At 40.0% G+C, this 993779-nt stretch overlaps 8 protein-coding genes, 1 long non-coding RNA gene, 5 other non-coding genes and 1 pseudogene across 19 annotated transcripts; 8 read left to right on the top strand and 7 right to left on the bottom strand.

The window, feature by feature from the left end:
- Positions 1-33794: 33794 nt before the first annotated feature.
- On the bottom strand, positions 33795-44761 carry LOC110478220 (uncharacterized). Its single transcript, XR_013340086.1, has 2 exons — positions 41140-44761; positions 33795-36349 (listed from the first exon to the last, which is right to left on the bottom strand). It is a non-coding gene; the product is annotated as an uncharacterized LOC110478220 (long non-coding RNA).
- A 74365-nt stretch (positions 44762-119126) lies between these two features.
- On the top strand, positions 119127-297648 carry DTNA (dystrobrevin alpha). 3 transcript variants are annotated; one of them, XM_077783758.1, is made up of 22 exons: positions 119127-119402; positions 201124-201191; positions 206952-207032; positions 229386-229599; positions 236768-236853; positions 238336-238490; positions 242726-242831; positions 244798-244964; positions 247421-247545; positions 252190-252270; positions 254142-254231; positions 259820-259897; positions 260520-260612; positions 267284-267371; positions 269834-269931; positions 271316-271429; positions 274685-274781; positions 280019-280178; positions 282936-283025; positions 283501-283669; positions 284384-284516; positions 294131-297648. In XM_077783758.1, exons 1-22 carry the CDS (start codon positions 119386-119388, stop codon positions 294284-294286), a joined length of 2466 nt encoding a protein of 821 aa, XP_077639884.1. In that variant the 5' UTR covers positions 119127-119385; the 3' UTR covers positions 294287-297648. The 3 variants fall into 3 exon arrangements, with proteins under 3 accessions (XP_077639884.1, XP_031359887.2, XP_021400428.2); XM_031504027.2 differs by lacking the exons at positions 259820-259897; positions 260520-260612 and adding an exon at positions 287756-287800 and having other exon boundaries at positions 119131-119402; positions 294131-294227; XM_021544753.2 differs by lacking the exons at positions 254142-254231; positions 259820-259897; positions 260520-260612 and adding an exon at positions 287756-287800 and having other exon boundaries at positions 119133-119402; positions 294131-294227.
- A 29294-nt stretch (positions 297649-326942) lies between these two features.
- On the top strand, positions 326943-425604 carry MAPRE2 (microtubule associated protein RP/EB family member 2). 4 transcript variants are annotated; one of them, XM_021536580.3, is made up of 8 exons: positions 326943-326984; positions 353168-353229; positions 387566-387693; positions 399833-399978; positions 401905-402118; positions 413092-413231; positions 417628-417786; positions 422667-425604. In XM_021536580.3, exons 3-8 carry the CDS (start codon positions 387573-387575, stop codon positions 422736-422738), a joined length of 852 nt encoding a protein of 283 aa, XP_021392255.1. In that variant the 5' UTR covers positions 326943-326984; positions 353168-353229; positions 387566-387572; the 3' UTR covers positions 422739-425604. The 4 variants fall into 4 exon arrangements, with proteins under 4 accessions (XP_021392255.1, XP_021392254.1, XP_021392253.1 ...); XM_021536579.3 differs by lacking the exon at positions 326943-326984 and adding an exon at positions 331330-331403; XM_021536578.3 differs by lacking the exons at positions 326943-326984; positions 353168-353229 and adding an exon at positions 367620-367854.
- Positions 425605-429038: 3434 nt separating this feature from the next.
- Positions 429039-480848, bottom strand: LOC110473756 (ethanolaminephosphotransferase 1). Its single transcript, XM_031504028.2, has 10 exons — positions 480717-480848; positions 467987-468055; positions 462617-462725; positions 460452-460526; positions 454340-454608; positions 445634-445742; positions 435475-435523; positions 433337-433517; positions 430174-430356; positions 429039-429124 (listed from the first exon to the last, which is right to left on the bottom strand). The coding sequence occupies exons 1-10, from the start codon at positions 480771-480773 to the stop codon at positions 429059-429061; spliced, it is 1167 nt and encodes a 388-aa protein (XP_031359888.1). The 5' UTR covers positions 480774-480848; the 3' UTR covers positions 429039-429058.
- A 6420-nt stretch (positions 480849-487268) lies between these two features.
- SPIDR (scaffold protein involved in DNA repair) lies at positions 487269-680969 on the top strand. The gene is made up of 20 exons (XM_031504029.2): positions 487269-487363; positions 493396-493551; positions 494454-494526; positions 496028-496210; positions 498799-498956; positions 538009-538265; positions 547256-547356; positions 560314-560533; positions 612993-613203; positions 615037-615287; positions 654146-654304; positions 663152-663239; positions 665592-665735; positions 665830-665889; positions 669109-669307; positions 670315-670467; positions 675885-675978; positions 677438-677552; positions 678046-678099; positions 680466-680969. The coding sequence occupies exons 1-20, from the start codon at positions 487349-487351 to the stop codon at positions 680598-680600; spliced, it is 2826 nt and encodes a 941-aa protein (XP_031359889.2). The 5' UTR covers positions 487269-487348; the 3' UTR covers positions 680601-680969.
- A 1527-nt stretch (positions 680970-682496) lies between these two features.
- CEBPD (CCAAT enhancer binding protein delta) lies at positions 682497-684264 on the bottom strand. Its single transcript, XM_021536574.2, has one exon. It carries the CDS (start codon positions 684000-684002, stop codon positions 682971-682973), a length of 1032 nt encoding a protein of 343 aa, XP_021392249.2. The 5' UTR covers positions 684003-684264; the 3' UTR covers positions 682497-682970.
- An 8155-nt stretch (positions 684265-692419) lies between these two features.
- On the bottom strand, positions 692420-772960 carry PRKDC (protein kinase, DNA-activated, catalytic subunit). Its single transcript, XM_021536576.3, has 86 exons — positions 772804-772960; positions 772386-772462; positions 772206-772298; positions 771293-771367; positions 769900-770008; positions 768648-768760; positions 767858-767957; positions 767275-767330; positions 767154-767184; positions 766029-766186; positions 765672-765818; positions 763431-763595; positions 762440-762608; positions 761376-761425; positions 760461-760598; positions 760006-760155; positions 759452-759567; positions 758672-758831; positions 757463-757549; positions 756986-757105; positions 756447-756606; positions 755910-756016; positions 754004-754094; positions 752577-752740; positions 751785-751937; positions 750479-750586; positions 749479-749705; positions 748976-749070; positions 747925-748024; positions 746847-746980; positions 746125-746370; positions 744902-745128; positions 744036-744244; positions 743793-743925; positions 742580-742738; positions 742220-742423; positions 740887-741072; positions 739804-739908; positions 738670-738837; positions 738255-738382; positions 737085-737292; positions 735797-735975; positions 734578-734746; positions 734005-734070; positions 733547-733619; positions 733175-733323; positions 731898-732035; positions 731577-731696; positions 730552-730695; positions 730204-730355; positions 729529-729660; positions 728940-729051; positions 727925-728049; positions 727682-727831; positions 727098-727271; positions 726166-726264; positions 725271-725481; positions 724504-724693; positions 723930-724145; positions 722559-722671; positions 721397-721528; positions 720198-720377; positions 716732-716940; positions 716149-716287; positions 715550-715738; positions 714810-715034; positions 714115-714223; positions 713319-713430; positions 711579-711768; positions 710318-710492; positions 710044-710234; positions 707389-707569; positions 706728-706888; positions 705184-705395; positions 704009-704096; positions 703185-703328; positions 700245-700449; positions 699600-699667; positions 699107-699327; positions 698693-698785; positions 696737-696826; positions 695440-695511; positions 695156-695357; positions 694532-694720; positions 693808-693947; positions 692420-692786 (listed from the first exon to the last, which is right to left on the bottom strand). The coding sequence occupies exons 1-86, from the start codon at positions 772943-772945 to the stop codon at positions 692582-692584; spliced, it is 12402 nt and encodes a 4133-aa protein (XP_021392251.2). The 5' UTR covers positions 772946-772960; the 3' UTR covers positions 692420-692581.
- Positions 772961-773990: 1030 nt separating this feature from the next.
- On the top strand, positions 773991-784328 carry MCM4 (minichromosome maintenance complex component 4). Its single transcript, XM_021536573.3, has 16 exons — positions 773991-774267; positions 774351-774509; positions 775213-775376; positions 775458-775556; positions 775698-775793; positions 775881-775976; positions 776392-776530; positions 777002-777222; positions 777717-777837; positions 779210-779469; positions 780318-780683; positions 780860-780987; positions 782243-782450; positions 782975-783203; positions 783309-783442; positions 783782-784328. The coding sequence occupies exons 1-16, from the start codon at positions 774198-774200 to the stop codon at positions 783872-783874; spliced, it is 2583 nt and encodes an 860-aa protein (XP_021392248.2). The 5' UTR covers positions 773991-774197; the 3' UTR covers positions 783875-784328.
- A 2487-nt stretch (positions 784329-786815) lies between these two features.
- TRNAA-AGC (transfer RNA alanine (anticodon AGC)) lies at positions 786816-786888 on the bottom strand. The gene has a single exon. It is a non-coding gene; the product is annotated as a tRNA-Ala (tRNA).
- Positions 786889-787271: 383 nt separating this feature from the next.
- TRNAA-AGC (transfer RNA alanine (anticodon AGC)) lies at positions 787272-787344 on the bottom strand. The gene has a single exon. It is a non-coding gene; the product is annotated as a tRNA-Ala (tRNA).
- Positions 787345-789853: 2509 nt separating this feature from the next.
- On the top strand, positions 789854-789926 carry TRNAA-AGC (transfer RNA alanine (anticodon AGC)). The gene has a single exon. It is a non-coding gene; the product is annotated as a tRNA-Ala (tRNA).
- A 9881-nt stretch (positions 789927-799807) lies between these two features.
- Positions 799808-799880, top strand: TRNAA-AGC (transfer RNA alanine (anticodon AGC)). The gene has a single exon. It is a non-coding gene; the product is annotated as a tRNA-Ala (tRNA).
- Positions 799881-804966: 5086 nt separating this feature from the next.
- Positions 804967-831680, top strand: UBE2V2 (ubiquitin conjugating enzyme E2 V2). Its single transcript, XM_021536575.3, has 4 exons — positions 804967-805035; positions 821589-821734; positions 825109-825234; positions 830817-831680. The coding sequence occupies exons 1-4, from the start codon at positions 805020-805022 to the stop codon at positions 830961-830963; spliced, it is 435 nt and encodes a 144-aa protein (XP_021392250.1). The 5' UTR covers positions 804967-805019; the 3' UTR covers positions 830964-831680.
- A 28206-nt stretch (positions 831681-859886) lies between these two features.
- LOC144246500 (uncharacterized) lies at positions 859887-919511 on the top strand (annotated as a pseudogene).
- Positions 863108-863180, bottom strand: TRNAA-AGC (transfer RNA alanine (anticodon AGC)). The gene has a single exon. It is a non-coding gene; the product is annotated as a tRNA-Ala (tRNA).
- Positions 919512-993779: the final 74268 nt, after the last annotated feature.

Below are 993779 nucleotides of genomic sequence, written 5' to 3'. Positions count from 1 at the left end.
ACACAGGACACAAACATTATGCTTATCATAAAGAATTGGTGATCTAAAGAAGGTCAATTACATGGTACATGGCTTCACTTTCATATAAATATACATTGTAGAGTGTATTTACATAACCTATACTCATTACATATATATAATGTGTGTGTGTATAGTAACTTCAGCATAATTTATATCATGAATTTAGAATGCAGATTTTTAATCTCCCATTTTGAGATCATCTGATACTCTGAAAGTAGTACTATGACATTATATTTAAATAAGAAAAACTACATGAGGTTAAGTTCACTGTCTGGTTTGTGGTGGGTTTTTGTTTCAGAATTACCAGAGTTTATTAACACAGTCTGGAATCTCCTTGCAATAAAAAGGGCTTGCACAGACCCTCCTCCTGTCAAGAGTTCCAATGACAACCTGTTACTCAGCTGAAATTGAAACTCTTGTAGTATCCTTGACTAGAGGGACTGTGTTGGTCCTTCAATGCAATGGACTGAGGCTGTTCTGTGCTCTGCATTTGCAGAACTCACTTGCCTCTGCCAGAAAATGAAAGTTTCTCTCCTCTGGTGTGGAGACACCACGTCCGTGCCTTGCTGGCTTGATTGCTCTGCAGCCAGCCTGAAACAATACACCACCAACAGATGTGTGAACGTTTCCATTCAGTGGAATGAACTGTTAGTTGCGAAACAGAGTTTTGGCTATTTGAACTGCCTCATGTGCATCAAGCTGTGAAAGAGGTTTAAAGTAAATAATGAATATCATAAATACTGTATTTTTTTGAATTATCAGCTCTAACAAGTCCACTGGCAATAGAAAGTGAAGACAGGCAGAATGGGGCCTGATGTCATTGGAGTTACCAGGGCTTCTCAATGAAATTACAATCTTGCAGTGACATGGAACTGAGTCCATGGAAAAAGCTGAAATACATTTTCAAGTTTTTTAAACTTGCTGAAAAATAGAGAGTAGGTTTTTGGCTTAAATCTGTCTCTGACTTCTGCCAAAGAGGAGTGTTTGGAAAACATGCACCATATTTCAGCACAGTTCTTGATATGGCATTACTGGATGGCTAAGGGTAGCCTTTGAGGATGTGAATTTCCTGTCTCTTGGGTTTTTATTCATTGACATAGTGAGAAAAAATTATTTTGACACTTCTGACTTGCTATGTCCATGAGTTACAATGGAAAGCCCGTTTCTGTGCAGACTGAAAATCATCCATGCTGAACTGACAGAAGATGTGCTGAGAAAAAACAAAACTGCAGCTCCAAATGGTTTGCTTTAAACTACATATCTGGTAGCGCTTTTCCTCTCTTCTGGAGAGAATTTCAGTGGAAGTGTCCTGTTGCGTCCTTTACAGCCCAGTGGTGGCAGCAACAATGAGCACTGCAAGCCCTAATGCTTGTGGAGGTAGAAGTCAGTGTTCACACACTGCATGGGCTTGACTGTGGTCTCGTCCTTTGGTCTCACAACATGACAGAATCTCCTGAGTGGTTCGATAATCAGTTTATCCCAAATTTTCAAAGTTGCATTTGGGGAGATAGGACTCTGCTGTGGCACAGTTTCCCTGAAGAGAAAATAGTCACCATTTCACCTACTGATATTACTGGCAAAGGACCACTCTAGAAAGGTATCCTTGATGGTAATTCCAAGGTATTTTCTGCTTAGGAGGTCAGCAACTAAAGGTAATTAATTGGTAGTACTAATGTATGAAAACTTCAAATGGATTAAGGTTGTTTAGGTTTTGATTTGTCTACTGAATGAGCTATCATGGAGCAAAGCCTAAACTATTAATTACTGGTCAATATAATTTTTTCTACAAATTGTTTCCAGTTCCAGTATTCTTCTTTATTTTTCTTAAGTTACTGCTGATTTTGGAAAATTAAGATGAGGTAGACCAAAGCAATGACTCAGAGATGGCTTATAAGAACCTACTTGCTAAATATTTGGGGGAAAGAGGCTGTATGTTTCTAGGTTTATAATGAAATGTGAGAATGAATTCATGAAATGTGGGAATAGTGTCAACCAGTGTTCTGGTTAGGATCTTTTCACACAGAGTGATGTTGATGATGCCAATGAGAATTATACTGGGATATATTCTGTCTTTATTTTTTTAACAATCTTCTTTGGCGACATTTTGAATCCCTTGAGAAAATGCTCAAACTCACTTCCCCTTCATGCAGTTAGAAAACTCCAGACTTGGCTTCGTTCTACAAAGCTGCTTTGCTTTAAGTAGCAGTTCTGCAAAACATAACTTCACATATTTCTTTTACTCTATGCTTTATTACTGAGAATATTTGCATGAAAACAGGGTCTTTGTTTAAAAGTTCCTGCTTCTTATTCATCACAGCTCGTTGAGTTGGAAGCAATTACGGTACCCTGTACAGAAGGCTCCAATCCCTTCAGAACAGAAAAATATAAGCAGGAATTGACAAACTTGTAAGAATATAAGCTCTTGTTTTCATGAAAATTTCCTCATTTCCTTAGTAATAAAAAAGGAAAAGGGAGTAAATATGTGGCACACAATGAAAAAAAATAAGAGAATGTTGCAAATGTCTTAAGGTTTGTATATGGGCACTGACATTTTTTTATTGTTAAAGTGACACATTCAACCTTGCTCGTTTTCATCCTAAAGAAGGTGTTCACAAAGGATTTTGTGTGTGTGTTTGTGTGTGTGTGTGTGTGTGTGTGTGTGTGTGTAATATTTTTTATTCTTTCTACAGGTAATGTATCCTTCTCAGCTAAGGCAACACTAATATAAACCAACTACTAGAATACCACCCAGAGTGTTGTCTAAACCAAGCCAGGACTAATAAGTCAGTGCTGTAAATTGTAGCAGTCTATTTCTGTTAGTGTTCTTGACTTCATTGCCATGGAAGGAGATGTGATAATTGGAAAATGTTCCAGAAAGTTTCAGGTATGGCTCTACAGCCATTGTGTCAAGCACTAGCAGATAAAGTCAGCAGTTGGAACAGTGTGGTTAACCAGCTGCCATAGTCCCGCTTACAACAGGATGGAAACTAGGGAGGAAGCAAAATGAAGAAGATAATTTCTCAATCTGAAATATTTGGCAAAATATAACGTTAATCTCTCACTGGTATAAAATACCATCCTAATTTTACTTTTGCATTTGATCCATATATTTGCATCAGCAGCATGGGGTCCTCCTGACTTCACATTATAGACAATGATAACTAAAGACTAAAACAAAAGAAATTACTGTTGCATCTCATTGTAGATATTACTTCCTTTACTGTTTTTACAGAATCACAGAACCATACAATGAGCTGAGTTAAAAGGGACCCACAAGGGTAATTGAGTCCAACTCCCTGCACAGCACCATATCCACGAGTCATACCATGTGCCTGAGAGCATTGTCCAAACACTTTTTGAACTCAGCCAGCCTTGCTGCTTTGACAACTTCCCTGGGGAGCCTGTTCCTGTGCCCAACCACCCTCTGGGTGAAGAACCTTTTTCTAATATCCAATCAAAACTTTCTCTGACACAACTTCAGGTCATTCCCTTGATTCCTGTCATCAGTCACTACAGAGAAGAGATCAGTGTCTACCCCTCATTTTCCTCTCACAAGGAAGTTGTAGACTGTGATGAGGTCTTCCCTCAGTCTTCTCCAGGCTGAACAGACCAAGTGACCTCAGCCACTCCTCATACAGCTTGACCTCTAGGTCCTTCATCATCTTTGTTGCCTCCTTTGGATTCTGTCTAATAATTTAATATCTTTCTTATATTGCAGTGACCAAAACTACACCCACTACTCAAGATGAGGCTGCTCCTAAGCAGAGCAGAGTGGGACAATCCCCTCCCTAGCCTGGCTGGTAATGCTGTGCCTGATGCCTCCCAGGACACAGTTGTCCCTCCTGGCTGCCAGGACACTTATAACTCATGTTCAGGACCCCAGGACCCCCAGTCCATGGCACTGATTTCCAGCTTCTCATGTTCATATCTCCAGAGTTGTCCCCTCCCAGGTGCCAAAAACAGCACTCACCCTTTTTGAACTTCATATGATTGGTGATTGCCTATTCCTCTGATTTGTTGAGGTCTCTCTGCAGGGCCTCCTTCCTTTGAGGCAGCAACTCCTCCCAGTTTTGTATCATCTGTGGAGCTGTTCAGTGTTCCTTCCAGTCCTGTGTCCAAGTCATTGATGAACGTGTTGAAGAGCACAGGGCTGAGATTGGAGCCTTGTGGAACCTCACTAGGACAGGCCACCAGTCTGATGTCACCTCTCACTATAACCCTTTGTGCCTGGCCTGTGAGCCAATTGCTCACCCATCACGTGGTGTGCTTATCCAGCTTTGTGCTGGATGTTTTGTCCAGAAGGATACAGTAAGAGACAGGGAAAGCTCTACTAAATAAAAAAATGTTCTATCAACTGGCTTCCCTTGATCAACCATGTGGGTTACCTTGAGGAAAAAGGGAAATCAAGTTTAATAAGCTGGACTTTCTCATGACTGTGACCAATGACTGTGTTGCCTTTCAGGTGTTTTTTAATACCTCCCAGAATAATCTTCTCCATAGCTTTGCCAGATACTGAAGTGAGACTGACAGGCTTGTAGTTTCTGGGGTCCTCCTTCTTGCCCTTCTTGAAAACTGGGACATTTTCCATCTTCCAGTCAGCTGGGGACCTTTCCAGATTTCTGAGACTACTTAGAATTCATTGAGAGAGGTTTTGAGATAGCAGTTATCCAGCTCTTTGAGAATTCTTGGATGAGCCCCATTAAGCCCCATAGATTTGTAGGGATCCAGCTGGAGAAGCATATCCCACACAATTGCAGGGTCAGCTGGGAGTTGATCATTCACACAGTCATGGTCCTCCAGCTCAGGGCACTGAGACCCCTTGGTCTCTCATCTGTGTTGAAGACAGAGGCAAAGAATTTGTTAAACACCTCTGCCTTGTGTATGTCCCTGTTTGCGAGGTGACCATTCTCATCCTCTAATGGGACAATGTTATTTCTACTGCCTCCTGCCATTTATATATTTGAAAAAACTCTTTTTATTTTTTCCCACATTTCTGGAAGCTTCAATGCAAGTAGAACGTTGACCACACAAATTTTCTCCCTACAGGGGCAAACAGAATCTCTGTATTCTTTCCATGTCAATTAACCTTTTTTCCACTGGGCATACACCTTTCTTTCCTTTCTTTTTAACTTATTTCCAAGAGAAGAATCCAGTTCAGCCAAGCTGGCCTTTTGCCTCACCTGCTTGACTTCTGACATTTGGGAATTGCCTTCTCCTGTGCCCTAAGGAGGTGATGTTTAAAAAGTGACCAGCACTGATGGACGCCAGCACCTGCAAAACTGTTTTCCCAGGGAACTACACTTGCTGATACCCTGGGCAGGCTGAAGTGTTCTCTGCTCATGTCGAGAGCTGAGGTTTTGCTGGCACTCTTCCTCCTGTCAACAGAAATTTTAAACTTGATCCCTTTGTGGTTGCTATGGCCAAGACAGCCACCAATCTCCTCTTCACTCATGAGATCCACGCTGTTGACAAGCAGCAGATCAAGGAGGGCATCTTTCTGAGTTGGCTCCCTGAGGATCTGTTTCACAAAGTTGTCATCCATGTTATTTAGGAATCTTCTGGCCTGTGTTGTACCTGCTCTATGATGCTTCCACTTGATTTCTGCCAAGTTGATGTCCCTCATAAGGACAAGGGCAGTTTACTTGGAAGTGTCCCTTAGTTCCTCATAGAATAATTTGTTAGCATCATTGTCCTGGCTAGGAAATCTATAGTAGGCTCCCACAATGACATCCACATTACATTTTGTCCCTTGATCCTTATCCAGAGGCTCTCAACCGCAGCATTGCCAACTGCAAGATCCACACATTCTAACCCTTCTATTACATACAGTGCCACCAGGTCCTTAACCCAATTGATCTTGTTTTGCTCAAAGCACCTATCATTTTATTGACACTATAGTTTTACTATAAGGTAGCCATGCTCTTTAAGTGAGAAAACTGTGCACCTTTGGAGGTTATTTGGTAGGGTGCCAGAATGGTCATTATAAAAGTGTCCTTTCATTAATGGTGTTAGCTTTTGACTTGGTAACATTTAGGCACTGATTCAATGTCCTCCATAAACTTATCCTCAAAACACCAAATTAGTGTTGTTAGTATCAACTTTAAGCAGAAAAACAGTATAAATTGTATCTGCCCTCACATGACTATTCCCGGCTACCCAAATGCAGCTTATTACTGGAGCACACACTCCTTACTCTAGTCTCTCTGTTCCTGCTAAACTGCTGAATATTTTTTTCTCAGTATAACCCCATCATAATAATAAAAAGAAAAGAAAGATCATTAATGTTAAAAAGTGAACACAAACAACCAAATTGTTTACATAATTCCCATGACAACTAGGAACTTATAAATAGAAGTAGACTGCAGATCTCCATGACCTTAAAGTACACCTAGTTCCAACCCCTCTGCCATGGTCAATGACATCTTCCACTAGACCAGGTTGCTCAAAGCCCCATGCAATCTGGCCTTGAACATTTCCATGGATGGGATAACCACAAGTTCTCAAATATTTTCCAGAGAAAAGGTTTCACCACCCGTACACTGAAGAATTTCTTCCTAAAATCTGATCTAAACTTGCCCTCTTTCAGTTTAATGCCATTCCCATTTGTCTGTTGCTACATGCCCTGGTAGAAGGTCCCTCTCCTGTGCTATTGTACTTTAGGTACTGAAAGGTTGCTCTAAGGTCACCCCAGAGGCTTCCTCTCTCCAGGCTGAGCAACCGTAAATGTCTCAGACTGTCCTCGTAGGAGAGCTGCTCAGCCCTCTGATCATCTTTGTGTGGGACAGATGCTTTGCACAAGTCCAGGTAGATGACATCAATAATTTACATGAAGTAAAATTGGTTCAGACCTAAGAAGAACTTTGGCTTGTAGGGTTTTTCTGGATGGTTGGGTTGGTTTGTTTATAGGTCTCCTACTCTCCATGTGCTCTGCTTGGCTGGGTTATTCCCCAGGAGTGAGGAGAGGATCCCTGAACAAGGATGGTCCCTGCCAAATGTAGAGCAGTGGGACACTGCCACAAGTTAGGTAGAGAATTTTGGGGCATTATATGTAGAAATGCCCAGCACAGAGAACCAGAGATAGTCATCACTGTGTCCTGCAAAACTCCCAGCTTGGGAGTGCAGGTCTGGAGAGGACCTCCTCACAGGTCCCACCTCCTGTAAGTACTTTGTACATTTTAGTAAAGGATGGTCTACAGCTGTTCCATATTTCCCACCCACTCTAGGGCTCTCCCAACATTTGTCAATGTGGAAGCATGCAGAAAGAAATAAAAGTCTGCAATAGTTTTAAACAACAGGGATTTAGCTGTAGTTCTGATTTCTAACTGGCTGTGCCCTTCCACAAGCAGTGCAACAAGGAGACATGAAGATGAAAGCATTCAGGAATGATACAAAGTATGACCAAGCATTGCCCCTCCGTGTCCCTCTGGAGATTTGCTGGAATCCCGGCATTTATCAATACCCGGACCTTGTGAGTCATTTGCTGTTAGAAGCAGGTTTAGTTAGAGCTCAGAGTGCCAGTGAGTTTCCTTAATTCCAGAACAAAAGTCACAATCAGTCTTAGGACAGTGAGGTTTTAGGTGCAGCCAGGTATCACCACTACCATTCTGCTCCGGCACCCCTCTGATACAGCCCCTCACTCTGAGCTGGGATATGGAAAGAAAGGTAGAGATGGAGCACAAGTCAGTGCAAATGCTTATTTTATTTCACTCCTTTTAAGTAGTGGTATTTCTTCACCTGTTGTCCCCAGCCATCTAATGACCACTCTCTAGTATATAAAGCAATGTAGACATGGTTTTAACAATATTATCCTCATGCTTTATCTTTTGCATGCTTAAAACTCTCCAAGGTACTTCTGAGACTCATCCACTGCTTCCAAAACCTGAGGGATTCACCTGAACCAGCATGTTGTCTTGTGTAAGTATGATTTCTCTCTTTCCAAGAGGGAAAGACCATTAAAAAAAGAAAAAAAAGGGAAAAAAAAAAAAAAAAAAGCCAACCAGGCCATTGTAAAAAGCTTCAAGGCTCTGGAACAGAAAAAATGCTTAATGTGAAGGCTGGCATGAATATTTCTATTTATGACCACTAGCCCATAGAGAACAATGCTGCCTTAGCAAAGTCCTCACTCTGTTTAGCATATACCGAACTTTGCAGTGTTAAGCTATATATATTTTCAGACATTTCTGATTGAACTTTGGATAATGGTTCTTATAAAAGAATGTAAAACTGGAGGTCTTTGTACTTCCCACAGCTATTTTTCAGAGTTGTGCTTTGTTTTCTGAAATTGATATCCTCATTCAAACATATATGTGATAAAAAATGTGTTCATGTGTGAAAAAGCCATATGCAGTGTTGAAATTCTGGCCAACTCGTTATACAGATACTACATGCTCGAGAAATGATGACTCAGTAGGGGAATTTTACTCATCTTGTGACATGCTCAACTTCATGAGCAACACCTTGCCTTCACTTCTCTTACTGCTGCCAGGGACTGGGGAGGTAGAGATGTGCATGGGCATTGGTAGGGTACCTTAGAAAGATATTCTGTTTCTACTGTGGGTTTTATTTGGTTTGGTTATAAAAGGGGTATATAAAGAGATATATATTCTCTCTGAATGATCAAGTACAGCCATGGTGCTTCTCAGGCTCTGATGGGAAGGAAGAGGCCATTTCAGCTTTGGCCTCCAAATTTGCATGACTCTCTGCTCTATAATCACCTACTGTGTTGTGTTTAGCACAGGCAGAAACTTACCTGTTGGTGTATTACCGACATTCTATTTCATGCATTCATTTTGTCAGAGGAAACAGAAAAAGGACATAGGCCATAACTTGTTCATCATACAAAGCTAATGCTGGATGGCCCAGTTTTTCACCCTGCTTTTCTCTATCATTTGTATTTGCACATCTGGATTTGCGAAAGACGTGGTCCTTAGCCCATCCCTTGCTACAGGCCTCAGAGAATTAACTGCAATACAGTCAATCTGTCTGTAGATGCAGTATCCCAAGAAAACAGATAAGAGGTTTGAAGGAAAAGGGGAGGGAAGGGAAAAAAAATTAAAAATAAAATAAAAATAAAAATTTAAAAATAAAAATAAAAATAAAAATAAAAAAAGGAGAAAGGGGAGGGGGGGAGGGGAGGGGAGGGGAGGGGAGGGGAGGGGAGGGGAGGGGAGGGGAGGGGAGGGGAGGGGAGGGGAGGGGAGGGGAGGGGAGGGGAGGAAGGAAGGAAGGAAGGAAGGAAGGAAGGAAGGAAGGAAGGAAGGAAGGAAGGAAGGAAGGAAGGAAGGAAGGAAGGAAGGAAGGAAGGAAGGAAGGAAGGGAGGGAGGGAGGGAGGGAGGGAGGGAGGGAGGGAGGGAGGGAGGGAGGAAGGAAGGAAGGAAGGAAGGAAGGAAGGAAGGAAGGAAGAAAGAAAGAAAGAAAGAAAGAAAGAAAGAAAGAAAGAAAGAAAGAAAGAAAGAAAGAAAGAAAGAAAGAAAGAAAGAAAGAAAGAAAGAAAGAAAGAAAGAAAGAAAGAAAGAAAGAAAGAAAGAAAGAAAGAAAGAAAGAAAGAAAGAAAGAAAGAAAGAAAGAAAAGAAAGGAAGGAAAAGTAGTGGTAAATAGTTTGGCAAGTGTAAATTTTCAGTCCAAGGTTGTAAGTCAAAGGGTCAGTTCTCTGTGGAGCTGTGTTGTCTCTGTATGGGCAGAGGTGCAGTAGTCACTGAAGTAGTGTTCACCTCTGCAGTCAAGGGACAGGTGGCCAACAGAGAGCGATTCAGAGAAGGGTGACAAGAGGGGAAGCTTTGTCTTTGAATGAGATGCTTAAGTACATCAATCTATTAGCTTAACAGAGACAAGGTTAAGGAGAGGGTTGAATATAATTTATAAATTTCCTGTCTTCCTGTAGAAATAGAATAGAAGAGTAGAAATTTGATAATACATGACATTTTGGTCAAGTGAAAAAATGTCTGACAGGAACTAGTGAAATTTGAAACTAGACACATTTTAGCATGGAAGGAAATTAATTATTAGAACAATTTACCAAGGATTGTAATGGATTCTCCATCACTAGGCATTTTGAAGTTGGAAATTATTGATTTGTTTGTCTTGTTATAGGAGTTAACTCAAAAAAAAACCTGTACCTTGTACAATACAGGGGAAACGTATGATCCCAAATAATCTTTTAAACTTTGGGATCTATAAGCTTGCACTGAATAGCTAATGCACAGCTGCCTATGTCTGTCCTGTGTTCTCCTACCATAACTTGTAAGTATGATTCAAACATTTTGCCCTTTGTTTTCATTTGCTTGGGAAATTGTGAATGACTATAACATAAACTTTTGCTTTTTGGAGGGCGTTTTGTCTGGCATATGGATTCAAAGTTCTAAGGCTGGGGAACCACTAATCATTTGGCTTGAGTGCCTCCAACACAGAGCATCGTATTTCACTCCAGCATTCTTCCAGTCCTTGGGGAGCCAATGTCTAATCAATGACACGGAACTGGAGTGAGTGGCCAATACACCTGAAGGCTGTGCTGCCATCCAGCAGGACCTTGACTGGCTGGAATTTTTGGCAGATAGAAACCTTATGAAGTTCAGCAAGGGCAAGTGCAGGGTCTTGCCCATGGGGAGGAATAACCCCCAGTACCAGCACAGGTTAGGAGCCAACTTCCTAGAGAGCAGCTCTGTGGAGAAGGACCTGGGAGTCTTGGGGTTGGCCATGAGTCAGCAGTGCCTTGCAGCCAGAAGGGCCAATGGAATCCTGGAGTGCACCAGAAGAATGTGGCCAGCAGGTTGAGGGAGGTGATCTTCCCCCTCTGGTCAGCCCAAGTGAGGCCACATCTGGAGTGTTGTGCTCAGTTCTGAGCTCCTCAGCACAAGAGAGACAAGGAGCTACTGGACAGGGTCCAGTGAGGGTAACAAAGATGATTTGGGTCTGGAGCATCTCTTTTACAAGGAGAGATGTGGGAGCTGGACCTGTTCAGTCTAGAGGAGACTGAGAGAGGATCTTATTAATATATATTAATATCTCAAAGGTGGCTGTCAAGAAGATGGTGCTAGATTATTTTCAGTGTTCCCAGAGAGGACATGGGAGTTTCCCTCTCTAGAGTCATTCACCCACCTGGACATGTTCCACTGTTACCTGCCCTAGGTGACCCTGCCTTGGCAGGGGACTTGGACCAGGTCATCTCCAAAGGTCCCTTCCAATCCTAATTATCCTGTGATTCTGAGGTTCTGTAATTGACAGCAGGTGTTTCAAAAAGACATGTGGGTTATAGTTTACCATGACAGTACAGGGCAAAGTGGAATGTCCCACTCCTTGTCCATCTCAGTGCAATATGAGCTCCTGATTCTTCCAGGCTCTTTTGTAAATTAGCCCCAGATCAAATTTAAAGAATGATATTCTGCTGCTGCTGAAGCTAGAAGAAACCTTGTCTTGGATTTGAGTGAATTGCAGTGGACAAGCCAAAATGCTGCTGCATTTGCCAGGCTGACAAGGCCCAAAAATATCAATTAATAGTTCTTTGTGGATCTTTTAATGCAGAACTAAATAGAAAGCAAAAAAACATTGGATCTCTATGAAAAGGATCTCTCCATTCCCAATCACCTTTCACTGAGGGGTATGAAATCAAAAGGAAAAAAATCTACTTCAAAACAAGAAGGGATTTTTTTTATTTCAATACATGTCCAAGATCTTTCTAGCCATTGCATCAAACCATACTGTCTAAATACAGCTGAGTGTCTGTCTCTGAGCACTGCTCAATGCAAATGTTACTTGACCTAGAAAATTACTGCTCACGAGGAAAGAAGAACCCTTTCGACATTTTGATGGTAAGTCATGGAGACCAACTATACAGAGAACTGTAAATAAACATTACTTCAAAGTGTAGCTCTGGGCAGTTCTGTACAGTTCATCTGAAGCCATTACAGCATTTGTAGCTATATAAAAGAGCCAAGATAGATGAGGGAGTGTAATTTATTACAGCTGGAAAAAATTAATATAACAGTTTTTCTAATCAAAGAGATTAATTACTTCTTCCTGAAAACTTTGTGTCTTTGAACTGTTACAGATACAATGCTGCCACTCTTTCTTCACAGACAGCATTGTTAGTAGAACTGATTTACATACAGCACTAATTGCTTGAGAAATAAAACAAAAGCAATGATATACACATGTGCAACTTAAGGCATAGGTGAAAAATCCAATTATTTTATATTCTCACTACTATTTTTTTAACAAAATTTGATGAAAAATTTGTTTATAAAACTAAAGTTCTTTCCCTCTGTAGCAGGTCTAGGTAGAAATAGCAGTTAAAGGATCCACAGGTTGAACTTTTCATGTCAGTTACTTACATCACAGAATAAAGTCACTTACCTCACAGAATATATCCTATTAATTCTATCCATTATTAGGTTGAATATATTTGCTATTATCATGCAAGACCTCTTTGTGAAGAAAGATCAACTCAAAACCATTCTTTTTAACTTCATATGAAGTTATAATGAAGACAATTAAAAAAAAAAAAAAAAGGAAAAAAAAACAACCTTGCATTTTAATTTAAAAAAAGCAAGGGAAGAAGAGCTGAATAATGAGTGTCACATTAGTTTTCTACAAAAGTTAGGTGGCATCAACACCATAAGGAAAAGCAAAACTATTATACCCTCTCCCTCTTTCCTTCTGAAGCCCAAAACAATCACTCATTTAATAAATGACTGTAATGTAGAGCTACACTTGGACTAGCATGTTAAACACCTGAATGAGGCTCAGCTTGCACAGGGTAGGAGTGATTCAGATCTGAGTGATCTGACTACTGCTGATGTGCATTAACAGCAGTGATTAGTCAGTCAGCTCCCTGCAAGTGTTCAGGCGACAAAATGAGCAATAAGTGGCGATGCATCGTAAGGCATTAGAGATTATTGGACAATGAGGGAGAAGGAGGGAAAATTGCTGCTCTCTGCAGTGCAATTTAACAGGTAATAGCAACTTGGAAAAATTTAAAAATTGCTCAGAACCTCACCTATTTGCAATATTGTGTACATCACGTGATTAGAAAGTGAGCCCAGATCAGGGTAGTAACAGAGCAGATCTTCGTTTGACCTGACACCGTGTTTAATTTTGGTCAGGACATCCACAATGACCTGACTTTTTTTTTAATTTCTCTTGATAATTTTTTTTTTATAGTAGTCATTAAACATTTAGTCAGAAGCTTTACTAATAGCAAAGAACAGCCATCCCTTTGAGAAGGGTACTTAATGCAATGAGCATGGTCTGGACATTCCAGATAAACTCACTCAGAACTCTGCAGTTAGTGGAAAAAAACATCACTGCAGGCCAATATTGACAGATCTGTACTAGGCTGGTCTCCGGCAACATTTAAGTATTTCACACTTAACTTTTTAAAACAGCTCTTCATATGGGAATTTTGCAATCTTTAGGTGACCTTAAAACACTCATTTATGACAAGCTTCTAATGTGTAGTTTCACTGTTGCTAGATAAACCTACACTTCAGGTTTATTATACTTCAGGTGTGGGTGAGAAGCGTACTGGTCATAAGGGATTTGCCTATTCTGAGACCTTTGCCTTCACTATCATACCTGTTTTGGGAACTGGATTGCTGCTAGCAAATATGGGTAAAAATCATTTATTGTACAGTGAGATTTCTCAAGGGAATGATATTCCTGGCTGCCTTACACAGGTTCTGAAAAAGCATTTTGAAATGGCACAGCAATAAGATATAAAATCACCACATTTAGCTTTCACCCTGAGTCTTCACATGGGGCCAGAGCTAAGGGCATGTCCCCCAGGAGGTCCCAGAGGCATTGGGATGGCCAAAGCTACCTGCCTTTAGCAGTAGCTTCTAAGAGGCCTCAGTGGGATAATTGAGTCCATCTCCTCCTCATGAGGTTTTTGACATGCTGGAGTGATATCGACATCTTGCCTAAAATATCAGCATGCACTCTTCGGAGGTCTTCCTGTGAAGGAGGGAGATTTTAATGAGCAGGCAGCATCAAGTCAGGCCACTTTCTCCTGGGGTTTTGTGTAGCTGTTGCCAGCTTCAGCCAGAGAAGTGTGTCATGAACCTGGAGGTGAAAAGCTGCATGGCCTGGTCCTCTCCTGCAGCTTCCCAGCTGAGCAGGGCAGAGAGGCACACAGGCACCTCCTTGGAGGGGACAGGGAAGAAGGTCACTCTCTGCCATCCACTGCAGAGTGCCCAAACTGCAGCCACTCCTGCTCCCAAGCCCAGTGATGCTGTCATTCCCCATTCCAAGGCCAGTGGACTTTTAACACAGCTTCTTCCAGTCTTGAGATCACTGCAAAGATACTGGACAGAAGCACAGAAGATGCAGGGAGCAAGAAGAAACCTCTCGTGCAGTTCTCTGCTTTGCAGAAGCAGAGGCAGGGCTGGGGGCAAAGCAGTGGGTGGGAAGTGCTCGGTCGTTGTGTGCTTCACCCTTCTTGTCCCTTTGTCCCATGCTCCTGCTGTTTTCTACTTTTCTGTATGCTCCCAAATATTTGTTTTGTGAATAACAGCAGATGCACAGTTATATTTATCTTCAGAGGTGATTACTTTAAAAACCCAAACTGAGCACTGAAAACTTAAAAAGCTTTAATCTAGCCATTTATACAGACAATGTTCTTCAATGAAATTATCTCCTTGAAAGAGACAGTTTCTTTGTGACAATAATGCTGTCATATTGGAGGGCACGTTTACAACTCAGACACGAGTAGAAGCATTTCTTGTACTGCTCAACCCAAAACACAATCATAATTTCTAAAAAGGAAGAAGCCACTTTCTCCTCCAATACATTAATCTGTGTAACACCAGCCATGTAATTTCATCTGGTTTCTTAGTATCCCAAAACACTCAAAGTATCTGCTTAAGAAGACACGTATTTAAAAAAAACAAGTCATCAGGTCACATGGGAGATGGGGCTTTCAGATGACAGGTTTAGCCTTTACCTGTAACTAATCAGCTGTCTCCCAGCTGATGAGATAAGGCTAACAAGCAGCTTACTTAATGGAGGGAGCCTGCTCTGGCTGAAGAGACTGGGTCATGTTGAGGATAAGGGTCTGTTATGCAAAACTGGGTGATTTGCCTGTTATCTAGGTGATGGTAGAGAGCTGGAAGGAGTCAGGTGGTAAAATCTGGCTTACCTATTTTACTTGGCTTTATGTTATGCTTGTGATTGATTAGTTCCTTTGGGAAGAGTCTGAGAAAGCATTGCCTGTACTCAGTTCAGCTAGCTGGTCTGCCAGCCTGCCCAAGGGAAACAGAGGGCTGAGGAGATACTTGCTAAGTGGAAAATGCTCATCTGATACAAAGATTATTACAGTAATCTTTGTTGACCTATGTGAAAGATTTGATTGTTGTATGTGCCCATTGGCTTTTAACAGCAATTACGTGATTTCATAGGGTATTTTATCTATATTTCTGTCCTCAAACTATGTTGCAACTGCAAATGCTAATGGAGAATGTAGAGAGTTTACCATCATGCAGTGCAGAGCTCTGTATAGGATGGGCAATGCCTAAAACTAGGCAGTGTGTTAACCTCTTCTGTGGGAGTTCTAATTCACTAGTGAAAGCATCTGCACCATCAGGAACTTCAAATCTTGCTAGAGCTTCCCTTAAAGCCTTGCAGTACCAGGTGCTGCACACAAATTGGTTTGGTACTCCCTCCAACCAAGTTCTTGCCATCTGTCATTGCACTGCTCAAACGGGTCTCTTAATCTGGCACTATGAATGCTCAAATCTATAGAGAGGCTGATGCAGACACACTCCCCTCTTTGTAGTCCAGGCAAAGATCCAAAGAAATAGAGATCTGGGTTCCAGGGTGTAAATAAGGCAAAACTTCAAAGGCACAAAACCACTTTGGCATATTTTATTTGCCATCAAAACTCTTCTGCAGTATAAGGGTTTAGTACTGTGTTTCTCTTTCAGTTAAAGGCTGAAAAATGCCTGGAGGCCAGCTCTGTTCCCTGTCAATGAGTGCCTGCACTACACTAGATGGCACTGCTTAATACTCACGTTTTTCTCTTGTCTCTGCTACGCTGGTTCCCTGGATCTGGAGCATCCTGTAGCTGCAACTTCATCAGACTTTAATCAGTGCTCTGTGGTCTCTGGCAACAGGCTCAGTTGCACAGAGGCACTGGGAGCAGACACATAACAAGGCAGTAGTAATAGTCATCAGAAACACATTCAAAGTTCATCTCTTTAGCCTAATAAATGGGTAAAGCAGAATTTTTTCGAGATTACACACAAATTAAGACTAAGTTTGGATGTAATCTTTGATTCTTGCTAACATGCCTCATCTCCTTTTCTCTTGTGACCGGAATAAAATGCAGTGGTAGAATTGCTGCAGACATCAGGCATCTTACAAAGTCAGAAATCTGAGTGATAATGCAACTGTTAGATGGTGAACACTAAATATGGGAAGAGGACAAGCTATAGAGAACCAAATCTCTGCTCTCATCAATAGTCCATAGATTTAGAAATAAACAGCTCTGTTTCTGCTTTCAGAATAGTGTTCAGCTCATTCAGGAGCTCGGTTCTTGCAAGGAGAGGTTGATCACAATTTAGAAGTGCTGTTGAACAGCCTGATGTTGTGCCCTTCACTCACTAATTTCTGAATACATCTAAAATGTGAAAGCATAAAGTCCCACCAGTATTTTGTGTACTTTTTGAAAAAGTCAAACAAGTGCTTGCTTACAAAAGTCAAACATCAAATGTCATGTATAGTGTATGGCTTTTGCAAAATTTCAAAATGTGTTGTAACAGCAATGACTAGTGGAAGGCCTTCTCCTCCTCCAACAATAAGCAGAGAGCTAAGTGCCTTAAACCTCTGCTAGATACTTTGAAACAGCTGGGCCTAGAATATTAAAAATTGACTAAAGTTGTGTTAGAATACAAGTTACTTTTGAAGCTGGGTAAAGTTCTATAAAAGGGCAAATGGGATAGGATGGCGAAAACAGAGGATTGGTCACTGTAGATTGGCCACTCTGATGCCAGTTCCTAGAAAGAATGTACATAAAAGGGCTGGCTAAGCAGCGGTGGGAATTGCAAAGAAATAAATAACAGCCTGTGGATGTGCAGGCAACTTTCCTTTCTCTGACACTGAAATGAGCTTTTTAGCTGGGGTGAAACATTAGAAACATCCTGCTGTTTTAATGGTGTTTCATTTAGTTTTTGACTTAGACAGTAGAAGTGGAAATTAAACTTGAAGGTGACTCCAGGTGGGAGGGCTTGCAAGTGCTCAGGAGGGTTATTTAGAATTTAAATATCTGGGAAAATGGATTAAAAATACTGGGTGAGATTCAATAAAGATAAATAAGATGCAATGCACTTGTTAGTTGATTGTTCCTCCCCAACAGAGGCTGAAAAATAATTGGTTAGGTAGCATTTTCTCAGTAAAGGGTCTTGGAAGTAAACTAGTCATAAATCATAGCTGTACTGTTTCCAGGAGTCCCCCTGAATCTCATAAGAGTGGGAAATACAGGCAGAAATTTAGATTGCAAAACACATGGAAAGATCCTTTTTTTTCAACCATATTGATCAAGACTCAGCTGGAGCACTGTGACTGATTTTGGATATTATACTTTAAGAGCAATGTGGCATACTTGGAGAACATCCAGAGGAGAATAACATGTTCTCCTTAGTAAAGAACATAACCTACAAATAAAAGATTTCTAAAAAACTTGCTCAGATCAGGGATGAAAATTCCTTTTTTCCCTTTCCCAGATTTATCACAGTTTTCAAGAATATAGAGACTGTTTCAGAGAGGAAGAGGCTCTCTCCAAATATGGTGGATAAGAGCAATGGCTTAAATGGATGCAAGAAATATTAGGGTTTGACATGAGAAAAATCTCACAGGTATACTTACTCCTGCCTTGAAACAAGGAGGGAGACTAAAGTAGTCCCTTTCTACCCTGCTTTTCTGTTACAATAATTCACAGTAATTAATACTAACAATTTTGTTTGAAGGATACAACTGTGCTACTCCAGATCCTGGTTCTGGTAATCTGATAAGGCTGATGCTGTATTTTTACACCCTAACCTTGAATTTTATTGGTGTCCAAAGAGTGTTCTCTTTTATTTTCTTCTCTAAAGCCATGCTGAATAGCTCATTTGAAATAAAAAAACATGGATGTGACTGTGCTTTCAAGGCTTCCTCACAGAAATGTTACATGTACTTCTTTTTTTACAGTCATAACCCAGTTTACAAAATAAAGTAAGAAAACAATACTTCAAATAAGGTGATTTACATGTTGGATTTTTTTCCCAGTGATTCAGTAAGTAGTAGGTGTAAAGGTAAGCCTTTTAGCATGGCTACAAACTGAGCCCTACACCAGGTTTATGATCAAAACCTATGTTAAGCTTTCTGGAATTCTTCATCCAGGCTTAAAAATTGGAGTCCCTTCTTGGGCAATCACCTTAGGTGCAGGGGAGATTGCTGAAGAGGGAAAGGGAGGTTGGAAGGCATGTGGCTTATCTCAAGAAGAATAAAAAGCAGACAAAAAAATGTCATGTTTCTTAATCATAATATGGCAAAGGGTTAAGTCAGGAAACATTTTCATCTTTTTAATTTCAGCAAACAAAAAGATTTTGCTGTAATACAGTCTTCTTCTCTGATTAAGGTGTTGTTTTTTTGAAACATTAGGTCTCAGTGATACAACTAAACTAAAGAAAAATTGGACATTAATATGTCCATATGTCTGAGGGGTTTGGAAACTAAAGCTTTAGTTAGTAAGAGGTATGAGTGAATACATTAGGAGTCTTGTGTTAGGAAATAGACTCATTCTGTTTGCAAATGTTACTTCGGTCACAGTTTAAGTGATATGGAATTTATGCACAGTGTCAAATACAGCATTGGAAAGAATGTTTTTCTTGTTTTTCTGTAGGGTACAGGACAAAAGCCTGCTAAACCTTAACTTGAAGTACAGGTACAAATAAATTTTAACTCCACATACGAGATGTTTTATAGGTAGATTTAAAAATGTATGCTTCAACTAGAATTAAGTACCATTTTATACAATAAATTGAGACTTATAACTGAGTTCTATTTGAAGATGGTAGGAATATACACATGAAATAAAAAAATGTCAAAGGAAACCACGATTCCCTAAAAAGGTAATGATAATAAGGAAATATTTTCCCTTCGTGTCACTGTCCTTCATTTCTGTACAAAGAGATGATTGCAGTATGCGTAGCAAGGAGGATGGAGTGGGTACCTTTTGGGTGGTTTAGATGGATCTTTTCTTCCCTCTGCTTACCTTGTCCCTTGCTCTTTGGTCTCTTGGTCACCTTTACAACAGTGTCCTGTCTTGGTGTTCGTCACATGAGGGAAGGGTTGGGCTGGAAAACAGGGCAGCTGGTGCTGGCCACAGCAACTGCCAAAGAGCCCTTCAGCCTATAACATCCCTGTTCCTCTCAATCCTGTTAGCTGTTTACCTACTTAAATACATCTTCAAAATGTCTCTCTAAATGACTTGCAGGTGTAAATCCCATTGGAAATCAATAGCAATTTTTTTTTTCACTCTTCGATCAACATACTTTTAAAATCCCACTCATAGCTTTAGTATATGTACAGAAATATAATGTTCACCTGAGTTTCTTATGGCCTATATTTGCTGTCACAAGACATCTATTTTTGCAGAATTACTGCCATCTCAACTCGCCAAGGTAACTGTGATGAAGAATGAGTGCTGTTTTGATTGAAACTCTGCGAAACAAACTTTGAGAGTTTTTGCTTTTTTTTTTTCCTTGATATTAATATGCTTCTAAGAAAGGAACCAGTTCAAGGACTCACCTCCTGCTTATCCAGCAGAATGCTCATTCCTGGTTGCATGGAAGCTGTTATGCCTCAAAAAAGCACAGTCAGAATTAAAGTCCTAAATGCTGAGGTTCTGCAATTAGGCAATGCTTATTCTTCCTTGCACCTCAAATTGGTTTTGTTACAGAATCATAAAATTATGCAGGTTGGAAATGATCTTTGAGGTCATAGAGTCCAACTGCCACAGACATGCACAACAATCATACACATGTATGCATGTAACTCAAACTGGATGTTGAAAATTTGTGATTGAAGAATCTAGGTTCTCCTCTGAATTGGCATAAATTCTGTGAAACGTTTTTCCTAAAACCAACTTTAATGATGAAAATATTGCTTTTTTTTTTTTTTTTTTTGTGCAAAGGTACATGTGTTTTACTTAAAACAATGCCCAAAGGTAACTAATTATTTCACTTTGCAGCTAGTAAATGATCTTGTCTCGGTAATGAGGTCTTAATCCTGCATGTTTCACACAGGCAGCAAGGACAAGGTCATACAGAAAAAAAATGCTTTAAAGATTTTCTATCTCCTAAAAATGAAGATTTTGAAAAAGCTGCTCATACCAGGCAAAATTTTGTGGACTGTTTCCTACTAGTTCCTTCCTTTAATGCTTTTAGCTTTCTGTGGATTCTGTGATTTGCTTGGATTTTTTTCATACTGAAAAGTCGTATTTTCTGACTTTTTTGGTCACAGGACTGTCAGTAAATACCTATGTGAAATCAGTAGGGTTTTGATTTTACCCCCAAGGTCAATGAACAAAACAGGTTTGCTTTAAATGATAAAATCATAAGGTACAAAGCTAGCAACCTTTGTAGATGAGGATGCAGGGAGACAACACTGGCCTTGTCCTGCAGACTCTACTTACATATTTTCTGAAAATTAAAAAGGAAAGAAAAGTTAAAGCAGGATCTCACAGCCAAATGAGATCACTTTCAATGTGCAAAGGGTCTTGTATCTTTTTTTTTTTTTTAAGTGAAACCTCATTCATCTGAAGCTTGTTTCAGTGTTGGCTGTTAGGAGAGTGTGGTAAGAGAGTAGTGTTTTTGCCTAGGTACATTCACAAACCCAAAGGCATGCACTAAATAAAAATTAGGTATCACAAATGCTTCTCAGGCCCTCACTGCCCAGGGCTGCACATTCCCTAAATCCTTTCTCCAAATGTATATACAAAAAGTTGGCATGCACATGCATAACATGTCTGAGTGCAGATGGTTCTTGTGGTCTAAATGGTGCTTCCCCCCCAGTTTTCTCCCTTTGTTTCTACATGCATGTGGATGTGGAGTAGAGAGGCAGGCAGAACACATAATGAGAATCTCATGTTTGTTAACTGTGGAAATAGAATTCCCCTTAGTATTTTCTTCCATTCAGAACCCCTTAATCGGTATTTTAAGTGTCCCAGCAGCTTGCACAGGATAGAAAAAATGCCATATAGAAGAGCCAGGCTAGGCCACACTAGATCAGCTTGAGAAGCAGATACTGCCATGTGGGAGCCACCACCAAGCCCAGCAGTGAGTGGCCTGAGTTGCTCATCCCCCAGCCCTCTTTTCACAGCTGGCAATGCACTCCAAGCTGGCTCCTGTGCTAGGTATTTTCTTCATAAAGAACAGCCTCTGTTTGAAAGAGAAAGCTTCAAACCTCAGTAACATCCCTCTCAGTGCTGATTGTGCAGCAAAACCTCCATAATTCCAGTGAACAAGTGAGAAATAAATTAATTGTTCTGTGAATCACTGAGACCACGTCCCAGCGAGTTTGTGACTGCTCTTTGGTGGGTGGTGGCCTGGTTTTTGTTGCAATGTCTCTGGCTGCACACACTGCAAGCAGTCTCCTCCGAAGTGAGGAAAGCATGCATTTGTCATGGGCAAGCCACAAATTAATATAATAAAAAGCCTAATAATACGGTTTCAATTTCTAAAACACTCACATGTTGCATATACCTACAGTATCTCCAGGAAACCAGTGGAAGAGAGCAATTTGCTGAAAACTATATTGGTGAGCAGAAGCTAATAGGTACCACTGGCCACAAAGGTTCACCTCATGCTGCCTGGCTGCTTTCACTCTCATCATGAAATGCAGCAAGTTTATCCAAATGTGGCAATTTTGTAAGGGGAAGAGGAGGAACAGTCAAAGCTGCTTATGGATCAGACCTTCCACAGTCACAGTCTGTGTTCACATAGCAAATGGCACTGAATTATTCAAACCTTTCTGGAGCTGAACTCACTGGGTTCCTACTGGGTATTAGCAGTACTGAAGTGGTTCCTGTTTTGTGAAATGGAAGGGGGGAAGGATGCTGCCTGTAAACTATAACACATTTTGCAAATATTCCTGTTAGCTTCCAAAATTCTGGACCTTAATTCGAATAGCAGCCTGAGAGGTCATTTTACAGGCACAGAAATTAGTGTTATTGAAGTACCAAAGCATTAATATAAGTAACCTCTCCAGTCCTTCTCCTAATCCATCAGAGCTACAACAAGACCCAGAGCCTTCCAATTCTCAACTTGCCTTTCACCTTTCAGCAATATTCATATCTATTTTGAAAATTTTTACATGTCTGGGGTCTTCTTGGGAACCTTGAACCAAGAATTCTCAATAGCTAGAAAAATAAAGATGGAGCAAAATAGGGCAAATGTGAGTCATGGAGGTTTAAAATGTGATTAATTTAGATTTTTATGAATGTCATGAATTAGGTCAAAAAATTCATAACAACCTTTTAGTCTTTCCTAATTTCCTAAAACAAAATTGGGGACCTGACCATAAAATCCAACTTCCATACCTAATGGCTAATGAGTATTTAAGGCCTTGCCAGAAACCTCTTGCCTATTGAACGCAGCCACATGTTTCTCAGCAACTATCCTTTGTCTCATGCTCAGTGCAAGACTGTGCTGCACAGAAGCCTCATGAACACACAAACATGAGCAGTTTGCTCACCAAGTTGCAAACACCTCCAGCTCTCTGCTGAGATAAATCTGGGCCATTGAGAAACACTTCCCCAAGGCACATAAATGGATGCAATAGTTATCTGCACCAAAATTATGATTACATTTTATGAAGCAAATGAAATTTAACTAACTGAAAAACAAAGAGGGCTCAACCTGAGATTTTCCTCTGCACCGGGTTTTCAAGCAACTGTTAAGTACCATGCAATGCCTATCTGCTTGACCTAGCTTTATTCTGATGTCCACAGGTAAAAGTGTCACAGGAAACTCCTCCTGACAAAGCTACTACCAGCCAAATTCAACACTGATATCCAGAGGCTCAAGCTTTGAGGTGGTAATCAAAGAACCTTTTAAACACACGTGACTATTAACATGTCCACAATTTTAAACCATACATATAAATTCAATGAGAAATTTCATGCACCTTTTCCACTTCATGAGTTAGTTTAAAAACAATATGCACAAGAAGAAGCAAGGGAGGAAAAAAAAGAAAAAAAAAATGTTCCACAGAGTATCTGATCACTTTGTGCATATGCAGCCCAGGAAAAACCCCTGGCTCACTAGCAAAGTCACTGACTGCATGCATGTAATTCTGGTTAAAAAAAAAAATATATAGACAATATCACAATCTGCAGTCTGTTCAAGGATTGAACAAAATAAGCTTCTTTTCATACAATAGACCAATAACACCCTTTTTAGCATATCTCTTATCATAGAAGCCTTTTTACAAGAACTCAAAAGCAACAGCATTTTCTACAAGAATATCCTACTCTGCCACAGTTTCTGAGTGTGATATTGGAGCGTGGGCGGGAACTCCTACCTGCAATAAACCAAAAGCAATAAATGTCCACCCATGAACTGTAGTCATGATTCCACCTCTCCCTGAGGAATATTCCCTCTCAATACCACGTCATCAGAGTGAAGAGGAAAGTACCTTCATAGCTCTTAGCTCTTGAGTTAGCTAGGACTCAAATGAGACCAGCACTCAAGACCACAGTAAGCAGCCAAGAATACTTCAGTGGCAAGTCTGGCACATCACGTCTCTCTTGTGGAAATTCCCTGATGACAGATCTCATAGTCACTGTTCTCTGAGAAACAGTGGTGTCAGACAGCAATTGTAATGGGTAACTAATGCTACATAAACTTTTTTTAGAAGGACTTTGTAAAACAACTGTGTTCCCTAGGAATGGAGTGGTGAAAGAATAAGTTTCAGTACTGGTTTACCCCATTCCTGTGATTATTCTTATGGATAAAAATCATTGCCTAACATACAGAAAAATTGGGGTACCTCTTCTCCCCATGAGTGGTAACCTCCTGATTTTCAGCTTAAGACTTCAGGCAGCAAATATTTCAGTCTTTTAGAAATGGAAAAACTGAAAAAGCATAGAAGAAGAAAAAATATTCCCTGTCATTGCTGTTTGAGACAGTAGGACATTACAAAAGAGACCTAAAACTATGAGACTCAATTCCAATTTAAGCAGCACGTCATTTGTAGCATAAAGTTTAGCACCAGAAACCTGGTTTGCATAGACTGACCCCTGGTAGGACAGAGGATTCTTGTCTATGAGGCTGTACTGCACAAAATTACTTCTGCTTAACTGAACCTTATCTTCTAGACAAGGCTGAAGACTCACAGACATGAAAAATCAACTCAGCTCTTTCTTCCAACAATTTTCTGCAACATTAAAATCATGCCTGATTTTAGCTTTAACTGTCTTTGGGTTCCCATGTTCTGCCAGCCTCATTCCTTCTCTTGCCTCCTTAGCTAGGTTAAACCCTTTCAGGTTTGCATTCCTGCTCTGTGGTGGTACTTTTCAGTGATAACCAATTACTTCTCAGTCTTTTCTTTGGTAAGCTAAGTAGATGGAGTTCTCAAAATCTGTCACTGCCAGGCATTGCCTCCAGCTTTCAAAGCATTTTTCCAGGTTCCATCTTGGTCCTTTTCACTTCTGGACTTCTGTTTGTTTCCTTCATTTTCATTTTTAAAGTACCAGCAGGATAATAGCCTGTACTATTTCAGTAACAGCTGTCCCAATGCCCCATTTAATGGTAAAATCCCTTTTCCTTAAAATCTGGCAGTTCATACACAGTGCCCACAACCAAAGCAGGGCACTGGGAGCTTCTGTTACCTTGTCTGTTTCTTAGAAACCTCACATCTTCTTGCACACTGTTGTTTCATTAAGATGTGACTGTCCATCCTGTAAGTATGAGCCCTATTCCTTTACTCTGGATATGAAAGTTATATTTTTATGTTCATTTTGATGCACATGGTGTGCATTACAAACATGCATCAAAAATCATTGAAATTTCTGTAATACTTCAAACTCAATGAAGAAAATTTAAAGCCTAATTTTAAGAGCTATAATTATTCTCCAATCTGTTGACTTTATTAGCTCTAAATATCAAATAAACTTCAAAATATAATATTTTTTTACTTTCAGGACATTGAATTTCTATTTTTCAACTCAAAGATTGAAACTGTAGTTTGGTAACTTTGCAAGCAAATTGCAGAATGAAGTGTTCAGGCACCAAACAAAAAGAGAAAAATATGTTTGAAGAGAATTAACGGCATTAATAAGTGAATAACAGATGATAGAATAATCTACGGTTTCAGTACAAGAGGGCCTCTATTAGAACTAATTAGAACTTCCCTTCGAGGAGGGAAGAGAAAAAAGGCTACATGCTGTAATCAAGAAAGTAACCAGTAGCATAATAATTGGAAGAATCTGATCTTAATAACCTACCCTTACTTGGAAATCTTGTCCATGTTCAGAAAAGATGTGACTGCAAATTAGTAAAACAACTATAGTCAAAGGCTGTTTATACTTTGTGATAAAACTCAGTGAAAATCTTTGCCTTCAGAGACCATATGTATATAGAGTTCCAGGTAAAATTCCCAATGCAATTGATCAAAAGACCCTTGTCTTCAGTGAATGTGGTTCTGATCAGTATCTGTAAAATCTGAGCTTCCAGTTAGGTCAACAGTTTGCCTTGTAAAAGCCAGGAATTAAAGGAGAGCACTGCTTCCTAAGAAGGTGAACAGCAATGCTGGGGAACAGCACAAGAGATCCCAGTACTTCCTGGAAAGCTAAACTGTTGGGAAGGATGACTAAATATAATTGCCTGGCAAAAGATTCACAATAGTACAGCCAGGATGAAAACAATCCCCCCTATTGATTGGACAATGCCCTTACCTACAGATAGGTCCAAAAGTCAAATGGACTGTTCTATCTCAACTCCCAAAATGTATGGTTCATCCCACACCTGTAACCCTCCCCTGAAACATCAGGTGTCTGTGACACTATTGGCCCAAGTCTTGTTCCAGCCCACCTTGAATCCCCCTGATAAGGGGTCTCCGAGGGGCCAGATGCCCTCTTGGAATCCCCACTCTCTTGGATCTTCCACCCTCTCCTAGAGCATCCCCTCTACCCCTTGTCTCTCCCCCATCCCCTCAGGCCTTGCCACGTGCTGCGTCTGGCAGCTCCAAGCAAGACCCTTCACCATCCCTAGTAAACCTTATATCCTAAGAGCAGCCTTCAGAGATCTCTTGTCTCCATTCATCTAAGATGTCCTGGAGCTCAGTGCTCCCTACACTAAACTCTCCCTGTGTTTGGAGATGTGACTTGAAGTCACTGCATTCCCATACTCAGGCCTATCTCAGGGGTCTCACCTAAACAGGGTAAGGAGAAGCAGCCTGCCACACGCATAAACACCTCCAGTGAAACAGCAATTGGGAAGGAAGAGGGAAAAAAGAAGAGCCATATCCTGCAAACCTGTGCAGTCATCCATAGTTGTGATTACATAAGCTGGCCCATAAGCTGGAGCCTTGGGGTAAACACCCTGAGGTGAAGGGATCCATTTGGGTTCTGCCCACAAAATGTCTCAGCACCTGGCTGGAGAGACTTGTGGGACACTAAAAGAAATCAATCAATAATCATTCTGTTCTGTACAATAAACCTACAAGTTAAATACTGTCCCTGCAGTATTTATACAAGCTGCACTGTATTCTCCTTGGTCTACATTGAGTGCAGAGGAGAGGAAATGCTACTCCATACAGGCTTCTTGGACAAGGGCTTGGCACTCACTTGATCAGTCATTTGTGTCCCAGGTTAGAAAGGAACTCCTGACTGACTTCTTCCTGTGTGAGGAGAAGGGATAGAGCAGGACACAGAGCAGTCTTTGGTGTGTCCCTGCCACCCTGCACAGCCTCTGCCTGCTATATTGGATGTCAAGATTGAAGTAGCTGCACTAACCTTGGACCATCTAAATGCAAATTTCTCATTCCAAAAAAATATCCTCCAAGCCAATTGATAAAACAGAAGCACCAAAAGCAGCTTTAACCTATAGGGAATTCAATCCCAGTTAAAAACAGGCTCAAGTAAAGTGGCTGCTGAGTCCATCACATTGCATATTGGTAAAAGTAACTTGAGTTTTTTATCCTAGCAAAGAGTCTTCATTTTATGTCTCTGCTAATTCCTTAGCCTGCAAATTCCCAGAACCAGAAATGTCCTAACAAGCTTTTCTGCCCATCATGAAATGCACTTATTACCTCTACATGGAGAAGTAATTTGGTCTTCTGATTTTCAGCAAAGATTTCTGTGTGAAGTATGGTGACTCTTATCAGAAACTGGCAGGGGTTTATATATGCTAAAATTAATCAGTGATTCCTTTCTTCAAGGCAGGACATATCATTCTTCTAGTCAGATTAATGTTTTTTCTCTAAACTAATGCAAAAAAATTAGTTTAGTGTATCCTTTGAAGCATAATTGTACTAACCAGAAATATTGTCAGCCTGATTTTATGTTTCAGACATAGTCCTACATAGTGGACTGTGAATAGAAATATTGTGAGCTGGGGCTCTGTACAGTGTAAGAAGCAGATCCTCCAGTCTGGTCATGGTGCTCTGTGTTACAATAATGCAGAGGAACAGTGAAGTGTGTGCAGCTTATCCTAGGAGGAGTTTTCAGTCCTGGAGAATCTCCAGGAGACCATGAGGCCATTGCTGGATTCATGCTAATCTGCACCCACTCCCTGACGTGATGCACTGCTGTGGACATACAAGCATTCCCAGTTTGAACCGTGGTTGGTATGACTGAAATCATTTTAGTGCCATGGGTAGGTGGCAGCAGCTGGACAAGAGTCTACTAAAAGGCAGAAGCTGAAGAACTGAGGAACGCTCTGAGGGTTCAGAAAGCCCTGGCTGCTGCCCCACACATGTCATTTTCTTGACAATCCTAGAATATCTGTGAGGGAAGTTAAACCATTTCAACTAATTTTATTATTTGAAGCTGAGATCTATTTTCAGGTTAAGTTCACCTTTCACAGCTGACGTTCCATTGGAACCTTCCTTGGGTTGCAACTGGTGAACTATGGCTCCAGAGATGAGGAACATGTCCATGAAATCAGTTGCCCAAAGGCTTTGATCTAAAGCCTATTTTTCAGGTGGAACCAAGGGAAACCAGTGGAAGCATTTCAACTGGAGCAGAGAGCAGAAGCCTCTTCCGCTAGGAGAAGTTGAAAAGGAGCAGAATTGCTGGCATCCTTACAATTCCCACATCACATAGACAGGAAAAGCGCTATCAATGCAGGCCTTCTCCTGGATCGGCTTCAGGCTCTTTCCCACCCTTCCACCTGCACCGCTGACAGCGGCAGCGACTGATGCAGCCAAGGCAGCGCCGAGGCTTGCGACCCGCGCGGAGCGGCCACATCGGTGGCACTCCTTGAACGAGGTGTTCCCAGCAGTGAGCGGGGTGTGCTCTAATTGCAGGGGGGCAGCGGAGTGTGCGGCTGGGCTGCCCCTGGCAGCTCTGCTCCCCTGGAACAGCGGAGCTGGCAGCGCAGGAATGAGAGCAGCAGAGCTGGAGGCAGCTTTCTGGCAGCTGGCCCGCCTTCACAGCGCTCTCACCCAGACCCTGCTGGTGCACAGGAGCCTTCTGAACAACATGAGAAAGCCCAAGGCAAGAGGCAAACAAATTTCTCTTCTCTTTGGGAGAAAACAGGACACTCCGGTAATTTAATTCGCCAGGCTCTGCCGTAGTATGATGGTGCAGATGAGAGGATGCAGTCACATATTCTAGGGCAGCCTACTTTCACATTGAAGCACTGGGAGGTTTCTTACACAAACAATGGCTTTATCTTAGTCCTGCCTAATCCAAAAGGTAGTAATTATTAAATATAGCTTACAAGGTTTGGGGTTTTTTATTCTTAATACTAGAAAAACAGATTCAGTTTTTGAAACAAATAGAAATATCACTTCTCTCCAGAGATCTTGTTTTCTTAACTCAGAAATAATGGAGAAAAAAAGCATAGCTGAAGCAAACAGGAGTACTGAGAACTCTTGCTTGTTTGAAAGGTTTTCAATTCAGACCACTTATGAGTGGGTCCTACTGATCTCAGTGGAGATTGAGGAAGTTATTTGTCCATAAAAAGGAGAGCACTATTTTCAGAAGATTATACTCTTTAAATGCATTCCCTCAGCTCCCCAAGGAACAGAGGCAGACAGGGTCCAGGGTATGCCTTTGAACTCCTGGGTATTTGACTTGGTATACACAGTCACAGAGCTGCAGGTAGTTCATTTTGGATCAGGCCTACAATCAACTGGGAAATCTCTTTTTATTGTTGTATGCTCAGATATCACCATGATCCAAGTCCCTGGGCTGATCAGTGTGAATAGCTAGGGAATACATGTATAACCTCTCCTGATTTTCATGCAGCTGTACTGTGCAGTAGCTTTCCTCCATTTACTTTCTCATTACCTGTTTAATGTTCCTCTGTCTCTCTCCTTTTGAAAGGAAAATCTTCTTGACCTCAATCAGTGTTTCTTCAAACTCCTTCCTCCCCCTCCTCTACCAAGTCCATGCTTCTTCGTCAGCCTTTAATGCTCATTCACTAGGGCGGATTGCCCTTGATCACCTGCTGTCACTCTCCCACCCTGTCAGAACATTTCCTGTGCCAACATACCAAGCTAATCTTCAATACTGACATCTTACATTCAGGCTAGCAGTGTTAAGCAAGGGCAAGTATTTGCTTTCAGAAGGCAGCCAGAGGTGCCAGGATGGTTACTGCCTTTCCTGATTTAATGCCACGAAGTTTTACTCTCACTCTTGCTCTTTGACTTTTGATTTTCTGTTGTAAAAATGAATGTGTGACAAGGGGCATGGGGGATCTTTACCAGGATTTGTCTGATTTGGTTTTTTCCCCTCTGAGGTAGCTCCCACAGAGTCATATGAACCAAAATGCAGTCGTAGCAGGCAACAGCAGATTCTGTCAGTGGACCTGCACTTTCACAGACAATCAAAGGCAAAAGGAACCTCTCCATTAACACAGATAAAAGATGTCTGCATGTGTCTTGCACCACCACCACAGCAGCAAACACCAAACTTTTGAAAACCAGCTCTGCCCTGCAACATGGAGGCTCTGCTGTTGGTAGAGAGAACAGCTTCCCCTCTGCCACAGAGGCTTTTGGCAGCTCAAGGGAGTTGTGTAGGTTTTGGATAAGCAATCTTTATAACCCTGAAGGGCATTTTTTGTGTAAAAAAAACAATATATTTGGTGCTTGTTCTGTGGCACATGCCTGGAGGGCACTTCTGTAAGTCCAGGTATTGCCTTGGACACCTCCAAAAGCAGCTAAGAAGACATTAAAGAAGTATTAGAATATCAATCAAAAAGGGCATAGGAACACCTGGGCTCACCTTTTAACAATTTCACAGTTTCAGATCCCCACAGGCTGGAGAGGTACAAAACTCCCCACCATAAACACACTTCAACTTTGGTGCTAATGAAGATTTTGCCAGCCTAAGAGGGGAAAGGAATGGCTCTTCTGGAGGCTGGAAGTGCACATATCTGTAGAGAGCACACAGATTTGCAGAGTGTATCTCGTCCTCTGTGCTACTCTACAACAGATCCTTTCCTCTTCCAGTAAAGAATCTGTCCAAGTAGTTTCTGACAAGGAAGATGAAAAAATTCAAGCCTCTATATGCCTGAGGCTACCAATAGCTAAAGTGCATTTTGGCCACAGTAATTTTAAACCTAAAAATGTGAATGAAGAACTTTTCCTCCTTGATCTCAACATATATGCTCATTTTGCAATTTGCATTTCCCCCACATTTTGAAAATTCATTTACTAGGCACAGGGGCAGAAGACCCAGATTCAAACAAAAAGACTCTTAAGCTGCCAGCTTACTGGCAGCTCCTGCTTCAGATTTATAACTTTATTTTTCAGTACAGGTCAAACTAAGTTTCACCCTTTGCAATACCCCAAACTTCTCAGCATTTCACAATAGCCATATGTTATTAGAAAAGCAAACACCAGCTTGTGTTACCCACTGATTACCCCAGCCCAAAGTTCCTAGCTACCCAGAGCTTCCAGTGAACTTGTCATTAACCTCTTAAGTCCCCTTTTAAAGCCCACCAGGTCCCCAGCTGCTGGGCTGATTTACTCAGCCCACAGCCAAGGACAGCCAGGAAGGTTAATGGTATTTCTCACTTCCTTCAGCTCCCTTGCTGGCACAGTGGGATCCCCACAGCCTCTCACACCACTTGTTCTTGTGCCAAAACTGCTCTTTAGCTTAACATAAATGGCCCATTTCCCTTCCTGCTACTAACTCTTCTGAATTACTTATGAAGAGCAATAATATAAACTCTACAGGCTTCTGCTGAGCTAATTACTCTTGAGCATATTCCCTCACAGGAGAGTGACTGCCCCCAGCCATCACCTTTGACTCTGCTCCAGGCTGGCCATGTCTCTCCTGGCTGAGAGGGGCTGGTATAAGGCAGCAGGGATGAGATCTCTCCAGAGATTTCTGCAATAGCATTAATAAGCCTTGCTCTCTGTAGAAGTACCCTGCTTAATAGATTTTGTGGTCACCCTTTTTATCTTCACAGCCAACACATCTCCGTGGCTCATTGTCACATTGTGACTAATAAAACCAAGACTTTACTCCACCTCTGTCATTCACAGCTGATGAACTCAAAGACATTTCCATGATTAATCACGAAACACAGGCTGTCCCTTTGCTGTTAGATGAATTTCCATTTCTGGCCCTTGTGCTCATGCATTATGCCTTCACACTATATCCCAGCCCTCACCCTGCTGGCATCCCCCCCAGTCTGATGTCAGTACTGGGCTGCACTATCTCCTGCCTTGCACTTCTTCCAGGGCACAGCAGTGTTAAATCTGATCCCAGAACAATTCCATCATTAATTTCCTTCCTTGCTGATAGCTTTTTCTCCCAGAGCACACACAGCCACTCCCTCTCTGGAGCCAGGAGTGGCCCAACAACTGTGAACCCCAGCATGAACACAGCATCTTCTGTAGGGGAAAGAATCTGGCAAAGGCCAGACCAGGTGCCCAGATCTCCCCAGCTGGACTCCAAGCCAGACTCTCCACATGTCCTGTGGTGCTGTCCAATGGATCTGGTTCTGCCCACCATGGCCAGACCCTGTGGGCCTGCACCCACTGTTGAGGGCACAGCTCATGTTCTCATCCTCCAGCTTGTCCACCCCTCTGATGGAGCCACCAGCCCTTGTTGTGCCCTGGCTGCTCTGTCATGAGCTGGGTGTGTGTCTCTTCAGCTTTGGAATACACCTGGCACCAGGAGAGCCTGAGGCCAGCTCCGTGCCAGCTTCTGCTTCACTTGCCTTCCTTCTTATTGACAGAAGAGAAAGGTAGCTCAGCCCCACTAAATGATTCCCTTGGTATAAAAGAGTGATTTTCAGCAAATGAAGAATATTTTTTAAGCAGCCAAGTGAGACATCTGAAGGGACAGTCACCTTTCTAAAGTATCAATTAAATTACATTTTGGGAGAGAGGATAGGTTACTTGTCAGGTAGGCTTTACACTAATTATACAACTTAAAAATTTGTGGGTTTAGAGTATTGCCCCTAATTTTTCTGCAGCTGTCTTGCTTTGGTCCACACTTAGTGGAAGCACAATACATTGTTAAGTACCACAGTAATTTGTGATAACTGAGTGCAAGTCTTTCTCCCTCATTATTCACAAAGCTGAAAAAAAAATATTTCTATGCATTTTTGCATTTTGCTTTTTCTAAACACTGGTGTCTTTCCTTGCTGCATTTAAACTGTCTGGAAGTTCATCTGGCCATTGGGGGGTGTGTGGGTGTGGGTGTGGGTGTGTGTGTCCCTGCCCAGTGTGTGTTATTTCAAAGTTGACATGATGACAATAGCCACTCAAGGATGGCAGCAAATAAGACATCTGCTTTCCCCTTGCTTGCAAGACAGCAGTCAGATGTGGGCTGGTAACAGGGTGCATTACCTTTAGACTCCGGGTCACTGCTTTGCCTCTGATCCTTATCAAAAGTGACCACAACTTGTTATCTGCCTGTACATCACTAACCTAGGAAAAGGCATCGATGCTCTTTCTTTAAGTCCTGTTGACAAATATCTGCACCACAATCAGCCAAAGCAGCAAAGACAGACTGGAGTGAGTGGCTTTCTCAGCCTGTGGTGGAGGTTCAGCAGGTCAGTGCCAAGGGAGCTCCAGGCAGGCTCTCTTGCTGCAGACCCCCAGCACCATATTTTGGTGCTCAGGCATGAATCATATTTTGATATAGATAAAAATAGCAGTAAAACAAAGCAAATTTGCACAGGGTGCAGCTTTTCTGTTGTTTTCTGGAGCACTGCTCATAGAAATCAGTGCCCATTTACTATTTTAAGAAAAGGTGGGCTAAAGAAAGGAAACTGTAGGATAAAATACAGTAATTTTCAGGGGCCTTGGAGTCACAGAGTAAAGTGATGGTTCATTGTTTGTCTGCAATGTATGCAACCCTGGGCTTTGTGCTGATTTTGGCTGGTTTGTGCTGCATCTACACATATATCATGCCAAAAATGCCAGCCAGCTGTGCTACATTTGCAATGTAAAACACTATACATTTCATTTTTACTTTCTCTGTGTATCTTAAGATAAGGCATAGGCAAGATTTAAGCTGGGAGGAATTTTGTTATTAGCATTGCACAATTTCACTGATTAACAGCAATAAAACTAATAAAACAACTATTAATAAATATCAGATCATCAGCATTAGCCATTTTAACCACATATAATTATCAGTATCTTTTTCAATTTCAGTTTATCACAATTACCATATTATGCATATAGATCACTGGATTTGTTTGAAGTCTGTATGGCTGTCAAAATGTAACCAGAATTTAATCCCAGTAAAAGGGCATATTGAAGACCTCCATTTGTGCTGATTGAATCATACATTAACCCAAGAGAACAGAAGGTCTGAAATCACTAGCAGGTAGTTAATGATTATGCTTTCTATTGTCTCCTGATATTATCTTGAAAATGGCCATGTCAAGAGGCCTAGAAATCCCTCAGAGCACCTTATGCTTTTTTATTTTCAAGCATTCTATGGTAGTGTATGATCAGAGACAGAGAGAGAAATATGAATGAAATTATCTATTACATGTAAAAACATTAGGGCCAAAATCTGCATTTTTTAAAGTCGGTTCTCAGTCTGGCAAATCTCCAAATGCTTTCAGGCTGAGCTGTTGCTGAAGAAATTATTTCAGAGCAAAGCAGGAGCAAGCAGACTGAAATATCCCACCAGTAGTAGACAGATATTTATTTCAGGAAGGTATCCCATGGGCTTTGGTGGGAAGAGCACAGGAAGAGCTACTAAGGCTTCCCTCTGGACCCCTGCCCTGGCAGGGTCACAGCAGATGTTTGGGCAGAGCTGCTTGCAAAGGGCAAGCAGGAGTCTTTCTGCTCCTTTAGTGGTGGGCAAACACAGGCCTCAAGAAAAAAGGTATCTGAACTCCACCAATCTACATGTGAATTGCATTCAGTTTTACTGGTGCGGAAAGATTTTATGGCCTTGAAATTCAAAGAATTTCAGAATCAATCCATCTTAAAGCAGGGTAGATTTTTAGCTGATAGCACCAATATATATTTGGGTTTACAAGACTCTTTAGAAGGTTCAGATGCTGGCTGCCCTTGCTGCAGCAGCAAGTCTCTGCTGGGATGTGGGAGCATGGCAGGATACCCAGGGTAGAGAGGCTGTAGGGGCACAGGGCCTGGAGCAGCATGGGTATGGGTGAGCAAGAAGGCAGGGCCTTTCAGGGAAGAGAGGATGCCAGCACATCTTTGGCTCAGACACTTCTACAGAACCTAGGCTGTTATTTTATTGAGGTGCTTTAAAAAATGCATGTTGTTTGATAAAGTGATGATTAATCTTCATTATACTGTGAACATACATCTCTGTGATCATCCCAGCAAAAAGCTGCACTTGTATGTCTGCTTATCATTTCTTATGAAAATCTTAATGGTAAAGAAAGACTTGATTGATTATTAGATTTTTGTCATCAAATCCCATTTTTGTTTGCATGCAGAAAAAAGAAAAGCCTCACTTTTGAGGGAAGAGGGAAACAAAGGAAGCACAATAGCTGGGCAGTATTTCTGACATTCATGTAATGCAGTGTATGTCCTTATGTGACATTTATGTGAGAGAAAAAGAAAAGCATCGATTGAAAAAGGTTACAAGAGTTCTTCAGGCATGAAGTCATCTCCAGGCAGCACAGTCACTGCAGTTTATAAACAGGTTCTGCTCTCACCCACTGCATTCACAGACTTAGGGCACCATTTAACACATTTGCTTGCTTACACTTCTTTAATACGCAGCTTTGATTTTCCTTTCCAACAGTAGCATTGAAGCAGGAAATTAAGCCAATTGCTGATTTTAGGAAAGGTGTTTGCATCCTCTGCCCTTGCCATCCTGTCTTCCATAGAGGAAAAGGGCACTGCACTGAGGAGCTGAGCATTGGCATGGGGAACTTTGTCTCCAGTTTGCAGGGGAAGTGCAGCCGGCACTCAGGTGGGGTCTTCTTCTCTCATCCCCAGGCACGGCTTTCTGTGAAACTGGGAAGTCAGACAGATGGACACAGGATGCAGATGCAGACAGAAATGGCAGTGAGGATCACCATTTAAACTCTGTACCAGTTTTAGCTTTGTAAAGAAAAAAATCCAAAGCCTTCCTTTAAACAATCATTACATTAACATCTATTTCAGTAGCAGTCATTTTGCTTATTGTTTACCTCCGGTTTTTAAACATTGGGATTGACTCATGGCATTTCTTGAGGTTCCTTTTATTTCTACAGGCATGGCACCTACAATATTAGCTTAATTCAGCTCAGACCTTGTTGTCCTGCGAAAAGGTATGCAGACATCCTCACAGTCACTAGGTTTGGCAGATCTTGCACAGACAAGGTTTCTGAAGATACAAGTCCATGTACAGTGGCATAACCAAAGATCTGTGAAAAAATTGGCAATATATTGATAGACAATCACAGCAGAGAGGTGGACGCCTCTCCATTTGCAACCCTTGCCATGCTGTCTAACTTGTCTGAGGTGATCTGGGACATCAGGTGGTCCCACTTCATGGCTTGGTGTGGAAAACAGCTGGTTTTTAGAGAACACAACACTTCTGAGTGAAGGTGGCTGTGTAACAGTGCTGGAGCTGCTCCTGCAGTTTCTTGGCATTGGCATGAGTTTCCCAAGAGCACAAAAGGTAGGAGTGCAGCTGCCTCCTCTTGACTCCTAGGCATAATCTGTGCTTGCAGATGAAATTGTCTCTGTCAAAAGATAAAAAAGATGCATGATAACACTAGCATCTTCCCGCTTATTTAACTGCTTATAAGTCTAAAAGAAAGGGTAACCATGAAAACACAGGCTTTTACATGGCACATAGACAACACAGAAGCAACTCAATCCCCCAGGCAGGTAACAATGAATGCATGAAACATTGTGTCATGAAGTTGTCTAAGTTCAACTGGTCCTTAGTGTCTCCCCCAGTATTATTTTGCAGAGTGTGATGAAGCATTACTTGACCAGAGTGACCACAGGCCTGCCTGCACATGTGGCAGCACTGCCAGCCATAACTGCTTCCACTTCAGACATGTCTTCTGTGCAATTTTATTTGCGTGAGAATCTGGAAAAGAAAACCTTTTAACCCTCACATCCAAAAGTAAAATAATACACTGTGCAATGTGTGAAGCTGTGTTCAGTCAGCATCGTACAACATAGCATTTGCTACTGCAGAAGGCAACACAGGTATTTATTGATGTATTATTTGAACCTAGATGTATTTATAATTTTATTATAAATCTTATTTGTTTCCTCTTACAGGCTGCTGTTTTTTCCACAGTCTTGCAAATGCATTCCTGTTTCTCTTTTTTTCCCTTTCATTCCTGAATTGAGCATATCATCTTCCACTTGCTGAAACTAAAGATGTGTAACACTTCTCCTTCGCATGCCCTGGACAGCCTACTCCTGTCTTCTTTAATTCCAAGAATTCTCCTTAAGGAAACACCCAGGTTCCAGGGAAATTCTTTATGAAACTCGTGATTATGAGTGAGGGTGGCAGGACTGTGTCTAATGACTCACAGGTGCAAAGCTGTACAGCCATGGAAAACTGCTTAAAAGCCGCTTGTGTGCCTGTGTGAGAAAGTCTGAAGTGAAACACTCCTCCGAGCCTGCAATTGAAAATCTCACGATGGAGCTTTGCAAGTCTGTGAAGAGGTGGAACAAAAGCCCGGGGGGTGTGCAGGGACCTGCTCCCTCTTTCAGTAACAAGGGCACAGCTTCGGCGCGGTGAACCCCTTCCCTTCCCTTCCCTTCCCTTCCCTTCCCTTCCCTTCCCTTCCCTTCCCTTCCCTTCCCTTCCCTTCCCTTCCCTTCCCTTCCCTTCCCTTCCCTTCCCTTCCCTTCCCACCCCTGCCCTGCCCGCCCATCCCCACTCCTTGGGACCCTCTTAGGGGCTGCCTGGGAAGAGATGGAGGTGGCAAAAGCAGAGGCAGAAGAACTGAGGTGCTGGAGCGAGCCCAGGGAAGGGCAACAAGGCTGGTGATGGGTCTGGAGCTCAAGTCCTGTGCCGAGGAGCTGAAGGAGCTGGGACTGTCTAGCCTGGAGACCTTATGACTGTCCACAAACACCTGAAAGGAAGCTGTAGCCAGGTGGGAGTTGGTCTCATCTGGCAAATAACAAGCAGTAGGACAAGTAAGGATAGGACAAGGGGAAATGGCTTTAAACTGACAGAGGTTAGGTTTAGATTGGACATTATGAAGAAATTATTTACTGTGGGGGTAGTGAAATACTGGAACAGGTTTCTGAGAAGTTGTGGATGTCTCATCCCTGGAAGTGTTCAAGGCTAGGTTGGATGGAGCTTTGAGCAACCTGGACTAGTGGAAGGTGGCCCTATCCATGGCAGAGGAGTTGGAACTAGAGGATCATTAAGGCTCTTTCCAACACAAACCATCCTGTGGTTCTATGAATTCTATAAGTACATGACAAACACAACACTACATTCAGAGATTTCTAGAACAGCTGCTGCTTTATTATCTGAATTTGAGGGGAGTAACTATCAACTAGACAAAGATTTATTACCACAAACACTCTAAGGAACCATTCAGATAAATTCCAAAATTTGGAAAGACAAGAGTAAGTGCAGGAACAGCAAGGAAATAGTCCTGTAGCTATAACAATGCAATGCACAACTAGATCCAAGTTATGTAAAAGTGAAACTGTATACTAAAAATAGTAAAAAGAAAGCATCAAAAATAGTAAAAAGCAAACACCAAAAGGATCTATTTGGGGGAAGATAGATGTGGCTTTACAAACCTTCTGGACAAAGCCACAGCAGTCTGCAGGAGATCTTGTGGTGCCGCAGTGAACTCCTCTACTCCTCAGGCATGCTCACACACTAGGGCACCTAATGGGCCTCTCACATGTAATTCTGTCTGCTCCACACATGGGCGAAACATCTGTCTGAAGTCTGTGCACCTGGCCTCTTCACTGGCTGCCTAACTCCTGGCCTGAGCTTCCTTGGAGACATACAAGTAAAAGACTTCTTGGGACATAGAGGTGTTGTACTTTTCATCTAAAAATGGGTGTCACTGATTTTCAGAAATACCACTCAAAGATGATCCTTATTCCTGAATTTTAGGGCAGCAGGCTGACTTCTCTCTTGGCTGTAATGTATTAAAGATGATATGGCTGACTTGGTACCATAACGGTGTGTCAAAATATGTTATCACGGTAAGAAATAGAAAACAGTTTCTTTTTGAGACCAATGTTCAGCATTCTAACTGCATTTGGCAAAGCACTCAAATGTTTGTTTAAAATTCTATTTATTTCCCACTGATTTCAGTGGGACTGAAATAAATCCCAAATGCTTCACTTAGCTGAGAATTCAGACTTAGTTTCATAAGCATCCCCCATCACTACTGAGTTCAGTGGAAGCTCAGGGTACTTGTTGTCCAGTAGGAAAAATAATATTTTACAAGGTATTATCTTTACAAAAAAATTATGTCTCCTTTCTGTCATGAGTGAAAGAGAGAAGCACAAAGCCATAATATGTTTAGCTGAATAAAAGAGCAGCACACTGGAATGTTAGGAAAGCCTCCAGATTTTCTACATCACTAATACCTGATGTTACCATAGGATGCAATTTCTGGAGGCTGTGAGCTGATCTGTCAAAAGAGAAAAATTAATAAATAGAGCAAAGAAAGCATAAGTGTTGGTTTGGTATGATGTATTTAGTACTAGTAGTTGCATATCACGAAGTACATAAATTCAGAAATCGTTCAGAAAATGAATTAATAAGATACATTTCTGAGAGCAATGGGACTGGAAGTCCAATGCTCCTAATTTGTTCCCTGGCCTAGTAGGCTGCAGGCAGCTGTATTGTGCGTGTTTGCCTTACAGGCAATGTTTGTTTTTTTAAAGGAGATAACTACTGTTCTTATTCAGCCTTGGTCATTTCCTCCACAGATCCTGGTTCTACTGGGTGATTTTTGCTCTCTGAACTAATGTCTGGAAGGAGCTCAGCTGAAGCCACAGTTTTTGTTATACTGATGGCATCAGGCTGGACAGGAACCACAACACCAGTGTTCACCCTACAGCCATCCTGAGGCACTTTCTTTCTATTTTGGACTGACCTGTAATGACTATGCCTGTGTACATCCCAGTTTGGAAAGGAGAGTTCAATGTGACAAGACAGCAGGAAGATATTCTGAGTGCAGTCTCACCTCTAAGGATCTCTATTGCCTTGATTTGTGTAATTTTTTACTGTGGAGCTATGAGAAAGTGTGAACAAGAGCCTTTAACTCACATGTGAAAGACACATTGCGAAACTGAGTAAATGTTTGTTTTGAGGAATAGTAACTGCTCATCTCTACGGATCACTAGGTAAAGGTAACAAATAGAAAAGAAAACAGCAAGACTCTGTTCTGTATTTCCCTATTATTTTACCATTCTCATGCATGGCAGCTGTATGCCATTTTATAGACAGGATACCTTTTTTGTGTTCCTGACTCTCTATAATATTAAAAACTTTGCCTGGATTGAACATATCAGGTGATCCTCAGACCACAAAATGAGTCAGTGACATTAAAAAGAGCAGCAAAGTTCAAGTGGCTGTGAGTTTAGGGGAAATGAGCTGGCATATATTCAGGTCCCCAGGACTGCAGACCTACATAGCGTAGAGCTGCCATGAAGACTGGTCTTTAATGGCCAGCCTGGTTTTAGGGGCCAGATGAACTGATGGTGGAGATAAAAAAAAGGGAGTGTTATGAGTTACATTTCACAAGGTGCTTTCCCCTGAAACAATGGCAGAAGGCCTTGGTACTGGCTCTCCTTTCGTGCTTTGGGCACAATGACCATCCCTGCAGCCACCCAGCAGTCAACCAGCCTAAATCCTGCCATGGGCCTGCTGAGCCGGAGAAGGAGGGTGACCAAAGGGGCCTTTAGCCCCTGCATTAGCACCACCTGATACAGTATATCTCCTCTGGGGCAGGATGAGGAAGATGCCTCAGACCGTGACCATCACAGCTGTATGCAGCTGTATCCATCCAACAAACCCCAGTGAAGAGCAGGGCCAGAATGAAACACAAATCCTTCAACAACCTGAGCCATGCATTCTCTGTGCAGAGCCACTGATTTCTTCATTCCCCCATGCTATTGGTCACAAAAATAGCCATCCTAATTCAGAAAGCTGCTACCTCTGGCTATATATAGACTGTTCTGTGTGTGGTTCAACACCGAGCTCTTCATACACGTGTCATCCCATTGTGTCATGCAAGGCAGTGTCAGTACTGCCTGCTGGCTGGAGAATACAGCACACAAGGGAGGCCACAGCCCTGCAAACAGTGATTCACCTGCTCTGCTGTCTTAGAATAACAGGCTTCTGGAATCAGTGGACTTGTCATGGTTATGTCCCCTGTGCCACCATGCCTGTGGGATGCAGCCCATGCAGGAGAGGAGCTGCCGTGCTACCCGCAGCTGAAAACTGCAGTCACCACCAGAGAGGAACTGGATGAAGCTTGGATGTCTTTTTGTGAATGAAGCTTATGTCCTGGTGACCCACCTCAAGCAGAGGGGGAAGAGAGGGGATGTTACTGAACATGCATTCCCAGAAGCAAAGAGAGTGCAAGCTCGTTCTCTACACGATGCACATGCATGGAGTGGCCCGGAAAGCACCAGACGCTGCTTGTTAAAAGTTGGCATGTCTTCAACACAGCTACCAGTGATTTTTCTGTAAAACACATTAAGAGTCAGTATAAATGCCTTTATGGATTTCACACCACATTAAAAGGAGTGAGTGATTGACTACATTCCCAGTAGCTTATTTTTCATCCTTTGACAGCTGTTAACCAGACAGAAGCATTATTAGTTCAATTTCTCATGCTGTAAAAATATTTGGATATAGGAATTTGGCCAAATTTTTCCTTCTTGTTTCTGGTTTCCTATGAGAGTTGGCTGGATTGTTTTGACAAATCCAAGAGTGTAGCTAGCACAGCATCTTAGCATAAATGCTGGGTTTAGAGCCAAGCCTCCAGGTTTGCTAAGCAGATTTGAAGCTCAAGGTAAAGAGATACAAGCTCTAATTACAGCACTCCTAAGCAAAGTTCCAGGGTCATAAGGCTTGAATATGGTTTTGCTCTTCACAAAAATAAATGCTGCTTATGGGGTGTGGGGTGTCTAGTTCAAAAGAAGGATCTCCCTGATACAGTCAGTAGAGGGCATATGAAAAATTGATATTGAATGCTAATGCTGATGTGAATATTTTTTTATCTTGTATAGACTACAGACAGGAGAATGTCCTTTCTGTCCATCAATCTCTTCAGTCTTTATTAGAACTTCTTTATGAAAACTTATAAAACTTCTATGTGTCTTCTGAAATTTTCTATCCCTCAAGGCAAACTCCTTTGCAATCAAGTATTGAAGTTCTTCTTATAGCATAAAGTATGGAAAGAAAAGAATTTTCCAAATGCCTCAACACCACTGGTAGAGTTTCTAGCATCTGCTATGGCCCCCAGGGAATTTACACTACCCAGGCATTATTCATCATTTCAAGCAAAATGACTGTGCAAAGCAAGGAGATAGTTACACAGCACTGAAGTGAATGAATTGCTCTGCATTCAATTCAGCAGAGCCAACAGCAGAGTCTGAGTGTTTTTGAGATATTCAGGTGTCACAGACAATCCCACTTCTCTCCCTCAAGCCCAGGGCTCCACCAATTCTGTGACAGGAAACCAAGGGACTTGGTAAATCACAACCATGTCTGAAAGAATTTCTCGTGTTCTGGGAAGCAATCATTTGAACCTTTCTCAGTATGGGCATCTGAATATGAATTACACAAGTTCACAGAGCACATAGAGTTTTGGACACACTGTGGAAGCAATTTTAACACATACTTTCCTGGAATATGGGTTATTTTTAAATCAAGTCTGAGTTTTGAAATGCACATGTTACAGGTAAAAGGCAAATTAAAAAGTAAGTTCTGTTTTTCAAATGTTTAATTTTTTTTTTATTATTTTTTAATAGGCACACCGGAGACAGGCATATTACAGTAGTATAAAGCACTTACTGGTGAGTAGCATAAAGTAGCTACTGCAACTTTTAAGTCTGAAATTTTAGCATTCTTAAACAACACTAAGTACTTGTTCCTTGTTCCAGCTAAGTATTTTTTATTTTATATGCAGATATATAACATTCTAAGTAAGCTAGTGGCAGAGAAAATGTACATTCAACTTCCCCTCAGCTTTGAGGCAAGGTGAGTTACATGATTCAGGGTTTTGCTTTCCTCACCATGGGAAGAATAAAAGTGTCAGTAAGGAAACTCTTCCTTGGAGCTAAAATTCCTGGAGAAGCTTCATAAAATGAGCAAACAACAACCAAGCAAGGAGAAAACAAAGCTGTCATGTCCACTTCCATCATAAAGAATATGTTTGTCCTGCAGAGCATTCATGTTTCCATTTGCTAGATAAGAAAAGGGGTTCTGTTTGTTCAGGAATTTTTTAAAAAGCAACATCTCATACCCTTAGGTTCCCTGGTTGTCCAAAGGCTTTCTGCCAGACTCTGACATGCTTGGGATAGAGCTATGTCAGGCACAGCAGGGAAGCTATCCCTGATTAATCACCCAGCTCTTACAAGTAACTAGCAATGGAACAGAAGAAAGAGGCCTCAAGTTGTGCCAGAGGAGGCTTGGATTTAGATTGGATACTAGGAAAAATTTCTTCACCAAAAGGGTTTTCAAGCCCTGGAACAGGCTGCTCAGGAAAGCCCTGGAGACACCAGTGCCTGGAAGTGTTCAAAAGAAGCATTGCTGTGTCACTCAGGAACATGGTTTAGTGGTGAACATGGTGGTGCTGGGTTAATGGCTGGACTTGATGACCTTGGAGGTCTTTTCCAACCTACATGATTCTGTGACTCTGTGATTCTGATGAGTGAGCCCTGAGCACAGAGCGAGGACGCAGCATTAGTGCACCAAACCCAGCCTGACTGACTCATGCAAAACTGAGCTGAATAAATCCCAGAACAGTGGGATTGCTGCATGACAAAAGTTTTTAGCTACATGATAACCCTGTGGCTGGCACCTGAGAGGGTAGCTGTGTCCATCAGAGCACTATTCCTGTACAGCACTCGCTAGGAGCCAGCTGTGCTGCCCAGCACTGCCCACAAGTCTCCTCCCCCTGCAACTCCCTTCTTTGCACCTGCCCCACCCAGCTGGGGCACTGTGGAGTAGTGAACAAGGTCATACAGCAAAGTGGCTACTGCCAAACACCATGTATGAGGCATTAGGCCCAGTACTCACATGAATTAAGAGAAAAACCTACTTTTATTTTCCTAGGCTTATTCATATAATTAATTAATATCTCAATCAGTCAAGAACAGGCAAAGACATAACAGTATTTCAGTTCATTCCTTGGGGAAACACTGCACAGAGACAGCACAATTAATTTAGACAAGATCCATTTAGATAGCAAGTTAATTTTAATGGCTAGAAATAGACAGGAGAACAATTTTTCAGAAAACACAAGAAAGTCAAATTTCCTTTCCCCTTACCTGTTGTCTGTCTCCAGTGAACATGCTTTTGCTTGAAGGCAAAGACAAGGAGAAAGCATTGCAAAACCTCTGTTGGGTTTCTGCAGATTTCTGGGGCATTCAGGCCAGGTAATAGAGAAACTCACTGCTCCTTTACTGGGTAGGCAAATTTGTCCCCCAGCTCATCTACACATTGAAACCCTATCAAAGCCTGAAATTCCACAACGTCTGGCTTAACTATATTAAAATCAGTTCTCTTATGTCCTCCCAGCATTAGAAATACAGCTTGGCAGAGCTAAGTCAATTAATTAATTAGATTTTTTTTGCCTGTCTTGCAGTGATCTGACCAAACATAGGGGTGGGGGTGGGGTAAATAGCAAATAATCCTCATTCGATTTATAAGCAAAGTAGGTTACTGTAAAGTTGTCCTTGTCATGGAGTGCCAAAGTGCAGTATGCAGTTCTCGCCTCCTTGTGGGTTGCCATCTGCCATTGCACCTCCCTCTCCTTCCTCTGGCTCCCTGTTGGGGTAAGGTTGATGTCAGAGGCTTTGGCAAGCAGTGGAAAAAAAAAAATCCAACACTGTGAGTTTTCTACAGGCCAGTGCAGTCTGCTTCTAATATTGCTTCAGTCTGTGCCTTCAGGAAATAAAATTAAACACAGCTTGTGCTGCTCTCGGGCTCAGTCCCTAAATCACTGTAAAATAAGTGCACTGGAGAGCCTCTGTTTGGTGCAGGAGATGGGATTGCTGCAGGGAAATGTTCTGCATTCTCACACCACACTGCAACATTAGTGACTATGCCACACTGTAGTGAAGCTGGTCTTTCAAAGTTTGAATAACCCATCTTTGGGCATTTAAAAATTGCTTCCAGTCTTTGATTTCAATAACTGCATCCCTTAACAGCTCATGGGAAGCTCTTTCTTGCAGTGTGAAGTTTTCTGCCTGTGTCTGCACAGGTCATTCATTACACTCAAGCACAGATTAGGCTCCACTCAAGGAAAATTTCACTTTGAAATCATAAGGCAAAATGGGATCTGCTGATTGCCATTCAATAACCAACAAATAGGAACTGGAGAAAATATCTGCTTTCTACCTCCCCAGTCACCTTCCATCCAGGCTGCTTTTGCATGAAATAAAAGTCTTAAGTGTTACTGAACAAGATCACACATTCTCTGAAAAACAAAGCAGATTTCAATAAATGTTTTCTGCTATAGCTGACCCCAACTATGGTCTTTCTATGAAAAGAAAATTAACTGACAACAAATGAAGAAGATGCCCCTGTTTTCCCAGGAAATCTCTCCTGTAGCTATCTCAAACCCAATTGTACATCCAAAGAGTATTTGCCTTCCTGGCTATTTTTAGGAAAAAGAAGCAGGACACAGTGTAAGCTTACTAGTTTGTGAAATGTTAGTTATAATTTAATTTTATGCTTGTGCAAGACCAAGTCTGAACTTTCTGGGCAAGATTTGATCAGTAAAGACCATGACATTCATGTCAAATACAAGGTCTGAATATTGGGCAAAAGAAACGTGCAGGTGAAGCTCTTTTGTGTATGTGGTTCCATCATTCTATTCTCACATCACAGTGCAACAGAGGGAAATGAAGTCCAATAAGTTTTTAGGTAACTCTTGTTATAACCTATATTTTATTCTATTTTAAGTTTGTAAAAATGTAATTTTAAATTAAAAAGACACGTCTGGCTCTTTGGAGTTAAGCAGGCAATTAATAGAAACCAGTGCAATCTAAGCATCCTGACTCACGTTCCCAGAGGCAAAGAGCTGCTGAGGCTTAGGATGCTCTATTTTGCAGATTAGTTCTCTCACAGCAGTGTCAGCAATAAAATGTTTGCACCTCAGCCACAGCAATGCCAGAGTAGACATATCAGTGAAAATTAATCTTCATCAGAAATTTAAACAAGTATGCCTGCACCAGATCAGGAACAAAGGTTTTCTTCTTCCAGCTCCTCTACAAAAATGTTATTTCTAGGCAGTGGGGCAAGGATGACATCTGGGGACAGCAGGACTGCTTTCTTCAGGGCTTCTCTCTAGGAGCTGTGCAGCTGGTGTGTGCAGGACTGGGTGTCAGCATCCGTAGCAAGATGTTTCCTCAGGACCCTGCTCAATACTTCTGGCAGAGCAGGGATTAACAAAGAAAGGAAATGTTTTCTTCCAAAGTTCACTGAATGACTGCCCATTTTTCCAGACAAAAGACAGAATTTAACCCCATCATTGCATTGAAAAGGAATATTCTTGAACAAACCCTCCCACAAAAGTGGCTTATTTTATGTGAGGTGTAAAAAGATTTCATGCTAAGATAAATGGACAATTATTTGCCATGATGCAGCAACCTTCTCCTTTCAGAGTCATTCATGCAGCTTTACCCTGGGCAATATATATAGATCTATCTGTCCCATAGCTATAAGTCTTCACACAAATCTGCCAGGCATTCAGCTCTAATACCCTTCACATGAGGCTACTGGTTCAGCTTGTATCTATTGCTTAATCAATGAGCAATAAAACTCCAGCCACAGCTGAACTGCTGCTTCAGCTAATAAAGGCTTGGTCTGCTTTGTCAGAGTATCCTAATTGCTAACAATGAAATAATGCAAGTAGAACTGATATATTTGGAAGTTTTACTTTTTTTCTTTTACCAAAATGGAAGCTAAGTAAGTCTTGGAGTTTTATTCCTCACTGAATTACTCTTTAATTGGACCTGTTTGCCTCAGCTGCTATTTGTAGCTGCAGCTCTCCCCCTGCTCAGTGTAGGGGGAAATCTTTAACATCACCACCTACAGGGGCACAACATTTTCTGCGGCAGACTGTAAAATACCACTATCCATCCCTGAGTAGAGACAGATTTACTACCCATCATTTGCCCCAATGGCTTAGAACAACTAACTGGTGGTGCTGGACCTTCTCTGGACTGACAAAGACAATAGCAGCAGGTTTGGTTTGCACCCGTAGCAGACTGTAAAGGGACTGGCAGCAGCCTCATAAACACAATACCAGTAACAAATATCAATAATTTGTCATGTATTTCTGTTCCCTGTGCCTTTGTGTTATAGAGGGCACTGAGCTGAGCCTGTACATACTACAGAAATCTCTGTCCAGGCTGTAAAAGATCCTTGGACCTTAACACACAATAATAAGATTAACAAAGACAATTTGGGGACTCTGCTCTGAAACAGCTCAATTCCTGTCTCCTGAGGTCCTGAAGATTAAATAGCTACTGGAGAGCCAGAAGCACTGGAGGCCTGTTGAGATAGGTAAGCAAACCTGTCCTGCAAAGAGTGGTTTCTAAATGGACTTGCAGAAAGGGCTCTGTGGAAAGAACTGCAGTGACACAGAGGAAAGGGCTCTTACAGAAACACTTCTCAGTGGCTGAGGGGAACAGATTGATCTCCTGGTGAGCCAGCAGTGAAAGATCTTGTGTCACTTTGTGCTTCCATGGTTTGAAAATATGCACGTAGTTAGACTGCCTTACAACAAAAAACCAGTCACCCAGAGTAGCACCCTTAGTGGTGATAGCGTAAAAAAGATTTCTGTGAGAATTTTCCTATATCAGTGCCCATACTGCAGTCTTTTTGGGGAAATCTCTCTGAGGTATGTAAAACATGGTTTTCTTTTTAAAAGCCTGGTAAAATACCTTTAATTGATTAATGAATTATATTCTTTCTAATGTGGTGTGCATATATTAGGACACTTTGTAACGTAATTTCCAGTCATGGTCATTGGAAATACTTTATTCAGAAATGCCTGGTTTGTTCTCTGCAGAGTTTGTAGATGTAGATGGGGTAAGTGGAGAGTAGCCACTGCTCCTCTCCAGTTTTGGCAAGGCCTGGATCTCAGTGCAAGGTTTGCAGGAAGTACCAGAGTAGTCAGAAAAATGCATACATTGCATATATGCAGGCCAAGGTTGATCTTCTTCCATATTGTGATACTTTTCATAGAATCATAAAATGGTTTGGGTTGGAAGGGACCTGTCTTCCATATGCCTTAGAATAGCTTCTGGGAGGATCTGTTCTGTGATCTTCCCAGGTCCAGCGGTGAGGATGACAAGTTGCTAATTCCCAGGGTTCTCAAGGTACAATGTTCCTCTTTTTCCAGTCACTTGGGACTCTACTTGACTGCCGTGACTTTTCAAACATCATGGAGAGTGGCTTGGCAAGTACATCAGCCAATTCCCTCAAAACTCTGGGATACATCTTATCAAGTTTCATAGACCCATTTATCTTCAAGTTCCTCAGGTGCTTCCAAACTTGATTGTCCCTTGCAGTACCCTCCAGGGAGGGTGAGAGGGAAGAGAGATTACCAGTGAAGACAGAAGCAAAAAAGTTGTCTTCTCTTAATTTGCTGTTACCAGTTTACCAGCATTGTTTATCCATGTGTGTGTGTGTACACCTTCTCTGATCCTCCTTTTGTGGCTGACATACCTGTAGAAGCTCTTCTACTCTGTGCCTCTCTTCCCAAGTTCAGCTTCAGCTATACCTGGGCTTTCCCAACCCTACTCCTACACAACTGACCAACATCCCTTTACTCTTTCCAGGATATTTGTGCCTGCCTCCCCTATCTGTGCATTTACTTCTTGCCCTTTAGCCTGACCAGCAAATCCCAACTCAGCCATGCTGATTCCTTACACCTGGGGATCGCTGGCTCTTGTGCTCTATGGGAAAGCATTTTTAAGGAGCTGCCAGCTCTGATCTGCTCCCTTTTCTCTGAGGGCAGTTTCACAGGGCAACCTATTGAAGAACTCCTTGAAGAGCTGGAATTTTGATTTCCTGAAGTTCAGGGTCCTGACTCTTTGCCTGACCCATATCCCTCAGGACTGTAATCTCCATCAGCTTGTGATCTCTGCAGCACAGACTGACTCTTGCTTGTGATGGTGATCATAAGATCCAGTAGCATATCCCCTCCAGAAGGGCTGTCTATTACCTAGCTTAGGAAGTCGTGTTCCCTGCATTCCAGGAGTCTGCTGGATTTCCTACAGTTCACTGTGCTTCTTTCCCAGATGTTGCAGTTGTTGAAGTCCCCCAGCAGGAGAAGAGCCTGTGAGCATGGTTCCTTGTGCAGCTGGAGCAGGCTGTGCAGCCTATTCCTTTGCCAATAGGCTCCCCTTGAACAGTAAGAAACCAAATAAAATTTGCAGTGCAGCTCCACTACCATAAAGTTTGAAAGTATTAATGGTTGCATATCAAAAAGGAGGATTATATGCAAATCATGAGTTTAGATGATTATGCATGGCTCAGGTAGCAGCCACACCTGGAATTATGGGCACTTCCAATCCACGCAATGTAAAAGTCAGTGCACCGATAAAAAGAACCAAAAAATATGGTCCAGGATAACAAACAGTATTTTAGGCCTCAGTTCTTGCTTTGACTGGGATAAAGTTAATTTTCTTCACAGTAACTAGTATGGGCTATACTTTCCATTTGTGCTGGAAATGGTGTTGATAACACAGGAGTATTTTAGCTGTTGCTAAGCAGGGCTTGCACAGTGTCAAGGCTTTTTCTGTTCCTCACACCACTCCACCAGTGAGCAGGCTGGGTTTGGACAAGCAGCTTGGAGGGGACACAGCCAGGTCAGCAGACCCCAGCTGACCAAAGGGGTATCCCACACCATGTGGCATCATGCTCAGCATATAGAGCTAGGGGAAGAAGGAAGGTGGGGACATTTGTGGTTATGTTTTTTGTCTTTCTAAGTCACTCTTACATGTGATGGAGCCCAGCTTCCCTGGGGATGTTTGAACACCTGCCTGCCCATGGGAAGTGGTGAATTAATTCCTTATTCTGTTTCGCTTGTGCACGTGGCTTTGGCTTTGCCTATTAAATTGTCTTTATCGCAACCAATTACTTTTCTCACTTTTATCTTCCTGATTCTCCACCCCATGGTGCTGGTAGGGGGCTGAGTTGTCAGCTAAAGTTAAAGCACAACCACCTGTAAAATAAACTTGTATTACACAGAGGATGTATAAGACAAATTTTGTACGAACTAGCATAGTGAATACTCAAGAGAAAAACAAGTAGGCTTTATAAATACTATCAAACTGACAGCACAAATGAAAGAAGGGAATTATTTAGTCTCAGAAAATAGCAGGTCAAGAAGAAAGGCCCTCAGACTGGGGGAAGTTTAGATTACAAAAAGCTCTTCATGGAGCAATTAGATGGTCATATATATATATATATATATATATATATATACCTAAAAAGAACTGAAACCTATGTGTTTTGATTATTTAAAAATTGCCATTAGAGTGTGTCAGAGCAAACCCCTATTGAAACTGGACTGCAGTAGCACAGAATGAGACATGCATTTGGCTCATGGAATTAATAAAGGCAGCTAACTGGGAAATAGCTCTTGTGCCTGACTCACCCTTTACCTGCTATTTTACATCTTTTTCAAAGTAGGCATAAAAATGCTAATATGTAGTCAGAATAAAATGTCATTATTCTGGCTGGAGTGAGCTTCACACTTATTTTACTGTGTTGTCAATTTCTGCATATGGCAGTATCAAATCCATTTCTCTTGCTGTATGTATTTAAGTAAAGTTTAAAGAAACAGAAAACATCTTTGTCACAAGTCCATCCTGTCCTTTAAATGCATGGAAAAGGACTGACTGATCTCAGTTCTGACACTGGTAGCTATCCTTTTACATACAGTATTCCCCTCCTTAGTGAAGTCAATAGGAATAATAGTTTCCCCCTTCTACACTTTTTATAGATCCCGTGCCAAAAGTACATGATGTGGTTTACTTTGGAGTTTTATTATTTAATATCTGCAATGTAATCAGTGAAGTCAACAGTACTCTAGAAATAGGGATATAGTCTTATCTAAATAGCTTTTTTGACAATAGAATAAAGAATTGGAATGGATTCACATTTGATAATTTGTTTTCTCCACATGGACAGCTTTTCATGTTGTAACAGCACTTCAAATATAATGCATTTAAGTGGTTACTGTGTTACAGCTTTTTCTGCTTTTCTGAGAAAAAGTGGTTGATGTTCTTTTCTAAAATTGAATAAAGGTTAAATGTGATTTCAAGATGAAAAACACATTTCTTTTCATAGCAAAATAATTTTAAGGCAGGACAACCTTGAGTTCAAACTAATTGGTAAGATTCCTTCAAATTAGTTATGGATTGTCACTGTCAAAATCTGTTTCTTTACAGTAGCATGACATTTTCCAGCCCTTAAGTTCTCACAGGAACATACATAAATTTTGATGACAGAGCTTTCAGAAAGCCTGTAAGACACATGTCTAAATTGTGGCTATAGTCCTAAACTATTTTGCAGAACTAGAAAGGATAATACTGTAAAATCAGGCCATTTCAAGTTAGCAGTGACAAGTGCTCAAACCAGGTCCTTAAAAGGCTCAGAACTGGGAGTGATGAGCATTGATTAAATTAATTGTCTCTGGAAAACTCCCAAAGACTTTCACACATTTCTTATGCAAAAGAGATGAAACACACAACTATTCCAACTTTCCTACATTCATGAAAGATAAGTATACCTAGAGTGACCTCTGCTTTAGAAATGTTTTTGGAGAGCATGGTCTACAGACACATAAACTACCTAGCACTGTGCTTACTCCACATTTATGCTGATGTGACTAAAATCTGGAGGGTCTCCTCAGAATAAAGCCTGTCTAAATGAAACCCAGAATAAAGCCTTAAGAAAGTCGCTCCTCCTGTTTAACTGATGAAGTCAATTTTGTAAAAATGTTTCATTCATATTAGTGAGTGTATTGTTCTAATGAATAATTCCTTAATTGACTTTACAACATTATATGAAAGACTGACAGTTAATAAATACTGCAGTCATATTCAAAAATAATAGCATCCTAAGGACACTGTGGGCATCTGTCAGATGAGTGAAGAAAGATAAATGAGGGCATGTATCATTAGCCACTTAAATGCCACAGCCCCATCTGTAAACTAATGAGAATTCATTACAAAGATACTAGAGAAAAGCAGATTACCTTGGATTTATGGAAAGGTAAATCTGATTTTGCTTATTGTCTGTTTGCTTGTTTTCAAAGTCCTTACAAATGAACAGCCACCACCTTCTTTATTGTGCTTTTCTAGTTTTCTCCTCTCTGTGAAGTTGAAAAGATTAATATTAGAAACCTGATTCAGATACAGATCCAATTGAATCTATTGATCTGCTTTGTAAAACACCTGAGCTTAAGGCAGGGATGCTTCTTCATTTGCATTCTCACACAACCTTAGCAAGCATCAGCTGGTCACATAAGAGATGATTTTTGAGAGACCACTGATGATCTATTCCCTTTAACATGTATGATTTTTCTTGAAATGTTTTGCACTAACCTTAAAATTATGAAGAAAGGCTGGAAGAGATTGATAGCGAACATGCAAAACTGGGACAATTGGTCACAAAAACGTGGAATCATATAATCCTGAAGGTTGGAAAATACCTTTAGGATCATTGAATCCAAGCCATCAACACAGCATGGTCAAGTCCACCACTAAACTCTATCACTAAGTGCCACATCTCCATATTTTTTAACACTGCCAGGGATAGTGACTGTGCCACTTCTCTGGACAGCCTGTTGCAATGCTCGATTACTCTTTCAGTGCACAATTTTTTCCTAATATCCAATCTAATATGATATCTAGGAAAAGGATGCAAACAGAAATGAGTTTGGAGTCCAGTCTGAGGATGGCATGCAGCACCAGAACTTCTCAGAGCATCCAAGCCCTGCACCATCATTTCTCATTTTTTCTGATTTAAACAAAGAGTAATTTTCACTGGGTTTGCAGTGAAAATTCTAGCTTCCCATTTGATCAGTTATTGGGAAATACAAATAAATATGTGCTCTAAGGGTACAGATGAACATGTGAGTGAAGATGGGAAATGCACAGAATGGCATTTCCATCTTCTTTCTGCCCCATCAGGGATTTCATATTTTTTCTTGCATTATGAAATATTAATTCCTTTTGAGAGGGACTTGTTGAACTCTACGAATTGTTTTGGTGTCTGAGGCCAGGAAGAGGAGTGCAATGCCCTCTGAGGCAAGTGAAAGTGCCTTTGAGGCAGATGGATGTGTTTGTATGGGAAACTGGAGGCCTACAGACAACTTTTGAAGTCAGAAAGCCTGAGCCTGACCTCTGTGCTGGTAAGGCATACACAGGTTCAGTGTTCATACAGGAGCTCCCTGTTGGACTGGAGCTCCTTACCACCTAGATGCTGTGAGCTGTCCATCAAGGTCTGTCAGAGGAAACGTCATTCCAGCAATCCCTGCTGACGCACAGTTAAGACATTTAAAGCACTGATGTAAATTGCAGCAGTCTGGCAGCTGCTATAAATTTTATCCAAGTGGGGTACAAAGTCTCCTCAGATTCTGCTCTTTCTCATACCAGGAAGAGGCTCTAATATTTGTTTTTATTCTTCTGTCCTAAATACGGGTACCATGGCACAACTAAAAAGGACAACATACATTCAATGTAAAGCATGGAAACCATTGGCTACAGCACATTTCCTCAGGCTTAAATCTGTAATTGTTCCCTGCTTGGTTATGACTGTAGCTGGTCCTTTCATCTCCATCCCATACTGAGGTTCCCATGAACTGTTAAGAAAGAGGGAAGTTCAAAGGGGGCAGTTCAGCAGTTCAAGTGCTCACTGGTAAGTAGAAATTTTGCTGCTCCCCGTTAAGTTTTGTTGTACATGAAGAACACATTTTCTTGCCTGCAGTACTCTGGCAATGAGTTCTTTTTGCAGATTGATTAAATGCTTCAGCTTTGCTCAGTCTATTAATCTCAGCAGCCATTTATTGCTTCATATACTACAGTGCATTGGGGATTATCTCTTAAGCACTGTGTGTAGAAGGCATGTAGCAGCAAGACACATCTTGTGTCTTGGAAATGCTTCTCTGGAAATAATGAAAAGCAGCTGTCAGTAAAAAACAGGATGGTTTGTATTGGCACTGGATGCCTCAAACTTTTGTCATCAATGCTACAAACTACAGTGTCCTACCTCACTTAAGTAATACTGACTCAGAATCCATAGGTTAGATGTACTGCTGCTGCTACTCCCTTTCTTGTCTGACAATTCCCAATGATACCTGACCCAGTGGAAAAGGAACTTGCAATGGTGCAAATTTCCTAGAACAACATGAGCAATTGCTGTTTTGTGTTGGCTGGAGCATTCATCCTCTTAATCCTGCAGACCAGTGAACTCTTATCGCTTCTTTCCAATGTTGCAGGTATTGTTATTCTGCATATTAAGTATACGCTTAAAGGTAATAAGTGCATCCTAGTGGACTAAGCAAACATATATCAACTATGTTAGCAGGGAAGCTAGCAGCATGAATAAACCAAACCTCTTACTTTATCCTGAGTCTCTAAATACCATTTTTCTTCTGTTGTGCAAAAACTGATGCTTAGCTAACATTAGTAGCAGTGGAGCTATGCCAGTCCACAGCAGCAAAGGGACGGCCTCTTGGCTCTTCAGCCACTGTTACTGACTTTGAGACATCATCTGTCACTCCCTAAATCCCTTCCTTGGTTTTTTGCTTAATATTGGATTTTCTTTCATTTCAGTAATATAAAAACAAATAGGCACATGCATCAGGATGAATTAACTCTGAGTTTACAATATAGTTAACCAGGTTGTATTTTAGAGAGCTTGATACCCACTGTGTTTGATGCATACACTCACAGAGAAAAGACTGTGACCAGAGTGTTTTGATGCTCCTTGCTTTCTGTCTGCTCTGTTTACCCCATTCTAACACATTGGCACTTAGATGGTCTGTCTATTTGTGCTTATCTCTTCTCCCTTTGTGCATTCCTAAGTCCTTGACTCTTCGCCTTGCTAGCACATAAGGGTGTTTTACCTATCTTGTCTCTTCTGATGACATATCTTCCAGACTTGAACCCCTTGACTTACTGGAAATTATGGAGTAGAAAGCAGAAAGTAGTTTTGAAGCTGAACATTTAATGAGATTTACGGGGTAATTCAAAGACCTTTGGAAACAACATAGACAAGATCAGCAATTCTTAGCACCTGGCCAGGCTACAGAGTTTCCTAGCAGTGACATGGAGAGAGTTTAGGATGTGAAGCAGACTGTGATGTCTTCCATGACCCAAACAGGAATTCTCTGTCTCCCAGAAAGGTGACATTCTTTGTGCTCACACCAACCTGAGCACTCAGCCCTGCATCTCTGCTGCCTGAGCATTGAGGTCACCAACAACCCAGCTGAGAGTTTGTTTCTCCCCAGCTCCTTGCCATCCTCATGTTACTGCTTCCCTCCATGTCTTCAAAATGCTTCTTGACCACAGTCAAGCAAGCTCCCGACTTGGTCCTATTTCCCTGTCCAAAAAAGCACCAAATGCCTATCCCATCACATGTGCATTTGCCACTCAGCTGGCTTCTCCTTTTCAACATTGACCTCAGCTCCCCATACCACTTATTCTGGTCCTCATAATATTAAATTGTTTGGGGTTTCTTAATTAAAATTTAAGGTTATCAAGAACAACCCATGTATGATTATCTAATGTATGATTTGATGAGGAAGGTATTAACGCCAAAAATCAGTGCTGGCTTTTTGCATCATCCTGTTACTTTTGATTTAGAATTTAACATCATTCATTTTCTTTCTTTTTCATTCATTATTTCAGTGATAACAATGGAGGGGAAACGAAATTTTTTGTAGCTTTCTTCCTTGTCCCAAATTTATAACTTTATTTATTTAAATTTTTTCTTTTATTTGACAACAGCAAAAAATTAATTTTGCTTCCCTTTCCCTTCCTGTATGAGCAGAAGCCCTAAGTGTTTCTGCCTTCACCAGCACATTTTGAAGTTTTATGTAGTGGTCACATCGAAAAGAGAAGCAAGCAATGCCCTTGTGCAAGTGCAAAGCACAGACCTCCCATGATTACACCTGAGTGCAGAATAGCCAGAGCGGCATACCAAAGAGCAAGTGCTGCTGTGAAGTTTCTCACAGCAGGGTAGGATAGCCCTTTCTCCATTCCAATGCAGTGACCCAGCATGAACCTCATCATTTTCAGGGGTCAGAGAAGACTATCTGTGCCGAGATACCTTTAGAGAGAATCCAGACAAAGTCGTATCTCCAAAATTGCCCAAGATTTTAAATAACACCATAGATCATTGATGGGGATGAACAACAAAAACAAAACAAAAAAAAAACCAAAACAAAACCACCCCAAAACAACAACAACAACAAAGAAAACAAACCTGAAACCCATGATCCACCCTTTGTAGTTTTGTCAATTCAGCGCCTGTAACATCCCTTTGAAGCATCAGGCTTAACCATTTCACAGTTTTATGTGAACTGAAAATTAAAAGGTGAAATAAAGTTCAGGGATCTCCTGAGAGTCTACAACCCTCTGATACATGGAATGTTTCTCAGACTAGAGAAAGTGAAGGACAAGTGGAAGTCAAAGGCATAACAGCAAAGAGAGAAACATATAGAAGTGCTTAAAGAAAGAAAGAGGGTTTCATCACCTGGCAGCTGGCAGAAAACACCTACAGGATAACAGCACAGTCTGGCCAGAGCAAGGAGGGTAATTAGTGGCTATGGAGAGTGTGACAGCACAAGGGCATGATCAATAGGTTTTTATTATTACTGTTAAAACAGCCACTCAGAGCTTTGCCATCTCTTTGCCTCAGTCTGACAGAGACCAAACTGATCCCAAAGGTGCCATGAATTGGATACAGACCTTCAATACATGGAGATCCCAAATAAGAAAGAGTGCTTACCAAGAACTTAAGCCAAACCACCTTAACTTCCCTCTTTTCAAAGTACAAAATAGTCTCAAAAATGAGTGTATGTACCTTTGGTGATTTTTTTGGATGCACATCAGGGACAATAGAATCTTATTTTATCTACTTAGGGAAGCTACATCTTGTTTACTGATTAAGCATCTTCTCATCAGCTGTTCCTAAAATTCACAACATAAAAAATGAAAATAAATAATTCTGAAAGGTGAAGCATTCATACTGAGTGTATAGCTTGAATTAGAAGAGTAAAATCTAACTGAGGAAAAAATTCTGGACAATACACAGAAAACCTTTCTGGGCCTGTTGGTGGAAGCTCCTACATAGATCATCCACTCTGTGCTACAGGTAAACAATGATCAACATTCCTGAAAGCACACACAGGCTGCAAAATGATGCCTCTGAGCCATCACACAGAGCTCCTCGCACCTGGTGGACTGGTGTGCACTATCCCATTTTAACACTCACATGAATACGCAGAGCAAGCAAAACAAAAGCTTTGCAATGTAAAATTTTCAAATAGTATTTTAAAAAACTGTTCCCTCTTCATGGCAGCTGTGCCAGGCAGCTCAGATTGTGTGCTGCTGACAATTGCTGTTCGGGAGAGCATCCTCTGGGCTGTTTAGCCTGTCCTGAAAGTCTCCAAATCTCTGTTGAGCAACCCTGAGTGGCAGGGCACTAGATTAAAGTTCTTAAGGAGAAAACCTACAGTCCTGCTGTAGATTCTTCAATAATGGTGACATAGGGTTGGGGTTTTTGTGTCCAAAGTATTTCCTTCATGTTGCCAAACTTTTGAACACTCTTGAGTTTCCCATGTCCTTACTTCTAGAAAAATAGCCTTTGACAGTGTGAAGCCATTCAGCCATCACTGGTCATCCCAATTCTGCTGCAATTCCCTGTATTTTGCCTGTACAAGGTAAATCAGTAGGAAGTAAGATGATGAATACATTTAACAGAAATAAAGGCAAAGTATGACCCACTGGGGAAAGATTGTGGTGCTTATTATAAATGGAATTTTTGAGATACTGGTTTATTAGGTCCTTTTTAGAAATCAGTGAGCATGTAAAAAAGAGTGATTTATTTGATATAATATACTTTGATTGCCAAAGTTTTCAGCAAGATTCTCAAAGAAGCTAAGCCTCCTGAGAAGAAAGGAGGTGTCCTAATGAACTTTCTTACACACACATCAGTTAAAAGGTGGGAATATAAACAGGAAGACATGGCCAGGTTTTGCAACAGAGGCTGGTTACAAGATACTACTGTGGAAATCTAGGCTAGAGCTTGTGCTGTACCAGATTTTTAAAAGTTATGTAGCAAAAGGGTAGAGAGTGAGGTTGCAATGTCTGCAGAGCAATGTGTTCAGAATAAGGCCGACTGTGAAGACATGCAACAAGAATTCTTCTTGTATTTTAATTGGTGACAAAACAGTACATGAAACAGTGTGAATACATACAATGTGAATCTGGTACACTGCTTCAATGTAACACTGATATATGAACTATATATACACAGTGATGGGACATAAAGTAGCTATTTCCACACAGGAAAGGGAATTTGGAGCAATTTTTCATGTTCAAAAAGACTGAATTGCACATTAAGCATTGTCAGAAAGGAAGCAGAGGAAAACAACAGTAAAAAAGGTCATACAGTTGTAAAAATCTATCACGCATTCCCATCTTGACTATAGCATGTAATTCTGATCACTCACTTTCATAAAGAGCACAGGAAGGAAGGAGAAAGCTGTCAGAACAATAAATGCATAGAGTGGGTCCCATATGATGGCAGACTAAATTCTATGGGAACTTTCAGCTTCCAAATGGTTTGTGAAAGGTGAGCAAGTAACAGTCTTTATTTTTCCCAATTCAATAGTTAAAGGTCTTCTGAGCTCTAAGTTCTAATAAAGAAAATGAAAGGGTTTTTTTCCCCATTCATATTTGAATGGTGAACCTTAATTGCAAAGGATATTCTGCAGGTGAAAAAAGTTAAACAGTTTTAAAAAGGAATAACAAAGTTAACAAAAAAATAGACCTATTGATGTAATTAAAAAAGGTAGTTTGAATACCATCTCCATTGGAGGAGAAATTCCTTATAAGGCCTTTTTCAACATATGTGCCAAATTTCAACATCTTATATACACAGTGTTAAGCTAGCCAGACCTTTGACTTAATCCATGACAGAAGTACTTCTATTCTTGCATTCCCTGATCTTGGAAAGAGCCATACCCAGTATGAAGATTTTCAGAGATAAGTGCCAGTTCTTACTTTTTGTTTTCTTATGCTGCTGCTGGGGAATTCTTCCTCATGCAGGTCTCCAGAAGACAAATGAACTTTGAGGTCCCTTACAGACCTGTGATTGGCAAGCTCCAGTGCAGATAAACTGGAAGATGCTGCTGCTCAGGAACACAGTACCTGGGAGAATTATGTCCTGTATCTATCCACATCCACACATTTGTGTCCTGAGACACAAATTGACAGTCAGAGAGCAATGAGCTCTTGTGGCAAAAGACAACTCATGGTACTTTTACATTTATGTCAAAGGGTACAGAAAATTTTCATTTACAGTGACCAATAACAAAATATGCTTCTAATTCCAGTAACATAATCCCAAAATTCCCAGTCCCCATCAGTCCCAAGGAACATTAAATTCTAGCTCACAGCACTGAAGGAGTACTTGGAAAGAAATCACCACTACAACAAAACAATTACTTACAGCAAGATAAAAGTCCAATGCTTCTTTATCTCTACTTATTCCAGAAAGATAATGTGAAGCAGTTAAAGAGAAGCATCTCATTTCAATGAAAGCCTCTCAAGCGTAGAAATCCTGAGTGTGAAACTAACCTGTGGAGTTTTTTTAATTCCAGAATTTTCCCTTGTCAGATGGTCACCCATGAAGCTTGAGGCCATCTAATTGTTTTTATTATCATCATACAGAATAATATTGTAGACACAATTGCATTAAAAAAAAACAAACCATCCATTAGGAAAGGTATCATCTATATAGGTGTCCTGACACACTGCTACAAAGACAAGGTTTGTACTGTACTAAACTTGTACAGGAAGACATGGGTCAGAGGTTTTTATCCAGAACAGCAAATCTATTCCAGTCTTAAAAGACAGATGGATCGTCCTCAGGAAAAAAGGGTACAAAGAAGCCATCAAATTACTTTGAGGGAGCTTCTAAATATTCTTCTGTGTGAATAAAGCTTTTGTTATTTCTCCCTATATCTGAGTAGATGGTTAATAACTACATTTTGTTCTCTATTAAAATGGCCACCATTTGCTAAAAAATTTGCTGGGTTTAAGTGCCAGAGAGTCAACATTTGGTGGGATTAATCACTGCAGAGTATTTAAAAGCTTGTCCAGTATTGGCCAAAAGAGGCTGTTTTGGGGTAGAAAAGCAGGCCACATGGAGGAAGAATTTGTGGAATCCATCTCTCTGCTGGCATTATCTGAGCTGTTCTGCTAAAAATCCAAAGTATATGTCTAAAGTTACTTACCCCCATATTGTTTTGTCCAAGGCACTCAGGTGACATGATCATATATATATTCATGCAATAAGGCCAACTGAGCAAACCACCGGTATTGCTGCCTGTTACTAAAAGTACTCAAACTCCTGTATTTACCCAATGGCTCGATTTTGCTGCCTTAAATCAAGGCAATATAATAGCTGCTGCTTTACTTTAAAGGAAACAGTTTAAAGGTGGTTAATCTGGTGAATGTGGTACAAACATTTTGCCAGCTGTTTACTGCACTTACAGGTGTTTAAAGGAATAGCTGATAGGAAGGCTCAGAACGCTGAAGACGAGCAAACCAAAATTGATTTAAGCATGTACTTTTACATGGTAGGTGAGTGCATAGACAAAATGTCACTACCCCTAGGCTGAGAGCAGTGGCAGTGGCACTCTTCTGGCCCCAGCTTTGCCACCTGAAGATGCTACTGTGGCTCCCTACGTGTAACTACCCACTGGCACAAGGGTCCCATCCAGCTCATCACCAGGTGCAGTCAAATAAGTGAGTACTGCTCAGTCTGTTTTGGTGTAAAATTTCCAAGTTTAGCACAGTCCAGCTGCACACAGATGCCTTTGCCCAGGTGAGTCTGAGGAGCCCCTTTGCTAGCTCTGCAACCAGGTGAGAACTTCCAGCATAGAAGTTGTGGTGTCCAGGTGACAAGAGTCATCTGCAAAGAGTGTGGCTCAGCTCTGCCTGCAGATCCTGCAGTCTCTGAAAGTTGCAGCAATAGAAGTACACTGTCTTCATTTAGGGGAGGAGCTGTGTAGGAGCAAGCAAGCATGACCAAAATGATACAGTGCATTAATGCACTGCAATGGACACTGCAATGGACACTGCAATGGATAAATCCCCAAAAATCTGTGCATGCACAAGAAGATGCTCATAGCTTTCCATGAGGTCCACGTTTCCTGCCAAGTCTGTCACCCTTGGATATTCATGATTTAAGTCAGCAGTGTTTATTTAATTATAAAAGCTCTGGAGGTGGGAAGGAAGGGTATGCTTTGCATGAATGCTAAATGCAATCTACCTGTACTCAAGAATTAACTATCATATTTAAGCAGGTCAGTCTTTAAATCAGTTTTGTTAGTCTATTTGAGGTCTGATCCTTTAAAAGGTACCTTACCTTTGTCAGCCTGTTGAAGACTCTGAGAGTTATAATTTTTTAGAGAGAGATCACAGAACAATGTGACTTAAACAATGTTCTGAAATCTATGTTCTCACATAGCTCAACTTACTCAAGTAACCCGTGCTAAGGTTTTGTGATTCCAGTAAGAAGTGGACTAATACTAACTTAAGCCTAACATTATTAAAGCCTGTTATTTCTTTGCTTTTCATATTACCTAATTTTAACTCTCACTCAGCAGTAACCAAAGTTCCTGCTGGGAAATTTTTTGAGTGGGTTTTCTTTGCAGCCCATTTGCTTTCTTATATTTTAATGAGTTGGGGCTAGATCTGCCAGACAAAGGCAGATTTAAAAGGCTTTTTGTAAGCATCTTATCAGCTACCACCTCGTGTTTAGAGCCACCACCTCATGTTTGATTGATTAGAAAAGGACTCTTATTTCAACAGACATCTCAGTTTGTCAAACATGGAGAAGTTTACTTGTTTTCTTAAGACACAATTATCCCAATGGCTCTAGAAGTGGTAATACTGCAAAGCCTAAATGAAGCTGAAATATTTATGTTGAATACATAATAATATTACATATTATATAACATATATTAAATCACATAATCTATATAATTTATGTCAATTGATCAGCTGACACGAAGTCTTAGCCTTATTTTATCACATTGGAGCATTGAAACTACTGTTATGATTTCTGGTGTGTTGTGTACTCATTTGTTAAGGTTACTCAATCTTTTTCCTGTCTTATAAGGCTCTGATGCTGTGTTATTAATATTGGGCCACTACAGCACATGAGAAAAGAAACCTGATCTGTATCAGGGAGGAAATTACATTTCTGCCCAGTTAGGTGGAGCACCCAACACATGATTCACACTGATGACACTTTATACTGCTTCTCTAAGTTATTCCTTATCCAGTACCAGTGCTTAAGCGAACAGTAAATACCTGATCTGGCATGCAGTCTGTGCAAACAAAGTTATCCCTTCCAAACTTCTAGAACAAATCTGAAGCCATCCGTGAGCTGTCTTACTTCATCCTCCAGCTGTGGCACTTCAATTCCCAGTTGCTAAGCACCTAGGGCCTTGAATGATTTCTCTTGGAATCAAAACTCAAGACAATTAGTCCTCAAGCCTTTAAAATCCATCTGCTTTACTATTAAACTGATGAACAGTGAAATCTCACCCTGTTGTGTATAATCTCCCTCCTTCAGAGCAGTTCAGCTGATGCACCACAGAAGTTGCCCAGCTCCAAGTTGTCCACGCTTTCACTATGAAACACAAAATGTGTGTCCTCCATGACTCACTGCCACTGAACTACAGCTGCCATGGATCTGTGAATAATGCAGGAGTTCACAAATAAGCAGGGCTTTGTAAATAACATCCTGCCACTGCTGGTGCTAACAACATTCTTCCAGGAGAGGCAAAACTATGTACCACAGTTCTGGTATCTCAAGCACTATGTCTCCATAGATGTGAAAATATTAGGGGTGTTCTATAACTTTTAGCAAACAGGCTTTAATAGCAGCTAAAAACCCTAGGACTTACTTTCATATCATTACTGGGACTGGTAACAGCAGAATTCTCATTGGTAACCATGTCTCCTAGCTGGCACACCACAGATCATGGCATCGCTACAAAGCTTGTAAGCAGTCATAATTGAACTCATGGCTTAGGGAATCAACATATTTGGAGGTAGAAAACATGATTATATAAATATAACATATTTATATAACATGATATAATTAATATCTGAAGATATCTTTTTTCCTGTTGTGTGGTGTTAATTGTCCATGGTGTCTTCTCCACACAAGCGACAACAGTCCCTGTAGTACACAGCCTCACCAATTTAATCTGTCCCAAAACTGTTCAGGAACATGAATTCTGATCTAGCTAGAAGAAAGCATAGTTTACTCACAGTTACACACTCCCTTTCCACTAAATGGGGTTTTCCCCTCTATTTGTCTCCACTTTTCCTCACTGTAAACAATGCACTGAAAAATTATGGTTTAGTGTCATGTGAATACTTGAGGGCTAAATTAAATTTATTTTTCGTTGTTTCTGAAATGTGCGTGTTGGTGGACATTTTTTTGTCTTATATGTGTCATTTTTTTCTTTTTTTTTTTCTTCTATTAATGCTATTTCCCAAGTATTTTTGCTGACATTATTTTCTGATTGTAATTTGGGACCTGCTTCTAACACTATTACATGGCCAGAACAAGTGCTAGGACAAACCCAAGGAAGATTTTCCCGTAAATGATCTTGCTGATGCATTAACACCCAAATGAGATCTGGGTACACAGATACCACAGGGTAAGACTTTTAACTACCGAGAAACTATTGATACTGTACATAAACCTTTCACATCTATACATGTGCTGCCAACTCCTCATCACTGTGGTGTTAGGAAACTTCAGAAAACAGAAGAATCCCACCCCATCTTTGGCTGATAACAATGGAGATAATACTGCTGCTTCCAGGCTAACCTTCACAATAGCAAGTTCAGCTCAGATGTTTAGGAAACACCTCCCTCATTTCTCCTTTTTTCCATAATCATGTGCTGGCTTCCACAGCAAATGAAAGAAGCAGCTCAGCTCTAGAACAAGGATAACCATCGTTGCACAGTGTTCCAGCAGAGCCAATGAACCTGGCAGCCACTCCAAGTAGTTTGGGGCACGAACACTGGAGTGTTCCTGTGCTGCAGAAGATGCAGCAAGATTCTAGCAAAGTTTGCTTCGCCCCAGCACTCCATAAACATGGCTACAGTCATTCCAGAGAGAAGCTGGCTTTGGATCCAACCTAGTCATGTGCATATTTCTCCCTGCTTTTCCACTAATGAACTCTACAAGAACTGCAAAGAAAGAACAACAGGATCTTGGAATCTCTAGAGGGGTCTAGGACTTGGAGAACAAGGGAGAGTTGAGAGCTGGCCATGGATGAAGAGCTTCAAGGCGACACAAGGAGAGTGCATTGGGTGAAAGTCCAAATTTTCAGGTGTGGTTACACTGAAAAGAAAAATGTCATTTGAAAAGAAAAGGGAAAAAAAAAAAAAAAGAACTGAAGTAAATATGTTAATCTGTAAAAAATAAAAAGGGGAGAGTGGGGGAAAAGAGCACAGGAACCTCTCTTGTATCAGTCACAGATCTTCTCTCTGCTTGCCAGAAGATACAAAAAGGTTAAAGTGCTGTTATAAAGGAAGAAACATTTTGTGTATTTTCTTCTTCTGCTCTCCTACTATCAAATATTCAATTTAAGTAGTTTTCACTAATTCAATAAAGTGTAATAATTATGTGACTTGATTTTGTACTTTGTCATTTCTGTTCAATTATCAGAAAAGTGGTCAATTACTAGCAGTTGAATGTTACACAAATTACAATCTGAGTAAAATCTATGTTTGGGGGGTAATTCTTCCCCATAGAACAAAAGGAAAAGAATTATATTCACCATAATTTGTTACTGGACTGGTACAGAGTTCAACAAAACAAATGCAATTTACATTAAATATTTGATCTGGTTGCTGGGTAATTCAAAAAGTAGGGATTTTATAAGAATTTTTTAAACAAAAGCCTAACATTTCTCAATTTAGCCAGCTTTTCAAATGTATCTGTTCTGTGAAGTGAATAGCTGAAGAGGAGAGTCTTGCAGATGGAAGACACAGATATAGCTACAGAAGAGATATAAAAAATAATTTATTTGATTTATAGTCTCTTCCTACTTTTTTGTGTTCTTGTAGCTTGAGAAATGCTTAGCTGAGTGAAGCTCTATAGTTCTTTATTTTGGAGAAATACTAATTCTATTTTAATAAATCAGAGTTTTCCCATTTCCTCCATAAATCAGGGAAGTGAAGGAATCCTATTACTTTTCTTCCATGAACAGCAAGATGATGGGAGTCTCTATTTTCTGTGTTATGACTAAAGTCAACAGTATTATCCATTAAAAAGTTGCTTTTTGAGATGCACCTAGAGACCAGTTTTCTTCTGTAGCCAAGAGGTGTGGACTCAGTGCCCCTCAGCATGAAGGAGGAGATTGCTGCTCTCAGCCAAAGCTGTAGAGGCTGGGGGGGATATTCTGTCCCTGGGGTAATAAGACTAACCAGCCCCTGTGTGATTAGGTGTCAACCTCCTTGTTAACCAGCTTGTACCTTCTGCTGACAGACATTAATGCTACTCAACCCCTGGACCTTCACTTTTCTGTTCCTGTCTCTGTTCTCACAAGAGAAAATATAAAATGCTGTGCACTTCACCTGACCTTAGCTTTGTGAGATACTGAATGTTCACCCCATTCTGTTGTAATCTTAATGCAATTTGTTAGAGAAAATAGAGCCTTCTTTCCACTACCTACCAATAATGCACACCTAGCACTAGCATTGGATGGGGAATACTCTAACCACTTCTCAGAGCAGATGTAACTATCCAGTCTTGCCCCCAGTGAGCAGTTCTGTGTCTCCATCAAAAGCAATCTCTTCATAAAATTAAATCCACTTTGTTCAGTGACTGAGCCAACTACTCTCCAAAGCCACACAGCTGTTGCTGCTAGATCCCACACCTTGCTGCTGTGCTCATTCTTTTACAGAGATGAAGATCAGATGACTTCTTTCTTTACAATCATGACTATATGATTGTAGTGGACATAAGGGTTGGCAGGGTTATCAGAAGACTGGATAAGCACATCTAGATGACCAGCACTCACCACCTGCACTTAGCCAGACTTGACTTTTGAGACTACTTTTGAGTAAGAAAGAAGGTCAAGGTGAAGGAAACAGAGAGGGAGACTGAAGAGGCAGAGGCAGGGCTGAAGGCAGCTCCAGAGTACTACCCTCAGGCTACAGAATGGATTAGGGTGGTTGGCTGTGGGGATAGGAGGAATGGAAGCCATGAGGAGGTCTGGGCTCCAAAAGGACTTGTCTTTTTTGCTCATGTCCTCACAGCTTGCTCTGCCAGCTTCCGCAGTCAGGGTTACAGAAAGGGTACAGAGCAGAGCCCAGGTTTCTGCAGATGACCCTGTGGAGCTAACAACAGAATTCTGCTCAGAAAGGACTGGTTGTTCCTCCTTCACAAAGCCCTAATGGCCACCTTCCAATCTCAACCTTGCTCCACAAGGCCAGGAGAAACTCAAGCCTGAGCTCTGGGCTCTTTCCAGGCACCCTCAGATTACTATTTTTCCCAGTCCACTTTGTCCAAAGAAGCTGGGTTCTGCTACATCTCCTGTCCCACAGGCCAGCCACAGCCCTCTCAGAGCACCTTAAGGTCAAGATTAGCTGTGCCCAGACAATAAATTCCTCTGGGGAATTCCTTTTGCAGCCTCAGCCTCCTTTGGTAGCTGCCTGCCAGCCCCATAACTCACTATCACTCTGCTCCTCCTCTTCTCATCTTGCTCTAACCTGAATTGCAACTAAAACTGGCCCAGCCTCTGACCAGCTTCCCCTATAGCAAGAGGTAGCTCTGTGTTTTTCCCTGACTGAACCTGGAAGCTAAACCCCTAGAGTTTACCTCTCAGTCATGACCCGGACTGCCTCAAAGGAGAATTGACCTTGCAGCAGTTCTGCCCTAAATTAAAGCCTTACTCTCATTTCTTTTATTTACCCTCAAGGATAAAGTGTAAAATTTAAACTTAGGGTAAGAAGAAGGCTTCTTGCTGAAGACCTGACAGACTTGTTCCTAGCCCAATATTCTGCATAACCGACTGGGAATTTCAAATGTCTGCAGCAGTCTCCAGAGACCCTGAATGGCCTCCAAAGCCCAAAGAGCTGGTAAGAGGAGAAAAGAGAAACCAAGCAGTGAACAAATAAGCAGCATTTCATGACATCTTGCTCGGTTTTACAGCATTTCCTGTACTCTCAAATCAAGGATTCTGGGAATAGAAGAGGAGGCAAAATGCTAGAACAGAGCGTACACAGCAAAAATAAATTGGGTCCTTTCATGATGCTATTATCAGAGCTGCACAACAGTACTCCAGAGAGGCTGCAGGTCAGATCCTCAGCTGCTGCAGCCCGGGCAGAGCAGGGCACGCCAGGGCAGCTGCCCACGCACGCCATGGGCTCCTCCGTGTGCGGGACCAGCACGGCAGCGCTGGCACAGTGCACGTGTGCAGCAGCAGCCGCGCACAGCGCTTCCTCTCACGCGTGGAATTGGATCGAGGCTTGCTTTTGATGGACTCAGTACACACACAGAAGGGAAAAAAAGCCAATGACACACGTCACCAGGTTGAGGAAGGTTTCTGTGCTGAGCACATCTGTAATATACAAAGAAGTGAAATCCTTCAATTCTATACCAATGTGAGGAGCTTTTTTTTTTTCTCCAGAGTAAAGGTAAGACAAGTGTACAAAGACTTTTATGAAGATTCTTAGGACTGAGCCCTTTAGTGGGAGGAGCTGTGCCATAATAACATATTATGGTATATCAGCTTTATGGTTCTGTAGAACATCATGCAAGAATTCAGAATTTAATTGATTCCCACTTCTCTGTATTGACTTTAATGCTGAATTGCAGCATTAGACAATTAAGAATTACATTGTCTCTAGCAACATAAAGGTGTTTAGAAGCAATTCACAGATACATAAGGTTGGAAGAAACATAAATGTCCTATCTCCATTGAGGAAGAATCAATTTTGTAGCACATTCATGAATTAAGTTTGCCTGTCTTGTTCTTCTTAAACTCTGACAATGGGAATTCTTTAAGAAATGTCTTCAAATCCTGAGATATACTGAGAAAATGATGATTTAACATAACATCTCTCTTGCTGCAAATCAATTCTCATCTTTTTGTTGGCATGGAGACGACTTCATTTTTCTCTGCAAATCTTTTACACAGGTGAAGAATGCTACCAGGTCATCTCTTATTTTTCTTTTTTTCTAGATTAAATAAATATAATCACTCCTCTTCCTCCTCACTAGCTAATTTTGCTTTATATTTTTTTCTTATAGCATTCCAAACCAGGCACACAACCTGAATAATTAGTGCTGAGTAGCACAGGGTAATTATCCTTATATTCACCAGAATTACATTTGTTCAGCTCATGGGACAGTGAAGTCATTATGGGGGCGAATGTTTTTGCAGCAGCACTATACCGTTGACTCATCCTCAGTTCATGACTGACTGCAGGACCCAGAGCCTTGGCTGCAGTATTGCTGCCTGGCCAGCTATTCTCCATTTCACACCTCTGCATTTGACTTCTCCCCTCTAAGGGGAGTCCTTTGCATTCTTTATTGAATTTGATCTTATTGATTTCAGAGCATTTCACCAGTGTAGCAAGATTGTTTTAAATTCCAATCCTGTTCACCAAGGTGCTCACAAAGCCTTCCATCTCAATGCCATCCACAAATTTTACCCTCCATACAAATCATTACTCCCATCCAAGTCATTAATGAAGGCACTGAGTAAAACTGACCCCAGACAGACCCTTGTGGGACTTCACTTATAGTGCTCCCCTGGTTTGACAGTGAATCATTGATAATTACTCTGAATAAGTGGTATTTCAACCACTCATGCCCCCACCAGAGTGCAGAGCAATTTCAGCCTGGCCTCTTTTCTTTTTTTTTCTTTTTCTTTTTTTTTTTTTTTTCTTTACTTTGGCATGTAACAACATCATGCAGAACTACATCAAGAGCTTTTAAAAAGCCTTACTCACATCTGATGCTTGCCATATGCCAGCAGCTAGGTCAGAGATGCCCAGAGCACACATTGCAGTTAGATTGTGCAACTACCCTTGCAGTTAGATTGTAGTAGATTGAATCCAATTTACTTATGCAGGCAGCAGATTATCTTCTTCTAACACACAGCAGGGTTTTAACTGACCACCTTCCCCCAGACACAGTCAAAAGGTAGGGAGGGATTCAACAGTATGCAGGATCTTTGTAGCACTTGTCCAGCGAATCCAGCACCCACAGAAAGGGATGAACTTGTGCAGACATAAAGTGTTTTGTGGGGTAAAAACTTCTCAAAACACAAGGGGAAAGCATGGCACCCTCCTGCATGCCTCTCAGAGACATCATATCACCATCAGCAATAGGGGTAGATGCCTATGGCACCAGGCTCTTGATCCTAAAGTAGGGTTTAGATCTATTTAATGGGATTTATTTGTCAAAAGTCTTTGTTGCCTAACTGTATTCTGCATGTTTAGGAACAAACTGTACTTGCTTCAAAATGTTTCTTAGTGACAGTCCTAGCTTGACTCCCCTGAAGGTCGCCTTTTAATGACAGGTACTACATTTATCCACTGAGATTTTTCTTCTAGCAGCTGTCAAAGATCATTGTTAGTGCTTTTAAGACTGCTACAGTGCTTTAATTTGCCAGCATAAAGCTCAGTGGGCCTGGCTGACTTCTACATTCCTTAAATGTCTAAAAGGTTTTCTGTTGTTGATTTTGGACTTTTCTACACACCTGTTAAAATGAAGCATGCTAAGTTTCTGGCTACCACCTTGACTGTGACTGGAAACCACTGAATGTGACAATCTTCATGTCACCTCCTTTTTTTTCTTGTTCCCCACTAAGCAGCAGACCTTCCTTTGGCCTTCCCCCATTTCTAACATCCTTTCAGACTTGTCATTACAATTTGTTCCCTCTGACTCATTTTGTGCCTTTCTGCCTCCTTCCTATTCAGGCAGCCTTTGTCCCTGTGTTCCTTTCTGTGCAGTTGCTTTTGTGTGATCCCAGTATTGTTTACTCTGCAAGGTGAACCTACAGTGCCAGGGCTCAGTGCAGTCAAAAGGACAGAAGGGAGGCTCTTCACTCACACAGCATCTCCCTGATACATAACATAGTGTGCACACAACTGACAAAACCAGTTCTAGCTTCTTTAGAGCCAGATGTAGATGAATTCATGGACTTGTTATCCTCTCAAGATCGTACAGCTTCACATTCACGTTCTGCATGTGCTTGTGTTTGAAGTGTGGACTACCATTGTTTCAAGTGTCTGCTCCCATAAATAACTGTCTTGTAACTATTTTAGGTGGGTATGGATACACCTGCTTACCACAAAGATAGCTCCCATTTTTTCCCTTTGTAGGCCTTAAGGGACAACCACCTTTTCCTGTTGAAAGTGGGGAAACAGAAAGGAAAGGGCTGTGCCAGGGCAACACAGCTCAGACTGGGTAAGAAAGTCAAACCAGTTGCCAAATCCCCATCCCACATTCTTGCATGCAGCAGCATCACAGGTGAACCACTGACTTCCCTCAGTATGTGTACAGGTTTAGGTGATATACATGTAACTTCACTTCCATTTCAAAATGCTGCATATCATTTGGCTGTTTGGCACAGACTGCAGCAAGGTGCTAATGAAGTCTCTGTAAAAAGCCTGTATATTGCTCCATAGTGTCATTACAATAGCCAGCTTCTTTAAAGTTACACTTTAGCATTTTCAGGACATAGAACACAACAGCACTACTGCGTTGCACCATGAAACTACATTAATGCAAATAACACTCATAAACTTGCTTGTAACAGCAGACAATAATTGTCTAGCACAATTTCTTCGCTCTCTTGAAAGATGACTTCCAGCTCTAGAATGTATAATTTATTTAATATTAATTCCTAAAAGGGAATTAAATATTTTACTATTGTAACTGGTGATCTTTGTAGTTTTATCCTCTCAGACTACCTCAAATCCAATTGTTTGAAAGAATACTGTTTGGTGAAAAATCACTCAGCTTCCTCACAGCCTCCCATCGTATGCATTTATCAGTCTTTCTCTCTTACACAGTTGTACTCCTCTCAAATTTCTTTCAGATCCATTATATTCTGTGGCAGACAGGCTGGACTCTTAGGGTGAGGGTAGGAGCTGGTTGGAGCTCAGCTGAGAAGCTGTCACACCGCAGCAGCATTAAAACAACACAAGGCAGGTGTCTCCTGGTGTCCCCAGCCATGAGTAACAGCCAGTCACACTCGCCACTGAAAACATTTTAAACTCCTCTTGGCGTAGAGTAAGTCATACTCTGAGAAGGTGCTTTAGAGGTGGAAGATGTGAATAGTCTCCTCATTTTGCCAGCAAATAAAGGTCTGGGGCAACGTACTTCTAATACAGTGTGACACGTCTGGAACCGCCATCACATTCTGAATAAAACTCATGCAACTACAACAAAGCTACTAATTTAGTAACACAGACTTAATCACAATTCTAACTTCCAGGTCATTAAGAAAGCCCAGTTAGATCCATAATCTGGTGCTAAATAGTCAATATAGTTTCCTTCTTCCAAGGAGCACATAAATAAAATTATTAATGAAAAAAATTACAGGAAGACAGTGCATAAAGTGTTTTGTAGTTCTCTGCCTGCTAAAATCTTTCATTTCTATGTAGCAGAAATCCTACTTCTTCCTTGAGACATTTCAGTGTTACACACTGCATTTTTCCAGAGTGAAAGATGGACTTTATTCTCTGGCTGTAATGAGTCAAGGAAACCACTAATGCACAGTGTCAGTATTTTTACTGTTATGATCTGTATTCTGGCATTTCCGACAAGTCAAAGATCATACTAATGATGATGTATCCAAAGGTCCAGTTCAGATAATGTACCCAATGGAACAAATTCAGTTTACTATTTGATTTCACAGGTACTTAATCACATAAAGTGATGGCTAGTTGGCACAGTGATAGATGAACTGGGGACAGATTAGATTTGTTAACGCTGACATTAAGATCAGCACTGTCTAGTGTGAGTCCTGCTCTCATCACACTCTTGGATGTAGGAGGTGTGATATCTCATTCTTCAGCACTGGAGAGATGTGAAATTAGGAACCCCAGCATCTGACACTGAATGGTGGGAGTGCTGCTTGGTCAAAATATGTCATTATCATGTCTATCATCTTTGTTGTTAGAGAGCCATTTATGTTATCCAAGAGAAGATCAGCTGAGCATGGAAAACCTTAGAGGACTGTTACAGATCTCATGTTTTTTTAATGTTACTAAATGCAAATTGTAGGAAAGACAGTAAAAGCCTTGGAAACTTCTTCATGAATTGGTGGCTGGAAAGAAGGGCTGGTCAATGTGTGATAGGACAGCTTGTTTAGAAGTTGTGACAGAAAAAAGGTTTAGGAACTTCAAACAGTGCTACAGCTAGCCATACCTGAGACACTTGCCTTGTGCTGGAAGGGAACAAGACAAGCCACACGGTAGAGTGGACTTCTGTTTTTTTATGGATGAGACACCTTAAAAACTCAAGGTGAAAGATAATAGAAACTAGAAAAGAACCTGTTGTTAAATTTGGTCTAGAATTACATTTTAAGCTTAAATTACTCCCAGTCATTCCCATTTTCCAACCTTGTAATTAGAAGCTTGACCTTATGCCTGGCTGGATTGAATCTCTAATTTGATTAATGTTTGTACTTGACTAGTGTTTATGACAAGCCCAGGTGAAGCTAATAAACATGAGAGTGGTTTGTGAGATAGTCCAAATGCATCCATATAAAGGGGTATAAAGGGTTTTCTGGAGAAATGGCTCCCCAAGGTATTTATTATGGCTCAGTACATGGAGCGTGCTGCTTTGCAGGTACAAAAATGAATGGGGGGTAGGGGAATATAGGGTGGGGACCAGAGTTTTCAGGTGTTTGATCGCAGAAAGTAGCCTGCTCTGGTAGACACAGGCCAACATCTCTCTGCAGGGGACAGAGGGCTGAAACATATCTCACAGTTGCAGGAAGCACTCAGACTGCTCTTTAACAACCCTGCATCTCAGTTTGTATCATCAACATGTCCATGAAACTGTCCAAAAAGCAGGATTTTCACTTTGCAGAAGCTTCCTCCTTTGTTTGTCTTTCATTTAGTTTTCATCAATTTCAAGAAAACCTAGAAACATTTTTACTCCTACAAACTGGACATTCAAGGAAAGCTTCACTGAGAATATGCTGATTTACCACGTACCCTAAACAAAATAACCTTCTTCACATGATAGTAGCTCTGTCAAGCAGGTAGACTTGTCTGTCTCAAGACTGCTAACCACACTTATAGCATCATCAACTCCTTATGTCTTGTTCCTGTGGTGCTTTGACAGGAATCAAAGCATTTTTCTATGGGAATTCTGCCTTCCATGTGATGACAGTTTGCTGAAAAGCAGCTTGCTAACTATAGTCTCAATCCCCCTTGAAAACATTTCTTCTCCTGCCATGCACAGTCCATCCCAGTCAGGTCTGTGACCCGTGGCATGGGGACTCCATTGCTCACTCAGCCTTGGAAGGGCATGTTCCAGAGAATGAAAGATCAAGATTTATTGTGGCGAAACTGTCTATAAGTGCAAATAATTTAGCACTATGTTAAAACAGTGATTAATTTAGCCCATAATTTCAAGAAATGAAGCAACACTCCCTGACAAAAGCCCCAGAAGCTATAATTTATGACAGCTCTCCCAGTTAGCAGCCTAGAGAGCTCTCCTCAGTCCTGTTAATATCTTCACTGGATTCCCTACTGAGCATCAAGGTCTCCTGGTATATTCTCCTATGGGCTGTAAACAGAGATTTTAAGGATAGGTTCTCATGTGGTCTGATCTGTTTAACATGTCACTCTTCCTTTTCAGTAAGGTTACTGACACTTAAGCATCCCTGCTGAAAGACAAGTCTTCCCTTACCTCATTATTACAGGGACAAAATCTCTGGTTGCAGGCTCATTCATTTCACCCTCTGTGGTGCTGCCTTTTCCCTTGTGTTTTTCTGTTATATTGTGATAATAATAATCAGCTTCCATAACTGATACAATCCACAGACACAAAGACTTCCCTGCTGGCTTTCCATCACCCATCACATCTCATTTTGAGCTCCCATTTCAACCTCTGTGTCCTCCACGACCTCATACCTTACTTCACCTGTTGTGTCACCTCTTACGCACTCCATCTCTCCCACATTACCAGTGTGTCTCACCAAGCCACAGGGTACCAGCAGGCTGCTCTCTATGGTATCAACTATGCCTGAACCACATTTCCATCCTTTTCTCACCTCTCCTTCCCACTGCTCCAGCAGTGTGATGAGACCAGTACCCAGTGCTGAAAGTGCTATCAGAGTGAGAATCCAGCATTGCCTGTGCCTTTCTCTTAAGACTTTTAAAATGAGGATTACTATGCTTAATGTTTCTGTGAAGGAGGGTAGTGTAGTGCCCTAACTATCTAACCATGCATGCTTGAGCCTCCAGGATGATCAAACCTTTACCTTTCATTTTCTTGTTTGTTTAGGTTCTTTTCCAGTAAGAAATGCAGTCTCTTCATGTTGCTTTCAGATTGGACAAAGCATCAGTCCCAATACAGGATTGATGTAGAAGTAGCCCAAAAGCCTTCAGCCTTCCTGGCACCATGTGATTAGGAGCATTTAGATCCTTAAACATCAAAAACTCAAAAAGCTCAAGTTTTTAAGTATGCAGCTGAAGAGCTATACATACTGTTTTTTTTTTTTTTTTGTTAAGTGGATAGGAAAATCTGTAAAAACTGAAGATGAAAATCCCCACCCAACTTCTAAATGTTGTTGTTTGAAAGACTATGCATTAAATTTCTAATGCAGAGAGCTGTGTCTTATTTAAAGGTAATACATGATGGTTGAAGATGAAAGGAAACCTGAGGCTGCTACTCTGAAAGGCACTGAATTTTCCTCTCAGGTACCTGTGTGTTAAGTCTACATAGTCAATCCCTATGGTTTATCTGACCAGTATGGGAAAAATAAGTGGGTCACAGAAAACGAGCGCTGGAGACCATTCGGTTTCTCCAGCAAACCTAAATGCGCACTTGTATTTTGAGAACCGCAGGATGAGCAGAAGCTTTTGCTGCTCGTCACTCCCCGCAGCCGGGCTACCCGATGCGCTCGGAAGACTCCCGCACACCCACCCACACGCCAGCCTCTGCTCTCAGCATGAGCCGCGCTGGAGCCCAGCGTGCGCCCGCCACCTGCGCCGGCAGGCCCCGGCTCCCGGGGAAGGGCTGCGGCCGCGGCTCGATGAAGGGCTCGTTCCCCGACGCGTCCCTGCGCCGGCCGTGCCGGTGCCAAAGTTGCGCTCCGCTCTGCGCCCTGCAGCGGGAGCGCCGCCCGGGCTGCCGGGGGATACAGGGCACCCACGCCGGGGACTCCCGGGGACACCCGCCCGGGGTGGGGTGCCATCCCCGGTGCCTGCCCCACGACCCGCTGCTGCGGCACGGAGGGCTCGCCCCCCGCCGCGGGCACGGAGCCCATGCGGGCAGCGCCGGTGCAGACGCGCGGGTTCGGCACCGCGAGAGGCCGGCACCGTGCGCATCCCCCTCCTCGCCCGCTCCTGGGGGAGCCGCGGCGTCGCGCCCACTCCTCCCGCGGCCAGGCCCCGCCCTCCCCTGGAAAAGGGATGACATCATCCCTCTCCCCCGGCTCGCCCCGCCGCTCCCCCGGCCCGCCCGCCGCTCCGACAGGGATGGGGGGGTCCCGTCCGCACCCCCTCGGCGGAGCCGCTCCCTCGGGGGGCCCGGAGGGGGCTCCCGGCGCCGCCGCCCGGCCTCGCCCCTGCCCCACGCCCCACTACGTCATCCCTCCCACCGCCCCCTCTCCGCCGGTGCTGGCGGGGGAGCGTCTCCCGAGGGGAGCGCCGGGGCCGGGCAGCGGCTTCGCGGCGGCTTCAGCGTGCGAAGGGCGCCGGCGCACCATGGCGGCGCCGGCGCGGTGCGGCGGGCGCGGCTGCGCACCGCGGCGGGGCGGGCGCGGCGGGCGGGCGGCGGGGCAGCTCCTGCGCTGACACCTGCAGCATGTGCCAGGAGCTGCAGCGGCAGCGGCCGCCTCTGCCTCTGCGCGGCGCGGCCGCCCCGCTCCGGCGCCGTGCGCGGCGGCGGCGGAGCAGGAGCAACTCCCGCTCCTCCCGGCGCGTCCCTCCTCCTGCCTGGCACCGTGTGCCGGCGGCGGGTGCACGGTGACCTTACGGAGCGTGCATTACCTCACAGGTAAATATCAGCTGACCCGCCCGGCGGCGGCGGGAGCAGGCGGCGGCGGGAGCGCACGGAGCCTTCCCGAGGTAGCGATGCCGGCCGGGGCAGCGGGTGCGAGGTGCTGGGCGGGGGGCGCAGCCGCCTGTTGCCGTGCGCCTGTGCCGGGCGGGGGGCGCAGGGGGTTCCCCGTCGGCACCGTGGTCAGGGGGTGGGGGCGGCCTCCGGAGGGTGTGCCAGGCGGGGGGCAGCCCCCTGTCCCCCACCCTCCCGAGGCCGCCCCCGGGGGGTCGCACGGCGCTCCCGCCTGTCCCCAGGCGCCGCTGAGACGCTCCCGGCGTGCGAGTGTGCACAGGCATGCGGCACGGCACTGGCTCCTGTCGCCCACCCAGCCGCTCCGTGCAGCAGGTCCCGGGGTCCCTGGAGGCCATCTGGGGACCCGGGGGCTGTCCCTGCTCGCCCGCTGTCGCCTCTTGCAGCCGGCTGAGGTAAAAGTGACGAAAGGACGGCGCCCCGCAGCGCAGCAGCGGCAGCCTTTACCTGTGCGTTCACCGGCTCCTTGGCAAACTTTGGTGTTGGGCGGTGAAAATCTCGATCCTTGCAGCCAAACGGGCTTGTTCTACACTCCCGTGCTAGAAACCAGCAACCACCCAAAGTGAAATACTGCTGGCTACGGCTGAATCGGGTACTCAATCACTGGGTTCACTTCCCAGCATGGGTGATGTTTCAGGCAGTACTTTAGTAGTACTTCAGACGTGGGCGGGGAGCAGTGTGGTCTGGTAATACTTGATAGTTTCTGGTGACCCAGATGTTAAAAGGACAGGTTCACCTTAGCTTCAAGTAATAAGCAGCATCACAAATTTGGTGCTAGTAGGCTTTCAATATATTGTGTTGTCTTTGAAGTTTTGTAACTTGCCGTTCAGTTCTGAACTTTGTACCTCTGCTTCTCCCCTTGTTTTTTAGATGTAGAAATATTTTAATAATGGGGGTAAAGGCACAGATTCTGTGATTTAATAGTGTCATAAGCTATGGAGCTGTTTTCATAACTTTTATCTGGGTAGCAGGTTGTGTCGCACACCTGTGACTGCCACATGACCAGACTAATAAAATTATGGTGACCAAAGAGTAGTAAGTGCTATGTTTTTAAGTCACCCTGGTTTCTGGTTGTCAGATGGTAAGTGAGCGTGAGATAAGAGCCAATGCCATGTCTATTTTAAGTTCATGTCTTTATAGTGCTCAAAAGAGAATGAACCTACTGACACATTTTTGGGTTTCACCTTCCTGTTGCAGTCAAGGTCCTGCCTTTATTCAAAGTCTGTATTCATTGCAGTGGAGGATTTTGTGGATTTTATTTTTTCTTTTTCAAAAGACAGAGGTAAAACTCAAAGAACTGACAGTTTCAGACTAAATCTTGCCTTCCTGTAGAAAAGCACACGTAAAATACCATCTCCTGCCTTGACCTCTCAGTGGGATGTAAGTGTAGTCAGAATAAGATGCTATCGTCTTGCAGTGGTGGTAATAAATACAAAATTACATACATGTGCCCTCTGTCACCACAAGCAAGTGGATAGTTTAAGCATGTAATGCTCAGTATGTCATTTCCACAAGCAGTTTTCAGTGTGTTACTGGTTGTGTGCACCAGTGCCCAGCATGGCTGAACTGTGCAGGATCAACTATCATAGATTCAACTCCCTCTGCAAAGTAGCTCAGGACCCAGTCCTGAACAGAAACCTGTGGCAGTGCTCTCTGGATTGTAGAGTAACCCACTGATTCTGTGACTGAAAAACAGAAAAAAGCACATGTTATGGTAAACTGCTGGATACCAGTCCCTCAAGGTTTAGAGGAAGGTAGAGGATGAATTGTTGTGTTTGGCTTTTGAAGGTTTATACCTTTATTAATTATTTGCTTGATTTCTACGGTTGTATGCTGTCAGACTGTAGAGTAGATTGTCTCCTCTTACACATTTTGCCCAGTATAAATCCATTCAGAATTGCCTGTAAGGTTCAGTGGTGATCTTACTTCCATTCCAGGCAAATAATCAGATATAATTGGACTGAAATCAATGAATATATACAGACATGAAGCTGTGAGAAGAAAATGGGCCTCATGGTGTTTTACATTTGTACAGTTGAAAGCCAAAAATAGCTGTCATAAACACAGCATGTCCTTTTGGAAGGAACAGTCAATGCCTACCTTAGAGTTGTTCAAAGTTTCTTGTGTTTCAGCAGCCTTGGGTTAGAAAAGTGAAAGCAGCAGTCTTGCAATGAGAACTGTTTCAGAGAAACTTTGTTCCAGTGGCTAATCTCCTTCTCCTTAATTTCATGTTGTTAATCTTAGCGTGCCCATATCAACACTATTAACATTTGGAAAGGACTGCTTTTTCAAACAGGGTTCCTTGAGTGTTTTGCCAGGTGTTCTAGGGTTAATTCCAATGACTATATTTTAAACTGCTGCTCTTTACATTAATTATATATATTCCTATCTCTAGACTTAACAGCAAGATGCAAGTGGTATGGAATGTTACGTTCCAATTAGTTTTGCAGTTGCAAATGGGGATTATAGTTGATGGGTAAGTCTGACATGTACTGCATGACTTGTCATGTTTTTCCTGGAGAGAGGGGAGTCTTGGGTCTGAGTCACCATGGAAGAACATGGAGCCCCGTAGGCATAAAACTGGTGCAGTGGAGTGATGAGTCAGATCTCTTATCTTGAAATTCGGTATTATGTGGTATTCATGCATGGCCTGCCTCACATTCATTGTGCACCTAGGCAAGTAACTAACAGGCAGAAAACTCACCTAATCAGACCTCTGACTCGCCTTTTCTTTGCAGAGTTAGTCCTACTTCTTTGGGAATAAAAGGCTGCTGGTTAGGATCACTTAGGAAATCCTGGTGTATTAACCTGTGGAGCAGATCAGTTCTGCCAGGCTATATCCAGTAATTTCTTACATTGCTTCAAGTCCATATAATACAACCTAATATTAAATTTTTACTTTTTGTGCTTTAGGGTTGAACCAGCTTTTCCAGACTTCTGGAACTGGATAAAGAATAGCAGAGTAAGAGCAGAGTTACATCTTCATAGACCCCAGTATTTGTTAAGCTAAATGACTTTTCATGAGCATTGCTGTGGAACGTCAGTATTGTTTCTTTTTCCAGAGGAAACTGATGCAACTGCTAAGCTAATGAAAATAATTGATATTTCTTAGAAGTGGTAGCCTCAGAAATATGTTAAACAGCAAGAGTGAAGATTTGCCCACGCAGCTGTTTTTGGAAACAAAACAAAGCCTTACATCAGAGGTGTCTTCACTTAGACACTTACTGTGAACTTCCTTGAATAGCAATCGTTAATAACGCTATCTTCTCAAGCTAATGGAGCATGAAGGTTCCTTGATTTATAATGATTTGGGAACAGATGCTTGAAATTCTGTCCACTTACACAAACAGCACAAGAATGACGCTTTTGCTGAAAATCGGGGGGAGGCAGGGGGGAAATTATGTGTGGGACTATCAGAATGGCTTGAAGAGTGTAATGCAATGTCTCCCTCTCCAATGTCATTACAAAATCTACTAGAGGGACTGTGTTTGGAAAACATTACATGAGGTTTCTGTTTGAAAATCATAGCAGAACATTATTGATCTGTATATTTTTAATCTCCTGTGTGTAGCCAGTTGCCATATTTTGATGGCTGCAGATGTTAGTGCTGGTTTTTGGGTAGGGTGCGTGTGTGTTCGTGGTCTTGCAAAAAAAGCTTCTGTCTTCTCACATTGCCTTAAATTGGAAAAATGTTACAATTAAGACATTTGGAAAACCATATAGGAAAGATATGCAAATTTAGATCTAAATTGTACAAATTCCAATTAAAGTGTAAATGCTTCATTTGTTTTGAAGTTAGATGCATCTATTGTATTCTGTAGAAGTAGAGATATCTAGTGTCACCTGTGGAGAAATCAGTACAGGGAAGGTTTAGCAGTTTCAGCAGCTGAGATAAAATGCAAGATAAAATTCCAAGTTCTTGTAAGAACTTGGAAATTTCAGTGGTCTTCGTGTGCTGGTGTGGAGATGACCAAATCTGAGGCAAACTGCCGCGGTGCTGTTCACTTCAGTAGAGCTTGGTATTTGGCCTGATGTTTAAGGCAGGTCTGAAATGTATGGGGCAAAATCCTTCCCTCAATTACACTGACATAAATCCAGTCTTTGTGTATTTTCTCCATCCCACTGAAGAGAGAAGGAGATCACTGTTCAACTTACCTATGGCATATCCACAGCTGTTCCTAGGGACTATAATTGTTTCATGCAGTGTCTTTACTATAAAATGTGTGACATCATCTCCTCTTGGAACCACTGTATTTGTAGGGATTATGTGAGAAGCACCACTGACAGTTCACATGCCTGTGCATATGCCACAAGGACCCAGAGGGAAATCCTGAGCTGTACCTTTCATTGTACAGAGGCTGCATTTTTATAGGTATGCTTTCTCTGTATAGGCATAACAGCCTGTAAAGGGAAATACAGCGATTTGTATAATTGTTCAAAAGAGATTACAACCTAACAGAATTCCATCCTATAACATACAAACTACAAAAATAAAGGCTCTTTTCAGTTAAATCTTTCACCAGATTGATGTCAAGAAGCAATGCAATATCTCAAATGATTTGGTCTTTTTTAATCTTAGCTGGAAGAGATGTCAGAAGAGCCATTCAAAACTGAAGTAGAAGATACATGCAGAATTTCCTCATGTAGTGGTCTGGATGTCTGCTTGTTTTGCTTAAGGAGAAATTCAGACTTCAGAAGCACACTTGATTTTCTTTTCTCTTGGTGCTGATAAGCTCTGTCTTGGCTTAGTTGTCTAAAGAGGTAATACCAATTAAAATATAATGTGACAGAAATGTCTATAAACTGTTTTGTGATGTAATTATCATAATGTAAGATTCTTCTGACCTGATTAAAATCAACAGGGGAAAGAAACTTGCAGCATTGTCTCCAGCTTTTCCAAAGTTCTGCTGGGACTTCTTCCTGACCACCGGATCCTCCCACAGCGGGTGTGAGTGGGAGTTCATTTAACTGGTAAAGCTCCTCCATAGTGAGGTTTGACCATGTTGGTTTAAATAAAAGCATGATATAATTTTGCCCTTGGGCATTCCCGGGGAGCAGAGGAGCTGCTGGGTCAGTGCCAGAATTTGCTTGTCATACTTACGGGTGAATAGACCCATTGAACGGTGAGACCACATTGAACTGTTCCTCTTGGCTCGTGCAGGGAGGTGGAGCTGTGTTTGCATCCCACTTAACACCAGTGAGGATGTGTAAGCTGATTCCAGCCATGAGGAATAGCCACATTGAGAAGTTCTAAAGCAGGCTCCTAGTGGCTAAGTTCACAGGTGTCTGGAGGAAAGGAAAAGTACAAGGTAAAGCAACATTTCCTGGCATGTTATTGTCATTGAGAAATTAAAACCCCAATGCAAACCATGACCCACCTCTTCACACAGTGCAAGTGTAAAAGTAAAGGTCAGCTCTTTAAACAGAAATGTGACAGGGAGCAGCATGTGCAAGATGATTCTCTTGGAAAGATCTGGGCTGAATTGAAGATCTGATGCATGTAGTTCTGATCTTGACTACTGGTTCCCAGGCAGCTGGAGTTGCTCACCAAGACTGCACTTGTGTGGAAGGAGCTGCCTTTTGTAGGCCATTTGTCTATGCCCTTATGCCTCACCAAATCACCCTGTATGGTGGCTATTTACATCTATTGAGTCGTTTCACAATTACCCTGTTGTACTTGATTGGTGCCAAAGTCAAAGTTAAATGATGGCTGGCCTGTGCTCAGCCACAGCAGCATTGTCCATCATAATCACCTCCACAAACTAGGGCTGGATCACAGTCTGAAGTACCAGTCAGCTCTCCTCTTTTCTTTCCTCTTTGAAATCATCTTTGCTTTGGCATGCGTGCCAATGGTCGTGCTCCCATGGTGTGCCACACAAACTTGAGTGGCGCTGGGAGGCTTTCATCCCTGGAGAAAGGAGGGCTCTTGGCTGCCCACCAAAGTCCATCACCGCTTGACAGTTCTGCTTTAGTGAAATGAACCAACCAACGTCTCGGTGGGCCCAGTGCCAGCCTGGCAGATGGGCCTCAATGTGCCCAGCCAGCAGAGCACATACATGTGTGTAGATGTAGATAATTGTATGTATGGGCATGATAAATAGGGATCTCTGCAGTTTGGAAAAAGCTGCCGAAGTGAACGGCTGAGTACCAAAGCAACAAGCTTGAAGAGAGACTTCTTTTGGACGGGGGGCATGTTAGAGTGCTCAGAGGAAGAATCTGTGCTGTCCTTGTTGCTCTCTGCTTGCAGTTCTACAGATTATGTAATAAACAAAGGAGGCTATTTAGTCTTTTGAATCTAAGCACTCTTGTAACAACTGGGAATGTGGAAAATGACACTTCACTGCAGTGGATTTCCTTACAAACCATTTGGAGCTTGCTACCAGCTCAGATTCTACCAACACAGTTACTGGTACAGCATTAGATCAGTGGGAATTTGTGCATGCCATACCTTTTGTTTTGAATTGCATTTTAAAACGTGAAATACTATAGTGAACAAGAGTTGTGTGGAAATCACTTATCTGTACAAAATATACCAAACTTTCTTCATAGGTCACAGTTTCCAAAATCTTTGTGCAGTTAGCTAGACTCCCTAGCTAAGCCCCTTCCATGGATGGCAGTCAGCTAACACAGGCAGGCCATATATTATTTGATAGCTAAATACGTGGAATTCTTTTGAAGACATAAATATTAGCTGCATCTCTGCAGAGAGGACTTTGGAAGGCTAGGTGCTTGTACTTGTACATGTCTGCACATGGATTTGGTTGCAGAAGCCCATTTCCCTAGAGCCCATTTCCCTAATTTTATAGTTGTGACGCTGGAGAATCACCCGCCCTTGCTGGCTCAGGGTACATAGGTTTCTTGCTTGAAAGTCCAGCTCTATCTAGGAGAGGGGACTTGTGGATTGCAAGATGAATAGCATCACAAAACTGGCTGGAAATTGCTGTGGTCTTCTCTTAAAATCCTGGAAGGTCTGTGGATGCAGTTTTTTTGAGATAGTAAGGCAAACCAGGTATCTGTCATTTTTGGCAAAATCCATAATGAGCTCTGGATACTCTCAGTATAAAAGCAGAGATTCAGCTTTATCTTTCTAGGATCCTTAAGTTAGATTATCTGGAATTACTGGGATAAGAAAAATCTTTTCTCAAATCCTGGAAATAAATGGCATTTGCCAGATCTAATATAATCCCTTTATGCTTAACGTGAAGACATGGCAACTGCCTGCGTGACTCCCAAATCAGGTACTGCTGATTTCTAAGTGCACACGGTCCACAGAGAAATTTTGCAAGCCAGCACATTAAATGCACTGGGGCAGACGTAGGGAGTGTGTTTTGGCTTAAGGAACTAGACCAGGCTTTTGTTGGTGGCTGACCTACCTGGTGAGGTGTCCAAAATGAGTGTGAGGAAAGCACTATTCTGAAGACGGGAAATAATGAGGTAATTTCTTACAGCATGGATTTTAAAAAGTGATTAAAACTCCTGCAGGTTTCAGAGGCAGGTATTTGCTCCTATAATGGAAATTATAACACCGTTCCTGGTCTGAGTATGATATCTGACCTGTATACACACTTTTATTAACTTCTTAATCTTTTTTTTAGGCTTCCAGACATGTTTATCATGTGACTCTGCTCATTTTTTCTCCTTCTTAAATATTAACCAGAACAAGCAGTTTAATGGTGCTGTGCACTGCTTAATGGGAACTACAGAAATTTAAATCCTCTGTGTTGGAATTCTGCAAGTTTTGACTCATTTAATCCCTCTCTTCTTAGCCCACATCTACCATTTCCCTTTGTCCAGGCTAGTGGGAATACAGCCTTTAAGTCTCAAGGGGTTTTTATCAGTTCTCTTATCACTTGCCTTCAGCTGCTTCTGGTGGGACTGTTAAAAAAACACAGGTGTAGTCCTTCAAAGGACTGGGAGAGGACAAAGGGATAGGAAAACAGGATGCAGGAGGAGGAGGAGGTGGGTTGTTAAAAGGGGAAAGTGCGATGGAGAAAAATAGTGTGTGAAAGGAAAAAAAAATACAAAAGGAAAGGGTAGAAGAAAAAAAGCCTGAAAACAACAAAAAGAAAAGAAGGACGGAGAGGAAAGGAGGAAAAAACCCCAACCAGATCATCTGGTGAGAAGGATGTACTGTGTTAATTAAAATTAGTACATGCTCCAGCTAGGTTAACATGACAGAGCACAACTGATTTTGCAAAAGCTTGTTTGGCAAAGAGTCTCATTTGACCTTACAGGACTACCTGCAGGAGGAATTCTCTTGAGAGGACCAGTGTTAGCAGTAGCAGGGGCAGTTTTCTGTGTTTTTCAAGCCCACAGACAGGACATTGGAAGCTGAACTGCATCATGCCGTGCTCTGTATAACCTTCTGCAGAGAAAGGTGATACATACTGTAAATACTGCAATATTAGAGTGACTCAAAAAGTAGTTCCCATTTTTCTAGACAGATTTAGAAGATTTTAAAGCAGTCAGTGTTTGTGAACACTACATTTCTGAAAAGGCACTTTGCTAATTTTTCCTTCATGACTGCTGTTTAGTCATATCAAGATTCAAATTGTTACGGACAACTGCAAGGAACTTTTTTGCACAGAAGAAGTACACAATAGCTATTGTACAAGGTAGTAACTTAAAATTCAACTACTTAGTACATTTCTCTGCACTAATCATTAGCCAGTCATCCTTAAGCAGAAGAATAGGTTTCACCTTCATGTTTTGGTGAGAGGTATGTTTCATTTGTGCCATTGTAGTGGTCTGCTGTATTTCCACAGGGAAATGCTACCCTGGGAACCCCATATTATCCCTGCTATTTGAATTTATACATAAGTGTTACCTATCTTCATTCTAAAAACAAGCTGGCAGAAAGATAATTATTCCTGCACAATTTGTAGCTTTTTTTTTTTTTTTCCTTTCAACATATGAAAGCACATAGCAGGGCTTACAAAACTCTCTTGATTTGTTGTAGGCAATCAGACGTTTGATGGTGCACTTGACTATCAGAACAAATTACTTCTTTACCATAAGCTCCGTGTCAAATAATGAATGTAATGTTAGTGGGCTTAGTGAAGCAGTGGGTTATATTACAGTGGCTGCAAAGCATGAAGACCTACTGTGTCTTTCTGTCATAAAAAGGCCCTGCCTGTGCTGTAGATCCTGTGAAGAATTTGTAGAGATACTTGAAAGGATAAAACACTGTATAAATTCCTAAAGTTCAAAGAGAAAATACCACTCAGGATAAAAAAGGGAGCTTAGCCCAGCAGCAGCTTAACCATATATGACAGATCTAGTGCTAAGTCCTGCGCCATCAATGCAAATGCTTCTGGAGTTCACCAAGTAGCCAAATGGAAAGACTAGAAGAAAGGCTTTGAGGATACTGACCTGGGGAGAGGAGCAGAAATAAAAGGCACATGCTTCCCAATAAATGACTCTTATTCTCTGGGCAGGGTGCAAACAGGGAAGGTTTAAGACATGCACAGCTAGATTTGTATTGCATTTCCTGTGAAAATTACTTTTGAAGGCATTAATGTGTTTGTCTGTATTTCTGTGCAAGTATTATGCTATAAATAAAATTAGGAACCATGAAAGTTGGGCATCCTGTTAGAATAAGATAAGGAAAGGTCACACCAGTCCTAAACAATGCTTTACAGTGTTGACAGTAAAAAAAAAAAAATCATTAGCTATGCTCTCCTTTGGTTGCCATATAATGATGTGAGCATTTGATCAAAAATGATCACACTTAGGAGTCAGAAGGCTGCTTTAGAGGTCACACTACATCTAGATACTTCTCTTTGACCTTCAGTTGCCTCTACGTATGTCCTGGATCCAGCTGTTTCCCTGTCTGCCAGCTCCACACGGAAACATCCCATAGTACAGTCATGCCTCACGCTGGCCTCCCTCCTTCCCTGGGACCTGGATTTAGCTGCTCTGTCTTAACCACTGCTGCACATTGACTGGATGGCCTGTGAACATGCAAATCATCTCAGTAATTCTTCGCACGGGTTGTCACACACACAGAGTGACACAAACCCTGGTGTCTTTGGCAGGTTGTTTTTGCTGTAGATGCTCAGGGACAGCTTGTATGAGTGTCCGAGGAGAGGAATGACACAACAGCATTTTAGCAGCTCTGCTGGTACCAGGTTTCAGACTTTTTACCCAGTGCTCACAGTCTTATTTCAAGTAGTGAAGGTAGGAAGTGATGTTGTATCTGGAAGACTTTAATGTTAAATAAAATGAAATGGACACATTTCATGCTAAGTCCCAGGAAAGTAGGTGTGAGGTTGTAGTCCCTGCTGTGAGATGAGCATGCCTGTTACAGGCCATATTGTGCCTTTCTGGCCCTTGCTAGTGACTACAGGGGTAGAAATGGTTCCTACTGCTTTTGTTTATTCATAGGAAAAGGAAGAAAGATGGAGTTACATCTCTGTTCTGAAGCTAAGGTATATGCTAAAGGTATTCTTTTTTTCCCATGGATTTAAGGTTTTTTTAGGAGACTGAAGCAGTGTATTCTAAGCAGTCACAGGAGCTTTAATGACAGCTGTTTTGCTTGAAAGCCTGTATCTGTCAGTGTCTGTAACATGGTTTGATGTAATCCTTCGGATTTCCTCATGTTTAAAAAAGCTGCAGAGTCTTCTTTGCCTACCAAAACACATTTAACAGTTGGAATTTTAACAGTGAATATTTCTAAAACCTGCTGTTTTGCACATACTGTGTTTGATGACCCTCTGTTTTGTGTGTTTTTAATACATCCCTCACCTTAATCTGAACATCCAATTAGGGACGTGGATGAAGAAAATAGGGTAGTTTGGAAGAAAAAGAAGCAGAAATGAAGTAATACCAGCAGATACCTGAGTAGTCCCATATGTCTATGCCATTTGCTGCTCAAAACCAAGGAAAAAGATTTAAAAACAAAGTTGTCTTTCAGAGCAGACTTTATGCCAGTGAGTCAATGACATCTTACTACTCAGGTGTCAAGAAGGTTTGTCCTTGAAACCCAGATTTCCCTTACATACACTGACATGTGTTTTGCAAGACCTTGAAGTTACACAACGGAAGGAAAGCTGAAAGCTGCTGCCAGAGCTACAAATGGTCACGGTTATCCCATGAACCTTTAATTCCCTGAGCTCTGGTGCTGCAGATGGGAACCCTGGGGCTGCAGGTGGGGCTGGGTGGCTGCCCCTTTGGCCAGGTGGAGAAATGTAGGTGTACCACTGAGAGAAGGATGCAAATTATATCCTTCTTTTGACATCAGCAGCTGGGCTGATGTGAAGGTGACCTCCCCTCCCCCCCCCTTTTTTTTTCCCCCAAAATGTTGCATATTTTCTCAAGCAGGAATGCTTAAAAGGGGACAGTGTTGATTAATGTGGTAGATCCTGTGGCTGCCTCCTCACTCAGAATGTAGAAGAGGGTGGAGATGTAAGACCTGACCTTAACACTCCTGAGCTGGCTATTAGGAAACCCACCAGGGCACTTGAATTAACTGCTGTTTATTTCCAGGGGATTCTCTATGGCCTCTGCTTAACAGAGAGAAGTTATGTTGTCCCATTGATATTACAGTTTGCATCCTAATTTGTTGAAACCAATATGCCAAGCTACAAAGAAACTTGTTTCAACAGATCAAGTTACCCAGTATTATCAGAATCTAGCTGGATGGCTCGCAAGGGGCTTTGAGAGGGGGGAAAAGGTGTTTGGTTTTTCATGGTGGTATTCTTCCTTTCCTTGCTTTTCTTTGTTTTAACTTTCTTTCTGCTGAAATGATAGCAAAGCTTGCACGTTGTTGTAGTTAGCTCTTTACTCATCTATTTCCATTTAAGGAGTGCGAGATACTGAGCCAGTCTACATTTTTCAAGTGGTCTTCAAACACAGTAATCAAGAACAATGTGTTGCTTTGTTTGCAAAACCCCAAATCAAAAGTTTATCACTTCCTTGTCTCTGACAGCCTCACAGCAGTGGAACTTCCTGGACTTCTTGCTATCTGCTTGGAACATAATTTAGGAAGAGTTTTTAATGGTGTTAGAGCGTTTTAATTGAAGGTCCAGCATACACTCATACAAAGTCCTTGAATTATCAAAACATTTGTTAGTGCTTGTTATGTGAGCAGTGTGGCTGAAAGCTCAGACCTTGAAAGGGCCTTTACTATTTTTTTCACAGCTTATTTTTCAGAGTTTATTCCTTTTGTTTCCTTTTATTTTTGTTTTTAAAGAAGACAATCCTCCCCTACCTTGCAAGAGCTGAGTGTCTGATGCGACTTTGTTTTGGAAAGTGGCAACACCCACTTGCATGCTATTTGTGAATTGTCAATGACACTAGATATTAAGGTGTTTAGGTGGATTTTGAAATACAAGGTTCTGCTCTGTGTTGTCTCTGCATCTGTATTAACAGTCTTGTAACTGTTGTGTTTTTCTACGTGGCAAGTATTCCTAGCAGCAACTCCCACAGCAGTTCCTTCTAAAACTTAAGCATTTCTAACTGTACTGTTGCCATTGGGGTTTTTAATATTCTATTTTAAAATCTCCCTTTTAAAAACAAAATACATGGAACAGTTATCAAGAAATGTAGCAAAAAAACCTACCCTAGCTCCTAAGCCTTTTTAAGCAAAATACAAAGCAGTACAGCTAATCTGTGCCTTCTCATAGAAAAGGAGAATGTAGCACACAATCTAGGCAGTAGATCCTTAGCTCCAGAAATTCATACAGCTCCAGTAAAGTCACTCTTAAAGGAATCTGCTATGACTGTTCCCTGTGTTTTTCTTTTGAAACATCCAGTGCATACACTGGGGTAGGATCAAACCGCAGACGCACCAGAGAAGGGAAATAGGTGCCTGAATATATACAAACATGCACATCTGCAAAGATGAGGTGACAGGATTTCTTAGGATACGGGGGAGAGTTGGTGTGAGAGGAGCCAGTGATAGTAGAAAAAAAAAAAAAGTAAGGAATGAACAACAGGCTTTCTGTAATTACTTGTAGAGTGTATCACAAAAACACAGCCGCAAGGACTAAGTCCATATCCTAAGAACATGGATTGCAATGGTCAGAGTCCCTTTCAAATGGTGTGGAGTCCTTGCCTGCCTTAATCCCAGAGAGACTTGTTGCAGTAGGGGGGGATATTTTGAAATCCAAGAATTGTTCTCTTCTTCTTAGTGACCTGACTGAGGATGAACACATTTCCCATTTGTAACTGGAGTATATTAAGTCAGCCAATGTCTCACTGTGGGGCTTTTTAAGTTCCAAAGAGGTAGGAGTTCATCCATTATTTTATTTACCAGCCATATTTATTTGTCTTTAGTTTTTAACTATTGCATACCCAGATAACACTGGTCTCTGCTAAACACAGTGATTTGGTTTTCTCAGATTTAATTGCATTTAATAACACTGTCAAATAACAAATATTTCTATTTCTGTCAGTACACCTCCTTTTTAGCTCTTGCAGCACAAGTAGGAAAAAATGCTATCATTAAAACTTTAGGAGCTGATATTAGAGCTGACTTTCTGTGAGAATTTTTGTGTGCAATCCCATGTGGTTTAGCATGGCTGAGATGCCAAGTTGGCCTCTGGGTGCAGAGGGAAGGCTTCAAGGCTGAATGATAAGAAGTTATGTCCTTCCATGTTTTGTACCCTTACATCCTCCTTTCTTCCTATTTGAGCATTTCAGATGATCAAAATAACTGGCAAACATTTTTTCTTGTTTGCTTTTAAGTGATCTTGAACTGACAAGAAATCCTTATACCAAAGGACAGTATTTTTGAGAAGGTTGCAGATGTCTGAAAGTAGAGATGTAGCATGTATTTACCTCAGACGCGATTTTACTGCCATAATAAGATTTTTTTTTTTTTTTTTTTTTGCTTTGCTACATACACCAGGACTTTATGATAGCTTATGCTGAGCTAAATCTAGATATGGGATTTGGTTGTAAAATGTACAAGGAGAGGTTTGTGTCTGCAAAAAATCCCTACAATCTCCTTTCCATGAGAGGATATTAGCAGTTTGAAAGTAATCCATTGCACAGTTACTTCCTTGCAATCCCGGCTGAATTAATTGTGACCTCTCTTTTCACACCTCTGCAAGGCTCCTGAGGAGCCAGGGGTAACTTCAGTGGGCTTCTTCCAGATGGCAGTGTTCTTTTGCTGCAGGTATTTTGGTGTTGCTGAAGCTCGTGTTGACCCCAAGTATGTGAACATGTCAGTGAGCAATGCTCTCCTCCTCTTTGTGCTTCCCTGCGATGCTGTCCATGTGCAGGAGCTGCAGGAGAGGCATCTCCTGAGCCTGGCCAGCCCACACCAAAGGTCACCCACCCCATACTCTGCATGCTTCTGAGCAAACCAACCTGCTCCCCCTCAATAGGAGCATCCACAATGGCTGGAGCTTAACTACTATCATTTGGTGATTCATTTGCAGTGCGTATTTTCTAAAAATTGCATAGCCTGTTCTCAAAAGCAAGGCGAAGAAAAAAGCAGCTGTTATGAAAAGAGAGGAAGAAAATCTCACACATTGAAAACACAGAGCTTTAAAGAACCAAACCCACATTGGTAGGGGAAGGGAAAAGACCCAAAATTTGCTATGTCTTATCTTTGAAAAAGATCAGAAAGATTTTTGAGGTGCTATTCATATTTTAGACAATTAACAGCTATACTGGTGAGTCTAATAACATACTCATTTGAAATCAGTTCTGACTTGCATTTTTTACTTTTGTGGGTTTTCACAGAGAATAAACTGGGAAGTTTTCCCCTCTTGTAAAAAGATGTGATTTAATATTCAGTACTAGTGAATTTTAGACATGTGATAAGAAGCATCAGAACAAACCAGTCCAACTTCTATTCTATTCTATAAGTGAATACAAAGAGCAGTTTAATTGTGCCACTCTTTATTCTAGCACAGCTTATATAGAATTTGATTTAAAAAGCAGAAAATTGACATGACTGAAAAAAAGAAAATGTTAATCTTCAGTGCTATGGAATGTTTTGCTAAAAACTATTGTGTTCTGTGTAAATTGATCAACAAAAAACTATAGCCAAACCCAAAACTTACAATTCAGAGATTTAAAAATTCTTGATCAAAAGATTTTAATGTTGCCAAATTCATTGTCTTCTTTACCTCAGTTTGAACTTTTTTTTTTTACTTCCTGAGCCACTGCAGCACTTCATCCTTTCTGTCTCCTACTGTGTCAGGTTTCCCAGCCTGAAGATACTTTTTTCTTGGCATGTCATCAGTATGCAGCTTCTGTGCCCAGTGGGGAGGTTGTATTTTGCTGTCCAAAAGCAGCTCCATAGTCCAGTCTACAAGACAACAAAATTAGAAATCCGCTGAGATCCTCCAGCAGCCCAGAGAGACACAGCTTATCCCAAGACAAAAACACTCAGTCTCTTTTGAAAGTGATGCATTTTCTCTGCATGAATTAAACTTGGCTTTTAATGAAGTACTTCATTTGATTTTGCTGATGGAAGATTTCAGTCTTCAGCTCAAGTTAAGGCACTTCCGTGCTAAAATTTCTGCTGTTTGGTTTTGTTCTCCTGACCAAGTCTCTTCCAAGACTCTCTTAGTATTTGTTTGCATGGTTTATAACTGGGAAATATCCTTGTTGTAAAGGCTTTTCTTCTTCTGGGATGCATTCCCTGTTCTTACAAACAGGGAACTATGGAACCAGTACTCTTTCTCAAAGTGGAAAACATGTCAAGGTCAGATGATAAATTTCCTTGCAGACTAATACAAGGATTTATGTTGAAGGTCCTGACCAGCTTGAAGCCCAGTGAAACAAAAATTCCTGCCTGTGTGTGTATTTAAGGAATAAGCCACAGATGAGTCATGAATGCAGCATTACTAATGACCCTACCCACACCACAGCTGCTGAACCTTTCTGCAAGGCAGACCTCCCCCAGATGCCAAAACTACCTCATCAGTACTCTCTGTGTCTGATGGTCTTTGACAGGTTTTCAAAACTGGCCCCACCTTCTAGCTGAAGATACTGTATAGAATCCCAGAAAAAAAAAAATCTGTTCCTTGCCCTATGGAAGATGTGACCCACCTACATCCTTCCCTTGGCCTCACCTCCTGGGTGATGAAATCTCTCAACTCTCCAGTAATCTTTGTATCTCTGAATTTACCTCTAAGTCAGGAAGCTGCAACAGAGAATCGCTGAATGAGTGAGTGAATGCATGCAAATACATGTAAACAGAAATACATGAAAATACATGTGGTAATTTGTGCAAACTTAATATGTGCCTATATGTCTATTAGCATTTTCTTTTATGGACTAGCTTTCCTTTGACATACTTTTTAAAATGACCTCTGTAAAGGCATTTCATGAAATTAAGGTAGGAATAGTTCAATGTTGTTTTAGAATAGGCTAAAATCCTTTTGTGGCTCTTCTCATTAAACAAGCAATTTTTCTCCCAGGGCAGTACAAAATGTGAGTTGAAAGTAGGATGAGAGCAATTAAGATCGAAGAAGGGGTGTGTATAAAAGGATTAAAGAAAGCTGAAAAGCAAAATTTCAGCTGAAAAAGAAAAGACTGATAAATATATTGAAAGCTTTTGATGGCTGCAAAGTAGGTAGAAGGACAGTTCATTTAATTTCAGCTTTTGTTATAGCTACCAGTTTACTACAAATGAAGATTTTGGTTTCATTCTGAAGAACATCTTGGGGAATGGTATTTCTTCTGCCCCTGAATGTGATTGGTAAAATAAATTTGAAAGATTTGCCACATGAATGTGATTTATCTCTGTTTTTCATTAATTCTAGATTTAATAGATTTTTGGGTTTTTTTAAATGAGATCTGTCATTCTTTTTTCTCCTTTCTATTTTGCTTTTCTGACTGGTTACTGTTTTGTCTCCTTTTGGGCCATTGCAAGCCCTTTTATTAAAAACAAGCCATTTTCATAAGAATCTTACTGCTTCTCAATTGGGAAGATACATGAGATCTGCTGCCTTTTTAAGCCTTTGCTGTCTCACAGTGGTGCCAGGAGGAGAGCTTGCTGTTGGATTGCTCCCACTCTCCCACTGCTAGAAGCTGCTCATCTCTGAATGGAAGGTATCTGAAGGTTTGGGAGAGTTGCTTCTCAGTGTTTCTTTAGATGTTCGACCTGATAGATGCTTCTTAGAGCTGCTCAATCTGCTGCTGCATACTTGGAAAAGTGAGGGTTGGTTTTTTTTTTAATGCAACTTGATTGTTTGGATAAAATGGTGCTTTGTTGCCTTGCTGCCATGTAAATGAACAGTTTCCAGGAGAGTTTTAGTGGTGAATTGGAAGTATGAACTCAGAAATTTTGGGCTTCAGGCTCTTGCTGGCTTCTCCACAAGGAAGATGGAGTTCTGAAACCCTGTTATAACACTACCAACACTCAGAATGCTGGTGCTTTTTTGAACAGTACTATGATTTTGGGGTGATTTGTGTTGATATTCTCCATTTTCTTTTGAAAACAAAGTTAGTATTAAAACATTTTTTAATTTGGAATTAGATCAGGCACCAAACAAGCTCATCTGAAACAGTTCAGGAGTTCTATATCCTAGACCTGTTTGATGTCTAGGGCTTAATAAAGTAATTTTTACCAGCTAGGAATAGGAGTTTGGATTAGAGTTGCCTATGCAGTAGTATCTCTTAGTCTGAATTAATTGATTCTAAAAAGTTCAAGTCAAGTGCACAGATCTACTTTATGAACAAAGATAATGGATTTTCAGTTGAGGTGCTGGAGATACAAGCCAATTTACATCAGCATATGCTTATTAGTGTTTTTCTTACTTCTGTTCAAAATTATTGTGTGATTTTATTCCTTTCTCTTCTAGCTTGTGTATCTGAAAATGGAAATCATATTGGTTTTCAAGCAGCGTTGGTTGTTCACTGAGCATCCAAAATCAAAAAGTAATAATCTTATTTTAGAAAATAAGTGAAAAATCACTGCTAACTCCTCCTTGTGAGTTATGTTGTGAATGGGATAGTTTGCATTGCAGAGAGTTACGATGTGTATTTGAAAATTTTATCCAAGAAAGAAAAGGTGAAAACAGGTTCAGCCAGCTGATGTGCTGGGTTTCATTCTGCCTTCATCCTTTGCTCCCACAACAGGAGAAGTATTTGTAATTAATCATGTCCTTCAATATTTGACAAAATATAAGTCTGATGTGACTTCCAGACTTTGCTGAGGATGGATTAGGAGTTAAGGAACAAGAAGAGCTGCCACATATGGTGGGAGTAGTGTGGAAAAGTTTAGTGTAAACTTGACCCATGTCATTACCAATCTATCAGTATTCACAAACATAAATTAAAAATATAACAGATACATTGACAGGTATCCTGGTAGAGGCTTTCAATTGTCAAAAAAGTTTTTTTAATTCCTTTTGGAAATAATTTTAAGAATTTATAGTTCTCATTGTCCTTTCAACTTTAATTAATTATGATAAATACAGCTGTGGACACAGATATTCAAGAACAGATGTGAACAGGACAAGCAATCTATAGCAGCAATAACTTTATGCAAAGAGATATGCTATCCTACATAGTGGAGTTTCTTGCTCTAGGCAGTTCAGTGCATGTGTCTATCCTCACTGGCTCAAATCCTGGAATAAACACCTTGATCTTCGTTTTGGGCAGAAAAAATGGAGCTTAAAAATGTTTTCTGAGACCTTTCAGATGAAATTCTAACACTAAATTGTTTCTGCTGCGCTTCATTAGAGGTGATTGCGACTGGATTGCTATTGATTGCTTTTTGAATGTGATTCTGCATTTTGAAAAGTTGCAAGAGAAAAATGACAGTGATGGATGTGTACCTTAATATCCCTCTGTCAGATGTGAAGGAAGCTGCAGTTCATCAATGGCCTGTTAACGGCAGAAAAGCCAATGACTGTTCACAACCCGAAGGCTCTGATCCTACAACCACTTGAGACTTCTGTGTCTTTATTAATGAAAGCAAGTGCAGTGAACATCTGGGATTACTCACATCAATAAAACAACCTGAGTTGGAGTGATCAGTACCTTAGAAGCTGTTCATGTAAGAAAAAGCTATGATCAGATAATCAAAGTCAGAAATTGAGGTAGACGGGCATTAGTGCTTCTGACACTTGAAAGTTTCCCTGTGCTTTCCAGCTCACAGTAGCAAAATATGCAAGATTAATAATGTAGAAGTAATACACTAGAACTTGCTTTGTTACTTTTATGACAGCTCATGTCTGAAGGCTGGCTGAGGTCAGCGGGTTATGCCACTGAGGTGAGATGGAGACTTCACTGGTTTTCACCCATTCTGTGCTGCTTCTTTGCTTTGTGCAGGCTTCAGTTTTTTCGAGAAACACTGTTGATACATGTGACATTTCCTTATCTTCTTTAGCATGATAATGACATCAGACTTTACTAGGAAATGCTGAGGCATCTTCAGGTCCTGCACAGGAATTAAAGGAGTATTTAGATCTCACAGGGATATTGTGGTCATAAATCCCCTCCCTTCCCAGGTTCTTTAAGCAACCCTGAACTACTCATTTGCAACAGGTACTCCCTATCTTGAACACGTGAAGTTGTCCTGGTGTGCTTGTGTGTCCAGCAGAACTCCGCCTGAGGGGGGATCTCCTGCAGCAGCAGGAGTGAGTGAGGTGGCCTGGGGTCCCAGGGCTCCGTCTGACCCCCGGGCAGCTGCTGCCGTGGGTGTTCGGATAGCGCTGGGCTGGTGGTCTCAGCCTGTCTGGGTCCCTCGGCTCAGCTCCCAGCTGCAGGCAAACTTAGCGAGCACCTCTGGAGTGATTTCAGCTCTGTGAGTTCAGCTCTCAGTGATTTCGCTCTGTGCTCACGAGTGCCTCAGCAGACGCATAAGGACAGAGAGAGAGAGAAGGCTGTGTGCAGTTCCACAGCCATGTCCTTTTATTGCCAACTCCTGTGAAGGGATGCAGTGACAGCTCCTCTCCACCAAACAGGGCAGAAATGGGGGTTTTATATAGGGTACAGGGGCACTGGAAATTGTCCAATGGCCAGGGTTGACAGGAATACGACCCTGTAGCCTTACAGAGACATAACAAGGGTCTGAATGTGGAAGAGGGGCTTCTTTGGTCCGGTCATTATGACTAGGCATTTCTTATCTTAGGCAAGTGACCACCAGGGAGGCCTTGCAGGGTCTCTGCCTGCTACAAATGAGAGCTCTGATGATCACACTTCCTCATCCTCACCCTCCTTTTCACCCATCCTGACCCCACCCTGCTAATCCCATCATTGACCTCAGGACCACTCTATGGATTTGGTCACCAGCCCAGCATTCCAAGGTCCTGGTTCCCTATGCTGTAGGAAGACAACAAAGCGCTCTCTTCAACAGTTAGTGCCAGTCAGCCATAACTTTCCTTCTAAGATAAAAAGTTATTCCTAGAGTTTAGCGGCATTCGGGGTGATAGGACATCAAGAAATGTGCTTTGGTTTTTTGTGCCTTTCCAGATTTTTCCATGTTGTTTTGCCTCCTTTTTATTAGCTTTACCCCTTCTTCAGTCATAGTAATTAAAAAGAGAAGAAACACAAAATATGTTCTGAAGGCAAATATTTTGAAAAATGGAAAAAAATAGGAACAATTAATACATCCTTCACTGAAAATAAAAGTATTATCAGACAGTAATGTTTATAGTTTCACTGACTGTGCTATGCACATGTTAGAAAAGGTCCTGTAAATGACTGTCTCCCAAGATATGTAGTTGTGTCAAACATCAATTCTCTAGTCCATGACTTGCTATTCTAATTAGATGAAGGACCCCAATTTACTCTGGCCAGTGCCCTAAATGAGAAGTGAATGTCTTCTGGGACTTGAAGTGCTTGCTTCATAAATCTAGGTTGCTGTTTGCATTGCAGTGGATTTCCACCAAAGTCTTATGTGGGTAAATTCTTTGGTGTGCTACTGATTTTCATGTTATTTCAGTTTTCCTGTGCTGCTATGAGAATGCAAGAAGGAAAAGACTATTATTTAGTTACTATATGCTGGTATGTGTTTTCCTGTGATAAAGAAAACCAGAATTTTATACTTTATGCCATATTGCATGCACAGTATTATCACTGCATCTAAGCTGATTTCAATACCAAACCTGAATGTCTCATTCTCTGGTCATGAAGTTGTTTTAACAGTGACACAGAGGCATAGCCACTCAAGGTGACTGGAAAATAATATTCCAGACAGCTTAGACTCTTTGGGAAGAGACTGCAAAGGCAAAGTAACCTGCCAGCAAAGGAAACAGATTGTTTCCAAACTGCAGTAAGTAGCACGTGTTGCTCCTCTTGTCCTAATTGTTCAGCTACTTTTCATCCAGACAATGTGTGATAGATCATCCTCAGCCTGCTCCAGTGACAGGATCGTTGAAGAAACATGGAGGTTGGTTGGTTTGTTTTTTAATGAGCTTTTTTTTTTTTCCAAAAATGGTGAAATACAAGATTTAATATTATTTGAATATTGCCCTACTCTTCCTAATTCCTAAATGGTTTGTGGAAAATTACTGCCTTTGTTCTTTGATACGTTGTTTGCAAATTTGTAGCTGGAGGTGATTATTTAAAAAGCAGAATAAGTTTCACTTTCTGTGATCCTTGACAAAAAGTGCTTTACAGTACCCTTTTTTATGGACAATCTCGCTTTTAAAAAAAATTAAGGCACATGTTCAGATTCATCTAAGATACCATCCTATATATAGTTTAAACTGTTGCTTGCCCTCTCTTTGATTTGCTGACCACTGCTGCAGTGGTGAATGTTTAACCCCTGGTCTGTTCTCCGAGCAGTGTGTCACTGTCATGGCACAACTCTTGGAAGGGCTCGATGTCACATAGTGGCAACAAGGCACAGAGGTCAAACAGCGTGGCCTGGAAAGATTAGTTCAAATAACCCTTGTCTGTCTACAGTACTTCAGACAATATTGGAAAACAGAAGAATCAAATAAAAAGCCTGTGTTTCGTTCTTTCTCTCAACTTCGATTAGGAAATATTGAACTCGTACTCAACAGAGCAAGTGTTTGTCTTAAATATGCCTTCAAATAGAAATTAATTGAACTCAAGTAAAACATGGTGTGACCTGAGACCAAAAATTCTTAACCTCTGGTTACATGTAAAGCACTGAGTTCATAAAGTAGCTCCCTTAGCTTTTAGCTAAGGAAGTTCTGTCCCAGCAAAATAAGTGTGCATGCAATAATGAAACTGGCATTGTTTTTCTTGTTTGGGGGACAGGGGGTGGTACATAAAGCATGCTGTATGAATTCTCTGTAGAATTTAGGCAGATAGTCTAATTATGTGTATTTGTGGTTTATGCTATATGAAGAATTGGCTCCTCCAACCATTACCACCAACAAGCACTGTGTGAGAGCTACCAGTTTACATTACCATCTGTGTGTAGAAACTCCAGTTTCTATACAAGCCAGCACTTGTATGATTCATAGCTGTTAGAAAGAAAGACTTATTAGTCACCTACTTAATTTCCCCTCCTGTATGGAATTATTCTTTATTGTGCTGTACATTTGCTACTTTTTTGTCAGTCTAATTTTAAATTATCGAAGTAATGGAGCTCCCACTGCTTCCCTTAGGAAAATGTTCCAGAGCATTAACAGATCTGCTGTTAAGAAAGATACTAATTTCCTGATATTATTTTTTCTTTTATTAACTTTATTTCGTTGCTCTAATTGCTGTCTTCTGTGCATTTTCCTATATTCTCACTTTGAAACTTAAGCTTTGCACCCTGCAAACATGTCTTGTTTATTTTCAGCTACTATATACGTAGGTAAAAACCTATACAGGCCTTTGTTTGGTAGGAGTAAGGCAATAAAACTGCTAAAATTGGTTCATTTTAGAGCAACACATCTTTGCAAGAGCTCCAGAAGTAATTACAAACAACAGCTAAAAGCTTTATGTGAGCTGAAAGTTGATTTCCTGTGCCACTTTGTAAAAATAATAGTTGCACTTACCTGAATTAAGTAGGCAGAGTTAAAGTAAAACCTCCTGTAGACATCAATTTTGATTTAAGTTTTCTAGTTTATCTAGAGGATTGGTAGGATACTTCAGGCGGTTGAAGAATTTTCAATTTTCCAATGGAACTTACAGTCCCATGTGACCTTTCCCAAGCTGTTTCAGCACGAACTTTAAACCAACGACAGTGTTGGCTCATGCTGCCTTGCAATTCTGCCCTGAAATGGATGAAGAGCAGTTTCTACTCATCACAAGTGTGTGGTACAAGGTGGTGGTTTATGGTATTCTTCTCTGCTTTGCATTCCCATGGTCATTGTTACCTCAGATAAGAGACAATAGCTTAGCTCAAGTTGTATCAGAACTCATCAACACTCATTCACCTGAGTACACTTTAAACCTATTTTCAGTGGGTATCAGTTTAATGAAAAAAGTAATTCTTTAGTGGAAATAAAACAAGTTTGTGTTGCCGGACTCTGAATTCTGGAATAAAATCTGGCTTAAACATGCAGCTTGTAGTACCTGCTCCAAGTACATGTATTAAGTGACTCTACTCAACACAATGCTGAGCAAGTCTCCACACTTCTGCTGTGAAATTTGCCATCATTAATTTCTTTGCAAACTTTAGATCACATGAACAGCTTTCAGATAGCTTGCATGCTTACAGCATCCATCTCTTTTCACTCTCTCTTGCATTTGGGCTATATTGCACTGACCTTGTCCTAACTGCCATCCCTCTTTCTGCTGAATTTCTTACATAATTCCAGCTCACAAAACTCCATCTTCTGCTTGGGATAAAGTTTCAGCCATGATATCTTACCTTGGACGCCAGCAGGTATAGCAGGTTCTAAAATTTTTAGTTTGTCCGTTTTATTAAAGAGCTGTCATTCTTTTCCAGGAAGTGTCAATGTTTTATATGATAATATTTCCCTAGGAAATGCTCAGAGTAGAATTCAAGGATTTTGAAAAGGAAATGTTTTCTGAGGCTAAATGAGGGCAAGAGCATAAATAGCACTTGATTTTACAGAACACGTTCCATAGTCGTGACTGTGGAGAATGAAATAAAAACATACAATGCAGAGTAGGAGGGCAAGCACAGCTCTGCTCATTGCTCAACAGTGTGTCTCACTTTTTGAAATAACTTGCATCTGAAATGGCCAGCCTGTCTGGCCTTTGAAGCCAGTGAGAAGACTGCAAGTGACATCTCCTGTTGTTTTGGTGTATTCAGTGTTCCTGTCTAAACATCCAAGGAAGACATGAGGGCAACAAGACAAAAGATGATCGTACAGATCATACAATAATACAAACTGGCCATCCTAACTTCTGGCTTTGCCAGATTACTCATGGGTAATGGAAGGGAGACACTACATTCTGAGACAGCAAATCCTAGTGTACTTTCTTAGCTCCTTTTCAAGAGACAGTGTACGATTTTGTTCTGTAAAATGAAAACAAAAATCAAAACCAAATCAGTCTTCTGGGGTTTACCCCAATACTTGCTCAAATTGGCATTGCTAAGGTTTCTGTGAATATACTATGAGAACTGCAGTCAAATGGTGAGTGTTTGAACTGGTTTTTCCATAGCTTAGTTACTCAGGCTGTCTTTACCTAGAGTATGATCTTGCTGCCACTGAGTGATGAATCTGTTCCTTTTGTTAACTCAAGCTGTTATTTAAAAGGTAATTGTTCTTTTTAAACTATAATTGAATCTTCAAACTTTATCTGATAAAGCTGACTGCAAAATGCATGAGCCAGCATTAGGAGTTAGGATTATTTTATGTAAAATAACTGACCATGCATAAAATTCATGTAGTAAATTAAGCACTGACAAATAAGTCTTTTGTCCCCTTTATTCTCACTGGAGTCTAGGTGAGCAGAACACATGGACATTCCTTATATTTAGCAGTCTTAACAGGATCTGGTGCTGTAAAGGTAAAAATACTGACTGGGTGTTTTGGGAGTATTTAGTTCCAGCTTATTGTTGTCTCACTCAGATCTGTAGATTTCTTCCCAAGAGGTAGGTCCAGGTTGAAAATACCTGGTAGGAAGTTGCTGTTTTGCATAAAAAGCAAATATTAGTTCAGAGTAAGGAAATTTTCTGATGCAGTCTAATAGATAGGTTTGTTGAGATGAACGTCACTTTTGGGATTCTATCAACTGAGGCAAGAAGCAGGAACTGGCTTTGCAAATCAGAATGGAAGCCTTCCCTAAAAAGTAGCATAGCAGAGAGTAGGCTGGAATACTGCCCTACTCAGAGTTTACATTCAACTTCAGTCCTACTATATACTACTACATTTGTGGTATATTGTGTCTTTTACTATGCAGGTTTAATGATCTATAAAAAGTCTTTATATGAATTTGTCTTCGGATGTCTGCTCTAAAATGGTGACTTTACATATTTATATGATGAACTCTACATTTATGTTGACAGATGAATAATTCAGTAGCTCTGAGAAAACAGTAAAAAGTCAACAAAAGCAGAAGAAATGTCTGCAAGACTGTAGAGAGCTGAGGTTTCTAACCAGGAGACATAGCTTTTGTATTCTGATGTTATGTCTTGATCCTCAGATCCCATGGTGAATTTGGGTAATAAAAATTTGTGACCTCAGAACAGTGAGAAATTAAGATACAGGAAAATGACATCATTGGAGGTATAAGGAAAAGGATCAAATTGAGAAAAGCAGTTGTGAATACATGTTTATCTACAATCTAAAATACAAAATGATTCAGGAAAAAATTGCTTATAAAGTAATTTGCTCTCTTAGTTTGCCTCTGGAAGATTTCTTCTTAAGATATTGTAAAACAGCCCAGTGGAACAATAAAAGCAATTGCCAAGCTGGTGTGGAGAGAAAAACAAACTCTTTTTACAAAGGAAGAAATTAATTCTGTCACTTACTAATAAAGTGTCCTATTTTTGGATAAAAACAATTTCTTCACCTACTCACTTCCTTTCTCTAAACTTCTATGAATTTGAAAACTGTTCTGTACTCTTACTAGGAAGTTGGCATGCCAGTTCTTTAGAGTTGTGTGGCAATATATAGACTATAGATGCAGAGTTTGGGAAGCTATTTTAGCTTGACCAGTTGGTTATTTTATGTGCAAACAGCCTTTACAATTTAGTGTATGCTGGTACTTCTGTCATGTCATAAATGCAATGACTCTCAACAAAAGAGGTTAATGGCTCTCATGTCCTAATGCTGATTGTCCAACAGAGATGTAAAATAGAGCACTAAAGGGTTGAATTTGTAGTGTTCTTTAGCTTCTTCATAATATTTTCTTGATAAATGGTAGCTGAGAAGAAGGTTTTAGGATTTAGGATACAAAAAAATCTCTTAATTGATGTAATTATCTTTTAAGAGAAAAACATTTGTGTTCTAGTGAAAAGGATCTTTTTTAATAATATGAAAAGTATTTTGAGAATAATTTAAGTGTAAGTGAATACTTACTACAGATGCTATATTGTAGTAAGCCATAGCAGAATTTTATTAAGAAATAACTTTATATTTAATGATTATGTTATGAACTTAAACAGCAATAATGGACTTTCAAAATATGGGTCCGTGACTCCCATCACAGTATGGTAAAGGCTGTTATATAAGAATATGTGGAGTGGGCTAAAGGGAATGCTCCTGGGACCTGGCAATTAACACATTCTGAGCACACAGCTTTCACAATAGTGCTTACACTGCATGTGGCAGAAGCATTAGGAAAACTTGATTGTTTCACAGGGTTTTTTTCTGGTAATAAAACTCACAGTTACAGAAGTTTAATTTATGTATGTGTTAGATGGAAAAACATTTGTGCATAAAACTGTAGGAAGCATGTTAAATGGTTTTCCTATCCATAGCATGAGATTTTCGGAGAGGGTCACCACTCCTGCATGACAAAATGTGTGCAGAGTAGTACTTGAGCAGATCACTGGCCAAGGGCTAGAGTAGATTTAACACGTTGGGTTGGCTCTTCCACTGCTGTTTTCATGGTTGGAGCATAAGTCTGCTGCTGTGAGTGCTGTGCTCAGGACTGAGGTGGGCTGCTGGGTCCTGTGCTCCAGCCCTGAGCACACTCCCAAATCTTCCTCTGGCAGTCTCTCCAAGAGCTCTTTGAAAGGCTGCAGAGAAATACCTCTGGGTAACTCCTCTGTCCTTGATACTCCTTCACACGTTTGTTGTCTTCTGTGAAGCCAAGGACTTTTGTTCTGGACTTGTGAACCCAGGGGTGAATCTCAATTCACCTGTAAATCCAGTAGTATTGATGGAAATGGCACATGTACATTCCTTGTAGAACTTAATGAGTGTTCTGTGGAGAAAATCCTTAAATAACAGGAGCCAAATATATCCTTAAGTATAAAGTGTTAAATTTAAACAAGCCAAAACACCAAATTTCTCTACAGGTTGTTTCTATCCCTTATTTTAGCCCCAGTAACCTTCATCTTAGATCTTACAGATAAGTATTTCTGTGCATTTTCAAAATGCAGCAGTAAGCAGAGTGTCATGTATCTCAGGGAGCAACTGAAGAGCTTTGTTAGCTGAGTATCACTTGCATAACACAGACATCTTTAGTCTCTTGGGTTTTTAAAGCTCAGATTATTGTTTGCAGTTTTCCATGGACCTGATTCATGGCTGGTAGTTTTGAAAAAATGTATCAAATGGATGTCAGCAGTACAAAACATGTCCTGATATTTTGTTAGCCCCTCAAGTGTCCTGAGGTGGGGACTTGCAATGTCTTGTTGGATAGGAAAGGAATGGGCAAACTGTGGATATTGGTACCACTGTCTGCCCCTGAGAAAGTAAAATTTTAAAAGTATCAATCTGTATTAGGTTTACTATAAAGCTCCTGTAAATTGAGAAGCTTTCTCACATAATGGACCCCACACTGCTTGGCTGGCAGGTCTCTCTAGAAGAGCATCACCATGGAATGGGCTGCCAGCGAGATCAAACAGCAAAACAGATCATCAACTCCTCCAACCAAATGGCATGAGGACCAAGAGCACAGGCATGGGTTTTGGCACTTACCCCACAGAGACCTCCCTCTCAACAAACCTTTTCTCAGGGCAAAATCTAGCAGAAGGATCCTAAGCAGAGCTGCAACCTTCCTCCCATTACAGAATTTGCTATAAAGAGAAGGAGCAAGCCTGCAGCCATGATAGTCCTATTTTACTGTTCTTTTCAAAGTGATGCAATGCTGCTATTTTTAATTTAATTATTTTGTGAGAGTGGAGGCAATAAAATACATTGTTTCTATGCTTCAATCACACACCTAATGGGAGAACAGTGCAAGGGAGCTGTAAACGTGTGGGAATCCTTAAAATCAGGGTTTTGGGCAAGTTGCAAAAGGCAGTCCTGAGAGACAGCAGAACTGCAATTAGAGCTAAGCAGTAGACATAAGATTTATCAGCAGAAAAATTATACAAGAAGTAGAAAGTAAGGAAAAATAGAACAATGGTCAGTGTAGTAATCCTTGGCTAGAATAACTCCCTAACTTACAGAAAAGTATATCTAGTCAAGATATTAGGAAATTCTAAGCTTCATAATGGAGCTCTGTACATTGTGTCTTAAGGCTTACAGACAGTTATTGTATTCAAAATAAGCGAGTATTGTTTTAACCAAAGGTACATGTGGTTATAGTGGTTGGGTAGAACTACTGTTGATATGCTTTTGCTTTGTGTGATTGGTCAAAAAGCTTTTAAAGTAAGTTGTAACACTAAGTTCTTTGTCTGCTGCCTGGGATGTGAGCTGCTGGCATCTTCCCATTGTCATAACCATGTAATGAGACTGATGCTGGAACACAAACAGCTTGAGACATGTTCCTCAGCAGTCCCGTCCTGTTCGTGATTTGTACATAGTCCCTCAGCCTGCGATACCAACTGTAATCTGCATGAGGAACAGCAGCAAGAATTTCCAAATGCACATGCTTGGAGTATGCTGAAAAGCTACCATATGCTAAGGAATCCACTTTTCATCTCTGTTTCTGGTTGTATCCAAGTACAATTTTTACAAGGGTACCTTGCATCCTGAATCCTTTCAGGTTCATTTGTGCTGTCCTGTGGCTTTCATTGTAAACCAAAGAGCACCTGACTATAAGGTGTGTGTATACGTGACCTTGTAAAAGGCTCTTTGCTGTTTCAGCAGAGGCAGGAGAGACCACAAGTGAGAGCAAAGATCCTTATCAGGGACTAGAAAAAGAGATCAGGGGTTGGGCAAATTGTGCCCACAGCTATCTAGATAGAAAACTAAAGGATTAAAGAGCCCCACAAGCAGCGAGCCAAAGAGCTCGAGTTGCAGGGCCACAGGCAATGCTGAACAGTTTGAGAGAGATTTACTAAACAAGGCAGAGGATAGATGGGTTTTATTTCCCTCCAGATTCTTGCGTTGAGAGCAGAAAGCTTCCTGGGTAATGTGAGACTCTGTTCCAAGGAAATGAGAATGCACACTACCAAAAGGCATACAGGGTCGACTGTTGATGAGCCTTCTGCTAGGTAGGTAGTGAAAGGAATTACATATGCTTGCTGTGGATGTCTGATACTCAAGATTGTGTGCAAGTGATATCAGTGAGCCATGTGGGTGCTTCCCCTTTGGTGTTTCCTTTGTCACACCACTGCTGTTCAAGAGGAGAAACTAAGGCAAGAGATCTCTTAATATAAATACACCTAAGTCAAGAGATGGGTGATTTGTTAATGTAAACACACTTTTCTGCATATTGTATTGATGTTTTTTCAGGTAGCTGCTTCATGGTTAGTTCTGCCAGGTCTTGGTTTCTATATGTCTAAGGAAATGACAGTATATTCTCAGATTTACTTCTATTTTTACTAATTAAATACTAGTAAACCTGTCTACCTGAAGAACAAATGATAAATCATTTTTTCCTCAGTTCTATGTTGAACTTCTCTATATTCCTAACTATTAAAGCTTCTTTATTTTTTATGTTCTTCTATCTTGCAAACAGTTATGTAAGTTTAAAGTCCTGCATAATTTAGCTGTGCACTTCTTGCATTGAACTCAAAGAGAGGAAATAATGACAAATTCTGTAGGAGGAGGATTTCCAGTTATTCAAGGCCTGAAGTGATGAAATTACATGGAGATTTATATTTTTATTGAACAAAATCATGGTGTCTCCATTGCATACGAGCTGAAGAAAAATCAGTATCAGGATCATGTGCCTGAAGTTCTTTTAAAAATAATTATACACAGCTGGAAAATAACATTTAGCACCATAGCACTTAACAAAGGAAAAACCTTTTACAGTTTCCTACCATTCCAACTGAGCAGGCAGTGGACTCCTTCCAAGGGCTGCAGGTAAAGATCCTGTGTTGTGGACAATGGTCTATTATCTATCTAGCACAACTGCAAATAGAGTTGCTTTTTCTCCAAATATATGGATTAATTCAGGGAGGGCTCCTATGTGGTCTGCTATGCCACAGAAAGTCAGGGATAAAGCTAGCAAAGAAAGGAGCCATCAGGCACTGAGAAAACAGAGGGTTATGTGCCCGCCTACCTTGTGCCTCTGAGGCTGCCAGCTGGCTCTGACAAAGAGAGGGTAGTTTTGTGCTTAGCAACATGCCTGAAGATGGAACACAGAGCACGTTTTGTAGAGCTGGCTCTGAGGTAGAGCTTAAACAGTTCTATCTGCTCAGTTACTTCTCTGAAGCAGTGATGTGGTCACGGAAGTTTGGCAGAGGGGATTGTCATGCCAAGTACCATTTGTGTTCGTTGGTCTTCATGCTAAGGAGTTGCCAGGGTCTCGGCAGAGAGTTGTATTTTATCCTGCAAAGTTGTGTGGATGGTGCTGTAGAAATTAAGTATTTGTTACTGTAGCCAGGAAGGGCTTGGCACTGTCACCTGTTAGGGTCATTTACCCCACAATGCAAAGCAAGTTGTCCCTATATGGCTTTGAGAAAGAAACGAGGTGTTGGTTTTACCTTGAACAGGTGAAAGCCCTGGCAAGTACAAGCCCTGAAAAGTACAAGTCAGTATTGTAGGTAAATGTCTTTAAACACAGGGTGCATTCTAACACCCCATTACATTCACATTTGCCTCCTTCATACCTTTGTAGTCTTATTTCAGGCTCTCCCAGTAGCTCAGTTCCCGCCCCAGAGGCCTGAAGTGAATAAATCCAAACATGCTCTATTTAGACTTCTGCCCCATGGCCAGCACACATGATATGGCATTTCAGAGACTGAGGGAAGTGAGCCACATTTGCTCATGGAAAAAAGAACTGCAGCAATATAGTGACGTAAGGTTTACCCTGCAGGTTCACCTCGGGTTACAACCGGATCTAATTCAGCATGCTCTTGTCAGTACAGCTTAGTTCAGCTAAACCAAGAAAATACAGTTCAATTCTGCATACAGCTAACTCCCACATAAAGCATCAAAACATTTCCAGTCTAATTTTTTTTATTACAGGCTTTTTTTTCTTCCCCTTCATTTTCAGAGCTATTGGGCCTGAATAACCTTGGTTTGTTTATCTGTTTGGTACCAAATAAAAGTAATTTTATGAGTTTGATTAAAGGGCCATTTCAAGGTAGATCTGAAAATCACACATTTAAAGATATTCCTACACATCAGATGCTAATGAGGTCACCAAAGAGAACATTATTTTTGGGGGCCTCTACTTGTCCCCAGAGTGCCTGTTCTCACTGGGAAAAGGTCCTGCCATGCAGTCTTAATCTAGAGCATGTTTTGAAATAGCTCTTTCAGCTACTGAAGTGCTAAACTGCTTTTTTGTTTTCATCTTAGTAGACTGAGAAAAGAAATGCATACATTTCACAGCAGTGAGATTTTTTTTTTTTATATCTGAAATAACTTTACAGTTTGACTCTTATATCTGTGTAGTTGCAGGTTTAATCAGCCAGAGTACTCTGCAACTCCTAGAACTGCACATGTGCCTGGTACAGTGGCAGACCTGAAGTCAAGTTTGTGTTGAACACATCAAGCAGCTCAAAGTGAAATACTGTATCTTGACCCAGATCTAGACCAAAGTGGTTTTATACACCAAACCAAGTAGAGTTGATGTATGCTTGCCGCCTTAATCTTCAAGTGCTTCTAGCTACTGGCAGTCAAAGTAAAAAATGGTTTAGAAAATAAAGCTTTATGGTGTACTCACAATGCTGTCATCTTTTTCCTTAAACAAGCATTTTAGACAGAAATCTTTTGACTGAACTTTAGTGTTAACCAAACATTGGTGTGTTGGATCTGGGCCAGTACATTGTTCCTGACAGTGCTCAGGAACTGGCCAGCTGACAGTTCCGGAATAATGTGACAAGAGGGGGATTTTCTTAATCATTGGGGATTCCCCTTAAGGCTGATGTCTTAATCCCTGACACTTAATCATTGTTGTATCAGGAAGTATAAATATTTGTGTTCTATTACTTAAAAAAAAGCAGGGTTCATTAAGGATTGTATTCTTTCTTTTTAAATTAGCTGAGTTTCTAATGGGAACATGCAGGTATTCATTAACAGTCCAATTAATATTTTATTTTATAGTCCTTTCTGGTCCCAATTATATTTTGCTGCAGACAGCTCCACAGGGTAAACTTACATTTTAAGTTCCAAAAGGTAGAACAGAATTTTCCTTAATCTCTTTTAAATTTCCTTGTCAGTTTTAAAACTCCCGGTTTAACTTGCCTTTCGTATATCTTAATTATTTTGTCTTCTGGCTTCAATGTATTCTTTTTCTTTCATTTTGAGAAAATAAATAAGGATGTTTATTTTACCTTGTTTTTATTATTTATAGTTTTTTATACAGCTGTCTTGCATTGCTCTCTCATTGATTCTTTTCCAAACAGAAATCAGTCTTTCTTCATACAACTGATTTTCTGAGGCCCAGAGTGATTTATGTTCATGGGATCTGAAACCTTTCTGTGGCTGCTCTTTTTGCAGCACTGACTGCCTGTAAGCATTCCTCATGTCAGATTTACAGCCTTTTGCCTTTTTTTATTTTGTTTTGTTTGCTTGGGTGGAGAGTGTCCCCCTTCCCTTGAATTTCAAGCAATTTGCTTGACATTGCCAGTGTCATCAGAAGTGGTATGAGCCGAGTTCAAACAGGTGGCACCGTCGGGCTGCTGTCACAGGGGATGAGATCATACATTCATTCTGTCTCCGTGATGGATTTGTCTAACTCTCTCCAACTCAAGCTGACTTTGATCCCATATAATGAAAAGCCTTAAAATAGAAAGTGGAAGGGAACAGAGAGGAGCTTTAATTATTTACTGGCTGGGTTGAATCCATACCTTTTGTTAAAAGACTTCTTTTGTTGTTTTTTGGTCTGTTCAGTTTTCATTAAGCCAAATTTGAATCTTTATGTTCAGCATTGGTTCAGATTCTGGGGCTGATTAAAGAGGCTTTTGAAGCAAGGTGCATTTTTCTTTCAACTCAGTTATTTTTTCCACTCACTAAATGGAATAAAAATGTTACTTGAATGGTGTTCAATATTTAGTCCCAGTAGTGCCAGGAAGCCAAGATACTCCAAGTTTTTTAGTTTCTCTGAGCACCTAGAAACATGACACCCACCTTAAAACCACTGAAGGCTATGCAGACAAAGCAGATGAGAAGTGCGAGGGAGGAAGTAAATGTGTCAATTCCTAAATTGACCAAACAAACCTGTGGCATAGCTGAGACCTGGTCAGGTCTCTACCACTGCTAGCATGGCTTTTAACAAGCCCTGCCCCACTGACCTCTCAGGTAATGCCTGAGCAGCATGGGCATGATGTGGTGGTCTCCTGCCTGCATTTCAGTGGTATTCCCAGGTACAAATGTGGACCCTGGCACTCTGAGCATTTTGCTAGTGTATGTGTCCTTGCCTTTCTCTGGAAACAGCAGAGATGTCATCTTCCTCACTGAGCAGGAGGAGTTAATGCAGGGGGGGCATGAATACATCTTGCCCTGGCGGGTTGTGCAGGAAGGGGCTGGGTGCCATCCCAAACCCATGTCTTCTCTGGAGGCTGGATGGTGCCTCCTGAAGGCATGAGGGCAGAGGAGGGACTTTAGGTGCGCCACTTCTTTGCATCACTACAGTCAGAACTAGCAACAACCTTGCAGTTACCTCTGTAGTCTTAAGCAAAAAGCTTGCTTGATTTATTTTGGAAGCTACTGTCTTCATGGTGTTCATGTCTGTAAAATCTGCATGCTTGAGTTGAGGCTCAAGGAACCCCAGTGCCTATCAATATCACTGCATCCACAGCTCCCTCACAAGAATAGACAGTAATGTGAAAGATAGCGATGGTTCAGAGAAATGTCCTTGCTTTATCCTCACTCTCTCAGTGCCTGTGGATACATTAGCAGACTACTGTACATAGGGGAAAACATGCCTTTAATAGTTCTGTCTCAGCTGCTGTTAATTTGATTTCCCTCAGGTAGTCAGTGTTGTCACAAAGTCCTGGAGCAAGACTTTTCATAGCAAGAAGTACAAATAATTTACACTGGAATGTCTGAGGCTCTTGGATAAAGCATGTGCTTTTCTGAACAAAGGAAAAAAAAAAAAACAACCCTGTAATTTATTTGGGGATAAATATTACAAATTCAGTGAGATGGAAGGAAGTGCTATAAAAAGGAACAGCTTTGTGGCATCTGACAGTGAGGTTATGACCAGACCTGTGCTTGGTCTCTGTGCCTCACTCTTGGTATATTTGTGGCTGTTCATCATGAAACTCAAGAGGACAATGTCAAAATAATCTGTAAGTATTACTGGTTTACTACAGATAAAATGTTTTACAGTATCTCAGTTTTACCTTGGAAGTTGTTATATTTCAGCTCCAGTCCAGCTTCATCTAGCCATATAACTTAGGCAGTTGGAATTAGGTACATTGTGTCAGTCCTGAGGTCAAACTGCATTTGTTTGCATTTATGAAGATCTGGAGTGCTGCCTTTGAAAAGAATGAGCGTCATTCTGACCCAAATTGCCATGTCCCATTCTTTTATTGGAGTCATTCATTTAAGGGTAGAATTTTTCAACAGGACTCACTGCTGCTGCAGCATTCTAATACTATTGTAGTATTGCATGGCTCATATAGCTTCACAAAAAACTAAAATTAAAGAATTTAGAGCAGAATTAGGTCATGAATTTGATCAAGTGCATTTGAAAATGCCATGCTAATTATTCACAACTTTAAAATTACTGAATGGATTTCTTCCAAATTTGCTCTATTTCATAGATGCAATTGACATTTAAATATAATTCACTTTATCACTGTGCTATATCATAAAGTCTGGTTTCCCGTATTTTCATTAGCTTGTAGATGTTCTGTAATATAGGAGGAATACTTGGGGCATGGAGGAAAAAAGTGAATGCAGTCTCTCTGTTAACACTGCCTTTCTAGAAATCACTAATTAATTTTTTTAGTCTCAGATTGCTATTAGCAAGGATTGGGTTTTTTTTCTGGTACAAGTTGTTTAGAGTTCCTGAGATTCTCTAGAAGGCTTAAGATGAGTGTATGGCTGAATTTTCAAAGCCCTAGCCTTGCACTCCAGTCTTTGATCCCCTCTTTTATTATGGAAAGTGTCCACTTTTCCTGAAGGTGCTGATTGTTCTCATCATTCCTCCCTATTCTGATGAGTGTGCACCTTCTCAGAGAAAAAGTGCTTGAGAGACATTTCTTCCTTTGAAACTATTTCTTCTCTACCTTGGATTTCCATACATTAGTGCTAAGAGGAAAATGTGTAATAACTGAAATATTGCTATGAAGATTGCAAAAAGCACATTGTAATGTTTGAATGTCTGAGAATGTGTACCTTCCTTGGGGTACAAATTTTCCCTGTAGTCAAACAAATGCTTTCATGGCAGCTGCTAATGTCTTCCATAGGTGGTATCCAGTTCTGCTAAATTCTTAGCCCTCAGAAATAAGGTTACAGGGTGGGATTATTGACTGCAGTTGTGTTCAGGTCGTTTTTGGTTAGGAAAAAACCCACTCTCTAGAACAATCAGATTGTTAATTACCACATGATTAATTGACTTAATTACCATAAGCTACTTTTCCCCTCTCCTTTCTGCTTTTTTTTTTTACCCTGTGCTCCCTGTTGTTTATGTGTAGCATGGCACTGATGTGACTCGGGGTGAGCTGTTCCCCCTTTGCTGGGGAGTGTTGCTGCCGGCATTCCCTAATGTGGGACTCGGCTGCTGCCCTGCCAAGGGAGCTTCCCGCGCCTTCCTCTGGGGCTGATCCGGACACCCATCCAAATCCTAACGTGAGATCGTGATCTAAATAGGTGTCCCAGAGCGAGGTGATGGTGCCAAGGAGAGCCTGTGTTGCCCAGTTCTGGAAGCGCAGGTGGAGCGCTGGCAGGTGCAGAGCCAAAGCGGTTTGCTGGGTGGGACGCGCAGAGGTGCGTGCCGTGCATCTCCCGAGCGTGGCGATGCTTTCCGCCTCATCGACAGCGGCTTCGTCCCTTCCCCAGGCCGCGCTCCGAGCCGCCGTGCCTTATCCAGCTTCCGGCGCTGACATTTGGGATTTCTGCACAGGATGGGTACAGCAGAGGGAGCAGTAGGACAAGCTTCTCCCAGGCTGTCTGGCCCTGCGTGCTCCCGGCCCAGCGCAGCCCCTCGGGCTGATCAGCGCTCCCTTGCTGTGCCTGTGTCCCCAGCCCGAGGGATCCCGGCGCCGGGACAGCGGGAAGGAGCGGCCGGGACAGCGGGAAGGAGCGGCCGGGACAGCGGGAAGGAGCGGCCGGGACAGCGGGAAGGAGCGGCCGGGATGCCTCCCGCAGCCCTGCAGGGCCCCGGTGCGTTCAGAGAGCGAGGCAGGCTCTTGCGTAACCCATCTGATGGGACTCCTGGTGCTGGCCTATATATTAATGCTCCAGCTCTCATTAGCAGTTTCTGAGACTTCCAGGCCTCCTTCTATGCTCTTGCTGTGCATTTTTTTCTTTATGGAGAAAAAAAAAAAAAGTAATTTCCGTTCTTTTCCAAGTTTTTTGTCTGGAGGGTGAAATAAAATTAGTTGTATTGAGAGCAGGAGGGTTTTTTGGTGGGATGTGGGATGAATGAAAAGGGGTTGTTCCTACTTTTAGCTCAACTGAAGAAAGAATCTGTTTTATATATTATCCGCTTGCAGTTCTGAAAAGTCTGCCTGCATGCACACTTTATGCAGAGGCTGAATTTCCACAAAAAACTTGGGGTTGTCTGTCCAGGCAGAGAGAGGACATTTAAAGAGAGAACATTTGTGGCATTTTTGTAAATAACTTCCTGGAAACCATTTTCAGTGCAGAATTTAGTACTCCAATGAAACCAAGGTGCCAGAGTGAGACAGGATAACAGAGCCATTTCCATAACAAAGATCTCGATATATAATAATTTCAGGAATAAGGACTTTGTTTTCAAGTGAATGTTGCAACAAGACAAGTTTTGGTATTGTGATCTTTACTTTCACAAATACTTCACTTTTCCTCTTCAAGAACAGGCTGCAGTGAGCTCTGTTAATTAGCGCTGTGTGCTACTTTTTGTATACTTGGTTACACCAGACATAAAGTCTTTAAAGCAGTAGAGGGTTCTTATCATTGAGAAGACAAAGAGCATATTCTGCTGGAGCAAAGACTGTGTTATGAATCTTTGTAGCTGGCATGTGGGTTGTTTGTTTATTTTATTCTCAGAGTTTGGCTTTTTAAGGGAACACAATCACACTAGGTTTGTTTGTCTCACAGTCCTGGCCAAGCCAGTAGTTTTGAACTCACTAGACACCAAAATTAAACACCTAAGAAGAAATCTCAGCTATATGGATTCTCCTTGATTCTCCTGAAGTGGAATTCAAGATATTGACCCAAAAAAGAACAGAACATACAACATTCCCCTCCTAAAGCAGCTCCTACCTGTGGCTGGCTGCTCAATCTGAGCACACACAGCTCTGAATGAAGCTGCACAACCTGCTTGCTGCTTTTTCCACAGGTAGGGAGAAAATACCGAAGGGGAAGTGGAAGGGAGTTGGAAATACTGATAACTGAGGGCAGCATCTAGAAAAAGAACAATCATGGAAGCCTGGGGAAATTAAAAGGATAATTGTGAAGGTGGCAGTGCAGGTTGTCTGCATGAACCTGGATATGGAGGTGGGCAGATCTCCTGTTGTGAGAGGCAGTAATGGTCAAGAGAGTGTAAAGGTAACAGGGATTACTGTTGTTGGAAGCAATAAATAGCAGAGGATCATAAATCCTGAGGAAGACAATCTTCATTAGGTGCACTGCTCACCAAGGGACTTAAATGAACTATAGCTGTCACTTCAAAACTTGAAAGTTCAGCGTTTTCAGGTAGAGGACAAATAATAGATGATATTAGAAAGTCTGAAAGCAGCCTTTTTATTTATCCAGGAGCACTACCAGCTCCTGAAAGACTTTTCCAGACCTCAGCACTTCGTGGGCTTAGGTTTACGTGTTTATTTTCCTTTTTAGAGAAATATTTTTCAGCCTGGTAAAATTATCCATTTACCTACAAAATTTCATTTTTTAAAAGTTGTGTTTAATTTTATCTCAGATCCTAATTTTGTTGATCATTTTGGGTACCTCACAAAAAATAGTCTTTTTCCTGTATTTTGTGTAAAGATAAATGGAACCAGAATTGTTCTAGTTCTCCCCTTAGGTATTTTTCAAGTGAGCTTGAAAATGCTTCTGCTAAAGGTAAGGGCACAGGGTTTTTCAATTGTTGCTTAACTCTTCATGATTAATGTTAAAACTTTGTTCTTGTGTACAAGAATAAAGCCAAAGTCTTTATATCCTGGCTCCTGTACATGTGACATGCTTATATATGATGATAAATACTGGTTTAAGCCATGAGTTCATACCAAAAACTCTTACCAAAAGTATAAATACAAGATATAGCAAAAAGAAAGACATGTTCTAAAGTAAATAATAGATTTTTATTTTATTCAGTAAAATGGAATAACTGAAAATATGATTTGTTTCTGAAGCTTCAGTTTGTGACCATGGATGATCACCCTTCTTTCCTTATGGCTTGAATCACAGAAATATCGAAATTAAGAACAGAAAAGCCAGCACGGAAAATCCTCTGTTGCTGCAAAATTGGTTACAGAGTATGTACTAAGTGCATTCACCATTTACTTTATTAATGTTTATCAAAAATTCGAGCAATATGCATGTGTCTTGCAAATAGCAGAGCTAACCCATCTGAACATGTTCAGTGGCTGAGCTGCCTGCCATTACCCAGTGAGCCCCAAGGAAATGGTAGAAGTGTTGTGCCCAGAGCAGTCAGACTCCACACTGGGAGACCAGGGCAGTGTTTTGCCCTGACTGAGCCCATGTCCATCCTCTGGGTTTCCTTCCAGGGTAGGTGTATCCTGCTGTGTTGGAGGCTGTGTGGTGGGAAGGCAGCAAGGGAGTGGGTGCTTGGGGGCTGCCACCGAGAGCCCCCTGTCCCCATTGCTGCAATAGCTGTTCCCCACCTCTTTAAGGAAGAAAAAAGTGGTAGGCAGGAGAGAAGGAGCACATGGGTCAACACTTGGCCAAGCCCCACCTGCTGGACCATTTTGGAGAGCCCTGTTGGCATAAGTATGTAGCTGAGTAGGCTTGGCTGGGGCAGTGAGGGGTGAGCAGGTTGAGTAATACTGAATAAACACTGCTGAACCCATTGTAATGTGCAGGAACTATGTGCCTGCCAGTGCAACTACAGCCCCTGCTCCAGAGCTCTTATTCTTGGACAAACCTGTGCTGAAATATCTGCAGAGGTTAACAAGATCATTCCAAAGAGGAAGAAATACTCTTGAGTAAGACCTAGAAAGATCGAGCCCGTAGGATAGAAGATGTTGCTTGTCCCAGTAAGCCCAAATCTTAAGACTGCCAAGACTAATGAATTGAAGACACTGACAGACAAGGAGAGACAAAGAGCAAATTCTGTTTCCTGTTGCATTAAAAATAGCAAAACATGAAGGGACAGATCATGGCTCTTAGGCACTTGGCTAAATTTGGAATGGGTAGGAAGTCACATGGTTCCAAACATGTTACCTCTTTACACTTGTCACTGGTACCAAATTACTCTCCCCTCGCTGCCACTCCCTTGTCTGCTCCCATGCCAGCTCCAACTCGAGCTCCCACTCCTCCGCAAGAACTTACTATTAATATGTTTTCATAGATCTCAAATCTAATGCCACAGAAGTCTGTGATGTGTTTCACTTGATGCTGGTTTTAGCAACAGACCCTGCTGGGAGAGTAGTATTCCCTGTCACAGCAGTGGTAAATCTTGCAGCTGTACACTTTGTGTTGCACATTAGACCCTGGTATTGCTGCACAGTTCTTCATCTGAGGAAACTAGACACCTGTCTTCTCGTTTGGCTTGTGTGATACAGATAGTGGACATATGACCTCTGGCTGTCTCATTCATGGGATTGGGATCATGCTGTCCATGTTGACATCCAAGGTTTCCCAGTAACTTCTAGCATCATTTTCCAAAGCTCTTCCCCCTCCCATACTCTTAGGTTTTTAAATACCCTCTTAGGAGGCATGGGAAGCAAACAGAGGCCTTTTAGAGGATTCAAAGCCAAATCTCTTTTCCCTCTGTATCTGCTAAGGGAAACACACAAGCTTAGATAAAAGCGTGGATGTACTTCCTTGTACTTCCCTGCCATTGTTTTCCCTAACACTTAAGCACTCTCCAGAGGTAGTTAGAAGTCCTATAAACAGCTCAGTCCTAATCCTTCCTGTTCATGACTTCATTTCTAAATCACCACATTTGTCCATCGCACCTTCTTCCACGGGGAGCTTCTTTCTTCCTTCCTTGTTGCCCTAATTAGAAAGGAGCCCTCAGCCACAAAAGCACAAAGACTTTACTTTGTTCCTTTGTCTCTCTGAGCATCTTAAGCACTGCTTTTTAAAACGTAATGTTAACAGTTGGTCTCTGCTTCTAGTGATTGTCTGCCCTTCAAGGCTGACATTGTTACAAACAATTGGGAAAAAGAATTACTTGATGTACATATTGCATTATATGAAGTTGCACCATTTGAACGGGAATTCTCTGGCTCTGTTTTGTGCTCTGAGGGATTTATAAGCCAGCAGTGTTAGAGGTGGCTCTTTCAGAGAGCAGTGCCAGACAAGGCAGCTTTCCTGCAGTTCACTGCAGCTCCTCAACCTGAATAATGGACACATACCCTGAACTGTTCTATCAGGAATCCTGAGAAAAAACAGTGAAGTGACTTATTCCTCATCTAGCGGGAAGTCCATGGCATGTTTAGCTGGAGTTTTTAACACGCTCTGGGAAGGCAGGTATTGAACACTATGGGGTCTGGCTTTGCTAATAGTAACAAATGTTAATGAATCAAAAGAAATCTTTCAACTTTTCAGGAGCTGTCAGCTGATTTGTTATTTAATGTTTCTGTGTTGCTGGCAACACTTCCAGGCCCACAAACCTGAGCTCAGTCCAAGTTAAGAAGAGCTCTTCCCTTTCAGGGTATGCAGACTGACCATGAAAACTACTGTGGAGTTACTATTTTTTTATCAGACTGTATATGCTATATGTGTTCTCAAACACACTTATTTTTTGCATGTTGTCAAACAGGCAGGAGGTACTGAGACTTTCTTAATATGTCCTGTGATACAGCCCTTTGGCTGATATTTTACCCCTTCCTTGAGGCCTTTCCAAGTTTGACCGGTTTCCTTCATTAGCTTGAAGTAAATGCTTCATCACTTTTACTACTGTATCAGTCCAGCATCTCAACACTGGCGTTCTGGAAAGTGTAATGCCCCATGAAATTGGGCATTGGCAAGGTGTTTTCAAAACGTGTTTTCAGCCAAGGGTTTGGCCTTGCCCCCTCTGCCCCAGCCTGTGCTTGCCGCTTGCTTGGCTGCATCCCTACAACACCCTCTTGGCGGCAGCTCAGACAAAGGCTGAAGACTTCAAGAAAGGAGAGACATTTACTGGGTTATTCTGTTTGAATTGGTGTGACTGGCAATTGGTATTTTCCTGTTGCAGCTGAAAGTGTTCAATAATTCATACATTTTGCATAAAGTCTTGTGGCTTTTTCTCTCCCACCCATGCCTGAGAGAAAGCAGACTTGATGGCAGGCAGTATCACATTTGAGCATTAAAATCTGCTGCTTCCAAACTCTGATCTTAAGTGTCAGGGGCTTGTGTCAACACTGGCAACCTCTGGTAGGGATACTGACTTACGGAGTTACCTGGAAGGAGTTTTTCCCCACTTTAGTCACCTAGGATGCTATCATTAATCTGTAGTCTAGTTACTTCAGTCTAAACATTGCAATGCATTGTTACTGTAAGGAGCCATGGACTAAGAGTGAAGTTTAGAAGCCTTGTAGTCAAGATCTGGTACAACTTCTGTTTATGATATATTTTATTTCAGGTTAGGTTTTTGGTGGGGTTTTTTTGTTTGTTTGTTTTTAATCAAACGGTCTTCCTCCATAGAGCTGCCTGTGCAGTCGGGAGTGCTGCAAGCTTGCAGACACGGGTCTCTGCCGAGCCCCCGTGCAGCAGCAGGTGAATCGCTGCCCTGCCCCAGCCCCCTAGCTCGTGTTGCCCGGGATGCCCTGCGGAAGATGTGCCCCGGGGGTCCCGCTAAGGACCGCAGCTTGGTCGTGGCGCCGGGGCTCAGGGGCCCTGCCTGAGTGGGCACAAGCTGTGATTTGAGGTACCTGCCCCGATTTCCGAAGGCTCTGAGGCGCTGCTCGCCCGGCCGCTGGCCCCGGTGCCCGGCGGCGCGGAGGGGCGGCTCCCTCAGACGTGGGCAGGCTGGAAGCCGAGGCTGGAAGCCCGTGAAATCAATCCTGCCAGCCAGCCCCCTCTGTGTGTGTGTGAGTGTGTCTGAGTGAGTGTAGGGATGGGGCAGATGGGGGTGGAGTGGCAGCTTGGGAGGATGGGAGGAGGGAGGGAGGTGGAGGGATAGAGGAGGAGAGGGGGCAGGGTGCCTGCGATTGGTAAAGCCGCACGAAGGCATCTGCCAGCAGGACTTCAGAGGAATGTGAAACCAAATCATTTAGAAGTTAAAGATAGACGCAGAATACACAGCATCTTGAGCCAAGGTTTAAATTCATCCCTCTCTGCCTGGCTTCCCGCACAGTTCGGCTTGTCAGCTTGCCTCTGTCTCCTCTAGCAGCTGTAATATTCCCTAAAAAAATAACATCATTCTGGATTATTGGGAATTACTAAAGTGGCGAAAGAGATGGTGCATACAGTGGGGTAAGTAGGAAGCTTGCCTCTGCATTTGCTAGGGTGGCTCCTCTGGGTTTCCTGCTGCCTTCAGAGCACTCTGGCAGCTCCTTTAGGATGAAGTGGATACTTCAGTAATGCTTATCCCGGGCGATTTATTCTCCCGTTTTCTCCATATAGAGCACTGGAACTTTATTTCTCTCTGAAGTGTTTAACTCACAGGGTTACTTTTCTTGGCATACCTAGGGAATCTTGGCCTTTATTTTGTCATTATAGTTTGGAGTGCTGTTTTCCTAACAGATTATTTTTGTTACATACCTTTGCTCTTTGTTAGTGGGACATGCTGTCTGAAATGTTGCTTGTTATTACAAAGTTAAAAAGTGAGTTGTTTTCCATGTTAGAGGGGATGTAATCAATATGTGCTTGCTTGTTTGGCCATGGTTTAATTTACAAACTATTTCCTCATAGGTGAATTTTATCACAGCACAGGGTTATTTAAATTTAACCTTTTGGTTTGTTTGTTCCCAAATAATGCTTTTACTGGAAGTTTGATTTATTTGGAAAAAAAAAAAACCCAAACATTTTGGCTATCGTTTTCTTTGAGCAAAGTCCTTCTAGAAGTAATTTAAAAATGTGCAGTCCCCTGGTAGTCCTCATTTAAGTAGTGAATTTGTGAGTAAAAAAAAAAAAAAGGAAATTCAGGCTATCATGTTTTTCTAGAACTTATTAGAAGTAATTTCAGTATCTGGCAGATACATTTCCTCATTGATCAGTATCTTTTTCAGGCGGATTCTCAAACATTTCTGCTGAAGATGTGCTCCTATACCCAAAAGGATCTTAAAATACAGCAACTCGTTTGAAACTTAGGTGTAATATTTGTTATATAGCAAGAACTTGTAGTCTGAGAGTTTCATCTGAATTCGGGCTTTGAGTGTGTGTTGTCTAAATGCCAACATTGTTTTTACCATTTTTTTGGGGCATGTGTGTTTTACACTCATAGTAGAGGAGCTCCTAACTTTGGATCTGGTGTCAGTTCACCCAAACATACTCTGAATTCCTGACGTGTTAGTACTGCCCATAATAACCATAGGAAATAGGTGCTGTCTGCGGATAACTGAGACGCCTGACATTTTTGGTTATAGATATCAGTGCTGAAGAGACGCATATAATGGCAGTCTGTGTCGTGCAAAATATATGAAAGTGGGGGAACTAAAATAGAAACAGTTCCTCTGTTTCAGAGAAATATGATGTATCTGGTGTCTTTTGGTATCTTTCTGGCATTTGATGGAGTTCATCCCTGTTGGTCAGCTTGCCTGAATTTTTTGCAAAACATGTTTGGGTGAGCAAATCTGCTGTGAAGTGTTTTTTGTGTGATTAAATGTGGGGGATGGAGAAGAAAGAGATAGATAACCTTTAAGGTAAATCTGGCATAAAAACAGATATAGAGATGAGAAATGAAATCCAAGCCAGTTCTTTTACAGTGTGTAGTAGCTAGTTGTTCTTTTAAGTAACTGACTAGCTCAACACTTCAGTCCTGAGCTAAATTTCCAGCCAAATGATTGCTTACATGAAGGATTTTTTTTTACATTGCATCAAGGAATTACTGTAATATTTGTTTAGGTATTGAAGTCGAAGGCCTTTGAGACAAAAAATGTCAAGATGAATAAAACTTGCAGTGAGTCTGGGTGAAGTTGTGGTTAGTTTCTGGCTCTTGCAGAGTTCTGTGCAGCTTCAGGCAAGTCATGTGAGCTCAAAACCCCTGCAGACCAGAAGGAGTTGGAAGGGGGTGAAACACCTTTATTATTTCTCTGTATTGGGTGTCCAGATAGCAGTTTCTTGGGCTAGGTATCACCTCTGATAAGGTTTAACACAATAGGCTTCTGTTTGCTGATGCACTCTTCCCATGGCTATGGCCTCCCCAGGGAGGGAGGGAGAATCCACAGATTTAGAAGTAGGGGTTCACTGCATCTTTTATAAGCTTCCTAAACTGAAAGAGAAAAATAGACTGACATTCAGAGGTGAGCAGAAAATAGAATTAATGTTCCATGGGAAATTCCTGAGTCAGTTCAAAATTTAATTGCATTTCCCTACCACAGTGTATTGCTTTTTAGAAGTTATAGTTCAGGAGCATGATGTTCCCATTTCATTATCTGAGACCCTTCTCCCATAATTAAATGTCCAAGAGGCACTGGAGAGCTTTGTCACAAAGAAACATGCTTTGAATTCTGGGATGTGAAGGTGCCTGAAAAGCCTTGCCTCCTGGAAGGGAATGAGCATCTGACCCCAGAACAGGATGTTCCCAGGGTAAAGAAGTACATTGTGGTATTACATTGACTTTAAAAAGTGTTCTGCTACACCTAAATCACCTGAAATAATATTTTCCAATTGTGCTAGCAATAAATGGGAAACGTTCAATAAAAGTGATATTTTCCCATAGAAAATGTAGGTGCATTTGATACAAATTCCAAATTCTTATAAGGTTGTCATATTTACTGAAGTGGAAAATCCTTGGCTAGCTGTTAGGGTGAATTTTTCCTGATTAGGGTGAGTGTGATACTGCATGTGCTTAGTGATAATGGTACTACACAGTAGTGTGATACTGAGTGAGGTTTATGGGTAAGGGTGTGATAGCTTTATCTGGACGTGACACAGGGACTAGAACCTCTTTCCTCTGCTTGCCCTCCTCTCCCTGCCCCATTCTCCCTCACCAGCCTTGTGCTCCTTAGGTGACTAGGATTTGTTGGGAAGTGGGCAGGGAGGAAGGAGAGAGAAGCAGACATCACCTTCTTAAAGGCTTTTGTAACAAGGTGTTGCTAGGGGTGGTGACACGCTCTTCTTGATCTTCTGGTCTTCTTTCCTCTCTGTGGCTTTCCCTTCCCTTCCTCATTTCCCAGAACCCCCAAAAATCCCACACAGGGAAATGGAGAAGTGCAGTTGAGACAGAGGAGATGGGACGATGAGAGGGAGCCTGTCCCCTGCCCTTGCCTCTTGCTGCTGCATAGAGAAGAGAGATCATGAAGGTGCTGATCTTCAGGGGGATCCAACAGGGGTCAGAACATTGATGAAGCTGGTGCCTCCTGGTTTTGAGTACTGAGTGTGTGGTTGAGATGCTGCTCTGATGCTGGTACGGTAGCATCACTAGCATATGCCATGCTTTCCTGCTTCGAGGAGCTGATGGGTGTCTCCTAGGGAGAAGCACTGCTTTGTCATGGCTGGTAGCATCTCCCCTTCTCAAGGATGCTGGTCCTGTCCCTCCCTTTTTGTACCATTAACTTGTAACTTGGTCATGAGAGTTTGAGAACATCGTTCTTTCTTGAGGTAAAAATAGGTTTGCAGCATTTTTCCCCTTTAATAGATCCTGCAATTTTTTTATTTGCAAACCATGCTAAAACCAGCAGCAAGGATATGTTAAAAATCCCTCCTTGCTAGATTTTACAGTTACAGGACATGGTTCCCATTTTCTTTCTGTCATGATCTTTTTTGTCTTTGTAAAACGTGGCTTCTAGCCTCATCTTCAAGCTTTTTGCAGTAGTCATTTTGCCATAAATAAGAAAATGGAAGTGTCGTTAGGAATTGGTTGGTAAAGAGTTTAAGGACTGTTTCCCCACAGTTCCCTGACAATGTGCTGGTGTTTTTCTGAGCTCCGAAGAAGCATCTTATAGTGATACAATTTCCTTTATTTTCCTTTCCTGATTCTTCTTCCAGTGATTTGTTTTGGCAGAGTATGACAGTCTGTATGGTGCACCACACTGTAGAAAGCCTCAACTCTGTAATTTTGTAATTCTGTAAAAAAAAGGACAAACCCACCCAGCCCCCAAACAAATGCAATTATGTCATATGCAGCCATATTATCACCTCTGAGTCCATGAGTAGAAGCCCAAGCAAATTGTCTGTCCAAGTGATATCAGATCTCCTGCACTTAGATTCCAGCTCCTGGTGTATCAGGGAATAAAGAACTTCCCGGCTAATGATTATGTTATGCAGTGACTTTACCTGGAAACACAGCGATACTTCCCACTAATAGGATGCTTAAAAATGCATCTAATTGCAGTTAGTGGTAGTTGAGAGAATGCCTAACACCTAACAGTCCTGAAAAACCATCATTCTTGGCAGGGGGTGTTACAGGAAACTGAGTTTTACTGTCTCCTTCCTGTGTCTGAACCAATTATGTGGCCTCTTGCTCTATAAGTTGATTTGAGGATTATACTCTGAGTAATAAAGAGATAGGAAAGCAGTGGAAATAATGAACCTTTATTAATTAATTAGCTGGCATAGTGATAGCTGTTTGCTGAACATAACCTTCACTGGGGCAGTGGAAGGAACAAGTCAGCTTCTGTGCCTGTGATCTTTGTCAAGCCACGGAGGGAGAAAGTTCAGTGTATTCCATTCTGAGAGCAGTGGTGGTGATACTTGCCTGGTTCTGTGAAGTGCTTCAGGATCAAGGGATGAATAGTATCTACATGTTACATTCTTATTTTTATTTTTATGGCAAGGATAACACTAGTCTGGCATGAAATTCCTCTTTGTAAATTTGTAAGAAAATTTGCACTAAGTGGAACCTAAAAAAAAAAAAAAAGGGGGAGAGAAAAATGAAACAGAGACAAAAGTCTGTCAGCAAGTAGACTTTCAAAGCAGTTTGATGATAACTTGTGACTAGTATTTTTTTAGAACACAATAAAAGTAAGCAAATGCAAAGCACAGAGAACCATGCTTGAAGTTGTCCTTGAGTACTCTTTACCAAGTAACAACTGCAAATAGAATTAGTAATCTTGGGCTTTCCTGCTACACTTTAAGAATTCCTTTTGTAACGGAAGTATGTGCTTTCTAGTAATTACTACCTTTTCAGTGGGTGTTCATTCTTAACGCAACATTGTCCTTGGAAGAAGATCAGGGAACACTTTGATTCTTTCCAGATTTATAAAGCAATGATTATTTGGCTATCATAAGTTTCTGTCCCTCTTTTTCTTTCTAATTCACAACTCATTTATATTGGATTAAGAGACCTCTGTATCATTTGCGTGATACAGAAATACAGACTATTCTCTGCTTTTAGATCATTCTTTTATATCCTATAACTTGACTTGAGAATGACTACCTTTGCTTCTAAAAAAAAAGCATTAAATTGCAAAGGCAACACATTGATTTAATAATTTGTCAACTTCTAAGTAGATAATTCTGAAAAATTGTCACTTTTTTAAAAGGGAATTCTAACTATCTTGTATGACTGAAAGCTTTCTCAGCTACTTGAAAAATAAAAGGTAGTCTAGGAGAGATAGCCAGTCCTTTATCTTGGTATTTGATGTATATTTTTAATCACTCTTATTATAGCAAATACTTAACTTTTCTTTGAATAAACACCAACAATCTTGTTTCCAAACAGATCGAACAAATTTCCAAACAGATCTAACAAAATGCAAAGTGCTTTATGATTTTATTTTTGTTCTTAAAATTTCGATCAGTTTCCACATCTCATTAGGGAAAATAAATCACATCAGCTTAATGCAGCTATAAATTGTATTATGCTGGTTGGTACAGGAGTACAGGAAGAGCCTAAAAAAGCTGATAGCTATGTTCTCTTCCAGGCTATTCTGTAAACAAGCCATGTGTTTTTCTTAAACCCCCCCACTTCTGATAATCCTATCTATCATGTTACTTCCCCCACAACTTTTTCTGTGCCCTGGCTTCCCATCTTTCTTTCTCTGCCCCCTTCCAGGCCTTTTCATCCAAAGCTCTGAGTTGTCTTCCCCCTGATTCCAACCATAGAGTGGGATGACCCATCAAGCACAGTTACAGCAAGCGGGGCAGGCTGGCAGCACATTCAGAAGTGGAAATTCAACAGCAGTCCTTGCTCCATCTCCTTGGCTTGCCCAGGGAGTCCTAGGGAGGAGATTTTTGGAGGAGACACATTTTCAAATACAAGAGGTTGTGCTTGCTCAGGTGGCTTGCATTGGGCCCCCTGAGCATGTCTCCCATAGACCCACATCAGTTCACAACAGAAGGCATCAGCAAAGGTGCAGATCTTCAGCTGCCAGAGCAATCACTTGCCCTTGTATGCTCTAAAGCTCCCTGTGAGCCATCCCTGGGGATGAAGTGTGACTTCTGTTAATAAACCCAGCGGCTGTTCACTGATAGGGACAGGAAAGTAACAGCTGTATCTGCCTGCAGAATTTTTATGTGTGAAGCGATGGAGGAATGAAGGCTTCTCAGCAAAAGAATAATTAAAGATTTCTTTTAGCACAGATGAAACTCTTTCTTTTCCACAACTTTAGCTGAAAATGTGTAAATAATACATTCAGCCTCACTCTGATATTTGATACATAAAGTTTCAGGTCAGCCATAAAATCTAGCAGAGCTACTGAAAAAATGGTTTTATAGTAGGAAGTGGGGGTAGACAGAGGAAACTTGCTAAAATGATAATGGAAAATAGCAATTATGTGACCCTAGGTGATAGCAAATAATATTTCAGAAATCATACAGTTAAATGAATAAAGAAGGTAGTGGATGGTTGAAGAGAATCCACAATGTAAGTTTTTCATCTACATTAAATCTGGTAATGTATTCCTAAATAGAATTAAAAGCATTAAAGATTAAAGACTTTTGGAAAAATAATAGTTCCGGGCTCATATGAACTCTTTGTAGGACAGTACATTTTCATGGAAGGGGGAGTAGGTGGTGGCTGATTGTCATGTGCAGTTACTCTCAACTTGGTGGTAATTTGGACTGAACAGGCATAATCTTTGCTTTTACACTTTTTAATATCCACTTTTGTTGGAACAGTGTTTTCTCTGTGAAAAAGGCATCAACTAAGAAGACAGATCATTTTTCAGGCCACTCTCAGTTACAGGAAGCAAAAATAAATTCCTTGTGCACAAAGTCTAAGCTTTTGCTAAGTACTAAAATACAAAAGTAGATATCCATTATGTTATGTCCAAGAGAAACCAAGCTTTGCCAGAAAGGAAACCCAGCCTAGCCAGGTCTGTCCATACTTATTTCACAGGTCATTGGTCCTATCCTTTTTCTGTTGTGCACCACTGTAGTTGAGTGCTTGGGCTTGTACTTGGCTTGACTGCCTATATTGACAGGCCCTATACAGAACAAGGACATAAAATTGGGTGTTTCAACCTTAGAAAAACAGTCCTGCTTGGTTTTCCACCCTGCTCCTGGTAGATAGAACAAATAAAAAGTGGGGAAGTGTATGCAGATACTGGCCCAGTCCTTGATGGTGTTCCAGAGTTCTGCAATGTGTGCTGATGAAAAACTACACATAACTTGGTGCCTTTTGTGAATCAGCATTGCTAGGGCACTTTTGTCATCTTAGGTGCACAGAGGCTGCAGTGGTGGTGTGTAGTTCCAGAAGGTTGAGGATACTGAGCTGTATCCTTGTAGCTGTTGACATCAAATACTGGCTGGGGAACAGCCAGTGGGACAGCAGCTTTTCAGGAAGGGATAGAGATTGCTGGTTGAACATGGACTGGCAATGTTGAGCTGTTGCACAATAGAAAGGGGAAAAAGGAAAACACAATAGAGGGCTGCACATGGGCCCACAGCCTGCAGGGAACAATCCCCACACTGGTGAGCGCTCAGCTAGAGTCCTGTATTCAGTTTGGAGCACTGCTCTGGAAGAAAATGCTGACCACTTTGGATGTGGAGAAGAGGGCAGGAAAAGAGATCCATAGGACATATACCCCAGAGGGAAACCCTAAAAGGGTTTTCCGTGCCTAAGGAAGAGCAGCCTGCTGAGGAGTGAGTAGGAGAAAGGCAGGTTTTCAGCACAGACATCATAGTACAGGGTCTTGCCAAGACTGGGCCGTAATCTTTTTTCTGTGCCATGGACAGAAAGAAGTGGATCTAAAATTAAACAAGGAACAGGAGATAAACCCTATAAAAGTTTTATCCACAAAATACCCTGCCAGTGGTTCTTGTGGAGTCTCCATCACTGGAAGTATTAGGAATGACTTTAATAAACATGACAAAATTTATCTGACAGTATCTCACAGTGGGAAGTGGATTTAATATCTTTCCTACCATCCCTATGATTTGATGATACTGGTGATAATACTGCTCATGGAATTATTTTAATGACAGACATTCTTTCTAAATTCTGGTTGCAAAGACCTCTGCAGAGTGGAATTTGTTTTGCTGAGGTGGAGGAGGCACTTAATCATCATATAATTTCCTCATTTTGAAATGTTCCTTAGATAAGGTATAAACAGCTGGCTTTGCATTTCATCTGAAATATCATTGTCCTGAAATACTTGGGGACATCACTTTGTCAGCTGGCACTTGACAGTCCATCTTAAATCTGTAATTGGATTCTTCAGATGAAGTCCGAGTTTTCTTTGAAGTCGTGGGGTTTCATAGGGCAAAAATTTCACACTGAGGACAGAGTCATTTCCACTTGTATGTGCTTAGCTTTACTGTCCTAGGCAGGCCTTTGTTTTCAGGACAAGGATACAAGGAGTGGGTTGTAAGACCGTGTAACCTTTGTTATGACAAACATTTGGCTGCAGAAGGGGGCCTTTGGAGTTCTTGTGTGGGTGAGTGAGAGCTTGCAACAGGCATTACATGAGGTGAATTAATTTTTTTTTTCAGATAATGTGAATAAAACTAATTTACACCATCTGTTCTGAAATAGACTATATAAAAGCAACATCCTCTTTTTTTTTGTTTAACATTTCTTTTGATAATACTTTAGGCAGTCTGTATTCTCTTTAGTGTAATGTAATTTCTTCACTTTTTCTCATTGAGGAGAGGGGTGTTCTCCCCCAAATTATTTTTATTGCCATTTAGTATTTATTAGTTGCTTACTTAGTTAGTTAGTTTGCATTTAATGTTTAGACAACTATAGCTGCAAGTTGAATGTTTCTCCAGCTACTGGATAGTCCCTCCTGATGAAGTGCACACAGAAAAGTCTCCAGGTGCTATGAGCTGGAGTAGTTCCATTGGAAAGGTTCTGGCTTTGTTTGTGCCAGTGCTAATTCAGAGCAAGTTCACTGCTAATTCAAAGCAAGTCACAGCTTTAAAGGAGGTGATAGAGTGTCATCCTAAAGAGGAGATCACACTGATGTAGAAGCTCAGTGTCAGTCTCAGAGCTGAGAGTTAAATTCTTATGCCTCATAATGCATTGCATTTCGCATCCAGATTTCTTTGCAGGCTTTTCTTAACTGTGCCACAATGGGCCATGTTTAGGAATTGCATGTGTATACCTAAGGCTAAAATAAGCCCACAAGAAAGCACAGACTCCAGACTTTAGGGCCACCAATACATCAGTTATTAATAACTTTACAGTGTTACTATGCTTGCACTAGAAACATAATTAAATTGGAATGATTTGAAACTGCCATTAGGGGGAAAAAAATGGAGGAAAACAGTTTCATCCTGACAGCATCATGTTTTCATTGACCTACTTAGAGTAAGGAAGAAAATGTGTCCCTTCCCTTTACAGCAGAATAGGTTTGTTCAGCAATTTTATAATGCAAATGCACAAGAGAAGACTGGATTTCCCAACCACTCCAGAGGGATTTGGAAGGGAGAGTAATGTTACTTCACACACTTATGACTAAGATGTGTATGTTCCTGTTCAAGCTGTAATGTTATTAGTTTAATCAATTTGGCAGAAAGTGCTTAGAGTGAAAAAAAAATGGGGTGAAGGAAGAAAAAAGACTTGTATTCAAAGGTGAGAGGAAAAGGGCAGTGCTTGGGCTGCAGCTGTGCAGAGGGACCTTCTGTGGGCAATGAGATTTCCTTTGTCTTCATTTTCCCTCATCTTCCCTGTTTCAAAGCCTTTGGGACTGCTGGGCTGGAAGTGGAGGAGTCCTGAGCATGTGTGCAAGGTGCATCTCTGCACATCCAGCACCCCTGGCCAAGCCACTGAGCGAAGAGCCACAGCTGCAACTAAAGCACCTCCAGAGAGAAACCCCGTGTGCTCTTCCTCCTCCACACCTGTGCCATGAGCAGGAGCAGGATACAGGTGTCTGGGTTACTCCAGCCACAGGGCATGGCAGTGCTCATGGGGTAGGCAGCATGTGGGGTTTGGGGTGCAGTCCTCCTCCTCTAGACTTGGGCATTATTGTGGTACTGCCTGAGTTAATGAACCATCTTTATCAAAACAAACACCTGCAGGTAGTCCTTTCTAGGCTGCTCGAGTCACATTCCTCCACAAGGTGTTGTTGGTAATTTAGTATTGTCAGAGGCATTAGTCACTGCCATAGTAGCTTAATAATGCATGGTAGGAGCCAGCTGGTAATTAACAAATTAGAGATATCATCTACATTTTCCTCAAATACTTCAGATGTAGCAAAAATAATTAAACAGAGAGCGCTTCAAGTGTTTAAAGCTGTTACGTATATTTAAAACATCTCACCATGTTAGGAAATTAGTCATTGTTTTAAAGGTCAGCTAGGCTGTCTTGCTGCTGTCCTAGGATTCTGTAATTCACACTGAAGATTTGTGAAGCAGGGGAAGGGCCAGACTCCTGTCTTTTTCTTTAACACTTTAATACTGCATCATTTAGTAAATTCATGCCAGTGCCTGACTTCTGTTCCTGTTTTTAGGAGTGGCATGACTTTGTAGGTCTCAGCTTCTCTTGCCCTTAATTTCCTTTCATATGAGAAATGTCTTGAATTAGAAGGTTATGTTTATGTATATGTCATGGAAAGATGAAATTGGCTTGTAATTGAAGCTAAGGAGGGAAAAAGTTAACACAAATTGTATGAAACTGCAACACTGGGACAGACACCACAGTATGAATGAAGGTGATGATGGGTTTCATTATATAGTGTAACTAAAATATGCTGGTATGCACAAGCTCGCTTTAACTCACTTGGCATCTCCATATTTTATCACCAGATGGTGACCAGCAGTTTAAAATCAAGATGCTGTCAGTTACCTATGCATGATGATTGAGCAATAGTGTACTTCGATACATCTCCCATCCGTGCTGCTTCAGCCCAGTACTCCTTGGTGCTCCTGCAGCCTGGCTCCAGGACTCGGCTCTGAGTATGGCAAGCCTTTGACTCTGCTTTTTCTCTGGGGCAGGATCTGATCTGGGCACTCTGAGGCAGACGAAGCAGGGAACAGATCGAACAATCGGAGGAGCATCATTTCAACGGGTAGGGTGTGGTGTTACCGGTCTTCGTGGGGAGTGCTTGGGTACTGGCAGTGGCTTAGAGAAATACAATTTATGTCTGAAAACATTCTGCTTGGAGTTAAAAAAAAACTGCTTTTGAAAATGTGGCTGAGTGCTCTTTGATACATAGTGCAGAGTTTTTGTCAGATAGTAGCAGTTTATGTTCAAGCTTTGAACTCGTGTGAGCAGCTGTACAATGTTATGAAAAGCAGATAAGAATCTGTCCTGTAATACCTTTGCTCTTTGCTACATTTAGTCACCTCCACATTGATGGAAGAGCACTGGGGATTTTAAAGTATGCGTTTCTGAAGCTTAAAAAAGAAAAGGAATTATGTATGGAATTCTATTGAGATTTTTAGCCTCTTAGAGTTAAGCTGAGGTGTTTTGTATGCTTCCTAATACCTTTTGGTACTAAAGCTCAAAGGGTAGAGATAGAAAAAGGCTGGTAAGTTATTCACACAACACTATTAACAGTGTAGGCTTGTTTTGGGCACCCTGAATTCTCTTTTGGTGTTGTGGGTGGCTTTTGCTTGGGGTCTTTCTGGTAGCTTTGTACTGACTGCTGCCTCAGCAGAAAACATTCCCTGTTTGTATTGCATAACAGTAGAGCATGAAAGTGCAGGAGACACTGAGTCCCACTGCATGCGGACACGGGGAGAGAGGGATGCTGCTGGCTGCACCTGGGCTGGGTGAGAGCTGACACCCGAGAGGGCAGGCAGAAACACAGGAACATGCCAGCCTTTTCCTGTGATCCCACAGCATCCTGAGAACTGGCCTCACGTGTCCCCACCTGGTGCCAGCAGCACAGCAGGCACATTTTGCACATTTCTGCTCCTTCTACTGTCCACACCAAGGAGCCTGTTGAATGCACCACTTTTCTGGTTTTGTTGGTATTCCTGGATTTCCCTCAGTGCAGGGCAAGGGCAGGGTGTAGGGGTGGTCTTACCTGGTCTGTCCCAGGCTGTGGGGTGGCAGCTTGGAACACACACAGGCATGGCAGGGCTCCTGGCATCCATAGCACAGACATGGCTGGGCAGTCTCACCTGCATATCTCTCCCAGTGGCAGAACAGCATGTCCTAGTGCAGGAGCTGTTCCTGCAGGCAGGGCCTGGCAGTTCATCCAGGGATTACAGGGCACATCAAATTTTACTACAGTTTTCATCCCCCTGAAGCCCTTCATATACACAAACAATTACACAGACTTCATAATTATTATGGCCTGTTAAACTGCTGTATAAATATTGTTACTACATTTTTTGAATTATTTTTTGCCTTTTGTGTTAATTCACACTTCACACTTCAGGTTTTAAAATGCCACTGCATCCATAGAAGACTAGATTGCTGTTGAGAGGAATGAAAATAACTACCATAACAAAGGGGAAAAAAAGTTTTATTTCTTCAATCTGATACAGTTAATGTAATCGTGGAAGGTAGGTGATGTCTTTGATGCCTGTCACTCCTTTGTGCTGATGGTTTCAAAATATTTGGACACAAGTCGTGGAGCTTTCTGCTCACCTGGGAATGAAAAAAGACATTCTGTCTGAATGTCCTTAGTTGCTGCTTTTTTTACATTACATTTTGGGTTAGTATTTCTGTAAAGAGGCTATACAGAAATCCCAGAGCAATTTAGGCCTCTAAGATTTCTCCATTCTGTAGTTCATTTTGACAAAATAATAGCCATATAGGTCTACATTAATGGATTATTGTGATACTTGAATATTGCATTCAAAACACTACATTTCAGTACAATTGCTCAAACCCAAACTGTATAGGTAGAATATGTTATTTTCTGCATTCCTTTTATTTTGAACAAATCTACAGCATTTAACTCTATCATTTTCTGGAAGAAAGGCCCCTTACTTTTGACACATTTTGTTCTGTGCTCTTTTTCTCCAGTGTTTAAGTCAGAATTAGGCTCTCCTCTTCATATTTTATTTGTGTTTGATATTTGGGAAGCAATAAGCTAACCTATGTGTTTTGTGTTGAGTCTGGATGACTAATTCCACAAAGACTTCTGCTCACTGGCTGATCACTGCACTTGAAATTTACTTTTATTGTCAAAAATACTGATGCCCTGAAGCTGAGCATTTTGGTTCCAAATGCAGATGACTAAGCTGAAAACGCTTTTTTTTCCTAGGTTTTGGGACTGATAAGTGAGATTCGGGAGTCCCCACCAGGGTTGTATTGGAAGTAGTAGAAGTTCTGGAGAAGCTGTGAGGAATTTTGGTTGAATTTGAGTGTGATCTGCTGTTAAGAGTTGTTCAGTGCTCTACTTACTCAATGCTTACAGAAAGTAATTCCTTTTATTTCTGACAGCAAAGAAAAATTTCATTCCCAGCAACTGCCTCAATCTCTTCCCTCACTAAAACAATACCAACATCTAGGTGACTAGGTCTTGAAGTGTCATATCTGACTTATTTGGCAGTTGTTTTCTGCTTCTTGATAGTTCTGGAATATGAACTTGAGGTTATCCCAGCTACTCTGGCCACCTCTCTGCTCACTAAAATAAAGACTGCCTGGTTTAGTCATTAATATTTGCTGAGGCTGCTTTTACACATGCATTTACTCTGTTCAGAAGATCCCAAACTCTGCATGTAAAGGTCTGTGTTGGCATTTTGCAGTGAGAGTTTCCCTGCCCATGGGAATCCAGCCTTGTGTATGTATGTTTTTGAAGCAAATGGTTGTGGTGATACGTGCTGGCTTATCTGCTCAGCCTTTTCATCTGAATGGAGCCTTCCACAATGAATTGACAGCATGAAAAATCCAGTCCATCCTGTTCAGAGTTACATTCAGTCCTTTGTTAAAGCTGGTGCTGTTATTCATGCATGACTTTTGCTTCCATGTAAGTTTTATTGTACTTTGATCTCATGTAGCACCCAACAAACTTTTTAAAACCACTTACAGAAACTAGAAACCATTGTTTCACTGCAATTATAAAAGAACATGCAATGAATCACAAATGAGAATATTACTCAACAAGATATTCCTAGAAACAGGAGAGCATTTACATGCCATACAATGCATTAATCATTTATAAGGAGTCAGTTATTAAAATATTTTTTTAATACTCTGGATGTGAGGATGTGAAAAGCCTGTTATTGAAGATGTTTGTGGGCTTTTGAAACTTTCTTAAGCCTCCATGCTCACATTCTTGTCACAGATTTGAAAAGCAAAAGCTTGAATATAGTAGTTTGGATGACTCCAGGATAAGGTAGCTCTAGACTATGAGTATATATGTCTACATGTGTATATACACATATATAGATGTATGTGTACAGACCAATTCAACAAACTTTTTTCTTTAGGAGAAATCCACAGTGTGCTTGGTGCTTCTTTACTTCTACAGAACTGCTCATGATCAAAGACTTTGTCTGCTGAGGCACTTTCACAGTCAGGATCTGTTTGTAAGCAGATCTCTCAAATGAATGGAAGTCTGATCAGTCTAGCTGAGCTATCTCTTCTTCCCTGGGGTTGGCTTTAGACATACATTCTTATAAAGGACAGGCTGGGATGGCTAGGAGGAAAGGAAAGGAAAGGAAAGGAAAGGAAAGGAAAGGAAAGGAAAGGAAAGGAAAGGAAAGGAAAGGAAAGGAAAGGAAAGGAAAGGAAAGGAAAGGAAAGGAAAGGAAAGGAAAGGAAAGGAAAGGAAAGGAAAGGAAAGGAAAGGAAAGGAAAGGAAAGGAAAGGAAAGGAAAGGAAAGGAAAGGAAAGGAAAGGAAAGGAAAGGAAAGGAAAGGAAAGGAAAGGAAAAAGGAAAAGGGCTCAGGAAATCTTGTTTTGAATTGCCTGTATGAAGGTATAGTGTCTCCACTCCCTGTTCAGATGCAGGACATGTGTCAGCAGACAGCAACATGAGCTCCGTCTGTCCCTTCCCCAGGCTGGTGGGTTGTACTCCAATGCCAGTCACAAGCTGCAAAGTTCACTTAGCACCACACTGTGCCCAGTGACGATGCACAGCATTTTAGTAACTGCTGAAGCTGAAACCAACTGAGAGCTGCCTTGTACCTGCACAGCTCAGGGAGGAAGTGGAGAAATTGGGGTTTGTCAGTCATGGCCCCTGGAGACATTCCTGGGATGGTGCACATTTGTGATGAAACCAGTAGAGTGAGGGACTTTTCCAGCACAGCATCTGGTCTGACTCCTACTTCTGGAGCAGAATTATTATCATTAAGAAAGAATGCTGTCACCCCTGTCTGAGATGCAGACAAGCACTCTTCCCTGGGCATCTCTGCCTCTGCTCCCCTTCTTTGGAGGGGAAACAGAGCAAGGGAAAGGATCAGCTGCAGACTGTAATTGTTCTGAAGCAGTTTTCCACTCCATTAATAGAATGAAGGTACAGTCTGGGTCATTTAATTTCCCATGTTGATGTAGGCAACAAATCAGATAGATGTGTTGGGGAATTATTCACCACGTCTGATAACTCAACTTTTAAATAAAGAGCAGGACTTTCAAATATTGCAGGAAGTGGCAAAAGCAGCAGGATATAACAGATTAAACACTTCTAAACTATCTTCTTTTTTAAGTGCTAAAATTTGGGCAAAAGAAACTGCCATTTTTCTAGAAAGAAAACTGTGCAAGTATGTTGGTTCCAACCTAAATCCATTCCACTTGTCATGCTGGAAAATGCAGCAGTTGTGATTCCTGGAGCAGAATTTAAAATGGCAAGTATATTTAAATGAGTTTGTCTAGTGAAACTTGGCTAAAACTATCACATCAGTGGGACGATACTGTGAGAGCTTTACAATTTAAACCAAATTTCTTTTGGCTGTGCTGCCATCCTCAGCCTCATTGTAGTGAATACCCGACATGGATCATGCTCCATGCTTTCAGATCATTCTGCAGTGACTTTTCCATTTGTCCAATTTTCATGACCCCTCTGTAGGCCAAAGTGGTATGGGTATGTGCCATTCACAGAGCCTCTGCTTGAGGAGTGGTGAGAGAAAGGCATTCCCTCTTGTTCTCACCTGGCCAGCTGCATTATTGAATAAACTGGATGGTGTGGTTGTGGGGCAGGGAGGGGAGATGGTGTTTGACAAAGATCAAAATGAAGGTATTTCAAGGTGGCTTTGTGGTTTAGCTTTCCTCATGGGATCAAATCCCGAAAGAGATCAGACTGCCCACATGTTAGGAAAGGAACCACACCCGTAACCCCTGCCTTCTTCTGACAGCTACTGCCCTCTGCCCTAATGCCTTTTTGGAAAGCACATCTGTTCATTCATAAATGCATTACTTTTTCTCTCTTAGATAACCCTGTTTGTGCTCTAGAAGTATTGGTGGTAGGACACAGTGTATTACATACATAAACTTTTCATGGTTTTAAATGCAATATTACTCTTCGTGTCTTTTTTCAGAGATGTTGTGCATCTCTAACTCTGAAGGCCATGGAAAGTCTACATGGTAGTCACACATTACTCTCTTTACCAGGTATCTCCTGTTCTATTTTCAGTGCCAGACCTCAGTATTCACAGTTCAACTATTTATTGAAGGTGAATTCCTTATCCTCTGTCTCCTATTTATCAACTCTTGTGCTTGTAATTTATCCTTGTTTTATGCTGTCATATGCATGATCCAGAAGAACAGTTCTTTTGACCCTGTAAAAAAACTGATGGGTAAAATGGCTCAAAAAATAATCTACACTGGAAATCTTATTAAAAGTAAAATTCAAGTCGTTATTCTGAAATTGACAGTCCGTTTCATTCACCTGTCCAGGGCAGAATGGAAGGTCAACTAAAATTTGAACCCTTGGTAAGGAAGTGTCACTTCATATTAGTGTAATAGGCAGTCCAAAGATAGGATCACACATTACTGAAGGTAAGAGGTGCAAAAACCCACTTACAGATATAAAAGCAACATCCTGTACAAGTATAGTTATTGAGTAGAACATTGGTATTATAATCTCTCCAATGACAGCTTTATCTGACTGTAATTCATAATGAAGTAGAGTTTCTGGTGTGTCAGGCATTCTCTTGACCTGATGCAAGAACTTTACAGCTTAACTTTATAACCTCAGAAAATTAAATAGGTTATCGCAATCCTAAATCTAGCCTTTCCCAGCCTGAATATACTCAAATTCCTGTCATACCCACTATTTATTACAATGCAAACTTAAAAATTCTAAAGTTTTGTCTTTTTGTTGTAGCTGACATGTTAAGTGTCTTAACATGTTACAAGGTACTTGTTTGTTGGTTTTTATTTTGGAGTTAGCAGAAAAAAAGTCAAGCTCTTAAATCTTCACCAGTTTTCACTTCATTGGAGTTGTTCTGGGAATTGTAAACAATGCATTCAGAAATTAGCTCCTAGGTGGGATCTTTTGTGTCCTATGTGTGTCACTGTAGAAACATTTTAGGTCTGTCCAGTGAATTAAGAAAGGAGACTTCAATGCCAAGTGCTCTTTGTAGTCACACAGATAGATCTGAGGCACGGTCCTGACCATGCTGTCATCACATGGCTCTGGAAACACTCATTTACTGCCTCAGAGGAAGGAACTATTTTGCTTCTCTTTCTCCAGAGGTTGGTTTGTGTGAAACCTGCTTGAGTTTTCCTTACAGCATGCTGATAGGATTGCCTGTTGCTTGTCCAGGGATCCTGTTTCTTGCAGCTAATCTGAACATGCATCTCAGGTTTCTTTTCAATCTGCTGAAATACGACTGTGATAATTTTATCTCGACAGCCTGTACGGCTCCACTCATGTTCAAGCGTCAGTCTGACTGGCTGTGGGTTTCAGGCACATGACCTTGGGAGAGGTAGAGACTACTCATGTTGTGAAATCCTTCTCTGTCAGGGCAATATGTGTGTGCATGTTTGTGGTATAGCTTTGTAATGCCATGGCAGGCACAAAAACTGTCCTTCAGTGTCTCTCGCTGGCCAGGGTAGTCACAGAACAGTTTTACTGGGCTTGTCCAGGTTCAGCTGGCAGCTCTGCCTGCTCTCTGCTTCCCTCCTGGTTTTATTTTACTGCTTGTTTTCAGCTCAGTGGAGGGTAGGTGATAGTGTAGTCCCTGATAAATAAAATGTATAAATTCCTGACTATGTAATAGATTGGTAGTACCACCAATTAGGAAAGTTGCCCAGCAGTTCCCATTATAGCACCTTAAAGTTTTTCAAGTATTTGTAAAACTTTTAATGTCTGAACTGAAATTTTTCTAGCCAGCTGTTTTCCTCAGCCTGAGTATTTTTGGAATATTTCAGCAAAAGTGATTCAGTATGACTGAGAACAAGATTGGCACAAAAATAAGTTGGGTTTCTTCACATTTAAAGAAAACCTTAGGTTATTTTCTTTGGTGTGCTTTAGTGTTCAAGTTGGGTTTCTTCACATTTAAAGAAAACCTTAGGTTATTTTCTTTGGTGTGCTTTAGTGTTCTTGTACACTGGAATAAGGATGTAAACTTCAGTAGAACACATGACCTTTGCATGAGTACTTCTCTTATTTGTCCCTTGATTTGTGGAAATTTTCCCGTTTGGCCTATACAGTAGCCCTCAGGGGAAAATAAATCCAGAGCAGCTTATCCAAGTTAAAAAACCAGCTGCAGATGAAAATCCTTGATGGAGCCAATCTCTCTACAGGTGCTGGGGAGTCTCCCAGTATGCTCGTGGCACCCAAGTTGTTCCTTGGTCCTTGAGCAGTTGTCAAGGTTTCTGCTGTATTTGTCTTCACATGGATTCAGGTGCACAGGTGTGTGCTGAGGAGTCAAGTGCTGTACCCCCAAGTCTTGTACACACTGAGGGCAAAGCTGCAGTTTCACAGGCAGCCTGAACTTCGACACCTCCAGTCCCTTAAACTGAGGCTGCTAAAGCAAACAAACACATAGCATTCTTCTTCCTGAAATCCTCAGGAATAATTCTACAATATTGTCCTTGTTTTGTGGAGTGAAGGTGACAGAACCTCCAGTTTTTTAGTAGTAATTACACTGCCTAGCATTCAAAACAACTTTGATAGAGTATCCTGAAGCACACTGGGCTTTCCCATCTTTCTCACATGATGTATGCATGACATCTATGCTTCTGGCAGCATTCTGGTAGGGCAGGCAGGGAATGGGAGAGGAACTCTACTTGTTCTTGGACAGCACTGTCTCAGGGGAAAGAAAGTGGCTTACATTCTAAGTTAATTTCCATTTTTGTTTATGAAGCCCAGCTTTTCAAAACTCCTGGGTTTTACTATACTTCCAGCCATTAGCTGAACAGATGTCAGAAAAAGACAAACAGAAGGAAGATAAATATGTGAACATTTCAAAACTTTGGTTATGGTGCATTGGCCAGTACTGAGTATAAAATAATCCTGCTGTCATTAGTGTGTTTGATGTTAGGATTATACCTCTGTTCAGCTCTGCATTTTTTGTTGTTGCTGTTCTCTTTTAGCAATCTCACTTTTCTTCAGAAATAGCCTTTTGATTCAATATCTGTTTTGTTCATTGTGGTCAGATGAATGTTATTTCCTACTTAGTAAATTCCTGTAATGTCATGCTTACTGTATTTTATTCCCATTAGTAGATTTGCTTGAGATCAATGTGAACGTTGCATGGTCAGGTTAGCAAAGAGTTAATATTTTTTACTGAGCTGCATAATACTTCTGGATACATTTCTCTGTTGATCCCCCAATCCTCTTAGGTCTGCCTAAATAAGTTCTTTATGATAGAAAATAACTTTGCAGTTTATAATACTGTGAGATCACTTCACCCTCAAAAGATCATCTGTATATAGTCCTTCTTACTTTCAGACTCACTGTTCCTGCTCCAGTTTCCTCTCTGGTAGTAATGGTTTAAGGATAAATAATAGGTGAAGTTTGCAGGAAATAATGTTTTTTACAAACTCAACTTGTACCTGAAAACACGGACAAAATTCTGGCAAGTGGGAGTCATAACATCTTAAAGAGATGCATAAATCAACAGGTCCTTCCCCCAGTTGTCTGTAATTTCACTGGACCCCATGTTTTTGACTTCTTGATGGAAAATGTCCTGGCCAAGGCATAAAGAGCATGGAGAGGGTATATCCCAGTGACTCCAGTCTACAAACATTTTCCAAAGTTACAATATTCGTCAACTGAACAACTAAAAATACCATAGTTGAGTGGTTCATTAAATTTTATTAATGTGAGGCAGATTTTCCCACTACATAGGAATACATATTTGGAAACAAGTAAAAAGAAGACATCCTGCATCCCAGAAAATTATTCCAGACAAAGGTTGTCTTCCTGATGTCTTCAGGGAAACCATCAGTTTTACATACTCTAACTTGTGTTGTGACCTACAGGCCGTGGTATAGCAATGTATTAAGAGATTCAGAAAGCTGTGCTGAACTCAGTCATTATTTCCATGCAAATCCTATCTGAATAAATGGATTACCAGCTGCTTAGACAAAAATATTTCAATGAAGACAGGAGAGTAACTCGTAAATTCCATGCATAAACATATTTCCCACGTAATAATGCAGGGAAATTGTTAACTTCACATTACAAAAAGGAAGGGTGCTGAACAGCATGAGCTGATGTGCAGATACGAGCAACTGTGAGTTTATATTGCTGTTGCGAGTGGTTTAGTGTGTACAGAAATAACTGCTGTACAGGCCAGGCTGGGTGCCAGAGTCGTCATCTCTGCTTGAGGTTGCCAGCACTTACCCTAAAGCTGGCGTCGCTGTTGGCATAACAGAGACTCGCAATGTTTGCTTTGATGTCCGAAATACAGTGCAGTATATAGGCAACTCCTTTCCAAAAGGAGTGGCAGAGATACAAATCTTCATGTCTGTGATGAGAAGTAGCAGCTGGGTGTTTGCTGGAGGCCAGAGAGGGCAGTGGGAGAGCAGAGCATGAGAAGAATCTTTCTGTTGGTGTCTTGCTGATTCCCAGGTGCTCTGACCAGAGCCTGACCACAGCATTTTGTTGGGGCGAGTCCAGAGGAGGGCCACAAAGTTGGTGAGGGGACTGCAGCACCTCCTCTATGAAGACAGGCTGAGAAATTTGGAACTGTTCAGCACAGGAAAGAGAAGGTTGCATGGAGACCTCACAGGAGCCTTCCAGTACTTGAAGGAAAGAGAAGGTTGCATGGAGACCTCACAGGAGCCTTCCAGTACTTGAAGTGGGCCTACAGGGAGGCTGGAGGGGGACTCTGCATCAGATCAGGAAGTGTAGTGACAGGGCAAGGACTAATAGGTACAAACTGAAAGAGGGGCTGTAATCCCATCCCTGGAAGTGTTCAAGGCCCAGGTTGGATGGGGCTCTGAGCAACCTGGCATAGCGGAAGGTATCCCTGCCTTTGGCAGGGGAGTTGGAACTAGATGGTCTTTAATGTCCCTTTCAACCCAAACCATTCTATGATTCTGGGATTTTGTTAGCAAACAGAATTGAGGCTTCCATCTACAAATGGGTTCACAGAAAAAGGCTTAAAAGAAAGAAAAAAAAATGTCTTAGGTCCAAAAAGATTTAAAATCTTGGCTGTGTAACTGAAAGTAAAACTCTGTGACAGTTACTCTCCAATCATATTAATCAAGTGGCCTTTAAACAACAAAACCATTCAGATTATCAGCTGGGAAGTGGAGTTGGGATGTCAGCTGAATAGATTCACTCTACTGACAGTAAACATAACTTTGGAGATGAAACTTTGCCTCTGGCTGTATGATAAAAGAAGTAAAATTCCCACTCTCTGATAAGGTATATAGTTCTCAGGATATGTGATACCATGAGATGTGCTCCTCATCTCCAGAATTTGCACCTTACACAGCAGAGCAGAAAAAACAATATAGGCACTGCATGAAGAAATGAGATACATCTCATTCATAAGAAGTGCCATGGCATATGTCATCAGTTAATAGGCAGCACAGCATGTACCAAAACTACTTTGAAAAATACAGTGTTGTTTGAAGTTTTTCTTTCTAGCTAAAAGGTACTTTCACTCCTTCTACACTCAGGAGCAGAAGCTAGTATTTTTTAGAGCATCTTTGTTTTCATACTCTCCTAGGATGTATCCTACCTTAGTACTACATCTTTTCATCTGATAACTTCTGTTTGGAATTAACAGTACTTGAATGTAAAATACTGATTCCTAGAGAAGCTATTAAAACTGAAGCTTACTTTTTATGAGGCAAAGCAGCCTGCATGAGTTCTGTTTATGCATTGCTTTGTCTTGTCAAACAGTTTTGTTTGTATACATCCCAGAGCATGGTAATTTCTTGAAGGGGAGTGATTTCTGTCTTTGTTTCTTGCTACAAGTGAATGGTCAGTGCTAGAGAACAAGGTCAGACTTTACCTTAATTGGGTCAGATTCTGGTTTCTGAGAGCACCTGAGCGTTCAGCTCATTTAAAAAATAGCACAGATGCAGTGAGTATAAAGGATATAATCTCTGTAAAAGTAGCTTTAGGTCTGAGCAACCTGTCAGGATTCTCACTTATGGCTATGGATGACATGTATTAAAGACTACAAGGAAAGCTGCAATTCTTTCAGGTAAATCAGCTGGTCTGATTACCATTATTATTAATACTTTAGAGGGAAAAAGCTGATTTGGAAATGAGCTTTTTTAAGCAACATGTCATTTTTACATAATTTTGGTAAGAGCTCTGGCATCCATATTCCTATATCTAACTAAAGAGTTGGAGACCTCAACATCCTAAATAAGTCACTGACTGACACTCTTTTCTAGTAAACACACCAGAGGTTTGCCTCTGGCACCAGGACAAGCTGGGATGGCACAGCACATGTTCATACTGCTGAACACAGTCTCTGGAATGAGTGGCTACAAGCAAATAGCCTGCTGGAAATGTCTCTGGATTCTGCAAATTCCCAAACTCTGCCAGGAACTCACCAGAGGGAGGAGGCCCAAAACCGTGCCAGGGACGCTGTGGTGTTGTAGCAGTGCAGGCAATAGCTCCAGCTCTCAGGAATATGTCCTTGCCCATGGTCACTAATATAGACATATTCTTATCAGGGAGATGGGACCAAATAAAGAAGAAGCCATGGTGTGGTTGCTGTCACTCTCCATTGTGTTGCAAGACGTGATTATGCACCCTGTTGAACGCTGTAATAGGTTATTGAATAACTCTGGGCAACCTGCCCCCCTGACAGCTCTGGAGTTAAGTTGAAACAAATCTGCCCTGGGAAAAGCCAGAGCCCAGCATGACTGCTTTTCTTCTGCTGGGCAGATCTTGTTGTCAGCAGCGCTTTTCAAGACACATTATACATTTGCTTTCAAGAGCCATGAAAATATTTGTGGGGAAATCTTGACATTGGCTACAAAAAAGTTTGTCTCCTGGGCCCAGCACTCTACACGGTGTGCTGCAGTAAATCACTGAAGCCCTAAAGTCTGGCATTAACATTTTTTTTTCCAAATTCCTCTATATCTGGCCTTCTGTTTTCTCTGTTTACAGAGAAGTATTTTTATTGGTACCTTTTATTGGTACCTCAATGTACATAACATGGTTATATTACTGTGGATTGGGTAGCAACACGTAGCTCTGTTGTCCCAGAGTTGCCATATATTGATGGTGTACAAATCAGCTGAATAATCCAAACGGGAAAAATTGGGTTTTGGAAGGAGACTGAGCTTCCAGAGCTTGTCAGCATCAGTTCCAGTGGATCCAAATTGTGTCAGGATGTGCTTGTATGTAGATGTGAGAGAAATCGCAGTCAGGCGGTGAACTGAAGGACCAGCAGTGCACAGCTTTCATTCCTTTTCAGAGGAGTTTTCCTGAGTCATGGCTGTGAAGGAAACATTTGTTCATATGGTTGATATGAAGCATACAATTCATTCCACACAGACTGTTAAAATTAAACTGCCTAAAGTTTGTATCCATTTCTGACTGTAGTGTAAAGATCTGTTTTCTGGTTGCTCAAATTGTTGTTTTCAAATACCGTAATAATGGGCATTGTGGGAAAGCTTAAATGTAGAGGAGCTGCCCATCCTGTTTCCACCTGATGACCACAGAGATGGAGCACCTCTCATATGAACCCAGGCTGAGAGAGTTGGTGTTGTGCAGCCTGGAGAAGACTCCAGAGAGACCTTGGAGCAGCCTTCTGGTACCTAAAGGGGACCTGCAAGTGAGCTGGAGTGAGTGAAATTTTTTACAAAGGCATGTAGCCATAGGACAAGGGGGAATGGCTTTAAATTGAAAGAGTGTAGGTTTAGATTAGATATTAGGAAGAAATTCTTTACTGTGGGGGCAGTGAGACACTGGAACAGGTTTCCCAGAGAAGTTGTGGATGACCCATCCCTGGCAGTGTTCATGGCCAGGTTGGAAGGGGCTGTGAGCAACCTGGGCTAGTGGAAGCTGTTTCTACTGTCCCATGGCCTGGGGGGTTTGAGCTACATGATCTTTAAGGCCCTTTTCAACGCAAACCGTTTTACAGTTCTATGTTGCCCACAATATCCAAAGGCTTAACAAAGGAAAAATTCACTGCTGGCCTATTACTGCTGCATAGGTCAGCTAAAACTGCTGAGCACTCTGCAGTTTAATCATAACAATAAACATTGTGACATTTTTAGGGAGGTAGATTTATTTCTTTTCTTAGAAATAAATTCTGTGCTGAGTAAGCAGGCTACTTCTGTAGTTTCCTTGGCATAAATCAGGAATTTGATATGACATATAGATGAGATTCATGCTTTGGAGTAAAGTTTCTAGTTTAATTTGCAAATATTTTCATTTTCCTTGGGCACAAGAATCCTTCTGCTCATCCTTCTTCAGTCTGGTGATGTTTCCAGTTTGATGTTCAGTGTTCATAGATTCATGTTTCTATAGTTAACATGCCCATAGTGTGATCAAATTTTAGATAATGGTAATTCTGTGGGTAATTTGCCATCATTGGGCTTTTAAAGTCTCAGGCAGAGGAGAACTGTTATATCCAGCTCAGGACTTGATCCACAGCCTAATATGGATGTAGAATGTCTCTGGCCTCAGCCTCTCTGAGCATGTTCAGAGCCTGCCAGGATCTCACTTTGGACTGTTTGCATGATGAATTCATCCTAAGCAGTAAACAAAATATCGTTAATGCTCTAAATAGACTGCCCTGTTTCCTGGGTTCTCTCTGGTTCAGCTGTTATTTAACTTCAACAACATAATTTTTTTCAAATCAGAAAATCAGCATTTCAGCTTTTTGTTGCATCTGTGCAGGGACATATAGCTGAACTGTTGCACTGTCTGTTTTGCTTAAAAACTAAACTTTGAGGAGTATTTTAGTTCTTCTTTAACATTGCTATTGTTCCACCATTTACAAATTCCCTGCTTTTAAAATTTACCCCAAGAATGATGTTGTAAATGTAGTACTATCTTGCTAGAAAGAATTGAGGAGTTCCTGGGTAGGACATCAGTAGTCCTGGGCAAGCAGCTCTGAGTGGCCCTGTTTGAGCAGGAGGTGGGAGCAGATGACCTCCAGAGGTCCCTCTCAACCCCAGCCACTTTGCAGGTCTGTGACACAGTTCAGTTGCTGCCTCCACAAGATAGCTGCTTTTCCTGTGAGAACAGCCACCTGAACATGGATGTTAACCACATACTTAATTTTTCTGTTGTTTATAGTTGTCAGAAAGAAGATTAAAACTCAAAATCTCTCTCTCTCTGGTGTCATTGTCTCTGAAGGAAATCTTGGATCTGCATTCTCTGACCATGGTGTGTGGCCATATGGGTCAGTTGGTAGTGGGGGATCTGGACTCTGCACAATAGCCCACCTCAGTGGTTTTAAAAAGTAATAGTATCTCTAGGAAAAGTCCTGTGGGGTCCTAGGATGTAAACCAGTGTGTTCCAATTTCTGTAAAAATATAGTCCAAAAAGAAGAAAAAAGGCATTCCCTCTGGGATGTTATTTCTGGCCCTTGTTTGTTTGTGTTAAATGGAAGGTCTAGAGGGAAGAGACTTGTTTCTCCATTTTACCCAATGCCCTTGAATGGGAGGGATTCTCTTGCTAAGTTTTGTCTCTGCCAACTACAGCTGGTAATCAGTTCACCAGGTCTCCCACTTGCGCTCCAGTGTACTGAACCTGAGATTCATCAAAGAATTGCACAAGCTGCTTTTCTGAAGGTCTGAATTACCTTTGGGGAATTGCTGGACCTTCCCAAATAGTAAGAAACTCTTTCGTAATTTCATGTGGCTGATCACTGACCACTGTTAATCATGTGCTTTAAGTGTTGTAGTTGCTTTCCTTGTTATGGAATTAGTGATCACCAAGCCCCATTGGTGTCCTGACCATTTCATTTGTAATGGCTTTGGAGACATTACCCAGTCCACTTTATTGCTATTAAAGCCAAATGCAAGGAGGGGATACAATCAACCACCACCACTACTCAGAGGGTGAGAGTTCAGACTGGAAAAATCTTTGTATATTGCTACAATTAAGATGGAAATAGTGTTGTTTCTGCTGCTATCCCCACCAGATTTATCCAAGGTACTGTTTAGAAGATGGGTAATGTTGGGGAGAGGGCTTGTATGAAACTCCCATCTTCTTTAGAAAAGAGTTAATAACTCTTGAAGACTAAATTACTTGGCACTGCATTTGGTTTTCAGGGTTTTTTTGAAATGTAATGAATCTTAGATAGATCTAACTAAATCTTAGACTATTTATCCCATCATTTCATTCTTTCCTCTAGCCTCAGACTAGACACCACTGAACATACAGCATTGCTAGCACATAAATACTTTGGAGAGAAACCTAGTTTACTGTGAAGACTGTGAGACACTCCTGAAAAGTAGTAGAAAAAAAAAGTATTTTAAAAAAAGTTTTTTAAAAAGTATTAAAATGTGTTTGTCTGTGTAGTCCTTAAAAATGGCAAAGCAGTTATTGATTTTATCCAACCATTACTGAATTCTTCTGTAGCACTAGGGGTACCCCTGGTGTTATAGGTATTTTTCTTTTGTTCTCACCAATAATCTTGTAAACACACGGGTATGTGCTTTACTCTGTTTGGGTAATTAACTCTGTAGGAAAGAAGTGCTCAAATGCCCTTCCTAAATGTCATGTTTTGTCCTCAGTTTCCTTGAATTAGAAGATATTTATTTAGTATCCTCACTCACTAACCATTTGGAAATGAAAATAAATTATTTTCTCATTTTTAACTTCAACTTTAAGGGCTCGGATTTGGGGCTCTAGCACAGCCTTGTATATGCTTGAATGGTCTTAAAGATTAAATGGACTAGGTCAGTTGAATATTCAGTGTGCAAAGCTAAATTTACCAGTCCCTTAAGTAATATGACATCTTTGAAAAACACAGATAAGGTGTTTTTGTAATTCAGCCTTTTCTCCTGACAGCATACTTTTAAAGGACAAAATAAATAGGCGATTAAGGAAAATCATTTCTGACCGATGTTCAGCCTTGGAAAGCTTCTTACTACTCTGCCTGTGAATCAGGAGGGTACCAGGGTTTATCTGCTGGGAGCACACACATGGACCTCCGCCTCCTCATAAATCTGCTGCTCAGGTTGGCTGCCCGGGAGCTGGATCTGTCCTTGTGGCTGGCAGGGCTGCCTGGTGGCCTGGCTGTTCCTGTGTCGTGCTCTGGGGTTGGTGTTCTGCAGCTCTTACCTTGCCTTGAACCCCTCCTCCCTCCCGCCATGCACGGAGGAGATCTAGCTGTGATTTCAGAGCACTTTGGTCTTGGCTGGATCCTGCTGGCTTGGCAGCAGTCAGCCAGGGCAGACCCACGGCTGGCTCCAGCTTTCCTCACCGCCCCGGGCTCTGCAGGCAGATGCTCCTGGAATCAATGCAGGCAATCAGGAGACTCCCCTGCAGTATTTCAGCACAAAGAATCCACACTCGGCTGCACTGGCATGCTGGAAAAGGCTTCATACTACCATTTTGTACACAAATAAGATTTTACTGGTGGGGAGAGGCATACCTGGTGTTGGCTAAGGGGCTGTGCACAGGGCAGTTTCCAGGTCTGGACACTAAAATGCGCCCTGCCTTTTTGGATGAGGGATGTGTCAGATCACCTACCAGCTCCTGTGCCAGGTTGTGTGGAGAGCAGTGGGCATGGTATGGAGGGAGGGGAGCCTGTGTGAGATGCTGGGGCACTGGCAAAGTGTGATGGGGAACTGGATGTACTTTCTGCATCCACTAGGACAAGCATAGCAAGAGTTATCTGTTGAGTTGAGAGGGGCAGTATTTTCCATAGGTGGCCGATACCCACGCCGGTCATATTTTGAACTTTCTGTACAAATTGCCAAGGACTGACAGAAAATAAATTGAAGTGAAGGATGACTTGTAGCACAAACCAGTGAGACACTGTTTCAAGTAACTGTTTGAAGGCTTGTTTTCACGTCTTGAAAGGAAGCAGGAATTCACGTGTTTTATTTTTAGCTTGCAAGGGAAGAGTTATTTAATGTTCCTTTATATCTCATCTCTGAAAATGTTCTCACTGAGGCAGGATCTGAAGTCCTGGAGCTAGTTAACCCAAGACTTGCCTGTGTATTTTACAAAGGGGAATTACTGAAATTGTTTTTCCCCTATAAAATTTTAAGTAGAGCTGAGTCCAAACTCCAAAACCAGTAGAGTGTTGAAATCCTTTCTGCTGCTGGCTGTGATTTGTGATTCACAGTATATAGTCAGGTGTGTTTTGCTTTCAGGATCTATAAGCATTTTCAGAGTTTTAGTGTGGAGTTGCTTTTGTTGCCATTTCCTTTGATTTTGGCTCCCACTAGATTATGGAAGTTCTATTTTTTCTAAAGGAATATTTTTATCTGAGATTTTAATGGCATTGCTGTGACTGGGCCTTAAATCTCTAAGCAGAGATGGGATGAGCTACTCACAGCTAGTGCTGAAAAAAATCTCACTTGTGTTTCCTTCTCCCCTCCTCCCAGGTCTCTGAATGTCAGTACCATGGCTCATGCTGTAGATTCCTGAAAATCAATGAAATATTTATGATACTTGGTTTTCCAGCAGCTGGGTAATGAATGAGCTTGCAAGATGTTGCTGGTCAATACCTGCCCCTCTCGTCCAGTACTCCTGGGTAAACAAACATGCATCTTAACCTCCTTGTGAGACTGCTCTTATTTTCCTTGATTTTCTTTCCTGTGAGGCAGCAGAGCAGTGTCAGCAGCAATGAAATGAGAGCTATCATTTCCTCAAATGGGTAAGACAATCTGCAAAGCATGTATTAAAAATAAAACAGGAAGTCAGTGATTATCAATTTTTAGCAAACACGTTTCTGCTGATCTTCAGACTGATGTCTAACAGCAACAAAAGGAGAAGCTCTGCATCTGGGCAATGTAATTTGTAGTTATTTGTAGTATCTTTCCTCCTCATTAGATGGATAGTTTTTATTTTACGTCCCAAGACCTATAAGAATAATAACAGAGGCCTAGTGTTGTTGCTCGTAAACAGTGAGTGTTGAACAGCATGTCTGGGATAAATAGGTTTTGATTTTAAAAAAAAAATGGGAGAGTCCTTTTTTTTTGTGCATTTACAGTTTTCTGAAGTAAAAGGCATCATAGGCCACCCCTAGAAAGGAAGAAATCCCTCCTTTCAAAGACTCTCCTCCAGCTCATAGAGTTAGTGATAAATGAGTATTGCCTGCATCTGTGTGCGTGTGGGTGACAGGAAGTGAGGCTTCCTCCAAACCTGGCACCTGCTTGTGGAGCAGCGATGGTGGTGGGAAGGGAATCCACCTGCCAGCAGGTCCTGAGTCTTGACTGATGTCTGTTCTCACTGCTGGAGAGGAAGCAGTGCTCTGATGCAAGGCAGCTTCTCCTTATTGCATCTCTTTTCCCCTTGAGAAGGGTCAAGAGTGTTCATTTGGACCCTGCTGCAGAGGAGAGGGAACAACCTGCACACCTGCCAGGAAGGGGAATCCTACACAACTGCTCCTGCTCAGAAAAGATTGGGAGCTGGGCCAAACATTTCATACATGGGTGATTAAAATTAGGCTCCTGCACCCATATGTACGTTTTCATTTTAAAAGCACTGCTTGGCTTACTTTTCTCTCCTGCCTTTTATATACTCCCCTAATGGGAGAATGCTTCCACCTTCCCTGTGGCTTTGACAGTGGCCCTTGCACTTAACTGAAAGTACATTTATCTTTTCTGTCTGTAATCGTACCTGATCACAGGCACAGGAACACAGCTCTGTCTTTCTATTTTCCACTAATACTCCCTTGACAAGTATCTTCTTGAAAGGGGAAAAAAATGTGATAATCTCTCCTTTGGAAAAACAGCCAAGTTCTGCAGCAGACTTGGCTTTCTGCCTGACTTCCTGTGCTGCTGCAGCCTGAGCAAACTGAGACCTTCCTGCAGCCCACACTGGCTGATCCAGAGAAGTCCAGGTCTTGCTGGAAAGGCATCCTGAGGACGAAGGGGAGAAGGTAGGCAGAATGGCACAGCATTCAGCTGTGATGTGATTGTCTGCAGCCTGTTCTGTTCAGAAGCACCAAAACCACCAAAGGATAAAGAAGTAATAGGTCAGTGAGTGCATGGCTGCATGACCTCCAATTATGAAGGATGGAGACATGCACATACTAAAGCTGTTGGTGCAGGAGAACTTTGTGCAAAATTCCAGATTTCAGTGTCAGATGCATAATATCACAGAGATGCTTATCATCATTAGACAGTGATTTGTTCCTGAGAGTTCTGAACCATTCCAAGACCCCAGTACTTCCAGAAAGTAATCCTTATGTTTCTAAACACTTCTGAGTATTTTTTGATGTTCTCCTCATAATGGCTCTTCATAGAAAAATGAGGAAACTTCCTGGAATTAGCAATTGCTAGGAAAACCCTATTAATGCTGCTGTTTTATAAGCAGCCAGATGTCTGCATTCTCCTGCTTCACACTGTGTACCCACAGCAGTCTAAGAGCTGCCAGTGTGGAGACCACAGTGGGGATCCACATTGCCCTGGAGGCTGATTAGTTGGGTCAGGTCATGCTTCAAAGACAGAATTCTTCCTTGGGTAAACTCCTCTGAGCAAGGAAGTAGCAGAGCCTCCACTGTGCCATGTGTGCTTGGGAGTTGTGGACTTGCCCATCACCCCAGTAATTGCAGCGCTGTCCTGGTTCTGGCCCTTGCACATGGACAGGTGCTCCCATACAGTTCAGCAGCTACCCTGTACCTTTCCTGGGGGAAAAACCTGCTCACACAGAAATGCTGAAATATTTTCCCTGTTGGAGCACATCTTGGATGGTAAATCAAAGCTTGAATCCTCCACACATGGTCCCAGCTGGGGCTTGGTAAGGGTGCGTGGGATCTCCCTGTGTTTCCTTTCCTTTCCTCTGGAACAGCTATAAGCTGCTGGGTGCAGGCCAAGGGAGAGGCAGAGGAGGCAGCTGATGCACACCCCGTTCTTGCCCTAACATGGAGCGAGGACAAGGCTGCAGGGCACACGTAGATACAAAAGCTTTTTTTTAATATGAAGACTAAGAACAAAGCACCTTGTATAGCAAAGTGAATTTTATAACTTTTTCCAGCCTGGAAAAAAAGCTTTTCAGAGCAGACAGTGCTGGCAATGTCTCCTAACAAGCCAGCAGGCTTTACTCGAGGTAGTTTATCTCAAGCTGTTTTTTCATTCCTGCAGATTTTAAATTGTCCTCCCACACCCACAAAATTAAACAAAAGTAGTAACTTTAAAACAAAATATCCCAATAAAAAAGCCCAAGTGAAATTTGTACATTTTTTCAGAGGAGCTTCCAAAAGCCTGTCCATAATTGTAGTTTTAAGAAGACTTGCAATTTATGCATAGCCTCTAAACATCTCCCTCCATCAGTAAGTTCTCTGGTGCCATGTAGAGTACAGGAGTATGGCACTGCTAACACTAGAGATGCAAGTATTCATCGTGTACAAGCAAGAGGACAAGGTATGTATAAAATACTTAATTGCACAGCAGCTATTGCTGTCATAAAAATGTTGGCAACTGAGCACAGGGGAGAAGCCAAAATATGTTCCCTCAGAGAGCAAAAGAGATGCAGGATGAGCAGTTAGATGTTGGCTCTGGGAACTGGATCATCCCCATGTATGTAGCCACTATGCATACTGTCTCTTGCCTGGGAAGGCTGTTGCAGCCTGTGCCCCCAACAAACAAAGGTGAAAAAAGCCCTTACATTAATGAGAGGGGAAAACTGAAATTACCTACAGAGGAAGGAAGTCTTTTGAGAATCACATTTCACTATTTCAACTGCTTAAGGAAAAGCTTGTTTATAATAGTATCCTGTCAATAGAAGGTGTCTGTGTTGGTGGGTGTATATATGCACAGAATATATGTGTATGAAGAAAAAGAACTTTTTCTGTGGTCTGTGAGCCTTAAGCACATGGCTTCTATTTTTCCTTAAACCCTGCAACTTCATTAAAAAAGGAAAAAATAAGACATTAAGAAACTCCCAAGGTAGAGTGCATGTGAGTGTGTGTTTGCGAGGGAGTATGAGTAATTTATCTTCACATTTAGCTGGAGCCTTGGTATTGTCAAAGCAGCTGAATCACTGCCTGAGAGCTGCCATCTTTGCCATGGTGATAATTTGTCAGAGTGCCAACACTGCTGCCTACTGTCTCTGAAGAGCTGACCTTGTAACAACATCAACACTCTTTCTTTGGCTTTTGCTGACATACTCTAAGCTCTGGAAACTGTTTTCAAAACAAATATATAATCAAGTGTTGTGCTTGTAAAAGCAATTGTGTTTCTGTCCATCAGATTATTTTAGGGTGTCTCGCCTGCCAAAGGGCAAAGCAAAGGAACAAACAAGGAGGACAACTCCACATAAAAAGTGAGTGGCTTTCCATATACAGGAATGATGGGAATCAAAATTAACCATCACAAAATCAGGAGTTAATGGTAAAGGGGAAGTTTATGTTCCATTGTAAACTTTTGTATCATAAAGCAAGTACAAGTGAGCAGAGTTCTACAGACAACAGGAAGAACACACAAGGGCCAAAAGCAAGGAGAGCTCTGGATTTAATATTTGCTCTTCTGGCTTTCTTCATGTAGGCTGGAAAAAATTGCCATCTAAAATACTGACAGATACTCTGCATCTGGACATTTGATGTGGAGACACAAGAGAGGCTTAGCTTAGCAAGTAGGGTAAAAGCATTGTCAGTACCTGAAAATATTGATCTTCTTGGCTCTAGGTTTACACTACTCTGTACCAGGTAACCTGACAAGTTCAGGCACTCCCCAGTTGGGGGACTATCTGAGCACTTTTCATGTAGGTGTACCAAACTCCAATGCTCTCTGTGTATCCAGTATGTTTTTCAAGGCACAGCTGCAAAGGAAGCAGAACAAGCCAGACACACATCTCAACTTACCCCATACTTGGTATGGTTTTGATTGTGGGGGCCAGTAGTAGTGAAATGCTGTTACTGATCTCTTTTTTTCTTGCTGTCTTTACTAAACTAAATTAATACAGCACTTACTGATGTCCTGAAAGACATTTCATGGAAAGATTTTTTAATATTGGAGACCAGGTAGTAGATGCATGACAGGCTCTCCTTAAAAGCTGCCATGCAATGTACAAAACCCACACATATGGTTAGGTAACAGCAGTTGTAATTTTAGATAAGGGATTGGAAAATGCCATAGATTAAACCTGGTAGTCTGTAGGTTAAGACCAGAATGAAAGCTATAGCTAGCCAAAGTTTGGGGGCCACATCTTCATGAGACACCCCAGTCTTCACTCCCCCTCAGAGATCTATTTTCAGGCGTTGCCAGAAAAGAAAACACTATAATTTACACCAGCATGTTTCCCCTGGAACCTTCTGAAAGTGCAATCCTTTGGATTTATTGAAGTAAGGTGAATATTTTATATAGCCAAAGTTTCACTTCTGCATGTAGAAGTAAAAGTTACTCTTGATTTTGTGTAACAGAGGATAAAAATTATGTTGTTTGTCCACTTTCTGACTTACTTACTTGAAAAACCTTCAATGTAAAGCACTCTGAATTCAGCTTTTTCTGACACTTAGAGATTTGTGGGATTTGGCTCACATGTGTCAATGTATTGCTCTGTCTTTATGTGTATGTGTGTGTATATATATACACATATATGGCCAGCAAAACTGCAGAAAATTGTATTTGAGAGAAAACAGCAGGCAAATTATATTTGACTTTGCTTTGTTTTCCAGCTAGCTTATTTTTACAGTTTAGTGCTGGATTTTAAACTGTAAGTTTTCTATTTTTTCCTGTTTAGCACTTGAATCAGTAGGCCAAAGAAACAAACTAACAATCAGGAAAAGACTGAAAGCAGGATTCTCAATGATGTGGAAATAACTTGGCCATGAGAGTTATTTTCAAACCTGTTGGCCTTTTTAGAGGCAGAGGACTAGGCTGTTATCTTGGACATTGGAATGATACATCACTGGAATGATACAGCATCTCATCTTGTAAGGAGTGAGTGCTGTAAGTTGCTGAGCCTGTTGTATGTTGTCCAAATGGGATATGCAAGTTTAGCTTTGAAAGGATCATTTGTGTCTGAAAAAAAAGAAGTTTTGTTGCCTTAACCAAAGGCATAACTAGGAATGAAAATCTGAATGGTCTCCAAGCTGTGGTGGACAGGCAGTAACTAAATCTTTTTAAACATGGCCACCCATATGTGTTCAGATTTGGGAAGGCTTAGGAGCTTGTTGGGTGGGCTGTGTCTAAAATGTTTGCCTGAACCAAGCTTATAACAGAAATTTGGTGCAAATTAGTCTCCTGAGATTATCTTGAAAGCTTAGTTATCTTTGCAATGGAAATATGATTTTTTCCTGATAGTGAAAAAATTTAGTCATTTAGTGCCTGAAATCTGCTCACAAGACACATGGGTTATAATTCATTCAACTTTATATTAAAAGCAGGCACTAGGTTTTAGTGCACTTTCATGCATTTTAGTGCATTTTCATGCTAAGTGTCAATCCCTGTACCACAGAAACCTGCTTCTTACAGGGTTAGCTTCTTCAGGATGGATGGCAAGAAAGACTTTCAGAATGACTTTCCAGGGGACTACACACTCTTACTGGCAGTGCATGATTTTAGCTAATGGATTTACTAGCTTATGCTATTTTTTTCCTTCCTGTGTGAGTGGGATCACACAGAAGTGACCCTCCCAGCATGCATCCCTTAATAATGGGTAAAGAAGATTTTTCCGTCAAAAGACAAATGAGAAATTGCTCCTTGTGCGAAAGCTAATTTGAGACTATCTGAGACAGACTTGCTAGGATTTCTACCAAGTAGTGCCTAAAAAAATGCAAATTGCTTTTAAAAAATGAATATATATTGTTTACTTCTGAAAACAAGGGGGCCATGCAATAGCTGCTCAGTGAGCAGAGTATCAAACTCTACCATAGAAGGAGAAGAGGAAAATACCATGGAAAATAGGCCCGTAGGCTGAGCCAGATTTTTTCCTGGTTTTGTGCATAAAAAGGTCTTGTTACAGCCATATCCTTTAAGCCCTGTGGAGTCAAGATGAATTGCCAAGAAAGGCTTTTGCATTGCTGATTGCATGCTGCCTCCTCCACTAGCCTGTATTTTTCTAAAAATAACCCTGATTTCATACCTTAGCTGATGGACTTCTAGCAGCCATAATAGATGTAGCCTCCCTGGAAAACAGTCAGTAAGTAATATGTAAAAGCATTGTATCCACTCTTTGAGTGAGGTTGTACAGAGCTTTTGAAGAGGCATCCTTTGTATTTTGAGCTGTGCTAAAACGCAGTGAGTTTATCCCAAGCCCTTTCTGCTTCCTTGGAACAAACAAGTCACTGCTGAATACCAGGTATTTCATTCAACAGAAGAACAAGAATTCCTTTTTTTCTCTAAAACAAACAAAGTCACTTGGCAGGGGACAAAGAAAGGATTTGTTTTCCTATCCATGGGGGGATTTGTCAGGCAGCACAGCCTGAAACTTCTGCTCGGGGTGTGTGACAGTCACTAACAGTCAAGGGAGCGTCCCAAGACAGGTGTCATATTCTCCATTTGATAAGCAGGGAGAAGAGCTGCCCTGCAAGTGGCAGCACAGCTTTCGTGGGCTCTGGATCCGTGTTGCTGCACTGTCAGTGGCAGATCCCTTCTCCCACACACTCTGCTCAGCCCTCTTCATGCCACCATCCTCACAGCTGTGTCAGCTCCTTTATCCATTTGGCTCCTGGGAAGCTGCTACGCCAGACTGCTGCTGGAGCAGCAGTAATGTACAGCTGTGCATATTGTGGGTTGTAAGAGCTTGTAGGCAGCCCTGAGGTGTCATACATGTATTCATCAGGCTGCCAGAGGTAGGGAGAATATGCTGATGGTCATTCAAAATATTTTCCCAGTATAGAGATGACTGTGACTTGGTGGTTTCCTGAGCCAGAGGTGAGATCTCCACATTTAACAGCATTAGAACATGATGACATGGTGGTGTGAATGTCCCCAGCCTTTATTCTCTGGGCTGGGTTTGACTGTCTCTGTTCTAGGTGGTGCTTTTCCTCTCTATTTATTCTCCAGAGTAAAAAACTTTTTTTTTTTTTTTTTTCTCCAAACCATACCAACACTGATACAGGAGGGAGCACTTTCATGTGGTGGATTGACCCTGGATTTGCTCCATGTGCCCACTAAAACTTTTTTGTCACTTTCCTCCTCAGGTGGGAAGGGAAAAGAAAACACTGTGAAAGGCTCATGGGTCAAGATAATGACAGAGGGAGATTGCTCAGCAGTTAGTGTCACAGAACACTTGGGGAAGTTAGCTACATTCATTATCCAGCCAAATCAAAGGAGGATAATGAGAAATAAAACCAAACTTTAAAACACTTTCCCTTTTTCCTAGTCTTAACTTCATTTCCAATTTTTCTGTACTTTGTCCCTCCCAGCAGCACAAGGAAGACGGGGAATGGTAGCTGCAGTCAATTCATCACATACTGTCTCTGCTGATGCTTCCTCCTCAAGGAGAGGACTTCTCATACTCTTCCTCTGCTCCAGTGTGGAGTCCCTCCCATGGGAGACAGTTCTCCATGAACTTCTCCAACATTTGTCCTTCCTCCTGACTGCAGTTCCTCATTAACTGCTCCAGCATGGGTCTCCCAATGGGTTCACAAGTCCTGCCAGCAATCTGGCTCCTGTGTGGGCTCCTTCTCTCATGGGGCCTCAAGTCCTCCTTCAGCATGTGCTTCCCATAGTATCACATGCTACTTTGAGCATCCCCCTGCCTCTGGTGTGGGGTTTTCCACAGGCTGTAGATGGATATCTGCTCCACCATGGACTTCAATGGAGTCTCCTCTCATGCTGGAGCACCTACTCCTGCTCCTTTTTCACTGATTTGGGTGTCTGCAGAGCTGTTTTTCTCACATATTCTCATTCCTTTCTCCATCTGCAGTCATTTTTTTGTGCTACCACTCTTGCTGGTGGGCTCAGACTTGGCCAGCATCTTGGAGCTGGATAGCACAAACTCCATTGGACATGGGGGAAAAGCTTCTAGCAGCTTCTCCCAGAAGCCAACCCTATAGCCTACCCTCTACCAGAACCTGCCCACACAAACACAACACACAGCATCATGCAGAGTTGTCCTCTGCCATTTTAAGGGATCAAGAAACAATTAACAAAAAAGCCTCAAATAGTCACCTAGGAACATGTACAGGCTCAAGAGTAAAAATCAAAAAGCTGTAGTGCATCAAAGAAGGCAAGCAGCATCAATGGCATCCTTGTGCAGGTGTGGCCATCTTATCCCTGACTGTTGTTTGACAGTACAGCACATCAGGCTTTTGGCTCCTAGAAACAGCTTCAGGGTATCTAACACCTGCCACTGGGAGAGGAGGTGGCAAAACACTGATCCCTGGTTTGCAGGCTCAGAGTCACTGAAAAAGCAGAGTGATCTCCTGTGCACAGTGTCAAGCCAACATAAGCTGTGCCTTGTATGCTAAAGCAGGTTTGACACCAATGTGCTTGTGTGACAGTCTCAGATGCAGATCAGGTTTGTGCTGCTAAAGTGACCTGTCAGTCACAGGCTGCTTCAGTGGCCATGACATCCCAGCATCAGCTCAAGTGTGGAATGAGCAGGTTCAGCACTTAGTGTATGCACACAGCAGGAGTGTGGACTTTGTGGAAAAAAAAACCCACACAAAATGAAAGATTTTCACTTCATCTTGACCTTATCACCAGCACAGAAATGTGTGAACTTCATTTAAACATTTTTTTTCTCTGATGTAAGAATCCTACTCTTCAGTATTATGCCTAATTCAGTGTGTCTCAGTATCATCCTGATGCTACACAATTTTACAGTATATCAATAGCACATTTCTCACTCATCATCTCACATTATTAAGGGATTTCCCCTAAAATGTTAATTGCCCAGTCTAATAAGCGTAGAAATGTTTTCCCTGACTTACTTCACCTTTAGAAAACACTCTGGAAGTTAGCAGGCTTTCGGCTTACTTGTGCTGGACCAGAAACATCCACAGCAAAATCAGGACCATCATCATGTTTATACTACTGTGAATAAGGAGCCAGGTCCAGTTGCCTTTGAATGTGCATTGGCACCAGCAGGTCCTGCAGCCAAGTGCCCTTTGAGACTTGGAGAAGAATCATAGTTTTGCTTTCACTCTTTGGCCGGGGTTCTGTGTAGGGCCTTAGTGGAAATAGCAAGAATGTAATAATATGTATGTGAACAGTATTTAAAGCTCTGGGAGTTGGGGCAAGGGACAACCTGGTCTGTAAAAACATTGGCAAGTACTATTTTGCCCTACATTTGAAGTACTGATGTGTTCAGTAGTTAATGAAACATACAGCATTCACAAAGAAAACTATTGAGAGTAAACAAAGATTTTCCCAAGGGCATTTGCGGCTGCTCAGTTTAGAAATTTAATCTGAAGGTCTCTGCTCAGTGAAATGGGCTTTCGATTTGTGTCTTACCATTTCATTGTTGAGGTGATTGGCTTGGAAATTGTGGTAAGATACTGGAAATTACTACAAAATCCTGTACCATTTAGAGGTCCTCTACAAGAGGTCTGCAAAAGCCTGTATAGTTTAGAAGGGCTATACAATGCCAGAGCTGTTTTTATTGTTTTAGCAAATAAAATTGTCAAGCTATCACAATAAAAAAAAAGAGATTTCTCAAAGACACATGCATTGTATACCTGGGTGAATTCCTTGGGGAATCCATTCCTTCCTCAGAAGATGGTGCCTTTCATGTCACTTGGGTGAGGATTAACCACTATTGGGTAGAAGGATGAAAACTGGTGCAGTTGCTTTAGTGAGACAGTGTGCTATTTAGACTTCTGGCTCACTTGATTTATTGCTCAATTATTAGACTGTGCCCTGACACAGATGTGTGAGAGACAGGGAAAGCTACACATTTCTGCCTGATTTCTATTAACAGCCTTCCGAATAACAGCTTGTGTTAACAGCTGCTTTATCCTTTTCATGTTGAGGGAAGAAATGTCTGAAAGCTTTTTTACTGTCCAGGTGAGTTAGGGAGAGAAAGAAGGAGCCCTCAGCTCAACCTTTATGTGCAGTCCATTTATTTTTTCATGAAGAGCAATGAAATCCAAGGCATGTTAATGCTCATTGCTATTCTTTTATCTCCTTATTGATACAACAGTTTAGAGAGAGGCTAATAGGTGTGTAGCTGATGAACTGCTAATGGCTGAATGTTCAGGACATATGGTTATCATGTGAATGATGAGTGCAAATCAACCAATGAATCCATTTCCCTCATGCTCTTCACGGCTAGTCTTTTTCCTGGTCCTGGTGGAGGGAGTGATGTCTTTGGTTAAGAAGGAATGGTATTTTACTCTGTGCAGCTACACTGCAAGAGGACTCTGTGTGTGTTATGTGAGATAATTTAACTGTGCTTCTGTATGTTTGTGTGGAGTGAGAAATGGGAAGTACTCAGGCTGTTCGGAGGTGACACTGCCAGTGCTGTTGCACACAGGAACTTAAAATTCTGAGAAAATCTCCATTGAGACCTGAACTGACTTCCGTCTGGGTTTGCTGAACAGCTCCAGAAACTACTGATAGGTTCCTATGAGCATGAATTAATGATCATTAATAATAGTTACAATTCATAGGTGAGGGATATGTGCCTTGCAAGAAAGTTTCCTTTATAGCTGTGTCTTGGATATTTCTAAACTTCTTGTTGATGTGATCTTATTATCACACCAGGCTCATAAATGTCTGTGTCTCTAGAAAAATGCTATGAGATAAGATGTGCTATTAATCCTGTTTTATGGACATGGGACTGGAATCAGAACAAACAGGGAATTAAGCCAGAATCCTCCTGAATGAAAAATAAGGAGCATAATGCTATCTTTGTGAATATGGTCTTTGTTTCAATTTGTCTGGATAGTTTTTTAGGTATGATTGCAAAAGAATGTGGTTATGCAAGACATAGAGAAGGCTGAGATACTTGGCTACTTTCTCTGGTTCAGTTCTTACCAGCAAGTGCTCCTACTGCACCACCCAAGTCACAAAAAGTAAAGGCAGGGACTGGGAGAATGAAGACCCATCCACTGTAGGAGAAAATCGTGTTTTAGACCATCAGAGAAGCCTGAGGTGCAGAAGTCCATGTGACCTGATGAGATGCATCTGTGAGTCCTGAGGAAACTGGCAAATGATGTGGCTAATCCACTATCCATCGTACTTGAGGCTGACACAGTCTGATGAAGTTCCCACTGACTGGAAAAGGGGAAGCCCATTTTTAAACAGGGGAGACAGAATGGATTTTATGGATTGACCACTCAGTGGATAAGGAATTGGCTGGATGGTCACACTCAAAGAGTTGCGGTCAGTGGCTCGATGTCCAAGTGGAGAGCAGTGACTTGTGGCATTCGGGGTTGGTAGTGGGACCAGCACTGCTGAATGTTTTTGATGGACAAAAAGTGCACCCTCACCAAGTTTGCAGATGACAGACTTGTGTGGTGTGGTCACTGCACTGGAGGGACACGGACAGGCTTGAGGGTTGGGCCTGTGCAAACTTTATGAAGTGCAACAAGACCATGTGCAACGTCCTACACCTGGGTCAGGGCAGTCCCAGGTACAAATATGGGCTAGGTGGAGAATGGATGGAGAGCAGCCCAGAGGAGAAGGACTTGGGGGTGCTGGTGCATGAGAGGCTGGACATGTCCTGGCACTGTGCTCTTCTGTGAGTTTTGTCCTGCCCAGCATCTAAAGCTGCATGAGCAAGGTGAGAGAGTGGATTCTGCCCCTGAGTCCAGCTCAGGGGTTCCCAACACAGGAGCAGCTTAGACCTGCTGGAGCAAGTTCAGAGGAGGTCACAAAGATTATTAGAAAGCACCTCTGATCTGAAGTGCCTCTCCAGTGAGCACAAGCCATGAGTATTGAGGCTGTTGAGTTTTGAGAAAGGAAGACTCTAGGGAGTCCTTATTGCAGCCTGTCCCTTCCTGAAGGCAGTCTACAAGGAAGCTGAAGAGAGACTTTTTAGAAGGGTTGATGGGGAAAGGACAAGGGGCAATGGCTTTAAAATGACATTAGGTTGCATGTAAGGAAGAAATTTTTTATTAAAAGGATGTTGAGGCACTGGAACAGGTTGCCCAGAGATGTGAATACTCCATCCTTGAAAGTGTTCAGTGCCAGGTTGCATGAGATTTTAAACATCCTGGTCTAGTAAAAGGTGTCTCTGCCCATGGCAGGAGGGTGGAACTACATGATCTTTAAAGTCCTTTCCAACCCATGAATCTGTATTGGGAAAAGTCCCAGCCAGCTTGGCTTTTCACAGTATGCTGTAAGTGTACTTACACAGTACATTTTTTCTTACAGTGCACTGTAAGCAAAGACCTCATATTTCAGGTGCAAGTTTTGAACTCTCGGAGCAATGCTTGCTGCAGTTTCTGAGCAGATAAGCTGATTTCAATTATCTTTTGTTTGATTGCTTTCTATTTTTTTTCAGCACTGTCATTAAAAAAAATAGAAAATAAAAGAAAAAAAGAACCCCAACATTTATTTAAAGGCACCACTACTGTATTTAGCTGTAGCAAAAGTTAAGTGAAGTTAATCACTGCTGGGGAGAATGGAGATTTAAACTGACCTCACAGGAGAATAAATCAGGAACTGAACAAAGATTTTGAATTGCCCTCAAGGGAAACAGAAGTTGCAGTACTGAGCTGCAGATAGTGCCAGGTGTAGGCTGACTACACAAAGGAGAGAGTCCTGATTGCCCTTCTCTCAGTTGGTTCATTCTCCTTCCTGCCAACTGTACTAAGCAAGAAAAATGGACCAAACAGAAGAACTCCTAGGCAAGCTTCCCATTTGAAAAATCAGAGCTACATGGGCATTCTCATTCACTGTCTGTGAGCCATTTGCTTTCTGCAGACGAGGTGAGGTACCCAGGTACCTGGCATATTCTCAAAACCTGGTCCTTTGCATCTGTGTGGTGAGGAACAGGTCCTGCAGACAAGTCCTACATACTTCTCTCTGCTCATTCCTCCAGGCTCAAGAGAGTCTGAGCCCAGGATCCCCTGCTAGGCCAGCTCAAATAAAGAATGGCAGCAGGACTGGAAAACTCCCTCCACATTCAGCTACTAGTTTCAAGTATTTATTGCAAATACTTGAATACAAGTGATTTCTAACATTTGTCCTTTTGTATTTTTTTTCTAAGACAAATTTTCTCTTGTAAACAAAAAATAATACACCCATTTATGAATGATGTTGCTTTTACTGTATTCCTTAAGACTTTACAACTTGCTTCTCATCCCTTGATGGAACAATTCTTAAAATACAATGTTGTCAGTGATACCAAAATATAAATTATAATTTGCTATCATTTCAAAACTACATTTCACTTTGAAATACTTTTGCAAAGTGTCTGGTATGTTTTACTATTAAAATAATTTCCATATGGAGAGCAACCTTGTTGCTACTGGAGAGAAACAACTGGAGAGAAACAAAAGTTTTGGTGTCAGGTGGGGAAAGTTCAGAAGCAGAATTTCAAAGGAAAAAGTAAAAACATAAATCCACAGTTTTCCCTGAATACCAGTAGCTTTGATTTTTAAGTAACTGTTTGAATATGGTATTTTCAAGGTATATGTAGACAAGTCTGTTAAAAACCAATTTTTAACTACAGGTTCTCTGAAAAGTTGGTAATAGGCATAATGAGACCCCATTGAAGGCAAAGCAAACAGGTTTGATGGACTAATGCTACCAGAGGACAGTCAAAATGGATGTGGAGTCATGTTGCTTAAGCTCTGGGGTATATTTGTACCTTCTCTTACAGTATAAAGAGATAAAAATACTGCTCTTTGTGGTTTGTATTTTGGGTCTTGCTTCCCTCACCCCAGAAAGCTTTCATTTTCCAGTGCAGGAATCCATATCCATTTCATTATGCATTTTTTTACCACAGTTGAGTGACCTGTCATGCTCATGTTGACTGTGGTTGCTCTATGATCTACAGACATTTCAGCAGTTTCTGTAGTGGCTGCTGCCCTGGCTGCCCAGGCCAGATGCCCAGGACATGCAAACACTTGATTTGCATTCCTGCTCCCAAGTGCTGACTGGCTTGGTACTAGTTAATTAAAACTGGTTTCATCATCTGCAGCTCTATTCGACTTGATTTCACATACAAATTCCTAGCTATCTTCCCCTGGCATTTATCTGCAGATATGTTAATAACATCTGTAAAGATAGATAAGGATAATGTCAAGATTATCTCTTTTTATGTATGTGCTTCCTTTGGAGGTTCACAGTGCTTGAATTCCAGGAGGGTAGTCACTTCTATTTCCTGGACCAGACTGCACCTAACTCTTCAGGTCATAGAGGGTTTCTCCTGCAGTGCTTGGTATGAAGAATCATCCCTGAGAATGGACAGCTGTTAGTCACCTGACAGGCATCAGATGAAAATATAACAGGATTCTTGTGTATCATGAACATCCTCTCCCCCTTAAACAAACATCCAGTGACTCAGGTTTTCTTTTGTCCAAAATTGCTGAAGAGGTGCTTTAGAAAGAAGAACAAGTGGCATTGGGATGCAAACAGACATTGTTTTCAATATGTTCAAAGCTGCCTAAGGGGAAATGGATCCCACAAAACTTAGGATAAGTACAGGACTTAAGAGTGTCTTTTAGAGGTATTTTACAGCTTCCATCACAGGTAGCTGAGAGAAACCCTTTCTGTCATATAAATGTGTTGTGTTGGTTTACATCTGGAATAAAGGCAAGATCAGGGGTTCTTGCATGAGCCTGGGAAGAAATGTCACTATACCTTGTACATCCCTGTATCAGGAAAACAAGAGTAAAGGTGCAAACACAGCACTCGCCTGGGGACTAGAAACTTCTGTCTTCAGAAAGGGCTGGATCTGGAAGGGAATAGGTCTGTGTGTCCTCCAGCTCCCATACACAGTCGGGGACTTCCAGTGTCTCTAAGGTGTGAGGAAGTGAGTACTAGAGTCCTGGGCTCTTTTCCCACCTGCCAGGTACACATGAAATAAAAGATGGTTTTGCAGAGCAGGGGCAGAAGAGGAGAAGTTTAATCAAGTTTGGTGGTGCATTCACACTGGCATGCATCTTTTTAGTAGAACTGGAGTGGGAAATTTGAGGCTGCAGGCAAAGTGAGACGTGATTAGATATAGCTCATTGATCAGGGAACTGATAGTGAAAGAGGATAGTAGCACACAGTGCTAAGTTTTAGGACAGCTATAAGTGAAACGTGTCATGGCACTGGGAGATCTGTTTTTCCAAATGTCTCTGCTGATATTTCATATGCAATCAAATCAAAAATCCCCCTATTTTATATAATTTTTGTCCTCTTTGATCTTTTGTGGTATGGATGGCAGTCCTATATATTCTTCTCAGTGGAAAATTTAAAGGCTTAGGGATCGTGCTTCCATTTAAATGCTGAAGTTTAGTATGGTCAGGGGACCAGACAAAAAGGCAAGGGGGATTTGTCATTTATCTTTTTAACTTCAGCCAGAAATTAATTTCAATTTTAATTTTAATTTCAATTTTAATCTTAATTTATTTTGTTTTCGGGGAAAAGTATGAGCCAAAGGATTGCCATAATATGTGGCATTTTCTAAATTGTCAAACATTGTTTCTAAAACTATTTTGATAAGAATCAGTTCTGTTGGTTTCACTGTTACAGATACCTTCTTGCTATGATGATTGTCTGATACAAATACCAAATCTTGCTATTGAAAGAAAAACAGCTGTAGTTAAATTTAGGTAAAAATTAAGGAAATAAAATGTTGCCAAAACAAAGACAATAAACTGAGAATACTTCACTTTTCAACTGATACTAAAACTAGACCTTAAAATAGCAACAGTGAAATTGCTAGAATAAATTTGACCACATTGTTCAACATAAAATTAAGACATTTCCTTCTTCAGTGAAATTTAATTAAAACTACTGTTTTGCTTAATATGAATGCAGTTTGGGTTGGTGCTCTATTTTTAAATGATCAGGAACCCAATCCTGAGAGTCACTTTTCCAATAAGAACCTCCAGGCCATTTTAGTTTTAAGAATTGTGTAGGTCTCCTCAGGAAGGCAGGGACTGTTTTGCCTCTCTTTTAATCAACATCATTCATTCACTTTCCCACATTGGCCTCTCTAGAGCAAAAGGCTGCTTATCTACTCAAATAGAATGGGAACTTCTCTTCTTTGGAAAAGCACAGGGAGAAGATTTTCATTTGAGTGTAAGTAGGAAATTAATCCAGCCTGTCAGAGCCAGAAGCCAAATGTATTAACTCTTTACAGACTTTTCTGCCAGAATGCTTTATGCCAAAACTCTGCATGGAATGTTTTCAAGGGAAATCAGTTGGATAAATGTAAGAAGGCAAACCAGAACAGCTGGCTTCAGCAGTACTTGTGCTACCCACAGCCTTGACTCTGTCCAACAATCCCAGATGGATTCCCCAGCAACCCAGTTCAGAGGTGATACCTGTCCTGGCTACTTTAATTCCTGCTCTCTCTCACCATTTTGTCCCTATATTTTCCAGCTGCTCTTGGCTGTGGTTGAGTCATTTCACACACTGTTAAGGGGGCAACTGCCCACAGCTTCTCTCAGCCTTTCTGGAGACCCCCTCCCCTGCAGAGCCATGCACAGGGTAAAAGGGTGGACACAGGAAAGGGTCTTCCAGATGAGCCCACCAGAGGTGGAAGCCACTTGCCCGGTCCAGATTTGAGAATAGCTTCTTACAGTAATCGTGAGGTTTGTTTCAGGTTTCATGGCTGAAGATTGCAACAAACTGGTTGCAGCTGAAGCCGGAACCCTATTCTGAGTTGATGGCAGGCATCCAACCTGACTAATTTTAGCCAGGACACTGTTCTGTTTCCTGCATATTTCATGCTTAAATGAGTCAAAGTGAAAGTAGGTGCGGATATTATGAACAAGGTCCCAACTTGGCTTAGAGCTCTTTAGACACTGGCATGTGTACTGTATAGCCAGATGAAAGCAGAAAGATGTCCCATTGCAGTGCCCTCAATGCCTCAGTGCCTGGGCACTGGAGAATGTTTCATGTACTGCACGATGACAAAGTTCAATGAAACATTATGGTCAAGTTTATTTCATTCTGTCTTCTTGCACATTTCCTCTTGTTCCCCATATGACTGTACTTCAGCATACTCCCAGCAGGAAAGTCAGACTTGCCTTAGTAAAACAACTGTGGTTTATCTACTGTTTATAACCACATTTTCCTCGAAAATTTCTCTATGAAGGCTTTTACATTCATCATGGTTCTGTTCCTTGTACTTAACTTTCATGCTAATAGCAGATAGACACAGTTATACCTACATAGTATTGTACTTGTTGATGGTGCCCTATTTAGTTCACACGATATCTTTCTGTGTAGTAATAGATTTGCTGAATCTGTCCATTTTTGTTGTTGCTAAATTAAAAAGACACATTAACATGCTTTCAAAGAGATTTAGGGAGAGGGAAACCACTACATCCCAGTGCATGAATTTAAAAAAAATGCTAATAGGCCCATAAATGAAAATCAAGAGTTGTTTTTATTTCAAACAGCTGCATCTCTGTCAATGCAAGATTTATTGGTTTCCAGTCCTCCCAAGACTTAGGAACGTGCTTAGTTGGACTCCTTGAATTCAAAAGCAGAGTTCTTTCCACACAGCAGAGCAGGGGAGCAGGAGCCAGCTAAGTTTCAGCAGATCCTGTGAGCCTCACTTGTGCTTTGGCTGCATGGGAGCACAGTGACCTCCAGCAGTGAGTCTGTTCAGAAGTACTGGCTCTCTTAGAGGTAACACAGGGCCTTCAAAGAGCCAGTTTACATCTGATTTGCCTTCTTGAAGTCAACCAGGTAATGGAGATGTGTTCTGCAAAATATGATGGATAAAATGGCAGAGGATTTAGGCTTGTACACACAGCCTTACCTTGTGCTTGGTTTGTCTGTGATGTGGGTGGCGACTGCCTTGGACCAGCACAAACAGCAAGGTGGTGGACCGGGTAAGGTAGTGTTGAATGTGTGTTTCTCTAAAGTCCATGCATGAATGTGGTTTTAGATCCTCTCCAGAGTTCTGGAGCTCTTGTCGCTTACAGGGAAACGTTCGCTCAGTTAGAGTGATGAGGAGGTGGAAGTATCTCAGGCACATTGCTGCTTCCTGCTGATCTCCCAGGCTTACTTAGGCAAGTTGCTAGAAAGGACAAAAGATGGCTATTGGCAAAGAATTATAAGTAAAAACATTGGGGGTAAGATAACAAAGCAATATAGAAAATTGCAGCAAAATCCTACTTTTTGCCTTCCTTCAAAAATATAGATGAGTGCCATGAAATGTAATCAAATATTAAAGTAAGAGTTAAAAATACTTTTAGCTTAATGCATTTCTCTTAATCTCTTGTCTATGTTACTTTTATTCTGTTACTGCTCTCCTCTGGTTTTATATTAAAAAGCTGTACAAATAGAAGTACAAAGTGCTGCTCAAACTATAAAGCAAACAAACAGGAATAAAAATATACTTATTTATAGAATTTTTTTATTTGAAGTTATTTTACATACTGTGCAATAATAGCATATTTGAAAGTTGAAGATGTGATTATTTGAAAAAAAAAGTTGATTGTATATTTTAAGGACTGTTCATGTTAAATACTATGGTTCTTTTTATAGTGAGAAGCCTTGTCAAACAAAATTGTGCTGGGTTTCTGTTGCTTGAGGGCAAAATAACTTTCATAGCAGTGAGGGAGGCATGCTGTTGCAGCCCCACAACAAGAATGCTCATGCTGCCTGGCAGCACAGGAACATAGCAGCAAGCTTGAGAAGACATGTGTGAAAGCAAATAGATAGGAATTTGTTCTCGTTGCCATGGTGTTGGACACTGTTTACTTCACCTATCAGCTGAGTCTGGTTCTTCCCCTGTCTTCTAGAAACCTGCAGACCTGACCTGTAGCCAGGTTCACCTTCAGAGAGGCAGACAGCTCCCAGTAGCATATGGGCATACATAGAAATGTATGGATTTTTTCTTTTCTTTGAAATGAGGTTTCTGGCATTTGTGGCTGAGGAGGAAAGCTCCAGATGGTGACATGTGCATCATCTGTGCAGTGGTGTTCAGGTAGCCTAAGCACACAGTCAACTGGCCCTGGGTTAGCAGCAGGAGGCCCACAGAGATGGGTGCTGTTGCTTCTGTCCCCACAGCCTGGGACTGGAGGGTGAGATCAGGAGTGGTCCTGAGGTCTCATTTAGCTGGTGGCCTCTTTGCTCCAGTCCCACCCTACCTGCCAGACCATAGGATTGCTCTCAAATAGAGACAGCTGTTCTGAAATTTGTGGCAGCTTAATGTTTATCACAAATGAGGAACTGGATGAGTGCTGAACATCACTTTCCCTCATAGTATGTGCCAAGCTGTAAATATAAAATGCCAGGTTGTGGTTATAAAAGCAGGCTATCAGATAGATATGGCACACTTCCCTTGATACCCTTAAACTAGGTAAAACAAAACAGGCCAGACATACATATCCAGTTTATCTTTTCAACTACTAATGTCATGGTGCTATCTTCAGTGACTTTGGTTTCATTATGGTGCTATAACTGCCAGTGAACTACTGTACTTAAAAGGTTATTGGCATATCCTTTGTAATTTTCAAAATAAAATATCCTTGTCTCCCTCTGGCTGAGTGGTTAAATCACACTACAGTGGCCCTACTTGATAATTTTCTCATGAAAGATTCAAATCCTAGTGTTAATTAAAGCATGGAATAAGTATCTAGGGAGGCATATGTAAATGCTAACAGGATTCCTACCACATATCTACAGAGGCAAACATCACCATGTATAGTTTATGCTGAGCTGAAAAAAAGGAAATCCTTAGATCTCTTACAAGGCAGAATTTTTATATTTTGTGACAGATGTAGGGAAAAAAAAAGCAACCTCAAATTTAACAAAACAAAAATTGATAATGACAGTTTGTAAATATATCCCTAATAATCATAGGGATTAAATGTTCTGGGAGACCGTATAAAGCTTTGTATTTGCAGGAATCTTAATACCTGTTCCTGTCAGAGGAACTGGGATCTGAGATCAGAAAACAGGAAGATTGCTGTGTCTGACTGAAACTGCTGGGGAAACTTTAGCAATCAAAATTATCTACTGATAACATCATCTGGCCAGTACTTCAGGGCAGAATATTATGGAGAAGACCTGCATGACTCATAATGATAGGTGATCAAAAATATTGCTCAGCACCTTGTCTAAAAGCCCTGGTTCTGAGAACATCCACTGTCACTCACCATCCACCCCTGGCACAAGCACCGACTCCGAGGGAAGGGTAGGACTTCCTGACTTCCACCCACCTCCTTGGCTGGCCTCCATTTTGCCCACAAGGTTTGTTTTTCTGTACTGGTTGACTTAAGTTTGTGCTGGTTAGGTGAGGTAAAGGCAAATGCATGGATGAAGTGACCTGAAGTCTCTAGAGCCCCTGGATTACCTGGATTTTAGTCTGCACTCCAGTAATTTATTTTGTTCATTTTAAAAGAGGTTAAGGTTTGCCTACTTAGAGCAGAACCTTAGGAGATGTACTGATACCATCTGCTTTAAGCGTCCAACTTGGATGCATTTCAGACAACAGCGTTAGGAGCAGGAATTCCCAGTAACTTCATTGTAGAGAGGCAGGTGTCTCCACATGGCCAATTCAGGTCATTCATGCTAGATGCTTAAAATAGAATCTATGCAAATTCAGTCTGTCTGCTGCCTTCACCTCGTCCACTGCTTACGTCTGTTTATGTCTTAAAGGTGATTTATCATCAAACTGCTGAAAGAGACCTTGCACTCTTTTAAAATTGTCTGCCCAATGTAAAAAAAAGGGCGTCTGTGTTGGGCCATGACTGCATGCCAGTTACAGCATGTGTGCCCCCAGCACACGCTTCACACTTCAGATGCCTGGGGGTGGGCCTGAGGTGCTGATGGGTGGGCAGTGGTGGGGGACAAGAGAGCCGGAGCTCTGGGCAGGACCAGCAGCAGCTCCATTCCTTTGGGGTGAGTGGCCAGAGGCCAGTGGCTGGGCTGATTTAGCCCCGATGGTTTTTTGAGGCAGTTTGAGCTCTTGCCTTTGCAGAAATATGTTAAAATATAAACGAAGAAATGTGTTTCATATAAAACCATCTCTGCAGGAGTGTAAGCGACCGTGGTGATAGGGAAGCTAATTGCCAGTTTATTTGTGGATGTTTTTTTAAATGTATCCTTTTGAGAACCATTAGAAAAAGGTTGTTTCATCAAACTGCTCTCTGGCCCCTTGTGTTTGCATGTTTGCTCTGTTGCTTTGGAAGTGCTCGAGCTGTCACTCTGCTGTAGAGTTGTAGTCCAGTCGTCAAACATTTGTTCCCCCCAGTGTTACAGTGCTGCTTCATACGGCATCCCTGGCCTTGTAGTCACTGCCATAGTAACGTTATCTGGAAGGGCAGCAGGACAAGACAAGGAACATGTCAAGCACCTAGAAGAGAGAGAAAAAATGCAAAGCCTGACTTGACAAAGTCTTGACATGGATGGCAAATACTTGACAATGTTTTGTGGTGGCCAATGAATTCTCCCCAGGAAGGAGACATATAGAAACAATTCAGAATAATGAGCAAAAGTTCCAAGTGGTCCACCAGTTAACAAGGGGATTGCACAGACCAGTCCTGTGTTGGAAAGAATGTGCTGCTTGTAGCAGCACAGATCAAACCCTCCAGTTCCTAGGCTGTTCATTCTTGGGGAAGAGCTAGAAATGATGAAGGATAGAGTGGAAATTATGTATATCCTCCTGGCTTGCTTGCTTGCTTCCTCTCTTTTTCTCTTCCCTTGCCCATGTATCTGGATTTTCTCAGTTGTTCAGCAATCCTGTAGGAGCCAGCTGAGAAGCTGGCAGGTGTCTTGCAGGCATCTATGTAGGTGTGTGCAAGCAGGGTTGCTGCACTTGCTCTCTGCCAAGGTTGGGTCCCTCATTTGGCTTGGTGTGGCAGTGTATTGGTTGGCATACCTGTCTTCCCAGCCACCCCAGGAGTCCATTGCTGGTAGGCAAAAAGTGAGACTGAGCCCAGGCTTCAAAGAGTTTTTATTCATTCTGACCTATTTTGCTTAAAGTGCTTTATTTCACATTCAGAGTTTAATCTCAACCAGAGGCACACACTCTGTGAGAAATCCCACTCATCAAATAATTGAAATAATTTTTGGGACACTGTGGGTTCTTGCATCATAGGGCTTGAGTGTTTATTTGGCTGCCAGTGGCATGCACTGCCAGTTACCAGATAGTTGGGTCCTCAGGGAGGAGGGAATAGGGGGAAGGAGGAGCTGTGAAGACTTCAGTTGTCACAACCTTTTTTCAGCTACTATGAGATAAGGGTACAGTTTCGTAACACAAAATCTGCCTGCCTTCAGTGCAAGGTCTCTCTCGTGCCAATCCAGGGATGCTCTCTCCTGTCTCTCCGCCTTCCCAGCAGAGCTGGAACTGTGACAAAATAGTTGCAGTGTTGTGAAATGGCTCAGCCACAGAGAGGATTCTGCATTGTATTTCCACCACTGTGGCCTGAGGCATTTTAATTTGAGAAGGGCATCCGGGTCAGCTAGAGCCCAGACAGGCTTGTTAGCACTGGTGCAGCCACAACCATGGTGCAGCCACAACCATGCCTCTGGCTGGCCCTGCCCTCCTGTGCAGTGGCTTGCATGGGGCTTGGAGGCTCTGAAAAGCCAGCTGGATCTATGCTGTTGGGGCTTGCAGAACCCTGAGGCGGAGTCCAAATGATTGCAAGATTTGCCTGGGTCCAGCATGGCAGGCTGTGAGCCAGAGCTGGCACAGCATCTTATTGACACCCCTCAGGAGCCAACTGGGTGCCCTTGCACTGTGCCCAGCAGCTCTGCTGAGACACAGAGGCTGGCTCAGCCAAGGACACAACTTGGATCAATGGGACTTAATGGTCCTGGCTCCTTGTGAAAGCAATTAAATGAAGAAAGAAGACTGGGTACTGGTCTCTCTATAAAGGAAGCCTAAAACTCTGATCATCTCTGGCTCAGAAATCTGGCAGCAAGAAGACCCGACCATAGGCTGTTTGCTTTTAGTATTTCGCCATCTCCTGGCTTTGCAGCTCAACCTTCAGCCCTTTGGGCAGCACTATGGAGGCCTTTTCTGCTTGTTGGCCCAAGCAGCTGCCTGGTGCCTGAGCAGGGGTGCTGTGAAGGAAGTCATGCTGTCTGTCAGGCAAGTGGAGCAGCAAGATGTGATTCCCTGTGCCATTTCCTGCTTGGCTTTGGAAGTCTGGAGCAGTGCTGTTACTCCATCCCTTGTCCTCACACTGCTTTTTAAAGGGAAAGTCAAGTCTCAGCAGCTGCTGCAGGCTGAGTTCATCCAGAGAGAGTCAGTACCCATAGGAGCCAGGCTTTACCTTTATCTTGTATGGCTCAGATTTGTGGGAAAGGATCAGTTATCCTATGGCAGTAGGAACAGAGCTCTCTAGAAGGTTCGGTAGCATTTCTTATGAGAAAAGATTTTGGTGGGAAATAGCCATTCATCTTACAAGCACACATGTTCTTGATGCCATCTGTGGCAGGCAGCCCCTGGCCAACAGGTGTTTAAAGAAAGGCAGAGTAACCTTCCTCTAAGTACATTTGACATTGGCTCCTTCTCCTGTTGCATTTCCCAGGTAGTTATTAACTGACTCTGTTCCAGAACAGTGAGCACGCGATGATGCTTCAAGCCGTGCCCAGCCCTTTCTGTACATCTGCCATCTGGAAGCTGGTTTCCACCTTTCTTAGCACATTCCAAGGGCCTACCTGTGTTTAAAAAATCCATGAAGAATTCAGGGCTGTCTTCCATTACTGACACGCACAATTTCTAAAACTGTCTGGATTTTCCTGCAGGTCCCCTGAAGTTTTTTACAAATCCATGGGATGAAGGAGAAGTGGATTTGGGGGGAGCACAGTAGGAAAGATAAAGATTGTGAAAGCGTGAAATCATGAGTGACGGGAGAGGCTGCTTTTGGCCTTGGGACATCAGAGGAGAAATGAATTATTGAAATTATGGCTCTGTTAATCTGTGTGTTGTCAGCCCTTCTATAAACAGTGAGCAGGTGCTGTACGACTGCAAGTCCTGTTGAGTGGGAAAGCCCTCTGGTCATGGAGTGTGGGGGACTTCTGCTGGGGCTCCAGCCTGCAGCTTCAGCTGCCTGACCTGGATCATTTGTTGGTTCCAAGTGAGGGATATTGCTCTTCAAAAGCCTGTGTTCATTTCTTTTCTAACAGGTGATGTTTAATAGTCCGTTAGACTCCCTCAGTAGGTTTTCAGTAGGTTTTCAGTAGGTTTTCTTTTTTACTTTCTTGACTCTGTGCAGAATCTGAGTGAAGCCACTAACAGTACTCGAGACAGACTGTGGTATTAACAGATGTGCATGGAAAGTTTGCTTGCCTTTCAGCTTTTGGGGCTTTTTTGCAGTTGGTTGTATGTAAAGTACTTTACACATTGTTGCAAACAACTGTGTAGCAACTGAAACTCAGACACATTATACAACTTCATGAGGTGTTTTATTTGTTCTGATCGTCAGCATCGGGAGATGAAAATTCACTGTGTATTAAAAAGAGGATGATATTGAGTAACTGTAGAATTTATTGTGAGGAGAATCCTCTTGCGTTATGTGTTTTGACCCCATATCCAGAGTGCCAGACAGAATTTTAAATGTGAATCAATAGGTAAATACCTATTTCAAGGCAAAGTAAGGTGACTCTTTCAGGAGTCTGTGTTGCTATTTTCCATCTTCAGAGGTCTCTTAGAACAGCTACTACTTTGAGCATCTTCAAAACTGGAGATCTGTGGACTCCAAAGCCAGCTTTTGCTGACAGATACAAGATAGAGATTCCACAAACAGCTTTGGCAAGTCTTGTATGAAAATAGGGTAAAAATATTATGAATTAACTTGGATAGGGTTTGACTACTTATAAAGCAGTAAAAGAGAATGAATTAGTAATTAGGGTTTTATTTTTATTTTGGACTTTCTAATGGAGTGGGTTGAGGTCCATGATAGCTGTTTTTTCTACATCTTCCATTGCATTCAGACTAATTGAGAACTAAATAGAAAAGCTGTCTTTTTTATGTAGTTGCTGGACTACATTCTGGAGCAATAGTATCTTTCACACCAGAAACAGGATTTTAATCCTGAAAATAAGAAGCAGTTAGTCTTGGTCAAAATGCCTAGTATGTTTTGAGAAGGCAGGTTCCTGGGAAAACCTCATAAGGACCATTTCAGAAAAGCAAGACCCAGTTCATGTGGCAGGTATCAGGTTGCTGCCACTTCAGTCCCTTCTCTTGCAGAAGCTTTCTGCAGGTGAAAGGCTTGGATACATTACATGTTCTATCCTTTTCTCTGCTGAAACTGCTGGAGGAAGACTATGACCCTGCTTTGCATGAAGAATTTGTTCTCCAAGACTCAGTTACAAGACTGGGACCTTAGTGTGATAATTCATGTACTCCAGTACACTTCCCAAGGCAAACTTCGAATGGTATTCCTAAGATGTCTCAGTAGTGCAAGAATACACTTGAAGCTATAAAGCATCGATGTTTAACTCAAAAGGCCTTTGCTATGGTTAGTCCTCATGGTTAATCTGGTAGGGCAATATTAATTATGATTATTTAGCATTTTCTAGATAAATTAATTTCTGTTCCACAAGCAAAAAAATTTGTAAAAGTCCTTTTCCAGACCACAGTGGTGAAAGTGCATTGTTGTTTTGTTTTTGAAGGTGTAAATCTGGTGCGCACCACCTGTACTGGCTCTGCATCTGTACCTGTATTACCAGTGAATTTCTGACTGCTGAGCATGATTTTGTGATTGCAATTCCTATGGAGATAAGAACCTAAATTTTGAAACCAGTGAATGGAAGGAGCAGAAAAATAATGATTATCTGCTTAAGGGGTGTTGATTTCATACTTCTGAGTAATTTTTTTAAAATTAAAAATAAACCCCAAGTTGTCCCCCAAAGCAAAACCTATAGTTTATTTGTGTCTCTCTTTTTAGACTTTGCCATTATTTAGCTCTCACAGGTGACAGGAGCCTATCTGGGTTAGATTTGCTGCATGAGAAAACAACCCTGACTTTTACCGGGTGGGTGGACAGGAAAAAAACCCAACTTTTTGTCAGTCTTTTGTGTTGCAGCAGCTGGATTCACTGCTGCTATAGCAACACACCACATGATGAGGTGTATTAGATTGCTCTGCGCAGAGCACGAGGGGGGGAAAGGAACACAGCTCCTTGCTGAAGGTAAAGGTTGTGCTGGAGTTTCTGCTGGAGAGCTGGGGAAGGTCAAATGCTCCAGATCCCAGTACTGTGTTGTGCACAGAGGAAGGTAGAGGCGTGTGGAGGTGTTAAACTGCAGACCCAGGTAAGGTACAGCTGCATCGATTAACCTGAGATCTTAACCCTCCTCCGTGTGGCAGCTCAACTTCCCAGAGAGTTTTCTCTTAGCTTTTCCAAGTGTTTTTTTTTTCAAGTTGCTTTGCTAATGTGACAATGTGAAAACACTGACAGCAGTTGGAACTGTTGGAGAGGGACTTCTACTGCAGAGAGACCAGTCTTAGAGACTGGGAGGTGGTTGTCCTCAAATCAATGCAAAAAGTATATATAGGGAGTTTTTGTTGTTTTAGCTTCATTTGAAGATATTGAACAAGTTTTGGTTTTGTTACTATCTGCACAGTGGTTCACAAAATCTCTATTTTTAGTCAGAATTCAGGGCATTATCTACTTAGTGATTTTTTTTAACAGTACTTTTTAATGATCTGCTCTCTTTAGCATTTATTAACACTTCCTCTCTCCCTCCTAATCTGCTTCATCAGGTTGCCCGAGTCTTCTTGGAAATGAATTTTCATGTCATTTGCTCCTTCAGGTTTTATGCTGCCTCCTTAAATATAGCAGTGTTGTTAATGCGGTTAAACAAACTTGAGTGCACCTGTAAAGACATGAAAGTGGAAACAGTGCCACAGGTTATTGTGGTTTTTACCCTGTTAAGCATTCATCCACAGAGGTAAAAGAGAAATAATTAATGTCAGCCTTGAACTTAAATGTTTATTCAGACCCATGTCAAACTCAAAAAACTGTTAATTCCCCCATGTTCCTTATGCATCTTTTTTTTTCCCCTTTTGCTTTACCCATCACTAGGTTAAATGTGACAGACTTTCAAGTGGCATCCATTAGGTGGAGGAAGACAACAGTTCTTTAGAAGTGGAAAAGCTGAGGGACCAGAACAATAGTGGAGAAGATGGACAGCCTTCCTGAAATTCAAGTTAGATGGTTTAGTACTTTTCCTGCTTCCCATCAAGGGTTTCCAACCTTTTGAATGCTTTCTATTATCTTCAACTTACAACAGATTTCTTTCTTAGAACTTACCACTGGTTTAATATCAGGCAACATATCAAGGGTGTTGAAATGTGCAGTCCTTCTCCACTGCCCTAAGTAAAAGATTTCAAGCAACCTTTCTGTTTCTCCCCATACATTTATACCCCTGGTGGTCCAGTGTTCAAAGGGCTCATTGCCCTTGTTGGTAGACTGGAAGCATTCCTGTGGAAACTGAGGGATGCTGCAAAGGCCAAGCCTTCCCCTCACTCACCCCTTTTAGTAGCAAGAAGGGGAAGTCTGAGTTAGGGTATAACTGGACCAAGTCTGAGTGGTGGGCAGCTTTTTCACAGCCCTGAGCAAGTGTGCTTTGTGTGGCACTGTGGGAACAGCATGGCCATGGCTCAGGTTTGAGTGAGGCTCCCCTGGCCATAATGAGGTGACTTCAACACTGCTGAAGAAGGAAGCAGCCACTCTGCCTGTTCAGCTCACAGGAGAGAATTTGTGAAATAAAAAAACATATAAACATGCAGCCCATTAATGATCCCTGATCCCAGAATAGACAGGTTTGCAAGAAATTGAGTAGGGATTCTTGAAAATGAGGATTCAGAAAGGGTAGAAGTCTTTGAAGGGGAAGACTAGCTGTACAAGAGAAAACTCAAGTGAAGTAGGACAGTGATTTAGTTCTGATTCCACCACTTTGAGCAGAGCAAGGGAGTTCAGATCAAATTATTTAAGCAATCAGGGGAGCTTAAATCTGTCTAGATTTAGGGATCTTGTTTTGAAAGAGGAACCTAATTCAAACACCCAAGAGCTCTTTCACTAATACAGCCCATCCATTGTGGCCCAAAGTATAAGTCACCAGGGATGCAAGTGATTCATAGCATTACCTAACTGACTGTAACAGAGATGTACTAGAAGTGCGTTTGTCCAGGGAATTAAAAAATTAAGGAATCTATATAAAAGGAAACAGGGCACCTTCTTACTGAGTACTACCCCTCTCTTTTTGTGTTTGGAATCACAGTTGTAATAGTTTATCACATGGAAGGGAGAAAAGGAAGTGAGAGTCTTATTTAAAACCTTCATTGTTAAGCAAAACCAGCAAAACAATGAAAAGTGTCCAGCTAATCGTCTTTGCAAGACTAGCAAAAAGATAAGAGATTATGGAAATATTGGTATGGAAAATCACATTCTCAATGAAGCTACGTGAACAGAAGGAATATGAGAACTGTCAGTAAAAGGTAGTTTCCTTCATCAAATAGCATGCTTTTTTCTTTTACCATGGCATGTTTTTTTTTCTAGGAGCATATTAGACTATACAAATTTTCTTAAAGATTATAAATTTGGTCATGATTTGGTGAAGAATTTGGTGTGTTTGCAAATACCACATTTTATTCATTTGTAGGATCTGTGAGTACATATGAACCTTCCCCCTTGGACTTTTGTTCCTTTAACTTTCTACTGAATCTTTTCTAAAACCTTCAAAACAAATAATACTCACTGCTAGCTGAGACCTCTGAATGGTGCAATAAAACAAACAATAATTCTTTCATTTATGGGTGCCTCTTGTACATGAACCAGCTGAGAAAGTCATGGAAGACTGCTAAAATGCACTACTGTGCCATGAGAGCAAATTTACTGCACAGTTTTGCAATTCAGATTTTATTCAGCATTAGAACTGTAACTCATTAATAGTGTCAACAGATTTGCAAGGGAGATCTCATCTGCCCACTCCTACAGATTAAATCACACAATTTATTGATATGATAATCTTTTTACTAGATCTGGATTTGTGGAAAACAGCAGAAATACCTAACTGACTTGACTGCTAAGGAAAAAAAAAAATCCATTGAACTGACATGACTGTGTGTCAGCCTCTGAGAAGAAAGAAAGAAATCTGGATTCTTGATCAGTAGGTATCAAAACAGACACAAAATCATAAGGCTACATGATACAATGTGTATATGCCTTGTATGCAAATAGTAACGTAGGCAAAATTCCAATATGGAACAACTTGCAGAGACTAATTGATATAGGAATATGTGCACCAGTAGGAGCAGGCCAGTACCTCACTCAGCTATCAGATGGCTGAGATATTTTTCTAGAGATAAATATGTACATGGGTGATTACAGTAGCAGATGCTAACTCTAGGAGCTTGAGCTCCATATCCAAATGTTCATCTGGCTCAATCAAAATGAACAAAAGCATTTCCAAAGGACGGGCTAACATCTCCAGGGCTGAGTGGGCATTGGTAGCAGTCCAGAATGTCTTCTTCACGTGCAGAAACTGTGCTGTTAGGAACAGTTATTTCCAAAAGGTTTAGCCACTTAAAGTATTCAGCATGGAATATTAAAGAAAACAGTTCTCTTTGGAAAAAAGCTTGCTATGAAATCATCCTGGGAGAAGTTGATTCAGTTCTTCATAGAGCACAAGAGCTTGTGGCATCAGGATGTTCATCTCGGATGTCTGTAGGGCTGGCTTCAACACCCCTTTCAGCTTTAAGTGTGTACTGAAACAGGTCAAACACATTCAGCAACTTGTGGAAAATGAGGCTCTGGTCCAGGACTACTGTAGCCACTGAATAAGGAAAGGAGGCTTGTATATTAATGCCTGAAGGACAGATGTAAAGCTGCCATTTGGCCACATTTGTCTCTGGTCAGACTTCCTGTAATTTTTCTTCTGAGGAGCCTGTTTTTAATATTGCCAAGTCCCAAGTGCTCACAGGTCACGAGTCTATGGTACAGAGCAGTCATGAGGTGCCAGAGTTCCCCTGCTTTCAGGCTTGCTGCATGTTGTTTTCTGCAGCTGTGAACCATGGAGAACTTCTTTGTTCTTTTGCAGAGCAAAAGAGTCTTTTCAACCTCCTGTTTCCAGTAGTAGGGGCTCCTAAGGAAAAAATGCCAAGTGCTGTGACACCCTGAGAAGAAAATTCTCTTATCCTGATGGAGTGGTAGAGGTACAGCCGAAAGAAAAACTTTTTAAGGTGGGCATATAGTGCAGAGACCCTAAAACTTAGAGGTGCTTTTCGGAATATGTACAAATGATTATTTTCAGTAGCAAATTAACTTCCTATAAAAGATGAAAATTGGCTTGTTTAGCCAGAAGCTTAGGGCCTCTGGTGACTCTTAGGGAAGTTAGGTCTTTGAGCTGAAAAGGAGCACAGCTTCTTCCAACAGATTCGTTGCTTGATAAACCTGTGCTGGGATAATCTCTACCTCTGAACATTACATGACTAAAGCTCCTATCCAGATGCTGAGCTAAGGAAAAGGTCTTCTCTGTGGTTCTACCACCTCCTCCATCAACTTCAGGCTATACTAATTAATGAATTTATGACAAGACACCTCCCTCCCTGCCTACCTGTCCCTTGAGCCCAAGTGTCGTGTACTTGCTTTTGTGTGTGCCAACATGCGCAAATACACACAGAGGCACACCTAAAATAATTCATGTCTCTCATTAGACATAAATTATTGGGTTGTATTACTTGTTTTTTCATGATTTCCAGAAAGAAAAATTACTAATGAAAAGATGAGATGTCACAAGCTCTTTTATTAAAGATAAGTGACTTAAGAAGTGCTGTTAGACTGGGTGAAGGACAAGTGCTAAGTGGAAGTCTCCCCTTCCTTTTGCTGGGCAGGTAGTCTGTTAGTGGTGTCAAATTGTGTGCTGTCTTCTGAGGTGCTGAAGAAGCTCTGGTTGCTTCTGAGGTGTCCCACCCCAGTCTTACTGAGAGCTGCACATGAGCACTGGACTGAAAGCAGCTGGATTTGCAGGGCTGAGAGGCACTGTGCCACCCACCTACTAACTGTAATTAGGAGTGTTCCTTCTCACACATGTATGTCACAAGGTGTGGACTAAAAGCCTGTTAGCCTGTCTGTAGTTAGGGGTATTTTTGTGTGGAGTGCTCCTTAGAACGGAAAGAGGCAGATTAGACTTTCAAGCACCCTTTGACAACATCACTGAAGCTGAGGGTGCACTGAGGAATGCTGATATGGGAAAACTAGGAACATCTTGACTGTTAATTCTGCTGAAATTAGCAGAGCAAAGCAAAAAAGAAAAAGAGTTTGTTTTTTTTTTTTTAATTTTTGTTACCCTTAGGCTTCATAAGTACATCACCCTTCTTTATTGTCAATTTGCTCAGAAAATCATTGCTGACATCTCACCTAAGGACTTATTATCATTCTAGTCAGGTTATCTTTCACTTATATTGAAGATTTCTTGGATTTTTACCAGCCTTAAATTACATTGAAAGTAGGCAGATGAACATTTAAATTAAAAGGTTAATTGAAACAGAAATATTGCACTGGCACAGTTAATTTGTTTCAGTTTAAATGTTTATTAGCTTAATTGAATATTTACAGAACCAAGACAAAAAAATGTTGTGCATCTATTTCCAAGACTCAAAAGTAAATGTACTTGTATTCAAAAGGTAAATACCCACTAATAACTCTTAAAAACAGTAGTCTGTAAGAGCATATTTCCATCTGTAGTTACCAATTATTTTATGATTTCTTATCAGTCAGCTGTTTCTTTTACAGTTCTTTAGGATTTATGAGCACAATGAAGTCCTCAAAGGTATCAAGAAAAAGAACTTACATTGTACAAATGCTTGGGGCAGAAAGCACTGATAAGATCTGCCTGATAAGAGATAACCATATGACTCTCTTGTCTTTGTGGACTGTTTGAGAATGATCATCAAGATCCTCATGAAGAAGAGTTGTTAGAGAAATCTGTCTGCTTTTTCTTTTCTCTAATTGGAGAGGGGTCAGGAACTGCAGAAAAGGGAAAATGTGATCCTTTCTGGATTTCCTGGAAGAAATCATATTTCAGTTAGTTGGCTTTCCTAGGGTGCCTAATTTAGTAGCACGGTCAAACCGTATTCCTAATCAAGGGGGAAAATTCAACAGCAATAGTAACACCAGAATTTAACTGATCAGACTTCATCTGTATGAATACAAATGTGGTTTTTAGACAGAACAAATGGTGCAATAATTTCCAAAATAAGGAGTAATACATGTTATTTGGAATATGTTTAAACATGGAAAAGTACTTTTGGACTATTGGACTATTTTAAAGAAGTTGTTGTTTGAAAACATCTAAGTTTAGTAGAAATGGTAGTGTGGATTGTGATTCCCTACTCAAAGAATCATTATGGCCCTAAATAGCAACACAAATGGATTCCGCCCTCCCCCCTCCCAGTATCTAATAGACAGACTACTTTAAATTCTACTTCAGCCCCTGTATTAGTTTCCTGAGAGGATTTTCATCATTAGGCTTTAGGGAATACACTTAAGCACTGAGGTCTTGAAACTATGGTAATTTTTAATCTTTAGGAAGTATCCAGTTAGCCCTCATTGCCTTTATGGCATTCAAACTTCTCTTCATGTCTTAGTAGGTAATTTTCTCCTCATAGCATCTGTCCCAATTATACAGGTGGATGTACTGAGACCATATTGTACCAAAACCACCAGTTTGTAACACGTGGGAAAGGGGCTCTCATCTCAGTACATGATTTTGTGAGTTTATACATCATAGCAGCATTGCAGGATGGAAGACTGTTGGTAGTCTTGGGCAATGATATAGATACAAAGGTGAGGCTATGCCTCCTGTTTCTCTGGAATTGTGGTCATAGCAATCTTCAAAGAATATTATCCTACTCTATAGCTAACTGCATTAGTCCTGAGCATCTTAAATGTGCTGCTTCCTGTGTCTTGAAAAACAAAGCCTAGTCCTTTGGTCTCTAAGCAAAAGAGTTGTTTGATTATGCCAACCATTTGTTGTTTTCTGAGCAGTGCACACACAGCTCCCACATCAGCAGCCATCCAGCAGGTGCCCAAATGCTTGTCTGGTGCACTGCTTCAAACTGATGTGTTCTTCATCAATAGGCTGACCAAAAATACCTGTTGTTCTTGTTTTATTCCATAAGCCTGCTGTGTTTTTTCCCTGTTAGAAATGTAACTGTTGACCTCTGAAAATTCTGTATGCAAAGGTACAGTTCACTGTCTTCTGTGGGCTTTGAAAATACTTGCTGTATCTTAATGTGAAGGGGGATAGGAACCCCGTAGCTTCCAGGCTGCACATTCCCTGTTATTTCCCTTCTGTGGTATCCCCACTGCCTTCCCTTGTCTTCATTGTCACTCCCTTCTCTCCCTTCTTATTTCTAAAGTACACTTAAGTGCTTTTGTACTGGAGACTTGGAAATCCCTTCCCTGACTGCCAAGATAATGTGTTTCAGGGGAGCAGGGGTGGTATCTGCACCTTGAACGTTTTGCAATGATCTTTGGAGAGGAGAATCTGTGAGTTCATGACAGAAGGGGGACTGTGAGCACAGGGACAGGGCACTGCCTGCTGGTGAAAAAAGAAACCTCCTCTTACAGCTGGACCATGTGTAAGGTTATGAAACCACCTCCTGTCTTGCCTTCTTTTTCGTCTTGTTGCTGCAACTCAGTGCTGAGTCTCCTTTACAGAGTGAATTTATTAGTGATGTATTAAATGCAGGAAAATGGAGTAATCCTGAACCGTGATTAGAATCTAAAGAGGGAGTATGTTTTAAGCTAGCCATTAGTAGGGTTTTTTTTTTCTCTGAATTGGTAATGTAAAAGTCTGTAAATCACATAAATAACCTAAGAGACTACAAGCAGAATTAAATAATTATTCATTTTGGGTCAGGTTTTGGTTTTTAAGAGCCTAAGTGTAATTATCCTGGCACAAGGGACCTTCTAATGGTTTTAAAGCAAACAGAAGTGGCTGCAACAGGAAACTTTGTGCCATCAAACCATCAAACACACGCAGTTGGGAGAAGCAGTGAGGTAAATTCCAATGAGCTGGAGTATCACCAGTTTAGGATTGCAGTGGTTCTGGGAGGCTTCAGGCCTTGGGAGGGTCTTCCTTGCAGGAGAGATTGTAACTCCACACATTTGAACTGTGTATGGCTAATAGTGAAGCATTTTCTTTGCAGCGCTTTTTTTCTAGCCTGCTCTCTGCTTTCTCTTAGTTAGTCAAGGGACTCGTTTCAGCACATTTAACTGAGCTGCATGGAGAGAGAGATGTGACTTTACTGAAATTGTAGTTCTTTTTTTCTAAGGCAGAGAATGTATCAGGTAGGTGCAGAAATAGCTCTTGTGGTTCAGAAATATATTTTGAATAGCAGAACATCCCAGGCCCTTAAGTTTTGGGTAAAGTTCAAAGAAATGTGAATTCAGAATGTAGCCAGGCCATTCTGTTCCCATTTGTCTTTCTAAAGCCTAGGAAATAAAAAGTTTTCTCAGCAGTCCACCAGTGCAATTAGTTCAGAAGATTTTCTTTGGTTTGGAGTTTTATTTGGCAATGTAGAGAGCAGCTACAAATCTGAAAATAGTGAGACAAGAAGCAGAAAGTGCTTTTGCTCCCTTTTACTAGGTTCATGTAAGTATATTTTGAATTCTGACCAAAACCAGGTTAAGGTTGTAAATAAATAATAAAAGGTTGTAAATAGCATAAGGACAACATTGCAGTGATCTCACCAGTTTGTACAAAAAAAAAAAAAAAAAAAAAGTATTACACTTTCTGTTTAGCTGAAATGCCCTCCCCTTGTCCATAAACCTAAACTTTAAAGTGTAAATTGTAATTTCTAACAGAAATAAAATACTCTGCATGGTGTATTTTAAATTGAGTGGTGCCACGTGAGAAAATATGTCTTCATAATGATGTTTCTGATCTTGAATTAACTGTGAAGCCAGGGCATTTATATTGTTCAGTTGTATCTATTGGAAGGGGATAGAAAATATCTGAAGCCCCATTCTGGTTGCTGAAACTGATCTTCTAGGCAAGCAATACCAGGGCTTTAAGTACATTCTGCCTGGGAAAATGCTAATCCATCATCCTTTCCACTGGCTGGTCAGATACAAACAGAAGAGACCCACTGATGTGCTGGAGGCAGAACAGACCATGATTGGTCCCTAAAAACACCTACAGGCCAAGGAGAAGATTTTTTGTTGTTATGCCCACATTTTAAAATAACTTTCCCCTCCCTTTTTTGATTTATTGCATAAGGATAGAAAATATTTTAAACCTTTCTCTTCTGGGATTGTCCCATGCAAACTCTGTCTTTTCCTCCTCTTTTTGTGTATTCACTGTTTGCTGGTTACACTTTTCATGTCAAAATTCTGGACAGCTAAGGGATAGATTACTTTCATTGGAATCAGTGACTGAAATTATTACCTCAAGGTCATCAGGTTACTTCCCTGTCTCTGTAAAAATGGCATATTATTTTAAATCCAAAGTTATTAAAGTGGATAAAGATGTAGAAAAAAATTGAGCTGATTAAATGGTCTCCACTAATGGTCTCTATAAGTGACTGTTTCACATCTGCCACTCCATGATGAACCAGATCCTGTGGTTTGTGTCAAATGCCACTTTTTTTCATTGACAATCTCACAGTGACTAAAGAGCAGAAGAGATTGTTGATTCCCACATTGCTGTCATTCATCTCTTATGGGTTGTTATTTCTGATGTTGCTGTTCTTTTGTCTTGGCTTCCCCTTGATTTTGAATCTGATCACATTACAATTTAACCTTGCAGCATTCTAATTTTAACACTGCAACACTACAAAATAAACATACAGACAAGATTGTTTTCAAAGGATGTTTATTTTCATTGCCCAGCTTGATCTTTTGGGACAGAATGAGCACTCTTCTTCTGAAAGTGGACATCTAATGGGCATCTTACAATAGATCCAGAAACAGAGGTATCCTAAATCATAGGTTACTTTTGAAAACACAAGATGTTGTGGCTAAAATTAAACATAGGTAAAATCCTGACAAAATTGACTTCATTGTCATTGAAGTAATTGCAATTACTTTCATTGATTTAAGTTGAACTGAGATTAAACTCTGAATTTCAAGAGAAGATTTTTTTTTTCTCTTGCAGACATATGAACCCATTCTATTCCCTTTTTTTTGCTCTAAATGTACCATGCTGGAGAAGAGCCACTCTAAAGTTCACAACCTGTAGGAAGGTTGGCATGCCAGCAGAGGAGAAGCATCAGTCAGTACAGGCCAAGCATGGCTGCAGATGTCAGACAGTGCCTTTTGTCCACAAACAAGAGGGTATTTCACCTGACAGGGCTGCAGCCAAAAACTCCAGGTAGATTTCATCAGGCCTCAGTGCCCACTGTTAAGGGGAGAGATTTTAGACATGTTTACTGGAGCTTTGAGTTCCCCACAAGACATTTTCCATAAGATGTTGTGCAGGCTGCATTTGTGAAAGGATATTGTTGTAGCAGCCTGTGTTGGATATCAGCTCAAGGGAGTAAGTGTACAGCAAGCTAAGCTGTAGCAATACTCAAAGTAAATGGCTTTTGACTTTTAGAAGTGTTTGTTTCTATGGAGAGATGTTAATTTTGCCCTTTGTCTCTGTGGCAGAAATTAGAGGAGCAGTGTTCCGTCTGCCTTGTCCCAGGTGTTGATGCTGAGGGAGATTACCTGGGGCATGCAGGGAGTAGAACAGGTACTATTGCATTTTACAGTGGACATCTTCAAGGGACAAGCAGGGCTTGTACCGGGATGTCATGTTTTCAAAGTAAAATTTACAGTGTTAGTTCCAGACAAAAGAAATTCACCACAATATTTTCATCCAGGACTCATGGTAACTCTAGCTAGGAGCCATTAAATGCAAATCTAAGTGCCTGCTCTTCCATCATTCAGGCAGCTTAGCCTCAGCTTCAGAAGAAACCTAAACCCTTTCTTTTAAAAAACAAACATTCACTTCCCCATACAATTACCTACCTGGAATATAAGAGGATTGTTTACAGAAGGAAAAAAGAAAAAAGACAAAAATCAAGGAAAAAGAGACATACTTATTTTTTAACTGTAGAAAGGCTGAAAAGTATACTTTAAGGTCCCTTTTTTTCCAGATCGGTACTTTTCCCCCATACATATCAGCATAAATTGATGCATATACTGGATTTTGTGTTTGATGCTTCCTTTGACTTCAGGAACAAGTAAAATACCTTTGTACCAGGCCAATGATGGTCCAGATGCTGTATTTTGCCTGGAAAGACCAAAAATGTGTATAGAAATCTTTTTCATACATAGAAGTATAGAAGAAAAGGTTGTTCTGAGTAGGTGTTGCATGTGGGAAGCCTAAAAAGTTTAATTTTAAAACGTTTTCTATCCCATAAACATTCAGGTGTTAACCTGTTTTGCAGACAGTATTTGCAATACCAGGGAAACAAACATAAAATGAACACTTTCTTTATCCTGATGTAACAACACGTGTGCAGATGTGACCACTGTTTGTTTGTTTGAATGAGGAGAATAAGAAATCTTTCCCTTAAACATTTGAGAGAGTACTGTATTCATTGCTTTTCTAATCCTTTGCCATGTCAAGGACTGAGCAGTCAGGACTAAGATTACATGATGTTTCATTTTGATCATAGCAAATACAATATTCAAGTTGGATACAGTGTTGATTTTTTTTAAATGTTTGTACCTGGCTTTTCTATTGAGATTTCAGAGGTAAACAGAAAGCATTCAGATGTGAAGCACTGGATTTGGTGCTCAATATTTTTCCTCTTCAGAGTAGCTCACCTAAAACTATTCCAGTACCTGAGTTTTTGGCAGTGTTCAAGAATTCATCTGATGTCACAAACTGTTGCTGACAGATTCAGCAACTTCCAGGGCCTTAAAAATGTTGGTTTTCCAACTCTTTCTTTAAGTACATTAGTTTATAAATTTTTATATGTATGTATTTTTACAGTTTTATAAATATATAATCTTAAAAACTTGAAAGCTTTTTGATGTTTACTAATATCCTCCTTGAGAGAGTGACACTCTTTCTGTTAGAACAATTTCAGCAGAACACTCTGAAATGATCTGATGAATTTTAGTTAGTTGTGTCTCAGCTGTGAGTATGTTTCTTACACACGTAACATGATTATCAGAAAAGCAAAATCTTAGATGAAACTAAAGTGTGAAGGGATCCTGTTATTGTTTCTTTTCCCCCTCATTATTTTGACCTTATTAATGCTGCCAGGTTATTTTTAAGCTACATGACTGCTATGCTAAAACCTTTGCAGGCTGACTGACTCTATCAGAAATTGACTGAATACTTCCTACAGAAGTGTTACCCTGTAATGCTTTTCTGTCTCTCCAAATCTCTGTGATGCTGTGCATTAGAAGTACAGCCTGAAATAGTTAGGATAATAGTGAGCAATGAATGGCCCTTCATAAAAACAGACCTCCTGCTGCTGGAGATTGCCATTGGAAATCCTTTCAGTGATTCTCCTCAACTGCAGAATAAAGACATGTATGCAAGGGACTCCACCAAAAGGCCTATGCCAAATATTTCAACAGTGCAGCAAAGGTGTTTGTACTCTCCAGCTGCTCTGAAAGTAGGATTGAGTGGCAAAACGGTAAATAAAAAAAATTGTAAGCAACTGCAAAAAATCTGCCTGAGTCCCCTTTTCATTTAATTTGTGTTGTAAAACACAATTTCAGAGGATTGCTTAAAACCAAGCCTGCAGCTAAATATTTACCCAATGGATTTGTTAAATCTGTTTCAGTGCCTCTGGAAATGAATTCACACCTCTAATTCCTAAATACCCTTTGCCTATAGATGCCTTGTGGGCATCTATAGTGAAATGCAGGTATTAGAAGAGCTGAAATCAGTTGAGATAACTGATAACCTGAGTCAATAAGCAAAGGATTGAGAAGACAGAATGATCTTTTGTCTCTCTGGGGTTTGGAAATGGAAATTTTTGAGCTGAAAAGTGTTTTTTCAGATAATGCTTGAAAAGTATTTTCCAGGCCTGTTGTCAGCCTTCCTGCATCAGTTAAGTACCAGCTAATTTAGTCCAAAAATATTGCCCACCAGCACTTCTTCTAATAGCAGTGCAAGAACACCTGAGGAGGCATTTGTGCCAAAAGGCTTTGCCAGACCTCTTTTCTAAGGGAGGAGCAGCTTCCTAACAACTCTAACACTGCTCACAGTCAGCTTGTGTCTTTAATACATTTCACTGTTTTATAGGGTGTTACTGTCATTTCAGTCACAAGTGATAGGGGAGTTTGCCAATTCTCCTGTATTTTTCATGTGTCAGCATTTGGCATGTTTTTAACACATGGGAGATCTGAGCCCAGTGCCCAAAATCCAGCTGGATGGTTTGCACCCTTCCTTTGCTCTCTGTTTAACATTCACAGGACTAAGGCAAAAAGCAAAGTGGGTAAGCTGTCACTGAGCAGTCTCCTGTTGGACATCACAACCCTGTGATCTAACACAGGGGAACTGAGAATTGACAAATCAGTAAAGGCAAATGGATGGTTTGGGAGAGAAGGGACAAAACAAAGGTAATAGTGAAGGCAGAAAGAGCAGTGGGAGAGTGGGATGTAGCTGCTGAAATAGTCTATTTTGAATATTCTATGTTTAAGAAACTAAATTATGAAATATGTAAGAGGAAAAAAGCATATCCACAAGTGAGAAATGCAAGATGAGCCTCTGTTGATAAAACTCTACAACATGTTATTTTATACCACTGAGATTCGCATCCAGAAATACGTCTGGAGTCTCCATTTCACCTCACTGAAAATAGCATTGGGCCTGCAATATATGTTTCAAAAGATTTATTGGGATAGTTTTAAAAGCCACAGACTGTAGGGCATTCACCATTATCTCTTGAGAGACTGTCTACAGCCTCGTACATCTTTCACTTCAGAGTTCCCCTGTTGCGATCAGACATTTTCTGTGTTTAAATATTATTCCTGTTATTCCTAATTAAACCCTGTATATCACACATTATAATTCTCTCCCTAACATGAACATGAACAGCCCATAGCTGTTTTATTCCCAGCTCATCAGCATTTAACAAAACTGTATAGATTTGAAGTTACTCTCTTCCCAGAATCAGACTCTCTGCTCTCAGTCCTCAGTGTTTTCCTATCTCTCTGCCTCTCTCCTTGCACTTTGTCAGTGGCTTCCAGACAACTTGGTGCCTAAACTAGAATGTAATAGTTGAGTGTAGCTGAACCAGAGCCAAACAGGAGGAGGAGGAGGTCTCTCGCTTCTTACTCTGATGTGATGCATTTGATAAGGCAGACCAAAAATACACTGTTGCTTTCTTACCAGAATACCCAGAAGAATATGAGATGTGCTCTCAGAATTAAGCAAATGACACCTAAGGTGCAAATGTACTTGTTCTTGTTTGCAAATATCATTAACCAGCTTAGCTCAAATCTGCTTATTACCAGCTCAAACACCTTCAATTTAGATGCCTCTGGACTAGTTTAAAGTTTGTCTCCACTTACCAGCAGGGTCAAATTGGACTTGGTTTTGTCCAGGCAGTGGTATGGGTGGAAGGGGCTGTAATTGTCCAGCCAAATTGTAGCTGTTGCAGTTAATTCAAGTCTGTTTTTCTTGTGAAAATCCAGGCTTGTAGATGTTACTGCTCTCTTCAAGGATTCATTAAATACTCTTGCTTTCGTGGCCTAATTGAAGTGCCTCTGCAGCAGCCACAAGTACAAGTACAAGTACTGGGCTGCTGTGGTAATGGCTGTGTGTGGTTAGTGCTTCATACTGAAAGCATCTGTAAAGTGTTTTATCTGCTCAGAACCAATGCATTTCACAGAAAAATTGGTTTGCAACAGTTTGCATTGCTATTCCCTGTCCAAGGATATATTGTGTCATGCAAGCTGCTGGAGGCCTTAGTGCCCCATGCTTTTCTGTAGGATGTCTGTGTGCCTTCACACTGTCCACCTTTCCTCTTCTCCTTCCAGTTGTGAGTCCTTCTCCTAATTGATGGCTGTTGAGTTTTGCAACTGGTCTGTGTGAAATAACTCTTTAAGTCTGGTGGATCTTGGGAATGGCACCATTACAGCTCATACTTCAGTGATTGATTTTCTCCCTGGAGTGGTTTTTGAGGTGGTTTGCCTAGAATTACTGTGTTGTATTAGAAGGAAAATGAGATATTTTCAAAGGAAGGAGGTGTTGAAAAATTAGTTTGAGGACATTTAGTCTTTGGGGGAACATGACATACAGACATAAAGTGCTGTGTGACAGTGTCTTGCCTGTTTTGGCACCTCTTATTTCCTGTTGTTAATGATACAAATGTCATCTTTCCACAAAAGTTGATGCATTGTGTGCATTGTAAAGCAATGCTTGTGTAGGAGTGTGTATTCTGTCTTGACTACCCTTAAACGAGTGTTTCTAAGAAGTGATCTACTTCATTTCACACAAAGAAAAATCTTTATACAACCATTTGGGGATTTCAAAGCACATCAGGAATCTTTGCAGCCATTAGTGCCAGCCTGCTTAGATGGGCTTCTTCTGGGCTTTCATGTGCTCCCCTTGGCTTTCTTCACATTCCCTTCCTGCCATGGGAGAAGTACATTCAGGGCACTGAAATTTCTCCAGACAAGAGTCTCCTTATGAGCCCATTTCTAGTAGCTGAAATATTTATGCAGCATTGGAGAGATTTTTATAATCTATATGTTCTTTTGCAATATAATTAATACTATTTTATTAAAAATGTTCCTCCTCAAGCATATGCAGCACTAACTCGAGTTTAGCGGGGTCTAACCAGAGTTAGAAGTAATGTGCATTATCTGAGAGAAGAGACACAGAAGAGTGAATCAAATGTAGCAGCCTGTTTCTGTTGTGTCCATTTACAAGCACCACCAGCCATTATATTTGAATTTAATATTTCAAGCATTAGCTTTCTGTTCTGGCTTAATATATGACACTATTTGCTACATAATTATATTGTATTTCATTTTCTTCTGTATGCTGTTGTAATAATGATATTGCCTAATAAAATAATGTCAGATTTTAATTAGGTTAAAAGTAATTTGTTATATTAAGTTTTTTATATGAGAAAATGAACTAGCTGATAGTGCATATCAGGTTGTCCATTTTTTTTTTGTTTGCATTTGCTTTCATTTCCTGATGTTCTTTACCTTTTGAAATAAGGGTGGGTTTTTTTCTTCAATTACAGCCCTCCACAGCCTTAAGTCTAACACACTGATGTTCTAGTGAGGACATAAGATGCCTAACTTTCTATTTATTAAAAGGATAGTTTTGAAAAAATTTCTGCTCCTAGTTAATAGCTGCACCTTTTTAATCATTGAAATAAATTACCTAGACTAGTGTGAAAGGGTATGATAATACTGTGTGAGAGTACTCCAGCAAAGGGAGGCTTAAATTTGCTGGGAGGCAAAGACAGAATTCATTTGCATCAAAGACAGTTTTGGAAGAGAAAACTTGTGCTAACTTTTGTTGTGGGATACTTTAGGAATAACCAGTGATGTAGGAACTGGCATAAAGTGTATTTCTCTTCAGAATTTATAAGAGTGTCATGAATAGCATCTCAACATACATCCAAATAATGAATAGAAGGATGAAGGAGTGAAAGACTGATCTGTTTCCTAAATCCTTCTCTTTAATTCTTAAATTTATTTTGCTTTCAAAGTGACCTCAGTACTCTGTAAACTTCCACATCACATGCAGAGGAGCTGTGTTCTCTGTTACGTGACTAAAGCATATCTTTATTGGGAGATACTGACTCCTCCTTGAAGTGCCATTTCCAAGTACATTCCCTTTTATGTAACCTACTGCTTTTAGGCTGCCCTTTTTTGTTAGACATTTATTAAGAACTAAATAGAAAACCTTTGAGCCCAGATTAGCAGCCCATTCCTCTTCGTCTAAGTATGGTAATCACAATGGAATTCAAGCATATGCTTAGTAAAGATTTTGCAGGGAGGTTAAAGAAAGCTTTTGTTGAACTGGAGCCCATCTTGGCTTTTCTATGTATTCATCATTAGAAGACTCAGAAATTCTTGAATGGATCTGTAATTTCTTGTCACTTAAATTTTATACACATGTAGACATCCCAGTGCTGTTTTTTTCTGCTGATTCTTCTGTTATTACATGGTACTGCCAGCCTACCTGTTCTGTTTCTGCTGTGTGCAATGACTGTATTGCTGTATTGCTTGTGTGGTTATTCATGGGTATGCAGGCAGGCAGTTATGAGACAAGAATGTACAGACCCTGATTTTGGTCATTATAACTTTGGGAGAGTTAGTATCCTAAGTATCTTGAGGATTGAACTTTATTATAACTAAGGCTGCCTAGTGAAATAATTTTAACATTGCATGTGAAATTTCTTTTTCTGCCACAAAATTAGAGACATAGTGGTGTGACCTGCAATGAGATCTGGTACTTGAAAAAAGAATTAAAGTTAACAAGGTGATATCTGCTTTTAAAGAATCATCATTTGAATGCAGCCACCAAAACAATCAAGCTGTATTCCTATTACACAAGGGCCACTCACAGAAGGGATATGACCAGGTAAAAAAGTTAAAATCTTATCTTTCCTTATGTCCTTAAAACAGCTAATTGCTCAAAATGCCTTCTTCAGATATTAATTAGATTGGCCTGGAGGCTGCTTCTACTTGCATTAAGGATCTGATTTCTCTCTGTGTGAGATTCATACAGATACAGTAATCAAAGGTTTCTTTGTCTCAGAAGGTATATACTTAACCCAAATATACTCCTAATTTCCTTAATTCCCATCCTAGTACCATTCTTCTGTCCTAGTGCCTGCTCTCACTGAGCTTCAAGACAAATTAACAGCTACCACTTTGAAAGAGTATATGTGAACTATTTCCTCAGTGCCTCATCATTCTTTCATTTGTAATTTATGTTCTACCTTTCTGGCAAATAGATCTGGAGAGACTTGAAATTCCATGGGATTGTTTTTAAATATTCTTTTTTTAAAAAAATGTGTTGTTTCAATATAGTTCAGCCTTTCTTTTTTATAAATCTATTTGTTGTAACATTTCAGAAAACTGAGAAATGAAAAAAACAAAAGGCATCTGTTTCAGGCATAAAGATAAAAAAACTTAAATACTTCTTGGTTGTCAGTTGTATCATGCAAAACATCCTAGGTGGTAAGATTTTTTAAAATTCTCTGGATCAGTGGCTATTGCATTAATTGTTTGGGTGCCAAAACTTTTCATCAGGTAAGGTTACAAAAGCCAGTAGCCATTCTACTAACTAATTTGTTTGACTACTCATAATACTTAATATTAGTGAGATTTTCCCAGTACATGTGAAGGATCTCAATAATTTCAGCTGTCTAGGAATGCATTTTCTCCTGTGGCTACCATTTGGTTTAATTTAGTTGGTTTTGTAATTCTGAGGACATGAAAGTACCTAGTGTCCTACAGCAAATAATCATCAAATCCGTATTTACAAAAACTGACAACTTGTATTATTAAAATTGGCAGAAGCCAAGAAATGCTTCCTAGCATAATTGTATCACTGGCAGCTTACTCTCAAATGAATTTGGGTTTAATTATGGCAGCACAAGAACTGAAAGATCCCTTTGACTAAGTAGGAGTTTAATTATATTTGATATCCTGCAACCTCCTTTTTGCCTCTACAATGGCAAATGAAAAAGAAAGAGGACCAGACTAGCAAAGTATCAGATTATAAATTAAATGCTTCCTGTGATAAAGCCCTTACAATTTTTTATCCCTTGAGTTTCATTACAGTTTTCTCTATGAATTATGCCTTCTCTAACCAACTGAAAGAAGTAGAACTGCATCTTTGAGTGTTCAAAGATTATCAGTTCTTTATTGATCTTGTCTTTTAGAAAAATAGTTCTAAAAAAACATATTTTGAAGGAAAAGCTACAATGCCAGTGAAATACAGCTCCAAAATGAGCTCATGGGAAGACTCCATAAAAATATTTACACACCAGAAAAATCAGATTTGGTATTGAATATCATCAGCTTTTGTGTCTGAGTTTTGGGGGCTTCTTCTTTTCCTGGAATGTGTTGAGTATAACAAAAAAGAAATTACCATTAGTGGAGGTTATTTCTGGCTACCCCTTAGTTACACTAAGGCTCTGAAAGGCCACATATAAAGGAAATTGGCATCTTCTTTACTGTTTTAAAGTATTTAATAAAATTCAGATTAAATACAACTTTTTAATTGCGTTTGAATAGAACTTTGAAATTATGCATTTAAATCTGTAGCAGCTAGGTGGAATCAACCCCTGATCTTTATCAGAAGTGAAGGAGTGAAGCCTTAGAGAAAAGATTTTTGGAGGTGACCAAAATTATTTTATTGGATAATCTTATGCTCTTAAAATATGAAAATATATTTGAAGCACTGAACATTCATTTTCTTTCCATATTTCATCTAGTGAAGTAGTTTCTTGTATTATCAGGAAGGCTGACTCAAAAAGAGCATTCCTAGAAAAACCTATCTAAGCAGTGCCTGTAAGACAGCTTTTTAAAGTTTCACATATATATTTTAAGTGTCAAGTAATCATTTTCTTAAATGTCTTTCATGTCTGGAGTAGTAAGATTCTTTAAGAGTAGTTCTTCACATTGCAAAGAAAAGCTGGAAATTGTACTTTACAAGTACCCATGAAAAGGATAAAAATAAGGATTTTGGCATATATTTAGGCCTAGTTAGTAATATTTTGAATTCCTAAACTTGATAATTTCTAGTGGACATAAAAACAACTGATGTTTCCTTTGTCATGGCATCCTGTAGTAAAGTGCTGATTCCATACAATATTAAAGATGAAATCTGTATATTTTGACTCTCACATTTTCTGTCTCAAAATTATGCCTTTTTTTTTTTTTTTTTATTAATCCCTTCACACTTGTTTTTTAGACCTGAGAGATAAGATTTGCATAGTATTCAAACTTCCTTGAAGACTGTGCATTATGGAAATGAGTTGCATTGGGTGCCTTATTAGGCATTTTTTACAGTTTCTCACTAAGGATACAAAACTCCCAAAAGGGAAGCTGATGAAAAGTATGTTGGAAAATTCTTCCTTAAAAACAAAAACACATTTCACTAAAGGAATAAATCAAGACAGGATTCCAGGTTTTTTGGTGGTATTAAAATTGAAAAATACACCAATAATGAGAAGAGTCAGACTTGCCAAGACTCATGTTGGAGATGAACTTAGCAACAGCTTTTGTTTTCTTTCTTCACCATAGAAGTCTCATCTAGATAAAATACAAGCACACTTTGTAAGTGCAATGCAATTATAGCTAACCTCAGGAAAGAGCACTGACCAATTTTATTACAGTGCCAAAGATTAGCCCTGGAATGTAAAGCTACGAGAGGCCTATTAGGGACTTGCTTCATTAGAACATGTGGAACAAGACATTCATAAGGCACCAATAAATCAATTAAGGGGAAGAGGGCTCTGAAATGGCCCTTCAGGATTTTTATTATTAACTACAAGGATTGCTGAGGTTGGTGACGTCAGAAATAAGGTTTTAGCCAGTACTTACTGTCCCTTTTAACTCACTGTTCTGCAGTCCAAGTTCACTTTGAAATAAGCAGCCATAACTATTTTGGTTAGCAGAGCAGAATCTGCCTAATATGGCTGAATTTGGGGAAAACAGGAGAAAATAAAAGATCAGAGGAAAATTTCACCTCTCACATTGACACAAATCCTGCATTAACAGAATCCTAGATGTTGACTACAGCTTTTAAGTGCCTCATAAAGTCATCATTATATAGACTCTAGCAGGCTCTTTCATTTTCATAAATCGAAATTTCTGATGTTGGTAAATCCTAAAAAGAAACAACAGTTTGTTACATATGAAGGACATTTTGATAAAACTGTCCTGAGCAATAACAGACAAGAAGCCTGTGCAGCTGAAAAATGATACTGCTGTCTGCTCAAAGCTGGGTTTAAATACTGACCAGCTACATAGAAAATAGATTTGTCAACAGCATAAAAAATAGCCACTGAGAAACCATAACATTTCTCTGCATTCTAATGCTTCTAATTCCCAGAGATATTGAAGCTTCCATCATTTCATGGAAGAAAAAATAGCTTCTATATCAGGAGTTTGAGATTTCCCCACTAGGGAAATAGACTGCTCTGAAAAAGGATGCTTGATCCTGGTTGATATTTTCTACCAAATGGGGGTCCTCTTTCCAAAAGTGATTTCGAAATACTCACTGTTGGGTTTACCAGTCTTGTGGTACAAAACTTCCATCTAGTTGGGTCCCAAAATGCTTCCAAGAGTTTCAGGGCCCCAGAAATCTGTTTCCTATGTGCCTGCTTTGACAGAAAAGCAACTTTTGTCCAGCCTGAAAGAGTGTCAGAAGTGTCACTGGCCAGGATTTGGAGCCTCTCTTTCCAAATGCCCGACTGATTCACAGCCGTCACATGGGACTTGATAAATTTTTCATGCCAGAATTAATCAATTTAAGTGGGCAGTTTTCCTCACTGGCGTGTATCCTGCCTCCCTGGGGCACTTCATCTGTCACAGACAAACGGGATAGGGATTTGTGGAAGTGCTAGTGGGGTGGCTCTTCTCAGACCCATCAAACTGCATGTGCACATGTCATGTCAGGAATTTTTGGGTCTCCTGGGGCATGTGTGGGGCTTTCCAGAGGGGAGTGCCTTCCCCAGCCATATAGGGAACTGCTTCTTTTGATGGTGTGGTGGTTTAACCCCAGCTGTAAACTAAGTCACATGGAACTGCTTGCTTATTCCACCACCAACCCCACCCACAGTGGCAGGTAGAATCAGGGGGAAAAAAATTAAACTCATGGATTGAGATACAAACAATAATTGAAACAAAGCAAAACATAATAATAGTAGTGACTCAGAGGTAATAATAATGAGACAGAGAGAGATACAACCCAAGGTAAGTAAGTGATACCCAATACAGCAGCTCACCAGCCACTGACTGAAGCCCAGCCCATCTCTGAGCAGCAATTGGCACCTCCCGGCCAATGGTCTCCAGTTAATATAGTAGGCAAGATGCTCTGTGGTATGGAATATCTCTTTGGCCACTTTGGGTCAGCTGTCCTGGCAATGCTCCCTTCCAGTCATTTGTGCACCTGCTCACTGGCAGAGCCTGGGAAACTGAAAAGTCCTTGACTTAGGGTAAGCACTACTTAGCAACATCAGTGTGATAGCAACATATTCTGCGGCTGAATCCAAAACACAGCACTGTACCAGCTACTAGGAATAAAATTGACTGTATTCCGGCCTAAACCAGGATGGATTGGTTTTTTGGAGCTAATTATTTAAATGTAGCATGCATTCCTTTTATCATGCACAGACATAGCTCAAGAAATGGAAATGTAATGGAAATATACTATTTATGAAAAGAATGACATATAGTAGGGGTTAATGAAAGATATTATTTACCCTATAGATACTGAAACAAGAAAAACACTTATTTGTGAGAGAGATTATTGCAGTGCTTATAATCCAAGCAGCCCTAGGAAAGGAAAGATAAATGAGGCATTTAGTTCTTGCCTTATGCAAACTATATGATCTTCCCACTCACATTTTATAAAACAGAAGGGTATATTAAAAAATAGGCCAATTGTACTTCTGATACATGATAAGCATGAAGATGAAATTGTAGTCAAAATAGTTCCAACCAAACTATATTCTTTGTTTATTCTTTTCTTTCTAGCACTCCTAATGTCGTAAAAGTTTTCAGCTTGAAAGATGGGTAAAAATTAAACATTCACAGTATCTTTTTCAGAGGCTGGAAATCTCATGCTTGGAAAGATTTCTGCTTTGGAATGTCTGTAATATATTGAAGCCTTAATACCATTCTAATTGGTACCTTACTAATTAGCTTGTGACTAGAATTTTAATTAGATGCACAATAGGTGTCTTCTTACCTGCAGTGGAGGAGCTATTTCCTGGGAAGAAAAGTGAAGGTAAAAGGATAGTGAAAGGAATCCATAGGAGAGAAATATAATCTAATCCCTACTATAAGAAATGTATACGTTAATTAATATTTTTCAGAATTATTTCTCTGGAAATATATTCTGTTTTCCAAAGCACATTAAAGTTTGCTTTATGATTTGCTTTTCTCCCATGAAGAACAAATGGTAATTTTTTTCAGTGATGTGTCTTGTGCTGTGAGCAAACTTGGAAATACTGGAACACAACTGTAGTTAATTAGCTCAGGGCCAGCCCCAGGGAATGAAGTGGACACATCACGGGTTCAAAGCAGGAGTATGTAATCAGAGTTGAAGAGTAGAGCTGTGTACCTGTGAGCTGGGTCACAGGCAACAAGGCTGAAAAGGGAGATGCCCAGCACCTTGACAATGGCATTAGTTGAGCTTGGGCTGTAGCACACTCTGGAGTTAAAAAGGCATGTGAAAAGCTTGGAAGATGCAGCTGAGTGAATTCCTGTCAGTGGGGACTCAGAAGTACCAATACTCTGGTAGACGAGCATCATCTATCACTTTTCTTCTATCAGGAAAAGATAGGTAAGAGGGTTCAAATGTATCTGTCTGAAAATACTGCCACCACTAATGTTCTCATTAGCTTAATGGTATATAGCGTGTTACAGAGAATTTTAGAATTGTCATTTGGGGTGAAGGCTGTTTTGAAATCTGCAAAATATCTAGTGCAAGAAGAGTCTAAAGACATAAATCTGAAGTTCCTTCCTTCTCTGAGGAAGCCTGAGTTGTATATTTATAAATATAAAGTTATTTGTCAGGCCTGGTAATCCCCATAAGCCCCAGCAGTGAAAAGGGTGATTCAATTTCAGAAGATAATGGGACACTCTGAAAAATTATGATCAGGCCCAGGGAACGTTTTTATATGAGATAGGAGATATACTGATTATATAGGAGATACAAACAGTAAAAATAAAGGGAGGATGAATTGCAGAAAACAGAAAGACAGTTAAAGAATTATTATTTTTCCCCCACACTAAAGGGAGACTCTTAGAACAGGCTTTCTGAAGGAAGTGTAAAATATGCTGTACAATTTGCATGATTTGAAAAATAATTTTTGTTACTTCATTTTGACTGGGAAAATTCTTCTACGTGGTGAATAAGGTCACAGGTGAGCTACATTCCATGCTCTGCAAGATATTTAAAAGCAATAGCTAAGGAATATTTTTCTCCAGGTGTCAATATAAAGCAAGTGAGAATAAAGTTCCATCCCTTATGTTTTCGATAAAATTTGTACCAGTCACTCTGAGACCAGTAATTACTTCACAAATGGTAGAGAACTTTGTGGAATAAGAACAGCAAATTATTAATTGGAGAAACATCTGTAAGATGTAAGTGTCAGTTGTGTCAAGAAGTGGAAGATGATGTCATCCTTGGGCCAAAATCAAATTACCCCAATCTCAGTCAAATAACACATGTAATATGTGGTTTGAAAGCAAGTTATACGTTATGGAATAATGCTGAATATAGGTGAAGTCAGAGAAAAATATGATGGTCTGTTACCAACTCTACAAGCAATAAATACTAATCTAAAATTGTGTTTGCTCTGAAGTATTCACTCAACTGCCCTGCCTAGTAAAAGATATTACCTTTTCAAAAGGCTTTAATAGCCCACCTGTCCTGTGAAATTTTGTCTCCTACTGTGAGTTTCATTAGAAACAGAAAGGAGTGGGGAGCTCAAGCCATGGTTAGTGGAATTATATTGCTTTTAATTTCTTTATGGGAAGAGTTTTAAGGCTTATTCATGTCAAAAAGATTCTACTTCTTGCTGTGTAATTAAAATGCTAGTTGGGCCTGGCATATCTTGAGGTGTCTCATTTTGCAGGGAGGTTTGAGTCTTCCCTGACACCTCCAAGACACCAGCTACCTCAGATCAAAGGCTGAATGACCACTTCTGTGAAGCAGTATCCTGTTATCTCTGCAGAAAGGGAGAATATATTAGCTCAGACTTCATGCCATGCTACACATCCCTATCACTCCTGGACAAATGAGAGCGTACTTTAATATGAAGTGAACTTGAATATCCCTGCAAAGAGGCTGCCTCCATACCCTTTGTCCATGTCCTAGTGGGACTGCTGCTCACATCACAAAATGCCCACCACAGATAGCACTTTAGCAGAGTCTTTAGCAGTGCTCTGAGAATTGAATAGGCTGTTTGGAAAAGGCAATTATAATGTACCACCACTTCATTTGAACAGTGCAGTTTGAAAGGGAAAAAAAAAACCCACAACAAAACACCTCTTATGTGATTGCTTTTCTGTCTTTGGAAATAAAAGGAAACTGGTTTTCCATCTTGAGTTTGTTGGTGATGGCAGACTTCAGCATCCAGTTCTTTAATCCTTCTTGTTGTATACATATGGAGGTTTGCTGTGGGATACAGTGCAATATTTTTGATTGGAAGCTTCTACAGAACATCTCGTTTATAACCTAGGTAGTGTGATGTTATTTTCCACAGTCTAGTTGACATGAGGAGGGAGATTAAAATGCAGGTCAGAAGTTCTAACCCGACTTGGCAGGCAGGAAAGGCTATTGGTTCGACAGGGTAATTACTCATAGGAAGTGGTGATGCTGACACTAGTTTTAATTTTTTGAGTGCTGCTAAAGATGTTTATCTTCACTCTGAAAGCTTTGGTCTTTTATGGTTTGAATGCTGGCTGTGAGGGAAGCTGTCAGATTGCTCTCTGCTCTATCCAGCAGTAGTGCTCTTCAAAATAGTCGAAAGATTTTTTTCATCTGAAAACAGAAGGAAAATATATTCTTACTTCTGAGCCTTTTTGTGAAACTCATTTAACCAGAGATATACTGTCCTGAATTTGAATGAATATTGGGAGAGTGTTTGCTTGGGTAAATAACATGTATAATGTTATGGAGTAGAGATTTAATTGCTGTTGTTTGTTTGGGTTTTTTTGGGTTTTTTTATCTCTTCCACATAGAATGGGCTAGAACATAGTTTTCGAGACTATAAAATAATATCCTAATCTTTTATGATTTCTTATCTCTTACATAATTTAAACTGAGGATTCCTTATTTAAGAAAACCTAAAATGAATTTCAGAGCTTGTGTTATGTAAGCTAGTTAGTTACATCAAGCAGAAAAACTGAACACTGCCTTTGGGAGAGAGGGGCGGGGGGGGGAATAAATGCTTGAAAGCAGAGTCCAGAGAATGGAGGACAGTTTGGGGACCAGGTTCTCCACAAACCACGCCACAGAGAGGCTGGCAAAAGGCATCGGATACACGTGGAGCACCAGTCAACCTCAGAGGTTCTTTGGGATCAATTTTGGATGCTTATGGACATATGTTCAGTTTGGGAATAATACTTAATGTTTTCACATGATTTTGTCTTCCAGAATGATTGAAGATTGTGGGAAAAGAGGAAATACCATGGCAGAAAGAAGGCAGCTGTTTGCAGAAATGCGTAAGTACTTCCTGGAAATGTTTTGCCGTGATAGACCAAGCCAGTTGCTATGCAATGTCAGTAAAATTTATGCAAGCTTTCCACCTCAAATCTCTGTTGCACAAATGAATATCATGAGACCAAAACCGCATGAAAATGAGCTGATTTGACCAAAGCAGGAAAGAGGGATTTTATACATCAGATTTTTTTATTGAATTACTTTAATCCATAGTTTTCTTAAGACAAAGATGATGGAGTACACAGGTTGCAATGAAGAGGGATAAAGGTCTCCAAAAGCTACATCTTTTTCTGGAGATATCTGTAGTGGGTTGACCCCAGCCAGCTGCCAAATTACCACATGCTTAATCCCTAACCAGCCCCCAGTAGAATGGGAGAGAATATAGGGAGAGCAAAAGCAAGCAAACTCATTGCTTGAGATAAAGACTTGATTAGGTGACAGAAAGAGAGGGGAAAAATTACAACAGAAACCAAGAACCAGTGATGCAAAGGTGGCTATTCCCCACTTCCCAAAAGCAAACTGATGCCCAGCTACTTGTGGAATAGTGTCTGCCTTGGAAAACAAAACTCCCCTCCCCCTTCCTTCCCTACCCCAGTTTTATTGCTGAACATGACATTATATGGTGTGGACTGACCTTTTGGCCAGGTGGGGCATCTGTCCTTGCTGTGTCTCCTCCCAACCTCTTGCCCATCCCCAGACAGCCCTGGGAGGGAGCAGAGTAGGAAACAGGAAAGCCTGGGTGCTGTGCAAGCACTCTTCAGCAACAGCTGAAACAGCGGTGTGTTATCAACACTTTTTTAGCCACAGATCTGAAACACAGCACCATGCAGACTGCTGTAAAGAAAGTTAACTGCATCTCAGCCAGACACCATACAGGGACTCACGTGCTTCATACCCCACTTCAGTATAATTTTTTGTAGTTTCTAATGAAGTCTTGTGCTAGCTGCACAATAGTGTGTCAGGGATGTACCATACCAACAATGTTCCTGCACTTCTGGCAATCATCTCTAATTTCTCTTACAACCAATCCACTGTTTCTCCAAGAAATTCTGTTACATGTCAAGTTTGAGACTGTCTCTCTGTTAATAGATTTACCTGAGTTTTGTACGTAATTACTAAGCATCCTGTTGTTTTTCCCCTGCTTCATAGTAAACTATGACAGAGCATCTCCCTGATCTTTGGTGGCAGACTAAGATGAGCATTACTGGGACTGGAGTTATTGTGCATGATGAAAGACCAGGTGTGTGCTGGTGAATTCAATGTGTGTGAGCCCTGCATCTGAGCTCTCCAAATTAAAGACTTCCCACTGAGATGGCCTACCAAGAGGTGTTTTGGCCCATTCCACAGTGACCACGAGCTCTGTTGTGCCCTGTAATTGTTTTAGTATCACACGGCGCTTGCTGTTGTAACTCATGAATATTTCTCACTGATCTTTTCTCTCTGGTGCCCAGCGACACAACCTGAAGAAATGGATTGAAGCTGTGTCATGGGAGGTCTAGGTTGGATATTAGAGAATTTTTCTTCATCCAGAGGGTGTTTGGGCACTGGGACAGGCTCCCCAGGGAAGTGATCACAGCACCAAGCCTGACAGAGTTCAAAAAGCATTTGGACAATACTGTTGGGCACATGGTGTGATTTTTGGGAGTATCCTTTGTGGAGCCAAAAGCTGGACTCAATTATTCTTGTGGGTCCCTTCCAACTGAGGATATTCTGTGATTCAGTTGTCTCTTGTGTACAGCATCTTGGAACCTTAGAGGGAGGTGTTGTACTTTGGCCAAAATCAAAAAATGTATTTGTCCATTATCAGAACATACTGACAGTAGTAGTTTTAATTAGAATTACAGAGGGGGCCTTGATTTTTTATCAGCTAAAGTCAGTAACATAAGTACCATTAATTTCAATTAGTTTTAAATATTCCTAAAATATTTAGGACTTTTCTGTGAGGATTTGTTTTTTGTTTCCACAGTTTTGAAGGCTATTTTGATGTTGGATTGTTTTTCAGGAGTTAAGGAGGTCTTGGGAAAATCAGCAGTTGGAGGCAGAGGAGTGATTATTTTCCTGTATTATACACCAGTAGTTACAGTCTACTATTCTCTTCTTTCACTTACTTCAGTCTGGTTTATCTCACGTGTGCTTCCCTTTTCTGTTTGCCTGCCTCTGTTCCTCCACCTGTGTACTACCTGTGTATACAGAGAACTGGATGCTGCAACTAGGTAAAATGAGCAGAAAATATTAAGTCTTTGTGGAAAAACTAAATGTATTTTAGCCATATTCATGAAACAGCAAACTTTGCATTGTGAGAGCCCTTTGGATACCTCTGTGTGTGGAGGGTGTGCTTCATGGGAAACAAAGTTCTTCCTGGGATCACATTCAGCTGTGTGCAAGCCCACATGTTTAACATGTGTAACAAAAATTGTGTGCTCCTGATGCCCTACATATTGTGGGCCATGTGAAGCTTCTTAAAGTTCTGATAGGCATAACCCTATGGTAATAGGTAAACTCCACAACCTGCCAATATCAGAGGAAGAAAATTCATAATATAAAGGCTTTTGCCAGTGGTTTTGGTTCTTGGGCTCTACATCTGCCAGTCTGATTAAAACCCAACAATAATTGTACAAAATGGGTCATGTTCCAGACTAGACGAGATAGAAAAGACAAGAAAAAAAAAAAAGAAATACAAATTTTCAAGCCTTTTTAAGTGGGAAGTTTGTTCTGAACAAGGTATAGAAGGGTTTGATTCTGACTTTAAATTTGGACCACTGTGATTTCCCCTGTATTTTGAAAGGTCCAGTTCAACCTTTTTTGTTTCCTTTCCTTCAGAAGAGAAGTTCCAAATTACAAACATTTTTGAATTGATACCATAATCATTATCACCTTCTGTAGAGTCCCACATTTAAAGCTTGTCTTATAACTCAAAATGCTCTGTTGGACGTCAAGCCACTGGGTCTTAGTCTTACCTTAGCCTGACCTGGCGTGCCCAGGTATATCCACACTGATGAAGAGTTCAAAATGTACATCACTGTTGGCACATATTATCCAGCAAGAAAAGAGCAGACAAAGTCGCAGTATGTCCCTTTGTTATTTTTGCAAACTGCCAACAGTGTTACTTGACATGAGCATATTCAAAGGAAACAGAGTGAGGCACTGGCAGCATGCAGAAGAAAGGAGACACCACTAGCAATCCTGTAGGGAAGTTACAAATTTACTGTCTCATTTGCCATGCTCAGTCTTGGACATCTTTCCACTTGTTTATCAGGACTCTCCATCACGTAAGGGATGGCACTTTTCTACAGAAGTTATTTAACAAATAGATCTCTGACTGTGGCAAAATATGAATCATGACAAAATTAAATTGTCTATTCAGGGTCTTATCAACAGCACCTACTCCCCAAATAATATCAAAATAATACCATCCACTATGTTTGAAAATAGGAAAAAAGGGGGCGGAAGGGCAATATCACGTACAAATTTGTTTATTTATGATTATTACTGCAACCTCAGAAGCTCAATGAGCCACAGTCTCATACCTTGTTAAAAGGCTGAAGTTTTATAAAGGAGAACTGGAAGTTTATTGATACCTTTCACTGAAGGGAGAAAAAGTTACATTAATTTTACTTATTTTTCCTGTTAAAAAGGAAAAGCTTAGTGTTACAACCTTTATCTTCCCTTTCACCTACAAAGAAATTTTCCTAAAGATGTCAGCGAGATACTAATGGAGAAGGAAAAAACCCTGTATAATTTTAACAATAGAGGATATGATGGAAAAAACTCACAAAAATGCTTCCCATACCTGATGTTAAGTAGTCAAAGGTAATTTCTCCTAGAAGCAGATGGTGTAACTGGCAAAAGGGAGTCACTGGGAGCCTTGGGAAGATGGTGTGGGAGAATTTAGTCAAGAAAAGAGCAGAATTTGGGGAGACTAGAGAGTATCATTCTCATTTTCATGTCATAGGCCAGAGCACATTTTAAAAAATTTGAGTCCAAAGGATGACCTTGTTTAGGAAGAAAGTGTGGGTGAATGATGCTGCCACAGGAAGAATGGAAGCTTCAGGCAAGATTTATCAGGGAAGGAAGCCCTCCAGTTGAGGCACAAGGTGCAGAAAGGATCCCGCTCACTCTGGAAACTCCTTCTCAGAGAATAGTCTGAGTAGAACTTTATCCAGTCCTAGTCCCAGACTTGGTCAAGAGTTTATTTCTTAAACATTATATAGATGTAATTGATACTTTATACTACTTCATCATGCAGGATTAAGCGTAGCAAACCAAATATATCTATAGGAATAAAATAAATATTTATTTAAATTTGTGATAATGATAACAATTAAATTAAAATATTATAATCAAAAATGTTTACCAGATAGTATAGATATTTATAACTAATTATATTGGTCACCATTTATTAAATAAATTATTTCAAAGGTAGCTTAATAATTATAAAGTACAGATTGGTGTTACTCACCCATATCAACACTGTGGGCCAATCTCTTCCACTTGGCCTCAAGGAATAACATTGAGGGGTGTCCCCAGTCAAGGGAGGAGTTGCCACATATGTATCCAAAAGGAAGGTTTTGAAGTCCCTGCCATTAAAAAATGGAACTGAGTTTTTAGAGTATAAAGTGATTGACTGCCACTCAAATGTTTCTAGGATCCCCGTGCCAGCTCATCAGCTTCAGATAAGTTATCACTGCTATCACTTGTTGCTTCCTTTATCAGGAAGTTTGTGTGCCACATCCTCACCATTTCTGATTTCTGTCAGGCAAGACTGTTTTGATGTCCCCAGAAGGTTTAGCGTAGGGGTTATGGAGTCAGGCTGGTCTCAGCACTCCTGAACACCTAAAGCAACATGATCCACCTTCTCCATCCATCACTGATAACTTATGCAAATGGGAGAAAATTTGAGCTGTTTTACCTCCACTTACACAGAGTATCCTGCTACAGATGCCAACATTGGCCATATGTTCTGCAGTTCAGCTGAGAAATCTTAAAGCATTTAGGAAGCTTGTGTAAAAGCAGGGCTGTATTCCACTCTTACATCCTGAGTGTACCTTGTTTGGATGAGTTTGTTGGACACTGTGCCAGGATGTGCCCCCATACTGGCCCCTGTGTACTGTCCTTGTTTGTGAGGTAGCTGCCACTTAGTTTGTTCCCATCTCTCGGACAGCTGCTTTGGAAATGTTACCAGATCTTTTTGCTGCAGCAGCCAGGGCCAAGCTTTATCTTTAGAGAGCTGACCCTCAGAGGTCTCCATTGCAGAGAGCATACATCCACAAAATGGAGAAAGGCTGCACACCCCTTGTCACTGCCCCCTTCTGCAGATTGCCATAAGTCTTCTTCTTATGGCACAGTATGTTTTCTGATTTGGTTTGCTGGCAATACCTTGGTCTGGTGTGGCATGTCAGCTAAAGAATATTTGTTATGAGCTATTTTGCAGAATATTAAAATTCTGCTGAGGTTTCCCCTGCTGTTGGAGCCTGGCCAGTGTGTCTTTTAGCCTGCAGCTTGACCAGATTGTTCTTCAAAGTGACAGACACAGTGGGCTGACTATTCCTTGCTTTCCTTTCTAAAATTCTTTTAACACTGTAGCTCCTGATACTCCCCTTGTTACTCCTCACTCCTCTCTACTCTCTCTGCAAAGGAGAGAGCCTTGAAAATTGTTAAGAGGAGGCAGCTCATATGTCCTCTTTGTTCTCTGGCTTCCCTGCTAGCAGAGATACGCACAGGTCATATTCCATACAAATGTCACCGTTATTCTCTTCCACTAGGGGCTCAGGATCTGGATCGCATCCGTTTGTCCACCTACCGAACAGCATGCAAGCTTAGATTTGTTCAGAAGAAATGCAACTGTAAGTATGCCAGCACTTCTTTCACCTACCATTGTTACAAGCTACCCACTGCACTCTCCACCCTGTCCTTCACACCACTGACAAACCTGGACTGTGTGATCTGGCACGGTAATGCACACTAATCAGAGTGCCTGGGCAGACTTCAAATATTAACCTGTTTGTGTGAGGAATTTGCCTCAAATATGCCAGTGATTCATTCATAGAAGGGTGGGGCAGGATGCAGGCCACAACTGTAATTAGTAAGTATGTTAACTGCATTCTCCAGTGTTCTTGTGAAATAGCATTTGTGAGTTTCAGCAGGGCTCTGCAAATTAAATGCTTTTATAGAGCTCTGTGAGAAAAAATGCTGCTTCCAGTCCTCTTCTATTTAGGGTGCAGCAAAGTAAGTGCAATGTTGGTCAGACCCCTCTATTTCCAGAAGGCCAGCTAGAGGCAGCTCTTCTGGGAGAGTGATGCATGTAATCTCTGCGTATGTGTCTTAATCCCTCTAGATTTTATTGGGAAATTTCCCACTTGATTAGTGACCTTTTTTAACTTCTCTTCTGAGATTCAGTCTTTTTCCCTTTATGGCTGCATTTTCTATTAGCACAGTCACGTGCTGCAAGCTTTAAAGGTGAAATACATATAAAATCTGTAATGGGGTGTATCCTTTCTTCTCCATCCAAAATAGTATGCAAATACTTAGAAAGGCAGATTTGGGTATATGTGCTTTACTGGACATTACCACACTAACTTAAAAAAATACCCTAACCAAGGGCACTCTTGTCAGCAGTAGCAATAGGGAGAGGACCAACACAGAGAAAACAAGTGGGTTTTAGTCCTCGCATACAGACTAGAATGACAACCTGGCTATGCTTGTGCTACACACAGTGGTAAGTATGTTTAAAAATGCTCACTGTAGATAGAAATTTACCACCCTGTTAAGTTCCTAGTTTTGGGGTTACATCTGTCTGTGTTACAGAAATGTTTATCTTAGGCTGTCCAAACATACTGGAGAGGCCAGCTTGTAATGGAAAATATTTTGGAGAGTATTTACTGTGTTATTAGCCACAGAGCTGATCATTTAATCACTTTTGTAGCACACATCTCATATTTTTAAAATGTCCTTAGCTGAAGTATGAATTGAAGGTTTGGTATTGCATTATAAGCAGTCTGCCAGACACAAAACCCAGGGGGGGGTTTAGTACCTGCCCAGCAGCTGGCTTCTCCCATTCAAGAGCAAATGTATTGAAAGATGCTATTATGTTGCATTCACTTGTGGTTTTTTTAAATCTTGTGTTTAGGAGGATGACATTTTCACTTCATTTTCATGGTAACAGAATACAGTAGTCTGAGGTGACAAAAGTATCCCATTAAATGGTCAGTGATAGCAAAGTATGTATGCAACTGCATGCAAAGCAAATGAAAAAAAGCCTGAGGGCTAACAATAGCCTCATTGCTGGGAGTGTCTGTCTGGCTGAAAATATACTGGTTGTTAATTTTAATTTTATGCTTCTTATTTATGAACTGTGATCTACTTTTGTGGAAATGTTGGTTCTCCTCATAGAGATTTAGTGCGGATGCACCACAGTTTGCTAGCTTGTGCCAAGTAGCTCGTGGATGGGACTTAGCTTCTGGTCTCCGTTGATAACCTAGGAGGAGTAATTTACTGATCTTGTTTAAAGATTTATACTGTATCAATCTCTTCTTAATGAAAAAAGTAAAAGGAGAAACTTATAATGTCATGCTAAGTATTAGGTTCTGTGCAACTTAAGAATTAATGCCTACTTCTCTGGAGCAGGCTGGATTGTCTGTGTCTTTTCACCATCAAGTACAGTTTTCTTCTCGTTGTTTCGAGTAGACTGCTGCTTTCCCAGATGAGTTTCTCTAATCAATGGGAAAAGAAGTCATTCATTCACCTGTCAGGTATTCAAGCAATGGCTGTACAAGAAAGAGCTACTAAACATAGAACCACTAGACTGAGCACTGCCCTTGAAATGGTTAATATCAGACCTCTGGCTCATGTCAGCTACTGTTTTAGGGATTTTTCCCCCTACAGATACTGTCACTATGCACCACCCAGCAGTAATGAGACAAAAAAAGAAAAAGGGTCACGGGGAAAAAATCCTTTCTGCTGCATCTGTGCTGATTCATTTAGGGCAGAATATAACAAGAAAAAGCTCAAAGACAGTTCTGCTCCACTCCCAGTGCATAGCACCTCCTGTCACTCAAGCCATCCTTGCCTTCTTTCAGCTGTGTCCTTCTGCCCTGCCCTGGCACACTGGCCCAGACTTACTAGTGAAAAATTGCTTGGAAAACACTGTATTTGTGGTGTTCTTTTAAAGAGCTAATTTAATAAATGGCTGAGAGCTGCTCTTGGCTACAGGCTGAAGGTGTATGAGGATGGAAGCAGAGAGCTGTTTTGAGTGCCAGAAGTGTTTGTTTCAAGGAAAGCAGAGCAGAGGCTTTATTAGCACCATCTTTTTTACCCAGAGGCGTCCATTAGCATAGGCAGTCATGGGATATCATTTAACAGGCAGCTACACTTATCACACACACTGCACTGTTTGTTTCTGCTGCCTTTAATGCAGACACAGACTCAGGTTCATCTCCTGGCCTCCCTTTGAGGATTCCTATAGTACAAAAGCAGTTTTTTGCTGAAACCTTCAGCAGGAGGCTGGGTTTTACTGGCAAAGTAGGCAGTGTGCAATGGGCAAAAATCATATTCTGAAAACCATTCTCTCTCGCACAGTTTTCTCCTGAAACTTGTTCAATTTTCTGGGAAAAAATCAGAGAGAACGTGACAGTTTACCACCTTCAACCAGAATATAACTACATATATTGCATCTTGAATACTACTACTACTGTTGATCAAATAATTTGCTTTGTGAAATTATTTCATTTTCATGAGAGGAAGATTTCTGTGCAGATATTTAGCCAACAGTCTTCAAAATAGCAAATATATGTCTTTCTGACAATTCTATACAACTTTGGGAAAATACTCTGTTTGTGGAAAGTGTTTATTTTATAAAAATGTCCCTGAGCATTTTAAAGTGACAGTTCAAATACAGTCATCAAAGTGTGAAAAAATCATTATCAGTCATTGCAATTATTTGTCAAACATAATGGAATTTAATCCAGTCCAGCCTTGTTCTTCAGAAAAGAAAAATATTCTTCTTAAGGACTCATAAAAAAGTAGATAAATTTGAAAAAATCCCTGATGTTATCTTTCAAATAAAAATTTCTGCAAATTTAAGCATTCCTCTTTACCTAAGTTAACTCTGCAAATACATAATAATAACATTTACAAATTATTGTTGCCACACCTCTGAATCTTGTAAGTGTCCAAATGTGGGATGCAATGTTTTGTAATGTAATGCAAAATTACAAAAATCCCAAAAGCAGGAGACATGCAAAATTCTGAATGTTGAAATCCTAAAAGCTGGGAAACCTTGTTAATTCACCATGAATATAAACTAATTTTATGTTTTTTATTTCTGCTGACAATTTCTAAAATTGGAAATAATGAAAAGAGAAACTCTGTAGGTAATGTAGGTACTTTTGAGGACTTAGGTATAGAAAGAGATAATTGCAGACTACTTGCTGATTGCTTTGCAGAATTCCTGTAGCAATAGACCTGTTGGAATAACAATAGTCTTCCCTTAGTTATAAATATCAGCACAAGACATAGATGCCTTTTTTGGAAAAAAAAAAAACAAACAAACAAAAAAAAAAAACCTAAATTCTGGAGAAGATACTGAGATTTGGGCATGAATATTCCAAATGAATGTGAAGACTTGTGGACAGATGGACCTTGGAGAACACATTGTTGGTGATTATGTCATCTTGAAATACCAGAATGTAAAGCCAGGAGTGTATGAACTGACTATGGCCACTTTACTCTTGGATGATCTTGGATATATTCTTGAAAACAGCAGCATCCTAATCACTTGAGATTAAATTTCATTATTTGGGGTAATAAAAGCAAGTAGGAAGCAGGTACAGTAACTTGATCAAACATGCTGCATGTTTATTCCAGTCTGTGCTGTACAAAATGTACCAAATGGGAATAGCTGACTTTATCATATAGATTTTCTAAATGTGCTTCTAAGGTAGTCCAGGATAGTGCACACTGCAAGAATCAAGGAGGGAGATGGAAAAATGACAGGTGAGCACTGTGAGGTCTGAAACAGTCACAGAACTTGAAAATCCTATGAACCAATGTTGCTCTCAACAAGTCAAACAAGAGTATTGTCCTTTACTTTGCTGCAAGTGCATCAGAGCAGGTTTTGGAGCACCTGAGTACATTCTCAGCAAACATAACTCCTGCTCAGCACCCCTTACAGCCAGAAAAATCCTGTCTTGGCAAGGTTGATTTGCTGCTGTTTATCCAGGGCATCCAGGCACAGAAGCATCTTAGGCTTTCCTAAAACAATGAGGAAAGACCAATGACAGCAGTTAGACCTATGTCTTGACATTCACCAGTATCCAGAACCACCAAACCTCACAATTTATAATTTTTCCTAGTGATCATTGTGCCATTGATTTATTTTAATACTTCTTTCTTGTGAATTTATTAACATGCTGAGATGAAATACCATGTTCACATGCAAATTCCCTCTGGGGTATGGTGACAACCAGGAGTAGGACATAACAACATACCATGATTAAAACCATTATACCATTAAATATCACTCACTAATACAGAACTGTATGGCTGGAAAACTACTGCTGTCCTTGATGAACTGTCCTAAATGTGTTGTGAGATCATTCTGTGACTGTGACTGCAATCAGATTTTGCAGATTTCCGTAGATGAGAATAAATCGTTGACAGTTGAAAGTGTGAATCAAAAGCTGTGCTGGTGATGGTAACATGTGGAGTAATTAAAGCAGACAAAAAGGGAGATTGTTTTTCTGGCAGTTTCATCTCAACACCTTAGGGTGTTAGTGGCTTTGTTCCTCCCTTTAATATTGTTCCATGTGAATGATTTTTTGTTGTTGTTGTTTAATTCTTTTGGCCTATCCAGGTTGTAGTACAGCAGTTTGTTTTCTATTCATAGGGAGCACAGCTGACATGACTGTGATGGAAACCTTATGTATGTCCAAGGCAGTATCCTCCACCTCCACCTTCTTTTTGTTCTGCTTCCTCTGGGCTTGTGTAGTCAAGCTGAGGCATGTAGGCATGTCAGCTTAATCTCTATACAAGCTTTTGGGTGCTTCCCTGATCTGATCTGCCTTTTTACATTTGTTTTAAGATAGGATAATTTCTCCCCTTCTGAAATGTAATTGTTTCCTAGTGAAAATGAATGACAGTTACTGTAATTACATTATTTATAGGTGCTTTTCTTAAAGCTCTTTTCTGTCTGTACTCTTAGACCTCCTGTAATGCTACAGCAAGCTGCTGAAAATGAGTTTGTCCTAACAACTGATTATCTGGGTATGAAATGATGAGATCAGCCTGTATGAGCTATGGGCCACCATCATCACAGCAAGCAATTTTTAAAAAGTTATTTGATTTAACCTAAATAAAATTGCTAGGGCTTGGGGTTTGACTGTATTTTTTCTATGCTGGGCTGACACTTATTGTATCATTTTATCCCATCCCATTCAACATGCCACTCACCACAAAATGAAAAGTCACAATATCTGGTACTTGTAGTAAAAGGAAAGGATAAGCAAGTCTTGATTCCACTGGAAATAGTGTGTGACCTTTGTGCTACCCAGTGGTTGAGGAAGTTAACAGGACATCCAGTTTCAGCTTCCTTCTTCTGCATGAGCAAGTCTGCACTGATCTTACACATCCAAAAGAGTTCCCTAAATACAAAGCTAGAGGACACTCACAAGTGTTCCAGTCTGTCCTGTTGATGTTTAACCACCAAATTCTTCATATTTGCATGTTGATAGATTGAGGACCATGTAACTGCTTTTCCTTACTCAAACAAGACCTCTTGCCAGTGAATAAAGACATTCATCCTTTGACTCAGTGAGTATTGATTTTCTCAAATGTGCATAACAAATGTGCAAAGGCTATTTTCTCAACTAGTGTGCACAACAAATGTGCAAAGGTGCAAGAATCCCATGAAGATCCCTGCCATGGAAGGAGGTGTTCACTGTCACTAACCTGCCTTTCACATCTCAAGAGCTGTACAGCTCATGCAATTTTGAGCTTGCTCTTCTTTTACTCAGGATGACCATCAGAAACAGAGACACCAAATTATGATGATTACAGAATTGTTTAGATTAAATAATTTAATCCTTCATCACTGTCATTTCCGTGGTTAGTGCTCTGTTCTCATTGTTGGGTTTTATCCTGTTTTTCATTTCATCTTGGAAGCAATAAAGCGCAAGATAGTTTCAGGCTGGGTCACAGAGCAATCAAACTAAATGACAAGCAGTGTTGCCTACTTGAGAAGTGCAAAAGGTCTGCTTGGCTGCAATTTGAAGCAATCTGCCTCTTGAATTTGTGATCATGGGATTCTCATATTCTTCTAAACCCTGAGTGATCAATCTTTTATGAGATTTGCTTAAAATCCTGTAATTTGAAAAGAAAATTATTATTTTTGTTCTTCACTGTTGAGCACCTTGTATATTCTGTGATTTGCTTATTACTATTACATAAAGGTAGAGCTGGAAATATTAGTTGTGTGCTTTGTTTTCTATTTTAATGAAAGCTGAGTCTTACAAGTTCTCTTACAATGAGTGACTTTATTCACATGGCTCCAAGAAATACAGCTTTTATAAAAAATTCATTCTGTATTACAAGAGTCATGATACCATTGTGTAAGTTACTAATTCTGGTATCCTGCAGTAGCTGAAGAATGGAAAGAGAGATGAGTTAATGATCTTAAAAACTTTTTTGTTCCTTTGTCTTCAGCAACGACTTAGAGACTAAATGTTTCTGGAATTGCTAGTACTGTTCCATATGGGTTTCCAGGCAACTGTGGAAAAAGGATGCATATATTATACATTCTGCATTATGCATCAATTATTTAATCAAAAGTTCAAAAGGGCTTGATTTAGTATATTCCCCGCAGACAAATCCTTAGTCTGTAAGTGTTCGCTCAAAGCACAATATCCTGAAAATAGGTTCAGATTTTCTTTTCCTTTCAACTGTAAAAGTTTATTAATATGCTTGATAATCATAATAGCTGTTAGAGAGCTGGCATATAACCTGTATATTTGGCATGTTCATTGAGGGACTGCTGTTCAGCCTTTTCTTCAGTGTTAGCATGAAGTGTACTCTCATTATATAAGAGGGTTGTGTTATCTCAGATGTCCCTGAGTATTTGCTCTTAAAGGCTGCCACTGCAAATCTGTCTCATCCAAGACTGAGAAAAGAACTATTAGTGGATATTTGGAATTAATTTTAATGTCAAAAGGAGTGAAAGAAGGACATCTACCTTAAAACTCTTACATTTTCAGTTGCTTAGAGATTGATTTTTCAAACATACCCATGATTCCAAGTGGCTCCTGTTGAAAACAGGAGTTGGAGAAGATTGTCAGCTAATATTATTTTGTCCTTTAAAGAGGAAAATGACTAATTTGGCTTTCTTTAAGTCAGAAGTTGACAGACATGTGGCCTAGGTCATGTCACAAGTATACCTACACGCTACCCTCTGTTACACAGGTGGCACAGCTCTGCCTGAATGCAGACAGCTTTTGTAATTGGATCATAGATGAAAATCTCTTCTTACTGACTTCCTGAACTCTGTGAAGACTGCCATTCACTGTGCTATTTCTGATGGCTTTCCTGATGAACATATAAGGTTGGACAGTCTGTTCTGTTCCCCGCTCATGTCTCTGAACATCTGCTTCTGGTAATAGGCATCACTCACCTTTGTCTGGCAGCCTTTGGCTTAGTTTCCCCAAGCCAGAAAGTCAGAATGTTTTTGTATCCTGTTTCACATTGGTCCTCTTAATAAATACTTCAAACAGAAGAAAATTTATTACTACTACTACTATTATTATTATTATTATTATCATCATCATTATTATTATTATTACTACTATTATTATCTTGGTAATCTTTTAGAGAGTCTAAAAATTGCAAAATATATGTAGACATACTGTTTAGTGGAAACAGATCACTGTATCTTCTGATTCTTTGTGTGAGAGCTTTTTCTTCTTTCACCCTCATGTTTTTCCCCTCAGTCTGTAGCTGTGTTTTTAAGTTTCCTTCACTATTTCCCTGTCCCTTCTTCAGCTTCATGTCATTATCTGTGGCATTTGCTTTATTGCTGACTTCTCTGCAACCCTTATTCCCTTGTCTGCTCTCTCTTTTTCTGTTTTTCTCTTGGTTACAGGAACCTTTTTTAAGGCAAACCTTCTCTTACACTTGAGCCTTTGCTCCCTTTCCTTGGGCTGTTCTGATCTGTCCTTTTTGGGTCTCTTGCTAGGTCTTCCCTGATGTCACATGAGCACCTCCACAATGTGGCAGAGTGCATTAAGCCATGTGACTTAATGCCTGTCATGCCTGTCATGTATGGGTCATTCTCTCGGGGCTTTTTCTGTATGACATCCTCTTTATGTGGCACAGGGGGAAAGAAGTAACAAGTCATCTTTGCAGCAGTTATCAGTGAGTTTGGTGATCGTGGTCCTTTGTTCCTAAGGGCCTTCATCTTGAAGCCCTGTGTCTCCATTCTGGACTCGAAACAATTATTCTTGAGGAGTCATACATGAGCTCAGTCCATAGATACATATTTTCTGTAGAGACTAAGGGACAGTTTTTATGTACTTGGAGATTCCTGACAGGATATGCTGGACTGTTTTGCCCAATGTGTGTGTTGTAGCACAGCATTCAAAGAATTACAAAATTATTTACGTTGGAAACCATCTCCAAGATCATCAAGTCCAACCTGTGACCCATCACCATCTTGTCAACTAGAACAAAGCACTTAGTACCATGTCCAGGCATTTCTTGAACACCCTCATGAATGGTGACTCTACCAACTAACTCCTTGGGCAGCCTGTTCCAGTGCTTAACAACCCTTCCAGTAAATAAATTCCTCCTAATGTTTTGAACTCCTTCTCCATTGTATCTGCCAAGTTGGGAATTTTGCTGAATTTTTACCCTGTCCCTGGTTTTAAAACCATCAGTCAGCTCAGGAGAACGAGTAGGTATTACGCAGCTTTCCTCCACCCTAACCACACAGTCTGCACCATCTTCCTGCCAAAACAGTGGTCTCCATCACAACCTGGCCCAGAAAGTCTGATCTGTCTCAAGCCATTCCTCATTCCTGTCTCCAGTAACTTTTACAAATAAGCCCAGTGTGGAGCCAGCCCACTGTAAAGCCAACCCATTGGGAAGTCAGCCACAGCCAGTGATGAATGTTCTCAGCCATTATGGGATTCTTCAGGGTGAAGACAGAGTCCCCAGAAGGAAAATCAGAATATGAGACCTGATGTCATTTTTTTATAATTGTCTCCTCCTGTAATTCCCAGTGAGTGTGTTTTTTGCCTGCTCATTTGTTTTCAGTTGCATTAAAAGTTTGTGTAACTCTAGTAATATAGATCAACTTCATAACACCCAGAATAATCAGACAGAATCTTTAATTTAGCCATTATATCATATTTTACTGCATCTAGTTTTATTTTCATTAAGTGTTAGTGGAAGATTTCATACAGCAAGTATTTGGTATGCTAGGATAAATTGTGAAAACAGAAGATGTTGGCTATAAAAATAATTTCCTGCTTTTATAAGTGTGAAGAGACTGCACAATATAATGTCCTCAGTGGGTATTGTTATTAATACAGTTCTGGGTCTCTATACGATGAACATTCCGCTTCCTGACATTAATGTTTGTGATATACAATGGCTTTACAGAGGCCTTTTTTCCTTTTGCTGAATCAAGGCACTCCTAGTCTGAATTCAGACTGAGTTGTATCTGTGATACTATTTTTGGCTGCAAAGGTTTTCTGGCAGTGTTTGGCACTTTAACCGAGAAAAATGTAGGCTAATTCCACACAAGTTCTCTGTCTGCTCAGCCTTTTCTTTGGTCCATGTGGATGGATAGATGGATGTCTCCTTTCCTGACAGGGAGGAAATTGAAAGTAACTCTGCTGAACTCATTGACATCACTATGGCACAAAGGGAAGAATGAATCAGTCTCTCAGTGTGTGTTGTTTGAGGAGGTTGAACTCAATTTCTGATAAATGAAGTTGACACTAGTATCATACTGCATCTCTTGTAAAGGTCCTGATCTTCCCCAGGTTTAATTTTCCACAGTTCATTCATCTGTATTTTGCCTTGAAACTCTTTTATTTTGTCTTGGATTTGCAGGATGTCTTTAAGGACTGAGTGTGTAAAATAAAGGATGACAGATAAGTGGCCATGTACATTGAGACTCTTACTCCATCTAGGGGCCCTGACAACATCATTAAAGAGCTTCTGTCACACACAGGGGGAAGGATAGATGGGCGAAACTTCACCTAAATCTCATTTATCTGCCATTTCACATTCTGCAGTCTTGTTGCCTTTCTCAGTGTGGCGGATTGTTGAGCTATGTTTGTATCAGCTGTAACTTTTCTCCTTGGCCTAGTCCTTATTTCCTCAAGAGATGTGAAGTTTTAGAGCATGGTATTTTAAGGGGAGATAGTGCAGTTGCCTTCTGGTTTGGGAGTCGTGGTTACTGAGGGAATGAATCAGCTGGGCCATTGGAGCACCAACCCACTCTGGCAGCAGACACTGCTTTGAATGTGAGTAATGTCAGGAGAGAAAATCTGGAAAGATTGTGTGAACACAAAAAAAGAGTTTAGTCAAATATTCTGGATAGTTTCTCTGAATAAGAGGCTGCCTATTCAAATGAAATGGATACTGCAGAAATGGATATTGCATATACCAGGATGCATCTTTCCCTCTTTCCAAGCTGACTATAGCTCATATTTCAGAAGATTTTGGGACAAGTAAATTGCATTGTTTTCAAATGTAATACATGATTAAATACCTATGAAAGCTGGAACCCATGACAGTAATTAGTAACTTGATTACCAATCTCAGCAAAAGGTTAAATAAGATCAGGCTGAACTGTCCTTATGACTCCAGGCGTAAGATGCTTTTTCACCAGAGTCGTGTGCGTCACATGAATGTCCTGTTTCATAGCAGTGCTCTCACTCTGTCCCAGGAGCCCTTTGGACAGAACCAAACTCTTCAGAAGAGAGAAGCATATTGTAATAGTCTTTAGTATGTCTCTTCTGCTCTGGGAATGAAAAATGCAGTTGTGGTGTCAGACTGTTTACCCGAGCATTAAGTTCAGCTTAAGAACTTCTCTAATTATTTTTAATAGATGAAAATGTTATGGGTCAAATTCAGTCCACATTACATAAGAAAAGATTTAAATTAATAGAATAAGGATCAGGTTAAGAATTTGCATATATGTAAAATATTTTATATTCAAGAAAGTGCACAATTCATCTTTCATTAATATTCTGTACCTTGTGTTGCTGTTTACAGTCTGGCTGACCCTAAATGATTTTTTAAAATAATACTACAGAAAACAAAGTAACCATGGATCACACTCTGAAAAACAGGATATATGCCAAGGAGGGCTTTTGTTTTCAAGGTGTTCTAAAATGCAAAATAGGTGCTCATTCTTTTTCATTAACCTTTGTGATATGCCTGAACCTTAAAGGTTGATAATGTAATCTCAACTTGTTTTCTACAGCTATTAAGTAAGAAATTGTTTCAAAAAACCTGTTAAATCACATTTTCCCTTATCATTACAAGTTATTTTTTAAAGGAAACAGAAGTTAATATGAGATTGGGGATAACACCCTGTATCCTTAAGCTGGTAACATGCACTGCTTCAAAATTAAAGAACAACGTAAATAACCCAATTTGTTAACATTTGCATTCCCTCTATGGTTGCTTTTGGCTGGTAACAGTGCCAAGCAAGCTGTAGTTTCCCTGTGGCATGGGGAGTGTTTGGGGATGGGGCAGGGGGGATGGATGGAGCAGCGGTTGTATCAGAGGGAAAAGGAAACTACTGGTGAAAGAAAGATGTGGTATAAGTCAGACGTGGCATTTGAAGAAGCGTACTGCTGGAGAAGATGTTATCACTGTAATGAGGCATCCAACATGAAGACATTCTGCCTTTTCCACCGCACGGCTTTGGCATTGTTTGCCTCTCACGCGTGACCGTCCGTGCAGGACATCCACGGCCGAATCTCCACACACGTAGTCTTGAATCGACTAAATACAGAGACAAGGCCATTTTCGGGAGACAGCTGTGGGGATGCGCCGCCTCTGATTCGTGCCAGGAGAGGGTTAAAACGCTGGAGCGAGCGCGGCTGCACTTAAAACACGCCCAGGAGTGCCATCCTGTGGCGGGCATTCCTCCTCCCCTGTTCGGGCATTCCTGAACTTCCAGCGGGGCTCGCACGTGGCTTCTGGCTCTCCTCTGGAAACATTTTTTGAAAGTCTCCGTGATTCAGCTGCTGTATTCACCGTCAGGTTCACCAGATCTATATTTTACAAACTAACCTGAGAGCTCAAATGTAAGGCAAGCTGGCCCTTTTAAAGATAAATCAGAAAGAAGTTGTGTATTGTACATATCTATTGATCAAGTCTTGTTATCTCATGAGTTCTTTGGTTATTTGAACGCTGACACTTGCAAAACCCTTTTGTAGGAACTAATAAGTCAGACTGAGGCCTGATGACACAGTGCCTCAAGTAAAGCCTTTTTCATTAGTGTAGTTCTGTAGTGGGATCACAAGAATAATAGAGACACACTGTGTAGAAATGCTATTGTCTTGGGGCGGTTACAAAGTTTCTAACCATGTAGCAGTAGGTCGGCTATTTGCATGTTGGACTTTAATTCGTAAATACGTTTAACGCTTAAAATAAAAAAATTATATGTAATCAATGGATTTAAGTAGTTGTTGACTTCTTAGCAACAGGGTGAAGTGTTAAATCTTTCCTAGCTGTCATCAGAATACTAAGAAGCTTAGGGTTATATTTTTTATTATTTCATTTTATATATGTCATACTTTGTTCATCATTTCAAATAAATTATTCCAAAGCACATTTTTAAAAAAGGAAACACTTTGCCAGCATCTGGGTGACAAGTAGATGACAAGAGTTTCCCAGCCCAGCGCTCAGGGTAGATCACCCACTGTTCCCTTTTGCAGAATTGACTGTCATTAGTGCTGCTCCTTGGAGAGACTGATGGCTTTTGCCACCCATGGAGAGCTCTTCAGTCTTAGGTTAAATAGAGGTAAGACAAGATGGTCAGGAGCTGACAGCAGGGGAAGAAGGAACTTCTATTGTAAATTAAATTACTGTATAAAGGAAAAATTTTACTGGAGATCTTTACACACTCATACACCTTGGTGGATTTGTGAGATCCTGTATTGAAAGTGAAAAGACCACATTTCAGTTTATTGTTAGCCTAATGATTATTCCTCATTAGTAACACTTGATCAAAGTTCTGTAGTGATCAAAATTCCAGGAGGTTTTAGGATAACTCATTTTACCTTCTGATCACAACACAGGTAAGCTATAATAGGGATACCATTCCCAGGTATGCAGACAGGGGAACCTTTAAAACTTCCCCTAAATTTTCAGTGCCTCAGTTGTACACCTTGTGTCCTGCAGATTTCCAAACACCCAGCAACCAGGTTTGGCACCCACTCGGGATATCTTCTGTGCATGCAGTGTGCAGCTGGCTGGCATATGCACAGACAACCCAGCTCCTTGAAGTCTGGGACATTGCTTGTCCCATGTGGCATCACTGGGACAGGTGATCTGCATGAATCCAGTGAGTCCAAATGCAGCTGTCTTACTCCACATGCACACTGGTTCAGGAAAAAATATGCTTCTGTTTGCTGGTCTAAATATTTAGTTCCTAACCCAGACACTCCTCCTTACCACTGAGATGGTCAGGTAGAAGTGGATAGCCTTATTTCAGCTTCCAAGGCATACCACACACCTGTGCAGTCTCACAGCACAGGCAGAAAGGTGAGGAGGAGGAGGAGATTACATGCAGCTGACAGGGGATTAAATGGAACCATGGCCTCCCACTGAAATCCCTCAGCCTTCAGGGGAAAAGCTAAAGGGAATGCCTGAGTACACACAGTGCTGTGAAGGTCCACAGTACACCTCACACAAAACCTGTTGAGTATGTGGAGGACTCTCTCAAACATTCAAGAGACCTCAGGGTAGGTTCTGTGGCTTTTTTATTTATTACACATGTTAGAGAAGGGCCTTGGAGCACAGCTTACTTGAGTAATGATTTCAGAGAAAAGTCAGTGAGGCAGCACTGATGCCTTTCTAGTAAGAGCTACTGTGATTTTGCAGTACAGTTCATGATCAAACAGGGACACGACAGAATCAATGAAGTTGGCACAGACTTCAGAAGAGAACGGGGTCAGCTACAGAAGATTGCTCAGGGTTTTGTCCTGTTCAGGTTTGATTATTTTCAAGGATATAATCCACAGCCTTTGTGGGCAATATCACACTCTTCTAAAATCCTCACAGGGAGAACCTTCTTACATTTAAATGCTTTCCTGTGTTTTAATTTGTGCCTGTTTTCCTCAGTCCTTTCACCGTCCTGTCCTTGAGAAGAATGTGGCTCCATGTTCTCTACTCCCTTGCATTGGATCCTTGAATCATAAAATGTCTTAGGTTGAAAGGGGCTTTAAAGATCATCTAGTTCTAACCCCCTTCCATGGGCAGAGATGCCTTTCTCTAGACCAGGTTGCTGAAATCCCCTATCCTGGCCTTGAGCACTTCCAGGGAATGGGTCATGACAGCTTCTCTGGGCAGCCTGTTGCAGTTCTTCACCAACCTCACAGTGAGGAGTTTCTTCTTAATATCAGATATTTGGGCCGTGAGCAGTCTGGATGTGCCAGACTGTGTAGAGTGAGAGCTGTCACCAGATGTACCCTGACAAGGAGTACCTCATTTTAGCCCTGAGCAGAAGGACCACCCTGGTACATTTTCTTTTGCATGTAATTTGGTATGCAGAGAGTGTAAAAAACGACAAGCCTTCATCGCTGGCACTTGGATCTGCTTAGTAGTGGGATGTGAGGTAAAGCTTTCAGTGATCACACTACAGCTGACTAATTTGAAGGGCAGCTTGGCCACCAATAGGTGTAGTTTAGAGGAAAAATATGCCTCAGTCAGTCCTCTGTTACCTGCTTGACAGCAGGAGAGAGGGATCCAAACAGAAAATGTGAATAACTTCCCAGGCCTTCTTAGCAATGATGATGACAAATGGCTCCAATACCCTAATTTGTGATGGGTTCATAGATTCTAATGAAAAAAAGGAGAATCATCTAGCATATTTTATGGTATTCTTAGGATTGCTAGACAAGGAAGCATAAATCTTCCCCTTTTAATGAAATCCACCTGAAATACCTGACATACAGTCAAGTGCCATTGATTTCAAATGACAGTACAAGTATGCTTAAACTCAAGCATGTGTGTAAGAGCTTTGGACTAAAATCTTAATGAAATGTATAGTAAAATTTTGAAAAGAATTTAAACCAGTATTTTGTTTAAAATTTTTTCTTGTACTTACCAACAAAGGAAAATATATCAAGGAGAAATTTTGGTCTTAACTATCACTTGGATATATTTCACTTATATTTACTTAGACCTACTATATGTTAAAATTTGAATTAATTGTTAAAGACCTGATTTAGCCACTTTCTGTATTTGATTAATTTTAATCTTCTCTTCCATCTTTATTTAGTAATAAATGGAGAGATAACTTTGTAAAGTTAATGGTTAGAGTGTAATACAAAAAAATTAAATAGGCCAGATGAGGATTTTTGTATAAGTAGATCAATTTAATGGTAGGAAAGCCTAAGCACAAAGCTTAAACACACAGACTGGTTTTAAATTTTTAAATTTTCTTTACTGCTTAGAAGATAAATTTTGTTGCAGTTTTTTCTTTTTTATATTTGCTTAGGGCAACATCATTTCTTGACAGCTGATGTTTGAAGTAATGTGTCTCCTTTGAGATTAGTGATATATCCAAGATTATCTATATCTCAGAGCCTTTCCATAATTATAAATTGCATGATGGAGAGAATAATTCATTTTTCACTGCATAAGTAAATATTAATTTCTTTGCTTTGAGTCTCATTTTGCCTATTAAGATACTGTATCTACCAAACATAAAATTACTTATTGCAAATAAACTCAAGTTACTAGTTACAATAAATTAAAAGTACAATGGTTTTTTGAAGATGAAGAGTCTAGAAAATGCCTGAAGGAAAGAGGGAGGCTCAAGATCAGTAGAACTGACATATGTGTGTATAATAAGCAATGTAAGATTGATAAGTTGTGTATTCTCTAAATGTATCCACGGTACATCTCTTCCACAAATTGACCTGTTGACAGAATTGTAGGTGATGGAATTCTGTACTACTAATTGCTCGCTTTCATTATTAAAGTAGTAAAATGTGAAAGGAAAAGGTATTCTGAACACAGGTAAAGGCAGAAGAGCAGGATGTAAAACTTGAAGGTATCTAAAAACTTTTTAGTTTGAAGAAAATACAAAACTCCTTTCAAACAGCCAACCATCTTCATCCCCTTGTATCCTGCACGGAGAGACTGATCAGTTCTCTCTCAGTGCACCAGCAACAAGCACTGTCCAAATGTTGCTTTAACAGCTGAAGAAGTCCACTGAAGAAAATAGCATTTGTTATTTGGAGTGTATTTTCATGCATTAATCTTAATTTTCTGCAGTCCAGTCCAGGTCTCCTCAAAGAGTGTGTTTTTTGGTAATGATTGCTGTGGAGTGAATGGCAGCCATCTCTAATGCTCCTCATCTGCGTCATCCCACTTCTGTCCAGACACAGAAGAAGTTTAGTTTATCTACATTCACTAATCACTGTTACTGAGCATCCTCAAACCTTCTATGATGCTGTTTAAATATTGTGTAAGAAGTTAAATTAGCAGACAGTGTTCACTGTAGAAGATGTAATAATGCAGAGTTTTAGCTTAGCTGTGACTTTAGAGATCACTTAACAGAAAATCTAAAGGGAAGCATAGTTTAACAACTGCTTGTGGAGATGTTTTTCTGACATCAGGCAAATGAGTGTGAGGCCTTTCTGAAGGGTCCATGAATGTTGGCTGGGCTTCGTGATTTTTGATAACCTTATACCACACAGGCACTAGATAGAAGCAGCTTTTGCTCCTACTGCATAGTGATCATCTGCAGACACTGAAGGAACAGCTGACAGATTTCTCTAGTTTTCCAAATCTGATTCCAAGGGGGCATCTTTCACATGCTGAGGCATAAATCACTTTTCAGTGGAAAACGTGGGCAAGACAACAAAAGCAACAGCAGCAATTAGAAGTTAAAAACAAATTTTTGGAGTTTTAGTCTCTTGAGGGAATTCAAGATAGATTTTAGGAGAGAGAAAGCTCTCCTGCATTTATATGCTGCTTTGTTACTCTGCAAACTCTTCTTGTTAGCATCATGTAGCATGTAGAAATCAGATTTGGGGTTTATTGCACTACATGTTGTGCACAGTAAGGAGATACGCCTTCTTCAGTGAGATTAAAACAGTCTCAGGGATGGATAAATAAATAAATGAGCATAACAGGTATTATGAAAAATGGGTAGAAGAGAAGGTGAAGAATGTAAGCTTATGCAAAGTTTGCAAGGTTGACATTCTATTACATTGAACAGAATACAGATACCACCTTAGCAGTAGGCATAATTTCTATTAGTACAAATGAGTGGAGCTTGCAGAGACCTGTGTTTTACTTCTACTTTTGCCAGTATTGACAGTTTGACTTGGCAGCATGATATAATACATAAAGGTTTGCTTACTGTATAAGTAACCTTTAAAAATAATAGAATTTGAGGTGATCGTTAGGGCACACACCTGAATGTAATCTGCACAAGGTCAAGTGATGTAGTGTAAAAGGTAGTGACTATGACAGGATCTGGTAGCTGTTCATACAGATTGAAGTATTTATTCATATTTTATATAAAACCTGAATTATTCTAGATCATGTAGTAATCAGACTAGAAAAGACAAAAGAAAAAGGAAGTTGTGGGATTCAATGCAGTTAACTTTACTAGCTCTGAGGTTACGTGTCTCATGCAAACGTGGTGCTTTAAGCTTTGTCTGTAGTCAGTAAAGAAATACAGGCAGGTAAAGCACTGCTCATTCCACCTGTCTCCCAGCAGATGCTTGAAGGTGCTTTTTTCTTTCACTGACATGAGAGGGAGCCCTGGTCACCAGTCAACAGGAGACAGTTTTTTACATTTAATTTAGCTGCATGATTCTTGTCTGCAACAATTGACTTGAGTAAAGGTCAGAGACTTCAGTCATCTGTACAGCAGCCTAATAAAATGTCCTTGTGATTTTGAGCTAGACATTTGAGCAGATATTTTCAAAATCAGTAGTTCTTGTTAAATGTCTGGCTCATGTCCACCTGCCATCTCCTCCTCCAGGAAATACTGCTTTCCAGCCTCTTAGATATTTGTAAAATTAATTAATAAAATGCAAAATAAAATAGTGCAGTATGATTGTTGTTTATTCAGCTTCAAGTGGAACCAAAGTGTTTCTGGAGAAAAGAAAAAAAGACCAAGTAAAATTATGTATAGCACAAATACACAGCAGTTTCTTGGGACTAATATTTCATAGTGGGTAGGGAACTCTTATAGCTGTATAATTTCCAGAAAGTAATTTTTTTAGTCTTGTGCCCTACCTTTCTGGCATACCAATGAACATCAGGGGAGATTATGAGGCTTTCAGGTTGGAGTTAACAATAAAACAAGTAATTTTCTCTCAGATGTGTTTAGTATACTGATATTATTAGTCCCATGTCTGCTAGCCTCTGGATATTTTCTTTCCCAAGACCATCATCAAAACTAACTCTGGATATGACTATGTTATGAGAAATATAATATTAGTAGGAAAACAAAACAACAAAAACCCCCATATTAAAATCTGTCCCTGTAATGTGGCTGATTTTGCATCCTTATTCAGTATTTATGATAAGGTTGTCCTAGTAATTTCTGCCTTGATCTGTAGTGCTTGTACCCCTGTTTGTCCTGTTTCTTGGATTGCTCTCTTATTAGTGTAGCCTGAAGTCAAGGTGAGCATCTGCATGTGGCATTACTCCTTCTTTTGCAATTTGCTATGCCTAGTAACTTCTCATATTGTTACCTTTCTGTAGTTCATGTTTGATGATTTGCACACATAACCAGAAGCCAACTTGGCAAAACTGCTGGTGGATGGTGGAAGCACCTTCTTCATCTGTGTGGTCTTAATGACCAGAGACAGTTCCCATGGCCAACAACAGCCTGCTATAGACCTTGAGGGAAACATCCTGCTTCACCTTTGCTTTCTGCCTATCCTTCCCACTTAATGCCACCACAAAATACATGCACATGGTCCAGCCTGTTCCTGCATCTTCTGGCATGTTGCTTGGTACTTCTGGTACTTTCCTTGGCTTCCTTATGTGGTGGAATTGACCCTTCTCATTAACCCTTCTCTTCTGGACCAGACAATGGTCTGCTTTCTGGTGACTTCCTCCATTCTCTGGCCTCTGAGCCATGTGGAGAAGCCTCCCAGAAAGGGTCAGTTATTACATGCCAGTTGTCTTCCTGGAAATTGTGCATCTTCCGTGTATCCAGATTACTTCTGTGACAGTGAAAACTGATTGAGTGGGAATGGGAATGACTGCATTAAAAGGATCTGAGACCTATGCCAGATTTTTTATGGGGAAGTTGCTCTTCCACTAGCCAGAAAACAAACAGACCAGTTCAGAGATTGTGTACTCCACCCACCCAGCTGTAGTGGGTTGACTCTGATTTTATGCCAGACACCCACCAAAGCATCTACATCACTCCCCTCTGCAGATGATCAAGGGGGAGAAAATATAACAAAGGGTTGAGATAAGGACACAGAGAGATCACCCACCAAATAACATCTCAGGCAAAACAGATTCTAATTAGATATATGAATTGAATTTATTGCTAACAAAATCAGAGCTGGATAATAAGAAGTAAAATAAGTCCTTAAAAACACCTTTTCCCCATCCTCCCTCCTTCACAAGCTCTACCTCCTCCATCTCAGTGACACAGGGAGACAGAGAAGGGAGATTATGACTGAGGTTGATTCTGCTGCTGTTTAGGGAGAGGAGTCCTTCCCCTGCTCCAACCTGGGGTTCCTCCCACAGGAGACAGTTCTCCATGAACTTCTTCATCCTGTGGACAACATTTCTACACAAACTGCTGCAGTGTAGGTCAGTCTTTCATGGGATGCAGTCCTTCAAGGACAGGCTGCTCCAGCATGGGTCTCCCACAGAGTCACAAGTCCTATGAGGACACTGCTCCATCGTGGATTCCTCTCTCCATAGGTTTGCAGATCCCTGCCAGGACCCTTCTCCAGCATGAGACTCCCACAGACTCACAGCTTCCTCTCAGGCATCCACTTGCTCTGGTGTGAGCTCCTCCAGGCGCTGCAGGTGGATCTCTGCATCCTCCTGGATGTCCATGGGCTGTAGGGGCACAGATACATTACCATGGTCTGCACCACTGGCTGCAAGGAAATCTCAGCTCTGGTGCCTGGAGAATCTCCTATTCCTTCTTCTCCACTGACTTTGGTGTCTGCAGAGTTGTTGTACTCACATATTCTCACCCTGCTATTCTTTGGCATTAATTGCAACTGTGCAAAACCCTTTTTTTAATTCTTCCTTAATATGTTATTCCATAGGCATTACCACTATTTCTGGATGGTGCGAACTTGGCCAGCAGTGGGTTCATCCTGGAGCTGGCTGACACTGGCTGTGCCAAACATGGGGAAACTTCTGGCAGCTTCTCACAGAAGCCACCCCTGTAGCCCTCAGCTACTAAATCCAGTCCATGCAAACATCAGCTTAATTCAGGGTAACATTTTGAAGACAACCTGCCAGCATACAAGTTTGCCTATAGAAATATCCTTTTAATACAAAGATAAAATAAATACTTTGGTGTTGCAATGAAACTGTATCTTGTAGGTTTTCACAGTTCTTTGCTAGGGAACAGCAAGAAGTGGAAAAGTGCCATGTCTAGTCCCTAAAGTAGTTGCTGCTACTGTTACCACTCATCTGTATGGTGTGTCTTCCTCTTTGGGCTTACACATGTGCTAGCAGGGTGTTGGAGGCTATTTATTCCCGAGGCAAAAGAAGGGAAACCCAATCATAGGGCAGAATTCTAGAATAAGTAAAATGACTGCATCTGGTTTCATCATCCATCTGCTATCAGCTTACATTTCCCTGCCATCAGACCATCATGTCACATTGCAGTCTGAGACAGCACCTGCAAACTAATCAAGTAAAAATATATAATGAGGAGGATTTTATTTAAGTTTCTCTGTCTACAAAAACAAGGATCTCCTTCCACATACAGGTGGGTTTTGATACATCATAAGACATGTCACCATGCTGTGTAATGAGAACTATGCTGTAGTTTGACTGGTGAAAAAAAGAGAATTTTCACCCTGAGTCTCCTGATTTGTTTTTTATTGACACTTTAGTAGGACAGTAGGTAATACTTAAAATAGAGGGATGAACTTTTGAGTTCAGGTTTGAACTAAATCCAGTTTTTAAATTACTGTAGCAGTTTCTTCATTTTTGGCACAGTGTTCTTCTTCTGGAAATGGCAATCCATGGCAAGCCAATCATACTGCCACAATAACAGTGCTCTGCAAAGTTTTGGTACAATATGAAGGGTGAGCAGAGATTGCCTTTAAGCTATCTTTGTAGGTAAAAACAGGCCCCATCAAATTCAACTTAGATCAGGACTTCATCAAAGAGAGAGATTTAACATATCATTTATATTTAGAAGACATAAAATATGACTTTGGGATCACTTCATTATGTATTATTTGTTTAAATGTACCCTGACTCAATTACAATTCTGTTTCTGTAAAATATTTTGCTTTCTATACAAATTGCTGAAAAGAATATTCAAAATATCAGTATGTGATAAGCACTTAGTATTCGTAGGATCTTCTGAAAAGCCCATCTGCTATGCAAATTAATATCTAAGAGTAATTTCTGAATGGGGATTCATAAAGGCATGGTTCAGAAAAATAATTAGCATATGTTTACCTTTCAGTGATTTCTGTAAAATACAGATTTTTATTTGAATACTTTATACAACGAAGAATGATTTTCCAAGCTGAGGTTGTATTCATTGCAACTAGTAATATCAATATATTGTTTGCTTATTAACAGATTTCCATTTTATTTGCTCATTCCTTCACCAGATTCAATATACAGTATGGAAAACACATTAATTAATTTAATTATTCACAAAGCATGTTGTACATGGTTGTGTTATTCCCCACCCCGTGGGAGGAGGTGACTCTTTTTCTCAGGAGCACGTTTTCCCATCTGAGTCTTTCTGTCCTGTCCCCTAGTACACCTGGTGGACATCTGGAATGTGATCGAAGCCTTGAGGGAGAACGCCCTGAACAACTTGGATCCCAGCATCGAGCTGAACGTGGCTCGTCTGGAAGCTGTGATTTCAACCATCTTCTACCAGCTCAACAAACGGATGCCAACGACCCATCAGATCAACGTGGAGCAGTCCATCAGCTTGCTGCTCAACTTCCTGCTAGCGGCCTTCGATCCGTAAGTCTGCCTTTCCTCCCTCCTCTCCCAGCTGCTGAAAGGATTTTACTTCCTCCAGAAATATCTCTTGAAATCAATTGAGCAGGCTCAATTCTGTCCCACATAATGAGCATGTGAATAGTGCTAACTAGGGAGATAACCTAAATTAAGGGCCTCTGCTTTCCTTTCTTTTGAGCCAAATTCAGCACAACTGTGTTTTCATCCAGCTACTCAGACTTGTTCCAGTTTATATCAAAGAAGAATCATCTACAGAAACAAATTCACATGCGCTTCTAATTTGGCTTGTTGTTTATTGACACACCAGTGGCTGACACCACTGCATTGCCTCTGCAGCAGTGCCATGGGTTAATAGCTCATTATTTTGAAAGAGCTCATTTCCCTGCAAGTTCTTGCAGCTGTAAGCAATTTTTTTTTTCTGGCTCATGCCAGTGCAGCATGATTTTGAGACCATAACAGAAATAGGATTAAAGACCTGGAGGTGATGAAATTCATGTTGTTTATTACTGCATGGGATTCATATTACAAAAAGAACAAGTTTGAGACAGAGCAAACCACTTAAAATAATGCGTATTCTGCGTATATCTGTTGTAATTTCTGAATACAGTGTTGGTAACCTGTACTGCAATATTTGCAGTCCTCAAAACTCAGTTATTGGAGAACAGCAGTTAAGTCTGACTGGTGCAAATGTTGTCACTTTATGGCTTATCTTTTGAAAATTCATCAGGAGAAAACACTGGCCATTAAACATTAAAATAGGATGCTTCCCCTCTCTCTTCCCAGTTCTCTCTCTCACTGCCCTGGTACAGGATGTCATTGAGCACCTCTCAGTGCCAGACCAGCCAGTGGCTCAGTTGCCATGGCAACGGGGAGAAAAAATAGGTGTTCCACATGAGAAGGCTGCACTCAACCTCTCCTCCTGCCCCTCTGAGAGGAAGAAAAGCCATTCCATTGTGAAATCATAGCCTTCAAGAATATTTTCCTCCCCTTAAGGGCAATAAAAGAAGGAACAGGCATTTTAATTCATACCATTGTGGCTGTGACAAGCACACTAAAGATGCTGGAAATTACCAGATGCATTTACTGCTGCATGCCACAAGTAAACTGCTTCCTAGCTGGTAAACATATGGAAAGACCCTGGTCTGTGGAACCAAGACCTGTGATACTGTGCTTATTTTGTAGCTCACTGTAAAGGGGTAATGATCTCAACTACACAACACAGCTGTTTGCAGCATAATGGAGTAGAGGAATTTAGTCCCCTAGAGGGAATCAGAGCATATTTTTAAGGGGATAAGGTTTTGCTTCCCCTGAAAACATCCCATGTGCTGTGTCTGGGATCCTGATGGGATCCCCCTGGGGTAAAGAAGCTGTGACCCTCACTCCATCAGTCAAGAAGCAGCTCAGTCTGTTGTGCTGCCTCTGAGTATAGTGCACGGGATACACTTCCAGAAGGGCAGAGACACACAAGGAATCCTTAGGAAGAGGCTCCCAGCTCTGAGGTCAGAGATAGAGACTAGCTGCCTATCACTCCATATTAAATTCACCAAACATATGAGATGGTGTTCATGTGCAACCTGAGATACTTAAGTTCAGATTTCATGGAGAAAGATGTCAGCAAGGTCTCCCTGTACTGTAATGGGAGTCTAGACACCTGCCACAAATAAAGACATACCAGTTAAGCATCTGATTATCAAAATGTGCCCTACACTTTAGTATGACTCACCATTGAAGTTTTGTGTTGGATATTGGTTTTAACAGCCACTGGTGATTCAGGTTTCCTGGTTTTTCTGGGAAACAGAGGGAGGGAGGTGGCTCTACATGCCACAGGGACAGTGTGAGAGCTGCTGGGGTCTAACCAGAGCTGCTGTCTCTGCTTCCTGTGTGGGTCCTTTCTCTCCCCTCCAGAGCAGCAAAAAGGTCATTGTCTGTTGAAAGTTAGAAGTTGGTGGAAATAGGAGCAAGGACTTGTGGTCTCATGTTCAGGGAGAAGCAATGCTTTGCAAGCTATCCAGAGGGACTCAGCTGGCTGGAGAAGTGGCCCCATGGGAATATCCTCATGAGGTTCAGCAAGGCCAAGTGCAAGGTGCTGCAGGTCCAGAGAAGGTGGTGCAGCTTTTCATGTCCCATTTGGAATCCAAAGAAAGTGGAGAAATGGAGTCTGCGACCTAGTGTATATGAAAGGACCACAAGGGCCAAGTTATTTCATGTTTTAAAATCTTAACAATCCTGCCACTGTCTCATTTATTTATGCATAGTTAATATATATGTTGCTCTTTATGTATTGTACTGGCTGAAGTTCCTCCAAACTTTAAACAGAGCCTCTTCCTTCTTTTATATCCTGCTGAAATCCTGGCAGGTTTCTCTGCCCTCTGGCAAGGAGTGTTTCCTTAGGCCTGCAATACAGATGTCTTCTCAGGAGCTACAACTTGGCTAGCAAAACACAAAAGGACCACAGTGTGCTGCCATGGCATGTGGGCAAATTTAGCCACTGCCGGTGCTGAGCTTACATCCCCTTCTCTATGGGTTTTTTATGGTCTTAGGGATTCATTAGGCCCACAGATAATTATATTTCTCTGCTGAAAGGAGAAAAAGTGGGGGAAAATTACAGTGTATAGAATTTCATGTGAGACTGAATGGGATGTTCCTTCGTGCTGCTAAAAGTAAACTAAAGTACAACCTTATAAAACTGCAAGCCAACAAATTCAAAATTCACAAACAGAAATACTTCTCCAATTTATTTATCATTAGTGTGTGGAAGTCAGCATCATGTGGTAAATGACCCCGACAGACCAAAACCAGTGAGCAGAATGAGGTGGTCAGACTTTAGAAAAATCTAGACAGAAACATGCGTGATCTACATTTTTAACCACAGGTTAAAATTAGGCAATAGCTTTTGCTTCAAGACCTAAGGTGATTAACTGGCTTTATGAAACAATAGCACACTTCCTTCACTTCCTTACACCAAGTACTCCAGAAAAAGTTGACAAGCACAAACCTCTCTGAAAAATTTCTCCCAGGCTGGGATGAAAGCCTAGGCAGCAAGGTGGAATGTCAGCCTCATTCAGTTGAGTTGTTCTCCAAAAACCTCCTTTTAAACAGAGTGTGAAATATTCTGTGCTAGATCATCTCCAGCTATTCCTGCTGCAAAGTTTAACTGATAAGGAAATAGCTGAATTTTCTCTGTTCCTTGACATACACTAGCCTATGTATACAGTTGTGGGTCCTGGGCTATGAAACAGACCTTGCCTGGCTTGGGGGGAGCTTGACTTCTACAGAGAAATGAGGAAATATTCATGCCCTTCTTTAATCAAATGAACATTTGAATTGTACTGAATTGTTTCAGTATATAAAGATGATCAATATCCATTTTGGAAATATAACTTCTTGCTCTATCTATTCAGAGCAGTAAAGTGTTTAATTCCCTCTCTTTTCTACCTTTGCCACTCATTGAAAGCCACAGAGGCATTTACAAAGGAAGTCCAGCAAAAAAAATACATTTCAGAGATTTGGACATTATGCATTTTGCTCTCCTACATGAAAGCATCTCAGTAAATCTCAATAAAATTTTATCTCTAAAACCTCGTGAAAATGGGAATTTGTAATTACAGCCTCTGACACTTCAGAATTGACTGCCCTGGTTACGCTGGCTAGTAACCAACAACTGAAGAACTTTTGTTACTTTTGCAAAAGATACCTTAAAGTATTGGGAGAGTACCACTTAAGCCTCACTAGTGAGAGAAATGGTATTTTCTCAATGCCCTTTTCATGGGACACAATTGCTGTTTCTAAAGATGTGATGCTATTTCTTGATGGCTTTCCCCACCATGTGGCTATCTCAGTATGGGTGTTGCTAGAGATTCTGACAAATGACGGTGTCATCTATCTGGTACCACTCTCCTTGGTGACCCAAACAGCAAATTCAGGCCCTGGAGCTGGACTCAGCCTTGAATGGTCTGTGGATTTTGTCAGGCATTCTGTGGGGTTCCCTTGCTCTGGGGACAGGCTGTCTCTCTCTGCAGCTATGCAGTGGAAGAGGAAACCTTCTTTGCTCTGGTGTCTAAAAGCATGTATAATTTTTTGCCCATTTTTCCCCAAGTAGAAGGAGATAACCTTCAACCCTGGCTATCGTTACCTTTCCTGTGTACTCCATCCTGTATTGTTAAATGCACATCAGCTGCAAGGTTTGCATTTGATATCATTTATGCTTCCTGCTGAAGAGTAACCTCAGTAAGAGAGGTGCAATATAAAATCAAAATATTTGCTGTCCTCTCCTGTTTCCACTAGTAAAATTTATTTCTCTTTGCATTAGCCAACCCAAAGCTGCTTTCAGGGAGCTCGGACTTCTCCCAAGATCTTCCTGCTGCTATGAGCCACTGCCTCAGCATTTGCTTTTGCACAGCAAACACTGTAAGGCCTCAGTGCTGCCAGTCAGGGGCATCTGTAGTGCTTAGACAAAGCTTAGGGCACTTTTGGATATCCAAATTATATTGGTGAGTCTTAGGCCCTGTTACCCTATCTGCTCATCAGTCATGTGTATTTAAATATGCATGTGTGTATATGCACAGACACACACACACACACACACACTCACAGAGAGACATATATTTGAAGGGCAAATTTGGTTTATACTGGCTCTTCTGATGCTTTTAGGAATACAAATCACCAATAAAATATACAGTGTCAAAATGAATCAACTCGAATGGAGATTGAAGAGATAAATCATATCTTTTCTTTTTCTGTTTCTCTCTTCTATAACCATTTGAATATGGGAAAAGCCAGTGGCTCTAGGGTGGAAAGCTGAAGACAAGTCGATATGTGTCTGCCATGCAAAAATATAATCCTATTAGTAAATGTAACTAAACCTCCTGGGAAAAAATAATCTAAATCTGAAGCACTTCCACATCGTTTTAATCTCCAAGTCTTCCATTGCTTCTTAATAATGCCATTGCTTCTAGTTAGCTGTTTTGGTTTGTTTTGTTTTTTTGTTTTGTTTTGTTTTAGTATAGCAACTCTTTTAAAGCAGATGGAAACCTCATGATGAAACAGTGCAGAAAAATTCATAAGGGTCTAAAGGGCAGCATGCACAAAAAGAATACAGAAGGACCACACTCTCAGGTGTAACAGTGCTAAATCTGATTTACACAAATCAGAACCCAGTCAACAAAGAATGGAAGTACAGAAGTCTGGAAATTCCTCTGCTGTGATTTTAATATTCTGAAGCCAGTCAAAGAGAACTCATGTAATGAAAAAGTGTACACAAAAGTCACCATTAAAAAACACAGTAAATACTTCTTTCTTAAATACTGAAATGGTGAATTAATTACTTTTTCCTTGTATTTCCAGTTGATTTTCTGGCAAAAAGCAGAATTTTAAATGAGTGGAAAGGATAATTAGAATTTATATTTAGAATTATGGGTTACACTGATGTACAACTAAATCTAATTCAATGAACTTTAAAGATTATTAGCTAGTCAAGCTTAGGGAAATTACTCATATTCTAAAGTCTGAGTGATTTAATGAATGCAGCAGTGAAGCATGTAGCATGCATCAATGTACAGATGTGAGTATACCATTCATGTCTGTCTTACATGTATTTTTACTGCATTAGTCTGGTTTAGGATTAGCAGAGAAAGAGGCATAGTCACAGGTTCCATGTCTTTCCAGAGTCAATTAATCTTTTAGTTCTGATCAGATGCAATTTTCTCCCTTAAAATTATGAGTAACAATGAATGAACAGAGTAATTTTAGAAATATTCATGAAAAGGTAAATTTCTGTGTACTACTATTGCCATTGCAGTTAGACCATCCTACGTAGGACATGATTGTATACATTAAACAGGAAATTCCTTATAAGATTGTGCTCCCTAGTAGGGTAGACTGAAGATCACAGAAACTTAATTTCCAAAAACTTATACAAAACTTCATTATCTAGCCACATCATTAATCCTGTCAGAATTTAGAAGGAAATGTGGCTGCCATTTTGCTAATCTCACAAATACTGGTTGTCTCTTTTTTAAAGCATGATTACATTGTCCCCACTGGTGTCATTAATTAATATCATTCATTAATGTGGGAAACTGTGAAGTAATGCCATGGAGTTTGGATGGTGGATAGAAGTTGATCCTGTGCAACTCTGGACTCCTACTGCCTTAGTAAGATTCAGAAAATTCCAAGAAAATTCCAAGAAAAAACACATTTCACCATTCACCATGTCAAGAGATTAACATTAAGAAGCAGATGAACTTAGGAGAGCATTCTCATCTTTGGAAAGGGGCTGAAGACTAAAGTGGGACTGATAGGTGTTTGGGGGGCTAAGTGTGCCATGCAGTGTGTGAAGTCATGTTTTACTTCTGCAGCTCAAATAAACCAGGTTTTCTGTGATGGCAGGTGATCACTGAGTACAATCATGGCTGTAAAAGGAAAATGAGGAATGAGAGGAATAATAAAGTTAAGCCATTGCAAGCTTCGGGACAGTTGGGGGAAGAGTTGGCAATGTGCCTTTTTGCCCCAAAACAAACTCTTGGGTGAATATGGGGTTTATTAGCATTTAGGCATTGTAAATTGCAAGTAGCCAGGTATAGCCTCCCCTTGAACAAACCAGGGACAAAACTCTTCTCCATATCACAGCATATGTCCTTCACTCATTCTGGATGCAGGCATATTCCCCATTTTTCAGCAAAGTCCTTCTCCAAGGTTCCTGGGGGTCAGGTGTATCATTTAAAAGGCAATTGTCAGGACCTACTGACAGATACAGATGAAGTTTGTGGAATGATGTGAGCCCTGTGTGCTTTTTTACTATCATTCCCAGTGCTGATTTTTTCACTTATTTGCCAATCTTCTAGGTCCAAAAAATTCCCAAAGGACTTAGGATAGGGAAACCATGAATGTGATAGGTGCTACTGTATCACAAATAACAGTAATAACTATCACTGTAGTGTATAATGCGATAAAGTTTAATACTGAGCTTTATATACATAATAAATCTGCTCTGAGATCTTTACAGAAAAGTGTTTCTACAAAACAAACTTTCTTTTTAAAGGACTTATTTCTCTGTATGTCAATCCACATATATTGTGTATTACAGTAAGTGATGTCAGAAATATGCATTTTAATTGAACAGAGTCTCATAAAATGGACATGTAAAATATGTCTACTTTCTACTTTTGAACAGGGAAGGACATGGTAAAATTTCCGTTTTTGCTGTCAAAATGGCCTTGGCAACTCTTTGTGGAGGAAAGATCATGGACAAATTAAGATGTAAGTGATATTTTTTACGTGTTAAAAATTGTTGTTGCTGGATAATTAACAGTACAAATAGAAAAGAGGGAATTAGGATAAACTATAGTTTCTTGGCTGGATTTGGGAGTTGCCCTTTGTATGTCTCTAAGTAAATTCCACTACATGCTTGGTTGAACTTTACACTGAGGTTTTTAAGGACAAATTGCATACATTGAAGTTCTTATTGGTAGATTTTGGTTTTCCATTTGAGTTATTGAACTCAAAATATAAATAAGTGCCTTAATATCATGAAGTATAATTTAACAATTTCTTCTGATTATTTTTTAATAGCATCTATGTCTTTTCACACATAGAAGACAAGTGTATTTATGTACTACTTATATTTTCTTCCATAGGGCATTCTTATGCCATGTATTTTGATGAACAGATTCTCATTTAGTATAATTTATTCCCAGTTCCCCAATAGCAAATACATCATTTACTTGTAGCTGCAATGGAAGACTTTCTGTTTAGTCATATGATGTCAGGTCTAGAACACCATTTTCCAGACTTTTTGACCAAAAAACCTTCAGTTTCCACCGAGCCTTCTATCTGACCCCAAGAAAGCTGAATTTACAAATTATAGTTGTTTACAATAGACAACTAGAAATCCCAAGTGCTGGTTTAGTCTTCCAGATTTAGTGCCATTTTTAAAGTATTATTTCTATGTAGAAACTCAAATACAGACTGAGCTAAAGTTACAAATTATAAATTGAGCACCATTTGTTCCCTAAACTGATTTTTGAATAGGAACTGGGTCCATCCAGTGGAGGGCTGAAGTACAGTGATGATTTTTTGGGTCAGCAGTCCTGGAGTCCTGTTGTCAGAATTTCCCTTCCAGGTTCCTGGAAATGAAGCAGCTGACATGACAGACTGAAAAACAATAAATGTTCTTTAGTCAGAGATCTCCTGCTAAGCAGAGGATAATTTTAAACAAGCAGAGAAATAAGGGCTGACAAACTGACATCACTGCAATAATAAAAGTGTGATATTTTTATACATAAGAAAGGGGGAAGAGTGAAAAATAACACATTGGCAAGACCTTCATTGCTTTATGTGTCCAAGACAATAATAACTGACTTAATGAACCCATTGTCAAGATTTTGATTTGACGTGATAAACTGGCAGTAGGCAAAAAGTTGATGTAGCGTATCTTGTCAAATCAGAGCCTTCTTATCTGATTAAATTACTGCCTCATGCCATGCATCAGACTTTGCTTAGAAATGACCACACACAAAGAAAAACAAATCAGGACTATTTTAGTATTAAAATCAGCTATGCAAATATTTCTTCTTGTTTTCTATTGAAAGCAGTCAGAAATAAAGATGCGGTAATAAAGGAGGTTTCCATAAGCCAAACATGTTTACTACTTGTCTTTCAAACCAGATGATACTGAACTCAGAGCACATCTCTAGCTCACACTGAAGCTGCTGTGTTCTTTCCTTCTCTTTCCCCCCTCAGATATTTTCTCCATGATTTCTGACTCCAGCGGGATGATGGTTTATGGCAGGTACGACATGTTTCTGCGCGAGGTTCTCAAGCTGCCCACCGCTGTCTTCGAGGGGCCTTCATTTGGTTACACTGAGCAGTCGGCAAAATCCTGTTTCTCACAACAGGTAAATGAAGAGAGGGGTCTCAGTCACCCCTCTGAGCAGGCCAAGACTCTTTCTGTCTTATAGATAGGTGCATATTTGCCCAGGAAACACAGGGCTGGATGAGGGGAAGCTCCACTCTGCTGATTTCTGGTGTGTAGGTTTGTTGCCTTCAACAGGAAGCTGGTCTCAATAGGTTCCCCATATAACCATGAAGAGAGAGGTTTAGTCAAAACATGATTCAGAGCAGGATCTCGATTTACACATTCCTAAATTAGGGAACTTCCTAATTTAAGCACCAATTACTTATATACCTTTAGGTATTATATATATTTATACTCCAAGACATGTAGTCCTCCACTCCACTTAGTTGGTGTTGGCATAAACATACAGAAGACTAACTTCTGCATACAAAGCTGAAGTTCCAACCAAAAAAAAAAAAATCAAACCTCATATTTTTCTAGTAATAGACACACAAGTTTAGGAGTGAGAAGAAAATCACCTTAAAACTTTTTGTAAATGGGAATCAGTATGTATTAGAAAATCCCTAGTCTCTTACCAGTAACACCAGTGAGATAGGGTCAGGAAAGCAGTGAATTTATCCTGAAGAATATACAAGATTTTTCTGCAGCTCAAAAGACTCAATAGATACACTGAGTACAGCACATTGGCTTCAGCTAATACATAGCACTTCTGAAAATTCCATAATTGTGTCTGGTTGTCCAGTTCTCCAGTGGAGAAAGAGACAATTCTTCTGGCTCTTGCCACACATCACACCATATAATTCCATAAATATGTAGTAAGGGAATATGCTGAAACTGGGACAATGTTAGAAATAAAGTTGTATTTTCCTTCTCTTTATCTTTTCATTTGCTAACTGAATACTGTTGAACAAGTAAGTTCAATGGAGCAGGAATAGTGTCATTTTAATGCAAAATAGAATTTCATTTTTTGTATTCTCTCAGTTTCATCACTAATCAATAGGCACTTCAGTCAACTGAAAGATGTTGAGATTCATTTGTTGAGTCATCTCCCAATTCATTTTAATTGGTAATGTTTGCATATGTGAAACTAGTCTTGTTTCACAGAGGGAGACTTAAAACAGCACTTCATTTTTTGTTGAAGAATTTACATGGTGAAGTGGCTTCTGGTAGTTTTGTGTTAAAATAATGAAAGAATGCTCTTGCATGGGAACAGGGTATTCAAGCTTTGCATGTTGGACATGCTGTTATTATAGATGAAAAAAGGAATTTCTTTTCCTGAAAAAATGTCATTCAGACCTCATTTTTTATCTCGGTAGCCATCAGAAATGGCACTTGCTTTGAGATTGCATCCAGCTGAGTGGACCAAATACATTAAGGTACCTTTAGAAACAACATCTGCAAGCAGGCATTAGATGGTTTTGTTTACAAGCTCCACTTAGAGCTAGCAAGACTTAAGTCTCTGACTGCTGTAGGTACACAGCAGGTTTACAAAGCTGCAGTTTTGCATCTGGAGGCAGCCAAGTACTCTTGTAAATCTAGTCTGATATTTCACTTAAATTAACTTTATGTAGTTCTCATTACATCCTCACTAGGGATGAACCAGTGTTTTGAAATGAAATTCAGATCTTGATGACATCATGATAAATGGTATTTACAGTCTTAGTCACATACAAGTCATTCTTTCTCTCTTATATCACATGTAGCATTATCAGAAGCTGATAGCTTGGAATAAGTTTGGCACTCTCACTCATTCTCACAATGGGTCACTTTTGCTTTCCAGAAGCCTTTCAACCCCCTGGTATATAAAGATTCTTCCATTTCAGGGAAATAAAGAATTCTGGGAATTATCTGGTTATGGTGTCAAATCCATTCAGTTTACATCTGAAAGGGTTTTTCCTTTTTCAGAAATGTTTTATTATTCCCAATTCTACTGGTTTGCTTGATCCAACCATGTATTTTCCTCTGCCAGTGAACCACTGCTAGATTGAATGTCTATTCAAAGTAGAAACAAGAGTGTTTGCTCATCAGCAAATTTTTGGGACAGAAATGCCCAATTGCTGGAGCAAGTGACTTAATGCTTCAGAATACAAATCTGTGGCTCAAAAAGGAGTTTTATCATCACCACTTTCCCCTATAGGTAGGACTGATGTGATGTTATACTGTATTTGTTTTAAACAGTATTGTTATTATTGTAAAAAACCACTTTAAAAAAAAAAAATCCCAAACTAAAAAGATAGACACTAACTGCATTTTCTTAGCACTTGTCTAAGTGTTATTCCACAAACCTAGACTCCATCTGTGTGTAGTGTATATTTAGAAAACAGCTTTCAGTTTAAACTTTCCCAGCAGCTGAAAGAAAATTGCAGGAGGAAAATGTATGGAAATTGCTCTGACAGTGTCCTTTAAAGGGACACTGCTTTTTCCTCTAATCCGTAAAATCAGTGATCACCAGAGCTGTTTGGCCATAAAGCTGTCATTGCCTTATTTGGTGCCAATCAGATTTTAAAGTTATAGCTGCTTTCAAAAGCCCACTGCATCGTGGAAGAGCTGTTATTGTTTCCTCATCTAGTTGCTTGTTAGACTGGTTGTGTGTGTCTCTTCAAGAGCAGAGGGAAGATCCAAGGCTACTCAGCTCTGCAGTAATGGGGCACTGGAGGTCTTTTCTTTTCCTGGGCTTCCTTCCACCTTTTTTTCCCCCCTATGCTTTCAAGTTCTGCTGCAGACAACACAGGCATTTACTAGCAGCATTGGTCAGCAAAGCTGTGCCAAGCATCCACAGCAGAAAAAGAAATCCACATCTCCAAAAGAAAGATCCTTTTCTCTGAGCTGATGCTTACAGGCATAGGATGCCTATTTGGGAAGTGATTATCTGCTCTCCATCACTGGGAAGATAATTCATACAACAAGCAGGTTGTAGTGTTTGACTGGACTTTCACACTGCAGTTATTGTGGGGAAAGGTAGTATTCCAGTGAGATTTAGAGCTCATATTCTGGCTGGTTTTGTTCATTAAATAATCAAGCCCATTTTCACTGTAGCCTGAGGTGTTTTCTCCAATGGACAAACGTCTTTATATATTTCCAAATATCTTGCTGTGTTTCATCCCTGAGACTGTTGCAGTGTGAGATGTTTTCCATTGATCAGTCAGTGTATAAGAGAAATAATGTTTTTATTTACATCTGGTGGTAATTGTGTATAAATTGAACACAGATACTCCATCTGGAAATCTCAGCTCTGAAAAGAATTCCACAACAGGCAGAGATGATACATGTCACTGCATAACTGCTGCTTAACTTTCTCATGGGGTAATCATAGTTCTTTAGCAAGTTAAAGCAGCAGCTTATGCAATCAGATATGAAAATTTAGCTATCCCTTTGGATATGAGGATACTACTTAAATATGTATGTCTATAAAATATATCTACATATATTCTCAGCAGGGGTCGATATTTTTGCATCTTAAATTTTATTTAAGGAAGGCTCATTTGCTGATTGAAAAAAACAAATGAACTAAGATTTGGAATTACTTTCTCCAGACACCTAAGAAATTTAAGACCCTAGATTGCATTTTTTAAATCAACAGGGATATCTTGGCGTTTAAATCTCTTTGAAATTTAAAGGGGCATAGGTCTCTAAGTGCTTAAAGGCATGAAGAGTTCAGGAGCAGTTGCAGTCCCTGAGCATATGCAATCTTGACATCCCACAATCAGAGTTCACCCATAACTAGTTGCCATTGCTCCTTAGACAAGCAAAGTTTCTTAAATTTCAGTAACAAAGTGCCTGCAGTGGTCTCTCATTATTCTGTATTTCTTTCTAACTTGTACTCCCTTGCCAGTATTTTCTCTCATTTTCTTTTTTTGTGTGCCATCAGCAGTGACTTTTCATTTGAGAATTGGTCATACACAGTGATAGCCTACATGTACTTGTACTTGTCACACGATACTCAAAACAGATGAGAACATGCAGAGTTGAATGCCACCCTTAACCACAAAGCATCTTCAGGCAGTGACTCTAGAAAAGAGTCTGGAAGTGAGTGGGAGCTAAGTGTCTCCAACCCAGCCTTGTGAGAATGACTTCTAGTCATCAGTTGTATCATTGTACCAACTAAAAATAGTCTGGAAAAGCTTTGCTAGTATCACTTGTTCTTTTTAGTAAATATGGGTAAACAGTGTTTGAAACTTATTCCCAAGTGTTTCTCTAGAGACAAGATAAAATAATTTTGAGATGTCTAATTACTGATTTTTTTTTTTGTGCATGTTTGTTTGCTTGTTTGAGCAGAAAAAAGTCACATTAAACACTTTCTTGGATACTCTCATGTCTGATCCCCCGCCACAGTGTCTAGTGTGGTTACCACTTCTGCATCGACTGGCGAATGTTGAAAATGGTAAGTAAAGAGATGCTGCCAAAACACAATTACAAGAATAAACTTTGGTGTGATGATTTTCACACACTGTAGATAGTTTTGTAAGAGCTACTGTACTGGGTTCATTGACTCCATGTGCTATTTTTAAAGTGACTGGTAAAATATTTGAAGAAGTTTGTTGGTCATTCAGCCAGGAACATGGCTTAAATTGTGCTGTGCTCAGGAAGTTAACCTGATCGTGTCTCTTCCTGTGCTCTGGATAAGCAAAGAGCAATAGGACTTCATCCATTCACACATATATATTTGGTAAACTGTCAAGACCACAACTTTTATTAGCTATGACATATGGCAGCAGAGAGGGAGCAGCTTGGCAGTTTCCGTTCATACAGTATTCCTGGCAGGAGATGTCAGTGCAGTGCAAAACACAAGCCAAAAAGTGCTTAGGAGGGATCTACTCCTAAGTCTACACTGCCAGACTATATCCTCTGAAAAGGAAATTCCCTGTGGATGGTGTGCATCCAGTTTTGGTGATAAAAGGAAAAGGAGGAAAAGTTGTAAGTGTTCCTGTGCTAAACAAATCCCTCTTCCACTGAAAGGCATCAAGGTGGGTGAGGTGATGTTCCCAAGTCCTTTTTGGCTACAGAGCAACCTATCTATCCCACCTTGCTCAAACTCTTGTCATCCATCCCTGTCCCTCACCAGTTTCACAGTGTTTCCTAGCCTAGAGCAGAAACCCTTCCTGATGCAAAAGTCTGGCAAAGAATTAAACCCCTGACACATTCAGCACTGATCCAAATTTTCCCAGACTGAACCTTATGACAGAAAGGCAGAGGGTGCTTGGGAACAAGGGGATGTTCAGTACCCTGCGGTAAATTGGGTACATGCAGTAGTGAGGAAGGAGGAACAGAAATAGCAGTATTGCCCGTAAGGTGCTTCCAAATATCTCAGTTGTGCTTTAGCATTCTCAGTGACTTGCCTCCTTGTCACTATCTGCTTCTGAACAGAGAACAGGTCCCTCCAAAGGCCAGCTTTACAAATCTGGGCATCCAAAGCTACGTGTTCAACTCCATATATAATGACACCACTTGTACAGATGAGAAAGCAGTAATTAAAAGACAATAACACATCTAAGTACACTTTCATCCTTTCAGTAGTCATGTAGCTAAGTTTGACTTTTCCTCCAAGATGCCTCACTTCAGCTGCTTAAAGCACAACAAAACATTCAGCTTCTCCCAGTGGTTCAGCTGCAGTGGATTTTCCCACATATAAATTTCCTGTCATAGAATAGTTTGGGTTGAAAGGAACCTTAAAGATCATGCAATTCCAACTCCCCAGCAGGGACATCTTCCACTAGACCAGGTTGCTCAGAGCCCCATCCAGCCTGGCCTTGAACACTTCTGGGGCTGGGTCATCCACAACTTCTTCAGACAACTCAATCCACTGACTCATCATCCCCACTGTAGAGATTTTCTTGGTAATAACCTAATCTAAACTTAGCTTCCTTCTGTGAACCCATTTCCCCTTGTCCTGTCCCTACATGCCCTTGACAAAAGCCCCTCTCCAGCTCTCTTGTAGCCCCTTTAGGTACTGGAAGGCTGCTCTAAGGACTCCCTGGAGCTTTCTCTTCTCCAGGCTGAACAACTCTCTCAGCCTGTCTTCATAGAGAACCCTTATCTTCGTGGCCCTCCTCTGTACTCTGCCATGTATTCTGTTAGACACTGAACACTGAACACACACTTTTTTTGCTGCTGTGAGCACGGGGTATGGATACCAGCTCAGAAGTGAAGAAGGGCTTAGTGCCCCATGTTGCCGGTGGCTTAGCACAGGTTGCTGTATTTTCTCAGGTCAGGGCTGTCAGCAGCATCCAACGCTGCAGATTGCTTTAAACAAAGAAGGGAACACCCATCAGTTCGGGGTTTGTCCATAAATTTTTTCTAGGTGTTTCTTTGTTTTGGTTTTTGGCTCACCATTTCTTTCTCCCGCACAGTCTTCCACCCCGTCGAGTGTTCCTACTGCCACAGCGAGAGCATGATGGGGTTTCGCTACCGCTGCCAGCAGTGTCACAATTACCAGCTCTGTCAGGACTGCTTCTGGAGGGGCCATGCCAGCGGTTCCCACAGCAACCAGCACCAAATGAAAGAGTACACGTCATGGGTAAGGAAAGGCTCCTGCCTCGCTGCAGACCGCTTTGCCCTCCAGCCAGCAGAGAAGCCCCCAGCCACAGCTCTGGGCAGCTGTCTGGCTCAGGCGAGCTGGGAGCTGGGCTGGCACTTTGGATTAGTGAGCCTGTCTGGGAGGCTCCAGCCTTGGGAGCCATCGGGAGAGCGTGGAGGTGGGAATGGTCTTTTCTGGGTGAGGATCTGGGGCGCCGGTGACGGTGCGTGCCGCGGTGAGGGCAGCGCAGGAGGGGCTGGCAGCGGGGCAGCAGGCTCATGGCAGCTTCTCCCGTTCCCACAGGACTCACGGTAAAATCCTCATTGGCTTGCTCTGTTTGGCTACGTCTAAATGAAATGATGAATACTTAATGCTCATTCATCAATATTTTCAGTTGAGTGGCTGCAGCATATGCGTAGCATTTGGGATGATCCTGGCACTGTAGATTTGAGTGTGGTCACAAGCTTAGATCCACAGTAGTGTTTACTACAGAGAAAAGCTCACTTCAGTCTTTTTGTTATTAATCAAAATAATGCAGTGTTTTTCCTAAGCTGAAAGGGAGCTATCAACAGCTGCCGGAACCTTAACCTTCCCTGAAGGGCAAGAGACTTGTGGACTCAGCTTTCCATGGACTGGAGCAAAGTCCCAGTTGAACCCCTTGGTTAAAAAATCCTTCAGGATTCAAACACAGACATCAGCAGAAAATACCTAATTAATCTCGAACATTTTGAAAGTATACTGTTAAAAAAAAAAGAGGAAAATTATGTGTACAACAAAAGCTCCCATATTTATGGTGCTTTGAGTTTATTATTTAACAAAGTTCTGAATTTTAATACTTTAAAAATGTCTGCTTTTGTGTTGATGGAGCAGGCAAGGGTTAAATTGGATGTGGTTTGCTCTGTATGCCAGTCATACAGCCCTGCACTGTATCCTAGCAGACCTGCGTCTGTAATTGTTTTTGTGGGTCCTAATTGCTGCTTGTTGCATAGACACAAATGGCTGGAGTTTAGTATCTGAATAGGAAAAGTGCCCACTATGTAGCTCAGACTCCATTCCTAACAGCAATTTGTGCTATAAAATCCATTTTTTGCTGTAGCCAGGGAGCTGTAATTATAGGTAGGAAGTAATTGGAAAACTTAAGATTTCTGCTCAGCGGAAGACAAAAAATGTGACCACATGCCTAGTGCTTTCAAATGTTTCCTTGCCAGAAACAAATGTTTTGCTTCAAGTTTGAAGTTGCCTTTCTGTAGCATTCATTAGCATTTGTTCAAACCTGCTTAGCATTCTCCATAATGCATTGATATTGAGCTCCACATGCAGATTGGAAGTGTTTATGGGTGCAGTGGAAATCAACTGTTCTCAATTCAGAGTGAAATTGCATTTATAATGAAAGAGAAAGAGCTTGAACTTTATGTATTTAGGTTGGATTTCTCTAGTAGAAATATTTCATTATAAACTTGGTGACAGTCAAGTTGATGCAGGATGTATATGCACAAATACAAAACCCTTTCTGTCAAATTCCAGGAAGATTTTTCCATTTCAGCCTCTCAAGCTGTGTTTTGGGAGAGGAGACAGTATAAGGATCACTAACCCTCTTTTACTGGCAGAAAACTGAATCACAGAGAGATGAGTTGAATTCCCTGAGAAACCCTCACACAGCCTAAGAGACATCTTGGATCTCAGAGATTGCTTAGAAGGGAAGCTGAGTTTAGTCCCCAATTGCTTAGTCTCCAAACAAAACAGAAAGCAGAAAATACTGATTTTTTTTTTTTTTTTACACACTGATGAAAATTACACTTCTTACATGGACCGCCCCCCATCTTTTGGGGACAGTGACAGTACATCAGTCTCTTTTGAAGTGCTGTTGCCACAGTGGGGCAATTCCTGGCAAGCCCTTTTCTCAAATTTCTATTCTCCAGTGGTCAGTGGCCACAGGAGGTGGAAGAGAAGCTTTGTAATAGGAGCTAAACAGTACAGGGTACTGGAGGTGAGGAGGGAAATACTAGTGAGGGAGAAGAACAAAGCAGCCTGGTGCCTGGCCCATATCTAGGAGGAAAATGGTGTCCCATACAGTGTATCTATAGGGACAAGCATGCTCAGATCTGTTCTCCTTGCATTCCCAAGCTGGTGAGGTACAAGCCAGCACCAGTCCAGGTGACACAAACTATGCTGTTCTTTGTTCAACAATGCTTGAGTGCAGCATTACAAAAGTGTGGTCACTTTCCCTATAGATACACCCCCAGCCTGCTCTAAAGGCTGCTGAAGGTGACAGTAATTCTTTCCCAAATGCACCACTCTTTGCCTTACCAGACTCTCAGCGTGGGAGGGGGGCAAGGGGGATGTCAGTCCATAGGTCTGTGAACTGTTAGAGCTTCCTGTAGTTTTGTGCTTCCTGTAGCAGAAACAGTATGCACCTTACTTGTCCAGATTACCTCTACCTTCCTTGTTCCTCCCAGAAATCACCTGCTAAGAAGCTAACTAATGCACTTAGCAAGTCTTTAAGCTGTGCTTCCAGCCGTGAACCTTTGCACCCAATGTTCCCTGACCAGCCTGAAAAACCTCTAAACCTGGCTCATATTGTGTAAGTATCTGTGTGCTGTAGACAAAGTAAGCTTTGTTGTAGGAATTGCTTGCACCGAGTGTAGATACTACAGCTCTGAACAAAGCAGGAGGCAGATGTGGTTTGTCCAGCTCAATGCATCACAAGTGCAAATTTGCTGGTATTTAGTGTAAAAGTGTTCTTCTGGTGTGACTTCACCTGTAAAAACCAATGGGATATGTATGTACAATCAACTACTGAGACACAACATTGGAATGTCCTCATTCTCCTCAAGAGATGTCCATGCAATTTCATGAAGTTTCAGCACTTTGGGATGTATTGATGCTGAGAACATCAGTTCTGTCATCTAGAGACTCTTAACTTCAGTGTATCACAAGTATGTCTTGAACAAGGCACCAGAGAAAAGTGAAATCAGACTAATTTTGTAAAAAAAGGTGTCAGAGTTCTCACTGACTTGAGTGAAGCTGTGGCTTCACCCAGCCTTGAAGAACTGAGTTAGTCTGCCCAAAAAGTGGGTCTTCAACTGCCAAGTCACTTGATAAGAGTCTATTATCCTCATGTTTTGATATGTTCAGAAAGCAAGATTATTTTTTGGTGTAGTAGCATGTCACTACTCTTTTTCTGCAGGAGTCAAGAAACCCAAAGCAGAAAGAAAATATATTTGTGTAGGGTGAGGAAAGTACCACTTTGGATGGGCTTTTTTCTGAAGCATGTCCACTACCCATAGTGGCAGACACTCTGATTTTCTCGTTTATCAACTTGACTTAACCTTTGCTTCTTGGATCCTTTATAAAAAAAAAAAAAAAAAAAAAAAAAAAAAAAAAAAAAAAAAAGGAGCAGGGAAAATAGAGAAAAAAAAACCCATTAAATTTCCCATAAAATTAAGAAAAAATTTAGACACTGGTTGGAAGAAAGGAACAAAGAAATTAAGTTGGAAAAAATATTCCAAAAATACTGCCTTTAAATTATTTGTCTTATTCTGGTATACTTCTTAAGAAAGTATCTTTCTTAACCATGTTCCCAGGGCTCCTGATGGAAGCATTTTGGGCAGCAGCTATTAGAATTGTATTTCCATGCTGCATACCTATGTTACTGGCTGCTGGAACTGCTCTAGTCTGTAATAATTATACATATTTACCTTTGCCATCCTGAATATTTGTATGTGGCATCTCTAAGGGCAAGTGCACACCAGCCATTGTGGGCTGTGCAACACCTGGAAAGTTCACCCAACCTGCCTGGCATTTTAAGGATGAATTATACTGATGGTCTTCCTTATGTGGTAATAGCACAACTTCTTTAAGGTGTAAAAGAGTGCTCTGGTATTCAGAGACAAGGTACCTCTGACAGATATATAGTGCCAAACCCTTGTTGCACTTAATTGTCAGCTAAAACCCCTGCACCTCTCTATGGAAGAGTTGTGGGAGGATGTTGTTCTTTGGCAGAAATGATCTGGAGTTGGATCTGCTGAGCTCTCTCACTGCTGTGCCTGGCCTAGCTGGCAAATCAGTGATAATTTCACAGGGCAGATTTTGGGCATCCTTAAGGGAAATGAAGAGAGACAGAGAGCTTGAAACTGAAAGAGAAGCCTCTGTTCCCTGTTGGCAGAGGGATCATGAAGGCCTGGGGATGTGTCAGAATATAAAAGGTAGTGAAAACTGGGCTACTGTGAATGGATTAAATGCATTTAGGCAAGGCAAGGGGAAGGTACCATAATTAAATAGGAACTGATCCAAAATTTTGCTGTGAAATTAACACCTTCCCTTATTCCTAAATATACAGACAATTTAGAGTGATGGGATGTGAGAACAAACCACCATCTATTCTGGTTTATGACAGTTTCTCTTTATTCATAGATTGATGGTAATATAACTTGGCAATATATATTGGCTACAATGATGCATGAGTGAGAAACCTTTAAATTGTGGAAGTATCAGGATCTACAGCATAATTGACACAAATTAACTGAGGGGAGAGCTATGCTACAGAACCTTGTCGAAAATATCTTCTCTCCAATGCAATTTTTATTTTTAAACATAATGAAAGTTGAAAGAAACAGCTCTGGGCAGGAATCCAGACAAAAAAGGGAGTTTATATTTGCATTAGATGGAAGAATTTTGGCAACAAAACAGTATCCTTTTCTTAGCTTCTAGCTTAAATGGGGACAAGTGCTCCCTGCATTACTACAGAGACTTTCCTTTTGTTTGTTCTTCCACCTTTGCCTGGCACCAGACAAAAAGACTGCATGGCTTTTTTGTTTTACGGGTGCCACATAAAATTTTGAATTAAGCAAGAAATATATCTAAAGCCTCATCTAGAGAAGTAGTTATCAACGTGTCATAAACCTGATGGTAGAACTCCTCCCACTGACAAAAGGGTCATTTTTCCTCTCTGTACATAAGAATAGCAACATGAAAGAAAGTCCAGACAGCAGAGATGACAAATGGCATGGCTATGGAGGTATTTTTTAAATCAATTCTGCACTGGTCTGACTTCATTTCCATCTTGAGCCTGTGGGAGCATTATTTTTGACATCAGTGTAAACAGGTTAGAACAACCTGAAGCACTTTGGAAAATTCCTCCTATTTAATTTGGTTTATTACTGTGGATATATGTTGTGCTGTAGCATACTTCTATTACATAGCATATTTCAATAGCATCAAATGTTTTCTGTCTCCTTGAGGACAGTTAATTCATTATCACTTTTATCAGAAAGCTTAATCACTCGCTTTCAGGAGCTTAAAAATAACCTCAAAAAGGTGTAATTTATAGTCAGTAGCTGAGTTTTGCTTTGCTTTGCAGTAAAGTCTGTTGTTCTGTCTTAGCACATCACACAACTCTATGTGTTTGAACATCCATTTGATAGTCAAGTGGAATGTCAGGACTGTGACAGTGGGCATCAGCCTTTAAGAAACTTGCATTGGGAAAGCTCCAGATTAGTTTAGTATATTTTTTTTCATTGTGAGAATTGACAAAGTTATGCTAATCAGGAAATCTTAGCATGGTCTTGGAGTTTAAAGGCATTTGTACACAGGAGTAACTTTGCTTTTGTAAACAGATTAATGACCTTTTATGCAGAGGTTCTCATGCTTTTTGCAGAATGAGGGTAATAAGAATGGAGTATGTCCAATGTATTACTTAGACCATGTACATATTAAACTGACAATTTAATTAATGATCTATTTTCCATTTTATTCTGCTGCAAAAGAGATACTTGGTGAGTATTTTTCTTCTTTAGTAAATATGTTGAAGGAAAAAACTTTAAAAATTGTGATAATCTCAGTACTACCAAAAAAAAAATTAAATTAAACACTTCTCTATGAGTATGGAAGACAAAGGACTGCCTTTCAAATTCATGACTGATCAGAACTGAAGTTTTTAATGTGGTTCTGCAGACACAGCAGGGTTAGGTTAAAACTGTATTTTCATATAAATAAACAAATAAATAAATAACGCTCCACATCCTACATCTTTCTCTTCACAGTTTTAAACTTCTTAAGATCAGCGTAGCATTATCATGCTGAGAAATTCATTTACATGTTTCAAATACCATATTTTTGCCTGTTGTATAAGAAGTTACAGAACAAAATATATAGTAATAGTTCAGTTCCATGCAGAACTGGGTTTCTTGGAAATGGTTGACCAGTTGTCTTGCACAATTGGAGCCCAGTGAATATTTTGCAGATGGCTACCATATTTCAATTTGTGCATCTGCAGAATTCAAAAAGCTAGATAGGTCTTCTACAGAGCCTAAAGGGAATATTAACCAAATTGAGGTCTGAATTACATGTGGCTTCAGATTCTGCTCGTAGCTGATTGAAAGCCCTGTGATTTTAATAGCATACCTTTTAGTTGTTCCTGTGTGGATGGATCTTTTGCCCAATGTTCCATAAGCATCTGCTAAGAAGGGGAAATTTCTCCTTAATGGATACAGAAGGAGAAAATTACACAGGTTATTTTTAAGAGTTGGCAGTAAAAGAAAGCAGAGGAAAATTCCTTCTTGTTTTATTTTTTTGTAAAAGCAGGAAATAAAGAATATAATAATAAGATCATCATTACTAAAGGGTCCTCTTGAACTAAATACTTACTCTAAATTTTGACTTGAGGTTTGATGTACTGGTTAAAAAGCTTTGCCATCAAACCAGTTTAAAACTCCATGTGTATTTTATGAGATGCTGAGGGCTTGGGATCAGTTTGGTCACTCCATGTGGCAGCATGGAGCTTAGCACCAGGAATAACTTCATGAAAAGATGTGTAATTTCTTGGCAGTTCCATGCTGCAGACCTCCATGCTGTCACAGAAAACTGACTGCCAGTGCTCATCCTGGCTGGTTGAAAGCAGTGACTGCACCCTGGACTGTTGCCTCTGGAAAGGAATAATGACATCATGGCTGTTCTACCAAAGCAGGGGAATAAAAGTCGAGCAGGTGGCTTGAAACTCACCTCAGAACACACAAAGGCATTATTTCCCTCCAGGCCTAAGTACCAGTGTATTTTTATCAACTTCTTAAAACCACAGCAACTATAATTGGAAACTATTACAGTGTAAAGCAGAAGATGCCAGTTGCAATGTTACTTTAAACAAGCTCATTCTGTTCTACATAAATACTGTTGCTGATAGAGGGGGTTTTGATGCAAAATTAATGCAGCTGGGTATTTTGCCTTTCAGGCCCCCCCGACCTGTAACCAGCATGAACGACACACTCTTCTCCCATTCTGTTCCCTCAGGAAGTCCCTTTGCAAACAGAAGGTGAGTTCTTGTCCTTATTTATATCGAACCATTTATGATAGTGGTGGAAGTTTCAATCTTCAGTTCCCTCACAGGGGTAAAAATAACCCAAATGCTCTCACACGGTAAAATCAAGAGATATGAGCAGGGAAATGTCTTGGTTAATTTGGACTGATACCCAGACATCTGAACAGAGGCCTGGAGTTAAGGCATCCCAAGCTTCCCACAGCAGAGCACTGAATTTCAGCTTTCATTTGAACCATTCTGACCCACTAAAATGTGTTCACATGCAACCCCAGGCACCCTCCCATAGGGACAGAAAATGGGCTATTGGTGTGAAGACGTTTTGTAACAGCATTATGGGAATAGGAACTGGGATGTGCCGTTGCTATTGGGAATGCCTGCATCATACCACAAGATAAGGATGAACAAAGAGAAGATGTCTTCATACTTCCAAGATATAGAAAGACATCCTTTCTCCTGTTAAACCATTCTGATTTGCATTAAAATCAACATGGAAGAAGGAGTAGTCTTGGAATATGGTGACTGACCCTTCAGTAAACAAGCCAGGGAAGTCTCATCAGAAACATAAATCCCAAAGAGTAGGTGCTTGCAGCTGACTGTACATTTTGACTCAATATTTTGGCTCATGCAGCCAAAATATGTGTGTAGCATTTGCTAGCTGTCTGACCCCATCTATGTAAGCCTACAAATGCACATAAGTAAGAAGGTGGCAGGAAAATAACTTCCTGCTGTCTTAGGGAAGATGAGCAATGTGTCTTCCTTGGGTACATTTTATTGTTTGATTCCTGCTGTGTGTGTCAGTGCTTCAGCATTCCCAAGTGACTAAACACAATCTCTGGATATGCACAGCTACATATTTTAACACCAAAACTGAAACCAAACCTGCAGTGTACACTGCAGAGTCAGAGTAAAGATGGTTTACTTTTTCTTTGATTTATGAATTTTGTTACCATAAGCTGTAAACTGTAAATTCTGTGTTATCTCAATGAGAATGGGTGGGACTGAGATGCTTTTTGAAAGTCAGTCCCAAAGCAGCTCTCAAGGCCAGATGTGCTGCCTATACAGAGAGACTGCAAATGCAGATTCATTTCTGTTGGAATATATGGGGGCCTATGAGCAAGGCAGGGTAATGTATTTGTAGCATCTCCAGGGGAGGTCGCTAAGAGCAGCACTCTTTAGGAGTGTTGCTGATGCTTCTGTTTATTCCCAAGAGGTCCCTGTGCTGGATCAACAAAAGTACACTGCTCCTTAGGCCAGGGACCTGCAGTAATGCTCACAGCACTGTCTGCTGTGCTGCTTGTCTCTCTTTACCTGTAAAATACACTTGATTATTTTACTCTTGTCTTCTTTAATAACTGACTGCCCTTAACTATCAGGTTTAAATGTACATGCTTCCTGAGCTGTTAGTATTCCTTTTTTTCCTAGGAAGCACTCCTTGATGAGAATTCCCTGAAGGCAGATGATAGTACCATCCCCCTCAAGCATAGGTACTCAGACTTCCTTATAAGTGGATAGTGTGACATCCCTGTATAGTTAAAAGTTTCCATGATGCAGCAGTCATTCTGGTTCTTTCAGAGTTAACTGCATATAATAATACATTGATTGTATATTAGAAGTTTTGTTACTTTTGTTTCATTGACATAGCAGGATTTTAGGAGTTTGACAGGTTATTCTCAGTATTTTTATTTTCACCTTTTACAAATTTAATTTTCATCTTTTTATTGGAAAGAAAAAACACCCTACAAACAGCCATGTCAGTGCTCTTTCTAAATAAATCAGATTTATTGTTATGAACCCTCTCTGAACACTCTGTTCTCTGTGTATTCTTTTTGAAGTATTAACAAGGTTTCATTGTTTGAATCATTCAGGTTACTTGGGGGTATAAATGCAGCCAGTCCTGTGGCTGATGAGCATTCTCTTATAAAGCTGTATGTAAATCAGCTTCACAACAATTCACGGTCAGTATGAGAGCACTAACCTACTAATCGCAGTAGTTCTGTAGCTCATGCACTAAATCATTAGCAATTCTGCTAAACTACTCAAAATATTCTTTAAGGAAGGCTCTGATGGACTAGAGGGTTTCTGTGGCTCTAATTAGTCTTTTGAATAGACTTCCTGCTGGCTGTGGGCTTTGCCAACTTCTCTTGCTTCTGCGCAGCACAACTCTTTCCTTTTACCCTTTCATGTAGGATTAATATTAATGTGTTCAGTGGAAGTTGGAAACATTGCCTTTGAAAACTACACCTTTATGGTTCCATCATCAGTGTATGACTTGCCTGTTGTGTTCTTGACCAAGGAATGAAAGAGGCTCTCACAAAAGCCTGGAAATGACTCTGGGTCTCACAGCTAGCCTCCTCTGCCTCAGCTCTTGCTGTGGGTGGCTGCTGTTCTGCCCTAAGCGCTGCTTGCCAATAACCCTCCCCAGACCCCTCAGCTTTGCTTTTCAAAATGACCACAGGAAAAGCAGATCTAAGTCCTACTGAAGCTAATGAAAACTTCCCATTTACATAGTGAGCACTGGATTTGGACCCATGCCTGTCGTTGCTGAGCCCTTTTTCCAGCATTCCCTCACATCTCAGTGACCTAAAGGAAGATCACATTTCATTCTGCATAAAAGAAATACACTATTGCATAAGAACAGTTTCCCCATTTTTTTGATGCAATATCCTTTTCTTTTTTTTTTTTTTCTTATTAATCCCTGAGCATGAACTATAATTCAGTAAGAATTACCGATATAAAGGTACTTTTCTGCTAAATGCCAAGATCTTCAATCTGGGTTAGACTGATAACTGTATCCTCATTCATTCTTTTAAGTTTTACTTTTACTATTGCCCTGGGAAAATCAGGCTCCATTAGTGGAAGCTCACCCTCTTGAACATCAAAGAAACAGACTTTGATGGTTCTGTTTGCAATTGTGCTGATTTTATATTAAATACTCCATGATTCATATTATAATACGAAGAGTACAAACTCAGAGTAAAATTTTGAGCTGGATGTAATCAACACTAAAAGCTCTGCTGGCTGTGTTTTCACTGCAGATAACTTATGGTTACTTTCATTTCTGTTGCAGTCTAGTCCAGAGGCTTCTGATAGCTTTAAGTGATGGTTTTATGTAATTTTAATGTTTATTCAAAGGAGAATTGGCAGAGAACGTCATTCATAGCATTCCCATTATATTTATTTAAGATACTTGTGTTCATGTAAGAGCATAGCCATTCTAACCAGTTCCTCCCCATAGCAGCAAATGCTAAGTTCAGCAAGCCAGCTCATTCTGCTACTGAAAATGGATAGCATCTCCCAAGTTCAGCACACTACTATATTTCTGGATACATGGGTGAAAATTGGAAATTAACTGGGAAGGTGGAGAATCTTGTTAGAGGAAAGATCTTTGATAATTGTTAAATGCAGTGACAAATTGTGGGTAACAGGTGAAAGGAGATGGAACATTATATACTATTTACTCTTTAATTTCATCTGAAGCACAGATTTCAAGTGCGTACACAATTACTCCAAACCTCAAAGGAAGCTGGGTTCAGGCTTATCCAGAGATGATTTTTAATTTCTTCAAACTGCTTTACAGTTAAAGTCCACTTAAAATTTCTGTGCTTGTTTGCTTAGTTTGAGTTGGCAAGTCCATAAGAGAGCTTTAATGAGGAGGTTGGCTTAGCAATTACAAGTACCTTTCTTCTTTATGTATACAGTGTGGAAATTGGTATAAACAATATGCTCTGTACAGCTGAAGAACAGCTTTAAAGCAATTGTGTTAGAAAAGAAGGAACAAAAAAGTCTGTGATCTTCTCCCAAATACCAAATCATGGTCATTTGCTGTGTTGACAACTAGCATGATTAAAATCACAAGGCCTGTAATTCTTTTGCTGTAGCTAATATTCAGGGGTTTTCTCTCTGTTTTTGCAATTTCTGATGCCCTAGAGGGCAGCAGAACAAGGGAAGATTACTGCAGAATAGGTAATGCCCTTGCAAACCCAATGATTTGGATATGTTACATCAAAACAAGCGAACTTAGCATTATAGAAACTTTTGTCCGGTCAAGAGAAGTAACTCTATTCACTGAATTAAAGTTTTTTTTTTCCTTATTTGAGTAATTTTTTTCCCCTGCTGCAGTCTGTCACACTGACTTAAAGTATATAGCTGCCATAGTAATGGGTACAATGTCCTGCTCTTTCTTTATAAATGTTTTCTTTAAGCTATTGAAATATTGTATTCAGGTAGGATAAGATGAAACAGAATGTTTTTTCTTGCATTTTTCTCAGCCCCTCTTTCACACATAATGCATTTAGTTCTTCTAAATGAGTAATAAGATGGAATAAATGGTGTGATGCAATACATTCTGGTGAACTTGAAATGACTTGGCAATTGTGTGATAGATAAAAAGAATCTGCTGTGATATCAGATAACTATAGCCAAGGAGAAATTGAATCTTATTTAATGCTGAGTCAGAATGGCTGGTGCCTTTTTTGAACTCCAGATAAAAGTTAAAGGAATTGGATATTCTACCTGGGCATAACAAGAGATTAGGCCGGATTTCTAGTCATCAACTAACTTGGAGCAAAACATACTTGGTTGCTGCTGTTCTCCATGTTCCTATCTCTGAGGCATGTGGTAGACTTCAACTGCATGCTGTCTTTGTGTGGTTTTTATTCAGAACAAGATGAGAAGCCTTATTTCAGCAGAATATCAGCAATATTCTGCCTGGCTAAAGGAAGGCTTATATGTTTGATTGTTCAGTAGCCAGGTAGACACTAATGAGGGCATAATATTTACACCAATATTATTAGGTCTGTATCTTTGTAGACCTCTGCTCACAGCTGGAAGGTTTGTCTCTAAATTTGGATGGAGAAGCACTATTTGGCATATTAAATTATGTTCCATTTTAGCAGGAATATATCTTTAAAATATTTGTTCCAGTTGGAAATTCATTGTGGCCAGAATGATCTCTGATATATTAGTTGTATTTTGGGGAATATGTGGAGGATGTAGGAAGATGTGGAAGAAAAATAAGAACAAATGTCAGCTCCTCAAATGAAGGAGGGTTGAAGGTGGAAGCAGGGACAAAGGTGAAAGGGATTATAAAGGAGGCAGCCTAACCTTTGTATCCAAAGATACTGAAATTATAAAAGAGTAAGCATCTGGAGGATAATAAACAAAAAATAACCACTATAGATTTGTCAAGAAAAATTATATCAACCAAACAAATTTATTTCATTGACAGGATGACTGATCCAGTGGGTAAAAAGAGAAGCAGGAGATACAATACAGGTTGACCTTAAAAGGACTTTAGACATAGTCCCAGATGACACAGAAGTACCCAAAGGAAATACAGACATAGGGAAATTAGTAAAAGAGTAACATTCAAAATTAATAATGACATTTTCAGAAGTTTACCACTGCTTTAGGAGAAGGACATCTGCTGGGAATCTAGAAAGCTGTCCTAAATTAGACAACTATGCACTATTTCTCATAGTGACTTAATGGAAGCAATAGAGTGAATATATCCAATTTGTAGGTGGTGCAAAGGTTGAAATAGTTGTGGAAAGGAGTGCTTGGAGAGCAGTTTCTAAATAAAAGAAAAGTAGATCAGTAGCAATGGTAGTAATTGATGTCCAAATGATCTGAAATCAATTACAGGAAATTCAGTAATTATAAGTGAAAAGTGCTGTAGCAAGGAAGAAAATAGTCAAATAAAAGATTGGAGGATAATTGGGTGGATAGAAATATTTTAACAGAGGACCAAGCAGTTGCAGTGAACCACAAACTAATTGAAGTCAGCAATACAGTAGTTAGATTGCATTTAACCCTGGAACATCATCTGGAAAGCCATTAAAACTCATTCCCCAGAGGAGGAGACATCTGCCTGGGGGTTTGCTGGCAGTTTAGGGCAGCAGCATGGGGGTAGATATGCTAACCAGCATGTCTGGAGTCCAGAGGAGACACCCAAACAGCAGAAAAAGAGAAAAAATGTCACTCATGAGAAAAGGTTGGAAGATTAAAGTTTGCTTAATCAGCTAAAAAGGAAAGGGGCATGGACAGACATGGTATCAGTTGTTCAGTGAATAATCCTTGCTTGCCTGTCTATCCACACTAACTGTGTGGCCTCTGGAGCATAGGACAGGGGAACTTGTCATTGGTGGAGGGCTCACTGTTAGAAAGCAAGGCTCAAAATGTGCCCTGGGGCCTTTGGTCTCCCACTGTGGCAACATATTTATCTGTTCTGGCAGATAAATAAATATAAATTTATTTATATTTTATTTATTTATATAAACAATATAAATTTATTGTTTATACCAATAAATACTGTATTTATCTGCATTTTTGGCTGAAATGGCTAAGCCTATACCCTGTGAATGCATTTTCCTTCTGTAACTGGGAAGAAAACATGTGGAAAATGCATCTTTCTAGATAGCATGGCACATGTTTATCTGCATGGATTTTGCCTCAGTGGAAGTGCAATACACATAAGTAGCCTGCTGATGGGCAGAGAAATGTGAAACAAGCATTTTTTCTTGCTGTGCAGTACAGCATTTCATTCAGCTATCTTACAAATTTATTATAAATCAATAGGCTTGAGTTCTTAGGACAACCTTTGGTTCCATCCTCTTCTGAACTCTACTGCCAACCTTGCTCTCCCAAAAGGAGGGGAATTACACAAACCTCACTGAATTCCTTCTTTGTCCCAATATTGAAGGTTTTGAAGATTACCAGGCACCACTTTGTGCAACATTACCTCCCTACATACACACCCAGACCCATATAGCCCTGGATGCACAGGTGCATCCATGCTCTCGCACCCATGAGGTGCCAACTAAAAAAAATGTGAATAATTTTTAAAAATAAGAAAGTAAGATATAATTTTGTTTTGCTTTGTTGTTTCTTAAACAAACAAAAAAAAAAGCTGCAGCATGAAAAGAAAAATAACATTTTCAATATTTCTCATTTTCAGCCAGTGGTAGCTTGTTCACTTGGATATTTAAGTGCTGGGAAACAGGCAGTTACTGCAATCCATTAAATACTGTAATTAGGAAAAAAGTGTGTTTGATGAACTATATATTACTTTAAATCAACAGAAGAACAGTACTTCTGAAAATTAAACTGTTGTATCCTATCACTGCATCCAAATAAATGTCTTTCCACAGATTATTGAAACCATCTTACAGTTAATGTGGAGAAAAGCAATTTAGCTGTTATGGTGAAGCTTTCCCAGCTCGAAAGCAGCATTTGAGACCGTGTTTATCTCGGACTCCATCTGGAAAATACACAAGCCTTCATCTCTCCATTTGTGAGAGAAGCACATTTTGTTTGTCATTTCTGTAGTGGAGGCTTTAATAGTTTGCTTTTGGAGAACAGGAGGAGAAACTCGTAATTCCTGATTTTGCATTTCCTGAAGTTTTCTAGAAAACTTTTCCTTTAAAGCTTCTATTATTTTTATTCAGTCCAGGGCACTCAAATGAGCTTCTCCAAGTTCTATTCTATAATGAATTTCAGACATCACTGTTTACCCTCTTCTTAGTTTTCCTGTCTTATTAACTAGCTCTTCTTCCAAGAATACTGAAGTAGAGCAGAACAAACTGCTGGCTAGGGCTGCTCCAGCTTTCTTGAAAGGCAAAGGGTAAGTTAAAGAGAGAGTATGTTCTTAACTTGCACTAACACAGCTAAACCAAAACATTTTCCTCTATTCCTGCCATTTTTAATGTATTCTATATACATCTTTCCTGAGAAAATTGTGATAAGCAATTAACCCAGTGAGCTAAGTAAGGCATGTTTAAATATATGTATGTACACCTGGACGCTTAAGGTCTTGATCAGACACTTGCAAGCAAATCCAGCTTGTGAATTCAGTGTGTCAATCATGTATGTTACATATCTATATTAATGCTGGTGTGCAGTATATGGTATATTAAACCGAATAATGCTAACCTCACAATTTGCTGTATTTTCTAATAAATACTACTGTGCAGCTCCAAAGCTTTAGTCCCTGGCCTGATCTGGCATCTCTCTGATTTCTGAGGCTGGCTATGTCATCAAGTGGCATGCTACCATCCTAAATCACTAAATACTAAACATGTAAATTACAATAATAACAAAATAACTTCTGCACTTGGCCTGTTGTTTCATTCTGATTTCTAAGGACGCTGAAGTATTAATTCCCAGATTCCCATTTCACAATCTTACTTGCTCCTGCTCTCTCTGTTTGTGTGTGTCTGTCTGGCTCACACCCTGCCCCGTTCCAGGTTACAGTACAGCCTCGATGTTGCAGACAGGCTGGCTGATGAACACGTGCTCATCGGGGTCTATGTCAACATGCTACAGAGCAGCCCCGCACGGTTAGTGCAGGTTTGGCACCTCTGGGGGACCCAGCACAGGGACCTTGCTCAACCAAATGCTCTTGCTGTTTCCTCCCGGCCACGAGCTGGAGCAGCTCTTCACGAGCACTAACCTGAAGTGAATGTGTATGAGTGTGGGGTATGTCCTCCCAAAGTTGGTGGATTGTGGCACTGGCTGCTATTCTCTCTACTGAGGCTTGCAAGGTATTGCCAATAATTGCTTAGGTATTGCAAATAATTGCTTAGTTAAGAGTGGCTATGCAAATTGTTTAGGACATTGAGATCTAGGCAGTGCAGGACTTAGTGGTGGTACAGAAATCTTCACACAACAATGATTAAACAAGCCCATGTTTTCAAGGTGTTAGTTTTTGAGATCATTTATAATTTGTAGCTTCAACTTCTTCGAAAATTAGAAACTGTAGTAGTACCTAAATAATTAAATCACGATAATAATTTTCTTACCTAGTGAGAGAAATTCATTTTGATTTTTACATATGTCAGGCATTGCTTTTAAATCTGCCTGATTTCTGCATTGTTTCAATCTTGTATACAATTTTTCCCTGCTTTCATTTAGACTCAGGGGTTTTAAATGAGTGTCTTGAACATAATTCATTGTTTCTGCTGGAGTGATTATAGAGCTTTGTCTCCTAAACCTATCAGCTGTCCTAGCACTTGTGATGCTGGCATTGCAGCCTGCCACGCCAGAGAAGGGAAACGCTACCTCACCTCTTCAAGTGCTACAGAGTTCCATAGACTTTGCAGCCCTGTACCAGCAAAGTGATGAGCAGTATATGGCCCTAGAAAATGTGGTGCTGAGCAGAAAATTGTACAGTGTTTCTACCAAAACTATGATCAGGAGGTTTCTCTTGCTCATAGCAAGTCCTTCAGTTTCCTGTGCTGCCACTGCAGAATATTTCCCAGGTTAGAAGAAAGTCTCCATTTACTCCAGTGTGTAGGAGGTAACAAGTAACTTCATTTCGGAGAGTGAATGCAATGGTTCTCTGCAATCTTAAGAAACTCACTTCTGCATGTAGCTCCTGTTGAAAATTGGAGTAATTTGTCATACCCAGTGAATAAAAAGTCTGCCTCCATTGTCCTGGATCTACTTTTGTACTCTGTAGGCCACTGGAATGTGCCAGTGGTGGAGGGTTGAAAAGGCAAACTAGGTTTTAGTGAGGAAAATCAAAACCATTTATCCTAAGCAAAAACATTTTCAAGGGGAATTCCATTCTTAAAGAAGCACTTCAGAAATCAGGCTTATTGAGGAATATTGACATGCGGCTGTGAAAGCTGGCTCTTGGGGACATGTATGTGACCAGTCACTGCCCACCCAGACTGAGGATAGGAATATGCTGTCACGCAGTCTGGTGTGACGGGGAGAAGGAAATGTGGCCCTGACAACCATGAGTGACTTACTTGATATGATTGTTCAGGAGGAGAGTGAAGAATGGACATGGTGGTGCTAGGCTGGTTTGCCAGGCATAGCATTTGGATGTCATGTCTAGGATTCATTTAGCTTCAGTGAGGGCTACCAGTTCCTCCTGAGTTTGTGGGTGCCTCGCCTCGTCTGTAGTGTTTTCATCCTTCAAATTTTATTATTTATATTCCAACCTGTTTCCTCAAGGCTTTGAGCCAACCTCACCAAGTCATAGTACCTTTGTTTCCAAATATGCATATACAAATCATATGCCAGGATATTCAACATTTATTTGGTTTTGAGAAATGAATGGGGGAGTGACTGACAACAACCTTAATTGTTTAAACAACTGATGCAAAGCATAGTACATAACATCTAATTACTGATATTAAATCACTGCAGTCACAGCATCCTCAATGAGAAGCAATTTCAGTTATTTCTATAATTAGATTTTGAGAGAAACATAACCTAGAGGGACAGTAGTCTTAGTCAAGCATCAGACCATACTGCATTGCCATTTTCTGCTTTGTTGGACTGAGACTGCTAGTAGAGAAAAAGAATGGTTACATTTTGGTAAAAATAAAAACAAAATCTTGTCATCCTAGAGCTCCTGTGTGAAGCCAGTTTCCAAAGGAGGAGGTGAGACCTCTGCAGGAAGTTCACCTGCTGCATCCCAAAGTCTGGGGTGGCATCTTCAGGCAAAGCTGACCTCCTCCTGCCCATGCCCCAAAGTGGCTAGATGCAGTTAGCTCAAAACCCACACATTTGTGTCAGGATGGTGCTGAGCTCAAGTTATTTCACCCTGCATCTTAAGAAGGTTTGGTAACCTGAGGAAAGTATGCAGTTAACCAGAATCAGGTAGCTTCTGATTTAAGGGAGGCTGCAGCTGGCCAGCTCTGTTCAATCTGCCTGCAAAATACTACCTGTACCTACCCAGACATCAGATCATTCAAGTGCTTCTGGCAGCCAAAGCTGAAAAGAGGAAGGATTGTAGCTGGACTTTTATCCACAGGAAAAACCTGCAGAGATACTTTGTGAGCATAATACATAAAATTATCTGAAGAGCTGTACAGTAACATTTCAAAAGAAAACAAGATTCAGGTTTTTTTAAACACTGAAGCTAATTTATAGCTAATCATCAGTGTAATATAACACAGAATAACTTTGATTTTGTTTTAAGTGCAGCTAGTATTTATATTTTGGGCTTTGTGGGGTATTTTTAATTCATTTAATTAATTTTCACTGCTTATCTTTATTTTTCATCTCCAGTTATTTGATACTGCAAGTAAAAGTACAAGTTTTCCTTTCCTTCTACCACAGGCTAATAAGCTACTTGAGGGTTTTTTAGAAGTCAGTACTCCAGAGCAAATTAATAAACAAGAGGAAGAATTAATTCATTATTTATAATAAATATATGGGTAGGAAAAATAACCCTTAGCCAGATATTTTGAATAGCTTAATTGCAAAGTCTTTTTTAATATTTAAAACCAATATTTGATACTTACTTTAGTTTATCTTTAGTGTCTGATTCTTAAAAAGAACTTTTAACTGCAAATAGTTTCCATTTTTGTAAGATAGAGGCTTTGCCTAGCTTGAATATTAATTCCATATATTTCAGTCTTTTTCTTTTCAGGTACAGAAAAAAACAGGATAAATTAAAAGTAAAAGGTTAATTTGGTTTCAGAGAGAGCTGTTTTCTGGGGGTTTTATGTTGTACTTCGTAGTACTATGTGAATCCTATTTCTATATAAAAATGTTGTGCTATTCTAGGGCATATTTAAAAATATTTATTAAGGGGGTGTGCACAGCTCTAGGTGGGAAGGCTGGTTTAATCTTCCTTTGAAAGAGGAAAAACATTCAGAGACCAGTTGCTACAGAGGAAATGTGTAGACATTTAGCTCCCGTGAACAGAGACAGTTTTTGTGATTATTTCCACATAGCTGAGTGTTAAAATATTTTGGTGGTAAAATCTTGGTGATTCTTAAGTAAATGGCAAATTAACACTAGTAGAGGATTCAGATGATTTGTCTTGGTTTTAAGTGTCTTAAAACCAAGCCAGTTTTGAAAGTGTGGCAGTTCTCTGAATACATTTGGTGTGTTGCTGATATGCTTTTTTTCTTTTTTTCTTTTTTGCAGCCCTAAGGCTTAGAAACGGACCCTTTAATTTGTCTGTATTTTCTGTAGCAAATTATTTATTAAGGAAGGGGTTGCAGAATAAGAGCATGCCATGAAGACCACACTGATACTTCTCTTTCAGAAAAGTCTCTTTCACAAGAGACTTTTTTAACCAGTGGTGACATAGTTGTAAAACCAGCAGGGAACATCCACATCAGCTGTTGCTGGATGCCTACTGCAGAACAGGCTGGCTTGACACATCTGAAGCCTGACAAATAGCAAAGATCCTCCCGAATCACTCATTTGCTCATAGGTTATCATGTTTTTTTCATCCTTTGCCTGCAGTTTTGAGATCCCTTTTTTAATAGAGCTACCTTAGACCACAAATGTCCTATTGTTCAGGTGCTAATATTGATATTCACTCTATATCTGAATGGTGATAGGTGCCAGACCAATTATTGCTAATTGCTATAATTATAATGTCTTTAAAGAAATGATCACTAATGGAGAAGCAGTGATTTTTAGAAAAGAAGGAACAACAGTAGGATATTTGTATGCAAAATGTCCAGTTTCTCCAAAAGGATGCCTGGATCATTCCCCTGGGGTCCCAAATTCTGCACACAGATTCATAATATTTAAAACTTTTGTGTACAATTGTCTTACTGTATCACTGTATTTCTGGTTTTCTGTGAAGTTGGTGAAGTAAAACAGAACTGAATTATGGTAAATCTGAGAACTCTGAGACATAAAATTCTTGGCAGTGGAGGCTAATGGTGCTGTGCAAACTTCTGTGTTTAATGGTCACGTAGAATACGTATATTCCAGAAGTTCATTTATCTCAGACATTGAAATTTAATTTTCAAGGCTTTGGGGTTAGTGATTTGCAGCACTCATAGACTAAATTTGATGCATTGTTACATCTACTTTATGACATCCACCCACACATAAATATCTATCAAAGACATGAAATACAAGTAAGACTCAAAAAATCTGCAGTGGCTTGGTTCATTCTGAAAAGCAGTTGGCTTAGGTGTTAGCTCACATCTCAGAACTCTACTGCAGATTGGGTTATGCCAACAAGTGGAACCATAATCCATTCTTCCAAGATGGATATGGCTGCACATTGCCATAAAAAGGAGAATTGATGCTGAATGCTTGCTGTTTTCACAACCATCTGTTAGGATGCAATGTTTTAGTCATTATGATAAAATTAAAAATTAATTAAGCTGTCATAAAAGTAACCCTTATTACCCAGTTTACATAATTTTATGTGTCTGTAAGACTTGCTCACCCCTTTCTTTCTCTGGATGACATATTAGTACATTAAGCATTGAGTATGTAAGAAGCAGAACTGTATAAAATTTAGAAAAATGCCTTTAGTTTTGGTCTTTCCCAAAGGTATAAGTTACCCCACAAGAATCTCAGTAAGCCTAAAATTAAGCTGTATATGTAACAAAATAAACATAACTAAAACCAGAAAGTCAGTGTTCATCTATCACCAGAAGTCTTACACGCAGTCTGCAACACAAGTTTTATTTACACAGAACCTCTCTGTGTCTTACTTTTCAGAGCTTTACTGTTTTTCTAAACTTCATGTATGTGGTCTCACAGGTTATTATCAGAATGAGAAAAAGATGATGTTTGGCTCTTTTCTCTTGCATCACTAAGCTGTAGCAAATCCACATGACACCCAGCTTTCGTTTCATGATCAGTGAATATCAACCACTGCTCATCTTTCAAACATAACTTTTAAATCCCAGTGGATTTAGTCAGGCCAAACAACACATGTGCACAGTAGTTCCCTGAAAGACACGGGGATATGAACTCACTGAGAAGATTTAGAGAAATATTCCTTTTAAATATATCAGTTCTTCAAAAGCAGAGCTTTTGGCACAAGTGTGATTTTCCTCTGGAGGGCTTCTCAAGTTCAAGGTACAATTTCTGGAGAAAAATTCAGAATAAAATCCCATGCCCAGACTGTTCTGAAGCTCATTTGCCAGCAACCAGTTACATGCCCAGAAGAGCCTGTGGATGGGGAGATTTGTTCCTGTTTCCCTTCAGCCAAAAACCATTATACAGTAGCCAAAGGATAAGAAAAGAGGCCAGACTTGCCTCTGTCTGGGAAAGTCCACAGGCAGTCTTGTATTCCATGTCGCAATTCCACATTCCTCTCACCTCTTCTTTGGGACTTTATTTTTTCTCTCTTATATATACTAAAAGTAATGCAATATAGGATTCTAAAGCTCAGGATTATCCAGGGTCAACTATGTCCTCTTCAGATTTCTGGTGTTGTTACTTTTGATGTTTGTCTGCAAACTTCTTAATGTTTAGAAATAGTGAAGGTTCTCGTTATATTACCTTTTTCCTGCTCATCAGACTAAGTAATAGCTTCCTTTTAAAATAAGGACAGTTAGAAAAGTGTTATTAACCTGAAAGAAATATTTGCATTTTATATTACTGGGGGAGAAAAAATAATAACATGCAATATTTTAAAGGAATTCAGCATATTTGCTGTTTAGTTTTTACACTTGTTGATCACAGCCATATGGCACTGTGAAGTCTTGCTCCCAAGTAGCAAGAAACCAAGAATAAAAGAGAAAGCCTGATTATAAATTCCTAGATCAGTGGTTACCAACAGTGAACTGTGAGACCTTGGTAAGTGCCCTCCAAAACTGCCCTAAACACTGCTTTCTGGTTCAAATATGACAAAGCATCTCTAGTCTTTTTCAACCAACACCGAGGCTCCTGCTAATCCACTGGTTTTACTTTTTGGTAAAAGTAGTCTTCCAGGTGATATGACAAAGCTGAGTTGCAAAGTAAATGCTGACTGATGGTTCTAACCACCTCCTGACCCTTTTTGGGCAGAGTAGTCTGCAAGTTGTGTCCTGTACAACCTTTACTGTGGTCTGCAGACCGCTGCTGTTTTCTCCCTAAGGGAAGGTGCTGCCCAGCCCCTTAGAGCTGATCTTTCTAGGGAAATTCTCTCCCCTTTCCTCAGTTAACATCAGCTGTTCCTAATTTGGTGATGGTTTGCTCCTTAGTTCTGACGTGTGGGGCTGTGAAGTGGTGGCTGGCTGAGGCAGAGGGCAGTTTTGCAGTGTATAAAACTTTCTTCCCATTTCCCCCTCCCCCTGAGCAGCGTCCTTGACAGTGCAAGTCGCCTGGATGAAGAACACAAGCTGATCGCCAGGTACGCAGCAAGGCTGGCAGCAGAAACTTCTTCATCAGTAAGTGTTTTAATTAAAGGAAGGTACTTTCCTTCTGTCATGTTCCAGGGGCTTGGCAAGATCAGGGAGATTACATCTGACAGTCTAATGATTAATGGATTATTTTTGCCTATTCTTTTCATCAGAGGCTGTGATGCTTTAATAGTAACACTTTTATGCAGTCCATTGAATACGAAGAATCCACATACTAATGCATATAATCTATATACTAATGCAGTGGTATTTAAATAATTGCATCAAAGGGAGTCTGACATCTTGAACTCGGGAAAGACTATAAAATATTGTCTGGACTAGCTTTGGTTAAAGGTTAATGATTTACTGCATTGGAAAAACAGGGTGGTGAATCCATTTTACTCTCTAGCTCGAATATCACAGTCACTAGGGCCTTAAGTACTAAGGATATTAAAGATTCTTCAGCAGGATGACTGTAATGACCCCCTGCATTAGCCCTGGGTCCCATTTTCATTCCAGTGCAATGATTATTCTGCTCTCTGTGTCCAAAGATAGAAGGTGATGACAGGCTAAAACCTTACTAACTGCATTCAAGAACAAGAGAAAATGAAGCAGGAACCTAATCAAAGTATATAAAATCTTAAATGGTACATAAAAGGTCAGCCTAGCTACTTTTTCTCAATCTCAGTCCATTTGATAGAGCAAAGGTCTCTGAATGATGGTTAAGTGAAAAGCAGCAGATCTGGAGCGCCTAGAAACATTTTCACAATGAGATTTTCAAACTGTGGGGTCAATTGAAAGGGTGAAATTGGACACCACACATCATGTAAAGACAGTGAGTCAGATTCAGACCACATGAAGATGGGTCTGCTGCCCCGTGCAGATGCTGTCACGGAGATTTGACACTACCTGCAGCTGCCTGGAAAGAGAGGGATGCTCGTGTTCCGCCAGTCCTGCCCAAATTAATTATTACCAGACATGTGACACAGTGTTTCAGATTTAAGGCAACCTGTAGATGATGGTCTTATTTCAGAAAGACAGTAATTCTTTATGGGAACATGATTTCCCAGTGATAATGTCTCTGGTTAAAAATCAGTTGTCACCAGTTCCATATAATGTGTCCTTGATGTAGGGGAAAACAGTATAAACAGAGCTGACTTGAAGGAAAATACTGAATTTCTCATTGCCATCCATCTTTGCTCTTTGAACAAAAGAGACAGAAGGAAAAGAGAAGGTTTCTGTAAAGAGAAATCTTTCCAAGCAAAAGAGTGACACCCAGTAGAGGCAGTGGGAATTTTTAAAGCTTTGCTGATAGTCATTCTGGATTTTAAGGAACCAAATATATTAATAACAGTGGGCATTCAGGATAAAGATCCTGCTTCCTCCTGTATGAGTGCTGATATCCACCAGCATGTATCAGTTCTTTATGCACTGGTCTGTTTCACTGCGGTTGATGTGTCATTGGGAAAATATATCCATAGCAGAAAAGATAGTATGTGGTTTGAGGGGAAACATACTGTCCTTTTCCTATGGACACTCCTAACCTTTGTTAGGCTATTGAAATGTATATTCATCCTTTTTGAGGGTCCACCTCCTGGCAGAGGAGGTGCCTGGCATGACATGAAATAGCACTCCAGACTTACACTTCACAGGGCTTTCTGTGGTGAGGGACCCTCATATCACAGCAGTAACTCAGCAGAGTATTTTTAAATTCTTGATTCTTTCACCTTGGAGTTAGAAATAAATGGGTATCTTTTATTGTTGTGAAACTTCAAAATGTCCTGTTCTGTATTGTGATTGTTACAATACTGAAATACAGGAGTGTGAACAAGGAAAACAATGATTGATTATTGCTGATGAATATGCAAAAATTGCATAGTCCAATGAAGCTGTAGTGAGCACTGCCTAGTTTGGTGAGAGACAAATTCTCAAATCATTTTACTGGTGGAAAAAAAAGATTTTGCTGTACCTGAAGGACTGGGGAAAGAGGTTTCCTGAAGTATCATGAGAGCATATACAAAAACTTGGCCAAATGGGCCACACAGCTGGACTGAAAACTGAGCACTGCTTTCAAACTGAAAGTAAAACCGTGCTTTCAAGAGAGAGAAGCATCACTGCACTGGAAACTCTTCTTGTTCTTCCTGGAGGCAGGTAGTGGTTTTTGCTTCAGTGTGCTCCTCTTGTCTGTAGCATCAATATCTAGAGCCACATTACAGCAACTGCCTGCAGCAGTGTCATTGCCTTCTATAATTGGTTCAGAGGAAGCTGCGTGAAAAAGCAATGAATGACAGGATGGTAAACACTGAGTCTTATTTACTCTAGCACTTATTCTGCTTTTACTAGCAATGGTTCCATACTGGTATGAGCACAACATGAATGTGCTTTTTTTAGTGTAGGCAAGCTTGGTACTGCACTTTCTGTAAACAGATTTCACAGAACAGATCTGTATTGAACTCATGGTGCATGCTGGCTAGTCCTCTTTCAATGCAGCCTTCTCTATTTTACAACAGCAGCCGAGTCAGCAGAGGGGGGCATCAGATATCTCCTTCACCATTGATGCAAACAAGCAACAAAGGCAGCTGATTGCAGAGCTCGAAAATAAAAATCGGTAAGGATCCACTAAGTACCTGGTTTTGTTCAGTCCCATATGTTACATATATGTTTGTTTCTTAGCATTTTTTACCACCTGTACCTGTACAATGTGCTTATACAGGCACATATGTTTCCCCCTACAAAAAAAAACAGAGCACAAAAAGGTTCATACAATAGGATAAAGGCTCTGAAATCCATAGCCGCCCCTTGTTTTCAGAAGCGTAATGTCCAATGACATGATATAATCATGGATACTTTACTGTTTGCAGCTGCTTTTTTTTAAGAGTTAGGAAAAAAAGTCTGTTCTGTTTCAAAACCGGATTAACTTTCAGTTGGATACTCAGTAGCACTATAACATGAAATGATAAAAGGATCAGTCACGCTTGTAATGTTATGCTCCCCTGCTTTTATTCAGGAAAAAGATGATTAAAGCTATTCAGAACACAGTCTGCCTGGGAGAGGTTTGCAGGAAGATTAGCAGCAAGTTAGGCTGCTGATCAAATGAGACAGAAGGTGCAGATGTGACCGAGACTGAGAGAGAGTGTCCAGGAGAAATAGGCCAGTCGGCTCAAAAAAGTAGTGATGGCTGTTTGCTAACAGCAGAGAACCTGGCCTGGGTACCAGACTGCCTGATGCCATGAAACACATGGCAGCAGAGCTCTGCTCTTAGTGCCGGACCATAAAACAGAGGCTAGCCCAGGCCAGATGGTTTCCTGTTCCAAAGTCTTCACTGCCTTCTGTCACTGTGTAATGAGCACCACCAGCTCCAGTCTTGATTTGCCTTTCATAGTTCGAGGCTGCCTCCTGACCGTCTGCTTCCAGCACATTGTGAAGAAGAGACAAAATTCACAAAGGTTTCAACCTTCTGCTGTGAAGCTTTGTATTAGCCTTTTGACAGCACTCCAGAGCTCACAAGCCAGTCCTAAGAAGTCTTGTTAAAGTGCTGTTCTGTGAATTGTCAACTGCTCTCACATCTCTGTTTCCATTAAAAGTATTTTAGGGGCTGAATATTTTCTCTGATTCTCCACAATGTCCAGAAAGGTTACTTGAATTTTTTTTTTAAAGTTCATGAGGTGCTGGAAATGTTCGTGGTGAACAATTAAAAGGGAGCAGTTCAGTCAAGCATAGAGCTATTTTATGTCTACCTGTGTTTTTGGGGGGGGTGTTTGAAGAATGATTTCCCTTTATGGCAAAATCCTAAGAGTTTATTCAGAAAATAGCCAGAGCCCTCTCTCATTGCTGAGGGCTTCTTCGGTTGGCTGCAAACAAGTCATTTTATGTACATCTTCATTGATTAAAAGCTAAATACAGTAATACTTTTTCACCTCTTGCAATGTCCAGGGAGCTGTTTTTGTGGGAAATTACTTACTTATGGTCTTCTGCTTGTTCTCCTCCCCAAGAGAAATCCTACAGGAGATCCAGAGGCTGCGACTTGAACACGAGCAAGCATCTCAGCCCACACCAGAGAAGGCCCAACAAAATCCCACTCTCCTTGCAGAGCTCCGGCTCCTGAGGTAAGTCCACAGCAGTAAAACCTCTGGCCTTGACAGGGGCCAAACCAGTCATTGTCAGTAAGAGAAGAAGTAAAAGATAAGCCTGGTTTTAGAGGCTTTTTAAAATAAGTCAGCCAATGTGTATTTTATAGTCATTTTTGGTGCAGCCCATTGTCCTAGAAGTGATTAAGCTTATGCTTTAAACTGTGTGCATGAGAAATCCCACGTATTACTTCTCTGCATTAAATTAAGCATATGCATTAGTATTTGCAGAGTTAGGCCCTTAGGTCATTTGGAACAGGTCCCCACAGCCTGGTCCAAATGCCATTAATTATATGGGAAAAAATGTTCAGAACAAATGCCTTTAGAAAGATTTCTAGTTTATGCTAAAGAAAATTAAGAACTACATGAAAATATATCCAGAATTAGATGTCAATCTTTGGAAATTTCCCCCATGTGTTGAACTCTAGGGAGAGGTCAGTTCCCTTCATGGTGCAAAACCAGGCTACAGAATGATCCTCCTTGTCATTTGGTGGGGTGAAGAGTAATGTCATCTGCTGCTGCTGAAGATTTAGAGGATCCTTCCTCCAGTTATCCCACCAAGCTAAAAACATTAATATGGATGTGACTGCATGTTAGTTATGATACTCTACATAGATTTACTAATTTCCATGTATATCACATTGAAGAAGTACACTTATCATTGGCCCAGATCCATAGGCTCCCTGGAAGTCTTGAAGTGCACGTTGTGAGGGCCAGACAGAGAATCCAATAAGAACTATTCAAAATGCTCTGTATGAATAGAAATGAAAGTGTAAGCACTTTCTTTCCAGTGAAACAATGCTAGATTGCTCTGCCCTCTGATTAAAGAACATTTCTTGCCACTTAGCTGCTCCTCACACAGCTAATATTTTAGGGGCCTGATGCATATCCAAAGGAAATTACTATAAACTGTGCTAAATTTTTTTCTTTACAAATACTTGATAGTTTCATTATGAAGTTTCCACACAAAAAATATTTTTTCTGATTCACAAATCATTATTTTGGCTTTCCAATCTAAATACAAATTAGCTTCTTCATTTCCATTAGTGATTTTAATGTGTAATTATTTCTAGAGATGTACAGGCAAGTGACATTGTGTGAGGCATATAACACTGACTGTCATGAAAACATGTACACTGTAAAATATACCAATAATGTAGCTCTTGTCCATCAAACTGAAAGTCCATTTTCATCAGGTTTAGGAAATCAGTTTTCTATGTAGTTGATCAGTAGAATTCATTATACTTAAAAAAACAAAAAGGAATGTTTGTGCAGTGTTGGCAGGCTGACTACTTAACTTTTATCTCTTTTCAATTTTGCTACACATATTAAAGCATAATACCCTTATTTTAATTCCTTGATATGCGATGTCCTTAGGGCAGTGTTACTGAATTCGTCACCTATTCCTCACCCTGATTTAATATGCAGTGTAAGAATTATAAAATAACTTTTAATCTCTGGGTCTGAACTGCTTTGCATTCCTTCTGAAATGTTCACCATTTGAAAGGCAAAAGTCTTAACTTTGGATTTACTGGGGAATTTTGACACCACCTCGAATTCCTAGACACTCGAGATGGCACAAGGCTGTTCTTATATGTAAAACATCAGGACCCAGGGTAGCAGCCCCAATTTATGTCTGTTACCCTGCTGATTTTTCAGGCTTGAAACACATAGGGCTGTAGAGCAATTTAGTTCACACAGTATTAAGAAATGCTGGGATCTGTAAATCATGTTGTGGGTACCTGTCCCAGCATCTTTCACAAGCTGCTGTAGTGTGGCACTCACTGAAGCAAGGTCTTGAACACAACACTCCTTCACATTATCAGTACTGTCTTGGAGACAGATTGGAAAACCCCTTACTTCCAAGAATTTGCTCTGGAGTACAGCAGGAGAAAAACCTCAGAGGAGTAGTCTGTACAGTGCACACTGCTTAGATCCTCTCTCCCTATGGAATGAATCTAAAACTCAGCAGAGCTCTGTACTAGGACCTGCCACTTAGAATTACACAGACCTTATTTTTATTAAATAATGAACTCTGCTGCCTTTGCAGAGTTCATAGCATTTCCAACCATTACCTGTCCAGAAAAGAAAAGCCAACACAGGCATTTTTTAGCAGGAAATAGATCAATCTTTCAGAGGAGTAAATGCAACCTGGCAGTGTTACTATATGATCCTATTATATAGGTGAGGGATAGCACACATGAGCAGTCCTGTAGAAATCAATGTTGACTATATCTGTAGTTGCTCACTTAGAGTGAAGGTTCAAAATCAGGGTTTCATATTGCCCTAAATACAGGAAATGTGCTTAAATCTTGTTGGTTCCAGTGCTTTTCCATTTAGGATTAAATTGTCATATTTTCTAGGTAGTACAAGGCTAACAATGTACTGTTTGTACATTATTTCATTATTTGCAATGCAGTAGAGTATAAAATATATGTATATTTTTCAGTAGTAATGTTAATTATATCATAACTTACAGGATGCAACAATTTGATTTTGTTTGTATGTGGGGACCTCCCACAATTTAGTGGTTTAAAATATGCAAGTGCTGTTCCCCCATCCTGTGCAGTGGAACAGTGCAGAATCAAAGCTGTTCAGATTTATGGGGGCACAGAGAGACTGTCACACTTGGAGTGGCTCAGTATTCACACTGTCACACAACAGCACTGGACTCCGAGTGCAAAGAGCTAATGTCAAGCAGTTATATCTGTACTATGTCATAGTCTTCCTCTTGCTTTCAGGAAAAAAAACAGAAACAAAAGCATATCACTGTGGGTTTTTGTCTGTATTTCTGAACTCTCTTAGCTTCTCTCATATCTCACTGTGTTCAATGCCCTTCCTGTAATTTCCTGTCCTTCAGGCCATGTCTTTAATTTCTCCTGACAGCTAGTGAGGTTATTGACTAGAGAGTTCCAAAGCTAAAATTGCCAGGCATTTGCACAAGGGAATATAACCCAAGCTTGTTTGAACCTCATTTGTTCTTTGAAGAAGGGTCTGTGTCAGTGTCTGTCTTTTCCCTAATCACTGTTCAGTCCTATGAGGATTCCCAGTGAGAAGGAACTCCCTAGCCTTCACACAGGCACATTTCTAAACCCTGTGCTGAATTCATTCAGTGTGGTTGCTTTCCTGTGGTCTGTAGGCATGTGTCCCCATAGTAGGGCTGGCAAAATGCTGCAGTTGAAAGCTGCTGCTGCTGTGGGGGGTAAGCTCTGATCAGGTCTCCTTGTTTCTCAGACAGCGGAAGGATGAGCTGGAACAGAGGATGTCTGCTCTCCAGGAAAGCAGAAGGGAGCTGATGGTTCAGTTAGAAGGCCTCATGAAACTGCTGAAGGTAAGGAGCTCCACCTGGTACTACCAAGGAAAACAAAAAGTGAAGCGAGAGAGGTGAGAGAGGATATGTAACCACAGAATTCTGCAGAACCTGACTGTTTCTACCCACAAAATTTGGCTGTATTTCTCTCCCTTTTTATGTTTTTCCTTGGTATTTTAATTCAGGGGTTTCAGATTATTCTCAGATTATGTCATTCCTGTAGCAGCACTGCATCACAGCACTGTCACCTGCTGCTAGGAGGAGTAAGAAAAAGAAAATAAACCGACATGCAAAACGAGTTAACTATTAGCTGTAAGGAAAAAATCTCAGCACTGTACACTATTATTCACTGCAGCTGACAGTATAGAATCACTAGGCTTTAAACTTTAACTTTGCTCTTAAGTTAAAGTTTCTTTAATTTAGTCAGTTGCTGGTTCTGTCAGATGAGTCATTTGACAACCACATCTACCTCTCTCTGCTCAGAGATGCTTTCCCTACAGCACTTGTTTCATTTTCCCAGATGCAGAAGCAGGCCCTTGTTAGACAAATGGAATATGTCTCAACAGAGGAGCTCAGTTAAGAACCAAAAAGCATGCACATTTTTAAAGACAGACTAGGGTGAGGTGGAAGATGTGTTTTTATTTGCAGCCTTATTTTACCTGATGTGCTTCAGGACAGATGATGCCACAAATTCACATTGGAAGAAAGCGCCCTGAGTAGCACAGGAGTCTCTTTAGTTGTTTCCTATGGCAGGTCAAATGAGTTCATGGAAATTCAGTGCAACTTGGGTCAAATATGGCTCACATAAGAGCAGAAGGAATTCCACTGAAATCCATAGAGCAACATGCCTCCATTTAGATGCATCATACACTTATTTAAATCCATTTGTATCAAAGGATGAGTTTGTCACCTTATGTCACTTGCCCCTCCTTAGACACAGGCTTTGAGGCCACAGTGCACGAATTGGTGGCAGCAGAACCGACTGCAGGACCAGCAGATTTTTGGGAGCTGGAGCCAGGCAGGATATTTTTCGTTCTACCCATGAAATGCTGCAGTGCCACAACCAGCAGTGAAGGCTGTCTGCTGCTAGTCACTGCCTGGACAGAGAAAATTTGGTAGGAAATTACAGCAGCTTTCTGCGCACTTTGCACTGTTCTGGTGTTTCAAAGTGTGCAAAGGTGGGACCTTAACCTAGTCTCATATCTTCAACCATATCAATTGCACCTTTAACCCTGTGCTCCAAATTTGGCTTTGTTTTCTGCTCTTCACTGACATCCTGGCTCATCTCATGTGCTGATCCTCTTTTTCTTTAGGAAGAAGAATTGAAACAGGTAGCAAGTTACCTTCTATTTGGATGCCCCACTAACTCCTAAATGGAATTGTGTTCCTGTGATTTGTGTTACTCCTGTGTGTGTGTTCTTTTGACCAAAATTAATATTTTGCAGTTCTTTCCCACATTAGTGTCTTGGAGCAAATTTCACAATGAAACAGTGCTCTAGAAAGTGAGTTATAGCTACAAGGAATCTTTTCCTAACTCCTCTAAATTAAAACATGTAAGGTATAAAAACCACACCTCAAATGTAGTGAAACCAATCTAGAATATAAATTCAATAGATAACATTTTGAAAATGTAATGAGAAATCTTGTACTTTCAAGAAAAACATAACTGAGCTGAAATTAGACAAGGGCAATAAGTTTGAAAGCTCATTTTATCCAGAAAGTCGGGGCGTAGTGTGCACATCTTTAAAAGTCAGCATTGATGCTAACAGTGCCATGAGTCTTCAGGGAAATACATGTTTTCTGCAACCTCGGTCAAAAAGAGGAAGTATTTACATTAATAATAGTAAATTTTAGGAGATTTAATTGTTTTGGAGATTTTTAGTATTGTAATGGATCTTGGAAATATATTAGGCTTAAAAAAAAGGTACTTTTCAGAGAGCAGTCTGATTTATGAGTTCAATAAAAGTGTTTCATTATAACAAAACGAAATTCCTTCTGCTTTCATCAGCAGAAGTGCAGTCACAAGTCTGATGTGTTCTGTCTGTGATACAGCATGCAGAGTTCGTAGGTAATTCCCACCTTTGTAAAACCAACATTTGGCTAATTTTTGTAGAGTTGCACTCAAAAATATAAATCTGCCCTAATACCACCTCCGTGTAAGGGCTGTCTTTTTTGATTCTGAAGATCTGTTCGCAAAAGAGAAGCTTCCAGTGTGGCAGGAGTTACCTTGTCATATAAAATGTGCACTGGACAGTGTAAGTGAAAGCACATTTTCAGGCTGCTATGAGGTATTTTTATGACATTTTTTTCCCAAGAGTAATAGCCTCACTGAATACCAGGTGGTGATGCTAAAGAATTACTCTCACCATTTCCATTTAATGATTCCCCATTATGCTATGCCATTTCATGATCTGTTGAGAGAAACAGGATTAAATTAATTTCTGGAGGAATTCAATTGGAATGAGCAGCCTGGCAATTCATCTAAAACTTATGAATTATCTATTTCTCCATTGCCCTTCCTTGAGAAAGGATAATGAGTTCTTTACATCCCTGTCATTTGATGAGGCTGTGTGATTTCTCCATATGTCATCCCAGCTCAGTCCCAGCAGAGGGAGCAATGGGCTAAAACTCCTGTAAAGCCAGTTCTCATTTAAAGCATTTTATGTTAGGCATGCATGACACTTGATAGTGGGGAGGTTTCCTGTCTAGCAAGAGTTAAGAGCTGTAGCAGTTTTACTAGGGGTGGTGAATTAAATAAAATACCTGAAAATTTTCCTGGGAGGCATGAGAACACTGATAAGTACAACCAAGTACAACACAAGAAGCTGAAGCCATCCAAATATCCACAGTGGCTGTGGTAGCTCCCCTTTCAGCATGCTTTAATCCTTAGTTGGTAGAGCTGTCAAGGTTTGGGAGCAATTCAGTGCTTGTCTTTTTTGCTGTCCTTACCAAGAAGTTACGACTGGCTGTCATAGCAGATTTCAGACCATTAGGTCCAGCCTTTGAAAACCACAATTCTCCTGATAACCTCTAAGCAGGAATCTGATCCTAATACATTTCATTCCCACAAATGTGGGCTGAGGTGGATCTAAATTAGTAAAATATATTGAGTTTTCACCTCTCTGAAATCAGGCATTCCCTAATATCCTCCTATTTTAACTTGCTGTTCATCAGTTCCATCTCATACTGCCCAAATAGTATAAAAAGTGAGGAGGTTTTTTCTGGAAAAGGAACTCTGAATGCTTCATCTTCCTGTGCTTCTCAAACATTTTGTGTTTATCACAAGCACAAGATCTCAGTCGTAGCTGCAGAGCAGACAGAGGGTAAGCACTGGGTGTGCAGCAGTTTCCACATCTCCTAAGGGAAAATTCCAGCCCAGAAGTACTGGCGGGCATCTGTTATTTTTAGTAAATGAAGTTCATTCCTGAATATGACTTGATGGCATGAAGCAAATTTTGTCCATTTTTTTCCTCATCTTTCCCTGAAAGTTCTGTTGTTGATGTTCCCAGAATAGAGATCAAAGGCAAAAGGGCGCTAAGGAAAAAAGCAAGAAAAAAAGGGCACTTTTCTTTCAGAGAGCTGAGAACCACAAATTCTTTTGCAAATGTGTTTCAGTGAGGATGAAATGTGCTCTGTCAGGGCATGAAAGAAGAAAGCTGTAGATCCTAGGTGCCCTGCCTGATGTGCAGGGGTTGTGACTAACAAGGACCTTGGAGTATCTCTAAGTTGCTCTGGGCCCTTCCTCTGGAGGACTAAATATCTCCATTTCTTCTGGAGCTAGTGTAGATGATTCTAGAAACAGGAGAGCATCTGGACTTTATGTATTCAATTTGCCTTTTACATCCATCATGTAAATGTTCCAAAACCAATAATTAAAGAAATTATAACTATCAAGTCCTCCATTCTTCCATCAGTAATGCACTTATTTCTCATAAAACTAATATACCCTTGATTAGTTTCAGGTGATAATGTCTCTTAGAAAGGGGTGATAGGATAGAAGAACAAATAGCTTAATATTCTGATACATTATTTATGGTCCAGGTCAGGAATTTATAAAAGTCTCAAGAACAATGCTGCACTTAACCTGCAATGGCCTGTCTTTCTTAGAACATATTTGCCAAACATAATCAGAGCTGCAGTGGCTACCAATACCAGAGTCGAAATAAATGCCATGAGAAGAATTAAGAAATCCTCCTGTATTTTTAAATAAAGCCAAGATAAGGGAAAAACCACCTCTCCAGTCACTTTTGACTAAAAACAACCTGGAGCTTGTGTTGCAGTTCCCCTTTAAAAGCACTCAAGCAGCCTCCATCCTTAGCATCTGCTAAACACTGGGTTTCAAAAGCCACGTGCAGTTTCGTGTGGGCTCCAGCATTAGTTTTCTCTTAATGGATACAGGTTGCCAGGACTTTGAAACAGAGGGCGAGAAGAGTGCCCTGTCTCTTGGTATCATTCACCTAGCTGCATTAGTAAAAATTGCAGTTTTGTAAAGTCTGCTTGAATTTCTGCTAAGTGATCCTAACTGTGTGGTGCTAACAGCATGACATTTATATAACTGGTGTTAAAACGTTTTCACTTCCAGCAGCTGAACCCATAGCAGGAATTTATATTGCCCTATCCCCACAGTGTTTTGGGAGTGTCTGAGTATGTGGAGCAGATAATTTAATAGTGGCTTAAATAGTTCTCTAGCTCCAAATAAAAAGCAGAAATGTGTGTTATTTATTGCAAGTGTCAGACTTTATGTGACTGAGAGGCTGCATGTACCATGAACTTGTCCTGCAGGGAGGTGGAGGGCAGGGCTGTGATCAGCTCTTGTGTCAGGGCTTTGCTGAAAGGGGCTGCTCCAGTCCCTTGCCTGGGCTGAAAGCCATGCTGGTGCCAGCAGCTTTCCCCTTCTCACAGCCAGAATGGGTTACAGTTTAGCAGGCATGCATGTGAGCTGGGGGAGTGAAAGGGGAGAGGGCAGAGAGGTCTGCAGTGTGGTCTTGATTAACTTGGATTTTTTTTTATTTAGCTGCCTGACATTTTCCCATGCTCGAAGGAAGTCAGATCTTGACTCATATTTTCCTGCTTACTGTTTCTCTAAACAGAAGCCTTGCTGTCAACTAACAACTGACTTTGGATTATTTCTCCTAGCAAAATTAACATTACCCAACTGATCGACAAAGAGCACGATGCCTTTAAGCTGAGGGATGGGTGACCAGGACAGCGTGCAGGCTCTTGCAAAGCCCCTGTTTAACCCCTTGATTGTTTTGCAGACGCAGGGGGCAGGCTCCCCGCGCTCCTCGCCCAGCCACACCATCAGCCGGCCCATTCCCATGCCCATCAGGTCTGCCTCTGCCTGCTCCACCCCGACCCACGCACCGCAGGACTCTCTGACCGGGGTGGGAGGAGATGTGCAGGAAGCCTTTGCACAAAGTAAGTCCCGCTAACAGCTTGTCCGAGGCACTTGGAGACTGAAGAATCATTATTTCTTTTGATTACTGACTTAATGTACTTGACCTTCTGAGTTGCATGCAATAAAACGAAACAAAAAATATCTGTGACAGCTGCATTTTGCCATTGAAAATCAACTTTGTCAGCCGTCAAAGCAAGCTGTCAAAGCAAGCAGGTAAGCAGAAACTGGACAATGGTGTCAATTAATGGAGCTTAGGGTAAGAAGGAATTTTGATGCAAGAGGGTGAGAACAGTTATCACTGCTCTGTTAACCAGGAAAATTACTATTGACCTCAGCAGGCATTGTCAGTGTGTTTTAAATAAAGACTTTGCTAGAAGTAAATTATATTATCATAGAATTAGGTGGAAAGGGCTTTTGTAAGTCACTGTGTCCTTCTGCCCCAAGAAAGAGGGCTTCAAAGTGAGATCAAACTATTCAGGATCTTTACCAGTTGTGCTCTGGATGGTTTCTGTCACTCATTTTCTCTGTTGCAGTGTTTCACTATCCTTACTGTGTAAATTCCTTGTCCTTCTATCTGATCGGAACATCCCTTAATGCAACTTATGACTGTTGTCCCTTGTCTTTTTGCTTTGGGCCTGAGAAGGATCCAGTTAGACTAGACAGGAATCAAGTCTGAAAGTCTTGGTGAACCCTTTTCTTGCATTTCCAGAAAACTCATCACCTTCCCACTCTTTTTTCAAGTAAGAATAAAATTTAAAGTGTTTTGAATTTCTAAGGCCAGAAATTATATTATTCTGTTGAATAACATTGAAAGCAAGTAGTCTCTGTTATCTAAATAAAGAAACAGTCCTTATTTTTTAAATCTTCTCTCTCTAAAATATTTGCATAATTGCAATTCTATGATCTGAATGAGTTTTTTCCCTCTTTCCCCAACCCAAATTAAACATAAGTTTAAATGTAAGCTCAGAATTTCCTCTGGTACAGTGGAAGCTTCTTCCCAGGAACCTAGTTCAGCCCTCTCAAGCACCCTTCTCCTTGATTTTCCTGTAAATTGTGTCTTTGTGTGTATTTTTGGACAAGGTTGGATCTGTAATGTAATCAGGAACTTTCTCCTAAAGCACTGGTCAATTCAAGTATTGAACATAGGCAGAGTTCCTGGTCCCAGCATAATGAGTTGCTGCTAATATCATTTTCTGTGGCAAAAGAAAAACAGGCAATATGTTTTCCTTTTTTTCTGCTATGAGAAAAATCAAGACAGGCAAAAATATGGAGCCCTAGCTCCTATGTTGTAATGGACAGCTTCTTCTAGAGTTAAGAGTAAGATAAATAATGTAGTGGCCACAATAAAATATTCTTAAACAATGCTAAGTCTGCCTCAGGCAAATGCATTTTAAGTGTAAAAATGTGTTCTGTTCAAGATCAAAAGCAATATAAGAAGTTATGTGATCACATTTTAAAGCTTCTGCATTTGATAAATACCTAGGTTTGTGTCATTATTTACTGTAAGCTCTGGATGGGAAGGTCAAACCCAAAGAACTTGAAGCCAGCATTCTGTCACATCTTGACATATGACTTTGTGAGGGGGTTGGGCTGAGATTTTATGTCTCCATTCTCTGCTGCACCAACAGAGATCTGCCTATATACACATAATGTAGAAAAGCCATGGTTAAAGGATGTTTTCTCTTCATTGTTTCCATTTCTCTTTCACAGCATTTGCAATATTTCAGAGGCACAAATTTGGGAAGACTTTAGAGAGGGAGTGGTTGTGTGTTTGTAAGAGTTTAACTACTAAAATTTACATTCCAGTAAATATTTGCTAATGTATAAATTTAAAAAAAACCTCTTTAGGATTTGAGAAACTTTTTCAAATGTATTGGTTTGCATTCAGCGAGTTTTAAAAAATCTACAGTAGCCTATTCCTGTTGCATTTGGAAGACTGGCAATTCTGTGGAATATATTGATCATTCAGCTATTCAACAATAGTATCTATGTTCAGGGTTTGAGGGACTTAAGCACACAGACCCCTCCTAAAGAAGGAGTATTCCATGTAGCTCACAAGAATCTCTCATGATTTATGGTTAAGGGAATACTGCCAGGTTCAGCAGGGAAACACTTCTAGATGCATTATTAGAAAGAGTTTAAAAGCAGCCTCGGGCTGTTTAGAGAAGCAGTTGTGCTTCCTTTATTAAAAAAAGGAAGGAGGGCTGTGGGGGGAGAGAGAGACAGTAAATTATATAATATACAAGAAAATCCATGAGCTACAGGAGAGGCTGAGAGGGAGCAGAGAAAATAAATCCATACATACAGTCTTGATGAGGGATGAGGTCAAGTGTGTTTCTTCAACGTTTGCCATAATTATCTGGCAAATATCTGGCAATAGTGGCATCATTAAGCTGAGCTGTGGGAACTTAGAGAAAACACCTCATTTCTTCCCTCCTCCCCCACAGGCACTGTAAATGAGTTCACGCTGGATTTAATCCTCCAGGCCTGGTCTGCTGGTGTCACCAGACAAATGCAAGCTTGATGGCAATGAATAATCTCCACATATCTGGCATTGTGGTTAAATGAAGCATGAGGGTAGGCTTCTGCTTTTGCATACAGCATAAGTAAATGAGGCCGTTCTGCAGAGATCTCTTCTGCACGTGCCTCTCGCAAGGGCTTTGATACCCTGAATTATCACAATGACAGCTTTCAGCAGGGTCAAAACTGCTTTCAACAGTAAAACATATGTCATGTGAATAATAGTTACACTGTGCTTTGTCCATCTCTTGCTTCAGGTGCAAGACGAAACTTAAGAAATGATTTGCTGGTGGCAGCAGATTCAATCACCAACACCATGTCTTCTTTGGTGAAAGAACTAAATTCTGGTGAGTGAGGCTTACGAGGGGGAATAGTCACCACAGTGACAATTCACATTTGTAGGGAAAAAATAGGAGGTAGGAAGATACATATCTTCAAAAATGTTTATGCTTTTGTTAAAAAAATCCCTAAGCAACAGCATCTGGAATTCAGCAGTTCTCAAAGCCATGGATGTAGAGGTGCAGTTGGATACAGTGAAAAATTTGTCTGTGATTCCACATAGAGTGGAATTTCACTCTCAAGAAATCAGATTTAGCATAGATCATACAGGACATGTTGTAAAATAGCCTACCTAATAACTGAGATAAGCAAAATTTTCAGTATTTGGTCCAAGAAGGAAACTATAAGCTTTGCCAATATAAGTGGAATATGCTTTTAATCACTATGAGGAGGTGGCATTCTCGGTTGGAGAGGCAAAGAAATGCTTAAAGAAATAGGCACATATACATTTGTGAAAGTTAAATGGGACTTTTTGCTTCACAGAAGTGGGCAGCGAGACAGAGAGCAATGTGGATTCTGAGTTTGGACGGACTCATTTTGATGATCTGGTTCCATCCCCGACGTCTGAGAAGGCTTTCCTGGCGCAGATCCACGCCCGGAAGCCGGGGTACATCCACAGCGCTGCTGCCACCGGCTCCATGCGCAGCGACATGTGGGTACCTGCCTGACACCCCTTCCTCATCTCATCCTTCTTCCTCTGAAAGCACTGTGCATCACACAGTATTTCCTCTCCCTCTCAATTATTTGAGAAAGAAAGAAAGAAAAAAAAAAGCGTAAATCCAAGTGCTTCCTGGTTACATAGTAGTGGGCTCTGTAAACAATAAAGCCTGGAACTTAGGACTCCCTCAGGAGTGAGCTGTCTCACATCCAGCCTGGAACATTCAGGCAGCATGGAGGCTGTGGGACAGCTGTTTTCCCAAACATGCCCTGCAATCCCATTCCCTATTTATCCAGACTGAGAGACCTGCTAGGGCTCACTGGAAAAGGAGAAATGTGTAAATGGAAAAGCAGAATGCATTGACCTACTCAATTGATGAAGAAACAGATTGATTTTTACAACCTGATCTTTCCTTTTGGAGACAATAGACATCTTTCTAGTTATTTTTAGTTCAGCCTCTTTGTATGAAGTTATTGAGAACTTTTGTTACTCATTTCCTTAGGGGAGTGCCTTCAGCAGAATATGCCCTTTGGTGTACTTCATGAGAGAGGGAAATAACAGAAGTGTTCTCCACTGCCAGGAAAATACTAACTGGTGGAGCATATGGCTAAAGTATCCCACAGTCCTCACAGATTACAATAAGGGGAAGTTTTATTGGCTCTGAATGTCATTCATCTTAGGAGGCTATTTATTAATAATTATCTTTAGGGTTACAGAAGATGGAGACCCTTATGTCAGAGCAGATGATGAAAATTACGAGAATGACTCTGTGCGCCAGCTGGAGAATGAACTGAAAATGGAGGAGTACCTGAAGCAGAAGCTGCAGGATGAGGCGTACCAGGTGGGAAAGGACACCAACTGCCCATGTTTCTCCATAAGTGAGAAAGGATCATGGCCCTCAGGTGCCCAGTGCCATCTGACCAGCCCTGGCCTCTGGAGTGTGATCTCTTCTGGGTTACCAGAGCAGCCACTTTCCAAAACTTGCTGCCTCCCTCACACAGACACAGATGCATCCAGCCTTTGTGCCTATCCAAGAAGACCACACTGCCTGAGGCACACAGCAGTGGCCCATATGGGTAGCAGGGAAGCAGGTGGGACAGAACTGCCTCTGGGCTTGTTCTCTGCCCATGCCTGCCACGTCACTTAGAGCTCATTCCCCACTACCACAGGTGCTGCTTGGTGGTGTCAAGATGACCTGCTATTTTCATATCTTTTTTTTTTTTCCTCCAATCACAAGAAACATTCATAAGGTTTCTCCAGTGTGAATTGAAGCTCAGGTGCAGTCTGTGTGTTACTGTCATTGCCAGAATCTGGAGGTACAGAAAAGGGTCTGGAACAAATTGTATCCCAGAGCACCAAGTATTCAACAAGCATCTGGTGCAGAGAAGCCTGGCGATTTGTTATTAAACACCCCCCTGAGGAAGCTCTCAAAAGGCATTTGTTTAAGAGTCTGAGCAAAGCAAATATGCCAGGGGGAGCTGGAATTCTGTAGATGCCCATATTTGCATCATGGTCTCCAATTCTACCTGGTGTTGCAGATTATTGCCAGATTATTGTTTTCAGTTATTCTAACTTGGAATATCTGAATATAAAATAGATTTCTTCTTATAAAGTTAGAAGCAGTGTCAATAAGAGGGAAAACCTAGTTCAGTTATTTAGGAGCAGAGCTGAAACAAGCAAAAACAACTTTGTTTCTACATAGTGATCAGCTCAAATTTGGACCTCACCCCTCAAGAACATATTAAATGGGGTACAGTAACTAAATTAGACATGTTCTGAGAGACCAGATGTCTGCAAATGAGGTTCAAAATCACTTTATGGGCAGCAATTCTTTATACTGCTAATTTCTAGGAGCTAATAAAATCTAACCTTCTTTTCTGGTAATTTTCTGGTAATGTTCAGTGCTGGTCACTTTGGAGACAATCTATGTCTGACAGGCTTGACTTGTAATGAAGATTTGCTGCTCTTTTGGTCTTCTTTTCTGTAAAGCTGGTAGGATATATTAGTCTTTTAAAAGTTCATTGAGTCTTGTCAAAATTTGAGGTAACTTTGAGGTTATTGTTGATGTAGACCTGCTTCATGCCTGTGGTAGGTTGCCAAATTTCATTTAATTGCAGAGGTCTTTAAGGACATGACAAAAGGAGCAGGATTGTTATAGATCATTTATTAAGGCAACAGCAGGTGACATAGGGGGAATTGTCAGAACTTTTTATCCAAGATAAGACTTGTCAAAAATCACAGCATTTAAACTTCTGAACAGGATGAACAGCTACTACTGATTTAATGAAACATATTTGTCAGTTTAGAGAAGGGGTGCCTAAGTAGTCACAGCTATCAGGCACCAAATAGTAAATGTTATTCTTGCTGGTAAAAATTCCATGTTCTTCAGAAAGAACAAACAAACCAGTTTGACTGTATTTTGATTACAGTATGGAAGTGCAATATATGGCAACAGTGTTACTTGAGTTTCACAAGTTACAACAGTATTATATACATGCATAAAATTCAATATGTATGTGCACGAGAAATAAGGGCAGGAGAAGTTATGGATGTCATTTGATGGCACTGGGTGTTACTCTTGCTTCAGTCAAAATAATTTTTCTGCTGTTTTCCACCAACATTCCCAGGAGAAAGGAAGGAAATCTTCTCCCTATTAACATCAGAATAAAACTCCTGAATTTAGGTAGGCCAAGACTACACATGAGTGAAGTTTATTCCCCGTTGTTTTACATTACTTGTTTCCACCAGGGGACAAAAACAGACAAAAAACCCAACACACATACACACACACTCCCCTGGCCAAAAAAATATATTCACTGAGGGAACAGAGAGTTCTCATTCTAGACAAGTTCTGCTTAACAGCATTTTCTCAGAAGTTTCATGATGTACTTTACTGTCTGTGAGACTGTCAGCTCCTATCAGGCAGTGATTTGACAGTAGTGACTTGTAAGTAGAATCTATTTTTAGTTAATACTACAGCCCCAAAACATGTAATGGCAATGCCTGAGAAGTCCTTCCCAGTATGAGTGATGCCATTTAAATTAGGGAATGGCTTTAAAGGAAGCAAGAAAAGTATTAAGTTAATAGGGACTACTAAAAGGATTAGGAGCTGGTTGGAGAGTGTCATATATTGGCCCCGAGACATGTGCTTTGGCACTAGTTGTTCTCTGCAATTTGCTGTTTATTTGTGGTATTTCGCTCTTCTATCCCTTCTTCTGTTAATATCACTGAGTATTCTAAAAAAGCCACAGCTTACTATTGGAAAAACACAGGAAAATTGGAAAATTTCTGTTTAGGCTATGCTGTTGAACAGAGGCCAGGTCAACTATGCTCATTTGCATCAAACCATTGGAATTTATAACAAGCAGTTTTACTGTTTGTACTCACATATACACTGCATTCATCTGGATTGCCAAAGAAAGCCAGAAGCTGTAGCTATCGTAATGCAATTGTCAGCTGAAAAAATCTGCAAGGAGGAACTCCTACTGAGGGTGCAGAATGGTCACCTCAGTAACAATCTGGTAACCATTTTTATGCTATTAAATGTCTCACTTTGTGTAAAATCAGCACATTTAGAAAAACATGTAGATGTAGTGTAGCATGAAAGATGGTTGGCCCAAACCCACTCTTGTTATTTTGTGTCACCTTGTGTCCAAGAAAGATTTTTGTACTGAACTCTAAATTACTATTAAAAAACTAAGATACATAGGGAAATCAGGGACAGGAAACCTTAGAGGAGGCTTCTTTCTGTTTTTTGTTTGTTTTTTGTTTGTTTTTTTTTTTTTAAAGCATGTTGTAAATAACAAGTATCTGTATCAGAAAAAAACCCAAACACATTTAATGCACAAGTGTAAATGCTAACAGCGTGTATCCTCCCACATCTGTTTCCACTTTTGTTCTTGGTACAGTCTTTTGCTGATATGTTGTGTAAGACAATTCTCAGTGGGTTTATTTTCTGGGTCCCTAATTGCTCCCTTTATTTCTAGGCTTGTGCATGGCTTTTTTCAGAATAATACACTGCCTGGCTGCTCACGGGCTTAATTTGTTATCTTCCTGTTTTCTGTCCTTTGTTATCTACAGGTCAGTTTGCAAAGTTGAGTGCAATATTCTTCTCTCTCCTCTCAAGTAAGTATTATTATAATTTAGAAGAAAGTTTGGAATTAATCCTCATAATATACATTTCAGTTGCAATGCATCTTGTGGCATCTGAATGTATGTGACAATGCTGTTTCTTTCACCTTTTAACCTGTATTGGGATGCCTTGGAATCTCTCTGAATCGGTTCTAATTTATGAATCTGTAGTCCTTGTCCTAAGGATTCCTGTTAAGCCATCACCCTTTTTATGTTTTCCCTTTGTTGACCATCAGACTGAAAACATGGGCTTTTCATTCCTGGGGATGGTGAAAAATATATTAACCAATACAGAGAAACCTCGTCCAGAAGATAAAGAATCAGATTACATTTTCAGGAGACCTCTGAGTTTAATTCCATTCAGTGCTTTAGTCTTCCTAGGATAACTGAACTAAATAATTTCTGATGAGATCAGAACATCTACTCTAGTGTGTGAAACAACTTATACAAACATTAAAGAAAGCAATCCACCAGCTGCTTAACCACAGATATATCCTCAGATGTGTTGTGGAAGTTTAAAAAGCCCCAAAGAATGGAAGGCACTCAGCTACTATATAGAAGCTGGCAGTTCTATTCCCTGCTGTCCCATTGATGCCTTAGGATTCTAGCTTTTATATTTTTCATAAAAAAAAAAAAAAAAAAATATTTGTAATCCTGCAGTTCTTTAGTATGTAACTCTAAACTCCATATAGAGTGTTAGTTACTGTCTGCCCATTTTGGTAAGACAAAACAATTCCTCTATAGGCCTGAGAATCAAGGACACCTTACCATCTCATGCCCCAAGAGATATAAACAAAAGTGAGATGGGGCTGAGCAAACCTGGGGTAAATTACTTCATTGCCTGAAGCTGTAATTGGAAGATTAACCCCCAATATGCAAATGGACCAAGTTTATTAAAGTGTGAAAATTCATGACCCATTGCCCATTTTTTGGGTGTAGCCCCTGGGGGGTCTTCATCTGCCTGAAATGTACCTCAAGGCCCTTCAATAAATATAACAGCTTTTTATTCTTTTAATTGTGTATGACCTCTGCTTTTAGGTAGCCCCAACAAGACATCACCATATTCAGGTCATGTTCCTTACACATGCCAACCTCACAGTTGCAGCGCTGAAGTTACTGCCAAATTCAGCAACTGTGTTTTTCCTCAGGGAGACAGACAACATCTATTTTTATGGAGTAGTCTGTAGCTCTGAACATTTGCCCAGGAAATGGGAGACCACACATTTCTTCTTGCCTCATCTGAAGTCACGGACTCTGCATTTCTGGCTTTCTAGGAGAGTGCAGTGCCCCGCTGTGAAGATGGCAGTGAGACGGTGCTGTCCATCCTGCTGAGACACTGAACCATGGGCTAACGAGAATGGAAAGGGAGAATATCAGAATAGGGATCTCATTCTGGTCTGAAGACTAAGCCTCTTCCTCAAAGCCAGAGCTAAAAGCAAGCAGAGGTCAACAATCAAATGGACATTGGAGCTTGGGAGCAGGGTCATGTTCAGATGAGCAAAACCAGTGAACTAGCCTGTGCCAACTCTAACAGGAATTCATATTGTTAGATTTTGAGTGTCATGTTTTATGCTAGACCTCCTCATTTATATGGCAGTATTGATGGTAAAACCTGGCCTGGATTCAAGGAGTTTGTGTCTTCTGATGACAGTAAAATTTGACTGTTAAAATGTGTACCTTGTGAAAGCAGCTGCTAAAGGGTATTTCCAAGGCATCTGTCTCAGTGTCTCTTGCAGCTGAAGCAGAATAACTGGATGTGAAAAGCAAATAAACTTCAATACCCAGAGTACTATAAACACCAAATAACTGCTCATGAAAGTTCTCCTAACATTGCTCCTCAGGTTACATTCATTTTCTCAGTAGTCTAAAACATGAGCCAAGTAGAGTTCCCTAAACACTGACAGCCGAAAAAATAAGTTTCCTTACTCAGTTTTGGTGGAGTTGTCAGTTTTAGATCAGTTCATGTGTAAAGGAAAGTAGATATTTCAACAACGTGTGTGTATAACTACGTATATAGTGGAAATTTTGTATATAACTGAATATAATTACAATTTGCAATAATAACTAAAAAAAACCCTTTTTAATTAGAATTACAAAACTCAGGCAATTCTGTGAAAGGCTTCCTTTTTTATTAGGAAGCAGTGCTAACACAGTGATGTGGGTAAACATACTGTCCTAAAAGCCTGGCTTTCTTGAAAATATGTATCCTGTGTCAAATTAGCAGGTATCTGAGACCGAGATACTATCTCATCTCCTGGATGATTTTTGAAACCTTGTCAAAAGTAAAGATTTTCATAGTGAAATTTTTTTTAGCTCCCAGGGGAGCCCTTTGGCCATTACCAAAGACTGTAACATTTCCAGGAGCTATATAAAAGCACAGCCCTACAGAAATTGGCATCCAAAACTGGTGGACTTGGCACTTCACATATCCACAAGAACAAAATGTGTTATGGTACATTATGATAAATACATCTTCACATGGTAAGTGAATCTTCTCAAGATTCACTCTGCTGGGAATATGGAAGTCTGTCATATCTTGTGTATTTTATTTGGTACTTACATTTCACAGCACTGGAAAAATAACTTCAAAATAGTTTATACCAGTCATGGTATCTAAAGTGCTTTTGCAGTTTTCATTGGGCTCTTGCTTGAAGCTTAGAAGCTGCATAAAGAGTTTTATTTCTAAACCCTTATTCAGTCAATAACGATACAAATACAGCTGACATGGCCCTAGCTGGCCATAGGAAGTAGAAAGCTGGCAGACTTTCTCACACCAATATTACATTTGTGCTTATTTAAAAAAAAAAAAAAAAAAAAAAAAACACCAAAGATGAGGAAAATTTGATCAGTTTATTGTAGCTCCTTGTGAGTGATATTGCTGCTGATGGCCAGCCACAGAGTTTTGTTCATTTACTCATTCATCTAAAGTTGATGTTATTTGATTGATGATATTTCCAATCTGTTTACATTTTCATCTTTAAAAGTACTCCGTACAATTTTCCAGAATTGATTTTAAATAGCATCTAATATAACAAATTCCCAAGAGAACAAGTGATTCCAGTAATATATAAAACATAATTATGTTTTCAATTTACTTTTTATGTTAAATATACTTGTTTTATTTTTAGTAAAGAAACAGAGTGAACTCGAGCTTTTCAGCAGGTACTACGCAGATCTTGACATTAGGTGAAACTCTGATGTTATTTTACCTTTATCCTCTTGATGGCATTTGTTTTTTTGCCAAGGGTGGCCAATGTGAGCAGAAATCCTGCATTTCAGAAACCGGTTGAGAAGTTGTCATTTTCAATTAGTTGCTGTTGACTCATACAGTGGACGTGTCCTCACTAGACCTACAATTTTCTAGATTCTTCTAAAGTTGTGCTGTCTTAGTGCTGGCACACATTTGAATTGGTCATGCCTAATTCATTTATATGCATTATTATAACACGAAAGAAGGTGTGAAAAGCTAATAGAAATCAGACCTAAGGCATCCACTGAGAGGGAGTACAGAGAGGAGGATTTATTGCAGGTTTTGTTCTCAGATTTTAACTGAGGTTTTCCCTGTCTTGACAAAAACATAATAATTTCAATTAAAGAATCTGCTCCAGTCCCACTCAAAACATTCCTACTCTCTCAAAACCTTATAACATGAACTGTTCTGGGATCTGAGGCTTTGGGTGTCTGTGAGGAACATTTTCCATTGCAAAAGTGACTGAATGGTTTGTACTGAAACAGGTGGATTTTTTTTCAAATGCAAAAACCCCAAATCGTCTCAAATTTTTGATATGAATGTATTCTTAAAAAATACCATGTATTCAACTTGACTGTTTTTCCAAGGTAGAATTCGTGTTGAGTAACACTTTCATATTTTTCTCATCTCTTGTCATTTTTTTTGAACCTCTGTTTTCATGTTTCCCAGCAGAGATTACGAATTCATCAGATGTCAGGTGATAAAATCCATGGGCCAATGGAGAGTGTGGTCAGTCTAGTCCAGTGTTTTCTGTTTTTCTCTTGAGCAAATACATAAAAGTTAGCATTATCTGGACCATTCCAGTTGAAAATAACAGGAGGATAACAGCACAGTAATTTTCAAAAATGTCTGCTACATTCACTCAGCTATGTTTTGGTTTTCTTTTTGGTTTATTTTTCTCCCTAAGTCCTTCTCTTCTTAGCATGTAGGTGTAAAAACACTGTAAAAAACTGTGACCAAGTTATCAGGGAAGAAGGAACTTAAATTTGTGAATTCAATTCTAAAATTACACAAGTGATAGGGATGTCTTTTGAAAAAATCACTCAATGACAAGTAAGAGAAAAGAACCTGTGGATTAGGTAACACCAGAGGTTAGAAACAGTTTTATATAATGAAAAATCATAAGAGTCTTAATTGGGAATTAATTTTGGCACTTCCAAACATTGCAGTGAATTTAAAGCTCTGAGGTTCATTAGTACTCATTATCTCTTGCAGGAAAGTATCTCTATCCCAGTGCTGGCTGTGGAACAGAGAGAAGCTTGGGGAGAATTTAGAATAACCCTTTATCCAGAAAATATGAAGCAAACCCAAATACTTAACATTACTGTCAATGCGTCTTAATGCATCCCATGTTTCACAAGCCACTCTTATTTTACTCTCATGGTTTATAATGGTACCATCACGAAATATGAGATGTTCCTATATTTTTGTATATTAGGAAACATTTTGTCACCAAAAGGGTTGCCAAGCATTGGAACAGGCCGCCCAAGGAAGTGGTTGAATCACTATCCCTGGAGATATTTGAAAGGCATGTGGATGTGGCACTTGGGGACATGGTTTAGTGGTGAGGCTTGGCAGTGCTGAGTTAATGGCTGGACTGAATGATCTTTTCCAGCTTAAAGGATTCTGTTATTCACATAACTCTGAAGCTGATTCAGTAAAAGTCAGTCTCAGGCAGCTGAGAACTGACCTCTTACATGCCTTTGATTTGCATTTTTTTGTCTGAATTGTGAAGAGCAAAGCGTTCCTTTGCTAAGATTACCAAATTAGTTTGCAGACTTAAGAAGTACAGGGGCATGTCTGATTTTTAAAAGGTATAATTAAAGATGTACCTCAGAATTTTTTTATGAAACTCTCATCAGACTTGCAGTGCAGGTTTCCTTTGCATTTATCAACAAAATGTTAATGCTTGTCTTTTGTAACCGTCTGACACAAGGAGACACTAAATTAAGATCATCATACCATTTGGCATGCTTAAGTATTATGGAGTGGGGTGGAAGTGTTTCTGCTTGAATAATTAATACAATCAAATGGTCTCAGGAAGGAGAAGCAGCAAAGTAAACTACCTGACCTTTCTTAATTCATCAGATTTAATTTACCTATTTTTGCCGGAGTAATTTACATTTCATCTCTCATCTTTTAGGCCAGCTTTATGCCTGAAATGAGTAGAAAAGAATTCATGTGTGGAGAGTGGTGTATTATGCTGTGATTATTGTATCTCATGCAATGCAGATTGGTTTTCTCTCTGAGGTAGTTCAAAAGGAAAAGGGATGAGTTCCTTAAGTTAGGAAGGGTCAAATGTGTAAACAGTGTCTTTACATTAAATGTGCAAGAAGCAGAAGTTTGCAGTATTACCTGACTGTAGATCCTGACATAGTTCTGAGAAGGAGCAGCAGTAACTGATCAAGCACTTTCCACTGCTAGCTAAAACTTTAATGCCTCTTCTGTAGGAATTTAACATACTCACTGATGCTCCAGCTTACAGAGGAACACCAGCAGATACTGGTGCACCAGTGGACGAGGCTGTTCATCAGCTGTAGCACCCAGAATCATCCTTTCAAGTAACTGCAGGTTTTCTTAGACACAGTTAAACATACAAGACATTTACATGTGAGGGGAGGCTCATGATGGTCAGTGGCTGAACACTGCACAGGGTGAATGAACCATGGTTTCACTTTCAATGGTATATTTATAGAGTGATCTGGAAGGGGAAAGTAGAAAGGAAAATGGGAACGTTGCAAATCTGTGTCAGTGCAGACTGAGTTACCCCAAGGTCCCACAAGCAGAGCATAAAACAGGCCCATGACAAGGGAAGTTTCCGACTTCCCACGTGGCCTGTAAGTTTCTATTTACAGCTCAAATACCTATGGCTCACCTAGGTAGAATGGCTTTTTCCTTTTTTAAGTTCTTGAGGGATAACTACAGGAATTGGCCAGCTCCCTTTTTCTCTCAAGGAAACAGCAGTTGGAGGCTTTACTTGCTCTGCCTGCGTGGGTGCAACATGTTAAACCAGCATGTTTTAAAAAAACCTTCCATAAAATCTTTTAAAACCTTCCATCAACGTTTCTCCACAGGGAAGCTGCAGTCAGACAGACAATGAAAGCTACGTAAGAACTGATGATGAGGAGAGCTGCTTTCGGACAGACGATGAAGAAAACTCAGCTGCAAACTTCACAGAAGAATGGAACCAAGAGGTGCAGCGACTCTTGACAAAAAAATCACATAACTAAATTCTGAGGACTGTAGCACAGTACTTTTGTTCTAAGAGTTGTAGTTTGTAGATGTGTGGTTTTTGACAACAAGACTTTTGTTTAAAGCTAACTTATATTAGCTACATCTTCTGTAACATGGCTCATTACTGGCGAAGCAAACAGACTGACGCGCGTGCTGCCGTCACACACGACGGCGCTGTTAATAACTCACGTGAACCCTTTGCACATGATATTGAACCTGTTCCGTTTACAATGACAATACTGTTTATAGTTAGAAATTTGATTTCTGAATACTTTGAGATTTTAGTAGATCAGTTTACTATACACTGTACATTTTTTTTTCCCACGGGAGAAATAAAAAGCGACAATTATGCATTTAACACTGAACAGTGATACGCCTGAGTGTATATATCTAGTAGCCCAAAAAACAAAGTACCAGACTATATTTGCAATTTGTTTGCAAGTCTTTGAATTAAGGCTTATACAAAATGTACTAAAATAATAATAATATAATTAATAATAATAATAAACTTCTCTAATTTAGGGCTAATGTGTAACTTAGGAATGTTTCTTTCAAAATAATCTAACAAATCAGCCATAGAAGTTAGTGTAAATATTTTTTTTCCAAATAGATATCATATACAAAAGGTGACATTCAAATGATATAGAATCTAGTTTTTAAATCAGCACAGATCTTCTTAAAACTGTGAACTATGTTTTGAAATACTCGTTGCTAAAGCTGTTTATAAACCACAGGTGCCATAAGATCCCTGAACTGACTGATGTTACGTATAATCCTCCATGGTATTGTTTCATTGATGTTTTAGCTTTAGTAAGCATGTGTTCAACAAACCAGCTCTTTCCATCTCTCTGCCCCTCCTCTTCCTCCTCGCCCTCTTCCATTATGTTATTTTCGAGGCCTTCAGCTTTAAATGTACAGGCTTAAAGTGCGCTTGCAACTGTTTTCTTTTGATTTCCAAATGTGTACTGCCTTAGCCAGCCACCAGATGTTCTGCATGCCCTCTTGGAAATGTGTGATGAGACTCTTTCAGAGCAGGATGGAGAAATAGCAATCAGCGAAAAGCACAAGAAGAGCAGTGGATTCTTGCGAAAGGACAGGCATACAGTTACAGAATTGGAGTTTCGTCCAGTTTAGTATTTTTCCAGTATCAAGGCATTTCAGGAGAAAGGGGCCTGATGTGGCCATTAGGCAGTGAGGCTGCTGCCTGAAAAGTGTTTGCTCTGCTGTGACTACGAACCTACAGATACTCCTGAGTGGGCATTGACACAAACTAGCACCAACGTGCTCCCCAGAGCACCCTGCTCCAAAACAAAGGTGACACCTCTGTGGCACACGGCACTGCCATGCAGAGGGACCAGAGCCAGGCCAGGGACAGCTGGAGCAGCAGCCGGGCAGGGACACCAGGAGGTGTTCCATGCTGGCCGCCTGGCCCTCCTGAGCTGCGCAGTGTTAGCTCGGGGCCGCCTCTGTGCCAAGGCAATCCTACTGCCCTAATACAATATTGGGCTTCCAGTACCTGGCTGACCTGAAGTGACACTGTCTAACAGCCCTGAGAACAGTGGTATTTCATACAGATATTTCACACCAGCACAGTTTGCCTACAGCAAGTGATGAGATATCCATCTAAAGCTGGTTAACATGGCTTGTCTGTCCTTGCTTTCATGGTGACGTGGATGTGTGCTGCCGTGTTTACATAAGATTGCTATGTAGCTCGACCCAGTAAATCCACTTGTTTGCATGCATTCTCCAGGCTCCTGGCTGTTTCCCTGGGCACTGTGTGTTAGGGAACGAGTATCTGTATGAAAGAGCTGCTGCCACGTTTCATATCATTTTACTGTGTATGCAGATCTCTTGTCTGTATATCCTTGTGTACCTGGGCTTGCTCTCAGACATCCAAATGCATACTTAAGGGATCCAGATACCCTCATGTAAGCTTTTCATTTTTGCAGTCACTGGTCTTTGCTCCTGGGGTATGTGCTATCCTGGCAAGGCAGGCACCGTATCTTTCACTGTCCCCTCCTCCAACCTCCTCTCAGGAATGAGTTAGCCTCCACTAGTGCCTAGCACTCCATGTTTTAAGCTACTCCCGTGAACCTGTAGACGTTGCTGTCAGCTCAGGATTCCAGGCAAGCATTTCCTGAACAGGGAGAAAACAAGCTAGAACAAAGCTATGTGCAATGGCTGATTATTTCAACCCATGTCAGGTTTAATTGTACCCAAAGTAATAGATCCCTCTCATCACCTTAATGTCTGCGTGCTCATTATCACCATGCTTAAAATAGATGCACTAGACTAAATCCATTGCAAGAGCTTCCGAACTAGGAGTAAGCACTGAAGTTGATTAATCAAGTACCTTTCTTTTAGGCTGGTGTCAACAAGCTGATCCCTTAGGAGTTCTGGGTCCCTTATGCCCTGGAGCTCTGAGATGAAGCACCTCTTAGCTCTGCAAATGTCTATTTTAAGCATTTTCCCAACTGTTAAGCTGGCTGCATTTTCACCCAGCTGGTCTTTGTCTGTTTGTTGAATATTATTTTGGTTGTGGTTTGCGGTCATTAAAACAAACGCAATTACAGAAGAGGTCCCTGGTATGGCCCTTTTCTTAATTACCAATGGCCCACCACGACTGTCAGAACTCCGGGTGGTTTTACTGTCACTGGAGGAAAACCAGTGGTTTGGAATCAGGAGACAGGGATGTGAAGATGTATAGGGTCCTTGAATGTCCAAAGCAAAGGTGGAGAATGGGTTGTCTGTAAGTAGTAATGTTAACTAAACTGCATAAAAAGGTGTGTGGCCTTTGTTGTGATATAATATGTATTTTCTTATATGCATGAGGCAAATTGTTGCATCATAATTTATCATAAGTGTGTCCGCCTTTACTTTCAGTTGTCACCTTCTCCCATTCTTATTGGTTCTTGGCAATTACTGTAGATAGACCTTGTAAATATTGCAGCCTCGGGTTGCTGTAATCACACTGGTTCAATTCAGCAGACGGAGCTGTGAACAACAAGCACTCCACAGTGTCCTGAAGAATAAAGGGCATTTTTACCTTTGAACCAAAAACAAAAAGAAGTATGAAGAGTTACATCTTGAGGCTACTAAGTACAACGCATTTTTAAAACACTGTACTTGACACCACTTGAGACAGATACGGAGACACTAAAAATGTCACGATATTCATTGGTATTGTAACAGAACTGCTATTGTATGGGGTTTTTGTATTGCTGTTAAGTATTGTTTTGTGTGTGTGTGTTGGAACCTACTGGGGACATGTTATATTTTGAAGTGATTAAACTATTTAATTGTGTGTCTATATTTTGGAATGGAATTATTTCTTCATTAAAAAGATTTTTAAAAGGAATTTATGGAGCATCATATTTGTGGCTTATTTGGTTTTGGATGTCCTGTTCCATGGAGCCCAAACAGCTTTTTTTTTCAGTAGGGAAGGGAAGGAAAGTGTGTCTCTGTGGTGCAGCAAGTAGTCTTCATCCCTGCCACCACTTCACAAGAGAATTCCCTCCACCACCTTCCACAGTGCTTTGAACTTGGTATCATGCAGCACCTGTTTTCAGTGGCCCAAGCAGTTTCTTCTTTCTTCTTTTCTTAATTCTCCATAGCTTTAGCAGTTTCACAACTTGAAAATTAAGTTCTCCATCTGTAAAACTCTTGCCCCTGAATCCACTTAACAACAATGAAAGTGACCATAAGCAGAAGACATAAGGGCCTGACAAGGTGCCTGGTACAAACTTAGAAGGTGGTACATGGTTCTCAGGAACCTAAACCATCTGCAGTACTCTAATTTTTTTCTTAACCACTGTGTTTCTCTGGCCTTTCTCCAAGAAAATGTTGGAACAGGCACGTTTGAATGGCTTTACCATACACAGTCACATGTTCTTCTGTTACAGATGAACACAAAGTCTGTTATTCCAATTACACTTTTAAGATGTCTTTCCTTGTAGTTGTTGGTAATTTCAACTGGTTGCTAACTTAAAAGAGCATGGAGTTGCAAAGCAAGAGCTTGCACTTAAAGCAGCAGGTTTGTGTTCTGATGCAGTGCTTGGGGCTACCTCATCAGGACATGGCAACATCTGGAATGCCCAGTGGTGCAGCTGGGTGTAGTGGCAGTCCTTCCCAGCAGATGCACTGCAGCTGCTGTCCCAGAGTGTGTCATTGACATCCAAAATATCCACAGCTGTGCTCAGAATTGTTAGCTGCCCAGTGAGTTACACCAGGGAGGGGTCTGTTAGATCAAAGCAGTAGCAGCAAACCAAAAATACTCTCTATCTACTTATCAGATACCCCTGTGTGTTGGAAAGCAGATAAAGCCCAGTCTGCTGCCTCCTTCATCACTGACTGCTGTGGTAACCTATAAATCACCAGGGTTTATTTGCCCTAATTCTCCTGTCTACATGTTGACATTCTTCAATAAAGATGACCATTTTACACTGTAAATTGTTTGCCAGATCTGCTGAACTTCGCCTCCACAATCCCAGTCCAAACTCATATCCACATGACTGTAATGTATGTTGACATATAAGCTCATGAGGATAACTCTGTTTTATCCATGCATAATCCCAAATTGCTATGTTGCTTCCTAACCCACAATCAAGTCTATGGCCCCTGGGGAAAAAAGGAGCCAGAGAAAACTAATTTATAGGCAAGTGCTGTTTTCTCTTTGCCTCTTGGTTACTCTAACTGCTTTTTGCAAGGAAAATACTCCTATAGGAGGAAATAAATTTGTTTCATTTGCAAAAGGAAATAAATTAGTAAATAAAAATTAAATAAAAATTAAATATAAAATAAATATAATGTGGTCTTTAGATCTGAATAGTTGGCTCCTTAGCTGCATCAGCACTGAACTAGGGGACTAAAAAGGTCTGGAATTTTCTGAAAGCACCTGAGAGTTTCATTCAGTAGCACACAATTCTATGGCTGCTCTTCCAAAATTTGCTTAGGCCTATTGCTCAGCAGTTTTATATTCTGCTGCAAGCAGCCCTTAGGTCTGGGTGAAACTTTTAAGAGACTGTTGCAGAGATATGAAGTTGAGTTTATCAGAAAAATGAAATATGTTGGGTAGGAAGAGCAGTCTATTGTTCAAATGTATTGAAGAATTTAATATGCCTCAAGATCATCCTGTCTAATACCCCAGATAATCCGCAGATTAAGGTTTCCCATTTGCTTTCTCCTAAATTACTGCCACCAGCTGAGTTACCTGTAGATTAGGACAGCTATCCCAAGCTGTCAGCACTGCACCATCAAGCCTTTGGCTGCAAAAGGCTGAGCAGCAGAATGAGGCTACACTTCTCCCAAGCCTCCCATTCCCCAGGAATGGGAAGGAAACAGGTCCCAAACTGAAGTTTTTCTGAGGGCCCAAAACTCTAGAGCTTTCTAAAAAAGTTGCTTTAGGCTAGCAACCTCCTAGGACAAGGCTGAGGGATGTGCACAGGGAAGGAGGGTAATTGTGCAACCACATCATAGAAAAATGGTTAATGCATAACATCAGTTGGTTAATGCAGCTTGGAGATAATAAAGACCAAAGAGACAGGTGATGTGAAAGAGTAGTTGCTTTTGTGTGTCTTGGTAGGCAATGAAGGAGGCCATGGTGCATTTTGTCATTGGTATGTGATGCTGTAGAATGTAGTTTGCTATTTAATGCAAGATTATTTACAACTAGCAAATTAATTACCTCATGGCTTGCATTTTTTACACAACACTCAGCAGTGGCCAGATGGCAGATGTGTCAGGCCTGCTGCTTGTTATGCTAATTGTCAGCCCTAAAGACTGCCCAGTTAACACTTCTCCCCTGCTTGCTGCAGCCCAGCATTGCTGCTAGACCCCAACATTGCCTGCAGCCAGCAAGCTCATTCAAAGAAGAGGCACCTTCCAAGCTCGTGTTTTGAATGATTTTGTTGTTACTGCTCCATTCAGTTTTGGTCCCTTTTGATATATTCCTGACAAAAAAAAAAAGTTTTCCAGTATGGGGATGCACAACTGTATTTCTCAGCTTTTGGTCTTTCAGCCCCCAGATCCCTTGTAAGCCTCCCCTAACCCGAGGCAGGGGTTCAGAGCATCCATCCCTGCTCCTCCTCCCTCAGGGTGCTTTCAGGACAGGCTGCTCCTCTCCTCTCCTGCACCAACTCTTCTCCTTGTGTCTTTGGTGGTGCTATTCAGCACTTCCTCATGGAGCAGGGGCTGCTGCTCACCTGGGAAAGAAGTTTCTCACTGCTGCCTTCCTGTCCCACTTCCCATGGGAACTGTTATGGTGCCTAGACCAAGTTTTATCCTGGATTGGATCCCTTGTTCAGGTCAAAAAGTTCCTTTTGGACACCCAAAATCCTTTCCTGGTTTCACAACTGAATGTGTTTGTACTCCTGTGATGCACCATCCTATGAGGAACGTCCCCTCCTGCACCCCTCACTGGTGCCTAGTCCAATTACACTCCTTTTTTTTCTTTTTTGCTTATTTTGCTTTATTGTTTGTTCAGGCTTCTGGCACTAGCCTTAAATCCCCTGTTTTGCTCCTACAGTGCTGCTGTGAGTAGGAATCAGGTGCTTAACAGGTCTCTGCACTTCTCTAACATCTGCCTTCATGTGAAAGAGCAAGAGCTTGCATGCTCTGTAAGAAGCACTTTCATCATCATATTCATTATGTAGGTGCAATTAAACTTAGAAATCCCCCTCAAGAGACCTCAGCTCTGACAAACGACCCAATTGTCCTCTCCACAAAGTGGAGAAAACTTGTATTTTAATCCTTTCACGTGGCACTGTGTGATGTCTGGAGTGTTTTCCATTTGCTGCCTATAATAACTGCAGCCTGGCTCTCAGCTCCTTCGCCCAGAGACCCTCACAGCCCCCAGCCCCCAGCAGATGGGGAGCCTCAAATCCTGGTTGTTTCAGCTGAAAGGCTGATACTGAAGTTAGTGCAGATGGTAATTTGCACTTGAGGGAGTGCTGTTTCCAGGGAATCCTCTCATCACAAGCTTGCTCTGAGTCACACACTTAGTGGAGGACACTTCACCAGAAACGCATTTTCTGCTACTTTTGGATCTAAGCTCCCACAAATTGATTAATTGAATTCATGTATAAATCCAAGAAGGAGGAATGCAAATCACTTTTTTAAGGTCACAGTCATGAGAAATCTATGCAGACCTGTTCACCAATTAAAAACTGGGTTTATAGAGGTTATACAAAGTCTGCACAGCTCTAGTATTGATTGTTTGTCTGGCAAAGTGATAATCAACAGAAAAATTAACAGGTTTTGACTGCAAGTTGGGATTGCCGAGGCTGATGATGCCCGGAAGCAGAAAAATTAAACTGTTTTGTGTTTAGCTGGGGATGCCTCACTTAACCCAATGGGAGCAAGCACTAAAACCAAATGAAAACCAGATCACTGGTTGAGTAGCTGTTCAGTGGCCAGCTACTGGTTTCCTTGGGAAGAAATTCATTATTCCCCTTACATTTTGCACTGCTGGGAGTGAAACATCTCATCTGCTCAGCCAACACAGCCGAGTGGCAGGTGGTTTTCCTGCACAGGGACACAGCAGACTCAGTGCCACCATGGCTGGGCCATTAGGTACAGCTGAGGTACAGCAGGCAGAAATTTGCCTTAATAGCTCTCTTGAGCTGGTAGCAGGACTGCATCTGGTCAGCCCTTTACTAAAATGTGATGAATAACTGTGGAGTGTTTTCCCTGGCAGCTGAAACCTTTTCCAAGATGGAAATAATGTTCATGTCTTTAGCCACCTAACAGATGAGACAGAAAAACTGGTGTCCTTGGCCAGAAAGTATGAGCCAGCATTATTCTGGGGTGAGGTTTCCCACCAAGCTGTGTGCTAATTCAGAAAGCAAGAACCCTTGTGCCAGATCCTTCCCCTTTCCTTTCTATAGATTGTTTGTACTAATATCTATAATATTTATTGTCTCAACTCTGAATATAAAATTTGGTCAACACATTTAAAAAAACTGGGAAAGGCAAGGCTTGAGTTGTGTTGAGTATCTGCGTCATGCCCTGTTGCCTAGGTAGCTACATCTAACATTCAGGGACTTGTTTCTAGGAATTATGAGCTAGGGAGATAAACAAGCTCTTTTAAGGATGCAGAAGAGAAGGGGACTCAAATTTGGTTTGCTGTATTTACTTTGTTGTGCTCATTTAGACATTCATGGTCTGATGATGACCTAGAAACAGAGATACCCTGTGGAAGTGTTTGCCTGGCTCCACCCAGGCAGCTCTGTGTGCCCAGCCCTGTGCAATCCCTGGCATGGACACACACATGCACTCACACCCCAAGGAGATCGCTCTTGTTATGTGGAGAAAAGAGCGACATTCCAGATTGCTAAGGGTGAGTCAGGTGTTGTGAGAGGTTATGCAGTTTGCATGGATCAGGCTGGTATTCTCTTCACTGTGCAAGAGGATGAACAGCCTCCAGCAGGGAAAGGTGAGAGCTGCACTGCTCGTATCCTTATGCCAGCACTGCTGGCCATTCCCTGCCAGACATGCTGCCCATCCATATCCCAAGATCTGCCTCTTCTTGCCTCAGAACTCGGGCACCAGTTCTGCTTATGTGAAGTCCCAATGGTGTGAGGGTTCTGATTTTACTGCACATTGACTACCCAACCTTCTGGCCTTGGTTTTGTGCCTTCAGAGAGTGCATATGCTGTGGTGCAATGTTGAGTTGCAGTGCAAATCAGGGTCTCACCATGCCAAACACAGGCAGGTGTCTCTCCTCCTCCAGAGATGAGATGTGCTCCAGGAAAAATGCATGAAGGAAGTAGAAAAAGTTGAGGTGATGGGGATGTTCACCTGCGAACATGAAGTATCAGTAAATATAGTTGGTTGGCCTCTGGCCAATTTACCTCTAAGATGCCAACAGACAGTGGCTCTTTGGAGTGTTGGCAAGGTGTTCTTGCCCATCAAGCCTTGTCTGATTGAAGCAGCACTAGTGCAGCTCCCCTGACCCAGACAGGACTTTCCTCAAAGGGCTCAGTAGTAATGAAAATGTTAATTCTCCATGGCCCATGAAGGCACTTTATCACCATTTAGCATTACCACAGGTGTAAATGCAGGAAAACCTATTTTCAATATACTGTATGAGCTATTCAAGCTTGCTCCAGAATTTCTGGGCTGACTTCTGGCAAGTTCAGCCCAACCCAGCAGTTCCCCTCATCTAATTTCCCACAGACACATGTGGACATGTCTTTAGCTGCATAAACCTAATTATGCTCCCACAGCCCCAAAACTGACAACTAAATTACTGTTACAGAATACTTGCAGAACAAAGCTTAACCAGAAGCGTCACAGCATGATTTGTTGGACCAGCAGTCTGAAAAGAAAGATTGTTATGCAAATCTAATTTGGAAATCATTAGCAAGAACGATGCCATAGAACAGATTGCTTTTATTTTTTAAAGGGATTCCACCTTATTATAACCACATTCAGTTTCTGGATATATTAGCATAAACAAATTGCAGGAATATGAAGTGTTTTTTGTATGGTAGATGGACTTTTGAAAGTGAAGCCTCACTCATATATTACAATCCTAAAAGCGGTCTTAAATATTCTTAAAAATCCAGCCTCTATAATAAATGTGATTTCTTTTCCTTGCAAAGCTGAAAAATTGTTGTTTAGGAAGCTCTTGTTTTCAGCAGAAAGATGGAAGTGTCCATAAATTAACTAATACTGAAAATTAAAAGTGCCCACCCAGGCTGGTCCCAGTCTGTACTTTGCTCCATCCAGTGCTTTTCCTCCTGTATTTTCTGCCTGACATAAACCTACAATCCATGAAGATCTGCTGCTGCACAGGGGTAATACAACATAATCCTGGAAGAAATAATCTTTTTGTGGTTGAGACTTCATTTGTATGTCTGTCTTTCATGGTTACAAGAGCCCCAACATATACTCCACCTACAGAAAGGTGAGAGTCTTGGAAACCAGGGCAAGGAACTATAGGAAGATAAAATCTTCTTTCCCTGTTTTATCTACCAATAGGGGTTAAGGTTTCTATCTTAGCTGCAAGTAACACTCTTTATACTCTATCGACATTATTTATATTTGTTTATATGTGGCCTAGAGAGACTTGAACAAATAAATTAATATGAGCCCAGTCCTCATAGAAGAATATTGGTCTAATCCATTACCCAGTCACATAAAACACAAAAATATTATTTTTGGAATCAAGGCCAATGTGCTGGTCTGTTGGGTTCTAGAATATGAAGATTTTTTTGTCTTTTCCTTACCTTTCTAAAGAATCCAGGAAGTAGCATCTAACAGATATGAAATAGGAAAAGGAGTAGCTGATTCTTACAAGCTACAAACTTGTAGATATGAAAATCAGAGAGAGTAAATGCAAAACCCATTGAAATAATTATAGAGAATGCAAGAAGACAGGAACATGTATGTAATTTTTTCTGCAGTAATTATCAGCACTTCTGTCTTCTAATAAAAGTCCACTGCATTTCTACTAACAGCTGTATCCTGGATTTTCTTGTAGAAAAACAGAAATGAAGAAGCAAAGTTGTAAACCTAGAAAAACAAATTTAATGCAGTAAAAAAAATCAGAAGTCTGGGGTTTATTTATTGCATGTAAGGACTTTCCCATAGAAAATGATTGTAGGAATGAAAGAGTTGTGCCACATTTTTCACAACAAACAAAAAAAAAACAAGCACAGATTTTTGGCATGACACCACGCTTCAAATTTTCAACAGCCCTTTTCACTGCATGTAGAGACAATAATCCTGGTGAGATGTGAGCCAAGCCACTGGCATGCAGCATGATTTTCAGCCAGCCTTTCCTTCCACTGCAGCTCCAGCTACTGTACTGCTTGGTGAGAAATCCTGGTCCCATGATTCGTTCTGCATCCCTCCACATCTTCAGTAGTAACAGGGAAATTAATGGGCAGTGAGGAATGCGACCAGGAAAGAATAAGATCATTCTGGAATTATTCTAAACCCTTCCCTGAGTTTTTTTATGGGCAAATAGTTAATTAGGACATTAGGGTTATTTAATGCTGTTAGCATAAAGTCTTACCTAAAATCCCACTGTTGACTTATATTTTCATTTTATGACCAAAAAGCATAATTTTTGCAGCCATAGCTTCATTTCCTCTCCTCCTTTCTCTTAACCTAAGAAGATTTTTTTTTCTTTTCCAAGGCCTATCCATGCTCCATGATGTCCTCCTCCAGGCCTCCACATGATTGGCATTTTTTCCCAGCTTGTCTCACAAGTGGGACATAGGTCTGAGCCACCTCCTCATGCCCCAGGGACAGTAACCCTGGTCTTTCCAGCAACCTGGAGGCCTGATGTGCTGGTCTCCATGTGCTGCCTTTGGCTTGAGGGTAAATATCTGCCTGGAGAGCACCACCATGGACCCTCCAGGAGGATGCTCTCCACCCTGGCTCTAGGAAACCTGGTCCTGAGTCACAACTTTCCTCCCGTAGCAGAGTCTACTGCCTTCTCCAACACACAATTTAACTTAGGGTTGAAGTTCAGTGAGACTCACAAGTCACAGACTGTGACCTCCAAAAGAGAGAAGACGAATTGCTTTTCCCAATTCCCTTTTGCTCTTACTGTAGTTCAGCAAAGGCCTTTACGTCCAAGGCTTTGAATATTTTCTTCGTCAAGCGTGTCTTTGTTTTCTGCATGAGGTAAACGTACCTCTTGTCTAACCTCAAAAATTCAGGTGTCTGGAAATTTGGGGAAATTACATCTTCAGAGAAGCCTCAAGACTAAACAATGAAGTAGGAGAGGAGCTTACAGGCAGCCTGTAAATTCCTGGGGCAGAGACTGTAAACTTGTCCAAGTTCTGTTCAATTGTTTTTTTTTTTCTCAAATCCCTGCTTTAATGCAGTGATAAATTAACATTTTATGGTGCCTTTGGGTATGTTTGTAGCTCACAAACCTGTGGGCTACCTGTTACTACCTGTGTCAGCCAAGGTTCCCAGCTAATCAGCACCTGCAAAAGCAGAGGAGGACAGACACAGCTTCACCACTGTTCTGAGTCACAAGAGAAAAACTGGGAGAGACAGTTTTTGCTTTTTCAAGTAAGCTGAGCTTTTAAAATGCACCAGAAGGAATGATTACAAAGATCCACAGTACCTCTTTAAAACCTTTGCTATGAATGGTCACCATTAACATCTATTTGAATGACACACATACTAACTCTGTTCAATTTTACAGACACATTTTAGTATGAAAATATAATGGAGGGTGGTTATTGTTGTTATTGTTTCTGAATTATTGTTATTATTGCTGCTGTTGTTATTCTTATTCTTTTATTAATAATAATAGTAATGTTGTTACTATTATATTTTATTTTATGGATTTGAAATTTATTCAGATGAAAACAAGTTGTAAGAGAAAATTTCTTCTTTGGAGTGAAACTGGCGAAACACATACACACACTCACATATAGTGAAGGAAGTAGCATTAACTCATTTGAAACTGAGGGCTTTACAATTACTCCATATACTAAATATTTTAATAAACTTGTCCAGAACTTCACAGATGCTGGACTTGGTCAGGGTGGATGTGCATGTGCTGGGGAGATGACTGAGGAACACTTGTATGCCTTCTGCATTTCAGATTTATTCCAGCTTTAAAGAGAAAACTCTAATTAACAAAATCGAGTTGCCTGTCAAATATGTTCTTTTCTGTTGGTTTCTATTTATAATTCCCACAGGACAAAAATTAAGCCAAAACACAAATTGCAAAATACAAAAATCAGAAAACGTTAATTCTAGCAGAATTAGAACACGTTCATTCCGACTCTGCCTGCTCCCCTGAAGAGCTCCAGCGAGAAGGCAGAGCCGGTGTCGCCTCTCTCTGCACTTCCACCCATCCCTCCTCTGGCTCAATGGCTTGGAAGGCAGGCCATGGGAGCTGCACATATGCACTGTCCAAGTCAAGCAAATGCCAAACTGTTGTTCTGTGAATACATTTCTGCTGGAGAGGGCGATTTTGGGAGTCTGGGAAGTGCTGAGGGCTGTTGACAGGCATGAGGTAACACGCTGACAGCTTTATTCCCATCTGTTAATAGCTGTTCTAGCCCTGCTGAAGCTGTTGCAGGACACTTGCTAAACCTGCTTATTCTGTTTGTGCATTCACCAAGGCTTTCAGAGTTACTTTATCCACTGTTTTGGAATAACATACCAATTGGTGAGTAAGCCACTAAAACTGTAAGTTATGCATAAGTGAATGGTTTCACCTCTGCCACAGCTCTTCGGCAGAGGAGGTAATGTGCTGCTGTCACGCTTTGCAAAGCTCAGCCCAAGATCAGAGAGATCAGCTCCCTGGCCAGCTATGCCATCCTCTTACTTACTCAGCAAAATTGCTTTTATGTGTCTGCCCTGGTCACATTTCTCCTTGCTTAGCTCATAAAGAAATCCAAATAAATCTCCCTTGAATCCAAATTCACAGGTTCTAGAAACAGGTTCAGTCAGCAGTGTCTGTGCTCTTCTCTGCTGGGAACGTGTCTGAATTATACACTTGCTTCCTGGCTCTGCCTGTACACTCAGAAACCAGAATAAGCCCAAAAGCTAAACCCTCAACAGCATAATCCTACTGCATTTTTCACTTAATCCTTTATCACAGACATGCCTCACCCTTTGCCCCATGCAATGCCTTTGCATGATGCTTGTTAGAAGAAATTGCTGTAAAACACACTGAATTAAGGACTGTAACCCCCATACCTCCAGAAGACAATAAAAAAGCTTATTAATAACAAACGTGATTGATGGGATGAGAAGGCATTGTTAAGGAAGTTTCTCATTTGTTAGTTGATTAAGAGTTCTAGGAACTATAGATCATACTGTGCTCACTGGGGCTTAGCCAAAGAATGAGACAAAGATGGTGACATCTCTGCCACAAAAAATTGATTTCAGCAGTACTTAGATCATACTTTGGACCAGCTGTGGAAAGGATTAAAATTTTCTAGTAATAGATGCAAATACATGGGGTATTTAGGGATACTCACCATACCATGAAACCAGGTGTGTGTCCTGCTGCCACAGGCCCCCAGCTGGGTAATAATTAGCATTGCCTCCATGATTCAGAAGGCTGATAAATTGCTTTATTATTATATCACCTTATAGTACATTATATTATACTTCTTTTACACTATATTACAGTAGCAAGAGCTCTCACTAACTACTCTCTCTCCTCAGAGTCCCAACACAGATGTGGATCTGACTGGTCATTGAATCCAAACACCATCACCAGAATCCAATCAAGCAATCACCTTGGGTAAACAATCTTCAGAACACATTTCACATGGACACAACACATGAACAGAGATAATGATTGTTTGAATTCTTTCTCCTAACTTTCCCAGGCCAAAACCTGAGAGAATTCTCTCTGTTCTGTCTTCGACTGAACTGAGACCCTCCACAGTATCCACTTTAGATCACCTTTCCCAGGTGTTGTCATGATAATCTTTCATAATACAAAACTAAATTAAGTCCATCCTTACACTTTATCACACAGATTATGAGATTTTTCATTCATCCATGGGGTCCAATGCCTTTGCCTTAGGGCACCTATACCAGGCATGCACCAAATCTTCCTTTTCCCCCTCAGACTTGGAGCGCTCAGTGAATAAGACCACCAGAAAATCCTTCATGCCCTTCATCAAACTCAATTGAGCCAAACAGCCCCAAACCCTGGTGTCTGTGTCCTCTCTATGGCCTCGTGAGACAGATTCCCAGTGTATTTTTAGCTTGGGTGTTGTGGTTGCACTGCACCTACTAATCTTTTGTAGATCCTGTTTCCTCAAAATAAAGAACAACAGGTGAAGTTGTCAAAGCAAAAGGCAGCCAATTTGATTTTGACTATTTTAAGGGTTAGTTATTTTCTCAGCCAGCCTACAATTATAGATATTCAAAGCAGAAGTTTCTGTGTTTCTTGCAGAGTTACAGCAGGAATGATTTAGCCACTTGTATGCTTTGAACAGTGATTTTTATTGTGCGAGAGCACCATGCTCCGTGTTGCTGCTGGATCAGCTGCTGTTACAAATATTTTAAGGCTTCGTTCCCCTGAGGTCTCATGAGGGAACCTGGCTACCACCTGCATTCCATGATTACAAGTCCTAAGAGATGCCCTTAACCCAAATCTCTTGCTCTGTGTTCTCCAGCTTTGATCTCTTGATGCAGATCTATTTATCTCACCCTTTGTCATCTCTCTGCTGGGGTGACGTGGAAGCAGAAAGGTCAGTTTTGTACAACCAAAAGTAATTAATTAGATCAGTCTCTTGAGGCCTTTTTGGAAGGGAAAAATACCTTCTGGTACTAATCTGCTTCAGTAATATAAATGATGTATTTCTGGTTCCTCTCCTCAGATGCTGTTTCTACTCTTTGAATGTACAGTGCAGCAAATAGTCCAGGTTAGGCTGTAAGCTCCTGCTGCATCATTAACCTTGGAATGAGATCTAAACTCTCATCCTTTCCTATCTACTCTAAATAATGCTCTAATTTTCGTATAAAATTCCATCAATGCCAGGTAAAATTCTGCATCATTAGCCATTCAGGCTAATACATCATAAAACTACTGCCATATTCACTGGTCTTTTTAGATCCTCCTTCTCAGTGGGTCTTTTTTAAGTAGCAGCAGTGGGGTTATGAAAGCAGCAAGGTACAGCTCCTGTAGAATACTGCCAGAGTTTCAATATCTATTGGTTTCTGATTGTGCCTTTACATTCTGGTCATTCCCCTTCTGCTTTCTGTCTTGCTTAGCAAATGTACTTGGCTTTGAACAGTCAGCTTGCAAACTAAACGTTGTATGGAATAGGGCAGAAGCCCACAGATTCTTTTTATAGCAGATGACTTGCACCTATTTTTTAAAACATTAATTCATAAATGTAAAGGCTTACATAGTTTTTTGCTGTAATGAATAATTTCATTTAAAGGGAACACTTGGATTCTGGGAAAATGTTCACATTTTAACTGCTTGGTAGCTGTTCTGATCTATCATAGCTCCATGTCTACAGAGCATATTAAATGGTAAATACTTGCTTATAATCTGTGGTTCATCAAATTCAAAATCCTACAGCAGGTGGGACATGCAATAATACTGCAGAACTTTGGTGTTCACCAATTCCCAGCGCACCAACAAAATTCAAGTTCGGTTTTATATCTATAAGAAAATTGTTGTGCAGCTACTCTGACACAAACACCCTGGTCTCTGGCTGACTGAGCCCCACACAAAGTCTGTCTCCTGCACCAGAGAGAGCAGAAGAGATCGATATCAGTACCTCAAACAACTGTCAATTTATAGTAGGCAACATCCATCAGATAAAATGATTAAGAGATCAGCTTTCCAAACCGTGGCCCCAGTGGCCAACAAAGATGCAGAGTGTAAGCACTGGTATGACTGCATCTGTCAGGATCTATTAGCTCTGAGAAATTGTTGCCCACCCTAGGGAGGAAAATTAGCCAAGAAAACCTCCAACATTTGTCTGAATTTTATGTAAGTGGGGCTTCCAACAAGGAGGAGGGGGAAACAAAGCAGAGCTTTTCCACATTGCCAGGCAGGCATTAACTTTCTACATCTATTCCTAATGAAAAAATAAGCAGATCTGGGAGAATAAAGTCCAGGAATAATGGGATTTTTTTAAGAGAGCTCCATCTGGCCTCCCTAGCCTGGCTTTTGTGAGAAGTGGGTTTGGCAAGACTGGGAAGTTTCTTCTTCCTTTTATTTTTGACATTCCCTGCGTGCTGACAGCTTTATACTCAAGTAATGCAAGAAACACTAATAAATCATAAACTGAGTAGTGGGTTCCCTCTTCCGAGTGTTTTCTTTTTTTTCCTTGTTATTATCATTACAAGTTTAGTCACCTACTAAAAACCCTTCTCGTGCCAGAGGCTGCCTCTGGGGAGGCTACACTGTCTCTAATAAATAGATGTATAGATATCTATTATAGATATAGACAGGTATAGATTCATTTTCAGGAATTCTGTTACATCTGAGCTAATTCTTGGTACTTGTTGTTGCATGGTGTGCTCTACATGTGTGCATATGATAATCAGCACAAAGTTGTTTGGGGACAAGGATGTGAGAGGAGGATGGCTTTACTCTGTGAGTCTAGTTTTGGTAATATTCTGAGTTTGTAGGAGGTGTAAATTTTTTCTTAAAAAGGATGGAATTTTTGTTACATGAAGCTGTCAGACAAATGTATAACTTGTTCTGAAATACCTTGTTAATGTTATTTTCTTTTTCTGTATTTTAAAATCAACCAAAAAAAAAAAGTAGGCTGCTTTTGGAATGCTTTTTTTCTTTTCCTCTTTTTTTTTTTTATATATATATATTCCAAAGTCTATATTAGAATACAAACAGTAAGGAGAAAAGGAGAAATCTATCTGGGTCACATGGTACAAAGGAGAACTCCTTCTACTTGTTGACAGACAGACACAGGGGATGGAGATAAGCAAAGAGAGGAAAGTCTTAGAATCCAAAATTTTACTTTTCCACCCCAATTATGTGCCAGAAGAAAAGCAGAAGAATGGTGTACCTGAGAAAGCAAAGCATTCAAGAAAAACATGGAGAAAACATCCTGGGGAAAATCTTATGAAACTGCTGAATAAGGTTTGCTAGTGAGTTGCATAAGATGAGGCTTTTTCCAGCTTGCCCAAGGAGCACTGCTGGTTCTGCTGCTGGTCCCTGGGAGCCCAGGGATCCAGCTGGTGAGGAGGGATGGCCCAGGACACAGGGACACAGTGTAGGTATTTACCTCTGCCTTGTCAAATATCTGCAAGCTCATCAAGGCTCAAAGAGTTATCACAAATACTATCATAGCTCGTCATCTTTGCTTACTCTCCCTTCCACTACTGACTTACCCAAAATCCTCTAAGATACTTACATTTTTCAATAGTTTTCAGAATGCCAGCCATATTAATGGACTCTACATTCCTGGCAATACTGACCCACAGACACATCCCCAGAGGACTGAGAAGATGTATCAAGCAAAAGTTAGAACCATTTGGACAGGCAAGGGTTATTCCTGTTTGCTCCAAGTTTTCTGGGTGGCTCTGGGTATGTCACCAAATCTCCATGTGCATCAACTGCCCATGGCATTTTGCTTCATATTCTCTTTTTACAACCTAATTCAAGTATAATTAATGTAATGTAGTATCTAAAGGGCCTCTGACATCTTTTTCTTTTGCTCCTTCCCTCTTTTTATTCTTGTTCCCTGTCCTTTTATCAACTACACTTTATGCCATAATGCTTAAACTAGGTTTTAAAAACAAACTCAAAGCCTACCTGATTTTTGCATGTCATTACTGTGACCTCTGTTTGCACACTTTCAGAAGCAATTCTGCATTCTGCAACATAAATACAGCTACACATATCTAGCAGGGATATTTAAGGAAGATTCTCAGATCAAAAATGGTGTGTAATATAAAAGATCCCCACATGCATGCATTCAAGATAGGTTGAACTAAGACTGAATGAAATTTGGGGTTAAGTCACAGTGTTTAATTCACAATTTAAATGTGAATTTGGGAGATTATGATGAGAAGGCCAGATTGTGTCCAGTTGTCCTCCACATCCCATTAGCAGCAAAGAAGTTCACAGTACTCTAAATACAGTCACATGCTGAGATATAACCTAGGGCATCTTTCCTTCAGAAACAGGGATGGTTCTGCTGCTTTTATTTATAGTTCATGCAAAATTCCCAGACAACAATAGTTCTGCAAGTGTAAGAGGGTCAGTGGAAGTACTCAGAATAAAAGCAAATCAGAAATAGACCTGGCATGGCTTCCTGTGGCCTTGGAGAGCTCCTCCAGTCATTCTCCTGAGAATGAGTAATGCTGGGCACGGGATCTCCCATTCAGCAGTGAGGCTGTGTTGACTGTGAAAACTCAGAACTGTAGGTCAATCTGCAGCACACAGCAAACTGAATAAACACAGCAGCAGTGGTAGATACCGTGAGAACATAGAGTGAAATTTCAAAGCAACAGAGAAAAGTTCAGACCGAGGTGACTCTGTTGCTGAGCATTTACCTTGGCCCAGCATGCAAGTCTGTAAATAATACAGTGTATTAATACACTGGCATGCTTTCAGCCACTGCTGTTTCAGCAAAAAGCAGCTATGTCCCGACAGATATCCAAGTGTTTGCAAAGGCCAGATGCCATGAGGTGACATCAGGCCCAGGGTCTCTCTGGACCTGGTTGATTGAAGGCAGGGGAGAATCTGCCCCTGGCTTCCAGAAATGTTAGCTCAAGACCTATGGGCATGTGGAACAGAAAACAACAAGCATCTGTCACCTCAAAGGCAGGGAGCTGGCAGAAGTGTCAAACAGATTTCATTAGCTGTGTACAGTCAGGGGTTGCATTAGCACAAATTGTTGCGGTTTAAAATGATTTGGTTTAAATAACATGTCTTTGGGTGCTTCTGCAGCATCCTGGGACTTAAAATGTGTATTATTTTATGCCTGTTTTTCAGTGGATTTCTTCCACTGCAGTATTTTTAGCTCTTTACTCTCACCCACCAAATTATATATCAAGAGGAACTGACATCTCGCTGCCCAAACACGTAAATCACAGGGTGCCTGGCCTCGTATCTGCAGAGTGGCTGCAAGGTAACACGTGGGACCATCCCAGTACCGTAGGCACAGCTACGGACAAGCCAGCGTGCTGCGTCTTGTTGACAGGCTCTCCTGTTCCTTGGAGGGAGGGGAAAAAATACAACTCAGAAATTAAAAGAATAAGGCTACCTTTTAGTCCTTTGGTTTCTAGATTGTTTTTATTGTACAGGAACACAAAAACAAAGAGAAGGATCAGCCCAAGGGTGAGCACTGTGGACCAAATTCATCCTGACACAAAGAGGGAGCAGCTTTCTTCAGGAGCTGTACCCGCCTACTCATTGTCTGGAGGCTTCCCATCCTGCAGTATCTGTTCACAGGTTTTGCAGTATGCTGTTTTTCTGCTCTTTTGGCACCACTTTTGGGATCAGGAAACAAGAAGTCTTCTGATTTTTGGTACAAAAAACCCAAAATGAGCAAATGTATTCCTGCAAGTCACAAGAAGGGGTGGAGGTGGAATCGCTTTGCTTTCCCCATTTCCATGTGGCCCCTGGCCGGCGCCACTTGGGCTCAGCAGCTCCAGTGCCAAGGCTGGTGGAGCCATGGGCACAGGCAGTGCCATGGAGAAGCAGCCACAGCCGTGCAGGAGTGTGACTGTGCTGCCAAGCCAGAAATGGGCCGTGCAGGCAAGGCTGGCTTTCTGCAGCAGCAGCAGGAGTGGGCCTGTGGGGACACGGCTTCCTACAGCTTGTCACGCTGCTTTCAATTAGAAGTCTGTCAGGGAAATCATCATAGATATCAAATCACAGCAAAAAATCTGCAAGCATATGTAGGTGCTGAAATAGGGCATAGCATGGAACATGAAAATCCCTGGAGATGGCTTAGCAGTCTCAAAGGGAACAAATATTTTCCTTATAAAATACTGCATAGGAATACCTTGTGCTACTCGTAAAGAAAAATTTATGGTAAATATTTGACCCCTTTTCTCTCCATGATTTCCCAATAACTAGGCTCAATTCTTTATGATTTCCCTTCTTAAAGTAGTCAATAAGTTTTATATGAACGCATTTCAACCTAGGCATGCTCCTGAATGCTGTATGGCTTGAGTCTGGATGTTTGCTTACCGTGATTTGATCCATGTTCCCTCATTGCTCATCTAAACAACAGAAGTTATTTTTCTTCCATATTAGACCAGTGAGCCTGCACAGATGGGAAAATCATTTGTTATTACTTTGCTGAGAGCATACAAGTGACCACGTAAGAGATCCACGTTTCAGATAAGAAGGAATGCATTTACTTCCCCAACATGTTTTTATGCTGTTACAGACCCAAGAAAACCAAAGCACTCCCTATATTAAATTAATTATCACAGAATTCTTGTGTTCTACTAGCCATATGTTACAAGTAAAAAACATGGAAGAAAGAACTGAAGACACATTTTGCTACGAGGTCTTCTTCAGCAGTGACGCTACTCTTCATTTTTCCAAAATGTCATCTTCTGGTAATTAGTGAAAGAACACTATCATAAAGCAGGAAATTTTATTTTTCTGTTTCTGTAGTTAAATCTCTGTAGTGAGATTCTGAGGTAGATGAAGCCATGAACTCTTCACTTTTTGAATGGATCAAGTGCTTACCCCACTTGATTTTCTGGAGCAATAAATTATGTCAGTCTGTGTGTCTGTCCACATCTCTGTCTGTTTGTGCTGGGTAGTACATGATCTTTACTTTCACTTTCTTCAGAAGTCATTTCTTTGCTCATATTTTGCTCATCAAATGCCTTCTATTGATCAATTTTCATCACATTGCACTTCTGTCTCACTGGATTTGAGGAGTGAGCCATGAACTGTAGACCATATCTCATCCTGTTCAGAGGAAATAATCAAAGAGATGCTTAAGCCTGGATCCTATACAGTGTGATAATATTAAGCAATAATATTTTTTTAAATCTCTCTTCCTTTTCTTACCCCTGTGAATATGGCTTACTAATCAGAGCTTCAAAAAAAAACAGAAGGGGGGAAATAAAGCTATATACAGTACCATATTGTGGCTCAAATTAACAACATTGTGATACAAGTAATTCTCCTTTGATTCAAAACTGCAGTAGAACAAATCACATTCTTAATCTTTCAATTAGAATTTTTTAAAACAGAGTCCTTTGAAGTTTACTTGATAATATAAAACCAGAAATGTGACGCTTAGCAGAGGTAGGTCCCGAACAATTTGTAACAAACTGCCAAGAATCTTCAGTTGATTCTTGTTATTTTTGAAGGAAAATATGTGTGGAGAAAGGACTTCTGTTTTATAATGTTACCAGAGACTTATCTGAAAATCAGAAATTGCACTAAAACAATAATGCAATCCATTGTGTACTTCAAAATTATCAGAAAACAGATGTGAATATGTTTATTGTTGATGTTCAGTTTTGGACTCCTTTGGCATACAGAAGTTCTGATTTACTAAGCGTTATAGCCCTGTTATTCATTAATCCCAAGTCTCTAAAAAATCATTGTATTGATTTGATATCCATAAGATTTAAGTTCTTCTTACTCAGATCTGGGAACTGAACATAGAGGATTCAAAGTTTAAAAGTCCTGAGTACCGAAATACCCCACCTTTTTTCTCTTGCTAAAAATTAATGTAAGATCACAAGAACAGATACACTGGATCAGATTCAAGGTCTAGCTAGCTCAGGATCCTGTCTCTGGCAGCAATGAATATTACCTACTTTGGGTAGAGCATAAAAATAGGCAGTAATATAGAAACGTTCTCTTAATATAGCTACCAGCCTTTTTTGACTGAGCTGCAGAGTTGGCATTTGGTATTCCACTGCCCCCGTGGATTTTTCTTTCATTAATGTATTCAATCACTTTTAACCCTTTTAGGCCTTTTAGATCCATAACATCCCATGGCTATGAGATCCACAGCCTAGATACCTGTTGTGCAAAGAGCACATTTGCTCTTGCATCTCATCCCAGTCTGCCACCTAAATCTGTGTGGTTTACCCCAGATTCCTTTATTCTGGGAAAAACCAAACAATTACTAACAAATTATTTTTTCAGGTCTTCTCAGGACTTAAAAGAAGTCTTTATCATATTCCCTCACTTGCCCTTTCTCCTGGCTGTAGAGAGTCCATTTGGCACTCCTTAAACAGAAGTGGTGCCACATTTTTGGTCTGGCTGGTTTCTTCTTTGTGTAGCTTTTCTTCTGTCATTATATATTTATAACAGAGAGTGGGAGAGAGAAACTAGATCCAGATGCACTATGAATTTTTATATGTTATGGCATAATGATGTAGATAAGAATGTTGTGCATGATGCACAATAAAATCGAATAACACTTTGGGCTGGAAGGGACCTTAAAGACCATCTAGTTCCAACCACCTGTGCCATAGGCAGGGACACCTTCCCCTAGACTAGGCATTGCACCTGTTTCAGAAAATTCAAGTCTTATGGAAATGATGGAAATATTATACACCCCAGTCTGACATGTCAGTTTAAGCTGTGGTGTGGCCCAGCTAGGGTTTCAGGCTCAAATTTTGCCTTCAACTCCTCAAACATTTTCAAGTTTCTATTTGTAACATTTTCAAGTTTCTGCTTGAATTATTTCTGGTTCTATCTTGGTGTAGATTTCAATTAAAATGTAAGAACTAGGAAAAATACCAATTTTTGGTTTATTTTGTTTTGAACAACTTTTCAGCATATCTGTACAGCTGAAGTTCTCCCATACCAAAATGAAATTTACCATGGAATAACTCCAGTTACTGGAAAGGTCTTTGAGTGTTTTGGTAGAACTGATTGTGTTTTAAACTGATTTAGGTCAGCCTAGAGACCCATCACTGCACAGAAGTGTTTGTTCTGTACAGGGGGTGGCACCACAGAGAGGAGTGCATTGAAGAACACTGAATAAAGTCATGCAGAAATACTTGATCAGGAGTCCATAGGTGAAATGCCCTCAGATGTTATCCAGAGCTTCTTTGTAACTCCCCACTGAGGACAGATACTCTGTGAGTTGTGTTCCATGTATCTAGGAGTAGCAATCAGTCCCCCATGGAGCGATGCCCCCCATGGAGAGCAAGCTGCAAAGCCCTGGAATTGCATTTCCTTCTTGTTGCTCATCACCTCATGTCGCCTCAGGTGCCGACTTGCCCGCGGCTGGTTTTCAGTTCTCCTGAGTTTTTGTGGGATGGGTGGAGAAGAGGGAGAGCCAAAGCTCAGCATAGCAGAGTGGGATGTGATGCAAGCTCAGATTCCTCCCCTTTGTCCCTGTTCGATCAGAAGGGGCAGCAAGCCAGGGCGCTGGCAAGGCTTGTGACAAGTGGCAGTCCTTGGGACATGGGGCCTCCTGAGCTGGGACCCCACCCCACAATGGAAGCCCAGCACACTTTTGTCTTGCTGCTGCGCCAGTGGCAGCTCCTCATCCCGAGGTGCCCGGGGCAGCAGTGATGGACACGCTCCCGGCCGCCGCTCCTCCCTTGGGCTGCTGTCTCTGGGGCACTGGGGCGCTGCAGGGCACGGGGAGCACGCTGTGTGTGCGAAGGACAGATAGCCTGCTCCAGCCCCAGCGCAGAGCCAAGCTTATCTCCTTTCCAAAGCTACTCTGCCACTGGCGGAGCTGAGAGAAGCTTACTTTTGTGGACGGCTAATTTTTAAAACATAATCATGTTGGATAGGGAAGAGAACTTTTTTATATTTACTTCCCCCAAAGCACATGGAGTAGTGAAAAGCAATAACTATTGGTATTGTGTATCTTTCCATGGACTCTCATTAGTATCAGGGTAACTGCAGTGCAATGAATTGTGAGTATTATTTGTTTACTAAACCATTAGAAGCAGCTACTTTTTGGACAATTTGTAACAAAAATATCTGTGTAGTTCTCTCTTCCTCCCACCGCTGCTACTCCTGGCTTTGCTCCCAGACAACTATCCTCTTCAATACAGAAAATGTCCTTTATTACAAATAAAAATCAACACATCCCAGCAATTTAAAAAACATTTCCTATGGTCTTTTTATTTATTTATTTATTTATTTTTCCCACCTTGTTTGAGTCCACAATGTTTATTCTGTGTGTTACAGTGATGCTTGCTTTCAAATTTCAATTTTAACAAATAATACCATGCAGAGTTATATTTCTCTGTCTTCAAATAAATCATTAAAACCAGAATGATGGTTTTAAGTGACAAGAGTGATCTGACTTTCCTTATTATCATCATCACCATGATGAAAAATTGGAGGCTGTTTGAGAATAAAGGCCAATATATTATTCATGCCAAATACTAACAAATTTCTGGAGTTATTTACATGTCTCTTGATTCTAGGACTTTAGATAACTAATTATTTTTGAAGTAAGCTTAAGCAAGACTTTGGGAATTAAGTTCTGGGAACTGAGATATTTTTGAAACTCTGCAGTTGTGGAGCATTGTGAACTCCTTGGCTCACTTGAAAAGCTCTGCTTGCCTTTTGCTGTTGATGGAAATTGGAAACTCCAAGCCCAGTCAGTAAAAGATGTGTTGACATGAAGATTTTTCTTCACATCAGGAGTTTTTTTTAAAGGGACTCACCTGGCTTTCCTCACAGGGCTGTTTTCCCCACTGTGCAGCAGGTACAGAAACCACAAAATGGATTCATTTTGTAAAAAAAAGTAAACCAGATGATACCATGCATTTTCAAATATAAATGCATCTAACAAACTTCAGGGGCTAAAGCCTTCAATCCACAGCACCAGCCCAGATGATGTCCAGGATATCCCCTCCTTAGCACACTTGTGGTTCACTGGCACTTCCCTCTGCAAAGCCACTGCCTGCTTCCATAAGCAGAGCAAAAGCCATACCAAGGATAACACCCTTGGCTAAACAGCTGCCAAAATATTCAGCTCATTGCAAAATACAGCCCTGACAATTTAAATATGTTGTTACTAGAGTGCTGTGCTACCCACAGCACCTACTGACAGAGACATGCATGTGGTGCAGGAGAGAAAGGAGGCAATGGTGTAGGACAGGGATACAGGATGTGTTTTCTTATCATGACTGAGACGAGAATATGCTCTTTTAACATCAGCAGGGCACTCACTGCAAGTCCAGAACTGCAGGAGTCTGCCCTTTGTAACTCTCCAGACTTGTGCTTTTCTGCATTTATGACAGCATTTCAAAAGAACTCCATTAAATCCCATATAAACTGAGCTGCTTTCACCATCTCATACTAATCCATCTTTCTTCAGAGATCTCTATTACCTGTTTAAGTATGGTCACTGACATCACTGAAATCACCTTAGCTACACTGATATGTGTGTGTCAGCAGTTTTACACAAGTTTCCATTCTATAGAAACAGCGTGCCTGGATTTTCGATGAAACTCTGAAGCTGTAACTCTGATCAGCACAGACCTCTAGTGCACTTCTTTCTTGTGCTATTAGGATGGCACAAATATTTATATTTTTATGTAAGAGACACCCAGGGAGCTTTTAAAGTTAAGCAATGATTGTATTTGCTCATGTGTCTGTTATTTCTCCCTTATTTCTTTTTAGGAGTGTTTCTCTCATATGACATTTAACTTAAAATTTTACTGACTCTGAGGGAGAGAAAGTGACTTGTTGAGATAGGCATTGCTTCTGCAAATTGTTCAGTCCCAAGGGAAAAAGTCTAGTCACTTGTCATTAGTTTCCCTATTAGCCACTGTAATAGATTAACAGTTACTACTTTGGATATACCTTTTCAAAAGTAATATTTAACAAAATCTCATATTTTATACAGCAAAATATTTTGTGAACTGCTCCTAGAAAATCTACAGCCTGATGGGAAAGAAGTGTTTGTTTTTGTTCTCTTACTGTTAGTCACTACTCTGAGGCAGCCAAATGTGTGCACACGGATAGTGCACAGAATTAATTTCATCGAGAACAAAGAAACACATGGTGGCAGCGTGAACAATGTTAGGGGCTTTCAATGCTCTGCTGCTCTTCCACCATTGCTAGTTTTATTCCTACAGATTCAATAAGACCTGATCCAGCTCTGTACACACAGTTCATTTACTTCTTGCATAGCTTGTTTCTATGGTAATACTAAAACAGGAGATATCTGATTACTCATGCTTCCTTATTTAAGAAAACTCAGTGTCAGATGCCATAAATTACATCGCTTTAACCCATGCCACTAAGGAAGTGCATAGCTTTGCATCTGGTTATGGCAGTGCATCTTGCTCCTGTGATTACCCAACGTGACCTCAGCTTTACAGGAAGAAAAAAGTGGTTTTTTTCAGATGAGATGGTTCCTCATTTTACCCTTCATATCATTGCTTCTGCTCCTGACAGTCATGGAAAGAACAACATGGCTCCCTCCAGCATCTGTTACTGTAAGATGTGCACAATGTTTTCAAAGAGGAATTACCCTCCAAGTTCCAAAAGAAAACCACTGTAAAGGGAAAGTGTGGTTCAACACTGACTTTCAACTCAGCTGCCTAATTATTCCCTCAGGGAGCAGAATTTCTTCCAGTTGTAATCACAGTAATCCTGGCCCTTCTAAACTGAAGATTTCCTGAATTCTGCAGTTTGGGGGCCACCTGTACAGGGTGAGGAGACCTTGTAGAATGGCACATTGCCATTAGCAACTGTTTCCACAGAATCAGAGAGTCATAGAATGATTTGTCAGACTTCTGCTGCTTTCCCTGCAGCTATTCAGGAACAGTACTTCCCAGGGTACGTGGAAGAGGTACCCCTAGGGGTGCAGGGACCAGCTTCACACTTGCTTAGGTACTACCTGCCTCCTCTGCTGAGTGCCACAGACAGTGTCTGCTCATCCATCTGCTTCTGTCCCACAGATACCACTATGATCCCATCTCTGGGTAGGTGAAGTTTCCAAGGAAAGAAGATCTTCAGCTTCACTGCTTTTCACATTCTCAACATATTTTCCCCTTGTTATCATCTGGTAGGTTCCAGTAGCTGGGGACTGTCCCCATGCACAGTGGGACTCCTTTTTACACTATAACCACCTTCTGAACAACAGCCTTCTGCCGGTCCACTACAACTGCTGGCTAATTTTTGTCTGCTGTTGGTGACAAGTATTGGATTAATCTTGTGGGGGTTTCTTCTTTCCTAACTTATGTAATGACAATCTAGTCCAGAAATCCTCCTGGCATTAGGGAAGCAGTCCGTAGCCTTGCAAAAATCTTTCACACTTTACAGACCCAGAGAGATTTAACTTCACAGCTTCAGCAACTTGATTCGCCAGGCTCTCACTGATAGAAAACTTCTTCCATCTAATGAAAGACAGTCTCAAATACTGAAACTTTAAGATCAAAGGTGAATCAGAAGTGACTGGCTAAGAAGGATTTGTGCACTCCTTTGGAAATCAGGGGTTTGGCAAACATTCAAAAAAGCATCCTAGTCAGAAAAACAGATGTGGGCCTGATACATGGTGCATACTTAGGGACTTCCCTGAAAAGGACCTTAATAGATACCATTGCATAAGTGCTTGCAAAGAACTTGAGTGTAGCATCTATTTTATTTTTTTGAAATGCTGCCTTTTTCCTTTAAATGAATACATTTATCACCACTATCTGACTATTTCAGAGTTTGAAAACCCCCTCCCTGGAGAAAACCATTTTAAAAGGCTGCACTTGCATCTGACCTCATAAAGGGGTCCTAACCCCTTAAATTAAATGCATTCTTAAAACTCATTCATTCATTCTAGTGAGAGGGGATATCAGGGCCATAGAGAGGTTAGAGAAGAGGGATTGCTCTCCAGGGAAGCTGGTAGAGTGGGCAAATATGTAGATACAGCTAAGAACCTCATTTTTAATTCTGGAACTGGGCTGAGACAATTACCACTTAATGCTGCTCTTCCCTGACGCAAGCAAGATGAGTGAGGACAGGACAGTGCCAAAAAGTCCTTCTTTGGCCCCATTGGAAATAATGAATTTGGATGGCAACAGAAATAAATGATTGTATCTTCTATGAGCTGGGAATTGCTCTATTTGAGCCTGCCTTTGAGAACAGAACACAGAAGGTGATGAATTTGAGTGAGACTTTTCAGACTTAACCCCCAACAATTTCTAAAAAAATTTAAGAGTGACAGCTGATATATCGCTCCTGTTCCACACACAAGAGGTAAAATAGGCTGTGTGTATCCAACCAGACTATTTAATAGCCCTCTAAATGCATTTGGGGATCGTTTTTTGGAAGGCTTTTGTAGAGAAAAACCTTCTGTAAAAATACCATGAAACATATCTATCAGATTACCTTGTCAACACAACACAAGTCTCATTCCTTCCTCTTCCCTCATGGTGTTCTGCTGCAAAAGAGGTAGCAGAGGCACTGTGTACAGCTGAGACCCCGTGGCCCTCAATGTGCCACACAGGTGTGTGTGCAGGGCTGCATGCTTGCAGCGTGATGGTGCACTCCAGGGGATGTTGACAATTTATCTCATTCTTTGGTTTCAGATTAACCTTCATGGGTGCTGGGCCAGGTCAGCACCTGTGGGCTGCTTAGTGCTTCCTGCCATACTGGGGGCACCTGGGTTAGAAAGCCAAAAGTGAATAAACATCCCAACTAAGAGAGTAAGGAAATGAGCAAAAGTAAGAGTTTATGGTTTCCTGAGGATTTCCTCAGATGGTTCTGGATACCAAACGTTAAGATTTGGCCAAATGCAACATTTTGTGGGAAATGTGGTTTGGGAGGACAGTTGCTCAGGGGAGAAGAGGGAGGGGAAAAAAGTCTGAAAAAGTTTTATTCAGGTAGAGTGGAAATTTTGCATGAGGGAAAAAAGCCAATTCCTTGAATAGGTTCTACAAACCAACAATATAAGCTAATTGTGACTTTTAGGAAGTGCTGTTACTTATCCCGAGACAAATTTGTTTTCTATATATTCTCTAAACAAAGGCTGATGCTATGTATAGGATATGTTGGTTTCAACTCTATACCTTTTTTTTTTTTAATAGGAAATATTTTACATATTTTGGTATACTGTAAATGAAGAAGAAGTCACTATCCAGGAATAATGAAATAGTAAATGAAGAAACAAAGAAGCACCTGCAAGTGACAATGATAAGTTTTATCTTCAGATAGATGTATTTCCGTGATAAACTTGCTAGAAGACTCAACCACACTCTTGGCTTGTACTGTGGGTTTGGTCAGACCCAAATGCTGGCAGAAGAGCATCTAAATCAGTTCTATATTAGACAGACTGATGTTCCTTTTTATTCCTCCTTTAATTGCACTCACTGATGAAGATGATGCAGAGAATTAATTACAACTATGAAGAATGAAAGTGAAAGGACCATATTCCCTCCTCAGCCATGACCCTGCAGTGGGCTGACATCAAGGAGGTTGCAGGGTCAAAGGAATTCAGGAAAAAGCCTTTGGTAATAAATTCCAGAGATTATGTCCTGTAACCTAACTGCAACTCTTCAATCAGTGACTAGAGATCAGATGCAAAGAGCTCTTAAAAATCTGGAAGTTGTTGTTTCTTCCTGGAAGCAGAGTGCAATTGAAGATAGATGCACTTCCCTGAGGCTCTGACCAGGTCACAGTTGTACCTGTAGCTTCTCTTGCTGTGTTTGAAGGAAAGCCAGGACCCAAGTGTGTTGCTTTGACCTTTCCTTTGTCAACTTCGAATCATCTTCTGTTTTTTCACTTGCTGCAAAGCAGGTTTTGTTAAGAGATAGCCAACAAACATCCAGTTTTAGAGATGAGACAAATGATAATTTAAAATACTGTTTTGGTAGGTAAAGACAGTTTGTCAGCCCAGCCCAGCACCAGGTGCTACTTCCAGCACCATCAGTGGAGCATGGCACAAAACCAATCTGGCCACAAACATATTGTTAGCCTGTCCAGGATGCCTGTGATGCTAGGGGATGTGGTGATGCTAACATCTCTCTGCCAAGGGAAACAAAAAACCAAAACTGACTGCAGAGGGACTACAGCAGCAAGTGACTGTTTTTGCAGTAATGGTTCTTGTGCTCATGCTGGCATTGGTATTAAACAGAAACATGGGAAGTGTCTGAGGGAAGGAAACACGTCAGGATGTTTCACAGACAACAGCCTCTGTGTTCTGAGACTGATAAATTCACAGACCTTACACAGACCTTATAATGAGCCTCTCTATTTTTAAAAGTTCTTGTTTCTGGGCATTCTGGACTGTGAGAGATGATATCCATCAAACCAGGCTGTTTAGGCTTAGGAAATCACAGGTGTGGAAGCACCTGGCCTTAGCTGAGACCAAATACACCTCTCACCTCTGATGCTGGGAGCCTCAAGCAGTAGAGAGGACCAGTCAGCACTGACCTGCAGCTACATCTCCAGACCACAGGTCCCCTGAGTCAGCAGATCTCATGGGCATTTAGACTGATTGTGCTCATGGGTGAGGTGATTTTTAGCTTGGCTCTGTCTCTTGACTCTGCAGTCTCCCTTCTGCACAATGAAGATTACAGCTCCTGAAATTCTTAGTCACATGCTGATGGTAAAATCATCCACCAGGGCCTCAAACACTGCTGTGTGGAGTCCCAGAGAAGACCATACAAAAATAGCATATCTTTTGTTCTTCAAACTCAGTTAAATGCAGACTGCAGATGCACTAAAATTCTCTAATTGTTCTACAGTCACAGAAATAGGTTTTTTGTCACTGACACAAATCAATGGGATTAGGACAAAATTCAGGTGTTTTTAGATGAAACAAAAAAAGAGTCCAGAAAACTTATTTTGTTTTCAGTGTAGGTTTTTAAGGGGCTGACCACTATGTATTATCTGAGAACACTTATATTTGGGATTCCCCTCTGCTCCCCAAGGGACATTTATGACCTCACGAGTGTACTTCGCCTCCAGGCCCAGCTTCATAGTTTTAGCATCATCTCATCAGCAGCATGGCACTGTCACTGCTCTTCTGCCATGAAAGATCTAGCTGCCATGAGCCCTACTCTGCAGCCTTCAGACCACAGGGTCACTCACTGGTGGTAAATGCCTCTGCACTCAAATTCAGGCCTAAACTCCTCCTAAGGAAGGGCGGGTGGTCTCTTTTTCCAGCAATGGGAAGGGTTGGAGTCTCCATGGCATTTCTAGGCCGCTCTTTCTTTCAGTTAATTAGGACAGCAAAGCTGCTGTACCAGCTCTGAAGAGGTCAATGCTTCCCTAGGGACATGGGGGTCCCTTAAAATATGCAGCAGAAGTCCCATAAACATTGGAGGAGAAGCTAAACCCCAGCCCTGCTCCTTCACACAGAGAAGAGAATGGCACACTTTCGTCCGACATACGTAATCACAGTACAGTTTGCATTGAGAGGGACTTTCCCCCCATTTTAAATTTTGTCTTCATGTAAATGATGTGCCCTAACATAACTCCTGAGGTAAATATCAGGTGTCATTGCAAGGGCAGGAAGACTCTGCGCTATTTCTCTTTCCCCCTAAGACTTAATTGATAGCTACCCTTACAAAAATAGGAAAAACCATCCTACACAGAGATCACCTCCCCTCAGCATTTATGGCTACATGACACACAGCTTAACAGCACAAACCACTAGACTCCATGTGGGCAGGGCATGACTAACAGTCCATCTGCGGAGCAAAGAACTAAAGATAGGCCTGACAGCTTCCCTGGCTAGCTCCGTTTCCGAGAGCAGGTGGGACGGTTCTGCCGCAGGGAGTGATTTCGGAGAGCCTCTGGAAATCAGCATCTCCTTCTGCAGAGCGGGCTCTTGGGCTCTGCCCTCCGGCGGGTCCGACCGGCCTCACAGCCGAGCCGTGGGGATTCAGCCGGCCAAGAGGCGCGATGCCGGAGATGCTTCCCGGCCCCGTCCGATGCCTCGGGGCCGGCGGCTGGGACCAAGCCGCGGGGGCTGCACGGTGCTGGGCTGCGCTCCCCTGGGAACCGCCGCGACCCGCGGCTTAACCTTGCACGGAAAGGGAACGGGAAAGGAAAGGGGAAAGGAAAGGAACAAAACCAAAGTAATAATAATAATAATAGTAACAGCATCCCGGCGCGGGTTGGTGCAGTCGATGCCCAGGGCGCGGAAGCCGCCGGGGCGGATGCTGACAGCGGGGCAGGGAAGGGCACTGGGCACTGTCCCGGGGCTCCGCTGCCGTGCCCGGAGCGGCTCCCGCGGCACCTCCCGCGCGGGGCGGAGCGGAGAGGGGCGGGCGGACAAAGCCGGGCTGCCAGCGGGGCGGGCGGGAGAAAGGAAAAGAGGCGGCTGCTGCCGGCGGGGAGCGGAGCAGGTGAGGCAGGAGCCGGGGCCGTGCCACGCTGGCACCGGGAGCGGCCGGGCGCGCCCGCGGGAGGGGCCCCGCGCCTGGGGGGCTCTGGCGGGGCGGGGGCGGCTTCGAGAGCCCCGGCGGGCGCCTCGCCCCGCGGGGTCGGGACGGGCGCGATCCCTTCACCCGTGGGCAGCTCGGGCAGGAGGGCGGTGATGGCCGGCGCTCTGATTCACCCACTGCCTGTGGGGCCGAAAGTACTTTGCGAAAGCAGAGAAGAGCTTACTGCTCCCTGCTCTTAGAAAAAAAAAAAAAAAGGAAGCGAAATTTCAGCGCTGTGACGGTGCTAAAACAATCTCCTGACTCGAACCGAGTCCGCTATCCTGTGGTAGTGAAGCCGGAAAAATCCCAGGAGTATTATACTGAGTTGCATCACTCAGAGACTGATTAGTATTTAGCGGGCTCAAGGACCGAGAAGCGTGCTTGTGTGTTTGTTTTGTTGCTGTGAATAGTTGGGAAGCAGGAGAGTTGTTGGCTGGCTCCGTGGTGCGCTGTGCTCATGAATTTAAAATCCTTCGATATATAACCAGTTTGCATGCCCCTGCTGAGCTGCAAGCATCCAAAACAACTTCTGGTAACGGAGCTTTCCTTCAGCGTGCTGCATGGCAGGAAAGCTTTGTTATTAATAAAGCCCATTCCAGGGAAAGCACATAAAAGCCTGGTGATTCGGTATGCTGCATCCACCGACCAAGGGTGACAGCTTCCGCGAGGAAGGATGCAGCACTAGGGGCAGATGCAAACATTACCTGAAGCTACAAGCTTTCCATGCAGTAGTGGCACAAGTGAGTGAGGCTGTGCACCCCACCAATTACTTCCACTTTTTTCATTTTAATCAGCTTATTCTTATAATTCAAATGAACAGCCCTCTGGTGCTTTCTGTGGCGAGTGAGTTATAGTCCTTTTTGTACTTGCTTCCCAAAGGGATAGTTGCTTTTTATCTGTGGCCCCAAAGTGTGTAGCAAATGAATTGAGGCTAATAACTCATAGCTGATAACGTAGCAAGAAACCTAAAGCTGTAAAGAAGGTGAAAAGTTTTTACAATAAATACTCTGACAATTTTGCTGTGTTTTAAGAGAAGATAAACACTGAGACTGAGATGACATTTGAGAAGTGGAATAGCAGAATAGTATTTCAAAAAAAGCCTTATGCAGCTCAAAGGTTCTTTTGGTAAGTTGTGCTTGCTCTACAAAAGACAATCTCTTTTAAAAGTCGAATGAACCATGTAAAGACTTCTACAGGAACACTATTACAGGGTGAATCTAGTCAGGCTTCTGACTGCTTCAGTGAAGAGCTAAGTATTTAGAAGTATCATCTCAAGGGCATGTTGAGGTATTATTATTCACCAGCTGTATGAGCAGCTGTACTCACTGTCATGTCAGGATGCCCAAGTCATGAGCTGAATACCCTCCAAATCCTCAGCATACACACACTCACTCTGTGCCTTTTCTCTGGACCCCTGCTTAAATCCTTGTTTATGTCTTTACTCACACAACTGGATGTGCAGGATGGGCTTTGCCCAATGAGTGGGAGAAAATACAAAGAACACAAACTGTCTTTGTCTCACACGGGGTTTGTCAGCAACCATGGCTGAGATTGAATGGCTTCTTGTTAGTGAAGCCCTTGCAGTGAAAATCATCCTCAAAGTCGAGGGGTCGAGGGCAGGGGGGTTATGACCCCTTGACTCACCTACTGCCTTATCCTGTGGGTGAAGGTTTGAGTTACAGCAAACTCTCCATCTTTCCAAAATCACTCAAGATTTATGGTACTGCTGCAATAGTGATGTTTCATATTGTCCCTAGCAGGGAAAGTTGACTAAGATGCTATCAAATCTATTAATATTCAACCAAGGGCTTCAGAAATTATTAGCAATTGATAAATTTCACTTTTGCTGAAGTTAAGTGTGGTTTCTTCCAGACTGCCTCAAACTTAGCCTACAAAATCCATGAGCTACTTCAGTTTTCTAAGGAGAAAAGATCAGCTTATTAAGGAAAAAAAAGGTCAGGCACAGCAGCAGGTGGGGGCAGTCAGTGTCTTGCCAGCTTGGTGTGTATAAGACATCTATGCTTTTTGGAGATATTGCAAAGACAGGAAAATTTTTCTATGACCTCACTTCGTGAGATGTGCCATGGGAGGAAGGGTGATATAACTTGGTCAATTGTCCTGTCAGGCTGTATCAGAATGCCTGGTGGTCAGATTTGGTCCATCAGTGGTATTTTCTGCTTATTTAAAACTTCTGGCATTTAGCCACTTACCAGGTACCTATTTGGGTACCTGGAGCTCCTGGAGTTGGTCCAACAGAGGGGTATGAAGATGATTAAAGAGCTGGAGCATCTCTCTTATGAGGAAAGGCTGAGGGAGTTGGGCCTGTTCAGCCTTGAGAAGAGGTGTCTGTATCAGGTGGAAGAGTGTCAAGAGGATGGAGCCAGGCTCTTCTTGGTATGCCAAGCAACAGGACAAGAGGCAATGGGCAGAAAGTGATGCATAGGAAGTTCCACCTGAACATGAGAAAGAACTTCTTTACTGTGCAGTGGCTGTGCACTGGGACAGATTGCCCAGACAGGTTGAGGTGTTTCCCTCACTGAGAGACTGACTCAAGAATTGGATGCAATACTGCACCATGTGCTTTAGGATGACCCTGCTTGAGCAGGGAGGTTGGACCAGATGGCCACTGTGGTGGTTTTCCAGCCTTGCCCCTCCTGTAATTCTGTGATTCTGTGATTCTTGAAGATTAAGTCCTCCTATAGCATGCCCCTTCTTCTGAGAAGCAAAAGGGTCTCTTGTGTCATCACTATTGCTTCTCAGGCAGGAGAAGCTTCCTGTCCACAGGGGCAGCAGGCATCACTCACTTGGGAGGACATGAAGTCTGTCTCAAGTGCACTGGAAATAACCTATGCATTGATGATGCTCACTGGTAGTCTTGGGCTGGGACAGTTATGATGTTGTTTGCAATAGCCTCTATTAGTTTTACTGATATGCTAAATTTAAGGCCCCTCTCTGATGACAGAACTCTCAAATCAGGTTTCTTTCAGCTCTTACAAGTCCAAGTAGTCTCAACTATTTGTCATCTGGCTATCTGGCATTCTTCTGTATTATTTTTGAACATTTTTCCAAATGCCAGTTAAACGTTAGGAGGAGTTAAAAACCAAATTATATCCTCTCCACCACACCACACCCACCCTCCCAAATGGATAACTACAATAATTTATTGTTGTGGTTTAACCCCAACAGGCAATTAGGTACCATGCAGCAGCTCGCTCCCTGCCCCCGCAGTGGATTGGCAAGAAAAAGCGAGCCTTATTGGTTAAGAACAATGGAAGGTTTGAAACAAAATGTAGTAATAATAACATACCACTAATATTAAATATACTGTCCTCGCTGTGCACCCTCCTGAATTCTTGTGTGGCTCCTCACTTGCAGAGGAAGAGACGCTGAAAAGACCTTGACTTAGGGTAGGCGCTACTTAGGAATGGACAACACATCTGTGTGTTAGCAACATTATTATACTAAATCCAAAAAACAGAGCACAGTGCCAGCTACTAAGAAGAAAAAGAACTCTGTCCTACCCAAACAGGGACATTTAATAATTTTATGGGCTTTCAAAATTACCAAAACTTTGGCTGAAACATTTAGTTCAAATTTACCTTACAATAGCTTTTATCATGATCGTTTTTCCCTTAAGCCTTGCAACGTTGAAACCTTAATACAGTCAAGTTGTTTTTTGTTGTTGTTTTTTTTTTTTTTTTTTTAATAGCTTAATTCCAAAAGAGGGAGAAACATTAGACTAATGCAATTAGGTGAGTGGAATGCATTTTCCCTCGGGCAGCTCTGGAGAGTGATACTATATCATGTTAAAAACTGCAAGTGGTTGTGTCAGACCGAGTTGGGCTGGGCAGATGTTGGCATGAAGCATGGGAGGAGGAACTGCAGCTGATGCAGAGTCCCAGTGGGAGCATGCTGAGTCACTGGGGGCCCAAAAAACAACTCTGTCATGATGGCACACACGGTGGTGTTGGGTGAGGTTTAAGTGAGATTGTGAGTCTTTCAGCACCTTTATGTATATATTTATTTTACTGCAGGTGGAGGTACATGCGTGTGTATATGAAAGTCAGTGTTTTGGCCCAGGTCCTCTGAGCAAAGCCACAACTGCTAATGTGAAATCCTTGCAGTTTCAGTGGGGCTTGATTTGTCACTGATAGAAAGGTGAGGGGATGTGGACAATTCCCTGTACAGCTTTTGCCACATGGATTGTGTAGATCTTTTCTGCTAACAGCCTCCACTATGTCTGTCTCCAGGAGCAGTGAACCTGAAAATTGAACTCTAGCAGAGCAATGGGTGCTCTCAGGGCAGCAAGAGAAACTGGTGTTTAGTCTGCCTGCAGGAAAGGTAGGGAAAGAGCAGTGACTTATCTTCTACCTTTGGGAAAGTCATATGACAGGAAAGGGTGCTGCCAGCAGGGTTCAGGAGTGGGAAGAGGAGAATGCAAAACCTAAACTGCTGGGAAAGTATCCCAAAAACAAGAATGTTCTAGGAAAGGTGTCAGGGAAAGCATTTATCTTGTTATTATTTAATTGGATCTCAGAACAGTTTCATGTTGTGTTTGTCCCCAGTGAGCTGGAGCGCAACCCCAGCGTGCAGTCGCAGGGCAGCCAGGATTAAGGCACAGACCTGTTCTGGGAGCAGTGCCCAGTGTCAGCAGCCAGCAGCAGGGCTGCCCTGTGCTATTTATACTATGACCATGAACAAAAAGTGTTTTATAAGGACCAAAGGAAAGCAATCCTGCTAACAGAGCCCCTCAGCAAGAGAATGGCTTCAGAAGGGGCAAGTATGCTCAAATATGGTCAGCAACTGCTGCCTTAAAGAGGGGACAGTTCTTCACAGTGGGCCAAAAAGATGCCCAGTGGTAATGAGGAGGAGGAGGACATGTAGGAGAGAAGATGAAAACATGACAAAATTTTGGGGGGAGAGACTCAGTGTTCTTGGTGGAATGCCTCCTCAGTCCTAGAAACTCCTCTCTTGTACTGAAGAGTTTTACAGTCAACCAACTTCATTCCCCTGAGCCTTTGAAAGCCCCAGATGTCAAATTTGTCCTATTTAAAGTTCAGGAATGGTTCTCTTAGTAGAAGCTTAATCTTTAAGCTGGTCTCTTGAGAATGTTACTTTTCCCCCTTCTGGGAAGAAGCCAGTAGCATTTCTTCAGCACAGCAATTTCAGATATTGAGTACCCCATTTATTCAAGTTTACTCTTTTCCCTCAATGATAAAATTAGTAGGGTCCTAACACTGGATAATCTACCATACACATAAATGTAAATTTTCAGGTTGGTCTAATTACCAATGCCAAAGCACATAAATATATACAGTTGTCAGAAAATACAAATACTGCATAAATTTGATAGGTGAGAAGGATGTAACAATACAGGTCTATCAGCTATAAGCTTCAGACACCTAAGCTGTTTTAATCTAGCAAATCTTGATAGAATCATTAAAGTCCACAGGAGATGTGTCTCTCATCTCTCTGCATCATTAGTTTGTACAACATGGAATGTGAAATAGCTGAATATCTTCTCAGGCTGCTACTTATAGAAGAGTTTATTAAAATAGGATTTGATCAGGTAACCATTTTATGTCTCAATTAATCCTGCATTGAATACAGAATGGTAACAATCTCTTCAGAGAATTTGAATGACACTGCAGGTAAAGTGTATTATGTTTTATCAAAGGAAAACAATGTCTTTTGTTTGGCATTACTATATTCAGGCTAAGTAGAAGCATGCATTCTGGAAGATTCTTTGCAATATGGCACTTGAAACTGACCTTGGATCTCATGACTCATCTCTGCTGGGAATGTGGCATCCCTTATGGTTCTGAATCCAAGAATATTTGTGAGCCAGACACAAAAACACAGACTAAGAAGCAAAATGGAAGAAATAGATGAATACTTCTCTTGGTTTCCATCAGAGTCTGGAATTCTTCATGTCTGATAGAAGTTCAGAAGACACTGTCTTGCAGGAGTACCTGCAAATGCAAATATTGTTCAGCAATGTTTAAGTCTTGTGGATTTAATGGCCAAATAAACATATTTCCAAGCACCTGCAAGTATTGTCTGCTGTGCTTTGTAAAGTTGGAAATGGCTCCTTGGCAGATGGCATGAGCACATAGTATTAATAGACACATACACAAGGAGAACAGGGGACTTCTGTTTGTAATTAAGCTAATCACAGAGGCAGCAGAGAGCTCCTGCCTCACCACTTGTCATTGCTTAAATTCCCACTACCAGACTGCACCAACAGGGCAAAGAGTTTCCATGGCATTTGATGCTCCCCAGTATTGTGTGCTTTGGGCATTCCCTGGAGTTGTAAGTAGTCAGGGTAGGATATCCCACTCTTTCAGCTCTGTTCTACTTCAACAGGTTAGTCTGCAGGTCTACTATAGAGCTACATGATTGACAAATAATTGAGCATTTAAATCCACCGACACAAAGTGTGCAATATAAACAGAATAACACTTAAAAGTTATTCTCTGCTAGCTTTTGCATCTTTTTCTTGCAGCTCAAGTTCTCAGACTTTGTCAATTGCAGTAACTTTTTATAGTCAGTGCTGCTCCTTTCAACTCCATTAACCCTTTAATTCCCTCGTGAATTTTGGTTGTCAATCATAATAATGGGAAATATTATTTTTAAAAAGCAGGAAATTTAGAGGTAAAAGATACTAGGTATTGAAAATTGGTTGTGAACATCTTAAGTCTCATTATCAAGTCACAGAAATTTTATAGGAATATACATTTCTGTAGAAGAAGGTGTTGTGAGGTGCAGCTGAAACCAGTCTGGGGAATTTCACAGAAAAACTGCATTTGGTGAAGTTGTGAACAGCAGCTCTAGGTAGGCTGTCTCTTGGAAGATCTTTGAAATGCAGATTAAATAATTCCAGATGATGACAAAAAACTTTGTTAAGAAAACAAAAGATCTGGGCTTTGAGCCACTTCAGAGTAGTTGGTTTTGTGCCTGGAAAGAACCCTGCATCCACGCACTGCTGCTCTCAGGCTGCTCCTGTGGAGTACCCCTTTTTTTCTCATCTTACAAGATGATCTTATAAGATTTTTCAAATTCTTAATCTGTGATGTGTCTCTTCCCCTAAGCTGTATCCTGACTTCACCAAAAAATTGGCAGTAATTCTGTTCTGTCAGTTTGCTTTTTAACTTCCTCTGGCCTTTGCCTGAAAGGATCCCCCATTTTTTGTAGTAACATAGAAGAGATCATAGAATGGTTTGGGGAGAAAGCACCAGTAAAGGTTACCTAGTTCCAAGCCCCCACCCCTGGATGCTCTTGGACTACCAGTCTCGGACCAACAGCAAACACCCTGACTGATTGTGCCACAGAGACTCCCTACTTTAGCTGCTGTGCACCTGAACCCCACCTTTTACCAGGCAGAGCCTTGGTTGCTGTTTGACGATGCTCTTGTTTCCCAGCCTGGCCCTGGGTTCAGCAGGAAAGGGGTACCACAAACTTAGGCTCAGCCCAGCTGTGCAGCAGAGCCAGAAGATGCTCTGCTTGACCAAGAGAAATGAGAAGCAGCCTCTGCATTCCGAGACTGAACATGCTGCTTTATTAAACTAAGAGCTTCTGATCCAGGAGGACCTTGAAGAGGGAGGGGACTACGAAACAAATCAGGACTAAAACTCAGTTGTAAGTTTTCCCCTGAACGTGAAATGTCAGCAGGCAGGTAAATTCTCTACTTTAAAACATTCCTTCCTCACTAGGTACAGGCAGATTTAGAGGAGGTCTTGTAACTCTTCTTGCTCAGGAAAGCAGATGTGTTTTTAAGACTGGCCTTTTCATGCCTGGAAGCAGCTGGCAACAGCAAGTGACATTATCAGTACAGGAACTGCTGAAGTGCCTCCCCAGTGGAGACCAGCCTACCAGCCCCTTGCTTGCAGCCATGTACTCACCTCTCCTGCTTTTGGCTGCTAAAATCTGGCCAACTAAGTTTTAGCAATTTCCTCTGGTTATAATGGCAAAAAGTGTGGTTACGCTTACAGCTGCATGATGCTGTGTTTGCCATTAGGAGAGTAATAAAATTGTTGTGGCAGGCAGAGCAGATGGGCCATCATCTTTGTAAGAGCTGTTGGTCATACTCCGAAAATAAGAATTTAGGCTTTTTTTTTTCCATGCATGGTGATTATTAGGAATGAATCCCAGGCACTGAGTGTTTTATCTATTGATTTTATTTGTTAGCTGCTACAGATGAGACTATGCTCCATTTCTCTGTTTCATGTTTCAGTACTGGGATATAGGTACTACCAGCAGAAACAGCAAGTCCTTTGGAAATTAAAGCATCATCTCTGGTATCTTCCCAGTGCTGTATTTCTAAACAAAGCATGGTTCCAATGTGGAGGCGCATCTATACAGTGTGAACAGCACTGAGCATGACATGCTAGTACTCCTATCCTGATTTCTGGTCTTGCTCATCTCCTGTGATATTCCTCCTCCTTTCACCCACACCTGTGGATTTCCCCATTTTGTCTGGCAACATCAATTCAAAAGAAGGGATAACTCAGCCAAGAATATCAGAACTGACTGACTATATAGTCAGTCATTGCTGAAGTGGAAAGAGAGGAAGTTGGCCCAGAGAAAGCACCTCTGCTAGAGGACCTCACAGATAGGAAGGAAAATGATCTTGTCTCAGTTTCTCACAACTCTGCATTTCAGGTGAACTGCTTTATTTTCTCTTGCATCCTATGTTTAATTTGTGAACTCACTCAAAACTTATCATTTCCTCAGAATCATCAGATTTTCTGTAAGGAGTAGAACTGTTTTATTAGCCTTGGAGAATGCTGCACAATTTTTTTATTCACGTACAGTAGAACATGAGATTACAGACTTCCAGCCACAGCGAGAGACATAGGTATCTCTGTCCTTTAAATATGGATTTTAAAGTCAAAGATGCTTTTATCCTGCCTGCAGAAGTACAAAAGCATTGAAAAGTGAATGCTGTAGTTTATTACACAACATTTCTTGTTGCAATAAAGGTGGCTTTCTTCCTTCATCTGACATTTGGAAGTGTCTAATATTGAAGTAAAATTTACACATGGATATATATTTTTTTAAAGACCAGTTAACATTTTTGGACAGAAATGGCCTGGTACTGTGAAAAGCGATGAACCTTCTACTTGTAATACTCTTTAAAGTGAGATCTGGCCCAAGTCATTAATTCTCAAGAAAATACCTCTGCTCTTTGTCTCAAGATGGAACAATCACTTCAACTTAAATACAGGAAATGTTGGGTATAATAGTCATTACTTGCACACATCTTTTTAACAAGTACATAATTTCCTAATCGCTCCCTTGAAAGCAAACCCAGATGATAGAAGCATAGTTGAACTCCTGCCAAACACCTCAAGAACTCTAATTTCACACCCAGCCTCCTTCAGGAGTGCCAGGATAACCTCAACTATTCAGTGAAAAATAAATCACCAAATTTAAGCCCTATGTTTATAGTTCTTCATACTTGTGCCCTTGAAAACAAAAAGCACTATCAGTTGGAATAGTACAAAAAATTAAGAAACAAGAGTGCAGCCACCTAGATGTGTTTTCATTACACACCAAGGCAATATGAAACTCTGCAGGCAATATTGCCTTAGTGGCAACATCCTAATCCATCACCCCATCCTCTTGAATTAGGCCTTGAGAGGAAAGAAAGTTGAGAGATTTTAAAATATAGAGTACTTGGAGGACAAAAAGAACAGATTCTAATTTTTACTGGTGGTCACTCTGTAGTGAAGGCATATGTGATTTAATGAGTCATGCAAAGGGCTTTGATGTTGCATCACTTCATTCTGTAAGTGATGGAAACAAGAGCCTTCACTGGTGGCAGAGGCTTGTCTTGAGGTGATGCAATTGGAAGTTGTTGCAAGTTCATAGATAGGCTGATTTTCAATATAATGCATCTCTAATACCAATAACCACTCAAAGATGATAGAGTTCTCTCAGGTTGTTACAATACTGCTTTAAAAAGCAAACAACTGTGCAAGTTCACCCACCACATGTTTGCAGATCACATTGCAGGAACTGCAAATATGGGAGACAAATTTAATTCTGTCTGCACTTTCCCCATCAGCTTGTGAAACTGTCAACTAGTTACCTACTTAAGGAAAAAAAAAACAACCCCAAAACAGCACATGAGTAGTTAATAAAATTATTATATTGCTTCAGAGAAGTTTGGTTTTGGTTTTTTTGTAGGGTTAATAAATAGGATGAAAGGTGGAGCTAGTAATTTAGCCACACCCATGGTGAGGTTTATAAAAGGAGGTTGTCAAAGGGAAGTTCCTTTCTACCAGTCTATGACAACAGGCAGTTTTATTTAACTGGTTTTTTTCTTAAAAAATAATACTAATCCTACTATGTCAAAGCTTCTTAAAAGTTCCTGTACTGGAGATACTCCTCTAAATGAACCTTTGAGGCAGCAAGGAAAGGTAAGTCATGGGGTCTGCTTTACTACCTGAATTCCTTTTTTACACCTAACATTTCTCTGTCAGAGAATGGAGTCTTAATGTAATTTCAAAGGTCTGTATTTTCTCTGCCATTTGCGATTGAAGTGTCGTTCTCTATAACTTTGTAATCCTCTATCATTAAGTCAAATGAAGAAAAAGCTGCCTTGAAAAAGCATCCCCAAAACTGGAGAGGTTGTTCTTTGTCATAAGGTAGTTACGCTTTCAAGACTGATGACTTTAAGGGCTGATTTACACCACCTGGCCTCAGCACTGAGGTAAATGTGGCTGTTGTAATTGTGCTGCTGTTTGTCAGTCATACCAATATTAACTTCTCAAGCAGAGAAATAAAAGATATGCTATGCTTTATTGCACAATTGCCGTGGCTTAGTCATTAGACTTTTTGATACACCCAAAAATTCTGCTATAATTTTTGTTTCTACTGTATCACAGTTTCCTTATATGTATGTGCACAGGATTGCTTATGAGTTACTCTGTTCAGCAGAGGCCTTGTGAGTGACAGTGGAGGTCCCTCCATGAGATCAGGTGCTATGAAAGTTTGTTTGCTTTTGAACACAGGTGTTCACATTGGTATAATAATTCTGAGGACAGGTCTGTATCAGTTTACAAGATGTCTGGATGAAATCTTCCATAGTCTTTTACTGAAGTCAAATGCAGTGTATTAAAAAGTGGATCACAGCAATGCAGGGTGTGTAGCATGGATGTGGCAAGAACACTGGTCAGCATAAAAAATTCCTCTCTCATTACACTGTTTACCTAGCTCTGGGTTTATTGCTGGTGTGATGGTAAAGCTGAACTGTGAGGAACTGGAGAGAGGAGGATGAACCTTAAAAGTGCTTTTTAGGAGCTCCTTTCAGGCTTCTGAGAAACTGGAAGGAAGTGTGGATGGACTTCTTTGAAAACTTAATGTGCAACCAGATACACGTATCATAATGTTCTTCTCCAATTACTTTATCTGTACATGACTAGATCAGAGTAGTAAGTTTCCTTTTATAAGCTTTCAATACAGAATAAGTCCCTAATATTTTTTCTTACTAAATGCATGCAAAACATGGGAATATTTGAGGGTCACTAGACTACCAGTGCTCTGAGCATATTCTGGAATAATTAGCACGGGCTACAGAAATAATCAAAGTAATGTTTTCCACAAAACTGGTGCTCTTGATGGGCTCTCTTTTTTCAAGGTATAAGCAAAACTGTGAATTAATGTATTGGCAAAAGCTGACTGATGGCATCTTGGGCAAAATGTCATGATGCAAGCTGGAGAGACTGTCACAGTATAATTAGACTTTGTATAATTAGTAGACATGAGAAAATAAATGCATCTTACATTTGAATACACACATTTTCTACCTTGATAATGCTGTGGCATTTCTTCGGAGCTTCTGCTGTCAATGTTAAACTTGTAGGACGCTTAACTTGAGTAGTGTGGTCATTTCTGCTGCCTGCCATATGTTTTCACTGATATGCAGCCAGTTGTGGCTGTGCTGGACTGTGTGAAAGGAGGCTTGTTTGACAGCATAGCATCTCCTGCAAGGGCAGGCCCTTGGCTTTATCCACTGCCATTCTTCCGGGAGGTTGACAGGCTGCACTTACATTGTTCCTAGCTATTTTTGAGTGCATTGCATTTATTTTAAGTAACTTATGTTGATTAAACTGTTAAAAAATACTTGCTGATATCTCTTGCTGTACTAGTACAGTAGATAGGGGAGATGAAGGAGGAGGAAAATACTGTTAATAGTGGTAGGGAGTCTTAGGTGTCTCTACTCTTGGATGCTTTTGGATGGGTTTTCTGGATCAGGAAAAAAGTTCAAGCTTTTTCAAATGTGTGATGAAGAGTTACTGACTTTTTGACATCATTACACAGCTTAACATCTTTGTAAATTCGGTCATCCCCCAAGCAGGGATTAAAGTGACTTGGAAAGTAATAATTGTGGAATACTTATCTGACATAATTGTGGCCCCTGCTATTCAACACAAATGACTGAAGTGACACTGACTGTTCTGTGGCTGATTACTTATTTTATTTGATAAATTTAGATAAGTCTTCAAAAGTCTACTTTTGAGTAGCCAAACTACAAGCCTTTGGGTGCCACCTTCCTTTTCTGCTTTGATTTTTGAAGCCACTTATGTAGTAAATGTAGGAAGACTTCTCGGTGGTGAGCTGAGTAATTAGGAGACAGAAGGCCAATGGCAATCTGTTGTAACTTCCTTGTAACTTTTTGAGGCAGTGTGTGAAGACTGCCACTGACAGAGGCATTACCTTGATATGGTATTCCATTAGTCCCTTCACATTTCAAAACTTCTGCTGTCAGAAGATTTAAGCAGAAAATTCAGCATATATAGGTGAATATAAAGTCCATTTTACCTCTACTGCTGAGAAGACCCAAGCTGACCCTGCTCAGCTGGATGCCTTATTGCTTTATGGATTTCTCTCTACAACTGTTATTTATTTAAATAGTGGGATCTTTAAATCAGAATGCTCTACAGATCTTAAAATAACTGCAGTTTCTTTAACATTATTTGATGTCCTTAAGTAAGGGTAGTGCTGCCAGAGGACAGAGACAGCTGGCTTTTATTGCCCTAATTTAGTTGCAGTCAAACCAACTTTCTAAGTTTAAACAGTAAATCCTGTAGACTTGCAATTTTTCAGGTTTTGTTCACCTGACTGTCATGCATATAGATAACAATTTCCAACACAAGGAAGAAGACTGAAATTCAACTCCTTTGTGTAAGCTGGAAGGGGAGTTGCAAAGGACATAGTATACAATAAAAACTCTCCTTAGATTACTGAGATCTAAATAAGAAACTGAGAAAGAAATATAACTGCCAGTCAGATGTCACTTGTCCTGAAACAAAGTTTTTGAGGTGTGTTAGTAAAACATGTGAACTACATCAGGTAAAGGATTTGCTTAGTATCCTGTGTATGGCTTTAGGATGATGTATTGTCTCTGCTGCTGCAAAAATCTTTCACTGGGATGCAGGGGCTACAGGCAACATGTGATCATGGTAGAAAACCAGACAGAGAAAACCTATGATGGGCTTGTCAGATGACAGATGAACTTACTCTGTAACTGTGGAACAACAAGAAACGTTTGTCTGACGGATGGCAGTGATATCTCTGGTCCCCCTTTGAAAGGAACGCCTGGCTACTGGTACAGTCCTGTCTCTTAAAACAATGTGGCACTGAGGGATTGGTGATGCTTTGTTGCAGCATTCACTGGGTGCTACTGCAAGAAATTTGAAGTGCTGCCTTCTGATCTGTGACGGTGAAGGTCTTATTTCAGGTTTTATTGGTTTCAGTGATACATAATAAATCATAAATAAAATGTGTCTGCTCTGCAGTAGCCTAACTGTACCCATTTAAATCCACTCAATGCATTGGTGGTACAGGATATATGGCCTCTGAGTTTCCTGTATATGTCCTGCTGTAAAAACTTGAAATTGCAAGTAAAGGTTTGTTCAGATTTATGTCTGAGGTAAAACTGAAAGGCATTTCTGCTTTACTTGAAGCCCTAAGCATATGGGCTAAGCATATACTTGTAGCCCTAATCCCCTGGAAGGGGCTGGAGAGCCCACTCAGGAGTGACCAGTGGGAGCTGGGTGCCAGCCTGTGTGCTTGCAGGGTGCTGCAGCAGAGCCTGAACTTCATGGGGGAGCCAAACAATCTTCTATATGAGCTTAAGTGAGGTGTTAGGGGCTTCCAGCCCACAAAACTGATTTTATTAGAACATAAAAATAAATGTGAGGGAAAAAAAAAGCACTTACCAAGAGGAGAAAAATCTGGTAGGTGAGGTTAAAGCTCCTTAATAATATAGACCTTCCATGCCCTATGTATCCTGTGGAGGAGGGTCCTTCCTTCCTATCTTTTCTAGCTGTTTAATTTTGTGACTTCTGATGTGGATTGTTTGTTTGTGACTTCTGAAGTTGAAGAAATTTTGTGCTGTCTCCGGTTTCTTTCCATTTCTTGTTGAGTTTGCCCTTTGGTTGAAGTCCCCGGCACAAGCCCAGTACTTTGCTATGGCATCTCCCATTGCCCACTTGTGCATCACACTGAACATGGAAGGGTTTCACTCCCAGCTCACCCCATGGAGTGCACTCACAGCAGTTAAATAAACAGCTTTCTCTCTGTGTATAAACATAAAACCTCTTTGAGTTAGATTCTCTTGCCATGCTACAGGAAGCTTTTCTCTTCATATCAAGCACAGACAGGGCCATTTCTCTGGGATGGGGACTGACAAACAGTGACCTTATTTCAGTTTAAAAAAAAACTATGAAAGAAGCAGTAACTTCTGCTCTTGGACTTATTGAGTTCTTAGTGTCAGAGAACTGTTGCATTGGCTTGACCATCCTGTTTTCCTGCATGGAATAGTAGGGGAAAGAACATAGCACTTCAAACAAGAAAGGTTGTAGGCATCTCTACTGAATAAGGAAAGCAGTAGTGTTCCTGGGATTAGAAAATACTGCACTTCCTGGGGTAGCATCATGTCACCTGGTTAAAGTTGGGACAAGTTCAGTTGTATTTTGTTTACATGTCTTGTATGTCAAAATATATTGATAATATTCATATACTGGAAATTAAATTTCAGCATCAATTTGTCATCAAACAGGGGTATGAAAGCTAAACCCTGACGTCTTGTATTCAGCAGTTTCTCACAACCAACATGTCATGCTGAGGGAAAACAGAACAACGCTGAAGTAAAATGATGTGCCTGTGCTCTCAACAGGCAAAAGGCATTTAGTTTGATAAGGTGCCAAACAGTGTCACTTGAGAGTGTTGTAAAGACTTCCAGCTGTCTTGCATATACTATCTATCTGGGTGACTTGGAATTTATCCCTGTGAGTATTTCACCAGAAGTGACCTTGCCTGATGTGGTGACTTCAAGATCAAGTGCAGCTTGTTGCATTCTCCTGGTAATATTTTTGACCAAGGCTGCATTTCTCTGAGCATCCTGCCCACTGCTGAAGGATGGACTGTGTTTTCCAGGCTCTCCTCCCAACAGCCTCGCTGCTTGCTGCAGGAGCTGCTGCCCTGCTCTGTTGACTCATGTGGAAGGTGTGGCATGTTTTTACCAGGAGTGGGAGGGTGTAAGAGAGTTGCAGCAGAGTGCAGCAGACTCTGAGATAAGCTCTGCAGGGAAATCAATCTTACGGGAAAACGTAGGTTGAATCTCACATTTTTGCTATGTGAGTTAATAAGCAATCTGACTACCAAAAAGGGAGAAGAATTGGACTTGTACCACCAGCATGCATAAAACTGCTCACTGGCTTGGAAGAGGCACACCTGCTTTCAGCTGATGCTGGGTGCTTCAGCTGCAGACACTCTGCAGCTGCTCATTTTTTCCACAAGTTACTACCTTGATTCACCTTGGGCATGTTCAGTTCAGTAATATCATGTTATGGGGACTTTCAATAGCTGACTAATCTTGATGAGAACAGGAAGGCTTTGTTAAATGAGTTCATGACTGGGAAATAAGGACTGTGTTTTCACAAGTTTTATTTAGAGTCCTAAAACACATGTTCACCTTTTGTACATATATTTTATATCTAGCACTAAAGCAGTCATGCCTGAAAATATCTGATAGTTGCCATCTCAGGAGCCTTTGATGCAAAGTGTGAGTTTATGCAAGGCAGGAGATGTGCCAATTGTTCTTTCAGGCTCAGCTGAAGGACACTCTGGTCATTCCAAAGAATAACAGCTACTGGGAGGCTGCTGCTGCTACAGCAAGTGCCCAGTTTGAAGAGAGCTTATCTACAACATTAACACAGGCTGGGCTCTCAAGGGCAGATTGCATGTGCCTGAGAAGAAACAGTAAGACTTGTTATTCTGCACAGAATCTGCTGCACTGACAGGTTTATGAAAGGATACAAACAAAACCAAACCCTCCCAAACACCAAAACTGCCAGTTTTGCTAAACTATGCTAAAAGGCTTTGTCTTCTAAATGTGAAAAATTGGTTCTTGTATAAATCTATGAGGGAAATAGTGTGCATGTAAATGACAAATCAATCCAAAGTAGCTCATTCTTCAGTTAAGTGATGACTTTTCTTGATTAGTTTGGCCAGCAAGCTAAAAACATAAGTGTCTGGGAAAGGCAGTGAGAGAAGTATCTACACTTATATTATGTATACTATTTAAATTAGTTTAGTACTCTTCCAAATCAGTGCTTACACACAGTGTGCTGAAGGAAAAGCTTTGCAGAGGAGAATGTTGTGGAAGTTTAAATCAACCTGATACTGTAAAATAACTTTAAAACTTCCTAATTGGCTTTTTTTCTGATGAGTAAATGATGCATGTGTTCATGTTAGTGGGCTGGTCCACAGTGGCTCTTGTTTGCAGAACAATATCAAGACACAATAATTCATGCGAGCTTTGTACTGCAGCTTCTTGGTGGAAATATTGCAGCTCAATAATGCAGATTTCTGATATAGCAGATTTCAAATGCAGGCTATCCTTTCAGAGCAAAGCAACAGTAACTTGAGGGATTGAAGCTAGCAACCCATCTATTGAACCCCCTCCCATATGACTTGCTTTATTGTGTCATATTGTGGAGTACTTAAATAAGGTAACAAGCTGTCACTCTTATCTCACAGACTAGAATACTTTTCCTTCAACTTGAAATTCACAAGCTGTGATCAGGTAGCAATGCCATTGTAACTGAAGTAGTAAAAGGTATTTATGCAGTTTTCATATACAGTGAAAGAACCCCTGAAGAACTCCTCTGTGGCCTTTCTTGAGTTTCCCTTAATGGGGAAACTTCCAGCTCTACATGCACTCTAGATCCCAAAAAAGCTCAGTTGGTTCTGTACTCTCTTTGTCAAATATACAGATTTCCAGTTTTAGCTGTAATTATTTGTGTGGGGTCATTACCACAATGCAAGTGTCCTCAAGCTTCAGTGCATTTTAGCTTTCCCATTTTGTAAGCAGGAGACCCCTGCTTTCTGACAGACCTTTTGCAAGTGCAGGTTTCTGATCCTTACTAAGAATATAGGTAGCTGTTACATCTGTCAGTGAAGTTCTTCTCTTAGTGATAAGAGGTGCTGCACCTGGGTAGAGTAAGAAAATCAGTGCACACTGCTTTGAAATATGAAGAAATACCAAATTGTGTTTCTCTGCCTACTCGCCCAAGAGATCCAATCCTATAAAATCCCCAGGTTTTGTTACCTGTGCCAAGGACAATTGCCTCCTGCTTTCAGTCAAAATATGTGTGGAAGACTGTGAAGTGTTGGTGGGCTGTTCCTCCACCTTGTAGATGAGGAGGGCTGAAGGATTGGTTCAAAACATGAAATACTAAAGGGGATCTTAGCAGCTTGGAGAAGGCTTAAAACATGCTCCTTCACTGTTTTATGATTGCTGGGTTGTGATAATGTCACTGGGACACCCTGCCCATATTTCTCCACTGATTAAGTAGTGTAAAAGATTTACATGGTCCTTTCAGCAGAGATGGGAACACATGGATGATTGTCACACTGTAGGTCTATGGAAAAGTGACTCTCGCATTCCTCCAAAGAAAACCGGATGGTTGGGATTGATTAGATGAAGAGGAGAGACTTCTTTGGGTTTTGGTTTATGGGAGCACCTGTGATGATCTGTGCAGGACAAATGAGGTGATGCTACACACCCTTCAATGTCCCATCAGCTGTCACATGAGCACCTTATCTAATCAGAGGTTTACAGGACATTTCTACAAATTATAGCCTTAAAGCCTTCATAGGTTTGTACATACATAAGTGACTGTAGGTAATCCATTTTGCTCACACAAGACAGGAGTCCAAGAACCCTTACCTGCTTCACCAGTGCTGTAAAGATAAAAACTTTCAGGTTTAGATTTATGTATTAAAATATTATTTATTATAAATATATTTATATAGTATATATTTATATTTCTAAGGACTGAAATAAAAATCAAGTTACAAGACCTGAGCTGCTTTAACTATTGCCACAGATACTGGAATCTATCTTTACATCATTGAGTTGGTCCCCTTTTTCTGTTCAGGAATTTAAGGTAGAGAAAGATGCCAGAACTGTTAAAAGGCTGAGCTGGCAGTTCATACCCTCACTCTTTCCTGGGCTCTCTCTCCTGGGTAAGGCAAGCAGGCAACAAGCAGCCTGCAGTGATACATCTACATGGAATCACTGGATGATATTGGTTGAAAGAGATAATCTTGTCCACTCCTGTTCAAATCCATCCTGAACAGATCAAGCTACTCAGGAACTTGTTGAGTTCTGAATATCTCAAACATTCCGATTCTTCAGCCTCACTGGACCCAATGTTCAACCACACTCATGATGAAAACATTTTTCCTAACGTATAATCAGGATTTTCCCTGTTGAAACTTGCCTGCTGCCTCTTGCTGTGTCTGTGTGCTTTTAGAAGATCCTGGCTCCATCTTCCCTACACTCTCCCCTTTATTAGCTGAGGGCTGCAGTCATACATACCCCACACACCTTAAACCTTCTCATGTTCAGGCTGAACCAACCCAACTCTCTCAGCCTCTCCTGTATCATTCACTCCATCTCCTTAACTATCTTGGTATGGTAGACTGGGCTCCGGAGTGTCTGTCGCTGGTTAGTGGCTCCCCAGTACACAGGTACTGCACTTTTGCAATCCCTAAGTACAGCAATCACTGTCCTGGATCTGCAAGCCCAGCCCAGTGTAGAGTTGCCCTCCTTTTCTGCAAGGACATTCTGCTGAGCATTTTTCAATTTGTTGTCCACCAAGACCCGTCAGGTATTTTTTTTTTTTCCTCTGAAGTTTGTCTCCAGCTAGCTGGCACCCAGCAAGGTCATTCCTTCCCTGGGGCAAGAATTTGATATTTGCTTTCCAGGCCTGTTGTCCTCACCTCTTTCCTGGTCTGATATATGCACAGGTAGTGAATGTTTTGGAGAACTTTCTAACTTTTAAAGGAAGCTATTGAATTCTGTAACTTAGCAAAGACCCCCAGTAAAGCACTAGGTTAAAACAGAGGGTTGGTAGGAGCATTTATCCCCCTCTGTCTAGCCATCTAAAGGATTTTTGCTGAATGTTCTCTGATGTGCTAAATTTTCTTCATCACTGTAAAGTGAGAGATATGAAAAACTAATCCCACAACAGTGGGGGATTCAGCCCATTTAATCTCAAGCACCTGAACAGATCTACCAGCATTTTTCTCAAACATAAGTTACTTTTTGAGTTAAAACATCTGTCTTTTAAACCAACTTGCTCTTCTAAATGTTTTTCTGGTGCTGAAGTTGGTACACTTTATATCCCTGAAGTAATTTTGAGAGTTCCCCAGACACTGCCTAAAACTCCTATGGAAGTTATATTTGGGCACTTCCTACTGTGCTTGTTCAGCAGGCTCAACTTCAAAGATTGTCAGCTTGGATAATTCAGCTTATTATTATGCCATCAGTACTCCTCATGTTAACTTTGGGATTTGCTGTTTTAAAAGAACTTCAGAAAATGGCTCAGGCCAGAATACAAAGACGGGCACTTTGTTTTTGTTTTTTTTTTTTTTTTTTTTTTTTTTGTTTGGTTTTTTTTTTGTTTTGTTTTTTGAATGTCTATTTTAATGCTTTCCCCTTGAACCTTCTTTTTAATTCTAAGTTGATGATTAGTCTGTAAGATCCAGCTACAGAATTAAGCTGAAAATTGAGAACAGGAAACGATAAATCTGGAGGCTAGTGGTGAACTGACCTGGACCACAGCAGCTGCTGCTGCTAGCTGTCTTCCATGTGTCTTACTCCCTCCATCTTGAACAGGGGAAGGCTGATGTGTGTTCTCCCTCAGCTCTGTGTATCCCCAGTCTTTAGACCATATCTGAGTAGTCTGTGTCTGCTTTCAAAGTTTGATATTCCCTCCCACTCAGTGGAGTTATTCCCTATGCCTGTTTCTGGCCAGCAATAGCAGCCAGTGAGACAGGTCCTGTCCTCCCAGTGGTGACATCCCAGTGTTGATGGGGCCTTGCTGTGTACTGTAAAACCCAGCAACTGCCCCAGATTTACTTTTCTAAATTTGAAAAAGAAAAAATGGGTGACTTTGATATTAGATCCCTTTTTGTTTCTGCTTCAGAGTGGATGGGATTCAGAGTTCTAGCAAAACTGCAAAGCAGCCCAGAGACATAAATAAGGAGCAAACAGTTAGGGCTGGAATGACTTAAGGCAATATTATTGCCAAATTTTTCATAATGGGAAACCTTAGTCAGTGCTGGCTTTTCTTGCCTCACTATAAAACATGCATCATCACAGCATAACTTTGTTTATAAAGAAATATTAAAAAGAAATGTGTTAAATTATTCTAGTGCATGAAACTAAGTATAAACCTGATCATCTCTAGTTCATTGTTAAACCAAGTGCTTTTGTAAAATAATATAAAGCCTACCAGAAGAAAAAACCCTAAAGCATAATGCATGAGTACATATAGAAGTGCATCAATAGCAAACTGCTGTCCAATGTGCAAACTGCAGACATGCACCAAACAAAATTGGTGATTGTGTTGGATGTAGAAGTCAACAGACACTGCCACTGACACTGCCAAGTGGGTCAGACTTTTACCTATGTGATAGAAATTGAAATGCAGACATCAATGACTGAACTAAATTTTAAAGAAATTGATGTCTCAAATAATTGAAGGAAGATTGTTTTCTCCAAATGGAGCAAAGAGAATTTTTTTTTTTTTTTTTTTTTGATAAGTGAAATGTGGCAGCCTGCTGCTAGACACAAAGAATGATTAATACACAGTCTCATCTGGTCATCCTATTAGGTCTGCCACCTACTGCTGGATATACTGGCTTGGTATTGCTTGTCATGTAAGAGAAAAGCTTTGCCAAATCTATCACACTAGCTAAGTAAAATCACACAAACTGAGCTCTGTTACACCCTTTCCAAGTTGGAAGATAATTACTGTGTCTCAGAGTTACTGGGCAGGAAGGCAGTGAAGGTATTTATTAATAGGAGCTGCTGCAGAAATGTGTCTCTGCAGCTGGCTGGAGCTTTTAACCCAGCAGTGTCTGCAAGTCACTTGGATCATGGAAATTCCTCTTTACAAGAAGTTGAGGAGAGACAGGAGAGGACAGCAGAAATGGCACAAATCAGTTTACTGCTCTATAGGAAGAAAAATCTAAAGACTTCCCAAACAGACTAGAAGTCTTCCTGAGAAAGGATGCATGCTCTTTCCTACAAAGTAGAACATGCTTGGATTTACTTTATATGTAAATGACCAAAAAAGGTTTGTTTGCTTTGTAAATGAGAGGGAGGGAACAGAGTCTTATAAGAAATCTCTAGGACCTTTTTTGTGCCAGTAGATTACTTGAAATCAGAGCCTGGAGAGAAGCAGAACCGCTGGGACAAATCCTGTTTGGGAAAGAGGTGGGAAGTGCTCGGTATCAGCATCTCACATCTTCTGGGACTGCCTTCCTTGTGAAGCACGCTGGGTCAGACTAAGTTTCTTGTAGTTTTGAAGTTTTGAAGCTGGAGATATTATTGAACTCAGCTCCGTTTCTTGACTCCTTCGCTTTGGGTCTTTGCCTTTGTGCCTTCCCTGTAGTGCCACAGAGCCGAGCCCTGAGTAGATGCAGAGGAATTACTCAGGAGCAGTGGGACAGCATAGGGCTGGGCTGTTAGTTACCAGCAAGTTGAGAAATCTGCCAAACATGGGGGTTTGTTTTGGTTTTTGTGATTCATGCACAGCTCATAAAAACAGTCGTTCTTTCCTTTGACACTGGAAGCTGTAAAATTAATGTTTCTGTTCATCTTTTCAACAGGAAAGCATATATAAATAGTGATATACATGGTTTTCTGATTTACAGTCTGAGTTTGTCCATTTCTATAATTTGTCAAGTTATTCTCCACTCAGTAAATGCCTGGACAGCAGCCACATGGGGTTGCTTGAATTCTTTCAGTTGCTAAAAATAAGTTGGGTTTGAAGTTTTTTTCTGTAACTGCTGAGGATATTAGAGGCAATAATCAGTGACTGTCTGCCCATATTACAAATTGTTTTCATGCAAAATTGCATTTTCAGTCTTTGGCAGGGGGAAGAAAACAGATCTGTGCAGTATGGAAGAAAGTATCCAGTACACAGAGACACAGTAGCAGAAGACAGGGCTCAGTGCCCACAGGGGAAACAGTTTCTGGAGACAAAGTTTTGAACTAGAAGCCGTTTGATTTAAATCACTTTAATTACATTCAGTCCTAATTTTTCCTCCTTGGTCCTTCAAACTAATAAGTATGGGTACTACTTTTCATATTACAATTGTATGTGCTTCTGGATGCTGATGTTCCTTGTTTACTACAGATTCTCTGATGTACCTTCTTCCATTTAATTGCTTTGCTTTCTACTTGCATTCTCATATCCCTCTTGCCCAATTCTTGTTTCGTTTGGGGTGGGGTTTTTTGTTTTGATTTGGGGGTTTTTTGGTCACTATTAATTCAAATTAAATTCAGTGCTTTACAGCATTTCAAGGGATATTGTTGTAGAAGCCCCTTCTGCATCAGTTTGTATCAATAGGTTCCACACTGTGGGTGCAGGAATAGCTAGTGTGCACAGGGAGAAAAAATATATGCTGAGAGGGAGCAAGTGAAATCCTCCTGAGAGCAGGTAAGCCCTGGAGGGCAGCAGTCCTGCTGAATCCACTGGACACCCCAAGAACCCATAAACTCTGATGTGCAAAAGTTTGCTACACCTGCCTGAGACATCCACTAGCACTCATTAGTATCAAACAGGATATGTAACTCAGCAGCATCTGAAAAAGTGGCAAATGTAGGCTACAGAGCTGCATACACAGCTGGTGAAGGAAGGGAAGGGACCCTTGAGGAACCCTCTGGAAGCCACTGGCTCACTAGTCCAACCTCCCCACCTGAGTTTTACTTCCTGACTGTAGCTCTAGCAGGATGAAACAAGGGGTTGTGGGACAGGGAGAACTGAACTATGTGAACAGTCCTTGATAAATACACACTAATAAAAGCAACTCAATTCTATTAATAACAGTTAAACTCAAAAGCATTTTATGATAAACATTAGTCTGTTTCCCCCAGTGTAATTCACTCATCAGCAAAATGGATAGTCTAACACAGGGAACTTGCAGCTATGGGTAACCTTACTCATACCTGCAAATATTTTAATTACAAAAACATCAAGCAAATCACAAATTTCTGCCCTGAAAAAAAAAAAAATCATTATCATATTTCTCTCTTTTACTTCATAGGATTTTCTGAAACTACTCTTTAAATTGCTGCTTTTTTTTTTTTTTTTTTTTTTCTGTATCTTAAGGTCATTTCTATTTTCCTGATCCTCTATATCTTCGTCCTGTTGTATTTTACCCCTTTTGCCTATGTTTTCCAATGTGGAAGAAGGAATTTCTTTAGGTATATTGATAGATGACTTTTTGGGAGATGGGCACCTACTTTAAAGGCAGTTCAGCCTGTGTGTGTTGCAGAGTTTTGAGGAATTGAGCTGTGCGTGGTCTGCCATGAAGTAAAAGGTTATGGCATCCTTTTCTCCTTGCCTTCATCACACATCTTTTTTCCTCCACCCTTTCAAAGGAGACTCCAGCTCTCTATCCTTACATTCCTCACACCCACTGACTAGGACCTCTAGTGCATTCCTTTGTCCACCTGAACTGAATTCCACCCTAATGATCCTGTGTTTCATACCACTCCCTTGCCTGGGTGCTGCTGCGGCACCTGGAGCCAGAAGGACAGGTCGAGGTGCTGGCATGGCTCACGGAGCAGGTGGAGCCCTGGCAGTGCTGCTGCTCACAGCAGCAGGTGCCAATTATCTCATGTGGCCACAGCGATTGCGCTGCTCCCTGCAGCTCAGTAAGTACCTGTTTGCAGGCAAAAAGGCAGGAGCTGTTGCTGAGATGTACCTCTTTGGCTTCACCTGTGCAAGCATCAGCAGAATCAGCTTGCAGGTTTTAGGAACTTGTGCTATGAGGATTTTTTATTTGAGACAATACGAATGAAGTTTGCTGCGGTGGTGTTACTCAAATCCCTCTCAAACTGAGGTCTACATACTGAAGACAATTAAGTACCTCTGTCTTCAATATGCTGTAAATATCACACTCTTCAGAAAGTACAGCATGGAAAACATTCTATGAGTGTAATTAAGTGTCCTATTTTTAACGGGATCACTATGTCTCTCCACTGCTGCTGCCTGTAAGAAGTTCTGGTCAACACCTCCTTGTGAGAGGTTTCTTCTAAGCATTATTTCAACTAGAAAGGATAGGACTCTCTTGTTGGAGTAGTGCTGTCAGATCCCAGCTTAACTTCAGAGGGGCACTACTTGGACAAAAGCCAATATACCATGATGGATTTGCTGTTCTTTTACCAATAGGATGCCTGAGGTTTTTCAGCTGTGCTGGAATCACTTTCCACATTAAACAAATGGAGGAAAAAGAGTACATTGAAAAGCAAAGCTTAAAAGGCTTGGAGAGATTCAAAGAAATGAAACAATAACATGTTTAATAGCTAATTCCCATTCTGGTTTGGCTTTAAGGTAGCTTCAGCCTTCCAGTTTGCTAGCAGCCCTCCTGAGTTCTCTGCCAGCATGAGTCACAGCTTCCAGAGCTGGGATCCAGTCCTTTAGACAAGCCATCTTTAAAGGTCTGATTACTTTTTCCAGATGATAGTAAAGTATAGTGAGGTTTGCTTAATGTTTTCCTCCCCTTAAAACAGGGGTTTTGGTGATTATAAATTCAACTGCGTGAACTTCTTACATCTCTTGGTCCCTGATGCAGTCTGAGTACCCCTGGGATCCTGTTTGGTGTGGTTTCATGCTGTTATGCAGAGATAGATGTCTTTGGAATACTCCTCCCTGCTGGGCTGTCTCAACTAGTTGACTAGGAATGCAAAACAAGCAATAACCAGAGTCCTGGTCTGACTGTAAACCATTATTTACCTGTCAGGAGTGATATTTCCTGCTGACTGTGGAGTTGAGTTAAGAAACTTAGCTACGTAACCATAGTATGTAATTCAGGGCACAAACTGAAACCCATATATGGTGGCTCCATCTTATGTTTCTGTAGTCTGTAATGTACCACTTGAGAGAATGGATGTGAAGACAAATTTAGCATTCATAGGTAATTCCCTCCAGGAACATAGAAGGGAAGAGGTCTTAATGTGGCTGCTACAAGGGGGGAGCACCATGATTTCATTGTTAAGTGAGACACTTCAAAGGACTGCCAGCGTTTTTGTGCTGTATTGGCAAAAACTCAGGCTTTCCTGGATTACAGTTACTGTGCTTCCCAATGACAGATTTTTTTCCCTCTGAAAAGCTGTTCAGACAAGTGCAGCAAGGCTCCAGTTGCATGACACAGCAGTCATAACTGATTGCCTGTGCTCGGAAGAAGCCTGGTTGGATGAAGAAAGACCAGTGTGCCTGGAAATCATGAATAAACTCTAAATGCAGCACTGCATGAGGAAGCTCATAGACCTGCTACTATATCAGGGGGCATCTGATTGTTGTGCAGATGTGTTAGACACTGAGCCATTGTGAACACAGCTGAATTAGGGCATTGTAATGAAGGATTTTTACTCATTTCAATTTTCAGCATATAACTATTGCATCACTGCTCAACCAATGTAGACAAAGACCATCCAGTGAATCTTTTTTTTTTTTTTTCCCCTACTATTTGGTAGCTGAACTAAAGGTTTCATGTTTTCTTTTCAGTGCCAAATTGCTGCAAGGAACAGTTCAAGCCGGCAACCAGGGAAAGTGTTTGGATGCTCAAAGTAAGTATGTTTGTGCATTTGTGGTTTTTAGCCAAGAACTTGTGTTTGGTGTCTGTAAGGCAGTAGCTGGATAGGTTTGGTATCAATAACAAGTGATATTGCTTTCCATCAACTTTGACTATGTAATAGTCATGAAACAAAACTGATGAAAGCTAAACGAGAGGCCACAGACATATTAATTAATTAATAATTTTATAATAAATATAATAAGTAATGTGCTTTTTTTTCCCATTGGAGTAAAAAGGAAATGGTGGCAGAAAGGAATTAAAAATTAAAAAAAAAAAAACTATAGGTGGTCAATTAATCTGACTTCTCTCTTCTGCCTGGGAGATTTGAGAAATTTTATCCTTCCCTGTTTTTGTTTTGTTAACTGTTAGCTCTAATGCACTTTATTAGTGCTGCCATCATAACATTAAGTGGAAAAAGAGCAAATTACATGAAGCACAAGTACGGAGTTAGCAATTAATGCCACACAGAATTTGTAAGGTGCTGTCCCTTTTTAAATCCCCAACTACGGGAGTTTAACTTCAACCATCCAGCCTCAAGCTTGGCATCTGTGAAATCTGCTCAGGAAGTCACCTGGGGAAAGTGGTATCAGACCAGTGATATCAGACAGGAGGCCCACAAGGTGGCAATGTTTAGAAAGCCTTCGGAAGGGATCTGTGCATCCCGCAGTTGCCATCACTTGCTGCCCTTGTACCATTTGTGCTGCATCGGTGCTGTTAAACAGAAAATGCCAGTGTTGCCAAAATCGAGTATAGGATACCCGGTACCAAACCTCTTGTTTGAATAGGTTCACCATTGGCAGTGCTCACCACACTCTACTGGATACCATTCCTGCCTTTTCCCTTGGAAGCAGCATTAGTGGTTTGCAATAGCTTGGAGCTTCTTTATGCATAGCTAGTGATAAACATATGCATGGTGCTGAAATGATGCTCAGGCTGTGTAATGAACTTCCATTTTCAAAACATACTGCTGCATTTTTGCTAATGCTTGCAAAGCTGTTACAGTGTGTAAATAAATGCTAACTTTGGATGTAGGAGGCAGCTCAGTTTGCAGTGATACTTTGTGCTTCACAGCTAGAAGTGAAAAGATTTGCTTTACTGTGAAACTGGGGGGTTGTTCCTGGTTATGTAATGCCCTAAAAAAAAAAAAAAAAAAAAAAAGTAAAAAAGGAAAAGATAACTTAAATATGTTTGCAGAAAGATTTCTCTAGATACCTGATAGATGTGAGAAACTTCAGGATAAGTTCTATGGTAAATATAAGAATTGCCACCAGCAATTGTTCACAAGTGCAGACATAGGTGAGTAGGAGAGGGACAGTTAAACAAGGAGCCACACAGTCCAGATTCACCAGATTGCAAAACTAACTTCAACAGCAATTAGCAGACATGTGGGGCTCAAGTGTACTTGAGAGATTCTCAGGACAATCAGCCTATAATTTTGTCAAGAGTTTCTTATGCCTCAAGGATGAAACAATAAATCTAGACTACAGGAGGCTCTCAGAGCAAGAGCTAGGAAAATGTAATTTTCTCCCCTATGGATGCAACCTTCCCAGGAAGGTGTTGCAGATGGAAGTGCAGCAGGACAATGCCCTGTTCTGAGCCACAGAGGCTTTTTCATCTGTTGCTGTCTGCTCTAGCATGGAGTAGAGGCTGCTCCCTAAAGTCAAGCTTTGTCACTGTGGTTAAATTGGCATTGTCACAAGCACTTGGAAACAACAGGAAATCTAAGGAAAACTGTGAGCATGGAGATAGTGCACAGCCACCAAGTGGACATTTATAAAAGCAGACTGCATCCTACCTGTCTAACAGAAACTTATCTGACGTGTGCAGATTTCCTGCAATGTGTAAGTCTTTCTGCGAAGCAACAGCTTTCCAGTGTATTCCCAATGGATTGCTGCTGTTTAGCCTTTCCTTTTCAAATCCTTTCGTCCTTATGGCCTATTATATATCCAAATGAAGATCTAGTTATCAGCCTTCTAATACCAGAGATTCATTATATTTCTGCAGAATATGCTGAGCTATTACAATTCCAAATCCATGTAACATGCTATTATATAATAGTCTTTGCTCAGGAAACCTTCTGGTCAGATTTCACTGACTTTGAGTCTGAAAAGTGTGTGTATTTTTTTGTGGAGTTAAGTTATATGGACAACAACCTGAGGGATGGATACTGGTATGTTCAAGAAATTTTGCAGTTCTTGTATTAGGTGCTCTCATGTGTGACATGTAGATAAGGGGCTTTTTGGCAGTAACAATTCCTTGATTGATGCACTATCACCGAAACAATTACAATACATCCTAATATTAGAAAGCAAGGCTGGTTTCTACTGGAACATTAGCTCAGGAATTCTTGTCAGATTTCAGTTATTGTGAGATAGGGGAAGAGAAAGAAAATACATTGAAAGTATGTGCATGTGTATACATCTACATGTGTATATAAAGTATGTTTGTATGATGAACTACTGAGTAATGAAGTGTTCAGGGGAGATCTGAACAAAGGCCTTTATGGACTTTTTTCTTCCCTGAAGACATAAATATTCTCTGGTTGCTCATTATAAAGGTGCATGTACTTACCCAAACCAGGTAGACTAAAAAATTGCTTCCTCTCACTCCTTTCTCCTTACCTCTCAGCATGAGAACTGGTGCAGAATAAACACTATTTGTAGATGAGGGCTCTTTGTTTCCCACTCAGTTTCTTGCTACTTTTTTCCCCCAGCTGGTTTTGACAATGTCCACCAAAGAAGACCTGATTTTCCTAAGGGATGCCTTGTAACTTCAGTCAAAAGACTGAAGAAGTGTGAAATAGGTGAACTTCTGGGCTGAGGGGAGAGGTTTTAAAGCATTTTCATTCTGTGGAAACACCATAAAGTCCTCCAAAATGCAGTGGAAGTCATCTGCTGAGGAGTCAGTCCTGCACAGGACACAGATGCTTTGTAGATCCATCATGAGAAAGCCAGAGCCCTAAATCCTGAACCTGAGGGAGCAAAGTTAACCAAGTGGAATGTTTGTTTATGGCTGTGCACTCACCAGCCCAATTCCCTTCTTAACTTAGGAATTGGGTAGCTTGGATAGCCTTTTATGGTGCTGTCTGAAGATATTCTGAACTTTGGGGTGATATTTATTTTTCCAGTACCCAATACCAAAAATTATCCCACAGGAGCTCAGCAAAGCAGCTGATGATTCATCAGAAATGTAACTTTACTTTTCAAAAAAGATAACGTGTGGTTTTGTTCAGAGTTAATGAGATCCTTTCCAACACAGAAGCTGTCAACAGCACTGACATACATTTATAGTTACAAAAACACATAGCCTTGTGGTTGGGGTTTTTATTAAATAGAAACCTCATTTTCTACTGTAACAAGGAAAAGGCACTGTTTTCTTGCCACTAGTACCTTTTGTACTCAAAGTGTTAGAAGCCTTTTATTATTATTGTTATTTTATATACAATGCAGCTGTTCAGAGGTTACAAAATGGTGCCACTTAATGCCAGGACTGCTGAAGCCATGATAATATAAAATAATCTATATATAAAAAAGATACCCTTGTTTCCAGTCATCTTTTATTGCCTTCTGCATCTTGCCTATCAATGGTGCTTCATTTAGAAGCTGGAGAATGTTCATTAAAGGATGATTCAAGTAATGATTTGAGTTTTGCTCCAGCAGAAAAAGAAACCATAAAATGTAGGACCTTGAAAAATATTAATCCTTGTCAGACATATCAAGTATTTATAGTGCATGTAGATGCTATAAAAATAACTTGGTAATTTCTCAAAGCAGTTTCTAGATTTTATAAATATAATCTTGCATGTGCCCCTGTGCTGTGGTGTGGTAGGCACCAGGGAGCTTTCCTGGCCTCTCTTCCCAAGCTGCTGCTGAAGCCTGCATCTGCACAGCAGGCATTGGGATACTGAGCTGTGCTACTCAGGGCCTCCAGCAGCAGAGTAAAATCCAGAGGTGGACAGGCTCCAAGTATCAGCATTTTTAAATATATCTCTGCAATCACTGGAGCTGGAAACTTTGGTTTTCATTAGCTGACTGCTTGGATTCTTATACACTTCAGTTGCTCCATGATGTGTAGCTTGCAGAAAATCATGCTATGTACTGAGTCAGAGTAAAGTGGGAGTCACTGGCAATGCACAGCACACTAATGAGGTCAGGTGGAAGCAGCACATAAGTTGTTCTTACAGTAAAGTTGTTCCTTATAATAATGGCTTCTTCAACATTCTTAAAGACTTGTTTAGCACTAGGTCAAGTATGAGAAGGCCACTGTTGTGGAGAGTGCTGTTGTGTTACAATACAAGGTGGCAAAATTAGAGGTTTTCAGGCTTTGGGACCTAGTAATTTGTTGCACTCAAATCCAAATGTTGCAATCATCTGTAGCATCTTGCATGTCTGCTCCTACTTGAGCCTGGAGCAGGCACAGGAACAGGCATATGGTGGGAGGTGCAAAGGGGCACAGGGACAAAGTCAATGGCAGCTGGCTTGAGCCTTAAAAGCCTCAGCTGGAGATCTGCTACCAAAGTGTGCACAGCTTCCACCCATATTAAAAATCCTCTCTGAGTCATTAGACTAGACTAGATGTCCTGGGTACCATTTACTGTGGGCTGGGTACCATTTACTGTGGGAGCACCTGTTTTAAGTTTCCCACTACCCTTTCCTCACAGAAGGAAGCTGGCAGTGCCCCTATCTTCAGGTTTATGCAGTGGCTTCCATTAGAACTTCATCCTCTTACAGAAGGCCTGGAATTGGCACACCACTAATGACCTGAGTGGGATGTGGGATAAATGCCTCCTGAGCAGCACTGCAGGAAACTACCATTACATCATGTTGTAGGTTTTTAAACAAATAACTAATTCTTGTCTTGTGTCTGTATAAAAGAACAATATTGACTGTGCTCAAGTATTTTCAGGCTTGATCTGATTTCATAGCTAGGATCATTTTTGTGAAATGTAAGAGGCTTCACATAATCACTCTTTTAAATCTACAGCTTATGTTTGACAAGTGGGTCATTGGTTAATGGAAGCAAGTAAATCCAGCTGTTTATCTTTTCAGTAAGACCATGCACTTTCTGTATGCTCTTGTCTGCTCAGAATGGAGACGTGTACATTTTTAATAACCCTCCCTCTATTTCAGGGTAGGGGCGTGAGCTTTATCTTTCATTTCTTCCCTACTTTCAAATAAAATAAAGTCACAATATTACTTCTGCTAGTATCCTACCTGATCTGTAAATTTGTGGCAGCAGTTGTGGTACTATTAATTTTATCACTATGTGTGATTTTTAAAAATTTGTTAATTTGACTTAATGAGGAAAATTTACTGTTGTACATTGCTTAAAAGTTTGCTTGCTCCTTTATTTCCCCTACCCAAGCCCCCAGGATTTCTGTGTGTTGCTCTCAAGAGATGCACCTTCGATTAAAGCAGACCAGCAGTAGCTTTCTCCCAGATAGCTTTAACTCTTAACATTTTTTGGGTAACTTGACATTTCAGGGATTCAGAAACTGCTATGTAAGCCTTCTGTAGGGTCCTAGCATCTAAATAAAGCACTTACAGCACTAGGTTAATAAAGTGCTCAAAGTACTAATGGAAACTTTGTCTAATAGGTCAAGCTCCAAAAGTCCTCTTAGGGAATGTCTGTCAGCAACATAATTTTCGTGACACAGTTTTCACATATTCTAATTTTTTTTCAATTCAGACTACTAATATAAGTGTAACATGATTAAAGCTGTCTATGAAAATTATTTTTCCTCTTCATGTGAAAGTTATTTTGTTAATAAAGACTTAGCATAAACACTAAGAAGATAATGAGCATTAACTTGCCAGGGGAAGGAGTCTGTTTTCCATCAATAAGTGAGAAAACTAAAACTTCCAGATTAGTTAGGGTATTGTGCTAAGTAGCAATTAAATTATACTCAACACTCTCTTGCTCCCGAATGCTCTAGTACTTGCAAATAGAAACTATTACTTTAGAAGTGTGTTACAGGTCTAAATTCTTAACGAGTTTAAAAGCATGTGGGTAAGAAATTCTCGGAAAGTGAAGAGCAGAATTCCTCAGATGCTTGCATTTGGCCGGGAAGGAGCCTGAATTAGCTGAAATCAATTCTATTTGTCTATGGGAAGGCAAGCTTCTGTTTAAAAATGTAGTGTGTAATACATGTATTTGCTCTAGCCCAAAGAGGAGGCACTCCCTGATTTCTCTGGGATCTAGAGATCACAAACAAACCCTTGGCAACCTAGTTTTTCAGAGGCGCTGAGGTGCCTCAGGGATTTGGGCTCTTTGGTGTGTTAATGGCAGCAATGTGTCACACGAGGTGTGTGGATCCCGGCTGTGATGCAGCCTTTAAATACAGGTGTCACTTCTTGGGGCGGCTGAGTGAAGGTTCGTGCAGCTCAGCAGGCAGCACTGCAGCCCGTTCCCCTGGCCGGGATGAAATGAGGAGCAATTAGCTAATGACAGCATGTGAGCTGGACAATAAATATGCTGGGGACTTGTCCGAGGGAAGGAAACCAATTTGACCCGGGTTCTCTGCAGGTGGCTGAGGAAGGGAAGTGGAAATTGCCCAAGCCTACAAAGGATTATGCCTGACAAAGGAAGAGTGGGAAAGAATGGGAGAAAAAACAATGGAGAAACCTCAGGTGTGGAACAAATCCTGAGATAAAAAGGAGGAGGCACTCATTTAGTTGTAGCAATGGAGAAGGATTGGATTTGCTTAGCTGCAGAGCTGGAAGTACTGAAAAGATTAGAAAGGCACCCATGGAAGAAAGGATGGAGACATGCCACAGTGGTGCTGAGGATGATGCTTGCACAGACTTGTGGTAGTGTTTTGTGAAAGCTGGCCAGAACAGCAGGGCCTGTTTCTGTGCTTGTAAAATGAGGAAAGCTGACAGAATTCAGTTTCAGTAAAATGCTATGAATGTCCCAGAAAAAAGCAGCTATCAGGAGAAAGGGGAAGGTTGCACACAAACAGAAAAGCACACCACTTTCTGTGTAACTTCTTGGCATTTGCTGATTTCATGGGCAATGAGACCCCTTGGCTCTGGAAGAGAGTGATTTGTAGTGCGCTGTAGGGTCCTGAGGAAACTGTAGAGCATTTTGCAGCAAGGCACTCACAGGGTTTTTGGGCTGGGGCTTGCAATCACAGAAATACTCACACACTACTGAATGACTTGGCAGTGTGATTTTGATCCTGGTCAGGCATGAATGTGCAATGGATTTTTTAAAATGTTAGCTAGAGCATGTAATACTGTTTACATTGGCTTTTTGCTGGGTGTGGGAGGACAGACACTTAATTAACAGTTTCCTGGGACAAAGTAATAACCCCTTCAAATCCTAGTTTGTAAAGATCCAATCTTTGTCAGCTAGGGAAACATTCATGATCCAGTAAAATTTAATAGACCATCTGTTGGAATCATTACTTTCTTGTGCCAGCCTTCTCCCTTCCTCTTTAGCAGTGATGAGCATCTTGGGCAGGTCAGACAGGTCTATATCAATTGACTGAAATGCTTTCAAAGTGTATAACTAACATTTTCAGTGTAGAGCAGTAAGAAGGCATATCAGAGATGGAGATTGTCCACTCCCACTTGATTTTTGATCACATTTTTGCCTTTTTCCTGACATCCCTCCTGAACCCCAAGTAAGCCAAAGATTCCTCAGCAGCTGAAAATAAGTAAATAAATGCTAGACTTAGTCTCTCACATTTCCAAGCCCTTCCAGGCTTTTACCATTTATAACTTGTTTTACTGGTTTTAAGTTTTACTGGTTTTAAGATACCAATGTCTGAAGCTCTGACTTTTCCCAGCAGTAATAGTCATAAACTCTACTGTGTGAAAACATGAAAATCCCAAATCCTTCTCTTCTAGAACACTCATCTCACTTTCATTTAATTCAATTTTTGTCATCCTCTGAAAAAAATGTAGGAATCCAGATTACCTGAACATTTTTTATGATTTTACTTTGGCTTTCCCTTTACAGTTGAACTGTGACAAAACAAGCCTAGAAAACTAGTTAACACCTCGGTGCTAATGGAAGTAGTAATGGTACATCTAGAATAGCCCCAGCCAAATAATTCCATGTAAATGTATGCAAATGAGCCATGAGTCAGTCTCCAGTATTCAACCAGTATTAAATCCTTACTCAAAACATTTATTGATCACAGCATCCATTTCCAAGTTTTTAGATAAGAGCAGCTCCACAAGGTGTGTCTGAAACTCTACTTTAGCCCAGAGGATATCACTGAAAACAAAGGTGACAGACACTAAATAACTCCAAATTTTGGGTTAGTCTGGAGTTAATGGAAGTAAAAATTCCTTCTGTTTGGAACCATTCCTCACTGAAGTATTTCCTGCTCTCATGGGAGTTTTTTGTTATGTAGAAAGTATAAAAATGTCCCGGCTATTCGGTGTGAATGTCTTATGTTTTAAGTAAGGAATCCTTTGATGTATACTGAAGAATGCTTCTTTCTAAATAGGAATTTGGGGAGTTTATTCTTTAAATCAGCTGGATTTAGCTAATTGGATTTAATAAATGTCCACTAAACCAATTTATTAATTTTGATCTAAGAATTAATATTAAAAGTACACAATTAGTCTTAAAGTATCTTATTCAAGGGTTTTTGAAATCCTGTTCCTGCAAACATAAGTCCTTCTTTTGTAGACAGTTCTTGAATCTTGAATTAATCCTCTGATTTCTATTTGATTTCTACAATAACTATAAAAGGTTACTTTTATAACTGGTCTTTCTAAAGGAAAATGCCCACACTCTGTGGCTCTACAAGATATCTCTCTTTAGCAATCAATTCATGCACTAATGGTCAGGTTGGATTTTCAGCTCATAAGACTAAATCTTCAAGTACACAAGATTCCAAGATTTATTTTATTCTTCCACACAGGCACAGAACTCTTTTTAAAATGTTAAATGTGAGATCTGAAATATAAATATGTGTGTATATTTAAAAATAGACTTGAATTACCTCATAGGGATTTGATCTATGCACATTGTGTAACTGGGACAGCCCTCTCTTTTTTTTTTTTTTCTGTTTTTTTTTTTCTGTTTTTTTTTTTTTTTCCCCTCTTTATCTGTGTCCCTCCAGGGAAGACAAATAATCAAGACTTTGCTTAAAGTGGCAACACTAGAATCCCCAAGGGTGGGAAGCTCATTCTTTGTCTACAGGATGTCTGGAGTGATAAGTAGCTGTTTTAATACAACTTATTCAGTGTTTCTTTGTTCTGACAAAATTATCATTTTCTTTTTGTCATTGTGAGTTTACATGCCCAGAAATATAAGGTATAGAATGAGCTAGTGGGATGGTGGTGGGACAATTTATTCCGGGCAGTGTAAACAAAGAGAGTCTATAAAGTTTTGAATTTTTACCTGAAGTGATCTTATGACACTCTGTTTTCCTTTGGGTTGACCAATGCTGTTGACAGTATGTCAACAAAATAGGAAACACCAGTTCTGCATAACCCAGGTCAGCTTGAAACTTACCATGTACCTCATCATGTTTGATATATGTTTGCTGGGTTGGTAACACTGCTTTTCCTGACCCCTTTATGGATATTTCTGTGTGATATGTTATTGTCACAAGTTAGAACTGTGCTCTAGTTTAGGCTGGCACAAGCCAGTGCTGTCTAATAGACATTCAATTGCAGACACCTCACTTGTACTTCTCACAGATAACATGCAAATCTGGATCTCCTGAATCTTCTGTTCCTAATCTGCTAAAGGCAACTTTAGAAATTAGGCTGATTCTGATGCAGCCTAATTAAGTATGCTCATGGTTATACCAATTTTACTGACCCTCTTCATGCTGGGAACAATGTCAATGTACCTTAATGAATTGGGACTTCCTTAAACAACTAATGTGTGTCCAAGACTTAACAGAATAATTCTTTTAGCTCTTTCCAAACTTTCTTCCTGAGTTGCTTTATTCACTTATTTTCAAGTTTAAACACTGTTGGCCAACTCCATCAGCAGAAAGAGACAGTTTCTGCATGGATTTCTTATAAACACACATACTTGAGTGCTAGAATTAACTTATTTTAATCTACAGCATGTAAATCTGGGGCTTTACAGAATTCTGTTAATCTTTGTTGTGATAAAGGAAGACTATGAGAATAGTTAAATTAGAAAAGCAGACTACATTGCTTAGGACAGCTGTTTTCCAAAAGTTATTGCTACCTTCCAACTGTTTTCTGAAATCTAGTCTCAGGTTTTCTTTCCCCAGTGAAAAAAACTGCACTTGTGACAGGAATGTTCATGAAACTCCTCAGAAATGTTATGTACATGGCCCATAATACTTATACTGGTATGATGTTTGCTGCAATTTGTAGCTGGACTCTATTCTGAAAAGGCTACAAGCAATATCACACTGAGTCCTTGACGAGCTTGAACATGAACAGGGATGTCAGAGATGAAGGATGCTTGCTGGCCACTCTAGGGTTAAATGTGTTTTTCTTATTCTCACTCCCTATTCCTCCCACTGCCCCAAAGTTATCCAAGCAGTGGGGAATTTCTGCAATCATTAATTGTATTTATAGTTTGGCTATGTCATTAAATACTCTCTAAAACCATGGTGGGTTGGGGGGGGGGGGTTATCCCCTCAAAAATGTATCCGCAGAAATCGCTAGCCTGGCCATCACCTCTGCTGTCAGAGGCTGTACATTGATCGCTTATCAGCACTAAAATATTTATAATTTATTTCCACATTAGCTGCCTAATAGAAAATTCTGGCTCGAGTATGCCTGAGGTCTTTCTAATGCTGCATTTTGGGCTTTTAGAGGATTTTACTCTCAGACATTATAAATTAGGCTTCATGGCCTTCCTACTGCAGTAAGTGAGGCTTAGAGCAAGTAAAGAGAGAGGAACTGAAAACAAAAGCTCTGAAGATGAGGGAGAAAACAAATTTTGGAGAATGATGTTTAGGCCGAGTCTGGTACTTAGTAGTATTACTGGATACTTAGTGCCCAGTATTACTGAGCACTAAGTATCCAGTCCTTAGCTAGACTGGATACTGTAATCTCTCTATCTGGTTCACGCAGCAGAAACCAAAGTACTGGAATGCCTGTGACATAGTGGAATTGTGCTTTTTGCATCAGCAGTACGCCTGGGACTTGCTATGCGGCTAGAATGGCACAGGAGAAGGTTGTCTTGAGAGGACATGACATCGCCATCCTTGGAGATTTTCAAGATTTGGATTGATTACTATCATGTCACCAAATGTGACCTGATCTCATATTGGTGATGATCATGCTCCAAGTGGGAGGTTGGACTGGATGACCTCCACAGGTCCCTTTCATCCATTGCCTCTGTGGTCTCAGTGCTGAAGATGTATTACATCAGGTTTTGTAATTCCACCCTTTGGCATTAATTACTTCCCTGGCTCTTTGCTTTGCTTAGTCGGCACATGACTGGTGAGTACCAGATTTCAGTACTTTCAGCATTCCACAGGTGGGCCTTTTTATTAACACCAAGGCTGACCTTCTATTCTTTGGATCAATTCTCTATTTGTGTGCCTAGTGCATGTAAAAATCTATAAAGGCAGCAGAGATGTACAGACATCCAATAACAGCAACAGGTTTCCTCTCTCTTTGACACTTTTAAGCTTAGCATGATGGAAGTGGGAAGAAGATTCTGGTGGCTCCCAGCACCTAAAGACAAAAGTTGTGCTTGTGGGCCACACAGTGCCCAGAAACAGAGATGTAGGTAGAGGGAATGCCGTGCATATTGAACCCATGCAATCCACATTGCATCCAGAGCCTCTGGGGCTGTGCTAGATGGACTGAGGCCCACTTAAACATGTGCTTTCTGAAAGCCAGTACCAGGCTTCTTTTGCTGATGCCTGGCTTGGCCTCCATAAAGGTAAGGTACTGTGTTGAGGCAGCGTGTGTTCTTCTGATCTTGAGTCCTAATGCAGAGGCAAGAAGAGGTCTGCAGCTAGGCTGCCATGCTCTCCTCACCTGCACTTCTCTTCTGTAGCTTTGTTGGTACATGTATTAAACATCTTTAGAGACTTCAATAAAGATGCTTCTGTTTTTGCCGCTGGTGAAGAAATAAACTCTGTAACAAGTTTGTGTTACAGAGTGTTTTACTGTTTACCTAGCAGAGCAGGTAGAGTTATATCTGGCAGATGAAAGACCTGCTATAGATCATTTTTATACATAGCATTTCTGGCTTGTCCCTATTCTTGAGTGTTACTAAGACGCTTATTGGCCTTTTTAACAGTGTTTTTTTGTTGCTTGTTTTGAAAAAGGCTCAAATGTAGTTTCCTTCAATTGCAGATGAATTAATAACTTTTCAGTGAAGTGCGCCAATTGCATATGTCAATAGATTGGTTACTGAAAGATAAATATGAGTATATTTGAAAACCTGGCAGAAAGTATAAGTAAGAACCCTTGTCTTGATGTGCAGAGGACAGTGGCAAATTTCCAGACTAACTTGAGACTTGTTAGAGATTGCTCTAAAATGTGTGTTAATCTATACATCCAACTTAAATCCAAGGAGATTCTCAGCAGTTCAAGTGTTGTGCATTTGGTGTTATTGATTTTATTCACCTTACAAGCTCTCTGTGAATGGTCTATATTATGAATATAATAATGTAAACTAAGCTTTCAGTAGTGTCATTTCAATCTGAAAGATTAGGTAAAGATTAGTTAAAATTTTATTAAGTCACTTTGTGCAGAAAAAAAATCTGAGGTAGAAACCTGACCAAATTCATACTTCAGAACCTCTGAGTTAAAATTTCTGCATTTGTCTCTGAGAACATGTTAGAAGTATCCACATGACTTTTGTTTAACCTACCATCTTAAGATTCTTTTTAAAAGATAAATAGATTTGGGGGCATGTATTTTTTAAGATGTTAGTAGATCAGCCCAAATATTTTGCATCTAACATCCGTGAGGTCATATAGATCTGTTTAGAGACTGTGTCTATAGGCACGCTTGTGTGTTTCTGCTTAGAGAAAATAATTTGTAAACAGCTGGACAGTATTTTTCTACTGTGGTAGAAGTGTGGGATTTGATGCACTGTTGGGATGTGAGGGTAGGTTTTGACCACAGTGAAGTTCAGGTCTGCTCCTGAGGATGACCAGCACTGATTTGTGATAATGTCAAACATTGAAGCACATTGCTATTTAGGCAAGGTGAGATATGCAGAAATCGTAGAGCTTTGCAGAGGGAAATGGACTGGGGAGGATGCAAAAACTCTTCTAGGAGAAGGGAAAGAAGAGATGAGGATTGTGTGATTGATTGGTGGTGCTAGCAGTGCCAGAAGTTCTGTGCCACTGCCTTGGCAGGTCTCTTCCCTTCTTGTTTCTGATCCAAGGAAGATTTTGAAGGATGTGCCATCAAATGTTTTTTTTCTGTGCAAGTCTGAGAGCAGAATGCTGGAAATGTGCAATACAGCTTCTCAGGTGTTATACTGTGCTGTCCAGTGAAGTTGTAAGCAGACATACAGAGCTTGCTATCCAGAGCTTTCAACATCTTGGTGCTTGGGGTGGAAATGCAGGCAGAGTAGCAGACACAGGAATCGAGAAAAAAAGAGCATAAAATAACTAAGACATTCGTGTGCTGTTTTAAAATTAGGCGTTAAATATTTTTTATATCTTATAGTCTCATGTCACTTAATATTGATGCCCTTTTTAAAAATAAAACGTTTGCCATCTGAAACACGAATCCCACGCTATGATTCTTGCGAGCTGCAGCCCGTGCGGGCGGGCTTTGTGCGGTGGGGATGGCCATCGCCCCCGGCACACCCGCGCCGAGGGGAGATGCTGGGGAGAGCCGGGCTGTGTTCCCTGCTGCGGCTCGCCGCTGTGTGACCGAGCGGCCCGGCGTGGGGGCCCCTTCACAAGAAGCCCGATAGCTCCTCGGTGCGGGGAGGCGGCGGACGATGCTGAGGTACCGGGGCACGGAGGGTGAGGATGGGGCATCGGGCGTCGAGGTCTCGGCTGGTCTCGCCCAAGCCGGGCGCGCACACGGCTGTCACAGGCGGCGGCGGGCAGGGGCACGGCGCGGAGCCCACGGGCGAGGCGGCGTGTGTGTGCCGCCCACGGGCGCGGCCGGGCGCGCGTGGGGGAGCCCCGGCGCTTTGTCTGTGGCCGCGCCGAGCGGGGGCCGCCGAACGGCTCGGGCCGCGGGGCCCGGCGGCTGCCCGCGCCGCCGGGGCGAGCGGCTCTTTGTGTGGGGGCGCGGGGCGGGGCGGGGCGGGCCCCTCTCTCCCCTGTCTCCCCTGTCTCCCCTGTCTCCCCTGTCTCCCCTGTCTCCCCTCTCTCCCCTGTCTCCCCTGTCTCCCCTCTCTCCCCGCCGCCCCTGCCGCGGCCGTCCCCGGGCGCTGCGCGGCGCCGGCCGGTTGCCATGGCGAGGGCGGTCACGTGTGGCGGCGGCGGCGGGGCTGACGCGCGGCGGGGCGGGGCGGGCGGGCGGCAGAGTCGCGGCTGCCGCCACCTTCCGCACACCAGCAGCGGCAGCAGCGGCAGCAGCGCGGGGCTCTGCGGAGCGGCGGGAGCGCCAATGCCCGGACCGACCCAAGCCCTGTCCCCAAATGGCGAGAACAACAACGACATCATCCAGGATAACGGGACCATCATCCCCTTCAGGAAGCACACGGTGCGGGGGGAGCGCTCCTACAGGTACTGCGGGGGGGCTGCGGCGGCGCGGGCGGCGGTTGCATAAGGCGGGCGGGCTGCAGCCCCCTCCTCTCCCCCGGCCCGCATTGTCCGGCTGCGGAGCGCTCGGGGGACAGAAGGGATGCTTGCGGAGGCTCGCCGCGCCCGGGCGCAAGAAAGGCGGTTAAAAATTATAATGAAAAAAAGAAAAAAAGAAAAAAGAGAGGGTGGAAATAAAAGGGAAGGCAAGAACGCCCCCCGCGCAGGCAGCCAGCTCCCCTTGGAAGAGAGCCGCAGCACCTCGCTGCGGATCTCGGAGGGAGGCGGCGCCGTGCGGGAGGCGGCGGCCGCGGATGGCGGGGCGCGGGCAGCCCTTCCCCGCCGGGAGAACCGCACCGGGTACCGGGCAGTGCCCGCCCCTCGCACGCCGGTGTGGGGGTGACAGCCGCCCCCCGCTCCTCGGGGCGGGGGTGACAGTTCTCCCGCTGCCTGCGCGGGGTAGGGCGGCTCCATCCCCGCCCCCCGCTCCCTGCCAGCCTCATTTTGTGTTTATTTATCGTCTCTCATTTGAGGGGGGACACCCGTCTTTTGTCGCAGTTATAGGCATTTTTGATGAATCGTTTGGCATGCGTTGCTGGCAGCGCTTCTGCATTAACATCTCTGACAATATGTTCCGGTAGATAAGCTCATTAAAATTGTTTGCATTGTTTGATAAGGGTCGCGGCGCAGCCCGGAACGCAACTGGTTTGATGTGCTCCTTGCTGCCGACTCGAAAGGCGATAATACGGCCGGTGGCTCCTTATGTCAATATACAGTTATTTTAAATGCTGCCTGGGTGACAGCAAGCAGTGCCTCTGCAGAGAACACGCCCCTTAAAGCTGATTTTCAAGCAGCAGGAAATGATGCTGCTCTCAAATATCTGACTAAAGTGGCGAGTTGTAAGCTCGAATGCATGAAAACAAACGTGGATGACTTGGCTTGTTTGTCTGAAGAAAATCGCGGTGTTTTTTCTTCTGCTGAGGAATAACGGAGCTGCTACCGGCACTTGGCCATTGATAACCTTAACAGTGAATCTCATTGTTGATCACGCACTGACGGATGAGCGTGAAATGTGTCGGAGAGCCCAGTATGTGGTTAGTTTGAATGGCACAAAATTTTATCTGTGTCTCTCTCTGAGACTGCTTATATTTTGTGGAGCCCTCGTGCACACATTTAGCACAAAGTAGCAGAATTGATTTTGTAAGGACCTATTTCTACTTGCAGAAAGCCTGGAGCTCTCACTTCCTATATCTAAATTTCAGCTGAGTAGTACAAGATTCTGTTTTAGGGGAAAGCTGTATTTCTATCGTGCAGCTAAACGGAACTATGAAATAGATTTGAAATATCATGCATCTACCTTTAGTTACTCTGACATGTCATAGGTACCACCGATTGCTAACTTGTTTCCTTCAGAAGAGTTCTTTGGAAAACCTCTGTTACATGGGGCTCTCCATTCTTCTTTTTCATGTGTTTTTCTGCAATCATCAAGTCAGTTTTCTTGTCGTTTTGCCTGTTATATTATACACTGAGCTATGTCTAGAAAAGACATTTGTGAGGCTGCTGTGTTCAGCACATGATTTCAGGCATAACGATATCACTTGCCCAGCTTTCCAGAAATTGGGGAGATACTCTGCATCTGAATAGCCTTTCGTCCAGAGAAGTACCCTGTAGTCTTTTAGAGATTTTTATCCATTTGTATCCCTTTCTAGAGCAATATAAAGTAATACAGAAGTGCTGATGCTAGCATTGCTTGTTATTTTTGAGCAGTAAATAAGTAATCCAGTTCAGTATATTTCATAATAAACCTTTAATCCACAAATAAAAATGTCTACTGAGGAATATCTATTTAGGTTGTTTCTTTTCCCTTTGGAAACTTGCCATGTTCTGCAGAGTCATAAATCCCATATCTGCTGGTTTCTTCCTTTCTCTGGGAGAAAGGGAGAATGATACTCGCTTCCAGCTGTAGCTGAAGTCCTTTAGGAAGTAAATGTCAAGCACAACAGAAGGGAAATGTTACGGAAAATACATGAAAACTTCGGTGAAACTTCTTGATACTGGGAAAAAATGGCTTATAACTTCCATGACAATCTTTAGTAGCTAGGCAAGTTCAGTTCTTGTTCAGTGTGAGTGGCAGGAGGAGATCACAGGGTACAACAGATGAATTCCATCACTTTAGTGCCTGCTGCCACACTGGACTGTCAGTGCCATTCCAGACTTCTGGAGCAGCTTGTAGGACCTCACCATATGACACATCAAGTTGCTATGCTTCTGATTGTTGGGCTGGCTTCTTCCATCTAGGAATATGGAATAAATATGTCATTAAACACACCCTGGAGCTTAACAGCAGATGAGCAGTTGTACAAAGCTAAAACACTTCTGCGTCCTGCATCTTTGCTCCTAAGTTAACCGGCATCTACCATGTGTATAGAGGTTCAGTATTTGCCTTTCCATCCTTCTCTCCTGTAGTAACAGAAATGCCTTCTCATTTTACAAGTTTTAACATGTTCTGTTCCATAGATATTTTAAAACAGAAGTAGTCTTTACTGATCAGAAAATTTGTGTTCATCAGGTTAGATATTCTCAGACCTAAAAAACTCCTTTGTTATTTTTAATACCAGGTTTTACCAAAGATTTGATGTCCAAATCCTGAAACATATTTAAAAACAGCTGCAGGTTGCACCATTTTACAGACTAGGAAGCTGACATGGAAGGAGCTGCTGTAAGTTATCCATGGAGTTGAGGATGCAGCAGGGAATTGAGTTTACACCATGAGTCCCAGCCATGTGCTCTGTATGCAAAGCCACAAATAGTTTTCCCATGTCTTCCAAAGGACATATTATATTTTGCAGACTGGGACATACAGGCCCAAGGTGTTAAGTTTCTCATCCAGCTTTACTTAGCTGGTAAATGGAAACCAGGCACTTTGGCATAAAATTTAGTCACAGGGTGATGTTACCTTTCAGAGTTAATAACTGTAATCAATCTGTATTGCTCAAGTGAAATGCTGTTTCTTTTGCTTCATAACAGGAGACTGTTTAAAATTAGGTACTGAGGTGTCTTTTTGTTGGCTCAAGTAGACTTGGGGTAATTTCTGAGAGCGGCATCACATTTAATGATAGTTTTAATTCTGCGTTCAAAGATGGCTGAAAAAATTCAATGAGAAACAAAATCAACAGTTGTGTGGATATTTTTTTTTAAATAAGACTTGTTTGCAGTGCTTTTTTTGCCAGACTACAGGTATCTTGTGTGGTTGATCAGCTCATCATATTTTTAAAAGCTGAAGTATTAAGAGTGAATACTTCTAGGTTCAAATGGCATACTTATTCTAAACCATCCTGGTCCTAAAGAGACTGGCTGTTGTACCTCCCTTTGCAGGGTACTGTTCTTAACTTCCGCTTTGTCTCTGTGTGTTGCTAGAAAAATGATTTTCTGGTCCTTCATTCCTTGGCTATATTTAGTTTTATACCCAGAACTTGCATGAAGCAGAGGAGAAGAGGCTGACTTCCTGATTATTTTTCTTGAAATCACTAGGCTAAAAGGAAAGAGTATTTCTGTTTTAGTTTTTATCTATGAATGTCTACCTTTCTAATGTTATCTGTTTTAAATATTTGTTTTTCCTAAGTGTGGTCTTCATTCTAGAAATCATTGTGTAAGCAGACAAGTGATGGTGCTGTGCATAATAATGAAAGCTAGAAAGCAGTGGTGATTTCCTCTCCCACTGCTGGAATAAATTGTGGGGTGTTACAGAGCATATCTGTCTGCCTTTTACAGCACTATGAGCTGATAACTTCCATGCTGAAAGTCCAGATTTACATTACAGCGAAATCTGTTTTGGTCTTTGTCTTCTGAACTCGCAGTGAATTGCCGGATGCAGGCTGGCCCTGGGCAGCAGAGAGCATCCTTCCCTCGGCAGGAGCTGCCCCTGGCTCTGGTGGCTCTGCCTTCCACACGTCTGGCTTTATTCAGTGTTCAAAGGGGGACCTATGGCTTTGCCTTACTCTGGGCAGAAGGAATTTCTTGCTCTAAAATTAGACTCCACTGAATGTGGGAAGCAGGTAATTACACTGAAGTAAAAAAGACCATTTGTGTCGATAAAATGAATATATAAAGGCCCAAGCTTGAGAACGGGGAAGATGTAACAGAGTAAAAGCAGCGAGTTGCCTTCTCACAGGATTGATAGGCGTGGCTTCTGAAACTGTAAACACCAGCCAAAGCAAATGCTATTAAATATATTAGTGAGTGAATATTTTCAGAGGCATTTGCTCTTGATCTAACAGTTTTATTGCAGATTATGACAATTTCACCCTAGATCTCATTGAAAGCAGGAAAAAGTCAATAACAAATGTTTAAAAAATCATCAACAAACTAACATAAATAACACCCCATAAATTTGGCCTGCGCTTTTCTAAAAGCTGTAGTTGAGATAACCCTCTTGTCTGCCAAGCATCTGGATTGCAACAAAGTAGTTACTATCCGGGAGAAGACCATCCTGATGACTTAGAGCCAGCAGCTTACTAGCCAGCATTAAGGAGGAGCCTTTAATGGCAGAAATCTTTCCTTGGTTCCTGTTAGCTTAGGTACCCTCTATTTTCTCTTCTTTCACTTTCATAATGCTGTCTTCCTACTGCTGCCACTGCTGTTCTTTAATCTTGTTTTCTGCTTAGGGAGTACTCTGCCTAGAGAGAGCTGTTTTGGTGACAATCTTCTGCTGGGCAGACCCAGCTCTCAGAAAGCAAGGGGGCAGCTGTCTGAAGATAACTGGGAATCACATGTGAGTGCATGTAAAAGCTTCTGAGGGTTAGGAGACTCTGACACTGCTTGATACTGCATCAGTAGTTTGAAACTTAGATTGTTGGGATATCTCAACATTATTGGGATATCTCTGTTGACCTGGATTTAGGTTTTCCTTGAAGGAAATAATACCTTCATAGTGTTTTGGGGACTGGAGGTATTTGTTTAAATCAGGGGCTAAGAGGGAGATAGCATTTTGGGGACTGGGGAGAGAGGGAAGAAAACACTCCACATACAGCCCAGTTAAGGGCATTGAGGTAATTTTCAGAGAGTACAAACTTCTCAGCTTACACCCAAGTGCTTTCACCATGAAGGTCTGAGAACGCCTAATTTGCACCCATCCTCCGTGGGTTTCAGAAACATCCTGTAGGTGGGAGGCTGCATTCTGGTTTTTGTTGTGTGATGTGGGGTTTCTTTAACTACCTTGTTGAGCTGCATAGCAACAGCAATGTTTTTTTGGCATATTAATAGAAAAAGGAGCAACTTTAGGACACGCAAGATGCTGAACCTGATGCTGGCACTTTCAGAAACAGACATTTTGGCTTCTGCCTTGTGTCTTCAATCTAGTCTTCCTAGAAAACAGGCACTGGAAAATATGCTGCATTGTGAAAGAAAGGTGGTTTGGAGGTGGAGCAAGAGACATTGATTAAAGGTATTTCTTTGGCTCATTTGCAGTTACCTCATCTGGACCACAGGAACATTCTTCCAGGGGCCATACCTGGACGAACCTTTTGTGATATAAAATTTGTTTTGTGAGCCGCTAAGAAAAGAAAATGCGTGGTAGGTCTACATTTCAAGCCTTGGCGTTTTGAATGTGTGACTCTCTAAAAATATCTTCAGAGGTTTTGGGGTTTAGTGGAGAAGTTACTTTAATTTGACAGTCTCTTCTCCTTCCTCATGCCCAAAGCTAATTATAGCAAAGGCTTGCTAAGGAAGCAGATAAACAGTGTGCCAGCTTTTCATTTTGGGAGTGCAACTTTCAGCCTTTGTTTGATAATTGAAAACGAGTGGTCTCGCCACATCTGTTCTCAATCACACCAGCCACTGAGTGGGATGGCATGAAGGCCGTGGCGCGGTGGCAGCAGCAGCGAGGCTCGCGCTGCTCCGGGACAGCGTTTGGCTGCTTGCATCCTCCTTGCTCCCTGAATCCTGGCCTCCAGCTAGCAGCACTGATCGCTCGCTCCCAGGATCAGTGCTGGGGAATGTAAATGGAAAACATCCGTGTTTCTTCTGTGGATGGTGTTAGCTGCGCGCTGCGTAGCTGTTTGGATCTTGCTCAGATCTCTGCTGCCTGACTCACTGATAAAGCATCTTCTTCGTTTCTTTCATTACAATTAGGTGGGAGGAGAAAGGGAATATCAGCTATAGAAGTTTACTAAACATACATTTAACTCTCGGGGTTTAAAAATAGTGTTGTTTTCTCTTTTTTTTAGCACAATTCTACTGTTTCGTGCTATTAAATATTTAATTCAAGATTAAAATATTGCCTGTGATATTTTGAGAGAAGTTTGTCTAGTTTTCTAGTGGTATGCTAAGTTATCAAATATTTTGTAGAGAAGGTTCTGTATACTGGAAGCACACCCATTAAATGCCTCAGTTTAGCCACTCTATAATAATTTCTTGTTTCTCATAGGGCCCCATGATTAGTGAAGGGTGTTTTTGTATTGAATCTGGTTTTTTGCTATGCTATCCAAACAGGAAGTGTAAACATTCATCAGTGAATCGAGACTTAAGGATGTAGTTTCCGTAGGAAATCCTATAACTGTGCCAAATCATTCTGCCTGGAGAGAAATATGCCATGCAGGTTGTACTGTTGATCTTCTGGCCTTGTGTATGACCACCTTGCATTGTATTCTTTCAGAGGCTTAATTTTCAATATTATGTTTCTTGGCAATTTGGAGCCCAGAGAGAGATCTCTGTGGAACCCGTAGCTGAGATCTGTGCACTTCAGTTTTATCTTTTAGGAGCAACTCAAGTGAATTTTCCCCCCTACAGCAGGGTTCCTTAGTTCCATAAAGATTTCCTACCCAAGCAGCTGTAATTATTCAGAGATGTACATGAATGCAAATTCTTTCCTGTCATTCTGGAATGCAGTGTTGATGCTCAGAAGGGCTTGCTGGCAGTATGTATTAAACAATTTGGGGGGAGTGAAAATTCATTTTCGGCAAATCTTACACAGTTGTTATGCTTCACTTCCTAAGGTTAATCTCTGTGGAGCTTGTCCAGTAATATCATGAATAGGAAGCACTGAAATATTTGAAGTAGAATACTCATTTGTTTTACTTACGGATTCAGTGTTACACAAATCATAGCTTGTTAAAATAACTATAGAATCTATGAGTAATTGTTTGTATGGAAGTGAACACATAATGCAGTGATATGAAAGTCCCACAGGAGCTTATGTATACAGAAAGACCATGGTGTGTGGGAGTGCTGAGAACAAGGAGGCAGTGGTAATTGGTTGGATAGAAGGGATACATTTTCCCAAAAGGACAGCATTCAGTTGTAATTAGTCATTCTATTGGAAACCTTGTTATGCAGAATGGTCCTTGTTACATTTTATTGAATTGAATTTTTTGGGGTCCATATTGCTGCTTGCCCATAATAATGTTTCAAAGTTATACATGCTGTAGATTCTACATCAGGGTCTAAATACACTGTTTTCAGTCAACACAATCATGTTGTGCTAGTTGTCAGATTCAAAGAGGCATAAGAAATATTATTTTTTTATTTTTTTACTTTCTTTAATATAGCTGTGATGAAGACAGACAGACACCTGGGGTTACTCAGCCTGGAGAAGAGAAGGCTCTGGGGAGATTTTAGAACAACTTTCCAGTACCTAAAGAGGGCTTGCAAGAGAGCTGGAGAGGGACTTTTCACAAAGTTATGAGGTCGTAAGACAAGAGGCATTTGCTTCAAACTGGGAGTATGTTTAGATTAGGTATTAAGAATAAATTCTTTACTGTGGGGTGCTGAGACACTGAAACATGTTGCTCAGAGAAGTTTGGATGCCCCATTTCTGAAAATGTTCAGGACCAGATTGCATTGGGCTTTGAGCAGCCTGGTCTAATGGAAGGTGTTGCTGCCCAAAGCAGCAGGGTTAGAACTATGTGATCATTCAGGTCCCTTCCAACCCAAACCATTTTGTTATTCTGCATATTTCTGCCTGCAGAGGTTTGGCTCTCTAGTGCACATTTTCAATCCATGGTTCCCAAGCGTCAAATGAGTTCCACAGGGGTGCTGTAGAACTGCCTTGTCTCACAAGCAGCTCTATTTTTAATATGGTGAGGTGTTTTTTTCCACTACCACACTATGCACACCCCCTAGTTGTTCCTGAAGGGTTACACAGTATAGACCTGGTGGTGCTGGTGGACAAGGTGAACATGAGTCAGCAGCGTGCTCTTGCAGGGAAGAAGGCCAAGCCCATGCTGGGCTGCATTGGCAGGCATGTAGCCAGCAGCTCTGGGGAAGTGATTCTTCCCCTCTGGTGCTTCTGAGACTACATCTCACATACTGTGTCTGGATTTGGCCTCTCCACTTTGAGAGAGACGATGACATACTGAAGTGAGTGTGGCAGAAGGACACCAGGATGGGCAGGGGGCTGGAGCTTGTCACCTGTGTTTGGCCAGTCTGGATAGGAGCCAGCTCAGGAGAGGAGATGATCTCATTGTGGTCCTATCTATCTAGTGGGAGACTGTGTGTAAAGAAGATGGGAGCCAGATTCTTTTCCGAAGAAAGAGAAAGGATGAGAGGCAATGGCTGTCAGCATCTGCAGCTGTAAAAAGTACTTTGGATACTGGGAGAACTGTTTACACAGCAAGGATGGTCAAACACTACCGAAAGGGGTTGTGGAATATCTGTCCTTGGAGGGACTTGAAACTGAGACAAATGGGATCATTGGCAGCCTTCTCTTGCTGTTTCTTCAGTGACTGGGAGGCTGGAGCAGATCTCCCTGGAGTGCCCTGCCTAGTCAAGTCAGTTTATGATCCCATTCTGTAGCTCTAATAAACATCAACAGCTCATGACTTAAAAAACAAAATAAAATCACATCCTTTAAAAATGAAAGGAATATCATGTGTAAACAACTTTTGTACTTCCAGGGAAATCAGCCTTATCATCAAAGGTTTCAAATGGAAAAGAAAAATACATGTATGCAGTCTCAGTATGACTTCATCAATATCAAACATTTTCTAGTGTAATTCTTGTGAAGGCTATATTGCTGTTGCAACACTACATTAATTCATATTAATATAATTTCATATTGTGTTCTCTGAATCACTGAGAGCAACTTCTGCAGTTTAGTACCCAGGGATGATCAAAAGTTTATAGAGACAGAACAGAGCAAAGGCATAGTTTTGCTGTATCATAAAATTAATTGTGTACATTGTAACCAAAGATTGTCTTGAAATTAACAGTGAATAAATTGCTTGCTCTGCTTTTAAGGGACTGTAGCTTTTTTTTTTTTCACACAGAAAATATTAGCATTATTGATGAATTTAATCTGCAGAAAATGTTTTAACTGTGAACACACTTCTTAAACTGTGTCAGATATCTGCTTAGTTTGGTGTGCTTTTACAGTGAGTGGTGCAGAACTGTCTTGTCGCATGGCCTGCAGCGACACTGAGAGGGTTGAAGGAGCTAAATATTCACAGTGCAACCCAGATTACCTTTGTGACTGCACTTACATCTAGTTGAAGTTGATTCAAGCAATAAACTTTTTTCTTTCTTGTTTATTGTGAGAGTTGAACTTGGTAGTGTCACTGTTTGCCAGCTGGAAGCAATACACTTTAGGAATTAACCTCAAGATATTCCATGAAAGGAGACCAAATCCTATTAAACAGTACATCTATGCTTCTCTTAGCTTAAGGTGCAAGGCTTTACTGGGGCTTGTAGATAAAGAGTGTTGTGAGTAATTCAGTTTCTACAATCATAGTTGCATCAAAGCAGTAAGCACCTTCTAACGAACATTATTTAGAAAACAAAGCTTTGGGGATTTCCCCCTTTAGATAGGCAGAAGATGTTAAAAGTTAAAATCTGTCCAAAAGTTGCAGTTTCACGGATCTTCAAGGACCAACATGGTTGAAAAAAGAAATTTTGGTGAAGCTTTACTTGATGCTGGTAGACACCAATTATGTTGGTACTGCAACAATGGTAAAATCAGTCTGTGGTTACTGGCACACAGCAAGAGTAATATTTTACATAAATCACAGATGGCTGAGCTAGAATGTTCCTACAGGGCAATTTACTTCATGAAGGATTAGTGAATTCTAGTTTTAGTTGCTCTAAAATTAATCTAGCAGCTAAGCAGTTGCACTTAGAAGTTCAACTCTGTTCTAGATAGTACTTGGTAGGATTAATTCTTAAGATATGTCACTTACCAGTAGTATGCTGGGCACCAGAATAATTTAAGAGCTTCTTTAAGTGCTTCTTTGTCTGTTATAGTGTTAACTCATGAGAACAAGGGAAGAGGTCAAGTTACTTTGGTATCCAAAACCAAATTTAAGTGTGTGGCTGGTAGTCTTAACACTTGCAGTCTGTATAATATTAGAAATTGTTTGTAGGGAGTAGGGAGTTTGTAATAAGCCAGTGACAGGGTTATTTATTTGGGTCTATATCAACAGCATTGGAGATGTCAGAACTCCAAGATTTATTATTGTCATCATTATTATTTTTAGTCTAGCTTTCAGCAGTGGTTGAGGGGAAGAGGGAGAGAGGTTGGCCTCAGAGCCTACTAAAATGCTCTGCAGTGTGTTGGTGCAGTGGTCTGCAGAGGCAGTGCTGGCAGGGAGCTTTCAGCTGGTTCATGTCAGAGGTGTTGTCTGGAGCTTGGTCCTGCATTCCCAGCAGAAAGCCTGGTGCTTCTCCTTTCCCCCAAATGGCAGCAGAGCTGTGATAGCAGTGGGAAGCCTGGGCAACCATACTAAAGCTTAATATTTTCATTACAAAAATACACAGGCGTGTTTTAGAGAGTGATGCACTAGTGAAAGCAGCTAGCATGGTTGCCTGTTGCTTCATCTGTTGTCACATGCTTGTTTATAGCTTCAGGGCTTAAAATAAATGTTGTCTTATACCCCTGATCAGTGTTGTCACCTTCCTGCCAGGATGACTTGTTCAAGGATGGAGTGGAGCTGTCAGCCTGGCTGATACCTCAGCAGCTCTGTCGTGCACTCCGTGCTCCGGCACTTTTGCCCAGAGGTTATAGGATGGTTGCATGAATGGTTGCTGTGCTGTTTCTTGTCCCTTACTTGGTATCACTCCAGGAACCTTTAAAGTGAAGGTGGCCTTAGAAGGCCACTTTAAAAAGGCCTCATTTCCAGCAAGAACAGAGAGTTGGACTCAATGATCCTTGGTGGGCACCTTCCAGCAAATGATATTCTGTGATTCTAACATATATGTATATTCATGTTAGAATAAATGTTGCATTGCATAAATCAGTGCATAGCTACACTGGTTTTTAATGTAAGAGAGAGAAGAGTTGATGCATGATCAAATCCCTGTGCTCTGTATCATAGTACATCATTTGTGAGTGTGAAAGCTGTACTGCAGTCCCTCCTTAGCTTAGGTGCAAGAGACTTCCCATGGGAGTGCTCTGCTTCTTAGCTTTGCCTGCCTTGGACAGCCAGGGTTTTTAAATTGTACTGCAGTTTCTTGTTAGAAAACAGCAGCTATGTGTTAGGAGAAAGGCATTGCATTTCCCCTTGTTGAATCCTCCTGTTTTCCCTTTTTCCCAGCCTTGTCCTCTTCTGAAACCCGTGGATGTTCAGTGCATCTCTCCTGCTGACTCACTGCCTCTCTTGCCTGGCTCTGCAGGCTTGTGAGGCGCTTGGAGGCTGCTCAGGCCCCTCGTCAGGAGGGCTGTATACTATTACAAAATCCCATTTGCCATTAGGTTATGCTTGGAGTAAATCAGCGTGTTACTTTAGCCTTTCACCTCGGAATGTATACATGCCCGAGAGGAGGAGGAGGAGGAGAAGGAGGGGGGCAGCGAAACCCCGGATAGGTCAAAACTAAATTCATTTGGTGACTTCATCTGTCTCTAGTTGGATCTCATCCCTGCTGAAACTTCCAACCCTGCCCGCAGCGTTTTCTGGACTTAAAAGGCGGAAATGGCAGGAGCCGGGAGCAGCCGGGTGCCAGAGCTGCTGCCGGGCTGCAGCGGGGCTGCTGCGCTCTGCCTCTGACACCGTGCCTCGGTGCCCTGCGATCCCAGAGCTCAGCGCTGCTGCCTGATCTCAATCAGGGCTTCTGCTTGTCCTTAGCCCTTCCTAACCACGGGCCGGTGTTCCCTGGTGTAGAGGCAGGTGGCTGCTTAGGTGGGTGGCTGTGTCCGCCGTGTTTTGCCTGGAACTCACGTGGGGCCAGTGGATTTGGGGACAAGCTCTCCTCCACTGCTGTCTTCATTTCCCCCTAAGTCTGCATTTGCTGAAGAAATCTCCTCTCTGAAAGTGAAACTATTCATCCATCAACTCTTCAGAGCAAAATAATAAGAGGTTCCCCTGTTATTTTTACTTAGTACTTAGGCTAGGAATGGAGGTTTGCTTGCATGGGCTGCCTCTCAAGGCATCCTTTCTTCAGCGGTCAGATTCACATCTTCAGTGATGTTACCTTGCTTTATGGCATGTTTTTAATCTCTTGGAAATCCTTTAGCAATGTCTGCATGTTTGCTTGGTAATCTGTTATTATCCATAAGGGTAAAAAAAAGGAGAAAAATGAGAAAAAGGAGAATTGAAATTCCTGCTAGTGTCTGGATGAATTGAGACTTTGTTTAATAGAAGATTAAATGTTGGTTTACTTATCGGCTTTCTAGTGGTTTTCTAGTTACAAAATTGTCATAGACATCTTCGGTTTTCTAAAATGTAGGTGTTTTTCTAACTGACTTGAGTTTATTGTATAAGTCTGAGAATTACTTTCCTTTGAATCAACTTCTTTTTCCCCCCTTCACAATCCCCTTGTTGTGAAAGGTAGACTAGTTGCCAGCGTCTGTTGTGAAAATTTGACAGGCTGAATATCTTACTTCAGGGCATCAGAGCAGCGATTCAAGCTTAAGATCTTAGAGTTGAAAGCCTTGGCAGGGGGAGGGTAATAACTGTAAGTAAAGACAGCGAAGTTTTTTAGCATTGCAGCCTTGCCATGGTTAGGTTTCTCTCATTCAGCCTACTTCAAAGATTTCTTGTTTATCATTAATAAAATGCCTTCTTAATTTGTAGACACATTCTTTTTATACTGAAATTTTTGTGTCCTTACACCATGCTAAATAGTGCCTGTCTGTTCAGCAGAAAACATTACTATTGCTTTGTTCAACTGCTCTAAGGTGTGGTTTGAGAGTGCTGTGCACTGCTGTGGTTCATTTCTAACCAGAGTGAATTACCTGTGTGGAAATGGAGTGGCCAGAGGCTCTAAATTGCTTCCATTTTGTGTAAGCTATTGATGTCTGCCTTTCTTGAACCTCTGTCCCTTGTCAAGAATGTGTTGTTTTGTTTTTTTTTTAATTAACATTTGTTTCCTCATAGAGATTGATGAGGAACCTTTCAGAGCATGCAAATACTTTCAGCCATAATGAAGATATGTAGTTGGGTGTTACTGTTGCATTGTACTTGTGATGGCAAAGGTGAAGCCTGAAAAAAAAGGAATTTTGTTACTCTAGAGACATGACGTTGCTGTTTCATTGCCACAGTTTCAGTGGCAGCAGGAGTGAGAATGTAGCTGGAGAAATAAAGTCTTATGATATGGAAATACAACTGGCAGATTCAAGTGAATGCAAATATGGCTGGCAGATGCGAGTCAGTGAATGTGGTTTGTCCTTCTCAGGCAGACCTTTAGGTGCCCTGAAATCTTCAAAGAACTAAATAATTGTCCTGGAATTTGAAACTGTTATTTTAATTTTTGTGAGCTACCTCAGTTTAATAACTGGTTAGTGAATAAATTCCTAACTATTTCTAAAAGCTATGCAGTATACAGTGTAATGCATTGCTAGTTATTAGGCCATATCAGAGGGTTTGGCTCAAGTTGTGCGCATTATTGGAATACTTCTGGTTGTGTTTTTCACATTTGAGGAAACTAAATATCTGAAAAAGAATCAGTATTTTTCTGCCTCTCAGATAATTTTTTTGGGGGGGGTGGTAAGTTTTGAAAGCCATATGTGGCACAAACCAGAATTACCAGGAGCCTTTATTAAAGGTACTCAGATTTGAGTCTAAAGCAGTACTTTAGGCTCATCATAAACATTTAAGTAGGTCAGAACATCCCAGCATTGGCAGGAAGCCTCTAATTTAAAAGGAAAAAAATTCCCTAATCCAATCAGAGTGCATCTCTATTACTTTAATTCCACTTGCATTTAAACAGGGAATTTCAATGAAAACAATAGAAAATACACAGCTGGCTGTGTTCAATGATAATCCAGCAATATTCAAGCCATAAAATGTACATGGATTTCTTCAGTTTCATCTAGATTCTGTGGAGTACTTCACAAATCATTTTAGGTCAAGTCAGATCCATGTGGTAAATGTAAAATGGCATTCAGAAGTGAGTGAGCTATACAGAAAATAAAAATATTTTTAACATTTCAGGGCTATTTAGTAATATAGGAACAGTATAAAAGATATTTGATGTTCAGCATTTAAATACATTATTTTCTTACAGTATTATTATCACAGGATTTTTTTTTTCCCATGGCAGTGCCTCATTGTGATTAATCTTGTCTCTGATTCAGTTTCTGGCTAGATAGAGCCTTTGTGTTGCTTGCTGCAAATATTACTGCAGTTGCAGCACTCTGATGCCACGGTATTTGCTGCAGAAGTACAGCATAAGTCAAAAGAGGAGAGTAAGAACAGTGTTGTCAGCACTGCACAGGAGTTTTTTGTGTTGATTTTCTGTCTGCAGGACTCCTTTCTGTAAAGACAACCTTGAGCACAACTGGTCTCTAATGACTGTGACCACAGCTGTGTGCAGGGAGTGTTAAAGAAACAGGCAATGTCCAGCTGCAAATCAGTTGTCATTTCAGGATGGTATAAAAGAATGAGTTTTCCTTGTACAGGGAGTTATCCACTGTGTCTGGCAGGTTTCTTCCTTCAGGGATTTCTTTGTTTTTGCAGTAGCTTTCATCTAGAAAGCCTTTTTTTACCAGCAGCTGCAGCAGTCTCATTCAGCTTCATCTTAGCCTTTCTGCTGCTATTTCCTGCTTTAGTAGTTTTTGGTGTGAGATCTTTTGATTATTGGCAGTATCTTATCAGGTGCCAGGTTCCAGAAGATTCCTCTGTACTGTCACACAGACTTTCCGCTGCATTTTAAAACTTAGTGTCTGTTTGTCTCTTTGTACTACTATTTAATACATATATGTCTGTACTAAATGGGAGGCACTGGGCAGAAACTGGAACACAGGAGGTTCCACCTGAACACAAGGAAGAAATCCTTTACTGTAAGGGTGAGTGAGCACTGAAACAGGTTCCCCAAAGAAGTTGTAGACTCTCCTTCTCTGGAGATAATCAAAAGCCATCTGGACACAATACTGAGTAATGTGCTCTAGGTGGCCCTGCTTGGGCAGGGAGGTTGGACTGCTGTGGTCCCTTCCAACCTTGCCTATTCTGTGAAAATGTGAAGGCCTTGCAGGTTCAGAGGTGATGGCAAGTGTGGTGAGGTTTTACACTACAAATAGATTCACTGCTGTAATCCTTCCAGCCTTGTCATTATTACTGGTTTGTTGTGATACAGCTTCTGCTGTCAACAACTGTTAGTTTATCCCTGGGGAAAAAAAGTAAATATGCCTCTTGCAAAACTGTCCTTAAGAACAGCTGGATAATACCTTGTAACAGCTGCAGTTATCTGTAGCAAGAGTAGTGGAAAGAATCCAGTATCTCAGAGTTCAATGCTGTATATAATGCCTTAAAAAATTAATAGACTTTTGAATATAATGTTTACCAACAGGCATGCTGAACCAGTATATCTCTAACTGGGGAAACTGCTTTAGCATGTACATGATTTTCTACACCTGCCTAATCCTCCGAACTCATGTCTGTGGTGTGTAGCTGTGCATGTGTAAAGTGTTTTTCTGAAATGGCCTAGACTAATATTGAAGAGTTTCCTCAGGCTTGAAGTAAAACAAGGGAGAATCCCCTGTGCTTAGGCAGTTCCATAACAGCCAGAGGTTTTTAATGTCCCCCTGTGCCTCCTGAAGTGGGAGGTATGATGTGCTATCTTCAGTCTGCTTTCAGTTGCTATAGAATCACAAGGCACCTCTATGGAATTCTGAAGATACCAGGTAGATACTGGGCTTGTGTAAGCCTCATTGCAATCTTATGATTCAGAGCCTTCAGTGTAAACAAGTGAAAGCCTAACAAGCTGAAAATGTAAATAATGTTATTGGAAAGAAGTAGTGTATTACAACATAAAATCAAGTTGTTAGCTACTCGGCTGTTCAGAGTATGACCTGTGTGTTTGCACCTGTCCAGCTGTTCTCTTGCATCAGCTTACATGTTTATTAATGTGTTTTGAAGATTGATCACAGTTTTCAAAGTACTTCAGCACTTTGGGAACTCAGTCCTGCAGAAAACCCTGGCCCAGCTGTAGATGTTGAGGACAGAGGTTCTTGACTGTTGCTGAGCATGGTAGCTGCACTACCTACACCTGCTTGTTCTTTTTTTTTTTTTTTTTTTTTTTGCCTTTTTTGTTTTGTTTAAGATCTCTCTGTGTGGCAAACAGGATATGTGTGTATCTGAGCACCAAATTAGAACATGCTTACTGTAAAGGAAACTTTTTCCAGCTGAGTTTATTTAGAACATAGCCAGTAGGAGATCGGGAAAAAAGAGATGCAAAGACAGGGTGAACTTTTTTAATAGAAGCAGCTGTGGAATATTCACATATATGTCACAAAAACACTTAAGAATGAATTGCAGTGGCATGTTATCGGGTTTTTTCACAGAAATTCTGATTCATTTTGCCTTTGCTTACAATAGTACTCATTCACGCTTGTGCATACTTGTGTACAAATCTGAAGCTATTGTCTCTAATAGCTTGAACTCGTCTCTAATAAATAGTCTGAACTTTTGTTTGACCCTTAGACCATAATAATTAATTCACAGATGCAGCATAAATTGTATTACAGGTATCCTTTGGGGTCGCATTGTAAAACTCAAGGTTATTCATTTACTCACAGTTTCCTGCAGTAGAATTCCCCACCCCATGCGATGCAGCAGAGGAAGTTGTTTGCTTCCCTGTGGGTTGCAGAAGGATGGGTATTTCTCTTTGCAGTTCTTTGTGGAAAAAGGTGATGCAGGAAGTTCTGCTTCCTTTCTCTGTGTGTGTGTTTTCTTGATCTTTTTAGCAAAGGAACTTTCCCTTTTCACTGGTGGTAGATGATGGTTTTTCTGAGCTCTACCTGGCCTCAGAGGCCAATTAAAATGTTCTTGAAGTAGTGGCAATTACAGATCAGAGTAGCTTTGTTTCAAATATTCTCATCTAAATGGCTTTAGTTGCTATAGAATTCAGTGGACTCCTCTATATTGAACTGCCAATTTGTTATTAAGCTCACTATTAATTCTAAGTGAATATTAAATTCATTATTAAGCTGTTATTTCAAAGGATCTTACATACAATATTTAACATGTTAGTTTAATGGTGATAGTGGTACTACTACCTTTCTGTTAGTTTTTTATCTACATAAAAAAGCTAAAAATAATAAAACCCATGTGTTTCAAACTTCAGATGCCATTAGTATCAAAGGGGTTGTTTGCCTGCTCAGTGCCTTCCATCCTGATGTTGAAGCTAAGCTTTTATGGTTAGCCATTATGGTACAGTTTTAAGAGTAAAAGGGCACTCCCTGTTTGTAAAACTTTGTTCCTAGCGCTTGATTCAGTCCAAGCACTTAGTGCATGCCAAGAAAGCGACCTTTCCTAATTCTTACAGTGAATACAGGGCTGTGTTCACACAACTGGCTGTGCTGCATGTGAGCCTGCGGGAAGAACGGAGCAGACTGAGCACAGGCTGATTCCTTCCATGCTCCAGATCTGCCTGTACAGAGTGGATAGGGAGGCAGCCTGGTTCTGAATGAATTTTTGCCAGTGGTTGCCTGACTATCGGAGCATGAATTTTTTGGCTCTATTTTCTCTCACTTTTTATCTTTAATTCCTCATAAAGCAAATTTGAGGATCTTATGTCTTGCATTGTAATGGGAACAACTTGAACAACCTTCTGTTTGTGAGATTTGTTTCCTAGAAAGTGTTACGAACTTCTTAATCTTGTGTTTAAATGTATTATCTGTGTTATGTACTTATACACTTACATGTTACCAAGTCAAGTTTTGTGCTGATAGGTTTTTGCCATTTCCCATTTTACCTAGGTTGCCCCACCAAGTTAGTACATGTAACTATGGGTGGAGTTAATCTGCAGTCTTTGTGTTCCCTGTAAATTTGTCCATCAAGCTTCAAAAGGTTAAATCACTGCAAATTCTCAATGGAAATAGTTCATGAAGACCTCAGATCCTACACAGGAGATCCTGCTCTCTTGCACTGACTGGGAAAGTTGAGCTCCAAAGCTGAGATGGCAGGAGTGGGGCCAAAGCTAGACAGAAAAGTGTTAGCTACAGATTGCCACAAGAGACAAAGGTGTGCAGTCCCCAACAAACCAAGAATAATTGTTCAGCTTTGACTCTTTGGTCATTTCTGAGACACTTCATACTTGGATTGCTTTGAGTGGACTTTCTGAAGTCCATTACTCATGGGAACATCACTTACTCTCTCCATGAACTTGATTCTGCTCTTTGAAACTGCTGATGAGATAAATTTGAGCATACTCATGTTTTCTCTTTGCAACATCTTGCAACAGAAAGATGTGATTAGGGTAGGATAACAGGGAGCAAAGTTCAGTAGGATGTGTTTCTGGTCTGTGTACCTGGGAAGATGATAAAAGCTACTATGAATTGCCAGCTTCCAGGGAGGGACCTTTGCTAACTAGAAGAATTTATATAAGATGATGTAGATGTGAAAACTTCAAGCACAAAGTGCCATTTACCAAGGTCTCAGTGAAATGTTATCTGAACACTGTTTGAAACTGTCTGTTCAAGAAGAACTGCTGGCATGACCAGTCAGTGAAAGTCTGACTTGATATAAGAGACTCACATTGATTTGTTTAATCTAGACTATCTGGGCATTGGGACAGACACTGAGTGCTGTCTCTAAAGCATTAGGAAATCCACTCTGGGGAAGAAAAAGCAATTAGGAATGGAGGATAATGTTGGCAGAAGAACAAATGGATTTAAGCTGAGAGGAAATGTTCCTAATGTTTGAGAAGAATCAGGTTCCACGGCAGTTTTCCAACCACACAGCTGAGGGGGCAAATCTCGGTTGCTTTCAGGATAGACTTTGGTGTACTGAAACAGAGATTATTTGATATTCACTCTGTGATTGTTAGGAACTCAGTTAATGATCTAAAAGGGCCCTGTCCCAGTAAGAAATCAGTAATAGAACAGCTACTTCATCATTTAGAAGTTATCTAAAATTAAGTGTTGGTTTAGGGAGCCTGATCATCCTGCAGTGGCAAAAAACTGGCAGATGTCAGATCACTGTATTGGTGCAGCACAAAGTGACAAAATCTTGGGTCCCTGATCCTGTCTGTGTATCTTTAGGTCTGATTCTGGGGTTTTTTCCTACCTTATTGGCATGAAGCAGAGTACCATAGGTTTGTATGTTCTTTGAGTTCACAGTTACAGCCAGAGAAATATGTTCAAATGTTCCAAGAGAACATTGAGGAGGTTACATATCATCAAAGAATAAAAATTACCTCTCCTTTCTCAAAAAATAAAGAGAGGGTTTTGAGTTTTCTTCCCCTCTTTTGAACAGGAGGTATATATTCATTGTATTTAGAAATCAATTACCAAAATATAAAAAAATATTTTTGTCTCTCTTTTTTTTCCTAGTTGGGGAATGGCGGTCAACGTGTACTCTACCTCTATAACCCAGGAGACTATGAGCAGACATGACATCATTGCATGGGTTAATGATATATTAGCTTTAAACTACACAAAAGTTGAACAACTCTGTTCAGGTAAGAAAGCACAGTATGCTCTATAAATGTTTATTTAAAAACCACTTTAAAAGTCTGATTTGTTGAAAATAGATAACTTTTAACTTTGACATAAACCAGTTACTCTGAAAAAAGAGACTAATGTATGTGCACAGGAAGCATTTTTGAGTTTGTGTTAATCATGGGAAGATAAGGTACCTTGGGAAAGCATAACAAAGACAGAGGTGAATGGGACAAATGTAGCAGGAGATACATAGAAGTAATAAAAAGGTTGGCTAAGGAAGCAAAGAATACAGTGATAAGTTTCAGTGTTTTAAAGCCACTGGGGTGGTATCTTTTCAAATAGAGAGTGGACATAACTGAGAAAGACACAAATAGAGAACCAACACCCCAGATGAACAAAATTCTCCAGCTCCTTTTCCTTCCTGAGGTTTCTCAAATCCCTGCTGATACTTGCAGGAAAAAAGCACAAGAAAAAGCTGAAGAAAAAACATGGATTTGAGGAAATGAGGCTTTAGCTGCTCTGAGGGCTTTAGAACTTTGTCAAAGTCTGCCTGTTTTGCTTTAAATCTGAGTTACTGTTGTAAGTACATTTGGTAATGAGCCCTGAAGAAAGGGTAATAGTTTTAATAATTCAGACATTTTAGTTAATCACAGTTACAACTAGAAGATAGGTGTTAAACAACAGGGTCTGTAACTAGATGATGGCTAAAAATTACACAGAAAAAGGCTGGTGGTTTACTGTGAATATATATTCCCCTAAGGAATGATTTCTTCCTGCTTTCCACCTCTGATTTTTAAATATGAAGATGTTCTGTGGAGGAGGAGTTTGTTTGTAGTGGAGGAGATCTAACTTAGATTGCTACTTCCAGACAACTAACATAGTGGGAATATTTTATGAAGGTATAATCTTATCTTATGATGACAGGGCTCAAAGCACATGAAAGAGGAATCACATGACCAGATTTGAGCTATTTCTTGGTCCAGATGAAATTAATAAATGGCATCCTATATTAATATATTTGATTTTACCTATCATTCTGGGTAAATTTTCTCTCTCAGAGATGTTCCCTGAAAGATACAAGTAATCCTTTCAGGCAGATCGTCTCATAGCCTATTCTTCAAAATTTAGAAATTTTTCCGCTGCAGAAGTAGAATACCATACTTACAGCCTTTCACAACAACCATAAAAATGATGTTGAAAAAGTGCAGGATAAAATCAATGGAAGCAACTGATATAAACTGAGCAACTGAGGACATAGACCGTGGGAAATATTTTTTTTTCAACTGTTATTAAACTTGAAGTGTTATCTCTAGCTGTTGTTATATTTACATGTCAAGAAGTTAGCCTAAGTATTTTATTTCAGTGTATATATAAAGACAGAATTCACACAGGGAGTAGCTATAGATAGATGCAAATAGATACATGCATGCACATACTGAAGGAGATAGAAATATAGAAGGAAATGGATGTTTGCATCCAAAAATACCCCAAGTTTGCTATTGTTTGAAACAGGAAGCATAGTAGGCAAGTTATTGACTTGTTCCTATGTAGCTATTTAAATGCTCATAAATAGTTGAAAGGAAGCTTTTGAAGTGAGTTCTCAATCAAGTTAAATGTGTGTGGGCTTACACAAAAAAACCACCCAACCAAAAAAACCAACATGTAAAAAACTTCACCAAAACCCTTTCTGGAAATAGGGGAGAAGTGATCTAAGAAAATATTGACTAAGCAGAATAAAATGAGTTAAAGTTATGCAAGAAGATCAGATAGAGAGACTTAGCTGGGCGGGGCAAGGAGGGGAAAAGCATGGGAACTGTCACAAATCCACTGTCCCATTTCATTGCACAGCTTCTTATACAACTTTTTCTGTAACCTATTGAAAGGATTTTGGGGCACACCTCAAGGGAAGACCTGAAAAAGGGTCATCTCATTGCAGCTCTTACTCCATTCTGTATAAAATTAAATATTTTCTTCCTTTAGAATTTCCTGGATTGTATTGATTATTCTTGCTACCTGATGCTTCTACATTCTCGTCTTTATGGGTGAAGGCTGTTAATTTGAATTTCCCCGTTTGGTTTGGTGGTCAAACTTGGTGCTTACACATTCTTGTTTTTACATTCATGTGCTTTATAATCCAGAAGGGGCTTTAGTAGCTCCTTATCTAAAGAAGTATTCTAGTGCAGTATTTCCTGTGTTCTGGAGGACTTTACTCTCTGAACTGATGAACCTAAACACTGATAGATTTTTGCAGACACTGGAGCACAATAATCTTAGTCTTAATAGGTTCTTCCCATTTGAGACTAGACAGTCCATTTCTCATGTGCAGAGCATCCATGTGTAGGGGTTGAAGACAGATGGATAAGCAGGTGTGGAAATCTTTCTGCATTTAATATAGTTTATTTACTCTGTAAACTCAAAAAAATTATTAAATGAGCATATATTTTATTTAGTCTATTTCTAGCATAACTTTCAGGAGAGGTACTAAGGGAACAGTAGTACAAATGGTGAACCAACTAGCAGACAGAGTGCAAGCAAGCAGGGTATGGATGCAGTTTGAGAATGGTCAGTCTAACTCATTCATTCTGGCATTCCTTGGCTGATGTCCCTTGAACCATTAGCAGCTTTCATGCAGACTATTGCTTGTTTCCATAAAATATGAGCATTTCTCCAGGACTTTAAAGGGAAGGAATATGTAGGAAACTCTTTACAGCAATGAAGCATTTCACAGTATTAACAGGGATCTGCAGAGCTGCTGTAACTGAATTTTTATAATCTACTGTAAAATTGTGTGGACATTTTCTTCTTTTTTAGAAAAAAGCATTAACTTTAGTCACGCTGTTTTATGACTATTCAGTTCTTGTTCATTTTTGTTAATAAGGAGCAATCAAAATGCCAGAAAAAGCTAAATGTGGGGTCAAAAAATGTGGGAGAGGGAAAGCAGGGGAGGATGTTATATCTGAATTAAAAGCTCAAAGGAGTTACTTTTAGGAAGTAGGAGCAACCTAGATATGGCATATTGCTTGTGTTCAGCACCTGGCTGCGAGACCTCATGGGTCCCCACATTTTGCAGCCAACCTAGCAATAATTTATGACATTCAGAGCTTAAACAAGAAGGAATAATGTGGCATTCTGACTTTACTAAAGGCTTTATTCAGAACATATCTGAAGCTTAATGTGACAGTAGTTACAATGACAGAAAAAGCAATCCGACCTCCTTTTCCTTATTGCTGTGATATAATACACATACTGTAGCATTACCAGCCTGTGTCTCAATTTCTGCTTAGAGGAATAGAGCTGCTAGGATGAGGAGTGGCAAAGGAAGAGCTTGGCTTAGTCATAAAGTATTTGTATTCTTTGGAAGTCTTAGATGTGGCTTTTGTCTCTGCTAAGTAGGCCGAGCAAAGTGCAGTGTCCCCTGAGCTTTCTGAATGCCTGCTGTGGTAGAGAGGTGCCAAGAAAGCCAGATTATGGATGGGTGCAGTCTTGGAGAGTCTTAATTCAGTCTGCAGCTCCTCTGGTAATTTAGTTTTCACAACTGAGCAGGGAAAATCTCTCCAAGCATCTCAACAATTCTTTTGGCTTCAGACATTGTCATATTGTCAGTTTTTGTACTCTGGGATTGATTTCCTACAACATTGTTTTACCTGAACATGAAATTTATAAACCATAGTTTTAATAGAAGGCATAGTGCATTCCCTTTAGATTGGCTTTAGAGAGAGCATTTAATTTGATACGTCAATGAAATATAATCGAGAACAATAGAGAGGATATAATGTCGTAGGATCCCATGTGCAAAGCCCATAGGTTTTGGGAACAGGAGTTTCATATGAAGTATGACATCAGCTGTTTCTTAGGAGTCATGCAATTTTTTTAAGGAATACACAGTGGTTTCTTAGAAAAAAATCTGACTAAGCAGCTTATAACTGAATTTTCTTTAGCAAGGCTGTTTTTCTTCTCTAAGGAGTACTAAGTGTATGTGTTACAGGGCTTTTCATGACTGTTAGAGTGTTACATGAGAGTATATTCAAAATAAGAGTCAGGCAGGAGATTATAGGAGGCTTGCATATGAATTAAAAAGAAACACCACAATGTCTACAAGCTATATAATGTCAAGGAAATGGTAAATGGATAGAAAGGAAAATGTGGCCTGGAGCAAGGTATAATTTTTAACTTAGCTAGACTTCTGTGATTCTATGAGATTAAGGAGATACAGACTCTCCCCACTTTGTGTATTTGAAAATACTCAGTAGAATTGTAAACTTGCAAATTGTCAGGACCCCAGTGCACACAGGCCTTCTGTCTTTGAGGATTTGTGTACTAGGATCAAGAATTGAATGCAGGGTTGTTTTTTCCCTTGCTTTTAATAAATAGCCTTATTATAAAGAAAGTCTGTGGTTTGGCATTTTCAAATTTTAGACTGTGATGCTTTCTCTACAGATGCCCTGGGTGTTGCCAGGGGGAATGTCTCATGCGGTGACTTCTGTCCTGTATGTCCGTCGGAGTTCCTGCTGTGGAAATATGCAGTCCCTTTGTATATATGTTTTGTTGGCACTCTGGTGTCAGAGGAGAGCAGGCAGTGTGACCCAGGGCAGATGTCATCCCTTCTTTGACTTTGTGTCACCCCTCTGGCTCGGCATTTGGAGAAAAACTTTGCCGCAGCCTCTGTGGGCTCTTGTCCCTTGGGGCTGGTGCTGTGCAAGGATGGGGATGGTTGATGGCTGGTGGAGGGTGTCCATGGTGCTGTGCTTCCAGGGACACTCCCTCTCCCTTTCCCTCTCCCTTTCCCTCTCCCTCTCCCTCTCCCTCTCCCTCTCCCTCTCCCTCTCCCTCTCCCTCTCCCTCTCCCTCTCCCTCTCCCTCTCCCTCTCCCTCTCCCTCTCCCTCTCCCTCTCCCTCTCCCTCTCCCTCTCCCTCTCCCTCTCCCTCTCCCTCTCCCTCTCCTCCCATCCCCAGCTGAGGGGGCTGGAGAAGGAGGGTGTTGGCCAGAGTCAGTTGTGTAAATATACACACAAACATGGTTTACTCTGCAGGTTAGCTGTGTAGGATTTGTGTTTCCGTGTCTCAGAAGGTGTTTTTTGCTCACTGCCTGTGACTTCCTACATGCTTATTACTAAAATGTGCCTTACAGGACTCTGTTGGAGTATTTGGTGCCAGCATTTCTCTACAGCCTGGTACACCTGAGAAGCCAAAGCATGTTTCCACCTTGGTAGTTTTGGTTTTTTCCCAGTTGGCAGCCTTGCAGAGGTTGGGTATCTAGCACAACTTGGGAACGGGATTAAAACATGGTTTGATCCCATTTGCACTCTGTAACTGAGGCATGTTTCAAGGAACTGGCATGTTGTCCTGAGGTCATGCAACATAGAGCATACTCAGTGTCAATGACTCTCTGATGTCTTCCACATGATATTTAGGATTAGAGGGATACAATGAATGTTAATGATTGGATTTAAATAATTTCCAAAACTTTCTGAGGAAGCTTGCCAAGCAGTATCATGAGATTGCCAGCCAATAATTTATTTTTTTAAATGTCACTCATTAAGAATTCAGGAGGAATAGAACTTGAACAAGGTTTTTACTTTTAAAAAGTAATTATTTAATTACTCATAGCACTCACTTGCAGTTAGTTGCTTGATTTCCCTCTGGTTTAAAGAGCTTGTTAGATTTTATGTGGTACTTTCTTTAGGCATGATGAGTTATGCAGCTATTTTAAGTTAAATGGGAACTGTGTTTTCTGAAATTGTTCTGATCTTCCTGTTTAAAAATGAATGAATTCCAAAATAAATTATTACCAAAAATTTGAGTATTAAAAACTCTGCTGTGTATAATTTATGAGCAGCTTAATGATTTACATATTTAAGAAAAAGAGAATACAAGTTAACATAGGGGAAACCTCCCTCCAATATCCATTATTTAAAATTATCACTAGATATTCTGGATTACATCACACACATGCCCTATCTGTGTGGAAGAGGACTTTTGGAAGCAGATGTTATTTAGGTACACATGATCTCAGGGGCTGTTGGTAAGACTGGTAGGAGATACGTAGTTCTTTTAGGCTATTTCCTGTGGTGGCAGCACTGCTTTTTCGAGCTTCCATCTGTGTGCAGGCACTCACCCTGTCCTTTTTGAGTCAGCTGTGCTCATGTAACTGTGAGCAGGAGGGCAGGACTGCACTCTAATCTACATCACTTTCACATCTGCTTGACTTCACACAGCATCATAAAAGCTCGCTTCTCTACAACTGGGTAGGTGGTAAATTGATGTGTTCTTGATCATTCACTGGAAAATGGGCTGAAACTTCTTAAATTGTGGTGAAGGTGGCGGGACAGGGAGGAAGGGCGGGGGGGGGAGGGTGTGTTAACTGGAGAAATAAAATTATGTTGACCACATACTAGATTATATAGGTGTTGCTGGAAATGCAAATAGGAATTTGAAGACTGTGGTCTCTCCAGTGGAGTGCTCAAGATAGTGTTCTATTTCTTAAACCTGTGGCTGTATGCAACTCAACATTATGCTCACAGACATGGAGTCATAGAATGATTTCTGTTGGAAAAAACTGTAAAGATCAAGTCCAACTGCCACATCCACCACTAAACCATGTCACCAAGAGCCACATCTACATGACTTTTAAATACCTCCAAGGGATGGTGAGTCCATCACTTCCCTGGGCAGCCTGTTCCAATGTTTGACAACCCTCTCTGGGAAGAAATTTTTTCTTATACCAAATCTAAACCTACCCTGCCACAACTTGAGGCTGTTTCCTTTCATTTTGTTGCTTGGGAGAAGAGATTGACCCCACCTGGCTACAGCCTCCTTTGAGGTAGTTGTAGACAGTGAGAAGGTTCCCCCACAAGCCTCATTTTCTCCAGGCTAAATAACCCCAGCTCCAGCAGCTGCTCCTCTTAAGAGTTGTTCTCCAGACCCCCCAGCTTCATTGCCCAGTTTTTAAAAACAACCTTTGAATTGCATAACAGAACACCCGTATTTGAAATCCAAATGAAAATGTATACTCTGATACCTGAGTTGAACAGCTACTGCTGCATGCTTGCCTGAACATCACTGCCGAGGAAGCAATTCTAGAAATCCTAAGGTAACAGACCAGCCCTAAGTGCTCCTGTACTGTAGACAATGATTGCTGGCATTTGTGGGATTTTCTCTCCCTTTCTTACCAAAACTATTAAGTCACACATGCTTCTTGCAAGTCACTGCTTTTTTTTGATCATTGCTGTCATCCCAGCAACAGAAATACCGGGTGTGTGCAGCTTTCCATCGGTGTAAGCAACCCTGTGAACTGAAGTACTGATGACTAAATCATACACAAATCACCCTGTATTTTCCAAATGCATGATCAGGTGGTTACAGCTTTGGAGAGAATGAATAACTTGAAGGAGTTTATATCTAATATGAGTGGATATGTGGTTTTGTATTATCTAAATATTTCATTAAAGCAGAAAAACTAATTTTGTTACAGAAAAAGGTGCAGTCAGACTTTTCCCCAAATGGAATGTTTCAAAAACTGAGTATATGAAAATCAAACTGAGGCCTGGTTAAAAGGTTTAAACTTGATTTCTTTGCAGTTTTAGAACAAAGCTAATACTAAACATTTATACCAAATTTCTAGTGTAGAACTTAGCTCTGTTTGCTGTGGTTTGGGTATCAGAATTAAAAGAAATCAGCCCCACCCCTTCCCCAGCAAGGCCCTGTCTTTTCATGGGCCCTTTGTTTTCCATGTTGGCCGGTGTGGTTTTATATGGTTTTCTGGGATCTTGCTCCCACACACTGCAGGGATTTAGGGAGGAGCAGTGAGGAACACTCTTTTGACATTAGATTTGAAGGATTGACCTAATTTGTGTAGGGCACACACATATTGGCTTATATTTATACCTGCTTATATTCACAGTGTTTCTACTAAATATTTTATTAGTATAATAAGTTCTAACTACAGTATATTAAAAGCAGTTAGTTTGAAAATAAAGTTTTCCTTTTAATTTATAAATATATAAACATCAATGCTAAAGAAAAAACAGCATCTAATCTTGGTTTCAGATCTCTAATCTGAAATCCAGGAAGTTTACTGAGTGGTAAAAACTGGTTGCAAACAGGATTCTCTTGTCTTCATTGTTACCTCTTTTAATTTCCTTTTGATTTAAATAGTGAGGAACAGAAGTATTTTTGATAATAAAGAAAATACTTCTTTGCATTTGTGGATTCATCAGCCTCCAGATGGTGAAGGAGAGGAGACAAACAGAAAATCTCTAATGATGCAGAGAACATATGCTTCAGAGCAAGCTAAGTCAGCATGGACAGTCTGGGGAAAGAAACATAGGGTCAGGGAAGAAGACATACAGGACAAGAACTAAAATTAGTTCAGCATTGCTTACTGTAAGAGACTAGTGAAAAATTGTCTACAACTCTGAAAATGCTGTAAGATACTCGATTTTTATAAATTTGGTAGTAATTTTTTGCTTTACCACTGCTTTACTCTTTGGCAAAATTCTTGATTTTTAATAGTTTTAAATAACCACCTTTTCAATTCTGAGTTTGTTCGCTTGTGTCTGAATTCTGCCCTGGCATCTCTTCCCCTCCTCTGACAGCTGCTTGCCCAGCCTGGTGGATGCAATGCCCTCCCTCCACTTACTGCCTGCTCTGCCCCAAGCCTGGGATGCCCAGGAAACACCTGCAAAGCCCTGGTGCTGCTGGGCTCCTTCTGCTCACTAATGGGGCTAAAAATAGCAACTGCTAGGGGTGATTTCAGCACAGCCACATTTGCAGGCTCATTTCAGAGTCTGGCCTGTGAATATTTTCTATAACTAATGGATGCATCAATTTTCTAGATCAAAACACAAAAGGATTTTTAGCTAGCGATTTTAAATTGCTTGTTAGTTAATAAAGGATTAGGGGTTTTTAACATTGATCCCTCTTCTGCAGTGCCACCAGCTGTACTTTTCATCTTTCATTTCAGTAATGTCAAATTATTTCCTTTTTTTTGTGTGTGTGTATGTGCATATTTATGCATATATAAGTTTTGCAGTCAGAAAGATAGATTTACTGTGAGAGCTATTCTGGTAGTGTGTATTCTACTTCTCTGTACACATTTTATAAGATTTAGGTTTGAGGGGGGTTTTGGTTGTTTTTTTTGGTTGGGGTTTTGGTGTTTTGGTTGTTTTTTCCCCAGAAAACGTAGGGAAGTTTTTAATACTGAATAAAACACAGTAGCATAAAAATTCTTTTGTTCGTGTAAATTATGCAAGAAGTATGTCAGAAGCCGTAATGTCATTATCTCTACTGCTGTATTCTTTGTATTCCATTAAAAAGGTTCCTGTCTCATGCACCTGCATTAAAGCATCAGTTGCGTAGTACCTTGGATGGCCTAAAGTGCTGTCCCAAGTGCAGAGGACCATGCAGATATGCTGTGGCTGTAAGGTAAAGGCATTGCAGTCTCACATCACTGAAGTGGGGCTCCTCTTTCTGCTGCCTCCAGGAAATCTCAGCCATGGGCAGTAGTGTCCCCATTCTGTTGCACTGGTGTTTCCCATTTAAATGTAATCTGACAACTACAAGCTTTAGAGGGTAAAATATTAAATTATAAATAAACACCTATATAATATTAAATACATACATAACCTCAATGCCCAAAATCAAGTAGTCCCAGTTGACTGTAATGATATTTTTACTTTCTCCTATTGGTGTGGTAGGCAAGTCTCTTCACTTTTTGGAGTTGGGAGGAATTTCCTCTCTTTGTAGTTCACTGTTTAGTTCAATCTATGTTTGTTTGTTGCCTCTGTACTTGAGGAAGGAGTATTTTAATGAGCTGCATTTGCCAGTGCAATAAAATCCTCCTGTTGGGGAGATGGCCCAGCAGCCACTGCAGTGCTGTGTCAGAGAACAGCTCCATGCTGCCATGTGGATGCAGTCCAGTGTTTTCTGCCCTCGAGTGCTGTGCAGACCCAGGACCACCTCCTGGCTGGCAAAGGTACAGAAACAACTGCCAGCAGAGAAAACACAAGGAAATACCCTAACTAGAGAGAGACTATCTAAAGGCATGCAGAAGGAATTTGCATTACCAGCAGAAGGAGAAAAATCTCATGTGAACACTTTGGGCTTCCAGTTTTCTAAAAGGATCTAGATGAAAGATTGTGCAGTGCATTTTTAGGGCCTCCTGGCAATTGCTTAGGTATCAGAGTAAAGCTTATAATTGGGGCATGGGGAGGATGAAAGGACAGAGTTAGGAGCAAATTCAATTTATAACATTAAATGATTGCGTGATAATCCTTTTGCATTAAATTAAACAATAATAAGTGTACTCAAGCTATGCAGTATCTATATATCTATGCTTTTAACAGTAATGTATTTTTTCCATTGCCATGTATTTACAAGTTCTCTTGCTAAGGATGAGTTTTAAATAATTGTGTTTATAAAGTTTTCTGTAAGAAGATGCAAATTTGTCATCTGATGCTTGTAACTTGCCAGAAGACACCTTTCCCTTTAGGGAATATTTTACTTTGATTCCTAATCAAATCAAGACCATTGCAAAGAGCTAAGCACAAGGTGTCCTTGGAAAAGGAGGTTTTAATAACCATTTTCCCCACAAAGCTAGGCAATGTGAACAGGTTCTTTTTTTAAATGGCAGTGGTTTTCAACACTAAAGCTGGATTTTGGTAAGTCCCTTGGCAAAATTTGTGTTGGTATTTCTGAACTCTTCTCTTAAACTCTTCTTCTCTTTGGGAAGTGATGATCTTGGTAACCCTTTTTATGATGGCTGACTGGATACAGAGAATGAGAGCTATCTCATGCATAAAGTTGGTCATGTCAAAACATATGCATACCCATGGAGAAAAATCACTTTAAGTTCAAGTTAGTGCTGACTCTTCTGTAAAATGGGCAAGCCAGGTGTCTGCTTTGTTACTTTTTTTTCTCTGTGAACACTCAGAAATACTTGTGATAACTAATCATTGTTGATAGTGGGCTGAACTGTTAGGTGAGATCTGGACACTTCTTTGTCAAAAGTGATATGCACTAAAAGCACAGCAGTCTTTTTTGTGGAAGTGAAATTGAACTTGTCAGGGGTAATTGGGCAATCACTTCCTTGCCCTGATGCTCAAGCACAGGGACTGCACCCTCTATAGTCCCGTGTGGACTGAATGTTTGCCGAGTACCAAGTATTTATACTCGCTGAATCTTTGCTAAGTATAATGTATTTTGTAGAAAAATCTTCTAAAGAAGAAAGAGAATTGCTTTTCCTCTGATTTACTTAAACATTTTTATCTTCATTCCTAAACACTTGAGTGTGCCAACAGTGAAGGTTTTGCAAATTACAGTGGCATGATGCTGTAGGAGGAAGCTCCCTGCATACAAGAAATGCTGACTCTGTTATCTATCCTCAGGATGCTGGTTAGAAATTTTTCCATATACTTCCTTCTTTGTTCTGGATTAGTTATACGCACACACCCCTATTGCCTATGTAACTTCAGAGAGCTCTCTAAGTTGAACTTAGGAACCTGGCTGAGAGAGAACTAAAGTTGTTAGCCCAGCTTTGAAAGCTATGGGCAGACTACGCTAAAGCCTGCTTATTTAAATGCTTTTTTCAAGAAATGAAAATCACTAAGGATGTTCATTGCAGAGGGGTGGGACCTGACTAGTGTGTTTTAACAATCTAGAACCTTGTAATTATTTTTTTTTTTTTAATCATGGTTTAATATTATCTTAAATAATTGCATTGGATGTGCTTGGCATTTAGGTACAAGGGCCCGAAGAAAGATGATCCTGGCTTGTTTGAATTCAGGGGACTGTGGGGATTGAGGAAGCTTATTAAGAGATTTTCATTTTCACTGTTATCTTCTCATTGTATGGACAGTCCTGCTGTGTATAGGGACTCCAAGAACATCCATTTCACTTTGCTTTAGTCAAGGTGATTCCTCAGATGCTGCACAGTAGCACATCGTGCATCCAGATTGAGCGGGAAAGAACCACTTGAGCTTGTCACTGCTCAATGTACATTAGATAAGCAGGTCTTGGGTGCATAGTGTTAGGCTGAATTACAGCAGGGACTTATTCAGCACTGTTGCTTTCTGCTCATGCTTTCTGCTAATGACATTAAACACCATTTGCCTTAGCTGGGTGCATCTGGATTAACGTCAATGCATTCTCTTGTTATAGGAGCAGCTTACTGCCAGTTCATGGATATGTTGTTCCCAGGGTGCATTAGCTTGAAGAAAGTAAAGTTTCAAGCAAAGCTGGAGCATGAGTACATTCACAACTTCAAACTTCTGCAGGCATCATTTAAAAGAATGAATGTGGATAAGGTAGGAATTCTGTACTTGTATTTTGATCGCTGCATGTTTCAAAAGTTACATAAATTGTGTAAAATTAATAAATAGAGAAAACAAAATTCAAAATACTTGAAAATGTACTTTTTCAACTTTTGGATGGAGAACTAGAATTGCAAGTAGATATTATTGACCTTTCATCATCTGAAAAGGATATTTGGGCATGAAGGAAGAAGTTTGGCATTTGGCTCCATTTAGGTACAAATTGAAAATTGAGGCCACATGTCTGGTAAGGAGTTGTGCTGTCTAACTCATTATGTCTTAATACCAGAGACCCTTTGATAAAACTCCATGTGTTGGAAATTCCTTGTCATCAGTGAATCTTCATTTTTTGATAAGTAAAATTGTTGGTGACCTGAATTTCCAACAAAATATGTTTGAAAATATGCTGTTCTTGTAAGTATTTTTTTTTTTTTTTTTTCCAAAGCAGGGTTTGAGGAATTTAAATTTATTCAAAAGCTGGAATAATTTACCCAGTGATTTAATAGATGAGTAGCACATGTGATTTTGTAAAGTTAAATGGAAACCTCTGAGAAAATGCCTGTTCAGCCTAAAGGTATTTGGTTTATGCTTGAATGTAAGAGTTTGACAGACTCACCAAGATAAATTACTGTGTTGATAAAAACAAATAATGGAAGTTATGTTATCATTCTTATAGTTTTACACTGATGCACTACCTGTTTATCCTTTTAAGGTTCTGCCCTGGCTTTTAGTGTTGCCTTATTCTGCAATTTAAACAGTCATAACAGAAGGTCCCTTAAGTCTTTTATGAATAACTGGAAAACCCTCATTGTTTCATGAAATGTTATGGATACTTCTATTTATGGTGTGATTTACTAGTGAAGCATTGGGAAGACTAATGTAGTCAATTTTCCTGTGGAGAGCAAATTTATCATGCCTTTTTAATGTAGAGTTGAGGTACAAATGGAACAACCTGAAAACACATGCAAAATGCAATGTCAATTCTTGCAGAAGCATCATAGATTTATAAAATGCTGTACAGTTACCTTCATCCTGAAGAAGAAAATTAAAACCCTTTTCCAGCTGAAAATTCATAACATTCAAGAGGCATTAAGGTCCACCTAACTTGTCTGTTTAATCAGCTGCATTAATTAAGCAAAGCAGGGCATCTCTTCTGCAGCTGTAGTCCCTGCCTGCCCACAGTGTCTGGAAGCCTTGAGTACTGCAATATTGGCTGAAGACACCTTTTAGAGGTTTCATATCTGTGAAAAATTTCTAAGATATTGATATGGAGACATCCTCATAGCCTTTCCTTTGTTTTAGTAGAATTCTATAAGGCATTTAAGTCAACTTCTGCATGTCCACAAACTGTTCTATGTATAGCTATATGTGGAACAGAAAAAAATTACAAGGTTAAAACCTCAGGCTTGGTTCATATGACGACCATGTGCTGCCAAAATGTAGGTTGGTTTGAACTTTAGCATGTCTTGGAAAAGCTGCTGGGTTTTGTAGTTCAAACAATAGGACAGAGAAAAAGAAACATGTGTCTGGAGTTTTTGAAGAATTCTTTGTTTGTAGTATGTCAAATGTACCACGTCCATTAAAAGCTAAAATCCCTAGTTGGCTGAATGTAGCATTACTCCCAGAACAGTGTCATTCATCATGGGATGTACCCATGGATGTAAGGGAGTATCTCTGTGGAACCATAGCTATAAAGGCTTACATACACCCACTGTATCACTGCTTCAAAGACTGGGTCTCATTGGGTTTTCAATTTTTAAGAGCACTTGCAAGTTGACCCTTTCTTTTAGGAACAAAACAATGACAGAGGGTTATTTGTTGATGCAGTTAGTAGATTTTTTTCAAATAATGGTGTACGTGTAATTTTTATATTTAAAAAGAGTGGTGAAGTAATATTGGATGTTAATGTCTACCTTTTAGGTAATTCCTGTGGAAAAACTGGTCAAAGGGCGCTTCCAGGACAACTTAGATTTCATTCAATGGTTTAAGAAGTTCTTTGATGCTAACTATGATGGGAAGGAGTATGATCCTGTGGAAGCTCGACAAGGCCAAGATGCTCTTCCTCCACCAGATCCTGGTGAACAGATCTTTAACCTGCCCAAAAAGTCTCACCATGCAAACTCTCCAACTGCAGGTATTTTGGCTCTTAAAGGATTCCATTTGTGTCTCTTGAAGACAATTATAATCTGTGGTCTGCTCACTTTAAGTACTAGTAAAAAATTATTTACTGGGGTGGTTGCGCCATTTTTTACCTTATCATAGGCTTAACATCTTGAGACAGCAGAAAGTTAAAATCTTGTGTGCTCTAGTTTGGCCCAGCCCTAGTGAGCATAAGATCTCTTCCATTGAACCTCCTCCATGTAAATGGCATGGACTCTGGTAATGTCTTGTGGTGGAGACAAAGGCTTTTAACCATGCTGTTGCTGAATGTGGTGTGTGCAAGTGTATTCAGGAACATTATATGGAGTGTGCTCCTCTTTCAAACCTCCGCCTTTATAGGAAGATGCATGCACAAGCTGATTTATTTTTTAATTGTTATGGTACGCAAAATGTTTCCAAATCTTAAGGGCTGACCAGAAGAACAAAAATTAAGTTATTTTTGGTTTTATATGTGCTTATTTTTTGGGTATGCTAGTCCTCCTCACAGAAAAACATATGGGTTTTGCTCTTTCACAAAGATAACCTCAGTCTTCTAATTTTTTTATTTTGTGCTTGTGGTGCATTTTGCTATGATAAAGATAATGCTTCAGAGGAGATTGGAGCTGAATTTTTAATTTAAAACCAAAAACAGTGTTGATAAGGCATGGATGTTTTAATTATTGCTAATCAGTACTTACACAGAGTCCAGGCTTTTTCAGTTTCTCACATTGCCTTGCCAACAAGCAGGCTGGGGGTGCCCAAGAAATTTGGAGGGGACACAGTCAGGACAGCTAACCCCAATAAACTACACAGATAATCCATACCACATGGCATTGTGCTTAGCCAGAAAAACTGGGAGGGAATAAGGAGAAGGGTGGGGAGGGATGTTGAGAGTTACAGCATTTGTCTTGCCAAATCACCATTAGGAGTGATGGAGTCTGGCTTTCCTGGAGATAGGTTAATTCCTGCCTGCCCATGGGAAGAGGTGAATGAATTGTTTGCATGGCTTTTGTTTTACCTATTAAACCTTTCTTTATCTCAACCTATGAATTTTCTAACCTTTCTCCTTCTGAGTTTCTCCCCCATCTCACTGCAGGGGACAGTGAGCAATCAGCACTGGAGGCTCAGCTGCCTGCTAGGGTTAAACCACAGCAGTGTTTCTGAACAGGCCAAAGGACTAAACCTGATCTTTGGTGTTTATGTAACGTGGGTATGGCTAGTCACTAAGCAGATGCTGTTTTTGTTAACTGAGAATTAAGTGAACAGGAGAGCAACTAAGAAAAAGAAATAGTCACTAAAAAAGTATTACTGGACATAGGTTTGGGCATATGGAAATACACATGCACACACACCTAATTCCTTTATTGGCTTGTCATGGGTTTATGCTAACCCATTCCTCAAATAAGGATTAATATTTAGTTGATTTTAAATCTGTGACCTGTCCTCACATGGGCTCAGATATGCACCAGTACTCACAAAAGCAAGGGCAGGTATGGAGCATGAAGCACTCTCACTTTTAGGCCACCTTGTGCTCTGGAATCCTACCCAGATTTCAGTGTTCTGCTCTGATCACTTCTGACGTCAAAGTGGGGCATACTTGGCCAGCTGCCTTCAGCTCATTAGTGCTTCCAGGAAATAGGGCACCTAATAGCAGGCCAGTACAACTCTGGGCTTCTAAAGCTTGTTTACATCTTTATTTTGCACTCTCTTATGCCTGCACTTCTGAATTTCAGGGTCTGGCATGTTCCAATTTCCCATGTGATGGCTTGCACTCCCTTTGGAAACAGAAAACCCAAGTGCTAATGTCAAGATGTTGTCCAATACAGAAATTGGAAAAGACACTTTTATTAAACACAGACTTTACTGTGCTTGTTAATTCTTCTTACAGATGGTCTGTTCTTCCCAAAGTCACAAATATGTCAACCAAATTAAAGCTGTGCAGGTGACAATCCTACAGAAATTGAGTAGCTACTGGAGTAGAACCAGCCAGCTGATCTGGAGGATAATGTCATGCTGTGTTGTTGGTTGTATGAAGAGCATGTCATGTGCCTTCCCAACCTTTGTATGGAATTGTACAACTGAGATAGTGTGATGAGTCTTGACAAGATCCTGTGGCTGTGAGAGTTAACTTTTTCTTGGAAAACGTCCTTAATTGTTAACTTAAATATTGTTCAGAAGTACAGAAGACAGGGCTGGACACTAGTTTAATTTCTGAGCTGAGGATAGTGGGGTATAGATGGCACATGATGCTGGGTGAAATGAGAGTTCCAGCTTTTCTTGCTGCTTATATTTCAGAACAGAACTAATTCAGTTAGGTGCCAGCCATTCCATGGTTTACTGAATTCTGGGTGAGCACATTTTCGTGGCACTGATGCATAGTGCCTTTGTGCCTCACCTCATCCCATTATAGAACTTGCATATTGGAAGGAATGGGAGCCTTTACTGATGCTCTGAGAGGAGTTCTGTATGCATCTGCAAACTTGTGTGTGCCTCATCTCCTTTTGTTTGGGAGTAAATTGGGATGATGCAGGAACAAATTCTGGGCAGCTGGGAAATTACCATGAAAGATGTGTTTCTGTATTCATTACAGCTGCTATAGGAACCATAATGTAAACCCCAGGATATTGCTGGCCTTCTGGGCTGCAAGTGCACATTGCTGGCTCATGCTAAGCTTCTCATCAACCGACACCCCCAAATTCTTCTCAGGGCTGCTCTCAATCCATTCTCTACCCAGCCTGTATTTGTGCTTGGGATTGCCCTGAACCAGATACAGAACCTTGCACTTGGCCATGTTGAACTTCATGAGGTTTGCACAGACCCACCCTTCAGGCCTTTCAAGGTCCCTCTGGAAGGCATCCCTTCCCTCCAGCACATGATCACACCACACAGCTGGGTGCTGTTATTAATTTGTGTGATTTGCTTCACCTTAACAGTGGGGCTTTGAAGTTTTAGTACTGCCTTGTCAGTTCATTAACAAAACAAAAGGAAGCACTTGTGAGAAAAAATAAAGAACCCAGAAGATCTTTCAGCATAATCCAGAAGTTTTTAAGCACCATGCAGTGGAAATATCTAAATGTACACATCTTTTGTTTGGTGTCAGGAGTGAGCAGATAAATGGGTACACATTTGTATTTGGGGGTTTGGCAGGCTTTAAAATATGCCTATTCAAAATTGATTAGATATATGTATTTCTAAAGGAATAATTTACTTTAGCTACTAGCAGTTTCAAATGCATTTCAGGTGATTCCTTTTGCTCCATGGAGTAGCTCTTCCAGTGCCCTTTGACAGAGTTTTGGATTTGAGTGATTTAGGAGATGATGACTATTCATAAATACTTCACTGTTCTAACAATGTATTTTCAGAGGTAGACTAAGTAAGATATATGTCCCTGAGTTAACAAGTGATCAGATCCTTAAAGGCTTCTCTGAAAACTTATCCAGAAAGGTACTGGCATGAATTAAAATTATTTTTTATATATTAATCAGCCTCTAAAGCTTGACGGAACACCTGGTATCAGGTAGCTTCTTCCTGTACCTGTAAATGGATATTAAGCCATTTTTCTATAAATGCAGAGTGTGGTCTTTATTTAACTTGAAAAATAAACACTTTTAGAACAACCCAAAACTTGAGAAGTCTAAAAATGCACTGTTTTTTGTGTTAATTGGTGAGCAGGCCAGCAGCCATAGCCCTTCCCATTCCGAAGATGATCCTACTGGGGAGTCAGCACAGGTCAAGGATAATGCAGCTTGAAAACGGAAGCATAAATAGGTCCCTACAACTAATCTGCTGTGCCTCCCTCGCGCTGCCTTGTCCCTTCCTTCAGACACAGCCGATTTGTGGCCGAGCTGACGGTGGGGCCGTGGGTGGATGGCTTTGCTGGCGTGCCACGGTGTGCTTCTAGAAGCAGCAGGAGCAGCAAGGTTTCACCAGGTGAATGCAGCTCCCGGGGGAAATGAGGGTCTTTTCCTCCTTCGAGGAGCAGCACAGACCACCGCTGTAGGTTCTTGGCAGCAGCACCACAGCTGCTTTTAGAGCTGATGCCATCTGCCAGCCCTGAGCCGAGTTTCGATCTCCTACAGCCTCCGCTCTTCTCTAATGCAGTGGTAAACAGCCTACAGATGTAGAGTCAAAATTGTGGTACAGGATTAAAATATTAGGGCACTGTTGTTTGTGTCAGTTCTAATGCTCCCTGCGGGAAATAGCAGAAAAGGCTTCATCTGATCAAAATTGAAAATAGTGATCAGGTTGTCAGGATTTTAGCTTAGTGTCTTATGTAAGTATTCCTGTATGCCAGAGCAAATCTCCATGGAGCACTCTCTAGTGTATGGGTGGGGGGTGTCAAAAATACATGAGTATAAGACAGCTTAATAAAATTAATTATTTACATGTAAGCTAAAAATGTGAGAGGTTCTTAGATCTGAAGGCTGTTAGATTTTTTTGGTTTGAAATATTCAGTGAGAGCAGGATGACTAAAGCAGAGCTGGAAAATACTGGAGGATCACATGAGGGCTAAAAATACTCACACTATGACAGGGAAAATAACCAGGGCAGAATGAACTGTTTGTGCATGAATGCATTATATATAATGTGCCATCGAAAAGCCAATTGCACAAGAGAAATACTGATTTTCTGTAGGGAAACAGTATATCCTGCTGTGACGGGTGTGCTGTAAATTAATTTTGAGGGATATAAATTCTCAGTGAGTTCGGTCTTTATTTTAGCAGCTAGTGATACAATTAGGACGCCTGGGAGACTAGAGAATTCCTAATGCTTTTTTTTTTGCTTTCCACCAAGCCTTGCTACCTTTTTCCCCAGTGGCAGGCAGTAGCTGTTGGCAATGGCAATTTTTGCTCACAGTGGTGCAGTGCTCCCAGGACAGCGTGGCAGAGCTAGAGATGGAAAGAGCTGCAGGGTGACAAACTGAGAGTGTTTTCATCCCTAGTTCATACAAGGCCAAGGAATTGTACTAACCGAGGGGAACAGCATGTGCAGTGACAGTGCCGGCCTGGGAGGTAAAGTGGCTCAGCTGTAACACAGACACATCTCCCCTGCCAGCATGAGGAGAATTTAATTTTTAAATCACTGAGCTCAAGAATTTAGACTAGGAGGCAACGTGCTTGCAGTGCATGAGCCAGGACCTTTTTTCAAGAGAGATAATTGTGTTTGGAAAAGCAGTGGTGAAAAGGGCTATCTTAATTTTCAGTGTACCATGGGTGTGGTTTGAGTGTCTGTGTTGCACAAATGTTTGCACATTCTTTCTTTTTCCAACATGCATTTCTTTGCAGATTTTTTTCCCAGATTTTCCTTTTGAGACTGCTTTCTCCTTAGAGCTAAGCAGACAGTGAGATTTTAGAAAATGCAGTTTTTTAAGAGCACTTGAAATTTTAAATTTTGTTCTTTTGTAAGCCTGTGGAATGGTTCCATCCACTGAAGATAAATGTTTGCATACGTAAAGATGTTTCTATAGCAAATAGAGGTTTCAGTTGAGAAGAAACTGAAATCAGTTGTTAATTATTTTAAATAATAAATAAATATTGATTATTTTAAATCTAGAGTAAAGTCTTCTTTCCTGATGGGGGAAAGGCTTTGGTTTTGGTTAGTTTTGGTTTGGTTAGTTCCCTTCTATAAAATCTTGTATTAAAAACAAATTAAGGCAGTCATGCCATCAGTAAAACGTTTTCATTTGACAAGTGGCCTCCATTGGATTTTCTTACTTGGATAGCTCTCTTGAAATTGTGAAAGTTTCAAGTACTCATACACACTTCTCTTTGCCAGCTGTCTGGCAGAGAGGATGAATGCTGAGCTCACCAGGCTGTACTGGACCAGCAGCAGTGAAAGTTCGAGGAGTTGAGAGGACAGAAGGGTCCTGCCAGCCAGGGGAAGGCAGTGCCACAGAATAATTAGGACAACTGCACTGCAGCATGTCGGGATTTGGAAAGTCAAGTCAGATTTTGTCTGAGGTCATTTAATACCCATTGAGTATCATTTGTCATCACTTCTTTCAGTGTCCCTAAATTGAGCATTTTCTTGTGTCCTGGTGTAGCTACAACAATAAGAGTGTGTGAATATTAATTAATCTACTGTTCTCACTCTCTTGGTTTAGGCGGGTGGAGAGTTTTTCTTTAGCTTGTGAAGAAATTACTGTGGCCTTTTGTTGGGTTGGGTTTTTCTCCTGTGGTATGAGTCAGGAATATTCATTTTATGAAGTCCTTTAATTTGACTAAAATAGACTGTGAGTGATTCCCAAATTCCACTGAAGCAGTGGTTGTGTGGGCTCAGCCAAGTCTTGTGCTTGCTCAGGGCTTCCATTGCTCTCCACACTCTCCTTATGCACGTCTACACTGTATTCATGCACGTGTTTTCTTGAAATTTTGCATAAATATTTAACAGCATACTAATTACTCATATAGCTTCAAGGAAGATTTCTCTCTAAACGTTAAGTAGGTCTCTTGTTACAAGACTGTGCCTGTGATGTAAAGAGAACGGGAATTTGCAGCACAGCATTTTTGTACCCCAAGCTCCACAGTGCCAACATCCACTGTTTTATGTTGCAGAAGTTTGCATCTGTTTGTAGAACTTAGGTATTTAGCAAAAAGAGTAGTGAAGATGAAACTGTATGGCATGCATTTAATTATGGAGGTTTTTTTACAAAAAAACTAGTAATTGTTTTTGAAGTACCACAGATAGAAACCTCTAAGGCATTTCAAAGCTGGCTCAAATTAATTCAGTACAAGAACAGAATAATTTGTCTTTCAGTTGTGAATTTACTTTTCTCATCTTCTGCTAGTGTTATGTGGGCAGGTACAAAAAGTTATCCAGGTGCTAATTGAAACAGCTGCAATACTGTTTACAAAAAAATTCTAATTGGAATCCTACATTGACCTAAAATCAGAGCATGCTGTCACAGAAGCTCTCACAGAACAGTGGCGGTGGGAAGACACCTCTGAGATCATCCTGTCAAACTGTTCTTCTGAAAGCAGGGTCACCTTGAACTGATTGCCCAGGACCATATCCAGTCACATTTTGAGTATCTCCAAGGCTGGAAATCTCTTAACCTCTCTCTCCAGTTTGTTCCAGTATTTGATAGCGCTCAGAGTAGAGGGGTTTTTTATGTTTAAATGGAATTTCTTGTGTTTCATTTTGTGCCCATTGCCTCTCATCCTTTGGGGTTCACTGAAAGGAGCCTGTTTCCTACCTTCCAATCTACACCTTCTCTTGAGGTGTAGATAAGATCCCCCTTGAAGCCTCTCTTCTCCAGGCTGAGCAAACATAGCTTTCTGGCTTGGCTTGTATGTGTGGTGCTCCATTCCCTTAGTCTTTGTGGCCCATTGTTGGACTCTCTCCAATTCATCCATGTCTGTCCTGTCCTGGGGAGCCCTGAACTGAACCGAGCATTGCTCATGTGCCTCGCCAGTGCTCACTAGAGGGGGAGAATCACCTCCCTCAGCCTGCTGATGATGCTCTTCCCAGTGCAGCCCAGGAGGCTGCTGGCCATCCTTGCTGGAAGGGTGCTCTGCTGGCTCATGCTCAGCTCAGTGCCCACCAGGACCCCCAAATCCTTTCTGCCACAGTGCTGTCCAGTCTTTTGGCTGCCAGCATGTTTTGGGGCATGGGGATATTCCTTTCCAGGGAACGGCCCTGCATTTCTTTTTGAACATCAGTAATAAGCTTGAAGAGGAATTAATAATGGCAAACAGTTATGTTGCAGATTACAATAAAATTTTCTCACTGATTAGGGAAAATAGATGATATTTGGATACTTTTTACCTGAAATACCTGTGTAAATTTTTGTGCTTTCTCAGAATGTGTAAATGGGTCATATATAAATATGTTCATGGAAGAAATTATGTTGGAAAGAATTTAAACTGCTTTGGTTATGTAGTCCCTCTGAGCCGTGCATTAGGAGTTATTCCATTATTGCACTAATTGACTGCAAAACCATTGCTCAACACCAAGTCATTAAGTCTATCAAGGTCTTTTGTCTCTGTTTAGATATCTGGCTGTTTCAAGTACTTTGCATTACTCTACTGGCCAGCATCCTTTAATTATTTTATGAAATTAGGCTTCTGGTAAAATGGAAGCTTACTTCTGGGCTGATTATAGAACTGATGCCTTACAATAAATGTGCAGTAAAGCTTTTTTTTTTTACTTCCAGGGAATTTTAAATTAGAAATCCCTAAGCATTCTCTGTCACAATTAAGCTCTATCCGGCTGTCGCTGATACCTCCTGGTACCTATTTAGCTGGTTTTTATCTGTGTTACTGAAATTGGAATACTATGGTCATGTTAAGAGCTGATTCTGAACAGTGGAGCAAAAGTTGATTTCTTTTTATTTATCTGGGCATTATAAAGCTTAGTGGCACTTTGCTGTAGAAATCCAAAGGGCTTTGTTGTTTTCAAAGGAGGGCAGAATACAATGCCACATATCAGTGCTGCAGGCATTGGGGATGAGCCTTGCTCAGCACACTCTGGGAGGCCACCTCAGCTGCAAATTGGAGAGAATACCTGGGGTTCAAATATTTGTGCCTGCTCTTTCCTTAGCTCTCTCTGTGCCAGCTTTAAAGGGTTTACTTTTCAGTTGATACCCTGAACCTGCATCTTGTAGTTGTAGAATACAGTAAGAAGTAAATGTTGCTGCTTTGGTCATTAAATAACTTGCGACCAGCTGGAATGCTAGAGTCAAAGTGATTTTATTTCATGTGTGCATTCTTATTGTGTATTTTGACACTAGTTTACTTCTGTTTATCTGCTAATCCAAATGAAAATTATTTTCCTGGCTTTGAGAACATTTCAGCAATCCTGCTCTAAAGCAGCTGCTATTTACAGTTATAATATGGGCTGAATCTAGAAAGCATTGAAGGCAGAATGCTAAAGTTTAGCTTAATTTCATAAAGAAAAATAGCAGCGAAAGATCTTAGCATTTTTAATGTTTTTCAACTAATTATTTATTCTTTGCTGATCTAAGTATGATGTGAAAAAAGTGCTAAAAAAGCTTTAGCAAGCCTGTGTACTATATCTGAAATATGCTAGAGAAGAGTTTGTGTGTGCAACAGACATGGCGGCTATTGGACTCACCAGTTTCTAAAAGAAACAAAACCAAAAAAAAAAAAAAAAACACCAAACAAAAGGGAAAAAAAATCCACAACAAAACCACAAAAAAACTCTCACCAGTATGCTTTTTTTCCCCCTTATCTGTTTCATATTAAAGAGCATAGAAAAGGAGGATGGCTGTCTTGCACAGAAATGTTTGCACATGCTAACTGAATTATCAAGTTGTTTGTTTGTGTTCTGTTGGCTTTAGGTGACCCAGTTAATACTGAGTTATCCATAGGGGTGGGGGGAGATGCTTGCTACAGAGGGAGGCCTGTGACTAGATCAGGAAAGCTTAAGCTTGATTAAATAACCCATTGGTGCTCTCCTTTCCCATCACTTTCCAACTCATCCAATGAACGACTATCACAGTTCTAGGTCAGTGAAACTGTGAGCTCCACAGTCTGGGCATATGGACAGCCCCACAGGCTGTCTTTTCCTCTCCCTGCCTCCTTGCAGTTTCTTCCTAGTAATGGCTTTTTTTTAATACATTGGTTTTTCAAAGAATTGCTTTATTAGAGCATTGTCTGCCACTGGGGATGCATTGTGGAAATTACAACTTAGAACAATTTATGGTGTGCCATAAATCAAGGAATCCTATGGGAGAAGCAGCTGGCGAGGTGTGGGGTAGAAGGTGGCTGCTGAGAAAGCCTGAGCAAAATCCCTCTGGAACTGGTGAACAGCAAGCTCGGAGCTCAGCTGGGAGCTGGGTGCCTGCTGGATTTGGGCAGTCTCCTGCATGGCTCAGGCTTCAGAACTGACAGCATTTGATGGTGGAGGATGGCATGGAGCCTGTCAGCACATTTGGACAACTGTGTTTTGCTCATTGTAGGAATCAGCGATGAACATGGGTGCTGCTGAGCAGGACCTCTGATTCATGTGCCTGCTTAATAAATCAAAGAGGCCAGAGAGAGGCTGGGTTTCTGTTTTGTCTTCTTAAGCAAACCAGTATCAGATGTCTGTCCAGTGCATCTCAAATTTATTCCTTCTTGGAGGCAATAAGGAAAAGGCCGAGTCAGAGTGCAGTGCTTGTGGGAGCTGAGGCAGCGGGAGAGCTGTGAGCCAGGCACTCTTGTTTGGGCTGAGTGACTGTAAGGAACAGCCAGCATCAAGACATGAAAGATGGAGAGGCAGAGCAAAGCAGGAGAAGCTGGCTGGGAGGTTCCTGTGAAGGCACTGCAAACCCTTTCACACAACTGTTGTTCTGCTTTCTTGGCATTTATGTGCCAAGTCATTGCAGAAAAAGAGTATCTGTATGCACTCATTACTTGCAGTGAAGATGTTGCTCCATATTCTGGCAGCTTCACAGCACCAGTAATTTTAAAGGAAATAGGAAAACCTAAGGATATCAAAATACATCTTCTGGTCACTGTGGCCGACTGTGAATTCACCAATGGTTTTAACTCTGCTCTGTCTGAGTTTCAATGCCCTGCTCTCGGGGTGGTTTACATTTGAAAATGAAAAAAAGCACAGAGGTAGTTTAGTTGACTTTATTTCAGCACTGTCTTTCTCCAGGGAAATTGAGGATAACTATGTATGTTAAGTAATAGGCTGGGGGAATGCTCGCTTAACAGCACTTTTTTTTTTGAGCTGAAAGCTGCTCACATCCAAGGGAACTTTTGATTCCTGGTGTGATGTTGTTTATTTTGGTTTTAGAGTTGCCTCACTCTCAGTAGCAAACTCAGATTGGTAGGAAGTGTGGTTTTTCCTTTCCCAAGGCATAACAGCAGTGGAATTTCCTCTACTGTCACCTTGAAGTAAGAGAGAGGATGGATGGCTGTAAGATCAATTATTGTGTTTCAGTACCAGGTTAATAGGAATGCATTTATTACAGAGATCAATCTTGTTTAAGGTTTACTTATTTACTGTGTTTTTCAGGTGCTGCTAAATCCAGTCCAGCTTCTAAACCAGGATCAACACCTTCTCGCCCATCTTCAGCAAAAAAAGCTACACCAAGCAGCTCAGCATCCAAATCAGATAAAGATTTGGAAACTCAAGTCATACAGCTCAGTGAACAGGTAAATTTGCTTTAGGCACAAAAGTAGATGCATTCATTGTCACAGGCAGGCATGAAATCTAATATTGTCTTCTGATGAATGATGCTCTTCAGAATTACAAAGGGACAAAAAGTGGAAATAGTTCAGCTGGAAAGAAATTAAAAAAAAAAAAAAAGAGAGATTTATTGTGAAAAATAATGTCTGGCAGAGATGACTGATTTTTGCCAGTATTTTTAAATTAGGATCTTAGGAGTGACAGGTAAGTCTTGCTGAAGCATGATAATTTTATTAGATGTTGAAATATATCTTTTATTTCACTTGGATAGGAAAAATCCAAATAGTGTCTTTGCTCTTGTGTATTACTAATTTTAAATAAATAATTTAATGTGCCACTGTGGAGAAAACTAGCCTGTTTGTCATACCAAGGTGTTAAGAGATTTGCAGTTAAAGTGAGTCTAAAGCATTGTGCTCTGCTTTCTGGAAGGAAGGTGTTAAAGAAGCTAACACACTATTTTCATTTGAAGATGCAATCTACCTTGCTGAGAATACTTAGTTATAAATAATGTTTTGTGATATAATTTAAAAGGTTCAGAATTTCTGTAATGTTAGGAATGTAAGGACTTCATTTTTTGTTTATGCTCTGGAGCTTTACACCATTCTCTCATTTCTGAACTGCAGGAGTGTCTGCACTGGACAAGAATAAATACCTGCATCTGGCTTAAGACTGTGCTGTCAGAATGGTGTAAATGCCACTATATGAGCCCTGATCCCTGTATTTGTCCTTGGTGAGGGAAAATGGAAAGGAAAAAACTCGTATGTTAGAGTTCCTGGCAGCTGCATTCAGGAAGCAATCATTATTCTGGATCAAGTATAATTTTCCACAGTTAAGGGCATTTCAGTTTCAGACTTTCATTGACCTGAACAACAATGATTTCAGCCTGCTGGGGCATGGTTTGCATGTTTTTGATGAGTTGTACACGGAAAGGTGGTGGATGGATAGCTGCATCCCAGACATGGCATTCTATAGATTCAGGGTATTGTTCTGAGCAGCAGAGAGCACACCAGGGTCCACCAGCTTTCCCAATGGGCTCTAGATTGTTGCTGTAACAGAAAAGTTTTTAAATGTTGCACAAGGAATGGATGTATATATTTTTCATTGAATCCTTTTTTCTAATCAATGTCAAGCAGAGTTCAAGTGTCAGCTTAATGCAACTTAAACTGCAACATTTGTACTCAGAAGTCAGAATGTGTTTGCTTCAGGAGGAAGAGTTGGTTGGCATCTGAGCAACATAGAATCATTTGATCTTTACTGAAATAGACAGCCACTATCATATCCACTACTAACATATTCCTAGCACGTTCCACGTGTGAAAACCTTAAGCTTTATATACAAATAACCCTGAAGCAAAACTGATGATTTCCCCCATCACCAAAGAGAAGAAATTTTGAGGCTATGAAAAACTGATTCCTTAATAGCTCGTTTTTAAGAGACATCATCTAGCTAGAATGGTCTGGAAGGCTTTTTTTCTTAATGCTGACAGCATTTGGTATCTCATTTCCCACTAATGGATACTTGTAAACTGTGGCCATATTACACGAGCCAAAAAAGCTATGCTGCAAGCAGCTCTGAGCCAGGTTTTCCTGACCCCCAGTGTGAACATGCTGCAAGAGCCAAATTGCCTGGTTTTTACTACTCTGCAGCAGCTGTGGAGATGAGGGCAGCAGTCACCGTTACCGTGTTTCTGTTGATTATAAGTAAGAAGTGCTGAATTGTGTCTTGGATATCAGAGTCCTGTGTGGCTCTAATAGTTTTTTCATTCCTTTCATGGATAGCAGTCGGGGGAGATTGAAACATCTGAACTTCCATGCAATTTGTAGCAGAAAAGTTTAAGTGGGGATGTCTACACACTTTGTTTTACCATTGTGTAGCTTAATGAGCTATTTTTAATAATTGTCCCTAACATTTGCCAGTTAATGGCTCCCTACAATCTCAAAGCTTCCCTTAAAATTATCTTCAAACTGTACCAGTAAATTAAACTCCAAAATTAAATTCCAGGGAGCATCACTCTGCACTGGAACTTGATTACCCGTAGCATTGAAATTACTCTCTCCCCCAAAGAGTGTCTGAGTACAGTTGAGGCAACAACACAAACCAGGGGCTATTGCATACAGAGAAGGGACTTCTAAATTTGGAGAACGGTCCCAGGAACTATTATGTGTGTGCTGATATACATGTAGTTTCTGAAAACAGCATCATTGTGGCTTTTTGTCTACAGCTGGGCCTAATCTGCAGCCTGGCTCTGCAGCCCTGTGAGTATTCATGTACCACTCAATGCCATCAGAGAAAAGACCAGTGAGTAGGAACTGCTGCCTTTGCACCATTAACTGGGTTGCAGAGGAGTACTTTTGGTCCAGAAATAGAGCATGGGGGGTGACATGAGCTGTTCCTCAAGTGTCAGCCTTTTGGCACACTTATGGAAGGAAAAACTAGGATGCAGATGTGCAAAGTATCTGAAGAAGTATGGATTCACGTGGCACAGACAGGTAGCTGGAACTGAAGGAAAGCATATCTAGTTTGGTTATAAAAATGTTTACTATATACAGTAGTTAATTAAGTCCGTGCATATGTTTATATAGTTTAAGGATTTTGTTTCTTTAAACATTATGAATTTGAGAGAATGAAAACAGGAGAATGTCTTCATAGTAAATAGGTCAGAAGGGGAGATAGTCTCAGCTATTAGCTGACAGTTTTTCAGCTGAAGTTCATTGTTTTCCCAAGCTCTAGCAAGCACAGAGCAAGAAATCTGGAAGCACTTACATTCTTATTCTGGCTCTATTCAGGCACTGCTCTAAGCAATATGCTGTGGCAGTTCCAGAAGGCACATCCTAAGTATGAGATCTTCATCTACAGACCAGAATATTGTAGACTCTTGTTTCATTTTGCTATTCCTATTTTTATAAAAACATAGTTATTTTAAGGTGACTGGTCATTATATCCATAATGGATTCAAACTGTCAAGGAAGACTTGAGTGTCACACTTAGACAGCTGGTCAGAAATGAATTAGTGCATAAATTAGATGCCCTGAGATCCTGCTCTGGTAAGAGGTCAGTTCTGCTGCTTGATGCCTTTGAGAGTGCAATCAAAGGTCAGAAGAAGGCATCCCTAGCTCAACAGTCATGGAAAAGCAAACTGAAAAGATTTAGTAGGCTATCAAAGCATTGTTTGAACTCTGCTGGTATTTTTACTAGTGAAGGAAATAAATTAACTTGCAGTAGAACTGGCAACACAGAAGTTTCTATTAAATTGTATCAGTTCACTGAAATGTAGTATGATATGATTTAATTTATTTAGCATGTTTATTTAGAAAATAATTTGTAAAATTGCAGGCTTTAAAATGTGAATGTTAATTTGGCTGCAGTTGGATGTGATTGTGGTCAGTGTGTTTATTGTAGACAGCATTTATCTGTGATTATTTCTGTTGGTTTTTACGCTGCTATCCTCTGAATTTCCAAGCCACTTAGATGTTATCCTGATTACATATACCCCATTAGACAGAAGTTTATATGCTATGCTCCCACAAAACCTTTCTTTTTAAAATATGTATGTATAAAAATATATTGCAGCATCTGTCATGATTTATACAAAGCCTAATCATTAACAGCTTCATTGCCCATTAATTATTTGCAGCAGTCCTAGTGGTGAAATTGAGGCTGACAGCATAACTTGCAGACTCTTGTGAGCAAGGCTGCAAGGAGAAAGGTACTTGGCATTTGAGAATTTGTTATAGAAACAGCACATCAGTCAGAGCAGTAGCCCATGGTGCACCCAGTCATGGCAGCAGGGTGCTGAAACACAGGTTTGTAAACTGTGGTAAGTGAGGAGGCAGAACAGTAGAGGTGGAAAACCAGCATAGCAGTAGCACATTTGTAACTAGAGGACCTTTTAATTTCCTAACTAGACTATTTCTGTCCTCTGCTAGTTCAATGTATTTTTAGGCAAGGAGATATTGTAGGTTTCCCAACAGCTACACATTTGTTCAGGCAAAATAATGCAAGTACTGAGCTGAAAGTTTTATGAGTTACCACTGCATGACATTTCTGGCAGCCCTATTAGGAGACATGCCTTAGGTAGCCCTGATTTCTGCACTGCTACTTTGAGCTTCAGTTTTTAAGGAGTGCTGAGAAAATTGACCTTTAAGGATCAAGGTTAAGATGTCTGCAGGTGGAGTAGTGGAGGAGCCTGAATCTCTGAGGAGTAAGGTTTGATTTAGCACTGCAGAAAGAAAACTGAACTTCATTTCAAGCTATAAAATAAAATATGTATTTAAGATTGTTTTGCATACAAAATTTTAGACTGTGTTCTTTTGTCTGTAGTGCACCTCAAAACTGATGCATCATGTCTTGGTTTATATACAGGTACATTCATTAAAACTTGCACTTGAAGGCGTGGAGAAGGAAAGGGATTTCTACTTTGGCAAATTAAGGGAGATAGAGCTTCTCTGCCAAGAGCATGGGGGAGAGAATAATGACCTTGTCAATCGGCTAATGGAAGTCCTTTATGCTTCAGATGAACATGTAAGTTGAAGCTAAATGGTTTTTATTTTAACAAAAAAAGCTTAATTACATAAAATTTTATTGGTGTAGTATTGTCATATCCCATATTTAGAACTGCAGAACTGTAGCAGCTAGGATTCCTCTGACTCCTCCCCAAATTTGCAATTGCAAACAACAGACTTTTTAGCTTGAGGGGAGGATTCAGGAGGTTTGTTGCTTTTCACTGCTTCGGTGTAGGTTTTGTATTCTTGGTTTGCTGAGCTTTATCTAAGGGGAGAGCTGTGTCACAATTTTAAATTGATTTCACGTGGTTCTGAGCCTTAGTTTTGTTTTTTTCATCTCCCCCTATGTGCATGAAGTCTTTTACTCATGTTCTTTAAAGTGCTGAAAATCCCAAAAATTCTGACAGAGGTGCTGTTCCCTGTCTACAGCTGTGAATCTTCTCTGGCCCATGCAGCAGTGTTGGAAGAGGCATGGTGCAGGTTGCCAAACACATAATTATATCTACAAAGATAATGCTCTTTAACATTTTTTATCCTGTTGCTATAGGCAGAATTCTTCCTTGTGCAAACCAAATAATCCTCTATTAGCAAAATTTCAGAAGTGTATTGTCTGCAAGATTAAGCAAGAATCTCATTGCATCTTAGATTTAATGGTGTAGACACTGAACAAAGCAAGAAGCTGCAAAGGGTGCTGGTTAAATTCCTCAGAGACATTCAGGGATAATGATTCAGTGGAGATTTAGCTGAACTACTCCCATTCATGTTAACCAAATCCCTGTATGGATTGTACTGACAATTGACCCTTCAGGCACCAGTGGAGGAAGGCTTTGGCTCCAGAGTGTACAAGCATCAACTTAATCCCTTGGCAGCACTGTGGTACCATAGGCTGTTCTTACATCTGCTCCCAGAAAGCTGTTGCAGCAGCAGTCAGCTGACTTAGTTTAGTATCAAAACTACTGCTGAAGGAACTACTTATTCAACATACTTTTTCTAAAAAAGGCTAATGTAGGGCCTAAATATTTGAAAGTCAGGTGCAAGAGAACCACAAGTTTGAAGCTAACAGGTGCCACTGCTCAGATGAGAAGTGACAAGGAAAAGAGGATTTGTTCAGCAGTGCAGAGTGAGTGCTAGGGAGGAAAAGGAGGGGGAAAACATTATTTTCATAGGAATAAACAATAAGACAAATTTGCCAGACATGTGATAACAGGGTAAAAGTGTTACATATATATACAGCGGTCAGAGAAAATGTCTTCTGGATTCAAGAGCAGTGATTTATTTATAAAGCGAAGCCAGAAAAATCCCTCTTCACCCCATACCCCTACCACATCTATCTGTCTGTTGGCTTAGATAGCAAAGTGGTTCCACAGCAAGGAATTCATTTGTTGCTTTTCCTTCTGCAGTTTTCCTTACTGGCAGAACACATTACAAAATGTTCTACTTCAGTTCGTTTCCCAGTGTTTTATCTGCTTCTTCCCCCGAGTCCTTTCTCTGTTGAAATCATCACCCATGCCTACATGTGAACTACGGACAACTGTGCTTTCATCTGAAATGTGGTTACTGTTGGAGACTGGGTGTGTCACTACAGTAGGAAAGCACTGCTCCTCCAGAGAGGAATACAGAGGCCATTCCTCACACGTTTTTTTTACTCCTTTTGTGGGAGTCTTGATCTCTGCAGCTTAACAGATAGACAGTGACTTGCTGAGGAGAGACCCAAATGCATTAGCACTAAACCAAAAACTGTAGCTTAGTGCTGGTTCAGATCCTGCCTACTTTTTGGACTTCACTCTCTTATTTCCTTTCTTTGCCCTTCAGAACTGGGGTTTTTTTCCTCTGCCTCTGTAATGAATTTGTCCCAAGTCAAATTCTTTATCTTGCAGTATTTTGCTGATTAATCCCTTGGTAATCGCAGTTTGGCTTTCCTAGTCAGGCCATGAGGCTATTAGGTAAATTGTGTACAGAATTATTCAAAATACAAGTATAGAGTTCAGTCCCTCAAGGGCTCATTCCTCAGGTGTTTGATTATTGTAGTATTGCACTGAAGAGATTTTGATCAGGTTCATGTTTGGGATGGGGAATGAGGTAATTATTTTTTCTCAGAAGTTCAGTTATAGTGTAGTTTCAGTCATGTCACCTCCTAAATATCTGTTTTGTTTAATTCACTAAGAACTAATCTTTCAAGACTGAACTTTTTTTTCTCTTTTTTTTTTTTTAATTTCTTTTTTTGCTTGATTTTGGTGAGCTTGAGCAGTGCAAATATCAATCCAGTTGGTTCCTTCTCTTTAGAGCCTTCATTTTCTTTTCCCTGTTACAATTCTGCTTAAACCATCATTATGTCTCTGCTTAAGCAAGAGGAATAGCATATCTTCTACTGTCATGTCTGACCACTCTGTAGACCTTTGTAATTTTAAATTATGAATTGGTCATTTGTAATCCTACTCCTTCTTCAAAAACATCAAAGTTGCCAGTGCTCAAAGGCTACATTTGAGCGGTGGAGAGATGTGTGCCTACTTTTCAAGCTCTCAGTGTGTAAAGCACTTGGTCATGTAGAAGAGCTTTTGCTTTCTTGCACAGGCTGTTGTGGTTCAGTTCATGTAGAAGCTGGGAGAATTGCTCATATTGGGTATCTCAGTTTCCCAGAGCAATTGCTTGAAATGCAGCTGGTTTGGTAACTTTCTGCTCTAGCAGCTTCTACACCTGCTGCTACTTTTGGAAAAGGCCCCTGCCTTCCCCAACACTTTCATAGTCTAAATCTTCAGTCTGCAGGCACACCTGAATAGTTTGAGGCAGATGGATCTAAGGGTCAAAAGAGACCGTCTCTCAACATGGGAGACAGAGATGGCCACGGTCATCTGGCTCAAGCCAGAAATAAATGCTCTAAATACATCTTCCACTACTTCCCTTATTAGGGGATGCTGTTCAATGAGATTCCACAGTCCCAAAGTAATTGGACTCTTATGGTTCCCATTTCGTGTATTTATACAAGCTGTACATACTGAAAAACATGTCCCAAGCCTGAGAACAACTTCTGAGGTAGTTACATCATACGATTCACTATTTCCACTAAAGATAAACCTGGCAAAATAGGGGCCACCACTCCTCTTCAGAGCTGTGAAGTAGATTCCACTCCCTGTGCTTAGAGGCTTTTCCTATTGTATGGATGAGAGGAAAGCATGTACATGACCCAGAAAGTCTGCACGAGTGGGCTTTCTAACAATGTCATCACACAGGGCCTGTGGAGCATGTGCCTTCCCAAGCAGGTCACCTCAGCACAGCAGGAGGGTCAGGACAGATGGGGTTAAGGCAGCATCACTCACTGCAGCTAAAGAAGCTTCAGTTTTCTCACCCTGCAGGGCAGGGTCACATTCTCCCAGCTGTCAGCTCCTCCCTGTGAACCTCCTGTTCTCTGCACATCCTGCACCCTTGCAGCCCATCACAGGAGCTGCAGTTTTTAGGTACTGTATGGAATAAGGGCATCATTTCCTCCAAAAGGCCAAAACGTGCTTAACTTCAGCTGCCATGACTGATGTATGACTTCTACCTGAAAAGGGCACCTGAGTGGTAGAAAGTTTGCTTTCAATTGAAATTGGGCTGTTTCTGTATGTGGTAAATTAATGACTCTTTCCATTGTATCAGTAAATGTTAGGAACCTTATTCCTCTTTTGCTCTTTAGATAAATATTTTATTGCCAGAAAGGAATTAGTTTGTTTTGTAATCTGCTCTGGACTGCTGTGGGGAAACTAAAATTATAGCCTTCCTTTTCTTTTGATTTTTGTGTCATATTTGAAAACCTAGCAGTAGCAATTTTTTAAAGTTTCTTGTTCAACCTGCTTACTTCTAACAAAAGTTAGGGAGCCAGGTGGGTTCTGCAGAGGTAGCCCACTGGGGATGCCAGATTTTGAATGGCAGCTCAGTGTCTTGGAAAAGTGTTTTCCTTTGGAGCTGCCTACAGCAGAGCAGTACTAATGCAGGACAGAATATACACGAGAAGGATCTCTTCAGTGAACCGTGCTGTGGAAAGATGGAAAGCACTTGAGAGGAAAGCTGTAAATGCAGCTGTGCTTAATGGCAGTCCAGAAGGGATGCTCTAAAAGTCAGCCAGACTTTTTGAGCTCACATAACATTGAGGTCAACTCAGGATAGTAGGCCTGTTGCCTGTAATTTGAAAGTTGTTTGGAACTGGTGTCACCTGCAGTGAGGATACAGCCTTTCCTTGTGTCAGGGATTCATATTTCAGTGGGAATGTATATGCAGAGAGACAGCTTTGGATAATACTGAGCATAAAAACAATGGGAAATGATTACTTAGTAATTAGTGCTTTTTACAGTAGCTCTCTAAGTCATTGAATATGGAGCTCTTCCCCCAGCCTCCCAAGAAAATGTGTCTGTAAGTCTATGGGAGTTGACATGGGTGTATTATTTTGGGAAAGTAATATGCCTGACCTCAAAAAGGAGGCTGTGTTGAATTTTTCAGGCAGGTAATAGTAAAAGTGTCTTGTCCATTTAGTGATCTAAATCTTGAGAGAAGATTGTGTGAAAACTGTGGGGGACAGGTTCACAAAACCTTGGACAAGCTGAAAATGGGAGGACATCAGGATGCTATGGTACAGCATTTAACTGTTGACATACCACTATCTAACTATTCAAAGTGTTCACTCACCAGAACAGATAACACACAGTGGAGCTGAAAGTTGTCAGGAAAAAAACAGTACTGCCTATGCCTCAATTAGAAATAAAGAAAGTACATTTTAATGTAATACTTGTTTTCCTCAGGTAGCAGCTCATTTTGTACTTCCTTGCATGAAAATTATTAAGTTTTATGCTACAGTGAGCACCACGGGGTAAGATTACATGAGGAATGCTTTCTGCTGAAGAGTGTTTTGGAATCTTTTTGTCCCTACAGGAGAGCCACACAGATGAGCATGAAGGTGAAGAGCAAGTCCATGAACAGCCCCAGCAGCAGGATGAGTACTGACTCATGCAGCATCTCTGACAATTTTCGTTTTGTGTGAGAACTTTCTTCTGGAGAATGGAACATGTGCGGCCTCAAACTTGAAATCAGTTCACTCCCAGTCTGCCATTAACATTTATGTACCATAGTGAGTGCCAGCCAACCACTGCATTCTGTACCAATACTTTGCCAAGATGCATTTGCAGGAGTCTTCTTTCAGTGTATCTTCCCAAGAGGTTGTAGGGCTACATCACCTACTGTACATCACTGCAACGTCACCACTTGGCTGCTTGAGATTTGTTCTGCTCTTTAAAAATATATATATTTATTTTTTTTTCTTTTTCGTCTTAAGTATGATACACTTGTAACTTGTTCTAACATATTTATATTGGCATTTTGTGTGGCAAGGAGTTCTGTACCACTAGCTGTGTCTCTCACTTTGTGGTGCTTTTGCGTTTTCTAGTACATCTGCCTTGGGGCATCAATTTGGCCAAACAGTTGAAATAAAGGGATACAATGGGTATCATACTCAAGCCACAACGATGAGGTTGTGTTGTGGAAGAAAATGCTTGTGTTGCTCACATTTATTCCTTCCCTGCCTTCACAAATGGAAGGCAGAGCATCTGTTTTACTGGGAGATTTATACCCCTGTGTTAAAAAGCCTGCATGGTATGTTTTTTGGCTGATTTCTAGAGGAACAGACATCCACTTAAGCTTTTTGAAAAACCTTCCCAGTTTCCTAACTAGTCAATAGAAAGTTCCCAGCTTTTCTTCCTTTCTGAGGAATCCAGTCCCAGCTCCAGCTGCACCTCTACCTCCGCAGAGCTCAGTGCTGAGGGAGGAGAGAAATCTCCTCGACACAAGCGTAGCTGCAGGACACAGTCTGGGCCATCATCCTTGGCTTCCTGCTTCTCAGAAAAGGAAAAAGTAGGCCAGCCATTTCTTTCCACTTTCCTTCTCCCTTCCACTGTCCCAGCCATACAAGTCTAGAAGACAGAAATTTTGTCACTAGTGCAAAGTATGGGGGAAAACAGCAACAGCAGCAGCCCTGAACCGTACCCCAGACTCCCCTGGAAATGGATGGTAGATACTTCACAAGTTTAAGGCTGCTTCTAAAGCATGGAGAAGCTGTGAGGAGTCCTCCTGGAGACAGGGCACAGATTAGAAGGGGACCATCTGACTGAGGCCACTGAGCTGGCTCTGCTCTTGGCTAACCTTCCTCCTTCAAGGCCAGTGTGGTACAGAACCACATGTGCACTGGAGATGTCTGCAGTGGGAGCATTCCCTTCCAGTGTGGTCCCATGGCCCTGTTCTAAATGGTGGTATTTTATAAAGAGAGGTATGAAATATAAAAAGCATTCCTTGTTCTTCTCCTACCACTGCGCATTGTAGTCTCTCTGGTTATTTAATGCCTGGTATTCACTCACTTCATTTTCTGAGTTCTGGTTTGTTGTGCTGATTTAGCAGGTACGTGGAAGTCCCATCCCAATTGGCATTCACTGAAAAACTCCACAGCCTATTGAACAGCTAAATCATTTTAGGTGTTCATAGGCTTCTAAAGCATTAGGCCCCCAGCTTGTACTTCCAAAGAAAGGTTTCCAATATATCAGCCCCCAGGCATACACACATGCACATGCAGTTTTCCATTCCTAATCAATCTTTTGCAGCTAAGTGGCTCTTAGTTAAATGTGAGAACCCTGCTGTTGTATTGCACCACCAACAATATATAAAATGCTGTTGAGCACCAGATCAGGTATTTCCAGTTCCTTGATCCTTCCCCTGCACAGCAGAAGAGTTTCTGGATGCTGCAGACTGAAGTTTTTCCAGCTCTGCACCCAGTATTGACCTCACATCCTACCCAGTGATGAAATCAAAGTACTGCAACTTGTAGGCCACTGCTTTCCTCTCCCATTTCAATTGGTTACAAATAAGGTCTGGTTTATAAAATCGTGGTTTTTCCAAAATAATTATTTCCAAGAATCACCACAAATGGGGGGAATTGTCATTTTTGTTGTATTTGTGTTTATTAGAACATATGTACTTATTACAATTGTCATTGTAATAAACAGTAGTTCTTCATAATACTGTTGAAGAGCAGTTACTAATTTTTTTCCAGACTCCAGAATGTCCTTTAACCTTTAAGGGATCTCTGAATGGGGCAAGGATCAGGCTATAAACTTAATTTCATCAGCACGTCTCTGCTTACTGGAGTTCATCCTTCAGCCAATACTTGAGCAGGTGCGTGGAGAGCACTTCAAAGGAAAACATATTTCTGAAGGTGCAAATGGTTGGGGTTGCTGAGCTCCCCAGACAGTTCATAGCCAGGCTGTTGTGCCTCTCTTCTTCTCTCTCTTTTGAAGCACACATGGGAAAAAAATTTTTAAAAACTGAAATTTGTTTCCTGAAAATTCCTTGCATCCTGTTTCTGATCTGAGGACCATAGCCCTCTCACTGCTTGTATCAAGAGGACTGATGTAGGGAGCCAGGGCAGTGAAATTCTTTGGGGGCACCAGAAATGTGGCTGTGCTGAGGGGAGAGCAGTGTTCTGAAAGGGAAAAGAGTTGTCCTTCCCCCCACCCCCTGTGAGTAACCCATTCTTCTGTTATGGTTTTAATATGCATTTGTAATTACCTTTACTAAATAGCACACCATAAAGCTTTGGTTATATATTAAATGTAAACTGAAAGGAATGTAAACATATGTATTGTTAATTATAAATAGATAAGTAATGGCATAATAGATACAAAAAAGTCTTATTCAGATGTATCAGTCATTTTACATTATCCACAAACTGTCGCATGATAGAGTAGATTTTTGTCTGAATATGTGAATAACTTGACTTGCGTTTATCTTTTTACATATTTAATAAAAAAATATATGTTAAAATCTGTCTAGCTCTAGAGACTATTCAGAACATTCCAAAATAATAATTTTCTGGATTAAATACATATTTTTGATTCATCAGGGGCTGCATATGGGAGCAGGAAGAAAAAGGCAGCTGCTTTAAAAATCCAGAAGTTCGCTTACCCTGTGTGTGTGGATAGCATCTGTTTTCCCAAGAGCTCAGCAACTGTATTCCCTTTTATAAATCAAAACAGAAAATGCACGTACGTATGTGCATGTAAACAGCACATTTTTCTTTATGGTAAGTGCTTTCAGATTTTGGTGTCCTAACTCCCTTGGTTATCAGTCCAAAGCAAAGCTGGCAGCAGCCAGGAGGCAAAGAGAGCACTACAGAAAGGTACCAAAGCTCCCAGTGGGCTTCCTCGCAGTGGCCAGGTATTCAAGGATGAATCTTCAATGCAGTACCTAAAAGTTACTTAGATTTTAGATTAAAGTATGAGGTTTTGTTGGGAGAGAAGGGGGAAAATTCATTATAGTTCTCACAGCTCTGGTCTTCTGTAGCTGCAGCAGTTGCTGCTCAAGCACAGGAGTTCTGAGCCTTGGATCAGTACCCTTTTCCTCTGTGTCAAAGTGACCCTGTTGTGAGCCACCAGCCTGCACCCCTCTGCTCCAGGTATCCCTGGGCCTCTGATAAAGGAGGGGAGGATGAAGCAGGGACCAGAGGAGCCCATTTCCAACCCAGGCATTCAAACCTGGGAGAGCAGCTCTTCTTTAGTTGTTTTTCATAAGACCAGGAGGAAGGCATGTCCTTGGAGTAGTGCAAATTCTCTAAAGCATAACAAAATTATATATTTTCCAATTCAGATAGTTGAAAACTTGCTGCCATAATGTGACCAAAAAAATGTATTGTTGGACTGTTAGGTCATCTACATACCTGACTGCAAAATAAATCTGTGACTGTACAGCCCTATGAAGAAAAGCATTTTTCTTCCTATTCACTGAACCAGTTGTCATCTACAGCAGCTAATAATTCAATATATACACCGTGCAATCCACAATCTCTTTTTACACCTGTCTTTATACAGATTGTAGTGATAAATTGCTTTAAAGAGGAAAAACAAAGTTATTTGCCATGTTTTCATACAGAAGGTGAAAAAACTGGCCAGAGATTAATGTAATTTAAAAGTGATACTCAATTTCTCTTTAGAAAGGTACAAGTGCAGGCAGGTTGTGGTAGTTCAAGTTTTATAATTTCATTTAATGAATATTTCAAAATACTCTTTTCCAGTGCATCAAATTGCACTGCTTCTGTGACCCTTATTTCCAGCTGTTTCCTAAATAAGTGCAAGACAGATGGAAAAAGGAAGCCTGTCCACAGAGTTTCTCCTGTATGACCACATTCAATTTGGAGTTTTGTTTATTGTATCCCGATTCTTTTCTTACCAGTTTGCTCAATGCTTGTGATGGAAAGGTGAAATACAAACTGCCTTTATAAAGCAGGTGAGACTTTTGTGGCAGTGTCTCAGGTATCGGCTGTAGTATTTAACTTCATCAGATATTGAGACTGCTGGGTGCATGCAGCAACATCAAACTCATCACTCCCCTTCAAATACAGTCAGAACAACCTTTTTTGGCAAACCTCATCAAATAAAGAGATTTCAGACTTACTCCAGGGGAGTCCTTGGGCAGTTAGGAAGCACCTCTGTGGACATCCCATGTTTCCTGGGCATCACAGAGGGTAAGGGTATGGCTGCCACACTGGTGAGGAAGAAGCCTGGGAGATGCCTCCTGTGCTGGACCACAGTGGTGCTGAAGGGCATCCTCCCTTCCCTGCCCAGCTCTTGGCAAACCTCTGCCTCAGCATTACAGCATGACCTGTCTCCTCTGCCTGACTCACACCTGGAGCTGCTTGAACTGTGACTCACCTGATTGTCTGGGAGGTGGGACGCTCCATGTGCTTGTTTGGAAGGCGGAACATGGATTTTTTCAAACCTGAAGGAACTTTCCGATATTTCTGCTTTGTGAACAGGGGAAGCTGATGTGCAGGCTTGTTCCCTGGTGCCTGTGGTAAGGGATGCCTGGGGAAATCAGCCCTGCTGGTGTTGTGGTAGGGCAACTGCTGTAACCGGCTTAAGCTGAAGCTGCTCATACAACTTGCCAGTACTCAGCTGAAAATATTAATAGGAGCTACAGATGTAAGGGTAAGTTAACTGGGGGGCAAAAATTATCAGGCTAGTGATAAACCAACAGAAACAGTCTAAGAACTGAAAAAGATGAACTTCAGACTCAGCTCAACAGCTCAAAAACCACTTCCACCTGGCTTCTGGCAAGGGAGATGGTTAAATAGTTAATAAACATGCCAGACTGTCAATCACATCCCTCTGTGCTTACCTTGGGGAGGTGGACAGATTTAATTAGTGCTTCAAGGCCACAAAGGCCCTCTGGCTAGGGCAGCATATAAAAAGACATGAAACTGAAATTCTTACTCCCTCCTCCAAGGCACACAGAAAATCCACGTGTATTATAGATGAAGGGAGCAGTTTACATCTGCATGCAAACATGTAATGTTTAAAAGAAAAAAATTCCTTGTTTCTCTTTCCTATGGCATTTTCTAAAACCACAAGAATTTGCTTCAAGCACACAGGCAAATAATGACTTGTTTAGCATTTTGCACTGGTAGATGATGTTGGACTGAAACTAGTTTTGAAGAGAAATAGGCAAATCTTCAAAGGTTTGCTGGCCAAATTTATTTTCAGCTGTTTACCTTTGTAGGCTGTATTGTTTGTTGCTACTGAAATATAAACAATGTGCTTGTTACTGCCTAGAAAATAAACAGAAGGGCCAGCTGCTGCTGTATTAAGTCTGCATTTCTGACAGGTCAGCTGACTCATCTTAATGCTGAGAATGGGGATGAAACTGTACATTTCAAAAACACTTTACTGTACCCATAACTTTCTGAGCTCATTCTCTTGTTTTCACACATTCATATGAGGTGAGGAAAAGACTGGATGTGCATAAGCCTTTCAGGAGGTTGTGTGGAAGAAATGAGTTGTGAGAAAATAAATATGGCAAATGAAGCAGGCACAGATGTGTGAGTGGGAAGGACGTACAGGGAGGGTTCACATTGCTGGGGTCCCACTGGTGACTAGGCTGGGCAAAGCCAGTGCTGGTTATAAACCACTAAAGATCTTGTGTAATCCAGCATGGATTCATCCAGGACTTTGGACACAGTGGTAAGGAGGAGGAAGACAAAAGAGAGGTGAGTAACAAGGCTTGGTATAAAGAATAATATCAACAGAACAACTTGGTAAAGTTCTCTGCTGGACAGGCATCTTCCTCTGAGATGAAGCATCTGGCTGCATAGCTCGTTGTAGTGGTTCAGATATCTGTACTATTCTATTCTTTGGTTATTTTAATCAGATTAATTCCAACTATTTATCACATCAGAAGAGCTGCAAATCTCCATGTCAAGTGTTACAGTCTGATCATAGTGCAGGTGTTCACTCTTGGATGCGTTTCTTCAGGGAAAAGATGTAAATGTTCAAGTGCTCGCTCAGCTGCCTACCCTAAAGAGAAATCACAGAGATTAGTAGCCTGTTTTGTATGTGCTTCACAATTCACTGCCTTTCCTCTCCCAGTAAGAGGGGGAGGACCCAACTACAGTCCTCACATACTTGGGGATCCCTGAGTACACAGGAACCTGTAAATATTCAAACAAGAGAGCTGTTTTCCTTACATTCCTCTTGCAACACACTGCTGGGAAGTAAAATGGCTACAGACTGGATTCACAGGTGACATAAGCTGTGATGGAGCTGGGCCTCTCAGTCAATTGTGAATTTTGGCCAGGTATATCCATTCTGACCCCCACCAACAGGCCCATGTCGTTGCTTGGGTAGACTCTATTGTGCCACCAATGTCTGCTGACAAAAAGCTGTTTTCAAAGAATAATCCTTATATCCCATTGCTGTGGCTTAAATAAAAGAATGCTGACCAGCTCCCTCTGAAATGAGACCTTTGCTATGCAAGGTGTTTTATCTAAAAGCTAAAGCCTTTGAAACAGTTGCTAAAGGACCATTTGACAATTTAGAAAAGTGGGCATCAAAAACAATAAAACTCAATTTAAGCAGTAGTTCAGATGACAATGACAATACTGAGATGTAGCAAACAAAAATGTGCTGGTAAGATTGAATGAACTGGAAAACTATTCATGTCACCAGCTTGAGAGATGGTAGCAGAGGGCTAAGAAAAAAATTGGGACACCTATTTTGCCTGCAGATTCAAATCAAAGCTGACCTTATTTTATTATTTCTATTTATGTCACTTTGCATTTTACCTTCCTATTTTTTCAGTCAAGTCACCTTAGGAAGAAGAAAGGCAAAGAAAGAGAGCTTGATGCAGTCATGCCTCATGGGTCGACTGCTACGTAAAACCAGCCCATAAATATTCTGATGGGTTTAAAGCTGAGACCAGTCGGCTACATTGGAATAATTCACATCACTGAAGTCACTGCACATGCAAAAAGGTATTGCCTGCAATAAACCTATTTCTTTTTTTTTTTTTTAACTTCAGACTACATAAAATAACCACCCCAACATTTCCAGGCCCCTCTGCTCACCACGCAGACGCCGTAGTGCACATGGGCAGCTGTGAGCAGGGCGGAGAGCGCGCCCAGAGCCGCTTCCTCCATGCGGCCCAGCAGCCCCGAGATGGCCGCGTACACCACCAGCGCCAGAGGGAACAGGAACCAGTGGAACAGCTCCGGCTGCGTGCTGCTCATCTGGCAGACGATCACCTTGCACTGTCGGAGCAAAAGGGGCCGGGTGAGAAGTGCTGGGCCAGCCCCGAGGGTCTAAGGAAAAGTATTTCCAATTTCTCCGCAGGTTGCTTTGGGTAAGGAGGAAACAAGGCTGCAGTTCAAAATGGGGCTCGTTTCTGGTGAGAAGGCTGCGTTGGCACATGCCTTCGTGCCTCACTGCCCTAGAGGACATCACTACAATTTAAAATGCACCCTTTCCTGGAGACAGGGTTTTGATACACTTGATAAGCGGAAGCACATCTTCACAAAAGGGGAATTTGTTTGCCATCTTATGTTTTTAAAGTTGTGATCTCAAATCAAGTGTGCCATCACCTAATTAATCACTGGGAGAATATGCTGTTATTTTAAACATGCAGCCTGACAGAAATATCTTCTGGTTCATTGTATAGAAGGGAGGGAAGTCAATATATGACATTTTCACATCCTGTTTCTCTTTTGTAGCACTCCTTTATGTACTAAAACACCAGTTTCTTGGCTCGATCATGGCAGTGGGCTCCCTGGAGATGCAGCTGGGGGCCCAGAGAAAGGGATCCCACTCAGAATGGTGGAAAAAATGAATATATGGTGCATGGTTTAACTGAAGGCAATTAGCTTAATTCTACTGAGTTCTGGAAACATAATGAGACTAATTCACTTGAAATTCAGTATTTTAAAAGCAATTAAGCACACCAAAGTGTTTTGTCTGGCTTAGGCTCCTTAAGAAATGTATCTCATATATATCATTCCCATTACAAAAAAGAAAAGGAATTTAGGCACATCTGAAATATTTTATTGATTTAGTTTCACTCAAAATTGAAATGTGGTTAAAAATAGATTTTATGTATCCTGAAAACAGCAGAAGAATGAAAAACTCATTCCCTGTGCAGTGCCTGAAATCTTATGACAGCAGCAGTAGGAGTCTGACCATAGGAAAGAAATACTGGCTTTACTGCTTGTGCTGTAGAAGCTCAAGAATGCAAAAATAAACCATGAAAAAATAATTAATTTTGAATAGTAGAAGAAGTAAGCCTTTGTACCTAATGTTAATATTTTCACATATATTCTCAGTATTGATTGTGAATTTTTTTAATAACACTGGTTTTATGAGTCCTTTGGGAATCATTCCAGAGGGTAACATAAATTGCTAAAGCAATCTATAAGCTATAACTTTTCTGCCTGCATAACTGAACCTGACCATAGGGTGGATTTCACATTGTTTTAAACCATAGTTATACTTAAATATTTGAGTGACCAAATAAATGGTCAAAGGTATGAGAAATTCCGGATACTGGAACTGGGATGGCAGGTAGAGAGCCATGGTCTGCAGTTTGTGGTCTGCAGAACAGGTAATGGAAACTCAATGTGTCAGGCTATCATGGAGAAGAAAAGTATTGCCATGACAAGCCTTCCTCTGATGCCAGAGGAAACATGACTAAGGAACCAGAAATAGTGAAAGGAAGTGCAGGCTTGATTTTGAACTCTAGAATGTTACAAATTCCTAACTAACTAACACCCATACATTTTTTAATGCTTGCTTTTAAAATGTTAACATTTTCAGCTAGCGCACATACATTTTTAATTTGCACGAGCCTCCAACCCTGCAATGTATGTTTTGGGGAAAGAACAAACAAAACCTGAAGAATATGTATTGCACTCAGTATCTGGTAAACTGCAGCATGTAAAAAAATCTCTGGTTTGCCTTACTATTCTTCTTCTGCAAGCATCCTGCCACAATCACTCTTGGTTGGTTAAGATGTATGTGCAGAATTTGCCCTCTGCCAAACTCTGAAAGCATTTTCCCCACTGGCATGAAGTAATTGTATTTCTCATTTTGGAATCCCACTATTCTCTTAAGAAAATAATGGGGTAATTAGGGGTAGATTAGGTAATGAATAATGCATACAATAAAACACATCTGAAAATCAACTCATTTTTGTGAGATTAAATCCTTAAGATGGTACTGTTTGATTTGTGACCTTCAGAAATACACATTTATAGGATACACCTAACAAACATCACAATTATAATTTTTTTTCCATTCCTGAATTCAGATTTCTAAAGGGGTTATGCTTTCTCTTTTAAAACCTCGCATTTTTGAAGATCTGTCTCATAGTACAAGACACTTCCAGCTTTCCACTTTTTAAACTGGATGTAGCATTGCTCAATGGCAAGATATTTAGATGGTGTTGGAGTCTATTTTCCTAAGATGACACTAGTCACTATCCTCTAGGGTATTTTTGCTTAAATGCAAGAACACCTTTTTGCTTGGCTGCTCTCCTGGCTTCCCCCAGAGAAGAAAGCCCTGGGTTACCTGGGCTCAGCACCACTGCCTGGCTGCAGTGCTGCAGCTAGAGCTGCACTGAGGTTTGTGCTCTCCCTTGGCAATGAAAGGAGGGAAACTGGTCACCATGACGTGATACAGGAGAAACTAATCTGTGAGCAGAGAGCCATCACAAGGCCCCAACAGCTCTCCATCTTTCCCTAGAACATTCTGTCACTGGTACAGCCTTTTTCTAAATGGTGAAGGGGAAATGTAGGATCAGCTGAACTGCAGGAATTAGGAATACATGGACCACAGTAATGGACACGAGCAAAGGAAAACTACAAGCCTTCCACTCTTGCTAGTAAATCTGTGCCAGTGTTGACCTTTCTTTCACTTTGACAAATACCCTGTTCTGCTTGTATGTTGGGGAGTATCTATTATATTTCTGGAAGGCATCCCTAGGGTTTTCATGAACCCTCAGAAAACAAACCAGAACCCTCACAAAAGTGTTATGCTGTGGCAGAGGAGGTATTTCAGAACTGTAAGTGTCCCCAGTCCAGACACGTGTTGTGGTATAAGTTTATGAGACTGAGTGTAACACAGAGGTGAAAGAGCTGTGTGACTCTGCTTATTTTAGCTACATTTTCTGCTCCCTTCTGCTTATTCACAAAAAAATAGAAAGCTATCTCTAAATAATACCACCACCTCAAATATACTTACAATAACATTTGAGAAAGCAACCCCAACCATCCATAAAAACAGTCGGGGTTGCTTTGCTAATATGTTGCTTGGAGATAAAACCACCCAGACTGTAAGAAGAATAAACAGCAACAGAGGCGACACAAGAGGTAGCAGTCCTTCATACAGAGAATTAATCTTCAGTGTTTTCTTTAAATGTGCTCTGGAAATAAACACAATAATTTTGTAGAGAAAGTAATTTTATCCATTCTATTTCTACACAGTAATTTCAAACTCTAGACCAAACTCGGCCCAATAATTCATCTTGCAACCAGTGCAAATGTGCTAGATACCAGATATTTTATAAAAAATTGTAGTATACCCAAGTAACATTTATTTCTGGGGTTAAAATATACTGATTTATTGACATAGCTCCTGATCAGCTTTGCTTGCTCACCATTGTCTGGCAATGGCAGTAAACTCACACAAAGTGAGCTGCAGTACTTTCAAGCATGCAGACATGCTGTGAATTCAAAATACATGGCTTTAGAGGATGAAGCTTCTAACATAAGATATAAACTTGTTTCAGTCAACACACCCCATGTTTTCAGCAGCAGCAGAGTGAAGCACATGGCTGGCAGGTATTGCTCTTGTTTAGCTCTGGAAGTCATGATGCTTGAGGATCCTGTACATTAGGATTTAGGTACTTTAGTTCAAATACAGCCTACAGGGGAGGCTTTTTGACTAATTAGAGCACAGAAAAAATTAATGATACATTGTGTTTTCTTGGGTATTTTAAGCTGTTTTTTATAGGTAGTAAATTATTGCACTAAGTTCACTACCACTAAACCACTCCTTCATACAGCTAGTTCAGGAGAGCAATTCTCTGAAATGTACTGAGAAATGTCCTGTTTAAAATCTTTGAATGTATGTATTTATAGAAACTGCTAGACGAAAATCCAAGAAATATCTTTCTCATGTCAAAGAGAGGAGATTATTGGAAAACTCAGATCCTTCATCACCAAAGAGTTTGTGCATGCATCATTCAAGCAAACCTGACTGGTAGTTGAAAATTTTTGTGCTCTTCTCTTCAGAGGAATGATAAGCCCAGCGGAAGGCTTGAGAGGAACTATGTCAAGTGATGACTTGAAAAGGAAAATACTAAACAAAAGTCCTGACAGGAAAGGAAGGAAACCAAACCCTCAATGCTCACTGGGGTAAAGGCTGCTACTGCCAGGGGCTGACATGCACAAGGTGCTTCCCTCTCTGTCATCTCTGAACAAGATTTCCTTGCACAGCTGATTCCCAGCCCCCTGCCCCATAGCCCAGCCTTTCTGCAGGTCCTCAGCTTTTCCTGCCCCACATCTCCCAACTCTCCACACTTCCTGCCCCAAACCCAGGGCTGTGCATGCTTTTGGTGACTGCACTGAGCACCACCACACAACAAGGGCTGTGTAGGAGAGATGCGACATGGTCTGATAGACTCTAAAATTTAAATGTTAGTACTGGTTTCCACTAATTCCTGAAGACATGCAGTGACAGTCCCTCCTCCAGGACACTTAGGACCTGAGAGACCTGAAGTGACAGATGAGTGAAATGAGCTAGCAAATACTAGGGGAAGGCAGGCAGCATTAATAAAAATAGGCCATTGGAATATAAACTAATTGTGTATAAAATTCTTGGGTGCAGCAAGCCAGTTCTTAGAGGTAATCACAACTTGCCACCTGCCTAGCTTACATCTGATAGCAATTATCTGCAGACTTCAAACAGAGGGGAGCTTTACAGAAGGACCAGGAAGACAATTAAGTACTTCACAGAGTGCAGGATGGTCAGCTACAGAATTCAACCAGCACAGGCAGAAGTTACAAATCACATTTGATTGCAAATAAAATACAGTGGTTTTTGCTACAGAACCTTTATCAGTTTACTGTGCAAGACCACTGTGAGACTGCTTGGATAACAACAAATGAAAGGAAAAGGAGAGAGTTGTAAACATGAAAAAGAAACTGGTCAGATTCTGAAAACTTACCAGAAAACCTTTTACTACATTATCAGGATGACATCTGGATGAAAGAAGCTAGTCTACTTCAAGCATTACATTTATTTGTAAATGAGGAAACCATTAAATATACAGAATTAAATAGGAAATGATAGAACTTATTTAATGTTAATTAACTTACCTGTGAATGTTGTATAGTGTTTGTGGAAATGATAGAAACAAGCTGAAGCCTGAAAGAGAAAAACATTAACATATAATTCGACACTGATGACCTCAGAGTTTTTTTCATATGATAACAGACCTTGTGTACTATTCTAAAAATCATTCGGTATTCCTGTACTCATTACAGGATATGAACTGAGGCTGCAGGCTTCAGGCAATAATAAAACTGTCCTCTTTTTTCCCAAAAGCCAGCTGCTGAAAATAGTTGCTGATACAGAATTTCCTACGTAATGAGTTACAAGAATGGAATATTTTAATAAAAATTCTGATATAGCTAATAGAGAGGATCAATTATTTTTCATACAGGTTTGTCTGCTGGACCCAGAACAGCCCTACTTTTCATGAGCTGCTGTTTATCTAGAAAAATCTGAGTCTAACACCAAAAGCCTTCCAGTGGAATACAGAAAGACAATAAACTTCAAGCTGGGCTGTTCACATTAGTGGGGAAATAAGTTTATAGTTCAAAATATTAAGGGTCAACTAATGATCTGTTTTGATAATACAATAGCTGAAATTAATTAATTTTTATGACATGTCCATCATTTGAACAAGTGAAAGTTTTTTACTTCTTTTTCTAACAGAGCTGTGATGTTTCTAGAGGTCGGCTTTAACCCACAAAGCACAAGGGTTTTGCCTTTGCTAATGCTGTGTCTCCCTGCTGGTATTATCAACACAGCTGCCAGCAGCCCCTGAGCTGCCTGAAGACCCAGCTGTACCCCCTCTAACACCCACATCCAAAATACGCTGATCCACCCAAGAATCAAAGAAGACTTTCAGCAACAAGTGGAAGCTTGGGATTCAAACAAAAAAGCCACTATGAGTCAGTCCTAACTAGGTGAAAATATATATGACTTTTTAAATCTATGTCATTCCCTGCATTCTCTTTGGTTTGTACTTTTCCCCCCACTTTTTCTGTATTGAGGGCTTTCCCTGGTTTTAGAGATTGCTTTGGGTAGCACATTTCTGCACAGCTTTTTTATTATAGGGCATGATTTTTTCATCACACTTGGGTGTGATGCACTAAATTAATACATAATTCCTATTTTATTGTGGGCAAGAAAAGCCCTCTGATGTGTTACACTTTCTAGTTTTGACCTAAAACATCTCATTTAAGAAGCACTATGCTGCCTGTACAGAAAATTAGAAAACTTTAATCTCATTATTAGCAATATGGAGGGAAAAAATGAATAGAGGAAAGATATGATTTCAGATAACTTTGTACTGAGGCTAATGTGACATAGCAGTGTCTTGAGAAATGTTAGTGTTCACTCATCAGTCCTCATCAAGGACATATCCAAGTGTTTATCAAACTCTGGCCACAGTGGCAACTCGAGAAAAGGAAAACAACATGAAAGAAAAGTGGAGATCAGGGTTGCTGGAAAAAAAAAAAAAAAGTAAAAAGGGATGCAACAGATAATCTGTCTCTCCAGTCTTTCTGGTTATCTGCTAAAGAGAGGGAAACAAAGAATTGGAAAAGAAGAAAAGCCAGCCTGTAAATAATTTCAGGTATTGCATTCTTTTTATTGTTTAATTTTTGGCTTTGCTTTTTAAAACAATTAGGAGCTCTGCTTCTTTACTATGGCAGAAACTTCCTAAAAAACAGCTGAAGGATGTGAAATTGAAGTAATATCCCAAGTATTTTGTCAATATATTTCTAGAATTCACAGGCTTAGTGCCTTCAGAGTGATCTGTGTTTAATGTGCACTCCAGTTAGCTATGTTTTCTATTAGGCAGGGAGAGCTAGTTCAATAAAATCTTGAGTTACGTACAGCAGTTCCAACATCTGTATCACATTAGAGCAGACATGAGACAAAACATTGACTCTTGAGGTTAAATCTAAATTTCCTGCTGCAATCCTGAAGTTTGATTTGTTAGGAGAAAAGCAACCGAGAGGAACAGAAATAGAGACTAGAACTAGAAATAGAATTCAAAGAGCAATGGTTGCCAACAATTTGTTATTTTTATGAAGTGCCATTTTAGTTAGAAATAACACACTGACCACAAACACTCCCCCAGCTAGCAAAAAGCCACTTTCCAAACGGGGCAGTTCCACCAGTTACTCCCCTGTATTTTTACACAGCTTTGCTTTTAGCACAGCGAAAGAGCTGAGGATGCATCAGGGAAGCAAAGGGTGTTCCCTGTTTCTTATGGGATTTTCAGAATTCCATAATTTCCTACAACATGTTGCTTTCCCATCTTTTTTTAGCTAAAGAGGCCTGGCTTGGGGGGCTGCTTTTGGTACTCATAAAGTCTGCTATTTAATTGGCATTAAGGATCCCTTTGTGCCCAGGAGCTAAACTGCTGCATCCGCATTGCTGCCATTCCCTGCTGCTCTGAGGAACAAAAGGTGCAGCCTGGAAAGCAAACCCACTGCTGGCTCTCTGGCACTCAGCCACCCAGGCACTGCCCAAGTGATGATCATGGAGCTTTTTTTTTGGTTTTAATGTCTTAAAAGTACATATTTTATTTTAATTTTTTTAAAATTCAATTTCAGCTCATTAGATGTTTTAAAACATATGGGAAAACAGAACTCTTCAAGTGTTCTTAGAAGTAGTACACAGCTCTTCCAGCAATTTTTAGCTTCTTCTTTAGTATTTTCCCATTCTTCAGCTGATTTAAAATGTGAGACCCAACTGTAAGAACACAGGCCTATATTAAAGGCAGAAATACCACAGCACAGATGGGTGGCACAGATACACAGGGAATTCTTGTGTCACGCTAGGCTGAAAGTATCAAGCCCAAATCCTCGGATTTAGGTACAATCCTATCGTCAGTCCTCTGTGTTGCACAATGTAAACTCCCTTTTCAGAGAAGTAAACCTTTTTAAAGCTCTTTATTAGGAATTATTTTGTCCATATTAAAAAATGCCAAACATAAGCATAAACAAACAAATAAATAAATCCCAATGCATTCAGAAATTCAGGATTAAAGACATATCTGAAGTGAAGAAATTAAGGCATTATCTTGTTTTCCAAATATGTGTATGTAAACAAACACACATACACAGACATGCATATAAATATGCGCACGCGCGCACACACACACACACACACACATATATATATATATATGTATATATACATGTGTATAAAAGAGATCAAAAGGCAATCCCCATCCATCTTAAGGACAACTTTAGATTTCATTTATTGCTTTCAAATTCAGTTCCAAACCAATAAGGTGTTTTGTGATGCAGCTGAATAAAATATTAATTTTAAAAAGCTAGCACACAATGGATACTATGATACCATGTCACCCATGTTATTTGGACTAACAGTAATATATTTTAATTATGTGAGGGCATTTTAAATGCTCATGTAACTAAATTTAAAGACTACTGAAGATCTACAGGCAGACAGGTTGTTTCCATGATATGCTGCAGTTACTGTGGCTGTTGTACCTGATTTAATTCAGGCATTTCTGCAAAATACAGACTTGGTCATTGTAGAAAAAGAGAGAAAATAAACTGCTGACACTACTGTCAGTTCCAGAAAATGCTATTTCAGCACCCACCAGGCCCATGCTGGCACTCAGACAAAGCAAACAGCCTGATGCAGGTAGCCACATTTCTGAAAACACAAAACCTCACAGACTGTAAACACCACCAAATGAAGAAGTGACTCCAAGACACCTAAACCACTAAACAAGCTATAGGGCTTCAAAGGAAGGACAACCTTCGCAGTTTATCTTCTCCACACCTTTGCTATCATAAATCCCCTTTGTTAGTAAATTCCTGGCAAATGAATCATCCTTAAACTGTCCTAAGAAGAGCACTGAAATTTTATTTGTTAAGAATTGGCTCTCCTGATAGCTAAAAGTCAAAAATTCAAAAATGAGACAGTGCAACAGAGGGATGCAATTTGAGGTGAACACTGCATTGGAAGTTGTGTGAATTTGTTCAGGAAAGAACCAGCCCTGCTGCGCTCCCCCCAAAAAATACTCCCCAGAGTACTCATCCCATTTGGGATGCAGGGAAGAGGCCTGTGCAGACCTTCTGGGCATATCACACAAGTTGACCAACTCTCTAATAGCAGGCAGTTGTACTTGTATTTCAGCTTATAAATTAAATACTATCACTTTTCTCATTCTTTGAGTGCCCACACTTCTGCATGGCCTTCTTCAGTACACTGTTTGGCCTTTCCAGCTCTAGATTAATAATTCATCATAATCAATGTTTGCTGTAAAGAAATGGGGTGTTATAATTTACCCTTCTTAGCCACCAGACAAGAAAAGGTAGATTCAAAATATCCAGGCCTCAATATTAGCTTGGAAAGATATTTAAGTACTTCTTCCACGGTGTTTTTCTAAAATTCCTTGCACATTTAGAGCAGCTAGACACATGAAAATATCTTAACAGACTTAATGTTTAGCACACTGATAAGTGCCTGGAAGCAAACTTCATCAAAAAGTGAACATTTTAAAAGCACTCGTTTCTGGAACAGAAGCTTTCTATGGAACAGTGTGACCTTCTTTGGCATGTCTTGAGCAGACAACTCTTTTAATTGATTGTGCAAATACATAATTGCATTTTGAGCTGTCCACTTAAAAACCATTACATTTTATTACTATATAAAATGACAAACTTAACACCACTTAGTAGCTGGTGGGAAAACATTAGAAAACAAATATATAATTTGCAGACTTAATTGAGCCTGTGAAGTCTGAATACACTAGGGTGAAAAATACACCCAAAATCCACCATATGAAATGATTTTACAGGAATTGAGGGAACATAAGGTAAACATAAGCACTGTCTTAATGCACGAAGTTGATGTAGGTTTTGGATGTTTAGCATCTAAGATATTTTTTGAGTACAAAGATTGTAGAGGGATGCATTTATCATGCTTGTTGAAAAGAGATGTGTTTATCATGTTTGTTGATTTTATACCTTATTTTCAGTGTCTAAGGTATTAAACATGGCATTTATCTCGAACTGAACTGTAAGATAACAATTAGCATTCAGAGGGATTTAGTATCAATTGAAGAATTAGTTTATGGCCGTAGCTGCTTCTTTGATGTAGCTGTGTTCAAGCATCATTCTTTTTCTGGGCACAGCAAGAATTGAGCACCAGAGAAACAGTGCCTTTATTTGAAAAGCCCAGACTGGCTTCCAGAAGGACTCTGCCAGGTGAGCTCCCTTGTTAGACCTTCACCTGGGGGTCCCAGAGCCCCTGAAATGACTCCTCACACCTTAACACCACCAAACTCATTCCCACCTGTAATCAGCATCCTGTGACACTGCTCTGCCTCTGGCCTTGAGCACTCTGCTTTTCTGGGTTATTGTTCTGACTGGTTCAGATGAGTTACTCCAAACATGAACTCAGAGGCTTCTTAAAAATATATCTCAAGTGACAGGTGAGTATTTCACACCCTTCACTTTAATGGAGCCTCGTACAATCTGTCACAACAATGCCTTAATAAATGTTGAATTGGTGACAGACACGTAGAAGCCAACTCATGTTAAGCATGCTTCTCGAGCAGCACTGGTCAAAGCCTGTCAGAGCAAAAACCTTTTGAAAACATTGCACTCAACATGTAATCATTCAGCAAGTCATCACTAGGGCAGAACCATCAGCCACTTCGCAATGGGAACTATAGGAGCTCACTACAGAAAGACAAAATTCCACAGGGGGCAGAAAAAATTCATAATTTGACTGTGGCCTCCTAAACAGTTTCTGACACTGAAAAGGGGGCAGGCTGTTGTATGAACACCCATGGCACACACCCATTGTGTGTCCTCCTTTGATATACAGGATGTAGCACAGTGTAAGTACAAAGCACTGTTTTAGAGGAGTAACTGTGCTTTCCCACTATGATGAAATTCACATAATTGGCATGTTTTAAATGTTACAACTTGGCCTCATCATTACTTTTTTGCTGCTATTATCTGTTTATTTATGTTTTCACTCCTCATTTTATGTACTTAAGTAGCTTGGGGAAGAGTGATCCTCAAGGAAAACACTGTACAAGTCCACATAGAACCCAAACCCGTGCACATCATAGGAAAAAATTCTGAATGCTTTGGCTGCATCTCTAAAACAAAGTTCAAGTTTCAGTTTTCTGAAAGATACTAAAACTCAATTCACATTTCCTGATCAAACCTACACACTGAAAACTTGTTTCACCTTTGCCACAGGCTTCAGTAGCCAGATCTGGGCACTGTTGACCAAACAGAGTAGAGTCAAACATGACACCATGTCTGGATTACAAAATAGTCTGCTCTATGTACCATGCACTGATGAAGTATAATATATTCACTCCATGCTTAGGTGATCCTTTTCCCATGAGGGCTATTCTTGTGGTTGCAATTAATACCGAGAAGGAGTAGGAAACTCTGTGTATAATTTTTCCAATTTACCTTCCTAAGGAATGAAGCTGATGTGCTAACCCCATTTGTTTGTGTACATCCCACCACAACTTCCAAGCCCTTAGTCAATTCTGAGCAAAAGAATACATCAAAAGGAATTTCCAGTAACATGCATGTTTCCATCTTCCTTTCTCCAGGAAAGGATTGTAGCCTGAACTCAAATTTTATTAGACATTATAAAATCTTCATACAGAGCAAGTATGAAGGTCCCAAACATGGGAAATGCTTCATTCAGAGCATGCACCTACGGGTCATTTAATAGCAACGTGAGACAGAAACCATCATCAATTAGTAATGCTGCTCCCTGAACTACAGATGCCAACCTGTCGGTGAAAATCTTCTCACAAAATCTACAGTATCATTTGTGGTACTAGAATTTATGTACAGAACTGACTGCTTTAAAATGCTTATTGTAAATATTTCATATTGCTGTCAACCTGATAGCAGAGTGACAGAGAATGTTAGGCATTTGGGATGCCCTGAAGGGGTGAAAATAAATGATAGCTCTCACCCCAGTGCTGCCCTTTGAAGGGACCCTAGTTAGCCAGAAAATGCTATGGGACAACTGTGGTTAAATCCCAAGAGAGCTTTGGGAGTGTCATCCACAGGAGCCCTGATGAGTGCAGAATAATTAGTTCCAGATGAGCACACAGGCACATAACTTTAAAAGGGTCTGTCTGCTCCCATGTTGGGAGACAAAAGGCATTTTTGCCTAGTAGCCAGGTCAACATACTCTGGAAATGGGAGAAGGACCGTCCTCATTGATTCAAGGTCCAGCTAGGTGTGTGTTTTGGAGCTGAAGGATGGAATTGTATTCACTGCCAGTGAAAATTACAGGATCATGTTTGCTGGGTGGCTGACAAATTCCCATAAAATACTATGCTGAAGTTTCTCTGTTTCACAGGGTAGTCCTCTGAGGTCACAGCTCAGCAACTCAAGACTTGGCTTTCCTACAGGTGTTCACAGTGTGCCAGACAGTTCCCAGGAACTTACATAAAGTTCTCTTTCCTAAAAGATCTAATCTAAACACCAGTAATGCTGCACTTTTACATATATCTTTGTGTGTTCTGGCACCTGATAAAAGCTCCATTATTTTCAATGAGTGAGTGTCACCTGGTGATACCACAGCTTCCTCTGAAGAGGTACTTTTGTAGAGTTCATCCTTAGGTTATACATGGGTTATTTTTTTTCCCCCAGAAAACTCCAGGAATGACATCTGAAAAACACTTTTGTGCATGTTGTTTGGATTTCTTCCCACCACAGAAGGTAGGAGCTAAAGCCCAGCTGCTCTTGGAGAAGCCATGGCTCAGCAGCTGAACTCCTGTTGTGTATGGAACAGTAAAAGCACCAAACAAATGCCAAGTATTGATGGAGCAGCTACAGGTTCGTTGTTAGAAGGACCACTAGTGACTACTAAATGCCATCAGATGGTTAAGCACAACCATTTATGGTTTAATGGCTCCTCTCGGGATCCTGGGAAACTAACTTGTAAAAAGCATCAGAGGCCCACTTTGTTTTTAACTAGCCACAGAGGCATTTAACTGAGCAAGCCAGAGTGGGCTCTCTGATACAAATGGTACTGTCTGAGCAAGACACACTTGTTGCAGTCTCTCTAAGGGAGAGAATAATTGAATTTTCCTGGCTGCTTGGCCCTTGATGTAGGTTAGACAGGTACTTTTTCTGCAGTCACAGTGGGGTCCTGCAATTTACCACAAGCTTCTAAAAATTTCACATATCCCTAGTTACTGCACACAGGCTACCCAATGATAACCACCTTAACTGCTGAGCTGAGATTCAAATACAAAATGGCAGTGTTTTCTGGACCAACATGACCCTTAGTGGAAGAATACTACTTTTTCTATATTTAAATTTGGTGTATGATTCTAAGAGATTTACTAAGCTCTATGATAATCCTATAATACAGAGTCAACCAAGACTATTATTTTGCATCCTTTAAACCCATATTTAACGTCAACTAAGTTGCAAAAGTTGCCATTGTGCATAGTGTGCGACAAGGTTTTTGGAGAAACCTTTTGGCTCCTACTTAAGCCTACTCTGCTTGGGACAATGATGGAAGAAATACTATTCTGTGCTCATAAATCTATTCATACAAGCATACCACAGAAGACAGAAGCAGTACTTCTTTCTTGTGTTAATGGAACAGTCCATCAAACATTGCTTTGCAGCTGGTTCTGGCAGAGTATGAAAACGGATGCTACACCTGCAGATCTGATAATGCTGAAATGCTTCCCTTCCACAAGCGTTCCTACTATGTTAACAGTTTGAATTAGACCTTCATCCATGGCTTCCCAAGTGCAAGGGAAGCCATCAGAGCACTCCCTGAATGGGATCTCATGTGTCTTAGTGACAGGAACCAAGCACTGATGTGTGCAGCACAGAACAAGTGTGTTCAGTGAGCTGGCCTCTGCTAGCACCTAACACTGACCTAAGCTGCCCATTCTGGCTGAGCCAGCATCCATCTCCCCTGGGCTTGCAGTGCTGCTGCAAGAGCACAAATCACTCCCTGTCTTCAGCTACACCTCTGTCAAAGGTGAATAATTCACTGACTACTGGAAAGGCAACCACTATTTTTTCCCCCTTCCTTTCTTTCTTTTCCTCAGAGTGCCTAAATCAGGTCTGACTAGAAAAAGACTGTATCATCTTGGTCACACACTGATGGGTTTTTTTTGGGTAAAGTACAAAACCATGTCCTTGCAGACACTGCTCATTAGAAAGCACAGCCTGAACACAGGGTCCTTTCTAATCTGGGAATTCTGGGAAACAGTGCTGGGACAAGAGGTGGTACCTGCTGCCAACCTTTCCCTAGGGAGAGGGCGGTGAAAGCACACATCAGTGCAAAATGCTCAAATGGCTCCTCTCGAGCTGACATGGGAGAAGCACCTATAACCATGTCCTCCATTTGGCTCAAGGGCAGATGTTTCTTGGGATGCAAGCCTGGAGTGCTCATGTGAAACAGCATTTTGGTGCCTTCTTCTCACCACTGGTATGCTCATATAAAAATCTCCAAAATGCATATGCTAATTTCTTCACCTTTCAAGCCACACATCAAAGACATTTTACTTACACAGATTTTCAGCTAAGATGTCTCTATTTTTAACTCATTAAAATGTAAGTGCTCTTGTTCTCAGTCTTGATATAGCAGTCAAAAAACATTCAATGCTCATTTCAAACTACACTGACAGTATCAAATAATGACCAAATAGGCTATTGCTGTGTATGAAAAATAAATCTCTTCTGTTTGCAAAGGAATACTAAAGAGCTTAGAAACAACCCGGCTTTTATTCATATTTACAGTTGTGTATCTAAGGTTATTTAAATAATGTCTTCATCCCCTCTGTACATAATATTTTGGAACATAGTGTGCTCCAGGCCAAAACACTAAACTTAGAATATACATAAATGTAAGTGACACTTTATCTGAGTGACATGAGGAGTTCCTGAGACTTTGGGAGCCCAGCAAGCCAGCACACTGCACTGAACTGCACATGCAGATAAGGAGCGTCTTCTATATTATTTGTATGCAGCATACAGTAATTCAGTGAGGAAAAAAATTCCAAAGTTATCTTCTTTTTAAAAGTTTTCCAGTATTAACCCTTATAATTATCTCTATTCATGTATTTTTGGACAAGCCAACACTTACAAAAGTAAAACCAAACAAAAGAGGAAAATATAAAAACTACTAAATCAAAATAATTAAGAAGCAGTACACTTTTGCATAGATCTGGACACTTACCTATAAGCAGGATAACTAATACATCTGTAATATAATAACCAAACAGAAAAGGCTTCTGCCAGACCTCCACACCAACAGTACCGGTGAGCAGATATGCTGCTATTAACACCTACAGAAAAAAAGATAACTTACATTACATCAAAAGGTAGAGAATTTCATTTATAATCTTAATACAAATGCAAAAGTAAAAAAAAAAAATTAGTTACCTCCTGTCCCTACCTTACCTTCTGCTGCCATGGCAAAATTATTTCTAAGCAGTGAAGCAACTTGCAGGGTCACCAACAGAATTATTTAAAATCTATGAAATAAGGTAAACAAGCAGCTTCCCTGGTAATGTGTGCATCTGTTTGTATGTGTTAGGTATTACTGACTTAGCTTTTCGAAATACCTAAATCCACTTTTATTGCCACTTTTATCCCCACTGCACATGCTTTCCCCTGCTTTTAGATAAAGACTTCAGAATTAGTAATGTGGTTATTTTTGCACCTCTGCCCCTTGAACTGATCGTATCAGAATAACTGTTGGGGGGGGGAGGGAGAAATACCATAAGATCATCTAAAACAATAATAAAAAACAATAAAAAAATTCAATGGAATGTGAAGAAATAAAAATAATGGGAAGGAGATGAAGTCTTCCCTAATTTTTTTGACAGATAACATCATTACAGGACACAAAAAGAATCATGTAGATGTCATTAGGAGTGAAAGAACATATACACAAGACTTGGGAGCACCCAGCTAGAGGGACTGCTGCCCTCCTCTAGCCTGCTTTGTTCTCAGCTGCTTAGTTTTGCCACAGAACCCATAAAAGGGGCTGTATGTTTCATTCTACACTAGCTCTAAATTAAAATGACAATGTTAATTACAATGCCATTTAGAAAACTGCATATTCATCTCTTTATTCCCAGGTAACATTCAGTAACCTTTATATTTTCCACTCAATGCAGCTTCTTACTCTGGGATGAAAAAAATTGTTCCCGGCTTTACTTGTGTTACAGATTTTACTATTTCTTAATCAGGTTCTTTAATACACAGGTTTTATTCTATGTTATGTATTTTCTCCATTTGAACTTCAACAAGCACATTTCTGGTCTTCTATTAAATTTTAACTCAAAGATACACTGAAAATCTCTTTGTTAATTACCAGGTTGTTTAAGATCACAGATTAAGAGCAGAATGCTGATGTCACTTAAACTTCTATTACACGTAGATAATGTTACATTTGGTTTCACCTACTTCTCTGTATCTGAAATCAAAATTCTTGCCCTGTCAGTATATAGGTCTTTATGAGGTTTTGCTTGGATTTTGCATTGTGGAACTGGATGTTTGAATTGCCTCTTCAAGAATAAGCAGGAAAACAGATCCACAGCAAGGAGCAGCAGGCACAAGTGAGTGCCATTATGTCTTGGGCCACTGAAGACAGTGAGTCAAATTTTGGTCTAAGTGAAGGACACGTATATTGGGTTTTGCAATCCACTACATCAGAGCTAACATTTGGCTTCCTGAAGAAATTGTATTACATTACCCATAAGACATGACGGATGGAATCCTGACCCCATCAAAGTTGATGGCAAAACTCCAACTGGCTTTGAAGGAGCCTGAATTTACCCTCACACGTTGAATCCTGAACAGACTTTTCTGGCACGTGATAAAAGAGGAACTTCAGTATTAACCATTATTACAGTCAGTACTTTTGGCAGGGCAGCCATGAGCATCACTGTCAGATGTCAGTGCATGTCTAGGAACAGGGGTGTGGATGCAATGGGCTCTCACAGGGAATGCCCTGCCCTGGGATTTGATGATGCAAGACTCCCAGATCGAGACTGCCTTTTAACAGATGTAGCATATGGGGAAAAACCACTCCTTGGCTTCAAAATTTTGGTATATTGTTTTTTAAGGACTCATCACTTTGACTACACTGAAGCTGTCTCCAGCTTTAGAAAGCAGACCTCCTTTAGAGAGCCTGAAGGATGAGAAAATGGCTATGTCCCTTGATCTAAGCTATACTAGCAAAAAATTGAAGATTGTCAAAATTACTAGCAAAGCCTAAGCTGTATAAACCAGCTAGCAAATCATCTTTATAAACTGTTTTTAAGGCACTGCTGGTGAAAAGAAAAGTAAAGCAGTGCTCCTAAGTTCAACTGAATAATTTTACTTAAGAAAAGATGGACAAGTTTTTTACTTATCTCTCTACCATCAGCTTTAGTACTTTTCAGATATAAATGTAATCTCTAGCAAGTAAAAATAATTGCAGCCTTTTGTAAAATGAGAAGTCCAAATTAAATAACTGCATTTGGTTTGTGTGGACAGTTTTTGGTAGCAGGGAGGCTACAAGGGTGGCTTCTGTGAGAAGCTGCCAGAAGCTTTTCCCATGTCCAGCAGAGCCAATGGCAGACAGCTCCAGGATAGGCCCACCACTGGCCAAGGCTGCACCAACCAGAAATAGTGATAATGCCTCTGGAATAACATATTTTTAAAGGAAAAAAAAAAACCCAAACCAACCAAAAAACTTACTGTGCAGTTGTAATTGCTGCCAGAGAAGAGAGAAGTGAGACTATGTGAGAAGAACAACCCTGCATATACCAGAGTCAGGGCAGAAGGAGGGGGAGAAGGTGCTCCAGAAGGTGAAGATGAGATTCCCCTGCAGCCTGTGGTGCAGCCCATGGGAGCAGCTGTGCCCCTGCAGCCCATGGACATCCAGGGAGGTGCAGAGATCCCCCTGTGAGTCCCCACATCAGAGCAGGTGGGTGCCTCTGAGGAAGCTGTGAACTTGCAGGAGGCCCATGCTGGAGCAGGCTCCTGGCAGGGATCTGCAGACCCCTGGAGAGAGGAGCCCATGCTGGAGCAGGTTTCCTGGTAGGGCTTGTGATCCTGTGGGAGACCCACACTGGAGCAGGCTGTGTCTGAATGACTGCACCCCATGGAAAGGTACCCATGCTGCAGCAGTTTATGAAGAACTGTAGCCCATGGGATGGACTCACACTGGAGAAATTCACAGAGAGCTGTCTGCCATGGGAGGAACCCACTCTGGAGCAGGGGGAGGACTCTTCTCCCTGAGCAGTAGCAGAAACAACCTGTAATGAACTGACCATAACTCCCTGTCCCAGTGGGGGAGTGGAGGTAGAACCCAGGAAGAAGGGAGAGGTTGGGGAAATGTGTTTTTAAGATTTGTCTTACTTCTCATTATCTTGCTTTGATTTTGATTCATAAGAAATTAAATTAATATCCCTGAGCTGTTTTGCCCATGATAGTAATTTGTGAGTGATCTTTCCCTGTCCTTCTATCAACTCATGAGCCTTTCATTATATTTTCTCTCCCTGTCCAGTTGCAGAAGGGAGTGATAGAGCAGCTTTGGTGGGTGCCTGGCTTCCACCCACCACAATAGCACAAGTGAGAACTATATAGCAAGGTAAAGTAGATGTGTACAATTATGGATTCCAACAATCAGCAGAATCTGAGCAGGAATATTTTTGTCTTTCCAAGATCTTCTCTATGAGGATGAGGAATACTTATGATGGAAAAGATAGGGAAATACAAGGTGTTAATTTGTAGGCTCTTTGATATAGCTGACAGCAGGACAGCTGGATTCTGAGCAGGGGCTCCCTGTCCTGCCACGATTTTGTTAATAACAGCAATATAGTCACATTTGTTCCTGTGTAAAATCAGAATAATTCTTTGATATGGCATTGGTAAAATTCTATATAAATGTAAGGCAGTATAACCCCTCAAAATCTTCTACCTTCTAGCCTCTTACCTGTCCTCTAAAATTCTTGATATTTTAAATAACCATCTCTTTCATGTCTTTTCACTATTTCAGGTGTAAGTTTTGTGACCACTATGTGTACATAAATTTTTTTTCTTACCATTGGTTTACCACTTCTGTCTTACACACGGGCACATTTAGTATGCTGTGTGATATTCTACATGATGAAAAAAAATCAAATATTTTGTCATCTTCTAAAAAATGTGGATATGCTTTAAAATTCTTCATGATTCCACAAAAACCTGACATTAATTTTATTGTAATATTCAATTTCACTAGTATTAATTGCTCATGTGTAGAAATATTTTCCATTAACACAATAATCAAAATAAACATCTAGGAAGAAAAGTAATTTAAAATACAAGGCTACTTCATTCTTCTGATAATAAATGTGACATTTGCCTAAAAGAGTAAGAATGATTTCCTACAAGCTATTTCAATAGGAGTTAGCTTTAATGTGATGTGCAATTTTTCCACTTTATTTTTTTCTCAGGTGTTTTTATTTCAATAAATAATTGAAGATTGCAAATCTTTTACTTTGAAAAATTTTACCTAAAAAGATGACTTTGCATTTAGACATTATAGACAAATAGTTAAAAGCACATGGAATATTAATTAATCAATTTAATAAATAATTAATTATCAAGGGAATTATAATCAAGTGATTAAGAATGAAGCAGTCTGCTACAGAAAAAGCCTGTGCACAGTAGGTTCTTCTGTTCAGATTTTACATGGATACACCACGGGGCTTCCCCCAGATAACTGAGTATTGAGATCAGTTTCCAGCCGTGTCTGGAGGCAGATTGAAGCAGACACCAGGGTCTGGCCAGCACTGCTTCCTCACTGCTATCACTTCTCTTACTTCAACCATTCCACTGTGCTCCAACTTTGGAACTAAGTAATAATACTTTTCTTCACAAGAAAGGCTATGCTTTCCACAGACACTTCAAATTAGAAAAGCTTTGAAAGTGAACATCCTTTCAACTGAAATTAAATTGTGAATCCTGATAATGTGACCAAAGAACAATATATTTGCATCTTTATTTTGCTTTTTAATAGGAAAGGTTTTTTGCCCCTCAGAGGAAGTAGAAATTTTTTCACTATGTGATGTGCACTTGCATTCTTTGGGATTTCTCTGCCAGTTCCTAAAACACTCCCTGCAGTTCATCCCTGGAAAAGGTCATATAGAACATATTTCAGCATGCTTTTGTAAATAAGCTTGTCAAAAGAAAACCTGGTATATGGCAGCCATGAAAGAAACCTTCCCCAGCTTTATGGAAAGGAAGGAGAAAAAGAAGTTCTACAATGTTTCAGTTGCTAGGGGCATCGTGTACTTCCATTTATTCAGAGTTCCAAGGCAGGCAGAGGGTTCTCCCAGAAGCTCTAGGTGGTACTGTCCAAAGCCATCAGGCAGAAACAGCTGGGAAAGCATCTTAGCCTGAAACGCTGGGGCTCATGGCACAAGCACCCATCCCTTCAGGCACAACTCTCTATCTGTGGGATTTCTGGTCATCCTCTCCTTGCAGGGCAAGGGCTGGTTCAGAGGGAGCTGCCTGTTGCCTTTGGGATTTTGCTGCTTGTGCTTCTTCTGAGCTTGCCCCTCTTGGCTGGGGAGAGGAAGAGGAAGGAGAGTGGAATCGTCTGGGTCACTGCAGCTGTCACACAGCTCTTTACTTCTAAAGTTTTAATTAAGAATATAAAGGGTATATCCTGCTACACTTAAAGGCAGCACCAATGGAGCAGATGTATCATTACATCATATTAAGGAAAAAATAGTATTTTGTTCCCCTGCTATGAACTCAACTGCAGTGACTTATGAAAAACAACAGCAGGATTAGACAAGTATTTCATTAGGGTAATAGTAAATTCTTCAGAAAGAAAACAAATTTTTTTAAAACAAAACAAGAAGATGTTTGTGAAAATTATCATATGGTAAGAAGGCGGAAAAGCTTTGTCTTTTTTTTTTTCCTTCAAGAAACTTAATTTGCAGATATTAGCTTTCTTTGGTCTGTCCTGTAACAAAAATAAGTCTTAGTTTTCACAAGATATATCCAAGGTAATTTCTCACAGATTATAGCAGAGGTTTACTTTTTAGCCTTCAGACTTTTGGGGTTTCCAATAGATGTGCTTACTCAAAAGTGCATGGAAATTGTCTAGATGCTATGATACAGAGTCTCCTCTCCCTGCACTTTTCCTGCTACTCAGGAATCAGAACAGGATAGATCCTTGTGCAGGAGGGAGGAGAGACAGGAATAGCTTTCCCTTGCTGCATTTGCTGCCACCTTGATTCTGGATCCACAAACAGAATGGTCCTCTGACCAAGCATCTCTCAGACACATTAGAGCCATTTTTCAAGTTTACAAACCACAGCTTCCTGCAAATGATTGTCTGCTGTAATCAAAGCTAATTGGAGTGCCAATTACAGCCCAGCGAGCGTAATTGGGTTCCCAGTTCTGATGAGTCATCAAGTCGCAGAAAAACGTGATGTGCATAAGTGCCACAGATTTCTCTGTCTATAACAAGGTATTTTTTCATGAGGAACAGCAGCTCTTTCTCTAGCACAGCTGAGGCAGCCTGTGAGCAGGCTGTGTTTATGTACAGCAGAGCTGACTCAGCAGCAGTGTCCTGGGAGCCACATGCCACTTAAGTGCTCATTAAGGTCATCAGTCCTCTATTTGCACTCTGACAGTAACTACTGTTTTTCTTGATTTCTGTGGCAATAACAAAGCCCAAAGTTCCTGACTACCCACCAGTTTAAAAGCAGAGTGTCTGACATGCCAGTGCAACATTAAGCTGTAGGTGAAATTACTGAAGACAGGACAGAGAGGCACATTCCTGCAGCAATCCAGCGAGGAATGCCATGGAGGAAATACTGAACTAAACATTGTGAATCATTCTGGAAGCAGCTAGTGAGTGCTTTCACACTCTCTGCTTCTAAATGTGATTGTGGGAATACCTGGCAGAGAAGTAATGGAGAAAAAGAAACAGCAAGGGAAACATTACCTTTCTTACTCATCATCAGATATATGCTATTGTCCCCAGTATCCTCTAAGCTACTGGAAATGAAGACCTATCTTTAATAGTGCACATATAATATAAACCTGCTGAATGAATTTACAAAACAAAACCAATTTTTTAGGGGAATTAAGATCTTTTACTAGACTAGTCAGTAGAATTGGAAAAAATATATTAGGTACTTTCTGGTGTACATATAGTATATTTTTGGACTAATGGAAAAATACCACCTTGAGCTAAAAAGCTTGCCTTCTCTTTGTTCATAGGCAATCAAAACAGCTATTTTTTTACCAATGGGAAAACTACAGGGATTTCAGTAGTACAGTCTTCTACCACTGCTGATGACTGTGCTAAAGAACATTAAAAAATTCTCACATTTACAAGCTTATCACTTTGTAATCAAGTCATCACAGAAGGCACTAAAAAGCAAGTGAGCAGGACAGCAGTTCAGCATCAGAGGAGAACAGGAAACAACACTTGTTAGCACCTTGCATCCCAGTTAATCAAAGCAGTTTACAAACTTTACTAATATTCAGCCTCACCACAAATCTGTCAGGCAGGGAAGTATTACTACTGTTATTTCCCAGATGAGAAAACAGGGCCACAGGCACAGGTCAGCAACAGGCACTGACTGAGTTAACAGTACTGCTCTGCTAGTTGATACCCATTCCCAGATTTAACCACTAATACAGTTTGGATGCTGCAGAGATCCAGCAGAGCCTTCTAAACATTCACATGTACAGTGATCATCTGAGTAACAAGTGAAATAGGCTTGAACATAGCTATTCCCCTCCTGCTGGAAAAACTCCACAGAGAAGCCTTACACAGACATGGCTGAAACTTGCAGACCAGCTGGCTGCCTAATGTCTTAGTCCTGAGCCAACTTCTCCCAAAACCTATTTTCTAGGGGACAACACAGATGCACCACAGCTGGACCACCATCTCTGAGTTGTTCTCAAACCACTGGATTCTGATTATGTTTACAGCATTACAGCTGCAGCCATTAATTCGAATACTGTATTTCTATTAAAACACATATTTGAGTATTTGTCAAACTTCTTTTCAGTTATTTGGCTGTACCTTTCATGTCGTGCCTGTAACAGGAAGCTCAGAAGACTGACTGTGCTCTTCAGGCTGCAAGACCTTGGCTATCTGAGACCCAGATAAGCCAGCCCACAAAAAACCCAGTGTTGGGCCTTTGGAAGGGCACTGAGCTTGTTAATACTGCTACTCATCTGTGCACTGAGGATACCATTCACTCTGGTGCCCTGGGCATGTTTTCTGAAGATGTCCATAGGGCTGAAAACCAGACAAGAACTCAGTTGGTGATGACTGTGGGCTAAGTAATTCACCTTACTGAATGTCTATGACTGTTTGATATCCATGATGACTGAATTATTTTTCAAAGGCAGAACTCACTTGACAACAGTTACTGCTCTCTTCATAGGTACAGTGCTATTTCCATTACCACATTTGTTATAAAATGGAGTAGAATTGTGAAGGTCTGGTAGTGTGTAACTGTGTAATTACTGTTAATAGACACTACTTGGACTAATTCGCATCATAGCTCACAATCTGGTATTGGGGGGGAAATAGCTTGTGGCTTCAGATAGCACAGTAATTTTTGTTAACACTATAAATCAAATGCAGTTAAATGACATTCTCATGGGCACTGTCTGGCTGCTAGGCTTGCTGCAAGCCTTTTTTTCTCCTGCACAGCAATGAATCACTGATGCTGATAATTTGCTCAAGAGCAGCCCTTTATTGCAAATGCAGAAAATATTTCTGATTACTTCTAGGTTTTGCAATTTCACATATTTCAATATCTCAGCCAAATATATTTGCCTTGAACTCTATTTTTCTATTGCTTTAATATTATGAAAACAATTACATAGTTAAAAAACCAAAACAGGGATGATAAATACTTACCACTTGGCTTATATCATATCCCCAAGGAAGAAAAAGAACTCCTGTGTTATATTTCTCCCAGTGTGAACACATGAAGTTAAACAAGACAATGCTTAAATATATATACATTGTATATACAGAAACTCCAGTCTTCCCATTGTCACGGGAACAGACAGAAAAAAAAGAAAGCACAAAAATGGAGGTAGCCCAGCTATCCAGCCCATGGTCAAATAGTTCTCCCAGAGGAGTACTGGACTGAGTCCTTCGAGCATGTTTCCCATCTATGGAGTCTAGAAGGATTGAGAAAGGAAAAGAAAGAATTAGAGCACAACAAAAGGAGTAGATTTCTTCACATACAATTCACTACTGCCATATATAACATACAGGAAAATTACACTAATGAGAGCAAACTGAAGCACAACAGCCCCCTCAATACCAACAGGTTAGAACTGCTCATAAAATAATTGCTCCAGATATCAAGTATTTTTTCTGTCCTTACCTCAGCTCTGAAATGAAATGCCACCTTCCTCATGAATTTTAGAAAGACACTCATAATTACTTGCCCCCAGGGGTGTTGAAACATTTTTACATCAGTTCCTGCAATTAGTTTCAAGTGCTGAAAATTGTCCATAGGGCTTCTTGCCCATCCATTGGTGTCGTGGACCCTCTGAGCCTTCACACCTCTTGGGGGTGGATTCACTAGGGCATTTAAGTTCCTTGATGTTCAATACCTCAATGACTAACAGTTAAATGGCAGCTTAAAGGAACAAATTTCACAAAATTTATTTGTATTTGTGCCTACATATATTTTAAACTTTTCAGTTTTCATACAAGAATGTGTTCAGGGGGCCAAAAGGACCAATGTCATCCTGGCCTCCATCAGAAATAGTGCGGCCAGCAGGAGCAGGGCAGTGATTGTCCCCCTGTACTCAGCACTGGTGAGGTCACACCTTGAATTCTGTGTTCAGTTCTGGGCCCCTCACTGCAAGAAGGACATTGAGGGGCTGGGGTGTATCCAGAGAATGGCAACAGAGCTGGGAAGGGTCTGGAGCACAAGTCTGAGAGAGTTTGGGTTGTTTAGCCTGGAGAAAAGGAGGCTCAGGAGTGACCTTATCACTCTCTACAACCACCTGAAAGGAGGTTTTAGTGATATGGGGGCCAGTCTCTTCTCTCAGGTACAAGAAGAAACAATCCCAGGTCATACCAGGGGAGGTTACATTGGACATTAGGAAAACTTTATACAACAAGACCCTTGGAACAGGCTGCTCAGGTAAGTGGTGGAGTCACAATCGCTGGAGGATTTTAAAGGATGTGCAGATGCAGCACTTGGGGACATGGTTTAGTGGTGGACTTGGCATTGCTGGGTTAATGGTTGGACTTGATGACCTTAAACATCTTTTCCAACATGTACAATTATATGATTCTAAGAATGCATTATAGTTAAGATGCATTATGTGTTCACTTTTAGTACTCGAGTGCTTAAAAAATGATCCAGCACTGTACAGGACATAACTCTGAGGATGTAGTTGGACAATATGGTTTGAGTTGACCTGGTAGTTCACTGTTGTTGAACAGAGTGACCTGCAGCCTGTTCAGCTGGTGGAAAGACAGCAAACATTATCTTTTCTTCTGGGTCACTGAATTGGCACTGTGAATGGTACAAAATGCAAGGGAGGTGGCACAAGGGAGGAATGCTGAATGCAGAGAAAGGTAGTCTAGCAGCTGTAATGTTTCCGAGTTGTAATGTCAAACCATACCCTTAGTCTCTTGTCTGACACTGTGCAGGTGAAAAATAGAACTATTTTCCTCTTAAAGTTAAGTGTAAACATGCATGATAAGCCTCTTAGGGAAAAGTACACAGAAGAAACCTTACAGATTGCTTGGTTTTGTCTTGAATCTCAAAATAAAATGGAGATGCTTTTCTTTTTTATATTACTTGGAAGGTGCTATAGCTAACAATTATTAGCTATTGATAGCATTAATAACCCAACACTGACTAGGAACACAACTCAGCAGAGTGAGACCAAAGACACCACAGCTGCTGTAGATCATATGCTCCTTACTTCCCTGGATTATTTGGCAGTACTGTGAGTTTTGTTTAATGTAAATATACTTCAGGGACCTAAACCAGGAAAAGATGGGATTTCATTTTGTACAGATTTTAGACTATATCTCTATTGTAATAGCTAAACAGCTGTGATATATCCTCTGCTCAAACACAAATTTTTGAGACAGTTCTCAGAACTCTAAAACTTAAATATCTCATCGAGGATTTCAACTATAGTTTGCCTCCTTCTAGAGACTCTTTCTCTCTCTATTAATATTTCCATTGAATTTTCAGCATCTTACTGAAATGTGCAGAAAGAAAACTGTATAAGCTTGAGGTTACTTGAAAGGTATTGCAATAAAATTAGAAATTCTTCCATCCATTAATATCTCTGAAACATAAAATATATGTTTCACCTCACAGTGAAAAGTGGTTTTCATTTTGCAAAAACTTGCTTTTTCTGAAAAGGAGCTTATAATATTGTCCTAAAATACAGTGATTCTAATTATAATGATCATGGAAAAAAAATACAGGAACTATATGACATATATATATATAAATCAAACTGGATTTTCAGAAATCCTTAACCATATTTTCCATTTAGCTTCATTAGCTTTTTAAAAGACTAAAAATATTTTCTGGTCTAGGTTTCAGTTTGAAATCATTCATGTCAACAATGGTGTGTGTTCATTGGTTAACATACACTGTCTCACACTTCCATTGCTTTAGAATTCTTAAATTATGATTTTGTCTCACAAAGATTCACAAATACACTGTTCTATAAAGTTTGTATAACTTTTAAAGAGTGGAATTCAAAGTAAAAGCAAAAAGTACTCCATTTCATGGAAGCAAATTATACCAAACCACCTTAAAAAAGCAGGAGGGATGGAGAGCAGCATGTTAGGGTATTTGGAGAGAGTAACTGTGTCATTAAAATAAGCTGAGAAAGTTTACAGTTGCATATTCAGTTAGTTATTATGGTTCTTTGCAGTCTTCCAGAGGGAAAATTTTTGCCATGCAAAATTAAATCTCCGACTAAATATTTCATGAAGTGGTTTGGACAGCAAACATAAAAATCTACGTAAATATTAGTTAATTATAGTTTTGACTGTCAACACCATATTCCTTGTCTTCCAAGTATTAGGAACTACAAGCTTCATTGGCAAAAACCATCTACATTCAAAATCTCAGAAGCTGAACTTCCCATGAGCCTTCTGGGGTACCACAGTAACAGTTCCAATATGTAATTCCAATTTATGAAGCAATAGTCCCTTCATTAAATTCCATACAATGACATAAAAAATGGTTTTCACAAAAGAAACCACTGCTTCTGAGTACAGAGAGCTGCTAGAGAAAACTGAGTAGTAGTCACCTTCAAGGGATCGTTGTCCCATTGCTTTTTATGGTACAAATAAAAAGAAATTCTGGACAAAAAATATTTTGGCCCAATCTCACCAACTGAATAGAAATGCCAAGGTATGTAGAATGCAGAGGGATACATCTGCTCCAGGGGATACTCCAGGTGAACCAAGATGGCTCTACAAGCATTGGTCTGATCCCAAAAGTGGTCAGCCCCTCTGCACAGCACTGCAGCCTACATCTGTATATAGCCTGAGAATCTCAAATCTGGCATACAAATATATGGCTACACTGCAATGGCCTTACCAGAAACAGCTCCAAAGGGAGGGTACATTTAAAATCAAAGAACAGACTCATTAAGGTTGAAAAAGACCTCCAAGATCATTGAGTTCAGTCTCTGGCTGAACATCACCATGTCAACTAAACCATAATGCTAAGTACCATGTCCACTAGTTTCTTAAACACTTTCCAGGAATGGCAATTCCACCACCTTCCTGGGCAGCCCATTCCAAGGCTTAACAACCCTTTCAGAGAAAAATTTCTTCCTGATGTCACACAGGAACCACTCCTGACATAGCCTGAGGTTATTTCCTCTTGTCTTTGTTGATTGTTGTCTAGGAGAAGAGACCGACCCCAACTTGCTACAGCCTCATTTCAGGTGGTTGTAGAGAGCAATAAGGTCATCCTTGAGACTTCTTTTCTCCAGACATAACATCCTCAGCTCCTTCAGCTGCTCTTTGTAAGATTTGTGCTCCAAACCCTTCACCAGCTCTGTTGCCCTTCTCTGAACACACCCCAGCATCTCAATGTCCTTCCTCTGGTGAGGGGCCCACAACTGAATACAGATTTTGAAGTGAGGCTTGATGATGCTGAGCACAGAGGGATGATCACTGCCCTGATCCTGCTATTCACACTCTTTCTGATACAGGCCAGGATGCCATTGGTGTTTTTGGCTACCTGGGCACACTTCTCAATGTTAGCCACTGTCAACCAGCACTCCCAGATCCTCTTCCACTGAGTCTCTTTCTAGCTACTCTGCTAGAAAGTGACACTGGCTGTTCCCTCCTGGATTACAGCAGGGCACTGGCTGTTTCCTCCTGGATTACAGCAGGGCACTGGCTGCTCCCTCCTGGATTACAGCAGGGCACTGGCTGCTCCCTCCTGGATTACAGCAGGGCACTGGCTGTTCCCTCCTGGATTACAGGGGCTCTGTTCTGCTCCCTGTCCCTGCCTACCAGCTCAGCAGGCAGCTGCCTTGAGGATATCAGGTCTTTCTGCTGAAGATTGAGGCAAAGAAGGTATCAAGTACCTCAGCCTTTTCCTCATCTTTGGTTACAATTTCCCCTCCACATCCAATAAAGGATGGAGATTTTCTTTGGCCTCTTTTTGTTGTTAATGTATTTATAAAACCATTTTGTATTATCTTTCACAGTGGTGACAACATGGAGTTCTAGCTAAGCTCTCGCCAATCCAGTTTTCTCTCTACAAGACCTGATGACATCCTTGCACTCTTCTTTCCCAAGGTTATGAATTCTTTTTATTCTCCCCAAGTGCCAGTGAAAGCTCCCTGTTTGGCCAGGCCAATCTTCTTCCCTGATGGCTCAGCTAGGGATAGCCTGCTCCTGTGCCTATAAGATTTCCTTTTTTACATGTATCCAGCCTTTCTGGGCCCTTATTATAGAGAACAATGCAGTCCTTTAAATATACTACCGTTAGTATCCCCTAAAAATAACTCTGTTGCACCATGTTGTGGAAACTCTAGCTTGGAACAAGAGAGATTTGGAAGAGAAAGTAAAAAAGCCACACTAACGTGGATCTCACTCCCAGGTCAGCATGATTTCAGGCCTGTCTTCACACCACTGCATAGCAAGGTGCAACATACCTAAAAATACACTCATGGCACAGTATAAAGTAGTAAAAATGGAATATGAAAGTGAGGTGTAGGTGTTATGGGAGAAAAACAGCAAGAGGAAAGAAAAAAATATATATTTATTTCTGTAAGAAGCTCAGGTCTGTCATCACATCTGTCATCACCATCTCTCCTGACACACTCCTTAAGAGCTGAAGTGCCTAACAAATTCCTTTATTCTGCTTTGTCCTTTATTTTTCCTATCTTTGAAAGCACCCTCTGCTAATTTTGGCATCTGAGCTTCTCAGAATGTCATCATCAAGGAACAAAGATTTTTATGTAGGGATAGCACAAGGGGGAATGGGTTCACTGAAAGAAAGTAGGTTTAGATTAGGTATTAGCAAGAAAATCTTTACTGTGAGGATGGTGAGGCACTGGATTGCTTTGTCTGGAGAAGCTGGGAATCTTCCATCCCTGGAAGTGTTCAAGGCCAGACTGGGACTCTGAACAGCCTGATCAAGGGGAAGGTGTCCCTGCCCATGGCAGGGGGATCGGAACCAGACTGCTGCTATATTATGATTTCCATTGTTCCTCTAAAATAATTTGAACTTTCAAGAGGGATAACAGTTACTGTAATAAAACCTCTAATATATTACTTAATATGCTGTTTCAGGTTTAAGTCTTACAAATATTTTTTTTGTGTGTGTTGTGGTTTGGGGGTTATTTGTTTGTTTGTTTGTTTAATCTAAGAGAACTGTTTTGGAAAGAGATCAGTAATTTATCCACAATGCCTCTTTATCTCAGAATCATCACTAGTGAATTTGAAGATAAAATTACATGAAAATGTCAGACATGCAAATTATTTCACTGTACATTACCTAAAGCATAAGCACAAAAGGTGGTAAAAGCACTGAACAGCCACACCCAGGTGGGAACAAGTCCAGGACTGGTACCTGAAAAAAAAATGTGGTAGTGAGTCAGTGTAACAGGGGTTAACATCAAAGAAATCCACCAAGATATGTATGTACATACAAACTAGCTGCCACTGATTAACACACTGCATCAAACAGATTGAAATATTTGAGTCTGACCTTCAGGCATTGGTGAGCTCTATCAAAGAAGCACTGAGCAGGTTTGAATGTGTTTCACCATAAAGGACAAAAGGTAATAGAGATATTTTTTGGTCCTGAAATGACTCTAGTATTACACAAAACAATGATAGCAACTAAGCAAAAATATTCACAGGTCATGGGAAGACTATCCATTGAAAAATTAGTTAATGTTCATGTAATATATATATATAAAAAGTTTTCAAACAATAGTATCAGTACCAATCTGGAGTTTGTGTAGCACTCTTATCACAGAGATCTGAAAAGGAAGTTTTTGTCCTTAGGCTAGCAGAAATATTAGCACCCTTTTTTTTTTTCTTTTTTTCTTTTGCCATGAGAAGGAAAAGATGGTTGAATTGGACAGAGCCCCGAGTTCTGCTGATAGAACAAATCCAAGGTTATTGCTGGTCCCTTAAAGAAATAGATCCCTTTTCCAAAGAGACTTCTATTTAACTTAAACATCACCCAATACTACACCAACACTAAACAGCTGTAAATGCAAAGTCCTCTCAGGTTTTGCCATCTGGCACCAAACACAGAGAATTCCTGCACACAGAGCTGTGTCCTTGCCTGAATGATGCCAGGAGATGCCAGCACCTAAAGCAGTGCCCTGATTACCTTTCTCTCAGTGCCTCATCTTGCCATTCTGAAAGAAAAGATCACAATTCCTGACTCCTAGCTGCAAATCTGCAAACTGCACCATGAAAACCAAATGTGCAGGAAATTAAGTTTTTTATTTCTGATCCTAGGTATAGGATTGATATATGATACTCCAAAGGCCCTTTAGGTTGTATGAAGGTTTCCCAGCAACTGAGAAATGATGGGTACTGCTCTCATGTGGACTTGGGAAAAGCTTGCAAACTACACATACAGGTCTCAACTCTAACAGACTTAATCACCATTTCAAATGTCTGCAATTCCATGTATATATACTGAGAATGTGTCAAGATAACATCATCCCATGAAAAAAGATCTGTTCTGGATGTTCTTTTATTACAGGGTTGAGTAAATATCATCTGCATTGATAAAAAAATGACAGGTGTTCAAGAACAAGGTCCGACAACTGTATAACAAGCTGGTCCTGAAAATGTAACTTTTGAACCAAAACTGCTAACAAGTATCCCTGCCTCTAGAATTGCTGTGATAAATGTACAACAAACCACAACAAAGGTACCTCCTGAAGCTAACCACAGGCATAACAAAATAAAGGCAGCTAAATGTAGTTGTTTCAGGAATTAAAAGTGTTATCTTCACTGAATTGTCTAGTTTAAAGAAAATCAAAGACTTTTGTTATATATATATTACATATTAATCACCTGGAAGACTCTGGAAGACTCTTAATACCTTGTGTGGGCTTCAACAGCTGGTCTGAGAAATCCAAACCAAACATGCCCTATGCTCAGGAGCAATTAGATCAAAAAAATTCTAACTTGATCTTCAGTGAAGAGCAATCATGGACTTGGACATCAAAAGTCATAATTTGAAAAGACATTTATTTAGCAACTATGTTTTTGTCTAAAAGCAGTCTTGAATAGCGGTCTAAGTATGTGGAGAAATGAAAGGGAAGTTAACTCTTTCAAGCATCATTTTAGGTATCAGGAAATGTGAAATCAATGAAAATGTTATGAAGAATATTCAAGTAGATTTTGGCTGCATATTTAAATGCAGGAATAAACTTTAAATATAATGAGATCTTCCCAGAGACTTCAAGCAGCATATGCTGAAACCCATTTTAGGGATAAAATTAAGTAAGATTTTTCAATAAAATTATCTAAATTAATAATGCTATCTGTGAGGCAGATTCTCCTATCTGTGCCTATAGGAGCCTTATTAAGGGAATAAGTGGAAGATTTAAGTGTCTGATACCTCCCTGAAACATTCAGAAGTATAAACAGTTCAGTAATTCTGAAAAATTACAACATGAATATATTTACCTGATGCAGTGTAGTCCCAGTCATAAAAAGATATTAGAAAATAATTAAATAAAATCATAATAAATCCAGAAAATGTTAACAGGTTGGGAGCAATCCACAAAGGCACTATCTGTTAAAAAATGAAGGAAAAATTCAGAAAAATTATATTTCAAATTTTTAATCTTATTTTAATAAAATATTTTATATCAGGAAAGAAGCTTTTATATGACATCAACAATGTTCAGATTTGTATATATTTCCCCATTTAATTGGGAAAATTATTTTCAAATGCAATATTTTTGCCTGATTTCTGTGACTGCAGTAAGAATATTTTTAAAATGTTGTACTCCCATTAAAATGTTGTACATTATCCTCATTACCCAGCCTCCAAGGAAAGCCTTTTGTAATCAGCTGTATCAGAACTGAAAGAAGACTGCAGCACCCCAGTGTGGTAATTCAGCACCACGTGGCAGGTTCTTTAAGCATTGTATTCCCACTCTGTAACAAGGAAAGTCCTTCTTCCAAAGGATGTGAATAATTTCTTACTCAAAACATCAACTAAATCAGGCCCCGAGTGCATTACACTTTTAGATAAAGAATATCTCCCCATTACAAGCATCTCCCTACACTCTAGATAGTAACTTTATGACAGGCTCTCCCTCCTTATTCATCAATTATTAACACTCTATTAATTCATTTTGCTTTGGAGGGTGCTGAAAAGGACTCTCTGCCTTCACTTAAACCTCTTTGTCCCAGTAACTATTATCAGGCATTCATTCCCTGTGGCTTTAAGGTGCTCCTTATACTGCAAAAGGAATCCCTTTTAAGAACACTCTCCCCAAGTAACACAGTTTCTCCAGAATATTTTTTGAAATAGCCTACACAGCTTTCTACATGATTTTTAGACAGAATATATTTGCAGAAATACTAAGTATCAACCATTACCATCACTCAAACACATTAGCAATATATTTAAAACACAAAAATACTGGAGGCTTATAATTAAATTATTTGGAATGTCTAAGGACTCAAAATGTATATAAAGTACTTCAACACTATAAAATAGTATAAGAAAATATTAAAGAAAACCAAGTCATATAATTCCTGATACTAACAGGAATAGTATATTACAATGTACTATAGAATATATAGTATACTATAACTATGTTAACAATAGTTTTGAAATCAAATGCTTTGTTAATATTTCTGGACTAGCTAGCTGAACAGACAGATAAATACATATTAATTTATTTTATCATACTGCTACATTTACTTAAATTTACTTTTAAAATCTGAATGCTTTGACTGATTAACTATCCTGACTAGATTATCTTCTTCAACTATAGAGCAATTTGTAATAATCAGGAGAAATCATGAAACCGATGGTGTACCGACTAAGTGTACACTTCCAAAAATCAGGTTAGAGTTCCTGAACACTTTTCCATTTTTTTTCTTAGATGTTTTCTGTAATAACATTGGGGAAACTGTTGTATTTGATATTTGCTTTCCTTATCAGCAGGACTTTATCACTTATTTTAAAACACTGTATGTCAGCTCTCATTGTATTTAAAATACACCATGGAATGCATAGAGCAACTATTTTTAAAATGTAACATATCTATCATTCTTAGTGTTCAAAAGGGCAAATCTAAACCTCTAAGAAAAGGGATAGCAAATGTCCCCTGAAGTTCCTTTTGGAGAGCATCTAAGGGGGAACCCTTCACTGCGTGGTCTTCCTTTCTTACACTGACTGCATGCTCAGCATGCAGCAACAGCCACACATCTTCCAGTTTTGCTACCTGAGGATGCAGAAAATGGCTCTCCTGCTGGGGAATTATCTGGTATCCCTGACCTTCCATGAAATAAGAAGCACAGACACTGGGGGAAAAAAAAAATCTAGATTTGTTTCTTTTAATCTAAATCATAGATCAAAAGAATGCTTTAACACACTATGGATGAAATGTTTATATAGATGGTTTACATGGATAAACTGACTGCTTTTTCCTGGATGATTCATAAGACTTGTTGACTGTCAAATCAAGTGGGGCACCACAAATGTCTGCTTTCTAATTAGACTCATCATTCTAAACAGTCACAATGTAATTTTTAAGTTATTACAGGAAATAATTCATGCTTCCATGATGCAAAAATGAAGTTATTTTAATCCACTTTCTTGCTAACTGTGTATTTTAAGAAGGAAACTTTCAAAAGTTTTTCAACTTGTTATAGTTGCAATCCCTTTGGCTAAGAGATACACCATGAAAAACAGTTACAGGAGTTCTGTCCTCAGGAAGCAGACTCTCCTGCAGTTAAACCCTTAAGCATGTTCTTTTGATCCTTACTGAACCTAATCTGTCTAGGTATTTGGAAAGTATTCCAGCTGCAAAATCCCTTTTGTTATATTTAATGCTCGTTATCTTTTTAGTTGGCATTACACTACCATCACCCTATTTCATAATTAGAAAATCACAGGGTGTTCAAGATTAACTTCTTACACACCTTGGGAAAATAGAGCCTGAATTTATTAGTATGCTATAGAAGGATGAGCTGCAATCTTTATTAGATAGTAGAGGTCTAATACATCAATGTGCTCCATGATTAATACAACTGGAGGTGCCATGTGGCAAATCACATCTGCTCTCTGGCAAAACCTTTGTGTGCTTGAATCTTTTAAAAAACTCTTAGTTCCATGAAGTATTAACTGATTTATGTTTTTCTGCATCTAGCCATTCATTCTAAAAGCCTTAATACAAACAGCAAATGCTTTAATATAGGAACAATTTGGAGAATAAATTGTAAAGTACACACATACAAAGATCTGTTCAAACTTCACTAGGTCACTTGAGACCACTAAAATGCTACTCTTGCCCAATTCTGCTGATAAAATCAAAGTTCATAAAGAAAACAGAGGGGAGTTTAATTTATTTCAGTGATACTGGCATACACCTGTGTATTCCAGTGGGATTTCCTCCTTTTCCTCTCATTGTCCAACATCCCCACCAGAGATAAATGAGCTGGATTCTGACAATATGTTTTCAGCTCAAAAATTCACAGATTTTTCATGTCAAGCTCGTCATAATTTCTTATAACACAGGAAGTACATTTTACAATGAATAGTAATGACTTATAACATAGGAAACACATCTTCCAATGAATTCTTCAATGTGGAACACAGAGAAACTTGTGTTACCATTAGGATTAAACAGGCATATGAAAGGAAAGACCCAAATCTCAAGCCATTGTTCTTGTGAGTTGTTTTGGGTATTTTGGTGGGGGTTTTTTGGTTTGGTTTGGTTTTTGGGGGTTTTTTTGTGGGTTTTTTTTTTGTTTTTGTTTTTTTTTGTTTTTTTTTTTGTTGGCTCAGTGAATTTAAGGTTGCTTTTTTTTTAAACTCCTCTAGAATCTAGTAAAAATAGTCCATGTGGAATTTTTATTGTTATCAGTTTAGAAACTAAAAAAGAATTAATTCATATCTGAGAATGGATGCATCAGGATGTCTAAACTGAGTGAAGGAACTTCTCCCAGTCATCAAGAAGCACACTTGTACTGCCCAATTTTGAATGAACATAGTAGATGCAAAACATTCTTTAAATTTTTTTTTTTTTTAACTATCCTGATCTCCCTATTGCAATGCACTGTTCAGGAACAAAACCATTATAGTAACTTGCATTCCTACTGATATTTAACAAATAATTATATTGTGGCCAATAATTTTGGTGTTCTTGCAGTTCTCATTTTTATCTCTAGGAACAACATGGACTCTACTGCAATCTCAGTTATATAATGCTTTTCCCTCTGCAGCTGTGCACTGCCAGCTCCTCTGCAGGACTCCGATTCTACATTGCAGTATCTTTTAATGTTAGAATGACTACTTATGCAAAAGCTGAGAGCAACATCATTTCCCTTTAAAGCCTTGTGACACATCACTGAGAGGTATTCTGTAGCCCTCTTGCACCAGAAGGCGAAGTGGAACATTCACTGATGTATCTTCAGGATTCAAACCAAACCAAGTGGCACAGTACACACAGCACCCACTTCAGTCTTTGGTTCTGTACTCTGATTGTTGAAATGGGTTTTAAGTTCTTCGCTCTGGTTTTGGGTTCTCCTCTGGCAAGAAGTGAACTAAATCATGCTCACCTAAAACTCCATGAGACTTTTAAAAATCTAAAGAGGTCATATTTTTTATAGGACCTACCACCCTAAGCTACATGGGAACATTCAATAATGTTCTTCTTCTGGTAAAATGCTGCAGCTATTAGGAGAACTTATCTGCAAAGGAAGTTTTGTATTGACAACACTCCCCTTCAATCTGACAGCACATGAATACCCACCCACCTCCTAAACCAAAGGGCAAATGCACAGTAAAGCCTCTACTCATCTTCCATGCCAGAGTGCTGGAGGGGCTTTTCTGCCTCATTGTTTTCCTCAATATAAAAACAAAGTCTCTGAATTGAATTACTGAAGTCAGTGTCACATCTTTGAATTTATTTTTTTCTCATCCCATGTTCAGGTTGCTTTTTAATTCTTCATTTGGGTCATATGAACACTTTGCATGAAATTACTTTGAGGTTACGAACTAGAGATTATGATTTTCCTGCCATATGAAGAATAAGCAACACCTGAATCACAGAATCCAAAGATGGCAGATCCAACAATGCTCTGACTACATACATCCTTTATTTTTGTTTGTACAAAGGTTTCTTTTTAAGTCTGCTCCAACCTAAACATTTCCTGTAATGAGGCAGACACAGAAGTCAGTGCTTCCTTGGAGATCAATAAAGTTCATATTTTTTTGAGATACAGCTTTTTTTTTTTTTTTTTTTTTTTTTGCCAACAACAGCACAACTACTTGTCAGTGGTTTATTTTTAAAAACTGCAGATTGCAATGCATTCAAGAGAAGGCATCTTCCAATCGTTATGGTGATCATGGTAACCACTCTCATTTTCAGCTTCTGCGAGGAACGCCTGGCTGTCTCAAGCAAGTCCCCTCGGGAGAAAATGAGACAGTGCTTGCATAAAATCATATGCACAGCGCAGAGAGAAAGCCATGCTGTTGTTAGGCAGCATATGCTGCACAAAAATAATCTGTACTAAGTAAAACCATCCATGTTTGCAAAGCTGTTTAATGAAAAATGAAATAATGAAAGATGCAGAAAAGAAATGGATGCCTTTTTTACAGCAATCAGAAAAAAAGCAAGCCCTTTCTTTCGAAGGAAAAAAATCTCAAAATACTCACCTTAAACACTGCTATATATCCTACAACATTTGTTTTATCAGATGTCTTCATTTCAGCTTTACTGATCAATATGTATTTTTAAATGAAAGCACACGCTATATTTCAAACAAATTCTTACATTAACATGTTATGTTTTTATTAAATGAAATTCTTACCTTAATAATTTTATTCCAGATGGGCTGCATAATATACACAGATAAAGGATTTGTATCCACAGCACTGTACTGTGAGGAAAAAGCAAGCATGTTAAACAAAGCACTGAACAATGGCTATTTTTCCAGGACTACATATCCTGCAGCATCTAAGAGCACTCAGTGAGACTGGTGTAAATTTATTTTATTCTGATTCATAGAGGTTTTATTTAATTTAGAAGCACTGGCCTGGATTACAATTACCTTGTTAGCAGCTCCATATATTAACACATAGTTTTAGGCTTGTGAAATGGCAAACAGCTCTGCAGACACATTTTATTTTTAAATTCTTATTAATTTTACAACCCTATAAAATTCTGCATTTCTACTGTATTTTGGATTTAACACCTTTATTTCCACTACCAGTAATGCACAGTCTGAGCACCAATTCATTGCTAGCATGTAGGATAGATAGTGAATATGGAATGTGTTTGTAGGTGGAATATTATCTTGCAGAGATACACAGCTTTTGTCATAGTAACACAGTTTCATTGGCACTATGCTAATTCATATAAGGCAATGTTATTATAAAAATGAGCTCTAAAATAGCACAGTTCATTACCACAATAAAATTTCTCTATTGGATAGACTTGAAAATACATGTGTTTTATAAATTCCAGTAAGTACATATCTATATGTTTGTAAACAAAATACTTCAGAAATCTGAGGCCACCCTGAATTACTGTTGTCTCCTTTTTCCTTGGGGGACAGTATCAAGTTTTATCCTGCCTTGAGACTGTAGAACACAGAATAATCTTACGAAGAACAATCTTAACTGGTAATAACTCAAAACCATGTACTTGAGCCGTAGCAGATAGACATTGGAAGAAGTTATCCATCATTGGGGTGGTACACGTAATTATTTCAGAAATTCTTGGACTTTGAAAGTGCATATATGTCTTAACACTGCTAAGATGATGCATATGACTCACAAAGATTCAGATATATCTATATATAGCACTGTCCAAGCATTGTGTGCAGAAAATGGGAGCAAGATAGGATTAAGTAAGATAGGGATGTGTTACACCACAGTTTAACAAAGCTGTTCATTTGCAGAAGAGCTGATGACAAAGAGTCTCCTTTCACATATCTTTAGCTAACAGTTTATTGTCTCTCCATATATATAGTTAATTTATTGACCTCTTAGCCAACCACTCTTTGGAGGAGACTGCACTCTGGAAGTACCTGTTCCAAGTCATCAATTATCAAAGCAACTTAGGCACTTGTCTTAAATTCAGGTACCTACATATGAAATGCTTAGGAACCCTTCCATACATTTCCTTTTCATATCTGAATACAAACCACATGTTTTAATTACCTTCTGGGCAAAACAAAGCATTCACATAGTAATTTTGTGTATTCAAGTTTAAATCACAGATCATAAACATAGCATCTAATAAAATTATTGTAACATAGCTATTCACTGCAAATAGATACTGACAAATATCAAAAAATCACCTATCAGTAACTGGTCAGACCAGACTGCCTAAATTTCCAAAGGGAATAAAATTTTCAGTTTAATGAACTGTGCATCATGGATTTTAATTTTTCTAAAAATGCTGGAAGTGTTCACTCTGATGTGTCATTTTTCTCTGCTGCTGCCACCTATATTGCTTAATACATGGTGCAATTTTGTCATCAACAGATTTTCCATCAGAATATGTATTAGAATTCTTAAATACATTACCTCAGAAAACTAATTTGCAGGTAAAACTTACATTTTCATTATTGTCTCTATATTTGCAGATCCAGATGCTGTATTTATCTTTCAAACACTGATTATTACAACTGTTTGGACTTTTGATAGTCCAGCTTGCAAATGAATTACCAAAATCTGTGGGCTTTGCTTACACTTATGCCAAAATTAACAATAATACCAAGCCATATAATACCTATGCCAACAGACCAAAAGTCAGCTAGTACTGAATTCACATAAGAACCATGGAAATCTTCTGAAAATGGAGAAAATCCAAAGTATCCATTAGCACTTTGAGGTTTCAGGTAATTCAGGAGTCTGCTCAAAGTTTCACTGTGGCTACTGCCCATTTCCTTATCCCAGCTGGTATTCAAAGACTATATGAAATATGGGACAATTTGCTGACCCGCAAATTCAATTAATTCAGCGATACCTGGATAAGAATGTGCAAAGGTCAAAATAAGGGAGTTTTACCCTTGCTTCTACTTTAGCATTCTCTTCCTCCCCTCACCCCCAAGTCAAAGTAATGAATAAAATCAGGAAATGCTAGTTAACAACAACAGTAAAATGAGGCTTTCTATCCAAAATATTCACTGGCTCTTCAGACTACTGCTTTCTCTTAGAAGAAAAAAAAAAAAAGGAAAATCAGTCTCATTTTGTTGAAATTGTTTTCTTTTAGATAAAATATAAGAGACTATCTAGATATTATACAATTTCTGTATTTTCTTTATTGGAAAATGTAAGAGATTAGGTAGCTTTCCAACATATCCACACGTAACATACACAAACGAGAAACAGTCAGCTTTTTGTTTGCCTCACAATTTCCAAAGTCAACCATCAAAAATCAAAACAGAACTTATTGGAAAAAAAAAAGAGGAGAATTACAGCCAGCTTTTGTCACCTAAAGACATTTCAAGACACACCACACTTCTTCCTGTTAATTCCTGTGTCTGTGGTTGAACTGTTGGTCCTCTGGGTGGGGAAGGAACATTCAGCAGATGTGCAGAAGAATGGAAATTTGTGCTTCCCTTCACAATAATTTGTTTTAGCCAGACCAAAGGAAACACCCATGGAAAAATAGTTTTCAGTCACGGCAAAAAATAAAACTTGACAAATAAAGTCTGCTATACACTTTAATACTCTGCTTTATTCTGCTCCCAAGAAGATACTAACCTCAAGGCCATGAAATCCTCAGGAGTTTAATGTTCATGGCTGCTCAGAAAAGCAAAGTACTGAGTAACATGCTCACATTATGACCAATGAACATGAATGCAAGAGTCCATTAAAGTTGATGTAAAAAAAGCACTGCCATTTGCTATTGTGTAATTCTGTCATTTTCAGGGCACTTATACTAAAAGACAAAAGTGCAGAGGATAAGCCTGTTGGAGGTTTTTAAGTGCAAGGCTCATACAAGTACTAAGCACTTCCCTGCAAACAGTTTCTGCCCTGGAAAAGGGATTGATTGTCCTTATACAAAGAAGAAGGGCTTGGAATAATCAGAAAGCTTCTCTCAATTATTTTTAAAAGAAGTTATAACAGTTGAGAGGGAATGTAAGTAGTAAGGGAATAGGAAAAATGGCATTGACTTCATCTTAATCCCAAATTTAAAAATGCTTATTCTGGTTTTATTTAATAGCTGATATCTCCTTGAAAATCATCTGCTTTCTTTCTCAGTGTTAATGGCTTCTAGAAGAGCTAGAAATGAAAATACAGACACCAGATGCGTGCACACCTACATGGTGACTCGGGCAGTACACATGAAATGTGCTTTTACTTTGTGTTCCTGCATCTTAATTTCCACCCAGGGGATCCAGCACAGCATGAAGTTTCTGCTGGTCACCTGTGTTAAAGGGGAAAGGAAACAAGATTAAGGAGGAGGGGAGGAAAAAGGGATAAACAATCAAGAAAATAACAGGAAAACAGAAGAAAGAAAAATGAGCAAAAGCAAAGGTTTGGCTACACAGTAGAAAAACACTGTTCTGCTCTCGAGGGGCAAAAGCACTCACAGTGATCAAGGTCTGCTCTGCTAAACACAAGATAAATGGTACCTTCTGGCTCACATCCACACAGCTTAGAAATACTTCCCATTATTGAAAACTGGTCACATCAGCACGGCACAGCATCTGCTGGAGGGGTGTTGGGCCTCATCATCTGGCCCTACACACCCAACACATCATTAGCATTCAATATGTTTAAGTTCAAAGTATCTGAAACAATCTGGAGACTACACTGTAATGCAGCAATATGGCACTTTCAGAGCATGAAAGTGAGCCCTGTCTGCTGTCCATGTTCAAAAACCCAAATGCCCATGTTGGAAGAGTGCTGAAGGATGGTGAAACCAAAAAATTATGTGCACTATCTCCAGAGCAGACAATTTCAAACCAAAAGCCTAGCTATTGCCTTGGAGAGACTTTAGAGAAATAAATAAAACCCAAGCAGGGAGTGAGTTAACCATTAATGAGAGCTCCAGCTTTGCACTGTAGAGGTATCACAAGAATAAAATTTTGGAATGACTACGATTAAGATAAAATTACAAAGCATGTCTACATACACTTCAGAGTGAGCAGAGAAAGCAAGCTGCAAGAAATGTAGTTGCATAACTATATTATATTGTTATTTCAATTTCATCTGCTATTTATACTAACAGACTACTCCTTTCCTGCACTTAAGTCATCTTGTCCCAGGTGGTATCATAATGTGCCACTCAGTCATTTACATTCACAGCACCGGTGTTTTGTAAATGACAGACAAAGGGAAAGAAGGCATGACAATGGACTCTCTTTTGCACAAGATAAGCAGTTTTTGTGGTTTTGAAAGCTGGAAAATGACCTTGCCAGTCCAGGGTATGGGCCAGTCTATATTGAAGAGAGCTCAGTGGGAAATCACCCTTCCAGGGTCTTATGCAACATGACCTTGGCTACTGCAATACCTTACACTTCAGGAACCACACAAAAATTAAAGAAAATACTGAATACTGGCACATCTGGTAACAATTTTCCATCAATCTTTCCGATTCCTAGAATACATTAAACATGTGGAGTTTAATTCTACTTTATATATATTTTTACAGGTTTGTAGTTATAATGGGACACAGTATTGGATCTTAACAAAAGCTTCACAGAGGTAAGAAAGAGAAGCATGCTATAAACAACAGAGCTCCACAACACTTTGGGCACCAAATATGTTCAGCAGTTTAAGTGCTGATGTATTTCAAAACACAGTCCTCTTATATCTAATAATAGAATTCCTTTACACTATATTATCAGTTAGTTAATTATTCATAAATAATGGCTTGGGTTTTCTATTTCCTATCCAATAATTTGGTGTAGGCTGCATTTCCCCCTACCCACATATATATTTGGGGTTTTTTTTGTTTTGTTTTTTTTGGGGGCTTGTTTTGTTTTGGTTTTTTATTAGATCACTAATACCTAAGTCCAGAAGCTATAAGCCTGTACTAGGGCTGGATGCAGCTGCACTGTGAAGGAAAAGGCTGCTGAGCTCCTCTCTCTCCTTCAGCTCCATTAGCCTTTGCACACTACACCTAGAAAATATAGTTAGATTTTCCTTCTACCTGATATTATTCCTAGTAAAGACTAGAATGTCATAGTTTGTGCAATTCAACAATTCTGATTGGTATTACTAAGTCATCAGGAAGTTGTTATTACACAGACTGCTGTCCTGGGGATGTTTTGTTGCAAAGGTGCATTTATTGTTCACCTCCTCATTTTCAGGAATCCTGACACACCTTGAGTCATGTGTCAGCCACATCCTTTCCCTTAATGAGGTATGTATGGACCCATGTCCATGAGGTCATGGGCACGTAGAGCTGTGGGTCAGGACAGGCTGCTCTTAGGGATTCATGCCTGCCAGTGGCACATCCCCTTGCCTGCAGAGCAATGTCATGGCCCTAACGTCACAGAACCATGGGTTTGGATCACAGGATCATTCAGGTGGGAAGGGACCTCAGTAGGTCTCCTCCTTCTCAACATAGGCTCAGCCAGGAGCTCAAAACCACCAGACCAGGGAGAAGTAGACAGTCAGTGGGACTGGAAGTTTGCAACCAGTTTTCAACTAATAGTAGTTACATTAAGGACACTGCCTACTTTCTCTTCGGGAGAAAGCTTTGTTCAGTGGGACACGTTCATGCACTTAGCAGTAAAGCCAAAATAATTAAAAAGAACATAGAAATATGATTAAATATTGAGCAGGGGGTAATAGAAGACAGCTGTATATGGGCTGCTGTAAAGGGACAAAGGTAGAGGCTCACCCACCTTTAAAAATATAAATCCTGCTAAAACCAAAACCTGTACTCTTAAGGAACTACACAACTGATCCTTAACTCACTATTGAAGGAAGCTCTAACATAGCAAGAAAGTTGATTTCTATGGGTTTTTTTGTGCAGATTGGACTTCCATCTTGGTAAAAGGAAAAAAAAAACCAGCAGAATTTTGTGATACACCTATTTCTCTGCATGTACAAACATGTATGTGCCAGCAGCCCTTTAAAGATCTAACAGTAGACCAAGCACCCATGCAGCTGGAGCTCTGCCAGAGGGTGTACCTAAATATTACCTGGGGAACCCAAAGTGGGGAAACAACTGCAGGCCCAAAAGGGAAGACAGATTAAAAGCATGTTGTAGTTTCCATAAGAGATGCTAACAGTGGCTCTGTAGCATGTACACTGAACCCTTGTGCTATCTAATATCCTGATGCCCAAGAGATGGGATATTTCACAGCATCCTCCCTCTGTAAAACAACCCTTAGAATATGGGTTGCCTTAGATTTATAACAAACAATACACATTCAAATCACAGACACATCTTTTCAATTAGTCTTCTATTAAAACACAAATTTATAAACAAAAATACATACGTGTACATGTATATTCTACACATAAAAATCCAAAAAGCACTTCAGAATGCTATAATCTCTTGATAAAGCAATAAAATGAAACTATGCAGTTGGTATTTGCACTTTTATGAGATTCAACAAGGCATGTAACTCTTTATATGAGCATATTTGTCCCAAAAGTGATCTAATGAACCTTTGTAAATTCATGAGTGTAATATTGCACTCAAATCCATGTACAATTTCCCATAATTGGGGAGAAAGTCCTGCAGCAAGTAATATCAAATGCAGCATCTCTGCGATGTAATTTCATTAAGTTGTTGGTTCATTAATATATGATACGTAGAAGGAAGATACTGATTACAGAACTCATGAAATGCTACATTGCCAGCTACAATTACAACAGGATGAGGAAAAAGAGGTAATGCATGCATGAAGATTGTCTTTCAGAATTACATATTCAGTTGGCCCATGGCTCTTTGGTACATGAGACACATGAATGCAGTGACAGATAATGTAAGAGTAATGAGTTATTTTGTTTATTTCACATACTATTCAACAACATTTAATTATAACCCCAGTCTTCCATCAAAGTAACATGAAAAAGACTGCAAGATTTTATTTGTAGAACTGTGGGCTCTTGACTCATGGTTTTATTGAGGCCAGACAACATTAGTTTTCACTGCCTCAAATATTCAAGGACACAGTTTAATAAACTCTGGTGGTTTGAAAAATCTAACTACAGTATACAAAACTGATAACTGCTTTGAGATAATATTTGGAATTAAATATTAGTGAAAAAAACTAAAAATACTATGTGGAAAAAACACTATATATTAAACATGTAAAGAAGTACTCATACATAAAATTGTCCATGTGCAATGAGCATTATTGCAATGACCATTATTAACTGTCTCCTAAGAAGTCCCAGGAAGCATGCAAATTAAAGTCTCTTCTCCTAAATTTTCAAAATCACATAAACTCCTTGTGTTACCAGAGTAGAAAGCAAAACTGCTCTTCAATCAAGGTGAGCAGAACCCATGATTTTTTTCTAAATCTCATAGTTACACTTGTAGCTTGGAAAAGCATAGACTTCACAGAAATCCAATCTTGTATCTGGGTGAATCCTGAATTTCCAGACACTAATTCACTAGATTATACTCAACACACTTTGCTCTTCTGGTATAAGTCAGTATAACAGAAAAGTCAGACCTTGAAACGTGATCATCATACCTCTGATCTTGTTTCTCTAACCCTCCAAAATGAGGGCTGGGATGTAATTTGAGAGATCTCCTAGTCCAGAGCTTTCACCTAATGCAAGATCACGTTCAGTATACATTAAGGATGCAGATCAAGTTTCCATGAGGTAATGGCCCCATTGCTTGCAAGAAGCAACCATGTCAGCACACTAAATGAAGATACATTACCCAAAACTTTCATAAAAAGGTATCAGCAACTGTTTCTTTATTAATCCTCAACACTAGATTGTTAGTCATGCCTCAGAGAAATCAAGCTATTTCTTAAGACTGATAAAATGATTGCCCAATTCCCTTTAGTACCTGCTCCAGCAGGCCTTAACAACACAAGACTGACATAGCAGATGCCTTAAATTTCTATTTGTGCAGCCAAAACTTACATATTGTCTTTCTTTAAAAGGGTACTCTTTATTAGGCTCTTACTCCCACTTTACTCAGACTGTCTCACACAGTTCATCTTTCCTAAGCCTCTTGGTATTCATAATGACATCCTGAGGACTGTAAACTGTGGGCCAAAGAAGGCAGGACACATTATTCCAGTTGATACCTGATCAGTACATCAGCTACAGAAGTAAACATAACCCTTTGACAGACATATTTATGACATTTCCAGCTTAAGAACTTTTTTCCCTTTATCATAACAGCCACAATGCTATCAACACTCTGATCCCCTGGTATCTTTCCTGCAATCTGTTGTCTCTTACTTAATATTTTAAAGGTTGATTTTCTTTGCCCTAAGAAAAACCTTGTTTACTGAATTTCTTCATATTGATTTCTATCTATTATATCCCTCTTCAAAGTATATTTTAAATCATAACCCAATTCTTCAAAAATCTTAAGTATAGTGAAAATTTTACTATATTCTCCCTTTTGTTACTTAATGAATTTATTGTACAGCAATGGAGTTGGGACAGACCGACAGTTGTGTAGGTAGAATCCCACTTCATAGAACCTCCTACTTTCACAGAAAACTTTAAATGTTTCCATTCTCTTTGAAGAACTATTTAAAACTCTTTAAAATGTTTCCATTTTACAATTATTTAATCTTAATTATCTCTACCTACTTGTGAGAACACAGGACAGTAGCAGACCCCTCGCTGAAATGAAACTTATACCTCACTAATCCTCCCTTCCTCACCACACTCCTTATCCACACCTGCTAAAAATTTACTTAAAAGGATAGAAACAGTGTGGACGAAACAAGATGAAAATGTGGAACCTTAGATGTTAATTTTTAATGTTGTATATGATTTTTATTCATCTTTTCCAGGCCTACTGTTTGAGTCAAGCCTATATAGTTTGTTCTTAGATCTCTTTTATTCTCAAACAGGATAAAGTATCAAAGTTTTCTGGCTTGAAAAACCTCTGTGCACAGGTACTGTAAAAAAAAGGTGACTCGAGGTAAATATGCAAGGGAAATCCCAAGAATGAAGTGATGAGAAGAGACAATGGCAATGCAAGCTCACGACTGACATTACTGCATTCTGGTGAGAAGGATAAAAATAAAGGACCAAATTCTGCTTTTATCTGTACTCATCACCTGGTTGCTGCAGAACAGCTTGTTTCCAACAGAAACCGAAGCAGGCAGAGAAAAAAAGGTAGTAGTTTAATTCCGTGGGTGCTCTTCTAGAACTACAAAATGCTGATAAAACATAAATGCAGGAACAACATGATCCAAGCCCTACAATTCCATTTGGTTGTAGCTTTTCAGCTGTGTTGCTCCATGTCCTGGAGAACAGGACACAAACCAAGGATAAGAATCTTCTGTGATACTGTTGCATCTAATCACCAGAGCATGCAACTGTCCTGAAATCAGCACCTGTCCCAGAGGCAAGAAGATGGCAGAAATATAACAGCAGTAATGCTCAGGGCTGTGTCTGAACTGTCCCATTGTCACATCTCCACCTGTTCTCAGTGTGCTTTTAAGCAGAAAAAGGAAAACTGAATCTCTAAAACCCCATTAACAGGCAGAATGAATGGGAATAGATTAGTGAGGTGAAATAACTAGACCTGAGGAGCCAGTGCCTGTGCTATAGGGATTTCAGAAGGTATCACACTAAACTGGTTCCATTATAATAGCATGGACTGAATGTTCTGGGGCTACTTGTGTGTTTGTTGTATGGTTTAGGTTCATCCTAAGGGAATGCATTTTTGTGCCCTGAGGTCACTCTGTGATGTAAGCCAAAGCTTGGTAATTAGGGAAAACTTGCTTCAAAAGCCTAATATACATGGACATAACATGCTAAAGGGTGCTGAAATCTCTGCATTCATTAGAGGTCTGCCATTCCTTAGCAAAGAACTGTGCTGGTTTTGTTGCCAAGGCCCTCCTCCAACTGTGAACAGGAGACAGACAGTGCCTGAAACATACAATTGAAGCATTCATGGCAGAGAAATGAATTCAGCTGTGTGAAAATTTTGAAAATTGAACAGCATTTTTTTAGGCCATATTTACCTTTACAAAAGGAGTTGATTACACAAATTATTTTTTTAAGCTGCATTACGCTCAGCAGATAAATTGTGCAAAGTATGGAGTACGTTGAGCCCCTGATAGTACTGTGAGTACAATGTTGCAGTCTGATGTACAACAGAGAGATGGATGCCACTAAATCTAAAGTTTTCTATGCACACTTCAAGTCCAGAAGCAATACAGTGTTTTACCTCAATATTGAATGTATGCTCACAGATCCTTTCAGAGTTTACTTAGTTCTTCACAGGGCCAACACACATATCCCTCCACACTACCCCACAACTGGGTTCACCAGGAAACACAAGGCAGAAATAGCCAGGTAGAGGTAACCCATGTGTCCTAGGCACAGATCAGAGTTCAGCACCTGTTGAGTAGGCAGCAAAGGAAGCATCAATCTCCTCCAAGGGGCTGGGAAGCTAAAGGACCAGGATGCAGTAAGGATCTAGGCTGAAGGGGAAGAGGGGGCAGCCAGAGGGCAACAGGAGGTTGAAGAGCATGTGTCAGGTCTGGGAGGTGAGAACAAAGCTGTGGCTGTGGAAGCCCTAGGTATAGGAGGGTGAGGGACAAGAGATTGTGGTAATGATTAGTGTCTCCTTGCTGTACCCCTTTTGTATTTTTGGAGTACTTTAAATCACTGTGAGCAGCATTTAGGAATAGGGAGAGCTGCCATCACCTGCCAGGTCCTCCTGCAACCTGGAGCACCAGGCAAATGCTGCAGATACCTAACCAGCTCAGCAGCACCAACCTCATGTAGCTGTACTTCTTTGTGTGAAACCTGTGCTATTTGGATTTATTTATTTTCAAGATATCCCAGTCCCAAGTCACCTCAGATAAAAGAAAATAATTTTATTTCATCTTTCTAAAGTCTGCACTTACTAGGATTTTTTTCAGAACACAGTAGAACAGATACTTCTTAAGTATCTGCATTGGCTGATTCTTGTACTTAAGAAAATTACCCTACATGGTTTCTTTGCAATGCTCTTGAGAAACTAATATATTCAAATTAAATTATTTGATATGTGATTCTGTCTTTTGGTAATAATTTGTCCTGTAAATCATAATTATGGCACAATGATTACAGGTTTTTTAAATAACATTGTTTTGATTATTCCTCATCTGCACTTGTTTGAAGCTATTTTCATTCAAGTGATCAGAAAGAATGTAATACAAGTGTTCCTGTATTTCTACTATGAACTCAAATAATTCAGGAAAGTTACTTAAATAATAACGTCCATTTATCCTAAAAATTGCTTTTTATTCTTCTTCCTCCTGATCTCAGTCAAGACTGTGGCTTCATCATTCAAGTACAGACCTGTGCAACTCACGCCCTCTGGCTAGAAGCAGCTTGCAGAATGTTTTATCCCGCTCACATCGGAGACACACAAACAGGTTGGTACATTTTAATTAGCTTCTGTGCATAACAAGCTCCTAGGAAGCAACCTGGAGAACACTCTCAAAGCCACACTTCCTCCACCTTCATTCCAGCTGAGGTGAACAGGCAGAGCTACTGGCCCAGGGAACGGAAGGGCTTGATAGGAACCAGGAAAAGCTGAACCACCCTGGCTGGAGCCCAGCCTGGGAGGCACATGGTAAGGGCAAGAAGGCAAGAATCTTGGGGAGCATGGTGTAGGGGCTGCTTTGGCAAACTGAACATAAAATAAAAGGCTGGGTGTTGTGCTGGTAGAAGCTGGTATGCCCCTCCTGCTTGTCAAAAGGAATGAGGCAAGGGTGTGGGAACAGGGTGGCATGGCCCATTTCAAACACCTGCAGCTCAACTGGCACAAACCTGGATGATCGCCGTACCACATTCCCTGTAAACTCCTAAGTCCATGATATAATACATATTCAAATATCTAATGATTCACCCATTTATTGGGATTCTGCGTGCTGGTTATTTACAAACATGAGGTTTAGTTAAAATTATTTAAAGTAAGTTTTTCTTTCTCCCCCCACGCTCCGGCTTTCTTATTTATTTCTCAGTGCCAGAGAATTCCTGTGTCCGAAGGCTTTGCAGACAGCGAGACAAGCAGCATCAATGCGTGCTTTCTTACAGAAACACCGGATGCCTCCAAAACCACGCTGCGCTAAAACGGGCACAGCTTTTATAGACGCTGATACTCAAAACCCAGTTCACTCTGCCTCCACCAGACCTGCCGCCCCGCGAACAGCCATCTCCTGCCCAGGGCACGCACTCCGCCAGAGCCGGGCCGGGCACAGGTGGAGGTGCGGGAGGTGCGGGGCATCCCCCTGCGGGAACAGGTGGAGCCCCGCGGACCCTCCGGCGGCGGAGGGATGGCCCGGCCGGCTGGGGCCGCATTCACGGCGTGGCTGGGATCCAGCCGCCCAAAGCGGAGCGCTGCGGAGCCGAGATGCGACCCGGGGAGGACCGTCCGCCGCCCGCCCTCCCGGCCCCGGGGCTGCCCCGTACCTTGTAGTGTCGGAAGCCGTGCAGCTGCCGGGCGCTCACATACCGCCGCCGCCACATCGCCGCGCTGCGCCGCGCCGGCACCGAGGCGCGGAGGGATGGGAGCGATGGGAGGACGGATGAGGGAGGCGGCGGGGCCGGGGGCGGGCGGAGGGCGGCTCCCCGGCCGCGCCCCGCGGGCTGGACCTGCCCCCGGCTCCGGGCATCCGCGCCCGGTGCCCGCCGGGCTGGGAGCGGGCGGCTCCCCGCGGCCCCAGGACGCTCGGCTGCCCGCCTGCCAGCACCGTGTATTTCACACCCGTAATGACCTCACGTCCCAAGGCACGTCGCAGAATCACCTCCAAGCTGTTTTTCTCGCTAGGGTTCTATTAAAGATGCCGTATTTGCAGAGTATGGGAAGACGCGCCCGCGAAGTCGCTATACTAAACAATGCTGAGTAACAAATGCAAAACATGCCAAGTTAACACTACACAAATAGTATTAAGTACCTCGTTTGAGAAACACAAGACGCTGAGGATTAAGGTTTATCTTTGCATTTCAACAATACTCTAAGTCTTGTATCTTTTTATTGCACCTGCACTGGAGCCTGCCACTCCACATCAGACAGCAGTGCACTCTGCGCCTCCTGATTTCTAGGGGAGTGAGGCACTGGTACAGGCAGAAAACCAACAACAAACAAAAACAAACCCACAAACTGGTAAACATTAGGAGCAATGTTTCAGCTGCAAACGTATTTAAGTATATGGCATGACACCTTGTGTTACCTTCGCTGTACGCTGCTGGGAGAGAGAGTTGAAATTATGCACATCAGGGTCTGAGATTTTATGGACCAAATGGAATCTATCCAGAAAGCAAATCAATTAAAAGCCATTACTTGCACCCCACGAGGCATCTTATGTATTGTGAGAGTCAGTGTTATTTTACAAATTGGGCAGGTTTGATAGGAATTATGTACAAGTTATGATCGTTAAGTGCAAATGGTATGCAATGGTTCTAGTTCTGTATTATTAATTACACATTAATCAATTGAGATGTGCTTACACCTGCATTCTGCTTCCAGCAGCAGCAGCTGAACTTCTGCTCTTGAAAACAACACAGAACTTTAATACTTAGCTTCAGGTTACTGAGTTAAAAGCTTGATACCTGTTAAGAAAGCTAAAGTGTTTGAAGTTTACATTTTTCAAAAGCCAACTCTAAGTTTAATTTGACGGGTATGTGTTCATATCCTGAATTTTGATTTGGGATCCCCTTCATTGTTATTATCATGGTTTTAAATTGTTATGCTATTGATTTAATTTACAAGGGTACATAAGAAAATATTCACAACCTGTACTGAAGTTTTTTAGTGCAAGTAAGTTACTGACACAAGCCAAAGCAATTTAGAATTATCACTTTCACTTCTTAACGCTAACCTTAGAAGCCTCAAATATGGAAGCAGAAATTTGTCTGAACAATTATTCAGAGTATGATGGACAGTAGTAGAAAAAGTGTTTGCTTTTCTGAAAGGTAGAAGGTGGGAAAAAAAATGGTACTTTTTCTCTTTGCAGGCTTCTAGATTTAGGTAAAAAATATATAGATACAGAAGATACATATAGCAGACAGAGAAAACAAGTTTTATTTCCTATTCTCTCAAAACTATTTTGGTGATAAATGAAAGACAAATAAATACTTCACTAAACAGAGACTGTCAAAGACAACCTACATGTGAAAATGCAATTGCTTGAACTCATACTTCAGCATATTCCGTATCTGCTAATGACACATCAAAGGAGGCAGCATAAGTTATACTAAAGAGCAGGAAACAGAACTGGTGAATAAGTATGAAATATCACAGAGCAAGCTGAGACACAAGTAGCATGGGGTTTGAGAATACTGTGGAAATTATACTGATGTGCTAGCTGTTGATTTAGGAAGTTTCCTTGATTTAGGTATGATGGTTCATATGAATAGTTGGCCTTTAAGACCACACACACAGACTAGCCAAGCCCAGGTGCAATCTAAGCTCAAGCCATGTGCTTTACTGCTACACCTGATGCTCTCACTGTCTCCATGTATATGTTTAGAGCTTATTCTATTCTATGTTTTTCAATCTGAGGTGATTTAGAGTTCTTCTCTGGGCAATTTTTTGAGCTGTGATCCAAGCTGTTTGTACTACATTCGGGACTGTGAGAAGAGCAGGGAAAGCAGCCTTAATGCTGCAGCACATTCCATCAATTATTTTCTGGAAGAGGAATAAGCCATAGCCTGAGTAAGGAGGAGCTCTAACTGGCACATGAGTATTATTACTGATTCCATTCCATGAGCTTGAGTGTGGATGAGATGAGCATTAAGACAAAAGGCCAGATCAGAGCACAGTTAACCTTCACTACAGAAAGAGCTCAAGTCTTTTCACAAATGTAGCTGGAGCATCTGCAACAGGTCAGACTTTATTAAGAGACTGATCCAAACATCAGCTCGGGGGAAATAATTCAAGGCCAGATTTGAATTCAGTGAAATCAGCAAGGGAATTCCCAGGTGTTCAGTGCTGTTTGTTAATTATACATAGTAATGAGAAGAAAATAATTATTTATTATATTAGGTTGGACCTATTGTACCACTGACAAGAAAAAGTTAAGAAGATAGCTGTTCTGCGGATTCAGATGGTATTTTTATGACAACCAGAAATCAAATATGAAGACAAATTGTATTCTTTATTTACCAAAATGGTAGGCAAATAGATGAGGGCTCAGGAAGGCCCAGAATAAATAATAAATACATTATACACACATACACACACACATATATATAAAGTAAATAATAAATAAATAACCCAATAAATCCTTGGGTCCCTTTCTTTTCTCTCTGTTATGAACTATAATAATAAATTAATAATGATGGAGCTTCTTGAATATGGAAGACTGCCTAGTATGGCAACTTTGATTTTTAATAATTTACTGTGTCTTGTTTATTCCCCACCTTAAAGCCATGTGCTATGCAATAGCCTTTATCTAGAAGGCATCTAATAGCACATTCCTGCCTACTTCAAGAAGTGAAAAAAAAGCAGAAAGAGACCAAACCCAAAATGAACAGCTGCCAAAGCAGTAGAAAAAAGAACTAGTGTATTAGCCTACCTACTCTTTAGCACACTACTCTCCCTTGGGCAAGGCATTTTTCAGGGTCAGTATTTATAAAATCTGCAACACAAGGGTACACCACAGTCATGATTAGGCTAAAGTAGTATTAATACTAGACTTAAAGGAGGAAATTCAATATCTGGATTTACTAAAATTTATAAAGTTCAGTGTTATCAGCCCCTCAGTAATTTTAAAATCTTGTTGAATTAAATTAAGAGGAAAAGCTTTCATGGGAGTAAACTGGTCTAATGATTGAAGTTTAAAATATGTCACTTTTTTCCAGCTCTGAATATATACCTGCATTTTTTCTCACCAGCGTGGGCCAAAAGAGAGTACTTTTGTGATAGATGTTCAATTTCAGACTGGAAAATGTTATTTTATTTGCACTAACCTAATTAAACTACAGAGGCATCTTAAAAAAAGTAGGCAAATATATTTCCCAAATGTTACTGTCTGCCAGAAAATTATGCACTCATATTCCTTTTATAGCACTGACACAGAGAAATAGTAGGAGATGACAAAAATGCCAGCCATTGCAAGATGCCATGGGGAGCACTTGGAGCTGGGATGAGCCAGCATAGGCTCAGTGTGCAGCCACTCTGTGCCAGGCAGCAGCCAGGACACTCCAGAGGCTGGAGCCCCTCACTTTGGACCCAGGGGCAAGGGCGGGCAGATTCCTGCGTATGCTGATTCATTTAGAACTTTTATTTTGCTTTTGATTCTTAAATGATCAGCTATTAATTTTTAATTTGTGTGAATGTTAGAAACTGACTCTTTGATTCACTGCAATCTGGCATCCCCTGAGGGGTTTAGTGTTTTTTTTTTTCCCCATTTCTTCCACAGTTTACAGCTTGCCTCAGCATAGTGATGTACTGTACTGTGAAACAGTACAATCTAATTTAAAGTGGAACTGACATTGTAGCTTGAGGATTAAAAAGATTTAAGTGTTTCATGTTATTTCCTAAAAAAATCATTATAAATACTGGAATGATCAAACTGCAACACAGTCTGCAGAAGAAAATGTTGTTTTGGATCTAGACTGTCTAGCCTAGGCCTTTGGATCACCTCTTGCCTGATAAACTGATAAAAACCTATCTGACCCTGAAAGACAGACTCTAAAATATTTGATGAGTTTTTCCTCACCTATTTCATCCCAGTTCATTGTCTGGGATACTTGTGACTTTTAAAACTTTTCTGAAGAAATTACTCAAACCAAAACTTTATTCTGTGTTTAAATTTGACATTGTCTATATCAGACTTGGTACACTGGAAAGCTTTTAAAGCTCTAACTCAATGCTTGTAAGAGGAGACGAATCCATAGACCCATACTAGAATGAAGGACAGGCACATTTAATTAATATAAACAAGTGCTCCAAACTTCAGTAATTTAAGCTTCCTTACTTTTAAGACCATACACACTGTGTGTGTGTGTGTGTGTGCAAAACACTTTTTGTTTCTGTGTAAAACACTTTTTGTTTCTTTGAAAGAGTTCTTTCTACACGCGGATTAAGGAACATTGGTGCGATCAACAGCATGTGCTCCTTTTTTTGGATTTCACTAAAGAAATCAATTTTTATTGATAACAAAAATGTTACAGTTTTCATATTCATGCAACAAAAATACAAAAAGTAAACAATTTCTTAATGTTCCCTGAGCAGCAGTAGATTTGATCTTGAGTGCAAATACAGTCAATCAGTATATCAGATAAAACAGTGGGCTCAAACCATTATTTAATCCTGTGAAAACACAGATATGCTTGCACACAGATATGTAGTTGAAAAATCAGTTCTTCAAAAAATAACCAGCTGTGTTAATTATTACTTCCAAAAGATGATGCACAGAAATTTTAACAGACTTGAAGAATAATATAGTGGTATTATGAAATTTCAGCTTTTGTCAAGAAGCTTGGCTTTTATTACTCTTTTTTCATATTATTTCTAATAATGAAATGGATACATTATCTTTTAAAAAGTTGCAACTCTGTTATACTTCCTAATATATATGGTGGTTTTCTCACATGCTTCCTCTACTTCCATGTAATTTCAGTACTTGTTCATGAAGAACAAGTATAAGGAATCTGTAGATTGGGTCACCTTCTTGGACTCTATAGAAGTACATTCCTCCCACCTGTGAGAACTTTGGAATTCTTGGAAGGAGTTTAAATACACTCACTAAAGCAGACCAGACTTCTGTGGTCCATTTCTCTGTGGTTCAGCTCTAAAGTAAGATTATTTAGCTAAGCAGTGCAATAACATACATTAAAAAAAAACAAAAAAAAACCCTACCTTGAGGATATATAATAGAATTAATTTGTCAGTCTGGTAATTTCAGAAGAAATATTGCAAATTTTTGGAAGGATGAGAACACAGTGCTTTTAATTCTGTTTTGAACATAAAAATCAAAGGTTTGGATGATGATGTTCCTGGCTCTTCTGTTTGCAAAATCCACTTTAATTAGTGGCAGTTTTATAAAGGGAATGCCAGACATTATTTGCCATAGGGTGCTTTGGGAAAAATACAAACTGAACTATAGACGTATATATGTAATTTGGCTCAACAATAAAAATGAAGTCATGCAGTACCTTCTATCGAAATGTAAGTACTTTATAAATTCTAATCAAGCTACGAGAGACAACTACCTTATTTTACAAAGATTGTTTATTATTACTTGTGTTTAACAGCAGCTCTGACAGCCAAGGTAACCTTGTCAAGAATATAAAATAAGTAATATAAAAATAACCTATCTGTCCCTTTCCTGCCAGTGTTTCCACTTGCACCAGTAAAACATTTGCAAAGGTGATCAACGTTTTTGCCTTCTGTTAGCTGCAACTTATCATTTTACCGACGAGAACGTCCATGCAAAGCACTTCCAATTCCACGTCAACATCTTGGCACTGACATTACCCATATTGCCAGTAAATTTATCAGCTTACTTTTGGTTTAGGAAGTCAAAAAAAAAAAAAAGCTATTTGAACGGCTTAGCAGCAAACGTATTTTTCATCAAGTGCCTTGTGTTTAGACATTAATCGCTTAGGTATGTAGCCAGTGTTTCCATCCCTGTGCTTTCTCTGCCCGTGGTGTTAAACATTCATTTGAGATTGACTTCTGAGTGAACCTGGGTATCACGAAGGATGCAGCGGCGAAACCCAGGCTGAAAAACTTCTCAGAGAAGGGCAGAGCTCAGCCATCGCTCTCCACACCATCCTCTCATAGCTCGGCGCTGGCAGGGAGGGCGGGAGCGCCGCGGAGCCGGGAGACGCCGGGAGATCCCCGCCGGCGCCGAGCAGCGCTCCCGCAGCGCGCCCCGCCCCGCCGGACACCGGCCCGCCCCCGGCGCGCGCGCCCCGCGCCCCGCCCTCCCGGGAACCCCGCCCTGCGTGCGTCACCCGCGCCCTGCCCAATCAGCAGCCGCTGCTCCGGCGCGCCAAAGCTGCGAAGGGCGGGCGCGGGCCGGGGGTTCCCTCGGCCCCTCCCCGGTGCTCCCCCGCCACGTGACCGGGGCCGCGGCGCCGCGCCGGGGGCGATGCCCGGCGGGAAGGTACCGGCGGCGGGACGGGAGGAGAAGGGCCCGGCCGGGATGGTGGATGCTCCCCGGCCGCCCCGCAGGGCCGAGCCGTGGCGCTCCTCGCGGCGGTCTTGCCGTGCGCCCCGGCTGCCGGCCAGCCGCGCCTCGCGGCCCCGCTGCGAGGGGCGCGGCGGTGCCTGGTGGTGCTGGCGGCGGCGGAGCAGCAGCAGCAGCCGCTGCCGCGCTGTGCCCTCGCTGCCCTTTCTTATCCGGCTCCAAAGCTTGTGCTGGGACCCGCCACGCTGGATCCGGGGCGGGAGCAGGGCCCTTCCCCGCGCTCCTGGTGCGCGCGGTTGCGCAACACTGACAGTGAAAGCCACCGTGGCACGGCTGCACCGAGCGGAGCGCGGAGCGCGGCCTTCCTGCTTGGCCGTCGGGGAAAAAGTGCAGGGAGAGTAGAACTTGAGAGGAAAAGAGAATGGTGGGAATTGGCCAGGACTGTTACTGTTTTGAGCTTCGCTTCCTTGTCTGGGTGCCGAGGGAGGAGAAGCGCCCCGTGCTGTTTTTCTGTCCCTTTGGCAATTTGCTTGGTCCACTGATGTTCCTCGCAGAGGAGCAATTAGGATGTGCTGGCTCCGATTAGCCGTGCTTAGGCTAATATTGAGGTGCTACTGAAAGAGGAACTGCAAGTGTTGTTTGACATATAGAGCTGACAAATAGCGTTGACAAATGACAGATCTGGTTCCTAAAGAATTTTGTCTATACTGTTGTGCATGTTCAACAGCTGTTTAAATATAAGCACATTTAAAATAAATTTTAATGGAGGAAAATGTCAACAGCAAGCTTAAAAATACTCTACTATACTTCACATAAATTAACCTGTAAATTGACACTATACATGTTTTCTTCTGAAAGGTTTTACATTCTTTGCTAGTGAAAAAATGCGCACTTAACTGAAACAGTATTTAACCAACTCTTGTTGCAATATAATAGTAGCCTGTGATAATACTAATTCCTTTTGCTGACAAAGATAATGTTCCCTGATGAATGAAAACGTACTGATCAAGGGGCAATAGTTTACTTGCAGACTATTAATTAAATTGATTTAAAACCCATGCCAACCTGAGATGTAACAGAAACGTGTGATACTGTTATTGTATCCTAAACATTTTTGATAACTTAATTTTGAGTAAGCTTTTCTAAAATACTTCTGCTTTAACTGCTTTCATAGATCACAAATTTCTCTCTAGCTACTTGCCAGTAGTTGTTAATACAAAGTCTATTTCAATAGTATTCTTATTCCATGAGAGTTGTTTTTTTTTTTCAATGTAAGCATATAGTAATTTATACTCTTGCTTAAAAAGGGATGTATAGGTTAAAAAATCCTGACATTCAAATGTTAATCTTATATATGTCAGTGTAAGTAATTGAGAATAGTCTTTCATTTAGTGTAGTAAAAATCATGAGCACAAAGAAAAGTTTTGAAATAGTGTTTTAAAAATTTTGGTCTCACACATCAATAGCAATGAGAAAATTAAGATTTTAATTTGGTTTTAGTATTTCTTTAGTATGAGAGTAGAAGGGGGTATGGTACGGCAGGTTATCATTGCTGTCATTGACTGTGATTATACAGTATAGATTATTTTATGAAGGATTACAAATTGATGAGGATCTGTTACCACACATGTTCTTGTGAAACAGCTTTGAAAAATATGCATTCTGATTTTCATAGGAGTAAGAAAATAATCTTCACTGGAAAAGAAATGCCACTTGTATACGAGGTAGATAATATACTGGGGTCATGTGTTCCTGGAGCCACTTCCTGTGGTTTTTGAAGTAGCCCCAAAGGAGTGGGATTGTCTGAAGTGTAAAGGGCATGTAATGAGTAGCCTTTGAGCTTATGGTGCCAGTGACTTTATAGAATGTGTTTCTGGGTAACAAGTCTTGGGCGTAAGTAACCACACAGATTAGTTGAGTGGAGATGTTCTAGATAAGAACATCTATTTCAAAGTCAACTTCAACACCCTAGCACCATACTTGCAGCAGTCTGTTGTGTAATCACTATGCATTTTCAAAGTTTTTCTAGTTTGCCTCCCTTTTCCTCACACCTTTACCCATGTAGGCTGACTTACCTTTATCTCACTGGAAATAACTAAAGGAGTAATGAGGTAAGGTTGCTTGCCATGCCCTTTATGAGGAGGGTTTAGTCCTAATCCCATTAATGCCAACAGGAGTAACTCAGGTTTTTTTCACTCATTTAGGAGGAACTGCTCCAGAGACAAAATGCAATGCTTTTGGGAACAGAGGTCAAGGCAATTTCCATTATGAGGTAGCCATCCTAGCCATCCCCTTTTTAACTCAAAATTTCAGAGGTCATATTTTGGTTCTTGTCACCTTACACAATTTACAAGATTTTTTGTCTGACTCTGTTTTGTAATAAATCTTGATTGTGCTGTACGGCAGGTCTACATGCTCTAGCTCTTTTGAGCCTGATTCAGTGATTTTTTTTTTTTAATTCCAATACCATGTTTCTAGACACTTCATGCACTCCTTCAACAAATTACACAAGTTATTTTTTGTGTGCCCCATTTTTATTTCAGATTAAAATAAAAAGATGGTTAACCTTGTGACTCAAGATTAAAGAACTCAGTTGTTGCTGCATTTCTTTGGGAACAGCAAGCTTAATTATAAATATTAATTCCTGATAATTAAGTTTCTTAAAATGTTCATTTCTCTGCTGCCATGAAGCAGGCTGGAGCAGAAGCAAAGAGCCTTTAGAACTTGCCATTTCTGCATGCCAGCAGATGTATTCCTGTTACAGAAGTCCTAGGACACCACCCCTCTGTGCCAAATGGCTTTGCAGGGGAAGGGTGATAGTGCTGTCCCCAGCATTGGCATTGTTCCCACCATGTCTGAAGGCTAAGAGCCAAACAGAGGCCCTGCAGACTGCTCTCAGCTCTCTTGCATCTGCTCCCAGGCCCTCTCAGTAACTGTGGATTGAAGCTGAAGTTCCAGTTTCTTGAATTCACATCAAACATTTATATGGAGAGATTTAAATTGACAAGGAATTTGGGATGGGTTAATTTGCTCTAGGGTTTTTTTGGGGTTCTTTTTCCAGTTTTTTAAGATGATCTAGGATGTGGGAAATGGTGGCAAGGTATTTGTATTAAAGACACGGAACTCAAAGTCACTGCTGTCAGCATCAACAATCTTAAGTCCTTCTCTTTTGTTTCCTTCCAAGTGGAGTCTGCCAGAATTTGCAAAAGCTGAGAAATATCTCATGTACAGGGTGTATTTCTGTTCTTTCTTGGTTTGGGACTTCACGGACTGTTTTCAGGTTTTTCAGTGATTGTAGCGGCTATAAATTTCTTTGTGGTAGTAGCAGAAAATCTCAGATTCTCTTAAATCTGGGAAGCAGGATGCATGGTGAAAGAAAGAGCTAATTAACCAGAACTGTCCACAGTACTGGTGGTTCTTCAGGTTGTAATTAAGCTCCCACAGTGTCAAGCAGCTGCTGGACTGGTCCCACTGACAAGTGCTTCTTCCCAAGGAAGTTTTCTGTCAGTTTGGTTCATCATTGTTGTGTCTGCACGAGTCTGGCGAGTACCAAGTGCTCGGAAAGAAGGAGGGGAAGAGGGGACTCCAGTTGTTTTTGTTTTGTCAAGGAGTCACCTGTCCCGAGACAGCTCTTTAGTGCTGCTCTGAAAACCTGAGCCGCCCTGGTTTTAGTCAGGCTAAGGAAGTGCAGGGTTAAATAAAACCCTTCTGCTATTAAGTCATTAATTGTGAAAAATCTTCTTGCCTGTCGCAGCCATGACTGTCTAGTACACTGAATTTCAGTTGTTTTAAAGTCACTTCCAGTGCAACTTCAGATTGCACTCTAAATAGAAGTGAAACATAAACCTAGTTATTTGTTCTACTCAGTTTGCTTTTTTAACCTTGTCGCCTGTAAGCACGTCCTTTCTATTTGCACCCTAACCCTTCTTATTTAGGGAGAGGGAGTTAACATGTAGCCTTTATCCTGCTGATTTTTATATGGTGTCCCCTTCCCAAATCTTGGCAATTGTGCAGCAGTGGCTGTGTATCTACTGCCACATTCTGCTGTTCATCCTCTGCCTCTTATGTCATGCTCTTTCTTTCCTGTGTTGGTATTGGACAGAGAAATTGAGGTTGCTGTCTGTCAGGAAATGTCATGATTTTAAGAGTAACATGAATGAGAAGCTTAACAGAGGTTGACTCCCTAGTTCTATGTTTATTAAACTTGCTAACAATTGAAGTATATTACAAAGCCTGTTTCATGCAACTCTTTGTGCATGCAATGATGTGCATTTATTTTCACTTATTTGCAACCATTTCTGCTTTTAACTGATCATGAGAAGTGGTGTCCTGTATACCTGCTTGCAAGCTATGGTGCTGCTGTTGGCACAGACATGTTCCTCAAACCTGCAGCATCCCATTCAAGAGATAAGCTTTAGAGGAACCGTATTTGATACTGTAAGTCTTTCTCTGTAATATGTATCTCACAAAATCTTCTAGAAGCTACAAAACCAGGCATATAACCAGGACTCCCAGTACTGACTAAGGTTAAAAACCATCAGAAGCACTTGCCAAGAGGACAGCCCAATGCAGAGGTTCCTGTCTAAGCACTCTGGAAATCGAGGCTTGGGCCAGCATCTTCACTGAGAGGGAAGCAGCATTTAAATTCTCTGGGATGTAATGTTAGCCTTTCTTGTTAAACTGCTGTAGTCTCCTTACCTGACATCGTGTCCTTACCAAAGCGCTGTTAGTTCTGGATTTAATACCACATCAGATTCAAGACTGTACCTTTCATATATCTGTGGGAGTAGTTAAGGGGACAGTTTGACTTCGATGATGAGTAGATGCTTTGAGGTGTACATACCCCTGGCAGTTTTAGAAGAGGCTCTTAGCAGGGCCAGTTATCATCAGTGGAAACTGCAAAGTGCATTTGTTTTGCTCTGTCTTCTTGCCATGCACAGCAGCACTATGTGTCAGGAGGGGTGAAGTAAGATACTGCTCACTGTACGCATTTGGAAACTGCTGGTTTCATTCTCAAGACCACTGAAAAAACCCTATGGAAAATAAATATGCATATTTATTCTGTGATTCCACTTTCTGGGTTTTTTTTGGGGTTTTTTTTGTGCATATGTTTGATATGTATGTTATAGTCCTGATTGACCAGCCTGGCAGAAAGTGTGTGTGCTGATTAACTTAACTCTGGAGGAATAATTTATAGGTAGGCACTGTAGTTGCTTGAAAGGAAGTATATCAGAGGAAGACAGATGTAGTTATATGATACAGTCAGTGCTTTCTAAGATAAATTTCAGTAGCAGAGTAGGATAAGATGTTTATCATGCTCAAGTTCAATTTCTATGTGTAAAGTGGTGTTGAATCTGAGAGAGCTTTGGATGTGATAACAGGCAATTCTGTCATCTTCAGCTATTTTCAGATGTTACAATCTCTTGCATGAAATTAGCACTGGATGCTAATCAGCATCCTGTCTTGTAAGGGGAGGCAATGTTTTTGGTGCGGAAATGGTTGTGAAAATAAGTGTAATTCTTACAGCTGAAAGAGCCTGGGGTGTTTTTTTTTTTTTTTTTTTTTTTTTTTTGTTGGTTAGTTATTTTTAATGGTGAGCTGTATAGTGGTACCTAGTGTGACCTCCTGCATAAACAAAATTAAAGCACGTTAAATATGACTTTGAAGGCATTACTTAGTTACAGTGAATTTAGTGAGTTGCTCCTCACTAATATAATATTTTCTGCTTCACTGAGCAGCTATCAGGTACCATGAGATGAAACTTAGATCAACAGAAAGTGTACTTATCAAAAATTTAATTTACCCCTGACACTGGTGGTGCTGTTATTATTTTGTGCTGCATAAAAAATGCTTGCAAATGTTTGAGACTTTTTTTTTCCTGAGCTCATCAGAAATTGGAATTTGTTTGTAAACATTCAGAAAATACTAGGGGCAATCTAGAGTGAATAAATTTAACTTGAAATTGATTGTCTACACTGTTTGAATGGGTTTGTTTTTACTTTCTCTAGCGGAAGAGACTTTGGAATGCAGAACGCACACCATTCCCAGATGAGACACCCCTAGGTCTGAAAAAATCAAATGTCAGGACATCAGTGTCTGCTACTTCGATTTCCAATGCGTGGCTTAGGTGTGGGGATGGTTTTGAGAGCACTTCAGTGCTGGAGGTAAAATGCTGCCTTAGTGGTGTAACAAAGAGATGCAAACTGACAGTGAATTTCCATGCTCGAGTGAATAATAAGATGTTGCCTTTTCTTTTGGTGTTGTTTCCAAACTAACAGCATGTTGTTGCAACTGTCAAAATAGACAGGAAAATGGAAAGCACAGTTACACAAGGACATTGTCTTAACTTGTTAGTGTAACTTGCAGAGCATATGTTAATATGTTGTGTGCTAGATAGCATTTATCACTTAGAAAATTTCAATAATACACTGAAAGATGCAAAAGTAATTTGACTTTTGGGATGGAATGCTACATTTCCTAAAAGATGTGGAACAAAAATGCAACACAGTTTGCATCTGAAGATTTTTTGCTAGACCTAAATAGTGTGTTTGTAATAGTGAATTGAGTGTAGAAAATCCTGCTTGATCAGCCAGATCTGAATGAAAAGTATTTTGTGCTGATCCAAGCTGCTTTTCTGTTTGTTCTTCTGGTACTGAGCAGTCACAGTGTTGCATATCTTATGGGATTTAGTAAAGGCAGAGACAGGGCAACCAAGTAATTATTTCTGTAACTTTTCAAGAGGACACATGCTTTATCAAGCATGTTGTTTCTGCCCACTTTTGACATTTTAGTGCTGAAAAGACTGGCTCCTATTCTTCTCAAGGTCACATGTGATTTCTGTCATAGTCACCAAAATTTTGTATTTTCATAATCCATGAAAATTCAGATTTTATTCTCATGTTTAGTACCTCATTATATTACAGTCTTTTAAAATTTTTATATTTAATTTGAAATTGTTCTCCTACACTTTGGTAGGTGAGTAACAACAGCTTTGACTATATTGATTCATGTTAAAATTATTTTTAATGTCTTAGTGATTAAATCTCTCTCTTTAATATCGTCCCAGAGGCCTTCTAATAAGAAATCCAGGATTAAGAAGCATCTTGGACCGCTGTTAACATCTGCTGAAAGTGCTTCTAGTATGTTTTGATTATCTCAAACTATTGTTTGATTTCAGACTGTTGTTACTTTATTTTTTCCTGTATTGGGGTAGAAGTTGGTTCAAAATACTGGTTGCTTGCTTCTTCTGTTGCTGTAATTAGAAGCTAATTTTGGTAAGACACACAGCCTCTTGCTGTTGTGGTGGGGCTCATCATTCACCCATAGTGCCAGAAATTTATTCTGCAAAGCTGCAGGCACTCAGCTACTGCTTTTGAAAGGTGAAAGAAGCATCACTAACGCTGTATATGGAGTGTATTATAAAAGGGATGGGATATTTAAATGCTTCACATTTTATTAGGAGGAAATGAAAAATAGCCCTTAGCTGTATAGATTGAAAGTGAGATTATTTTGTCATCTTCTAGACAGACAAGCAGGCATGAGAGAGCACATATTTTGTAAATATGAGCAATAGGTAGAAAATCAGAGTTTTGTCAACCTCTTGCTTTTACAGTATGCCCTTGACTTGCTTAATATTGGCATTAAAAAAAGAACCCTAGTCAGAATAAAGAGGAGATTTTACTGACTTTTTCTAGTTCTTTCCTTTTGTTTTTTTGAGCCCAGAGGAAAGGAAAGAAAGAGAGGATGGTGTTTTCAGTCTCTATTTCTGCTTGCTCCAGCAGCTGTGCTGCTTCTGTTGGATGCAAGTAGGTGACCTACTGGGCATTTTGGTTTTTTTGCCTTTTGCAGTTCTGTCTTTTCTAGATTTTGAAGAAGAACCTCTCTATGTTGCAGGAGGAGATGTTTTTATCTTCTGGGCCCTTCTGCCTAATTCCAAACCCCCAGTAATTATCTAAATTCCCATTTACTTATAACATTTTAGAAGTGGTAGGAAGTGGAAAATTCTGCCTTCCAAGTTCTGTATGCTCCATGCTAAGCATGAATCCTTTTCTCCTTGCTTTTGTGATTAAAAATAATGCAGAAAGTTATTTTGAATTAAAATGGCTTACTTCAAAAACACACCAGCTTTTCTTTTCAACACCTTAGAAGTTTTTGGGTTTTTTTTTCCTCTCAGGAGAAAACTGAAGAATAATCTCTACTGGTGGAATACTATTATTCCTTTGTTACTTGTTGGATAAAGTCAGAGAGCTCCCAAACCCAGACTTCTAAGGACAGTCTTTCTTTAAACCAGTCAGCATTTTACAAGGGTACATGCGGGGGAGTGGAGGAGTGTTAGGACTGTGTGTAGGGGGAATTAAATGTCAGACAGTCCTGACTTTTCCTCACACTGCTGAAGGACACAGTGGTAGCCCCATTGTCTAAAATGAAGTATTAGCATTTATTGTGGAGAATTAAACCGAAAATAATGCATTTATGAATAAGAAATACACGTGAGTTAATGCTTCAGTATTAATCTCTGATGCCTAGTAACAATTTATAATTTTGCCCATTAAAAATAGTACAGTTTAATTTTCAATACTTTTAAATTTAACAAAACTGTGTTTCTGCAACTATCTAACACTTCGCAATGCTTTTTCATAGGAGCTGTTGCTGCTGAAAGCTCTAAGGAAGCTGAGGACATAATATGGACCTCTAGTGGCAGTGATTTTTCAGATGATGGAAATAAATTGATTCCAAGGTTACACAGCAAAAAAAGTGATGCTTCCAAAACAAAGGAATCGCCTAGCAGACATGATTTATTGTTAGAGGACAGAATTAGTGAAGGTAAGTTCAAATGCAAGATTTAACAATAAACCTTGTCCATTTCAGGTGCTGTAATGAAATATTCTTGAGCTCATTCTGACAAAATGACATTTTCCATTCCTATTTTGGTTAGATCAGTTGGAGGGGTTTGGTTTGGTTTTTTTTTGTCATAAAGCTCATCTGGGTATAGAGTAAGCTCTTAGTAGAAATTATGTACAAAAACTTTAAACCTTAGAGTAAAGGAGAACAGTTGTCTGCATCTACTGACTAGATATGGCAGGCTTTGCTGCTGCAGATAGCACCATCTTCTGTGCCATGCATTTTTGTTTCAGAACATGGTCTTCCTTGCTTCCCCTGTTAGCTGCACTATGTGAACAGCCATGAGTTAGGTTCTTAGAACTTCCTTTCTAATTCATGAACCAGGAAATGACACAGGGGAGAGAAACTGATTAAAAAGTGCAGCTGAAGACAGAAAAATTATATGCTCTACTATAGAAGAGTTAATTGGGATAATGTATAAGTTGCATTAGAACTTGTTAGGAAGTCTTTACAATATAAAATAAGTTAGGTTGACTTTGTTAACCTAACCTGTTAACTTTGTTACTTCAGCTAGATCTGAAATATTACAGTTAGATTGGATCCTGGATGTCTGGCTGAGCAAATAGGTTGACTGATGACTTTTTGTTCCACGTGAAATATGAACTGCTGAAATATGCTCCTTAGGTTTAAAACAAAAATTCAAAATCTTCCTTCTTTCATCTATATAACTCTAACTGACATATCTGATGGCTATCTTTTGTAATTCCTAGTAATTTTCCGCTTTTCATAAAGGAAGGACTGTTCATTTTCTGAACTGCAATGTGCTGCTGAATAGGAATTTTCTAACCTACCATTAATATCATTCACTTGTCCCCTGCAAGTATATCCTGCAGGCTTTAATTTTCCTCTTTTTTTTTTTTGGTAAGAGACAACACACAGACATATTTTTATGCTTATGAGATAGCAAAACTTGGTTGCTCTGTGTTATTGAAGAAATCCTGATGTGTTATGTATCTGCTTGAAGTCCAATAATTGTCATGTTTTTCTTCTCAACCCAAAAATATCTTGAAAGCAGTGGGCAGTAAAAAACTGTAATTTCCATGTTTTTTTGAAGTAACCATCATATGCACTAATTTTAGCATTGTATCTTGTGTGCCTCTGTGTGTGTGTGCATATATAGGTACAGTTGTAGGTGTGGTGATGGTAGGGAAAAGGTATTTTTTAAAGAGATGTTCCAAGTTCACTTTGAATGTCAGTACTTCAGTGTGACAAGATAAAATGGATTCTTTTTGTATTTATCAAGGAATTTATTCTGTTGACACAAGTTGCATGCAACTTATCACACAGCTTCAAATGAAACCTCTTTACACTACCTGGTTGCTGGTGTCTGTGTTTAAAATTTCTGATTAATCTTCCTCATAGTCAAAAACAGAAATACATCTGTATGTGTAAAAGGAGGCAGCACTATAGCTGTGTGTTTTTCTGGGTGACTTCAGAGTCTGAAAGGTCAATGTAGAAACTAGTATTTAGATTACAGTGGCACTGCCAAGTACAGAAGGTACTGCCACAGTTCCATGGATACGTACAGATGCCTGGAGCATGGTGCAGTGCCTTCTTTCTCTGCTGCCTTTCCCCTGTACATGACTATTCCAGTGTTAGAAAGATGACATTTACAAAAGCAAAAAAAGCAACCCCCTAAAAATCTTTTATCTCTTCTCCTTTGAACATGCTCATTTATGCAAAACACATTGAAATTATCTTTTTCAGTACCTTGTGGCATTTGGACCTAAAGGATTGTGAGGGTGTTACTGCAGCTCAGGTTTCCATGCCCTTCAGTAGATCCTTGGGGTTACTAATAGACTTTTGGAGTTGCATTAAATACCACATGGTCCTGAGAATGGTGGAAAAACTTTCTGCATTTCTGTGTGCATCTGTTTGTTTATTGACATTTCATTGTGGATTTGTCTGGGGCTTTTTTTGTTGTTTTTTTTACCTCCATCTTTTCTTATTCCTATTTCTATTAATTTGTCCTCAACAATTCACCCTTTGCTTAAAGATTTGATTTGCAGACCTGTATATTTAGGCATAGAGTTCTAGGAGGTGACCATTTCAACTAGCTTTTTTGTTCCACTGTGAGGGTTACTGCTAATAGCAGATATTAGTTAACATTGTTTAAGGTATGTGCTTAGAACAGTGAATTCTGAACAAGTTCACATGGCAAATCCAATGCAGCTGGGCAAAAAGGCCCCTAACCGTGGAAAAATTAATAATAACTAAAGACAACACCCTACCTACCTGTGCCATTAAATGTACTGCCTCTCTGCATACAGTACTTAGAAATCTTTTTTTTTGTATGTATGTGATTTTTATCCTTCCTCACAGAACATTTTCGCCTAGTAGGATTTAGCCTTTATGAGACACAAAATACTTAAACATAAAGATCAGGTACATAGGTAAAAAATAATTTTGAAATTCGTCCCCCAAGTTCAGGATAGCTGTAGTATTACTCTGACTTTGTGCTTATAATAGATGGTGATTAAGAAAAACTTTTTACCAATCTTCTATTTTAGATGAATTGGAGCTTATTGACTGGGAGAAGGATACCGATTCCACTGATCAGTGTGACGGGTCAGAAAAAAAGGACAGCTCAGTAGAAATATCAGACTCAGACTCTTGCACAAATACTAATTCTCTGCCTGTCAAAGAGGAGAGTGATGAGCTTTGTAAGGTGAGAAACTGTTCCAAGTTTAAGGAAAAAAGCTGCTGCTATAATTATGGAATGTATTTGTTTGCATTTGCATTGGGGCAGTGTGGGGATTTTGCTTACCTTATCTTTTCAGAAGGAATTCTGTACAAAAGAATTTCAAGGCATTTTCTTTGACTGCCAAACCTCAAAACCAAGCAGTGCCCCTCACACAGAGCTTGGTAGTGTGGTCACTGGATCACTGGGTGACTGAGGTGGGAAGGCACCTCTGGAGAGTGCCTAGTCAAACCCCTCTACTCACATCTGGGCAGCTGAACCTGGCTGTTCAGGGCTGTGTCGGGATTTGTTTTGAGTACTTCCAAGAGAAGACACTCCACAACTTCTCTGGGCAACATGTGCCAGTGCTTGGTTACCCTTGCAGTGAAGCAGCTTGGGTATTAAATATTAAAATTGAATTTCTTGTATGTCAATGTGTGTGCAAAAAGTCATCAGGTGAGTGAGTTTCTCACCAGAGATAATCATCTGGGCTTTGTACAGTCCCTGGCTGCTTGTGACCAGTTGGTGCCCTAATTTCCTGTAGTGTGGTGGGTGAGAGACCATTTCCTATTTATCTTTAGTACTTTGAGACTGCGACTATCTAAAAACCCAGGTGTTGGGAATAGAGCATGATGGAATAAAGGATTACATGAAGGACTCCCTTTTCATTGATGAGGGTTGCAGAGCTCCAGAAAGGGAAAGCAGTGAGAATGGAATATTACTGGCTAAGATATGGTGGCTTTTTTTTTTTTTTTTTACTGCAGAAAATGTAATTTTATTTCTAAAAAAGCGTTCTGTGTCAACTATAGATGTTTATTTAGTATCTTAAAATGAACTGACCTGTGTGAAAAGACACGTGATGATGGTACCATAGGCCAGAGTAACATTTGAAATGGGCTGCGCAGGGCCACTGTCCCTGGAGGTGTTCAAACAAAGCCTGGACGTGGCGCTTAGTGCCGTGGTCTGGTTGACGTGGTGTTTGTTCAGCGGCTGGATTCGATGATCTCAGAGGTCTTTTCCGACATAACTCTGTGATTTGCCTTCTCCGGGGCTGGTGCCGCCGGGAGCCCGGCGCTCCCCGGCGTGCGGCGGAGCTCCGGCCGGGCCGGGCAGCGACCCCGGCGGGCAGCGCTGCCGGCCCGGCCCGGCAGAGGGCGCCGCAGGCCCGGGAACCTCGGCCCGCGGGCCGGGCTGTCAGCGAGGCGGATTAGAGCCTCATTGCAGCTCGTTTATGGATCGATTCTGTATTAAAATGCTGGCGAGTGAGTGTGACAGGGGGTCCTGCTCGCACAGGAGAGAACACAGCCTCCCGTTTCCCAGGAATGAGCCCCATGGCGGAGTGCTGCTGCCTTGCTGGGGCCAGGGGCTCTGTCCGTGGCCCCTCACTACAAGAAGGACATTGAGGGGCTGGAGCGAGTCCAGGGAAGGGTCTGGAGCACCAGTGTGATGCGGAGCGGCTGAGAGAGCAGGGGGTGTTCGCTCTGAGGATCGTGGACATCTCGTCTCTCTCTACAACCACCTGAAAGGAGGCTGTAGCCAGGTGGGGTCAGACTACTGCCAGGCTATACGCGAGGGGACAAAAGAAATTAGCCTCCAGCTGTGCCAAGGGAGGCTCAGGTTGCACACCAGGAAGAATTTATTCACAGAAAGAGTGATCAGATGTTGGAAGGGACTGCCCAGGAAGGTGGTAGAGTCAACATCGCTGAAGGTGTTTGAGGAAAAACTGGATACGGCATTTAGTGCCATGGTCTAGTTGAACATGGTGTTTGGTCGTAGGTTGGACAATGATCTTGGAGTCTTTTCCAACCTAATTGATTCTGTGAAGCAGTGGGTCTGGCTGTGGCAACATGTGTGACCTGGCACTAGTCAGGCTTTTGTGAGTGTCAGTCCCACTCTAGCATCTGTAGCTCAGAGTTCAGCAAGTTTTGAAGAACTTATTTTATATAGCCTTTGGGCTGCAGCATCAGAAGAGGCTTCATGGTCTGCATAAAGCTGTGAAAACAAAATTGAGATTTATGCAAGTGGTAAAAGTTGTCCTGTTTTTATTACACCAGCATGACTTATCCGAGTGTACATGGAAAGCTGGATAAATGTTATGAGACACGTTCGTGTTAATGACGCTCATGAGAGGGTTCTTTGGGATGCAACCATACTGTAATAAAAAGTTTTTAAATCTAACCAGAGTAGTTATGCTAGTACAAAAGATGTGGGTACGTTGAGAAACTGAGATTGTCCCTACAGATTTCCTCTTCCCCCATCGCAGCTGGAGTGCCACACTGTGGGAATTTTGCTGGGTGGTCACCCTCACCAGAAAACTCTCTTCTGGGAATTCAGTGTATGCTGGAGGGTAAATCCCCAGTGATTTCTCTGCCTGCTGCAGTCTTTGTTTTACTTTACTTGGGATATGCTGTTTTCCAAGGAAAAAACTACAGGCAAGCCGAGATGTTTCCAAGAGAGAATAGAAAAGTACTATTCACTATAGGAGGTCATTTGCTGTATGAGTATTCTTTAAAAAGGCCTGTTAATTTTGTGGCCTAGTTCATGGTGAGGGAAGGGGAAAAAAAGCCAAATGTTGATATATCATCATTTTTGTGGTATTTACTAAATATCTAGAATCTAATGGAATATGTGGATAATCAAAAGACCATGAAATTTCTTTTACGCCACTTCAAAATACGCCAAATACCAAGAGATTCTGGAGGTTTAGGATTACTGCCAAAATATCTTTATGGTAGTATTTACTTTTGGTACGAGTGTATTATGTTTCTACTGGGAAATCTCTTCCCCAACTCCCTTATATACTAATATACCTAATTTAAAAATTACTTCTATTCAATGATATTAACTGCATAGAAAAGCTTCATGCATTGTTTTGGTTGGAAGATAAGACTCTTGCTTATCTCTAGGCTGTAAAGCTGCAGTCACGACTCAGTTTATGTTCCAAGTCCCTGTGCTGTGTCATTCCCATCAGCTATCCACTTCTGATGTGTAAAGCTGCTTGATAGAGGATAATGAGGAAGGCAAGTTGAAGCTGGCCTTGTGGTAACAGCTAATTTTTGTCTTCAGAATTTTTGAAGGAAACATGTGCAAGATATGACAGGACCATGCTTTACTTTCCTTTAGCTATTTTTAGGGGATGAGAGAGTTATTTTATGTTAGCTTTCATTTGACCTATAAGTGGTTGAATTTTTGCTTAAGATGATGCAGGACTAAGATCTGACAAGGTGACCCCAGATGTTTCTATTTTTACAGTTCCTGGATTTCCAGTTACCGGTGGTGGATACCTAGGGGAACTTTTCTTGGAGAACATGGTATTAAAATAAAGATTAACCATTAATGTTAGTTTTTCAGCATACATGTTTTCCAAAAGAGTGCCATGTAATCACTTCAAAATTGAAAAACTCCCTATTTTTATGCACTGGTAGTGACTACTTTTTGCCAAACTTGTCTTGTGAGCTGGAGTTCCATATTTTAGCTGCTCATCTATGAATTATTTTAAACTTACAAAAATATAAATGCTAGGAATTAAATGAAAATGTGTGCTCCTATAGCTAAATTCCTCTCACCTTCCACATTACCTCTGAAACTGGGAGCTTTCTCTGGCTCTTGCACCAAGTGGCATCATCTTTCCCACTTCAACCCTTCTTCAAAACACTTAATCCCTTAAAGTAGGTCAGCATTTGTATGGAGTATATAATTTTGGTATCTTACAAGAGTATGGTCTTCTCTTTGTGCCCTTTCTGGTAAATCCACTTTATCAGTTTCTGATGGGTACCCAGATTTACTTGCTTGACATGGGAAGCAAATGAGGTTTATCCCAGAATGGTTTGAGGAATTAGTCTTATGTATTTGCTATGTAGCATAAATAAAGCTTAACTGGTTACTTTTTATATGCACAGCACACTCATAAGTGCAGTTGACACTTTCCTGCTGATCTTCTGGTTTGGGTGCAAATTTATCAAAATGTCACATGGTTAAGAGCTTGTTCCCTTTGAATCTTAGAACCATATAATGGTTTGGCTTGGAAGAAAAATTAAAGATCATCCAGTTTCAAACCCCTGATATAGGCATAACAACCTTTCACTAGACCAGGTTGCTCAAAGCTCCATCCAGCCTGGCCTTGAACACTTCCAGAGGTGGTACACCCACAACTTCTCTAGGTAACTTTTTCCAGTGTCTCACCACCATCACAGTAAAGTTTTTCTCCCTAATATCTAATCTATAGGTGCCCTGATTCAATTTAAAGCCATTCCCCCTTGCCCTATTGCTACAAGACCTTGTAAGAAGTCCCTTTCCAGCTCTCTCATAGGCATCGGGTAGGGACTGGAATACATAGAGAGTGGTAATATCCCCAAACTATTATGCTGAATGAAGGCAGACAGCTGAAAAGGAGATTTTCCATGTATTATGTGTTTCAAAACTCTTTAATAAATCCCTGCCACATTCTCAGCCTTCTATTGTGCTGCAATCTGTGTGCCCTGAGAGCGGATGGTCTGATGTGATACTGAATAATGTACAAAAACTATTTTAATGTTGTGCAAAAGGTTTATTTTGGGGTTTTCCCTGTGTGAAGAATACATTATTTTAGAAGTCCTTCCTGCATGGATATCTGTAGGTCTGTGTCTTTTACTTGAGGCTTTCTGATCTTTCAAATGAAGGTTAATTCAGTTGTTTAGTTTGTGGATTCATTAGTCTAAACCTGGCTCTTAAAGAAAAAGCCCTCAAAACAAATTCTGTCTTTCTGTGGCATTACACTGGGGGAATTCAATATATTTCATGAAATTCTGAAGAGGTCACTTAAAAGATGATCAGGCCAAGATTTGCTGTTATTTCTGGACTTGCTTTTGTGTCCTGACTTTCTTGATCCATTACAATGGTAATTATAACTAACATTGGCTTGGTAATTAGAAATGAGTCTAGAACTATTGTTGTGTAACAGAATTTAAAGCAGGTTATCTCAAGGCAGGGAATCATTATTATGGCAAATGGAATTTGTGTCATCCTGTCAGACTGATGACTTGACATGGATAAAGGGTGATGATATGACTGTGTTATTGCAAGCACTTAATTTTGTCAGTTCACTACTGAAGGAAGTGTATTAAAGTATATACAAAATACTCACAAGCTTCCAATTTTTTCTAAATGGAATTTTTTCTAAATTCTAATTTACGGAATAATTCAGGTTGGAAATAATTTCCAGATTTCTCCAGTTCAAACTTCATAAGACAGTCTCAGATGTAAGGTCAGACCAGGTTAGGGCTTTATCTAGTTGGATCCTCGAAAACTTGAATGATGAAGACAGCATAACCTATCTGGGCAGCATCCTTCTCCCTTCCCTGTCTTTCTCTTCCTTGTCTTTCCAAAACCAGGAACCTTGTATTTCTGGGTAGAAGTGGGGTCTTCAGCTGGGCCTTTTAGGCAAGACCTACAGGTCAGCAGATTGCAAGTAGGTAGTGGTACAGAAACAGACATCTTTTACATTCATGCCTGCAAAGTGAAAGGATTTATACTTGAATGACCATACAAAACTGAACCTGTGCACCAGCTGCTTTCTGCTGTATCCTGGCTGCAGGGATGTGTCTGCATCTTCTGATACATGAATCAAGCCTTGAAGCTTTTTTTCTTAGTGACAGACAATATTTGTCCTCTCAACTTTGTTTCCATGATTTGGTCAGATTATCAGAATAGGAAACAGGATGTTTCTGGGTGCACTATAGCTATTTGTGTTATAACTAGCTTTTTTTTCAGTCTGTAGTTAAACAATGACCCCATCAAGTTTAAAACAGGACTGGTGATACTAGTTTAGCTAATACCTAAGTGGCTCAGATAGTCCTTGCTTTGATGGTTTACATTATCTTGGGACTATTTTTCTTTATAATTCTGGAACACAGGGGTTCAAATGTCAGTGTGGCTGAATTGGTTCATTGTCTTCCTCAAGGACAAAGTTATATGAGTGTCTTGATACACATTACATGTGTTTTTGGTGGTGTAAAAATGCCTGAACTCTGTGATGTTCATTTTGAAGGAAGCATCTTTGATGACAGTTTTCATACGTACAGGTGCTTTTGTAGGTGAATCCACAGTGTCACTGAGGTAGCTGTGCTTCTTTGTGCCTAGTCTGTGGAATTCCTGTATGACTTACTAACTAAGCTTAGCAGAGATTTCTGTGTACCACATTCTGGATTTATGAAATCTGATGGATCATGGCACATATGACAGTGACATAAACAGACTTTAGACCTTGCTGCTTTGAGCTGTCACTCCCAGAGTGTATTTTTATGTTGTTTGAAGCACCAGGCAGTTTGTGAATGTTAATCCAACCCCTCTGCTTTGTTTAACTTAAGGCTTCAGCTGAGCCTTAAGCTTACACAGCTCTGGAGAGCAACAACTTCAAGCGCAGCTGACAGCATTGCTATCTTAGCATCCATGTATTGAATGCCCCTTTCTTTGTGGTCTTCCCACATCCTCCCCAAGTCTGCCTGGTGTTTTAAACAAGATTCAAGAGGCCTGTGTTAGCTTTCCTGCAGCTGCATGCCACACAAGGCATCTGCATTTCCTCAGGTCTGGTACCTCTCTGAGGCATGGCTCTTGACAGCATCACAGAGGATCTTCAGGAGTAACGGGGAGAAGCAAAGTGGTATATGCTTGCTCTGTCAGGGCCCTGACCTCTTTCTAAAAAGATGAAGCAAAGAAAGAAGGTCTCCTGTTGGTAAATTGCCTGGTGCTGCAGCAGATTGCCTGGTGAGGCTACAGGGATGAGCGGAGCATGCACTGCTGGGAGTGCAGTGCTCCCCTTTGAAAGGAGAGAGGGAATAAAGCCAGAGGAATTAACAGCATTAATAGAAAGTTAAAGGCTTTTGTCTTGCTGGTTTACTCACCTCTGATGAGGCTTTCTGTTGTTTGCTATTATGGATAATTTGCTAATAATTTTGTGTTCTGCAAAGGATAATGAGTGCAGTGAGAAAGCTGCTTAGTTTTGATTTGTTTTACTTTGTCTTCCAAACTATCTCAGGAGTTTTCAGGATAAATTGGAGAAGAGATTGATTTTAATTTGTTGGAAATTAATTTTGAAGAAATGGTGGAAGAGAACTTTATTGGAATACATAGGACCAATATTAATAATTTATCTTTCTTATAAATGTACTTTCTAAACACTGTAGTTCCAGAAGAAGACTGGAACAGAGTAGATTGGCTAATGAGTTGAATTCTCTAAAAGCCTTTGGTTCAGTCTTTGTTGTGGGCTGTCACAGTGCTTTAAAAATAATTTTATGGTCCTTTAGTGGCTGGTTCTGTCACCATTTTGTTAATCCATGGCATCAGAAGAGGGACCTAATTTCTTGGAGAAAGTAAAGTTTTCTTTTACTACCCAGGATGTTTGTTGCAACCAGTTGTGGAAAAAAAGCACTGCATGGCATTTCAAGGCTCCTAGTGCAGTTGCAGCTTCCATCGTTTCACAAGTGAATTTTACTGGTGTTGAGGTTTGTGGCAGCAGTATAAGAAAGGCATGCATATGTCTGTCTCAAAAAAAAAATGCATGTGTAGTGCTGCCTTTAAAATGCCTCTTAAGTGAAAATAAGACACCAAATTGTCCAAGGTCAACCAATTCTTGGTAGAACAAGTAAAGCATGAAGTGTACCAAAATCATCCAACTGTCCTTGTATTTAGGCTTCCCCTTCTAATGAGTTCCTTGTCAATTTTCACCAAAACAGAAAAGTTCCTTTTGTAGTGAAGGTTAGTGTGTAGCAGCTCTTTGTAGAATCTATTGCATTGTGAAGATCTAGTAGTAAATTTAGAATATCTTAGAAAATACAGGAAGACCAAAGTTTAGAAAGAATTCTAAACTAATTTCAGGGTTATTAAAAACCCCTGGGGTTTTTCCCAGTGTGTTTCTCTTTAATGGATGACACTTCTCTGTATCTCTCTTTAATGAATGAAGCTCCTTCCATATCTATATATGGAAGAAAGCAGTTCTGTGGGGTTTTGTTTTGTGGTTGATTTGGGGTTTCTTAAGTCATAGCACTGTGTCTTTAGCTTGCAAAGAATGCAGTTTGATGGTAAGGTATGGGGAACATGAACTTTGTTCCTGGCTCCTATTGCAGTGTGGAAGTGTGTTAGATAGATAAGAGAGGGGCAGAACAAATGGAATAAAATTGAGACTATGTATAATAGAACTTGAGAGATTTGGAGGTATGAAATGTTGTTGGGTGAGGGGTGGCTTTCTTGGGAACAATAAGAAAGGACTGGGATGGTATGAAAATATGCCTCTCATATCCAGTTTGTCAGGGTCTGTGTCATGTTCTGTGATAAGCAGTTTCTGTCCAAACATCTGAATCATCTGTAGATGACAGTTCAGATTTACAGTTCTTTTGTTATCAGGATACTCATATTCCAGACTAACAACCCTGGTGACTGATTAACCCTTTCTGTGGATAGCTGTTCATAGCTGTAATATGTTAAAGAGGATTTTGCCCGCTCTGTAGGAGTCTATTAACACATTCTTGTGTATAGGCCAGCTACTTCATCGTACTTAATCCTTTTTTATCCTCCTTAGGATAACATTATTTGCCTTCAGACGAGGGCAACAGCCTTGACTACCTGCTGGTTTTATCTTTGTCCTCAATCTCTCTGGAAATATGCTATGGAATTGTTACTTCATATGATATCTTTCCCACTACTCACCTACAGCTGAGCTTTGTTATTTCAGCTTCCTGGACACATGGAGAAGCTGTTGCATGTGGCTGTTGATTCACTGCTCAGTCCCAGCACAGTGGCATTCTTTTTGTCTCAGTTCTAGTCGTTCTCCTCCCACTCTGTCTCCTCTTCTCAGCACAGTCACTATTTCATTCTCTTGTCCCCATTCACCTTCACCTGGCCGTTGTTTGGTGTCAGTTCACTGGTTTGGTCTTGCCTAATGGAACATTTTAGTCCTGTGCCACCAAGTACTCTCATCTGGTTGCAACTCTTTAGAAACACTGATTGCAGCAAACTTGTTGGTGTTTTGCAGACACCTTGACACCTTCCTATGCATGGGAAACGGAACATTAAAGCTAAGTGAGAAAACCAGACTAGAACTGTCTTCTTGTGAAGGCAGACAAAATGGGTAGAGCAGCTTTGTCCTGACCTAAATAGTCAGGTGTGAGAAGGGTTGAGGTTTCTTCTGGGTTTTAAGTACTCTGAAAGTCTTCTAAAAACACCACAACTTTAAGAATCCCTTAAGCTTGCACACAAACTGTACTTGTGGATAGTAACTTTGGTCTTTCCATTCATAAGAAAAAAGGTGCAGTGGAACTCAAAAAGCTTCAGAGCAAGTTAGTAGGAGCAAAACGTTCTAGAGAATAGTAATCTTCAACCTTATAAAGAGATTGTTATGGAGAGGGCATTATGGAAAGAAATCCATGCCTGAATGACTGGGTGCTGTCTCGTGCTAAGACACATCAAGTGAAACTAGAAGGTTGATTCAGCATTAAAATGGAGTTTATTCATCCAGTTGATATGAGCTGCTGAATTCCTTGTCACAGAATGACACAGATGCTGAAAGATTACATGGGTTCAAGACTAACTGGACAAACTAAAGAAAGACAAGACAAATCTGTTAAGAATTTAATACAAAGATCTTGCCTCTAGTTGTAGCCACAAACTGGAATCAGGAAGACAGGAAGACTCTTCTATAGCAACCCTGCTGCACGCTTGTCCTGTTTTAAACTCTTCCCTAAACATCTGAGATTAATCATAGCTGGAGACAAAAGTAGGGGGATAGAATGGTCCTTGGTAGACACCCCTACAGCTATTCCCATGTTTGTCTGCTGTGGGCTTTTCAGCGTGTATGATTTTTGTCCTTTTTAACATCACCACCCTCGGTGTTTCCTTTGCAGAGCAATTGAGAAGTCACATACTAAAAGACAATGTTGCAAATGAGTCTCTACTTGGTCAGTGCAGTGGATACCCTTTGTAGCTGTAGTTCCCTACCACCTGCTGCTCTGCGTGGCTTCTGCAGGGTGTTCTTTAACTTAGCTTAGTTTATGCTTACCTCATGTTTTTAATAAAGCTTTCTGTTCAGACATAAAGAGGGAGAGGAGCTTTTGAGACAGCATGGATTTTGTAGAGGGTGATGGCTCTAGCCAGACTTGTCTAGAGAAGAGTTTAGCTTCCCTGGAGTGAGCGACACAGACTGAAGTTTTTTTTTATTGACTTGATTAGATGAGCAAGAAGTTTGAAGGTAAGTCTGGGCTTTTTTGTTTATGGTTTTTGGGTTTTTTTAATTTAAATCTTTAATTTTTGTGGCTAACTGGAAAAGCACTATGTTGGGGGTTTTTTAAGCATAAACATTTGTTGAAGTACATTGAAACATCATGAAAGTAAAAAAAAAAATTGGTCTTGCTAAGTTGTCAATCTGGTATGTTCTAGTAATAATGTGATTTGTCTAGGATATGAAACACTTTGGTATCTTTTAGAATGGGAAAACAGTATAACTATGTGTATAAAAAGAATAAATAAATAAACACCCCAGTCTAATAGTGTATTATCTTAAAGGCAGAATGTGAAAAAAGACGTTTTATTTGTGACAGTTATAGATAAAGCATCATGTCGCCTTTTGGCAAGTTATTTGCAGACTTGTACAGAGAAAAGAATTAATATTGTGGATAGTAATGCAACAGCTTTACACAGTTGCTTGTAAAACCAGATTATATAGCTGTATATCAGGACACATTACAGAAGCTTTGACTTACTTGTTCCTCTTTTATGGAACTCAACAGATTAATCCTTATAATGTGAGATATTTGTGTCGTGTTGGAAGGATATAAGAGTTTCTGTATGGTGTGATTTTGCTGGTTTAAAAAGGAAGGGCCAAAGCATCTCTTTGGGCTGAGAAACTGCCATCAGCCTCAGTCTGTAGTAACTGGAGGAGGAGAGCAAGAGAAAGAGATATATTTTTTCCTAAATAGTTTATGGGGTGGAATGGTGGATTAAAACATACCAGGTTAAGTAGACTTTTTGAAGGGTGCAAAATTTAGGACAAGGAAATAAAATAGGTCATAATTGCCATTCTCATGGCTAAAAAGCAATGAGCCAGACAATAGATAAGACTATCAGTTTGAACAACAACAAAACCAATGTTTTTACATGAAACAAGTCTGAAACAAATGCCAGGAAGGTGATTATTCCCCTCTATTTGGTAACCTTTATATGCACTTGAGTCTAGTTTTCCTATGCAAACAGTAGAGCTAGGTTTATTCCTTACATTATTTTCGACTTGTGGCTTACATTATTTGCAATTTAAAGATTCTGTGATGCTTTTCTCATATGAAAAACCATCTCATTGTTAAAAACTTTCCACTAATCACAGCAGTTGTAGAGGAAAAAGGTAGTTTAAGCGGGCATCAAAACATGGCAGAGAATTGTTTCTTCTTTTTACATGGCATTAAATTTTAGATAAATGATACCCATGCATATTGATGGTTTCTCAAATCTAACTAACTTAGAGGAAAAATCTGTGGCAAAATCTCTGGTTTGGTTTCTTCAGTGTTTAAAAATAATAAAAGAAGAAAACAAACCTGAATGTATCAATCACTCTTGTTGATAATGGGTATGCTGAGTTGCTTCATCACTTTAGTAAGTGAAAAATATTTCACATATCTCCTTAGTGGATCATCCTTGTGGATGCTGAGTGTAAATTTTTAAGTTATAATAGTTCATTTTGTTGGGAGGTAAGTAGAAGTAATCATAATTTGGGAAATAATGGCAAGTAAATAATGGAAATATAATGGAAAGGAAAACTAGGATGTAATTATATATAGGATTGGAAGGGAACATAACTTCTGTGCCACATTTCTGTGGTACGACTCACTTTTGAAGGCAAGAATGACAGATTTGAGGGGGAGGAGTTGCACTATGTTATTATAAAGTACCCAACATAATTTTTTGTTGTGTGTATTACTTTGCAGCTACTTTGAGCATTTCTGCACTTTTAATGCAGAATGTGCTTGTGACTTCAAAAATTTGGTTGTGAAGAAGCAAAACTGTTTACATCCTCTGCATGTGAGTTGCAGGGTTTTCAAATGCTAGTCAGCTGTTAATTGCCATCAATTAATTTGTAAGGATTTTGGAAAGTGGTAGTGGAAGTTTTTCTCTCTGCCTTGCATGCTCCAGATGCTCTGAACAGTCAGAAGTAATAATGTAGACAATAGTCATTCGCCTTTGACACAGTCATGATCCTTGTCGTCATCATAGAGCTGAAAAAGTAAGATTGCTGGTGATATAGTGTGTGGTGGTTTATTTTCACATTTTGGGCAGGGAGGGATGATTTAAGAGACCGCTGAATGCTAATTTCTGTTGCTTTGTTACCATGCATTTTAAGTGGAAGAACAGCAAATGGATTTAATTTTTATAAGACTTGCAGCCAGTAATTGTAAAAATTCTCCATCTGCTTATTAGCAGCACTAGCTCTGTTTTTGAAAAGAAGAAAGATGCTTGTGTTTTCCAGATCTGGAATGAACTGGAATGAATGAATGAAATGTTCTGAAGGAGATCCCCAAGTGTTGGTAGTTGTGTAAGGTTGAACTGCAAGAAAAATACCTTTCAATGTATTTTTTTTTTGATCAGCACTGTGACTCTTTAAAAATGCACTTCATTGCTTAACTTCATTATCTGCCACAAATTCATTGAAGAGAGGTTGCCACTTCTTTTTGTACATTTTGGTACAGTTCTCAGCATAACATTCATATCTTTTCTGAGACTTCTTTAGATGTTGCAGCAATAATAAACCACAATGACTTAATCAGAAATCTATGGCTGGTGACCTACCTGTGGTCCCTTCCAGTGACTTTCTTTGCTGACATGAAAAACATTAATTAGAATATAAGCAATTCTACAATATTACCAGAATTTCGCAGAGTTCAGTTTAAAAGTGATGGGATTTTTTTTTCCTAGAGAAAATTCTAATTACCTAGTAATTCAGATTATGCTCCCTTGGGAAGTTCTAGAGTTGCAGGTCGCCTCACTCCTCAGGATTGTATGAGGGAAGAAGCATCCATTTGATTTGTGCTTCTTTGCTTTTTGCACCTCACATGGGCCCCTGTCTCAGATAGGATGCTGAGTTCAACAAGTCTCTGGCCTGACCTGTTCTTGCTGTTCTCACTTGGTTATTCCTTCATCTCCACAATTTTTTAATTGCTGCTTTATTGTGTGTTTAAGTCCTCAGTTTCCAGAACCTTGTTAACATGTTATCTTATGTGGCATTATGCCAGTGCTGATGGGATTAAAGCATAAGGAAGCCCTGGCTTGCTGCTTGCATCTAAAATGAACATCAAATTTGATTTGTTATTTCTGTTTAGTGAAACTGAAGCTTTGTACCTGGTGCCTCAGTCTCTCTGGCAGGCGTTAGTCCCAGTCTCTGCAGTTTCTAGCAAGAATAGTGTTTTAATTCCTGCTACGTGAAACTAGACTAATTGCATGCGTAGAAATCTAAACAAACAATGCTGGGAAAAATTACAAAGGAATTCTTTTGTTTGGTTTTATGACCTTAACTATGTAGTGCTGGAAAGAGAAGAAACTCTACTGTGGAAAATCAATACTTGCTAAAACTCTGAAAGACCACACAGAGAACAAACTAAGGCAAACTAGTCCATAATAAAGCAGAAGCATAAGATTAAATTGAAGAAGGTGATAATTATGGACATAAAGAATTGGCAGTACATAAGGATGAAATTAAGACTGAAGACACCAATTTGATTTGACATTTTACTTAAGTAAGATGTGAGTACAAACCTGGTTTAACACTGTGAAACTGTAGAATCCAGAAGCCTGATGGGTTGTATCACTTTGTTTCTGTGGTTAAAATGCGGTCACTACTACAGGTGTGTATGCTTGTTTTAGAAGAATACCTCAACCTGTACTAGCTTTTCAAAAAGAAAACACACACATCAACCCTAAGCTGTAATTGGTAGAAATAAAAACAGGCATCTAGAAATATGTTGCCATATGTAGCTGGCAAGGAGCATCACCTCCTTTCCTACAAACAGTAATAATTTCTATTTAATAAATTGAAAGGTCTTGAGTTTTGTATACATAGTTAGGTGCAATTTGTTTGCCTCAGTCTGTATTTATTGTAACCACAGATGACATAAATCCTGTTGTGTTGCCCTGTAGGTAGCTTGACATTTTTTCCTTTCTCTCATTTTCTGTGCGTTTCACCTGGTAACAAGTAATTTCCAGACCAAGTGTTGTGAGGACTGACAGATCGGGTGTCATAAAAAAGCAATAGAAATAAAATGCTTCTAGTTTAAATGTTGCAGAAGCTGAAATGCAACACCAGCCTAATTGGCATTATCCCGGATTTACTCACCTATGGATTTGATTGTATCTGTCATGTGCCACCGCACTTCCTGCTGCTCTGAAGTCATGTTTTTGTGTTGCTTCTGCACTTAAGGACTCACTCTTGTTATGGATATGTCCCAGATTCTTTTCTCTGACCCTCCAAATGGGTATTTTAACTATGTTTAAAAGGAGTGAGGAGAAAGTAGGCAAGAGTGTTAGATTGTCAGGTTCTGCAACATTACAGACAATAAGTGCTCTTCACTTTGCTATTAGTAAATGACCCAACTCTCAAATTAGTAACTTGGCATGCTAACGGAACTACATGATATTTCTGTGCTTTTTCAGTATCTGAGTCTTGCTTACACTTGTTTTTAAGGAGGATGACCCATTTGATAGTTGTCCTTCTTTTAAAGTGACAGTGTTGTATTTAAGAAAATAAAAGTATCCCTCTTGCCTGCATTTTTTTCCTACCTGGTGGGTTTATAACTAGCTGTAGTTGTGTGCTGTTGTGGTTGCTCCTTTGGTATATATGTACATAGTTGAACATGGTTAGAGATGGCTCAGGATTCAGCTGTACTTTGAAAATGGGATTTTACTGATAAACTTGTGGATAGGTGGGGTTTTCTTTTGTATGTTAAATAAAACATAACATGCTTCAGTTGAAAATTTTAATTCAAACAGTATATACCAAAGTCAGGCAATGTGATACTCTTATTTTGGTCCTGGTGTAGCTAATTACATGCAATTACTTGAGATTCCCTAAACTGCAAATGAAAATATGACAGAACTTCATGTTCTAGAGGGATGAGGTGGTTTAGGGGAGAGAGAGGCAGTGGATGGCCCTGGTGGCTTTTATGGTCAGCTACAAAACATGAGACCATGTTGCTTTATCTTTTAATTGTTAGAGATCCCAGCTAATTTTTTGTTTCATATCCCATTTACAGATTTGAAGGGCGTAAGAACAGATGATTTTAGGGAGTACGCACTTTAATAATACAATAAAAAATGAATCTCACCCTTCTTGAGCGAATAGTTCTGTTCATTTGCTTAGAGGCTGTAACCACACTGGGTGTTAGGCAGACGAGTAGCCTGCGTGATTGCGGTAAGTGTGTCACATCCTGCCCTCAACTTTGCCCTCCTTGGAGGCTCTGGCAGTCTCTCTGTGGTTTGCCCACTAGCCAGCTGGGAGTGGCTCGAGAAAACTTCTCTAACCTGTGGATCTGGTTCTCGAGCAAACTTTCAGACTTAACAGTATCTTGATGCTCCTTGCCAAACCCAATTAGGAGAGAGGCGAGGGTACTGGGGCAGGCTTTCAAAGCTTCACGGAAGACTCATCCGTAATTTTGTGACAAATTTAATTGTGTGTATTCAAAGCATGTAGTATGAAGATTGCTGCAGGGCTTTTTCCTCCTTGACAACCCAGTCAACTCCTTTGTAAACATGAAACTACCAAAGAGCTTCCCTCTTCTGTGAAAATCTTCTCCCCATCTCTGCTGCAGGAGTAATGTTTCTAGCTGTGTTTGGAGGGGAATGGGCAGGCAGCTGCTTTGACATTAGAAATGTACCGTGTGAATGCCAGCACATCTTTGTTAAATAAATATGAACTTCTCCTTCCGTAAGGATTCTTAAAGATAACTATCAAGTCAAGGCATGTCACTGGAAATGTGTGTGTCGTTTGAATTCCCTGTCCTTTTTGTCATCAGCAATCTTTGAATTTCTTACTTGAATGCCATTTCTTCCTGTAACTTGCCAAACTTTGAATATACTTTCTCTGCTACTTGTGCGTTCTTGGATCTGGAGTCTGACCATAAAAAGATGACATTAGAAACTGAGTGCACTATTTTTTCTTTTGCTCTGTAAAAATTTTCACTTATACATGGTCGTGTCAAAAGATTGTATATTGTTTATAGGGAGCTTTTAAGTTATGCATTCTTCAAGTAGTTCCATTCTCTGCTTTGTCCTGATTAGCATTTGTGGTTTTATCACATGTGAATATCCCACAGTAAGGCAAAAGAAAATGGTGTAAGAATTTTTTTTTAAATCTCTCTAGACTTTTTTTAAATTTTAGGATGCAGTTACTCAAAAAATGGCATTTTGAGTATCAGGAAATTATATGCACAAAATATAAACACTTGAGGTCTTCACCCTTAGGGAATTAAAGCATGATTCTTTTCCCTACTGTTACAGTATTGAAACTAATACTGTTTTAATTTGAAAGGCATAAGCAGAATTCTGGGTGGAAGAAAAGGTGCTTTGAAACAGTTCTCTGTGATACTGAACAGGGACTCCAGAAAGGGCCTAATTGCTTCCTATGCAAGTTTTCCCGACTCTTTGATTAGCAGATGGTTTATTTCTATGTGTAATAGTCAAGGTGAAAAACAATCAGTGCAACTTTCACATACAACACAGACTCAGGATATTGGAAGGACTGGCTAGAGATGTGGATTGTCTGCTAGATGCATGTCTTTTTACAGAATCTGTAACTAGGCAGAAATGTTGTCTTGTTTCAGCTGATGGATGAAGGGTTGTGGAACACAGGATATTAACTGATGCAGCTTTTCAGGTTTGCACTGAAATGGTGGAAGCAGCAGGGGCTGTCCAGATAGGGAGAAATTTTGTCTTGCCATCCCCTTGTATGTTCCTTTAATGGTATGGACTTGGTGTTTTGCTGAGAATGTGTGTGCAGAAGGTAATGAGGATGAAACTGGACCCGTGTTCCTGTTGTCATGAGTGATGGCCTGGCTGTAAAGCATTACTGGAGGCTTGTGCCATCAGGATGCTGCTGTGTTTGCTGGTGGCAGGTACAGGTCCTGAAGAGCTGGCTGTGGGAGAGTCTCCTCAGCAGGTGTGTGTGAGCTGGTTTTGATCCTGCACTGACAAGTGTCAAATGTCTTGATCAGTCACTGAAGAGGAGATCAGGGTGTCAGTGAGATAAGAGGTGACCAGCAAGAAGAAGGAAAAGGACTAGAGGCCTGACTTTGGAGAGAAAGAGGGGTAGTCTGGGAGGGAGGAAATGCAGAAAAGGGAAGTAATAGCAATATGGTGTGTGGAGGAAGCACATAGAGTTCATGGTTCCTTAAGTTTATTTTGCCTGTCCTCTTTCTACTTGTGTTCTTGTCATCTTGTGACAAGGTGTTAGCACAATCCTTTGGTGAGTGGCATAACTGTGTCACCAATCATCCCCTATAGGCTTGGGGTGCCAGCTGTGCTGCCTCTGGGTGAGGGCTGGGCGAGGGGGTGAGTCAGGGGCAGCCCTGGCAACGCAGGCGCTGTCTGCCCTCACTGCCTGGCTGAGTGCTGCGCTGGAATTTTCCAGGTAGGGCACAGATAGAGGTGAGAGGGAGAGCGTGTGGGATGGGATTTGGACAGGGAAGGGCTCATCCTGGGGAGAATTACCTGTATAACGAGCCTCTGGTACATAAGGGAGCACCAGTAATAAATAAACTAATAAATTGGGGGGAAAATGCAGCGGATACAATTAAAAACTTCTAATGCTGTAATGCTGCCTTTGCATTTTATTACCTTTTCATTACCATTTTCCTTTATTAATTTGAAACATGCACTGACTTTTTTTTTTTTTTTCTCCCTCTCCAGCATGGATTTCAACACATACTTGTGTGGGTGCCAAGAACACTGTGTTCTGTTAAGTCACGGGGTGACGTCGGGCGCTGGCCGCCCGCCAACCTGGGTCAAGTTCATTCAAATAAGTTTCAGCGGCGGCCCTTGCTGCCCCAGCCCTGACAGTCCTGCCTTTGCATGGTAGATGGCTCTCTTGTGTTAGTTTTCCAGAGAGCTTGGGATTTCATGGCTTTAAATTTTACAGGCTTTTGGATTTTCCGTAATGTTTGCAGAAGGATTAACTAAAAAAAAAAAAAAAAAAGTAAAGCTTGACCTCGCATGAATCTGTGAGGAGAGAAAAGGAGATGGCCATGGGTTTACTGAGCAGAACAAAGTTTGCAAAGGTCTGCAAGTTGAAGCATGTGTTCCTCTGCCCACTGATTTTTATGATTTCTTTTTCTTTTTTTTACTCTTGTCCTTGGATGGCTTTTAATCATAATGTAAAGACTTTGTGTCTTTAAAGCAGGAGCTACTCCTGAGTTTGCAGTGACAATCCTGTTCATGACATAAATAGCTAAAACAGCATAAAGTGTGTAAATGCGGCAATGGCTGTGCTAGATTAATCACTTCCCTTTCCTACATGATTTTGTATTTTACTCTCTTAGCTCTGGAACTTTGAACTGCTCTTAAAAATTAATTAAGCAAAGAAATCTTTTGGTCAGGGTGAGCTTCCCATGTACAGGATTATCCCATGTCATGGTGTTAAAAATCAAACCAGTTTTCTCAGTCTCTTTATTCCAGCTTCCCTTTCAGGGGACTGTGTTGTTGCTACTTTGCATAGCAGCATACTTTTCCTTCCTGTAACCCTACCAGAAATCACACTAGATCCCCTCCCCTTCACTTCCAGTAACTGCTCTGTGAGCAATAATTTTGGAACTACTGGCAAAATAAGAGTCTTTGACAAGCTTCTAACATCCTTACAACAGGACAGCATTTCTATCACCAGAGACATCACTAACTGGTCTCTAAGACAGCTGTTGATATTTTAGTATTTAATGAGAAACCCATTCTTCCTGTTTGCTTCTGGGATATATATTTTTAATTAAGAATGAGGTCTCTGGGAAAACTTGGTGTTTCCAGAGAGAGCCGATTGGTTTTAAAGAGAATAGAGAAGTAAATTTGCAGGTCATGATTTAGATCTGTTTTCACTGTCTCTCGTTTGGACAGATTAGCCATTTTATTTTTATTCTTTTTAGCTGTGCACCAAGTTTCTGAGTCTTGGCTCACTTGATATTTGGCTTTTAGGGGAGAGAAACATAGTAGTGTCAGGTTCCCATGATTCAACACCCACTCCTGAAACACCCACTCCTGAGTTACCTGTTGGTGCTTGCTGGCTTATCTTCTCTGTGTGGGAGAGTGGAGGATGATCAGATTTGTGTTCATCACTAGGTGTCACTCACTTGCAATTACTTAAAGTACATTTCAGGACAAAATTAAAAGGACAAGAAGCTCTCTTGCTTCCTACCTCCCCCAATCCGGGGGGGGGTGGGGTGGGAAGAAAATGGTGTGAAATCTGGAAAATAATATTTTCTCATTCTCCTTTCCCATAAAACTATTGTATGTGGTGTTTTGTAATTTTATTGCTTAAAGTCTGTTTTAGTCTGTTGGCTTTTTTTCTTGTATACTTCTGTTGATGCAACTTACTGTTTTCTTGTATATTTTCAATTGTCTTTTCTGCTCCCTTATCAAGTGTGTAAAAATTTTAAGAATATCAGACAGTATGTAAAAGATATGGAAATCTAGCTCAAGGGAGGTGCAGTGATGTAACTACAGGATCATTTGAGAGAATGCTTGGAAAAAAATGAGATGACAGGACTCAAAATTGTTCCTGGAACTTGACCGCTGAGCTGTGTTGGGCAAAGGATGCTGATTAAACTGTGCACATATAAAGATGATTTATCTTTGTGTTATTTAACAAATTATGTGGAATGTGATGCCTCAGCTGGGTTCTGGTCAGCCTTCTCTTTCATCAAATGATTAGTGTGCGGAATGTATGTTCAGTTGTTGAAATATAGAATATTTCAAAATTCTAACACCAGTGCTGAATAAATAAAAGTGAGGGAGAGGAGGAAGATTAAACAGTGAAACTCAATAGATTTATTCAGTGCACACCAAATGCTCAAAGTATTTTATTCCAGAGGAATATTTTTCAGAGAGCGCACAAGTGTCTATGTGGATAGCTAGAAACTTTATTGGCAAGAATGACAAATTTCTTTTCCTGTATCTCTGACCCTTCCCCTGTATGTTTCCCTTGAAATGGGATGTGTATTTTATTCAGCCTCGTTCTGTCATTTGGTTTAGAGGCTGGGACTGCTGTGGATTAGAATGTTTTGCAGACCATGCCTTCCCTCCTTTGTATCCAAGTGAATTAGGTCTGGATTGTGTCTGTCTCCTTGGGAAATTGAAACTCTTGAGGCAGTAGTTGCTGGGCAAGGTTCTCTAAAGGACTTCAGTGGCGTTAAGTGTGGACTTGGAGTGTTGGTAAAAAAATATTGTGAAAAACCAAAGCTTATCTATTGTGCATTTCTTTTTCATCCTCTCTCCTGTGTAACCAGAAGCATTAGTTCAAAAAGTATAACTATTACGCAGAAATCACCTTCACCCACCCTGTTTTATACTAGAATAGTAGAGGCTATTTGAGATCACCTACTTCTCTGAGAAAGGTGACCTAAGCCAAGGGAAACCCCTTCTAGACAAAAGTCATTATTCCTGCAAACCTGCAATGATGATTTGCTGAAAGTAACAATAATAGAGCAAATCTGCTGTGTGGATATCCATAGAAGCTACGTGCTAACTGTATAAACACATAAATCTCTTAAGCTCTGTGTCAGACCCTGTGTTTACAATGTCTTTGCTCATATTTAGGCCCTAAAACCAGCATGAATTTCTTATGACAGCTGAGAAGAAAACACGCAGCCTCCACTGATACCTGCACAGATATGACAGAACTCTTAATCATAAGATTTAGTTTCCCTTTGCGAAGATTATAGGTTGAGATTCATCTCCTTGTTCTATCTTGGATTACTAAGTGTTTGTGGCTGTGTGTCACTGTATTTATCTAGTCCACATGCTGTATTGAATTTAACTGAGAGTGTGTTTGAATGAATAAAGTATCATAATTTCCTTCCCTTCCCCTGGAGGAGAGGTGGGTTTCTTTTAAAGTATGGCAGCTATTATGACTAACTATATAATTACACCTTTAATCAGACTAAACTATTTTAGATACACAGTAGCCCCATTTGGCCCCCTCAGTGTTGAACTGAAAACCCTCTAAAGATGCATAGTATGGCTCATAGTCATCATCATCACCTTTAATCACGCAGCATATTAAAGCCACTGTGCAGGATTGTACATGGCTATGTGATTTACTTTTGGGGATGGTGGTGAGGACAGATAAGGGATACATTTTACAGAAAATTTCTTTTTCTCATTCTGAATCTGTGAGGACACTCATTTTATGTCTCTTCTTACTGCCTCTGATAATTTTGCCAGCATTCAGTGAATTTTCTTCTACTGATGTATTGCACTTGAAGGTGAAGGTGCTCTGATGATGTAAGGAGAAGTTTTTTAGTCTCTCTGGGCTCCTGAAGATTCTGATGGGTGTGGAAAGCAAGTGGTTCAATGCACAGTTCAGAGGCATGGCCTCCAGACAACTTCTCTTTGAACAATAAGCGAGGTGTCTTCCCTACAGCTCTTCAAATACACAGCATGGCTGCTGAGTGTTCCATTTTGTGCAAGCTAAATGCAGGTCTCTAATTTCTGGCATATTTGGATTCATCCTTGATATAAGAAAATTACTGCCACAGCTTACATATCAGTTTTTTGTTCACACATTCCACCTCTGGTGTTAATTCTGTGACTTTAATAAAGCCCAATAAGTGCTATTTCTTGAAGACCTTAATTATACTAGCATCCATTTTTAAAAGAAATCTTTTGCTCTAGTTGCAATACAGTTGCTTCCAATATTTACTTCAGTTGTGTTTCATTTTTTGTCTGATATGGCTTTGTTTGTTTGTTTTTTGGGGTTTTTTTTATGTAAAGAGGAAGAATAGAGGAGAAAAGGGAGGAGCAGATGCCACATAATGAAGAGATACCACCAGAAGGACAGATCTGTCAAATGCAGCCAGATGCTTGGATTATACAAGGTGGCACACATGGTTTATTGTTGTTGTCATTTCTGAAACTGACATAAGCTAGTTTCAGCCTGTTACATTTTGTTGGGAGAAGGCTTGAAAATGGCTCAGAACGCTATTTAATAAGGTTAAAAAGAGCTTAGGGTTGTGGTGTGATCTCACATGGAAAAGCCCAAAGTTCAGATGTGAGCAGACCTGTGGCTCCAAGAAACACACGTGCACCTGGCAGAGTTCTCAGTCTTAATTATGCAGGGTCTATTTTACTTCACCATGAGTGAAGAATTCTGAGCATCATGTTTGTAAAAGGGATCATGACAAGGCTAGTGTTTGTTGCCTCTTACTGCATGTTTTCTCACAGCTTACTGGTTATACACAAATATTGCACAGGGATGTTGGTACAACACTAAGATAAGGGCAACAAATTAAAACAAACATAAGAAATGGGAGAGCCTTTGTAAAAATGTGCAGACAACTCATTCAGCACATCTGTTGATGGTTTGGCCTTGAGCTCAGTTGGTGGAGCTGCTGCTGCCTGGCTGCCAAGATAATGTGTGTGATGTAATTGTGCCAAGCCCACACTATCACAGTATTACAGCAAAACTGTCTGTAAACTGGGCACATTCCCAGTTACATGCAGGTACAGTAACCAGGTAAATGGAAAAGTTTTGCCAATACTATATATATCTAGAATTACAGCTTGAAGTGGGTGTTTTGTGGCAAAAAGAGCAATGTGTCTTTTGCTGAGCAGGTAGAGAACAAAAGTCTTTGCTCAGTGCCAATTTTATCTCTTTTACTAAATGACCCTACAAGGATGCCCCTCTCCCTTAGCTGTAGAGGAGCATTGCAAGCCGCAGAGGGAAAGCTAAAAAACTCATCCAGCTCACTGCCCTGTCTGTGCTTGTGGCCCACAATGTGGACACTGGGTATAAGCACAGGTTAAGCTGAGAGGATTAACTGGCCAACTAAGAATACCAGTTGCTTTGTTGCTAAATGAATATGAAATAATCTCGGATCTTCAATGGAAACTAGATATTTGAATGCTAGAAAGTTCTAAGTGTTCTTTTGGGTTTTTTTTTGCTTGGAGACATATTCTTAAGATACTTATATTGTCCTAAACTGAGCTTGTTTATGTGGTTGCATGCAATTTCTTTATGCAACCTTCACAAGCCCTTCCTGCTTTCCGAAGTTTTTGGAACAGTTAGTTAATTCTAACTCTCCATCTTCCTCTTTGACTGAAATTTGCAATTTCCTTTCGAGAAACAACTTCCTATTGAGTACTAACTTATCTGACCACTTTGATGTATTTGAAGTATTTTTTTGAAGTCCTGAAGGCATTGCTAAATCCAGTGTTGTCTTCACAGCTTGAATTTCTGCACTATCAGAATTGAGGAAGTACAGAAGTGAATAGGAGCTCATCTAACTAACAAATGAAAATACAATTTAATTGTGCTTGATTGTGCAGTGTCATTGTAAAATTCCAAACTGTGGTAATTGAAGCCTAGTTAGGCAGCTCAAGAGGACTGAATTGTCATGTTTTTGCTGTGATCAGCATTGGCTTTGGGAGATTTGGGAGTTGTATGGATTTCCAAAAAATGCTGCAGCATATTTGGAGGCAGATGCAAAATGGGTTGATTTCTGCAGTGCAGCCCATCATCATGCCAGAGCTACAGGAATCTTAAGTCCTGGCCTGCAAAATAGCCATTAAACTTCGATTTAGATTATTTAGATGCCTGTGTTCTATATACAATAAACAGATGAGCTTAAGTGCTAAATACCAGGATTCCCAGCTACTGTCTTTCTGACCAAGGAACACTTAAGCTCCCTGGTGTTCCTGCACTTTATCTAATGCCTGTTTGATGTGGAGCAGGGACTGAAGCTCTTCAAGACCGTTTGAATCTTGTGGGGTTTTTTTCTGCAGTGACACAGCCTTCAAAGGGAGGGGTAGAAATTATCTCCTCATTGCTTTGTTTGGTGGGTTGAGAACTTTACTGGGAGCAAGGGATTTAAATTCTCTTAATATAGATATTGTCTTTTTAGAGTTGGGGCTTCTCCGTTGCTTAGGCTGAAAATGCCTGGAGTGTTACAGAAGAGCTGTGCTTACTGTTGTAGGTGTGCTTCCCAGTGCAAGCAATGCATGTACAGCATGCTGTGAGTGGAAATCCCTGCAGAGCATAATCTCACACCTACTGAATCAAGCCCCTAAACAGGCTTAGGTACAGAAGTACCAGCTTTGTTCTCACAGGTTTATATGTAACATAAACCACGAGTCTGCAGAGTTGCAATGCATCTGGTTATGTCCAAAAGGACTGACCTCCTGGACTTTGATGTCTAAATGCCATCAAAACTCCCCTTGGAGCCTGGGTCTTAGCTTTTATAGCTAAAGATAATATTATATATTTGCATGCATAGAACATTTTTAATGTTTCCTTTTAATTGTCATCTCCCTGAAGTTATCCAAGTGATTACCAGTCTTCTGTTTTGAAGAGGTAATCAGTTAAGTGAGGACTTTCAAAGGTCCTTTAAATTTGAATGCGTGCTTACACTGATTTTAAATATAAATGCTTTGCAATTCTGCTTCCCTCACCTCTGGATGCTAACAGTGCTCAGTGTTTTTACATGGGAGTCGGTGTCTAACACCTGTGCAAAATATACTTCAGAATAAATTTGCCAGATACAGTTGAGAATCACTTGTGAAAGATTTGTCTTAAAGAACATGTCCCCAAACCACAGGAGATACTAAATTGAGTCTAACGTGAGGCTTTCTGACTCAGTCCTGCACTTACACCACACCACTAGATGATGACATTTTATTGTGAAGGTTCACCAGTTCAGGCAATACTTCATAAACATCATCTGCACAGCTATTATTTCCTCTTCTGTATCTGAAACAGGGAATTCCCCAGATTTCTCCCAAGAGCTGTTTTTTTTTTTTTTTTTTTTTTTTTTTTTTTTTTTTTTTTTAATTCTGGGCTGTATTCTCTCCCTGGAAATCTTCTGGTTTAATTTTATTTCATCAGTCACAAGCAAAGTCTTATGGTGGTGGTTTCCATCTACAGAAAATTATTTCCTCTGCTTCCACCAATGTGGTTTTATATGTTGTCTGTCAAACTACTTCAGACATTCTTCTGTGCCAGGGGTGTATCCATAGGGAAGCCACGTTTGTATACCCAGTCTTCAGAGTCTTGGCCATGGTATGTGGTAGCAGTATAAGAGTTAGAAAACCCATGAGCATAAATCCAGTGGTGCTGCTATCATAGCAAACCTGATTTAAATGCTTTCTGAATCCTCTCCCTGCACGTGTTTTTTGAATGGTTGTCAAATGAAATAGAGGAGCTTTTTTGGTCTCTGCCTATTTTTCCTGGACTACTATACTTGCTGTTCAGGAAGATATTGCCTTGATGCTGTCCAAATTCTAGTTTATCAATATAGTATTACCTGCAACCACAGAACCGGTTATGATACTGAACTTAAGTTTTGAGATGTTGAGTATAAGAAAGCATTGCTGCTTTTGCTCCCTATTTTTGTGCAATATGTTTCTGTAATCCTTCAGATGTAAAAACAGCTGTCATGAAAGTCCTGCAAATATTTTTTATATATTTGGAAACAATTTCTAGAGGATGTATCCATGTGTAGCCAGTTGTGAAGGGATGTGGAGTTCAGTTTTGGGGTAGGGAGTGGGCAATGCATCTTCTTTTGACATACCATCATGTTTCCTTTTCTGTTTAGTAAAATTTATCTTGAATTATTACAGCCTTTCATAGAAGAAGTTAGTGAAGATAACTGAAGTTTCTATTCTGCAAAAAGTAGAGTGAATTAAGGAACCTCTTTATAGCCAGACTACTTATTAAGCAGAATAAGCAAACAAGTTAACAGTAGTTGCATAGAAGTACACAAAGAGAATCCTAAACCTGGGGAGAAAAGACATTTCCTAAATGGAAAATGACAGGTGTACTTAAATATAAACAAACAAATGTAAATGCTTGTATGTAGGATGTCTTTCACTGTGGTGTTGGAGAGCGTGGATGACTTGTTGAATATAATTTTCAATTTCTTAAAGCTTTCTCCTTAAGAAGTGGTTGTCTTGTTAGGTAGTCTAAATGTAATTGCATAGTTTTGCTGTTTTACATAGGGTAGGCTTTCTGTTCCTTCAATAAGTGTGTTCCAGGAACAGTACCACTTCTACTTGGCTGTAGTGATGAAATGTTGAAGGATTTCTGTTGATAGTAAAATGAAAAGAAAAAATAAAATCTCTTATTTGATGCTACTCTTGAAAATTGACACAAATGGTCAACTTTTGATCTGGAAACTCAATTCTTCCTCCCTTCTAGGTGATTAGTCCATAACAGAATCAGCTGGCTTTTGGCATTTTGTAGGGAAAATGCATTTAACATGTCTTAGGTTTCCAAGTGTAAATTTGACTGTAGCAGATATCAATAAACATGTCAAAAGGATTTTTATCTTGAAGTCTTGGTATGTGTTAAAGTTACATTAATGATTTGAATTGTAGTAGCTCCAGTGTAAAACTGTGAGTCAATATTTTGACTATCAGGAGTTTAATTGATGCAGTTGTGATTGTATTTTCACATTATTTTGATATGAGTGTGAAACTGAGAAGTAATCTTTTCTGCAAGAATATTCAAATGCTTGTCTGAATCCTGAAAATATATTCCTCTTTATGCCTAAACTAAATAATCTTACACCATTATATGACACAGCTGTGTTTGTTCCTATTCTGACTTTTCTTAACTAATTTTTTTGCTTATGTGTAGTTTGATTTTAATGAATTGATAACTGTAGAACACAATGAGATACCTACCTTTCCTCTAATATCTAAAAACTGGCTTTACCTTTGGCTCTCCATATTTGAGGAGAGTTACAATACATTGATAGATTTGTGTAGTTACTGTCCTAGTACTGAAAGGAAAATACTGTGTGAGTTGTAGTCTAATCATTAAAACATCAGTATAGATAAGCTGATTAGGCTTTTGGCTAGTAGAAAGTAAGATCTTGCTCTACTGCAGTTCTGCTGTATTTGGTACCCTGAAGAATTACCCTAGACATATGTGAAATTTTTGAGATTTTGAAAGACAGATTCTTTTATTATTATTATTATTATTATTATTATTATTATTCAAGCCACATCTGCTGCAATGTCTTGCCCATTTTTCTGACCAATGTGAAATTACTGTTGTTATGAGCTGGGGAATGCAGATCATCCAGGCAGCAATTTAGTTTACTCTATGCATGAGTATCTCTTTGGTGATTGGGAGTGGGAGATACAAAATGATGCAGTGTTTTAGTTACCATAGACCCTGATGACCATGTGTTGCTGCTGAAGTAATAGGAGTGCAATGCTGTATTGTTCTTTAGATTAAGAAAAGGACTATTGATTAAAATAGTTGCCAATAATACAAACAAAAAATTGATACAGTGTGTGCCAAAATTTGCACTTCTGTATTTAGGTAATAAAGCTGCCTGTCACACAATTCCTAAAAATGGTGCAGTCGGATGGCCAGAACTGCCTGAGCACTTCTTCAAAGCTGCTGTCACTGTCCCTCTCCTTTCTAAATTTTCAGTGCAGAGCACAGCTCCCAGAGCTTGCTGGTGTTTGTGAGTTAACTGCTGTTTAATGAAAAGTGTTCTTCATTTTTTTACTTTTAGTACAAACTTTGGGCTCGGGTTTGTGGTATTTTCAGTTTCTTTATCAAACATTACAAGTTTTTCATCAGAATGCTAATAAGTCACTTCCAAGTTCAAGAGAAAAATATTTGCGAGACTTTTTAAAAATCCTGCTAGCTGCAGAGTTCAGTCTGAAGGACAAATATCACATAAGCAGTTTTACTTTGGGAAGAGGAAAATGAGAAGAATATGTTTAAATTAATAGTATCTTAAAGGACAAATTTCTAAATGCTCTTCTGAGATGTTGTATTAACCTCTATGATTTTAGCATTATCTTGTCAGCTTTGAGCTTCCCTTATATTATAAAAAAAGGGGACACGCATATCCCACACATGAATTTTGTGTTTTCCATGTGTAAATTGAAAAGTGCTAACAGAATAGGAAAGAAAATTACAGTTTCCCATTATTTTTCCCCTCCATTTTTGAAGCACTGCTTTAAGGATGAAAGTGAGATTGAACCACCATAATATCTGTCTGGTTTGAGATAGTGGAGGCATGAATCCAAAAGCTATTGGTGACTGCTGTGGATACCAGTCAACTATTGCTTTTTCAAGTATGTTAAAGTATGCAGACATGCATTTGAGAGTCTTTTTTTCTCTTTTCCTGTGATTAAGAAGAATTTCCTTAATTCTTCTTAGTAATGCTACTTTATGGAAACTTCATAATCCTTATAAGGAAATGCTTAATACAAATTATAGATTTGTATTTCGGAGCTCCTTTCTTTACAAGTTCTCCATGTCAGCTGCTAGCCCCTTCTCAGAGAATTACAGTCCATTCAGTTTAGTTGTGTAAGGATTGTATTTGATTACTGGGACATTTCAAGTGTATCTTCCTGATAAGTTTTATGTGTGTGCTTATTTTCTGCAAAAGTTTTAAATGTCTGTGATTGTCTCCTTGGGTTCTACAATGTTATATTATACCCATATTATGGCAGTCATGTCATTGAATGTAATGTAACACACCTATATTACAGCACACACATTTTTATTCTATTTTAGATCTCAAAGGAGTTTTAAAGTCTGTAATTTGAAATCTTTTTATGTACTGTGAACAATCTGCACAGTTAAATGTGTCAAACTTAAGACAGTATTGTAGCAGTCAGCACTTTTGATTCTCTTTATAAAGAGTATTTGCAGCAACGTTACAAGTTTCAATTACAATGCCTTACCTGATTGATGGTTACTTTATTTTCCTTCTGTTCCCCCAAAGTTTAGGCACATGATCTGAAAGAAAATCTGTAAACTTCATGTTGGGCTTAGTTTTCTTTGTTCTTTTTCCAAATAGAACGAATTTCAGCTGAGTACATTTAATGTATTTTTCAAAGTAGTTTCATTGTTTGGTGTCCTTTGGCTTACTTGGAAAAGCAGTTAAATTTTCTGTTTCTTTAGCCTGCTTATAGGTGCTCTCATCAATGTTAGAAATCGGTTTAGGTGAAGGTGGTGCTTTTGTGTGCATGCACATGCTGTCATCACTGACACAGTATTTCAGACGTGGTAAGACATTTCCTGCCCTGAAATGTTTGCTGTTTAAAATAGTTTTAACAGTGAAAAACCGCAAAATGATCTAGAAAAGGTAGGCTGTGGAAGGACTTCTGGAGAGGAGGCAAAGGGTTGAAAGAAGCTGGAAATGAAGAGGAGGGAAGAAATGAAGGGACTATTTTAGGCTTTGGGGGCAGTTCCGCAGGAGTTGTGAAGCAATAAATGGGGCAAAGGGAAGCAGAGTCAAGTGAGAAGAATGTGGAGTGAGTGGGAGTAGAAGAAAATGAATGTAATGTGCTGCACTGCCCAGCAGCCTGGTGTCTCCTTAAGCTGCCAGTGCTGTAGCCTTGAATGCTGGCACTGCTGCAGCTGGAAGTGCAGAATCTCAATTTCAAGATGTTTCTCTGTGTCACTGTGGATATTGTCAACAAAAACTTTTCCACTAAGTGCTGAGCATTATTGCAGAAATTATGTCTGTATTTCATTTGTGTTGTACAATACTGTGCCACTTGTGTTTCCATTCTCTCTCATTTTCTTTTTTCTTTCCTTTTATGATAAGTGCTTTTCTAAGGGTTTTCACAGGAAACTGCAGATCACCCAAAGAGATCAATTGGTGTGAATAATTTGTACTTTACTCAATATCTGTGTGCAATCCCTCATTTAGCTGATTATTCTGGAATTGTTTCCTTTAATCTCAAAAATAACATGCTTGCAGTTATCATCTACTTTTGGAAAGAATGCATAATATGAAAGATTTGAAAGTCTGACTGTTCTCTGATCTATCTATACAGTGGCATTGCTGTGAGAAGCATTTTCTTTTTTAGAAACAACTTTTTATAAAAGGTTGCAAGATGGTTATACAGTTCATAACTGTATTGGCTGAAGATAAGAGAGAAGCAATTTTATAAGGAAAAATTTAATTTGCTTAGACCAAATTATCTGTTTGGAGAAAAAACACCAAACTTTTGAGACCTATAGGAGGCCTTAATGCTAAATGCTTGTCTGCTTTTCCAGAATTATATCTGTTTGTCTAGTAAAAAATATTGCCTCCCATTGCAAGGATTTGTTCTCTCTGAATGCTTGGGTTAAAACAAAACAGTTGCTTGAAGATGGAAATGTATTTCCTCCTTTAACAGTACCTACTGAATCCTGCAGGTGTTTAGTCTAGGTGCTTTAGGATTTAGTTCATAAATAACAATTTGGCTTTTAATCATGCCTTTCAGTTGAGCCCTCTTGTTACAGCCAAGCTTTAACCAGGATGATTACCATAACATCACCTAAACCAGAGACAATAATACCGAGGTTTCATGGCACAGATCCACTAACTTTAATAAATGAAACTGAGTGAATAACTATAAACAAAGAATGTGAAAGTAGGTTATCAAACCATGTGATAACATCTGTTCCTTGGAAACATGAAAGTAACTATTTCTGTGTCAAGAACGAAACCCTGTTTAAGTGGTATTATAAGCTGACTGCAATTTTCCTGTGTGCTCAAACTTCAGTGTATAATGTTGAGGCTTCTGTGCAAAATGATGTAATTATCTGCATGCCCTATCAGAGTCAGGTATTTATATTTGAAAGCCTGGGTCTCTGTCATCTGGAGGATCCTTATCAAGATGAGAGCTCAACTGCGTGGGATAATATGCAGTTGCATGAGAGGAGACCTGGTTCTGTCCCTGAATAGTTTGCAAGATGCAACATGTGAAGCGGCGTCTCCCCCTTCCCCTCTTTTTTTAAAGAAGGGAATGGAGAGCAAGGGTTATGGCAATTCACTTGAATGTAACGTTGGCTAACAGTATGCACAAATTGTCCAAATTGTCTCTAACAGCCAGTCATTTTCCCTGACAGAAAATGAAGATGTTCTTGTATGATGGAAAAAAGCATTAGACAAAGCAGGAAAAGCAGTCTAATAGGTTGTCCATGTTAACATTTTTCAGCATTATTTGGTCTATTAGAAGTTGGCTATTACTCTGATTGCATACTGATGGTGAGATCAATCTGGTAATGAGATAATATTAGGAAGTGATAGATTGAATTCTTAATGCTGAACAAATCAACTAATCTTGTAAAAAAATGCTTTCAATAGATGCAGTTGCAGTGCAAATGCTACAGGCGCCAAGATTGCAGTAGGTTCTATACTCTATAGAGTACAAATCAGTGTTCCTTAACTGATGTTGAGTAATCTTGTTTTGTGCTCATTTTGTACTTTAGCAGTTCACTGTCCCCTACTATTCTTTCCTGTCCTTGTGCACAGCAGACTATTTTTGATCAGTCTTACCTTGGGGATCACTATTTAATTCTCCATCTACAGAGTACCCTCAGAAATAAATAGTGCTTCTTGCTTTCCAGCCTGATTTTGTGTAAAAAGGCACTTGGGCTGAGACGAGAGCCTCACCTGTTTCGGTCGGCTGATCCATGCCTCAGAACAACCTGTTCTGGGAGAGGCAGGCTGGAACAGCTTGTGGATGTATCTCCAGAGGTATAGCCTGCTTAACCTGTTTGCCTTGTGAAAGCTGAGGTTTCTGCTCAGGATTAGAAGTTACGACTTCGATTTCATCTTTCTTACCACTTGTGCATTCTTTACCCGGTTCAAAAAAAAAAAAAAAAAAAAAAAAGTCAGTACATACTATCTTTGCATTAGGTCTATAAAAAAATCTGGTTTGTTGTAATTTTAATTTCTCTTCTCCCAAAGTTCTTCTTTTGAAGATCAGTTTTTCATGTTGATTTTTGTGTGTCTGTGCAAAATCTTATTTTAATTTTTTTTTTTTTTTTTTTTTTTTTTTTTGGTTCTTGTTTTCTACAGTGATTAGTTCTGCATGCAGGATACTGCCTGCCAGTGGTGTATGTGTACAGGATTGTGTGTGAGAGAGATCAAACCAAACAAAAACACACACCTCTCCCCTGACAAAAAAGAATGCACAGCCAAACATACTGCATGCAATCATAGTCGTCACCTCATTTTCCACTTCAAGGCAGTAAGATCTAAACAAGATACGGGAACTGATAAATGATGATACAAGTTATTTATTTTGTTAATTATTATTTCATGTGTGATATAAACCACCATTTTGTGGGCTTATGTACTGTGCTTCAACTTCCTCACTCTGTGAAGTGGAAGAGGGAGTTTTCCTGTCCCTCTACAACTTTTCTTGGTTTCAAAAATGATGCAGGAAGCCCAGCATTAGATAATTGGCTCTTGGATATGACAGCAGCCATACCATTCCATTAATTTCTGCAGAGTTCCATGGAAGCCCTTTCAACTCCTTCCATGTACGAAAGCATCTCTGAAACTGTCCCATTTGCTTTTCTTTTGATAACAGCTACTGGTATTTTTTTCTTTGTATTGAATCCTAATTTTTGGGTTACCTTTTAAGACAGTAGCTAATTTGGGTTACTTTTTAAGACAGTAGCTAATGCAGCTGTATTTTGACAGGGCTTGCAGAATAAGTAGTGTCAGACATGGGTAAGACTTCCCTAGGAGCTCTTCAAAGGGAAGCCCAGCAGTGGTGTATAAAGTTTGGTAGCTGACCTGCTTCCTCCAGAGATAATCATGAATCAATTTCCTTTATGATAGGAAGCTCTGGGCTGCTGGATGCAATAAATCCTTTTTGATTAGTCATAGAAGAGAAGTCCTAACCACTTGTTTAGAGGTCTCAAAACACCATTAAAGAGGAGATGAGGGTGCAATCTGTGGCAAATTCTGCTTTGAATAATTACAGTGTTGCTGCCTACACTTCTCCTCCATATTCAAGTAGATACCACATTCTTCTTTGCTACTTGGCATAAATGATTTTGTGTGCTAATAACTACTGCATTCCAGCCCTGGGGTGGTGGCAGCTGGGAGACAGCAAAAATTCATTCCCATGTCTGTGTGAAGGGAGATGTTGCTGAAGTTTAGTGGTGGCCAAGCAGGGAAAGAGAAGTTCAGTGGTGCTTGCTCCTGGAGAATCCTAGAGAAGTGCTCGAGGTGGCTGTCCCAGGGCTTTGAGGAACACGGCTCTGTTTCCTGTAATGGCAGCCACAAAGTGCTAATGTGTGTAGTAGAGCAGGACATGTCATTTCCTAGTGCACTGAACCAACACCACTGATAAATATTTAGGACAGATCAGATGGTCTGAGTGCATATGCTGTGGAGGAATGCAGTACTTGGCTAAACAACCAGGCATTATCTGAGATCCATTTTAAATATGTGCTGTCTGTGTAATAACACTGTGTGGTTGTTCCAGATACAAAATTTCAGTTAATCTGCTGTGTCAGTTTGGGCTTGCAAGTCCAAAAATACCTTATTAGTGATTTATGTCTTTCATTGTTCTTTTTTTCATACGATTATCTCTGCCCACGCACTGCTACCTAATCTTGTATTTTTGCGTGCTGTTCCTGTGGTTATTCTATGCAAAGAAGGCTTGGTGTCACCCACAGAGGAGCACGTCTAATTCTGCACTTCAACATAAAGTTTCTTGTATGAAGGAATATTTGAATTTTATCTCTCTAGAGTGAAAGTAGCTAGCTTACCAAGAACCAAATTATTTCTCAAGCTACTAGGAAAATATAGTTGGCATATAGACTTCAATGCTTCAGTTAAAGCTTCAGAAAACAGAAAGCTTTGAAGAGAACTGCAAACTTAAAATCATTTGTATCTTCAAGTATCTTTACAGAGCTGAATAATATCCTGTATTATCTGTGTGCACAATGCTTGAATTAATGAAGGGAAAACTTATTTTCTTTTACCTTTACCCTACTCCCTGTAATCCTGCAAGCCAGCTTCTGGTGGAGTTAGCTTCGAGCATTCATTAGCATAGCCTGGGCCTTTGACATACTGCACTGGTGATTTATGCTTGTGAATATTCATTGTGCTAAATCCAGTGGCTTTTCTGCTCACTCTTGTTTTTTAGAGAGTTCTATGCAAGACACAAAATCTCCTTGGAACCCATAACCAGCTGCCCGGGGTAGAAGTTGGCTGCATTTGGATCCCTTTGCATGCATGACAGCTAAGTACCTGCAGTGCAAATGCAGGGAAGACTGGCTAGAACAAAAGGCAGCAGGATAGTCACTCGAGTTCACTGTATGTTTCTTAATACTGGTCTTACTGTTAATACTGGTCACCTTCCACCATCCTGAGAGCTGTCCTGAGAGGGCAGGTAGGGGAAGCACAGATCAATTCTGAAAAACATAATGGAAACATGAAAGGGAAAAAGATAGTCCATGAGAGAACAGGCAAGGGGCAAGAGAAAATGCTTCCAGAACCAGAGGTAAAGATGCATGAATGAACAAGTAGGAAGGAGATGCCACAAGATTAATTTTACTCTGTATGTATGGTGATCAGAGTCTGAAACTCTGAAATACTGTTTCTGTTTCTGACATAACTTGGCTCTGTTAGCTTGAGCAGGCCTGGTTCCCTAAGGGTGCTCTGAGAAACCCTGTTAGTTCTGCCATTTGAGCTAGGCTATGGTAGGATAATAGGAGGTAAGAAATTTATATTATTTAGGGAAGGAAATGACAGAGTAAGTGATCTCCATCTGCAAAAAGTTATATCAATGTCTATATAGAATTTGATACCCATTTTTTGTCTCTAAGACATACCGCAGCATACTGAAGTATCTAAGTTCCAGCTGATAAACTTGATCATAGTGTCTGTGAACTTTTATTGAGCATCTTATCTGCAAAGTATCTTCATATCTACTGGGAAAGATTTACAGCATTAACTGAATGTGTGACAACTGAACAAATGAAAGTGTTTAATGAATACAAAGGTGAAGTGTGGATACTGATGTTTTTCTGTGGAAATCACTGAGTGATGTATCTTGGGAGAGGAGACAAGGGGGATGAGAAACCTGCACAAATGCTCATCACCTTGCCTCTGATTAGCAATCACTGTCTGAGAGCCTTTTGTAAAAAATACAGATTTATTATTTATTTTAATAGGGTTGATCTGTTAGCTTTCTTTTTGTACAAAAAGCTTTGTAAGATTCTGCTTTCTATTCTAAAGCTGGAAACTTCAAATAGAAATGTTACTCTTCTCATGTTAACTTCCTGCAATTTTATTGATAAGAAATATCAAGTGCTTGTTAAACTCGTCAAATACAGATATTGCTTGCTTCCATCACTATTGAAGTGAAAAGGTAATTTTTTCAGACCTTTTAGAAGCAAACACTGTGCAGATTACCAAGGTACAGAAAGACAACTCATGAGGTGTTCAAGGTGAAGCAAGAGGTAGCTGAAGCAAATCTCTTGAGGATGAGAGAGGGAAACTTGGTCACAGAAGTAACAGCATGGTATCTTCTGTGCTGCATATGTGCAAAATCTATGTGCTTGTGGAATGCCATTTTCATTCCACTGAAGTCAAGAGTTTTGTCTTTGAACAATTTAGGCTAGGATTTTAGAATTTCTGTGTTTTGTTTTTTGGTGTTTTTTTGTTCTTAGTGAATGCAAATTGATATGGGCAAATATATATGCCTTAGCAATCTTAGCTGCTTAGTTAGGAAGGTATTTGCTGTTTCTCATTTGGGTTTCTGTTTTTACATGTGTACCATCCTCTTTGTTAACTGGTACCTGTGAGTGCTTTCAAAAATACATCATTAATTAATTAATCTTGAGAGCTCTTTCTTTTTTGATGCATTTTGATTAAAAAAAAATGCTTAACATTAAAATATTGGGTCCTGGATGTTCCAGTACAGTACTCAATGATATCTCTGCTTTCCTATAGTCAAACCTTGACAGAAAAAATGGCAATAGTCTGTGCATTTGTACTTGTCATTTTCCCTTAAAAGAAAGAGGCATAAAAGGGGAGCATTTATAGCTTTTCAGGTGACACAGTCACAGAGCTAATAGATTTATTTTAAAATCAAACAAAATTAACTATGTTTATTGTTTTAGTGATAAAGATTGAGGTCAACCCCTGATTTTTTTTTTTCAGTCAGCCCCTGGTTATGGACAAATAGCTAGCATGATATAAAAGTGAGTGTTGTCTAAAGGCCATCATTGGAAATACAGATATATCTTAGTGAACAGTCTACTGTGAAATATTTGGAGGGACTGGGAGACAGTCATAAAAATCCCCTAGATCAGGGATGATTACATTGGGACCAGGGGTCAGAGGAAGAGAGGTGGGGAAACTGAGCCTGTGTGTAGTGGGAAGCATTGTACTTTCTCCCACTGTAACCAAAGTTACTGTATTGCAAAATAATAAGCCATGTAGAAAAATAGTTTAATTTGACAATTCTTTGTGCTTAGCAGTGGTGCTTTTTTGAAACTCTAATGATATTACTGGAGATATTATTTTAAAAATCAGCAAAATAATAACAAAATTCTTAAAAATTCTTATTCGTGATTTTAAGATATTGATAAAAAATGAACAATTTCTTCACTGTTTATGAATGAATGTTTGAAAATTAATCAAATAAATCCTTTTTTTTGCCAGCTTTCCCCCACCGTATTGTTGGTAGGCTTGCCAGCTTGTTTACTGGATACTTGAAAAATCATGTTTAATGTGTGTTTTGAAAATATTTTCCCTTTCAGACTAGAATCCTGATGATGGATACAGTTAAAAAAATGTACAGAATTGGAGGGCTAAGTTTTTGTTCTTTGTTTTTCTTCTCCATTTTTAGAGTTTCCTCTTTTAAGAAAATTTTCCAACTGACCAATTAAAAAAACATCAACAATAAAAAACACTAACAAGCAAGGAAAACAAAAACCCCAAAGTACAGTTTCCTTGGGGAAGTTCAGTCTAAACAAGTATACAGTAATAAATATTAGCAGAAATTATTTATTAGACAATCTTTAGTTAGGAAAGCTTCCTAACGCTTAAACAGTCAGTGGGATTAAAACGTGCCTAATTTGAAGCACTTTCCAAGGGCTTTTCTCATTTACATTTCACTTGCTCAGAGAACTTCATGTTCACATCCTTTTTTTTTAGGTGCACTGGGTATCATAGCTATTTGAGAAAAATTAAAACATTCCTAAAGCAAGTGAGTGCATTGGAATGGTGTTATAAGTATGAAGTGCTTACTTACTGCTTGCAGAGTCTTTGAAATCTTTTATTTCTGGCTCATTTCCAATGTGGAAGGAGTTTGTTTTCAGAGAAATATTGTTGCCAAGGGACAGATGTTGACTGTGTTGTGTTTAAAGCAGACTGATACTAATTACATTCTTTTAGCTATTCTACTTCTCTGGATAACTTTAAAAGGTCCTTCCAATTTCCAGAGTACTTAGGTAAGCTCTCGGAACATGAACACAGTGTCTCGGCATTTACGTGAAAATGTATTAGAGAACTGGCAAGAGTTGAACTTATTTTTGTGCACAGTTGAGAAATGCTGTTTTCAGATGATTACACTAATTAATAACATGGAACAGCTTTAGTAAATTTAGCGAATGCTGTGATTTCCCTCCCTTTCCTCTTTTGCTTTTCAAGTCTTTTTCTGAGTCAGTTGTCAAACAGCCTGTGTGGAGCACTACTTAACTGCATTTACCAGAGGAATGGGCTTATTTTTTTCAGGACCTATTCTGTGATTGTGGCAGCAAGATCTGGAGCAATGTCAGCCTTTGGGGTTTTCCAGTTTGACACTGATAATGCAAAGTTAATGTTTTGTGTTTGGGGTTTTGGTTCTTTCAGAGATCAGTCTGAGTTACCTAACTTGCCCTGTCTACAATTTTATGCCAGTTTATTTGAGCTGGCCTAGTGCTGGTGGTCCCAGTGACAGGACTGTCACTGCCCCACCAGAACCTGCAGACAGTGTTGGCTTGGTTGTTTTAGATTTTTTTAAACTAGCTCCTGAAGACTGAGCCCAGCTCATATTTCTTAGTCCTTTGCCTATTTCAGTGGTTTAGATAATTTTGTTCTGTACTTGGTAAAATGTCACTTTCCAAGTATTTTTGCTTAATACTCCGTACTTTAAGAAATACTGTGTCAAGAGAACATAATGCATGTAACAGCTGTGCAGAACTCACCTTAGGGATCCAGCCCAGTAGCTTTAACCTGCTTCTGCAGCAGCCCTAGAGGGGGGTAAAATAAGCTCAGCCAAAGCAGGTGAATTTTCCCCCCAGGCCTCTTCTCAGCCTTCCATGTCTCTGCAGAGTTGTTTTTGCTGCCTCCTTATCCTTTCCTCTCATCCCTCCCTCAGTGGGATGAGTTCAGTGTGTCCTGTGAGTTTCTGGGAGAGGAGCTCCAGCACGGTTCTGTGGGGCTGAACTGCAGCCCTGCTGGCTCCCAGCCCTGACTGCTGACCAGCGATCCATCCTCCTTGGAGCTACCTGGAGACAGCCCAACAGCTTATGCTCAACTTCTGAAACTGTCCTGGGAAGCTGTAGGCCTGCTGGATATGGATGAAGGCCTGCTTTAGTGTTCAACATCATGTTTTAACAAAAGGTTGCATACTTGTTGCCAGCTACAAGCTGTCAGTAGAGCATGTGTTTCTTCCTTCCATTCAGACTATGGAAGCTGACCTTCCTGTTTGGTCAAATCCCAATACAAAAGCTCTCTTTCAGCTGCCAGTCATGATCCCTGTCACCCATTAGCCTCTCCCTGCTTGAGTTCCCTAAAACTTGCCTTAGATAAAAGCATTAGCTTGATTCTCCAGACCTAGTTATTTAAAAAACCTAAATGTTACTCATCTCAGTTGTCCCTCAAGAGATGATACTTATATTCAGGAGCTGGTGTTGACTGACAAAAGATTAATGTGCATTTACAGTGAAGTTGTCCAAGTTATGTTAATAAATTGGCATTCCATTAGTGGGTTACTGGGTAACATAAAACTGCCTGCATAAAGCTATACCACCTCATTAGCATTCTGTTCAAATAGCTTTTTGTCTTTATTCGTTTAGGCAATTTCGACAGAAATATCTGAGTACTCCTCTGATAATGACAGCGTGGGAGAAGGAGAGGCGACCCTGGCGACCACTGCTCCAGGATCCAGTAAGGGATTGCAGCCGGGGTCAGGAGGGGACACGGGGGATGTCACAACACGGCCGGCCAGCGAGTGGCTGAGGTCAGCACAGGCTCTTCTCCGCACCCCGGGGAAGCAGGCGGGAAAGGCCCCCAGAGCCCCCGCCGAGTCTGCCAAGAAGAGGAAGCTACTGAGGTAAATGAACTGTCCACTTTAATAGAATTATTTTTGGTTGTTTTTCTTAAATTGTAAGTAAAACAATACCTGCCAAAGTGCTGGAGTGTGTTTCAAGGGTAAACATTTTAGAGATGCAAATACAAAAAACTCAACTAATGTCGTTTATCTGTAAGAAAGCAAAAAAGAACTACATCTAAAATCTCTGGTGAAAGCTCTCGATCTTGAACTCCTGTTCAAATAGATTGGTTTCTGCACTTCTAAGAATGCCTTGCAGATGTGTGAGTGGACATTCTAGCTTCTAATAATTTCATTTCTTTGTGCCTCTCAAGAAAGTCAGCAAAAATGCTGTACCTCAGGTTTTAGGACTTTTATTTTTTGGTCCTCTCCAGATTTCTCAGTACAAAATTATCCAAAATAATGTTGGAAAGGAGTGGATGAGCAATACTTTTGAAGAGTCTAGGACAGAACATTATGTATGCAATTGGAGGATGTATTCTTAAGGTGAAATTTAAATGTCTGTGACTAAGTTAAATACATTAGAAAAATATGTAACTGCTGAAAGAAAGTAGCCTGAGATGGAGCAGTTGAAGCCTGATGTTCTAGCTAATTACAGTGCAGAAATGGTCACTTCCTATTTTGAATTAATGAAAGTTGTGTTAACTTAAATGGTATATTTGAGGATATGCCTCAAGCTGTGGAGACCACAATTACAGATGGTGCTGCTATACATCCCTATTGTTGTTTTAACAATGTGCTTCTCTTACAGATGAATCTATGTACAGTAATCAGTCAATTACTTAAAACGTAAATCTTTACTTAATAGGCATAGCTTATTTTTCTCTAAAATATTCTTGGCTATTTCAAAATGCTATCTGAAGAAATAGGTTTGGAAGTCCTAATTACTGAGGATCTCTATACTTAAAAGTGCTTTGCTTGTGCAATCAACCTTTATTTCTTGTTACTTTACAAAACATGCATACACAGCTGTAGTAGATCAGATCAAAGCTGTAACCCCCAAAATGCCTTAGAGTGGCCAAAAGCAAGTATGTAAGTATGTGTGAATATAATAAAACCAGGATAAGTGTACAGTGGTATTTTGCCCAGGTGCTCTTCCAGCTTTAAGCTCAGTTCCTGAGCTGTTTATTACCATTAGTGGGTTTGTCTTTTTCTAAATTCCAGCTTCATTTGATGACCTTTATTATCAACAGTCTAAATGCAAAAAATGCTTTATGGGAAAGTTACTCTGACACAAGTGTATAAGAGAATAGATTGCTTTAAAAACAAAGAAAACAACAAGACCAAACCATCCACAATTATATAGAATGTAATCTATCTGGAATGGCCAGAGGAACAGAGCTTACAGGGTTTTTTACCTTCCATCCTGTGGTTCCACTTTGAATTCATTTGGGAACAGGGAAGCAGGCAGGAAATTCCTTAGTTATGAGTGTTGTTTATCTAGTTATTTTGCTCATCCAGGTAATTGTCATCTTTTCTTTCTTCCTGTTCAGGGCATTAATTCCATGTGTCTCTCCCATCCTTCCTTTTACTGCTGACAGAGAACATTTTCATTGGTGTGATAACAGTGGATGTAAGTTTGCATCCTCAATAGGAAAGCACAGGTTTTCAGTGCTGTGGATTGAAGGCCAGTTTGGGGAAAAGTTTGTCAGCTTCTTGATTGATTGGGTGGCAATCCCTTCTTTGTGGATACATAGGTAAAAGCTACAAAGCAGTCGTGGCCTTGTCATTTCTCCTTCCTTCCTACCTCTGCTGCAGATCGAGGCCACAGCAGGAAGAGCAGTGAGCAGGGGAATCATCCTGAAGCTGGATCTGGCCTCTGAGCTCCCACTCAGATGGACCATTTGGAACTGCTCAGTAGGTGGAAGAGAGCCATGAGTCTCTGCTTAGCTGGGCTCTCTTTCTCCAGGCCAGCGCCTAGGGAAGCCTGGGCTGAGCAGAGATGGTGCAGGTGTAGAGCTGCCATCTTCCTGTGTGAATTCCTGTGCAGTAGGTTCAACTCAAAATGCAGACTGTATTGTGTATGCTTATTATATATGAAGGAGTCCTAATGTAGCTAGAGTAAGTCTCCTCCCATTTTTTTCCCCTTTAAAGAAAATAGAAAATATTTCTATTTTTATATCTTTGCTGTTTGACATGCGTAAATCTATCTTCAAAAGTAGAATATTTTCAAAAAATGTTAGCTTATATTTTCTGTAGAAATCTTACTCATGCCTCTGTTTCATCAGTGGGTACATTCTTCTTTGCAACTTCAAAGAAATCTCCCTAAAATATCTCCCCTAAACCCCCAAATCCCAAGCAAAACCAAACCAAACAAAGGAAAGAGCCATAATAGTCTCTGGAAAAATTCAGATAAATTTCTTTTTACTGTCCTCTCTTCCTGGAAATCTCCTGGTACTAAAATGGAAATGGGTAGTTGCCTGGATGGGAGGAACGAGTATTGTTTGCTTGATCCTATTTCAGATGCAATTGTCATACACTAAAAAAATTGAGATGCAACCAAAGCAACAGAAATCTTCAGGAACAAACTAATTATAGATGATTAACATGAATTTTTGTGATCCTAGCATTGGAAATTGGACTGTAAATTCAACACCTTTAAGTGTAAATAAAATGAGAAGCCCATCTATGTCTCCAAATCCACATGCACAATATACAGTGCTGCTGCTGCTGAGCCAGATTTGAAGGGGCATGTTGCAATTCTCCTCTGTTAGGGGTTAAGTGGGGTTTTGGAAAACAATTGTTGTCTGAAGACAAGAATGATATGGTGGAAGCAATTTCTCCCACACCATATCTACTGCCAATATCTACTTTCACCATGTCTACTTTCTTGTATCCCCTGTAATGTTAGTTTTTGTTTTCAAAAGTGTCCTAAGTAAAGATTATTCTACTTTCTACCATGGTCCCTAGGGGAGAGCAAGTAGTCTGGATGGTGGGGTTTGTCCTTCAGGGGTGTTGATGGCTCTGAAGAGCTGTGCTGTAGGAGATGCCAGTTTGTCACACTGGAAGCAAAGCAGATCATCTCTCACTCACAGCCATTAATGCCACTGCTAGGACATCATCCCCTTAAACACTGGTATTATATGGTAGTGTAGTTACCCTCCTCTATTTAAACAAGACTGTTGATGGATGCAGTGGGAATTTATAATTTTCCCAGGTGTGCTGCCAGATCCATGGCCTGTACTGCACCTGTGAGCTGCTAAATGAGTTGAGAATGAGGTGCTACTAGTGGTACCTGGTACTGAGAAGAATAGCTGTGGTGATCTGGTCAAGAGGTGTTGGGTTTACATGCTCCTGCCCTTTTATTCCATCCCAAAGCTTCAGTTTCTCAGCTTCAGACAGCAGCACTTCATGGGAAAATTATGCAAATGATTTGTAAACCTGAGGGGAGAGAGCATGTATTGCAAAGAACAGTTTTCAAGAAGCTCTTCTTGTTACATTTGAAATCCATGTTAATGCTATGGAGTGATATGTCTAAAGTGTATTAGTTCCAATTCTTTGAAAGTTTTTGTTTGAAGGAAAAGAGAAATGTAAAGTTTTGGAAGTTTTAACATTTTAACATGGATTAAACAAATAACTGGGTTAATTCAGTATTTGTGGAGAAGAAAACTCAAAATGCATGTACTCAGCTTCTTGTCTGCAAGCAAACCTTTCTTAAACATTTTCTGAATTGTTTACTTTTTTTTCCATTAAGATTTCATTTTCATCTGAACAAAAAGTCTGAGGGTCATTGTAGGAAATAAATATCTTAAATTATAAAATGTTAACTCTGCATCTAAATCTGTTGCAAGAGCTTGTAGTTGTGAAGAATGAGTTTTATCTTTTTGCTTGGTTTTTTTTAATACTTGAGTGGCTGTTTATAGTTCAAGAGAAACAGGATTTCCCAAGATTTTATTTAAAATTATCTTGTATGCAGACGTACAAATCTGATCAGCTAAAATTAACTTTCCTTATCAAAAGAGGAAAAAATTACAGAATGTCCTGGTACTATGTGCAGTAAAATGAAATCCAGTTGTCACATGAGGCCAACTGAGGTCCTGAAAATAAAGGAAATTGCCAAGGGAAGAGAGAGCTGGCACAAATGAAGCAGACTTTTACTCTAAAATTGAGACTGTTCTCTCTTACATGCATCCACAAGTGGCATAAGGGAGTAACAACAACAGACTAGCTGTTTGGATGGTCATGTTCTTATGTGAATTTTAACTATTTCTATAACTATTTAACTTTTCTTTGCTAGTGAATTTCTTGTTGGATTAGGAAAATATATATGAAGACTATCATGACTGCAGTACAGATGTACCACTTGTCATCACTGGCAGTGTACACAGTAAAATTATTTTGCCCTTAAAGAAAGTTAAAATGTATTTTCTCTTTCAGAAAGTGTGGATAGTTTCACTGGGCCAAATGCTTGGTGCTAATGGGGAAAAAAAGCACCGTGTTTGTCACTGGTCACAGCCAGCACAGCTTCATGAAGAAGTGCTGCTTGTAAACCCTTCTACAACAGAGTAGCCCACCTGGCTGATCTAGGAAAGCCACTAGATGTGATCTTTTTGGACTTCAAAAGCAAAGCTTTTGGTACTGTCTCCCACAGTACCTTCCAGACCAAGCATCCAGCACACAGCTGGATAACCATGCTGTGTGATGTGTGAGCAGCTGGCTCACAGGTCAGGCACAAAGGGTTATAGTGAATGGGGTGACATCAGGCTGAGGTCTGGTCACCAGTGGGGTTCTGCAGGGCTCCATCCTCAGCCCAGGTCTGTTCAACATCTTCATCAAACACTGGGATGCAGGACTTTAAGGGTGCTAAGTGAGTTTGCCAATGACACTAAATTAGGAAGAGCTGTCAACTCTCTTGAGGGCAAACAGGCTCTGCAGAGAGACCTTGACACATGCGAGGACTGGGCAATCACCAATTGCATGGAGTTTAACAAGGGCAAGTGCTGGATTCTGCACCTGGGACAAGATAGTCCCATTAGTGTGTACAGACTGGGGAATGTTTTACTGAAAGGCAGGGCTGGAGAAAGGGACCTGGGGATCCTGGTCATTGGCAATTTGAGCATGAGTCATGGAGCTTTTTTAATTCTTTAGCAAGTGCCGTCTTGAGATGGGGATATATATTTGTTTTGAATTATATGGAGTCCTGTGTATACTGTGTATGAGGAGGCAACTCAGTAAAGAATGTTGACTTCAAATTAAGTGTGTAAAGGAATAAACTTGAATGAATAGGGGGTTATTTTTGTAAGTGCCCTGCTGAATTAAAACCTTAATTAATAAACACAAAGAGATCTCCAACACTTCAGAAAGATTAAAAATTATTTTTCAAAACATGGCAGACTCACTAATGCTCTTTTCTTGTTGCTTTCTATTAACCTTAATGGAGTTGGGAGATAGGAACCAGCCTGGAAGCCACCGATCAGGCTCAGTATTAACTTTTTGGTCATAGCTGTCACAAAATCTCCTGTCTTGCTGTTAAAGTTTGTGGGAAGGGCAACTACCAGAACCTGAACTGCTGGTCAGGATGCTGAGCTTTCTTATGGTCATCAAAGCTGTTTTTCATGTGGGTATTGTTGAACATGGACAGTAAAGGCAATATGTTGTTTTAAATACAGTATTTCAACAAACTCAGATTTAGTATGGAAAGAGGACATGAATTGCTGCTTTTAAATCTGTCTGCCTTCAGGGAATTAAAGGACAAAATAGTTCTGCTGGAAGTTTCGTGATTAAAAATAAACAAGTTTTGGGCAGTAGAGATTCTATCTGAGCAGCTTGACTTCACCAAGCAGCTTTTACATAAACAATTTGCCAAATGTGTTCAATTTGCTCATAGTAAAACATTTAGGGGAAAATTTGAAGTTCTGGTCAGGAAAGTATACATCCTAGTTTTTATTATTTCAATAAAATAATTTGTCAGTTCCCTTGATTACAGAATTGATTCATTAGTAATCAAAATATATTTGCCAATTTTATACACACACCCCCAGATGTTGGCTTACCTCTTACTGCACAGACCGGAGTGGCTCTGACTCTGTACAGTTCACAGTATGACAGTACATGCACAAGTGTTTTACAGTTTTGGAAGGAATGAGTAGTTTTCAAATACTGTTTTCAGCAAATCTGTTACCTTGTGTACCAGAAATCACCTTTTCCTTTGTTTTATGTGTTTGAGCTAAAAAGGGGGTTGATCCTCCTGGATTGCAGTGGTGTTTAACCTCCTTTGTTTCTACCTTTTTGAAAGAAACAAACCATAAAGTACCAACCGTTGCTCTGGCCATACAAAGACTTTTTGTGCATGGCATGTCCTTGAACTGTGCTTTCTAATTTCATGAGCTATGAAACAGTATAAAAACAACATTTCTGATGACCAGCTGAGAGCCTCTAATAAATGCATTCCTAGTTATATTTTATGTTCTGCAACCAAGCAGATGCAAATTGCTTTATGATGTTTTCTGTTTAAACTATTTTTAACCACATTTGGAATGTGAATGGAAAGATGATGGTTAATAAATATCAGTGCACTTAGCATAGAGGGCTACTAAGGAAAGTCAGAGTTTTACTTCTCTTGGACCTTTGTGATAACTGGTCTCCTAATGCAGTTATGGTCAGGAAATTAGTAATGAAATTGTGAGCATCAGTGGAACCCTCCTGGTAGTCATATCAGGCCTGAAACAGGAATGATTCTTGCTGTTGTGTGCAGTAGCCTTGGAATCAGAAACTTGCTTTCTTTCCTTCATGCTGCAGGGCATTCGTGCCATAGATGTAACAGTAGTGGGCTTGCAGAAGAGTAGGAACTGATTGATTGGACACAACCACAGCCCTGTTCAGGAAAATAGAGGGAAATTAGGCTTTAAGCCAATAATAGCTTCTCTCTTCTGCAGGTACTTTAAGGCTTTCTTACACTTTGAACCAATAAAATACATTTCTCTGACTGGCATCTGTGGAGGGAATGAAGTAGAACACTCATGTTGAACAGTTTTCTTTCGGCAAAACAAGTATTTGAGCTCCGAACTGTGTAGTGTATTGCAGTCCAACCATGGAGTGCAGATGCAGACCCATGCATGTAAGACTTTTAAACAAGCAATCTGAAAATGCCTTTTACTGCATTTTGAAGCCTAGCTGAGCTGGCATCTACCAATTCCAGCATGGCTCATGTAGGCCACCCAGCCAAGCTGAGTTACATCTGCATCTGAGAATGATTCCCTGGTAAGAAGAGAAACTGGATGGACAGTTTGTTGGAGTCTGTAGAACTGTTTACCCACAAGTGTTGTGGTGTGGTAATGCTTCAGTGCTCAAGTTTGGGGGGAAATGTAGAAGAACACAGTGTTATCAGCAGAGTAGGTTATCCTGTAAGAAGTTTTGTGCTTGACCATGCTGCTCTTGGAACCAAAGCTTCCATTACACTTCTGTATTAGTTGTCTGTCTTAAAGTCCTTGTTAAAACCAGGATTAAACAAGGTTGTTAAGCTTGCCTGGAACTTCACTGGAGCCCAATATTTTCTAAACATTTTTGTTTGTTTTCCTTAATATAGCAGGGTTCATATCTTGTTAAGCATGGGTTCATAGCTTGTTAAGTCTGAGTTCTCTGTTTTGAGGCTTTGGGGATTTTCTTCCTCTGAGTTTCTTTCCTCTCTGCCTGACATCAGCCATAGAGATGTAGCAATGTAAACTGCAAAACTTCTATAGGTCATTTTGGCTTAAATAAGGCTCTTGTAGTTCGGAGTTCATTCTGTGATCTAATACTTAAATGTTTAGCCATTGCATCTGAAAATTCTTGTGATGAATATTATTTTGCAAAGGATATAGTTGTTCATTAAAAATTCAGCTGACACTGCTAACTACTTTTTATATAATGTGTCGACTTGTCTGTAAATTAAATTGCTTAATAACTGGTAACTGAAGAGAGATTTTTTTTTTTTTACAACTTACCTAAAGTCCTGCTTGGCCTTTTTAGCTCCTTCTCAATTTCCACAGGTGTGTGTCTTCCCAGTTTCACATTTATGATGTGAGCTTTACCAAGCTATTTGTCTTTTAACTATGCCAAAAAATTTTCATCATGTGCACAAACAGTCATAAGGTAGTTGTATGCTATCTCTGTTGATTCCTAAACCAGTTTTAACTCAATGACACATTTAACCTTAATAGAAATCTTTATTAATATATTCAATAGTACTTGTGGAGAAACTTTACACTGCAACAAAAGACTGAAGTAGGTCTTTATGCAAATAACTTCTTTGAAGCCAAAGAAAAATGCTCAAACACTCCCACAGTAGTCCAGAGCTCTTTGTAGTAGCCCAAAGACAGCTTCCAACACACACATCTTGTTCTTAAAAGTGAGAAATTATGTCTTCTGGCTTTGAATCCAAGGGTAGGAATTGCTTTAGTGTTACCTTAAGTGTATTTGTGCTAGATGCCACTCCTCTGCTCCTCACCTTGGGAATGCTAAATTAATTTCATCTTGGAGAGTGTTCAGACCACTGAAACTGCACACTTGACCCAGCTTGTGAAATGAATCATAGGGTCAAGTATGGGTAAAAGAATATTTTTGTGATCACTCCTTGCCAACAGACAAACAAATCTGTGAGGGAAAAGAAAATCCAACCTGTTATAACTAGTGGTTACACTGGTTTGTTTTGAATTTGCAACTGTCTCTGGTTTCTAATAGGATCTGTTCATAAGTGCAAGGGAAAGTTAGGAACCTTTTTTACACTCCACATTCTGGAGACAGGACTGAAAACATGAAGATTGTGAACATGCAGATACTGAAAACGTTTTGTTGCATGTATTGACTCTAGGTGTATGTTTTGTTGGGAGTAACTCTGTTGGAAGACTCAAAATTAGGAGGATTAATCTACAAAACATAATTTTACTGTATGATTCTGTCTCTAAACGTCAAAGCATACATACATATATATACACGTACATCTGTCCTGTGGCTTGTCATTTGGCAAACCAAATAGTGTTTCTTGGCAAAACTGAGCATTCCTTTATTCTCTGCAGAGGCGGGCTAGCTGAGAGGTTATGCCGGCTCCAGAACAGGGAAAGATCTGCCATTAGCTTTTGGAGGCACCAGTGTCTTTCAGATGATAAAATCCCCACAGGTAAGAAGCATAACCCAATTCCACTATGAAAGCATTATACCTACATGTATCTATGGCCTATTTAGGGGTAAAAGTGAAGTTTATATTATTTGCTGGTCTTTTCTGACTTGGGTTTACTGCTATAGTGATGGTCTTCTGAGCTAATAATTGTATTTCTGGTAAATATGAATGTTTCTGATAACTCAGTCATCATTTCAATGTATAAGGTAAAGGATATATTTTAAGTAGCCTCCATCTAAATTCCTCTCAGCTCCTTGATTTCCAGAATCACATGGAAAAATAGTGTTTTCAGCAGGTTGTAGGACAATTCAAGTTTTAATTTATTTGTGTTCAGATTTTTTGAGGTTTTTTTTCTTTCTTTCTAATCAACCTTTCCTCTTGTTATTTTTGCTTTGTGATCACTTCTTGAAAACAATCAAACATGGATAAAAATTCATGGATAAGTGCTGAAATTGTGAGTGGCACTAAGTGTGAACAAATAGTGCACAACTATGAAATGAGTGTGAAGCATCTATGTCTATAGTGTGTACATCACTTAAAAAGAAACAGTAGGAGTAATGCAAATTAGTTACTGATGACTGATACCACTACCTTCTAGTAGTATTTCTTGAGAAGTAATGGATTCATAGAGTTTAGGTACAAAGAAGTAGTTAAGTTTTCTAATCAACTTCTGTGTGTGTGACTATAGTCTACAAAATGTCAAGGATTTATTCTATATTAAGCCAACTGCTTGTTTTTGAGCATATATTAACTTGTATTTCTTTTTCAGAAAGTCCTCTGGTCTTAATTTGAAAACACATGGATAAGTGAATCTGTTATTTACCTTAAGAGTTTGTCCCCAGTTCTACTTCCAAATTTTTAAAGGTTTTTTTCATCCAAATCTGAATTTATCTGGCTTTAGTTCCCTCTTTTGTTTCTTATTTCTCCCTTAAAGAGGTCTTTAGTATGTGACATTTTCCCTTTCTGGCACTTGCATGACTAAACCTCTACTGCCTCACAATGTTCATAAACTAAACAGACTGAGCTCTTTAAGGGTCTCTAAAGCATTTTTATCAGTGTTCAAGTGACTTTCATGGCTTTTTACTGTACCTCTCAAACTTTTCAAAAGGGTCTTAAGAACAAGAATAGCAATTCTATGTGTTCTTCATACAATACGTAGCAATTCTATGTGTTTAGTCTCATTAAAATCATTGGTCAGGTCCAGTTCACTTCTCAGCCTCCAGAATATTTGAGGCCTGTGATAAGTGTTTGAGTCTAGTTTGGCTTTGGTCACAGCATGGTGCTGGGGCTTCACCTTGAATTGATTGTCCAGTATGATTTTGTAACCTCTACAGCTATTTTTTTCTCAGATGCTGTTTCCCACTCTCCAATTGCTCTTTTTGTTTCTTCTGCCTAAACAGAGAGAAGTATTTGTGCTGTATTGTGGCTGCTTTTACTTAAGTAGTCCAACTAACCATGCAGTTCAGATCACTGTATAGCTCAAGCCTGTCCTCTTTTAGTCACAGATTTGCTTGAGTTTCTGGTATTCACACAGTTTCTTTATGTCACTGGTGAAACAATAGTATGAGTGTTTCCTTGCAAGTCCTGCAGGAACTGCGGTTACTCAGTTGTAATTCTCCACTGGTAAAAAGCTCTAACTGCAATTCACAAAGGTAACTCTCAGGATTTTAATTTTTTTTGCATTCCACTCAAAGGGTGCAATATTCATAGTGAAAATGGTTGATTTTTCATAAGAAGGTTGTATGATTTAAAGTTGCACACAAACTGTTGGCTAAAGATTGGTCTCAGTTTCTCACTGGAGTTTTAGAGGGCTTGCATCCCTTAGTCATTTGGATGCTGTGTGTTCAAAATGCCACCCATGTGGAATAGTATGTTGTATTTCTGACCTTAATTTCTTACTTATTTTTCCAGCCACTTTGCCTAGATCTGATGTGAGGCTAGTTAATCTCCAGTTATTGTAAGCCACTTTGTTTGCCCTTCCTGAATAGTAGCATCATACTTTCAGTCTTCTGGAATTCTACCAGTATCTGAATACACTCTAGTGACATCAGGGAACCAGAGATGCTCTTTTCAGAAATGTTATGCTGAAAATTGTACAGGCATGCTTACTTAAAACCATGAGAGGTTACTTCATCATTCTTATGTGGTGTGAGGACATCCTCTTGCTGCTTCTCAAATATGGAACAGAAATAGATATTGAATAGACTTGCCTTTTTTAATAAAATGAAAATCTTACATGCACTCTGTAGTAACAGACCTCCAACATTGCTAATATTCTTTTTGTCCTGGTTTCACATGTGTCATTACAAAACCTTGTGTTTGGCTGCTCACCATTTTGTTTGACCAACTTGTAGGCTGAAATATTTCATACTAAACATCTGCCCCTGGCTGAATTCCTTTCTTTGATTCTTCTTCTTTCTTTCCAAAAATGAGTCAGAATTCGTTAGCATTTTATGAGAAAAAAAGGCTATGGGAAAAATACCTTGTTCTGTTCTTAAGTACCTTTAAAGAATTCTGATGAGTGTCTTTAAGATTATTTAGTTTTGGCAGAAGATGAACTATTTCTGGGATATGCCTTTTCCATCATAACAAAAAATGTACAAGAAGTCTTTAAGACAAACTACTGTTTCATTTACCCTGCAAGCATTTGCTGCAATTTCTGAAAAATGCTGAACATGCCATAAATTTAGGAATACATCTTCACAGCTTCAATTTCACTTCCAATTCTCAATCCTTATTCCAAAGTATAATGATTATAAAATAACTATTAAAATAGCTGTGATAGTATTTTGGAGATACTTTTTTCATCTAGAGCAAAATTTAGTTTTGGTAGTTGTAGTCTTAGAATGGCCATAATGTTTTGTATCACCAAAATGAAATTGGTGTTTGGTTTAGAGAACATCAGTTGGAATGGATGAAATTTTAGTAATGTAACTAGATAACCTTCTCTTTGCTTCTAGCTGGGAATGTGAAGTGTCAGCACAGCAAATGCATGCCACTTTCAGCTTTCATCTCTTTAGGTTCAAATTAAGGCTCTCTCACTAATCTTAAGAATCTTCTTGAATTTTGTTTCCCCTCTGTTTTGCCCAGTAACATTTCTAAGCCACACTGTTTCCAGGGCTGTTACTGACTTCAGCACAGAATTAGAGGAAAGAGCTTTTCAAATAACAAACTCATTTGAGTCACTAAAGAATCCTGAAGATTAATGTGGAGGATTGAAGTAACTTAGTTGCCGGGAGAGCTGTCACGTCATTTTGGATATCCTATAGACATGCAGACCAGAAGTTCATTGCTAAAGCAGCGGGGAGCAATTTCAAATGAGATTGGTTTAAAGTCCTCCTTATATATGAGATTTAAGGAAAAATGTTTCCAGAAGTTCCAGCTGTCACTCCCATTAGACATTTCATATTGCAGAACTTTATGCCTTTATTTTACTGTTGCTTACTTTTAGGTTGTATCCATGTCCTTACTACTCAAATCCCCCTAGTTTTTTTGCTTTGTTTTTTTTAAAAAGATTCTGTCTCTTTACCTCCCTGACCCCTTTCTGTAAGTAACCATTGTGGTTTGGCTGTCTCTTGGTCACTGGGATGAATCACTGCCCAGAAGAGAGCACCTCCTTTCAGAGAGCACGCACTTTCTGCTGTTTATGCAGGGCACAGGGTCTCACTTTGGCTGACTCATTCTGCAGGGTGGAAGAAACCTTTGTGCTTTCTCAGATTTTGACAATTTTGGGGCAGAGACACATTCTACAGCCAGTCCCTGTGGTGGGATAGGCACTCACTAAGGATATGGGTTTCTGCAAGGTGAATCCCACTTCTGTAAATCAAAGCAGCCATACCAGGCAGAGCCTGAAGGGAGGGAATAGCAGAGTCTGCCTGTGCTACACAGCATTGGTTGGATGCTTTCTGTGGTTCAGTTCTAACAGAGGCAAATGTCAGGCTCTGCCACAAATCCAAAATTTTCAGTTCTTCACAAGATGTAAAAGAGGGTCTGAGGTGCAGGCCACTTGTAACAGCAAGTCTCTGATCAGCCAAGCTGATGGTTTGAGGGGACTCTGTGCAGGGCTTGTAAAACATTTGCAGGCTTTTTTTTTGTATGCAATGCTGCAACTTCCCCATGAAGTTTCCTGTTTGGGCAAAGAAGAGATCTGGACAGCTGAAAGAGAGAGAGAAAAAAAAACCAAACTCACAACAAAAACCCAAACCTTTTTCCTGTCAACATCTGCTGGAAGAAAAAATAGTGGTTTTCTGAGTTACGTTCAGACAACCTTCCTGTCTATAGGAGGGGTCACTAATAATATTTAAAGCAAACTCATGTAGATTCCTACTGTAACTTCTGAAATTCTGATTTCTATACATCCTGCCTTCTATTGGTTTTGTTTGTCTTGCAGCTATCGTCAGAACAGTTCTTTACCTTAAATGCAGAAACGTTTTGTTCTCTAGCATTTGTAATCTGGTGCAAGATTTGGTATTTGTTGATCCAAGGTTAAGATTCATGATTGTGTTACGACCTAATTTGAGTAGTAAACTGATAATAAAACAAAACCATTGATCTTTCCTTCCAAAATGCTCCTTCCTCTCAGGGAAAAGTGACCTTCAAGGGGCTTCAGTAAATTTTCAGTTTAATGAAGCAAATGGAATGCATACATGAGGAGAGGAGGGAGAAGCCCTGGAGCTGAGGAGAAGGTTTTATGTCACACATTTTCAGGAAGGCTGAAAGGCTTACAGGAGAGGATATAAACAATCTCTCCCTATCTTCCAGTTTCATTGACTAGTTAAGATGATGGGAAGAAATTATTTTAACAGCTTGAATGCCATGAAACTTGCATGATGAAAAAAACATGGGTAGCCCTTAACAGGGTTTCCTTTACTATGTAAAATTCTTCTAAAAAGACAGAAATCTGAGATTTGCTAGTTGTTGCTTATTTCTTAGTTCTTGATAGTTTGTTTTATTACTTAAGAGTTAATAGTATAAATAAGAGACATGGCAAGTGGCCAATTTTTTTTTCCTAGCCAACTGTCTGAATTTGTTACAGCATTTGAAAGGAAAAAATTAAATATAAACTTGTCTTCTTCAAACAAGTATTCTTTGTGTTGTTTTTGTTTTCCTATGAGAAACAATAATGACATGCATAATCTCTTTAAGTAGCTTACATATGTTCTTATAAAGAATTTGTAGTGTTTTAAAGCACAGCCAAATTCAGCAGACTTTTAAAAATTTATATAAATATGGCAAGAAGCCATCATGCCTATGAGAGACTTGGTGTGTTTCTGAGAAAAATCTTCTTGAATGGCTTCAGAAGTTACCAGCCCAGGAAGAATAATAACATGTAGAGACCAGAATAGCAACCAGATGGTTTTGTACAGGCTGTGAAAACCTTGAAACCCAGACCTGGTTTTCAGCACTGACTTTGAATTACAAGGGTCTGCTGGGTAGCTACCTGCTTGCTGAGTTTGCTATGCCTGCACCTGCAAGTTATACAGGAGGGAAGAGGAAGAACAATAATGGGATGCCAAGCAAAAGAATGTTTTTGTTTTGATTTATGCTTGTAATTTGACATTTTATACTTTTTATGCTTAAGAATGAAAGTAAAACTTTGTGGCTTGAACCAGAAAGTGGTTGGCTATTCTTCCACTGCAGATAGTGTGTGATGTCCCAGGAGAGTGTCTACTAACTGCAGTTTTGGAACCACATTTGACAATTAGAAGTTAAATTATGTTGGGATGAAATAATGCCTTTGAAAAATAACTGAGTGAGACAAATTTGGAAGAGTGTTGCTAGTTTGCTTTATTAAACAAGGCATGAAGTGGAATTGTTTTTGTTTCCTTTATAATTCCATAATTTGTATTTGACCTATTCATCTGAACCAAAGGCAAAGAGTGACTTTCATTCTTTGTGCAGTGAGTACTATTCCCAACCTTAATTGTACACAATTCTTTGTACTTTCAGTGGGAAAGTTTATTTCATAAAAGCTTTTATGTAGCATTAGTAGAAATTGGACTTGTGTGTAGCACCTGTATTTTGCATACTGCTTATTTCTAAAGAATTTCCCAGTTAAGAGACAGGATAACTTAACTTCTCCCCCAGGTATTTAGAAATGTCAGGTACATCAAAAATTTGCTTCTAAACTGCGGTTCATGTATACTGTTTATTTGATAGTTCTTTACGCAAAAGTAATGATAATTTGTTTTTCTTAAAAGTATCTGTCCTTTCCCCATATTATTTAGCTATCACTAAGATAAAGAATTGGACTGTTTAGCTGGTAAGAACAAATTGTCTTCACTATTTTTGCACAAAGCATGTTATTGTTAGCAGTTCTTCAAATATTAATGTGGCTTCAAGCAAGCTCATATTCCTCCCTTGTGTCTTCTTATGAGTTTGTCATGGCTTTATTCAGAAAGCTCTACTTGCATAAGGATATTTTTTTAATTGATTTAAAAGGAAGGTGGTGAAATAGTCTTCTTTCTGCCTCTTGTTGTGCTTGCTTGGTCTCTTTTTTCCAAGTGACTTGTGAGGTAAGTTTTGTGGCTGAGTTTTATTTTGTCAGCCTTGCTTTTCATGATAGTTCACATGTATGCTTGTAGGTATGAATATGGTCTTTATTACTATAGACTTTTTATTATCACAATAGTAATAATTTCCAATCAATTCTTCTTTATACTTGGATATAAGTTGGGGTTTTTTCTGCAGTGCTCAGTGGAGCAGGGTCATTCACTGCTTGGTATGTTTCTAAGCTTCCATTTTCTTTTGTGTTTCTAAGATGTGTTCTATGCTGTTGTAGTTCCCTGTTTTCTGTATTGCCACTGTGGCCTTTATGAACTTATTTCTGCCTTGTGTTATGTGATTATTACATTCAGTTATATTCAGATGGGCACATCACATCCTTCAACCCTGTGGGTGAAATGTGTTCTTACAACATGGCAAGATTTTTACATTTTCAGGAAGAATGGAAAATTGAAAAATTTGGGAGTACCTGCTGCCAGAGATTAAACTTGGTTTTGTTTTGCTCTTGTTGATGTGGTGGAGTTACATTACTTCTCCTGGTCTCATCTGCAGGGAGGTGCACTGGTTATTCCAGCTGACACATTCAAACCATGCAGAATTCAGCTTGCTGTCCTGAAACACTCTCACACTGTAAGTCTTGTAGAGATTGCCCTGCTGCTGGAGTTTTATTGACCAGCTCTAAAGAAAGTTCGTTCCCTTTGAGAACTTTCCATTTAAGGCTGCAGGTGCTCTTTGGGAACACTTGAACAGTAGCATTTTAGCAAAATTCAGTGGAGTGAGGTGAAACTCTATGTGGTCTTACTGATATTGACATTTGATGCATTTCCATACATTAAGCGCCATGGGTCTCTCCTTGCAGTGTGTTCAGCTTCCTGTCACTGTGTCACTAGAGAAACATAAAATATGTGGTTCCCAAGAGATTATAATTTCTATATTTTCCTCCTCATTTGTCTTCCTTATTGGTAGTTACAGAGTTATTAAAACAAACTTTAGAGTTGTATTTCAGGCACTGAAGCCAGAATGTCTGAACATTTGTTTTTTTTAAATTGTGCTCCTCAATGGTTTTTTTCTTTTCTTGTCTCCAAACTGCTTTTTGGTTGTTGAGAATCAAAGCAGGCTGGCTTTCTTCTTAGCCTTGCTCCTAGGCTGCCCTTGGCATGGCCAATGCATCATCTGTGACCATGTATATTCAGTGTTGATGTGACTTAAATATACATGTCTGCTGTGAAGCCACTGAGTTAGGTCTGGAGATTAAGGGCATTCAGTCTGCCAGAGACTGTAGAGTCATTTGAAGTCTTCAAAGGGCTCAAGACCTCAGGGTCTGTGATCTCCAAAGGAATGGGGAGCTTTATTTTGCTCTTCCCCCACCTCTTTTTTCTTCCTTCTTTTTGTTTCTTTTTAACCCTTCTGGAATTCAGAGTAAATGCAGGACATCTGCAGAGTACTGCATCAAAATATATTTTGATGTCATGGTGTATGGTATGGTATATGACTGAAGGGCAGCATCACCCTGTGTACTAAAGTAATAAACAAAAATGAAAATAAGTACCCCAGGAAACTGATGCATTCAGTGTGAAATTTGTTTGTTCATCTCCCAGGCACTGGAATTATCTTTGAGCTACTTCATGTCTGGGTTGCAAATTGGAGTGAGAAACCAACAACCCAGAGGACACCTGGAATTAAATAATTAGCTGTGTATGTCAGAGCAGATCTCTTAGGTGGTTAAACCAAAGTGCCTCTAGCTTAGGATCCTGTTTCTGGCAGTGACAAGAGCTACAAAAATCCCTAGAAAAAATGATAACAGGGCTAACACTCGATGGTATTTTCCAAAAATGTTCTCCCAGATACCTCCCACAGATCTCTGGGACTTTCTAAACCAGAATTACTGTCTATGTTTGTAGTAGTTCTAAATAAGTTTTTGCCCTACCAAAAAGTTACTGGTTGTTTTTCTGAACCCATGCATTCAATATAGACCTGTTTTGATCACACAATTATGGATCATCAGTCTTTTTTGGAAATTATGCCCAAGGTCATTGCCAGGTTTGCTGCATTACTGCTGTTGCCAAAAAGACCTTTCCCTGTGATTTCAAAGGTTCCGCTAATAGTAGCAGTGAGAGGTTGATGTTCCATTTGCCCAGGTTTGGATCAGGATTATCAGGATTTCTTGAAGCTTTGTCAGAGCTTCTTGTTTCTTGTCTGGGAGATGAGGGACATTATTACCAATACAGCAAAGCTTCACCAAAGATGCTTCCCTGCTTAAATGGATCATTCCTCCCACCATTCAGTCTATCTAATGGATTTCACTCCTTCTGGACCACTTGCAAAATGTGAAGGAACTAATCTGTTTGATCATAGTCCATCTAGCAATGGTTTCTGTCTGTTGCTTTTCAGAGGGTGGCATTTATTACAGTGGTGTTCTGCAAAGGGTGATCTAACTAATCTAGCTCTTGATACCTGATTTTTCTTGTACACTGTCCTTTCTGTGACCAATATGTTGATTCAGTAGTAGCCAGCATGTTACTGCCTGTCTTTGTGAAGATTTCTCTTCTTATGGAGAATTCTGTGAGAAGTGAGGGAGCATTGCAGGCCTTGGTAGCTCATCCCCTCCTTTCAGATAGTGTTCTTTAGAGGGCACATGTTGTACATCTCAAATACTCTGCAAAATTCATACTCAGCCAGATTTATCAGTGCCTTTCTGGCTTTCTTTGTGGCACCTTAAGCCTTGTGTATCAATGATTGAATTACACTTCATGTCCCTGGGATGAATAAACTCTCTGTTTTTACTCATGGGGCCAGATATTTCAAGTGATCCTTCATCCTGTGTCAGTGGATGTTTTCTCTGACTTTCCAGCTGACTCTGTGAAGGCTATGGAGAGATGCTGGAAGGGGCAGCTGTCCATGTTAGGCTGTGTTCCTGGACCAGTAAGCTGCAGCAGCACTCTGTCACCGGAGCTCAGAGCACCCAGTGTTTTGCTGGGAAATGCACCTGTGTCTCACACAGGTCAGGCTGATCTGGGTTTCCATCTTTATCTCCCCCAAGCATTTCACTTTGCAGAGGCCTCTGGAACCAGAGTGAATATTTGGAGAAGGTCCTGCACTGAAAGCATGGTCGATCACTAGAACGGGCTCCCCACAGCACCAAGCCTCTCATTTCATGGAACATTTGTTGTATGATTTAGTGTTAGGTAATCCTAACTATGAATCTATAAGAACTTTGTTAAGTAGTCCTCAAATTGCTGATTGCTGCTTCATAGAAGATTTCTATATGCATCCAGGCAGCTGTATGCTCACTCTTGGTGAGTGTGCACGTGTACTTGTCTTTCAGTGGGAGAATAAAGGTTACCTGGAAGTAAGTAAACTATCCTGAAGTGGCTTTGCAGTTAGGTGAATTAGCTCATTAATTCTCCTAGAAACTAAGCCTGAAGAAATCCATGAGTATTCTGGGCAGCAGAATGAAAAATGAAGAAATTTGCAGTGTAGGAATGGGCGCAATTGCAGCACAGTTATTGATAGTGCCTTTTAAAATGCACACAGTTTATTTAAGATTACTAGGTATTGCCATGAAACATGCACATCTCTATTTTTTAATTTCTTGAGCTTTAATTCTGCTTTGCAAGTGGAAGTAAGTGAATGATAACTTCAGCAAGCAAGTGGGAATTTATGTAAGTTATCTGAGGGTGAAGGAGAACAATGCAAAACCCTAAAGTGAGCTTTTCACATGGATGAACAAACAAGTAAACTCTGGAAACCATAGAATTTGCAGTGATCCAGCCTGTCTCCTCACCCACAAATTTGCCCTTCAGTGTGCAGCCACATATGTTTGATTTATTTTTGATTGACATAACAGTACAAGAGCCAAATGTACTAAAACCGAAGCTATATTCTGAACTTTGGTGTTTCATCATGTGCCAGCAATCCAAAGTGCTTTTCCATGTTGTTCAAGAGAACAGTATCATCAGCAGTAATAATAATTTCAGAGCAATTAAACTAAACTATCTCTGTGCATCTAAATAAACAAATAGACTGTGGTTCTGTAGAATGTGCATGTGTGCCAAGTGTGAGACTTGGCTACTGGTTGAAATTGAGATGCTTTTAGTTTAGAAGCATTCTGCTTCATTTAGAATCAGTTCCCAGTGTTTCCACCAGCTTTAGGCTTGCAAGAGACTCTGGTGTTTTGGTAGAATATTTTTTACTCCAGTTTCTTTTAGAAACTTTCATACAGATCTAGTTCTTGATTTACCTAGTGTTTTTAACTGTTTTAATGTCAGAGGTATTTAAAAGAAAAATGTTATTAGGCTGTCTTTCATTGTCTTCAACCTGCTGTACCAGATGAGTAACATACAAGTTGCTGACCAGTAAGAATTGTCATAAAATTCTGCACATAAGAAATGCTTGGTTCAGAAGTGATGAGCAGTCCCTCTCACAAGCTGTCTTAATACTTTTTTTTTTTTAATAAACTGTTGGTGCATTTGAAAATTGAGACTGATTTTTTTGTTACTTGATTTTTAAAGTGGATGTAAATGCAAATTGTTCTGTAAGTCCAGAGGGAAGAGGTAAATGCTTAGTTAGTTTAAAAGATGAGAATTTTTGTGGTTAGCAGAATTTGTTTATGCGTGCCAAATGACTTGGGGTTGACATAGGACCACAACTGCAGCTAGTCAAGCAAAACAGAATTCAAGTGTGAATATTCTAAGCCCTTCCCTTCAGGCACAGAAAACTAGTCAGTGCTCACCCTTGTCAGAATTTTCACATAAGCAAACATTTTCACAGTGTAGTGAGTATCTACAGTGGCACTGTGACGTCACAGCTTTCTCTGAGAAGGTGACAGCAGTGAGGAGCAGCAGCAGGGACAACCATCTCTCTTCATCAGTCAGTTTCAAAGGACTTGGCATAAAGGGTTCATTCTCCTACTTCTCAGATCTGGAAGAGGAGGTCAGGCTGTAATGGCTTGGACAGAAGTGGCTTATGTACATCTTGTGTCAGACTGTCTGGTGGAACCCTTTATAGAGCTGGAAAATACCAGTTCAGGGGAAGCAGAATGCTTTGCAGAAGCATGTTGCATGTGATGAAAAATGGGTTCACATGAAAGTGGTTTTGAGAACAATTTAGTTTTATATTTCCAAACTGCTTTATTTCAGTTTCAGTATGAAATTTAATAAAAATAGGAACAGAATTTTTTATTTTATTTTTGTATAATTCAACTTTATTTAATAAATTTCAAAGATTTTAGGGCCCAGTTTCTTCGGTTTGGGTTTCTTGAGGGTTGGGTTAATTTTTTTTGAAGTTTCTCATAAACTCAAACTAAAATATTTTGATTTATTTTCCAGAGGAAAAACATTCACAGTTGTGAAATGAGCCTTAAAATAAACAAACAAATAACTAGTACAGCTCTGCTGCTAAGTTCCAGTATCACATTCACTGTTCCTCCCGTTTCTTCTTTGCTGTGGGAAGACAATAATTTATATCAGCTGTTTTTCTTGGGATGTTGTGTTTTTCCCCATCCAATTTGCAAATCAAAAAGGGTAGAACTGGGGCTCTGCTGCCCTTGTCCCCTGCAACCTTTTTCTGCCCCACTAAATGCTTGTAGCATTCGGCAAGGTAACAACAATTCTCTCCTCAGTGACCGGAGTGCAGATCTGAGTAAGGCTAGGTGAGAATGAGAATAAATCTTAAATAATCTTACAGCTCAGACCAAGGTCTGGCTGAGTAGCTGCTGTCCTGTGCAGGTTGCAAAGGGACCCAGGGGTAATTTCATTTCAGTGCAAAGTTGTTTCTTCTTCAGCAGAGACAAAAGTGCTAAGAATCAGTCTGTGTAGATGCTTGTATCTGTTGATGTTGCTTTAAAACAGAGCCTTCTGACTACCCTGACTGTCTACTGATAAAATGGATGATCAGTTTTGCAATAATTATTTTTAGACAGTGCATCTTACTCCTTCTTTCTCCACATTTGTCCCTCAATGTGAATCATCAACTTTTAGATGCTTTGTGTTCTAATTTGGTTCCTGACAGCTGCTGCTTTGAGAAAGGTCAAGGAAGGCAAACACAACTTCACTTTTAACACAGTGTTTGATTATTCTGTTTTTAAATAAATGTATTTTTTGCAGTATCTAATAAAAAAGCCTGAACAAAGTCAATGAGTTGCAAGATTTGAATGTCCAGGAGTGGTGGGAGAGGGCTTTTTGTAGGGAGTTTGTGAATTCATTGATATTTGGAAGAAGTACAGGTGAGATTTTTTTCTTTACAATTAATAGTATCTATAGAGAAAGAAAAAATTACTGCAAAAGCTTAATGTAGGCCTTTTGATTAGGCTGTGTATTCTACTCATGTGGATTTATCAGGGTCAGACAGATGTGCAGAGCACAGAGGGATGCACATCTTTAGAGTGCTAAAACTTCTTTCTTGCTTCTCATCTAGACTTTGCATTTTTATTTTTCATTTTCACTTTCTTTACAGATAAATCTGGTGTTTTAATTGTGAAGATCTTAGAAATATTTGAGGAGTGCACAATACAAGTTGCCATCTGCCAGCAGCTGGAACAGTCTCCTGCTATGCTTTCACCTGAGGATACTGTCATCAATGCAGAGGAGCCAATACTCAAAGTCCTCTTCACAAGAGAGACAGCAGCTCACCTGAAGAGCAGACCACAAGATGTCATCCACATCTATCCCCCATGGTGAGTAAGGAGAAGGGGCCACACTTGCTGTAACACTGCAGAACAAAGTGGAGTCAGTAGAGTGCTGGCTGCACTACTGTAGGAAAAACCTTGGGGGGTAACGGGAGAACAGGGCATTCTTGTGGTCATCTGTCTTTGGCAGCTTGAGAGACTTTGACAGATACCTTCAAGACAGCTCAGATAACAACTAAATGTGTATCATGATGCCTCTAGTGTTGCTCAGGGCTTCAGTTGTGTTTTCACTTAATATTTTCATGTTTAGAGCACTAGGAAGGCCTGAGCAATGTCTTATCAATGATAAGGCCAATAAAGTGCATACTTTCTGGTAAGCAAAGTAGTTCAGGAATGCTCATCTGTTGTTGGGAGCACGGGTATAATATTTCAGTGGAAAAGTCTCTATTAAGTGTATAGCATTCAGTCTTCAGTTCCCTGAGCTCCTCTTCAGCGCAACCCTTTCTGGAATTCTTCAAAATGTTTGGTCTATGCTTGTGATTATTTTCTGGATTGGATTATTTACCTGAACTTTAAGGGATAGCAAAAAATAATGAGATTTCTAGTAAAGCAGCTGCTTGGTAGAGAGGCTGTAGGTTCAAAAGACTCCTCTTCATAAAAATTCAGGGGAACTTTGAAGTGGGAACATTACTTCTCTCTTCACTACCCTCCACCCAAATTATAAAAGAGGAAATGCTTTTCTTATGTATTTCAGCATTCATTACCTGAGTTTTAGCCTCCAGCTGCCTCTCATGTTTGACCATATCCTTTTTGCAAAATACTTTTTCCTGTTTTGCAAAGGTCTGTATCTGGTTTTTATCTTCATTGATAGCTGCAAATCTTTTCTGAGTTCCCCAATTTGTAATCTTTTGCTTCTGAAATGTTTTCAACTCTTTTTGGATGCAATTCAAAAACTAAGGGAAGATATTTTATTTGCGATTTATTATGGCTCCAGATACAACTATTGATAGTTTAGATGTAAATAGATTGGTAGCAAAGGGGAAATGAAGTTCAATATTAAGTCCTAGTCTGATATGATTCTGATTCACTGCCTTTTTTTGTTCTCATTTATCTTTTCCATTGCAAGCTTTTTTTCTTACATTACATTTGGTTTTGTTTTCCTGTTTTCTTCTTGTTTCTCTCTCCTACAAACTTAGTTCCGTTTTTCTTTTCAGGTTTCCTCTATCGTTTTTAAACCACAAGCTTTTGCATTTATGCAGCTGTATCCTTCTGTGTAGACCTTAACCTACGTGAAGATTTTTGTACCAGAAAAACTTTTAAGTAGGGTGTGATTCAACTTTTCTCTTTGTTTCCTCCTTTTTTCTTCTCCTGACCTGTTACTGTAGAATGCTTAGCATGTGTAAGTCTCGGACTGTTGCAGCTTGTTTCATGTCTGCTCTGGGAAGATGTAAATCTGCACTAGTATGATCCTTTCCAGACTACAGACATCTGCAACTGTACTAGTGTAGTCTTCTCATTTGTTTAAATTTTAAGATGTTCTGGACACAAAGCTCATTCCTATATGGATGTAAACTGAGACTTCTTTAGGAAGCTTCATAGCTAGCTATCTGTCTTCCTAGAAATTCTGCCTTTTATTTGCTTTTTTTAAAAAATATGTATACTTAGTAGGATGTGCTTTTCATGTAGGAAAAAGGTTATTTCATGAAACCATAATGTTTGGACAGAGGATACATCTGCATTGTCACAGCTGCTTTCCTTACCTATATGTCTCTCAAGGCACTTCATAAATACATCAGTTAATTGTAACAAAACTGCATTATACCTCATCTCTAGTCCTATTTTCTATCTTTTTGAAATTATCTTAATGTCAGTTGTCTCTTTGTTTACTCAACCAACTTCAGAAAAAATTGGGCTGGATACTGTTAAACTACTGGAGGCAGGGAGGGGAGAGAATGAGGGATGTATTTGTTTTAGATTATAATTTGGCACTTTTAGTTTACATTAATTGGAAATTGGACTTGGATACTTAGTGGAAGTTTCCTCTATCACAGTTCCAAGCTTCTATTCTCTTAAACTCCTACTTGAGAGCTTTGAATGCTGAAATGTAGTTCGTGTTATTCTGCATTGAATTTGTACTTCTGTTAAAAACAAATGCCATTTCTGTTCAAACACTTGTCTGTCAATTCAAATGTGTGACTAGTGAAAAAACAAATTAACTAAATCTAATCCTGACATGGTGAAATAAGCATATTTATGTATCTTATTAACATCTTATGTATCTTATTAATATCAGTCAGAAGCAAAAGGGACCAAAATAAAAAAGTAGATGCAAGGAGAGGCAATCATTGAACTACCTGGGTGGTTTTGGGTTACATAATACACTGCACCTTGTTGTCCTGTATTTTGAGACAGTTGTATGGTAGGATAGAATGGGATGAGATGGGGTGTTTTGTAAGTGGCCTGCTTCTGGTGCTGTAGTGTCCTGAGAGCAAAATTTCCTGTTACCTTTAAAATAAAACCCCAGAATTACATTCTAACTTTGCTTTTTGCTCTCTGACCAAACGACCAAGTAAGATGTAGACACACAGGCTGCTGGCTCCTGGAGGTGATTATTCATGTCAAAAACTGAACACATCGCTTTGGAGCCTTTGTAAAATTAGACTTTGCTTTTGTAACTGTACTTGTATGTGCTGTGAACTCAGTGTATAACTTGGTATGTGAAACATCTCCAGCAGTAGACTTGCATTAAGTACTTTAGGAAGCAGTATTTAGAGAAGTACTGATATGCTTGTTGGTATTTGTTTGCATACAGAATCCCATGAAACTTCAGCACTGCAGTATAAGCAATTTAATTTCAAAAGTAAAATATTGATGGGGGCTGGTTCTAAGAAACTTACCACTGGACATTGCTCATGAGAACAGTCACACTGGATTTCAAAGGAGCTTTGTCTCAGGGCAAGCATTAGCAGGACTGAACCCAGATTTCTTTGTAACTAGATATTAATTTCTTTGGGTCCAATGTCTTAAGGTACATATTTACAATCTTGAAAGCAAGGGATTTGATGTGAGAATTGTCACTTGCTTTAGGGAAAGCAACCCACATAAAGTGATAAAAGCTTTCAAAGCAGCGTGTGTGGTGCAGGACAGAGCTCACCACTGCCTGGCCGCTGAGACATATGACAGGAGCCTGCTCTGATCTTGTGGCTATGTGGAAGTATTATTGCAGTGCTGTATCTAAATAAGGCCTATTAGCTTGGACACATCACATGAAAATGATTGTGTGTTTTGGGCTGGAGCTGGTTTCTGTCTGGCCAGCCGGGAACAAAACAGGCAAAAGAACTAGGCCCTGCCTGCCCCTACCTGTGTAGGCTTGCCTTTGGTTTTCTTTGCAGTACCTGAGCAGCTTCTGTAAATGAACACCTCATAATTTTTTACAAACTAAATCTGAATCATTAAGTGTTTTTAACACTTGGGAAAGAAGAAAGTTTATTACTGAGTTTAATTAAATTGATTTCTAAGTCTTTATTCACTTTGCAGCAATACATATCCAGCAAAAAGTAAAGATTGCCTGCAAAGACACAAGAGAGTGGAAACAAAGGCTTCCACTTTTCCACTGGTGGTAATTTTATGGCTTCAACGTATCTGTTTTTTTCCTGTTTGTTTCATTGTAAATATTATGGAAATAATTTACTATACCTAACAGAAGGTAATGAGAGTCGGTATTTTTAGAGATTCCAGGATTCATTTGATTGCTGACACTGCAAGGCTTGAGGATAGACTGTTTGCCTTAGATACTCCTGTCTTCTGCTCATAGATGTGCCTACTAGTTAATATTCAAGATAAACTGACCTGAAGAAAACGGTGCTGATTAGAATTCTTACCCTTGCCAGTAAATTTAACAACTTTGAAATGTTTTTCATGTATTTCTGAAGTAAAACGACTAGCAGTATGTGATATTAATAGAGTTCTTGGCAATAGCAGTTTAAACCACAGATCACGTTTGATTTGGGCAGGCTCAGAGGTTGATCCATACCTATTGAATGTGAATGTCTGGTATGAAACCTCTAGTTCAGGAGGTTCACGTGATGCTAATTACTGGGGGCAGGGGCAGTATGAAGGAGACATAACCATTCTGTTCTGTCTTGCACTGCCTGAAAACACTGCAGAAAACAAGATCCTTGGCCGGATAGCCGTTATTCCCCATGCAACTTCTCTGAGACAGTTTATTTTAGGAACTTGGTACAGAAAGTACATAAAACACTTAAATCTGTGACATCAACAAGCAACTTCAAAGTTGTTCTTCAGTTTCTCTTAACCTGTGAAACCACGGGGAATCATAATTACTCAACTTTGAGTGTTCCAGCGCTTGGAGAAAGTGTTTAATGTGGACTTCTCATTTCTGTTTGCATAATGCTAAATTCAGTCTCTCCTCAGTGAAGGAGTTTTAAAAGACTTTGAATTATTTACTGCCAAGAAGAATAACTCATGCAAAGCATTGCCACAGATCAGCTGATGTGCAGGGATGAAATCTTGTATCTTAAGTCTTTTAGTGTAGGCCAATGCTGGAGGTTGCAGGTAAGCCCTGAAGAAATTTATGAACAAAAAACAGTCTGGTTTTGTGGATTCAGGTAGTATTCTACTTTAAAATTATCCTGAGCATGCTGTAGGCTGTGTTGTTGACTCAACAACAGCATTTATGATAAATGAGTATGTTACTGTGATTTTTGCATTGTCTTACCTAACACTGTCTTACATCATCTGGGTGAGAAACAACAGGAGCAACACAGGGAGCTAACATGAAATAGGTGTTTTAAGCTAGCATGACTCATATTAAAGAGCATTTGGCTTCCATTTGATGAAAATATTTTTAAATTTTTTTTATCACTGTTGCTCTCACCAAGCAAGGGAAGCATTTAAGAACATTTACAGAGTACCTCCCTGTCACAAGAAAGATCATGTGAAAGGAGGAGCTAGGCTTCACATATTAATGAAATGTGGAAATGTTCTCCTGCTGCTCTGTAAAGAAAACAGCCTTCTAAATTTTCTCAAATTAAGGAAAGATGTGTATAAAAAGTCTTTTACATACGTTCAGTTTCTCTGGTTACTCCACAGAGAGGCAGCTTCTTTGAATGCTTGATAGATCAGTTTTGTCCAACTGGTCAATGTTCAACATTTTCCTCTCATGAAATCTGGACACTTATACATACACATATAAATATTCAAATGGATGGAAAAGGGGGAGGGGGGAGATCACCAGTCAGATCCCTCTCATTGGAAAGATGTTGGCTCTGCCTTTACATCTTCAAAGAAAGAATGTAACAATAGCAGGGTGAGAGAACCTGATAAGAGGGATGAGGCTTACTCAGAAGATAAAATTCTACAAAACTTCAGAGTTGTAAAGCCAGTGTGGGCACTATTTCTAAAGTACATATAGGAATGGCCTTGGAGCCAAAGATCAGATACTATCATCTGCTTGGAATTGCTTTTCGGAGATCATGCAGTTCATGAAAACTGAAGTTCCTTTCAGAAGCAGCTGAAACAGCAGCAGGTTTTTTGCAAGAATTAATTTTTTTTGGTTTTTTGGTAAGATATACTTTTCCTAGTGCAATCACTTCATAAGAGGTGATTTGTCTTTTGAGAACAGAAATACACATACTTTCTATGAACTGAAAGTGGTCCCTAGCAAGCTTTTAATATAATTTCTTCAATGCTTGTTTTGCTTGGTATTTTCTTGTGAGAGTCTTTAGGATTTTTCTCCTTTTTTCTTTTAAAAAAATAAAGTATTTTTCTTTTGTGCATCCTTTCATGGAAAGGCAGAAAATTCATCTGTAGAACTGCTCAGGTATATGCTATTTGATATCTCTAGAAGTGAAGAGATTAAGCAATTAATATTATATGAGTTTGTTTACTTCCCATGTAGAAAATCAAAACAACACAATTTCTTAGTATTCTAGTCAATGAATAGTGGTGTTCCTTCACAGGTGGCTGACATAATTGGAAAAACGCAGAATTGCACAGCTTTGATTCCAAGAGGAGAACAAGTCATTTATGTCATGTCTGTGATCTGCCACAACCACCTGAAGCAAAAGTTATCTGGTATTTCATATGTGGGCTGTGTCTAATAAACACAGTAACATGATTATATTTTTTACAGTGAGACAGACAAGTGTGGCATGGATAGACACATTATACAAATGCTATATAGAAAATATAAGTACCCTGAAAAACAGAAATGAAAAATCTGTTCCCTATAAAAGGGGTCTCCATGGAGAAAAGAATGGAAACACAGGAAGACAGGAGCCTCAAGATAGTAGATACAGAGTTGTGTAGAAGATTGAAACTGGATTTTTAAGCACGACTGCCTGTCTCTGGATTATTAGCTGATGGTATCTTGACACACTGAAAAAGGGGAATTTCCACTGTATTGCACCAATGAGGTGCGGGGGTTTGTTGATACATTTGTTTGCTTTGCCAAATCAGAGGGGTCAGACGCGAGCGGCGTGTTTGCAAAGCAGCAGCTTGGTTTTCAGATCAAGGTTGAAATGCGTTGTTGCTGGCACAGAAGCCTCCATTGGGGTGGAATACCTCTGGTCTCCCTGACCAGATGTGTGCCTGGACTGGGCACATCTGGTCAGGTGCTGTGCTCCTGCCTCACACCCCACAGCCTGCACAGAGCTCACGTGAAAGGAGCACTGCGTGTTGTTCTCTGGAGGAAGTCTCCACCAGGATGAATTTTTCCAATATAGACATGTAAGAATAACGAAGTTGTAGAAAAGAGGCAGGGGATGTGAACAGCCTGGTTTATGCTTGGGGTGTGTTTTTCTACATTTTCCCTAAATAATAGATACCATCCAACTTAGGTCCTACTGGAATAACTGTGGTGTCCAGTTCAGAAAAATCCGAATCACCTCACTGTGGTGCTTCCATGGTGAGGAAGTAGCATACATTTGAGTCCACAGCTTTTAACAACAGAATAGGAAAATGGTCTTTAAACATCCATTCCTTACAGTCAGTGATGTTTCTTATGTCTGAAAAATTATTCAGTGAGAATGAAAACGTCTTCTCCTAATATTCACAAAATAATCTTATCCTGAAAAATCTAATAAAGTTTTGTTTAGTTTTGTTTTTTAATGAAAGGTCTGTACTTGAAACTTTCCAGCTTTTATAAGTGAGGAAATTCCAAGCATTTTGTAGTGACAGATACTGTTAGTGGGTAGTTGTCCACTGACGTCAAAAACGGAGGATGGTGAACAGCTTTGTTCAAGTCAACGAAAAATGTACAGTCTTGGATAAACTCTGTGTTAGCAACGGAGCTATCATTGATATACGAGCAGCTTCACATGAGTTCCCATGTGTATTCAATCCAATGCTAAATTCCAGATCTTGTTTAATGAGCAACTGATGGAGCCAAGACCTGGCACTGCAGTCTGCTTTATCCAGTCATGAAGGAAAAACAAGCTAAATAAGTTCAGATGAACAAGTTCAGAATTACTGCAGGGTTATTAAAAAGTTGTGATTTGTATTCCTCTGCTAATGTTTATGACTAACAGATTTGGGACGTGTAAAACAATACTTAATTTGTAAAAAGACTATGTGCCAAAATTCCTTCAGTAGTTTAACCACTGAAGAGCAAGTTTTGACTTTGTGAATGGGTTTCTTTGAATGTTTAAGATTATCAGTAAACGGCTAATCTTTTTTTTTTTTTAATTTACATTTTGAAAAATTGGGGTTTCTGCTTGTTGGATTGCTATTCAGCACTTTCACTTCATGAAACAAAATGTATTTCCATAGTCCACTGTGGAGAGGCAATTTTCAAGACAATTGCCATTGCCTTTATTTATCAGGTGTGATTTGCTACTGTAATGGTAGGTGTGTATTTGGAGTATGATTTTTCCATGCAGTTCTCTGTGCAGTTAGGTTGGGATATGCTGGATATTTTCTGGATATACATTGGATTTTCATGCTAAGGATGCTTTTGTCCTTAGGCAATTCTGTGAGGGCAAAGAGATGGATAAAACGTGAGTCTGCCAAATTATCCTGTGTGGTCATTCCCTACAATATCAAGGTATGCTTTGTCAGATTCCTCCTCCTGAATGTCATATTTAAGTGTAGGTAAGCAACAGTTAATTACTGTAGTCCTAGCAGAAATCGTAATTAAAGCCCCAAGTATTTCAGAAGGGGAATGTGGCTTTCAGATATTTGAAAGATTTGGAATGTTGCTACCCAAAATATAGTATTTAAAATATCTCAGCTATCCTGGGGGATGGGAGCATGGGAGAGCAAGGGGGAGATTTTACTGTTACTTCTACCAGGCAGGTTATTTCTCTTTCAGTAAAAGCTCAGGGAAAAATACCTGTAGTTTTATGTATTTTTGGCAGAAGAATGTGCTTTGGTATATGAAACAGTTTATCTGTGAAATATTCAGTGTAGCCTTTTGTGTGTTTGATGAAGCTTCTCTTCTCACCAGTCTTCCAAGTCAATATTCACTGTGCAGATTGCAATGTATTACTTCTCCCTGACTGGTAGGCTTCTTTGACAGTGTCCTGAGATGTCTTGAAAAAGTATTCCTCTAGTTACTGGCCCAGTACAGCCTTCTGGAGCACCAAGCTTCTCCAATCAGAAGTTTCAGAACAATATTTAGAGCATTAGAAGTCCTGTACAACCACTAATTTTACCTTTGGGGATTTGTGTTTGGAAAGCCAAATCACTGATGTGGCGCCAAAAAAAAAAAAAAATCATTACTTGGCAGTATGTGGGAAGGGGGGTGGTTATGTGTATGGGATTTTTTTTTGTTTGTTTTGGTGGTTTATTTTCTTTCTTTAACCTCTTTGGACTTATGAAACATTACCTGTTTTCTCTCTTCTTGGTAAAAAAGTTAAAGAAAGAGTTAAAAATAAAGAAGCCTAGTGAACTTTTCTTTGGATGTTTTTTGTTTTGATGGTTATCTTCCCTTTTTCTAAGTCTTTTTTTTTTTTTTTTTCTGTAAGCAGCACATGTTTGCTGTTGAGCAGATCATGATAGTGGACTTTTGCATGGTCTTCCCGGCAGTCACTGTCCATAGTCAGTCCAAGGTCCTTGGCTGTCATAAAACACAGGACCGGATGTCCACCTTGACACTGCTGTTAGTGCAAACACAAGCACGTCTGTTAGTACAAACCCAAGTCTGTCTGTATCTCCAGCTAATCCCTTGTGATGTGAATTGAGGCTATGAAGAAATATCCTGAGGTTCTCTGAGGTATTGTTGGGACAGACACTGAGGATCATAACTACTCAAAAAAAAAACCTGGCAGAATATTTACAGTGCTGCATGCACACACTGAAAGCACTGAACTTGAGAACACTTAAGATTCAGCTTAAAACCATAAATTACGTTGATTGTATTTGTGTTTTCATCTGTCTTCCTAGCATGGCACAGCATGTCTGTCTTTTGTGTTTCCCAAAACTAAATTTCTCCTCCAAGCTGAGGTTCATTTTTGAGAAATGTGGGCAATGCAACTATGTGAGATTTGTACATTGCATTTGTGCCTTACTGCTTGTCTTCTGGTTCACTGAGCTTGTCATAAATATTAATTTTATAGGGCTGGTAGTTTTTTATGCATTGTGAATGTACAGATTGAGGAAGAGATAAATTTTATTGATATGGGCTGTCACTGGAATTTACGGGGTTTGTATGCTTAAAGGAGCTCAGATTTACAGTATATATGTATAATAATCATTCTTCAAATTATTTTTGAAGACATTTGAATGAAAAGACATTTTATACAATATACGATTGTTCTTTATTATATTCCCAAATATTTCTTACCTTCCATCTCTCACACAAAAACAAATAAGTAGCCCAGTATTTTCATTGTCTTTTTGCAGCCTCCTGTGGTTTACAGTTTGAGAAGTTCTACATGAGGTGATTGTCTAATTTTGCTGGGAGATATTTGACCCTAGGTGCTTGCTTTTGAATCTTGCTGTATAGCAGGGACCTGTTTTCTAGCTATAATCAAAAGCAAACCCATTTTAAAAACAAACTTCAACATACCACATGATCAGCTTCTAGAATAGTCCACTTATGTCTTGAGAACTGCCTTTGGTTGTAGGTCACTGCAGATACAACTGCAGTTTCTTGATTTTTGAGGACTGATGCTTACCTAGGAAGGAATGGAATCCTATTAGGTTTACTGGTTACCCTGAAACTTCCCTAAACACAGCTTGAGGATAAAACAAGGGGAAGAAGTTATTTCCACAGCCCAAATATAAATTACACCTTTTTGGAGGGAGGAGGGAGAAACTTTTATGTTTATTTATTTTTAGATTAGACTGCATATAAAATTATTCTTTTCCTGTGTGTTCCAGTTAATTGGTTGGGATTCTTTACCTTTGATCATGAATCTTATTCTTTGGCAAAACCTTACATATTGAAGACTGCCTTTCTACAAGAGGTCTGAGATTTGGAATTACATATAGTCTTGCATGCAAAGCCCTTCTCTACTTATTAAACTTTGAATACCCACTTTCTAAATTAATATAGGTATTGCTTGGGTTGCCATGTTGATTTTTTGAAGCTTTTCTTAGAAAGTACTTATCACATTAACAGCTCCATTAATATATTTTGGCTATGTCTAAGTAAAGCCATTTTCCACTCAGAATGTGCACTAAATGTATTGGTTAATATATTTGATTTGTTATTAGTTGTATTTTAAACTGCTGTCATAATATTACTGTTTTATTAACTATACATGAACTGTGGATGATTTGGAGGAAACTACTTCCCCGCAAGCTATCAAGACAAAATACAGCCTTTTAACATATAAACTCAACAGATGTTCAAATGTATATAAAATGCCTATATTGACATTATAAGTATGCAGAAGCCAGGGTAGTTGATACATGTGGTTTTTTGCCCCTTTCACTGAAACTGGGCACGACAGCAGTCCAGTGAGTGAGGGCTGGAGTCTGGAATGAGATGCCCTCAGGTCCAGGCATGGAGACAGCGACATTTGCCTCCCTTTAACTTCTGCTTTGACTTTCCCCAGCTTCCTCAGCTGTTTTGGAAGTGACACGAACAGTCACGCTGGCACTGCACTCACTAGCATGTATTGGACGTGTGGTGCAGAACGCGTTCCCTTTGTCGCATTTCCCCATCCGTGCGTGCGCTCGGCTGGACCACGCCAGTCCTTGGGGCTGTGCTGCGCTCTGCATCGATTCAATCACAGGCTAAGAAAATAAGTTATTTTGAGTTATCAGGGTGGTCACAAAGGGCAGCGGTGGGAAGGCACCTTCCTGAAGAGCATCTCCACGGCGCTTCCCGGGGCGGTGCGGTGCTGCCCGAGCCCCCGGCCGCAGGTCCGTGCCCTTCCCGGCGGCTGCGGAAGGTGGCAATGTTGTCAGCAGGAGCCCAGGAAAAGCTGATCTCACCGAGACAGCGGCAGCGCGTATTTGTCCACAGCTTTCTCTGGCGTCAAAGCTCCACATCCGTGAAATAGGAGCCCTCAGCAGGGATATTTGTTCGGGTTTGTGCGCCATCGCTTCTGCACAACTTGTAATAACTCGGTGCGCTCTCCGTGCTGGAGGTGGGGATGCGCCTGAGGCAGGCACCGCGCTGCTCACACAGCTTCGTTGCCCGCAAGGCTTCTCCGTGCTGGCTGCCTCTGAACTTGCAGACCGACACCCATCCTCCAGCCGGGAGAGCGAAACTGAGCTCTCTAAGTGAAGTTTCATTTCTGCAAAACACTTGTAAATGCTTCTGAAATGCGATGTCGCTTTCTGCCCACTCCCCGGGGATATTTACAAACTTTGCTTTGAATTGAGCTTACCAGGGGAGAAACAGAGAACTTCTTCCCTGCATGTCACAGTCACGTTAAGAGCTACCTCCTGGCTATGACAGGCTTTTAACCTGTTGAAAGCCTAACAGACCTGTTCCAGGCTTTGGTGGGCTCCTCTCCTCTCCTCTCCTCTCCTCTCCTCTCCTCTCCTCTCCTCTCCTCTCCTCTCCTCTCCTCTCCTCTCCTCTCCTCTCCTCTCCTCTCCTCTCCTCTCCTCTCCTCTCCTCTCCTCTCCTCTCCTCTCCTCTCCTCTCCTCTCCTCTCCTCTCCTCTCCTCTCCTCTCCTCTCCTCTCCTCTCCTCTCCTCTCCTCTCCTCTCCTCTCCTCTCCTCTCCTCTCCTCTCCTCTCCTCTCCTCTCCTCTCCTCTCCTCTCCTCTCCTCTCCTCTCCTCTCCTCTCCTCTCCTCTCCTCTCCTCTCCTCTCCTCTCCTCTCCTCTCCTCTCCTCTCCTCTCCTCTCCTCTCCTCTCCTCTTGTCATTTTTAACATTTTTCCTGTCTAATGCTAATTCTTGATCCTTGAGGGAAAGTGTGAGAAAGTTCTTGGTCTATGTTATCCCATTCTTTTCCTCTTGACTGTCTTGATGCTGCACTGGTAAATAGAGCATTGATTTTAAATTATCATGGAACCTTTCAACACATTTAATCACTGGTTCGCTTCTCATTCGGTGTTCCTTACCAAGCCTTTCTGACAAGATGTCATAGACTTAAACCATTTAGGAGGTCAAATGGGAAAAAAATGAAATATTCTTGATATACTTTAGGGTAAGCAGCGAGCAAATAGGATGATATTACCTTGTAACCCCCTTTCCCCCTTCCTCCTTAACTTTTTTTCCAACACAGATGATAATTTTTGTTGGACTTAGTGTCTAGTTACTTGTTTTTCATAAGACAGGAAAGCAGAGCTAAGGTAACTAATGCTATACAACTTCCGAGATGGTGAAGTTGTGTGTGTGTGTATTTCCTTCCTGACTCATGTATTGGACATGCTACTCCCTGCATTAAATAGACACTGAAAGTTTCTGCAATTGCTTTGGTCTCTGTTAAGCAAAGATTGTTTGCTGGGTACCAAAATCTGTTGTTGTGTGGATACTTTTCCTACCACTGCTTTTCACTGTATTGTACAGTGTCCCAGCAGTTGTCCAGGAGAACCATGGGCAATGACTCCTTGGTTGTAAAAAAAATGTAACGGAAGACTTCCAGAAACTAGTTGGGATTTTGAGCAGTTAGCCTGGCAGAAACTGCTATATTCTGTATGTCCAAATCAGAGCCAGCAAAAGCTTTGTGTTTTGCTGTGCTATGTGGGAGAATTTTCCGTTTCAAAATTGAAACTGGAAAAAATAATCTCCAGCTCCAAACAGAAGAATTTAAGATATGGTGGGTTGTTACCACCGTAATTTTTGTAATTATTTCTTTTTGTAGTAATAGTCTTACTACTTTAAGAAGAAAGTGAAATATTTCACCTTGGGACTTTCTGTAAACACTGCTGAGTAATGCAGTCTCACACTGTTGCAATAATAATTTGGCTCAGGAAAAGGCTTTGTGATCATAAAATTTTCATGCTAAAAGAAGTAGATGCTGCACACAATATAAAGCTTGGAAATAAACACATTTAGAATTTTGTTTTCTCTTTTCAAACCAAAGTAAAAGAAAATATTTCCCTGTGATTTCAGAGTGTTGTTAACAAGCCTTCATAGCTGTTAGGAGCCTAAAATAGTAAACAGCTTAGTAACAAAATTATATTAATAAACCTAACATCAAACTTACTTTACAAAGTTTTGTACATATGGTTCTATTTTACACAACAAAAGAAGTCTTCTGAAGTCCCATTTGCCTAAAACAAAGGTTTTAATGGAATGGTATAGTGATGTAACCTCATCTCTGCTTATCCTTTTTTTGAATGTAAATATGAATGCCAAGACAATTAACTGGGTAATTTACCCAGGCAGACGGAGCAGAAGTTCTGTAGGTAGGCCCTGCTTTAAGAGCAAGTTGGCGTGCTGTCTCCTGCTCAAGTGCATATCGACCTTCAAAGCGCTAGGGATAGTTCACCCTCAGGAAGTTTAGTTTAGATAAGCATCTGAATTCTTTTGGGTACCGAAATCTGGAATACAGCAGCAAAATCTGATGAGCACGGGCTCTCATATCTGAGTCAGTAACGGGGCTGGATCCACTCCTGTTGTTCAGCACTTCCACTGCCAGGCCCAGCCAGAAGCAGAAAATAAGAGATGTGTGAGAAGAAAAACCAGGGAGAAGAGCAGGGAGCATACCTCAAAAAAGTACAAGCAGGCTTCAAAATAGAGTTTGTGTAGGTTGTGTGCAAAGGTGAGGAGCTATGAAGAAACTCACACCTTCTCCCAGTATGGCTTTCCAAAACCTCAGGGCAAGTTTGGTTCTCAGGAGGCTCTTGGCTTAGCCTTCTGTAGGTGAGGCTGTGCATCATTAACACCTGGAGTCTGGGCTGTTTTGCTTGCCAGATGTAAAAATGAACCTGTGAAATTAAGAGTTTCTTCCCCCTCCTTCTGATGCTTTGCAGTTAGCAGTATTTCACGCTGATATCAATTGAAATTTTAGACTTGGAGAAAAAACTATCCACTCAAATGGATCGTTCTTGCTTGCAATCTAAGCAAGAAAGATATGGAAAATTAACCAGGAAAAGAGGGCTGATGTCTTTTTCTTAGTGATCTCTGGGTATCACTCAATTTTCTGGTCTTTTTTCCTTTGCACCCATTGTTTTCTAAACCTTGTTACTCATTAATTGAACCCTTTTCTGTTAGTTAAAGAAAGTGGCTTCTGCCTCTAGAACTCAAGTGAACTGCTGTGGTTCTGCCACAGCAAATATCAGTCACTTTATGTAGGTGTTTTGCTGAAAACTAATCTTTAAAGTATTTGTAGTCTTCTGAGGCTGAATTTCCAATCTAGTGTCCATTTCATCTGCAGAGATCAGAGCACTTGCCAGATTTTGACAGGAGAAAGTTGGCCACGACTAAATGGCAATGCATGCCCAGAACAAGGCTTGTAAATCACAGGTTTGTGAAGCACCCTCCTGAAAACACACCTGAAGCTTAATTCTGTGTACCATGCATAGAAGGAAGTTCTCGTGACTTCATTCATGGTTTTGGCATCCTAATGTTATTTCTGGTGATAAAAGAATAATAGAATGAATAAGCAGCTGAAACACAAGAGAAGAGAGTGAATTTAATCTTCAGGGAAGGTGAGAACACACCCCAGTTCTCATCACTTCTGTATGCCGTGCCTGTTCTAATCTCCATCCAAACTTCAATACTAGGGATTAAATTGTCAATCATTTTAAAAAGTTCATATTTCAGAAATTCTAAAGTCTACTTTTCAGAAGTGACCTAGTATTGATTTGCATGTATTTAAATTTTGATAAGATGAAGTTTAAAAAAACAAAATCTGAAGAAAAAAAGGGAAAATTTTAAAATCCCTAATATATACCAAAAAAATTTCTGTGTATATCTAGCTTTACATGTAGTATGAAATAAAAAATAGAAAATGGAGAAAAATGTCAAGCACCATAAAGTGTATAGTATTTTTCAATGGTTGCAGGCCGCCTTAGCTTGGCTTAATTTCAGAAGGTATTAAAGGACATATTTCACTTTCTTTGCTATTAAACTTAGGAAATTGAGCAGTTCTACTTAGACATTACTTTTTTTTTAGTAATGCAATATTTTTGTTGCATTTCTTCATCTTTCTTTTTTTTAGTGATAGAAATGTCTTATACTTTTTTCTCACTTTGTTGCAAAATACAAAAAAAAGGGTATTATTTTTAATAGTCATGTTTACTGATGGCTGGCTACTGGCATCAGTGAACGTGAGTTCACATTTTTAGGTGTATATATTAAAGTACAGATCAGCTGGGTTTTTGAACTGGCTGATGATTTTTCAGGGCTCTAGTAAGTTTTATGAAATAAAATTAATGAGTCTCATTGTCAACTTCCTGAACAATATAGATTTGTTGCTCACTGGAATACTCATGACCTTTGGAGAACAGCACAAAAATGGTGGCTTTGGGTTTTCTAGCTGGTCAGATGTGGCCAGCTGGTATAACAAAGGCAAGAACACTTGGAGGATGTTCTTACCAGGAAAGCAGTGTGTTTATTTAGCCTGTGGTTCTTCAGAGAGCAGCTTTCTCTAGAAAAGTTGTAGGTGGCATGAGGTTGGTCAGAGGGCAAACACTTGTTTGACCTTTTGGTAACAAGTCCTTACACTAGAAGAAAACCCAAACATGTTTTTACTTCTTAAATTGCCACAAATGCAGCGAGAAGCTTAGGAACTGGGACTGAGAGATGGCCTGCAGGTTTTGGACTCATCTGGATCTTCATGTGTAGAACTGCAGCTGCACAGACAGTATAGCTCTAACAGCTGATTAATTATTATTAATATTGAAAGTAATGCAACTGTCTTGCTTAGTGCTTCCAAATATTTATTTTTTCATTGTGGTCAGTCAACACTGAGAAATTTGTATTTATTATTTCAATATTTGGGGGAAAGTGATATATATGAACACTCTACTACCACCATATGCCTTAGCTATTCAGGATGAGTTTTGGCTTCCTTTGTATTCCCTGGAAAATTGTGATTAAACTAACATCTACACATTAGGGTTTTGTTGATTTCGGAGTGGTGAAATTATGTATTTTACACTTCTTGTTAACAATTAGAGATGTGAAATAGAAAGGTGCTCACTTTTTCTTTGCATCTTCTAGAAATGAAGGTATTTCCATATGGGGTTTTTTCCCCCACCATATTTCCTAGCCTACCATCCTGCTCGTTTGGCATAGTGGAATTAGGATACTCTCAGTTTTATCATGGATCTGGTAGCAATTATGGGTTTGGGTTTTTTTTTTAACACAGTATTTGATACAGGGATTGACTAAAATATGTGGATATTCTTTTTTTCCAGGCAAAACATTTTGTGGACTCTTTAAAATATATGTCCCAGAAATATCAGACTAAGTGGACTAAATGCTATTGAAAGGAGTAAACTCCTCCTGCTATTGAGGAGTAAACCCTCAACTGAAGGGCTGCAACTCAGCCTAGAATCTCTTTTGTGTAGTTTTAGCTACCAGCTAGTTCAAAGATAATAAAATATTGCCATCTGATAATGTATTATCATAACTGAAATTAGAGAGGTGAAGGATTGAAATCCCTCTCCTGGGATATGTTAGAGGCTAGATACTGAATGAAGAAAGAAGGAAACGGAGAAGATCAGGGTTGGACACAGGCTGCCTGCCTTGCTATCATGTCATGTCTCTCATGAATGTCTTAGGAGTGAAAAAACAACCCTCCCTGCAGCAGCGTGTCCCTGTTTTCCTTGGCACCCTTCTGCCGCCTGCCTTCGAGTGAGGAAATCAGAAGGAAAGGGAAAGAATCGCCAAAGCCAGCGCCTAAGCTGATTTAAGCCTAGGGGGGCCTGAAGTTGATCGGGAGCACAGACTCCAGTTTTAGGGGAAGGGGTACAGGGATCCGTGGGCAGGGAGCGGCTCCGGTGCAGCGTGGCCCAGAGCCGCCCCGTGCCCGGTTCATCCTGGCTCGGGGTTTGCGGGGAGAGCAGGAAAGCCCCGGGAGCGGGGCACGGGCCGGCGCGGGACCGGCCCTGGACTTTCCGCGGCGGCAGCGGGAGGAGGAGGAGGAATAGGAATGCTGCCGCCCTGACGTCAGGAGCTGCTCCTGGGAATGTTTTGCATTCCTCTTCCTGGCAGTGGTCAGGTGGCTTCCAGCAAGAAGGAAGGAACAGCCGCTTCCAAAAAGAGAGGGAAAAAAAAAAAAAAAAAAAAAAAAAAAAAGGGGGGGGGGGGTGAACGACGACGTCGACATTGAGAGCGCGCGGAGGAAAAGAACACTTTATAATAAAAGTATTGTGGAGGAGGCACTTTTATTAAAAGCCAGATTGGGAATTGGAACCAGATGTTCTGCATTCGAAAGCTGCACGAATGTTAAACGCGTTTATTAATGACTGTGATGGCTGAGGTATTTGGCTGTCTGCCTCGCTTTAATCTCATTGCTCCGTATTAAAAAACAGTTGAGAAAAACATTTTTTTTTTGTACCCGACTTTAGGCAGCTTCCTTTATACAAATATTCATTAAAAAAAAAAAAAAAACAACAAAACACCGGATTTTTGTGGGACTACAGCCACATATATGAAATCAAGAAACAAGCAGGGAAATGTCAACATTTGTCTTGTTCTGTTAGTTTTAACATGTATGTTGTGCTGAAAGTTATTTTCTTGAAATTTTGTTTCCTTCTTGATTTGTGGTTGTTGGATAACGCACATGATGTAAGCTGGAGAGGTCAGAACATGCAATTATTGCTGTTCACAAAGTACTTCCTATTCCCTTAACTCTCCCTCTTTAAAGTCCCTGTCAAAGCCTGTGTTTAAAGCAAAACAAGAGTAGATACTCAGTCCAAGGTGAGGAAAGTGGGAATTGCATTCACCACAATCTGTGCTTGTGAAATAGCTGCTTTATCTCGTTAGATGTATGGCATGTTATATCTCCATTCCAAGAGCAGCATCTCCACCTTGTCAGTGCTGCACGTTCGGGAGTACTGAGCACCAAGAGCTTCCCTGGGGACTTCTGGTTCGTGTCTCAGTAGGGATCAGATAGCTGACAACACCAAGCCTGTACAGGCACAGGCTATCTTGGGATATCCCCTAGACAGGCATGGATCCTTCTCCCATCCTTGGGCTCTGTTGTATGCAGATCATAAGATGTTTTGTGTGAAGTGAGGACTGTTGGAGGGAGAGACGGAGCTGTGCCGTGTGTGTGGCAATGCCCTGAACCTGTGCCTTCTTTATCCACTTGAAAGGGGAAAGAATAATTTTTACTGTAAACACCAGGAACCTGCTCTTTACATGGTGGGACATGGCTGTTTTGTATGAATTCAGGCTTCCTTGGATAGGGCACAGATCCTGTCTAGGGCTGGTGGAGCTAAGCTACCTCTGGATTTAGGCTGGGAGAGGCCATACCAATAAAATTGCACCAGAGAGACTTGCCCTTGTCCAGCATGATGGGTTTTTTTCCTTAATTCATCCTATATTTTCCTGTTCATTGACACTGCACGAAGTTCTATTTGGGTGGAGTTCCCAAGCTCACTTGCAGGCAGTGTGTTTGGTGGTGTTGCAGGAAGCTGGTGGGACGGGGAACATTTGGTAGTTTTGGGGAAGTTTCCTTGAGCTCTGTGCCCGGGTCAGGTGAGGCCCAGGAGCACCCATCCATTTCCTGGTACTGACTGAAGTGAGCAGCAGCTTCCTGCTACAGGGTGGATGCTCTGCTGAGGAATTTCCAGAAATACTGAGAAGTGCTGACTCATAGCTTACGGCCTGTCTCGGCTGAGGGGAGGTTTTCAAATCCTTGGCTGAAGCCAGCAAAAAATGTTGCTGTAATGTACTGTTTTATTTTTAGCAAGGGGGGAGGCTGTGTTGCTTAGGATGAAATGCTTGTGAGTGGTTTCAAAATGACAGACACTTTTAATTTTTTTTTTCTTTTCTATTTTTAGAACTTGGAAAACAGGTTGTTTTGCTAAAATACAGAAACTTCTCTGTTTCCCTAGTAAATGGGTTGTTGTAAAGGAGCCTTAAGAATTTCATGCAGGAAGACTTTTACCATCACTGCAGTTCAAAATGTCCTTCAGGGTAGGAAATACTGAAGTATATGAGACTGAAACTCAACTGGCACTTACTTGCATGTATTTTTCACTTCTGCCGAGGTGGGACTGCAGCTCCTATTGTTGGAGCTGAAATGTAGCCAGATATTTGCTGCTATTACAAGATGATTTTAAAAGCTTGGTGCTTGTGTTTCATCCTCCCTTGTTTTTAGCATTCATTTCAAAGTCATGTGCTGTGCCTTTTCGGTTTTCTCTTTCTGAACAGAAAATGCCCTATAGTGTTTTCTGCCGACTTCTGCCAGGAACAAGTTTGAGGGAGGAGTCCTTTCAGGCTGTACCACTACTCAAAACCATTTTGGTGATTAGATTGTAAGGGCAAAATTATTTTCTTCTCCCTCCTCCACTCCCAGCCCCTCCCTCAGTCAGTACATTTTTTAAACATATTATGGGGGGTGTGTGTATTGTTTTTCTGAACAAGCAGTAGTACTTGGGATGATCTCCAATGTGTGCACTGTCCCAGAGAGTATCATAAATGAAATGCAAGTTTGTATAAACTCTTTTACTTTTGCTTCTTATTTCTAAAATTTGCTGTCAGTTCTTCATTCACAGCTCTGTACCTCTGTCTACAGAACTGTTTGCAGCCCTTTTTTTTACACCATTATAGAGAACTGTCAATCTGCAAATGATCTGCAGACTTCTTCTAACCACAGGGCTAATAACTTTTGAACCTGTAGCATAAAACAGAATATTTTGCAAATATGAATGAAAAAAAGTCAAACCCACACCTCTTACACCAGCCCTGCAGTGAATGAAGGATAATTCTATACAGGAAGTACAGGAACATAGGACAAGGCTGTTTCCATGATGTGCTCATTTATTAGCTCATCACTCTGCAAAAGTCCCAGTCTTAGTAATTTTAAATTAAATACAGTCTGTGCACGTGAGCTGCTGGTGGTTTTTGTGGACAGAAAGAATCATAGGCTGCACATCTATGACAAAATTTCACAATCAAATCCACTAGCAACTCCAACCTTGCTAGCTACCCACCTCTAAGAGAAAACTTCTTTTCCTACCCAAATCTGCCAGTTCCTTCCAAGATTTTATAGCAGCTGCATAATCTCTTTTGAGAGAGCTGTGTCCTGGCACCTGCCACTATACTGGGAAAATAATATAGGTCATACATTATTTCTAGCCACCTGTCAGTAAACTCAGGACAAGAGCCATGAACCAGCAGCCTTGTGTGTGCCCCTTTTTAGATTGATGTGTCATCCGACCTGGGTGGACATGCCTCAACTGGATTGCCTGACTTCAGATAACCCGTTCTACAATCCTCAGCTGCTTGACCCTATTCTAGTTTGGATGAGGCACAGAACGTACCTTTTTGTGAAGATTCTGTCCCCAAACTTATATAAAAAAATTAATTATGCATGAATGTTGTCCAGCTTTCCAGGGAACATCTTGGTACGAAATGTATCAGTGTAGTGAGAACATCTCATTTTACAGTCAGCTTTTTGAAATTGAATCTGCCCTAGTCCTTTCTAGTAATATTATGCTACACACCCTGGTTCCTGTCTCTAATACAGAAATGTCCTGCAAAGAGCTTTCTGCTTGTGGCAGTGTAAGCCTATGCTTTCTCACGTATCTTTGTCTCCTAATGCTCCCTGTTCTTGCACAGTTTTCTGATCTTTCCACTATTTGCTGCTAGTCGCACTACAGTCTTGGTAGCTGTGTGAAATCTGAGCAATTCATGTCTATGTTTCAGTTGCCTTACTACTTTTTGTTACTGTGTCATTGTCTTAAATAATTTTTGCTTTTGATCTTGCAGAATTTCTCTTACATTCTTCTGGTAACTTCACTTAGGGTCACCATGACAACATATTTCTTTTTCTAGATTATACTGAGTGCCCAAAAAGAGCAAAAAAGACAGATTAATGCTAAATCTTGAGTAGTCAGTTGCTTTATCGTTATCATCACTTATGTGGTTGCATTAGCATTAATTGTCTTTTGCACTGTTTGTCCATTAGTCTCTATGGTGTTCAGAACAATTCAGTTCAAGAAATGTACTGTGTAGTACTTTACTGTTTGTTGGGTGGGGTGGATCATACATTGATTTTGAAATTAAGATGAGATTCCAGTGGTAAAAAATAAAACTTTCTAAAAATTAGTAGTCAGAATTTGAGTATCCTAAGTAGTGCAGTTCAGTCAATCAAATTGTTTTGGTAAAGGTTAGAGGAACCCTTTGTGAGAAATTTTAAAGAATACACATGATAGACATGTATGTGTATGTCTGCATATGTGAATGATAAATTTTGAGAATGTAAACTGATACTTAGGAACAGTTTGAAGCAGTGGGTAGAAATAAGTCACATTTTATTTGAACCAGTAAATAATCCAGGGAGCCTGAGGATAGAAAGAAGGAAGAGATGGGTAAGGAGAAATAGCTTACCATTACTTTATGAGGGTCTGCAGGTCTCTCAGCCTAATCTTGACTGCTACTAAGCCTCTTCAGTCAGCTTTTCCAGTTCTCCTGGTTTTTACATCTTGTCTTTGAGTTTTTGTCTTTCTCCAGTATTTACTTTGGAGTACTGTAATGACTCCGTGGTGTGATCTAAATTAGAAGCTGTGTCACAAACTATCAGTTAAAACTTAAACTAAAACAAGGATTGCCTTTTGCAAAGAAGCAATGATTCAGATGTGACATCTGCTATATGTGATACATCCCCAGTAATCAATATGTCAAAAAATGAGTGTATGTGCAGCTGCCAAGAAGACCTGTGCCAACATTGCAGGTTGTAAGCTGAGGGCTTCGTTATTAACTCATTTACATATGTTCACATCAAGAGTATTGTGGGGTGTGGATCCTCAGTGCATCCCAAAATCTGGTCATCCCTGTGCCTGCCACTCCTGTGTACTGTGAGCAGCATAGTTTGGTGACTTCTTCTGACTTCCTTTCCTTTGATTTCCCAATCTGGGGAATCAAATTTTCGAAACATCTGTGTTGCTGTACAGCTGGGAAAATTTGTCTATCTTTCTTGCTTTCATGGCCTTTCTCTGTAATATGCCTGTCTGAAATAAAGCTATCAAAGGATGCAGGTAGGATTGTGAATATAGAAGACAAACTTTCCAAGGAACGGGAGCATAGTTTTTGACACAGACACGTCTGTACTAGCAAATGATGTGGTAGGAGGAGCTTTGTGGAGTAGAAGCTGGTGTGGGAGATTTGGTCCCGCTGTAGGCATTGTGGGCCTTTATTCCAGACAGGCTGTAAGCCCAAATGCCTTTTAGCAGTTGGAGCATATCTTCAGGTTTAGTTTCATATTAAAAGAATCCATCTTGTAAGCTCAGAAGGCTGCTCCACAATCCAAACCGAAGCTCAGGGAAGATGGAGAGATTTGCTACAGAAACACAGCACTGATCTGAACCACAGGACTGGTGTGGACACACCCATGAATGACCAGACATCAGACCAATCCATCTTTCTCAGTTTGGCTTGCTCTGAGAATTCCTATTGTCATACACATTCGCAGATGCACAGTTGTAAACAGAAAAAACCCAGACAATAAGCTGCTTTTTAATCACTAAGGAGGAAAAAAAAAAAAAAAAAAGGTGGATGTTCATCTTCTAAATACCTGGGTGTTGCTCTTTCTGGTAATGGTGACTGCGTAGCCACTGTTGCATCTGTCAAAATTCTAGACCTTGTCTAACTGCATCCTTTCTCTTGTAGAGTCCTTAAAACTGTAGAAAAATACTAACATTGTTCCCTTGTAGCTGGTATGTATTAGTTTGAAAAGAGGTATGTTTTTGTTCCCTTGGCTACGCTGGACAGCTTTTGCCATACCATATTACCTGATGGTACAGCAAACAGATACTTGGAATGATAAGTAGGAAAACCAGTCTTAAGCACTGTAACTTTATCCAGAGGAACAAGTTCAGAGTTTACTATGACATGGACACTTGGAAAACACTTGTATGTGTGAGTTATGGAATGTGAGATGGTGGTCCTCTACCCCATTGTCTAAATGAATAATTCATGGTTCTTTCAGCCTTTATTTTGGTCAAGTGATAGAATAGAGTTATCCCCTGGACAGAAGGAAGTGCCCACACCACAGCAATTGCAGACTCTTGATTTATCAGCATATAGTTTAAGGTTTGTTTCCTTAAACAGGAGAAATGAGCAGGTTCATGTGGACTTTTACCTTGTTCCCTTACACGGCCAGGCTAGAGCCAAGAAATATAAAGCAGAGCACAGCAACAGGTCAGTGAGACCCAGTCAGGTGCCTTTGAGCACACTGTTTACAGCTTGCTCTTTTGAATAGAAGCTTCAAATTACCAACCTGCAAGTACCAGATTTTTAACAAATATTTACTGTATGCAAGTGAAAAATTGACTTGTCAATATGTATTTCAGTATATAATTGCCCGGAAACATGGCTGCAGTAAGATTCAGTATTAAACACTGAGCTGAGAAATCAATTGGTGTAGCATACAGAACAGAGGGTTGCATTACAAATTTTTCCCTTTCTTGTCTTCCTTCTTCCATAGAGAATATGCATTGCATTGAGGACAGAGAAGCAGAAAGTCTTGGCAACTTCTAGTGTGCCAGAGACTTTGTTCTGCTCAGCGAGGAGGGGTGCAGTTCCCAAGGAAGATGTCAAATGTAGTAATTAATGTTCTTCCTTCATATGATGGATACCATGTGTATTTAGAAACATATGACTTTGTGCTTCAATAGAAGTCACGTAGCATTTTTACTGGTATAGTGTAGAATTTGAGTGTTTTTATTCATGATACTTGAGGCTTTGCTCCCAGACATAGTTTACAAATGCATGACATTCCTTTTACGTTTCTAAGTGAAAAGTGAGCCAGGGTGAGCAGGAAGGACATTCTGTAGCTTAGTGAATCTTAGCAGTTTTTCATTGTGTCATATTTGTTTTTATAGAAGCAACTTCAAACTAGGGCAATATGAGTAGCAAATGAGTTTTTGCCTCATATAAAAACAAACATGATCAGAATCATCTTGTCTGTAAGTTATTCATAGAGTCCATTAGTGTCAGGATATACAACTTTCCTCTTTTGACAGCCTTTCCTCAGAGTTGTCAAAATATAGTCTCTTCAAAACAAACAATGTTTTTAGTTTTTACTTCCTTCTTTGCTTCCCCTATTTCCTGAACAGTGAAAGACTAGTAACCTAATTTACTGAGGAAATAATCTGTGTTTGTATCCATGCCTCTTATGGTTGGGATGTGGCTCCAATAATTCTGCAACGTAGCAAGTTACTTCCCATCTTTGTCATGTAATATATCTTCCCAGATTATTATTCCCCTTTGTTTCAGAATAGAAACATCAGCAAATATTATCTTGATTAATCCTCTCCCTTCCTTCCATCTCCTCTTTCTCCTCTCCCTGTTTTGAGAAGCAGTAAGAAAATGAAAGTTTATTCTTTGCCAGCCAAGAACTACTAATTTCTATAGGGAAGAATGTTCCTTTGGTCTTAAACATGATCATTTTGTTTTGTTTTCCAAAAAGAGTTAATGGCCTGGAACAAAGATTTTAGGTGATAGACTCATATTTCTCAACAATATGCTGTTGCAAATGGACAATTCCATGTTCTTGCAAAAATTTTAAGAAAAATTTAAGGTATTGTGAATCTGATTTTGGGGTCAAGAAAGAAGATGCCAGGTAGCCTGGATACCTAACTGTGACAGCATGGAGCCAGAATGTTTTCTTTAGGCAAACCTATATTTATGGCAGTACATGAAGCCTCAACTCTGCCAAAGCTCTCCTGGCTTCACAGTTTGTCCAGGGACAGAGGAGGATCATATGCTGTGGCCTCATGTTCTGCCACTGTGTCATAGTAATCCATGTCAGAGCTGGCTGTATGCCAGTCACGTGGTCAAAATCTCGTCCCTTTCTCTGCCAACTCTTGACACATGCTCAGATGTCTTGTAGTGTAAGGCAGAATCATAATCAAAGGCTACTAGATGAGGAAAAACAGACTTTGTTTTCAAAATATTCTTTACATTCCTGATTTCATTTGGCTTATACCACAGGCTTCCCATAAAATCTTCAGCAAGGTATCTGTTGTGAGTCTTGATCTGGCATATGAAAAAAAATTAGAATAACAGTGATTCTCAGTTTTACTGGAATATTAGTAAATAAAATTAATGCTAATTAATGGCCTGGGCTTGAGGGAAGGCCAGAAAAGGGGAGACTGGGGAGAGTCAAAGTCTGCTTTTCTAAAGGTCTTTGAATGAGCTATGTCAGAAACTGCTGTAGTCCCCCAGAGCAGCAACACATTGAGAGAGACTTAGAGATGCTTCTGGCTGCTCCTTCTTGAGATCTGAATCTTGTGCTTATTCTCTCTAGAGACATGTGCAGTCTTGTCCTAAGGATGTATTTGTTCATATGGAATGTGAGAACTTAGAACACATCTAAATTTATTTTCTGCCAACTAGCCAGAGAAATTTGTTTTGGATTTGAGAGGAAGGAAGAGAACTTCATATTGTACCAAGTATTTTGTCTGCATTGTAAGCAGGTAAAGAGAGACTAATTGAGGAAAGTGTAGGAGGAACATAAAGAAAATTGGAATTAAGCATGTACAGTCTGTGTCAGTGGGATCCATTTTCAGACAGAACATGAATATACTGTGAACTTTGAGACATTTTAGTATATATACTTATGTTTTACTAAGTAATGCTATGTCCATTTTCTTCCTTTTATATTTTCTGAGTATGTATTTCTGAGTATGTACATGTAATCTTCAGCATAAAAAGCCCAATATTAAAGACTAATAAGCACAATGTGTAATATTCAGAGTATTACAGAATTAAATCATCATAACAAACCAAAGCAAATTGCTCTTAAGCAATTTCAGAAGCTTCTCTAGCAGGAAAACCTTTCTTGTGGAGGAATAGCTTCAATAGCCAGGCATGAAAAGTGAATGAGGGGATAGCCCATCCTTGGTTTTGAGCTAGGTTTCCTGTTAAAGTGGCAGTGGAAAGCATTTTCCTGGAGGAGGATGTATGAACTCTGATGCATTTGCCTGAAACTGCTGAATCCAGGCATTGTGCCTGTATTTTGGCTTCTTTCCCATTGTGAAAGTACAGTGCAGTCTCCTGCCTGCTCCCTCTGAGCTTGATATCCTCATTAAAGATCAGGGAAAAAAAAGGGGAAAACCCAAAGAGATCAGTGAATTCATTTGCATACCATGCCAGGGCTGGCACATGGTTCCACACATGATATAGTAGTGAAGCTTTTTTCGTGAGCTTGCTACAGCCACTGAGAGACATTTCAAACTTCAGAGATAGGAAGCTGCAATTTTGTATTCAGAAGCAAGAGTGAAAGTGCTTCGTAACTCAATTGCATAATGTAAATAACATGTTTTGCATTTAGTCAAACATAGAGCTGTGACAGTATTCAGTGTTTATTGTTGTTTGTTGTTTTGTTTCTGTTTCTTGTTATTAATATTAATGCCTGAAGTATTTGGTACTTATTATCATTCCTGTCTTAATGACATGTGTTCCTGGGAGTCTACAGTCTAACTCGTGACTTAGTGACATGGAAAGGCCAATGAAAGCACCTAAAATGATCTACATTGATGTTTATCTTATGCTCTGACAACTGCTTGGACACTTGTTTTTTTTTTTCAATTGAAACTGGATTCTTTTATAGTGCTGTTTAGCTCCATTCCTGAGCAAAAGCCCTGGCTGCTGCCTGGAGGGTGGGGTGTGTGTCCTTGCCATTTTGCCTGTCCCATCTCCAGCACACATCACACCCTTTTGGGAGCAGTTTCCGTCCACCAGCTCTGCATTATTAATTCCCTGGGTTAGCAAACTCAACCACAGCTCACAGACAAGCAGGGAGCAGATCTGGGCCCCCTTTCCTCTTTTTAGGGTTAACCAGCACGTAGATATATTTAGCTGAATCACGTAGTCTTCTGATTTTGTCTGAGAATTTTTTTTGTGGATGCAGAAAGGGTTTCAAGATAGCATTTGCATCTTGTTTTCCGAACTTACTTACATCCTGTAGGTAAAATTGCCTGTAGCATGTTACAGCTTAGTGACACACAGGTGGGGTGTTAACCTCTTTACATCAGCCAAGCCAAGAAAGAAGGCCTCCTTGTTATAAAATATGTTTAGCACATAGCAGACTCATGCCTATAAAGAGTGTAGCTTGTAGCACACCCTGATTGAGAATAAATTGCCTACTTATACGGATATAACTATTTCTGTATAGTGAAATACAGTGTTGGTTATCGAACTGGTAAAGATGAAGTGTAAGTTCATATAGATAGATAAAATGTTGAGAGGTATGTGTGAACACAGGCTTGTATACAGATATATTTGCCCTGATTATAGCACTCCCCTATGAAAGGTCCATAGTGGGTTTGAAGGACTTCTGGAGAAAAAGTTTAATTTTGTTTGGGCTGAAGGAAGATGTAGCTGAGAGGAGAAAATGAGCAGTATGGCACACATTGGGAAGAAGTTTCCATTTACAAGTTTGTTGAAGCAAGGTGTGTCTAACTCTTCTGCTTCATAACTTTTTATGTCGCAAGAATACCTTCATGGGCCATACATTGCTAAAATGACTGTTTCTAGGTAAGAAATCTTCATCGTTTCCCAAACAAAAATGAAATTCCAGGTCTTGCATGGCAGCACAAAACTATTGTACTGTCTGGTCTACTCTATTCTCAGGTTGCTTTGTGTGCCTTTGGTGATTATTCACATGCCTGAGTGATTTTCAGTATTATTTCTTTTCCAACTTAGAGCATATATAGGAGAGGAAAGAGTGCAAATTCAATGTAAATTGAGTCTTTTTGCTTCTCTGTTTTCTAACATCTCTTTTCTCTAACATGTCTGTTCTCTAATGTGTTTTTAGTTACTGTGAACACGAATCAATTTTATGTGTGCTTTAAGAAACTGCATCTCCTGAGGCTTTTCAAGGAGCTGTGAGACTTCTCTTTACTTGGACTCAGCTGAAAATACAAGACGTGTTTATTATGATCTCAGTTGTTCCTTAAAGGTCAGAGCACCAGTTTAATTTATGACTCAGCACTCTAGTTACTAGAGTCTAGGTAAAGTGGAGACTGTAAATAATTTTCACCAGTGTTTCTGAATTTAGAAATGTGTTCCTTTTCCACATTAAAAAAAACTCTGCAATTTATACATTTCCCTACTTTGTAGCAGCTAAATAAAGAAGGAAGAACTTCAGTCTTGCTCGGGGTTTCTTCGTGGCCATATACTTTTAAATAAGTGCTTTAGAAGGTTGTATTACAAAAGACAGATTTTGTTTCTGGTTGTTGGAAAGCTGAAATTTTATCTTGTGTTTGGGAAACTGTATCTGAGTTAAAGTAGAAATAAAAGCACATTGCAAAGATCAAGACTTAGAGGGAAAGGTTTAATCACAAAACAGTAAAATACAGTTTTAAAACAGTCTGCACTGGCTGATCACAGAATCTTGGAATTTTTGTTTGTTTTATGGTTACCACTAAAGCAAAACATCATCACATTTCTGGGAATCTTGCGTGATCAAGGATTATAACATTGAGACCATGTTTATATTAATTTTTCATGGACATTTTTAAAGCAAATACTTATCAGTTAGATGATTAAAGTTACTGTTGCCTGCTACCATCCAAGCACATGCCTGGCAATTTTTGCTCTTGCTGGATTTTTCACTGTTACTGTGAAAGGCACTCCTTCCTTAGTATCTTTGCTTTAAACAAAGAAGTTCAAAGCTGGTGGCTGGATGACAGTGAAATGAAGAAATAGCTTTAAACCATTGTAGCTGACCCAATTCCAAGTAAAGATAAACCTTTCTGATTTACAAGGTGTTGCGTTTTAGCTTGGTCTGCTCTCTCGGGAGTTATGTCTGAAAAAAATGAAATGTGAAGTGTATGCTCAGCTCGGTTTCAAATAGAAAAGCTCAGAAGCGGCACTTGTCAAAACTCATTTTGGCCCAGGCAAATAAGCTTTCTGCTAAAGGGGGAAAAAAAGGAAACTGAAAGCCTGACCAGCTGTAGCAATCCTAATAGGAGCTAATATGTGCCAACCTCAGCAGTGTCAGGGCTGCTTGCTCAGAAAGAGGTGGGGGTTAAAGCGCCCAGTACTGATGCTTCTGGCTGATGGGTTTGGGAAACCAGGCTCTTTGTTTCTGGGACAGAAACCCCTCTTTGACATAGCACTTTCCTACTCTCCCTTGTAAACTTGAACTCTGTGATAGAATCCTGCTGTGTTGCTTGTGAGGTTTACAGTGCTGTGGTTTGATTCTTTATATCACAAGTAACTTGAAAAAGGTCTGTCCTTGTACATTTTCTCCAAGGCTTAAAGCATCATCTCATTTAGTAAGTCCTTCTTCTGCTAGGAAACTGATGGAAGGGTTTGTGCAATAAAATGTCAATAGCCCAGACAGAAACATTTGCCATTTGAAGCTACTTGAACAATTTCACTGTACTTTTTTTTCTCTCAAACTACAGAGGGAGGAATTTTTTTTTGGAGTTTTTTCAGCACTTATTGAACACTTGGCTTCAAAGGGACACCAAATACTACTAGATTAGTGAATTAAATTCCACTGGTAGCTATAAGCTCTCAGACCTTTAACAATTTTTTCAAATAAGGTATTTTTTAGTCCAAATAATTTGTAGTTGTCTCACTGCCTGATACTGGAGCTTGACACATTGTGTTATTAGGACTTACTGTGTTATACCTTTCCATGACAACTTAGAAGGTTACCCATTATTTCCCTGTTTCCACTGAAATTGAGTGGTAGGTTTTCTTTTGCCTGCATTTGATCACTGGTTTCAGGAGCTGTCTGAAGCTTCCTTTGTTTCCCTTGCAATTTCTCCCTTGCGCTGCCACATCCCTTTGTGCTTTATTTATTGCCAATTTGTTTGATTAGATTAAGGAAGGATTAAGGGATCTAGAACCCTTGACAAAAGGCAACCCATCACTTATAAATGTGTAAACATAATGTAATTACTTCTTAATTCTTTGTGTTAAATAAAAAAGGGGATTCTTCAGCAGATAAAGACTGAGAGGTTTTTTAAAAATCAAATGAAGGGAATTTGCTGACTCAAAGATGTGTATGCCAAAGATGAGGAGTTATCACACGCAAAGCTCAGGTTTTAGTTGATATGAAGAGCTTCAGGTACTTTGATCTCCCTGTGATCCAAATACATCTTGTCAGTCCACACTGATTTCTAACCATTTCAGAACTCCTATAGTGAATTGAGGTTTTCTCTCTGCTTAGGCAGTTTTGGATTTGCCATTAATTTGTAGTTCAATGCTCTTTAAGTTAACACTGGTAAGGATTATAGTAAGAAGAGGGTTAATCTTTTATTCAAAAACTTAATGTTGAAAGGCTCTAGCACTCATTTTTCTTTTATCTCTACCACTAGCAGTGCTGTAGTAGTGGTGATTCTGGGTGAAGAACCCTCATAAATGCTTATTAAAAAAAAAAAAAAGAAAAGGTAACTCCTGACTGTAAGCTGAGTTGGCCTCCTTGTATTTGGGGTTTTTTGGTTCCAAATAAAAAAATTCTGAAACATAAGAGTAAGTGTGATTCAGCTGGACATTGAGAGGACATACTGTCTGCAGGCAGTCCTGTAGTCACTTTAAGAGAGCGTCTCAATGAAGAGCAGAAGAACCCACTTGTGCAAGTCCTGTTTCAATGTTATAATCTTCTACTATTTGAAACTTAGCATCTTGGTCTCTAGATTTCTTGTAAGATGTTTCTGCTCCCTCTCATGTGAAGATGAAGGTGAGAAGCTGTTCTCTGGACAGGACCATCCTCTTACACTTCCGTAAAGCATTAACAGTAGAATGTTTCACCTCTATTCTTTCATGGTTTGGCATGTGTCATTTTTCTTCTTTCTTTGGCTTTGTTGCCTATACTGCATATTATGATCAGAACTGTTTATTTGTATTATACCCCACAGGTCTGTAACTGGATAGTTCTGAGCTGTCTACCTGCAAGAAGCTGTCTGTGCAAACAGCAAACAGCAGGGCTTTGCTTACATGTCTCTGCCAGGCTGGTATCAAAACAATGCTATCAGAAACTATGACAGTTCAGTGGCAAAGGTTTCTGTTTGTTTTTTTGGATTTTTAAACCAAAGATCCTGAACATGGACTGCTAAGAACCCACTGAGCTTTTGCCATGATCACTCATGCTTTTCCCACAGAGAAAATAGCTGCAGCTTCTCTGTTGGCCGTAAGACAGTTGAAAGGAGTTGCAGATTCTGCTCACTGCTTTGGGTGTAATGAGTTTCCTTGTAATGAGCACTACTTTAAAGAACAGAGAGTGTAAATTCCTACTCTAAAAGACCTGAAATTAACTCTGGATCTAATTGTGAATGACATATGCTGACATGAGATTATGCAGAGCAGGAAAGCATTTAGATTGCAATGTTACTGCTTGTACTGTCTTACTTTGCCTCTTTCTGGCTTGGGATTGGGACTGTTTGTGCTTCCGTTTTGAAAGGAACTATATTCCATTAGAAAAGCAATAGGAGCAGCTTTGCATACACAGGCAGTTCCTGGCTATTACAACTGCAAATGAACAAGTTGCAATTAGCACAAGCCTTGAAGAGCATGTTTCCTTTGGAAGTTGCCTTTTGCATGTGTCCTTTAGTGTAGGGAGTTTTAGGGTATGAGGCAAAGGGTGATACATTAGAGGATTTCCCTGGGAACCAAGCATTCTAAGACCTCAGGCCAAGATCTGTGATACATCCTTGCCTCAGCTATTCTGGCCTCCTCCAGTTCCACTTGACCCTGCTCCTGCTCCCTGGCACATCTTGTTTCTGCCAGGCTATAGTGACTGGGCTCTACTGGGACCTGGATCTGACCAATAGGAGTGCTCCAGCTATAAGCTGGTGGGGTTTTTGGGTTTGTTTTTCTTTTTCTTTTCTTTTTTTTTTTTTTTTCTGAAGGGACTGGTTTTTGTTTCTATTTTTCCAAGTTGCATGAGTCCTTGACATGGTCTGCAGCAAAACTTACAGACTTGCAAGCCTAAATGAGGGTTGGGGGCAAACCATGGGTTGAGGGTATTCTGAATGTAGAGGTTCCTTTTCTGTGTTCCTTTAGACAAATTACCATCCTCTTTACCTTTTATTTTCATTTCATAAGGTAAAGGAAAAAGCAGGAGTTATAAGATGCCTGTTAATTAGTACTGCTGTGTGAACTTTTAAAGTTTTGTGTACTACTCTAAAATCTTCAAGGAAAAGTTACTGTTAAAGAACTAGACATTATTTTCTGGCAGCTTACCACCTGCATCTTTAGATGCTGATGCAGTAACAATTTTAATTTTATGAAATGCCTTGTTCAGTAGAGGAGACATCCTCCACTATTAGGCACAGCACTACATTTGCTAGGTTTCCAGTTGTTGTGCCACTAGCTCTGTCTTGTTCTAAAGCTAAGTGTCCCGTAAAAGGTTTAGTTGGTTTAGCAAATCTATCTGTTTAGCAAAGAAGTTCAGAGAATTCACTGATGTTCTCTTTTCTGGTTTGAACCTGCACTAGGCATGATTGCCCTCTTAAAATTGGCAGGACTAGCTTAAACCAATTTCTTATTTCCACATTTTCTGTGGCATATAAGCAACAGTGAAGGAGTAAGAGGTGAGCAAAAAGAAATTGCTTATTAGCATGAGATACAAGTTTTCATAGTTAAATTAACCATTATGTTTTCAAAATATTGTTGTAAAGTGAATGGTTGCAATACAAGATTATTGCACTTTGGAAGCGCAGTTCCAGAGTGGCACTGCAGCATATTTAATTCCAGCAAGTTAAGTGAGAATGCTGGAACTGATAAGTGTTCTCAGTACTAAATGGGAAAGTCTTTCTTTTCGGTTTAGCTTTACCTGGATTTCCTTATACTTTCTTTGTCTGTTAGAGGCCAATACACCCACACATGCCTACAGACAGTCAACAAAGCAATGACCAAAGGCTGGGGAAGGAGGGATTGCTGTCGCCAAGACACGCTGATACTGACAGGCTCATGGAGCTGTAGAAATCTGTAATTCACAAAATGTGAAGCGTTGTGCTGAGCACTTGACAGCTAATATCTGTAGTGTATGTTTCAGTACACTTCTGAGAAAATGGGCGTTTTAGATTTGTGTGGTTGGTTTCAACAGAGAGAAAAGTGTTGGCATAGTGTCTGGGCAATTAAGACTCTTGCTGTGTGAATAATACATAGCAGAGGTAATAGTTTGATAAAGGTGGAGTTCCAAGTTCTCCTTAGGCTGTATACTGGGCTCTTAAATACTGAAATATGGCTTACTTTATACTCATGGAAACTTTCTCTTTGATGTATCTGGCTGAATAATTAGACTTAACCCTGTCTTTCACACTCTGCCTCCTCGTTAATGTTGAGCAGGCTGAAGAGAGAACACTGCCAAGAGTACAGGCAGACCATGGGAAAAGCACTGTGTTCTGATTTGTGCCTGCAAATCTTTCTCAAGAATAACTGCTGTGAAAGCTTAAATTACAAATATTTCTAAACAAATATTGTAAATTGCTTTTCTTCTTTGTTGTGTTCTAATGACATGAGCCTAAATAATTTCCCTTCAGCTCAAGAATTAGCCATGCTTGTGTTGAACAGTCATAGAAAATCTGGAGCCATCCCCTAGGTGAAACAAGCAATTGATATTTTATTCTGAGTCATACAAAATATAGTAGGTTCAAAAATTTAGAGAAATTGCAGAATCAGTCATACTGGAATTTCAGAACTTTTGATTTTTGTCAGATACAAATGTAAAGAAACCTCTAGTTCACAGTATTCAATAGCATTCCTGAAAACAGCCAAAGACCGTGTAACTGAATGAGGACAAAAATATATTATACCAAGCAGTCTTCTCTTTGCCTTCAGCTAGCACAAGGCTTACCTCTGTTAAAAACTTGAAGTTCTGCTTTGCATTGGAGCAGCTGTATCATGTATAGCTGTACCAGTGTCAAAAGTGTGACTCTAAACTTAGATTTTAGTGCATGATATTAATTTTGTTCTGTGAAGTAGTAATTTCATGGCTGACTTACATTTTGCTTATAAAGTAAAAATAAATTATTTTGATTATATTTCTTAGGCACCAAATAGCTCAAATCTAAATCTTGCCAGCATAACTGATTAACCTTGTAATAGCATCTTTGAGATATTAATGTACGCACTACCTTATCTTGTGCTTTATCTGACCTTTATCTGTTGATTTTAATATCCTTTGTGGCTGCTAGTGACGTGTTTTTGTTGTAGACATGGAGAGATTTTGGCTCCTGTTGATTTCTCTGCTTTATCCTCATTCACTCTGTTCTGTTCTCTCAAAAAAATAACTGCATTGAGCAGAAAAAGAGCAAGATAATAAACTGTAGCCCAGGAGCACAGTAAGAGCCATGGCTGCTTGAAATGTTCAGAGAGCATTCTGCAAGCAGCAAGTGACTGGTCTAATGTGGATTGACAGTGGAAAAAAAGGAATTTATTGTTCTGAACAAATATAGGAGAATTTTTACCCCTTTGCAGCATAATTTACTCATAATGTGCAGCATAATTTATTTCAGTGACTTACATAAAGTGTTTATATAGGGCAAAGTTTGGCTTTCCATGTGCTTGCAGCATTGTATCATCTTGCAGTGCTGGTGATTCATATCACTAAGCCAGTAGAGAACTGATCAGAAAATAAATTATTAAAAATATGGGGAGGGGAGAGAAGTATGACTTTTTCACATACTATTGATTGAATTGGTTCAGCAAGATCAAGCATATCCCAGAGCAGCACAGAGGCAAAGGCAGAGAGGAAGCTGCAGTGGGTCTGTTCACAGTGTGAATTGCCACTGGCACTGCTGCCTCTGCTGCCTCCTCACTCCTGCTGTCTTGCTGGACACATTGCCCCATGCCAGCAGAGAGTGGAGATGAATGTGTGAAAGTCCTTCATGCACATTAGTGTGAAATCTGAGAGGGAGCTGATGATTTAAGTCAGTTGTTGATAACCTGGCTGCCTTTGCACTGAGAGGATTAGAGCTCTGCCGTAGGGATGGTAAGGTCCTGGCAGTAGTTGGTGCTGAGCAGCTGAGAGGGGCAGCCATCCTGTTCAGCCACTGCAGCTGGGTCTGGAGGAGAATGGACTGCACACCATGTGCTCCTGGGTGTGTTACACTTCTTGGCTTGATGGCCACGGCTCACTCATCTGCTCACTACATCTGCTGTGCTCTTTGCTTCTTTGCAGCCACTTGCACTTTTTCTGCGTGGGCTGTGCTGGAAGCCAGTGTTATTCCCATTTCTACAACTGTTCCGCAGTTTTTCTCCTGGACTTTGGACACATTTAGGAGGACATGGGGTACACGTCTTTGGTGCAGTACTGTGCTAGTTTTTAAGTGGGTGTTTTCCTTGATACGTGACACCTGAATTGGTGGGACATAGAAAAAACTGTGGTTTCTCTATGAGTGATTTAGTTCCATTTTCATGCAATTCTACAACAGGGTTTTTATGTTTGAAAAAAACCCCAGAAATAGGAATTAAGTTTTCTTCCCTTAGCTGTATCTCTATCCACAAAAGTAGATGATGAAAAGACCTCCCTCTTCCTGGCATCAAGCAGACAGAGATGGAGTAGATCTCCCTCTTGGGCAAGAAGTACATTTAATTACAGGAGACAGGGAGCAGTTTGTAGTAAGATTTCATTATGATTTTTCATAAGTCAGTGAAGCCTCCCATGATGTGATGATGGAGCTTGCAATGCTGAGAGCAGCTGATGCTGTGAGAACCACAGCAGAGCTCATCTCTCCTGCTTTGACAAGGGGATTGCTGGGTTACAGATTGCACCTGTGGGGTGCTGGCCCTGCCTGAGCAGCCTGGCAGGCAGCATTCAACTCAAGGCACCTGTTGTACAGCTGTGCAAGTATGGGCCTGCCATCCTTTTGTAGGAATCAAGGAGAAGGAAGTTGGCATTTCTGAAGTGTGTCTCTTAAGGACATCAAATGAATCTCATTCTGAAGTTTGTTTTTGCTAGACTTTGTAAAGAAGTCTAGGGGACCAGTTGATAAAGTTAGCTAGGTAAATCTCAGTCTTGAGTGTCTGATAAGTGTTTAGGCTTTGAACATCTCCAGCTATTTACTGATGTCTTTGTAATACTAATGTAGTAGATTTCATTTCCTTGCAGACTCTACCCTGCTACCCATCCACTTGACATAGAATATCTTAAGTATTTGCTTTTATGAGTATACTATAGCTGAAATAAGCAGCAAACATTCTTAGTCTGTACCTAGTGCGTGTGCTGTTTTATTTTAGATACCCAAATAAATTACTATTTTTATAAGCAAACATTTTCTCTGTTGGTGCAAATGATACAGGTGAGTAAGGTTTCTGAAATCTGTAAAACTGCTTTGCTTATATTACCTCCTTCTGTTTAGAGGTGTGATCAAATTTAAGGTATTGTAGTTATAGTGCAAGAGAAGGCTAATTGTAATCCAAAAAACTCAACAGGACAACTGCCATCTTGTCCTGCTGACATGTAGTAGATGTGCTTCAGATCACTTTATCTTATGAATGTGAGGTTAGCAAATTTTCCTTAGTACCCAGCCTGAAGAGTTGGCAAACCACAGAACAAACTTATTATTGTAAGCATTTTTTGTTTGGATGCAATGATTATAATTTGTTCTCTTGAAGAATCACATTCATGTTACATCCTGCTCTTAGCAGAGCTCATGGCAGTTGCAATTTGTCAAAATTTGCCTTCTTTATGAACTTTGGTTTTGCTGACAAATTAAATCCTAAATTGAAACAAAGAATTGAGTTTATACTCTTTTGCTGCCAGGATCCTTCCCCAAAGATGTTTAACCTCAGCATAAAGTCAAGAAAGAATCATACCCTCTTTCTTTCATAAGAGGTGTTTTAATGAGCCACCTGAAGGCAAGGAGTAAGCAAAATTACTTCCTTTTTTCCATCAGGATTATCACTTAGGGCAAGTGTTTTCAAACAAACATTAGACGTCTCCTGTTATGTTTACAGTTTGGGAGGAGGGCATTCACGGGTACTGGGTTTTCCATGTGTAACTTTTATATCCATTTTCTGTGAAAAGAGTAGAGATATTTCCATGGCATAAAACAAATACATGTATATGCCAGTAGATATAATTGCTTTAATCAAATACTGTGTGCCCCATAGCAACCTTGATCTGGCAGTGAAGAGCACTAAAAGTTAAGCTAATTGACTTGCTTTTTGAGATAAGTAGGTGAGGTTATGGGACATAACTAGGGAATTTATTTGTTTTATTTGCTTAGCTTGTTGTAAGTTATACTCATCTAAGTGATAATAATTATTTTGAAAAACTATTTGAAGAATGTGCCAGCTTGTAGAATATTTTCCATACTGAGCATGAGAATGCCATAGTTATACATACCTGTGGTCCTTATCCCACTGGCCTTCATCTGACCCGCATTTTCCATGTATAGGTTTCCTATGCATGTATCAGCATAGGAATTATGTTTTTTCACTGCAGAACCAGACAATGCCCATAAGTCTCAGTGTCGAAACTCTTTTTGTCATCCAAAGGTGACTGTTCTTTCTGGAAGTGCCATCCCTTTCCTGGCTCTGGGGGGAAGATGGTGAAAATTTCAGTGCTCAGGGGCATCTTGAGTGGGGCCATGAGCTGTCAGCCGCAGTCTGGTTTTGTGGCTGTGTCTCTTCAGCTGGCACTTAATCATAACACTGTTAATCTTTATTCTGCCTTTGAGATCCAGCACCACATGGTGATATTTGGTTGTTGATGGAATACTGAGAGACAGCAAAACAGCTGGCAAGAATATTTCTGGGAAGAAGAAAAATAGCAAGAACAAAACAGAAAATGAAAGCAGTGTTGAATAGTGGGTCTGAGTTTAGATGGATTTTTAATTTTTTTAATCTTCCTACCTGCAGTGTTCTCTGTAAGGCAGAATTTCTTAGCAGCAAAAAGATATTATTACCCTTTCAGAAAGTTCTTTTCAAGTAGCTTTCTTGATAAAGTCCATGACTAGGTGCAGTGGAAGCATGGTAGAGGACTCACCCTAGATAATAGAAGATAATAAAAGAAGTGAGCACAGAGGCAAAGTGTTTGCTTAAATTTTTGTCAGCCATTCATTCTGCTGCTTGAATTACTAACTTTCAATATTCTTTTGATATGTTTTCTGGTCTAGCATAGACCTTTTTCCTGTCCATGCCTACTCAAATTTATAGCTACTTGTGCTTTCCATGTGGACCTTATTAACATTACAATTTTATTAAAATGCAACAGCAATTTGTATGCAGCTGTATTATCTAAACAGAAGTAAGCCGACAAAATTGCACAAGTTCATATTTTGTAATGGATATGTGATTTTACCAAATTTAAAAAATTGTTTGGTGGCTGTTAGACAGGGGTTTTGGTGATCTAAGAACTTGAAAAAGGTAGTTTGGAAAAACTGTACAAGTGACTGCTAAGCTGCCACAGTTGTGTTTATTGTGTGTCCTTAAGGCAGATACCCTCTGACAGCACAGAAGAGAAACTCCCTGGATGACATTAAGAGGCTTTCTGATCTAATGTGTGCTCTCCTGATTAGACATAGCCAGAAATTCTGGGTGCCCTGGAAGGGCTACCTGCCTTCTGAAGTGAGAGGAGGAGCATGTGGGCTGCAGAATGGATGATATATATTTTGGTCCTCTCTATTGGGTAACCACTCTTGGGCTTAGTAGGGCCTTACATTTCTTTAAAACTTTTAACCTTTACAGAGTAGACTTAAATAAAAATGGCAGTCTCAGAAAAAGTTCAGAATAAAAAAGGTGAAATCTGCTTGCATCTCAAGCCTTTCACGTTTTCTGTGACAAGCTTATAAAATTAAGGTGTTGTATACTCATGCATCAAATTTACCTTCATTACTGTCATTACATGGTCAGTTGTGGCCATGGTCTGTGGCAGCAGGAGGTATTATACAGACCACTGTCCTGACAGGATGAGCTTGAGACACAGAAAAATGCACATGATGCTTTTGACAATCATCTTTTCTGTTAGCTTGTGTCCCTCCTGGTGTGGAGGCAAATGATGGTGGATGTGATGAACAGATCAGCCCTATCAGGCAAAATAGCAGTTCTGCCCATCAGGTACCCCATCTCCAGGAGAGCATGCTGGGTGGGAGAGCAGAAGGGCTGAACAAACACAGACTGATTCTACCCTAGATTATCTGTCAACCTTCAGCAAACTTTAATTCAAGGACTTCCAAGGGCAGAGGTTGCATTTCTGCACTTGGCAACATTTCTTTTAAAATGCACTTAAGCAAGTTTTTATGGGAAAGGCAGTAATTTAGATTCACTTTAAAATGAGTGCTCCGGTAGTGGAAACAGGACTTGAAGTAAGATTCTGTAATGCTGCTTGGCTCTGCATAGCTCACTGCCCAAACAGTATCTGAATGATGAAGCTGTGTTTAAATAAGATTCTTTAAAAGATTTTCAGCCCACATGGACATGTAACCACAATGTAGAAAACAGATATGAATGCTTTGGTAGATGCTGAAAGAGGGTGGTGGTGTAGGAATTTGGAGGTCAAAAATGATAAAGAAGAAATGGAAAGACAAGTGATCTGGGGATAAGGTTCTCTAAAGAAAAAAATACTCTTTCCCGGATTTAGGGCACTGGAGTTTTTGCTCTGTACGTCAGCCACACAGATGTGGGTCTGTGCAAGCCAAGTCCCCTGTGTGTGCCATTCACCTCCTCAGCAGTCACCAGAGGGACTGCTCACAGTGTTAGCCGAAGGCTGAAGGATCTGACCCTCTCCTCTGGGACAGCAGCTCTGTTCCCTGGCAGGCGTCCCGGGGGTGCTGGAAGGCAACATGCTCTGCACAATCTCTCTGCCTCCTGACCAGAGACAGTCAGGGTCACAGACGTGAATATTATCTTTGTGACGCTTCAAGTGAGCAAACAGATAATATATTTTTTTAAAGGAATGTTGCATGCAGTCAGTTGAATGTAGAAATGTCATATCAGATCTTCCAAGAGCTTGTTCCCTTGAGGGGATGTTACGCCAGCTCACCCACCCCACCAGTGCAGAGGCAAGGCAGGGAAGGGAGTGCACATGCATGTGCCTGCACATCTATGTATATGTGCACACACATATGAGAGTCATGAACTGGCCTCTTTTCTCTGCATGAGTTCCTCTGTCTTCCTTCTGATGGTAACTAAGCCAGGGAACTCCTCTTTTTTCCTGTACCATAGTCTGGGAATCATGCCCTGGACATTTTTTCAGCTGAGCACATTTACATAGAGGAAATCGGCCCAGAGACTCCTCTTTGAACAGTATTTGTACTAGACAGTTTTGCAGTGGTTTCAGGTATGCTTTATTTTTTTTTAACCAACTGATAGGAAAGTAAAGGACACAAGTAACTTTGTTTTCAAAACAGATGTATGAATACATATCAAAATACAATATCCTAAATATATATACTTGTAGAACTTAAAGCAAGACTGGTATAGTATCATTGCATTTATATATGTTTTTTTCTGTGTCCTGCTTAGTGATGCAGTTGAGCAAGGGAATAATTTTTATTTAGGTCCATCTTGAATTGCAGATGAATAAGAGTATGAAGCAGAGCACCAGCACCAGGAGGAGCAGTGCAGGAAGGGCCTGACAGGGCAGCTGTGGAACAGGATGCACTCTTTGGGAAAGAAGATGCAAGAGAAGCTCGCCCTTGGTCTGGATGAACAAGGGGAAACTCTTTTAAATAAAAGATGAAATAAATGCATAAACAATCAGGGAGAGTCTTGCCACCACAGCGGGAAAAAAATAAAGAATTTCAGCTTATATGTGAGGATCATTATCTGCTGGCACAACTTGTTTCTTTTGGAGGGTAGAAGATGGTTTCTTGCCAGTAGTGCTTCAGCTGTAGTGGGAGAAAAGGCAGGTTGTTTTACTGGAGCTTGATCATTTTGTCCTTTTTTTCTTCTCTCCTGGTTTTGCCTGTGGCAGCCTATGACTTGACTCGAAACCAGAAGCCATTCAGGTCCTGTGTATGGCACATAAAGCCTGGGATATTGTACAGTGATACTGTGTTTGCTGTTATTTTAGTGAAGGTACATAGAGAGTGGAAAGTGTTGAAAAGAAAAGCGAAATGCATGGTGATTCCTTTATAACAAGACAGTCAGCATTCCTTCTTTAGGTTAATATTTCTCAAGTTTTCAAATCTGGCTGCAAAATCCCTGCTTCCAAAACTCGATATGCAGCTTCCAAGCCTGAGAATAGGGATGCCATCCTTTGTTAAACACTATGGGATATATTTAAGCCCTTGATTGTTTGCTTAGGAAATGTGTGTGTAGTAGAGTTGTTTCACCCTTTATTGCATAAACATTTCTCTGAACTGGCAAATTTCATTATTGTTCTTGGAATGTCATTCTCACTTTAAATGTCAGGGTTTTTGCCAGGGCCAAGATGTCTGTGATGGCACACCTTCCACCTTATGTCTCTCACACCACTTTTCTCCAAAATCTGTATGTTTTCACAGGTGTTTTCCCACAACTTCAAAGACTTTGTTTCTGCTTTTTTTGCAGGGGAGGGCGGGGTGCAATAGTGAGAGATACCCGTGCTCCAAAATGCTCCTCTCCTTTGGAATTGTGTTGCTTCCACAGAGAGCTTTAACTGAAGTGGTTTGTCAGAAAACTGTCCCTTGTGTGATAATAAGTCACATTGCTGCAAAGACTCTTAACAGTTTTCAGAGGTTATTGATGGTCCTTTTTTTTTTTTGGCAGGTGTGTTTGTATCAGTATTGTAGAGCTTTTATTGTGATAGTGCTTCAAGAAATGATTTGAGTTTCATTTCTGTTTTCTTAGATCCCCTTAAAACATACAGATCTCTTTCTTATTCTGAAAAAGTTATCCTTAGGTTTTATTTTTGTAATGATGTGTCTGGTGTTTTCCCACTTCTTTCAGCTTGGCTTATAGTTAGTTTTTATTGATTAGTTTTAAGGAATTGTGTTCATATGACCATGCAACATATAGAATTTTGATAGGTAAACTTGGCTTACTGGGTTGGTGGATGTTGAAGTATTTTAAATATAATAAATAGAGGCAGAGCTGTGTGGCTTTTGCGATTTTTATTTGATAACAAGGGCTTTCATCTTTCCACTATACCTCTAACTCTTTTCTCTCAAGCATAAAAGATTATTTCTTTCTAAAAATAAATATTCTTTGAAATGGAAAAGTAAACATAGAACATGCTGGAGCTTTGTAGACTCTGAAGTCTAATGGGATCACAAAAAACAATCCAGGGGTTCATCCATCTCATTGCATTATTGATTCTGCTCTGCTGAGTCATCAGCCCTCGTACATGAATCTGAAAAAGAAATTTGGGCATATAAGAATAGTGTGATGCAGTATGAAAACTCTCCCAGATCTGGTGTGATCTGGTTGCTAAGTGTCATTGCAGCTATTCAGTGAAATAAAGCAAGCCACATTATCAGTGATCTGTAGACCATATAAGATTTCAATATTAGAATGATAATTTTTTGCTTGTTCTGTACAATTATGTATTTAAAGTAATGCAGGAATACTAAGATTGCTCTAGATTCAGAAAAGAAAAAGAGAACATTAAGGACAATGTTGAATTTAAATGTTATTTTTCAGAATGTTTTTCCTTTTTTGGACTGAGAACGCTATGCCACAGGATGGACTTATGGTGATTTAATTGAGAAGATACGTATTAATACATAGAAGCAAAATGAAGCTCTGAAAGTTACTCTTGTGAGTGATAACTTCAAAGTACACACACTGTTGAGGGCTGTTTTCTAACCTAAAAAGAAGAAAGGTATTTTGTTTATCACATACAATCAGTGTTTCTGTGGCAGGCCAAGATGCTGAACTTCTTCCCTTGCACACAAGGTTTCATTTAGGCGATGTCTACGCCAGGATGTTTCGGTAAAGAAGTTTCCACTCTGGTCACCAGCATTGCTCACTTTTCACTGGTGACTGAATTGCTGCAGGAAGGACTTTGCCTAAAAGAGATTTCTGTACAACCTGGCTTTTCCACAGCAGTTTTACCTTTGTTGCACGTTTATCAGTAGTGGCAGCAAATATAGAAAAGGATTTTTCTCATCTTAGTGAAGCTGAAGTGGATCACAGTGGAGGTAAACTTGGTCTATAACATGCCTAAAGACCTGTGGAGCTCTGCAGGACAGCTTTCTGTACTGGTGGTTCAGTCACTTCCCTTTACCTGATGCTGCCCATTGAGACCTCCAGGCTGCTTGAAGCAGGATTTGACCAGCTGAGAAGGAGCGTTCTGCTTTGCAGTTGTGCTCTGTGGCTTACAAAAAGCTCTCACTACCTTTTGTGATTCTCAGTTGTGTTACCAGACAACTCAGAACTCCTGCTGCTTTCAGCTACTCTTCCTGTGCTGATAGCAGTGGATTTGTCTGTATAAAAAGTGACCTCACCAGAAGTGAGCAGAATTTTGTCTTGCTTCATGACCTGGCAAGGAAACAATAGGAAATGCCCAGAAATTAGTACCAGAACAAGATAGACGATAGAAGTCTGATGGAAGATTTTTTCTATTTAGTAGCTGTGCTGGGTTTTTTTAATACTAGATTAGATAATAAAATATTGAAGTAAAGTCAAGCATACGTGTATATTGATCTGTTTTTCTGAAGTTTGCTCAGGGATAGTTGTTTGTTCTTCCTACTGTGCATGCAAGTGATCATGAACACAAGAATGGACTTGCAAAGGATCTTTGCTAATAGCAAAGGCCAAATGTCTATGGAAGAAAAGGAAAGTGTTCTTAATAATCTCTGCAAAACATTGAACAATGCATTTTGAAATGGCATTTGTCTGTTAAAGTTTCTCCAGTAATCCTCCAAACTTGAACCAACCAACCAAGGACCCTCCATACCTTGGTCAGAAATTCTCAAGTTCAAGTTCTTCACTCTAACACATGGCTTTCAACGCTTGGGTTGAGAATTCTTGCAGAGAGTTATTGCAGAGTTCTTCTGGTGTGAGAAGCAGCTTCTTGTGATACCTCAGGAGTGTTGACATTGTGTGTAATGGTGGCAGAGCAGAGTGGCAACACTCCTCACCTTTCATCCACTGGCAGAAGAGTTTTTGGTGGGACCTGTTGTCTCAAATCTCCATGGTACCAATGAAGAAAATAGAGAATTGGACACCTTCTGTGCAACAGAACACTATGCACATTTCCCTTCTATTCAATTGTGTGCTGTCATCCTCACAATCCTATGGACAGGGGAATGTGTTCAGACTCTTAGTGCTCTAGAACTAGGGCTGGAGGAGGGACTCAGGCCCTCCTCCTAGGAATTTGTAGGTAAATGTGAAGTGCACATATGATGTGATGGGCTCTGGATGGTTGGTATCCAGGAAAGTGTTTTTAGTGTTCCAATAGCTTCATTAATATGTCAGCTTAGTCTTCATTTAATGATCAGAAAAATATATGGTAAGATAAGACTTGACTAGAAATGGAGTCAAAACTGTCTTGATGTCACAGTAGTAATTCGTGGTGCATTACTATATTAGGATTTCAGTCTTCCAAATTAAAGATATGTAGCAGAAGTGGGAAAATATCAGAGAAGAGCAACAAGAAGAGATGTATGGAGCAGCTTCCCTGTGAGAAATGACTAGGATGACTAGGGCTCTTCACCTTGAGAAAGCAGTGGCTAAGAGAGGATATGATAAAGGTCTGTGTTAGGAAGTGCTATCAGGAAGGATGATTGTTCACTGCCTATTAAAAACAAGAAGTGGGGGGCAGCAATGTAACCACTAGGTGACAGATCAAAAAAATTCAAAGGAAGTGGTTTCTCAGATGCATGTAATTAGACTGTGAGCATGGTGGATGCTGCAGGATGTTATGGATGCCGTCAAAGTACAAGTGGTCAAAAACAGTCACATAAGTTCCTGGAAGAAAATTCTGCTAAAGACTCTTATATACAGAGATATTACTTCTGCCTTAGGAAGTCCTTAAGCTGAAAGTTTCTGGAAGTTATCAGAGCGTATTCTGAAGAACTTTCACTAGATGCTTGCTTTTATTTTCGTAGTCTTCAAATATTTGCTGGTTGCTGCTCTAAGCTAGAGTATGGGGTAGATGGGCCTCTAATCTCACACCAGGACAATAATTTTTATTCTAACACTCACCACAAGTTTTAACATGATGTCACTTTGCAGTTTGCTTGCTTCCTTTTTGTCTGCCTTTCAGAATCCCTCTGCCATGTCCCTGGACTTTGTGGTGGCTGCCTCAGCTACTTCAAACCCTACGTGCAGTTTAGCACTGGAAACAGAGGGAAGAAGTCATCTGAATAATGAGCTCATGGCTAGTCAGACACAAGTTGATATATGGGGTAAACACACAGATTGGAATTCTTTCATAACATCTTGATTATGAAAAGATAACCATGATATTTATATCTCCCTAGTTACTTGTAACACCCTCATACCATGGGGGAGAATGGTTTTGTTCTGTTTTTAAAGCAACATTCGCATTTAATGCTTCATTGTGTACAGGTTTTTTAATACTAATTGTTTTGTCTGACTTAGGTGTTAAAAAGTCTCAGCATCCCAGTTGGAGCAGAGTTTTAGTGAATTCTCTCAGGAGTATTACCCCAGTAAGCTCAAGTGATCGTTTCCATGCCAGTTCATACATAATCACAGCCTGTGAGTGGAATTTTATGTTTTGGTGGTGCCAAAGGTTAAGCCTTATCATGATGAATTTGGGTCCAGAATGCTAGCAATTTCAGGTGCTTTCTTCATAGCCAAAATAAGTGGCTGGAGAGCTCTGAGAAACATCCCTGCTTTCCAGTCTTGGTAAAGCCTGGTATTACAGTAATTTCCTGCATCTGGAGATTTGCTTTGATATCCATCTGTGCTTTCCTACTTCAGAAGACCTCTACATCCCCTTCAGTTAGCACACAGTGCAGCTCCCTGCAGAGGTGAGAGCACTGGGTGTGTGGTATAATAGTGCTTAATGTTAACCACAAGCTTTTTGTAGCAGAGCTCTTCTTAAATGTGAACATTTCCATACAACTTTTTTTCATGCTACAGGGTGTCAGATTTCAAAAGGCAGCACTATGGCAAGCCAGTGGTTAGTTTATATGATTACTCTGAAATTAGCAAAATGATATAGTGATAAAAATGTTGGCTTTGTGCACTGTAATTTCTTCCTGGAGTGATTTCTTAGGTTTACAAGTAATTTTGTTGAAAAGTACAATAGTATTTTGCAGAAAGAATATATATGGTGCAATAGAAAATATTTATTTTCCTTACTTGTGTTGTTTTATTGATTTTCTTAGTTTGCTTTGTACTTAAGGTTCAGTAACAAATTGCAACAGATTGGGCTATAACAAATTATATAGTTAACAGCTATATGTTCTTTTATTTTTCTTGTGTTCATGGAATGAGTCCTCAGACAAAATATTTTTCCAGTAGGGGGACAAAATGAGTATCTAACTATTCTATTCACAAATAAAATGCATCATACTTTGAAAGTGGAAATTTTAGCTTTTTATTGTTACATCTTCTGCAGACCTGTTATTCTGAAGTGTCAAAGCCACATTTCTTTGGAAACCTGACACAGCTGAGAATCGTATATTTGCCAGATGTGAGTCTGGACATTGATCTGGATGGTTAGTGCTACTTTTCCATAGGGAAAAGGGTACAATCAGCCTTGGGAACTTGTACTACAATAATCCATTGCTTTGATTAAGATAATTTCAAAGACGGAGATACCAGCTGATTTTTGTTTTCTGTCTTTGACGTTGGGGCATGGGAAGAAGTTTTGTACTATGAAAGGGTGAACTCAGACATGCAGTGTCCAGTGTCCATGCAGCGTTACGGTGGCAGTAAATGATGCTGATGGAGGCTCACACACATGTGGTGAGATTACTCACTCATGGATGAAAATTCCGTGTTTGGACAATCTCTAGGCATGGCAGAAAGCTGGTCTGTCACAAATGGCTTGTTGCCTTGGGACATATACTGAGAAGATAGTTACTGTCCTTGGGTAATAGGTGAGCTGAGATTTGTCCAAACTTAAGTATTTTTGGGTTTGGGGAGGATTTGTTTCTTAATTCTTATCATTAGCTCAATGCTCAGGCATTTCTTAGACATTTTACAGAAAAGCATTGCAAGTGCCATGCAACCCTAAGCAAGAAGCAGCATGAGCAACTTCCCTTTACATTGGATAAAACAAGTGGTTCCTAGGAAGTCAGGGATGGGCCCTGTATGTTGTTCCTAAGGGGAATGATACCTCATACTTCTGGGCAACATTGTAAGACTCTGACACTCTCTTGTTCTACATGTATTACTGCTGTGCTACTTGATGGAAGTTAAACCTGCTTTATGCAGAAATCATTGTTCTAAGACTTGAGAATAACCTGTTTCATAATTACAGTGCAAGTTGTAAGAGTGTTCATTTAGTGCACTGAACTCTTTAAAAAAACCCACTCTAGGCATTGTACACTTTGTAAAGAAAAAGAAAAAAAAAAGCAAAAAACAAAATCCCAGTAAAATACCCAGGGAGAGTGAAGAAAAAAATATGTTCTCTAACTTAAAGTGATGCGGAGTCTACTCGAGTTCATGAACCAGCACCACCGTTTGATGTCAGCAGAACTGAGCGGAAGCGTGTGGTTTGTGAGCTTGCTGCTGCTGTGGAGTCACAACTCCTCGCTGGCTGTGGATGGGCTGTGTAGGGCAGACCACAGTGCAAACCTGCTGATTGTTTGGCCCCAGGATTAAGACCCTGTCTCAAATGGAAATGTCAGGTCCTTTACCCAGTGCCATGCTGTACGTTCTGCTGCGTTTTGCATCAGGGATGGAGACAGACCACAATTAACGTAGAAGTAGGCAAGAACATCTCCTGCCTACTTGGCCAGATAGTCTCCATCATAGGAGGGAGGAAGAGAAAAAGCAAGCTATGTTCTTGGACAGAGAAGGAAAAAAAAAAAAAAAAAAAAAAAAAAAAAAAAAAAAAAAAAAAAACCAGTATTGCCTCATGTTCCTTTAGCATGTGACCAGTTACGGCAATTGCTGATTGTCTACATACCAGGAAAAAAATGCCCTGTAGTATTAAAAGTTCCAGTCTCTACTTCAGGTCATTACAAAGGTCTAAAGGCAGTTATTAAGGAAGTCAATCCAACTTTTAAATAATACTTTGCTGAGCAAGAGAAAATCAAAGAGGACAAGAGATTGTTTCAGAGGGGTTTATGATCTGTACTGAGCTTTGATTTTTTCCATTGTCTTTGGATTAGCTGCATGAGATGATGTCTCTCATTCTTTGAAAACTAGGTTTTTAGACTATTATGAAGCAGATAGAAAAGAAGCAATATAAGAGAGGCCACAGAAGACTTGCAATGCCTGTTTAACACTTTAAGAGGATGCTGCAGTGTATTCTGTATTCTAGAGTAAGGCTGCTTCTGGGTATAGAGAATCTGCATCTGGAACAGATACTTAAAGTTGAGGTGATCAATTATGGCATCTCAGGCACAGGGGCAACACATGTGGGAGTTGCTTGGGGAAGTGATTTTTCTTTTCACTATTCTTCCAGCATAATAGGCTTTATTTGCCCTGTTCTGTACCTTTCAAACAGACAAAAAGAATTTGGGGTATACATGTGTCTCTAACATGATTGCCTTTGTTGCAGAGAACAGTATGAACAATATGCAATGGCAATGCAGAGATTTCTGCCATGATGACAAAGTTCTCATTCCACAGAGCTTGCTTTTGCTGAGCTCTACTAGAAGGAATTTCTGGGAAAAGAGTTTTAATTTAATTAATTGATACTATTTTAATAATTCTATTCTCATATTGAAGAATATATATAAAACTGGGTAATAATGTAAATAAACAATACAATTATTCTATATATTGTATGCAAAATAGAAATAATTTTATGTTTTCTTTATGTACATACATGTATAATATATTTCCATTTGGCCATCTACTGGTACACAAAATAGTGAGCTTATTACAAACTTATTTCTTTAATTTCCATTGGGATTAATTTCTAGTTATTCCTGGTTCTTTTCATCATGAGGTATCTGTCCATTGAGAAATAGGGAAGACTTAAGTAGATGTATGTGAATATTCCTCTGATGTAGCTGAAGAATTACGGCTAAGTCTGTGCACATCTATGCAGGTCTAAAACAAACAATTTCTTCAGGAGAGTGTTTTCAGTGAACAAATTGCATTTAAGAAATGGGAGGCTTCTCCTGAAAGCTATATATGTATATATGTATATATATATGTGTGTGTGTGTGTGTGTGTGTGTGTGTGTGTGTGTGTGTGTGTGTTTGTATATATATATCCCCATTTTTGCTTTGTGGAAATGCCAAGCAGCCAGTAGTTCATCCATTACCCATGTAAAGATATGATGAAATAATGAGTACTTCACTGGGAAAGCTCTTGGCGCGTATAAAGGTACTTGAGACATGGAATGCATAAGCATGGCAAAACCAAGGTACACGTCATTTGGATATTGCTAAAACCTACCTGCCTTTAAAAAGAACCAAAAAACCTGGTCACATGTCTGCTCAGGAAAACAAAAATAAAACCATAAACCTCAAAGTTTCTGCAAATGATTTGCTACTAACGTCAGTGGTTTTTTTTAGAGAATGAGATGTTTTAGATCAAGCAAACATTCTTCTGACATTGGTGACGTAATGGTCTCGTGTTCAGAAAGATTTCCTGTTTACTTTGGATCTGAACACAGACATCTCGAGAAAGAAGGTGGTAAAATTTTCATTACACATCTGCCTATAAAGACAGCCCAAACTGTTCCGAGATCTGTAGTAAATTTTATATACTTTTCTTCCTCTATAAAAAATTGGATAAGTAACAGTAGAAAAATCTCATAAAATCAGAGAGTCTCAGTTTTCTGACCAAGCTAATTCCTCAGTTTTAATCCTGTAATGCAGAAAATTATCAGGGAATGTCAATTTGTCAGCCTTGTGAGCTGGGAGCTTTGTTAGCAAATGCATCTGAAGTCAAGGGACTAGGTGTCCCTTAGAGACGAATTGCTGCTCCCCTGTGGGTTTTTTGCTTGATTTTTCTACTTTTGTTGAGGTTGGGCTTGAAGGCACTTGAGATGGTGTTTTATGTTTGGACTTCGGTGTTGATTATTTCTTATTAGTGAAACAGTATCATAGCCGTGAGTTCTGTAGTCTTTCATTAGTAAGGTATAAAATGGTCAGTTATATCTTGTTATAAGGTCTTTTAAAACTAAACTATTTAATTAAGTAATGACACTTAGATTATTTTCTTTTTTAACTTAATAAGTGATCCTTCAAAGCCCACAATGCGGACTTTTTTGTCTAATTACAAAACATCACCTAAACTCATGAAGAAGAAGGAAGAAGAAGGTGAAGAAGAATAACTTGCCTCTGCTTTAAAACTTCTATCTGTTTCATATTTATTTCTATATTCTAAAACCCCAAACTCTAAGTTTTCTACCCTGTGATATTACACACTTCTAATTAACTACACAGGCGTAATCTTAGTGCTATTAATTAATTTTGGAAGTCTTCTCTACAGCCTTAGATCAAATGCAGTGCTCTCTTGCGAGTCTGTGCCTTTCAGCATGGAAAGTTCAAAACTCTCAGCATCCAGGATTCCAACACTCTCCTAATTCTGGCGAGCTCACAGATGGCAATAAGGCTTTTTTGTAGTGAAGATCAGGACTTAGTTTTATGCTGTAACTTTTCATGAATTTTCTGTTTCAAATAATAACTTCTGTGAGTGTTCACAGTAGAAGCAATACATCTTGTTCATAATTTATATTTAAATGTATCCTTTTTTCCCCAGAAGGCAGAAATCATCTGGCTGTTGTTTTATTTTCCTAATTATAAAATAACAGAGATTATATATAAAACTTGCTGCAACTCTTCCTATGCCTTTGAAAAGATGGGTACATCAATCTCCCTTTAGCTATCCACTCTCTAAAGAGTGAAGAAGTCTGTTGTAAAACAGACCATGATGAAGATCTTGTATGGACTGAGATTAAAAATAAGTGTATTTGAGTGTTTCATTGTTTATTTTGCTTTTTAACTATTTTGAGAAACAATGTCACAGATGTGGAAACCTGCTTAATCTCCATAATATAACTGCTGAGCAGTCCAGAGACTGAAGTTCTGAATTCAGGTCAGCACAGCTTTGCTGCCGAGGCAGGAGTTGTTATTTGATGCCTAGGTGATGAAAATCTAATAGAAGAAAAATACAGACCGTGGTAAAGTCAGCAAGTGGATTTTGGTCTGTTTTGATGGTCTGCAGGATTAGATTACTGGTTGGTTTTGTTGGCTAAATTCATTAAATGTGTGTTTTGTGAGTATAAAAAGCATACTTCTTAATGTGCGATTGTGATACCAGCATAAGAAAAACCCAATATCGGTACATGCTTTGGCATGAAATTATTGTGTGTTTAGAGATTCTGCATACATTCTCTTAATCTGGTGGGTAAGAAATTACTGCTTGTAGAGCTGTTAGGGAATTTACATTGGCACTAGAAACCAAAACTGGATCTAGGAGAGCACATTTATGACAGTGACAAACACACAGGCAAGATAATATACAGTATATTGTAAGAAAAACATAGGATTTTGCTTTTAGAAAAATAGAGAAGGAAGGAGCAGCTTGCTGCCAGCTGCATGAGAATGGATTTGGGTTGTTGAGAAGCACTCAGCAGAGGGGAATGTCCCGCAAGACTCAGGCTGAGTCCAGTGGATCAGTGGTTTGAATTAACATGGAGCAGGTTTAACATTCTTTGGTTCATGCCTTTTACCTCACTAACTGAAATGCAGAGGGTCCTGATGCTCTCAGTTCTGTGCTGACAGCACAGAGACACCAAGCAGCACTTGTGTGAAGCCAGATGGGGCTCATGGGGCTTGGCAGCTCAGCTGGCTTCCAGGTGTCACTTGTCCCTGGATGCAGTGGCTCTCCAAGCCGACTCTATCTGTTGTGGGTAATTTGCGAACTGGATAACTTGCCTCTGCTGTGTTTTAGTGGTAACTGTGGAAAAAAGGGGAGAGAAATGCAATGCAAGGCACATTTTAAAACAGTGCTTATCAGTAATTTAACTTGTAATGGATTTGATGCCACTTAAAATTGTTTTTTTTCTCCAGGCAAAAACTGCTTCTCCAAAATGCAGATGCTCCTGTTATCATGAACACCTACTTTAGTCAGAAGGTGCTACTCAGTGAATATTCAGAAGCCAGAGAGAAGAAGTATGGTCTTACAAAGATGCCCATCAGGAAGAATATTATATCTTTGGCACAGACCTTCAGACTTGATGACGTCAATGATAAGTTACACCAGGAACCTTCAGACAATCAGGTATGGTCCATTTGGTTCACAATTAAGCACTTGGTAAGAAGTTGGTGAGCAAATGTTTGGAAATTATAAGAAAAACAAAAATTCTAAATTACTGACCTGTTTGGTTTCCTCTTTCATTTAGTCAAGGCTGAATAATATGCAGTGTTTATTTTAATAATATTTCCTTAGTAGAGGCTTTTGGTCCATCAAAATGCTGAATTGCTCTGAGGTTATTTTGCTGAAATCTCACAACTGTGCTAAATAGTAATTATAACTTGGTTTTTAATTGATTTTTCTCTTATTCTTTATAGCTGAATAGCTAAAAAATAGCTGTTTTCTTCTAACTCACTCAAGATACTATTTAAAATAAGCATTCCTTTTCCCTATTCCTATGTCTTAACTCACTTGCTTATTGATCCTATCCTTTCTTTAAAGCATCAATTGATAACATCACCCCCCATTCCCACCCCTTCAGTTTGTTTTCCTATTTTGACTTTATTTTTATTAAAATGACTACTGATTCTGCATTTCTGTAGCTGTGGTTGTATGACCTGAGGTATTTTAAGAGATTTGTTTTCTTCAGAGTGTTTGCCAGCACTTTTTGAAAGTAAGGCTCTTGTAAAAGCTTTATATTGGCTACCTAAATGATTCTTAATATTTGAGAAGTTTGGCCCTTCAAGTTTGAAGAGCCATGAGTGTCAACATTTTGTGTTTGCTTTATATATAATTCCCATTATAGGCCTGGGAATGTAAAAGTTACATAAATCAAATCCTAAATCAAATCCTAAATTGAATTTCTTACTTCAACTCTAACTTGTAAAAAGCTTCTACAGTGGTATTTGAAAACCAGAACAATTTACTTGTTCCCCTCATGGCTCCTAACAAACAAACCACTTCATTTAAAACTTGGTAGACAAGTTTTATTGCAACCACTTTGTAGACAAAGGGTAGTGTCGTACCACAATTTTCTTTAAATACTGAAAATTCTCCTTCTTTATTGGTGTATAATACTTGTGGCACAGTCAGTGATATTCCGAAAACCTTTCTTCACACACAGCTTTTTATAAAAACTGGTTTCATTGTGAAAAAAGAAATTTGGCTCATGATGCAAAGGAGCCTATATGTATATAGACCATGTTGGTCTGTGCTTGCATACAATCTTTATTGAGAGAGATTTATTTTAAAATTAAGATAAACTACATTTCCCATTTAGATTATGGCAAACTGTAGTATTAATGAAATTTATTTTGCAAATTTTGAAGGTTTTATTAATAAAATATGTTTTAAAAGTAGTGGAAAAATAAAGTTTTTGCTTTAAAAGTTTTGTATTTTTCATAAATTATTGAATTCTTTTACAGTGAAATATTTTCCATTGAAATGTGTAAGTCTGAGGAGTAGGTTACTAGACTATAAAACTAGAGATATGTTCATTTCCAACTTGGTTGAAACTCCAGAAGCATTCAAGATGAATTTTACCCTTTTTTTCAGAAGAGGAAGGAACAGAACACCAAAGAAGTAAAAATAAAACTCCATTCAAGGGGAAGAATCCTAAGTGCTAATATCAGTTCTGTTTTCCTGCTGGTGTCACCTTCATCTCTCAGGGGTTGAGTTAGCTCAGTCCAGAGCACCAGTTAAATGCAGGAGCACCCCATATGTGCAACTCTCTTGAGTGTTTATTGAAAATACACAATAAATAACTGGCCAATAGTCTGCAATTTACATTAGGAGCAGTAAGTATTTCAAAACTGATTTTGGACTTGCAACTTGATTTTTCATTATGGCATTTTCCTCTCTAGCTCTACATAATTTCAAGGGTCTCTGGAATGTTTCTCTTAATGTGTTGTCCTTCACCAGGTTCCTTGTGCTCCACAAGCCCATAACAACGGTGATTCCAAAAGGCATCCTTTAGGACGGAGTGCTGTTAATGATTCTCTGCTTGAAATGGTGGAAAGCCAGGGAGCAGTGGGATGGAGAGAAGTGCAGGTACAAGTCATTATCCAAAGGGTGTACTGTTTGCCTGCCAGAGAAGGATACAGAAGCCACACTCAAGGAAACAAGCCTCTTTGTGCAGCACCCGTCACAAATTCAGATCCACCAAATGTTAGGTGAGTAATGAGATGCATGGGAATTTTTTTGTTGAGGCTGTGACACATGAGAAACCAAAGAGGAGTGAGTTCAGAAATGTCATTCTTGGTTGTCAGTTCATGGGAAATAAGCACACTCAGCAAGGAAGGCTGAGTTGATGGGCGTGGTGCAGTTCTTTAATAGGCATAGTGTGACACAGAAGTAGTCCTGCCCAGAGAGGGGAAGGGTCTGTCTATAGTTTATGTCATCAACAGATGACAGGAAGATTGAAAATGAATTAATGAGAAGTTAATTGAGAACATCATATACTGTTGCATGAGTTTCACAGAACTGTTGTTACATCCCATTTGCCTATTTCAGTCTCTGTTACACTCTGCTAGTAAATTATGATTGTCAATGGTCTCTTGAAACAAAAAAGAAATACATAGACACAGAAATGAGTGGCTTTTCTATAATGAGGATTTTGCACAGATGCTATTAGAGAAATATAGGTGAATACTTCCATTGTGAAGTCACTGGAAAAAGATCCTGTTGACTTTCGGAAGTCTGGAAGCCACAGCGTTAAGATTCCTCTGCAGTAAAAAGTGTTGTGGTGTCAAAACATAACTAGCAGTGCAGAAACATTACACACAAACCCCATGGATCACACAGCTTTCAACCAGTTGTGTTTTGGCCTTTTATGTTTTAGTCTTTGCACCCTAACACTGTTCTGTTTACAGTGGAGGGAATCAAGAATTGGACCTTGCTTTCCTAAATAAAAAAGATATGGTAAACAGTTTTCTTTTCTGACCAATAGTGAAACATTGAATACTTTCTTTCTCCATCTGTGATCCTCAAGGTTTGAGACTAAAGACTGATTTCAGTCTTTCTCAGCAACCTTGTCCTAAGTAAACATTTCTTCCTGCAGAGTTTGGGACTTGAATGGAGATGTGCAATTAGTTCAACAGGTCCTGTTGAGAGTTCGCCAGATGTAATTTGCAATAGGCTTTGAAAGGTTTCTTCAAAGCTTTGAAGAATTTGAGTTCCTCTAAGCACCCTGCAGGTGGACAGTGGTATCCTTAATGGTCCTTCTTGAGCTTTTGAAATACTAGAATCCTCTCAATTCTTGCTACCTTGTAAGTGTCTGGATAATTTGCAGCACTCATTGATCAATAAAATTCCTCCAGAAGGAACTTAGGAAGATTATTCTTTCCTAAAATACTACCTCAGTCATCACCCACAGAAAAGTAATGATCAACTGCCTTGTCCCTGACATTTTTTGGAGCTCTTTTACATGTAGTAGTTACACTGAACATTATTTTTTAGAAAGTAATTAATACATCTTGTTGTCTGGACTCTTTGCTTTAATTTATTCTTAATAAAAAACATATATATATATATATATATATTTTTTTTTTTTTTTTAAGTAAGAGAAGTACTTTACCAGCCCACATCAATATGTGGCTTTGAAGACAGTACTTCTCAGTGTAGATTTTCTTCTAGAGGGCTACATTTGATCAAATATCAGGGCATCTGACAGACTGTTATTCAACCTGATTTTTTCATTTCCAACTCTTAACCAAAAGTACATTCAACTTGCAGTCTCACAATTTGAGGTAGTTAACCTGTCTGAGCCCACACCCTTCACAGGAATGGGGTGAAAGAAAACAGAAATCTCAGATTGCGCTTCTTATGTCAAACATGAAATAGAAATAAAATTAAAAATGAGACCTTGTTGCTTCTGCATACATGCTGTAACTGGAGCTTCTCTTCTGCAGTTGTCTTCTGGAAGTTCCTCAAATTTCATAAAAATCTCATCTCAGAAAACAGCTTGTTTGTTGTTGTTCACAGCTATCAGACTGTGTTTTGGATCCTGAATCAAAAAAACCAACCCACTTTCTCATTTGCAAAGAGGAGAACGAACACTTCTTTTACAGACTGAAGAATTAAAAACACCTCTTCCTGCTTTATCAGCTGCTATTTCCATGGCTGATAAACATCCACATGAGACTTCTCCTCTACCAAAAATGTCTGTGTCTGTCACCTGATAGTGAGCAACACCAACACCCTCTGGCAGTCCTTTGAACCAACTGATGGTTTATTCTTTTGTAATTATAAACCCCTAGTTTTTCCTTTTTAAACTTCTTTCTGTGAAGTAAAACTGCCAGGAAAACAAGGTTTGTATTTTATGAGGCAAGATGAGTTAGATTATATGTTGTTTCATAGACAAAAATTTCTAAATAAATATAAAGATAGATAAATACCTGATTGATTAGGTAAACAGGCTGTTCTATTGCATATCTTCTTTTGTAGCACTCCACAATAACGTAGATGCTGTTGTTACAGAGAAGTAAAGCCACTACAATAAGCCAAAAATAAGCATGAAATTAAACAGTGGAGTAGGGGAAGTGATGCATTTAGTCCAAGGCATCGAGTTTCTAGTAAGAGAGTAGCAAACTGTGGGAGAAACCTCTTATTTTGATTGTAAGGAAATGGATTAATTTAATTGATTAAAACTAACACTTGTGAAACATAGAAATTACAGGGCTGCCTATATGCATTTAGCATTCATTGTTCATAAATACACGTATGGAATTTGGCCTTTTACTGATGGACAAAGGGGTATGTTTGAAGGGTTGAAGTTGGCTCAGCTGAAGTATTCAAAGCATTTTCCAAGGATGCTGAGAAATCTTTGCAGAGACTGAGGAGTTCTCTGGCTTCTGTTGTCCATAAATTGGATCCACATTCCCTGTATTATTGTTGAAATATTTGCCTTTCCCCCGTAACTAACTGCTCTTGCAAATGGACTTTTCATGCTGAAGGAGTTTCTTGGGGAAAAAAAAAAAAAAAAACAGAAGAAAATATGACTCGCTGTGACTGTCTGCCCATTTTCAGCATTCCTGGCATACTTTTTGCTGCCTTTTCCCCTCTGATGGCAGGGAGATACTTTTGTTAATGACACAACACATGTTTGTCTAAACCCAATTGTTTTGATTCTTTTCTGAAAATGTCCTGGCTTATGAGTATGAAGATCCCAAAGAGACTCCTGTCAACCTGAGGAGCTCACTGGCGCAGAGGTGTCTGACTCACTGAGTCGGCCTTGTACTTTGTGTTCCTGGGATAAAGCAGTGTATAATTTGGATTTTGCTCCTGCCAGTATCTGTTTGTTTTGAGCAGGCCACGTGAGTTTAGTAAAAAATAGAGCTGGTCAGTTTTGTGCCTTAAAGGACAGGGCTGGGTGTGTGGTTGTCAGTGTAACTAAAATAGATGCACTTTTAGGACTATTAGGCAGTTAAACTGGTCAGAGCACTCGGAGGATTTGTGTGAGGAGGCTGGACAGAAAAGGGTGTTGTCACGAAGGAAGAACTAACCACTGCTGGTAGAAAACAATGTTAGCTATAGCTGTGAATCCGCACTTTAAAATCTGTGGGTGACTAGACAAATTTTCCATTCACTTCTCTCAGCATGTTTTGACCTATTTCCTACCTTAACAAAGACTGCTATAGCTTTCTATTCCAAGAACAGAAGAAAGACCATACATTTACTTTAAAAATTAGTCTGATCTGCATCTCTTCACTAGTCATCCGTAGTTCTTTCAGTTTTGCTCTTTATTTTGTTTTCCATTTGCCAGATCATAGAGCAGTGGAAAGGTCTGCCACCATGCAAGCAGGACCCTTGGGGAGCAAAATATTTAGAAGAGATGAGGATTTGTTTGAGTGGCTGGAAGAAGTAGAAGTGAGGAAAATCACATTTCTCTTTCTTAGCAGGCCCAAAGAAACATGATAGTCAGTTGCTGTAATTCATTGTGGTCTAGCAAGTTGTTGCAAGTTTCTGAGTAGTCTGTTCATATGTAAGTCTTTGTAAAACAGTTTTATTGGCAAGTGATAATCCTGTAGAACTAATTAATTTCTTAGTTGGATTTCCTTCCCCCCCCCCCCTTTTTCTTCATCCAGTGATCTCTGCTGTTTATCTTAATACAAATCTATTCAATGGGTTAACCTGTCTGGCAACATGCACAACTAAAATGGAGTGTCAGATGCTGCAACTAGCATTCCAAGGAGATGGATTAATACATTGAAAAGTTGTCCCTCTGGTATGGAAAAAATACCTTAAGTTTTATAAAGCATATTGAAATCAGAAACAACACCAACATAAAAAACTCTGGAGGTATTCTTATTTGAAAAGAGCCCAGATTGGAAAGGACTGTCATGAAAGATCCATGTTCACAGATGCTAACATCTGTCAGAATGTTTTTTGTGGCTGACTTAAATCTGTTTACAGCATTCCATTTGTTTTTTTGTGTTTTTTTCAACAAAACATTTTAAATGGAATGGTCATAAATGCGAGTTTTAAAAAATTGCATTATGTTTCTGGGATGTGATTTTTCAAGTGGAAAATAAACAGGAAATAAGTAACTGAAATGCAGTAGAGAGTACTCCATAAACTAAAAGGATTCTCTATTTTTCCCCTTTTCAAATCCTTCTCCAAAGTGAAGATACGTGCTCTTAATATACTTGCAAAGTAATCTAATTGCTACTTGACAGACTTATAATACTTATCCTAATAGCTGTGGTTCCAGCTCTAGTAACTGGTTTCTGCTTTGAAGTCTCTCTCTCCTTTTTTTTCTTCCTTTTTTTATTCACAGTAAAGACTCCCTGACACTTGGATTATTCCCTTTTGCCTCCACCCTGCTCTATTTGTAATTCTCAAACTGGAGCCACCAAAACAGAGAGTAAGGACAAAAGACTGTTGGAAAAACAGCTTTAGTATCACACTGTCCAACTAATACTTTTAATTGTCTTATATAGTTAACACTGTAGATTCCCCAGGATGTTGTCTGGATAGCCCTGAAAGTCTGTTTTCCCTGCTGATGCTGCAGACAACTAGATGGAACTTGGGCTACTTCCAGTGCCACCGTAGTACAACAATTTGTTAATTTGACATTGCTGTTTATTTTTCAGTGCTAAATATTTACATGACCTTATTCTGTCCAAGGGCAAGGTGAAAGCACTGTTATCTGATATACTCTGTACAAATGAAAAAAAAAAAGGACCCCTCAATGTACACCAGCATTTTTTTTCCCCTGTGCTGGGAATAGGCAATTAAACAATATGCAGTTGTTCTAAAATATGTCAGTTATAAAAAATGTTGGTACAGAAAAGAGGCTCAAGAAGATGATAGCCAGTACAGACCACAAGTCTGACAGGGATTCAGTCTCCTTGGAAAGCAAATGGACAGCAACAGAAACCAAGTGTTATATGGCCTATACTGTGTGTGCAGGCTCCTGTATGCATCTAGCAAAAAGGAGACACTGGTTGCTTTATTTCCTGCATACTCAAGTGCTTAGACTGATCAGTAAAGCACCCATGTGCTCACAGAAGGCAGTCAGACACACCCCAAGCCTTTCATTTTTGGTCAAGAAGGAGGAGTAGCTCTACTAACTGATGTACTCCCCATGATGGAGAAATACCTGAGTAGCACAGAGAGACAGGTAAGTGGTACAGAAGCATCATTATGTAGGGCTGTGTGTTCCCCACCACTTACAGTGTAACCATACGATTTCACCTCCCATCTCTGATGATCTCATGCAGGGATTTAGGAAGCTGGGGAAGTTTTACTGCACCTGAAGACCTTGTTTCCTACTGTTCTTTGCCTTATAGCTGTATGCACCCAGTTGGTTGTTTTTGGGGGACTGTGCAAATGGTGAGAATGGGAAGAGTAATGTGGTCCCTGTACATCATCCTACAGTAGAGTCCAGTCTAGGGAGAAAAAAGCAAACTATTTGAAAATGTAATTTGCCAGCCCTAGAGCCACAATCAAAGTATGTGCTGTTGTACATTGGGTGGTTTCAAACAGGAATGGTAATTTTCCAGGACCTTTTATTTGTCAAGAATTACTGTAAGATGGCTATGTAAAAGGTATGGAATCTTACCCTTGACTTTGACCTTCCTCCTGAAGTTTTGTATCTCTGAAAGTTATGTGGTTGATGGAACTGAGAGCAGAAATCTTCCATGTGTGTTTTACACCTCTACATTTTACTGACTATACCACTTCCTGGAGGAAATGTTAAAGTTGTGCTGAAGCTCTCAGAAACCTTTGTAAAAGTCAGATTGTGTCTCTGGAATTTGTTTTCCTTCTACCATCGTACCCAAAGGCAAGAACCTTGAGCAGTGATAAATGTTATAAATGCCTGGGTGGAGGTGAGCTAACAGCTGGGAGAGAAATTTAACCACCTGAATATTGCACAAAATTTCTTTGCCACTTGGCAAGTAACCAGTCTTTGTATGCACAGCCTTAAATATCTGCAGAGGTAGTGCACATGCAGAAAAACATCAGCACAGATTTTATGTAATAGCAATTTTCCAAAATGGAAGATTCTTAGAAATAATTTTCTATCATCAGCTTTGTAAAACTTCTGTTGTATATAACAGATCAATACTCCTTGGAGAAATTTTACAAACATACTCTTTTGGGGAAAAGGAAGTCTTGAGTCTTAGTCAGGAATACACAGTCTGTGCAGACTATGGGTATGAAAGGGACAATGAAAATGCTGAAAAATAGGCCTGGAAATCTATATTTTAAGCTCTTCTGCGCTTTCTTTTATACAATGCAAAAGATGAAGGTACAGCAAACAATGAAAATAAAACAAAGCTCCTCAGAGAAGACAGTTAGTTCTTTCAGTAAGCATTGTGGTTTAAAATTGGTATATAAGTTATAAATCTAACAAGGTTATCTTACGTTCATGTGCCAGTCCTTACTGGTAGATGCTGGTTTTGTTCCATTTCCCACAGCCAGAGGCAGTCAACAGCATCACACTGGGTAGGGATCTGCTGTGCTGAAATCCTCAATCTCATTTCAGTTCATGCTTCAGCTCCCTCTCTGACTAAAGGGCACTTCACAGGGTTTGGAGAAGAACATGCCCCTCAAATGGGAAAAGTGATGAGCAAAGGCCTGGGATGGACTTACTGTATATTACAGTCCACAGCATAAGGGTTTCAGTGGGTTGGCAGTTAAGAGACATTTAGTTATTTTTTCATTTTAGTCCTACAGGGATATTTAACTGATACATACTGCCTGATATTTGTTCAGATTGGTTTTGTAACATGCTGGATTTAGATACTTGATTGGAGGTGTGTGACTGCAGTGTGGACAGCAAGCTTTACATGTGCCTGAGGTTAGGAGTGAATGCAAAGTGTACTTCAGAGGTGTTTCACATTTGACAGGCTGAGAGAGTTGGGGCTGTTCAGCCTGGAGAAGAGAAAGCTCCAGGGAAGAACTTAGAGCAGCCTTCCAGGACATAAAGAGGCCTTGCAGGAAGGCTGAAGAGGGACTTTTTACAAGGACATGTAGTGATAGGACACGGGAGGGTGACCTTTAACTGGAGTGTGGGTTTAGATTAGATATTAGGAAAAAATTCTTTACTGTAAGGGTGCCGAGACATTGAAACAGGTTGCCCAGAAAGATTGTGGATGACTCCTCCCTGGAAATGTTCAGAAGCAGCTTGGATGGAGCTGTGAATAACCTGGTCTGCTGGAAGCTGTGGATTTCCTTTCTGAGGCAGCAGCTTTCCCCACTACTAAATTCAAATATGATCTAGTCATGACATGTTCTTGTCTTTGTCCTATAACAATGAGATTATGCATTTTCCACTGCCTCTGAACAAATGCCAAAATTTGTAAATTCTGTTTGACATGAGGATAAATGTGCAAGGAAATTAATTTGATTGGAACAAGTTATGTCACATCTTCAATATGGAGCTATAAATTAACTGGCTGTATTAACATAATGTAAGTGGGAAGTTGAAGACAATGTTAGCAAAGATACTCGGTGTCTCATCTTTCCAAAAGTGTTTTTAATTTCTTTATTTGTATTTAATTTAATGGTAAGTGGATATTTCCTTTCCAAGGGAGCTGAAAACTGCCAAAGCTTTCTTGCTGCTGCTTGGGCTGTTTAGTCATGCTTGAAAATATCTGGGTTAGGAACTCATCTATACCTTAGTGCTTCTGTATCTGAGTCACCTTTTTTATTTGGACTGCCAGGGTTTGAGGGAGAATCATAGCAATAACATCCTGAGAAAACAGGTATTTGAAGTGGATGCATGAACAGTTAGGAAATTCAGTGTCTCACAAGCTGTTCACGTTTCAGCAATGCAAGTGGAAAGGACTCTAAGGTTGTGGATTTTTAAGAAATCTGTTGGAAATCAGCTGATATGTACAAGGAGAAGGGGGAGAATTCAAAGCAAAAAGATGTGTCACATCTGGCTTAGAGGTTGCAACTTCAGCAAATCAACAAATTGCAATCAGATAATTTCTTTTTAAATGCTTGCAAGGGTTGCACCTCATAGGATAACTTCTGCGTGCTAGATTTGGGAAACTCCTGCGTAGACAAATGGATTGCATTCTGTGATTTGTTTGATCTCTGCTGAATTTGGGGGTGATCTGCCTGGTTGCAGTTGCTGTTTGGGTAGTGCAAATCAGAAGAAATTAAAAAGTCATGTATTGAACAAAACCATGAGAAGGAACAATCATGATATTTGGAAATAATATTTTTTTTTTTAAGATAAATGTACTTTTGGGTATTTCTATACTTTTTTGATTGAGCCCCTTGTGTGTAAAGGAATTTCCATGATAAAAATGAAAATGAAAAATAAAAGCTAGGAAATATTATTATGTATTGATTCAGGCTTGTGGATAGCCTAGCATATTGGATAGAAAGCCAACATGCCTGGCCTCCCTGCAAACACCTTGAAGGGCTTTCTCTGTCTGAGGTCACCTACTGAAATCCATAGAAGCAGATGGTGGCAAAGTAACTGCTTTCGTGATTTTAACAGAGCAGATAAACAGTCCAATAGTCAATAATGAATATTTTATGTGCGCACAGTGTGGATTAATACAAATTGCTGATTGTTGTAGTACTTCAGAATCCTGATGTTTTGGTCTCAATTTGCAACCCTTAGTTCCGTGGACTAGAAATACATGGTGGTTTTTTCCTTTTCTCTATATGGCCTGGATAAACCTCTTTCCTTTTTTCTCCCCTGCAATTTAGTTTTGTATTTGGCACAATACAAACCTAAGTACTGTAGTAAGTTTTGAGAGCGCACAGAAGTCCCAGGTGTAAAGTGCTGCTAAATTCCGTGTGTGTCACCGCCTGCGTTTTTTTATTGTAACTGAACGTGTGGCAGCACAGCAAAGCGGTATTCCAGCAAAACGCAGGGAGATACGGCAGAGCCGAGCTGTGTTCAGTGCAGGCTGACACATCTGCCCGTGGGTCAGCCCCTCGGTGAGCAGACATTTCCTGCCTTTAGCCCGGTTTTCCCTGGAAGCGCAGGCTCGGGGTTGCGGAGGGCACCGCGGCGTGCGTCCGTCCCGCATCCCCAGCGCGCTGCTGCGCTCGCTGCTCGGTAAACACGGCGGCAGCCGGAGCGAGCTGGCTCCGAGCAGCCCTTCATTCACACAGCCCTCTTGGAAAGCGCTGCCTTTGCGCAGCCCTGACGTACGGGCTGAGGGAAGCGGAGAAGTTCGTATTTATGTTTTCATTAATGCTTTTTATAGCGGCGAGCCAGCTGCAGCTAGTTAGCATTAGCCTAGGACATCTATTAGCGTGCAGACCTCTTACGCAGGATAAAGGGCTTCTGATGGAAACAGGGTTGTTACTCATGGTACTCCGGCTGCGTGTTTACATGAAGGCTGTTTGTGCTGACATAGGATATATATATATTAGAACAGCATGCACCTTTCTAGCGAGCAAGTTTTCCAGGATTCAAGAGGATTTTGTATAAAATTTTTTAGTGTAGCAAATGCTGAGATTTGCACCTTTAAGTAGCGTATTGCTTGTTTAAGAAGTGTTCTATTTAAATAATGCTCTGCAGCCGTGCGGATGCTAAAATTATTTTGTGTATAGCTTTTAGGATATATTGTGAATAAGCAGCATTCCTGCAAGTCTTGAACACACCAATATGGACTGTTCAAGTTTTTGCTATGAATGATGTAAGTGGCTGGCAGTAGCACAGGGTGAATTGGACCTAAGGGTTTGGTCTACAGAAATTGATGGCTCAGCTATCCTTCTATGGAAAACTCCCATTTTTTGCTTTTACGATTTTTTCCCCCTCTTCTTCTGGAAGCTAGTTAGTCAGGAGGGTATTTAAAAATAAATAACAAAAGCAACTGTGAAAAAGAGAATGAGGAAGGCACAGAGTTTTGTTTTTAGAGCTCCAGTATGACAAGCACTATGGTCTCTGGTATTTGCATCAAGAAGACAATTTCCTTTCCTGGTCAGTCAATGTTCCCCTTACAATTCTGACAACTCCATCCAGGCAACCACAGAGATAACTAAAGAAAAGTAGGAGATTTTGTCTATACTCTGCTTTGCATTTCTTTAGAAGGTGTGGAATGATTTTAGTGCTTTCTCACAGATAATTTATTCCTGCTAGTAGTTAATGCTTTGGAATGGAAAGTTTCAGCACTGACTTCCCTCTCAAGTAGTTTTCTTCTTCTGAACGTAGATTGTAGTGAAGACAATAATCTCTATTCCTCTTCTTCCCAGGTCTTTTGCCCCTATTTGCAGTGTGTTCTACAGAGGGAAGAGATTCCTTCGCCACTGTGAACCGATCTGAGCATGAATTTCCACTCCTCTTATCTTCCTCACAGTCCCACCAGTTGTCAGTGATGAACTCTTTTCAGTCAAGGGAAATTCAAAAAGTTCACTGTAAAAAGTTTTGTTTGCTTCTTTAAGCCTAACCTCATGAAAGTGTTGATTGCATCAGCCATCATCATGTCAGAATTACACCTTTATAGTTCACAAAAATAAGCTTTATAATGCTATTCTTTTCCATGTGTGAAACTGCTGAGTAGCCCCACATGCCAGTGTAAACTCACATGGCTGAACTATTGTTTTACCAAGACAAAAAGTCGGGTTATCTCCCAAAATTGAATCACTTCTAATCTTCTGTTCAGATAAATTTCCTCCACCCATCCATTTAGGTACACCACCCTTAATGATCCACTTGAGAAGAATGTGAGAGGCTCTTGAAAGCCCTGTGAGACTGTGGAAGCACAGCTCATGAATTATGTGTGTCCAGTGCCTACAGCCTTAACCTCAAAAACAGGTGGGAAAACTTATGTCTGCAGTATCTAGTCTTCTCTACAGATCGTGTCTGTGATTTGGTTCTCTTTTCCCTTTACAAATGTGGTCTAGGCTCAGTTCATTCTAATTTCAAAGTCAGCTGGTCTTTGGTCTTTTGAGGACCAGAAGAATAATTTCTTACTGGGCAAATTCAAGCTTTGATGTGCACACATTCTTCCTTGTAATGCAAACCAGAAAAATTGTGCTGGAATGTTTTGCACCGTTCTTTAAATCTGATGGAAACTTGTTTGGTATGATCAGATAGAAAACATTTTTGATCACTTTTACTTTTCTGCTAAATGCTTCCTAAGGTTAGGGGTTTTTATGCAGAAGGAAATTACCCATGCAGTGTCATCACACGCTGGCCCTTGGGCTTGTTCTGGACTTACTGTTCAGCCATTCAGGGTCCTTGTTCATTTGTTCCTCATGCTCTTGTGACTCAAAAAAAAAAAAAACCAACAAAAAAAAACCTCTGCGCAAGAACTTAGTTGGAAGAATGTGGATAATTGGGAAAAGCAGTTTTATCCCACTATGTTTTCCCACAAAGATGGCTAGGACAACCAGTACCGTGCTGCTAGCTTTGGGCATTGTGGTCACAGATCATTGTACCAGATACTGTATAGACCGTGTAGCCTAAAAAGCAACATCTTTGTCCTCCAAACATTTGGCAAAGGTGTTTCTAGTGCTTTCTCAAAGTTCATACCCGTATCATCTAACTAAACACAGCCAAATGTAACATAGCTAGATCCTGACTGCTCAGGCCTTTCCTGGAGTCAGTTGCCAGTTGTCTTTAATTTTTGGTTTTATTGTATGGCTAGTTTTTCCAACATGCAAAGAACATGTGTTTGAGGGCAAGGACGCATTTTTAACCGTGGCAAGACACCTGGTTACAGCATGGATTTTCCCATTCCTCAAATGCTGTCATAGTCTAGGACAGTACATAATTAGGTCCTGTAACAAAGTTAAATCATTTTTACTAAATCTGGCAGGAGATTTTTCACTTACTTTTTAGATGGATTTTTCTGCTTGAGGATTGCTTGAGAATGGTCTTTTTCTTGTGTGTTCTGTCCATAGGATCCTAATGAGGCACATGATATGTGGGAGGCATGGATAAGAGAGAGATAAAGCTGTAATTTCTGTCATCAGGCAGTACTGGGTTGACAACTACTAATTTTATCTAATCTATTCACCATATACCTTACTCCTTATGCTGAGTAATTGCCAGAAACTCCCTTCTTTGGCCCCTTTGCAAAACATTTAGTGCATATTTTCTTTCTCTGTATGAGTCTGCATTGTGTTAGTGTATTTAATATCTGAGAAATAATTGTTTTGCCTGCTTGAAAAAAAGAAATTATTGCCTTGGGGTTCAGATGTACAAATGGCATGGATGCTGAAGAAGAGGGAGTTTTAAGGAGGTATTGGAATTGGAGACCTAGTTGGTGTGTTTTGGAAATCCATCTGTACACAGTACAACTCACTGTGGTAAAGATAAGACAACAGAAAAATTAACTGTGATTTCTATAGATTATCTACATGGCCTATTGTTGTTCTTCACACACACACATTTGTTCTATCCATTTGCTGAAATTTGCTAAAAGCTTGTGAGCAGTCTAAGCAAAGTGCTGCATATCTCATGTGCCCAGTGTAATGGGGCATAAACCTGGTTAAGGTTTCTAGACATTCTGTTCTAATTGGTACGTGTGCCTATGGAAAAAGAGTGGGGGAAAAAAAGATTATTCATATGGTGCTATTTACCAGTAACAATTTTTCATTTCTGTTTTTATTTTGAAGTACTGAGGTAAGATTTCAGATTATTCTGAATTTATGGCCTCTGCTAAGATTAAAGTTACAGTGTCTATAAACCAATTGTCACTTTATGGTTTAACATGGGAAACTGTCAAATAGAAACATTTTATGTACCAATGACAAACTACTCCCTTACTCCCTTTGTCCCTACCCCCTAGTTATCAGTGACCTCTAATTACCAGTTTCCTTAACCAGTTAAGTCCCATTTTCTCAATCACCCATATTTAAAATGTAAAAACTCAGATGTGTTTTTTTCTCAGCAGTACTTCTAGTGTGAGTCTTTTTTTGCAATTAGTCAGGCTCACAGGTTTTCTTCATCCTATTGCAAAGAAAATGTTGACTGACCAGTCTTTTCCAAGTGAGGAAGGAGGAGGGAAGGCAAGATTGGAGGAGCATTTCCATACGGGGCACTTTAGGTTAAGCATGAATGTACAGAAAGGTGTTGAAATCTTGGGAGAAGCTGTAGGCAGTAAGTGAGAGTGATGGTCTTGTTGGGCAGCTTCCCATGGGAGTTGGTGGGATGGTGATTGGTAAAAGATGTGTAGGGTTAATTCTTTTAATGAGCAAGTGTTCGACTACTCTTCCAGCCACTGGCTCTTCTGGCTTGTGTCTGCTAAACTATCCTGTAGGGAAGTGGGAAAATTAAAAAGAAATCCAAAGCAAGTCCTTCTTATTATGAAATTATGACAATTTTAATTTTCAACATAATTAGTTCTGAAAACTCAGAACGTTCAACTCATGCCTGCCACTCCCTTCCTCTACTGCCCCAGCAATGCAGAAAAATGCAGATAATCACAGTTTCTGTCTTTGCTGAGGCTTACCTGTATGCAGAATTCTGGAGGAGATGAATGCCAAATACGTGGGGTGCACATTTAAACTCTGGTAATTTCCCACAGTAAAATTATTTCGTTATGCTCATCTGAAGGAATTTTAGTTTAGCTAGAGATTAGTAAAGAAACTTGTTCAGTGATACCTTGTCCGGTATTTTTCCCACCAAATGATTTCTTGAATTACCTTTCATCTTCTGCTCTTGGTCTAGGGACTAAGAGTTCTCTGTTCATCTTCTTAGGAGCAGCACTCAGTGGGTGTCACACACTTCCTGACAAAACCCTCTGGTTCTGAGAGACAGAAGAGAGGGAAGACCACCAGAGTGTGCTTGTGGAGCAATGCCAGTGCTGTAGGGGAATGGAGCAGAGGGGATGTTTGGGTGGGGGCCAGGGTGACCATGGGGAAACGTGACCCCATGGGAGACTGCGGTGCTGGCAGGGCTGAGCCTATGTGCAGGCATAGAGCAGGAGCCCAGAAAACATGTGGCTCCTGCTGTTGCTGAACCCCATGCTGCCAAGTCTCCATGGAGGCCTCTAGTGTGGGTTCAGTAGCTTCTGGCAGCCAGGGGCTCTCTGCATTGCTCATTTGTCCTTTGGCTAGAGCTTGCAAAGCTCAGCTCCATCAACAGCTTATCACATGCTCTGCTCCTCTCCCTGAAGCTCTCCAGTAGCACATGCCCCTTCTCCTTTCCCCTACTTTGTGTGCTGCTTAGTGTATGACCTGCTATTTCAGAGCACCCTCCAGTTTGCTTGGCTTCTTACAGCATGTAAATGCACTGCCTTCCCAAAGAACTGAAAATCTCTTCTTTTTAAGACCTGACAATTAATGTGATTACAAAATAGCTTGAGGGAGAATGAATTCAAGTTACATCACTGGGACCATGCAATGTCTCAGCAAAGACTAGTTCAGCTCACAGTGAAGTGTGTTTGAAACCATGTGTGTTGTTGGTGAGCTGGAAGCAACCCCTGCTTGTAGGTAGCCTGATATTTTTCCACTATGAAAAACTCTTGTGACCTTTTATTTGTAAAGCTTTTTCAACTCCATTGTTTGCTGTAGACGTTTGATGTTCAGAGGGGAATGCCCTCGAGGTGGGAAAATGCCTTGTTTTCTCTGGCAGCGGCTAGAGCTGGCTCCACCATGGAAACAGTTGGGGTTGAAAAGGGAGGAGGGGGAGAGAGATAAAGGATAGACTTTCCTCCTCCAGCCTGAGAGGTTCATGCCACCCCAAGTGGGAAATATTTCCAGAGACAGGACAGAGAGCTGAAGTAAAGCTGTTCCCAAGCCATCCTCGCAAGCAGGGTATAAACCTCACTGTTCCATAAACCACTGTTCCACTGTGAGGGCATCACATGATATTTTCCATATGTGTGAAGCAACAGGTGGGTGGCACTTACCTGTAGCCTGACCCGGGGCTGACAGAATTCCTCTTTTCTTACTCAGCAGTGGGACTCAAATGTCCCCTGATTCAAATGGTACCAGTCTGTTCAAGCTGCTAATACAAAAAAAAACCCCACCATTTTTAACCATATGTTGAGAGGCACAGGTGCAAAACACTCAGAAGAGATGTAATAACGGGATTTCTGCAGAATACATATGTGTACTGAAAACTGAATGTGTCATCTGTTGATTTCAGAGTACTTAACCTTATCACCTTCAGATTCTAAACAGGAAGATTCAGTAAGTTTTGTCTATATCTGCTTGTGAATTATATTTAAAAAAAGCAATCCACAAGAACACAACCTAGGATGTGTGTGGGCTTATATATATGTTTATATGAATGAATGTTACATATAAATTCTGTGTTTACTCTTTCTAGGCTGATGTTTTTCTCCCAGAGCAGCACAGCCTGTTGCACTTTTAATTTTTTGGATGAGGCTGTTCTTTCCATTTTCTGCTGTTTTATCAGCCATGAATTTCTGTTTTCACAGCACAAGCTCAACATCTCTGTACTAGCTTGCAGCCAATATATATTTATTAAGGGACTTTGAAGTCTTACCTTTCTCTCTCTTTCCTCTGCTCAGTGTTATACAATAGAAAGAGATGAATATTGCTAAATAGTTACTATTTGTTTGCAGAATTGATGTGGCATTTAAAGCAAATAATTACACATACAAGTAGTACTGGTACTCACAGCTATTTGTCCTGCATACGCACATGAGGGATTTACCCACTTGTAAGGTCATATTTTGCTTACATAAATGATCTTATCTTCTTGCACCCCATGCCATGTGGTATTCCAAACATTGCAGGGAACACGAAAAATGTCAGTAATATATACAAATTATTTTGGCATATGGCATACAGTATAGACCAGTTTCAGAGCATGTGGAATAGGGCAGTACGGTGATGAGAATTTTATTCAGGAATTTGCATTTATTTTGATTGTTTCACTTTTAAAGTAGCTTGTTCTTTCATAGTGAATAAAAGTTTTCTCTGAACAATTAAAGTGAGTTGGGCTAAGGAGGTGCTTCTCTAAAAGGAGCTGAGAAATAAAAAGAACCCCAAAAAGTAGCATTGGAGGATGGAAGAAAGTCAAAAAATGCTGGGCAATGTGGGACCATTTTTAAGGAGCTCTGCTGGAACTTCAACACTGCAGGAATCACTGACACTCACCCCAATGTGAGACCAGAGGGTAGGCTTGGGACCAACATGTCCTCTTCACCCTGTGGGGAAAACATAGAGAGAAAACTCTGATTCTTGGATTTCATACAGGAAAATAAATCTCAGAATGTGTTAATCTGTGGGGAGTGGGAAAAGGAGGATAGGAAAGAGAGTGGGAAAAGAAGAGGAGGAGATGAACATTCATCTTATTTATTGTGGTTGTAAAGGTGTGCCTAGGATACGTTGATGAGGGTTGGATTAGGTGGTAATTGAGTAACAATTAATTAATCAGCTAATCATTAATTCTGACCAGATAATGAGGGAGGGTAGGAGAAACTGTGTGCTTAAACAAAGGTGTTTTTAATTGGGTGCAACTATCTTAACTTAAGGGGGGTGGAGGGAGGGGGCAACTGGACATTGCCATCTTTGTCAAGAAATTCTTCAAACACCAATTTAGCTATTTTTTCATAGTGGATTGTTCCAAGATTCGGCCCTGCTTCTTTTTTGTCCCATCATCTCCTCTTAGAGGTTGTATGTGCCTTCATTGTTGAAGCTTGTGGGTTGCTGGGATTTTCCCACTTCAGAAACACATCTCTCCATGTTACTCTCTAAAGTTGATACAAACCACTGGCAAGGAGTAAGTAATTCTTAATAAGTAACTAAACCCTCTCTTGAATAAAAGGACATTTTAAGCTTATTTAGGTATGTTACAAGTGAAGGGGAGAAGTAATCCCAAGTGACGATACTCTTCTCTTATTTAAAAAGACCCCAAGAATCAAACTCTTTAACATGTAGGGGGTTTTAAGTCTTGATTGTATTATCAGAGTATTTTTACTTTCTTCATATTTTTGCTCTTTATAACTCTGCTGAAAAATCTTGATGTTACTGATGGAATGACAAAATACAGGAATTGAGGTAATTGTATTAAGGAAGTAGTAAAAAAATCCTGAAAATTCAGGTTTTCCTGCTTTAAAGACTTACAGATAGCTTCCTACTTTAAGTTAGCATAATATAATAATATTAAGGATTTCTGATGATACTTAAAACTGTCTGGTGAATGTTTTAAACAGGTTGAGGAAAATTTGCTGATAGCTTATTGGCATAGTCTTAGGTTGCCTTTATAAAAGAGAGGAAAGGTAAGAAACTGAGGGAGGATACTGCCATTTGAATACTTGAAGTAATGATTCATTTAATGCTTTAAATAAATACAGGATTTTTTAACTAGCATATGTTTATTTAGGTCTAGATTATTATTTGTGAGTTGCTTGACATTCCAAAAACCAGGGAACAAAAGACTCCTTATACATAATTTTAAAAGGTGTGGCAATCAGGTAGGATTATCTCTTTTGCCATGTCATAATATCTTGATTCTTTGTTAGGGCATTTTACCCTTTTATTGTTTCCTAGAAGAAATATAGTAAGCCACATACAAATAATCTTTCAATTTTTAAAGAATTACTTAATTTGGCTATATTTTATGTATATTAGGCAGCAGTTAACATAGTCCTAAAATTTTTAATAAACTGAAGTGGAATGCAGCATTTTATTCCTCATGAGTAAGAAACTGCAATTACTGTACCAAAGTTTTAAAATAAATATGATTAGTATTTGAAGTCACATGACTAATAATACCAGCTGATAAGTACTCCCAGTTTCACTGATAGGCAGCAGGTTAACTAGTGACCAGTCAAAGAAGTATGATACTGGAGGCTTTTCAAGAAGGATCAGTTATTTAGCATAGTTCACTTCCCAGGAAAAAGTAGTTTATTCTCCTCCTGTCGGTCTTGTTTTTCAATTATTTTGTTCTCTCCTCAAAGGCCAAGCTCTGTGACATCTTCATGCATAACTGTGGTGACACACAGTGCTGTGAAACTAATTCTGCTAAATATCTGTTGCCTGTTAATTTGGAAGGTTAAATCTTTGGCGTATTGTTTCATTGGACATCTGAAAAGCAAAATTTGCTTTATTGTTACTGACTTCTCCTTTTCTGGTGTGACACAATTAAGGTGGTACCACAAAGAGAGCTCTTCTAGATGTTTGCATGACATTTCAGAAAAACATACGCCTGAGATTTTGTTATACTGATGGTGCCCCAGGTTATTTTTGGGCTACATTGGGGAGTTTATAGGTAATGACATCAAATACTGGAATTGCTAATAAAACCTTGGCCTTACCACAGTCATGATAAAATTTTGAAAATCAACCTCATCTTTTACACTGGCTGGAAGGAGCTACCAAGTTGATCTCAAAGATTTGCCCATTTAGTGCAAACTCTTTTGACTTTGGCCTTGACAGTTAGTGAGGGATCAGGAGAGGAACACCTTTCCTAAGAAGCCATGAGCATGCATCATTATATAGATACAAGGAAGAGGAGGCAATCTTCTGTATTTTCAGTAGCTAAAAATCACAAAAAATTCATAGTGCAGCAGGGGTGGTGTGCATGCCATTGAATTTTCTCTAGAGAATGTTCGTATCTAACTTGGTCAGAGGAGGAAGAGAGCTTTGATATCCCTGGTCCATGTACAGTCAGGCCAGCATGTTCCTGCTTGTAGAGGTAGAATAAGGTTCAGCTCTCTGTACACACTGATCAAAACACATCTGATCTCGGTGTTCCTAGGTGTTCCTGTGGATTTCTCAGACTTAGATAAATGAGTTGCAGTGCCGAGAGCTAAAGCCAGCAGAAATTGCAGTGTCCACTCAGGCCTCAGACCCCTCTACAGGATGTCTTCTTTCACTGGGGTGAATAAGCAGTGTTTTATATTTGTTTAAAAATCTGAAATCTTCTACAAGCAGAACATGTTTCATATTTAGAAAGAAAATATTCAGATGTCTTCATCATTCCAAGAGTTCTTTGGAGCAAGAACATTTGAAATATTGTCTCATAAACTGAATTGCAACAAACAGCTCTCAAAGGCTACTGGAGTTCAGTGAGAGGTTTGGGAAGTGACCAATAGTTATGTATTACATCAGGTAGTGTAATAAATACCATTATCTTGTAAGTATTCTAGGTGCAAATGTATATAAATGACTATGACCTCCTTATGATGGGCTTGACTATTTGGATATCCATTTCACATATGGATAATACTATTCCAGTCTGAAAATAAATGTAGTAGGACCTTGTGAATGGTAAATGGCAGAGGGAAGATTGGTCTCTCAATAGTAAAATCCCCAAGTGCCTGTCAGAAATGAGCAAAGATACATCATTTGCTTTGATGAATTTAGATAGTTAAAGACCACCTTTAGCATTTTGTGCAGAAGTTGTTTTTATTTTTATTTTGCCTGCTACCTTTGTGAAAGGAAATATTTAATAATTTTTCCCATAAATGTTTATCCGTAGTTCTCCCAAATTAAGAATGTCTCACTCTACAAGAATGTGAACTAGAAACCAAATAAAGCTTGTAGGCTCTACAACACGGTTGTTTGTGCCAATGCTCTGGCCTATGCTTAATGATGACCCAGAGTCTGACAGTTTATATCCATTTAGTTCTTTAAAAACAGCAAACTTTTTTTTTTTTTTCTTCCCTCCCTTTATATCAGCAAGAAAATTTACTGGGTTTGTCACTATCTCCTTAAAAAGGTACTATTTTAGTCATTATGAAAAGAAAAATTAATTTTAATTCCTGCAAGTATGAAGTGATAAAGCAAAGGAAACAATGTTTGTGACAGTCTGATTTACCAGCTGATCTGCCTCAGTCCAAGGAAAAGAAATACTGAAGTGAATATGTTCATTTGAACATAATAATTTCTCACTCCAATGTATTTCAAGAATTGCAGATGTCACTGAAGGATCTTGAAACAATTATTTAAATAAAATTAATATACAGGTAGAATAGAAAATCACTACAGCTGACCATTAAATGGCATCCATATTTGAAGCTTTAGGTAAGTTGAATAGATTCAGTAAACTATAGAGAAGATACATGAGAAGAAATATGAGTCAGAAGTGTGGTTGGCAGTTGAACACAGATTGAAATTTGAGTTTGAAAGCCTGCACCTCACTTTTGAAGTCTGTTTTACATATTCAGTGTTAGTGAACTGATTCTGCTGGGGAAATTAGATTATGTGTTTGTATGTTTTTGTAGCATACAGTTGTAAATGCACATTGGCAAACCAGAAAGACGAAATGGACTTTAAAATATGCAAAAAAGTAAACTTTTTATTAGGGTTTCAAACATGTTTTCCATTAGACTGGCTTTCAGTGATTTTGAAGTGTTTCTGCTGGGCCTGCTAGATTAAGCTTGCATTTTTAAATTTGCCTGTTTCTTCTGCAGTTATAAAATTAAAATGCAATATTGTTTCTAATGTTACATTGTGTGCTATCATTTGTGTAAATATTTTGTGTAAAAATTATTTTTACAAGTGTTATTCTTGCAAGAATAACAATCCCCCCAATCTGTGGGGATTCAGACCAATATTTCCATCAAAACCAAGCCAAAAGACAAATGCTTCAGGCAGGAGGATTGTGATGGACCTTCAACCAGTGGCAGAAAGCCCATTTGTTTTTATGCTTCATCTTGTGCGTGACAAAGCTGTGATCTCTCATTGGGAAATCCATGCTAAATTATTCTCTCTCTAATCTGCTTTGAAATTAATCTGACTCCATGTCTATCTCCCCAGATTTCTTCACCCCAGTGAATTGTGTTTTTGCCACTACATGCCAGGGTGCCCATTCAGATGAGCATCAGTTTGTGATGCTAAGTCAGCAAATTGATGCCAAAAAAAATGCAGAATCATAAAACGGTTTGGATTGAAGGGTCCTTTAAAGGCCATCTAATCCAACCACCCTGTCTTGACCAAGGACAAATTCTACTAGATAAGGTGTTTCAGAACCCCATCCAACTACCACTTGTACGGAAAACCTGTTGCAGTGTATCACAACCCTCTTTGTAAAAAAAAAAAAAAAAAAAAAAAAAAAAATTCCATATATCTGGTCTGAATCTACCCTCTTTTAATTTAAAACCATTGCCCCTTTTCTTACCACAACAAAACCAATTGTAAAATTTGTCCCCATCTTTCTTATGAGCCCTCTTTAAATGTTAAAAGGCAATAAGGTCTTCCCTAGGCTGATCAATCCCAATTGTCTCAGTAGCCTGTGTTCATAGCAGAGGTGCTCCAGCCCTCTGGCCAATTTTGTAGCCCTCCTATGGAGCTGCTCCAGCAGGTCTCATGTCTTTCCTGTGCTGGAAACTCCCCAGCTGCATGTAGTACTGCACGTAAATAACTTCATTTTTGCATCTGAAATTTGTTTGTTAAGGCAAATCAATTCCCTGGTCTGATTTATTATGTTGGTTCAACTTGGTTTTGCTATCACAGTTATGAGGGAGGAGAGGGGACAGCTTAAAACTGGAATTGGTGGTGTAGGGCAGAAAAACCTTCATCTAGCTTCTCTACTTTCTGGCATGAAACCGGTTTTTAGTTTGTGGATGCTAAATCTGTGGAATTTTGAGTTTGTGGATGCTAACCTCATTGTTGATACCACCTGGAAAATACTGATTTCAAGTCTGAAAATGCAGTATGTATACATATATGGGTTTTTTTTCTCCATGGATGTGTATATGCATCTATATTTGCATAAAGAAAAATGTTTAGTTTAAAATTTTGCTGTTCTTGTGCATCATGAAAAACACAGCATTTTATGATTTTACAGAAAAATCCTTCAGTGGACATAATTTCAAGTTGCAGATGACAAAAATGATTTTGAAATCTACAGAGCACTCAAATGCATGCCATGAGAAGTTGGATATTTTCGTATCTGAATCTGGTCATTAAAAAGTTTAGTTTGTGGGGAAGTGTAGGTGGAGATGTTAATATTTCTTTCATTACTCAACTAGAAATTTGAAAACAATGTAAAAGGTTTCCTGTGTCCTGAGATTGCCTATGTTAAATTTCAGTCTTTTAATACAACAATCTTACACACAAAGCAAGTAGAACATGGAAGTTCATTTTGTCTGTTTGTAAGCAGTGCCAGTATTCTGACCCTGAGCATTTCAAAGTCTGATTTCTGTTTTCTTCGAGCAGTTTCACTTAGATTAGTACAGCCTTAAGTCATCAGAGATAGTAGATGTTCTTTCTTTTCACATGGCATTCTTCTGTGTCTTACCCCATCCTGCAAACTGACCTCATCACAGATCATTGTAATTTGATTGGATTAAACAGAGGTGTTGGGAAGGACTTGGAAAGACAAAGGAAGAGCATTCCTTGGCTTCTCCTTTTGTCAGGGCTGTATTTCAGGAAAACTTCTAACTAAAACCTGTTGAGGTGCAAAGTTTGTGTGGAAGTTTCTTATTATACATGAAAATGCTACTGCAGTGTGAAAAATAATATTCTTGCTTTCTGGGAGCACCACTTTGTGTGCAGCTGTGATAAAATTCCAAGCTGGTTTTGTGTGTTGTGTAAATACCTGGTATTTTATTTCTGCCCAATGTAGGCTTCAGATAACTTATTTTGAAAATACTGCTGATTTAATTGTTTTTCCATTTAATGCTACTGAAATCAACCTGCAGATAAGAAAACTAGGAAGCATTTAATATCCAAAGGATGCATTCCCCCGTTATTCCATTTCACCAGCTGTGTTCTGAAATGGTGCAACCCATTCTGCAACTGCAAATACCCAAAGTTTGAACCGCTTCTTAACTCCTAAGCAGTGGTCACAGTTGGGCAATCTTTTCTGGCAGCTTTAATAAACTGAGTCAGTAGAAGAAGAGGATCATTGTGGTGATTATCATAATATAGCAGTTATAACAGTAGTTTCCATCTGTGTGTTTCTAAACCCGAATAAATAACACCTTGTGGGTGCTGTTGAAGTAGACAAATTGTCCCTGTTGTTCTTCAGGTGGCAAAAATACAGGTGATGAGGATGGTGCTTTTTCCAAGAGTGTGTCCTTCCAGGCCATCACCAGCACCATCTATCTAGTTGTTGCAGTAGTTGTTTGGAAATGATGAGTTGTTCCTATGACCTCATTTTGGAATAATTTCAGTGTTTCCCTTTGGCACCTGGTGGCTGCTTGCTTTCTTACTAAGGTTTATAAGTGCTGACACTAAAGAAGTTACCCAGAGCTCCCAAGACAAATCTGCATCCGTGCCTTGAGATTTCTGTTCCTCCGTTGTTGACTTGTGCATATGGAACAAAAAGAATTTCTGTTCACTTCCTTTTCCTACCCTGCTCACCATAATCTTTTGTAAACTGGTCTTCTTTAGCTAAAAAACAGTATTGCCTACTAAGGAACTCTGACTTCTACAAAATATTCTTGCCATTTTGTCAGTTGAATGTTGTTCACATAGCTGTATTTACAAAGTTGATTGGTCCCAGCTCCTACCACTTAATAGTAACAATTTAATAATAATTCAAAATTATAATATAAAATATACAAAGAATACACTGTTTATGTAATGGTATTAATACATTAACACAGCAGCTGTAGGATTAAAGCAAGTGTCCACATGTGAATGAAAAACTGAGGAATGCTGGGAATCTTTCACTGATACCTCATATTGAAATTTGGGTTCAGTAGGTAGGTATACAAAGGTCAGTATATGCAGTAGTGAAAAGTACATGTAGTATAGTAGACTGAGGAGATGGGAGAAATGAATGGGGAAAGAGTTATGAATTCAAATTAAACCACTGTAAGATTAAATTAAATGTGCTTTTGGTGTTTCATCCCAAATCAGATGATACCATATTTTTTTGTTCTATGAGAACATAAATTTTTGTGTGTGCTGTAGATAAATAACATTTTTGGTCAAGAAAGGAATGTTTGTGGTGAACTAAACTTCCATACAAATTGAAAACAATTCAAAATCTAGTTCTGTGTGTGAAACATTTTCTGTTTTGTGGGACTATTATTAAAAGAACCTATTAACCAGCTTAAAATGATCACTGAAATATGGTTCATCCCTATTTCAATTTTGAAATTAAAATTAGTGATGATGATACATCCCAGTTGGGTTGGGTACAAGTAGTAGTTATCTTTTCTCCAAGAAAATTCTCATGAGTGTTTCTCCCCCTTGTCACTGGAATTAAAAAAAAAAAAAAGCATGTTAAGCACTTTTGGAAACCATAGGTGCAGTGAAACACATAGCTGCAGTGAAAAACCCACACTGAAAAATCCAGATCAGAGCCTGCAGCGGCTCTTGGGAGTCAGCACTGGCTCAAGCCTAGCAGAATCCAGGTAAGAAAAGGTAATGGAGGAGGTTGGAATAAGCCCCTTTTCTTAGTGAGGTTCATGATCTTCACTGGGCTTCTCCAGTGACTTCCTTCAAATACCCAGTGGTGTCCAGGCAGGCTGCTGGTCCCATACCCAGCCCAGTACCATTGTTTCAGGTACATATAAAGGCAGAATGCAGTTTTCATTTTACCTTCTTCAGGATCAGGGCCTGAACCCCACCCTGGTAGCCCCCCAGGAGGACAGCTATAGCCATGTTCAGTCTCCAGGAATGGCACCAGCAGGCTCAACCTCATGGTTTTTCCGTAAAGGATCCACACTTTTTTGGGTTTTTTTTTCTAAGGTTAAAGATTACCTTTTTTCCCCACTAGGTTTCTACTTTTCCTAAGCTTTAACAGGCTTTTTTTAAATAGTCAGGAAGAGATATAAACTCGGAAATCTGCTTTTATTTTGTGTAAGCTCCAAAATTTAAAATTACCATGCTAGAGAGGTTTGCAGCTTTGTTACAGCTTTCCCTAGAGCTTTTCTCTGCTTAAGAGAAAAGTTTTGTGTTGTCAGGGTTTAACCCCAGATGGCAACTAAGCCCCACACAGCCACAGACTCCATCCTTCAACAGGGAGATGGTGGAGAGAATTGGAATAGTAAAAGTGAGAAAACTCAATGGTTTGAGATGAAAACACTTTAACAGATAAAGCAAAAGCTGCTCATGCAAGGAAAGGAAAACTGGGAATACATTCCCCCCCCTTCCCATTGGTGGGCAGTTGTTTAGCCATCACTTGGAAAAGTGGGCTTCATCGTGGGTAATAGTGATTTGGGAAGACAAATGCCATCATTATGAGTGTTCCCCTCTCTTTCTTAGCATGATGCTCTATAATCTGGGATATTCCTTTGGTCAGTTAGGGTCATCTATCCCCTCCCAGCTCCTTATGTACCCCCAGCCTCCTCAGTGGTGGGGTGGGGTGAGGAGCGGAAAAGGCATTGACTGTGCAAGCTCTGCTCATCAATAACTAAAACATCCCTGTGTTATCAACACTGTTTCCAGCACAAATCCAAACCACAGACCCATACCAGCTACTCTGAATAAAATTAACTTTACCCGAGCCAAACACAGCACATATGCTCAAATGTATTTCTACAGCTATTGTTAGAGAAAAAGGGGAAATAAATCTTTATGTTGCATTTCTGTCTCTCACTGTTCAGCATACTCACAGGCATACTGGATAATTATTCTTTGATGTGCTGAATAAATACATTTTGTCAAAGCCTTGAAAGTTAATGAATAGTTACTACATTAGAGGTTTGAAAAATATTTCTAGGAAAAATGGTTGGGAATTTTTCAAAGAAATTATTTTTTGTCAGATCAACTTGTAAAATAATGGAAACTTCTTATGAAAAGCTTGTACAAGCAAATGAAAAGTTGTGAAATTGCTGAAATAGTATGTTTTGAAACAATGCCATTTTCCTACTCTGAAACCACTTGTTTAGAAATTCCACTTTGGTTAGGTTTTTTTAGCTTAGTTTTTTTTAAATTGGTAAAGCAAAATGCTTAAATTAATCCAAGTGGGATTCACTTACAATGTTTTCTTGTGTTCTTGTCTTGTTGATATTTTCACACTTCTTGCAGCAGTGGAGTTTAGGAAACATGTTTTGAAAGTGGGTGATCAGAAAGCACATTTTTAAATTGTAGGCATTTTGTCTCATATTGTCAAGAATATTGTTTGGAGGCTTTGTCAATTTTGTTTTAGCATATTTCAATATTTAAATTTAGGGTCTTTTAATGCTTCACCGTAGGAGTACATGAGTTACATAGTGTCATAGTGATCCAAAACTACAGGTTTCTCACATTACCTGGCAGTGAAGAGAGAGAACACCATGGACAGCGTGTCCCATGACAACAGGCAATGCATGAAAATATGGCCTATATTTATTTAAATTTTGTCATTTTCATATGCTGGTGGCTCTGTGTGTCCTATGCCCATGTCCAGTAGGAAGGAACCCCCTTAAAGCAATGTCCAGAGCTCCCTCTGATAGTTCCTGGATGCTTTGCTCTGGGGATGAGGATGAAGCCAGGCTGGAGGAGCAGCCTCAAGCTGATTTGACACCCTTCTGCACAAAGAGATGCTATTCAAGTGAAGAGCCTGGAAGGGATAAATGCAACCGCTAAGTTGCTGACAGTACTCAGAAAATACAAATACCAGCCCTTATTGCCTGTGGTTTAGAAGGGTAAGCAGCAGCGATTGCTGATTAAGATGCGACACCAAAGCTTTGATCTGCTTTTGTGACACTGATGCTCCAGTGAGGGTCAGGGCGTGTACCCTGATCTCAGGTGCTCTGCGGGCACCCCTGTCCTAATGTTTCTTCCGTGCAGTACCCTGAAGACTTAATTAGAGGAGGAATGTGTGACAGGAAAAAGAGGACAAGACAGCGAATGTGACAATTCAGAACAGTATCAACAGGAAACCGCATGTTTTAAAGACAAAAGTTATCTTGTTATCTTGGCTGTGGTGTTGTATCTCCTGCTGGCCTGCAATGGGTGACAGCGCAGGAAAATCCAAATGTTTAGCAGTGTCTGTCCCTTCAAGTCTGTGCTGAATCACATCAGAGGCTGTAACACCACCAGCATAGTGGTAGGTGAACAATATGTTATTGTTAATAGTCTTTTGCATAAGACACAAACCCAGAATCTTAACCACAGAATATTAAATCACCTCTTTTGGCATGGATAGGTTTACTAAGGGCCCTAATCCAGTTCTAATTTATGTTATTATCTTTTGTGTCTCTAAACACTTCCTGTAGTTTTTATTAGATTCGGTTCTGTTCTGTTTTTTTCCTTGGAATATAGATGATAACAAACGATGCTGATATTTGAACAGGTTCTTATTTTCAGGACTGGTTTTTTTTTTTTGCAGTGGGAAGTGAAAAAAAGTAATCAAATCCACCATGCATGTAGTTTCTCAGTATTTGATCAGGGTGATTATATCAAATCCAGTGTAATTACTGATTATGCCATTACAATTAAATAGTATTCCACATGCATGAGATATAAAATACAGACTGTCATCTGTACAAGGTGATTGAGATTAAGATGCTCTAGCAGAGACTTTTTATTTTAGGATACTTTCCACTAGCCCACATAATACTTGAAATCTTGTACCTCTGAAGATAGCCAAAGTGCTGAAAGAAGTGAGAGGTACCAGTTTTAAAATTACTCAATTAAATGCCATCAAAAACAATTTAAAAAACCCAAAAAACCAATAAACAAACCAAACAGACAAACAAAAGAGAGCAGATGGCAAATTTAAGATATTTTTTTTACATACTGTGTGCTGTATTCCACGCTCTGATCCTGCTAAAAATAATTCCTTGAAATTACAATAAAATTTACATGTGGTGCCTATAAAATTGCTTCAGTGTTTGATCCTTGACATGGTGTTCAGTTTAGATGGTTTAAAAGAGAAGCATGGAGTTTGTATGAATGATTGAATGAAATCAAGATGAAGGAATGTAACTGCTGCTGCCCAGATATTTTCTCTGCCTGCTATACAGCGTGAAATAAATCTCATTGAAATAAATGGAAATATGTTAATTTAGATAATGGCCCAAAGCTACTGCTTATGTAAAAGAAAATTATAAAGCTTTGCTTGACCTGTGACTGAAAATAGGATTTCTTGTTTTGCAAAGTTCAACTAAAAGCTTAAAATGGCAAATAAACTTTATTTTTCATTTTCAAATTGGAAGAACTGCTGCCATCTGCACCTCTCTTTCAGCAGGGCTTGTTGTGTCCATAATTTCTTATGTAAAAAAATCCCAGTGTATCTGGGGAAAGTGCTCCTTCAGTAATACTTGTAGGTCATCCATGGGATAATATTAGTGTTACCACAGACTGGAAATTCCCTCCCCACCTCAAAACCCTAACTAAAAGAGACCTGAGGAACAGCAAGGTGTAAGAAAGAAAGTTGAAAAGAGGTGATACCAGACAACATTTCCTCCTCATCTTTGTCTCTTTCACCTTCCACATTTTTTCCTGCTGTTGTGTCATCTCCTAACGATCTGCAGTTGATTCACCTCTCATGCACATTCCTTTTGGATGATCCATTCCCTCCTGAAGGAACCAGGAACCATGTGATGGTGGTCAACCACCACTGGGTCAAACACGAGGGTCTTTTTTGTATGTGGATTACAACTGCACCCTAAATCATTTAGGTTTATTGCTTTCTTCTCCTACATGCAAGAGTTTCCCAAAAAGTAGATACAGTAGGACCACCACATTCTTCTCTGGCTTCCCGAGAGAGAGGTTTTAGCAAAGTCTCTTGCCTCTTCCCTGCAGTCCTGCAGGCAGTACCCACCCTGCTCAGAGCTGCAGCACCTTGGTGCAAGCTGGATCCTTCATAGATAGGGCTGTGGTCTGTCCATCGATTTGGGGACAAATTTGGCAGGTCAAAACCACCATCATGAGGGGGTGCATCAACCATGCCTTTCTTGTGCAGCACTGGGAGGGTGGGGGTTAAATGACAGCGTGCACCTGGAGCAAGATGAAGTGATCAGCAGCAGTCCTGTCCTCCCAACACTGGCTCTTCCAGTCTTGCCTGGAGCCATGGTGGGCTGGGTGGTGGATTGAGGGAATAGTCCTGAGGCTGCTCCTCTGGGCTTCTGGCCCCAGTCATTGACAGCTGCTTCCCCAGCTTGCCTCTCTTCTGCAAAGGGAAATAGCTCTGCTTTTTCCTGCTCTGTCACATTACAGTTCACCCGAGTAAATGCAGCAACTGCTGCAAAACATTTAAAACTAAATGCAAACTAAATTAAGAACTCAAGGGAAAAGAAAAAAAAAACAAACAGAAAAAATATAAAAATTCTGCATGTAAAATATTTTTTTCAAAAATATGAAAATCTGACTTTCACTCACGTGAATTTACATTTTTTCACTTCATGACATCATTTGCACAGAAAACACAGGATCTCAGAGCTTGCAAAATGAGTTAAAATAGAGAAATATTTTTCTTCTCTTACAGTTTTTCAATTTTTTTTAAATTATAAATAGCTAAATCAACAAACTTTACTGACCAAGGATGTTAAGCACACTTTCATTGTTGACTTTCAGAACTATTTAAAATCCTGAGTGCTAAAAATTAAAATTCCCTCTGGGAAATCTTGTAGCTTTCAGTGGACTGCGTTGAAGTCCCCAATAAGAAGTAGTTAATAGGTAGACTGTGGTGACTCGGGCAAAACAACATAATCAATTCCAGCTGCTTTTCTGATTAATCACCCTTATTATTGGAAGACAGGGACGCCATGAATTTGCACAGTAAGCATAAATTTTGAAAAGGAGGACAACAGTTTGTTACCTTAGTTGCAGTCAATTAGTCTGATTCCTCTTTTTTCACCTCTCAGAGAAAACCTGGGACCAGCCACCCCCCTGCTCAGTAGCTGATCTCTACTCCCCAGGCACCCTGTGCTCCAGTGGCAAGAACAACAAATACCCTGGGTTTTTTTTTTGGTTTACCAGTTTTGCTTGTTCTTTTCAGAAATGGAATAGTTAAAAGGGATGAATAGAACATTCTGTTTGGGACTTCAGTTTTCCAAAATAAAATATGTAAGTGAGGGAAAGGTTTCATTCAGTTTTGGCATCACTTTGTTAAGACAGTTTAAGCCAAGAAAGATTGTTATTCCAGAGTGTTTGCTGATAGTAGAAAGTTTACATATCAAACTGCTTTTTTTTTTTTTTCTAGGGGAAAGAAAAAATCTGTATGAATTTAAGGGACTGATCTCTTATTTGCTTTGCAGAAGAGATTGTTCTGTTAACAACTCATCAAGAAAGAAAAAAAAAAGATAAACAGGATTAACTGTTTACTTTAAGTGAGCTGAAGTCGGGTTGTTTTTCCGAAGAAGAACACAATGTACTGTTGTATCTGGTTTCCAGAGTGGTGTTTATCATAATTCCTCCTGCAGTGGTTGGTAGAGTGCTGGGAAGGCTCTCCGCCCACTCGCAGCTCGCTCCCTTTCCCTCTCCCATTGAGGCCTCCGGCCAGGACTGCGAGATGGAGAGGGCTGTCCTGTGTGATCTTTACTGCCTGACATGAGCTGACATTGACCGAGAATAAAATAACAGGGGCTGTTTCCTAGAACTCTCAGTGGACTGCTGAGAACTGCTACCATAACTCCTGTAAACACACGGCGCGCACACACAAACACGCTCCCTCTCCCTCATTTAGAAACACACCTAGGACAGGCAGCCACTAACACGGGGTAGAGGAAAACAGCATGAGTGAAAAACACAACCGGCAGGCCCTGCTAGAAGGCAGAAAATTGCCTTTCTGTTGGGTAGGGAGCCCTGGCAAGACTGCACTTCTGCTTTTCTTCTTGGCTCTTTGCTCTGCCCTTGATTTTTGATGAATGTTAAGCTTTTCTGCTAGTCCAGTGGGATGATGTGGCACTGACACAGCAGAGTGTCGTGTTTAATACAGCCACAGCTGTGTAAGAAATCCTGCAGGGTTGCTATATTTCATTTACCTTTCATATGCCGTAGGAAATGCATGAGCAGTGTTATACTACCAAGAATGCGATTTTGGATCATCTGTGCCTGCTAAAATGGGCAAGGGTTTTTTTAATACTCACTGCATGTAGATATTTTGTTTTTAAAATAAAATCTTCCAGGATCCCATTCATGGTTCTCTGTGGTTCAGAAGTAAATCTGGTGAACCCACAAACAATACAGTCTTGGAAGATAAGGGACCCCAGCACTGCTGCTGCTGTGTTCTTGCTTCATTCCAGATGCTGTAAAGCCCTCACTGTGGGCTCTGCAGGGCAAGTGGAGAGTTCTCCGAGTCTCATAGTGTGAAAGAAGTGAGTTGATACTGCAAGCAAACCCTTCCTCTCTAGGTATACACATACATATATATAGCCTCCTCCCCTAACTCAAATGGCATCTAGAACACATAATAGGCTTTGTGGACCAGCCCTCCCAGATACAATCATGTTATTCAGCTATTGCTTTCAGATCACCCTTTGAAGACAGGACTTTTATTCTGACTTTTACGTATAAGGAACTGAGGCGTGGAGGAAACATAGCCAAGCAAAGATGATGTGAAACACTGCCAGAACCAGCAACGGAATGCTGATTTTCTTGGAAAGGAGGGTGCTGAGCACCTTGCAAGAAAAGATCTTTTTGGCAGCACCCCACCAACTATTGGAATTCTTGGATGCCAAAACAATAATTACAAAGTCTTGAGATTAAAAAAATAAACAAAGAACCCCTCCTCAGATTCACAGATAAGTACTTGAAATGACTGGGTGGTAATTACTTGTTATATTTGGAACATAATCTTTCTATTGGACATCATCCATAAGAAAGATTTGCAGTTTTCAACTGAGCCTGTGAGTTTTTTAAATCTACATTTTTACTCTTGATTAGTAAATTGTGACATGCAGGAAAATAATATTCTCTCTGAATTGTATACTGAAATAACCAAGGGGCTGTGATGGGATTCCATGCTGAAGTAATGGTACACTGAAGAACCTGAGGAGGGTGTGCATCATTATTTTTCTTACCAACTACAATTAACAGCACAGTGGGTGAAACACAGTGGGGTGACCTGATGTGCTTGCTTTTTTGTTACCATTCAAAATTAGTTTTATTTGCATAACAAGCTGTATGGAATGGATCTTAGCAGAAGGACTGTAAATTATGTCCATGAGACATTGAGATGCTGGGGGGTCTAGAGGGAGGAAGGCCTTACTGCTCCATTCTGGCTTAGCCTTTATACAAACTTCGAGGCAATACTTGAGAAGTTATTTTTCCTTAACTCTCTAGGTCTTCCAAACCAGCTATCACTATAAAAATTTACTTACATGGCATCATTACTTTGGATCTAAACTATTAATGTAGAACAACTTTAGTATTCATTTTTGAATCTGACATAAGCAAAGCTATCTATGATACTGAAAATATTTTTCAAATGCAACTCTGTAACTCTTTGAAATTACAGCTTAGGCTCTATATCGTGTTTGAATGAATGTCAGGAATGTGTTTTTATGGTTTTAAATGTTTTGTTTACTTTTGAGAGAAATTCCATGTACAAATAAAACACACACATCAGCAGTTTCATTCAAAAGTGCACTTAGAGACAGTGTCAGATGGAGAGTTTAAAAAGTTCACATGGTGTCACGTGAAAACTTCGTATAAGAAATGGTTTCTGCAGAAAAAAATTGTCACATGTGAAGCTGTATTTGTCATGGCAGGCACAAAAAGCTGGCTTTCATGCTACACCAATTCCTGACAAGTTGCATGTAGCTCCCACCAGGCAGGTGGTGTTCCATGTTTTGAGTGGGAACATTTGCAGTGCTGTGCAGCCCTGTTCTCTACGAGCACATTCTGCATTAAAAAGGTAGCTCTGCTGACACGCTTGGCTCATACAGGTCTCTTCCTACGCACAAAAGCTGTTTCCCACAGAAGTGCTGCTTCTTCAGGCCACAGGCAGAAAATAGTAGGTGGAAGGATTAACATGAATGAAGAAATGGAAAAAGCAATCAGCAGTCAGGGAATCAGGAAAGACCATGTGGAAGTGGAATTTGATTTTCCAGTTTTGTTGAACTATGTGATGATTCAAGGAAGTGAATAAAAATAAGCAACAGTTAATCTTACAACTTATATTCTCACTCCATTTTTTAACATATGTATAAAAATTGTAATGAAAAGCAAGAAAAATCCAAAGTGGAGGACTTGGTGTAGTTAATGTAGTGAGTATTTGCAAGTGTGTTATAGAAATCCTCTGTTAGGAGGTGTCTGCAAAAATAAGTTTCCTTTCCTGAGACCAGAGAGGCCTCTGCAAAATATTTTCTATTTGAGATGCTGAGATAAGACTAGGTAATTTCCCTGGTGATACTCCAATCACATGTGCGGTTTCCACCAACACTTCTGCCAGGTCCAGCACTCCAGAACTGCCTTTTTCTTTCTTTCTTTCCTTCTGGGCCCTTCCATAGTTGCCAAATAAAAACATACATGATCATAAACTGTACATTTCAGTAGTTTTAATCCTCCAGTTTTCAAAGCAAAGTATTGCTAACTTGTTCATGTCCATGCTTCAAACCATAGCATTAGGCTGAATGCTAGAATGTCTGTACTTGGACTGGGATTCTTCCAGCTTGACATCCCCCTTTTAAACTGGAAATGATGGTGCTTGTGTTTTCCTCTGTAACTTTGTATCTCTGCAACTTTTGCAGAGAAAGAGATAGTCACCTTCATCTTTAATCTGTATTTGTAGCATTCAATCCATAGTTGTGTTCTGTAGAGCTTCACTCACTTTTTATTAACAGTCAATGGTATGGATGTTAAGCAGAAAATTCTAAATATTTTGTCTCTCCAAAGAAGGCTGCAGTAGGTACATTTTTTTCAAAAGGGAGCATGAAGGGAGTTGTTATATGCTTTTAATAGAGAAATCCTAGTGTTAAATTAGTGTTAAATTATATAATATATATAATTGTATTAAATTAAATTGAAGTAATGTAATATATATATATATATATATGTATAAAATTGTGTTAAATTGAGAAATGCTAGTGCTAAAATGGGGAAGATGGACAGTTGTCCCTGTGCTCCAAGTTTGATTTTTCAGTTGGGTATGGTGAATGCAAGGAGTTCATAAGGTAGGGATAAATTAAAGCCAGGTAGGGTGGTGTCCTGCAGGTTACAATTTGAATCTGAGCCATATTAGCAGGATTTAATCAGCTCCACCTTGAGACTTGACCAGACAAGTTGCTGGATTGGAGTTGTGTAGGTAGTGTTGTGCCTCTGGTGATGAAGGGAGAGGGGTTTTGTTTGTGTGTGTTTATGTACTGTGCTTTATGCCTCTGCTAGGACCGCACCTCACAGAGATAAGAAGTCCTTCTGACAAACAAAGCAGCAGCAGCTGTCTCATGGATGGTTAAGATAAAGAATGAGCAAGTATCAGACCTAATACAAGTCAATTTGTTTTCAGGCATTTTCCCAGTCCCCCCTTTCACTCCCTTCCAAAGAAAGAACAGCTAAGGGGGTCTGTGCAGAGTGCTGCGAAGGTGGTGGTGTTTGCCTGGCTGTCCTGCTCCTCATGCTGTACTGCTCAGCTCAGCTGTCATGGAGAAGAGCTGCCCTGGGCCACACAATTGTCCTCCTTCCCAAGGCTAAAACAATTACTTGTTGGTTAAGATCTGCTCATGACAAATTTCTGCTGTTTGTTTTCCTGAGACTCAGTAAAGGCAATGTCTGTGTAATCAGTCCACTCTGGCCTCCCTGTGCTCTCATCTCCTCTCCTTTCCAGGCAGATCTTCCTTTCCTTATTCTTTTCCCCCAGCTGCTGAGGAGGATGGAGTTGGAGAAGGAAGGAGAATGGAGAAGGTTTTCATCGCCCTTACCTCTCCAGGAAGTCAGCTGCTTGATAGGAGCAGTATAGAGAGAGATTTTTCATGCATAAAAACATATTAGTAAAAGGAGGGCTTACCCTTTACCCATGAAGAGTGACTAACTGGGAGAAGGGCATGGCATTAATCCTGTAATCCTCTTCAGATTTCTACTGGGAGACATTTTGTCCTAAAGATCAACACAGTCATAGAAATAATGCAGAGCAATCAGTCTCATCTTCCTCCAGCCCCCATCCTTGCTTCTGGCTATTAGCAAATTAACAAAATCTTCCCAAGCTTTTGCATGAGACTTACTGTGTCATTACATTAAAAAAAAAAAAAAAAAGCTAAACTCTGCCTTACTTCTTATCATTCCCTATCTTCTCCCCCTTTGCTATTACCAATGTGTCATACTTCACCTTTTCCTTAGTCTGCATCTCCTACATTTGTTCCTTTACTGCCTTTCCTGCTACCCCTCTCTCCAGGAGTAAGTTCTCTCCTATTTTACATGAGACATTTCAGTTTCCAAACCCTTATTTTAAGTTAAGGGTCTTACACAGGGTTACATCCTGTTGTCCCAAAAATAAAGATAGCACCTATTTCCTCCTTGCATAAGCACCACTGATTAAATTGGAGATGTTGCCTGTCTTTTTTAACATTTCAGTACTATTCATGCTGAGAAGGCATTGGTAAAGGTATGCTTAACCTTATTAACTGATACAAATCTAAATTTTATGAAAAAAGGTATTTCCTAGTGCACAAAACATAAATGCTGAATTCCTGGGGAGCCTATACTCATTTTGCCTTTGCAGTTTGTCTCATAATTTTAATGTGAGTTTTCATTGTGGTAGTAAGGTTCTAAGCAGGAGAAAAAGTAATGGGACAAGCTGTTGTCTTTAATCACAGTTAGAATGCCTGCTAAAAATTAATTTGTGAGAACATTTGCTGTAACATGAGAACAACTCTGCAACATGAAAAAATAATCCAGATGCACTGTTCCTGTAATAAAGTGAAATCAAGGGAAAAAAGAGTACTGGTAAAGAAGTTAAGGTCATTTATCAATAGGCTCTGAATGCAGCTGAACTACTGTCAGTGATGCTGACAGCATGTACAAAATCCAAAAGAACAGAACCAGTTCAAAAGAACAGGAGGGTAGTTCTCCAAGTGCAGTGCTAAGTCTGTTGTGGGATACTTCTGATTTCATGGTAGTCGTTAAATGGGAAAATCAGTTGTCCCTCAAACACCTATAGCATTTCAAGGTTTTGCCGTCATTCACTGATACTGTTTTAAAGTCGTGGTGAAGCAGGGAGAATGTGTTCATGAACTTCTATTCATGGTATTGATCTGGGATATTGCTCTCTTAGTCTGCAATTGGGTGTCTGAAGGATTATTAATGAAATTCTGACTTCCAAGTGAGTGAATACAGACATTTCATTTAAAATACATGTTGCTGAGAAACTGTGACTACCTTCTGGATACTGTTATGAGCAAGTATAGTAAATAGAGCGTCTGCTCTTTTGTACAAACGTGACAGCGCAAAGGCATTTGGAATCTGCTGCTCTGTGTTCCTTCCTGATGCCAATATGTATTCCCAGTGTGTGTGAATGTATTCCTTGTGTGAATGGGAACATTACTGATAGAAGCCTCCAAAGCCTCCCTCCAGTTCTTCTCTGCATTGAGCATGGTCATAAGATGACCATTCTCCTATCATGTGGCCTGAGATCTCTGTATGTGCTGCATACAGTGGACAGCTGGAGTGGGAGCTTCAAGGAAAATACATCCTTGCCTTGGACACAGTACTTGGGAGCAGTACTCCATGCAAGTAGGAGTTTACTTTTACAGAGTTGATTTTCAAGAAACTCAGATTATGCTGCTGATGATGCTGATTTGGCTACAGTATTTTTTGTCCAGATCAGTTTCCTGTGCTAGCCATTTATGTGCCACCACAAAGGAATGGAAATCTGTGGCCAGGGATTCCCATGTCTGACAGAAACCATCTCTTTGCTTGACTTAAAAGGGCTTGGAAAATGCTCTTTTACTGACTGATGTCTTCAGCACCAACCAAGCTAGTTTTATTTGGGCAATTAACATGTCCCAGAGGACTTAATATGACCCTGGTGCCAGCTAGTCTGAGACTTACTTGTGTTCAGTTATGTCTCACTAAAGATATGAGAAAATCCAGTGATCAGTTAAGAGACTGCTGAACTGATCTCATCTGAGACACTAACTCAGTTGGCCCTTCTTGGTCCAAGATACAGAGGCCTAATTTTTCACAATTAACAGTCAACATTTTGTTAACATAGGCAAAACTGTTTGATTTGTTTTTCCAGTTCCCTTCTATTTGATTTTCAGAAATGGTCAGAGAATATGAACTCTGGTTCTTCAAACAATATCACAGGGAGTTTCAGTCAAATCAGTTAAAACTCAGGGGACTTCTTAAATTAATTCGAAGTCCTAACATGGAAAGCAGCAGGTAAACCTAGTTCTAGTTTGTTTTGGGTTTTTCCTGATGATGACTTGGTTTGTACAGGACCTTTGTAGCTAGAGGTATGGGGAAAATACAGGAATCTTTGTTTCTACCCAGTTCTATCCCTCCCTGCTCCTTACAACCAGCATTTGAAAAAAAATGAAGACTCTTAGCTGGTGCTTGCACAATTGCTGATGTCAGAAAGCCTTTGGGATTGTATCTTATATCAAATTCAGCCTTCTTGAGGGTCTAAGCCAAAGTTAGACACTTCGTAATAAACAAGGAAAGTGTGATTAGTCCTCTTCCATGTACCTACTTTTCAATGTGTAGAAAATACATTGATTTCTTCAGTGTAGGAGCTCATTTAGTTTGAAATGTATTTTATGAAGATATAATGTCTGCTGTTGAATGCTTTCAGGATTCATGTACATTATAAGATGTGTTCCAAAAGCAGTTTGAGTTGGCTTGCTGGGAACAATGGTGCCACTCTGGGGAGGGTGGTTTTGGCATGTACCTTTGAAATGAACAGAATTCTGCTGCCTGGTTCACACCTGACTTATTTGGAAAGTAAGATGTGTGTGCTACCCTCAAAGGTAATTTTTGTTTCCCTTTGAAAAATTTCCATGCTTAACTGTCTCTTTCTGAGGCAATTAAAACCAGTCTTGTAGACAGGGGCCTCCTTCCTCCAGCCCTGCATGATTCATGCTATCGTGGCTGCTAATCTCAGGTGCAGAATCTTGTGAAATGTACTTTTGACTATCTAAATGTATGACATCCAGTGATTTTGCCTTATCTGTTATGACAGTACTATCTTCTCAGAATGCCATCAAGTTGGTTAAGCAATACTTCCCAGCCCTACAGCCCCTACTTCCATAGATTTTAATCAAATTGTTTGTTTAGCAGGTTCTTTAATTATCTTCCTAAAATAGTTCCTCTGTGCTTCATACCCAACTCTGAATATACCAATCTCCAGTTCTATGTTGTTTTGTTTAGTTTTGTTCTTCTTTAAAAGAAAATTGATGTTTCACTGTTTTTTTGCATCCTGAAGACTCTTTTTTAAAAAAAGAGTGTGGGAAAATGTAATGCCTGGTTTCTTGGTGATTATTACTTGTGAAATATGTTGCTTTGCTTACTTCTAAGCAGAATTTGTATATTTATAAACACACACATATTTATGTTTCTATTGTTGTTCTGTCTTTATTGTAGAGTTCACCTCAAATAAGGCAAAAACTTAACTTTCTTCGGTTTTAAGTACACAAGCCACATAGTGCATAGCAGTTAATTAATCTAATCCCCAGTGCAAGCCTTGTACTCTTTGTTTCAGTCATGCTTCTCTACCTCATGGCCTTGTTATGTCCTGAATATGTGCATGAGAAAACCTTTAATGATGTTGGGTTTGTTTATTGATACATTACTTGATAGGAATTCTGCAGATGCTGCAGAGGATAAGCCCTGTCCTGAAGTTTGTAATATCATTTTCAGAACTTTGCTCACTGGTTTGTTATGAACAGATGCCAGTGAGTAATGGAGGAATGTTTTGCAGGCTATGCCTCCTTGTCCAGGATGCCTATGGCATGTTCAGTGAAGTGCAGCTGCAGTCCCTGAGTTCCACAGATGACATTGAGCAGTACTGCAGGAGATGGGAAGGAAAATCTTGCTGCTTAGCTGGAATGAAGATTTTGCAGAGAACTACAAGAGGAAGGTGAGAAAAATTAATGGAAGAACATATTGCTGTGGCAGGCAAAGATGGTCTGCCTTTTTATTTTTTTCTGTGACCAACATTCTTTGGAACAGATTGAACCTTGCTTTGTTCAATCAAATGTCTTCATTGCCACTTTTGAGGCATCCAGCTGTGCTTGAGCCAACTGTTCTCCAAAATGAGCATAAATAACATAATGCACAAATATACACTTAGCAGAGTAAGGAATTACTGTGTGCAATACTCCATAAAATATGAGTGTTTTCTTCCTGTTCAGTAGATTTAGAGACTTAAAAACATTAGTTCACCTCCCATTCACTGCAGAACTTTTTACTGCACTAAGTTTTTCTACAGTGCTGCCCAATATGGCATGAAGTTTCAAGCAGACTTTCCTTTAGTTTATTAGAACTTAATTCTGTTAAATCTATATGGTTTTAGAACTACAGTTTAAGTTTCTTAAAGCAAAAAAAAAAATCTTGCAAATCTTAAAGCCATTCATATTTTGGCATAAGTATGTCAATAGCTTTATAGAAAAATTCCCCCAGGTAAGTAACAAATTGACTTATGGTACATCTCAGGTTTTGTTTAATCTATGATTCCTCTTACGTTCTTCGAATAAAATATATTTAGTCACCAAAAAAAATTAAATAGATTGATTATTTTACAGAGTATCTTTTTAAGGAGAGTGATACAATGTTCTCATGGGGACCTATATAAATATAATTAGACTGGTTCAGTTCTCAACATAATTTATTCGTACAAGCATCCAATCTAGATAAGCCTTTGCTATTAGAATGGCTATGGTATTTGTGCTGACACTTTTTTTCCTGTTGAAAAATGCTGTTTCATCAAAACCAGAATGTTTCATGGAAACATTATCTATTTTGGAGACAGCTTTGTTGGGAAGATTTTTTTCAGGTCCAGAGGGAGTGAATATTCTTTCTCTTATTCTCATTTCATGAAAACTTTGAGAAGGTCTCATTTTTGTTTCATATTGGAACAAAAACAAATTTCAAAGCTTTGAAATGTTCAGCAAAATGGAATTGTTGTTTTCCAGCCAGCCCTATTCAGTATGTTTTTCTTTTTATGTACTTGCAGTGTTAATTTTCAGAGCCTTTGGATTTCAAGCCTACTTGCATTTTTATGGATCTTTAATAACAAACACGTCTTCTTATTTAATTATTTTGTTGGCTTTTTTTTTTCAAGTTACATTTTTTCCAAACAAATTAAATAATGGCTTTGGAATTCTGGATACAAATGAAGTTTTACAACTGGCTGCTGGTGCTTCCAGTACTCTGCCTAACTAATAAGAGACAGACTTTTTCTAATGTAAATTCTGTTTCAAAGCAGCAGTAACTTACTTCTGGCTATTCTGAGGACGCTCAGAAGACACACTGCTGAAAATGCTGGTGGCTCAGCTGGAGCTGTGCTGGTGGTAACCCTGCTAGGAAACATTAAAAGAAAAGGGTATAGTGTAGCTTCGGGGACAGTGCAGTGGTTAAAACGTGATTTCATTGTACAAGATGGGTGGGTGAGGGAATTGTTCAGGGATTTATTTTTTCTTAATTGTTTAAGCTTACATTCTGCTTTATAACTTTTTATTACTTTTAAGTGTTTGGGACGCATTCTAGGTGTGATGGAAACCACAGTAAAGCCATAGCTGAAATGAATACAAGGGAGTACTTACTCTCAGAGAGCATAATTAAGCTGTAGAGCTCATTGCCACTGGATAAATGGATTTCCAGAGCCATTTGTGTATCCAAGCACATGATGGGTTATGCCTGTGAGTGCCCAACCTTGGCTTGCAGCACATGAGTGAGTAAGAACTATGTGGTCTGCCCTGCAAGAAAGACTGCTGCCTATTTTTTTTTTTTTAAGAACACCAATTACTTTTTGGAAGGAGATTGCTTTGAAACTGTTTGTTTCCTGGAGTCTGAGAGTGGCTTTTAAAGTGAATAAAAGGGAAGAAAATGTAGGAAATACAAGGGGAAAGTAATGACATTTTTTGTGTGTGCCTTTGAAGCACATGATCTGGAGAAAGCCAGGAACGTCTAATAAGATCCCATATGTTCATGTTGTCCCACAGTCACATGGATTGTAATCAGAGACAGAGTGCTTCCTTAGTCCCTCTGAGAGGCAGAGAAGATTTTCTAATAGATATAAGAGCTTCTCAAGAGTTTTGCATCAATGAACCACTGTTATTGTTCAAAAAAATTTCCAGGCCCTCATCCATCCTCACAATCAAATATTTAATTTAAATTACTATTTGACAGCATTCCACTAAATGCAATTTTAAAATCACTATTGTAAGCTGAAGTTTCATTTCAAGGGCTAAAAGCCTATAAGTCTTCAATAAAGGGTATTTTACACCCAGGGGAAAACCCAGCTGAACACGTTACTTGATCTTTGGAATGGACCTGTGCTGTTAAGGAGTGCTAGAGAAACTAAACACATTTCTTCTCTGATAAGAAAACACTTGTGTTCCAAGAGAAAAGTGGGATAAGAACTTAGACAACCATATCCTGTCTTGACAGAGATCAGCTTTGTGAAAAATTGGAATGATAGTAACCTTACATTGAGAGAAACACTTTTAATGTTGAATATTGGTTTACAATATGCTTTGACAAGTAGTAGGGTCTCATATAGGTCGTTTGAAGCTCTTTCACGGATTTAGGTGCTTTTCAGAGCCAGACTCATATCCCACATAAAGCATACTCCCCTAAACCATCCCTGCAAGAAATCCTTCCCTTTGCAGTCCAGTAAAAGAAGTGGTGTTTCCCTTTGCAGTCCAGTTTCTGGCAATCCTGTAAAACAGAGGGATATGGCTGAGTCAAGGCAGAGTTGTTTGTTCAGTGCCTGATTTCCAGCAGTTCTTCTACTCTGTTTGTGAGGCTGTTGGGTAAAGTGGGAAGCAGTAGTGTGCCAACTGACTGAACTCGTGTGGTTCAGTATCTGCTTCCTGACAGCTTTTCTCTTCACCCTCTCATCCATACTTGTCACCTAGCCTTTCCTACAACTATTCCTTGTACTGCATGCTTATATGTCAGCAAAAAAGAAGAAGAAGAAAAAAGTACAGTGGTTTAAAGGGAGAAGACTGAAAAATATTCATTGAAAGGCTGCTGGTGCTGTTGTTTCCTTAGAGGCTCATGTTCTCACCCTCCCACTGCCTCATGTGTCAGTCTTAAATTCAGTCCCTTGAGGAAGAGGAAGTGAGATTTTGGGGGTGTGCTGCTAGAGGCAGGAATGCTGGTTAAGAATCCATATGCAGCATAAGCAAGCCTCCTGTTTTAATAGGTCCCAGGCATGTTTCAGGTATGTCAGGTATAACCAGGAACTAAATGAATGCAATGAGATGCAGGGGCTGAGCACTCACTAAAATGCCTCAGGAGTAAATAACCTATAAATTGTCATAGTTCCTGCTTTCTACTGGAAATTATTTCAGTGATCTGAGATAATCTTTGGAGTTAGAGACCTGTCTTTATCGACAAAAAAAAAAAAAACAACGATTTTTTTAACCCTACCTGGAGTTCCACACAGAGTAATAATTTGGATTTTGACAATTTGGGTCTTTTAATCTGATTTTCCTACCACTGAGTTGTTTCACTGCTGAGTAAATACTTCTCTTTAGAGTTAGAAATATGAAAGATTACTGCAATTTAAAAATGGAGAGAGGAGGAAGAACACAGGCTGTCAGTACAAATTTTGTCCATAAATTGAAAAAATTGTTAATAATCTTCAAAAGAAGAGGCAACTGCTGCATGTAGAATGCTAAAATCTACACTTGTGTTGGATAGCCCAAAACACTTTGAAGGATACATCAACTCATAAGCTTTAACTTTAGAGCCAACATTTAATTTCTGGCAGGCTGTATTATCTGTTGCATTTTCCTCTACAGTAAACAGCCTCTGAAAATTGAGTTCATCAACCAGTGTTATATTTTTCTCAGAAATTTCTGCATTTTCAAATAAAATTGGCTTCTGTTGTTCGTAATTTTAAACTTTCAAAAGTTAGGCATTGAAATGTGAAATCTCCCTGTATGTTTGTAATGGTCACTATTGTGCTTGAGGGTTTTCATTATTTTCTATTCTTTTTCCTTCTTATTTCAGTCACATACTTCTCTGGCCTCAATTTCTGTCATCTTTTCCCCTTTACTCTTCACTATATACTTTCTCTTCATTTTGTTTTGCCCTCAGAAGAGAGGACCATTCCTAACTGCTGCACAGTAAGTGTTTCAACTGCTAGACATTGACAGGAAATGTAATAGTATGAACTCTCCGCAGAGCAAGGAGGTCATAACTTCCTTCCTTTGGTTTTCCCTCCTCCATAAAGACTGCCATCTACAAGATCCACCCACATCTCTGGGTTTTGAGATCCTGAAACATTTCAGTAATTTCTGTGGTTAAAAGTTGAGTTTCATTTAAAGCATAATTTCAATAATCACATCGAAGTTTTGACTATATGCATTATTTTAATATTAATTTCTATAGATACTTTTGTATCAGAAATTAAGTTTTTTATTTCCTGAATTTTCTATTCTTTAATAAACATGGATTGCGCTTGTATCTTAATGCTTGTGTGATTAATCTATTCAGTTGTCAGCACTGGAGAATAAAATAGGCATATCCATATTGAATCAAAAGTACTTTTGTGTTATAATTTCGGTGGTTTAATGTAGTATATGTAATTTCTAATACACTATGGAAAATTGAATTACTAAAGTATGTAAATCATTCAACTAAATAATTCCATATATCTAAACAAAATCTGGGTTAAAAAAAAAAGAGGTCAGCAGCCCTTCCTCCCTTCTTCTATTTTGACAAAGATGCTGGTTTAGTAGGCTCAGATTTTTACTTTGTGATTTTGTTGCTTGTATTACTCAAGACTAAGAAAATGTGATGTTGCATAGTTTGTGCACTGCAAGATCTTAGTAGGTCAGTTAGAGGGAGAGAGAGCCTACAGTGTCAGCTTTGTGTTTGGATTGCTTGTCCCTTGACAGTTGAAACTTATGCAGTCTAGGTGATTATAAAGGAATTTCTTCGTTTTACACAGAGGGCTAGAAATTGCCTTATTTTTGAGTTCTTAATAATTGAGACTGATGCTGCCAAAGAAAACTGTTTTGGTTTAGACAAAAAGTTTAAGAAGTAGGAGAGGAGGAAGCAGAGAAGTTCCAAGTCCTGAGTCGTCAGAGCAAAGCTGTGGAAGATGTTGGAAGAGAATCCTAGCATCTTTCTGTTCCTTGCTATAAACCTTACATAGTGCTCCTTTTTCCTTGCTTATGTTCCTTATTTTCTCTGTTATTTCTCTGTTATTTCTCCCTCTTGTATTTTTCCTTAAGCCTGTTATAATTATTAAAGTTGAAAAATCCCCCAAGCTGTAAGCTATATGTTAAAAGTTGTATCAGACATGGCACACACAAAGATCTTGGACCAGAACTGTGGACCAGCTGAAACTTTGTGCTTTTGAAAGAAATAAACAAAATCTTCTTATTAGGTTATGAAATAAGTTGCCAGGTCAGAATCAGCAGAATGCAGATTTGAAAAATAAGAGTTGTTTGACTTTTGAAATACAGCTTGTAGTATGAAATAAATGGAATTTCCACAGGATAAGAGATGTTCTGATAGTGTAAGTACTGGTGTATCACTCATGCATTTACCATGTCTAACAGTATTATATCTTTAAAATTCTCTGCCTGATGTCTGGGTACACAGCAGGCAATTTGCCTTTATGGATACAGAGAAAAGACATACTGAAGTTTAGCAAAGAAAAGTTAAGAGAGATGCCTTTTGAGGACATTGGATAGTAAAAATAATTTAGGACACAAAAAAACCCAATTTTGCTTATTATATATATGTATACACACACATATATAGAAACTGTTTATATATATAAGCGAAGCTTGAAGATGTGGGTTTATAGAAGAAAGGCATACGTACCTGTCATTAAGTCCAAATTTCTGAAATCTTTACTGTAACACTCCATTGGAGTTACTGGTAGCTTTATTGTGTTGGTGTTAAACAGTGGAAATATACATATTTGGGATGGGGCAAAATTTGTTTTACCAAACACAGAGTTAAGTCTGTCATGGAAAGTAGAGAGTTGAGTCTTGTTTAGAATCTCGTAGATGATTTTTGTCCTTCTCTTGCTATAGATGCAGTCTTTTTTTCCAAAGTCATAGAGTACTATAATAGAGCCCTAGTCTCTGAAGTAAAAGCAAAGAAAAAAATATCAAAGTACTTTACATGTTCATTTTTCTTTTTGATCCTTGAGCCTGTTTCTTCTCACTTCTTATTCTGCTTTTCCTTTCTTAGAAGTCTGTCCCTTTGTGATACTTTTTTTCCCCAAAATAACTAGTAATTACAGTCACGGAGCAAAATTTTAAGGTTTTTATTTTGTCTTGTGTATCCAGAGAGGCTCCATATGCACATGGGAGCCAACCATGCCCCTTCACTGTAGCACAGAGCCAGCTGTTCATCTCTTGTCCTGACTGTATAGTTGAAGAAAGCTACACATATTGAATAAACTGCACCCATTGTTCAAATCAGATTGAACTGGAGCTTGAGTGTTACTTGGCCAGTGAAGGGAATTAATTTTATTCTTTCTGTGAGGATAATGATCTTTTGCAGAGGAGGACACAATGTCTTTGTCATTTCTCCACTGTCAGTGGCCCTACTTCATTCTCCCTTCTGCTAAGTTGAAGCCTGTAAGTGTAAAGAGGGAGTTGACTTTCTGGGAGATGTATCAGTGGGTGGAGCAACCAGGAATCTCCCCACCAGGGACACTGACTGATGGGGTTAGAGCTTCAGGAGAGAACATTCCACCTCACAGACAAGGATCACAGCAGGATGTGATTTGGAATTTGCTATCCTTTGGTTTGTCTCTGCCCTTGGCCTGACTGGTGTCAAAGAAATGATGGGGCCAAGATGTTCAGGAGGCTTACCCCACACAGCACTGATCTCTGCCTGCTTGCAAACAAATACTGTCATTTACTATTAATTCAGTGCTCCTAGTTCAAGCAGTAGATGGCCTTCTCCAAAAGGGCACAAAGAATAGAAGAAAATGTACCATATGTTTTAGATATTCTGACACAGGATAGCAAGTTAAGAGTGAGCTAAAGAAGAAAGGACAACTTCATGTCCTTTGTGAACACTTTAAAATGCAAATGAGGGATCAATCTGTGTGAAAATGTGAACATGCTAAAAACAACATGGTTTAATTGTTTTAAGTTGATGAATGTGCAATCTCCGTGCACAGTTTGTGGTACGTTCGTATCTGTGCTCCGACCTTGTGCTGTGGGTCGTGTGAGGAAGGCCATTCATGGAACTCCTGAGTTGTACAGGAGGCTCTGCTCTTGTTTTGTAGCTCTCCTTTTTCATCTCCCAGTTAGCAAGACCAGTCAGTTCCTCTGGGCATTGGCCTTCCTTGTGTCAGATTTCATTCTGTACAATACAAACCAGAAAATCTTGCCCCAGTCAAGGATTCAAGAAGTGGTCAGTTTGCTGTAAAGTATCTTTAATACCTAAGGAATATTGTTTTTGTGTGTTGCAATGGCATCACTGTTAAAAAATAAAAACAAACAAAACCCCAAACTAAAATAAAAAATAAACCTCCAAACACCAAAACTGTCCAGTTTCTCTCCTTTCACAGACTTGGGGATGATGTTTCGTTAGTCAGGAGATACATTTCTATAAAAAAGCAGTACTTTTGTGTCTCTAGTCTTTTCATTCATGTGGAGAACACAACTACAGGTAGCAACGTCTTTGTAGTCTGCCAGCTTGAATGTTGAGCCTCAAGTTGTATTCCCAAAGATTTCCTCTGAGATTTACAGCCATGAAACTCCTCAGAGCTGGTCATCACTATTAACACTGAATCACAGGCAGTGAATGCTGAGAAGCTCACAGTAGACACCCAAAATCTAAGGATCCAGAGAAGGAGTAGGAAAATGCAGAAATAAATAAGTTTAAGCAGAAGTCAGCTAAAAGCAGAACTTTAAAAGGAAAGTTTCCATGACCCCTTGAAGAGAAGCAGCATATTGCAATGCGCTTCAGCCCTGTAAAGAGGGTATGTGCTTTCCTTCTAAACAGTTGGGTTTAGAATCTAATATTACTTTTAGCAAGTTTTGGACTTCATTTTTTAGAATTGTTTCAGAAATAGTGGTTTGCTTAATTGGAGGAGCAGACAACTTGGAGGCAGTGTGGGGTTAAAATCCAGGTCTCTGTGCTTCAATTGCACAGAACAGAGAACTTGGGCAGGATAACTCAGAGCTTTAACTCAAAAATGTATGTCTCTTCAAGTTAGCTATCTGTTGCTATTTCCCCTCCCTTAGCTCCTGTTTGTCCACCAAAGATGTTCTATCAACTCACAAGGCAGCCACTGAACTGCTGCAAAGTACAGCTTGGTTTGCCAAAGAGTGGTCAACATCTTACCTTAATGTGATAGAGTGTTAATTTTATGTTTGTTTTTTTAAATCAAAAGTGTGAAAATCAAAAAGAGATTGTGCTTTTTATGTTTGTTTTTTAAATCAAAAGTGTGAAAATCAAAAAGAGATTGTTCTGATACCTGTGTCCTTCCCAAGCTACCATTTACCCCAGTTCCCCTGAATTCTATGGTGTAGCAAGCTGTTTGTGGCAAAGGATTAAACATGACTTACTTGTCACTGGTTGTGATCCCTTCCCTCCCTCTCCACCCAGCAGCAGAAGCCATAGAGATTTAACTAGACCAAATCAAAACCAGCTTCTAGAAAACAAATATGTTTTTAAATTGTTTTCATAATCATGCAATGGTTTAGATTACATTTCTTAATGAATCTTTTTATTATAATGTGTAAACCTGATTTTATTGGTCTCTTTGAAGGGCATTAGGACTGTTTAGCCTGATAGACAGTCTGTGGCCTCCAGTAGTGCCTGTAAAAGTTCCTGGACAAAGTCAAGACTCTGAAATGGTAAGTTTTGTTATTATGGACATGATTTTTTTTTCATTCACAGCTAGTATTTTTGGTGGTGGTATAATCATCTTTACTTTGGGAATTAAGACTTTCTCCCTCTTTTTAACTACCAAGTTTTGTTTTACTGATTCTGACAACCTCCCAGATTAACCTGAAGCCCTCTGGATTAGCAGCATCTTTCCAAAATGATGCAATTAGCTCCTTATTAATCCTCTAGAGCTAGAGTAAGATGTCCAGACAAATTCTTCCTCTCTTCTCCTTACAGGAGTAAAGAGATACTAGATATCATGGAGCTGAGAATCTATACACAAAGATGTTAACTCATTCTTTAAAAGCACTTTTCAGCCTTAGGTTTGAAAGCATTTCTGAAGATTAATTTCTGTGAAGACATAGTGACTCCTGGAATCAGGTCTCTTACTAGTTAGGATGTCTCTGACTAATACTTGTTTCATTGTTTCATGTGAGGTCAGAAGGATGAACATAAAAGCAATTACTAAAGATGAATGAATGTTTCTGTGATTTTTAGGGGATTGAAAAGCATAGAAATGGATTTAAAGTATGCTATATATTTGCAAAGCTGAAATCACATCTGTAATTTTACTTCAATTAGCTTTTGTCTTTGAAAAGGTGTTCTGTCACATCAAATCATTTTAGTAATACAAGACCATTTAAGAAGCTTCTGGATAGTCAAGAGCTTGGGCTTTCTTGGTGTTCTTATATAGGCTGTTCTTTGGGAAGAAGTTAGTGGTATTAAAAATCGGTTTTAGACCAAAGGCGTCAGTATGGGGGAAAAAAAAGAGAGAGCTGGAAATAAACAAGTTTCAAAACCAGGGAATATTGAAGATGAATATTACTACTTATTTCTAAAGTCCAGGAATCTTTCCTCTGCAATGTAACGTGTTCTTTGCATTGTCCAGGGGTACATACTGAAGAACAAAAAGATCAGTCCTCAGTCAAAAACAAAATCGATGCTGAAACAGAGTGAAATAGCACTGCTCCCTTTGACTCTCACTTTCATCAAAATATTTTGGAAGTCTCAGAGGGATGGATGGGTTTGTGCATTAAAATTATGTGGACAACAGAATGGGAATATCGATGGCTGAGGCAAAGCTCTTAAATGTCATTTAGTGTTATTATGACTGTTGCTATTTCTTCATTTTTTCTGTTTTATTAGCAATTTTTAAATGGAGGAAACTTGCCATAATTGTGTAATTTACACTTCTGCCATCGATTTTCAATAGAAAGTTATTCCACACAGAACTACAACTTGCATTCTGATGCTCCACGTTTTTGGCTGCGTGGAGTTCTTTCAATTGAGATACTTCTTTTCTTGATGCAAACAGTATAGTTTTATGCAGTTTTGTGGAAGCAGTTTTATGCATCAGTACATAAATAATATTTCCAGCATGATGATAATGTTGTCGGGAAGGGACCTGTGGAATGGATTTCTTTTGAACTGTATGTACATTCAAATACATTCTTTAATGCTGTCAGAGGCAAACAGAGTTTGGGTATCAGCTTCCTTTGCTTTTGTTTTTCTTTAGGCAGATTCTTTTTAATGGCTGGGAAACTGTCTTGAATATATTCATATTTCTTCTATTAAATTAAATGTTTTATTAACAACAAACATTGCTGAAAGAGTATTTTCCCATATTTGCAATAAAAATTATCTTCTAGCATTTTCTTTTCTGAGAAGTCTTTCCAGCTTGGGACCTCTCTAAGTGGTGATTGATAAAGTTGTTACGTCATGGTACTTTTTAAGGGGAAAAGAAAAATCTGGCATACCACAAAGAGAGCAGTTCTTGCAGCTCTTGCATTCCTGTTCTTCATTATCTCCTTGTGCTGTCCTGGATTTAATTTGGCAGCTTTAAATGTTCGGCAGCTGTTTACTATCACAAAAACCCACCCACATGCAAAAGTCCCCAAATCTCAAAAAAGCTGTGGATGTTAAAAAAAAAAGAAGAAAAAAAAGAAAAAAAAGAAAATAAAAAAGACTAATCAATGTACTCCTACCATGTAATAAAAATATGCAAAACAACAGAAAACACCTTGAAATAGTCACTGTGTTTGTCAACTGTGCCAAGTAATGAGTTGTTTTTGTGATGAAGATCAATGTTAGATTATGGAAAGAATGATACACACAAGCTGATTTCACTTATAACTTGCGACTGTTGATTTATTAACTCATCTGCTACATCAGAGTCCTTGTTATTAACCATATAATTCTATTTCCCCATCCATCTTAAAATGTAAATTATTTTGCTCATCTTGCCTATTATTGTAAAACTTGACTGGCTAAATTAAAGTGCCTTTTTTATTGTCACATTTCTTTTTCTTATTTTTTAATAGATGACAACTAATCTTCCTCCTCCCAGCTTCTGTTACATTCTTACTGTTCAGTCTGGTGAAATACATGTGGAAGTGGATGAGGAAGAGCAGATTTCTAATTTGTACCAGCCACCAGCTGTTCATGGTATAAAGGACATTCTTCGGGTAATCTGCTTTACAAATCAGAGAACAAATACTTTTTACCACTGGATTTATGGTATCACAGTTGTCTCATTCCCTATTTTTATGCTATTTTCAGATTGATGGTTGTAACGAGCGGTGTAGCTTCTGGGCCCAAGTGCTCTACCGAAGGCTGCAGGTAATATTTTTATTTAGCAGAGAATTCAACATAAAATCAGCATAATGTCTATGTGAAGAAGATTCATCTTGTTTAGGGGTAACCCCATTGCCAGGATTATCTTCAAGAGTTGTATGGGCAGAATTATCACCATGTCTAAAGCGCTTGTGAAAGGTAAAATGAAGTGGCTCACAGGTTTCAATGCCACTCAGCCTAGAAAGCTAATTATTCCTGAATAAATTGCTATCTAACCAAAGATAATACTGCACTCTGGAGAGAGAGTTTACAGGAAGTTAATTGAAGCTCGATTTATAGCTGAATGTTATCCTTAGGAATGTAGCAATAAGCTCCCAGTTAGTTGGGTGTGAGGGGATAGAGTGGAACAGATGATGGTTATATAAAAATATAGTTTTGCTCTTTTCATGCAAATGTGTGGGTGATTTTCATTGACTTCCATAGAAGCCCCTCAGGCAAATTTGGCTTTTATAGTCCAGTAAGTAGTAAAAGGGAAGAACTCTTAGGTAAATACATCTGCCATCCATACTGTGCCGGAAAACTTACAATTATGTTTTATTTGTTTCTGAATGATGCTACGATGTTCTTTCAAAATGTTGCTAGCTCCTTTAGTAGTTAAAGGATTTTTTTTGTTGCTGATTTATTTATTTTTTCCTGGCGACTGGATTCTCAGTACAGCCAGCACTGAATTCTAGCAGAGAATAATTTGCAATTGTCCATCAGCTCCACAAGAAACAAAGTGTGAATCAAAGCATATGAAGCAAAGACAAAGAAATTCCAGAACGGCCAGCAAAATAGCTGGAGATGCTTCCCAGAAGTTTGAGGCATAAATTTAATTTAGGTCTTGCCCTTTTGCTTCAAAAGCCAATGAATTATGATTTAATTTTTAGGCAGGGAGTACTTTTAACTACTGAGATGAGGGGTATCTCTTGTGTTTTCTCCGTGCTAATTGAGAATGTGACAGAGCATTTTCAAGCATGGAATTAGGGCTAGCTGGATGTGATCTTTAGTGTGCCAGCAGAAAGATGGACACATACGTGCGTAAATTCCTATTTCCAAGAAACCTCTTCTAGTCAAAAATGAAATAAAATTGCAGACTAGGGGCATCCTAGCCAAACATTTTTGAATTCAGGAATGTCTACATCTGAAATTCTGATGCGGGTTATCAGTATTCTTATGTAAAAGCACTTCATCACTGAATTAGAGAAAAGATGAAGCATGCAGGAACAGATGTGATTTTGAATAATGAAACATTGAGTAGCAGAAAAAAAAGGTCTGTGATTTTTTTTGTCTTGTTCCTAGAAGCTTTACTAGTTCTTTTTTTAAAGACTATTCACTTACTGAACTGTAAGCACTAGATTTTTATAAGTGAACAACATGAGTGCTCATAATTTTTTGAAAGTAATGATGGAAAAGCAATAGAAGACATTCTTCTTATGTTTAACTTTCTGGATAACTGCTCTAGGAATGTAAAGGTATTTACCTGCTGCTAGCGTACCATTTGCCTAGTCCTTCCAGAAGATCAAAAACAGCAGCTTGTTTCCTGCAGCTGCATTTTCCAAGTGGATGTACCCTTCACATGTAAAATCACCAAGTTGTAGTAAGTGAGGAAGGGACAATGATTTGGTTTGTTTTGCAGATTTATTATTAAATAATCTGCTATGTGAGCTAATTCAGATGTACCTTAAAAAACAGTATTTACTCTCTATAGCTACAGTATTAAGTGCTTAAATCAATATAGCTTAATTTGTGTGAAGGAGGAATGGAAATACACTTTTTTTATTAGTCAGAATCTGAACTGTGGTTCAGAAGGAACATGAGGAAATATATTCCATCTGTGGTTAAGGAGCTGTCCTTCCTTGTAACTCAATCCTGCTGCTCTTTGTCTGTTGTGTCCTCCTCTCTGTTCAGAACAAATTGTCACACATAGCAAGATGATGATTTTATACAAACTTGTGATTTTTGCTTTTATTATTATTTACTTTTTGGATGACTTTCCTGAAAGAGAGCTTTTAATGTGTTAGCAATTCTCAAGGGACAGATGTAAAAATTCTTTCTCTGAAGCTGTCCTAATGGTATCTATGCAGAGGAGGTGCCCAAATGTATACAGTTACTAGGCAAAACAACAACATCAGTGTGATAGGCAGCATATGCTGCATTAAGGCATAACTGTTATATCTGAACTGTGAATTTTTCCAGTCACTATTTACAATTACCTCATTTGCTCTAAGAGTGTGAGCATGGACAGAAAGCCAGGTTCAGTGTGGCTGATGGCTTCAAAGTTAGAATTCAACCAAAGACAAAATACTGGGGGTTTTGTTGCATTACCTTCTGCTACAGATATGCAGCTCTGAGAATGAAATGCTATGTGTCTTTCCAGGCATTATAGAACTTAAATATCAATTAAATAATTGATAATTTTAAGCATTAATTTTTGATCAGCAGACTAATTAAGAAGAGTAGCAGAAACATTTTAAATTTATTAAATTATTTAATTTTAGATATTTTACAATATTAGAATCTGAACATTTCCAAGTTCCTTGCACTGGTAAATATAAAATATGGTTTGATATGGTATTTTTATATCTGTCTGGGGCAGAAAACTTACATTGTCATTGCAGATTCATATATGTCTTATGCAGAAGTTACCTACTTCCTTAACTATATGCATTCTTGGAATATGTAGGGATATTTGTTCAACTGAAAGAAAAAACTCCACTTTGCAACTTGGTTGTGCTTGGGAGTCTGATAACACTACCTAGAAAATGTGTCCACAGAGAAATAACATTAGTAGAAGAAATGCTCTTTACTCATTTTTTTTAAGACAAAAATTATGCAAGTCTTATTAAAACCATCCAATTATCTTTTTATGTATGCCATATATATAGTATATTTTTTTTGGAAAATATATTTTCAGATCCCATGTACAGTTCAAGAAAATTATGATAAAGCGTGATGGTTGACTGAGGTAAAGCCAAGAGTCCAGGAAGAGTCAACCTCAGAAAGTTAATTTAAGGTTGAGAATTTAAGGTTTGTATCTGAAGTAAGGAATACCAAAAAATTCTAGTAAACCTTTGACTCATTATCCTGTACAAGCTCTAACTGTAATAACTTCTGTCAGTTTTACGAGTCATTTTAATATGAAGCTGTTTAGTCTTTTCTTCTACTAGAAAAAAAATTAACAGTTGCATTCCAAATTTGTAATTTTTTTTTTCCTAATCACAGACAAAACACAGTGTTCCTATAGATCAAAGAGAAATGTTGTTGTTTGTGACTGACTCCACACTGCAAAATGTGGTTCATGGGATTCCAAAAGTAGTTGCTGTGTCAGTCACTGCGTCTTGTGTTCTCAGTATGGAAATCATAGAAGCCCTCAGTGCTGGCTCACGACTTGTCTTCTTCAAGGATGCTCTCTGGGGAAATGGTAAGCTTTGCACATGGTTTGGAAGCAGTTGGAGTCCCACAGAAACAGCTCCCTTACTCAATGTGTGACCTCCAGAGAGGTCACTTTCATTATCAGATGAAGATGAGACTTTGCAAGTTTGGGATGAGAAATTTGAAAGGGATTGTAATTTAAACTTTCTTGTAAAGTTCCTTTTTCTGTATTTTTGGCTTGATTTTGAAAGGGAATGAGAAATTCAGTGTTGTTTTTGTATGTCCACCAGTATTGCTGTCAGTCTTCTCTGATGACTGTTGAATCTGATGACCAGTGTAAATCAAACTTGTGAGTTGACAGAAGGCTCAAATATATTAAGAAATCTGTGTGTCCCTAGATAGAGAAATTTTACAAGATCTCCTAACCATCTTAGCTGCAAGCCTTCACTGTCATACAGATAATGAAATTATGGTTGTTCCGTTTACTTTCATTTTTAGTCACTCTTTTTTGAGTTTCAAGTTTAGATTTGTATGGTGATGGCAGGTCTGGCTCACATCTCACACCTACAGTCACTTCTAGAATGTAAGTGAACTGGAAGTACAAAGCTGTGCAAAAGGCTGTGTGTCCTGAAACAAAAATCTCTGCTCTGGGGAATAAAGCATTGCATGCACCTACTCTTTGTAATCTTTGTAGCAAAGTAGGACCACCTGAAGGGGTGCCCAAGCTTATTACCAAGGAAAAGCCTGTAACCTGTTTGCAAGGAGTGAGATATGATGTGGTCTGGGTGGCATCAGACTCACTTCTGGCATGTTCAGATTTTTAAATTTCTTTTTCTTCAAATTCAGATTTCTTTTTCTCCCTGGGAGTTGCAAAGTGTACCAAGAGCACGGTGCATGTCTCACTGAAAGCAAAATATTTTGTCATTGAGAAAACCTGATGGAGTCTATTCATCTGTTTGGTAGCTGGCAGAGATTGTTGTCTTTATTGGCCGTGACAATTAACGTGGTCACCTTTTTCCTTGTTACTGTACTGAGCTGAAATGTCTTTTTTGGCAGGTAGGATTATTTGTGTTGAACGTACTGTTCTCCTATTACAAAAGCCTCTTTTGTGCTCGGCTGCTGGTGCTGACCTCAGTGAGCTGACTGGCCCTGTCAGACTCGATGAGCTGGATTCTACCACACAGGCCAGCTCCATTTGTGCTCTCAGAGGTTTGTATGGCCTTGCTGAAATGAATGTGGTTAATTATTTGTGCTCATTTTAATCTTTTGTGTCTTTATATTGATTTCTTGCACAAACAGCGTGGAAGGATAAAAAAAACATGGCATTGCTATGGGTCATTAGGATATTGAAGATTTTATGCTTCACTGTGAGCTCTGTTTGTCTTTTTCTGGCCAAGCTCTGCTCCCACTCACTCATACCCCAGAATAAATGTTTAATGCACAATCTGTTTCATTATATTCCTTCCTTCACTGTCTTCTTTCAGGAGCCTTCTGTTCACACCAGCCCTGTTGATGTTGCCAACAATGAGTTATACCAATATTTTTTAGGCAGATGGGTAAGATACATTATCCAGATCTTGAATGGTAGGGCTTAGTGACTGATTTCCCTGGAGCTTTGCTGAAGTAGAACAATTTATTATTTTACCATAGTAATTTAGCATAATGTGGCCAGTATTTGCTCACCAACCACTTTGGATCATAGCTTTGTCTAAGATATGGTTTGACCATATCTTGGTCTTTGACCATTATCTTGGTCTTACCACTAACCATGAAGAAACATTTCTTACAACAGATTTTCTAGTGTTTCCAAATAATGCAGAAACATTCTCTACTGTGTATTTTCTAATGCTTTGTCCAGACAGCTTCTTAAACCTCCTGTCTGTACAGTGCCTATGAGAAAAAGTCCTTAAAAGCCCAACAATTCTTTGAGGCTATTTCCTTCCTTAATTTAACTTGTATTATTCCAGTAGCCCTTGTAGAAAATTCTTGATAAACTTTTGCATTTATACCTTCAAGTATTCACTGGAGCATTTGAAATTAACTTTAAAATTACAACAAATAATGGCTTTCAAATTAATTCTTCAGCTATAATATGATAGACTGAGAAGACAGTTTGAAACCAAGCAAAGCCTAAACATACTAAACATACCTGCTGCTATGGTGGAGCCACAACTTAGCAATGCCTCTGTGATTAATTACTGAGCACCTTGCAGTGACAAATGCTGAACAGCGCATAATGAAAACCAAGCACAACTAGAGGCACTTCACTCAAAGCCTTGGTTGTTATGTACATCTTGCATTGATACAGCTACTTGAAAGATATTTCTGTCACTGGGTGTGAAATGCTTTTTGACTTTTTTTTTCACCTCTCCAGTAGTTGTGGTAAGAATTGTCACTTCTCTGCTGTTAATTTTATGATTATGAGAAGTGCCTGTCTTTTTTCTTGTTGACAGTGTTCGTAGTAGGATAAAGGAAACATCTCTCTCTCCTTTCTTTTTCCAGCAGAGCAAAGAAAGTACACCTTTGTGATCTGTTGTGTAAACAAGTACTTACTTTACACACATGGGAGATGTCATGCTTTGCCTGTCCTGTATTACAGATAAAAGAATGACAAAAGGAGAAATTAATCCTACAACCTTGTCTTGTTTAATCTAGAATTTGTGCAGGATAGCTGTTATGTGTGTAGGTTCCCACACCTGTATACCAACATAGAATATAAAATATCTTCTTTATACTTATACTGCAGCATAAGCTGATGAAAACTCTCACTTTTGTGTGTACTGAAATATTTTAATAGCATTCAAGAGATACATTCACTGTTTTGGGTTTCAATTAGGTAGCCTACATCTTTCTGCTGAACTAATTAAACTAATAGCATTGACCCTGCTTTGTTGGTGGGAGAATATACTTTTGGTGGAACAGTGCATGGAAGGAGATGTATAATCTCTAAAATTCAGTCACTGTCTCTTATCTCCTAAATCAGAGAGCCGTTAGTCTGGCTGTCAATGAGAAGCAGTTATTACCTCATTCATTCTTTTTCTTTGCACATCCTCTCATTTCTTGTACTTTCGGTCACCTATGTGTGTTGCACTCTGGCATCCTCCCACCTAGCAAAGAGGCTGAAAAGGCTTTCTCTACCCATTCCTGAAGGAGTGTGCCTTCCTGCTCCTTTGGAAGGAACATCTGAAGTTCTGCCAGTCCAAGCTCCTGCTTGAAGCTGGGCCCTGACCAACTTGGTACAACTCTGGACTGGATGTTCTTCAGAGGTTCCTTCCCTATCAAAACAGAAAGTGTTCCAGTCCAAGCAGATGCAATGAGTTTGTCAAAAATTCTTGTTTCAGGGAGGTCCAGTCATACCAGCTCTGGGATAATGGACTGTGTTGCTCTTCAACAGATCAGTGAAAACCTGTGGTTGCTTTCTAATGCGGTTTTCACCTGTGATCTTAGGGTTAATAGGTTTATTTTCTTATCACTATGCATTGCAAGGTAATTTATAACTTCTGTTTGCTGTATAGTAGCAGTCAGGATGACTTAAATGTTGGCAGTTCATACGGCACAGAACTGTTTTTCCTCTTAATCATGCTTTGAGTAAATTCTACTTAGTCTATACCACATATGATATGTGGGAATATTACTTGATTAATGTTATTTGCGTAGTGTATGACTCACCAACAGTGACTGAATTTTGACATTGGGTATTTTCATATTTCAGCCTTTGCTAGGCGTGTAGGGTTTTATTTAGTTTTCCGCTTAATCGTGGGACTAAAATGGGGTCAGTCAGTTTACCTGTTTCCTTTTTTTGATTGAATTTTTGCATTTCCTGTCCCATTAATCAGGATAACTGACTGGGGGAAAGAAATCCAAAACAACACCTCCATGTTTTAATTGTTTCAACCAAAGAGTTCCTTTGCATTCCATATGGCAGACCTGCTTTTCCAGGTGTTGTCCTATTGTCAATCTTTTCTTAATGGTGCCAGACACAATCCTTTAAAATAGACAAGAGGTAAAAATTTAATTTTGGCTGCATGCATTTTCATTTAAAAGAAGGATCTTGGGAAAATATCCAAAAGGTTTGTGTATGTCAAGCAAAATCCAGTCTTGCAAAAGATGTGCAGTAGTTCAGCATCCTAAACTTGAGAAATCATAGGGTGCACAAGACTTTCACTAGATTACTACACCTGTTGCTGCTTTGAGTTGGTCTGATTTCAGTGATGTCTAGTGGTTTTCTCAAGGGAATTCTATTATCAAAATAATCTTCGCCACTAGATAGAATCTCATTAGTATGATCCTGATTAATTTTCTTCAAATGTACTTGCACTGGCATCTTGCAGTTGGAATATGGCACACAACTGGAAGCAAGTGAAAAGGCTTAGAGAGAAAGGGGATTTGTTTTGGTTTTAAAATTATTTTTTTTAATGAAGAAGGAAACATACTCAGCAAACTTATTAGTAGCTTTTTGGTGAACAAGAATTATAAAATCATAGAATCACCTAGGTTGAAAGGGATCTTTAAGATCATCCAGTCAAACCATTAACCAAAATCAAAACCAGCACTGCCAAGTCTACCACTAAACCATGTCCTCAAGTGCCACGTCTGCATGTCTTTTAAATAGCTCCAGAGCTGGGGACTCTACCACTTTTCTGGCAGCTATTCAACTGGTTGACCATCCTTTCAGTGAAGAAAGTCTTCCTCATATCTGATGTAAACCTCTCTTGGCATAACGTTAGGCCATTTCCTCTCATGCTGTCATTTGTTACCTGGGAGAAGAGGTTGATCTCTGCCTGGTTACAACTCTTTTTAGGTAGCTGTAGAGAGCAAGAAGGTTCCTCTGAGCCTCCTTTTCTCCAGGCTAAAGAACCCCACTCCTGTCCATCAGCTCCATTGCCCTTCTCTGGGCTGCTGCAGCACCTCAGTGTCTTTCTTGGAGTGAGGGGCCCAGAACTGGACTTGAGGTGCAGCCTCATCAGTGCTGGGTACAGAACGATGATCCCTTCCTCATCCTGCTGGACCACACTATTGCTGATGCAGGCCAGGATGCCACTGGCCTTCTTGGCCACCTGAGCACACGCCAGCTCATGTCCAGTTGGCTGTTGACCACCACCCCCAGGTCCTTTTCCACTGGGTCACTTTCCAGCCACTCTTCCCCCAGCCTGTGGAGCTGCTTGGGGTTGTTGTGACCCAGGAGCAGGACCCAGCACCTGGCCTTGTTGAACCTCACACCATTGGCCTCAGCCCATTGATCCAGCCTGTCCAGATCCCCATGCAGAGCTTTCCTGCCCTCTGGCAGATCAACACTCCCACCCAACTTGGTGTTGTCTGCAAATTCACTGAGGATCTTGACTGGATCCAGATTTTTGATAAAAATATTAAACAGGACTGGCCCCAATACTGAGTCTTAGGGAACACCAATGGTGAGCAGCCAGTCAAGTGGATCCAGTCAAGTTAAATCCACCAAGCAGATTTAACTCCATTCAGCATTCACATCATTCAAAGAAAAACTTACCCATGGAAACTCTCAGTTTATCACGAACACTGAAGAATCAGAATTATTCTTCTAAGAGTCCAAGTGGCTAAATAGAATATCTTATTCTGTCAGAGAAATGCCTGATATTTTTTTGTACACTTAGAAATTGGGTCATAAATGTTGTATTTGAGAAGCAACTTTCCAGATCATCAGACTCGCTGTCCTTTCAATTCCCAAAGAAAATTACAGTTTTGTTGTTTAGATGTAACTCCCTCCTTGTCCCAGAACCAGAAAAACAAGGGATTAACACCCTCTCTTACAGTCCAGGCACAGTAAATGCTCCATAGTCTCCAAGGCTTTCTTCTATTGAGTGCAGTGTAGAACTGTGAGATTCTTGCTCAACAGAGGCTGGATTTTTTAAACTGTAGTTCTGTTGTACTAGTGAGGTTTTATTTCAGTGTAATTTAATTCTTACAGGTGAATATTTTTCTCTATAAATAATGCTCATAATTTCAGCGTATTATTACCATAAAATATAATACACTCTTTATTGGCTTCTCATAAAATTCTCAATATATTTTTACTTGCCAAAACTAGCAAGGCCCTTTTTATTAGTCCAAAGTATCTTTGGCATTCCCTTCTTACGCACACACTTAAGACTGTGAGCCAGATCTAATCTCTGTTAAATCTGTATAAATGAAGAATAACTCCATTGTTTGTGGAATTTAATCTGCATTGTTGTTTTCAGAAGGGATTGGGGCTTCTTATTGGTTTGTATTTTCTAAATATCAATATCAAGCTATTTGATCTGATTATTTTTGTAGCTGTTTATTGCTAAGAAAATATCAGAGGACCAGAAAGAAAGCAAACAAGCAAAAACAAATCAGAAAAGCCGTAAAATCCAAACCAAAAGAACCAAGCCTGTTTAGAAAGTTAATTGTCAATTATCTATTTTATTATATTTTAAAAATGTAACACTCTGCTGTATTTTCATCCTTTGTTGGAAGGACAAAGGAGGAAGGGAGTGATATTGTTGGAAGACCTGATTCTTGCTCTGATAAGTCTTAAGCTGTGGGTCAGCAAGGTTCAAACCTGCTGTGAAGCCAAGAGTTAAGTTTGCTGGCTTAACGTTAGCATTTTGTAAGAATTCCATGTTCTGCAGGTACTGTTGTTGGAGTTAATGAGAGCACTGCTTTCTCCTGGCCTACATGCAACAGATGTGGCAATGGAAAGTTGGAAGTGTGTCCCCAGGACAGGTGAGAGTCAGCATGCTCCAGAGCACTCCAGGTGTTTTGTAGATGTAGCCATAACAGCAATAGGTGATGCAATGATTCCTGCAGGCACAAGCTGCACTTTGCTCCTTCCTAGAGCTAAGACGTAGTATTTTTATTGCTGATGAACTGATAAAACCTGCAAGGTTACATTAATATATGAAGAAAGATACAAGTAGATATTAAATAGTTTGATTTTGCAGTTATTACTTGTTTTTTAAACCACTCTTGCTTATAAAAGTTTCATAGCCCACTGCATTATAATATTGCTTTTAATAAATATGCCCATAAACCACAGGTCTGATTTTAAGTTCCTTTAGAAGTAGGTACATGTGTTTGTGTGTCTTGCCTTGGTAATCTGTATCCTCCATTCACCTCATTTTTGTACTGGATGGACTGTGATCTGTGCTACATTTCAGACCTATTAAATCTGTCGCCTTTCTAAAAAGGATGTTGAATAATTCTGGCAGTATGTTTGTCCTGAATGTGAGGACTGATCCTACAGGACGTGTTGCCACCTGAAATGCTGAACCTGTGTCACACTGACAGTTTTGGAAAGCCTCCCCTGCAGCTGCCTAGGCAGTTTGTGCTTGCACAGTGTGGACCTGGTGGAATAAAAGCCCAAGGGATACAAGAAGTCAGAGTGTGGAAAGCAGGCAGGAAGGCAGGCAGGCAGGAAGGAAAGAAGGAAGGAAGGAGTTTGTTTGACTGAAAAAGCTTATAAAAATTCTAAGAAATTGTGTTGTTCATATTGAAATAGATAATATTTCCTTAAAGATGAGAGAGATTTGCCCTTTATGCTTTGTTGTACAAGAAAAGGGCTGAAAATCAAAACCAGGTGTCCTGTATTATATTGTCATGTAAAAAATAAGGATGTGTCTATGTTCACATAGTCCAGTGTAGTGTAGTCCAATTTAAAAAGTATCTCACCTGTGAAGGACACTTTTGCTTCATTTGGAGAACAAATGAACTATCAATATTTGTTTAAGAAGTGCTTCCAACAAGCACTTATAGCTGAGCTTAATTTTGTGCATGACTTAAGAGTGCACTGAAAACATTGAACGTTTGCTGAATGAGGGCCTAAGTCAATAATTCACTTCGGCCAAATCTATACTACAGATTTTCTATTGCCATAACTTTTAGGAGGTTATAAGATTAAAATTTGCTTAAGTGGGATGACTATAAATAGCAACCTCTCCCCATGCTGCCAGAAATTATAAAAGGAAGATCCTTTTGCCAGAAAAGTTTAGGTCCTCCAGGAGAGTTACTGCCAACAGAAGAGTTCTATCTGCTATTATCAACTGAATCTCTACCAGGGCTTTGCTGCTAAAAGTCTACCAGCAAAGTATTTTTAGAGAATATATTAATTGGGATTTTATTTTGATTTATGACTGTTAGCTTGTTTGTTTCTTTATGTTTTCCATCATTATTTTGCGTGTTTCAGAGAATTGCTATATTGCAACCAGTGCTCTGAAGTTGTCACAATGCCAGTTTTGAAAATGCAGCTGGAAGTCTTCTTGAGTTGTCCATCCCGATCTCAAAGTACAGTAAAAGTAAAGGTATGGCATGAAATAAGCGCTGGTGTATCGGGTGCAGTTAGGCTAGATGTGTAGACACATGGGTATTCTAAGCCACACTTCTGTGAACAGTTCTGTCAGAAGACAAATTAAAATATGTAAGACTATCCCATAATTTAATCTAATACTAAGCTTGTGTTTTATTGGGCTAAGAACCCAGTTCCCAGATCTTGCTCAAATAATGCAGTTATTGAGTTCACCCTGAGGTTTGCAAACTGTTCTATGGCCCAGATGAAGGGATTTGTTAGGTTGGGCCTTTGGAAACCTCAGTCTACACAGTCTGAAAGGAATGTGTATTTTTAGACTTCCATTCTAAACATCTTTTGTGTCACCTTTCCTCTGCTTTCTTGGCCAGAGAAACAAAACTGTTTGATATTAAAATGATAAATCTTTTTTCTATATGACTACAAACAGAATGTCTTTGCGCACTTAATATTTTTGTCATGAACAAAACCTGTGAATTTTTTCATTCCAGCTGTTGCAAAGGACAATTTCTTCTCTTCTGATGTCTTCAGCCAGTGAGGATGGGGTAGGTATAATGAATGCTGACCAAAGAAAGTTAAACTACAGAATTTAATGTAAAGAGTACCAATGTGTTGGCAGGTCAGCCATGACTTGTGGTGGGAGGGTCTTGAAAATCTCTTGAAAGTGATGGAGGTTCTAACTTTCCAGGCAGTCCACTTCAGAACTGCACTAGGAGTGGTAAGAGATTTCACTGAAAGTGAAATGATTTTTTTTTCCCCATGTCCAGGCTGTGATTTGAGTGTGCTGTGCCCTTTGGCAATCCCACCTTCCAGCTGCTGATGCCCTGCCATCTCATCAGACTCACACCCTCCTTTTCAGAAGGGGGATGCAGCAGATGGGCTGTGTAGCTTCAGCTCAGCTGTGGATGTGCAGAGCTACTTGCAAACAGCACTCAGAGCTGACACAGGCAGTGCTGGGCTTGAGTCCATTCTCTGCCTGAGGATCCAAAGACAGCAAAGGCACCCTCCAAGCATCCCACCTTTTGGGTCTTATCTTCTAAATCCTATAAACCACAACCACATTGCAACAGCACAACACTGAAAGTACTGGCAAGTGGAAATAGTAGAATTTGCAAAAGGCATGCAAAATATTACTTCATAATTGTATGAATGAAACACACATGAGCCATGTAGATCCATGGGCTAAAGTACAGTTTATGTAACCGTGAAGTAGTTATTCCTTTAATCTGAGATATCAGAAGAACCCTGACACTTGGCACAGTGACCCAGATTTATTGTGGGTGAGGGAGGCACCCGGGTAGGTGCCTGGCTGGCATTGGCTGCTGGATGGTCTCAGCCTTCAGAAAGTCATTAAGTCCAATTAGGATTCCAAGATTTTCCCTCTCCCTTGCACGTGGATAGGAGCAAAGGTCGGTTTGTTCCCTTGTTTAATCATCCCAGTTAAATATCTTCTGTTAAGTGATATGTACTGGGGTCAGTTTGCTTTCCCTGTCTTACAAGTTTTCCAGTATTTTCCTATGATGTGCTCCATACTTTTAGTGGGATTTAAAATGGAAAGTTACTCTGAAATGATAAATTATTTTTTATACTTGAGGAGGTTATATATTTAATTTAAGCAAAGAGATACAAGATATTTCCAAAATATATTTGCTCCTTTAATAGCAGTTAAGTCTAGCTGAATTTTACAGTACGTGTCCGGTTTGGTTACAGACTGGCAAAACATAGTTCTTTTTCGAGTTATTGGAATTAAAACGACCTCTTTTTCATGTTTCTTGTGTATAATGCCAGTATTTAGAAGTCTGGCAACTCAGACTTTTTTCTGCCCTGGCTGAAACACGGGGATAAAGATTAGTCACAAGAAATACCACTTGAGGTGGCCTTTTTTTGCCAGTGCTGCTAAAGTTTCTAAGGGTGCAGCTTTGTAATCAATTATTTTGTCAGGGAGGTTGGTTTTAGCTGTCACTGGCCTGGCTACTTGTTCCTCAGCTTGTGGCAGCCCTTCTGCTACACCAGTAGAGTTGTTTGTGCAGCTGCACCGTGAACTGGACTGCATAACCGGTCTGGGAGAAAAATAATCCAGGAAAAAAAAAAAAGAAAAAGGATTGTTTATACCTTGAACCAGGCAACACCATGGGTATCACATAGCTGGACAGAAGCACAGCACAGATGAAGGCAGGGGCACAGTCAGAGGTTTGGTGTAGGCAAAGCCTATTAAGGAAAGAAGTGGATGTGAACCTGCCACCTGAGATACCCTCTCAAGTGAAGTATCAACTATGAGTGTTAGCAGTTCTTGTGTTATCCTCTTAGTGCAGCCATGCCAGCCTTGCATCCCTCTCCTCCACACAGAATACAGCCTCTGCTAATTTGCTCAGGCACAACTCGTGGGTGAAATGCCAGTCAGATCATTAAACAGGAGGGACTGAGTTGGTGCTGGTGGTGGTAATGCGTGAACAACAAAAAGTTGAAAGGTGGGAGAGGGAGGAGAGTAAGAAGGATTACAAAATGGTTTTTTCCTTTAGTGGATCAGTTAGCACAGGTAATCAATGTATAGTTTGTATATATGCATTGCCAGCACACATGGAGGCCTGCAAGTGTCAGAAAGAAAGATAAAGGCAGCGTGTTATAGGTTATGCTTCAGCAAAACTAAGTTCAAAGTCACAGTAACTTTTTTCTTTTTTAAACAGCTCATTTTTAAAGCCTGGCAGGGCAGGAACTGAGACAGGAGTGTGATCTAATTACTGAAAATCTAATATATTCATTCTTTCCATTAGTTCTAATGCACTTTCCGAGTCCTTTAAAAAAATTGTCTGTTGGAAGAGGATCTTTCATGCTGCATCTTCCCAGCTGAATGCTGCCTAGAACAGAACGTCCAGCACTGTTTGTTTTACTCACCGTGCTTTTATTCCTGCAGACTTACGAGGTGCAGAGCGTGCTGGGAAAGGAGGTGGGGTTATTGAACTGCTACGTCCACTCCACAACCACTCACCCCAACTGTGTTGCGCTGGAGGAAATTGTTCTCCTGGGAGCTGCAGCAAGACAAAGTTGAACTCTAGTCAGCTATTACGGTATCTGTGGACTTTGTAATGAGATTATCTGTTAACTAGTGCCACAGATAATGTATAATGCAAGTGTGATAAGCATTAAGATAGTTTATTAAAACTGTGATTTATAAAGCACATTGTGCTAACATCGAAAAAAACATATATTATTCAACTTCCTGAACTCTTTTTCTGATCAGTGCAGAATCTAAGAATACAGTTCTTTGTTGTGTTTGCTGTTATGTAATGTAAAACATGTTTTTCTGGAAGTTTTGAATGGTTGTGATTTATTTTTATTTTTAATATTACTGTATTTATTATGTGTCAATTTAAAAAAAAATTACTGATATTTTTGAAATAAATACCTTGCTATGGCAGTTGGTTTAAGCTGAGTTTTATCAGTATATCCCAGACCTGCTGCAAAACGCCTGCGTGGTATGTGAATTCTGAGTTATCACTTTGCAATAGTTGTTATAAAGACAGAGATTTGGACACATATAAAGTTAATGTTTTACAGCTAATTGGTCTCTCAGCATAGAAGTTGTGTGTTATCTGTAGCTTCCCACAAAGCGGGTGTTTCACTGTAGTTTTCTTTTATGGGTAAGCAGCAAACTGCATTGTAGGCCACACAACCACCCCCACCCAGACTGTGGAGACTACAGATCAGATAAATGCCAGAATCTTCCTCTGTGTGCATTGCAAGAGTTCATTTAAGAATTAGAAACTGTGTGATTTTTTTTTCCCCCCTTACTCTTTCAGTGTTTAAAAGCCCCTTACAGGTCAGAGGAGGAGGAACAAGTGGTTTTAGCGCAGGTCCCACATGTGATTAACCAGCAGAGAAGGAACACCAAACTTGCCACACTGGTCATATCTGTGGCTTAGGTCAGTAGTGAAAAGTCTTATGGATGTCACAATTACTAAAGAAATGAGCCAGCTTTTGAATGCCCCTTTCTTCCCCACCGCCTCCAAGGATTTCAGTCTCTTACCTGCCTCCCTGTAAGGAAAAAGGAGATGACAGCCCATTCCTGTGTAGAGGTTTGTATGTGAGGCTGGGCTTGCCCCTTCAAAACCTGAATAGACTTGAGTCTCTGGGAAAACTGGAGGTGCTTGTGTCAGGCCATTTTTCTCCAGTGTCCTAGAGATGCTGTAGGTGCTCTAACACTTCACTACTGAAATTTAGACAAGTTGCCCTGGATGAGCAGCAGCGTTGCCACTCTGTCACTAGCAGGGATCAGTGAAAGTCTTTGTGATCACTGACTCTGTGATGAGCAGCAGTTGCCCACTCTCACTTTCACTAGTCAGGATTAGTGAAAGTGTCCAGGTCCTGCAGTGGGCTGAAGCCTGAGGGTGCATCAACACCTCTGAGACTCACTACTGAGGTGAGCTCTGGTCCCTGCTATGGAATATGTTAGTGTAGGTGCAACTTTGCATTATCTAGAAACCCCTTGGAAGTTTTTTTAACAGGAATTTTAACTAGTGGTATTCTTTTAATAGTGTTTTTCTGGTCCTATACACTTTTTTTTTATTTTTTAAGATATAGAATACGGTATTTCTGACAGAGTCCTGCTCACAGAGCAGTCTCTTGATGTGCAGCTGCTTGGTCCCACCAGCGCCACGGCAACCCCTGACTCAGCACTCTGGCTCAGCGATGCGGCTCCGGGGGGAGCAGACTTGGCAGCCACCGCGGCCGAGGGGTCTCACGGTTGTTCCCACCCCTGCATCCTACTCTGGATGCTTCGGGAAGTAACGCAGGAGCCCTCGCCCCCAGCCTTGCCCTCACCTCCCCTCTCGGCCCCTGGGACCCCCTCGCCGTATTCCCCGCCCGTGTTCAGCCCCTCCCGGGCAGCACAGCTTTCCCCGCCGCCAGCCCCTTGCTATCACGAACAGAGAAAACGAGAGCAGGGTTGATTTAAAATGCTTTTCTTTATTCTTAGAAATGCTGTAAAAATTGATATAAAAGGTTGAGCATGCTCAGTCTTTTTTTTTTTTTTTCCATCCTACTGTCTAAAATACATGGGATTTTGAATCATTTTAACAGATGTACCATAGCTGCATCGGTATGAGTAAAATGTAGAAAAGACGAAAACTACCATTACAAAAATAATTTAAGGGGAGAGAAGAAAAAAAAAATAATATATTTAGCTTTTTTTTCCCTTTTTCGCAAAGTTTCGTGGTGAAAGACCCAGGCATCGCTCCACGTCGCTGCCGCATTCCGAGCGCGGCCGCGGGCCGGCAGGTCCCGCCACGGCTCCGCGCCTCATGCCGCGCCCGGCCCGGCCCGGGGCGCCGCGGCACGGCCCGACAAGGCTCGGCACGGCCCTCTGAGGTATTTATCCACCGTCTCCCGGAGTCCGTCTCTCCGTCCCGCTCCCCCCCGGTTACCGGCAGTCGGTGCCCGAGCCGGGCTGCAGGAAAGAAGCGCCGGGCAGCTGCTTGAAGAAGTGCCGGAGGCTGGTCAAGTCCCGGGTGAGCTGCTCGATCTTCTTGTGCAGCTTCTCGTTCTCGGCCGAAAGCTCCAGCAGCTTCTGCTGCATCTCCTGGTTGCGCCGCTTCGCCTTGTCGCGGCTCTTGCGCACGGCGATGTTGTTGCGCTCCCGGCGCTGCCGGTACTCGGGGCTAAACCTGTCCACGCACTTCTTGCCGCCCCGCTCCTTGCCCGCGGCGGCGGCGGGCGGCGGGACGCCCTGCGCCGGCCCGGGCACGGCGGCGGCGGCGGCGGGGCCCGGCGAGCGGGTGCTGCAGCTGGAGGGGGAGCTGCTGCCCGGCGGCTCGGGGGACGTGGGCGGCGTGGGCTGCCCGCTCAGGTTCATGATGGTCTGGGCGCAGGTGGCGATTTGCGAGGGCAGCAGAGAGGAGGAGAGGTCGCTGTCGCTCCAGTCCGGCTCCTGCTTCAGAGCGCCGCGGGAGGAGAAGGAGGAGGAGGAAGAGGAGGAGGAGGAGGAGGAGGTGGTGCGGGGCTCGGAGCCCAGCAGGGTGGTCATGGCAGCGCCGAGGTCCTTGGCGGGGTCGCGGCCGGCGCCGCCGCCCGGTGGCAAGTACTCGCCGTATTCCCCGCCCCGCTCGGGCTTGTGGTTGCTGTTGAAGAGGTCGGCGAAGAGCTCGTCGTTGCAGAGCTCCAGGTTAGGCACGGCAGACATGGAGTCAATGTAGGAGCTGAAGTCGATGGCGCTCTCGTCCTCGTACATGGCCGGGGCGGCGGCGCTCAGCTCCGCCAGGTTGGTGCCGCTGCCCCCCAGGCCGCCCCCCGCCTCCTCGCCGCTCATCCCGCAGCCGCCGCGGGCCCCCGGCTTGCAGGCGGGACCCGGCCCGCCGCCGCTGCCCACCTTGGCGTCGTAGAAGTTGGCGGGCTCCAGGCACCAGCTCTTATAACATGCCGGGGAGTCCAGGCTGTAGAGAGCGGCGGCGCTCATGGGCGAGCGGGACGCGGCGCCGCACGGCCGCGGCGCGGGGGCTCCGGGGCGCGGGCACCAAACGCCGCTCCGCGACGGCCGCAGCTCCAGCCTCTGTCACGGGCAGGTGGGAGCGGGGCCGCTGCTGCCGCTGCCGCTGCTCGCACCGCTGCCGCTGCTCGGTGGCACCGGCGCTGCCGCTGTAGCCCCGCCGTCGCCTCCCCGAGGGGGCCGATCCGGGCTCGGGTCACGCCGTGAGCAGCGGTAGGAGGCGGGGATGGGACAAGGCGTCTCAGGACCTGGGAGTGAAACGCCCGCTCGGTCCCTTCTTATACGGCCCGCGCCCCGCCTCCTGCCCCAATGACGGGGAACGACTGTTCCCGGCACCCCCGGGGACCCGGGGGCGGGAGCGGGTGGGGTGCGCGGCCGCGGAGGCAGGGCTGCTGCCGCAGCGAGCTGCCACCTCCCGGCGGAGGGTGGCCGCGGTCCGAGGTGCCCCCACCGCGGGCATGGGACGGTGCGGTGCCTTTCGGGGCCTGCCGCCCTCCCAGCACCGTCCCGTCCCCGGAGACCGCTGCCCCGACGCCGGTACCGGCGCCCCATTCCCCCGGCTGAGCTTTGACTTTCCCTTTCCCGCGCGGGCCAGCGGAAAAGCTGGCTGGAAAAGCTGATTTTAGCCCGCCACCAGCACCGTGCTGCATTCCCCCACGCGCTTCCCCGGCGGCGCCTGGGATGGAGCGATACGGGGAAGATGCTGCCTGCCCCACGCGTGTCTCTGTGCATCACCCGAGCGCCCTCCGGAGGCTCATCTCCCTTCGCCGGAGCACGGGCAGCTTCCCTCGAGGAGGATGTAAATCCGCCGTTCCGGGGAGAGGGTGGCCACTTGGATTTCTTCTGTCAGGACCCTGTGGTGGGACAGGGGTCTCTGAGGCATCTCTAGCTGCCTCACACTGTCTGCATGAAGTTATGCCTCTTAAAACCTTACATTAAGTTATTATGCGTGCTGTTGACCCCTGCCACCCCTTGCATCCCACAAACTACTGCTGTTAAATTGGCAAGTACCAGAAAACTGAAAGTACTTTCAGCTAAAATATAAGTTTTCTAGTTCCATAATAGTTTCTAAAACCCTGGCTCCACCCCCAGGTGCTGCACTGACTGAATTAGTAAAGAAACACATAACAAAAAGCCCTTACATTTACTTTTTTTTAAAAAAAGTATTTATTTATCTTCCAGAAGACCCTTCTATATTTAAATAGGACTATCGCAGGCGCCGACTTTCCAGCCCAGCACCCAGCTGACGCTGCTGGCATGGAGCTGTGCCCTGCGGAGCGCGGTGCCACTCGCCCGGAGGTGGCCGTGGCTTTCTGGGGCTCGTGGGGACGTGCCGGTCATGCCGGGCCTGCTGCCCCTCTCCGGGCAGGGCTCCATCTGCCGCCACCGCAGCTGTTGCAGGACCGCAGCTGTTTATCACAGGGGTGTGTATTTTAACATAAGTAGCTGGGAACAAGACTGGTACATGCTCTCCCTTTGGATGTAAACTCCACGTGGGAAGGTTTGTGGGATCAGGGTAAGTGTGCAGTGCCTGGCAGGTGAGGTTTTGCATCTGGCAGCTAAGGTTTCGCTTGGAGAGGCTTTGCTTTTAACTCTAGTGCTGCCAGATATGTTTAAATTAACTTGATTTCCTTTCTCATCAGAGGATTGATCACACAAACTCTTATCTACACACAACCTCCATCTACACCAGCATTAACCATTGAACTTGACAGTGACACAAGAAATGGTTGCTTTTGTTTTTTTCACATTGTCAAAGAAATAATACGCCCCAAATCATTTTACATGTTATTTTTTGCCTTCTATATACCCCAGACCTTCTCTGGGGGTCTGTTCATGATGCACAGTTCTGCACCACCTGTTCCTGGCCTGTTCCCTGTCACCTATCCAGCAGGGAACATCGTGCTCCTGGACCCTTTTCCTCTGTATAAATGTAGAGGAGTGCACGAGACATGGGATGGCAGTTAGAAATGAGATGCGGTCTGATATCTGCTGTCTCTCCCCTTGCTCTGCTGGAAGGAGTGAGATCTCACCCATTGTAGCCATAAAATTATGATTTGTCTTGGAAAGCACTCATTTAACTGTTTGCTTGCAGAGCTGTGTTACGCTTCCAGCTCACTGCAGCCCTTACCCCAAAGGTCAGCCAGCGCTGGCATGCCACTGTGCCAGCCTGAACATGCCTATTTAATGCCCATCATGTGTTACTCCAAAAAAGACACCTAATTCCCAGCCAGGTCACCCGACCCCCACTGGGCACCTTGCCTCCTGGCAATTACATTCTCAAAATCCCTCAACAGAAGGCAGAGAACTGCTGTGTAAACCTCAATATAAGCCATCTGTGTCACTTCTTAGCCCCACCACAGAGGGTGCAGCATTGCCTGCAGGGTCTTCAGGACCTGGAGGTGTGTTCAGAACTTGTGGTTGGACCTGTCAATGCCTGTCCCACAAACCCAAGCAGCAGGAGCCACCCCCTGGAGGGCGAGTTGTTTGTGTTTGTTGCTGAGCCTGGGATTTCAGGAGAATGTTTGAGGGGGTTCTCCACGTGCCATGCAGGATGTGAAACCGTGGGGTGCTGCAGCACCTGCAGCAAAGCATCCAGGAGCATGTGAGCAAGTGATACCTGGCACTTAGCAAAGCAGTGCACTGGAGGCAGGATGACATCCATGCTCTGCTGTTTCCTGGGGTGGATTTGTCTGGCATCTCAGCAGCTGAATCTGTTCCCATCTGCACATGTAATTTCATGAGCAGAGGAGTACAGACAAGCCCTTGATTTCCCTCATCTGTCCTGCTGAGTACCTGACCCACCGAGTCACAGCTTGTCTCTGAGATCCAGTAATTTTAGACAGCAGTAAGAAGCAGGTGATCATCTGAATTTCAGAATAAATTCTTTAAAACTTCCTTGAGGTTCATGCTCCAAATCAAGGAAAGTATTTAAACCTGGCAAGAAAGGACAAGAAACTTTTCTCCAAGAAGCAGAAAAAAGACAAAACTTAAACTTACTCTGGACTGCTGGCTGTGAATCTGAGAAACACCAGGACCCTGACCCTTTCAGGGACAGCAGTTAAATCACAGTTTTCTGACTGGCTTTTCCTCATGAATAGAGGACAGGCCACGCAGGGAAAATAAGGAAAAAGGGTAATGCCTCAGCATGCTCACCTCCAGCAACCCAGCCAGGCATGCAGGACTTTTTGGGACACTGGGACTGGGAATGTGGCAAGGCTGTGTCTGGGAAACCTAAGGAGCCCTTCTCTGCTTTTCATGCTATGGACTTGAGACAGAACCAGCAGGACCTCAGGTCCTGGAGGATTCATGGGTGAAGACAGAGCTGACAAGAGGGAAAAAGATGAAGCACTGGTTTGCTGGGTTTCTCCTCCCTGCAAGAAGCAGGGAGTGCAAATATCCTTTCGTTCATCAGCTGGAAGCCAGCAATGGCACATGGGGGCTGACAAGGGAATGGGACGCCTAAATGAGGAGGTACAAGATGTCTGGGAGAGTCAAAAACCCTGCCTGCACACTCCTAGGGAGGAACAATACCTGCCTAAGGTTCGTGCTGGCTCTTGTCAGCCAGCATGGTGACTGCTGGACAGCCCCTTGCTGCCTACTCGTGCCACCTCTGCCAGGGCTCATGTCTCTCTCTTGTCCTCAAGCACTGTCACAGTATTTTGCTTGTACTGTACTTCTACATCATTGCACTGATCCTGCCTGTGGCCTCCCTACTTTTAGCAGCTGAAGATCTTGATGGAATTGAAAGGATTTTTCCTTTTAGCTCATTTAGTTGAATCTCTGTGTTTTGTCTTGCTGCAGGCAAATTTAAGCCCCAGTGATGTCAGCCCAGGCTGGGTTTGTCCAGCTGCACCTGTGGCTGCTGAGCTGTTGAATAAGATCATCCACGTACCAGGGTCCCAAAAGGCCAAGCGCTACTGCAGCAAAAGGCATCAGAACCTGTGCTCCTTGTTTTCTCTCACTCCTCAGTGGACACTCAGAACTTTTTCCTGATAGAAGTTTTGCATGAATTTCCATTCATGTGACCAAATTGACAGCTACGTCTTCTGTGTAATCGAATTAAATCTTGTGTTCTATAATTTATTGTGTAATGGACAAGTAGAGTCAATGTTGGCTTCTTCTATCCATCAAAAAGAATAAGAACCCCACCCTGTAAATAATGTGGAAACTGTAGCCCAAGCTTTTCCAGTCCCTTATGGCCACTTTTTCATGTTATCAGAATGGTTTGGGTTGGAAGGGACCTTAAAAATCATTTAGCTCCAACCAGCTTGCCATGGGTCAGGACAACTTCCACTAGCTCAGGTTGCTCAGAGCCCCATCCAACCTGGCCTTGAGCACTTCCAGGGATGGAGCATCCATGCCTTTTCTGTTCCTATGTCACATCACTTTCACAGGGAGAAGTGATCCCTCCTAATATCTAATATAAACCTAATATAACCACCTTCAGTTTCAAACCATTCCGCCTCGTCCTGTCACTACAGACCTTGATAAAAAGTCCCTCTCAGTCTTTCCTGCAAGCTCCCTTTAGGTACTGAAAGGCTGCAATGGGGTTCTCCAGAACTTTCTTTTCCCCAGGCTGAACAGCCTCTCAGCCTGCCTTCACTGGAGAGGTGCTTCAACTCTTTGATCATCTCTGTGGCTTAAAAAACTTCCCAACCTTTTTGCAACAAGAAAATAGCCCTCCAAACACCCTATTCTGGACATCTCTTCATTTGACATAATGCATGTAGCTTTGGTAGTTTTGCTACAAGACCAGTGACACCATTTGGTGCTGTGGGTGTCTGCCAGGGTGTGAGCTTTCTGCATAGGTGACATTTCTTGCAGGAAGCATAACTTAAAAATTAAATTTTTAAAGCCCATGTAATTTCCAAATTAGGCACAGTATTAATAAAGTGACTCAACAGACCCTCAGCCTCAGGGGAAAATAGTTTTAAAGCAAATCCTTATCCTTGATTTTGAAAAACAAGAATTTTGGAGAGAAGTGTCTCTCTATATAGATGCTTACTTTTGGAAGCAGCTGGCTCAACCTGTGAGACCAGAAGAGTTGTAGGAAATTCCTTATTCTATATCTGAATATGAGCCAAATTTATTGTTTTTGTGGAAAGCTCATACCCTCCTTCCTGTGCCCAAATGTGTGTTGGTGCTGTATCACCTTTCAGCCACAGAGACCTGAAGATAACATTTAAACTGGGGGGCAGTGGTGGGGACTAAGGGGGAAAATCTTGAGCACAAGAAGCAGCATGCAGAAACCTCTATCAGCTGGGGAAGGAGGCAGTAGGCGGCAGTTCCAGAGTTTTCCTCTGGATTCAGCAGTACTGTTATTCTTAGCTAGAGGGAAATTATAAGATTGGCAGGGATGGTAAGGATTAGCTGAAACATGACATCATTCTATACTCTTAGAAAAATCTAGTGGGAATATATGCTAATTTTTTACATAACTTTTTAGCTACAACTAATGTGTTTCCAGATGTAGTGCCCATCCATCCAGTTATTTAATCTGAAAAGGAAATACTCTGCTGTGCTTGTGAATAGTTCCCAAGTTTTGTTTTGCATCATGAGACCTGATGCAGTCTCTAACTCTGATCTTCACATCATCTTAACTCTTTTCCAAATAAACCCACCCCCGTAAAGCACCGAGCCCAGCAACCTGAGGTTTGCATTGTGTCAGTACCTTCCTTCCTCCTTCACAGGCTGGCTCCAGCCTTTCCACTCAGCTGCTGCATCTTACTGAGAGCAGGCAGGCCTGGCAACAGCAGCTGCCATTCACTTGTGTTGGAGGTTATTTCCAGGACCATTCATGGTGAAAGCTCCCTAAAGAAAGTTAGGGAAACTCCACTGGCTGTGCACAGGATGTGTCTCTGTGTTGAAGACCCAGCAGCCTCGTGGTTTGTGCCTCAGCTGACACATGAGCTAGACAAACACATGACTAATAAGGGCTGACGTAGCCGAGGCTTCCCACTACTGTGTTTATTCTAGGGCCAAAATGGAGCTTTTAACTATTTAAATTGTCATGAAGGTGTTCTGAGCCCATGCCACTTTTGCCTGTCTCACAGGCTTTCACCCCCAGCCTGAGGGCTGCTCCCCGTGGACCTCAGGGGGCAGAGAGCACTGGTGGTGACCCCTAGCCCCCTCCCCTAGGAAGGGCCAGGCTGCACTCTAACTACCCTTCCCAAAGGCCAAGGAGGGAGCCTGCTGTGCATAAACATCTGCTGTTGCCGAGGATATCCAAAGCCCTACGAGAAGAGCCTCGTTAAAGTATAAACCTAAACTTTGTCCTCTGCAGTGCAGGTCAAAGTACCCAGTAACTATCTAAGGTATGTGCCAGAAGTGCCATTAAACACCTCGTACACCCAGCCACTTAATTTTCAAATGTCCCCTGGCTTTTCATGTTGCCTTTTTTATTGTGCTTTAAACTTTCTCATATTTGTAGTGACAGCATGAAAGCCAGGATACCTCACCTGACCGAGTTTTAGTCATAAGATTGCAGTCCTAATTGTTAGCAGAGATCAAAAGAACAAAACACCATGACATCTTACTGAAGTGTATATAAGAACAGACTGTATCGAACTCTTATAAAAAAAATCTCCACCCCACTGTCCACTAATTATCATAGCTATAAATGGGCAAATGTGTAAGCTTTTTGTGGTTAAGTGCCCTAAATGAACTTTTTAAATGAGGTATACAGCTGAAAGTTTATTTTTCAATGTTTCCTCTACAAAAATACATGGAACAATAATTTTAATTAATAAACTGATAAAAATGTCTTGACTTTCTTAATTTATAACACTATTGACACAAACCATTGAGTATGTTTATTAAGAAGAAAGATAACAAATAGTAATTGTTGCTGGAAAGTATTTGAAACAGAAAAGCTCCCTCCCCATTCTATAGGCCTCAGCAATCTTCCTCATTGTTTTTCGTGGAGTTGTATCCAGAAGGTAGACTTCTCTACTCTCTGGCTGAAAGATTCATTTGAGACTGGTGCCAGCAGCAGATGTGGCCCTCAGTGAGACCAGAACTGCCCCAGTGCCACAAAGGCAGGAATGATATCTTGTAGGCAGTGAAAGGGCAAAGACTCATTTTTATTACACCCTTATGATGATTATTAAAAGCCTCAATGAAATCTGTATCTACAGTAAATCTGGGTAATGAGCAACAGTAGTGTTTGAGAGAATTATTTTTCTCCCTCACTGCAGTTCAAGCTCAGCTGGGATTTCAGCCCCACAGAGCTGCTCCTCAATCCCCCCAGAGAGACCTGGAAAGTGTGAAAACTCAGGGGCTGGGATCAAGACAGGTAATATGTTAAAGCAAAAGCTGTGCACACAAGCAAAGCAAAACATGGAATTCATTCACCACTTTCCATGGGCAGGCTGGTGGTCAGCCTTTCCCAGGAAAGCTGGGATAACAGTGACTTGGGAAGCCAGACACCATCATTCTGAACATCTCCCCCCCTTCCTCCTTCTTCCCCCAGCTCTACATGCTGAGCAGGACACCCTATGGTATGTGATAGCCCTTGGGTCAGATGGAGTTCAGCCATCCTGGCTGTGCACTCCTGGACTCCTCAGGGTGTGAGACAGAAGAAGCCTTGCCTCTGTGCTAGCCCTGCTCAGCAATAATGAAACATCCCTGTGTCACCAACAGTTTCCAGCACAACCACAGCCTCACTCCAGCTACTCTGAAGAAAATTAACTCAATCCCAGCCAAACCCAGCACACCTGAGAACTGGCTGCTGGAGACAAAGAATCACATCTGGCACAACCTCCACAGTTTGGCACAAGCAAATTCCAAAGTGCAGTACATTCCTGTGCTGTGCTGCAGTTATGGCAAAAAGCTTACTGTGCTCAGCTCAGTCGGCAGTGACTGTTTCTGGCTTGGGCCAAACAATATTTTGGAAATCACACAGTGTGAGCAGTGCAGACTTCCAAAGGACAAAGATAACAGGGTATAACCTCTAATTGCTAAAAACAGTCTCATCATTACTATCTCATTATCCAGTAATGAAAAAGCTGTTCAGGTACTTTAGGTTTAATCTAGAGCTAAGAGCCATTTTCTGTTTAATTTCACCATGTGGTCCACTGATATGAAAATCTTCAAGTTTTAACTACAAATGATGTGTGGCTGCAGAATGGTTTCAGTTGGATTGTCATCAAGGTCTCTGCAAAAGAAAAGCACAGACTCACTACATTGCTGCACTGATGCCCACAAGTTTGTGGGATATGAATCTGTGCTTTCCACTGAGGGATCTCAGTGCTTTTCAAATAAATCTTTAAGCTCTATAGCCTCTCCAGTTCTTTCCACATTGATTTTAACACAAAGACAATAAAGCTGCTTTGTTAGGGAACCACACACAAGAAAAATAATTTTTAAAAAGAAACAAAAATCACTGCTTGAATACAGCTTTAATACAAAAAGTTTATTTTCTCTATTAGTCAAGTTAACTGGTGATAAAAATAGGTTTTTTTCCTTTTTGGCCTTAAAGTTCTGATCTGGTTGCAGCTGTGTTTTAGCTGTGTCCCTTGGCAGACAGAGTTGCAGATGGCAGTTCCTCACATCCAGGGTTCCCATCCTTCCCAGACTCTACCAAGAATATTGGGGTCTGTTGCTTGATCAATGAGGCATCTCACTTGGGCCTCCTCTGAAAGTCCATCCTCTGGCTCTTTGGCTCTGATATCATGATTAGGGTTACCACGAGCCACAGCTGCAAAATCATTATAAGCAGGTGACCGCTCATGGCCCAGGCGCAGCTCATCACTGAAATTGAGAACACAAAAATAAGCTCTTACTAAAAGAAACAAGCAAAAAATTTGAGATGGATCTTTAAATACAAAACAGCACTTGAAAAATAAAGTTTGAATTGAGATCAAGATGTGGAGGCTGCTCAAGAGCTGTGGAAGTCTTGGCCAGTGAAGACTGATGGTTTCAGGTGTCCTTTACTAGTGGCTATTTACCATGAATATGCCAATCTTGTCAAAGGTCTCCAGCTGAAAGAAGGATGCAGCAGCTCACATCCAAGCTGTTGATCTCTTTACCTGCTCTCTTGATTTGTGCCTATAATAAGTATTTTGCTGCCTCTTCCAGTTCAGCCTTGACCGCAAAAGGGACTCCTCCCAAGTCCTGCACTTTTCAGTATTTGTATGGTTTTAAAACAGGCTTGCTTTCTTTGCTTTTCTGTCTTTCCCCTGGTTAATCCAAAATGATTTTTTAAGAGAGGATGGAAGGAATTAATTGTACTGAACTTAAAAGACATTCTGGCTTGAGCCAGACTTGACTAGACTGACATAAAAATCCTGAGAATGCCACCAGATTTGAACTGGATGTTTCTCGTAAGCAGCATTCCTCCATGCCTCCCCTACAGCTGGTACAGCTTCCATTTCAAGCAATCCTCCATCAGAAGCATATATTAATTTAAATATTATCCCTACCCTAAAAGCAGTGGAGACTGCTTTAAAGAACAGTAGGACTGAGGAGTATGAGATTAAGCAGCCTGACAGGGAGAGGAGGCATGTGTTGCCAGGAGCAGTAAAACTGCTCAGAAGGCCTGAGCTGGAGCAAGTAAACTCACAGGGAGATATCTGGTGTTTTGGCTGGCAGGGTGATTCAGAGAGCTTGAACGTGGACCAAAATGATTCTGACAGAAGGTTTGCTGAAATTTTGCCCTGTCTGTCTCTTCTCTTTTCCTAGCCTCCATTCTATCCAAAGGGAGCAAAATCTGACTCGGGAGCCTTCCAAAGCTCTTAGTGGAACAGTTTGAAGCAAAAGAAGAGCATCTTACCAAGTGATTATTGCTGGATTGGCACCTCTAAGCTTTCTTCTGACATAGTTGACCTTTTGTAAAGGGTACCAGTTTACTTCAGATGTGTTTATTTCCTTGATCCATGTGCCTCCTTTTTTCAGCTGTCTTTGTTCAAAGTTCTAAGGAGAAAATATATTTGTCCTGTTTATCATAAATCACACACTTGAAATAGGCTTTTAAGCTGCAGATCATAGCAAGTCAAGCCAGTATCTTAACTGCAGATGCAGTGGAGGACAAAGCAGTGAGATAATATCTAACTTGCCTATGACTTTAATTTACAACTGAAGTTGCTGAAGTGCAACTAGTTTCAGATTTTTTTGTCTGCAACTATTACTTTGATATATACAGTGCTGTTATGTAAATTTAAGAGGTTGAATTCAGAAAGTTGAAAATATTCATGCTGGTGCCATAAGCAGCATAACGTAATCAAGAGTTACCCGTGCCTTTAGGATTATCATCAAAGATAAAGAACAGTAGACTGATAACACAAACATATGCTACTATTTTTTTGTGCATCAATACAGAATTCTGTCATTTTAAATACTTTTAAGTTCAGTTTCTCTGAGTACTTAATAAAAGAAAGAAAGATAAAAGGAGTACTGAGAGTGAGCCTCAACAAATACTTCCTTTTTCATCAGTTTTATTCTTATTACAGTTTAAGAATTTTCACATGAAGAAAAATAAAAAGAGGACAAAACCCCACCTTCCAGTCCAAAGAAGGTTCTTTTACAAATACATCCATGGTGCTGATGAGGAGGTCTGGATCTGAACGATAAGCCCTCAGGGCATGCACCATCACACTGTAAATGAGTCCCCACTCCTTCACTGGCATCATCAGATTAACAAACTGGCAAGTCAGGCGAAAGGGCATCAACTCTGGCACACCCAAAAACTAGCCAAGGGGAAGGACAGTCAAAAGAAAACAAGAAGTAAGAAGCCTTGGAACTGAAGGATTAGACTGGAATATTTTATTCTTTTTAAGCTTTGAAACCCTCTTTGTCACTGCACTGAAAATAATGCACAAAAGTAAAACTAACCAAGTTGTGACATCAAAGCTCTCGTCATGAGTATTCAGTGATAGTGGTTGAAATCACGGTTGAACCATGGAAAACACCACCATATTGACTCTGTGGAGTTATATAGCTCACTGCTTGTCTGAGAATATCTGGACTCAGATACTTTATTCAACTTACTAGAAATAACTTGTCAAGATTATTTTGCATCAGAATAATGGCAACTGAAGAGCATAAAATTTAGTACTGGGAATGCATGAGTAATTGCACATAACAAATGCAAAAGCTGTAACAAATTAGTTGAAAATAAATACCTGTGTAGCTGCACCAAATGCATATCCAAAGTCTATTCCCACCATGCCACCTGTCTCCTTGTTAATCATGAAGTTGGACAGATGCCGGTCTCCAATCCCAAGTATCCAGTGGCTGATGCACATCAGTGCGTGCGAGCTGGCAAAGTGGGAGCGCAGGGCCAGGAAGGCCTCGGGAGATGTGCTCATTTTCACAAAGGCTCGCCTTAACAAAACAGAACTCACTTGTTGAATGCAGAGAAACACCAGCATTTGTTTCACAGTGTGCAGCCGTCAGCAGCACTTACCGTAGCAGGTCTTCTGGAACGCTGCTCTCCCTGCTTTTGAAGGATGTGACCGTTTCTGTACGGTTGGCATTCCTGCAAAGTAGGGAAGAAATAAAGGTGGCTGCTGGAATAACAGCCTGCTAGATGTTGAAAGTCAAGATACGCTCGTGACCGCAGCAGCATGCGGTGCTTACTCCAGTAAACAGCACAGCAAGCTACAAAGGATTCACCCCCTAAATTTTATATCGTATTAGAAGTGCCCCATCCTCCCTCCTTCTCCCAATAGTTATTTCCAAGACTGACATTTCTAAACAAAAAAGAGTATGTGGTTTTGTGTATTTTCCTCCAAATTAAGTTATTAAGTTGATGGGTTAAGTTTTAATAAAGCAATACAATCATGTTCTTGGACAGTCTCTTCCAAGCAGATGAATTAAGGCCCCAGTTACATCTCTCAGCAGCAGGCTGAGGCTATACTGACACTAGAAAGTAGTGCAGCAGAGGGGAAGCAACAGAACTAAAGAACTGGTGCTGAGGGCACTCATGCCATGCAGATTTGGGGAAGGAGGCTTTGTCCTAGCCTATATCCATTTCTGAATGCTTGTGAGAACTGACATGTGCTGGGTGCTTTCCTTCCAGTCTACTTCCCTCTGACAGGAGCAGAATCAAGAAGTAGAGGACAGCCCTTTAGTGCAGCAGACTGAAGATGAGTGGGGGTGATGGAGACTTACTTGAAAAGCATGTTCTGGATCTGAATACAAATATTAATTCAGTTAAACAAGTCAAAGTTTTCCTTTAAAAAGCAAGACACTGGTTAAGCAGGTTATGAGCTTATAAGAAATGCTCTGGACACTTCACTTTACCACCCACAGAGCTAGATCTAGGTAGGTGTGGAAATTCCTCTGAGAGGATGCTCAAATCAGAACCTAAACCATCGAATATTCTTAATTTCTCAGTGAATCATGGTAATTTTCTCTGTCCAACTCTAGCAGATGCTTGGGTTCTGAGGCAGCCTACCTAACTGCATAATCAGGAACAAGACGCCTAGAAAATAAAGTTGAAGAGCAGCATCTGCTTCTAGACACTTTCTAAAGGAAGTGAGCAAGCTTCTGGAAGCCTTCCTGTACTCGGGTAGGATTTTTGGCAAGAAGAATTTTGCAAAGCATCTCCAGGAAGACAAAGCAGTAAAATGAGCAAAAATCAGATCTAGCCATCATATTATGATGCAGACCATACTTTTTTCCCCTGGAATTTCTACATCTCTGCATGTGTGCACACTCTAGCTTCTGTATTTCACATGCAGTTCTCTTTTGAAACCTACCTGTACATAGCATGGTATCGAGAGATGCCCTGTGCTTTCCCACTCATCCTGGACAGCCACTCAGAATAGGTAGCACGAGGTCCTCTTGGGCTAGGGACAAAAAAAGAAAAGCACTGATGATTTCCCTGTACTCTCTATTTGGTTATCCACAGGCTGTGTGCTGCTCTGACTCATGAGATTTTTATGCAAAGGAAAAGTCAGGAAGCTACAGTCTACATTAATTTTAGCCTTGCTATGGAAATTAAGTTTATGCAGAGTATAGTCTGATCCATTCACCAGCTTTGAACACACTTCAGTCATATCTGACAGAAGATTAGACATCTCAAAGGTGTTAATTTGTCAATAGGTACTGTAAGTACCTCCAGAAGAAAGATCCAAAATAATTTCTCCAGGGAGGGAAAGTTGTTGTTGACAGTCTTGTAGCCTTTGAGAAGCATTATGTAGTCCACCACAGTACATACTGCCCTTTGTCCTTCCAAATGGGCAGGGAATGCAGGAAGGCAGCTTGCTATCTCCTCAGTGTGCACAAGAGAGGAGGAATGGGTGCTTGAACTTGGGGTATTAATCCATAAGAAGCTAGTATTCATTAGTCACACTGCTTATGCAATAATTTGACTTTTTTTCCCATCTTAACTAAATACAACAGACCTTAAACTTCTATTTCAGAGGCAGCAACTTAGCAGAGCAGCCACCTTCTGTCTTCCTTCCAAAGCATGCTTTGAGATAGAGAATGCCATTTCCATTTACGAAGCATATATCAGTTACAGACTGTAGCCCATCACTTTGGGATAAAGGAATTCAAAAATTCAAAAAGTTGTTCCCCCCCAATCCCAACCAACATTTTCCTTTGCGAGTGCTGTCACTTAATCATAGCTCAATATAAAATGTCTTAATTGTCTTGACTGAATAACATGAGAAAATATTAAAGTCTATATACACAATAAAGCAAAGGGTTTTTTTTCAAATAAATTATGACCTGCTTTTAGAAAACATTGATCTTCTACACTGAACATATAAATTTCCTCCCTTCATGAGATCGTTCCATGTGAGTCTTATTTCACTTTCCCACTCAGTGAATTGAGATCAACTTAATACCACCGCTGTTCATAACAGTGAATTAGACAGCAGTAATGCAGGAATTCTAGCAGCTCCTAAACTGCTCACAAATCAAATAACCATAGAAATAAAGACTCTTTGGAGTCCAACCTCCACGCTGGAGTTTCCTCTAACTGGCTCCATAAATGTTAATTAGTAAAAACAAATGGTGACAACAATACTCAGACAAACCCAAACAGAGATTATGTAATTGAGAACCACATTTGTAAATTAAACCACATTTGTAAATTCCAGGATAGAACTAGGCTTGAAATGCCAGAATTAAATCAATTTTACTAGTATTCAACCTGCAATTACAATCACAAGAAAGCAATGTAATTTATTCAAATCCAGCATTTGTGTCAAGTCAGAGAAAGTGCTCTGTTACAGTTGTGTTCTGTGCATTTGCTGCCAAGTTCCATCCCCCATCACTGACTCACTGCTGAAGCCAGGTTCTCAATAGCTCTGCCTCTACTCCCTTCCCCTGCCCCTCATTGACCTAAGTCCATTTCCTGCCTGATCAAATCAAGAGATCAAAATCCTCTGCTTGTAAAATCATTCTGCTGATAAGGAAATGGTGATGATAATGACGTCACACACACGATTATAATTATAAGTCTCTTGTTTAAACAAGCTGGGTGGAGGATATTCCAGCTACAATGGCACTCATTAAACAAACAGTTGCCAATTACTAATTTGGGTCAGGAAGTACAAACTGCCTCCTTGCTTATAAATGCTTTTCTTTTATTCTTTAATTACAAAAAAAAAAAGTAAAATAAAATCCTGCCACAAGACTGTCAGTTATCCAAAAACACATCAGTAGTGGTTTCTATTAGAGCAGACAGCTAAACCAAGCATCACCTGTAATAGCTGGTATCTTCCTCTTCAGACATGCTATTTTTAAGGAATTCTTTTAACGTACAAGTATTTTCCAGCCACTTGATGAGTCCCAGTCTGGAACAAAGTAAGTCAGAGATAACAAGTAGCTCAGAGCTGAACTTTAGAGGAATGCCACAAAATGGGAAGCAATACATTCTATTACCTGTTAAAAGAAGGTTAAAAGCTACCAATTTAAACATACTCCAAAAAAACAGTTTTCACACAAAGCAATTTCAATGTTGTTTAAAAGGAAAAGTAAAAAAAAAAAAAAAAAATTAAGCCAAGGCACAAAACACTCTCAATCTGAATCTGGCACACAAAATACTCACTTTCCAACATCCCAAAATTAATAGATGTTAACATAAGGATTTCTGTTCCTTCAAGATAAACACCTACCTTGTTGTCATGGGGATGACCTGGTAAGTTTTTAACTGCATATTTCTTTGGCTACATGTAGCATCTTGGGAAAGGATAATGTTCATTACATCAAACAGCTGCTCAATGCGTTGGTCTTGTCGCAGGTCTTCACCACCTTTGACAAGAAAAGGATACTCCCGCTCATCGCTGCCTCGGATTGTTATACGTTTTGGCTTCCTCAAGGATTCCATCACACTTATCTTGGAAAAAGACAGGAAAAAGAAAAGTATCTGTGACAGAAGACTTGGTCTTACAGAATCATTGCTGGAATTAAGCATATCTGTCATTCCTAGATGACATAATCAAGTTACTCAATTATAACAGAAAAACAAATGCCCACTTGCAGCCCTTCCTTTGTATGTTGCAAGATGTGCAAACAAGCAATGACTTTGCTACTACCAAATTCTTCAAATGCTATATTATGGACACAGATTTTACCACACAGGATTCTGACTCAATCTTAAAAACATACCCTTTCATCAAATCCAGAGATTTTTGCATGGTACTCTGGCAGTGGTTTCCCTTTTCCGTCGTACTGACCTGAAGTGGTAGTAGAAAAAATATATTAATACATAAAAAATACATTAATAAAATATATTAGTACATTAAAATAGCCTGATGCTATTTTAAAGTGTGCTTAACACCAGAACACACATCCAAATGTTTTGTCAAACTGGTAGAATGACAGCCATGAATAAAATATTTTTAAATGCATAAAAAAGATACAACATACACATACTATGATTTTGTCTGAATTACTGATAGCCTTTCCTTGTTTAGCTGTTAGAATCAAGCTTTTGCTGGTTTCAGAAGACACAACCTTTTTTGAACTAGATTTAAACATGTATAAGATTTATGTATCAGATTTCCTGGAGTTAGGCCTTTAGAAAAATACTAAATTCTTAGATAAGAGATACAAGCTTAGATACAATTTTAAAAATCAGGACTACATTTAAGAACAGATTTAAGAGATAATGAGTGAATAGAATTATTTCAAGTAAGGCCAGATAAGGCTTAAGGCTAGAAAAAAGGGTCATATAGCCAATATAAGAAATAAAGCTCAAGAGCAACTTTCTTGTAAGGCACAATTCACTATTGACACTGAAGGGAAACTTACCAGGAACCTCCAGTTCACTCCTCAAGAATTCAGCTTTGAATTCACTCATCCATGGTGAACATTCTTTGAGGTTCCCAGGTTCTTTATAGGTTTTGATCATTTTTGAGTAGAGAGCACTTGCAATCACATCGAAGGCATTAGTTTTCATATCCAACAGTTCTGAACCATCTCTGCCAAAATGATGATCCAGGTCCTTCCCAAAAGCCTAACAATCATTTATAGAAAAGAATCCTGTTTACACAGTGCTAGAAACTACCCAAGAGCACCAAAAGGGTATCTTCCTATCTATACACACAGCTTGTTTAAATATTAGGAAGAAATTCTTAATATAAACCAGAACAGGTTGCCTAGAGAAGTTGTGGATGCCTCATCCCTGGAAGTGTTCAAAGCCAGGCTGGAAGGAGCCCTGAGCAACCTGGTCTAGTGGGAGGTGCCCCTGGCCATGGCAGGGGTGTTAGAACCAGATGATCTTTAAGGTCCCTTCCAACACAATCATTCTGTGACTCTATGAAATGTTTTACATGTTTTATTTACTATCAGATTTATTATTTGTGAATTTATTACTGCCTAGCAATAATCTTGGACACAGAATGCATAAATCCATATTTTAAAGGATTTTATATATCCTGATATAGGAAAAGAGCAAAGTTTTGGACATGGATCCATTTAATGAACAAAGTAAGTATTATCTACAAATAGTTAACTGAATTGACTTCCTGTATTCATAATTCAAGGTACTAGAAAAACCAAATGTTGCTTCTGGGACCTGGTATTAATGGCTTGGAAAGATATTTTTTTTTTTACTGACTGATCATTTTTCTACCAAACTATGAAGACACAGCTATTTCACTGAAGTAAATGAAAATACAAAAAACATTATCCTTTTGAGGAGACTGCTACAGTCACAAACATCTTTATCACTAAATCTATTTCCAGATTATGAGACTGAAATACTCCACATAGTAGAGCAATTTTATGTGTTGGTCAAGAGAGACAACTTGGTTTTTTCCCCAGCAAGGGCGCTAGAAATGATACAGTTATTCTCACAGCACACTTTGTTTCTTCATAATAATGAATCATAAAAGCAAAGACTTCAGAATCTGTGCACCATCACCTTGACTCTCTTCTGCAGCTACTCTTTGCCCTCCCTCTTCCCTTTAGCAGAGGGGAACAACCCTGATATCCATCTCCAGCATCTCCCTTGCTCTTCACTCTGTATCATCTAACAGTGCACATTTCAGCATTTTAAAGAGCCATAGATTTTTTTTTTTTTGTGGGGGCACACAAATAATCCAAACAGCCTTTGTGCTTATGCCTGCTATGTCTCTTGCTGTGCATGTACCCTGTATAGCTGCATCCCTCTCCCTACCCCCACCCCTGTCACTAGCACATCCTGCATATTCTTATCCCCCACTCTTAAGTTTGAAGTCATTATCATCAAAGACCTATCTTATCTCACAGCAACACATTCAGAGGGCTAGTGTGCCCCTAAACTCCCAATTACCCTTTCTGCTTCATTATCACTTCACCTCCTCCCGACTCCACCTTACTCTCATCCTCCACCTTTCCCACTCATGGGGAAGGAATCTCCTTACAGACACCCAGGTTAGTTTATCTAATGCTAATGTGACATAAGGATGGCCACAATGGGAGACAGCTGGATGCACCCCGCCCTGGCCATGGGGCTATACACATACAGTACAAGCAAGCAGTCAGGACCTCCTTCTGCAGGAGTATCACTCTCCTGGCCTCAGCAACTTGCAGCTCAGGGATTTCTGGACCCGGGGGTGTGCATTTGTATGTAACAGCTCTTAAAGCATTGCCCCCTCTCTGTGCCATTGCCTGCTTGCTATTTGAACCCATGAAAGCACCTAACACCCTGCAACAGGAGTTCAGCACCTAAGTGTGCACTGAATGAGGAAAGACTTCTCACTGGTCTGAACCTGCCACTTCCATAGAGTATTTACTTCCTCTTTGGTGCTCCTGATAGAATCACAGAATTGCCAGGGTTGGAAAAGACCTGTAAGTTCATCAAGTCCAACCGTGGGACTGATGTTAAGAGCTTTACTGTGTCTGGCATAGCTGCATCTTTTCCAACTGGAGGAATGCTAAAGTTGCTTATGCAGTGGTTACTCTGTACCTCTGATTATTCTTGCCACTTTGAACCTCATCCAATTTTACTGTATCTGTGCAGAGAATACTGCAGAGGAGGACTATAATGTTCAAGAAACCAGAGTCAGAGAAGGCTGCTATGCCAATATACAAATCCATTTAGTTCTCTATTCTTAATAATGATGAACATTTGCTTTTCTTTTTGACTGCCCCGGAGTTTTCACAGATGATGTTTTCAAAGAACCATCACAAATCAAGATTTTGTTCTTGAACTGAAATAGTCAGCTAAAATATGCAGAATTTCTATATGATACTAGGGTAATTACATTTTCTTGCCTCATGTGTCACTTAATTTTCTATGCTGATTTTCACCACTTTGGAATTCAGCCAGTTTTGTAAAGTTTTCTTTAAGTCTTCATAGCTGTAACTCTCCTGTATAAGTAACTTCGTATCGGCAGCAAATCTGAGTAGTATAATACAGCAAAGCTCCCTAAGGTACTCATAAATCCTTGGCAGCAGGGAACAAAAAACAAAGCCAGATTCTCACGGATGATTAGAGGCTCAGGTCCTAAGAGCCTGGCAACATGCAGGACAGGAGAGGTAGAAGCTGTGTAAGATAGAACATTTATCCCTGCAGGGCAGTTAGAAGTGGAAAGTGAACTATGTTAACTCCATGGCTTCTAGCAAAGAAATCCCAGTCCTCTACTCCTGACTAAATCAAGTCTCATCAAGTCCTGCAGCACCTGAAAAAACTGTGATCCCTTTTTTGGCTTTCTATTGCCTTCTGGAAAAGCCATGATGCCAACACTAAGCACTAACCACATATACCTGAATAAACTTTTTCCTCATCAATCCAAGGCCAGGAGTCTCCAAATTTCCCAAATTCTTGTACATTCCTTCATACATTTCCTTAAGTTTCTTTTTGTTCCTCTGAGGTTTTGACAACTCATTTTTGACATCCTCAACCCAATCCTGCAAAGAAAACACATGAGTACTGAGAAAAGATTTATTGACCATTGCTCTCAGTAGGCCACTCAGATTGCACTGGGGTTACTGTATTTACTAATAGTCAACTATTATGTGTCTTTTGACAAAAAAAAGAGCACCAAAAGTCTGTGGAAATATTTTCCTTTCATTCTGTGTCGTGATAAAATGTTTCTACTTGATTATGATAATTATGTTTGCTACGACATTGTTTAGTGCTAAGAAAGCCTCTGTGAGGCCAGGAGTGGCACAAAACACAGGACAAGAATTGTCTGGACACACAAGTCAGAACATAGATAGGGATGCCCAGCAGGGAAAGGGCATAAGAACACAAGTAGTCCAAAACTATAAAGATGGCCACAAATGATAATTCTGTAAGGGCTTCAGAATGGTAAGATTGACCACTGGGCAGGGCACTTTCAGCTTTCCTGAAGGGGAAAGCTGAAAAGGGCTGAAGCAGGACATGCAGCTGGCACAAGTGAGGCAGTCTATCACCAGTGAAAGCTGCTGACAGCACCCCAGCATCATCATCATCATTGAGTTGGTGCTGGGTTGAACCACTTCCTGTGGCTGTGGTGTCAACTGAACTGTGTCAGGCTCCACCCAGCACTTGCTCCTCTGGACAAGGGAGAGGAATGAAGGGGAAGCAGGGAAAAAATACACTTTACCTTGAAAATCATTACAGGATTAGAGAGCTGCTCCAGCGAGTGAACAAAATCTTGAACTACTCCTCCTCTATCCAACTTATTCTTGATCCTTTCAAAGAAAAGAATGCATCACAATGCAACAGGAACTACCATCACCACCTTGCGGCAGATAAGCAATGATCTAGACTGTCTGCTACATACAAGAATCTGGCAAAACAATTCAGGTGTAGCTAGGTAAGACTCCCTTGGAATTCCCTCTTGGGCTGCATGACTGTTTATATGTTGATTAAATGTGCCAGTTTTTTAATTATAGGTCCCACTATGAAAATAGGAATTTGGTGGGTGAGTGGAAAGCATGTTTGAAACAGACACAGACACTGACCAGACCATGTGCCCTGGCATGAAAGTTACTGAAGGGTGATACTGTCTGTGAAATACATGATTTTGTATTTTTATTTTAAGCAAAAATTTCTTCAGCAAATGTATCAAATTTGAGAAAAAGTATCAAATTTATTTATTTATAAATTTATTTATTTATTCATAAATTTATCAAATTTATTTATTCAGCAAATTTATCAAATTTGAGAAAAAGGCAAAAACCACCCAAAATTTTAAGAGTGGTTCTACAGCATTGTCTGATAGAAACTGATTTTTGCCTGGGGATTAACTCAAGTGTTACTGCATGCCAAAAGGGACAAGGGAAAACTTGTAAGAGAAGCTGCATGTTTCACAGTGGATAAGCAGAGAACATCACAGCCAAAAGCTGTTCCCAAGTGAACCTGCATCCATTTCACTGCCCTCTCTGAAGTCTGATATGAGTGCCTATTCTATTTAAATATAGATGCTTCCTCTTGGTATTAGAAAGATGATAAGTGTTCAATACCACAGAATTACAAAGAAAAAGGGGTTGCCTCTCTGTGGTCTGTTTTATCTTGGGAAAACTTTTAACTTTTAACAGCTTGGGTACTATATATGTTCCCAACACTTCATAAAATTTTGTGCCACCAATCTGAGTATGTCTGACACTGAAGAGCTGATGTATTGCATTTCTCTGTGTCTTTAAACAAAAACTCAAAACTACCCTCTAATACTTCTCATGCTCACTAAAGAGAAGGGTTTGCATAGGAAAAATTAAAGAATCTGTCCACTCCTGAAAAAAAAAGCACACAAAGGAGCTACTCCAATTGCAAATTCACCTTTCTACAAACTCCTTGTTCTTGCAGCCAGATGCAGTATCTTTGAAGCAGTAACTTTCACTGCTGATCATGAAAGGGTAGATGAGTGCCTGGGGATAGGTATTTGCAATCTCTTCAACAGTATGTTGTACAGCTACTGCTTCATCCTTGTCAAGTAGTGCCATCATCTGGCTAATCCAACCAATGAACTGCCAACAGGGAACCGAGGAAAGCTGCAAAAACACAGACACTGCTTTCATCTTTGGTCTTCCTCAAAAATAACAAACATAGCAAACAAAAAAACTGCTCTCTGGTGCAGCCTGACCGAGAAAGGTGAAAAGGAATCAGAGAATGTCCACTAGTGTGTAAAACATCCCCCAGTGAAGTACAGATTTAATTATAACTATTACTACTATTACCACCACTACTGCTGCTTAATAGGTTTTCCATTATAAAGATTTGCAGCCTGTTGATCAATATGAGGCTTTACACTCAGACTTGTGGCTTTCATCTCTGGATGCAATACAATAATTTTTGATCATCACATACAAACAACTCAAAAATTGGAAGGAATTCAATTACAACACCATTAGGTTGAAGTCTTGATTTGAGTAAAAAATGCCAGGAAGGGGAACACAAACCCCTATCACAGTTTTGTCCTTTGTTCATCTTTAAGCACTTCTAACAGAATTTAAGATCAGACTTAAATTTATTTATTTAAATAAATGCCTGGTGAACTCCCTTTCTGACTGAGATGTGTCAGCTGGTGTCAGGTACTGTTTGAACTATTGGTTTCTCCATGGCCACACCTTGTGCACCTCAGCCATTTCTGCTATTCTCTCAGTTCCTTGGGATAACTAACCCGAATTTCTGCCTCATTCGAGTTCCTTCTCTCAAAGGGCCTGCTGCTCTGGGAGCAGCAGCACAATGACATGGGCTTGGAAAGACAGGCAGGCCAAGGCAGGAACAGGCATGAGTCACAGAGAAGGTCCCAGCTTATCTGTCCCACCACAGCAGGGAAGGCTCCTGGTATCCTGCCATGGAATGGCAATGCAGAGACAGGTCGTGGAAGGAAGGAAAGAAGGAAGTGGGAAATACAAAAGGAGACAAAGTTGTAGTAATCTATGAAGTGAAGAAGGACAGAGAAAGGTGGGTGACATGGAATGAGTCTGGAAAAGCTGCTGGTTTCCTGCATACAGGAAACTCAGTCTGCAGGAATAAGATACATTCCTCACCCTAATGCTAACCACCTTCGTCAGCCCATTTAGATTGCTCTGAAGGAAAAAAAAAAAGACAAAGCATATCACAGTTGTTCTCCAGCAACTCTCAAACAAACATTTGGAATCAAAATAATGATAAAAAGTTATGTTTCTAAGAAAAATTTTCTGTCCACATTAATTAGACTCAGTAAGTTATAGAAAAGACAAAGAACAATGATGGGATAAAATTTATCTGATTTCCCTGAAGCAAAACTTACCAGTCTAACCTCTCTATGTATCCCACCTCCACCTTTAAAAATTTGATTTACAGGAGCATTTGCTGCCAGAAAAATTGAAGCAACTAACCTCTCGTGTCACTAGACCCAATGTCTCTGCTGGATATCTTTCAATTATTTGGAGCAGTCTAGGAAATCTCAGCCTGGCTTCTCTGGAATTCAGTTTTAAAGCTTTTATCATTTTCTCCACCACAATAGCTGGGAACTGCTGCAGATCCACAGTGTTAATTTCTGCCAAGAGACATTAAACAAGAATTACCAGAAACACCATCACTTGTTCCATGTCTTTGATCATCTGAAACATTAATCTTTACAATTTGATATTTTTTTATCAAGTGTATTTTGTATTTTTACTTTGTTCTCCTTCCCATCTGTTTGAACTGCATACATCTGCAACACATGTATTTGGGGACTGTAAGGATTAGCTTTATCAGGAAGCTGCATCACTGCTGGTATCTTGCCTGCTTTAAAGACAAGGCTGCTGTGGTCTGGGAAGGAACAAGGGAAGCATCTGCTGGATATATTTATCACAAGTAAGAGCGAGATACAAGTGATCCACTAGTACCAAAGGTAGCAGGAACAGTGGAGGTGAAAAGAGGCTACAAATAATGCTGAACTGGAGGTCAAACTGCTCCACTGAAATTCAAGCTGCTCACTGAGATCTCCTGGGTACAGCAAAAGCTTACGGGTCCCAAATACACCCCACAACCTTAGGAGAGAGCCTGACTAACCAAGCAAGCCTTCCTCTTCCCTGCGCAGATACTGGTCACAGAAGCTGATCAAAGTCATGTATGCATCAGCAACTCCCACCATGTCCACATGGTCTGCGGAGCAGGACTGCACCTCCTCTTCAGACTTCCTCACAGCACACATGAAACACTGAAAAGCCTTCTTGTTCAGACCTGCCAGCACCTGAAATTCAATCATAAGAGGAAAAAAACACACATTAGTGCTAAAGTAGCATTGAAAAATCCTTTCTGAAACTAGAGCTTTGTTGTAAGTCTTGAGTAGATAAAACTTTAACTGTTTTAAGATGTTCCAAGCAGCTGATATATAGGAAAAAAATCGGGATGTTATTTCTAGCAGTGATTTCCAGAACTTTAGTTTCCACAGTTTTCAAATGGGAATACATAAACTTAGATTAGCCTTTGGATATGTAAAGTGCAATTTTTGTCACTGCAGAAAAGTTTTTTACTGGAACTTTAGGAAACCGTTAACAGAAAATATAATAAAATTTTCAGGGTTTTTTCCTATTAAGACATATCTAAAACATCTGCATAGCAGCTACACTTGTATTCAAAAAGCATGCATCAAACTATTTTAAATCTGATACCTTTTTTTCTATTATAAATATAGTAATATTCATAATACATTTCTAATGCAGCTCACACAATGGGTGACTTGACAGGATTCTTTACAGAATCACAGAAACATGAAGGTTGAAAGAGACCTTCAAGATCATCTGTCCAACTGCCAATGCAGCACTACCACAACTGCCCCTAAACCACATCTAAAAGTGTCACATCCAGATGCCTCTTGAGCACTTCCAGAGATGGTGACTCCACCACTGCCCTGGACAACTTACTCCAAGGCCTGACCATTCTTTCATTAAAAAATAGAAAATTCTAATATTCAATCTGAACCTAACTGGCACAACTTAAGGCCATTTCATCTCACCCTCTCACTTGGGACATGGCAGAAGAGACCAAGCCTCATCTCACTACAATCTCCTTTCAGGTGGTTGAAGAGAGCAATGACGTCTTCCCTGAGCCTCCTTTACTTCAGGCTAAAAAAATCCCAGTTCCCTCAGCTGCTTCTCAGAGGACTTGTGCTCCAGGCCCTTCCTCAACTCCACTGCCCTCCTCCAGACATGCTCCAGCCCCTCAATGTTTTTCTTGTAGTAAAAATCCTGAATCTTGTAGAGAATTCTGAACACAGGATTTGAGGTGCAGCCTTACCATCGCCAAGCACAGCAGGACAATCCCTTTCCTGGCCCTTCTGGCCACACTAAATGCTGCAACTAAAATTAAATAGTCAGGTAGGTAGAAGGAGACTACCAGGGTCAGAGTGCTGCTTAATACTAAGCTAAAATAAGGCTAAGCTTCTTAATCTTTCAGAAGTCCCTACTATGGCAATCTTACTCATCTGACACTCATCCTTTAGATTGCCTAAAGAAAAATGCTCTTAAGAATTAATTAATAAATGAAGTTCAAGCTTTTGCTTGAATTTCTAAACACCTGAAAATTTAAAACCTTTTTTTTTGTAGGAATTTCTTTTTCATCTGCTTTAATTTTAACAACAATAAAACACAAATTAAGAACTTTTTTTTGTTTTATACTAATATGGTTCATATTCCCTGAAGTGATCCTGCAAGAAAGATGGAGAGGGACTTTTTACAAGAGCATGTAGTGACAAGACAAGGAGTAATTGCTTCAAACTGAAAGTGAGTAGATTTAAATTGGATATTAGGAGGAATCTCTTTGCTGTGAGGGTGATGAGCCGCTGGAACAGGTTAGCCAGAGAATTTGTGAATACCCCATCCCTGGATGTGTTCAAGGCCAGGCTGGTTGAAGCTCTGAGCAACCTGGTCTAGTGAAAGGTGTCCTTGCCAATAGCAAGTAAGTTGGAACTAGATGATATTTAAGGTAATTTTCAACCCAAACCATTCTATGATTCCATATGTAAGCATCTTCATGGTGGCTTTAGAAATTAGCAGATGTAAGCCAGCAGTGGTACTTCAAATTCTTAATCCATTTGACAGACAAGAAGTCAATGCCACAGCATGTGGGGCAACTGACAGCAAATATTATTTTTGTTGCAGCACAGTCTAGTGCTGTATTCTTCAAATGCACACCTACCTAAAATAGGCAAAGACAACCTGCATGTGCTCTGCCTTAAAAAATTCCACTTTTCTCTTCATTAAAATGACCTAGATAAAGTAAGTATCAATATTATAAATCTATCTTTATCAAAGACAACAGTCTGGGGCATGAAGCAGGTCACAAATGCCCAGCTGAAATCCAGGCATTCTTTCAGGATCTCAAGATTTGTCTCACCACTGTGCATACAGATGGTGTGACTATGTCTCCCCTCTCCACTCAAAATGCAGGTACAGAGAAACACAAGAACATTCTCCTATTTAGAAACGTTAGAGTGATGCCAAACTCCAGGAGAGCAAAACCTGGAAGAAACAGCAACATCAGCCTTGTTTTTTGCTTTCCCTCCGCCATTTCTTTCTCTATCTGGTGTTGTGGGACAAATCACTGCAAATAGCAGACAGGTTTCACATGCTCTGTATCTATCCATAGCCATCACTACCTACTGAAGTAGTAATTTGTAGTAATAATGACACTGAAATTAATAAAATATCTTCCCCTCTCATTTACCTTTTTAGGGTTCTCAAGGCTTTCTCCTGATATTAGTGATATCTTTCCAGCCTTTTCTTTCTCAATTTGGTCAAGACAGCTTGGATCCTGACTAAGAGCATTGGCCATGATGTGATACGTAGTACCCAGAAGAAGATTCTGGTTTCGGAAGGCCATTACGTTCTTGCTGAGATAGTCAGATTTGGTATCTTCTGTTGGAATTAAAAAATAAAAGTTGGCAACTGGACAACAAAGCAACTTTGTAAAATAAACCAGGTAAAGCAAAGGCTGTTACCAAGCAGGGAGATGGTTTTCAACACTGCGAGCATGCGTTCAGGACAGCTCAGGTTGCGGCCGCTGCTGTGAGTGAAGCGGCAATAGGCGTAATTCCACCTCACCAGCCAGTCCTCCCTCGTTCTGGCTTCCTTGCGCAAGTCCTTCAGGAGCTTCTTGGCCACAGCAAAGCTGTTCTGTATTCAGATTAAGAGAATTCTCAGACCATGTATCTGAAGAGGAACTAAAACCTGCCCACAACCAAATTAGGGATGAGAAGCTTTAAGTAACACAAGTAAAGTTACAGTAAGGCAAAGAGATGCTCACTGTTTGCCGGGTCTCATGTTAAGAACCATATTTGTGCTAATGGAGAAGTTTGAATAGCAAAAGAGAAGAACAGAGGTTTAAACAACTGAGAAAATCATTCCAGCTGCATGAAGCATTTAACTGCTCTACAGTACAAACACATACGGGAAACACAACTTGATTTAAGATATCATTAAGAAAATTACTTATATTTGTGTTTTGATGAGAAGTTTCACAAAAGTAACATTAAAGGAAAACTTATTTTTCACTTACTCCTTCAAGAGTGTGTAGTCAACAAAGCAATAATATTATATTTGCTTATAAAATTGCTTAAAATAAACCCTTGTTAATGACTGCAGATTTCTGCAGCATCTTAGAAGATGGGAGATGGATCCATCTTGTCTCAACCTTGAAATACCAAAAGCCCATCATCAAAAAGGCTGATTCAGTCATTTCGACAGTCAGATTCAACCCAAAATTTCTAAGTCACTTAACTTCAGTTCTTTGTTAGTGTTAACTAACAGCAGTAATGAAAACTGTGAAAAAAAATCCAGCATTGCTGATAGAAGTAAATGATACTAATTCCATCAGAATTAGATTTGTTCTCTTGTACAGGAGAAATTATTTGTAAATAAGAAGCATAATGCTTGATTGCAAGCATCCCTTCAGTTAAAGACTGAAACATTTCAGATACTTTATCTGCCCTTTAGAGTGTCCAAAACCATCTGTGGATCAAAGGGGACTTCAGACACATTTCCAGTAATGACAAGTTATAATCAACTTCGTAATTAACATTTATCCTTTTGTTTTCTTTCATTGTGGAACTGACTTGAGCTTTCAAAATGTCCTGGACAGCAGGGTCGAAAAGACACAAGGTTTGCCCCAGCAAAAGGGTACCAAATACCACCTAAAAGGCTTTTCCAGCTTTTTCTATGTATTTTCTCAGCAAATTGGAAGCTATCAGACAGTATATTCACCTGTTTCCTGGCACTTTCTATCATCTTCATTTTCATATTGAATTTGCAGCTTTTAATCATTGAGTGAATGTTTTCACTCTGTTGATCCACTTCCATTTGGTCACCAGCACTGTATTCTCCATCCACCTCCATACTGTCATTGGCCTGATCAGAAGGAAGTTTCTCCTGCAGTTTGTCAAGAAAGAAACACCTGCACAACAACAGCAGGGATATAGATTACTCTGGTATACATTCAAGGAAATGAATGTTCAAAAATGTTGATCTGCCTAACAGCAAACAAAGCTAATAGAAAATGTCAAGCTACAGCTATCACATTTAGCAGGCCTAAACACAGGTCTCAGAGTCTGGACACTCCTAACAGGGATCATGTTGACCCTGAGAGCATTCAGGATCTTGAACTGACACAATTAGTGTTAGAAAATGTCCATTATAGAGTGAGATTTTTTGTTAGTTCCTTTGTGCAAGCTATAGTCTCTAAGTTGACCAAGCCATAACTTGCATTCCAGCTTCACAGACATGTAAACAAACAGGAGTCTCAAATATTTAGTGTGAATGCCAGGCTGTATTTTATGTCAACCTGGTACTCAAATGTTTATCACATCAACACATGCCAACATTGAAATCTGTGTTGGAGAACAGATCAGCAACCACACTCAGCTTTTGAAAGGCAATTGCCATGAATCAATGCTGAATCCTGTTACTCCACAACTAATCCTTTCTAATTTAATAGCACATCTTATTATGTAGACTGTTACTCAAAGCAGAGGACAGCACCACACTCTGAAGTGGCACTTGGTATGTCCTTGGTTACTAATTTAAGGTGAGACAAAAATTTTCAAAAAGCACATAAAGTGTTTAAAACCCTGACAACCCTTCAAGTCATAAAAGTTTGAGACTTTTTTCAGAAGTAAGCCGTGCCATGTATTCTGTCTAATATTGAACTGCAATAAGCTGTTCTGTAGCCATGCTTTCCTGACACCAAAAGATAACAAAATAAATCGCAAAGCACAGTATGTATCAGGAGAGCTACTGAAGAAGTTATCACACAGGAAAGGAGGACTAATCTAGATTTTCACTGGAAGGATGAATTGGGATGAAGACAGACACTATGGGAAGGGCAGAAAAATTTCAAATTTCAAAAAGCATTTCAGTTTCTTCAAAGCTAATCCAAAGGAGTCTCCAGAGAACCTTTGTTCTTTCTAGCAACAGCTGCACAACAGAAGTCTCCAATTAAAACAGCGGTCATTAACTTTCCCATAAACAGGTGAAGCACTGAGAGCGACAGGGCTGGACTTGTTTTGTACACTACCTCATTTTGGAACTGCCCAAGTATTTTTAGTCATAACTGATTGGCCTTTTGGGAGGTGTTTCATTGAGCTAAATAAAGCTAATCTACTCAATTACAAGTGAATATGTTCAAGAGCTGCTGAAATGGGCCGGCTTACACAGTGCATATAGTCACTGATGCAAGAAAATTACTAAACTAATATCTATGTTTCCCTATCAAAATACAATTTATTCCCTGGTCATTTCTCAACTTCCTTTTGCTCCCCACCACAAGTCAGTCACACAAACTCCCCAGTTATACTGAGAAAGTTATTACCACAGTTAAAAAAGAAAATAAAAAGTCACACATTGGATCAAACCCCTCCCATACAAAAACAAGCAGCATTAGAAAAAGCACTTCCTGGAACTCAAGAGGCAGACAGAATCTAAGCTAACCCAAGAATGCAATTTTACCGATTTGTGATGATATCATCCCAGATGTTCATAGGATCCATTTTAGCATCTGGATATCTGCTTGTCCAAGTTCTGAGAAGTCTCTTAAGGGAAGCCTCTGAAGCTAAGTTACCTAGAAATCAATTGAGAACATTTTAAATTAATCTGAAGCCAGACAGCATGAAAAGGGGCTAAACAAAATATAGTCTACTATTCAAACCAGAACACTGCAATTAAGCAACCTACTTGCATTTCTGGGCTTGCCTGAAAAATGCCACTTAGTGATCATCATATCACTTTTATTTATTGCTGAAGCACAGGGGATTCTGTAAGGACAGCTGTGTGAACTGCCAGCGGGGATCATCACCAGGTAGTTTCCTTTCCACATATAAACATGCTGGAATATAGTGGAACTATTAACTAAATTTAATATCCAATTTGGTTTATGCACATAAATGTGTATTTCAGGCCTACGTCAGTAGGTGCAACTTATATACCACATCCATTTTTTTTGTCTCTGCTAACTGTTATTTACTACCAGAAGTTACTCCAATAAAAAAGATTAATTTAAAACTTTAACTGGCAATTCCAAAAGAGATGCTTATCACAAGGGTTATGCTAATTAAACTTTGTAAGAGAACACAAAGTTAGGTTCAATCCTATCTTACAAAACTGTAGAAGTCTTAGTGTCAAGAAGACAGTAAGAAGTAATTCCAGACTTATGCTTCTTCAAATAGCAGTTCAGAATTTCAAAGTTCAGGAAACCACAATTACTAAATACAAAAGGAAAATTGCTTGAGAAGAAAAAAACTTTTACTTCTCTTGGTCATAAAATTGATGAAATCCTGTATTTCTGTCAAAGCTTGTACAGACTGCAGTTTGGTCATTCGACTCTGATATAACAAGGAATCAATACTGGAGTAGCTCTGAAAAGAAAGGGAGAGAATCAAAGACAGAACTTAAAGCATGGTTCTGTTCAGTGCTCTATAAATTATTGATCTGATGCTTTTGTATGTTATGCTTTAGAACCCAACCTCTTACAAGTAATTTAATAGCTGATAATCAGAGAGCAACTCTGCTTTGAACAAGCACAGAGGCATATTCTAGCTGCGATTCCTATCCTAGGTTTGAGCAAAGTCCTACAGTCTAATCAAAACTTAGTAATGGATGGAATTTGTGACTGCCCAATGCAACACTCTTTGCAATCTTGTTCTGGGGACAGGAGGCCCCTGAAAAGATGAATGAAATAAAATTTTTGTTGTCTGCACAAATAATCTGAAAAATGTATAAAAGATTAAATCAGCAAAACAAAACAAACTAAAGCAGCAAAATGCACTCCACTGGCTCACTCACTTTTCACCATTGCAAGCAGTGAATTTAAAAGAAGTTTTGTCACCTGACACTGAGTGTTTCTCTTGAGAGCATAATCTAGCAACAACGGCAATAACAACAGCAGTTTCATTGTTCCAGTTTACACAAAAAAACCATACCAGAGATAGAAGACATTATTACCTGCATGAAGATCTGCATGCCATTGCTAATGTAATATTTGGCTCTGTCAAAATCATCTTGCAGGATGTACAGGAGACTAAGTTCTTGGCTGTAGTGCATTTCTATAATGGCTTTCTTCTGTTCTGTCTTCATTGCCTCATCAATAAAGGTTAGCAAAGTCTGGTCATTCTCCCCACTAAGCAGTAACTTCAACTTACTGCGTATTATATAGGGCAGATATGTCTCCTGCAAAGTGAGAACACAGTCTTTATTTCTAGGAATGGAATATTAGATAATCAAATTTTCAGTGGCAAATCAAATAAATATAAAAACATTTTTAATTTTTAAAAGATATTTTCCCTTTAGACAAATTCCTATTTGCTAACAAATCACAGCAGCCTTTTCCTATAGCTCAAGAAACTGTTAGTAAACAGTTTCAAAATCCATGCTTTGGTAACTCTTAAAATAGGGAAAAAATGTAAGTGAGAAAAGCAACAAAAGAGACTTGCAAAAAGAAGGAGGAAGATGAAAAAGCTGGCTTTATCCTATGGGATCTGCACAGACTTGAGGTAAAAATTAAACATCAAAAGGAACAAGAAGAAGTATTTGTTTCAATTTTTAATATATATCGGCCTCTCCACTATTTTCCATAATAAAGTAACTCAAACAATGCAATTGATTTTCACCCATAATCTCAATACTGTAGGACATCCCTGCAGAGATAAAAATGGTGCAGTACCAATGAAATAATTTCTAAAAACCTGAAAAAATGGTTCATTCCATGTTTTGCTTAGGTCTGGAGGTTTTCCACTATCAATATTAACAGTAGCACAATACTCCAGAGACTTCCACATTGTGAGGTGGTCATAGCATTCCAGAGATGCAAGTTCCCAGAAGTCCTTCTCTGCTTCTGTTGGCTCTCCATCTTGCCAGTCTTCTTGGGAGAGTGCCTAGGGAATGAATTTGAAGGAGAGAATAGTGCCAGATTCCAGCCAAGAATCTGTTTTAATTCTAAGTCATGAGCAACTTAACTATAATTAATTCTCATAAAAATATATATCCATTTACCAGAGTGTGACAGCAATATTAAATGCAAAAAATTCAAGCTTGGCAGTGTTTATACATAAATTAATTTCAGGTAGCTATCTTCAGTAAACCTACATTTTTGAAGAGTGAACATTTTAAAAGAAGGTTAGAGATGTGTCTTCATTTTTACCCACTATAACTCAAGCCATGAACACAGGCAATTTGCTCTCTCACGGTTGCAGTGTGCCCATGTGTTTTTATTTGTCTGCCTAGATAATTGCACTTTTTTCTAATGAGAGACTTATGAAACAAAAATATCTTGTTGTCGTTTTACCTTATCATAATACTGAGCTGCTTCAGCATAATCATTCCTTGCTTCTGCCAACAAAGCTTTCTGTGTAATTTCCTTAGTCCCAATCTTACCACTGAAAATGCCACAAAGGGCATCATAATCCCCAAGGGATCTATAGAGCCTAGTAAAATTGAAAAGAGAAACCTTTTAAATAGCTCAGCAGATGTATATCAACGCAAAGAGAAGCTATCTAAAAAAAAAAGAAAAAAACTCAGTAAGCAGTAATACTACCAGCTTGAAATAGAAAATTTTTGGAAGTATTTCTTATGTAAGATCAGAAACACATAACTACATAAACTTCATCTTGTAGGGTAATAGCTGAACTATGGAAACTCTTGCAGTTGAAAAGCTATAAACAAGATGTTTTTCAGCAGTCTGACAGCATCATAAGAGTGCACAGCTTTAAAGTCCAACTGCTCTCACTGGCAGTATTAAGTGAGAAGAAATTAAAAGCGTATCTAATTCTAAAAGACAGACTAAAAAAGAAATCCCACAAGCCATTAAAAGCAGAGTTCTTCACAGGGCAAATCTAAGTGCGAGTAAATTGTCTCAAACAAGAATTTACTTAGCAAGTTCAATCCATCTGATCACATCTGGGGGCAGCTCTGTCCTCCCACGCATCCTTTTGGACGGGGGCTCCTCTGTAGGGGACAGAGCCATCAGGGCACGCTCCAGAAGAAGGATGCCCATGGGCTGCTGCAAACTTGCAAGGCAGCTTGTGCTCACATTAGCTGAGTCCAGTTCCAGTAGCTCTCTGTGCTGGTAACTAATTTCCTGTAAAATAAAACAACAGGTGTCGACTTCGTGTAAAACTATACAGATTTGGTATGCTTCTTCTTATCGTGCAAGCTTTAAAATGGAAATAAGCCGTTAGGCCTCTAGAAGTTCTCAACCCAGGGAAAACTGGAATCTTTTCCATCTGTGCTGTTGCTCTTTGGACAGAGAACAGTACAGAATAACCCCATATACTTTGGCTCCAAGACATGGGACAACTCTCTGGAAAGAATCACAAGGAAAGTGGGGGAGAGGTAGATGGACACATTGACAGCCTGAACTTTTCCTTCTGTTTGTTGGCAGGATTTTGCCTGCTACACAGCAGCTGTGCTTCACTTAGCCTATTCAGGGGTGCATTCCTGCCATAAGCCAAAGGCATGATTTACCATGAAGTCTTCTCTGAGCTGGAGGCTTTCTATCCACTCACTCAGCCAGTTTTAGCACATCACAGCTTCCTGTTAAGACTCCTCTAGTACTGTACTCATCTACTCCTGCCTGATTTAAAGACATGACAGTATTTCTTTTATCATATTTAACATTAGTCCAATTAGAGAATAATCTCTTCTTCAGGGATAAACATTCTTGTTTAGTTGAAGTTTTTTATTTTTAAATACTTAAATCATTATTCTAAATACAGGTAAATAAATCAAGAAAGCAGCATGTTTATTAAATCCAGTGTTAGGTTTTTCCTTTGTTTTCTTTTTCACTAAAGAAAAGTCAAGATAGTATCTTAAATAAACAGAAGAAAAAATTCACAACATGGAAGAGGTGCAGTATTCATTACAAGAAAGGGCACCATGTTTTAGAACAAAAAATAAAATCAGATTCTTGCAACACAGCATGCTCAAGAATACTACGTGAAAAGAAACCACTGTTTTGAAGTTGCAACAGGAGACTGAGAACAACCAAGTCACACTTATTTGATAAATGACAACCACCACAAAAACTACAGAAGAGGCACCTGGCATAAGCAAACTCACGACACAATTTGTAGAGTTGGGACTCTCACACTAATAAATTTGTGCTCAATAGAAAAAGAGGAAAAAAACACAGCCTCTTGTAGCTGCCTGAGTTACAGACCAGTCAGATCCCAATGAAGAGTTAGCACATATATTTCAGCTTCTGTTAAGGCAATTTCAATTAGCTGCACACACACCCCAGACACATTCCTTGACTGCCAGCTTTTATAGGTACAGGAACACAGTGAGACTTAAGGTGAACAACTGCACAATCTAAAACCTTAAGAACAACTTTGCTAAGATAAGACCAAAAGCCCTTTCTCATACCACAGGAAAAAGTGTAAGAACTGTGCAAATGTGAGGCTATGTGCTAAGAATTAATATCCTCCCAAACTTAAAATTTACAGACATCATCCCACATCAAAGGAAGTATCTCTCTATTTAGTGCATTTTGCTGACTATTTGATCACTTATCTTCTCAAAGCAGAGGAAATGTTCCCTGCTCCATATGCAATGAGCGTTGTCTACTCGCACCATGTGTTCAGAGATTGGGGAGAATGGCATCCAAGCTGGCCTAGCAGCTAAAATGTTTGTAAAGCAATTATATGTTCTTCGGAGGCCAAGCATCTCTTTGGAGGCTATGTAAACTTTTGTCATGGAGTTAACCTCTTTTAGTATTTCAGCTGGTCCTTAATCTGCCCTGAAAGTGAATCCCAGAGCTTCATAGTCAATTTTAACATTATATAAGTAGACAAAACCAGCTCTTTTAACCCACCAAGTTACTCTTCTGATGGGACATGAACCTGTAGAAGATTAAAAAGTCAAACAACCAGAAGGAAACAGTAAAGCAGGAAGCCTTTCTGAAATCAGCCAGTATTTATTATGCTGTTGGTATACAGGAATGAAAAGCTATACTTCCAAATGGCCAAGCCACTGGGACTCACATTTGTGAGTCAAATGAAAGCCTTGACACTGCTGAGTTCTTGCTCACACTCCCCCATGCTGCTCTCTTGATCAATGTGAACTCAGTTCCCTACTGGGAAAAAACTTCCTCTCACTGCTTGTAGGCTGTTTGGACTTCATGATATTGTACTTTTGTTATTGATGAGGATGGCAGGGGGATGCTCTTATTGCTCTTACAAAGTCCGTATTTTTGATGAAATTTAACTTACCTACTACTTAAGTCGTCATTTATGCCTACTCAGAAAAAAAGTAGCCTAATGCAACAGTGTTATTAGCAGGGTCTAGACAGCATAATTCAACACAAATAATATCATCAAGACAGAACCAACAAATGCAATGTCAAGAGGGAATATTAACAGATAGCTATTGTGAGATGCTGGCTCAAAAAATACCAAGCCAGCCCATAAAAATCCCCATCGTATTTGACCTTTTATGCAGCTGCACAGAAAAAAAGTAAACAAGAAGTTACATTTTTTCAGATGTGTAATTACAAGTGCTAAGAAGCAAAGTTTCTGTCTGCTTACAAAGCTGGTTCGAACTAGATGGTTCCCTAGGATGATACCTACTGTCACAGAGTATTTAAATTTAACATAACAAAAAAGAAACCATTAGCTGCCACTGAAAAAAGATTCCTTTAGACCTAGGAATCCAACACAACATCAAAACGGTTGATAAGAATCATTCAATACAGTGACAGTGGGTATTTAACAGGTGCTGGGACAAGTTTTTTTTATCTCCCTGAAAACTGGGTTAAAAGATGAAATTCACAATCTATTTCAGGTCAGTATATTCTCATAACCCAGTGAGACAACTGTGGTGCACACACTCATCCTCTGGTGAGCCCTTCCTTCATTACTGAAAATCCCCAGACAACTACTTCAGGGGACTAATTTGAAAAAAATAAAGAGGCTAACAACAAACGGTCTGACAGCTACTGATATCCTCAAGACATCAAAGAATTCCTCAGTAAGCACTTCCCAGAAACAGGAAGATAAACACAACACCCACATAACCCCTTCAATTGTTCTCAATTCCCACTTCAATTGAAATAGCTTTCATTTGTAATCAAACCTCTTCTTGTTACTGATGCAATTAAAACATTAAAGGTGACTCCCACTCTAGAGATCAGAAATCTAGAAACCTTGAAAAATCAATTCAGAGGTATGAAATGCCTTGTTCACCTTAAGTGTCACTTGAAATACCCATTTGGTTAACAATTCTCCTTCCATCTGTGTCTAAACTTTGGTGACAGTATTTGACCTTCACTGGGTTTATCACACATTCAGACAGAGACATTTATATCCAGTTACTTTCATGCCACATATGAGGATTTACCTGGATGCATGCAATGAAGGGTGGAAAGTATGACAGGCTCATACTGAGGAAATTATTGAAGTTGTTCAGCAGCTTCTGGACAATGGTGTTTTTCTCAGAAGGGTTTTTAGATTTTTTTACCTCATGAAAAATTCCACTAAACAAACTGCTGAAAAGTTGCTTGGCAAATGTTGGATCTTTCTGTAAATTACAACAATAACAGCAAGGTCACTGAATTTTGCTGTGACGCATCAGACTATTAAATAAAATTAAAAAGTATGACCCACCATGTACCTAGACACTCTTTGGGAGTGGACTATTTAGTCTGGCATGAATCTCATGCATCTCACCTGTGCTGGGAATTACTGTTCTACCCATTCAAACCCCATTTTAACTCTTCTACTTAAAGAAACTCCAAGGCAATGAAGATTTTCAGGCCAGAGTGTCAGTGGAGAGGGCGGAATTTGCAATTTTCACATACGCACATCCCCCATTACAGGAACCAGATACCAAATATCATGTTAGGGACATCACAGTCCATGAAGTGAGTTTCAGAAAAAAAAGAAGACATCAATGTGTGAGGAGACCTAGTCCTAAAAATTGAGGCAGCTAACAGAGACACAGACTGTCTGTACAGACAGACAGTTTCATCTGAGATTTAAAGGCATTTTTTCAACCCAGAAACACATTTGTGTGTGTAACATAATCCCATGCATCTTGGTCTAACCTGGGTCTGGAATTTGGTCTAACTCACTCTCATGTAGGAAAAGGAATATTGGAATATTAGATCAGCTTTACTGAGCAGTCTGAGTCCAGTCTTAATCACACTAAATTAATTCGTATTTTACAGGTCTATTACAGACATATAAGAGAAGTGAAATGGCTGTTTTGTTACTGAACAATGAGATGTCCTTTGCAACAATGTCTGCAGAGACCACCATCTGTTTCTTAAGCAAAGGAACCTGCAGGAAATGGACAACAGCTGATGTATCCAGTCCTTAACTGTTCAGGTGAGGAAAACAACAAGGCCTCTTTTCTCTGAACACTGAACCAGCACAGGGGTAGGAAAAACATTCCTTCAAAAGAGAGTCTTTGAAAGTGTATCACAGTGGTTGACTGCAAAACTACAAATAAAATTTTCGAAGTGATTGCCTGGCTAGATGACACTTTCCCTACAGGACCAGAAAGCTTCACAAGTGACCTCTGAAAAGCAGCCAGACCTGGGCAAGGCCCTGCAGAGGGGCAATGAGACTGCAGTATTCAATCTGGATGTCAGGAAGGTCTCCCACTCGGTAACTTCTGTACAAGGTAACCTGGGCATCATATTTCATCTTCAGCTCAGATTGCATCTCCTGAAATGCATCAATCATGTTAAAAAATAGTTAGGAAATGGCCTCAAGCTGTGCCAGGAGAGGTTTCAATTAGATATTATGAAAATTTTTTCACTGAAGGAATGGTCAGGCATTGGAACAAGCCTCCCACAGACATGGAGGAAACACCATCACTGGAAGTGTTTAAAAGACAGGGGATTTTGTTGGTTGTATTTTGGACTGCCATACAGAGCACATTTACAGGTTCTCTCTTGTAGGTTGGGAGGAAATGGCAGCTTTAGCCTGCAAGTAAACATAAATGGGCTAAAATAGGTGTTTGTGTGGTTCTTCCAGACATAAGTTCTGTTTACACAGTTGTCTGCATCTGCAGAGTATTACAGGAGTGTCTCAAATTGGCAGCTCTCAACCGTGGACTCCTTTGCTCTTGGGACTAAATGTTAGCATTTTTTGACAATAACGTGTGTTATTTTTAGTAACAAGAACCTCTGGAAAACTGCTACAGAGCTTAAAAACTTAGATTTATTGTAAGTACATAATACAACCAGAAAACCCACAAAGTAATAAGTTTCTGGCCTTGAGAAACACTCAGCAAACGATTATTACTGACATTCCTGCAGGTTAAAAGGTCAAACCAGTTCTGGATAGTCCATCAGCTATACCACATTTTTGAGTTCACCTTCAGACACTGGATAATGTTCTCCAACAATTTCTGCAGTGTATTGTAGCTCTAAGGATCCTTGTTTCCAGAATGACAACTGTAAAGGGCTTCCCAATAACTGTTAGGGACTCCCATCACAAAAAATCATTTAATGCACTTTAAGTGGTAGTGGAAGTGTTATCATCCAGCTCTTTTCTCACCCATACTAAGTAACATCATTTAGCTTAAAGGCCACAAATAGCATTATTTCCAAATTAAACCTTCTAAGGCTCTTAAAGTAGCAATGAGTACCTTAGACCTACTCTTTCTTCACAAGGTTATTACAAGAGATGAAGTACAAGACTGCAAACAGCATCAAGACTTGAAGTTTTAAACCCATTTGGATTGACAAACCTGTTCTCTTTTTTGTTCAGCCAGACTTTTTCTGGCATAAATCAGACTGAGTTTGTCTTGGTCTTTCAAGAAACGTCTCCGCAGTCTTAGGATTTCTGCTCGTTCTTCTATACCTAAGGATATAGATATGATCATGTCCACAGCTTTTCCTTTCAGATTTAAGGCAAAAGCATAATATAAAAACAAACATCATCTTTGTATTTACTAGCAAGTAAATACAAGGCCTTTCAACAAGCTAGACAACAATAAAAAATTACGTTGCTCTTAGGAGAAGAGATAATAAGCATTTATATACAGACTTTAACTGCATGGATGAGGCATAAAGATTAAATTATTGTAGAGGGAAAGACCCTAAAACTCACGAACAAATATGCCCCATATTCCAGATTTATTTTAAGCTCTCAAAGACATGTATGGCATTTGCACTATATTCCAGAAAGTATGTAACTCCCTAAAAAAAAGGGGTGCTAAAAGATATTCAAATATTGTGTAGTAAGAATATGGTACTGTATTTTTTAAGTATGATTACAGAACTGCCACTGGATCAACTCTTGCTCAGGACAGTCATGGGGAAAGGCCACTTAACTGACTGTCAGCTCAGTCCACTTCCTAGAAGAGTGAGCAAACAAAAACATACCACTGTAACTGGTATTCTCCAGGGTAAAAGACCAGGGACAAACTAGAAGGTAGACTGATCTCTCTATTTCTGTAGTTCTATATGAACTGCATTAATATGTCCATTAGTCATGACTGCCCTGAAACACCTCTCAGGTACTGAAAAGGTTGATTTTTATAGCTCTATGCCTGAACTCGTAACATCATCCTTTTGGTCAAAATTTTTATGACAAATTAGACAACAATTAAAGAGGGAGAAGGATCCTAAATCACTTCAGAGCAATACTGATATTTTTCACTTATTGACTGGGTGGAAGAAGGAGCATTCTCAGAAAAAAGCAAGGAACTTCTAATGACAGATTGCAAAATGTTGGAGATCATGTCAGCACAGCTGAAATGGTTTAGAAAATATGTTTAAAGAGATCTCTTCTTTAAAGAGTTAAATTTAAAACAGAGGGGTCAGAACTGTCTGATATTCATACTCCACTCAGGGAGAGGTAGGAATGCAGATATCACACTGACTAGCTTATCATCCAGTCAGTTCTTTCAATGAGCAACACATAATTTTACAATTCCTAGCAAAATCATAGCTTTTTACATGTTATGTATCATCACACACTCCTGGAAACAAAATCTCTCAGGGTGAACCTCAATTGGACTGTCTCAAAGACAATGGACTGCCAGCCAAATAACTGACAATGATGGTTTATAAAAGTGTACCAATTGCATGGAAATTGTACAGTAATGCTTACAGACCTTTAGTTTTGCTGTCCACTTCATCTCCAGGCAAACCCAACCTTTTTTTCCCGAAATCTGGCCCCACTGGTTTGTAGGTTGCTTGTTTAAATTTTTCACTCCTTTTGCTAACCAACAGCATGGATGAAGACAAGGATTCAGAGGATGAAGGAACTGCATACTCTGCCAATGTGTCAATGCTACTTCCAGTTAGCCAATTAAAAGAACTTCTACCACCTATAACAAGAAATTGCCAAAAAGCTGTAATATACTCAGATACAAATAAAGTGAAAACATCTATGAGGTAGGTATTTTTTCACTGAAAAATACAATTTCCTAATGTTTAAGGGCAGAACAGATTTTAAGCTGCTAGGTAAGACAGTGTTTCTTTTACATTAGGCAGAACATAAAATATGTATGAGACTAAAAAAAATGTGACTTTTTTCTTATACCACACACACAAAAAAAAAAAAAGGAAAAAAAACTGGGAAAAAAAAAATATTTACACTTTAACATTAAAAAATCATATGCAACAGAAATTACATCATTCCTACAGCAAAAAAGAACATTTCAGAAAACACTGGTTTTGACTTACTGCCATGCTGTGTAGGTGTAAATTCATATTGCCTTTGGGTAGCCCTCACTTGCCCACTGACTGACCCAGAAGGAGAAAAGGATCTGTCCTGTGACAAATTCCTGTGGGTACTTGGAGAAGCCTGAGACTCCACAAACATTGGTGTGAGCACAGTACTTCGGTAACGCCAGCTGGAATCAACTACAAAGTCCTATGAACAAAGAAAGATTTTAAGTAGAACAATAAAGATGGAGGCCTTCTGCATTTCTTCATTGAACAGGACAGCAGAAATTACAGTCCAGAAATCAAAACACTCTCTCAGGTATAGGGGAAGAACTTGACTATATAGAAAAGAAACTCCAAACAAACCACAAACATGTACAAGTTCTCAACAGCTCAGTAAAAAAAAGCTCACTAATTTAGACTGGTCAGCTGTGGACAGATTTACAGTTCTTGCAGCAGTATTCCTGTTTCTTGACAGTATTTCTCCAGCTGATGGTGCTTCTCTCTGCTACCCTCTTTTTTTAGCATTTCAGTACTCTATAAATCAGCTATTCTTTGTATATTATTTTAATTAAATATACTTAAAAAAAATACAATTATTGCTCCCACAAAATCATCAAATGTCTGATACTGTGCACAACTCATAACTGCTGCACCTATTATCTTTGGAACACAAAACACTCTGAAAAATTTCCTTCATTATGCCATTCTTTTCTAAGCTGTAACTGCATTAAAAAGCAGAATTTGTCACATAGTTGCATAAAGGACAGCATAGTACAGTTCACCTGAAATTTGCATTCCGAGAGAGGATGCTCAAATATTTTTCTGGAATAATCCGGGCTCCTGCTAGTCATTTCAAGCAGAAAATTTGTGATTAGACTCAAGTATTGTGTTTCAATCTTGGTGGAATAGAAAGAACTTAACAATGACAGCACGCGGTCAAGAGTATTTGTGGGCAATCTTGTCTCATGACTCCAAAAATTCCTAACAATTAATCTGTAAAGGCAAAGAATAAAGTTATTCTTGGTTATTTTCAAACATAACCACCCCCCTCCCCGACTTCTAAAAAAGCCAAGTTAAATAGGGAAAAAAAACCTCAAACCAACCAGCAAAAAACTCCAAAACAATAAGCTCTTAAGGCCTTAACCTAACACTTCCATACTATTAATCTTCCATTGAATTACACTGAATTCCTCATTCATCTACTATGTTCTGTGCCTCATATAAGAGTTTTACTCTCAAAAAAATAGTTTCTGCCAAGTTTTTTCCTTTTGAGAAGTGCTATGGATACAGAAGCACCAAGATCTCCTCTTTAATCTTTTTCTTCACCGGAAGAATTTCTAAAAATGCAACCTTTAATCTGCTGTTGTGTGCTTGTGTATACCAGGGTCCTCCTTGTTCAAAAACTCTAGAGCATTAATGCAGAATTAGATTTAACATAATGAAACAACCTTGCCACAGCTTAGAAATTTGTTCAAATGCTTCACTTACATTTGGCGCAACATCATGGTACAAAATTTTGTAAATTAACTTACTGGAAGAAATGAAAATGGTATTATCTTAGTGTTACTCTTTTATATTGAAATACTTAAAAAAACCTCTAATCAACTCTTTTGCTACAAAGTAAGAGAACTTGCTGTATTTTTATTTCAGACAGTTATCACAATACTCTTTACTCACTGCAGTTCAGCATTTTCATCAATCAGTCCTTGAAGCAGCATTTCTTTTGCCACTTTGAGTATCTCCTGAGAATCATCATCTGCTTGACTTTCTGGATCACTAATGGTGGGAGAAAAATAGCTCTTAATGACTTCTCTCAAACAATCCATAGCACAATAACAGGATGAGGATGGTCAGACAAAAAAGAGGAATATGCCCTCTGATAAAAATGTCAGCTTGGCATAGCAACATAACATGAGGTCTTCCTTGCCAAAAATGCCTTAGATCTCCACTACTTATAAAATAAATTATCTAATAAGCTAATTTATATGTTAGGTATTTGTTATGAAGTTTGCAAGGTTGAATCTGTAGAAACAGGTAGAGAATTCTTTTCACAAGTGATGCTGGAGTAAAGATTGACTGTACTTTTTCTTTGCAATAAATATCCCTTCAAAGAGTTATCTTGGGAAAAAGAACATAAAACCCAACTAAATTAGATAATTCAACAGCAACCCACTTGTCAAACTGAGTATGTACCTGTACCCTATTCTAAGGGGTCAAACAGAAAGACATTCTCTATACTACCAGATCTAAGTGATTCAGATCATGCCCATGTGCCTTAATGTATCTTCTACCGAAAAGGTAATTTCTTTAATGTATAATTTTCACTAGTTACAAATTCCAGCAACAAGAAAAAAAGCTGGAGCATCAAAATGAAGACCTCTTATGCCATGCTGCTGTGGTGATGCAAAATCATAGTTCTGGTCCAAGTATTTATACCTTACTGGAAGTGATAAAATTGTCACTGAAGGCCAGAGCCAGTTAGGCAAATCAGACTATATTCTTCTGGAAAAATCCCTCACCAAGGGACATGAAGTTGGAGGACTGTTGCAAAAACTTTCACTCTGCCTGTGACAAACCACTGAAAGACAGTATCTGTAATGAACACACACCTGTAATTATCATAAATCCACATCAGGATATCATACATGCGCTGTCGACATACTACAGATGGGTGAGAAATGAACCCTGTCACTCCAGGCAGAAGCTCTTTAAGTTCTAGAGGTTTTAATTTAGACAGCATCTTGTAAATGATATCCAAACAAACCCTTTGTCTTTCATCATCCCTAAAAGAAGAGGGGAAAAAAAAAAAACAAACCAGTTACATTGCTTTTCTCATCACTGCTAGAGAACCAGAAGATCAGTCTGCATTTAAACAATATTTGGTTTTGCAAAAAGGGTTTTAGGTAAATACTTTTACACTCAGCCTAAGAGTAAGAATATAAGTAAACTATTACAAACTAAAGAAATTGACATCCCATTGGTGTTTCACCCTAAGATGTTTTAGGGGTGTTTGTTCATTTTTCACAATGAGCTAACCATTTAACTCCCAGATTACATTAGGTCAGATTTGGGGAACAATGACCAAAAAGTGACAGTGAATTATAAATGCTTCTGAATGTAAAAATGTTGTGGGCAGCATAGAATATGTTATCAAGAAACTTGAATTATCCATAATAACCACATGACTACTTACCTATGATTCATGATCTGGATAAAGTCTTTACTCTTTAACTCCAAGTGGAGATCAGGAGCTTCTTCAGCCCGACACATTATTACTTCCAGACAATAGGTTTTCATCACACCATGAAGTTTGGGTATCAAAAAGAACACTGCATTCATAAACCTGAACATAACCAGAAGCCCACAAAGAAAAGCAAGTTATTCTCTATTATTCCCCTAGATTTACAGCCAACATACCATTTAAATCATAACATACCTGTCAGCAAGAGGTGGAAAATTCTTAACAACTTTATTCAAGCATTGAATAAACTTATCATGTTGTGTGCTCTGATGATGCTTCAATTGTTTTATAACGCAATCATAAACTGGATCTTCAAGTATCTGACAATGAGAAAATGAGACATTAAGACAAGGATAGCCATGAAAATCATAACCACCTTAATGAGATATGGTTTTAGTGCTATACTGTTTGATTCTTGTGCATTTCACTATGGAAAAGCCAGCCAACTCATCTTAACCTTTATGGTGTTTCATCGGTCTTGTACTGCTCTGCCTGGCTAAAACAGAAGACTCCTGCTTAAAAAATATATTTGTAAGCTTCCTTTCATTGGTTTGGAACACCTTAATTTTGTAAAGTTGCTTAGTGTGCTTATATAAATAATAAACAGTTTCTCATTCGGTATGGAAGATTTCCAACGAATGAATGTAAAAAATCAGACATTTTTAGTGAAAAGGTGAAAAACAACCAGCAACCTGTAACTAACATCAAAGGAATAAGCCTTCTTCAGGATAAAATTTACACCATCTTTGCTCATTTATTCAAAATACTGCTTATAATGGAACTTGAAAGACTGAGAAAGACTTAACAAAGATTTGTGAAATACGCTTTACAAACTGTGAAAGAACAACCAGAGTGCAATTAAGTGGGGAAAGTAGTTCCAAACCTCCCAATATGCTTTTCTTTTCCTCTTAAAAACCTCCCAACTTTAAAACATACCCTGCAAGTGTTGCTGGCTGGCAAAAGTTTAACAAAGCTTCAGAAAGAGATCATTCACTGTCAGCTCCAAAGGAGCAAGGCAAAAATTCTACACTTAGTCTGCCCTCAAATTCTTTTCCTGTTAAGTTAGTAGTTTGAATCTTTAATTAATCTGTTGGATAAAGACTGCTGAGTTTTAAATATATTCATTTTTGGATCTGAATTGAGTAGTCATATAAAAGATTAATATAAAATAAAGACAGGAAAGGTCAAACACAAAATACAGTTAACTTACATTTCCTCTCTCAGCAATGTATTGAAGAGCAAGTCCCAAAACTTCTGCTGCAGCTGCATAAACTTCTCTATACTTTAGTAAGCCCATGTTGCTGGTCAAAGCTTGAAAATACCTAGCACAAAAGATAGACCTACTATAAGCCACAAATTTAAACTGAAGCAAAAAATTCATCTGAGATGCCTAGAGTAATAGTTACTGCTTTCAGAAGAGCTGAATATAGTACAACATGCATTTTCCACTTGCAGTGTCTCAAATCTCTGCTTCAGCAATTCCTGACTCTATGAATTTCCACAAAACTGCAACCCTGGCCCCCACTAAAAAAACCGTACTAAAAAAGCGTACAACCTTCTACATACTTTCCAAAATAAATGTGGTCTGCAATTTCTAGATAGGAAAGTATTATTATATATAGATAATAATAATATATAGAAAATAATTATATATATATATATATGGCAAATATTATTTGCCCGATGATAGCAAAGGACTCCAAAGAAAAAGCTCCCATACCTCCTGCTGACAAATTAAACTCAGTCTCTTTGGCTTAAGATTTTTTCAAGATCATTCACAAAAAAACTGCATTTCTCACCTGACACGATCTATTTCACATTTTGGGTCAAAGGGTGGCAAATTATTAGCAAGAACAATTCCCAGCAGCTGAATTCCCACTGAATTATCCTTTGTATCAGGGTCTCCACTAGAAAACTTTTGAAATATTAAACTATTGGATAAAAACACAAAAGGAATTACATATATGAAAACCCCAAAATAGACACACTATAAATCAATGTCTTTGTATACAGGGATATATATGCACACATACAGCTCAAAGGAATATTGTCAGAAAGCAGTAGATATTTAGCTTCAATGAAGAAGTAATTGCAAAGAAACCCACACCAAAACAACTGAAAAGAGATTGCAAGCCCACAGAAATTCTTGACATGTTCACAAGTCATACTAAGAGTGCACCAATATTCAGTGATAATATTCAAAACTTTAAATAAAAAATGTCTTTGCAGAAATTACTCCTGCTTTTGTTGCTGCTGCTATAATCCTTTACATGTTTTCCTATCTCTCCTTGCTGTTTTTCAAATTAATTGACAATATTTGGAGAGTTTGGTTCTGAAGTTATGTTGTTCACTGTAAGGACAAAAAGTTTACTATTGCAGCTGAATGTACCTAATTTACTTTCCCATGTCCTTTGATACCTTTCACTTATATTTTTGAAATATTAATAAAGGAAAGCAATTGTCCAAATGTTTACCTGTAAGGTATGGAGAGACAGTTCTTCCAACACTCTATAACTGTCTTTATGATTTCCAGATTGTGCCTGAACACAGCTCTTTTTGGGTGAAACGCATTCTTCATCAAGAATTCAAGCAATCTGTTAGCCAGAATCTCATCCTTAATATTTCCCTATAAAAACCAGTAGCAAAAATAAACATAGTGACTCCGAGAAGACATATATTGTTTTATGAAAGCAAGTAAGTAAACAAGTTAATATGTAAAAGAATTGATGTATAAAATTATTTATGCTCTCATAAAACCAAACTCAGTCATTCTTTACCAAACAGTCCCAATAACAACAAAAATTAATTTCATAATTCCTTACTTTGGGAGTGGCTACACCTGTCCAGGAAAGTACTGTAACTACTATTTCCACTACCATGTAGTGAATCCCTTCACCTCCATTATTTCCAGAAACAACAAGCTGCAGCAATGGACCAAGCCAGTGCTTCGCATAAGGCCGGAATACCTACGGGAATCAATGACAAAGGACAAATGACCCAACTATTTAGCAACCTGTTGTTCAATAAGCATTCCTTCTTAAAGACTGTTAAACCAACCTCTTTAGGACTTTGCTCAAACCCTGAGGGAACAACCATAAATATTTTAAAATAAAAAGCATCCATAACTATATTTCTCCCTTTTGCTTAGAAACCTTTAACCACAGAAAGTGATTTATTTCACTAGAGCACAGACAGTATGGCTGTCACATAGAAAATCTGCCTGTAAAGGATTTGAAAGAGTATGTCTTTCATCTACCCTTCCATTTCAGACAGCTTTACTAAGAAAGTAGCATTAAACAGGTATAAAAGTTTTTCAAATAATTCTGAAATTCAGTATTTCTGGATTTGGAATATTCCAGACAGAACCACTATACTTTAAAATCATTGCATGAAGTAGGTTGAGAATTTTACCCAAGAATGAGAACTAGAAAATGTCTTCTTGTTTCTCAAACAAACACATATTATGCTATCTTAGTATCTTTCTGCCACAAGAACACCATTTAGCTCCAAGTGTTTCAAAAACCACTAATAAAACATTGTATTTGCTCCTGTGAAGATGGAAAGTATAATCAGCCCCACCTCTTGCCTAGTATCAATGAATACATTACTTGTGGTTTCCAGAAGACATATATTGTGGACACCCTCTACTTACAGAAGTACAATGTGAGAGGAAAAAATATTAATAATGCATTCAAAATACTTGGAATAATCAGGAATTTTGGGCCATAAATGTACTCCCTTTTATCACAGCAACTTATTCAATTGGATTGCCCCAAAGTCTGAGCTGATTTAAATATTTTATCCTGCAAGATTTACACATTCAACATTATGAATAAAAATTACTCACATCCTCAGTATTAGCAATAAGTTTCGCTATGAAGAGGCGAATATTTAATGGTACTGATGGGTTTCCTAATTTGCCATGAAGAAATTTCATCCAAAGAGGGAGATCTACTGGAACTGTCCCCTGAAATTTAGAAGAGATGAGCAAAAATCAAATCACTTCTTGCACCCAACAGGCTTACCAAGCCAAAAAAGCCCCAAGCTCAAACCACACAGGTTCCTCTATAATACAGCCAAAAAAATAAATAAACGAAGGGATTCAATCATGACTCTCTTTTCTTGGTACCATTAATAGAAAAATGCCAACTTTTTAGTTAATACTGGCCTCCTCCACTTTGGGTGTGATCTGGTTCCTCTGCATATGTTTAATCAGAGAGGTCATAGAAGCCATACATTCATGTTGGTTGAATTCATCCATTTCCAGTTCCATCTCATCATTTAAAACTTTGTATTCTGTGGGCTCCTGAAAAAAAAAAAAAAAAGTGTTACTATGGTTAATAACAACACACTATTTTCTTTTAAATCCCAATCATGCCGTGAGTCGTTCTGATCTTATCAGTGCTTAGATTTGACTACACACTCAATGTGTGCAACTGGGAATTCATCAAATGTTTCTCAAACAGACACCTCCCAAATGCATGCATCAGATCTGCACATTCTTTACTTTTTGTGCCAACAGATGCCAACTTTATGTTACTCTGGCTTTACTACCTGCCAGGACAGGCGTGGCAAATGCTGAAAGCAAGAGGAGTTAAGCTGAACCTCAAAGAAATTATCTCATTTTATAGCTCAAACAATGTATTAACATCTCTATTTTTATAGATGTGTTGTTACACACTGACCAGCATCTGCAGCAGCTCTCTTTCTACACAAAGTAAATCACAAAAGAAATTTGTTTAGTTAGAAATGACAACATTACTTTGCAAACTAGAAGTGTACTTCCCATCTTGCTTAACTTCCTTGCAGCTAAAACACCCCCTTGACAGCTATTTTGACAGATTGTCTTCAGTGTCTGTGATACTCTTACATGCTTTCTGTTTCATAGCACATATCTATTCTACCAGTGTTACAGCTGGTGAGACATCTTTTGATTGCAAAAGGAACACAACTTCAAGTCTTTGCTGAAAGAACAGCATTTAATATCTCCCAAGAGCAACAGTTAAATACAAGATGCCACAACAGAAAAACAAAAATAACTGATTATTTATTCTATCCAATTGATACAGCCAGTTCTGTCACAGACCAAACAAAGAGGGAAATGAGGAAACCAGATGCCTAACAGCAAAACATAACCATCAGAGGATGTGCCTGAGTGCAGTACAAATCATCTTCTTACAGTTCAGGCTAGACTTCACTCATACTACTCAGCTTTAGAAACCAAATAGAGCATTTTCTTCAGATGTAGATAGTGGAGAGAGGAAAAAAGAAAAGTGATAGAAAGCAGCACAAATCCCCTCCTTCATCTTCTGGAGGAACCCATTCTCAGTCAGGTAGAACAAATACAGAGGACTATAAATTTCTCTTTCTCAACCCCAATAAATGTATGCAATTCCTCAAAAGCTTAAAACTTTTCTTTCTCCAGCACGTAAGTCACTAAATTACCTTTCTCCTGAAACGAGTGCTGCTAGCTGTAACATCTTGGGAGCTATAAGAAAAGCCTTGGACTCCAGTAGAAAAATCAAATTGACTCATTTCCTCACTCAAACTGCTATCCATCATGTATGATGAAGAAGCTAAATACTTGGGTTCATCTAGACAGGAAAGAAGAACAATTCATTAATCAAGGTAATTACAAGAAACAAACCTTTACTGCCCACTAAAAATTGAGGGTGGGTGGGAATTGAGTGTTAGATGAAATACATTGAATGCTTTTATTTGTTCCTGCTACTGTAGAAGCCAGTGAAGAACACATCAAGGAACACTGTATGACAGGTAAGAAAGCATTTTTTTCATCACCATAAATGACTTTCATACCCTGGTTGGTATTCCCTGCATCCCTGGCCTCCTTCCTAATAGCAATGTACCGCTTCTTCCTTTCCAGAGGCACCTAACCAGCAAGAAATAAAGCTCTAATTACTCAATTTTCAAAAAATAGTTAAAACCATTTGATATGAATAGAAATTTAATATTGTAAATTATTATTATTAATGCTACATAGAAACAATTTTCTGAATTTTTCATTCCTACAGCCATTCACTATCAAAATAAGTACACAAAAAAATATGTTAAAAGTTATGTGCATTACAGGTCTGTTCTACATTTTGGGCCTAGATTTCTCTCAGAAAAATGTGTTTTAAATCATTAGAGGAGTACTCCATTTTTTGTATTCTCTTTCTCCATATGTGAGAAATGACCTAGTCTTCAGTAACTACACTGTTAAAGTTATACACTTTTTAAAATTAGAAACACTAAAGGCCAGGAATTTCACTCACCTCAATTTCAACAGGAAATGTATACTGACGCTTCAGGTCTATCAAATTTTCAAAAATCAGCAAGTTCTGCAAACCAAAGCATGTTTTGAAATAGCAAAATTATAATGCACACAAAAACAATAGCTTTGAAAATATTTACTTCTTCTTTAAAAAAATTCAACAGATCATTGTACAACATAGAAAGTGTGGCATGTTTACTCTTCTACACCAGTACTCTAAAAAGAATTTTGCTACTTAACTACTTAAGAATTCACAGCATAGAATGTGCTCTGTAAAAAGGTCTCTCTTATTCAAGTATATTCCAAGCACTGGAGAAGTTAAACCATAGGGTTTTTCCCCTTCTATTTTAGAAAATTGATTTGGAGTGGAAGGAAAACAGTATCACTACTTCACCCATTCCCAAACAGTTGGTAAAACTTTCATCAGCTACCACTCCTTCTATTGCCTCACTGGGTAGTTTGTTAGTCTAATTGCACGTCATTCAGGTTTTATTCTTTGATTTATCGCCATCAGGTAAAATCACTTTATGTCTCATGCTCTGGTAGCCTTCTAACAGCAACAAAAGCTTCTCACCTTTTCTGACTTTTCTGAAAAAAGAAAACCTTGATAAAATTTACTTTCAGTGAAGACACAGCTGATGACAGCAATAGCACAGTTATATGCTGCACAGTGATACTGTCTCCTCTTCTCCAGCAGCTGACTCTCTCCTGCCATGTTTTCTGTAAATGCATCATAGCATGACCTTAAACACAAACAGGCAAGAAATCACCATCAGAAGTCTTTTATTAAGCAGTACAAGAAAGGTTCCAATCAGAGACCTGTGAACCAACAGAATTTAAAGGAAGCAGTACCTGATTAAACCACCTCAGACTTGTTCAAGTATCCTGCAGGCAAATGGAACCAAAATGGAACCATTCGGCAATGACAAAGAAAACCTCCCCAAGTATTTAACAGAGTCCTTAATGCCAGAAATATGATGATAGGTAATGTTCAGGTAAGATGAACAATTTTTTTTGATGCATACATAAATTTCTCTCATGGTCCAAAAAATTATGAATGGACATGCATGCTAAGGTATTTTATGGATTAGCTGAAGAAAACAGTTTAGATGTGATTTTTAAAGGTCTTTGGCACAAAGCCAATTTAGATCTGCAAATCATAGTCAAGAAATTCTTTGAAGTCCTCAAAGGACACAGTATTGTAAAACAAAAATCAAAACAGCAATTCAGGCATCTTATTTTTTCTCTGAATAGTAAACAAACTAAATAATACTAATTAACATATATATTCAGTATTTCTCTTCTGTCCCCCTTTGCAATGATGATCAAGCTAATTACTCCTACTGGGTGTGCTGCTGTATTATGAAATATAAATGAAAATCAATCCCATCTTCTCATCAATCACATAAATGCCAATTTTGCAACACAGAGCCATACTCCACATAGAAGTGCAAGTATACTGAAACTGAAATTGTGAAAACACAAATTAAAGGCCAAGAGTCATACTGAAAAGGTAAAATAAATGTACAAGCTTAACAAAGTTTTTTTAAAAAAGGACAAAAGCAGGAAGCAAAGGTTATCCTAACACAGGATTGTAGTTTACACTACAGATAATTCTATCAATATAAACTCAATATTGTGTATTTAATTTAAAAGCAATTTAAAAGCTATGTAAGAGATTATATTTACCCTTGAACAAAACCATCTTTTGCTTTATATGGCCTACTTAAAATGCATATCTGGTCAAATCCTAATCAGAAATATAAAGTAAATAAAATAAACTATGGTCTTACTTTATTAGTGTCTTGGTAAGTTCATTTCCTTCTACACTCATGGAGCCACGGTAAGCTTGGTTAATTTTAGAGTCCTTGGAGTAAACTTCCTCTTTTGAAAGACGCACATACATCACCTCTAGCAGCTTGTAATACCCCATTTTCTTGGTAACTTGTGTATCAAAAGTGTATTCGTGGGACTAGAAACAAATAAGCAGAATCTCAGAAGGAAATTTCCTAACTCTTGCTCTTTCTAAATAGTTCCACAGTTACTTCAAATTTCTTAGAAAGCCTTCTGCTTACTTCTACCTTCTGAAACAGATAAAAAGAGCTGATGATAATAAAGGACTGACAGATTCTGAGTTCCTGTGTAGTGCAGTTATTAAAACTGTGTTGACCCACACTCGTCTGGTGAGCTCTCAACTCCAACTGGCCTAAATTGTTATAAGGATACTGGAGGAAAATAAGCAGAGTACCAAGTGACAGCTCAGCCTCATGACACATGTAAGCAAAACACACACTGTCATTATCCTTCGTGTAATTCATGAGTTTCTTTATGCACCTCATTTTGGTGCCAACATTTACAGCAAAAGGAACATGGTGTGGGTGACTCTACCTAGATCTTAGCTTTAGTATTTTGTTTCAATAACTATAACTAAACTTTGGTGATTTCAGCATCTTGCTCATCCTGATGCCTGTGAACATCTGGACCAACAAAACCATGGGACTGAAGAACTTAGGAAGAGCAGAGACCTCGACTGGCAACAAGATCATTGCATGCAACTATACTCTTAAATTGGAAGAAAACCTGTCATTAGAGAAAGGAAGATCTGTGCTCCTAATCCCCTGCTGAAGAACCTTTGCAATGACTACAGGTGTATTTTTTTCTCTAGAAATAATGTACCTAATTTCAGAGCTTCCATTATGAAGGTTGAAAACCTCTCCCACAATGTAGTAACAGGCTACAATTTTACATACCTTTTATATTTCAATGTTACAATGAGTTTTTGCTTTTGACAAACTCCTCCAGATATATACAGATAACATTCCAACTTCAATTTTTACACACAGTAGATATACAAACATGCATTAACTCCAAAGGAACAGTGTGTTGGGGAAAAAATAAAAGTTTATCAGTAATAATCAAATTATATAACTGGCACATGCTTCTGTTTCAGGATACAGAAAACTAGAAATCAAACTGTTTTCATCAGTGCTTCATTCAAAGTTAAACAAAATATACATACCAACATCAACACTTTTTTAGACCCTCCCTAACCCTAAATAAAAAAAAAAATGTAATTCATACCTTTGTGAACCTGGAATTAAGAGTATCCATAGCCTCTACTATAATCTTGCCAAAGAATACTCTCAGTGCATCCAAGCTGCAGTGCCACAAGAGAGTGAGGAGAGACCGATCCACAAATGCTTGGCGAGCAGTATTTGAAAGAAGTTCCTCACTTCTGAACATTTTGTGAACAGTGTCCAACAGTATCACTTGCTTGTCAGTGGTGCTCCTAAACAAGATGGAAACTCTTTTACCAGACTTCACTTACGTCTCACACCTTTAGGACATTCAGATCTTTTACTGACTGCATTCATACCCTCTTAGGTTATCCTACAAGGCATGCAAGATCTTGGCTGAACTACCAAGTATTATGCAGCTCTCAAAAAGGCCCACCTCTGCTTCTTAGTCTGCAAGAGATGGCAAACTTGTTTGTGTATCTTTAATAATTTAATCCTAAAGCAAGCATTAACTTTCTCAGTTCCTTTTTACTGAAAATCTAAAAAAAAATCCAGTATATGTGAGAGATGTAGGCAAACAAAAGGAAAAAAAGAACTATGGTTATCAAGTGTTCCAGTATTAGATGATCTGCTATTCAAAATAATTTTATTAAAGCAAAAATTTCAAAAATAGGATATTAGTCATAAGGTAAATGACTTTGTCCAGGAGATTACATGCTCCACAGCAGTCACTATTCAACAACCCATCAAAAATTGGAATGTTGGTTTTGGGAGAGATACTGAATACCTCTTCTGTGGACAGAGCATGTTTGAGTCTACAATTTACCACGCTGGAATTATTCAATTAAATAAGTGCATTGTTGTATTTTCAAAGGGGTTGAACAAATTAATTTACTGTCAATTAAGGTACTATCAACTTACACAATCATGTGGTTATATAGGGAGAGCAAATATACAACAAACAAGTATTATTTTCAACTGGATTATCTCAGAACAAGCTTATTTACAGAAGGCTTTCTAAATTTGCACAGGCACTGGAAATGGGTGTCACTTGTTCACACTTTGGAAATACTTTGAAAATGTAAAGACAAAAGCAAAATCTGAATTAAAACTATTACATAAAACTTTATAGTGTAAATCATCATTAATATAAGGACAATAAAATACAAGAAGCACATTTGCTTCAGCAAAAATTCGGTGAGAACAAGCACAAAATCCAGTGGACTAAACCCACCTTCTGGAAATTCTTTTGAAGCTGGCTTGAAATAAGTCCTCCATGAAATGCCTGTGGTCTCTACAGAGGATTTCTGTCATCAGTTGCAACAACATTGGACTCTGAGACAATTCTAATGCATCTAAAAGCTGAAGAAGCAACACATTATAGGAAAAGCCACAGTGGATCAAATCACTTCAATCTAATGATGTAATTATTGTTTAATACTGATCAGAAGCAAGATGTACAGAAGTATGTGCGCTTATTTAATGTGCTTCTGTAGATTCAATTTCTGGACAAAGACATAACTGAGAAACATGAAAGATCACCTCATGAGAACCAAGAATCTCTCTCCTTAATTCCAGATCCTGTCAAACAATGTTTCCAGACACAGTTCACTTTGGCTTTTAATTATGTATTCATTAAAAATACTGACCTTCTTAGTGCAGTCTACATAGTTATTGTGCTTCAAGGTTCCTTTGGGAAACTCATCAGACCTCATGGGAAAATTGAAAGCTACGAGTTGATCCAGAGCATTCTTAAGGTCATTAAGCTTTTCTCCTGTCAAATTAGTGAAGAATGGGAGAATTATCACTGCTTGGCCCTGAAGAAAAAAAAAAAAACAAACATAAGAAAGAGACAAGATTCACACAAAAAAATAAGTTATTCCTTAACTATGCAGCCAGATGAATAGGATTACTAAACAGCAGCAGTGGCTATTCTTACTGATTCAATGGCTCAGTATACTAATAAAAATATGTTATGTAGCTGCTTTTCTTTCCAGTTTCTGGATCAGAAAACAGCTTTTAACTTTGATGCCACTGCTGAGTGAGAGTTAAAGCTAATTATGGCTGATATGGCTATGAATACTATCTCATTGCTCTTTTAAGCAAACATTCATTTTCACACAAGTCACCAAATTAACGCATCACCTTGTAGCTAAAGCAGAATTGCAAACTTCGTTTATTTTGAACGCACAGGAACATACAAAACTCTGCCGAATTAAAGGAGGGATGGCTGAGAAACAACGACACAAAACTTCTCTGAGTACAAAATTTTTTATTACTCTAGTCCAACCAGCATATTTTTTAACTCCCACTTTCAGTCTGCAGTACTTTATCTCCCTCTCCTGACCAAGCTGCATACAGCAGCTACTCCATTAGTGCTGGTCTCATACTTGCAGACATGGACATTAAAATCATGACAAATGTTCATAATTTGACCTGTAGGAAGTGCCACTCCTTGCTAAAAGCCTGATTAGCTGTCATTTCTCAAATGAACACTTGGGAGTTCAAGACAACTTGCAACTGACGCTAATTTTTTTCCCTCAAATTTACATTCCTTTCTTCTGAGAGTAAAAGAAAAAAAACAAAACACCTTAAACCAGAGCATGGCATCTGTGATAGTGCCTTCTGTCTGAAGAACAAAAAGAACAAAAAGGATGTTGAACAGAAGATTAAAAACCAGGAAGTATGTGATAAAAAAATTAAGCCAAATAACAGAGAATTCCATGAACCACTAACATTATAAGCTGGGAAGGGTAGGGAAGCTGTTGAAGTGAGCAATTTACCTTAAGATTTAAACCTAAATTCTGATCAATAAGTAGGCTGGTATAGGTATTAAAAACAGCTGTAAATGCTTCATGATTGGTATTGAAAGAAACTGAAGAGTCTATCTGGAAAGACAGAAGAAATAAAAAAATTAGTTTAGGTTTCTTTTAAGTAGTTAAAGAGACATGTATTAAAGCATAATAAAAAATCCTTGAGCTATAGAATTATTTATTTCCAAAAATACACTGAATTAACAGAAATCACATACAGAGTGATTTTGGTTTTAAAAGAAGAACTACAAAAGCTCCTACACAGTACAAACAAAATCATGTTGGTTATTTTTCAATTAAAAAAAATATTAATCTCCTTCTGAAAGACAAATTACCTACTGGCCATTTCAGTGCCAGCTAATCCAGCAATACACTTTCTGTGTCGTAACACATACCTTTAAAACAATTCAAGTTTAAAATAATTAATTATAAAAAATAAAAATTATGCTCAACAGCTGATCTTTGAGTATATTTGTGTACAACTACTTTTTATAAGTTCCTACAAAAATCCCAAAAGGATAAGTAGAAAATTACGTTTTCAAAATAGAGGAAAAAAACCCAGACCAAAATCTTTGTCACAGAAATTAAGTGTTTAAAGTAGAGATAATTCTGCAGTTTGTTAATATGGGTAGAACTCCTCCACTGTGACTTTCTGGATGCCAACATGACAAAGAATGTTACCAGAGGCTACTCACAGTTCACAGTTCACTGTCTGTACTTGTACCAGTTCTCCAAAAGGAAAACAGGCAGCTAAAACGTGAGAACAATTAAACCCCCCTCAAAAAAACCAACCAACCAAACAAACAAAAAAAAAACCCCAAAAAAAAGGTGATAAGGAAGAAAAAGAGCAATATCTAGTAACCTCCACCTGCCCCAAATTTTTTTGTACTCCACTAATAAAAACACTCACATTCTAACAATGCCCAACTTTCCCCTTTTTCGCTTTTTTTTCCCCAAATACAAAACATTTGACCTGAACGGCATTTTTTGAAAACACAATGTAACCCCTACAGATCCAGAAAGGTTACCTGAAGTTTATAAAGCAGTACTTACTTGCAGAACTTTTGCCAGCAAGGTCAGGACTGCCATTTTGCTCTCAGCAGATGATCCTTTGGCCCACCAGCTGTCCAGTTTCTCCCAGTTTCTCAGTACAGCTGTCACCAGTTTTGCTCCCTGCTGCTTGCGCACAGCACGGTCCCTAAAGCTCTGATCTAACATGCCATTCAAAATACTCCCAACCTGGAAGGAAGAGCAACAGGTAAGATTCTTGCACCCCAAATAAAAGGATGGTAGAATCACTTCAGTGGTATGGGCAGTCATAAAATGAAGCATCACAAATCAATGCTAGATCTAAATCTCAAAAGGATGCAGAAGAAAGGCTTCTATCATGATAGTCACTATCATCTATCAGACACACTTAAAAGAATTAAAGTATTGCAGCATGCTCAGCACAGGAAACACAAGATAATCATCACCAGAAACAGCCTGTTAAAACACAGATTCCTCTACAGTCTAACTAAACTTAAGTTTTTGGTATCACCAAAAATGATGCTGCACGTCTTTCAAACTACTGCTTGGATGCAGCACATCTAAGCATAACATTTTGGATTATAAAATAGTCAATTATTTTAAAAGGATGATTCTACTTTGCTGAGTACCTTTTTAATCAAAAGGAAAAGCAGACTTTTGATCTTTTTGACCCTTCTGTTTGCCAGAAGAACTGAAGGAAGACTTCTCAGTTCTAAGTTTCCTTCACAGCACTGAGTTCTCTAAGTGCTGTAGACAAACAGGAAGAAGTCTGTTGAGCCAAACAAGCAGTGCTCAGAATAAGTACATGACAAAGTATCTCACATTTATTTCAGCTCAGGAGGGCTGTGGGGCTGTGTGTTTCTCTTTTTAATACTATGATCTAGCTCCACCCTAGTCCTGTGGGCTAAATACCCATTAATAGTTGGAGCTTGTGTTTCAGTTTTGTTTTATCCAAAACAAATCCAAGTCACATGCTCTGGGACCATTCTGCAATGAAAAGCAAAGCACAATAAATGGGTCCCTCCTTGGAAAGGACATTTTTGATCTGAAGTACTATGCAAAGACATCCTGAAATACACAGATTTCAGGATAGCTAATAGGTAAGCACTTTCTACTCAGTTTGATCTGAGATCACAGAGTAATATTAGGTTGCCAGAGATCATGATGGTAGCACCAGTAGGTCAAGACAAAAAAAATCCCAAAACTCAAACTAAAATCTATTAGTGCACTGCTGTTTGAAATTCAACCCAATACACTTTTTCCCCTACTACACACTCCACCTTAAACAATAATAAAATTGTTACTTTTATTGAGTATTCCCTTTTGACTTTGTCCTTTTGAAGAGTAAGCCCAGTACCATTTGAGGATTGCTGACAGATGATTCCATAAGACGGACTATGATCACATCCAGGTTTTTCAGTAGCTGTTGATTGATGGTTTCTGAGAACAGGCTGTAGAAATACTGTCCATGAGAGAAATTCATGAGTTGGTTCTGCGATGCTCCTGACAGTGGCACAGATAACACTTCTGTGTTCAACAGCAGACTTACTAGCTCCTCACACTGAAAATCAAGGCATGGGACATGAGTTATTTCAAGGGTATCACATTTCACTTAGAAATTTCTTAGAAAAGCGCATGATTTTTTTTTTCAAGCTCCCGTCCCAAACTTTTTTCTTTTATTTATTTTAAGGATTGAAACTGGAGAATCACATCCTACCTGCTCATCAACAGCAAAGGCCAGCTGCAGAAGACTGTCAGCTAATCGCTTACTGCTGATGTCTAAGCATGGAAGAGACATCCTTTCACCCTCAGGTGCAATGCCTTTATAAACAACTGAAAGAAGCTTGGAGCCAACTGAGAAATGAGGTCCTTCATCCTATGGAAACCAACAAAGAAATCACACTCAACAAAATCTGAAAAAAGGCTTCCACTCCACCTGTATAATTAAAGCACTTGAATTCCAGATAATTTTCTTATAAAGCAATGCAAATATACCATGATAAGACACCTTTCTAACTCAGGGACTTTTAACTCAGAGATTTTAATGAGACAACCCTACTGTGTACAAAGTTCAAACAAACTAAAAGTAACTTGACAATGTTCCAGATATTCTGATCCTTCTCCACCTTTTCAGATTTACTTGATTACAGAAGTAAAATGAATAGCTAAATCAGGATGGATGGGACACAAATGGTAAACCACGCAGCTCCTTCATTATCAATATACTGCAACCACAGGTCTAGATTTTGTTGATATAGAGAATGGATAGCACACAGAAATTAAATATTTTGTTACTTGTTAGCTCTGCTCAGCCTTGTAACAGCCTCATTCACAAATTCTCAGTCTTTGTGGCTCTGGCACAACCTGTTCCTTCAATTGCCCAAAGTAGACATTTATTACAATCAGAAATTTAGTGGAAGGAATTTCAGTAATATAGTCCACATCCTTACACTTCAGAGGTCTCTATCCCACTTTCCTGCAACTCAGACCCACTATATTGCTTCTGATCAGTCAGAAGAATCAATTCCTTTTCTAATTTCCCTCATCACTTTGAATGATGTAACTCTGTGTAAAAGTTGTTTAAAAAAAAGTCTCCTTTATAGGGTAGTTATCCGGATTTTTTGAGCTTTCAGTCTTGCAAAGTTCACTTAAAGGAAGTTAGAGAATCTACATTCCGATTTCCAGAGTATGGAGCCAATCAGAGAAAGGCTAACATAGATATAAAGGTTGTTCAAGCCTCAGTACTGTGCTACTCAGATTTGTAGAATAACCATAAAAATTTTATTTTTGATCCTATTCCATACTAGCTCTTCACTGTTGATCTCATTTTAAACAGCATCATCTCATCTGTTCTCTGTTTTTACCCTGGTGTTTTACACAGGAAAAGCTCTTTAAAAATATTTAATATTATTTTCTGTATTAACAATTACCTGACCATGAAGAACAGAATGAAGCATGCCAGATTTCTGGAGCTGTTTGCAGGCAGAAAGGACAGCACTAAACCTAACTTGATCCAAACGTGCCTCTGAATTAAACAGATCAGCAGAACACAGGTCCCCAAGGCTACAGAGGAAAGAGAAGGAATAATGTCACATTAGTGCACCCACAGACATTATTTATTTTCCACGGTGAGGGTTCGTTGGACTCATGCTTACCAGAAAGCCCCTACTTACCTCTGTGGTGTGATTCTTTCTTTTATGCACAATTTCAAAGATTCCTGATAGGGAGATTTCATCAGAGCTTTCATGAGTCTTACTGAGATATCTGGGAGGTTTTTCATGACTTGCACATCAGCTGTGTTAAAGCCTATGTGTGATGGATCACACACTGTCATCACCACAAGCTCTATAAAGCTTGCATTTAGCAGCTCCTTCTCAAGCAGCTAGAAAGAAAAAAAAATAAGACAAAAACTTGAAAAATTAATTCAGATTTCCCTATTTAATTTTTCCTAACTTACCATTAATCCTATCTCAAATGACCAAACATGAAACAGTACCTATTATTGCTGATTTTCTCTATAGAAATATCCAACTTTCAAACATTTATGCTAATGCACAGAAAGTAGGTATCTATAAACATGGATATAGAATGCATGCTATCCCACCAAACTGCAAGTTAGATCTTTTAAACCACATAGGCCTGTTTCAGTCTTGACTATACACCTGTAAATCCTGATGTGCATCTCTGTGCACACTATCGGAGATTTGCTGACAAGACAATCACAGTCTCAGAACTAAACCTGGGAGTGTAAATTTCCTAAGAGTCTCATAAGTACTCATAAGTATTATACCTTATATAGTTAAATACGACTTATTGCATCAAATAGAGAGACCAAGAGAGAAACCTGAATATCTATACTGAATTCAAGAAAGTCAGATTGTGTCAATTCTGTTTTTTAAGCAGCAACCGCTTCTACAGATTTAATGCCATCAGGAATCATACAGGAAATATTCACTGCAAGTACTCCATATACAGAACACATATATTTAACTACATATAAAATTAGTATCTTTTATCCATTACAGATTTCAGAGCCTACCTTCCAGAAATCCTGCTGGCACATTTCCAGGATGGTGGTGACAAACTCCATGATCCGGACTATAATGGTGCACTTGCTGTAGTTGTACATGTCCCTTTCCTGAGGACTGAACATGCTGCCTTTCAAACTGCTATCAAAGCACTGCTCTGCTGCATGGATATCATGCAAAGCAAGAGTGTCCAGGAAGAACTGCACAGCTTGCAAGAATGAGGAACCTTTATTTACACCTAGAAAGAATTACACCAATTTGAAATTATATTGTTTCATGTTTGGAAGAAAACAATCAAACTGAGATGACGAACAGGAAGAGGCACATTTCACACCAGTGTTTTCTGAAAGCTCTATGCCACTTCTAAATATTACCATTCTGGGCAATAGAACAGTAAGACAGCGTGGTACTTAGTGATCACTCCAGCAACTAGCCACTACAAGCACTTATTAAAAATGATGATGATTTAGGCTTATGTAATAAATTGGATAAAAATTTCTAATCCCTAGTTTTGACTTAGCCTCATGCTAGCTGCAACCAACAATGATCTTACAGTATTGTTTTAAATCAAGACAGACCTAACATTGACAGACAGACCACCTGAAACTGTACAAGACTATGAATCTGTAATATCGCTGAACAAAAGCATTTTGTTTAAGCTTGAAAGAATAATTGAAAGAAAAACCTTTTGGGAGACCCAGTGGCTACACAAGGTGTTATTATTTCACCTGACCAAAATTCAAACACAGCCTTTGGACTTGATGCACTTGATGCATCAGGAACTGAAGAAAGGTAACATGTACGGGACTTGAAGTGAAAAGGTGCCTTGTTTTCTCATAGCTTCCTCCAGCTATTAATCAACAGCAGGTAAAAAGCTTTAGAAGGATGTCAAGAAAAATATGATAAAAACCTATTGCTTTTCTATGCAGTGGGAAATTAGCTGTACAGAATAACTTTTGATGATGAGATAGACTAAAAGGAGTTGCTGGGTAAGTGGATGACTCAGAAATGCAAAGATGTATTTCCAGGGCTAAAAGGAAACATTTTAAGATACATAGTACTTAACAAAAAATCCCCATCCTATTACAACTATCATTGGAAAACTTCGTGAGAGTTTGCAAAACCGTCTATTGTACATTTGAGAAAAGAGCTTAAAGTCCAAGTTAAGAACTCATCTTGGGTGGGCTTTGTGTAACACACACGAATGAACCTAATGCAACACTTAATCACTCACCCAGTACTTCATTAAGTTTGATAAGCTGCAGCTCAAAGAATGTATTGTAGCAATCCAGTGCTGCTAAGAACATGTCCATCCACTGCATGACAGCATGTAAACTGAAGGGTTCCTGCATGCCACGGAGAGTTGGCTGAAAAAGGATCCCAGATGGACTTTTGGCATCGGTGCCACCTCCTTCAAATTTGCTAATGAGGAAAGAGTTTTTTAAAGTATCAGCCAGCCAAGAAGATGGAGACTTGTTTCCTGACAGAAATAGAAACAGAAATATAAATTTTCTAGGAAAAACACATTTCAAACTAGCAAGGAACTAACAACTTTGTGATTTAAATTGGGTCTTCTAGCAGAGAAGGTATTGATTCTAGTTTAGCCTTGGCCACATTCCTAAGATTCCCACATTTCTCTTCCTTCCATAAGGAAGAGGCCAATTTTTAAGACATTCATAGTTCCCCATCAACAAATTTCACTTTTTTTAGCTGGATACACAACAGCAGTTTTGGGCCTGGAAGTAAGTCTGCAATAAAAGTCTCTTCTATGCCCAAAAATATCCATCAAACCCTGAGTTTCTCACAATACCCAATTTGCAATCTAAGCAACCACTCTGTTTCTATTCAATAACACTGAGTGAACTGAGTGGTTACTACCTTGCATAGAAAACACAGAGGGAAGGCATGCACAGAATTTAGAAAGCAAAGATAACAGTGCACTGTGACTTAAAGTACCTGGTAACAAAGGAACAAATTCATAGAAGAGCTCCATGGCTTTATGTCGGCACTCTGTCTGAGGTCGTCCACATTGCACTAAGAGCCAGATAACAATGTCCTGAAGACACACAGGTTTAGTAGCTGGGAATCCCCTGCACAAAAATATTAGGGGTTAACAGTCCTCTTGGCATCTACCAAGAAGCAATAGTCTCCCAGCTGAATAAAATCAAAATGTTCCGTGAGCACTACGAATCCCTTTTATCTATCAAACCACCACCCCTCTGCACTACCTGAAAGCGTTCTACCACCATCATGTCTGGCACTGCTTTCCCTTCTCCTCACTCTGCTTGGGATCCCCAAAGCATAGTCCTTGTAGAAAACAATTTTAAATGCAGAAGCAGGTATCTTCTCTTCTCTTTGCAAACTCAAAGAGGTAAAATGGAGATTAAAATTTAAATAAGCTTGCAGAGTTTTTCTCCATCCCCATAATCATCTCATCTCATAACTTATCAAATGCCACACCAGTGACCCAAATCTAAACTCCACTTGCCAGTTTCTTTAAGATCATGTGATAATTTGGGTTAAAGGCAACTAATGAGATCTCTAATCCAACCTCCTGATCAAATCAGGGTCAGCCAGGTGACTCAGAGCTTCATCCACCCTGATACAGAATCCATTTGTGCTTCTTTTATCTTTTTTGTTTCCTTTCTTTAATTGCTGATTATCCCATTGCAGCTTGTCCTGCTTCTGGTGAAATTTAACAACAGCAAGAACAAAGAGCTTTGGAGGAGTTTCCTCCAAGTGCTTTGTAGCACCAGTGGTAATGTTATTATACACACTGCTGTGAAGGACACATGCTCTTCTCTTCTGCCTCTTCTTGCTAAACTAAATCAAGTTCACCATGCTGGAATAAAGAATCATGCTCCTCTCATATTATATCCAGTGTTTTCCCACCAGTGGTTCAACAGACAATATCAGGAGGTCTGGATCAGCAATTGTCATAGAATGAAATCCTCATTCAGAATCCCAAGCATTTAATGGAACTACTGATCATGTTTATTAAAATGCAATATGGAAATAAATGCAAATAGCTGACCGTGGTACCCGCCGTTTTCCTTCCTTGTTTAGAGAAGGTGCTTTATGCTTGATTATGCGCTTCAGGTGATTAATAGCATCACAGCACTGCTGGGCAGTACCTGTTGGAGAGAGGGAATTGACATCTCTAAAAAAATGCCAGTAATTTGGTTGAATGAATTGAGATAGCACTGCAGACATGGTGCAAGAGACTTACACAGATGATAATGTCTATTAGCCCACCTACTCTGTGCTTCTACAGTAAATTTTTCAAAGATGCAGAACAAAATCACAAAACACCAGACAGGCCAGCTTGGCCTGAGCCAACCCGAGGCCTTTGGTAGAAAATTGTGCATTCTACTTTCTCTGATCATGCTTAGAGAAACTGCAAAATTTTCCCATGTGCGTAATTCTTCTGGGACACTTCTACCATATCCTGAACTCTTCCTCTGAAAGAAATTAAGTTTTGTTACACCAACTTTTGGCTTTATGTTCTAATTACTATTAATTGATGAAAGAGTATGGAAAAAAAAAAGAGAGAAAAGTAGATTTACTGAAGAATCATTAATACTGTGAAAGAGGTCACAGGATCTTCGTAAAACTACATACTATTGTAAAGAATGACAAGACAATGAGGAAAAGTTATCAGAGAAGAGTGAAAATATTCCATAGATATATCAAAATGACAATTTTTTTAGCATTTGTTTGTTATATAAAAATAGACTGATTCTCATCAAGCTACATTTTTTTACACCATGTAATTGCAAAACCACAACTCAAACCTGAAGCACAACCAGCATTTTTAGTGTTATTACAAAACTGTAAATCATTGTAAATATGAAAAGGTTCTTCCTCCTAGGCTCAAAATATTCCACCTTTATACATGGCAAAGAGTTGATTCAAAGAGTTCCTAACTAGATATCAAATGACCTCTCTACTGATAATGAAAAAGAATTCTTCCTTTGTTGCAGAAATAAGCAAATGTATTTTTCTTACAGTTAACAATTTTTTGGTTTTAACCCAAGATTCCAAAGATAACTTCTTCATTCCACAATTAATTAACTATAGCTCACCTAATGACTTCTCATCTGTATGGGCTAAAGCCAGGCTTTCCAGAAAAACAACCAGTGCTTCAAATACGAACTGCTCCACCAGAGAATTTTCTTCCCTTTCAAAAAACAGGAAAATATTTCAAGAGAAACATAAGTTGAAGAAGCACTAAATGTAATACCCTAAATAAAACCACCAAATTAAATACTGTAGAGCTAGACTGTAAAAGACGTTTGCACAAAAAGTAAATCTAAACCAGTTTAAAAAATAGCAGTGAAATTTGCTGAGCATCCTGAAAAGGCATAAAAACTTCCTATAAACTTGTGATAAAAATTAATTTTCATACATTTCACACAGACAGAAAGCCCCAACAACAAAATTATTATTAAAAATAAGCTGAATTAACTGAATGTTACAGCTACCATATACATTAATAGAATGAGTGTCAGTGGATGACTATATGAGCTTTTTATCTCATTGAACATTTAGGCCAAGTTAGTTACTGTTTCAAGCTCTGCTTGCTCACCTAAATTCTCTGTAGATATTGTTAAAAGCAAGTGCTGCACCCAACCTCTTGAAAGCACTGGGGTGAAGAGCAAGACTGTACAACCGTTTAAAAAGAGACTTAGTGTTTGCTGGGCTTTCCTCCTGCTGTCTCGGTGTTGTCTGCTTGATAGACCATTTCAAGAATTCTCGTATGCACTGACCACAGAAATCTCTCAAAGTGCTGTCAACTGGATCCACTATGCCACTCTGAAATTACACAAGGTTATTTCATCTCAAGAATGAGAAAAACCCTGCCACTGCCTCTGTCCAGTATTACAGCAGTTTACCTACATTGCATTATTTGCAAATTAAAAAACTGTACTCACAGCTTACCAGAAATTAACAAAATTGCTACTGTCCAAGGGAAGGGCAGGACTTTCAGCCCTCACAGTGCTGAATTACACCTTAAAGATCTGGATTTCTATTCCTGTCTCAGCCAACAGTGTAACTCACTTCATTTTCTGATGCGTGTGCTTCCTCTGCATAAGAAATGATGTGACAACACTGACTTTCCTTAAGAAAAAGTATTCCAATCCTCTCAGCCTGCCTTACCACTAACCACTTCTGTTCAGTGAAAAGCTAGTCTTGAATGCAAAACTTTTGCAGCTCATAAAGGCAAAGATACTTAGAGAAAAATTAAGCACACAACAAAGGCATTCAGGGGGCTGAATGGTGAATGTGCTTCAGTTGTTCATAGCTCAAACCAATGATAAAGAGTGTCTCATTTTTCTGAAGATGATATACCTGCATTTTGAGAATGCCAAAGAAAGAAAAATTCATCATCCAAATCTCAGTTAAGAAATATTAAATGGTTATTAGAAAATAAATAAATAAACCAACCAACCATTTTCTTTCTTTCAAATAGTTAAGGGGCCATTCTATCTGTTCGTGTGTTCCTGGTTGCTTCAGCAGTAAAATGATGCTAGTTAAAAATGAAGTCACATGGCACAGAGAAAAGAGAGGAAAGACTTACGACCTACCAGGATAGCTTCCAGGAGTGCCATTGTATCTTGACTCTCAAATTTTTTGTTGTTGGTAAACCAGTGAATGAGTTGCATGACCAAAGGCTCATACAACTGTCTTGCTACCTGAAAACAGCAAACATTAACTACGTTTCTAGGACTAATACATTTCTATGCTACTTTGCTATTAATATGCAAGAATAAAAAGCAGTACTTTGAAAAAGGGTCTATAAAATGAATAACCAATTTCATATTACATTCCCATACCAAGCATCAAAAAAACCCAGACAATTAAAATGGGTTAGATGCTTTCTATTCAGCTAGTCTTCATCACCTCCAAGCTTACTTTAAGTAATATCCTTTGAGACAAAGAACATTGTCAGACTGATGGGTCAATACACAATGAGGGAAATGGGATGTTTGTTTCTTAATCCATATTTAGATCTAAAAAACTATTTTTACCATTAATCTAACTTCTTGGATTTCAACAATTCTACCTGTAAATCAATCTGATTGATTAGTGTCATACTATTAGCATGAAAGGAAGAAACACCAAATATACTTATTTATGCATATACACATGCTTCAACTGCAGTGCCTGTGGCTTGGACCACAAATCCAGACGTAATTTACCCTTGGTTTATGTTCAGCCACACACCAGCAAAAGAGGTTTCACCTAAATTGCTAACACAGCTTCCTGTCTATTTTAACAGAACACAAAATCCCTTTGATCTAAAAATAGATGCAGATGCCAGGGTCCAAACAGCAGTCTCAAAAGGCACAAAACCCTGTAATTTCAGTGGAGATGAACCTACATGTCTGTTCTGTTTTGTGCAAAGGAGGAGAAATATTAGCTTCAAGTGTTTAAATGAAATGTATCATCTCTAGGTATCGAAGAGGCAGCTACAAATTCTCTCCTAAATGCTTTTCCTATGAGTGCAGCTTTGCACACACTCAATATCAAAACAATCAACTTCACCTCCAATTAACTTCTTACTGAAAGACAATAGAAATTAAATATGCTGATAAAGAGGGTTACTGCCACAAACTCCCTCAGCGAAACATGAATCTCTCCTGTACACTTCTCTCAGGTATTCTGAACTACACTGCATTATAGAAATATTTGAAAAGGCTTCAACCCCACTCCCAAAATCTGGATGATCCATTCCTAGAATAGAATTTCAGCCTACAAAATACTCTTCATTTGGGAAAAAAAAAAACCAACTCCAACATGTTAAGAAAACTTCTAAATAAAACTATTCATTAATTCTCACACTTAAAGGTATTTGAACAAGCTAAAATTCATATAAATAAATCTGCTTACCTGGTCTATGTCACAAGCAAGACGAAGCAGAGCTGGAAACACTCGCTTATGTAAATCGTACAAAGGTGGGGGACCCTGATGGCCTTCTGGCATCTGAGAGGCTTTCCCCAACATATATGTGACTATGCCATGCAGCAGCTCACATGCTGCAACCTGAAATTTAAAAATCCCTTTGGTTATTTATCCATTACTTTCACAGAGAAGAAAAAATTGTGGGCAGGAGTGAATGAGTCACATGAAGGGTGTACTTGAGAAATCACACCTATGCTAAAGCACTATTCCAGGAACAGATGGGAATAATTTGCACACATACTAACTGGTGTTTTCCCTAATGTTTTAGTCTCAGTTATGGGCAGTCACATATCAGCTGGAAAAAGTTCATCATCAGATAAGTTACCCATAGTGTTTTCAAGGATAATTCCAGTCTGGAGTCTGAGTATCAACATCCCAATCCAGCACAGCACCAAAGTATTTGCTTAAGTATTCTGCTGGACTGAGCCCACAAGTTCACAGGCTGGGCATTAGGAGGAGGCCAAACAACACTACTTTAAAAACATCCACTAGTTTAAAATTTTTATCTTTATGTTAAATCAATCACAATGCTGTCTGACAGAGCTTACAGCAACTTCTGCTCTTTAGCTTCTAAACACTTAGAACAGTGTAATCAAGGGCATCAAAGAAGCACATTGCTACCTACAAATTAATTAAAACAGGTCTGTAGTAACAAGGAAGACATTATTTTATGTGATTTTATCAGCTAGCATAAAACAAGATGTAGAAAAAAATCAATACTTTTGTTTGCCTGTCACTTGCAGAAAGAGCCAGTTCAGTCACATGAGGCAAAAATAAGTCCAAGTAGATGACAGGCTTCATATCTGCAAATGGTACAGCAAAGCTCAGGTGCTTCTCAGTGTCCCAGGATACACATTTCTTCATCATCTCTTCTGCAGAGGTAGCTGATGCATTTGAAAGACGAAAACAAGATTAATACAACATACATAAAGCAAGAATTTACCTAGTTCAGTCAAAAAAATCTATAACCTTCCAACTTCAGTTAGATTGCCATGCAATGCTAATGCTTTATAAATTACTGAAAAATATGTAGCCAACGTTTCAGGTGACAGTTACAGCAGTCTCCAGTTTCAATACAGGTTAAGTTAGGAAACAAATAAATCTAGAAGACATTGAATCACAGTTGATTCAGAATACTTCTGTAAGACATTCAATATAATGCATTTGTGTTCTAATGTTACAGAAAATTCTTGAAGGTGAATCAGACAAGATCCAACATACTGACTCCTGCAATTGCACAGAAAATGACTACATTTACAGCCATTTATAGCTTCCCTTCAAGGAAAACTGGCATACTTACGCCCTTCTCTCCCTATATTCCCATATTTATAAATTTGGTTAGCAAAATCTGACCACACTTTGTATTTAATTTCCAGAGAATAACGCTACTTTCCTCCAGTATTTTTGAGTAAGTAACAGAGAAGTACTTGGCAGAAAGAAAATTGATTGTAAAGACAGAAAAAAAACCCACAAGCATGCAAAGAAAGAAAAAAGTGCACAGTACTTCATTAATTTTTAGATTAACTAAATTTTGTGTTGAATTCATCCCTTGAATCTCATGGTCAGGGATTACACTATTGTTTTCCATTTGTATTAGACTGCATCATGTTTAATATTTCAATTATAAAGCTTGTTCATGGACTGGACAGAGAAAGGGAGAAAATGTTGTCTTTTTTTTTGAGGAGCACCCAAATGGAACTGTAGTACCCACACATACTAAAGGCATGATGTACCTTAAACTCACAAGTGAAAAAGTAAGCTTGCTGAGATTTACACAATTCATGACTGTAGTTCTTAAATACTGAGGAATGTAGTAGATATAGAAATAAGTACCAAGGAGCTACAAACTGGGACAAAATTTTAAAATCGCTTTGCAGACAGAAGATGAAGAGTGGAATAAATAAAACCATATACTTAGATGCATAGTTTTTTGCTTTCACCTGTAGTTTCCTAAACACTTTCCCTACTCCATATTAAGTTGGTATTATATACTTTTGCTCTACTAAACTCCCAAACTGATTAACAGTAACTTGGTTTAAAGGAAAGCAACAAAAAACAGGCATACAAAAGTGGTGTTGAGGCCTTAATGAAATCTAATTTCAAGAGAGGCAGCAGAGACATATAAATATTTTCAACAGGATACTCACCTGTAATTAAGTTGTGGTTAATCTGCCCTCCCAAAGATCCAAGAAGGCGTGCCACTCTAGTCCTTACCGCTTCCAAGGAGGAACTATTATCCTAAAAAATTAAACAGATTAGTATTAGTGAAAGAACAGTTACTTCTATATAGAAGTAATTTGGTTTACAGAGTAAATGAAGGTCTTATGGCCCTTATTAAATACAGATGGCAAGATGAAACCATGAGGAGAAGAATTGTATCAAACAACAGAGGAGCTTTAGTTTAGTAAACAAAAGAGGGCAAGACTGGAAAGCATTTTCATTGCAGTTTGTGAGCTTTCAATTATCATTTCTCAAGTAAAATTTTATTATCACAGATAACACATACCTACAGAATAACATAACAGTACAGAAACAAACCTGAAGCAAAATTGCTCTTTTCATTTGCTTTGATTCCAGAACTTATAGTTTAGATCCTGTACCTATACAGAATCACAGGATCATTTAGATTACAGAAGACCTCTAAAGTCATCAAGTCCAACCATTAACCCAGCACTGCCACATTCATCACTAAACTATGTCCTCAAGTGCCACACCCATATATTTTTGAACATTTCAGGGATAATGATTCTACCGCTTAACCTGTTCCAATGCTTGACAACCTCTTTCATGGATATTTTTCCAAATATCCAGTCTAAACTCCCTCTGGCACAACCAGAGGCCACTTGCTCTTGTCCTGCCACTTGTTACCTGGGAGACCGACCCCCACCCAGCTACAAGCTCCTTTCAGATAGTTGTGAAGAGGAATAAGGTCTCCCCTGAGCCTCCTTTCTCCAGACTCAACAGTGCCTCTCTCAGGCAACTGATTTTCAGAGCAGCCTGTACAGGATACAAAATTAACTAATTTCATTTCACAGAATCACAGAATGATCAAGGTTGAAGGGGCCACTGCAGGTCATCTGGTCTAAACTCCCTTCTCAAGCAGGGTCATTCTAGAGCACAAGCACAGGATTGCATCCAGACAGTTATGGAATATCACCACTGAGAGAGACTCCATAATTTCTCTGAGAAATCTGTCCCAGTGCTCAGTCGGTGCACAGTAAAGAAGTTCTTCATCATATTAAATGGAACTTCCTGGGCATCAGTTTCTACCCACTGCCTCTTGCCTCATTGCTGGGCACCACTGAGAAGAGCCTGGCTCCATCCTCCTGACATCTTCCCTTCAGATACTGATAGATATTGATGAGGTCTCCTTTCAGTCTTCAGGTTAAACAGCCTGAGATCCCACAGCCTTTCCTCATTAGAGGTGCTCCAATCCTCTAATCATCTTTGTAGCTCTCTACTCACTCCAGGAGCATCATGTTTAAAGACAACCAGGTTGGAAAGAGTTCTATATATAGGAGTAATGTCACATCTAAAAAGAGCCTTATTCCAAGTTAGTTTGTGTATTAGAATATAGAATAAAACTACACTTACATTTGAGAGGCCACTGGACAAAGTAATATGTATGCTGGCCTCTAAAGACTGTAAGCCTATCCACAAGACAATTAAAAATCCCCCAAATGCTTAAACATTCACAAAACTGTATTGTCTACTGCAAAGCTTCTAAGCTGGGTGTTGGGAGTCAAATTTTTGTTGATTTTGGGTGTTGGGAGTAAAATTTTTTTTTGCCATAATGTATCAGTCTAGTGGTGATACTGACTTACAGTATTTCTTCAGTCCCCTTTCCCTGCTTAATTCCCATCCTCACCCCAGAATATGACATCTTTCCAGCTGTGCTGATGTAATAGCTTCCTGAGCCACACTCTAGAATGGAATTCATTAAACTCATCTAAGATAGAACTATCTCTCATTGGAAAAAAAAAGTATGCATGCAAGAAAGGAAAAGAAGCAGTGCGATTAACATTTAACTGTAAAAAGAAAGAGGGTTCTTACCACTGAAAATGTCTTTGCTTTTCTTATACGCTGTATCACAACTTTATTACGTCCTTTCAGGGCTGCTTGAGAAAGTTTCCTTACTTCCCAGTTATTCTGGGATTCAACTGAGGAACAAAAAACCAGCATATCAACACCAGTTTATTGTACCAGCATCTCATGCACCTACTCATAGTTTCATTAAAAAAAAAACCACACTCTTTTTTTTCCCATTTTTATTTTTAAAATGTGACAATTATTCTTTCGTTTAAAATCTTCATTAAGGAAAATAAGTCTCTTAGTAAAACTAAGCTAATTTAAGCAAAAAAAGGACATATGACACAGAAATAATAAATAAAATGACAAAGATTACTGATTGTTCAGCAGAAGCAAGTAAATCCTAGCTTAAAAAAAAAGTGCATTTTGGGGTGTAAGGGAAGTTATACTGTTCCAAACACGAAAGTGCACAACCTAAGTAAAAGGTATGGCATGTCCACATCTATAGAAAAAAATTATTTTCCTCTTCCTTAAGACTAGCGACTTTTTGCATGTATGTACCTGTAGATGTAGAGCTTTTCAAATAACCATCAAGAAGAGGCAGGACATCCTTGTAATAGGGTTGCATTATATGCCTGGGGATGTGAGCTGACCAGTCTTCCAAAGCATCCAGGCCCAGATCAGCCATTGGGGTACAGCTAAGGCCCAGCTTAAATGCATTCTAAATGTCAAATACAAAACTATCAGTCTTTCACACTTATTCACTAGTATTACTTAATGGTAAAAAAGACAAATTTAAAAGCATCTAGTGTGCATTTCCCTTTGCAATAACTTTTCTCTGTTTAGCATCTCACTCAAGATTAGCACAGGAGATATGTTTATATTGCAACACAGGCACTAAGAGAGTCTGACTAGTGCAAAAACAAATCCCAACTATTTACTTTTTATCCAAAGAGTCAAGTCATTTGTGTTCTGTCTTACAGAAGACTGTAGATAGCTTAACAGCTGCCTTAATAGTTACCTTAATACTGACTTTGTTACAGAATGTTTGCACATATTTTAGGGAAAAAAAGTGTTAGCTGTACATCACTTTGACTCACCTGCAGAGCAGGAATATATGCTTTGATATCAAGCATGATGATGTCATGTGGTAAAGAGAGCAAAAAAATCAGACAAGATGCCAACAACTCATCTTTATACTGTTTCATTTTTGCTGCAACCTAAAAGTCATATAAATAGATTGAGAACAAACACAAACCTTTTAAAATCTTAGTTTAGCTATATCAAAACCCATGTAAAATAAGCCAAAACCAATACTGGAATTTCATTCAACTGCAGACAGTTACCAGAAATATTTATACTGTTCTTTCTCAATTGTATGTGAACTGGTGACCAATAAACCTCTTCTGACATTAAAAAAAAACTAACCAAAAAGGATCTTAAAATTCCACTATGTTGCACAGCTCAAAAAGTAAGAATACCTCTACTGTGTTTAAGATTCCTCAGAAGACAGAATTCTGATTGAATCCTATATGTTTTAATTCAGCCTAAGTAAGTTAGGGAGCAACATTCCTTACCTCTTTTCCAAACTTTACAAACAGTGAAAAGCAAGAGCTTTTTTCTGGGTCTTCAGGACATCTTCTGAAACTTCTTGGGCTGGCATCCTACCAAACAGAAACCACAAGACAGTACTATTAAGAAGCACATAGTTCATATATGAGCCATAAGTTCAACTCAGAATACATATATCATACTGTCCAATACGAAACTGGTGTCAGTGAAAACTTGAAATGTATCTTTGATCATTCAGAGGTTAGAAATTAACATTAAGATGGTTCACTGAGGGTCAACTTTTTGGAATACATTAAACATTATGAGAATAAACAAGAGCTATACGACTGCAAAGTAACTTTTCAATGGTTTAATTTCCTCTGCTCATGCAACAAACCATAAAAACCCAAACTTCTCTAACAGTGGATGTCCAGGTGGCAAGAATGTAACAAGGTACAATGTACAAACGTGCAACAACAAAACAATTTTCAACAATGTCCACTGTACAAGCATCCACACCCATGAGTTTCCAAAGGTGCCTCACTTGGTGCCATCAGCAGCAGTGGCAGGGACAACTCTGGGCTCTGTGTGGGGCTACACACCCATGTGTTTTAGTCCAATAGCTTCCAAACCACAGCTAGTGCACCCACCACTGGGGCATCATATTCCCTGTTGAAATCAGTGAGTGGAGCAGGAATATACTCCAGAAGTTAAGGCATTAACCCATACACAACTCTGCTGTTCTGGTTAGATTATTTCTATCCAAAATATCTTTTATACCACCTACACTGCAAAGCTACCTCCCATCTCTCTGTTCACCCAGATCAGGATTTTGGAAAGAGCCCTGGAAAAGGCTGCCCAGGGAGGTCATGGACTCTCCCTCTCTGAAGACATTCCAAACCCACCTTGATGAGTTGCTGTGTCACCTGCTCTAGGTGACACTGCCTATGTGGAGAGGTTGGACTTGATGAATTCCAGAGGTCCCTTCCAACCCTAACAATCTGGAGGTTCTGTGATTACACATGGATGTTGTCTCTTCAGAAACTGGGCTTCTAGTCTAAATTTTCACTATTAATGTGCTTCTAATTCTGGAGGCACAGGAAGCTATAAATATCTGAAACAACCCAGTAACAGTTTCAATTAACTATTTTCCATAGGGAACAAAATACTATACATAAGGAATGACACAGTCATTAATACAACATGTTACCCCTCCACTGGGTGAAAGATCTCACCTCAAAGTATTTTATCCTCTTGGCAATTTTCATTGTAATTGACAGCAGCTTGTAGAATCCACTAATAAGAGGTAGTCTTGTTGAATGTACAATAAGCTCATAACCAAAGGAATATATCCAAGGGTAAAAGTATTCCACATGCTTCTCTGGAAGTATCTCTCTAAAACCAATTCACAGACAACAGAGAAAGAAAAAAAAGAAAAAAGTAATCAAAGTTTTACTTTTAAAAAACTTTCATCTCAGTACAAGAAAGAAATATTGCTGTAACAGAATGCAGACAGAATGCATGCTGCATTCTGAGTCAAGCACAGGAAGATTTTAATTTTGTTTTAGAGGGCAAAGCCATTTCTCACCTATTATATATCATTATTGAATTTATAAAAGCACACATCCTCATATATCACATTTCATTCCTGGACCTCCACAGGCAACTAATGCAGTACCTTTCACTTAGTGCCCCTTACTAGTCTATGAAGATGTATTTAGGATATGTGGTCAGGATAATACTGGAATTTACAACATATAATGAACAACAACTACACCCAAATAATGAAATACTAATTAATGTCTCTCATATTCTTTTAAAAAACCTGAGCTGATGAGCCTGCATGTGTTTACCTATGGTCCAGGTGTCTGAAAAACGCTTTCTGTCTTCTTGTTTGTGCATTTTGAAATATGATCTATCAAACTAACTCAGAAGCAAGCATCTTAAACGTATTTCAACTCAAACTTCTTCCAACCACTTTGTAATTTTGAAATTACAAAAAAACTTATCAATACCTGCAGAATTCCACTAGATTTATAAAGGCAATAAAATCTATTGGCTTCGTCGGCTGAAGGTTTGAAGCAGGGTCAGAAGAAGGCCCAACCAAAGCACTGTCACCTGCATTTCCATCCTGAAAACAAATGTTGAAGAAAGAACACTGGATCTGTGACAACACATAAAGCTTTTACACATTTATTTTGCCACACTAACAGTCTGTCTTTTTCTAGCTGTTACTAGGTACTCCGCGAAAGGAAGGACTAACAGATGACAGATCAGTAATTGCAAGGGAAAATAAGAGATGCCTGCTTCTAAGTAGAAAGCCAGTCAAAAAATAAAAACCAGTAGATTCCAAAGTCTAAACTAACAGATTCTGTGAACATCTGTTGGTTCTAATGTTTCCATCTCCTAACACTGCAATGCAACATTCAGAAATACTAAGAAAAACATTTTAAATGTTACTTCAAGGACACCAAAGGGTACCATCTAGGCATAACGAAAACAAAACAAGGGATATGATTTTGTTTCCCCTATAACAGCAGAAGTGAATGGATAGGTCCTCAGGTCTCACCTGTTCACTAACATCCAGTTTCTGAACAGTCAGGTCCAATTTCTCAATAATCTTCAAAACAGATTTTATAAGTTCATCATACAGGACACGACTCAGGGATTGCAGTTGCGCATTTTCAGTAAGAAAGTTTGCATCTTCAAAAACACATTCCTTTGTAGGATAAAAATGTTCATATTTCAAAACACAAATGAAAATTATTTCTTTAATTTACAAACTAGCATTTAAATGATATAGAGAATCCAGTTTTAGATATTTCTCAGCTTTGAAGGCATAAATTAATCCCTGTTTAATTAATTTAGCAGCCATAAAATCCAACTAAAACCAGAAAACAGTCCTTCTACAGCACGACATTTGGAAAAAGTCTGAAGCTAGAAAAGCAGCTATATGACAGCAGGATTAGGGATCACATTTCATTTTCGGTTTCATTTTGTATTTCCACGTTAATTATGCTTTACCTTCATTGTGTCACAGCTCAGTAGACTTCTAAAGAGGTACAGATAGTCCTTATAAGTTGGTACTTTCGATCTTCGTGTCCCAACTTCTCCAGCTTCAAAGGCTTCTTCTGATCCAGAAGTTTCTTTTAGAGAAAAATCCTGAAGGGACACAGTGTTTGTCAGACAGTGAGGGAAAATGTTGGAAAGCCAGCCTTGATGCCGTGCCAGTGCTGCTCAGCAGTAGCCAAAATACTAGTGTGTTATCAACACTGGAAATGTGTATCACAGCTACAAATAGCACAAATACAAGCACAGCTTCATGACGGCTGCTATGGGAAAAATTAACTTAATCTCAGCCAAATCCCAGTACAACTGCCTATGGAACTACCTGACCCATGAAACATAATGTAACATTACTGCTGCAGGTAGAAACATGGAATGTTTTGTTTTCTCCATCAATCTGAAAAGAACACAAAACAACCACCTCATTCCAAAAAACCTCTAAGGTTGTTCTCCTAGTGCTCAGTTATTTGAGAAATTTTCTCTGCTGCACAGGATTAAAAAGCTTTAATATCCTTGCTTAATACAAGCATTCAGTAATGTTTAAAATGCCTAAAATTTAACACAGAAGAAAGCTGGATGACTTTAATTACAACCTACTTTATTACAGACAACCTGACCAAACAGAAGTCTATTTCCTGTAATTTTCTTTATCCAGCACAAGAGGCATATTCACACTGTGCTGAGCAGAGGTGGGGATGAGAGACTTAAGAACAAATGAACCAATAACACTAATGGACTAATAACAAAATGAATAGTAGTATTTTTGCTTCTTTGGGCATTCCCTTGTTTACTGGGTTAGGCTGTCAAGAACAGGAATGGAATGTATGCTCTAGGAATCTAAATGAAATAAGTATGTTTAAACAGTTATTTTACCTTTGAAAATGTGCTTGGCTTGGAGAAAATTCTGATTAATCCCTGATGCACTGAAACAAATAAAAACCAAAATTGCCTTAATAGATTTAAAGAGCATGGCATTCATATCACTCACTACATTAACAATGAAACAAATCAGTTTTCTATATTCGGTCATGGTAGGGGAGAGGAAAAAGAACACAGAATTTTTCCTTTAAGGATGAAATAGCCCAAATCAAAGCCTTGACTCTAGGATGCTCCACAGGCAACCAATCCTGAACTTGCTTCTTACTACTTTTTCTCAATACTTCTATGACTTTTTCCTGATTATGAATGACAACCAAGGCATCACCCATAATACCCTTATTGAAAAGGCAACAACCCCCAGTTTTGTTCAGGGACTTAAGATCAACATAGTACTTGGGTGTACCACTTCCCAACTCAAGAACATGAGAAACAATTAACATTCCCCAGCAATAGAGAAAAGCCATGATAAATAGATGAAAGAAATAAAAAATAATTTCTGAAAATCATTGAAAAGAAATGTCAGCTTGAGAATACTCGAACTGTCAGTTACCAATGTTGACACATTCAGTTTGACATTCAAAGACCTATACCTAACTTCATATTTGGAATTTTACAATTTAAAAGTTCAAGGGCATAAAAAAATTGCATTTCTAATAGAGATAACAGTCACCCTATTTTTAGGGGTAACTGAAAGGACATTGAACAGATTTTCGTACACTTTGCTATGAAATCCCTTTCTTCCCATAATTCTTCAGAGCAGGAATGCAAGTCTTATCACATAAAAGCATTTTCCTGCCCTAAATCATAACCACTTTGTTATCCAAAATGATTGTTAAATGCATTGTTGAAGTTATTTAACAGTGGATATTGAAAAATACCATCGTGAAAACATTCAGCCTCCATTATTAGAGAACAAGACAAGCTTAATTTTGATCCTGAATGGGTATTCCACATTTCTCTCCTAGAATCAGTTATGCAATTTAGGGGGGAAAAAAACAACCAAAGGAAAAAACCCACAATCCCAAAAAACTCCAACAAAGTTAGTATCACAGACTCACCCACAGTGCTAATAAAGCTCCAGAAAACTGGACCTTTTCCTGAGAGAGACAGAAACACCTTTATTATCGATCTGTAACAGACTGGCTGCAATTTTTCACTGTACTGTGGAAAGCTGCTGATCTGCAGCACTACTAGATGTTCAAGAACTGGAGTGTATACCTCAGGAACCTAGAATAAAGAAAAACAAAACATCCATTATGCATATTATGTGGAATTATTTCAGCATGTTACATTGTTACAAGAGCTTGCATCATTATCTGCTCTGAGAACAAGAAGAGAGTTAGCAAGTGAATTCATATTAGATATACAAAAACCCCAAACAAAAAACAACAGCAACAACAAAATCCTCCCCAAATAAAACTAAACAAACAGAGTACAAAAGTTTCCTGGACCACATTACAGAAAGTAGCTCCTGAACAGATTAGTGCTTCAGTGAATCTAGTTTTAAGCTTATCATAAAAGTACCAATTTAAATAAGAACAGTAACAGCATCACAATCTGTTATCCATAACCACCTGAATACAACATGTATGCCCCAATCTTACTTCACAGCTCCAGGTAAGATCCAGAAAACTCTCAATTAAACAGACAGCATGACATCATAGCAGAATCAATGTATCAGTCTCAGAGAACATGCTAAGTATCAGTACCAAAAGACAAAGCAGCACCAAAGTGGTATAAAGACAGAAAGGTTATGGCTACATTCAAATAAAGAACATAAAACAAATAAAACATATTCACATTTGTCTATCATGGTTTTCATTTCAATGCACTGTAGCATTTCATTTAGCATATTCAGTGCATTTTCTTTATTCAAATAAAATCCATTAGAGCATTCTCCTAATATTCTTCCTATCCCCTAGGGGCTAGGTATCATTACATTTCAGTTAAATAAACACCTTTTACCATAGGTAGGTTCACAGCTATTACCTCCTCACATATCTGCAACTCCATGAAAGAATTGGGTGGTACTTTAAATACTCCACTTACTGTATCTATATGGAATATCACACTTGCAATGGACTGAAGGAAACTTGGTAGCTGATACAGATGGTCATCTATTGTTTCTGCTTCTGTGAGGAACATTTGCTTACAACGCTGAAGGAGCTCCACATACATATTGTCCACATCCTCAGGATGTATAGCTTTACAGGGCTTTCAGAGAGAAAATAAAAACCTGGTTTGGCAATTTTGTAGAGATGAGCAAATAAATGCATGCTGTAGCCCTAAAACCCAGCCACATCTTCACTGAACCATAACAGGAATAACTGAAGCTTCTCCAGAAACTCACTACACCTGAAAAAACTAACTTCAAGTGCTCGCTACATGTATGAGAAACATACATGTACCTGACATGGAGTATAGCAAGAGTTCACTAATGCAGTGTATTTTACTATAAAAGGATTTGACCTTTCAGTGACATGAATTTATATTCATGAAATAAGAGTGAAAAACATGGGAGTTTGGCTGCAAATATCTTAAATATTGCATTACGGATGCTTAGATTCACTTACATTTTGAATTAGGTGCATTAAAGTAATAAGTGGCTCATCTTAATGTAGCTTAACTGATTATCACTGACAGATTACTACTATTAGCCAAGCAGTCCAAATTCTGAACTTTTATTTTTATAGGTCTTGTACAAACAGAACCTATAAAGATTATTCCTAAACTAACGAACAAGTGAAAAGTATCCCAAAGAGTAACAGAGGGTTTGCAACAAAGCTTAAAAATTTCTACAGAATGATTTGTATATCACAGCATGAACTAGGTCAGAAACAAGTCTTTGTGGACAGGAACCAGGTCAAAGGCAAGAACTGTGGTAGGGAACTGACTATGGCAAAGAATGGACTGATTTACGTAACAGTGAAATATGGCTGTGAGCCTAAAGGTAGAAAGCCTAAAGTCAGCCTAAAGTCTGTCTAAAAACATTAAGACAAAATTAAGACTATCCATTTATCACTTGCAGAACTTCAAGTAATATTTTATTTCAGCAATTAAAGAAATATTCTGCCTTGAAACTGAACCAAGCACGAGCACAAGTTCAGTGCTACAACTTGAAACAGCAGCAAGACTCTATTCCTCACAACTCAGTATCTGATGCTTGGCCAAGATTTAACTTAAATACAGTAACAAGTATTAATATGTCTTAACATATTAGATATTTATAGGTACTGGAGCATTAAATTTGTTAAAATTTGCAGTATTATCCTATCTCTATATTTACATTATGCAATTTTAAATTCTTGTATTTCATAATAGATGTTTTTAATGGGGTTCTTTGTAATCTGAAACACTTCATTTTTCCTGGAACCAATACCTTGAACTCAATTCCTTTCTACCTCACGTCACAGAAGAGGAAGACTAGGTTGGAACAAAGCACACAGAAAATTCTACAAACAAATGCACTCTGCTCAAAAGGCAGCAGAAAGAAGACACAGCTAATAACCATATATTCTATTGCCATTCCTGAACTTCTCTAAATAATCTTTGAGATCATTTAACCTGCATTTTTGCAGAGACAAAAAAAAAAACAGTCTAGAATTTATTTTATAAAAACTGTGGTACCACCATCAAGCACAGAGGCTGCAAATACATAAATACCACTCTTTCTTTATGGAACTTGATTGTTATATTCCCATTTTAATTGACTGCTGACAGAAACTGGAAGTTGCTCCTAATGGTTCTACCTGAAAAACATACCTGCCATCCATATTGCATGGTTTGGTTTGTTGTTTCTTGTTGTATTTTACTTTCTGTTTTTTTTTTTCACAAGTGACCTCTTACTGTCCTGCAGACAGTGCCTTTTAGCTGTTTGAGTGAGCTCTGTAAGAATCTCTCAACTGCTTTCAGAACGAAGCCCGGATTCTACCATTTAAATGCAGAGAGAGATAAGAAGGTATTGCCTATACTTAAGCAAATAAGTACACTCCCAAGTTTTTTGACAGCTGTATATGAAGCTCCTGTTTTTCCACTTCAGAACTTGTGCACAAGAAGTAACAACTACAACCCAATGATGCAAGAGCTCCCACTAGATTCAGCATACGTTTGAAAATTTTCACCCAAAAGGTATTTTACAGTGTAATTAATTAAGTCCAACACTTAGTCCAGAATCAGGAGCAGTCCCTATTAGAAAGAGCTGTGTAAAATTGTAAAATGCATGGTATATGAGCCCTAGCTTTACATGCTTTCAATAAGCTTCTCCACCAGAAAAACCTCCTTTACACATACTGATGCAAAAAGCCCATATCCGCGAATGGCGATGGACAACTCTTTGCTGCTTGAATCCATCCTCCTGATGGTTCCATAGAACTGCTCCATGAAGAACTGCAACTTGCTCTTGTGTAGCTCTGCATCCTTAGCCACCATTAAAGAAATCTGTAAAACAGATGCAAACACTCCAGCATTTCACAAAAAATGACAGTAAGTCTTAGAAAATAACTAGCTTGTAATACAAAGCACTAAAAAATTTAACAAAATAATTATTCATTAAATAGATTCATTGAACTTCCAAGCACCAAATATCCCCATTATTTCAAGAAATTTAATTTTGCTTTAGACTTAGAGATCCCAGTGAAGTTACCACACCTGCTTAAGGAATGAATCCAGTGCAGAATAACTGGCTTTCTTCAGCTCCTGATGTGTGTGGCCACACCATTTGCACATCACTTCATAGAGGGACACATAGTTGTCCAGGAGCAATGCTCCAAACTGAGCAGAGTGCCAGATGAACAACTGTAACCCAGCTGCAATTCAAAACAACTCTCATTAAAAACCAGACTTACATCACATTTTACACAACCAGCCCAGACTGTGAAAGTCCACATTAGGACTGAGGATATAAAATTTATTCCACCAGCCTCTACTGATACTCTACAGTATCAGTTTGCAAACATTAAGAATTTAAGCATAAAAACAACCTTCCAAAATCCTCTTTTTAAATGTAAACCATTATGGAACACACAGCTATGTTCTGATGTAATTTACATTACTATTGAAAAAGAAAGGGACTTCAGTGGTTATAAATAAAAATACTTGATTCCACAATTCAGAAGATGTGGTGTCTGTTGTCAGGACACATGCACAAGTCCCCTCCTCTGCCAAACTGTGAGGCAGACAAATAAAGAATTAATATAAACTGTAATTTCACTATTCCAAATATAAACATAAATGAAAATTCAAGATCTTTAATGAATTAACTGGGGAGAGGACAGACTACCTTTAAAGAGGGTTTTATCCCTCACAGTTACCATGGGCCTAATACTCAAACCTTGCATTTTTGCAATGTCTACATAAGCCACTCACATTTCACAGGCCAATTTCTATTCTTCCTATTTTCCTCCCATTCTTTTTCTCGTTCCAGTGAAATTTCTCTCCTTATTTTTTTTAACTCAATCCACTGTCACGCCTTTTTTCTCCTAATTAGCTACACTCCTCTTATTTCTACCATTTCTTTCTCACATCACAGTTTTGTACTACTCAGAGGGGCAAATGGCATCAAGTATTACGCTGCTATTCATAAGCTGATTAGACCTTGTCTAGTTTAACCAAATACTTGTTAAACTCTATATTCTGATTTGAAGTACAGCAGCTTTCTCCCTGGCCAGCTTAGAAGAATGAAGATTAGAGATATCTGAACACATCCAGTAAAGAATAAACAATTTCTGACAAGACTATCCACCTCAGCATGAATGTAAATAGTTTACGTCTTACCTAGAGGTACTGCATATCGTTTCTGATCAACCTGTAATAAAAGAAAAGGTTTGTCACTGTGATTTACTCTTCACCAGAGTTAATTTGTTTATGCAGAACAATTAACACATAGCAGACTTACCTGTGGGTTGATTGCCTTCATTGCAAAATCAAAAATCTCCTTTGCCGTCTGAGGATCTGTGAAACAATCCAACAGTGAGTATTTCACTACTGACACACAGTAGGCAGAGTGAAGACTAAGATATTTTTATCAATGCTTGGTATGAAGCAGTGATATTGGAAATCTCATTTTACGAGACAGAGACATTTTTTCCTGAAATACTCTTAAATTTGAAAACAATTGTACATCTATATTAGCTGATTTTTCTGAATATCCATGTTTAAGTAGACTATTAAGAGAAACACATTCCAAACAAACTGCATTCAAGCTTCAATGTGGCTCTCACACCTGCCCAATGTGGTCAGAAAATAGCACTTCAAAGATTTACATACAGAAAAATGCTGATGAAGCCACTTCACACAAAGACAGATTACAAGGACTGTGTGTGTAGTTTGCATATACCATCTACTAACAGGGAAATTTAAATTCTGAGTTTACACACATAAATGATGCTACTTTTAGGCTGTGTAATAATTAAATGTACAGGTGTCTGTAAAATGGTATTAAAATGTGTCAATGCCTTTCTCACAGAAAAAGAACATACCTTCATCCACAGACTTGGTGAAGTTGTACATGAGTGCAACGAGTCCCCTCAGACATCCTGCTACAAGAGGTAGCTTGGGTCCCCTTGTAGCAGATGTCATCTGAAAAGGATAAAATACCCTCAGGATAAGATAAATTTACACCAAGGCTTTCCAGTTCCTAGGAGCGTACATAAATAACTTACTTCAACTTAATAGTTATATCAGAACCCAACTCTATGAAATTACTCCACAGAAATATCCTAACTCCTACATGTCACATCATTTGGAGGGAAGCATGAGAGAACATTTGAAAAGCATGAAATGTTCCACCAAGACCAGCCATAACAAAATTTAGATAAAATACACTAATGTCTTAAAAGTACTTTAAAATTCAGAATATATGCACAAGAACATATGAAAGTTAGCAGAAATGTGATGTTTACATGCAAGAACTTTGTAGCCAGTACAGAACAAATCAGAATCTACCAGTGCATGACAAGGTAACATTTCTTGGGGAATGATCATCACACACCACCTTTTCACACAGTGAATTGGTTAATTTGCTGTTATTGATGGCCTTGAATTTTCACTTAGAAAGCATCTCAAAGCCAGAGAACACAACTTAAACAGTCTTTCAGGAAAACTTTATTATTGTCCAGCTAGATCCCTACAAATTGTATTAGCTCCAGTAGTATTCCAACAGCTAGTGCTATTCACTTCAAAGGACAAAAAAATCCACCCAAAACCAAAGCAATGCAAAAAGAAAACCAAAGTAAAAAACTGAAGAATGAAAAGAAATTTCAATCATACCTGTGTTCTAAGCTCTCTCAAATAAGCTCGGAATAGTTTTTCAGAGTTGTTAATCATGTCACTAGGCTGGACTTCTCCCAGAACTCCCAAAAGCTCATAAATCTTTTCCAACACTAGAAAGTAATTTTTAATATTATTAAATCTTAATCACTGAAATCATTGCTTTCGGCATTTCCAGAGCAACTTCTATTAACTTGCAACCATGAGAAAATCATGCCTAACAGTATAATTGCTGATTAAAGTGTGGAGCAAACCTCTTTATATATGTATATACACACACACACATATATGTAGCTATATTCTACAATGTGAGATGAATCCTCCTCTCACATGAGTAAGTTAGACACATTTACTATTTTTGAACAGGGCTCAGAAAACTAATTTAAAGGCCACATATATTTAGCAAACACTTGTTAAGGCCAACAGCTAGCAGAAGTTTTTGGGCTTGAATTCAGACTGAAGGATTCTATGCAAGCACAAATTGTATGAGACTTGTAAAGCCAAGATTTCAGCAGTATCTAGCCATAATGATCAAACTGCAGCTCACACTAATATGCCATAAATAATATAATCAGGCAAGGTAGAACTGATGAGCTTACATTAGAGGTGACCAATTCAGGAACTACCACACTAAAACTGCAGCTTTGAGGACAACACTAGCCAGGTGTAGAATAAGATTAGAAAGAGCTTTAGAATCATAGAATTATTTAGGTTAGAACAGACCTTTAAGATCATCAAGTTCAACCATTAACCCAACACTGCCAGGTCTCATCACTGAAACATGCCCCCAGGTGCCACATCTATACATCTTCTACACCTTTTCAGCAATGGTGATTCCAACACTTCCCTGGAAGCCTGTTCCAATGACTGACAGTCCTTTCTGTGAATAAATTGTTCCTAATATAAAATCTAAACCTTCCCTGGTGCAACTTGAAGTCATTTCTTCCTGTCCTGTGACTTGTTAGCTGGGAGACCAACCCCCACCTGGCTACAGCCTCCTTTCAGGTGGCTGTAGAGAGCAGTAAGGTCTTCCCTGAGCCTCCTCCAGGCTAAACATGGCCAGCTCCCTCAGCTGCTCCTCACAGCACTTGCGCTCCAAACCCTTCCCCAGCTCTCTTGCCCTTTTCTGGACTTGCTCTAATCCCTCAAAGTCCTTCTTGTATTGAGGAGCCCAGAACTGAACACAAGATTCAAGGTGCAGCTTCACCAGTGCTGAGTATAGGTGGACAATTGAAGGAAAACTAAGGCCTACCTGTATCAGGAATTTTACTTTTTGCAGCAAGCTCCTCATAAAATTTATTAAATATCTCTCTAACTTTCATTTCTTCCATCAGACAGGAACGTTGTAAACTGTGAAGCAACTAAGATGGATTAAAAAAAAAAAAAGGAAAGCATTTTGATCAACACCCCAATACTACTTGGTCTAAATAAAAACACAGTTCACACATGTAAGTTCAGCTTAAGTAAGCAAATATGCTACTCAGTGAAAGAGATCTAAGTTGACTTGTCCAAATAAGAGTAACAGCATGCAATCTACTTTAACTACAAACTACATTCCTATATATGCATAAATACAGAATTTACAACTTCTAATTTATAGTATATATATTACATATAGATCATCTATGTGAAACCTATACACAATATGATTTATACATATGGACATATAAACTCCATTACAGCACAGGCTTAGCAAGTCTGCAGTAGCTTTTATCATACTGTATTTTTCTCCCTGCTAGTATAAAGCCAATCCAATTCACAGAATTGACTCAGAGAAATTCAGAAGGAAGTTTTGTTTCTTATAAACAAACCTAAGTAGGCAGAGAAGCATTTACAAAAGAAGGGTCTAAATGCATTCAAAGGAACTACTGTCTCACACAGCAACTAAATTTCTGGGAAAAAAGCCCTCCTCCTCCACACTTTCCCAATACTTTATCTTATATTGCAACAGCATATATAATAATATATAGTATTTTAAAGCAAGAATGCAACTGAACGGCAGAATTCCTCCTTAAATAACCACAGCAAACAGAGAGAGAGATCTGCAACTGTCCACAAAACAATTGTGTCTTGCTCTAACAGATGAAGGAATGACATGTCCACATCTAAGCAACCTGCTAGAGAATACTGAAGACAGTCTCTCATTAAAACTTTTTTTTTTAAATATTAGCTATCACTCTTCTCTTGCCACCTCAGACTACAACTTCCTTGCAAGAGGAAGAGGTGGAGCAGACGCTGATCTCTTCTCTTCTCTTCTCTTTGGTGACCAATGACAGACAGGACTCAAGGGAATGGCCTGAAACTGTGACAGGGGAAGTTTAAGCTGTCCATCAGAAAACAGTTCTCCACCGAAAGGGTGGTTGGGCACTGCAACAGGCTCCCCAAGGAAGTGGTCACAGAACCACACCTGACAACAGTTCAGGAAATGCTTGGACAATGCTCTCAGGCACGTGGTGTGACTTTTGGGGATGGTGCTGTGCAGGACCAGAGCTGGACTCAAGGATCCTTGTGGATCCCTTCCAACTCAGCTTATTCTGCAACTCTTATCATGCAGATTTTCTGCATGATACAGTATAACTATAGTAATAAAGCAGATTTCCTACTTCTTTTCTAGAAACAAGAGAGATTTAGAAAATGCATTTTACCTTAATCAGAAGTTCCAGTGCTGAGATTTTACATTTTGCTGCTCTCTCTTTTGTATAGACACTAAGACAAATTTGCTACATAGAAAATTAAGATAACAATTCTTGTAAGTAAAGACAGAAATTCAAAGGTAACATATTGTTCTACCTCTTTAAACTATCTGTTCCTTACAAGCTAAAGGTTTTTTAAAAAGACTAAAATAATATCTAGTCCTCGAAACAGCTTCACTGACAACACTGCAGCACTATCTGACATAATTACAAACCCCAACTCTAGTAATGAAATTGCAGTTCCTGCAGTAAAATTTTTAAAGAGGAAATTTTCTACTTCAGTACTATCAGTCCTTACAATAAGTAGTTACTAATTTACAATCAGAAACTTCAGTGCTGCGGTCAAGCATTTCTATGCAAAGCAGCATAGACGTTCAGCCATCCAGACTCCAGTAACTTCAGGTATTGTAGTTACCACCAATTTGTGTATATATTGCAAATATAACAACTTCTCAGGTGAATTTTTTAAAAATTATAATTAAAATTAACCCTTATAGAAACATTTAAAATTTTATATTTAAATGGCAATTTTAGTTTGTATAAATTAGAAGCTACAACTATTTCCAATAAACAAGCTAATTAAAATAAGTAATTTTCAGAACCAATACCTACTATGGTCTATAAAGAAAAGTTAATAAAATTAAGTCTACAGCTGGACAAACAATTCCACACTACTCTCTGGTATGAATGACAGTTTATGTAAAAAAAAATTAAAATTATTTCAGCTCTAACAAGAACACTAGAGATGGGCAAGGCAGACTGGGAGGGGTGAAGTACAGCTAGGAATGTTATGACATGACACTCACCAGACTAGTTTAAACTATCTGTCAAAAACACTTCTAGGAAAGCATTTTCATTTCCCTACCTTAATATTACAAGCATAAGGATGAATTTTGTCACCAACTTTTTCCATAAAGACACAAAGAAACTTCAAGGCTTCTTCCCTGCAATCTCGAAACTGAAAAGTTAAAAAACAAGATTTTGAAATGTGTAACACGTTGCTCACACAGCGCTAACGAAACACTACCTTAGTTTGCCAACTCACCTCCTCGATGGCGAGGGACCTGTGGATAAAGACGAGTAAGCCATGCTCCTGGGAGAACACCAGGGACAGGTGCAGCGCTGCAGGGAGGCAAGGAACCATCAGGTGCTCGGCTCCACGCACACCGCCCAGCCCATCCCCGGGAGCAAAAGCGTGACCGGACTGACGCTTGTCCCCAGAAAAGCCACAGCGAAGTGCGAGTGCCGCTGACCTGCTCATGGCCTCGGGGCCCGGGCCTGTGCCCTCGCACCGCAGCCAACCGAGGGGCAGCTCAGCGGAGAGGGGCCGCACCCAAGTGCTTTTACCGCGGTGAATGGTTATCGGGGCCAGGCCTCCCCCTCCCTCGCAATCCCCAGTGACACAGCGCGGGCAGCGCAGCGCGGACGAGCCGCCCCGCGCAGCCCCGGCCCGGTGTGCGCACCCTGCTCGCCGCTGGCCCGGCTGGCCACGCAGGTCTCGGCCAGACTGCGGAGCAGGCTGTATCCGTGCAGGGCGCTGCCGCCGGCATCGCCGGGCTGCAGGCAGCGGTGCAGCTGCAGCAGGCACTGCTGTACCCCCGCCATGCCGCCCCGCTCCCGGGAGCGGGCGAGGAAGCGGCGGGGAGGGCCCGCCCCCCGCCGCACCCAACGCCAGCCCGGGGGACGCGGGCTGCCCGGCTCGGGCACGGGGCGGGCTCCGCCGGACCATTCCCAGCGGGATAACGGCCGGCGGGAGGGGAGAGCGTGTCGGGCGCTTTCGTGTCTCGTCTCAGGACGCGCACACACAGAATGGCAGAATGGATCAGGGTGGAAGGGACCACAGTGGGCCATCTGCTCCAACCTCCCTGCTCAAGCAGACAAGCGGCGCAGGGTTGCATCCATTCAGTATCTCCAGTAAGAGAGATTCCACAGCCTCTCTGGGCAAACTGTCCCAGTGCCCGGTCACTGCACAGTAAAGTTCTTCCTCGCATTTAAGTGGAACTTCCTATTTATCAGTTTCTGCCCATTGCCTCTTGTTCTATTGCTTGGCACCATCGAGAAGAGCCTGGCCCCATCCTCTTGGCACCTCCGCTATAGATACTGACAGACATTGACGAGGTCCCCTGTCTGTCGTCTCTTCTCGAGACTCTACAGGTCCAGCTCTCTCGGCCTTTCCACATCAGAGAGATGCTCCAGTCCCTTAAGCATCTTTATTTGCTTTCGCTGGACTCGCTCCAGGTCTCTGTTGTACCTAGGAGCCCAGAACTGGACAGAAATGCTGGATACAGTAGCGGATGCGCCCCCCCCCTCCCCCAGAGAATGGGCTGCTCCAACCTCCCCACGCCTTCCTACAGCCCCAGTTTTGCCGCGAAATTCGGTAAAATGCGGGCGGCTCCACACTAGGTTGCGGGGGGGAAGGCGATGCCCCATCACTGGGGGCAGCCTCTGTCTGTATCACAGATAGTAACCTGAATTATAGTTCTTTCTCTATTGTAGCAGGTCGAGCGGGGAGCGACCCTCACTTCGGGGGGTCCAGAGGATTAATCTCTTTCCTCCTTTCCCTCTCAGTTCCGCATCCCCCCTTTCTCCCTTCGTTGGGCGCTCCCGTTACGATCGCGCCTCGCCATTGGCCAGAAAGCCCGGGAGAGCGCGCGCACGCCGCTGGCTGTGGCGCGGAGTGTGGCGGCGTTTGTGGCTGTTCGGGCGGGGGTCGCGGCTGCCGAGGGGAGCAAAGGGACGAAAGGGACGGGAACCCGCCGGTCGGGACTCGGCCGGGTAGCGCAGCGCCCACCGCGCTCATTCTTCTCGCTGACCCCCTGCCCCCAGGTAGGACCGCAGCTGGAGCCGCAGCAGCGCCATGTCGTCGCCAGCCTCCACTCCCAGCCGCCGACGGAGCAAGCGCGGCCGGGGCAGCAACCCCCCGACTCGTAAGTGTTGCGCCGGGCGGGTGGGCTCCCCCGCCTCGGTCCGCCTGGCTACTGTAACTCCGGTCCGCTCGTGTCTCTTGCAGCACAAGATGCTCGCTCTCCTCCTTCCCAGAAGCGTCGGACGGACGACTCCACCTCCACCGGGGACCTGCAGCCCATGCCCACGTCCCCGCCCGCCGACGCGCAGAGCCCCGGCGCCGCCGATGCGCTGTTCTCCAGCCCGCCGCAGTTCCGCCACTCCGGTACGCCGGGGCTGGGCCGGCTCCGCAGCCCGGGGGGCCGCCGGCGCTGCCGTGGGGCGGGCCGGCCGTGGGGCACATCCGGCTGAAAAGCGCTCCAGCGAAAAATGAGCGTTGTCTCATGTTTCTCATTTGGGTTTAGTATTCTCTGCAGGAGTGCAGTCAGTATCTGGGATGCAGGTCTCTATCCCAGTTAGCATGGGAATATACATCGGGGAATAGACATTAGTTTTTAAAATTTACTTATAGAAAGAATAATAAAACTGCTAACAGAGAAGGAACTAGTTGTTTGCCATAGAAAGCCCTTCTTGCTTTTATATATAGGATTGTTTTTAATTCTAGTAACTGTTAATTGTGTCTCTTGCTCTACCACCCCCAAAATACTAAAAATGTGTTTCATCTACAGTTCTGTATGGTTTTATGTTTGAACTCCAGTGTAGTTTTAAAATGCAGTACTGCTGTAAAGTTTTCTAGGGAAGCTTTATTTGACCTTGGGGTCTTTGAGACAAGCTGTTAATACAAAGAAAAGTTTTAGGGAGACTGGCAGCATCTTTAATGTGTGTTTTGACAGAACACTGGGCTTGACTGATACTGCTCATTTTATGACAGACTTAAAGGACCAATGAGACAAATGCAGAGGCTGAATTTTAGTCTGCTGTAGATGTAAAATGTCTCTATAATCATTACAAACCACTTCCTTTTGTAGCTATTCCACTTGACTTTGACATCAGTTCACCTCTGACGTACGGCACACCCAGCTCCAGGGTAGAGGGTACCCCGCGAAGTGGTGCACGAGGAACTCCAGTCAGGCAGAGGCCGGATCTCGGGTCTGTCCGGAAAGCCAGACAAGTGGATTTACACTCGGATGGGGTAGGTGGATGTCTCACCTCTTGTATCTGACAACTTCTTTTTGAACATATATTTGTATATGCTTAATTTGTTTTTATGCAGCTGGCTGAGGATACAGTAGCAACCGAGCAATCTCTTGGACAAAAGCTTGTTATTTGGGGAACAGATGTCAACGTGGCCTCGTGCAAAGAAAAATTCCAGGTGGGTTTTGTTTCTTCCTCTTTTTTAAATGAAAAGCTAGTTTGATTTAAACAAGTATCAGTTGAATCTGATACCAAGGAGGTGTTTGTACTGCTGAATTCTGCTAATTTTTCCTGATTTTCTTTTGCCTCAAACATTCAGAGATTTCTCCAGCGCTTTATTGATCCACTGGATAAAGAGGATGAAGACATTGGCCTGGATCTTAATGAGCCACGGTATATGCAACGACTTCAAGAGGTATTCTAATGCAGTATTTTGTTATTTGGATTTTCTTCTTTCAGTCTTGCATGCCATCGAGCTAAAGATTTCCTAACTCCCTTGCAGATTAATATGGTTGGGGAACCATTCCTGAATGTGAATTGTGACCATCTAAGATCATTTGATGAAAATCTCTACAGGCAACTGATCTGCTATCCTCAGGTGAAGTAGAGCACTTGTTTTCTGTTTTTCAGGTGGTTCTTTCATATTCCTGGGTTTTAAAATGCTTGTTTAAATGCAGTGCATACTGTGTGTGTGCTCAGTGCAATCTCAGTGACTACTTCATTTTACTGAATGTAAGATGTCTTGTTTCATAGTAGATAATCATAGAAACAGTGAGTACCTCATGCATGCAAAGTTAGCTGGTGACCTGCAATGTCCAGAGTTGTGCGATTCCACCCCTTGCAATACTCAAGTGAATGAATAAATCTGATCCAAACAGCAGGTTTTGTGTTATGTAGGAAAATGTTCAGGTGATGTAACTTTTAGTCATGACTGGCTGATCAGCAGCACATAAAATGCTTTTTGCAGAGTTACTTCATTCTGTGATTTAACATGTAAGCTCTTTCTAATACAGGAAGTTATCCCAACATTTGACATGGCTGCCAATGAGATCTTTTTTGATCGTTACCCTGATTCAATACTAGAGCATCAAATTCAAGTAAGGCCATATAATGCACTGAAGACCAGGAATATGAGAAATCTGAACCCTGAAGGTAAACTTTTTGCTTACCATGTTAGAAAAGAATCTTAAAGATTTCCATAGACTTAGTGAATACTTAGTGAATAATATAAGATTAAGACTATGTGAAACTGTACTTGGGGTCCATCCAGACCAATATCTTCCATTCATGTGTTTTTCAGAAGAACGTGCTTTAAAGCCCAAAGAGAGAATAATCTATCTATAAAGGAAATATCTCCTGTCATCAACTACTTGTGTTCTTAGTTCTGGAAGTGCAAAGGATTCTTTCTTTTGTATACATGTTCTTGTAAATTAGAATTCTTGTATACATACTCCTGTAAATTAGAATATTTGTATTACGCATTTATGATTCTTTTTGCTTGAACAAGATGGTAGTAACCTATTTGTCTACCTTCTGCCTAAAAATTATTGTAATGTGAAATTTTGAAGATTATTTAAATTTTAAGAGTATGAGGTCATAACATGAGTATCTATATTTTTGTAGACATTGATCAACTCATCACCATCAGTGGCATGGTCATCAGAAGCTCCCAGTTAATTCCTGAGATGCAGGAAGCATTCTTTAGATGCCAGGTTTGCTCTTTCACCACCAGAGTGGAAATCGACCGTGGCAGGATTGCTGAACCATCAGTGTGCAAGAACTGTAACACAACGCACAGTATGGCACTGATTCACAACAGATCCATGTTCTCTGACAAACAGATGGTATGTTGGCTTAGGTAGTGGCTAAAATGAAAGAATTGTTAGTTTTTGCTCCTCCACCCTCCTAAAATCATTGACAGCATTAGTTATGTATCTTGTGATTGAATGCTTTGAAAAGAAAGTGTTTTGGAACATGGAAATGGGTGAAACAACTTTGGAGAAGAAATGCATTAGGAGGATGAAATAAAGTATGTACATCTCTTAATGTTTCTGTATGGAAGACCCTTTATATACAGTATGTCCAATTCTGTCTAGACTAGGTGAGCCTTGTTGGTAGCAGCATTCTATCCATACCAGTAGCAGTAACAGAATTCTCATTTTCATCATCTCTTGTAATCAGTAATCAGTTTTGCTGTTTGGGTGGGGATATTTTGTTCCTAAGCAATGTTCCTGATTCATAATTATGCAGAAGACTGTGTTAATACAAAATCTGGATGTATGCTCTGTGGAAAAGCTCTGCTTTTTTGCAACTGAAATTTAAATGGTGTTTTTGCTAGATCAAACTGCAGGAGTCTCCTGAAGATATGCCAGCTGGACAGACCCCGCATACGGTGGCACTCTTTGCTCACAATGACCTTGTTGATAAAGTTCAGCCAGGTGACAGAGTTAATGTCACAGGTAAAATCTGGTTTGAGTATTTCCATTTTTCTTTTTTACTGATCTTAACTGTGTGTAAAGGGACCTGATGGGATGTGCTTCCAAGTGCTGAGGGAGTTGGACACTTTATTTGCAAAGGCCACTCAATTAACTTCAAAAAGTCATGCTGACTGGCTAAAATACTAGAAAAAAGCCAATGGCACTCATACAGTGAGGAGGAGACCTGGGGAACTGCAGGCTAGTCAGCTGCATCTTGAGCCCTGGGAAAGGTGATTGAGCCAATAATCCTGTAAACATTTTCTTTTTGGGAGAGTGTTCTACACCCTCAGCAAACTTGCTGACAAAAACAAAACTGGAATGAAGCTGTGGTGCCAACATTCTCCTGGGCTGTATTAGGAGTGTTGCCAGCCAGTTGAGGGAGTACTGGGTCCAGTTGTGGGGTCTCCCAGGGCAAGGGAGACATAAACATAGAGGAGTGAATTCAGCAAAGGGCTGTGACGGTAACAGAAGCCTTGGTCATGCATGGAAAGGCTGAGAAAGCTGCTCAGCCTGGAGAATAGAAGGCTTGGGAGCATCTTAGCATGTTTAGACACACCTGATTTGGTGTGGGTGGAGGGGTAGTAGTGTCAAGAAGACAAAGCCAGATTGTTCTTAATGATGCCCAGTGGCACACAAAGGGCACAAGGTGAAATACAGGCAATTCTGGTTAAAAATAAAAACTTCTTTACTGTTTGTGTGGTCGAGCCTCATCACAGGGTGACTGGCAAGGCTGTGTGGAGTCTTTGTCCTTGAGATACTGATGGGACACAGCCTTTAGCAAGCAGTGGACTCCAGCTGACTCCAGTTTGACCCCATGATTGGGTTAGACATCCCCAGGCTGTCTGACCTTGATTCCTTTATTTTGAAGCTGTAGCTGAAGAAGAGACAGTATCCTAAATAGTGCCTGCAGTCAGGAGATTGATAATGTAGAGCAAGTCTTGTGATACTACAGCAACATGTTATACACCACTTTGCTTTAAAACAACTGCTGTAAAAAAACCCAGGCTGTTTAAAATGCATTAGAAAGCTGTTCTTAAACTCGGCACTTAAAAAGAGGGGGAAAGGCTGACTGGAGTGGGAATTTTAAAGGCATCAAACCTTAGGTTTTTTTCAAAAATGCTTTCATTTGTTGAGAACACTTTTGGTATGAATGTAAAACATATATGTCTACCTGCAAAAATGGGTCTAGGTGACTTCAATATGGCTTCTACATGATTTACTGTGAGAAATTAGAGGACAAAGTATTTGGGCTGTTTAGAAAAGCTTTACTCTTTCTGGGAACTTGTAAAATTTTTAAGGTTTGGAAGGAGTATGTTTCTCCATATATAATGCTATGATTGGAATTTATATTTAGGTATCTACAGGGCAGTCCCCATTCGAGTTAATCCCCGTGTCAGCAGTGTGAAATCCGTGTATAAGACCCACATTGATGTCATACACTATCGCAAGACAGACTCCAAACGCCTGCACGGTGTTGATGAGGAAACTGAGCAAAAGAGGTTTACAGAGGAACGTGTGGAGCTGCTCAAAGAGCTTTCTAAAAAAGCAGACATATATGAGAGGCTTGCTTTAGCATTGGCTCCAAGTATCTATGAGCATGAAGATATAAAAAAGGTGAAAAGTTCTTTATTTCTCTTGCAAGACATGTATTTTTATGTGTATATGTTTGTAGTTGCTGTTTGTTGTTAATGTATCTTGAAACTAAAAATTCAAAAAGCTGTTATCTTTAGCAGTCTTAAAATGTCATGGTCTTGCCTGGGTGGAGTTGGTTGTAAGCATATTGTAAGTCTTTTCAAGCTATTAAGGAATGTTAATTATGGGGAAGCTAATTGAAAAGGTAGGAAGGCAGCAGAACTGGGAAAATTTAATTGCACGGTTATCTTGGACATTTCCTGGAAATTCAGATTGCTGATTATCAAAGGAAAGTAAGTACCCGTAACACAGTAACTGTGCTTGCTGAGAAGAGGCATCCACAAAGAGTAGCTTCAAAATGACATATGGTTGACTCTGAATTATGGAGTATCAAAACATTTACTTGCATGTATCCAAGAAGGGACACTCCTCTTCCAAGTATATTCCTTTGAGTTTTTTTTAATAAAGTTATACATTATTATTGTTCACAAGTTCCTGAATGTGTAATTCAAAACCATACAATGATTTACTTACGAAATGGCACACAGTAATGACAGTTCCTTTTGTTGTTACCTTCTCAAAATGCTAATAAAGGCACGTCAAGTCTAGGGGTTGGAGTTGAGGAAAACTAAGCTCCCTTCATCAAAGGGGATTCTTCAGGTTCCAACCAAAATCTGGTTAAAACAACATGCAAAATTTCTGTCTTTAATGCTTGAAACCATGCAGATGCATTGAGTTGTGCTAATTTTAGCAGTGTTTTTCAAATGTTTCAGCTGAACAGTTGTATTTGCTCTGTTACATCTATACAATGGATATTTTCATTTTTATAGGGTATTCTGCTTCAGCTTTTTGGTGGATCAAGAAAGGACTTTACTCACACAGGAAGAGGGAATTTTCGTGCAGAGATCAACATTCTTCTCTGTGGTGATCCTGGTACTAGCAAATCCCAGCTGCTCCAGTATGTGTATAACCTGGTTCCTCGAGGCCAGTATACTTCTGGCAAAGGCTCAAGTGCAGTTGGTCTTACTGCATATGTGATGAAGGATCCAGAAACACGGCAGCTGGTTCTCCAGACAGGAGCTCTAGTACTTAGTGACAATGGCATTTGCTGCATTGATGAGTTTGATAAAATGAACGAAAGCACAAGGTCAGTTCTACATGAAGTAATGGAACAACAGACGCTCTCCATTGCAAAGGTAAAGGAAACTGAAATTATTCCTTGGGGATTTTGCTCTAGCTTTATTCAGAGGCTTTCACAATGCAGTTTTTGACTACAGAATCCACCTAATAACGTTGGTGATCTCATGCAATTGGAGGGAGGTTTTGATGGCACAGCTGCAGCTGGTTTTAGAGATGTTTTTCCTTTTGACAGGCTGGAATTATTTGCCAATTGAATGCTCGTACGTCAATCCTAGCAGCAGCTAATCCTATAGAATCACAGTGGAATCCAAAAAAGACTACTATTGAAAACATTCAGCTTCCTCATACACTGCTGTCAAGGTACTGAACTGCACTGCATGTGTCACGTTTAGGGGATGTTACACTTCCGCTTCTGAAAATCATTACATGTAATAGAGTACAGCTACTGTGTTTTTCACAAACTAATGGAAAACCTTTACAGCACATACTTTAAATGCTGTCTTTACAATATCTCTGTGAGCACAGGAGTGTCTTTTAGTCTTTACATGTTGACCTTGAAGAGCAGGTGTAATAAGATCTGTAGTATCTCTTTTATTTCATTCTATGTTGTTTCATAATCATCTCCTCAAAAAGAGCTGTTCTGAAACTTAGGGTATTGATAACTTCTAACAAAAATTCAGGATGCTTTTCTTAGCTCCATTAAAGATTTTAAAGTGAAACACTGATGATCAGGGAGCTCAGCAGCAGAGGTGGTAGAGTCCTAAGACCTGTGCCTGCTTCATGCTGCTTTGTAAAATTTACCTGAGGAGGTGGTAGCAGTGCTGGTCAGTCATTTGGGCAATAGCTGTTAGAGCCACATTTAGTGCTTGCTGACAGAAAATTAAACTATATGCTGGAGTTGCATCTTGTTAAGAATTTCCACAGTAACTGGAAATTTGAAGTACGCTCACGCTATACTGGATATCCTGACAACACTTACGGCTTAAATTTCAGTTAAGAGCTGCTAGGTTTGCGCAGCATCTCACTTCCACAATTTTTTGGATTTAAGCCTACAAAAATAAATTATTGGCTGGCTAAACATGCAATATCTATGTCTACTTTTGGTTGAGACTAGTTTAATATATTGTTTGTAAAATTATAAACCATTTTCTTCAGGATTAAACTGAATTGAATTGAATTTTGAATTGTAATTTTATTTAGTTGCATTTTTTGTTGTATTTCAGGGCAGTATCTTTAGCAGCAAGTTCCATCCATTTCTTACGTGTGTGGGATTTCTTGTTTGTGGCAGTTGCAACTTTCTTTGTGGGGGGTGTGGGGTGTGGATTTTTTAAGGAAACACAATATGTCAGCCTTGAACATGGAATCTGAGCTTTGCAGAACGTCCGTTGCTTTCAAAATTTCAAGTCTGTAGGGTGTAAGCAAATCTGTTGTGTTGTTCTGTACCTTGACAATTCTAGAAAAAATTTCTTTCTGGTGTAAAAATACAATTTGTACTGAGAGTAGGAATTAACAGTCTAGTAATTCCTACCTGTACCTATTATGTCAAATCTTTCCAAGCCAAGTACCTAAATGAAAATAAAGTATGCACACTAATAGAGAATCATATCCCATTCAGATTTGACTTGATCTTTTTGATGTTGGATCCACGTGATGAAGCTTATGACAGACGCCTTGCTCGCCATTTGGTTTCACTGTACTACCAAAGTGAAGAAAAGATGGAGGAGGAATACATGGATATGGCAGTACTGAGGGATTACATTGCATATGCTCGCAGTTACGTAAATCCCAGATTAGGTGAAGAAGCAGGCCAAGCCCTTATTGAGGTAAATGAGTTGCTGCTGAGAATGTTCAGAGTCTTTCCTGTGTCAGAAGTGTTGAGATACCATCTCCATGCACCAACTACATACACCAATCTACTATCAACCTTCTGTAAGATCCTTGAAAAAAAAAGGTCTTTAATGGAAAGAGGGATCAGATTAGTCATTCTGAATTCTAATGTTCAGCTTTCAGATAAGTTGGTTTGGTTCTGTCACATAAAACACATGAAAGTCTACCAAAGCAAAATGTATCATCATAGACACAAGTACTGCTATATAAGACATCCAGAATTCTAAAGTGATTCAAAACTTGATTAATTACCATGGTTTAATTGCTTTATAATGGAAAATAGTTTATTTGATGTGGTTATTCATCACTGCAGACGAACCGTGGAGGTGTGTGAGCAGAAATGCAGTATTTAGAATGGCTTGCCAGAATTGCTCACATTCTGGAATAAGAGGTGGGGGATGCAGGGGACTTAAAAGGAAGGAATAGGCAGTGAACTATGTAACGAGGGTCTCCCTTTCAGGCGTACGTGGACATGAGGAAGATTGGCAGTGGCAGGGGAATGGTTTCCGCCTACCCCCGGCAGCTGGAGTCTCTGATCCGGCTGGCCGAGGCGCACGCCAAGGTGCGCTTCTCTGAGAAGGTGGAAACAATTGACGTGGAGGAAGCAAAACGCCTCCATCGGGAGGCACTGAAACAAGCTGCTACTGATCCAAAGACTGGCATTGTGGACATATCCATTCTCACAACAGGTTTGTGAGAGCAGGGCCGCTGTTGGGCTTTTGTGATTTTTAAAATGTAACTTAACGTGTTCTCCTTAGCTGATCGCTCAAAGGTATTTTCTTTGCTTTTATAAGGAATGAGCGCAACAGCTCGTAAGCGGAAAGAGGAGTTGGCTCAAGCCTTACGGAAGCTCATCCAAACAAAGGGTAAAGCACCATCTTTGAAGTACCAACAGCTTTTGGATGATCTCCGAGCACAGTCTGATATAGTAAGTTTTCTGCTTTGTTTTTACATTTCCATCAATGTTTAAAAGCATTTTTTTCCAAATGAACATTTCTTATTGAAGAAAATGGAAACATGAACAATCTGTTGGTATGACTAGAAAGCCAGTTCTTTTACAGACAAATGAGTTGAATTTGCTGTACCTTAGTTTATTCTGGCTTCTGGAATTAGCAAACTCAGCTTCAGGGTTCCAGGCCAGGCTTCAGTTTTCACATAGAATGAAAACTTCAAATAAAAATACTAGAAAATTGATAGAAAGTATAGCATTTTTACTATGCATGAAGTATTTTCCCCATCTTTATTTGATTTGCTCCTTTTCTTTAAGGCTGTCACGAAGGAAATGTTTGACGACGCACTTCGTGCCTTGGCTGATGAGGACTTCCTGACTGTGACTGGAAAGACAGTGAGGCTGCTGTGAGTTACCTTGTGCTTGAGAGCTGGCTGTCACGACTTGTACTTTGCCTTACTTAAGATAGTGTCAGCCTGCAAGGTCTTTGAGATTTGGGACTGTCATCTGCTATGACAGGCATAGCCTTTCCCTGCCAACCAACTGTCGTGGCTTGTCTTTGCCTTACTATATTGCCACTGCAAGATTTTCACAGCTTGGGCTATCATTTGCTATGACAAGGGTAGTCATGATTAAGTGGCATCTCTGTCATTACAAGATATTATGGAAATCCTTGTCAATAATAATATTTACATTTTAGCTAAATGTAATTACTAATATGGGAAGGGCTTTGTGTTTTTATTATGTTTTTTAGAGCTTGGTAACAATATTGCCTGTATTTCCATTTGAATTGTAAAAACTCAAATGACTTTTTAGTAAATGTTAGTATTTCAATAAGGGGAAATAAAATCATTTGACTTAAAAAGGACTCTTGTGTTCATTTCAAGTACAAGTCAGTATATCCTGTGCTGATTTTCCATCTAGAATTCTGCCATTTTTTGGAAGTTCATTCTGATAGCATGAAAGGCACTCTCCTTTTTGCATTTTTTTTTTTTTTGTTTGACCTGAGTGTACTGTGGAAGTATCCTCAATGTGAAAAAGACAGATTCTACTTGAAACCATTTTCCTTTACTTCAGTTTTACGTATGAGTGGTTGCTTTACTTTAAGTCTGACTAATTACAATTACCCACCTTTGGTGTAATGACATATAATCAGTCCTGAAAGAGCAAGGTCTTGTGGCTTGTTTACAATGATATTCCCAAGGGCCTGGTATGGATGATTTTTTAACAGAAAAATACAATGCTATGTTGACCTTCCTCGGCTGTACAAAGCAGCACGATTACGTCCTCTTTTTTATTTAAGTGCAATGAGCATGTTAGAATTCTTGCATAACTATTTCAGCCAAACCTGAAATTGTATGTTACTCAGAAATATTCCAAACTGTACTTTGCCTTCACTTCATGAAGATGGAAAAAAATAATCCATCTATTTACTTATTTGAAGTGATCTTGGATTATACTGTGCTCATTCTAAAAGAATGAGTCTTTCTCTAATCATTAGACATTCCTGAGAGAGATATCTACATTGTTGTTGTCCACACTGCTTACAGTTGTTGAGATAAAAAATTTATGTATCAAAGATCATGATTAGAACTAGCTTTTTATAAAACAGGTTTACCATAGGATGTTATGGGGAGAAAAGCCCAGTGGCAACACAGCAGGCTGTGGCAGTTATGGCTGCCTAGGGCAGACATGAGGTTGCTCTAGACCTCTCAGAAAAATGTGATTTAGTATGAGCATTCTAGGCATCTACTGATCACACTGAAAGTAGTCACATTTAGGCATGCTATGAATTTTCAGGTATGCCTGAGCATTCAAGGGGAAGGTTAAGTTTTTGGCCTCCAGAGACACACCAAGAAATGGAATAATAAATTTTGCTGATTTCACACGTTTTCTTCTTCATCCATGAACAGACTGAAGATGTGAGGAAATAAGGCCTTTTTGCACGCTGTGAGGTGCTCAGTTAACATTTAGGACAACAAAGTTAGCATAACTGGTGACTGAGATCTAAAAAGCTGCACTTGATGTGCAGCTTCTGGAAGGGTCAGGGGAAAGTGCACCATAATGAAACACATAATGTCTGGAAAAGGACCAGAAAAACAAGTAAGATGTTGGGGGAAGTCAGTGAATCACATTGTCAAGGCTACCTCTGAAGCTCTAACACAAGTGTGCTTTCAGAGATGTTAGGGGCATCAGCCTCTTAAAGGCATCTCTGCAAAAAGGGAGGAGAAGTCTGAGGAGCTTGATTATGGCCGGCACACAGGCCATAGCTAAAAGACATGGATGCTGTTGTGTGCTTTCCAGGACACAGACTTGGGAGGAAAGAGGTGACAGCTTTTAGCTGTAAACTTAAATTGACTGATCCAGCTCATACTACAGCTTCATAAAGATCATTAAAGAAAGAAGATCCTATATATCTTGGAAGGGGTCACAACAGACAGCCAGGGAAGAACAAGCATTCTGAAACTATTTCCACGGTGTGATCAAGACACAATAATTTAGGTCTCTAACCATCATTCATCCATTGTGTGCTGGTTTTGGATTCTGTACAGTTAATTTTCTTCACAGTGGCTGTTGTGGGGCTGTATTTTTAATTTGTGCTGAATACAGGGTTGATAATACAGAGATGTGTTTGTTATTGCTCAGCAGGGCTTACACAGAGCCAAGGCCTTTTCTGTTTCTCATATTTCCATGTTAGCATGGGAGGTAGAGAAGAGGCAGCCAGGACAGGTGACTCCAACTGGCCAAAGGGATATTCCAGACCATATGACAACATGCCCAATATATAACATGGGGAAAGAAGGAGGAAAGGGGGGACACTTGAAGTGATGTCATTTGTCTTCCCAAGTAGCCATTACATATGATGGGGCCCTGCTCTCCCGGGGATGGCTGGACACCTGCCTGTGCATGAGAAACAGTTAATTCCTTTTTTGCTTTGCTTGTGTGCCTGGCTTTTGGTTTCCTTATTAAACTGCCTTTATTTCAACCACTGAACTCTCCAGCTTTCACGCTTCTAATTGTCTTCCTGCTGGTGGGGGAGTGAGTGAGCAACCTTGGTGACTGGCTGGGGTTAAACCACGATGTGTTGTTTTTCATTAAGCATGGAAAAATGTCACCCTGCAGAATTCTCTTCCTGCTCCATTTAACTTACACTGTCTGGGAAGTCAACTGTTACAACAGAGGATTGACCTATACAGTTATATAAGCCTGATTTAGGTAGTAAGGGCAGAGGAAGAAAAGGAGGAAGGAAAAAAAAATCAGTTTTACTCCGATGAAAACAAAACTAACGTTTTACAGAAATAATTACACATTTTATTTGGAAGTGTGGATGATTTGCTGTCTGTCAAAACGCTGGAGAATGCGGGCATCGATCCCGCTACCTCTCGCATGCTAAGCGAGCGCTCTACCATTTGAGCTAATTCCCCCTCTTGCGGCGGTGTTCGAGAGCACATATCTCTGATCCTCTGCGAGCTGCTAAATCTGCAGTCTCACAGGCAGAACGTAGTTTTCCCTCTCTGCTCACAAAAGAGAATACGTTCAACTTCGACTCCATAATCATACATCTGTAGTATTTCATCTAGCATTTCCAAATTAAGCAGCAAGAAACAAGGCAAATGGAACAGACACGTTTTCCAGCTGCGTGCATACAATAATAAAGTACAATCCGTTTGTTACTTGCCGTTCACGAAGGAAAGCGCATTGTGGCATTTCGCTTTCTTGCTACACGCGTCAAGCTTTATTGAAGTTTGTTTTTTTGTAAATACTCGTAGGAAGTATTTTTTACTCCCACCAGGGGCAAAACTACACGTGGAGAATGCGGGCATCGATCCCGCTACCTCTCGCATGCTAAGCGAGCGCTCTACCATTTGAGCTAATTCCCCCCGTCCTGTATAGGGGCTCCTGTAGCTTGAGACTGCAATAGCGATAAACACAATTTGAGCTAATTCCCCCCGTCCTGTACAGCGGCTCCTGTAGCTTGAGACTGCAATAGCGATAAACACAATTTGAGCTAATTCCCCCCGTCCTGTACAGCGGCTCCTGTAGCTTGAGACTGCAATAGCGATAAATACAATTTGAGCTAATTCCCCCCGTCCTGTACAGGGGCTCCTGTAGCTTGAGAATGCAACAGCGATAAACACAATTTGAGCTAATTCCCCCCGTCCTGTACAGGGGCTCCTGTAGCTTGAGACTGCAATAGCGATAAACACAATTTGAGCTAATTCCCCCCGTCCTGTACCGGGGCTCCTGTAGCTTGAGACTGCAATAGCGATAAATACAAAAGGCGCTTTTTGCCCTCGCTCTGCTTTTTCACCGCGGGGAGTAACCCAGGGCAGCCGTTCTGAGCATTTAACTCCCGCCTGACCTGGAGCCGCCTGTGGTTTTGCCAAGATGACAAAAATTCTGACGCGGTAAGGCGCAGGAATGTGGTAAGGCACTTCACGCTAACGTGCGCGACAAACCCGTGCCCTGCAGCCGTTCAGTGCCACCTGCCACACGGGCTAGATTTGTCCTTCTCCTACGCTCAGAGAAATCACATCACAGAAAACACAGTGGAGTCACTTGAGGATAATACAAAACTCGCATTTGCCCTGATGTCCCCCCAAGAGACCATCTAGAAAGCAAAACTCAAGCCTGATTAAATTAACTTATATCAGCTTCCATTAGTATTGACAAGAAGATGCATTGAAGTGACCTCTCGATGATCTTTGAGGTCTCTTCCAACCTAGTCATTCTGTGGATCTGTGTTAAATTAAAATAAGTGGATACAAAGCCTTCAAAACTGAAACACCCTAATTTTTTTTTTTTAATGGAACCTAAGAAGGTTGGGCTATTTTTCAGACATAGGTGAGGAAGGTTTCCCACCCAGGTTAAGAAATTAGGACATTTTACTCACCATCTTACATGAATACTCAGCAACACTCACAACAAATTCATGATCACAAAACAATGTTGTCAGTTATATAAAATACATGTTTTAATAATTGAAAATAGTGCAGAGATCTTTCCTCACCCTTATCTGGCTTGGACATTAAATCAACTGTTTTTCTGTGAACCAAATGGGTGAAGCTTTAGGCCTTTTCCATGGTGGCAGAGTGAGATGTGGTGGTGAAAAACAGGGAGAGGTAATCTGCCTTTTTCATAATGACTCAAACTGCACAGGGTCGATAAGGAGAACTGTTCAAAGAGCTGAACCCGTGCAACACGATATGGGAGAGATCCTGGCCACAGGCATGCAGGGGCTATCAGTGAGCCTAAGATACACACATGCCTGTGAGAAGGACTGAAACTGTTTTTGCATATTTGCTTTCCCCCATCAAGTCTGCTCAAGTGACATAGATAAAATCATCTCCACTATAATTCAAGAAGTGTTAAGGATAAATTTTAATTTTTTATCGTGCAGAGACTGAAGTTAGGCAGGAGAATATTTAAATTTTAAGAGAATGTTTGCAGCCACACTGTAGTTATAGTTATACATCTTGCCCTGTAACAGATTTGTAATTGTAAACAGATTTGGAGTACTACATTACCTAAGGCAAGTTGTAACTTGCTCAGTTTTGAAATTTATTTTGTTTTGACAGATTGCTGTCATCCAGTGAGTTAAGTCCTTCAGAGAAAGCCACCAGTACATGTATTGTTGAATTACTGCACACACTTTAGTTTACTAGCAGGACTTAGTCCTCTGCATTTCAACAGAGCATATGAGTGTATCCACTGTAAACTACATTTTCTTTCTTGAAATCTAGAAAGCATTCTTTGATTTAACAGTCTGTGAATAGAGGTTTAGCAATGTGCTTCCTACTTCAAAGTCAGTAAGTATGACTGTAGGTGAATTTTTCTATTTAAGTAATGTGCTTAGTAACACCATATATTTAAGATGCAATACTATTTGGACAGAATTATCAAAGTCAATAAATAAAGGTGGACATACAAAAAATTTCTATAATATAACACAAGAATATATGAAATAATTTTTGCTCTCCAAAAACTAAACATGACCTTTTAAACCACTGTATATGTTTAATTAGAAAATAAAGTTGGAAAGTTGGAAAAGGAACTGAAGACTTGCAAAAAAAAAAAAAAAAAAAAGAGGAAAACAAATCTCAGTGTGCTTGAATGACTTCTAAGGGTAATCTTTCTAAATTTACAAACTTTTTTGTATTTGTAAGAGACGTAAGAAAATTAGTTCTCTCTCCTTCAATAAACACTAGAGGATGCACTGCTCAGGGAAACGAATTGTTTTAGCCAAGGAATGCAGCAGAGAACGCCCCTCATTCGCCGAGTGTGTAGCCAGGCGTTTCAGCCGCGGGTACCGCAGGTGAACTCGGAGGTGACTCGGTGCTGCGCGGCAGGGCGGCTCGGGATGCAGCACGAGTGCGAGCATCCCAGCAAGGGGAATTAGCTCAAATGGTAGAGCGCTCGCTTAGCATGCGAGAGGTAGCGGGATCGATGCCCGCATTCTCCAGTGTTTTGATCGGCGGTGGCGCCTCTGCGGGAAAAGATTTTCTTCCACCAATTCCCCCGGGTTTGTGGTGGGAAATATTTCCTCAGCGGTTCCTGCAGACCACCGCGCGCCGCAAATAAAAGTTGCGCACTGTCTGAGGAACAATTGCTTCACAAACCCATCTGAACTAACGCTGTTACTCTGTGATACAGCAAAAAAGAAATAGGAGCTTCCATCCCTCGCTACTGCACCAAATGTGAGCATTTATGATTACTTTTTAATGATACGAAAAGTTATTGGAATTGTCTCAGTGCTTGTCCATTGTAAATGCAGGTGAACATAAAGGGAAGAAATTACAATGTCTGACTCAATCCAGAAGGCTGAATTATTTATTTATTCCAACTATGCTAAAATACATCAATATACTATATAAAAGGAGGATATTAAAACTACATTCTACTTTCTCTGACTCTAACACAACTCGTGACCCTCTCTCTCGAGTCTAGTTACAGATGGATTGGATTGGCCATCAAGCTCAAACAATCCTCACCAGAATCTAATCAAGCACTCACTCCAGGTAAACAATTCTCCAAACACATTCCACATAAGAAAAACAAAGAGCAAAAATAGAAATTGCTTTCTGTTTCATTTCTCTCTGTGCACCTCTATGAAAATCTTGAAAGGGAGAAAAATGTGCTTGCCACAGTTGTCTGTATAAATCATCAGCTCACCACAGAATTAGTGTCTGTCCGGCTACCTTGCACCCGCTGTAGAATGATGGTGAGAGCACACTTGTTCCTAACGTGATTTTCAAGTGATATTCGGTCTCCCACAGTATCATTTAATGTCCTCCTCTAGCCATAAGAAGATAATTTGCACTTAAAAAAAAAAAAAATAAGATCAGCTCTGATCAACGTTAAAAACTTAAATCCTTCATACTACGCAGACGCGTCCCCAAATGGATTAATTTTAATCCTTATGAAGCTACACCAGGAACACGCATCTGAATTCAAAACAGCGGCGCAGGAAAACGCTGGAGAATGCGGGCATCGATCCCGCTACCTCTCGCATGCTAAGCGAGCGCTCTACCATTTGAGCTAATTCCTCCCGCGGGCTGCGCGGCCCCTTCACTGCCCACTCCTGCCTCCGCTCCCCCCCTGCCGGGTCACTGCGCCGCCTTGCCGGGTGTCCAACACAAGCAAAACTTCCTCCCCAAATCCCGGTAGCTGGGCAGTCCGAGCTCTCCTGATCTCCTCTCGAAGTCACGGGCAGGCAATAACAGCGCTCAGCCCTCCAGAGAAACGCAGAAACAATTAGGTCTTCCTGCAAGAGCACTGCTTTTGACAGCCGTAGTGGGAATTTTGCCTGATATCTGGACTCCTTGAGGCAACCGCAGGCACTTTGATGCATCTGGATAACATCCGGGCTTGTGTTTCCAGGCAATTGCAGACCTAGGTTCGCACCAAACAATTATTACTGCTTAAGAGAAATCTGGATATATTTAAATACTGTATTTTTTCTAAACCAGATTTTTCCTATTTGTAATCCCCAGTTGGAAGACCATTGGCTAAATTACTTTATCCTTCTCCATATTTTACAATATAAAATATATATGATGGAATAAGTAGAGTTCTTCCAGTTCTTTCTCTTGTGGCAATAGAGGCTGGGTTCACATTATAAAAGGAGGTTAAAAAAAAGCACCAAATGGAACACCAGGAAACAAATTAATAGTTCACATTATTTACTTATATTTCTCAGCCATTTTTAAGTTATGATGCTATCACCAGATAGACAAGCACACTCACACAAATACATTAGAAAATCAAAAATACATAACTAAAATGTAAAAAAAAAAAAAAAATTTACTATAATGAAACAGCAGTGAAAATTCTGTTCGGTGGATTCACAAACAGCAAGAGAGAGTTGTGAATTTTAGTTACATTTACAATATTAAATAATCTGCTTTTCTGGAAAAAAAAAAAGGAATATCTGAAATGAAAGTTATTAAATAACTACACAAACAGCTCTTGATTTCTGCAGGATACTTTAAGACACGTGAATCATGCTAACCAATAAAGATCTTTCAAATATCCTCTCTTCAATGACTTAGTTATTTCAGAAAACAAAATAAGAAAATTTCAGTCTTTGGTCTAGCCCTAAAGATATATGCCAAAAGTCCTGTGCACATTCTTCCATTACAAAATTCCAGTGTATTGCCACCTACTCCCTCGCTCTAATTGAAAAAGAAATTTTTTCCCTTTCCTATTTAATCTATGTGGAAAGAAGCATCTGAAATTAATTCGCATGAGGCAATTAAGTCAGATACCACTGAGATTTAAGCAACTGGCTGGCTGCAAGCCCCACAGGTCAGTGTGCCTAGCAAAGCAAGGAAGCTTGCTGCTCCTTCTATTCTGGGACATTTTACATTTTTCTTAGTATTCCTTCTGAACAAAAACCATTTAAGTCTCAAAACCACCGATGCTATAAAACAAGCAAGCAAACAGAACCCTTCTGGTTGTGTCTGTGTCAGGCTTGTAAGAACACAGCCCAGGCAAGACCAGGGTTTCATCAAGCCAGATTTTGAAAGGTACAGCACATTTATTTGATTTAATTAAGGGAATCCCCAAGCAGCACACAAACTGAAACTTTCAATTTGTGACTAGGCACTGACAGTCTTATGGCTTTAACGCAACAGGTAGGGTAAAATTTACTTAAAATCAAGCAAAACTCAGAAATTAAGCAGTAATGAAATGAGTAAGGATGGCTCTAGTATATTCAGTTCATTCTGTTAAATAGCTTAACCTTCAAGGTGACAGAGCATTAAAATGAAACAAGTATGCCTCCAGTTCTGTATCCAGTATTTATCCCATATTTAAAGCATTGAAGGAAACATGTTTTGGACCTCAGAGATTATTACTGAAAAGTAGTATCAAAATATGAAATTGGGCAGCAAAATTCACACCATGCTCTGTAGGGAAAAAAACCATGAACAAAAACCTCAAAATCCAACAGACAGCACCCGAATCACATAAAAAGCAACACAAGAAACATGACATGAGTCAGAAGAAACCTCCCAGAATCCCTATTTCTGTTTTTAATGGCCACAATGAGAATAAAACTTGATTTGTTGGTGAAGATGTTATTGCTTGTTCATAAAGTTTTGCCATTATTCATTGAGTCATACCCAAAGCACAGGATATAAACATGCTAAAGAAATCCCAGAATAGAAGAGCCAACCAAAAAGAAAAAAAACCTCAAAACTCAAAGCATAATAAACACTAGAAATATTTGCTAGTTTTCATAGTATTTGCTACTGCAGTTACCACATTTAAGGAAAAGCAGTATAGTTCACCAGGGAGGTTATGAACCAGTAAAAATTCTCTAATATTGGTCAAAGAATCAGCTTAGCCAGGCATCCTAAGTAATTTCAGTTAACATTAGCAGTCACAACAGAAACTTGCAAAAGTCAAAATAATTAATATTAAATATACTGCTTTTGTAAAAAGCATGACACCAAAATGTTCATTGTACATATTTACCAGATTAGCATTTAGGTTAACACGGTGCTCTCTGTGCACTAATAAGAAGACAGTAATCTCAGAGCACAGCTCTGAGCAAGATCATTTTATGCTACTCTCTGTCATTTCCCTGGGGACCAATACAAAAATCACCCTCATTATTTCAACCTGTAAAATCTCTATCAGGGAGTTGAAATACCAAGAAACATACAAGTTACCATTCTCTTTCTCTAAAAGGATCCATGGATTTTAGATTTCCACCCAGGTTATCATATGGATTCCAGACTGGCAAAGATTTCATTCTGTTTTCAGATGGGGAAACAGGAAGTCATACATTAACATAATTATGTATTTAGGTTTGTTTTGTTTTTTAGACTCACATTATGACTTCTCCAAATTTTTCTGGAACACCTTGTATCCCTACTAACTTAATCAGTGTCTTAAAAAGTTTCAACATCATGCTGCATGTACAATGCCCTCCTTGAAATAAACAGGATGACAACATAGAAAAACAGTGGTACTAATTTTACATACAAAACAAACTGTTTAATCGTTAATAGCAATAAACAAAGTTGTTAAAAAAGCATATGCCTGAATCTCATGGATCTGCAACCTTTGTCTTCTAAATCACCACTGTAAGAATCTAAATTTTCTCTACATTCCCTAAAATTCCACTTAGCAGAGAATGTGGGCTAGCTATTAGGCCATCTGGCCTATCAGCTATCTCTAAACAGCACATACAAGATTTTCCTCATGCTCATTTAGTGTCTCTTCCAAGCCATTGATCTCCACAGAATAGTAAACAAACTCTCTACATTTTCAATTTTTATCCACTTTTCACTTTTTGTGCCAAAGTTAACAGGGGTGAGAACGAAGATTTTTCATAGCTTAGAAGACTTAAGAAGATTCAGATCCCTATATCCTGAGGCTTTTACTAAGGATAAAGGATAACTGAACTACATACTCACTAAATGAGATTTTTTTTTTCCAGAATAACAGAGTAGTTTTAAAAACAATAACCTCATCAAAATAAATAAATAATAATCAAGTATTTATAAAAAGCTCCAAGGAACTGGTTATAGGGAAGGAACTGGAAATGTACTTGGCTTCAGTGTTCAAAGACTAGAGGGTTAAGATACACAGAACTCACTGAAGCTCATGTATGTTTAACATTTGATTACTTAGGTGCATATGAAAAGATGAGAGCTTTCCTTTTTTAAATTTATATACCACCATGACATACAATAATTTTAAACTAGAACAGGGAAATCAGACTTATAATTTGAGGAGCTGCATTCACTGATGAAGCTACCTGCTCACAGTGTATTCAAAACAGCACAGCCATGCTGAATTAAGACTACAAAAAGTTTAGAGTAGCACCCACTTCAACCCAAGTTATCCTCTTATTTGAGTCTTCCACTTCTCTCCTGTTCTCAGTGTTACACATTTAGTGAACTCTGGAGGAGCAGTATCAGAAGTAAAGAAAATAAAAGCCATTAAAATTTACAAATGCAGTATAGGATTAGTGTGGTTGTAGATGTTGAGAACAATTGAAGGAGGACTGAGCCTGAGTCGTGGCAGAGCAGCACAGGACCCACAAAACCACCTGCCCTGTGGAGGAGCTGCACTGCCCACTGCACCTCCTCCTTCAAACAAGCACCTCCATTACTCCAAAACTAGATTTTGTGAGACCCACTAAAACGACCAGAAAGCCCCGGGGTAAAAGGCTGTGCACAAACCTCCTCTGCCTGCTGTGTCCTTCAATTGTCTCAGCCCGGAGTCGCTCCAGCTGACGGCACAGCAGACCCAGCTCCCCTGCCCACATGTTCCCACCTTCCCAGCCTCTCAGGACTGGGGCTCTGTTCCGCCCTTCCCAGGCACTCAGCGTGCCCTGCCCTGTGCTGGAACCTTCCACCCACCCCAATGGCAACTCTCTCCTCCAGGGCAGCTGCTGCCCTCCTTTTACTCCTTTATAGACGGAGCGGTGAGCAGGCAGCGCTGGGAGGTTTGTCATCATGTGAACAGGGAAATGCTGTAGCTGGGCCTCCTGATGCAAGAGGCAGCTGTTGGGATGGCAGGAAAGTGTCCTAAAGAAAAGCCACCAACCTGCCTGTTGGCCAGCTCTTCTGTTCCCATGAAGCTGCCTTCTGTATCATCAGGGAGGAAAAATAATGCTGGAAAGAGCAGATTTTTATCCTAGTTTTCCCAATGCAATAGCTGTAAGTAGCAGGAATATCAGCTGAGTGTGTACACCTTTAAATGGACCTAAATATTTTTTTTTATAATGTAAATTCATGATAAGGTTTATGTTAGTGCATTTTCCTAGGCATTGCTTTGAGGGTGGAGGTTGAAAAACAATTTAAAATAATGTACATCAATATGCATTTAAGGAGGACAGAATTTCCACTTTCTAACCACAATTCCTGATAGCTTCTAACAGCTGAGAACATGACTTCTGAATAATTTGGATATGCAATATATCTCTGTCACTTTCTGGGTTTTTTTAAAAGAGACTATAGAACATAAGGGTTATTTGCAGCTGTAAAAACTATTCCTGTCTCGCAAACAATCTCAGCTTCTGCACTGTTGACACCAAATATCAAGTTGACTGTCAGCAAGAAGAGGCAGTTTTAGCAGTAAATGGTAAAACCCACCTTTAGTTTATCCAGCCAGTAGGCTTGGTTTAACTGCATAGGCTAAGGTGCTCCAGCTTACACCCTTTCTTCCTCATTTCCTTGGAATCTCTGAAGTTTTGGCAAGAACCCACCTCCTGTTTGTTTATAACCTTGCTATTTTTGTGAATTGCTAGATAGTTTTCCTGAAAAAAGTAAAATAAGGAAAAACCAGAAATTCATTGATTTCTTTCAGCAAGAGCTGAGCTATTTTTATGTAACTTTTAAGTTATTTTTCTAAATGTTGTTAGTAAAATTACAGCTACTTCAACACATCTCAAATAAATAAAAGGCTATGAAAAAAAATGTTAATGGTGTTCAACAACTTGAAGCAAGATCAATGCAGAATCTTGAGTTGTTTACCAGTCCTTTAGGATGACAGCAGCATTTGACTTGTTAGCAGCCATTTCTAAACAACTTCCTGTGAAGAAAACTTTATTTTTTTCTGAAGATAAAGACAAAAATAAGGTGATTTTTTTTTTTTAATCCAAAGACTTGACCAGGAAGTTAGTCAGGAATGACTGGTCTAAATATGTTCCTTGTCATTACTGCTAAATTATGGACTAATAAGTGTTGGTTAGCTAACTCACTCTAAATTCCTAGAGATGATCAAGTAAGCAGCTGCTTTTAGGCCCAGATGAGCATCCAAGGTGGTTCATGCTTCATAAATAAGATCACGTGAAAAAAATAGTGGCTTATTTTAGCTGAATTTTGTATCACAATTGTCCACCTAGTGTTTTCAGTAGAAAACCTACAGAAATGACTATGCATGTTCTAGCAGCTGCCATAGAAGAATGAATTATTTACATGGCAAAGATCTCTCCTTACTTCACAAGTGTTATATCATTTTCACACTGCTTTTAATTTTTTTTAACATTCTCCAAGTACTGAAGAACTAGAAACAATCAATCACCCTCTCCTGCCCTTCAAAAATCTTGGGTTTACCACTGACAGGACTAGCTTTAGTGTTTAAAAAAAAAAAAAACAAACAAAAACCAACAACCATCCAAAAAAATCAAGTATAGCTTAAACATACAGCTGGCCATAAACCCAGAGCAACTTTGTACCTGATTATTACTCTCACTTGGTCCATTAGTGCTCTTGGACTGACAGCTATATTTTTTTCTGAATACATTATTCTTTCTTCCCCTTCCCATTTTCTTGTGGTTTTCACTGTCAAAAAATTGTAGCAAAACAATGCTGAAGCTTGTCAAGCACGAAGTGGATACTGCCACATAAAGACAGTGGCTTAGTTTCAGTTATTTCTAGTCTGTCTTGCCTCCTGCCAAAGAATCCAGCTCCAGGAACAACTGGATGTGCATGTACAGTATCTCCAAGCCATTCATCACATGTCAGGGCTAAGGTACATAAAATGATTCAGCATCACCAGAAGCCAGTAAATGATGTAAAAACAAGCCAGGCTGGTTAGAAACCTGTCAGGTGGTGATCCTTCACTCAAGCTTTAATTTAATTTCTTCTTGGCCTGTCTTAAACTTGATGGATGAGTAACTTCTCCCATCTGTGGAGTGAGCAATGCGGCCTGGCTTAACAAGGAGCCATTGTCTGGTTTAGTGCCGACATAGTGCAGGAACAATCTCCTTTGTAAGGGAAGATGTTCAAGCAACAATCAGAAAGTCACTGGGTGGTAGATTAGGGGCTCCATAATTTGTCTGTATGTGCAAGAGCAGAGAGAGTTTATGGAGAAGATCAGAAGTGAACACTCCATGACAAATCAGGTGGAGAGTGTAAACTCTTCTCACCCTACAGAGAACCAGAGCCAAACACAGCTCTCTTGCTTGGTATATCACTTTATGCTTCAAAGAGATACCTGAGAGGTCTCTGTGTTTAAAATAAGTAGGGGAAAGATGTAAAGTGGAGCTCAGCCACTTTGGTGCGGTTCAGCTCAAAAAACCTGGGTCGATCAAGTTATGTATATGTGAAAGTTGTTACAGGTGTGTTCATATTATTTTTATATCAGAAATAGTGTGGTCAGAAGGAGCAGGGCAGCAATTACCACCCTGTACTCAGCACTGGTGAGGCCTCACCTTGCTCAATTCTTGACCCTCACACCAAGAAGGATAGTGAGGTGTGTCCAGAAGAGGCCAGCAGAGCTGGTGGAGGACCTGGAGCACATTCCTATTGAGCAGAGGCTGAGGGAGATGCAAGTGTTTATGTTATGTTTCTCATGGAGAAAGGGAGGCTCAGGGGAGACCTCATCACTCTCCACAACAACCTGAAAGGAGGCTGTAGCCAGATGAGGGTTGGCCTCTTCTCACATCCAGGGAGCAGACAACAGGACATAGGTGCAAGATACACCAGGGGAGGTATAGCTCGGACATCATAAAGAATTTCTTCACAGAAGGAGTGATCAGACATTGGAATGGGCTGCCCATAGAGGTAGTGGAGTCACTGTCCCTGGGGGTGTTTAAGGAAAGACTGGATGTGGCCGTTAATGCCATGGTCTAGTTAACATTTTGGTGGTGTTAAGGCAGAAGTTAAACTCGATGATCTCTGAGATCTTTCCAACCGAATCGATCCTGTAATCCTTTGAAGAGGAAGTGAGGAGGCTGGGGGAAGGAGGGGACGGCAGAGCACGGAGCAGGCGGCAGGGCATTTTGAAACACAAAGGAAAGGCTCTGTGGAAGGAGAGAGGGCTGTGCCGAGGAAGCAGGGAAGCAAAGGCGAGGAGCCGAGGCCAGAAGCGTGTCCGGGAGGGAGCGCAGCCGCAGGGGCCGTGACCGGAGCGGCGGGGACGGGCGCGGAGCGGCTCCTGCTGCCGGGGCACCGCGGCTCCCTGGCGGCGCCGCGCCCCGGGCTTTGGAGCGCTTTGGGGCTCCGAGCTCCGGGGGGCTGTGGGTGCAGTTTTCGGGGGGCAGGAGCAGCGCCAGGGGCTGTGGGTAAAGATTGGGGCAGGTCGTACCTCATCACGTTCCCTGCCTACGATATAAGCTGAAAGCTGCGCGTCAAGTCAGTGAGCACCGGTGCGTTCATTTTTCAAAAAGTCAGTGTTTTAAGGCTGGTAAAACTAATGTATTAATTATAGGGAAGTGCATTTTGTGAGGTGTAATAAATCAGAAAAGTACAGATCTGCTTTAATTTCACTTGACTCTCTCACTTCAGACAAGCCAGACACCTTCCAAAAACATGTATGTATGCATATATACATATTTATATGCAGGATGTGTGTGTGCATATATATATCTGCTCACACACATATATGTAAGTTTTGACTATAAAACTCTGTTTCATTCAAGCATATAACATTTTTTCCTTTATTAAACATTTCCTGAACCAGTCTTTACATGTGCAAGCCCTGAAAATTGGAAAGTTGGAAAGACCAAGGGTTTTCCTTGTTGAATTTGGAACAGTTGTTCAATAAAAGTAGCGCTTTTTTTTTTTTTTTTTTTTTTCCCTAGAAACACACATTTGGTTTCTTTTAAGTAACTTGGTCTTTTGGAGAGCTTCTTGTATGAAACCAGCTAAATAACAAAGACTCGTGTTATAAAAGGATGAATAGGATTATTCTGGTAGTGTCCATGCTGAAACATGGATCCCATGATTGCAGCTGTGGGCTGCAGTTGTTGGCGAGTGGAAAGAATGACTCAGCAAGAAACAACAAATTTTATAACCAAACCTAGTTATGTTGTGTTTTTTGTAAGTTTATAGTCTGTATCTTCACGTTTCAAAGTTCTTTTTTTTTTTTTTCTGAATTGGGGAATTAGCTCAAATGGTAGAGCGCTCGCTTAGCATGCGAGAGGTAGCGGGATCGATGCCCGCATTCTCCAGTGCTTTTTCAGTACTGATGTCATTAAAAACCATACGGCAGGATTTAAAATCATTTTCCTATTTACGCCGAATTTTTCTTCTATAATGAATGGTGTACAAAAACCTGAAAGAACTATAAATTTTTTAAAAAAACAGCATATTGATTTAAATTTTTCATTTTTTCATTTTGAAATCAGACGTTTGTTCTTTTGCATAGAGGAAGTAAAAAAAATAATCTTTGCAAGAAATAATCAAATTTACTGGCATCTTAATGCAATAAAAATGACATGCAAAATTCATTGAGGAAAGGAAATGAACTTTTTGATTGGTCTTTAAGCATTTGGTAAATAATTTCATTCAGTAGTTAACTTTACATTTGATATTATAGTTTAGTGTGTAGTGAACAAAATTTTGTATTCATGCTTTGAGTAAGACTCATTGTTTCTGCTCTATTTTGGTTGTATAGAGTGTTTATTAGAAAGAGCAAGCTAGAGCATTCTATAGTTCTTTTGCACCTGGTAGCAAGATTGTGCCTTCTGCTTGTGAATTTTCACATCTCTGAAGAACCATGGAAATTTTCTCTCTCAGTTTATGCTTGTATATTTTAAGGCTTCATGAAGGTTGTTGGTTTTTTGTTGTTGTTGTTGTTGTTGTTTTGTTTTTGTTTTTGTTTTTTTTTTGTTTAGTGGTTGGTTTGTTTGTTTTAATTCTGATTTTATTTTCTTACTGGCTCATTCAGATATTTAATTGCTTATACTTCTAATTTGAGATAGCATGAGGAAACGTGCAGAATGTGCTTCTTACACATACATTGAATTTGTGCAATTAGGAACTTGGGAGTGCACATATTAAACAGAAATGGGAAACAGAAGTTAATTAGGCTCCATGTTAAAGGGGGAGGAGAACTCTGCTGCAAGGATTTACAAGTAGCACCTGTGAAGAAAGTAAGGGATATCTTCTGTGATCATGACAAGAAAGGAATTAATTTCTAGATGGAATGGGATAGAAATTGAATTTGCTTATTTCTATTGTATTCTCCAAGTACTGGAGAGAACAGAGGAATTGTGACTGTAAGGCTGCTTGATGCCTCTTAAAAAGAAGTCTAATAGAGAGAAAAGTATTGTGGTCTTGTCATGAACCCTTTTTGGACTCAGGTAATAATTTAAATGTCTGTTTGCTTGGAATGAGACTCTCCAGTACTCTTCTGTGTGATTATTATTATTTCTGTGTTTCTGTTACTACATAATACCTGACACTTTCTGTGCTTTTAAAGGAAATTAGTTATATTGCTCTTCTTGGCTGATCAAATGTGAGTTGTGCACTGATGGAATGAGGGAATTTGGTGAGGGTCTGTTCAGGTGTAGTTTGCAACCACTCAAAAAGCTGAAAGCTCTCAGGACTAATGACTTATTACATTTGTGCCCAGCTTCCTACATTGGGGCACTTCTGTCTATTAGGGCTTGTAAACACTGCAAAAGATTACTTCTAATTCTTTTGGTGTAAATATGAGTAGAAGTAAGATGCTTTTGCTCATCCCATGTGGTGTTTTATGTCCTTATTTTTTAGGTAAACTATCCTGTAAAAAATTTACAGGATTGAGAGACACAAGGGTCCTGGCTATCAAAAGAACTACTACATGTGGAAATACACTACTTGTTAGTGGATAAGTAGTTCCCAGAGCCCCATGTCAAAGGAGTGACCTCTCTGGGTCTGTCTGTGCATTCTGTGTCAGAAATTGCATAGAGATATTCTGTGTAAAGAACCATGAGGGAATTCAGTTTTACTTGATTTTTATTATTCTTATTATTCTTACCACTCATTCTTTACACTATAGTCTTCTGTAATGTCATGCTTAAATCAGTTCACAAGGTAGTTATTAATTCAGAAGAATAATTTGTTTGTACTAAACTTGCTGGAAGATATTGCTATGTCTTTGTTTGTTGTAGTCTGTAAATAGGAAATAATTATTCCTTAGTTGTCTTTTATCAATACCTTGTTCCATATATTACTTAGAAAATCTTTCAGGCTGAGATGGAGCTTGGGGACCATAATATGGCAACTCTGGAGACAGTGTTCTACAACATGAGGGCCATCTGTAGAATCTGCACTCAAAAATCTCAACTCTGTGAAGCTCTTCTTTTAAATAAAATTATTTCACAACATGATCATAGAACATTTGTTTTCTGAGCTGACCACACTGCAATTCTGATTTTTCTCTTGATGGGTACTGCGTGAGATTTGATAATAAAGGTTGTGAAAGTTTTTTTCTGAAATGGCTACCAATACCCTATTTTGACCAAGTTGTAAGCAGAAGTTGTATTTTGAACTCTTCTTGAAGAGAGTGAGAGGTGAGTTTATTACCATATGTAAGCACGTAGAATCCTAGAATCACAGAATGGTTCACGTTGGACAGGACCTTAAAGATCATCTTGTTCAACCCTTCTGCCATGGGCACGGACACATTCTTCTAAAAGAGATTGCTCTGAGCACCATCCAACCTAGCTTTTAACACTGTTACAGCTTCTCTGGGCAATCTGTTCCACTGCCTCGGTGCTGTCACAGTAAAGAATTTCTAATATCTCACCTAAACCTACCCTGTCCCAGTTTAGGGCTTGTGTACCCCTTGTGCTATCACTTCATGAAAAGTCACTCTCTAGCTTTCTTCTAGGCCCTCTGGTGCTCAGAAACTGCTTTTGCTGGGGCCACCTCTCCTGTAGGCTGAACAACCCCAACTCTCTCAGCCTGTTTGAAAGGAAAGGAAGTTACACCTTTAAAATGTGTTCAGCTTCCTCTGAACACATTTTAAGATACTCTAAGATATTTTTCCTCTCAAATTCAATGTTGAAAAAAAAATTACATGTTTGCCCCATAAACTTTGCCCAATATAAGAATGAAATAAAACAGGTTTTAGAGTCATTCAGCAGAGATTTCCTCATCTAGGCCAGCGACCTTACATCTTTTTTCCATTTTGGCCCACATTTTATTTCCTGTGGTTGCAATTAGTATTGCAGTAATTTGTTGCTGCTAAATCTAAGCCTTGACATCTAGTGGATGGGTCTGAACACAGATGAACTGTGGAGTCTGCTGTGTGCTTTCAGATACTCATAGAATACAAGTGAGCCTTGGTTTGGTGAGTCTGTGGCTCTATTTCTGTCATGTCTCAAGACCTGCAGGTGTGCTGTTCATTATTAGCACAGAATCACCTAAAAAAGGATTAATCTTTAAAACAATTAAATGCTCAGGCTTTGGGTGGCCACTGTGCATCTTTCTGACCTTGGAGCTGAGCAGGTTTTATCTTAATGCAAGTAGGAGCACACCCTGGTTACATTATGGATGGCAAACAGTGGACAAGGCTTGTGTAGTGGTCTCTGATAGCCCTCCTGCGCCTGCCCTTGATTCCAAAAAATAGGAGGACAACTACTTTTTTTTTTTTTTTTTTGTCTGTTCAAGGCCACAATATCTCCTACAGTGATGTTGTAATAGGGGAGAACTTTTCAAAATATTCTTTTTTGTCAGTATTGTTACTACTCCCATGAAAATACTGAAATAGGCTACAGGAGAGAATCCCTACAACTAGCTGTGTTTGACAACAGAAAGCTCCACAAATCATTGAAATGCAGCTTAAGGAACAGTTTCACTGTACTGGAAAAGCTCACTTCTAATTCTTTTGGTGTAAATATTGAAACTTCTGCTTATTTCTGTTGTTACAAAAATCTGGCCAAAACCAGTAATTTGATAAAAGAAAATATAAATCAATGGAAGGACTAAAAACTATAGTATAGATTTATCATTTTTATGTATGCAGAGAGAGCAAAACCAGTATTGGATTAAAATGAACAAAGAATAAATGCAGGGAAGCAGCACATTTTATGTGTGAGGGTGGGGAAGGTGCTGTGCAGGGCCAGGAGCTGGGCTCCATGGTCCTTGTGGGTCCTTTCCAACTCAACATATTCTGTGATTTGAGTCCTTGCTGAGGAAGAGGTTTCAGGTTAGCTGGAAGAAAAACATCTCGAATCATTGCTCTTTCTGATCTCTACCAGAAGTCTGTGAATGAGTTTTACTCTCTCTTTATAAGCTGTAAAGGAAAAAACTGAGCGCTATTTATAAAATAGGATGTCAAGAACAGCATGTGGGTGTTGTCACTGGTTAGCGAGGTGCCTGTGACAGGCTTTTTTGTTAGAGACTGCCGCTAGCAGCAGCCCTGTGCTCAGGCTGCAGATCCTCCAGGGAATCCCTCATTGCAGTGACCCTAGCACACATTTTGGGATGCATCCCCTTTCAGGTGTGTTCGCCTGCAGGTTGCTTTGGTTTGAGTTCCCCTGATGTCTACAGGAATGCCAGCAGGGCCCTTTTGGACTGTTCCTGAGCCTGCTCTCTGCAAGGAGAGCTGCCTTCTCCAGCACGCTGCGGGCTGTGGCTCCCAGGTAGGGCGTGCGAGGTGCTGCCGCCTCCAGCCCAGCTCGGCATCGGCTCCCGGGGAGGGCCTGGAACTCCAGTTTGGTAACTCAAGTTACAAATGTTTCTTCTGCAGGTGAAGAAACATTTGGCACCATGGCTAGACATTTGTGGAATTAATTTTTCCACAGTTCTTATGCTACTTAATATAAAATATTTCAGCCTTTGAAACTGTCACATCATTCTGAGAGCTACTTCTAATTAGCAGCTCCTTGATATAATTGTTCTGGCATTTCTGTGGCTTTAAAATTTGTATCCATATTCTTTCCTTTTCTGCCTTTGGCACTTTGGCATTTTTTTTTTCCCCCTTCTTCTTCTTCTGAATCTAAGTGTCGTGTTTGAAGCCGAGCTGAAAAACCAAAAAATTCAAGTGAAGCTTCACTGCTGCATGCCGACTTCCTATTACTGGAGGTCGGGGTGCAGGCTGGGCGGGGGTGGCGGGGTAGGGATGCAGCCATGGGAATTTTCTTCCCAGGTGTAATAGCTCGCGCGGGATCAGACGTAGCGGGTGCCCGGAGAGAGCGGCGTGCGGACCGGGGCTGGGAGAAGGACACGGAGGGCGGGAGCGGGCTGTGAGGGGAGCAGAGGCAGGCCGGCTCCCGGGACGGGGGCGCCCGTCCTTCCGGCGGGAAGTGACGGCGCCGCTCCGAGGGAAGTGACGCGCGTGGCGTGCGGGCCGAGCGGTGCGGGGGGGCTCGGACAAGATGGCCGGATCCACAGGTCTGTGAGCGGGGCTCGGTGGGCCCGGAGAGCCGCGCGCCGCGCTCCTGCTGGGGAGGCGCCCCGCAGGGCCGGGGCGGGTCTCCTTTCTCCGGGATGGGGCGGGGGGGCGAGCTCTGTCCCACGGGAGAGTCGCGAGTGGGGAGGAGTTGTCTTCTGACAGGGGGGAAAGGGAAGGTGCAGGGGCGCCGGGACAGGTTATCACAGAATGCCAGGCTCAGTTGGGTTGGAAGAGACCTCCGAGATCACCGAGTCCAGCCCATGACCGAGCACCACCTTGTCAGGCAGACCGCAGCGCCGAGTGCCACGTCCAGGCTTTCTGGAAGCACCTCCAGGGACGGCGACTCCACCGCCTCCCTGGGCAGCCCCTTCCAATGTCTAAGGAGAGGAAATTCCTCGTAATTCAATCATGCCCCATCTCTTCCGTCCGTGGGGCAGCGAATCCTTGTAAGAGCCCGGCCTGAGGATGGGTGATGGGAGACAGGGCTCCGAGTGCCGGGGAGGGGAGAATTAACCTGCCAAGAGGCAGCGATGGATGGAGAGACGCTGGTGTGCCTGAGGAAGGGAGCGGGGAGATGTTGTTAGCCTGGTAAAAATGCTGCAGGAAAGCAAGATTTGTACTGAAGATTTGTCCCAGTATACCACTGGGTGGACGTGGATGATGTGGTACAGTGTTATCTAAATACAAGGATTGTCCCCTTTTTATTTGGGAGAGAAGGGCTTAGGCCTGAGTTTTGTTCTGGGACAAAGGTACTTTACTTTGGTGGTGCCTGTAGCATAGTGGGAAGGAGGAGTGGAGCTCTCTTCCCTGTGACATCCATTGGAGCCAAAGGGTCTCTCTCATAGGCAAATTTAAGGGCAAAGAGCTGCCAGTCATCCCAGAAAGCCAGTCTCAGAACCCAGCACACCATGTGCGGAGCACTGGTGTGGCAGAATGTTGCGGAAAGTGGTGGCAAAGAAAGGGACAAGAATATTGCTTCAAGTGCTAAATGTAGAAGCACGATTAGACTGTTTCAGTTTCATTTAATGACAGGCTTGAAATACAAAAAGACCTTTCCTTCAGTGCTAAAACCTGAAGTCTTCAGGGGCTCATTTCCTCTTCTCTCATCCCTGGGGCTTTGTAAGTGGGATTAAGATGGACTTCAGGATAGGGGAATGAATTGACTTCAGCAGCTAGTCTAGGGTAGATGTTGGCTACTAATTTATTTCTGCTGCCAATCCATTGCATCATTGGAGAATGGGGACTATAGCAAAACATAAGAAACATGTATATGTTTAAACTGGTCTTGGTACCTTGCTGTTGATTGTGTGAGAAGAGCTTGGGCTGGTTTTGAGGTTTTTTTTTTAGGGGAAGGAGAATCATCTTCAGTTGGTAATACATTTGGGGATGTGGAATTTGATAAAGTTGCAACAAACTGGGTTGTGAAGTAGCATTTGCAACTATGTGGAAGAGCAGTTCAAAAAGATGGCTATTGGCTATGGTAAACTGAGCTAGAATGGATATATTTAGAGAAACCCAAATATTTGCTCATCTGGGAATTACTGCATTTTATTTTGTTTGGATTCTTTTTTGCTTTTTTCCCTGTTGTCTAAATTTAACAGGGTTTTATTACTGAGCAACATTGAAAGACTTCAGCTTATGTCTAGGCTGTCACTGGAGATTTCCTGTAATACACTAGGAAGCAAAGTTGTTTTAGGTCATGCATTGAGTACTGGCATTTGGCATTCAACCTGGCTAGTGCAGAATATCAGTTATTAAAAATTTTTGTAGTGAAGAAAGCTATTTTCTTCCTACTTCAATCCTATAAGAATAAATATTTTTTGTCTGAACTTCGATGGCTTCACTGCCATAAGTGTTCTTTGCAGTCTTACAAGATTTATTTTAAAGTCTCTTATATACAGTTATTCAGGAGGGTTGTTTTTGACTCAGAAATACAGCCACACTTAAAGTTCATAAAAAGCAGGAGATTTGGAAACTCCCAATACATGTGACTGCTCCAAACAATGTAAAGGGCCAGTACTGCATGTACGTCTTGTTGAAGAAATTAAATTAAACTAATTTGTTGTAGTAAAATGCAGCAAGCAGGCTGAATCATCAACAAAACTGCTAGGAAAATTAGTCAGAGCTTCTAAAACAACATATTCTTGTGGAGAAAATACTGTGACTTTTTTTTGGTACACACATGGGGAGTTTTGCTTTATACTTTCCACATAGTATGCAGAAATTCAGACTTCACCCAGAACTGCTCTTGCCAGGAAGCTGTGTTAGAATCATTTGTGAAGGAGGGAAGGGAATGATTTGCTATAGATTTAGCTTTGTTATAGACTTAAGATTTAAATCTACCTAGCTCTATGACTTTTATCTGCTCTTGCTATAAAGTTCAACTTCATAATTATTTATTTAAAAAAAGAGTTTTGATTGCATGAAGTCCAGGAATGAAATTCTAACCCCAAGGAGGTTAACAGCAAAACTTTAACTGAAGTCAACTGTCTTACTTTTATCCCAGAAATTCCTTTCCTGGGCTTGCTCATTTTGTGAGCAATCATGTAACAAATTATGTGCATTTAACAGCAGAGAATTTCATTTGAAAATAGGTGTTTTTTAATGTGTGCCAAAGAAATTGTATATATCAGTGTTACATTGCTGTTCAATAAGTATCTTACCTGCTTTCTAAAATCACCTGTAGTGAGTAGATTTTGCATGTAGATACTCCATGTGCTAGAAATGGATATTTGTGAGCTGTAGCTTGATCTGATATTGCAACTCCTGCTTGAAACTTGATCTAGGTTATTCGCGTGGGTACTGCTGGAGGTCTGGGGTTAAACAAGTCTGTTTTCTAGAGAAGAGAGCAGCTATAATAATCATCCAGTTTCATATTGCTTAGCTGGAGATTTATTCTGTTGATCTGTTTGAAAATACATAGTAGAAGATGTAAATAAACACAGTTTCAAATTAAAAGAAATAATTTACTAAGGCATACCATTTAAACATCTCTTGTGTATCTTGAGAAGAAGAAGCAGATGAAAACCATCATTATAAGGAGTTAATTTCTACATTTTGACGATTTGGGTTTCACTTAATATTACCTTATATATAAGGTTATACACACACACACACACACACACATATGTGTGTGTGTGTGTGATAGATAGATAATGTGAATGTTCCCTAAAGGCACTGATGGTGTCACTAGGTGGTTACAATTATGTGGGAAAATACAAGAATTAAGGCCGCAGTGTCAAATATGGTGCTATAACTGTGGGCTGCTAATGCTTTTTGCCCCTTTCCTCTTCAAGTGAGAGCTTCAGTAGGATGGGGGAGGGTTTATAGAGTTTATAGAGCTGAATTAATGAAAATACCCCTTGGTTTGCTGAAACAGTGTGCTCAGGGAAGAAAAATTGACTGATCTACAGTCAAAATTATATGAGAGTCCTGATTTACTTCTAGTATGTAGTCTTGAGCAACCTTTTGTGGAAGTGTGTTTGAAAGTATGTGGCTAGATCCCTGTGAAATATTTTTTTCTGTAAAATCCATATTTTTAATTTCCAGTTATTCTACTCTATAAAGATGAAACAGCTTCATTGTGTAACCTAATTTGCCTGTGCAAAAATGCCCTTCCCTGTGATTTTATAGATGATTGATTCTGTGAGTAGAAATGGCACATGCACATCAGTGACTTATTTTCATAACTTTGTTTTTTACTTCTATTTGCAAACACTTGGTGGAGGCAGTTCTAAGTGTGCATGACTACAGCAGTAAGGAAGCTGGGATTAGAAGCGAGGTGGCCTTGAGTGTGTTCTAGACTCCCTGAGCTGTGAAGCAAGGACTGAGTGTGCCATTCCTTATGGTTGGGGCTTTTGTTGTTGGTGGTGGTTTTGGTTTATTTTGCTTTGAAAGTTGTTTTTTTTTTTTTTCTTCCTCTCTTAAAATCCACAATTGCAAGGTACTCTACAATGTGAGTATTTTGCAGTACTTTCTCTTAAATGCATTGAACCTCTTTTCTTCTTCATTCCAAATCAAGCTAATGTCTCTCTGTTCTGTGTTTAATAGGGTAAAGATTTATACCCTGTGTGTGGGACACCTAGATATTAAAAGCCATTCGGAGGAGTAATAAGGGGATATATTCATAAGTGGGATGTAGAAGCAGCGATGTAAAGACCACTTTTTCCATTAGGAGATGGGATATAATTTAAACTTCATGTCTAGAAAACTCTGCACAGGTAGATGTCTCTTTCTTCTGACCTGTTGAATGTTAATTTCCTTCCTTTTTTTCTCCTTGTCAAGTTGTCTGTTTTCTATCCACTGTGTTTTACCTTGAAGAATGTATTACTCCCTCCTAATTTCTCTTTTATGTCACCACCACATTGTTCATTTATCCAGAATGGGTCCAAGAAGTCAGTTTTAAGAGCTTTTTAGAATTTTAGAGTCCTCAAAGTTTGTTCTGTGGGTTTACAGTGTTAGCTGTGTAAACACAGACTTCTTGAAGCTGCAAATAATCAAACTAAACAAAATAAGTAAAATATTGTGTTGCATGAGGCAGCAAGTACTCTGTGTAGAGCATTTTTCCATCCTGTCCTATGCACTAGGAATTGCAATTGTGTCTGTTCTGCCTATTTAAGAACATCTGACAAACCACAAATAATTTCATCTGGGTTCAGAAAAGTTGAGATTACAAATTACTTTTAAACTATATATAGACCATCAATTCTTTCCAACTTTGGGGCATATATAGGCAAGATACTCTGTTTCTTCTCAGAGCTTTGTTTGTATCATTTTCCTGTCTTTGTTCCTGGTATTTTATAACTCTGAATTTAAATACAAGCCGACTTACATCTTTCTGTCACAATAGCTGTGTAACAGTCTTCCCGCAGCAAAGCAACTTACCTCTGCAATAAAGAAGTGGCCTACTTTGTAATCTTCTATTTGTTTAAGAGCTTGTTGGAAATTCAGGATGTTATCAGACATAGTATTGAAGCCCATTATCTAAACTGTTCTGTACAATCCTGGAAAATTTTAGCTTGGATAGAGGTAGAACACAGAGTTTCAGGAAGATATGCCTTTCATCATTTGGAGGCAGATGGTCCATACTATAAACCTAAGCATGCATGAGAAGGCTTCTCATGTAAGAATTAGATTTCCAAGTCTTATGAGTAGTTGGTGGAATTGAATTACATCTGTATTTATTAGTATTGTATTTTTCCAGAGGCAGTGTTAAATACATGCTGTGAAACTGTTCAGCCTCTTTTTTGTTAACAGACCTTTCCTCTCTCTGTCCCTACTCTTTTCATCTACTGTTATCTCTTCTATCTATTATCTTGTAGTATAATCTGCTATTTTAGTATATCTATTAACTCTTTTTATCTACACTGTAGCTCATATTTCATCTTGACTGAAACTTAAAGTTCTAATCAGCTTCAACTTACTCCTGTTAGGTTTTGTTGCCTTGTTGTCTCAGTTATCCTTTGGGAACCTCAGCACAGACCTTGGAAAGACAAGAAAGTGCCGTGGGGAAAGTGTTCAAAGTAGCCTTGATTTAAGTATTTGGAAGGGTTTTCATATATGCTGTCCTGTCCAAAGAATGTTTTTCTTTGTATTTGTCATTTGGAATACACTAATGGCATATAATTCAAACAATATTTTGAATTGAATCAGTGCAGAAACTTATGACTTGTGAAGCTGTCAGACTGATTCTGAATAACATGAGCTTCTGGTTTACAGCCTTTTCAAAAATGTGTGATGATTTAAGTCTGTGACTCTAAACCATTTCTAGTTAGCATTTTGGAAGGAGTGTAATCTTCAACACTGAGAACTTCAGAGCTCTACAATCTTTATTTCAGAAGGATGAGACTCTAGATTTTAAAAATAGTCAGAAAAAATATAGATTCAGTATGATCTTTTTAAAAATTCTTGTGTTAAACATGTTTAATAGCATAAAGAAAAAAAATCACCTTCCTCCATTGTATTTGTGACTGTTCATATACTGGATAGTTAAGTATGTTTGCAATTTGCCTGAGTAAATCAAAACATTTTGCCCAATACATATAAAAGGAGTGTCCTTTATTCAGTATATTTGCAGTAAAATGTCCAGTTTTATTCATATAATTTAGAACTTTTCCAGAGAAGGAATTACTAGTTTTCTTTCTTCTCACTGAAATTGAATGTGTGATCATGTAAATATTAAATAATTTGAACTTTTGAATACCCCAGCATATAGAAGATAGCAGGCTGAATTATGACTCTCCAAAATAATGTAGGAAAACAATTTAATGGCAGTTCTTTTTACTAAATATGTGGTGATTGGTGCATGTGCTGATTATATCCATAAGTGTATGTTTACAGGTATAACTGAAAGAATAACATTATTTGTTTGACACAGATAAGGGATCATTATATTTTGCACTGTGGAGAGGTGCTGAGTCATGTTGAAAAGGACCTTCATGCAAATGTTAGAACAACTGTTTGCTAATCAATGACTTGTAACCCATTTAAGACAGCTTTACAGCTTTGCTGGACTAAATCCTTGATGCTACTCCTGTTATCTGGGTCACACATTGTATTCTTAACTTTTAAAGCAGACCTTGGGAATGCTGTTTCATGATTAACTATTGGACTCTGCTGGGTTCCTGCTGTAGTCTCCTGCCCTCCTGTCCCTTTATCTGGGGAAAAAAAAAAGTTTCTGTATCACTGTAATTTAAAAGGTAACTTAAGCAGTATGTGTTTCAAATTATTTTTTCTCTCTGCCAACACAAAGTCAGGTTTAAAATGAAAGTTTCAAAATTGAGCCATTTTAACTTCCATTCATTTTTTTCTGCTGTTATTTTGATTAGTGCTTTTAATAACGGGGTAATCACTAAACAAGTTTGGGGTTAATTTTTGACTTGTGAGGGTAGAAATTGGAAAGATTTCCTGGTAAAATCTTGATTCCTTAGACTGTTAAATCAGTTAATATTACTGCTGATTTTTGAAGTGACAGATACCTTTTCTAACTCCTGTTTGCTGGCTTCCTGCCTTACATTGTTTTGTACAAAATTGGAATAGTAATTCTCAATTTGCTAAGCATCACAATGTGTCACTTTTCATTATCTATCATTTCATACACTAAAACATATGGGAAGGTGGTTGAATTATTTAATATCTCACGTGTTTCATTCAGTGACTCCCAATAGAATTAAGTTTTAAACCTGTAGTCAGCTTTGTGCATTTCCACCCTTCACCAAACAGACTGGATGCCAATTGATGAGTTATTTAGTGACTTAACTGTTTAGTACCTGTATGGTTTTTCTTATGGTGTGAGGCATCACTGATCATGCAGTGTCTGAGTTAACAGTGGCCTTGTTTATAGCAAAAAAAGTGCACTTAGGTATAATATGGACTGATAAAAAAATGCCACGAATATTGGTGCAAATTGTAGAATTACCTTTAGGCAATTTACACCAGTTTTCTTTTGGGACTGCAGTCCAGTTTAGTGGGTTTGATGCTATAGTTTTCTGTTGTTGCAGTAACTTTTAAAAAAAGTTTGTTTGGATGAGGTATTTTAATTACTTAAAAAACAGTGGGAATTTCTGAAGGTTGGAGGTTTTTTCCCTTTTTTTTTCCCCCCTCTGTTTTTGCCAAGAGTTTGCTTATGCCTTCTCTGTTATGTAGTCTTAACAACATTTGTACCTGTAGTGAAGCAAGCTTCTTCATTAGTGTAATTTTTATGAGCACCATTAGTCATTCCATGCCAGCAGCAGTACTCAAGATGGTCATGTTTGCATGAAAGTGTCAAGACAGAGTGATGTTGTTGCATCCTTGCTACAAAAGCTCAGCTCAGCTGGAGTTGCTCTCAGTTCTAGATTCTGTGTATGCACATATCCAGTCTTGACTACTCTGTGCTTCTTCTCACTTATGTTCATATGATATCTCTTGCTCTTATTTACTGTTGTGCCTTGTGCAACTTTAGGACGTGTAGGATATTGTTGTTCCATAACAAATCAAGGGAGTGGAGAGGCCACTTGGAAGTTGGGCTGCAGGAATTGCAGAATGGAGGTTTTCTGTGAGGCATGAATCTCGGTAAGGAGAGATGGTGGGGAATGGGAAAAACTTGATGGAATTTTTGAGAGATTGGCTCCTCCAAGGCTGCTGGTTAGAGGTTGGAGTAGCTCTGATGAATGTGGTAGTTAATGGCAGCTGTACCTTCATCTGCTGCTCCTCTGATAAAGGTGAATAAGGGGAAAGGATTGGCAGTGGGGAGCAGGGAAAGAGGGGAGAGAGGAGTGGCTGTGGGCATGATTAGAAGTGAATAAAAACTGAACAGATATGATGTGTTTTCCTGGGGGATACTGACAATCTTAGAAAGAGTCATATCCATAAGGCTGCCTTCAGTAAATAATCCAGTGTATTATGGAACAGAATCGGTAGAAATCAAAGTTACTAGAAGGAGTTAACTCAATTCCTTCTGGTTACTCAGGAGGCAAGATAAAAGAAGGGAAGACTTAGGTGATGCCTTGGTAATGTAGCTATTTGTTTTGCTAGTATTTTCTCACATTTTAAAACATAATTTATAAAACCTCAAATTGTACAAACTTTTCCTGAAGAAGTTTTGTATTTAGAATGTACATTCTGCTGGAGAACTCAAGTTTGAGGTCTTGTCATTCTTAGTGTGAAACCATCAGCAACTGAAACATATTGAATAAATTGTTGTTGCTTTTGCAGTTTTGATATGCTGAGATCTCTTACTCCAGCATGAAGATTTGTGGTTTAAACAATTTTTACATGTTTGTAAATCAGGTATGTGTCTGCTAATCCAGCTACTAATGGCTAGCTGTCTAGAAATTAATTTCTTCTTACCTCAATGAAACTAAAGCTAGCACTGAAAATAATTTTCAATTATTATTACTAGTAGATAGTTTATAGTGTCTTAATGTTATGAGTATACAGATGAAATGGAAAGGCAGGTGAAAAAAAACCTGCTTCTATAAATCTGTGTTGTCTTTATAGTTTTGTTTTTGGTTTTTTTTTTTTTTAACTAGTGTTTGTGCCCTGCCCTAAAGAAATAATCTCTATACCTGTCCAGCATTTTTCCCCTCCACCAAAATCTGAATGCTGAGTTGCAGTAAATGACTGAAACTTCTGCTGTATAAACAGTTTCTCATTAGCTGCCTTCTTAATATAAGCCATATTTAGAATGTTTATGGCTGTGGCTGGGCTCAAATATAAATGAAATTCTTAGTAAAGTTATTCTCATGCAGACTCATTTAAGTTCTGGACTGTGCCTATTAAGATACTAGCAAATGTAGGATTTCACTTAGGTGAAATAAATAGGAATTTTCACCAATATAATTCTGAAAACAAGTATGGCTTCACTTAGCTTTAACCAAAAATTAGGATTTAAGATAAAGGGTTATAGCTTTCACACTGCTGTGGCTCTTTATTGCCTCATGCTGGGAAATGTTTCTCAGCAACTGACATTTCCTTATATGAAAAAAACAAAACCCAAAACCTGATGAAATGCATAGCTTAGCTTCAGTGTGGTTCCTAGAATTGCATGTCTTCTTTGAAGTCTTCCAACCTGTGTGCTTTCAACATATTTAATTTCAAATACTATAAAAAGAAAAGAGTTTTACCAGTTATAGGACTCCTACATAGTGTTTTATATAAATATATCCATGTATATATTTTTTTTTTAGTTCTGCAAGGAAGTGCAATAACCTATTTAGTTCTTACCACTTCATACCTGTTCAGTATTGTAGGAAAACTGGCTCTGCATTACAGTGAGCATTGAACACAGTGAATAAATGGCCATTTGCTCTATTTGCTGTATAGTGTTCATTGATGCACATCTGCTTACTTGAGTTGTGGAGTCTTACCTTCTACTTGTGTCTTATTCTTCAAATTATTTGTCTTGTTTCTTTCTTTTGGGATGAATAATTTCTTTCTATGTGGAAATGCATTTTCATCTGATTTTCTTCTTGAACTTATATTCCTAGAAAATTTCCACAGGTAAGCGTAGTTAGATCTGCAAAATCCTTAAGACTGACCTAAACTGGTGTTGCTTACAGCTCTGTGAGGTGCAGACTTGATTAGTACCTTATTCATCATCCTGATCAATGTGCATGGGCCACCTATTGCTGCTAAATGCCTTGGTTTCACCATTTAAGTTAACATAGTATAGAACTTTCCTGGTTTAAACTCAAAACTGTTAATGCAGAATATTCTGTTGCTCAAATTTCATTGCTTTGGGACATACTTGCTGGAGGAAAATAGAGTGAAATAGCATAGAGTAAATGTAGTTTTATGAATATGATTGATATAAAGATTTAGGAATTGAATTTTCCTGAAATATGTTGAAACTTTCCTAGAAAGCTGTTGGAAATGTCAGTTTACCTTGAATAAGAATCATGTTGTCTTGGTTATTTGAAACAATGATTTTACTATGTCTGTAGTAGCATACTTGATTTTAAAACAAGAGCAATAAGAGTAACAGAGTCCATTATTGAATTGCTGCATTCCACTACTAATGCCAGCAATGGAGTTCTATTGTAGACAAACCTGTCATGTCCAACTTGGTTGTTGTACTAACTAGGGAAGTTACTAGAAATATTTCAGGGTTTTGGAGCCTGGTTACTGTGATCAATCTCAGATAACTGCAACATCATTAGGGTACACCTGGCAATAGTTCCTGAAAGTAGGGCTTTTCTTGTGTGTATTTTCAGACTATTTACTAGGCTAAAGAGTATGTGATGTGAGCAGGGTAACTGGCAAACGAGAATACACATCAAGTTTACAAAAAAAAAAAAAACAAACCCTTTTTTTCAGAGGGATATCTTCTGCAGCCAGAACAGAACAGAATATATATTTCATATGCCCTGTCTCTCTCTCTCTCTCTCTCTCTCTCTCTCTCTCTCTCTCTCTCTCTCTCTCTCTCTCTCTCTCTCTCTCTCTCTATCTCTCTATCTCTCTATCTCTCTATCTCTTTCTCTCTCTCTATCTCTTTCTCTCTCTCCTTAATTTTTGTTTGTTTTGTTCTTAATGTATTGGCATTTCAGGGCCTATTTAAGGCTTTGGCTGTTTTATGTTCTTTTTGTGGGTGTGTGGACTGTTCTTAGTACAGCATTTCAGGTTTCTACTTCATTTTCTCCAGAGCAAGATGAATTGCTCAGAGACTGAAAGGAACAAGTTGTTTTTGCTGTTTGTATTTGTATCTTTTTTCTTCCTCTCCCTGCCCCAGGAGAAATTGTTTTATGGCTTGAAATTTGTAAGACTGACGTCCTTCCCCCCCTTTCCCTGTCCTTAGGAAATTCTTACTTTGCTGCAAGCCTGAAGCTGATAAATGGGGTTTGAGAGGTTTTTCTCTTTGTTACCAAGCTGAACATATCTTTCCGTTTCTGTTTTGCTGGAAGTCACTGGGCAAGAGCTAACTCAAAAATTCAAAATTGTTCATACTACAGATTCCCTGATGTAGCTATCTCAATCAGGAAGAATAGCATCCCTGACAGTATCTGGGTGTGTTAATGTAGGATTTTTTTATATAACTTTTTATTTGGATTTGTTTGTAGAGCTGTCTTTTGGAGTGTTGGCAGTATGGGGTGTGCTGGTTTAACTATGATAAAATGGTCCTGGTACTGATGTAACTTTCAGGAGTGATTGAAGTCAAGAACTGAGGGAGATTTTAAGAGAAACCAAATGTTGGTATGGATATTGTTATGGACAATTATTCTAAAAAACATAGCTTTGGGTACAACAGAAAACTTGACACTTTGGGCTCTGAGCCAATCTCTTAAAAATTTGGATTATGGTTTGCTTTTGTAACCTGCGAGGACAAGAGCAGAGTGTGGGTTATCCTACTCTTGCCTGTTAACACAGCAGAGAATCATTTGATGTGCGAGGAGCTTGGACTGCCAACTCTATTTGCAGGAGTGTGTCCATATGAATTGTTTAAAAATGTGATTTATTGTATCCAGTGATGTCAGTAAAATCTGACATAAGTGCAATTGTGTGTTCTGTCTTGATGCTGCTGATTAAATCACTGAATCACTGAGTGATATGACATTATCAACTGTGGAACTCTGTCTAGCAAGAACAGGTCCATACAGGCAATTCTCATTTGCTACTCTAGTGAAAGATGGTGCTACTGATGGACACTGAAGATTCCTTTTCTTTTTATTTTGATTTTTTTTTTCCAGGTTATTCAGGTTCTGGATCAAAGCATAGCTATAAGTTTTTTCCTGATTCATCCTTTGTGGTAGTGTGTTTTTTATTTCTATTAACTTGGTGATTTAGAATGTAATGTCTGAAATAGCTCCATATATATGAAAGTAGACCCTTGTGCTTAAATTATGGGCTTTGTTTACTGAGTCTTCTTTCTTTCTCTTCTAATTTCAGAGTATTAAGTTCACCGATAATTTCACAGATTTCTGTAGTCCATTTTCATGATTCAATTTTTAAATTAAAATCTATTGGTATGTGTAAGGATGAGTGATTTTTTTTTAGTTTGTTTAAGTGAATATATTTAGTTCAACTTGTTTCTCACTTGTTTGTGAGAATTTGGGAGAAGTTGTTTGGCAGTTCCTGTGACAGTTTTTGGGCAGGGGTGTCAGGAGGCTATTTGTCAGTAAAATCCACAGTGAAGTGGTCTTTGCAAATAAAGTGAAGAGAGGTTGGGTGAGGACTGTTGCTTTTGCTTTTTGTTTTCTTAATCTGATCTAAATAATCTATGTTTTCACATACAGAGCCTTAGTCCATCATTGCAAAGAGCTGTGCTGGATGCAGTGTTGTATTGAGCTGTAAATCACAGCCTACTGAGGGGAATTTACCATGCCTATGGCTTTGACCGTGTTAAAATCGACAGCTTTAATACCCTTCACTTGGAGTGTGAGGTTTTAGCTGTGGAGTGTCTGTTACAGAGAGTAAAACCAACCTGTCTGAAGCTGCTTAGTGGTCCCATGAGCAAGTGGCATTGGGGAGAACACCTGAGGTCTGGTAGTCAGCTGAAGAATGGTGCTGGTTTCTGTAATTTCATACTGCTAATGAGCTGAATATGAGAAGAGAAAAATGTTTCATTGTCCAAATTCTGTAAATGAAATAACAATTCTTACTCAAATTCAGTCAGGAATATTTCAAAGTTTTTAGCAAATATTTGATGAATTGCTTTGTCTGGATTATAGATAACACTGCAAGTTATATATGCACTATTAACATGCAGTTTAGAGTGTACCTTCTGAAATACATGAAATAGAGAGAAGAAGAATATTTTTACTTTCTATTTATACTAGGAGAAAACTTAATTTCAAAAAAATCCAGATCATCCTTGACTGCATTTCTAGACAGAAGTTCTTGTTTTTTACTGGGAAGACAGCACAATCTTGTATGTGTGTTCCATTCTTCAAGCTAGGTAAATTTGTTTTGTGTAAAGGTTATAGCATGATCAAAGCAAGCATGTAGAGTGCAATAGTGTGCACAAAGACAGAAGTGGATTCTCAAAACAGTATTTAATTCAATTTAATTTTACTAGAAGTTTCTAAGTGTATAATTATAAAGAATAGTAAGGGGTTGTGTTTTGTTAGGTTGTTTGGTTGTTTGTTTTTTTTTTTAATCCATTGTGTTAATTTTTAAGTTATTATGTTTCACTTGTCAGAAATCTAGCAATAATAATTTTCTGTGAAAACATTCAGTAATTACTTCAATGAAGTTTGAAGTATTGATCATTATTCATATATGCCAGGGACACAGAAGCAGTTTAGTGGGTTTTGTGGGGGACAGTTTTATTGCTATTGACAGGGTTTTGTGTGCATGTGTATTGAGTTTTTTGTTGCGGTTATCATGTATTTTTTTTTTAATACAAGGTATTTTTGCTCGTATTTTTAACTTCAGAACAGTGTTTTGCTACTCTAGTTCTAGCAGTGATAAGAATATTAGTGTGGGGAGCCTGGCTGTTGCTCTCAGATGTTTTTGTCTCTTTTCAGAGCAGATCTAAATTATTTTCTGGAGATGTTCTGGAAGTTTCCCAAGTCCTTCACTGCTCCCCTTGGGCAGTTATGGGAACCAGTGAACACAAATATATGATGGAAAAAATGTGATGAACGCAGGTCAGTTCATCATAAGGGGTTGTTATTTTCTAGTAAGTGTCATCTACAGTTTAATGTGTTGAGTACAATTTTATGATACAGCTGAGTCAGTGCAGTGGCTTCTTGTCACAAAAAGCTCCTTTATCCTCACATCCATGGTTTTGCAAAGGAAGGCACTGAAAGCCACAGCAGTCAGCTCTGGTATTTGTTGTTCTTTTTTCCTGAGTCAATTCACTTGATTAACTGGTTGGATTTGATTTTTGCCTGAAGGAAAAACAGCTTTTTTGCTAAATTAGTGTGACAATTTGGCTAATAGAGGAGCCTGGTTAGTGCAAGAGCAACAGAATTCTGGGAGAAGGCATAGAACATCAGGACAGTGAGCAGTTGGGTCATCTAGGCTGTGCTGAAAGGTGATAACACATAAGAGAAATAAGCTTAAATCCTGTTTGGTACCATCTTTTATGTTCTTTTTAAAGAGCTAAACTGTGACTTAGAAGTTCTGCAATCAGAGCAGAGGTTCTGAGAAAAGGTGGATTTAAGCTACTCCACAAGCTTAAAGTAATGTGTGAATGCTAAAGTAGGGGTTTGTAGGTGGAGGTTGTTGCGTTTTTTTTATTTGAGATTGCACATACCAATCAGAATCTATTCAGTCACGTGGTGCAAAGCAGAAGTTTATCATTCTGGTTTGGCAGACTCAGCTCCAGAACATGTATGAATGTAGAGTAAAAACTTTGTGGTTGAAGTGTGATTGTCATTCTCATCTGTAGTCGGAATTAGGTACGTAAATGTACACACTTAATGTTTATCACAAATCAGAATGGGACCAGGGGATGGGAAAATATGTTTCAGTGAAAGTTTTTAAAAGGTTCTATGTCAAAAAGGTGAGATGTGGTCTGCTTCTTTACTCTGCTGGTGCTTTCAGTATATGTACTGGCTGGGCTGGTTTGTTAAGCTATGAGAAGACTGGACAAAATGTATTATTTTCTGCTCAGTTAGCAAGCTGAAGTTGCTCAGTAAGGGCTCAGATGAGTGGCAATACCAAGGCAGGATGGAAGGTGAGACCATACATGAATGACTTAATTTCCTTCCACTGTCCTGATACTATACCCATAATGCTTTTCCCTGGGAATTTGGAGAACTTGGAGACAATAGTTTCTGTAATTTTTAGAAGCATCTCCCTAGTCTGTGTTACTAAAAAAAAAGGTTTTAAACACCGTTTAAGAGAAGTTATTGTTCTGCAAGATAAGCTAAGGTACATGTATCTATACGGTCCATATAGCTGCATCAATTATCTGACTAATAATATAGTATATTAAAACTCTTGGTTTCTTGCATAGAGACTGCTTGGAGCACAGACTAGAGTAATATAAAACCTGAAATCACAGCAATATGCAAACCTGGATAACTGATATACAAAATGGTTTTCTTTGACCTTCATCTTACTCAAACTTAATAATAACATTGTGTATACCCAGTCTTAATTTTTAGTTTTATGGAGCACGTGGATTCTTACAGTACAGGAAAGGATCTCTAGTGAAAATAATGGATAATACTATAGCTGTAAGAAGCTATAAGCAGCTATATCTAAGTGGAAGTTTTATGGTATTATAATATTGTTACTACATCATTGTGCATATTTTATTTGAAAATAAAAGCATTCCAGGATTGCATGTACAAGTGTTAATTACCTTTCTTCCCTCAGTGCTGAAGTACCATTTTAGCTTTGATGCTATAAAGCAAGTGAGCATCCAGTTGTTTAATATCTATCCATATCTGCCTTTTTTCATGAATAACAATAAAAATCCTGTAATTATAATTTGGTGACTATTCGTTGGTGCTTTCTAAAGGCAGCTAATCTTTGTATTCTGTTGTGAATATGTCTTCATCTCTCTTTAACAATTTAATCAATTTAATTACTGTGCTTATTTTTTTCGTGCTTATTTTTTTTTCTCCTGGCAAGTGGCAGTACTAATCACTAGATTAGAAAAGACTTGATTTTCAGTTTGTTTTCAGATATCAATCTTTTGTTAAATTTTTTTAAAAAAACAAGTGAAATCAAATGAAAATATTTCAGTCTTATAGTTGACATTTATTAGGATAATCTGTGTAAATGTTACATTCTTTAATTATGTTTTGGAGTAAATTTGTCATATTGATTTAATGTGGATTTTGGTTGATTAGAACTTGACGGACAATCAATAGATTTTGAAATGTCCTGGATCTAAACAGTATTGTGCTTGGGAAAGAGAAGCCATCTTAAACTAAACAGAGCTCTCCTATTTTCTGTTTTATGACTTGTAATGGTATTACTTGGTAGTAATTAACTTCCAGTGAAGCAGTTAGTTGCTTCCAAGCAATTGGAGTGCTAAATAAATCTGTGCAGGCAATATTTGCTTGATTTGGAAAATACATTGAGCAGTTGCCAGTGTGTAACATATAAAAGCAACAAAGTTGTTACCTTTTCCTTAATGTGAGCAGGATTGATTACATTATCCTATTTTCTCTAGTTAAAGTACCTCGTAATTTTCGCTTGTTGGAAGAACTTGAAGAAGGGCAGAAGGGAGTAGGTGATGGTACAGTAAGCTGGGGCCTTGAAGATGATGAAGATATGACACTCACCAGATGGACAGGAATGATTATTGGGCCACCAAGGGTAAGTGTGACAAAATAAAACATTTTTGTTAGGTTTTAGGCAATTCAAAATGCAGAAAAAAAAAGTTACTGTTCTACAATGGAAAGGAATAGTTCAAATTCAATGTATGAAATTGTAGAAATAGTGTATAGTTCCTGATTTTCTGGTATGTAAGTGCTTCAGGCTAGCCTCCCCTGTTTCTGCAGCTGTCTGTAAAAGCCAGTTGTGATTTGAGACATATTTTTATTTTACTGAGTTATGAGTGTATTCATTCTGTATTTCCACTGTTACTGAACATAAGTGTAGACTGAAAATCCAATAAACAAGTAACTCTTTCCCTATTTTGTCATATGTGCCTGATCATTTCAATGTTGTAGTAAACTGGCAATGTATTTTCAACTTCCACAAGATTTGTTGACCAGTCTTTCAGTATAAAAGTGTTAGAATTTCAGTTGAATCATACCTAAACACTAGCAGCTTCTAATTACCTGTAATCATTCTGACCTTTGAAGTTCTGTAGAGCGTAATTTAGACTGACAAAACTTGCAAGAGAAGTAACCACCTCTTGTGTGTATCAGCCATATCAGATATGAGTGGACTTTACATGATTTACTGCACACTTTCTTCTAAGTTACAATATGATGCAAAAGACCAATGTGTAACTGAGACCTTTAAATGAGTATTATCTAAGTAGCCCTAATTAGCACATCTTTCACTGTTAGAGTGAGAGCTATCTTGTGTGTCCCTCGGGAGAGACACATTCTATAAGCAGGGCTTATGGAATGAACTGTCCAAGACAGAGATCAGAGCTCTGCCTCAGTGAGAATGTCTTCCAAAGTAGCAGAGTTCCAGAGATAGATTCAGTGTAATTCCAGTTTCTTTCAGAAGTCCTCTGCCACTTGCAGTAGGCTGCTTTGAACACCGGAATGACCTTGCTGAGCTCCTAAGATTTGAGTGCAGCTGGGAGATGGCAGATTTAAAATATAATCATAATTTCTATATGCTTTGGATATTAGCTTCTGTGAAATCAGTGTTTGAGTCCATTTTGAAGAAAGTTTGTTGTCTAATGTGTTGGGATAAAAACCTGAGGATTTTGACCTAGCTGTCATAGGGTCTCCCTGGCTCCAAAAACCCTCCAGAACTGCCTGTGACTGCTTTCCTGTTCAACCTAAGGTAGACTACTACATGTCTTTGGAAAGAGATTATGATGTGTATAATACTATCCTTATAATACTATTATAGAAGATCCCATGTATTTTTAAAAAATAATAAAAGCACTCAACCTAGCTTGGGATACACTTTTGCTCCTGGTCAATTTGTAGTTCTGTGAGTTTATTTTCTTTATGATAAAAAGTGCATGCAAATAATATATCTTGTGCCATTTCAGGGACATACAGCCTTGCAGATAGGATGACTTGCAGTATGTAGTGACTGTAGAAAGTGGAAGCCACCAGCTCCCAAACCAGTTACAGCACCTTGAGAAGAATTGCATATCTAGTTTCAGGGCATGTAGAAGATGAGTGTTTTTTGAAACTGGCTGCGTTAAGTAGATGGTACAATGAGGCAAAGCATAGAGAAAGTTGCTAATATTGTCTATGTTCTTCTCATATGTGGCTTCTCTACAGTTGTGCAAAAAAATTTACTTATTAGGTTTTTTATAACTTCATTTGAAAGGTGACCCAATAGCAAAAGAGGAGGGTAAGATTTGTTTTGGATTAACGGAAACATTTTTCTGACTTCCAGAAAATGGGATTTTAGTTTTTTTGGGAAGCTGGCCAGGGATGCCTGGCTTGCAGTAAAACAATGACTTGATAAATTGAGCAAAATTGAGAAGCCATCTGGATAAGGGAATGAGAATGGGTGCTGTTCTTGGGATTTTCCAGAGTTGTGAGCAGAATTACATAGATTTTGGCCTATTTTCACTGTAACTGACAGCATCCCTCTCTGGGGAAGTCACTTGTTCTGGCTGAATGAATAATGAGAATTTTAGTTACTGTGTTTTCTTGCTGCAGTAGCAGCTATGCTACGTCTAGCAGGATAAGGTGACTTCTATCTAGCCTTTAGCTTTTAATCATAGAATCAGAATGTTAAGGGTTGGAAAGGACCTTAAAGATCCTTAAGATCATCCTTAAGATGTCCTAACATCCTGTGCCATGGGCAGTGACACCACCTGCTAGACCAGATTGCTCAAGAGCTCATCTAATCTGGCCTTAAGCACTGCCAGGGTTGAAGCCTCCACAGCCTCCCTGGGCAACCTTATCCAGTGCCTAATTGCACTCACAGTAATAGGAAAGAATAATAGAAAACCTTCTGTTTTTCACTGCTTCTTTGGTACCTGCTTGCTGTTCAGTCTCTGTGTCTGCTCAAAAATTACGGTGCACAGTTAGGGTGCTTCAGTAGTACTGTTTTCACTCTGCATTTTAATTAACCACAGACTAGACTATTGTTTGATGCTTGGCTATGTCGTTGATACTTCTGCTTGGAGAGTGACAGCTGACTGATACAGAACCAGGTTAAAGATGCTACTTCTGGAATGCTGACAGGCATGTTACTGCTTTTTTGTTATTGTTGGCTCTTTCTGTTGTGCCAGTGCAAAGGCAGGTTTAGAAACGGAGTTCATCTTCCTTTTGGAGCACAGAGGCATGTGCATCACTGACCAGCAAAGCACTGATCCTTGGCATGGCCTCCTTGACAAGATAAAAAAAATAGAACCCTATCTAATTCTAATGTGCTTTCTCAAAGTATACTTGCACTTAGAATTATCTGTTCCCTGGTCACTTTGGAATGACATCAGCAAACTAGCAGTTACTTTACTGTCCAAGCTCATAAATCCTCCACTAAACCAAGTAACTCTCAGATGCAGAAATTTCAGATATTTTCTGTAGTGCTAACTACTTCCAGAATATGTTTTTTCTTTTGCAGTTTATATTTTATTTTTGTTTTGGTTGTATCTTGACTGTTGAGTTATTGGCTTTTCTGTCTTTCTCCATTTCCAATTTTTTTTTCACTGTTAGGTATTTCATTATAGGGGAAGGTGGTAATTTTCCTAAAGCTAATTGATTTATCTCAGTCCTGTACTGTGCCACTGTTGTTTTGAGGATGCAGTGGATAGAAAGGATGAGAGCAAATGTGAATTAAAACAGAATTGTATTAAAACTTGTGTATGGTGTAGTCAATAAGCAGTGTTATTTATGCATAATCATGAAATAATCAATATAGCCAAAACAGTGGAAATCAGTCAATAACCCAAGACCTTCAGTTGGTACACAATATTAACAAATTTATATTTATTTCGTATTTCATAATTGTTATTCCTCTTGCCTTTGTTCTGTTTTAAAAAAATCTTAATATTTAGCTTTCAGTAAAATGCATTAGTCTGTCTTTTTGCTTTCTAGACAAACTATGAAAACAGAATATACAGTCTGAAAGTAGAGTGTGGACCTAAATACCCAGAAGCACCTCCTACAGTTAGATTTGTAACTAAAATTAATATGAATGGAATAAATAATTCCAATGGAATGGTAAGTTGAAATGGTAAGATCAACCATGTTGTTAATTTACACTAAAAATATTTCTGTGAAAATCAGGTGAGGAATATGCATGTTGCATAGAGCTTTCTATTTAATTTTTATAATATAAATACAGATTTAAATTGAAATTTGATGGCGTACCAATTCAGATCTTTGTGGCTTTTTGTGGCTTACCAATGAGACTAGCATTATTTATAATATTGAGACAGTTGCTTCTTTTGAATGAAGATGAAGGTTTTAGTTTTCAACAGGAAAACAATAAGTGTTTAATCTGTGTATAGGTATTTCCCTCATAATACTCTTATAAAAGGGGATTAGTTTCGTACTGTAGCAGGAATATTACAGATTCTCTCTGATGTTTCCATGTATTAAAAATGGAGGTTATTCCTCATGATACACTCTGGATGTACTAACTCACCTGTAACGAACTGGTGTATTTATACTCTTGTTTCCTTTTTACTGGATTTATTAAAATCCAAGGTGATTCTGAACATAGGTCTTAAGACCTTTTGATGTAGCTGGTAATCACTTGCATTTTAAAGGTCAATTTGCAGAAGTTGCTTTCACTGAAAAGGGTGGGATTAGTTCACAGACAGGCTGTGGCAGCAGCTCAGGCAAGCTTGTTACTCTGTTACTCACCAGGTGCTTAAATACTTTGAGCAAGTGAGGTGCCCCTTTGTCAGAGAGGAAGTGTGAGCTGCCTTGCATTTGCAGTGGTGTGTGCATATATGAGCAGGAAACACAATCCTGCTCACAAAACCCACATTTGTGGGTACATCAGAAAGCCCACATTTGTGGGTACATTTGTGTTTAGCAAATGCAAAGTAATTGGGTTAAGGTAATACCTAAATGTGCCTTAGCATCTTTGGTTTTTAAATAATTTCTAGGATTTAAAAGAAAGATGGACTTGCATTTCTGTAGTTAACAGTACTGAACTGTGAAGCTCAACTGTCTCAATGACTGTAGCAGGGGAAGAGGTTCTTAGGGGATCTTTTCACCTGTTGTAGGTTGTAGAGTAGTATTCTTGATGGTCATCCAAAGCTAGTGCACTAATGCTTCAGAAATAATCTAAAATTACTCTGAAAATACTTTTATGTAGCTAACAATCTTACTGTACCTGAAGATCCTGTTAAAATTGCCATCTGCAAATTGACTCATGCCTTTAATCACAACTGTGGCTTGTTGTCTAAGGGTGTGTGTTTATTGAGAAGCTGTGAGATGCAAAAGCTGCTTACAGTCTGTTTGGAAGATGATTTTCATAGCTCTTCCTAGTACCATAGGAACATGTGTTATTGTGATTCAGTGAAGAAGTATGCTCTCATGGCTTAATCTCTGCATACCTCAAGGTATAAGTATTGGTTTTCAGAAGCAGGACCTTGCACTAGCAGAGCCTGAAGGCTCATGTTTACTGAAGTCAGTAAGCTTGAGCTCCTGATTGGAAAAGTCTACACTCACTCAGCTTGCTGAAGAACAGGGTGACTACTATGACAGGAAATCTGCCTGGTCATTTAAAAAGCACTATTCAAATTTAGTCATTGCTACAGGAAAAATTTATTTTAATAAGTTAATAACCTTACATAAAACTATCATTAATTTTTTGCCCCAAAAGAAAAACTTGCATATCTTATGGAGGATTTGCTATGCAAATGCATAACTTTTTTTAAAAATTGATTTAAATATGAATAAATAGTATTTTTAATGAAAGGAATTTCCATAAACAATTAATTTAAAACACATTTATTATATAATTTTTAATGTGCCCATTGTCCCAGTGTCTTGCATTTTATCTTATTTTGTCTTTGTGGTTGTTAAAGGAAGTGTGAAACAAACAGTGGGGCATGTTCAGCATCCTGGAGCAGTTAATATTGCTGATAGTTCCTTCACATTTCTTCCAAGATGTTCTCCCACTTCTGGTCATCATTCATTTAATAGATCATAAGTGGTTTGAATTCTTTGAATTAATGGCAGGGTTTCATCTGCAGATTTCCTCTATTGTCTGTGCATCTACAGGCACCCTGGCTTTTGACATGTGGTCAGCTTTTGGTCACATTGCTTATAGCTGTCAGGAAGAAGTTGTGACTAGCTGAAAAGAGACCTGAGACAAACAGCAGCTGAAATGGTTTTACCTTAGCAGATGATACTAAAAACATTTGTAATGTTAAGGTAGGCTTGTGTGCCAGTTAACATCTGTGGAAAAGTAGGGCCCACACTGGGAGTTTTAGAAAGTGAAAATTTCTATTGATTTAGAGTGTGAGTGATGAAGGGGAAAGATGGGTAAGTGCAGTTACTAGGGATCTAAGAAAACTATTCTCACACTGCCCTGTGGACAATGGTTCTCCACTTTCTTGACTTAAAAATCCCTTTACACTTTGCATGAAAAGGGCATGTGTGTAATGAATTTATCAATAGTGACAGATGCAACTTTATTGACATTTGTTTGATTAATCTGTGAGACAGGAGTTTGTAAGTAACTTTTATACCAGCAGTATATCTTTAAAAAAAAAGTTTGTGGTTGTTTGTTTTTTTTCAATTTACCTATGGAGCTGCTGTATTTGCATACAGAATTAGGTTACCAAGGTCAGAAAAACTAGTCCAGGTACTTGTGTAGAGCTGCACAAAATGCTTTAATGAGCTAATGGCATCACTGTTGTAAAACTGTAGATTATTATTGGAGATAGATTATTATTATTATGGAGACTTATGTAACTCATATTGATAAAACACAGGTTACATTCTAATGTGCTGTTTGTTTTCCCATTTTCTTTTGAGGTTGTCTGATTTTTGCATCTGTGATTGTGCTCCTCAGCCTGATTTTGGCATCTGTCATAGTGCTCCTCAGCTGTTTATCTTGCAGGGCTTGCAATTACTTCTGTTCATTAAGATACCATTTACAGCTGGAAATACTTGTTTCCTTTTAAATCACTTGGGACTCTCAGCTGTAAATCTGTAAGCTGTCCAGTTACTGCTTTGACTATGTTTGCTGTAGACATATGCTACTTGTTGAAGTTACTTGGAACATTATAAACACTGAATACATTGAATAATTGTGTAAAATAATTTCATTTATTTGCAACTATTTAGAAAAAAAAAGATTTATTTTATATATTGCTTCTCTTGCTTTTTTTCAAGGTTCCACAGTGATGTATTCCCCAATAAAATAGTCTAAATAAAACAGAGTTTGCAGTTCGCAGTTTTATTAGCTTTTATGTGACCTTGAAATGTCTCCCTCTGTGTTCCAGGGTGTGCATTTGAATATTACCTAATGCTTTTGTTTGATTTGAACACAGTTTGTGTCACTCTCTTAAATGTCTTTAAATGTCTTATCATTGTTCTTCATAAAGTGAGTTTATTATGCACTAACTTGGAAATCAATTCTGCAAGACAGAAAACAGAACATGAGCCAAAATCTTTAGTGCTGCAAGATGTTATGAAAGAAGTTGGTGACTTGCAGAAAAGAGACTTGAGATAAACAAGCAACAAAAATGTCATGTTGCAGCAGTCTTTAGTCAGAAAACATTCATAGAAATGTTAAAGCAGGGTTTGCAGTCTGTGAGTTTTTTTTGTTGCAAATTCCCAGCAAAAAAGAAAAGCAAGAGAAGTTTACTCTTAAGTGATCAGCTCTCATGTTCCAGTCTTTGTAGAACTGCATTATTTGAGCAGCAGTGGTGACTGGCTGCTGTGTGCTGTAATTGAGGCAAACATCCAGACCTGAGGGAGCTGATAAAGGCAAAACTGAGGAGAAGCAAGGAGAAGGAAGATGGCATGAAAGCAGAATTTCCAGACTCAAGATAGGTGTTAATTTCTGTAGTCCCAGAACAACTTCCTTTCCAGCCTTTTGCCTCCTATCTACCATGTTAACACAACCCCCTTTAAAAAAGTAGTAACAGTACAGGAATTACAGTGGGGATTTCACCAGTGCAAATTTTCACAGCCTTTTTCTCTATTGACTCATACACTCATGTCTTTTAAACTGGCATGATGTTACTGCATAATTGAGCTTTTCTTTTGATGGTGTTTTTCTGTTTTCTCAAATGTTTCCAATAATTATTAAGTCATCTGACTGCCATTCATGCTGTAGCTTGATGAGACACTGTGGTTGGCAACTCTGCTGATTTTAAGGGATACCCAACTCTGAGCAGAACATTATGTGAAAAGAAATGCTTATAAGTGCTGAGCTGTAAATAAGGTCAAGGGTCCTGCTTAGGGACTTCTTTCCAAAATGGTGTTTTAAACTGGGTGGGTTCTGTCAGTTCAGTTCAGAAAATATTTCCCCATACATGGTTTACCTGAGCTAATAGGCAGTAGTACTGTTAAAGGAGCAAGAGAAGGAATCAAAGTTTCTTGAGATAGTATTGCTGCCTAAGCCAGTGTGTTGTTAAACCTTGGCCTCAGTTTCCTCCTACACAAAGGTTTAGTCTCATCTGGTGTTCTGAAAATAGCTTCACTTCAAATAAACTAGAAATAAAACATCTGTGTTAACATTCTTATTTCTGATTCCAGGTTTTTTTTTCTTTCAGCTTGCCCTAATTAAGATTGGATAAGAAAGTTCTTGATGTTTTATGCTGCCTAAATCATAAAACAGTGGTTTCCAGCACTCTTGTAGCCATGTGGGTTGCAACTCTACCAAAGGAATCCAGTAGCATGCAATAGCCCTATTCCTGCCCCAGGGTACGCTTTGCAGTTGCACAGCTGTAGGCTTCTCTGTGCTCTTAAGTTCCTCCATGCAGGGGCTGGGACTTAACCTGCTGCCAAAACAATTCCCAGGATGACTTTCAATTGCTGACTTTCCTATGGAAACCTCCCCGTTATAATATAATTGTGTAAATTGTCCCACAGGTTTTATAAACGCATAGGAGAAGTCCCATGTCCTTTCCTTTCAGTTCAAATTTCACTTGGTAAGTGATGTACAGTAATCTTCATGGCTCCCTAAGATGACTTACTGTGAGAAGGATGCAAAGAACTAAGAAATGTCCAACCATTACAAATCAGTTATTTCAGTATTTGAAGACATTTCTTAGTACATGTAGTGCCTCTAGATGTATCAGAAGCACCGTGTAATATCTGTGTGAAAGAAATCACTAACAATACTTGTAGCAAAGGAATAATAAGGGAAGTGTTTCTTTAGAAAGGTATTCTGTGGACTCTTGTGTGCCAGATTCTTTTAAAGAACTGAGGAACACCCAGGGGCATATATTAGCATAGTGAAGGTGATTACTTGTTTCTTTTTTGGGGGCAATTTGAAAAAAACTATAAATTTTGCGAGCAGCTCCAGTTTTGCAGTGAACAGTTTGTTGATGTCCTCCTCCCATCCTCCTTTCCTTCACATTAATATAAGTAGCAGCACAGATGGAAGGGTCCACCTGCAAGGATTTTATTGCAGAATCTGTATCTGTGTGTAAGTATATGACTGTGTAAGCATTTTCCTTAAAATATTTTAAGAACACAGGGGCTTTATGCCACAGAGAAGGTGTCAGGGACGCTTAGACCAGTTCTTAGAGCAACTGTTGATAACAGTTATTTATGTAGATATTTTGTGTTCAATCATAAATTAAATTTCTCTCTTCTTTTTCCAGGTGGATGCACGGAGCATACCAGTGTTAGCAAAATGGCAAAATTCATATAGCATTAAAGTTGTACTTCAAGAGCTAAGACGTCTAATGATGTCCAAAGAAAATATGAAGCTTCCACAACCTCCAGAGGGACAAACTTACAATAATTAATTTTAGCTGATTCTCAAACTTCTGTCTTAAAACAACAACCTTCTACTCATGTAATGTCTTGATTAAATCTCACAATGCAAACACCCACACATTAATGAATTTCAGCTGGTATACATGACCTGGACATTTGTAAGAATATATATAATATATGTATGCCCAATATGTTTTCAGGCACTATGGGAGAAAAAGGCAGCACAATTATTTTTTTTCTCTTACTGAGGCACTGTCATTTAAGCATAAGCCTGAAATAGCCTATAATTGGAATTCAGGTTTTACAAGATGAAAGCATGACAGAAAGTGTCAGATTGCTGTGGAATAATATATGTTACTGAAAATAATTTCTGGAGAAGGCAAAATATAAATGGCATGCTTTATCCATCTTGCTTAGTAAAAGAGCTGCAGTTAAATTTGTTTTAAGGTAGCAGGTACAGTGAATACCGTTGCTCATCTTGTTTAATTTTGCAAGGGTGTGGGTGCCGACTACTAGTAGTGTCACAAAGTATGTTCAGGATTGTTTTGATACCTGTATTTATAAAATGGGGGGATTAATTTCTGTTAAGCAGCTCCTGTGTTACATGTATTGGACATGGCAAATATTTGTTTACAGTCTTTGTTCTAATAAACCATGCATTTAAGTTTTAGTGAAACAAAGGAAATGTATGGATATGTGATTGAGATTAAAGTTAGTCTTAAAATGTAAATAAAATGTGGAAAGTGTCTGAGGCTGTGCCATTTCTATAATAGTCATGTAATATATGTACAGTAACTGGCAGAAGTAGTGGAAAGCCAAACATAATATTGCTGCTGGTGTTACGTGCACCTTTTGTTCTTATCACTTTTGTATGCTCTGTTTACTTGAGAGGTCAGGATATTCCATATGTTGCAGGGGTGTAAGTTCTGTCATCTGTAGTATCACTTCTTTAGAGAAACTTGCACTCTGTGTGGGTGTATATAAATATATTAAAAAAAAAAAAAAACCCGAACACCAAACCAACCCCAAAATAAAAACAAACAAAACCCCCTTGCCTACCTATCTGCCCTTTAGTTCCCCTCCAGATTATTTCCAAAAATGAGCATAACTTTCACTTTGCTTACTTGACCTCCAAGCAGTTTTCACACCATATTGCTGAAGTCTGTCCTACTTCTCAGTCTTTAGTCTTGCTTTCTTGCAGTATTTCCTCTTTTATATTACTTGCCTTTTTTTCTTGTCTGTTCCGCTTTTGCCTTTTCTGAAACACACAAAAAAGAAACTTCAGGAAGCTTTACTAAAAATCACACCTGTGCTACAGATCATCATATTTCCATCTGCTTAACGTGAATCATTTGCTGTAATGCCACTGCATTTGTAGCTAGAAGCTTTCTGCCTTTCCTGCAGCCCTTACTCTGTTTTTTCAATGTATTCTGTGTGGTGGGAGCACTGGTTTTATTTCTGTTACTGAATTCTCATAAGCAAGTAGTTAATGCTATTCTTTTGGATATCACATCTTTCCCTGCCCTTCACCTTTTGGTGAGAATATGTAACATTGGGAGTGAGTCAGCTGTTTGCATTTTGCATTCAAAGTTTTATTTAGTGGTTCTTTTGAAAAGTGGATATGATCAAAAGCCATCAACAGCCAGGTAACTTTCTTTGGTAAGCCTTTGCCTGTTTCTGATGTAAACAATGAAAAGCAATAAACTAGGTATTTTTTTTTTAATGGAAAGGTTTGATTGATATTTGACAATTTATGCTTTTTAGACAAATTGGGCACTTCCAGAATTGGTGGATTTATAGCTGCCAGCTACCTCGTGTCTGTATTTATATAACATATCATTTGTGATGGTTTGGCTGAAGTGCATTGCAACATTTTTTTTTCCTTGTTTTAATTGGAATTACTTTGATGCCATTAAATCTTCTTTCTTACACTAACACTGCTAATCTATATTTAATCAATTAAAATAATGGAACTATACAGTTCTGAGATGTGAATTTTTGGGAAGATTACAACATAAGCTATTGAGAGAATGCTTGTAGTCTATTATTTGGTTGGTAACATAATTTAAGAGACTGGCTTATTCACAGAGCATCAAGAAGAGCCTGTTGTTTGCATGGTTGTGTGTGGTACAAGGTGATCCTATAATAGTCTGTCCATTTGTATTGGTGAGCATATGCAGCTCTAAACAGATACAGTTTGCAGAAGGAAATACTGGTTCTGGAGGGAGTTGAGCTGATCTCTGACACTGGAGTATGTAATATACATGGATGACAAAAATATTCCTGCAGTGATCTTAGGTGTGTTGGTTTTCTAATTTGCTCACACTGGGACAAGTCTGAAGTGTAATTAATTATGAAATTTTAAAATGTCTTAAACTACTGCAGAGAGTTCAGAGCCTCCTCAAAACTCGTCTACTACCTGGAGATTTTGAAGCACTGTGCTTACTATTTTCCAGAAAAATTATGTTTTGCAAGTGTTGATGTCTGATCAGTGTTTACTTCAAATTTGCTTTCTCATATTCTGAAATTCTCATTAGGTGGCCTACTTGGATGACAGAATTAAAATTTTCCTCTCATGAGTATTTAATTTGTGCTACATTCTTTTGACAAGATTTGAATTTGCCATTGTTACCAAATTATTTTTTTTTTCAAACACATATTTGAAATATTATCAAATTTTGCAAAGCAGAGCACCATTTGAAGCCAATTGAGGGACAAAGCAGAAAAGCTCTAAATTCATAATTCTTCTAATGTTGGTGGTCACTGGCTAGGATTTAAATTAGCTTAGTGCTCTGAAGCATTGCCAAAGTTCTTGTGTTTTGGTTGTTTGAGACACGAATACATTTTCTATGAAGCAAAGAAAAAAAAGCCAAAGATGGTATTATTCATACTTTGTTAAACCTTAAGATACAATGAGCAAGCCTATGGAAATAGCCACATTATAAATGATGTGCCTTACTCATAGATAATAAAGTACAGAAAACATTGCAAGGTGTGAAGCTACCAATGGCCTTGATTGCTCTCCTCTTCTTGAACACAATCTGAGAGTACTTTTCACCCAGCAAGACAGTCAGTAGCACATCCCTCAACTATTATCAAATAAAGGCGTAATGTGCATTCCTCCTAAATGTTTGTTACTGGGGACACTTAAAGGAAAATTCTAGTGCATATTATGACAGTTGATAAACTATAATGGTAACAACTGTATAATTTAGACAATTTTTGTGTTTTACATGGTCACTTATATGGTGAGTTTGTAGCTATTTAGTAGCTTTTGGGACAATAGTCAAGGCCTAAAAATACAAGTTACACTTCTCTTATGCTCTCTTTTGATGCAGAAGGCATACTTAGTAGGCCACCAGATAATTGTCCTGTGGCAGAGGCAGGATGTCTGACTACTACTTGCTTTATTTCTGGTCTCTAGTTTATGAAAATTCGGCCAGATTGCCCTGGTGTGGCTAATTTTAACTGCTAGAGGAGGAGCAAACTAGTACTAAGCAAGTCTGAATATGTGTTACTGTACCAAAGAAAGATGACTTAATACTCCTGTTGGTCTTTTATGTGAGTAAAATTCCAGATAGATGTGAAGCAGTGGGACAAAATATGTTTCTTGTCAATGTTTCTAAATAATGTGTTCAGAAGTCTTTTGTGAATCTTGAAAGATTTATGAGGTGGGGAGGTATTGGAGGAACATGATTGTCTGTAGTCTTTATTTAATAATAATGTTAATAAATTAAAAAAAAGTGCTTTAAAACTTGTTAATCAATCTGTTTTAACTCTCTGTTGAAACAATTGTGGGAGATGTTTTTTTCTGTTTCTTTTTCTGCTGATTGCCTTATTCCCTGAATCAATGTGCTGTACATTTTCTACTGAAGATCTGACTGGGCTGAAGTATGAAGGATGTAATGCTGGAAGTATAAAAGTAACATACTTGATGCTTTAAAAAACTCCCCACAAAATAACTTCTTACATTACCATAGTAGTGATAGTGGTTTATATATATATTTTTTTTTTACTAAATGGATGTATACTTTAAGCTCAATTTGTAAAGAGCTGTAAGTTTATGTACAGTCAGTTCTGTTCTTTAAAATACACATAAGCCAACTGTCAAGTAGCATTTCCATATTCAAGCAGTTCTATAAAGTTTTTTAGTCTTTACCATTTAAAAATAGTGATAAACATTAAAAAATTATTTATATAAGTGACAAGCTGTATAAATGGATAACTTAATGGAAGATGTTGAGATAATGCACATATATCCAGTGGTTTGGATCTCTTGGTAAAATTTGTGTTTTCTATACACAAATTTTCTATAATTTTTATGACTTTTCACCACTTCTTAACAGCAGCATCCCAACCTTCTGCTTTTAATATAAGCAGTATGGATTAAATGTAAACATGGTTTTATAATTTCTAATTTATAAACTATGTATTTTGGGTTAGAAAACCCCAAACTGTATATTTGTTAAATCAGAAGTACTGAAGACATGGCTGTGCAGTTATATTATGAAGGTTTTCCTAAGCTGGTGTGTGCTTGTTCCCATTCTGCTCCCTGATGATTGTTACAAATGTGTATGCTGATGTAACACATTGGCTATTTCAATATTACTATTATTGTTATATCCTATTATTATTATTTTTAAGCATGGCGGAATGACAAGGGGAGGGTGGAATGATTTTATTTCCCTCTGCAATTGCTACTAAAATTCACCAAGAAAAGAAGAAACCAGGAAGAAGTAAACACATCTCTTACTGGCTTGACTTGAAAATAGTGAAGATGAAGAATTTTCTGTATTTTTCCAATTGTCACAGAAATAAAGAGCTGTTTCAGTTAGGATGAGAGCAACTCAAACAGTAGAGCTGTGAAGTTGTCATGAAGATATAGAAGAGGATGTTTCTATCAGATTTTCCAGCATCATGAAAATTGAGTTAATATGCGAGTGACGGTTCAGCTTCACAGAATGGCTTTGGGCAATGATATAGTGTTTGGAACTCCTTAAAGTGAGCCTCACAGGACTTAACCCAATTCTCTTAATCTCTTTCACTTTCTTAAGATAGGGTATTCCTGCATACAGTTGTTGGAAGTTGCTGCAAACAGTTGGTGAAGTTGCTTACAGTTGGTGAGGTACAGCAGGTTGAGATGACTTTGTTTCTCTTAAGTTTTGGCAAACCTTACCACAATGAGGAGCTGTGTAAACCAAAAGCATGGATGTATGTGGTGGTGGAAGCTGGCTCTTTAGTTCCCACATTGATCTAAGTGGTTGGTGATCAGCAGTTTTGGGTTTAAATGTGTGCATGTAGTTAAAAGAATCAATACTATTCTGAGAAAAGTCTGTACTAAAAGTTCTGCTTTTATAATGGTATTGGGTGAATTGCCCTGCCCTTTTCTGGCCAACAGAGTCCTCCTGTGTTTGTTGTTTGCATGACTGCAGTTTTGGGAGAGCATTATTTCCCATCTCTGGGAGGTACACTGCACTTTGAACTGTGGGACTGTCTGCTTCTGAAAATCTAAAATAACTCCTTGCCACATCACAATTTGAGGATTTTTGGAGATGGTCATAGTCATCTTGGGTTGTGTTTGTTGAAACGATTTCCTGTCATATGTATGTTTTTTTTCTGTCTGAAGATTGAAGATTAGATTTACTGTATGATACTACATGATACTACTACTAACTTGTTGCACTATGTGAGATTTATTACGGTGTTATCAGAAAATGTTTCAACATCTCTGTCCTTTAAGCCAGCACCATATGTTGGAGTTGTTGTATGCATAGGAAAATTCTCGTGCCAAGTTAGTACTATACTTTCATTCCTTTAATGCTGTAACTTTGAAATATTGAAATAATATGAAATGAAAGCTAAAAGCCACGATGTTTCTAGTTAACAATGTCTTTATATCTCTGTCCAATGACTGTGATAATTATTTGCTTCCTTGAGCTGTCATTCAGACTGCGCATTAAACACTCATTATTTGAAATCTTTGAGTGTCACCTCAATTAGTAGTGTAATGGTTTTTGATCTTTGGAGTGGGATGCTGTGAAAAGAGTACTGCTTTGGAAGCTCTTCATTCTTCCACTCTGCTTTCAGTCTGTTGAAAAATATGTTCTGCACTGCTCATGTTTCTTAGAGTAGAAATTATTTCTTCTGGCATTTCAAAACCTCTTGACTTCTACCTTCAGATTTGTTTGGAATTGATGTGTTACTCATGCAGTGTTAACAATGTTAACTCGTAATCTCTAATCCTTTTTTGTATTTTTGTGATTGTATGATCTTATAATACCTGTATGGTTTTAGTATTAAAACTGAAGGCAACAAGAATGGTGCACTGCTTTACTTGACAGATGGACAGATCACATGTGCTGCACTAAACAAGCCTGTGGTTGAAGACTGAAGGGCAGTGGAGAGGGAAGAAATTCTTACCATTTAGGTATATACAACTCCTGACACCATTCAAAAAGTACGTGGTTCTGTGTCTACTTAAAACTGAGATGCCAACTAAATATTTGCCTGTTTTTTTTACATGTTTGACATTACAAAGTTAAAATTACATTATACAGCTGTTTAGATAGAGGGTTGAGCAGTACCTTGTGCTCAGGCAGAAGGGGTTTAGTACAACCATAGCAAGAATTAGAGTTCTGTGGCAGGTGCTTTTGTGTGTAATAGCTGGAATCGGATTTATGTCTGTACTATTTAAAGACAAGTGGCAAAATGTCTTAGTATTAAATTCATGCTGTATCTCTACTGCTGTTTGGTGGGTAGTTATTATTTGCTTTGGCTTCTAATTTAGCAACTCTTTGTATTTTTATAGTATGAGTTGGGGTTATTCCATCTTGGTCTTTTAAGGAATAAAGAACACATGTGAGGCATACATGCACATCCTCTTTCATTTACAAAGCATTTAGGCAAATAAAATTGTGTTGTTCCTTCTTCTCAGTTGTTTGGGAGAGGAGTTAGATGAGCTCGCCCAAAACTTTTTTGGAATGGCCAGCTGCAGATAGTGGTAGCTGCATTTCTGCTACACACCTCACCTGTCACCCAGATCACCAAGTAGCAGAGGTAAAATCCTTTGCTCGTCTTTCCAGTTTCAAGGGAGCTACTTTCCAGGTCCTAACTGGAGGCAGCCTGGGCCAGCCTGCTTGTGTTTACCAAGGAAGAGAGAGCTGTGCCAGTGTCTGCCCACCTTCCGTATTTGGCCATCACCCTTTTGCAGAGTCCCATGGCCTGCATGGAAGCTGCTTGGGAGTGAAAGAAGGAGCCCTATGGCTCCCAAATAGGGTCTTGGCAGACTAAAAACATGGGTTCTTCCCACACTGGCCTTTCAAAATTCTTACCTAACTGAGTAAAATTCAGTTTATAATTTGACTCCTCAAAGCATTTATACACAAAGAATTGTGTGGGTAGCTTTCAGTGGTGATGAAAACAGATTCCTTCTTTCCTGCCTTGTCTCCAAAGCAGTCATTCCCAATTAGGCTATGATGAGGTAAGAATACTTTTAAGTCAAGTAGCACACCTTGCAGAAGTCAGAAATTAGTGATAAATCTGGGTACTGGTTGCAGCCTGGATTCTCTGGTCTTCTTACGTAGGTGGGAACATTTTATCTTCTAGTATTCGGAAGGTATTTTTTTCATCATTGCCTCTGATTTTCTTTATCCATGGCAAAACATAAGTTTTGGAAGGTCTTGAATCAGTAGAAGGATCTTTGTGTGATGTTTGGGGATAAAAACATTGCAGAAAGCAGGACAATCCTTATGCAAAATTCACAGAACTGAGAATATATGATCTGAAATGCTTTTCCAAAGAAAAATGAAGACTCATTCTGCACTGGGAGGTGTTAGTGTATCTAACAGTGACAGCCAAATTGCATAGGTTTTGGATCAAATTCTTACAGGCTAATTAAGCAGTGTGTATTCTTAGGAGAGGAATGTCTGGTGCAGAAACTTTTACAACCCCAGTCTACATTTGCCTTCATGTCTCTCTGTCTTCAGGTTTCATCGTAAATGAACAAAACTCCATGTATGTATGTGTTTTGTAAGGCCTTGTTTGTCCTCTGGAGAGTTATCTCAACTCCTGCATGTCAGGATTGCAGCAGTGGCCCCCTGCAATCTCAAATCTTGCTTTGTTTTTCACTATCTAGCTTTTTAACTGTGGCCATTGTGTACTCCTTCTCAGAAGTTCATGAAATATATTTCAGATAAGTGGTTCTACTGGTGGGTTTAAGTTGACTACAGAGGAGTCCATGAGGAGCAAATAACTAGGGGTCAAACTTTGAAAACACATTCTTACTCTGTTTTGTTTTTTAAAATTTGAATGCACGAGAGGGTGTATGTGAGAATTTACAGTACAGCTGAGCCACAGCTGCAGAGACCGAGTCTGTTGGAAGAGGAGTTTTCAGCTTTGGTGTTCTGACAACTGGGGACAGCAAAGGCAAATGCTCAGGTGTGCTTTTAAGGATGAGAATGATATTCCTGTTTGGGTAAAAACAGCCATCCTGTTTATGTAACAAGTCATTGTGACATGGAATGAGGAATATCTGTTTCATCTCTGAGCAGTGTGACTTGGCCTCATCTGTTTCCTCTAGAAATGTACCTTTAGGTTCAGTGTTCCATCCCCTGACTGTATTGTGCAGTGGATTTTTGTATTTTTGTTTGTGCTGCAATCTTTATAGTATTTATGTATAAATATAATATTTGTACTTATATATAAATATAATATTTATAATCTGTTCACATTTGGTCTAACACAACTAGAAAATGCCATCATACAAATTCCCATGTTCCAGAAATAAATGGGCTGAATGGAGGCTTTGGTGTAACCAGTCTGGCACAGTGGAATGAAACAGTGATGGAATCCCAGCCAGGAGCTCTGCTCAGGTGCCTGCTTTTCTTGCCTGGATTCTGCTTTCTTTTGCTCCGTTTTAGACTTGGAATAGGAGTAGTTAGACCTAGCTTTTGTGCAAGCAGAAGTTAGCAGTCTAATCTCATTTTTGTTCTTAAACACAAAACTAAGGTCTGAGCTTCTGTTTGTGAAGTATTTACCACTTTTTACATTATTAGTATACATAATCAGTCAGATACCTGCTTTACTTAATTCACCTTTGACTGGAGGGATTTAATTGATCACACAATGTTTATTTGTTATTAGATAACTTCACTGTGGAGGTATTGGTGGCAGATACATTTATTTCCCTGTATCTTAAGGAAGGTAACTTTTCTATGCATTTATTGTTGCTTGTAGTTTCCAGCAACAATTATTTTCTGCAGTCTTTGATTTCCACCTAGATCAATTCTCTTCAACTTGTCTTTTTTGTCAGATTGACTGTTGCCAGGTCTCCAATTTGCATAGTACTTTTGAAGTCTTGAATGAAATGCCTGATTGAGCTCGCAAAAAACCCCAGTCATGGCGTAAGAAATTTGACTTAGGCCATTGCTATATCATGCCATGGATGTATCCCCTGCCCTGGGCAATATTTCCTTCATGACCGTGTGTTGTTACACTTGAGAATGTGAGTAGTGGGTTAGGAGGAAACTTTCAGCGCTGCAAAAGCATAGGGCCAAAAGACTATTTTGGGTAATTTGCATGTGGCTTTTTTCTTCTCACTTGCCCTTTGGGACTCATTGATTCACAACCACTAATGCTGTTGCATATTGTTACTAATGACTTGGATGATGGGATAATGTTTTGGTGCACTCTCAGCAAACTTACAGACTAAAGTAAAAATGTGCTTGATAGACCATGACTGAGGCTGACAGCCTCCTGGGCTGCATTCAGAGTGTTATCAGGAGACTGAGGGAAGTGATCCTTCCCCTCTCTTCAGCACTGCTGAGGCCACATCTGGAGTACTGGGCCCAGTTCTGGGCTCTTCAGTGCAATGGAGATATGGATATGTCCTCCAGTATTCTGTGGACTCAAGATAATGGAGTAATACTGTCAACTGCTGAAGGACAGATCTCAATCACTTCACAGAAAAGCAAGGGAAGAGTTATTCTGCAGAACAGATGGAAATTGAATATATCAGAGGAAATATTAAAAAAATGAACAAGTTTAGGTTTTCCATGAGGAAAGCATACATAATCCTCTTGGAAAATTATTTCCCTTTTTTTAATATACAAACTATGTGTAAGTTTATAAAATATATAAACAGTGGATAAATACACATGCAAATGTGTATATATGCATTTGTATGTATATACAAGCAAGTGTGTATATATACACACTAGAGTATAAGTAAATAATACATAGAAAGAAACCACACTTTGACTCCAGGTCATCACGACAACTGTTACACACGCTCTTGGTCCTGCTCTGTTATAAAATCTGTCCTATTGTATTATTAATACAGAAGGGCAGGAGGTAAGCTCTGATATCAGTACAAACATGTAATTCCTGCCCTGGAAGGTCTCCCCATCTGAATACCTCCTTGCTGCAGATGAGCAAAACTCCTTTTTTGTGCACTTTGCTTTGCTGTCTGGCCATGCTGCAGGATGTGTTCACAAAACACTTGATGGGATGTGGTGCTGGGAAAGCTGTAACTCTGTGACCTCAGAAACGCCGGGGATGTGCTTGACCTGCGCCCACACTGTGTCACAGCTGAGCCCTGCGGAAGGCAGCAAAGTGCGGGAGTTGAGGACGTCTGGAGACAGCACGGCCGTGGTCAGCCCAAACACAAATAAACAAACCAAAAACCTGGGGTGACCAAAACATGTGTTTTGAATGTGAGAATGCCCAGTTGGAGAAATGGCCTGCTGGTTAAAATAAAGCAGGAAACAGCTAGCTCACTCTAATTCTGTCTACTAGTAATAGCTGCAATTTCATTAAGGTAATTACTGATCTAAGACTTTGAAGGCTCCATTCAGGTAAAATACCTGAAGGTGCCAGAGAGCATGGGTTTTTTTGTGCTTATTCTTAAGGTACTTGAACCCTGCTTCTGACTTGAAAATGGCCTTGAGGAGTAACAATTTTTCCTTGATAGTGTTTTTAGAGATGGGAAGGAAGTCCTGGAAAAATCCCCATGACTTGACTCTGAAAGTCATGATTCACATTACCTTTATTCACTCCCTTCCTTCTGAAGAGCCTGCATTGCTTGTTTTGGTTTTTCACCGTCATGTATCTTCTGCCTGCAGAACTTTGTAGTACAAAAGATGACTGAAAAGCAGGACCTGTTCTGTTGGTGCTGATGACCTGGTTGTGAGTGCATCTGTCTGGGCTAGTGCTTCTCTCTCCAGGTTCTGTACTGGCAAGTGTTAGGTCTCCTGTGCAACTGTGATAAACCAAATCTCTTACTCTTCCATATACTTGGTTTTTTTCAGTATTTTATTTTTAAAAAAGTGCCTCAATTATACAAACTCATTGGAGAGGTCTTTCTTGGCCTTCAGCCTAAATGTGGATTCCACCACCCGTAACTTGTTTAGAAGTGTCTGGGGTGAAATCAGTGGTGGTGGCGATGCAATTTACACTTAGCATGTGGTGTTTATAAAATAAATACTAGTGGCAGCTGGTATAACTCATGAAAACTCAGTGTTTGGAAGGGGTCTAAACCAAAGACCACCAGTCCATATAAAAGTTCCTGTTGGTTTTAGATTGATCATTGAGTTGTGCTATGTGGGTATTGCATGTGGCCCAGGTTAGTACTTTATGAGGCACCAAAGCTAAAACATTGAGCCTTTCTGTCATTTACTGTCCTGCTGTGTTCAATTTAATTATAGACAGGCAATTAACAGCGTAGGTGAGAGAAAAAGTGAGTATTTTACTAGATTTACCTCAAAATCCACCAAGAGCAGGAAAATGGAGTTAGCTGTTACTATGCATACAATAACAGAGCAGGTTTAAGCTTTCTAAAGACTGAACTGACTGGACAAATCACAAAGGTTCACATGTACACCTTGCCCCACAGAGAGTCTGTGCAAAGATGAGAGGCTGATGGGCTTCAGGCATCAGGATGGAGGCTGGGGCTTGGGACAGGGCCCCTTTATCATTAGCCCCAGTATGTGTATAGCAACACTGTCAGGAGCTTGAACTTTTGTGCATTGCCAGAAGCTATATGGGCATCTGTGTTGGCTGCTAATTCTGGGAAAGTTTGTTTGTGAACAGAGCAAGGTGAGGGTCACACTGAAAAATTGTCCATAGACACATCTGACACATCAACATCTAATGATTGTTGACTCTTTTTTTTTTTTTCCCTTTGCAGTTCTTTTGCCAGCAGCTTCGCCGTGTGGCTTGCCAGAAATTATTGGGTATTTTGAATGGCACTTCTATTCAACATCATTTTAACATCAAGACATTTTTAGGGACATTTCTCTCATGCGTGCTGGCTGTAGCCTACAGGCTTCTCTGTGAGCCAGAAGGTCCCATGATCCATTTGGGGTGAGAAATAGCAATTCTCAATGTTAAAGCTACCAGGCTGAGGGTATGGTTTTGTAACATCTGTCTTAGTAGCAGCACTGGCTTAAAAAATACCCTGCACTAGAAGCTCTTTTCACCTGTGCTGTTCCCCATCCATTTTTCTTTAGCACAACTATTCGTGCCTTGCAGTGAAGGAAAGGATTTGTTTGCTGTGTGTTTTAAATACTGGCTTTGTACCCTAGTATGATTCCCTGAGTGATGCTCAGCAAGCAGCTATCTGGATAACTGCAGTCAGTTGTTTCTGAAAAGCCACTTGCCACACACCATGGCCTGCTGGCTGCTTTACATCTCATGTAACTGCTTTTACCTGTGTGAAGTCTGTATAAAAATAAAGCCGGTTCAAGTGGCTTCACGCAACAGGGACAGTAATTTTAAATCCACCTTCAGAAGTGCCCTAAGTGGCCGTGCAAGGTGCAGACTGCTGTGATCTGTATGTCCAGCTTGGGAACAGCCACCAGCACCAGCTGAGGGCAGCCACAGGAACCAGATGCTGCTCTGCAAGTGGCAGATTGCAAGTTGGCTTGGAGCTGCTTGTTTTTCATGCAGTAGTGTTACACTATGTTTCTAGGTGGGGAAAAGTAGAGTTTACAGTCTTTCTGAAGGATAATGTTTTTATGCTGCCTTCTTATGTACAAAAGAAGAGAATCCTCCTGACCCTGCTGTTGTCCTTGGTCTTGTGAGTGGGATAGAGGAGGCTTGCCTGATCCTCCTGTGTAGGTCAGAGAGGATCTTAAAATTTACTGTGTTGCAATACAATCAAACGTGGTAACTGCAGACCAGATTTTGGGGGCTTTTGTTTGTTTTGGAAAATGACATAATTTCCTTTATTTATCATTCAGGGGAGAATCCTGCTGCACTTTATTATCTATCTGGAAGCATATCTTGAATAGAGATGGTAAAATTAGTCTCTGCTAAAAGGATATAGATTGTTTGTTGGCTGCTTTGCTGTTTTATTTCTGATCCATTTTGGGGTTGGAAAGTATTCATCCTTGAGGTTTGTTCTCCCCTCTTCACAACCCTGACCAAACACGTTTCTCCCCACCAACCACTCACATTTTCTGTCGTTCTGTGGGTTTATGCTTATTTATTTATTTATTTGCACAGAGGTTCAGCACCCTAGGGGATGACTCAGATGTTCAAAAATAGGAGCACATGGTTAGTCAGAGGTGGCCACAAACCTAGACAATGCTTACCAAGGGTTAGCTCTCCCTTTTGGCTTCTTTTGTTTTCTTTGCTTTCAGACATTTTTCTCCAGGAACTCAGAGACTGCAGCTGTGATTTCTTTTTTTCCTTCATGCAGGGTTGGTAAGTGTGATTTGTGAGCCAAAGAGTTGAATCATATTTCCATGAATAAAGTCATCACAGTATCAACGTGATGCCTTTTCAAAACATAGGAATTAAGAGCTAGTTTAATTTAATTTAGTTGGAACCCTCCACCATTTTTATTAAACATAAACACAACATAAGTTGCTAAAAGCCTCTGAGAGATTTATTAAGGCTCCTAATTTAAGTCTGGTAGAAAAGTCTTCCAAGATTATACAATGAATAGATTTTTCATGCCACTAAGGGTTTGGATATTTTTTCCCCCATTTAAATGTAATTTGAAGTGCTGCCTGGGAACACACTGTAATAATTTAAATCATCACACATCTTCTGTTAGAAGTAGGGCTGTTCTGGCTGCTGTGGTTGTTAACCTGGGAACAGATGATTGAAATGATGTGCTCTAGCCTGATGTGTCACCATACTTGGGCAGATATTAACATGCAATTCTTCAAAAGCATTTCATGGACTACCATAATCTCTGCCAAAGAGACATTTAAGTCTCTGATAGTCTCTTGTAGCTTCCTCCTTTATGTCAATGGGGACTTTGCATATTTAAAAGACATGTTCAGCATTTTACATGTTTTAATCTGTCAAAACAACCTGGCTTTGCTGCTGCATGCCAGCTAAGGCTCTGTCCTCCTCTGCCTTTAACTGGTTTATGAATAATTTGCCAGAGTGCTCTCAATTATGCAACATCACTTTTAGTGCTCTCCTGGGTTGTGGCTTGAGCCAGCTGCAGTTGGACACCATTGGCATCCACCTCCTGATCGTCACCAGTTGATAAGTAAGTGATGGGCAGAGATGTGAGGCTCTGTGAGGGCCACCATGCCACTGCCCTCACTGTCTGGTGAGTCACTGGTGAGCCCATTGCATCTGGAAGGGAAACAGAGATGCTGCACCAGCAATCTTCCAGCATTCCTGCTGTTTGTCACTTTGGAATGGAGAAAAAGACGTCCACTCTAATTAGAAGAAAGTTGTTTAATGAAACAAACTTTAAAGTCTTTTAATTAAAAGAAAATTCACATGTTGTTTAATACATTAATACAGAGGACATTTTTCCATTGCTTTCTGGGCTATATAAGGAGGGAGAAACAGCAGAATTTTTACACATGGGCTTCATCCTTAAATTAATGATGCTGTCCCAGGGAGAAAGAGATTATGGGGATTGCCCAATGTTCACAGGGGGTCTTTGTTGTATTTTTTGAGTTTTGAAAAAGTAAATTGTTTATGATAGTTTTTTTAGTCTGGCTCTTCTCTGTTCACATGTCTGTGAGATAATGCTGGTAAACTCCCTTTTAAACTGTTCTACTGAAATAATGACTCTGGTTTCCAGGAAAAGAAATTGAAACCACTTTATGACTTCTGGGTGATATTTATTGTCATGTTAACTTACAAAACCTTGTTTGTTTTTTTAAAGTAAGGATAAAAAAAAAATTCCTATGTTAATTTCCTCAAAAAATAGAATTCAAATGAACAGTCACTTGTGAAATATCTGTAGCTTAAAAGTATATAAAAAAGCATCAAAGGGAAGATATGGGATGTCCTTTAGTATTTTAAGAACAGTAATTTAAATAAATCTGAGATGTGCTGGTTAAACAAAATGTTGCTCATGGGAGAAATCAGTAATTGTGGTAAGAAAAGTGGAGAAAATGTTTGTTTTTCTGTGCAGGATCCAGTCAATGAGAAAGAAGCACTAGCCTGCAGTCGGGAACCATCCTGGGGGAAGCAGGTTGTATGGAAGTCCCCTTCACAGAGAGGGCTGCAGCAGACACAAATGTCAGTCTAAGTGAGACTTCACTCCCGTACAACAATCAGGATGACAAACTTCCACTCTCCTGGTACCTTCTGGCACTGAACAGGCTCGAGAGATGTTCCCACTCCAGGTGCAGTCACAGGCAGAGCAGTAACTCAGCAACCATTAGGCTGTTGAAGGCACTTAGGGCCTTCCTCTACTGGGTGTGTTGGAAGAGTCCAATTTCATTGTTGATACCACTGGTGGGACACATAGCATGTACAGCTGGCTGGAGGAAGAAGTTGGGGATGTCCAAGGAAAGCTTTCCCAGCCGGTGCTGAGGCATGCAGTACCTCTTGAGTTCCCTTCTGCTGAAAACAACGTCACTGGGAAAGCACCACATGTAAGTAAAAATCCATGCACAAAAATGTCTTAACATTATTGAGTTGGGAAATCAGTCATGAAATTACCTGTGCGACTTTACTGGTGAGCTTTGTTAAGGGCTTTTATACAGCTTCATTAATATTTTCCCTTACTTTCTCTCCATTATCCTCACTGCTACTTGTCCTTGTATTGATAAAACTTGTGAACACTACAGAGAAGTTAAAAGGGCCTCCAAGTGCTTAGAGATGACTCTGATAGGTTTTTTTTTTATTCTGAGAATTTGCTGTTTTTGTTTAAAATACTCAAGTGTTTTTTACACTCATTGACTTTAGCTGGTACTGAATGCTCAGCACGTCTACAAATTACCCCTGAGGTGTCAGGTAGCACATCCAGAGGATGCAAGTTTTATAAGCTTTTGAGCACTATTGATTAGTTCATTAGATGTATCAGCATCACTCCAGTAACCTCTGCAAAGGCTGGACTTGAGTCTGTTTTTCTAATACAGAATTCAAGCATAATTTTATTTCCTTTTTCTGAAGCCTTTCCTCTGTTTTGCACACTGTGGCCTCCCTTAAAAATGTAACAGTTGTCTCATGCAGGATGTTGTTTTAATATAGCAAAATGGGTGTTTTGGAAAGAAAATTATGTCGTGCGTGTGAAAATATATAATAGAATTTTTAAAGGAAGTCTGCCCATTAATGCCTTTTTTATATTATAATTATTTTCCTTCCTCTTTTTCCTCCCTTTTTTTTTCTTTTTCTTTATTGGAACTGGCTCACAGTGCAGATCTCTGCTACTTGAGCTCCTAGTGCTGCTTACAGCCATGGAGCTGCTCCTTGGGGCAAATGTGGGCTCCAGACCTTTACAGGGAGGGTTTCTCAGACTTTTAGACTGAGGCTACAGGACTGTACTCTTATTCTCTAGTGAATTCCAAGCTGTCTCACCATTTTTTCACTGCAGTGTCTCACTCAGTGAGTACACTATTCCAGGATGGGAAGTGGCACATCTGCCTATTCTTGGAATGTTTGGTGCTACGTCAGCAGCTCACTGTCCCATGCTACCTGTAATACCCAAACGGTGCTATGGGGCCCAGGATTTTGTCAAGGCAAACACATCTGAGCTCACATCCTAGAGATGCATCCTCCTCTCCTCTCCTCTCCTCTCCTCTCCTCTCCTCTCCTCTCCTCTCCTCTCCTCTCCTCTCCTCTCCTCTCCTCTCCTCTCCTCTCCTCTCCTCTCCTCTCCTCTCCTCTCCTCTCCTCTCCTCTCCTCTCCTCTCCTCTCCTCTCCTCTCCTCTCCTCTCCTCTCCTCTCCTCTCCTCTCCTCTCCTCTCCTCTCCTCTCCTCTCCTCTCCTCTCCTCTCCTCTCCTCTCCTCTCCTCTCCTCTCCTCTCCTCTCCTCTCCTCTCCTCTCCTCTCCTCTCCTCTCCTCTCCTCTCCTCTCCTCTCCTCTCCTCTCCTCTCCTCTCCTCTCCTCTCCTCTCCTCTCCTCTCCTCTCCTCTCCTCTCCTCTCCTCTCCTCTCCTCTCCTCTCCTCTCCTCTCCTCTCCTCTCCTCTCCTCTCCTCTCCTCTCCTCTCCTCTCCTCTCCTCTCCTCTCCTCTCCTCTCCTCTCCTCTCCTCTCCTCTCCTCTCCTCTCCTCTCCTCTCCTCCTCTCCTCTCCTCTCCTCTCCTCGTTATGGGTATGTACTGTGTGGGTGTGGGAGGAAATAGATGCAGGGCTTTAGGCTTTTTACTTTCAGTGTTTTTGCTGGGGGAGTATCAGAGAAGGGGGACTGAGAAGGGGGAAAGCTGGGATATGAACTGTTATCAGAGCAGTGGGTTATGGAAGCCTTCACACTTTATGTCTGCAAAACACTTAAATACAACATAGAGTGTTTTGTTCTAAATTACAGTGAACAGACAAAACATGTACTGTTTGCTTATTATCTGTTAAGGAGATAATTTTCTGCGTTGGTGTTGGGTAGAAGAAGATACTTTGAAGTAAAGGAAAAAGCAGAGAAGCTCTTAAATAAACTTCCTCCCCTTCTCTAGTTGGCTCGAGCACTCTGTTGTCGTTGCAGGCATTGCTGTTCTGTGCCCTTGTTCTTTGGTGCTTACAGATTAAACATTTGAAAAGATGCAATCACTGTTTGTTCCCAGTTGAAAAATGGAGGTGACCTTCAGTCTCAGCTGCCTTTACTTTATTCCTTCCAGCATGACAGGCTTTTACTTATGTCCACCTAAAAGTAGTTGCTTTCATTTTCATTTCTTTCATTCACTTTTATTGCTCCTGATGATGATGATCCAGTAGTGATGTGCAAGTATCAGGATCTTTACTTCTTCCAGCCGAAATAACCCTTCTTTGTATTTGACTTGGAGATCAATTAGTGAGCTAGAAATTAACTCCTGGTATTCTGACTCCCAATCTACTTTTTGCTACTTTTTACTAAAGGTAATTTTTTCCTAAAGCAATTGCTGAATCGCTTTCATTGATCTCTGAATTTCTTGTGGCTTGTATCCCTCTAGCAATGCAGAAACTAAAGATCATGTCATTTTCCACATGCAGCTGTACCTTGGCTCGGAAAATGGGCAATGTTTCTTGCATTTGATATATTTGCTTTACCACATGTTTAACAGGGGAAAGTGGAGATGACATTGGGTTTCCACCCAAATCCTTCTTGTGGACCAGCCCATAGTACAGGTGTCCAAATAGCTGCAGTTACACAGCAAGAAGATAGGAGTTTGTGGCAGAAAGGTGAGGCTATGTGGGCAGGGAAGAGGTCAAGCCCTCTGAAGCCAGATTCATTGCTGAAACCGAAGTATTGTGTGGACAGCTGTGTGCAGAGGGGAAAGTGGATACACTTCTGTTGCTATTTTACAATAAGCTTTGCTTTTTTAACACTCAGTTGAGGATGTTTTCTGAAAAGAGCAGTGGATTTTGTCTCCTTTTATCTTCTCTTAGTGTTACTAGAGGGAAAAGTTAGCTAAAATTATTAACAGCATAACTTCTGGCAGGGTTCAATAAGTTTTTGGCTTTTAATGTGGTACAGATAAGCAGAAACATTTTCATTTCACTGAACATGAGGCTCAGGGGAAATTTTGTTTCTTGTATATTTTGTGGCATTAACAAAACACAGTTTACAGTGAATAAACTGAGTTGAAAGCTTGTGGGTTATGTTTCTCAAGAAATTATTTGGGTTTTTTTTAGTTTCATTCTACCTAGCATAATTTTACCAGGGGAATTTATTGTACTCCATAGCATGAGATTTTCAGGAAACTTCACTTTATTTTTACAAAGACCATAGGATTAATTCTAAGGTGAAACTTGCTCTGTACCATTTTTTTCTTGATGACTGACCAAAGCTTGTGGTTTTTATTACAACAAAAACAAAGTGTATGCTGTGGCACCTTTCATTTACAGGCTGTGGTGTCTCTTGACTTCACCTTTACTGCCACACACATACAGTGTAATGTGCATGTTACTTGAAAGCAAATATCTCCTCTTATATTATATTTTCCTTAGCAAAAATGGAGGTAGGGAGAAAAAGCAATAAAATCATGTATGCCTATTTTTAGTTTTAGTGCAGGATTGGAATTAAGTAGAATATGATGCAAGTTATTTGGATCCTGAAGTAAATAAACCAAATCTTTTTTCTAGTTCAAATAAAGGTTGTTCCCCCTGAATTACAATGCCTTAAATATTAGATCTCTTTAAATACTTTGGAAAAAAGATGGATATTGTTACAGCTATTGGTAAAAATAGCATTGTTAAAGTTTTGCTTAGTACACAGGGTACCTGTAGGTAATTGTTGTAATCCTGGTTCTAAGGCATGATACACCTTGAGTCTGTCCCTGCTCTCTGTGACTGTACATGTAGATGTTGAGCTTCTGGTGCCTGGGAATGGCTGCTGGGATTCTCCCTCTTCCAGACCCAGCTGTTCTGTCTGCAGCACCCTGTGGACCAGCTCTTGAAGCTTGGATGGATTTTGACCCTGGAATTTCTCTTTTCAGAGAATACCACACATGTTTAGTGCAGCCACTTGGTGAATTTGTTAAACTCTAGGCTATTTGTAGCAATAACAAGAAAAAGATTAGTGGCAAGAAGAAAAGGAAGGAGAAAAAGGTATTTGAACATTAAGAGGACTTCATGCTCAAGCAATTTAAGTCAGGCTGACAGCTGACAGTTTGTCCAATCCACTAGCCCCAAGATTAAACCAGTTTAGAGTTTTTTGCAGCAACTTTTGACATGTGACCTTCCCGCATCCTGACAGGTAGCTTTTTATACATTTTATGTTCTCTTACATTGTCCATATCCTAATCATGATGAAAAGCTGTGCAATTCTATACCTGGGATAGGAAAATAATATCCCCACAGCTTTTAATAGATTATCACTAACTTCTTGACCCCATTTTGTTTCCTGGAAGATAAATTAAAACGTGATATTACTTTCATCCTTGCTGCTTCTTGAGGAGTCGAGCAGAAAATTAAATTACTATTACAGCTGCCAGATTATGTTCTGTGCCTATGATTTGTTGTCTTGCAAGTTGTTCTAGCTCAGCATGAATTTCCACAGATTTACTTAAATAAATTTACTTATAAATTATCTTAATGCACATGGATGCAGACTGACACTTAAGAAATGAACAGCAGCAAAGCTCTGATTAAGCAAAGTCTTTTGAAGTGTTCATTAAAGCCATTATATTGTGTTATTTAGATGTAACCTGAAGTGCTGAGTGCCAGTGGTAAGTGCAGTACATCATAGTTTTCTCCTATGTGTGCCAACATCAGTGTCTACCTGCTTGGTTCCACCTCTGTGAGATGTGCAAGAAGACATCAGCTTTAAATGAATTTGCTGAGTTCTCAAAATCAGAAGGAAAGATTTATTTCCTCCATGGAAATTGCTTTGAAGTATCAGGTTTTGTGAGAAAGGATCCAATAACTCATGTCACTGGCAGGATGCTCAGAACAGTTTTCTCCTTTCTTTGACTCAGATTAAGAACTTGCTGGACATGAACATCTTGGCTGTCCTTCATTCCAACCATCCTCCTTGAAGTGTTTAAAGGTCTTCTAGGAGCTTTCTTTTTTCCCCTAAATTTAAAGATGAATAAATTACATATGCAGTTCTTGAATTCAATTACAAAATCATCCCTTAGAAAAACAAGCAACCTTTTGGAGATTGTGCTTATCTTTATAAGTATACAATATGGTCCTCCAAATTATATAACATTTACAGAGACTAATGAGGGCAGGTCACAAACTGCTGGATGGAAAAATGAATCTGACCTGCTGGTACTTAATAATGTACAACACAGTAAAGAAAATGCGAATTTTCAAAATGCATATATATATTTAATGTTGGTAAGAATAGAGAAGATAGTTTTTTCTTTGTTTGGTCTGGTTTATGCTTGAAGTATTTTAGAGTCACTCTCCTGCCGCTCTTCTACTCTGATGACACTTTATTAGCTTAGTGACACGTAGTAGTTGTGTTGGTGTGCTTTTGCATTTATTTGCAACTTATGGAGAGTTTGAATGTCCTGATAAAACATGATGGGACCACTTTACTTCTAGACTTTGGAATTTCCATTTGGCATCATACATCTTTGAGGAGAGTCATGCCGTTGGTAAAGAAAGGGTATAGAAAAAGGGTTCCCGTATTTTGAATATTTTAATGCTTTTCAGTTTTATGCTTTGGCTATAGCTTAAGCATGTTGTTATGAAGAACAATCCTATTGTTGGGTTTGTTCAGGTTGGAGCAGAGAAGGCTCTGGTGAGGCCTTAGAGCAACTTCCAATAGCTTAAGGGGGCTGCAGAAAGGCTGGTGAGGGACTTTTTACAAGAGCACGTAGTGATGTAATGGGGGAATGGCTTCAAACTTAAAAAGGGCAAGTTTAGGTTCAATATTAGAATAAATTCTTGGCTGTGAAGGTGGTGAGACACTGGACAAGGTTACTTGGGGACGTTGTGTACTCCACATCCTGGAAGTGCTCAAGGCCAGGTTGATCTAGTGGAAGGTGTCCCTGCTCATGGCAGGGGTATTGGAACTAAATGATCTTTCAGATCCCTTTCATTGCAAACCATTCTATGATTAAAAGTGAAGAAAGAAAATCTTTAGAACTTTTCTATTACAGTTTTAATAAATTGTGAAAATTTGAGATTCTCTTCAAGTTTCTTTAGTAAATACCTACTTGTCAAAAGTTTTCTTTATTTCCATTATTTTTGGGGAATTTTTTCTGAGGAGTTTTCCAGTCTTTTTAAGGGTTGAGATAATCTATCTTTAGGGAAACTGGTGCACACTAAAGCCCCTTTCTTCTGCATTCTTAAAGGCAGACTTGCCATTATGTTTTATGTATGCCATATCTGGCTTTTTATATATATTGCTTTCTCTTTTCTCCCTGCTGGAGAGAGGATTGCTCAGCTGAAGACTAGTGAGTTGGATATAGAGATGCTCTCCTCCCATCAGCCCAGACATCCCTACAGCATCTTCCATTCTGAGCCAGCAAAAATACGTAAGTTTCAGAAAAAGGCAATCACCTTGACTTGCATTGACAGCCTGCATGATACTGGGAGGAAAATAATATTTGAGAGAGGAAACTTTTAGAGCTAAAAGTGTAAGTCACTGTAGGTTGAGGCACATGGCCAAGTCTTTGCAAGCTCTCCACAGGCTGGTACAGATGCACGTTTCCCAATGGTTTACCTCTCCATAGGGTCAGAAAGAGTGCATTTCATTTAATTCTTGGAAGTTCTGTGTGTGCTCTGGCAGCCCACCACCTCCTCTGCCTAGTCCTGCTTTTGGACAGAGCAGCAATCTGCTGGTGGGTTCTCTGTTGGCACATCAGAGGTGAAATCTTACCTGGCTAGGAGGAAGAGGAGGAGGAAGGATCCCGGTGACAGGGCTGTGCTGGAGCATGTCCGTGCTGTTGATGAGAGCTGAATTTCAGCTCCTCTTAGTGGCAGGATGTTGGCATTTCTGTTGGCAGCTGTGTTTGTTCACCATCTACTGAGGGAACACACCCCGATGAAGCTCACTTCAAGCTTTTTGCTTCCAGTTAGAAAGAGTGACTAAAGACAGTAAGGAAAATTTTAGGGAGAGCCTGTCCCCTGCCCAGCCTTCTCACATTGTGCTACACGTTGCTCCCCTATCTCTCAAAGGTTCGTGGCTTAATGCTGTTGAACACTGCAATGAGATATCTTAACCAAAATCCACTTTTCAATCCAGCAGGGCGAGGAGCAGAGTCCCATGTGTGACTCCTGTAAGTCCTATGGAAATGCCATGGTTTCCAAAGGACCTCTGTTTGCAAGAGGCTGGGTTTGTAACAATTACTCTTTTAATGATTTGGAGATATAGTGCTATGTTTGACAGTCATTTCCCCTACCACTGGGAAGCCTTTGGCTTTCTCACGGTACATTACAGAAACCTTGCACAAACTGCTTAAGCACATATAAAACACTGCTTATTACCCTCTGGAATAAAAACCAAAACATGCATCAACACAAGCCAGTAAGAGCCAGTACATTAGGAGACACTACAGAATTAAACGTAAGACCATCTAGCAAAGATTTAGTGTCAGACATAAAGAAAACACTAAGAAAATTCCTGAGAGTTATTTTATGTTGTTTAAGAAGCAGTGTCTTGCTGACTCCAGAAGTTCATGGAGTGGTTAGCACCTTGCCAGCTCATACCTGAAAATGGGAGAAGGAGCATGTGTTTTGTAGGGCTGTAGTGCTTATAAAGCTTTTCCATATATATATATATTTGCCTTAATCCTGTAGTTTTTTTTAAATTCTGCTTTTTTTTTTTTTTTTTTTTTTTTTTTTTTACCTTAACTTTGTAGCATGAACTCTTATTAATACTGTTTTTCCTTTTCTGTTAGCTCTAGAAGATCCTGCTCAGGTCACAGTCCTTATTTTATTATAACTTGGCAGAAAAAGGCAGGAAAGAATCTGTTTGATCTGAGAAAGAACCATGCAACTTTTTTTTTCTTTAATAAACTCACATAATGAGGCAGCTGAAAGAAACTATGTCACAGTGACTTTAACCAAAAATAATCTTGTATAAACCAGTTTGCATTTAAACTTGGAAAGACTCCATCACGGTATCTTCCACACCCACAACATAACCCGGAGTACCATTCCTTTGACTGGAATTGAATATCTAATCTTCAGCCCATAGATTAGACAAAGCTGTCTTCTAAGTGCCCTACTGCCCCTTGGCCTGCATTTACTTCTCCTCAATTCATCACCTTTTGCTCTGTGAGGAAATCACAATGTAGATAATGTTTTGCCAAGAATCTGGCAGAGCTATCTTTCTTTTGCTATTTTTTTTTTTTTTTAAATCACATTGACTAATGCTTCTGTTCCAAAAGCTCAGTGTTTCCATGGGCAGGGTGGACAATTTAGGGATATATGTATATATACTTAATACATAAGCTGTCAAAACTTTAAAGGGATACTTGAGAGGGTTATTTTCCTTTCTACCTAGCTGTGAAGATAGGTTACTGCTTTAAATGTGTAGCCACTGGCTCCAGGCTAGCTGTCCTTCTAACTCCCTTTGGACTTTGGAGTTTTGGCAAAAAGTTGACCTGGGTTTGAACTGTCCCAGAGTCAAGTTTTCAAAAACAAAACCTGACCTAAGCTTTGTGAAGACCGAACTACTCCCAGTTTCATCTATCTGATGTGTTCTGCCCATAAGCTTGTAATCTTTGAGATACAGGGGAACAATAGCTTGAGATACAATCGTCTGACAACTTGTCACAAATTCACACAGCTGAATCTTGGCTTGAAGGTTTCCATAAATGTGCTATCTGAGCTGTTTAATAGCTATCCACAGAGGGGATGAAGCCCTGTGCTTGGAAAATACATTATTACTCTGGTTGTGTGTTCCTGTAATTTTTCTCCAGACGTCTACTGAAATATTTTCCAAATATCTTTTTATTTTGGGTGTATCTTCAATTTGTATAGAAATGTAAATTAATCTCAATTAAGATAAAACCCTGAATATTAATTTTGAATGAAATATAACTCTCATACTGAACTATATTATGATAAATAATTCAGTACTGAAATGCAGTGCAGTCATCTCATGTGAAAACTCCTTTTAGTTTTGGTGAATGCAAAGCAGCCAGTGAAAACCACTTCTGTTGTGTCGTGTTGTATTTCAAACATTTTTTGTTTCATTCATATTTACTTCAAAATGGGTTTATGGAAAACAAGAAGGACCTGATAAAGTATATTTAGCCATTTGGATTGCAATTCTGTGTCTCCACCACGTAGCATGTAATTAGCTTTAGGCTTTATAGCTGTCTAGTCTTGCTAGGATGTCTAGGAACTTTTTCTGTTGATTAACAGAATATTAATCCTGTCATAACATCCTCATGAGAGAAGGGAAGCAGTGAGTTTGCAAGCTAGAAACAAGTCTTTAACTGTTCATACTGACCAGGAACTTCAGATTTGCATAAATGGGGATGAATTTAAATTGAAATAATGGACCCTTCCTGATGCACAGCATGCTTTTAAGTACCTATGGAAAAAAACCATAATGAAAGATGTCCCTGCTGTGCACAAGTGGCACCCTGCAAAGAACTTGGTCTGGCTGCATCTCCACCATCTGCCACGCTGCAGGCTGGCAGTGTGTAGAGCATTCCATGTGCTCCAAATCTTCCTGGAGGTACCAGTGCTCTCTGCTGGCCACAGTCAGAGGCCGGTTGTGTGGTTGCAACAGTGAAGTTCGATTGGATGAATCTCAGCCTTGCTCATTGCTTATGAGCAAATGTGGGATACACGGGTGGGACAAAAGGGCAATTTTCTTGTGGTAAGTGATGGCATTAGTGGGTTTGGACACTTTTCTTTCTTTGTTTTGTTCATCCTTACATCTCACAATGGACCGTTTACTTAATGCCTGCAGGTATGCATGACATCTATTACAGGATATTTACTGTACTTCCTTCCTTGCACCCTTGTCTTGAGTGTGAGAAATTGCCACATGAGAAACAGCTCAGAAACACAAGTAGGGAGGGTCACCATGAGCATATCTATGTGTTTCTTCTTCTCTTACAAAGATTTCAGATGGAAAAAATTCAAAGGTGTGTCAGACCTCAGTATTTAAAATGAATTCATGTAGAGACAAAAGTAATCCTTAATCTTTTAATCACTGAAAATTAATCACACTTAAAGTTTTCCAGTGAGAGGCATTTGCTGACATGTCAAAATAAGGGGGGAGATGGGAAGAATGAAAGAAACAAAAGGGATCTAAACATGTAAAAGAGCATGAAAGGTGGCTGGATGTATCACGGAAGTTCTTCTTCAATTTGGAATCCTAATTCTGCTTTACAAAACATAAAGGCCTTGTAGTTAGGTATATAAGTCTATAGCAGACATACTGTGCTTAAGCTGGAAATCTGGAACTGGAAACTGATGAAAAATCTTTATTATTCTCAGCTCCAGTTGGCTGAAGGACATTATCTGATCAGTCCTCTCTGTGAGGACATGAAAAGTAACCCAGTAAAAACTATAATCCAGGAATTTAAAATGGCAAGTATTGTGTTAAAGACCAGGCAGGGAATATATGGCTGAATGGCTTGGGATTTTGTGGTTAAACAGCTGAAGAGATCCTTGAATCTGATACAGGCTTTGCAGTACAAGTATATCTCTGAAACAATATATATGAGGAATCTAGAGGAAGTAGAAAAAGACTTACTTAGACTGAAGTTAAATGACAGCTTGATTTCACAGCCATTGCAAATGGCCACTGCCATCTTCTATTTTTGCAAATTCATAAATTTGTAAAATCTATTTATACGTCTGTCCACATGGGCAGCATCACATACATGTTGCATAAAACAAACTGTAAATACTGACTAGCTTGCCAGCTAATTTCTGGACTAATTTCATGGTTTAGGAATGGTATTCCCCAATTTTGTACTCTCATTAAAAAGCACAAGATGCTCCCCTTCCCTCTCTGGTGGAGAAAAAAGCAGAAATCCCAGAATAAGAACAATTTACTGGAAATTGCACTGAGCTAAGGAAACAAACAGTAACAGCAACTATAGTAATAACAAAAATATTCAAAGAGAGGGTGATTTACATGGCAAATGTTCATGAAGCTCAAGTGAATGAAAAACAATGGTGGACAGACCCTACGCCTTCCATGCTTACTCCTTGGAAGAAAAAGAGCCCTGTTCCTCTGTCCCTGGCTTTTCAGATGTCCCTGATGTAAAATGTTATTAAATTCCACAAGGTCTTCACCACACCCCATCCCACTGCTCTGGGCCAAACCAGGACAATTCTAAACAGCTTATATAAGTATATAGAAAGGACACATGCTTTCCCATGCTTGCCACCAACTCTAGTCTGTTATTTGACTTGTAATACTTGATTCAGTATTGTTTGTAAAAGCAATATGATATATAACATGTATTTACATTTTCTTTATAAAAGCAGCCTTTGTCACTTAGTACCAGGACTTGGTATCTATGACTATTTGGGTTGCTAGAGGAAAAGTCTTTTCCGTCACTCTGACATACTTTTTTTTCCCTCTTTATTTTAAGGACTAAATGCTTGCAAAATGTTCTTTTTCAAAACAAAACTATTTTTTGCTGTTAAGGAAAAACATCTGAAACCACAGTAATTATTTGTCTGTCTCTGAATCAAAAATAGTCAGGCTGATCCAGCCTAGAGGCTCAATGGTCTTAGTGTCAATTTTTCATTTAGTGGGGCTACAAGTTATAAAGAGTACACCAAGTTGAAACTGGACAGATCTGAAAGGAATTAAGCATCAAATTGTTCTGGACTTCAAAAGGTCATGCACGTGCTGAAGGTAGTGATGATGTCTCTAATGAGCTTGTAATAAGACTAAATGTGGAAAAGAAGCTTGTTCACTCTTCTCTTTTTCTTAGGAATTGAAAAAGGGAATTATGATTGCAGCTGTAAGACTTTAGTTAGGACCATTCGAATTTGGCTCATCTCAGTGTAATGTGAGATTATCAGTCAATACTCCAGAAGCAGATAAATATAATTACACTTTTGAGATCCAATGGATTAGTAATAAGCACACTTGCCACTTTAAGAGATGCAATAAGAACCAAATAACAAAGAAATTGTAAGACACTGAATTTTGTCTTGTGTACCGATTGAACTCAGTCAAATGTATGGTTTTGCTTTTAAACTGTGATAGTGAAAGATTGCAGCTCCATGTAGGGCTGTATGTGGCTGTGCCAGCATGACAGCACTTCAATTTATCAAAGCTTCTCCTCACACATTTACACTGAACAGTGCTTTTGGTAGTTTTTTTAGCTCTTCCGGCAGGCATTGATATTCCTTGGAGAAGCAGGAATAGGAAGTCATGGGAAAGGAAAAGAAAGGGGTTAAGAAGCAATGGGTTTTTTGCACCAGTAAGGTCTCAGTACTGCACATGTATTCTTGTAGTGTGGCCGTGCAGTCCTCCTGTTGCCACCAGGGAGAAATCTGTCTGTACTAAATGTGCTGACTTCAAGCAGGATGAGTTACTGGTACAAAACCCTGTGTGTAAGCAAGCCCTACACCTCCACTCTGTGCTTTGCTCTTCTTGCTCAACTATTTGTACTTTAATTGTAGAACCCCACTTTCTTCTGTTGTTTCTCTGTCGGTTATTTTGGCACTGCTGCAAGCTTCGAATTGCTTCTCAGATGTGCTGCTTTTTGAGTGTGCATTCCTTTACTGGTAGCAAAGACATATGTATAGAGCTTGAGGCTTTAATATATGGATTATTATTATTATTATATGGATTTGAAACCAGGGCGGAGTAATCAGGTTTTTCTTCTTTTATTGACCATTATGAATTTGGAATATATTCTTGTTTGAGAAGCTGGAATAATGTAAAAAGCAAATACAAGACTGGGAAGTATTTTGTGTCCCTTTGGTTGCCAATCTGGGGTCTGGAAGAAATTTTCTTGCACTAGATGTTGGCTGCATTTGAATTTTTCCTTGTATTTCTGAGCAGAGATCAGGTGGGTCAAATACCACAGATCTCCTGCTCTTTGTTCAGGAACAGAGTTCATATTGTTACCGTGTAGGTTGTGGTGATGTCCAAAACATGCCGACTGCTTTCCAGACTGGAGGAAGGAAGCTGTACCTGCTTGGAGAGTTCAGTTGTTCCGGATGACAGAGATTGAGAAAGCGTCCAGGAATAGCAGAGCTGTACAGAAAGGCTGGTGTGGCCAGCATGATAACCAGCACTCTAAGCTGCAATATGTTGAAATAGCTGCTGCCAGTGTTTACCAAAGGAGAGATTTAAGAACGCATGGGACAGACGTCTTTGAGGTGTGGTTTGAGTATTGTCTGTGCTGCTGTGGAAGAAGAAACCTCTAAGTCCTTCCAGCTCTCCATGGTGCTCTCCAGTGCAAAGCTTTCTAATTGCAAATGCACTCTCAGCTCTGAGTGCTGTGCTTATCCACCAAAGTGCTCGTCAAGAATGACAATTCTTGGTCAGATAATCCCCTTTGATAGAGTTGCAGTGTTGTGTGGGCAAAGTAATCAAGGCCAGGCTCTATGAATTTTAATATTTTTTCCCCCATTTTCTGGTTTTGGGAATTTAGGGTTTCAGCAGCCAGAAGTTTATGTAGAGGAATATATGCATTAATAAACCAGATAGATTAGCACAATAAATAACAAACTGAATTAGTAAATTAGATTTATTAGTTAACAAAACAACTTAATTGACATATTTAAGGGAAAGTTGGCTTTTTGTATAAATTGACATGTTCTGTACAGGCAGCAAAGCAAGTTATATTCATCCATTTAATAATATTTTTGGTTTTGCTTTTAATATTTAAGCATAAATCAGCTTAAGAGGGAAATTTCAGAAACAAGCTGTTTATCAAGTGTATGGATTAGTCCAGATGGAGTCAGATATTCGAATCAGGCCTTCAATCAAGGGGAGTTACATGATTGATACTTGAGAAGAAACTCAAATAACTTGAGGCTATATTGAAGCATATTAATTAATTTTTTAAAATTCAATTAAATTCAACTCAATTCAGTTCAATTCAATTCAATTCATTCAAGGTTTTCTTTAAAAAATGTAATGTTTCTGATATATCAGAACTAATTGAGACAAATATGCTGGGAAGATCCTGAGTTGCTACCTCTGAAATGAAGGGGGACAGGAGTCCTGCTCAAGTCATCCAGTTGCCTTTCTTTGGCTTAAATTGCTGCAGTTTCTCCTTATTTAGATCAGGATTAACATCATACAGACCAGACTGGAGAGATCATATATTCATTGTTTTCCTGGAAGTGCCCCAGATGCTTGAAGCTGTCATGTAAACTCATTGCTTTTTAACAATAAGGTCAAGGCAAATGAGAACTACTACAAACTGCATTTTTTAATGTCTTGTATCTCTGCATGTTTCTTCCTCTGTGTTGCAGATGCTGTGCTTCCAGTTGAGGGTGGGAATCAAGGAATCACATCGCTTTTTAAACATGGGGCTCATGAAGAATCTAGATGCACATCTCTCTGCATTGCTTTGGCATTTTGTTTCATCCTTTGCTTTTGAACTGCAGGTTCTGGGCTTGCCAGTGGCCTGGTTATTCCTGTACTTCACTTCAGTCCTGGTTTGTGCTTTCTGTGCAAAAGGCAAGTAGCAACAATCTGAACTGTAGGTTGAAACTTGGCAATAGCAAAGCACCAAGTGGAGGAAGTTGTATAGGTAGAACAGGATGGGTTGCTTGGAAAGAGATGCTAAAACTGGGGAAAAGAATGAAGAAATATCATCTGAGAATAGCTGTGGAAGGGCCATAGCCAAAACTATGGAATTTCCAAGTGTAGATCATTTGAATATTTTGGGGATCCAAGAAGTCTCAGCTTCTGGCTCCATCTCTGTAACTGTAGGACTACAGGTTCAGATCCAGACTTTTCATCTGTTTCTTATGTATGTAATAGCCTAAATCTTAATCTTGGGCATAACACCCTGAACTTTGGAGAAAACTGCAGCTGGGTCTTTGTCATAGTTTTAGAAAGTTGTTGTGGACTACACCAAAGGATGTGCCCAGAAGCCCCTGGCCCTAGGCTGGGACCTGACAGCAAAAAATCAATACATCGAAGGATGGACCAAGGTTCTTGCAGTAATGCTGAGAGGCTTAATGTTCAGCAAGCAAGGGGCCATGGCTGGAGTGTGTATAATGCCATTCAAGAATATTGAAAAAATATAAAAATAATTAGTTGTGTGCAGAACCTCCTGCCTTTGCCCTACTCCTGTGTATTCACCTCCTACTCTCCCCAAAATGTTATTTAAATCAATTTTAATAGGCAGTGTTTGCTGAAACATGGTGTACTTGGCTGAATAGATATAGACAGTTAAGTCTATCAGTCAACACTCATGTTTTTGACTAATAACCTAATTTTTATAACCAGTCTAGAACTACACAGAGTTTTAAAAACTATTCCAGAACTTTATCTATCAATCAAATAGATCAGTTGTATGAAAAAATAGGAAAAATTTGTGTAATGGTGCAAGATGATGCTCCTCAAATCATAGAATCATAGAATATCTTGAGATGGAAGGGATCCACTAAGATTATCAAAGTCCACCTTCTGGCCTTGGACAGGACACTCCAAGAATAATACCTGAGAGCATTTTCCTAATGCTTCTTGGACTCTGTCAGGTTTGGTGCTCTGACCGCTTCCCTGGGAAGCCTGCTCCAGTGCCCAACCACCCACAGTGTGAAAAAATTGCTAATGTGATACACAACATTCCATCCCATATGCAAGGAATTAGATATAAAGACTCAAATGTCAGACAATGAATGGGATTTGTGCATTCACTTCCCAGAAATAATAAATTATTATTAATATTCATATTCATACTAATATTCATGCTAATTTCCTAATATCCAACCTAAGGCTCCTCTGACAGCTTCAGGCCATTCCCTTGAGTCCTGTCACTGGCTACATAGAGAAGACATCAGTGTCCATTCCTCCTTCCCCTCACAAGGATGTTGCAGACTGCAATGAGGTATCCCCTCAGTCTCCTCACGCCTGAGCAGACCAAGTGACTTCAGCCACTCTCCACGAGGCTTCCTCTTCAGACCCTTCACCACCCTCGTGACCCTCCTTTGGATGCTCTCTAAGAGCTTAATGCCTTTTTTATATTGTGGTGCCCAAAACTTCTCACAGCACTCGAGGTGAGGCTGAGGTGAAGCTACAGAGCAGAGCAGGACAATCCCCTCCCTTGCCTGGCTGGCCATGCTGAGCCTGCTGGCCCCAGGACAGGGTTGGCCCTCCTGGCTGCCAGGGCACTGCTGGCTCTTGTTCAGCGTGCATCAGCCCTGGGGCCCTTCCTGCAGGGCTGCTCTCCAGCCCCTTGCTCAGCAAAACGTGGCGCTGGAGAATGCGGGCATCGATCCCGCTGCCTCTCGCATGCTAAGCGAGCGCTCTACCACTTGAGCTAATTCCCCCTGTGCACAGTCAGAAATTAAATAACGATATAATATATATCATAAAAATGACTATTGTTTGAATATGAACATTAATAATAATTCATGATTTCTGGGAAGTGAATGCACAAATCCCATTCATTGTCTGATATTTGAGTCTTTATATCTAATTCCTTGCATATGGGATGGAATGTTGTGTATCACATCAGCAATTACCCGCACAACTGTGCTACATTTTGGCTTAGATCTTCCGTGTAGGTTGGTTTGAGGACTCCTGGGTTTTCTTCACAACTTCATTCTTGGTTACTTTTGGCCAAGTCATTAATACCTATTACTCCTTTTTGCCCATTTATTATATGACTGTAATATTTTACTTGCTGGGTTTATGGAGCAAATGCAGACAATTCTGATAAATTTTCTAAGGCTGGAGTTCTTTCTAAGGAGTTTCTTTCTAAGGCTGGAGTGTGGCCTTTTAATCTGAAATATCTCAGTGTGTCTTTCTGTCACCTATACTTTTGACTTTTGCTATAAGGTTAATTCTTTTTGTGCTTGGAAGGACATGGAGACAGACATGGTGTTAGTCTTTTTTCTTCAGAAAAAGGTGGTAAATCTGTCAGCTTCATGCTTGTGATTGGCATAAAGTAAATGGTCATACTAAGGAAGGTTGTTAGAGTTTTTTTGTAGGAAGGTAGTTGCTACAGAACCTGACAAAATTAATTTGGGATGAAAAGAACATTAAAGAATTTCCAGAAAACACCACCACTGGCAAAATAATTGCTCTTTTTCTCTTTGTATGTAAGTGCAGAGGAGCTTTGTATGGCAGGATGATGGGACTGATCCTTGTTTCCTTAATTGATGTTCAAACTAGTAAATATGGAGTATGGATTGGTACAGGTCTCTGCTGCCATTGGAGCTATCTCATTTTTCAGAGTGTTTTAAGACTAACCATCCCCCTCACTGTGATAATGGTAAATATGTAGAGTTTTCAAGTATTTTTGTGGCCAAGGTTGAGTTGAGCTTTTGCTGCTGCAGCTAAATAAAACACTGATACCTGTGCACATTGAACCAGAGAGAAGCATATTATTGGCCTGCCTGGTTTGCCCAAAGAAGGTTTTTTGTTTTGTTTTATCTGTGAACTTTTACTTGTGGATTGTAAGTTTGAAAGTAGCACTTTGACTGAGAAATCAGACTGTCTCTTGTCCTATTTTTAATTTTTTGGAGGTTACAGAAATGATACTGCCATCACTGGTATACAAACAAGAAAAGGGATGTTTCTGCTGGGTTACAAAACAATAGTAGGTCACACTGCTTGCCTTGTGAATTCACTTCAGTGGGGGATGAGGGCCTTGTACAATTTACCTTTTAATGCTGGGGTTGAGTATGGCTTCCTGGAAGAATAAGGATTTACGGTATAGGCAAGTGATCCAATGGGAAACCTCACGGATCTGTCTGGTCAAGTTGTGTCTCATAGATTTCAAAATTTTGGGATTCATTTGGAACACATTTCACATTTCTGTTTCCCCCTTCTTTCGTAACAGAACATCTTGAGTCCACACTACAATACTTTCCAGGCAAACTTCTGAAAGCTGAAGTATTTGCAAATAATACTCTTTTACTTAGAGAGGGTGTTCTTTGCTCTCCCTGATTGCAACACCTGGGGACAGTGAGTTGTAAGGCACAGCTGAAATTCAGCTTAATCAACAGAGAAATGAAGTTGAGGTCACAAGGGGGAAGTTTTCACCCTTCCAAGGCAGGACATTCAAGGCCTGTGAGTGTTAGTTTGTGTGGAAATTTCACCCATGACTAAACCCAGACTTGGCTGCCCAGCTGGTTTTGCCCAAAAGTATCTCATTGAAATCTTTGCAGATGTCAGAATTCACATGAAGTGACTAAGCCTGGATTTTCCCTCCTAGTATGCTATTGCACAGTGTTTGATAAAATAGCTGTTCATTGGCACTCACACCAAGCTAGGCCCATGTTTGTTATAGGTTGAGTAAATTCTGTAGGAAGCATTTATTTTTCTTATGCTCTAACTTGAAATATGTTGTGTGTGCAAGAAACCCTTTCTATTGTGAAATAATAATTAGATTGATTATGGAAAAAGTCCTCCTTCGGTGTCCTCTTGGTGGTTTAGCAGTTACTTATACATTAAGTAATTAAGTAAAAATGAACTCTGCTATTTCTGCTTCTGTTATTGCTGTTATGCATGTTTTGGAAGTTACTGTGTGAATTGTTGGCCAGCTAAGTCTGTAAGACTTGAAGAGGGGAAAGTTGATGCCTGAAGACTAGATGTAAGTTTTCTGAGAGCCCAAATTATGACTAAATGCAATGTCTTTTCCAAAGTAGGCCTGGATTTTCTTGTAATGCCTCAATATATTTTAATTTAAGTATCATTTGTAAGCAATTACTTTACAGTCTTTCTTCAGGTGTAAGTCTTTAGGGGCAAAAGCAGTTGATTGACATTTTCCTCAGCCCATGAGAAATGAGAGGTGATTATATGCCAGAACACTTGCTGCTCTTAGACGCCAGGAACTGCTGTTCATTCAGGTCTGGTACACAGGAAATTCTTTTCTTCAGTTTCTCCCGACCTTCCCCACTACCTGTACTTGTTCTCCATTTTCTGAGTGCCTCGGCACATGTACATAATGCAAAACAATATCTGGAAACTCTTAAGAACTGCAGGGAAACGAGTTGAAAAGGCCCTGGAACAATGACGAGGATTGCATTGCAGTGTGTTCCGAATTCCCCTAGGTGTCATGTTCTAACCCTTCTGAGCCTCTCTGCACAGGCAGATCCCGTTTCAATTTATGTTCATCCAAGAGAAATAGCTGCATTGCTTGAGGAAATATTAATTTTTGAGGAGAAAAAAGGTCTTGGACATGACAATGCAAACACATAATTAAAAGGTTGTGCCCTCAAACCATAAAATGCACATATTTTTCCTATATTGTCTGTTGGGTTCAAAAAGAATTGGGAATGTTTGTTTTGGCTTCTCACAGCCTTCCATTTGGAAACAGTTATGAATGTGGGACTTGTAGTGAACAGGTTTGTAAGATGCCTTTTTCTTTTTTTTTTCCCTCATGACAGACCCCACAGGCATCTGCCCACCTCTTCTTTCTTGGATGCCTGTTTCTACCCCCCATGCTGACACTTGACCCTCATCCTCAGCTTTTTGTGGTAAAGGGTAGATGTGGTGACATTTTTTTTGGCAAGTACAAGGAATAGCCTTATGACTTGCCTTCCCACAGCCTTCTGTTTCCCATGTCTTTTTAAGTGTCATGTGTCCTGGGCTTGCAGGCTCCAGGGTGCTCTGGATGTAGAAGAGGAATAGCATCTTTCTACAGTGTATTTGCTCTCTGGTTAAAATTCTGTATTTTTACCATTCCTTTTATTTTTACTTCTCAATAAAAATGTCTCACAAGTGTTAAAGATGAAAGGTGGCTCTGGGCTAGCCTAGTATTGATGTCTGTGTCCAGTACTGTTGATGTGCCCATGTGCAAGCTGAGAGAGGTTTCATTGCACCAATTTGGATCCTGTGTCCTATGAGTTGTTTTTCCTTCTATTACACATGATAGTGAGCAACCCTGACTCTCAACCCTTCTTGCCTATTTTGTTTAAAAAGAATTAAAGCAGCATATCACTTTATTGGCCAAATTTATTTCTCCAATAAATATCTTCTGATGGATATGGGAAATGCAATTAATTCTGAAAAGGTTAAGACTCTAAACCCTTCTGTGAGTGTGAAACACTGGACTATCAGGCTTTTGACAGATGTAGACTAAAGGAAAAAAGAGACTATTTCTTAGGATTTGGAAGAGGAAATGCAATGCCATTATATAAGCCAAAGAGAAATCTCCTCAGGGGATTAAGTGTCCCAAGAAAGACTCTGTCCAAGAGTCTCCTCTGGGAATGGTGGGTGTGGTGGCTGTGCTAACGGGCATGATGTTGGTACTGAAATATGTCCATCTGATGGGGGTTCAGACCATTATGACAAGTTGCTTGTTAATGTCTGTCTGAGTCTGCAATATGGCAGAAATAAAAGGCTTTATGTAAAACCATCTGGTTCTTAAGACAGTAATGAAGGCTCAGAAATGAGGTTTGTTCATGCTTTCTGTTTGACATCTACATTAAAACATGCAGAGCAGTGTATATAATAAACTACATTGCTGTAAGTGACCACTGTCCTATAGTTAGGAAATTTGATGTGTCTTTGTTATACACATTCCATTAGTAATGAAAGTGAACTTTTCTTTCTCGTAATTTGAATTGCAATGTGTACTTCTGACATGTACCACAGTATTGCTACAGGTCATCTGGAGTGTGATGAAATGGCTCTGACAGCACGCAGTAGCAACTAAATGCTTACCTCTCCCTCTCTGTGTTTTCCTTCAGTACTTCTAATTTAGGCAAAATATACTTACCTGAAATTATAGGCAGGATGCATTGTTGCAGATTCTGGGGTTACCCTTCTCCATTCCTCTGAGAGAGACTCCCAAGAAGTCCTCCTTTCACAAGAAATTTAAGTAGGGCATTGTTTTATGGATGTGACGTGAAGATACAGCATAGACCACCCAATCCAGGTAACTAGAGGGAAGTTATAACAAAATCAGAATGGTAATATAAGACGTTAGAAAAATAAGCACAAAACTTCTAAAATGCATGTCAAATCTGTCTGGTACCAGTGCAGGTTTTTAACCAGAGAGCTCTTCACTGGTTGTAGGATGCAAGATGTTTAATTTGAAACCCTTTGCAGTGATGATGATGCAAGCAGAAGGGATGTTTTTGGAAATGCTAGCACAAATATAAATTCTAGACTTTTGTTCTTTAGTTGAGTAAGGTAATAGTGCATAGCTGCTGTTTGAAGACCAAACAGGAAAAACTATCTCTGGCTGCTAAAGAGACCAACAGGAGGCCAAGAATTAAGTTAAATCAAGTTTCTCTTGAGGGAGTCCATATCTAATGGATGAGAGCTCTATTCTACAGGCAAAGATGGATAAATTGTACATTAACTGGGCAAGAAAATAGTGATATATATCAGGCTTGGATTAAATGTGAATATTAATTGGGTGTAAATTCTCTGGTTTCTTCTTGACAAATGGGATGCTAGAAGTCTGTATAGCTGTGCCTTTGAGCCCTGTTGCGGGTCCTGTCCAACTCAGGATATTCTGTGATTCCTCATTACATAAAACAGTAGTCCCTGTTAGCCTTGAGCAGCCCTTACCTCCATTTGGGTGAGGGCTGTTTCTGCCACCTTGACCTCCTGTTTTTCCCTCTTCCTGTCTGCTCCTTGAGCAGGAAAGTAAGGATGAAAGCAGCACACAGTGTGAAAAGGTTTTTCCCTCCCTGGTTTGTAAGTGCCTGCTGGTAATTGCTGTGCTGTGTAGGCAATGAGGAGAGCCTGCAAAGGGAGCTGGGTTTTTTCACTCCAGGAGGTGCTCTGGCACAATGGCCAGACTTGGAGGTGCAAAACCTTTTCAGTGCAAACTATGTCTTACATGAGACTTGTTCATGCACTTGCTGCCTTAGAACTTCCTATGGTAAGAGAAAGGCCAAGGTCAGGTTGGATGGGACTTTGAGCAACCTGGTCTAGTTGAAGGTGTCTCTGTCCATGGCAAAGGGTTTGGAACTGGATGATCTTCAAGACCCCTTCCAACCCAAATCATTCTATGACTCCATGAAGGAAACAATAAAAATACTCTTCCAACAGCTGACTTCAGAGTCAACTAGAGTGCAGGTGCCTTTCTCTAATATATAGTTTCCACTTACTTTGTCTTAAGCTTGGCTTTTTTTGCAAATTATTCAATAGTCAAAGTGAGTGCTGGCACAAAGCTGGGCTTCTGTACCAGTGCCCTTATGTTGTTGCAAATGGAGCAGCAGCTGACCCTGCAGTGGTGGGGCTCAGGAGCTGTGGCACAGCCATGCTGTGCGATTCAGAAAATGGAGAGCATTCGATATTGGTCGATGACAGGTTTCCAGGGCAGGTCTTACAGCATGAGTAATTACAGGAAGCAGGATATTTTGCAAGATGTCAAATTAAATGTTTTAACTGGTCCTTTTGGTCTTAAAAGAAACCAGTCTTGTTTTCAGCACATAAAACATGGTGTTACATCTGGCTAGTTGAAGAGGAGGGACTTCCCTTCCAAACTCATAGTGCCATCCAAAGTGCGATCCTCTTCTTGATAAGGATTATAGTTTGCTGATGTTTGACGAGAAAAATTCTCTGAGAGCTGAATATGCTTTTGGCATACCAGGAAGCAGGAGAACAGGCTGACTTGAAATAAGATTAATATGATATTATGGTCAAATATAGTAAAACACTTCTGTGGCTGGAATGATCGTAAACACTGGTCTGCAAGAGCTTGTTTTTTCCCCAACACCCAGTTTAAAACTATTTCAAAAAGTTTGATTTTCCTCTACTTTTGACCAAAAATGAGGACTTCAGATTTTTTTTTACAAAAACCTTGGACATTTCATCAGAAAGCTGAACATCTGAAAAACCCAAAGTTAAAAAAAAAACAACTTGTCTTGCTACAAACTTTGTTGTTCCATGTTAACATTTTTCTTTAAGGAAAATTTGCCTTGAAACATCAAAGAAAATTTCTTGGTATATTCGAGAAGGAGGCCCAATACATGGTGCATCGTGGGAGATGTAGTTTAATCTGAGAGGCCAAGCCAAATCCAATTTTAAAATTCTCAAGAGATGACAATATAGCATTCCAAATGACAGCTTCTTGGGCTCTAACCTGAAAAGTACTGCTCTGTAGGGATGATAAACAATTTGTCAGGTCACTGGAACATTTGATAAAAGATGTATGCTTGTAGGGAAAATGAAATGAACTCCTTTTTTCTTTCTGGATGGTAGCCTTGTGAACCCAGCCTAAGAAGTCAGAACAAGTCCCCTCTGAATCCTTCATTTGTCATCTGTATAGAAGAACTGCACCTATGGGACAGTTGGCTAGCCTGAAGGTAATTCCCAAACTAGAAGATAATCCAGCTCTATCTCTAATATAGCTGTGTCAGCTTTGGTACCAGGTTTTATCAGTAAAATAAACAGACACAACTGAATTGTACATGGATTCAATTGGCAATGAAAATTCAGTTGTGCATCTGAAATATTGAAATTGAGATTGCATCTCTCTTTTAAATAAACACATTGGAAATGAAGTAGTAATTTGAGAAGATAGCATTTTTATATAGTCATTTTTCTGGCTCTAGCTATCAGTAGCTTTAAAAGTATTTTATAAATAAAGGGATGTAGTGTATTATAACATGCAATGGTACATTTGGGACATATAACACAAACCTTAATGAAAGTTCACGAGAATTTAACATGCAGAAGTTATTTTTAATTCACAGTATCTTATCTATTTTCAGTTCTTTTGAATTACAAAATGCAATTGGGATGTCTTAAGTACTAATTCTTTGCCAAATTTAATTTGTTTCCATATTAAAGGTATTTTCCAGTTACATTGACATGAAAAGCATCTGAAGCCATTAAATGTTTTGTATTTTTAACTTTAAAACATTCATAATGCTGCCAAGAGTGGTTTTTTTACAATTTTTGAGAAGATTATTTTTCTCTGGGACAAAAGATGCCACAATAAACCTATATATATATATATATTTTTTTTTCCCTGGCCTGAGGGGTTCATAATAATTTTGAATGAAACTCCCTGTGTAACTGGGTGCTCTGATAAATGGGGGCTTGGGGCCAGAGATCCCCATTTGACTATTGTACCCTGATGAAACAGAAGTAAGTGGTTACAGAACACAGCAGCTGCTGGGCTGGACACAGTGTGTTGGTGGGAGGCTCCTGCTGTAGGTCTGAGAGAGGTAAATCCCTAAGGAAGGACCATGGTCCTCCCTTGGGCAGAGTAACATGTCTTGCTGCTACAGTTTCTACATGCCCTCTGTGTTTTTTGGTAGAGGAATAAGACTGAGTTCAGGACACACATGGTGATGGCAGTGAAGGTGGGTGAAAGGTGTACTTCTATCATGAACAAGACTGAATGGAGATGGGCATCAAGGGGAAGCCATGAAAGCATGTGAAGAAGTAGAAGTATTGAGGAAAAGAGGAGCATAAATGGTATCCAGTGGGACCTGTCCTAATGACAGCTCTTCTCTCACTGTGAAATACCAAAGAGTGATGATGGAAAAACACTTGAGTGCCTGATGGATGTGGCAGAGAAGAGCTTGCAGAGCCAGACCTGAGCTCTTTTCTTGTATCTCTAAAACAAAATCCCCTAACACCCCAAACTGGCAGTGGCCAACCATGTTGTTATCCATTGGTGAGTTGTGCAGCTGCAGGTGATTTCTGCAGTTGCTGATGCAACATGTGAAACAGCAGTGCCTGATTTCAGAAAGGATGAAGTTGCACAGACTGTGGAGATAATTGGAGTTGTGTTGTCTGGTGCTTCAGATAATGGTTGACATACAAATGGTTGACATCAGGTCACTCTAGTTACACTGCTCCCATTTCACCCTGTTCCTCAGTCTGACCCTTGTTTAAAGAAAATATAATTTATTTGGAAGGCTTGAGTCATACTTTTCCCTTTCTCCCACTTGTTTAGCAGAGTGTATGCAATACTCGGGAGGCAACAGAGGAAGACAAGGGAGAACTGGCTGTAACAAATGACTGCATCCTCACGGCACATTTTGGCAGCACAGACCTTGGGAGATTTCTGACTGTGCCTTCCTGTGACTTGCTCAAGATGGAAGGGTGTGAAAGGGACATTGTGTTCCTGGAGCAGACATGGAGAGAAGATGATAGGGAGCACACTCTCTGCAAGGAGAGGCATTGCTGTGTGAGAATGCAGTAGAGGCTCATGACAGGTCATGCTGTGCTACATATGGGTAGATGAGAGAAGATTTTGACCCTTGTTTTAGAATGAGTACACATGTGCATGCTCTGGATCAGGGAGCATTTTTTTGTGCTGCTGGCTAACAAGGCATGTGCTACAGAGTCCTTAGTGAAAGGGCAGGAAGGCATATGTGCCCACCCAACAGGCAAGTTCAAATTGTCTCCTCCTTAGTTGCTTAAAAATAGTTCAAAAATAGATGCCTTAAATGCTGTTACTCCACCAGGATTACTCAATAGTGAATTTAGCTTTGGATTCGCTCCATGGCCACAGTCTTCATTTTAACTCCTCATGAAAGAATGCCACAAGGCTGCTTTTCCATTTGATTTTGGTGGGGAAAGGAAAATCTTTTGCAGAGGCTGGGACAAATGAGTAGTATTCAAGATTTTTCACTTCGTGTTTCCTTAAAGAAGGCAGAGGAAGAGCATAATTATTTGGAAAATAATTTGGCAAGTTCTTCGCAGTGCTAGGCTGTTTAATGCATCGGCCTGTCACACTTAAACAGTTTAGGGGTCGCTTACTGTTTTTTGATTACACCTGAGATGGTTCACAGAAGTTGTTTTGACAGGGCCTAGGTTTCTGTTACTGAACTGCCTGATATTTTTTATAATGAAGAGATTAAACCTTAGTAAAACAATTTTTCAAAATCTTCAAGCCTGCAGATATTCCTAACAGGGTAAACATTTGCTCTCCTTCCACTGTCTGTTGTGAGGAGCCCAGTGTGTTCAAATGGTATGTTTAACACTTTTTCAGATTACAGCCTTTTTGCAAAGAAGAAAATATGCAGAATAGTGTGGTACAGATTCTAGTCTTATTCAAATTAATCCCAAAATAATTTGAGTTACAATGCATAATCAGCAAACTGTTCAATACACTAGGTCCTACTATTTTCTGTTGAATTTACTCCAACTAGGGGAAGAGCACTGTGTGTTTTTTGGCAGTAGCTTTTCTGGAAAATGAAATAAGTGAAACTATTCTCACAGAGAAGGGGATGGGGAATGGTTTCAGGACCTCAGATTTTGTAATGCAGTTCTTTAAGAAACTGGCAGTGAATGAATACCTATGCTTATTTAGACAACAGCAAGATTTTGTAAGTTTTCTGTTATTTAAGGTCTAATCTCCCACTGAAGTTAAAGTTGAAATGAGTTTTTCAGCTTGGGGCGTACAGTGTTTATCAAAAAGCCTCAATAAAAACCTTGATAGTCTGCAGTTGTCTGTAGTCAAGTGTCTCTTTCTTCTCCAGCCTTTTCTAGACCTCAGGAGCTGGGGACATTAAGAATTCTGGCATTCTGAAGATGTTGGTTTTAGCTTCACTTAAATACTACAAAGATTCACTGCAGTTGTCTACTTTATTTTAAAAAGTGCTCATGAATCATAATTAAAAGAATTCTGCAATACTGTGAGTTTAAAAGTACCAGGCTGCTTAGCTGGGTTATTATACAGTACAGAGTTTGTTTTGAAAAGATTTAATATGTGAGCCTGCTGAATGTTTGGGCATATTCAGCAACACACATACGCAATGTTGCTCTTTTTATTAATAGAAAGTTTGCTTGACACAACACACACCAGTGTTACCTTTCTGACACAGATTTAGATGGCTTTGAAACCTCCTTTCAGGGTTTCGTGTCTGCTGTGTACATAAGGTGAAGAGCCAGCTCACAGAAAAAATCACTGATAGATGTCTTTCCAGGAGATCTTGGCAAGAGTCACTGCCATCACCAATACTGTTTCTGGTATCACTTGCATCCATCGCTGCAACCTGTCAAAACAGGTGTATTTATAGGCCTTGAGGGACTGAAACAAGAAATCAAACATTTGCATAGCAGTTTCCATCAAGTTCCCAAGGACTGGGACTCAAACAATTTTGATATATTTCCATGGATTACTTAGCTGTGCTGAGTATTTCTGTGTTCTCTTTAGCAGTCAATGTACCGTTTCTGTACTAGGTCTTAGAAAAAGAATATTCTCTCTTCTACCAACAAAATACTGGTTTGCTTCAGAAAAACTCACAAAAATATTTAAATTCACATCAGAGAAAACTGGCATGAGAGCTTACTTAACACTATGAATTAAGTTAAATTAAGTAGTGCACCAGTGTGATTAATTAGAACTACTTTGCTAAAAAAGTATGTGCTTTGCACTGAGATATTTTTTTATGCTCTGTCTTGGCAGCAGTTAAGCTCTAGGGTACTGGAGGCTGCCTACTCCTTGTAATGGCTTGGAATAGTTAATGGTGTTGATTTCTGGAAGAGGAAGAATCCCACTAATTGTGCAATCCTCCTGGCACTAGGATTTGGCAGGACGTCCTCACAGTGAACCTACGCTGGGTGTGCCGCCCTTTGTAGAGTGTGATGCACAGCTTTGTGTGCCTCAGGCTGCAAGAAATAATCATTTTCAGCAGGGTGAGGGAACTTTAGTGCATAACTTTTCAAGGCTAGCATGACAATCGTGACTTTTCAGGAGATTTATGTTTACTGTAATGCAGCATCCCATTTCTCCAAAAATTTTTAGCGGTGATGGTGGTGAGTGATAAGAAGACAGTAAAGCAAATTGAGTTAATGAATGTAGTCCTAAGACTATAAAGGATTTCTTTAAAGGTGAAGTGCACAGGAAAGGAATATTTTTCACTTTGTTTTAAAGAGAGAGATTAATGCAAGTTCAGGAAGGGAGTATTCAGTTGTATCGATATGTGAAGAAGGTGCCTCTTTTGGCATAATCCCAGATGGAAATAGTGGATCATGATAACAGCATTTTAGTTCATGGTTTGTCAGGACATTATTAAGTGGCAATTAAAGTGACTCAAATGCTCCAACACACAGGTTGCTGAGGGCCAGCAGATGATAAGACCAAAATTAAAGAAATTGAAATGCAGATCTACATTGTCTATGAAATGGCTGTGACAATACAAGTAACCTAATCTTGTTTCATGTTACTTCCATAAACTCTATTCTCAAGAAAGCTTAATGCAAAGCTCTTTTACTTCTGTGACTAGGGAATTGTAGTCTCCTTCCATTCTTTACATCAAATGATTAGCTTGCAGCCTTATTCGTATTTGCTCCAAGAGAAGAATGATCAAAAGTTTTCTGCTGGCTACAAGCCCTCCACCCTTTGGAAACGTTCTCTTGACCGTGAACAATTTTTTCTTGGTGTCTTTTACAAATAGGAGCAAAAATTTCCAAGGAGGGAAGTTCTGGTTGTACGCGCGAGAGCTGAAAGGTGCTTTCCAGGGGGAGTGTGTACTCTTCCACACAATCTGGGAGAAGACTGGGAAACTGTGCCCAGAGGTAGTGTATTGTGCCAGCTGCAACCTCAACTCCAAAACTATTTGGTTTGGCTGGTAGTACCGAGACTTCAAGTCCCTTCCCATCCACCCCCTTTTTAAACTTGCTCCCATATGTACTGTCTTGTACCTTTGTCCTGCAGCTACTTGTTTTTTTTCCTAAATGCTTCCTTGATTCCAAGTCTTTCAGTTTAGTGTAACCTTGTGAAAAATGACAAAATTATTTCTTCTGGGTTGTTTGCTTCTTCCAAGGATGATGATTTTTATATTATTTGAAGGAAGAAGATTTTGTCTTTTCTTTGTTCAGTTGGCCGGACAACTCTTCTATTTGAACAAATTTTTAAAAACAACTAATTAAAATACAGAATAAATATATATATATTTTCTTTTTCTGATAGGCCCTCACCTCTGCATTTGTCCTTGTAGGCTGCAAGTAGCAAGAGAGATCTCTGGCTAAGTGGGTTTTCAGTAGAAGAAAATTCATTTGCGCTATATAGCTAGCTGGTGAATTTTTCTTTTTATATTATTGGAAATATCAAGGGGTCAGGCAATATTCACTGTGTCAGCAGCCTTGAGTCTAATGAGGTTGTTTAGACTCTGCTCTCTGAGCCAGAGTAAAATCTTTGAAACATGTTAGTCACAATTTAACTGAAAGTGGGGGTGGTTTTTAACAGTGAGCTTTAAGTAAACTGCATCTTTTTGAATTTCCTGGGCAGCTGCTTTTCTCTCTTTGATGTACTGTGCCTGGTGATGCTGTTAATGAAATGCATAATTATGTGTTACATAATAAAACAGAGCTAACATGAAGGTGCCTAATAGATTATAATGATGTGGAGGTCTGAGAACGTAAAGACTATTGGGGGTTGTTGAAAAGTTCCTCTGGTGACAAAGATGATGATGTCTAAAGAGGTTTGAATAACTGTGCTGATAAATTAATTGTGGTCTCTTTGTGTGTAAATGACATTTTTCAGGATTTTGTATATAGAAAGATTATTGAAAAAAACCATACAATTTGCTAGGCTGCTGATGTATGAAGTGTCAGTGCCGAGTGCTTCTAGTGCCTATTAGAGCTGCTGGCTTTGCACAGATGGGTGCCCTAGGCAAAGACATTTTTTGGCACAGCCTGTCTCACCCGTAGGATCAAAAGGAACAAAAAAAAAAAATCTGGCAATATGCACAGAGAGTAAATTGCATCCTAAAGAGCAGCCCCTAGAATGCAGTCTTGGAATGAATATTGATAAATGAAACATTCTGCTTTATGGCTGAAGAATTGTAGGCGTTTTGTGACTGCCCCCAACTTCCCTCCCTCCTTTCTCTGCTTTTGTCACCTACATTTTCTGTCTCCCTCTGTAATAATCTGTATAACTTGTTCCCTTCAGAGAATCTTTAGGATCTGTTTTGTAAACATAAGTATTTTTAAAGGAGAGGGTGTATAAGCTTCCAGCCCTGGACCACATGGGCTCCTGGTGATGCTGGTCTGTGGCTGGGCTTGCTTGGCTGCTGCTCTGGGCTCACAAGGGCCTGTCTGCAGGGAGAATTAGCATGCAGAGAGCTCCAGTATGGATTTACAGCCTGCTAGTTACTTGGCACTAATTCCCTTGGGTGGGTGATTCTAATACCTACTAAGAGTTGTTTTGTGCAGGGTAGCTTCAAGAGTGCTTTTCTGTGAGTTAGGCAGGCTCCTTTTTGAAGGTGAAATTTTTCTCACTGTTTCTCACTTCCCAAGCACCAAGGGTAGCCAAATGGGCAGTTAGAGCAGAGTAGCTAATATGCAGTAAATTCACACCCAAGCTCATTGAGCATGAACTTCCTCATGCAGCTGAATCCCGAGGTTCTGCACTTTGTCTCTCTCAGCAGGGAGCAGATGGCCCTTCTCTAAACAGGGAATACCAATAAAGCCTTATGAAGAGCACAGATATTGTGTTCATGAAGATTCATGCCTGTCCATGTGCTTATATGAGATGACTTGAATCTATCACAGTTCTTGGGTTAACTTCTGTGTCTGTGATTTTTGTTAAGATACCCTAAGAGGACAACTTTGCTGCTGAATTGACATCATCTTTGTCATTAGTAGACTAGGGTTTTAGCTGTTTGATTTCTTCCTTCTTCATCAGCACTGAGACAGCATACTTTTTATTATATGAATGTCTGCATCTTTCATGTGTGTATCTTTCTTTGTTGCAATTCCCTTTCCCAGAATTTATTTGAACTGTCAATTAATGGTTTTATCTAGGTCTCTAAGTAGTAGGATGTGAAATCAAGTCAATTTTTAGATAAAACTTTGCTTTAGGCTGGGATTCATAAATAAGTTGATCTATAATTACCGTACAATGTCATTTTATGTTAAGATCACACAATGGGTTAAATTTTTGTGCAAAGTTTTCTTGAAGTTTTATAAATTATTTTTTAAATTTTTATCCTTATACTTCAAATATCATTGATTTCTAAGTCATCTGCATGTTTTCTTTATAGTTTTGCTCCAGTATTGCCTATATCCAAGAGAATTTTGTATCACAGAAATTGCCTCTCCCACTTCCATCTATAGTGAGAATTCTGAACAACTCCACTAGTGCTATTGTGGCCAAAGTTTAAATTTACTTACATACAAAAGATATTGCTCAAAATGCTTTTAACATGCCTTTTTAAAAATGACCTCAGCCATCCTAGCTTGCCAAAGATAAACAGCATTTCTGCTTGACAGGGGTTAACCCTTGAAAGAAGTGAAGTCCAACGCTGAATGCTGAGGCACTTGCTCCGAGCATTCAGAGTGCTGTTGTAGAGAGGAGCCATCCTCCCTCCAGATCCCAGCACTCAGGAAGGCTGCAGGGCTGGGGAAAATCAGCACAAGCCTCAGTTGCAGATGTAAAATGCTGCTGGATGTTTCTGACAATGAAGGAGGAGGGTCTTGGCCAGGTCAACTTGACTGTTCCTCCTAGAGGACAGAAGGGTAGGAGGAAGGCATAAAGTGGGATGAAAAACAAGAAGAGGTGGTTGATGAGCCAGGCTCTGGTTCTTGCTGCTACGAAGATACTCTGTATAGGTTAAAACAATCCCTTGAAAGTACTTTTTAGAGTTTAAGTTTCAAGAATTTTTTTTATTTAGAGTTTCAGAGTGCTTTTAGAGCTTTTTATAGTAATTTTTACTGTTGGTTTTATTCCAGAAGAGTTTCCTGTAGTACGATACTTAAAAAACCTTAAAAGGAATCCACAATAAGGATACTCCATTTGTGTGAATGAGTTGCAGCAGATATGATGAAGCAATTCTTAAAATCCCACAGTTACTGTTTTCCTTTCAACTGACATGTTCCTGTTTTTAAATAAAACAGTTGAATGCTAGGTTTAAAGAGAAATTCAAAGAATGCTGTGGTGTTTTTGCAAATCTCTGGCTATGTCCAAGCAGAAAGGACAGTTGCATGACTGTTGTACATGGCTGACCATGCCATATGAGTCCTTTGTTGGGGTATGCTGTAAATCATCCTGAATGTTATCTTTTCAAATCCAGAACAGAGACAGGAGGAGGGGGAAAATTTAAGCCTGGATAAATTTCCTACAGCTTATCATGCAGAAATGTGTTTATTGGCATTCTTTGAATGCAGATATTTGAAGTGCTTAACAATCTCTAACTGATGAGGTCTATTAAATAGCCATCTGCTGTAATTCACTTTGTCTGAATTGGAGAAAAGTTCCTGGGCAAAAGCCTCTTAGTCTTACGAGGAAAAGTTGCATATTTAGTCCCAGGGTAATTGCTAATGAATATACCTGTTTAATGGGATACAATGGTAGAGGAAATAGTGGGATGTGAAAGGAAAGGTCAATTTTTATTAAAAAGGTAAGGTATCATAAGGAGAATTTCCGTGCAGTGGTTTTCACCATGAAAAATATTTGACTTCATTTTGAGTTTGAGACCCACTTCATTGTGGGTATAAACAACTTTAATTGCATTCACATTACTCTCTATTTTGTGCAGGAGGATTCACTCTGAATCCTTTATTCAAAGGCAGTTGTACTGGTGTGCTTTATGTTGCCTCCCCCAGAGCTCTTAGACATTTGCAGTTGCAGGTCAGGTGAACTTGGTCTACCTTTGTGCTTATAGTGGTTGTATGCAACCATGGAGGTAAAACCAATCAGGTAATAATGATGATATTAAGGTTAATAAAATATTAAAACGTCCTACATACCTCATCACTCACCTGAACATACGGTCACTACACAGGGAGAAAGGACAACTACACTTAGGTGTTTTGTGTGAACACCATAATTTGTGCACCTGATTTTCTACAACCAGAACTTCATGCCAATGTATTGTTCGTGATTGTGGGGACAGGGATGCCTGCACCAGCCTTGTACTGCCCAACATTGTTCTGCATGGTAACTGATGTTCCTGCTGCTTGATTTCCTGAGCTGGACTCCTGTTGGGAGCTGCTTCATCCCTTTTCTAGCATCCTTCAAGATAATGTTTGTCCAAGGAGCTTGTTCTGTCAGGAAACAGGAATAAGGCAAAACAAGTTTATATCTTCTGAGCTCAGCAAGAAAGAAAAAAATTTGGATTTGTTTGCATTTTAAAATATTTGTCACAATGCCAAGCTATTTGCAGCAATCTGGCTACTTCATCTCTACTTACTATCCTCTTCTACATCTGAATTATCACAAGCCACCTGAAATATGGGAATCAGATATAAATTTTAATGTAAAAGTCATGCTTCAAGCTGACAGGGATGGGAGGGGGAGTTGTCACTGCATCAGCCAAGATTCTCTGGTGGAAGTGTTGATTGATAACCTATACCTGGGAAAGGAGGGGAGCACTCTTCTCCTTTCAGTGGACTGAGTTGGTTTCCATTCCCTTGTGAAAGAAGTAGGTAGTTCTGTGTAACGATTGCCTTCATCTCCAGGGATATGAAAAAATGCAGAGTCCTTTGTTCCATTTTTTCCTTAGGTAGAGTTCACAAATGATCCAGTCCTCCCCACTGGTAGTGCTGGCTGTCATGCTGGCCAGCATGGTTGGTGACTTGTTCAATGTATCCCTGTAGGATTCCCTCATGAAGCTGAAATACATTCCCTACTTGGATGTGGAACCTTTTGCTCATTACAGGAGAAAATGGTGAGGTCTCTCATGTTGCTGATCTGTAATTTTTCTGTGTCATGTCTTTTGCAGAGGCTGTGTGGCTTCTCTGAGACCTGGAGCTTAGGGAGAAAAAGGGGAAGATGGAGACCCTGATCCTGAGCAAGGTCCCGATGGTGTGATGTGCTGTACAAAGAGAATGAAAGACTCTTCAGGCTTATGGTAGGACCTGAATTACCACTGCTGCTGGAGTCCTGAGAGCAGTAAGTGCTCCATAGTGCCCAGCTGGATGCTGTTTATTAATGGTCCAATTAAGAATCCAGCAGAGGTTTCCACAGACTATTGTCACAATTTCTTGTGAGCAAAAGCTGTAGAACAGAGAAACAACAACAGAGTATGGTGGAGTGTGGTTTGACATCTAGATGACTGGTCTGGGCTTCCTGTATGTTGTGTACCATAAAATGTACCATTTCAGGTGGTGATTCCTGCCATCCAAGGACAGCAATTAAAGGGAGATAACAAGAATTGTTTTCTGGAAGTGCTTGCTAATGACTGCACTAAACAGTCTTTACTAAACTAAAGACTAAATTAATATATTGGAAAAAAGTTGCACCCTTTATTTTTTAAATCTACATTAACCCAACATGTGTGTCTTTCAGTGTATGAACCAGTATCCAAATCTTCATTTTTTTCATGGCATTTGTGCCAGGTAATAAGTACCATTTCCTCTCCTAAGAGTAGGTGTTGGGTCTGTATCTATCCTAGCTAGTGACAGCTCTGTACCACTGTCTTCTATAAAATAATTAGCAGAAATGCTGATTCTTTGAGATGTTCTCTAGGAATTAATTAGGTATATATCCACAGCCAAAGCTACTTGCAGGACACTTCACTTTTCTCTCAGTACTGAGGTTACTGGACAATCTTATAGCTTCAAATGACTCTAGAAAAATAAAATGTTGGTGACTCACTCTGTCCACATTTTCTTCCAAATGTAGCCATGTCTGAAAGGTTTTAACGAGCACATTGAATGCTGGGTATAATCTAACTGTGTTTATCATGAGAGGAAAAATTGCCAGCAATGCAGTAGGAGGAAATAAAAACAATCTGTGACATTATGGATGACTTCTATATGTACCACAGCAGATAAAACAGAGAGGAAGAAGCCATAAAGTTTCCCATGGTATTCCAATTAGATGACAAGCCCATGGAAAGAATTATAACTGCTTTCCTGGTTCAGAATGAGGTCCTATTCACTTGAAGGACATATATATACACATTTATATATATATAAAATTTCATTTTACTCCCACTCCTTCTTTTTTTCTCTCCAAACACATTAAAGAAAGTTTCTGGATAACCTGATCACAGACTGTACCAATACTCTATAGCAAAATACATAGCATCACAACTTGGTAAGGATTTTATAACTAGACACTTTACAGACTGCCAAGTTTTAGCCTAAATCCTCTTAGACATAGTCTGAATAGGCTGATATATATCTCAAATAGCAGATGTAGTTGCTAAGCTGCTCTCCATCATATTTAAAAAGTCATGACAGCCAGGTGAAGTCTTCAGTGACTGGAAAAAGGGAAAATTCATTTTTAAGATGGATAAAAAGGCAGACCCCAGCAACTATCATAGACAGTGTGTTTGTAACCTCAGCGAGTTTGTGGATGATAAAAAGCTGAGTAGTCCTGTTCATCTTCTTGAGGGAGAGGATGCCATCCATAGGGCTCTGGGCAGGCTTGAGGAGTGGGCCACTGTAGACCTCGTGAAGTTCAATGAAATCCTGCACCTGTGCTGGGGAAATCTCTGGCAGCAGTACAGACAAGGTAATGAATGGACTGAGAGCAGCCCTGCAGACTTGAGGATATTGGTTGACAAAAATTCTGATGTGAGCTGGCAATGTGTAATTGCAGCCCAGAAAGTCAGTTGTATCCTGGACTGCGTAAAAAGAAATGTGCTCATCAGATTTACTCTGCTCTTGTGAGACCCCACTGGCATGCTGCATCTGGAATACTCAGGACATGGATCTCTTGGAGCAGGTCCAGAGAAGGTCCACAAAAATGATCAGATGGCTGGTACACCTCTCCTGTGAAGAAAGGCTGAAAGAGTTGTGGTTGTTCAGCCTGGAAAAAAGAAAGCTCTGGGGACACCTTGTTGCAGCTTTTTAATACTTAAAGGGGATTATAGGAAAAATTGAGAAAGAATTTTTATCAGGGCCTGTAGTGATATGAGAAGGGTCAACAGTTTTAAACAGGTCTAGATTGGACATAAGGAAGACATTTATTATGATTAGAGTGCCTCATCCCTGGCAGTGTCCAAGCCCAGGTTGGATGGAGCAACCTGGTCTAGTGGAGGTTGTCCCTGCCCATGGCAGGGGGTTGGAATTAGATGATCTTTAGGTCCCTTCTATAGGGACCACACCATTCTATAAGCCTATGATTCTATGTCCATGGTCTCTCCAGCATACTTCTTGGATACCCTCTTGCCTTGTTAGCCTCTCAAACAAAAGAAGCTTCACCATTCAGCCACCTTAGATCTCTGGGATTTGGACTGATCCCCAGCTCCCTTATAGCCTGGGCATCCCAAACCCTGAATAGTGACTCAAGAGATTTCTGGTCTGCCTCTTAAAGTAAAAAATATAATAATTGAAACAAATTATGAGTCCTAACATGAAGTCTTTGTAAGAATTTTGAGCCTTAGATCTTAGATCCCCTTAGCATGGGAAATAGAGACAAGACAGTAAAAAAAAAATATTAGTGTCTTTACATGTTGCCTTATCTCTCTTTCCTCGTTGCTTCTGAGCATCCTTGAAACTTTAGCAGAAGTTCTTCAGCAGAAATTCTACAGAAAGGTGTCTGGCAATGAACTTTTCTTTCCATGTGTTTTCCGTGTGGACCAAGGTTTCTCTTTCCTTTTTCTCTCTGACTGATCCTGCAGCTAACAAGATGCTATGGGAGCCTGCCTATTTGCTTCTTTAGTCTTTTTTCTCAGTGACCAATTTATGAAAGGCTCTGCTGTTTCTAAGTTCCACTTATTTGCTACATTTTAGTAGTATTTATATCTTCAAATGCCTACACCCAGATGTCATTTTGCAGCGACTGTTCTCCTCCTCTGGTTGTGTCAGCTTGGTTGAGGGTTTGCTGCTCTGGGAAAGCTTGGGTGACACAGTTACATTTTTGTCAGGTTCTTCATCTTCTTTGTTCAGTATTATTCTGAAAGATCACAAGATGTATAAGCTGTGCATTGCTGGATTCCTCAAATGAAAACAGGGACAGGGGTCAGCTATGTAGGAACTGGTAGCTAGCATGTATTTATAAACAGGTGATAAATTATATTTGTGTATGCATAGTAAAATATTTGGATAACTAACAGCTTGCTTAAATGCCACATAAATTTGGATCCTCCTTCAATGGAAACTGAAAAAAACCTTTGGTAAACAGCACCTGGTTGGTAGCAGAGGGGAAAAGTGACAGGCTCAAGAGAACATGTGATTTTAGGTCCTCAGCACCGGTACTGTCGAAGTATGAATCTTCTCTTACTTAGTTCTTCAGTGGTGTTAAGGATGATAAGACCTTCTGTGTTTGATCATCTTGTTGATTCCTCTTACAGGTCTGGATAATATTCCTAGGCAGAAAATATGTCGCACACTGAATGGAGAAGCAAAAACAGCCCTTAGATGAGCAAGGTGGGGGGCAGCATTAAGGTCCAGCTCCATAAAGGAATGTGACTCCTAACTGCTGCAGAAGTCAGTGGGTACATTGAGAAGCTACATTATCTACACACTGGCTGTGAAGACATCTCTGTAAATACTGTTATGTACAAAACTGGTGGAAGTGAGATCTGGATCTTCAGTGGTATTTCACTGCTTAATTTGTATTTAGGCACTGCTATCCCTGGATGCTCTGCTTCCTATGCAGCAGGGAGGCTTAAGATTTGTTTTCTTAATACTCATTATGTTTTTGGAACCTCACTGATCACCCTGCCTGTTTTATTCTGTGCTCTGGGTGATAAGGCTCCAAACACAGCTGTATCTAGTGCAAGGCTGCTACAGTGCACTATGATTTCCAGCTACATTGCACACTACTGTAAACACCCCCCTTATAAAATCTGGTTCACTGGAACACTCAAAGCTGCTGGCTGCCAGGGAATGTTCCTTAATGAGGGTAAGGAGTACTTGAACACATCTATGACTTGGCAACCCCTCCTGCTTTTTATAAGCTACTATACACTTCAGAGAGAAAATATCTTAGAGGCTACTTTTTAATGGGACAAGTTTACTTAAGAGCTGAGTGGAGTTGGTGCCAGTAGTTCTGTTTTGTTCTAGCTTAATATTGGCCTTGTCAAAGTTCTTATAGTGTCTCCTGGGTGTTTCTGTATTACATACCATATAAAGCTGGTTTTGGGAGCCAAGAATTTTGGCTGGAATATATGTTATAGTGGTCTCATTATATTTTTCCAAAGTGTATCAGTGGTGGCCCTATATTAAAGATCCTTGGAGCAAGGCTGATCTTTTTTCTTTCTCCCTTCTAGTTTTGCCTTAGCCCACACTGCAGACATTGGATCCAGAATTTGAGCTAACCCAAGTTTGAGGGTTATTTGGGATCCAAGGTCTTGGTTTGGCCTTTAATAAGATTTGGTAATGAGTGATTTTTTTATTTTTGTTTTTAGATGATACCTTGGACTTTGAAAATCAACACACTGTAGGGAGGGTGCTTTTTGTTTGGGCTTGCACTAGCAACTACTACACGAAAAGATTCCTTTCTTGTCTTGCTGATATAAGTATTCACTCAAACACAGCTTGGCAGCATGGTGCAACATGTGGTGCATCCTGTCTTGCCTCTCTGAGAAGATGTGTTTTATGACTGCTTGGTGCTTTCTTACTGACAGACATCATTAGGTTGTGGACTTGGCAAAGCTTTTGCATTAGAGGGCATCCAGCCCATCTTTTCTAGAGTGTTTGTGGGGGAAGCTGGATCCTTTTCTGGCTGCACAAAGGAAAAAGGGAGCTGCTGTAACAAGGCTATGCTTTGTCTTGGGAGAATCCTGGCTACCACAGAAAAAATGGAGAGAAGGTGTTGAGATGTGGGTGAGATTTGTTAAAATTATGTTTGGGCTTTAAGCCTATGTCAGGTTTAAGAAAACATGGCAAAGAACCATTTTTATTCCTTTTTTTTTTTGCCTATTCTCCCGTGCTGGGTTTTGAGTTTGGTGTGATCCCATTACATGAGAAGCAGCTGTATGAGCCATAACCAGTGGAATTGAACCCCTGACAAAAATGCTATGGCAGAACCAGGTGCTGCTTTATGTGCACAGAAGAGCAGCAGCACAGCCTTGCCCTGGTTTCAGTGTGGTGCAGTTGGTGGTGCCCATGTGGGATGGGTGAAAGGATTCATTGCTTCCTCCTGTAGCTACAGCAGCTCTCTGTGGGACAGTGCAGCGTGTCTCCCTTCACGATCCTCTTAACCTGGCCAGGGGCTGATGCCAGCTTGCTTCACTCTACACCAGCTTCCAGACTGTGCTTGCAACCAGGTTATCCAGAACTGCTCCTAAAAGCAACAAAACAAAGCGAAGAGTTGATGCACGCGAATCTGTGTGAAGAAGGTTAATCTGAACATGAATGGAAGGCAAACTTGTAGCTGGACAGAATTGCTGGTTTATATTAATCCAAATATTTATGTTATGGAGGCATGCTTTTCTGGCAGGCGGTGGTAAACAAGGCTACTTAGCTCTGTAGTTTTCAGGAGACCTGATTTTCTCTTTTCATAGGAATTTTGGAAAAAAACCCCAAAACTCAGTGACACTGAAGGAGCTCCAAAGATGAACTAATGGCCCTGTTCAGCTTCAATCTTCAGAGAAGAGAGACGCTGTTTTCTACTGTTAAATTTCACCCCAAATTCCAAACTTTTCATGAAGTTATTTCAATGTCTAAACCCATTAGGGAAAAAAGTCACATGCAAACAGTTTTATCATATTATGTGAATATTCAAAGGAGACAGGGAGAGGAAGGCTATATGGAGGGACGCAGGTGCTGTTCTGGGAGTTCTGTTTTCAGGCCTGCCCCATTTTCTCACGTTACTTTGGCCAAACCAATTCATTTTTCAATCTTCTCAGTTACAGAGGGGAAAACAATGCCTCCATGTTTCATGTGCTTTTCAGCGTTTGTTGTCTTTGCCAAGTATTGTCAATTTCTGAAACAAAAGGCTTTATGTAAAGGCAAAATTTCTTGTGAACTCCAGAAGATGATTTTTTTATCTGCTCTCATTTTGACTATTTAATTAAGCTACTACCTAAAGGTACTACATGAATCAAAATGGTTTTAAGTATTTAGATTGGTGAAACCATATAAAGAAGCCCAAGATTCCAGTTGCATTACTGTTTATTTTTAGAGCAGACTCTGAACATATGAAACAAATTGCCTTTCCCATGCTAGAGTAAATACCAATAGATATAACTCTTAATCTAAAATAAACTTTTCCCAATCTCAGCCATCCCCTTTCCTAAAATGTCCAGGATGAGAGCTGGCACTGTGCCCTCCAGGTTGGAGCTGCAGGCTTCCACAGAGCAGTGGGTGAGGAGCAAGTGTGGAGCTGGCTGAGGTCAGGGATTGGAAGGGTTGGAGGGATTTGATTGGAAGGGCTGGAGGCTGAGTTCCAGCACACTGCTGACCTCTGCCCTTGGAAGTGCACTGATAGTTACTGCAGTCCTCACAACCCAGGATACACAATAGAAGTTATGAATACAGGGATAGTGAAGACGAGCCAACAATCTGTCGGATTGAAATCCTTGAAGGACCTCGTAAATACTTTAATGTTTACACAGGGCCTGTATATTTTCACAATTACCTTTCCGTGAGCCCAAAATGTTTTAACACTGGAATGTTTTCAGGCTTTAAGGAGTTATATATTCTGATATATCTGAAAACTGCAGGCTCAGCTTCTCTATTGGCCCATTTTTTCTCATGAAAAATTAAAGCTGGATTCCTTTTTACCACCAAATATGCAGAATGTAAATGGTGAGTTCTACCAAAATTATGTATTGATTATGATCACAGTGTGGTAAGAAGAAAATGGTTTGAATTTACAAGAGAATGTTGTACCATAAATTGGCAAAAAGATGCATCTACAGTATTAGCTTCTATTATAATTATGAAGTGATGAAAAAAAAGACTTTTCTGTAGAAAGATTTTTGAAAGAAAGAAACCTATAAGAAGTTTGAAAGGTTTGAGGCAGTCCTTTAAAACCTCAGGGTGAAAGTTTGGAGGCATTAAGACAGATCAAATATAGGGAATTTTAAAGAAGCTGAGTGTGCCTCTGGTTTCTGTCACAAGGTGCTTCTCTTTTCTTTCCAAAACAAGGTTCCTGTTAGAGTGTGAATGGGACTGTCATGGAGCTGGCACACCTGCTGCATGTATTAGACATGCAGTGACAATGGATTGGTACTTAATATAGGCTCTGGCTCTTGCTGTGAGGTCCATTGTGGATCAGCTGTAAGATCCGTAGTGAGTGTAACACAGATCCCTTTTGGCTCACGGACAAGACTTTCTGCCTGATGTTGAGAGAGGGATAACAAATCCACAGTGACTTTTGATGGTGTTTTCTGTTTCTCGGGAGTCCTGAAAAACCAAAAGAAGTGACTTCTGCACACTTTCTGCAGAAGGAAAGGCGCTGAAGCAGCATCTGGAACTAATAACCTGTGGTTCACAGCTCACTGGTGGGCAGCAAGGGAGCCGCTCCGGCTCCAACAGGCCCTTACGTAAAACCTGCACACAGTGATTTTCAGCTGTGGGAAATTCGAAACGGCTTCTGCTAGCCCAGCGAGGAGGAGACTGCCTGACTGCCTTTTGGTTCACCTGGGACGACAGGCTCCCTGCAAGGGCATCGCCGCAGCCTTCAGATGTGGTAGCACGCAGGTGGAGCATGCATATACACACACGGGGAAATCACATCCAGCCATCAAATGGGGTATTCCACTAATTGGAAAGTCTGTTCTGGTGTCTGGCCACCATTTGGCAGACACTGACAATTTCCACTTAAAGCCAGCCAACCTCACCAGAAAGCCAGCTGTGCGGCTGATCTCATGAAGATGTCATTGAACAACTGTTTGAACTCCTTCAAGAAATGGTGGGCCTGATTCGAGGCAGGCTGGAATCCCCTGGGGGTCTTTGCTAGATGTGGGAATACAGACATCCATTGATGTAATAGTTACACCTCAGTGTTTCTGAGTTGCATGTAGGCTATTATCTTCATTCTGGCACCAGGGACTCCTTCCAAGTTCACCTTAAGTTGAAATAGAGTCTCTTTGCTGTTTACATGTATGTCACTTTTTCTGTTCCTATGAGTGTTGCTATGTCCTCATAAATATTGGTAGGTTGTCATAATGGTTGCCATGATGAAAAGATTTATTTATTAAAAAAAAAGAAACAGATGGCACAAAATGCTTCAATGAATTTCAGCATATTTGAGAAATGAAATACCCCTTTTAGAAATATCAGTTTTGTGAAGGTGTTAAATACTATTTCATACAATTGCGAGGGAGGTTTTTATTCAGCACACTGTGTGTGCACAGAGCGACAGCGGAGGTAAGGCAAAAAGAAAAAAAAGGACAGAGAATAGAGTACTTTTTTGAAAAGCCATAAAGAGATGCTGATCTCCTTTTAGTTTTATTAATTGCTGCCATTCAACACATGGAGTTCTGACTGTAGATGAATGGGACACAAAAGCCACATTAGACAGAAAAAGCCTGGGGAAGATGAATCCTGGTGCTGGGGAGAAAGAAGGAAGGAGAAAGAAAAAGCAAGTCATACACACAAAAATCCTGTTCCCAGAACTGTAGGTGCATATATCGACCACATTTCACTATAAATACACTGTCAGGCGCAGAGACAGCCACTTATTTCCTGGAAGAGCAGAAAGTAATACCAGCATCCAGGATATTATTTTTAACATATTCTACACTTGTAATGGAGGGTCCTTGCTGCAAGTCATAACTAAGAAAAAAACATGTGCTGCACGTGAATGGTATGTAAAAAGCAGGGGTATTAGTTAAAGGAATTTTTTTTAAATGATGGAAGTTTGAAGAAATTTGTATCTCGAAGTATTTTTATGAAAAATTATTTATGGTTCCTAATGTGAAAGAGCTACAGGAGGTTCATAGTTCTTTTAGAAAAGGGAATGCTGAAGTTTGAGGGTAAATGCCTTTCTCAAGGAACTTGATTGTACAGCTGGAAGGAGAAGTGTTTTTGCCTGAAGTTCTGGATAAAAATGTTAAACCCTTATGTTTACTGGAATAGGAACAGGGTGTAATCTGTATCTCTACGTAACTAATGTTGTGTTTCAATAACCTGACTACACTTTTCCACTACAAAGTGTCTGATTCTCAGAGGGATTGGGAAATTTGAAATATTTTTTTTCCAACCTGTGTTATTCTAGTTTACTTGTTTTGTAAACTATTAGACCTAAATCTCAGTACCCATTTTGACTAAAACATCAGCTGATAATCTGTGCCTGATTATTAAAACAGATACAGCTGTCACTGTCCAGTCCCAAACATTTTAAAGCCAGAATTTTTAATATACTAGTCGGTGCTTTCTTGGACCAGGGAGAGTGGAAAAATGAAGGTGGCTGGTGCACTACATGAGGGTGGAGGCCCTGAAAGAAGCTTTTATAAAAACTGTCTCATAGGAGATTTCCTCTCTTCTTTCCAGTTTGGATTAGGATTTTTTGGCATATGTTTGCAAGAAACTCATCATGTCTTTGCATTCAAACTGCAAAAGCCAGCTTAGTACTTTTTGAATTTCCCTTGGAAATTGCTCTGCAATGCTCCATCCAAAGAAGATGCATTTCCCTGTTTGTTTGGTTATAAGCAAGCTTATGAGGCATTTATTTTAATGCTCAATTGACTTGCTTCTCTCACTTCTGTCTTCTCCATTCCTATGGAAGTTTGTTTGAAATATTTCTTTGAATTTAGATATCTTGTACTGGTGTCTTTTTAAGAAATGACTTTCTTTGCCTCTGGTTGGTTATAATGCCAGGGCAGATGGATTTAACACAAGCTTAACCATTTTGTTTTTGGAAAAGATTAGTACAGGCTTAGATAAAAACTTGGAAAATACAAGGATAGCTGAATAATTGGCATTCTTAATACAGTAATAATCAGCAATGTGTTCTAGGGTTAGCCCATTAGACATCGAGATAGCTAATCTGACATTGGAGCCTTCTGTCTCTGTACACTTACACACATTCATAGATGCTCTCTCTTGAGCTGGCTCTGCATTACTTGCAGGGGTCCTTCTCTCCTGAACATTCAGTTGAGCAGCCTTGGCAGGAGGGTGTTTGCTCCTGGCCCCCTGAGAGCCTGGGTGCTGCATCATCCCCTGTGTCTGGGAGATCCCAAGTGAGGGCTCATAATCCCCATAGCTGAGGTGTGAACCCATTTTGGATTCTCTGATGTTTCAACCAAAAGTGGGCTTTTACAGGTCATGTCTGCTGGATGCCACTCTTCAATGGCCACAGTGCAGCACCTTCAGTTGGACTTGGAGAGCTGGTGAGACCAGATGTGTGTCAGACAGCTGCTTGTTGGAAATGAGACATTTCCACATCTTCTACTAATCACGTGGAGAAATGCCCAGTTCTGGACAGAAACACCAACTGAATTTAGATGCCTTCAGGTTTGGGTGGAAGCAGTGAGAAGGCTCTGTCAATAGCTCTGAATATTTAGATGCCTGTACTCCCCTAAATACCGATATGGCTAGTGAAGGATGCTAATTGAAATTTGTAATTTGTTTTTGGACTTGTAGTGTGAAAACTTAGTCAAGAATTATGACTTTATATTTTTACCTATGGTTTTGCACATGGTGAGTTGAGTCTGTGCTTAAGTTGCTGTTTGTGTAGTTCAAGCATGTGGATCCATTTCCACAGTCCTTTACCTGTTTATCCCAAGGTCACATGTACATCCTAATTCATTTATTTGTAGCTAAATGCCCTTGCATAAACAACCGCATCTATACAAAGTGGGTAGAAGCTGCTGTTCTTTTAATTTACTAGTATTTTATACTGATGGTGCTGGCGGGAAAAACTTAATAAGAATGAAGGAAAAAAAAGGTAAAGGAACAGAAAAGCAAACTCTTGGAAGAAAATTTCCAAACATTCAACATCTTCCCCATCTTTCCCACCCTTTGTCCTCCTTGCCCCAATCCCTCTTTTCCAAAACACAAAGACCTTTCTATCTCTGACCTTTGTTTCTTTTTTGTTCTGCAATTTTTCAAGCATTAGAGAGAGACAATTTACCATCAGATTATGAGACCTTGTGGAAATTCATTTTCCTTTATTGTACAGTAGTTGTTAAACATATATAACTTTCAAATCCTCTCTGGAAATAAGTGACAGGGAGACATTCAGCTAACCCAAACAACACATTTCACAGTAAGTGCTGTTCTACCAAAAGGCCTTTAGACTGAATAGCTAAATGTCCCCTCATTTAAGGATATTGAGAAAGCCAGGATCAGGGGATGCTGGGAAGCTTGTTGTCCTACAGTCAATGTAAATATTTGTAGATATTCTGAAGGGAGTCTGAACCCTGCAAAACTTCTGGCTCCTGAATTGACCAAAAGGATTTCCCACTTAGTTGAGTGTTCAACTAGAACAGAGACAGTGAGGAGTTGTAGGCCTGGTCTGCCGTGCAAAGTTCCACTGAAGAGTGATTTTCAATAGAGCTAATTAAACAAAAGCACATCAGTAGCATGCATGCACTTACATCAAAGCACACAGAGATTTCATAGGTTTAATTTCACTTCAAATCAGCCTAAATGTGTCTATTTTATGGGCTAGCACTGAGTGGAGAAAATCAATTTTAAATTTAATTAAAGTGGTGTTCTTTTCCAGTGTAAGGAGGTCTTATAGGCTTTTCTGTTTCCCGTTATTGATCTCAATGGTATTCTATGAACATGCTAAAAAACCCTTTATTTTTCACACAGCTTACTTGCAAAACTACTGAATTCAGTCATTTGCACATGATTAACATTTTTGCAGTACATATGTATTATTCTGTTACATAGTGAGATCCATATTGGCATGTAATTTTTGGGGATAATCATTTTCATAGTTTGTTTTCACTAAATGTCTTGTTGAAAAGAAAATTGGTGGGCCTATGACAAGTATGCAGAAATCTTTTTTATGACTTTTAAGGCAAGGAAAAAAATAATTTGTATTTAAATGTATGCAATTTCCTGTTATGTTGTGAGTTTGTTCACAATGGGGTAACCTCAATGGTGATAGATAATAAGAAAGCTAGTATAAATAAATAAACTGTATTTATAAAGTAGTACCAGCTACAAGTCATCATAGCAGTGTGGCTTGTTCAATACTGGGATGAATATTCTGTTTTTCCAGCAAAATGAAATGTATTTTTTTAAAAAAAAGAACTTTCTAGTCTCAGAAAGTGCATGAATAGTGGAGACTAGAACAGAATAACTCTAATACTTGCCAGTGTTCATAACACAGGTAAGTAATTTTAACATCCTCCAACCTGAGAAATTCCCTTGAGCTGATGAGCCTGTCCTCTTAATTGCTCAAACTTCTGACCATACTCAGACAAAAAAACCACCACAAGTATTAATTAAGCAATCCCCAAAACATCCTCCTGAGAACTATTTATACAAGATGCAGTGGTCAGTCAGGGCAGTAAAACAGTGGTTTACAAGAAGCCCAAATAAAACCTAGGGCTGTCCTGAGCAGGATGGCCTTTGGCGAATCAGGGGGTAAACATTCTCAGTGCAGAAAGAAAAAAAGGGGAGAAACAGCCTAAAACAGATGAAGGAAAGTCTGTGAATAAATCCAAGCAAGCAGCGTTGCCTGTGCTCTCATGCACCTTAATCCTTGTCATGTGTTTGAATTAGGATTATGCTTCTCTCCCACCCACCTTTAAGTCCTTTTAATAATTTGAAACTTACATAAAATATGGAATAAATCTATTTGAAGAAAAGTTCTCTTGTACTGCAGGTTGTCTAAGGAAACCTCCATGTTATGATTAGATCTGTTATGGTTAGATCCTTAACAATTTATTTCAGTGGGAAAACTTCCATTAGATTTAATAGCAACAGGGTCTGAACTACATTTTCATGAATCATTTCAAGACAGTTTGCCATTCAGGAATATTGGCTTCTTACCAAATGACTTTTTTGTTAGATCATAAGGCAGATAGTCTTCATTCCATGTTATATCCAGTCCCATGGATGTGGTCTTAAAAGTAACCTGAAACTTCGGATATCATAACTTTGGTGAAATAGCCTTAGTACTTTAACACATTATGCTACTATAGTGAATTATGTCTTTGGAGAAAATGTTCTCACATGTCCTATAAAAGAAAAAATTATACTGGATCTATTTCTGTAGTGTGGCTGCAACTCTGTGTCTCTCTTTGAGGTAAATCTATTAGACAGGCCTAGTTGATAAAATCCAAATGTATGTCCTTTCATTATTCCATAAAAAGGCATTTTCAGTGTGGTAAATAAAATGTCCTTGCGTGAAATTGCATTTGAAACCCAGTCCTTTGTTGCATCAACACAAATATGCAGCAGCAGTGGCACTCACCAGCTGAGCAAAGTGTCCTTTGGGGCATTTGGGGAAGCTTGTGGTTGTGAAGGTTAGCAAGGGTTTTGACACTGTTTTGCACCATATTCTTGTGTTCAGTCTAGAGGCTGAACAACCAGATGGTAAAATACCTGGTGGGGTGGCTTGCCTTAGAGGGTGCTGATGAATGGGACACGCACTGCCTGGAGGCCTAACAAGGGAAGCACTGCAGGGTCTAGAACTGGAACTGTTCACTAGAACTGGCCTGTTTAACATTTCCATAAATGACTTGGAGGAGACAGTGGAGTGTGCTTTCACCAGAACTGCAGATGTTGACAAAGTAGAATGGTCAGGGCTGGACTGCTCATGCTGTGAGGCTGCACAACTGGGTTGTGCTTGCTCACGCTGGAGATGAGGTGGCTTTGGAGGCCCCTAACAGTGTGTCCCCTCCTCCTCACCCCCACAGTTATGGGGAGCCACTGGGGACATGGAGCCATGGTCTCCACAACAGGGCATGGTGGACAAGGAAAAATGGTACAAGTTGAAATGAGATGTTTGTACTGGTTATGAGGAAATACCTTCTCCTCATGCGGACAGTGGGGTAGTGGCACAGGCTGCTTGAGGTGGCTGCACAGCCTTCATGCTTTGGAAGTCTTTAAGACCTGACAGGAGAAATACACATCATTTGAGCTCATGGTGGAGTCCACCTTGAGCATGAGGCTGGTCCAGAGAACTGCTGAGATCCCTTCTGACTTGAACAATCCCTGATTCTTATGATCCTACAGGTGCGATTACATTTTGGCTTGGTGTTTACCTGAGAAGCAATATATTGGTAAAGGTTTTCTTTAGCCAATTCTTTTTAAATATGCCTTGTCCTTGTAACAGTCTTTCATAAAACAAGTCTTTTGTCTGCTTGTTTCCTACACTCCCAAAGTAAAGTTACTCTTTAGACCAACAGACAGAAAACTTTATGAAAGAAATGTCACTGATGATGAGCAGTGAATCAGCACAGTCCTTAGTGTGTTCCTACTACCTCTGCAAAAGCTCACTGATGATAATGCAAGGTATGTAGTGGATGTAGGCAATACACACACTTCATAATCCCAGATAAAACCAAGATCACAGAAGCATATAATAGGATATCCCTCACATTTTTATATGTGGCTGATTTGACAAAACAGAATGATATTTCATAGGTTTCTGTGATAATGTGTAATATTTGCTTTCTGTGCAACAGAGAAAAACTGTGAAGTTGTGAAGACTGAAAGTCTACACTCTGCTAAGAAATACACTCTAGAAATTGCTCAATTGAAACAGTATTCACATTACTGTTATTTAGAAACCATTTGGGGTTTGTACATAGTGCACATGATTCAGGAAGTAGCTGTTATCATTAATCATGTTTTCACATTTTGTTCATTGTGCTAGATCTATCATATTCCTAGACAAAGCTTAAGGCATAAAAATACAGATTTTTATCTGGTCTGTGGAAAATAGGCAGAAGATAAGCAGGAATATACTCATTTAGGAACAATTAAATTCCTTTGCTAGAGTGTTTTACACAACAAGCAGCCACACTGGCACAATTTTGACAGCAGTTTGTCAGCATCTATGGTTCCCTTTGAGTTTCACCACTTGTACTTCACTAATTGGTAGAACTCAATGAGTTTAAGAATAAAAAAAACCACATCTCTTGGGGATTTAAAAATTTTGTTTATTCTGCACTGAGCCACTTTGATTTGCAAGATAAATTACTTCTCATTTTAATTCAGAAACAAAATGCAGTTCAGAGAGGTTCATTTTTTCTAAAAATTGGTGTTCTTGGTCCCTTGAAATCTGGCTCTGTAATAAGATGATGTTCCAAATTTATATTGCCTGCAGTCTGTTTCATATAATTTGGGATGGTTATGTGTTTTGATGCACATAAGACTATATTTTTGGGGGATTATATTAAATTCATCCCAGTGTAGAAGAAGAAACTTTCTTTAGCTTTGTAGGTGCCATGTATGAAGTGCATTGTCTTCTCAGCTCATTTACTCTTAGACAGGTGGTCATATAACAAACCAACAAAATAACTGGCTTGAAAAAACAACCTCGTGTCTGTCAGGAGGGAGGACAATAATTAATAACATATGGAAAGAGTTACTTTAACCACAGGGATGAAAGGTACCATGGTAAAACAGGATGTGGGCAAATGTATGCTCCAGTTGTCTCTGTCTGTGGTTTGTGTCAGCCTGTTTCTGACCAGGAGGTTCTGGCTTATGGTGTGTCCAGATGATAGTCAGAATAATTAAGGTGTTTTTTTTTTTTTTTTTTTTTTTTTTTTTTTTAATAGAAACTATGAAACAAGCTTATAACTAGATCAGTTCATTGATTTCAGTTGTAAGATTCTGGCTTACTATAATTCCATAGAAATTACTCTTAAATTTTGCAGAAAGTATCTTTATTTTCCATTTCACCCAACTGGTGAATTAGGGGGTACACATGTTTTTCAATTTTGTATGTTCATATTTCCTGAAACTTTGCCTGGAACCTGAAAATTATTAGAAAAGACTGGAAGAATCTGTATATGATTTGTGAATTATCTTTGAAAGAGCAATTTTTCTAGCTGCTACCACTGCAAAAAAACAGCCCTATTGCAATGATAAGAGTAAGAATTAATTTCTCCAAAGTGCTTAACTTTAATCTATTTGATATCATCCAGAATTCCAGAGGATTTCAGCTCAGATTAAAAAACTTTTTTTACCATGAAAAGTCATGCAAACTGATAAGTGGGTCTTAAGACATCCTGCCTAGGATGACCAAGTCATACATATGGTAGAGTTTATCACATATCTCACACAAACCAAGGCAATGCTTGATAAGCACTTTTATTGGGTAATTACATTTTTTTTTTTTTTACATTTGCAAATAAAGCAGACTGATTTCCATCTTGAAGTAATTTACTAACACATTATAAACTCGTCAAATGCTAACGTGGTGCAGCATGCCATTTCCTGTTTACTAAGTAATCCTTTGGCCATCTGCTTTGTGTCTTTCAGGTTGAACTTGGAATTGTTCTCTGCCAGGGACTGTCATGGAGCCTGGCGTCAGAGCCCTCCACCTGAAGGAAAATATTGCCTCCTTGGCTTGACTTCTTGCAAATACAAGCCTTGGTCGGTTCCCAGTCGTTTGCAGGCCCAAGGCAGAACATGCAGAGGTGTTCCAGGGAACTATTAAAAGGTAAAAATGCTATCAAATTGATATCATGCGATATGTCTGGATGTTTATCAGATGATTTTTAAAATTTCTTTAAGCATCTGTTTGTGAAGATTATTTGATATGTATATGGCCCTTGTTCTTACTTTCTTAAACATGAAAAGCAGGTGTCCTTTAAAGAAAGGACCCAGGTCATTTCTACCACAAGGTCATCTATTGCATCAGGAATTTATGGAAACAGCAACAATGAAATGATCTTATGGGAACAGCAGAAAAAGGGAAAAATGCCCTTCGGAGCCTTAAAGGTTCACTGAAATAGTAATTTAAAAGTATTTGAATCCAGTTACTCATGACATTTCCCATGCCAATTCAAAGCTGGCCCGCTCTTTCTTCACTTTTTTTTTTTTTTTTTCATTTTATTAGTGTATGCTTTTACAGGAAATGAGTTAACATAAATCATATTACAGACAAGATAAGCAACAAAGTCACTGGAAGTAACATGCTAGGGTAAACAAGAATCAGACTAAAGGATTCCTTGCCATATGGGGCACTCTCAAAAGGCATATAAAATCTCCTGATAAATGAAGTATTTGTGGTACTGTATTTCATATGACAGCAAGAGTGAATTCATCCTTTTAGGAAGGGATATTAAGACTGTCCTTTGAGTGGTGGGTCATGAGTGGGAGAGGCAGTGACTTAATTTCCACTTTGAGTATCCTAGAGAAAAGGAGAAGATGCATTGGAGTTCACATAGAAAAGCCCTATGAATTCTGCTTCCAACAACTATAAAACTAGACACGTGTAATAAAAACAGATGACCAATTTTTGTTTTGTAATATTATAATTTTTCATATTTTTCATGGTTTCTTTTATCCTGAATGGCTGCAGTATTCTACATCTTTTCTTGTACAGACTTATTTTTTTATCCACTTCTGTTTCATCACCTTAACTGCATGGCACTTGGAGATACCTGTGAGCAAAGAAGGATAAAAATATTTTTTTCTGTCAATGTGGATTGTGGAAAAAACTATCTGTGCATCATTGGTGAAGATTTAATTAGGACTTGCCCATTTGCCTACTTTATAACAAATTTTCAAGGATAGCTACCAGCAGCTGAGTGAATATTTAATAAAAATTTCAAACTCGCTTCAGTGACAAATGAAACAGTTTGTATAAGCCTTTTTAGAAAATAAATATCTTCTTGCAATGAGAATTGTACAGTGGGAATTATTTGGGTTTCAGTGGCCTGGAGGAGTAATGACATCAATAAGTGCAGTATTGTATGCTTGTGTAATATACATATATCTGTTTCCTCACAGTGATGTTATCATAAACATAATTAATACAAAATGTGCTAAGGCCCTAAAACCTAACTTTCTGAGTGGTAGTCTGCAGTGTGTGCCAGTCTGAAGATATTACAGAGCATAAACTACTGTGCATTTTTAGTTCTCAGTTGTTCACAGCAATAAAACTAGAAAGCACACTAGCAACAGCTACAGCCTAAGTTCCTTTAAAATTCATTTTACAGGCCCAGGCTGCTGAGGCATATGCAGAGTTCATGTAAATACTATTGTACTGTACATACTCTGTACTGTAAATACTCTGCATTTTATAAGGCAGAACAAATTGGTGTTGGAGGAAGTAAAAAGGTGGAAAGGAAGCCTGATACTAGGACACTCCAAAGAGAGGTGCCTGTAGAGAAAAGATGATGTTCCCTGAAAATTCTGGTAGGGTTGTGGTTTTCTCAATCCTCAGAGCTCTTTGGTGATATATTCTTTTGGAGCCTTTTCAAAGGGATGAAGGAAGTTTATTTCCGTGTCACTTTCAGCATAAATGAACTGTTGTTAGATTGTTTTGAATAAAACCAAGATAATATTATAAATGGTTGACAAAGAAGAATCAAATAGCTTTTCTGGCTAGTTGGTACCTCACTCCAGTGAAACACATACAGAGAGATTGTCTGGGAGCAAGAACTGTGTTCTGGGGTGCTCTGACAACACCCCTTCTTACTCGAGTGTTTGCCCAGTGGCTTGAGGACTTCCATGATGATTTTGGAATGCCTGGTTCCCATAAGGGACCACAGGTGACTTTGCTGTTCTGCTGTTCTCACCAACACTGGGAAGGAATGCTCTGCAATCATCCTCTGAAACAAATCTCCAGTAATGTGATGTGTAATGGAATTTGTGTATTCATGACCAGAAGCATTTAGGATTTAGGTTTTACATTTTACTCATAAAATTACATCTCTTGTAGCATATAACTCTTAAGACCAAGATGACAAATGCTGTGAACTCCTTAAAAGAGAAGGGTGCTGTTCAATCTCTTACCCCTATGAGACCCACGGAAATCCCATATGGACATGACATGACCACAGCAGAAAAATGGTAAGTTATTTACACATCACATACATCAATAATGTTAAAGTGGAGGATGTATAACTTGCGTGACATATCTTAAAAAGTTGGCTTGGGGAAGATGTAAAAATAATTGCCATGATGTTTTTGTTGAGAGTTGCCTTGGATGTAATTATTGATTCTCAAATATGGTTGTTTGGTTTTCTCCTTTCTTGAACAAAAATGTTATTAGGTTAAAAAGAATGGAATAACAAGCTAATGAAGGGAAAGAAACAAATAATCTGCTAAGCTTGCATGAAGGCAGTGGCAGCTCATAATTTTTTAATAATGTTTCTCATTTATGTTTTTTGTACCATTTTTTTCTCATGAAATAAGCATTGATGAAACACTGTAAATTTGGTCCAAATGTAAAAGTTATTCAGTACCTGGCCACACTTGGAAACTGTAGCAATGAGAGTTGCTGTATATGGATGAAGTGTTATGTTTCACAACATATATGAGTGATTCTGACCCTTTGAAGAAAAAAGGTCAATGCCAGCTCCTACAAGAGCAAGGATGGTGGCCAAATGATGTTGGCTGGAATTTGCATGGGCCTACAAATGCACCTTAGTCTTGGCCTGTAGAAAACATGTAGATATTACAATTTTATTAAAGAAAAACACAAATGTGCCTCCTCCTCTCCTCCAAATCTTCCAGACCTGCCTAGCAGGGCTATATTTTTCTCCTACTCATTGTGATCTGGATGGCTACCCACTGGGGATCAAGATGAGATCACCAAACACATTTTTCCATGGGTGACCTAAATCTGAAACTGTTATCTTCCCCAGCTGAGCAAGCAGTAGAAAATAAAAACAAAAGTAACTACTAAAGAAAATTTCTTGGCTTCAAAATTGTTAAAGAGGAAGCAAGCTGTAGCTGCGAAGCAAGTTTCCAAAACAAAGTTCTCCTTAGAGCAATACATTTGACACTCTGCCACAGTCAGAGCTCTGTGCATGCCTGGGAAACCCTTGCAGAGTTCAGTGTGAGGAACGTGTGGCTACATGTTCCTCAGACCCTACTCTGCAAGGGTTTCCCAAGCACGCACAGAACTTGATGGTGAACTTGACGCATTGATGGGGTTGAATCGATTTATTGTGTGCAGCACAGAGGGTTGAGGAACTGGCTGGCCCCCTTCATTTCTCCCACAGTAGTGATGATACTTGCACATCAGAACAAAACAGGCTATTCTTTTGCACTGCAGCTGAAATGCCTCCCCTGTTGCCCCCCCCAGTGACTGCAGCTGAGCTGAGCTGTTATGGATGTGTTAGCCCTGAGTCCGCTGAGAGCTATAAATGTCATGCCCTCAATGACATGCCCTCCTGGCTAGGTGGAATTCATTCTTCAGAGTGACCTGAGGATAGGACCAGTGCCTTCCTTCTCAGGCTGTATCTGCCAAAGAAACAGCATGAGGCTGTAAATACATATTGAGGAGTTGTTGGGAGGTCCCTTGGCTCTCTTTTGTCTTGGCTGCTCTAGATTGTGGCTCCAGATCCTCCTCCAGTGGGAAAATATAGAGTTATGCTTCTGCCTAATTTCTGTGAGACCAAATCTGAAAAAAGAGCTATTTTTTTCATTTCCACATGTTACAATGTACTGATGGAGGGCCATTGTGGGGCAATGAAGTGGTTCTTTGACATGATGAAGAGATTAGACATATCACCACTTGTGTTTTGCTGCTCCATCTTCTTTGCCAGAGGTTAATAAACCTCTTCATGAAGTAAAGTACAGTAAAACTAGAAGACATGGAGGATTTGAGGAGAAAAGCTGTAGGTAATGAATTTCTTTTCCCTGTCTGTGGACATTTCTGGGATATAACATGGATGGTGATGATATTCCATGGTCAGCAGCAACACCTTTGCTGCCATGCTTTGCATCCTTTGATTGCTTCCTTGTACAGGCATGTGTAATGGATGACAATGTGCTCTCTACACAGGTGCTTTTTTTCTTGGATGCTGTTTATTCCTTGCTTTATGTAGGCTTCCTGCATATTTGTGACTGATGAATACCACGTTCCTCCCAGGGACTGTTCTGATGTTGGTGGCCTTTTTTGCCTTTACCTACACTTTTGCCAAAGAAAATTAGGGAGCAGCTTTTCTGTACTGTGGTTAAATCCTCCTGGTGTCCATTGAAGTAAAGCAGGTGCATGCTGGTGTCTTGTTAGACCAGGAGCTGTCCCCTCTGTGTCCTCTGAGGAAAGAGGTGAAGAGTCAAAAGCTGGAATACTGCCCAGCAATCTTAATTTCTGTTTTGAACACAGCTGTGAGACAATTTTCCTGGAGAAAATACGAGGTTGACAAATACCACTGAGTAGCCTGTTTGGGAATTTTACCATAACAAATAAGCCATTTTCTTCACGCCTGAGGCTCTCAGATCTGTACCATACATACCTCTCCTCCTGTCAGACTGAGGGCTGGATTCCCTGTGCTTGCCTCTGTACTCTTACCTACACAGCTGTTAGCCATTACTCTGCATTCTGGTTGTCTATCTTTTAGCTGAAGGAATTTTTTTTTTTTGCTTGATTTAATTTGACTGGGATAAAGTAATTATGCAGAAATCACGATATCTGTGATGGTAAGCAGACTGTACAGACTATAACTGTCTAAGCAGAAATGGGTAAAACTTGGTTTTATGCTACTTCTGTAGGGGACGTGACATTTTTGGCATTGTGTCCGCATTTTTGTCTGTATTTTTTCACCTAGGAAACCCCATTTCTTCTCACCCATCAAGTTTACTGGAACTTCAGCATTTGTGGCTGATTGAATTAGATACATTGAACCCAAAAGGAAATTTAAATAAAATATTGAAAATTTTTGTCAAAAATCCTTGTACTTTACCATGTTTGTTCAAACTGTTTCATCACAATTGGATGCCCCACCCCTGGAAGCATTTAAGGCCAGGCTGGATGGTTCTTTGACCACCTTGGTCTATGGGGGATGTTCATGCCTGTGCAGGGGTGGAACTAGATTATCTTTAAGAACCCTTGCAATCCAAACCATTCTATTACTTTATGATTGTACATTATGGATATGTTAGGCAAGAGTGTATTGACTATGTGATTGCCTTACTTAAGTTTGCTTGATACAGATGAAGTGTTCACAGTACTTAATTTTCAGGATAAAGTTGGGAATCTAAGATCCTTTCAAAAGATAAAATACATCCAAAAGCTGTGGTCTTCATGTAGCTAAAATGTTACTACATTATGGATATGTTAGGCAAGAGTGTATTGACTATGTGATTGCCTTACTTAAGTTTGTTTGATACAGATGAAGTGTTCACAGTACTTAATTTTCAGGATAAAATTGGGAATCTAAGATCCTTTCAAAAGATAAAATACATCCAAAAGCTGTGGTCTTCATGTAGCTAAAATGTTACTAGATGCTGGACTTGCAAAAACCCCTACTGACTTAAAACATGGCTTCCCATCCAAAGACATTTCAAAAGGTCTAATACCCTGGAAACCAGATTCAATCCATCTTAAAATAAAACTTAATTACCTCTGAAGGTCTTATTTTGAAAGGTGAGTTAAAGCCTGTTGCTCTGTGCAATCACACAAATGTGTTTTGTAAGCTTTCCTTAAAAATGTCCAGCTGGCCTGGGCCAAGCTGCACAGGCCTGCAGAGCACGGCATTGCTGCTGGGATGCTCCCAGCGAACCCGGCGGGACTCCAGCGCTCTCGTAGATCTGGATGTGGAAGCTGACTTCAGTGGGGCTGGGAGCACTGGCAAGGATGCTGAGAGTTACATCTTTCCACTTCAGAAACTCAGGGGAGATATTAAACATCCGCTTGATCAGCAGCAAACTCCCTGCTCCAAATCTCACTCAAAGGATGTCATGTCTAATGGAGCTGAGCTGCCAGAAAGCTGCACCTGAGCGAGGAGGATTTCTGCCTCAGGTTAGTCCCTGGTCCAGATCCAGAAGAACTGCCAGAGGAGGGAGCCAAACTTCATTTCTGTTGGCAATATTTATTTTGCTGCTGTTCTTTGCTGCGCTCCTGCACTTTCTGCTTCCTTTGTGGTAGGAGGAAGACAGGTACAGAACAACATGTGCTCATGAACTACTTCTACTCAATGGTCCTACTTCATATTCCTGGTTTGTGAGGTGGTATGGGAAGGGAGATACTCTGCTCTCCTCAATCAGAAGACATAGTAGAGCAGCTGTTCCCAGTAACAATAATGACACTATTGCTGAGACAAACATTTTCACAATGATGCATGGGAACGCTAAATCCAAACCACATTGTTTAGCTAATGCATGCTTTTGCTCTGCTAAAGGGGAATGTCACATAACTGAAAGTAAATTGAAGAAATCAGAGTTTAGAAAATATGACAAAGTTGAAAACTTAAAGCTGTAATACACAGTAACATCCTTTAGCAGTGAAATCAATGACCCAAAGTGGTGTGTGTATGTGTATTTTAAGGCAGTTTATTAGGTATGACTCCCCTCTGGCCAGTCCAGTGAACAGACACTGTTGTGAGTCAGGAATGCTTTCTGCCAAGCACTTCAGTGAAACTGAGTATAGCATATAGATCTCCTTTCCCACAGAACATATCAGGCATTGCAACATATCATAGATATGTCAGACTGTAGGTATGGTTTCTGGCATTTTTCTTTAATCTGCACTCCCAGTTGGGACTAATGAAACACTGCTCTCAAGACTTGTGCATGCACATGTGTTCAGAGAGTCCTCACACACTGTTTTAATAAGGTAATACTTTTATTCTTGTTAGCAAGAAAAGAGGTACTTGCCTTCAGTAGAGATGTGGTGCAACAGCTTAGAGAAAGGAAAGTTAAAGATGAATGGAGACGTGAAACATTTAATTCATAAATTAATTACTGAGCTAGTGATATCTACCTTAATATTGTGACAGCCTTGCTGCTGGCACTTTCAAAATAACTGATATGGGTTTGATAGATTGTTGGAGAGCCTTTTCCTTCTGGCACTGTTTTGGCGAGATTGCTAAGTTTAGATCACAAGAATGCAAAATTACTCAATCAAATGCAGAAGTCTGCTAAGTTCATGCAATAAATGCAGATAAAAATGGGGTTTTGTTTCTTATCAGAGGATCATGGTCAACTTCCCCCCTTCCTTTCCACTGTGCCTTTGCTGTACGTTCTGGGCAATGGTGATTCTACCAGGCCTGATCAAAGCTAGAAACACCTTTGGCAGTGTTTTGAAGGCTTCATATGAACTCAGACAGCAAAAAAGAAAAAAGGGGAAGGGAAGCACAGTAAAGACTTGAGAAATATTTTTAGATGTGCAGAGAGAGCTGACAGCAATATCTGATGGCAATATCAAAGTGCCTTTGTGATTACTTGGTTTTCATGTTAGAGGGTAGAGTCTGTCAGCACACTGATTGTTTTTACTGTCCAGCCTCCTGCTTTTGAAGAGCTGCTCTAGTTAATTTCAATGATACACTATACAGTAATCTTGCCTATTTAAATAAATGGACTTCAGTACTTTCAACAAAAGGATGTTACAATCCTCCCATGCATTGTCAGGGTCCTGGGGCACTGTAGCTCATGAATAACACAGATGGGGGAAGGTTTATAGAGTCTGTGGCAGTGGTTTGATTTCATATGCAAAGTGTGAAAAGTTTCTTCCAAAGAGCAACATTATATGATACTTTTAAAATAGGTAGGCCTGTTTGGCCTTGCAAATAATTGTGCAGGTGCTGTAGGACTTTGTGATGGAGCCCTTTGCAGGGAAAACTGGAGTGTTGCAAAGACTGTGTGCTAACCCAAAAAGCCAAATTAAAAACGTATGCAGCCACACTGCAGCATGTGGGTGGCTTTTAGGCAAGTGCAGAGTGTTGTTAAATGTCAAAATCAAATATAGGCATGGGGAAAACTGATGTGTGAATGGAAAGATTGATCACATGCTTGTCCTGCCGTTTAAATGTGTGGTAGGCTCCTCTGAAATTCAAAGTCTGCCTAGCAGCAAGCCAGCTTGTAGAGAAATACAAATCTGATTTTAAGCCTTCATACATTTCTAAAATCTAGCCTTTCTGCAGGTCTGAAATATAAAGTTTGCATTTACAATTTATTAACAGCTGCCTTTGCATTTTTATGTTGAGGCTGTGGGCTTGCTGTCTGCTCATTCACCCTGATGATGTTGCCTATAAAACCTGACAACTGGCAACTTAAGTAATGAGTATTAACTTCAAATCATAGCCTTGATGTAGAAGAAATCCCTGTACTATAGATTTGAAAACTGAGGTACAGAGGTTAAATATTTGCTCAGTGTCCTTTGAAAAGCTGTAGCATAGACAGAATTTGATCTTTGCTCTGGAAAACCTCAGCCTAGTACTTTATAGTGACCTTTTTATAATCTTTTAGGTAGGATGCCAAAAATTCATGCAACGCTCCTGCTCCCTCTTCATTTGAAGAACAAAATATTAAGTAAACAATAATGATTTAGCCTGCCTAACCTGAAACAACCCTGTAACCCTGAGATTTTACTGTGTAAGATGGAGACTTGGTTGATTTAAAACAGTTCCTGATACATGATGACCTAGTCCTTATCTACTGTCTAGCTCACCATATGCAGAATATTCTTTTTACAAGTTTAAAAAAGCACAACACTATTTCAAGTCAGGCAAATGACTGCATTGGATACCAGCCAAAACAACAGATAAAATCAGGTTAAAAAACACCCCAAAACCCAGGTACTTTTGGTGGATTAATGCAGGAGAAATAAGCTTAAAACTTTCTAAAGTAAATGAAAGCATGATGCTTCATGTTCTTTAATCCTCCATCCTCCGCTTGTCCCTTTGTGCAGCTATTTTATCCATTCCATTTAGGAGAGTCCAGCCCTGAATGCTTTTGCCAGTTGCATCACCTTTTAATATTCCTTCTGTTCATTTGCAGCTACTTTGGAGCTGTAGTTCCTTTTATGTCATTCACCCCATATTTAGAATTTGTAGTTTCCTCAGATAATTGGCCATTTTGACAAGAAGAGTGACACAATCAGCTGTCAGATACTTTTCATTCCTGACTTCCATGCCAAAACTGACATGTGGATATTGGAATAATAACGCGTTATCTTAATTAGGTGTATCTTCATGATACATGCTTTATAACAGATAGAACATATGAAACTACTGCAATGCCTTGCCAGGGTATCTTTGAAATGAGATTCCCTACTTAAGAGGTTTTTTCCTTCTTAAATAAATAAAGAGCAAATGAACAATTGCAGAGTCCAAGTCTGAATCTTAGCACTTCCTGTTAAACCTCACAAAATAGTGCAAGAAACATGTTTGGTCTGCTTTCTAAGGCTTGATGATGTGATAGGAAGGATGTTGTATGTAACATCAAAGAATGATGTTGTTATACCTCTGAAGCCTGACTTCTGGAAGTCCAAGTGAAATAATGTATGCTCATTTTTCTCCAGAATATGGCAGTTTTTAATAGGCTTGGATTCTTATCAGAAATGTTCCAACTATTTCCATCATTGTGTTTGTGTGTGCTTTTTTCTTGACTATCCAAATTTCTCTCACACTTTTCAAAGTTTTGTTAAGTGACTCCCTGCTGGGTTTAGTTAAGAGTGGTGCTGAGCAAATTGCAAGCTGCCAAAACCAGCCAACAAACCACTGGTGATGAGCAAATGTTTCTGCTCTTTCAACTCATGGTGAATGTTACTGTTTTCTTAATTCCAGCATCATGTTCAAGTGGAAAATGGTGAAGTCTGGACTACAGACCTGAACACTGTTTTGGACCTGAGCAAACAGAGTCTGGCTGAGGATCAGGGCAGATCATAACTTTCACACTTGCTGTCTATATATGTTAGGATTAAAGTATTGGGAGTATTCCCAGCCCAGTGATCTTTCTTGAAGTAGACTTCTTGGAGCTGTGCATGATGATCTCGGAGCAGAATTTAGATCTGTATATTTTTGTCTCTTAGAATGATTACAGACCTTTTTTGTGAAAGACTGTAGAATGTGAACCTTTGGAGAGTTTTGCAGAATGAAGTGTGTAATGCACAAAAGGTAATTCATAGGAAATGACTGGTTTAGTTTCTTCTCTATACCCTCAGCTACACTGAATATACTCTGACTATATTGTGTTTTTCTCCATTTCCTCCTCCAAATGTAGTCTGAATGGAATAGGTCTTGCCTGTTGTAGCATGCCTTATTAGTGTCTTCTCATCATTGTCCTCAAAACCAAGCCCATTAATTGCCTATGCTACATGTCCAGATGATGGCATGCATGTGGTAGGAGGCCTAGGGAAGATCAGTGACTTTTCCTGGAAAGGAGATGGGAGCTCAGGACAAAGTGTTTGCTAAGCCATTAGCTCTGCTGCAGTGTTGCACTTACCTTAGTAATCTGAAAGAGATTTTATTAAAACCAAAGCCAGTCAGATATTAAATTGAGACAAATAAAGTTTCAATAGTTACGAATACCCAATTCCTTCTTGTTCTGTGAACAGGAAGTGCTTTAAAGGTGGGAGCAGGTGACAGGCTCCTAGTATTTCTGGCTGTGCCACTAATTTCCTTCAGAACGGATGCTTTTCCAGAAGTTATACTCACACAGGCACACTTATGTGTAAAAATCCCTTTGATAATCTTAGATGAGAGACAAAAACCATTGAAAAAAATGCAGATTTCAAGACTACATAGTGAAACAATTGACCATTGCAGGAGAAAGGGGTCTTCTCTCTAATGTTAACTTGCGGGAGGTGGAAGTGATAGTTTTCTTCAAATGTGTGTTCCAGGTCTGTACAAAAATGCAGAGGTAGATTCTCACAGCATATCTTCCTTTAAATGACATTTCATAATAAAGGACTTGAACCTAGTTCTTCCATATCCAGTCCCTAGGATCTTTTGGATCAGGCAGGCATGTTTGCTTAGAATCATAAAGTCATGGAATCATTAAAATGGCAAAAGACCCCAGTGTAAGCCCTCTGCTGTGGACTGCTAATAACACCTTGAAGCAAACTAATCTTTCCTAGGATACATTTATGTTAAAACTAGTAAATCCCTATAACATGTTTTGGTTTGAGTAAACCAGTATTTTTGGACACAGAAATACTCAGTTAAAAAATTCCGGCTTATACTTGGTGTTCCAGTCACAAAAGCCACTTGGTATGTTGTTTATATTTTTTCTGATGCTCTAATGAAGATTAGGTGTCTGCTCTGCTCTGAGTTCATCAAGCACATAATTTAGCAGCGTGTTGCACAACTTTGTACTACTGTATTAACTCCTGGCTCGTAGCTGTAATCACAGAATAGGGCTAGCATGATGTTAAGTATGCTACAAACCAAAAAGATTTGTCGTGGCCCCCAAGGTATCTGTTATCAAAATGTAAGTTAAAAGTTGAGAAGCGGATAGTATGAATGGAGTGTGTGTGTATGTGTAAGTGTAGGAAACAAATACTAAGATAAAAACTACAACGTTATGCATCTTGCTTGTTAAGGCCTTATCTGTGTAATGCAGAAAGGTAGAACTCTGAAGAAAGGTTTGAAATTATAAATTAATTTATAAAAATACTCATTTTAACATTACTAAGTCAGCAATAATATTGGATGTCTTAATGAACTCTAGAGTGCAGTACTGTGAGCGAAGCTTTCACTGATGATTTAAAACAGGACAATATTTTGGCAGATCTTGTTTTAACGTAGATGTTACTTAAGAAGGATGAGGGAAGCAACAACAGTCTACCTACTTGCATCTAGATAATTGTATTTGCTTATTACAGGTATTGTCTTGTTGGGTGCAAACTACACAGTTCATGAGCTGGTTCTGCTAAGGACAAGGTCAAGGAGAGGTTAAGAACATGTAGGATAGGTGATGTCTTTTAAACTAATATGCCAAACCTAAATGAGCAAATATCTGTGTGATGCTGCTATTGCTAATGGATGTTTAGAAAAGCCAAATGCGTGGTCAGCCCAGTAATACTTTAGAATCAAAGAATAACTCCAGTTGGAAGGGACCCATAAGTAACACTCCTGATGCAGCTCCATTCCATTTCCTTGCATCCCACTGCTGGTCACCAGAGAGCAGATTAGCACCTCCCACTCCACTGCTGTCCTTGGGGAAGTTGTAGACTATGATGGGTCCACCCCTCAGCCTTTTCTCCAAGCTGAACAAAACAAGCAGCCTCAGCCACTGCCCTTGTCCTTGAGGCCTTTTACTATACTGGTTGCCTTCCCCTGGACACACCCTAATAGTTTGATGTCCTTCTTATCTCAAGAACCCAAGCCTACACATAGGACTTGTGGTGTCATCATATCTCTGATGCTAAAGCATTGTGTACTTGCTGTTTAAAATTTGCCCATTATAATGAATGTAGTCATCTGCTCTAACTTCGGGTTAAGGCTGTGCATACTGCTGGAGAAAAAGCACATCTCTGAACTGGAGACAAATTATGAGTCTTTGTCCCCATCTCATCCTCTCTGCTATGAGAAAGTAACCTCTTTTCTTTCAGTTCTTTCCCTGTTTAAAAAGCATATTTGGGTAATTTAGGATGAGGAAGAGATTATGTAACATATGTTGTTGAGATAAAGAAGTGATCAGGTTCAACTTAAATTTAAGGATGACTAGAGACCTTACAGGGACATATCTCATAAACTATAATGCCACTCAGAGTCTGGAAATTGTGCAAGACTGCTGGTAAAGAATTCCTTTGCTCCGACAGGCCATAGCAGTCTTCTCTTTCTCAACTTCTCCATGGATAGCAGAATTGTTATAATATTTAATTTGCTATGGGATAGCACCTCTCTGAATGATGAGTGTTTATAAAACCTTTCAAACTTGAAAAGCATGTAGCATTCTTCCCCTTGACAGATGACCAAAGGATTTTTAGGAATAGTAAACGTTAAGTGTAGTGGAAGAAAATAGTGAGTTTCTAAGGCAAGACTAGTATTGTAGTTTTAGGAATTTATACAGGCCCAGCTGGAAAGTCATCATGTGTTACTGAAACTTGGTCTGCACATGGGAATGTGGCTGGCAACATAATGTTAAGGAGCAGGGCAGTTATGTATGATGAGGTGCCGGTACACAAATAGATATTCCTATGGAAAATGGCTGAAGCTCAGCTGATGGCTGATACCAGTTTTGCTGCACATTTCTGCACTATGCTAGCATGTAATTACCACTTAGTGCGTGAATTTTAGCAGCATGAGAAACCTCACACCTAAGCCAATGCAATTGACATTGTCCAAACAGAGATACAGTTACAGTAAAGGAAAACAAAAATTTGTAACTGAAGAGTGCTCTAATTTCAATTGCTAATTTAAGTCTTACTGGCAAAAGAATTTATAAAGTTTGGACAAGTTCTGCTAGTGTAGCTCTGCTAGAAGTCTTTTGTTAGGAGTCAGACTAGGAGTTTTTTGAACCTCTAATGTGCTGCACAGAAGGAAAGAGAAATGCATTCTTGCCTTTTCCAGATAACAGTGGAGAAGCTGCCCAGTCTGTTGCACCCAACCATGCTGCTGAATCACTACACTACAGATCCCTGGTATCAGCAACTCTTCATCAATCTGGTAAGGCTGAAGCCAATTCTAAAAACAAACATTTCCTCCATGAACAATATGTTTGTTATATTTTCTCATTTGTTTATGATGGCTGTGTCAGCCGCACTGATTTACATAAACACTGCCAATCCTGGGACGTTGCATTCTCAACAAAAGTAGCTGAGTACAAACAGCATTCCGAAGTTTTAATTCATATTGTATAAACATAACAGATGTTGATAAAATGAGCCAAAAAGAAAATACAACAAAGGAGACCATTTCAAGGGGGCTTTTGATTAAAATACATTCCAGATTGACAAAATGATACAATGTTAATGGAATAGATCATTTAAATGTCATTATTTGGCTCTTATAGTCCTATAAAGCAAATATAAAGCAACGCTTTTGAGATTTAAACTCCATTACCGTACAGTGCCTATACATCAACTTATAAATAAAACTATATTTCTTTTCCCTTTCCTTTTTTTTTTAATGCCTCCTATGACATTGCCACATTTATTTCCTAAATACTGTACTAAAATACTGGGTCCAAAAGCAATAATAAGTTTAGTATACAGAGTAAGGCCTAAAAAAAATATATTATAAACAAAATAAATGCAGTTTCTGCCTCAGTGAATTTCCAGTCATTGAAACTGAGATGGGCGACACTGAGAAATCCAGGTCAGAGGCCTAATTCAGTTGGGTTTTCTTTAAAAAGATATAAAATCTGCTCCTGTTAATTCATGCGTAAAGATGATGAGACTTCATTTGAGATCCATCTGATCTAAATACCTTGCTTTGAGAAAGAGAGAAAATTTACAAAACATGCAATGCTCCTAATATGCACTATCTAGTTTCGTCTGAGAGTTTTCTTTTAATAGATGGGGGAAATGAGGTGGAGAGAGGACACACGGCTTTCCAAAGTTCAAGAGGAGGTCATACATGGAAGGAGAAGCCAGTTCAAACTGAGGCCCAGCCCAGTGCTTGCACCTGTGGGGCACACATCTTTTTTATTATGGGCAACCTATGGAATTCAATTACATTTCATATTGATGTGAATCCTCAAGCAACAAAGTTTACTCTCCCTTTCAACAACTTGTTATCATCACTCATGAAAGCTCTGTTTCTGATACCCATGCAAATAGCCATTTTGATTTCCTAGGTGCAATGATTTCCTGCAGCAGTGATTTCCACAGCAAAACTACATGCGGTAAAGAACGAGGAAACCTCTTTACTTTTGATTTGTTTTCTTCTTCATGTCTTTGAATGCCTGGTCTGTTCTTTAAATGAGAGAAGGAGAAGAGATGTGCCCCTCTATGCTGTGCATTTATTTATGTTGTTTTATCATGTCTTTGTTTCACTCTTCCTCTTTCTGGGGAAGCATAACATTGAGAAGCACAATACACCTTCTCTGGCAGAACTGGCCAGGTCACAGGAATAATACTGTAGGATGATGGGAAAAATAAAGTCTTAATGAACAACTACATACTCTATAAAGACCAGCTTGGTTGACAATAAAATGATCTTTAACTCTGTTCCTATCAAGAAACCATTAAAGCCCTCATAGTTTTCAGTCACCAGAGTTTAGTACTGGTAGGCCCGCTTCTCACACCTATGTGATTCCTTCTCTTCCTTGCAGCCTGTGTTTCTATGTGAATTGATTTTTATAAGCGTGTACTACAAAATATTATAGAATTCCATAAATGGCTGTGTAATGAGATAGCAGCAATAAAAAAATTTAAAACTTAATAAACACTGGGGTCACTGACTGTTTTCAAGCAAATCTTAGACCAGAAAAGTCTTAGACTTAGAAAGTGGACCTCAACTCAGCTTTTCCAGTCTGTGAAATTTGAGTGCATTCCAGTCATCACAATTTATTTAAATTGAACCTTATGGTTTACCAAAAAATAAAGTGGTTCTTTTACTATGGTATTTCCTGATGCTTTAGGTATAATTGAGAATGTGGAGCAAGGAGAGAATCCATGTTCTTATTGCATGCTGTAGAACCTGCAGAACCAAGTGTGTGGAGTGATCAGTGGGAAGGACTTGATGCCTTTCCTGCTGGAGGAGAGGCTCAGGCTCCAGCTGGCACCACAGAGCCCTGATGCCCTGATGTGAGCAGCCCCTGGATTCAGGGCCATGCATGCCTTCTTAGGCTTTGTCACTTGTTTTGGAGTGCATGTTCTTCTTCAGGAATACATAATCAGAGTTTTTCCACTTGATTCCTTTCAGAGAAGACATGCTTAAATATCTTGACATGAGAGGATGTAGCCCCAGAGCTATGTCCCTTCAGCTGCTTGTTAACTTCAAAATTCACTAATTTAAATGCTTGTGAGACAACATGGGAATTCACATGTTTATGGAAGACATATAAAATGTGAAAGATGGATGTCAAGAATGCTTTTGTCATGCTGTGTCTATGTCTCTTGAAAAAGACCATAACCATCAGCAACTGCTATGTTGGCAAAGCCTTTCAGCGAAGATTAAATCTTCAATCTCTGAGTATCCGCCTGTTAAAAAGAAAAATGTTTTAGATTTCCTCCAATGATTTCGATGTTTAATTTTGTTCTGTTAAATACCAGAAGGATTCCCACATTTTTGGACATTAAAACCAAACACGTATGAAAGAATCCACCACTATTCATGTTATAATGAATACTAAGGAAAGCTAGTAATAATTTATTGGCTATAAAAACTTGCCAAAATTCCTGAAAGTGAATTTCTGGTATTTGAATTATGCAGCTCTGACTCTCCTATAATTCAAAGATTTGTTGGATGTTCTCTAGTTTTCCCTTTAGGAATTTGTCTTTAATATTAATAATGTTGTTTCTGTAGCACCACAGGGAAAGCACGGCATTTTAAAATTGAAGAGTCCAGTCAATGCATACAACTGGCAGTCCAGAAATGCTCAAAGTCACATGAGACAGGCTCTTTAAATGATCATTTTAAATATGTCATGTGCAGGATAAGAAATGCTCTGCAAATCATCCATCTAAGAGATATGGACATGGATGTTTATTTAGATCCTGTTACAGTTTGTAATCTTTTGCTCATCACTAGCATGGTCATTGTCACTACTGAACCATGCCTCACTCACCTACCTGGAAAATGCCAAATTCTTCTTGAAGGAATTAGAGTTTGTGTGATAGCAGAATTATCTAGAAACCCTTGGTGATTTCCTCTTAAGGTAGTGAGAATCTCTTCTTTTGATAAGCAAATCTACTCCCCTACTCTCGGGAACATGGTATGACCCTTGGGGATGGTGCTGTGCAGGACTGGGGATTGGACTTGATCCTTGTGGGTATCTTCCAGCTGAGCTTGTTCTGTATGACTCTGGGATTCTAAAATCCGAGTAACCTTGCAATGAATTTGCATTTTTGGTTCAAAGCCCATTGCTGATTTCCTTTTCCTTGATTTATTGAGTACACAAAGTATCACCTTTCTAAGACTTGAGTAATGTAATTTTTTTTTGCTTACCATGTCTGTGGCTAAATGACTCAGTACAAATTGTAGTTGGGGTGTTGTTTGCAGAGCATGAGAGCTTGAGATAGCCAGGATAACAGTAACTTGTTACGCAACTTTGAACTGGTCACGTCAATGCTTGGCATATCATTTACTCTGCCTTTACATTTGGAACAGTGATGTGAATCCGCCACAGGTACTATGAAGAGTATATGTGAGAAAGATGTTGCAGGAATATAAACTATTTATAAGAATATTTTAGGCTGCCCAATTGTAAAAATCATAGCAAGGTTGCCTTTTTTTTTTTTTTTTTTCATTTTAGTACAAGTGTAATTTCTAAGCAAAAGTTCACACAATTTACATGGAAGTTCTCATAACTTTTGGAAACTGGGTGGGGCATAGCATGCTGCATTTTTCCATACATTAAGTATCTAGTTTCATTGCTAGATGAGGGTTTCTTTGGTTAGTTTGTTTTGGGTTTAATTTTGAGATTTTTTTTTTTGTAATGTATATGTGTTTGTGAAGACACAAATAAAAGAATTCCTCCCAGGACTGAAAGAAGCCACTCCTTTATATTCTGGACTCCAGTGACAAATTCATCACAAATGATAATAGCCTAATACAGGATAATACACTAATATATGAAAATGAAAACAGATAAAATTGGTAGGAATTTTTTCATTAATATGCCATTCTAATGATCTTTATATAGAACAGGTCTCTAAGGAATCACAGTAACATGTAGTCATATCATTTGACTCTTGGGCACAAGATACTTGTGCCCAAGTACTAGATTCTTTTTGTCTGCTTTACTGTATGGTAAATATTCTGCTATTTCTTAATATATTTTTAACTAAAAGCTAGATACAGAAAATATGCTATTTTATATAAGATACAGTTTATCAATTTTCACAATTTTTTAACCCAAACTTCAGTGACAAAGGGCTTCACAACAAAATTCAAGTATTTGGCATTATTTTTGGCTTTTACTACATATCTATTTATTTCATCTCACTCTCCATTATGATGATGTTTTCTTAACAATTCTCTCCCTTTTAAACTGAAATGTATTGTAAAGCACAGGCAGACTGAACTTTAGATCTAGGATTGAAGTACAGTTGTGCAAAATTCCCAATTCAATTAGGAAAATTGCCTGCACATTAGAAACACTACATCATCTAGGTATTACATATCCCTATGACTGAACATAAACTGTTGTGAGAAGCTTTTTCTAGCATGCAGCTTTAATGTATGGTTTTACAGGTATCCTGCAATGTCCATCATGTAACATTGGTTGTGTTTTTCCTGTCATGTGATACTCACATACTTTAGATTTAATTGCCCAGTGTTTTAAAACAGCCTGGTTTATCACACTGGAGAACCTTTCAACATTTGTTTCACAACTGATTCCTTCTTACATTTTTTAAATGGGATTTTGTCCTTTAATCACATTTATTTGCTGACTATGAACAGAAAAACCTAAAGGAGGGAAGACAGATTAAGAAATTACTTGTATCTACTTTATATAAAAATGATGACTTTAAGGATTCAGGGACAAGCATTGCTAAAGGTACTGGTAATACGATATGGTCAATCATACCTCAAGGATCAGATAGCCTTGAGCCAAAAATCTAAATGCTAATGGAAATGTAGCTGTGCTCTGCAAGGGTAGTGCCTGAAAAATCACTGATGAGGAAGTGCTGCAAAATGTTACTGTTGTCTCTGCTGCCCCTTTTCACATAGCTTCAGCTAACAGAGCTGTCAGTGTACCACTGGTGATCATGAAATCACTTAATGAAATGAAGTGTAACCAGCTCTCTACTAAAATAGTGCTTAATTAAGTGTGACCATCAAGTGATGGGAACCATAGTAGTATACAAGGGAATGCTTGTTCATTCCTGAAAGGCCTATTAAAGTAAGAGGAAATATGTGATCAGCACAGTTGTCTGAATGTCTAACACAGTATGGCATGGGAATGCCAGCATCAGAGTTCAAACACACGAGGACTTACAAACCAGAATTATTTACACTATATGATTGTAATCAATGCCGAGACACTTCTGAGGAGCCAAAGCAATGAAATGGTTCAGTAACCTGCAGTGTCTCATTAAACTGGTAAATTTTGCTCAACTGAGATCACAGATCATAGACTGAACATTCTGCCACTGAGGATACTCCTTGCCCCCGGACAGCAGAGAAACGGGGAAGTATTACCGGCTTCTGCATATTTTATTTTAAAGGGTTAGAGAAAGGAATTTATATTTTTGTGCAAAGACCTCTGTAGATATGAAGTCCCACAGCTTTTGGTGTGGTGTTGCTATAATTGCCCCTCTTATATATGCTGGAGCTGAGATGTGGGATATGAAGTAGCCTGCTGAGGACTGGAAAGTGAATCTGTGGCAGAGCTAAAAGAACTTCAGACTTCTAACTTCTTTACTTCTCAGTATTAATCTCTTTCTTGCAAAGTGAACCCAAAAGCTAGCCCTAAGAGAAGGTATGGCAAGCTGTGTGACCTCCATATCCGCTCACATTTTGGTACTTTTGTCGCACAGAAGTGTTTCTAGTGGGATAGGGCTGTCCCTAGCATACAGAGCAAAGCCACCCATGCAACAGGGAGGACAGTAAGGACTGCCCCTGTGGAGCAGGCACTCTAGTCCTGTATAATTTCACTCTCTCCCATTCTGAATGCATCCTGGAAGTCTCTTAAGACATGCTGGGCCAGCGCAGCAAAGGATGGGACCACTGCTGAGTCACTGCATTGCACATGCAGAAGGTATGGTTTTCTGTGAAAGCATGAGATGTAAATAAATAAACAAGACTTCATATCTCTGGTATGTGTGTATATGTATAGATGAGAACATGTGCACGTGCATATATACAGGTGAAAAACTGAACCCTTTTTAAACTATTGTTTATAATTTAGGAGACAGGCAAAGCACTGGATGAAATTGCATTATTTCCTTTGAGGAAAAAAAAAAAAAAAGGAGGAGTAAACAAATTATGTGTATCTGGAGCTTGATTATCCTAAAATATACAGGCTACTACCTATAGAAACATTTTTAATCCTTCAGGAGTTAGCAATAGGATAGAGATTACTGTTCATGCAAGGGTTAAGGTCTGAGAGCAAGGCACAGAGGTATAGCAGACAGAATCAGGGGCCCAAGAGAGCAATGTCTTGCAGGATATACACATAAGAAGTATTATTTTTCTCATATGACAACCACAGCATAGAATATAAACACTGTTCACAAAAATGACATGACATTTTTTAATCAGCTTGGGCGGGTTGTGTCTCTGACAAGGATCTTCCTTGCATCTTGCTTTAAGGTGATGAACATCTGAAATCATCATCTCTTTGAACCTATAAAGCTGAGTCTCTCAGAATCACAGACTTTACATTAGAAGGTTCCTCTGGGGGTCATCTAGTCCATCCCCCTTCACCAAAGAGGTCCAGCTAGATCAGATAGCTCAGGCTATTCAAGCCCTTTACACCCTCACAGATGGAAAACCCATATCCCTACTCCAGTATTTGACTATCTTCATAATAATTTTTTTTTATACTTAATTTGAGTTTCCCATGCTACATCTTAAGTCCATTGCCTATCATTTGACACATGCAGGAGAATCTGACTCTGTCTTATCTGTAGCCTAATGACAGGTAGTTTCCACAATCAAGTCTTCTCTGAGCCTCCTCCAAGTTGAATTGAATTATCTCTCTAAGCATCTCCTCATATGCCTGTACTCCAGCCCTTGACCAGTCTAGTGGCCTGCTGCTGGATTTCCTCCAGTACGTCAATGTTTTTACTGTACTGTGGAGACTTGTCTTCATCCCCAAATTGACTTGTGCAGGTATCATGCTAATCTTTTCTATCATTCAAGTTTTAGCATATATTCAGCCAACAAAAGCATGATTTCATTAGAAGATAAGCCAGAATATTCATTTTTTTAAAGAAAGAAACTTGGGGACAATTTAAATGTAAGGTTTTTATGCTACCTTCCCCTCTAGTAAGTAATGTGTTCTTATGTTCTGGTCTTTTTCTCAGCCCACAATTTTCAGTGGCTTGCTGCACTGATAGGAAGTCTTCACCATCCCCTCTCAGCATCCTGAGAGAAATATTTACATCAACTTGGGCCCTTGGTTATGATGTCTTTTCTGTTTCTCAGAGCTCTCCTTTCTGCTTCTTGTGTGTTTCACCACTCTGTCAAGATTTGTTCTTCACTCCAGAAATTTTTTCCCCATGAAATTGCTCAACTGCTCTTGGAAAAGCACAATTTCCTCCTCCTTCCCAAAGATGCCCCCTGAGTACAGCCACATTGTTGTCTGCTGTCTCCTGAAAGGAACACAATGTCTATTAGCACAGAGTTGCTTCAAATGAAGAAATTAAGAATTATACACTCAACATGTTAACAGAAACATCCACAACATTGTTATGAAAAGTTAGTCATTAGGGTCTGGCTGTGATTTTGGAAATTACTCAGGGTGGTTTTATAACAGTTAAAAACCTGTAAGGTGCTCTGTGTGAGGCTTTGGGGGTTGGATATATTTTTCCACAACTCTTTACATTTGTCACCAAGAACATACAGCTCCTTTGACAGTAGGACTTGGGTGGGCAGACAGCTGCTGGATGCTGTAATAGGAGGTTGGCAGGACGCAGAATGATAAACTTACTTGTCAACAGCCTTTCTGGCTTTCTTAGGACAGACTAAGCTTTGTACCTCTGCAACTTGTTTCCCATGTAGTCCCTGGTAATTTTTTTCGTATGGGTTAATTGATTTTGTATTTGCTTACTGCTTTTATTATGTCTGCCCAACATGGAACCCTTCTCAGCACAGAAGCTCATTTTGTATCTATTATTCCCTGTTTTTTTAATGTTGCTTCCCTCAGCCAGAAAGAATTCTTCTTAAATTGTTTGCATGTTGGTGGCAAAAGAGATGGAAGACCAAAGAAAATAAAGAAAAGATCCACAGTAAATGTTGAAAATGGGATCCATCCAGTGGGTGGCATGGAAAATAAGGCTGCAAGCATCACTAGGGAGATCTCCAGTTGGGTGACCACAGCATCACAAGTCAGGAGAGTTTACAAAGCACCTCAAGAGGAAGCAGACCTGTGGCTCCATCTGCATTTGGTAAAACCCTTTCTCTGCAATGCAACCTACTGGCTAGGGGGAGGCCACATCAAGGCAATCTGCAGTGCCCTTTTGGCCCCTATGTCTGCATTTCCTTCCTATGAGTCCAAATGATTGTGTAGGATTGGTGGTCATGAAAGTTTCCCATGGCATGGATTTGGGATATTACTAAGGTGCATGGACAGCCTACTAAAACTATTCTTGTGTACTGCAAGCCAGATGCCTTTAATGTCCCATAGGTTCATAGTTCATTTGTGGCTCTCTCTTCAGTATTCTGACATTTGCACTTTCATAGAGCACCTTTTTATTTCCTATTAGTTATGTATTAGTTGCAATGCAGTTGTACTAACAGCATTTTTCACAATGAATTTCACTACTTTCTCTCCATATTTCTGCTCCCTTCCCTTCCCTTCCCTTCCCTTCCCTTCCCTTCCCTTCCCTTCCCTTCCCTTCCCTTCCCTTCCCTTCCCTTCCCTTCCCTTCCCTTCCCTTCCCTTCCCTTCCCTTCCCTTCCCTTCCCTTCCCTTCCCTCCCTTCCCTTCCCCATCCCCATCCCCTTCCCCATCCCCTTGCCCCTCCCCTTGCCCCTCCCCTTGCCCCTCCCCTTGCCCTTCCCCTTCCCCTTCCCCTTCCCCTTCCCCCTCCCCTTCCCCTTCCCCTTCCCCTTCCCCTTCCCCTTCCCCTTCCCCTTCCCCTTCCCCTTCCCCTTCCTGTTGGCATCATTTCTTCACTCTTGCTACTGACTGCTTTGCATAAAAATACATTTATTTGCAGAAATTCAGGAAATTTTGCTTGCTTTACTTCATGGCCAAGATATTGGCATAGAAAATGAATCACTTTTTATCTCCCCTTGTTTTCCCTTGTTCCAAGGTAATTTTTCCAGACTAGTGCAAAGCTTTGAGTGCTCCTGTTTTTCTTTTAAAAACAGAGGACTCTGGATTGCCATTGCCTGGCACTGCAGGCATGGTCAGAGGGGTTGCACTTCTTGCACATTCACTGGGCTCAGAATACATCTTGTTAATGCTACTCAAGGCAAGCTCACGGTTTGTTGAGGGGGAGACGTACCCCAGTGAATATCACCTTTTTTATTAGTTTTGTAAACGTGAATGAATCTGAGTAGAGCTGCATAAAAGGTCTCTGCAGAAATAAACAGAGCACATCAGGGGCTAAGTGCAGTTTTCCCATGTGATTTATATATTTTAAGATTAGGTCTGGCATTTTGCAAAATGCTGTTTGAAGTTGTTAATTAGGTTTGCCTGAACAGGCCAAAACAGACACAACTAATTGGTTGAGATTATAGCTATAAGATTGTGACCTCTCACAGTGAAATCTCACAATGTATGTTCTTGTTTAGGTCTGTCCTTCTGTGGTTTTTTTGGGAGGCAGATAAAGACTGTACCATATCACTGAGATAGTGAGGAATACTTTGGGGAGTATCATCCCTATCTCAAGTCTGCTGTTGTTAGTGGGAGGTTTCTTTACTGAATACCTGTCTTCATTCTACTTCTATTTTTGACAGGAGGAGCACTACCAGGTGACTTTTCAACATTTTATGAATAAAGCTCAGTAGGAAGGCTTTTTACAGCATCAGTGCATCAGTAAGTACAAAATCATTTAATCAAGTCTCATACTCCATGCAGTTACTGGCAAACCTGATTCATTTTATGAATAATTTTACTTGGATCTCAGTGAGAAAAATGTTCTTATTAACAGTATGAGCAACAAATTTCCAGACAAAAACATGGAGGAGGGATGTATGTATAGACACAGTCGGGGGGGGGGGGGGGGGGGGATGTGACTTCATCGCACTTCACATGATAAGAGGGTTCACTTCAGGAGCTGGTAACGGGATGGGGACTTGAAAGGCCAGGCTACAGGAAATGGGGATGGTGAGTCAGGAAATGGCAGCCTTCCCTCCGAGTCATCCTTGAACCACTGCCCTGGTGTGCTCAGAGTGGGAATTGGATTTGTATAGATGCTGTTTCTTCAGAAGAGATTTCAAACTTGGGTCACAACCATTTGATGTTGTCAAGTGTTACGTGCAGTTTCTCCTTAAAAGTGTGGATTTCAGCTCCCCCATCTGCTCTGATCCCTAGCATGGGTGGCTGTCTGTGCTCTGTAGCTGTCCCTCTCCGCAGTGGCAGATATTCCATACCTCCTGCCTGGCTTGGTTTTCTGTCCTGGTGCTGCAATCCCTGTTATGCACTCACCTTGCTTCTTGTCAAAGTCACTGTATGGCTGGTGACCCAGAGGTGTTTTCTGCACAGCTGCTAAATAGCACAGCTGTATTTTCCTGATAAATACACATTACTCTGTAACAGTCAATTGGCTTACCAGAAGCAGAAGTGCTATCTGTTAGGGGGCCAGTGGCAGTATATGGTGGTTGCAGGGGCACTCACTAGAAGGGTATGTGGGGTGAATTCCTTTGTCATTATCTGTAAGTATCTAAAGAGGGGGACCAAGAAGATGGAGCCACGTTCTTCTTGGTGGCGCCAGGCAATAGGATAAGAGCCAGTGGGCAGAAACTGAGGTACAGAAAGTTCCACCTGAATGTGAGAAAGAACTTCTTTACTGTGCAGTGACCGAGCACTGGAACAGATTTCCCAGAGAGGCTGTGGAGTCTGCCTCACTGGAAATATTCCAGAACCATCTGGATGTAATTCTGTACCATGTGTTCTAGGAAGACCCTGCGTGAGCAGGCAGTTTGGACCAGATCTGGTCCCTTCCGAGCTGATCCATTCTGTGTGATTCTGCGTCCAGGCGGGCAGGCAGCAGCAGGGCTGAGGCCGCCGGTCAGATGACAGCTGGGAACAGGCACCTCAGCCGGAACGCGCCGCGCTCGCACCTCTGTAAACTGACAGAACGGGGTTACGCTTTGTACCGAGTTACGGCCCAGAGCAGCCTGACGGCAGCCGGGGCTGGCGGAGACCCCCGAGCGAACCGCGCCGCCGCGGCGGGAAGGCGCCACCTGCTCCCGCCCCCCGCTCCGGCAGCCGCCGCCCGCCGCCTCCCGGCGCCTGGGCCGCGGCCCCCGCCGGGCCCGAGCTGCCGCCGGCCGCCCGCGGCGGCGCCGGGCGGGCCCCTCCGGCGGAGGCGGCCGCGGCAGCGCCGGCGGCGGCCGCCAGGTGCCGCCCTGCCCAACGCCTCGCGGCGCGGCTGCCGCCCGGCCCGCCCGGCGCGGCCGCCCGCGGAGCGCCCTCGCCGCCGGCCCGGCCCCGCCGCCTGCCCGCGGCGCGACCCCCCGCCGCTTTCCGCTCCGTGTCCAGCGCCACTCACAGAACCTCGGAATTGTCAGGTTGGAAGGAGCCTCTGGAGGGCAGCCAGTCGAAGCCCCCCTGCCAAAGCGGCGTCCTCTAGAGCAGGTGACACAGGAAGGCGTCCGGATGAGTTCTGAATGTGTTCAGAGGAGACTCGGTGACTTCCCTGGGCAGTCTGTTCCAGTGCTCTGCTGCCCTAAATGTAAAGAAGTTCACAAAACCACAGAATATGCTAGATTGGAAGGGACCCACAAGGACCATCCAGTCCAATCCCACTCCCTGCACAGCACCATCTCCAAGAGTTACACCGTGTGCCCAAAAGTGTTGTCCAATTGCTTCTTGCGCTCTGTCAGGCTGCTACTGTGACCGCTCCTCTAAGGAGGCTATTCCAATGCCCAAACACTCTGTTGCAGTTTCTGGTCATTGTTCCTCATCCTGTCAACTGCGCACCACCAAAAAGAATCTGGCCCCATCCTCTTTTCATCTGCCTCTCATCTGCCTTTTCATCCCCTCTCAGTCTTCTGTGGAATGAACAGACCAGGTCCCGCAGGAGTCCTCATAAGGGAGATGCACCAGACCTCTCATGGTCTCGGTGAAATAGTTCTACTGGGCTTCAGGCAGGTTGGGGGTGGCTGCTAGTGATGCTGGGTGAGGCCACTAAATTCAAGCATTCAGGACTCTGGCACTGGCCAGGATTCAGCAAGCTTCTTCAGGGAGAGCAGAGCCACCAGCACTGGGGTTATCTTACAGTGACAGAGAGATAGGTGCCAGCGCTGAAACCCAGTGCACTCTGTTCATTACAGGTGATGATCTCTAATGAGTTTTCTTCAAGACAAACCAAAACCAAATAGCAAGTAACTTGGATGTTGAATTTCAGTAGCGATTGACTGTGTTGCCCTTTTGAACTTTGTGTGTTTTAGTTTTCCCTCATTGAGCATTCTTCTTAAAAGAACTAGTACATTGATTGCATGGTTTTTGGGAGTAAAACTGTCTGAAGAACACAGCCCTGTGCTTTAACAGCCGATAACTGTGTGCATTCATTGGGGAAAAAGTCGGAGCAGTTAGACCACACTTCCAGACTAGCTCTCAAGGAGGCCAAGGCCACTGAGATTTTGGGATTATTCATATTTCAAAACTAGTTTGAAATACAAAATTCTTTTGAGGCTAAAGGAATGTAAACAATTGTCACATGTAGTTGTTGGGGATTTTTTTATGAGAGAGGTTTATATTACTTAAAAATTGCTTACAATTGCTAATTTAGCATCTGCATGGAATGCAGTATTGTCTGGACTGCTGTATTTGCAATCAGAGCTGATAGCAAGCACAAGCACTTCCCGCACAGCTTCTTGGCTGCAACCTAGACTGACCCCATGAACAGCAAGTCAGGGTGAACAGTGTTGGACTTGGATGCTTGCTTCCGTTATTGCTGGTGTGTTAAACCTAGCAAAACTGCTTGGCTACTCTGCTGAGCTTGCCACGTAGTTCCAGCTACACTGTAAACATCTGTCTGCCAACTGACTGAAGCCACTGTGTTCATTTTGTGTGGGCTACTGAAAAGCTGTCAGACGGGAATGACTTGGGTTATCCCATGTCTTAACCAGTGTTCTAGATTCAAGAGGTTGTGAATGCCTTTATCCTTGCTTGATTTACCTGTTTTTTGACTAGATCCTTCTGAGCTATAGGTTTTCAGTCCCTTAGTAGGCCTCTAAATAATTCCCAAGAATATGCTGGATGTCATTCTCCTACAGAGCTCAAATAGATCAGACAGGAGCATTGAGTCCATTGAATCACTATGGATTCACTCAGCTCTTCTATGCATCTCCTGACCCGTAGAGTCCCATCTCTTAGAGTCTTTGTGATACTAGTTTTGACAGGATGCATTATGTGTTCAAGGTTATGTCTGAAAACCATCAAACTATAAAAAGGGGATTTTCAAGATGGCAGTACAAGCAACTGTAGTGGCAAGTGAGCTGAGATCTCTGAGAATGTTATTCTAGCATCATGGACATGTGTGTTGCTTTCAAGGTGACCGTAGTGTGTGACTGAGAATACCTGTGCAATTAAATTACTATAGACTTGGAAATGTTTGGTTTGGAAAAAGAGTGCTTTTCGCAAATGGGAGTATGCATTTAGCACTCACCAGGCATTCTGAAGTTAAATGAGAATTTGAAAACACTTGATCCTGCAAATCAGATTGCCCATGTATATGAAGAAGCCTAGGAGTGCTCATTCTGAAGTTAGAGAAACAGCCTCATCGAAGAGATCCTCATAGAGATGGTTAGGCTTCAGGACATGAAATTGGGATTTATTTGGCTGAATACCCTAGAAGGCATTGTTAACTTCTGTGAGTCATCCAGACTGTCTGAACTTCTCAGATTGAAAAAAGGAAGGAATGAACAGGTTAAAATATGACAGAGCTTCCTGTCTTGCCTTGAACAGAAGGAGTTTACAAAGACCTTTTTCATCTTCTGCTGATCAAAGTTGAGTTCAGTGACTGGACAAAAACAGTAGAGAAGATGCTGGTTGTGGGACGCCATTCTTGCCAAACCTTTTCAGCCTCCAAGGAAGGCTTAGTTTGGCAGAATGTTAAGTGATGCTATTTGGACTGCTTTTTATTTGTGGAGGCTTATGGGAAAGATGCTCCTCCCCAGACACTGAACCATAAATATCTGAGTTTTATACAACCAAAATTCCTGTGATTAGACACAGAATAAGTGACAAAAACCCTGAGCTTTTACCAAACCTGTGGAATTCATTTCAACTTTGCCAGGTGTTTGGCTGTAAGACTGTGAGACCCCATATTTAACAGCTCATATACTTTGCCAATAATATGTGAAGTGTTTCATTATCTTATACATTGTAGTTGGCACACAGCAGTTTGCAGACAAAGAGCGATGGTTTATGATATTTGTGGATTCCATACGCAGTTGTAGGCATGAAATGATGTGTGGTGTATGGTAATACAAATATATAAGAACGAAAGAGTTCACATAGCAAATATAAGATACTTTCAAGTCTCTGATAACTAAAATGATAAAGTGCTAAGTAACATCAGTACTTTGATTTTTGTCTCCTTTTATAATTGCTCAGAATATAAAACAAATAAGAGGCATGCCTTCAGCTCACCCAAGCTGTTCAAGGAGTACTTGGGGCAGATGAAGAGCTAATTAATTCTGAGACGGCAAAATAGTCAGAGCTTTTTAGGATATTCATCCTAAAGGCCAAATTTTTCACAAATTAAAGCTTGATTTAGATGGACAAGCTTATGGGACCAATTGCATACAACTGCATATTCACCTCAGTTCCCAGTATCCAGTGAAGTATTTTGATCAGTATTGAAATAATTACTGCAATATTCTGGTTGTAGTTGTATGGATTCTTTTCCCCTGTGGTGTTTTCACTGTTTGCTGAGTTTTAATCTTTCCAGAAAAAAAAAAAAAATCAAACAGCTTGAAACTTGACTTCTAAATAAACCTTTGATTGAGCAAATCTTTAATGTGTTGATTTGCAGCATAGCAGTGTATTTAAGTGTGCCCTTCTTTATGTATAATAAATGTTGTGCTGAGGTAGGGTCCAGGGATGAAAAGCAACAGCCTATTTACACCAGCAAGTCCCCAGGCATGGGAATCTTGTGTGTTGCAAGAGTGGCGATGTTTTCTGTGGCAGTGCTTGCAGCAGCCTGTGTGGTCTGCCCTGCTGGCCTTAGCAGACCGTCTGAACTGGCAGGGGCCAGCAGCCCGGGAGACCTTGGTCCCTGGGTGAGCCCTCCACCAGCCCACCATGGAGTCGCAGGGCTGCTCCCCAGCTGCAGTGAGCAGGGCAGCTCAGGGAGATCTGCTCTGTCTCACCAGTTGTAATGCAGAAAAGAACAATTCTGGATATCCAGAAGAGCGAGGAGAAAGTTTGACTATGAAAAGCAGAACAGGGAGCTTCTTGCTTTCATGTCTTCTTCAAAGACTTTGGCAGAACTTTGGTGTGTTTTGTGGTGGTTCTGCTGCTGCTTAGGACCTTTGTTCAGAGAGCTAGTGAACCTTTCCATGTGAACAAGAAAACATGTCATATGTCTCATTCTGAATTTCAATATTTTTATTATTCCTCCCTTGAGGTGTCTCAGAAGTATGGAGGATGATTTAAATTAGAATTTTATTGTCACTTCTAGTGAATTTTCTGTGCTATAAACACTGAAGGAAAAACTCAAAGGCTGTCCCATCCCTTGTGGGACTGGAGTCTTGTTATTAGTCATCTGACCAAGAAATGAGAACAAGATAAGAGTAACATTATTTATATGTATCTAAATTAGTAGTTATCAGCAACTATGTGAAATTTAACAAAGACAAGTGACAGATTGTGCACCTGGGAGAAGGCAACCCTGAATGCACACCCAGACTGGAGAATGAGATGCTGGAGGGCAGCGTCGTAGAAAGGGACCTGGGAGTCCTGGTTGGTGGAAAGTTGAATGTGAGCCAGCAGTGCCCTGGCAGCCAGGAGGGCCAACCCTATCCTGGGGGCATCAGGCACAGCATGGCCAACCAGGCAAGGGAGGGGATTGTCCTGCTCTGCTCTGCCCTGGTGTGGCTTCACTTAGAGTTCTGGGGGCAGTTTTAGGTGCCACAGTGTAAAAACAATTTAAAGCTATTGGAGACATCAACAGAAGTCTGTGAAGATAGCAAGGGGTCTGGAGGGGAAGCCATACAGGAGCAGCTGAGGTCAATTGGTTTGCTTAGCCTGGAGGAGGGGAGACTTCACTGAGGAAGTCTGACACTTCCTCATGAGAGGAAGCAGTGACAGGACTTGAGGACATGGCCGGAAGCTGAGTCAGGGGCAGGCAGGTTGGCTATCAGGAAAAGGTTCTTCACCCAGAGGGTGGTTAGGCACTGGAACAGGCTCCTCAGGGAAGTGGTCTCAGCACGAAGCCTGACAAAGTTCAGTAAGTGTTTGGACAATGCTCTCAGGCACATGATCTGATTCTTGGGCTTGTCCTGTTCAAGGGCAGGAGTTGGATTTCCATGATCCTTGTGCTTCTCTTCCAATTCGGGATATTCTATGATAACACCTGCTTAGATGCAGGTGGTCACTAAAATTGCTTATTAGAAGTTGTCTGAATTCAGTTATTTCTTATTATCAGAGAAATAGGCAGTTCTAAGAGATGCATGTTTCTCTTTGTGTTTAAAAGAAGCAAAACCCAAGAAACTTCCAAAAAGCACAGATGTTTTGAGGAAAATGATGGAAAGAAAGCTTTCCACTGAATCTGTCTTATTATGCTGACACTTCTACTTCTGTGGCTAGTCTCACCTCTAGTGACTGTACAGATAGAGTTCCTTCATATTCCTGACAGGACAGTTGTGAAGCCCTTTTACTGGGACTGATGATGTAAGAGAAGACCACAGGATTCTAATTCCTGTATCAACTTCCTGAATTTGCTGCTTAACCTCCCTTTTGAGGAAACTACCTTATTTGGAGAAAGTAGCATACACAGATCCAGATTCAGCAATGTTTTCTGGCTGATATGGCAAAACACAGTTTTTGTTCTCTCAGCTTCCACAGGGGAGTTCACTATTTTTGATTTTATCTCACTTGTCTGGACTCTCCCTACAGTGGATGGACAAAAGCTTTCCACAGACATAAAAAAATGATCTCCAGTTTGACTGTGGAAATCTGTGTTTAAAACAGGCATTGATTTAGAGAGGACTTAATAGTGCCTTAACTATTAGTCTATCATGTAGTTTTCTGTATGTTGGGCAGGAAATAATTCAGTATTGTCTAGCTTTTAGTAGTAATATATCATGATTAGGATGTTTATGTAGGATAAGGATAGCAGAAAAATACTGACAAGGCTTGCTGAGTCTTACATTTCTGAGTGAACTAACCCCAAAACTGATACTCTTTGAAGAAGGTGAGGGAACCAAATCAAATCTGTTTGGGCCATATGCTCTCAATAGCCTTTGAAAATGTGATCATGAGGTAAATTATAGTTATTGTTAGTGAAATGGTGTTTTAATTTTGAACTACATCTTAAATTAGAGAAATGTTAGATTATTATTTTCTAACAGTAATCACCTGTATGAAATTCCATTAAAATACTTGTGAATAATTTTAAAAATTAAATCACTGACATTTTATCAAATCTTTGCCTTAGACCTGAAGATCTGGTGGAAAATGCAGTTTTCATGAAGTGAAATAGAAAGTCCATAATACCATCTGCCTAAAACATAAACCTATTCAATTCAGAGAAGGAAACTACAGTTTAAGATTCCAAGAATTTGTGATGTAATTTCAATATTTTTTCATCTTTTCTTGAAGACATCCATGCATGTAGAAGTAATAAGGCATGCCCTTGTTTCAGTGCACATCATTTTAGGTCTTGGAGTGCAGAGTGTGAAAATAAGTTTTTCTTATGTTGCATTTTAATCAGGATAAAATGACAGTTTTAGTGTTGCAGAGTGCACGTAACAAGATAAGCAGTGCTGCTTCAGCACAAGTTGCATGTATTGTTAGAAAGAGGTATGTACTTAGAAAGCAAATGACAGCCCTGAAGTTATGGTGGAATTGTAAAGCATTGGTTTACACTGCTTATCTTTTATATCATTCTTACAACCTTGGCACACATAGTTCATGCTCAAGAATTTAATTTCCTTAGTTTTATGTTTTTGCGGTCATTAAAATCTACCATATATCCAAGAAGGAGTATAGTCAATTAAAGAATTTTGTAAAACTTAGTTTATTGACAGCAGAAATTATTAGAAAAACAAACATTTGTATTAACATTTTATTTACACTAATGTCCTCTCAATATATTGTCACAGCTCTCCACTGTTGTTGTTGGGAATTGTATATGCAGAAATCAGTCAGAATTAAGCTTTCATGAACAGCTAATTAACAGATAAATGTATTATCTCTATGCTCTGTAAATTAGATGTTTTTAAAGAGTGGTTTCAGAAGCCTTGGTTATGACATGCTTTTTTTTTTTATTTAGAAAAATTTCATGTTCTTATGTGGTTTTTTTTTTTTAACTGAGTTTATAGTTTTTGAAAACACCAGCATGCTTTATGGTGACTGGTGATTTTTATTTAAACTGATTCTACACATTGCCTTGAAATAGTCTTATATGTCAATGTAGCTTGGAAATATGATCCATTTCTTGAAGTGTGGCTAATAATGCTCTGGACTCTTGCTATTGTAATGGTGTTAATTCTTCCCAGTCTCTGTTTTGCTGGTCTGGCTTGCGCAAAGAGTTTAAAAAGGCCAGGAACCTAAGACCACCGGCATTGCAGGGAAATAACATCTGAAAAGTTCCCAATCCTACACTCTGCCCTCCTGCTGCTGAAGAGAAATAACAGACTTGATTTGGGTTTATTTGTGGATGCCTATTTTATAAAAAACAACAAATCAAAGAAATAAATCAATGCAGATCTTATAGGATATTTTATCTGCTTTGTTTTGTTGGTTGCTGTAGCATGACTGATAGAGGAGACACACTTGCTACTGGGAACATGCGTAATGATATTTTGTTTATTGTGGTACATTTCTGTCATTTTGCTCATATACTCAACACTTTCTCCCCACCTTATTTTACTTTTTCCTCCCAAATCTGCAGATTTTATAGTCATCAGTTCTTCTTAGGTTTTTTTGTTTGTTTGTTTGTTTGGGTTTTTTTTTCCCCACACTTTGGGTCAATCTTGCAGTTCCTATTTAGACCATACTTTGGAGAAAAGCCTTCAGGATTTCAACAGGTGATCTCCTGGAATCACCTCTTGGGTTTTGCCATCATGTCTTTTAGAGAACTGAAGCTGAAATCACTTTGCTTCTTTGTCCAAGTACAATGTGAAATTGTACATCAAAATCTTTATCACCAATCAGAATGTCCAGAACCACTCTTTGAGTCTGCTCTTTTACTGAAGAATGTTGTCTCATTAAACTACGTGCATGATGAGACGAGCAATAAAGGGAGACTGCAAAGTCCATGTCCTCCTTTGAGAGGCCAAATAAGGAGGCATGGCAAGGTAATTTGGAACGAAGTCAAACAAGTCCACTATTGTTTTTGTTTTTGTTTTTTTTTTTTCTTTTGTGCTGCTTCAGCAGGTGAAAGGTGCCTTCTTTATTGAAATGATGTAATATGGAGATATTCTTTGCACATGTACCATAATGCATATGCTGTAGGGTTGGGGGAAATGAAATGCTGTGTTTGCTTTTGTTTCCAGAATCTGCTCTGTTGAGTCGCCAGGTTCATTACTAGTTTCCCTGAATGAAGAAGCATTTTTGTTTTGCAGGTGTTTTGCTAAAATTATGTTTCACTGTAAAGAACAGGTCTTATCCTGTTTGTATTTTTTAAATCCTACATTCACTGGTGTAATCACAGAAGCAATTAATAATAGCCAAACAGTTAACAGTAAAACAAGATGTTTTTGATTTGGATTTAAGTCGTTGAAGAGTCCTTTGCTGAGCCATACAAAATGCTTCAATTGTGTGATTGTTTTAATCATTGCTAATGAAGTTGACACACCCATGATGTTGTTTTTGGCTTTGATACCTAAAGGACTTAGTGCAGCAGCTGGAGGGTTTGGTTGTGTTCCACATCTCACAGTGTCGTGGGACACTGGAACAGTAGTTGCTTCAGGGAAGCAAGAGGAAATCAACAGTGGAATCATCAGTGTTCATCTTCACTCCCACTTTGATTCTGGTCTGGTTTCTTTTAGCTTCTCACTTCTTTTCCTCAATGCAGCAGTAGGAGACCATCATAATTCAGTCTGTGCAGAAAAAAAAATGAAATACTAAAAATGGCTTGATCTCAATTTTTAATAATTTATCTGAAGAAAAATAGGTGATAGTTTAGGGCTCTTCGGTAAAGTGATTTTACAAAATCTAAGTATTGGACATTAAAGCTAATCAGGTTTAACCTGGGAATAAACTGAAAAATAAGTTATGCAAGGGTAAGTAGTTAGTGGAAAATTGCTAAGGTGTATAGACTGTCTATAAACAAGATACCTAAAAGATATGAATTACAAATCAACCAGAAGTTACAGGCTCTGTGATCAGGAGGTTGGTCCAAATGGAGATGGGGATTTCTGTTGAATTTCTAGGTTGTACCACAGGAAAGCGGTAAGGAAAAAGGGAAGTTTTTTTTCTTTTTAAATAACTAATACCTTTTGGCTTTTCTATCAAGTAGGCCAAATATGGGTTGCAACTTGACAAGAATAATAAATGCTTAAACACCATGGGTTTTTTGCCATATTTAATTCTTAACTAATGAGTAGGCTGTCTTCAGGAAAAATATAATAATGATGTCTAATTGTTAAGATGCGCTAGTTAGCACTGTTGAAAGACTTAGCTTAGATTGTAGTGTAGGAGAGGAAAGCTCCTTCCCTGTAATTTCTTTAAATTATCTATGTTCTGACCTCAGGCCTTACAGTTAAGAAACCAAAGAGTTCACCCTTTCTTTCCTCCTGCTGTCAGTTCAGGAAGCAGGAATAAGGGATCTTCCAGATTATGCCAATGATGTTAGAGTGGGATTTTGCTTCCCTTCCAGCTGAGAAGGACCTAGCATGATCCTAGGGTCTTTTTGAGAGGTAATGTGCTTTTTTTCTAGCAAAATTAGCTTTCAAACAGACCTAAAAAGAATAAAGGAAATAAAAAGACATAACTGAATATGTGGAAGTCATTACAAATAAGGGACATAAAAAAGGAGAATTAACGTTTACAAGATACATGCCAAAACATAGGAGGGTACACCAAAAAGATTTTGAAGAAAATTATGAAAGATAGAAAAGTAAATAAATTCACTTTTCTATCTCAAACACAGTAGAATTTGAAACTCTACTTCTAAATCTATAGAATATCATAACAGTGTGAAAGCAGTGTACTGATACTCACTATGGAGGAGCTTACAGCTATTGTAACACTTTTCAGGAAGGGAGGAAAGAAAAGATATTCAAATTGAGGCAAAAGAGTTTTAGGCTAAGTATAGCATAATTTTAAGAAAAGCACTGCTTACTGACTAGTTTAAATGATACAAATATGAAATTGCCAGATTGTTAACTGGAATTTGCATCCTAGTTGTTTGAGGGTGGAAAGTGGCTGTTGTGCTGCCAGTCTAGAGTCTGGCTTTGTGGTAGGCAGACTTTAAGAAGCTAAGTAATAAAGATTAGGTGAGAAGGCACAGGCCTATGTATTATGAAAAATTTACATTGTGGTTTTGTAGCACTGCCTCACTGTTCTACCATTTTTTTGGAAGGAGTTAACGTAGACTGGTTGGATGCTGTGTGCTGCTCCAAGAAACATGATCCAAAGTCATCACCATTCCTCTTATAAAATTATGATGTTGTTCAGTAAGTGGGAAAGTTCCCTTCTCGGAATGATGTGAGAAGTAAAAATGTAACTTTGCAGAGTAAAGGGTTTTTCTGCTAAAGTCTTACTAGTTTAGCCTGCATACATGGGCCTATTGCTGTATTTATGAGAAGATGAAGGACAAGGTAGGCTTGTTCAAGAAGAAGGTCCTTTACAGGTCAGGAGAAAAAATCTCATAACACTTAAAGACTGAACTATAAAGTGGCAGATGAAATTCTATGCTAATAAATGCAAAATAATCCACTCAGGGTGGAAAGCCAGCTCTGAGTGTATGTTATGCAGTGCTAGACTCCACATAAGCTGTTGCTGTTCAGGGAAGTCACCTTGAAATAGCTGCAGACTATTTCAAGTCTATGCAATCTGCAGCTCACAGCCAGTCAAAAAGCTAAGTAAATTTTAGGAATGGATAGAAAGGGGACAGACAAGTGAACATAAAACATCCCTGACTTTGCTTAAATGAAGGGTAGATTTCTTGTTCTTTGTAACAAGGCAAGTAAATAGATATGTACTAAGGGTTACTTTATGGTTATATATTGACTGTTTTCACAGTAAGCCAATACAATTTAAAAACAGCAGATCCAAAGAATGACAGAAGTGTCAAAATATCTAAATGAAACTTTCCCCCTCAAAAATGAAGTTCTTTGAGGTCACATTGCAAGTTGAGCTTCTCCAAGCCCTTGCACCTGTGGTATTCACAGCCTCTTATTTAAAAAGAATCGTGTTATTGATGTGTCATACCATAACTACCAAGAAACATCAAGCTTTTGGGAAAATAGTCTAGTAAGAAGCCCATAATCCTTATAGAGCCATTTCAGCATCTCTCAGCACCTAAAATTGTCTGTGATCCACCAAACAGGCAAACAACCATGTATTTTTTGACATGTAATGGTATCGTGTGATGTTTAAAAATGATTTATGTTACAGGTTACAAGCTAACTCTAAAAATTGATTTGTGGCAAATGACACTTCATGTGCAAATCATTAGTTTTAAGACAGTGATTTTCAATGTTAATTTTTATTAAGGATGAAAGATAAAGATGCAAGCTAAAAACGGCAGTAAGGTTTTCTTATGAGGGAAGAGAGACATACAGTCATGCAAATGTCATGCATATTAGCCAGGATTTTATCAACAGTTACCTTAGTTTTCTTTTCTTATTCCCATGCTTCTGGGGATTTGAAGAAGGTTCATGTCTCCCCCTACTTCATGTGCAATAAGTAGTTAAGAAACATGGATATTTTCCTGTCCTGGGGCAGTCCTTTGAGTTAACATAGGAGAGACAGTGTCAATTATTGTTTCAGCATCTCCTTCTACAGATTCACAAATGTATCCTGGACAATATTTAGTGGTTTCAAACTTGAGGGATTTGAGTTAGCCAGAAGGATTAGATTACTATAACCACTTCATCAATGTTATCATGGAGTCGAGCGGCTCTGGCAGAAATGATAAGGACAATTGGCCTTCCCTGTGCTTCAGATCTGACTGTTACACAAATTTAGGAGTATCCATCATTAAAACCAAATATATACACATACATATACACATACATATACACATACACATACATATACACATACATATACATATACATATACATATACATATACATATACATATACATACATATACATATACACACACACACACACACATATACATATAGAAATAATGACATCTGTATCTCTTGTTTGTTAACCCTGGACTACAAAAAAATTGGGAACACATTATGATGTCTGTTGCCTTAGCAGAAGTTGCAATAACTCTATTTACTTAGCATTACTTTTTTGGATGGCCATATTGACTGCGCAGTTTGACTGACATCAAACTCAGGCAGAAAGTTTCCAAGCTGAGGCAAGCTCTGCCAAAACAAAAAGAATTCTGTTATTGTTGAACTCTAGAGGCCTAACATGCAGCTCTTAAACAGCACTGCTGTGTTTTGGGAAATACTGATCAACTGGGACCCAGAAACAGGCAACAAAAAGACTTCGCTGGCTCCAAATGGCAAATTCCCTTTCTCTGAAAGGGCAAAATGAAAGGAGGTAAGGGATGTTTACAGGGAGTGCTTGTTATTCCTTCTTCCTTACATGTTTCTAAATATGCAGTTTCCTATTTGAAAGGATTTCTTAGCTAGGTAGGACTTATATTTCTAACAAGTGTTTAAAATAGAGGAAAAAACGAGAGGAATAAAATCAGTGAGGCTATTGAGAATGAGAGGGATTCTAGAGCATACCAGCCAACTTTAATTATATTTTGCAATTTACTGTAAATACCATTATGGGATTTTCATATGTTGGGGGGAATTCTCCAAACTTTTGCTCAACTAACTTCCATAGGAATTCATGTGAATAATGACCTTGTCATTCATGATATGGAAATAATTATTGTTGTACTGCGTAGCTTGTCAACCTGTCTAGTACTGCCACAGATTTTTGCATGTGCTAAACTAGGCCAAACCTTCAGAAATGAGGCTACATCAAGGTGCTTTGCTTTTCCTTCATCCCAAGAACTGTATAGTTCTAGAAAGCACAAAATTCATGGGTGTTGTAAAGGATAACTCATGACTGGGAGTCTGGGGATGTACAATGTGTCATGAGGATGTTGTCCACTCTGAGATACAAACAATGTAGACTTCGCTGCTGGCACTGTGCTAGCTGGGAGGGCCATGCTTCTCCTAGTGGGAGCATGAGCAAGGCAAATAGAAGAGGACAGGTGCTGAGCACAGCAGTTCTGGTATCAGCAAGATTGGCAGTGCATCTGTACTTGCAGTCTTGCCCTCAAGGTCTTAAAATTCACATGTAGCTAGTGAAGAAACAGACATGCCTCAAATCAAATAAAGCCAGAGTGTAACTAAATAATAAAACATTACAAACAGTGCATTTCTAGGGAATTACAGCATGCCTTGGGTGGAGTTATAAGGCATGAGGCCAAAGGTTGCATGGCTTTAATCATCCAAGAGGCACAGAAAGCCCCTGATGCTGACAGTACTAGAGGAAGGAAGAGTGAGATGGTGTGGGCAGTCTTTCTGCATACTGTTTAGAAACCAAGCTTTGATTTTATGCTATTTGGGCATGGAACTGCCTGTATCTATTGCATGCCTCTTCTCACCTCAACCAGTTAACCTGCTAAGACTGCAGAATGATGCTGGCACATCCAACCAGCTAGTTCAGCACCCGAGTACCTCTAACGAGTGGAGCAGAAAGTCTAACTCTGGATCAAGGTGGTTTTTTCCAGCCTCTGTTCCTGGGCCAGGATTTCTATGAGTAGAACTCAACAGCAATGACAGAAGCTGCTAACTCTGGTATGAAGAACAGGGAACTGGGAGAATGAGAGGATCCCTGGGGTGCTGTAAGCTGGACTGCTGAGCGGGTCAGTGCTGAGGCTGAGGTTGGAGAGCCTTGAGGTGATGTATCTGGGGTAACAGACATTCTGTGACCATGGGCTTGGCCAGAGTGGTCCAGAGGATGAGTTGGAAGCCAGAGCTGCATTTTCCAGTGAGGCTGAACAAATGATGAGTGAGACCATTTCACTGCTTTTCAACATGGATGATTAAAATATGATTCTGATACCACCCTGTGTCCTGATGGCTAGTGTTGTACTTCTGTACAGGGAGTTGTGAGAATTCAAGGAGCTGTGGGTGAGGTGGCCATCTTCTTCCTCTTCATGCTCATCTTTTCCAAGTGAGCTTCCAAGGATCTGAAGCTATACACAAGAGGTAGGTATGAGGAGATGCTTGCAGGTGTACTGTTCCTCTTACCCTGTGCTCTTCCTGTTATCTTCTGGCGTTTGGCTGGAGAGAGAGCAGACTTCAGTAGAGACATGAGAACCACAGTTGGCAGCAGGATGTCTCTCAGCAAGGGGTAGAAGCCAAATCCAGTGCTCTTGCTGCAGTGGCAGCTCCCATGAGGGTGGAGAGTAACAGGCTCTTGGAAAAGAGGTCTTGTGAGGTGGGAACCTTTGTGTCATGCTGGTAATAGAGTCTTCTGAGACAGAACATGCTGATTCACAGAAACTGAGACTCTGTGGGAAAGAGTTGGCTTTCACAAATATTTTAACTTGAAAACTCTTGTGGAAATAAAATTTTGGAACCATCAAAATGTTTTGGTAGTTTCTAACTGAATGGCTTTCTCATTTAAAAATACTTTTTGTTTTGAAAATTAAACCTAGTAACATATTTAAAAGATACGTTTTGAAATTGTCAAAGCAATATACTGACCTTGAACTCCAGGGTTTTTTTCTTCGCTCTAGGTCTTTAGCTTTTAAAATTGCAATAATTTAAAACTTTCCTCCCACTTTGAATTGGGATACTGATATGTAGAAAACTGTTTACAGGGAAATTGTTTCTCTGTCAGCTTAACATAATGGACTATGTCACTTTAACATGAACTAGCCCCATTTAAAAACAACAAATTTCTAATAAATTCACTTTAAAAAGAAATAAAACAATTCTATTGCTACAAAGACACCTTTTACTGTCACAATTATTCTCCCACAAGTACAAGCAGGTTTTCTGATTCTAGGCTTAAAATGTTTACTGATGATTGTAATGCAGTCAAAAGAAATCAAATACAGATGGTTAAGTTTGAACAATGTTTTTCTCACAGAGTATTTAACGCTCAAGAAAGTCATAAAACAAAGAAATCCCAATTCAGTACTATGCAGCATGTCCTGCTGATGTGTTTATTTCCGTTGCCTGGATTTTAATCACTGGGATGTGATCACTTCAAATGTGATGCTAAACATTGCCTGCTATTATAATGCATTTCCCAGGAAAGTGCATTCTGACTAGCATGCAAAGTGCAGAAGAAAAACTTAGGGGGATTATTATACAGTTTTTTTTTTAACATGGCCTTAAGAAAAACAATGGTTCATTCTCTGAAGCCTTGTATCCTGTGTCCTATTTATGTTGTTACCAGTTCGACAAAGGGAAAGGGCCTTCCAGATGAGTGTGAATTATGGTTGTACCTACAGGTTTGCAGTACCAGAGGGCTGTATTCTGAATTCATCTCCTCACAATTCACTATCATCCTTTCTGCCCCCACTGTGCCAGGAAGCTTCATGTCACGTCTCACAGCCTTACCCATGCGCTCAGTCAACCTTGCAGGGCCCAACACCCATCTGCTCTGTGCTGACATTAAAGATGCCACTATGCTCTTTCCTAGGAGTCCTTGACTATAATTAAGTCCCACAGTAATCATAGTGAAACAAGATTTAATTGAGTTCTTGATTTCCAGTGATTGTGTTTTGGTGGTGGTGGAGATTTCTGAGATTCTGGCTGAATTACATGGCGAAACCCTGACACTGATGTCATTAGGACTCACTGGTTTAGCTTGTATGATAGAAATGCTTCTCATCATAGTGATATGGAGGTGACATAAGATGTATAGAACAGATATGATTGCTGGATTTGGTGTGTTTTCTAAAATTTTCTATTTGTGACATTCTTGGCACCTTTTTAATACTATATATAGATTCAATATATTGCATTAAAATTATGGTGGATGGTGAAGGTGGGTGAGGGGTAAAGCAGAATAGCTATGGTGCAAAGGTAGCACCTTTCCAGCTTGTCTGTATTATTAAAACCAGGACAAATATTTTTTTCTATTCACTAGGACTTGCTAGAACCTTGCTATCAGCTCTGACTCAGGCAAGCATGAAGACTGTTCATCTTGTAACTCTCCCCACTTTTAGTGCCCTTCAAGTACTTTTTACCTGCGAAACTTTATGACAGCAATATCTTGGAACATAAAACATTATTGTCCTACATTTGTGCTTGGGACTTACCTTTATAGCAGAACACCAAAAGCAGCAGGTTGGCAGATTGGCTGCTGAGCTGCCTGGGTGCTCCACGTCGTTAGTCCCTGTTACAAGTGTTACTGAAGCCCAGCACTCACTGCTAAGTGTCAAGGTACAGAGACAGAACAGAAGTGCTGTTGGCAGCCATCACCAGCTAGTTGTTTTTGTCTGTGATTTCATGATGTTTAAGACACAGCGGAACTTTTTTCTCGCTAGAAAGGGTCAGTATGCAGAAAACAGATCATATTAAGTCCTGGTGTACTGTGTCACCCTGTTCCATCTTCATTTCAACATCACCCACTCCCACCTTGCCTGAAAAATCACACACTCTGCAGTATGCCTTCGGAAGACGGATTGTTTTCATTTGCAGGGAAGTTTGCAGCAGAGCACTTTTAAAATGACATTGTAAGAAATTGCTACAGTGCAAGACCTGCTCTGACTTTTATTTATGTAAAAAGAGATCTGGGTTAGGATTTCTAGTTGGAAGAAACCCACGATTTTACTAGGACAGGGAGGCTCATTCTTCTCTCTTGGCATGCCATGCTCTCTGCAATCTATTTGAGAGGCAATAAAGGAGGTAATAAAGTGGCAATCAAAAACAATGCTTCAGTAGTCCTGAGCCACAGTTTGTAGGATTTCATTTGGAACTTATTTACCTAACCGACTCCCACACATCTATCTATCTTAGGCACCTACAGGAGTTGTCTCTTTGGAGGGCTTGAGGCTGTCAAAAGGTTAAATTTAGTTCTTGGAGCAGTCTGGAATACTTTATTGTTGGGAAGGGGAAATTCTGAGAGGTAAGGGGATATGGGCACTGCGGGTACAGAGACAGCAATAACAACTCAGTATTCAGGAGCAATGCATTTCCATCACTGCCACAGTGAACCAGATTAACTGATCCTCCTAAGAAGAATCCAGGATTTCTCAGGGATGTGCTGGGACTGGAAGCTTTCTTGCTACCAGATCTGAGTGAAAATTTTTCTTGTCTTTGCATCACACCATGTTGTACAAGATCCAAGTGGTATCCAGGGTGCTCTGATGGACAAAGCAGGTATGCCCAAGTGACTTACCTCACAGCATCTGATTGTACCTTCTGAGGCCCCTTCCAGCCTGAATTACTCTATGATCCTGGGATCCTACATTTCACAACTGCAGAGCTGTTGCTGCAGCCCTAGGTAATCCCTATGGCTGAGGTTAGCTGGCTGCATCTACAGTAGGACAATGCTGATACTGACAGTGGTCCTGCTCGTACATCTGAGCAAATAGTTCAGAGCATTATCTTTAATTGGCAGGCATATAATGCGAAGGAGACATGAGATGATTATATCTTTTTACATATTTTAAAAAGCTGTCTTTCACAGATCTTTTCTCTATATGTTAATTAGGAACCATTCTGTAAGCATCACCAGGCTTCTTGATTACTTATGTGCAGTTATGTATGAGGCTTGTCAAGGTTATGTTTCTGATTGAGCTGGGACAAGTTCACAGCATGGCTGGCTTCCATAATCCTGTTTGGATATGCTGGATGCTTTCTCTTATGCCTCAGGATGACAATAATGTTTTTTTGCTTTGTTGACATATTCTGTCATGCCAGTAAATACTGATCTGGATGTGACAGAAAAAAGCTGAAGAGAGGTATGAATGAACTTAAAATTCAAAATAATGTGGACAGAAGAGGCTTCTTTCTCAGTTTTCTCTACTTTACAGCACTTCACTGGAAGTTCTTTCCATTTCCTCTCTCTGTATTTTTGCACATATCTTCTGTAGGGCAGGTACGTGTTTAAAGGGTAGAGCTGAACAGCTAGCAATAGAAATTCTATAGCTTTTTTATATGCAAAGGTAGTCTTCTGCCTCTGAAAACTGATAGATTTAAGGTCCTAGGCCAATTGTTATATACACTGTTGGAAAATTAGGACACAGTTGGCCATGACTATGAACTTATGCAGAGCATTTAATTCAGTTTTCATTCTTCCAGAATAAGGGTGGAATTCTGTGATCCTTGCTGTAGTAAAGTCCTGCTGTTCAGCTGAGTCAGTGTAATGGACAGTTGCCTGAATGCATTTAGAAATAGAGGGCCAAGCAGATTATCTCCTCTTTATTAGCTTTCTTCCTTACTGTGGGATTTCAGCACATCCCAATCTTGAATACATTTCTCTTTGCAACATACTTTTGGATGGAGAAAACTATTCCAAATTTGCCTATAGGGAATTGCCATGGGGAGAAGTGAAAAACTTTAAAACATTCAGGTTTCCAGGCCCTTACTCAGGTAGCTGAACATTTTTAAAAAATGCCCCTAGAGATGTCTTTCTGAAAATGAGCGACGTGGCAGAGCAGGGACTGAAGCCGCCCTGGTGTCCCAGATGCTTAGCTAGTGCTGCAAATGCTGGCTTACCCTTCCTGTCCTAACACTGTACTTAGTCCTGTCACTGCTGCCTTTGATTTAGAAGGGCCGCTCTGAATAGAAAGACTGTACTCAGGGTGAGTAATGGTGGTGAAATTTGTCTTTTTAGTAGTTGATTTTTAAGCCTGAAAAATCTGGCATATTCACAGACCGTGAATCAGTGCATCCAAGCTACAGATGTTATCCTCTGGAAACTGAGGATCCTGTACCCAGCCGTACTGCTGTTGAACTACAGAAATCCTCTCAGAATGTGAATCCTCTTTCTACGACATCCAGAAGACAGTTGCTTTCTCTTTGTAGAAGCAAAAGATCAGAGGAGGTAAAAAGCAAACTAGAATAACACAAAGGAAGGGGAAAAAAATGTGTTCAAAAGAGCTCTCTCTCCAGCTTCCTGCTCCCTCCCCCTGCCCCCTGCCTCCTCTTCCTTCTGTCTCTAAGGGTTAAATATGCAGAGGGAAAAAATTGCTAGACTTTATGTCTGTGCTTGGTGGGAACTATTAAATTACATCTGGATGTTTTTAATTATGCCACACATAAATGCCTGAACACAACAGCGTTTTAATCCAAATGTGAGCCTCATTTATGTGTGTTCTGTGTTTGCTCTGAAATGCACTGGCTGGCACTTGTTTGTGGTGGCCCCTTTGTGGCATTGTAACAGTGTGTGGGGTTTTTACCTCCCCCCCCCCTTTTTTTTTTTTCCCAAGTGCGAGGATGGGAGCTAGTGCTGGCGAGGGGGAAAGGAAATGGGTAATAAAACAGAGAGCTAAGCGGCTCACTGGAGCCAGCGATGCTGGGATCTGGTTAATTGCTCCGAAATGAAAAAGATTCGGGGGTTTTCATGAAATCCCATAGGTGCATTTGCCAAGCCTCAAATATTAGATTGAATTACAGTTTCTAATTCCTCCCTCCCTTTACCCATAGCCATGTGTCTTATTTCTTCCTAAAGCTTGTCCACTTTTCAGAGCAATGAATGTAAGAAGGAAGCTGAATAAGGACTGCCTGCCTGCTTGTTTTACACCTTCCCCACCTACGTCTTTTCCTAATCTTACCTTTTATTAAAAAACAAGGAATCTGTCTTTCTCTTCTCCAGTGTATCCTGATCTGTTTGTGGATTTGAGGTTGAAATGTTGCCTGTATATTTTGCCTTGCAAGGGGCTGCAGGGAGGGCGTACTGAGGAACACTGTCCCTTGTTCTCCACACCCACGCACTAGCTAAGCATAATATAATCCTTTTCAGCATAGCCACCAAGACTTGTTTTTTTAAAGGGGCTTTGACCTGTCCCTCTCATTTTCAGAAATAATTTTACATTGTCAGCTAGTCATGCCAGCATTTTTACTATACCACAAAGGGATTTCAGCACCTGATTTGTGGGTGTAAGGGGACTTCACTGGGAAATGACGTCAGTGGCGTGGCTTGGAGGAGTAGCTGTCTCTGAGATCAAATCCTTAAATGGTAGGATTGGCACCAACAAAACTGAAGCTAGAGCTGAGACTCTCCTGTGTATAAATTATATCCACAAATCAACATGCAAACCTCTTTTCTGACAGTTATTGTGTTTTGTTAACCAGTGAACAATGTATATTTTCTTAGTCTGGCTATTTGGAGATTATGAAAAGTGCACCTTGGTTATTAAGCTGGTATCTGATCCAAGTGGTGTTTCTCCTCTTGTGAGGGACTGGAAATCTTTCCTCTTTCTTCCACCCTGGAGCTGGGAGGGCTTTCTGAGTCACCTAGTTATGTCCCAGCCTTGGAATGGGCCTGTCTGCTGGAAATTTCTCTGCCATGTTTTTCTGAGCAGATTCTGCTGGTGCTCTCAGCATCCAGATGTCACTCCACAGGCAGATAATTCTGATTTTTTTTTGTTGTTGTTGTTGCCTTCTACTTTTGTTTAAACTTTCTTCTTGTGTTTTGGGTAAAGGTGATTTGGCATGCCAGCGTCAATCAGCTGGCTCAATCCCTCTGTCCTCCTGGAAGCTGTTTCCTACATTCCTGTGTTATTTCTCACCTTCCTTATACCATTTATTGGTGGACGCTCCGCTGGAAAGGAGTGTGTGAAATATTCCTTCCAAATTATGCATGCACATTAGCAATTAAATGTAAGTTCCTACTTTCAGTCTACTGTGATTATTTTAAATAATTAAAAATTAAGAGCTCCATTTCCCACTTAAAGACAAGAAGGATTTGGCCACCATTTAACTGGCAGTGTTTACCCAGCCCCTCATGCAGCCTCTGCTGTTAGGCACTAGTCTGGGCTGCTCAGCTAAGAGAGCAGAGCAACTAAGGGCATGCTTGAGTAAAGCATGCTTTGATACTTCTGCTGTTTCCTTGTACGTGATCTCATGATGCATTGCTGTGGGGAGATCTAACTGTTCTGCCAACTTGTTTTCAAGAACTGTTTTCAAAGGGCATGGTTTTAAATTGCTCACTTGGGGGGTCATTTATTGTCTATTTTTTTCTTTTTTAGTGCTGGGTCCTCAGGCGTCCAAGGGTGAAATCTCTATTGTTCACCCCACCTCCTGAATGATCAAAATCATGGAGTTTTACTTAGCCACCCACTGTCTTTTGACCTGAATACTTCAATTTTTCTTTCCCACCCAGTGCCTTCCTAATGTTAGCCACAGTCTTCCCATCTTGCTCTCACCCTGTAGGGTAAGGAAATGTGGTTTCATCCATGAATGACATTAATGCCATTGTGTGAATCATTAGTGGATCCAGCATCACAAGCCCTAGGGGATCAAATACTTGCAAACCACTAGAGAGAAATTCTAATATCAAATACGTGGCAGGAATCATCCTAGCTCGAAGAAAACAAAACAACCCTCTTTAATACCCAGAGAAGGTCATGGTGCTTAGAGAGAAGAGGAGCTTGTGTAATAACCTCAAGGGGCCCAGAGGCAACCATCCTGCTTCTCTCTCCTGTCTTTACTCCCTCTTGCCTCCCCTCCTCTCAGGCAGCTCTGTCTCCAGCAGGCTAACCAGATCCTTCCCACTTGTGGCATATAACAGCAGTATTTGAAGCCCTGGCTAGACTGTTGCCTTGTTCTTCCTCAAAACAAACAAACACAAAGTCAAGATGAAGCATGACTAACTTAAAAAAAAAAAAAAGTTAATAAAGACAGATATTGAGGTTTAGTGGTGGGGTGGGAGAAGAAAAGCTGAACACCTGCTGTTCTGCTATGGTGCCATCCCAATTGCCCTGGAGGCTGCTGTTAGTTCTGCCTTTGTAGGCCTTTGTGCCAGTGTTTCTGCTTTGCCTTAGCACTTGTAGAAGGCAGCACAAGAGCATGGGGTTGTCTCACAGCCTAAGGAGGAGTGTAAGATGTAAGTAACCTTGTGACTGCTTGCTGGCATCTCTGATGATCCCAACACTTCAGGAGGTGTTCAAAAGCTGATTACTTTTTTTTTTTTTTAATTGTGCGTAGTGGCAGGTGCTTACATTTTAAAATTTTGTCCAAACATCCTCTGGGATGTAAACACACAAGGCATTTTTGGCTGGTGGCTCTTGCAGTATGTATTACCTGTGTAAGAACAGGAATACTGTGCAAAAGCAGAGAAAGCAGAGGGGAGTACTCTGTTATGCATACCGGGGCACAGATTTCCCTTAATGACCTCATCCTGCTAACCTTGAAGAGAAAATCTGAAGGTACTGCAAACCCTTTTTCTTTGGAAACACTTATTCCCAAGTATCAGGCATCAATACTTGACATTCTCTGCAAAAATTAGGTGTTTAATAAATTTCAACAATCTATCTAAGTAACCATGCTTCAAGTGGCCAACCTAGAAATGTGTAGAACTTCTCAAAATAGCAATTGATATATTTGGGTAAAATTATATTTTTCATTTCTCTTATTTTGTGAGCTCTAAGTATTAGAATGTGAGAATTTCCATTCTGAGAGGGCGGTGGTGGGACCAGAACTGAAGGGAAGGTTAATTTTATCAGAGCAATTTTGAAACAATTTGAAATCAGATAGATTTGTTTTATTTGTGTTTGGATCTGAAACTCTTCACAAACTCTTCACTGAACTGGAGTTCTTACACTCCATTTCAAGAGCTAATAGAGATGACAAAGCAATGGAGAGTGGAAATGTTAAAACTGGTATTCTGAGAAATATCAGGTAATACACTGAATTTCCAAACTCTTGGATACTGAGATTTGGTAACTTACTTTTTGAAGCTCATTACCATAGTGAATGCTAGTGCTCTGGCAGTTATGAAGGTTTAGCCAGCAATGATGTCAGACTCAGAATTAAAAGTATGTGTGGAACAGATAAGATAAAAGGTGCCTTTTTTCTTCTTTGAACATGGAGAGTTTTCTGGTTATAGTTTCTTGAACTTGTTGAAGTTAATACAAGATAACACAAACTATTTTGGGATGGAGAGAACAATCCTTTAGGCACAACAACCACACACACACAAAAAAAGAAAACAAGGAGTAAAGCTCCTCCTATCTAGACCTTAAGTATATGGAAGATTGATCTTCTGTGTGTGTGATTAAATGTCTTAATTTATTAAGCAAAGACTTACTGAAAAGAGAAAAATTATATTTAATCCATGCATATGGCTACTACAGTGTCTTTTTGAATTACGGATCTTTTCCTGCACATCAATGTTATTACAAAGCTGGAGAAGCATCAAAGGAATATTCTGCTTTCTGTATGAGCCTTGGGAAGTTAAGTGCTGAGAGGAGACTAGGTTATACTTTCCCAAACTGTGAAGCAGATAAAAATGGGGCTAAAAATGGCTGTAGAAAATGATATACAGCTACAAGCCCTCACTGGTTTCATTATTCCAAGCCCTAACAATATTCCATTATTTATTAGGAACATGGAAACAATGGTATTTTAAAAATTGAACTAGATACTGTTCCTAAATATCGCCTCTTTTGCTATTTCTTCTAAATATTGCCTCTTTTGCTATTTCTACAGGAACTTAAAAGAGCTACGGTATAAGTAGTGAAAATGTAAACAGTAGCCAAGACATTTTTAAGTGATAGCTTCTATTAACAAGGTACAATATAAACAGACCTCAAGGTATGTAAGCATTCCTTATCATGCAGAAGTTTATATGATAGCTGAATAGTTTCACAATTTCTACAAAGCTATTTAAATCAAAGGACTTAGAGCAACTCTTGTCAAAGTCAGAGGCAATTTTACCAGTGGAAACAGAATTAAGCCCTAAAGAGATCAATTTTTTCAGCACCTTTGCAACTTTTCATCTGCCACCATTGGAGCCAATGGAAAGGGTTTCATTGACTTTGGCACATAAAGGGATGTTAGCTATGTAACCCAAGATATCTTGTGAGCGCCAAAGAATAAACGAAATTTAGAATGAGACCAGCTTTGCTGTAATGGTGATGATATAATACTCAAGAGCAAACAACTAATAACCTCTTCTTAAAACAAGAATTCATCATGAATGCTCCAAGACTAAAGGGAAAATTTGCCTCTGGCCTCTGGGATTCCCTGCTGGGCAATGAAAAGAGGAGCTATATTATGCAGAAAATGATGAGGAAAGACTAAAACCCCTCAGGAGAAAAAAGACTGTTTCTTTTCCCCTCCTTGTCTCCTGGCATACTTATCTTTACTGCTTGTGTACAATTCCATTGAGAAAAACCAGTTCATGATAGAACAAACTGAGAAAGTGCTAGTTCAGGCAGCCTCTTCTTTTCTTTCATGGATTAATGGCAACTGAAAATGAAAGGATTATTTAAGGCCACTTGGGCAATATTAAGTACTGCCTATTGTGTTAGACTAAGATCACATGTAGCCTGGAAACCAAAGACAGCAAACCACATTAGGTTAGTGTAGGTGGACACCTAGGTTATGAAATGGGAGGTTCTTGGATTTGCTTGTCAGTAGTTAAAGAATTGCCAGTTTCGAAGAAAGAAATTTTAAAAATAGTGGTTTGCAGTCAGCCTTTCTGAAATTCCCAGAGGAACAGCCATGTTACTCAACTCTAGAAAACAAAGTCTTAGTGACCATTCTCAGTGATCATATTTTATTTGGAATTCTGCTGAAGATACAAGAAGTCAAAGTTAAATCAAGTTCACTATTCATGTGTACTGATATGGGGCTGAGCTGGAAATGGTAATGTTTTGAAAGTTTCTGCCTGTTCTTGTCAACCCATTTCAGAACAAGGGGAAAGCTTTCTTCATCAATTCATTCTGCTGTGTTTTCCCATGAGTCAAATGCAAACAGCTTTCAAGCCTTTGCTGGGAAATGCAGTTCACAGTCTGACAGAACCTGGGAAAATAAGAACTGCAGTGAGCGTACCATGGGGTGTATCCATCTCTCTCTGTGCTGAGACAGAAGCTGTTTTTTGAGCAGCCATCTCCCTTTGGCTTTTGCTTTTCTCTGTATCAGCTAAAGGTTCTGACTGCTCTGATTCTCCATTTCTGGAATGGTAGAGGTATACTGGCAAAAATTTCCTCGGAACTAGATATGGAAATCTCCTTGCCTTGGATGTGTGTTGCATGAACTGACATTTGTTTGGAGGAGTTGAGTGAAAGGATTTAATGTAGGTGTGAGAACTTCCAATTTCAACATACATGAATTTTGTGGTGTGTGGTGGTGCATCCACTTGTTCATATCAGTAAGCCACTGGTCTTGTAGGGCCCTGTAGAGAAAGAAGCTTCAGTGATACTGTCTGGAGAATGACTAAAGGAAATCAAACACAGAAATGATCAGCAGAAAGCTACTACTTTTTGTTTATTCTCTGGCAAGTGTGTTGATAAATGACCTTCATCCCAAATTATGTTCATTCTGCAGTTCATGCACCCCTATGCTTCAGGAACCTGGTTGCCAGTGATCGAAGAGCTTTCACTGGGGATGGACATTACACAATGCTGGTGTCATATGGAATTTGAGACTCTCTTCTTGCACAGATTAGGTATTCATTACTGGTGTAGAAGATAAGGGCCAAATCACAGATTGTTTCCAAAATGAACTGGCTGCATTTACACTGTGTGCTCTCCAGTTACAGCTCTGCATTCTTGAGAATTTAGAACTGATATTATAAAAGGTACACAGAAATTATTTCAATCATCAATGATGACTGGAAAGAACGTACTTCTGCACAGAATACTTTGTGCCTTCAGTCCTACTTCTTTGTGTCTTCTTTGTGTCTTCTTAGTGCTTCTTTCTTCTTTGTTCTAGTTTTGGATGTCTTGCTCCATTGATATTTCCTATTTTGCTTATTTTGAGTCTTCTAAAGAACAGAAGAAATAGTCAAATGATGATTTCTATTGTTTTCCTGAACAGACGTTGGTGGAAGTTTCTAGATATTTAGATAATAGTTATTAAAAAAACCTCTGAATTTCAGGCTAAGGTTTTCAAATGGGCCCAAGCTCCCTTTACCCTTTTATCTAACCTTTATTCTTTCAGACTAGAGACATTCTTTCCTATGTGTTAAGGAGTGAGTTGTTTTCTTCCCAGTCTAGATCTACAGAAATCTCCTGAGTTGTTTTTTCTAAGTTCCTTGTAAAGAGAAGCAGGAATTTTTGTTCCTCTTCTCTCACACAGAAGTGAGTTCTTGTTGTCTTTGCTTTGAGCACTGGGGAGGAGAATTCCTTCCTGACAGTTGAAAGGACAAACAATTTAGAAATATAAACATTAAAGGAGGGCAGGGGGTGTCATTCTTATACCACACTGGTGTAAATCAGAAGCAGGGTCAAAGGAATGTACATCATTTATTGGGACATCTTCTTGCCCCCATGCCCATCTTTTCTCACAGGATTTTAGCACAGTTATGTCCCAAATTCTTGTTGGACTGGCCTACTCATGCCAGAGTATGAATTGGAAGAAAACCCAGGCCAAAGTGAAGCAGTGTCATGTTTCAGCAAGTGGCATAAGCAGCAGACATAGAAGAGAGACAAATGCTGTGGAGACCCCTACCCCAAGGTTTGACCACTGGGAACAAGGCTGGGGGGTCTTCACAAAAGGGTGTATTGGAAAAGGGATAATCATTCAAGTGGCAATGCCTAATGTTATACAGCTAGCACTACCTATAGTATACCCTGAAAACTCCAAAAGCAGATTTTGACTGGATTTATGAGTTGTAGGACAGGAGCCAAGATAGCTCTTACTCGGTTTTGATGTGTTTGGAGCGATCTCATCTTTATATGTCTGGAACTTTGTTTTCCTGACTTGGTTTCTTCATATCTCCAACAGTTTTTATCAAACTGTTAACAATGACATTCTTTCTCTAATTTGGCTTAGGGTCAGAAAAGGGGCTCTTAAATATACACATTTTGTTCAATGGGCTTTTCTTTTAATGATTCAATTAACAGAGATTCTCTAGTCTTGAAAATTTTCAATTACCCTTGTCCTGCCTATTCAGGATGTGCTTGGCTTCCATTTTCAGAGCAATTGTAACTTTCCCATTAATTTGGTAGCTGTGAAGGCATTTGTCATCTGCCCTGACACATTCGTGCACTCACCTACCCACCCATCAACCAGTCACATTCAATCCATAGAGTTAAGTCTGATAAACCACTTAAAACAGAGGCCATCCAACCTCTGGTGTAAGTCACAACTCTCAGTTTTTTTGTAATGTAGTGTATTCCCCTTATAGAAAACTTCTGTGTGTGAAAAGTTGACTTTTACACATGGAAGGTTTCAGTGAAATTGGTTTAACCCATATCAAGAAGGAGGCAGAGGGTAATAATGAATTATTTTGGCCTATGACAGCATTATTTCCTCTCGCTTTGTTTCTTTTTTCTGTCTATTTTTCTGTCTCTGTGTCTCTAACAAATTCTTTTCCTGAGAGATTTTACATTTTTCTGCCCTGTAAAAGTCTACACAAATCTGACTTATGAGCAAATTACCTTTATACCTGCTCATTGGATCACATCAAACATCTGCTGCTAACGTTCCTGAATATTCTTCATACAGATCATGCAGCTGGCCATAGATCAGTTTAAGCCTACATTAACTAAGGATGATCTCTAATATTAAAGGTTCTGGTCTAAATTACTGTTAGTACCGTGATACATCTTTGGATTTACCAGAGTTCATATCTGATAAATGTCAAAGTGACCCTATGGAATATAGGGAAGATTACACATGATTTCTTTAGATTTAAACCTCATAAAACCTTGTTTCTATGAGATGTGTGAGTATTTCTGCCACAGTTAATGATGATTTTTGTTTTTAATTTTAATTATTAGCAAATTGTTTACTAAAAGCAATGGCCATGCCCTATGATAAGACTATTAAACGCCCACCTTCTCCATATTTTTCTTGGGCATTTTGCTCTCTGTTGGTTGACAAAAAAATGATGAATTTTTTAAAAAAGATATATGGTAATTTTATACTTTCATGTATGAATTAAAAACATCATTAAGGTTTAGATGCCCAGAAGATGTGTATCCTCACTGAAATGACACAGATCTGTTGGTGTGAGTCCAGAGGAGGGCCATGAAGATGATCAGAAGGTTGGAGCACCTTTCCTTTGAGGAAAGTTTGAAAGAATTGAGGTTGATCAGCCTGAAGAAGAGAAGGTTCCTGGGAGACCTTATTGTGGCCTTTCAGTACCTAAACGAGCCTCGCAAGTGAGCTGGAGTTTGACTTTTTACAAGTGATACAAGGGAGAATGGCTTGAAATTGAAAGAGATTCAGTTTAGATTGAATATTAAGAAAAAATTCTTCACTGTGAGGGTGAAGTTCCAACTCTGGAACTGGTTGCCCAGAGGAGCTGTGGATGCCTCATCCCTCTGAGTGTTCAAGGTCAAGTTGGATGAGGCTTTGAGCACCCTGGTCTAGTGGAAGGTGTCCCTGCCACAGGCAGGGGTTTGAACTAGATGATTTTTAAGGTCGCTCCCAACCCAAACCATTCTATGATTCCATGAAAGGATATCTTTCTGTATGAGATTATTCATTATATATTGTAAGTAATTATAAGTAATTTGATTCAGCATGAGTGTTCATTTCTGGGTTTTGTTTTCTGGAGAAAACTTTTTGCTAAGCAATGATCCATGTTTTCTGTTTTAATACCTTATAACTGTAAGTGGTTTTTTGGGGGGGTAAAATATAAGTGCCCACAACTGAATCTGTAAAGAATGTCCAACAAAAGCCACAGCAAACCAAAGTGTGTGATGTAAATAAGTATGTACATAGCACATGTGTATGAGAAATTCTATATTCATTATAGTGTGTAGCTCTGTGTATTGTAACTGGGCAAGGAGGCAAAAGATGCCAGTAATTCCAGGGCCTGATTCAGCATTGCACTGTGATTGCTTTGGTCATACAAAGTAATTGTAAAACTGGCTTTACTGGGCAGTTAAAGTGGGTTTACAGCTGTCTTGTGTCAGAGAGCTGAATGAAGCAGCCAATGAATTCAGCACAGAACTCCTGCTGTTACAGTGTGAGGGGAGCTGCTCCCCAGACATCCTTGCCAGTGAGCATCTCCCTGAGACTGGAGCTGGGCAATAGTTGAAACAATTCACAGCACAAAACATTGAGATTCTTTGAGACCTTCAGTGAATCTCAGCATGTTCAAACTGAATGCTGGAGAAGTCCTGCTTGCTTACAAGTCTAATCCTACTCAGAGGGAGCAAGTACCACTACACTGTCTCTGCTCTTCACAGAGCAGCATGAGCTGTGGTGGGTTTGTCTGCTTCACTGCTGCTATGTGTATTCTGGATAATTTGTGCTTATGAGAAATAGATGTGTAAAATATGTTGGTAAGAAATATAAGGTTTCTTAAATCACACAAGCCAGAATCAGTAGATTGCTTCATCGTATTCGAAACCACGGCTGACAGGAGAAAGAAGGACCTAATATACAAGTGAATGAATGTGGCTCGCCCGGAGATGGGTCCTTCTCCAAGGTGATTCAAGGAACTCCTAAGCGATGAATACTCAATAAATCAATAAATATCTAAGACTGAGATAGCCAGAGCCATCAGGAAGACACATCTCAATGCCAGTTCCAGTAACTTGATGATTGGCATGCTTCCCTCGAGGCAGAGAAAAGAAACTACATGAATATGTGGAACTCTGAAAAGAAGAAAAGAAGCCCTGCCTCAGGCAGAATAGACTATATAAGAACTGCTGGGACAGAACAGTCGGGATGAACATAGGAGACCCTATGCTGTAGAGGTCGGACCTGTGTTTCACACAGTGCCGATCCTGGGCTTGGCGCTGTCCTTTTAATTGTGGATGTCTTAGACCGAATCTTGGTCACAAGATAAAAATCTATTTTATTAATTGTTAATTCGGCTTGATCATTTACCTATAACAACTGCTGTGGTGGCTACAATGCTGTTACACCTCCTGAAACATCTGCATCATACAGCCCAGAATAGGGCTGTGGACTCTTGACAGCGAGAGAGAACAAACCAGGTAGAAATACCCCTGCCCAGGCTGTTTTTCAGATCTCATTCTAAAGAGCAGTTTTTCCTTCTAAAGGGAGGAAAAATTGCTGGAGGGCAATCAGTGCTTTTGTGTCTGAACTGTTCCTTTGTCCTGTTCAGCTGTTCCTCCATCAGTGCTGCCAAATAAAGGCTGAACTGTACTATGGCTCAGCCTGGGGTGTCCAAGACTCTAGTACTGTGAAGGAAAAGGTGTATTTTTTGTTGTTGTTGTTGTTGTTGTTTTTGTAGGTTTTTTTTTTTTTTTAAGAATAAATAAAAGAGGAAAAAATACATAAAATATAATAAATAGATACAAAATAAAAATACACGCAGAAGACGCCGTGCACACAATAGCTGGAAAGCAGGAGTGCAGCCCTGTTTTCCTCTGTCAGTGGGTCAGTGTGTTCTGTAAGCACTTCCATCCTGTCGGGTCCCTGGTTGGTCTCCACCTGCTAGCCGGCTCACTCCAGAGGCAGCGCTGACCTGGCCGCTCCCTCATTTCGCTGGCGCCAGCGGCTTGATGGGCCTTGCACTTTGATTATTTGTGTTAACAGTTAATTTAGCACCATGGACACGTGTGCCAAAGCTGCCTCCACTTCCTGCAGCCTTCCAACAAATGGGACTTTTATGAGATGCCTTTCACAGCTCCCCCGCCTCCTCCAGCTCAACTCATTTGCCTCTTTTTCCCCCCACCCTCCCCTGCCTTCCCTCCCCACCCCACCGTCTCAATCTCAGCTGTAATCTTTTCTACATCTTGCAGGAAAAGGGCTATTTCTGGCAGCTCTGTCTCAAACACTCGCCCCACTCAAACTGATTTAATGGAGATTTATAGACGCGAGGCTATGCAGCTCTGAGGCGCTTTCTTGAAAAGTTTTTCTGTGCCAGTGTTACGTATGGAATTTATTTATTTAACGTTTGGTGTTGCAGCTACACTGTCAACTGTTTGCATGACATATTCCACATACTTTTTTTTTTAATTCCCCCCCCCCCTTTTTTTTTTTTCACAAGAATTCCAGTGAAATCCTGTTACGCAGCACATTTCTGGTCCAATTTATCCCAGCTGCTGACTTTACCAAGCTAAAATCTAACACCCAGGTCCAATTTCATTAAACCCCAGCCAGCATGGTTCTTTGTGGTAATACTGACTCTTGTCTAAGGCAATATGTATTTTGGCTCACTGCTACAAATAAATCCTGTCATAAGTACCTTCTTCCTAGTGTGCAGCACACTGCAATGGTTCAGAAAAAAAGCAGCTTCTGTAAGAAGTTGCAGAGAAGAGAGTCCTTTGTAATAATTTATCATGATTTTCCAAATAAGCTCTCTGCTATCTTAAGAAATTATGCTCTCTAAAAAGAAATGAGACCTTTAGTTGTATATAACATCAAAACTGCTGTTTGTGTTGTCATTCCAGCTTTGATTGATGCAGAGTGACCCAGACTGGTATGTAAGGGACTCTATATTTACAGCCCAATACAGGCAACATATTTATTCTGTGTTATCCGTTTCCAAGTGGCCAAGTACTAAAATTAGCATTAAATTTTTAAAACACAGCCAGGTAAGCAAAAAGAAATGTATTGTTAAACTCTCATTTCCTCTTCATCATTGGAGGGTGCTTTGTGTAAGTGCTCAGAAGGGTGTGTGCTGGTATTGGGACTCCTCCTGGCCTCCTCCAGCAGGCACATATCACATCCAGTCCCACTTAGCCTCTGCACAAGACCTGGCTTTTTTGTGGACTTTCAGCCTGAGGGTTTACTTCACTTGACCTCTTTCCCATGCCTGAGTGGGGACACACATGGATGGTCCCCTGTCTACTCACAGGAGCAGGAACTGGGGTGTCCCCATCCTGCCAAGTGCTTCAGGTGGCTGCATCTCTGATGGTTTCAGGCGCAGGAACCTTCTGACCCAAGCTGCTTACAGGAGCTGGGGCATAAAGCTGTTTCTCAGTGTCTCTCCTGAGTGACAATTATTTTCATTTTTTAAATGAAATTGAATGAGCTAAGTGTCAAGAACAAATCCTGTACTCTTCTCATCTTCCATACAAGCACTGTGTGAGCCGTGATTCTGCCTGCTCTCCTGCCTCCTGCTTGTTTAACAAATGGTATTTTGAAATAATGCCATAGTGTATTTTTAAATATCAAATTATGCTGTGTTTTGAAATTGCAGATTCCATTTGGTCAAGAAGGTTTTGTCCCTGTACTCAAGATTTTGTTATTATGGTCTCTGCTAAGCTCCATGACAACACATTTTGGAGGTTGCTGGTGAATATCCTTTGCTTAAGCTGAGGCAGGTACTTTCCTGATGGATTTTTTTCTTGTGACACCAAGGGAAAAGTTAACAAGTTGGAGGAGTATGGATATTACCATTTCAGATCAGACCAGCTGTGCCTTGAGACCACTGTTTTGCTGCGAGAGTAGCTAATCCTGGGTGACAGGTTTTTTACAAATTAAGCATAGTTTAAGAATGATTATCCTGTGTAAGGGTAGCAGCACTGGAAATTAAATGGGTTTTCCAATCCTCCTATTGTGCAGCACATTGCTTTAGACTTTTTGGGAATTTACATTTGTTCTGGTCAGTTATAAGGTTTTACAAAAGACCTAGGAAGTGTTGAAATTGCAAGTTCGTGCTGGACCAAGTGTTGCAGAAACATGGTGTTTCAACACTGTGTACGTCATGAACGTGTAATTTCAACACTTTCTAAGAGTCACCAGAGTCTCCCAGGCTGAACTATAACATAACTAAGTTTTCTTCCCTGAACACTCAACTATCTTTTCTTTTTCCCTGGAAAATATAATTTGAAACACCATTTGGCTGACATTAAAGAGTTTAAAATTGTTTTATTAATAATGAAGGAAAGTCAAAGTAAAGGATTACTGCAAATGGAGAAACTTGCTGACTCAAGTGGTAGCGGGTGTGAGTCCTTCTGCTGGATAAATACAGTGGACTAGGGTTGCAGTTTTAATTATGGATTCACTTGCAAGGGACAAAGCTGAATTTTTACAAGCTGTTTGTGGTTATGCTTCTGCCTTATGTCATTGTACACTGGCTCTGATATCAAGTGTTAAACTTCTGCAAACGAATCTGCTATTACTTCTGCCTCTGGGCTGTATCTCCCTCAGGCTCAGCCAGAGTGGGGAAGAGAGGTGTGGCACAGCCTTGAATGCAATTTTAAGCAATTTCTATGTGCCCTACACAGTCCACATAAACACAGCTGAGACTTATGCATTGTTGCGTGCACCTTCTTCACTAGTGTCCGTATGTCGACCAGACCCATCCCACAGGGAAGTGTGCTGCCTCCCTGGGGCCCAGGTACAAAATATCACTGAGAAACTCCCTAAGCTGTTTCAGTCCTCTGATTATTACCCACTGCTGATACTTCAGGCTGGCGGTGATGAAATTGAAAGAGGAATGTCAAGGCAATTAAAAGGGAGTTTAGGGCACTGGGTCAAGTGGTTGATAGGACAGGGGTACAGGTAGTGTTCTGCTCAGTTCCTTTGGTGGCAGAAAAAAACGATGAAAGAAATAGGAGAACTCACATCATTAAGTGGCTCAAGGGTTGGTGTCACCGGCAAAATTTTGGATTCTTTGATCATGGGGCAACTTTTTCAGCACCTGCTCTACTGGAATCAGATAGGATACATCTCTCTGCTGAGGGCAGAAGGTTTTTAGCTCGTGAACTGTCAGACCTTGTTGAGAGGGCTTTAAACTAGGTCTGAAGAGGGAAGGGGATGCAGCTGGGCTGTCTGGAAGCAGGCCCAAGGATGGTAAGACTGTTAGGGGAGAAATCAGTAGCCCAGCTGAGGTGCATGTACACCAATGCACGCAGCATGGGTAACAAACAGGATGAGCTGGAGGCCATGGTGCAGCAGCAGAGCTATGATGTAGTCGCCATCACAGAAACATGGTAGGATGACTCACATGGTTGGAGCACTGCGCTGGATGGCTACAAGCTCTTCCAAAGAGACAGAAAAGGGAGAAGAGGTGAAGAGGTGGCTCTTTATATTAGGGAGGCTTTGGATGTCATAGGTGTTGAAACTAATGATGATGAAGTTGAGTCCCTATGGGTAAAAATTAAGGGGAAGGCCAACAAGGCTGACATCCTACTGGGAGCCTGCTATCATCCACCCAGCCAGGATGAAGAGGTGAACAACTTATTCTATAAGCAACTGAACAGTGTTTCAGGATCATCAGCCCTTGTTCTTGTAGGTGACTTCAACCTACCAGACATCTGCTGGGAACATAATACAGCAGTCTAGAAAGTTTTAAGAGTGTGTGGAGGATAACTTTTTGTCACAACTGTTGGGCCAGCCCACCAGGGGAGGGACTGTGTTAGACTTGTTGTTCACAAATAGAGATGGACTGGTGGGTGATGCGGAGGTTGGAGGCTGCTTGGGGCACAGTGATCATGAAATTATAGAATTCTCAATAATTGGTGAAATAAGGAGGAACATCAATAAGATCTCTACATTGGATTTCCGGAGGGAAGACTTTGGCCTATTTAAGAGACTTATTCAGAGAGTTCCTTGAGAAACAGTCTTTGAAAACAAAGGAGTCCAGGAGAGATGGGTGTGCTTCAAAGCAGAGATCTTAAGGGCACAAGAATTGACTGTCCTTGTGTGCCAAAAGATGAGTCGATGAGGCAAACGGCCAGTCTGGATGAGCGATGGAGTTTTGAAAGAACTTAGAAATAAAAAAAAGATGTATCATCTTTTTATGGAGGGACAGATTTCTCAGGAAGTATTTAAGGGAGCTGCTAGGGCATGTAGAAAAAAATTAGGGAGGCCAAAGCTCAGTTTGAACTTAACTTGGCAACTTCTGTTAAAAATAATAGAAGGAGTTTTTACAAATATATTAATAGTAAAAGGAAGGGTATAACCAAGCTCTGCTCCATATTGGATGAGGTAGGCAACCTAGTAACTAAAGATGAGGAAAAAGCAGAAATGTTTAATGCCTTCTTCACCTCAGTCTTTAGTGGTAAGACAGTTGGTCCTCAAGACAACTGTCCTCAGGGGTTGGTAGGTGGTGTCAGGGAGCAGAATGGTCCTCTTGTTATCCGAGAAAAGGCAGTCAGAGAACTGCTGGGACACCTGGATATTTATAAATCAATGGGACCAGATGGGATCCACCCTAGGGTGATGAGGAAGCTGGCAGATGAGCTTGCTAAGCTGCTCTCCATCATTTATCAAGAGTTGTGACTCACTGTCGAGGTTCCAGATGATTGGAAACTGGCCAGCGTGACACCCGTTTATAAAAAAGGTAAGGAAGGAGGATCCTGGTATTTACAGGCCTGTGAGCCTTGTGGGTGACCTGAGCCTTGTCCTGCAGGGCAGCCCGCTGCTGGCTAGACCACAGGTGCCTGGATAGTGTAATAAAGTCTCCACCAAGAGACAGGAGGACTCTTGAGTCGCTGTAATCCATGTGGGTTTATTGAGAAGAATGAGGACGAAGGAGACGGGAGCGGGGAGACACCTGCACGCAGGGGGAGCGGGCTACAAGAGTGCGTGGGGAAGGAGGGGCCAGAGTGTATAACTGGGAAAGGCAAGGGGGTAGCTAAGGTATGAACAGTCCAATGGGAAGGGGGTGTAAGGGGGGAGCAGGGATGGAGTGGCATAAACTGAGCCAATGGGAACAAGCGGAAGGAGTGGATGTCTCAAGAGAACTAATGAGGAAACAGAAAATGCAGAACTTTCTAGAACAGGGGGATAGTATAGCCGATGACAGACATGAACTGGGGAGTGTACATTGTATGACAGACATACATTCATCTGCAGGGGAAGGTGGGAATCCAGGGGCAATACTTTTCCTTATACCACTTGGTTTCCCATGGCATTCCTGGAGAATCCTCCCCAGGGCTGCCTCCCACAAGCCTGACCTCAGTACCAGGTAAGATAATGGAGCAATTTATACTGAGCGCTATCACACAGTGTTTACAGGACGGCCAGGGTATCAGACCCAGTCAGCATGGGTTTACAAAGGGTAGGTCATGTCTGACCAACCTGGTCTCCTTCTATGACCAGGTGACTCGTCTGGTGGATGCAGGAAAGGCTGTGGATGTTGTCTATTTAGACTTCAGCAAGGAATTTGATACTGTCTCCTACAGCACACTCCTGGAAAAGCTGGCAACACACAGCTTGGACAGAAGCACTCTTCACTGGGTTAGGAACTGGCTGGATGGCCGGGCCCAGAGAGTGCTGGTGAACAGTGCTTCATCCAGCTGAGGCCAGTCACCAGTGGTGTCCCTCAGGGCTCTGTGCTGGGGCCAGTTCTATTTAATATCTTTATTATTAACATGGATGAGGGGATTGAGACTTTCATTAGAAAATCTGCAGACAACACTGAGCTGGGAGCTTGTTGGACAGAAGGAGGGCTCTGCAGAGAGATTTAGATTGGTTGGATGGATGGGCAGAGTCCAACAGCATGAAGTTTAATAAGTCAAAGTGCCAAGTTCTACATTTTGGCCACAAAAATCCCCTACAACATAACAAGTTGTGTGGCTGGACAGTGTTCAGGTGGAAAGGGGGTGCTGGTTGACAGCTGGTTGAATAAGTCAGCAATGTGCCTTGGTGGCCGAGAAGACCAGTGGCATCCTAGCCTGGATCGGGAGTGGTGTGGCCAGCAGGAGCAGGGAGGTCATTCTTCCCCTGTACTCAGCACTGATGAGACCACATCTTGAGTACTGTGTCCAGTTCTGGGACCCTCAGTTTAGGAAGGACATTGAGATCCTTGAGCAGGTCCAGAGAAGGGCAACAAGACTGATGAGGTGCTTGGAACACAAGCCCTATGATGAATGTTTGAAGGAGCTGAGGTTGTTTAGCCTGGAGGAGGCTTAGAGGTGACCTTATTACAGCTTCCAGAAGGGAGGTTGTAGACAGGTGGGGGTTGGTCTCTTTCACTGGGCAGCACTGACAGAATAAGAGCACACAGTCTCAAGCTATGTCAGGGAAGGTATAGGTTGGATATTAGAAAAAAGAATTTCACCGAAAGAATAATAATGTACTGGAAATGTCTTCCCATGGAGATGGTAGAGTCACCATCTCTGGATGTGTTTAAAAAAAGACTGGACATGGCACTTGGTGCTATAGTCTTGTTGAGGTGTTAGAGCATAGGTTGGACTTGATGATCTTAGAGGTCTCTTCCAACCTCATTATTCTGTGATTCTGTATCTGTGATTCCCTTCTCAAATCATACACAAGCAGACATCCATCCCGTATACAACCTCCCTTTTAAAGACATCTCCTAACCCTGGAGAAGCCAGGGTTGCCACATCTGCAATAGTAAGAAGGGACAGGACCACTTTACCCTGTAAGACATCGTGGCTTTGTTTCCTCAATTGGCAGCCTGTTTATTGAGTGACCTGATACTCCCAATGAGTGAAAAATTCCTTGGTCCTAACACAACTTTTTGTGCACTGACTCAAAGCATTTTGCAAAGGTTGAGCAACATCCCTTTACTAGATTGAGAAACTGAGACAGACCAGAGCAATTGCTGGAAGTCCCCAGTGAGGGCAGCAGAGGAGGAGCCCCAGTAGCCAAGTTCTTATTCAGTAGCCAAGTTCTTATTCAGTAGCCTATTCACTTGGAGACACTCTCTCCATTCACTCAGCTTCCCACCATCCTGTGATGGCAGGAGGGCAGGCAAGTATAAAGTGAGTTCTTGATGCAAAATCTTTGTTTTGCACTTTTCCTTATGTGTTTGCCCAACTTCATTAACCTTTCAGAAGCATCCTCCTCCCTTTCATATCCCTTTATATTCCCTCAAGATCTAAATGACCAATATTTTCTTAAAGTACAACATTTTTCTCTTTTTGCATTTATGAGATGAATTGGGTAACTTCCTGTACTATCCCTGGGAAACTGGATAATAAGCAGGACAGGAACTCCTGCATTAACATAGCTTGTATTTAACATGCACTGGTGTGACTGCATCTGAGGGTGGGAGACAGAACTACTGGGAATAGCCAGGATTTCTCCCTGTTGTAGGCAAGGCTGCTGAGAAAGCACAAACCAGCCACAGTGGTGAAGTCATGCAAATGCAATGCTACCAAAGGCCACAGGAATTGTGGAAAGATTTGTGTAAATATCTCATGGATTCTTGTGCTCTAAGGTTTATGGAAACAAAACCACAGTCACAGAGCCCATGCCACATTTGCTCGTCCCTTCCCCCTTCTCTTTCTTCTCTACAGAAAGGTTGTAGAACAGTTTACGTGCAGCCAAGAAACTGATCTCTTTTTTTTTTTTTCTTTTTGTGGTTATTAGTAATGTTTAAAAAAAAGTGGGAAAGATGGTAAGCATAAACAAAGTTCAGCAGGGTGCAAAGGGAAGGGTGGCTGATTTGTGAGTATCATGTGAACTTTGCTGTAAGCATGCCTGCAAAAATACGTGCCACACTCATGCTTCCCAAGTAATTTCAGACAACACATTGTCTCTATCACCCACCAGCTGGACCCCCCTTTCCCTGCACCATTTCATTCAGTAGATTGTCCATGCAATTTGCTTACCCTCAAAGGGAAGATACTGCATGTTTACCTTTCTGCTTCATTTTTGAGGTTTTATCATACTGTCTTGAGAGGCTGACAATACCTGAGTCTAGACAAAACCAGCCCTGTTTATTCATGTCCTGGTGTCCATTCCTGTCTGTTTCTGACTGCATCAAGGACATTGTCCCCTTCTTCAGATGTTTTGTATCATTTCAGATAGTGGTATCACACTAGAGAGGGACAGTCTACATGAGGGCTGTTCCCAGTAAATAGCTCAGTGGAATAATGCACCTGCTGTTGCAGGATATATGGGTTGGTCCTACTGCTGCTGCTGGATGTGAGCTCCTAGGAGCTGGTGATTGACTACACAACACTACTGGGAGAGGGAGAATTCTCTATCAGGTGCCCTTTCTTTTACAGGTCTTGGCTGCTTGCAGTCCCATACTGACAAGAGTGAGGTTGGGAAAAACACAAAAGGATCTGGTTAAAAGATATGTCCTTTGTTTAAATTAACCACCCCTTTCCAAGTGTAAGGCAGCTTTACCATCTTTTGAGTGGATCCACAGAGCAGAGTGCAGGGAACACAGGAGCGAAGAACTCCAGCAGGGCTGGAAGCTGGAAGAAATTACTGAGAAAGGAAAGAACAACTTGTATTGTCTCAGGGTAATAATGAGCCTGGCTGCTGGCACAGAGACTGCTGTGACCCAAAGGCGATCATCTTCCTCATGTCACAAAACCTAAACTTTGCTGCCTTCCCACAATGCCACAGCACTCGGTGTGTGCCACCCCCCAGTCCCCTTCATGCATTGGGGTGCATTTTTTTTGTTTCCAAGAGGAGATTTTTACATGTGGGAAATTGGGCAGGGTGAGCTGGTGCTAACATCAGGCTGACTGCAGTGGCCGTGCAGCTGGGCCATCCTTGGCCTCTTGGAAGGACACTGGCCGTGGCTCTGAGCAGCCTGGGTGCTTCAGCAGGTGGCACTGTGAGTCCTGCTCACCCACTGTGGGGCTTTTCTGCTTCAAGAGGTATTTTTCTTTTGGATAAGGAATAAAGCTGAGGTTCTGACCGCTTGTGGTCTTTCAAAATGCCAAGGTATTTTTCAAAATACAGGGGTGCTGGCCTAGGCATCCCAGACAAACTGCAGCGTGGGTAGCATCCTGCCAGTTCAGAGCTACACCAGTGATTCCACTGGGATATGATTTATTTCTTCACTTCCTGTCCTAAAGGAACACCCACAAAGTTGTGAAAGTTGTGCACAGAGTACACAGTGCAAAGGGCTGCACTGATTGCTAGGTGAGGGTTGGCTTAGCAATAGCTGGCATTTCTGGAGTGGCTCTTCAGAACAGAAGTGAGCAGGAAAGAAATAGCTAAGTAGCTCCTAGTCAAGAGTGCTGCTGATATACAAGCAAAAAAGGGGACAAAATGCTCCAACATGTCAGTTGTGAAACAATTATTAAGTTAACAAGCCTACAAGGACCAATAACACCATCCTCACTGTCTGTTCCTGCAGCCACTTAGGGCACAGGCTTTAGTCTTGCTTTAACAGAAGCACGAGGAAGTTGGTGCTAGTTATCCTGCTCTGGTCTTTTCCAAGCACCCAACTGGCAAAACTCAGTAGTGGTGATTTATTTGCTTCTATCACTTGCTTCAGCTATGGGCTCAAAAGACAATTATTTGATTGTATTACATAATCAGGGTTTTGTTTGGATAGACAATTTTATGTTCTAGATTCTAGTGGAAAGTAGCATCACACTTTTTCTCATGAGGGAGTCCCTTGCTTACAGCACAAGATTTGGAAAGTTCCAGAGAACACTTGTCCACCTGCTTCCAGATTCCCCCAGCTTTTCTGTCCTCCTCCCTTCCGTGAGCGCTGCATGCAGGGTGCAGTGCTCCTGACCCTTGCAGAGTGCTATTTGCTTATTTTATCTCTGAAAACAAAACAAATTTCTCTGTGTTTTGTTCTATTTCCTACATGATAGAATCTTTTGTTTTCACTTGCAACCTTTGCAGCTTCCAAGAATTTTTACTTCTTGTGTGAGATGTGTGGGGTTCAATAGTCTGCCACCAGGCCCTGGCCCAAGGTCGAGGATTCCCTCCTTTTCCTTCCCAGTATTGTCCTGCATCCTGCAAGGCCCTTCTCCTTACATTGCTGTGGCTGTTGTGACAAAGGGGACTGGCACCAGGCACACTCCTGCTGCCACAGTGACAGCTGCTGAGCACTCGCCAAGCTCTTGTGACAATAGCATGACCTCAGATACTTTATTAAGAAAGTTTTTTAACTTGAAAGGGAGGGTACACTTAAAGGCAGACAATAACACCTCGTCTCAATGCAGTGAATTGTTTTTGCAAGCCCAGGATAGAAATGCTTTAATATAATCTTAGCCTATTCTCTCCCAGCCTCCCTCCTGATTTTACGCACAGGCTCACCCACATCCATGGTGGACTCTAGTTCTCAATAGCCTCTGTGTGACTCAAAATATGCAAACAGATGTTATGGACCACTGGGCTCAGTATGAAGCCAGGCATCATGTTGACCGGGCCATACTTTTCATGCTGCTGTGATACTGATTATTTCTCTGTGCTTCACTTTCCCTGGGGTGATAATGGAGTAAAATTGGGTGATGGTGCTTTAGTTCCCACAACAAAGCCTCCTGAGCAGCATGGGTCTGGATGGAGCAGTACTATGGATGGCAAGGGAGGCTGGGAGCTGTGCTGCTGCATGGAACTTCTCTCCCACAGGGACATGGAAGGGGAGGACCCTGGTGGGCAAGAGCTTGTGTTGAGCTGTGCCTGAACTCTGCAGCTGGGATGGCTGTGGCAGAAAACCTTTGCCTGAAGCCACACAGAAAGTTTGAGAATGAGTAAATAGGCTTGGCAGAAGGAGGAAGTAGAGCTGGTCAGAAAAATTCTGACTAAACAAGTTTTTGTTGGAATTTACCGATTCATCAACATCAAAGCACTTTGTGGAGAGGGTCCAATTTTGACAAAGTTGCTTCCAAAACCAGGCAGGGCTTGAAAACTGCCTGCTAGGCACATTTTGGAAACCTGGCTAGTTTTATGCTGATTTATGCTGTTGGTTCCTTAGCAGTTCAACAACTGGCTGTTAAGAAGTGTACCTCTCCAGGTGTAACTCTGAAGTGCTGCCTCCAAGCAAGGAACCCCATGGTGATCAGTGTCTGTGACCCTGTTCCTGCTGCTTGTAAAACCCCTGGCTCAGGGACATTGGCTCTGGGGAGTGCTATCAACTTTAATCAGACACTTCTTTTTAAAAAACAGAGAAATCAACTGATATAAGAGTCACGGTTTTCAATTCTGAGACCTTTTAATTTGAATTTTGAAACAAAATGTCTGCATTCCATTTCTTTTTTTATACATGCTAAAATAACTCCATTGATTTAAACAGAATTACTACTCAGCTGAATTTGTGTAAATTGGAGAACTTCAGTGAATTGCTACCAAACCTTTGGACAGAATGAAGCCTACAAAAACTCCTAGATATTTATCCTTTCCAGTTGGAGTGAACAGTTCTTCTTTTGGTTCTTATGATGATACTGGTGGTAAACCTTAAAAACAAAAAGAGAGAAAGAAGAGGAAGAAAAAAAAAAAATACTGCTGGACCTGGCTCTTTTCATCGTGCAATTCTTCTTCTTTTATCCTTTGCAACTGGGTTTGTGCATGCGTGTGTGCAAGACGGGGAGACAGAGAGGAAGGGGTATTTCACATTTCCCATGATATGTCTTGTTTGGGATTGTGATAGCTGGATTCATTGTGCATAATCTCTAAGACTTTACAGAGCATTTCTTCAGCTTGTCTTCATGGAAGGAAAAACTGCTGTGTTTTTTTTTGTCTTTTTTTTCTACAGAGGACTTTTCCAGTGTTAGTGTGAATATACAGTACCGGAGAAACACAGAAACATGCCACTGTTTTCAGGCTTGCCCAGGTCCAGATGTGCATCCCAAGATGTGCTAGCTTTGGGGAAACATAAAGCAAACTGAAAGGAACAGGATTTTACTGAAACAAACAGGATTCTACAAAAAGAAACAAGCCAATAAAATTTGTGGACAGAACATTTTCTTTCATAGTACCTACAATTATGCAATTGTGCTAATGCACTGTACTTCAAATATGCCTGTATTTTTCAGCAGAACTCTGTCCTAATTTTTTTTTTTTCAATTGGACACAGGATAATCTTTTAAGTAATGTGTTTATTTTAGCTTTGTTTTTCCCACTCCCCAAGGTCTGCTAGGATTTCTCTCCTATCTTTTTTATGTGCCAATGACATTGCCAGTTACAAGGTCAGGATCAGGATTCATTGTGGGGGGCAACAGTGCTATAAGGGCTTGACATGAGATCAGAAGTAATGCTACAGTGAATTAAAAAAAAAAAAGAGAAAAAAAGTAGCAAGGCTCATGGTGCCGAAAGATCTGGGATTCCCATCCAGACACCATCTGTGAAGCACTTGGGGACAGTGCCTAATGTCTGAGTCATCATGTTTGGCAGTCCTTTACCCAGTGGTCTGTTTCCCTGGGGGGAATATTCACTGGGGGAGAAAAGAAATGGTAGAAGGATGGAAGATAAACTGCCCTTTAGCCCCATGATTTATATTTGGTCAGAGTACCCCTGTTCTATTTTCTTTTACTTGGAATGTATCTTGGACATGTTGTTTCAATATGAGACAATCAGCTGGGCTCTCAGAGGAATGTCCCTGGAGACTCAAAACAGCCTCCCAGTAGGGTAATATGTTCAGCAGAATTCTAAGATGTATTCTCCAACATCTGCAGTCTATTTCTGCCTCCAGAATATTTCCCATCAGCATTTGGGGAATCAAAAGGCACTTTGAGAGATGATCACCAATTCTCTACACTGCATGATAACTTGTAAAATGTTTACTTCTTTAAACTTCTACTGAGCTGGTGGTTGTTTGTTTTGGTTTTTTTTCTTTCTTTTTTTCTTTTTATTTTTTTTTTTAGGAAACTATCAGATAATGTCCTAACAGAAGGACATGAAAATACACTTTAAATTATTTTTTCATATGAATGGGTTTTGAATGTAGTAGTAACTTCCTGGGAAACAAGAAGGCTTAAGGAGTTATCATGAACAATGCAGTCAATGTCTTTTCTGGGTGTTTAACAGAAAAAAGAACTTGTTCAGCTGCACATGAGAAGTAAGTAGACAATCAAATGGAGAGTATTACATGTTGCATCTAATATGCCATGTCCTCATTTTCATTATTTCATTTGGTTTTAGTAACCCCATAAAAAAATAAAATAAAAAAAGGCAGATGCAGAAGTAGAAACAGACTCCAGGCAGGTAGCATAAAATAGCAGAGAACATAGAACATATTTTTTGTAGGAAGAAATTGAGAAGATTATTTATGCAACAAAGTAAAAAGAACAAGAGAAATACAGCATGTGTCACACAAGGAATAATAGATAGTATGCAGAAAGCCAATCTAAACCTCCTTTTCAACCTTCTCAGTGATATAGGAATTAGGAATGTTCAGAAAGAAAAGGAAATATTAATTGGCACAATGTGCAATCAATCTGTGGGCATTGATTTTGCAGGGTATCGTTTGTACAAGCAAGAGAAAGTTGCCTGAAAGCCTGGGAAAAATATTGCACAAATATGAAATGAAAATGTCATCTAGGCAAGATAAAATCAAATCCATCTAGCTTTATTCAGGAGGGCACATAAATGTAGAAGAAAGATGAGCATGTTACCACAATGCCAGGAGCACAAGCGAGCGAGCGTTTTTATGGCAGGGGGTCTCTCAGTCACCTGTCATTATTCATGAGAAGCTGTTTTTATCCATGACACTGATTGCTATTTGATTTCAGTGACTGGGAGCACTTAATAGTTAAGAAATTGATTGACTTCTTTCCAGTTGTTATACTTCCTCATGAGCTGTAGCATTTCACATGGATGAGAGGAGGCATTTGTTCATGAAAGGGCAACAGTGAGGAATTACAGGCAGCTCTTCCCTAGCATTGCTCTTATTGGCTGTGTGTGTAAGCTATCAAACTCAGTGGACCAGAAATAGGTATATTATGGCAATCACCTATCACAAGGCAAATGGAGCAAGCTGTGGCACTGCACATGAAGCACATGAACCACACCAAACAATAAAGAAAACATCTAAGGTTTGCTTTCATTCATCTTTTTTTTTTTTTTTTTTCCTGAGATCCTTTCTCTGTTTCTGTTCTGTGAAAGCCAAATAAAAGCAACAAATAACTGAAAAATCCCTAAACAAACAGTTGGGACTTTGACTTGCGAAACTGTATTTGCATGTTTGTTCTGAAGAGGTTCCCATAGCCCAGCTCTGACTTTTATCTATCCCCACAGGATGTACTCCTACACTTTTTCTTCCAGGGTCCCATGCTTCCTGTGGGTGTTCTCACAGCTGCCAATTCAGACAGCTCGAGTCTGGAATAGACTTTTCACAATCCTGAAGATGCTATTCTTTCACTAAGTCAAATGATTCCACACAAAAATATGGCAGATGTTTAGCATCAGGAATCAAAACAGCCTTTTCGCACCACACAGCACATTCTTCTCTTCCAGATACCTTTCATTTCCTCTCTACAGGATATGGAGCAATTTTCCTCTTTTGCTGCTGTTCATGTGAACTCAGGAATCTGTGAATTATACCAGGACATTTGAATTCCCATGTAATCTTTTTTGAGAGGTAACGGGGCTTGGTTCACTGATGTCTTATGCTTCCTTTTCTCCTGCCTAGAAGATGAATACAGAGATAATAATACTGGATTATTTCTTGTCCTTAATTTTTCAACAAGAACTCCTGAATGCAATCTATACTTCAGAGTAAGAGTAACCATGGGCCAGAATTACCTAAATGGGTATAAATTCTTTCTGCAGAGGGGTCTGCAGTTTTGGAGCTAAAGAGAGTCAGAGTCACTGATGCTGGCAATGAATATTCCTAATGACATTAAAGGGGATATTCCAACTAAGATTGCAGCCACCTGTGGCCTTGGGTTAGCCTGTGGTATTTTCTCACAGGGGTCTAGCTTTTTTTAATGAGGTCTCATTGAGCTGTGCATGTGGCCCTCTTCACCAGACTTTTCACTGGCCCAGAGAAAGACATGTGAGCATTGTGTTGAGCCCAGCTCACACCATTCCCCACTTTGGAGTTCCTCAGTACTGTTCACTGCAAGGTTGCCCACTGGAAAATGTCTTAAGTATACATATGTTTCAGGGTGAAACAACTTGGAAAAAGCTGTACCTAACAGTTTCCATTCCAAGCAGCAAAGAGGAATTAATTAATTTACAGTCTGATTCTCTGTTACAGAGACCCTGGGCTTTCCACACATTCTGAGTTTAGCACTGTGACACACTCTGTAAAAGTCTTAGATGTGAAAAAAATGAACACATTGCCTAACAGAAGATAAAAGAACTGCATGGCTGTCACATAAATTATTTAAGCCAGTAATTAAATTACTTTCTTTGACCCCCATTCACTAAATTACTTCATCAAGAAATTGCAAGCTCTTTCTCTTCTCCTGATGAGTCTGAGACCAAAATAAATAGGAGGTACGTTACAAAGTCTTCACTATGTGAAGTGCTGTTACTAATCCTCATTTTTACAAAGAATTAATGCTGCCTGTGTTAGACAAATCTTTAAAGGAATCTTAAAAAGAAACCATTTGGAAGGTGCAGCATTCATGCAGAATTATCCTTTCTACTTTTTAGTATAATTTAGTGATTAGGATTATCTGAAAGTTTTTAAACTCAGCATTTTTAACAATGTAACCTTCTCCCAGAAAAAAATGCCTGCTCCCTCTGCAAATTTTCAATTTTGCTTTAGGAGATTTAACATCTTCTGTAGACTATGGGATTTTAAAAGCTTTTTAGAAATATTTGGTCTTTTGCCCATTTTTGAAAAGCAGGGGATGGGACATTTTTAGACAGCTATGCAAAACAAGCCCCGTTTACACCAAACCCTTAGCATAAACATATCATGCATAAGCTTAGCAGCTGTATTGAAGTCAGCAGAGAGAGTGGAAAGGCTTTTGAACTCGTATTTCCACACTGGACAGATCTGCAGTGTTAGTACTGGTGGCGGATGAGGGATAGACAAGACCAAGCATACTTCTGAGGTTTGTAACTCTGTCTTGTATGGCTTCCCCTCCAACATCTGGAGCTGGGGGGAGAGGTGCTACACAAACCTGACAGATTTCCTACCCAAGGCTTCCCATATGTGATGGGCAGCCAAAAAGTCTTTGTTGGTTTAGTGGTGGACTTGGTAGTGCTGGGTTAATGGTTGGACTCAATGATCTTAAAGATCATTTAAAATCTAAATGGTTCTATGATTTTATGATTTTATTCTTTGACCATACAGAAAAGAATGACTACAGTTTTTATCAAACACACTAAAAAAAGGGCAACAAGGTTGCAGGAAGAAAATGTTCAGTGCTTGGCCTGAATCTTGCAGAAATCCCTGCATATTTTACCAGACACCTTCTGTGTTCTTTCAGGCTTTTCAGGAATGTCTCTAGCAGCAATACCGTAGGCAGTGTGTCATCCAGTGTGAGCATCCTGGAGGAAAACGCAGGTCCTGCTCTGTACAGCTTCCTCCCCAAAGACAACTGTTTCTTTACCTTTTCTGCTCAAGGATAAAAGAAGGACTGAGGGTCAGTATTACATTTCATTCTAGAAATTTTTTTAGTCTGCAATATTTCTAAGAAAGTTTTCACACTTTTGAAAATCCAATACACTGCTGAGATAATAGTTCTACTCTGGTTTACTCTATTCACACACTGTGCTTTTGTATTTCAGGTTCTTATATGAGACTGCTAGAGTAAGAGGAAAGGACCTTTCTCAGAGGCAGAAATTGCAGATGACCTCATGCTGAAGAGACAGGATGCAAAGCACAAAGTTTCTGGGGTACCCATGGGGCACCACGAGAAACTTGGCAGGTTTGTGACACTTCTGTTTTGATTTGCAATATAGAAGGTCTGTAGTTCTGCAGTTTCCTAGCAAAATAAACATTTTAAAGCACATATAAATATGGACATGTTCTGGACTTAAAAATTAGGTGTGCGTATTTCAAATCAGTTTTTCCTTTCAGTACAGACTTTCCAGGATGCAAAAATCTATAACTATGTTCTTAAATTTTCACTATTCTCTACAAGATGATTCCTCAACAGTCAGTAGGCAACAGAGTTTTCTCTTGCTGAAGGTGTAGTCACCTAAGTTGATTAATTGAATGTTCTTCAGGAAACTCATCCATTTTAATACATACATTGAGAAAAAAAAATTGCAATCCATTCTACATTAGGCTAAAAGCAACTTCAGTCTTCTTTCTGATGTAAATACAGCAGTTGGATCTTCCCTTCTCTAAAGAAATTCTTTAACTTGTTGACAAATTGTCACTTTAGCTAGAGTTGATGATTCTTTCAAGTGGACATAAAGGATGACAATGGAACTTTATCTGGCCTAGACCATGTAGCAGTTGCAATAATGTCTCAGTTTAGTAGATAGCAATATTACAAATAGATCCTTAGTAATAAACTGGTTATTTGCTGAACAGAAGTGCTATACTGACTGCTGATTACAGCCCTATGTTGGATATAGTGCCAAGTACATATTCTCAGCATTACCCCAGAAGGCACTGGTTTCCAAATGATAAAAGCTCTTCCAGTAAATTCAGTTGTGAGACTGGTGCCTGAGACTAATGGCACCAGACAGAAGCTTAAAAAAGCTGTAGTACCTCCTCCTTAATCATTTGGATGTCTTTTCCCTTAGATAAATTAGGGGTTATTGACTAACATACTTGGGAACACAAACTCTGTGAACTACTCCTTGAGTTTGGGTTGATCTATGCAGGGATCAGTCACGAACCAGCAACAGTGTCATACATTTTACAAGATGGGGAAAAAAGTAAATATTACTAAATAGCTATGATGCCATAGAAAGGGCAAAAGGTTATGAAAATTATTGGCTTGAGGAAGGAGTCATGTATACAGAGGGATAGAAACACTTGGATAATAAGTGTGTGGCATTCCATGGCTGTGATATCAGAATTCCCAACACCAGGAGACTTCCCTTTTCTGAAATCTTCAGCAAATGCCTACATTTCCCACAGATAAAGAAGAAAATCAAATGGGAAAGATAACCCTCTGTAAGTGGGAAAAGTTTCTGTACTAGAGAACAGCACCACTATTCAGTTGCATGGGCACAGCCTCCTCAGCGCAGTTTAAGGACCCCAAAGAAGACCCCTGCTTTTTCTTTGGATACATTGTTCTCTGTTATTTGGGCTGGACCAATTAAAAATACCTATGGTGCTTTTAACATAAAGGAATGAAACCTTGATGGCTAATTTCTGTCCCATTTACTGCCATCTGTGAGTTATATTGTGTATTTCTAATGACCAAGTTCCTTAATACTCTCTCTTTTAAGGAAAAGATATTGTGGCTTTATTTTATAGACATGCTCTGGCTGGGTATGTATCTTCTAGGATTAGTTGTGAGGTCTATTTCATACATCAGTATACTGTAAAATATGCTGCTGTCTCCATCTGGCTGCTTTGAATCTTGGTGTGCAACCCTAGAAGGAGACCTTGGACATAGCAGTTCCCTTCGTGTCTCTTGCCTCTTCTAGAAGCTTGTGGAGAACTGCCCTATTTACTAGATAGAAACAAGGGATTTTGCAGCTTATGGGTTTTTTTTGTTACAGTATGTTTGAATTAATTTGTCTTGGGTACTATTGTTGCATGGTGATGGGACTACAGAAAGTGCTTTACCTGCTGTAAAAGATTGTAGGTAGAAGAGCCTCAAAGAGGTAGCCTTTGATGTCCTAACTACCAAAGTCAATTCAAGCCTGTCCCCATTTAAGCTTGTGCTAAGAGAAGCATCTAAAAACATCAGAAGTGTTTTGAACTCAGTGCATTGATGTGGATGGGAAATTATGCTCTGTTAGTGTGGATGGACATGCTATGGTTCTGTTTCCCATCTAAGAATAAGAGGTTTCACCTTATGGTCGCTTATCCTGTTTACTTAATGCCACTTCTCAATATTCCACTCACTGTGGAAACTCAAAATGTCTCTCAGATATTTTTAGAAGTTCCGAGCCTTAGTCAGAGGCATTCCTCAGGTACTGACTGTTCCTCTGAAATGCCAGTGAGCCTTGACAAAAGAAAAACCCACAAATAAGTAGTCATTTTAAAAAGCCTTATATCTGAGAACCACTGGTCCTGCCATTTCAGCCACCTGCTGCCTGGTGTGGCACTGAGAACAGCCACCTCCCCCCCAGCCCCTGTGTGTTCTTGGTTCAGGCAGCTGCAGTGAGAATTCTTCAGGCAGTCCAGCAGTGCAGGCTGCCAAGGTTCATCTCCTGTGTGCTAACCTACAGGGCCTCTGCGTGTGAGAAACATGAAAGTATGACCCTTTTCCAATGGATGGTCTAAGGAAAAATACATAAATGAAAATACAGCAGGGTCCGGTCATCCGTAGTTATAAATAACTTCTGTTGTTTGGTCAGCTGGAATCACACAAACATGCTATTGTTAGGGGCTGCATACAGATTTTGAAATAGGAATCATGCAGAAGATGAAAGGAGTAATTAAGCAGATAAATGCTTGGTGTCTGTCTTACTCTGGCCATCTAACAGAGTGCATGTGAAGACCTGCAGTACTATCGATAACCTGACCCTAGGCCTTCACCACATGCCAGCTCTGCCAGTGTGGAGAGCTGCTTTGACTGACTGACTTCCTAGAGAAGAGCACCAAGCCAGGAATTCTGCAAAAGACAGGCACAGGCACTCTCCCTTTAGGCGTAGAGTTGGATTAGAGTGGGTGAGTGGAGTGGGGAAGAATGGGAACAGCAGATTTTGTCCTTACAGGAGAAAGAGGAAACTAACAAAGCCTTGCATCTCAGGTCAGCTTTTCTCTACATTTCCCCCACCCTTCTTGTGAACAATAAGTCCATTTGCTATCTCCTTTTCCTTCCTTCCCCTTCCCTCCTTGCAATACTTGGCCTGGGAGCAGGGTGAAGGGGTTTTTTGCTGTAGAACCTACAGCAAGCAAGAGAGTGGAAGCCCTTTGTAGCCTTGGCCAGGGAAGGGCTTGGAGGAGGCTGCTTACAGCTTTCCAGTCAGGAAGGAATGGAGTGAAGAGTGTCTCTGACACTCAGCAAAATAGAAGAGCACTGGAAAGCCAAGAGAGTGTTTTAGGGCTGTGTGATGGACCAAGCTGGTATCTTTGGGAGGGAATTGCTAGATTGAGTGCTGGACAGGCCTTAGGTGCAGGCTCTGCAACAATTACTCATCAGATTGAGGTCAATTTTTGCTCTGGGAGGATGTCTTCTCATGCAAGAATTTAAAATGTTGCAATAGTATGTTCAAGGATTCTCAGATCTGCTGTGGTGTGGTGCCACGTACTCGAAAAAAAAAATGCTGCCTGTACCTCACCTTGTTGATACAGCCTTTTGAGCCTAAAAGAAAAGAAGACACTCCTCACTGCTTCCTAAGAACTCAGAGAGACAAAGCTGGATGCTCTGGGAAGCTTAACAAGAACCTGAGGAGACACAAAAGCTGCCTTTTCAGAAAGGAGCAAGATAGAGAGAATAAGCAGATTTGGCCCCAGGCAAATTATATTTGTTCCTCTTCCCTTCTGCCTTGTGCAAATATTACTCTGCTCTCTTAATTTTGGCGTTTCTGCCCTTGCCTTGCAGACCTGTGGAGTGGGAAGTCAAGCAGGCAGCCCAAAGGCACCACAGCCAGAAGAGAAACAGGAGGAGGATGTGGAAATAATTGGAAATCCCTGGGTTCCAGAAAGTCAGCAGAGATTATGCCAGCACCCTTAAGCTAAGGAGGGACCTGGGAGAGGGTGCAGTTTGCATGTTTGGAAGGAGAGGGAAGTGCGTGTTAATAAGGCAGTGTGAAGGTCTGTGAGCTGCGGGAGAGGCATTCGAGGTGGGAACCGCACCCTGTCTCTAATTCCCTCATCTAATCTGGCTGCAGCAGGAGCCCACACAGAAAAACTCTTTCAATCCACTTGCTGTCAGCCGTCTCCACACTGCTTTTGGGCTCTGCAAATGGCTAAAATGTGAAGCATGGGTGGTATATGTGTGTGTGTGCTGTGTTTTGTGTCAGCTTATAAAGCTTTGAAGTTGAAATCTTGTTTTTAAAATAAATTTCCTCATGTTGTGAAGAACAAAGCAGCAAATTTGCTACCTGAAACAGCTCTCATATCAGTTAAATTATCAAATGCAAATGGCTTATTGGAGTAGAAATAAACCAAAACTACTTCTTAAGAAACAGGTTATACGTTTAAAAGATTTATATTCTTCTCACTGAAGAACAGTGCATAAACAATATGGATGCTCCCAGCTATGCTGGCTGCCATGGCTTTTATCACACTCTGACAGTGTGATGGGCTGGGCTGAAGAGTTTTAATTTGTTCTGCACGACAGTTGGCTGGAGCAAAGAAACTCCTCCATAGCCCAACACTTAATCAGGTTATTTCATGTGTCAGTTCAGCCAGTGCAGAGGAAGTAAAAATCACCCTCAAATGCCCCTTTTTGGAAAGTCCTCTGGAAGATGGGGAACTTCCCAACTTTAGAGTGCTGCCAGAACATCCTATTTTTGCAGACTCTTTCAGAATAAATGCTTTGTAAGACTGTGCATTTCCTTGGGACACTCATCTGGGAAAAATTAGTATAATTTCTTTAATCAGGCATTGTGGCTGGGGCAGGGAGAATCAGGGAGCCACATGACCTCTCTCTTATATGCCTGTCCTTTGTGGCTGTGTAGGACAGAGGGAATCCATCCTCTACTAATGTTGCCACTGCAGGCTTAGACAGCCCAATGAACCATTCTGTTTGCCCTCAGGCTCCTCCAACTTGAAATCAAACAACAGTGCCACTTTTCTGCATGGAAACTGCTCAGCAGGAGAAACAGGGAAAAGGTAGCAGCTGCTTAGAGCTCTCTCCTTTTGCATCCAGGCTGCTTGCTGGCCCTGAGGTGCAGGGAGGGGGAAAGGGTGATGGGAGGCAGCTGGGGAATGTGATGCCCTCTGTATCCTTCCTGTAGTGACAAGCCTTATTCAAACACTTCAGTTTGAAAAGCTCAGAATGCAGCTCCAGGAGAATGCTTTCAATTCATAATCAAATATAGGCCAATAACAGATGGATAAAACAAACAAATGTGGGGGAGGATGAGGTACATTCTCAAACACTGGAGTGTGTTCTGGGAAGAAGACACCCACTTTCTACATGTTATTTCTCATTCAGGGTAATCTATGGGCAAGTGAACTTTGGTACCTTCTTGACTGTGCTCAGAAAGATTGCTGGAAGATGTACCTTTTTTTTTTTTTTTTTTTTTTTTTTTTAATGTGTGTGTATGGAAACAGTTCTCGCATCCTTGCAGACTTTGAAGCTCTTCCTATCCCTGCTGTATTACTGTATTACTCTTCTCCTTCTTGCATGAGGAAACTGAGCAAGTAGTTTGTCTTTCTGATCAGCACCAGTCCTACCCTGTCACTTTGCCAGGAGATGCAGCCTGCTGAGTGGAGCCCTGGCACAGCAACCCCTACACACATTAGTGCTCCACGGGCCTCATTGAGCTACACTCCTCATGAGCCCTGCTCTGCAAGCTCTGCAAGAGGCTCTTCTGTCCAGTGGTGCACTGGGTTCCCACTGCATGTGCAGCCAACTCCGTTGTTCTGTTGGTGATGATAATACATAGGCTTTTACAGCTAAGAAAGCCTCCATGCAAGCTGGGGGGCTTCTCAAGGCACAGTGGGTCAGTCACCAGAAAAACAGCAGAATGCTAGAGGAGTCTGTAATGATTTATCATCTCAGTGTGTTTGAGTTCCTGTGGCTCGGGACTGCATATAAGATTTAAAACCTGCAGCAGACATGGGGACATTGGTGGTAAATGAAGGTCCTGACAAAATGGTGTAAGGTGAACTTTCTAAGTTCAATATTCTTAATCAGTATGGGCTTACTAAGCAGAGAGGGAGGATTTCTGCAGCTGGCAGGCCTGTGCGATAGGAGCTGGAAGTGAAGCATGTCAGCATCTTGGAAAGCAAGTTTTTAACTTCATGGGTTAATGGCACATAGACTGTAATAGCAGAATTTCCCTCCTACTGTCTGTGCAGCAAGAGATCTCTCACCTTTAATTTGTTTTCAAATGTGATCAGTCTCTGCCACCTGTCAGCCAGCCACAGATGCAATATCATACCAGTAGAGAGCTAAAGGACAGAATTATGTGCAGTTAGTTTAAGGAAAGGGTAGTATACATTTCAAATCAGCAGCATTAGTTTAATTCTAGAAACAACAACAAAATGCTTTATATCTTTCCCCTGAGTTCAGTTTTGGAGCCTTGTTTCAAAACCAGAACATTTTCTTGGCATACCTCTACTGATTTCTTAAATGTGCCAGTGGAGGAAACATCATGCTTCTGTGTCTTCAGCTCCTTTGTATTAAGATCCAGTTAAACAACTAAAGATATTAAACATTCATTAGAGCATTTAAGTGGTGTAGTCAATGAGACCTGTTGTTTATCAAAGTATTTCCAGCCAAATAAAATGTCTTCTTTTTTTTTTTTTAATCATATAGTGGAAGACATTTGTTCAGAGTGCTTTGTATAAAATTGATTTTGTATTTATATGGAAATCATTTTACACTTCTTTAATGAAGCAGTAGGTAAAGTTAGGTAATAGGGCAGATCCGTGAGAACATCTCAGCTTCAACTGCCGAATTCCCCTTTAGGTCAAACAGCAGGTGAATTACATCACAGTACTGGGGCGCTACTCAGCAATAAAAGAAGTTAATAGCAAATGTTTCATTAATTGTCTTCCTCATGAAGCATTTTTAGGGTACCTAAAGGTTTGCAAGTGAAAATACAGTGAACCAAGTTCTGCTCTGATTTCCTAAAGGTGTCTCAGAAAGAAGATCTTGGGTTATCCATATGAACTATCATCCCCCAAATGATTGTGATACTTACTTCTGACACTACTAGATTCTAGAAACATATGAACCTTTGGATAAATTGAAATTGGATTGTCGAGGTAAATTTGCCACAAGAAAATAGCTTGTCAAGTCTCATTTTGAGATCACTAAACTGTGTTCTATATAGACTTCTGGAGCAGCATCAGGGTAACTGATATTTAATTTCTGTTCAGTTGCATCAAATGTGACTAAATCAAGAGCCAAAATAGCTGATGCAGTTTCTTATCACCCAGAAACTTGCACAAGTTCTTCAAAAGCTGTTATAATGGAAATTGCTCTGTTCAATGTGATTTCAGGTCTACCTCTCAGTGTGGTTACTGAGAATGCTAGCTGGAGATGTATGCTAACCACAATGTCCCAGTACAATAAAAGTTGAGCCAATGCATTAGATCTGCATGACCTTTCACAGGAATCTATACTGAAGGTGACAGCAAACTTGACAATTGAGTTAAGACTCATGTTGGTGAGGAAAAATTGTATGAGTCTTGCTGCAGTTCCCATCAATCTAAACACAGTGGAGTCTGGTATTTTTGTTTGAAGGATTCTGTTATTCTTTTAAAACTATTTGAAAGGGTAATGGACATTTGTGCTTGGAAGACTAGAGACCTATTTGAATTTATGAGATTTCAGTATTTTAAGCTTTAAATTAATATTTAAAATGTATGCTTATCTTACGATATAAAATCCATGGTTAAGCTTAGAACATAATGTTTCTCCAGATGTTTACATATATGAGCCAAGCTGAGAAAAAGATTGTCAAATAATTTGATATCCAGCTTTGGAGAAAAACTTGCTTGAAGTCTCTTCTGAACTGTGAGTCATTAAAAAGAGTAATCTTAAGTGCACAGTATTTTTCAATGGAAAAGACTTCATAGTCTTACAAGGACATATTTTATATACACACATTAAATATGTACTCTTAAGCCTCCAAATAAAGATACATAAAGACTACTACTTTCAATACTGTGATTTATCACGAACAGAACATTCTCAGTTCTATGCATTTCTCTTGCATTTAGAAATTTATTCTTGTCAGAAGCACAGAAGCTTCCGAAGCTTCCTTTTCTTGTAAAGATGTGCCTGATCTTATCTTCTATAAAAAGCTCTATTTTGGCTAACGCTCTATTTACATAGGAATGCAAGCATAATTAAATGCTGACAGCAAGAGGTCTGTTTGGGTGAAATCTGAATGAGTATCTTATAGCGATGTGGTTAACAAGACTTATAAAAATAAAAAGAGAAGCTGCACCCCCACACACTGGGCAGTGTTAGTAGAGGGTGTCCTGGAGTGGAGGTGTGTAAACAAGGAGGTGGCAGGGTTAGGTTTGTGGTGTTGACAGCAGCATAAACAGCATAAAGAAGCCTTCTAAACAAGATCTCCAGCTGATCAGTGGAGCCGAGCCACCACAGGCTTCCAGAGCTGCTGAGGAGGCGAGGTGCATGGCCGAGGGTGCCTGTGTGTTGGCAGCAGTGGGGCAGAGGTGCTGCTCGGCCATGGGGCTGTGAGCAGGTGGGACCCCGAAAGGCAGAGCGGACATGGAAGCTCTAGAGGGCTGGCACACCAAAGGGCTTTAGCAGCACCAAGTCTTCTGCTGCCCCAAATTCCAGAAAAGGAAGCCCCACTAAAAGTTAACTTAGCAAACCACTAGGCTTACTCTGTCAGGAGAAAACAGAGTGAGTGAAATCCTGACCCCCTTAAATCCATAAGGATGTTACAGCTGATTTCAGAGAGTGGAAAAACACTAACCTATCCCTTTTGTTAAATCTCTCTAGCACAAGCTGCCTGTGTGGTTTTTAAGATCACAGAAAAGGATCAATACTCTGTCCATCTTTCTCCTTTTCTAAATTCTCCACTTGTCTGCCTGTTCTGTTGTAGTCAAAACCCAGTGTGTGTTGAAATCACCCACGGATGCTGAAGAGAAGCATGGCATGAAGGATATACTGATTTGCACAGTGTTGTGGATCTTCCTAAGAATGAAGAGTGAGCCCAGATACCTTCTTTTTTATGTCACAGGCCATGAAAAGTAGTGCTAAGTGAGATATGAACTGCCCTGAACAGATGCAGCTGGTGTGTTTGACTGTGACAAGTGGTGGAAAAGCATGCCATATCTTCCCTTAGGAATGTGTTTATTGGTTGAAAAGTTGCATCTGATACCATTTTTTACTGCTAAGTTTAAATAGGGAATACATATATACTTGCAGCAAATACTTAAGTAGATGGTTATATTTGGGTTTGTTCTTGTTAATTCAGTTATTCACTTTGCCAATATTTTAAAATGTATTTATATAAACATGGGCATTTAGATCCATATTTCAGTTTACAAAGAAGTGGTCTCGTTTTCCAAAGCACTGAGAGACTACGAGACTTCTTGAAAAATAATTGTATGAGCATCAAGTGAGGTATTGACATGATTGCATGTAGATAGATGTGATCACAGTTCATATAGAAATCAGATCCGTTCCATATTCCATTCTAGAAGATGTATAGGTGCATTAATTTAGTGCTAATGTCCTGTGTCTCAACAGCAATAGCTTGTTAGTAAGTGTCATCTAGTTTAAAATCAGAAGAAGAAACTGTTTTAGGAAGACTCCTAGGTTGTGGTATTTCAATTTTCTTTGTAGTTGCAATTATACCTACTAAATAGTGAAGTATTTAATAGCATATTTTGTAGCACCACCTTTATTTGGCTTGTAGTGTAGTTGATGAAATTTAGAAGACTACACAAGTTTGTCCTTTCTTTTTAGTTGACTGATGGAAGTAATTTGTCACAGGCTGCATGATTAAGATCAGAGTCAAGAACACAACTGTGCAGATCACAACCGCTGGGACCATTGCTGTGCACTGAGATAACCAAAAAAGGTAGAGACTGAAAGAAGACAGTGTGATTTGAAATTAATCAAGATGTAACAACTCCCTTCTGCAGGCTGTGGTTGGGAATTCTCAGCTGAGCTGAGTGTGCCAATGGCTGATTCACAACTGCTGGCTTGTTCCTTCTCTGACCTAACGCTGTGCTCTTCTCACAGCTGCTGAGCTGCTGATAAATCCTCTGAAGTCTAAAGCCTTGAGTTGCCTGAGGTTAAGGGAGCCCTGACAGTCTGCACCAGCTGAAGATCAGTCCCTGGGTGTCTGAACCCTACAGAGAGTGTTTTTTTCCCAGTGAGCAAGATGTTTGAGGGAACTGCAGGGATTGTGATCTGAGAATACTGGGGGGAAGCAACAGCCAAGATTCAAATAATAGTTCCTTTGGTGGCAGCTAACACATTTCCTGACTGCAGTGCTGTCCATGTAACTTGAAAAGAATTCTGAATGAGTCTGTGGTAGAATAAACTAGTTAATGAGATCATGGGAGAGGGCTTTTTTTTCCTTGATGACCAACTGTTGTCTTGTCTGGTGGTAATAAATACACAACAACCACAAGTAATGGAAGAGCTTATAATTGCCAGCAATACTGAATCCCAGGCTTTCTTTTCCATGGGCTAGCGCAGTGCATGGGCCACACGGTAATTCAGAGGAAGGACAGACTGAAAGCAAAACATAGATTTTCCCTTCCAGCATGGCCTTTTGCAGCACTTCTGAAAAAAAAAAAAAAAATAAAGGTCTCTGTAGAGTATTTATTTCAGTTAATCTTTGCAGACCAGTTATACAACTCAGGAAAAGTATGTGAAGGAAAAGATAGGATACTTTCCATAAGGATGGCTGGGCTTGGTAGGAAAATCTGCTTCTGATTAACATGCCAAGAAGGTACTGAGGTTGAAAGAGAATTTTACTAGACACTTTTAAAGGAAACTGTTTAGAAAAATGCCATGTACTGACCTCTGAGAAAGATCTCCAGACTCAGTGTTTCCTTCCAGTTCACTCTGAGGTTTCTACCTTTCTTCTCTGTCATGCACTCAATAGCAATAGTAATAATAGCAATACTTTCTGTGCTGCAACACTCTCTACTTCAAAGCACTTCACAAACACTGGACTAGATTCAGTCTGGTCTTCTATGGATATAAACTTTCTGTTGAAACCCTGGCTCTGTTGTAGTGAATGGCAAATTTCCCACTGCCTTCAGTGGCGCTGAGATTTCACTCACTCCTTGTCAAAGAATTTGGGCAAAGCAAACCTTCTGAAAGAGGTGAACGCATAGCTGAAAGGAGATGAAACCTTTCTTCATTTCAGGGTACACATAAATCCTCAAAATGGAGGACAGGCATATTCAGACTGTTAGGGGAGTGACAAAGGAAAGAAAACCTAACCAATTATTCATCTCACAGTGTCTCTTTTCTCTGAAGTCAAGCATTAGGACAGTTCTCTGGTTTTGTTTTGTGCTCAAATTTGTAAGTCTCTGGTATTTATATAGATATTACTAAGGTTAAACAGCTACTTGACTTACTAGCTTGGTTATAGCTTACTGACTTGATTACCTTAGTTTTCCAGTACTTTTGCTTAGCATTGTCACTTGCAGTTGTTCATATCAGAACAGGAGGGCTTTATGCCCCTTTACACAGGGGCAGACTAGTCAGTAGTCAGATCCTTGCTCGCATGTATGCTCAAATGTGTTTTACTTTTTTAACACCTAAAACACTGCCAGTATCTTGAATATTTTTAGTCCTTTTTATCACATTGCTCAGTGAAGACAGCCTTTAAAGTCTTTTTGGACCAAAGAAGATACTGTATGTTTTCAGAAATATATTTAGAGATTGTAAATTGTTAAGTGTTTATTCTGTATCACTAAACATCGCTTTTATAGTTTTGTGAGCCCTCTTCAAGGCTGAAGAGGAGACATAGCATGGAATATCAAAACTGAACAGTGAGGAAGATATTAAGAAAAAAAAAAATGCTTTAAAAATTAGTTGAAACATTGAGTGATGGCAGCCAGCTATATTTGCTCCATCAGATCAGGGCTCTGAACCTGAAATCCTTATTCAGGGTAGAATTTGTATGATGTTACCATCTGCCTTTGCTTTTGAATGATCCTACTGAACATTTTTACCCTCCTGGGGTAAATAAACTCCATCTGTCCAACAGTGTATGTTACCTGAGCTGCTCTCATTTTCAGCTTCCAGTTGGTACATCCTGAATATGCCAAAGAGCAGTCCTGACATCTTGGCCTTGTTTTTCTTTCTGCTCTTCCATGTGTGTATCTTATTACATGGAAGTATGCTGAGGTAGTTTGCCATGTAAAAATGTGATGAAAATTGAAGGAAGACTTCAGATTTTGGCCACAGTTGTTTTACATTTTTTTCCCTATGTATAAGTCTTTACAGCCCAGCCAGAAGAGAATGTGGAAACAGCTGAAAAGTAAGTTGCTCTTCTCCTCCTTAGTTCTAAAGTCATAATTTCTCTGCGTACTTTGGAAAAGCTGCTTTCCAAATATGAGCTTCACAGAGTTACCGTGGCCTTGTATATGCATTCTGTGCCTCATCACTAGGAGCAGCTGAACTAGTTTAAATTCTCAAAAGCAATGAGAAATTCACTAGAGACAATAAATCATAGACATCATGAACTTCTGACTAGTGTGAAGTCATTCAGAAATATATTTCCCACCAGATCTCTGCAGCCTGTGGTATTCCCATCAGGTGATTAATCCTCTGTCAGGGTGCAAAAGGAGACAAGGAAATACAGCAGATAAGGAATACAACACTGATTATGCTTCCAGACTCTTTGGGTGATAGAAACAGACTGAAATCAGTTGCAATGCCTTGCACTGTATGCCTTTTAAAAATTCTAAATTATGACTGAAGTGATAAAGTGCTCTGCAGTATAGATGTGCGAATGTATGTAGGGGTGTGTAGGTGTAAAGAATAAAAAATAAAACCACTGCATTATCTTTCCTGACCAGCTGAAAATACTTTTTTTTTTTTTGGTAAAGTTTTCATTTTTTATTTTTATTTTTTTCCCTTTGGGCTGGGAAAGCAGTCCCTGTATTGTAAGAGGAACACACAATATTTGAAATTGTCTGTTACAGTGATTACTGTCACTATTGGCCTCTGAGTGTGCTTGCTCTCATAGGAAAACTTGGCAGCACTGGATGTTACCAGATGCTTGAAGGCTGAGTAAAAGTGGAGAGGAGCACAGGTGTATAAACCCAGGAGAAAGAACAACTCAGTGAACAGGAATTATGATCAAATACAAGAAGAGTGGGTTGGTGGTGTTTGAGTGAAAAATGCAATTTTTCTGTTGCAGAGCTTGAAGAGATTTTTGGCTGAAATCAAAGATTTAAAAAAGTGGATGCCCTTAAACACTTTTTCCCTGAAGGAAAGTGTGGTGGTGATTGCTGTTTGACCTGACTGGCACTGTCTGAATGGGAAGGGGAAGGAATGATGTTTGGAGCTATCCATAAGGATTCTGATTAAAATACTGCTTACCTCAAAGAAGCAAGGAATGGAAGGTGAGTAGCTTTTGGCTTCAGTTCTTATCCCTTCTTGAATGGTTAAAAGGAGAGTGCCATGTAATCAGAACTGAAATTTCATTAAAGGCATGGAACACATTGTGTGGCTCTCATTTACACCTGCACAATTTTGGATTTGGTCCACAAAGCCCAACTAACTGGTGGAACAGAGCCTGGTGTCTTATGCATGGTCCCTGAGTCTGGCAGCAGTGGCGGGTGAGCTGCTATCAGGAAATGGAGCATGTGTTTCTGTCCTCAGATCTGTGTGCTAAGTGCTAGGCCTGGCCTGACAGATGTTAAAGTGCCTCTGAGTAAGCAGGGAAATTATATACAAAAGTTTCCTATTACAGCTGGAATAAACAATTTCTTAACTTTTGTGTATGCTTGTCTTTCAGAGAGGCACAGTGCTCTCACTCTGTAAGAGCACTGATTAATTGCCTCAGTTCCTCTGGATCCCAGCACCTCTGGAACCTGTGAGAAATCCCTTTTCATACTACTACACTGACTTCTCAAAAAAGTTTAAGTGCTTCATAAGCATAAATTAATTCAGCCAAACAGCATTTCTGTGATGTGGGAAAACCTGTGATGCCAACCTGACAGCACTTACTTGACTTGCTTAATACTACATACTGAATCAGTGATGTAGATAAGAACCAAATTTGGGATCCCTTCTTCTGACCTCCTTGCTTCATGCAGTGAATGCAGGCATGGCAAACTCGCAATATTCAACAAGTGGTTGGATTGTGACTAGTGTACCTTTGAATGATAGTGCAAAAGCAATTCCTTTTATGAATTCCTCCTCCCACTTCAAAAACTACCTTTGGCGAGAGGAGAACACTCTAAAAATCTCACTCTTAAAAATATAGTACAAAACCATTTCTGCCCTTAATTTTTTACCCCCATATAACTGTGAGTGGCTTTACTTAACATTCACAATCCAGTTTCTTTTTTAGGTGGCTGAGTTAGCTGACTGGCCTTTAGATTTGGTTCCCTCTGGAGTCAACAGACTGGTGTGTATCTAGGAGGTTCTTCCAGAGCATGATTCAGAACAAAAGTCCAAATCAGGTGGTCAGATTTGAGCTGAGTGACTGCCTAAAGCCTTGAAAAACTCATGTTCCTGATTGCAAAAAATGGAGCTGGGATTCATCTGACAACACAGTATAAAAGATGTGAAATATGTCTGATAGAGAAAAGACCAAGAATTGAATATGTCTGTGCAATGTTTGTGCATCTATGATGGCTCTATGCAATAGGAATAAATGTACAGTGCAGACATCTATGTTACAGGCAATTGTCTAGCTGGATTTCCAGTACTGAGCATAACTCAGAAACTATGCATTAGTTTTTGGAGGCTGATTAAAATGGCCAGTTTTTGCAGTAATAATCACACAACCTGTTGTCATTTGCCCTCTCCCTTACATAAAAACTTCTGCCAGACATTAATTTTCCACTCAGGGAGGCTAAATGCATGTGAACATTATCTGAGGTATCTTGAATAGCTTTTCTTAAAACAATGACATTTCTCTGTACAAGTTCAAACACGACTCTCCCATGTTGCAAAGAACTGTCAAATTGAATAACAGGTAGAGTGAAAGCACTTCTTTCCCAAACTATTCAAATGAGCATCACCTTAAATAAACAGAACCTGGCTAAGGGTTACATGAAAGATTTGTCATAGCAAGAAGTAATATTTGAATGATAATATCTCTTAATTTATTCATTATTTAAAGTTACTCTTTTAAATAGACCTAGAGCAGTCTTTCCCAGGTAACCCCTGAGATAAAGTTATCAGTCTCTGTCTCTCATCTTCACTGCATCCTGCTGTAAATAATGCCTTTGCACATGGTATCTCCTACCAGTGGTGATTGCAGTAACTCTTTGGCTCCCAGCAGAAGTAGCTGGGGGTGTGGTTAAGCCAGAATGCAGCGAACATGATTCATACAAAAAACCTCAGACCTTGGACTGGTTGTAAGGGATTCCCACGTTTATTATGTGGGAAAGTGTTGAACATATTGTATAAATTATACAATGGAGCTGAAAGATTGGGATTTCCCTGTGTTAGTCAGTTGGTTACTACACTAGATTTAGACCGTCATTAAAGAAGAAAATAAGAATCTTTCTTATTATAGACAGCGAGACAATATTCAGGGCACTTTTTAATTAAGAGAATCCCAGAGAAATTAGAAAGTGATGCAGAAATTGGAGCAGCAACTGATTTGCTTTTGCAAATAACCACAACCTTTACAATGAAATGGCTTGATACTTTTTTTTTCTTTCTTGAAATAGAGTCTCTCTAGCAATTCAGTTATATTGACAGAAGACATGACCTTTCTGTGGTATTCAGAGCATTTACACAGTCTGACTGATTCTACTTTAGTCATCTGTTACAGTGCAGTTTGGAGGAACCCAGGTTCCTCATACTGCCAGCATAGAGGAGGTAGGCATGATTCAGAGAAGCCAGGCTAAATGCCTAAAGGAATTTGAAGGAGATGGTATGAATACTACCTGTGCTGCTACTCTGAACCTCATTTTTCAGTAACTTGTAGTTTTACCCTAAAATATCTCTTGGAGCTCAACCTTTGCACACATGAAGTCAGGGACTTGTAACAGCCACCAATTTGTAACAGCTGAGCATCTGGCCCAGGATCTGCAATTTTGTTTTTAATAGCTATTTGGAAGAGATTATTTTACAACTTGTTCTAATATGTACATTCCCAGTAGACTGCTCAGGTAATTACTTGGGCTGTAGTTCAAATATTCCACAGTTTGAAATATACTTGTAGAAAAATCTGTTTTTCTGTGTACAGAGGTATAGAACAGCCACTTCTTTGGCATGTGTGGCTATTCCTTTGCAAACAAATCCAAAGTTGCAGGTGTATAAATGAATAAAGATGCAAATATTTTCATTCTGTATTTAAGGATATATTTGGAAATTTGTTACCTGACAACACACAAGGTTACACAGAATAGAGAAAAAATGAAGAAATGATCACAAAAAAGAAGTTTGACATTGAAGAAAAGTCTTATCTGCCATCTTGAGTGTTGCTGACTTTCTCATTGACTTATATGAAAGATATTTTCTACCTATAAATTTCTCTTATGTTCACAGGTCAATAGGGCTTAATTTCCTATGCTAAACTTATGTATATATTTACATTATGTATCTCCATAATTAATAAGAAGTTAAAGATCTCTGAGCCACAACAAATTAAAGTGATATTTCAAACAAGGTGTTCAAGCCTGATAATTTAGTGCTTTAAAGATCCTCCCTGCATAAATGTGAAATTATTCTGAACTGGGCACCCTGGATGCATAGGACAGCTTCCTAAGTTAATTTTCCCAGGTTAGAGTCTTGACAAACTGCCTCCGTTTGTATTGTGAAATGTATTTCTCAGCCCTGCTCCTGATTTCCCAGGGAACCCTGCCCTTTATATTAGAAGTGAATAATTAGATCACTGGGTTTAATGTTATTATGCAGCTTGCCAAGGCTGGGTAAGCTATCACTTGCTAGAAGGTGTTCCCGGTCACCCTAATGATTGTAAGGCAGGACCAAATCTTTACTTTCCCTTGGGAATCAACCTCAGGGTGGCGTCACTCAGTCAATGCATGACTTTTCTTTCAGGGTTTAACAAGCCTCACCAAAGACTAAATGGTGTATTGTAAAACCAGACCTGCAAAGTCTCACACACCTAACAAATGAGTCCCACTCCTTTTTGCTTAAGGAAAAATTAAAACAAAGGAGAAAAAAAAAAAAAAAAAAAAAAAAAAAAAAAAGAAGGCTCGCCTAAAGGGATTTCTCAGTGCTATTAGGAAAAAAAAATCAAGTCAAACAAATCATTTTCTCATGCCTAGAGACACAGTGACACTATCTTTTGCATGACACCTAACTATGCTTTGGTGGTAGTGATTAAATGCTGTTCATCAGGCTAACTTCCCTGTCTGAGAAGCTACGTTTAAGAAAAAGGACTTTCTGTAGAATGGGTTATTTGGCTTTCTAGCAGTTTAGAACCCCCAAAAATTAATAACAAGATGTTGGATAAGATTACGAGGAAGATTTTTTTATTACATGAGAAATAACTTAAAGAGACTTCAAAAATAAATTTTTCTTTAATCCATGAATCAAAATGCTTCACATTGAAACATTGTTAAGCATTTAAATGGGTAAATAGTATTGCTACTTCAAATGTTTTAAAATATATTCCCATCTTACCTCTACAAAAAATAATTTGGTAAAATAGCTGTATGTTACTCAGCACATTTCACCACCTCTATTCTGAAAAAGGATTGTAGCTACAAATTTTGTATACTGCAGTCAAAATGACCTGAACTTCATACTGTCTCAGAAGAGAAGCCAGGAATAGTATTTTTTTAAAAATAATGTGCTTTTTGCATGCTATAGGTACATGTGAGTGCTCTAAGGAGAGGATGAAACTGGCACCAAAGAAATTCACCCTGATACCAAGAGCATCTTTGAAGCAAATGCCTGCTGCAAGTTACAGTATCAGTGCTTTGTCTTTATTCCACTTGCACATCCATTTAATCTATATATAATTTTATGTATATCCTCCTAATGTGAAACATTTAACCTCTAAGAACCCTTTGCAGACACAGCTTTGCCTTTTCATTTCACACACCTAAACCTTCACTCATATTCAGACATCCTATACCCACACAACCTGTATGGGGCATTCACTTTTAAATAATAAGACATATAATTAGCCATTAATACACTAGAGGTTAATGAGTAGGTATAATCTCATTACCGTAATGGGAGTTACAGGTGTAACTTGTAAGCAGCCCTAGGCTGCCAAAGAGTGCAAAGGAGTTACTGCTACCTTTAAATAAAAGTTAAATAAACATGATTCATATCTCAATTTTCTTCATGTACCTTGGTATTCCAGAAGGTTTTATGAAATGGTGAGTTGCTCCAGCAAAAGGCTAGGAGGCTTGTCCTAGCTGAAATTCCTACCCAAACTGATATTGTTGATCGGCTTTTCCAATGGGACTCAGACATTATGTTTTCCTTTATGTATTGTAACTTTTTGCTGTTGTTTTCTAGTAATTTGAGTGGAAAATAAAATTTGGCAAAATATCTATATGTTTATAATTCAAGATCACAGGAAAAAAATCTGCTGGGTTGTAGTGCCCTAGAAAATTTAGGCAAATGTGACTTTGTGTGAAATGTGTGTGGTTGCTCATTGTGTATATATTGTACTTTGCTGCAGTGATCTCAGGAACCACTTGTGTAAAGCCTGGTTTGGTTTGGAGCCAGCAATGCAGCTATTTACCTCCTCAAATATGAGTATTAATGAAAAGTTTTTCATTTGTAATTGCAATGAACTAGCGAGCTTCTAAATGACAGTGACCTCAGACACAAACACTACATACCAGGTACTTATTCTTCAATTTTTAGACATAATTGTTTAATAGATACCTTTTCATGCTTTTTTAAAGAAAAAAAAAAAATCCTTACTGGTCCTTAACTAATTTGATTGCATTCATTGATCAGAACATTTCCCTGTGACAGCCAAAGGCACAGCCAGAGGCACATTTAAATGTTCATTAAGTTCCACTAATTAATGACATAAATTTCACTAACATATTATTGAGTGAGGGGTTTGTATTATATTACAGAAGAATCCTTTGTCCTGTATTTCTTAGAATGCCTCAGAGCTTTGTTTGAAATTATTAAACACCACTTCAGCAGCAATTACAATTTTTATCATGAAAATGCAGTCAATTTACTAGATTTTTCAATAGCATCTTACTCTTTTTTGAAGAAGCAGTGCAAAATGTAGCATGCTACACCTTTGATGTCTCTGGAAAATGAATAGTGACTGCAGGGCAACTCCATCTAGCTATGGGTTACTCAGGTCTCGTGGGAGAAAAGTTAAGTCCTATTCCACCTGCTGGGAATCAGCTGGGAACCTGTTGATTCCCTCTGTCTGCCTTCTTGGAGTGTTTCACCTGCTTCCTTGCCAATCCCAGTCTCTTCACACAGGCTGTGGAGCAGCAGATGGGAGGTGGGGCAGCACTGCAGTAAGTGGAGCAGGTTTGCTGGCAGGGCTCTCTGAATTGCTTCAATTACTGAAGCTGGCAAGGGTGAGGGTGAAGCAGGTGAAAGGGTGTAGTCACCTAAAAAAAAAAAGGATGGGTGGAAAAAAGGAGTGGGAAAAGGGATTAAGACAGTTAATTTATCAGAGATGGTTAGAGAGATGGTATTCACAAGTATATTCTTTTCCCTTCAAGCTTTATTGCTCAATGATAAAGATATCTATTCTTGATCTCCTTATGCTGTCTGAGAACCTGAACTAAAGACTGCCAGAGATTTCTCTCCAGTCAATGACTGGCTCCTCTTTCACAAACATCCTCTGCTATGTATTTTGGTTTGTGTTCAAATGGCACTGTGTCTAGGCACAGTAAAGAGACATGGCATTCTTCTGTCACTTTTTTTTTTTTGCAAATGTACATATAAAGGTTTTGCCTAGTGTAGTACACAAATGGCATACCTATTTCATGACTAAAGAAGCAGAAGAGTTTAAGGCTGTACTTCCAAATCTGACCTCAGTATCTGAAGAGACAGATTTCCAGTCAAATTCAGGACAAATTAGCTCCCATCTACAATGATGTCAGTGGGTGTTTTCCAATGAATACAAGAATTTGAGACTGGAGGAGATCTCTAGAGCAACAGTCCTCTCCTGTCAGAGAGAATCACAGCATTTTCATGAACCAATGTAGCTTTATATAAAATTTATATAAAAATTTTTGCTTTCCTATCAGAAAATAGTATCAGAACTTCCCTCCTTTAATATTTAGAAGCCTTCCTATAATTATCACATTTTATTTGTCTCAGGGGGATCATGGCTTTTCTTCTAGGTTAACATCTTCAGAGGGATGTGCACCTGTAGCTTCCACTGATGAGCTTTCCAGTAGGCTTGTTCCCAAAGCTGAGAAAATAAAAAGAAAATCCCCCCATATTCATTATCAGTAGTTAGAACTAAAGTTTTCAAGTCAGGAATTGTATCATATCACTGATGTCTCCTTTGCCTGGATACAGATTCAAATCCCTTAAGATTATTATAGTCTTGAAATTGAGAGGTGTCATGAATATGTAATTTTGACCAAGAACCTATGCTGTTGACATCATCATTCAGTAAAATGTGCTGACTTGAGGGACATGAATGCATTGTGGTGCAATACCTGAGAATTATCTCTTACTAATTAATCCCTCTTTGTTTGTAATCTCATGGGAAATATTTTTTCCTGTATGGCTAGAAGGAATATATGGATATATACTTAAGATGGCCTTAGTATTTTATCATGTTTTATTTTTCTTTAGTGGAAGGCCTTAAAACAAATTTACCCTTTACAAACTTTTTTTTTTGGGTGGGGGTGGGGGTCTGTAATCTTAAATCATTGTAGCCTAAAACCTGGGTGAATTTTAAACAAAAATTCCCTTCTAGCTAAAAATAGGGCTAATTAACTTCCATAGTTAGATGCCTAGTTTGCCTCCCCTGGCTTTCATCTTTCATGGATGCACTGAGTGCTGGCTTTGCAGTATCAGCAGATTTATGTATTGCCTCAGGTTTAGACTTTTCCTAACTTCTACTTTTTTTTTTTCCTTAGGCTTGTAGTTTACTATTTAAAAAGCTGTATAATCAAGCCAATGTTGGGTTCTGATAATGAAAACAACTTGATTCAGATATGTAATTTCTATGCTTTACTGTTTACAGGACCAGATCTCTTCAACCATTAAACTCACCAGAACAGAGAATAACCATTAATTTCTCACAATTAAAAGCCTTGATTCTCATTTTCCTTGAAGGATATCTGCATATTCTTCAATAAGGTATAAAGAAAAAGAAAATCTTTAGTGTATTATACTACTGCTTTATTACTACTACTGTAATAAAGATTAAATGTAAAATAATTCTTGTCTGCGAGCTTCAATTGAAAACAACTTGATCAACACTCCTTTTCTGCAAGAACTTTTCTTAACTTTCACCTTATAATTATTTTTTAAATCCAACTATTTCTTTGATAAATATGGTACAAGAGACAGAACTCTCTCTAAAAGCCAATTAACTTTATTTTGTGTTCAGAGGTTTTTCCCTGGAACACTTTCTCATAGGTAGGATTTGGCATAGCAAGTTCCTTCTTATCTGACAGCAGCTGAGCATTTTCAGTCCTTTGCTGAAGACAGACAGCTCTTCAAGGAGCTGGTCCACAAGCAAAATGGTTGTCTCAGGAACTGGTATGTAATCACCAAAATCAATACCAGTTAGTGCTATTTTCTTGTCAGATCACCCTGTGGAAGTTAGCCATAGTTTTCCCACAAGAAAATTACCAGTTTTCTCCTCAGTCTTTGTTACATTTCATTGTAGATGCAAAAGAACATGGTGTGAAACAGCTGACTTTTTTTTTTTTTAATGAGCAAAACTGACAGTAGTTAGGTGAGATGAAGCTGATTAATAAAAAGAATTCTGAAAAAAGATATCTTAGTTGAGTAATATGCAAAATAAAAAAATATTTAAACATAGTTTCAGTGGTTATGGATCTGTTTTTCTCGAAGACTGTGAAAGAAGCTAATTGGAGTGTCTCAACATCTCTATGACATATGAATTCTCTTTTACTATCATAAATCCTGATAGGAAAGCCAATCCCTTTATTTTCAAAACAGCCTCTGATTTTGGTTCATACCATTTCAGTTCACTAGTTCCAGACACACAAGGCTTGATTACCAGTAGTATTAAATAAATTTTGCCTTTGCAACAATTTTTTCTGTTATTTTCTCCAAAATATAAATCATCAAAATTGGCATGTGAATTCCCATTTCTACTCTTTCTATCTCTCCCACAATATCAAAGCAGATATTTTGACATATTAAGATTAGTATAGTATGTTTCAGTCTTCCAAATTTTAAAATTTTTCTGTTGGCTATTTCTTACACTGAATTTGGGAAACTTGGCTATGGACCCTTTTTTGCTATCCAAAACTATTGTTTGCAACAAACCTTTCTTCTTAGTGTAATGTTTATAGTATTTTGGGGGAACATTAGCAGCTTCTCTCTGAACAATAGGAAGACTGTGTCTTAGAAAGCTCTGGAAAGGATTTAGAGGTCAAAGAAGACAAGTCACTCAACATGAGTTCCCAGTGAGATGTTCTGGGAAAAGACTGATGTGGTCCTTTGATATATAAGAAGGGGAGTTGTGAGTAGCATAAGGAGGTGTTTTTACCTCTATCTGACACTGGGGAGATTAACACTGAAAACGCTGCATACTGTTCCCGTCTCTTAGCAATGTTGTTGTAACTACAGTGGTCTAAGGATATGAGAAAGATTTGTAGCAAGGGATGCATTTTTGTTTATTGGACCAGCTCAGATGTTTGGAAAAATACAGAAAAACAGTAGGGCATATGGGCTCATCTTCATATCATGATGTCTGTACTGGGAAAAGTTTTGCAAGAGTACAGAAAAGAGAAATAAAAGTTGTTCCAACCCGTCAAAAAAACCTCAATAGGATTACAAAAAGAAGTAACTCAATATGTTCATCGTATTAAAGAGAATGCTGAGTGCATTAATGTTTTCAGTTCAGAGCAGATTCAGGGTGCTAAGGGGCACTATGATTTGGAGATGAAAGACATACTGAGGAGGAAAAGAAAAACATAATGAGGAAGACAACAACAAACTATTTAAAAGAAATAAGGCACAATTATTTAGAAAAAAAAATGCAACTAACAATGCCATGTGTATTTGTGCATGCATGTATTTGTACAGGTGCCTCCAGTAACTTTTGAACATGTTTCTCTGCAGTGACTCTTGGTGGGGGGGAAGTCTGAAAAGCAATTATGTTTCTGCAGCTTCCATGAAAGTATTTGGTCAAGAATATATGTAGCTTCTATTTGAGCAGTCCTGACAGAGAGATCTATAGTGATTTGAAGTACTATCAGGGCCTATCTATAGTGATTTGAAGTACGATCATAATGTGAGGTGACATTAGTAACACACAGAGGATCCACAAGGACTTGGGGGAAACACCTTAAAAATGTTCTGTATATGGGAAGAAACCTTATTCACAGCTCACAGCTTGTTAGGCATCGAAGTCAATCAACCATGAAACACAAATCCATAGGGGACTAAGCTTTATTAGTCCCAAGCCTGTATGAGTTGTGTAATACTTAGGGTGATTAGCTGTAGGGATAAACTTCCAAGGGAGAAGTGGGCTAGCCATCTTTTGAAGTCTTTGGATGTCTTTTTTGGAAGA

The sequence above is a fragment of the Lonchura striata genome, chromosome 1, assembly GCF_046129695.1.
Source record: "Lonchura striata isolate bLonStr1 chromosome 1, bLonStr1.mat, whole genome shotgun sequence".
Classification (NCBI taxonomy): domain Eukaryota; kingdom Metazoa; phylum Chordata; class Aves; order Passeriformes; family Estrildidae; genus Lonchura; species Lonchura striata.
Note: the sequence above shows the minus strand (reverse complement) of the source record. Positions and strands in the feature narration are given on the sequence as shown.

What these genes read in the sequence shown, in the direction of transcription:
- DTNA (XM_077783758.1), top strand. An exon ending in CTACAGAGCAGCCCCGCACG is followed by an intron (nt 260,613 to 267,283) that starts GTTAGTGCAGGT and finishes CCCCCTGAGCAG; the next exon opens with CGTCCTTGACAGTGCAAGTC. An exon ending in CAGCAGAAACTTCTTCATCA is followed by an intron (nt 267,372 to 269,833) that starts GTAAGTGTTTTA and finishes ATTTTACAACAG; the next exon opens with CAGCCGAGTCAGCAGAGGGG.
- MAPRE2 (XM_021536578.3), top strand. Translation starts at nt 367,736, where the DNA reads ATGCCCGGACCGACCCAAGCCCTGTCCCCAAATGGCGAGAACAACAAC. An exon ending in CGGGGGGAGCGCTCCTACAG is followed by an intron (nt 367,855 to 387,565) that starts GTACTGCGGGGG and finishes TTTTTTTCCTAG; the next exon opens with TTGGGGAATGGCGGTCAACG. An exon ending in AAAGAATGAATGTGGATAAG is followed by an intron (nt 399,979 to 401,904) that starts GTAGGAATTCTG and finishes TCTACCTTTTAG; the next exon opens with GTAATTCCTGTGGAAAAACT.
- LOC110473756 (XM_031504028.2), bottom strand. Translation starts at nt 480,773, where the DNA reads ATGTGGCGGCGGCGGTATGTGAGCGCCCGGCAGCTGCACGGCTTCCGA. An exon ending in CTTTTGTGCTTATGCTTTAG is followed by an intron (nt 454,609 to 460,451) that starts GTAATGTACAGT and finishes CAATCCTTCTAG; the next exon opens with ACTCCATAGATGGGAAACAT. An exon ending in ACACTATACAACATTCACAG is followed by an intron (nt 433,518 to 435,474) that starts GTAAGTTAATTA and finishes GTTTATTTCCAG; the next exon opens with AGCACATTTAAAGAAAACAC.
- SPIDR (XM_031504029.2), top strand. An exon ending in AGAGCACTTCAGTGCTGGAG is followed by an intron (nt 493,552 to 494,453) that starts GTAAAATGCTGC and finishes ATATCGTCCCAG; the next exon opens with AGGCCTTCTAATAAGAAATC. An exon ending in ATCTGCTGAAAGTGCTTCTA is followed by an intron (nt 494,527 to 496,027) that starts GTATGTTTTGAT and finishes GCTTTTTCATAG; the next exon opens with GAGCTGTTGCTGCTGAAAGC.
- CEBPD (XM_021536574.2), bottom strand. Translation starts at nt 684,002, where the DNA reads ATGAGCGCCGCCGCTCTCTACAGCCTGGACTCCCCGGCATGTTATAAG.
- PRKDC (XM_021536576.3), bottom strand. Translation starts at nt 772,945, where the DNA reads ATGGCGGGGGTACAGCAGTGCCTGCTGCAGCTGCACCGCTGCCTGCAG. An exon ending in TGGATTCATTCCTTAAGCAG is followed by an intron (nt 765,819 to 766,028) that starts GTGTGGTAACTT and finishes TCTGTTTTACAG; the next exon opens with ATTTCTTTAATGGTGGCTAA. An exon ending in CATATATTCCTGCTCTGCAG is followed by an intron (nt 756,607 to 756,985) that starts GTGAGTCAAAGT and finishes TTTGACATTTAG; the next exon opens with AATGCATTTAAGCTGGGCCT.
- MCM4 (XM_021536573.3), top strand. Translation starts at nt 774,198, where the DNA reads ATGTCGTCGCCAGCCTCCACTCCCAGCCGCCGACGGAGCAAGCGCGGC. An exon ending in CCTCATACACTGCTGTCAAG is followed by an intron (nt 780,988 to 782,242) that starts GTACTGAACTGC and finishes TATCCCATTCAG; the next exon opens with ATTTGACTTGATCTTTTTGA. An exon ending in CATATCCATTCTCACAACAG is followed by an intron (nt 783,204 to 783,308) that starts GTTTGTGAGAGC and finishes TGCTTTTATAAG; the next exon opens with GAATGAGCGCAACAGCTCGT.
- UBE2V2 (XM_021536575.3), top strand. An exon ending in TGATTATTGGGCCACCAAGG is followed by an intron (nt 821,735 to 825,108) that starts GTAAGTGTGACA and finishes TTTGCTTTCTAG; the next exon opens with ACAAACTATGAAAACAGAAT. An exon ending in TAAATAATTCCAATGGAATG is followed by an intron (nt 825,235 to 830,816) that starts GTAAGTTGAAAT and finishes TTCTTTTTCCAG; the next exon opens with GTGGATGCACGGAGCATACC.